The sequence below is a fragment of the Amblyomma mixtum genome, chromosome 3 (genome assembly GCF_055824585.1).
Source record: "Amblyomma mixtum isolate Tamu chromosome 3, ASM5582458v1, whole genome shotgun sequence".
Classification (NCBI taxonomy): Eukaryota; Metazoa; Arthropoda; class Arachnida; order Ixodida; family Ixodidae; genus Amblyomma; species Amblyomma mixtum.
In genome coordinates this window covers 194,436,142-195,484,456 of record NC_143014.1, presented here as the reverse complement: position 1 = coordinate 195,484,456, position 1,048,315 = coordinate 194,436,142, and the positions used below count along the sequence as shown (strand labels likewise).

At 47.8% G+C, this 1,048,315-nt stretch overlaps 10 protein-coding genes, 2 long non-coding RNA genes and 1 pseudogene across 13 annotated transcripts; 5 read left to right on the top strand and 8 right to left on the bottom strand.

Annotated features, from left to right (window-relative positions):
• Positions 1-19,296: 19,296 nt before the first annotated feature.
• On the bottom strand, positions 19,297-22,328 carry LOC149353182 (uncharacterized). The gene is made up of 2 exons (XR_016289573.1): positions 22,160-22,328; positions 19,297-19,465 (listed from the first exon to the last, which is right to left on the bottom strand). It is a non-coding gene; the product is annotated as an uncharacterized LOC149353182 (long non-coding RNA).
• A 2,925-nt stretch (positions 22,329-25,253) lies between these two features.
• On the bottom strand, positions 25,254-97,958 carry LOC149353181 (uncharacterized). Of its 2 annotated transcripts, none has more exons than XM_089582377.1 (4): positions 97,581-97,958; positions 46,784-47,031; positions 30,695-30,883; positions 25,254-26,101 (listed from the first exon to the last, which is right to left on the bottom strand). In XM_089582377.1, the coding sequence occupies exons 1-4, from the start codon at positions 97,599-97,601 to the stop codon at positions 25,882-25,884; spliced, it is 678 nt and encodes a 225-aa protein (XP_089438503.1). In that variant the 5' UTR covers positions 97,602-97,958; the 3' UTR covers positions 25,254-25,881. The 2 variants fall into 2 exon arrangements, with proteins under 2 accessions (XP_089438503.1, XP_089438502.1); XM_089582376.1 differs by having other exon boundaries at positions 30,662-30,883; positions 97,581-97,952.
• An 18,108-nt stretch (positions 97,959-116,066) lies between these two features.
• Positions 116,067-312,575, bottom strand: LOC149353175 (uncharacterized). Its single transcript, XM_089582375.1, has 4 exons — positions 312,323-312,575; positions 259,446-259,642; positions 139,255-139,539; positions 116,067-117,947 (listed from the first exon to the last, which is right to left on the bottom strand). The coding sequence occupies exons 1-4, from the start codon at positions 312,377-312,379 to the stop codon at positions 117,746-117,748; spliced, it is 741 nt and encodes a 246-aa protein (XP_089438501.1). The 5' UTR covers positions 312,380-312,575; the 3' UTR covers positions 116,067-117,745.
• Positions 144,946-151,593, bottom strand: LOC149353180 (uncharacterized). Its single transcript, XM_089582374.1, has one exon. The coding sequence runs from the start codon at positions 149,435-149,437 to the stop codon at positions 148,691-148,693; it is 747 nt and encodes a 248-aa protein (XP_089438500.1). The 5' UTR covers positions 149,438-151,593; the 3' UTR covers positions 144,946-148,690.
• On the bottom strand, positions 169,303-181,168 carry LOC149353179 (uncharacterized). Its single transcript, XM_089582372.1, has one exon. It carries the CDS (start codon positions 170,133-170,135, stop codon positions 169,389-169,391), a length of 747 nt encoding a protein of 248 aa, XP_089438498.1. The 5' UTR covers positions 170,136-181,168; the 3' UTR covers positions 169,303-169,388.
• LOC149353178 (SAP30-binding protein-like) lies at positions 181,312-182,145 on the bottom strand. Its single transcript, XM_089582373.1, has one exon. The coding sequence runs from the start codon at positions 182,143-182,145 to the stop codon at positions 181,399-181,401; it is 747 nt and encodes a 248-aa protein (XP_089438499.1). The 3' UTR covers positions 181,312-181,398.
• On the top strand, positions 208,735-220,468 carry LOC149353177 (uncharacterized). The gene is made up of 3 exons (XR_016290924.1): positions 208,735-209,537; positions 216,521-216,720; positions 220,164-220,468. It is a non-coding gene; the product is annotated as an uncharacterized LOC149353177 (long non-coding RNA).
• Positions 300,841-302,250, bottom strand: LOC149353176 (uncharacterized; annotated as a pseudogene).
• An 88,957-nt stretch (positions 312,576-401,532) lies between the features above and the next one.
• LOC149353172 (QRFP-like peptide receptor) lies at positions 401,533-979,128 on the top strand. Its single transcript, XM_089577297.1, has 6 exons — positions 401,533-402,348; positions 514,691-514,884; positions 664,176-664,436; positions 688,925-689,035; positions 690,100-690,262; positions 978,626-979,128. Exons 1-6 carry the CDS (start codon positions 401,976-401,978, stop codon positions 979,000-979,002), a joined length of 1,479 nt encoding a protein of 492 aa, XP_089433423.1. The 5' UTR covers positions 401,533-401,975; the 3' UTR covers positions 979,003-979,128.
• On the top strand, positions 415,197-475,950 carry LOC149353174 (uncharacterized). The gene is made up of 3 exons (XM_089585129.1): positions 415,197-416,312; positions 417,921-418,169; positions 475,882-475,950. The coding sequence occupies exons 1-3, from the start codon at positions 415,407-415,409 to the stop codon at positions 475,948-475,950; spliced, it is 1,224 nt and encodes a 407-aa protein (XP_089441255.1). The 5' UTR covers positions 415,197-415,406.
• On the bottom strand, positions 888,540-902,786 carry LOC149353173 (uncharacterized). Its single transcript, XM_089577296.1, has 2 exons — positions 902,533-902,786; positions 888,540-890,850 (listed from the first exon to the last, which is right to left on the bottom strand). Exons 1-2 carry the CDS (start codon positions 902,569-902,571, stop codon positions 890,137-890,139), a joined length of 753 nt encoding a protein of 250 aa, XP_089433422.1. The 5' UTR covers positions 902,572-902,786; the 3' UTR covers positions 888,540-890,136.
• Positions 979,129-1,025,299: 46,171 nt separating the features above from the next.
• LOC149353170 (uncharacterized) lies at positions 1,025,300-1,028,958 on the top strand. Its single transcript, XM_089577295.1, has 2 exons — positions 1,025,300-1,025,436; positions 1,027,866-1,028,958. The coding sequence occupies exons 1-2, from the start codon at positions 1,025,413-1,025,415 to the stop codon at positions 1,028,838-1,028,840; spliced, it is 999 nt and encodes a 332-aa protein (XP_089433421.1). The 5' UTR covers positions 1,025,300-1,025,412; the 3' UTR covers positions 1,028,841-1,028,958.
• Positions 1,026,667-1,027,494, top strand: LOC149353171 (uncharacterized). Its single transcript, XM_089585128.1, has one exon. The coding sequence runs from the start codon at positions 1,026,667-1,026,669 to the stop codon at positions 1,027,492-1,027,494; it is 828 nt and encodes a 275-aa protein (XP_089441254.1).
• Positions 1,028,959-1,048,315: the final 19,357 nt, after the last annotated feature.

Sequence of the window (1,048,315 nt, the reverse complement as noted above, 5' to 3'; positions counted from 1 at the left end):
GGCCGCCAGCTTTCCCTCTAGGTAATAGTAAGAAACTCTATGGTGTGCGCAGACGACTTTCGCGCGAACGCAGTGTGCAAAAACCATAGTAGTAAAAACGCATAGACACACGACGCATATAAAAGGTTTCACTTTTCTGAAATGCCATTAAAAAACTTCTTAAAGTATCTAAGCAACAAATTTTTTTTTGAAACCATATTTACTTTTAAAAATGCGCTTGTTAATTACGAAATATTAGTTTTTATAGTGTTCATTACTTGGCCAATAGGAGAGCGAGTCGTCTGTTATTTTGGGCAAACTTTGCACTTAAATGCTTTTCTGCTTGCTTGTTGCAATAATTAGACAAGATATTGATAGTTATGACGTTTATAGTTATCAAACAGCTTTATTGTTTTATTATTTTTTGGCCAAAAGTTGCAGTTCCGCAACAAGTAGCTCACCGCCCCATGATGCTTTGAGCGCCCATGGTAGCTGAAGTGGTCTCGAGGGGTCGCCATGCAAACTCCCATAGACGGGCCGCCAGCTTTCCCTCTAGGTAATAGTAAGAAACTCTATGACTTCAGCCACCATGGGCGCTCAAAGCATCATGGGGCGGTGAGCTACCGACTGCAGAACTTCAACTTTTGGCCAAAAATAATGCAAAAATAAACGCTATTCGATAATCAAGAATGTCCTAACATTCAATATCCTGTATGTAAATTGCAACAAACGAGCAGAAAAGCATTTAAGTGCAAAGTTCGCCCAAAATAAGGCATGGCTATTGGCCCAGTAATGAATACTAAAAAAACTAATATTTCGTAATTAACAGGCGCACTTTTAAAAGTAAATATGTTTTAAAAAAATGTTGTTGCTTAAACACTATAAGAGGTTTTTAATGACATTTCAGAAAAGTAAAGCCTTTTATTGGCATCGTGTGTCGTCGCGTTTTCACTACTATAGGTTTTGCACACTACGTTCGCGCGAAAGTCGTCTGCGCACTCACGAACAGCGTTTTCGGAATGAAACATTTTAGTAGTGCCACTCCGTGTTCCCGAAAAATTACGACTGTGCCGCAACAAGTAGCTCACCGCCCCATGATGCTTTGAGCATCCATGGTGGCTGAAGTGCAGCGCCGCCAGCTTTCCCTCTAGGTAATAGTAAGAAACTCTTGTCTCGAGCGGACTAGAGTCGAATTGCTGTGCTGCTTCACCTATAGGTCGCAATTCGATTTAGAGTTAAAATAATATCAATTAAGCAAGCTAATAATGCGCTGAAACTATTTAGTAAAGGTAGATTCTGTGTTTTTAGTTATTTATTGGGTAAATGTTGCGTTTTAGATGTACAAAAAAGGCTGCCACCTTGAATACCCATACACGCCCGCGCGCTCTTACGCACGCTCGCGCGCTGCCTATCGCTCCGCTTCTCCAAAGGGCTTCCCAGCGGGCGTAAGCTTCGCTCCGTAAAAACGCTGGCCGGCCCAGCGACGTGCGCATGCGCAGTGCCGCCTGCGCTCGCCCGCTCCTCTCCGCTGGCCGCAAAAACGCTCAGCTAAAACTGTCTAATAAAAGATGCACGAATGCACTGGAATTGCTATGAAGAAGGCAGTGCATGGGAGAAATTTGGAACAAAGTAGCTAGCAGACGATTTTCCGCACCTCACCTCCAAAACTGCAATAATAATAATAATAATAATAATAATAATAATAATAATAATAATAATGCTATGAGATTTTTAAAAAAGCCCAGCATCTCTCTCACTCTTGGTGGACACAAATGCTTCTAGATGCTTCCACCACTTCAATCGCTTGAACTGCAGTAAGCGGCGAGAAAGCGATGCCATGTGATGCCGTTGTGAAGGGCTCCAGATCAACTTTCACCACCTGTATATTTTTAACTGCACTGACATCGCACAACACACAGGCGTTTTATGCATTTTGCTTCCGTCTAAACGCTAGCACTGAGGCCGGGATTGGATCCCGCGAGCTCGTGCTCGGCAGCCCACTGAGCCACCGCGGCGGGTGATTTTTTTACGCATTGGAGCTGAAATGACGCAAAGTTCCTGATCACAATGTTCCACGACATGCCCATTCACCAGTTTTCTTGCAGCCTTCCATTCACCCGACCGAATGCTTCATTTAGCGATTGATGGCACCGAACACCGTTCTGAAACATGGATGGTTCCGAACGCATACTCGCCAGGCTTAAGAACGACATCGACGCCAACACGATGAGATACGTTACGATACGATAGAAGCGGCAAATGTCGCCGGTATGTATACGCACCTCATGATCTTCCTTGGAGGCTTCGGGATCTGACGGGCCCACATGATCCATTTCGGACTTGGTTGGCACTGGACACCGTCGAGTAGATTTACGTTATTGGTTCTTCTGTTAAAACCTGCGTTTTTTTTTTCATGTCCACAGGGCTGCTGGCACGTTAAAATGCGCTTTTAGGCGCAGCTCTTGCTCAGAGTTGTGCAGCTAGCTTTGCACGGTGACCGGCGTAGAGCTACCGATCTACCTGGTTGACGCAGCAGCAGGATAGCAGTATGGAACATGGCGTCAGTAAAGAATCAGCTCGCGTGGACTGGGCTTCACGTGTCATTCGCTCTGCTTCCTCCTCGTCATATATGTAGTGCACACCAGGGCCTGGTATTAAAATAACTTACATTATCTTGTGTGAAAACAGGGGCATCATCATCGCTTTCTGTTTGACTTCGTAAATCTGGTAAAAACTTGTCGGGCTAGTTGGTGAATGACTTCTGACATTGTAAAGTTGCGTGAAAAAAAAATGCACGCACGTTGGTAAACCTCTTCCCTTTTATGCAAGGGGGCTCAGCTAAAAGTAATCAAGGTGTTTTTAAAATTAAAAAAAAACGGAGCGTCCTAGATAGTTGGGATTCACTTGGCATAATGCTGACACTGATGGTGAAACTTAACTACCAGCGGGTAGAGAGCAGCGACCCGAAGCCCCCCCCCCCTTAAACGACGGCCGCTACCCTTGGGCAGCGGCGGCGTCTTCAGCCAGCTGGAGGAGCTTGATCCGTGTCCCCGGGTCGGGGCTGAGCATTAGAGCGCCCCAATGATCAGAGTAGGTAATAAAGTGACTCGTGGGTAGGGACTCGGACAGTTCTAGATCGTATGATTTAGATCGGCTTTGCAATCACAATTTTTGCATTTGTCTGAGTACAGTCCTTCTATACAAGCTATATAATTGGGGATTCCGACAGATGTTAGCTTTAAGTGTACGCCAGGCTTCGGCCTGTCACTTGGAGAGCGCTTTATCTCCTAGGGGGAATCTGAGTCTTGCAAGCCTGTAGTGCTGCAGGATTTCTCTGTAAGGAAACAAACCTATCCTTGCAGGAGTATAGTCCGGGCGGGCTCCACGACCCAGCTTGGCGGGACAGTTCTCAAGCTAGGTTATGAGCTGCCTCATTACCAGCAAGGAAGGTATGAGCAGGCGTCCAGACTAGGCGAATGCGCCGTGTGGGCTGAGAATTTTGCAGAATCCATGCTGTTCGTGGGGAGATTCTTCCCATCGTGTAGTTACGTACCGCCAATTTTGAGTCGCTGACAATGGTTTCTGCTGAGGATCCCGCAGTGGCTAGAGCAATGGCTGTTTCTTCTCCAACATGTTTCTTCTCCAACATAGGACCATCCGTCCTTTTGTTGCTATCCCGGCAGCATGAAGCGGTGATCTCCTTGCCCCCGTCGTGTGTGTTGGTAAGAAGTGCACAAGGCGAGGCAGGCAGAGGTTGACCCTTCAAGGCCGCGACAGAGTCACGTTTTCCCGGAACCACCCGAGGTCCTGTCTGCGGGAACAATGCGGCTGCGCGCAGACGCGGGTTGAGTCCCACGGTTTGCTAACTGTCCTCCGCGGAGCTGCTTCCCGCCAGAGGCGCCAACAATGGTAGGGGCCGTCGCCCCGTCGAAGCCGCCATACGCCGACCGCTCCCTCGTCCTGACGTAGCAAAATCATCTGGGAGCAAAGTGTGACGTACGGTCAGCAAGGACGCGGCTAGCAGGTTCCGTGACATTGTGGCAGTGTATGTCAACAGCTCTCGGAAAACGGGATGTCAGAACGAAACGAAGCCGGACAAAAGGGATGTCCCCGCACGTGCAAGGGCAGTAACGGCAGGGTTTGCGCCACTTCCCAGATTTCGGTAGACGCCTGTCAACAGTCGTCTTGAAGACGAGTGGCATGTAAACGAGTTTCAGCGCTTCCTCTCAAGGTGGTAGCGGCTCGTTGAAGGCCGATAATTGCCCTAATGGGGGGGGGGGGGGCGCCAGGGTCTAGAGTTTTCAGGAGGCCGGCGACACGTGGGGATGTTTTTGAAGTCTTGTCATGTGCTTTCCTTTTTATTTCGTTAGGGAGAGGGTTTGGAACCTTGACGGAAAGTAGAAGGCGTGCCATGCAGTTTGTTAACCAATAATGTGTGCAGCTTGTTGTGTGATTGGGTGATGCAAAATGTGGGCCAGGCTCCGAGGTCTCTAAAAGCGGGCCCCAGAGCCTGGAAAATTGTTCTGAGCTATAGTAGGGTACAGCTTAAAAAAAACAGCAGTTGCTAACACTGGGCCGCGACCCGCGGCGTCCTGTATTACTCCGCTGGCCAATCGCAACAGTAAACGAAATCAGCTTTTTATTTCTTGACTATATCAAACAATCCACATGTCAAAATTCTAGAGCTCATAATTTTTTTTCTTGTGACAAGCTTCTCGTTCAGGTAACAAGAAACGTTTTAAGCAGCGGACTACTTTTTCGCCAGGGAGAGAGAGACTCTTTAATGAAGAGCAGAGAATTTAGCCGGCGTTTAAAAATCGCTGGCATGCTACTCTGCGTAGGGAGGGGAATTTGGGAGATAAAGACAGAAGGAGAGCAGTGTGGAAGAGGTAAAGAAACGAAGATAAAATGCGGCCATGAAATGGGTACTAAGGATGCAATGGCGAGTATTGATGTAACCTGTGGAATGATGGAGTGCATAGTCCGACAAATGGGCTGACGAAGTTCACTGCATGAAGAATGCATGAAGGTAACATGCAAGTGAATTTAAAGCTTATCGAGATGTCCAATGCCTTTTAAATATGTAAATAGAAAGTTCATTGCAAGTCTCTGTTGCCTAAGGCAGGCTAAGGGACCTAAAACTTTGTCCATTGTTAGGGGCACTGGGCAGAGCTTCTGCATGCAATGTTCACAGTACGCACGCTCGTTAGCATGCGCAGGGCACTCAAGCAGGATCTGTTCCACAGTTTCTATCGACGCACAGTTGTCACAATGCGCCGGGGAGGAAATCTGTGCGCAGAGGGTGAATGTAGGTGGAGCTTCACTGCAGACTTAAATTGTATCCGACTATAGATTTAGATCCCTTGCATCTTCGGCGACGTCAAGGAGGAAGATATTCCCTCAGCCAGTTACATGTTGTGCTCGTTGCTTAATCTGTTGTAAATATGTAAATTAATGTATAAAGCTTCAGTTTACCTTCCCTCAAGTCAAGTGTTGCCTGATCTCGTCTGTATATCGTCTCGGACAGTGGGGCAGCTCTGATGGAGCCCGAAGAACGAACCTCGAAGCGTAACTCCCACGATATCATGGCACACTGGAGTCTCTCTTCGATTTGGTCATCACTGCCCTCGGCGGTCCACAAGGTGATATCTTCCATATAGAGGCTGTGGTGGAGTTATGGGATCTGCGCTAATTGGTGTGGAGGAGGGGTAAAAACTTTATTTCGTCAGAAGTACGTGTAGATGGTTCCGCGCGAGATGGCCACCAGTCCTCGACTGACGGAAACCTGGGCACTCCACGGACCGGACCTGGACGGCCGCGCCTGAGCTGGCCAACACGCCCTCCCACCGCTCAAGAGTAGGATCTTGCAGCAGAGCCACAGGGGACGGCTCTTTCTTGCATTCCCACAGGATATGATCATATGTCGCCGGGTCCGTACACCATTTACGCTCCGGCTTCACCTCTTGCGGATATATTTTGCTGAGTATATAAGGACTTAGGAAAGATTTCGTCTGGAGTCTTTTCCAAACATAGTCTTGCTCCTTGACCAATGTCTTATCCGGCGGCGGGAAAACCCTCAGGCTCAACTTATAGTGATTTGTAATGTCATGGAAGGACACCAGCCCATCACTCTTGAAGCCTCCCGGAACAGGTGACTCACCTGCTCGGTTGACGAAACCTCGAGCTTGTGCTTGAGTCACCTCGTTCCCCGAGTTTCCGGAGTACCCATACCACCTCAAACTCTCTCATACCTCCATGCCTGACTGTCACAAAGTTCGTGCATGCCTTACGCTTCTTTTTCGTTTGCGGGCGAGGTGGCCACGGCGCCGGTGGTTCGCAGGCATGTCGCAATGCGGCGGCGACGATTTTGCACCCCTCGCGGGGGTAGTTGGCCGCTTGCGACGCTGGAGGGTCAATGCTACTCCGCCCCCTCCCCAGGATTATCGACGGGAAGCGACGGGAAGGAGAGGGTGTTGGTTGAATGCCCCAGCACCCCTCCCGACCTTCGGAAGTTAGCCTTGCTTCTCGTTAGGACCGTAGCTTTCCCTCGCGTTTCTTCTCTGTTTCTTCGTGTTTTTCCCCCTTCAACATCTGCAAATCATTCGCGCAGTGCCTTGAGCTTTTGTATGTTTGTTTTTTTGCCACGAGAACGCGACGGCGGGAAAACCGCGAGCCGGGCAGTGGGCTTGGAGATTTCGGTGCGTGCGGACGTGTGTGAGGTCAGCCAGGGAAGTGGTCGGCAAGCGAGCTAAGGCGGGTGTCCGACGCGTAGAGCGCGGCGACGGCGGTCCCGAAGACGAATTATAATTATTCGGGCTAACCTGCCCACCACTGCCCTCTCCGTAAGTTTGGAGAGGGAGGAGCGACAAACTTCTCCACCCCGCGTGCAAAAGATGAGGTTCGACTGCTGACTGGCGATAGGGGCCACGCCTGATTAGCCGTTGACCGGAGGCATGAGGTGTAGTCAAGTTAATTAACAAACACCTTTACTTGTGCAAGGAACAGCCACAAAAAGTTACCAAGCCCAACAAAGCCGCGTCAATACATAAGCGCGACGCAAATTACAAACACAGAATGGGAAAGCAACAACTATTAACAGGAAGAGGAAAACAACAGGGCGAGAACTATACAACGTTACAAGAACAAAGCAGTACTATACAAAAGGTTCGGACGAGAAAGAGCGACAGGACAAAGAAAAGAGCAAAGCGAGTGGTGAGAAACGGTGGCTTAGCTGCGGGGTGGCAAGGTCCGGTCACAGGGAGCGTCGGGCTGCGGAGGCGCGCGGGGCTGATGGGGGGTTGCGGATACGGGCGAACTTGGGCCACGCGTCTTCGGGACCGCCGTCGCCGCGCTCTACGCGTCGGACACCCGCCTTAGCTCGCTTGCCGACCACTTCCCTAGCTGACCTCACACACGTCCGCACGCACCGAAATCTCCAAGCCCACTGCCCGGCTCGCGGTTTTCCCGCCGTCGCGTTCTCGTGGCAAAAAAACAAACATACAAAAGCTCAAGGCACTGCACGAATGATTTGCAGATTTTGAAGGGGGAAAAACACGAAGAAACAGAGAAGAAACGCGAGGGAAAGCTACGGTCCTAACGAGAAGCAAGGCTAACTTCCGAAGGTCGGGAGGGGTGCTGGGGCATTCAACCAACACCCTCTCCTTCCCGTCGCTTCCCGTCGATAATCCTGGGGAGGGGGCGGAGTAGCCTTGACCCTCCAGCGTCGCAAGCGGTCAACTGCCCCCGCGAGGGGTGCAAAATCATCGCCGCCGCATTGCGACATGCCTGCGAACCACCGGCGCCGTGGCCACCTCGCCCGCAAACGAAAAAGAAACGTAAGGCATGCACGAACTTTGTGACACTGAATCGGCTCAAAAGCCGATATTCTGCCCCACGCGAAATTGAAGATGGCTGTTTTCGAGTCACTGAAAATCAGATCAGCCTTTCTGCTAGCTATCGCTAGAGCGATTTCCGTCTCCTCCGTCGTTCTCGGAGGACCTGGTCCTGACCGTCCCGGAAGCGGTCGAGCGTCCCCCGCGTCCACTACTGTTATCGCAAATGCTTGCCTGTCTCCATACTCAGCAGCGTTCACGTAGGCAGCTGCTTCGTGTTTCCTATACTTTGCGTACAGCGCTTTCGCACTCGCCTTTCTTCTGTCTTCAGGATGCACCGGATGCAAGTGTTTAGGCAAATGTTTGATGTAGAACTCCTTGCGTACCACATTCAGTAGCGTGTTTTCCCATCTCCCCGCAGAGCTTCCACCCCTATGCCTATCTTCTGCAGAATGTTTCTTCCAGCCCCTATTTTCGAAAGCCTAGCCATCTGCATCGTTAGATGCGCGTCCTTTAACTCATCTAAGGTGTTGTGCACCCCCAGACTCATTAAACGTTCGGTCGATGCATTGTTGGGTAGGCCCAAAGCAGCCTTGTACGCTTGCCTGATCATAGCGTTTGCCTTACCCCTCTCTGTAACATCCAGCTTAAGGTAGGGAAGCGCATACACCACTCTGCTTACAATAACCGCCTGCACCAGCTTGCACGTTTCTCTCCTTCGCCCCCCTCTTCCGGTTGGTGATTCTCCTAATCAGTCTCACCGTCGTGTTGACCGTGTTCTTGAGCAGCTGTAATACCTCCTTGTTCTTTATGTTCGCCTGCAAGTACAACCTCAAGATCCGGATCGTCGGGACCTCAGTGACCAGCCCCCCCCCCCCCCTCCAACAGCGAAGGCGGTGGGACGTAGCGCCTCGCGTGTATTCCTCTGAGTCTGTCTAGCACCACAAGCGACTCCGACTCGGGTTGTGAGCAAGATAGTCCAGCCTCGACCCAGCGAGCTCCTCTATAACATTTACTGCCCGCTACAGCGTCTCTTCCAGCTGCCCATCACTGCCCCTAGTAACCCATAACACAATGTCGTCGGCGTAAAACGTGTGTTTTAGCCCCGGAACCTCCTCCAACCTTGGCAGCAACTTAATTAAAGTAAGATTAAACAGGAACGGCGGCGGCACTGTACCTTGCGGCTTACCCCTTTCCCCCAGAAGGAAGGAGTCGGACTTAATTTCTCCCACCGAAATTTCAGCAGTTCTACCGTTAAGGAAAGATTTAATATATTGGAAGGTCCTGTATCCTGGGTTTATGTCCGAAAGGTTGTTTAAAATGGCCTCGTGAGCCACATTATCAAAAGCCTTATTCAGGTCAAGTCCCAAAATGTCTTTAGTCCCCGTACCCTACCCTGGGTCCGCTATGTCCTTAAGTTTCAGCATCGCAACGTTGAACAGAAAGGGTGACAGGACCGATCCCTGCGGGGTGCCCTTGTGGCCGAGGGGGAAGTCATCCGAGTGGAGACCTCCTACTTTAAAATAGGCCTTTCTACCCGAGAGAAAGTCGCGGATACAGTTGAAAGTGCCGCCTCCCACCCCGAGTTCGTGAAGGTTGTCCAAGATCGCATCATGTCTGACATTATCACAGGCCTTCTCCAGGTCGAGTTCGATAATTATTCTGGTTTCCCGTGTTTCGCCTCAATAAGCTGATGCTTGAGCTGAAGCATTACATCCTGCGTAGAAAGTTTTGGTCGAAATCCAATCATGAGGGGAGGTGTACAGCTCGTTGTCCTCCATAAAACGGCTGAGGCGGGTCTGAACTACGTGCTCCATGAGCTTAACTAACAAGACGTGAGAGAAATTGGCCTGAGGTTCTCAAGGATGAGGGCCTTGCCTGGTTTTGGAATGAGAATGATCTCTGCCGTTTTCCACGTTCGTGGGATTAAGCCCTCCGACTAGGATTTCTGCATGTACTCAGTTAGGGAGTGTAGAGAGTCTTCCTACATGTTACGGATGATCTTGTTGCTTACCGCAACTGGGCCAGAGGCGGATTTGCAGTTAATTCTGGCAATTTCTGCCCTAACCTTATCCACAGTAATAGGGGAGTCGAGCTGTGTGTTTTCCGGACCGGCATAATCTGGGAAGGCTTGGCTAGGAGCATTGCCGATATATCTGTCTTTATGTTCAAGGAAAAGGTCCTCTGATGGGCCTGCATATCCAGGCACAAGCTTTTGCAGGTTCTGCCTCTGAGTGGTCCTGCTACCTGTGGGTCAAGTAGATGACGGAGCAAATTCCAAGTCTTAGAGACTCCCATATTGCGATCCATGTGGCTGCATATGTCCTCCCAGTTTTGCTGGTTTAGCTGCATGATCCTCGATCTCCTTGTTTAGCCTAGCTATTCTTCTGCGCAGAATGCGGTTCCACCGCTGTCGTTTGAGTCGTTTCTTGAGTCCTCTCTTTGTCTCCCATAGGTGAAGAAGGCGGCTGTCCGCAATCTCCGGGTGGTCAGCCTGCTCAAGGTACGAATGGCAGTCTTGACATCTCCACACAGATCCTGTGCCGACATCTATGTTTATGTCGCGCGTATCAGATTCTCTGGCGGCTCTTTTAGTGCAGGTTGTGTCCCAGCCAACAAGGGTGGGGGCTCGAGCGTTACAGCGTTTGGGGCCGGTTGAGGCCACTATTTGCAATATGTAGTGGTCGCTGCAGAAATTTTGTTGAGTGTTTATCCATGCTGGAGTGCCCGCATTTTCGGCAAAAGTCAGATCGGAAGACGTGCCCCTGGAAACACTGTTAGCGCAGCGGGTGAGAGCTACTGGGTCTGTAAGAAGGGTCAACCCACAATGCTGTGTGGCTATGCTGGGTCAGAAGTTGGCGTTCCTTTTTCCAGCGGCATTTGGTGACGATGTATGGAGTGCGGTCGATCTCGCAGCATTTGTTGCTGCCCAGTTCATGGCCCTTACTGCATAAGGCACACTTAGGCTCTCAGGTATGTTTCTCGGGAGGGTTGGCTCTGCCGCATCCGCGACAGCGAGCATTTTCTGGTCCGGGAAAATGTTTCTGCGATGTCCGAGTTATCCGCACAAGGAACACACCTCGTATTTTTTTCTGCAAAGAAAGCAGCGAATCAAGCCACCGCCGAAGCTGATGCAACAGGGAACTATAGTTCACTGTTTAAGAGAATGAGGATCGGGTGCGACTGCACAACCATGCGCCGGACTCCGCTTATTGGAGGATTTCTGGGATGCTGAAGGCCGGCTAGGATCGCAGCGTCCGATAATTGTATGGGAACGCCTTGAATCACACCTTTACCACTGCCGTCCGGCGTGGTGACTTACGAGGTGATGGCGATCTTGTCTTCGCCGTAGGCGAGCTCCTCGATGGTTAGGTAGCGTTCCACTCATGCCGGGGAAGGGGTGGCCACCGGTGTGTTGCTTGAAGTTGAGTAGCATACAGTCTTCATAAGATTCCGCCAAGGTGAGACGCGCGGCGTCACGTATGAGATGAAAGATGCCGAGCTGGCCACAGCTCTCGAGCAGACGGAGGCCGCCCGATGACCGAAGTATCACCTTGGTTATCCCCTTGGGTAGGCCAGGTAGGTTCGACGCCACCGACTGCCGAGCAAGTCATCGACCGAGCCTTTTCGGAGAGGACTCGGCAGAGCGCCGCATGCCGCCCTGTCCCTGGACGCGATCCGCTCCATCATGTGCCGCTGGGTCATCCATTTGGCGTTCGTGACCAGATCGCTTCGATTCACCGACTGTGAACCAACCATAATGGTGAGAAACTTCTTCTGGGGCTATAGCGGTCCCCTCCACGGTGGCTTCCATGCTCAAGCATTGGTGCCGAGTTTGAGTTTTCAGTCTGCCGGGGGGGGGGGGGGGGGCAATTAGCACCCTCTCTCTTTTTAATTCAGAATCATGTTTATTCAACATCATATCGATGTTGGGCGCGTCGACAAAAAGCCAGTGAAAGGCTTGACAAGGCCGACGCACCCCACAGAGGCATTGCAGTGGTACACAAACTTTGGAGCACTTCCGAAGAACAAACGAGCATACAAACAAACAAAATAAATAACAGATTTGGCATTAGCTATGCATCAATTCGGACTCCTTGTTTAATTGATGCGGGAGGGTGTAGCTCAGCATTTGATAGCCGTAATTGGTTCTCATCCTAGGCACATACCATTTGGGTGTCGCTCGTGTAGAGTACTTTGGTTCTTTACATTGTAAACCTGACAGCTTTGCCATAGGGCAATTATTTTTATTAACACTGGATTTATAACGCCGTAGAAGTAAAGTTTCATACAGCTGTGGTAGGCGGGTGATTCGAAGTTCATGGAAAATCTGTTCAGTGTGTCCTAGCCGAGGAGCATTCATAACATTTCGTACAGCTTTCTTTTGAAGGAGATACAAACGGTTAATATTTGTATAAGACGTGGTACCCCACACTAAAAAGCAATAATTTAAAACAGAAGAAAACAGCGCGCTATACAATATCTCCTTAATACTCTTCGGCATGAAATACCTCAATCGACACAAAATACCGACAACCTTTGACAGCTTGTTCATCACCATGTCGACATGATCGTTCCAGCTCAAATTCTCATTAAAAATAACACCTAAACTTTTAACCGCTGGGACCATTTCGATAAGTGACTTACCAATCCTTAAACTGAGTGGTTGCACATTAGTCAGCTTGTTACGAGGCCTGAAAAGCACAGCTTTCGTTTTTGCAGTGTTTATGTTTAATAAATTATTTTGAGACCATTCTTGGAGTGACTGTAAACATTTTGTGGCTTGTTTTTCGAGATCTGGCAACTGTGCAGCTCTAAAGAATAAAGTTGTGTCGTCAGCGTAAATGACAAATGTTGGAAGATTACTAATGCAAACGATGTCGTTAACATAAATAAGAAATAGTAATGGCCCCAAAATACTACCTTGCGGAACTCCTGAAACTATGCGCTTAATATCAGATAAATCATTGTCTATTTTTACTTGTTGGGATCGAGAACTTAAATAAGACTGAATTATGTCAAGAAACTGTCCGCGGAAACCGTAGTGCTCGAGCTTAGTCAACATTATTTTGTGGTTTATGCGGTCAAACGCTTTTGAAAAATCGATGAATATACCAAGAGTAAGAAGTTTCTGCTCGAAGGACTCTAAAATTAGCTCTTTTTGTGTTAGCAGCGCGGTTTCCGTCGAACAGTTCTTCCTAAAACCATGCTGACTGGGCGTTATTATGTTATATTTGTCACAAAAACTAGATATCTGTTTGAACAAAATCTTTTAAACAAATTGAACAAATTCGCACTCCCTCCCTCCTCCGGGCATGCTCCCTGGCAAGAGGTATTTATTTATTTATTTTACTCTCAGGCTGCAGAGTGCATTACAGAGGGGAACGGCAATTCACGGCAATATAGAAGATAAAAAAAAGGTAAGGGGACCAAGTACTGATCCTTGAGGAACCCCAGAACCTAGTGGTACGGTAGAGGAATCAGCGTCATTAATGCTCGCAAATTCAACACGAGAAGAAGGAAATCCTCAGATCCAGTTAAGAACTGCAGGGTAAATGTTTAGCACACTTAGTTTATGCGATATCAGTGAGTTATTAACTTTGTCGAATGCTTTCGCAAAGTAAAAGAAAAATATGCAGTGAGATGAAAAAGCGGTGTCCAAATAGAAGTACAAGTCGTAAGTAAAGGAAAGTGGTTGAATGTGACATGAGCAAAACTTTCGGAAGCCGTACTCTGTTAGAGAGAAGAAATTGTTATCCTACAGAAAATTGACAAGATGTATAAATATACGCACCATTATTTTTCAAGCTATTGATCTCAAAGATATGGGTCAATGGTTAGATGCATTGTTTATCTCCAGATTTGTATACTGGTATGACCACAGCAGTCTTCCAGTCTTCGGTAGTACACCATGATGATACAAGTGTCAGAATGTGCATTTCATCATGATAGAACTATACCCGTTAGTATTCCGTGTAAATTTGCCATTTATACCATCAATTCCTCTAGAAGATTTCAATTTCTAATCGATAATCGGTATGATACCTTGAAAGTCGAACACGGTGGGATTCAACACGAAATGATCGCACAGTTGGAGATCGGGACGTTGGATAGCATTGGATGAAGAAGAAAACGACGTAACGAAATTCTGATGCCCTTGCTTGTCCTTTATCGTATACTTTCATCTTTCGATGCGGGCAGCTGCCACTGCAGGGACTGCTTTGTTTTCTTTTAACAACCTACCAACGGCTCATGGTCAGTTTTCAGAGCAAATGATCTACCAAGTAGGTAGTCCCTGAACCTCTCGATGGCAAACACCAAAACCAAAGCCTCCCGTACAAGCTGGGAGTAGTTTCGCTCAGCTCTTGTCAGTGTTCGGGAGCGGAAAGCTATTACTCGTTCTACTCCATCGATGACTTGTGAAACGCTGTTCCCACCCCTTCAGATGAAGCATCATACTCTAAGGCAAGCTCCTTGTCTAGGTCATAGTGAACAAGAAGGTTGAAGTTTCGCAGTGTCTCCTTATTCAGACAGAATGCCTTGGCCTTCTCTCTTCCCCATCTCCATCGAGCATCCTTCTTTAGCAAGTGGTGCAGTGGGGACAACACTGCAGACATCTTTGGAAAGAAACTTTGATAGTAGGTGATGAGGCCCAAAAATGAACGAAGCTCCTGGATGTTATATGGGTCCGGAGCCTTCATGATGACCTCCATCTTGCTTTCGTAAGGGTGAAGGCCTTCCCTGTCAATGCGGTGTCCCAAATAGTTGACCCCCAGTTCACCAAAAACGCATTTCTCCTCAAGAAGCTTGATGCCATTTTCTTGTAATGCTGACAGCACCTTCTCCGATGTCATGCCAAACTCCTGCTTTCGCTCTGCCACCATTATGTCATCCAGAAACATTTGTGTGCCTCGGATGTCTTTCAGTACTGTTTCCATTTTCCTTTGTAAAGCTGCAGGTGCAGAAGCAATTCCGTAAGGCAGACGGTCGTAAGAGAAAAGACCGTTGAGTGTGTTCAGCACTGCTGCCTTACTTGACTCTTATCCAAAGGCACATGGCAGTATGCCTCCTCTAAGTCGGGATTTGTGAACCAGCAACCATCTTTGAGAAATGCAAACGTGCTCTACTTTTGGTATAGGGTACTGGTCAACTTCCCAGGCTCTGTCGAACGTGATTTCAAGTCACCGCATATCCTCAAGCTTCCATCTGCCTTCAGCATGGGTGCCAGTGGAGCGGCCCACTCACTGTGCGCAACTGGTGAAAATATGCCTTGGCACATCCTGTCCAGCTCTTCAGCCACTTTGACTCTCAAGGCATGCAGCAAGGATCATGCCTTGCAGAATTTGGAATTCACATCTTCAGGTTGACGCATGCTTGAGATCCTTCGATTAGGCCGGTTCCAGGTTGGAACAGGTCCTTGAACTCATTTTGAGGCTGTTCACTGATTCTTGAACGTGACTGTCCTCAAGCTGCACTAGGCCTACTACTACAGGTTCAACTGTTGTATGATGTCTCGTCCACAGTGACGGCCCTCAGCACTTTGTCACATAAATGCTGCCTTCAACTTGTTTGCCTTGGTGCCTCACTACTAGCTGCAATATTCCTAGCAGTGGTAGTTTCCTTGTATAGCAGTACAAGCTTCTGCTTGCTTCCTCTGGAGATGGCCATAACGTGGCCCAACGCTTGTACGTGTCCTGCGAGATGATACACACGGGTGAGTCAGTGTCAATCTACATTTCCAGCTCCACACCACCACAGTTCAGATTAATGTTTGTTGGTTCAACTGTTACCTGCGGGCACTGCGCTGTGAAAAACCTTGATATTCTCTCGTTCTTGTTCCAACAAAACATTGACTGCACCATACCTTCCTGTGTAAGAGTGTCGATCCCCGGAAGACTGTCTTGCCAAATGTCCCAGTTTGTTTTTGTGCGGACACTTCGGTGGCACGATTTTCACTGCAGTGAACACATGGCGACTTGACTCCAGGTGTCCGGAATAGTTTTGTCCTTCCTTGTCGTGACTTCGTTCACAGCGCGTTCACAATTGCCGTCGCTGTTCCGCTGCCAGTTCCGCTCGCCAACGCAGTTTCCAGCGCCTCTTAACGCGTCAAACTTTTCGGCTTCGCCTGCAGGATACGCAGCACTCCTTTATCACGCAACGCGATGACAAAACGATCCCGAAAGTTCTGTTCAAGAGCCCCGCCAAACCCACAGTGGTCGGCGATTATTCTCAGCTCCGCCAAGTAGTTGGCTACTCCTTCGCCACTGTTCTCTACCCGGCTCTTAAATCTGAATGTTCCATAACATTCTGAAGGTTCAGGGTGAAGGTGTTGCGAGAGGGCTGAAACGAGCGCGTCATACGTTTCATCTCTCGGCTTCCTTGGCGCGATTAGGCTTCTCAGGCGGCGTACATTTCGGGGCTCAATGCACTAACCTATCCTTCACATAGTCTGTCATGCTGTTCTCGTCAAAGAACGCCTCGAGTCGCTCGACGTAATGGACCCACGATTCCGCCGCGGCGTTGTTATGATCGAAATGCCCCCCCCCCCCCCCCCTCAGCCTAAGTGTATTAGCACGTGGACTCCCTCGGCCGGGCTAACCACGGCGGCGGCGACGACAGCAAGCCCCTGTGGGAATAGTGCATGGCGAATATTGCCAAGGACAGCAGTAAATGACCCTCCCGAGAAGACCCGTGTGTCAATCACCTCATGTGATCCGACTTCAAAGAAGTTGACGGCGAGCGGCTTCCCTACCCCGCGTGGTCTTGGGAAAAAGTGCGACCACCTGCAGACACCGTGGGAACGCGTCACCCGTGCAATCACCTGCAGACCATAGGAACGCCACCCGCGCTGCCTGCGCGACATAGATGGCATCCCCCTCATCCTCAAGCTCATCACATGACGGGGGTGTGCCCACTGGTGAGAAAGCGCGTGATGAGTGCCGAGATGAACGATTCGGGACATGCCTTCCTCGGCAGGCCCGCCCTCTATCCCGGTATTTTAGGGAATGAAGAGCATAACTCGGCAGCCAGTGCGGCCGAGAGACGCCCGTTTGCGAAAGAGCTCCTTCTCACCGAGGTTCCCGTCTCCTAAGACGTTCTCTTTAACTGAGAGGCGTTCTCAATTGCTGTTTACTTGTGCATAATGTAAATCTGTATAAAGTTTTTCCTTGCTGTTTCTTCCTAATCCTGTCTCCGGCCTTCCTCGTCCCTTCTCCGGCCCGACCACGGTGCCCCGATCCCAACAGCGTCGAACTGGACTGGTGTCGCAATGAGCGGCTGCGTTGAATTCGCTGTGGCGGTCGCGTCCCTGACCGGCTGCGGTGCAGTTTTCGCTCTTCACTCGTTCGCGTACCTGTTTATGGGTCGTTGACCAACAAACAGGGTACACACAAACAGAGTCGTAGTGTTGCCGTGAGGTACACGACCGCTCCCCAGCACGGATCAGGTGGATCCCATCGCCGTCGCCAGAACCGTTCGGTTTCTATGCGACAAGTTTTTGTGACGAGGACTACTGGGAGTCTTGGCCGATGCCATAGCCGATAGCGGCGCAACGCGTCGTCTGCACAACTGCACTGAGACATCGGCAAAGTAGCGAAGGAATGTCCTCACGCCTGGCTTCAAAAAAAAAAAAAGAGACGTATCGACATCTGCCTATTTCTTTCCATCCTCTATGGGCACAGAGCACGTGGCAGGAGCGCTGATGTGCAACGCGCACTCGCATGCGTGGTTGTTGCTCTTTCTGCTCACGCAGTTTCGGCTGTGTGCGGCCGCAAAATTGCTTGCGCTGCAGCGGCGACGAAAATTGCGCCTTTTAGAAATTCCAAACAATGACATGGATGTTACTTGCGGTCAGCTATAAGCCTTTCAATAATTAAAGAGCCTAACATTATTCAAGCCATCATGCAAGCCCTAGGTCTCCTCGTCTCCATCATCCACGGAACGGCTCCTGCAAGTACACAGTACAATCGAGGCACTCGTGGAGGCCCACCTCACAGCTCAAAGGGTTTGCCTCTCCACCACCAAAACAGTAAAGCGGAAGACTGGGCTAGTTGGTTTGACATCATTAAGGAGCAGCGCACCTGTTTTTGTTTTTCCTGAAGCGCTGCTCCTTAATTACACCAAAACAGGGAGGCATGTCCTCAAAGACTTCCATTTTGCGTGCGTGCACACCACCACGAACAGAATGGACCTTCCCATACCATGGCGCGATAAATTCAGGACCACCCCTCTACCCAGAACTGTGCACCGCCCACCACCCGGGCCGCCGCCGCTCAGCAAGAGTCAACGCCATCCAACAGGTCTACGCCCAGTGTGAGGCGTCCTATGTTGACGCTGCCGGCCCAGATCGCGGTCTCGCTACAACTGAAGTTGTTAATGAACATATATTAACGGTGGACGGTCTCACCACCCGCTGAAACTTTCCTACGGAGGCTGAAGAAATTGCTATTGCTATCGTGGCTATTCATGCTGCCTCCTAATACATTCTTACGGACTCCCAGGCTGCCTACAGAAATATCACTACAGGGAGGGTCAACCCACATGAGGCGCGTATCCTCCTGAACACACACCCAGCACCTACAATCAAACACCTGGTGTGGATACCTGGCCCTCAGGGGTGGTGGGAAACGAGTGTGCGCAGCTTCCTAAGCGTTTTTCCCCCGGGACCTTCCATGTCCTGTCTAACGCGCCCCCTCAAACATGCTAACTACCTACATGGATATAACACAATACTATAAATTGATCGTAATTAACGTTCCTTTGATTACAGCAACACTATAAACTAGCACGCCGGAAATACCCTCCTCCGGCTAAGGGCCGGATTACACAGACATTCCAAGACACAATACAAACACAGACATCCCCATATGCATCCGAGTTACAGGTACATGAGGCCCGCCCTTATAAAAATTTCTATAGAAAGTCCATAGACTGTCTATAGACTTTAGTCTATGAAGTCTATAGACTGTCTATAGACAAATCCTTTAGACTGGTCTATAGACAGTCTATAGATTTATGGCCATACACTTTTAGTAGACTTTTGTCTATAGACAGTCTATAGACAAATGTCTACTGAAAGTCTATAGGTCTATAGGAAGTCTATAGACGCATGTCTATAGACAGTCTATAGACGATCTATAGACTTATGGTCATACATTTCCTATAGAGTTGTCTATAGACCGTCTATAGACACTTGTCTATAGACGGACTATAGACGACCTATAGACTTATGGCCATGGACTTCCTGTAGATTACTGTCTATAGACAGTCTACAGACAAAAGTCTACTGGTCCAGTAGACATATGTCTATAGACTGTCTATAGACATTCCATAGGTGTGTGGCCTGGCAGTGCTATAGACCTTTGTCTATAGACAGTGTATAGACCTGTGTCTACTAAACTATTAGTAGACCATTATCTATAAACTGCCTACAGACAGTCTACAACCACTGAAAAAAGTCACCAGAGTTCACAAATGACACAATCAGTATACTTACAAATTTAGTTTTATTTCCAAGCTATCCAGGCCAGGAATATGCAATACATGGACCATAAGAATGCACAATAACATAAATGTTGAAAGTAACAGTCCCGCTAGTTTCCTCAGAAGCTTTCTTGCGGCCTGTTGTCTGCAGTCAATCATCCGGGCATGTTCACCTGTACAGCACAAAAGAAAAAAATAACAGAGGAACTGAAAAAAAAATTCCCATACCATCTCTACACATGTGCTTTACAATGAAAGGCATATCCTGGCTATGCCATTCTAGAAAGGCAATCTTGATCTTTTGGTTTGGTTTTACGGGGTTCAAAGACCCAAGGCGACACAGGCTACAAGACACTGAAGTGAAAGGCTGCGGAATAATTTCGGCCAACTCTGCAGAGTACACAAGCCTTTAGCATTTTGCCTCTATTACAATGCGACCGCATAGGCCGGAATCGAACCTGCATCTTTCAGGTCGCCAGACGAACATGATAGCCACTGAGCTATCACGCCGGCGCAATAATTTCAGTAAATACACGACAGATTATAAGTGTCTTCATAAAACATTGTAACAAAGACCCGTAATCCCTGGAGCACTCTACTCTGAATCCAGTACTGATACTGATTTCTGTATGGCAATCCTTTTACATTATTTGTAACAGAAGACATTGAACAATTGTGCCACATATCTGCATTGACTCGCAAGGAGGTGTTGAGAATGCCACCTCCATAAAATACAGATTCAGTGCACCTTACACAGGGATCCAAAAAGAAGAATAATGCAGCATTTATTCTTATAACCGCTATAGAAGAAGCGCTTCAAAATACCCTGCGTGAAGCCTGGTATACCCGGCCAAATTTTTAACTGGCTCTGGTGTTGCATCGCTAAATGCACCTTGTAAAAAAGGTGCCTTTTAGCTACACTGCTGGCATATTCATGCTGTAATTTGACGAGTGAAATGTCATTTCGTGGTTCCTTTTTGTTCATATAATGTTTGAGTGCAGCACTTGCGTGTTTAGATCAACGTTATCAGAAATATTCGTCTGCCACTACAACAGCTGAAACAAGCGGCAGACGCAGCAATGAATCTGGTCCATATGGCCTCATCCTCTGGGTAAACTACCACTCCTTTCATGGCGGACAAGTCGTCTACCTAGAGTAAGTGCAAATGCGCAACCAGAACCATTGGTGCGTATTCCGCTTGTTTCGGCTGTTCGTAGCAGCAGACGATGAATATTTCTGATAACTTTGATCGAAACACGCAAGTACTCCACTCAAACGTTATATTAACAAAAAGAAACTATGAAATGCCATCTCACGTGTCAAATTACAACATGAATATGCCAGCAGTGTAGCCAAAAGGCACCTTTTTTACAAGGTTCATTTATCGATGCAACACCAGAGCCAGTTAAAGATTTGGCTGGGTGTACGTAAGCCGATACTCAAACGGGCACAAGCTATACAAAACCAGCAGGCAGAAGCGACCAGTTCACCACAGATTTGCGCCTATAACTTGAAGCACAAAGATGGAACAGCATACTCATACATCTGCACGTGCTCTTAGAAACAAGCGGGTTGCAGCGCTTCCATGCCGCGCTCATTATTCAGAAAACCCATACTGCACACAGAGGCTGCAGCTGCGCCGTTTCAAAAGCAGTCGCGAGTTTAAGAAAACAAATTACTGTCACGATAAAATACCGTCTGAAATTCAATTAGTCTTTCCTTCAAGTGCAGCCCCAACAGCGCCGTAAAGAGGTGTGTTTCTTGCATGGAGGTAGCCTAACCCAACGCTGCTAGAAAAATCAACGAAAGCATTGAACGCGCTAAAAGTAGGAAGTATTTAAATGAAACAATTAACGCTTTCAACAGGTGCAGCTATAATAACACGAGAGCTTAATTTAATTTTAGGCACAAATAAGCGGCGAATTACATCGGCGCTTTCGTAAGTTAGCACTCTGAAATCAGAAACACATACTTTGCCTCTCGCGCAAATGGTATTAGAGAAATCTGTGCACGCGTGAGCGGGATTCATGAACGAACCACTCGGAAAGAAATGTAAGCCACCTCTTGTCGAGCCGACCTTTACCCAGCTTTCAAAATGAAGCGCCCGCAGGCGAGCGGGGGCGGCCAACGGCTCTGATGACAGACATGGAGGAATCCGTACGTGTGCAACGACGGGGAGACGGGATGGAGCTCGTGGGTTCTTCGCGGTGTTTGAGCACGCCTGCCAATCGCGGGGGCAATGAATTTTATACCATCACACTAAAAGCATTCCTTCAGCGCTGCTTAACTACAACTTTGACAAACGTCTCGTGCTCCAGTCTGTAGCGTTGCAAGACACCTTTGCTGAAACGTCGGCGCCCACGACGCGCACCGAGCGAGCGTCCATACGTAGGAAGGAAATGCACACCTCAAAAAGAACAGCACTCCAAGGTCCAGACAGTCGATAACACAAAGATTAGAAAATAAATGTAATCCACCACAGAACGAGAGTGTATGTAAGTACGTTTTCGGAGGTGCAAAGTAAATTGAGCTCACACGGCGCTAACTACCGCACAGTTCCATTTCGGCCGTCATTCACAGGCTAAACGACATTTCTGGCCGCGCGTCTACCTTGAAACACGAAAACTCTAGTAGACAGCTCGCGAGGAGCGGCTTATCATCAAGGGCATCGCACAGACTGCCTTTCCGCGCGTTAGTAAAGGCAGCGGCACAGAGATAAGCGGCATTAGTCCAGAACCCGATGGCTTCCGCCTTAGAAACGAAGATAGGACGTTTGTCACTGCGCACATAATCTGTTCTGCACACACAGCTCTGCTTAGAGTGGTTTAGGAGACCAAATGAATAAAATATAAACGTATAGACTTACCGTAAGCGGACGATGCAGCTGGATTTTGAAGAAAACGTAATCCGCGAAAAAAACGCCGACTCCACCGATGCAGCCACGCACAGGGTTGTTTGCAGCCCGAATGATTTTCCGCCGTCTCGTGGTAAAACGGTAAAACGTGAAACAGAAACCCATTTCACGGTCGTATCTTTATCGCTCGCATTCTTTCCGTGTGGAGCTTGATCTGATATCCAAGACCACAGAAGGTAACTGGTTTATAAGCGTGAATTCTTCGCATACCCTCTAAAAACCTTATTGTTTTCGTGAAAAGAGAACCGAAATCTAACTGCTTGACTGTATACGCGCCGCATCTCCCACTGAATAGTATGTGGTACAATTCCCAAATAATAATTATAATGTTGCATAGCACAACGTCTTTTTTGCGTGTGTTCGTGTTTAGAAAACTGATATGCTCGACATCAGCGTGTCATCGGCTCCTAAGCAACAGGTGCAAGGGTAGGAACGAAAAAATACTGGCTTTCTGATTGTTGCGTCGGTGAACTTATTCACGTGAATACAAACTGCAAAGGTATAAATGGCAGATGTTAATCGCACAGAGGACCAGGCTCTTTGAGACTATTCTGAGGTGTTTCTAAGCGATGGGCGCTTCCTTGAATTCTCACACCCGTCTTTCCCCCTTTATTTTCAGGACGTTTTAAAGAGAAATGTAGAAGCGTTGATGAAATGTGTCTGATTTCAGCGCGTTGGACAGTAACGATCGAAAGATGGAATGGAACTGTGTCGAGCGATTCCTTTAAGGGACAGCGTATTCATTCGATGTAGTACAGTTTGCGGCGCCCTTACTTCAAGAACGGCTGCCTTTCCGCGGCTTACTTGTTAGCATTAAATATTTAATTGTATTGACAATATACGTCACGGTATAACGAAAAGGAGCTTGTCAAGGTTCCTGAAAATATACAGGTGGGTGTTGTAATGTCCTCACGCAATACTTTTTTAACTTCCGTAATAGCGAAGGAGGTGGAGGACTCCCGACATAGTTGCGGTCACCAGATGCAGGTCCCCGCCGCATGCAGTGCAAAAAGAAATTGACATTGTTCTATACTTAGTCGAAAGTCAATGTATCGAACATTGTTAGATAAAATTAGGATTGTTATAGACTGGTCTATAGACAGCAGACTATCTATAGTGTACAGTGCATAGACGAAAGGGAATTGAGGTATTTGTAGACTGTAGTCTATAGAGAGTCTATAGACCGACTATAGACGAAAGGAAATTGAAGCAGCTATAGACCGTAGTCTATAGAGTCTATAGACCGTCTACAGACGAAAGCAAATTGAGGCTATAGACTTTAGTCTGTAGAACGTCTATAGACAAAAAGAAATTGAGGCAACTATAGGCCTTTGTCCATATAGAGTCTATAGACCGTCTATAGACAAAAGGAAATTGTGACAGCTATAGACCTTAGTCTATATCGTGTCTATAGACCGTCTATAGACAAAAGGAAATTGAAGCAATTATAGACTTTAGTCTATAGAGAGTCTATAGACAAAAGGAAATTGAGGCAGCTATAGACCTTAGGCTATAGCGAGTCTATAGACGAAAGGAAATTGAGACAGCTATAGACCTTAGTCTATAGGGAGTCTATAGACCGTCTATAGACGAAAGGAAATTGAGACAGCTATAGACCTAAGTCTATAGATAGCCTATAGACCGTCTATAGACAAAAGGAAATTGAGGTAGTTATAGACTTAAGTCTATAGAGAATCTATAGACCGTCTATAGACTAAAGGAAATTGAGGCTGCTATAGACTTTAGTCTATAGAGAGTCTATAGACAGTCTATAGACAAACGGAAATTGAGGCAGCTATAGACTTTAGTCTATAGATTTTCTATAGACTGTCTATAGGCAAAAGTAAAAGTCTATAGGATGTCTATAGAGTCTATAAAAAGTCTATAGAAAGTCTATAGACCATTTTTATAAGGGCGGACTCCTTTGATAGGGAATACTGCTTCTGTGACGAGATCTCCAATCTATATCATATGTTCTGGGTCTGTAAGACCAACCCAGCGTTAGTGCGCATTTGCCAGCCAACGACAGAGGAGTGGGAGGTGGCTTTGACCAGCTCGCAGCTCGAGGACTTGGCTCCTCAGATGAGCAAGGGCGGCAGCACCAGCCAACGGACTCCAGGACACTGACCACGTCCATACCTCGCTCCTAAACGTGTCAATAAAATATTTTCAACACTACCACCTAAAACAGTAATTGCTAAGCACTAAACTATTCAATATCAATTAACCATCCTGCTAGTTAGCACATATTAGCTGTATGGTGCACTGCACCATTGACAATGCTAAGCCGGAAAAAGAGCTCTTCTAACTCAAAAACCCTATTTTTTAAAATTGTTGACAGTACTAGGTGAAACATCCTGCTATAGCGGCCTTGCTCAACAAAGCAACCCGGCCGCACCAGCCGCCTCTAAGTTACTCGACCCCGACGTTGGTGGCGCTGAACGCTGCGCTCTAGTGGCGCCGCCTAGCCATTGTAGGACTCCTATGCGTCACTCCGCCGGTCCCTGGCGCCGCACATCTAGCACATCTGTGATGAGCCGTCGAAACCCTTGACCTCCGTAATGCTCCGTGACGTCTGGCCCGGTTGCTCCGCCTCTCACACGCGCTCTCTCCTCTGAGCCTCTCCTCTGTCTCCTCTCCCGCCTTCCCACTCTGCTTCGCATCTGAATATGGTCATGAGACCGCGGACGCGGCGATGCAGCCGCGGATGATCGAGAAATGGTGCGAGCTTGCTGTCAACAGCTATAGCGCTTTAAAAATGTGCGCCGTCAACAAAAGGTGTTCCAGGAGCCGCGGAAGGCATCTCGTTGTTTATTCGCATTAGTACATGAACAAGATACGAAAGTAGTGGTGATGTACTGCGAGTATGTCGACAACCGGGCACTAAGTAAATTCGTGCAATGTGAACGTGTACTCCTTTTGCATTCGGCATTTTTTTTACTGCACACGCAGGTCTGTGGGAGAAAACAAAAATCAAGCCACCCGCCCGATGCACTCTCGACGCATCGGGACAGCGTCACGGCCCTCCGAAACGCTTCGCTATGCATTGGTAGGACGATGACAGCTCTTTTATTCGTCATAAATGACGTCGCCCGGCATGCACGGTTGACACAGAAGACCGATATCCGCCCACATGTTCCGCATGCCACAAGTTCTAGACAGCAGCAGCACGGAATTTATGGGTAGTCGCTAGGTGGTGGCTGGATGATGAGTGCATCGCCAAGGAAACACGAAGCGTGCGGACGACAGCAGCAGATGAGTGCCGGGACTAGAATCCAGCAGGAAATTGTTTTCTTCAGCTTGCCTTCTTTTTTTTCCCCCGAGTTCTACGACGCGGCCAAGATTACGATAATGTTCTTTATTGCAGCCACGCTTTCGGTGCCCAGAGAAATGATGCAGCGCGCACGTGCTCGGCCAGAAAACGCTCAAGGCCTGATGCAAAGGAAGAGAGCTCCCCTCGCTGCCGAAACGCTGCAGCCGCCTTATCCAGAGCATCCCGTGTTGCCGTCGTAAACGGTCGGTAGCAAGTGCGGGCGTCCCGTCAGATTGACTCGACCGCCGGAGCTACGGCAGAAGGCATCACGCCACAAAGACGGCCGCGATGCCGCGCCTACCGCGGCCAGCCATCTCGAAGCGCGGCGAGCAGCGCACGGAGCCGTGCGTGGAATCAGCCTTCAGTTGCGGCGTCGGCTCGGGTTGAGGCTTCGCCCGGCCAGCGGCGGGGACTTGACGTAGCAGACGCAGCACGAAGGGAAGGGAAAGTTCTCGGAGTAAGCCTTCTTCTCGGTCGGATGCATGGCGAGCAGCTTGCGGTAGGCGAAGTTCTGGCGGCACGCCGACGAGTAGCCCGGCGGAAGGCCGCTGGACACAAACTCGCACGCCGACCCCTCGTCCCTGCGAACGGAAAACAGCACAGAGACGCAGTGAGAGACGATCCCCCCGAGATGATAAACCAGCGAGAAGGGATGCTTCTCTGCGCACAAGACCAAGTTTGTATGAGGACTGACCACAGCGTCCACACGGGGTAGAAAAGCCATGCGCTACACCGGGGAATGCTCTAACCTGCTCGCCGTTCTGGCTTAGCGGTTGTTCCGGCGTGGCGGTGGCGAGTTGTAGTCCCGGACCAGGATGCACTTTTTCAACTGACAGGGTTTGAGAACGGCACATATTTTTCCACTGTTGGTGATTGACTCCACTCCAATGGGTGCTATTTTTAATTACTTCCTCACATGAATACCTCTTCGCCTTGGGGGATTCCGCTAACCCATTGAATAAAAATAAGATGGCAGCTATACATGCGAAAAGCTGTGCGCAACTGCCGCAGGAATGTTTTTCCATCGCTGCCCATAGAATCCTATATGTCTATCGAGATGAGCTTCATCTACTATTTCTTCTAAACCCTCAATTGGATAACACGGATAGCCTATCCTCCTATACCTATGCGGCCACGTATGTATAGAGCACGCTTGTAAAGACACTGGTGGTCTTTATTATGCAATTTAGCCACTTGGACAGCTATGCAGTCAGTACGCAAAACTGGGTCCGCGAAAAGGTGGCGCACAAGCTATATAACACATTTCTCCAATAAAACGCACTTAAAGCAGAATGGCCTTCGCATTTGTCAACATATACTATAGCAAGAGTTGCGCGAGAGTGCTCGGAAGCAAAATGGTTAAAAATGTTGGCGAACAGCAGCCGGCTACGTTCGTATTATTAGTAGTTACAGTGAAGCGGAATTTCGCGTGCGAGCTGGTTCGGTCTCATCACGTAAGATCCAAAATGTAGCAGAGATATGAACGCAGGGCGTTTGTCTATTTTTAAAAGTAACGCAACACTTTCAGAACAAATGGCAAAAAAAAGCTATACTTTTTGTGCTTTCGTCACCGTCGTTGGTCGCCACCCAGCGGCGCCACGTGTACAGTCAGGCCGGAACCAATGGCGAACGCCGACTAAGAAAAAAAACACAACCTTTCCGACACCTTACGTTCAGCTGTCGTGAGCAACCAGCGTGCTACATCGTTCTAAGCAAAGGTTTCTGCGAGGTGTAGTACATGCGCGAACCGCTTAAACTCTGGGGGAATAGCCCACACGCACGTTCGCGTATGACTCCGGCGCGGCACGTAATGGTGAGCACCAGATGGATCTAAACCTGGAAGATGTCGACATTTCTTGCGGCCAAGCGAATTAATTTTCGGCGCAAAGCCGTGAGCTCATGGCTTTGCACCGAGAATGAGTGCGCTTTGCAGGAAGAAATGTCGATAACGTCTTGGCAACAGAGGGTTGAGTAGTCGGCGTCGTGGGGGTCATCTAGAAAATAATTCGAACCCTTAAAGACTTACCACACCTTCAGAAATAGAAACATACATCAGGTGCACGACCGGTCTCCGTATCGCAGACTGCTGTAGGTAAAATTCGGAAGCCAAGCGCAAAGTGAGACGTTTCTAGTGAGGATACAGCGAAGGTCGAGTACAGGTCGAGTACACGCGTGGTAAAACTGGCATCAACAAGGTGCCGAATCCCGGCCCTGTGCTCGACAGGCCCTTCCGTCACGAAAGGCGAACCTACACGTACGGCTGAAAAATGGAAAATTGGTTTTGAAGAAATGAAAAGTAACTGTCTCACTTTCAGACGGACACCTCAATCGCGCCGTGAGTGAAGGGGGGAATGGGGCAGTGAAAGAAGAAAGAGGTACCGCAGTAAAGGGCTCCGGAATAACTCTGACCACCGGGCACCTTTAACTTTCACTGACGTCGCACACACACGAGCACCTTTTGCGGTTAGCCTCCATCCAAACGTGGCCAACGCGGCCAACGCGGCCGGGATTGAACCCCGGGTCCTCCGGCTCAGTAGCCGAGCGCTCTAACCACTGAGCCACCGCGGGGAGATGCGCATGCGAGGGGCAAATAGCTGTTTTTGAGGCAGGCGTTCTCAGGGTACGTTTCCAAGCCGCATCTTTTCGTGCGTTCTATGATATTAAAATAAAGTGCGATTGAACTGAACTGAACTGAAGTGATCCGTATCAGTACTCTCATGTTCCTATAGTAACTACAAGACTCTTTAGCTAAGGCTGCGATTTGGCCGAGTTGGTAAAGATTCCTGGATTAAAAGTGCGCTAAAGAGAAATCTGAAATCGTCTTTTTGCCGCGGGAACTCGATCTACACGCTCCGAGCATTCTTAGAAACTTCGAATTATTATACCAGCTGTGCGGCCGATTTCCCTATTAAGTCCGATTAAACGTCCCGGCTCCCGCCTTTTTCTTTTTAACTTGCCTCCGGAAAGAGGAGGAGTCAACCAACGCGAGGAGTTCCTTTCAGCCAATCGCGTGACGGCTTCGCTTTAGCTTTTATTTTGTTTTTTAGGTTTCCGTGAATAAATAGTTTCAGTCGCAGGTTACATAGCCGCAAATTAGGCCCACGGAAATAAAAATACGCGCGGACTTGTTGCTTTCGCCGGTCGCTACGTATCCCTCCGCCGATCGCAGAGCGGCAAGCCGCCACGCCACTAACTGAAAGGCACACTACACGTTGGCTGACTCCTCCCCTTTTCGGAGGTGAGTTCAAAAAAAAAAGGCGGGAGCCAGGACGTTTCATTCCTTTTAACAGAGAAATCGGCCGCACAGGACAATAATTCGAAGTGTCTAAGAATGCTCGGAGCGTGCAGGTCGAGTTCTCGCAGTAAAAAGACGAGCCCAGAATCCTCTTTCGTGCACCTGACCTGTCTGCTTTCTGTTCTTTCTGTCTGTTTCTACGCTGTGACCTATGAAGACCAAAACTGATACGTGTTCAAGGTGCGCAACAGCATAGGAGCCCTGCTTACACTGAGGGGAATGACTCGGAAAACGGGTTCATTTGTTCGCAGAGCTTACCACGCATCACGAAATCTGTGCACCTTAATCGTAAAACTTGTCAGACCGTCAGTCTGAAGCCTGTACAAGCGTCTGCCGTCCACAATACGGAAGCATTGTCTGTCACTCTGCCCGCGTGCATTGAGAGGAAGTTTTTTTTTTTAGAATTGTTACCTCGGCGCCACATCTCGACTGGCCTGCTTCGCTCCGCTTTCAAAGCGTCATAGTTACAGCTGCGTGAGGCACATACTGGGAGTACGGGATACGAGTAGAGCCCATGGATATCATGGACTCCCAATCGGTTACCTTCCGCCCAATGAAGGCGGTTTAGATCTGCCATCTGTCTAATGAGAATTTGCATTTTCGTGATGTGGGTAATGTGTGTCGGATAACATGCGCTCTGGAAAATGTGCCCACTGCAGTCATGTGGTTCCTGCGATACAGTAATGGCGCAGATAGAGGATACCTTCTCTCTACGATAGCCTCCTCACTCTATACGTTCCGTCTGGAAGCGGAGCCGGTGTGCTGTACTGCTGTGTACAGCCAGTTTTTCGCCCCGGGTAAGTGCGAGAAAGGAAGGGTTCTAACAATAGTTTGTGAACATCTATGCTTGAAAAACTGTATCCGACCGTCAAAGTCAGTTGAATGATTGCAACGAGTTTCTGGTTGCAATGGCGGTAGGCGCACAACCTGATGGCGATGCAGCTACTCAAAGGCACACACTGGTTTGTGAGCTCCAGCGCAACTGCTGGACAGCTCCGTAGATAGAGAAATAGGGAGCTTCGAGAATGCACGGAATTTGTTGGACAGTGCTTCTCTGGGAGCTCCGACGCTTTGCTTTGCGTGCTATTAAATGTTAGCTGTGTTTCAGCTGGCCAGTCTTCCCAAGAACTCGTGCACTACTGCATCACTTACGCTCGCGAAGAATCTGAGCGCCGCAGAATGCTGAGAGCACAACGTAATTAGAAAATGAGGGCTTAACAGCGCTGGTGACTGGCCTCGGCAGCTTACAAGGTCAACTGGTTTTCTGGTATGCCTCTATTTGCGATTGCTGTTTGCTGTATTGATGGTGCTTTTATGGCACTATCACGCCCTCTCGAGACACAAACAGGCCACGCGCCAGCTTCTTGGAATTCTTGGCCATCAATAGTTCCTTATCGTAGTGTTGCACCAAAGAGCCACAGCTCTACTGCAGAGGGGATGTAAATAATGTTAAAAAAATATTACACTAAGAAGTGTTCTGCATAGCCCTTTGTACCTGTTTGTTCCGCCGCGTGCATGAACTTCAGCACCGCGTCAAAAGAGAGAAAAAAATTAGCTGTGGTTCAGCTCGGCTGAACCTAGTAAGACGAACAAAAGCTCTGTTAAGGTAAGCACACTAAAGTAAGCGCACGCCACGCGCTTTTACATAGCGAACGGCGCGACACGAGATTTCCGGCAGTTGCGAGGCGAGCGAGCGCCGTCGGCTCTGTTTTCCCGAGCTCCACCACCGGCTGCGTGTTTTATACCACTTTTGCTCACGACTGTACATACATACCTCGCAAATAAAATGGACTGCCCCAACTTAGCCCTAATTCTCCTTTTCTTAATTGGTGACGGAGACACTCACGCGCAGAGTTCAACGGTGACGGCTTGTGCGTACTCGATGTCATTGACGACGTACAGCCACTCGTGGTCGGCGCTGCGCGCGCTCTTGGGGTAGATGGTCTTGCGCTTGGTGGTGCAGACGCGCTGGTCGATGCTGTCCTCGTGGTTCAAAGGCTGCCGCGCCAGGATCTCCTTGTCGCTCAGGTCCACGTTCAGGCTCTGCAGAACACTCCGGATGATCTGCCTGCGGGTGATAATATGCGTCAGACCCCCTTTCCTTTCTCTGGACCAATATAACTACAGTGGCCCTCGTATAAAGCTCGCGCATTGTTTTCAAAAAGTTGAGCTCGTTTTCTTCGTCCTTCTCGCAAAGTTACATAGGCAGAATACTGGGGATTTCCTGAAAGAAGCATTTTCTAGAAGTCGTGCATCACGTCGCGTGTTCGGTGTTGTCACCTACAGAGGCCGAAATAGTTTTCTCACAACAGACAACTACCACAGTTACGCTTTGCTTTTGACGGTGGCTCTAGACCTCGGGAGAACAACACGCAAAAAAAATGTTTAAATGCTCGAAGCACACTATACAGTCCCGACTCTTGGCCTTGGAATAACACAGGCGTCAACGCAACATAAAGCACGTCCCGAGCACGGCAGAGAGCTTAGGATATATTGTCACGCGTAAACAAAAGCTTCAGGACAAAGACCAGGAAGGACGCAAGACCACAGAGCAGCGGGCGGCTTGGCGTCCCCGGTTCCACTTCAACTTCCTCGCCTCGGCGAGACGCGCGCTCGAGAACTGCGCAGAGCGAAGGTGAGGAATGCCAATATTTCCAACCACGTTGCTGTCGCGGTGCTTTTTTCAGTCTGTAGAGCATGTCGTACTTGTTTGCAAACTTATTTTTTCTGCTACGTGCCTTCTCTTCTAAAAAACTCATGCAGAAACCATCGAAGATGATCACCTAATTAAGCAAACAGCTTCCTTATCCCGCTGAATTATCCGTGGATCACTGACATCCAGAGCACGTACACCAGCGAAGTTAGCGTTGGCGTGCTTTCTCGGCGCGTGAACGACAGCGTTCTTCCAATTCTTCTTGGGTAAAGACACGCTTTGGTGGAATTTTCGACAACTTTTCATTTACTGCGGCGGACACCAACGCAACACTCCTTCCTGACACAAAGCGAACGCTGCCAGTGCTGCACACCGGCCCTCGAGAGGTTCCACAATCGTTACCTCTCTCTCGCCGCTAAGCCACGTGACCACGCTCACTCCTAGCGATCGTTGTCCTGATTTCTACTGGTCCTCGGAAGACCACCCGCGATGCTTTAGTGGCGAGGGGAGTCTACTCTAATTAGACTCATCTATATTCTGTTCCTCGGAAGACGCCGGGGAAGGCAGTGATCCTTACCGAGACAGTTTCGCCGCAAGCTCTGGTAACCTAGCTAAATTTAAACAAAATGCGCCGCCGCGTTTTATGCTCGGGAGGCACCGAGCCCGCACCGCAGACGGGCCACAAGACCGGGTAGCCTCGCCTCCAATACAGCTCCAGTAGTTTTCCACTCGTAGTTCCGGTGGTGCTGTGTGGCTAAGCAGACTCTTGAGTAGGCCACAGTGGATCATGCAAAAGTCCTTAGACGTAATGATGATGATTAATTTTTGTGGCACAAGGGTATCTATGGCCAATGAGCGCCATGACTCAAGGTGTTTTTGTCTACTGAAGGTAGAGTCAATGACCCATGTCCCAAGCATTTCCCCCCGCATGCCATAGCCTTATAGGTTATAGGCCTGGCATAGCATGCCAGGCCTATAACCAGGCAGACCTCTCCATTATTCATTAAAGTCTCTTTCCTTCCTTCCCGCAAAAGCCGAGCACCAGGTGTCACAAACATGGCGGCATTTATGCTTTTTAATGACTCGTTTAATTAAACCTACGTAGGCGGCCCGTGCTGTTAATTATGTACCTTAAACTTTGGGATATAGTTCTATTCGTCGTGTGCGTGTACGAACACGCGGCATTAGCCGTACATGGTTCCTCCGGTCAACCACCGGATACAGCGGAGGGTGTACGCAAAGCTTGTTCTGTTTGTATTTTGCTTTCCATGTATCCAAGGTGACCCCTAGCACTACGGAAGTAAGGGTGTACGTGTCTTTTTTTGTTTGTGATTAACTTTTTTTTTTGGTTCCGAGGCGATCCCAACCGCGGCCCACAACCAAAGTGACCTTCACACCGCTGCAACAGGAAGGCCAAGCAGTGGCAAAGTGGTGCCGCTGCTAGACGTTAGAGGGTTGGGATGATCGGTGAACAAAAGACAGACAAAAAACCTGACCTTTTGGTGCATGCACATTCCCATAGATCATGTTTAACTTATCACGTCTTTAAAAGCTGTGTCAGGCTCATCAGGCGCCAGCCACTGATATAAATGCAAAAGAGCGCTCGCAAGCGTGCGGACGACTGTACTCCAGTGGCAAAGTGTAAATACGTGTATATAGTACTCTGTTAGCAGCTATTACATCGTATTCATGGATTAATGTAACGACGCGTTTGATTTGCCTGTGTGTGTTTTACAGAAGATATATTTGTTGTTGTTACCTGAATTTGTGGCCCTATCTCATTCACGACGTTGTAAATAAATCGGCTAGCGCTGGGCGTCCAACTCCCACCCCTTGTGCTTCTGTTCGTGAAGGTACTTCGCATTTTTCACGAGCCCTGACACCAGGCCAGGGAAAAAACTTGTACTATATTTTATCACCAGTGGGTACCCGGCGGCACTGGTGATCGAACCCCGTACCTCTCGCATGCGAGGCGTATGCTCAAACCACTAGGTCACCGCTGCAGTATAGTCCTTAGACATAGAATTAGTAGTTTACGGGTGTTTGAAATTATTCGATACTGGTTTTTATTTGGAAAGCCGTGAACTATACTTTGGTGCAATCCATGTTGTTGGATTGTACCGCAAGGCAGGAAATATTTACGTGATAAATTTCGATTAAAAGATAATAAATTCAATAAAATTGACTTGATTTTTTAAATTCTGTTTTTAGGGCCAAAGATTATATTGAAGAATTGACGCCCATCAACGTCGAAGGCGAGCTCGGCTTTTAAAGTGATGGAACCGGTATCGTGTTTTAAGCTACTGAACGTGAAAAACGCTTTTGAAAACACGTTAGGTTTGCTTTCCCGCGATGCACGTTGACCAGCTGGCATCGCTCGTATTTTAAATGTAAGAAATACTGATATAGTTTATCTTTTTATGACGCAGAAAATTTTGACGTTGCTTGCACGATAAAACCACACGCAGCGACAACAGATGACGAATGTGCATGGTGAGAAAGCCGACTCAGAGCGTCCCAGGTATCTTTTTCGCGTTCGGTTTCTCGAACTGCATTGCCGATTCGGGAATTTTAAAAAGTGAGCTTACTTTCGATGTTTGCGGCTTTAAATTTCGCAATATAATCTTGCGTCCTAAAACCAAGGATTAGACACTGAATTAGTTAACTTTAGCTAATGAATCGCCTCTTATTGCACTCTCGTCAAAACTGTCCGCCTTGCCGTACAGTCTACATGAACAGACCGCACCGCCGTATTTCACGGTTAAAAAAAAAAAAATCTGCATCGGCTTATGCGCATAACAGTGCGAGCATAATAGTTGTATCCTGACAGCACTGACTTATGGGACTGAAACTCGTAGGCTAACGAATAAGCTTGAAATGTAGACTGCGAACAGCGCACTAAAAGCAACGGGGAAAAAAAATCTCAGTCGATTGCAGAATGAACTCAACAGCCTATTGGAAATCACATGGAGGAAATGGACATGATCGGTTTATGGGGTTTAACGTCCCAAAGCGACTAAGGCTATGAGAGACGCCGTAGTGGAGGGCTCCGGAAATTTCGACCACCTGGGGTTCTCTTACGTGCACTGACATCGCACAGTACACGGGCCTCTAGAATTTCTCCTCCAAAGAAATTCTAGCCGCCGCGGCCGGGATCGAACCCGCGTCTTTTGGGTCAGCAGCCGAGCACCATAACCGCTGAGCCACCGCGGCGGCTGGAAATGGACATGAGAAAACAAATAACCGATTAGGATAACAGAAAAGACTTCATGCGCAATTCGGCCGCGCCGTGCATGGCCGGAGGCATAGAGAGGATGGGGAAACGAAAGTGGGGATATCGAAAGTGGCCGCGGTTGGTGTAGGGCAGAGCTAGCTTCTTCTGCGCGGTCAACGGCAGTAGATGCTTCAGTTTCGTTCTAGAGTCGTGTGCCAGTTAAATGTTTTTGCTTTGAGTCACGCATTTCCAAGTATAGCTGTAAGCAGCACGTCGGTAAGAAGAAACGAGAGGCTGAGCGGGAAGCTGCCATGCACACTACTCGCTCGAGTTCCGGCTGTGGATCCCCCGCGCACCGCCTTCACGGCTGACCGAGCGCAGCCGGCGAGATACGGCGCACGAATCGCCACTCGTGCGTTTAAAGAGTATCGCACTGTACACAAGTAGACGAGCGTTAAGCGTTAAGCGCCGCGCCAAACTAGCTGGCAACTCTCTCTATCGCTTGCACATCTTCCTTGCTTCTCTTTGTGGCAGCTTTTGACGCAACCTGCTTGACGATATCTGGCCACTTAGACCTCGACCTTTTTAGCCACATCTGCATCAGCTTGACCTATGACGTCCGTTTGGTCATCGTTGTTTGCATTCGCTTCTTCTATCCCTTAATCTTTTCGTTTGCCCTTGATCTGCCATTTTTTACTTTAAAGAGCTGGACACGCAAAAACGGGCGGCTTCGCTTTCTTTTTTTCTTCAGCGATTTGTTACAAGGAGGATCTTCGCGGCCTCTTCAGCTCGGTCGAACGCAGAAAGGGCAGAGTTAAAATTTTTACAAGACGATATTTGGCGACGAACATCGCGTGCTCGCAGAAGGTCGGGAAGTGAGCTGTATTCGGCAGGCACATTTATATCGGACGTTAACTGTTGTTTTCTTAGCCGGAACAGTCATTTTTACCAGTGTCGGGCCACATGACCAACATTCTTGGACAGACATTGTGAATATTGGAAAATTGTAAAAGTACTGTTATGGAAGTATTGAAGGTAATAGTCCATTCTTTCGATGCGTAGTAGAATATTTCGTTTAAAGTTTTTCCACCGCTCGATCCAGCAGTTAAGACTGCCGTAGAAAACCAATGGGCAACGCTTTTGACGCTGGCACAAACGTGAATGGCGAAAAAATACAAACCTGCCGACGGTAGATCTTCGGATATATTATTCCTTACTGTGAAATCTTACAATATGTGAAAAAAAATAAACTCTGCGTTTTGTTTATATATATATATATATATATATATATATATATATATATTCATAAATAATCCTGCATAAACTCTTTCCTGTTCAAAAATGCTTTGGTGCAGAATTGTTGGGTAAGGCTGCACTCGTTTAAAAGGAAATTTGTCACTATTAAAAAAAATTAAAGCAGGCCAACGCTTTTGCTTTTCGCACTAAAAGAACATTCACTCGGACAACGCCATGTTTGATGTCTCACACCAAAATCATGAAAGAAAAAAGACAGTGTTTGACAGGTTGCGAAACACTGCTGACTACGGCACCTCTTTCTTTCTTCTTCCTTTGGCAATCTCCTTAATCATTTCCCTCACGGCGCGGTTGAGGTTACATGTGCGCACCGTGAGTGAGACAGTTACTGCGCCTTTCCTTTAGCCACGTCCAACCCTACCGCAAAAAAACCGCTCCGAAATCAGGCGACATCTACATCGTCATCGCCTTCATCAGCCTAACTACACCCACCTCAGAACAAAAGCCGCTCCCATATCTCTCTGCTTAGCAGCTGGTTCTGGTATTTTTTACATCAGAACGCATAACCTCAAACATGACACAGTATATATGACGAAAGTATACAAGACTGCGCTCTGTGTCTGTTTCCGTTCGTGTTTGCCTGGTTTTGGTGTTTTTATGAAAAATTTCGATTCCCGTTCAGTGGTCAGGTGCATTAGTGGAATGCTGGTCGTTTGCGGGAAAACTTTGTTCGAAGTTGCACTGAACCGTTTTCTCAATTTTTGCAACAGAAGCTCTATACCAACTGAAGTCCGTGTGGGATATGCGGGTGGGCTGTGTACACAGCATAGGGATGCAGGTGCGGCCATCCGTTCGGTTGGAAAAATGTGATATACCCGCCAGTTTTGTTTATTCAATACTTTCCAATGTTTTCTCCAATGTTTTTTATCCAATGCTTTATCCAATGTTTTTCCAATGTTTTATTAAATTACTACGCTTTTAGTCTTTGGTAAATATGCAATGTTTACATGGTTTATGTTTTCCGTGCAGTGCCTGTGCACCTCTTTTGTTTGGTTTTGTGGGGGTTAACGTCACAAAGCGACTAAGGCTATGAGAGACGCCGTAGTGAAGGGCTCCGGAAATTTCGACCACCTGGGGTTCTTTAACGTGCACTGCCATCGCACAGCACACGGGCCTCTATAATTTCTCCTCCAAAGAAATTCTAGCCGCCGCGGCCGGGATCGAACCCGCGTCTTTTGGGCCAGCAGCCGAGCACCATAGCCACTGAGCCACCGCGGCGGCCTCTCTCACCTCTTTTGTGTAATTATTGTGTATCTTGTGTTCTATTGACGTTGTCTGTAATGCATGCAGTGCTTCTTTACTTGCATTTTTGTTATGCCATTGCATTTATATATAGATAGATTATATCTCCTGTGTGTAATATACCGTGGCCACACTTTCTAATACAGTGCTTATCCATCTCGTTTTGTGTACATAATGTCACCAATTTTTTGTATTTTGTTGCCGTGATGTTATCATGCTTGTATATCTATGGTATGTGCTGCGCACCGCTGCCCCTGCTTCAGGTGCCGGGACGTCGTCAGGCCAATTGGCCTTTTGCCCCGGCTCCCTCTTTCTGTTGAAAAGAAAGAAAATAAATTTCAATTTCAAATCCAGTGAGGCTGAGCGCGAGGGCTGTCGACGTTTTCTTTTTCTTTAATTTCTAGTAGGTGCCGTTGGAGTAAATCTTTTTTAAAATCGAATACCGAGATCGACGGCAAATCTTACCAGTGACCAGAGCCACTGGAAGACAGCGCTGTGACACGGCGCTTAAAGTTTCGAGGCAGACCGCGGCTGTCGATCGCCAGTCTCGTCCATAGTACAGCACAGTCCGAAGGAGCCGTAGTGTTTTTTACTCACCGAAAAAAAAAAAAGGGCGACGTCAGCTTCGGGCGTACAGTTGAACGTCGTTATAACGAAGTTGAAAGGTGCCTGGTGATTATTTCGTTATAGCCGTAGCTTCGTTAGAGCCCGTGCTGACCGAGCTTCCAAGGGGAATCGTCATTACTTCGTTATATCCAGCAGTTCGTTATGAAGCGTTCCGTTATAATGAGGTTGTACTGCATATATTTTATAATTCCCTCAAGAGTGCCCCGTTTATAGACGCAACACGATAAAGTTACAAAATGCATCGCACTTCCGAGTTCCAGCTTCGATATTTATTCTCAAAACGAAAACTATAAACCCTTCTGGATGGTTCGAATTGCAGGGCCCCCCTGAAACGCGCACGATACGGATTTCGTTTCGGAGCGCGAGAATATCCCTTCGGTGCCAAGCGAAAATTGCATAACCGCCTGGCCCTGCGTAACGCAGGAACAGAGAGAAGTTCGCATCAAGCACAGCGTCGCCATATACCTGTCAGACTTTTAGGGAAAATACACCGCTTTAGGACAACGTCATCTTTACCACGGTGAAATCCGCGGATTTCCGCCTATTTCGGTGCGCACCACGTATTTTGTAAACCAGCAGCAATAGCTCTCCCAAGCGCAAGCGTATGCTGGTACTCAAGGCGCAGTAGATGTAATGTAGTGCAAGGTTGAAATAGGACTCGAAGCCAAGGTCCAAATGCAAAAAGAACCAATCGCCAGCGGCTGCGCGACTAGAATGTGAAGGGCCGAAGAGGCGAAAAATTATTAAACGGTAAATTCTGCTCTTCTAAGCCGTTTAAAAGAAATAAAACATTGAGATACTTCGTAGCAAAAGGCACGCACCTTATTAAAAACGATATTTCATCTGCACTAATTCCAAGCGCAACGTGCCTTTCGCGCCTTCTTTAAACAACGGTGAGTTTAAAGACCTTGTTCCTGTCGCGAGTGGATATTTGTGTCGCTTATCAGCATGTGTATCGCTCGAGAAAAACACAAATTCAATTCGCAGGTATTAAAACGTGCCGGCCGCGAAATTTTCGGCTACCACTCTGGCTGTTTATCTCGTCTTACCGATTGGCGTGTTTAATATTTTGTGCTTTCTTCCTGCGTCGCCGCCTGGTCCCAGTGTTTCCCGTTGCAAACGGGACCAATTACTTCTGGACCAGGTCGCCTTGATTGCGAATGGTGCTAGCTAAGACCGGTCTACACTGGTTCGGATTTCCACACTCTCGATTGAACCAGCAAGTTAAACTGAGTATGGAAATCAGGAAAGTGAATTCATGGGCAAGTTGGTTTTCAACCATTATATTAATCTCATTTCGCGCAAAACACGCACTAGACAGAAGAAAGGAACGCACAGGACGAAATTTATTTTTACAGGACAAGAAATTTATAGGACTATCTATCCAAGGAAAGATCAGAGCGTATATACGTTCGCCGACCTGCGAAGACGCCACCTCACAAGGGACCTTGGAAATGAGCACACAGGAAGTTAACAGATGAGGTGTAACAGAAAATTTATCTCTCTATCGTAGAGAGCAAGGGGAGTATCACCGACACAATCTTCTACCTTTTTTTAAGAAATCGCTCGCGAAACATTGGAGCCATATTTCATCCCTTGCTCTCTACGATAGAGAGGTGAATTTTCTTTTACACCTCGTCTGTTAAGGTCCTGCGGGCTCATTTTCCAGACCCCTTGTAAGGTGGCGTCTGCGCAGGTCAGCGAACTTAGATATGCTCTGAGCTTTCCTTGAATAAATCAGTTGTGAGTAGAGCCCGTATTTCGTCCTGTGTGTTATCTTTCTTTTGTCTATAGTGTGTGTTTTGCGCGAAATGAGATGACTATAATGAGTATTGAAAGCTGGCGCGCGCTGAAAGGCCCAGGCCCATTGGAAGGGCAACACAAGAGGGACGGCTTGTGGGCGTGAACATTCTCAGAACTAAAAAAAAAAGAAAAGAAAGCTTTACATAATCCGCACCAAAAGCGTACGCTTGTGGTGCGCCGGGTGTTGACTTTTCGAGACACTGCACAAGCTCGGCTGAAACTCGTTGCTGACTCTACCTGTATGGATTTTGCGCTTAAAGTGCTCCAGAGGTTTCCTGTAAAACATCACCTATGTGGACATGCGTTAAACCCAAAAACGTTTTGTGAATTCTTCTGGATGTGCTGGATCGATATTTTAAAGCGAATATTTCTTTGGCTACCGCGGCATTTTCGTCGCCTGACCGAATCACGTCACCAAGAGGAAAGGGACAGTGTCGAGGGGAAAGGGCCTCGGGGGGGGGGGGGGGGGGGGGGGGGAGGTCACGTGGCTTAGCGGTGAGTGAGAGGAAACGGTTGTGTGACTCCTCGCGTCCGGTATGCAACAACAAAGTTTTAGTCGCGGCAAACGGTAAATACGGTAACTACGGCAACTGCTACCGTACGGCAAATGTGGCTAGGCATGTCTGGCAGCCGTTACAAAGGCAACGCGTTGCCGCATTTGCCATACAGCTGCCCGGCTACGCTAAAACTGTCTAATAGCGAGTTTTAGCAATGCCGTATGGTAAACACGATGACTACGGTAACTGTTACAGTATAGCAAATGTGACTAGGCAAGCTTGGCAACGGTAGCAACAGCAACGTGTTACCATATTTACCGTACGGCGAACCGGCTACACTAAAGCTGTCTGATGGCAATGTTTGCGTCCGGAACGACTGTGTTACTAGCGTGCGGTGTGCAGCATTAGACAGTTTTAGCGTAGCCGGACAGCCGTATACGGCCAATACGGTATACCTCGTTGCCGTTGCTACCGTTGGCAGGCTTCCCTAGCCACATTTGCCGTACGGTAGCAGTTGCCATAGTTACCGCGTTTACCGTACGGTGGGGCTAAAACTCTCTAAATATTAGCAGTGTTCGCTTCGTGCCAGGAAGGAATGCTGCATTGGTGTCCGCTGTAGCAAATGCAAAGTTCTCGAAAATAAACTAAACCATGTCCTCACCCGAGAAGAACTGGAATAACGCGGTGGATTTCAGTGATCCAAGGACATTCGTGGATAATTCAGCGGGGTAAGGAAGCTGTTCGCTTACTTATGCAATCATCTTCGATAGTTTCTGCATGAATATTTTCTCTTCGAGCACCGAGAATGCATAAACGCGACAAGCAGCGCTGGTCATTTGTTCCATACAACGCAAAGTGCACTGTAATGTTTTCGAAGAGTTGTCTTTAATTGCTGGTACGACCATACTGCTTGTAATGCAAAATTACCGCCACGGGCCAACCTCGAGGCGTTCCTCACGGTTCAGCACAACTACACAAAAGTCGCTCCGGGTCGGTTCCCGGGTAACGACTGAAATGCCTTCTTTCTGAGCCGGAATACCAGACTACCACCGCTAAGAGTGTTCACAAATAGAGAGATACCCGTCGCGGGTGCTCGGCTTTGGCCTTTGGCTGCTGGTCCAAGGGTGCGGGTTCGATCCCGGCCGCGGCGGTGGCCGTTTTAGATGGAAGCGAAATACAAAAACGTCCGTGTGCTGTGCGATGTAAGCGCACATTGAAGAACTTCAGATGGTCTAAATTAATCTGGAGCACTCCCCCGCGGCTCGCCTCACAGCACGTGTGGCGGTTCGGGACGTTAAACCTCACAATTCGGGATTTTTTTTTTTGTCTCACAAATAGAGGGATACAGACAGCGCATGTGACCTGGAAAGGTTACTAGCGTGGAAGGAAAGGCCAAATGCATGTTTCGCAGACACGGCAGCATGATTAACGAAAGCTAAGAAAAAAAAGACAAACTAATATCTCTCCGTTTATGGCTAGACATTTAAATGCATGATAAAGCGTTCCCCAACTGAATCATGTCGCTGGAATCCGGGATCCACATACGAAGCAATTAATCTAAGTTCTTTTGTAGGCCACATAACTTTTACGAGACTGCGCCAGGTTCCGAAACTCGAAAGTTTGGAGAAACGCGCGTTGCCTGGTTACTGCGAACTCGACGCTTGATGCACAGCCAGACATGTTGCGAAGGGCCGCACGAAGCACCATGAGCTCTCAGCCGGGAATTGGTTGTTGCAGAACTTTGCGACGCTATTCCTATCCTGCTCATCTCCGCAATTACGGGCTGGAAGATTAAATAAGAAAGTGCGGGCGCGCCAGAGCGGTTGCAGAATAATTACTTTCGCAACGGAGCCATGCTCGCTCTCGCGCGTATTCGCACGTGAACGCACGCACACACATCATAATTTCAAGAAAGCGCAGAGAAAAATTTTGGTCAGGCTCACCTGGGCGACATTGTATCATTCAGGCGGGATATCTGAGAATTTCGATACATGCCGAGCACATAGTCAACGGTATGGGTTGATGAACGCCACGCTTAGTTTCGAACGTGCGGTGGCCTAGAACGCAGGCTGTTGACCAGCTGCGGGCGCTAGTCGGCTTCGCATCCACTAGGAACGCTTGCGACACGAAATCACCGCTCGTGCCGCATCATCAGGGAACGAGCAGTTAAAATTTTGTTGGAGGTGAGAGCAGGTACGAAGTAAACATGAAAGTGATTAAACGAAGCTTGCATCGGTCAACGATTCAAATTCGCACTGCTGTACTTACCTGGCCGAGCAGTCATTTAACAAGTGGTCAGTGTAGTACATTAGAAAGTTTCGCGCTTCCTTTTATAAAATAATTTTTGTTCTGTTCTAGTGCATTTAAAACTTTACGTTAAAACTGGATCAGTTGAACCAATGACAAAACGTGTACAGAAACGAACACCTAAGAGTATATTTCTTCTTAATTTTCACGCTTTACCTTCGTGTTGTCGGCAGTTCGAAAATTTCACTTCCCTCGCTCGCGGCCGGCTCGCCGTGCATGGACGGCACTCACGGCGCTAGCACTGCGGCTATTGAATTGGGCCGCTGAGCACAGGACAGCCGCGGTTCGACAAAGGCGAAAAGCAGAATACGAAATTCTGTGTTCGTCGGTATCACTACCGCTACCTTTCTCGTAACCCACAGTGTTGGTTTGGTCCGTGTAACTCTACTGATAAAGTAAACTAGTTTGTTTTGTACTAGCTGCACCTAGCCTTACAGCCATGAACACGTGCTATTCAAGGCCGTCATTCTGACGAAAATGTGAAGAAGTCAATAGTCGGCCTAACCTACAAGCGTCGCGTGAAGCAAGCGGCCAAAACCACGTATACAGTCGACGAAAGAAACACGAGCGAGTGCCCTTCGGCGAATGATTTGCTTCGGGAAACACAGACAAGCATTCGAGTAGCACTCTTCCAGACTTGATGGGAAGGCACCCTTCCGGTAAGGAACCTCCCAACGGGTACAAAACAGCGCCGTACATGTTGTGTTTCATTCGCTGACGGCTCCACACCGGCCTCCTAATCGCGACGTCAGCTCTACCAGCGTGAAGGCCTCGTTATGAGTGTGCTGCTCACTTAGCCAAGATGCTTTCGCTTAGCGAGATGAGTATGCCTCAGCGGGTCAGTTTCTGAGCCTGCTGGCAAGCTTCCAACGTGTCGAAGGCGACTGCACGTGCCGATGCAGCTGTCGTATTTACAGACACTAATACGCGTGGAGGCGAATGACGAGCGAACCAAGCTGAAAACTCCTCAGGCAAGGGTCATCGCAGAAGTATCTGTGCCGTGGCTCAGGTGAAAACCACACTTTGTAGCACCGGGTTGAGGCTGAGTATACAGGGTGTTCCACCTAAGACTTTACGCATTGTGAAAAAATCGGCTTTTTGAGTTAGAATAGCGCTTTTTTCTTCTTGGTAATGGCAGCAGTGTAATACATCGTAATACAGCTAAGACGTGCTAACTGGTTAGCTAATATTTGGCTAACTAATTGGTTAACTAATTGGTTGGCTGGTTAACTAATATTTGATAGTTTACTTTTTAACTGTTACCGTTATGCTTCTTAATTATTGAGAGACGTGTAGCCCACCCAAAGCAACGTCCACATCAGTTTTTAGAATTTAAAAAACTCGGTTATCCTCGGAGCTGTGGCCCAACAAATTTTGGCTATTTCGAAGAGTTACGCGCACTGGAGAGGTTGCTTTGCCTGCAAGCTTCTCGAAAGTGCGTGCATTTTGGCGTAATGTAGCCAAAATTTGTTGGGCCACAGCGCAGATGGTAACCCCGTTTCCAAAATTCTAAAAACTGATATGCATATTACTTAGGGTGGGCTACACGCCTCTTAATAATTAAGGAGCCTAACGGTAATAGTTAAAAAAATTAACTATTCAATGTTAGTTAACCACCCTGCAAGTTAGCACATCTTAGCTGTATTCTGACCTACTAAACCGCTGAAAATGCTATGCCAAAAAAAAAAGACTTCTAACTCAAAAAGCATATCTTTAAAAACTGTGCAAAGCCTTAGGTGACACACCCTGTATATTCCTCACCTTTTGAGCGTGTACAACATTGCCATATTTCACTGTGTTCTGTACCAGATTTAGTACAAGTGTTTGGCGCACCGTCTGGATGACCACGTACCACCTTTTGCGGAGGTTCTACGTTAATTTGGTCGCCCAAGCTCACCAGCGATATCGGATTTCCTCCCCAGCATTTTTAATTACAAAACTCTGCAGTGGCGGCGGCCACCGAGCTTACTATGGCCGCGAGAACTTTTGAAGCAAACGATAGCACAGACGGCAAAACGCTTGAATAAAACCTCTCAACTGCGTGCTCTGGACTTATTCCGTAGTGCACATTTTACATTTAGTGGTAAAGGTTAGAAACAGGCTCCAATGAGCATGCGCAGCTACACTCATGGGCTGCTTTCGCAGTTCAGGAGCACGCTGCTCGGGCGTTCTACAGACGAGTGCTGTGCCCTCTGTTTCCCGGTTGCGCGTCGTTGTGGTCGTCGGCGTCGGTATAACATAAAGTTGGCGAAGGGAACAAGGGACAGGGAGCTAACAGGTGCGGCGCGCCACGCTGATTGGTCTGAAAGCTCTCGCCATTAATGACGTCATAAGAAGAGAGTTGTGATCTCCCCTTGCCCGTTTCCCCCATTGCGCCTGTCAAGCCAGGCGCCTGCCTTAAACGGATGGATGAGCGACCGGGCGTGGCAGCAGACACGGCAGTAATTAAATTGCAGTAATGTAATTACTTTTCTTAGTAATTTGTAACACAATAACTTTTCTGAGCTAATAATTTAGTGATCTGCGATTTACTCCGGGGGGATAATTAATTGCTTTCGCAATTACTTTTGTTGAAAATGCACCACCGCTCCTCTGTGTGTCGGTCAAGCTTTGGCCTAGCGTTAGCTTGGTTGGCCGCCTCTAAATCGGCCAATCTTGTCTTTTGCTCGGGCCAAGCGCTTGACCGAATTGCGTCAGCCCGGGGACCAGCCGCCAGGACCCGCACCACAGCAAGCCTTCTTTGCTCACTGCCGCGATGCTGCAGCTTCCATCTGAGCGGCTCTACCGGCGATATGCAACCAGAGGCGAGTGTCGCTAGCCCTCGCCTGACCCCCCAGCACGCAACGGTACTGGGCCCATCAACACCGTCACGGTAAATTAATTACATTCGCGAGATTTGTAAAAAAGTAATTACTAATGCAATTTATTTACTATCCAAAAGTCATTTTGCCATGCATGCGCGGCAGTGCGTGACAGCGCGCCTTCCCTATACTCCTCCAACCCACACTCGTATACTCAACCAAACACATCGACTTGCGTCAGCATTTCGCACTACCCCCTTCTGTCACTCATATATCATATTTTAGTGTCCTTTTAGATCTTTCAATGTGCTTGTATTTTATTTGCCGCCCTTTACACGGTTTTATCCCCATCTTTCACTTGTTCTTTTCTTTGTTATAAATTTCGTCATGTTGTCAGGCATTTTTATGGTGTTATCCTCTTTTTCAGTGTCATCTTTCATACAGCTCTGTTTTCCCATGTTGTTATGGATTGTTATCAGCCGATATGAATCCCCCTTTTTTACCTTACCTCGGCAGGTGTTTGATATGTTCACATTCTTGGGTTTCTTATAATCTCACTTACATTATCTAATTATCTTATTCTTATAATCTCACTTACTAGACACATTATCAAGTCGCGTAACACTTCATAGACTGAAGTTTTTATATCAATTAACTCATAATGCATTCAACATGGATCCTGCTACTTACATTAGTTTTAACCGTTCTAGAGAAACACGTCACAAGCATGATTTTACGATTAATGAATACTTTTGTGCTAACAACACATATTATTTTTCTTTCTTTCCCCGAGCAGTTAGGGAATGGAACGCCCTAGATAAATCTATAACTGCGCAGCATTCCTTAGAAAAATTCATGGAGCTTGCAGCCTCATCAGTTTTTTCATCAAGCCAGATTTGATGACCATCCATAGTCTGTATTGGTCTTATGCTGTCTTTTTTTTTTTTGCTCACTAGATCAAGGGCCAAGTGTATGATTGTATTAAGGAATACTTTGAGACGTGTTTGAACACATGTTTTGAAGGCCAGAGTTGGCTTTCTTCCGTCTTCTGTTTTTCATTCGATGTGATTCCGCATACGACTGCTGATTTCTTGTCTTTTAAACCTGATTGCTGGCTTTTGTATTATTGTGTTGTTAACTTGCATATTTGTTGTTTATAAATCCACTCCTGTAACAGTCCCAAGAAGGGACGAACAGTATGTTCAAATAAAAAAAATAAAGATATGTATTTTTGCGCTCTCTTTTGTTTGGTTGTTGGGTTCACGCGCCGTCACGCTTCTTTTGTCGTCATTAAAGTTGAAAGTTGCGCTTCTTTCCTGTCGTCTCTAACCTTTTTCCTGTGAACGTCTTTTTAGCGCACAGCCTTTCAAATATCATATTCGCATTACCGCACAACTAAACGTCCGCCGATGAATACAGCCACAGTTCACCGCAGGAGAAGCATGACCGGCGCTGCGCTCCGGCCAGTCGCCCGCTCCGCGCAGAGCAGACCCGCAAGGCGCGCACTCACGTCGGGTAGGAGGTGTCTTCGACGCAGTAGGCGCTCTCGCCCAGGCTGCGGGCGGCGCAAGCCGGCATGCCATAGGGGTCCAGGCGCGGCTTCAGCTGGCTGGACGGCGGGTAGACGACGGGCCGGCCCGTCGTGCGATTAGCTGGAGGCCCTCGCGCGGTGCGTATCGTCTTGAAGCCGTGCGGTCGCGTCGGCGACGACATTCGAGTCGCCCCCCCGCAGTACGCCAGCGTCGCCAGCCACAGAACCTGCGCAGACAGCGGACCGTGGCCCTTCGTCAACTTTCGCGGCGTCACAAAGATAGCGGTTTCTGCTGGCGCGTTTGCGAACAGGCGTACACCACGCACACGCATGCATGTTTTCACTTGGTCTGACTCGTCGACACGCAAGAAAGTGCGAAACTGGGCATCTTACCAAATGCGAACGAAGGTGACAGCAAAGCAGTAAAGCAAAACCCCAGGACCCGTTTGCTCGCCAGTAAGCAGACAAGTGAGTTAGAAGCTTGAGTGGTGGTCTCTAGTACACTCCTATTTCGAACCTATAGCTGTAACTGAGGAAAATATCAGGGATCTCATAGGCACATCTTATTCTGCAACACAAGGACGCTCGTTCAAGCGAGAGTCACTCACTGGAGATCAAATTCGCGTTTGTTTCCGCATTGTCTCCTGTCATACTTGGGTCATGCTCCTATCATGTTTGTCTTCTGTGTTCGCTCGGCTTGTAGGGTCGCATGTTTGAAGTCGGCAATAATAAAAGTTGCGCCCAGCACAAGAACAATCAGCGTGCATTAATTATATCGCATGCTCTCGGTAACATTAACTTGAGAGACCGTATCTTAAATCCGAAAAGCAAACGCATATCTTACTGGAATGCTTTCAATTACGAAAGTTGCGCTTCGCTGGTGCTCGATACTGAGGACACCCCTTGACGAAGACCGTGCATCCATGCTGTGAACGTGCCTTTCTCAACCTCATATTTTTCGACCCTCGTCCTTTTGCGGAGCTTTTTCTCGGGCTGCAGACACAGACGGTCGAGTGTCACGACTCCCCATTACTGCGGATCTCCAGCATGCCATACCTTTCGTGTAAGAAGCGCAAAAGCTATATGCAGCGGAACACACGTTCTCCGTCTTATGCGTATGCAAGCCGCAAGAGTATCACCGCAACGTTTCGTCATCGTTCGCGGAACGCACGCTCCTGCCGCACGCAGCTCACTAAAGGTAAATTCACAGAGAACGAGAAATAACATCTTTCTAAAAGCGATGCTTCTTGACTGACTCAGTTTTATTGTGCACTTCATGTATTTGTCGCCGGAAAGTTTTTCGCTGCAGTCTCATACATTGCATACCTTCGACGACATTCCGTTCGAGCACAGAGAGTGCATTTGCAGAGACTGCCGTTACCATGGAAACACAAATACGCGTCTCGTTAGGCTTAGGAACTGCTTGATCGCTTAAAGATCTAATAAATGGTAATTGTCTCTCGCTCGTTCTTTGTAACCTAGGAAAGATTAGACGAAGCCAAAGCTCGATGCACCACACAATGCCCACGAACGCACCGGACAACGCAGAAACCACAACGATTTTGCTAGAAAACGAGCGACTCCGCTAGAACGGGAGACGCCATGTTGCTGAACAAGATGTACGTATAGAGGGTCCCTAGATGTTTCACTAATACGTGCGAAACAGCAGTAGGCTAGGAAACAAATATAAGTCGTTGAACTTATCTGCCGCCTTAAATGTAGAACAACCGGGCCCCAGAAAGCGCTTTGCGAGGACAGGACTCCCAGAGAGCTGCTACAAGTCGTCTCTTATCGAAAACACTATTGATGCTTGAAAAGAATTCAATAACTATTAACGCTGCCTGCAGTTATGAAGCAAGCAGGCAGAGAACTACCATAACCGCATCGTGACAGTAAAATCTATTCACGCAGTTGCCGACACAGCACAGTCGCTGTGAAAGTTGGTTCATTAAGTGAGGAGAAACGATGCGAAATTCGAGTAGTTCAGCACTAGCAGTTAGTTCTGAAACGCTGAAACCAACTTCCAACAATTTTCAACTTGTTGGAACCTCGCCGTTTATCGCCGCGACTACCCATAACGGGTTCTTGCGCCGCGGCGGCAGGATTCGCTAGCGTTTTCGCTGGCATGAGAAACAGGCTTTAGTGAGTGAAAGAGGTGGCTCTTAGGCCTAAAGGACGAAGAAGGTTAAGGGGAAAGTAGGTCTTCCGCCGCTTGACGTAAAGTATGTAGGACGATTATGCGTGGGGCGCTTTAATTACCAAAACAAGCCTTGTTACCAGAGCATCTTAGTAAGGCTGCTCATGCAGAACTCCCTGTGAAGACGGAAATATCAGTATTACAAAAAAAAAAAAAAAACAACGACAGACATCACCTGACCTTAGCGTCCCTTAGCTCCTGTAAAAGTAGCAGGACCGAGCTGGTATAATGTGCTGCTTTTGCGATACAGCGCTATTTGTTGCTCAGAGCGGTGTTGTGGCCACCTGTTCCGGTTGCTTCCGACACGATCGACCCACACACATCGAGTATTGAGTCGATGCATGCAGTCGACGCATGAGCGACGTGCTCCGTAGAGCGTCCAGCAACACCGGCCGGTATGGCCACTGGTTTCAGGATAGCTTGTCTCTGGGCCTGTGCTGCTGTCTTGTTTCGTCTGCAGATGTGTGGCCCGTTCGCTGCACATTCATTGGCGGCCAGACGCGCGGCGCCCTATGCCTGCTGCGTGCTTATTGGCATATAGCACGCATTACGTGTCACAGCTTTCCCTGAAACAGCGCCTCGGACAGCGAATGCAATGCACAGCATCTCAAAACGAGCGGGCTCTGTACAAGCTCAGACACAAGCTTTTTCAAACGCAGAGGCCACCGGCAGGAGGGAGATTGTCGACGCCCTACGGCGCACGGTGCTCGAGCATTCCAGTTAAGGGTGTGAACGTATGTAGGCCACACACACAGGTCGCTTCGCGATCGGCTGGCGCCCGCGCGTTGGCCAACCAGAATACCCACCGATACAATTTAACGAATGCGTCAGAGAACAACGAACTGGGGCCGTATTCCACCTATAAGCTGTCCATTTTCCGTTGTCCATTTCGCGTCAGTTCGGTCCCCCGCGCACGAAAAGCTGTCGAGGGGCGAACAAGAAATTAGGGCAAGTGGCAGGCTCAAATTTCACAGCGAGAGAAAGCTCCCAAGGCGAGGGGAAGACGCAGCAGATACGGGCGATCGCCGTGCCGCACTAGGGTTCGCGCTCCCCTCTTGCCCAGGGCGGACTTGCGCGGGTTTCATGCCCGCAGCCGCTTCCTGGCACCTTCTTCTTAGCTGGCCCCTCTGGCGATCTAATTCCACCGCGCGCAATCTATTTGCCCGCTTTCCGCTCATGCGGTGATGTTAACACGAGGGGGTACCCTGTATGTGCGCTTCCCTCCCCCTATTATTATCATTTCAGCGCGCACATAATCAAGCCCGTATTCAATACTTATGCGCGCTCTGTCACGCCCGTATTTTTTTTGCACTTTGACCTCAACTATACAGCTCCATCTTCGGCTCTTTTGCCAGTCCCCTGTCCTCTTCTCCAGCCATAACCACCTCCACTCCTCCATTCTTTTCTCCCCTACCTAGCGCAACCCAGTGGCGGAGACCCCTACAGCAGCAAGGAGACAGTCATTGGGCTGCGCATTTCCCATATTTCTTTTTCCCACCCATCCTGCACGACCTACAAATTAATTAAAAATCTCAAACCACTTGTACCCAGACGCTTGAAAAAGCGCGTATAACTGAGTCACCACTGACAGAGGACAGAACGGACTCGAAAAGGACAACAGAAAATGAATAGCTTATAGAATACGGCCTCTGGTTTAAAACAACTGCGTTCTGCCTTTTATTGCGCGAAGTTTTAAACCCGAAAAAACCCAACTGGCTCAGCAGCATGCTTCACGAACTGAGCTAGTGTATGAGGACGCACGAGCGGCCTTCTTGAATCTGGCTTCAGTTGTTATTTCTTTTCAAAAGAGCAACCGTGTCAGGAAATGGAACCGCCTGTCTCGATTTTTTTTTGTTTTTAGTTTTCTCCACTGCGGGTTTGCCGCCATCGAAGCTGACGTGGCAGTAGCCTCATCTGTTGCGCCACGTCGTTACCTTCAGCTCGGCTGGGTGATTTTATGGCCGCCCATTGCGAAGGCGACCGCGCAGAAGCCACATCCCTGTCACACGGGTGAGTTATGTGCTCTGTGCGTGTTTAAGCAAAGGTGCGAGTGGGCGGCCAAGACGGGTGTGGGCCACGTATCGTGTGGACCGACGAGAGCGCGGGCTGCGCTGCTCGCGAGACCACGGCGCTCGCTGCAGAGGGACCTTAGCTCGTGACGCCCAGAGGTGCCCGCCTCAGACTCCTTCAGGCGAGTGCCAGAGAGTTGCGGCTTACTTGCAGGGAGGCCTATTGAGCTTTGCGAGTTCCCAGCTCACCAGTGTCTCACTGGCATCTGATTTTAAGCCGCAGGTGGCTTCGCGCTTCAGTTACGTGGCTTGCACCTGCAGTCACGGAATTCTAGTTATACGTTTTCGCGTACTTTATAGGCTATCGTATGGGCCCTTGCAGGAGTGGTTGCAACTTGTGGGAAAAACACAAATAACGCTGGTCATGGAACAAAGTAAAGAAACTGGACAGTAGATTAGAGTAACGCGTGATAAGTATGCTCAGATGCAATAGACAATGCAGACCAAAAGAAAGAGTACGTAAAAAAATATATTACCATTACTTACCAAATAGAAACTGTGCGTACTGAACAGATAAATCCACTAGCGTGCAGTTTACCGCATGACTTGGTAAATAGTTGCATTGTGAAATAGGAGGTGGAAAAAATTATTTCTTGCGAACATTATTACGGCTCCTGAATTGTAGCGCTTCACAGTGGTGAGTTTTTAATGAATGCTTGAAGGGATCCTGGAGGTGAACTGACCGGTATTTCATTATCAGAGCGATAAAAGCGATGCGTGCATTGCAGTCTGGGCAACATTTCCCCATGCTTAGCTGTTTGAAGGTTGCCTCTTTCAAGAAAGTGGCACTGGGCCCACGAAAATAGTAAAAGAACAAATACTTCAGGTGAGCTCCATATTTTTTATTTGATTCTGATTTACAGTATGCATGCAAACCAAGTAAAAGCAGGGGGCAGACCAGACTTTGAGGGTGGAGGACCTGCTCCTACTGCTACTGCCCCTACTTCTACTCCTACTGCTCCTGCTCTCCTGCAGTTCAAAACACGCCAGCGTATTCCAAAGCAGACCTCACCGGAGATGTGAATGCACTGAGGTTATCTGCTCAAGGTTCATTAGATAGCTTTCTAAATTAGGAACGGACAACTTCCTTTGGGCCATACGGCAGAAGACACCAAAATACGGCTCCGAACTCGGATCTTAACAGTGTAACGTCCCTATATTTGACCTGATTGGATTTATTAATATTGCGATTGTCTAACGCGTGTGCATATAGAAGTGGGGTCTGCTTGTCAGTTAATGTGACGCTTGTACGTTTAGCCGCGTTAATTCTAATTCCACCCTTATTTACGCCATTCCAGAATTAATCGCAAATATTTCTCAAGTCCTATTTCATTCTCTACGGAATTTATGCTAATGTACACAACACAACCATCTGCAAACAGACTTGTTTGAGAAGGTGATTCGGTGCATGAATTTACGCCATACGGTACGCAGCGCCGAGATGCTCTAGGAAGGAAACATCAAGATTACCAGGCACGCAACTCCCGAAGGCAGCGCCATTGTTTCCGGTTTTGTATGTGCGTAGAGGTCCAGGACACTATCTTTTTAATTCCGATTGCTACGTGTTCAGTTTAAAATCACGTACGGGTGACATCGAATGTGCGCGACAAATCAAGAAAAAATGCGTAAGTTCGTCCTCTTATGAAGTTTCGCCAAGAGGCAATATCAGAAGTTATCTCTGCCAAGTGGGTTATTTTTAGCGAGCCTGTTCTAAAGCCATGCCGCCGCCTGTAAAGACAGTTACTCTTCTCTAAATGTGTTATAATGGCTGCAAAAGTAATGTGCTCAAGTAGCAAACAACATGCAATTTTTCGTTAACTTGAGTTATTTAACTCAGGCTCTGAGTATGCACATTTGCACGCAGCACAGCATTTTTGCACAGCACCAGTCACCCATGAGTTCACAACAGTCTAATGATCCAGCGTATACTGTGCAGAGCACTTCAAACTCCAAACAGTATGCCTCTTTAAGAAAGGGCTGCTATTAAGTCGGCACGTGAAGATTTATTAAAGTCAAATAGTCAGGCAAGCGAAATGTAGTGAGACACGCAAAACCCGACTCAAAAATGCATACTAAAAAAAAACATCAAATTCCTTATCAATACCACTAGGATTCCCATCTGTCTTGTTCAAAACACTGATTTGAAAAACAATGTGCCGTTGCTTTGGCACTTAACGCACAATTTTCGTTGATCACGGTTCGTGAACGAAGGCAGCGTATAGAACGACCGGGCAGTGGAAACATTTCCATGTAGCTCGTCGACAACGTCATGTAAATTGTTTTGGTGCCCGTTTAATTTTTCGCTTTTAGGTATGTCCTCCTGAAATATTATCTGTAAGTGCACTTTGTCGTCGAGAGAGCCGTATTGGGTTTCACAGAAAAATAAAATTTCTCTGAAGTTGTTGACTAAGTGGGCGAGCGAGCGTACATGAGCCTTTACTTTGATAGTGATTGATATTCTAAACTTTCTTGTTTCCAATAAGACTGAGTGCTGAATGAATCAGGGCGTTGAGGACCGCCCTAGGGTAAGATAGAAACAAACTGAGGACAAAAAAAAAAAAATAGACGCCACAGCGGACAGAGTCCCCATGCTTCAGACCGAGAGGCGAACAAACCACTCAAACCGGGAGACCGGCTCCAGTGATTATTCGTGTAACAGATATGCTACGTTAGCAGCGGGCTGTCGGTAGAAGCTTGTTCAATTTTCCAGCTGTGATAAATTGCTCGGACTTCATTAATCTCCCTAACGAGCTCGGATATTCGAGCGCTCCAGTGGTTCTGAATCTTGTACGTTACGATATGCAGCCGCTATGGCCTGAAAACGGTGTTGCAACATATCTTCTTACTACTACTGTGATTATTATCATTATTATTACTGCCTGCAGAATAAAACTGTCCGGTCAAATCGCCCTTTCAAAACACATGCCTTGTACAGCCGACACTCTCCATTTGACAGATTACAGTGTTCATATATAATACTTACTCCGACCATCTAGACATATTTCAAAGCTCCCTGTCCGTGTTCTGCATGGAATTGGAAACTGATATCTTAGCTGCCTTTCACAAGCGCACATGATGGCTGCATTTCTTCTTGTTTTCCCTCTTTTCCTCGCGCCTTGAGATATGCTCCGGTCGGGTGGCGGGGCCCACTACGCTGCACTGTGAATGCCGGAACGCATTTAACGGCTACATTCTCACCTCTCTTTGACCGCAGATCTTTTGTCCGTCCATCCACACCGCCAGAAAAGACGAGAAATTAAAGCACACGCGGAAAGATATAGGCTTGAGTTGGAATGGAACCGACGCTTTTTAGGCGCCAGTATGGATAGTGGAAGCGCGATGGGCTGAGGCCTTTTGCGCCGACGCGAAGCGACGGCGCGGCCGCTCCTGTCAACTGGTTACAGCTGAGATCGAAAGAAGAAAGAGGAGGAAAGTCCACTAGCTTATCGACTGACTCCAGCTGGGCAACTATCACCGCCGCGTGCAGGCAGGAGGGAGTTGAGAGAAATAGATGCCAAATAAAAGATTGAAAGAATAGGCGCGTCGCAGCAAACACGTCTCAGATCCTTTTGCACAGGAGCCTTGCCCATGTAATGTTCAGCTTGCAATTAGTGTGACACTAACAACAATAGCGTTGCCAAATACTGGCGCTAATATAGTACGCAGCGAAGCACAAGGAGGAAAGCAAAGATCTACATAAAAGATGCCGTACGAGAGATAAATTTGATCCTTTTATGAATGCACAATATCCTCACGCGATGACCTAAGAGAGACTCCTTGAAAACATTGCAACTTTTTATGCTTTCGGAACGAGCAGAGTGTCTTTCGGAGAGTCGCCGGAAAGGGCTCGCTAACTTTCGCGCGTGATTATGGGTTCTCGTCTGCGTGTAGAAGTGTATTATTTGGCTCACGTGCTCACGACAACACAATGCAGTGGTTGAGCGAGTTTTATGTGCTCTCCTCGGAAGGTGTTTCAGCGCCCCCTTTAACTGCCGTCGTATCTGGGCAGATATAATTTCCTTGTACAAATTCTTCCACGGTTACATTCTGTGCCCTCAACCGCCAGTGCCTATTCAATTCCGTGTCCCGCGATGCAGACAGCATCAAGTTTCTGCGCTTCTCAAAACCCACTCTCCTCTGCACAGAATGCAAAACTTCAAGAGTTTTTATTGTCTTCATCTTGATATCTTCCAGAACCCGCTGCTTCGTTTAAATCTGAAGTTCACAGCGTTCCACTCTAAGCAGTCATTTTTATTACACTGACTTCTCCTTTCTAGCACATTGCTTTTACTTCATTTGTGCATTCTTCATTCTATTTAATTTTTGCTGTTCTTATTTCTTACGTCCCATCTACGCTCGTATTTGTTTGCATCATTATATTGCTTTAAAGCCGTGTATTCGCACCTATTGTTTGTATCGCGTTTGTTGATTGTATTTTGCGGTATGTAACTGACCTTTATACTCAAAGGTCGTTTTTTGATCTCATTCGTTTGCAGATGTTCTTCATGTGACACGTACCGGTAAATTATGCTTTTAATGCGAGCGCATTATATGGCTAACCAGCAACGAAACCCGGCGTCGGCGTCGACCAGTAGCAATGGTCTGAAAAATCCCAGATGACGTCACCGTGGTATCAAGAAAAAATACAATTTCTTCCGAAGGTGCGGGACATTGAACCCAGCACTTTCAGACTGCGAAGCGAGTACGCACCCTGTATGTCACAAAAACTTTTTTTTTCTCTACCGCAAATAAGCCACAGAACCGCATTGCTTGTTGGCGAACAAAGGTGAACCTAGTATATGCGTTGCCTTACCACTGTATGCTAATGAGTAGGTGTGCCACTGAAAAGGAGTGGAAAAAAACAAAAAAAAGCAAATGAAAACAATACTTTCGCATCCAAAGAACGTAAGTAGCTTTAAGTGCCCTCCGTAATATTTTAGGGCTTTCATTCTGTACGAGACCCCTTTCTCCTAACATTATCTCATTGTGTTATTTCGTTCTTCTGTTGCCTGTTACCTCTTTATGCAGAGTATATGAGTGCATTTTTTTAGTTTCTGTTTGTGCCGCAGCACTATGACGGCATGCATGGCTGCTACCAAGGTGTCAAACCGGAATTTTTTCGGGTTCAGTTCCGGGTTCGGCTTCAGAGCGACATTCCGTCCCGGTTCGAACCCGTTCGGAAGGTACCGAACCGGTTCAAAAGGGTCCAAAAAAAAAACAATTCTAAACGTAGGTCAGTTTTAATCAACTTTGTTATGCTGTTTACATTTCTATGTGAAATCGATATATAAAATAAAAAAATGAAGAATTTATTTAATGTGGGGTGTTTACACTTTACCCACTTTAATTTACTGTTCGCGGCAAAAAGACAGGAACTTACGGCAAGAGCCGCAAAATGAAATGAACTCAAAGTTACTGTAAATCGGCTATGTATACACTAGACTCCATCTGATGAGGTACATAAAGCGAAAAGCTGGTGGATTTTGTATCTACAAAACCTTCCACGCGCACCTGCAACATATCTTTTAAGCAGCAGCCCCCTCTCCCCCTCATCCCCCGACCCTCTGCCACATGGTATGATAATATGCGAGACCCCCTCAACTGCCCACCCCCCCACCCAACAAAAGCTTCTTGGGAACACTGGCTCTCCCTAACAACCAAGATTTTACAAAATATATTTTATCTGAATCACCTGTTCCACATCGCTTTTTTAACCCGCGTTATGTGTCTCGAGTCCCAATAGTATCTTCAGAAACACGGCTAATTGTCTCTTCTCGCTAGTATGGAGTAAAATTAAGACTGGCATATTATGACGACAACGCACTCTTTTGTTTTATAAAGAGTGTGATAAAAAAAGAAAGCAGGCTTGGATGGGTTGGGAGCACTTCGTGTCTGCACGGGCACAAATCTGCAACATTTAGAGTTGCGACGTTGCACTGCGAGATTGTTGCAGGTGCTTCACTGTGCGAGGAACAAGGTACGTGCGCTACGTACAACCTTTGCGACTTTTCTGAGGCGCTAAGGAGCCTACGCGTCGACAGAATTTTTTGCTCCCTTAATAGAGTCTGGTGAATCTGTCGTGCACTTTTTTTCCACCAACTTCTTTCGGGATTTTGATTTTTCATAACCACAAACCACGCCTTTCTGGCCGCTGTGCTTAATAGGCGACTAAGTGCTCATCTGTCTTTTCTGGACATGGTCTTGAGAGAATTCCGTGCTAGCTGATGCATTCGGTTTCCTCACTCTTCGCTTTCCCTTAGAACACCTGCACGGCCTTTTCATACGCGGCAGACGGCATAGGTTCTGATCGGTCATTACTTCTTCTACCCATACCTGCAGCCTTACCTGGCTTTTCTTGACACCAATGTATGTATTGAAGCGAGTTCAGTGGCTGTAGATTCAATCGGCCGCAAAAACCCTTTTTAAAACTAAAAACGTGGACCTTGCGCGTTAGGACGTGAGTTTGTGCCAAGGGAACGTTCGTGCCATGGTCAGTAAATTGCTACCTGTGCGAGCAACGAGAAGCTATCGAGAAATAAAATTATTTGTGTTGCGTAGTCATGCTGCGTTCTTCTAGACCATACTTCTGCAGAGTCTTAAAAACAGACATTAAGACCACATCTTTTAGTATAAGATGTGATGAAAGGCTCCCTGAATTCCATGTGAACTGCTGGCGTCAATTGGACTGATCCGCTAAGCCGCATGACGGATAAACACGCAGAACCGCCGCGGTCAACGAGGTAGCTGTTCAGAGAACAATGCATTTTAGCGCAGGCGAAAGTTGAACCTCCTGACTGGTATCCCTTGTTCGACGTGTGCGCCTTCCGGAATTTTAAAGTGAGGGTGGCGTGAGGCCGTATGCCCAGGTCGCTGAATTCGACGTTCAAGTAAAGCACGAGGAGGGTAAAGAAGGTTGCCGATTTTTCATGCACCTAAAATAAGAACAAGCTTCGGAGATGGCCGAGTAGACTAAGGCATCATTGAACGAAGCTTCTCTGTTGCGCGAGCCACTTGTTTGAATTCCACTCGGGGTTGATTACGGTAGTTGCTTTTTCTGCGTTAGCAGTATAACCCCCTTTCCCAAAAAGTACCGTGGTTTATGTGCACGTGCAGCCTCCACTATTGATGCACGCTACGGTGGGCGCACATCTGGGCATTCACTGCTAAAACTGCATTGAAAAGAAGTATGCCGGGTTGCAAAAAAAAAAAAAAAAAGTTGGGCTGAACCGACTGCCGAACCTGCTCAGAACGGTTCCTTTGAATCGTTCCGGTTCAAGTTCAGTTCCAAGGTGACGAAAAAATATGGGTTCAGTTCGGTTCTGGTCGCGTGCAGAAACACGGGTTCGGTTCCGGTTTCGGTTCGACATTCTGGTTGTTACTGCGCACATTAAAAATTGATTGACTAACTGATTGATTGACTCACTGATTGTCCTTCTGCGCACTTAGTGAGCACTACGCAATGAAGCATCGCAAAGAAAGCACTTAGCAATAAGTTGCTTTGCCTCAAAGCTCATGCACGCACGCTTTTGCTGGCAGGCGACGGGTATAAACTGATTGTTGCTCAGCTTTAGCTATCGTGGGTCGGACCGACACGTGTGCCTCATTACTACGCCGGTGCAGTTCTGCCGCGAAGCAAAGATAGAACCCGGAACCGACGTGAGTCTTTCTGAGCCACCGCGCGACCCCGGCAGAAGCTACACATGTTGCATAATTTTCCCGCCTTTTTTCCTCCCTCTCCTTCTATGACCACGCGAAGAATCTGGCACGTGCCAACGCGGTGAGTGCGGCCTCTCAATATACCGTACGACATCACGCCGTTCGGTGAGTGGCGTGATGTCTGAATATTGCACGTTGTCAGAACGGATGTGGCCGAGGGATCAAGGGTATATTCTAGTTGCATCACGAAAGCAGCGAACCGCGTTTGAGTGGCGATTTTTAGATTGAACCGCATCACTGAGTTGAGCGACTGCGGACTAACTGCCGCCGCCGCTAACTAGGGCTGTTTGCGTGCGCCGCCAGGACGTCAAAGTTCAGTGGTCCGGTACGAGAGACGCCCAGGAGATTGGTTCTGGTGCCCGCGGCTGCTACCTTTAGCTCTGTGATACCTTTTAACATACCTCAAGCTTCCAGACACGTGTTGGCGTTCTGCGCGTACACAGGAGCTTTGCGGGAAAGGATATGGAATGAGCGAGTCAAAGGTCTTCGACTGAAAGTCCAGAGAAAGGAAAGAAAAAAAAAGGCAAGAAGCTGCGCGCCCGACCAAATAGCGTAGAGGCCACCGCCGCACTCCGTTGCCGCTCCGTGATTTACATTTATATCGAGAAAGTGCGGCGACAACAGATGGCCTTTTCATCGACTACTTTTCTTGGCGATTGCCTGGCCCGGGCGTGGATCGGCGTCTGCTGATACGCGTCCTCCCATCGACGCCGCGTGCTGCAACACCAGACGCGTCACCAGGGGATAAAAACAAAACAAAAAAATACCAAGGGAGAGAAAAAGAGGTCGCACGTGTGAGACTGGATCGCGATAAGTTCGCCGCCCAGTCGTGATGCGGTCGTTTTTTTTTTTTCCGATCCACGTGGGGAACCGGCAGGGAAGGCCTTCCAAAGCTGCCCGCCCGCGGCAGCGGCCCTGCCCGACGGAGGACTGCCTTGCATAAAAGGAAGGACAGCGCGCGGGCGCGCAGTTGGGCTTCTGAGCGCGTTCCGGCGCGCACACGTGCTCAGCAGGAATGCCGCTTTCGACAGTCGTCGCGCGGAATCCCCACGTCGCCGGCTGACAGCTCTCTTTCCCTTGCGCGCGCTGGCTGCCGCCGACGGGGGCCGCTGACATCGCGTAGTGCAGGGAGAGTCCGGCATCCTCATCGCTCGTTTGCAGTACGACTCTTTCGGAATGAGTTAAGAACCGCACGGCGAAAACAAAAACAAAAGAACTGTTCACCCGAAACTGGCGCAACACTGTAACAGAGTGTTTCTCCATCACCTCCCTCTCTTCGTACCTCGCCTTCTCCTTAGTTCTAGTTTTTTTTGACACCCACGCAGGTTTCGCAAGTTTAATAGCCGCCACGGCCTCCGAACGTTCTCCCCTCCACCAAATCCAATCTCCGCCACTAAAGAAAAAGAAAGCAAAATGATGCCTTTCGTATGCGCATAGTTAAAATTTCTCGTGTGGCGCACTCAGAATTTTTTTCCTAATTAAGGCGTGAGCTCCTGACGCCTTGCAACAGCTACGCGTCCGTCCGAGAGGCTCGTTTGCTAGCGTTCCGTATTTTGCTGACGTTAGCCTCTTTCCACGTTAAGTGAGTTACTATATTTACGGCGCAATTCAGAGCCGCACCATAATTGTTTTTCTTTCTTGGTTCCCATTGACTGGAGCCAGAATTAACAAGAATTAAAATCGTTAAAGAAATCAAGCGAGGTCAGTTAAGGCTGTAACCCGCCAAGGCTATATTCGGGGAAAGAAATCAACGATGGGCGTGTTTCTGTGTAACAAGAGTTTTTTTTTTTTTTTTTATAGCGGACAAGGGTAATACAATGTGCTCGCCGACGCATATATCATGACCTTACGGTTGAAAAAAAAAAAAGGGAGGGTGCGCGACCTGCGAAGAAAACAGCAGCTATATCACTGGCTGTGCTCCCGAGCAAGCGCAAACATTTCTTTCTTCACACTGATCTACCTAATTATATGAAATTCTTCGTTTTTAGAGCCCTGAAGATATGTAAACAGCCTGCAGAAGAAACCTTCAGTAGCCCGAAATGCGAAGAGAGCTCCCTCGCCACCGTTTTTTCCCACGCTTTGAAGGAGGCCCACGAAAGTGACGCTGTTCTTTAGCCTGATCTTCTCCGGCGTCGCACTCGCAACGCGAAGGAGTCAGTGCAAAATTTCTGATCAAAGAAGGATCACTACCGTGTGGAACGAATCTTTCCATGCTGCACATTTACAACGAACTTTTAAGCAAGTGCAGCCGTAGACAACGGAGGTTCGTGGTGTATTCTCCGAGAAAACACTCTTCGAAGTGAACAAAAAAAAGTTTGCGAACAGTCTTGGACAGACTTGGAGCCTTTAGAGTACAATGCGGTAGTGTTAGAGATCCCACTCCTTTTTCTGCATACATTCACAGGTTGTGAGGAGTCCTCACACCATTCTTGTCGCAGTGGTGAAGCGCCGCTGACCCCCGAAGGGGGCTGTTTCAAACACAGCTGCCGGTGAGGTTTGTGAGACTCAGGTTGCTCTTCGATAGCTCCCGTAAGGATCACTCTAGCACAGATAGTTCTTCCGGAGGCTATCTACCTCTAAACCATTGAGCTGATGCGTAGTGCCCTGATGTGGAGGTGGCAATTTCATGTAATTTATGTGATTTAATTTAATTGACACCTGCTGTTTCGTGACACGGACGGACGGATGGAAGCCGGCTTTACTCGCGAACGGGACCTCTAAGAGGTTGACAGTCCTCCAGGCTGCTACGGAGCTCGTACTGCGAAAACCACCTCGCACAAACTCTGGGGGCTGCCCGCGGCCTATGTGCGCGAAGTGCCCAACATGTTAACTGATGGAATGAAGTGCAAACTGCGGTGCTAGCTTCGTGGGCTTTCGGTGAGATGCATTGAAGTCAATGCGATTGCGACCCTAAAAACAAGCAAAATGGCATGCCGTGAAAGCGTCGAGATTCCCCGCCTCTCCATAAAATTCAAGAAAACGTCTGCAAGGAAGACAGTGGCAACAACACGTTTGAACAAGAGTGAATCAAATGATTATTGGCTACATTTCGCCAAAAATCTAAATCAAAATGGTGATATGGTGAAAAGCACGACATCGTTGCGGCCATGCGTTTACGCGTCTTTTTCGCCCAGGTTTTGACTCTGTCACTGCTGGGTGCTACATCAGAGGATCCTGACCTACCGTGGAATGCCGCAAGGCATGAATCTACTTCTGTGTCATTCAACAAGGCGGACAGCAGTGCTCTGGAGCGACCGCATCATGGCTTTGAAGCTCATCCGTGTATGCATCCAGGCTTGACTCCGACGCAACAGCTCATCTGGCAACAACCAATGGGCGGTACTTCTGTGGAACGGCTACTTAAGCGGCCACTCAGTGCGAGGCTCCCGGGGCACGACATCGTTGCGGCCATGCGTTTACGCGTCTTTTTCGCCCAGGTTCTGACTCTGTCACTGCTGGGTGCTACATCAGAGGATCCTGACCTACCGTGGAATGCCGCAAGGCATGAATCTACTTCTGTGTCATTCAACAAGGCGGACAGCAGTGCTCTGGAGCGACCGCATCATGGCTTTGAAGCTCATCCGTGTATGCATCCAGGCTTGACTCCGACGCAACAGCTCATCTGGCAACAACCAATGGGCGGTACTTCTGTGGAACGGCTACTTAAGCGGCCACTCAGTGCGAGGCTCCCGGGGCACGACATCGTTGCGGCCATGCGTTTACGCGTCTTTTTCGCCCAGGTTAGTTATTTGTACCCTGCCTCTTGTTACCGGAGTTCTAATCGCTGTGTTATTGCGGTGTCGTGCCCCAGCGACCTGTTTCGTCTCGTGCGTGTGTGCCATGCCTTTATAGATTGTGTATTGTTCGGTTTGAGTCAGTTTTTACTGATGCTCTCCGGGGACGTTGAAAGCAATCCTGGCCCTGATTCCGCAAACAGTACATCGAGTACACTGAGTGTAACCACCGATACTGCCACTATCGCTGGGATCTTTGCGGTTGTTAAGCGTTTAGAACTGGGCCAAACTAATTTCCTTCAAGAACTGCAGGCAATAAGAGAGAACCAAAATGCCATGAATACATCTCTGGATGGTCTTCTGGGTAGAGTTTCAGCTCTCGAAAATGATATGGAAGTCATAAAACGTAATGAGGCTGCTTGTGTATCTGCTCAACCACAAGCCGTTGATGATCTAGCGCGGAACTTGGCCGAGCTTAAGACATCGCTTGATGATGCGAACAACAGATCAAGAAGAAATAACTTGGTTCTTCTGGGTTTGGCTGACTCGGCTACAGAGACATGGAGTGAATCTGAAGAGAAGGCTCGTGCCTTCTGTCTAAACCAGTTGGGTGAGCCCGTTCATTCAGAAAGTATTGAACGTGCACATCGTATTGGCCAGTTCCAAGACGATAAAAACCGCCCGATAGTCATTCGGTTCTGCAACTTTAAAGACAAGGAACGCATTTTGTCTTGCGGAAATAAATTGAAAGACACAGACTTCGCGATCCGCGAAGATTTCACCCGGGCGGTGCGGGTGGCTCGAGCTAAGCTTGTAAGCTATGCTCGTGCCAAGAAAGTTACTTTCAAACTTCGTTATGACAAAATGCTTATCAACAAAAAGTGGTTCGTTTATAACCCACTTCAAGACCAGGTTATAGAGCATAAACCTTAGCTAAAGGCCAGGCAGCTGCGCAATGGGTTCCAGCCGCTCATTCACTGCAGTCTTGCCAGGATTCAGTCCATATCTGATCTTACTATACTGGTGGTGAACTGCCGTAGCATAAAGAATAAAACTGATGATTTTGCCACGCTTATTTCCTCAGTCCAACCGCATGTAGTCATGGGTACTGAATCCTGGCTGGACGATTCGATTCACAGCTCCGAGGTCTTTCCAGCAGATTTTGAAGCTTACCGTTGCGATAGACACTCACGTGGAGGTGGCGTTTTCCTGCTCATTCACTCGACTCTTCGCTGTTCTGCTCTGCCGGAACTTAATGGCTGCGAAGAATCTGTTTGGCGGAATCTACATTTAGAGAACGGGCAGCTGCTTACGCTTGGCTGTTTCTATCGTTCTCCTATGCGGGCTAATCCAGATGTATTTGTATCCCTTTCTGAATTCATAAGTAAGATACACAACGATTACATCATTGGAGGTGATTTCAACATGCCTGAAGTTACATGGGTTGACAATAAACCAGTCCTTACCAACCTGTCAAAGCTGTACGTTGATTTCCGCGACCTCATTATTGCAAACGACCTGTATCAGTTTGTTAAGGAGCCAACCAGGTCATGCCATGGTTCCTCGTCTGTTCTAGATTTGCTTTTTTCTAACCGAGATTCACTTGTGCGCGATAGTTATATTATCCCAGGTATCAGTGACCACGACTGTGTCGTTGCACACGTGCCAATGACCCAGCCTTCAGTGCCACACAGGCACCCCAGGAAAATTTTCTTCTATGATAGAGGTGATTACTCATCACTATCTAGCGAGCTTGCCAACTATTTACAAGACTTCATATTCATGAGCCAGCGTTTCGATGCTACTGCGCTGTGGGACATATTTAAGCAGAAGCTTGATGTGCTCATCGACAAATATGTTCCTTTCAAAAACATATCAGCTAAGCGGCGCAAGGACAAGCCGTGGGTAACTCGGGAAACTAAACTATTGATTAAGAAAAAGCGTCGTCTCCTAAACACGTACAAAAAATACCGGGACGCAAAAGTTCTTGAAAAGGTACGTGCTCTTGGAAGAGACATAAAAGTTGAAAATAAAGCTGCGAAAAAAAGATACATGAATGAGTTAGGTGCTAAAATTCAGAGTAATCCAAAAGAACTGTGGAAATTTCTTAAAGTTAATGGCCGTGAATCAGTTGGTATTCCGGCACTGAATAACGGCGCTGAACCTATAACTGATGATTTTGATAAGGCATGCTGTTTCAATGATTATTTTAAGTCTGTTTTCGCAGCAAACTCGCATCATGAAATGCCAGTCATGGATGCCCATGTGCAAGAGACAATGTCTGAGCTAACAGTTACATACAACGGTGTGTTAAACCTGCTGAATAACATAAAGGTGTCTTCGGCAAGCGGGCCCGAAGATGTTCCCGGTCATGTCTTGAAGGTCTGTGCTGAAAGCATTGCTCATTACTTAGTTATTCTATACTCGAAATCGTTAGATACAGGAATAATACCCCAGCAGTGGAAAAACGCTAACGTGGTGCCCATTCATAAGGGTGGTCCTAAAAACATAGTTGCTAACTACAGGCCGATTTCGCTTACAAGTATTAGTTGCAAAACGCTTGAACACATAATATATAGCGCATTGATGAAGCATTTGGAGTATGCTTGTGTTGTTTGGCACCCCCCTACTTTAAATTTAACAGACATGCTTGAGCGTGTTCAGAACTTTGCCGCTCGGTTTGTTTCAAGTAATTATGATTTTAACAGCAGTGTTACTAACATTAAACTAACGCTGGGATGGGAGCTGTTACGGAAACGCCGTACCAACTCCCGGTTAGAAATGCTGTATAAAATCTTTCACCGAAAAATAAAAATAGATAAAGAAAATTATTTACTTCCACCGCATTTCAGGTCAAACAGACTTGACCATGGGTGGAAGATTAGAGAAATTAAATGCAAAACTAACACTTATCAAAACGCATTTTTCCCATCTACCATTCATGACTGGAATCGCCTGCCCCATGAAATTGTTGAGTGACGTTCAGAGTCTATGTTCCGCGCGTTGCTGTCGGATGTATGAGTGCGCAGTTGGCTTTCTTCTTTTTTTTTTTTCGTCATGTCTTTTTGTTGTTTCATATTTCATTCATTTTGTACTTGCTGTGTCATGCCTTGTTGTATTGCTTTTTTTTTCTTCCTCTTTTTTTTCCGGCCTAATCTCCTGTTATGTATCCTCATCCCCCCTGCAATAATGCCTTCGGGCGCTGCAGGTATTTCCAATAAATAAATAAATATTGCGGCCAAATGCTTGTTCGGTTTCGTCAGGCTTTGTGAGAGAAAAATGCATGCCGGGATAAATGAGCCGAAATAATGCGCTCCATGCATGACAACGCTCCGTTGCACAGGCCTCATTTATTGGCGGAGGCTGTAGTGCTGTCACTTGTCTGTTAAGTTTAAAACATATTGAGGGCTTATTTTTTTTGCCGCATTCTCACAAATTATTCCCGCGGAGGAGACAACGGCGGCGGAGTGGAAAGCTGGGAAAAAAGCTTGACTGGACTCGCACCTTTCAGACTCTGCGATATATATATACATTGATCAATATTGATTAATATAAGATAAAGTCACCAGAAATTGAAAAACATAACAGGATTTAATATGTGTGTGCGTGCGCGTGTGCGTGCGCGTGTGCGTGCGCGTGTGTGTGTGTGTGTGTGTGTGTGTGTGTGTGTGTGTGTGTGTGTGTGTGTGTGTGTGTGTGTGTGTGTGTGTGTGTGTGTGCGTGCGTGTGTGTGTGTGTGTGGGGGGGGGGAGAGGAACGAGGTGTAACAAGAACTCGGGTTTATTGTCAGCCGGCCGTCAGACCGCGCGTACCACTGGTCGACGACTCCCCCTGAAAACCAGCACGCATGTGCTTATATCGAGATACAGACAGGCGAGGGGGCGGTGCCCAAAAACCGGCATGTGGCCGTGAGTTCGCCGTTTGCTTATCGTGATAAACACACACACACACACACACACACACACACACACACACACACACACACACACACACACACACACACACACACACACACACACACACACACACACACACACACACACACACACACACACACACACACACACACACACACACACACACACACACACACACACACACACACACACACACACACACACACACACACACACACACACACACACACACACACACACACACACACACACACACACACACACACACACACACACACACACACACACACACACACACACACACACACACACACACACACACACACACACACACACACACACACACACACACACACACACACACACACACACACACACACACACACACACACACACACACACACACACACACACACACACACACACACACACACACACACACACACACACACACACACACACACACACACACACACACACACACACACACACACACACACACACACACACACACACACACACACACACACACACACACACACACACACACACACACACACACACACACACACACACACACACACACACACACACACACACACACACACACACACACACACACACACACACACACACACACACACACACACACACACACACACACACACACACACACACACACACACACACACACACACACACACACACACACACACACACACACACACACACACACACACACACACACACACACACACACACACACACACACACACACACACACACACACACACACACACACACACACACACACACACACACACACACACACACACACACACACACACACACACACACACACACACACACACACACATATATATATATATATATATATATAAATATATAGCGAAGTATACGCTTCGTTAAAGGAAACATATTTATTCAACTCGACGTTTCGATCGGAAGACCGATCTTCTTCAGGAGTGATTTTACATTGTTAATGCATCCCCTTTTATAGGGGCGGGCACAGAACAGGTAAGTGGGAAACACAAAACACATAGCAGAAAAATACGCATAATATATATATATATATAAGAGAAGCCAACAGCCACAGAAACCAACGGGCACAGGGGATTTTTAAATTAATTTATTTATTTTGGGGTGTTGATCAATTTATATTAGTAGTGAATATGTTATCGCTTAAAGCTAATTGATTAGAAAAGCAGAAGAAAAAACAACCACATGCCGCCGGTGGGATCCGAACCCACGACCTCCGAATTACGCGTCCGGTGCTCTACCGCTGAGCTACGGCGACGGCTGTCAAACCTTCTGCTTTCAGGGGTATTTATGTTTACAAATAACCTAACCTTGGGAGTGTTCACCAGCGCCACCCACGTTCTTAAGCGGCGGACGTAGAACGTCCTGAGTTACCGCTGATGTGACGTAGAACGTCATCGAACGGCGAGGGTGGAAGCTGTGTGAGAACCCTCTTATGCTTCCTAAGGCATCAAGGCTGCCAGAACCGAGGCCCTCCTTAAGCAATTAAGCAGACAAGGAAAGGGGAATGAGGGGCTCGTTATAAATATAAGAGAAGCCAACAGCCACAGAAACCAACGGGCACAGGGGATTTTTAAATTAATTTATTTATTTTGGGGTGTTGATCAATTTATATTAGTAGTGAATATGTTATCGCTTAAAGCTAATTGATTAGAAAAGCAGAAGAAAAAACAACCACATGCCGCCGGTGGGATCCGAACCCACGACCTCCGAATTACGCGTCCGGTGCTCTACCGCTGAGCTACGGCGACGGCTGTCAAACCTTCTGCTTTCAGGGGTATTTATGTTTACAAATAACCTAACCTTGGGAGTGTTCACCAGCGCCACCCACGTTCTTAAGCGGCGGACGTAGAACGTCCTGAGTTACCGCTGATGTGACGTAGAACGTCATCGAACGGCGAGGGTGGAAGCTGTGTGAGAACCCTCTTATGCTTCCTAAGGCATCAAGGCTGCCAGAACCGAGGCCCTCCTTAAGCAATTAAGCAGACAAGGAAAGGGGAATGAGGGGCTCGTTATAAATATAAGAGAAGCCAACAGCCACAGAAACCAAGGGGCACAGAGGATTTTTAAATTAATTAGTTTATTTTGTGGTGTTGATCAATTTATATTAGTAGTGAATATGTTATCGCTTAAAGCTAATTGATTAGAAAAGCAGAAGAAAAAACAACCACATGCCGCCGGTGGGATCCGAACCCACGACCTCCGAATTACGCGTCCGGTGCTCTACCGCTGAGCTACGGCGACGGCTGTCAAACCTTCTGCTTTCAGGGGTATTTATGTTTACAAATAACCTAACCTTGGGAGTGTTCACCAGCGCCACCCACGTTCTTAAGCGGCGGACGTAGAACGTCCTGAGTTACCGCTGATGTGACGTAGAACGTCATCGAACGGCGAGGGTGGAAGCTGTGTGAGAACCCTCTTATGCTTCCTAAGGCATCAAGGCTGCCAGAACCGAGGCCCTCCTTAAGCAATTAAGCAGACAAGGAAAGGGGAATGAGGGGCTCGTTATAAATATAAGAGAAGCCAACAGCCACAGAAACCAACGGGCACAGGGGATTTTTAAATTAATTTATTTATTTTGGGGTGTTGATCAATTTATATTAGTAGTGAATATGTTATCGCTTAAAGCTAATTGATTAGAAAAGCAGAAGAAAAAACAACCACATGCCGCCGGTGGGATCCGAACCCACGACCTCCGAATTACGCGTCCGGTGCTCTACCGCTGAGCTACGGCGACGGCTGTCAAACCTTCTGCTTTCAGGGGTATTTATGTTTACAAATAACCTAACCTTGGGAGTGTTCACCAGCGCCACCCACGTTCTTAAGCGGCGGACGTAGAACGTCCTGAGTTACCGCTGATGTGACGTAGAACGTCATCGAACGGCGAGGGTGGAAGCTGTGTGAGAACCCTCTTATGCTTCCTAAGGCATCAAGGCTGCCAGAACCGAGGCCCTCCTTAAGCAATTAAGCAGACAAGGAAAGGGGAATGAGGGGCTCGTTATAAATATAAGAGAAGCCAACAGCCACAGAAACCAACGGGCACAGGGGATTTTTAAATTAATTTATTTATTTTGGGGTGTTGATCAATTTATATTAGTAGTGAATATGTTATCGCTTAAAGCTAATTGATTAGAAAAGCAGAAGAAAAAACAACCACATGCCGCCGGTGGGATCCGAACCCACGACCTCCGAATTACGCGTCCGGTGCTCTACCGCTGAGCTACGGCGACGGCTGTCAAACCTTCTGCTTTCAGGGGTATTTATGTTTACAAATAACCTAACCTTGGGAGTGTTCACCAGCGCCACCCACGTTCTTAAGCGGCGGACGTAGAACGTCCTGAGTTACCGCTGATGTGACGTAGAACGTCATCGAACGGCGAGGGTGGAAGCTGTGTGAGAACCCTCTTATGCTTCCTAAGGCATCAAGGCTGCCAGAACCGAGGCCCTCCTTAAGCAATTAAGCAGACAAGGAAAGGGGAATGAGGGGCTCGTTATAAATATAAGAGAAGCCAACAGCCACAGTAACCAAGGGGCACAGGGGATTTTTAAATTAATTAATTTATTTTGTGGTGTTGATCAATTTATATTAGTAGTGAATATGTTATCGCTTAAAGCCAATTGATTAGAAAAGCAGAAGAAAAACAACCACATGCCGCCGGTGGGATCCGAACCCACGACCTCCGAATTACGCGTCCGGTGCTCTACCGCTGAGCTACGGCGACGGCTGTCAAACCTTCTGCTTTCAGGGGTATATATGTTTACAAATAACCTAACCTTGGGAGTGTTCACCAGCGCCACCCACGTTCTTAAGCGGCGGACGTAGAACGTCCTGAGTTACCGCTGATGTGACGTAGAACGTCATCGAACGGCGAGGGTGGAAGCTGTGTGAGAACCCTCTTATGCTTCCTAAGGCATCAAGGCTGCCAGAACCGAGGCCCTCCTTAAGCAATTAAGCAGACAAGGAAAGGAGAATGAGGGGCTCGTTATAAATATAAGAGAAGCCAACAGCCACAGAAACCAAGGGGCACAGGGGATTTTTAAATTTATTTATTTTGTGGTGTTGATCAATTTATATTAGTAGTGAATATGTTATCGCTTAAAGCTAATTGATTAGAAAAGCAGAAGAAAAAACAACCTATATATATACAGGGTCTGTTCTGAAAGTAGTAGCACTGGTTTTTTCCTGGGCGAATGGGCGGACGAAAGGTGGTCTGCGCGTGCATGATCGTATAAGGGGGATATTGGGAATGCTGGGGAAAATCGGCAGTAGGCTCTCGGTCGTTGAAGAGAGGAGGTCGGTAGTACTGTGAACCCCTGTCGAAACGTCTCGTCACGCAGAATCGTCGAGCGTTTACTGGATCAGCGATACGCGATCAAATTTTCAGTAAATCTTGGTAAAACGGGCAAAGAGACTCACAACATGATTAAGGAGGCCTACGGTGACGCTTCCATGGGTAGATCAGGTGTTTTTTGAGTGGCACAAGCTTTTCCGATAAGGTAAGGAAAGAGTGCAGGAAGACGACCGCTCCAGACGCCCTTCGACCAGCAAGACCAACGAAAATGTGTAGCGAGTGAAGCATTTACTTAACAGTGATCGTAGAATGAGTATCAGAATGATTGCTGATGACTTGAGCATTCCTCAAACCCGAAAACTTATCCATGAGGAAAGCGCGCGCGAAGTTGGTGCCGGGAGTGTTGTCAGAGGAGTAAAAGGCCAACCGGTAGGATCTTCATCATGTGAATGAGGACCCCGATTTTTTGCCCAGCACAAGGCGGCAACGCTGCCTCAGCCCCCTACAGCCTCGACTTGGCCCCGCCAGACTTTTTTCTATGCCCGAGAATAAAATTGACGCTCGAGGGGAAACATCACGGATCGGTAGAGGTGGTTCAGCAGGCCGTGACGAGGGAGCTAAACAGCATTCCGGTCCAGGCGTTCCTGGAGGCGTACGAGAACTGTAAAACTCATTGGCAGCAGCGTGTAAGTGCGGAAGGGTGCTACCTTGAAAAATTGCAATCGTTTGTACTATTCTCTTGAAAAAATTTTGTTTAAAAAAATTAGTCCTCCTACTTTCAGAACAGACCATGTATATGGAATTCATTTTCACGTCAAAAAGTGCAGTGTTTAAAATACGCCCCTGAGATACCGCAGTTTTCCTGAACGAAGTTCCTAGAAAGAGTTGAACCGAGGCATACATGAAAAAAACGGTCGGACAAGAAACTTTTCAGGCGGTTCAGCATCCTACCAAGGATACCTATAGGTCTATTAGGTCGCAGACAATCCCGAACCTCCATAGGATGTTGTAAGCATTCTTATCAAACAAAACTGCTAGACAGTGTTGTTTATGTATGAACGCTTCTCGGACTGTGTTTTCAAGGCGGACGAGATGGTCAGTTCTTAAACACGCTTTTTTAAATCCCCACTGGTGTGCGTCAAGAAGTTTACGGGATCCGAGAGTAAATATACCTAATATTTAGCATAATTTCGAAAGCTTTGGCGTGAAAGTTCGTGACCTCTACGGGCCTATATCCACCAGAGGAGGTTTTCGGCATTCCAGGTTTCAGGAATGGCACAATAACTGCTTTTTTCCAAGCCTCCATTATTTTTTCCAATTTCCATATTTTGTTGAAGAATATATATATATATAAAATAAATCCTGTTATGTTTTTCAATTTCTGGTGACTTTATCTTATATTGATCAATATTGACCAATGTATACATGTATCGCAGAGTCTGAAAGATGCGAGGCCAGCTTCGGAGAGGTGGGCCAGCATTTCGTACTGTCAAGGCCGGGTGGTGTCTGTTTATTGGCCGACAGTACTTTATCGATTTCTTCAAGTGTAATTATTATAAGGCTCGTCTGAAGTTCCGCTTCTCGAAAGTCTGTTTTAAATCTGTGTTTTTTACTTTAAAGACGACTGTGTTCAGTGTGAGGAGCAAGAAACTGTAGAGAAATGTTCCGCTAGTATATGTCTGTTCATCAACACTTGTTTGTGCACCAGGGGTTGTGAGAAAAGTAATTGCGGAGGAGGAGAAGTTGCATTTTAATTTACCAACTTCCTTCCACATTTTCTTTGATGTGACTGAACTGTTTACGGATATATATCAGGGGCTGCCGTGCAGGCATATGCAAAGAGCGATAAAAATAATCTGTTCAGTGAAGAGCCGCAGTATAACGTGGGTGTGGCAATTTTTTTATTCCGTGCAAAACGCATGATTACGCGGATTCTCCGCAGGATGGCGCCAGCAGGCCACAGCGGCTAGTGTTCCCGTACGTGTGTGTGTGTATATATATATATATATATATGTGTGTGTGTGTGTGTGTGTGTGTGTGTGTGTGTGTGTGTGTGTGTGTGTGTGTGTGTGTGTGTGTGTGTGTGTGTGTGTGTGTGTGTGTGTGTGTGTGTGTGTGTGTGTGTGTGTGTATGAACACTAAGCACTAAAAGCGGCCTGTGTGCGTCTCTCTTCAGGGAAGCTGCCCATAGAGGCTGAAATGGGGGGGGGGGGGGGGGGGGGCGACCGGTACTATGGAGTCGCGAGCGCCACTTGGACCTCCGAGGAGAAGCATGTGGCTCGCGAGCCACAGTTTGGCCACCCCTGATATATAGTCATAATAAAACTGCGCGAAGAAGACAGGGCAACAAGAAGAGGCACGAACAAGAACACACAAAGCGCAGACTTCCAACTAGTTTTATTGCGTGAAAAAAGGGGGCTTATAAGGGCCTTCACATGACAAAAAAAAACAAGAAATAAACCCAAATGAACTCAGCACGAGGCAGCGACACAGAATAATTCAAGATAGTGACAAAGCCGTGAGTGCATTAAGCTTGATAGGTAACCCGGACGTGCCCATCTAGGAATTCGATCTCTTTCCTCGATAAAGACAAAGAGGGCGAGCTGACGCAGTTGTCACCCCTTTTGGCTATGCAGAAAGCCTCGATTACTTCCCTCTCCGTTCTTGTTTTTGCCAAAAACAAAACGGACACGGACTCTCAGGTAAAGGCATTAATCTTGTGTCTCCACTCCCTCAGCATCTGAGTTCAGATTAACCCGTGCTAACAAGCAATTATGTCGGCAACTAGCGTGGAAACTAACTTGCTGACCAAGCTTAAGAAGGAAAACCGTAGTAACATTTGATGTAGTGATGCCATTGCCCTCCTTATAAACTTGGAGAAAGGATTAGAGCGCGTTAGGAATTACAACTTGATGCGCTGTCGAGGATCCTATAGATAAACTGCGACGCAGAATTGGTGGCGTCCGAAAAGAGCTTCTTCGCATTTCCATGCGAAGTATAGCTATGCGAGGAAAATTCTATGCGAAGTTTCAGCCAGGTGCTCTAGAAGACGCCTTCTATGAGCTGCGTCAGCGCATGGTCGCCCCATTTTTTTGGGGGGCGCTAACTTTGTAGTCATTCTATGAGTCTCTTCAAAAGTTGAGCGGTGGCTGTTCCAGTTGGCGCCAGGGTGGCCACCACGTCTTCTAACCCTTCGTGCATAAAAAACTGCGACTTATTATCTGAAATTTTTACCAGCCACTAAGCATGACATGTATCGGCATCCACCCTGCCGGGCGATCCAGAGTTTGCCTCTTTAGAGGCAACCTCCGAAGGAGAATTGTCACTGCAGACGCAATGCCACCGCCCTGCTTACACTGCGGACATGCGTCCTCTGTTCGAATGCATGGTCGTCCTTTTTGGCACTTAAGGGAAAGTCAAGGCAGATGAACGGGTAATTTGCGGCGCAGCGAGTTTGAAAATAAACATGGTAGATGTGGCACCTGCTCCAGGTTCATTACGAGACATACTGAGCGCGAAAACGACGCGATTCAACACAAGTTCACAGGAAGAGCGCTATAAGAAGTACTGGCCTGCCAAATGCTCGCGACGTAAACTAAATGCCATAAATCGCCAGCTATGATAGTGTGAGTGATGCCTGCAACAAACAATCGCCGAATTCTGTATACAACCTTTACTTTGCGGCTGCTGCCTGAGACAATGAATGTCTTCGAAAGTAAATGTTCCACAACGGAGTTTGATCGTTGCATCTATAAGTTTCATATATGGGAAGTGCATGGCACAGAGAAAGGAGAGCCACTCGCACACGGAGCTTTTGAGTCCGAGCAGCTTTAACAATTCAGTTGAAATTTTCAGCACGTAAGCGAAAGGGGGAGGCTAATAAACTCAAGGCTTTTCATCGGTCTGGTGTCCAATCTTTTAGGATTAGCAAATCTGCATTATGAAATCGTGTAGTTTGCTTCGTAGCCGTCACTCTTTCTCTCGCATTTTAGATATTTTGTAGATAGGGTGCTATTTTCAGACTCCGTTGCGCAGCTCTCGGTGGCTAAACTTGTGCGGTAAGACCTCTTATTTTGTTTTTGTTTTTAAATAAAACCAATTTTTATGACCTGTTGTACCAAAACATGACTGATCCGTGTCCCGAACCGGTTCAGAACGGTTCCTCTCAATCGTTCCGGTTCGGTGGTTCCAAGATGGCGAAAAAAACAAATGCGTTCGGTTCGATTCCGGTTCCAGGCAAAAATACGGGTTCAGTTCCGGTTTCGGGTTCACGTTCGGTTCCGGTTCGACACCCTGTCAGGCTAACAACTGGACGCTTGCATTCACGCGGGAAAATTTAAGTAGACAAAGCGGTGAAAATAAGGAACCACGAAAGCGATAAAGAAAATAGACAAAACTATGAAAAGAGGGCAAGCTGTGGTGGGCAGGGAAGAGGGGGAAATTAATATGAATGCCACAACAAAGCAGCCAGCAGCGCTGGTGGAGGCACCACGCGTAAAGGGCGCATTGCTTGAAAAGGCTCAGGACAATGACTGGTAGCTTCATCCGGTTCTGGTATCACCAACCAGCCCACTTACACGCTGTCGCCAAGATATTTAGACATTATTTGGTAGCTGTATGACAGCATGAAATGAAGGACACGACATACAGTGAGGTACGGAGTGCTCCTGGGAGGAAAAAGAAATTGGCCAAGAACAGAGTGGGCAGCAGTACACACACAGGACTGCAGCTCTTGCGACCCTTTACTGCAATGCTGGCTCTCTACGAAAGATTCTTGTCGCACACGCTTTCCGCGGGCCACTGCCGTTCGATCCTGATCTCATCCGTTGGACTCTTTTTTTGTTTCCACCCTGCCGGTGCGCCCCACGAGCGGATTACGTTTCAGCTACGTACGCAAACAGGTTTACACGAAACGCGACGCTGGCCAGAGAAGGGTAAATTGCGCGTGCTCACGATTTTTTTGTTTTACATTTCTCCCTTTCTTTTTACAACGACTCTGGAAACTGGATGCATAGGGCAAGACCTAAGCGGGCCCTGCCATCGCTGTTGCGGCGGGAGCTTGTCGCCGGCCTTGAGGACAGATGTGTTGTCGCCGGGCGTAAAAGCGGTGCCGGGCCTGTCACTGACCGGCGGTCGCGGGCGGGCAGCGGGCGCAGACGCGCGCGCACGCCACAGGGGTCAAGTGTTGTGACCGGCGCGTGCAATCTGTGACGGGGGCCCGAAAACCAGTTCTGGGCGCGCTCAAGCTGCTGGGCCGGCCGCCGATCACGACGGAGACACGTGGTTTGCTTCGCCGCTGCAGAACCCCGTCTAGGCTGGCCACGAACGCGCGGAGCGTGGGCGAAGGGGAGGGCAAGGACAGCGGAGACGCGCGCGTGTGTGCTTCCGATTTGGCCGCGCGAGAAAACGACTGCCCGGCTCGGCAAGATTGCCTCACAAATGCGTCAACGGCGCGTTGGTGGCCCTTCCTCGAAACGCGGAAGGAGACAATTAGCCTGCCCACGTCCTTTTATGGCCGCCGTGTACTATTCCGTGATCGTTCGCCACGATCGAAGCACCAAGTTTTACACGTACTACATAAAAATTGATTGATTGATTGATTGATTGACTGATTAATTAATTGATTGATTGATCGATCGATCGATTGATTGAAATCAGTTTTGCTAAAAGAGACGCGTAGTGGGGGCTCCGGACTTGTTTCGACCATCTGGCGGTCGAAACGTGCGCCCACATTGCTCCCAAATTTCATGTGGACCCAAACAGCAGCCACGAGAGTTTTGGGATGTCGCCTAGGTAGAAATGCAGTCGTCGAAGCCTGCAGCGAACCTGCCTCCTTGAGCTCAGAAGCCGAACGGCACAGCCACTTAGGTACCGCGGCAGAGTATATAGCTTGAGGAATTTGGTATGGTTTGGTTTACGGGGGTCTAACGTCCCAAAGCGACGGAAGCTATGAGGGACGCCGTAGTGGAGGGCTTCGGAAATTTCGACCGCCTGGGGTTCTTTAACGTGCACTGACATCGCTCTGTACACGAGCCTCGGCATTTCGCCTCCATCGAAATAAGAGCGCCGAGGCCGGGATCGAACCCGAGTCTTTCTGTCAGCAGCCGTACGCCATAACCACTGAGCCACCGCGCCGGCATGAGGAATTTCAGAAGCATACTGTGATCATGAGCGAAACTTCCCATTCCACATATGAGTGCTAACATACTACGCCTGCGTGTTTCGAATAGAGAATTTGATCTTGCAACCGTGCTCGCGACTCGTAAATCCGAGCCTCAGCATGCACTAGATTTTATATATACGAGGTCTGTTAGAAAAGTATCCGACCTTTGGCCGTTGAAAAAAAACTTGCATAACTGGAGCGTTGCAAACCTAGTCATCTTTAAAGTAGTCTACTTGGGACTCCACACACTTCTCCCAGCGGTGCTGCCATTGTGGGAAGTATTCCGAAAAGGCCCTTTTCGGAATGGAGTTTAGCTCAGCTGTCGTTGCAGCCATAATGTTCTTCCTTGTCTGAAATCGCGCTCCTTTCAATGGCCTTTTGATTTTGGGAACCAGCCAGAAATCGCAGGGGCCATATCAGGACAGTAAGGAGTCTGTTGAACTAAAAGAGTCTGGTTTTTCACCAAAAAATCTGATTCGAGTGCGAGGAATGTGCAGGAGCATTGGCGCGATGGGTGCGCCAATTTCCTGTTGACCTCAGCTCCGGGTTCTTGCGCCGCACAGCATCACGTAGGCAACGGAGGACATCACTGTAGTACTCTTTGGTCATTGTTTGACCCTGTAGAGTGCGTACTCGTGGTCTGCCACACAGAGGGTGTCAAAGAAAGCAGTCAGCATCACTTTCACATTGCTGCGCAATTGGCGGGCCTTCTTAAGTCTTGGTGACGTGGAATGCTTCCACTCTGACGACTGGGATCTGGTTTCCGGGTCGTACCTGTACACCCAAGACTCGTCACTAGTGATTATGATGTTGATGAAGTCGGGGTCACTGTTTGCGGAATCCATGTCCTGTGAGACTTCAACACGAAGCTGCTTTTGCTCCACCGTGAGCAGCTTCGGCACGAATTTCGCCGCAACTCTCTCCATGGCCAAATCTTCGGTGATAATGGAATGTGCGGAGAAATTGCTCATGTCCACCTCTTCCTCAATTTCTCGGATAGTCACGCGACAGTCCCGCATCACCATAGCGTTCAGTTCGGCAATGACCTGGTCATTTTGGCATGTTGATGGCCGATTGGAGCGTGGCTCGTTCTCCACCGATGTGCGGCCATCTTTAAAACAATTGTAACACTGCTTAAACTGTGTGCTGCTCATAGCATCTTCACCGAAAGCCGTCTTAATATTTCGAATGGTTTCCACTCGGCTGTCGCCAAGTTTATGGCAAAATTTGTTGCAGTAGCGCTGCTCCTTTCACTCCGCCATTTTCCTTGCAATAAAAAACCGACGAGAGCACTGCACACTGCCTCACTCAAACGCTGCTTCCCAGCGACTGACGCTATCGGCAGGCGGGAAAAAATTCATGCATGCGCATGAAGGTTCAAGGTCACCTGATGCAAGCGCGCTTGTCTCATATCCATCAGGTGTTCGCAAAAAAAAGATAAAGTCGGATACTTTTCTAACAGACCTCGTATATAATATATATACATACATACAGAGAGAGAGAGAGATTAAATGACATATCAATAATATGTCCCGCTTCAAACTTGTACTCAGCGAACTGTTTGCAATGAACGCTGGCGGCAGATTTTCCGAATAGACCTTGAGTACTTTAAATAAAAAATCCAGTCAATGATCTTGTTTTTTCGCGCAGGAACCTCTGCATCCGTACAGCGGCGAAACCTGACGGTACGAAGTGCGGTGCCTATCGACAAAAGGACGCGTTCAAATTCAGCTGCCAATGAGGCTTTCTTACTTAATGCAGTTTCGGAGGTTTGCTTTCGAAAGACACCATTGAAAACCTCCGCGCACTAAACTGCATATGTCACAACACGTCTTCTGTAACGTGACACTGTGGCAGCAACGAGCGCGCCGCCAACCCTTATACTCTTGTGCACGCAACTGCTCTGCCGCCAATGACGCCCAATCTGAACGACAACGAAAGCTAGCGAAGCAGCGACGTCTCTTAATTCACAGTAGTTGTTTGACAAATAGTGACGCTTTAATAAAAACAAAGAATTTGCGCGCAGTGAGTAGTGTCTCAGTGTCTCGGTCAAAATCTGTGCACACGGGAGCTTCTGCCTATCCTCTCCATCGAAATGATGCCGCGGGTGTCCAGGAAGAAAACCCGATAAGTTGTGTTCAGGCGCAAACGCCATGACCGCTGAACTGCCGCATAGGTGTCATGTGTTATTTTACATATTACTTGCCTGATATGGTTGCACTGCTGCAAGGGCACATTTTCGGTCCTAAGTACAGCGCTGTTATTTTGTTCGCAAAACCAAAACCTTGCCGAAAATTACAGCCACGCTTTCTTTCTTAGTGGGCGTTCCACCCACTCGAGCTCGAGGGAAAGCGCGCTTCCGGTTTTAAGCAACCACTTAAGTCATCATGTCGCGACGCTGCCTGAGGAAGGTGCCATATTTATTGTCATGCAAAAAATAAAGAATAAGTTATTCCTGGACAGTGAAGCGAAGAATGAAACTAAACGTAAGAGTAAATAAACTGTGAAAATAAAATTAAGCTCAATTTAGAAATAATATTTTACACATTACGAAAGGATCGCTCGCGAACAAAGCAACAGTAGCGGCTTGTTTCTCGCTGCTGTCGCTAATCCTGTCTTCGGGCTACCGAGTTTGTTGCGGTAAGATGCACCGCAAATTTTTCTGACGGAAAGAGAAGGGGAGGGAATTCGACCAAGTTGCGGCATCGGCCGTAATGAGCAGCGCAGCTCGCAACCCATCACTCGCTCTCGCGTTCCGCTCCACAACTATACAGTCTGTCGTGTGGAGGCGCCTATTACCGCCAAACTTATCGAGACGGGCCACCGGGCGGACAAATTTGCGTTCACGGCTACAATCACGCGTGCTTATCGTTGACTCACGCGACGCAGACACGCCCCTGTGTTTTCGAGTCGCTGAGTGGAACCGTTCGCTTCCAGTACGGCGATACGGCATGCTTTGCTTCCTTCCGGTGTGGCACCCACAGCTGCAGCAGCCTAGAACCCCTAGGCGCCTCCGCCAGTCTCGTGAGACGGCGATAAGGCTCTCAACCGTTTCGCGCGCAACCTCTTGATGTCGCGGCGTCTCGAGGTGCTACCACTCTTTCATCTGTCAAACGCCCGCAGGAAGACGCAAGCGAATTAGAGCGCGCGCATCGGCGGAGTTATTACTTCTGTATCGGGACACAATCGGCTGACCTTCGTATTGTAAGGCGAGGGAAAAAGGCCTCGTGAGCCCGTGCAGGCTACGACCAAACGGTCCCACTAAAGCCACGCAGTCCTGCGTAACTGCCGAACTCCATGTGCACTGTGAAGCCCCGGCACTCAGTCTATAAGCTAATGGTTTACAGGGTTTAATGTCCCAGAGCAACTCAGCCTATGACGGACGCCGTAGTGAGGGGCTCTAGAAATTTCGACCACGTGGGGTTCTTTAACGTGCACTGACATCGCGCAGTACACGGGCCTCTAAAGAATTTCGCCTCCATCGAAATGCGACCGCCGCGGCCGGGATCGAACCCGCGTCTTTCGGGTCAGCAGCCGAGCGCCATAACTGCTGAGCCGCCGCGGTTTCCCCAAGTACCCCATGGACATTTCTAACATGACGCACTTACACATACATAGCAGCAAAACACGATGGTTTAGAATTTCTCGAGGATACGTTCTGGACCGCCGCCAATACACAGTCCCTTTATGGAGGCGGCATGGGAAAAAAGACTGCATGCCAAAATCTTTATCGCAAATAACAAAAAAAAAAACATATTTATTCTGAGTGGTCCGTTAGGGCATTCCTCGTTGCATGAGCGTAAAGCGCAGTAGAAAACTTTAATCGGAACCCAGTTTGCTCCCCCAGCAGGTTCAGACGGGACTTTCTGCGACCTGCCAGAACTCTGGCGGCTTCAGCTTCGCCTCTACAGAGAAACAGCGTTTCCTGACAGGCAGCACACGCTCCGGCCTGAAATGCAACGGGCGCGTGTTGAGTGTACGTGTTCGCCTCACATAATTGCGCTGGGGCCAGTGAAAACGTGAGAGGAAAGAAGTAAATTGTCAACACGAAGGCTCGTTGTCTCCTTTTAATGCGATGGCACCAGAGGTCCCGCTAACGAGTGGAGTCATCGTCCGTCCGTGTCACGAAAAACCAGATGGCCCACCTGCCACGGTGGCCAGGTGGCAACCTGCCCATCGGGTTGCGAGTAACTTGCCCACCATGACAAGTGGCAATGAAATTAATTCAAATAAATTCGATGCAACTGCCGCCTGCCCACCTTGACACTGTCGCATCAGGTCGTTGATAGAGAAATACATAGCGCCCCCCCCCCCCCCCCCCCCCCCCCCCGAAGAACTATATCTGTGCAAAAACGGACCTTGGAGCTCAGGACGAGCATCCTGGGTCTCACAAGCCCCGCCAGTGGCTGTGTGCATCGCTTTGTTGGCAGTTGTGCATCGCTTAACAGCTGCACCACTGCGCCAGGAGTGGTATGAGAACTCCCAGCTATCTATGAATCGATGAAATAGAAGGAGTACTTGCGCGGCAGGGATCTCTGATGCTCTCGCATTGTGCTCTTAAGGGTAGGTTAAGCGTCGTTCAATTTTTATCACTGGGCGGTGCACCATGCTTTCGCATACGCAAAGCAGTGCCAGGGATTATAACTGAAAACAGACGAGCATATAGAGGACCTCTGCTTGGTTTCAGCAGATGGATATAAGCAGCAGCAATTACCTTGCTCACTTTAATGCATACTGCGTCGCATGCCTTATTTAACGCCATTGAATTTTGCGCTCTCTACTGCGTTCGTTCGAACGGAGCAGGCTCTTTGCATTGCCCTCCTACAGCGTGACACGCCGTCCCTGCCGCAGACTTACGGACGTCACGGATGTTACGAAGCCGGTTCGGGGCAAAAACACGCTGTGCTCCCTCTACCGGTGTTCAGGTGAAAAAACAATAGAGAGTTTTAGGAAAGCGGAGACGTACTGGCGCAGACGCGTACATCGGATTGCCGGATGCTTGCTGCGCGAACCCGCCGCATGGCCGCGATACGCCTACGCTAGTATACGTCTGCGCTTTACTAAAACTCTCCAACGAAACATGTCAGCGACGCAACGTGAGTTTCACGGCCTTGCGCGGTGCTCGAAAATTTCCATCTTGCGTGGAGCGCTTAAGCGGCAGGCGAGCGAAGCTGCTGCGCTTAGGGAACGTGTCGAGAAAAGAGGCCCGCGCGTTAGTGTCCGTCATGCGCGCGGGGGCGGCACCGCAGCCGTTGGTCCGCTTGTTTGCAGTTTGGTGAAAAGCTTTCAAGACGGTGGCGGCTCATTAGAGACGAAAGTTTCAATGCCGAGGGGCGTGGAGTTTTCGCATCTCTGCCGAGAAACTTTTAGGAACGCCCGTCCTTCGATTCACAGTGCAGTCATTAAACGCTGAGGACGTGCAAAAAGAACGTCCTTGACGGAGAGTAATACACGCGCATCGATTGGGTTCCCCCAGCAAAGCCGACGGCAAGATATTGCGTTTGTGTTCAAAGGTCAGCAATTACATAAAAAGATGGCTCCACAAAGCTCTAACTGCATTCATTTCGCAACTTAATCATCCGTAGAGTAGCACCTTCCGTAGCGATGTCGCCATGATTGGACCTCTGCTGCAAGCTCTTCTTTGAGGGTCTATTTCGCCCACTGCAAAATCGCTGCTGCAAGAGCGGAGCTGCTTGGAAACGTGCGAGCGCGGAGAGAGCCTTTCTGCTTTGGAAAAAGTGCAAAAGTCGCGAGCTCAGATGTGTATGGAGCATAAATAACTATTTGAAGTTGGCACGAAAGATACCAGCAGCCCATTACGGCCACTTTAAATGCACGCTGGACGACAGCTTCGTTAGCTAATTTTCCTCATCCGTTTCAGCCGTTATTAATGTTCCCTTGGGAACGAACTGGGTGAGTATAACGCCTTCACGGCTCCAAAGAGTGGTGACCATTACTTCTGAAACACTAGCCGCGACTCTGAATTCCTTCGGCGATGGTGAGTTCGAGCGCTTCCATAGAGTCAATCACCTGGCTTAGTTTCAGGACTAACAAGAAGAATCTATGTATCGTTCATTGTCACAGCTGATGCAGTGAAAGTACAATCAATGCCGTCATCGCGTACCAACGTTGCCTGAAACGCTGTGGTGCGTGGAGCCCTGTTTTCATCGGTCAGGGTTCGCGGAACCCCCCCCCCCCCCCCTGAAAAATACTTCAGCATTTTCACGTCTTCGTGCAGATTGGTGAGCACACATTGTGCCGATATGCCGGTACTGACAGTCCTACGGAGGGCTCCGCTGATAACCTAACCGACACTACATTATTTTTGAACAATGATTCTCTAGCGACACAACGGCATGTTGAAATAACTTTGCAGCTTCGCCAGGAATATTTTGAAGGCCCTATAAATTCGGCCATCACTACGGGAAGGGCGTTGGAAAAGGAAGCAGAGGCTTATTTTATAAGTGGATTTTTACGCGCCAAAGCTATGCGCATGGGCTGTGAGGCCTGCCGTATATAGTCGAGGGGTACGAAATAAATGCGGCCACGAGAATTTCTCCCATGCACCGAAATGTGAGCGCACGAAAGTTCTTACTGTTCGCCTCCACCGAGATGCGGCAGCCGAGGCCGGGTATCCAACACGCGACCTCGGGCTCGCCATGCAGAACGCCGTGCGGAGGAGATGTTGAGTCTGCGCGTCACTTTCGGCTGAGAACCAACGGAATAGCGCAGGGAAGGCGGCCAGCATCTTTCACAGCAACGCAGGGCGCTGTTACTGGCACTCGCAATCAGGTGCAAGCACTGGTGGTGGCGTGGCAAAGTGGCGTGACAGCGTTGCCACGCCACCACCTGTCGTGAGGCGAACTCGGCTGCCCTGTACCAAGCCCGGTCTGACAGCACCTAAACGGAACATTGGGCGAAGACCGTAAACTAAGAGTTGTAGTAATACAGGCATGACGAATGAAGGCACGTCGAAGCAAACACCAAACACGTACACGTACAAATGGAGACACACGAGTACGTGCACCGACTTCCGGTTCAGCGTTCACTTTGCAGCGCGCCGTCAGCGGACAGCCGAGCAAGTGGCGGCGCTCTCTTCCGCTTGCTTGACGCGCCTGACGTGCATAAACTGTGTGGGCCGTCGACGAAATTACGAGCAGGACGCGTGCCACGGGTGACGCCTCCGTGCGGGATCGCACGCTTCAGACACCGCTTGCCGCCGGCAATCTGTTCCTTCTCCTCCCTGGCCTCCACGACAGGCGGCCATGCGCCTCGCGATGAAGCCAATCTGTCACTCGTAATAGACTACATACTACGATGAAGCAACGCTTACGGAGAAAAGCACGCGGTGGGCAGACAGCCGGCTTTTCTTGGCAACGATGGCTCGTTTTGAGCGAACACCCGAGTGCACTAGAGTGAAGTGCAGACAGTTGTCAAAGCAGCGGGGAAACTTAATGCGTTCAGAACGAAAAAAAAAAAAAGGGGGGGGGGGGGGGGGAGGAAACCGGGGAGCGCATTTTCATCCGGTTTAGTGACGCGGCTTTGACACTTTAACGGAGGTAGTATTTTTGAATCCGCTTTTCATCGTAAACTTTCAGCTGCAGTCTGCGCTCGCGGTCAAATTTGAGTGTATTGAAAATCCGGCCGAGTTTCATTCGTAATGCGGACGCATGTGCCGGCTGAAATCGTAAGCCGCTGCCGTGGCTCAATGGTTATGGTGCTCGGCTACTGACCCCGGGTTCGATCCCGGCCGCGGCGGTCAAATTTCGATGGAGGCGAAATTCCAGAGGCCCGTGTACTGTGCGATGCCAGTGCACGTTAAAGAACCCCAGGTGGTCGAAATTTCCGGAGCCCTTCACTACGGCGTCCCTCATAGCCTGAGTCGCTTCGGGACGTTAAACAAAGGCTATGCTGGCGCCTGAAGTCAAACTGCCACTCTCTTCATCCGTTGACTCGCTGCAAACTTTAAACCCATTCAGTACTCGGCTGCTAAAGGAGAGCGTTTCGACGCTTACGTTCGTCCGAGGCCGAGCCTGCTTTTGCCGTTTTCATTTGTTCGCGTCAAAGACATAAGGACAGGCTTAAAACGCACGATATTAACAACACTGCAGACAGCGCGGCTAGTTACCGCTGCATGCATGTGATATACGATCACAATGACGATTCCGACACAAGCGTTTCACCTTTTTGGGGTTATACAGCACAGCTCCTTTCGTTTTTTTTCTTCGTACTAGAGAGCATGAAAGTAAATTTCCGGGGACACTTAGGCACCGGCCTGGGGTCCTCCTTGCACATCACGTCACAGGCACGAACACTGGGCTTTATTTTATTTTATTCTTTTTTTATTAATTTATCACAAGAAACCCAAGGCCTTGACTGTAACAAAGTCGAACGAACGTTCCTCGGTGGTCGAGGGGTAGCGCGCCCCGCTCGACCGGCTCGACAGTTTTTCTTTTAAGCGCAATAACTTATCTTTCTTCAGAGATATTACATAACGGTGGTGGATGACGTCACTACCCTGTAGACCAATGAGGAATTGTGTACTGGCGTCATCGCAGTTTTATCGTGTGATCGTTGTGGGGTGTTTGAATTACCCGCGAGAGGTCACGTGGCTGCGACGTCACGACCCCCTCGACCAATCACGATTTTCTCGACACGCAAACGCCAACTACGGCGGTTTCTCCGCTGAACGGAACCCTAAGCGCTATCGTGTTAAAAACGAAGCCATAGGTTTTTGGAATTTAAGAGGGCGCTAGCAGAACACCTTTTGCCGCGTGGTTTCGATGAGGAGCGCGCATGCAACTCGCAGAAGCCATGTAATCCGAGTAAGGATCATTATTATGATGAGGTTGAAGAGAGAGAGAGAGACAGTGGGGGAGTGCCAAGGAGAATTCATTGAATAATGAACGGATCTTCGCGAGACAAACTGTGGGCTGTGAGAGTGGCCATAATGTGGGGCTCTGGATTAATTTCGACGGCCTCGATCTCTGTGACGCGGAGCAGAAGTCGTAGCACACTGGCGTTGTTTTTTTTTTTTTTTGCATTTTGCCTCCATCGAAAAGAGACCGCCCCGACCTTGTGTTCAGCAGCCTGACGACATGCCACTGAGCCACCGCGGCGGGTCAGGATTACAGCAAGAGCTGGAGTTGTCGCCCGATTTAAGGAAGAAATACGAGGATAAATTCCAATGCTTTTCCGTCGTAGAGCACGTCTCTCATACCTCACAGAGTCACCGGTCAATCTCGTTGGTATTCGGCGAATTAAAGTGGCTGCGTGTTCAGTTCGTCAGTGAGCCAATGTCGCCCGAGGCGTTCCGAGGAATCTGTCGACGGTGCGGACGCCCACGCTCTAAAAACCCCCGAGGGGATACGGCTGACCTATTTTAACCCTCGGCAGCGGCCCGTCGGCCGCGCGGTCTCACGCAGTCGATGGGTTCGTCAGCTGTCAATGACGTTGACAGGCGGTCCACCGATCAGTCGCAGTGATGGTGGGCGGAATTTTCTGGGATGAGACCCGGATAAGTAAGAAGAAGGAGTGCTTAATTAAAACCTCACCGAGTCCACCAGCGCGTGCTCCTTCCAACACCGTTAAATCAGAGCATGGCCGTGTGAAAGGGACATCGCTGCTTGCTTCTCAGGCTTTACGACGTTAGGTCTGTTTGCAACTGAAACCTAAGGAAGAGCAAAACTCACGAACTAGTTTCAGGGACGATGCTGGCGAGGAACCAACAAACTGCGACGCAACGAACACAACTCACCACAGGTGCATAGAAGCAAACAAAACACGATATGGAAGTGAGAGGCTGACGCGCGACTTTCTGAAATTTCGCGGGCTTACTGTGCTTACTACATGTGCAAGAGGCCCAGCGCGTCATTAGCGCAACGATATATGACCTCCATCTCCACCTCAACAACAACAGCAACAACAAAATTCTAATATTCCGGTTTCCAGCGCACTTTACATCACTCGTAAGTGCTGCGTTTCCTTCTCACAATGCGCCTGTGTTGTGCCGCTCCACGCGCTCAGGAACGTGTATATACACACACCGGTAACGAACGCAGACAAGCGGCCGGACACGGACAGCAGTGGGGCCGTCGCCGGGGGGGTCTCACTTCTGGCCCCCCTCTGCGATCAATACAGTCGAGGGCCCGTTCACGGTCGCCGTGTGTGGCGGCGCGCAACAAATCCGGGAAGGACTGACGTGGCGGCAGGGCCTCATGCATGAATGCGCCCGTCCTTCTCACCTTCATCCTCGTAGAAAAGAAGGGCGCTCGCCCCAGGCGCGCGCACCAAGCGGCGGCCCGTGAAGACGCGGCTCTTTCGCGAGCGCCCGCAACGCGTGCGCGTGAAGACAGGCGGCGGATGAATTGCCATTCGCGGGGCCCGTCAAGGCTGAGACAATGCGCTCGTTGAGCGGGCCGACTGGTGCGCCGTCACCTTGCGTGTGCCGGGAAATTGCCGCTCGGTAGTAGTTGCTGGGCGTTCTGCGCACGCGCCTCGCCGAACCCGCGATTTTTCTGGCGCACGCCAATAATGACGGTGCGCACGCGTGCGCTGAAAACGTGTCGCGCAACTCTGAGGAGTCGCCCGCCAGTGCCAAAGAGGCGCAAGCGCAAGCAGAAGGGGCATAGCGCCAACTTGTACATGCTACAAAGTCTCGATCAAAGTCGGTATTCGTGCGGCGGCAAGCTCGGCGGGGACCGTAGAGTTTGTAAATATTACCTAGAGGGAAAGCTCGCCCCACCGTCTATGCAAATTTCTTAAGAGCGCATCATCCACCGCTGGTATGCCGGGAAGACGGGGTTTCGTGTTTGGCTTGGGTAGTGTTAGGCCGAAAGCGAGGACTGCACCTAAAAATTGGTAGTTTTACAGTTTTACAGCGATGCTCCCCTCTGTGCGCAAATAAAAGTTATTTCAATACCGCATTTCTCACTTCTTCAATAGATTTAACGCAAGTGGATGTTCGGTGTTAGGCTGGTACGGAAACTTTAACAGCATTTATTCGAGGTTTGCCTCGAGAAGAGTCGCATTCTCACGGCTGAATTCACGTTTTATGCCCAACAATAGCCAAGCCAAGTAAGAAACCGCATGTTCCCGGCATTCCTGAGCCTCTCCATGGTGGATGGAGTGTATCGCCGCCAGCTTTCCCTCTAGTTATATTAAGAAACTTTATGGCGGGCACATTACAGTACACATGATTGTGTAGATACGGCGGATCCTTTGAGAACAAACTTGGTGGTCAGACAAATGCCGTCGCTGTCGCAGTTCCGTGCGCGAGTATGAGAATGAATAGATTGAGCTGTCTGGCTCTTTCACGGCCGTTAGCAGTTTGAGGCAATTTAGATACCGTGGCGTACGTGCAGTCCATCTATTACTCGTCGTCGGAATTCACGGGCCAACGATTCGGTCAGACGACGTTCCGCCATTTGTTAAAAGTTGCTCCGTAGAACAGTTCCATTTAAAATGCGTCTCACCCGTGTCGGGAAAAAAGAAAGTATACCCCTTTCCATTAGAAGCAGTCAATCCTTGAAGGATTTGGGCAAGGGTCTACGGAGCAGATAACAGGTAGGGCTTCATTCAAAACGATACTGGAAGTATAAGTGTGCGTCGTCTTTCGTATTACCGCGCACATACGTATACTTACATCTGATTAGTAAAAGCGCAGCTCTATAGTGGAAAAGGAAATACCACACAGAAATGACCACAGATAGGAGGCTTCCGTCATTCAGCTATGATACACGGCTATGAGGGTAACCAGGCCGCACCAATTGGCAACATGCCACGCAACGTTGTTGAACCCAAACCTCATGCCATGCGTCTGCTGATGAGTATAGCATTACTCTGCCTCCAAGGCGCGAATGCTGTGCCAGAGCGCAAAACAGAAACCGACTTATCTAAGCTTGATGTCACAGCACAGAGACACGTATACGGTCATACGGCGAGGTGGAGCGATGCTTTTCGCGTGAGGTGAGGCGAGATGAAGAGGCATTGATTCGGTACCGCGAATATGCGGTCGATACGCACAGCGCAGCGCTGATGGCGTGACGAAAGCGTTTCTGACGCTGGCCAGCGCGTTCGCCCACTGTAGCGTTCCAATTATTAGCCGAGGGCAAACAACACCGACGCCTGCACGCCGGTATACATTTACGAGGCTGCTGCGCGTTCTAGAAAGAAGAACCATCGATACGAACCGCGAACCACGGGGGGTGGAAGGTATGTGGAGAGGAAGAAAGAAGGAGAGCAAACACACCCAAATCAACACATGGCGAGCGCGGCAGTGCTAGCGAAGATGAAAAAGAATGCGCCAAGTGGGGCTGACGGGAGCGCAAATAAGCACACTTCTCGCGGAGGTCATACTGCTCACCGTTTATCCATACCGCCGGCAGCATATACATGCCGCAAGGACGTCGAAAGCTCACGACTTCCATTGACTACTGACTGTTTTCCGTCAGTAGTCAGTAGTAGTAGTAGTAGTAGTTTTCTGGTGCACACAACGCGTCGTGCGCGTACGTGCGCGCGATGTTTATTTCGTAAGTCCAGAAATTCAGTAACGCGCACAAGAGCAGGAGCTCACAGTTTTCGTTTTATTCTCTTCTATACGCATGCGCACACGGCCTTGTTTGAACGTATGCCTTGCCCTGAACGCTCTGTACAAAGAAGAAAGGCGCATGCAAATCTAGGGTGTCATGGCAGATATGCGTATGTGCGCTCACAAGCGGACCGCGAGGTGCACTGTAGTCTGTATACACAAAATTTAGTACTTACGAGCTACCAGCGGCTCCCGTCCTGTTTGAAGAGGCGGCCGCCGCGACTTGTCTGGGGCGCACGTAGTATATATTGCGATATGTGCGATATGTATTGTATAGGAGAGAAGGCATCACTCGGAGAAGGCGAGAAAAAAAAGAGAGATTGTGAGCTGCCAGTTTTTAATGCATATCCGTGAGGTTGATTTGCCTGCCGCAACAAGTTTGTGCACATGCATTTCTGTACCAAGAAAAAAGAAAAACTGACGCGCAAGGAGGCAAAAACAGCGCCAGAAAGAGAAGGAAAACGCACACACTCCCGCACAGCGTGAGGTCAGCGCTGGCGTGCGGGCTTTGGTCCGCGTTCCGTCCAATTCTAGCGCTGTACGCTGCGGCCACGCTATAGCAACGCATCATCTACTCAACTCAGGGCGAGCGATTGATAGCAGTCTGTTGTTACGCTTACGTCCGCCACTTTGATCTCGGGACATCATGCGGGGCCGTGAATCTTGCGCTATTACCCGCCCGCACTGTGTGCCAACGTAAACGCACTGATGCCACCGCGGAGCCCAGTGAGTGCGCGCAGAGCAGTCGGTCACGAGAACAGGGCAGAGTTTTCTAACTTATGGTCCCGAGAAAGAGACAACTGCATCATTCAGCCTCTCAAATCTTGTTCGTCCATTTTGTTGACTTCAAAGGCTGGACAGTACTTCTGCTCCTCGAATGTTCGAGCGTTTACCGAGACATGCATTTACACCGTGCGCTTCAACACGCAGCAGAAATGCTTGATGGCCGCGCGCTCGCCTTGTCGTTTTTGTTTCGCTGACTGTGTACTACCTCGCACACGCTGTGTTAGCGGTCCGGAAGAAGATACAGGGCGAGGCGAGCGCGGTCAGGTCGTCCGTTACCCACAGCTAAAGTCCCGAGATCAGCTTTACCGAGAGCGCGCTGTGCGCGTAACTCAATCCGCGCATTGGTATTGCCACATCCTCGTCAGCCGGTTCAATGGCGTGAACGGGTCTTTGCCCTCCGACGACGCCGCGCCGAGGCCTCTATATGCATTTTAATGCTCGCATATGCGGCACCTTTCCGTTTGAACTCACAACACCGCTGCAGTTGCCTCATTCGCAACCTTTTCGCGTAACAACGAAACCGCGCTGTGATGCAATCGTTTTGTGCTCGATTCGCGACATCAACCGCGAGTCTGCGGCTACGGCAAGCGTAAACCGCAACGTGAACAGTGCGATTGCTTCTCGCCACCGCGTCAGTCTCGGTATTATTCTTTCAGACGCTCAGTTAACAGTAATCATCCGCTCATTTGGAAAGTGTCGATCAGACGACCCAAGCAACTTCTTCTAACCAAGAAAGAATCACTAATTTTATTATAAAACCTGCGCTGGACGGAAATTCTGGATAGGCTCGTTTCTTCCGAAGCTTACTGTATATGTTTGAAAAAAAAAAAAAAAAATATGCCCGTCTTTCCTTCTGCAACGAAGGATTAAAAGACAAAAACAAACGCGTTTCGCTGCTCTAGATGCAATAACGCGTGCGCATTTTCGCAACGTAATTAAAGACTTCGTTCGCCACCTGCCGCTGCTGGCAACTTTTTAATTACGAAGGGCACCGGACGCCCTTCTACCTGTGTTTCAGCGAACGGTAAGGGAAGCGCGCGACGGTGATCATGCCGTGACGGCGCGATCATGACGGTGCTTGAGCACGCACTCGAGAAGGAAATCAATGGAGACTTTCGGGTCACCCTCGCGCGCCTCTCCCGACAACTTTTGCGCTTGGTCGCTAAAAAAAAATGCAAGTTTTTGAGCGCAAGTTGAGCAAGTTAATCGAGTTCGAGTACGTAGAGCGATACAATTGAGAGATCAAACATGAACGACTTGTTCAGCGACTAAAGTTAAGCGATCTGAGTGGAAGCGAAAAAGGCCGTTCTGCTAACTGCAGCAATTTTAGTCACTTTCTGGGTTGATCATATAGCCTTCGTTATATATTATTAAAAAAAAAAAAAAGGCAGAATGCTCTTGTTCGGTGATATCTGTGAACAACCTGGCCTGCAACATACATGGCCTGCAAGCAATGTTTGCATACACGGTGCATTGCAACAAACAGCAATAAAAAAAGAAACAAATAAATACTTTTTTTTTTATGGGGAGAGAGTCCTCTCTCACTCAAGACAAGTCTGTTTAATAGACACAACGTTGACCAAACCAAATCAGTTAGGGTGCTGAAAGGCTGACCGAGAAAAGAGAACTCAAATTAAAGGAGGTAAGTGAAGAAATCAACAGGAAACGAATGTTCAGTTTTCCGCCACCGATGCAGAGATTTCCTTCACTTCTTTCGTCCTGTTGATGGCGAACAAGATGCGCATTTGGGGCTGCCAGCAAGGCTTCCTGAAGAGTGGCACGTGCCCTGAATGTACCCGACTGTATTTCGGTGCAGTATTCTACGTGACCAGGAGCGGATTATGTTTCAAATGTTTTTTTTTTTCTCGCTGTTTCTCTTCACATATTTATTTTTGAGCCTTGTACGGCCCGCATAACACAATGCCGTAGGACCAGATCGCACAGCGGGGACAGTAAAAAGAGAGAATATTCGAGAGCACCGCACTATTTGCTTCTCGTCTAAATCGCTGCTCAAAATCATGCAGTGGCTGCCTTCAAACCACGGAAAAAAAAAAAAAGAAAACGCATCGACCCTGCAGCGGACATGTGCCTTCATCTCCCAACCGGACACTGTGGAAGCTCACGGTCCTGTTCTGATGACTCTTTCTCGGGACACGCATGCTTTAAACAGGATGCGCGTAGATAGCCGTGTGCCTGTGTGTTTTGTATGTGTACCCACTTCGTCAGCCGCCCTCTTCATCTCGAGTGTCACACTGGACTTGCGGCCAGGAATTTCCTACTATCGTTACAAGTGGCTCTCTTCTCCGCCCCAAGATAACAGCCGCTTGTCAAAACCTTATCTGAAGGGTCCACAACAGTCAGGGTTCCCAGCGCTTGCGGTCAATACATGGGCAGCGTAAAGGGGTATAGCCGCGCCCCAGAGAAGACGCCTTCGGGCGGGTTCTATCCGGTTGCCGTTTCCATCGTCCACGGTATACTCGTTGCCTGAGGCAGGCACGCTCCTACTGCAACCGAGTCGCAATTACGACGACGTCTTGTGAACACATTAAAGCATTCAAGCAAAGATACAAAAGCAGGTTTTATTTCGCACGCAGTTCTGTAATCTCTTACCTTCCGCTTTGTACTCTTGCTTCCCCAAGCCCTGAAGCCCGCATGCCCTCGACAGGACATCAGTGCACTCATTTATGTTTATCGTATTTATCCGGGACTCCATCGAGATGCGCAGAAACTGTCAGCTGCATCCGTTCTAATCGCTGTTTTCTATATTTTACTGCTGCTGCTGCTTTTTTTTTCTTACCGCATCCACTCTGCAAGCAATAGAGCAAACAGACGGCAGTGCAGGTTACCCTAGAGTACCGACCTCGATAACAACGGCCGAGCGTTATCGAACGAGTCCTCGGCACAACAGTTGGAACCACACGCCTGTTTGCTTTCCCCCGAAACAAGTGGGCGAACGGGAAAAGAAGTCGACGAAGGAGTGGGTCCGGCCTTATTGAGTCCACTCTGCGATGGTTCGACGTGAGCCCGCCGCAAGGCCGCTGCTCGATGGCTGCGCGGGCCACTAGCACATAAGGAATGCAGATGCGCAGGGAGTGGGCAAAGATGTGTGTGCGTGCGTGCGTGGCAACTGCGGCCAGCGCCCCCCCTCGTGCGTGCTCCTCGCACTATAGGCGAGACACTCAGGAAAGACAACGATGGCACGGCCCGTACATGCGCTGCGTCGAGCGCCGCGCGCACAGAACTGTTACGCCAAGTCCGCACAGGTGCCCGTCTTTCGCCCACCTTTTGGTGCGAAAGCGATACTTCGCGAGGTCTAACCGGCTCACTGTGTTTGTGCGAAGCTTGACCTTGAAGGTGAGCTTGGCAAAACCTAGCAGAGAAACAGCCCATGCAGAAATAAAATAAATATTGCAGCGAACAGATCAGCTTCGCTGGCCACTGCACGAGGGAAATATATGCTACCGCCGCAGCCGACAACGCCTCGGGTTAAACTGCGACACACTCTCGCGCTGTGCATTGCACATCGTCGTCTTCATCAACTTCCATCTGCGGCGCGAACAGGTCAGACCAGCTTAACCTCGATCAGAGCTTAAACTGAGTCTAATATCGCCGCCAGACGTGTCGACGACCCAGCAAAGCAAAACCATGAGCCAACCAGGCTAAACACATGCTTTCGCGCTTCTCCTCGGTTTAGGTGCGGTAAAACCCTAACACTTTTTTTTTTTTTGTCTTTTGCGCGGAGTTTCGGCATGTCCTCTTCGGCGAAAACGTCCCTCATCAATCCAGGAAAGCGTTACAGGACGCACAGGGTGTGGAAGCCATGATGGCATGGGGGAAGCGAACGAAAACTAAACTTCGGTCCTTCGGGAAGCCCAGATGGAGAGGGAAAAGAATTCAGAACAAAAGCATCGGTCGCCTAGCGAGCTGATCCAAACAAGAAGGTCATCCTGCAGCTTCGCGCGGACGTCAGTATAAGAAGACAAAGGCTGCTCGCAGCAAAGAGCAGTGCGGGCGCACGCGAGGAAGGCGACGGAAGTAACGATGACACATAACCCGGAAGGGATAGAAGACGATGCTGTGCTCTGTCTCACTCAAATAGCGCGGCGTCGCGGAAGCTACACAGCTAGCGTCGGTTGTAATCGGGGCCCGAGCTCATTCGGCTGTTGCCACGCGTACGGACGGTTCGCGACAGGCGGGCGCGACGCCGGTGTTCCCGCCGATTGCGACATCCAGCGACACGACAGGGGTCGAAATGCCAGCCGGCCAATTCGTCAGGCGGTTAGTTGAGGCCAGCTCCGGCCTCTACAGCAGTGCACGGTTTCAGCGATGCGTATACAGGTGCGGCGCCAGACGTAAACGGAACACGGTTTTGAGATGAAAGTGCACTGATGCGCGGAATTACGGAGTTCCAAGAGACATAACGTGCTGGCGTGTGAGCCTTTCAGCGACATATTTGGGCGCAAAACGCCTCGCCTTAGCACATTTCCATCATCTCGAGACCAGAGCGATTACATCGCGCAGCCATGTTTACTTTTTACTTTTGAAGAGACAGCAAACACTCACAACTGAGTCGTCCTTTCCAGTGATCGCTTATCTCCCAAGTCAGATCGCGGGCCGATTGCGATCTCTCTCTCTATCTCGTTTATTTAAGTACGAGTACGGATACTCGTTTTTAGCGCTGAACAAGGCGTCCACAGTTTTACTTGGCCGTGACCTCTCTCAACTGCGCGGCGCGGTAAAAAATAATCATAAAATGAAAAGAAACACGCGAGGAGCTCACGAGTATATCCCCGCACGCATCAATGCAGGCGCACGTTTAAGGCCAGCTTTACGAAATGTGAATGCACGCTGTTTCACACTTAAAAGGAAACTAGCAGCGCTGCCACAGACAGCCGAGGAAAAGCGGCAGAAAAGACGCATGCACAATAAGAAACGAGGCGGCCATGGACGCGCAGTTTCACGCTAAGTGTGAAACATCCTACACGTACGGTCTCCGGGATTTGTCGAAGAACCCCGCTTTCGGGCACGCAGTTAATGTGGGGTGATGGCTGTGAAAATATGCAGGCCAAGGGTATGCCAAACGGACTCTTAGAAGATACCGCCGAAAAAGCTGCGTTGTCACCGTCCGCATGCAGATGTCATTTTAAAGTGCGCTATAAGTGGGTGAAATTCTCATGACAGGTCGTGCGCTTCCTACAACACATGTCTACATGTCCTCGCGGTCCCTGAGCTATAGCTTTGTGAGATTCGTTTGCACATTGGATAGCCTGCTTCCGCTCTGCGCCATAACGCTGATTGATTTTGGGCAAAATAACTCAGTTAACCCCCTTTCCTCTCATGCGTGAAATGGCTCTGTAGATACAAGGTGCGCACGCATTTCCTACGAAGCCACTACCTTACGAGGGGTGCCTGATAATTTCCGCGCTGCGAGAACGTGGTGAGGTTATCACAACTTGAATTACGAACACGTGTTTGCAGATAATTTAATGTGCGTGCAAAAAAAAAAATCGGGTTTCTGAGAAGATGGTTGGTTGGTTTATGGGGTTTAACGTCCCAAAGCGACTGAGGCTATGAGAGACGCCGTAGTGAAGGGCTCCGGAAATTTCGACCACCTGGGGTTCTTTAACGTGCACTGACATCGCACAGTACACGGGACTCTAGAATTTCTCCTCCAAAGAAATTCCAGCCGCCGCGGCCGGGATCGAACCCGCGTCTTTCGGGTCAGCAGCCGAGCACCATAACCGCTGAGCCACCGCGGCGGCCGGTTTCTGAGAAGAGTGAGCTCACAGTGCTACCGAGAAGTTCTATGACAAATATGCATACGGACTTCTGGCATGTCACTTTTGTAACATGCATGATTAGAACACAAAACGAGCTAAGGTTCGGGACAATGTGAACACCGCGGATTTTAGTAGATGCATTTCCGCGCGGCGGCACTTCGTACGAAGCTGATGCAAGCGCTATTCTACAAGTTTCAACCTGTTCCCTCTCTGCAGAGAAAAAAAAAAGCGTTCAGAAAATGCATTCGTACGGTTAAACCACTGTCAAGAAGAAGTTTACCTCGCGCACAGCTTGGGCGATTGTTTTTCGCCCAACCAACCGTTACGAGCTGTAGGTGTAGTCGGGCCCATCGAAGTGCGATCGAAATTAGAATTTAAATTTCGAACCCGAAACGTTATGATTGTAGCCGCCGCTTTGGCTCAGTGGCTGCTGACCCGAAAGATGCGGGTTCGATACCGGCTGCAGCGGTCGCATTTCGATGGAGGCGAAATTCTAGAGGCCCGTGTACTGTGCGATGACAGCGCACGTTAAAGAACTCCAGGTCATCGAAATTTCCGGATCCCTTCACTACGGCGTCCCTCATAGCCTGAGCCGCCTTGGGACGTTAAACCCTCAAAACCAAACCAAACCAAAACGTTATGATTGCCCCACGCCCGCTCAAAGCCTTAGTGGCTCAGAATTGACAAGACGAACTTTTACAGTTAGTCTATACGACAGTGAGGTCTTCGTATTCATGGGGTGAGCCTTTTCGAAGTCCAGTCCGGCGTTCCAATACATGACAAAAATTGCCCTTAGCGTTGAGCAAGGTCCCTTGCTGGGGTTTAGCATTTTGAAATGCCTAGAGCCGCGGTGTGACGGGGCACGCCTCGATCAGCTGTAGATAAGTCACGCCACATACGCGTGAAGTGTACCAAGTATTGTTACTTGCATCTGCTGATTTAAGAATACAGCTTAATTCATCGAATTCCCATCGTGTGAAGTCGAAGAAGCTTACACGAACCTTGTGTCCACGCAAACAATCAAGTCAGGTGCATACTAGAAAAATACAACACAGCATTGAGTACCTCACTCATGGGCCATCAGCCGAGCTGCAGACGAGGGGCTAAGGAGTGTCCGGCTGGAGCAGAACCTATTCATTGTTGCTCCGGGTCGGTTCCCAGTGGATCGTGAAAAGATAGCCAGGACAAAAAAGGCTACATAATATGAGGCTACTGCGTCGTTCTTGTGCGTAGCGTCAAGCCGACATGGAGCTCCCTTTCGTCTGAGCCAAGTACAAACGGTAAGCCGCCAAAACAAAAGCTGTCTTCGCGCAAGAAACAGCCCGCCTTCCGTCAAACCGGTCGGAAAGCGCGCGCGAAAAACAATCCAATCGAATGCGCGCCAACAAAGGGTGCATCGTCGGTGGCCCGGTATGTGGGTAGTGCGCGCGGAGGCAGCAGTTCCGCGGGCGACGAATTCCCCCGCGTACTCACCGCCAGTGCCGAGCGGGCCATCCGAGAGACTAGGGTCGCCGTCAGCCGGGCACGGGAAGAGGCGTCGCGACGGCCGTGGATCGCCGGCGAGTCTGCGCGCCGCTCAACAGGCCAGCTTCAAGGACGGCTTCCCCCGTGTTCGGCCGGCGGGAGCGGCCGATGCTATCGGCTCCTGCCGCCGGGCGCGCCGCCGCCGCCGAGGTCCGCGCCTTGTTTATGCACGCCCTGGTGCACGTGCGTTGGCTGCGGCCGGTCGCGGAAGGGAGGAGGCACGCGCTATCGCCGCACGCTTCCTGGCTGCTGAGGTAGCACCGCCGACGCCGCGCAACGCCAGCGTGGCTGCCGCTTGTCAATCGGAAGCGCCACGAGTGAGTGCGGCAGACTCACTGAACGAGGGAGTGACGGAGGCAACCAGCGCCTGCAGCCGTCTCTCTGACACGCAACATTCGACCAGCGGCGCTCTCGCTTTTTCTCCTCTCTCTCGCCGGGAGGGTCAGGCGAGGACCTGCAGGCCCCAACGGTTTGTCAGGTGAAGACTGGCAAGTTGAAGAGAGGAGCGAAGCCCCGACGACGTTTCTTCGGCTTTCGTCGGACTTCGTGGGTCAACGGTGCAGCGGAGCGTTGCGCTGCTCGCACTGAGTTCGTAACATGCATACTGCTAAATGCTGACAACCTGAGGACCAAGTCTACTTGACATTTATAGCGAGATATCGTTACAACCTTGCTCTTAGTTGCTTATAGAGCATCGTGAAGCGAACAGCGCAATCTGAGACACACAGTAGGACGAAGAACAAGACGAATACAAAGCAGAGATTTCGTACGAGCAAAAAAGCAGGAAAAAAAAACATTGCGTGTCGCTGCATAGTGATGCCGAAGTAGCTGCAAGCAATCGTGACGTGCATGAGAGGAGAGAAATTAGAGAGGCTCTGAAGATTAGAAGGCTAGGAAATTCGAGCGCCAGCCCCCCTTCATTTTCACTGCTGCACAAGGAGATGTCGCTTCCGGGGAAGCTTAATCATCGTCTTGCTCTTATCCTGAGCATTTGTTTTCGTTCTCGGCGCGTATGCACCGAATAAAAAAAAAAATCAGCGTTGTGTTCGCTTCGTTCTTCGTCCTACTCTGTACAGTGTAGGAGACATTCCGCCCAGCGGCGGAGTATGAGATCGTCGTAACGCATTGTTGCAGCCGCTCAGTGAAACTTCTGCGTCTGTTCTGTGAGCTCGTAGCCAACTGAACCGTGCTAAAACGGCCCGAAATTGGTACGGACTCTGTGCACTTCTGATTCAGGTTCTTAGCGGACGACTACTGTTTCGAAACGGAAACGTGTGGTCGCTGCGGAGAAATGAATGCGTAGACAGTGGCGCACTTAAGACCCGTCACGTGGTAAAAGTCGCCGTCAGCGTAAGGAACGCAAGCATGTAACTTCTTTACACAGAGACGTGGACTCACGGCTCGTTGAAAGGAAGTTATGTTTGGTCGACGTTGCGACGAGCGTGTATTATACGACGCGTGTCGTATAATCGGCGTCTTAATGTGAATAAAAATGTCATGCCAGGTGTCAGTGACCCAGACGTGTCCAGATATTTCAGGTAGAAAGCAGATAGACAGAAACTTTACCAATGCGCTTAAAGTGTCATTGCATGGCTTCTCTCGTGTGCGTTCTTCTCATCAATGCTCTTGGTTACTTTTGTATGTAGCGCGAAGAAAATAGCAAAGGGCAAGATTTCCGAACCTCTGCGTATCAACGTCTGGACAGAGACAGTATTCGCAAACGTATAGAGCACTGAACGACGTAAACGTAGCAAGTATTTCTTTTTTTCGTTTGACAGCTGGAGCAGTTATTTCCATGTACGGTCCCCGTCAGAAGTATACAGCCCAAGGGGTTTGCTTCTAAGCTGTTTAGCGGGGCTCCCTAGCATATCTAGCACTCCAAAGCTTGGGAGGGCTGAGGACGCGATGCCATTCCTCTTTCTAGAGGTTACGGTCGCTGAAGATGCATAACGAGGCACGCAGCAGGCTTAAAAAGCAAACCCCTTGGGCCGTATACATTTGACGGGGGGTGTGCATCTCGTATTAACGTACACAGCAGCACATCGAAGCCTATCCGTGATCCGTGCCTGACAACATTATTCTTGCGCCGTTTTTCCTCGCGGAAGTGCATCAGGAAGGAAAACGTAATGAGAACGAGCACCCCAACCGTCACGCTAGACCGACGAAGCGCGGCTTCAGACTGCCGCCCAACGTGCACGGCCGACTCCGCCTCAGCAGCACGTTGCGTGAGCTGGTCCCTATTTCCCGTTGTCCAGAGTGACAGAGCTCGAAGCGGCTGCGGCGGGCTTTTCTGAACACCCCCTGAGGCCCGAGATGCTGAGGGAGCCGGTATCATATTAAACCGGAAGCGCAAAACTCGCGGTACATTGCGCTCTCGCTGAATCTGTCTGTCGCGGAATTCGTGCAAGCGAGCCGCCAGCGGCGATGCTGGTCATCAGTGGTGAAAATGAGGAATCAGCCATTACCCAATGAGGCTATTATTCGCTCGTCGTAATTAGCCCATCGGAGCACTGGAAGCGTAATTAACGACTTAGAAATTACATGTTTAAGTAGTGATGAGACTGAACTTCACGGAGATACGTACCAATCACGACCCTCTGGGTGCATTTCGTCAGCTGAGAGATTAAATTACGAATACATTTTAAAATTTCTCTTCAAAAACTTCGAACAAGAAACCTCGGGAAGCAGCTATTGAATGCGTTCTGCATTTTAAAAAACAAACAAAAAATAAACAGACGGAGCAAGAAAGGGGCCTACGCGGAGCATGTTCCCATCAAAAGAGCATAAATGATCCCTTTCCGTATCATCGTACACTCACCTGGCTAACCACTGCTGCACATGTGGATGAGACCCGGACTGCGCCAACAGTGTGGCGTTACGACGCCGTCATCAATCAACAAGGTAAGTCGGAGGAGCGTTTTGTATGTGACAGAGCGGTGAGCTGCGTATTAGTAAGTCCTCAATAGTTCTAGTCGGCAAACAATCTGAGTAACTCAAACCGTTCAGAATCTAAGCCAGCTGGCCCCGCCTACATCGCATGTGTGAGCGGATGTTTCATCTCAAATGCGTTTTGTTTGTTCTTCTCATGTTTCTGCAGTGTTTCTGTGCATGCATGTGTGCGTGTGCCAATAAAGATTTGGCTGCAAGTGCTTGTCCTTTTTCTTTTCTTCGTGTTTTCTTTTTAGTGCGAAAGCACTCATACGCTCACCGACACCGACCAAGAATCTTGTCAACCGTCAGATCTTTTTTATGCGAAGCATACTACTTTAGCTACCACTTCAGCCCTTCACCGTGGTTATGCGCCTCCAAATCACGTGATCCATGACGTCACACCACGTGACACGATGACGTCACGACAGTAGAGAAACGGGGGCCCACCTGGCGCCGTCGCTGTGGTTGTGCGCCTCCAAATCACGTGACACGATGATGTGACACCACGTGACACGATGACGTCACGGCAGTGGAGAAACGGGGGCCCACCTCGCGCCGTCGCTGTGGTTGTGCGCCTCCAAATCACGTGATACATGACGTCACACCACGTGACACGATGACGTCACGACAGTGGAGAAACGGGGGCCCACCTCGCGCCGTCGCTGTGGTTGTGCGCCTCCAAATCACGTGATACATGACGTCACACCACGTGACACGATGACGTCACGACAGTGGAGAAACGGGGGCCCACCTCGCGCCGTCGCTGTGGTTGTGCGCCTCCAAATCACGTGATACATGACGTCACACCACGTGACACGATGACGTCACGACAGTGGAGAAACGGGGGCCCACCTCGCGCCGTCGCTGTGGTTGTGCGCCTCCAAATTACGCGACACGATGATGCTTCGCATTCTCCAGGCTTAACCAAGTTAAGCCTCAGCCATTTTTTCTTGTGCCGTTGCCTAGCAACAGCGACGTCGCTTACCCGAGCTTACCCGAGTCACTCGGGTAAGCTCGGGTAGTAACGCAGGTAACTTCCGAGGAACGCCGCGCAAGCTGCAGTCAATGGGAGGAACCTCGGGTAAGTTCGGAGGAGCGTCGCGCCAGCTGCGAGAAGTTGCTCGTTAAAGGGCAACTGTCTAGGTTTTAGAACTCGACGAGCTTAAAGGGGTCGAATGTGGGAAACTTGAATGTACAACATACGAAGTCCTTTCGGGCTAGCATTTGAAATGGTGACGTAATCGCCGGCTAAAATCGCGACGGCCTTCAAGCTTCTCCGCAGCGTACAGCGCCAAAAGGGGGGGGGGGGGGAGAGGTAGGGCGCATCATGACGTCATCGAAGATATCGATACATTTCAAACGCACGAGCGCTTGCTTTCAAAGTAAAAAACCAACTGCACCGAAAGCAAAGGCCGCCGAGCGTTGTTTGGCAGCATCCAACGAGGCATGGCAGGATGTGGTTGACGGCAGCGGAAGTTTGAGATCTTTCCTTCCGCTACGTCATACCAAGCTTCTCCGCACTTCTTTAGTGTTGTGAGGAGAAGCCTAAAATTTAATTGTCGATTAGGTCATTGTTTTTAATGCTAGCACAAAAACATTTGGCATGCTTTACCTACAGCCTATATAGATTTGAATCCTAATTGAATAGCACGGAATTCTCAAGTAGTGGTGCAATTGGCCTTTAAGCGCAACATGGGTCGCACAATCCTGACCTGTGGCTGTGACAGAAACAGCCACCTGCCAGTGCAGTGGCGCATCGCTTAACCGCTGCGCCACTGCGCTGGTAGTGGTATATGGGTACTCTCCGCCATCTACGAATGTCAAGCAGGGAATGACCTATTCCGCACATATGGGCAGTGACCCACTAAAGATATATCACGACATACCCTTAAGGCGGAGCTTAAGTGCCCCCTCCAATTGAAGAATGAACGCCTGCTTTCGCATGTCTACTCGGTTTACTTTTTTTGTGCGCATCCAGTCTAATATGAAACTTTCGGAACTCACCTGCTTGTCTATATTTCTGCAGTACGGACATTATTGCCACCCACAAAATGGCCCTCCAAAATATCCTTTGGCTTCTCCTAACTGAACCCGGCGAAGTCATGCCGAGCTAATGGGACCTCATTTCCGAACCATAGGACGTGGGTTGCATAACGATATGCATACTCCTCACAGCTTCGTGAGTTGAAACTTTCACTTCAGCCGGTGTTTTTCGATACAAAAACGAAACAAAATATGAGGAAAAGAACAAAAAAATTCTATGCATGCAGCTTGTCTTTTGCTTCTTCTTATGATTCTCACTGGGACAAATGTGCCCTTTCAGCTGTTCGCGGCAGTACACTGAGCAGCAAATTTAATGTTGGCATGGCAAAAGCTCGAGTGTTATCGCAGCCTGCAGAGGTGCATGATGTGCTATAAAGCATTTGGCATCGTCTGAGCGGCATGTTCTGAGGGAAAGGTCACTGGTGAGAACTCTCCCTTCTCCCCCGCCTTAAATGTGCACGTATGCACGGCATCGTCCTCATCACGTCATTCGGTCTGTGCCCGTGGTCGCAGACATGCGAGCTCACAAAGAGAACAGCTTTCTCTCTACGCCACTACAATGTTTCTTTTTCTCAACGAAACTGCTGCCATTGCGGCCTTTTACGGGCCACTACCGAATATTAGCTGCGGCGCAAAGTTGACGCAGTGGCTACTCGTCGTTCGTTGCACGAAACCCTAATGCAAGCGAGAAACTCTTACAACTTGCTCATAGCAGATGCAGGCTCCAAGTTCCAGCGTACGCAACTCAAAAGATTATGTTCTGAATGCAATACGCAGCGAAAGAGTACGCAAGGCGCAAAACATACGGCACCGTAGCACAAAAACAAAGCAGCGTTAAAGGGCAACTCCGGCGATTTTTCAGCCATTTTAAGTTAATGGCTGTTTTGTGTTCCTAAGAACCTCCTGTAATGTGTGCTATAGGAGGTTTTCAAAAGCAACCGTAAAATAATTTTTAAACAGCAAAAAACGCAAAACTCGAAACCGAAACCGCGAAACCGAAACCGAGGAGGTGCCTTCGTGCGGTATTGACTGTGACGTCACGAGCGGGTTCGCCGCGCTGTGAAGTCCCCGAAGATATCACAACTACCCTGAGCCGCGCTGTCGACATGACTGAAAGCGTGGAGGACAGCTTTTCCGAGACCAGCGAGTCTTTAGAAGACGACTCATTCGACGATTTTGGACTGGACGAGTCGCTTTTCAGGTATGATCCACCGCCGCCCGAGCCAGCCGAGTCACACCACAGGCCGCGTCACCTGCAGCACGGAGGCGGTCTGAACTCGGAGAAGTGATTACTTGAGTCATTTCTCGTGCATGCATTTGTGACAGAGTCGTCAGAACAAAAGTTAATGAGGTGCTCCCGCCGACAGCTGTTCGTGTGGCCAGCGCCGGCCGACCCAGCCTGGCGAAAGAATCTGCTGCCGGAACTTTGCCGCGGTGCACAACGTCCTTAGGGGCATGCATCACCAACAGTCCTCTCTTTGCGAAGCTTTGTCTCGACGGCGAGCTATTGGAAGTGAGTTCACGCCAACTACAGTTCTAAAATCCAACATACCGCTTCTTGACGGCCGCGCTTCATTCAGCTGGCCGCTGCTATAGACGGTTGTACTAGAATAACGTTGGCACAGAATATGCCTTCAAGCGCCAGTTGAACGAAGCCTTAGCGAGTCCAAAGCTCTTTGAAGTACACGCTGTCTTCATAGCAATCTGGCGCGAAATGTTCTGAGCACAAGCGGGAATGCTTCCTCGGAGACCAGTTTACACGGCGGACAGCTCTCACCAACTTGTCGCGAAGGTTCTTATCGCTAGGAAACCTACGCTAGATCACGCCCGTTGTCACAGATCAAGAATTTGTGCACCCCACAGCACAACAGAAGTTGCCGTGACCCATCACTCTGGCGTACACAACACATCAGGCACGTTGAGATGGCGCGAAATTGCACAGGTGGTCGAAATAATTCGGGAGAGCTCCACTACGGACCTCTTTCTTCCTTTCTTCTTTCACTCCTCCCTTACGTCTCGGTTCGGGTGTCCATTACTGCGTCATTTACTTTCCTCAAAACGAATTTTCAGTTTTCCCCTGCACTGCCAGCTGCAGCGCGCGCCCGACCAGCTTGACACGCCGCCCCGCCAGTGACGTCACAGAACAGGGTGGCCTGTAGAAGTTGCTCGATCAGTGGTTGCCGCTCGCGTCGAGGAGCGCTTGCTTTCAAAATTCGCTTGCGGAAAAACTACGCCGGTTTCAGATGCGAAATTTTACATGAGGCATCAGACTGTCGTAAAGAATACATACTTAAAATTTCATTTCAATCGATGCTCATCGAAAAATCGCCGGAGTTGCCCTTTAAGTGGCGGCTGTCATCGATGCCTCTTCAAGAGGTAAGATTAAAAATGTATGAGATCGGTCATACGTGAACCAAAGTGTTTAGTTTACTGTGGTCGATATGCTCATGCATGTCATAACCCTTTCAAGATTTGCTACGGCTAGCTGAAACGCGATTCGACACAAGCTATGCATGTTGGTCGAATGTTTAGGGGAATCCCCCAAGGTGGAGTAGATTTGTAAAAGGGAGTAATTACTCATTGACATCCACCCAAGCGCAGCCATACGGCTACATACGGTCCCGGGTTCGAACCCCGGACCAGGACGAATTTTTCTTTAACTGCGAAGTTTCTGACAAAGCTGTATAGCTTTCCTTTGTAGCCATATGGCTGCGCTTGGGTGGATGTCAATGAGTAATTACTCCCTTGTACAAGCTATGCATGTACAGCGGCGCATAAAGAATCAATGATCCAAGATTCGCTTTAATGAGAAACCATTGATCGCACTCGCCTGGTCCACTTCTTCTTTCTTTCTTTCTTTCTTTCTTTCTTTCTTTCTTTCTTTCTTTCTTTCTTTCTTTCTTTCTTTCTTTCTTTCTTTCTTTCTTTCTTTCTTTCTTTCTTTCTTTCTTTATTTCTTTCTTTCTTTCTTTCTTTCTTTCTTTCTTTCTTTCTTTCTTTCTTTCTTTCTTTCTTTCTTTCTTTCTTTCTTTCTTTCTTTCGCCCCGCCGCGGTGGCTCAGTGGTTACGGCGCTCGGCTGCTGACCCGAAAGACGCGGGTTCGATCCCGACTGCGGCGGCTGAATTTCGATGAAGGCGAAATTCTAGAGGCCCGTGTTCTGTGCGATGTCAGTGCACGTTAAAGAACCCCAGGTGGTCGAAATTTCCGGAGCCCTTCACTACGGCGTCTCTCATAGCCTGAGTCGCTTTGGGACGTTAAATCCCAATAAACCAACCTTCCTTCCTTTCTTTCTTTCTTTCTTTCTTTCTTTCTTTCTTTCTTTCTTTCTTTCTTTCTTTCTTTCTTTCTTTCTTTCTTTCTTTCTTTCTTTCTTTCTTTCTTTCTTTCTTTCTTTCTTTCTTTCTTTCTTTCTTTCTTTCTTTCTTTCTTTCTTTCTTTCTCTCTTTCTTTCTTTTTTCCCGCGAGGAAACTAGTTTATGAACTTTATTGCACTTGCAAGTGGCAAACGCAGATGGCTATCAGTACGCCAATCTCGGCAATGTGCCTCGAAGTGCCTTAGGCTCTTAAAAGCTCTTTCTATGCGTTACTATACAGCCGCGCCAGCCGGAGGTGAACTATCGGCACAACGTAAACTATGGCTGAGATATGAAAGGCTTTTATCCACAAACACTGCAGCTGTATTTTGTGACACTCTTCCTCGTGCCCGCCGCGGTAGCTTCCTGGCTTTGGTGGCTGCTGATACCAAGGTCGTCGGATCGAACACCAACACCAGCAGCCCTGTTTCGATTGAGACGAAACGCAAAAAACGCCCGTGTGCTATGTGATGTCAGTGCCCATTAAAATACCTCGGGTGGTCTAAATAATCCCGGAGCTTTCCACTAGGCGTCCTTCACAACCCTCGTGCAGCCTCAGGACGTTCAAAGCCCCAATATACCATACCATACCATACCATACCATACCATACCATACCATACCATACCATACCATACCATACCATACCATACCACACCACACCATACCATACCATACCATACCATACCATACCATACCATACCATACCATACCATACCATACCATACCATACCATACCATACCATACCATACCATACCACACTCTTCCTCGCAACTCAACTCTGCTGTCCTTCATGCTTTCAGTGCCTAATTTCGAAGTTTGACACCATGTGCTCAAAACTTGTTAATTTTTTGTGCACTCCTCTTGCAACCGACAATAAGGAAAGTTTAGGTGTACCAGAATTTGCGTAACCCTTCTGTAGTCTGCTTTTCTGCAGTCCAGTAGACATAGCGTGCTTAATAACAGCTATCCGAATGGAGATCTACTCTTGGTGATATGTGCTCCACAGAAATTCTGTAACACTGCAATATAAGGACCGCGTAAATGACTTGCGAGGAATTAACTAAAACTGTACGATGTAATGACGTCATGAATTACTTCTGTAGAATTAGTTGGTTAGCTTTCATGGATAGGGGTCTCTTTTACTCTCTGTTGTAAGTTTGGTACTCTGTGTTATCTCTCCCTCCTACTATTTTCCTTGACCAGAAGGCGGGGGGCGCTCTGAACAACGAATCGCACTGTGACCAGACATACAGACATGCACAAAAGTACGGATCTCCAGCGATGTGCATAGGTATTGATAGATTTTCATCCAGTTTTAGTATTTACGCTATCACACAGAACTAGATAACCTTTCAGCCTATCCGTTAGAGCACTTTATACATACTGATAAAACAAAACCAAAAAAAAGTTGGTGCTTTTGGACTGTGTGGCTGAGAAACAAGCGCAGTGATGTAATTTTAGGGCTAAACTGTGACAGAATTAAGTTTCGGCTATGGTCAGCTTAACTATGGAGCGCATGTTTCGACGGATGGCCCAAGAAGCTGCATTTTCAAGACGGCGAAAACGTCCCATTGCATACTAATGTATTTCTGTGAAGCCTGTAGCAATCGGAATGGATCGAGGTAAGTACTCCATTAAGGTGTCCCTTTGAAGCTTTGTTGCTGTTTTAGAATGCAGAGCGCCTCTAATTCGATAGCGAAGCATAGGCCACCGAGCAAGATTTACAGCGCCAGTATCTGCGTAAAATATACCTATTGCCAGTTATTGCGCAAGCCAGCCATTATCTCGACGCCCATTAGAGGAGCTCTGGTGTTGTGAAACTCAGAAATGAAACCAGCTGCGAAATTTTCATTCCGTGGAACGAGGATTAAAAAGTTAAGCAAAATGATGCTCTTAATCGCTGGTTAGGATGGTTCGATAAGCAGGAAACGTCCCCAAAAGAAACGTCTTCGAATGAAACGAAAACAAACGCGAAGACATTTCAACCTAGCGCATTGGAATAAAAAAAATTACCGACTGCCAAGAGAGCGATTCAAAATTCAGGATAATGCGTTCCATGTACCGACCAACTCGGCGCTACACGGGATAACGCTGCAATCTCAGCTGATGCTACAAGTGACGCGGAAATCGAAAGGATGCACTCGGGATGATTCTTTTAAAAATAATAGCATGGGCTTCAGTTTCTAGATTCGACTGAAATCATGCAGAGCTTTTAGCACACAGCCCATTGTTTTATAAAATTAGTGCTTCAAGTATCTAAATTTCTTTCAGAAAATATGCACAGTTTCCAAAGAAACCTTAGAAATGTTTGCGGACTGTAACGATCGGGCAGTATCTCTGCGTACAGGCGCAATACGCTTTACGAAATCCTAGCATTTGTTTAAATAGCCATGTACTCCCGGCAAATACTTTTGCTGTGTTCGGGATTCTCACCATATGTGTGTTTTTCAAGCCCAGAGTGAGTAACCCGAGGCATTTATACAGACTCGACCCCCTCGGAAGGTGAACTCTGCCACTTTGTTTTCATTGTACTGCAGACCTCGGACATACGTGCGTGTTTGGCTGCTTTACCGCGTCACAAATTCCCCGCCGCATGTGTCCCAGAACGTCGCTTGTGTTCGAGCCCATATTTTCCTACGTTTGCTCGCGCTGCTCAGACTGGGACGGTCTGACGTGAACGCGAAAATCTTGTTGCATCCTCAGAAGGTTAGCGGAAGCCCAGAAGAACAACACACTGACCAGGCAGCGCGTAAAGTTTAAAGTTTACGCAGAGAAACTTTGTGACCACGTCCTGCTCCAGTGTCGCAAACGGCTTTATTTTTTTTATTTTTGCGCAAGGAACGAAGGCGAGGAGGACCCGGGTGACAAGTCGGGCTGGTTGTTTTTCTTCCATCTCCCAGAACAAATAGGTTAAGTTTCGCAATATGCCAAGGGCGAAAATGTCGCTGCCCGTTCTAAGTATCAACGCTTTTTCTTTTTTTATCGTAGTGAACTTAACCGTAAGATAAATGTTGCGAGTTTTGTCCCCTAAGTTTATTTGTTTAGCACGCGCTGGATTTGCGTGCGTAACAAATGGTTTAATATCCTGCATACAGGGTTAGTCGTGACAATTTTGTTACGACATACAGAAAGACGAGGCGAGAACGTCGGCTATCGCGTCCGCATGGCTGACAGACAGAACGTAGGGCGAGGCTACCAGACAGAAGGTACTCTTATTGCACCACCCTCGTTGTCCATTCTGCGACTGTCACGTGCGCATAGATACGCAGAAGACCTGTCTGTAGGATACCCTGCTGCTGCGTGTGTGGACCAGCCGGCCTGTCCAGGGGCGGATATACTTCGCCGGATGCCATCGCGAAGACACCAGTTCGAGCAAGGCGACTGCCGCAGTACTTTAAGAGCGCGCAGGAAAACGAATAAAAAAGGATAAAAACAAAAAATAAACGAGTGTCCCTTTTTTTGTTGTCGTTTACTTGTTGGCTTTCACATTATTTTCTATGCGCCTATACTAGCTCCGCAACAGATACTACTGAAGAGAATAAAAACAGACGTTTATCTGGACAGGAATCCGTCATACGCGTGGGGTCGGCAAGGCAGCAAGGGTTCACAATAGCTGAACAATGTTATCTGACGCCGCCTGCATGGTGCTATACTGAGTGTGTTAGGCAGGAATCACATCGAGACTTTCATGTGTTGCAATTCATATCGTGCCAAACCGCACGCTGTGGCAGCTAGCAGCAACTTACGTCAGACATCGAAACGACGCTAGGCTTTCGATACACTTACAATATAGACTTTATGTTTAGGTTGAATAACCGCAGCACATTTCGATAAAGAGCCAACCAACCGACCCGCCCGATCACTCCATGTAATTAATTCAGTCGGGACGGGCACACGCTTCAAGGGGGTTTTGCACGCGGCATCACGCAGGCTTATTGCCGCAGTCCGAGTGACTAGAGTCGCCATTTACACATCCGGGTCTCTCCATTGCAGTTAGAGCTATCAAAAAGCCTCTCCCACCGCGATGCTGCCCAAGTGGCTTTGCACGGAGCAGCCTTAACAAGTGAACGACATTTCCGATTGCAATGATTCTACGTGCCACAATGGCTAGTATGAAGAGACCACCGAACGTCGCCACTGCCACCGTCCTCTTTTAGAGAACTTACGCTTTCCTCTTCGTGGCAATGCTGGGCACCTTGGACACAAGACAGGGTTCGTTCACGGGAGCGAAGGTCCACAGACCACGGCCCTTACCTTTAGTTGGCTGAGAAAAGGCCCCGAAGAGTTGCTGCGAGACTTCACTTCTACAGGCTTGAGCGGCTGCCAACGCACATGCTGTCCATTCTTCCATCTTGCCGATTGCCTTCACTTGTCTATATTCAATCTACCGCATTTTTCCTCTATTCTACCTTCTTCGTATGCAGAGAAGCCGTTCGGAAGCAATGGTCGTCTAACCTCCCCCTCTTTTTGTTTTCTCACTGCTTCTTTGCATTTGGCAATTCCATAAAAAATTATGACGGAAGCCAACAGCCACAGAAACCAAGGGGCACAGGGGATTTTTTTTTAATTTATTTGATTTGCGGTGTTGATCACTTTAGAATATTACTGAATATGTTATCACTTAATGCTAATTGATTAGAAAAGCAGAAGAAAAAACAACCACATGCCGCCGGTGGGATCCGAACCCACGACCTCCGAATTACGCGTCCGGTGCTCTACCTCTGAGCTACGGCGACGGCTGTCAAATCTTCTGCTTTCGGGGGTATTTATGTTTACATGTAACCTAACCTTGAGAGTGTTCATCAGCGCCACCCACGTTCATAAGCGGCGGACGTGGAACGTCCTGACTTACCGCAGGTGTGACGTAGAACGTCATCGAACGAAGAGGGTGGAAGCTGCGTGAGAACCCTCTTATGCTTCCTATGGCGTCAAGGCTGCCAGAACCGAGGCCCTCGCTAAGCAATTAAGCAAATAAGGGAAGGGAAATGAGGGGCTCGTTATGAATATGACGGAAGCCAACAGCCACAGAAACCAAGGGGCACAGGGGGCACGCCATAGGAAGCATAAGAGGGTTCTCACGCAGCTTCCACCCTCTTCGTTCGATGACGTTCTACGTCACACCTGCGGTAAGTCAGGACGTTCCACGTCCGCCGCTTATGAACGTGGGTGGCGCTGATGAACACTCTCAAGGTTAGGTTACATGTAAACATAAATACCCCCGAAAGCAGAAGATTTGACAGCCGTCGCCGTAGCTCAGAGGTAGAGCACCGGACGCGTAATTCGGAGGTCGTGGGTTCGGATCCCACCGGCGGCATGTGGTTGTTTTTTCTTCTGCTTTTCTAATCAATTAGAATTAAGTGATAACATATTCAGTAATATTCTAAAGTGATCAGCACCGCAAATCAAATAAATAAATTAAAAAAAAATCCCCTGTGCCCCTTGGTTTCTGTGGCTGTTGGCTTCCGTCATATTCATAACGAGCCCCTCATTTCCCTTCCCTTATTTGCTTAATTGCTTAGCGAGGGCCTCGGTTCTGGCAGCCTTGACGCCATAGGAAGCATAAAAAATTATGTTCGTCAGCGTGCTTCTACGACGTCGATGCCGTGAAGACTCCGGTTCGCCTCCTCGGTTCATGCAGTCGACTTCTTTTATAGCCCCGTTTTGTCTCCCACTTTAAAGCGCACCAACACCTTTATGCACAAAAGCCGTCTACAGATTGTATTCGAGAAAAAAAAAGAGAACCCTGAACTTTTTGCTCAAACACCCATGCACCACAGACGTGAGAGCAACAGCTTTACTGCACTATCTACCACGCACCCCTCCACGTATACGGCAAGCGAGCATTCTTCTCTCAGACCCACAGAATGGATCGCGCCGCCCCCAAACTTGTACATTTTCTTCGGCGAGCAGGTGAATCATGTATAACCAGAGCGGGGGGTTGATTGTTTATTTTTTGTTGTTGTTGCGCTTGACACCGACAGCGTAATCATCGTCATTGACCGAGCTACGTTCACGGTACGACAGAGGCCCCTCCCACCCAACCCCAATTAGCCCTACCCTGCGGCAGCTACGGCCACCCTGTTCCCGCAAACTTCCTAATATTACTCATGTGCTCACCTGGTTATCGCCACCCCTTGCTACGCTTACCTTCGCTCGGAATCCACTTCGTTATCCTACAAGACCATAGATTATCTGTTCTCCCCTTTAAATAGCAACTGCCTAGGTTTCAGAAATCGACGAGCTTAAAGGGGTCCAATGTGCGAAATTTGAAGGCAAAGCATGCGAAGTCATATAGGCTAGCATTTGAAATGGTGACGCAATCACCGACTAAAATCGCGACGGCTTTCAAGCTTCTCCGCAGCGCACAGCGCCAAGTGGGGGCGGATCATGACGTCATCGAAGGTACCGGTACATTTCCAACGCATAAACGCTTGCTTTAAAGGTAAAAAAAGCCAACGCCACCGAAAGCAAAGGCCGCCGAGCGTTGTTCGGCAGCATCCAACGAGGAACGGCAGGGTGTGGTCGACGGCAGCGGAAGTTTGAGATCTTACCTTCCGTTACGTCATACCAAGCTCCTCCGCGCTCCTCTCGTGTTGTGAGGAGAAGATTAAAATTCAATCGTCGATTACGTCATTGTTTTTAACGCTAGCGCAAAAACACTTGGCATGATTTACCTACAGCCTGTACAGATTTGAATCCTTGAATAGCGCCAATTCTCAAAAAGTGGTGCAGTTGCCCTCTAAGTGCCGTACACATGTCCATTTCTTCTACTTGATTTCGGCTACTATGGATATCATTGATACGAGTTTGTTCCTTTACCCGCTCTGCATGCCCTCTTCCCGTCTGGCAACCTCACCCCTATCATTGTCCCCCCCCCCCCCCCCCTTCCGCTGTCCGCAGTTTCAAAATGTTTCGAGCGCTGCCAAGTTGGTGCCCCATAGGTATGGCGAGATGCAACTGGTCTCATGGTTCGGATTTGCGATCATTACTTGCCCTAGACATACATATTCTCTTACAAATGTTAATATATATATATATATATATATATACCGTAACACAACTAATTCACACAACCAATGAACTTTTGGCATGCATTGATAAGGGTGGGCAAGTAGATGCAATATTTCTCGACTTTGCGAAGGCCTTTGATCGCGTTTCGCACCGTAATCTAATAATAAAGCTCAAACATCTATTACAAAATCAGCGTCTTGTTCAATGACTCGATTCCTACCTCTCTGAACGGCACCAGTACGTCCAGATCTCAGGTTCCAATTCTGTGCCAGCTCCAGTTCTCTCAGGAGTACCCCAGGGCTCCGTTCTCGGTCCACTATTGTTCCTTATTTACTTAAACGACTTAAACTTCGACTCCCCTGTACGGTGCCGTTTTTTCGCTGACGACTGCGTTGTATATCTGCCTATTCAAAATGCGGAGGATCACTATGTGCTGAATGACTACCTTTCAGAGGTCTCAAGGTGATGCCTAGTCTGGCAAATGTCACTAAACACGTCTAAGTGCTCAAAAATGACATTTACGCGTAAAAAGTGCGCTCTTAATTACACGTACACAATAAACGGTACAGCTGTCTCCCCCGTAAACGAATACAAATACTTGGGGGTTGTATTCAATAGTAACTTGAGTTGGAGTTCGCACATCGGGCATATAGTCTCAAAGGCGTCCAACAGGCTTTGGCTGTTAAGAAATCGTCTAAGGCACTGCACATCTAAAACTAAATTAGCAGCTTACACTGTACTCGTACGGCCATTACTGGAATACGCAGATGTGGTTTGGGATCCGCACACCCAAGTAGATGTACAGCGCATTGAAGGCGTTCAAAGGAAGGCGCTTAGATTTATCTACAACGCATATGGAAGGCACGTTCCGGTTACTAATCTATTGAGGGAATCTGAACTGCAGACACTTCAATCTTCAAAAATGTTGCATGGGATTGTTAATAACTTAACAAACATTCATTTTGAGACCTACATGGCATACAACACTTCACGACCAACGCGCAATAAACACAATTTGACAATCATGGTGCCACGGTGCCGAACGAAAGCGTATCAGTTTTCTTTTTTTTTCCAAGAACGATATTGGAATGGAACGGGCTTCCGTGTGACGTGGTCCGTTTGACAGACGAGAAGTATCTGCTGTCATATCGTCATTTTAAGCGCAGTGTATTCATTCATGCTCTTTTGTTTGCTTTCTTTTGTATTTTTAGGTAACCGAGTGCATTTAACCTTGCTCTTTGTCTTTCTATAAAACCCTGTGTGTTAGCTTTTGCTTCTTTATTCGCATTTTTACTTGCTTTGTTTTGTCGCGATGTACGATGTATCCTAATTGTACCGCTCCTGCCTTGGCCACCAAATGGAGGCTGGCAGTATTGAATAAAATAAAATAAAATAATATATATATATATATATATATAATGGATATAAAATGGATATATTATATATATATATATATATATATATATATATATATATATATATATATATATATAAAATAAAATGGATATATATATATATATATATATATATATATCCATTTTAATACCTACCTTCGCGCTGTATGTGAAAAGCACCTAATGAACGGAATAAATCGAGGTTAGTTCGGTGGGCCCTCATTCCAAGAGGCATGCGGTGCAATGCCTTCCCAGAGTTGCTTAGCCAGGCAAATGCCATCAGCAGCTGTGAGGTTACTAAGATGTTGCCGTTAATATACCGTATTTGCTCGCATAAAGAGCGCACTTGTTTCTGAAAAAAAAAAAATTCTGAAAATTAGAGGGGTGCGTTTATTACGCAGTGTAAAATGTACAGAAAAAATTTTGCTTTTCGACGGCCAAGGTACGGGGCACATCCATTATGCGAGTAAATGCGGTAAATTGAAACTATACGCTGGGCAGGTACACTGAAGTAAGGTTCGACGTAAATTCAGCGAAACGTTCTATCGCTGTAATAAGCAGAGCGATACGCGGGTGACCGGCGTGGATTCCGGGTTGTGGAGTGGGCCTAAAGGACTGAGAAGCGACAGCAGCGCCATCGCACGTTGCGTATTCGGCTGTAGTCACGTACGCGCTGGTTGCTCAGCAGATGTTTGGAAAATGGTCGAATGCAGGCCACCCCTCTTTACTCTGTATCAGGACGAACCAGGACAGCCATCTGACAAGTGGCACACATTGGAAGGGTGAACGAACGCAGCAAGCTCTCCGCGCTAAAACCGCTCTTTAAGAATTCGACGAAATTCAATATTTCGAATCTACGAAGCCTGTAGGTAAAGCATACCAAGTTTTTTTTTTATTGCGCTAGCATGTAAAATGCTGACGTAAGCACTAGTTAAAGTGTATGCTTCTGCTCACAGCGTCAGAGGAATGCGGAGAAGCTTGGTGTAGACGTCCCGGGCGGTGACATTGCAAATTTCAGCAGCCTCCCACACCCTGCTGTGCGTCGTCTGATGCCGCCAAACAACGCTCCACAGGATTTTACTTCGAGGACATTTTTTTTAATTCAAGCCAAGAGTTACTGCGTTTAAAATGGACCGTCTCATTCGATGGCATCATTGCGCCCCCTAACCCCCTTCGCGCTGCGAAGCCTGAACGCCGTCGCGACTTCAGTCGGCTGTTACCTCACCATCTCAAATGCTAACACAAAGACTTCTCATTATTTAGCTGAAAGTTTCACACATTCGACCCCATGAAGCTCGTCAAATTTTAAAACCTCTTCAGTTTCCCTTTAAACGCTGCTAAAGAAAAAGAAGATAGCTACTCCAGGACTAGGTTTCTTGATAAAAAAAAATATCAGTAGGAAGACTACATATGCGGCTTATTAGCCGCGGAACACATCGACTTCGTAACACTTAAGACAGTAGATTCTAGCGCAGCCCCGTACGCTTTAAATTGTTCATCAAGAACCATCAGCCACTGAAATGTCGAACTCCTCTAAAAGCCCCACAGCGACCCTCACAGCGGTGGTTGTGGAGTTTTGCTGCCGAGCCCGAAGTCTCGAGTCCGCCCCAGGCAGCGGCGGCTGGATTCCAAACGAGGCGAAAATACAGCAACTGCGCTGTAACGAGAGATTAGGGTGCGCATCAAAGAACACCAGGTGGTAGAAATTGATCCGGATTCCTTTATTACGGCATGTCTCACTCGTCGCAGTGCTGCTTTTGACATGCCCAAATCTATTTACCAGCCAGACAATGGCCGCGCGATGACACGATGCTATATTCAATCATTCGCACTAATTACCAACTGCCGTACACGTGTTTCCACGAAAATGTAGCACAATTATGGTGCCCTTGGGGTTTCATTCTCGACAACAGTCACATAGCACGATGCATTTGATATGAACTGGAATTGTAGGCCGGGCAGGCACATTAAACTAAATTTCACAGGAAGGCAGTGAAGAGAGCCGCGACGCAATCAGTACGCTAACGGTTTTCTTTTTTTTTTTCAGCCTCGGGGCAGCTTCCTTCGAACTTGATCGCATCGAGCGAAGCAGCGGAAGCTTATTTTACGCCCAATCTGGGCACAAATTCGAGCGCGCAGTATCAGCCAATTGTGTGAGAGAGCAGTCATGTCGAGTACAGCCACACATGTCCGCAGAGGAGCGTGCCACTCACGTGTAAAGGTAGCTTTTTTTTTAGGAGGGTTTCGATCGGTGAACCTCGATGCAGTCGAATCTTCTTCCACACTTTCAGAATTTCAGTGAGCGGTTGCGTTTTGCTAACGTACCTTTCTGACGAACAGGGTTAAATGTAGACGACGAACGAAGATGTCCTATATCCACGCTGAATATATGCAATATATGAATATATATAAATATATGCACGCTGACGTATACACAGGTTCAGACAGACAAAAAAATTCAACATATGCGAATCCCCCCACGCAAACATCGCCATCGCTGTTGCCAGGATCCTGGTAACAGCGACATCGATCTTGGAGCTCGGCTGCTGGCTCGTCTGTTACAATGTTTATTCCGGTACAGGGATGGGAAATGAGGCACCAAACTTTGAAACAATAGCACAAAAAAGTAAACACCAGCACGACCCTCGACACAGCTTTTTTAAATACATAGCTCTAATCTGCCGGACGCACACAACACAAACGCGCATCTCTTAAAACCGTGCCTGTCAACCGTTATCGACCGGTCAGCGCTATACAGAATCCCGGCTCAGTTAGGCGAACGAAAAAAAAAAAAGGTATTGACGGAAACGCAGAAAATAACCACCCTCGCTGCAATTTTTTTTTTACTCCGTGCCCGGTTTTTACGCACCTCTCCCGTATTAATTTAGTGACTTGCTTCGCTACCTTTAAGAGACCGGGGGCGCGAGATATTTACGCGTTTCAACGAAACGGCTGCTCCACTGCCAGGCAAACGTCGCTGAGCGCCTCCTCGAATTTTCGACAACTTCGCACGCGCCGACCTTGAACATCGAAGAGGCCTCCTGCCTCGCATCCAGGAACGCTGCGATTCGGATCCACAGCTCGCTCCTTTTTCAGTGGTCTATGCACACCGTGCATACGCGTCGCGACAAGAAAGGCACACGAAAGGCGAAAAAAAACAACATCGAAAGTTATCCGCGAGCTTGTCGCTTGGAGGCTTGTAAATTTGGCGAGGCGTAGGCAGGGAACAATGCACCCGGTGGGTACGCGACGAGACCGGCGTCGAGCCGTGGGCCACACTGCCACGGCTGCCTCGTGGGCCAGCGGCGTCTTGGTGTCCTTTGCGTCGCCGCGAACGCGCTGCCACTGCAGTCCATCGCGGGCGGCGTGGCGCGGCTCCTCACACCTTGCTGGTGTAGTAGTAGGTGCGCACGTAGCACACGCAGGCCGCGGGGAAGGCGAACTTGGTGGGCTTGGGCTCGATGCGGTTGTCCTCAGTGAAGAGCGCCACCAGCACCCGGTTCACGTACTTGGTGGCGCAGCGGGTCGAGTGGCCGCTCGGCAGCATGTCGTGGATCCGGTCGCAGGTGCCGCCTTCGTTCCTGCGAGGCGACAATACCCGTCAAACACCAGGCAGACGAGAGGCAGAAAGAGCGGCACAAAAAAGGTGCAGACAGAAGTGAACGGAACACGCTGCTCTGCTCCGAAGCCACTTAAGCTCGTCCTGGCAAAAATATACAAGGGTTAGCAGGGTTAGAAAGCCGCAGCGTGGCCCGCCCCATTTTATTCGCACCTTCTGGCCATGCGGTGAAACACTTATACGGCAATCGCACCCGGACGGAAAATCCGAGCCGAGGGATTTCATGAAACTTCGAAGTGAGAGCACAGCGTTGCTGGTGGGATCCCTCTCACGTTCGCTGCCTTGACCGGGTACACCATGTAGTTCGTCATCGTGAGTGGCCAGCCCTCGTGTCAGGGCCAGTTACATAGCGCCTTACACAAAAGCTTTGGAAATATGAAGCCAGACTCAGAATTATTTAGTGCGAAAGCGCTACTTCACTAGGAAAACTGAAAAACCCGAGGTATGCGTGAAGCCTCCACCTTTGACCTTTGACGGAGCGCCAGCGGCGGAGGCCCTGCGCAGCTGCTCCGACAACGTGCGGAACCGGCACCACCGCACTCCCCGCAATGAAATCTTGCATGCGGTTGCCTTTGAGGCGGTGATGCCTCAAGTGATTTCGCGCATCCTACTCGGTTTCACCACGTTAAAGCCCTACCATTTATTTTCCGTGAGAGCGCGTTGTGAATTGGCTCGTAGCAAGCGACAGAGCGAGAGACATGGCAGTCCTGTCATGACAGCGAACGAGACGGCGTCAACGAGTATGTACTATCAGCAATGAATGAAACGCAAACAAGAAAACTGAGGTGACATCTCAAAGACGCCGTAATATTAGCTCCTGTAGTGGAAATGCTAGCACGATTGATTAACACTTCGGAAGAAGCGTCTTCGCGCTATCAAGTTAAAAGTGCCTGAGCAAGTATTGAGCTTCCCTGTGCTAAAATATTCTTATTTTCCGTCTCGTGGCTCAGCTGTCTTGTTCGCGTTTCATTCCTTGCTGATAGTACAACATTTACAAGAAATTTTGCGAACCTAGACCCTAGCCTTCAGATTCACACAGTTCTCTAAATTGTGCTACACGATTGGTGGGCTCTGGCCAATTGCCGTAAAGAACGCCAAAGGAGCCGACCGAGACAAACAGCACTTAATTTGGGGGCGCTTCGTGAATATCGCTCCACAATTCCATCAGTTCGTACGCTGTGCATTCAAAATCACTGCGAAACTGGCTAAGCGCCAAATCTATCTCCTCGCTCAGTTGGTCAGGCAGCAGTCCAATACCGATAATCCCCTCTGTTATTGTGCAATTGCCTGCACTGACTGCCCAAAGCATGGGCGTCGAACAACTCAGTGAACTCTGATCCAGGCTCGAAGGAACGAACTCTATCTCTGCAGAACGTGGCGGTGATGCGGAAGCCACAGTGCACGTCAGCGAATCAGGGCTCGGATTCTCTAAACTGGGACCTCATAAGCGGATTGAGGGGCAACATGGTTATCAGGCGTGGGCGTGCTGTTCGTGCGGGCGAACAGATCTGAACATTCAGCTCTTCGTTCGACGTCACCAGCTGTGGCTTCTACAATGCTGCCAGCGTCTCTAGTGTACTAGAGTATACAGCCTGTGCCAGCAGGTTATTTCTTAATGCGATAGCGATAATGATAGCGAAATTTTATGGCTCAAGGGCATCTGCGGCCAAAAAGCGCCGTGGCACAAGGTATTTTCGTTTGCTCAAGGTGGGTTTTGCTCAAGGTGGGTTCAAGGTGGGTATTTTGGTTTGCTCAAGGTTTGACAGCGGTGTCCTAAGATATGGAATTTTTAATGCATGCATAATTCAGAGAGATACTCTTTATATCAATGAATAGTTAAGTGTCTTCTGCAATAACAGTTAAGCAGGGAGACAGCAAGGAGCCCTGTTTACATGACAGAGGCAACCAACGTTTATAGATGAAAACTGTAGTGTGCATATGGATTAGTAAAATGGTACAAAATAAGGCAATTAAATACATGTAAAAATACTGCAATGCCCTAGGTAGAATGACTGATGATTTAACCTGAGCATGATCTTAACTATGTGAATTTCCCAGTTGTAGTTACGAAGGACTGAATATGTACTGCTAACATAGCTTAACTGTTCTAGACCCGTGTATTTGGCTCCGAGAATTCGCGATACGAATCACGTCGTCGTTCTGAAATCGCTATTGGCCCCTCCGCGGTGGCTCAGTGGTTACGGCGCTCGGCTGCTGGCCCGAAAGACGCGGTTTCGATACCGGCCGCGGCGGCTGAATTTCGATGGAGGCGAAATTCTAGAGGCCCGTTTGCTGTGCGATATCAGTGCACGTTAAAGAACCCTGGTCGAAATTTCCGGAGCCCTTCACTACGGCGTCTCTCACAGCCTTAGTCGCTTTCGGACGTTAAACCCCAATAAACCAATAAACCAACCAAATCGCTATTGAACGTTTGGGTATAGCGTCACTTTCAATGGGGGCACTCTTCAAATATTAAGGGGCAAAAATCTTAGACCGTAGTGAGAACGGTTGCATTTATGGGCGGTTTTTAGCGCAGACTAGCCGACTAGCAATCGAACGATGTTGTGTCACTATCGCGGTGTGCGGTGTGATGCCTTTTTTCCCTTTCTGAAGTAGAAACAGCGCAAGTAGCGGTAAATAAGAGAAAGGGTAGGGAGTAGGGGGATGGGGATAGATAGATGTGGAGCTTCAGTGGTCGGACTTCCCTATTCCAGGATCCCGTTGGCCTCCGCCGCCGCCTTGGCCCTCGTCACAAGCATAAGCTGTGTGCTCGGGTCGGAGTCAGTCAGGAGGGCCTCTCACTGCTCTAGACTAGTGCTAGTTATAGCGCGAATGTTAATCGTTTCTCGCGACACTGTTTCAGATAAAGCTCGCCTGCGGTGACGCAAAGCTTGTCGTGACTTCGTTAGCATCATGATCGGCCGCGCCGAGGTCCATGGTTATCACATCCGACCGCGGTTTTACCTTCTACGCAAAATATCACAGCTAAACATGTCTCGATGTATTGCCACGTATCATTGCAGTGTGTGTTCGTCCACGCTCAAGGCAGCAGGAAAGGGTCGTTATCACTTTTGTTCGTGGCGCGAGAAGCGACCAGACTAATCTCGATTGTTCGCAGCCATGCAAGGCTGCATCTAGGTTTTTCCAGATTACCGTAGATGATCTTGACCTGTTATCTGGAAGTTTCCTTGCCTGCTTTAAATTGAGCGATGCCGCGAGCGGCGGACATTCGTAGATCGACGATTGACGAGCACGCTTGTTGCTTACGCCGCCACCGAGTGATTCAGTTCTTTTGCCGGGCGCAAGTCAGCCCTAATAAAGAGCTTCGTTTGCAAGTATTTCTGGTGTCTTCCTGACCGCTGGACTGCCGTCACAAAACCGTGACATCTGGTGGAGGTGCTGGGTAGCCTCCCATGTTCCGGACACCCCCTACAAGTCGAGACGCCAGCCCTTTGAGTCATCTACCGCAGGACCTCAGTCCAGTCCACCGCGCAAGCCGACGCCTGCAAGGGGACGCACCTGAGTTCGGGACCCTGCCGGACCCTACCCGGAAGCGAAAGCAAGTACCAACGTCCATCATGACCTTGCCCCAGACGACCACTCCAATCATTCTGCAGCAACCCCGGGTGCCACCAACCTTCGACGCTTCGCCTGGCGCCGACCCCGAGGAATGGCTGGAGCAGTTCGACCGTGTGGCTGTCTTCAACAACTGGGACGACGCCATGAAATTTAGGTACGTCTTCTTCGCCCTGGAGGGACCAGCAAGAGTCTGGTTCGAGAATGAGGAAGCCAGCCTTGCCAACTGGGAAACCTTCAAGGAACAGCTTCTGAAGACCTTCACAAACGTCGTGCGAAAGGAGAGAGCCCAGCAGCTGCTACAGTCTCGCATACAACACCCAAACGAGACCGTTGCAGTGTATACTGAGGAGATGAAGCGTCTCTTCCGGCGTGCCGACATGAACATGAAGGAAGAAGAGAAGGTGAAGTTGCTTATGCGAGGAGTTAAAGAGCAACTATTTGCCGGCCTCGTTCGCAACCCACCGAAAACCGTCGCTGAATTCGTAGAAGAGGCATCCACAATGGAGAAAACTCTCGACGCCCGAGCCCGCCAGTATGACCGCCAGCAGCGCTTTTTGTCAGCAAGCTGCATGGACACCGCTAACAATGATAACCTGCGGGAGGTTATACGTGAAGTTGTGCGAGAGGAGCTCCGACGGTTGCTGCCAACGGGAACGCAGCCGCAACTTTCATCGCTCACTGACGTCATCCGGGACGAGGTTCAACAGGCCTTGGGTGTGACGCCGACACCCACGCAGCCTCTGCAGCCCCCAGCCATGACTTACGCCGCAGCTGTGCGCCGTCCTGCACCTCGACGACGGGACCCAAGCCCCTATCGCCCTCAGCCAGCTGCGTTGGACCGCCGCCCACTCGCCCCAACCCGCCCGTCCTACGAGCGACGCGCGCAGCCGAGGAAATGCGACGAGTGGAGAACTCCCGACCAGCGCCGCCCACTATGCTTCTACTGTGGCGAAGCCGGTCACGTCCTCCGGCACTGCCCATACAGAAGACTGGGCATCCGAGGGTTCTCTTACGACGCTCCACGACCCCGACCCGGCCAGCGACCAGCCGAAATCGAGGAGTTTTTACGTCGGGAAGAATACTCATCGCCGAGCCGCCTATCACGTTCCCCGTCGCCATCGTCCCCGCGCTTTGTTTCTCCTAGCCGAGGTTACGCCGTGCGTGGACGCTCCCCCAGCCCACGAAGGTTAAACTAAATAAAGCAGCCTCTGGAGGTGAGGTTGCTTCTAAGCGCAATGACAAAGATCCTCCATCGACGAGTACTCAAGACCATGCCTCAACTACGACGACAACACCGACGACGACAACACCGACGACGACAACACCGACGACGACAACACCGACGACGACAACACCGACGACGACAACACCGACGACGACAACACCGACGACGACAACACCGACGACGACAACACCGACGACGACGACACCGACGACGACGACACCGACGACGACGACACCGACGACGACGCGGCCAGACTTGAAGCTTTTACCGCTGCCCAGTGAAGTAACGTCGCAGTACGCCCACCGCAGCCTCACTACTCGACGAAGCCGAGATCGGACACCGAAGACAACGTACAATACCAGAACGCGAACAAGTGACCTTGAAGTTACGGTCGACGGTCACGCGGTTACTGCCTTGGTGGACACGGGAGCTGACTACTCTGTCATGAGTGGCCCACTCGCTGTCCGACTCAGGAAGGTAACAACAACTTGGGATGGCCCGCTGATCCGCACCGCAGGTGGTAACCTGATTACGCCGTCAGGACGCTGCACCGCGAGAGTTACTGTAAATGGGAGAACCTACGCGACAACCTTCCTGATCCTACAGCAATGCTCGCGAGACGTGATTTTAGGAATGGACTTCCTGAATGAACATCGGGCGATCATCGACCTTCGATCCAAGTCGATCAAGCTTTCCACGGACAAAGCCATATCTGCAGCGACGACAGCGACTCATCGCGTTGCCTTAAACGTCCTTGACGAAGTACTGAGCGTGCCACCCCGATCAAGTGTCTTCGCCTGCATAGGTACTGGAGACGTCGAAACTGCCGAAGGCGTCGTCGAGGGGAACACCCAGTTACTCCTTGATCGAGGACTGGGCGTCGCAAGGGGAGTCACCCAAATCCGAAATGGCCAAGCCCAGGTGCTGCTAACCAACTTCACAGAAGAATACCGGCATCTAAACAAAGGTACGACGATCGCTTTCCTCGACGAGCTGGCAGACATCAGAGACATATTTGCCCTACCCGACCACCCCGTGGAACCATCTAACCAAGGCCATCAACCAACGTTTGATATCAACCCGGCATTACCACGGAGCAGACAAGAACAAATACGCAGTCTTCTTCAAAAGTACAGCGATTGCTTCTCATCAGCATCGAATGTGCGAAGAAGCCGGCTTGCCAAGCACCGCATTGTCACAGACAAACACGCCCGACCACTGCGACAGAGCCCCTACCGCGTATCGCCGCTAGAACGCCAAGCTATTCGCAAGCAAGTTGAGGAAATGCTACGTGACGACGTAATCCAGCCATCAAGGAGCCCCTGGGCAGCACCAGTTGTCCTAGTGAAAAAGAAAGACGGCACCCTTCGCTTCTGCGTCGATTACCGCCGCCTGAACAGCATTACGAAGAAGGATGTCTACCCCCTCCCCCGCATCGACGACACACTGGATCGGCTATGCAACGCTAAGTACTTCTCATCGATGGACCTGAAGAGCGGCTACTGGCAAATTGAAGTCGACGAAAGAGATCGCGAGAAGACTGCGTTCATCACGCCAGACGGACTCTTCGAGTTCAAGGTGATGCCATTCGGCCTCTGCTCTGCACCAGCGACGTTCCAGCGAGTAATGGATACGGTGCTCGCAGGCTTGAAGTGGCAGATTTGCCTCGTCTACTTAGATGACGTTGTTGTCTTCTCCAAAAACTTTGAAGACCACCTCAGAAGGCTTCGGATAGTGCTGGAAACGATAAAGTCTTCAGGCCTGACACTGAAACCAGAGAAGTGCCACTTCGCCTACGAGGAGCTGCTGTTCCTTGGTCACGTCGTAAGCAAGGATGGAGTTCGCCCAGACCCCCAGAAGACGGCTGCGATCGCAGAGTTTTCACAGCCTAATGACAAGAAAGCTATACGCAGATTCCTTGGATTGTGCGCTTATTACCGGCGATTCGTCAAGAACTTTTCCCGCATCGCTGAACCTTTGACCCAACTTACCAAGGCTGACGTGCCTTTTAAATGGGAAAGGCCGCAAGAGGAAGCTTTCAACGAGCTGAAGCGCCGCTTACAGTCCCCTCCTGTGCTCGGGCACTTTGATGAAAACGCCGAAACCGAAGTTCATACCGATGCAAGCAGTGTGGGCTTAGGAGCGGTCCTCGTTCAGAAAAATGGCAGAGAGGAGAAAGTTATCGTGTACGCTAGCCGTTCACTGTCGAGAGCCGAAGCCAACTATTCGACGACAGAGAAAGAATGTCTCGCCATTGTTTGGGCCACGTCGAAATTTCGCCCCTACCTATACGGACGACCATTCAAGGTTGTGAGCGATCACCATGCTCTCTGCTGGCTGGCCAATTTGAAAGATCCCTCCGGCCGCCTTGCTCGATGGAGCCTGCGTCTTCAAGAATTCGACATAACTGTAGTCTACAAATCTGGCCGCAAACATTCCGATGCAGACTGCCTATCGCGAGCCCCCGTAGACGCAGCACCGGAAGAAGAAGACGACGATGCTTTCCTAGGACCGGTAAGCGCCAGCAGTTTCGCGCAGCAGCAGCGCTCGGATCCTGAGTTGCAAAGCCTAGTTGATTATTTGAAAGGCAAGACCGCATCGCCTCCCCGGGGGTTCAAGCGCCAACTGTCGTCCTTCGTCCTTCACAATAATGTCCTCCTGAAGAAGAACTTCGCGCCCAACAGGACAGTACATCTTCTTGTCGTGCCCAAGAATCTTAGGCAAGAAATTATGCAGGCTTGTCATGATGAGCCGACTGCAGGGCATCTCGGGATTGCTCGCACGTTGCACCGCATCCAGGAGAAGCACTATTGGCCGCGGCTAGCTACCGACGTTTCCCATTACGTGAAAACGTGCCGTGAGTGTCAGCGACGCAAAACGCCTCCGACTAGACCAGCCGGACTCCTCAACCCCATACCACCTGCAACTAAGCCCTTTCAGCAAATAGGAATGGACCTCCTCGGCCCCTTTCCGACTTCATCATCAGGTAACAAGTGGATCATCGTGGCCACCGACTACATGACCCGATACGCCGAAGCAAAAGCGTTGCCTAATGGTACCGCAACAGAAGTCGCAAAATTTTTTGTCGAGCAAATTCTCCTGCGACACGGCGCCCCCGAAGTGCTCATCACAGACAGAGGGACGGCATTTACAGCGGAGCTGACGCAAGACGTTTTAAACTACAGCCAGACAAGCCATCGGAGGACAACTGCCTATCATCCACAAACCAACGGACTCACAGAGCGTCTGAACAAGACCATCGCAGACATGCTCTCCATGTACATCGATGCCGAACACAAGACGTGGGACTCCATTCTGCCCTACGTGATCTTCGCGTACAATACTGCCGTCCAGGAGACAACCAGGTTTACCCCATTCCAGCTGGCATACGGCAGGAAGCCCACGACAACACTCGACGCAATGCTCCCGCACGTTTCTGACGAAGACAACCTTGACGTCGCCGCCTACCTTCATCGCGCCGAGGAAGCCCGAAGACTTGCGCGGCTTCGCATTCAAGACCAGCAACACACCGACGCCCGACGCTACAGTCTGCGCCGACGAGACACGCATTACAAGCCAGGTGATCGTGTTTGGATATGGACGCCAGTTCGCCGCCGTGGATTGAGTGAAAAGTTGCTGCGACGCTACTTTGGCCCGTACAAGGTTCTCCGTCGCATCGGTGACCTCGACTACGAAGTCATCCCCGACGGCACGACAGCATCTCAGCGACGCCGCACACGCCCGGAAGTCGTACATGTCGTACGCCTGAAGCCATATTATGAACGCTAAAGGACTGGAAGTTTTCATTGTCCGTGTTTATTTTCATTTTAAAGCATCGAGACGATGCTTCTTTGGAAGGGGGGTAATGCCACGTATCATTGCAGTGTGTGTTCGTCCACGCTCAAGGCAGCAGGAAAGGGTCGTTATCACTTTTGTTCGTGGCGCGAGAAGCGACCAGACTAATCTCGATTGTTCGCAGCCATGCAAGGCTGCATCTAGGTTTTTCCAGATTACCGTAGATGATCTTGACCTGTTATCTGGAAGTTTCCTTGCCTGCTTTAAATTGAGCGATGCCGCGAGCGGCGGACATTCGTAGATCGACGATTGACGAGCACGCTTGTTGCTTACGCCGCCACCGAGTGATTCAGTTCTTTTGCCGGGCGCAAGTCAGCCCTAATAAAGAGCTTCGTTTGCAAGTATTTCTGGTGTCTTCCTGACCGCTGGACTGCCGTCACAAAACCGTGACAGTATCGAGTGAGCCGCAATCAATGTTGGCATTCGTACCGCAAGATATCTTCATGTTTTTCTTCGGCACATGCCTGTGCTGCCACACGGGCGGCAGTCGCGAGCGCGCCAATCAGAACGCAGGAGTCGTCCGCTTGGCCGCATACAGGAAAATTGATCGTACAACACCTCATCAGCCCCGCGCACTCACGCGCCCGTGCGCACGGTCGCAAGGGCGAGACCGCATGCGGTTCAAAAAGAATCGTACAGCAGCCTTAATGTGACAGGCTTTAGGTTGTCGTCTTGTGAAAAACCACTGCGGTGCCCATAAAGAAATTCCCTGACTGACCGAGAGGGTAGTGACCTGATCAGCACCATCAAATTGAAAATCTGAGAACTACAATGTTCGAGTACCCTCCATTGGTTTATCCTATGAGATTATACTAAATCACCCACTAATCCTCAAATAATCCACCTTAACCCACCCAATAATCTCCACTAATTCACCCTAACCCAGACACTAATCCCCATTAATTCACCTTACGCACCCACTAATTCAAACCAATCCCCCATAATCCATTTTCTGGGGTGGGCTTACAAAATTTGGAAGTGGGCCAACTTCCAAATTTGCACAGCCGCAGCTGTAGGTGGTACTCGAAAACGCGGCCTTTTATCCGCGCGTATCGCCAAATGAATACCAGAAACGAAAAGAAAGGTTGTTTTACCCGGCTTACAGTTACAATCGCGCTCTGCACTGAGACGTATCACCTGCTTTCAGGCACTGGAATGCTAGACTAAATAAAGTTCCGTATATGTGTTTAAACGCCAAAATTAGCAGAAAGACAGTGGCTAAGAAAGGTTCAGACCTCGTTCAGCAGTCCGTTCAGCCGTGAAATGCGACAGCCCATTAGAAAACAGTTTTTCGTTTTTCACTCGGTGCCATCAGGGCAAAAAAATGAATGGAGACATATTCGCACGCGTCATTAACGCTTACAGCGTTGCTGTTTCACTTCGGGTCGTTCTTTTATCCGTGCCCAACGATGTGTGCACTGTTCAGACTCACGCGCGAAGGGGGAAAAAATGTCGCACCTGGACATTTCCGCGCTAAAAATAAAACGCGACGAGGCGACCTTAAGTAAGGCCTCATTACCCACATCGTATAAGCCATCTGACTCATGCGCTGCCAGCGGTGCGGAACAAGTACATGTTTTCGTTATTCCGAAATGCGCACTAGAGCTGCAACAAAGGAAGCCGCGGCTATTGAAAGAACAGACACGACAATATGGCTGTTGGCCTTTCAGATATTGCCTCCGGCTGCGAGCAACTCCATTACTGTTGACTCACGCATGTCGAAAACTTGGCCCATCTGAACAAACTCGTCAGCTTAATGACGCCGCTAATGCTGCGAAAGTTAGAACAAAGTGTAGACAGACTCTGTATTACGCGGGCTCAAATGAAACGCGAACAAGATAACCGAAATGGGAATTTAAATTGAAGGAGTCTGAACACTGGCGCACTTGGCTTTCTTTTCCATGGCGTGAAAGTGTTAATGGAACTTGCCTCTATTCCTATCCCAGCAGCTATTTTTTTTTTCTGGGGGAAGGGGGGGGGGGGCTCGCGTTACAGTTATCCTGCTTGTGTTACATCTGACGCTGATAGGCCATTAGAGGCAGAAAAATGGTGAAAAAAAAAAGAAAAGCGGCATTTCTGTACAATCATTTCCACCAACGCAGGAAAGAGGATCAACTGCGCGCGTCGACACAGGTTCATGTGCGCGGATCTCAGAGGCAGGTCACATCGCCATTCACTTAAAAGGGCTCTGAAACACCTGCTGAGGGCAGCACATAAACTCGCTCAATCACTACATTCTCTCGCCATGAACACCTGAGTCAAATAACGCAATTCTACACGCAGCAGAGAACCCATAATCACGCGCGAAAGTTGGCGAGTCCTTTCCGACGGCTTTTTCATGCTCGCACCTTCCTCCGCCGCACGCTGCTGCGTAATTATGTAAAGGCACGGCTATTGGTTAGCTTCCTTCAGGCGTCACTCAGCTACCATGGCCGCGGCCAGTCAGCGGTGTCACTCTGGCGGGTCAGGAAGCTCCGCCCCTCGGCGAATGCTCGCGTGCCTCGGCGGTGGGGTCGGAGGAGAAGCGCCAATCTTTGAGGGCGCAAGAAGCATACCTCGGCACCAATAAAGGTGGCTCAATCACACTCACACTCACGGCCACTCGCACTCACATCCACTCATTCATACTCACACTCATGTCCACTCACACTCACAACCACTCACTCACATTCCCACTCATGGCCACTCACACTCACGACCACTCACTCGCACTCACACTCATGACCACTCACACACACAACCACTCACTCACACTAGCACTCATGTCCACTCACACTCACAACCACTCACTCGCACTCATGACCACTCACACTCACAACCACTCACTCGCACTCACACTCATGTCCACTCCCACTCACGACCACTCACTCACAGTCACACCCGCACTCATAACCACTCCCACTCACTCACACTCATGACCACTCGCACTCACAACCACTCACTCACACTCATTTCCACTCACACTCATGACCGCTCACTCTCATTCAAGTTCATTCAATCTTTCCTTCATTGCTAACAACGGAGGGGATGAGAGATTTATTGCCGCGGCCGATTGCCCTCGTTGCTCCCCCCGCATAGCCTGAGTCGCAAAGATGGGGCGGCGAGCAGCCCAGGCTTTGTCGGGCTATTGGCCAACAGTATCGATGCTCTAAGGAAGTGGTCACTCATCACGCATATTCCACGCACCGAATGCTACGCACGTGTGCTCCTGGGCTTGCTGCTGAGGCGGTGAGTGCCTGTTCAGCGTCAGCTAAGACGCTTAGACAATAAATCTACTCCACCTTGGGGGATTCCCCTGAACATCTGACCAATTTCAAAATATACAAGATATTATTCAGCAGTAGTTTTTATTTTAATGTGTAACATCGGCAGAGCAATATACGGAATAGAGAGGATAAGGCGCTGGTTTCTTCACACTCAAAATATGAACAAAAGGAGGGGAAAGCGTCAGGGTGCTTGCCAGCATTTCCACAAAAGGTCTCGTCTTCACCCAGACGAAGACAGCCCTCTTGTTGAAACGTTTGCAAGCACATTGAGGCTTTCCCCTCCCTTGTTCACCTCGTGAGTACCTGCAGAGGAAGGCAGTCACTGCGTCGCGAAAGCATCAATGTAACATCGCGCTTCCAGAGTAATTTCCATTCTCTCTAGACCCCAGAAAATGTGACAGATTTGTTTTTTGTTACTCTCACTGCAAAAAAGAACCTGAAAGCTTGCCTCAAAATGACCCGGCAAAGTAAACAGTTCTTTGAACGCAACATGATGGGTCTTCGGCCACTAAAAAACCTGATTGGTCATAGCACTGCACTGTAAACAATGACGGAACAGGTCCGACAGAGTAAATTTATGGCGCAGAATTGGCGATTAGGGTGCTTAGATGATTGGGGGGGGGGGGGGGGGGGGGCGCTCCCTCCTTTCTTGTGCGCGCGGCGGTGACGGTATCTAAGTAACAATAATGAGTTTGCCTTGACAATAGTCTTGGATGATGTCTAATTACCAATATTTTGACTTCCTTGACAATGGCGTTCCGTGACTCTGCATGAACACATTGGAGTCAAGTGGCGACTATGAATACTTTTTGCTTCATGGAAAATGAAGCGTGTTTTTCAAATGATCGAGTATTTTCCTCACGGAAAGGAAAATGGCTGGAATGGGCCGCAAGTAGAGGATTTCTTCGCGTAATAAACAATGCACAAGTAATACTTTTGTTTGGGCGAGTTGGTTCATCTTTGAAAGGGTACGTACTTGGGCGACGACGGGACACAACAAAGGTGTATGTTCCTTTGTTGGGTCCCGTATTCTTCACGCAAGTACGTATTCGTTCAAACAATGCTCAGCACCGTGAACTTCACTATCAACATGGGGACGAAACAATCATTTCTCGCGCAAATTAAAAATAAAATATTACCATTTTGTATATCTCCTTGGGCGTCAAAGGCATCACCATGTCTGATGCCATGCATAAAAAAAATAAAAACCACATGCTTGATCTGCGATGCTGGGCGCCTTCAGGTGCATGATAGAAACATACCGAAAAGCGCACTTGGTTTTCGCGTCGTTTTCGGGCGTGAGCTGAGCTTGTGCAGTTCAATAGCGGCGCCAAGTAGGTCAGATTTTCGCGTGGGTCCGGCCCAATCAACAAATTACGGGCAGAGCAGAGTTGGGGGGAGCGTGGCAATATTTTCCTGTCTACCTGTCTATATTTTCAGGACTGGGAATGAGAAATTCGAAAAAGGATCTAAAAAAAAAATCGTAGCAGCTCATTACATCCGCGAAGGGTCTGCGCCCGTGCCAATGGTGAACTAAAAATGCAACGAAAGATTGCCGTTTCCGTGCCAGCGGAATCCTCTGCTTCAGTTGTCGAATGACACCGGCATGATGCCTTATGCTGCCTCGGGCGTCCTCAGTAGTGAAAATTGACTTCCCTCAGCTGTCAACAATATGAAGATAGCTAAGCGGTCGTCGCGAAACATACGTGGCCGCCTTCGCTGTCGCGTCCACTCACCACTCACATCCACTCACATCCACTCACATCCACTCACATCCACTCACGTCCACTCACGTCCACTCACTGCCACTCACGTCCACTCACAGCCACTCATTGCCACTCATGTCTACTCACGTCCACTCACTGCCACTCACGTCCACTCACAGCCACTCATTGCCACTCATGTCCACTCACATTACTCATCAACCATGTCCACTCGCCACTCACCTCTACTCATGCTCGCATCCACTCACTCACACTCACACTCATCTCACTTACACTCACATCCACTCACTCACACTCACACTCATAGCAACCTATGCTAACATCCACTCCCTCGCACTCACACTCATGACCACCGTCACTCATATCCACTCACTCGCACTCACACTCACGTGCACTCACACTCACAACCACTCACTCGCACTCACACTCGTGACCAACCACACTCACATCCACTCACTCGCACTCACACTCACGTCCACTCACACTCACGACCACTCACTCACACTCACACTCACAGACGTGAGTGTGAGTGTGAGTGAGGCGATATGAGTGCACTCATGAGTGAGTGTGCCGACCTATGGCAAGAAGTGACGAGAGGAGATACAAAGGCGAGAAGACGCTGAAATTCTAATTCTGACCACCGATAACACAGCTTCTACAAAACGCATTAAAAAATTCTTGTTGGAGGATATTCGTGAAGCGGCGTCCGTTAACGTCCCATGAATACCGCACCTTTATTGACAGCCCCTTTAAAAACGCTGATCACGAGGTACTTTTTGGAGTACATAGACGTAACGAACTGGAATCGAGTGGAGGGAAAATTTTTAAAAGCAATTCTCCCAGCAATAAATGTGTCATCTGCTGGGGAACAAACATCAACATACTTAGAAGGAGCCATAAAATTTTTTTTTGCTAAACAACAAAATCTACCCTTGAAACCGGATGGAGTGGGTCCCTCATCACTGGCACTTGGGGCCAGCCTTACGACCACCAATATTTCAGCACGCCCTCCAAGAAAGCGCGGTGAAGGGGCGCTATTAACCCGTGCATTAGTGTATGCTTAGTCTTAAAAATTTTCAGCGCTTGGTGGAAACCACAGCGGGCTCCAGGAAATCGCAGTCCGATTTCTCAAGGCCGTTGGCGCTCGCGTGGTTGGCCGGAACTTCCGCTATCGTGCCGTTCTATCATGACTGCCGATGGGGCAGGCAACAGCCAGCCAACAGGCGTTCTTAGGAGCGAGGTGTTTCGATATTTCGGCTCCTCTTTCGCGGGCGCCAGCTGTACACGGCAGACTAGAGTTCTTGTACGCTACGAAGGTTTTCTCCTTCTCTAGAATGAGGATACCATATTTTTCATATAAACGGAAGCCACCCTCTCACATAGACCTCGGTCACTGCCGCCAATTTCAACGACTGCCCTCCAGGCCACGCGAGCCGCGGGGGTTAGCTCAGGAGAGTGCGCAAGCATAGGAGTGCAGTCCTTGTCAGGCGTGTCGCACGCAAGAGAAAGACACGCCAGACAGCAGGCAGGCAGGAGCCCACAACGGGCACAAAACCGAGAACACCAAGCACAGCCCGCGATTTAGACGAAATATCAATGTTTCTCAGTGAAGTTCACGAATACTGGGGCCGTATTCTATAAGCTCTCCATTTTCCTTCGTCCATTTCGCGTTCGTTCGGTCCTCTCTCGGTGTAATTACTCAGATATACCCGCGGCTGGGGCAGGCGACCCGGCCAATGGGTGGGTGGCGATCGGACTATTGCCTGCGATATGCAGCTAATGATGACGTCCGGTCGGTAATCACCCAATGGCTGGGTCGCCTGCCATGCAAGAAAAAAAAAAGGAAAGAAAAACACAGATGTATTTTTCAAGTGTAAAATTCTAAGGCACCCGCACCGTGCAACTGCGGTTGATTCTGCCAGACAGGAGGACTGCTGTCATGCGAGGCAGGGCTGCAGAGGCGGCATGTAAGCAGGGTCCTTCATTTTCGGATTTTATTTTTTTCCGTAATTCGGGGGATGAAAATCAGGCGTTACTTTTTTTTTGCCTCAAATTCGGGTAAAAGTCGGGTTATTCAGCAAAAATCTCCAAAAATCGTTTTTTGTTTCTTTTCTACGGGTCAATCATTAAAGCAAAAGAGTTTGCAATTAGCGTTCGTATTGTCCACGTATGGTTCCCTGTCATTTCGACAGAGACTGTTCAGTGCTACCCACCTGAGACTTCTCTCATAACTGCCTGAGCTAGGGTCTACGCATATCTGCGCTCACATTCAGATTGTGCGCCCGGCTATAGCGGAGACCGAGTTAAATCGAACACGAGGCTTCCGTGCGTGGGCACAGCCTGTAGGACTCAAAGCATAAAGGGACGAGGCTGTAAAAAATAAGGCGTTAGCACGTGTGAGTGTCCCGACCGAATTCTTCACTCGGAGAGCAGCTGAGAGCGCTGCAACGTGGTCGCTACTATAGGACGATTGCCAAGCAATGCGGGCACCTTGTGCGTGACGTACCAACAACATAAGGGCGCCCGGCCTGTTTTGCAGCTCGTGCTCGTCCGCGTAGCTGTTGTTGTTTGTGTAACGCCTGGAGCTATGAAAACAACTACGACCAGCCATGCAGTCAGCAGTGTCCTTGTACGCTCTGCAGCGAGAGTTTGTCTTCAGGCGCAATGAAAAGTGTCAGACGCAACTGCACATTACGTGTTCGCGAAGGCTTTTCGCCCGTGCCGACCGGAGCTATTAACTTCCTCAAGGGCTGTAGGCAAATACTGATTTTGCGCAAGCTGGGACAGGCTGCGTCCAGCGTGGACGGTCACCTGGGACCTCGGTTATGGGGCCAGCCGGCGCTATGTACGGGAAGTTTGTTGCATGTGAGCTTGCAATCCTAATGTTTACAAACGAAAGGGGGGCAGGGTCAAGGATCGCAATTCACCGTTGGGCTGACGTCGGTTCCGCCGCGTTGCGACACGGCATAGCGCTGAGCTCGGCTGTACGCCAGGTCGACGTTTGGGTTTGATTGCACCTAGGCGGCGTAATGGCGCAAATCGCGGGCCAGCTTTGACGACAGTTATACTTGGAAGCTCGCGCTGGTTGCGAGAATTTTAAAACAACTGTTTGCGGTATCCGTAGTTGATAACAGACCAAACAGCCGTTTATTATGGTAAAAGTAATCAGTCAAACTTTCCTGGTCACTTCTATGCGCGTAATGTCTGCCTCATAAAAATAATCACTGCGGCGATGGAACTCACGTTTCGGTCATAGTTCTCAACGACTAACCCAAATGGACTAAAGAAGTTTCGCTGGGCACAGCCTAGTTTAAGTATACTCGCAATAAATTTTCTGAAAAAAGCGAAGGATAAGGAAATAGAAGAGTCATCAGGGCGAGCTGGGACATCAAACAATCATTTGCTCTTCGGAAGCCGACGTTCACCTCAATCTAGTTTGAGTAAGGTGACAGTTAACGGAGCACGGCCGGAACACGCCTACAGGAACAATACATTCTCTCGCTTCCGTTACCTGGAACGCACTGCGCATCCAACTTTCTCAAAAACGTGGGTCGATAATAGATCGATCGCGCCATGTCAAACGGTACGGCTTAATTCCTATATCACAGCGCTCCAAATAGATCCATCGCTCAGTTTTATTCTGATGGCTGTCGAGCCGCAGAAACCATGGAATTCCAGTTGCAGGCGGCCCATCGATCACGCTCACTCGGCGAAGCGGACGACCCTCGGCTGCACCCACGCAGTAATGACGAGTGAGCTGAGCTCGAACGCAAACTGGCCTCGCGAAACTCGCCTTTCCTTCGCCACCCTGAGCCTACAGCCCAGACGACAACAAATCGAAATCGACGCGGCACGGGGTAGCCACCGCGGACTCGGTGCGAAGCACGGGCCTCGCATCCATTCTCCCACCGGGAGGATGATGAAATATCCTGTCTTTTCTGTCTCCCACCGCAGCGCAGTGATACCTAGCGGAGCCTGGGCGTGAATACCAATATCGGCTGAGCGGCGCGCTTCGTAGCAACGACTGTCTCAGGGGGGCCTAGCAGGCTACGCTTTTGATATCGTTCTGCTCAATCCTAATTGCTTACGTTATGAATAAAAAATAAAAGCACAGGAGAACGAATTTTATATTCAAATATCACGGTACTACTGCACAAGAACACGAAAAAAAAAAGAAAAGAGCCTAAGGTCGTTAGCCACTGACTGCAACTGCTTTTTTACGAAATGTCCAGCGGTCATCGCATTCGGAGATGCTTAGGAAAGCGTGTTCAGTTGTGTCACTGCACGAGCATAGAAAGCTAGATCCTAAATTTCATGCGACTAACTCGCGATGATGTTCATCCTAGTGGCGTTGCCGATGCGGGATGGTGGGAATGGGGCGCCCCGATTTAGAACGGCAGTGTAGAGGAGACAAGTGTGTACGGGCCACGACGTGACGGCACGAAATAGTAGAAATATAAATGTTCTGTTTGAGCAGAAGCCGAGATGTTTTGAGAAACGAGATCGAACGAAGTGCGCGGGGCTGTTCATCGCTTCTGAGTCGGCGGCAGCAGATACGCATGACAAGTGTACCAGATAGCCCAAGCGTGCTCATACTTTGTTAAAAATGAAAACATACAGGCACATTAGTTCATATATGTTGAGCAGTTAACCGGGTATGCGAGTGCAAGAGTTTGCAGAGACCTTCTGAACCCGGCGGCTGTTGCCTCCAAAGTCTTGACACTAAAGCTCGCTCCCCAATTGCAGCATATATATCTATATCGCGCGCAATTGACGAGATACAAAAGCCTACAAGTCAGCTTACCTGTGCGGCAAAATTCTTGTACGATGGTGGCGTGGCCTTTGCATCGCTTAAGCATCGCTGTCTTTGGACACACCAGCCGGGCCACAGTCTGTCAACGCTACACTTGATCCGCTTAATTAACACCTCAAGGAGGCTGGAAAACCAGTGCCCGCCTTCTCACGCGAACCAGATGCTTGCGGTGACCACGTGTGAACCTGCATGGACCTAGAAGGCCCTAGCACCGCATTTAATAACTGTCCTGAAACCAGGTCGCGTCGCTATTGTGCAGTAATTTCTGCCCCGCGGGGAAGCTGACTTAAAGGTTTTGCAACTCCCAAGAGAACGGCGGCGCAACTAAGACAGCAGAAGGAATAACCCGCCGCGTTGGTTCAGCGGTAAGGACGCTCGGCTACTGAGCCGGAGTAGCTGGGTTCGAACCCGACCTCGGCGGCAGCGTTTCGATGGAGGCGAAACGCAAAAGGCGCCCGTGTGCTGTGCAATGTCAGTGCACGTTAAAGATCCCCAGGTGGTCGAAATTATTCCGGGGACCTCCACTACGGCACCTCTTCCTTGCTTTCTTCTCTCAGTCCCTCCTTTATCCCTTCCCTTACGGCGCGGTTCAGGTGTCCACCGAGATATGTTAGACAGGTACTGCGCCATTTCCTTTCCCCTCCCAAAAATGCAATTTAAGTACACGACACATGCGCGACTCGTCTACAGGTTGCCAAACGGAGGCGCGCATTCAGGGAGAATGGTCAGTTATGTCCCATTCAGAGAATTTTCTATTTTTTTTTTGTTTCAGGGAATTCGAGGGGTGAAATATGGCGAAAAGAGAATTTTTTTGGAGCTTCCGGGAGTTTTAAAAACCGAGATTTTTTTGCAGACACGTACAAGCGCAAAAAAACCACGGACAGAGAAGAGACTTGGACAACACGAGCGCTTGTAAGTGTCTGCTATGAACCAACGAGCCCAAAGGTCTGTGCTCCTGAAATTTTTTTTCACTTGTTTTTCAAACTGCAGGAGTTTTCAAGCTGCTGTACGGAAAAATGGTCTTAAATACGGACTTTTGGGTCTAACTGAGGGAATTTTCGGTTAAGGCATGGAACATCATGAGAATGGTACGCTGGCTATAGAGCACCGTGCACTAGATGCCAATGTCGCGAGTACCCGCGAGCCTATTCGAGCCAATGACTTCGTTCAATAAGTCCTTGAGTCAATAAGTACAGCACAGCATGCGCTGTCGTCGCTCTTCATAAGTATCCTCAGAAATTGCAAAACCGATTCGCATGTAGACCAGGCAGATTTCCGACATCAGTCGGCTACAACTCAAGAACGAGGCTGCAAATGTCCATCAAAGGTGGTCCTCTATAGCCAACACCATTTGCCGTTTCTCATGACGTCGTGGTTAATCCCCTTGCAACTGGCAGGTGAAATCGCGGGTTTCTGGCAGGTGCTAAGAGATTAGCGACGAGTTAACGGATTAACCACGTGGTCATGACAGTCGGTCGATGCCACTGGCTGGAGGGCCTAATTTGAGGGGCATCAGCCGCTCCGTTCACGAGTTATGGGGCTATAATGCTGGTCCACAGTGAACTAGAAAATAACACAACCGGTTCTTGTGCCCATTGTGGACACGAGAGCAGGCTGTGCGATTTCCAATTTCTCTAGTGGACGAGCAGTGGTCGGCGATCTCCACACTTGACAAAGAAGCATGGGAGTGGCGCATGCGCAGAACGCTGTCAGGCAGCACTTGTCAAGCTGAGTGCGCGGATGACGCCAGCATTCCCGGCAGGTGTTAGCCCTGCAGCCTTAAGTTTTGGAACGTTGCTGAGCACTGTGCGATGCTGCATCGACACACCTGTCGACGACTGCCGTACACCTCCTCCGCTTACCTGCCAGTTACGTTTTCACAATGAACTTTCCCTGAAGCCAGAGAAGTGTGTTACACGCCTCAATAACCTTTGTCGCATACGCACAGAGACAGCAGATAGTTCGAGAGGGGAGTGGGAGCAGGAATTCTGCGGAAAATTGTTGGTCCTGACTAACGAGCTGAGCAACGCATTATTTTTTTTAGACTTCTTTCCGTACAGCTGCCTCCGTAACGCGTGTACTGAAAGTAATTTTTCGACCCTCTCGCTATGACGGCAGAACAACTGGAGATGACTGCCTGCCTTAGAGCCACAAGTAACAGCACAAAAATGGCAGCGGATATGTCCAGGGAACCGTTTCATGAGAGCTTCGCACACTGGAAACTGCATATCAACAGCCGCCTGCGAACATGCCCTTAAATAAGCGCCTGCACTGACTGCCATTCTGTCCTGTGTCGGCTCTGCCCCGTTCGCTTCTACGTTCGGCTTACCACTCCCGCAAGCGCAGGCGCTGCGTTCACAGTTAAGCACCGCGTCCACGCAGCGGTGGATACAGCTGTCTTGTTCCCGCTCATGGATCGTCGACATGCACAGGGTCACTCTGACGTCGATATTTTGTGGCGAGAGGCTGCAATATAGTATATTCGGCCGTCTGGCAGAGGACATATGTATCAGCAGCTCGAACACAACACAGGAAGAAGGAGAAGATAGAACAGAGCGCTGAAGTTCCAAGAGGACGTGGTCCGCAGCGGCATTTAGGACGAAAGGAAAGACGTTCCTCCATTCCTTTTTGATGCGCGGGGAGGGGGTAGGGAATAGTGGCGCATATCTGGGACTGGGTACGCCCAGGATGGCACGCATAAGCTATAAGTGAATATGGCGCTTACGGCAGGCCCACGCTACAAAAAAGCTGCGGAAGCGGTCTTCCGAGGACGGAGTCCTCCCCCTTCGCCGAACAGCGCAATATACCTGCAGACTTCGACGCGCACGGGCTGCTTGAAGTCGCCGCCGTCGTTGACGATGAGGCGCATGTCGCCGTCCTTGTCGACGCCGAAGCGCGGGTAGCGCACCTCGACGCGCACGTCGCACACCTGCGCCTCGCCCACGTCGCTGCCGCTGCCGAAGGGCACGCGCTCGCGCTTCTCGGACGACGGCGGCGCCAGCTCGCTCAGCAGCGCTTCGTCGCGGTCCACGCCCGCGAAGTAGCTCCGGAACGGCGAGCCACGCAGCTGCATCACGCTCGTCACCAGCTCCCTGCACAGCAGCATAGCCAGCACACGCGTCGCTGTAGGGAAAGACTCTGCTCTGCCGCTTCCAGGGGAAAAAGTCTTTCTCCCGCTAGCTATCTATGGCTAGAAAAGCTCCGTGTGACACGGAGCTGTCGGCCATCTTTACATTTCGATAGTCACAACGCCATGCCGAATGCCACTCGAACAAGATGCTGACGCTAACGATCATGAGTGCTTCTCCCAGTTAGTTGCACTGTGCTGAAGAGAAAATTTTCGCTACACTCGGAGCGAGTCTACGCCTCCTTTCCGGTCAGGCAGGGAAAGAAGTGTCCGCGTGAGTTACAATTCAGTGACGCTACTACCCCGGCCGTTTATGCTAGTATGGAAATCACATTACATACTTCATTCTTAATTTCACCCGACAGCAGAGTCGAGAAATACTTTTATTGCAGAGATAACTGAGTCTGTGGTTTCTTAAAAGAGCCATATTTATCAAGGTATAAGAGAGGGTGATCCCAAGGTTTTTAATAACAAGCAAAGTGCACACTTTGTACATTTATGAACCAGTAAACAATACAAATTCATCAATGTCTGCTTTAGGATAATTTTAAAACACACCGAGTATCTTTTCTTGCGGTTGCCTTCTCTGCATTCAGGGCACGACCGCTCTTCTCATGCTGACACAGGCAAAACTCGCTGGCATTTCGCGTGACCCGTGAGAAGGTTTTTGCCACATAAAGAGCTGCCACGTGGCACAGCATCACATAGACCTCCAGGCAGCATGCTACAGTTTGGGATCGTTGGGTTGCCATTTGTTAATGAAGAACGGCGCACCGGAAAACACAGGCACACGTGTCTGCGTCTGTCTCGTGACCTTAATGAGACAGATAGACGCAGGCGAGCCCTTGCCTCGTGTACCAGCAGACAATCTGCGGATGTCGGAAACGAAGGGGCTCACGCCGCTGCTCGCTCCCCATTACCCCGGGTCCCCTAACGTTCGAAGGAAAATAGGTAATCAGAGCCGTTATGAAGCTATAGACAATACTCCCGCATTTGAGATGAACAAGGAAAGTACACGCGGAACCGGACAATAATCCAAGCAGGGAGCAAGGGGTCATCCTATGAAAATTGCAATCAAATACTTACATCAACACAGTCAAATTCAGGTATATGTTGCCAAATTCGTCCGATCCGCATCGCGACTTCTGCGGCGAAGTGACTAACTTATATAGAAAGGCGTGGGCATGCCAGAAAAATCGAGTTATTGCGAGAGTCAATCACCAACAACTGAAGACTGTCCAGCTCACGCCCGGAAGACCAGCTTTGGCTGGTGAACCGGTCAAGAGGGGCGGTCCAATGGGCTCCTGGAGTGAGGGCCCATTCAAATAATCTCCATTTATATTCTGTTCATTAAATGTTTTTCTCCCTCTCTCTCGTGACCTTGTCTCGCAGCAAGGAGCGAAATTAAAACCACAGTAAAATATTGTACAAGCTCTTATACATAAAATTTGTGGTGGATGGCTTCACGTACAGCTTCGGGGCGTTAAACCTCACATGATATGCCATGCCATGCCACACTAAGATTTTTATAAACCCACGAAAGAAAGTACACAAACGCTCAGGCGGTCTGATGCGATGAACTGCGCAAGCAGAATGCGCTTTTAGAATGGTGCTTTTCCATCTCACGCTTTTCCCTTTTGCCGCATCCCACTGCCTGAAAGTTGAGCAAATTAATTTCGCTTCACTTTAGCTGGCTTTTATGGCTAGGTATGATTGCATGCTTTGCAATTGCTGCATTTACACTTCGCTTTACTTTGGCTGGCCTTAGGCTCGGTAACTATTCCTTATGCTTTTACAACTGCTGTATTATACACATTTCGGCTTACTTGGCGCGCCGCGTTGGATCAGCAGATGACGCGCGCTCGCTGACGTGATCAGCTGACGCGTGCTCGCCTTCGGCGCCGCTTTTCCTCTCTCCGCACTCGCCGCTCCCGCGTCTCCGCCTCCACCGATGCAGATTTTCCCTCTCGCCTCTCTCCAGGGGACGGTTCTCGCGCTCGGCTCACTGCAGGCGCCGGAGGCTTCACTAGGCGGCCACGCAGAGACACACGCCGGCAGTTTCACCTAGTGGCACCCATACTGCTTACGCAGTAAAAAAACACGAACTAAACGGTAATTACACCTCTGATAATGCGAATGATCAGCGCTACTTGCGCTTGTGCAATTATTGCATTTCCTTTCAATGCGTGTCCTGCAGTGAGTTTGCGAGCATCGTCCCGAGATCATTCGCGCTCTCTCCAATTATGTATGATTAATTTTTTCTTGATGCTGTTTCGCTTTCATCAACCTAATGATGGCTGTGACGCGTTGGGAGAGTTTATCACGTGGGATACGAAAAAACAGTGTATAACCACTGATACGTCGTTCGCTGTCATTCCAGCTCTTGAAGCAGGCTGGCCTGAGCGTTGTTGTGAAGTAAAACTACGTTTCAGCGATTATATTGCAGGTTTTTGGGGCGTCACGCAACCAAAACACACCCAACGCGCCACAGTGGTAACAGCCATCATTAGGTTGATGAAACCAAAACCGAAACAGTAACAAGAAGAAATTAAATTATTACTTATTTAGCGGTCGCGGGCGAATAGAACGTGATGAGCCATGAATTCTACCGACTAGCAATTCATTTGAAAGCAGAAAACATTCAACTAGAATTATGTGTTTATGTTGCTTTAATGCTACTTCACTGATATTTATGTCCGTGCCCTTTGATATCCATGATACGGATTTTTCATGATTGCGGTGCGGGCGGGGTGCACACTGGGATGCCATTGTAATTAACTTTTCATATTACATAAGTGGGCGCATTGCTAATGTTATGAGATTATGTTGAAAATGACTAGAAAGTAGGCAACAGGCGCTTAGTTAAGCACGGGTCTTTGGTCAGTACAAAACAATAACCCAGACACACAAAATTCCTAAAAACTGGCAGAAAAAAAAAAGAAAACGATGAGATACACAGTCTCCTCATTCATGCTTGCTGTATGCGACATTGTGCTTTCGTCGCACCAAAGAGCCACGAACCAAAAGCCCCACCAAAGTGTAAACACAAAGTGAACGTTCCTCTCTTTATTGCTCGATAAATCACCAATGTCGGCGAAATAGCGCCAATGCAACTATCACTGAGACTGGCCAGCTTATGAACGTCCTGATGTTTTTAGTGCAAAGCTGCACCCTTCCTTAACGTGCTCGCCTCAGGGGTCCGCCAACTTTTCCTAATCGTCGTAGCATTATCCCTTCCTCTATTTTCTTCCCTCCCTATAACAGAAGCTGACGGGCAAGCGGGAATCTAAGTACTAATAACAGGGCGGCAAATAAGCGCATACAGTAAGGCTTGCGTCCACAACGCGTACTAGAACATAGTAGTCATGACAGCAAAAGAAAAAAGAAAGAAAGACAAATGAACAAGCGAGCAATGGCAACATTGCTAGTGGCCGGTGGTGGTCATTCTATACCCAGTTTTTGTATTTGTCAGTTTCCACTTGTTCAAGGCACATTACATGCCTTACGGATCGTTCAGCGGCAATCAGACAGCAAGAACCGGCGCGCGAAGCTGGAGTGCCGAAGTGCGCGACTATATGCGCCTGATGAAACTGGCTATTTCCTCTACCTGTTGCGGTTTTATAATATCATACATTTCTGTATGAACTTAGATCCGCGAAAAGCTTTCCAAGCTTCACTTTGTATGACACGCGCCTATCTTGCGGCTGGCAGCGCGCTGGGACATAGCCACCGATTTCATTTATTTCCTCCTTAAATTCGCGGCAGACCGCATACGGTAATACAACTGGAAGCTATGGGTATATACCGATCATTCGGAATTAGACAGCGGGGCTTTGGTACCAAGGGGGTCCGAGAAGTGGTCCAGGCCAGCCCACTATCTTCTTAAAATTCTCACTGTGGCCAGAAGACTTTTTTTTTTTTTAGAATGGCAAGAATTTACACGCTGGCTACTGAAAATATCGCGAAGAAAATGAGTATCTGTAATTGTTACACGAGATACATGCCTGAAATATCGAATAATTGAATTTCTAACTGTATTCCCCAATCCCACCTATTTCCCGCAACCCAAACCATTTTCCAACTTCCCATTCCTATAGCTCATCCCACCCCTCTACTTCCTACGGGAGATTAGGAGAGTCTCCCCGGGCCCGCTCCGCCGGCGGTAGGTCGCTGTAGTAGAGCTTCCCTATTGATTTCTTTCCACATTCGGGTGGCAAAATCTCAATTGCCCAGGGGCCAAATCTTTTACATTACTATTGGGCTTACACCCGCGATACAGTAGTGGTGCGGGAGAGGCAAATTTTCTAATTCATTTTTTTACGCCTCAACTACAATTTGTATTTAATGCATAACCACCGCGACATTTGAGCGGGCACTCGTGCAGTTTCGGTTTCGGATTATTTTGTTCTCAGTGTACCGTTTTTTGTGGGTTACGGTCCCAGTCGCTTACGAAAGCGAACATGCTCAGTGCTGCGCCTTCATTCTTGCAACATCGCAACAGACGGCTCCTTCCCTTTAGTAACTATAAAGCTAACCGAAGCGCAGTTCTAAGAAAGGGAACATCAATGTAACAGTCACGTTAGATTGGTTATCAGGAAATTAAAGGCGCAGTAACTGTCTCACTTCTTGGCGGAAACTTCAACCGCGCCTTGAGGGACCATGCAGGGTTCAAACCTAATGTAATTCCGATAACTTTTACACGGAAAAACCGCCAGCACGTAGGGGTTCCCAGTTCTCTCGAAAGCGACGTTCCGAAACCTTTTACGTATTTCTCCACAAACATTTGATCCACACGACTGCTGCGCGCGTTTTCCTTTTAAGCGTTTGTAATAATGTGCAAACGCACCTCCGGTCAGCAAACAGTCCAAATCGCCGCTATGAATAAACGATCACATTACGGGCTCGTCGTTTGCGCTAGCAAAAAAAAAAACAAAAAAACACCGTGCTTTCTTTGCGAACGCAGAATAAGATATGCTTACCGGAGTATTCCGGCTATCGACATCGTCGGGGCGTTACAATTAGAGGCCGTGTAAGCCGGATGCATTGCTCAGGTAGCTGCCGCGATATTCTTTCGTAAAGGTCTTGTACCGTCCGTACACCAAACAGCGATATTCTGAGACCATTTGGCCGCTTTCTCGCTGTTCAGGCTCGCGCGCACGACTGATACACGGCTTGCTCTGCATGCAGACTGTTCAACGCGGATATTACTCGAAAATGCGCCTTCAGACAACTACAGGACCAAGCAAATATCAGCCGACAACCTTACAGTGGTTGCGCGCCTCCAGTAGAGGCGCTACATACCGTCTGAAATGTTCCAAACACAACGCTTCAGTTGTTTACACGCTGCTTACAGCTGCGCATGCCGGCGGCAAAGTAGTTGTGCAAGACGCGAACGCGAGGTCACGCGACAATACGGTTGGTACATGGTCGCGTTCATTTGCTGCCCGGTCAATTGCAAGAACTGAATGCGCAGCTCCCCTTCTAGAGCCAGCATAGACCAAGATGATGATGATGACAACTTTTATTTCCACCGCAAATGGAGGCCCCTTACTACTCCCCGCCCCCGGCACGCAGGCCTGGGGGACTGGGGCCGGAGCCTCCGCGACTAAAGGCTAACAAAGAGATTTTGTCTCTTCGCGGCCTCAGCCGCCAGGCGGATAGCTTGTTTCTGCCCAGCGGGATCTTCGCTCCGCAGCAGGGCTTCCCAGCTTTCTCTGCTATGAATATTTTCTTCAACTCCGGGGCAGTCGGCGCATTCCCATATTATGTGGTCCAGGGTGCCCCTCTCCCCGCACGTTTTACAAATGTAAGGAAGACGACGGGCATACAGGCCAGCCGCATGGCCATCGCCTGGTGCAAGCACCTGGCCGGACTAGCTGACCTCGGACTGCTGTTGGCCCTGCTCCCAGAAGCTTCTCCGGATAAACCCCACCTTACACAAAGATCGCTTTCGTGTTCCCCTGGTAGGACGTGAAAGGCCCGCACTGGGTTAACGAAATTTCCGGCTTGCAGGCGCCGCTATGCGGTCGCTTCTCTTACTTAGCTTATTATCCGGTGGTGGCACCAGTTTCTGTTTAGTCTATAGTTCTCAACGATTTCGGAATAGGTTTGCACTCGCTCGTCCAGGTTTCGACAGTCCGGCGGTTCCACGGTTGCCCGGAAGTAGAGAGCTCGGGCTAACTCCTGTGCCGCTTTGTTGCCGGGAACCGACGCGTGCTGTACCATTCGTGCAGAGTGGGTGCCCGGCCACTGCGGAATTGCGGGCAACGAGCAAGCCGACGAACACGCGACCGCCGCACATCAGTTACCTCATAGCGATCTCCCTCTGGCACTGGAGGACGTGCGAGCGGTCATCTACGACCACCTCCGACAGCAGCACCTCGACCACGACCAACGCATCGCACAAGGGGAACGTATCAACAGCATCAATGTACGCTCCCTGACACGGCAGCAGCGCGCGATGATCCTCCGTGCGCGTGTAGAATGTGTGTGGCCCGGGCACAGACGGGTGCACCACAGACTAGCTACAAGCGACGTGTGTGGCGATTGTGGTGCAGTTTAAAAGCTGGAGCACTTGCTGCTCCGCTGTACCGCGTTCGCCCAACCGCGCCGCGACATACTTGCGGCTTAAAGGGCACACGGACTCATCCCGGACAGTGTATCGGCGCTCCTGTGGCCGCAGGGCAGTGCGCTCACCCCTGAGCGAACTCTGGTGAGCCTCTGTGTGTACTTCGAACAGACTGGCTTGACGTCCCGTCTGTTCCGCGCCAGGTATAGTTACCCGCAGTGACAAAACGCTCCACGTCTGCTTCCTTAGGACGCTTTACAGCTTGGCGCCCCCACACCAGCTTATTTGTACAGTGAGCCGCGAGCGTGTGCTTTTGTCTTGTTTTTTTCTTTCGTCTCTCGGGATAGGACAGGGCACGCGCGCGGCATGTAAATATTTACCTTTGAGCGGACGGCCTGCGATGACCAAGTGAGTGCGTGCGCGTGCTCTGATGCTCCCTCACGAACAAAGGCCCCGCGCGATGCTCTCACTGGCGCAGGGCAACGCATCTGTGCCGGCCGGAAAGTCATCGCGTGGGCCGCAATCGGCCGCGCGGAGCAGTACCCCACACTTATTTTTATTTTTATCCTGCTTTTATACATAGTGTATACTGCCGCCCTATCCCTATCCTTTCTTCTATCGCTCCCCCCTTTCATTCCTGCTCCCTGTCCTCTCGTTGTCGATTTATTCCCGCTAGCCGCAGCTCGCTTCACGCTTCGAAGGCAGATGTGGCGGCTAGCAACATCTGGTCCTTCATTTTTTTTTTTAATTTTTATTGCCAATAGCCACTAACAACTGGGGTCCATATTAAGCTGACTTAGCGGGTCAGCTCTCTGCTGGCCAGGATCCTCGCCGCTTCCGACGAGACTCTGCCTTTCATGAAATTCTAGATGGCAGTTTTACTATCGCCGAGTAGGAATTTTGCTTTCGTTCCAACGCAAGCGAGCGCTATGACTTCTTCGGCCGTCTATGTTGTTGCTGCGAATACTGGCTGCCGACGCGGGGGCGCCTAGTCCGTTGACTACTGAGGCAACCGCAGCGCGTACACGTAGGTGACCTCCTCGGGCTTCATTTTTTTTCAAGCGTTTTGTAAGCGCCTCGGCTTTCTTATTCCTCCTTTCGGTATTATGCTCCGGATGCATGTTCCTCGGGAGTAATGACATTGATATTTCCTCCATATACATTTAGGGTGGATGTCAGTTTTATGGTGCAGCCCGCGGTCGGTCTGCGAGCCCACCATCTGCAGGATAGCTCTGCCCGTGATGGTACTGCCAAGTCTCTCTAGCTGTGCCATGCGTTTAAAACATCGCGTTGCGCACGCGAGGGGACGATTACCAGCTGTGGGAACGGAACGGGAGCGCCCCCCTTTCAAATACAAGCAAAAAATTCTGGAATATTTTTCCCGTTTCAGAGAGTACCTATGGAGCTTCCTGCCGAGAACCCTCCGCTTAGTTTGTAAACACGGTGTTGGTCTATTATATTAACTCTAAGCTTTGTACTACCCAGCAGAAGCATAGAGGGCGCTTCTTAGCAGCATTTTCGCGGCGTCTCCAGGCCAGCGCAGGAGGTACATAGGTACTCTTCCACCAGGAGTACCATTAGCCAGCTGGCTGGCGATGGCCCCCGAAGCCAATCATGCCCACCATTGGGTAGTAGCAGGGTTAGAGTAATGATCTTAGGATCCCTCGAAAGAAAGGATTGAAGGAGCGCGAAACGAACGAACGAATGAAACAACGAAGCTCTTTAACGGTATACGATACGGGCTAACACTCATCGCTAATTGTCTGCCATTCTTAGAGTGGTTGTGGGTTCTGTCACTGCTAAGCTACAATGCTGCTCTATTCGCATTCATATCCTATCAATGCGATAGCGTTAAGGAGCTCATGTCGCAGAAAATCCGGCGTCTTCATTAGCTGTGAACGAAAAATCAACAAAAAACCCGAAGAAGCAAACTAGGAGGCAGGCGGGACACCTAGGTCACGTGACCCTGTGGTGTCATCACAACGTGCCCACCAGATTTCGGTGGTGGCAGTGAAGTTAACGATTGGTCCCGAGAGGTTGCTCGGGAAGAGAAACCTGCTTCGCACAAGCCCCACCGATGTCAGCACCTGACATCGCAGGACAGGGGCGCACCACTTAACCGCTGCGCCAGGAGTGGTGTGAGGACTCCCATGGACCTATGAAGGTTAAGTACAGAATCAACAATTCCGCATATACGGTCATTCCCCATTAAAGCTATCGTGTCACATACCCTTAAGGCGGAGCTCAAGAATCCCCTCCAATTTTTTTTTCTTGTTCTTTACCAAGCTTGCAACCCATCGCTGAAGTAGGCTCCGTGAGTCCAGTCTACACACACTATATATATATATATATATATATATATTTGCGAGGGCGAGGCAGTCACCAGTACTGCCTGCACCGACAGCTCCTTATAATCGAAGGAGGGCTCAATAAAGAGCGATTATACTTCCGAACAACGAGCACAAATTTCAACAAGCATTTTATTCGCCTTCTCCACACGCCGTCGCCAACGGTGCCCACTGTGGAAGCTGCAGACTTGCGACACCCGTCAGGGCTCGGCGACCGAAGGTCCTCGACCCGGCACGGAGGTGGTCGCCGCAGCCGCGATCTTCGAGACTCCCGGCGCGGGCTGCGCACGAGCTGCGTTCCTCGACCTGCTCGCGGCTGGCCTCGGCTTGCCTGGGCGACGCCGGCTCATGCACTCCGCCTGGCGCCGCGACAGCGCCTCGTAGTACGACTCTGGACCCCGCACGTCCTGGCTTTCCGGCGGGAAATTAGTGCCATGCTCATCGATGTTGCAGTCCGAGATCAGCTTGTCATACATGCTCGGGTTTCGGAAGTCTCCGAGGGACTGAAGAGCGGCACTCATATCGCGCCCGCCGCGTGAAATGCACTCGTACATGCGCGCAATCTTGCTTTGAAGCGCCGGCGCACAGCGGCCCGGAGGCTCAGGCGGCAGGGTTATGTCGTTCAGGTCCATGCTTTGCAGGCGACGATGGAAAGAAGCCAGCGACTCTGGCTCAATGCCCGACGCACGGGGCTGCTCAGCACTCGCCGAAGGCAAGTCGGTGTCCTCAAACGATGCATCGTCTTCGTCCTGGAAGGTTCTGTACGAGAGTACCGAAGCCTTGCTTTGCTCGTTCAGAACGCTGTCGGTGCAAACCTCCTTGCGCTCTTCACGACATTGCACTGTCGCAGCATTCGAGGGGACTGAGCCCGGCTCGTCGTCTGAGTCGGTGTACATCTCCATCAGCGAATTCAAAGCAGAAGACTCTGACAACGGACCGGTGCTCATGCTGAAGCCGGCAGCAGCGTTGTTTTCCAGGTAAAACTCACGAGCGAAACGTCATCCCTGAAACGTCAAGACACTAACGAGATAACCCTACCTCGATTGCCTATGAACACACTTCGTACTCACGTGTACAACGCCAGACAAACGAAGCTTTTGGCTTCTTGCTGTGGATCGGCTTGGCCAGCGGCTTTGATTACACGCCAGGAGCGCGGTAGGGACCATAAACGCCGCTTGCTCTTCAACTGCCACCAACGTTGCAAGCATACGTCACGAGATGGCGCCAGCCGCCAAAATGTTCGGTGCGAGTCACCGTGGATATCTCATTTCATCACCGCACTTATGCGCTCAGCAGAAATTTACACCTGTGCTCAGGTAACCTCGCAGTAGCATCGTTGCAGTTCACTCCTTTGGAATAATTTGTGGAAATTTAATCGATGAATTTGTCCGTCGATCAGCTGCGCATACTTGTGATCGCCAGTGTTGACGCAGACCGAGCGCAGGCCGGTTCTCGCGAGCAAGCACAGGCATGCACAAAAAAATTCAAGGCGCACTGCAACGTATTCGCCCTGAAGCACGCAATCCGAGCCTCCTGAGGAAAATAAAAACATTGCGACGAAACTACAGGCCTCGAACACCAGATGCGAGACTGCCTATACAGCCGATGTTGTCGAACACAGATGTCTGATTAGGCCAAAACTCGGAGGGAGGTAAAGTCCCTCGTAAGGGTATCGACGGTGCAGTCGTCTGCTACATTTTTCTGCTTCTGTGTCATTTTGAGAGGGACTCAGTATTGTGAACGTCGCGTAACACACTGCATTAAAGTACAGCCTACTTCATTTCTCAAACATGCATCGTTCTAACCTCCCAGGGCGCTTGCATACAGAGGAATTTCGCGCGGACTGAAGAACACATGTATATATGCGGGCGCAGCCACTTTCACCGGACAAGCACGAACCACGTTCATAAAGTTCAGCGTAGTTTGCTGACGGAAGAAGGTCAGCATTTCTGTGAGTGCATTTTTATGTCAGCACTACAAGCGCTCACAGAAAGAGTAGCGCCTAAGAAAAGGCCTTCCCAACGCACCTCCAACCGACCCGAAGCCAGCTGACGCTTCTCAACCGTAGCCCGCTCAAGCGCCGGAAGGAGCCGCATGCAAGATGTGTCCCGCTCACAACAGCGAGCGAACGAAAAACGTATAAAATATCCACACCGGATGGCATGCCATGCCCGCGGTGGGCAAAGCAAGGGGATTGAAAATGACAGAGAAGAGGAAGCGGGTCGGGGCGGGTCGTGGCAAGGAAATGGGAAACGAGAAAGTAAGGTTGGAGATATAGGGAGATCGGACCACGACGGACGAGGGTCTCGCACGCCACGATCAGTGCGACGCAGCGACGCCCAGCCGCGGCACGAGCGGTAGGAGGAAGATCCAGAGAGCTTGGGGCAAGCGGCGATCTGGGTTTCCAACAAGGTCTGATCCAGCACACCCAACGAGCAGCGAAGCTCAGTGGGGCCCTGCAATAGGGGCACCGACCCTGTGAGAAGAAGGAAGATGGACCTCTTCTTTCTCGTCTGCTACTAGCACCTTTCTAGAGCAATAAAAGTCTTACACTGCCGTACTCAGCACGCACAGCAATCTCTTCCCACCTTGGAGCTAAAATAGCATACGTGTGCCTGAATGAACTAACGAATACAAGCACCGACGGCCGCCGCCGCCGTGCGCGGAAACATGTCCGAGCCAGCCGATCAGGTATCTGAGGGGTACGTCCGTTCCAAAGAAAGGCACCACTCACTACCGCCCCCGCGGAGAGGCGTTGATGAGCCGCGGCACCCGCTACTAAAGGAGAATTCCATAAAGCATTCGCTCAGCGGCAGAAGCGTGGCACGATCCGAGACGCAGTGATGACATTGGAGTTGGTTGGGGCCCTCAGTGCGCTGTAGCATGCTCTATGCTTACCGAGCTCCAGAGCCATCGCAGCCGTGGCGCGGGAATATCCAACAGTCACGAGAGCTGATCGCCGCCGACGAGGCCCTGCACAGCGAGGAGCCGCAGACAGGAACCCTTGTCTGTCCTGCCATAGCAAAACACTTCGATCCGAACACAGATGGGCGCTGCCTGCACTGTGGAGAGATCTGCGATATCTTTCACATGGTGTGGGCATGTACTCAAAATCATCACCTTCCCCCTTCCCCCTTCCCCCACCCACACCCGAGAGGCATGGGAGACTGCCCTCCTCAACTGCTCCACGCTGGAGTCCCAAAGGGCTCTAGGCAAGCGGGCGCGAGACGGGGCCTCGTCGTGCGGTGTCCCGGACTAAGGATACCGACCATGCAGCAGGGTTTTTTAACCCTCAAGCTCTCTTTGAATATTAAAGTTTTTCACCACCACCACCGCTAGCGGAGCCGGCGGAGGAGCTGAAGTCGGGTGGTTGAAACGGGCACGGTAGAGCGCGCATAAATGGTGAAGGCGGGCCCGATAAGTGCGCGCAAAGTTGACACTGGGAGAGGCCAGCGCACGCATAGGCCACTTCTCGCGCTGGGAAGAAACAGGCACGCGAAGTGCGCGTGAAAACTACCACACGGTGGTCAGTCCAGCGAGCGATGTTAGCGGGCACACAGGGTGCGCGCACAAAAAAGCAAGCAGGAATGGTAGTCCTGGAGAACAGGGCTGTGGAAATCGGGCAGCCGAAGCACGCGCCCGAGCACTGCGCGGAACGAATCCAAGCGAAGTACAAAGGTCTCTTGCAGAAACCCCATCTAAGCAAGGGGCGCAGGGGAGCACAAAGCAAGGCAAGCGTAACAAGGGGCGCCCGCCGTAGCCGCTGTGGAGCTCTAGAGCCACATAGGAGCAGAGACAGTCCGTAGAAAGAACCGGCGAAGTCGTGCGACGACAGTTGCCTACTGACGCAGTCGAAGGGCGATGACGCTCCGCGGCAGAAAGTATTATTCTCCAGAGAAACGGCGGACAGGGCTGGCGCGCGCCGGGAGAAAGCCGGCAGGGCGGGAACTGCCGCCATCCGTTGGCGGCAGACGACGGACACGCGCCGAGAAACGCCGGCCGCCGCGATGCGCATCTTCCCACGTTGGCTGGAACGGTTTCACTGCTACTACTCTGATTAGAAGAAAACAGGCGAGAGGGAAGGAGGGAGCTCGCGCGTTTGGAAGCTCGGGCGCCGCCGGTGTCCTTAACGGTTTTTCATTCTTTGTTTTTCTTTGGCGTGCCTGGCCAATGGCTTTCCATAGCCACAAATCAAATAAAAAAAATCCCTCCTTTTTGGCTTCACTGCATTAATGTCTCGTAACATATTTGAGCCAATCACTGAAGACTGCCCGCAGTTTGAATGGTATGAACTGCCAATACGGTTTTTTGGCGGGCTGGTTGCTCCATGACCTTCCGACTCCCAGCAGCGAGAGACGGTTGCGTGTCAGACGGGTATCAGAAGTGACCTTTGTTTGCGCTTCGCCTCTCTCGAGTCCAATTTGATGCGACGCTTTGACTTGAATTCTTCATGATGCAGCGATAGATGACACACTGGTGGTTCGTCAAGAATCAACATGGTGCAGCTGCTGTGCAGCTTCCCGAATGTGCGGTATTCCTCGTTGGGAATTTGTGCGCCTACATTATTTTCCGCATGCGCGCGGGAAATGAGGTGCTTTAGCCGTGGCCGAAGTGCGTTTCAGGATAACATGGAGGCTTATGACTATGAGGTAGGTGCAAGTTTTGCGATTTGCTCCTCAAATGTTTGTACGCATTGTGCTAGTGTACGTTCCGTTATCGTGAACACAACTTCCCGTTCCCACGGGTATTTCTGAGAAGAAAACGAGCTACTTCGAAGCAGTACATTCGACCACCGATAACTGTAAAGTTGAAGCACACTGAATACGCAGTTGTAACAATATAATATCACCAAGTGGGATTCTACTTGCCGCAAGTGCACAGCTCTTGTGTAAAATTCATCCTCAGATGTGCGACGATCAGAGTCATCACACTCCGCGGTGTGTTCCCACGCTGCTTTTACTGTCACTGCAACTTTCATGGCAAAAGCAGAGCGCGGAACAGAGTACTCATTGCGGCAAAAAATTCGGTGGCTAATTGGCGATCGTTTAATGCAACTGTGATGTCCTTTGGGCAGCATAACTATTGCCATTTTCCTAAAAGAGGACCACTTTAACCGGCACTGTTTTGGTGATTCTATGCGGCTCCGCTGGTATGTCTCACTGTATACATTTTTTTGTACGTTTTTTGATGTCCAGCTTGGCATCCCATGTCTCAGCTGCAAATTTAGCGCTGGGCCGTCGGATTAGTCTGCAGCTGGTTAGTAAATGACGTTTAAAATGGCTGCTTATGACTCGTTCAGTAGATTACGGCGCGGCGCCACTCCGTGTATTTGTCGTGTCTCATACCGCCGCTCACTTTCTTAAGTATTGCATTTACCGATGCCTCTGTGGAGCTGCTAGGACCTGAAAATGATTTGTTTGCTACATTTCTGTTGTTTTGAGTTAGAAATTCTCGACCGAGCATTTGTCTGCGGCAGCTCCGTCCAGTTACCGCAGCTGGCTGCTAAGTCTCCTGTAGTATATATATATTTTTTTCATGTCATCAGCTGGGCTCTGGAAATGTATGTTGTTGTTCGCGCTTATTATAGCTCAATATGCACCGAAACACTGTAGCAGGCGTCACCACTTGGACTATGAGATGACCAAGCGCCTAGACATAATTGCCTGAGTGTCTCGATTGATAACACGCATTTATCGGTGCTCTTCAAAAATATATCGGCTTAGAAATGACGTTCCATACTTTCACAGCATGTTCTATATTCTCGCCAGCTGCGAATGCAGGGCTGTCTACACAAGAGACCGTAAAGTTAGAAAATTAAGTTGAAAAGTTTTGTTCACATTCGTTTTCATGGGCGGTGTCCCGCCTGTTACTTCGGGGGTAAGCCGGGCATAAACACTCGCACGTACCGTAGCGTTTTAAAAATATACCGACTTCTAAATGACTCTTCATGCTTTCACATTCTCTTCGACGCTGTACTCGCCATCTATTGACAGAGTGCCGTCTTCATAGATGCCGTGTGAAACGAGAAAGCAATTTTGAATTTTTTTTTTACATGTGCTTTAAAGAGTCCCGAACAAAGTTTTGTAAGTCTGAAAGACGCGGCCTCTAGATGGCCGTGCTTCAAGTTCTGCTACGAGCGAATCTTCATGCGCCAAGAGGTCGTCCTCTGCGTACGACAGGTTGCTCAGCGGTTATGGCGCTCGGCTCCTGACCCGAAAGACGCGGGTTCAACCCCGGCCTCGCGGCAGTCGAATTTCGAAAGAGCCGAAATTGTAGAAGCACGTGTAGTGCGCGATGTCTCTGCACGTAAATGAATCCCGTGTGGTCTAAATTTCCGCAGCCCTTCACTACGGCAGCCCTCATAGCCTGCGTTGCTTTGGGATGTTAAACCCTAACCAAACCATAAACCAGACAGGTTGGAGTTTCCCGCAGAGCTATTTCATCGCACCATTTACGAGACAACGCTTTGAAACGGTGGCGTCGCTTATCAGGCCTCAACCGATAGCTCGAGGCGTAGTGTCACAAGTGGTGCGATGGAATAGCTCTACAGAAAACTCCAACCTGCCGTACGCAGACGACGGCCAAGGCTGTGGCATGTTGCAAGTTGCGCGTCCCCGCCGAGGGTGCCGCCACGGTCGAAACGATTGCCGCGATCCTGGTATCGGCGGTAAACGCGGCTGCAGTTAATCTTAATAAAAGTGAAATTTTTCGACCACTATCAATAACAAAAACATGCTTATGAACTAAATTATAACCAGCCATAGGTATTAAAAATAAGATATCACAGAAATTAGTTGCGAAGATGACGCCGCGGGTAACGCGGCAGCAGACGACAAGCAGACGACGCCCGGATAGCCACGCGAACGAAAACAGCGACGTCGGCGGCATTCGCACTGGAGCAGCGTCATTGGCGTCATGTCGAGTCACACGGTGAGCTTTTCTTGGAGTCTAGCACTGCAGCATATTATGTTGTTCCTAGCCCAATGCACTGTGATTTCTTCTGCACGAGTCAAAGGTTGAAAATTTGCGCTGCCTTTCTCTGCGTGTGTTTATTCACAGCCACAGATTGATGCATTGCAATACATGTCAGATGTTTAACTTCCCTCCTATTTACCTGAATCTCTTACAAAGCCGCTAAAACGGTTATATCAACTGTGAGTGAGTGAGTGAGTGAGTGAGTGAAGAAACTTTATTTCCGCCAGAAGAAGACCCGTGCCCCTCCGGGTCCGCACGCAGGCGTCCGGGGAGGGGCAGCGTCGCAGCTGGAAGACTAGCAACGGTATAGTCGCGCAGCTTCTGCTGCCAGGCGGGTAGCGTATCGTTGTATGCTAAGGTCGGCACTTCTGAGTATGGTCTCCCATTCCTCTGCATTATTGATTCTGCCATATCCTGGGGCACTGGGGCATCTCCATAATATGTGTTCGAGTGTAGCGATATGCCCGCAGAACTCGCACACCTCCGCATCCTCCCTCGTGTCACCTCCTGTCCAGCTCCTCCAGAGCGGGGATGCGAAGTTTCTAGCTTGGAGTCTTCTCCAGTCATAGGCCTCAGCCGAGCTAAGCGATCTATCCGGAGGAGGATAGATCCTTTTGTTCTTTTTCTGAATGTCTGTGATGCTATTAAAGGTATTGGTTTCCGCTTTAGTGCTGAATTCGTATGAGGTGTCCACGGCTCCCCGGGGTAAAGAGGAGCGGGCGAGCCTGTGGGCGGCCTCGTTTCCAACCAGACCCGAGTGGGCTGGGGTCCAGATAATTAGAATACTGTGGGCTGGGATAAAGTCTTTTAGATATTTAGCCGCCATTTCGTGGATGCGTCCCTTGCTGTAATTTCTAATTGCGGCTTTGCAGTCGCTTACTACGTATTTGGTACCTGGCTGAGTTAGAGCGATCGCTATTGCAACCTCCTCCGCCACAAGGGGTTTTAAGTCAAGGTGTCTTACAACGCGTAACGTTCTGCCTGAGTCCCCGACGGCTACGGAGACGGTGTCTCCTAGCGTGCCTACCGCGGCATCAGTGTAGGCCACGGTTCCCTGTGGCATCTTGCCTAGCTTAGCAGTCAGCTGTGCGACCCTGCTTTTCCTTCTGCCTTTGTCGTGGATGGGATGCATGTTTCTAGGTATGGGAGCTATAATAAGATGCTCTCTTATTTCTCTTCCCAGATCTGTTCTGGTGTTCACTGTGCTATCTACGGTTGCCCATTTCGCTAGCTCTAGGTATTTCCTTCCTGCGGGTGTGGATGTTAGCCTTTCGATTTGCGATGTTCTAACCGCTTCAGTCAGTTCTCTCCAATTGTTATGCAGGCCCATTTTCTCCAGTATATAATTGGACGTGGAAATGGGCAGCCCTAGCGCTCGTTTGACACATTTTCTGATAATTGTGTCTAATGCCTTTTCTTCGGTTTTGTTTATTTTCAGGAATGGGGTTGCGTAGCATATCCTGCTAACGATGAAGGCCTGCGTGAGTCTTAGTTTGCTGGACTCTGAGAGTCCTTCCCCCCTTCTAGATACCTTTCTGAAGGCTCTGACTACAAGTTCAGCTTGCGCTTTGAGCTTGTCTAGCGTACTTTTGTTTTTCCCTTTTCTGTTAATATACATGCCTAGGATTCTTATTTCCTCGACAATTAGTATCGTTCTATTTTCAAGTGTAACCTCGATTGCCGGTATCCTTTGACTGCGCTTGCTCATTGCTACAAATAGCTCCGACTTTTGCGGAGAGCAGCTGAGACCCACGCATTTCGCATGCTCGTTAATGATATCCGCTGCCTTTTGTAGCTTTTCTTTCATTTCTGATTCGCCTCCTTTGTTTAGCCAGAGATTTACATCATCTGCGTAGAGGCTGATGTTTAAGCCTTCTATCTCTCTAAGCTTGCGGGGAAGGTCCCTCATTACCAGATTAAAGAGAAATGGGGAGAGGACAGCCCCTTGTGGGGTTCCTCTGCATCCCATGGGGAACTCATCGGATGTGATGCCCTGAAAGGTAATGATAGCAGTCCTGTCCCTAAGGAACGATCGGATGTAGTTATAGGTGTTTTTTCCTACAGCTATCTCATTCAGCCCATCAAGGATGGCGTCATGGCTGACATTGTCAAAGGCTTTTTTAAGATCTATACCTAAGATCGCCTTCAGGTTGCCGAGGTCCAGCTGATCTACTATATCTCCATAGAGTCTTAGCATTGTATCTTGGGTGGTGAGCCCAGGCCTAAATCCGACCATTTCATCTGGCCAGAGGCCGTTATCCTCCATGTATTTGGTCAGTCTGGTCAGGATGACCTTCTCAAGCAGTTTCCCTACACATGATGTTAGTGAGATTGGCCTGAGGTTCTCCAAGCTCGGAGGTTTGCCCTGCTTGTGTATAAGCGTGATCTTGGCCTTCTTCCACTCCTCGGGGACAGCGCCTGCTTTCCACACTTGGTTGAGATACCTAGTGAGGCTATTTATTGATTCTTCATCCAGATTTCTCAACATTCTGTTTTCTACTCTGTCGAGCCCCGGGGCTGACCTTCGTTTTAGCTTCAGCAGTTCCATCCTGACCTCGGCTCTTAATATGGGGGCATCCAACTCCTCATTTGGTTGTCCCTTATAGTCGTCATATTTAGCGGCCCCATGGGGAGCAATATACAGTGACTTGAGCGTGTCAATAAGTTGCTCATCTGTGCCATTAAACTTATACCTAGCTTTTATTTGCTCAGTTCTCATAGCCGTCTTAGATTTATTTGGGTCTATAAGAAATTTGAGCAACTGCCATGTGCTTGATTTTCCCATGCTTTTCTCCATTTCCTCGCATCTATTATCCCATCTCTGAGATTCCAACTGTCGAGCATACCTTTCTAATTCTACATTGTGTCTAGCTATTTCCCTCCTTAGGTTTCTGTTCCACCTTTGGCGCTTCAGCTGCTTATTTAGCTGTTCCTTCCTTTTGTACATGCTGAAGAGCCTGCTGTCCATTCTATCTTGGGAGGCAGAAAAGTCAGCGTGAAACCTACAACCTACAGGCAAGAGAAGCTTACGGATTGGTATAAATTCAGAGCTATCAGAGAAGAACATGAGCATAGTGACATAACCTGTATCCAGAACTGGACGGCAACGCTGCTTGAGCATGTAGAAAGAGCAACTGAGGAGGTTCAGGTATATCAACTGTATGGCCTAAACGCGCACCGCCATATTGGATTTTTGCATTGACTGCGTTTACCGCCTCTCCCAGCTGCCGCCACCATCGCGTTCGAAAAAAAATGTCCCCATTGGCTCTGTGAGAGTGTCACTCCCTTGGGACGGCCTTTTGGCGCATGAAGCTTCGCTTTAGCAGAACTTGAACCACGGCCATCTAGAGGCTGCGCCTTTCAGACTTAAAATTTTTTTTTTCTTTTCAGAAAGCCACGATTTGGTCACGCCGCAATCTCGAACAAATCGCATGTCGTCGGCACCTGAAGCCAGGCATAGAGTTCCATGAGGCATTGGCTTGGCTTGATGCTTGACAACAAACAATGAATAGAGGGGAACAAAAATTCTGAGGAGGGGTCACATGACAATTTTGAAGGCTAGTGTCTAATAATAAAACGGCAGAAATCAGCTCCACGTAACGGCTTGTAGCGTAGCGCGATTGGCCAGGGCCTAGACTCCGTCACGTGGCATTGACCTTGGGGTGCCCAGGAGAAAGAGGGAAGGGAGCGGCTTCAAGAGAGCTTGGCTTGCGAAGGCCATCTTTTTTTTTTTCCTCCATGTGGTAATGTTGAAATCGCTACTTCTTGACAAGTAAATGGCAAAGGTGGCACTGTGCAGGCAGTGAATATAATAATAGGAGACGTGCATAAAGTTCCAGCAGCACACGGCGACGTGAAAGATTTAAGCAGTAATCAGCATTTTTTTTTTCTCCACAAGGCGGCGTCAGTCATCCCCCGTAAAGCAATATTCCTAGATTGAACCAGTTGCGATACTCCGCTGCAACACCTGACTAGACCTTGCGGCCTCTTCGCCGGCGGTTGGAAGATGGAGGCGCCAGCTAGGAGGGTGAAATAAAACGCTGCCGGTCACTTCGTAAACGCAGAAATGGTCTTAATTTATTCCTATTACTATTATAACGACGTTACATTTTGTTACGCATGTGTTTCCCTAATTTTATTGTCCGGCGCAAGTGCGTTTTTTTTATGTATCTCGGAGATGGTAGCTCGAAAGCTGTTTTAGATGACTGCCGTCAGGCATCGTGACAATCTACTGGTGTGCTGACCCGAACAGAACACAGTATTTCAATATATGAGGTCAAAGTGCTCTGCTACGAAACACGAGCCTTACTTTGTTCTCAATTCCTCATTCCTCAAGGGAAGTCTCAGTCGTGGTGGTTGAGTTCGCCTAGGTGAAGGCTGTTTGTAAAGTGGTGTCGGCACTGGTCGAAGCAAGTGGCACGGTCGTACTTCAGTCATCTTACGCTCGCTGGTGCATCGCGGACAGCAAGACGCCCGGGTTCCAAAGCCCGGGCACCTCAGCGGCCTACGCCAACGGCGGATGAAAAGGACGAGGGCTGACAAGGTGCTACGGTGCATCTGGAAGCGAGCTCGGCTCCACGCAACGCTGGCAGTTGATCACTGGGCGTCTTGAGCAAGGACTACAAGCCACAACATCCACCCGGCAGCCTCTACAGTCGCATCATTGGAAGGTGAAAGCGTCATTGCAAGGTGAGAGCCATAGCCTCGTGGTTACCTTTGTCTCGACGTTCTAGAATCTTCACACTGAATTTGCGTCTTTTTCAGCTAAGTACCACGTGCTTCTAGATCACAATGACCTATGAGTACCCGCCAAATTTTCATTGGTATGACGATGAATCAGAGGAAGATGACGAGAGCGCGGAGGCAGTGCCTGGGCCCGAAGAACGTCAGAAGGCGACCGCCACCGCTCTGAATGAGACACGCCGAACAGACAAAGACTCGGGCAACCTTGAAGAGGTCGAAGAAGCCTCGTCTGAGCTGGAAAATGCTGAGACAGCGTCTCGAAGTGAAGGGCATGAGGTGGACGTCGCGACTACTTTGAGCGAAACACACGAAACACCCGTCGCATCATCCGGCTATGAGGAGGAGTATAACGAAGCTTGGGATGAGTTCGATGGTGTCGAGCCAGAGATTTATTGGTACGACGAAAGTGAGGAGGGCAGCACTCCCGCTCTGGACAGTTCTAGCCAAACAGCTGTTGCATCGTCCGGTTATGGCGAGGAAGTGGAAGCCTCGTCTGAGCTCGACCATTCCGAGACGGCGGCTAGGTTCCAAGAGCGTAATGAGGACACCACTACCACTATTGAGCGGTCACGCCCAGCACTCATCGACTCCTACTACGAAACGGAGACTCAGGAAGCCTGGGCTTACTCCGAGGAATCCGAGACAGAGCAATACACCGGAGACCAAAAGGAGATCACCAGCGCCAGTTTTAATGGGACCAGCCAAGCACCCAACGTTTCACGTAGAATTGAGGATGAGCGGTCAGAGACAGGGAATGATGAAGCGGTGGAGGATGATGAAACAGGGTCTGATAATGCCGTAACAACGCTCTGGGACGAAGAACTTAAGGAGTGCATCACCGCCATTCTGAATGGTGAGGAAGCGCCTTCGTCTAAAGAATGCAAGGAGAGCATTCGTACAGATGTGATTGAGACGCGACAAGAAGACGTCGCTTCGTGCATCTATGAAAAGAACGTAATCTGGCCTGGGCCCTGGAATGTGGAGGCAGCGTCGTTTTCTGAAGAACATGACATCAACACCATTCCGAATGAAGCATTACAAGCACTCGTCGCATCGTGCAGCTATGTGGAAGATGAGACGACACAAGTGGTCGCTGGGGCGAGCGGGGCGTCGGAAGTGCGACCCGAAATGCCCATATCATTCCACCGTCGTTTGAAGGACATGGATCTGAACGAGTTCGTCCTACAACCGATGCCCGAGGATAGATGCTCGCCTGAGCTTGACGATATGTTTGATGGGGGCTTTGATGGAGGACCTAGCTGGGGGCTTTTATATTACTACGATGCACTGGCGGCGCTCGAGGACGAAGCGTTGTTTGGCAGGTGTCCCCAGAAGAAAGACGCCGAATGGCTTTGTGACACACACCCAGAGGGCGGATCCAGGAAGCGCCGCAAGACCATCGCCGACCTCCCTCCGACACCCAGCACGCCGTCAGAACTCGCGCTTGCGCCTTCGCGCAGCACGGACAGCTCCGATAGCTCGCAGTCCCGAGGACGCCGAGGGCGCCGAGGACGCCGAGGTCGCCGACGAATGAAGCCTCGGCGGCGCGCCTTGTGACGGCTTCGTGAATTTTACCGTGAAAACAAGTGCAACAAACGCCTTATGGAAAAATCAGGTCGAGGTACGATGCAGCCCGTTATTCCAGGCTTTAAAGGCTGCTGAGTAGATTTGGATATCTCAAACCACCGCAGTGGCTGAGATAAGGAAGTTACAATTGTCTCTGGGAGATATTAGGTACAATAGCGGAACGGAAGACGTACCCGAAATAAAAGCCCACATGCGTTCCCTCTTGTGCATTCCTCCTTTTGTGGACGGCTTATTTAAGCCGTCTATAGTTCTGATTGAGGGGTAAAGTGCGTGGCTGCCCAGTAGCCAGCCTCGCTTTCTCGCCCTTTAGCGTGTACCTGAGACCTGCGCATTATGTCCCTGTCTCGCTTATTTTAGTTCGTTTGTTTCTGTGTCGCGGCTTTATTAAGGCGGAAGCCTTTAATGCCACATCGTTGTAGGCAGGAGTCATCGACAGAAATGTCACGCTTTTCAATTGGTCGAAATGGTCGAGAAGTCATAGTGCGCGAATTTCAAACGGGGCAAATTGTACTTTCGCTAGTAACCATGCAACCAATTAAAGGGATGGTATAGTGATGCTCCAAGTAAGTGGGACTGAGTTTAGTTAATTAGTTTAACCAAATAGCCTACTTAATCTTTCTAGTCAGACGAGGTTAATAAATAAAACCGAGTAGGAAATTCGCCGAGTTGGGGAATCGAACCAGGGTCTCCTGAGTGTAAGCCCAGCACGCTAACCACTCCGCCATGACAACTCGATGCTTTGGAATGAACAAAGGCGCGTCTAGTGAGTACGATGTCTTCGTCCACTCCCATCTTCCTCCATTTCCTTACGGCGAGGTTCAGGTGTCGACCGAGGTATGCAAGACAGATACATTTCCTTTCCTCAAAAACGAATTTACCAACGAGCAAGGCGTAGAGCCGAACGGGCGATGGCGTTCAGTGGACTCGCTGGGGGCGTTGCAAGACGCTGTCGCGTTCCACTCTCAGAGGCTAAGCTTAACATCGTAACCACACATGAGTGACACAAGCAGCAACACCGCGCTTAAGGCTTCCCCCTCACCGCAATTTAGGTCAACAAAGTGCCCCCTGAATTTTTGCACACTCGCTGGAGAAATCTCTCTGCAGAAAAATAAGTATTAACGGTTCCGACGAACGCCCTGTGCTCGGGCAACACCGATATCGTAATTATTTGTGTACAAAATATAGAAACCTCTGGCGCGTCCTTTCTCCCGCCGCTTGAGGAGAGGCGGCTGCAAATGTTCAAGTCGCTTCTGGTTTAACGCTTGACCGCGTTGCATGTAAGTGGCTATCATTTAGCGCGCATTATTGAGTGCACTCAAACTAAAACGTTAATCGCACAGTGTATGGCCGCTGCTTGTGACCGAAGCCGCATTGAAAGATTGCAAGGCAACAGCAGCGCCTCCGCACACCACAAGGCGCAGTTTTCGCTCAGCCAGGTTTGGGATATGTCTGTCGCTCTAATCTGAGGTGTTGTAGTCTCTCGTTGTATGCTGCGAGTGGATCGAACTGGTCCTGTTCCGAAGTACATTGTGTGCCAACTCAATCCCTTCTCGCTACAAAAGCCTGCCGAGTCACTTGCCGCACTGTATGCGGGCGCCACCTGGCGCTGCACTCCGGGTGCCGAGAGCGGCGCAGTGCGGGCTCCATTTAGGCTGCGCCGGCCTCGGAATGCATCGTCAGGTGGCGCTAGCATACAGTGCCGCACTGTTCACAACTTTGACGAAGTGTCAGCTAGTGTTGTCCCCGATAGCAGGTAAGAAAAGAACGCAAACATCCTTCGTTGTACCTTGACATTGCTGACCCGAACTTGGTTCGAGCACAGAACACAATCAACGCCTGGAAAAGAAAGGCCACAGACGCGGTTGTGTCCGCATCGACACGACCGTGCCGAAACTTCAGGAAGCTCCTCTGGCGGATATTTGTCCGGATACAAGTATTATAATTAGCAGCCGGGTTCCTTTACAAGCACGAAAACTGTATGGAGCGCCATTTTAAAGCTGCTGCTCAGGTGTTTACATGCTGTCGACCTCTGCTATCGTGACAGTCGCTGCTATTGTGACAGGCCGGGCTGCCAGCGTCATGAGCCTCCGAGACGAACGTTTGAGTGCAGTGGGGCCGTGCGGGGGCCCGCGGATCTGTGTGACCCAAACTCCCCAGTTGTAAATAAAGTTTTCACCACCACCGCCTCCAAGTGAAAGGTGCATTACAGAAGCCCATCGGGAACGGCGCGGGAACGGCACATCTTCAAGGTAGGTTCCCCCTTTCCTAGAGGAGGGGAGAGTAATGTCGCTCACCGCTATAGCCGATCCGCGTGTAATGCCTGCGCACATGGGGCGTTTTTTGTACGCGAAAACACGCCGCGAGTTAAACGAACGCGGCCGTGCCGCCAAACTTGGACCAACACACGCGGGCAGACACTCTCTATGAGGGCCAGGCTTAAGAGAAGTTGTCCAAGACCGAGGATGTCCCGAGAAACGCCGTGAAGTCGCTTCACTGCAGCTACTATAACTCCGCCAATGGTGAGCCTTCTAAAAAAAGAAAGAATTTAGTATAGATAGTGCATTAGGCGCTGCCTCAAAATCGCAGCGGCATACGAATTCCGGTCGGAAGGGTTTTGCGCTGTCTCGGGCTCCATGGAACATAAGCAGCTAAGGCTACCATGCGCCAGACTTGATCGATCGCAAGGCGTTCGGGAAACCTATAGCAGGCGGGGTTCTGTCTGTACCTCCGGGATATGTTTCAAAAGAGGGGATATCTGTAGTAGTGTTTCAGCGCCAGCAGTGGCGTCAGCTGTGTGCCGGCCTGTGGTGAGTTGAAACACAGCTGCTCTGAGCATAGGTGGGTTTCGCCTATCGCGCAAGCCCCATGCCCTGCGTGCATACCCTTGCTCTTCTTCCTCCACCTTCACATGCGTTATCTCATGGCGGTGTTTAGGTGTCCACACAGAATGAGACGGCTACCGCGCCTTTCCTTTCTTCCAGCCTAGTTCCTTCTAGTCCCACTGACCTACGGAAGTCGGAGGGTGAAATTTTCTCTTGGGCTGTGCAGGGTACCGAAGCATTGCAAGGGCACATCTTAGACATATGAATTGTTCGACAAACCGAATGAAGACATGGTGGTCATATATCGCTCGCTGAGAGGGCTTCCGATGACCGTCAACGAAAGAGACACTATACAGTAGGGGCAAGCACGGTGATATGTTTTGTCGAGATAGTTGCATGTTTCACCAAGCATCGGGTCCAGGAACACCGCCGCTGTGCCGATGGAGGAACGAACGTGGGCCGGAGACGGGGAGTAGGAGAAACGAGGGAAAAACTGTATTCACATATTTACGACATTATTCCCAAACAGATACAAAGTAAAAGCTGAGAAGAGTCTCAGGAAATCGCTGTTCGATGAACATGTCGGGCGCTTTAAAAAGCTCCTCCCGTTGTCTTCACGCATTTTTCGTCTTATCACAGGGACTCCGTTCTGGGCACCGCCTTTAGATGAAGCCAACGACGCTCATTGGCTGGCTTTGCCATTTTGTCGAAATCTGGCACTCATTAACGGCGCTCCCCTCTCCAGCATCTTCCTCGGCTGAGTCACTCCCGATGGTGTCCCTTCCTCAGGTCACCTCCTCACCAACAATTTGGACGCGCAGTTAACCAAACGCAGCCGTCAGCTGATGACCCTTCAGGAAGCCGGCCAGTGCCCACGCCTTTGTTCAAGGAGACGCCCGAAGGCGAATACTGGCAGCGGCGCCACCCGCGCCGCCGACGAAGGGAGAAACGTGGAAGATGGACAGTCGCTCGTCTCGGTGCGTGGCGGCAGGCGTTGAGTGTTGTCCCCCTAGCGGTGGTACGCACATGGTCGCAGGGTCATTGCCGCTGCGTTGGGTGCTGCCTAAGTCGGGAAAACGGGGTGGCAGTGACTCCGGAGTGGAAGAAAGGAGTCGTCTAGACTCAATGTTCACGTCCGTCGTGTCGGGCGCCAAAGTTCTTTGCAGATGTCGCATGGGAGCGCGTACTCGGAGAACGCGCTGCCTCTGGGAATGGCTTAAGAAAGTTACGTGCGAATACTGCATGTGAAAGCAATGCAGTTCTATTGGAATGCTATTCCAATTCTATTCCGATTCTAATTGATATTCCAATTTTGTTCTATTCCTTTGTAGTTGGTGGAGTTGTAAGCACTGGTCCTGACTATTACGGGTTAAGATTTTGTATTTACACGCCTTTGATGACGTCACGCCATTTAGACCAATCGCGAGTTTTGTGACGCCACCACTTTTCAGGCGACGCCGGGTTTTATTGTCGATGAGCCATGAAAAAATGCTTCCGCATCAAAAACTCCTCACTGCCGCTCGTTTCCGAAAGCGAAAGTCTGTAGTAGCTGTTTAGTCTTGCTTCTGACGCTCAGCGACGATGTAAAGACGAAGTAGGTAACCCATCCTTGGTAAATGACCGTAAAAATAATTCCTTGCGGAGCTCAAAAGGATTCTTCAAGGGGTATCAGCAACACCTGATGATTGAAATACCAACGCACTCCCTTTAGACAACGATAAATCACAAGCGTTAGTCCCTCGGGCAAGTTCATGTTGACGATGTTTTCTTCATAAATTTAAGTTAGCATTACCGTAATGCACATGGTCGAGAGGGTTTTTATAAGCGCCCAAACACGTCTCCAAACGCGCGAGACGACAGTAAGAGAACCGATGTAAGAACGATGAGAAGAAAGTGTCAAATCAGCATTCGATAATGCGCTGAATATTGTTCCCATGACGCTATGACCCTGTTATCAATTTTATTTCCTTGACGTCATGAGTAGCGGCTGCGGCCATTGGCTGAAGGTCCCCCTTCCAGAAGCATTTGCTGCTTCGCTCTTCAGTTGTAGCAGACTATAGAGTGTTTTCCAGAAGGAAAAAAATTATTCGCTGGAGCGCGCTTTAAAGCGTGCAGAGCCGGTCGGAAAACAAGTAGTCGATAAACATTCCACTACATTCTTTTTTTCCGAAATTAGGAGAAATTGAGCCATCATATGCAATTATCTGTATAGATAACTTTTTCCTACCCCTTTATTTCTTAGTTTCATGCGCCTACGCGGTTGCTGATTTGGGAGTTTAAAAATGTTCGTGCCTTTCTTGGTCGTTCTCACTTGAATCGGGTTTCAGAGGGTCTTACAATTCGAGAGATAAATCTAGGCCCGGGTGTTTTACGCACATTTGTAACATAATATGATAAATATGCCCACTATACCGTTGTTCCACACATTTGAGCACCAGTTCCGCACCTTTTCGGTTTGTGTAAAATCCAAAGCATCGTTCATTTTGCAGCCGCGTCTACTGACGTCAAACGCAGGAAGTCAGCCTTGATTGTCACGTATGGTATCGGCCATGAAGCTCGCCTTCTCTGAAGCCACTTAAGCACCAGACAAATCTCGAACTGACTCCTAAGTCACTCTAGCTCCGTGACATGCATACGGAGAGAGAAAGCTTTAACTGCAGTCAGCAGGAGGAACGTACGTCCGACCTGCTGCTCCCCTTTGTAAAAAAGCGAAAGGGTGTGGGCCCGTGGAAAGGGAGGTGACAAATGTTAATGTAACAGTGCAGCGAGCTGCACATGCAGGGTACAAGAGATATTGTAACGCAACAGGTCACATCTCCAGACGTGCACGAACACTGCCCACCCACATGCTCTACGGGGCGGACCTGCTGTAATGAAGAACTTACGGAGCACTGCTTGCAATCGCCAAACGGTGTACGCAAACCTAGTCCTGTTGACATGCCTCTGCAATCTCCAGATTGTTTCTCGGATGGCTATGAGGCCGCCCGAGTTGATGAACAACGTTTAGGAAAAGAACCAGCGATTCTCGAACGAACCCGCGAGAGAACGGAGAGGGGGGCCGTTGGCGTAACACACGCACACCTGCGACTGACCTCTGACGCACCTGCCGTCCGCGGTTGAGAACTGACACAGTTAGTGCGTCTTTCACTTCCCCAAAGCCAACTGTAATTTCTTTATTTTTTTTTTGGCGGCGCCATATTTGCTTTGTGAGCCTACGTTCCATACTGTGTTTCGCCTCCCACTTGTGGAGGAGTCGGCTGTCGGCATAGACCAACACCGATCTGTGACGTAAGCAAGATGCGGTGGCGCTGCTGTCGCCGGCTGGGTCGACTGGGGTAAAACTTGGGGGTGACCCTATAGGAATACATGGAAGTACAAGTTTTCAAAGCAGTTTTGTGATTTCCCTGAGCGCCTATGATGCCGGCACTTTGTGAACAAATAGTTCATTCTAGAACAGAATTTGAAAGTATGAATCGTTATTTGGAAGGCGATCTATATTTAAAACATCGCGTTGCGCACGCGTGGGGACGATTACCAGCTGTGGGAACGGAACGGGAGCGCCCCCCTTTCAAATACAAGCAAAATATTCTGGAATATTTTTCCCGTTTCAGAGAGTACCTATGGAGCTTCCTGCCGAGAACCCTCCGCTTAGTTTGTAAACACGGTGTTGGTCTATTATATTAACTCTAAGCTTTGTACTACCCAGCAGAAGCATAGAGGGCGCTTCTTAGCAGCATTTTCGCGGCGTCTCCAGGCCAGCGCAGGAGGTACATAGGTACTCTTCCACCAGGAGTACCATTACCCAGCTGGCTGGCGAGGACCCCCGAAGCCAAACATGCCCACCATTGGGTAGTAGCAGGGTTAGAGTAATGATCTTAGGATCCCTCGAAAGAAAGGATTGAAGAAGCGCGAAACGAACGAACGAATGAAACAACGAAGCTCTTTAACGGTATGCGATACGGGCTAACACTCATCGCTAATTGTCTGCCATTCTGAGAGTGGTTGTGGGTTCTGTCACTGCTAAGCTACAATGCTGCTCTGTTCGCATTCATATCCTATCAATGCGATAGCGTTAAGGAGCTCATGTCGCAGAAAATCCGGCGTTTTCATTGGCCGTGAACGAAAAATCAACAAAAAAACCCGAAGCAGCAAACTAGGAGGCAGGCGGGACACCTAGGCCACGTGACCCTGTGGTGTCATCCAACGTGCCCACCAGATTTTGGTGGTGGCAGTGAAATTAACGATTGGTCGCGAGAGGTTGCTCGGGAAGAGAAACCTGCTTCGCACAAGCCCCAACCGGTGGCAGCACCTGACATCGCAGGACAGGGGCACACCACTTAACCGCTGCGCCAGGAGTGGTATGAGGACTCCCATGGACCTATGAAGGTTAAGTACAGAATCAACAATTCCGCATATACGGTCATTCCCCATTAAAGCTATCGTGTCACATACCCTTAAGGCGGAGCTCAAGAATCCCCTCCAATTTTTTTTTCCTTGTTCTTTACCAAGCTTGCAGCCCATCGCTGAAGTAGGCTCCGTGAGTCCAGTCTACACACACTATATATATATATATATATATATATATTTGCGAGGGCGAGGCAGTCACCAGTACTGCCTGCACCGACAGCTCCTTATAATCGAAGGAGGGCTCAATAAAGAGCGATTATACTTCCGAACAACGAGCACAAATTTCAACAAGCATTTTATTCGCCTTCTCCACACGCCGTCGCCAACGGTGCCCACTGTGGAAGCTGCAGACTTGCGACACCCGTCAGGGCTTGGCGACCGAAGGTCCTCGACCCGGCACGGAGGTGGTCGCCGCGGCCGCGATCTTCGAGACTCCCGGCGCGGGCTGCGCACGAGCTGCGTTCCTCGACCTGCTCGCGGCTGGCCTCGGCTTGCCTGGGCGACGCCGGCTCATGCAGTCCGCCTGGCGCCGCGACAGCGCCTCGTAGTACGACTCTGGACCCCACACGTCCTGGCTTTCCGGCGGGAAATTAGTGCCATGCTCATCGATGTTGCAGTCCGAGATCAGCTTGTCATACATGCTCGGGTTTCGGAAGTCTCCGAGGGACTGAAGAGCGGCACTCATATCGCTCCCGCCGCGTGAAATGCACTCGTACAGGCGCGCAATCTTGCTCTGAAGCGCCGGCGCACAGCGGCCCGGAGGCTCAGGCGGCAGGGTTATGTCTTTCAGGTCCATGCTTTGCAGGCGACGATGGAAAGAAGCCAGCGACTCTGGCTCAACGCCCGACGCACGGGGCTGCTCAGCACTCGCCGAAGGCAAGTCGGTGTCCTCAAACGATGCATCGTCTTCGTCCTGGAAGGTTCTGTACGAGAGTACCGAAGCCTGGCTTTGCTCGTTCAGAATGCTGTCGGTGCAACCCTCCTTGCGCTCTTCACGACATTGCACTGTCGCAGCATTCGAGGAGACTGAGGCCGGCTCGTCGTCTGAGTCGGTGTACATCTCCATCAGCGACTTCAAAGCAGAAGACTCTAACAACGGACCGGTGCTCATACTGAAGCACGTAGCAGCGTTGTTTTCCAGGTAAAACTCACGAGTAAAACGTGATCCCTGAAACGTCAAGACACTAACGAGATAACCCTACCTCGACGGGCTATGAACACACTTTGTACGCACGTGTACAACGCCAGACAAACGAAGCTTTTGGCTTCTTGCTGTGGATCGGCTTGGCCAGCGGCTATGATTACACGCCAGGAGCGCGGTAGGGACCATAAACGCCGCTTGCTCTTCAACTGCCACCAACGTTGCAAGCATACGTCACGAGATGGCGCCAGCCGCCAAAATGTTCGGTGCGAGTCACCGTGGATATCTCATTTCGTCACCGCACTTATGCGCTCAGCAGAAATTTACACCTGTGCTCAGGTAGCCTCGCAGTAGAATCGTTGCAGTTCACTCCTTTGGAATAATTTGTGGAAATTTAATCGATGAATTTGTCCGTCGATCAGCTGCGCATACTTGTGATCGCCAGTGTTGACGCAGTCCGAGCGCAGGCCGGTTCTCGCGAACAAGCACAGGCAAGCACAAAAAAATTCAAGGCGCACTGCAACGTATTCGCCCTGAAGCACGCAATCCGAGCCTCCTAAGGAAAATAAAAACATTGCGACGAAACTACAGGTCTCGAACACCAGAAGCGAGACTGCCTATAAAGCCGATGTTGTCGAACACGGATGTCTGATTAGGCCAAAACTCGGAGGGAGGTAAAGTCCCTCGTAAGGGTATCGACGGTACAGTCGTCTGCTACAGTTTTCTGCTTCTGTGTCATTTTGAGGGGGAGTCAGTATTGTGAACGTGGAGTAACACACTGCATTAAAGTACAGCCTACTTCATTTCCCAAACATGCATCGTTCTAACCTCCAAGGGCGATTGCATACAGAGGAATTTCGCGCGGACAGAATGAGGGATGTATATATGCGGGCGCAGCCACTTTCGCCGGAGAAGCACGAACCACGTTCATAAAGTTCAGCGTAGTTTGCTGACGGAAGAAGGCCAGCATTTCTGTGAGTGCATTTTTATGTCAGCACTACAAGCGCTCACAGAAAGAGTAGCGCCTAAGAAAAGGCCTTCCCAACGCACCTCCAACCGACCCGAAGCCAGCTGACGCTTCTCAACCGTAGCCCGCTCAAGCGTCGGAAGGAGCCGCATGCAAGATGTGTCCCGCTCACAACAGCAAGCGAACGAAAAACGTATAAAATATCCACACCGGATGGCATGCCATGCCCGCGGTGGGCAAAGCAAGGGGATTGAAAATGACAGAGAAGAGGTAGCGGGTCGGGGCGGGGTCGGGGCAAGGAAATGGGAAACGAGAAAGTTAATTAGAAAAGTTAATTAAAGTTAGAAAATGAATTTGAAAAGTTTTGTTCACATTCGCTTTTATGGGCGGTGTCCCGCCTGTTACCTCGGGGGTAAGCCGGGCATAAGCACTCGCACGTACCGTAGCGTTTTAAAAATATACCGACTTAGAAATGACTCTTCATGCTTTCACATTCTCTTCGACGCTGTACTCGCCATCTATTGACAGAGTGCCGTCTTCATAGATGCCGTGTGAAACGAGAAAGTAATTTTGAATTTTTTTTTACATGTGCTTTAACGAGTCCCGAACAAAGTTTTGTAAGTCTGAAAGACGCGGCCTCTAGATGGGCGTGCTTCAAGTTCTGCTACGAGCGAAGCTTCATGCGCCAAGAGGTCGTCCTCTGCGTACGACAGGTTGCTCAGCGGTTATGGCGCTCGACTGCTGACCCGAAAGACGCGGGTTCAACCCCGGCCTCGCGGCAGTCGAATTTCGATGGAGCCGAAATTGCAGAGGCCCGTGTACTGCGCGATGTTTCTGCACGTAAATGAACCCCGTGTGGTCGAAATTTCCGCAGCCCTTCACTACGGCATCCCTCATAGCCTGCGTTGCTTTGGGACGTTAAACCCTAACCAAACCATAAACTAGACAGGTTGGAGTTTTCCGCAGAGCTATTTCATCGCACCATTTACGAGACTACGCTTTGAAACGGATGCGTCGCTTATCAGGCCTCAACCGATAGCTCGAAGCGTAGTGTCGCAAGTGGTGCGATGGAATAACTCTGCAGAAAACTCCAACCTGTCGTACGCAGACGACGGCCAAGGCTGTGGAATGTTGCAAGTTGCGTGTCCGCGGCGAGGGTGCCGCCACTTTCGAAACGATTGCCGCGATCCTGGTATCGGCGGTAAACGCGGCTGCAGTTAATCTTAATAAAAGTGAAATTTTTCGACCACTATCAATAACAAAAACATGCTTATGAACTATATTATAACCAGCCATAGGTATTAAAAATAAGAGATCACAGAAATTAGTTGCGAAGATGACGCCGCGGCTAACTCGGCAGCAGACGACAAGCAGACGACGCCCGGAGAGCCGCGCAAGCGAAAACGGCGACTTCGGCGGCATTCGCACTGGAGCAGCGTCATTGGCGTCATGTCGAGTCACACGGTGAGCTTTTCTTGGAGTCTAGCACTGCAGCATATTATGTTGTCCCTAGCCCAATGCACTGTGATTTCTTCTGCACGAGTCAAAGGTTGAAAATTTTCGCTGCCTTTCTCTGCGTGTGTTTATTCACAGCCACAGATTGATGCATTGCAATACATGTCAGATTTTTTACTTCCCTCCTATTTACCTGAACCTCTTACAAAGCCGCTTAAACGGTTATATTAACTCTATGGCCTAAACGCCCACCGCCATATTGGATTTTTGCATTGACTGCGTTTACCGCCTCTCCCAGCTGCCGCCACCATCGCCTTCGAAAAAAAATGTCCCCACTCGCTCTGTGAGAGTATAGTGTACTAGAATATGGGGTAGTGTGTTCAGGGAGGACTCGAGGCTGTCGCTGTTGATTTCGAAAGCCACGAGATGGCGCCACCAGAGCATGGGCTGGCACTGCATCCACTCCTCCCGATACGCGGCGGTGCGTTCTGTACATCGCACAGAGTATTTTTGGTCCTTTCAAAAGCCAACACTTCAATAACGTGTCCTTTAAATGTTTGTCATTGTACATGCACGACAAATAAAATTAAATGCGATAGGACAAGTCGCACACGGAAGAAAAAAAAAGAGCAGTAACTAGCAGACGGTCGCAAAACAGCCAAAATTGCGGAAAAGTAGCTCCAAATTCTTTTCCAATAGCTGCATTGTGTACAGGCGCAGAGAACTTACAGCGGGTACTGCTGCCGAGGAAAGTTTGAACACAAGGGTATTAACAAACTATTGTGCATACTGCAGCGAGCAGGAAACGCGACCTCGACATCGTGACCAATTCATGATCAGACGGCCGCGGTGGCATACTTATGAACATCGTCTGATTTTCGCATGCAGTTTTTCCTTTTCGTCCAGCCTCTCGCGACTGTTTGATGCCCTTGACAAAAAAATGACAAGTAGCTCGGGTTATTGGGAAGCAACGTCGGCACGGCGTCCGGCGTCAACTCTGGTTTCCCGCGTGGTATGTGGACTCCTCCGTTTATAATGTGAACGTAATCTCTGAGAATGCACGATGGCTCGAAGTGCAGTTTTCATACCGAGTACGTTTCATCAAGGGTCTTGTCTTTCCGGTGCAAATTCCGCTCCCAGATCTTCCTGAGCGCTTCATCTTTTGGAACAGCGAAAAGCAACGGCTGCTCACCCTTAGTCCAATGGTAGCCTGTTGTGCACACAAGTATAAAGCAGTGCCGTTGCCGCCGACGATTCTGCATTTCTTCACTGTCGGACGGCCAGCGGCAATTATAGCACGAGAAAGGGATCACATGAAAAACTTTCTGTGACCCGCGTACCACGCAACCGCGTCAATGCACGCGTACGCGTCACTGACTAGCAGACGACAACGAAAAGCGCCCTTTTCTCGACAGCCCATGCTACAGCAGCGCCGCCGCACTTTCGACGCGCGCCGCGACACGCCAATGCATGGTGAGCGGCGGCGCCTGAACACACGACCCCATATTCTAGTACACTATAGTGAGAGTGTCACTCCCTTGGGACGGCCTTTTGGCGCATGAAGCTTCCATTTAGCAGAACTTGAACCACGGCCATCTAGAGGCTGCGCCTTTCAGACTTACAAATTTATTTTTTTTTCTTTTCAGAAAGCCACGATTTGGTCACGCCGCAATCTCGAACAAATCGCATGTCGTCGGCACCTGAAGCCAGGCATAGAGTTCGATGAGGCATTGGCTTGGCTTGATGCTTGACAGTAAACAATGAATAGAGGGGGAAAAAAATCTGAGGAGGCGTCACATGACAATTTTGAAGGCTAGTGTCTAATAATAAAACGGCAGAAATCAGCTCCACGTAACGGCTTGTAGTGTAGCGCGATTGGCCAGGGCCTAGACTCCGTCACGTGGCATTGACCTTGGGGTGCCCAGGAGAAAGAGGGAAGGGAGCGGCTGCAAGGAGCGCATGGCTTGCAAAGGCCATCTTTTTTTTTTTTTTCGTCCATGTGGTAATGTTGAAATCGCTACTTCTTGACAAGTAAATGGCAAAAGTGGCACTGTGCAGCAGGCAGTGAATATAATAATAGGAGACGTGCATAAAGTTTTAGCAGCACACGGCGACGAGAAAGATTTAACCAGTAATCAGCATTTTTTTTTCTCCACAAGGCGGCGTCAGTCATCCCCCGTAAAGCAATATTCCGAGATTGAACCAGTTGCGATACTCCACTTCAACACCTGACTAGACCTTGCGGCCTCTTCGCCGGCGGTTGGGAGATGGAGGCGCCAGCTAGGAGGGTGAAATAAAACGCTGCCGGTCACTTCGTAAACGCAGAAATGGTCTTAATTTATTCCTATTACTATTATAACGACGTTACATTTTGTTACGCATGTGTTTCCCTAATTTTATTGTCCGGCGCAAGTGCGTTTTTTTATGTATCTCGGAGATGGTAGCTCGAAAGCTGTTTTAGATGACTGCCGTCAGGCATCACGACAATCTACTGGTGTGCTGACCCGACCAGACCACCGTATTTCAATATATGAGGTGAAAGTGCTCTGCTACGAAACACAAGCCTTACTTTGTTCTCAATTCCTCATTCCTCAATGGAAGTCTCACTCGTGGTGGTTGAGTTGGACAATTAAGGTGAAGGTTGTTTGTAAAGTGGTGTCGGCACTGGTCGAAGCAAGTGGCACGGTCGCACTTCAGTCATCTTACGCTCGCTGGTGCATCGCGGAAAGCAAGACGCCGGGTTCCAAACTCTGGGCACCTCAGTGGCACACGCCAACGGCGGATGAAAAGGGCGAGGGCTGACAAGGTGCTACGGTCCATCTGGAAGCGAGCTCGGCTCCACGCAACGCTGGCAGTTGATCACTGGGTGTCTTGAGCAAGGACTACAAGCCACAACATCCACCCGGCAGCCTCTACAGTTGCATCATTGGAAGGTGAAAGCGTCATTGCAAGGTGAGAGCCATAGCCTCGTGGTTACCTTTATTCTCTCGCCGTTCTAGAATCTTCACACTGAACTTGCGTCTTTTTCAGCTAAGTACCACCTGAATCTAGATCACAATGACCTATGAGTACCCGCCAAATTTTCATTGGTATGAAGATGAATCAGAGGAAGATGACGAGAGCGCCGAGACAGTGCCTAGGCCCGAAGAACGTCAGAAGGCGACCGCCAGCGCTCTGAATGAGACACGCCGAACAGACAAAGACTCGGGCAACGTTGAAGAGGTTGAAGAAGCCTCGTCTGAGCTGGAAAATGCTGAGACAGCGTCTCGAAGTGAAGGGCATGAGGTGGACATCGCCACTACTTTGAGCGAAACACACGAAACACCTGTCGCATCATCCGGCTATGAGTATAACGAAGCTTGGGATGAGTTCGACGGTGTAGAGCCAGAGATTTATTGGTACGACGAAAGTGAGGAGGGCAGCACTACCGCTCTGGACAGTTCTAGCCAAACAGCTGTTGCATCGTCCGGTTATGGCGAGGAAGGGGAAGCCTCGTCTGAGCTCGACCATTCCGAGACGGCGGCTAGGTTCCAAGAGCGTAATCAGGACATCACTACCACTATGGAGCGGCCAGAACTCGCGCTTCTAAACGAGTTCGTCCTACAACCAATGCCCGACGACAGATGCTCGTCTGAGCTTGAAAATATGTTTGATGGTTTCCACAAGCGTGTGCAGGACATGGATCTGAACGAGTTCGTCCTACAACCAATGCCCGACGATATATGCTCGCCTGAGCTTGAAGATATGTTTGATGGGGGCTTTGATGGGGGACCCAGCTGGGGGCTTTTATATTACTACGATGCACTCGCGGCGCTCGAGGACGAAGCGTTGTTTGGCAGGTGTGCCCAGAAGAAAGACGAAGAATGGCTTTGTGACACAAACACAGAGGGCCCATCCCGGAAGCGCCGCAAGACCATCGCCGACCTCCCTCCGACACCCAGCACGCCGCCAGAACTCGCGCTTCTAAACGAGTTCGTCCTACAACCAATGCCCGACGAAAGATGCTCGCCAGAGCTTGAAAATATGTTTGATGGAGGCTTTGATGGGGGACCTAGCTGGAGGTTTTTATATTACTATGATGCACTCGCGGCGCTCGAGGACGAAGCGTTGTTTGGCAGGTGTGCCCAGAAGAAAGACGAAGAATGGCTTTGTGACACAAACACAGAGGGCCCATCCCGGAAGCGCCGCAAGACCATCGCCGACCTCCCTCCGACACCCAGCACGCCGCCAGAACTCGCGCTTCTAAACGAGTTCGTCCTACAACCAATGCCCGACGAAAGATGCTCGCCAGAGCTTGAAAATATGTTTGATGGAGGCTTTGATGGGGGACCTAGCTGGGGGTTTTTATATTACTATGATGCACTCGCGGCACTCGAGGACGAAGCGTTGTTTGGCAGGTGTGCCCAGAAGAAAGACGAAGAATGGCTTTGTGACACACACACAGAGGGCCCATCCCGGAAGCGCCGCAAGACCATCGCCGACCTCCCTCGGACACCCAGCACGCCGCCAGAACTCGCGCTTCTAAACGAGTTCGTCCTACAACCAATGCCCGACGAAAGATGCTCGCCAGAGCTTGAAAATATGTTTGATGGGGGCTTTGATGGGGGACCTAGCTGGGGGTTTTTATATTACTATGATGCACTCGCGGCGCTCGAGGACGAAGCGTTGTTTGGGAGGTGTGCCCAGAAGAAAGACGAAGAATGGCTTTGTGACACACACACAGAGGGCCCATCCCGGAAGCGCCGCAAGACCATCGCCGACCTCCCTCCGACACCCAGCACGCCGCCAGAACTCGCGCTTCTAAACGAGTTCGTCCTAGAACCAATGCCCGACGAAAGATGCTCGCCAGAGCTTGAAAATATGTTTGATGGGGGCTTTGATGGGGGACCTAGCTGGGGGTTTTTATATTACTATGATGCACTCGCGGCGCTCGAGGACGAAGCGTTGTTTGGGAGGTGTGCCCAGAAGAAAGACGAAGAATGGCTTTGTGACACACACACAGAGGGCCCATCCCGGAAGCGCCGCAAGACCATCGCCGACCTCCCTCCGACACCCAGCACGCCGCCGGAAACTCGCGCTTGCGCCTTCGTGCAGCACGGACAACTCCGATAGTTCGCTGTCCCGAGGACGCCGAGGTCGCCGACGAATGAAGCCTCGGCGCCGCGCCTTGTGACGGCTTCGTGAATTTTACCGTGAAAACAAGTGCAACAAACGCCTTATGGAGAAATCACGTCGAGGTACGATGTAGCCCGTTATTCCAGGCTTTAAAGGCTGCTGAGTAGATTTGGATATCTCAAACCACCCCAGTGGCTGAGATCAGGAAGTTACAGTTGTCTCTGGGAAATATTAGGTACATTAGCGGAACGACAGACGTACCCGAAATAAAGGCCCACATGCGTTCCCTCTGGTGCATTCCTCCTTTCGTGGGCGGCTTATTTAAGCCCTCCATAGTCCTGATTGAGGGGTGAAATGCTTGGCTGCCCATTAGCCAGCCTCGCTTTCTCGCCCTTTAGCGTATACCTGAGACCTGCGCATTATGTCCCTGTGTCGCTTAATTTAGTTCGTTTGTTTCTGTGTCGCGGCTTTATTAAGGGGGAAGCCTTTAATGGCGCATCGTTGTAGGCAGGAGTCATCGACAGAAATGTCACGCTTTTCAATTGGTCGAAATGGTTGTGAAGTCACAGTGCGCGAATTTCAAACGGGGCCAATTGTACTTTGGCTAGTAACCATGCAACCAATTAAAGGGATGGTATAGTGATGCTCCAAGTAAGTGGGACTGAGTTTAGTTAATTAGTTTAAGCAAATAGCCTAATTAATCTTTCTACTCAGACGAGGTTAAGAAATAAAACCGAGTAGGAAATTCGCCGAGTTGGGGAATCGAACCAGGGTCTCCCGAGTGTGAGCCCAGCACGCTAACCACTCCGCCATGACAACTCGGTGGTTTGGAATGAACAAAGGCGCGTCTAGTGAGTACGATGTCTTCGTCCACTCCCATCTTTCTTCCTCCATTTCCTTACGGCGAGGTTCAGGTGTCGACCGAGGTATGCAAGACAGATACATTTCCTTACCTCAAAAACGAATTTTCCAACGAGCAAGGCGTAGAGCCGAACGGGCGATGGCGTTCTGTGGACTTGCTGGCAGCTTTGCAAGACGCTGTCGCGTTCCACTCTCAGAGGCTAAGCTTAACATCGTAACCACACATGAGTGACACAAGCAGCAACACCGCGCTTAAGGCTTCCCCCTCACCGCACTTTAGGTCAACAAAGTGCCCCCTGAATTTTTGCACACTGGCTGGAGAAATCTCTCTGCAGAAAAATAAGTATTAACGGTTTCGACGAACATCCTGTGCTCTGGCAACACCGATATCGTAATTATTTGTGTACAAAATATAGAAACCTCTGGCGCGTCCTTTCTCCCGCCGCTTGAGGAGAGGCGGCTGCAAATGTTCAAGTCGCTTCTGGTTTAACCCTTGACGGCGTTGCATGTAAGTGGCTATCATTTAGCACGCATTATTGAGTGCACTCAAACTAAAACGTTAATCGCACAGTGTATGGCCGCTGCTTGTGACCGAAGCCGCATTGAAAGATTGCAAGGCAACAGCAGCGCCTCCGCACACCACAAGGCGCAGTTTTCGCTCAGGCAGGTTTGGGATATGTCTGTCGCTCTAATCTGAGGTGTTGTAGTCTCTCGTTGTATGCTGCGAGTGGATCGAACTGGTCCTGTTCCGAAGTACATTGTGTGCCAACTCAATCACTTCTCGCTGCAAAAGCCTGCCGAGCCACTTGCCGCACCGTATGCGGGCGCCACCTGGCGATGCACTCCGGGTGCCGAGAGCGGCGCAGTGCGGGCTCCATGTAGGCTGCGCCGGCCTCGGAATGCATCGTCAGGTAGCGCTAGCATACAGTGCCACATTGTTCACAACTTTGACGAAGTGTCAGCTAGTGTTGTCCCCGATAGCAGGTAAGAAAAGTACGCAAACATCCTTCGTTGTACCTTGACATTGCTGACCCGGACTTGGTTCGAGCACAGAACACAATCAACGCCTGGAAAAGAAAGGCCACAGAGGCGGTTGTGTCCGCATCGACACGGCGTAAAACACAGCGCCGAAAGTTCAGGAAGCTCCTCTGGCGGATATTTGTCTGGATACACGTATTATAATTAGCAGCCGGGTTCCTTTACAAGCCCGAAGAAGCAAACTAGGAGGCAGGCGGGACACCTAGGTCACGTGACCCTGTGGTGTCATCACAACGTGCCCACCAGATTTTGGTGGTGGCAGTGAAATTAACGATTGGTCGCGAGAGGTTGCTCGGGAAGAGAAACCTGCTTCCCACAAGCCCCACCGATGTCAGCACCTGACATCGCAGGACAGGGGCACACCAGTGGCGCAGGAGTGGTGTGAGGACTCCCATGGACCTATGAAGGTTAAGTACAGAATCAGCAAGTCCGCATATACGGTCATTCCCTATTAAAGCTATCGTGTCACATACCTTTACGGCGGAGCTCAAGTATCCCCTCCAATTTTTTTTCTTGTTCTTTACCAAGCCTGCAGCCCATCGCTGAAGTAGGCTCCGTGAGTCCAGTCTACACACTATATATATATATATATATATATATATATATATATATATATATATATATATATATATATACATGGTCTGTTCTGAAAGTAGTAGGACTCATTTTTTTAAACAAAATTTATTCAAGAGAATAGTACAAACGATTACAATTTTTCAAGGTAGCACCCTTCCGCACCTACACGCTGCTGCCAATGAATTTTACAGTTTCCGTACGCCTCAAGGAACGCCTGGACCGGAATGCTGTTTAGCTCCCGCGTCACGGCCTGTTGAACCACCTCTACCGATCCGTGATGTTTCCTCTTGAGCGTCGATTTTATTCTCGTGAATAGAAAAAAGTCTGGCGGGGCCATGTCGAGACTGTAGGGAGGCTGAGGCAGCGTTGCCGCCTTGTGCTGGGTAAAAAATCGGAGTCCTCATTCACATGATGAAGAAGATCCTACCGGTTCGCCTTTTCCTCCTCTGGCAACACTCCCGGCACCAACTTCGCGCACGGTTTCCTCATGGATAAGTTTTCTGTCACGATCTGAAAAACTTGGGTTTGAGGAATGCTCAAGACATCAGCAATCATTCTGATACTCATTCTACGATCACTGTTAAGTAAATGTTTCACTCGCTACATATTTTCGTTGGTCTCGTTGGTCGAAGGGCGCCTGGAGCGGTCGTCTTCCTCCACTCTTTCCTTACCTTCTCGGAACAGCTTGCGCCACTCAAAAAACACCTATCTACCCATGGAAGCGTCACCGGAGGCTTCCTGAATCATGTTGTGAGGCTCTTTGCTCGTTTTACCAAGATCTACTCAAAATTTTATCGCGTATCGCTGATCCAGTAAACGCTCGATGATTCTGCGTGACGAGACGTTTCGACAGGGGTTCACAGTACAAGCTACCTCTTCTCATCAACGGCCGAGAGCCGACTGTCGATTTTCCCCAGCATTCCCAATATCCTCTTTCAACGATCCTGCACGCGCAGACCACCTTTCGTCCGCCAGTTCGCCCAGGACAAAACCAGTCCTACTACTTTCAGAACAGACCCTGTATATATATATTTTTTTTTCCGAGGGAGAGGCAGTCACCAGTCCTGCCTGCAACGACAGCTCCTTATAATCGGAGGGCTCAATAAAGAGCGATTATACTTCCGAACAACGAGCACAAATTTCAACAAGCATTTTATTCGCCTTCTCCACACGCCGTCGCCAACGGTGCCCACTGTGGAAGCTGCAGACTTGCGACACCCGTCAGGGCTTGGCGACCGAAGGTCCTCGACCCGGCACGGAGGTGGTCGCCGCAGCCGCGATCTTCGAGACTCCCGGCGCGGGCTGCGCACGAGCTGCGTTCCTCGACCTGCTCGCGGCTGGCCTCGGCTTGCCTGGGCGACGCCGGCTCATGCAGTCCGCCTGGCGCCGCGACAGCGCCTCGTAGTACGACTCTGGACCCCACACGTCCTGGCTTTCCGGCGGGAAATTAGTGCCATGCTCATCGATGTCGCAGTGCGCGATCAGCTTCTCGTACATGCTCGGGTTTCGGAAGACTCTGAGGGACTGAAGAGCGGCACTCATATCGCTCCCGCCGCGTGAACTGCACTCGTACAGGCGCGCAATCTTGCTCTGAAGCGCCGGCGCACAGCGGCCCGGAGGCTCAGGCGGCAGGGTTATGTCTTTCAGGGCCATGCTTTGCAGACGACGATGGAAAGAAGCCAGCGACTCTGGCTCAACGCCCGACGCGCGGGGCTGCTCAGCACTCGGCGAAGGCAAGTCGCTGTCTTCAAACGATGCATCGTCTTCGTCCTGGTAGGTTCCGTACGAGAGTACCGACGCCTTGCTTTGCTCGTTCAGAACGCTGTCGGTGCAACCCTCCTTGCGCTCTTCACAACATTGCACAGTCGCAGCATTCGAGGGGACTGAGCCCGGCTCGTCGTCTGAGTCGGTGTACATCTCCATCAGCGACTTCAAAGCAGAAGACTCTGACAACGGACCGGTGTTCATACTGAAGCAGGTAGGAGCGTTCTTCTCTAGGTAAAACTCACGAGCGAAACGTGATCCCTGAAACGTCAAGACACTCCAGAGAGAACCCTACCTCGATTGGCTATGAACACACTTTGTACGCACGTGTACAACGCCAGACAAACGAAGCTTTTGGCTTCTTGCTGTGGTTCGGCTTGGCCAGCGGCTTTGATTACACGCCAGGAGCGCGGTAGGGACCATAAACGCCGCTTGCTCTTCAACTGCCACCAACGTTGCCAGCATGCCTCAAGAGATGGCGCCAGCCGCCAAAATGTTCGGTGCGAGTCACCGTGGATATCTCATTTCGTCACCGCACTTATGCGCTGAGCAGAAATTTTAGACCTGTGCTCAGGTAGCTTCGCAGTAGCATCATTGCAGTTTACTCCTTTGGAATAATTTGTGGAAATTTAATAGATTAATTTGTCCGCCGATCAGCTGCGCATACTTGCGATCGCCAGTGTTGACGCAGTTAGAGCGCAGGCCGGTTCTCGCGAACAAGCACAGGCATGCACACAAAAATTCAAGGCGCATTGGAACGTACTTGCCATGAAGCACGCAATCCCAGCCCCGTGAGAAAAACACCGCAACAAAACTACAGCTCTTAAATACGAGTTGCGAGACAGCCCATACTATCTATATTGTCGAATACGGCCGTCTAATTAGGCAAAAACGCGGAGGTGAGTGAAGATCCTTTTAAGGATATCGACGGTGCAGTCGTCTGCTATAGTTTTGTGCTTTTGTGTCATTTTGAGGCGGAGTCAGTATTGTGAACGTCGAGTAACACACTGCATTAAAGTACAGCCTACTTCATTTCCCAAACATGCATCGTTCTAACCTCCCAGGGCGATTGCATACAGAGGAATTTCGCGCGGACAGAATGAGAGATGTATATATGCGGGCGCAGCCACTTTCGCCGGACAAGCACGAACCACGCTCATAAAGTTAAGCGTAGTTTGTTGACGGAAGAAGGTCAGTATTTCTGTGAGTGCATTTTTATGTCAGCACTACAAGCGCTCACAGCAACAGTAACGCCGAAGGAAAGGCCTTCCGAACGCACCTCCAACCGAACCTAACCCAGCTGACGCTTCTCAACCGTAGCCCGCTCAAGCGCCGGAAGGAGCCGCATGCAAAATGCGTCGCGCTCCAAACAGAGAGCGAACGAAAAACGTATAAAACATCCAGAGCGGACGGCATGCCATGCCGGCGGTGGGCAAAGCAATGGGATTGAAAATGACAGAAAAGAGGTAGCGGGTCGGGGCGGAGTCGTGGCAAGGAAATGGGAAACGAGACAGTAAGGCTGCAGATGTAGGGAGATCGGACCAGGACGGACGAGGGCCTCGCACGACATGACCAGGGCGACGCAGCGACGCCGAGCCGCGGCACAAGCGGTAGAAGGAATATCCAGAGAGCTTGGGGCATCAGAGGTGCACGGTGGACACGTCTGCTTATACTGCCGCCCTCAGCACGCACAGCAATCTCTTCCCACCTCGGAGCTAAAATAGCATCCGTGTGCGTGAATGAACTCACGCATACAAACACCGACGGCCGCCGCCGCCCCGCCGTATACGGCCGCAGCGCGCAGAAACATGTCCGAGCAGTCCGATGAGGTATCTGAGGGGAGCGTCCATTCCATAGAAAGGCACCACGCACTACCGCCCCCGCGGAGCGGTGTTGATGAGCCGCGGCACCCGCTACTAAATGGAAATTCCATAAAGCAGTTGCTCGGCGTCAGAAGCGTCGCACTATCCGAGACGCAGTGATGACACTGAAGTGGGCTAGGGCCCTAAGTACGCTGTAGCATGCTCCAGGCTTACCGGGCTCCAGAGCCATCGCTGCTGTGGCGCGCGAATATCCAACAGTCACGAGCGCTGACCGCCGCCGACGCCGCCCCGCACAGCGAGGAGCCGCCGCTAGCGGAGCCGGCGGAGGAGCTGAAGTCGGGTGGTTGAAACGGGCACGGCAGAGCGCGCATAAATGGTGAAGGCGGGCACGAGAAGTGCGCGCAAAGTTGACACTGGGAGAGGCCAGCCCACGCATACGGCCACTTCTCGAGCTGGGAAGAAACAGGCACGCGAAGTGCGCGTGAAAACTACCACACGGTGGTCAGTCCAGCGAGCGATGTTAGCGGGCACACGGGGTGCGCGCACAAAAAAGTAAGCAGGAATGGTAGTCCTGGAGAACAGGGCTGTGGAAATCGGGCAGCCGAAGCACGCGCCCGAGCACTGCGCGGAACGAATCCAAGCGAAGTAGAAAGTTCTCTTGTTGAAACCCCATCTAAGCAAGGGGCGCCCGCCGTAGCCGCTGGAGCTCTAGAGCTACACAGGGGCAGAGACAGTCCGCAGAAAGAACCGGCGAAGTCGTGCGACGACAGTTGCCCACTGACGCAGTCGAAGGGTGATGACGCTTCGCGGCAGAAAGTATTATTCTCCAGAGAAACGGCGGACAGGGCTGGCGCGCGCCGGGAGAAAGCCGGCAGGGCGGGAACCGCCGCCATCCTTTGGCGGCAGACGACGAACACGCGCCGAGAAACGCCGGCCGCCGCGAAGCGCATCCCAGGTTGGCTGCAACGGTTTCGTTGCTACTACTCTGATTAGAAGAAAACAGGCGAGAGAGAAAGAGGGAGCTCGCGCGTTTCGAAGCTCGGGCGCCGCTGGTGTCGTTAACGGTTTTTGGTTCTTTGTTTTTGTTTGGCGCGCTTGACCAATGGCTTTCCAGAGCCACAAATCAAATAAAAAAAAAATCCCTCTTTTTTTGCCTTCACTGCATTAATGCCTCGTGACATATTTGAGCCAATCACTGAAGACTGTCCGCAGTTTGAATGGTATGAACTGCCAATAGGGTTTTTTGGCGGGCTAGTTGATCCATGACCTTCCGACTCCCAGCAAGCGAAAGACGGTTGCGTGTCAGACTCGTGTCAGAAGTGGCCGTCGTTTGCGCTTCGCCTCTCTCGAGTCCAATTTGATGCGATGCTTTGACTTGAATTCTTCATGATGCAGCGACAGATGACACACTGGTGGTTCGTCAAGAATCAACATGGTGCAGCTACTGTGTAGTGAATGTGCGGTATTCCTCGTTGGGAATTTGTGCGCCTACATTATTTTCCGCATGCGTGCGGGAAATGAGGTGCTTTAGCCGTGGCCGAAGTGTGTTTCAGGATAACATGGAGGCTTATGACTACGAGGTAGGTGCAAGTTTTCCGATTTGCTCTTCAAATGTTTGTACGCATTGTGCTAGTGTACGTTCCGTTATCGTGAACACAACTTCCCGTTCCCACGGGTATTTCTGAGAAGAAAACGAGCTACTTCGAAGCAGTACATTCGACCACCGATAACTGTAAAGTGGAAGCACACTGAATACGCAGTTGTAACAATATAATATCACCAAGTGGGATTCTACTTGCCGCAAGTGCACAGCTCTTGTGTAAAATTCATCCTCAGATGTGCGACGATCAGAGTCATCACACTCCGCGGTGTGTTCCCACGCTGTATTTACTGTCACTGCAACTTTCATGGCAAAAGCACAGCGCGGAACAGAGTACTCATTACGGCAAAAAATTCGATGGCTAAATGGCGATCGTTTAATGCAACTGCGATGTCCTTTGGGCAGCATAACTATTGCTAGTTTCCTAAAAGAGGGCCGCTTTAACCGGCACTGATTTGGTGATCCTCTGCGGCTCCACTGGTATGTCTCACTGAATATATTTTTTTGTACGTGTTTTATGTCCAGCTTGGCACCGCATGTCTCAGCTGCAAATTTAGCGCTGGGCCGTCGGATTATTCTGCAGCTGGTTGAATAAATGACGTTTAAAATGACTTGTTATGACTCGTTCGGTAGATTACGGCGCGGCGCCACTCCATCTATTTGTCGTGTCTCATACCGCCGCTCACTTTCTTAAGTATTGCATTTGCCGATGCTTCTGTGGAGCTGCTAGGACGTGAAAATGATTTGTTTGCTACATTTCTGCTGTTTTGCGTTAGCAATTCTGGACCAAGTATTTGTATGCGGCAGCTCCGTCCAGTTACCGTAGCTGGCTGCGAAGTCTCCTAGTATATATATTTTTTTCATTTCATCAGCTGGGCGCTGGAAATGCATGTTGTTGTTCGCGCTTTCTAGCTCAAGACGCACCGAAACAATGCAGCAGGCGTCACTACTTGGTCTCTGAAATGACCAAGCGCCTAGACATAATTGCCTGAGTGTCTGGATTGATAACACGCATTTATCGCTGCTCTTCAAAAATATATCTGCTTAGAAATGACGTTCCATACTTTGACAGCATGTTCTATATTCTCGCCAGCTGCGAATGCAGGGCTGTCTACACAAGAGACCGTAAAGTTAGAAAATTAAGTTGAAAAGTTTTGTTCACATTCGTTTTTATGGGCGGTGTCCCGCCTGTTACCTCGGGGGTAAGCCGGGCATAAACACTCGCACGTACCGTAGCGTTTTAAAAATATACCGACTTCGAAATGACTCTTCATGCTTTCACATTCTCTTCGACGCTGTACTCGCCATCTATTAACAGAGTGCCGTCTTCATAGATGCCGTGTGAAACGAGAAAGTAATTCTGAATTTTTTTTTACATGTGCTTTATTTAACGAGTCCCGAACAAAGTTTTGTAAGTCTGAAAGACGCGGCCTCTAGATGGCCGTGCTTCAAGTTCTGCTACGAGCGAAGCTTCATGCGCCAAGAGGTCGTCCTCTGCGTACGACAGGTTGCTCAGCGGTTATGGCGCTCGGCTGCTGACCCGAAAGACGCGGGTTCGACCCCGGCCTCGCGGCAGTCGAATTTCGATGGAGGCGAAATTCTAGAGGCCCGTGTACTGCGCGATGTCTGTGCACGTTAAAAAACCCCAGGCTGTCGAAATTTCCAGACCCCTTCACTAAGGCGTCCCCATAGCCTGTGTTGCTTTGGTACGTTCCCTTATAAAAATGGTCTATAGACTTTCTATAGACTTTTTATAGACTCTATAGACATCCTATAGACTTTTACTTCTGTCTATAGACAGTCTATAGAAAATCTATAGACTAAAGTCTATAGCTATCTCAATTTCCTTTTGTCTATAGACTGTCTATAGACTCTCTATAGACTAAAGTCTATAGCTGCCTCAACTTCCTTTAGTCTATAGACGGTCTATAGATTCTCTATAGACTTAAGTCTATAACTACCTCAATTTCCTTTCGTCTATAGACGGTCTATAGACACTCTGTAGACTAAAGTCTATAGCTGGCTCAATTTCCTTTTGTCTATAGACGGTCTATAGACTATCTATAGACTAAGGTCTATAGCTGTCTCAATTTCCTTCCGTCTATAGACGGTCTATAGACTCCCTATAGACTGAGGTCTATAACTACCTTCATTTCCTTTCGTCTATAGAGGGTCTATAGACTCGCTATAGACTAAGGTCTATAGCTGCCTCAATTTCCTTTTGTCTATAGACTCTCTATAGACTAAAGTCTATAACTGCTTCAATTTCCTTTCGTCTATAGACGGTCTATAGACTCGGTATAGACTAAGGTCTATAGCTGCCACAATTTCCTTTTGTCTATAGACGGTCTATAGACTCTCTACAGACCAAGGTCTATAGTTGCCTCAATTTCTTTTTGTGTATAGACGTTCTATAGACCAAAGTCTATAGCTGGCTCAGTTTTCTTTCACCTATAGATGGTCTATAGACTCTCTATAGACTACGGTCTATAGCTGCTTCAATTTCCTTTCGTCTATAGACGGTCTATAGACTCGCTATAGACTAAGGTCTATAGCTGCCTCAGTTTCCTTTTGTCTATAGACTCTCTATAGACTAAAGTCTATAACTGCTTCAATTTCCTTTCGTCTATAGACTCGATATAGACTAAGGTCTATAGCTGCCAAAATTTCCTTTTGTCTATAGACGGTCTATAGACTCTCTACAGACCAAGGTCTATAGTTGCTTCAATTTCCTTTCGTCTATAGACGGTCTATAGACTCCCTATAGACTACAGTCTACAACTACCTCAATTTCCTGTCGTCTGTACACTGTACACTATAGATAGTCTGCTGTCTATAGACCAGTCTATAACAATCCTAATTTTATCTAACAATGTTCGATACACTGACTTTCGACTAAGTATGGAACAATGTCAATTTATTTTTGCACTGCATGCTGTGGGGACCTGCATCTGGTGACCGCAACTATGTCGGTTGTCCTCCACCTCCTGCGCTATTACGGAAATTAAAAAAGTATTGCTTGAGGACATTACAACACCCTCCAGTATATAGTTTTCAGGAGCCTTGACAAGCTCCTTTTCGTTATATCGTGACGTATATTGTCAATACAATTAAATATTTAATGCTAACAAGTAAGCCGAGGAAAGGCAGCCGTTCTTGGAGTAAGGGCGCCGCAAACTGTACTACATCGAATGAATACGCTGTCCCTTAAAGGAATCGCTCGACACAATTCCATTCCATCTTTCGATTGTTACTGTCCAACGCGCTGAAATCAGAAAGATTTCATCAACGCTTCTACATTTGTCTTTAAAACATGCTTAAAATAAAGAGGGAAAGACAGGTGTGAGAATTCAAGGAAGCGCCCATCCCTTAGAAACACCTCAGAATAGTCTCAAAGAGCCTGGTCCTCTGTGCGATTAACATCTCCCATTTATACCTTTGTAGTTTGTATTCACCGACGCAACAATCACAAAGCCAGTATTTTTTCGTTCCTACCCTTGCACCTGTTACTTCGGAGCAGATGACACGCTGATGTCGAGCATATCAGTTTTCTAAACACGAACGCACGCTAAAAAGACGTTATGCTATGCAACATTATAATTATTATTTGATAATTGTACCACATACTATTCGGTGGGAGATGCGGCGCGTATACGAGGGGGTACCCAAAAGAAACCGGACTTATTTTTGTTTGAACTTATTTGTTCACATTTTCAGCACAGACCTTCAATATCCTTCAAAGTACTGTCCACTTACAATGATACGTTTGTCGAATCTTTCATTCCATTTTTCAAAACATTGTTTAAATTCATCTTTTGTGATGCTTGACAGTCCCTCCGTCGTTTTTTTCTTCACCTCAGCAACATCAGCGAAACGCTTTCCATTCACCTGTCTTTTCATTCTACGAAACAAAGAAAGTAGCACGTGGCAAGGTCGGGTGAGTATGAGGGTTGAGGAACAGAGGTCATGCCATTTTTGGTCCGAATTTGTCGTAGAGACAGGGCTGTGTGAGCAGGGGCATTGCCATGGTGGAAAAACCAGTCACCCGTCTGCCACAAATCAGGCCGCTTCCACCGAACACTGTTGCCCAATCTTTTCAAAACATCCAAGCAGAAAGCCTGGTTAACTGTCTGGCCCTGCGGAACAAATTCTGAATGGACGACTCGTCTCACGTCGAAAAAACAAATCAGCATTGTTTTGAGGTTTGGTTTCACCTGACGAGCTTTCTTGAGGCGAGGTGAATTTGAAGTTTTCCATTGGCATGACTGTTGCTTTGATTCAGGATTTAATTCAGGAACACTTGAGTTGTCCCCATAGAATCGTCCTTGAACGTCTTTCTGAATATTTCAAAAGTTTCCGTTCCACTTTTTCCGAGAAAAAATCAGAATTTCACCGGCGCACGCTGTTCACGAAAATCAGCCATTGCAAAAACGACACTCACAGAAAACAGTCGTCACTCGAAAAATCTGCCTAAACTAGTCTGACCTCCTTCAGCGACGGAAATTGGCTTACTGACTCTGAAATGTTCGTTCTATGTACTCCCAGCGGCAAAATGCGGTACCACAGAAGCTGAGCCGATTCAAAAAATTAGTCCGGTTTCTTTTGGGTACCCCCTCGTACGGTCAAGCAGTTAGATTTCGGTTCTGTTTTCACGTAAACAATAAGGTTTTTAGAGGGTAAGCGAAGAATTTACGCTTATAAACCAATTGCATTCTGTGGTCTTGGATATCAGATCAAGCTGCACACGGCAAGAGTGGAGCGATAAAGATACGACCGTGAAATGGGTTTCTGTTTCACGTTTTACCGTTTTACCGCGAGACGGCGGAAAATCATTCGGGCTGCAAACAACCCTGTGCGTGGCTGCGTCGGTTGCATGGATGGTCGTTGGCGTCGGCGTTTTTTTTTTTCGCGGATTACGTTTTCTTCAAAATCCAGGTTCATCGTCCGCTTACGGTAAGTCTATACGTTTAGATTTTATTCATTTGGTCTCCTAAACAACTCTAAGCAGAGCTGTGTGTGCAGAACAGATTATGTGCGCAGTGAGAAACGTCCTATCTTCGTTTCTAAGGCGGAAGCCATTGGGTTCTCGACTAATGCCGCTTATCTCTGTGCCGCTGTCTTTACTAACGCGCGGAAAGGCAGTCTGTGCGATGCCCTTGATGATAAGCCGCTCCTCGCGAGCTGTCTACTAGGTTTTTCGTGTTTCAAGGTAGATGCGCGGCCAGAAATGTCGTTTAGCCTGTGAATGACGGCCGAAATGGAACTGTGCGTTAGTTAACGCCGTGTGAGCTCAATTTACTTTGCACCTCTGAAAACGTACTTACATACACTCTCGTTCTGTGGTGGATTACATTCATTTTCTAATCTTTGTGTTATCGCCTGTGTGGACCTTGGAGTGCTGTTCTTTTTGAGGTGTGCATTTCTTGCTACGTATAGACGCTCGCTCGGTGCGCGTCGTGGACGCCGACGTTTCAGCAAAGGTGTCTTGTAACGCTACACACTGGAGCGCAGACAAGCGGCGCTGGAGGAATGCTTATAGTGTGATGGTATAAAATTCATTGCCGGCGCGAATGGCCGGCGTGCTCAAACACCGCGAAGAAATCACGAGCTCCATCCCGTCTCCCCTTCGTTGCACACGTACGGATTCCTTATGTCTGTCATCAGAGCCGTTGGCCGCCGCCGCTGGTCGGCGGGCACTTGAAAGCTGGGTAAAGGTCGGCTCGACAAGAGGTGGCTTACATTTCGTTCCGATTGGTTAGTTCATCAATCCCGCTCACGCTTGCTCAGATTTCTCTAATACCATTGCGCGAGAGGCAAAGTATGTGTTTCTGATTTCAGACTGCTACGTTACGAAAACGCCGATGTAATTCGCGCTTACTTGCGCCTAAAATTAAATTAAGCTCTCGTGTTATTATAGCTGCGCCTGTTGAAGGCGTTAATTGTTTCATTGAAATACTTCCTACTTTGAGCGCGTTCAATGCTTTAGTTGATTTTTCTAGCAGCGTTGGGTTAGGCTACCTCAATGCAAGAAACACATCTCTTTACTGCGCTTTTGGGTCTGCACTTGAAGGAAAAACTAAGTGAATTTCAGACGGTATTTTATCGTGACAGTAATTTGTTGTCTCAAACTCGCGACTGCTTTTGAAACGGCGTAGCTGCAGCCTCTGTGTGCTGTATGAGTTTTCTGAATAATGAGCGCGGCATGGAAGCGCTGCAACCCGCTTGTATCTAAGAGCGCGCGCAGATGTACGAGTATGCTGTTCCGTCTTTGTGCTTCAAGTTATAGGCGCAAATCTGTGGTGAACTGGTTGCTTCTGCCTGCTGGTTTTGTATAGCTTGTGCCCGTTTGAGTATCGGTTTACGTACACTCGGCCAAATCTTTAACTGGCTCTGGTGTTGCATCGATAAATACACCTTGTAAAAAAGGTGCCTTTTGGCTACACTGCTGGCATATTCATGTTGTAATTTGACACCTGAGGTGGCATTTCATAGTTTCTTTTTGTTAATATAACGTTTGAGTGGAGTACTTGCGTGTTTAGATCAAAGTTATCGGAAATATTCATCGTCTGCCGCTACGAACAGCCGAAACTATAGGCGCAAATCTGTGGTGAACTGGTTGCTTCTGCCTGCTGGTTTTGTATAGCTTGTGCCCGTTTGAGTATCGGTTTACGTACACTCGGCCAAATCTTTAACTGGCTCTGGTGTTGCATCGATAAATGCACCTTGTAAAAAAGGTGCCTTTTGGCTACACTGCTGGCATATTCATGTTGTAATTTGACACCTGAGGTGGCATTTCATAGTTTCTTTTTGTTAATATAACGTTTGAGTGGAGTACTTGCGTGTTTAGATCAAAGTTATCGGAAATATTCATCGTCTGCCGCTACGAACAGCCGAAACAAGCGGAATACGCAGCAATGGTTCTGGTGGCGCATTTGCACTTACTCTGGGTAAACGACTTGTCCGCCATGAAAGGAGTGGTAGTTTACCCAGAGGATGAGGCCATATGGACCAGATTCATTGCCGCGTCTGCCGCTTGTTTCAGCTGTTCGTAGTGGCAGACGAATATTTCTGCTAACGTTGATCTAAACACGCAAGTACTGCACTCAAACATTCTATGAACAAAAAGGAACCACGAAATGACATTTCACTCGTCAAATTACAGCATGAATATGCCATCAGTGTAGCCGAAAGGCACTTTTTTACAAGGTGCATTTAGCGATGCAACACCCGAGCCAGTTAAAAATTTGGCCGGGTATACCAGGCTTCACGCAGGGTATTTTGAAGCGCTTCTTCTATAGCGGTTATAAGAATAAATGCTGCAATAATCTCCTTTTTGGATCCTTGTGTAAGGTGCACTGAATCTGTATTTTATGGAGGTGGCATTCTTAACAGCTCCTTGCGAGTCAATGCAGATATGTGGCACAATTGTTCAAAGTCTTCTGTTACAAATAATGTAAAAGGATTGCCATACAGAAATTAGTATCGGTACTGAATTCAGAGTAGAGTGCTCCAGGGATTATGGGTCTTTGTTACAATGTTTTATGAAGACACTTATAATCTGTAGTGTATTTACTGAAATGAATGCGCCGGCATAATAGCTCAGTGGCTATCATGTTCGTCTGGCGACCTGAAAGATGCTGGTTCGATTCCGGCCTAGGCGGTCGCATTTTAATAGAGGCAAAATGCTAAAGGCCTGTGTACTCTGCACAGGTGGCCGAAATTATTCCGCGGCCTTTCACTTCAGCGTCTCGTAGCCTGTGTCGCCTTGGGTCTTTGAACCCCATAAAACCAAACCAAAAGATCAAGATTGCCTTTCTAGAATGGCATAGCCAGGATATGCCTTGCATTGTAAAGCACATGTGTATAGATGGAATGGGAATTTTTTTCAGTTCCTTTGTTATTTTTTTTCCTTTGTGCTGTACAGGCGAACACACCCGGATGATTGACTGCAGACAACAGGCCGCAAGAATGCTTCTGAGGAAACTAGCCGGACTGTTACTTTCAACATTTATGTTACTGTGGTGCATTCTTATGGTCCATGTATTGCATATTCCCAGCCGGAATAGCTTGGAAATAAAACTAAATTTGTAAGTATATTGATTGTGTCATTTGTGAACTCTGTCTGGTGACCTTTTTCAACGGTTGTAGACTGTCTATAGGCAGTTTATAGATAATGGTCTACTAATAGTTTAGTAGACAGAGGTCTATAGACTGTCTATAGACAATGGTCTATAGCACTGCCAGGCCACACACCTGTGGAATGTCTATAGACAGTCTATAGACATATGTCTACTGGACCAGTAGACTTTTGTCTGTAGACTGTCTATAGACAGTAATCTACAGGAAGTCTATGGCCATAAGTCTATAGGTCGTCTATAGTCCGTCTATAGACAAGTGTCTATAGACGGTCTATAGACAACTCTATAGGAAATGTATGACCATAAGTCTATAGATCGTCTATAGACTGTCTATAGACCTGTGTCTATAGACTTCCTATGGACCTATAGACTTTCAGTAGACATTTGTCTATAGACTGTCTATAGACAAAAGTCTACTAAAAGTGTATGGCCATAAATCTATAGACTGTCTATAGACCAGTCTAAAGGATTTGTCTATAGACAGTCTATAGACTTCATAGACTAAAGTCTATAGACAGTCTATGGACTTTCTATAGAAATTTTTATAAGGGTTAAACCTTAACCAAACCATAAACCAGACGGGTTGGAGTTTTCTACATAGCTATTTCATCGCACCATTTACGAGACTACGCTTTGAAACGGTGGCGTCGCTTATTAGGCCTCAACCGATGGCTCGAAGCGTAGTCTCGGAAGTGGTGCGATGAATTAGCTCTGCAGAAAACTCCAACCTGCCGTACGCGGAGGACGGCCTTTTGGCGCATGAAGCTACGCTTTGGTAGAACTTGAACCACGGCCATCTAGAGGCTGCGCCTTTCAGACTTACAAAAACCATTTTTTTTTTTTTCAGAAAGCCATGATTTGTTCACTTCGCACTCTCTAACAAGTCGCATGTCGTCGGCACCTGAAGCCAGGCATATAGTTCGATGAGGTATTGGCTTGGCTTGATGCTTGGCAGTAAACAATGAATAGAGGGGGGAAAAAAATTCTGAAAAGGCGTCACATGACAATCTTGAAGGCTAATGTATAATAATATAAGGGCTGAAATCAGCTCCACGTAACGGCTTGTAGCGTAGCGCGATTGGCCAGGGCCTAGACTAGGCCGTCACGTGGCACTGACCTTGGGGTGCCCAGGAGAAAGAGGGAAGGGAGCGGCTGCAAGAGCGCTTTGGAGCGCTTGGCTTGCGAAGGCCATCTTTTTTTTTTTCCTCCATGTGGTAATGTTGAAATGGCTACTTCTTGAAAAGTAAATGGTAAAAGTGGCACTGTGCAGGCGATGAATATGATAATAGAAGACGTGCATAAAGTTTGAGCAGCACACAGCGACGAGAACGATTTAAGCGGCAATCCGCAATTTTTTTTTCTCCACAAGGCGGCGTCAAAGCAGAATTCCTAGATTGTACCAGTTGCGATACTCCGCTTCAACACCTGACTAGACCTTGCGGCCTCTTCGCCGGCGGTTGGAAGATGGAGGCGCCAGCTAGGAGGGTGAAATAAAACGCTGCCGGTCACTTCGTAAACGCAGAAATGGTCGTAATTTATTCCTGTGACTATTATAACGACGTTACATTTTGTTAGCATGTGTTTCACTAATTTTATTGTCCGCCGCAAGTGCGTTTTTTTTTATGTATCTCGGAGATGGTAGCTCGAAAGCTGTTTTAGATGACTGCCCTCAGGCATCGCGACAATCTGCTGGTGTGCTGACCCGAACAGACCACCGTATTTCAATACATGAGGTCAAAGTGCTCTGCTACGAAACACAAGCCCTCCTTTGTTCTCAATTCCTCATTCCTCAAGCGAAGTCTCACTCGTGGTGGTTGAGTTGGACAATTAAGGTGAAGGTTGTTTGTAAAGTGGTGTCGGCACTGGTCGAAGCAAGTGGCACGGTCGCACTTCAGTCATCTTACGCTCGCTGGTGCATCGCGGAAAGCAAGACGCCGGGTTCCAAACTCTGGGCACCTCAGTGGCACACGCCAACGGCGGATGAAAAGGGTTAGGCCTGACAAGGTGCTACTGTCCAGCTGGAAGCGAGCTCGGCTCCACGCAACGCTGGCAGTTGATCACTGGGTGTTTTGAGCAAGGACTACAAGCCACAACATCCATCCGGCAGCCTCCAAAGTTCCATCATTGGAAGGTGAGAGCCATAGCCTCGTGGTTACCTTTATTGTCTTCTACGTTCTAGAATCTTCAGACTGAACTTGTGTCTTTTTCAGCTAAGTACCACGTGCTTCGAGTTCACAATGAGCGGTGACTATCCGATAAATTTTATAAGGTGGGACGATGACTCACTGGAAGCCTTAGGCCTAAAGCCCGGGAGAGCCGAGAGAGTGCCTTGGCCCGAAGAACGTCAGAAGGCGACGGCCACCGCTCTGAATGAGACACGCCGAACAGACATCGCCTCGGGCAACCTTGAAGAGGACGAAGAAGCCTATACTGAACTGGAAAATGCTGAGATAGCGTCTCGAAGTGAAGGGGATGAGGAGGACACCGCCACAACTTCGAACGAAACACACGAAACAACCGTCGCAACATCTGGCTATGAGGAGTATAACCCAGCTTCGGATGAATTCGAGTGTATCGAGACAGCGCTTTCCTGGTCCGATGAAAGTGAGGTGGGCAGTACTACAGCTCTGGGCAGGGCTAGCCAAATAGCTTTTGCATCGTCCGGTTATGGCGAGGAAGGAGATGCCTCGTCTGAGCTCGACAGTTCCGAGACGGCGGCTAGCTTCCAAGAGCGTAATGAGGACATCGCTACCACTCTGGATCGGTCACGTCAAGCACTCATCGACAGCTACTACGATACGACTCAGGAAGCCTGTACTTACTCCGAGGTATCCGAGACAGAGCAATGCTCCGAAGACCAGGAGACCATCAGCCCCATTCTGAATTGGACAAGCCAAGCAATCAGCATTGCGTGTAGAAGTGAGGATGAGTGGTCAGAGACAGGGGATGAGGAAGCGGTGGAGGATGATCAAACAGGGTCTGATAATGCCGTAACAACGCTCTGGGACGAAGAACTTAAGGAGTGCATCACCGCCATTCTGAATGGTGAGGAAGCGCCTTGGTCTAAAGAATGCAAGGAGAGCATTCGTACAGATGTGATTGAGACGCTACAAGAAGACGTCGCTTCGTGCATCTATGAAAAGAACATAATCCGGCCTGGGCCCGGGAATGCGGATGCAGCATCGTTTTCTGAAGAGCATGACGTCAACAGTGTTCCGAATGAAGCATTACAAGGACCCGTCGCCTCGTGCAGCTATGCGGAAGATAAGACAACGCAAGTGGTCGCTGGGGCGAGCGGGGAGTCTGGTGTGCGACCCGAGTCGCCCATATCGTTCCATCGTCGTTTGAAGGGCATGGATCTGAACGAGATCATCCTACCACCTGTGCCGGCAAGCAAATGTTCCCCTGAACTTCAAAATAAGTTTGGTCGTTTTCACAAGCGTGTGCGTAAGGGGTGGGACGCTAGCGCGTTCATACATTCGCACAAAGACTACCGCAATCCGAGCACTTACGAGGAGCTGGTCAAGTACTGCGGAATCGACGAGGCGGGCACTAACTACCCCCCGGAGATGAACTCAGAGCCCACCTGGGGTCCAGAATCATATTACGACGCACTCGCGCTGCGCCAGGACGCAGAGATGAAGAGCATGTCTACCAAGATTTTAAAGAAGGACGGCGAATGGCTTTGTAATGCACACACCGAGGGCAAATCCCGGAAGCGCCGCAAGACCAACTCCGACCTCCCTCCAACACCCAGCACGCCGCCGGAACTCGCGCATGCTCCATCATGGAGTACGGACAGCTCCGATAGCTCGCTGTCCGAGGACACCGATGAATAAAGGCCGCCGCCGCGCCTTGTGAGGCTTCGTGAATTGTACCGTGAAAACAAGTGCAACAAACGCCTTATGGAGAAATCAGGTCGAGGTACGATGTAGTCCGTTATTCCAGGCTTTAAAGGCTGCTGAGTAGATTTGGATATCTCAAACCACCGCAGTGGCTGATATCAGGAAGTTACGTCTCTGGAAAATATTAGGTACATTAGCGGAACGAAAGACGTACCCGAAATAAAAGCCCACATGTGTTCCCTCTGGTGCATTCCTTCTTTCGCAGGCGAGTTATTTAACTCGTCCATAGTTCTGATTGAGGGGTGAAGTGCTTGGCTGCCCAGTAGCCAGCTTCGCTTTCTCGCCCTTTAGCGTATACCTGAGACCTGCGCATTATGTCCCTCTGTCGCTTAATTTGGTTTGTTCGTTTCTGTGTCGCGGCTTTATTAAGGCGGAAGCCTTTAATGGCACATCGTTGTAGGCAGGAGTCGTCGACAGAAATGTCACGCTTTTCAATTGGTCGAAATGGTCGTGAAGTCACAGTGCGCGAATTTCAAACGGGGCCAATTGTACTTCGGCTAGTAACCATGCAACTAATTAAAGGGATGGTATAGTGATGCTCAAAGTAAGTGGGACTGAGTTTAGTTAATTCGTTTAACCAAATTAGTTTAACATACGTTATCTCATGGCGCTGTTTAGGTGTCCACCCAGAATGAGACGACTACCGCGCATTTCCTTTCTTCCAGCCTATATCCTTGTAGTCCCACTGACCTACGGAAGTTGGAGGGTGAGTCTTTCTCTTGGGCTGTGCAGGGTACCGAAGCATTGCAAGGACACATCTTATACATATGAATTGTTTGACAAGCTGAATGAAGACAAGGTGGTCATATATCGCTCTCTGAGAGGGCTTCCGATTATCGTCAAGGGAAGACACACTGTATAGTACGGGGAAGCACGGCAACTGTTTTCTCTTCACAGCCACGCCGCCCTTTGGCCAGTCCTTGTCTCGTGACCTCTCTTCAGCATTGATAGGCCTCACTTTCCCACGCCTGGCGTAGCCTGCGCCGTTTCTCGTGTTGATCTAGTGGATTTCAACGGTGAGTTGGAAATATGTGCGTGATCCGGTTTGTATTTGACCGGAAAGGAAGCTTATGCGTCATGTTTTAGGCGCGCATGCAAGCGACCATCCGATACGCTCTTTTTGCCGATTTCAAGCGGCAAAACCGACGTGCCAGCAGGCTTGACTAAGTTTAGCGTGGACGCCTTCCCACCGGTTAGGAAAGCTGTGCGAGACAAAGGCGCACAAGTCAACAATGTGCTTTAATGTATTGGCATTGGGATCTCCACTACGATTTCAGACTGTCCGCCGGCGTCCGATCTGAACACCCCGAGGGAGAGTTGAAAAAGAGAAAGTGAAATGAGGAAAGCCGGAGAGCGTGATAAAGAGGCCGGAGCAGGTGCGAGGGGCAGAGGGTAGGGGACGGAGCCAGTGGAGTGCGGAGGTCAGGAGAAAGGAAGCGCGGTTGGCGCGCGGCGATCTTGGCTCGTCATTAAGTAATAGGACCTATGCTGAGTGACTTGTTCCTTCGTGAAATAAAGTGGAGTAATGCTAACGCACACACCGTCACATTATTCCTATTTTTTCTTTTTCCTATGTCCAGTTTATTGCTTGTCTGTTAACGGTAACCTGTTTCATGTCATATGGCGAGCGAATTCGTGGGACAGCTTGTATTCTGTCTGTCTTCCGTGCCGTGGGGTGGGTAAAAACGTGCTCTTTTATGCTTAGAAAAATGCTCTCTCTTACCGGCTTTCGACCTCTATGTCCGTTTTATTAAGAAAATTAGCAGGGCACTTAAAGGGGCTCGAGAGGGGCTCTGAATAAGGATGTATTCTTATGATTTAAAGGTCGCCGTTTCACGAATATCCTCCGGCAAGAAATTTTTTAATGCGTTTTGTAAAAGCTGAAGTGTGTGGTAAATATTACAATTTCAGTGCCTTCGCGCCGTTCCCTTTCGCGCTCCTCCGCCGGCCCAACCGCTGAATTCTCCGGGTGGGTGGAGCTTCCTGACCTGCCGGAGCAATGCTACTGACTGGCCACAGTCATGGTAGCTGCGTAACGCCTGAAAGAATCTAACCAATAGCCATCTCTGAACTGGTATACGCAGCAGCGTGCGGCGGAGGAGGGCGCGAGCATGAAAAAGCTGCCGAAAGGACTCGTCAACTTTCGTGCGCGATTGTGGGTGTACTGCGTGTAGAAGTACATTATTTGGCTCAGGTGTTCATGATGAGAGAATACCGGGTGTTTTTTTTAGAAGGTCCAAAATTTAAAAAAAAAGGTGAATTGCTTTAGATTTATTTTAGCACTGGGGCTATACTGGAGGCTACGGCGGGCGCCAGGCAAGAGGAAACTGCTTTAATTAGTTCGCTGATTAACTTTCTCTAATTTTTATTTTAGGGGGTATGTTGTATTCGTAAATATGGAGATCGTCCTCCAAACAGTCCAACCGAGAAAAAACAATTGTAATTAAAAATTTCTCACGCACGTTACGAGGCGCGAAAAAGCCACCCTGGTAGGCATCTTCACACCGTAACTCAGCGGCGGTGAGCGCCTCTGACGCAGTTCGCTCCGCCCTGCGCTTTGCGTCACACGGCTGACGTCACCTGAACCCCGGACGGGCGGCCTGCGCTATCGCTGCTTGTTTCGCATCGCTCCGCGGCCTCACGGAATGCCGCGTTGGAACAAAAACGCACTGACACAAAGTGCAGGGCTGAGTCAACTACGTCACAGGCGCTCACAGACGCCGTGTTACAGTGTGAAGCAGCCTACCGGGGTGACTTTTTCTCGCCTCGTAACGCGCGCAAAAAATTTTTTCATGAAAATTTTTTTTGCTTGGCTGGACTGTTTGGAAGACGATCTCCAATTGTGCTAATACAACGTATCTCCCAAAATAAAAATTATAAAAGTTAAATTCACGTATTCAATTAATCAGCGAACTAATTAAAGTAGTTTGCCTCTTACCTGGCGTCCGCCGTAGCCCTCATCCCAGGGTTAAAATAAATCTAAAGAAATTTACCTTTTTTTTTAAATTTTGGAACTTCTAGGAGAAAACACCCGGTATAGTGATCGAGCGAGGTTATGTGCTAACCTCAGAAGGTATTTCAGAGCCCCATTTAAGGAAGTAAAGTGCGAGTACTGCATGCGAAAGCACTGCAATTCTATTGCAATGCTATTCTAATTCTATTCCGATTCTATTTATATTCCAATTTTATTCTATTCCTTTGTAGTTGGTGGAGTTGTAAGCACTGGTACTGACTATTACGGGTTAAGATTTTGTATTTCCACGCCTTTGATGACTTCACGCCATTTAGACCAATCGTAAGTTTTATTGTAACGCCGCCACTTTTCGGGGACGCCGCGTTTTATTGTCGATGAGCCATCTAATGTTTCCGCATCAAAAACTCCTCACTGCCGGTCGTTTCCGAAAGCGAAGGTCTATAGTAACTGTTTAGTCTTACTTCTGACGTTCAGCGATTACGTAAAGATGAAGTAGATGGTCCATCCTTGGTAAATGCCCGTCAAAATTATTCTTTGCGGACTTCAGAAGGATACTTCAAGGAGTATCAGCAACAGCTGATGAGTGAGGTACCAACGCACTCACTTAGACAACGATAAATCAGAAGTGTTAGACCCTTGGAAAAGTTCATGTTGTGACGATTTTTTCTTTATAAGTTTAAGTTTGCATCACCAAAATGCGCATGGTCAAGACGGTTTTTCATAAGCGCCCAAACAAACCTCCAAACGCGCGAGAAGAGAGTAAGAGAACGGGTATCAGAACGATGCGAAGAAAGTGTCAAGCCAGCATTCAATACTTGTTCCTATGACCCTATGATCCTGTTATTAATTTTTTTCCTCATTAAAATGGTTATCTGTTGAGTCTGTCCTGCGTACCGCGGAACGCTCGCGTGCTCATGCAAAATGTATACGTAGCGCTGACTTTCATGACTGGACTAAAATTAGCTGTCTGTAATCAGTTAAGGGTAGCGTAGGGGCAGAGAACGGGAAAAAAATACATGCGTGGGTGTTGGGCAAGAACCTGAAGACCTGTTCACATTGTTTAAGTGAAATCGACAGGAATTTTTTCCCTCGAATTAGAACCGTAAAAATTTCTAAAAATAAAAAAAAGTTTACGCGACGGCTGGAAGATTTTTCACATCAGACGCGTTCAGAGAAAATAGACATGGAGTCAGCTGTGGCTATAAAACGACACAAATGGCTTAGGAGAACTTGGTGGGCGAGTTGGTAGCTGGTCACTGTAAACTTTTAAAGCACCCCACCCCATCGCCGCCCGCCCTCTCTCTCTCTCTCTCTCTCACACACACACACACACACACACACACACACACACACACACACACACACACACACACACACAACACAAAGAGAAGGCAACATTGTCTTGTGTATGTGTTTTTTGGTGCCTTCAAATATTTACAATGGCCACAAATGGAATGGATCGAATCGCTCTGCACTCCATTTCAAACGTGCAAAATTATAATGCTAGACCATTTTGCAAATTCATCTACAATATATTGCCGCACTTAGTTTAGACATCACTCTACCGGCGCCCCCGTGCGGTCTGTCTTCGACCTTTGTCGCGCGCCGGACTTCGTCCTCTTCTGCTCGGTGCTAGGGCCTGCCGGCTGCGCTCTGCCCAGTGTGCTCGCCAGGAACTGTTCTGCCAGGAATAGAACGTCCTACCGGCGTCCGTGACATTTTTGGTGGAGGTGCTGGGTACGATCTATGTACGAAGAGGTCCCAGGAACCTCCAGCGCTCAGCCACACCCCCTAGACACGACACCTGTCCACAAGTCAAGCCGCCGCTTGAAAGGCTTAGCCCCCGAGTACAATCCCCTCACCGCGCCATCCCGCAAGATGACCTCTACGGTGGCCAACCAGACCTTCCAGCAATCTGTGAGTTCGCCACCGCTGCTTCTTCATTCGCCTCGTACGCCCGCGTCATTTCATGGTGACAAGTTTGAAGATGTGGAGGACTGGTTGGACGGGTATGACAGGGTCTCTGAATTTAATCTGTGGGACGAGGACCGCAAGCTTCGGAACGTCTACTTTGCCCTCCAGGACGCCGCCAAGACGTGGTTCGAAAACCACGAGTCCGCCATCCACACCTGGCAAGACTTCCGGCGCCAGTTGCTGGATACGTTCAGCAGTAACGAACGGAGGGAGCGTGCTGAATTGGCCCTGCAATCGAGAGCGCAGCAGCCAAACGAGAGCGTGGCAATGTTCGTGGAGGATATGACCCGGCTTTTCAACCGCGCTGATCCTTCGATGTCGGAAGCCAAGAAGGTGCGCCATTTGATGCGGGGCGTGAAGGAGCAATTGTTCGCTGGGCTCGTGCGCGATCCTCCGGCTACAGTCGCCGATTTTGCAAAGGAAGCGGCAGGCATGGAGCGCGCCCTGCAGCAGCGGTTTGCGCACTATGGCCGTCCGTCAAACATCACTGCTGTGGAGTGCCACATGCCGAGGTCCGGGGATGAGAACACCTCCCTCCGAGAGCTCATCAGGAGCATTGTTCGCGAAGAGCTGCAGAAGCTTCGCTCTGTGGAGCAGCCTCCTAGTGTCACCGCCATCTCGGAGGCTGTCCGTGACGAGATACGCCGCACGGTGCAGCCCACTCCACCTCCGCAACCGCCAGCGCCCTATGTGATGACATACAGCGAGGCATTGCGAAGTCCTGCGCCACCACCGCCGGCGTTCTACTCTCTTGCCCCTACAGCGCCGTCCCACCGATTCCCGCATACGACAGCGCTGCCAGACGACCGCCCATCCGTCACGAAGGCAAACATGTGGCGCACGCCGAGCAACAGGCCCCTGTGCTTCCACTGCGGCGAAGCAGGCCACATCCGTCGTCACTGCCCGTACCGCCGGATTGGCCTGCGCGGCTTTTCGCCAGACGCACCCCTGCCACGCTATGGTGAACGACCCCGCGAGATCGATCAGTACCTAGCGGCCAACGTCCCACCTGCACCCACTGCCCAACGTCAGTCCAGGTCACCGTCGCCTCGACGGTTTTCTTCACCAGCCCGCCAGTCCTACGTCCGGCAGTCCTCCAGCCCGCGCCGGGAAAACTGAGGACGGCGACCCCCGGAGGTAGGGCCGCAGTCACCGGACATAATGACGAACATCCTCCGCTCACCGACGTTAGCATGCGACCCGACCTCCGACCCCACGCCGCGACGACCTTTCGACGCCCAGAGACGCCTTCGCTTGACGCCTCAACTGGACGATCTGAACGACCCTTAAATCCGACGACTTTTCGACGAACGGAGACGCCTCCGCTTGACGCCCCAACGCTTGACGATATATGTGTTTTTTTTTATGTAAGGGCTACACTTTGCTCTCTAGTCGGATACAACTCAAGAACGAAGTGACAGATGCCCCTCAGAGGAGGCCTTCCAGTCAATGGCGTCCCCTTTCATCTGCCACCTGCTGCGATTTCACACTACCTGGCCCAAGGGGGTTAATCACGACATCATGAGTAGCGGCTGACGCCATTGGCAGAAGGTCCCCCTTCCAGAAGCATTTGCTGCTTCGCTCTTCAGTTGTAGCAGACTATAGAGTGTTTTCCAGAAGGAAAAAAATTATTCGCTGGAGTGCGGTTTAAAGCTTGCAGAGTCGGTCGGAAAACAAGTAGTCGATAAACATTCCACTACATTCTTTTTTTCCGCAATTAGGAGAAATTGAGCCATCATATGCAATTATCTGTATAGATAACTTTTTCCTATGCTTTTATTTCTTAGTTTCATGCGCCTATGGGATTGCTAATTTGGAAGTTAAAAAAATTCATGCTTTTCTTGGCCTTCCTCACTTTTTTCTTGTGTGGGGAAATAGTACATGTAATAATATTGCAAAACTTGGTCGCGTTCAAAAGAAAATTGTATGAATTATTACAAACTCACCTCCAATATGTTCATCTATTGCACTTTATGCAAGGCCGTAGTGAAAGATAAAAACAAAGTAACTTCCTCTCACAGTTAGCTAACATAGGTCAGAACATTCACCCATATCACACACGACACATAGAACACTGGGAAGTTCCCTCATCACAAACAAACTATGGAATGCAAATGTTGTGTAATGTTTGGTTTGGTTTGGTTTATGGGGTTTAACGTCCCAAAGCGACTGAGGCTATGAGAGACGCCGTAGTGAAGGGCTCCGGTAATTTCGACCACCTGGGGTTCTTTAACGTGCACTGACATCGCACAGTACACGGGCCTCGAATTTCTCCTCCAAAGAAATTCAACTGCCGCAGCCGGGATCGAACCCGCGTCTTTCGGGTCAGCAGCCGAGCACCATAGCCACTGAGCCACCGCGGCGGCTTTTGTTGTGTAATGTAATTTCAAGACTGTTAAATAACTTTAATAAAGACATACAATGCATGAACATATTAGAAACCTTGACATATTGTACAGTTGATTTTTATTATGGTATATGCATTCTGATGAATGTAGATTTGATGTTTATATGTGTGTGTGAAAGTCTATTATGCCGACATTTTTTTACACGACAATGGAAAGTTTCCACTCTCTGGTTTGTAAACTTTGCACGTTATTACAGTATTTATGGAGCTGTCAAGTGTTTTGATAATAATTGTTATCTATTTACTCTAATGGCTTTACAAAATATGCAATTCCTAATGTTTCACGCATGTACAGTGTCTGCCCTTGTCCGTATGTAATAGGGGATGCGAGCTTGTCAAGCTGCCCATAAGGCAGCTTTTTTCTCTTGCCCCCTCAGTACATGAAAATAAATGAAATGAAATATCGGGTTTCAGAGGTTCGCACAATTCGAGAAAAATAAATCTAGGCCTGGGTGTTTTACGCACATTTCTAACATAATATGATAAACATGCCCAACATACCATTGTTCCTCACATTTGAGCACCAGTTCCGCACCTTTTCGGTTCATATAAAATCAAAAGCATCGTTCATTTTGCAGCCGTGTCTACTGACATCAAACGCAGGAAATCAGCCTTGATTGTCACATAAGGTATCGGTCATGAAGCTCTCCTTCTTTGAAGCCACTTAAGCACCAAACAAATCTCGCACTGACTCCTAAGTCACTCTAGCTCCGTGACATGCATACGGAGAGAGAAAGCTTTAAATGCAGTCAGCAGGAGGAACGTACGTCCGGCCTGCTTGTCACAAAGTGCGCGCATGCTTTATTTTTCTTCTTTCTTCTCCGACCAAAGTGGCCACGGCTGGCCACGGCGCCGGTAGTATGCGGGCATGTCGCGACGCAGCGGCGATGACTTTGCCTCCCCCCGCGTGGGCGTTGACCCCTCGCGACGCTGGGGGGGTCAAGACTACGCCGCCCCCCTCCTCAGGATTATCGCCAGGAAGCGAGTGCTTTCACGAGGGGGGGACGGGAAGCGGCCGGTGAATGCCCTAGCACCCGTCCCAACCTTCGGAAGTTAACATCGCTCCTCGTTAGGACCATACCTTTCCTTCGCATCCCCTTCAGTTTCTTCATGTTTCTTCTCCCCCCTTCTCAACATCTGTAAATCGTTGGTGCACGGGGCCGAGAGGATTCGTTTGCTTTTATTTGTTTTTTTGTGGTTTGTCACGTGAACACGGTGGCGGGAAAATCACGACCGAGTTAGTTGGTTTAGAGATTTTCGGTGCGTGCCGACGTGTGTGGGGTCAGCCAGGGAAGTGCTCGGCAAGCGAGCCTAGGCGGTGTCTGACGCGTAGAGCGCGGCGACGGCGGCCCCGAAAGACGCGTGGAAGACGCGTAACCCGGGGCCCAAGTTCGCCCGTATCCGCACCCCCCCCCCCCATCAGCACCGCGTGCTTCCGCAGCCCGACGCTCCCTGCGACCGGACCTTGCCACTACGCAGCTAAGTCACCGATTCTCACCACTCGCTCTGCTCTTTTTCTTTGTTCTGTCGCTGTTCTCGTCCTATTCTTTTGTATATTGCTTTAATCGTGTAACTTTGTTGTATAGTTCTCGCCCTGTTGTTTTCCTTCTTATTGTCAATAGTTGCTTGTGTTCTGATCCTGTGTTTATTCGCGTCGCGCCTGTGTATTTTCGCAATATTGCTTGGTTTGTTTTGTAGCCGTTTGTTCTTGTTCTTACCCAAGTAAAAGGGTTGCTGAGGAAACTTGCCTATACGCCTCGTGCCTCCGGTCAACGGCTAATCAGGCGTGGCCCCTATCGCCGGTCAGCAGTCTAACCTCATCTTCCGCACGCGGGGTGGAGAAATTTGTCGCTCCACCCCCTCCTAATTTACGGAGAGTGCAGTGGTGGGCAGGTTGGCCCAATTAATTATAACTTCGGCGCCAATCAAACATCAAGCCGCCCACCATATCGTGACACTGCTGCTCCCCTTTGTAGGAAGTAAAAGGGTGGTGGCCGAGGGAAAGGGAGGTGACAAGTGTTAATGTAACAGTGCAACGAGCTGCACATGCAGAGTGCAAGACACAGTGCAACGCAACAGGTCACATGTCCATTTGTGCATGAACAATGCCCACTCACATGCTGTACGGGGCTGACCTGCTGTAATGAAGAACTTACGGAGCACTGCTTGCAATTGCCAAACGGTTACTGTACGCAAACCTAGTCCTGCTGCACATGCATCTTTAATCTCCAGATAGTTTCCGCAGGCTGTGAGGCCGCCCGAGTCGATGTACAACGTTTAGGAAAAGAACAAACGACTCTCGAAGGAATCCGAGAGAATGGTGAGGGGGCCATTGGCGTAGTGCACGCACACCTGCAACTGACCTCTGACGCACCCGCGGTTCGCGGTTGAGAAGCAAGACAGTTAGTGCGTCTTTCATTTCCCCAAAACCAACAGTAATGCATTTATTTTTTTTTTGGCGGTGGCGACAGAGTTTAATGAGCAGCTGGAAGACAGAGCGCCTCTGTGCGTGTGTCAGCGTACCCGCTTTGCCCCCCCCACCATTTTGGACGCTTCAGTCAGACGTCTATACTGGAAATGGGGAAAAACGCTCAGAAGGTTAGCGTTTGTGCTAGGGCGACGAGCACAAGCAAACGCATAACGGTTATAAAAGGAGTGGCCACGTGCTTCAGATTTAGTTCCTGGTCACGGTTCGTTCGACGTGCTATTTAGGGCGGTCCGGGCATTTCTGATGCTGTGTTAATAGGGACTTGTAGAATACAGGGACGTCCGACTGTTCGAGGCAGCGGCCACGTCTGCCATCCTTTACGCCTTGCCTCTTGCCACCCTCCAGCCTACCCGCCTTAATCGTTTGGAACTCTCCCGCAGGAGATGGACTCTCCGTCTCTTGGGAGCCCCACAGCGATCGCAGGTACCGGCCACCCTGGCAGAGGCAGGTGTCTACACACTGAACAACCTCTTGCTCCTCTAGAGAGGCCTGACACGTATGGATCGGCTCTACTACGTTCCAGATGGAGGTGCCCTCCGAGAGCGACTGCACGGCAACCCCAACTCCAGGATGTAGAAGCTGTCTGCAGCCTATGTGGAGACACTTGGCACTCTCCACGAGCACCTGGTCCTTCCTTCCCTTCCCACCCGACCTCCCCTGCAGGTTACCCTGGGTCTTGATGAAGTGACCAAGCGCCGCTCCCCTGCTACCGCACTCCACCAGACCACCGCATTCTTCCTGGATGAGTGCAAAGATTCAACCCTTCTCTTCACTCACGGCTCGGTCCTACCAGCCACGGGGCAGGCGGTGTCGGCTCTGGCGGTGCCGTAGTTGGAGCAGTCCCGGACGTGCAGGCTCTCCTTTCCGGGCAGCTCCACAGTAGCGGAACTGGCGGGTCTCCACTTGGCAGCTGACTTCATCCGGACCATCGACCCCTTCTGGCCTCGTTTTCCTGTGCGATTCCCGGCCAGCCCTCCAGATCCTGAGCAAGCCCCACATCTCCCAGACTTCGACCAGCGTCCTTCGCACCCAAGCTTCACACCCTCGAGGACACCGGCTACCAGGTGTCTATCCACTGGGTGCCTGGCCGTGCCGGCATCCAGGGCAATGAGGACGCCGACGCCCTTGCCAAGGCGGCCCACAGCAATGAGTCGTCAGTGACTACGAAAGTAGCCCCTCACGACTTTGCCCATCTGCTACTCAAACAGGTGGTAAGGGCACTCCACCCCGACAGGCGCATCACTGTATACCGGCCCTTCCACCGACTCTTGGACAAGATCCCCTACCGGGAACAAGCCCTCCTGCTGCGACTCCACATCGACTGCTTCTGGACATCAACGCGGAAGTTCGTCGGCGGCCTGGCTCCCTCCCCTGCCTACCCATCGTGCTGTGATGCGGGCACTTTGGGACACTTGCTGTGTGCGTGCCCAACCTTTGACCTGCACCGTCAGTCACCGTCTCTTTGCAGGTTACCGGACCCTCGGACTGCTAACCGACATGGAGGACCAGCTACTGTTCCCGGCCTGAAACCACCTCTCCGCCCACCGTGTCCTGCTGGCCTACCTAGAGGAGACCAGCCTGGACGCCCTCCTCTAGGCCTGCAGCCCCCTGTACCTGCAGCCCCCTGTACCTGCGGCCCCCTGTACCTGTGGCCTCCTGAACCGGCGACTCCTTGGATCTGCAACTTCTGACCTGCCCCATGACTGCAGCAACGACATAGACACCGACTGCATCTTCCCCAAACCCCCCCCCCCCCCACATCTTCCTTCCCTTTCCCCTGGACACCAAGAGTGATCCCACCAAGAGTGATCCCAGTGCGCATGAGTAGAAAAACAATGCCCCTCGAATTAATGGGGACTCTCAGAATAGAGACCCTATCCTCCTCACCGATAGGGTCCCCCTACTCTAGAAAGTCCCTAATGAGCCCCACACTGCACGAGCTGCGATCCCTGTCGGCTGTTGTAGCTGTGTGTTTCGTTCTGTATAAACGTCTTGTCTGAACTGGTCCGACAAGTTATACAAAGTCCAGTTTTCTCTTCTACACAACGACTGTGTGTGTTTTATGGTGTAGAGTCAGGACAGGATCTGACGACCACCAGCCATGAGCAGGAGCCCTGCACGCTAGCTGACACTACAACGTCCACGACGCTCATCGCAACAGCCAGTTGATCACTGTGGGAACGGACCTTTAGGCGCGTGCAAAGGACCCAAGGACCGGAGGGAGTGATGGCTGCATAGGCACCGATGTCAGGGAGGGGCCCCACAACGAGTGGCTACTATTGCTGAGGTGAGCAGAATTTCTCACGTTCGGTGCTGCGCGTGGCTCAGGGAACTAGAGGTGCATGGTGTTGACGCATACAGCACACACGCATGGCTGATGTGACACGCACACATGCATGGCTAATGTGACATGACGTGCTTTAAGCAGCCACTGCAGTGGCATTGGGACGGCTGGAGCTCACATATTAGCTAAAGATTCAGCAGCAGAGGAAAAGGTTTGAATAATGCAGATCGAGTTGGAGGAGGGGCTTTGGCCTTGAAAAATGGTGTTGCAGTCGGAGCTAAGAGCGCACCGCACCGTGAAAAGTGGAATTGGAGTCAACGAGTGGCTAGCAGAACCATTTGGGCTTGGAACTTGATGGGGCGTGAGATCAGCCTTAAATGCTTAAATGTGCTAAAATCCTGAATGACAGAAGTTACCAAGTCCGCAGTGTTTCTTAAAGGCACTGAGGTGCAAGGATGGAACACGGTCACAATTTGCGTCTCGTTTGCGGAGGTATTTTTATTGCTACATGAAGTTCAGAAGTGTGCAAAACAAGGGAGAGAAACCCTTTAATGAAAAACAGAATTTAGCCGGCATTTAAAAAATGAATGGCATGCTACTCTGTGTGGGGAAGGGAATTTGGGAGATAAAAGACGGAGCGAGAGCGGTGCGGAAAAGGTAAAATAATAAACAGAAAAAGGAGAGAAGATGAAATGCGGCCATTAAAAGCATACTAAGGTGCATCGGCGACTAACGATGTAAGATATGAACTCATAAAGTTCATAGTCCGACAATTGGGCTGACAAAGTTTGCTGTGTGAAGAGTGCATGAGGGTAACATGCAAGGTGAAATTAGAGTTTGTCGAAATGTCTAATGTCATTTAAATATGCAAACAAAAAGTTCACTTCATGTCTCTGTTGCCTAAGGCAGGCTAAGGGACCTAAAACACTGTCCAAAAAAGTGATTGTTTTGCTCGCTGTATGAAAGCAGGCCTTAGCGCCGAGGAGTACTACATCCACATGCGCAAACGCGAAAAGTGGCTGACAACGCAGAAAGTATTCCATGCACTTCAGATGTTCGAAGCCGTTGATGAGGGGAAATGGCAAGCCGTGAGGAAGCTGGTAATGCTGCTGTCCAACGGAGCGGGATGTGAACAGGGGAAAGTGCCCTGTCCGCTATGTAGGTCAAGGGCATGGTGTAAGAATATATATATTCTTATACCGTGGTCAAGGGCAAGGCCACAAGGCTAGAAACTACCCGCATGACAGCCAGTTAAGCAGCGACATCGCCAGTAGAGCGCAATAATTAATGAGCTCCCACCCTAAGAATAGCGGCTTTCCCTCGTAACTTGGATGCTCTGGGGAACAAAATGGCAGACCTCTGTGCAACTTCGCTCCCGTAACACACACTCTGCCCCCGGTGCAGATAAAATCACATACACAACTCTCAAGAACCTTCCTCCCGAAGCCCAAACATTTCTTCTTACTGTCATCAACGACGCCTGGACTTCTGGCACCCTGCCAGTGGACTGGACATCGTCCCTGGTCTCATTCATACCGAAACCCAATAAACCCTCTACCATCAACAATCTCCGTCCTATTTCCCTCACCTCCTGCGCGGGCAAGCTCATGGAGCACATGGTGCTTGCCCGCCTCACTTCCCATCTTCAGGCCACTGACTATCTCCCCCCCACCCTCATTGGATTTCACTGAGCACTATCCACCCAAGACCTTTTCCTTCTCCTTCAATACACCTTCTTTAACACAAATGCTCCAGATGCTGCGCAGGTCAAAGCCTTAGAACAGTTGACATACGCAAGGCTTTCGACTACATATCACACGACCACATCCTCACCATACTAGCTGACACGCAATAAGGACACAACATGCACAATTACATAAGAGCTTTCCTCTCCCACCGCTCCACTCGTATCTGCTATCTCGACAAACTGTCTCAGCCCATTCCACTCACTCGTGGCACTCCACAGGGTGCCGTCCTCTCTCCCATTCTATTTAACCTAGGCATGGTCCCGCTTGCCCGGGCCCTAGCCGTTATTCCCGACCTTCATTTCCTCTTCTATGCAGACAATTTCACCTTGTGGGTCACCACTGGCTCACCGGGAGAGGTCCAAACTACACTCCAACAGGCACTTAACACCATTTCCTCACACCTCTCCCAAGCGGGCCTGCAACCCGCTCCGGAGAAATCTGAACTTCTACTCATAACACGCGGTAAATATTGCGTTGAGGTTCTGGAAGCATTATCGGGGGTTCGCCTGGACACGCTTGCCAAAGCCGGCATGCTTCACTTCAACACTGTTGCATTGCCCGTGACGGGGTGGCAAAATGTTGCGGCTCCGACTTCCTCTTTGTGGGAGTCGCCGACGGAAATTTTTAGAACTGCAGGGTTTGTGATCGAATGGTCTTTAATGAAAGAGGGCACATCACCAATGACACTTCACTGTGTAACACCAGTGCGCGCTTAGCGCGAAATGGCAGCGCCGCCATAACTAATTTCCTTCAGCATGACCTATGTCGCTGTTTTTAATTTTTCTCAACGCGCATAAGAAAACCCGTTTCTTGGGCTTGTGAACGCTGCCGTGCAAAGCGTCGCACCGTGCATGGGCCTCTACTTCCCTTCTTCTTCCCTCTCCCTTTTCACTCATTGTGGCATGGTCGAGGTGTCCAGTCCTTTCTTCAGGACGTCTTTGTGATTTCACCGTGTGCTGTCGCCTGGATACGCATGCAAAGCAGTGCTTTGCCGCAAGGCTACGGTATAAGAACGGCCAGGGTATGACTGGGCAGAAAATATATAAGCACTGTGCATTACAAAGAATAAGCTGCGACAAATAATGTCTGCTACAATATTTTACACCCCGCAGCGCTCCACTAAGTCACTAAGTCTCGTATAACTAATAATGGAAACGGGCCCCCTTGCGTAACGCTGCTGCCATCACTGAACGACGCTCGATGACAGCCATGTACTGCATGGAATGCAGATGTCAAGCATGACCAGTTATCGGAGTCGCTTGATACGTCCTTCTCTTTTTGCGATGAATTCAAAGGCCGATGCTCGGAGCTGTGTGCGCCATTGTTTTTATGAATGCTAGTTTTCCACGTCCTGCCTTCGCTCTTGTTTAATGGCACGGGTGTGCCTTCAGGTGCTATAGACGGAACCAAAAATAGCGGTTTATGCACTAGAAGTTCATTCGTGGTATTGCGGCGTTTTCGCGACTGCTGAACGTGATGGATGCAAATTATCACAAGCTATGGATAGAACTTGTTGTCCTAAAACACTAGATCGCAGAAATATAAGGCCATGCTTCACACTGCGCTTGCAGAGCTTTTGCGAGTTCAAATTAGCACACGCGTGCCGCAGCTCTCCCTGCTCCACAAATTGGCACATACGCTGTTTGTACTTTCCTTTCCGGCGCGCATGCACAGTCCTTGGCCCCTATATAGCCAATGTAAGCTCAGCCCACGAATTAACAAAGGCGATACGAATCAGGCGACTCCTTGAGTAATATAACAGGCGACAAAAAAAAAGTTCGAGGAGCGGACGATGTGGCCGTACGACTGCCTAGGTGTGCTTGTATTTCTCACAGCAATGGCTGATCTTGTTTGCGTCGTTTACACACGGCCTTCTTGTGTTTCTGGAAAAATACGTACAAAACACGATAATATTGTACGCCGAACCTGGTGTCCGCCAGCTTACAGGCAGCCCATGCTGCGCGGATTGTGACGGTGTCGTAGAAACTGGGACGAGCAATCGAAACACTTTCGGCGCTCAGGTAGAAAAAAAAAATGAACGACTGAGCAAACTGTTTATTTGAGAAGGACGGCTCAGAGGTTTGTTGTGACGGAAGGAAGAGAGGGAGGTGTTGGAGGTGCGGAAAATTGCCTGCTGTCTTTGGATCATCTTCAGTGTACCTTTCTGCATGGCCAAGGTGAAGAGCGATGTCAAGTTGTACTTGGGGCATAGCTGTTCTTCATATATGGTGCCTGTTTATCTGTTCAGTGCTAATCTTCAATAACGAATAAGGATTCACGATATACGCTTTATAAAGGATACTCGCAACTACGTTATGCAGTTATCAATATGCAATACATTCGAACTGGACCAACCACCAACGAAGCGCAAGTTCTTTTGTTCTTCTGGGCACCTGTGGCATCTTCGCGATGCATGCAGGGCACGTGATGCAGGGTGAGATGAGAAGCAGCGGCGATGACAGTGCTCTCTTCTCAAATGAAAGTTGTGTGGTCGTTCAAGTGCATGTGCATGTGCTCATTGACTATAGGCAAACCCTTGAAAATAAGTTTAGAATTTCAGTTCACATCCAGCTGTTGCGTTAATGTTGAATCAACCGAAATTTTATGAAACAGCAATCCTTGTTGAATTTACTTAACAGCAGCACAATGCAAATTTGTGTTGCTAATTAACAAACGCTGCTTCTTTTGAGGAATATTTTTAGAGTTTTGTCCGTGCATGATTTGCGCAAAAGTTAAGACCAAAGATTCGCAGAGTTCACTAGGTGTTAAAGGTGATAATGGTGAAAATTTAATTTGTGAATACCTGTAATATAAGCTTAAACCCACCGCATTTATGCATCGCTACTGGTAAAACTGCAACAGCAGCGGATGCTGCACACATCTGTGTCATACTTGACAGAAAACGTCGCATCTCACAGCTTCCTTGGAAAGTACCAAAGGCAACGAAACACAGCTTGGATGCTTCGCACGTTACTATGCTGCTCATCAATAGAGTTATGCATTCCGTTGAACACCATATATAAAAAGCCACAAATGATACACAAGGATATCCGTATTCCCATACAAATCTTATATAAGCCAAAAACGCATGCAAGAGCAATTTTACCGTAGAGCGCTGCATATACTTGCAAGCGGCGCGATAATCAGTGAAAGAGGAATTTACCACACTCCATAAAAGAAGACGAAAGAAAGTTCAGCGCAAAACAGCACGACCAAACAAGAAGTGACAAGAGCGAATTAAACGTAGTCATGCTGCAAAGTTGAGGCATCCCATTTCGTCACAATTATCGACACGTGTAAGCGAGCGGCTTCGTTCCTGTGCTCTCAAGCGGCTCCGTCCCTTTCGTGACGCGACCAATGGCGCGCAAGTAATTCGAATTACGGTGCCGCTGACTAATTTGCCTTCACTTATTCTTATCTTCACTTATTCCATATATGTACATATTCAAATGCTTTCGTGACTGACCGCAAAAAAGGCAACTTCCCCGAGGCCGCACTGTCTTGATCCTACATGAAATAATCTACAGCCTTTGTACTTCCACCCATGAGCTGACGGCGTAGTGGTAGCTATGTCCCTACTTGGCCAGGTGCCCTTTGGCGTGTGACATAGCTAGCTGTATGGGACCGGGCCGGGCCAGCCCACAGCGGCCTTCTGTAGGGCCTGGCCCGGGCCGTGTAACATATGGAGTCAGCGGGCCCGGGCCAGGCTGGGTCGGACCACGAAAAATAGGCATGTGCAGTGCTCTAGCATACATCATTACAGAAGTTTGTGTGTGCGCATGTTCCTGCCACCATGTCGTGTCATGCGTGGGGCGAGTGTCGGTCGAAGTAGTGACCTCGGCTCTGCGTGCAGCTTTGTTCGACCACCGCGGCACGGTGGCACGAGGAAAGCAAATGTGATTCGATGCAAGCTGCACGTGCAGCTGCATATGGAAACGGCGGCTATAAAGACCATAAAAGATTAAGTGTTCATTATGGCAGCGATCGAACGTGATGCTTGCTTTGGACTGGTTCTATAGAATTTCATTCAGTGTAAAATGGGCTCGGAAAAATTGATGTTCGATTTATCTTTGGCTGTTTTTTTTCGTGAGTGCGATAATTTTTCTTTCCTTTACGTGTGTATGCATGCACAGATGGAGCCGGCAGACCAAGTGCAGGCTAGCTGCTGATCACCTGGCTCCACGAGGCAATCTGCACATACGCACTGACGGCCCCAGTCAGCGGTGACGGTAGACGAAATATGCTGTGCTAACGCTCTGTACGTTAGGAAGAATTTATGAATAACTGGTAGTAAATCTTATCAAATCACGCCCAATTTTTTGCGTTCACTTGCACTGCAGTATGTCATTAGCAATGCTGAGATTTAGAGCTCAATAAGATTAGCTTTGCTTCAGTCCGTTTTTGGTTAGGTTTGGTTTAATGGGGTTTAATGTCCCAAAGTGACTCAGGCATTGGACGCCGTTATGGAGGGCTCAGGAAATTTCGACCACCTGGGGTTCTTTAATGTGCACCGACATAACACAGTACATGTGTGCCTCTAGCATTCCGCCTTGATTGAAATGCGACCACCGCAGCCGGGATCAAACCCGCATCTTTCGAGTCAGCAGCCGAGCACCATAACCACTGAGCCACTGCGGTGGCCGAATCCGTTTTTGATGTTTTGACAAGCGCGGTTGTATCCATCAGGAGCAAGTTAGTCACCAGACTAATGCGTGACCAGTCTTTTGCAAGTGTGATATTATCAATAATTCTATCCTTGTCAGCTTAAACTCGCCTGCCCTCTAACTGGAATTGCCATATAGTGCTAGTGATATCGTTACAAAACGCGAATTTGCAGCGGTGGCCGAGAATTATAAGTGAAATTTACAGATTATGTTAGCTGCAGCTTTATTTAGACTTACTATTACTTTGCATTTCAGTTTCTGCCATACTGATGAAGCTGTCTTAATATATAGGGGCATGAAGGGCACGAAGATAGGGCATGAAGTTTTAGAAATATGTTGGTAATAGAAACAACAAACCAGTTGACATGAAATAGTTGTTTTGCTCATTACAAAAGAGATAAAATATATTGATATATATAATCGATATATTGTTAAGTTAAAAATTGTTATTGTTATATATTAAGTTATTTGATATATTGTTAAGTTTTTGTGCACAGTTGTGTGGTCCCTAGTTTTTTGTTTTAATGCTGAAAGAAGGTTATTTTTCATTTGAAATTATCTATTTTTTGTCCAGGTTGACATAGGTGGAGATATGGAGACATGGTGGAGACATCAACTCAGCATGATGTCCAAGAACTGGCCAGGAAAGCCTGCAAGGGCCCTTTTGTGCCATGAAGTTGAAGACAGCAAACAGACAGCTCTTCTATACTTGGTGCAAAAAGCAACAAGCAGCAAATCGAGGGCCTTGATCCTGTTTTTCTGAATATCAAAGGGGTAGGTACCATCATCAGCATCAGCCTGACTATGCCCACTGCAGAGCAAAAGCCTCTCCCATGTCCCTCCAATTAACCCTGTTCTATGCCAGCTGCACCCACCCTATGCTCACAAACTTCTCAATTTTATCCACCCACGTTACTTTCTGCCACCCCCTGCTATGCTTCCCTTTCCTTGTAGTCCAGTCTGTTAGCCTTAAGGACCATCGGTTATCTTGCCTTAGCATTACATGGCCTGCCCAAGCCCATTTCTTCCTCTCGACTTCGACTAGGATGTCATAAACCCGCGTTTCTTCCCTCACCCACTGCACCTGCTTCCGATCTCTGAATGTTGCACCTATCATTTTTCTTTCCATAGCTCGCTCAGTTGTCCTTAAAGGTGCACTGAAGAGGAATCTGAACTCGCCTTTTTGCCGCAGGAACTCGATCTACACGTTCCGAGCATTCTTATAAACTTCGACTTATTGCCCTGTGTGGCCGGTTTTCCTAACTCAATCGAATTAACGTCCGGCTTCCGCCTTTATTTTTTAATTCTCCCCCGTACGGTGGGCGGAGTCAACCAATGCGTGGAGTGCCTTTCAGCCAGCTCCGTGGAGGCTTTGCTTTCGCTTTATGTTGTTTTTTAGGTTTCCGGGAATAAATAGTTTCATTCGCAGATAATATAGCCTCAAAATACGCCCACAGAAATAAAAATACGCGCGGACTATTTGCTTCTACAGATTACTACGTATACTCCGCCGATGGCAGAGCGGCAAGCCGCCACGGGACTGGGTGAAAGGCACTCCACGCGTTCGTCGACACCGCCCACCATACGGGGGAGAATTGAAAAGAAAAGACGGGAGCTGGACGTCAATTCGGTTTAATTACGGAAATCAGCCGCACAGGGCAATAAATCGAAGTTTCTAAGAATGCTCAGAATGTGTAGATTGAGTTCCCGCAGCAAAAAGACGAGTTCAGATTCCTCTTCAGTGCACCTTTAACTTAAGCTGAACCCTTTTTGTTAGGCTACATGTTTCTGCCCAGTAGGTAAGTACCAGTAAGATACAGCTGTTATATACTTTTCTGTTTTCTGAAGTCACTACCTAAGTAGATGCATTCTATTACCATTTCCAGCATCTCACTATCACTTGTAAACTGCTGTTCCCTTCCAAGAATGTTGAACATATTACTTTGGTATTCTGCATATTAATTTTTAGACACACAGTACACACAGTACTGCTCTGCCTGTCTGACTCATTGATCACGTTTTGCAGTCAAGGCAATGTCATCAGCAAATCACAGATTACTAAGGTATTCTCCTTTAACTCTTATCCCCAACTGTTCCCAATCCAGGCCTCTGAATACCTCCTGTAAACAGGCGGTAATAGCATTGGCGAGATCATGTCTTCCAGCCTGACACCCTTGCTTATTGGAATTTTATTGCTGACTTTATGGAAGACTATGGCAGCTGTGTACCCGCTATAGATATCTTCTAGTATTTTTACATAAGGCTCTTCTACACCCTGATTCCGCAATGCCTGCATGACTACTGTAATTTCGACTGAGTCAAATGCTTTCTCATAATAAATAAAGGCTATATACAGGGGTTGATTGTACTCTACGCATTTCTCTATCACCCGATTGATAGTGTGAATATGATCTATTGTTGGGTACCCTTTATGAAAGCCAGCCTGATCATTTGGTTGATTGAAGTCTAAGGTTGTCCTGACTCTGTTAGTGATTACCTTAGTAAATACTTTATAGGCGACGGACAGTAAGCTGGTTAATCTGTAATTTTTCAAGTCCTTGACGTCTCCTTCCTTGCAGATTAAGATGATGTTAGCATTCTTCCAAGGTTCTGATATGCCCGAGATCATAAGGCATTGCATATACAGGGTGGCTAGTGTTTCTAGCACAATTTCCCCTCCATCTTTCAACAGATCCGCTGTTACCTGATCCTCACCAGCTGCCTTCCTCCTTATCATTGCTCCTAAAGCTTTCTTTGCTTTCTCTTTCATTACGGCGGGATGTCCCAGTGTTGTGCACTACTGCCTCTCTCATTAATGTCCTGATTACATTGGCCACTGAATAGATTTGAGCAGAACACTACAGCTACTTTAACTATCTTATCCATATTGCTAATGACATTGCACTCTTTGTCTCTTAATGGATACGTCTGGTTTTTGCCTAAACCTAGTTTCCTCTTCACCGCTTTTAGGCTACCTCTGTTCTTTAGAGCAAGCTCAATTCTCTCCATATTAAACTTCCTTATTGTTTCAATGTCCTTAGTGCCTCTCAGGCCATATGGGAGGGACGTGGGGATGCACACTAGCTTCAACACAACGCCATTCTTTCTTACTGACCTGCCTGATGCCGATAACTCTTGCACCAGGCTCATGAATTCCGAAACCAAAAAATATTGTAACATCCTCTTTCCTTTGAGGGAAAGAAGACTGTCATCACACCTCGTCACCAGGCAGTCACTGCATCACATAATCACTTAAATGCCGCGGTAGCACTCTCTTTCGCACCAGTCGGGGTGTGAACTGCACTGAAGGTTGTTGTGGCCTATTCCACAACACTGGGTGAATTCTTATGTTCAAACACGTGATGTGGCAGGTGCGGTCTTTGGTGGCGTGGTGGCACTGTCTGGACTAGTGGGAAACTCTTGAATGTCTGTAGAGTCTATCCTTGTGTCTGTGTAATTTGGTTTCGGCACTTGTCGCAGGTGCACACTATTTCTTCTCACTGTGCTGCCATTGAAATCGACCATGTAGGACCCTGGAGTCACAGGTTCCACAATTGTACCCTTTTCCCACGGCAATCCTGGAGCAGGTGGTTTTACTTGCACCGTGTCTCCTCTGCGTAGTGTGGGGAGGTCCCGTGATGCCCTGTTGTAGTATATTTTCATCCGCCTTGTCTTCCTAGTCCACTGTGCTCGCTGGTTCAATGTACGTGGCTTTAAGAGTTCATTTGTCGTTGGAAGTGTCGTCCGAGTCCTCCTCCCCATCATTAGTTAAGCTGGACTTGCCTTTCTGCTTTGTCATGGCATGTTGCGATAATCTAGGAAAGACAAGTGTGGATCGTGGCCTGTTTCTAGTGCTTTCTTTAGCAGGGACTTTACCGTCTTGCCTGCCAACTTGACCATTCCATTTGACTGGGGCATAACCTGGACTTCTCTTGAAGGATATTGGTAAACTTCCATTCATGATCTGAGAGAACCTGCCATATGCACTCCACCCCATTCTTATTCTTCTAGTTATTTCCCTCTCATGATCCGAAACAGCGGTCACTACCTGCCCTAAGTAGACATATTCTCTTACTACTTTGAGCACCTCGCTACCAATTGCGAACTGCTGTTCCCTTGCTAGGCTGTGTTGCATTGCAAGACACTGCTGGCCTGTGGGCCCGCGAGCTCCGGAAACTGTTTGTGCCACGAGCGCAGACCTATACTCGGCGTCGCAGGGTGCCGGCCTCGTCGCGGATGCGGGGCTCATGTTCGGCATTTGAAAACGCGACCGTCGATGCCCAAGGACGCTTCCTTCCGAGGACGCACGGCTTGGTGGCATGGACACGGCGTTCGAGAGCGCGACCGTCAGCGCCCAGAGACGCTTCCTTCCGAGAACGCACAGCTTGGTCACGTGGGCATGGCGTTCGAGGGAGCGGCAGTCAACAAAGGAAGCCTTCCTCTAGCAGCGGAAGAAATCAGCTGCTCGGGGAGCCAGTCTGTACCTTACAAGGGCCTGGGGCCCTCTATTCTTTTGGGTAAATTGTCTGAATAAAGACCCATTTCCTAACCTTCACCGAGTCCACAGCCCGTACCTCTCAACAACTGTTGAACATTACTTTGGTTTTCTCCATGTTAATTTTTAGCCCCACCGTTCTGCACTGCCTGCCTAACTCATTGATCATGCTTTGCAGTTCATGTCCTGAGTGGCTTACCAAGGCAATGTCATCAGCGAATCACAAATTACTCAGGTATTCTTCATTACACTTTTATTCCCAACTCTTCCCATTTCAGGCCCCGGAATACCTCCTGTAAGCAGGCGGTGAATAGCATTGGAGAGATCAAATCTCCCTGCCTGACACCTTTCCGTATTGGAATTTTATTGCTAACTTTATGGAGAACTATAGTAGCTGTGCAATCGTTATAAATATCTTCCAATATTTTCACATAACACTCTTCCACACCCTGATTCCGCAATGCCTGCATGACAGCTGTGGTTTCCACTGAGAAATGCTTTCTTGTAATCAATGAAGGCTATATATAGGGGTTGGTTATGTTCTGCGCATTTCTCTATCACTTGATTGATAGTGTGAATATGGTCTATTGTCGAGTATCCTTAACGAAACCCTGCCTGATCATTTGGTTGACTGAAGTCTAAGGTTGTCCTGAGTCTATTAGCAACTACCTTAGTAAATACCTTGTAGGCAACAGACAGTAAGCTGATCGGTCTGTAATTCTTCAAGTCCTTCACGTCGCCTTTCTAATGTATTAAGATAATGTTAGCGTTCTTCCAAGCTTCTGGTACTCTCAAGGTCACAAGGCATTGCGTATACAGAGTGGCTAGTTTTTCTAACACAATCTCTCCTCCGTCCTTCAACAAATCTGCTGTTACCTGATCCTGACCAGCTGCTTTCCCCCTTTGCATTGTTCCTAAGGCTTTCTTTACTTCCTCCTTCGTTACTGGCGGGATGTCCCATTGCTGTGCTCGACTGCCTCTCTCAGTAACTTGGTGATTACATTCGCTACTGTGTAGATTTGTGTACAACTCTTCGGCTACTTTAACTATCTTATCCATATTGCTAATGACATTGCCCTCTTTGTCTTTTAGCGCATACATCTGGTTTTTACCTATGCCCAGTTTTCTCTTCACTGATTTTAGGCTACCTCCGTTCCTTAGAGCATGCTCGATTTTCTCCATGTTAAATTGTCTTATGTCGGCTACCTTGCGCTTATTTATTAACTTCGATAGCTCTGCTAGTTCTATCCTGTCTGTGGAGTTAGACGTGCTCATGCTTTGGCATTTCTTAATCAGATCTTTAGTTTCCTGAGATAGCTTCCTGTCGAACCATCCTACCACCTACTTCTGCGGCGCACTCTGTAACGATAGCTGTGAGATTATTGTTCATTGTTTCAGCACTACAGTCGTCTTCTTCGTACGTACGTACACACACACACACACACACACACACACACACGTATGTATGTATGTACGTACGTAAGTTACAACAGCTGTATCTTACCGGTACTCACCTATGGGGCAGAAACATGGCGGCTAACAAAGAGGGTTCAGCTTAAGTTAAGGACAACGCAGCGAGCTATGGAAAGAAAAATGATAGGTGTAACGTTGAGAGATCGGAAGAGGGCGGAGTGGGTGAGGGAACAAACGCGGGTTAATGACATCCTAGTTGAAATCAAGAGGATGAGATGGGCTTGGGCAGGGCATGTAATGCGAAGGCAAGATAACCGCTGGTCCTTAAGGGTAACGGAGTGGATTCCAAGAGAAGGCAAACGTAGGAGGGGACGGCAGAAAGTTAGATGGGTGGATGAGATTAAGAGGTTTTCGGGGATACAGTGGCCGCAACTTGCAAAAGATAGGGTTAATTGGAGAGACATGGGAGAGGCCTTTGCCCTGCAGAGGGTGTAGTCAGGCTGATGATGATGATGAACCTGGACTTGCCGTGTGATGAACAAACTGCCATTTAGCAGCAAACTTAGCGACCGCAAGAAAATTGAGGACCATTGTCACTCACAAGTTCAGCTGGAATGCCATAGCGGGCAAAATGTGTTTTGAGTTTCTTGATAACGGCTGAAGCAGTGGTGGAAGTAAGCTCATCTACTTCCCAAAAGTTGCTGAACAGTTACTAAGAAATTCTGACCTTCGTACTCCATTAGGTCTGTGCCGACTGTGTCCCACAGATACTTGGGTTCTGGATGTGGTATGAGACTCTCCTTCTGTTGTGCATGGCTGTACTTCTGACACACTTCACATGACTAGATGAAGTCTTTGATCTCAGAGTTCATTCCGCGCCAGAAAATGCACTCTCTTTGTCTCCGCAAACAGCTTTCAGTTCCCATAGATGGGATGAATGAAGAGCCTGCTTCATGTCTGCTCGCATGTTCTGCGGTATCACAATTCACTGACCCTTGTAGACCAAGCCTTCGTCAATTACCAGTTCATCACAGAAGTTGAAGTATGCATGTGTTTCTTCTGGGATATTTGACCTGTCTTTCGGCCATCCTTCCTGAATCAATCTCCTCAGGTCGCACATTACAAAGTCGGTTTTTGTGGTTTCCTTGATTGCGTCAAGAGTCTGGCGCTTGATGCATTGACGACAAACAAAATTGACTTCCTCTGCTGGTGGTTCACAGCCTGTATCCTTCAGGCACGCTCTGGACATTGCATCAGCAACAATGAGCTGTCTTCCTTGGCAGTACTCGACTGTGAAGTCATACCTCTGCACTTGTAGCAACATGCTCTGCAGTCATTTGGGTACCTTGTCTAGAGCTTTCTTCGTGATGCTCTGCAGTAGTTTGTGGTCAGATATGACTGTGGTGTGCCTGCTAAAGGTGTATTGGTGAAACTTGTGCAGGGTAAAGCAGATAGCCAACATCTCTTCCTCTATCTGAGCATACCTTGACTCTGTTGCCGTCAGAGCTCTGCTGGCATAGCAAATAGGAGAACCGTCTTGCAGCATCACAGCACCTAGGCCTTTCTCAAAAGTGTCACATTGCACTGTGAGTTCTTTGTTTGGATTACAGACCTTCAGTACAGGCGGTGAGGCCAGTAGTTCCTTCCCTCTGTTGAATGCACTCTGCTGTTCAGTGGTGCAGGCCCATTCTATGTTCTTGGCTGTGAGCCTTCTGATAGGTTCCATAATGTCAGATATACATGGTAGAAATCTTGCAAGGTAGCTCACCATGCCACAGAACTGTAAAGCTCCACTCACATCTGTGGGTGCTTCCATGTTAACGATAGCAATGACCTTGTTGGGGTCAACTTCCAATCCATGCGACATGAACCTGTGGCCCATGAAGGTTATCTGCTCTGCATTCAATTCAAACTTGCCATTGTTGATACGAATGCCCTGGTTCAGACATCTCTCCATGAGTGCGTACAGATTTCTGTCATGATCCTTCTGTGCGACTTCCTTGGAGCTGCCCTTTCTATAAACTATGAAGTCGTCTGCGACACACATGACTGCTTGTAGGCCATCCAATGCAGTCTGAAATCGCTTTTGGAAGATTTCACTACTGACTGATGAACCAAATGGAAGTCGAAGCCACCTGTGCCGTCCATCTGGCGTTTGGAAGGTTGTGAGCATGCTAGTCATGCTCAAGCTTACAATGCCAGTATCCATTCCGCAAATCAAGCTTGGAAAAAACTTTTGCCTCTGATAACTACTCGAGGACTGGTAAAGGGTGTCGTTCTCTTTTCAGAGCTTTGTTGAGTGCTTGCGGATCAGTGCATGCGCGCAACTCATCATCTTTCTTGGTGGTGACAACCATATGACTGACCCATTGCGTAGGCTCGTCCACCTTTGCAATGATCTGCTTGGCTGTCAGATCCTTGAGCAGATTTTCTAACTTCGACTTGATGCTCACGGGTACTCTGCATGCTGCCGACGTCTGAGGTTCTACTGTTGGGTCAACTTTCAGTTGTACATGCCCTGGAAAGCATCCTTGCTCATTGCAGAAGTCTTTTGGGTACCTTGCTAGTAAGTCATCTTAAGGCACTGCTGTCTTCTCAACTGTCGAAACAAGGTCATAGTTGACACTGATTAGTTGCATCCGCTCTGAGGTTCCTCTGCCCAGGAGTGACGTAAGGTTGCCTGCCACAACAACAAACTCAAATGAGTACTTCTTCTTTGTAGCTCTGTTGGCCAGGTGTAGTCTACATTTTCCTTTTGGCTCGAGAACTGTGCCGTTGTACATCTGAAGCTTTTTTTGGGGGCATCCTGCAGTGTCTCGTTCTGAGCACAGCGCTCTGGGATTATATTCACTGATGCACCACTGTCAACTTGAAACTTGATAACATCGTTGTTTCTAAAGCTCTGCAGGGTGTTGAAGATGCCTTCCCTCTTATGTTCACGCACAGTCAAAACCTCTTCTGAATTGGAGCCATCACTGACCAAGTGAACAGAATTCTTTGACTTGCACTGTTTTGCAAAGTGGTTGCCTCGGCCACACTTCAAACATGTTTTGCCCCAGGCAGGACAAAGTGTCTTCTTGAATATGTGCACTGTTCCGCAATACCTGCAGCTTCTGTTTGCCTTGGGTGCATGCTTCTTGTTCTGTTTGGTGACGACGTTGATAGCGTCGCTGTCATTGCGCACTGTGCCTTCTCGTTGGAACGCCTTTATCTGCTGTGCAGAGGTTTCATGTATGTAGCATACCTTTGCAACCATATCAACAGTAGGCTCTTCTAACCTTAGTACCGTAAAATTCCGAGCAATCGCCCCCCCTCCAGCAAGTCGAAATCACTGGCAAAGTAGGGGGGGCGCTATCCCGGAACGGCACCAAAATTCAAGATGGCGGCGATTTTTTCACGCCAGAAAAAAAAAGTGCACTGCACATGGATTTAAGATTTTATTTATCTCTAGCAACATGAACTTCATTGAGTGAAAGATTTATGACTGCTATGTCAATCACTCTCAAAACCATAAAAGACTCCTCCAAGTCAGTCGCAAAAAAAAAGTTCACAGCATTCCGCTTGAAGCCCACCCCGGTCTTCTGGTGCCACGGCTACAGTGTTTCCCAACTGCGTGTTGTTGGCCATTCTGACAGCCTCTTCAGAGAGAAGCCGGTTACTAACTGCACGTCCTGCCGTTGTTTCCCGCTCGAAGAACTCGAAGAGCGTATCGTTCACGAGTTCACTGAAAACTGGGGCGCCGTTACTCAGCTTCGATGTTTTGCTCTCCCGCAGTTATGCTGAAGCATCTTTTTAAAATTGTCCCATTCCCGCATCCGTATGCGGTCGAGCTTGAAATGCCGAGACGTTTGGTGCAGGTTTCTTCCGTTTTATCGATGCCATTGTACGACCTCAATTTTCTTCGCCACTGAGTACGAATGCACCGCATCGCGAACTCGACAACGCCAAAACAAGACAAATGGCACGTGCAAACGAGCATGCGAATGGCTTGAAAAGCAGGATTGGATTGGATTCTTGAACTGGATGGGGCAGACCAGTGTTGCTTGGGCGTGGTACGTTACAAGAACGCGTGCGGGGGGGAGGGGGGGGGGGGGGGGCACTGTCCTGGAAAGGCGCGGAAATGTGAAATTGACAGTTAAGTTAGGGGGGGCCCTTGCAAGGGTGGGGGCGCTTGTTCGGGATTTTACGGTAGTTTCACGCACAGTTCCTCCCTAGCCATACTGAAAACTACCTGGTTGCGGATCATCTTGTCACGTTGGTCCGCAAAGTTGTACTTTTTCGCTTGAGATCAGTCAGAAAAGCGTCGAACGGTTCCCCTGCTTGCTGTTTTCTACAACGAAAAACATAGCGTGCGTACAACTTGTTGCACTTTGGTGCGAAATATTCGTCGAACTTCTGAAGCACTATGGTGAGGTCTTTGCCTGGCGCTGGCATTGCTTTGGTTGGGCTGCCGAAGTCTAACGTGTTATATATCTCAATAACGGCTGTCCCGGCAATCGTTGGCAGTAGTGCAACTTTCTGCTCTGAGGACTTGGCGTCTTGGCCGGTTGTGGCGAGGTAGAGTTCATGACACTGCTTGAAAAGCTGCCAATTCACTCGCAAGTCGCCCGCGAGGCATATGCGTTCTGGCACGTCAATAGGAGCTGCCAACGCCGTATTGCGGTTAGCTTGTCACGTTGGCGTGCACGCCTTTGCTTACCGTTGTTACTTGCCCTTGTGCTGTCTTCATGCTGGTTGCAGACTTAGTGTCTTGGCTCGTCGCTTTCTGCTTCCAACACTTCTGACACCATGTTTCAATGTCCGTAGTGCCTCTGTCAGGCCATATGGGAGGGATGTGGGGACGCACACCGGCTTCAACGCAACGCCATTCTTTCTTTACTGATCCGCCTGATGCTGATAACACTTGCACCAGGCTCGTGAATTCTGAAACCGAAACCTATTGTAACACTTATGTTGGCTACCTGTGCTTATTGATTAACTCTGATAGCTCTGCCAGTTTATCCTGTCTGTAGGGTTAGAGAGCTTTGGCATTTGGGGTTAGAGAGCTTTTGCTTCGGCATTTCGTAATCACATATTGTTTGTCTCTTGATATAGCATGCTGGTATCCTATGGAACCAATCTACCACCCACTCCTACTGCACATTCTATAATGATAGCTGTGAGATTATCGTTCATTAGTTGAACATTAACGCCGTCATCCTCAATTAAAGCCGAATATCTGATCTGCAACAATATCCTGAATTCCTCTACTTTCCCTCTTACAGCTAACTCGTTAATGGTCTTCCGTTTCACTATTTTCTTCTGTTCCCTCTTCCAAGTCCAGGCTAATTCTATACCTTACTATCCTGTGGTCAACCGCACCTTTCCGAGGACGTTCACATCCTGCGCAATGCAATTTCTCTTTAAAAAAAAACCTGTGTGATATGACTCGATATGGAATAAGATATCCTAATCGTACTGCACTGCTGACCACGAATAGTTGCTGCTATGCAACCATGTTGTTTACTAACTGTACAAGAAAAACAAATTAGAAATACTGACCTCTGGTGGCTTTCCTTGAAACTAACGTGATGTTGCTTCAAGCTATGTTATGTCTTTTTCCTCCACAACAGGGCTCCTCTCAAACAGACGTTTCCTCTTAGCATATTAGCATAGGGGTGCACAAACTGTATTACAGAAGGGATGACAATGGACAAGTGCAAACTTCCAACTAAAAGTCTATTGTCAACTGCGTGTGCTTTTATAAGTTACTTATCTAGACACAAGATCAGAAGGCAATGAAGATACGGAAAAAAAATCAAGAAAAAGTAAACAAAAAAACAGTTTAGCAAGCATCTGACTGAAATCACATTTCCGTGCCTTCTGTGCAGACAGAAACACTTATTCTTGTTTGGTTAATGCTAGCGAAGAGGCGCTGATATAACCACCATCCTCTGCGATCAAAGCCATTGAAAAGACCTCCCATAGCTCCCATGTGACCTGGTTCCTTGATCTTAGAAGATCCGTGGTTCCATTAAGCATGTGTTCACAATTATGTCTGGAGCAATGCGCTGCTAGATTGCCAGGTGTAGCAACTTGTGCAACATTGTTACTGTGTTGTTGCAACTTCTAGTTCATGCACTTTCTGGTCTGACCCATGTAGGCCGCATTGCATGAGAGTGGTACTCTATAGACAGCACCTTTGACAAAGTTCTTTTAGCTGTTTGGAAAGACGTCACCACCCATACCTGTCAACTCATGGAATGAATATCTTGCAGCCACCGTCAAGATCATGAACCTATCCTTCAGAGTGATCATCGTGTACTATCGCGCTCAATATGGGCTACACCGTGCAAGCACTCTGGCAGGCGCTAGCGCGGTGTAGCTCATACTGAGCGTGATAGTACATAACCCCATGTGTCAACTTTGATGTTGACCGCCTTCAGAATATCATACGCAGTACCCCTGCACCGCACATCATATCGGCGGGAGACTTCAATGCACACCATCCTGCTTGAGGAGGCATCAGATCAACAGCCAGAGGATGACAGTTATTTGATTTCACACTGTGCAACAATTTAACTTTATTCAACAACGGCCAGGCAACTTTTCATCAAGGTGCAAGATCAAGTGCCCTTGACATTTCTATGACTTCTGCACAGCTGTCATCTTCAACAACCTGGAGTGTTGACATAGAATCTCACAGCAGCGATCATCTACCTACGTACATTGAGGTTGGTGGTGCTTTTTTAAATTCCCAGAGGTGTGAGGTATGCTACACGAATTGGGAAGTTTTTGCTGACACAGTAGAAAAATTGGAGCTCTCAAACCTCGATTATGAAAACTTCACTGATGCTGTAGCACACGCTAAAACGTCCAGCACTAAGGTTATAACTCTACCATAAGCGTACTCAACTGCAGATGCTGAATATGAGCGACTTCGAGCAATTTGCCGCAGAGCTGAGAGATGAGCCCACAAGATGAATTATAGAGAAGACATCAGCATTGATAGGCAAGCACAGAAACATGTTCAGCATCATTTGGACAAGCTAGCAAGACGGGAATGGTGATCCTTTTGCGTGAAGCTTGATCCCAGAAAGCCTCTGTCTAAGGTATGGAGCATTGTACGCATCCCCAATAGTCAGCCCGCGCCACTAAATCCTTTTGACTGCGCAGCTGTAAATGTGAATATTTCTCATCTCTACGCAGTGGAGGCTCTCTGTTCTAAGATCACTGCTCAATTAACAGCCATATCAGCACCACTGCCTCTCCAAAGCTTTACCCCTTCACCTAACACTGCCCTCCTTGACGAACGGTTCACTATGAAAGAAGTCCATGTGGCTCTGGCAGCCACAAATAAAAGATGTGCCCAGGACCGGATGGTGTAAGCTACACTGCCCTTTCTCACCTGAAAAGTATGGCCAAAGTTCAGCTGCTCGCAGTTTATAACACCTCCTGGGAGAATGGCTGCCTTAAAACGTGCTGGAAACGTGCACGTGTCATACCTATCCTCAAGCCTGGAAAACCATCAACTGAATGAAATGTCTACCATCCCATTGCGCTTCTAAGCTGCGTCGGAAAACTGACGGAGAAAATGGTACACTCCCGCCTTACCTGGGACCTGACGAACAGAGGAATTTACCCCCCAGCCATGTCTGGTTTCCGAAAAGGATGCAACAGCATTGACAACGTTATTACCCTTACCAATTGTGTCACACGCAGCAAAGTAGAGTGGTCTATGACCATTGCTGTTTTTTGATGTGAAGGGAGCCTTTGATAATGTCACACATGAGGTAGTTCATTCATCCTTACAATTAATTGGCATTGGTGGGCGAATGTATAACTGGCCCTGTGACTATCTGCACGAAAGATCAATTTTCATGTCAACAAGAGAAGGTGACACAGCTCTGCATCAAATATCTCGTGGAGTACCTCAGGGGGAGATTTTAAGTCCCATCCTTTTCAATATCTCACTTGTTGGCTTGGAAAAATGCTTGCCACCTACAGTTGAAATCTCCCTCTACGCAGATGACGTGTATTGTGTTCCGGATGCAATAGGCGCATTGTGCATGCCCGACTACAGAGGGCAATAGGCTGCATCGAATCATTTTTAAGTAAGCATGGCCTCGCTATGTCGCCAGATAAAAGCTCAGCAATTGTATTTCTAAGACACGATCTTGCGTTACGAGCTGAGAGTTGCTGGTACTCCAGTACCATACGTCACGAGCCATAAATTCCTAGGGGTGACATTTGACAGGTCATGGTCCCCACATGTACAACAGCTGAAAATCAAGCTCTGCTCTTACACCTCTATCTTTCGTATGCTCTCCACCACCAGAAGAGGCTGCTCTACATCTTCATTACTACTGCTGTATGAAGCGCTCTGAGTAGGCCTTCAGCACTACACGCTCCCAGCTCTTCAGGGTATCTCGCAAACGAAAATCAAACTCCTTGAAGCTATGCAAGCTAAAGCCTTGAGAATCTTCCTTGACCTGCCCAGGAACACCTCCACAGTGGGTACTCAAGCAGAAAGCAGATGTCTATCTGTATCAGTACTGCTCACCCAGGAGCTGCTTCGTGCCTAGGCGCAGTTCGTGGCTCGTGCAGCTAACCATCCACTTGCAAAGTACTGCACAGTGGAAGTTTCTGACCTCCTCTCATCACAGTACCAGAGCGCTTTCATGATCTCCTCCTCACCTTGGAGGTACACAGCACGGCAATTCAAGACAACAGTCCCTGGCATTAAAAGAAAAACAAAACACCCCCGGTCCTGCACTTAAATACTTTGGTCTTGAGCACATTTATGCATGCTATAGTGTGCACCGCCATATCTACACTGATGGCTCTGTCACATCCACCTCATCAATGATCGGCGTCTGGATTCCATCAATTTGCACCACAATTTCGGCGACGTTCAGTCACCGCACCTCAACTACTGCTACTGAGCTGGCTGCTGTGTGAATAGCATTTACTTACATTCTGCAACAACTGCCAACAACGTGGGTTATCTTCAGTGACTCTTGCGCTGCACTACAATCAATAAAGTCATCAAGAAGCCCTCAGGAGCAGACCGTTGACGACTCGAACAGATTACACACCGAGGCCCGTGAGCTACTTCACCTTGTTGGGCTGCAGTGGTTACCCACTCACTGCGGCCTCGCAGGCAATGATCACGCTGACAGTGCAGTGAGGTCGGTGCATGGAGTCACCTCCTTGCTCCTACCCATACCCTTTTCTCTTAGTGATGGAGTGGTACTTATGACCACTAAATCCTGGCAGAAGAAACACTCTTTGTGGTGTGATCCAGAGCATCAATATAGATCCCTTCTTTGTACTGACCCCACTTGTGACTTACGCATGCCATGCAATTTAGATAGATATGACCATAACTGCCAGCACCGAATTCGCCTAGACATTGCTTTCTATCTTCATAAAATTGCTGCATTAAGTAGCCCTCTGTACCTAACGTGGTGTGCGCCAAGGTCTTCAACACTTGATCTGCCGCCGCCAAGTGTTAATAACCATCGCAAGGCATTGTTAAGTGCTTTAGGACTCCATCAGGATGGTCCCGTGCACCTGGAGCACGTCCTTGGACCCTGGAGTGATGCGGCTTCAGCAGTGCGAAGGACAAAAGCATTAGTTATTAACTTTTCTTAGGGACACGAGTTTAGTGCACACCTTTTGATAACCATGCGTATTTATGAGTGCGTGAGTGTTGACTATGCTTGATTTCATCTTTTACCCTTTCTTTTTTTCCTTGTCCTCTGTTTTTAACCCTCTTCTTCGCTTACCTTCTCATCTTTCACCTTCACCTGGAGTAGCATGCTAGGCTAGAAACCAGGCAGACCTCTCCTGTACTCATTAAAATCTCTCTCTCTCATGCCACAAACTTATTCTGGTGCTTAATACAGCATCGATACACAGGCCGCCTGGCTTAAAGCAGCTGGATTCTGAAACCAGGTGTTGGCATCGGTGGCCAAAAAGCTAGGTGCTAATGACTGTTGTGAAAGGGAAATCCACAAAGCGGAAAGAAACGAAAAGAGGCCTGTGGTTCTGCTCTACGCTCATGCTGTTTTGCACAGGCTGAAAAAATTGGCAGAAAGGCATGATGTGCTAGTAGTATGTTCAGCCCCTAATAAGCTTAAGAGCTTGTGCACAAAATTCAGCGACCAAGATGAAGGGGCCAAAGAATAGCCTTCTGGTGTTGAGCACCAGAATATGGTTGTGGCCTGTGTTGAAGGTGCTGTTTACAGAATACCACTCTCATGCGGTGTGGTCTATGTGGGTCAGACTAGAAATTGCTTGAATGAGAGGTTGCAACAACACAATAACAACATTGCACAACTCGCCACATCTGGCAGCCTAGCAGCGCATTGCTTCATACTTAAAGGTGCACTAAAGATGATTCTGAGCTCGTCTTTTTATCGTGGGAACTCGATCTGCACGCTCCAAGCATTCTTAGAAACTTCGAATTATTGTCCTGTGCAGCTGATTTCTCTATCAAATCGAATGAAATGTCCCGGCTCCCGCCTTTTTTTGTTTTGAACTCGCCTTCGAAAAGAGGAGTCAGCCAACGCGTGGAGTGCCTTTCAGCCAGCCACATGGTGGCTTGCCGCTCAGCCATCGGCGGAGTAATACGTAGCGATCGGTGAAAGCAAAGAGTCCATGTGTATTTTTATTTCTGCAGGCCTAATTTGCGGCTATGTAGTCTGCTACTGAAACTATTTATTCACGGAAACCTAAAAAAACAAAATAAAAGCAAAAGCAAAGCCACAAGCGACTGACTGGCTGAAAGAAATTCCACGTGTTGGCTGACTGCTCCTCTTTTCGAAGGTGAGTTAAAAAAAAAAAGTGGGAGCTAGGGCATTTAATTCGATTTGATAGGGAAATCGGCTGCACAGGACAATAATTCAAAGTTCCTAAGAATGCTCGGAGAGTGTAAATCGAGTTCCTGCAGTAAAAAGACGATTTCAGATTTCTCTTTAGTGTACCTTTAAGTGTGAACCCATGTTTATAGAACAACGGTTCTTCTTAGATCAAGGAACCAGGTCACACGGGAGCTATGGGAGGACTTTTCAATGGCTTTGATCACAGAGGACGGTGGTTATGTCAGCGCCCCTTCGGTAGCATTAACCAAAAAAGAAAAAGTGCTTCTATCTGCATAGAAAGGCAGGCAAGGAAATGTGACCTCAGTTAGACACTTGCTGAGCTGTTTTTTGCTTCTGTTTTCTTCATTTTTTTCTACATCTTCCATGCCTTTTTAAGATAAGTAACTTATAAAAACATGCGCAGTTGAAAATAAAATTTTAGTTGAAAGTTTGCACTTGTCATCCTGTGTCATCTCTTCTGTATTATAGTTAGCACCCCTATGCTAAGATGAATGACCAACCCTTTAAAGCCTTGCTCTAAGCATAACACAGTCTTTTTTTTTTACAGTTTCGCATGGGACACCATCATTCTGAATATACACAGTTGTCTGCAACATATGACTGAAAGTCACACACAAAAATGAGCAACTAAATGTACAAGTTCCTTGCTCTCTTGCGATGTGAGCTCTCAGTGGCATGTATACATTAAAAAAAAGGGGGCATAAGAGCAAAACTCGTGTTAGAACTGTAGTTGTTTGTTGATACTAAGAGCACAGAAGGCACAATGTAAAAGGTAGGATGCAAAGGCACACTTAAGGCACACTAGAGCTAATATGTCTTTATTACACAACAGAGCTTCTCTGAAACAAATGTGTTCCTTTGCATCTCATCCTTTGTGCTGTGTATTCTGCACTCTTGATATGGACATAAGAACTCTGCAATACTGCATTTCACAGAGGATGGACATATTTCAAACAATGGCCACCATATTTCTGACAGCCACGCCCTTTCTTTGGTGGTGCTGGGCCAACAATACTTGACATAAATGCTGCCATAATGCCGCACAAGGCCTTTCAGGAGGTCTGAAGTAGAAGATGGTGGTTCTCTAGCTGTGTAGAAAGCTGCTTTCTAGGTACTTGCTCTAGCTAATTAGCCAAACTCAGCCTTATAAATTGCCTCAAATAGTGGATACGCAATCAGTGAGATCAATAATAATGAATATCTGTCCTTATTGATTGGTAGGTATGCAGAATGAAGATGCAGTAATTTCACTTGCTTAATCATTTTAACACAAAGCTGGCCCTATCATGTAATATGAAGTCAGTCTGTGCTCTCAGCAAACACGACTCATGAAACCGTGAAACCTGCAATTTTCCAAAAAACTTCCCCCTTAAAAAAAAAACAGTTGGTCCAATTGAGCATTTCCTTTGTTCCAATTGTAACCAGTTGGACCGAATAGGTCAGCCAACTGGGCTCATGAATCTGATTGTATAGTCTATTTGGTTTCCTCAGTTCCATTTGGGCATTCCAGTTGGTTCTGCCATTCCAATTGGATCACTGAAATGGTTTGGTTCCTGAGGTTCCAACTGATTTCGGCACTCTCAACGGATCACCCAATTGGAACCATCTGGAAGCAATTGGAGTTTCCAATTTTGCAAAGTCCAAATAGAAGCCAATGATATCCTTGACTGAGATTTGCATATATACAGTTGTCTTTAAAATAGAAGAGTGAACGAATTAAGTTCTTGTAAAAGAGATATTAGCAGCTTAACCTTCTGAATTGTTTTCATCATTGCGACCATCATAGGGATGCTATGGACAAGCGACATTGACCCCAGTAGGAAGGCCTCACAATTGGGGTATTTAAGTACCTGCAAAAGTGTGTTCTGTGAGTATATGCTGAAAACTTGTGTTAGTACAGTAAAACCTCGCTAATTCGAACTCGGTTTATTCGAAATCCCACGTAATTCGAAGGTTTTCGGCGGTCCCAACAGTTTCCATGCAAAATTTGCCGGATAATTTGAACAGCCAGCGCGCCCCGATCCAGATAATACGTTGGTTTAAACTGTGGCCTCCGTGATTCGCGCAAAGTTGCCAGTCTCTGAGGCCAGTATAGTTGAGTTGCCGGAGTGGCAGCCAGGCGGCACTGTAAACCAATTTTCTGTTTCAGGTGTTTTGTTGTGCCTCAACGATCTGCACCGTTCTGCACTCATCTCGGAGGCTAGCTTTAGTTGACAAAGCAACAACCAGGTGCCACTAGCTCACAATTTTTCTGGCTCCGTTTCTGTTTCTGTCGTTTCTTTGTCGGGCCCGTGGCAGGCACTGCTCGTAGTGTTTTGATTGTCGATGCCGCGAGCGAACGCGTTCTGTGCTCTGCTAGTTATTATTGACCACGTGCGCGGTGTTGGTGTAAAGAAAATGCCGAAGTACAGAACTCTGACTCTCTGCCAGAAAGTGTGCCTCATTGAGGAGGCTGAAAAATGGACGAGCTCCAAAACGCAGCTGGCGGAAAAGCACAATGTGCCTTTATCGACCCTTTCAATGATATTGAAAAATAAGGCGAAGATCCTCGAGGCCTACGGCAAGACGCATTCGACGAAGCGGACAAGGATTCGTCTTCCTACGTATCCGGACGTTGAAGACGCCCTGATAAAGTGGCTGCAGCATGCAAATGCAGCACACCTGCCTGTGAACGGTACGCTGCTGCACGAAAAGGCCGATGAGCTTGCACTGCGGCTGGCCCATGAAGCATTTAAGTGCAGCAACGGCTGGTTTTTCAGGTTTAAAGAGCGCAATAACCTCACGTTCGTGACAGTGTGCGGCGAAAGCGGGAGCGTCGACACCAATGTTGTCGAGAATTGGAAAAGGCATACATTGGCTCCGCTGCTTCAGCAGTACGCAGAGGACGATGTGTACAACTTGGACGAGGCCGCGTTGTTTTATAAAATGCTGCCAACGAAGACGTTTGCCCCAAAGGATACGGTAGCCACTGGGAAAAAGCAACCCAAAGACAGAATAACCGTTCTGTTTGGCACAAATATGTCCGGCAGTCACAAACTCCCGCTGCTGATCATCGGAAAAGTGGAAAAGCCTCGGTGCTTCAAGAACGCACGACTTCCTCCTAAGGATGACGTGCTGTATAGAAGTAATAAAAAGGCGTGAATGACGGCAGCACTGTTCGAGGAGTACGTGAGGTACCTTGACCGTAAGTTTGCTGCCGCGGGACGAAAAGTTGTTTTCGTTATTGACAACTGCCCAGCCCACGGCGACATCCAGAACTTGACAGCAGTTAGGCTTGTCTTCCTGCCGCCGAATGTTACAGCTGTATCGCAGCCTATGGACCAAGGCGTTATTCTGCAAGCAAGAAAGATTTATCACTGCCACTTGCCTAAAAGGATCTTGTTGTGCTATGATAATGGCAAACAGTATTCCATGGACCTACTGGGTGTCATTTGCCTAATCGTGTACGCCTGGAAGCAGGTGGAAGGAGGCATGATCAGGCGTTGCTTTATGCACGCCGGTTTTTCCAAGCAGCAAGATGTTCCAAGGATGCATCTGATGCCAGCGTACACTGGACGATGAAGGGGAGTCATTGTGTGCGCGCATGACTGACCTCAACGAAGAAAACGGCGGCGGGAGCAACGGATTGACCTTTGCGGACTATTTGAGCTCCGAACTTGATGTGCAAACGTCTTACGCCGACTTAGAAGGAGAAGTATGTGACAGTGGGCCTTCCACGGAAGGCGAAGGCGATGTTGAGCCCGCCCGAGCACCAGCTTTAGCTGCAGTTGTTGAATCACTTAACGTTGTGCGCAGTTTTGTAGAGTGTAGCGGCGGTAGCAGCGAATTTCTGCGCACTGTAAGCAGACTGGAGGACGCGGCCTATGGTGCGGCTAACTACCGCGCCAAGCAGTCGCGCATCGATGACTACTTCAAGTGACGCAAAATAAAGGTGCAGTGTTGATGGAGTCACGTTTCGTACGTTTATTTCTCGTTTTTCGTCGATTTTTGATAATTCGAAAACCCGGTTAATTAGATGATTTTTTGCGGTCCGACGGACTTCGAATTAACGAGGTTCTACTATAATATCCAAAGTACTTTTTGTGTGTGATGCTTGCTCGTGTCACTTGATTTCCATAAAGTGTGTAATTCTTATAATTTCAATTTTCTTGCAGAGATGTTGGTAGAGCTCTCCCGGCAGTCCTGGAAGGAAAGCCATACGGAATTTCATTTTTTTTTTTTTGGCTGGCCAGTTCAAACCAATAGGCATGACATTTTAATATGCCATTTGAGTTCAATTCGTGAGCCATTTGGTCTGGTTGGGTGACCCATTATTTTTATTTAGAAGCCCCAATTTGGCTCAACTGGTTGAGCCAAATTGGCGAAAACATAATTGGCTTTTGACCATTTGGTTTCAAATGGGAATTTTCCTCTTGGACCCATTGCCTTTTTTGACTGGGCAGGTTCCAAGAGAACCTAAAACGAAAGAGAAGTACACCCTCACGCTTCTAATGAAAATTTTTGCGGATTAGTGGTCATGTTCACAGTAGTCACACACAAAGATTTTAGGTATCCTTTTTCCTTTGTTGATAAGCCCTGGGCAAATTATTAATCACAACATTTGAATTAGTAAAAACAATACGCCTTCTCATTGTATGGGTCCTTGGATATTGCAAGTCATTTCAATGATTATTTCCATAGTTTATTTTCTAAATCAGGCACTTGTTCATCCAAGGACAAAATTTTTCACCCATCTGAAGCGAATTTTATTTCGTACCCTGGCAATAGTTTCGATGCTATTAAACTTAAAAACTAAATCTTCATGTTTTTCTGACAACTTTGCAAACATTTTTTTGAAACAATATGCTGGATCTAAGGCTAAGTTCCTTGTTATTATATTTTGTTCTTCATTACTTGCTGGAAAATTACCGGATGACTGGAGGATAGCCAGAGTTGTGCCCGTATTCAAGAAGGGTGAGCGCTCATTGTCAGATAATTACCATTCAATATGACTGACATCCTCATGTTGTAAACTGATTCAACATATTGTTGCCAATCAGATAAATGAATTTCTGGATAAATAGTCTATGCTGTCTAATTTTCAACACAGATTTAGGAAAGGCTATTTAAAAGTTACACAACTAGTCACAGTAATACATTCGCTTTCCGCATGCCTTGATAAAAATGGTCAAATATTGATGCTGTACTTCTTGATTTTAGCAAAGCTTTTGATACAGTTCCACATGACAAGCTAATATTAAAACTTTGACTTCTTGAGCTTCCAGAAATATTGATTGCATGAATAACAAACTAACAAATCACCGCCAGTTCGAAGCAATTAATGAGCAACAATCTGGCATTCATCCGGTCCACTCAGGAGCCCCCCTAGGAAGTGTCCTAGGGCCATTGCTTTTTACTTTACATAAATGATATTACCAGTGCAATTAATTCCACTCAGCAAATCAGGCTGTTTGCAGACAATTGTGTGCTTTTTCGAGAAATCACTTCAACGTATCATCAAATCGATTTAAATGCTTCTCTTGCTGGCATTTTTGATTGGTGCAAAATGTGCGGAATGCAGCTTAACTCTGAAAAGACGTTCTTTCTTTGCTTTTCTTGTCAAAGAGCTCCACTATCCTTTGCTTACACATTAGGTTCGTCGCCTTTGCAGGAAGAAACAAATATGAGCATTTGGGTGTCACAACTGCTAACAATTTATCATGGAATTTGCACATTGACAGTATTTGTTTTTTGGCCTTGCATAAATTATATTTCTTGCAACATAAACTTAAAAATTCTCCTAATGTAAATTTGCTCGCTTATTATTCATTAATTAGACCTAAACTTGAATATACATACATAATTGTTTGGGACCCGTTTACTAAACAAAATATGACATGTCTCGAAAGGGCATAGAGTGCGATTTATCTATTCAAAATTCTCTCGATATGACTCTCCCTCACAGATGATTCCTGATAATGGCATTGAGCTTCTTGAGCAATGGAGGAAAAATCTACGGCTGCAGTTACTTTCCATGCTTTTTAATAGAGATTTAGCAATTAACCCTTCATCCTATGTCTCGTTCAACATCCATTAACCCCTTATTTTGCACGGATGGATTTAATGAAGTTTTCATTTTTTCCCCAAACTATAACAGACTGGAATGACTCATTGTTGCCTGTTTCCATTCCATTAATTGATACATTGTTTATCTGTATTATTGTTGTTTTTACCACCCTCCTTGAACCTGAGTAAGGTCTGCAGTATGGAATAAATAAATAAATAAAATCTAGCTAAAGTGTTTTGTCTTTTGTAAGGCCTTATCTGCAAAGTGATGGAGATAACTTTAGGATTTAAACAGAAATAGAGTGGCATGCAACAGAAAACAAATTCATGTTAATAATGTCCTAGTGGCACTCAAGTAGGAAAAACAAATTTGGATGGAACTTGTAATGTGCAGAACAGACAATCGACAGCTGGTTAGGTTAGCAGAGTGGATTCCATGGGAATGACATTGTGGCTATAGATGATGGAAGGTCAGATGAAGTGACGAGATTAGAAAACTTGCTGGGGAAGGGTGGCCACGACCAATAGAGGCCAGAGCTAACTGGAGATCAATGGGAGAAGCTTTTGCTGTACAGTGTACATAACATGGATGATGATGGGGATGATACCTTAGCAGAATATTGCTGCTTTAACTGCATAATCAAGGAAAATGAAATTGTGAGGGACAGGATTCGCAAAATCACTGTGTGAAAAGGAATTGGTTTAGAAAACATGTCACGCCATCTGATCGAATAAACTAACTGAATTCACTCTCGGCATCGTGCCTACTGGTATTTGGTAGCTTCTACAGGAAACCTGCATTATAAAAGCAGCCACAGCAGTAAGAATTTGAATAAAAAGTTGCATAAAAGTAAAATGTTTTGCAAAGCTGACCTCAAATGCATTGGGCTCCTTTTAGGTCTAGTGACAGACTGAACATGCACTGCAAACAGTGCAGCTTGCATTAAGGCCATGCATTTCTTTCAGTTGAACAGATGTGTGGGATTTACCATGAGGAGCCAAACACTTATTGTTTGCATTCCACCATGGGTGATGATGATTGTGACTTCAAGTTATTCATTCCTCAGCTCTACTGCATGCATCTTCTGAAGCTGGCATCCCTCCCATTCATTTTTTGGATTAACATACAGAGCAGAAGCAACAGGTTGCAAGTATTGGTGTAAGTGTGCAATAGAAAAAAATTTATGCATAATTTTGCCTTCCTCTATATATGCCGACCTTTCCTTACAGCTTGGGATATACGTTTCAGTATGGTCACTTACGGTTGCAGCCTTACTGGCAGTTGGCAGAGATGCTTGTGGCCATTTCTATTGTCTTAGTCGGGCATTCAGATGGCCACCTATTGTGTACTTGTAGAGCATTCATGCTATGCATGCTGCTTTGATCCAGCAAAGCTGTCTGCTTCGTGCTTGCTTTGTGCCTCGTAATTTTACTGTTCTTGGGTTTAAATGTTGTTGCGACTCAGGTAGCCTGGTCGGGCCGAAGAGGGGATGAGGGAGGTCGGAGTCGAGGTTACGGGAGAGACAAGAAGAACTTTATACAAGTAAAATTACATTATATACTAACAGCAACTGCGACTGTGGCTCAGTAAAATGAGTTTCGATGCCAAGGAGCTTGGTGACAAGGAGCTCGATGGTGAGGAGCTACTCGGATGTACTCGCTGCCGAGTTTTATAGCCTTTCCTTTCCCCGAACTCCCTAGATGGGGGCCGGGCCTGCCAAGGAAGGAGTGTCCGGAAAAGTTCACTGTGGCACCCATCACACACTCTCTCATTAGGGAACACGCCCCCGTCACGTGTTGGGATTGAGAGAAGGATGCCATCTACGTCACGCAGACACTGGAATGTCAGAGAGCGGTGTTCCCACTCCATGTGGTCGCACGTGCAGGGTCCAGGCTATGTGCAAGTCCACGCGGGGTAGGGAAACGCTTACTGTTAACTTCTTCCTGAAAGACGGATGCTGCTGTCAAACTTGGTGACTAGACCGAGCTGACCCCCTGGTCCCTCAGAAATGTCAAGTACTGCCGGCCTTGACAGCTAACTTCGTTCTGTAGAAGAGGGTGCACTGCAGAGCTGCGCTGGCTAGTTTCAGGGTGGATTACTGTCACCGCTTCCGTGTCCAATCCGGGAGTTGACCCCGCGTGCCTTGAGCGACTCGTCAGCATTCCGCTGCAACTGCGCCGATTTTCCCTCACGACGAAGTCGAACGTAACATTGTTATGTTTTTCTCCAAAAGTTTATTCATAAAAATGTATTCATGTGTTTATACACCTAACACAGGAGCTGTGTTATGTGTAGGAACTGTGTTTAGGTTTAGAGCCAACGTTCTTCTAAATGCCTTTCCAGCTTTTATCTCACTTAGTCACTTCACTTGAATTATGTACCAAACAGGCAATTTTCAGCATTTGCAACATTCACATCAGCTAATTTGTGAATTTCTCTGCTTGCATGATCAACATTGGAGGTGGTGTTAACCTTGGCAAAGTGCTGCTAGATTGACTACAATGAACATAATACAATGGCTCTGGAAAGGTTACAAGAGCTCTTTAACAAGTATGTAGCATGGTGGAAGAATACTTTAGGTTTGTGCATACTTTGGCCACTCGCCGACAGGTGGCATAAGGGTACCGGTGGCCTTTTTTAGCGCCACTGGCACCTGTTACAGCACGTTCGGGCGCTTCTCTTCCATGAGTTTTTTGCACATTGCTTTCTTGCAGGCATGCATATGTGAGTGCAATGGGCAAGAAGTGTTTCATTCCCTGCTGTACAACGGCTTACAAAAGCTGTACCGAGAAATTGTCTCTGTTTTCTGCTGTGAAAGATGAAGAATGCTTGAACCTGTGGTGTCAAGCTATACCAAGGAAGGATCGCATCCTTCAAGCGAATGATCACATTTGCGAAACACACTTCAAGCCTCATCTTGTGTTGAAGACCTCGACAGCGCAATACAGTGGGCATGTCTTGGCCAGTGCTCCACGGAAGGCATCACTGGAGAGCAATGCTGTTCCAACAAGGCTTCCCGACTGCCTGCCTTATCTGTTGAAAACTGTGAAAACAAGAAAGCGGCCCTCAGAAAGACAACCATTGTCACAGTCGAAGAAAATGAGGCACTTTGTCAGTTGACTGCAACCAACAAAAGGCCTGCAGCAGCAAGTGACAGCATTATCAGAAGCCCGTGTCAAGTGTCTGTGAGTGCATTGGACCAGGACATGGATTCGACTGAAATGCAAACATGTGAGGAAATGCCCCAATCTGCTGGTCCTAACTCGTTACTGGAATCTGCATGCAATCCGTTTGTAAGCTTTTTCACCAACCTACCACGGTCGTTTCTTCCACCAAATGCATGAGGATATCATCTGCTTGACATAGGAGGAGTGAAAAGTGTGGTGTTCTCCGAGCTGCTCGCGCCAAAAATCCTGTCGGCTGTTTGCTATCAGATGTGTACCTGCCGCTAGCGAGCCCTTCACCTTCCTTGGTAACTACTAAAATTATTGAAATTTATGAAGATATATTAGCGCAAATAGCCATGATGGGCAGGCCAGTTTCGATGGCAGAGCAGCGATTTGAAGGCACTTTGCCAACTGTGGATGATGTTAAGGCTCTCTTAGAGCATGTTGATAAGACAAAGCTGTGCAATGGTGGACCAAGCACTCTGGAATACCCGCACACTGAAATAAAATGTGCATACATTGACAGCAATAAATGACGCCACAAGACATGCTTTGTAGTCCTTGACTCGAACAACTCGAACTCATCAGTATGTCACAAATGTTTGGGTCTTTAGACTTTAGACTAACCTTTAGAAGATTAGACTGGCCTGTTTTTGCTGGATAGTGCTTGTTTGAGAAAATAAAAGTTATTATTAGTACTAATAATAATGCATTTATTTTCCTTAGGTACAAGGAAAGGAGCAGCCATGAAAACCTGCTTTGAAGAGCAGCTTGACGGGGCAGTTGCCCCCGTATCTGATGGCATACAGGGTCTGTTCTGAAAGTAGTAGGACTCATTTTTTTACTTAAAATTTATTCCTGAAAATAGTACAAACGATAAGAATTTTTCAAGGTAGCACCCTTCCGCACCTACACACTGCTGCCTATGAGTTTTCCAGTTTTCGTATGCCTCCAGGAACGCCTGGACTGGAATGCTGTTTAGCTCCCTCGTCACGGCCTGTTGAACCGCCTCTACCGATCCGTGATGTTTCCCCTTGAGCGTCGATTTTATTCTCGGGAATAGAAAAAAGTCTGGCGGGGCCATGTCGAGACTGTAGGGGGGCTGAGGCAGCTTTGCCGCCTTGTGCTGGGCAAAAAATCGGGGTCCTCATTCACATGATGAAGAAGATCCTACCGGTTCACCTTTTCCTCCTCTGACAACACTCCCGGCACCAACTTCACGCACACTTTCCTCACAGTAAAGTTTTCTGTCACGATATCAAAAACTTCGGTTAGAGGAATGCTCATGTCATAAGCAATCATTCTGATACTCATCCTATGATCACTGTTCAGTAAATGTTTCACTCGCTACCCATTTTCGTTGGTCTTGCTGGTCGAAGGGCGTCCGGAGCGGTTGTCATCTTCCACTCTTTCCTTACCTTCTCGGAACAGCTTGTGCCACTCAAAAAACACCTGACCTACCCATGGAAGCGTCACCGTATGCCTCCTTAATCATGTCGTGAGTCTCTTTGCCCGTTTTACCAAGATTTACACAAAATTTGATCGCGTATCGCTGATCCAGTAAACGTTCCATGATTCTGCGTGACGAGACGTTTCGAAAGGGGTTCACAGTACAAGCCACCTGCTCTCTTCAACGGCTGAGAGCCGACTGCCGATTTTTCTCAGCATTCCTAATATCCCCCTTCAACGATCCTGCACGCGCAGACCGCCTCTCGTCTGCCCGTTCGCCCAGGAAAAAACCAGTCCTACTACTTTCAGAACAGACCCTGTATAACAGCACTAGACAAGTCACCCAACTAAAGCATTTACATAAATGGATAAATAATGAAACAAATTGTATTACATAAGGCAAAACAAATGACTTCAATAAAAACAATTACGCAGAGAGATGAAAAACTTTGCTTAAAGAGGCTCACGTAATAACTAGGACGAATAAAAACTTTCATTGCCAACGCGGTAGCTAAAGGACATCATCAGTAAGTGTGAGAAAGTTGTATTTTTTTGTGGAATTGCATTTCGTATTGCTGGGAGAATATAAGACTGATTCAAAAGCAATGGCAAGAAACATGCACAAACTTTATAGAAAGAATTCATGGATTAATTTTAACAGAACTAGTGTAAAATCTAGACCACTATTGGATCAGAGTTGGTTTATTAAGTTAGGAAGCCTGTAGCTTAGCATCTGTTTACTATTTCGTATGGCAACCAATAACATGCCACTGTTTGGGATTACCAGTGCTGTATGCAGTCATGTGGTCTCAAAGTGTCGCGAATCGCGTTAGTGTGCTGCCCTTTTGGTTATACCGTGATTATGTAGTCAGAAGAGTTTTCAGTTTTAAAAAGATGTCATTTGAACAATTTTTGGCTCCTTGAATAATGGTCCTGTGTGCACGAGCTAAAGAGCTTTGGAAATTAGTCTGATGGCTCTTTTTTGGAGCAGTAACAATGCTCTGATGTTTTCTCCTGTTGTTGTTGCCCATGCAATAGTCGGATACAAGCTAAGTCTACAGTCAGGCTCCACACACATTCAGGACCGCCGCACAGAACTCTTCCACCACAAAAAAGTAGCCCGTAGTTCACTTTTCTTGTTACCGAAACAAGAAACTAACGACAAGAAAAAAATTATAAGCTCTAGAATTTTGATACCCGTCTCGTTTAATAAAGTCAAACATCAAAAAGCCTACTTCATTTACTGCCGTGACTGGTTAGCGGAGTAATACAGGATGCCACGGACTGTGGCCCGGTGTTAGCAGCTGCCTTTTTTTAAGTTACAGTGGTGCCCCAGCTGCGCCATTTGCGCCATTTTGATGCACTTACATTTTGCTACACCGGTCTGCTCCAAAAGCGGCAAATTAATCAATACTGCGCCTTAGCTGCGCCAAAAAGAAGACGCGGTCACGGGAAAACAACTATTTTTAGAGCCATTCAGGATTTCAGTTGGCACCTACTAAAACTTTTTCGCAGTTGGCAGCCTAGGGCACTGGTGGGCTGGCTTGTGGTAGAATTTAGCAGCCAGTTTATATGGAGGAAGGAAAGAACTCGGGACAGGCTGTTACATCACATTTTTTGAAACCGGCTTCCATGGAGGAAAAAAAACTGAGGAGGGGGCGTCCGGTGAAGCCTAGTCATAAAGAGTAAAAAGAAGAAAGTCGGTCACCCCCCCCTCGCCTCCGTGATCACGCCACGTGATTGCGTGCGGGGATATCTAGCCTCGCTGCGCGCATGCGCGGACTAGCGCGGCAAACTGACTGTAGATTAACCTCCTTGCTGTAGACGCCCTCGCCACGGGCCGCGCAGACGCGCGCACCAAAACATACCAACACCAAAACATAAGGGATTGACTGGGAGAGCGAAAAATTGGGGAGGGAGGGGCTTCACGAGCACTTGGCTTTGCAAGGCTGGCCGCTTGGCGTCGCGATCCCTCTTCAGTTTTTTTCCTCCATGCTGGCTCCATGCCCCTGCTCAGCTTCTTGTCCGCCGTCTCAGCACGTTTGCGCGTGCGTAGCAGGCATTGCAGCAGACGACGACGCTGCGCTTAGCGTTACTATTGGCTGCGCCGTCGGACAAAGATTCCCAGTAGTTCTTGCAAAAGCACGTGACTTCGGGCGCACTTTTTGGCGTTTAGCTCCGATAGCGAGAGTTTTCCTTGCTCCATGTTCGCGCATCATGTCGGTTGCATCAAAAGGTTGTATCATGTCGGTAAACCCTGAAGAGGGCTGAATTAAGTATCTTCTGGGTTGCAGAACAAAATCTAGGAGGAGGTCCTGAGGTCAAGCTGGTTGGAATAAGGTATATACTTCCTTCGCGATCTTGATGAATTTGCAAAAAATTCCACGAAGCTTTGAGATGCAGTTCAACCACGATGTAACGAACCATATAGCGGATTCCTCGATATTACGAAGTTTGTGAATTCACCATAGCTGCCCCCATTGCAGCGCGTGTATTTCAGACCTTCATGAAGTGAAGGTGCTGCGGCGGTTGACCTTGATGTAACGAACTGGCTACGCCATCTATCTGTTAGCGCTGAGCCACTCAAAATTTGGCAGAACCACGCGAAAGTTTCATGAAAATAAAGCACGAGCTGGCATGAGAGGAACGCCGATCGCATCGAGCCGCTGCAGTTGACGCAACGCGCCGTGCTCCAGCGCCGTCGGCGCATCTCCGGCCCTTTCTCTTTTGCAACGTCATACCACGTGGCGTTAAAACTGTTCATGCTCAAAAGCAGCGAAAAACAATAGGGCGTAGCAAAAACGAAAAGACACGAGCAGTGCGCAGCAATCGCTGCCACGCGGTTGCTCGCGTGATTCCGGCGCCGACAACTCTGGCGCGTCAGGAGCGGGGACGGCGGAGAGCTGCCGGCGACGCAAGATGAGGAGTCCGTTTCCTGGGGCAACAGCGAGGGAAGACCGAGCGAGGGAACAGCGGGGAAGAACCTCCTCGGTCGGTCTACGGTGGCGGTGCGGCCGCGTTCATTCCTCTCCAGCTAAGTCGCGGTGCCCCCGCCTTGCGCGAGTCGCGGCGGAGGTGGCGGCGGCTGCTGCCGCATTCGCGCTATCAGCGCGATCGCGAAACGTTTCTCCACGTTTGACTTTCGAGCAACGCTGCTTTCTGTATACGTTTTTTATTTTGGTTCCCGTTCTTCAGTGTCCTTTTGACCCATTTCGCGAAAACTGCTTGTAACGAAAACCTGGATGTAAAGAAAAATCTCAGACTTTTTTAAAATTTCGTTATGACCAGGTTTAACTGTAGAGCCAACATGAAAAAAAGAATGATTCTAGTAAACGTTAGGAGAGTTTCAAATTGGGCTAGTTGGTGGTTGTTATTCTCGTGCATTGTTGCGCTTACGAAGGAACGGGGACACAATCAGGGACGACACAGACGTCTACACGTCTAGTAAACGTGTTCTTCGGACATTTAATCAAGCACGCTTGGCTGAACTTGCGTGCAAGGCAGTGTGAGCATTAATAAAATATTTTGTCACTGTTTTTTGTGATCTTTTTTTTTTCTTCCTAGCTACGCATGGCTGAACCTTATCTCGTTAGGAACAAACTCTTCTTTATGACTCCTTTATTCCGTTCGTGCTGCTCCCGAGTTGCTCCAGGGTTAGCGTTCTGATAAGAAGGTACTCCAGAATGGATATTTTTCTGCTCCAAAAATTGCTCCAGAACTTGGAATGGCTGGAGCACCAGTGAAGTTCTATCCTACTATAATGTGCAATAATGGTGCACGACAGAGTAGAAAGCGCACAAAACATCATAACGGCGACCAAAAAGCGTTCAGCCCATTCACAGCGCCCGCGTTCGTGACGTCACACTAGAGGCAATGGGCGCATTTGTTTTTCCAGTCCCGGACTACTTGCTGGCAGGTCTCGGCTTCCGCTCGGACAGGAAAAGCGTCATGGTCACATGACCTACTTGCCATAGGCTGCTTTCGAACACGGCGCCAGAGCCGGGCTCCCCCTCGGTTACCGTACAAGGACGCTGTCATCTGCTAGCAGACGATGCAAGCCACGGCCACTACGACGCCGAAGCAACGCCGAAGCAACGCCGTGCGCTCGATCATGATACTGAGTCGATTTAAAGACTGTACTGTCAGCTTAGCGTAGGTGCATTACAGAACTCAGCTTCGGAGGTATGCTCGCCGCTACTGCTTGCGGCGAAGTTCGCACAAAGTAGCCCAACTCGTTGCGGAAAGGCGGATAGACGAAAGCCTCCCCAAAAATGTTGACAACAAGCTCTATAGCTGCTCCAGTATACGAGTGGTTCACCTGCGATGCTTTCAGGTAAGCGTACAGACAGCATGTGGCAAAACAAGCGAACAAGAACCTCTTGACGACACGAGCAAACAATACGCGCTCGCAGCTCCGAACGCGCGTCCGTGTGCGGTGGATTTCAAGAAAATAAACGAAGATGCAAGAACAAAAAGTCTTGCGATGGCTCAGAGAGGAGCTACGGAGCTCATGTGAAGGTTTAACGCATGATATCGACCTCCAGGAACACGAAAAGCACTCAAAATGCACAATGAGTCTAACTTAATATGGCTGCCAGCGCGGCGCGCAGCTATCGTCTGCTGCCTTCTCAGCAGCCCCAAGCAGCCCGCGGACTGCCATAGGCTAAAAACGAACGCGTTGCTATGGCGATGCAAGCAGGTGGGCGGAGCTTTCGGGCTGCCCGAGAAAAACAAATACCGGACTCGAGTCCGCAAGTAGTCCCGGACAGTCCGGGACTGAAAAACAAATGCGCCCAATGTGTCCGACTGTTCCGGCGCGAAATACGAATTTTTTCGTTCAACTGCCAGCTTTTCGTCCAAAGATAGCTTCCCGCTTTCTGCAAACGGAGAAACAATTGCGAGAGATCTGTTCATTCAATTGCACTGTAGCTTGAGGTTGAGTTCATCGTCCAATTAAGCAAGTGCTATTTCCCGCTCAACGGTGAAACTGGAGTGCGCGCGAAACCAATAAATTTCCCTCGCGAGATGAACTTAGTTCCTTTCTGCTATTGTGAAATCCCCAGCAGCTGCAGTCTCTCAATACGAATAGTTACAGAAATTACAAAATGGCTGTCACTATGCGAAAATTAAAAAAAAATGGCTGTGGTTCGGCATGGCTTGAAACTAGTTATACGGGAAAAAGCTCTGTTAAGCATGGTCTCCACTGTCTCAAATCAAAGGTCAAGGTCAGGTACCCAATGGTCATACTACCATCGCTTGTGCCGTACCGCCACGCCGTTAAGTTCGGTTTGACCTTGTGAGGCACTGAATATCATTGTCTCATCCACATCGAAACAGGAAGTTTGCCGTCCCGGTTAGCTCAATTGGTAGAGCGACTGCTCCGGTGTGGCGGTGGTTCCGGGTTCGAACCCCGGACCAGGACGAATTTTTCTTTAACTACGAAGTTTCTGAGAAAGCTGTATAGCTTTCCTTTGTAGCCGTATGGCTGCGCTTGGGTGGATGCCAATGAGTAATTACTCCCTTATTAGGAAGTTGTACCCCAAGGAGTAGAGCTCTCGTTATAAAAAAAAGAAAGAAAACAGCGCCTTCCACGCGGCCTGGAAGGAAATGAGTCTCTGCTCCGGAAAGCATAGTCGCCATTATCAGCGACGCCATAGTCCTGGCGACGCCTAGAAAAAGTGGCAGCCAGAGGACGAAAACAACACGCGCCACCCTTACGAAGCCCGACAGAAAGGATTTTCCCTAACCGAATCACATTCGCTAAGTTCTTGCATTCTTTATTTTGTTATGCTACAGTATACATCTTATCGATTCTATCCGGCTGCCGCGCCGGCTGTCATGGCGTGCGGTGCACGGCGGCCGTGTAGCTGACGGACGCGCAGCGCAGCATGCGTGCGCAGCCCGGCGTGGCTAGAGCCGCCTGCTGGCTAACAGCGGCACCCGCGCTGAGAAAGCACTCGCAAGCGTCAATGGGCAAGCGTATCAAGCTTAGGAAGCAGCCCCCTTTGTAATAAGCATCAGAGCAGCATCAGATTGCTCCCTTTCCGCGTGCCAGGGAAGGCAAGCACTTTTGCAGTCATTTCTAAAGCGAGAAAAATAAAGAACTTACAGAAAATTTAGGCATAAGTCACTCGTTCTTGCACTTGAGGAAAAAGCAAGCATACTGCTTTCTTCAATTCAAGGTAATCAAGTGAAAACACTAAGGTAGGCGAGAGTATGGCTAGCTGAACATGCAATTAAATTCCTCGGCAACCCAAGAGTACATCATCATCATCATTTATTTTACCCTTAAAGGCCTCTGTTGAGGCATTACATAAGGGGGGGGGGGGGGACAAAGCAAATGCGACTGAGAATAATACGTTAATACAAAACATAATGCAATACAATAAAATGAAAAACGATACATCACAATACAACGTTGGACAATAATGAAGGGCGCAAGGCTGAATTAGGCGGTAACAACAACAACAACAAGAAAAAGAATAAGTGTAACTGGGTGAAGTTTAATAATAAGGCCAGACAGCCCTACTCGCCCTAAAGCGCCCAACTCCATGTCTCATATGCAGCTGAGAGCGAATAGTGCAGAGTTCGCCTCGATAGTACTGCGATTGGCAGAGACAGAAGCTAGATGCCCTTGGAACTTTTTACGCGTGCTGCTGCAAGCACAAATAACATATGCGGCCCTTGTCGGCTCTTCAACGCGAACAGGAAAGGGCGCTTTTGCCGGACACTATTCTCCGCTCTCGGCGACGCAATATGCTGTTGCGCGAGGGGAAGGTTAGATAGAAATCCGAGTTGCGGGAGGAGTACAGGCTGCGGCAGTATAGAATTCATACTTGGCAGAGCCCGCTGAGCATCAATGAAATGACCTAACAACACTTACAAGGGAGCGAAATTGATTCGCGGAATAGGTTACTGCAATCGAGGCACACGCCCCCCCCCCCCCCCCCCCCCCCCCCCACAAAAAGAAAAGATACAATAAAAAGCCGCCTATTCCGTTGCTGTAGCTCGTTCTCGAGGAACCCATTTCTACAGCAACATTTGCCCTGCGGTATATGGGACGGTCTCGGGCAGCTATACCGGGTGTTTTTTTTTAGAAGGTCCAAAATTTTTTAAAAAAGGTAAATTGCTTTAGATTTATTTTAGCACTGGGGCTATACTGGAGGCTACGGCGGGCGCCAGGCAAGAGGAAAACTGCTTTAATTAGTTCGCTGATTAACTAAATATGTTAATGAACTTTTCTAATTTTTATTTAGGAGTTATGTTGTATTCGCAGAATTGGAGATCGTCCTCCAAACAGTCCAACCGAGAAAAACAATTTGAATTAAAAAATTTTCACGCACGGTACGAGGCGCGAAAAAGTCACCCTGGTAGGCATCTCTCTGACGTAGTTCGCTCCGCCCTGCGCTTTGCGTCACACGGATGATATCACGTGAAGCCCGGACGGGCGGCCTGCGCTATCGCTGCTTGTTTCGATTCGCTCCGCGGCCTCACGGAATGCCGCGTTGGAACAAAAACGCACTGACACAAAGCGCAGGGCGGAGCGAGCTACGTCACAGGCGCTCACAGACGCTGTGTTACAGTGTGAAGCTGCCTACCAGGGTGACTTTTCCTCGCTTCGTAACGCGTGCAAAAAATTTTTTCATTATTTTTTTTTTCTTTGTTGGACTGCTTGGAAGACGATCTCCAATTCTGCTAATACAACATATCCCCTAAAATAAAAATTATAAAAGTTAATTAACGTATTCAGTTAATCAGCGAACTAATTAAAGCAGTTTGCCTCTTACCTGGCGTCCGCCGTAGCCCTCAGTATAGCCCCAGGGTTAAAATAAATCCAAAGGAATTTACCTTTAAAAATTTTGGACCTTCTAAAAAAAAAACACCCGGTATATGTGTTGCCCTTCTCTGGCACCGAGGACGGCCGCATGTGTGTCGAGCGTTGGGGGCATGCCTATGAGCGGGCGAAGCGCGTTTCCCCATGCTTTTAGTAGCGCACACAAAATGACCGCGAAAGCAAGGAGCGATGCACAGAATTGAAGACCCGCCGTTCTGTTGTAGGATGGACAATTGGGCTAGTTGGTAAAAATTAATTTTGGGTGCAATCCATCCAAAATGAATCCACCTTTCTTTCACGTACAGATAGTGTAATAAAAATGGAGGAGCAGCTAGGAGTAGCATGAGCCCGTCATGCGGGCTGTTTGCGCCCCGGCGACAACTGTATGCAGTAACTTCTTGATGGGGGGGGGGGGGGGGGGGGGAGTTCAGAGCGTACGCGTTGGCAGAGACGCGCCGCAGGAGAAACCGTCGCCTATAGCACGCGCCCTTCTGACGATGGGCCAAAAGACCATAGTAAAGGGTTTCAGACGAGACGGACGCTGCATACTATGGGCTCTTGTTTGAGATGATCCAATGCTTACGCGTGGCGCGTCTTCCTATGTTGGTCCTGCAATCGTTGCAACGATTGCAACGATGAGCCACCCGCCGCGGTGGCTCAATGGCTAGAGCTCTCGGCTATTGAGTCCGAGGACACGGATTCGATCCTGGCTGCGCAGGCCGCATTTCAATGGAGGCGAAACGCAAAAGGTGCCCGTGTGCTGTGCGATGCCAGTGCCCGTTAAAGAACCACGGGCGGTCGAAATTTATCCGGAGTCCTTCGCTATATACAGCCATGGGCGTCCGGAGGGGGGGGCAAGGGGGGGCGGCTGCACCCCCCTGGAAAATCACTCACTCGAACCGTGAGTGATGGCCGCACGCCAGGGGCGGTGGTGCGCTCAGTCAAAAGGGTAAAAGCAGCCCCGCTTCGACGCTTGGTCACATCTGCGAAATGCCGCGTCCGGGCGCGCGTCGTTCCGCCGTTTTCAAACCACGCCACCGCCAGCTCTGCTGAAGGACGACCTGTTGCAGACATGCAGCGGCACCGGCGAGCATGTGTTTCGAGATGGGTGTCTGTTTCTTTGATCTCTAGAGAGATAGCGACACGGAGGCAGACAGTGCACAGGGCACAGGTCGCTCGCTATAATCATGATACGTTAGTACGCCGGCCACCGATGAATTCTTGAGGGGGGAAGGACAAATCAGCCGTGTCCACCCCCGCTTTGTCGGGCTGCTCAGGGGCAAGCGGGCGACGAGTTGGCGCCGCCGCCGCTCGCTGTCTCCTCCGATCCACGGGAGAGCTCAGTGCGGTAGAAGCGCCGCTTTCAGAACCTTCGGCAAAGGGGATTAGCTGCTTTTGTTCACGGCGACGCAGTCTCCAGAGGCGCCCCCACACCAGCGTTCCTTGCGTCTTCTCCGAAAACCAGCGCCTTTGGTCAACGCAGCCCGATGGCGCCTGCCTGGCTCGCCTGTCACCTCTGGCTGGGCCTCAAATCACAACAGCGCCCATGTACTGTGCGTGTCAGTGCATGGTAAAGAGACCCAGGTGGTCGACATTATCCGAAACTCTGTACTACTCCGTCCCTCATAGCCTGAGTCGTTTTGGGGCTCTGAACCCCATAAAAGCACAAAAACAAATTTTCCGGCCGAATTAGTTGCGGGTGTCCCTTCCCCTCGGAAGTCGCGCGGCGTTCCTTACACCCCAAAAGTGCGCATTCGTGGATATTGTGGCAAGTAAGCCCTTGCACGTGTGCGCGCCTCTGTGTTTGTGCTTCGGTGTTTTTAGTGGCGGGTTGTCAACGAAGGTGAGAACAACCAAGACAGCGGACGAGAAAACGACGAGCGGCGAGCAGTGTGTGTGCGGTTGCTCGACTGTGCGGATGCGCGAGCAAGATGGAGCGAGGTGTATGAAGCTGCGAGCGTGCATTTATCTTGTAAATAAGTTTTCGTTGTATATATAGTCATCTTTTGTTTTCAACGTACTCGTTCAACCATTTTTCCAATCAATATATATGATGACTGTGCACTGAGAGCGTGTAATGAAGCACAGAAATGAATTTATCACCCGTGTAACTACGCAATTCGCCCAGAAAAATCCGAGGCGCCTACAGTTGCTGTTCAAGGAAGACTGACTGAGTGACTGTAGTTGCGTGTTTGTGAACATATTGCGCTGTGTGCTGGTCATCAATTCGGGTGAGTCGAGAACCCGTATGCAGTAAGACTGAGCACTTCGAGTATTGATAGTATCTTTTTGCATTTTTATTAATTTTAATTCTTTCTTTGTTGATAAACTCCAATGTATCTCTACAATCCGCGCTTTAATTTGCTGCTTGTAATTTTCTTTCATGTGTGTATTTTACTTATTTTTTATTTATATATAAATAAATAAATTTACTCCGCAAATAGTGCCTTTTCGCTACGAATATACCCCCCCCCCCCCCCCCTCCGGCGCCAACAACCAATGGGCCCCCCCCTGCAAAAAATTCTGCGGACGCCCTTGTATACAGCGCCTCTTTTTCTCTTCCTTCTTTAACTCCTTCCTCTATCATTTCCTTCGCGGCGCGGTTAATGCAAACACGGTTATGGGAAACCATGGTTCAAGGGTATTAGACAGTTACTTTGTCTTTCCTTCCCTGCGAACCATTTTTTTTTCATATGGACCACGGGGTTTCGCACTGCGGCTTTAGTAGTATACTGCTCCCGCACTTGAGTCCTGAACAAATAATATCTGTATAACGTCACATTTTGTTTTGTATACAGAAAATAAATCGGATGCAAAAGACTACTGTTGTACGTTGTTCCTGAAACCTGCCGACTCTTTTTTTGTCACAACCTTGGTATCGCCAGTATTCGCGTACAGATAAAGGTCTGTCAATTTTTTCTTTCAGCAAAGGTACCACAATACTTCAGCCTTTCGCAACGACAGCTGCAACGACTGCGTGTTGCCTGTTGCCACACTCCTTTTCGATAAAAGCTGGTTTGCCGCCACCATATGTTCCCGCACTGGACCACGCTTGCCATCGTGGGCTGAAACATCGAGGCTTCGTAGCACAGAAATCGCATACGATAGGGGCTGCCTGGCAGCAGTGACGGAGGTCTATCGCGGGCCCCAGTTTAGCACCACGAGAGCAGGGAGGCGGAAGGATTTCCGTTGTTCTTCATGCTTGGTCACGATCTTGATAACTTACGACGCAGCGAGAATTAGGAACCGAGAACCATCCGAGAGAAAAAAAAAAGAACGATCACAAATAAGAAGCCTCGACGCTAGCCGCCTTACGTCTACGGGAGCGCAGGAGGACGGCCGCAGTGTTGAGCAACGCCTATAACCCGCGCGCACGTTCTCCCGGTGCGGAGTCACGCCAGCGATCCTTCCTTCCTTCTGCGTCGGTGGCTTTCGAAGCACTGAGAAAAGCTGAGCGAATAAGCGCTCCGAAACTACGAACGGCCCGCTTTTGCGACTTCGGGTCACGGACACGGCGACGGCGGTGCGCGGATGATGAAGAGCCGCGCGACAGAGCCCGCTCGGATGCGGCGAACAATAACGGCGCGGCCGTTTCGAGCGGTGTAACGACCTACGCGGGGATTTAAGAGGTCCTCCTTGCATAGCCATGCGCCAAGCTGGCGATAAAGAACTCTCCGCCGGCCCTGTGCGACGACCGCAGCCGCGAAACTCATTACGCTGCGCCCCTCCCCCCACATCATGTCGAGCCATGAGAACTCAGCGCGCGGTGCGTGGCAGAGCTCGTGCACACATATCGCTCGGGATAATCGGTGTTTAGCCGTTCTTTGTCGTGGTTTGTTTGTTGGGGCTGTGCTTAATCCTGGTTACGTCAAATGTAAAGGCGACCAGCGGAATGAACGACCTCTCGAGGGAAACGCACTGCAAGGAGCAAACGGCCGTAGAGTAACGGGTTTCACGTCCGCTACATTCTACGGGGAGGCACTGGAGGCACCACATCTATGAGGTAGCGACGGAAGTGTGACATTTCTTTGCCGTAGTAGTTGAATTCCCCCTCTTGATCTCGGTAGAGGGAAATTTAGTTAATGATGATGGTTGAAGGATTCTTGCCGTCTTGCAGATTCGTTTGCTCAATCACATTGCACGAGGACACTTCTGGAGAGGTTAAGTTTTTATAACAATTAAAAGCACCAAAGGAGGATACAAGCAAGGAGAAAACATATTTACAATTGACTGGCTCGCAGTTCTAGGTGACGAAACCATCCCTCGGTCCTGCCGAAGCAGCTGGTTTTAAAACCAATGTCCCCGCCCTCGGTGGGAGAATAACCAATCAAGTACTATACAAACATCCACCCAATAACTTATTGGGGAAAGGAAAATACCACAAATCAGCAGTTGGGGAAAGAATAACACAACCAATGAATGATTGGGGAAAGAAGCTAACTCATCGCGACACTGTACACATATGCACACTTTCCACCATCACGATTTCGGATAATTATGCTTTCCCGCTGCGAGCTTCGCGAACACTCGCTTTCCCAAGGTCCGGTTGCCGCCAAGTTCGAGGAACGCCATTTCAACTCATCTGTTTCTCGTCGTCGCTACTCATGCCTGCAGCTAGCGTGACAATAGGTCAAAGCATGCCGCTGCAGACATGGTACAAAGAGCCACGCACTGTGACGCGGGTCAGCCTCGCCGTACACACGTGCACACAGGATGCCGCCTAACGACTCCGTCCATGAGGGGAGTTTGACGTCTCCTGTAATCCCCCGCCATTCGGCGCCTCCCTTCTCCCGCTGGGTTCACTGACCCCTTTCTGTGCGGTTGTGCGGAGGGCCTAAGAAAAAGGACTTAATGGGCATTCCCATAAAGCGACCGGATGCGGCAAACAAACTACAGCACCGCGAACTTCACTCCTCCCAACCAAGAATGTCACACAGACACTTGTTGTCAGTGGGACATTAAAGTTCAGCCACGGTGTCCAACAACAAAAGTACATACGCACGCACACACACGTACGTCGGCTGTCCGGTCAGTCCACCAACACGCACACATGCGCCGGCTGTCCGGTCAGTACACCAGCACGCACACATGCGCGCACACAGCGGATATTTCAACCCGCACACACAAGGCTGGAAACCAATCTGCACATTCCAGAATCCACCATGTCAGATCGGTGCCCAAACTGGCAGAAATTACTTCTAGCCGCCTACATCACGAAACAACAAATGTTTCTCTAGAGCTTTGTCCAGAAGTTTGGACAAAAATTCCGGATTATCCGGCAAAACACCGGTTCTAAAGGCTGCCGCCGCCGTCGGATCAATAGAGCACACCTGCTCCTCGCGGGCCACGAATATTGCTACTGCCCTCGCGTCTGCATTCTCCCCCTCCTTGAGTTTCGCAGTAGGGTCAGGCCTCTCATCAGCTACTTCGCATGCAGTTTTGCATCGAGATTCAAGTAGCCCTAGCTCTTCGTACAACTGCCCACCGACGTTCACTTCAAAGAAAGTCATGCCTTCGAGCCTTCTTTTCTCATAATTGACTCCACCAGCTTGCTTGCGCACTTCTGGCAATGCAACACACTGTCTCTCCTCCATACTGATAGCCACGGGGACAGATGCATTATCCCAATCCTGCAGTTCCTTATCAGCTTCGAAAACCATTGCAGTGATCAAACGCGCATTCTTTCCTTCCTCGGCATCAAATGCAGCCGCATCGCTCGTTTTTAGCTCACAATCTGCTGCAAAAACTTTTGCAGCTACCAGATTGGCCTCAAGCTCTACCGGCGTCTTAGGTTTGTCTCCAATTTTGAAATGTTCTTCAAAATCAGCTCGCTCTGTTTCTTCATGCAGCCGCTCTTTTTCTGGCTGCTCTAGCAGCGAGTGCGTCTCAGGTGTTACCAGCTTATCTACACCTTCCGCTACATGAGCTGTCAGTGCGCAGGGTGTCAGCTCCGGCTGGCTAACCGATTCATCTTTGGCAGCCAGCTTACCTTCGCCTGCAAAGAGCGTTCCCGCTGTTGGCGCCTGCTCTACCTCTTCGCCGAGCGTTACTGCGGCCTCGGAGTTAGCGCCAACCTGCTCTGGCACAATGCTTAACTCTTTTTCACGAGCAATACACTCATGTGCCTCTTGGGTCTGCTCTGAGAGGCAGTGCTTCACAGGGTTGACTAACGCCCCTATGCCCTCAGCCATCTCTCCTGGCACGGCACACACGGTTGGGCCCTGCTGCCTAACCGCTGCAGCTTTCACACCTATAGCCATTGGCCCACAGGTAATTCTCAATACGGGAACATGCTGTTCTCGCTTCGATTTCGGACAGTCAATCATTAGATGCCCAAATTGCATGCAGTCAAAACATTGAACTGCCGCAAATAACATCCCGCTATCGGCTTTCGTTCCCTGCCCTACTTTCAACTGCATCTGTGCAAGCTTTGTTTTTTCTTGCTCAATTAGAAGTTTCAACTTCTCAATTTCAAGCAGTTGTTCTGCCTTCTGCTCAGTCTCCAAACATCGCATCATGCCCTCCCGATCGTACCGCACGGCAGCCATCTCCCTTTTCCGTGCTATCATCTATAGCACGAAAACACTACACCGACATGGTGAATTCGGAGGAAGCAGAAAGGTCTCCTACCTCGCAGGTTGCTTTCCTCTGCCACGGTAGTCACGTCGCCCTGAGTGACGACAGCGGGCTCCTTGATGCGGATGAGTTGAGTTGAGCCCCGGCTCTCACAGCAGCTCGCTGACTTGTCCTGCCTCGTTTGACTTGCTGGTCTCCTGGTTCTTCTCTTGAACCTCAACGGGGTCGCCTGGTTCCTTCCGCAGCTCACGGACTAGGCACCTCCACGACACGTCGGTCGCCTGGCTCCTTCAGCTCCTCGCCGACTTGAGCCTCCTACGTCCCGTTGACAATGACCAGCAGTCTCATGAAGCTTTCAACGTCGCTCTATGACGCTGACGTTCCTCCTTTAGGACGTACCGCTCTGCAGCTTGTCCACCGACTTGATCCTCCGCCCCTCCGTCAGATACCTCGAGCAGGAAGACGTAGCAAAATCCTGTCGCGACTGCGCCAGTTGGATTCCCTCTCTTGATCTCGTAGAGGGAAAATTTAGTTAATGATGATGATTGAAGGATTCTTGACGTCTTGAAGATTCGTTTTTGCTCAATCACATTGCAAGAGGACACTTTAGGAGAGGTTAACTTTTTATAACAATTAAAAGCACAACAGAGGATACAAGCAAGGAGAAAACATATTTACAATTGACTGGCTCGCAGTTCTAGGTGACGAAACCAGCCCTCGGTCCTGCCGAAGCAGCTGGTTTTAAAACCAATGTCCCCGCCCTCGGTGGGAGAATAACCAATCAAGTACTATACAAACATCCACCCAATAACTTATTGGGGAAAGGAAAATACCACAAATCAGCAGTTGGGGAAAGAATAACACAACCAATGAATGATTGGGGAAAGAAGCTAACTCATCGCGACACTGTACACATATGCACACTTTCCACCATCACGATTTCGGATAATTATGCTTTCCCGCTGCGAGCTTCGCGAACACTCGCTTTCCCAAGGTCCGGTTGCCGCCAAGTTCGAGGAACGCCATTTCAACTCATCTGTTTCTCGTCGTCGCTACTCATGCCTGCAGCTAGCGTGACAATAGGTCAAAGCATGCCGCTGCAGACATGGTACAAAGAGCCACGCACTGTGACGCGGGTCAGCCTCGCCGTACACACGTGCACACAGGATGCCGCCTAACGACTCCGTCCATGAGGGGAGTTTGACGTCTCCTGTAATCCCCCGCCATTCGGCGCCTCCCTTCTCCCGCTGGGTTCACTGACCCCTTTCTGTGCGGTTGTGCGGAGGGCCTAAGAAAAAGGACTTAATGGGCATTCCCATAAAGCGACCGGATGCGGCAAACAAACTACAGCACCGCGAACTTCACTGTAGTAATGATTAGTACCGGCTTGATTTTTGCACGCTTAAGGCAACAATGAAGTCGTGTTCTATCTCTAACAGTATTAATACGGCTGTTCAAAGAAGTGCGTTTGCACTCAGAGAGGAAGAACGGCGTCCGAAACAAACCTCAAACGGGGCCATGCAGTTCGTAAAAAAAAAATAAAAACCTCAGGGCTCTCGTGACATGCAAGTTTCCGTCCTTGACGGATGCACGCGTCGTGCTGCAGTAACAGCACCGAAGCGGGAGCCATGCTGAGAAGTAGAGCTCTTACTTTGGGTAGCCAGGGAGGCTCTCGCAGAAGCTGTTGTCTTGGAGACAGGAAGTGTTCAGCTTGTGCAAGCTGGGCAGTGGCTTGCGGTGGGGCTGGTTGCGGTGGATGGAAATGTTGGCGAAGCGGGTCCTGCCCTCGGACGGAGTCACGATTGGCTCGCACAGGCACTCCCTGGAGCACGCAAACACGATCGCCACCTGGGGCGAGATGATGGCGAACGTTAGTCCAGGCCACGCGTGAACAGCCGCTTGACACAAGAGCCAAGAGAATACCGGCGTCCTCATGTCCGAGCTTTAACTGATATTGCACTGACATCGTCGAACTTGGCGGACAGGTGACAAAACCATCATAGCCATTATACTTGCACCTGCCAGTTCATGTTCTTTTGAAAATGCGTAGCCTCCAGCGAGCAAGAAAGCTTAACGAGGTAAGAGGCTCTAACCAAATACGGCTACAGTGCGGTGCTATTTCTGTCGAAGAGAATATGCGGCGCATGTGAACGCGCTCAGGACGAAACCAACTGATCAACTCAGGGCATGGAGTTTCTTACAGATCTCCGGTAGCCTAAAAATCACGAACCATATACAAGGAGCCAGCTTCAAGAAAGAAAAAAACGATTGTGCCTGCTGTTGTGTCGACTACGATGGCACGGGGACCTTAATAATGCTCTGGCCGAAGGATAAACAAACAGCTTCTTCGGCGTTTGCCATGTCACTTTTTTGTTTAAATCTATTTCTGAAGCATAGCACTGACGGTGATTCTTAATACGTACGGTGAATAGAACTGCCGTGTTGAAATTAGCTCCGTTCCATTTTTCACGGCGCCTAAACCGGCCAGTTGCCTAGTGCGCTCTTGCTGAGGCGCGATGGCTTTGCAGAGCACGGACTTACTGGACCTCTCCTGTTTGCAAACAGCGTAACGTCAGAGGGCGGGCGAACCGAATAATTTGGCTTGGTAGGCAGAAAACGGTCTTTCTGGTCAGCCCCATTCAATGGGCCGTTGTTTAGCTGTCTGACTATGCGCAGTACCACTATGACGTGTAGTTTTTATGGACATAGAGCCACCACAGAGGGGACTATACCTCGAGTGCTTGACAGGGGTACTGAGATAAATTGCAAGTGTGCTGCACTCAGCAGACGCGCCACCTGGCATGTGGAAGTGGAGAAATGACAAGAAGTGCTGGCAGAACATACGTGCCTGATGTAGCTCTATTGGTGACCTGAAGATATTTTGTTACAAACTGAACCGAACGCACACGCACAATTAAAAATAAAAATTTATCGAAACCGCATAGAGTGAAAGGCAAAATCACGACCGTTAATGAAGACGCATGCAAGGGATCTAGTTGCTAATAGCCCACCTGCACCACTGCCCATCGCCGTAACTGAGTCGTCTTTGTTCCTGAAAGCATAAATAAACAAGGTATGTTTCGCTGCAAGGTTATGGGTATTAAACTTGCAGCCGGAGATAAAGTCTGTTCCGAAATATAAAAAACACAAGTGACAAAAATAATGACCTAACGTGTGCGCTCGTCGCAAGGAGCAATTAGGCTGCCGGGGAGGAATCAAAACTGGCACGAAAATCCCCGAGCACAAAACGGCGACATCGCTGATACAGCTTAGGTGCTCCTGGATTTGGCTTCAGCTCCAAACTTCGCTTGAAACCAGAGTAGCGCAGACTGGTGGGCCAGTCGGCGAACGATCATTGCAAAGAAAACTTCGCGCTGGAGCAGACAGGACGCAGGAGATAAAAAATACACAGACGAGCGCTCGTGTGCGCTTTTTTTTTTCTTTTTTACGGCCTGTCTGTTCAGAGCAGTTTTCCTTGCAATGATGGAAACCAGAGTTGTAGGTAACACATTACAAGTAATTGATTACCAGCAATAAATTTAATTTTCTTAGACGCTATGCACTGATTACTTTTTTCAAGGTGTGGCGTTCTCGGTAATTCAATTATTTCTTTTTTCAGCAATCGATTACTAGTAATCATTACTGCAACCACCGATATGAATGGGAAACCCTGAACTTGGTGGCAAACACCATATAGCGCGGCATATCCCTTCGCCCGGCTGCGGGTAGAGACGCGCGCGCAGGGATATGGCCAGACACGCAAGCGTGGTCTGCCTGCGCTTGACTAACCCGTTTGTTCCGCGGTTCGCATTTTTTCACCACGGCACAAAGAATGTCGCGTTTAGTGAGCTTGGGCTTTATCCTCTCAGATCGTGGACAACAACGAAGCGCGGTGCTTCGTTTAACTACAAGCTCGCGCGCAAGGTATTCGTGTACAGTAAGGTCCACTGTTAAAGGGAACATGCGATCGCGTGGCCTCCACGCTTCGCGAAGCCCTGCTGCCTAGATGTGGTGAGAACGGGCGGCGTCAGGAGCATGCGAAGAAGGTTCAGCAGCCATGCTTACTGCGCATGCGCTTAGTGCCGTGAATACTCACAAGACCTCGGCAGGAGCGCTCCGCGAAGCGCGGATACCACGCGATCACATGTTCCCTTTAATAGTGGACCATACTGTACGTTACAACTATGCCCGCGTGTACACCGAGGGAGCCTTCTGTGTCGTTGCTGATGTTTCCTCATGAAAACTTAGAAAAACAACTGCGGATGAAAATTAACAGCGTATGAATCGCGACAGGCAACAGATCAAGAAATCCGTGCCGGCTTATTCTAGTGACCGTGTATACTCGAATTATTCTGATAAAAATGAGAAGGAAAATAATTGCACTTTTGTAATTGTTCATTTCCTCTCGGGGCGCTGTAATTTACCATAGCAATCAGTTAGATTTAAGACGAAGTAATTGTAATTCTTGTAACTCCTGCTGCCATTCGCAGCAAGCTTTGTGAAAATGAGGAAAGCGGTTCGCATTTAAGGATTGCGAGCAAAGCAGACAAGACTCGCGAACTTGTTCACTCGAGTGCGCAATAAATACTAGCATAGACCTTTTCACTGTTTACAGCTCGACTGAGCACGCGTGCGTGTTGGACTGTGCTTCACGAAATCCGTCAATCAGAGCTCTGCTGGCACAGCTAGCCCTGTGGAAATATGGCTGCGCTCAAAAAGACAAATGTGAAAAGGTTTACACACCGTACAAACACTTTGCCTACCATTCAATGCATGCTGCGGATCGTGTCGGCGCCAGACAGCTACCGCTTCGCTCTTAGCATGGTTCGTAAAGAGAGTTTTCACCGTTTGCATCCTCCGGAAAAGCGAACGAAACCACTCCCCTTCTCCACGCAACGGCTGGACATGAGCTGCACAGCAAGCTGTCGCCACGTGAGACCTAATTAATATATTGCACCACGCCGCGAACGTTTTGCCTGCTGTGATACGTAATCTGCGACGAAGAAACGAGCTCCTGCATCATGCTGCAGATGATGGCATGCCGGCTTCCTTAAGGTCATCTGACAACAGTTTCCCGGCGCCTCGAACAGTTTTTATCTTAGCAACCCAACCATCTTGCCAACCCAATCATGCTGGACCGTGGCGCCTTCCGCCCTCATAGAGTACACATTTTTAACCAATGAAGAGGTTTTCCTTAGACAGTTAGCTGGGCGATTTTATTCACAAACAGGACAGCTCTCAGTTAAGGATCCATTTCTGCAGTTCAATGAGGTGTCGAACGAGGGATTCTGATTTTAACAGTACAAAATATTAAAGCGAGGCATGCGTAAAAAAAAATCGCCAAGACTGAAAGTTGACATCAGCTTCTCGTATCGCGCTTATTGCTTCCATCATCAGCTGTCCCACCACATTCCAGCATAAAGTAAGTATACGAAAGGTATAAGCACATAAGGAATAAGTATACAAAACACTTACAATGAGGTCAAACGTCAGTCAGGCGCTCGTTATCTACTTTTATAGCGCTTCATGCACATCAGGGCGTACAAGATCTGATAGCGCGCACACGCGGGCTTGAAACCAGCTTTTAGTTCACTCCGTACGTCAGTGCTCGCCGGGCGCTAGCGCGTTTGTAAACATGTAACCGGTCCGCAGCCCTTCGCGCCACGTCGCAACGTTGGTTAGGGCAGTTACCATCGGCGCAACCGCGTCCGCGCGTACGCTATGTACGCAAACGAACGTCCTCGAAAGCCTCAAAGTAAACGTTCTCCGCGAGCGGATAGCGGGCGCTATACGCCAATGGGGCGAGGCAAACAAGCGACGCGTATCTCAGATCCGCGCCAAGATCTCGGAAGGGGCGCCCGCTCAACTGCGCGCCGTTATGCGTCGTCGTCCCCTTAACGTTCGCCGGAGCAGATCTGAACCAAAAAGCAGAGCCTTACGGCACGTAGCGCGAGCAAACAGAGGCGCACGATAGGCCTGGCCGGAAAGGGATAGGCAGTTGCGTGTGGATCAATCGACGCGCCGCCGAGGCCGCACCGCGAAACGGCGCGGAATTCGGCGGTCCGCGATTTGGTAATGATTGCCATAAAGGAGGCCGAACGAAGTCAATAACAGCGGCCGGTCTCCTCGTTACTCGCTTTCGTGAAATCGCGAGTAATCAAGAAAGTCGAGTCCGGCGTGTCCTTTCCTTCTTCGAAAGCGCGCAGCAGCGTCGGAGGCAATCGGGCGCGTTGACACGCCGCTTCCCTCAGCGCGCGGCCGCGGCAGCAATCTGCGGGCCTTAATGAACTTGGCAAGTGTCGTTACGGCGCAAGCGAAAACAAAAAGCGCAAATAATGGCGCAGGGATTTGTAATCGAAGCAGCAGAAACACTTGCCGCCGTGTGCCATGCTATGCAAATAATGGCGCCGCGGCGGCCCATACGCTCGCGCTGACGGCGCCGACAGCCTTCTCGCTTTCATTTCGCTCGTTCATTTTGCACCGCGCGGAAACGGCGTTCGTATAGCAACTCGGCGGTTTTTCGATAGGCTCTTATCGATCGGGTATGACCTTAGTTTAATAGGCACGGCTCGCTCTGAAAGATGATTATTTTTTTCCTTCTGGTTTTTTCTGGGCCGCAACAAGTAACAGGGTCGTCACTTTTTTTTTTTGTTTCCTCCTTCTTACATAAGGCTGCGATTTCGTCTGTACGCCGGCGCTGACGAACGGCGACACAACACTTACCTCTGCCTTCAGGATTACGTGGAAGTAGTTAGCGAGGAGGAGTTCATTTAACTGCTTACTTTACTGCGGAGGTTACTGTGCGTGTGGACACTGGACGATTTCAACCGCGACAAAAAAAAAAAAAAAACCTGAAGACGTGAACGCCTCTGCGCTAAGAGCGCAGGTGTTCGGCAGCAGTGCGGCTACCGGCTGGAGTATACAACCACGCCTACAGCGCAGCACCAGCTTGATCGCAACAAGCGTGACGGAGGTTACACTGACAACACCATGCACGAAGTCAATAACGACGCCAGCAGCTAGCTAAAATATTTCGCCACCGTTGGCCAACGCGACCCGCTCACATACGCCGCCAGTGCACACCCCGATAACACCGTGGTTTTTTTCCGCGCCCCGTCAAAAAATCAGAGGCGGTGAAGGGGCCGCAGAGGTAGGATACATGCCGAAATGGTAGGCAGAAGGCACGATGGGCTGTTGAAAAAAAAAAAATATCCGACTCGAAGTGCGGAAGAATAGGAGTCGATGAAGCTATCTGCTACTCTTCAAACTTCACCAGTCGCGAGTATAACAGCGGCGAGTATAACAACTTGTCAAGTTTTGACCGAAATATCCGCGCAGAGGTGAATCCAGGGTTAAAAACATTGGCATACATGATGAGGAAATAAAACATTTTGTATTGCTGGCGGTCACTGAGAGCAAACAAAAGAAATATCTTAGGTATTGCTATGGCTTAATCAATTTCTTAAAAGTAATGAAGTCATGAACCGCTGAATACAAGCGAAAAGTTGGTAATAAAGCTCCAGAGCTTCAAGAGAAGCCCCGAATGGTGGAAATTCTGTTGTTGTCTAGGGTCTTAAGAAATCGCAGGAAGTCCGAAATGTTCGCTGAAAGTGCGCTTGTCCTAACGCCCTATTACTTGCAGCTCTCGCGTACTGACCTTTTCCATGGCGCGCACTTCTTTAAAACCGCAAAAGAAAAAATACAAGTTCGCAATGCGAGGTGATGGAGGGAAGAAGAGGGGCAATCATGTCACTTCTAAACTGACGTCATCGCCAACTAAGTGCTTGCTATTGTTGTGCTATGCACGTGTTGTCATTGCACACAACTTTTCCGGCGCTTCCTCCCTTCACGGTAGGGTTTCTGAAAACCATCTCAATAGTATATTCACAGCCCATGTGGTCGCTTTTGTACATGGGATACTTGCGTCAAAATGGCGGCTTTTGAAATGTACGCTCGGTTTACACTTATTACAAAAACAAAACAAAAAACACAGGAAGTTCAGCATGAGCTGCAGGAGCAGTTGAAACAAGTGGGGTTGGTTCTTCAGCCGGAATGCCTGTCACTCAAGTACCAAGAATCGGTGCGACATCGCGATGTACGATTCGTGAAATGGCGACCTCACCAGGCACGCGCACTTCTCTCTTCCTCATTCGAATAAGAACTTCTAGGCCAAGCCTTTGACCTGATGCTTGAGTCCTTGGCAGAAAGTTTTAGCGTGACGCATACTCAAGAGGCGAAAGTGACGACAAACAAATTCCAGACATACTCACTCCAGCCCTCTGAGGATGTGTTATACACCAATTTTCGCTTTTGCATGAAAGCTTTGCGCCATCGGTGGATATGCACTGTCGGTGGGGTGGCCTGGCCATGGGCTTTTCTCAACATTTCGACGGTAAGCACGGCCCTGTCTTCCATTTCCAAGCAGAAATTTTTCGCGCACCTTTGGTCCAAACTAGCATGCACTCTTCATGCGACGCGGTATTTTTAGTGTATTACTACGGCGCAAACTCAACACCAAAGTGCACCAAATGCACCGTTTTTCTAGCAAAAAACCCACTGGCTGCAGCAGTTCTATGCTCATTATTTTTCGCAAACACTGAAATCTCCTGGAGAACTGTGCTATTCGTGGTTTCTTTCGAGCTTCTAAAAATTTGCAATCTACACTTTTCATGCACCTCCGGTGACTAAAGAGGTGATCAACTGTAAAAATTCATCAAGCTGGCAAGAATACAAAAATACGGCTCTTGGGGGCTGCCAACAATATTGTTTTGCTTTTATGTCCAATTTTTTTAGGCTCTCAGAGGTTGGCGTTAGCTGGAACACCCTTAACTGGCGTGAGCTCTCCATTTTCTTTGCGCTAAATGCTCACACACTTCGCTCGCAAGCTAAAATCACGAACGCGTCACGCTGCTACTATTCCAGATCTCTCACTCATGCATACATATCATTTAGTGCTCTGACGTCGATAATTAACTAGTCGGCTAATCATTCCTGGTTGCAGAATTAAGGTTCCCTAAAAAAACTGAGAACTCTATGGGTAGTGTGATCCCGCTGGCTTACGACGAACGGAGCACTGCAGTGGTAGGTCGCCATACTGACCAGATACGCGTTTGTTGGTGCGCACCACCGATGACGGAAGGGCTCTTTCGGGCCACGGTCGTGCCGGGGGATGACCTTGGGGGTATCCGCAGTCTGAATTTCACTGGACCTCAGGGCGCGTCGACGCACATGCAGCCTGGTCGACCGGGCTCCCATGGTATAGGAACCACAGGGAAAAGCCACCTTCGCCACTGCGGTCGCATCTGGAACAACGCGGCCTCAGTTCTAGCTAAAATTGTGTAGCAGGCGGAGGGAACTTTCCATTTGGTCTTTTCATTGGATCTAGGCACTCTACGGATCACACACATCACGATCGCAGTATCGCCATAGTCTTCCCCGTCGCCAGCGGCTTTGCAGTCCTCGTGGTCGCCTGCTACCACGTCACCGGCCGATACCTCGTGCTGTTCGGTCACATTGTCTTTCTTCTTCCTACCACTGCTGCGGTCCGTCTTTGGAATCTCCGTCTTCGTATACCGCAGCCAGTAACACTGACACAGGAGTGCTTTCGAGGACATGTCTATCTTCGCGTCGTCGGCGCGCTAATTGGCCCGAGCTGACTTGGTCGGTACGTTTTCGGGCCGCACCGGCCTACCGGTCGGTGGCCACGATTGTTGCCCGGTCTCCCGGTCTGCGGGAGATCACAATAGCCGGCAATGAAGGGAGGCAGTGAAGAAAGCGAGGCTATCAGCGATGACGCGGCACCGGTATAAGCGCCTTCGGTAGGCGCCAGCTCGAGGAGGGCTCGTTCTCAAGTCCAGTCGGGGCCCCAAATCCGGCTGCCCCAGTGCGGGAGGGCTTAGCGGGGCGGAGTTCCAGCTTTAAGTCCTGTCTGACGTGTTCATAATGTTGTCCCCATACGTAAAATGGCACATACTCACTGTGAGAGAGTGACGAAGAATCGAGCGGTGAATTCCTAATTCTCATAATAACGAAGTTCAATATAGCAGAACGTTTAAAAAAAAAAACTAAGATGCAAATTGAGTTTCGTAAAATAGATTACCGTGGCCACAGCTGGAACGCTCTTCTTCTTCTGATATTCGATGTCGATGCGGCTGCCCTAACGCGCAGGCGCTTAGAGCTGAAGCGCCACTATTTCCCGTAGGTATATCATAGTGGAAGCGAAAGTTTATTGTAATGTAGCAGCATATAAACCGGTATTTAATCGGTCATGAAATAATCAGTCAAATATTACCGCGTCCCAACGGTCGAACTGGGAATAAAATATTGAAATCCGGGAGCTCATCAGCGCCAGCGCACGTTGCACGAGCTAATGCTCCCTGTGTTTGTTGCGTATCCAAGAATGAAATAAATGGCCGCACTCTGTGATAACATTCTGATTTGCGAGCACTACAGCGACGAGCGCACAGTAAGCACAATGGATGCTGATTCCCGCAGTGATTTCCAGCCGTTAACGCCAAGGTCCAGCTCACTCTTCGGAATCGGCTGTAGTAATTTTTTAGGCGCAAGGGGAAAAAAAAATAAGACTGCTTTCGCTACGAAGGCACAGAGTAGCGCAATAATTTCATGTATTGTAACTAACGGCTCCTTCTTCTTCTTGCAGTCTCAAGAGCTGATACAATGGGTGGCCCGTCACGCCGCAACTGCAGCCTCGGCCAACGGGACCCTATACTAGGGGTCCCCCTATTATCGCTGACAACCTCGTCAATAAAAAAAAAACAATTATTTCTCTTCCTCCAAGAGGTAAAAACGAACAACTTGCGTCTGCGTCTCCGAATGTGGCAAACTGCCAGTACAGTTTGCTAGATGAGACGTGGAGTGTCTGCACTTACGGAACTTGGCTGGGAGGAACGTCCAGTAGGAGGGAGGGTATCAGATGGAAAAACCCTGACATCAGCCACTACCGGGAGCCACAAAAAGGCACGTAAGGCTTTCCCAGTAAAAGGAACGCTCCCAGCAGCATGATGAGCAACGTCATGACAGACCGTGCTAACGCTTACTCATTTCCTTTTGCGCGGTACCACTAAGTTTGCGACTTGAGGTCAGAAGCACGGAAGTTCGTACGCACTGGAACGGTATGCATGTTATCCGGTCGCATCTAGCAACATTTACCTCTGCTGTTATCATTTAATTAGCGGCGGGCAAAGGTGGATGGATCCAAGCGTAGGTTTGAGTGCCGTTCGAGAGACACTTTGTAGTGGTGAGCGCCATTACCAGTATCCCACAAAAGAAAATAACACAACCGAAGCATGTATTTTGCCAATACTCACTTGTGAGACCGAGAATTAGGGGTCGGCATAAAGATCAAAAGAGGGCAGGACGCAGTGAGGAATGTAAAAGGAATCAGGAGGTGTTGCGTGAATAGGCACAGAAAGGAGCACCTGTACAGGAAAACAAACGCGAGTTGACGCCATTCTAGCCAAAACAACGAGAAGGAAATCGACTTGGGCAGGTCGCGCTACATCGATGCATGCATGCGTAATCAGTGGTCTGTCGGGGTGATGGAAATGATACCAATGTAAAGAGAACGTAACGCGTGGTGGCAGAGGCGCGGGGGTAGGAAGAATGAAAACAGGCTTCGAAAATTCCCAGGGACAGAGTGGTCGCGGCTAGAAGGCAGGGTCTATTTTGAAATCGTTGAAATATAGGCCACTGCCATCTTTCTTAGCGGACCAACCTAGGCTGACGATGAAGACGCTATAATGCAGAAAAGGACGAAAGCACAAGTGCCACTCCAACAGAGGGCATGCGCCATTGTACAAGGATATCAACAACAACAACAACAACACAAGGAGCTCCAAACAGCTGTGAACAAGAAGTGACTGATTTAGAAGAGAATAAACACAGTTCTCGAATAACAGTGTTCAGCTGAACGGGCTCGTATCCACTCAGTTTCAGGACCCTGAACAGTACTGAAGCGAAAGCACCACTACGGGACATCGGGATTCAATCGCGGACCGTGTAAATTTGACTTTCAGCTGAGTTAGAGGTCAAATCATGTAAAAGAAAAAAATTAATTTGATGAATATTCTTAAAGCCCTTAAAGATCTCCTTTAAGGGCCGCTAAACGAGACCACAAGGCTATTGCCGCAGCCAACACGCCTCGTGTTCAACTGCACCACACTCTCGCGCTGTGCACTGGAGAGCGTCGTCTTCATCAACTTCCATCTGCTCCGACCCACGGCACTGCCTGCTCACCGTCGTTTTCTACGTAGCACAAATCCGTGCTTTCGCTCCGATTCGATTGTAGTAAACATTCTGTGTAATTTTTTCGATTGATGCATATGCTCGCGTTCGGGCTAACAGTTCATCGTAGACTTGCTAGTGAACATTTTTTAACGAGAGCGTTGTTGCCTTGTTTTTCGGCGTATTAAGATGCAAGAGGCGCGGAATAGCGGAAATTGTGAACCGTTCGACGCAATCATAAACGAAGCATAGACAGATGTGATATGTCGCAAATGGAGCGGTCATCGTAATCATTGGCTCGAAAGACTAATAAACCAACCTACAAATATGCACTTGGCAATAGGCGCCTCATCCCTGGCGCCGAGAAGTGTCAGATATTGATGTCTAAGTAGCGGACGTGCCAAGGTTAGCGGTGCGATCATGTGTGAATCTAAAAGTAAAGGACATAATCACTTCTGTGCCGCTTCATGCGCGCCATGCGTGTTATCTGAAACGAACCTTCTGAGAAGATCGAGAATATGGTGCGAAAAAAAAAAAAAGAAAGCCACAAATTTTCTTCGCCAGGGTCGCTCTAGTCCCTTATTTTCTCTACATGCATTTAACTGACATTCGTTTCATTAGCCAGATAATCACTCCCCTGCAGCAGTTAGTGGAAAAATTGGCCTCGGCTAAGAAAGTGTTGGTTGCTTCCTATATTTTCTTTTTTTCAAACCAGTATCCGCTCATCACAGGCATGGCCGACAGCCTTGCCTGTTACGCCTGTGGATGCAACGAACAGGCAAGCGCATATTCTTTCTGTGGGGCCTCGATTTACTGCCGGAAGACAAGCCCTGCCTTCTGCGCTTGGCTGCTCTGACAACCTTTCGCTGAGGAAGAACAGAAACAGCGAACAATAACCTCAGCGGTCGTCAGCCCTGAATGCTTTTCATGCACTGGTCCGCTCCCCAAGGGCATCGCGACTGGCCAATAGGGTGTGATAGCGCCGCGCAGTTCTCTCACGTCCGCATTACAATCATGGCACTTCGCTTCGACCCTACCCATTTTTATTCCTTCTGCCCCTTCCCCCACCCAGTGCGGTGTATGGATTTCCAACTAGAATCCTTTTCTGGTTAACCTCTTCTTTCCCTCCTTTGCCTACACTGAAGGCATTCGTTGGTTAAATAATGGGAAGAAGAATTTGCGGCGGAATGCCTTGGCTGACATCGTAATGTTTCCTCTTTCCGCGTTGGTCCTCCTGCGACTCAAGTGCGGGCTCCCAGCACGGTTAGTCTTGCGAAAGGCAAGAATCGAAGCCAAAAGCGGCGCCTGAGGAGCGAAGGCTAAATGCCTGTGGCGGAATTCGACGAGAAAACTCCTGCCGCGAGTTTCGACTCACTTAACACGTTGGAATCTTTCGCAGTGCACTTGAACCACACGCTTCCGAAGAAAAAGAACAGGTTGGAAGACAATGAGCCTCACTGCGAATTAACCTACTGGTTTTATTGCTGTGACAGCTGCAATTATAGTGTCTGAGATATTGTAGCCTTGAGTCAGTGAGTCTAACTATGATTGTCCTTCTTTCGTTATTCGCTTAATCCAGCTCTTGACGAGTAGAATCTGCAGGCCTCAAGGAGTGCCGTCTTTAGTCATTTTGGAAGTACTTTGGCGTAAGAATACATCAGAAGATTAATGGTGAGCGTTATTAGCCTGTACTGATAACATATTGCATTTCTGTCTGTGGTCGAAACGCATGTAATAAATCTTGGAAACCACGTTCAGGCATGAGGCGCTCTTCTCCATCTTCTCCAGAGAGTGGCTTGTTAAGTTTGCGTAAATGACTATATAGCTCTAGAAGACGAGAATCGCAAAAGTTCGCTCAAGTAACGTGCATTTCACGACCGACTCGCGAAATTATAGCTCCTATTGGCGCGGTCCTTACTGTTACATTTTTTTTAATTTCTTTTCGACTGTTGGGTCGTTCACTATTAGGACTGACCAGAGCTTGTGCGCCAGCCCATCATGAGGCCGATCACAAACCCAATAAAGAGCCCTCGTTTAGTCTCCCTTCTCGCTACAGGGCGCGGGTTTACCATTTTTAAAGCTACATGCCTGAACATCTGGAGGCAAGCTTTCGGTATTTCTTTTTCTTCCACGCGACTTTTCATTGCCGTTTACGCTTGCCCAGAACAACCAGGAGGCGTTTATATGCAAATGCTTTTTTTCTTCTGCCACTTACTCGATCAACAAGCATGAGGCGATAAATATCGATCATCTGAACATCGCCTCAAGACGTTTAGACAATCACGATGCCAGGATGTGAGCGCTGCGTCGCAGCAGGGAAGCGCGCTGCCGAGAGGATGGCACAGGGGCGATGCCCGGATCGTGGGTGTCAGCGCATTTGCTTCTCTGGCAGGAGACACGGCAGGCGCAGAGACAAAAGGCCCTCTCCGATCGTTCCAGCGGAAGGGAGAGGATAAAACGAAAAAAAAAAGGACGCCTTCTTCCCTGAGGTGCGAATCGGAGGCCTCGCGCTCGTCGACGAGTTAATTACTGTCATGTCCTCGGGGTCCGCTGGTAACTGAATCGCACAGCAGGGGGTTCGGTGCGGGGAGCGAGAAGGGGGTTTCCGAGGATCACGGTACATCGCCGACTGGCGGATTGCAAAGCCGAGCCCTTGCTCGAAAGGAAGCGCGCTGATTGCGGCCTGTCGGGCGAAAAGCGACGCCGGCGACCTGCTTTTTCTCCGCCCGTAGCTCTGCACCGTCCACGCGCCAGCGCCAGGCAGCGCGCTGCGGAGGAACCGTCGGCGCTTGGCGCAATTTACGCTCGCCGCTCTTTGGGGAGGCGCGCACAAATTTGGTGGGCCCCCGGTGGGGGTGCTTGAACTTTCCACCTCGCGCGAGCCAGCAGTTTCGTGAGGACCGGTTTGCGGCCTTGCAATGCGGAATGATTTATGACGCTGCCGTGGTGTATAGATCAGGGGGAAAAAAAGGCGGGGATTCCCCTGCAGGCCGTCGCCATCCTAAGGCTTACGTGGCTGCTGCCTGCGGCATCCTTGCCACTTCGCTCCGGGATGCCTCAGCCGGACGCTCGCTCCAGATGCTTCCCTATCTGCGGATGGTAGCGAAGCAGACAAACAGCGTTACGACCGGCCTCTTGATTGCGAGACGGATGCAATGACCAGCGAATGTATGCACGCAGGGCGCGCTATCACGGCATGGTGGAAAATTCTGATGTCAATACTCGTGGAAAACATTTCTGCGGGAATGGTTCTCGGTCAAAGCAGCATGCGCCGGACGTGTTCTTAACCTTGTGGATCGGACGCCGGAGGAAAGAGGCAGGGTTAGAAGACAAGTCTGTGTGCAGCCATAGCATTCTTTACACCAGGAATCTGGGTGACGCAGCAAAGAGCACGACTTCTGCGGTGCGCGTATTCGGCAAAGAAATAACAACAACTGGATCTCGCTAACGAGGAGGGGCCGTTGCTTTGTAGAAGGAGCAGAACAATAGCGCCAGGGCAGGGGACGCAAAAAGTATTCGAGAATTGCATGCACAAGGCACGCAACGGGGCCAAAGAAGCATGCGCAGCTGATTGTCAGCCCCACACCCCGTTGGCTTGCTATCAATTCAAGTATGATGTGAAGGCCGCATCAACTTTTTGCCCCGCATTCGTTCCAAGAAAATTTTAACAAAAGGTCTGAAAATTCTGCGCAATCCCGTCTATACGTCTTCCACTGCACTGCAAAAAAAAAAAAGAACGCGTTAAATCCGTGATATTTATATATTTCGTCAAACTTCGCGTTAATATTTTCATGGCTTTTACAATGTGCCTCGTAAGCTGGTTTTTCTCCTGGCTAGCTCGACACATTACCAAAAAGTGCGCACCAACCACGATCCCTGGACTGGATTCCAAGATGGCGACCCACAACGTTCTTGGCATTTTTGTTGTGCCCGCATAGCCGGCCATCAGCACTGCCCGACTATCCTTGCAAAACTTTTACGAACGATAGTGAAATAGATTAAACGACCCCACCCTTTTACCTCCCTCGCTGTTCGTAACCGCCCGACGCATTCTCCCATCAGGACACACACTTGCCCAAGAGATAACCCTCACATGGGTTCCTGGGCATGCCTCGATCCCCGGTAATCACCGCGTTCATGCGCTGGCTCGAGAACTAACCCTCCGGGCCCCGGAAGATCGGGCACCCAAACCCACGCAGAAAACCTCGCGCGCTCTACTCACATGCCACCAAATCACCACTCATCACAAAAACAGCCGCTTCGCCCTCCCACCACCTCACCGTATACACTAGATTCAAAATACCTCCTTCATCGCTACCGCCTTACTTTGATCCTCCCACTCTGCTCATCATGTGGGGCGGGCAAGACCACCCTCATATACTACCTGCGGGAATGCCCCCAGCCCCTGGCAGTTTCCCCATACCCAACCCATCTCTCTCCTCATGGGAGGACGCTGTGGGATCTGCTCGACCAGCTAGCCAAACATGGCTAGTGGACAGCTCTACATGAGGCTCAGGCCCGTTGATTCTTGTACAAGTAGGAGCCCACCCTTGAGGACCTTCTGTTCTTTTTTTAAACAAAATTGTTCCTCTTTTTCCATGTTCACAAGACACAAATCCGGTGGATTCCGCTACAGTGTGCAAAAGTTTACGTCCGGTCGTCGTCTTTTTTGAGTCGCGGTTGCACTTTAGGGTTCCTGCAACGAGCTGTCAGCTCGTTGACGCCTCCACGCCATTCCGTTGGAAGGCCTGCGCGCGGACAAGTGAAGCGCGTTCATCAAGCTATAGTATTTCATGAAGTAAACCGAGCACTTATCCCACACCGATACGTTTACATCATCGTCTCGTCCACAACGCAACGCTAACTGCGGTAACGTCTCGGAATGACGACATATCGTCAGATCATACACTGCGCGTTACATCAGGGGCATCGCGTCAGTTCTGCTAGATCGTGACGCTGTAGCTTGGCAAACGCAACTGCCAGGAATATATGAACCAACTTCTATAGTTTATCGAGGACATAGAAGCAAAAACCAAACGATGATAATGGACCAAATAGTATGGCGGAAGCGGGCTCGTGGTAATAAGCAAAAACGACACGCAGTCGTTAACAAATTTAACTGCCATACGAACGTAAAGCAAGAAATAGACCATAAAATGAACGCAACAATCATACACTAAGTACAAGTACTTTCGTGCTACTATTTATTCGGAGATAGCATAGCGACAACACGCCTCTTTTATTACAAAAAAGCTAATACAAAAGGAACTGAAATCGTTATGCAAGTTCTTGATGCCTTAAAGAGGTAGAAGTGAAGTTCGCTGTCCAAATATTCTGTCGTTTTTTATCAATACATTTCTCAAAATTCACGCTTGGCGCTAATATTTTGTCGTAATCGCCTATGGAAATTTCCGTGTTTATGCCACTACATCTTGGCCAATCCCTCTATGTGGGTATGTTCCATGTTTTAAGAGGAAGAAGAAGAGGAATATGGAGCTCCTGAAGAAACAATGAAGGCCATAGACAAAAAGACAGAAGAGAAAGCAATCTCGCCAAAGATAACAAGCAATGCTGGCTGATCCGAATCTCCAGTGTTTGGAGGATTAATGCATAACGCTTGCGGACGGTACTGGCCTAAGTGGGACTTTAAAGGGACCATGAAAAGAATTAAAAGCCGCTTGTAAATGTTAGAAGTGATGCTCAGAAGCATTGACACCAAGTATGAGTCTTCGGAACTCAGCCGGCAATTTATTATGAATTTTTAAAAACCGTGTTTTTCAAAATTCGCGGGCCGCTTGGTGTCTTCGTAGGGAGCAATTCTGAAACCAAAACCGGGAAGATAGACGTCACTAGTCCCATGACGTCGGCAGGCCACCACACGCTGTCATTCGCTAGAGCCGCGGCAGCTTCGACGTCACGGGCACACTTCCGGTAGCGGTGAAAATCGTCTGCTCGAGCTGCCGCGCGACCCCCTGGGGCAAGCGCGAGCGAGGGCATTGCCTTCGCGCATATGGTTTTAATTTACCTCTGCCGCCTCTTTCTGTCGCGAGTTCAGGAGCCACTAGCAGTGCCTTTTTCGACCGCCCAAGATGAATACGCCTTGCTGTGTCGTCGGCTGCGAACCCAGTGACTGGCGAGGTGTTGAACTCAGGCATGTTACTCCTAGAGACGTGCGTGAGCGAGCAGCCTGGATGGAGCGCATCGGACTGCCAGCGTCGCACGCACGCCGAAGACTCCGCGTTTGCGGTCGACACTTCGCACCTGACGCTTACTACTATAACCCAGCGCTCGTTCGATAGTCAGGCATGAATGTCAAGCACCTGAAGCTTCGACCGAAGTCGCTGCCGACACTGTTCCTTCCCGCCGGGAAGGTGAGTTTCCAGCTTACAGCGATCGGTATGGACGTTTACACGATATGATCTGCGATGGAAGACAATTTTATCTACGAGAACTTAAAAAAAGGTGCCGCATTTACTTAGGGCACAGGACGAATTCGAAGCGTTAGCTGTCGCGGAGGGCCTTGGCCTGACGGCTACGTACTGCTGCTGTTCACATTCGGCTGCTGCTTCGACATGCAGACTCGGTCCCGACCTTCTTTGACTCTCCCGTCCGTTTTACGACCGTAATACCGCATGTTCCTTGTGTTCTAAGTCGGGCGGCGCGATTTTGCGATCCCGCAGCCGGGTGTCCAACATCATTCTAGAGCTAGGCTCAGTATATGCACGGTGTTTCACACCAAGACTTGGCAGCATCGGTGTGACGGCCGAACCAGCGCACAAAAAAATAAAACATTGTGTGAGCCGGGAACAGGTCCGGGTCCATTCTGCCAACTAGCAAATTAAGAAACCCGACGCGCGCCGCAATCCAAGAAAGCGCCGAGACCGGAGAGACGCTGCCGACGCACGCTGCTCCTCGCGAGTGCGACAACCGGAAGTTGTAAACCGAACGTCAGCGAATGACGTTTTCATGGGCGGAGCCCAGTCCCGGAGCTGTTTTCTTTATTTTTTTTATGGTGCCCCGCGCGTACGAGTTGAGGGGGGAGAGGAGGAGGGTGATTTTTAATCGCCTATAACTTCGTTGTTATTGATGCTAGCTCAAAAATTCCTGCGCTGGAGTGACGAGTGATGGATTGCCTATCTTTACATAATCTCAATAAATTTGTTTCATAGTCCCTTTAAGTATATCCCTTGTTCGTTTCGGGAAAATTGGGAAAAACTGCAAATTTTTTTCTGCATTTTTTATTCACCTCTACGGGTCAGTGTCCGTGGTCACGCCAAATGAACTTGACAGACTGTACTTTCTTTTTCTCTCTCTTTTCTATTCCACTGCCAGTATTCCCCTCCCCAGGCCTTGGGTAACAAATCGCAAACCATGCCTGGCTAACCACCTTGTCTTTCTTTTCTTGCCTCTTTCTCTTTCTAAAGTACGCAGGTACCTCCGCGGAATGTTTGTCTCTAACTGTCCTCCGACTACGACCTCCACTGTACATACGCTCGACTCTTCCGTTACATTCCCAGGCGAGTAGCTGGACTTACGATCCGTTGGTAGACAGATCAAGTTCATGGTCATGCCATAAACAGCTATAGTCAGTTTGTGAGGAGAATTGATGCCAAGGCACTGCGGGCTGCGTTTCTAAGCATGTTGCAGAAGGCTCACTGACCCAATGCACGTTTTGTTCAGACGCGACCTGTGCACCCGAATGTCAGCCTTCTACCATGCACCGTTCGCCTTAACCCCCCCCAACCCCCTCCCTTCACTTACTTGTGGGACCTTCGTATACGCGATATCACAATTCGTCTGGCCCTGTTGACGCTCTCCGCGCGAACCTCAAATTTTCGCGTATTGGCTATGTTGATAGAAGCACCTTCAGTGCTCTATTAACTTTGCTCTGCGCTATTTCGTGTGGCGCGCAGGGTACGCCACTCACACCTCCTCAGCTTGTGATGTGCGAATGGATGGAACGCAGCCCTTTCTGACCATTGGCATCCCTTCCATAGAAATTATTGGAAACATACGCCGCCTGGGAATCAGCCACACGCCAAGAAATACCGCTGGCTGGCACTCCGTGCCAGGCCGGCAGCTGCTGGGCGCAGCGAGTGAGATCGACGGTATCCGGGTGTTGCGTTGTCCAGTGAAAAGTGAAGCGAGCGAGTAGGAAAGAAAAAAAAAAGAAAGCGAAAAAGGAAAGTCCCGCGCGCCTCCACGACGCACTCGGATTGGATAGCATATCAAAGTACGTAATGGCGTTCCTATGAACCCCATCTATGTCTCACGCGCGGAGAAATGCTGGGTTATTGAACTAAACGTGTGAGGCCGAAGTAATTACCATGGTCGTGGTCGACGCTAGAGAAAGCGAGCCCGTGGCGATTCCCTGGTTGGTCTTTCCTCACGACATACACACAAAAACGCGCTTCTACAAGGAGCACTCGGAAAGTATCCTTAATATTATTTTTATTTGCAAAAATATTCATCGTAAGGAACACACCTCTATTAGAGACTTTTAGTGTAACGAAGACGTTCTAGCGTAGACGTATACCGGTTTAACGAACGCCTGCTGCGCACGCGCATGCAGCATTGGTGGGGCCAAATGGGACCACTGCGCGTGCACAGCAGGCGTTCGTTAAACCGGTATACGCCTACGCTAGAACGTCTTCGTTACACTAAAAGTCTCCGTCATCTTTTATCGACATAGATCACAGCACGTCGTACATATCTGCTCCAGCGCTTCACCACTGTTTTGGCTCCGGAAAAAAAAATTCTTGAGATTGACCACGAAGCAACAAACGCCCCGCTGCTTTCACCTCATCGGTCGCGCTCACTTTTGTCAGCCAACGTATTCCACTTTTAAACTTGCTGCGCAGTTCCTCAACCGGCTGAAGAGACAGATAGATGTCCCCACAGCGTTACTTCATTCACCAATGAACATCGATCGGATCTACAGCCTCGCTTGCCATAAAACGAATCACCGCAGACTGCTCCTCTCCCATGCACGTCTCCAAGGGAACGGCCACCTTCTATACTCTCTGGAGACGTAATCCTTCAAGTCGTGATGAAGGAGCGTGACACACTGGCCAACCTGGTGCCGCGTAATAACATATATCTTGAGTAGAACCGCGTACGACATGATTAACCCTTTGACGCCCCAAGCGCACAGTTGTGTACAAACCGAACTTGCGGCTTTTTCTTAGAGTGGGCTACACCTAGCAGTGATTTCTTTGTTTCGGGTTAGTTTCGCATCCTTCAACTCGCAAATAACCTTTTTTTTTTAAAAAAAAACATATAGCCAAAAGCAGCAAATAATATTCTAAGAAATAGTGAGCGGGGTAGCAGGCCCTCCACCATTTCTGCGCAAACATATTTTGCCATCGGTAGTAACGTAACTTTTTTCCAATTTCAAGCGCAATGTGCACGTTAAAAATAAAAATTATTTCCACGATCCGTGGGGCGTTTACTTGATAAGTGGCGGCATTTTGATGTCACTATTTTCATAAATTAGTCCCACCTGTAGCATACAACTCAACTCGATTATGACACTTTGTACGAAACTTTGCACATACCTGCATAAAATCAATCGCTAGTGTTTTGCGCTGGAAAACTAAGCAGTTGTCTTTGTTAAGGTATACTATTTATATAAGGAAAATATATTAACTTCGAAGGAAACAAAAAATGGTGCATGAAAGGGTTACGATTTTAATCGCCAATTTAAGGTTAACTTTAACTCGACCTCGTATGTTTGGCCTCGCGGACTGGTCACATGTTCTCTGTGGAATCATAAAAATGCGGTCGCTGTTGTCGGAAAAATGTCCGTTCCTTTTTTTACATGTCAGTTTTTTTTTTTTGCGCGCTGGTGTTTGGAAGCGTACCGTTCTGTATGGTGGAGGGACGCACGGTACAGAGAAGCGAAGCATGGTATAGTAGACAAGTCTGCAGCTCCCGAAGTTGTTACTTTTTGTTGGGTAATGCGCAACGAAATGTGAATTCGGCAACCATTCAGCATGTGCCCGGGCTACAGATAAAAATGGTATACCTATCAAGCGAGAATATGTTACAACTCCGATGCATGCAATGCTCCCTCTTGGAGACACTTTCAACATACTACAGATACCTTAATTTTCGGTACAACATATGCACGGGCTATAATTTCAAACAACTGTGTGCTTTGCGGACTATCTACAAGCGTGGACTGTATATTAGTTTTTTTTTTCGAAATTCATGGTGAACCTTTCACAGTGCTTCCGTCGCCATCACGCAGCTGACTGAGTTTCCGCGTGTTTACTGGCAACTTGATTTCGCAGAATGTTCTTCCCCCGCCTAGTTTTTGCAATGAAAAGAATGCACGCGGCCAATTATAGGCACCAGACTTCCATAACGCCTGTGCCTCGCAGGAAGGAGTATATTCGCTATTCGCGCAGAAAAAAAAAAAAGGCTTACTATTTAGCGTGATTAGGCCAAACGCAAAACTAGGTGCGTTAGCATTTCGGTTTTCACTTCGGTTTCGGTTCGAGGCTCGGTTTTCAAGGCCAAGCAGGCGTCAGACAAAGATAGGCGAAATCGGACTTAAGCTCCACTTTTGAGGGTATGACGCTATAGCGACAATGGGTTAATGCCCATATATGCGGACTTAAACATTCCTTTACATTAGCATTTACAGCACTCAGGCTTGCGGGCTGCATACATCGGGTGCGGAGTGCAGTCTGGAAATTACGATACTCATAGCCTATGCGCTCGCTGCCTGGAAAGCGTTGCACCGTGCAAGCGATGCCAGCACGTGCGCTGTTCATTTGTGCTGCATGTACTCGACTGCGTTGCTGCGCATATTAAGGTCGGGTTTATGGGCACCTTTTGGAGTGGGTTGTTCAGAAGAGGGGGTTCTATATACGTGCAATGCATATTTTGAAATATTATTCGCAAAAAAAATGGAGGGGGGGGGGGGGGGGTGGGGGGGGGGGGGGGGCTAGTGTGACTCTTTAACAACCTCTCCTCTTTATATCCTCTCCCGCCCATTCTTACACACCTTCGGCTCTCTACCACTCCAGCAGTTGGGCCTTGTTCACTTTGATGAGGCGTGCAAGAATATTCACTGCGAAACAGAACCGACAGGGCGAGGCTTGATCTTTATGAAGGCGTGGTATACGAAACTGCACGTGCTTCCCGTTGCTGGTTGCTGACTGTGCGCTGTGTGCCTCATATTTACTGAGACTGACTTCGTCCCCTTAGTGTGCCCTTCATAATTTCAGGCTTCTCTGCAATTTGTTTCCCCGGACTACGCACCTGCTTTTCGGTCGTACGTGACAGGTGTTTCAAGTCGATTTTTACACATTTCACTGGACACGGTGTGCCTCCGTGGGCGCTAACCTTTAGGTACCTCCTTAAGCAAAGCCAGACAGACGCATTTCTTCGGAGCGCGACAGAAAACCCGTCTCTATAATGTTTACGATGCATTCACGAGTGACACACTTAACCATGGGGTCAACGCTGGTCGCCATTGCATCCTTTCTGCGAAATAACATCTTTAAGAAGTGGAGCAAACGCCGGGCAGCGAGCAGCGTAGGAAAGGTGGCGACAGAGCGCCTCCGCCACGACAACACGTAGAGCGGCGCAGTAGAACGGCCTTCCTGACTTGGTGAGCCGGCCTTCTGTTTTTTTTTTTTTCTTAAACGTAAAGACTGGCTGGTTGCGTTTTGTGTGCCCCGATTATTCAGCGCACGAAAGAGCGCGCACACCATTAGAAGCTCATGTAAGCTCGCTGTTCCTTCCGAACAAAACTTGTCCAAAGTAAGCTCCTGCTGAGTCAATCTTGTTTTGTTATGCGCTCAAAAATCGGGGCTATTTGCTCCTCACAGAAAGCGGTTTTCTTTCTTTAGCCCACCCGGCAGTCAGACGCGAGGAACCCGTCTCCTGCGCTGGTGAAAATCGAGTTGACCAGACCGGTGGGCGCCCATAGGAGCCATGCGTCGTGGTCACTCAGCATCGCGATGGTGTGCCTCGATAAAACTAACGCGAAAGCAACAGGCAGTCACGCATCGCGAAGGCCACGAGGTCACTATAGCGTCGTGCCGGGGTTAACAGAGGCACCCCACGAGCTCCGAAGGGGGCGATCTGCGCAACCGAACTCGAAATTGCACAGACACCCGTTGAGCAACGCATATACAATCACAAAACAAGACTGAATCTGCAGTTCAGGTTCGCGCCGTCGATCCCGTGGTGCAATGCAAAAGAAAAAAAAAATGGTCAAAACCCGTTTGGCATCGGCAACGAATACTGACGCTCTTTTTTTTTTTTTTTTACGCACGCTTCTGTCTCGAAAATAATCGCACGAACCACTCGCTAAACCGCGCCTTCTGTATCGACACACACAGGGCGAATGTAACATCCGGAATGGAGTAAAATGCAATACAAGTGGTGCGCAGCCGACCGACCAGTACTGTATTCCTATTGCTGCTTTCATAGAAGACAGTGGGATGGACTTGAGTCGCAGTGATATTGGCCGATGTTGCGGACGTGGCGAGTGAAAAAACCGGTAGCGCTCCAATGTGTCATCACGCGATCATATAATACACAATAACAAAGTTACCGCGCTTCGCAGTCACTGGGCTTCTGGAGGCAGACCCAAACTGCTGCGTTAGACTGCTGTAGTAGAGCGTAGTGGACTAAAACGTGACAGTTGGAGTGTTTAGGTACAGGCGCACTGAAAAAGGACTGACACTACTGCGAATGGCAGCTTTGCTAAAGGAGTATGCGCAGTATTACTTGCTTTACGACTGCGCGGTGTCGGACGCGACGACTTATAAAGCACGCTTTTCTCTATGCCGTTGCGTCCGTCAGCGGGGTCTTTGACACATCCAGCTTATCGTCATTTTCACCTTCTCCACAAACGTCTGTGCCGGCATTGAACCAATACGTTTCACACGATGGCTCTCAGCAGCCACCGTTGATGTAAACAGGCATTCACGAACAGGCCATGACGGGGGCTTACCTCGTAGCCTCATGTTACAGCTGATATGAGGCTATCGCTCGACTATCTCGCAGCTCCTGTCGTCGTCTCTAGAGTGGCACAATTCTTGCTGGATGCGCGGAAAGACTCTTTCAAGAGTGCACCCCGAAGCTCGCTCAAGGTATCGTGCTTGGAAGGCCACCCTGACTATATGCCTCTCTGTCCCTTACTTATAGTGGGTGCACTGATGGAGATTACTATCTATAAAAAGATAGCATGGCTTCTTGAAAGTCGATTGATTAAATGCAAGCATTTTATGGTTTTCATCGAAACAGTACCGTGATAGACAACGTCAACGTACTAGTTCCGTTACTTAATTACATCGTGGTCATATCTGCATGTCACTTTTTCTCGACATCAAAGCCGCATTGGACTCTGTCTTACATGAGGCAATACTGAATGTTTTGTTAGCGCCTGACCTCGGAGGAAAGCTATGCGTGCACGTAGATTGTAGTCTACCTGAGCTCCCGAAAGCTTTCCATGCAAGCTGCAAAGAGCCCAAAATCGTTTTACGTTGTAGAAAAGGGTGTTCCTCAGGCAGCTTCGTTTAACTCTTCACTGTTCTACATCGGACTTGTTCACCTAAAAAGAAGCGCTTCGCTCATACAGGTCTCAGCTGCCCCCCCCCCCCCCCCCCCCCCCCCCCCCCCCCCCCCCCCCCCCCCCCCCCCCCAGAAGAAAAAAAAATATTCCAGCCTTGCTCGTCGCCAAGAGCAGATGTAAGCATGAAATGCTTTGCCGTACCGGGTGTAGCACTAAGATGGAGTATAGATGGTGCCGGCCGCATTCTTGAAACGTGTCTCGTCCAGGTCACGACACGCCACACAACACGGAGTACTTCTGCCTCTCACCTCATTCAGGCGCAGAGCGAGCCAGAGACGCATGCGTTCACGAATCAACGGCACAGGCCCCTAGTCAAATAGCCAAACAAAACCATAACACTGGCGGCGCCGCTCAAGCGGGAGAGAGCGCACTCACTGGACCACTCCTTTCTGCCGCCCGCCCTCACTGTTTTTTTTTTTAATGGACGGTTCGCACCTTATCGCTAGAGAGCGATGAGTATATTAACCATGAGGAGATGGAACCGCGACAGCACACACACGCGTTACAGCGCTATCACCGGCAACCCGATCTTTGCCTTGATAGAAGAGGCTTCCAGAGCCCTCAGCGTGCTGATAAAGGCCGATTCACATGACGGCCCGTTCGCCCGCGGCCCGCGCAGTACATGTTCATGCGTCAGCACATTCAGAGGCGCGCTGGATGGATGGATGGCTGGTGGCCGACAGTGCGCCTCTCAAAGTGCTGACGCATGAACACGTAGTGCGCGGGCCGCGGGCGAACGGGCCGTCGTGTGAATCGGCCTTAACCGTTTGGGCGGTAAGTTCTCCGCCCGGTTCACCGCAATTCCCGGACAATGTGCACATAAGTTTGCCGGAGCTAAAAGCATTTCACGTTAAAAGATCCGTGCTGATATTCCTTGCGAAATGAATGGATTCGTGTCACTACGATATACGTTAGACCCTTTTCATGGCCATCTCAAGAAGTTCAGCTCGGAAAAGAACAACGTTCTCCAATACACGGCCACACAGGCAGCAGATGTTGCCGGTTGGTGCTCCTTTATAAGGCTATTGCTGAAGGCGCACTCAGGCGCTACTGTCTAGCTATTATCGAGCAAATATTTGATAAGCAAGAAGAAATTTGATAGAACGAGAATAAAATATTTACGCGTCTGCCTTGCCGTTCAAAAGTGGTGATCTTGCCCAGAAACCGCTGCGGAAGCAGGGTCTCTTAATTCCTCTTGATGCGCTAGGCTCTCAAAAAGAGATTTAATTCTGACGCGTGCTGCAAATTAAATTATTCAGTTTCATTACCGGAACCTGCAGCAATACAAGCTTTGGTGAAACTGCAAAACGGCTGAACTCTTCCCGTTGCCGCAAAGCCACCTCGGCTTATGTTGCAGTCTTTTCCGCCCTGGAGATGTGCGGGCCTTCACACCAGGTTGCATGTATTAGCATAACAAAGAACGTACCATTTGTTGCGATTCTCTAAATTACTCCGCGAAGTATTACCCCCGCGTATTCAGTAGAGCTCCACTGATAACTCCTATTCGCATCAGAGTTCGCTCTGGTGTACCTTCGTACCCTCAACAGGCCGAAGCACCTCCTACCGGCTTGAGGTGCTTACTCTATAGAGAAGCATCGCAAGATACCCCTAATATGTACCGCCAACCTGTCGCCCGCGATGCCGGATGCTTGCACCAAGTCTGCCCCAGCGTTCCTAGTCACACCAGTATTCCGGCGGATTCCAGACCACTGCGGTGTTTTAAGGAACGAAAAGGCGGATGTAGCCTTGGAGGGGCGATTCGCTGCAGGAATTCCAGGGAAAATGTTTTTCACGAAATATGAGACATCACTGGTGGCAAAAAAGAACGCTCGCAGAAGAACCAAATTAACCTCCAGTGGAGTGTGCATCCTCATTAGTTACCCCCCTTCGACTAACCGACACCTAAAAATCACAGTTTTCATATCTACTTCCTACTTCCTTAAATAGCACTGCCTTCGTTTGAACGCTAGCTCACTGAAGAACAATTATGTGCGTTTTCGAACCAATCCCTACAGCGGAACCTGTGTTTACGTTGGAACAACGGAACTCATTTCATTAGAATGTCCAATCTATGCTGTTGACAGTGCCTGCTACCAGCCCAAAATGGAGATAGTTAATCAGACGCAACTCGCAATATAGAGCAATCTGTTTCCGTTTCTTTGCCCTTCGCAGCAGCGCAAAGCTCCTAGCTGTTCATTAATTTACCTTCAAGACAAAGAATACAATGGGCTAATAAAAAAGAACCAAAAACAGCATTGCCCTGCCAGCGTACCTATAAGAAAGAATGTATCAGAATGTGAAATGCTTACTTCCAAATGGCGTGACTGTCCCACTATTTTTAAAAAACATTTCTTCATATTCATTTCTCGCCACACTTCTTCTATAGTGGGCTACAGTTTCTTCGCTGACCTGTCCTCTCCCCACAATCACATGTTGAACGGCTTTAAGCGCATCTGATATAATCCCTGCGCTTCCTCAAAGAGCTTTAAATTCTCTCTTGCACTTCGACGAGGAATACCATCAGTAGTAACTAGCCCAAGCGCGAGTGTCTATAGTTAGAACGGGAACTCCACGAAACACCTGAATGTGTACCATACGCAAGCTGAATGTGCCATGTAAGGAAATTTTTTGCCACATTGTGCATTTTTCTGTACAGTTCAGAATTTAACACTTCCTGGTTGAGCCGCCGCGGTGGCTCAGCGGTTATGCCGCTCGGCTGCTGACCCGAAAGACGCCGCTTCGATCCCGGCCGCGGCGATCGAATTTCGATGGAGGCGAAATTCGTGTACTGTGCGATGTCGGGGCACGTTAAAGAACGCCAGGTGGTCGAAATTTCCGGAGCACTTCACCACGGCGTCCCTCATAGCCTGAGTCGCTCTGGGACGTTAAACACAAATAAACCAATAATCCTAACTTCTTGGTTGTTCTCACTAGTTAACCTACGTTCTCGTAGCGACGAAACTTGGTTTACGTTTGCCATGCATTCCTTTCTCATTGACCAGGTGCTAGAATCAGATGATGCAGAAGACGAACGTAAATAAGCGCGTGCAGTATTAGCAGCAATTAACGGTGTTCCAGAAAAGTGTCCCCTCTTATTTCTGGAAAACTTCACTCATCGCAGCGCTCATTGCAGGCCTTCCGCACGACGTAGCGTCGACTTGAACTTAAAGTTAGGAAAGGGAGTCAGGGCCGGGGATATAGTGGGGGAACGGGACAAGATTCAATTTACCGTGATTGCAAACAAGCACGTTGCATGGAGTTCCCGCCGGAAACTACACGGCGGCGCCGACTAGTAATGCGATAACAAGCGCTGCAATCAGGCTTCACGAACATCACAAACTTCTCGACGTGTCGCCGTCCCTCCTCACGAGCAGTATTGATTGTGCCGGCCCATCGGCGCAGTGTCGGGGGGACGCTGCAACTGACTCCGTACCGAGATTCACTGCATCGGAGGCAGTGCGACGGAGGCGCGATGCAGACAGCTTCGAGAGCTAAGCATCGCAGCGGTTCAAACAAGCAGGCTGACGCTGTGCAGGTGTTCGTATCTTACTATCACTGTTTTCGCAATTCTCTCTGACGTGAAGAATGTTCATACTCGACGAAATGCGCGCCGAAGGTTGTGGATAGTGTGGAATATTTGAGAGCTTACCGCAATGCTTCTTCCAATGGCTTACGACATGTGGCATATATATACATATATATTTTTACGTGAGGTTTGTAACACCAGCGTACTGTTGTGCAAAAACGATAATAATAAAACGGCTGATTAAAGCCTCTGCCCGAAATGCCAAGCGTTCGTGATCTGAGTGGTTATATCTCAGACGCCACAATACGGCTTTTCACGTGTTCTTGTTATTCTGGCATGTACTGTCCGATACTTGCCTGAATTTTGACAAGGTATATGTTATCCTTAGAAGCTCTCCGATGGCGTCAGGCCTGCAGCCGGGCCATGATTTCGTTGCATCCCAAGCCGGCCGCAGCTGCGCCGCGTTTCTCGTCGCTAGCCTGTGGAAGGCTGCTACGAGCTCCCCGCCCTTTAAACGCCTGTTGAACGGTGTCCCCGTATGCGCGCTCTTCAGTGATGGCCCAGAATGCGTGCTCAGTAATCCTCATGAGGCTCAGCCGCGTTGCGTTGAAAATGCGAAGATGGATGTGAGAAGCTTTCGTAAAGATGCGACCAATACCCACGCACGTACACACAAAAGCACCCTGGGCTGGCTTGCTTCGGCGAGGTAGTGACTCACGAGAATCATCTCCAACGCACTGTAATTACGCCTCGTTCTGCGCCGCTGTTGAGAACGTGAAATGCTAACCAGTGGGGTGGGGGGCTGCGTTTTGTTCGTCCGGGCACCGCCTTCCGCAGCGTCTTCAGGGAATAAAAATATCGCATGGATGTGAACTTCGGGAAACTTTCACAGCCACCTGGAGAGATAAGAATGACATTTCGCATAATGACCGCGCTTCACTTCCCCACGCGTCGTTGAAACTCAGTCGTGGATTGTCCCAAGGGTTGCGTTCATGTACCGCATTTCTTTAACGCAGTAGCACATGACAGGGTCGATTGGAGAGATATGGGAGAGACCTCTGTCCTGCAGCAGGCGCAGTCAGGCTGATGATGATGATGACATAGCCCTGCCAGCACCAGCCACGTTGGCGCTTTGTTGTAGAGTTCTCTAAAATGTGTTAGACGCCAAGGCCTATATTCTTATTGTAAACATATGGAATATTGTCCCTATGACAGTGTGGCGAACCCCTCTGCCTCGGATAACATCGCATCTTACCATTTAAAGTAATAAAATGACCTTCATACCTCACTGTCTAAAAGATAATTTGAAAATACTTCTTCGACGCCCTATTTGAATTGCATTTAGTCAAGAAATACTTTTCACCTCCAGCCGGCAAGCAGCATTGTAAGCAGCAGATGATAAGCGGCTTAACACTTGGAGCAGGGTATAGCCTCGATGAGAAGGCGCAAGATAACCTCTTATACTATATTTTTCAATAACCACGTTAGCATAACAGCAATAACATGGTGTCGGTTGCATTCAGTCTAAAGAGGAAAGCAACTGGAAATGTGTTCAACGACCTGCAGTGCCAAGGAAGGAAACCATCTGCATTCTTGGCTCCTAATACGCCGTGATCCACAAGGCCTCCCGCGAATTTACGGGGCAGCAGCTTCAGTCAGTATTTAATGGCCTTGGAGGAGAGTGCTTGTCTTGAATTCCCCGGCTTTTGGCGGCCGGCCAAGCGCTGCGTTTGTCGACGAGGGCGTTGCTCATGGCAGCGTCAGGAGTGCGAGGGCCGCGTGCACTTGTCACGACCGCGCTCTTATGAGAGTTTGTCAAAGGCTAACCTAAAAGCATTGTTTCATAGATGTCTCATCATATACTGCCTTATTTAAACATCGCAGCAAAGCCTAAACATTTTGAAACTTCGAAAGGAGAAGGAAGCGTTATTAGCAGAGGCGTTATGAGAGACGTTATGTCCAGTGTCCTTGTGCTGTAGCTGTTAGTGTTGCTGTAGTTGGACTGCTTGTTTCATAGGTGCAATAAAACTATTCGGCATAATTGGGACTACAGTCGGCCACACATGACCGAAGGCAGGGAGCGCTTTTACTTCTCTAACTTTGGTGGCAATTAACTTCTTTGATTTTGGGCAATCACATAAAATATGTGAAAAGGAGGGTATCTCAGTGAAAAATTTACATGATGGCGGTTGACTCTGGGGAACCATACATAGTGTGCAGTCCGAATGGTGCGAGTTCCTCGTTTGGGCTTGTCAGAGTAGTGATCATTGTTCCCTGCTGAGCGATATGCAAGGGGAGACGAATGTGCAGTTCTAAAAAATCTACTTACATTGCGTCTGTCAGCCGACCTGGATCGGCTTGTTCGGAAAATCTAACAGGGTTCATGCTTGACTGGAGACCCGGCTACGTTTGGACATGTCTAATCGGTCTTTTTGCGTAACCAAAGTAAAGAATGCAGTGACCCAGTGCCCTCTCGATTGGACAGTTCTGCATACCTGGGGAAAAATAACCCTGTATTAAACAGCGCAATAAGAAGTATTGTAAAAAAAAATACAGCAGACGGTTTAGCATGGTTAAGCCCGGAATATCGTGCAGTCGCGGTAGTTACGGTGGCCACTTAAGGTCTTTACGTGCTGTGAATGCGAAAGCATCCTTTCACCTAAAGGCATCTAAACTAAAGGCATTAACCATAAAGGCCTCTGACCTAAAGTAATTCTACCTAAAGGGCCTTACCCGGAAGGCATCTGCAATGAGTGCCTCCATCCTAAATGACTTCACCACAAATGCCTTTGACCTAAATGCCCTCAGGTAAATGCCCTGAGGGCCTTCACCAGTTGAAGGCTTGGCAGGTTGCCCACAACTCGGTAGGAAGGAGAAAAGGAAGAACACAGAACGACACGTCCTTTTGTCCTGTCTCGTTACGCGCTACTCTATTATTATGAATCACCAACTCGCCCAACAAGCAACACTTCGGTGGGAAGGTGGGCCGCCTGCCACAAAGCAGGCTTCAGAGAAGTGCGTATACGTACGCCCGAAATTGGGCAATGCGCCTTGTATACCGCACTAAAATTGACGGGACGGATACCACTTGTTAGCGCGAGATTCTGCGGCAGCTGTCAAGGTATTTACACTTTACGATATGTTGTGGCAGAGAATATGAGAGAGACCTGACATCCGTGCAGTTCTAGGGCACTCTTTAGTTTTTCACTCAAATTCGTTTTTCGTCAAGGTCTCCTCTCCTGTCCACCGTTCTAGAAGCGCAGCGCCACCGATGACCGTCTCCTCGGGCGGCGCGTTTCGTAGCAGCTGCCGCAGATGGACAGTGCCACATTCCTCCGCTCTCGCCATACCCTTCCTCCTCCTCCCACGGTAAGCGCGTTACGGATGGTCACCGTGGTACGCCTTCCTACACTCTCGCCATAACCTCCTCAACTCGCCGTACCCTCCTCCACGGCAACCCTCCTTCTCCCATGGCAACCAGGCATCAGTTGCGATTTCTCCGCTTCCGCCACACCCTCCTCCTTCCACGGTAATGACCTCCCCAAATGTTATCGTTGTAACCATCCTCTGGATCATACGTCCTACGCTCTCGCCATAAAATTTCCTTCCATGGTAACCCTCCTTGTCCTTCCAGGGTAACGACCCTCCCGGTGGTTTCCATGGCAACGCACCCACCGGTTACGCCGATGTCTACGACAGACTACGACATACTACTACGGCGCGAAATCCAACAACGGCCGCTTAACAGCTAACGCCGTAAAAAGTGCCCTCCTTCGTGAATGCTTCTTTGAATGCACGATAGTCTCCATCACCTTTGGTACCCGCGCGGGAGAGGTGGTGGGAAATGAAAGCTGCCTGACTGTTCTGTGAAATGTTGGCCGGCGCTTCATGCAATATCAGAGACTTACTTAATCCAAAAGTTCACAGATTCTCTCCCCCAGCCATCACTGTTGTGCAACTTGCCCTCTGACCTTTCATTAAAATTTTTGCACAAGGATATTAATGAACGGTCAGAGGACAAGTATGCAGGCACCGGCGATGTATACCAGGATTTTCGAAGCGCACTTGGTATAGTATGTGGGGTTTAACATCCCGAAGCTGCTCATGGAATAAGAGGGACGCTTTAACGGAGGGCACCAATATTTATTTTGTACGCATTAGGTTCTCTAACGTACACTGGCATCACAAAGCTCACGGGCGTGTTCTGCATTTCGCCTCTATAGAAACGTGGCCGGCGCACCAGGGATTCGATCTCGCGACTTTGGCAGTAGCCTAGCGCCATAGACAGTGAGCCACACCGGCGGGTTCTGCAACCCTCACTGAGAAAATCACTTCAGACACGCATTTACACTAACGACATCAGCATTATGTGGCCGAAAGCTATCCGTTTGTGCTTCACGCCAATCGACTCTGATGTATTTGCATTTCGTAGCTGCATGACACGGCAACGAAAGAGTCCCCTTTTTTTTTGTACCAAGAGGGGATTGTATTGCACAGCGAAAAATAGTCGTTCAATCGAAAATAAGCCTTAACAAATAAATTTCCGGATACAAGTGCGTAAGCCTTCGATTGAAATCACTGGCTTGTCGTGCGGTACCCCTGACACTCACTGGAAGCTGCCTTGTTTCGGAAAGTGGCTTACTTAGAGGTCCAGATGCTTTACTAAGTTTTATGTGGCGGCTAGATGGCAACCTCTCAGAAAACTGACATACCGTATACACTCGACAAAGGACCGTACGCGTGTGTGGGTAGTTCCTTTCAACTTGGAAGCCAAAAGCTGAAAAAAAAAAATCCGCAAAGAGTAACACCGTTTCAAGTTGTCTATAAATTTCCTTGCGCGGAACACCTCCTGAGAAGCTGCCAGATGACAGCTTCCTACTGCTACCATTATCATCTCCCAGCATGCACCACTGTACTTCGTGGAATTTAAAGCGAATTCAAAATGGCAACGGGCGACCACCAAGTGACCGTCGGCAGGACGGCTAAGAAGAGTATCACTTCCCCTCGTCTGCTCGTGGATTTTGAATGCGTGGTGTTCCCGGACGTTGCTGCTAAAATAATTGTTGCATGCATTTCGAATGCAATGGATGGAAGCGATAATGGTGTCATTTACGCCGGTGGTGAGGAGGCGGGCCCCACTGCAACTGGGCGCCAAACATAGCAGTAGACTGTAAGGTGCAATGAAGTAGTCCCCCGTGTTATAGTTGAAAAACGAAACTGAAAAATGCCGATTTCGTCAAAGGGCAACACTCTACCAAAATCGCGAAAAAAAAAAATGGCGGCTCTTAGCCGAGTGTATGCGGTAATTCACACAGAAACATTGTTCGGCAAAAAACAGAACACCCTGATCGGGCCCCGGCAGAAAATGTATGCCGTTAAATGCAAGTTTCTCCGAAGTGAAAATAGCAGTTCAGGTGCGTCTTGCACCTGAAGTTTTGCGTTGCGAACGCACGCTTCTCTTGCGACGGTCAGCACGGGTTATGCGAAGCTCGCCTAATCTATGCCTTGGAACTACCGTTAGCCCTGTCGATGGTACAGATATTTCCCGATTGTGGAAACTAAAGATATGCACGACAGCAACAAATGTTGGTAGCCGGCAAAGTTTTCTGTCACATGTAGACTCGGAACTTACAATCCTCAATCCTCGCTCAGCAGCGTTCACATGCAACCGTGTGCTCACAGTGGCGAGCAACAGACTTCACGTGCTTCATGGAATAAAATATTTCCCGGGATAAAGGAAGCAATCAACGCGTTAAGGAAAGCGGAGGCGGCATGCTGGGCGGGTGTGCTGGGCCGCTCTTCACCATCCACCTTGCTTTACCTGACCTGTATATGGCCGCGAGTATTGACTGCGCACTCGACGTACTACATTGTGTTTGGTGCTAGGTTCTGTAAAAAGGACTGTGTTTGACATTTTTCAAAACACCCATCGTTACAGAGTGAACTTAATCTGCTCTCACACCAGCTTCAAACTTTTATCGTAAAAAAATAAAGTAACACTAAGACAAACGAAAAATTCGCAGGAAAAGGATCGTGCAAAGCGTTTATAAGATAACGGCGGGAATGCGCGGTCCCAACATCTTGCGCTAAATTTTCCACCTGCGCCAGCAAAAAAAAAAGAAGAATAAAAAAACCAAAGGCCCCTAGAGACGCACGTCAGCACTTTATAAGGCAGAAGCGCGAGAAAGGAAAAAGCGCCGCTTTATACGAACGATTTCCTGCCAAGCTTAACGAACCGCTGCGCGCAATTTTTAATAGCCATTTCCCTACCGCTCTCCCGTCCGCTTAGAGTTCCCAACTTTCCTTCACACATCCTCCACCCCCTCCCCCCTCCCTCCGCCCCCTCTTCCTCCCACCTGCAGTTGAACGGGACCAAGAGTGATGAAAAACACGGCAGAGACGATGTAACTGAATACTGATGAGAATACTGAGTGCGACAAAATTTCGGTACCACGGTGCATACTCGTGCGCAATGATACTTTCAAACGGAAGGAATAAAATCCAGGGCACTGCTTTCCCGCGGAACGAGAAGAAACGAACTCACAAGGAGGAAAAAGAAAACGGCCGCTGAAAACAGATATCGGTTCGGCATTTGTGAGCAACACAGGTGAATGTGATTATGCGAGCGATAACATCTACATAGATAGCGACGGTTTGCATGTAGAGCCTGGCATTACGAGCGCAGTGGCAGCAAATCGCGAATACAAAAGTTAATATTCACCACGACAGGGCCAGGGCATTTCTGCCACGTCTCGAATACTATGTAAGATAATCTGGCAAGAAGTGCACTCTCTGACTCGCAAAACCACAAAACCTTCAACCGATGGGGACACGGCTCAATCTCAGCAGCAGCACCAAACTGCCATCTTATAGGATCTGGAACTCTTGCCCCGTCAGTTTCACATGCCTATAATTTGACACAGTTGAAAATACCTAGCACCTTGAATTCAATAATTTTCGCATCAGCCACTGAGAGCCCAACGTGGAATTCCTATAAGAAATACGAAGAATGAAACTGCTGCGTTCCTTGAAACACGTTGCTTACCGTGTACGCACTTTTTTAACACACATCATTAACTGAATATTAGAGACTGGTATATTTTCGAACGAACTTCCTGTTAGGAAAGGAAATGATGATAATACCACAAATAATTAGAGACCAGTTCCTGTGCTTCCAGTTCTGTCAAAATTCTTTGAGACTGTTACCAGTACACGACTGACAAGTTTTATTGATAAGTATAACCTTGTAACTGCTGCAAAATAGGAATTTCGCAAATGTAACCACCCTGAGGAGACGTGGCTGAACATAAAACACGAAACAGTAATAATATAAGACAAACAGCTTACAATAGGGCTCTTCCCAGACCTGAGTGAAGCTTTCGATTCCGTTAATCATGATGTACTCTTAGCTAAACAAACTAACCATGGTATACGTGGAGTAGCACTGACTTTAATGTGTAAATATCTTACAAACAGGTACTGTGTTGAATTATAATGGCGGAAGGGTAGCTTTGGCGAGAGAGTGCTATGAAATAGGTTATTTTTCTTCTACACAATGTGAGGTCAAAGATCCATTTTCCAAGCAGTTCAGCCCAGAGAAATCGAGCACCAGGGCAGGGGAAAGCTTGTGCCCACTGTATAACCGGTGGGTACCCGGCAGCACTAGGTATAATTCCCGCACCTCCCTGATTCACTGAAGTGGTTCGAAGAAAGTCCTTGCCAACGAACCAACCCGCATGCGAGCAAGAAACTCAAACCACTAAGCAACCGCTGCGGTCCAGGTACCAGTACGGTCTAGTTAAGAACGATGTATCACCAATGCTGAAAGTAATCAATGGTGTCCCACAGGGGTCTATACTTGGACAAATATTTAATCTTTATATAAACGACTTCTCAGACGTACCTAACTCCCCTCACTTAATTATGCACGCTGATGATGCTAATGTGTTTTTTGCATCTACATCGCTTACGAATTTAGAATGCATGTTAATGAATATGTGAATTCATTATCTCTGTGGTCGCATACGAATAAGCTACACATAAATGCAAAAGAAACTAGATATATTATGTCTGACCCATTCAATAATCATATTAACAGAAACATAACTATACTATTGAATAATATTAGAATAGAGAAAGTGCTTACTTAGTTTTTTTAGGTTTGTTATTTCAAAGTTATCTGTAATGGAGCATACATTTGGATAAGTTATGTACAGAAATAAGTAAGGCTGTCGGGTGCCTCTTTAAACTCAGTAATCTGATATGTCTTTGGTGGAAGAAAATGGTTAGTATGCGTTATTTTATTGAAGATTTCCATAACGTAGCCTAGACTGGGAAACTACGACTAAAACACTACGCCAGATTAACTATGTTGCAGAAAAAAATCTTCAGAATTTCATTTAAAAATTGCCGAAGTCGACCTCGGAATGTATGAATGCATCCCCTCTTCTTCAAACATGAAATCCTTAAATCTAGTCAAATATACTATTTCAGACTCCCAATTTACATAAAAAATAAACTAAATGCGAACACCATGTCTAAGTCACCCAATTGGTACTGCCTGCGCAAATGAGACTTCAAAAACACCAAGAAAACGCACTAGCTACACCATGTAACCTGTAAAATATCAGTTCCCTCTTGTGTTGAACAATTTAGGAAACAGTTGAGTGATAAAGTGGTTGTTAGAAATTGATTACGCAAATGCCTGATTGTATCGATATTTAGATGCGGTTTTTTATGTGTATAATTGTGAAATTTGCGCACACTACCTGCTCTTCTGTGATTTAATTTTTATGCAAGTGTGTGTTTGCTGTTTATTTCACCCGCACTCTGTTATTGTAATCTTTGTGTACACATGCATCCTGTTTGCTGTGACTGCCATATGAAGCAAATCCACCTGTTAGGCTATGCATTTAGCTCTCACTTTGTCTCCTTTCTCTTGTACTGAAATGACAAATAAACTTCAAACCACACAAAGAAAAGTTATCTGTGCATTTGCTCCCTTTGTATGCATTTGAAGCTCCATCGCCAGCTAGACAGCTGCCCTTTACATCACTGTTTTATTTTTAAGGTGCCATTCATGTACCGGGTAATACAAAGATTTTTCGCTTATGCTTTCTTCACTGGTGACTTTAGTAGTAACACCAGACTATCTGAAGGCTCCAATTTCTTTTTTTCTTAGAGTAAGAACTAACAACAACAAGAAAAAACGCTGCACTAAGTTTGCAGTTATCTCATTTTGGAACGCTGTAACGCTGGAAATTAAATCATCTTATGTTTCACATATGCCTGAACGAAGATGATAACTTGACATATGCCTAATGAACTACGTATAGTGCTCCTACATCAAGGCTTTTCGCTTCGTGCATCTAATTCCTAGTTTGAAAGATTAATTTTATGCTAATGCTACCCCTGCTTGCTGTACCTTCTTTCACCCTTCAAGTGCTCATTATTAGGAGGTCCCCCTCCCCCACACCAGTTTTCATTTTCTAGCTTCCTATTGTAAAAGCAACTTGTATTGACAGCTAAAACACTTTCAACATGTAATAAAGTTCAAAACTTGGGCAAACTTGAAAACCTAAGGAGTGTATTTTCCCTTTTACCTCATTCCTAGTATTGACCTGACACGCGATTTGTACAACACATCCCGTGTGTTTTGAGGAAATTCACGCGTGTTTCGTCTCAAGAAACCGAGTCGCTGACAGGCTTTAGCGACAGTGCAGTCAATGTGCCGACTCCAAGATAAAAAAGGAACGAAAAATACACCCAGATACTTATACTCTGTGACTTTACTTATAGGCGTGTTGTGTATTTTGCATGAAAAATTCCCTGGAACTTTTTTTTTTTCTGGAGAACCGCATGCACACCGTTTTGTTTAGGTTTAGAATCATGCGCCATTTCTGGCTCCGGTCATGCATTTTGTTTGTCACCCTGAATTACAGTGCAGTCAGTGTCCGAACTTAGTTTTCAGTACAGAATACAATCGTCAGCGAATATTCTCATGCATGACTGGGCATCTACGTTTACATCGTTGATATAAAGCAGAAAGACAGGGGTCCCAGCTCAGACCCCTGGGGAACTTCTGACGTGACGTCACTAAAGCTAGATTCAGCTCCATCCACAAGCACACACTGGCGCCGAGCACGCAAGTATTCACCAATCCAGGATATTACTTGTGGGGAAACATTATAAAAAGCATAGTGTTTTTAGTAAAAGGAAATAGGGCACTGCCTCGAAGGCTTTTTTAAAGTCTAAAAAAAAATACAATTCACTGAGGATCGCCTTAAGCAAAGCCGAAAGTTGGGCAAGTTGGATAACGTTCATGATGAAAAAACAGCGCTAAAAGCGCTAAAAAAAATTAGAGCTTGTCTGCGTCGTTTCCTTTCCATCCTTCGTGCTCCCTTTGGGCTATTTTTTCATCACTGAGGATCGGTCGTCTAATGCTGCCGCCAAGTCGTGGGTGAAATCAGTTAGCTGCGTAACACAAGATAAGTCTTGTCTGAAGCCGTGCTGAAATGGATTGAGTAATGGGTTTGAATTCATATGCGTCACTAGTGATTTGAATAAAATGTGTTCTAGAAACTTGCAGCACACAGATGTTAAAGAAATTGGACGGCAAGGCAAAAATAGCAAGAACTAAAATACAAGTACCACCCCCCGAGGAAAATGTTGCAAGTACAAGCACAATGACGAATTAGCCGAAGCCACAGATCTCGGAGGCTAACAAACGAGCATGAAGGTTGAGCGTTTGACCGTTATAGAAGTATATAAGCTTTGTTTCGAAACCACTAGTGCACTTTTGTCACGCGAGAAAGATGGCAAAAAGAGAACCTGAATGTTGGAAGCCAAAGAAAATCTATACTCGGCGGTGCAACAGGCGGCCAGCTGAGTTTCGATATGTTTGGGTGCTTCGCGTCTATGGGCTTTGCGCGACCGCGTGGTTTCGATTTTGACGCAGCTCGAATTACAAGTGCGCATCAGCAGCGGACTTCCAAGTGCCCCTTTAAGTGCTCTTCGAACGAAGTTCATGCAGCGGCACGGACCTGCGAGAAGGAAAACACATGTGGATAGCCAATGCTGCATGAGCCTCCACGTTAGCAAACGTACCGCTCGGCGTGTTCTTCATCAACGTACTAAAACGCTGGGCTGCATAACCAACGCTACGGGGACTAGTATTACAGAATTTAAATATGCCCATGCGTACCAAGTCTCTAATCAACATTCGCTACGGTGGCTCGGCGGTGACAGCTTGCGCACCAGTAGCTTGGCTTGCTGCCGACGCTGTCTACTCCTCGACGCTCGGTCTACCCTGGCGGACCCGCCACCTCAGCATTCAAAAACATCGCACGCTGTGTGCAGTTGAGGTGCATGAAGTGCAGGCCGCTCCTCTTTGCGAGAACTTCGTTGTCGGAATCGGGAACGGGATCCATCGTAAGGCTGATGCAAACGTTTACAAACGAATTCGCGACTGCTGATAGAGGCCTTCAACGTTCGGCCGACGGTAGTTTTCATTTTGGCTGCTGCTAGGCTGCACCGCTCGCTACCAACAGTCGAGGAGTCCCAGTTTACGTCAGTTCACTTCGCTTTTTGGCTATTTCGTCATCATAAAGTCCCCAGTTGAAATAAGAGCGGCGGGAAAACGTATTTCAACTTCGAATCCAAATCTCTCAGCAATAAACGCGTCTTTCGCTGCCGGACAAGCGGCACCAAAGCCATGAAATGCTGAACTATCGAATTTCGCGCACAAAAAAAAAATGATAGAGTAGTCATGAGTGTCCCTTTAAAAGAAAAAAAAAAACTGCGCAATAAAGATCAAAGACAGGGACGAGATCTTTGGCATGAGACCTCAGGCCCGTATACAGACCCTACAGAAAGCTTAAATTCGTGATGACTGCTGAGCCCAATTAATTGAGGACTCTAGGTCGAGTGGTCTTTAATGTTATTGTTGGAAGTATTTGATCGATTTCAATCAATCAATCAATCAATCAATCAATCAATCAATCAATCAATCAATCAATCAATCAATCAATCAATCAATCAATCAATCAATCGATCGATCAATCAATTGAGCAATCAATAATTAAAAATATATTTTCCTTCTCAATGTTACCTGCCTGTACTCGGCATTAATTCGAATTAGTACACGGCTGAAAAATTTACACATTTCTCCCATCCTGGGGCGATATCTATTTTATTTTTATCTGCGTGGCCTTCCGGTGACCTTTTCCTTCTTTTGCCTTCATTGCAATGCAATACGGTCTTCCGTATTTACAGCTAAGAGTTACTAATCATTGACCGCCAGACCGATAAATCAGTCATTCTATCGGTTGATTGGTCTGTCGATATCGGTCTATCCATCAATGTTTGTAGCAGTTCCACGAGTGTCACACTTCGAAACATGGAGGAAGGAAAGAACTAAGGAGAGGCCCTGACGTCACTTTTTGTGAAGCCGCTCCGCAACCGGAAGTTGGCTCGGCTCTCCTCACTATCTTCTTTCTCCACCGAGCTACGGGGCGGGGATCGCGCGCGGCTCGCAAGCGCTTCGTAAAAGAAAGGTATAAAAAAAAACCGCGCCGCTCGCCGCTACACGCCTACACCTCCCTCCCCGCAAACACGCACCTAGACACAGACCGGCGCACAGGTGCGGTGAACTTTTTCCGACGCCAGGCGAAGAAAGACGACATTGCGCGCCGCTTATATAGCTCATCTCACCATCCTCCTCGGGCTACCGTACACCCGCCGTGTGGCCTTCGAAACGCAGCTCAGCATCGCCGAGAGCGGCTTCATGTTTCTGTGCTGTTTGGTGAGGTACGAAAGTTCGCTGATCAAAACAATCAACGCTTCTTCGCGTGTCGAAGCGCGGTTCCGGAGTGCCACCTTTTCGCGAGATTCATTTCAATGCATCGATCGCTCCGCGTAACGACACCAAGTTTGACGAACAAAATATGAAACGAGCGGTTATTTGCTGCATTTAAAAGCAATCTTAGATGCGTGCGTAACGTCACGACGCCAGGCATGTAGACTTTAACACGCAAGGCCGAACACACCGTGCCGAAAGCCCGTCCACCGCCACCGAGAAACACTCGGGCCCCTAGCAACAACGACGCTAACGACGCCGTTGCTAGTGGCCCGAGTTTTCTTAGCAACAACGACAACGTTGCTAGTGGCCCGACGTTTTAAGCCTAAATTTTGACGTCACTTCCGCCACATTCTTGTCAATGCATTGGGAATACGAAGGGCCTCTCCTTAGTTTTCCTTCCTCCATGCTTCGAAACATTAAGAGCAACGGAATGCGCTTGCCGTATGCAACCGAAAAGTGTGTATCAGAACAGCAAGCTGCGTAGTTTTTGCCGCCCCAAGACTTCCATGCGAAAACATTTCTTGTGCCATGAGTGGCGTGTACAGGACCTGTCAACAGAGTGGGTCCGCACTAAAATGGTTTGGTTTGGTTGGTTTATTGGGGTTTAACGTCCCAAAGCGACTGAGGCTATGAGAGACGCCGTAGTGAAGGGCTCCGAAAATTTCGACCACCTGGGGTTCTTTAACGTGCACTGACATCGCACAGCACAAGGGCCTCTAGAATTTCGCCTTCATCGAAATTCAGCCGCCGCGGCCGGGATCGAACCCGCGTCTTTCGGGTCAGCAGCCGAGCGCCGTAACCACTGAGCCACCGCGGCGGGGAGCACTAAAATGGCCATTAGAAAAAAGAAATTCACTGGCGTTGCTGTTCGAACCAGGCCTTCTGTGTGCCAGGTGGGCACGCAACGCATACGCCACGAAGGTTTTTTGTTTTTCCAACAGGGTATTTACTAAACGATGTTATGTATGTACAGAAAGGGGACGTATACAGATTATTTACATAGCACGCAGCTAGCTTCTGAACTGCACTAGCCTGACAGAAAACAACACAGCTAAAAGGGCGGCAGAGATAGACACCGCATCAACAGTGGAAACCAGTCCGGTAGAAAGTCCCTTTCATATTAAAAGTCAATGAGTTAGAGCACCATTCGACTGAAATGGCTTCCGGCTGAAACAAGAGGTACAGCGTTGCGGTCAAGCATGCGCATTTTCCACAGGCTATGAAGTCCAATGAGGAAAAACATGTCATATGGCTCGTAACCAAATTGGAGCCGCCGCAGTGGCTCAGTGGTTATGGTGCTCGCCTGCTGACCCGAAAGACGCGGGTTCGATCCCCGCCGCGGCGGTTGAATTTCGATGGAGGCGAAATTCTAGAGGCCCGTGTACTGTGCGATGTCACTGCACGTTAAAGACCCCAGGTGGTCGAAATTTCCGGAGCCCTTCACTACGGCGTCTCCCATAGACCGAGCCGCTTTGGGACGTCAAACCCCATAAAGCAAACCGTAATCAGGCTGAGCAGCCGCAAAGTAACGAACATTGTAGGAATTTAAGACAAAGCCTTTCTTTAGCTACCTCTGCAATACCCCAAAACAAAATCGCATCCTTGCAGTAAATAAAACAGTGTTCAATGGCTTCAGGTACATAGCACAAACGGCAGTTAACAGAAGACACAAAAATGCCTTTCCTATGGAGCCACGTGTTAACAGGTAGAGCTTCGGTGTGTAATTTGTAGAAAAACGTTTTGGTGCAAGGAGGGATCAGCATCTTGTACACTCATGTTAACACATCATCACCCTTAAGGTCAAAGTACACAGAACGATACAGTGGCAGCGGAAAGAGCATCATTATCAAATCCCTGTACAGATTCTTACACGAAACAGAAAATAAGTACTCGCTAGAAAATCGAACTGTCAGAAACCCCACAGAAGCACAAACTTCCTGCATAAAGCCTAGTAAAGAGGGGCGCTCAGTAAAATCTGAAGAAACGACTGAGTTTGGAAACAGGGTCATGAAATTAATCTGCAAGAATGCTCTAATAATTGGATGGGAACAATCGCGAAAAAAAGAAACGTTCAACTGTCTTATATACAGGTGAATTAAGCCCAATCCTCCTGCACAAGCATGCCTGAAAAGATTATCACGTCGCATCGGCTAAAATTGGATGCCCAAATAAGAGTCATAAATATTCGACGAGAATGCTGGATCCAATGTCTACCGCAGTGCAAGACCTGGAGTACGTAATAAATGTTTGTTCCCAGAAAGGTTGCACAACCGAAAATGGAAAGTCGATGTTGGGCAACACTGAGCATAATGCTCGCCGACCGGAACCCGCTCCTTCCAGTAATGTGCACTTGACTTAAATGCATTAAGTGGAACGCCAGGATATTTAAGCGGCACACACTACCATTCTATTCCGGCATATCGGAGCGGTGTTGAGCCCCATGAACCGAACCACAATCGAGAACTTTTGGAGCGATTCATCTGAGCGCCAGAGACGATACCAAACAGACCTATTGTCGACACAACTTTGTCAGTGCTGTGCTTGTCAATCCAGAGAACAGCAAGATCGTCAGCATATGCAAGCACTTTGACTTCATTACCAAAAACAGAGAAGCCATGGATATTACTGTTACACAGAACACTCAAACAAAGCGGCTCCAGATAAAGGGCAAAAAGCAGCGGAGACGTCGGGCAGCATTCTCACAGAAAAGCGGATTCGCACGGGGTTTGACAAATGACCATTAACAATTAAGCGAGTCGAACAATTACTTTAGCAAAGCTGCACCCCTTTAGGTACAGTAGCCCCAACATTTGCTTGCTCTAGAAGAGAAACCAGGAATGAATGGCGAACACGGCCAAACGACTTCGCAAGATCGATCTGAAGCAAAGCAAGCCGATCATGAGAGCTGGAACAAGTTTCGAGAATTGTACGCGCAATGTGTACATTACTTTGAATTGAGCGGCCTCTCAAACCGCATGTTTGGTGAGGGTTAATGAGAACCGACATTGCGAATTGTAGGCAATTTGAGAAAAGTTTAGCAAAGATTTTATAATACACATTTGCCAACGTGATGGGCCTATAGTCCTCCACTGAGCGCAGTTTTTTTCCATCAGTACTTTTTGGAATTAAGACTGTGTGAGTCCTAGTAAAAGACCGTGGAAGAGCATCTACATCAAAACCCATCGTGAAGGCCTCCACCAAGACAGGAGTTAGAATGGATTTAAATGTTTTATAGAATTCAAATTCACTCGAAATCCTGTCAGGACCAGGCGTTTTTGAGACAGGTAACTGATCGATTGTTAGTTCTACCTCCTGATGCGTGAAAGAGCCGCTAATAACGGAACAGTGCTCTTCTGATAAAGGCGTCACCAGAGATATGAAACGTGCGATAATGTCTGAATTTTGTGTATCAGGAGTACCACTAAACAACGCCGGGTAGTAATCCAGGAATACGAACATTACTTCGCTAGTACTTGTCACTAGTGTCCCACTGGACATCATTTACGGAATCTGCATTGCAATCGCAGGACTGTGCTCATCAAGCAAAGCTTGTCGTGTCGGGTGTTCACAATGCAAAGCAAGTTTGGTACGAAATCTGACTAAGGTACCTCTGTATCATTCCGCATCATGTCTCTGTAACTCACTATTGATGCTAGCAAATTCATCCATACATAAGCCAGGCGCTTCACATTCTAAATCATACAGGTTGCACAAGCTTTTGTTAAGTGCCTGCTCCTGATGCTTCTTGTAAAATGAGTTTACTTAATAGAGTCGATTTCAATAGCTGTCGCAAGTACTTCCTGCTTTAACATTTCCCATGTGGCAAACAAGGGAAGGCTGCCAGAAAAAAAGGATTGCAGCTGCGGGCACACACGAATAATAAACGCTTGGTCATTCACAAGCGATGAGTTTAACTTTCAAAGACAACACTGCGGCCTAAATTGTGAACGGTCCTTGCCAGCGAGCTAGAAACCAGCACACAATGATGACAAAATGAAACTGGTATAGATTCATATACAAGTACGCGAGAATCTAGTTCACAAGATACATAAATCAGATCTAGGAGAGCGTGAGAGTGCCTCTGAATGCGCATGAATGATTGAGAAGCACGGCAGGTAGCTCCTACATCGATGAGCCCTGCATTTCTTCAACCCGCGACAAAACATCGCCGTGCGGGCATCAGGACCGACGCGATCAGTCGGGTGACAAACGCAGTTAAAATCGCCCATTAGCACGGCATGCCAGTCACAGTCTAAACTAACCATATATCTTCAAACAGACTAATGCGCTGGGCTACACTACTGAACGCATAAACATTTATCAGTCGCCATGGCTTCCCATCAAGTAGAAAACTGCTGCATATGAACCAGCCCTCGGTGTCTGTGTTATCAGAACAAGCGAGGGTGTTTCGCAGAAACAAGAAACAATAACCCACCGACAAGCCGATAGCATGCGTCACAATAACGTTAAAATTTACAAAAAAAAAAGGATGTAATGCCCTTTCGGTCACCTCCTCACTCTCAATCTTTGTCTCTTGGTCAGCCACAACATCTAGACGCCTGCTGCGCCTAAGTCGGCGGAGTTGTATCTGCCTCTGGCGAGACCTAAGGCCGCGTACAGTAAGCGTTGCGAATACTAACTCTTCAAAGGCCGCCATGATGACTGGACATAATTCTGTTTAAAGTTCCATCCACCTGTCAGTAGAAGGCGAAGCCGCCTCTGAACCACCGCCGGGACTACTAGAGCGCGCACGCGGGCACTTCCTCTTGTGTTTCGGCGCTCGACGGTGATACTTGCTTCCCGCTGGCTCATCCTCGTCACTCGATTCAGAGGCGCTTCTGGAGAGGCTCGTCAGCAGCAGCCAGTCCATCATCCACTGGAACAGGGGCCTTGTACGGAAGCTGCAGCTCAGGGATGGCCACAGAAATTGTGTATGCAGCGGTACACGCGTGGCCTTCAGACACGGCGACTTGTTCATCGTCAGCAGCTGGTCACTGCGTCTCATCCAAGGCCTGCGCTGCATCATCTTCCGCCTTTTCTTCGGACGCCATAGGATCCTGTCGTTCGTCAAGAGTCGGTGGAATGACATTGAACGACTCGGCCACGACGGTGGTAGGACGATCTCCAGTCGCGTCGAGTACTTCCGTGGCGTCCATGATATGCTCCTGCAATGCGTCGTCAGTGGGCCGGACGAGATGCCGCAACTTATCCGCACATGCCACCACACATTCCTCGGCTGTGTGGCCAAAGTGCCAGCAATCTTCACAGCGCGGTGTTCGACAATGCCGACGAATGTGCCCAACGCGATTGCAGCGAAGACAGAGGGGAGGGCGTCCAGGGATAAGGACGAGGCTCTGCACGCCACACACAGTCAGCAGATGTGGAACGTCGGCAACGCTGACCCCTTGAGAAAACAGCAAAGTAATATCCCGACTGAGTGTCCTCATTTGCTCCATGCCTGCAACTTTCCAGTTTTCTCCGGAAATTCACATGACTTTCCCGTACACTGAAGTGCCTCGCGTATAAAGGCATCTACCAAGCGTTCAGGAAGACACAATAGTTTGATCTTAGCCTCCTTTGCTTCCGGGTCTACGACGGTGCGGCGTCGGTTCTTCAACAAGTCGCCACATCAGACAAGCTTTTCTTTAGACTAACGATTTGCAGGACATCATCCAGACACAAGACATTGTGGGGACGCCTTCGTCCCCTGCGTTCGCTTTCCCGCATTGCACACCCCACTGTTGTTAGCTCCTCCGAAACGCGCTCTTCTGTTTTGGTTACTTTAACTAACAGGGGAGGGCGCTCGCGTCGTAGCGACACCAGCGCCACGGATGGCGTTTTGCTGCGCGCGCGCGGGGGATAGCGGGCTCTCTTCTCCCTGGGGTCGGGAAGCGACAAGCGAGCAGACGTTTCGCTCGCGGCTTCGCTCTTCGTCGACGGGCGCCTCTTGGTCGGAACTTACTAACGCCGAGCACGTCCCGCTCGACCTCGGAGTTTATCCCTTTGCCCTCGCGTGGGCGGACGTTCGCTCGTAGCCGTGCTGGCGAGTCGGACATCCTAGATTCCTCAGTGTATTTTGTTGCTAGCTGGCGTTATTGTTGCTATAGCAATAAATGCCTTGTTTGTGTCAGCCAGTGTGTCGTTCCTTTGTTCCCGCAGAGCACGGCCCGCCGTGGTCGGCGTGCGCTCAGTAGCGTACGCGACCACGGGGTGGGGTCCGCGCGGCTTTGAACTGGCTCAGCCGCGCTTAAACGGGGAGAACGTGTTTATCTCCCCCTTTTTAACCCCACATCTGGCGCCCAACGTGGGGCCTGCTCTTGGAACATTGGACGACAGTCTGTTCGGTTCGAGGAACGCTCTTTGTCCGGACTTGACAAGTGCTAGGCATAGAGTGAATTTTGATCGCTAGGACCTGCGGCATGCTTTCTTGAGTGCGAGGTGTATTGCGCTGCAGCATGTTTGAACTTTTCGACATGCTCAGCATGTTTTTTTTTGTGAAGTTTTCTTCCTGGAGTTTCTTCAAGAACCACTTGGTCCGCATCGAGGGAGCGCGAGGCCTAGCGCCCGCGGAGTTGCCGAGCCCGAAGCGAGTGAGTACGGAAGCCGCGTGGGTGGTCCGAGTTTTCTGTATATATTTTCTCGCTGTCTCTTTTTCGACTCTGGGAGTCGCGGCTCTGGGAGCCGGGTGGCCTGGGGCCACGGGTGCAGTTACGAGCTCGCTGGTATTGCAGCTCGGCACCGGGCGTTCCGACACCGTCCGATACGGTGGGCGCCGATCACTCAGCAGCTGCTTCGTGCAGTGAGCGGGGAGGACCACCCCACAACGCTGATGTCTCTCTCGCGGCTGCGCGCACGAAACCCGTTTCGGGTCTTTCTTTTGTTGGGGGTCGTCGACCTTCACAGTGGTAGTGAGGCCTAAGGCTATTCATAGCTGCCTGCACCTTGTCAAAAGTGACACGACCACCGGACCGTGGTATTGAGAGGGGGCGCACTTTGCTGGCCCACCCGTTTTTTTTTTAACCTCGCATGAACCGAGCATTCTCGTTCAACTCAAGAAAGGGCTTTGTTCACTCGAACTTTGCGTTGCACAGCCGCCCGACACGTTTTGCTAGCGAGTTGAGCATTGAGCCACCAGGCCCTTGTGTACACCGTTTCCCCTCCCGTGACCTACGTTAAAGGCATGCGGAGTGTGTTTCGGAAATTTTACAGATCTGGAGCCACTGCGGCTTGCTGTCCTGTGCACATCGTCTCGCTGCCGCCTGCTGCGACGGAGCGGCCTGTATCCTGTTCGCCGCATCCATCCGGGGCAGCCGTGGCGAGACCAGACAGCAGCCACGTCTGGCTGCTGTTGCCCTGGCGACTACTGCGGAATCTTGGCCTGCAGTGGTCAACCGGCCCTCCTCTTCGCGGGCCATGCGAGTCGTCCCAGCGGAGACCTTCACGCCGCCTTCGGAATACCGCGGAAGACTGCGTGCACCCTGTCGGCGTGACCTCCGCTGCACGACCTGCCTCAAGTGCATGAAGACCAGGAGGCTCCTCCATAGCATGTAACTTGCAGGCGCGTGGGTCTATTTAAGGTTGGGGGGATGTGGGGACGCCTTCGTCCCCTGCGTTCGCTTTCCCGCATTGCACACCCCACTGTTGTTAGCTCCTCCGAAACGCGCTCTTCTGTTTTGGTTACTTTAACTAACAGGGGAGGGCGCTCGCGTCGTAGCGACACCAGCGCCACGGATGGCGTTTTGCTGCGCGCGCGCGGGGGATAGCGGGCTCTCTTCTCCCTGGGGTCGGGAAGCGACAAGCGAGCAGACGTTTCGCTCGCGGCTTCGCTCTTCGTCGACGGGCGCCTCTTGGTCGGAACTTACTCCCGCCGAGCACGTCCCGCTCGACCTCGGAGTTTATCCCTTTGCCCTCGCGTGGGCGGACGTTCGCTCGTAGCCGTGCTGGTGAGTCGGACATCCTAGATTCCTCAGTGTATTTTGTTGCTAGCTGGCGTTATTGTTGCTATAGCAATAAATGCCTTGTTTGTGTCAGCCAGTGTGTCGTTCCTTTGTTCCCGCAGAGCACGGCCCGCCGTGGTCGGCGTGCGCTCAGTAGCGTACGCGACCACGGGGTGGGGTCCGCGCGGCTTTGAACTGGCTCAGCCGCGCTTAAACGGGGAGAACGTGTTTATCTCCCCCTTTTTAACCCCACAACATCTGGAATTGTCCAATGGAAATAATTTCCCTTAAATCTACAACAGTCCGCAAGACATCCTTGAAGTTTTGGGCACAGTACGGACGTCCGGTGAGGTCAGCATGCAGGAAAACGAAGTCTACGACGAGCTTGCCGTTTAGAAGACGGGGGAGCACAATGTGATAACCATTACTGCCGGCGTTAACCTGAGCAGTACATCTGCCAGAGGTCGACTGAACTTTTGTTGCGAAGAACATCGAGGAACGCTAGCGAAAGGGACGGCGTCTTCGTCTTTCTCCTAAGCCACGAAGGGTACTTTACCGTCGTGGACACCACAGCACGTTCACTTCAGACTCCTCTAACAAGCATGAACCAATGACCCTTCGTGACATATAGCCCCTTTCTGTAGCACATACATATGCCACGAAGGGTCTTTGGTTCAAGTGTGCGAGAGGGGCATGAAGTGAACGCGTTGTGGTGTGTACGACGGTAGTGTTGGGGCTGTGTACTGATGTTAGACGACGATGACTTGAAAAAAAAAAAAAAAAACTTGCTGACGTTCAAACCCAAATGTTTTCGCATTTCTCCAATGCAGCCTGCAGTGCTCTCCAATTTTTTGGCGACAGAAGGACAGCGAGCATTCTGCGAGCGTCGCCTTCCAGCGCATCTGCAGCCTGTCACGCTCAGATCGTATGTGATGGGCTAGCATTCTTTAGTTTTTCTGAGACCTGACCAGTTACTGCTCTACGCTTGGTGCCGCGGCTACACGAGTATTTGCTTCGACGGGCTGGCGACGCTACAGTATACAGCTGCGCTCCAGTTACACCAGCATAATCGGGCGCAGTTAGGATCACATCACTCCGTGATCGCGGAGCCTGTTTAGAAAATGAAGAAGCACATAGGTAATGGTCCATTTATTGTGAATTAAAGGGAACGCTCCAGTGCTTAGCACGAAATCATGTGCTGGCTGAAATGTCTGGTAAATAAAGTTGGCAAAATTCGCCGTCGCGCAGTCAAGTTTAATTCAATTAAGTAACACTAGACGCAATGGCAGCGCTGATGAGTCTGCCCTAGCAGGTAATGAACGAGTGATTTCGGCCACTGAGACAGCCGAAGAAATGACTCCGCAAAGAACCTTCATTTCTTTGAAGTGGACAAAAAATATTTTTGCGAGAATTTCCTGAACGTGAAACATACTTGTTTACATCCTCTGAGCGAGAAAGAGTTGCAAACTGAGACAACAGCCAGAAAGGGAGTAAAAACGCGCGATAACTGGAGCGCGAGCCTTTGATATATGTTGCGTCGTACTGAACCGTACCTGCTTCGGAAGGAGCTTAAAAACACCGCCGAATCGCGTCAAGCACAACGACACATCTTATTTGCAGGCATCGTTTCAGCAGTATGCAAACAGCCATCGCACACAGCACAAAACATACGAGCCCGTGCACTAAAAGTGCAGTTTCATTCATTGACAAATCAACGGCAGGGGGCTGCGGAGGAAAATTTACTCTCGCATTGCGTGGACGGCTATAAATAGAGCGTAGGAAATAGGCTCGAAAAGCACGGACACAATTCAAAATTACGTGTTGGATCATTCTTCGCTATTTTCAAAAACGAAAAGCTTTTTTCTGAGGATGAATACAGTGTAAGGTGGAGCTATGAGTCGTCGTAGTGCTCTACAGTATGCATCTGCCAAGTGCTTGCAACAGTGGTGAAATTTCGGCAACCCCAATGAATTGCAATGATTGCAGCAACCCCGAGAGTTAGTATTGAGTGTCAAAGGCGCTGCGCCCTTTCTCAGGCACGTGCTGCTCACGGAAGTGCGAGAGCCAGACAACCGTTTCACACGGAAGGAGCTTTCTGGGAAAGCCCATAGAAAGCTGCATGGGAAGTTTTCAGTCCACCGTCCTCTCCCCTACACTACCGATCCAGGAACCAACTCATGTATCACGCGGGCTTCACATCACTGCGAATTTGATTTCAAAGTCAGCCGCTAATGCCGGCTTTGCCCCGATTCAACAGACCCACGGGCTTGCGCGAATGTCTGTGACATGGTCGCGCTCTAAGTTACATGGGCACGTTCGCATCATTCCCCACCTTTTTTTTTTATATTTTCTGTCCGCACCTTTAGCATTTGCCTCAGAACAGGAGAGAAGCTTGTATATTACTCTCGTTGACTTCCTTGCCTTTTACCTGCTTAACCACTCCTCGTTGTTACTGTTCCTCTGGGTCACGTTCACTACGAGGTAGCTTTCCTTGTAACGCACGAATAACTTTTCTGACAGCGAGCGCACAATGTTTTTGTAGTAACACCGTAAACGGCTGGTGAGGGGAAAAAATAGAGGTAAACCCTTCCGTCAGAGCGCGGGAGAGCAATCACTACACTCGAAGCCCTCGTCAACAACGCCGCGTCACAGTTCCAATGGCAAGGAGTCTTTATAAATGAAGACACTTCCACGTGCTGCTGCCGAAGCAGTCCTTATCTGCTTTGGCCTTCATCGGGCTCGCAGCCTTGTGAGCGCAGCGCGCATGCGCCTGCCAACATCGCTTCCGATGTGCGCCGCCTTGTTATTTGTCTACTGAGTGTTGTTCCAGATTCTGGTGCCCGACAGACGCCCGGCAGCGGCAAAGACGGTAGAACGTTATGTGCAAACGTTGGGCGTCCCTACTCTTATGACTTTGCACCGGCCGCAATAATAAGCAGACACCGTCATGAACTGGAAATGAGCTGCCGGTGTTTAGCATGCACTAACGCTCGGATGAACTCAACAGAAACGAGCCGCTATGCTACCCACTCGAGCGCAGCGTCTTAATATTGACGTCCTCGAGCTAAGAATCAGAAGCCGCAGTTCAGAGTCTGCTGACGTTGTTGAAGCTTCAGCGGCTGCCTAACTTGATGTGCAATAGTTTCTTCTGTGCGCCCGAAACAATATTTCGAGCTTTTTTTGTAATCTGAGTCTTGCCGGAGTGTTATGAAACCGTAATCAGCAGAAAAATGAAAAAAAAAAGATAAGCGAACAACTTGAATAAGGCCGCGTAAAGAAGGTGTAAACAATGTAACCACACAAAAAGAGGATAAAAAGACGATCACATGTTAAGTTTCCATTAAGCACGTGTAAGCGCAGAAACTTAGTGTTGACGGAAACATTCTATTCACAACAAAAGTGAACTCTCGAGCTCATGCAGACTTCATAAAAGAGAATGTGAGCCTTTATGTGCCCAAAACCTTTGCCGCACGAATGCTGAAGACGGAAAGGGAGCCAAGCGGTCAACATTTCGCCGTTCTTGTCCAGCGTTATTTTTTATTTTCACGATAATCTGCTGCCAAATGCATCATTCCATTTTCTACGGTGACAAAGGAGGCTCCGAAAAAGCTGCTCCTTTTTTTTTTTCTGCACAGAGAATTTGTGCGTACACGACGCATTCGATAGCGCTTTGACTTCCGTGCCTGAACGTACATAAGCGCGGCGTTTGCAATTAAGCAGTCGATTTAATTTTCACTCGACATCCCCATTCGCTCGGACCAAGGCGTAGCTGTCGGGGAAAATACAACATAGCTGCAATACTAGTTACCGAGAAGGCCCGAAGGAGAAACCGTCATTCTAAGTTTCGCGAATGCTACGAAACTCGCGGCCGATACGAAACCGTCATAGTGCATGTGCAAGCACTAACGCACGATAGCGAGCGGTTTCGACACGGCCAGCAAACCAGAAAGGCTTTCTGATGTCATAGAGCTAGCACAAACAGAGACATCCAGGCTTCGAGCACGCCGCAAGCAAAAAAGAGAAGCGCGCGGCCCAGCTCCGGGCGAGCCCTCGCAACGGCCTCGCAATGTCAAGTTCAACTGCCCATTACGTAGCCCGCCGAGCGGGCGAGCGCGCGCGCGCGAGCGTGCGCGTCCGTCGCAAAGCGTCAAGCAAAACACACAGCCCACCGCCAGCGCGCCAGTCTTCCTGAGCTTTTCCTCGTGTGCTGTTGTGGGGGGTGCCGGCGCTCGCTCGAGACGAGCGGCCCAGCGCATGCGACGCAGCACTGGCGGCGGCCCCGGGGTTGGGGGCGGCACGGGCCAAGGCCCTGTGCCGGACCCACCGCGGGGTCGCGGGGTCGTGCCGCGAGGTCGGTCACACTCACCGCCAGCGCCTGCAGGGCGACGATCCAGTTGAGCCAAGCCCGCCTGGCTATCGGCATACTGGCGACTGACGTTCCAGCGTTCGCTGAGGCGCACAAGAGGCAACAGCAAACCGGTTCCTTTTCTATCGACGCTTGTTGTCCTTCTGCCGGCCGCCGTTCACGTCACGGCTGCCGCACTCCTTTCTCTCCGGCCGGAGGCTAGCAGGAAGAAGGACCAGCGTCGACACCGCCGCCGCCGGCGCGAGCCGCCCCAAAGCCGCCCCCTCCGGTGAGCAGCGGCTCCATAGGGAGTGCGCCCCGGCACCGCGGCACGGCGGGTCCCTCGAGACGGCTTGCCGCACATGAAGCAGGCGGCACGGCGAGCGGCAACGAGCTCGTCCTGCGGTGCAAAAAAGACTGCGAACGGCGCCAGGCAGCGAAGCCTAGTGAAGGAAAAGAAAACTGGTCGGGAACGAACTGCTATTTCAGTGCGGAGGCCACGTGGATTACGTCGGGATACGGTTCGCGTTGGTTTGATTCGTATTTATGTGCAAGTATACTATATTTCGTGGCTGTAAGCTGCTCGAACGAGCTGCTGCTCACTGTGAAGAACGGGAGATGATCAGTGTTTGCTATATTACAAAACTAAAAAAAAAAGAAGGGAGCGTGCATGTTATAAGGGAAACGCGTTGGACATCACTGACATCCAATAGCCATTTTATTTTTTATTACGAGGACTTGCCATGTGATATAAGACAGGGCAGTCAATATGCTTCAGACAGTTGTGGAGGCATTTTTAGTCCAGAAACTTGAGCACGCTCCGGCTCTTAGTATTATCCGTCAGCCACAGGGTGAAGTCTTCCTCCCTGGTAGCCTTTAGACCAACTTCCGATTGGTTTAAGGGGTTTCACGTCCCAAAGCGACTAAGGCTATGAGAGACGCCGTAGTGGAGGGCTCCGGAAATTTTGACCACCTGGGGTTCTTTAACGTGCACTGACATGGCACAGTACACGGGCCTCTAGAATTTCTCCTCCAAAGAAATGCAACCTCCGCGGCCGGGATCGAACCCGCGTCTTTCGGGTCAGCAGCCGAGCACCATAACCCCTGAGCCACCGCGGCGGCAAATTTAGACCAACTTCCAGTAGTCGTCTTGTTCTTGAAGCCCTTATTCCGGGAGACGTCCATAGCAGGCGGCGAACATTCACGTCAGCGGCGGGAGTGGAATATTTAGGGCATGTGCCAGGGACAGTTTCTTGAGGACCAAATCGGCGCGTCACCGACATGGTAAAGGCCGCCCCAACCCTAATTCTTCTAAAGGACACCTCCTCCAACCTCGTTAAATTCTGAGGTAGAGGGCAAGTACACAGGGGAATCAGGGCACGTGTACTTCTTAAAGAGGGCGTCAAGGTGGGAAGAGCGGGGTGAAGTTTAAAATGAGACTAGGTGGGGAGGCATTCTTGGTTGGGGCTTGGTGTGTTGTGTCAGCTCTCCTCTGATTAACATGCTGCGCACTTCTTGAGTTCAATGTACTTGGATGCGTTTCGTTATTTTCTTATTGAAAGCATGTGCCTCTTGAGTTGTGCTTAGTGTTTTGTAACCCTCCTACCTGATAGCTACTAAAGAGTTCGTGTAAATATGTGCTTCTCGCATAGATATTTATCGCAGATAAGTTATTTATAGCCTCCATATCATCACGGACAACGCAGAGCTCCGTTGCAAGTGGGTCTGGGTGGTCTGAGACATATTCCCGATGTGTGGTTAACTCAGTGTGTGTCGGGCTAGTAGTAGCCATTCTACAGCTCTTGTCTATATATGATCGACACAGCCGTATAAGCGCTACATGTTCCTGGACTTACGTCAACCACAGTTCGAGGTGTTGGCTTCTCTTTACGACGTAGTTCAGTCGTCTTGTTTGCAGTTATTTTCGGTTATGTTCACGGAGGGGGATTTGTTCTTTTTTGTGTTTTTACTGTCAAGTCATTAAAAACGACTGCGACGGGCAGAACTTACTTTCCTTTTAATTGTATTGTTGCCTCTCGCTGTTCAACAAGCTCATTCAGTGTATTGAGTTTTGCATATTCCTGGAGAATCAGGAAGGGTGTTAGTTTTGGCAGGACCGTGATGGTGCCCACTGCGTTCCTAGTTGTCCTTTCAAGTGCAGCCCACTGTCGGCTGATAAGTTGATGAAACTGAGCCTGATATAGTATCTGGGGGTTGTAGTACTGAACGTACAAGACATATGGCCATCTCGGTCCGGGCTCCCCCCCGCCTCGATGATATGCGTTTGATCAAGTGTAACGTAGTCGCTGCTGCTTTCTTTGTCCTGTGAAGCCATTGTGTTCCTTTGTCAGACTTATGAATGTCATCTCAAAGACTCTCAGCTCTTCTTCCACTTCTTGTAATGTCTGGTTTCCAGTATTGAGCGTGACTCTTTTAGTTGCCAATTGCTTTCTTCAGGAAACAGATTCACACAGCGCAACGGAACGAGGACAAGAAGGAACACGAGACACAGGACGGGCGCTGTCCTCGTTCCGTTGCGCTGTGTGAATCTGTTTCTTAAAGCATGAACCAACTAGCCCACACCAGAATCCTCTTAGAATGCTTTCTTCCGTTTTTGTTAGCCACTTGAACGCAGCTGGACATCTGTGGCGGCAGTTCGAATCCTGCTATGTGGCCGTACTCTTGCAAAGTATTTCAGGCATCCTGTAGCTGAATATCCTGCGCCTCCAAGTGCTTATGAGCGACCATATCGTGACATCATCTGTGTAAATCATGCACTGCATATGTGGTATTTCAGGTAACTTCCATGCGAATGGTATGAATGCTAAATTAAATATTAAAATGGCTAAAACTGAAGCTTGGTGTACTCCACTATCTGAGGTGTAATTGCCGATTTGTTCTCCATTGAGGCGGATACAGAATGACGTGTCCTTAAGCAGGTTTGTGTACAACTTCCGAAGTATTGTTAGCGGGGTCTGTACGAAGAACTGTGTAGCACTGAGAGGAACTGAACGACTTGAGGCTTGAAGAAAACTCCTGCACACCCACTCCCAGCGTCGTCGCCCTCAACAGCATCGATGGTCACTTCGTTGTCGTGAGGTAAAAATATGTGAGGAAATGCCCATGCCTTCCTCATTCCAAGTATCTTGGCGCTCGACACTTTGTCATATGCCTTCACCACGTCCATTTTGTCGTGTCCGTTGACCAAGCGACGCAAGGCTGCTCCAGCAGCCCTTGCCTCCTCCGCGCATACAAGCCTGCCGTTTCCAAGAAACTAGCACGGGCCGGCCGCTTCCACAAAAGCTAGCAGGCGTCTCCCCCGACGACACCTGACCCCTACAGCCCTGCCGACTGACGCATTCCGCATTCCCTCCGACTTGGCACCATACTGTGACCGGCTGCACTCCCACAGCACCGGAAGTGCTTTCTTTTACCCCCCCCCCCCCCCCCCCCCCTCCTACTGCAATAAACCTTTTTAGTCTCCACCCAGCAACTGTGTTGACAGGTTCCTCGCATGCGGGGCTCCCACGCCCAGAACTAACACAAGCCTTTAACACATTTTACTAAACATTTCGTCAAATATCGACACATTATTTCGTAGAAACAGTTGCACTCGTAAGGGCTCAACTCTGGTTGCGCCTTCAACCGAAACGTCTCTACACATGGTGTTGAGTAGGTCTTTAGAGATGAGTTTAGGCATCCCGTACAGCGCCGCCGCAACCTTTCCGCAGCTCCACCGAGTCGCAGTGCCTTAGAATTTGTGGCGGACTTGTCATGTGCTGGTTACCCGCATTCGCCTTTACAAAATATGAATCTTTAAAAAAATATGCCGAACTCCACAAGGCACGCATAAAAAAGGGAAAGCTGTGACTATGCTCACTGCAATTATACGAACGCTCAGGATGGCGATCGTTAGTTTTTCTTTTTTTTGCAGAGCACAAGTTCGCCCCCACACACATCTAGGTTCTTGCTGTTTTTACTTTACTTCACGGTTACGCGACTCGACGAGAAAGTAAACGTGGGCGGAATTCCAATGAGTTCAAAGTCTGTTCACCTGTGGCAACATCGACCAGCTCGCGAACGAAAAGTCGGTTACGAAACCTGCAGCGCATTGTTTTGAATTTTGTACTAGCCCTCTGGCGTTTTTGGAAACTTCTTCACCGTTCTGTTTATCTATTGCCGTTTTTTTTTTATTCCAACATCTACTAGTGTTTCATCATCCATGAGGCGTTTTGAATTCAACTTGGAATGCGGATCGGAGGAAGAAAAATTTGCCCCCTTCGGGGCCAAAATGTCTGATGAAGGAAAGGGGCCGTATAAATTACTGCGTTTATTTTTTTCAAAAGGGAAAAAGAAAGTTTTATTGTGTGCTGGCCTATTCTGTAGCAGCATTTTTTTAACACTTTTTTTCTAGTGACGTCAATATCGTGTTCCAGCCATCCATAGCCTATATAAAAGTGATCGGCACCGTTTTCCTGGACAACCATAGTCAAGTCCTGATCGCACACTAGATTGCTTTTGGGCAGTGAAAAAGTAGCCCGAACTTAGAATTAACGAAAAATTTTGAGGACACTCTGGCAACAAAAGTGTTGAGAGGCGAAAGCCTTTTTGGCATGCTGGTTTTGCGAATGATTGCGATTAATTACACTTAATTACTTAATTACACTTAATTAATTACCACAATTACTCCATTCGAACCACCTCGCTCCATCTGCACAATATTCTAAACATTCAAATTTTGCGCCACACGTCGACTGCGCTTACACTTCCGGTCACATGGTACTGCACTTCCTGTGATTCAAATTTCGCGCCACTCCTGCCCCGACCACGACCTCTTTTAGTCCGTTCTTTTTTTTGCTATAATTAATTAACTAATCACTCTACAGTCATCACACTTGGCTTCTAGGTTTATTTTTTCTTCCCCTATCTGAAGGAACCATTGCTTTTCTTCTATATTTTTTAGTTCCCGAGTTAAACACGTGTAACACGCTTTGTTAACAGACGGAAGACAGTATGTGTTAGAACGGACGGTGGTAGCCGCACAGGGCATTACCCCCTTACCTTGAGACCAGCGGGCGCCGAACGCACCGAACCTCCCCGCACGACGACCTCGGAGGGGATTATATGCCCTTTCTGGGAAAGGGGTCGGGACGGTCGCGGTGGGGACGGAGAGACGGGTTGTCAGGGTCAGTGAGTGTGAGTCAGTGGCAGTGTGTGTTGGGAGTGTGTGCTGTGTGGTGGACTTGCCGTGGTCGACGATGGAGTGCGCCGCCTTTTCTCATCCATGTAAATAAATGGTGGTTGTTGTGTTGTAGAAAAAGAATGTGTGTGGTGGCGAGTGATTAAAACGCCGAACGGATCACTTCGTTGCTACACTAATTTCTGGTGCCGAAACCCGGGAAAACGATTCTTCAACATCAACGGACCACCAAGATCGATTCCTCGAAAGACATGGAGAACTCGAAGAGAAAGAGGAAGGTCCTGCGAACTCAAGCAACGCGTCTGGTTGGTGAGGCAGAAGCATTGCTGAAGTCTACCGCACCGAACGCCGAGGATCTGGAGGTAATTATCGAACGTCTGCAATTGACTCAACGTCAACTGAACGATGTAGACACCGCGATCGAGCCTTTGATCACCGAACAGGAAGCCGACGCAGAGTTTGAAACCGTCATCGTATACGGCGACAAGATCGTGACTTCCCTAATCAAGCTGAAGTCTGCAGCGAAACGCACAGAAGGAACGAACGTGGGCAGCACTAAATCAAACGAAGATCGAAGCCCAACGACAAGAACGACTGCCAAGACAAGACTCCCCAAATTGGAACTCTTGAAATTTAACGGCGAAAGAAGGAATTGGCAGCCATTTTGGGAGCTATTTGAAACAGCGATCCACAAGAATTCGGACCTATCACCAGCAGAGAAATTTCAGTATTTGCGATCTGTACTGACAGGAGACGGAGCATCTGCCATCGAGGGGTTGCAGCTGACGGCGGTGTGCTACAACCACGCCATTGACATCCTCAAGCAGCGATTCGCTAATCAAGCCATCCTCATCCAGGACCAGATGGAGAGCCTCATGGCTGTCGCACAGGTGTCATCGACCGGCAGTGCCCACACTCTCCGGCGCTGGTATGACAGCCTTCAGGCTCACATGCGAGGCCTAAAGGCGTTGGGTGTGGGCGAAGAATCGTACTGCGCAATGCTCTACCCTCTTGTGCTCCGGGCGCTTCCGACCGACCTGAGCTTGCTGTACAACAGGATGATGGTATCGAAGGACGTAGAGGGCTCCAACAACGGCAACGCCTCAACCACCGACACCAGCTCTGAGACAGGAACAGAATCGGTGCATAAGAAAGAGCTGCGCGCACTTATGGAATTTCTTCGGATCGAAGTTGATTGCCGGGAAAGAGCGGGCAGGGAGCAACACAACGACGCAACTCGTAAGTCCAGGTCCCAAAGTCATGTGCATGAAATGGTGAAGAGTGCAGCATATCCTGGCAAGCCTCGACACTCGTCGGCGGCAGCCTTGCATGGCACAATGAAGGACCTGGAATGCTTCCTGTGCAAGTCAAAACAGCATGCAACGGAGGATTGCACCACCGCAAGGGAGCTGTCGGAGAAGAAGCGCATGCTACGGGAGCACGGCCGATGTTTCCGATGTACGAGGCCAAAACATACGGCAAGAAGGTGCAAGCGCATGCTATCTTGCAGCAAGTGTCGCGGCAGGCATGCCTCAACGATGTGTGACCCGAACTTCATTCCCGACCGGCGAGACGCTCAATCGCATGAGACTCAGAAGGGCTTAAACGAAAGCTCTAGTCCAGTCAGCCTACAAGCAACGCAGTGTGGCGCGACACCGGCGGTCCTGCTTCAAACAGTGACAGCATGGGCGGAGAGCCAGAAGAAGAGAAAACTGGCTAGAATTATGTTCGACACTGGTAGCCAGCGCTCCCTTATTACAGAACAGCTATCAAAGGAGCTGAACTGCAAGCTGCTCGGTACCGAAATCCTAACAGCCGGCGTGTTTGGAGGCGGTAAACAAGAACGCACCTTTCGAAGGGTTCAGCTGACTTTGCAAAGCAGGCGGAATAACAGAAGGTACGAGATCGACGCTCTCGAAACACCGACTATCTGTCAACAGGATCTCCCAAGCCCAAAAGAAAGTATCATGGAAGAATTAGACTACCTTGGCTGCCATTTAGGCGATGACCTGAACGAGCTAGAACACCGCTCAATTGATATTCTGATCGGATCGGACCATTACTGGGGAGCGGTGACAGGACAAATTCGTCGTCTAAAGGGCAGCCTGACCGCGTTGGAGACGATGTTCGGATGGGCGGTGCACGGAAAGAGCAGTTCGTCTTTCCCAGTACTGAGTAGCGCCCAGGCGATCGTTCTGCGAGCCACATTAGAGGAAAACGACACACCGGCAGAAAACCCAAGCGAGAACGAAGCAGGACGAAGGTTAGATAACCTACGGAATGAGCCCCATCGTCCTGCAGAAAGACCATCGGCATTCCTCTCTCCTGTCAATCAACGCACACCGAAAAATGCTGCACGCCGGAGCAAGGGACACACTCGTGCAACTACACGAGAGGTGTTGGGTCCCCCTCGGCAGAGATTTCGTGAAAATGGTGGTGCGTGCTTGTGCCACTTGTCAAAGGTTCAGTTCTCCACCGTAAAGTGCTCCGACGGGACTGTTACCAAACGCGCAGACCTTCAAGCGAGCAGCAAACGAACTGACCGAACTGTGGAATACGCTGCGCCATCCAGATGTCGTGGACCATTTTGCGTGTGCAGAAGTTGAGGGGCGCTTTATTGTTGACCGGGTGCCATGGTGGGGTTGTTTCTATGAAAGGATGGTGTGTTCAGTGAAGACGGCATTAAGAAAAGTGATCAGAAAGAAATGCCTAGAAGCTGAAAACTTAGCCACCATCCTTTGCGAAGTTGAAGCCGTTGTAAATTCTCGGCCATTGACTTATGTGTACAACAAGGTCGGAGAGGGCGACCTCCTAGCCCAGACTAGCCACCTCAAACTTTCTTCTTGGGAGAGGGCTAACGACTCTTCCGACGGCGGATGGGGAGCCGCCCGCTTCGACCCCTGAGATGCTTGGTTCGTTTTGGCGGCAGTTGCGCTCCACGCATTCTGGGGGGGGGGAGTGTTAGAACGGACGGTGGTAGCCGCACAGGGCATTACCCCCTTACCTTGAGACCAGCGGGCACCGAACGCACCGAACCTCCCCGCACGACGACCTCGGAGGGGATTATATGCCCTTTCTGGGAAAGGGGTCGGGACGGTCGCGGTGGGGACGGAGAGACGGGTTGTCAGGGTCAGTGAGTGTGAGTCAGTGGCAGTGTGTGTTGGGAGTGTGTGCTGTGTGGTGGACTTGCCGTGGTCGACGATGGAATGTGCCGCCTTCTCTCATCCATGTAAATAAATGGTGGTTGTTGTGTTGTAGAAAAAGAATCTGTGTGGTGGCGAGTGATTAAAACGCCGAACGGATCACTTCGTTACTACAGTATGAGCCATTAAAGGCTTTCGCCCTAAAAGGCAAAAGAAAGTTCGCCCCATATAACGCGCAACCATGGAGAAATGCTCGAATGCGACTTCATCTACTCGTTAAGCGAGGTCGATTGTCAACGATTGAGGGCAGAAAATGACCGTTTATGGCGTTCTAATTGCTTCTCAGGCTTAATTTGTATGCGAAATGAGGCGCATAACCAGATGACGGCTCGTTATCTGAAATGACCTATAGGCAGCCAGCGCCGATGCGGCAGATTTTAATTTCCACAATGGTGCGGTCTTTCTTCTCTGCCTTGTCAATTACGAAACAAGCGCCGGTAGCTCATTCCGGGAAGACAATGTAGCCAAGCTGTCGAACTCGATCTTCTGCCTGAACATTGTCTTTCGCTAGCACATGCATTGCCAGTTCAATGTCATTCGATATTACAGCCTATACATTTTAAATAGCGGCGCGAACATAAAATTTTTCGAAAACTAATCGAGAATGAAGATTTGATTTCATGGGGTTTAACTTCCCACAACTACTCGGGCTATGAGGGACGCCGCAGTGGAGGCTCCGGATAATTTCGACCACCTGGGGTTCTTTAACTGTGCACTGACACCGCACAGTACACGGGCCTCTAGAATTTCGCCTCCATCGAAATGCGACTGCCACGGCCGAGATCAAACCGGCGGCTTTCGGGTCGGCAGCCGAGCACTATAACCACTGGGCCACCACGGCGGTCTGAAAAATTAAGAGTAGATGTCCTTAATTACCACGGAATTTTAAATTTCACAAAGGGGAGCGTTGAGCTTTGGTGAAAAATGAGCTAGTAAATCTTAGAGGTAAAGGCAGGGTTCTGATCAATAAGCTTGATGACTGGCTGTAAAATCATGGCAATGTTTGCTATAATAAAGCATATATAAAGCATGGTAATTAACTACAATAAATCTACATACACTCACGTAACTAAAAAACAGAACGTTATCAGATTTGAATATAATTTTGGAGAAAATACCTTGGTCGAGGTGCAGAGTTTCCGGTACTTAGGGGTGACCGTGACGCATAATCTAGACTGGCGTATTCATATTGAGAATATCTATTCAAAAGCGCACCAGAAGCTTTGCTTTCTTAGGAGAAAACTTCCAAACGCAACTAGAGAAATTAAGTTAGTCGCCTACAAAACGTTTATACGACCAGTTCTGGAATATGCGAATGCTGTGTGGAGCCCTCACCAAAAACGCTTAAAAAAGAAGGTAGAAAGAGTACAGCGGATTTCAGCACGTTTTATATGTTCAAAGTATCGCCGTACTGACTCGGTTACAAAGATGATGCAGCAGTGTGAATTGGAAACGCTGGAAATTAGAAGAATAAAACATAGACTGAAACTTTTTTTCCAGATAATGCAAGGGACATTAAAAATAAATAAAGAACATTATGTGAAAGCGCCTCTAAAACGTGGTTCCCGGAAAAACCACAGCAGGGTACTACAGCCTATTAACACACGTACGGATGTGTACCGGTATTCTTTCTTCCCTGATGTAATTGAAATGTGGAACAAATTGCCAAGTGATGTTGTGGAGAGTATGAACGTGCAACAATTTGAGCTAGGTGTTGATATATTTTTGAGAAATGGTGTACAAATTTTGAACTCTGACTCATGATTGCTCATTTATGTATTTGTTTTTGTTCCCTCCCTGTAACGACCCTCATTTGAGGGTTAAAAGTATGACCAAATAAATAAATAAATAAAATATTGCCCTGGCCGCAAGAGCCCTGATGTAGGGAACAAAAAAAAAAGAAACTCCAGGTTGGGCGCACCGTAAATGTATTTGCGGCGGTATTTAACCGCCGCGGTGGCCGAGTGGCCCCGGCTTTCGGCATGCTGATTCAAAGGCCGCGGGATCTAACCTGACCGCGCCGCCCATGTGCTGTGCGATGTTAGAGCACGTTAAAAAATCCTGAGTGGGCAAATCCTGCGTGGGCAAAGGTTGTCCCATTATTTGGAAGTACCCTTCCCGCTGCGCGGATGTTGTCATATGTCGCGGTAACCGCTGAAAATTTCGTAAAACACAGCAGTGTTAATAGCACAACAGCTGCCAGCCATGTGACTACAGTGTTCCGTCTCAACATCATAAGCCATCGGTGCCGACGTACTGAGCAAATCATTCCGAAAAAGCGTTGAGGGTCACACGTCCCTACTTCGTTTCTCCGCTTCGCAAACGGCTCACTGCACTATCCCTGTGCTCGAAGGCACAACTGGGAGGAGCACTGTGATATCGAATGCACAGTCGCAGGTTATCCAGGACGGTGCCCGATGTGGCTATGCTGCTGAGTGCCTCTCGCTGAACCTCGACACCCCTTGTCCGCTGACAAGAAAACCAATGCTTCTGAATGCGCTCCTAGACACTTTCAAATTTTCGATTTGCATGAGTGAACGCACTGTTGGTTTGAATAAGAATAATAAATTAAAATATTAGAAACTCGCATTCGAAGTTTCGAATCTTCATAAATAGCCAGTTTAAATAGTTCCCCGCGATCCAGCTTTGGACGGAAGCCAAATTTACAAAAAGACAACGAAAGATGTTTCAGTCATAGCATGCAAATGCGAAGGCGCAATGCTCCACGGGCAGTTCAACGTGAAGCAGTGGTGTTGGGATCGGGCAGCGTGGTCGGGCCGAAGAAGGGACAAGGAAAGCCGGAGACGGGCTTACGCGGAGACAAGGAGAAGCTTTATACAAGTATTTACCTGATGTACAAGTAAGCAACTGAGAGTGCCTCTCAGTGGAAAGAGAGCTTCTTCGCAAACGGGCGTCTCTCGGCCGCACTCATTGCCGAGTTTTATAGGGTCTTCCTTCCCTAAAATCCCTTGATGGAGGCCGGGCGTGTCGCAGAAGGCGCGTCCCGAAAATCTCACCTCGGCACTGATCACGCACTCTCTCACCAGTGGGCACGCCTCTGTCATGTGATGAGCTTGATGATGAGGGGGATGCCATCTATGCTGCGCAGGCAGAGCGGGTGGCGTTCCTACTGGCTGCAGGTGGTCGCACGAGGAACTAGCCATTGCCGCCACCGCCGTGGTTGCTCCGGTCGAGGGAGTACGCGCGCTAATCCACTTAGACAGGAAGGGGGGGGGGGGGGGGGGGCCTCCCTGGCATAACAGTAGTGCCCGAATAGCATTCCCTGTGAAGGCGCCCAGTCGCGGTTTGAATTCACAGAAGTGGGGTCTCTACCACAGGGTCTAGCGTGACTTGTTACGCCGAAGTGCAACGTGCTGAGGTTAAACAAACCCTAGGATGTAGCCCGCCTGTCTTGAAGGGGTACAAACACAACATTTCGATAGCAAACAATGATATTATTTGTTTCATGGGCGTAAGGAGATGCCTTCTAGCAAGTTTTAGTCGCGGGCGTTGAGTGAAACATAATTAATATGATTTTGAATCATATCTGAAACAGCGCAAGGACGGGACACAGTAAGAACAAACAACGAGCGCTGACGCCGAGGAGCCGCTGTCCGAATGCTGTCCGAGGAGCGACGCTGCATTTCCACCCGCATCGAGTGACGTCCAGGTGCAGTTGCCCCAATTGTTGTGACGTCACCGAACCCAGTGGTGTTCGCAGGAAAACCAGTGCTTACCGGCGACACCGATGTCATCAGGAAAGTGGTAGTCCAGGTTGGCTGGTCGTCCGTGGCGTCAAGATGCACTTCAGCGCTGGCACCGACCGAGAGCGAAACTGCCGGTACAAAATCATTCGTAAATAATTATTAACGCTTCGCACGGACGTTTCTAGCTTATTTTAATCATTACTAGGCCCGTACGCATTTTTCAAGGCAAAGGGTGCACGCTCAAGAACTGTGTGTGCACCCATAGCGCAAAAGAGCACGAATAAACATTTTTTAAAAGTTTCCCAATGATCAAGCTCCACAGAATCCCGCAAGCAATAAGAACTGCTTGTGTGAGCGGTGTCTCACAATGAGTACAAATGCACCGTTTCAATGTTAGGCCACATTCAGACGGCAGTTGCGAGATACGTGTAGCTACCGGACGGCCACTGATGCAACGAGCTCAAATTCGCGAGGTCCAGTAGCCCATAATAACACTGACCTCATTTGTCGAAGCAGCTGCGGTAGGTATAACAATATAGCGTTTGCCTGATAGGTAAGCAGTTACTACGCCTAACACGAGTGACCGGTGAATCGGTCGGCTGTGGGCATTTTGCTCGCTATTGTTGTTACACTGCCAGTAAAAGACAGTGTTTATCCCAGCTAAGGATGCTTCCGTTTCAGTCGCTGGTAATCAACTACGACGTAAAAATGCTGCAAATATCCGGCGAGCCGACGAGCATTTAGGAAGGAATAGAACACCTTGACACCTAAAATAGCACGTGAATTTTGAGAGGAAATGAGAGGTGCTACCGTAAGCAAAAGGGCAAAAGCCCCTAAAGAGGCAGCACGCCAGGCGAGGGGACGAAACTGCGCATTCGCGCGCAGTTTGTCTATACAAAAGTGGTGGCTCCGGTGTCACCGGTTGGGAAGAACCTGAAATCTGGGTAAAAATGGGATGGAATTCGCTTCGGAAAAATGGCCTAAAAGACGAATGAGCAGCTGAATTTTATACATGCCAACGGTGAAACGAATAGCGCCGGTATGTGCCGGAATTCATGGAGCGAATATTTGCAGAAAGTGCAGGAGAGACGAAGAATAACGCGAGGTTCCGAAAACCGCGTGTAACGCACCATCTACGCACGTCTGATAACTAAGGGCGAGAATCCCAAGCGTTCGCTTTTATGCTCCCCGTCTTACGCTGTGGCTAAGCACTACTCCCTCTTTTTTTTTCCTCGCTCCTTTGTCCTCCCCATCGTCAGGCACGGTTGACCCTCTCTCGTCGCCTGGGAGAGAGCAGCAGCGGATTGCGGTCGAGCATCCCTCCCTCCCTCCCTCCCTCCCTCCCTCCCCATTCAATGTTGTACTTTACTGCGCTTAGGCGTTACTTCTCTTCTCCGACGACACTCTGGGCACGTCACTTTCGCATTCCGCGCATGTCTGACGCAAACGATCCTTTTGCCCACCAAAGCACGTTGCAGAGGATGGGAACAGAGAAAGTGGCACGCAGAGACATCGGCAAAAGCGGAGATTTTCTCTATTCGTAGTTGTTGCCGTACATTCCTGGAATACGCGTCGCCCGATACACTGTCCGTCACACACACACACACACTCTCCGAAAAACCGCGGAATGTCCTCGTTTTTAGTGGAGTCGGTCATCAGGCCGTCCGTTGAGTTGACGCCATCGGCACCTCGTCGCTCGGAATGCGGTTGAGTAAGCCGCGGCTTCAACACCCCCGCCGGCGGAATGCTCGGTTCCGGAAGGCGTGAATAAGTTTCGCGCTCCATCACCGAGCTCCCAGCTGCGGCTCTAGCCGGTGCTGCCCGTCAGTCCCTGCCGCGTAGAGTGGACAGTGGTGCCTATAGGCACCCTGCACCCGCCAGGCACCGCCACCGTCGAGGCTGCGTTCAGCTCCCCCGCGCGGCCAGTTCCTCGTCCCTGTCAGGAAGGCTCGCCCCGCGACTTCGAAGGGATGGCGTCTGCTAGCGGCTGCCGCTGTTCGTAGAGGCGGGATTTCGACCTATTCATTCGTGAGGCTGAAAAATTCTTTCGAGGAGCGAACGTCAGGAAAGGAACGAAGATTTTTGAAGCAGGCCATGTACACAACGTGAAAGAGGCGGTATCTTGAGACGGGAGCGAAGTAGCAGCCCGGTGCACTGCGCAGACAAGCATCCCTGCGCCGCCGAAAACCACCAAATTAACGCTAAGAAATATTTGTATCTGGTGCCTGTTACCGCTGAACTCTCACTCATTTTTTTTATGTAGCTATATTCCAGTAGACAGCTTGTTACCGCAAGCTGTAGTTGCAAGGCAGGCATCGCAGGCAAATGAAAATGCGCTGCTACCGTTGCCGTGTTTTTGGAGCGGTGTGAAACGCTCTGCAAAACGAGCCAACCGCAAGCCTGGAGCGTTCCTGCATTTAAAAAAACTTACCCTAAACTTTCAAAGACGGCCAGGCGGCATAACATTGAAGGTAATTAGAAAAGTCCAGTTTTTGAGCGAGCGGCGCAAACTTGACTTCATAACATTCTCGTCTGCCGCACCTTCGGTGTTCGATGTGAAATGCCCTGTTCAAACTACGCCTTGAAATGATGTACCCATGGCGTAATCTGCCGCTCATATTTTCTAATTTTTCCAGCAACTGCCAGGTCCTTGTCGTTGCAACACGTGTGTCAGTGTTTTGATGATATGAGATGTCCAATGAACGAGCTTTTGCAAGCAGAAAAGGATGCAAGCTGCGGCGAAGCGCCTGTGCGCACTGAAACTCCTGCGGAAAACATAAAACTTTTTGACTGGGATTGCGCAAAAAAGGAGCATCCCAGCTATTTCATGCAGGATTCTGGCAGAAAGCGTGTGCTCAAAAAGCTGGATTTCATTGCAAGCTTTGTTTGATTTCTACACATTCAGTACAAGTACCCTAAATTTTCGACATTAGCATTGTACTAAATTATCACCCAGTCGTTCAGATGTGGAGGCAAAGATTTATCAGGAACATGTTGCCGTTGCCCCTGAAAACGTGCCTTTACTGTCGAAAAAGACGCTGGACGACAAGGCGCAGTGGAAGCGAGCAAGGATTCCGCGCATAACTGGAAGTAAGGTAAACGATTCTTTACTGCGCAAAATTCGGGCTTCTTCCTCAGGCGTGACTGCGGGAGAGTTATGCGTGGCTTTTTAATACCACATATTGTTTGCAGCCATGTATGAGTCAAGTAAGCTTCTGCACGGGTTTGACCACTGCTAGACCAGAAACAGCGCGTGCGTGTTGCCCGTCGCGAAGGGCGGGCAGTCTCCCAATATCGCCTCGGAAATCCACAAAGCCTTGTCCCAGGCGAATTTATATACGCATTATTGCATCCTGTAACACAGCAGTGTGTCCTGCTGTTGTTATGTGCCATTTTTTGCTCGGTAAGGACGCCCAAAACTGCTTCGGGACGGCGCGCACAGCACAGCGGGAGCTGTCGGACTGCTCCCGCCTTCCTGACAGGGACGCGCTGGAGTTAGATGCGCAGGGTGCCTATACGCAACATGTCCTTTGAGGTGCAGTCACAAAGCTCGCCATTTTATAAACATTGCAAAAACACGAGAAGCTTTCGCAGTACGTCAGCCTTCGCTTCAGCTAATTTTCGAATCTCCGTTTCACGCAGCACTTGTCAGCTCGGCGCTGCAGTCCACGGCGGACATTGCCTGTACAAAGGAAACGGCATTGCCTCCGCACCAGCAATGTGTTTTCGGTTCTGCTCGTGCGGGGTCGGATTTCGTGCTTTCCTGGTGTCTGCAGCGCTATATGCGCTTTAGGTACGGGAAAGGTTCCTTTGCCTACTAGTACTGTAAGCGAATAGCTGCTACCGCTTTAATTTCTCATAGAGCTGAAGAGAACTGCTCCCGGCGTAGTATCCTGAACACTTCCGGTGTCTTCCTGGCCATCTCAGCAGCTCAGGGTAACGGCCGTTGAAACCAGTTCACGCGAGAACATGGAATTAACCACCCGCCTGTCTCTTTTAAAACCATTCGCTGCTCGTAAGTATAACTCGTACCAAGGGAAATAACCCATTCCGGTTTGTTTTTCTTAGAAACCTGGCGCGCTAAGTGCATAGCTGTCTTGAAACGCACGTGCCTGGCATAATACGCAGAGGTTTCATTCGTTGGGCGACACTGGTGCGCAACGGCTGTAAGAGTTCGGCTGGCGCATTTTCTACTCCCTGCTATCCATTTAGGCGCAGACGATCCACAGACTGCGTCTGAAGTTGTAGTCCTTGATGCTGTTTTGATTGCCCGGTGTGCTTAATATCGTCTTTGACGTCACCTTCGTGCCATTCTCGAGTCCGCCGCTGCGCAACCAGCCCGTGTAAACAACGCACAGCATCGGTTCCGTGCATACAGGAGCGATGACCCGAATCGATAGCAACATGAATCAGTAAACGCATAACGGTTGGTGTTCTGATAAAGGTATTCTGCGGTAAAGTCGAAACAGAGCGCTTGCTTTGCAGCCTCTGGAATGCAGGCGTAGGCAACGTTTTTAGATCCCTTTCAGTTTGAAAGCTGCGGTGCGCGGATTGTCGCCTTTCCGTTTCCTTCCGTGCGGTGGCGCTCGCCACGCTGTTTGCCCGACCAGCGTGGCCCTTCGCGTCTACGCCATGGTCACCGCCGCCTGATTTGGAGCAGCCAGCAGATATCAGCATGGAAGATATCAGCTGTCCTGTGCCAGTTGTTGGCAGTGACGCTTATCTTACAGTATACAAAAGCTTCAAGCAAGGGTGCTTAAAGCATCCCACCAAAAAGATGCTAGAGTTTACCAACATTGTAAACAAAGCAATCCCGATTTCTTAGAAGGAAGATCCCGTTTTTGAAAGGGACGTTTCTTGGGAGCTGCTAGACGAGCTTGAATTGCAAAACCTTGTTCGGCTTGGATGTGCAGAGCATATGGCCACTTTTACATGCCAAGTGCTGCATTTTGTAATAGTGACACGCATCCACTTCTAGGCGAGAGACGTGAACCGTCGGCTAGATAACAGAGGAATATTGTCATTGCAAATAAAAAAGCTCGCCTTCAAGTAGCCATTCCCTCCGTGCTTCCGACTTAGTGTGTCTGCATTTAATGCTTGTCTGTGTTCAATGAAATTAACATTCTAAAAATGAAAGTGCAGTACGCTGCTCCTGTCTGTGCTATCATTGCAAATAAAAAGCTCTTCTATAGTTATTCCCTCCCTGCATCCAGCTAAGTGTGTCTGCATTTATACTTGTGTTCTCTGAAATTGGAATTCTAAAGAACGTGCAAAATGCTGCTCGCATGTGCGGTGCTTCGTTGATAATATAGCGCGGAATTTCGTGACTGATCTAGAAGCGGAACATCGCTAGTTTTATCCTTTCATTAATGTTTCGTGCATTCTCCCGAAGAAATATTGATAGCTCTACTCCAGCATACGCATATCATCAGCGCTAAACGTCGCAAACGTGATGCGATAAAGCGCAATGCAAACGATTGGTTTTTTGCGAACTGGCATCAGCCTGCTCTTTATCTCACCCTTACTAGCCAGGTGAAACATTTCTTTAACCATGAGGCTGAAGTTTCAACGTGACAGCTCCAAAAGTACAGCAAATTTGAGTTCGACGTGTTCGCTCCCAATGTTATCGCGGATTAGAACAGGCTGTCACAGCAACTGCCAAACGCGAGCGCTCCGGCGCCTCCGGGCCGACAGCGACAGCAGCGCCGCGTGGTGAGTGGAAGCGGACGGGGGCCGCTTTCTCGGGCGCGGCGCGGGGGAGCTTGCAAACTGAAAGGGATCTAAAAACGTTGGGCGTAGGCATAGAGATACTAGTTGTCTCTACACGTTCTGGAAGGGTTCCTAAAGTTATCCGTCCAATTAAGACCGCGAATTGGTGAAGGTTCAAGTTTAGCAAGAAAACCATGCGCTGTGTCTGTCGCCTCTTTTGCCCCCCCCCCCCCCCCCCCTCGTTTTGGAGGATTGTTTTTTGCTAAACAAGACTTATCAATTTATTTTTATTTACTACCTGTACCATAATCATCAGCTCAGAACGCGAACAGGAAAACGTCGCCGCCGAAAGAACAACAAAAAAAATATTCGCTGCTGCAGAAGAAACACACGAGAGGCCTATATACAGGCACTCCGCGGAGTGGGACGGCGACGGGAACTTGGCGTGCGCGGCAGTTAGTTGAGCAGCATCTTGCGGTTGGTCGCGAAGTTTCTTTCAGGTACTTGCGGAGCCTAAAAAGAGCAACGCGAACTGCTGTGTTGCTGGCCGACCGGTTTTACCGGTTTCCGAAGCGAAATTGGGCCCACGAAAGGCGAAAACTATGCACAATCTCAACTCTTTCGCCGTCAAAAGTAAGCTCTGGTGATAATCTTTCTGCATAATTATTTTCGCCACACAATGCGTTTGTTGTAGTCTTAATATAGCTGTAAAAGGCAGCTTCCTTGTTACATGTGCACGTTTAAGCGAAACAATGTGCCAAAATGAGACCCTCGTTGTTTCTTTTGCAGTGGCTCGTTTTTCATCCCCATATTTAGTTACAAGTTCCCTCACATTGTGGCCATGGCCGTATTCAAAAGCTTAACGATTTCAGTTAAGTTTCTACCTCGCAATAAATTCGTCACGCCATCGACCGGCTAAGCAGGTGCCACATGTCATATCCACCTCATATCGTCTGCGGCGGCCGGGAGCCATTCCACTCGGAATGGCTCCGGCCACTGGTGGCGCTGAACGCACGCCGATGGTGGAGGCGCCTGGCGGGCGCACAGTGCATATAAAGACTTCCACGCAGCGGTCTTCGCGCCATCGAATCGAAAATCAAGTGCACCAATAGTCAGCCTGCCTCAAGTAAAATATTCATCTTTTGCTGCTACCGTTTTAACTGTCTTGCTCGCGTTTCATTCGACGCTGAGTACCCTTAAACGCCCCTTTTCGAAAGCGCTACCTAAGGGGGTACTACACAATGTATTGCTACAATGGATATCAGAATACATTAAATTGCGAGAACCGCATTTACTAATGTAATGAACGCGCGTTTTTTAAAAGAACTGCATGAGCCCTGGTTTAGGAGGTGGGTGTACTGCTCCGGTGAAATTAGCCCTGCATAATGTTTAATGATTAAAGAAGGGGATGCGTTTATTACACCCGTGCATGCGTTAAGCGAGCAAATAAGGCACTCGCCTCAGTCTGGCTCTTGGGGGGCGGTCGAACTGCTCTTAAATGCATTCTGAAATATCGTGCGATCTGACTGGGCAGCAATTCGGGGATCAAAGCAATCCAGAGAAGAAATGTACACTCCGTAAATAGGCAATGCATAGGCAAGCTCACGTCGTAGGCATTGAAGGTTGGCCTTTCGCAAATGGAAAACGCTGGCGTTATGTTAATGAGTGGTATCACAAAGAAACAAAAAATTGCGACACCTCTTACGATCGCGTTACACATTCACCCAGGGATGACATTTGAATGCAAATTTTTTTTTAGTAATATTTCGCGGGCAATCAAGAATATGTACGAGAATTCAGTGGAAGCGTTTTCTTTTTTTCCCGGCCGTTTATATTTTTTTTTCGCGAAGAGACCGCTTCGAAACAAACGTGAAAGTGCGAATGAGACCTTCTGAAGGCCGCAGTGACAAAATGATAAGTTTTAATTTCGCGGTGTAAACGCAACTATTAGGCAGAAAGTGCAAAAACTAACAGTAAATTTTAATTCAAACTTATGTACGCGAGTACATGCCATCGCTGAACGGTACTTGTTCACTGCGTTTGCTGCGATACACCATTTTCATCTTCTAGCTCAGAGACACCTTGCAATTGACATCCAGCGAATTCATGGGCTGACGGATAATTTTTTTGGACAAAAGCTGTTGATGGAAATATAAGTGTGCAGTATGCCCTACGAAGCAGGTGTGGACACGAAATTCATCTCCCCATCCCAATCGGACGGAGTAAAAACCTGCTGGAGGCAGTAAAGCATCTGGTCTACTCCGTATGCGAAAAAGGAACATTTGTTCGTATTTTTGTCGAATAAAAAGGGCTGCGCTAAGGCTACCTCGTCGGTAGCACATAAGCCGGGTCATTTTCGTGGCGCTCGACAACTTTCCAATCCTCACCTGAGCGTTCAAAGCCATATTTAAAAGGTCAGTTAATTAACGTCGACTAATTATTATAGTAGGTCGTACGAAAAAAAAAGAACACTAAGGGGTACTTTACATAACTCCTAACAACGTTTACTTGATTTCAATTCGGGAGAACGCTTCGTTTTTAAATCTTCATTTTAGCTGTAAGAACCTGTACGCTAGCCAACAGTATATACAGAGTGTTTCACCTAAAACTTTACACAAATTTTAAAAATCGGCTTAATGAGTTAGAAGAGCGCTTTTTTCGAATTAACATTGTCAGCGGTGTATACGGCTAATAGCTAATTTGCAGTCTGGTTAACCGGCATTGAAAAGTTAACTTTTTAAATACTACTGTCAGGCTCCTAATTATTGAGAGGCTTTTAATCCATGTCAGTTTTTAGAATTTCGAAAACGCCGCTGCCCTCGGCGCTGTGACCCAAAAAATATTGCTGGCATCACGCCGAAACACATGCGTTTTCCAGAAGCTAGCCGGCAAACCAACTTCTCTAGTGGACATAACTCGTCGAAATAGCCAAAATTTGCAGGGCCACAACGCCAAGGATGGCCGTGTTAATTAACAAGGGTCAAAACTTGGGCGAGTCGGTAACTGATTCATAGTATGTGAGGTAGCGCAAAACGGGACAAGGGACAGAGAAAGACGCACAGGCGCCTGTGTTGTGTGCGTCTTTCTCTGTCCCTTGTCCCGTTTTGCGCTTCCTCACATACCCTAAAAAGTTAACTATTCAATATTAGTTAACCAGCCTAGTAGTTAGCTAGTTGCAACGTCTTAGCTGCATTCTGACGGACTACACCGCTGACAATGCTATGCCGAAAAAAGCGCTCTACTAACTCAAAAAGCCTTTTTTTTTTAAATTCTGCAAAGTCTTAGGGTAAACACACTGTATTTAGTGAATGGAAGCTTCAAAGAAAGCACATGTAGCGCCCACTGAGTGACAGCGCTTCCAACTCGCCCATCTGGTTGCTCTTACATGGCGCCTGTGGTTGTCGCGGCTCCATTAAAGTCAACACTTGGTTGGTACTCAAGAACGGAGTCTATATTTTTGGAGCATTGAGCCTGAAAAAGTATCAAGGGGATCATTCGGCCAGAGGAAAGCAAAACGAAAAAGAAAACGAAGAAGAAAACGAAAGGAAAAGGGTGCTTCTCATCGAAACTTGGGGCGTAATCGTTGGTTGAATGCTAATGGCGTGTTCCCTTTCACACTGCTTGCGCTTGTATACAACCACGCGAAAAAGTGCGCCAAACGAAATTTCGCACATCCAAGTGCCTTTCATTTTCGCGATCTTATCTGGACAGCACGAGTCGCGCCGACAGAGGTCGCCAAAAGGGAGCTAGCGCGTAGGCGCGCGACCGCGCGCGTGGCACATCTGCTTTTCCGACCGATAGTATCTCCCACTATTCGGGCCCATCTGGACGGTAGTCGTTTCGGTGAACAGGGAGAGACGGCGCAGGGTGTCTTTTAGGTTACGACATACTACGCCGACACCGCTTACCGCGAAGAACGTCTCTCGCAACGCTATCGTCGTAAATGTGGCTTGACAAAGACGTTGCTTCGAATCTATAGCGTGTCCGAGTGCCTATACCATAGCTTACAGCTGACCCCCTTTAAATGAGCCCGGATTAGCGGGGAGACGCTATTATCAGTGGCGTTTCGGTGAAAGCAGCGGCGCTGCAGGGGAACCGAAAGAAGTTACCTTGCACAGCGAAAAATATCGCCGGGTAAAGCGAGTTTGGAGGACGGAGACCGGTGGAGTTATCTTGATCTCAGTGGCCGAGTTTCAGAGCGCAGCAGCGCTGTGGTGGAGCGTATTGAGCGGAGGAATATATTGCGAGATAAGAGACAGGTCTGATGTGGGGATTTCCCGCTGCGTTCGCCCTTCTCGCTTATATAGGATACATTCTGCCCTTAACCCGTTTCACTTGTGCTATCTTATAATTTCACTGCCCCAAGGGCCCCCAAAGTGGGCATTACAACGGGGCGAATGGAAAAAGCAGCGAAGTTTTGCTACAAATAATAAATTATAACACGACTACTGCGCACGTAGATGTAAGCAGCACACATTAAAATCGAGAAAGAATTAAGTGTATGAAAGTGATCTAACAGCAGCACAGAGCAGCAAACATAATAATGAGTGATGTGTTGAAAAAGTGCCTAGGGAGATATCTGCCTGTTAACAAAATTTTAGACCGTAGTAAGCTTGCAGCTACATTTTAAGATTAAACGTAGCTGTAACTGTACTAGATAATTCGTGTTTTTTTCTATCGTGCTGTGACAATATTGTTGTTGTCTCTTCAATAAGACTATGTAGTCAGTTGAACAGGAAATTCGTCGCGATATACTTAAGTTCCGGAACGCAAGTTTTCCGTCACAGTGTTCTAGCGTATGCGGGCTAATCACGCTGTCAGTTCGCACCGAGCAGTTAATGCAGGCGGCTGTATAGAGTCCATGTGGCAGTATTTTGCGGCCAAAAACTAGTCGCAAACTGCGCGAAAGTTTTCCTTTGTGCTTTGAGTAGCTTGCGCCGGTCTCGATGTAGCACTAACTGAACCGAATTTCATGTTATTCCATGCAAGGAAAACATCATGGGCACATTGTGAGCTTATTTACAGGGAGATCATGTAGTAAACTATCAGTTTATATGAAAAGATGCTACATTGACAAGAGCAACCGGCACAGGTACTCGTGCGCCAAAGAGTTTTCGGAACAAGAAAATTAGAAAAAAAAAAGTTCCAATGCCCGGCAGTCTGCAGTCACAAGCTGAAGGATGTGCATTGGATTTCCCTGCGCCGCCTGCACAGTGCACCCATCGGCGCTTGGCAACGCCTCTGGGGACCCACAGTATTCTGCTTCTTCTAGGTTTGGTATTTCCAAAACTTTTGCGGACCCCTACACAGTCGCACGCAATGAGACAGCGGAAGCTCAAAGGAGGCTCAAGCAATCCTGCGCCGTCGACTAAAAGCGCTGAGCGTCATGACATCAGGCACGTCGTATTTGGACACGAATTCGTCACTGCGTCGACTGTACCGGAAGCTAGGCGGGCTGTCCCTTCTCGGCGGGCTGACTTCTCGTCCCTTCTGCGCCACCTACCATGTTTGAGGGCAGGCAAAGGGAGTCAAGACAGCCCGCGACCGATTCGTCCAGCGGCAGTGGTGCCTCCTTGCCATGATCCAAACTGACCAAGCTTATCTCATCGAGTAACTAATCTGAGCTTTCCAATGCATAGGACAAGATAAGGGTGGATGCGCTCCTGCGGAACACCACGTGACCAGATAAAGAAAATGAGGGGAATGGCGTTGTGACATGAGGTACTGGTACAGCCTTGCGGCTGCCCCGTGGTGTAAACGAACGCCAAGCCTTGTTGCCAAAAGCCGCCAGAATGGTGCTGGCACCGCACAAAGCGCTATGCGGTGCATCCCATACCTGTGATGTAGGCAGAGAGCCCTCGGAGAGTCAAGTTCCCGATTGCGGTAGTACCTCGACCACAAGTCGAAGGACTGGGTCGCTCGCTGCTCGAGGACATGATGCCGATTCCCAGAGTCTAGACGCGAGCGCGGCGTCAGGAGTAAAAATCCTGAGATCACATCACGGGAGCGGTTGCCGAGATGCTTGCCAGCGCTTTCTGATGGTCCGGATAAAGACCCACCAATGGGCACGCGCATTATTTCTTAACTGCTGGCCTACTACTTTGCTCGCTTCGTCGGGCGGAGAGCAACATAGGCGGCTAGTTCGCAAGAGACCGAGTTCGATGCTATCAAAAGTGAGGCAAAGGAAGGACAAGATGACGTTGCAAGGCTAGTGAGCCGACGATTAACAGCTGCAGAGCTGTTCGTATGCGTTGTTCGCTTGTGGCCGGAAGGCGCCTTCGTCATCACATTATTGCCTATCAGTTTTGGCCAGCGCAAAGGCGCCGGCCAACAGAGAGCATACACGCTATCAATTTTGTGTATCAGCGGCCGCTGAAAGGGAAGCGAAGCCACCTTTATGCGACCAGTGCCCGCGCCCCACATTCAAAGAATCACAGCAGCGCTGCAAGGCGACCCGCTTGAAGTGCGGCCGACTCATGCCAAGAATGACAGGATCGAAGCGATGTTAACGGACAGCTGTAATCGAAGAAAAACACCTTATATACCAAATGGAAGCATTTCTTAACTGTTACTGTGCATTTTCATTTCTCGGACAGTACGGGGTAAAAAGCGGTTGCACTGAGACTGAGATATAGGAGGATGGTAGCCGCGGACAATGTGCACATTTGAAATGAAGCGCGCGGGTGAAAGGTGTGAGCTCAGGATAAAGCTACTTGTAATAATCCCCTCATTCGAGACACCATGAGCCCTGGCAGGGTTTACTTAAAGCGAGTTTAATTAAAATTGTTCCTAATCCAACGAATCGATCGATTAATCCTTTCCAAGGCGTCTGCTAGCCGTCCTTGTCAGTAACCTTACTCCGGTGCCTGAGGCAATGGTCCAGGCTATTTGCAGGCACCAAGTATATTACAAGTTCTCTTCCGGCGCGAAAATAAGAGGAAGTTGTACGATTTGCCTTTGAAGGCCTATGGCGGAGCTCTGGTGGGTTCTAATTGTGAATTTTTCTTTGTTTGTCGCAGATAAGCCCGTGGGAACTTCATGTTAACACGTGTAATTTCAGAGGCTAAGCAGGCCACAAATCTGGGTCTGTTTGCGATGCATACGAGAAAGTGCCGAAGGCAAGTCGGCAACCCCCATTGTATTGAAAGATGGCTCAAAGAAGTAAATTTCGTTCTAGGTAAGACATAATCCCGTAAAAGGCCCCCTTTTAAATCTCACTCCTTGAAAAAGCGGCTTTATCAGGAAAAAAAAAAAATTACCCCGCGGCCATCCAGTATGCTGCAGATTTCAATGCCAGCTGCTCGATTAACACCGCCCCCAAGCAATGTTAATGACGAATGAGGCCGTTAAGCATACATAGTACTGAAATTCGCAGGATCTTTCAGAGCCTGTAGCTGACCGAACACGCAAAGCAGAACGGATTAGCGCTGAACTGACGCTCGAACGTTCGAGTGGCACCACCGCGGTTCACTCGTCGCTTGCGTCTGGTGACTTTCGCTTGTCGGGCACGCACTTCCTGATCCTGGCGCAGTTGCTCCATTCTCTACACGCATCGCGTGCTTGCACGCCAGGATCCTCTCGCAGTTGACGCTTTTGCTCCGCTTCACGGGCGTCCAAGTCCGGATCTTCACGCAGTCGTTCGCGATGTTCGCGAGGTTCTTCCGTGTACTGCTTCGAGCGATCCATCGTCTCTACCACGGCAGCGAGCGACTCAGTGACGACGCACTCACGAGTCACGTGATACTGACTCGCTAACTACTCACTACTGAACTTGGTAGGAACAGGGAGGCGGAGGCACCGCTAGAAATCCGCGAACATCGTTCAATAGAGCCAGCCGGCAACATAAAGTTATAAAGGACTGAGAGGAGATAAGTTGAATGCCCACCCACCATTATTTCAAAGGGGAACCCGGAAGATAACGTCAAGCGGTTCACTGAAAAATTCTCTACAAGTCACCACGTCAAGGCGCACAAGCTAGCTTCGCACATTGCAACTGCTCCTCCGACGGGGAGGGAGCACATGGGCGCTTGACCAGCAACTATCAGACGCGAGGTCGAGTCGTACCCGGAGCGTCAAATATCGCATGGCACGTTTAAAAGTTCATATGCATATGTAAAAAAAACAGAGTTTCTGAGTTTGCTGGCGAGGAATAGTCTCCCAATAACTGACACCAGGTGGTCGTAATTACTCCCGAAGCCCACCACTACGGCACCTCTTTCTGCCTTTCTTCTTTCACTACTACCTTCCTTCCTTCCCATATGGCGTGTTTGAGGTGTCCACTGAGATTTGAGACAATTACTGCGTCATTTAATTTCTCAAAAACCAAGCAATAAACTCCATTTGCAAGTCAGCGCTCGTCCTCGTCTGTCTTCCTTCATCCCTGTTTCAAATAGGCCTGTATTACTCAGCGGTTTCTTAGTTTTCGGACTTCGTCATACAGTGACTCCCCAGAGACTCCACCATACAGTGACTCCGCCAGATAGTGACTCGATCCACCAGACAGTGACTGCATCTGACAGTGACTGCACCCAACAGTGATTGCACCCGACAGTGGCAGCGCACGCAAGAGACTTAAATCGCGCCGTTGCCGAGTCTTCGCACTGGTGTTAAGCTGCAGACTTTTAATGTACAGTTAATTTTTGAATTTCTCGGTGTCTCTAAAACACGTTTATCATCAATGAGCAGCAAAGCCAAGGCGCTGTGTCTAGGGAATTTGCTCATTTTGGTTATCCTAAATGCGTTTCTGCTCCCTCGAGACAATTACTGGCAGTGTTGTTTGTTTACCGCAGGACTAAAAAAACTTCACTCTTTCTTTCTTGGGTTGCTAAAACTGAAAAGAAGAAAAAACATGACTCTTTACTGTCGAGGTCAAGTCCAGAATTCAATGTGAAGATCTCGAAGCAGCAGGTTGCGTGAAAACAACGCAAAATGACGCCATGGTATGCTAGACCAGCGGGCTCTGGCGCGACCATGACAAGCAAACTAGCTAACCTCAGGTGAGTGCTGGCGTTGCAAAAGGAATAAGGCCTGTTTTGTAACTTTACGGTCAAAATTCTTGACGTCATCACAGAGCAGACGAATGACGCAAACAGCCGCATTCTATGTGCAGGGCCACAAAGGCGAGTTCCCACGGCTTAATCTGTTATTAGACATGCAGCGTCGGTCATTTCGCATGCGTCTGGAAAATTATGCTTGTTGCGCTTGCCAGCGCGCCTTCCTTTTGCATTTTAATCGCGCTTCCGACGGCCACCTTTCGCACGGCCTCTGCAGCGAGACACAAAATGGCGTCATTCGTCCCGGGAAAGCTTATTGGGGCTTTCGGCGCTGAACCAAGGAAAGGCGCGGGCGTTAAATGAAATGCGGGTGTGAATGACAACATATGCTTTTGTACGCTTTGGGCTCCTTGCCTCGCAGTCTAGCGCATCAAACGAGAAACCAAAGCGGCGGCACATCGCACTGCCTTGCCAAAAGCGCTCTGCCCTAGATTTTTTTTTTATTGCGAAAGCATTATATGCCTCACGCGAAGGAAAACTCGTCACCCGAAGTTGTCCGCAAAATGTGTCCGCAGACCTCTCACGCGGCCTCATTCGAAGTATGAAATTCGCCGGCATTGGAGTTCCAGCCCAGACCCTCTGCGTGCCAGGCGGGCAGGCAACGCATATGCCACGAAGGGTCTTTTTCTTCCAAACTTGGTCATTGGTTCAAGCGTATTAGAGAAGCACGAAGTGAACGCGTTGTGGTGTGTATGTGGGTAAAGTGTGTGGGGGATGTGTACTGATGTAACACAGTTGCTGACGTCATCGCAGGGTCACGTGATAAGCGTCACGTGACAACTATGACTTGCAAAAACTTGCCGACGTCATCCAAGGGTCACGTGGTAAGTGTTACGTGACCAAGATGTCTTGCAAACAACAAAAAAATTTGCTGACATTCAAACACAAACTCTTTCGCATTTCTCCAATGCAGCAGACTGCAGTGCTCTCGAAGTTTTTTTCTTTTAAGCCCTGAAAATGGAGTCTGGCAGGCTGCAGGGAGTAGATTCACGAGCAAAAAAAATACAGAGGGCAATTAAGACTACTTACGTGCTTTGAATGCGAAAGCTATGCTTTGTTTTCAAACTTTTTACATTTTATTTTTACTTCTTTTTAAATGTTTTTCTCTTCCTTTTTAATGACGCTACTACTCATTAGCATACAGTGGTAAGGCAACACATACCCAAGGTTCACCGTTGCTCGCCAAGAAACAGCGTGGTTTTGTGGTCTATGGTGCGCATGCGCGCCTCGCAATTTGAAATTCTCGGGTTCTGTTCCCCGCACCTTCGGAAGAAATTTTATCTTTCTTTGACACCACGGTGACGTCATCTGGGATTTTTGGGACCCCTTTTGCTGACAGCGACGACAATGCCGGGTTTCGTTGCTGTTGCGCCTGATAATGTTTTCGCTTTAAAAACACAAGAGTAACTTGGTAGGCTTTATTCTTACGTCACGAATGCGTAATCAAGGCCGAATTATGCAGGTACTGTGTACACGTGAAAGAGTAGCAGTACATTACTTTCCATAGTGGACCATCCCTATTTCATAAGGGTGTGCGAATATTAGAACATTTCGAATGGCGAATCGAATATCCTTTTATTCGAGTATTCGAACGAATCAAATAATGCATACCCCGCCGCGGTGGCTCAGTGGTTACGGCGCTCGGCTGCTGGCCCAAAAGACGCGGGCTCGATCGCGGCCGCGGCGGCCGAATTTCGATGTAGGCGAAATTCTACAGGCCCGTGTACTGTGCGATGTCAGTGAACGTTAGAGAACCCCAGGTGGTCGAAATTTCCGGAGCCCTTCACTACGGCGTCCCTCACAGCCTGAGTCGCTTTGGAACGTTAAACCCCAATAAACGAAACTAAACCAAACCAGCGTTTTCAAAATTATTCAAAACGAACCGAATAGTTTCTCAACTTTTCGAAAAGTTTTCGAATAACTGCAGGAGGTTCGAATAAGGCCTGCCGTATTTTTTCTCCGACGACTGTTCCAGAAACGGCCCACACCGAAGCCGCGCACCATGCTTCCGCGAAATGTGTCAGCGGGATGTAGAGTTACTCCATATGCTACCAAAGGTAGCAGAGTGGCGCGTAGGTCCGCCATCTTGCCTGTCAAGCAACCGAAGTTATGCGGCGAAGCCGCACTCCGTTTCTGCAAGCGACATGCCTAGCGCATCACCGATCAACCGTGGACGCTTTTCCGAGGTTTGTAGACCACTTTTTCACTTCATCGCAAACAAAATCATCGAAACAGCTGACTAAGTAAACCAGTCAAAAGATATAGTCAAGACAAAGCGCTGCTCTTTTAGCGCGCGCCGTGACCGCGGAAGCAGCCGATTCCCACAGTCGCCTTCCCCGAACTGTTTACCTGATAACTTAGGGGCAGACTCAGTATTCTAAATTCGCCGTAAAAAGGCAGCATTCATTCATCTTTGCGTCAACATTTAATCGCCAGACCTGCGTTAAAAAACCTGTTTATAGCTCCCTTTACTGAATCCGAAACTCCTGCAAAAAGTTATGAGCCGTAACTAAAGGACAGTATAAAATCCAAAATAGTTTACTCGAAACTGGATGAACGTTAGCATCTGAGTAAACAATCAGATGCCTAAACATGTTTTCCCTCGCTTTAAAATTGTTTTCCATTACAATCGATGCCTAAACATGTTTTCCCTCGCTTAAAATTGTTTTCCATTAAGGTTTTATGCCAACAGGGATAGATACGCAACGGAGAGCTCTATTTTAGCGTTTAAACAGCAGACAAGAAAAAGCGCAAAGCCGCAAGTCTAGCCTGTTTTCGGCAAAGAAACCTCAAGGCAACTTTTAGCAAAAGAAAAAAAAAACGCGAGAGCTACGCACGTGAACAGCAGCGAATAGCGGTTGGGTAGTGGATGCGCTTCGAACTTGGCCGGCTGTCAATCCAGTTCGCTGCAGCGGCGGCGTCGGGAATTCCAAAAATTGTCCCGAGCGTCGCCTTCTCCACAATACACGGTTGGTTGGACACCGCATGATGGCGCTCTACCAATGGAGTCGCGAGCGGCGTTTTGAAAACAGACGCGCAACTCTGCTACCTTTGGTAGCATACACAGTAACTCCAGCGTACCCCTTCTAGAACACTGTACTCCAGCGAGATGAAGTGTTCAGCGCCACGGCGCGGTCATTTTGTGTGGCGGCGTTCGTAAAGCTTGTACACGGCCTCGAAGACTGGACGACGCGGCATGATTCAGGCAAATCCAGCAAAAACCTGTCTTGATGCTCGATCACGGAGGCCATGGCTCATACGTAGGTGCCACCAGTCTCATTTCCTGCGGTGTGGTTCTGTAGTGCCGCCGGGTACGTCCACCGATTTTCTAGTGGGCTCAAGGTTTCGTCCGGCCTGGTGCTCGGCTTTTCTGGGATGAAATGCTTGGGAAAAGGGTCTTTGATCAAACCTAGCAAATGATAGTTTTCCTACTCCTACAACTTGACGGTCTTGGAGTTAATATAATGACTTCATGTAGCAGCTCGTAAGTGGAGATTAGTGTCGCGTCCTTTAGCAGCTATAGCTTTAACTTCATAAGTTTTAAACTTACAGCACCGTACAGCAGTGTCACCGCTGGCGCTTCCATGTTTCGCGCAATTGATCGTCTTGTACGAATATTCGTACAAGTCGCGAATATTAGCACGAATATTCGATTTGTATTCGATTCGAAAGCGAAGCTACACTGCTCATATTCGATTCGGTTTGGAAAAAGTATACTATTCGCAAGCCCCTACTATATCAGCGGAGTTATTCTCTGCCTCGATGACACGGCGCACTATTGGAGATGGTAAAGCTTGCTCCAGAAATTTGGAGCAAAAGTTGCAAAGCTTGGCCCAGAAAATCAAGTAGTGATTGGAAAGCGTTGTAGCTATCACGCTGCTTCTCATCGTGGCGGTCTGCGCACGGGTACCAACCATTCACTGAATACTCTCTAACGTATCTGCCTCTTTCATAAAGTTTAAGCTAAATTTTTTACAGGCCCATATCATACCAGTCCCATCGCATTGTTCTTATTCACCGATCGTAAGCACAAAGGTCGACATATCCACTGTCGCACAAAGACCTTCATAACACGGTCATGCAGCGTACATAAAACTATTTGGAACCGCCTTCCTACGGGTATAGCATCAATAACCAAAAATATCTTTTTACGTCAATCACTCTCTGCGTTTTTGCTTTGCGAATCCATTCAGGTGTTCCTTTTCGGTGTGAGACGTGTTTATTTTACACTGGACGCCACGGCAAATGTTTCCACTTTCGTGCTTCTATATTTTTGTCCTTATTGTCGCTTATATTTTATTTACAATCCGTGCTCTTCACAATGGTTTGGCGATTGAGCATATACGAGATAAAAACAAACTAATAACCAATCAACCAAAACAAAGAAACAAATAAATAAGCTGCCTGTACGCGAGAACAGCTTTCAGAATTCGGTTCCACATTAGTTACAGCTCTATAACGTCTACGACCCTACGCACTTTCAGAGAGTCAGAGTAGAAAAACCGATTACTTCGAGTCTTGCTCACTTTAGTTTAAGGAACGCATAAAAATGCCGGTCTATAAGAAGGACATAAAGGATGCAGAAAGGAGACGAAGATAGCCGAAGGTGGCACAGAATCAGGTTTAGGGATGAGTTAGGGAAAGTTACTCGGACAGAGCGGTGGTAGCGGCTGGCGCAAGACGGCGCGGATCGGACATCAGTTTCGGTCTGCCAGGATATCTTCGCGGGCGCGGGTACCACGTGTTTGCAAGTAACTTTCGAACTCCTTGGACAGCCGGGCGCTTTGGACGTCTGTTTTTCTTCCTCAAATAGGGCTCGTACAATCCGGTCCGAAAACGATTATGGCTTCCTGCAGCGTTTTCTCTTCTCTTGAGATCGCGTACATCACTTCGTCGGTGTAGCTCCATACAGATGATTATGGCTTCTTCGTACCGCTGTTTTGTCATTTCCTGAGACAGCGTAAGAAACTCGCTCATTGCAAGAATGACCCCCCCCCCCTCCCTCCCCCTACCACACACTTGATCTTAAGTATTTTGCGGCATGAAAGAACTGCTGGCTCTCGAAATATTCAAATATATATATATATATATATATATATATATATATACTACGATGAAAAAACTTGCTCGACTGCTGATAACATAAGGAAAGAGTTGAAGTACACTTCTTAGAGAAACATTTATTTACCGACGGTTTCGGACGGTGGACCGTCCTTCATCAGGGTAAGGTTGTTTGTGAACAAAGACGATCCACTTGCTCACGGCACCGCACACAGATGGAGAGGGAAAGACGCTCTCCTTTGAGGAAACAAAACAAAACACGAAAAGCAAGACAGTGGCGGACAAGGGTGTTCCTGCCGATTAAGGGGAAAATGAGGGCTGCAAAGCGAGCAGACAAAAAAGAAAAGAACGAATTCAAGAAAGGGGAAAAGAGGGGGTGGGGGAAGGGAAGGAGGCAAAAGGTTGTAGCGGAAGTGGAGAGGGGTGAGCTGTCTGCGAGGAAAACCGTTGAGAAGAAATATTGTGGGCGGAGGCTTCCTTCGGCGGGAGCGGGACGTTCGAACACGCGGGAAGAAAACATTATCGCGCCCGTTGCATCACAGTGCCAACCGCCCGACAGAAGTGTGGTTACTGGCTGTTTGAATGTGAGTTACGGCGGCGGCGCGATCACATCGACGGAGAGTTAACCGGCCAGACGCCAGACGGAAACCTGATCCCGTGGCTGGGCCCCGCGGAGACCCAGCGCCAGCCCCCGGCCGCTACTCGTCAGCCGCGCGCCCCTCGCAAAGACACAGCGCCGCCGACGAGGTGCCCTTTCCAAGGAGCGAAGTGGGGGGCAGAGCAACGAAAAAACGAGAGAAAGAGAGGGCGTACGCAGAGCAGAAAAAAAAGGAAAAAAGGAAAGAAAAGGAGGCATGAGAACTTGCAAAAAAGTGAAAAAAGGGAGGGGTATATTTATATATATATATATATATATATATATATATATATATATATATATATATACACCAGGGGCCACCTGGTGGCAATATATAAAATCAGTAAACTGTTCAGTTTACATGATACACACAAATACAGCAATATACATTCACGCTGTATATTGCTTTTCGTCAGGTATATAGGCGTGCCACTCAGCGGAGAGCAGGTGTTTGTTAAGCCTTCTTACGAAGTCCGCTGACATGTTTTTTCGGCCTCTCGACGTAAAAATCCTGTTCCTTGAGTGTTACGCTCGGCCTCATAAGTCTTCCTTTCGCATTTGATTGTTTGAGCGCTCTAGAAACTGATTATCGGTTTCCATTACGAGTTGCGTTCCGTACAACTGAAATATCTTTATAGCCCACACGTATGTTAGATACTCCTTTTTTAGCGCTCGAGCAACTACTTTCGCGCGAAGAATTTTGCTAACATATGCAACTGGGGCATGTAGTATACTGTATTCCTCCTGCTTCAAAACTGATCCCATGGCCGTGTGTGGCACGTCTGTAAGTGAAGCGAATTCCTCGTTTACATTAAGCCCTAGCAGGACGGGTGGCCTCGCCAAGCTTTTAGTCAACGTTTATATTGCTTTGTCCAGCTTAGAGTATGACATCATTTCGCTTGCAAGCTCAACCAGTAAGAAAGCTGTGTATAAGTAACCTGGGATAAATACCCTCCAGAATTCGGTTACACCCAAAAGGGCTGCACCTATTTCTTAGTCACCGCAGCCTTCAATGCTACCTGTAGTTTTTTTCAAGAATATTTCTCTTGGCTCAGTGGTTAGGGCGCTCGGCTGCTGTCCCGAAAGATGTGGGTATGATCCCGGCCGCGGTGGTCGAATTTCGATGGAAGCGAAGTTCTAGGAGCCCGTGTACTGCACGATGTCAGTGCACTTCAAAGAACGCCAAGTGGTCTAAATTTCCGGAGCCCTTCGTTACGGCGTTCCTCATAGCCTGAGTTAGTTGCTTTGGGACGTTAAACCCTCATAGACGAAAACCAAACCAAGAATATTTTCTTCCATTGCTACGCACCCTATTCCTCATTTACATCCGAGAAAAGATATATCCAAAGCCAACTTCTCACCTTGTGGGCTTCAGAGTTAAGTTTCCCGCTGGAAGTCTCTTAAACAACTCGAGAGTATTCAAATGCTCATCCCACGTGCGAGGAGCAGCCAGAATGTCACCTGTATAAGATCTGACAATTCAAAGATAACCGCCGTTACTTCTGTGAATGAAGATAAACTGATGCGAATTCTGTTTTCGCCAACTAACTTTCATCAATAGGTATCCTCCATTTTCTTTAGGGGAGTTGAATGTAGGGAGGAAAAGGCTCTTATTGGTGACTTTGCCAAAACCACCAATTCTTCGAAGGATCACGACGTCTCTGCTAAGCGCGTTGCTGAGCTGTCTGAAGTCGACACACAGTCGAGTTGAGCTCTTGAGTTTGTTGACGACAACGAAGAATGAGTTTGTTGAGGTATTAGCGGGGTCGCAGCGGAGCACCAGAGAGAGAGACGACCAGCGTGGCAGGCTTCTAGTTCCGGACTGCGCGTGCCGGGCGTGCGCTCCGAGCACGCGCTGTCGTTCTTTATTTTCTTCTGTCGCGGGAACGCCGATCGCAGCGCCTGCGCTTTATAGCGTCGCCGGGCGCTACAGGGCCCCCCGCCTAGACGGAACGTCGAAATATACGCGCCGACGGGGCAGAGATGGAGTAGCCACGGCAGGCAAGCAGGCAGCTGGAGTAACAGTGTCCCCACGGGGTCGCTACAAGGTCCGGTAAGTTCATGTCGGGGGCCGGGAAGAGCTGTCGGGTGGAGTGCACGGGCTCAGGTGGACGAGCCTGGCTGCTTCGCAACGGGCGAGGGATGCAGAAAGGGGATGGTGATGACAGCGGCAGCCGACATGAAAAGTCACCCAGGAAACGTCGACGGGATGGCCGGAAACAAGTATTGACGGCAACTGGTAGTGCTGACAGTGCGCTCGAGGATAGCCTGAAGATACACCGGCGGCCAGTCTTGCGAGCGTTTGCAGTGCGTTGCCCCAGAGGGTGTGGCAGATGGTGCTCGAGGCGGCGAAGCAACTTCAAGGCAGGCGTAGGCGGAGTGAGCAACGGGCGGCTGCCATCTGGCGGGAAAGCCATGGCCGACTCGATACTGGTAGCACTAGTTGGAGAAGTAGGGCAGAAGTCCGGCACATGAGCATCGAAAGGAACGGGATGCGCCGGTGCTCCGACCACAGGCAGTGCTGGATGGGGCCCGCCCAAACGCGGCCATGCCGCAAGCAGGCCACCACCTTCGGTGGCTGTGTCGTCTGTCGCGGAGGCAGAGTCACTTGCGAAGCTGGCAGATGCCCAGAGAGCCATGGTAAGCGGTGCGGGTTGCGCATTGTGAGCGACAGGGCTCTGATGGGGCTTGCAGGCGCGTCTCGCGATAGGAAGGACAGATGGGCTCACCGGGAATGGGCATGAGGTGGCGGCCCAGCTAGCGGTGTCAAGCTGCTTTGAAGATGCAAACACCGGCGAGGAGCAAGAAGGGCCCACATCAGTGGACTGGTCGGGCTTGAGAGAAAGCGCTGACACCGGGTCAGGAACCTTTTCAGGCAATGTGGGGCTGGTGGCAACCGCCATGCCTGTTACTGCTGTCACCGGGTTGGCCTTCTCACCCTGCTCCTGATGACGATTAGTGCTCTGCGGACCTTCTGAGGGGCTGGGAGTGTGACAAGCAGGCTTGGTCGTGGTCGAGGGCTCTTTAGCATCAGCGGGCGACGGCTTCAACCGCACAGCAGAGGCCTGCAGAGCTGTTGGCGGTAGTGACGAGGTAGATGGAGATGCCGGAAGCCTCGGCACGGCTGCTGCCGCAGAGTCGTCTTTGGCTGCAGGAGGCTCTGGCGACAACGCCACTGAAGCGCAAAGAGGCAGAGCCAGAGACGCGGGTTGGATAGTAGTGGGAGCAGGACGCGAGGCGGAGCTCGTGCGGATCCCACCTGGTGTGGCGTCGAGAGAGACAGCCGGGCTGGAGACGCTGGACGGGAGTGGCGGCGAGGCGGCGAGGGGCTGCTGAGGCGGGCCGGGTTCTGATGAAGGCTGCGTGGGCGCGAGCGAGGCCGGTGCAGGGCCAGAGGCTGGCGGCGGCGAAAACGGGTCCGCTGCGTCGTAGAGCGGCGGCGGAACGTAGTAGGCGCCGAAGTACGCCAAGACGGCCGCACGCAGCTCATCGTATGGCCGGCCGCCGAAAGCAGAGTAGGTGAGCCGACGCAGGAGGTCGGCCGGGAGGATGTCACAAAGGACTTCGTGTTTGAACGGCTGGATGGTGATGCCGTTCAGGTACATCGCAGCCTCCAGTTGGGCGAACCACCCGCCGACGCCTGCAGGCCGGAACGCCGGGAGCGGCGGGTCGAAACTTGGGTGCTGCCAGTACGCCATGCTGGAACGCCGCTGCGATAGAAGGCACGGTTCGCCAGGTCACCACTGTTGAGGTATTAGCGGGGTCGCAGCGGAGCACCAGAGAGAGAGACGACCAGCGTGGCAGGCTTCTAGTTCCGGACTGCGCGTGCCGGGCGTGCGCTCCGAGCACGCGCTGTCGTTCTTTATTTTCTTCTGTCGCGGGAACGCCGATCGCAGCGCCTGCGCTTTATAGCGTCGCCGGGCGCTACAAGTTAAAATTTAAACGATTCTTCTTTTTACTCTGCTACTAATTTATTGCTTCTTCCGTAATTAGCGTTTAGGGATCCATGAACAATGGAGGATGGTGTAAAGCACCACGCTATCGGACGTGTTTCGATTTGTGGCAATTCATCGTCGATGCTCAGCCGGCCCGACCTGATGTCGCCTGGGATGGCTTCGCCGGTGCGTATGGTGACACCGACATCTGAAAGCCATACACTGCCCAAAATAATAGCACGCGATGTACGAGAACTCCCGCACTGCCAGAAATCGGATGAGGACGACGACGAGGAGGCTGACATGCCACCTGCAACCTTGAGCGCTTCCACCGTGATTAGTTTTATCGCGTCCCTAAACCAGCTGCTTGGTTGCAAGATAATCGGCGAGGAGCATTTCACTTCGTTGGAGGGCTTGGAAAGCACCGTAATAGGATTTAGTTGAAATAGCCAGATCCGTAAAAAGAATGTACACTGTCCAACTTTGTATTTTTGGCTGTAAGATGGGCAGTCCACTTACAACAAACCTCGCATAGAACGAACGCAATCCGCGCGACCATTAAGTTCGTTATAAGGGGGCTTGACTGTATATATTCTTCAGCAGCTCCTTTAGTGGTATTATCAGTTCATTACTGATGTGCCCCGATGAGCGCTGAGGTTGGGACCCGTGCTCTGACGAGGAAGGGACGCTCAGAGGCCTACTTGAAGGATGAACAAGGAACGTTTCTGTTGAAATTATGCGCAATTGGCTAAGTACAAGAGAGCATCGAGACTCTCATGACATCAACAGGAAGAACATGGAACAAGTCCGCACATCGCACACGGCTCTACTTGCGCGCATTCTATACTGGCGGCCAAGGCTCATAAGTCCCTAGGAGTCCCTAGGTAGCAGTCCTGGCATGTGCACCAACACGTGATGGAAATTTCCATCGCGTGCCCCTAGGGCCAGCTCTTGTCGAGGCGCGTTTCAGGCGGCACCTTAGGTGACCAATACTGCGACGCTACCGGGCGTTCGCTTCGTATTTGGAGAGCGGCTCGACCGGCGAGTGGCGTCTCACACTGCAGGTCAGGTCATAAATAACACTAATCATAGCAGGGTCAGGTCATAACACCTTAATCAAATTCACTTTGCAACCAACTTACTTGTTATCATTTGTTGATAATAAAGTTCGAGTAACACTTTTTGACGAGCTAGTTGGTTCATTATCTTTGAAAAACAATTGTGAGCTTAACATACGAAGACGAAGGGAGACATAAAGAGACGAAGACATAAAATTGAGGTAGTATTTCGCCATGTAAATTAGTTGTTTACTCTTTTTTACCGATAACAGTGAGAGAATAGGAAAACCTGCCCCCTGCCCCATCCACTACTGCATTAAAAGTCCTACAGTCCTCGTCACGGTGGCAACTTTTTTATTGCGAAAACTTTATATTTGTCATCGGAAAATATACTTGACATCGGCGTTGACTGGCAGCAGTTTTCCCAAAAATCCCAGTGATGTCACCATGGTACCAAAGAAAGAAAAAAAAAAACTTCCTGCAAAGGTGGGGAGATTTGAAACCAGGATTTCCAGGTTGCGAGACTGGCTCGCAACTCATAGACCGCAAAATTGCGTTTTCTTTTAAGCATGTTATTCATTACATTGAAAATATGTTATATTTACATGAACTATTTACAAGGCTCTAAAAAAGGCATCTAAAAAAGACAGAGTAACAGAGCACTAGGCGGCGGATCATACTCAGCACATCACCAAGTCCAAGAGAGAGTACCACTCCGGTTCAAAGAGGGGTTTGTTCATGCACTTCCCGCAGTTGAACAATTATTTGGCAGAAATGATATCTCATCGAAACAACTGATTCACAGTAACGTACACCATTCTAGTTTTCCATAAACTGTGCAGTCCAATCCGCAAAAACATCAAGGGGTTCATCGACATACTATTGCATTGCGGTGAGGTATCGAATAGTATAGGACGTCAAATAAATTCGCTTTTCTAAGGTTCGTTGAAAGACATCCCAGAACAAAACTGCGTCCTTACAATTGAAGAAGAAATGTTTAATTGTTTCAGGAATATCAAAAAGGTGGCAGTTCACACATACCCAACAATTCTGGACAAAAGCATTTTTACACGGGAACCAGTTTACGAACGCATTTTTTTTTTTCGCATAATGTAAGATTTCACTATAACAATCAATATATCCGCAGATCTCCCGTCGGCAATTTTTAGTTCTTTTTTCCATTAAAGGGGCTGCGAAACACTGCCTGGGGGAATACCGGCTATACTTCAGGTGGGTTCTTTATGTCACACAGATGCTGACTTAAAAAGAATTACAGGAATCGATGCACAGGAACGGGAGTTATTCAGTAAAGAAATTTCAAAATACAAGCAAACAAAACGCTGCCCTCAACTCAATTTTGGCGGTGCTTCCCACTCCTATTTCGCTCTCCCAATGACGGCACCTGGCGCAACCAATCAAAACAGCCAGCCAGAGCACGTCGCGGAAGTTTGTACTCCATGGTTGCCTGCTCTCTAACAGACTGGCAGCGTTGTTTCCATGCCAGAGCGCCCCTGGTGGTGTATTTTTATTTTACTTGCTTTGCAGGGGCTTTTATCTAAGACAAACAAATTGTTTTTGTTGATCTAATATAAAACGCAGACAGGTGACAAAATGTGTCTCTATTTTTCACACAATTTGCAGTATATTTACTGTTTGTCCGGTCATCAAGCTCGCTCCAGGTGATGTCATATCCGCTGCTAAAAACCCGCCACTGTGTGGCGACACCATCGGAGCCATGAAGTTGTTTTTGGGAGGACATTAAAATATGAAAAAACGGAATGTACGCGGTATTACCGACGCTATTAGCACCATTATAACTCACTGTATGCAATCAACAGGCAAAACAGTTAACTAAGATTGTGTTTCTGGGCCCCTTTAACGTTTCTGCTTTCGTCAAAAGCGTTCCCCGTTGGTTTTCTATGGCAGCCTTAACTGTTCGATGGGAGCGTTGGAAACACTCAAAAGAAAAATTTGGCTACTTATCACAGGAATCGACCATTACCTTCAATATTTCCATAACGATATCTTACAATTCTCCAATTTTCAAAATTTTTGCCCAAAAATGTTGGACGCACTGAAGCCATGTCTCCACGGGTAGTATTGCCGAATGTAACTTGTAGAAGATAGTCTTAGTGCGAGGTGAAGGTAACATTTTTCGCGCCCACTTAAGGACACCATGTTCTGGCAATCCAGAGTACATCGAGCGGCAAATAGGCGGAAGGAAAACATGGAAATAAAGTCTTTATACGAGCGTTTTCGCGACACTGGAAATAAGAACTCTGTTGAAAAACGGACTTGCAGAAAACGCACAGCAACATATACCTCATGCAGAAGCCCTCATAAACAAGGATGGTCAGTGAATAGGGCACCGTGTGCGCAAAGCATTAACTAAAGTTATCTGGCAAAACGCTCGAAATGTCGGGTGGCGAGAGCCACGAAGAAGCAAAGTGGGCAACAATCTACAGCATATCAAGATGGCCTAAACCTAGCCCACCCGCGCTGACAGGTCGGAGACCACGTTGTTTGTTGGCGAAAAAAAGTGAACCTAGTATATATGCGTTGCCTTACGACCGAATGCTAATGAGCAGGCATCATCATCAACCTGACTACGACCACTGAGGGAAAAGGCCGCTCCCATGTCTCTTCAATTAACCCGGTACTTTTGCAGCTGCGGCCACGGTATCCTTGCAAATTGCTTAATTTCAACCACCCACCTAACTTTCTGCCGCCCCCTGCTACGTTTGCCTTCTCTTGGAATCCACTCCGTCACCCATAACGACCAGCGGTTATCTTGCCTTCGCATACATGCCCTGCCTAAGCCCACTTTTTCCTGTTTATTTTGACTAGGATGTCACTAATTCGTGTTTGTTTTCTCATCCACTCTGCCCGCTTCAGGTCTCTTAACGTTACACCTATCATGTTTCTTTCCATAGCTCGCTGCGTTGTTCTTAAGATCAACCCTTTTTCTTAACATCCACGTTTGTTCCTGATAGGTTTGTTTTCTCTTGAGGTGTTGGAGACGGAGGGGCCCCTGGGTTGTCTGACTCGTTCAGCCCCGCAGGTCCCGGCTCCGAAGGACGGTGTCGAACTCCGTTATTGAGGAAACTGTACAGTAGGTTTATTTGCACATATTTACAGTCGAGATAGGAGTTTCTCGGTAACAAACCAACAGCCCGTTAAATACCCTTCGTATTCCCCGGATCCCTGGATGGGGAAAGAAGTTCAGGGAATGATGTGCAATCAGGTGGGCAGCTGTGGACACTGGTGGTCGTCTTTCAATTAACATCAACAGCTTGACCTTTCAGAGCATCGCTCCGTCCGGCGATTCGAGGGCTGACGGCCACTTGACGCCGTCGCCGTCGCCGCTGCTGCCGCTGCCAGTCACCGTCTCATCTTTGCTTCATGATGACTCATGTCTGCTAGGAATTCTTCCCAGGTCCGTGTTTGCCGATATCAGCAAGGGATATTGGTAAACTGTAATTCATGATCTGAGAGGACCTGTCAAATGCGCTCCACCCCATTCTTATTTTTCTAGTTATCTCCCTCTCATGATCCGCATCAGCGGTCACTACCTGCCATAAGAAGACGAATTCCCTTGCCACTTCCAGCACCTCGCTACCAAGAGCGAACTGCTGTTTTCTTGTGAGACTGTTGAACATTAGTTCGGTTTTCTGCGTGTTTACTTTCAGATCCACCGTTCTGCTCTTCCTGTATAACTCATCTATCATGATTTGCAGTTGTTCTCCTTAGCGGCTTAGCAAGACAATGTCATCAGCAAACCGCAGATTACTTAGGTGTTCTCAATTAACTTTTATCCCCAACTGTTCCCAATCCAGGCCTCGGAATACATCTTGCAAACAGATGGTAAATAGCATTAGCGAGACCGTGTCTCCCTGCCTGACACATTTCCTTATTGGAATTTTATTGCTGACTTTATGGAGGACTGTGGTAGATGTGCAGTCATTAGTTATCTTCCAGTATATTCACATAACTCTTCTACACCCTGAATCCGCAATGCCTGCCTGACTGCTGAGGTTTCCACTGAGTCAATTACTTTCTCAAAATAAATGAAGGTTATATATATATGTTGCTTGGTTATATTCTGCACATTTCTATACCGCCTGACTGATAGTGTGGGTATGATTTATTGTCGAGCATCCTTTACGAAAGCTTGCCTGATCATTTGCTTGGCAGAAGTCTAAGGTTGCTTTAACTCTATTAGCGATTTCCTTGGTAAAAAGTAATATGATCTCTCTGTACTTTTTCAAATCCTTGACGACTCCTTTCTTATGAATTACGATAATGTCAGCGTTCTTCCAAGCTTATGGTATGCTTGAGGTCATAAGGCATTGCGCATGCAGGGTGGCTACTTTTTCTAGTACAATCTCCCTTCCGTCCTTCAACAGATCTGCTGTTACTTGATCCTCACCAGCTGCTTTACGTCTTTGCATTGCCCCGAAGTCTTTCTTTACTAGCGGAACGCCCCATTGTTGTGGGCTACTGCTTCTCTCATTAACGTTCTGATTATATTGGCTACTGTATAGATTTGTGAAGAAGTCTTTGGCTACACTAACAATTTTATCCGTTATGCTAATGACATTGCCCTCTTTGTCCAGTCATTTTTGAATGGTGGTGATCTCAATGTTTTCTGATGGTTCGGTGATCCGGCGACACGTTGCGGAACAGACTGGACAACTTCTTTGGGACGCTATGTACTGCACGGGCGCTCACCAGCGACCTGCCGTCCGATCTCCCTTGCTCGGCCGGTCTCCGCTGGTCTCCCCGCCCTCTCTCTATCTCCCCTTTTCGCGCCAAAGACTCGCCCTTAAATCCCCCTGCCCAGCACTCTGGTGACCCTTTTTGCAAGCCAATAAGAAGCAATTTCGTTCAAACTGAATGAGCCAACAGCACGCCGGTGCTCACGGGGTTGTTGTCTCGCGAACGCCATGCGAATTCCAAGAAGACGTTACGCATTTTCGTTTAGTGACAGCACAGAGACATAAACGCACAAAAACGCCAGCGAAGCATAGGGGAGGCGAACACTCAGCCCGAACCGCGCGCACTGCCCTGGTCGCGCTCCCCCTTTCACTACTCGTCTCTCAGGCATCCCGTCCGTCACGCGGTCTGCCGTTAAAGCAATACATTTACACGCGACCCCCTCTCGAAGCCCCGGTGGTCCACGCGTCGGCTGCGTTTTTCAGCTCGAACGCGACCTCGAAAGGACTTGTCCTCTCACAGCCGGCTAACCGCCGCCGTTCTTGCATGCACTTTACCACATTTGTTGAAAACAAACCCATTCGAACGGTGTCGGGGTGGCGGCCGCTCGACGAACCCCAACAAAAAGCTACAAAGAAAACCGAGGAGGGCCAAGCTGTGGCTGCTGGATGTGCGCTGTCCGATGGCCCGCTTGCGCGACAGCCCGCGATCTCAACTCTGCATACATCTGGTTTTTACTTAAGCCTAGTTTCCTCTTCATCTCTTTCAGGCTACCTCCGTTCTTAAGAGCATACTCGACTCTCTCGATATTAAACTTTCTTATGTCGGCTACCTTGAGCTTATTTATTAACTATGATAGCTCTGCCAGTTTTCTGAATGTGAGTAGACGCTTTCGTTCTTTGGTGCTTGTTAATCAGACCTTTCGTCTCCTGAGATAGCTTGCCGGTATGCTGTTGAACCATCCTACCGCCATCTTCTACGGCGCGCTCTGTAATGATAGCTAAGAGATTATCGTTCACTGTTTGAAGATCATCTTCCTCAGTTAAAGTCTTTTTCATTCCCACCACCCCCTCCTCCGGGCATGCTCTTTGGCAAGAGATACTTATTTATTTATTTTACTCTCAGGGTATAGAGTACAATACAGAGGCGAACGGCAATTCACAGCAAAATATAGAAGATAAAAAAGGTAAAGGGCCAAGTACTCATCCTTGAGGAAACCCAGAACCAAGTGGTACAGTAGAGGAATCAGCGTCATTAATGCTGACAAATTCAACACGAGATGAAGGAAATCCACGGATTCACTTAAGAATTGTAGGGTCAAGTTTCAGCAGACTTAGTATATGTAATAGCAGTAAGTTATGAACTTTATCGAATGCTTTAGCAAAGTGAAGAAATATGCAGTCAGATGAAAACACGGTGTCCAAATAGAAGTGCAAGTTGTAAGTGAAGGAAAACAGTTTAATGTCACAAATAAGAGAAAAACTTTCAGAAGCCATGCTCTGTTAGAGAGAAGAAATTGTTATCCTCCAGAAAATTCACAAATTGCGCAAATATATGTAGCATTAATTTGCATGCTATTGATCTCAAAGTTATGGGTCAATGGTTAAATGGATTCTGTTTATCTCCGGCTTTATGTACTAGTATGACCACAGCAGTCTTCCAGTCTTCAGGAGTACACCATGATGATATGATTGTGAAACTATGCATTTCATGATGACAGAACTATATACTCTTTAGCATTCCATATCAATTTGCCATTTATACCACCAATACCACCAATTCCAAATCGTCAATCGGTATGATGCCTTGCAAGTCCAACATGGTGGGATCCATCGCGAAATGATCGCACCGTTGGAGATCGGGACATTGGACAACATTAGATGAAGAAGGAAACGACTTAACGAAGGTATCATTTAGTACAGTAGCACAGAGGTGGTCGAGAGCAGGTTCGCCGATGGGTGCAATAACGTCACTTTGTCGGTGTTTCCATGTTTTATTATGTTCCAGAAGCGTTTTGGATTAGTGTGCAAGATGTTCAGGAGGGTTACTTTAAAGAAGGTGGATTTTGTAGACTTCAGTGCTTGTTAATATGTTGAAGCAGCTGTCTTGTATGATGTCCAATGGGGAGGTTTAAGTAATGAATACTGAGCAGTTCTAAGACGTCTTTTCTTTTTGTTAGGAAATCGTTTTAAATACCTGTTATACCATGGAGCATGCCTATTGGAGTACACACGCCGAAGATGGACAAGACGGTGAATCAGGTAAGACACCTTATTCCGGTACATGCGCCAGTCTGTTTCTACTGAGCGCTCGAGATAACCAGATAACAAAATATCTAAAGAAGGAGCCCAGTTATTAAGGGCTACAAAATGAGCTGTTATAGTCGCTAATGGTCTTGGAGCGTTTTGACTATAGTGCGTGCGATAAATCGAACGTGAAATGCAAGATATCGTAATTGCTCAGGCCGGGCATATGTATTGCGTATGATATGGCATCTTCAGATGATGTTAGTACAAGATGTAGACAGGCGGAGAGGCTATATACTAAAGGCCCCGCCTTCTAAAGAATGGCTCCGCGAGCCATGGTCTCGCCTGACGAGGGGCAAATTCAGACTTCTAAAAACACCGGTTTATTCCGGGTACACAAAAAGCACTTTGCAAGGACACAACATTAGACGGCAACATTACAATTTCAATATAAACGTATTTTTAAACTCTTCGTGTCTAAGAAACAATGGACCGCAAAAACATTCTCACAACAAGCTAACAATTTAGAATTTAAAGAGGAATATGAACTCTTCATGCATCTTTCAAAAGGTGATACCACTACCTCGGTGAACAGTTACGTGCGCCAGTTGATTTTCCTTTCCTTACCAAACCACCACTTTCTCTCACCACTCACCCTTCGCGCACTCTATGCAGACGCTCTACGGGACCGCGATTTCAGGAGATGAAGACATTTAGAGCTATCGCTATAAAATACAGGCAGCCTTGGACGATAGCGCTCATATTAAACAATACAGCTACCCTTCGGTTAACAACCAGGCATCTAGCCATCGATCGAAATAGCTGGACAGTCCTGCTGTCCCTGCTTCCGGGTAGGGAAATGAGGGGCTCGTTATGACATACAAATGAAGGAAGATAACAGACACCGAAACCAAGGAAAGCGCAGGGGGAATGTTTCTAGTTTTTAATTTTGTAGAAGAAAAGTTTGTAGTAGAAGAAAATCCCATCACTGAGATAGGGTTGTTTTTCTTCTGCTTTTATTCATTTATCTTTAAGCTCTAAAATAATCACACTATTAATTTCCCATTGATTAGCACCACAGATTAGAAGCAGATAGAAACATTCCCGTATGCTTTCCTTGGTTGCGGTGATTATCGGCTTCCTTCATTACCTGTTTCCGGGTCATTCTGCATACTGCGCCGAAACATCTCACGGAAACCTGCGCTTAAGCAAAACCTTTCCTAGAGTGTTTTCTTCATTCTGTGGCAGTCTGTAGGCTCCAGGACGGCCTTCTACCGTGTACAGGAGAACAGCCAGTGCCTCGCCTACCAAACGGAGGCTGAACGGTGTTGCCCACTCCCTCCTATTCCACAATCTGCTTAGAGCTGTTCTTACGAAACCGACGCAAATGTGCATCAAAATCGTCTCTTTTATCATCAAAAGGGGCTATTAGCTTTCTTGAACAGACCACTGTTCGGTGTGGCGCCCCGTTGCCCGATGGTAATCGTGTCTTTACCGGCAGGGCCTTAAAGCTAGCCATAGCAAGGCATGCGCTCTGCTCAAGCAGTTCTTTCTCTTGCGTAATTTTGTTTTTTCTGCGTTCGCCATCCGCTTGATTCTCCAACGTCCGTATAGTCATATTTTAGAGCACGGTAGAAAGCTCCATGTGGCCAGAGTAGTCGCGCAGCCCTCAACCACTGCGTGCCTCATAATGGTCTACAGCTGTTAGTTGGCACGAAAGAATCTATGGTTCAATCTTCTCTCCTTTCGCAATCCCAATTGCTGCTCCGACGCGCCTGCTCGCGGGCCAACTCATTTTCCTCTCGCGGTCTTTTTTCCTCCTGGTAGATAGCCACATTATCCTCTTTGGTGAACATAAGCTTTCCGGCCCTCAAAAACAAACAAACAACAAAAACTTTCGGAGGCCGATCTCTCTCGACGGCAGCATTTGTTCGCAAACTATTGATTCTGACTACCGATATCGGACAAGCAGAAGGCTTTTGAGCTTGCCCTCCACGTCATGCGCAGACGAGCCTCTAATGTTTATGTTCGAGGACTTACGGTCCACGTAAGGAAAGTTCCAGGGGCAGGAAATTGTCCATTATTCCTGCCATGTGAAACCACCGTGCTCTAAATAAGAAATGCACGCTGAGAAATTGCATTTGTACGTTGCAGGATGATTACACTCCACGTTCTTTGGTCGCCCTCTAGCAGTAGCGACGGACCTGTTTTCTCTCTACCAAAGAGTTCAGCATGATAAAAATGAGGACAAGCAGTCCCAGCCCGTGACAAGGTTTTGTATTCACTTTGGACAGGCAGCATACAAACAAGGCATAGAAGCAGTCCTTCCAAACAGCTTTACGAATACCTCAACAGGCGTTGTCGGACTAACTTCGCTTCTCTCAACTCTGCACAATCCATTTGCGCACTTGCCACCTCGCAGAGGCACAGGCCGGCCGCGCTTTCAGGCGATGCGTCTGGCTGCTGTCATTATTCTGCCGTGTCACCCTCCGCTTCTACCGATAACATTCGCCACTCAAGGTGCGCTGCCCTAGGCAGTGGGCTGCCAATTTCTTCGTGATATAGACCTCCTTTAGAGAGAGAGAGAGAGAGAAAGAGAAAGGAATCTTAAAAACAGGAAAGGATGAGAGGTCTCCTGTTCAGAGGACGCCGCGCTCACTTGTGACATTCATTGATGACTCTTTGATAAACATCAATGTGCTATCTTTTTTCGTTCGAGGACTTGCTACAAGGCGTATATTGTGCTTGAAGGCTTGTAACATTGTAGCGTAGATAACATCACGAGCTGTCCGCTCACGACAGACGATCAACCTAGACTGCGTTGCATAGCCTTCAGAATGACCTCTCTGACGGTACTAAACTGTCAGCTCGTCCTTGCTTCTCCAGAAACGCATGCACGCAAAAGCATTCATTAGCAGGAGTCAGTTCTGACCTCTGTTCCTATGGAAAAAGGGGTGCTCCCGCTATAACGTTGCTGTACTTTTTATTGGCCTTGACTCCACGCAGCATCGCATACATCGGGACAGAACGAGAAGGTGTTCAGCGAAGCAAAAAGCAGGAAGCTTGACGCGATTGAAGGCGTGTTGGCTACATTGAACACGGATGAGGGACGATGGTGCAAAATTATAAAGACGAAGAAAACCTCCGGGAACACACGATTAGATATGAAGACTACGAACCGTAATTTGGTCCACACATGGACGGCTACGATGTAAGGAAAAAGTGGAAACTGTAAATTGTAAATTGCCGGGTTTTAATGTCCTCAAGCGACACGTGGGCTATGGGGGACGCCGTAGTGCAGGTCTCCGGATTAATTTAGACCACCTCGGGTTCTTTAACGTGCGCTGACAGCACACAGCAAACGGGCGTTTTCGTATTTCACCATCCTCGAAATACGGCCGCCGCGGCCGGAATCGAACGCACGCCCTTGGGATCAGCAGGTAAGTAAGAGGTTTGTTTCAAGGGGATTTAACGCCCCAAAGCAACTCAGGCTATGTGGGACGCCGTAGTGAAGGGCTCCGGAAATGTCGACCACCTGGGGTTCTTTAACGTGCACTGACATCGCACACTACACGGGACTCTAGAATTTCGCCTCCATCGAAATTTGACCGCCGCGGCCGGGATCGATCCCGCGTATTTCGGGTAAGCAGCCGAGCGCCATAACCGCTGAGCAACCGCGGCGGATAAATAAGGAAGAGGTGAGGACAGAGTTACCTGAGGAAACCTATCACATTAAAGCCATTACGTGACAGCGCGTTGCGCAGAATTGCATTGACCTCATGTGTCAGACGCAATCCCCCCCCCAGAAAAAAAAAACGCAGTCGCACCTAATACCACTGCCAAACGTGTACGGAACACGAACGACCGGCGAAAAAAAAGGATCCAAGTCTCAATTTGTCTACAACGGAAAACAGCCAATTTTATGTGGTGCTTTGCTGTTCTTGTTAACTGTAAATGATGGTGTGAGCCACAAAGTCTCGAAAAATAATAAACATATAGCGCCTGCACACTGGAAAGCGCACAATTTAGCGGGAATAGTTGATTGGAGCTTCGGTGTTTTGCTGGGGCAGCTTCTACAAGTAATCTTCGTGCGTGTTTACAAATTGCGGAAATAAAACCATGCTTCAGTCTTTCTCTTTACTGTACCACCTTCGCGAACCCCTTCAGGTCGCTGGCTTTCCTCCCTCATGTCCCTGGCCTTAGAAGTATAGCGTCGGTAGAGAGGGAAGTAGCTTGCGTTGGAAAGGAAAATTTACGGGCTGTAAGATATCTGAAAGTCAACAAGGGTGGCTTTCATTGAAAGTAAAAGAAAATGGTAATAATAAAGGCGAACAAATGAAATTAGCCTCACGCCATTGTTTGTCGAGACATAGCAATGAAATACTCCCCAAAGGACTGAGCCAGAAGTACCCACGTCATGTGAGAACTCGAGGACTACCACAAAGGAGGGAGCGGCATCCATAGCGTATGGCTGGGTCCTCCGTTCCTGAAGTACACAGCGAAATGAGAGCAGTAAATGCTTTGTGGTTTCCTGCAATTGTTGCGTAGTACGCATACATTTTGCCGGCCGCCTATCGCGCCCAAGATCGCACTTCACAATGTTTCTAGCGAAGCTGATGCATACGAGAGAACACGAAGGCGAATGGCCAGCCTGCAAGCACGGCTGTGTTGACGTTTACGCCTTTTAAAATAGCTCTTCTGCAGAACAATAGAGCACTTTTGAAAATAAGTGCGCTTGGTCCCAGCAGGCTTCATCAAGATTCACAGTGTCTCTGAAAAGGTTTATAACGCTATGTTTACACAAAAACAGGAAGGAAAATGATATAGAACACAGGAAGCAGGATCATGTTAAATCTGGAGGGTTCTTTTCTCTTCTTTACATGTGGCAACGTTTATAATGAGTGGGCTGGGAAAGCTTCCTTATATCGCCCATCTCATGGGTCATCGAGTTTGCTGCATACATGTATACCAAGTGTTTCAGGTAAGCCCGTCATCAATTTTTTAAAACAAGTTTCTTGAAGTATAAAGATGGTTGGTTGGTTTATGGGGTTTAACGTCCCAAAGCGACTCAGGCTATGAGAGGCGCCGTAGTGAAGGGCTGCGGAAATTTCGACCACCTGGGCTTTCGCGGCACAGTAATACCGGTGATGACGGACTAAAAAGAACAAGGGGGATTCATGTTGCCTACTAAACTGGTTAACTATAATTTCTGATATTCAAATTTTTAAGCATTACAGCTAGGGACCTGGTTGATAATCGAGAATTAAGCGGTCCGTTAGAAATAGCTATATCTGCTTTCGGAATTTTGAAAACACTATCATTCTCGGCGCGCTGCGGCTCCAGAAAGTTTGCCCACCTCGCGCTAACATACCAGCGCTTTCTAAAAGCGCGCAGAAGTATAGTATAGTATAGTATAGTATAGTATAGTATAGTATAGTATAGTATAGTATAGTATAGTATAGTATAGTATAGTATAGTATAGTATAGTATAGTATAGTATATAGTATAGTATAGTATAGTATAGTATAGTATAGTATAGTATAGTATAGTATAGTATAGTATAGTATAGTATAGTATAGTATAGTATAGTATAGTATAGTATAGTATAGTACTTTATTTGGCCATATTATTACCATACGTCCCCTAGGAGATGAAAAAGCAGGCAGACAAGGCATGCCTACATGTACACACACCAGTGGATAGACAAGGAAACACATACTCAGTTACTCAGTAAGAAACAAAGCACTTTTTAAAATGAAGCCGAAATGTTACGACCTGAGGCCCCCAACCAGTACGATAAGTTGCATTCATCATTTTGCAGTATGTTTCCGTAGCGAACGCAGTGGACGACGTGACATTTGGTTTTCAGCTCAGTGTACACGTTAAGACGGAATAATGGTGCACACTTTTAACTCGTCAAATTCACCTCTGACGCCACAGGGGCTGTTAAATTTTTTCCACATCTATGGGGAATGCTTTTTATCTGGCTGTCAGAATTACGGCATTTAAGAAACCGCCAAATTTGAAATGATTTCTACGACCGAAGCACCAGTGTTTCAGGCGGCATAAAATAATCGCTCGACATACCACCGCCGTCTTTTCGTCGCAAAATTGCCCAAATTTGTCTTTTCCATAAACTATATTACAGTATCCCTCACTTGCACAACACACTCCTGCTTCCATCCAGCAGAACATCGCGCCGTCTTTTCAACAGTTTTAAGTTTGCAGCGTTTACACTGTTCCACTAATGCCTTCCATAGATCCTTTTTGCCATCTACCATAGAAGAATGGAATGAGCTGCCAGAGCCCGCAGCAACTGAACGCGATCCGAATAAATTCAAGAACCTACTCTTACACCATATTTTCCACTAGTCGCAATTAGCGCGGATTGCCTACTACCCCTCATGTCCCACAGATGTACTTCTAATTAACATTTTTTTTCCGAGTTACTTGTTGCATCCTTATCCGTATTATGTGCACCCTTTTTAGTCTTACTTGTATTGCAGGGTTGCCACAGTGTACTTATGTATGTTCTTTTCGCCCTTTTACAATGCCCTGTCATAATTTATGTTCGTCTTATTTTATTGCTATGTGATCACAATGTATATTTGCTCCCTCTCCCCCCCCCCTCCCCCCCCCCCCGTTCCCCCCGCACACAAACACCTAGGGGGCCCTTAAGGGACAATAAATGATGATGATGATGAAGAAGCAATTGCGAAATATTAGTTAAATGTAGAAAGGAAGCTTGAGATTTAAATCTTTATTTTTGGGATTTCTAAATACTGTCAAAAAAGCACAATTTGGGGTAGCTATTGAGGGCGGCCTAATAACATTACTATTTAATCAAAAATAAGAATATGCAGGGGCTGGTCATAGGTCTCCAGGCCACGCAGTCTGGCTTTGAGCAGAACAGCCGGGCACTAATGACGACTATGAAGCAAGGACCTCAGGGGTGAGGATTATATAGGCTCCTCCCAACCCTTAGGAAATGTCGAACTTCGCGGGATGCCGTAGATGCTTCAATAAAAGGCTGAAAGGCAGACCCTGTGGCCTGCGAAATTTAGACCAACCTTGCAAATATGTTTTGCGATGGTTAGTTATATATATGCAGGCTGCGGCACCGCTGCGTGGAGCGCTGGAGCGGCGCACTGCGCTACAGACAGAAGGACGCCTCGCCGTAGCTACTTTTTTCTGCAGGCCACGTTTGATAGCAAATGCAGCCACATAAATCTACAATACAGGTGGTCACCGGCACTTTACCCGAAAGCCAACGGCTGCTGTTTAATTTTAGTTTTTTATGGTTTGGTGCGTACTGATCGAGCACTCTACACAAGGGTGACGCAGACTATACTCGATAGTCGCTCGATACCTAAATATTACTGTGTCCTGCTGGCCCTAATTTGTCCCAAAAGTGCGTAACCACGAGTGAAATTCACTGGCTGGGATGCATTTTCGCGTCTCATAAAATTAAGAAGGTAGATATCAAGTGGTAATGTAACCTGCGCAAAACTCATTACAAAGCAACGCTTCCCGTTCGGCTAGTTGGCAGCACACATTTTGGCCGCACTTTGCTCGTGGGCAATGCATTTCTCTTGCCCAAACATGGCTGCAATAACACAAGCCATGACGGCAAAAAGAAGGAGGAAACATTCAAATGCAGTTTCCGTAATAAGGGAGTAATTACTCATTGGCATCCACCCAAGCGCAGCCATACGGCTACAAAGGAAAGCTAAACAGCTTTCTCAGGAACTTCGCAGTTAAAGAAAAATTCGTCCTGGTCCGGGGTTCGAACCCGGGACCATCGCTTCACCGGAGCAGTCGCTCTACCAACTGAGCTAACCGGGACAGCAAGCTTATGGTAGGGCGAGAGCGAATTGATCAATAACTCGAAGTGGAAACAGTGTTGACCAAATGTTTAGGGGAATCCCCCAAGGCGGAGTAAATTTGTAATAAGGGAGTAATTACTCATTGACATCCACCCGAGCGCGGCCACACGGCTACAAAGGAAAGCTATACAGCTTTCTCAGGAACTTCGCAGCTTTCCTTTTGTAGCCGTATGGCTGCGCTTGGATGGATGCTAATGAATAATTACTCCCTTATTACAAATTTACTCCACCTTGGGGGATTCCCCTAAACATTTGGTGAATGCAGTTTCCATGTTTTAGCGTCAAGAGCTGGCCTTGTGACAAGGTGTACGCTCCGCACATGGGAAGTACATATATAGTTCAGGCAGCTGTGCTATCACAACCCACCGGTTTTTTTAGTAAGTATAAGGGCCCCCCCCCAACTTGGTGGCGCTTGGCTCTCCTGGTGGTAAAATCCTTAAGAAATGCGCACCAGCTGGTCTACACGACCAAGCCGTTGAACAGCATAAATCATGAATGTTGCGGATAAAGCCTGCGTCCTTTACGCTTGCTGGCGCAGAACAGTCAGGTAAGCACTTGTCGTCAGTTTGCTTTCTACTTGGTATACACCTGCATATTAGCACTGGTATAGCAATGGCAATGATCGCATGTTACGTCTGGTTTGATGTCGGCGCGTGCGAAAAATGCATTGTCTATCTCGTAGTCGAGCGTAGATGCAAGCATGAAATTAGCAGCAGCAAAGGCGCGGTATTCTAAAACAGCGCATAGATGCTGTTAGCCGTACTCGAGTCTTGAGGGCTCTCTGTCGTAAGCTACTTTTGTTTGCTTTGACTTTCTTTGCGAACGACAGCACGCTCGACTTCTTCGCCGATTTTCGCGTGTGGCGGCCCGCGCGACGAGCGCACGCCACGTGCCGAAGCGGAGGTGGCACGTACCACTGTATGTACACTGCACGGAACGCCAAGACGTTTGCCTCGGCCGAACACCGCCGCCGTTCCGTCGACCAGCCCGTCGACGCAACTGCGAGGCATACGGTCGCGGTCGTGCAGCAGAACCCCAGCTGGTTAAAATTAAACAAAAATTCTTCCCTATGGCACTTAATCCTTTTTGAAGTGTAGCCATACTTGCCCCATGGAGCGAAAACCCGTGTGTGGGTGTGTGTGCATGTGTGTGCATGTGTGAGAGAAAGAGATAACACTGGATGGTACCCATGGAAGATGGCGTCCTCATGCAAGCTGGCAGCTGGCGATTAAATTAATGATTGGGATCTCATAAGCCCCACCGCTGGGAGCACCTGCCATCCCAGGGCAGTAGCGCACCACTTGACCGCTGCACCACTGCGCCAGGAGTGGTATGAGGACTCCCTGTGATCTATGAATGTTAAGTAGAGAAAGACCATTTTTGCATGCATTAACTCATTAGCTATCGCGTCATACCCTTAAGGTGGAACGAGGGCCGCGGTACCGTGGCGACTGCCTTCACGAAGTTACCGCGCTGATCAGAAGGGGTGCAGCGGCGTCGCGGCGGCGGCGGCTACATAGAGCCATGCAGAGATAGAATTGCCAGCTGCGTACCATCGTTACCGGCGGCTGCGTTTACGAAGTGAGCGGGGGGGCTTACGCCTTCTCACACGTATTTAGTCTCGAGTGTCTCTACCGTTTTTTTTTTTTCGGGGCGGGGAGGGGGGCGGGCTCATTTCAGTTTTCATCCCATCCCTCACTGCGCGTTTGAAGTGTACTCTTAGAAGTAAGGTAGTTACTGCGCCTTTCCTTTCCTCAAAGCCAATTTTTCTCTAAGCGGTCTTTGCAAACATACGCGGAGCAGAACAAGCGAATGCAAGGTGGTGAAGACGGCGAGATCCAAACAATTGCCCGAAAGGCTGCCAGTTAAATACGCGGGACGATGGGCTGCGGTGATGGCCGCAGCGAGTGAGGACCCCTTTGGCGCCTTGCATTTCCATGCGTATTTCATTATTTGCAGCATGGGAGATGTTTAAACAGGAAGTTCGAAGCATAGCCATTGTGATCGGTTCGATAAGGCCTTACCAAATAAAAAAAAACTGTCAAGAAGCAGCTGCTTAACAGCCTTTACCTTCACGAACTTGAATGTGAGGCTGGTGGCTCCTACACAGAGGAAATTGGTACTGTGAATCACCAACTTCAAAAGTCTGATGCGGAATGCTTTCGGGCTGCCCGTGTCCGATCTCGGACTAATAGTGCTTTGCACATTGAGGAACCAACTAGACAGACTTTGCTTATGAGCGCCTGCGCGCGGCTGCCAAGCGAATACTGCAAATCTATTGTGGTGGAGCGCTGGTCACAAAAAAAGGCTCAAATTATTTCGGAGTGTGAAAAATTCTATATCTCCTTCTCTTTCTTTGCCGCCTCTTCAAATGATGTTGACGCTGTTCATGTGGCCAACTTCGTGTCCCTGGCAAAGATCGTTTCAGAGGATGAGTGGGCGGCAATAAGAGGCCCTTAGGACAGCTGGACGATGTCATTGATGAATTGTCACTTTCCAAAACTCTCAGACCTGAGCTTTTTAGATGAGCTTTATAGGCCTTTAAACCTCTCTTATCTCCTGTTCTACTCCCGTTTTTCAAAGACCAGTATTGATGTTGTAATTCTGCCACACTGATTCGTGAAAAGTACAGTTTTAATTCCAAAAAGCGATGATAAAGAAAAACTGTGATTTGTGGATTGCTACAGACCTATCACGCTATATAATGTAGATTATAAGATATCCTCAAAAGGCCTGTCGAATCGGCTGTGATTTGAAATGTCGATTTCGATTGTACCTCACCACACGTTTGCCCTGAGGGGCCGATCAATAAGCCTACATATTGCGCATACAATTTTGCGATATTTTTACGACTATCAGTAGCAATTAACAATGCTGCAAATTGTCCTCGCAAAGGCATTTGATCAAGTACACAATTTCCCTTTTAGAGTACGTCAATGTTGGTTCAGTCGCTCCCAATGTAACACAGTCGAGCCCATTTATAATGAACCTGACGGTCACGCGGATTGAGTTGGCTGTATCCAAAGTAAGTGGACTTGCCCTAGCACAGCCATAAAATAGTAAGACAAAGGTAGCGTTCATTTCTTTTGAAAAGAGCCGTTGCACCACGTCTTTTTCTTAAAAGCAGACCGTACAAGCCGCTTTCTAAACTCTCCAGCGCGTTCATGTACTCCGGCCCGAGACTCTTGCTGCGGACGAGAGCGACTGAAGCGTTCACAGAAACCCGTTGAGGTGAGTAAGCGTCTTCGTCTTCGATCCTCTACCAAGTTGTAAAGATGTACCGACGAAACTACTGCGTCGCATGCATGTGCATCTGCCGTCGGCGACCTGCCTTGTGCACGCGCCGGCAGCGCAGAAGGTGCAGTTTCGATTGAGCAGGGGGCGCACTCCACGTGACCCGGTGGGCCGAGAGAGCATATCGCGACTACAATTCAAACTTCTCAGACCATTGTCACTGGTTAATCACCGGCTGTGTGCGGTAGCTTCACTGTTAACGCCGCCCCTGTCTCGCGCTTTCCACGCTTCTGCTTCCACTTCCGATGCTTCGCCCAGCCGGCACAAAAGCACGAACTGGTTGGCCTTGTGGCCTGCTGGAGCGCGTTTGGCCTGCGGTCAACTGCAGTTTCAATGCCGCCTTTTTAATGCGAATTAAGGCACTCGTGCGGCGGAAAAGCTGGCGTCGTCGTCGTTGTTGCCTGCGTCGCCACAGTATTCACTGACGTCACAGCGGCCGTCATTTGGTTGTCTCTGGAGCACTGCAAAAGGCTACAGGCGTGTCTAATGGGATTATCGCCTCCTGATCCAGCCGGCACTGCTGAAGCTACTCTCTGGGCAACAAAATGGCGCCCGTGATGTCACGTGAATACTCGGCTGACCTTAGGCTCCCGTGGCTCCGATTGGTGAAAAAATTGCGCCTCTCCCGTAACCGAGAGTAGAGTAAGCATGAAATGTTTACGGGCATAACACAGGCTCCATTGCTCGGCTTAAGCAGCTGTGACGGTGGCGGCATTGAAATCCAGGAGACAGATGCAGAAGCGTACGCGGACACGACGAGACGCAGGCCTGACAAGAATGTATATGCAGCGCGTTCGAATACTCCGCGAGCGTGTATACATCTGCCTGCCAGAGGGGGAAAGGGCATGAAGGCCCTCACGTATGACAACGAAGTGTATTGTGGCATGTATGTGCTTTTTGCACGCGTTATTAGAAATCGGAAATTATAATTCCGTGCGTTATCAAATGCACAGCTCGACTGATATCTTGATAAACATTGAGAAGACACTGGCAGCAGTTATTTTTTGTGACTCGTTTGGAGAGCAACCGGCGCTTGTATGCCGGTTCCGTAGGAGGGCTTAGAGAGTCTCGTTGAATCTCGATAAGTCTCGTACGGTGCCCGGATGTTCTCGTTTCAGAGCCCGGATGAATGGAATTCAGTGCCCGGATGATGGCTCTCGGTCTCGGCGTGACGTCACCACACTGCCGACAACGGGAGCTAAAAGCATTTCATGCTTAAAACCTTGCGCAAGCTTTCCACTTCTCCTGGAGGCCACCAGGAGCGCCGCGAGTGAGTGTGGCGTCACCGTTCGTCCTTGAGGAAGCTGACGGAAGTTTCCATTGCGCACGGTGGCCTCTAGGAGCAGTGCGGAGTGTATGGATGGTATAAAGAGCGGGCGCTTGCTTGCTCCTGACACACGTGTGGGATGGAGCGGGTAACGTCTACTAGTGCGGGGCTTTCTTGTGAGTCTGCGCCTTCCCTGAGTGCCATCTACATCGACGGATGCTTGGCCACGAGAGAACGCTATCGCGTTTCACTCTTAAGTCGAAGCTTAAGTGTCTCCCACGTTTTTATTCTTCTGTTTTGAAGGGTAGGCACTTTATTTGGGGAGGATCACGGGAGCTGGGAGACGCTCTTCGGTCTGCTCGCTGGCGGGAAGCGTATGTTTTTCGACAGTCGGGTGAGCTTACGGCGCCTCCTCATGCGTTATAACCGAGCGGTGCAGCCGTGGCACATATCCGTGATACATATTTTGATTGTAGCTTTATCCGGCAAACTATTTTCAAAGCCCACTTCCCGATATTGGTCATTTGCGAGCCTAACTTATCCCAAGCAATCAGGCTTTCTGGGTGCAAGCCCTTCTTCGCCCTCACATGTGGGGAGCGCAGCAAAGTTCTGGGTTACATCCGCACCGACGTGGCGTACGTTTGCTACTCAATTAAACCTCCCAATGACAATCAGTACGCCTGTTTTAGAGTCATGGAAGGGATCACAGAGTTCACACTGATTGCAGCGTATGTCTCCCCCTCCTCTCAATTCGACTGCGAGAGGCTGAAGGCCATCGTGGAGGCAACCCCGGGCTGCTTGGTTTATTAGTGGCCGATATCAACGCCCGCCAGCTACTGTGCGGAAATCATAAAATTAACGCCAGATGATGGAATCTGAGCTTATTCGCTTCAGCAAAATTAATTTTACGTAATTAATGACGGCCGCCCGACGTACCTGCGAGGCTGCTCCTACAGCAGTTGCCTGGACCTGACGTTAGTTTCGTGGTCTCTGCTCTGACATGTCCGGTGGTTCTGTGATGTGGAGACCCCCGAGAGTGACCTAATACCCACTTACTCGAGATTGCAGGTCTTGTGTTGTCCGGCCCAGCTTAATCTGTGCACATCAAGTGGACGGAATTTAAAACACATATGGAGGAGGCGCGCAAAGAACCCCTGACTTCTAGTTTGCAGGACACCATAGTAACCGCAATGAAGGCTGCTAGAGGCTACCTCACCTCCACTAGAATGCGCACTGAATTTGACATAGAATTAGACCACCTACCTGCTATTTGGCGTCGCGCAGAAAGACGATACCGACGGACCACATGCTTAAGGGATCTGAGAGAGGCGCGACGTATGCACAGAAAAATCAAGCGAAGAAGGGGCAAGCTGGCGGAGCGCTGGAAGTCCTTCTGTCAATCTCTGAATCCTTGAAAGCCCATGTACCTCATTTGGCGGACTGTGCGGGGGCTTCGAACACTCCCACAGCAAAAACAGCTTTTCTCTGTGTTAGATGCACAGCAAGGTCGTCACGTGATTGAAGTAGCAACTGACTTCTGCAAGACAACTACGGGTGCCATGACTACCTCGAATTTCCAGCGTGTTCCTGCTGCCTCACGGGGATCAGTGATGGATGTTATCGTTTCACGTGAGGAACTCGATGCTGCCGTAGCCAAAATCAAGCGTTCGTCTTCACGTCTTCACCTTGGCCACGACGCGCGAGGAGAACAACTTAGCCTTTATAACCATTCATGGCAAGGCGGGGTTGTTTTTCCCCAGTGGAAATACAGTCGTATGATACCATTACAAAACCAGAAAAGTGCCCACTCGAGCTCACATAATACAGGCCAATAGATTTGACCAGTTGCGCGGGAAAAACCATGAAAATAATGATTCTGACGAAACTTGAGTGGTACCTTGAGCACTAAAAATTTTGCCCTAATGCCATGACGGGCTTTCAGCGGGGTCGCTCCTCTATAGACAACGTCATTGATATTGATGCGGGTAGACGACGACGACACCTCGGACACCTCGTTGACGCTTCTGGTGTCCGCCCAGATCCCATCAAAATTCAAGCTGTGAAGGACTTTCCTCTTCCAAGGTCGTCGAAAGATGTGCGCAGCTTTGTCGGCTTGTGCTCGTATTTTCGCCGTTTTATCAAAGATTTCGCCGGCATCGCTCGTCCCCTCACCGATCTTCTGAAGAACGACACCCCCTTTACCTGGGGCCCTGCTCAAGAGAACTCATTTTTATCTCTCGTCCATTTGCTGACCACTCCGCCCATCTTAGCACATTTTGACCCGTCGTCTCCCACGGAGGTTCGCACCGACGCCTCCGGATATGGCATCGGCGCCGTCCTAGCCCAACGTCAACAGGGTCAAGATCGAGTCATCGCTTATGCCAGCCGCCTACTTTCAGCCGCAGAGCAAAATTACACCATTACTGAGCGCGAGTGTCTTGCCCTTGTCTGGGCAGTAGCTAAATTCAGACCCTACCTGTTCGGCCGTTCATTCGCTGTTGTCACTGATCACCGCGCTCTCTGTTGGTTGTCTTCACTAAAAGATCCCACCGGTCGCCTTGGTCGCTGGGCATTGCGCCTCCAAGAATACTCATACTCCGTCGTGTACAAGTCAGGGCGCCATCACCAGGACGCTGACTGCTTATCCCGATACCCTGTGGAACCACCTGACCTAGAGGACGCTGAGACCCTGCCCTGCCTCTTAGCTATCTCCGATCTTGCTGATATTGCCAACGAACAGCGTCACGACTCATCTTTACGACCTATCTTTGATGGCATCCGTTCTGCAAACCGATCTCCGTCTCTGAACCTTTATGTGCTCCAGAACGGCATTTTGTATCGCTGAAACCTACGCTCCGATGGCCCCCCGCTCCTGCTCGTGATACCCCAACGTCTACGCTCTTCTGTCCTTGCAGAACTGCACGATCTGCCGACAGCCGGTCACCTTGGCGTGTCCCGCACGTACGCTCGGGTGCGGCATCGCTTCTTTTGGCCTGGTCTCTATCGTTCCGTCAAGCGTTACGTGGCCGCTTGCGACCTGTGTCAACGTCGGAAAAGGCCCTCCACTCTGCCTGCCGGTCTTCTGCAACCCATCGACATACCTCCGGAACCTTTTCACCGTGTTGGCCTCGACCTTCTTGGCCCTTTTCCGACGTCCCTCTCCGGCAACAAGTGGATCGCTGTCGCAACTGATTATACCACTCGGTACGCCATCACGCGTGCTTTGCCGTCCAGCTGCGCTACCGATGTGGCCGATTTTCTTCTGCAAGACGTCATCCTTCACCACGGCGCCCCTCGTCAACTGCTCACCGACCGTGGTCGTTATTTTCTATCCAGAGTAGTTCACGACATTCTTCGTTCGTGTGACACGCAGCACCAGCTCGCGACAGCTTACCACCCACAAACCAATGGGCTTACCGAAAGGTTCAACCGCACGCTCACCGACATGTTAGCCATGTACGTATCGCCAGACCACCGAGATTGGGACGCAGCCTTGCCTTATGTGACATTTGCATATAACTCTTCCCTTCATGACAGAACAGGCTATTCTCCTTTCTACCTTTTGTTTGGTAGGCATCCCACCTTGCCTTTGGACACACTCATGCCGCCTTCTTCAGCCCCCACCACTGCTTACGCTCGAGACGCCATCTCCCAGGCCACGCTGGCGCGCCAAATAGCACGTAGTAGGCTCCAAGCCTCTCAAGTTTCCCAGAAGTCAGCCTACGACCGCCGTCACCAGGCCGTCGAATATACCCCAGGATCACTCGTCCTTCTCTGGACGCCCTCTCGCAGCGTCGGTCTCTCCGAGAAGCTCCTTTCGCACTACCGTGGCCCTTACCGTGTCGTGCGCCGTGTTACCGACGTGAACTATGAAATTGCTCCCCTTGAAACCTCGCCCTCGTCATCTGGCGCCACCACCGACATCGTCCACGTCTGTCGCCTTAAACCTTACCACGACGCCCATACGTCGCCGCCCTAACGCCGAGACGGCGTTTCAGCAGCCGGGGGTCCTGATGCGGGTAGACGACGACGACAAAGAGCGATGGCACGAGTGGAGAGAGTAGAAGACGACAACGAAGTTCGGACTGTGTTCTCGGTGCCGCTCGCAGCTGTTCTTGTCTATTTGTAAATATCTGTAAATATATTCTTTCCCGCAACAATATTGTGTCCTCAGTTCAGCAACAGAAACGCCAGAAGCACATGTGCGTCGCACTTTTTCTTGATGCCAAAGGGGCTTACGATAACGTAACACATCAAGCCATTCTTGATGCGCTAGAGGCTGTTGGCATCGGTGGCCGGGTGATTAGGTGGATCAAAGCTATCTGACGAAAAGATCATTTTTTATCTTCTGTGAAGCTGGCCCGACACCTGTGGATTATACTTACCGAGGCGTGCCCCAGGGCGGAGTACTCAGCCCTCTGTTGTTTAATCTTACACTTATAGCCCTACCAGAGAACTTACTTAATACTGTCCACATCTCTATGTATGCCGACGACATCTGCATTTGGGCCTCCTTTGTGACGCGCCTCCAAGTGCGAGCAGGACTTCAGTGGGCAGCTACCATAGCTTCCTATCTGCGAGATCATGGTCCGAGCGTTTCAGCCATGAAATGCGAGTTTGTGGCATTTACACGTAAAAGTATGACTCCATATCCGGTAACTATCGACGGCCATCCGATTTCCTGTTGTAGTTCTCATCGTTTTATAGGGATTATCATAGACCAGAATTTGTCACGGAGCCCGCATTACACCTTGTTAAAGAGAAAGCTAACCTCTATCGCTCACCTGCTCAGATTTCAGGGCGGAAAATCATGGGGCTCGTCGGTTCAGGAAATGCTGCATATTTACAGAGAACACTTCTGGGGATTTGTGTGGTACAGTACATCCGTGCTTTAAAACGCATGCAAGACGAATTTGCGCGCCCTCCAGACTCTACATGTTCAGGCTCTTCGCACATGACTGGGTTTCCCTTGCAGCGCATCAACAATTGCAACCACTGCTGTCGCCAAGGGCTACCCGTTTTCGACGTATATAGCCCTTGACATACTGACGACTCACATACGTCATCGAACAAGGATTCCTTAGCATCACTTTGTGTCAGTTCTAGTGCAGACATCACACGCTGCGTTTTCAAAGGTAATGGCAGCCCACCAGTCCATCCCATCGCAGTTCACCCCAGCGGCACCATCTTCCTCTGCGCTGTGGTGACTGCAGTAGCCATGGTTGCGCCTTACAATCCCGGCGATAGGGAAGAAATCGGACTTACCGACGCTGGCCCATAAACAGTGGGCACTCTTCCTACTCCACGCCGGGTATAGTGACCGGATTAATGTATATACAGATGGCTCTGTCTCATCCGCTTGTTGATCTTGAGCCGTGGTCATTCCTGCGAGACAGGTTAGTATTAAATAACTAATTTCGCATCGAACACCCCCCCCCCCCCCCCCCCCCCCCGTATCAGAATTGACCGCGCTCTTCGTGCAGCTGTGCAGTACATCGGTACTCAAACACCTCATAAATGGGCTGTATTCTGTGATTCGAAAGCTGCCCTACAATTCTGAATTGTGCTTTACACCATGGCGACCACGAGGAACTCGTAGGGATGACAAGACATCTACAGCACCAGGCACTTAGACTGGGTCATGACATCATCTTCCAGTGGCTACCAGGACACAGTGGCATTGTTGGAAACGTCAAAGCTGATGCTGCAGCTCGATCGGTCCCCGGCAGTGCCAACATTGTCCGGATACCACTGACAAAAGCCGACGCAGCAAACAGCTGCGAGCGCTTGATCGGAACGAGACACTAGCGTTATCGGATACCACTGACAAAAGCCGACGCAGCAAAACAGCTGCGAGTGCTTGATCGAAACGAGACACTAGTGTTATGGTCTACCCCTGGAAACTCGGTATGCCGTTTGCACCACCTCGACCCCTTACTTGAATTCAATCCACCGTCCAGCCTCTCCCCCTGCGATGCTACGCTGTTGTGTCGCCTGTGACTGGGAGTGGCGTTTACAAATGCCTGCTCCCACTTAATCGCAATGACAGACTCTCCTGCGTGTGAGAACTGCGGGTGCAACGAGACAATTGAGCATCTACTTTGTGACTGCCCTTGGTTTGGGCGTAAACGTGTCCTCCTGGCTGCAAAGCTCCGCCGCTTAGATTCTTGTCCCCTCACAGAAGCCAAGATTCTGGGTCCTTGGACTAAACCTTCGTCTTAGAGAACATTTGTGAAGGCGCCTTTCAAATTCTTCAAGGACTGATTATTGAGCTCAAGGTTGTGAACTTTCAGCGTGCGCCCTGTGTACCCTGTTAGTGACGGCCTACGAACACGTGAAAAAGTGATCTCCCTTTCCTCTCGCCCCTTTCTACCTCTCCCTCCGTTCCCCCTTCCCACGTGTAGGGTATCGTACTGGGCGTGTTTCTGTTTTCTCTCTCTCTCTCTCTCTTAACGGTAGCTTGACCGTCGGCCGTAATAAGCAAGCGTTCGTTATAACTGCACCCGTTTTAAGTGGGCTCATGGTTAAAGAATGCAGCGCGAAAAGACAAGGACAAACGAAGAAGTGGACAGGACTGGCGCTGTCTTAAGTGGGCTCGACTGTATGTCGATGTTACAATAACTTCTCAGCCCACTTGATCGATAATGGTTGTCTTTCACAGCCAGTGTGCACTTCACCATCTGTGAAAAAAGGTTGCCCGATATCTCCACTGCACTTCGCTCTGTTCTTAGAATGAGTGTGTATCAGTATTGTGAACAGTAGTGCCGTTCGTGGTTTTTGTATTTTCTCTAATGAGCTCAAGGTATTAAGTTATGCTCGTGATTTTGCGCTTTTGCGTGTTGACAAGGCAAGCAAGGACGAAGTTGTTCGTATAACGGAAGAGTTTGGCTTAGTTTAAGGTACTTGCATCAATCGTTCTAAGAGTCGTGGTACGTCTGTGGTTTGGTATGTGCGGTTCTACTCCTGTTGAATACGGTGGTGTTACATGGACTCGTAGACCACCCACGCACCTTAATGTCTCATTGAATGCCCATAAACACAGTGTACGTCAGTGGGAACAACGCCTGTCAACTTTACAGCGCTTTGTTCACACTTTTGTCTCCCGTGGTCTCTCGATACTGAGCACAGCGATGACCTGTAACCTGTTTGTGGCGACCAAACTTTATTATGTACAAATTATACATTGCGCTAGACTTTATATGCAACGTTCACAGAGTGTTTGTTACTTTTGTGCGGGATTCCTCTTAAACTATGAGACGTGATAACCTTCTTCGACCTGTCAGCAATGGTGGCCTCGATTTAGTTCAACTTTATGTGCGAGACAGTGTTTCGCGTTTCAGGTTTTTCAGAGACACTTCTCACATGAGAGTTCGTGCGTTCTTGCAAGGCAATTTGGTCACTGTTTGGCCGGCTTTTACTGTGCCTTCTTATATTTGTGATCGTTCTTGTTTATGGAGGCTAATTCATGAGGTGTATTCTGCTGTTCGTTTTTTTTTTTGCTGCTGAATTCTTGTTTTGTTTTCAGTGTCAGGAAAAAAATTGACAAGGAATCGATTGCTATGCTCTTCCGTCCGCCATGTACCGCTCCGTAAACTTTGGCCTGTCTGGACATGACATACTTTCTAGAGTGCGTAAAATGCCTCTCTCGCCCTTTACTATCTATTATGAGCTACACACTGAGACATTGCCCGTTAAAACATGGCTAGAAGAAAAAGGCATTTTTGTGTCTTGTGTTAAATTCCACCTCTGTGAGTCTCCAGAAACAACTCAACATTGCTTCATCGCAGCGAACATGTCCTACAGCGAACATTGAAAGAGCGAATTAATTTGACTGCGCATACTGTATGATATCTTACTGACCTGCATTATGTTGCCGAAACCCTAGACATGTTCTTTATTATTGTACTGCACAACCCATATAAAATTAGCATTATGGACCGGCATTGTGAATCTTTTGTATCAACAAAATCCCACTTCATCCGAATGGTTGTTAATCTCAGGGGAGTGTATGCCCAGACAGACTTCAAACCGGAGCGGCACTCCCCTCTTTGTCATGTACTCAGCCTTGCTTCCATTCTAGGGCTTCGTTACCTGGACGTGTCGTGTTTGAACTGGTTTTCATACTGCTTTCTAATTACATTGTAGGTAGGTCATGCACATACAACATATTTCACGGTAATAAATACCCCGTGTAAACAAAGAAAAAAGCGCTGATGGCCGAGTTGTCTATAAGGCACCGGGAAGCAAAGCTGCTCTGTTTATGCTGCTGGTGATTCGAATCTCGCTCTGCGTGAGGTAAGTTTTTTTCTGCCCCCTTCCATTCGGACGGAAAAGGTTTATGGTTTATGGGGATTTAACGTCCCAAAGCGACTCAGGCTATGAGGGACGCCGCAGTGAAGGGCTCCGAAAGTTTGGACCACGTGAGGATCTTTAACGTGCACTGACATCGCACAGTAGACGGGCCTCTAGAATTTCTCCTCCATCGAAATTTAACCCACACGGCCGGGATCGAACCCGCGTCTTTCTGGTCAGCAGCCTAGCGCCATAACCTCTGAGCCACCGCGGCGGCATTCGGACGGAAAAGCTCAACTTCATGTTCTTCTTCTGCTTAGGCTTCATGTTCTCCTTAAGCTTCGGACCATGTTCGATCGAGTTTGCAGAGAATGTTAGGTAAAAACATTTGATGTTTCAAGGAGTTCAATGTCTGTGCACCGAAAGGTTTGCGGCATGCTGCTGCACCACATTACTTCTGCGCAATGGGGGAATGAGGCCGCCTTAGGGAGGCATCGCTGCGAGGCTTGAAGCTCACAATTATTCTCTATCCTGCTTCGGCCTTCATACTGCAGTATTCGCCATCTGTTACGTCCAAAACTGCGAAATCCACTGGCTCGTTTGACTTTACATAACTTAGCCAAGAATAAAATCCCGACCAGTTTTCGAACCCGCGTCTACATTCCCTCGACCCCGACCTGCAGCTCCGATTTCCATACACCCTACCACTACGCGAAGCAACTTGCTCTGTCGCCTGTGCCTTGGCGTCACATTCACAGACCACTACTTCTTTGTTATTGGTATGGCTGAGAGCCCTGATAGACCTGCAGGGGCGACGGGACTATCGCACACGTTCTCTATGCGTGCTCTACACGCAGTGCCGAAAGGCAGTCTCTATGCCGTGAGCTGGAGCGTCTTGACCCACGCCCGCTGACGGAGATGAAGATTCTCGGACAGTTGGCAGCGGCGATCGTCGGTGGCGAATGCCTTGCAGGCTCTGTTCCGTTTCTTGAGGGCATCGGACCTGCATGACAAGCTATGATTTCGGTGCACGCTAATTGCTCACTGACTTCCTAATTCTATTAGCTCTCTTTCTCTCCTTTAAATATATATCTTCACATCACTTCCCCCAGTGCAGGGTGCAAACAGGTTTTTGTCCCGGTTAACTTCCCCGCCTTTTCGTCTCTTCCTAGCCAAGAAAGGCTGCTCGAATAGCAAGTACCGGGCAACGTGGTTGCCTAACAGACGTATGAAAATGCTTACAACAGGCGAACTCTTATTTTGCTATTTAGCTACTATAAGGGGATGCATAAATGTCGATACTACACGAAAGCTAAACTGATTCGAATACAGCTTTTTGTGGAGAAAGGAAATAACTGCAGTCTACTAGTGGATGAAGCATCATAGGAATTTGTTCCCGAAGTTTTAAGTTAACGATCAATGGAACAAACTAGAGCTGAAAGTTTTATTTTATGCCAGACTTTGTGGGCAATTCCTCTGCGCGGGGACGCACAGGCAGTCACTCGAGGCAGGACTTTGTACAAAGGGTTTATTCTCACATCAGGGGGGCCGGTCGTCGTCGTGGCAGCTGGGTCAGGTGGTCCTTTCGCAGAGCTGGTCCAAGAGCGAGAGAGCGCGAGCCTTCCCGGTCTCGCCTTATAAAGGCTTTCTCCCAGCCTCGCTCCCCCCGCCTCCCCCACTCGGGAAGAAGGGGTCCGAGGCTACCCGCGGTGAGCGGCGCGAGATTTGACTTGCCCGCGAGCAGACCCTACATCTTTCATACAGACATTATCGCAGCTACTTGTAGATAATGTTTCGCCACAGCGCCGCTATTTAGCTGCTATTTACCATCATGGACTTGTTGATTTCTGGCTGTGCGTAGCATCAGTTCTCTTAAGGAAATGGTTGCTCTCCGTGAATGATCTCAAAACATAGGCTGATTTATGACCAACTATTGGAGGTGGTGATTGAATGGATGGAAACAGTGCCTATTGCATAATTAATTTTTTTACCTTCATTCTCTGAAAATAAAAAAGGGGGGGGGGGGGGGGGGGGCTGGAGTGTGGCTCTTCACAAGAACCGCTACAGTTTCTGTGTATAACCTACCAACTTGAGATCGTCGTTTAAAAAAAAAAATGCTCTTTCGCCTCATGTGCGATGGCGCTCATACGTAGCGCACATAACAGCTGGTAGTGCAGTGTTATAGGCCGACATACGAAGCGAATTTCGGCGTCGAGGAGATGCTGCATTCTCTTGTTCCGAGAAGAGCAGCGGCCCTATAGCAAGTTTCATAACATGCTCTCGCGCGCTTTGATCTACCCGTATATAAGCGAACGTCGAAAGCAAGCACGTCCACAGTGCTCAGCGTGGCACGTGGTTGTTACTGTTGAACACCAAATGAAAAGCACGCACTCATCGCATCGCGTACGCCTACGACCTTTCTATATCGCCAATACGAGTCTACGCCAGAAATCGACACGCCGCCCACGCCGGATATTTCGGCTTGGGATTCACGCGTGCTGCATCTCGACGCGAGCCGAGAAGTTTCATTGTGCTCGACCTGAGAGCCCCTAGCTGTGCACTCGTCGGAACAAGGCAGGCCCGCTGCCGTGCATACGCAATAAGCCTCCGTGCTGGTTCTGACGCGACCGGCGATGGTGGCGACAGCCCGTCTTTGCTCCTTGCACAGGGCAGCGAGTAGGGATCACTCGGCTCACACTTCTAAGAGAACTCCGATCTTTGGAAAAGTGTCGCAACCAAACGACCAGCAACCAAATTATTGCGAGTTTTTGAGCGCTTTGTAAATAGCGGCGCCGGTTGAGACGGGCGCTGGTGGCGCCCCTATTGGGTGGTGCGCTGCGTAACCGTGTTTTGCTGAGAGACAATACGAGCAACCGCCTCTGCGAATCCCTTCTTGGAAAAAGAGGGTGCAGCTTAGCGCTCTGCGCGAGTGATTTAGTCGGGGCAGAAGGGTACAAGTTGAAGGAATATGGCGCGATTCTGAAGTAAATTCTCGCAGTAGCTGGCGTGTTGTAACTTTCTCGCCGCCTTAAAACGCACGCCTGAACTTCATGCTCAAAAATAGGTTGTGCGTGAATGAAACGACACCGTGGCGGCAAAACTCAGCATTGCCTAGTAGCACCTTAAGTGGTGGCAACACAAAAAATTTGAGGGCTCATTGATTGCTAGGGCGTGGCACTGGCGGTTGCAGACCTACGCTCTATATCAAATTAACCGTGGAAAGAAGATACGCCCAGGGCGAGCATCATGAGAACCATGTTTTCAAATTTTACATCAACCAGGCATTTTTCTGACAGAATGCTTACTTTAAACTTCACTACATTCGTTTTCCTTTTTTTTTTTCTCTAGCATTCTGTCCTTTTTTTTTTGCAATGCATGTTTGTCTTTATCGGAACGGCGCTTTATCTGGTCGTCAAGCATGCGAACGACACCATGAGGAATCCGTAGTCTCACGCATGGTGTTGTTTTATCGGTTGCAGAGTATTTTGCTTGCTGATAGCATTGAAGAAGAAAGAAGAGATCCAACTGGCTCACGCACTCACTTGAGGTTGGGATATTTTGGGTGATGTCCTCGGGGATGGTTGAAATCGGGATGAGGAGGAGACTAGCTTACTAGTGCTAAAGAAGTTCAGACTCGAGCCGTAAAATAAAAGTTATCTCTCTCTTTCCACTTCATCCTCTTCAAGACTACCTTAGTGGGGCCTCCACTTGTTCTCTGGAGGCTGTTCTATTTGTCTGTTTTGATATCTTATTCAGCACCGCTAGATTCTCTTTTCTGTGCGAAGATACGAAAAGGTGAAGAGGATAGTGAAATATGCTGCGAAAGGTCGGCGTTTTTTTTTAAACAAAATTGAAAATGGTTTGTTAGCATCCCCGCCATACGCTATGCCTCATCATCGTCATCATCAGCCCAACTATGTCCACCGCAGGACAAGTACTTCTCCAGTGATGCCCAATTAGTCTTGTCCTGCTCCCGTTCAGACCGCCCAACACCTGCCAATTTTCTCGTCTCATTTGCCTTCCAGATTCGCCTATCATTCCCTGCAATGTTATTCTTCGCCTGGAAATCACACTGTAGATTACCGTAAAGGATCGTCTGTTAACTTACCTTCGCATTACATAGCCGGCCCAAGTCCATATCATTCTCTAGGCGACAGCGAGGATATGACTAAGTCGAGCTTATCCACCCTGCTCTCTTCCTGTCTGTTGATGTCACCCCTATTATTTTCCTTTACGTGGCTCACTCCAACCACCCAGCAATGGTGGCCATATTGGTTGATGCTTCCCATAAAGAGTTCACCAGCGCCACCTTTCAAGAAAGGCACCTTGACGGAAGCATAAGAGATAATCATCGCTGTCGCCATCGCCGACGGCAACAGACGGTACAGATCTCCAACAATAATTTCCTACTCCCAAACGGCTCACCGTAATTACGCCAACAGTAGACTTCACAAAAGAACAGACTATAGTGAGTGAAATCGAACCTCCGGTGGAGCACCTTACCATCACATGGACCCCAGGGCACGCCGGCCTGACTGGAAACCAAGTATAGCCAACACCATAGCTCGCGGACATACCAACCGAGCAGCCAACGGCGAACGGAGATCCACTACGGTCTTACAGACGTACAGTACAATTCCGGAGCATCTCCGATGAGCCTGCCAACGCTACTCCACACCTCACTCAAAACTTAGCGAGGAGCAGTCTGTCCACTGGAGGCAATTGCAAACCAACACATTTCCAATCCTCTTTATTGTATGCAAAATTCATCCCACCAGTACCGGACACGTGCTCTTGGTGCGGGATCGACCAACCCATTATTACGTAACATGGGGCTGCCAACATATAACGGCAGCCTTTCACATACCAGACGCCAAACGCCACAACGGAGCGGAGCAATGGGGGGCAGCGCTGTCTAGCGATCACCTGGAAGATCAACGTAGACTGATCGACCGGGCCTGCATCGCCGCATCAGGCGCAAGAGCCCTGGACTAGGGGATCTACCCACCAAGCTATCTGCGACCTCTACTGAGGAGTAAAAGTTTTCCGCTCATTCATGGCTCACTGCGCAGTCCTCAGTTTAACTTCAAGCCTTTCCTTTAGCCTCGAAGTTCCTGCCCCACAGGTAACTAAGCGCTGCCAGGAGACGACTCTTTTCTACTTTCCTCTTAAGGGATATTGATTAAGCTGCTGTTCATAACCTGATCAGCGGTCTCTACGTGGCTAACTTGGTCTTCGCCTGCTGCGCTGTACCTGCGATTCTTTTTTTTTATGACCCAATTTTTTTCTTAAATAAAAAGGCTGCTGTCACCTTTGTTATGGAGCAGTGGAGTTAGACTGCATCTTGCGCAATAAAATAATGTAGCGGGAAGAGCACATTTACAGGTGTTTGCAGGGAGAAAGATAACGACAGCGAGGTTGCCAAGATAGCTGCCAGCAGCGCCGAGCGGACTGAGAGATCGTCGTCGCCTTTGTCCGTCTTCGACTCATGGTATAGGTGTACATACTCGACGTTGTGATCGTCTGCCGGCTGCAACAACTTTCATCAGTTTGTGAGGTACTAGGTACTCCAGGCTAGTGACATGATTTCCCCCAGTAACGGTTTTGCTTAGATGCTCGTTCGTTCGAACTTCTCAGTCATGAAGGGAATGGAAACTGAACACGCACTTTTTTTTTTTTGTCGTCGTAAGCTTTCTTCGCTGCACGGGCTATAGTTTTAAGCCGCAATCAGTGCCGGCCGCCTTTAATATCCGGATGGTACACCGATAGACGGGGCTGTACGAACGCATCAATATGCAATGCTTCACGAACTTTGATAATTCTTTACAGCCGGCCACAAGCATACCGAATTTTGCGGCGAACTTATGCGGGGTGGGGTGGGGGGGGGGGGGGGTGGGGGGGGGATTGAATTTTGGGATAAAGCGATCGTGACTTCAGAGATCGATAACGTCCCCCAGCTTAGCATTTGAAAGCCCCCGGCTGCGCCTAAATCCAGACAGACTTGCCGAAACACGCACTAACGTTTCCTTTCCTGTCACCATTCATTCAATGTTTAGTCGCCGAGGACATAAATTGGTCAGCCGCGTTATTGGTTCCGCGCCGTGGCCCACTACCCCGTGTGTCCGCACGCACCGCTCGCTCCGTGCCGGGCAGCCACACTCTGTCTCAAAGCACTCTTGCAGTGCTGCGAAAGCTGCAGCCTGCGTCGGCTAATCAACGCCTCGAGTCTCAGAGCTAACCGTACAAAAGAAAGCGGTTTCATGATTGGTCGGCGCCCTGTGCCGCTGGCCAGTCAAGATAGCTGACGATACGATACGCAAGGTACCGGCTTAGCTTGAATTATTTTATCGTTTTTTTTTCGGCTTACGATTAACCGACTGCAGCTTTTGTTGCCGCGACGCTGCCCATGGTTCAGCTCGACAGAATATACGGAGCACGTACGAGGCGTGCCCACTCCATTGACGGCCGCCGTCCGCTCAGCCGCGGTGCTGGCTGGGTTTCTAAACTTGACAGCGGTCGATATGATGCTGTGTGTGTTAGGCTTGCGGATACGCCGGCACATATCCTGACTGCAAGCGCACTATTCAAAGAGATCAGTGAAGTACGTCTCCGGTTCAGCTCACTACGCCACAAGGGATCGAGGGTGCGAGCGCGTGAATTAAACGCCTGACTTGAGGTAGTCATTTAAGATTCGCGGAGGGGCGATTCTCGCTATGTGTGAGGGGTGAGTGCAGCTCGAACGGTACAACGAAAGACAGATGTGCGAAAAGCGCAGCAAGGTTTTCTTCGGACCCTGTGAGCCCGCTGCTCTGTGCAGCTGTGAGCGACCGGACGGCCTTTTAAGGGGAAAGCCTTTAATGGCCCGTACTCGCGGCCGTGACTCTGTCCGTCCGTCCATTACATCTGAAGTGAAAGTCATAACTAGTCATTACTAGTCACAAGTCAGGACTAACTAGTCATTAACCAGTCATCAACTAATTAGTAATGACTAACTAGTCATTAACCAGTCATCAACAAATAAGTCATGACTAGTTAGTCATTAACCAATCATGACTAGTTAGTCATGGGTCATGGCTAGCCAATTCAAGTCGGCCCATAGCCGCCTCGTGTGTGCCTACGGCAAGTTGCATGGAAAGGCTTTTGCCTCGCGCACTTTAGAACGTCAAAGTGCCCCCTGAATTTTTTTGACCCCCCAGGAGACCGAGTAGCCGCCCGAGGAAGCGTTTGTGTTCATTAGAGAAGCCGCCGAGTGCCCAGCGCCATCGGGATTCGAACCCCTCACTCGAACGAGACAGATGTTTGTCCACCAGGCGCACGGTCCTAACCACCGAGGAGACCTCAGAAATGTGTGCAGCGTTCCTTCGTAGCTGTAAGGCAGCGCTCAGGCGTACGCTGATTGCAAATACCTTGTCTTCAGACGTAATTCACCTGGGAGGGAGTTGGTAACTTGTCAGCATTGTTAATGGGAATGGCGCAATCTAGACGAGACGCATAGAAGAAACAAACGCCACAGGCGCTGTCTCGCGACGGCACGTTTAATAGTTAATGGGAGATCGAAAAGAAAAATCGCTCCCTGCACACATCCAGGCTGCTCAAAATGGACCCCAAAATAGCTCCCTTCTCCAGAGCGGACTTCGCAAAGCTGGTTTCTCTGAAGCGCTCTTGCTGTGTATGTGCCAATTCTTGGCAACAAAGTTAAAAAAAAAAAAAGAACACTGTGCGGAGAGTCAATCGAGGAAGCGGGTTATTCAGAAGAAGAAATTTGCTTTCCTACCTTATGTGCTCAAGTTTTCGCAAGACCTAAAAAAAATAGGCCCCCGGTTTGATATCAGGGTGGTTTTCAGTGCACCTAACAAACTCGAGCGTGTATTGCTCTATCGTGCAGAGAAAAGCTGAGATTGTGGAATCGGGAGATCAAGATGGGACGTGCGGCACACTTCAGTATGCGTTGAAAGCAACGTTGGCGTCGTATGTAAACTACCGTTTACTTGCCACGAAATTTACGTAGGCCAAACTGGCCACTGCTTGAAAAAGCGCTTACATGAACACAATCTATCTTTGGAAAGAGCACCTCATGCATTCACATTTGGCTGCGCACTGCAGTAAGTGGGAGAGCTCATCGCGCTTTCAGGGCTCGTGTGCGGCTATGCGCACCAAGATCAGTGCCCTCAAGAAATTGTGGAAGCATTTCGCAATGCGAAATTGAAGGGCAATAGCATTAGTCAACCATCTATCACGGTGCATGAAAAAGTGTCTATCTCTGTCGGCATGTTACACGCCTGCGGTGTGCGTCTCCCCCCACTTGCCTCGTTTGCTTTGCCCTGTTCTCATTGACTGTGCTTTCACCTGACAACTTCGCTGCTTTTCGCTGTCACCTGTCGTGGGGCGCAAGCGGCAAGGCCTGTTGCTTGTGTTTTGAGAGCCTTGGTATGACGCCCATAACTTTTCTACCTTTATGCTTTCTTTATTGTATCCTAAGAGTCAAAAGAAAAAGAAGAAACTTAGAGTGATCAAATATTATTTAAAAAATGCACAGTGTGTAGAAAACTCAACTTGCTCCTGAATATGCAGCGCTAGCTATTCAGCACTGGCGAAATGTTATTTTCAATGGCTGGAACATCGGTGGGAAGCTTTGCCTGCTCCAGGAATGAAAGAGGATAGCAGGGTGAAAGAAAGCTTTTGTACGAGGCATCCGGTGCCATCTTTGTGACTGTTATAGACGCGATGGAAAACTTTTTCTAATGGTGGAGTGAAATTTTCGCGCAGTGTGACGCCGTGGTTCACACTGCGAAACAAACATTTTTACTCAATTTTTTTATTAGATTCTGAAGGCTAAAGTGAAAGGTTAGTCTTCATGGTTGGGACGCTTACAGCGCCCTTTAAACTTGAAATATTGTAAAATGAATGGAATTATTTTGCGCAGTCTCTAGTGATGTCTTCACGCACAATTAAAGGATCATAGAGGTGCCGCTTATTTAATCTGCAGCCTTACTAGTGCTTTACGAAGCAGAAACTGTACCGAATATGGCGCAGAGGTAGATTTGCGACGCAAATGCGCCAGCATACGATTAGAGGTTGCTAAAAACGCATTAAGTATGAGCCAACCACGCATGGACGCATGAGACGCTATAGTTCTTTTCGCAGATGACGGCTTTTTAATCGCTGGAGAGATCCTTCCGCAGTGAGGTGTTCGTTCGCAATACGGTCTCCGGTTCTGCCCGGCACACTTCACACAGGGGCGTATTATGGAACAAGTTGCTTCCTTACTTTCTTTCCTTTCTTCTTTCCTTCTTTCTTTATGTCTGGGAGGGGGGTGAGGCCCATAGGTGCACTTTCCAATATGGGAGATACTTATGTGAGATAAAATGCCAGATAAATATGTGAGATAAACATGTGAGATACGGCCAATACGAAGATAAGATGAAATAGTCATTCCTCATATCATATCTAGCCCCTAAACAAACGCTACTAAATTTCAGTGGCGTTGACCTCCTCGGACAAAATATAGACTTTTAACGAACAACCACAACTCCATTTACGGAACGTGTTTTGTTCGCAAAGTCGCCTTGCCTGTACGACGAGGAGCGATTCGAATGACCACCGAAGAAAAAAAAAATAACTCTCCGGCCTTTGACCCTCCCCGGGACAGCGAAGTGACTGCGATAGTTGCTATTAAGATCGACGCCAGCGGGTCTCGTTTGGAACCAGCCAGCACACCTGTTTCCACTGTATATGGCTGCGAGCGACTTCAGCGTGATTACTTTCGGGCCTGCCGCCATGGACCGCACGCACTGAGAGGACCCAGGTGACAGCTGGCTTCAATTACGGAGTTTGCCCGGTTGGAATGCAGGACCAAAACCAGACCCCCTTTTTGAAGTGCCTGCACGTGTAGAACGCCGCCGCCGCCTCGGGGAGACGAAAGTTATCTTCCCCATTTGCCGTAGCTATGCCGGGGAACAAAGGGCCTCGTTCCGGTTGCTCTTTGGTGTGCCAAGCACCGCGACAAGCTGGCGGACATCATCTCCGACCCAAGCACGAGGAACCACTTTCGGCGTTTTCGTGACCTTGCGTCCGGCCTCGAGCGGCGGGTGTCTTTGATTATCAGCAGATGTCGGTGACCCGCAGAAACCTTCGACTGGCCGGAGGCCATCACCTACCAGTCAACGCTACCTCGACGACAACCTTCTCTCCCTCAGATTCAACATGTGACGTGGGCGTGGCCCTAAGTGCAGTGGTGTGTTTGTGCGCACAAGTTTGTGTTGTTTGTGATCTGGGCCCCTCCCACCCCGGCGTGGGCGTCCTCAACCTAGGGACTTTGGGGAACGAGAAGGCTATAAATGCCGAGAACGAATGCGGCAGAGCAGCTCACTTCGCCTCATTTTGAGCTCACTTCAAGCTCTCACTAGAGCCTCCCATAGAGCCTCTTTTGCAACCTCACTTCTAACCATGATGTAAAAAGATGTAAATAAACCCTCTTGTAATCTTCCTCCCATCACTTAACTCTTCGACTTGACGGCACTCATGTCCTGGTGGTGGTGGGAACGGGTGTCGAAGCTTGACCACGGTTCCGTCAAGCGAGCAGCAGCAGCAACGAGCTAGCAACGACGCCGAACCGACCCATCATCGCCAACAACGGGTGGCAGCGCCAACAACTGGTTGGCAGCGGTGTGATGAACCGGGTGACATGGTGCTGCATCTGCGGGTGAGTGTTTGGTTTTTGCTTTGGATCCTCCAGGCTTCAAATTCTGGGTTAACAATTTGAACTGCTGGTTGATCGGTGTTTGTATGTCTGTAGCACAGAGGTAGTTGCACAGAATCACCATGAGCGAGCAAAACCAATATTTAAAAGCAGCGACCGTGGACCTGACGAGGTTGTCGAGGACAGAACTGTTGTTCTTGTGCGACGAGTTAGGAGTGGATGTGGAGGAAAGAGCGGAAGATTCGGATATTGTCCAAGCAATCCAAAATTTGGAAACGGAGGAAGAGGATGATTTTCAAATTGCTTGGGATAATATGCAAAAGTGGGTAAAAGAAGAACAGCGTAAAAGAGCTGAGGAAGCACAGCTACAGGAGCGTAAAAGAGCTGAGGAAGCGGAAAGAGAGGAACTCGACGCACAGCTACAGGAGAGAACAAAAGCTCGGGAAGAGGCTATGGAGAAACTAGCAGCGGAGCTAAAAGAGCTTAAACTCGAGGCTGAGAAAAGGCGGCTCGCAAAGCTCAACGGGCTTAATGGGGACGAAGTAGCAATGAGTGACGCTATCTCCGTCCAGACAGGGCCTTCAATGTTCCAGTCCATCGCCGAGTTAGAGAGACGTGACGCCGTAAGAAAGGATTGCGAATTGGCGCAAAACCGGCATGGATGGTACACGACAGAGCGCGGCCAAAATAGAGAGGCTACAGAGACCGTCTCCGAGTTAGCTAAGTGTAACTCCGCGAGAGCTCGTTCAGAAAACGAATGGAGAGGGCACGGATGGCGTCGGACAAAGCCGAGCCAAGAGAGACTTCCCAAGGTAGCCAAACAGACAGTCGCCCAGTGGGATAGTCGCAAACCTGCGATTAAGGGCAGAGAAGCTGAGTCTAACCGGCACCCGCGGTTTAGAAAAGAGAGAGCTCCGAATAGAGGCTGTGCAGTGAAAGTAGGAACCGTGGCCGATTTAGTTAAGCGCGAGGACGCTAGAAAGGGGCCTGTACAGGCGACTAACCGGCACGGATGTGAAAGGGACAACTTCCCCAAAGGTAGAGGTTTCAAAAGGGAAACAAAGGGGAGCGCTTTAGGAATGGCGAATCGTGGCAACTCCGATTTGAGGCGTCACTGCGGTGCCAGTGACGAAGCCAGGGTTGTGGTTACCTCGGCGAAGCTGGCGTATAAAGAGTGCGAAGCTGCTGTTCAGTTAAAACGCAGTATTGAAAGCCAGGCTGAGACAGAGGAAGAGAGCCCGATTCGAAAAGAGCAGTGCGTTTCGGAGGAAAGCACTGAGAGCGATAAGCCAGCTGCAGAGGACTACCTTCAGGGGAGCGAACTGCTCATTTCCAGGGCAGCTGAAGGTCCGTCTGTCAGCTCTGTGGAGATGACCGTCTGTTGCGAAGGCAAAGAGGTCAATTTTGTGCCTAATGAAGGATCACGCGATGCATGTCAAGGGCTGGAGGAAACAGTCTTGGTTCAGGCGGTGCACGCGGAAAGTCCAAAGAGAAAAAGGAAAAGGGCAAGGACAAAAAGGAAACGGATGAAATGTCAGGCCCTAAATTCACGTGCGCGGACAGGTGATAACGTTATCACAGGTGGAAATGCGGCAGAAGGGAAAGAAAAGCCTTCCCGCATTAGAGCTGGCAAGTTTGGGGCTAAAGTTACTGGTCAGGCGACACGCGTGGATTGTTGTAAACCTGACCGCAGTAACAGAAAGGGAAGACCGCATCTTCCAAGCAGAGCAGGAGGGGGGTTTTTCAAAGGGCATCGGCCTGCGGGAAAACCCAGACAACCCGTACCTGACAAGGCGGAAAGGGAAAAGGCAAAGCGGCCCGAGAGACCGGAGGGCGCTAGGTTGCGCGACCCTCAGCGCGTGCGAACACAGGGATTTAGCAACAGAGGCCACGCACGCAGGCGGGTTCACCGCGCGCAATTGAAAAGAAGGATGCGTCCTTCACTTTCGGCACTGGATTCCGGGAAGCGCGCAGGGCGAAAAGGTAGCCGAGCTTCGTGCTGGGGGCGAGAACAAAGAACAGCTTCTCGCGCTGGTCGCTGTGCGTCGCCAAGAGCCGGTTCTCGACTTTGCATGCCCTACCAAGGCTTTCTGAGCGTGTCGAGGGGGCGCGGAGACGACAGAGGGAGTCGTAGATGGCTTTTTTCAGAGGCCTTTTGTAGCGAAATGACAACAGTGTCATCAGTCAGAGCGCGACCCCAGCGGGCGCGTCTGAAGGACTAATCACTTCAACGCGGCAGAGGTGAGTCAGCTTTCACCCCCGCGTAGCCATTCGAAGTAGCTGGTTTTTTGTTCCTTTTTTTTTGTGTGTGCGAAATCAAAAAGGGAAAGGCTACTTACTTTGAGCTAAAGATTTGGAGTTGACGAATGTTACTATGTTTTCATATAACTTCGGCAAATGTTATTGGGGCCCCTGAGTTAGGAATTGCGAGGGTTAATTTGCCACGCTACGAAGTTATGAGAGCACTCGCAGGAGTTTAGCGAAGATTTGTGAGTAGACTATGTGCTGTCTGCATAGTTGGAACTGTTCAGAGCATTCAAGTCTTGCTGTGTTTGAAGGTTGGCACAGGTTTCCTTTGTATCGATATTAGACTCAGACGTGTCAGACTTGGTTGAGGTACCTGGCGGTTGTTGCTACATTAACGGCAGTGTAGCTAATGCCTTGCAAAGGCCAAGAAAGTGCGCATGGCTGTGCATATCTGCGTACTCTTGTTTACTGGCGAGTGGTTAATCAGCCGATTGTGGTATTCGGAGATTAACGGAATGAAGTGAAGGCGCAGAATTTTGTAGAGAACAGCTGTGGCAGCTTTGTGTATAGGTTATGGTGCCTGACACAATGAGTTTAAGAGAAGTTTTGCGTCAGTACTGGAAGGAGTACGGATTCTGATGAGCAGTCGCATTTTTGTGAGTTTAACTGGAGCAGTTGATTCTCAGTCTCGAGCGATCAAGGTTCTTTGAGAAGAGCCAGAGGATTAAACTGAGCGTGGGCCAAATTTTAAGCAGACTTTCGATATTCGGGTGGTATTAGGGATCAGAGCTTGATTGATAAAGAATGGAGTTTCTATTCAAAATTTGTAGGCTTTGACACACCACCGCTTATCGTACAACGTGGCAGTCTGTCTTTGGCGACCTCAGATGTGACGCGGACGCTCGCTTTGACCCTAAATTCGTGCAAAATTGAGGGGTCAGCATTCTGGAGCAGGATTTTGTTTGGAACTAAAAGGAAGCCTGGTGGGTCTTGAGTGAATTCCAAGCGCTTGCGCGTGGAGCGGTGCTTTGTTGTTTGGAACGTCCCATCTGTGCTTTCCTTTGTTGGTGGTTTGGTGTTTTGTGTTTGCCTTGGGAGTTGATGTTGCAAGCCAAGATATCAACGTGGACGCGAGCCCATCTCTTCCTGCCCAGCGGTGCAGAACGCTGGCCATTCGAGATTTTCCGGGCCGCGGAGGAGCTATTAAGATCGACGCCAGCGGGTCTCGTTTGGAACCAGCCAGCACACCTGTTTCCACTGTATATGGCTGCGAGCGACTTCAGCGTGATTACTTTCGGGCCTGCCGCCATGGACCGCACGCACTGAGAGGACCCAGGTGACAGCTGGCTTCAATTACGGAGTTTGCCCGGTTGGAATGCAGGACCAAAACCAGACCCCCTTTTTGAAGTGCCTGCACGTGTAGAACGCCGCCGCCGCCTCGGGGAGACGAAAGTTATCTTCCCCATTTGCCGTAGCTATGCCGGGGAACAAAGGGCCTCGTTCCGGTTGCTCTTTGGTGTGCCAAGCACCGCGACAAGCTGGCGGACATCATCTCCGACCCAAGCACGAGGAACCACTTTCGGCGTTTTCGTGACCTTGCGTCCGGCCTCGAGCGGCGGGTGTCTTTGATTATCAGCAGATGTCGGTGACCCGCAGAAACCTTCGACTGGCCGGAGGCCATCACCTACCAGTCAACGCTACCTCGACGACAACCTTCTCTCCCTCAGATTCAACATGTGACGTGGGCGTGGCCCTAAGTGCAGTGGTGTGTTTGTGCGCACAAGTTTGTGTTGTTTGTGATCTGGGCCCCTCCCACCCCGGCGTGGGCGTCCTCAACCTAGGGACTTTGGGGAACGAGAAGGCTATAAATGCCGAGAACGAATGCGGCAGAGCAGCTCACTTCGCCTCATTTTGAGCTCACTTCAAGCTCTCACTAGAGCCTCCCATAGAGCCTCTTTTGCAACCTCACTTCTAACCATGATGTAAAAAGATGTAAATAAACCCTCTTGTAATCTTCCTCCCATCACTTAACTCTTCGACTTGACGGCACTCATGTCCTGGTGGTGGTGGGAACGGGTGTCGAAGCTTGACCACGGTTCCGTCAAGCGAGCAGCAGCAGCAACGAGCTAGCAACGACGCCGAACCGACCCATCATCGCCAACAACGGGTGGCAGCGCCAACATTGCATTACAGCCTTCTCTCTCCGTATCCTCTCCGATGCCCACGCGAATCACGTGATTACAGAAGGCACATCCTAGATAGGGCCCATTCCCCCGCCTACACCTGGAAAACAGTCTTACAGGCCGGCAGATAAGCGCGGAGTTTGTGCCCACTGTTCGTTTAGAGACGGGCGGGGCAATATTATTCTTATTATTTTTTTATTTTGCCCACACAACTTCATGTTAGTTTAGGGAGTCGTTTAGCGTAAGTGAAGAATGTCGTGTACACTGCCGATGAGTGCCCATCGCGTGACTCGCAATTCTACTTTCCTTGCTCGTTTTTTTTTTACCTCAGGAAGTTCGGGGGTGCTGTTTATGTCACGTTGCGCAATGACAAGCTTGCAGCTCTCAGGGTCGAGCCACCACAGACGAGAGTAAGGTCACTCAACAGTGGAGGAGCAAAGCACAAACCTATCTGCAAAGCGGGAAGAGTGGGCGTCTGGTGCCGACATAATTAGCCGACGTAGACGACGACGCCATTTACTCCAGTGGGAGACCCGGCTATCACTTTGAAAGAAAGAAAGAAAGAAAGAAAGAAGGAAAGAAAGAAGGAAAGAAAGAAAGAAAGAAAGAAAGAAAGAAAGAAGGAAAGAAAGAAAGAAAGAAAGAAAGAAAGAAAGAAAGAAAGAAAGAAAGAAAGAAAGAAAGAAAGAAAGAAAGAAAGAAAGAATGCAATGGTTGGTTGGTTGGTTGGTTGGTTTATTGGGGTTTAACGTCCCAAAGCAACTCGGGCTATGAGGGACGCCGTAGTGAAGGGCTCTGGAAGACAAAGGAGAAACTCGCACAGTTTCTGCCGTGCCGCAGCTCGCAAGAGAAATAGCGGTAGCTGTATACGCCCCTCCGCCACCCGTGCATAAGTGCTGAGACATTTCCTCATGAAGCTATCGTTAAAAAAATGTAACACTGCTCCGGCGTTCAAGCGCCTACAGATCCCACGCCGGCAACGCCTAATGCCTCCTGCGTCGTGCACGAATGCCAATTAGCCGCGCTTCTCGGAGACCGCCGCTGCGGCCGCCGCGATGCCGGGACGTCCTGTTTACGATCGCTGGTCGGTACGAGCCGAGCACGCTCCCCGCGTGTGCGCTTTGCGGGGTGAGCCGACGCTGTCGCTCCGAGCGGTGCGCTCGTGATCGCGCTCGACGCGTCGTTGCCCCTTGCGCTGCTGGCTCCGCTGGGCGGGGGGAGAGGTGAGGGGGGGGGGGTGATGACTGACTGTGCGCCGAGAGTAATTCCCTTCGTTACAAGTTGCCGGAGTATTCCTTCGGATCGGGCGATAACGAAGCGCCCGCAGAACAAGACGAGCCCCCGAGTATAGTCACGAGTGTTCCGTGGAAACGGATTGTTTGCACATTGCCCTACGTGCACTGCTCTCACGAGCAGCTGGTCTTGCTCAGGGCCACTCGTAAAGGCTCTATGCACTGGCGACGAATTCGCTTCATAGAAAGACAGCCTTTCTTTTTATTGGTTTAATGCTTTCGCTGGGTTGCTCAAAAACTGCCGTTTTTTGTTTTTTGTTTTTCAGGGTATTCACCGGAACGCGTATTTATAGCGCGAAGCTCACTGGATCCCGGTGCCGCACAGTTGTATGCATTGCCTAAGGAGCATAGTCCACTTCGGATGCAGAGGCGAAGTAGTGTAGCATCTAGATTGCCAGTCATGACCACAAGTAGGGATAGCTTATTTCTGTTCTAAGCAAGCGGGGAAGGTGAACCTGAATTCGTACGTATTTTCGTTTACGTATGAGATGCGCAACGCAGTGTTGCGGTCCAGAAAAAAAGGTGGAAATCGTGTATATATCGCTGGCATAAATAGTAGGTCCGACTTCCTCACCTTGTAACTAGGACCAAGACAGAAACGTTTTGAATAGCTGAACCTTTGAAATATAACAACAATGAATTAAATTGCCCATCGCCTAACTAGGAAGCGCAAAATCAGACTAGGGCACACAAAATGCACAGTCTAGGACGACTTTGCATCATCAGAGTTTTGCGACTGCTTAGTTGTCGTTGTCGACGGCAGCCATTACATCGCATGTCTAAGTACATCGAAGAATTGTCCATTACAAAAAACCGTCGAAATCAAAAACCCTCAAAAGAAAAAAACTTAATGGCGAATACAGCCGTGACAATGCGGATGGTGACTGCTAGTTGGATCCCATTGTGCTTAGGATATTATTGCGATTCATTTGAATGCTTCATGGTACGGGAAATGTGTTGTCCCGCACTTGAGCATCTTGCCGCGCAGAACGTTTGCGGCCAGCGTCCCGAGAGCAGTCGCCCTGTGTTAAACCCTGCCGCACATTTGCGGTTCTGGCCTGCTGTATCCATGCGGCATTTAGAGCACGGCTCTCTGCCTCGGCTACGTCCTTAGGCTTCCCGCAATGCAACTCTTGTGCAATGTCAACGCTGGCGGCTTTATCATAACTTCTGCGGCTGCTACAGCACAGGTGTGCAGGACACCGCGCCATGCAGTTATGTCAGGTTTCTGTCTTGAGCGGCGTTGCTAGGCGTTTGGCGGAGTTTTGTTGCGGCCGCGTGCCCCACCTGATGATGACGAAATTGGTGCGAGCCGTGAGGCACAAGGTATTGATTGATTGATTGATTGATTGATTGATTGATTGATTGATTGATTGATTGATTGATTGAAAACATCTTTATTTAAAGAATATTTGTAGAACATGTGGGTTGGCCGCCTAGTCCGGTAGTCCACTGGTTATTGCTGCTGAGCTGGCCCTCCCCACCAGCCAGTGCTGAAGGTCAGGATCATCGCTGAGCAGAATAGCTTCCCACTGCTCCATTGAGGGGTTTGGAATGGGGTCAACTATGGGATTAAATTGGTATGCCCACACCATGTGGTAAAGAATAGCTACCTCTCCACTGTGTGGGCACTGCGGAGAGTATAGTGTAGGGTACTACTGGTGTAACTTAGCTGGCACAAGGTAAATTTTTATGCGAAAGCATTACTAGTCACATTGTGCGTGCGTGTGTGCGTGTGTGTCCGCGCGCTCGCCGATTGAACAGAAAATCCCAGCGATGGCAAGAAAAATAGGGTGACGTCATCAAGCGTCCATAGGACCCACACAGCAAGTCGGGCACCGCCATTTGAGACAATCATGTATATACATGTCCGTTTGTCTATACATATACCCCCACTGGCTGAGCTCATTGTGGCGCAAGTTTTCCCGACAACATTATTACCAACAGTTTCTCGCAACGCAACAGTTTCTCGTACAGCGCTCCGGGTAATGTCATACGCACGTGTGCGTGTTTGGGCACTGTGTGTGCGGGTGGGTGTCAATGCACCAAGGGACAGTACTGCTTTCGCATTCCCACATGTAAGCAGTCTTATAAGTGTCTCTGCCGAATTTTGTCTCCATGGCTGACACAGGCCTCTATTGCGACCGCCATAATCCCTTTGGAGTTTTCCGGCTAGCCTATACGTGCTTCTGTAACACCGTCTGCAAAGAAGCAGCGTTCCATGCTCTTAATAGATATGGCCACAACTACAAAGCCAATGAACTACAATGCTAGAGAGAGCACGGCGCAGAGGGGAAGGGTACAGTAGCACTAAACAGAGCAAGGTGAAGAGTAAGGAGATTGTGTTTTACTTCGCTCGTAATATGGGCAGTTAATTTTGACAAACGATTTGGTTCGGTACATTAACCGCAGCTTTTGTGTGGTTGCGCATAAACCTTTATTTTGAACTTTACGAGTACAATGGCTAGCATTTCCAGCGGCAAAGCTGTGGTCGCGTGATCGCGGACGAACGATGTTGACAGCCACTGCTACGCTTAGGCCGCGAACCATCACGTAAGAGCTATAGCGCTCGAAAAGAACCAGCTCAATGCGGAAAACGGTTAGCATAACTGAGCATAACCGAACCTTGACCGCTCCTGCGCACTCAGAATAGTGAAGGAGACTCGAAAAACCCCGAACAAAACGCTTCACGCCTATACGCAGTAGAATTAAGAGCTTCTCAATAATTTTTTTTTTAAATTTTGCTTTTGACCATTGCGTTGTTGATGTTCGTTATATAGGAAAGGTGCATAGGGCAGCGAGCCAGACATTGCCAACGTTTCGCTATGTGTTGTTCGAAACAGCTTTCCGAGGTGTTATTAAACTGCAACAGCAATTTATAATGCGTTTAAAGAGAAAAAAGAACGATCCTGCAGAGAAAGTATCGCCATCGATTTTCACTCAGTCGATCACAGGACCCTTTCTTTTTCTGCCTGTCCTTTTATACGGGGAACTCAACATTGTTTTGAAAGGCAGGAAGTCCGACATTGATTTCTTTCTAAACAACCGATCAGGGCGGTCGATTAAGGTGTTTATACTTCCTCAAAAGCTTACGCATCTTCTTGGATGGATAATTATTCATAAACTCTTGCAGCGTCCCGGTGAACCGCCTGGGCACGAAACATGAAGGAAGCTATCGCTGTGGATGGTTCCACCCTTGGGGCAAACACCGCTGGCGGAGCTGATTGAACTTTTCCCTCTGTTTCTTTGTAACACCCTAAGCATACGAATAAAAGGTGGCTCGTGTTTCGACACGCCCTCTTAGATCCTCACTGAAAAGCGGTGTTGTGCCAACGTAAACAATAGTAGACGTTCGCTTTTCCTGCATGACACGCCGGAGCACTTTTTTGCGCGTTTTCTTTCGGCGAAAAAGCCGTCTTCTGTGTGAAGCCTCCACCCTCCGGCGGAGTGTGGCCGACCTACCAGCCTCCTACAGTTTTGAAACATTATGCTGCTTCAGTCACGTGTTATCTAGTTGCGTTTTTGTGAAGTCATTAGGAAGTTGCTAGTTATGTCTTTACTGGAAAAGCGCCCATGTCTTTCCCATACGTAGGAATGGAGATACAACTGAAGCATGCAGCCATAGGGCCCATATCTGAGGCGAGTGCGTCTTCCAAAACACTCGAACATTTTATTTACACTCAATTAGCCATATACAAGACAATTTACAATATGCAAACGCAACATAAACCTAGGTCAGGTTTCTTGCGTGAAACACAGTTCGTGAAATTCACCCACGATATTATTGTTTTGTTAAACTCCGCTAGTCAGGCAGATTGCATTCTTCTGGATTTTCGAAAGGCTTTTGATTTAGTCGAACACAGCTTATTGTTGCAAAACATTTAATTCTAAACTCTTTTTATCAAGCTCGCAACGCGAATTGAAGCGTACCCAGGAAAGGAAGAAGGGCGTAGTTTACGACGGTACAAGTTGGACAACCGTGTATGTGATCTTGGGTGCAGCGCAGGAGTCGGTTTCAGATCTTTTTCTTTTTACTGCGTTCATATATGCCCTGGCTAGCGATGTTTCGAATATTATCAGACTTTACGCCGATGACTGGTACATTTGCCGGGACATTTACTTAGAAACTGATTCAGTAGAATGAACTCAACTCTGTTCTCTTAGTGCGAAAAATGGAATGCGACTATAAACCTCTCAGAATAGATTGTAGTCCGCTTTACAAGCAAGAAACAAATCTTACAAATAGATTATTGTCTTGCTGCGACGGGCATATCTGCAAATTTTTTTGCTCCTGCTAACTATCACGGAAAGTGCACACCAATGATCTATCGACTAAAGCCAGACGATAGTTGAACTTCCTCCGACGCAACTTAAAAGAAGCTCCTGTTGTAGTTAAGGAGATTCCATGCATGTCTAATGTACTTCCCGTCCATGCTTGTGCCGCTTGGGAACCTCATACAAAAGCAACTACTCAGGAGCTGGGGCGCATCCAAAAATGGGAAGATCGATTTGTTTCTGGCAACTACGATTTTCCAAAGTGCTCTTCCGGTTTACGTGAGAAATTGGGGCGGCCGTTACTTTAAAACATTTGCGAATTTCTGAGGCGCGGTTTGTTTTATAATGGGCTCAATAGTAACAAGGGTATTGAAAAAGAAAGAAGCATAAAGCAAGCCAGTTATATTTTCCCTTGCACTGACCACCCGTGAAAGGTGCATGAATACAATTGCCAAATAAATGTATTGGAATGCAGTTTTTTTCTACAAACAACACGTGGCTGGAACAGCCTACCTACGCGACTCACTACCGCCCCTCCCGTATGTTTTTCTGCTGCTTTACAAAACGGCCTATTCATAAACGATTGCCGTATCTACGATGCTGTATTCCAGGTGGGCTTTGCTCTATTTCTTGCTGATTTCAACTTGCTGTATTTCGAAAGGTGCTCTTTTCAGCGTCTGGCTGGTTTCTTATCCTGTACTAGTTCACATTTTTTGTTTGCTTTTGCTTCCTTCTTTAGCCCGGAAAATGCAGGGGTTCTTTTAGAGCAATGTGCATTGTATCACCTGCTTGATCTAATGTATTGTTTTTTTTTTTTAATCTGTGATATTTACTCCTGCAGTGAAGCCCGCGTGTGGGCGCTGTAGATATTGTACAAATAAATAGACGTTGCGCCATTACATCAAATTTTTGAGAGAGGAATTACCATATAACTTGAAAATAACGGTTAGTCAAAGCAATGCTTGACCAGCGCCTGTCATCTCGCGGCGCCTTGTGGAGACCTGTCTGGAACCGGCTGCGATACAGATAGCCAGATAAGCCTTGCGGACAGCTCCGTCTCGGGCAGCGAGACGAGAGAACTACATCGGTATATTCTGCAGGCATTACAGAAGACATTGGACACCACCATGCCTTTCCTTTTTTTTTTTTTCGCCTGTAACAGCGCGATGCAGGGAGCCAGAGAGATGACACCATTCAAACTTGTGCATTCCAGAGAAGCTGCGACCACGCTGGATGCTATGCTACCCCATGTCACTGACGAACGTGACATTGACGTCTCTGACTGTGTTCAGCGCGCATAGAAAGCCCGACAGCTCTCACGGCTGGGCATCACAGGCCAGAAACGGATCCATATATGGCGTTACGACCTACGGCGGCGCAACTTTGAATACAAGCCCGGTGACACGCTTCTAAGAGTGTGCACCTTGCTGCAGACGAGGAGTAAGCAAACAACTCTTAATGGCGCATTTTGGCCCGTGCAGGATATATACTTCGACGACTTTGCGGATTGAAATGCGAGGTCGTTCCCGACGGAACAGCCTGGAAAAAGTGGTGCACGTCGTGCACTTGGATCCTTTTTATGCACGCACATTGGTATTTGCACTGCTTTGCTTTCTTTGTTTGTGTATCTGTTTTTAAACATTTTAAAATTTTTTTCTAAATTTTCTTTTCTTAATATTAGGCCGATGCTTATTTAAGAAACGGATAATGCTGTCAATATTTGTGATGCTTACATCTTTGTTAATTGGCGCCGGCAGACGGCCTTATCAGTTTGTTTGCCCCGCGAGAGCCGATGTAGAGGCTACTACCACATTCATCTGGAATGATTGCGACCGCCCGCGTGGCGGTGTTTACGACGTTCGTGATAGGCGTTCCAGGCGCCTTAATTGCCTCGAAAATTCGTCGTCAGCTCTGAGTTGAGCGGGGCCGAAAGCCCCGAGCGACGCCTACAATTAGCAGCGTGTTGGTGCGTGCAGAGCAGTGCCACCGGTTGAGGTGCCCCGGTCGGCAGCCGTTCGAAGATTGCAAAATCCTTGGGCACTGCACCTGACTTTTGTTTCGGAAGGAGCAAGAAATCAGCTCGCACAGTCTGAGTGACCCCTTTCCAGAGCGTTCGAGCAGCGCATTGCCTTCCAAACAAAGCGATACCTAGCCGCAGCTGCTCACGAGCCCTTTACCCTAATAACATGTACTGCTTTCTAAATTTTTAAGTTTTTTTTTATCGATTGGTGCGCACTGCTCGACCGCTCTACGCAAAGGGGACGCAAGCTGTACACAACTGCGAGGACAAGTCGTTTGTAGGAGGGATTAGCGCTAAAATTTCGGTGCTTGAAGGCTGGAGCCTCAAGTTACACTACAGTGATAGATCCATACCAGTTGGCGAGTTGCTGCTGCTGCTGTTGTGACCGAATGAAGAAAGAAGAAAGTGTACACCATCACCCCCCCTCCCATTTTTTAGACGAAAACAGTCCAAGAAATGTGTGGTACAAATAAAACCGACCCCCCCCCCCCCCCCCCCCCCCCCCCCCCCCCCCCCCCCCCCCCCCCCCCCCCCCCCCCCCATTTGCCTTTTTGTTTCACAGCGATGCCTAGAAAGGGGCTTTCTCTGAATAAATGACAAAGCGTGACGTCAGCGCAGAGCTCCTCTACCTCACGCTGACGTGTTGTCCAATTTATAATGCCATCCGGGGGTCGTATTTCATGACGATTCTCTCCCTCATTTTTTTCCATTCCATTCTTCTGCTTCTGTACCATTGGTAAGCGACGCCTTTGACGCCAGAGCCGGCGAATGGTATTGCTTGCTATAGTTGTCCCGATCACAGGTCTCGCATCGAATAACCACGAACGGCTTTTTGTTTCTGACCGCCCCTGATTTGCCTCCTCGTTTCTTTCTCGCGCTCTCCTTTGCCCCGTAGAAAGCCGTTAGTTACACTGCCTCGTACTCGTTCTAGCCACGGGACGTCGGAATGCGATGACGAGAAAGAGGACCAAGTTTAGGGATCGTCCCGCGCTAGCGCTCCCGCGCACCTCTTTCGTCCCGAAGGCGACAGATGGCGCCTCTTTGTAGACTCGCGCGCGCGCGCCCGGATGTTTCAGCAAAACACACCGGAGCGCCGGCCCGAGTCGGTCCACTCCGCCCCGAGAGTTCTTAGAGCGAGGTGTCTGCAAAAAGTTTGTCTCGAGGCCACCCCCGCCCGGTGGGGAGCTAATCCCTCAGTTATACGGCTGGTTCTCTTTCACGCGAACTTTCCCTACAGCCCATCGCGTTCCGTTCCGCGCTTAAATGAGCCGCGTTACTTTCAACAGTGTTTCGTAAACTTTTTCCGCGGGCGCAGTAATGACGGCAGCAGCTGCGAAGCGCACATCGACGCGTTGAAGATGACGAAGCGTCTCAAGCTTAACTGAGTTGGAACACTTTCTTCGGGCGTTCGGCGATCGCTGCCGCTAGTGAGAAGACGCGTGCTTCGGTGCAGAGAAAGCAAACGCGCGTGACAAACTTTACGCGTGTCGTCAGCGCTCGTTGGTGCTCCGATTCAAAGTGCGCGAAGTGACTGGCGTTCCTTGACACTTTGAGGGTGCGGCGTGAATGAAACCCTCCGGACTGGCACAGCCGACAGTAGCGGGCGACGGCGGAGAATCCACGCACGGAGGACTGACCCTGTGAAGACCAACGCGGGCAGAGCGCGCGTCTGTGTGCTAGGCGGGTGGCTGCCCATGCCGGGCTACGAGCCGATGGAGGCCAACTGCTCGGTGGACCTCTGGGAAGAGCCGCTGGACGTTTTTAACTTCAGCAACACCTCGTTCCTGGACCTGGACGAGTTGGACTCGACGTTCACGTGGAAAGAGTACCTCAAGATGAGCGTCTACCTGGTCACCATCGTGGCCGCGCTGGTGGGCAACTTCGCCGTCATCGTGACGGTGGTGACCAACCGCGTGATGCGCACCACCATCAATTACTACCTGCTCAACCTCGCAGTCGCTGACACGCTCATATGCATCTTCTGCATGTGGGTGCACTTCGTCAACAGCCTGTCCACGTTCTACGTGCTCGGCTCCTTCATGTGTCGCTTCGAGGGGTTCGCCAAGAGTAAGTATGCAGCGTATATCCCCTTGGCATGTCTTTCTGCCTGTTGCTTCTTCTTGCCACCATGGCTGAATACTTGGTAGGAGCTGTCACCGGATGCCACAAAAGGTTCCAAGGAACACGGAGAAGAAAAAGCCTGGAACTCAGTTCCGGCCCTTTCGGGACGGGGTTCTCGCCCCGTGCGGGAATGCGGCGTAAGCCTTCAGTGCGCACAGTCGTGGAAAGTTTTTAGGAGGAAACAGTGTCGGTGGAACAGTTATGGGTACTGATGAGAAATGAAGGAAAAAAAAGTTGAGTGAAGTGCTGACTCAGTTTGTACGCTGTCCTGCACCGCTTGCGTTTCGGCGCAAGACAGGCAAAAGTTGCAGCGTAGTGGCACCCGTGTAAACGGCCCTGTCAGCAGCAGTGGCCGGGCCGTCTGCACGAAAGAATTTGTCTAAAAAATCAAGCGCCAGAAAGTAATAGGAAAAAAAAAAGTGCGTATAATTGTGTGCAATGGATGTCAGGAGAGCAACATCTGATGGTTCATGCGGCGGATGTTTAATTTACGGGTTTCGGTGCACTACAGAGGTGGGGAAATGGCCTCTATTTTATTTTGCTGATTGTCACAGGAGAAGTGTGATGCCATATGTGCGGTATTGAGTGCCAATTTTGCGTGATCTACGTCAACACGAACGGTCACCCGCATCAGGACGTTTGGGATCTCCGGCAAACTTTTATGCGATATAGCACGGCTTGCATGATGTGTGTGTCGTTCGTGAATTAGTGTATTTTTTAGGGCAGCAGCAGCTGAGATTACGTCTATTTTAATGTCGCAGCTGCCAAGGCTTCAGTTGTCAAATACCAAGAAGCTTTTCCTGATTGGTGGACCAGTAAAAAAAACATGTTCTGGAAAAAAATAATAATAGAAGCGCTGTTTCTTATCTAGGGCTTGTGATTGGCCGGCGCCTTTATCGCCCGCTATTGCCGTTGGTCACCGATCGTATGCCGGCCAATTACACGGCGCTCTTACGTAAGAGTACATGTTTACGAATAGCGTCCTATAGGGTCTGCTTGCGCAACAAGCGTCCGCGCCTCACTGTAAGTTCTCAGTTGCCGCTGCTCATGCACCCTGGCTGACACGGTTTAACAGATTTATGGGCTATAATAACCTAGAAATGAAACCTGGAGTTGAATCAATGGTGGTGATATTTATATCGCTCGGCTTCATTTTCTTAGAAAGTCGAAGTGTATTTTAGTTTAGCTAAATGAGTTACTACGAAGTTCTCGCTGTTAATGCCGGTGGCACGGTTATATACGTAACAAAGGATACAACGCCCAAAAGGCATTATCCTTCATTGAATGAGAACTGTGCAGGAAATTCTTGTGCGGTCTGCAAAAGCAAGTCCAGATTTCTTGGACGTCACTTTTAATTACGAGGCAACGGTGGAATATTCGATAGGTACTGGTAAGAACATATTGATGGCAATGGTGCAACCTTCCTACGCGTAGGAAAAATCTTGCTTTCAAAGTTTGTCCTCCGCTCGCGCCGAGTAGTTTAAACAAAAAAAAAACAGGCAGATGCATTTTTTACAATAAACACAAAACTACAAGCGTCCCGTGGAGGGACCAGCGGGTATATTGATTGTTATGGTGCAGTGTTACGATACGCGGAAAAATGAGAGTTCATAAAGAACTTCCCGCTTAAAAAAAGCTGCTTGTCCAGAATTTCGGAGGTATATAAAGTTAAGTTGGGGAAGGAATCGCGTAACTGTGATCCCAGCATCAAGCGAAGGCATCCTCACCGGCTCATTTGAAACCCTGAGGAGACGCCAAAATTAAAGCGAGTGTATCGCGAAAAGCGCAGTTCTCTAAACTTTCAACCCCTTGCGCAACTTATACCCGTGCCACACGCTCACAAGAAATGGCAGTAAATGCTTAAGGCATTAAGTTTGTTAATGCCATTATTTTCAGAGTTGGTGCTACACGTCCACATTTCATTTCATTTCATGTACTGAAAGGACATGAGGGGGCGAGAGAAAAAAGCTGCCTTACGGGCAGCTTGACAAGCTCGCACCCCCTATTACATATGGACAAGGCCAGACAGTACATGCGTGAAACATTAGGAATTACATATTTTGTAAAGCCATTAGAGTAATTAGATAGCAATTATTATCAAAACACATGACAACTCTATAAATACTGTAATAACATGCAAATTATACAAACCATTGAGTGGCAATTTAATGCCATTATCGAAAGTGACGATGACGATAACGCTTGCAAGGTAGTCAAAAGTTTCATCTGAATATAAACATTCCTAATGATCACAATATATCGGGAATGTTGTTCAAATGTAATGTAAAAACGATTTTCCAGAAAATACGGCTGTTCCTGCTTTACAAGTCGAAAAGGTAGCCATAAACTCGCATGCCAGCACGCAAGTCGAGAGTACCTGTCAATAAGGCTGGTTAAAATGGCGCTATTCGCATTGAAAATGCGGTATAGTTGCCTCATCTGACTGAAAGCTAACAATTAACTATTTCCTACTGGTTTGGAAGTTGTTACTAGCAAAGCTGCATGCTTTTCTGCGTGTGTGGAATGGGAACGAGAGTACGCATTGCACGGGCGAATGAGTTGTGGCGAACTCAGTAGGTCGCGAATGGCAGTAAGGCTAATGCCATTAAATTTATGCGTGTGGCATCGCACGAATGCCATTAAAACTTAAGGCAGTAAGCACTGAATGGCATTAAATCTGTCCCTGTGGCACGGGTATTAGTCACTGCCTTGAGGTGCACACCGGTCGTGCACCGTCAGCGCAAAAGGGCACCTATGCTTGTCTGTACATACGCAAAAAAAAAAAAAAACTCACAGCAACCTCAGATAAAATCTCCCGACTACTTAAATTACCGCGTAAATATGCAAACAAATATGAATGCAGGGTAGAAAGATGAAAAAGATATGTATTTTTTTTTATTTATGACTCTGGCAAACGATATGAAAGGTTGACGGTCGTAAACTGTTTTATAGGCTTCGCGAGCAAACTGGAGCGCATGCAGCAGCAATGCACTTACAATAAGAGGCATGCCCGGCAAAGAGGCGGCGTAAATAAATCAATCCCACCTGGAACGCGGCACGCACCTGAATTCTGGGTATACGATATTTACGCTAACTGGATGACCTGGGTAACAAAAGCGGAAGGTCGGTCTCGATTCTCGAAGCACGAAGTTGATCGACAATGTTTATGGAGAAAAAAAAAAAAACGAATTTGGCGGTATCCTGGGAGATAACTTTGTTTGCGCAGTGGTCGCGGCATTTTCTGTAAACAATCACCAGCAGCGCTTTGTCTGTGCTCTGGCTTCAGAAATATATCACGATATAAAAAAAAAGGGGAGGAAGAAGCGTGAATATTCATGTGAAAGTAATCCTCGCATGGATTTCCGCAGAGATATCGAAGGCGTGAAACCCCAAATGGGTTCTCACAACTCTTGAAATATTGTTTTTTTTTTCTTCCCTTTCGCTGATATGTACTATTCCGCTCAATACGAGCTGCAGCGCACAAGATGTGGTAGGAGCTCGGTTGTCGAAGCAGCGCGATGCCAGCGATGATAGAAATTTATGCATTTAGCCGTTTGTGCGATGAACAAAATACGCTGAATGTTTGTGCAAGTTGAGTGCTCTGCGTAAAAGCGCATTGATTTACTATAAAGTGTAAACCTCAGCTGGTTCACTCCGGACGCGTTACAGTCAGTCGTATTGAGCGCGATAGAGCGTTTCGTTGCCGATGCAGAAGAGCTAAATCTTTTAATGCAAAACACGTTAAAGGTGCACTGAAGAGGATTCTGAACTTGTCTTTTTGGCGCGGGAACTCGATCTACACGTTCCTAGCATTCTTGGAAGCAGTGACTTATTGCCCTGTATGGCCGATTTCCCTAATTAAATCGAATTAACGTCCGGCTCCCGCCCTTTTCTTTAAATTCTGCCTCGTACGATGGGCGGAGTCGACCAACGCGTGAAGTTCCTTTCAGCCAGCTCCGTGGAGGCTTTGCTTTCGCTTTATTTTGTTTTTTAGGTTTCCATGAATAAATAGTTTCATTCGCAGATAACATAACCGCAAAATAAGCCCGCAGAAATAAAAATACGCGCGGACTATTTGCTACTACGGACTACTACGTATTACTCCGCCGATGGCAGAGCGGCAAGCCGCCACGGGACTGGGTGAAAGGCACTCCACGCGTTCGTCGACTCCGCCCACCGTACGAGGCAGAATTAAAAAAAAAGGGCGGGAGCCGGACGTTAATTCGATTTAATTACGGAAATTGGCCACACAGGGCAATAAGTTGCAGTTTCTAAGAATGCTAGGAACGAGTAGATCGAGTTCCCGCGGCAAAAAGACAAGTTCAGATTCCTCTTCAGTGCACCTTTAAGGAATTAGGGGCTAAAAGTAAGATTCTTTCAGGCTTCTTGTGTTAATTTTTTGTGTGAGTAGTGTGTGTGTGTGTGCGTGTGCAAAATGTAAAAGCACGCAAATGCAATTGCTGTGCATGTCATCAGCCAGTTAGTTCCTTTCAGAAGCTTTTGGGCTCCGCATGATACATGCGGTCTCACCTAATAATTGGCTAAAAGACGCGAAGACAGAAGGCACGGCAAGGTTCTAAGTAACCGCGCGCAAGCGGTGCCAACGCACCTATATCAGGTTTTAGCCTGTTGTAGAAACGAAATGAAATGATAATTGTGGAGGCTTGGAGACGTTCTGAAGAGAACTGCATCTACCAGCATGTGGGTGGGTCGAGTCATGCGTGGGGCACATCACAGTGTGACTCGCGGCTTTCCAGGTCCCTTTGAAGGCAAGAAAAAAAAATAAAGGAAGGAGTGCGTTGTAATAAGGCCGGTGGGATGTAATAATAATATCATCATAAACCCTGTCCAAACGGCCCACTCAATGCCTCCAAGAAAATTTGCATACCTCCAGAGGCCGAGCACGAGCACGAAGACCAGCCGGCGAATAAATATATTAAGGTTAAGGCCGTGCAATTAGCCTGTTTGAGCTTGAACAAAGACCCCTGAGAGGCATCCCACTTCAACTACCAATTGCTGCGCCTAATGGAGGGCTTATTCCTGCTGCGCGTGCAAGCCATTTGCGTCGGGAAGGACGGTGGCTGCACGTCTCCGCTCCTGAGAAGACGAATAAGGCCGTGATTCCATTGGACAAATGGTTCCGGGGTTGTTGCGCTGCCCTTTTTATTTTCTTCGCCAGAGCACCTGCAGGTCGTAATGGAATTTTTGAATGTAGAAAGGGAAGGGAAAAGCAGGCAGTGCTTGTTGAAATGTGCGAAGCGGAATAAGCGAACCGCAAAACTTACGCGGCCGTCACAACACAAAGGAACTAACACGGGATAAATATGCAGGGGGTTTCAAGCCAGTCTTGAGCTTCGTCGCAGGGCCCGGCACAAAAGGGCGGGAGGAGAGACAGAGGAAGGCCAAGAAATAGGCTGTATAGTGCGAGGGATGGTCGCAGTTGAAGAGAGCGGTAGAGTTTAGACGCTTGACGAATGCGAGGATCATTTCCGCGAAGACTGCGCAAAATGTCCCGCAGCTGCCCCTGTCATGCACTTTACCCGATAGCGTAGGAGCCTTGTAGTTTCCTTTTTGTTTGTGTTCTTATCACGGTCCCATAATGAAAGAATGTAAGCGTCCATACGTCCTTGTGACATATCCTTCGAAAGTAGAAAAAAAAAAAGGAAATGCATTTCGAAGATCTAAAGTTTGGGTACATGGATTCCTTGTCATGTTATTATGGTGACAAAATTCAACGCGTGCTTCCACTCGATCTACAGTCGGCAGCAAAAATTTGCGGGATGCATGTGCTCGGGAACAAACTTACTGCAGCGCTGTCTTGCGGCCTAGTCGCCCGTACCAGGGGATGGAGCATCCAAGTACCCTGATGCTTGCAGGCACTTTAGACACTTTTTGGCTTGCTTGACGGCGTCGAAATAAATAGTTAGTTTGGCGTGAGATAAAGACAATGAACTCAACGTGTTTAACCCTGTAGCGCCCCATGTATCGACTGTGGCACATAGTAAAAATAGGCATAATTTTTGTTTCAGCTCCCAGAACTGCTCGATTTGCTAATATAATCGCAGAAACGGCGTCTTAGAAAATGTTTATCGGAAAAAGGTCAACGGATCAACTGTCGTAGATGCAGCAGGTTTGCTTTAAGATAAATTAGTGGAACTACTAACCCTCACGGCAGAACAGACTAAAACTTTCTGTGGTCGTAATGCCGCATTGGCAGCTGAAAGAGCAGCTTTGAATTTTGTTCTCGATTTATTGCATGCGCGTGCATATTTCTATGGAGTTTCACCGTCCTTCGGTCATAAAAATGGGCTGATTTTAAACAATCTCTAGTTCTTGAATTTACATAATAAATCTGGCAGTTTGTTTGCTACATTTCTGCGAAAAAATGAGAATTAGTGATGATATCATGAGAGTTCATAACTTTTATCCGGCGTCTTGAACTCCTTGGCGTCAAGTGATTAATACATACAAGGACAACATCTGTGCACGTGCGCAATAAGCATTAGATGGATGATTAGCCAGCAGTTTATACTAATCAGTGTAACACACTGGTTCTTCGCAGAATGTTTTGCTGCAGGTGCATGAAAGTGGGTTTTCAGTTTATTGATATCAGAGTTCTATTGCGTTAAAAAGAAAGGACGCACCCCCCTCCCCCTATTTTTTCCGAGCAGCCATTTTGTGAGCTCTTCCATGGGTATTGATCAAGCGAGAATGCCTTGTTGATCTCTCCAAAAGCTCGTGAGCTGCCGTGGTGGCTCAGTGGTTATGGCGCTCGGATGCTGACCCGAACGACGCGGGTTCGATCCAGCCCCGGGGCGGTGGAATTTCGATGGAGGTGAAATTCTAGAGGCCCGTGTACTGTGCGATGTCAGTGCACGTTAAAAGAAGCCCAGGTGGTCAAAATTTCCGGAGCCCTTCACTACGGCGCACCTCATAGCCTGAGTTGCTTTGGGACGTTAAACCACAAAAAAACCAAACCAAAACCTCGTGACATGACCGTGGGGGATAAGAGGAGGAGTGTAGCAGGAAAAGGCTCTGGATGATGGGGCGCAACGAGACGAAGATAAAATGGAGGCGAGCCCACTTATCGTCGAGACCACGAGAATTCTCACACTGTAGGAATCTGATCATGACGGTGACAAGGAGGCCGACCTACCACCTGCTACCATGATCGCTTCCAGCGCGATTGTTTATTTCGCGTCCCTAAACAAGCTTGTTGGTAGCAAAGGTGTCGGCGAGCAGCATGTGAATGCGCTAGAGCTCTTGGAAAGCGCCGTAATAGGGTCTAGTTTGAATTAGCGGACGCGAAAAAAAGGACTAACACTATCCGGCTGTATTTTTGGATGTAATTTGGGATGTCCACTTAATACGAACTTCGGATACAACGAACACCATCCGCGTGATCGTCAGGTTCTTATGCATGTTGGAAAATTGAGCGCAGCAAAGGGGCGAGTACAAAGGAAAAAGACACAGACGAGCGCTGTCTCACAAATGAATCTTTATTAGGATGGATACAGAATATGTAGGAAGAAAAACGAAAAAAAAAAAGCGGTAAAAGTTAACGTGGTACAAGGTTAGAGAAGCAAGTCATAATAAACAGAGCCAAACATGTTCAAACAAGGCTGATCACCTAAACGATTCCAGGTAGGCAATTCCACTCTTGGATAAAGATATAGATGTCTCGCTTACACAGCTATCAGAACCTTTGAATATGTGGAAGGCTTCGATAATTTCCCCATCACAGCTATTACCACCTTCAAAGGTAGTGATAGTTGTGTAAGCGACATATCTATATCTTTATCCAAGAGTGGAATTGCCTACCTGGAATCATTGAAGTGATCAGACTTGCTTGCACGTGCTTGGCTCTGTTCATTGTGACTTGCGTTTCTAACCTTGTATCACAGCAACTTTTTATCCTGTTTTTTTTTTCGTTTTCCTTCCTATATATTCTATGGCCTCCCTATAAAGATTAATTTGTGAGACAGCGCTCGTCTGTTTCTTCTTCCTTTATACTCGTCCCTTTGTTGCGCTGAATTTTACAAGATGTTCCCTCTCCAACTCGTCCAGCTCATCATAACCGTGCAGGCTCCTTGTAAGTGGGCGCGCCTACTGCGATTGGTTTAGTGACGTGTCGCTAATGTTCCAATACCGTGGATTTTCGTTCTCTCTTCTGCCTTCGGCGAGCTGAGTTTTACCCGGTAAAAAGAGACAAAAAGCGTGTTGATGAGCATAAATAAATCGACCCAAGATAAAGGATTACATTGAATACTCTGATGTGGACGAATAGCTTGGGCATGCTAGTGAGGCACGATAGGGATAGTGGTGAAGATAGAGCGATAGTGACACCTCCATGGTCAAGGGTTTCAAAAATAAGTAAAACTTCTACTTTTTGGAGTATTTGGATTCGGTGCCCAGGATTATTGGAAGATAAGGTCTTGCATTTGACCTGGTATTGCGGAAATGTTTTCCAGAAGCTCACTATTTGCAGGACTGCTGTCAGTGGATCATAACTGGAAAGAAGTGATGTGGCTACTAGTGCCTTCCGTATTAACTTCAGTTTCGGGCATTCCGTAAGGAGTCAGTTAATTATACGTTTAACATTAGATGAAGATGGTAGAAAGGTATTCGTTGAGAGCAGAGGCGCAGACTGCGCATTCGATCGGTTCACAGTTAGCATCAACAGTTAGCATCAAAGTTAGCAGCACATTTGGTCCAGATACTGTGGAAGTTTTGTAAAATTTCTACTGGAGGTTCGTTTGTACTACGGAAAGCAAGACACTCTTAAAGAAACTTTTAATACTTTTAAAGAAACTGCTTAACACGTGTTGTATATCCCACATCAATGAAGTGTTAATGGATAGCGTTATTCCTTACTGGTGCTTCTTACGGTTAGAAGCCAATTTTAGGAGTTTGGCCAACCATTTAATTGCTATTGTAGGGTATAACAACAGTTAGAAATAGTTAAGTGACAGTTTGTTCTTGTTCAAATCCTAGTTAGTATAGCAGGAAGTGTGAGCTTGCAGGCAAGAACTTGGAAATGTTTTAAGAAAAGGCTCTCTACTGATAACATCTCAATTACATTTCTTTGTAGTCAGCAGTTTATTAGTGTGGGTCTATTTTTATCGGCAACTGGATAGCGATCAGCATCGAGTGCGGTTGAAGCCGCTGAAGACGAATTAAACCGCTATTGTTCTATTGTTACATTGTCTGAGTTGTGCGTTAGAAGGCGGTCAAAAAACTTTTCGGCACTAGTAGGGCACGACATGACTCCATTAAGCTTAAAATGTTGGACGTGGTCAAAAATTGCGTTGCTTCGTTGAAGGAAGTGTTGTTAGGCGCACATAAGAGGAGCTAGTTTCTGCTCGGGTAACTAGTCTACGAGAAGAAACACTAGTGCGATAGGTAGCAGTTGTTTGATGTCCGCCTTATCAGATAATGGAATGACGGCATTTTTCCTAGCGGTCTATCAGGAACCACAGAGGCAGCTTTTAAAGAATCTTTATAGGTGGACACCCGCCATGATTCGAAGCTGTTATCGTGAGATATAAGAGAAGATGGCAAAATACAAAATATTTCTGCTGGCTATGAAGACCCTTCCTTCCCTCCTCCTTCGCTCCCTGTTCGGCCAATTCTATCATGACGACATGGAAGTTTCATTATCTGCAGTGCCGGGGGTTAGTCGCGCTTTAGTTGACAAGATGCTTTCACCGTTGGTGTCGTCTATAGAACTGTTAATATGATTGCGCTCAGGGATCAGGCTTCGTGCGCTCTTGAGATTTTGAGATCGGTGTGCGATGAGCTTGTTTATGGAGCAAAGTCTTGGATAACACCATCTGTCGGGCTAGTTGGTTGCGATCCATATGTATCAGCAGCGCGAACACCACACAGTGGGCTACCACATGAGCTAGCGTCGCCGGCCCAAAGTCTGACTTACAGCAGCTTCAAAATTTGCGGCGCACTTGTTTCTTAAGTATCAAGTATCGTTAAAATACACAATACACTGAAAATGTATTTTCGATACCGATACTCCGATAGTTCCCTTTTGGCAAGCGATGCCGATTACCATAATACCTTACACCAGATACCTAATACCGATACATAATATTCATGTGAATTTGTGCGAAGAAATCAGCTGTAAGTCAACCCTGTGCCCACTTCTGTCTGCATCCAGGCCCCTTGCGCTCTTTCATCAGACCTAATACCGATTCACAAATGCGTCGAAAGAGTATCGAAGGTATACAAGGTGTTTCAGCTAAGACTTCGCACAGGTTTTAAAAATAGGCTTTTCAAATTCGAAGAGCACTTTTTTCGGCATAGGATTGTCAGCGGTGTAGTACATCAGAATACAGCTATGAGGTGCTAACTAGCAGGATGGTTTAGTAATACTGAATAGGTAACTTTTGACTATTACTTTTTGGCTCCTAAATTATTAAGAAACGTGTAGCCCACCTTAAGTAATATCCAAATCAGTTTTTAGAATTACGAAAACGCGGTTACCCTCGGCACTATAGCCGAACAAATTTTGGCTACATCGCGCCGAAATACATGCGCTTTCGAGAAGCTTGTAGGCAAAGCAACCTCTCCGGTGCACGTAACTCGTCGAAATAGCCGAAATTTCCTGGGCCACAGCGCCGAGGTTAACCGCGTTTTCGAAGTTATAAAATCTGATATGGGTATTACCTACGGTGGGCTAAGTGCTTCTCAATAATTAAGGAACCTAAAAGTAATAACTAAAAAGTTAAGTATTTGATATTAGTTAACCTGCCTGCTAGTTAGCACGTTTTAGCTGTAATCTGATGTACTACACCGCTGATAATGTTCTGGCGTAAAAAAGCGCTCTTCTAACTAAAAAAGCATGCTTTTAAAAATTGTGAAATGTCTTAGTTGAACTTGAAACACCCCTGTATGTACTCGTACCTTTGATACTGCCCATGCCTGGTGCCATGTTGGGCAGGTGGCAATTACACTGAATTTTTTAAAACTTAATTTCATGGACTCGGGCGAAGGGGGCAGGTAGCTTACAACACGGTGGGCAGGTTGGCACGTGTCATCGTGGCCAGGTTGCGGTGACGTCACAAGGTCACGTGACCTCTCGCAACCAATTATTAATCTCGCAACTGCCACGGGGGGCCCTTTGCTCACAGCCCTGTGGGCAGGCTGCCACTCGCCGTGGTGGGAAGGTTTTGATGACGTCGCAACATCACGTGATTTCTCTCGACCAATCAGGGAATTTCGCGACAGAGAAGCCATAGATTTTTTTTTATACGACAACCTGAAAGCTATCGCTTTAGTAAGGAAAACTAACTCTAATGTTGAAGGGCTGAGCATGAGGGTGAGGGTGTGAGCGAGGGCCGACGAAGGGAGGGTAAGGGTGAGGAGTGCTAGGGAATTTTACAAAATGAGGGTGAGGGAGGGTCACGAATTTATTGGTGAGGGTGAGAGAGGAAAACGAAAATGAGAGAATTTGTCCACCTCTGGTCGTAGTCGCGGCGTTTATTGCTGACGTGTAGTTTATTAGACCTCGGTATGAACCTATATTTTCGAGGTCGAATGAAGCGAAGAAGATAGGAGCGGGCGTGACGGGTGACAGCGGTTAAATTACCGCAAATCGTAATTAGTGCATTTCAGTTTCTTTCCGCCGGTCAGTATATATACTTTCTTTGGCTTGGATATGCTAATCTAGCAACAATCGTCTGAGTTGTTTAAAGAGAATCGCTGAAATTTTTGTGAACTCGCTCGATGCATTCTCGCCTGAACTAGAGGGTGTTTTTTTTTTTTTTTCCAATGCGCGCACAGCGCTGGGGCCTTTTCTCTTGACTCATTTCAAGTCAGCGGGGCCCTAGAAGAGATCGCCTGAGACCCATCGCAGCGGCGCGGAATCAAATAGCAGTCTAATTAAACACTTCTCTACAATACTGATACTCGCAGCTTTGAGCGCTGTAATGTCTTGTTGAATCTTATTAATGCTTACTGGTTAATGAAAACACTCCGCGGTGGAGCAGTGGCCTCGGGGTTCTGCTACTTAGCCCGAGGTCGCGGGGGGATCGAATTACGCTTGTAGCGGCCGCATTTCGATGCGTACGAAACAGAAAAACTCTCGTCTGTTCTGCGATAATCAGTGCGCGCTAGAGAACCGCAGGTGGTCGAAAGTAACCCGGAGCTCGTCTCTTATAGCCCGGGTGCAGCTTCGACGCGTGAAACCTCATGTATTGCACGATACTATGGCTGCAATTACTTCTGCTTGGTTACTTATGTTTGGTCTTCACTTCTCTAAACTAACGCTCTTAGAGAAGGAAGAAGTAGACTTTTATGATAATAGTCAGCCGCTCTAAGCTCAGCTAGTTTGGTGCCAAAGATTTTGTCTTGTTTGATTACAGTCTTGTGTTATACTTGACGGCAGTTAGTATGGATTCGATGGTTATAAAGTTAGGCGGCCTTGAGCTCGACCTTGATATCGCCGGATATTCGTTAACAGGATCATGTGGGATAACGATGCAAATGCAGATGCCTCGTAGCCGAAGGGAACAAGAAAGCCCTATTCCAAATCGCATGGGCACATCACCATAATCCAAAAGTTACTGCGCTATTCATTGCCATTACTAAGGTATTAAACCAGTAAGGTTAGCAGTGGAGTGAACATTGTGGCAGATATCGCTCCTCAGCTGGATAACAATTGTGAGCGCCAGCTCATCCCCGCCGACGGAGATCCTTCGCCGGAGGGCGAGCAACCCGAACTTTGAGTCCGAGCAAACCGAGCCGCCCGTGGGAGGAGTGAGTGATGTGAGAAGAGGATGAGGAGGACGAGCGCTGGCGCGGCGCGTGAAGAACAACAGACTCAGGTGTTGGACACGAAAGAAGCAACACGGCCTCTTGTTAACCCAGAGCTCCTTTGTAACGAAAAGACGAATAAACGTCTTTTGAATTGTTCCTTCATCCTAACAATTCAGAAGTGGGATAGAGTCAACGTTCGCCCGAACTTGCGAAGTTAACCGGCAAGCCCCACCATGCCTGTCACCCGCACCGGAGTATCTTCAACGGATATGGCAAACGAAGATGGCGGACGACCGAGCAGCGATGGCGGGAACGACGACGCCGACGACTCAAGCCAAGGCGGATCCGACAACGTGGTGACAAGTGGAAGCTTACCTCCGATACCTCAGTCAACGATTAACGTGGCGGAAATCCTGCAGGCCAGCGTTCAGGCCGCAGTGAGAGAAGCCATCAATGGAATTGCCTTGCTTCAGGCGCAGCAAGCAGCGGCCACACCCATATTTGGAGCGGGAGAGACAGCTCGATTAGTGCCATTGTTTGATCCGGTGTCATCCAGCTCTCCGACAGTAGACGCGTGGATAAGACGCGTGGACGACTTGGCACAAGTCTACCATTGGTCCGACTGGCTGACATCTGGAAACGCACTCTCGAGGTTGGAAGGGCCTGCAAAGACATGGTATGACTCCCTCTCTTCCGTCAACAAAACATGGCCGGAATGGAAAGAAGAAATTAAGCGCGCCTTCCCTACGACAGCGGGATTCCAACGACTACATCGGGAAATGCAGGAGCGACGGCAAAAGCGCGGTGAGCCCATCGAGTGTTATTACTACGACAAGCTCTCGAAAGCTCGCCGTTGCAACCTCACAGGTGAAGCTTGCATTGAATACCTCATCACGGGGCTATACGATGACGACGTGATTAGAGCCGTGAGCGTGCGCACGTACGAGTCGCTGGAAGACCTTCTTCACTGCCTGAAACGCCTCGAAGAAAGATTGGGAAACACTGCCTCTAAAAGTTCAAAATCAAGTGGTTCCCCGAACTATTCTCATTTCCCCGCATATGCCAACGCCCATGGCAACAAAAGCGAAGCAATGACGTCGTCCTTGAACACTACCGACCACAAGAACCTTTCTCCGAAGGCGAGGAGGAAGCCGCCATGGAATGAAAGAGGAGAGCCCCTCTGCTTCAACTGCAGCGAGTACGGTCACGTGTCCCTCAATTGCCCGGCCCCACAGCGAAAGGCGAGATGCAACGCTTGCGGACGAGTGGGCCACGGAGAAAAAGACTGCAGGGCAAAAACGGAGAGAGGAGCGCGCGTCGCTCAGAACGCGTTGGGGTTTGACCTCCGAGCCGCTGAAGAGGCGAACGAAAAGTACTTTATGATGGCGAAAGCGAACGGCTGCGACATACGAGCATACGTCGATCTCGGTAGCCAATGCGTAACTCTGCGGAAGGAGGATGCCAACCGAATCGGAGTCGCTTACACGAAGTTGACCAAGCCGTTCACTATCGAGGGCTACGGGTCCGGACATGCGACACCGTGTGGGGAAACGAACATCACCCTCACGGTCGACCAAGCTACAGCGGACGTTCCCGTGCTGGTCGTTCCGGACGCGTCACAGTCCATACCCCTACTTGTGGGCCAACCTTTCACCGAGCAACCACACATCACGATTGTGAGGCGAAAGAACACAGTGCGGATTTTTGAGGAGCACAGGAACGAGGACAATAGAGACGACACGCTTCAGTCCATTGAAATTCCAGAGCTCCCAGAACGACCTGTGTGCCTATGGGCGAAGGAAACAACGGTTGTACCCCCAAAATACGTGGGTTTCGTTAAGCTCTACGCCACTGGTAGCGCACCACGCTCAGATGTCTTCGTGGACATGCAGCTCAGATGCCAAGAAGGTCGAGAGCATTGCATACCACGCTGTGTCCTCAGCGTTGACGGGACCAACGAAACAATAGTCCCTATAATGAACATTTCCAATCATGAACTGACCATCAAAGAAAACGAACGAGTCGCACGAGCGGAAATTTGCTTCCCAGACGATGCATCGCCACGAGAGGGTGAGTCGGACACCAGCATTGTCCAACCCTTAATGATACCGAACGAAGGACTGCTGTGGGTAGTTCCAGACCAGACTCGCTGGAGAATCGTCAGGACATGTCATGATGACATTGGCCATTTTGGAGTGGAGAAAACCTTGAAGAAACTTAGGGAAAGGTATTGGTTTCCCAGCATGAAGCGTTACGTTAGAAGATACATAGCTTCTTGCATCGAATGTCTTTTCCACAAGACGCCATCTGGAAAGTGACCGGGCAAACTTCACAGCATTGACAAGGGCAACAAGCCATTTCGATCAATACACATTGATCACCTAGGCCCATTTGTAAGAAGCAAGTCCGGAAACGCCTACATAATTGTAGTCGTCGACTCTTTCACAAAGTTCGTACTGTTGCGTGCAATCCGCAATACATCAGCTGCACCAGCGGCGCAGTTTCTACACGATGTGGCAGGAATCTTTGGCCCACCGGCTATGGTGATCACGGACCGCGGAACTGCTTATACAAGTGCCAAATTCAAAGCAGCGTGCGAAACTTACAACATCGTGCACGTCAAAAACGCTACTGCCACTCCGCGAGCTAACGGGCAAGTCGAAAGATATAATCGCATGATAACCCCGGCAGTGGCAAGCTTGACGAAAGATGCAAACGGCAAAGACTGGGACTCTGCGTTGCCTCAGGTGATGTGGGGCATAAACAATACGCTCCACAAGGCCACTAAAACTACTCCGTTCGGACTGCTCTTCAACTTCAGGCCGCGAGGCATCAAGGGCGACACCGTGGAAGACGCCCTCGCCGAGGAATTTGACCATGAAGTTGAAACCAGGCGAGCCGCAGCGGCGGAGAATATCCGAGAAGACCAACGCAAGCAACAGGAGCGGTACAACAGGAAGCGGGTGGAAGCGCCGACATACAATCCCGGAGATGTTGTACTAGTTGAGCGAGAACCGGCAGCAAGTGGGGAGTCAAGGAAACTGAAAGAAAAATACAAAGGACCGTATATCATCCGAGAAAGGCTTCCCAACGACCGCTACCGCATCGAAAACGTGCCTCCGGGGCGGCAAAGGCGAAGAGCTTACAGCAGTATTGCACCGGTTGACAAGCTGAAGCTTTGGGACCGGGAATTCCACGAGACAAGTTCGGAAGAATCGGGCCGCGAGGACGATTCCGACCGGGACGGTCGGTGGCACAGGATGGCCGAATGTGAGCGCCAGCTCATCCCCGCCGACGGAGATCCTTCGCCGGAGGGCGAGCAACCCGAACTTTGAGTCCGAGCAAACCGAGCCGCCAGTGGGAGGAGAGAGTGATGTGAGGAGAGGATGAGGAGGACGAGCGCTCGCGCGGCGCGTGAAGAACAACAGACTCAGGTGTTGGACACGAAAGAAGCAACACGGCCTCTTGTTAACCCAGTGACCCTTTGTAACGGAAAGACGAATAAACGTCTTTTGAATTGTGCTTTTATCCTAACACAATGCTAGTTTTAGTTCTGTGGTCACCAGATTTATGTAATGCTTTTGAAAAGCTTCAGTAATCCACCTCCTGGCGCTTTGCAGGGGTAATTCCTGTTCAGGAATGTAAGTCATGTTTGAAATAATTAACTACAGACCTTTTCCTTCACAAATGTCCGTTATAAGTAACCTTACGTTATTAGTTTCAAGGCTCTTCTTTATGTCGGGCCTGAACACTGACCACCTACTCTTTGAACAAGAGCATGGCGTTTCATCTCGTTCGTCAGCCTTAAAACTAATAGCCTGTGTTGGCACGGTAAAAGAACACAAAGATGCACTTTTCATTAGACTGTAGCTCTTTGAAAGCATTTGATGGAGCCCTTCGTGACGATTTAATAAACAAGCGTCCGGCTACTGGCAGCGCCCGTGTTATCGTCTTTCGGACATCTTTTCAGCTGCACAGGCAGCGATTAGTTGCCTCTGGGGTTGCGTGTCTCACAACCTGGTTTATCCGGGAATTAGGAAGAGGTTTGTCTTTGAGCTCATGCCAGTCCTGGTTTTGCATAGGTGGTCTTTTTGTGCTCAGTCGCCGATTGAGATCGGACTTACTGCGGACGACTGCGCAGCATACACAAACGTGATCATCCAAGTGGTACAGGTGGAAGGAGGGTGAGGTATACGAGTTATACCCCGGTACACACGACAGAGAATCAAGTTAAGCTGGTGTGTGATACGGCTCCACCACAGAGTTTCCACTAACGAAAGAGTGTCCCTGAATTTGTTTATAATCGTGACCACTGCCACCACAAGAACTAACATAGTCAAATCTTTATAGGTACGTTTTGCGCACAAGTATAAGACGATCGCAAACTGAGATCTTGCTGTTTCTGTGATTTATTTATAATTAGGTTGAATAGTGGTACGCATAGCACAAGAAGAATAGGAACGACAAATATGAAGCTCCTACACGTGTCGCCTCAGGTGGCTGGCATGGTCCGTTTCACTATTGTTCATGTAAGTGCACGGTCTGTGCGTCCTCCAGAGAGTTTCTCATTTTTGTTCTACGGCGTTGTTACAGATCTAAGAAGGCAGAAAAAGTGTTCGCGGCTAGGAAGGAAGAAACAGTATGGTGATAAAAACGTCGCATCTCGTCCAGGCTTCAGCTCGTAGAGATTGCCCCATTAATGCACTGAGCACTGTTTCCACCATATCGATTCAAAATTATCGCTACTGAACGCACGACAGCTTGCAGAGGTGTCATAGATGGTGTTTTTTTTTTTGTCTGTTTAGTCGCGGGGAAAACCAAACTGGATCTTAGCTGCATTCGCGTCAAAAATACGAAAGCGTCCGTTAGCCTTGAGATACAAGCTATACTTCTATACACTTTTGACACTGTATCTGCAGTCTCCACAGCTATCATACGGCTCGAAATGTATCTGTTCGCTGCCTGACACTCCCGTTGGCAAAATCGCTCGGAGCTCTCCCCCGTCAGGTTCGTTGCCTTTGAGGAGAACCGTCGTAACCAGCTACTTCGGGAGCGCGAGTTCGAGAAGGCACGTTGCGTTCAGCCGCGCTGCAATCGTCGAAGAGCTATCCAACCCCTATGGCAGGGACCACATCTGCAGGCGCAGCATCATGGTCCTTAACAATTAACGATCAGTTGTTGGCGCGCTCCATGAGGCTCATCTGAGCTCGGAAACGGCCTTCATTTCTTTTAAGGCAAAATCCTTTAATGGCTGATACTGTTGTCCGTTAATAAAGCGTGTCACACGCGTTTAACTCGGGAACTGAAAAAGATAAAGAAAACCAATGGCTGCTTCAGATAGAGGAGCAAAAAATGAGCCTAGAAGCCAAGTTTGGTGACTGTATATTAATTAGTTAATTAATTAGAGGCAAAAATGTCTAAGTTGCGTCGAAATAGCGCGGACGTCGACGTAGCCACGGGAACGGTGTGACGTCACATCCACCGGAAGTCGTCACGGCATTGTGGAAATTGTGACAGAATGATCGGAAAAACGTCGGATTTATGTCGAATTAGATGGAGAAATGTGTAATTAAGCGTAATTAACACTTAATATCCCCGAAAGATGTATAATCTGGGTATCGATATAGCCACAGGCACCGTTTATAAAGAAAAGGATCTATAAACGGTGGCCACAGGAACGGTGTGACGTCACATCCACCGGAAGTTGTCACGGCGTTGGGTCCTCTGCTTTCGCCTCTCAACACTTTAGTTGCTAAAGTATCCTCGCAATTTTTTGTTGTGTGCCAGTAGCCGTCGAACGAAGTCACCGCGATACACCGCTGCGCTTCGTGTTTCTGAACCACGAACCAACCGCGGTACGCCCGACGCCGGCGAATTGCACGCAGTGGCGCTGAAAGAAGTTGGTAAAATTATAACTGGAAGCATATAGGTTAAGAAACCATCCTTGTGCGCGCTTAACAAGCGCATATGTAATTGCGAGGGGGCCAAGAGCTCGACTGCGCCGAAGCAATGGAAGCTTCAGGAGTCGAATGTGCGCTAAAACCTCCACGAGGAATAAAGGAGAGGGAGTGTGGTTCTCGAAATTCCGATTCCACTATAATTCCTGCGCGTGCGCGAAAGTAGTCTTTTCGATCATATATTGACGCTTAAAACAGGCATGAAATTAGGCGAACCAAGCAATAAAAGCAGACGTGACGGGACTGTAATTGTGTATTTTGCTTCAAAAGCAGCCCTGTGCTGTGCAGCCCTGTCATTCATAGTCTTTGTTCAGCCTCATTAACGGCCCCTTGTTTCTTCTATTCTTCACTTGGCCTTTATTAAAATAGAGGCTGGCAATAAAGGGCTATCATTCTGTGAGCGTGCCTACCGACAACCAACGACAGATATTGCGGGGAAACGGAAAACAAAACAGTGTCGCCACCAAGTACGAGCGAAGATATTCTCGCTGACGTGCCAAGTGAAACAGCAGCAAGCGCCCGACGTACGGCTGGCTAATGGATACTGACAGTGTCAGAATCCTGGTGTCCCTAAAATTTCTCGCCTTGTCTTCTTTCCAGCGGCTGTTATCAGCGTTCTTTGCACGTTTTTGTGGGTGGCTTCGATAAATATTCCTGATGCCCTTTACGCGCGGCTGTCAACCCCGTTGGTGGCTGTTTTCTTTGCAAAAGCGTGAGAGTCAGGATAACTTATTCAGCTTGTCGCCAAGTATGTGTAGCGTGGAAACAACCAAACAAAGATAAGATATTTCCCAGATTTTTCGTTCTCCAGGCACGTATCCAAGGGGGAGCCCGAGGGCGCCCGGGCCCCCCGCGAAATTAAGCTCACCCCCCCCCCCCCCCCCTCAATCCCCCCCCCATCCCTATCCCTATCTCTAGTCCTCCTAGAAACCTCTCGTCCCCTCCCCCCCCCCCCCCCCCCTTCCCCGTTCTTCCGTGGTGCAATAAATTGCCTTGGTCCCCTCTCGAAAAAATTTTTTGCCTACGTGCCTGTCGCTCTCTCTCGGTGCGAAAATGCAGCTAAGATAGCTGTGTCGCCGTATTAGGGGACCCTCGATAAATATAGCTCGGTTAATTCGAACTCCCGGTTTGTTTTCACTTCAGTGACGACAACGTCAAGTGTGTTAAAAAGGATCCTGTTCAGAGAATTCCGCATAACCTGAATGAAATTTCTATTCATTGCTAAGTTTACTACGGTGTCACACTACTACTAAAACTACAAGCTCGCAACTCTGTATAATCCGCCTAATACGGCTATTGACATAATAATAAGCCGTGCCCAAAATACTCAACTCTGCCAGCACCTCTAAGGTTTTACGAGACATGTTTCTCAGAACACTGTTTAAGCTTCTGATGCATCTTGCTGCAAGGTAGTAGTCCATTTGTTTGCCTTGAAATACCACGGGACAGGGACCTCCTGAAGATTTTTCCGGTTGTCTATGAGGTTGAGGCAACGGTAGGGATTATCTTTCACAGGAAATGTAACTTACGTGGAAAATTGGGCGTGTTGGTACATGTCTTGAACAAATAAGCGTTCAACCATGAAGCCGATAGGCTGAGCAGTGCCGGTTATCCGCAGCACCTTCTCATTTCGGTTGCTGAAGGCCTACTCAAAGAGTTGCGCACTGACGTGAGTAAGTGTGACGCCCACGCGCAGCGTAGGCAAAAGGTAGCTGTGATACCTTACATTCACACGCTGTCACACAACCTGAAAAAGGTAGCGCAGCGGTACGACGTGAAAGTCGTCTTCTCTGCTCCTCACAAGCTGTCAAAGCTGTGCAAGATGAGTGATCGCGAGACAGCGAAGCAAAAGAACCGTGGAAAGAAGCATCGGCGGCCTTTGTTGAATGCGCAGAAGGCGTAGTATATGAAATTCCGTTAATATGTGGCAAAACTTATGTCGGCCAAACTGGGAGATGCGTGAATGACAGGTTGAGGGAACATGCCAAAAACATAGATAATGCCCTTAAAGGAAAAGATTTTGAAGGACTTCTGGCCGCGCACTGCCTTACGTGTGAAGAATGCTCCCCAGACCTTACTAGCACCGTCATTAGAAAAAAGAATAATCAACGTGTAACGCGCGAGATCATTGAATCGGAGTTGATTTATAATCGGGGAGAAGCATGTGTTAGCTCTGCTTCTATCACTCTTTCTGATAAAGAGCTGACATATTTGCGCATGTACTGACGATGGCGCCGGATTGTTCAGAGTGCATATATGTTCACATGATTCGTTGGAAATAAAAGTTGGAAGTTCAGTGCCGTCCTAGTTGTCTCGTCTAGTCCCCGTCTCGTTGCGCTGCTATTTATTTTTCAAGAAATGTAACTTGCCTCTCCCGGCAAACGTATCTAGCATAAATTAACAAAGAGTGAATGAGAATACGCAGTATAGCTTAATTAACTGAAGAAAAACTTCCCTGCATGGTTTTTGCGCAAGCATCGATTGGTTCGAGTTGCGTGCAAAGCCATGTAGGGTGTGCATAAACATTACTACTGAAGGCATAGTGGTTTGGAAAAGGGAACAAATTCGCTGTGCGCTGGAAACAGCGTTAGCTCAGTGCAGTGCGCAAAGAGATTTTAACGCCTTTTTTAGCGCTTTATCGAGTGATCAGGGCGCTTGAACTTATTCAGTGAGGCCAGGTGGTGAGGGTTATTCCGAGGTGGCACAGGAGCTGATTGTCTTCGTGCACTATACAAGCCTCAACGAACAGCGAGTCCAGCGTTAAGGAACTTCGGTGGTCACGAGTCAGTCCCATGCACGGAGGGTGCAATGTATTCAGCCTCTTATTGAACAGCCTGCCGTTTCGACGAGTGAGCCGTGTCACATCGACGTGCCGTGGGCATGGAATTTGTCTCGAAGTCTGGCTGGTATACGACCTGCCAATTCGAGAGCAACGGAGCAAGACCGTTTCGAAGCGGGGATATTCAGCACGAATGCAATGAGGGCTAGCTGGCACCGACTACCGAGCCCCTAATGTCTGCAGTCTCTCGTCTCCCTGATTATAGAGCCCTCATGCCTTTTATATTGCGAATCAGACGAGAAGGGTACAGGCGCAAAGCAGCAATTTTATGACTGGATTCGCTGACTTGTTCGTACTTAAGGTCGGTTCGCGGTTACCCGCCCGGCGTACTTGCATTATAAATGCCTATTACGAAGCCAATTACTCCGGGAAATTACGAACCGTCTAAGAAGTACCCGCGGCTTCGTTAATCTTACCCCTAGACTTAGTTATGCTGTATGATGGCCGCAGAAATAGCGCTCGCGCTGTAACATTACACGATAATGGCCCATCACGGGCTGATCTCCGAGGTTGCGCTTTTCACCGTCTCCTCGGTAGCGGCACTTTGGGCTACAAGCAGCCGCAGCTGTTCTAAATCTTGGCGCTAAATGGGGTAACTTCTGCAGGAAGTGACATGAGCGTCAGTCGGCGTTCAACATGACACTGATGTAAAATTACCACTCGATAAGCCCCAAGGTGCCTACTCTTAAGAAAAACTGTGCAGCAGAGGCGCAGTTATATATACCTTCTGGGGCGCAAATCCAATACAAAACGTATTTTGTGCAAGTCGAAAGGAAAACGGATCCTGTCCTTCGATTCCCTTAGTCTTTGTCACATGCTGCGCTCAGTGGCCGACATCGATGACAGCTGGGGCGTGGCAGGGTACTAACCAATGATGAAGCCAAACTGAAAAAAGGATGTAACGAAATTACAGCTGAATAATACAAGCCGCTGGGGATAGCTGGTCTACCATTGTGTCAAGGTGAGGAAATACGGCGCTATGAAAGACGAGTCCCGTAATGTGTCACTGTGCTCGTATATCACAACACTGCATTTCTTTGCTTCGATACGATGTAGTACACATGCTATCATGGTCAGATACCGTTCCAGAAGCTGCTGTGACTGTGCCAGCTTTGGCTGAAGGAGTAAAACATGGCAGCTAGTCATTCGCTTTTACGAGAAAAGTTACCCGAGCATTACTTTTGCGTTCTTTTCTCTTATTTTTCCTCTGTTAATAGGGCGTTCTTGGTTGCTCTTCAGACTACAGCGCATAAATTTTGCTGTTCTGCGAGCCGATTAAGAGAGCTGGTTGGGTGGGTCGGTCGGTCGGTCGGTCGGTCGGTCGGTCGGTCGGTTCGGTCGGTTCGGTCGGTTCGGTCGGTTCGGTCCGGTTCGGTTCGGTTCGGTTCGGTTCGGTTCGGTCGGTCGGTCGGTCGGTTAGTCGGTCGGTCGGTCGGTCGGTCGGTCGGTCGGTCGGTCGGTCGGTCGGTCGGTCGGTCGGTCGGTCGGTGGGTCGGTGGGTCGGTGGGTACCGTTAGTGGGTGGGTGGGTTGGTTTGGTTGGTTGGTTTCGTTTGGTTTGGTCTGGTTGGGTGGGTGGGCTGGTTTGGTTGGTTTCGTTTGGTTTGGTCTGGTTGGTTGGGTAAGTTGGTTTGGTTGGTTTCATTTGTTTGGGTCGGTTGGTTTCGTTTGGTTGGGTCGGATGGTTGGGTCGGTTGGTTGGGTTGGTTTTTTCTGGTTGGTTGGGTCGGTTGGTTTGGTCGGTTGGCTGAGTCGGTTGGTTGGGTTGGTTTTTTCTGGTTGGTTGGGTCGGTGGTTGGGTCGGTTGGTTGGGTCGGTTGGTTGGGTCGGTTGGTTTCGTTTGGTTTGGTCTGGTTGGTTGGGTCGGTTGGTTTCGTTCGGTTTGGTGGTTGGGTCGGCTGGTTTCGTTTGGCTTGGTCTGGTCGATTGGGTTGGTTGGGTCGGTTGGGTCTATTGTGTCGGTTGGTTTTGTTTGGTTAGGTTGGTTGGTTTGGTTTGGTTGGTTGGGTTGATTGGGTTGGTTGGGTCGGTTTCGTTTGGTTTTGTTTGGTTGGTTGGGTTGGTTGGTGTTTAACGTCCCAAAGTGACTCAGGCTCTGAGGGATGCCGTAGTGGAGGACCCCGGATAATTTCGTCTACCCGAGGGTCTTTTAGAGTGCACGTACAGCCGCCCAAATCTTTAGCTGGCGTGCGTGACGGCCGCATTTTCCGTGCTCCTGTAGGCTATGACGCAGGCAGCTTGCGAAAATATTAAATCTAAGCACAGGCTCACAAAGCCCATGCTTAATATTGAGCTTTCCGCAAACTTGCTTCGCCGTAAAGCACAGGAGCGTAGAAAAAGCGGCCGTCACGCACGCCAGATAAAGATTTGGGCGGCTGTACATCGCACAGTACAAGGAACTCTAGCATTTCGCCTCTGTCGAAATGCGTGCCGTGGTCGGGATCGAAACCACGTCTTTCGGGTCAGCAGCCGAGTGCCATCACCACTGAGCCACCTCGGCGGCAAGTTGACGCCAGCCTGTGTCGATAGATTACTATGTACAAGCGACAAAGAGGCATATTTCACTGAAAACGTAGCCGTCGTCAGCTAGAAAAGACCCAAATATGAAAGGCGGGTATCATAGCCACCAGTCGTTTTCACAAGAACACTATGGAGACGTCAAGACTTAATTTGTTCTCGTGCGGATCTCTGAGGCTAGGCTACATCACCTTTCACTTAAAAACGGTGAAAGAGGAGCCGCTTTCGGTCTTGACATCACGACTTTTAATCGAGCGAAAACATTTTATTCTTGAAGGCAATTTTCACAGCAATAAATGCGGCTTCCGCTGCAGAACTAGCTCAACACAAGCGCAAACTAAGACCAACAACTATATGAAGTAATACTTTGAACTTGTGTCCAGCTACGTCCGCGCTTATCGGGGTGAGGATCGATGATCCCTCCTGTCACTAAGCACATAAGAAGCATGGCGCCCAATTAACACGTCGTTTTGCCAAGGTGTCCAATTCAGTCCTTATGCTTGTGTGTTGCAGGGAAGTGAACGACGCTGCAGTGGGTTGCTATGTTGGGCAGTTCCAGTATGTGCGGACAAGCATAGATATGGGGCCGTACAATTCGCAGTGACGTGTATTGGGGTCATTTTCTATTTTGCGCAACCTGAAGTCATTGGGTAATGATTATGCTTTGGCTCGTGTCAGGAGAGCGGTGTAAATTCTTTCTCTCTCCATGGCACTAAGTAATCCATGCATGAGGTGCGAACGCGTGGTGCAATACACCCTAGTTACCGCCATTTCTCGAGCCAAACTTTGCCGAAAGTCTATCATTTTAACAGGTCTTTAACACGTCCTTGATATGCCGCGTGTGAAACACGCGGGCTTGGCGACTTAGTTTGGCCGTGGTAGGTATACTGCGACGCAGCGAACATAAATCTTACGTCGCGGTTTGGCACAATTGATTGTAATGGCTCATAAGTTTCAGTTTTATTTTTCTTTTTTTTTTCACCACACAAGTAAAGATCGACCATGATGCGTGTTCAGGAAAAAGGCTGCGTGTGATTCAGCTTTACTATAGCCCGGCCACTTCCTCACCCCACTTCGAAGTCGGCAAGCGAAATAGTAAAGCAGATCATAACGCCAGAATTGTAGATTGGATTCATGCCAGCGCACAGGGAGAAAGGGACGAGAACAGGAAATAAAACATAGCTTAAAGGGAAAAAGGTTTGCACGATATGCACGCAAGTTGTATAGAAAGACAACCGGAGACACTTTGCCGTATTACGCTATTGACGCAGACCGCGATAAATGGTCTGTCCGCTCGAGCGTCATGTTGCTTGGAGAAACCCTGAGGATTAAGGCGGGGTAGCTCTCCGAACCAGCTTTGAGGACTAACCGCAAGCTCGGGTAAGCCAGGGCGTTCTTCTGAACCTGGACCAAGCACCGCCTCGTTCTTGGGCTTTTGGGATAGCAGCAATAGCTTATGTAGCCTATATTCAAGCATCAAAAAATTGCCGACGATTACGTTACGCCTAATGCGAAATTTGAGCGCAGCTCATCAGCTGTTCCAGCTTTTCGATCGATTGAGGCAAAAAAATTCGAGCAAGACATGTATGTACAATTAAAGACAACTTGTTATTTTTCACACACATTCCTTCTTCAAAAAACGCTCCACTAACAGTTCTCGATTGTCATGAAGGAAGCTTTGGTTTGTTTGGTTTGTTGGGGTTTAACGTCCTAAACCAACTCAGGCTATAATGGATGCCATAGTGAAGGGCTCCGGAAATTTCGACCACCTGGGGTTCATTAACGTGCACTGACATCGCACAGCACACGGGCCTATAGAATTTAGCCTTCATCGAAATTCGGCCGCCGCGGCCGGGATCGCACCCGCGTATTTCGGGTCAGCAGCCGAGCGCTCTAACCACTGAGCCACCGCGGCGGGGAAGGAAGGTTTGAGGACGGAGAAGTAGATGGATATATGTCCGACTTGCTGCACCAATGCCTGGTTCTCAAAGATGAAGTCTGCGCAAGTATTTCGCGAGTTTGTCACAGCTGTGCGAGCCGTTACAAGCGAGAGGAACGGGTTGTTCTCCCGCATAAGTGGTAAGAAACTCCCGCTTGTCTTTATGTCTACATTAAAGTCCCCACCCACCCTGCCACCCTGGCAGATGGCAGCGTTTCTGACACAACGTTGTCAATGCCAAAGCATGCAGCGCACATCTGTCACTACCGCCACGTAGCTTAAAGCACGATTGAGGTGTCCACTGTTCCAAGAGGGCAGTTATGCGCCTCCCCACTGGTTCAGGTGTCCACCGAGATGTGTGAGACAGATACTGCGCGTTTCCTTTTCTCAAAAAATACCGAAGATACTTTGGAAATTCTAAAGTGTGCTTGGCAAAAGCCTTGTGGTCAACCCACTGCCGCTTCCCCGAACCGCTTGGTGCGGAATCACGTGGCCGCTTCGGAGTCATGCGTCTCACTCACTCGACTGCAACGAGATGTCTGGCGAAGGAGCGCCGGGGCAGCTGCGACCGCCGACGCGCTCGCGCGCGCTCGTTCTACCGCTGCTGTGTGGCGTCACAGTTGCTATGCACAGCTGCGGCCCCCACTGGCGCGCCGGTTGCTAAGGAGGGGTGGAGGTTGCGCTTTTACTTTCTCCTTTCGAAGCTCCCGCTCCATTGATTTCGCAGCTTGAAGGGTGTCCACTGCTGGTTACAACGGACAACGGCGACGACGCCGCCGCGAAACGCAGAAACGGGCGTCTAAGAGCTGCGCTTTAAAACCGTACTTAAGGTACTATGTGCTGGGCTCGAAAATTGCGCCCTGCACTATACCTAGAGTCAATTTCCGAGTGGGTTATCGGTAGCTATATTTAGAGCGCAGCTCTTAGCCGTCCGTTTCTGCGTTTCGCGGCGTTGCCATTGTCTGTTGTAATCAGCAGTGAACACCCTTTAAGCAGCGAAAGCAATGGAGCCGGAGCTTGGAAAGGAGAAAGTAAAAGCGCAACCTCCTCCCCTCCTTAGCAACCGGCGCGCCGGTGGGGGCGCAGCTGTGCATAGCAACCGTACGTCACACAGTAGCGGTAGAACGAGTGCACGCGCGTCGGCGGTGGCAGCTACGCTGCCGCTCCTTCGCCAGACATCTGGTTGCAGTCGAGTGAGTGAGACGCATGGCTCCGAAGCGACCCAGTGATTCCGCGCCAAGTGGTTCGGGGAAGCGGCAGTGGGTTGACCACAAGGCTTTCGCCAAGCACAGTTTAGAATTTCCAAAGTGTATTCGGTATTTTTTTTTTTTGAGGAACGGAAATGTGCAGTATCTGTCGCACACATCTCGGCGGACACCTGAACCAGAGAGAAGGCGCATAACTGCCCTCTTGGAACAGTGGACACCTCAATCGTGCTTTAAGCTACGTGGCGGTAGTGACAGATGTGCGTTGCATGCTTTGGCATTGACAACGTTGGGCCAGAAACGCTGCCACTAGCCAGGTTGGCAGGGTGGGCGGGGACTTTAATGTAGATATAAAGACAAGCGGGAATTTCTTACCACTTATGTGGGAGAACATTCCGTTCCTCTCGCTCGTAGCGACTCCCACAGCTGCGACAACCTCGCGAAATACTTGCGCAGACCTCGTCTTTGAGAACATGGCATTGGTGCAGCAAGTCGAGCATATATCCATCTATTTCTCCATCCACAAAGCTTCCTTCATGACAATCGAGAACTCTTAGTGGATTGTTTCTTGAAGAAGGAATATGTGTGCAGAATAACAAGTTGTCTGTAATTGTACATACGTCTTGCTCGAATTATTTGCCTCAATCTAATGAAAAGTTGAAACAGTTGATGAGCTGCGCTTAAATTTTGCATTACGAAGTAACGTAATCGTCGTCAATTTTTTTTAACACGACGGCTTGCTGTTCTGCGCCCGCGAACAAAGCAAAATGAGTTCAATAAACTGCGCAAAGTGTTCGATATATAGTCGTTGGTGTGAACAAATAAAAAAAACCTTAGCCTTAAGGCATAGACTAGTTGAATCCCATTACGACAAAGTGGAAGTGTGTAGTTATTCAGGTTAGTTTTACCTCCTGTGAAGAACGATTAATTCTTGCTAAAACTAACCTGAAAACCTCCACTCTTATAACCACTGCATCTAAATGAGCTAGGGAAGTTGGGGGGTGGGGAGGGGGGGGACTATGGAGGTTAGAAGGGAGACTTGTGGGCGCTAAGCGCAGCCCCACGTTTGTTGTAGACGGCTTCAGACCCGATGAGCGGCGACGGCCAGCGAACAACACGTCCGCTCTGTCGCTACGTCTTCAACGTTCTACTCGGCGCGTGCCTGGCAACTCCTCTGCTTTTGCCAAAGCGGCAGTCCATGTGGTGGCGCTACGGACTCTTGAAAGCTTTCCGCAAATATCGACTCATGATCATTCCCTGCAGCTGGAGTGAGGCGCTTAGAATGCGGCCGCTGCGACGCCTTAACCGCTGCGTTACAGCGCGTGGAGCGATCGCAGCAGCAAAACGAAGCATATTAAAGTTTTTCTTTTTTGCACATAGCTAAGGGCGCTGTAAACGAATACGAATCGGGCTTCCAATTTTGCGGAAGCTTCAGTATTCATTCCTAGGGTAGTAATCAGGCAAAGGTACACGCAATTTAGTTCCGTGAGCTTGCTGAAGAGTCGTTAAGAGGCAGTTACGAAAAAAATGTGTTTTTCGGAGCTGAATTCTTGTGGCTAAGGGCTGCACGCTGTTCTGAAGATGGCCTTTAGCTGCCTTGAGGCAATTGCGTTTATTGTAAAGAAACCAAGGATCAAAAATAAGGCTGATCTGGAGTGGTGTGTGAAATGTGTAGAATATTGTAGCTTTTTTTTTTAATTTCCTCGTCTCGTTATATGCTGCATTATTCGCAATTAGAAATGCTAATCTGTAGCGACTAAAACTTTCGTAGTTCACGACGTATCTTTTACGAGTGAAATTCGAATGAGGACGCTTTGCGTTTTTCTCTCCTTTTACGGTCTCGTTCCTAAGAACAACGAGGTTCTGTACCGACGACTTCTTTGGCACTTATAGGGAGCATGCATTAAATGGCAACGCCGCCTAACCTCGCGTAAACTTTTCCTTTTTCCTTACAGTTGGATTCCCCTCTTGATCTCGTAGAGGGAAATTGGGTTAAAGATGATGATTGAAGGATTCTTGACGTCTTGCAGATTCGTTTTGCTCAATCACATTGCAAGAGGACACTTTAGGAGAGGTTAACTTTTTATAACAATTAAAAGCACAAAGGAGGATACAAGCAAGGAGAAAACATATTTACACTTGACTGGCTCGCAGTTCTAGGTGACGAAACCAGCCCTCGGTCCTGCCGAAGCAGCTGGTTTTAAAACCAATGTCCCCGCCCTCGGTGGGAGAATAACCAATCAAGTACTATACAAACATCCACCCAATAACTTATTGGGGAAAGGAAAATACCACAAATCAGCAGTTGGGGAAAGAATAACACAACCAATGAATGATTGGGGAAAGAAGCTAACTCATCGCGACACTGTACACATATGCACACTTTCCACCATCACGATTTCGGATAATTATGCTTTCCCGCTGCGAGCTTCGCGAACACTCGCTTTCCCAAGGTCCGGTTGCCGCCAAGTTCGAGGAACGCCATTTCAACTCATCTGTTTCTCGTCGTCGCTCCTCATGCCTGCAGCTAGCGTGACAATAGGTCAAAGCATGCCGCTGCAGACATGGTACAAAGAGCCACGCACTGTGACGCGGGTCAGCCTCGCCGTACACACGTGCACACAGGATGCCGCCTAACGACTGAGTCCATGAGGGGAGTTTGACGTCTCCTGTAATCCCCCGCCATTCGGCGCCTCCGTTCTCCCGCTGGGTTCACTGACCCCTTTCTGTGCGGAGGGCCCAAGAAAAGGGACTTAATGGGCATTCCCATAAAGCGACCGGATGCAGCAAACAAAACACGGCACCGCGAGCTTCACTCTTACTCTTTGTGTCGAAGCACAGCTGCAGCGCTTCTATCGAACCATCTGCGACTGAAAATGATAATGCATTTTTCAATGCGATGACTTACAGATGGCAGCCATTAACAGGTGAACAGTACTTTACGCTGGCTATTATGGTAAAGAACACCATCCAAGTAAGATCAGCTTCCAAGCCAACGAGTCCTTTGTAAGGTTAGGAACACGTCAGAAGGCGAATTACCTGCTAAGAAAGACACTTCTCCCTCCCTCCCTCCCTCCCTCCCTCCCTCCCTCCCTCCCTCCCTCCCTCCCTCCCTCCCTCCCTCCCTCCCTCCCTCCCTCCCTCCCCTTGAAAAAGAGAACTAAACAAAAATAATCGGTTTCAAACGATGGACAGTCTGCAGCAATTCGTCCGGGCTCTTCAGCAAGCAACGACACGAAGGGCAAATGAAGGGTTGTCGCATCGTTCTTTGGAAACTGACTTCGAAAGGCCGCAACGAAAAAAAAAAATTAATATCAGTTTTGAGTTGCATCCTACATCATTGGTCCTACTGAAGGAACAGCCAAAGCAGCCTGGGATGGGGCTGCATTCTTGTGTCCCTGCTACAGACTGTGGCCAATGGAACACGGGTACGACGAACCCACTTATTTCGGAAAGAACGTTCGTTAAGAGCCCTACCTGGCTGGCGGCTTTGCCTCAAGAAGGAGGCGCAGAGTGGCAGCGGAGACGTTTTCTGGTCGAGCCTGGAGTCATTCCCTGAAAGAGATGCTCTCCGGCAGCGGGACAGGGCTCTCGTTTGTTCGGGTCTCGCAGAAGAGATTCTTTTAGAGGCAGAGGCACACGCGCCTTTTAGTGGGGACGAGTCGACGATCTTGACGGAGGTTTCGTTAACGTCGGCGAAAACTTGGCTGAAAAGGCACGAGAATGCTGCGGCAGGTACCCTCACGAGTGACGACATGTCGCAGAAATGACGACGCTATGGTTGAAGCGTTGGGCACCTCAGGCTACGGTACAGAGGCAGACTGTTTTGGGATTTTTTTTTAATATAGAAAGAAGGAAACAGGAGCTCCGCGGATTAAACTAAGCGTACACAATGCGCTTAGTGTTTACCGCAGAACACTTGAGAGAGCACCCCTGCTAGCGAAAGCATTGAACCTATTCCCGCGGCCCGACCGTTCTGGGCGCGACATGACGGTCTTATCTTTCGTAACGGTTCGCTGATTTTCAAGGGCGCATTAAACTGGTCTTACTCCACGGCTCTTTTTCGATCCTTTCTGGGGTTTCGACACTTTGTTTTCTTTTGCTACGGCGTCTGCGTGCGATTCTTTTCTGTTACACTCACGGCATTAACGGGGCTGCGCTGTGATTGCGATATTCTTGGCACACGTGCGTACTTTCACTAGCTTCCATACGTTTGTGGTTGCTTGTAGAGGGGCGACTGAATTGGCATAGCGCCACTGGCTGAGAGGGCCCTTCCACCGTTGACTTTTAACGGCGGGAAGGGGCTACGTGGCGAGTTTCCGAGAAAGTGCCATCCGACGACATTGCCTGAAGCCTCATAAAAAGCGAGCCCAAACACAACGTTGGTCGACGGCTATAGGGCCGAAAAAAAGGGTGGGAGGAGGGCACTAGTAGCTGATGACACCTGAATCAGTACGACCACGAGATTTTCGCTCAAAGGTGGGCGCTGTATAACGCGATTAATTGCACCCACTGAGCGTTTTGAATATTCCGAAAAAAAAAAAAACAGTACACAGCAAACTTCGATTGGTCGCAATAAGCTCAAGACGCGAGCTGGTTTTTATGACCTGTCGTTGAGAGCTCAAAACAGTGTGCTTGTGACATCTAATCGCGCAACCGCGGCCTATTCCGGTGGCGCTAAGCAAGCGGGAGCATACAACTGCAAATCAGCTAGCTTAGCCGCAGGTCACGGTGAACTTTGTCCGGAAGAAAGTTGTAGTTCGCGCTTGCATGCGTCAGAACGCGCACTTCTCTCGCTAAGCGCGATAACCCTTGAAAAATGCGGGAGGAGGAGGGAGGGAGCTCTCAAAAGGCAGCAAATTTGGGTTGGTGAATCAGTGCAGTAGGCCATTTGAACTAGTGGCTCGAATATCGTATGATCGCGAAGCGACACGTCGAGGTCTGCGGCGACATCTTTAACCACGTCGGTGGGTGCATAGCGTCGACAGCCTTTCAAAAGGCGCTGCTCTGAGTCATGGGGCGCTTCCTGGCTAGCCGTGAAGGCGACGCGCCCTGGGCGCGGAGATGATGCAGCTGCTGGCGTCTGATTGTGCAACACCTGAAGGCGTTTCCGGCGGCCCGTCTCTACGAACCAAGAGGGAAGCTATCAAGGAAATATGATATTGCCGTCTGCCTTCCTTAGCAATGACACGGAATCATCGCAGTATCTTTATCCATATAAATGATATCTTTAATGCATCGTCGGTCACAAAGTTCGCCTTTGGCTGGAGGAAAGTGACGTAGCTAGACGGTCAGTGATGTCACTTCCGGGAAAGGCATCAATAGCTGCTAATGTTGTCGCACTGACAACACTTATTGGAATTAAGTGTGCCTGTAAATTTTTTTCTTGATAAATACGCGAGGCCCTCGCTCCAAGAAGTGGTACGTAGCACCTGAAGGAAAGAATGCTAATAGTTACACCTCCGTTACCAACTAGCTGCAACGAATGCACATTTTTAGCATTAGGAATTAGAGATAGGAAACAGCATATAGTGCGCTAGCAACAAGACGGTAATCCTAAAGACTTGTTGCGCTCCGTTCATGCTTCATGGGACCTTCAATCAATGGCTATTGTTCTCCCTTACTACCAACCATTAGGCTAAAGCTACAGAATCAGACTTCGCCGCTTTATTGCAATTCATCTGCCGCGCCATTGTAGCCTGGTTCTTCCAAGGAAAAGGATGGCAGTAATGACTGTGCTGCCTCAGTTTGCGTGTAGCTCGAACACAGAATCGTTCTGAATTGGGCAGTGCAGTCTTGTCCCAGTCGATTGTAACGCGACGCTAAATTAACATCTCCCGCAGCATGCACCAAGACACAGCACGGTTACTTGGCCCGTTCGGCTGCGGGGGAGAAACTCGGAGATAGAAAAAGAAAAAAAGCATTCGAGTTGGTTTTCACAGGAAAAGCAAGCAATCGGAAAAATAAGACGCGGGACAGAAGGACAGGTAACCGGCAAACCCACACATGAAAAGCGAAACAAAAGCCAAGTGAGTGAAGATTACAAAATCGAATTGACTTGGACACGCAGTTTCGCTGGTCAGAGGGAACATTATGTTATGTAAGATCGGAGTGAGCTCTCAGGGGTCTTGCGTCTTTCTCCCCTTTTATTCAATGCAGCGCGAAATTCAACGACAGCCGATGGCGTCGGTGGCGTTATACGCTTGTCCAGCGGCAGGATCTGTTATCGCCGGCTTTCCCATTGCATCTTCGAGAGGGAACGCTGCGCAGCTGGTTTCTTCCGAAGTACTGACGTCACCCGCTTGGAAACTGGGCAGCTACCAATCCCCGCTCTCTACCACCACAAACCGCAGCTCGCTCCTTCATTTGCCACCCCCTCTCCACATAGCATGCCTTTCGCGACACGCTCTTGGCTCCCGACTTCCGCATGTGGCATACCTCTGTTCACATACCGCGCTTGCTCAACACCGCTATAGACGGAGAAGGCCGCTGCACTACCTCCTCCAGTAGGCGCCTATGCCACTATATCGAGAAGGTGGCCACGTGCTTAACCTCGTATTGGAAGCGCCCCGTTGACGCAAGTATGCCAGTACGAGTTGGCGCCAGCCTCCTCTTGTCCCGCCGTGGGAGACGGGCACGCGCAGGCTATCTCACCTCACCTGCGTGCCTCCTATAGCAGCTGTGCGTGACGCGGACATCGCCGACACCGCGATCTCGGGGTTTTTTATGAGGTCCCAACAGCTGTCGCTGTCATATTTTTTTCTGATTATGCGAAGCAGGTGCCACTACACAATGCAAAATTGAGTTTTACGTGGTTTGAACAATAAAATTATTCTATTCTTGTTCACCTGAAGAGTCTAATGGCTCCCTTTCCTTCGACACTGACTCTAACATCACAGCGGTATACAGTCGTAGATGTAAATTAGGCTGCCAAAGCAAAATGAAAGAGACCGGTGTTCTTTTTAATGCGTTGGCATTAGAGGGGTCTATGCAAGCTGGAATGGCGATCACTGTCTGTCAGCAGGAAGTGGCAGGTGGTCACCTGCCATGGTGGGCTGGTGGCAGCTTGCCCTCCAGGCTACGAACGAACTTAATATACCACCTATACGAACTTAGCATACTACCTCGGCTATAACGATCTTTCGCGAGTTAACCTCGGATATAACTAACCCCAGTAAGCCACCTCAATTATAACGAACTTCAGTATGAGCTCTGTGAGGAGATAATGTAATTTTTTCTCAGTAGCAAAGAATATTTTACGGCATCTTAGGCGGCAATTTACGTCTAAAGCAAAATAAAAAAAAAAAAACGCTTTCAGCGGAGGTAGCCTTGTCATAAAAAAAGTAAAAAGGAAAGAGTCGGTCCGCCCGTGATCCCGCCACGTGATAGCGTGCGGAGATATCGAGCGCGCATGCGCGGATTAGCGCGGCAAACTGACCGTAGATCAACCTCCTTGCTGTAGGCGCCCGCGCCACGGGCCGCGCGCCTAAAACCCACCGACACCAAAACACTAGGGACTGAGTGGGAGAGCGAAAAATGGGGGAGGGAGGGGCTTCACGAGCGCTTGGCTTGCGAAGGCTGGCCGCTTGGCGTCGCGCTCCATCCTCAGCCTTTTTTTTCTCCATGGACAGAGCGCACTCCTCTGCAGGACTAACTGAGGAGCGAGACAAGGCGTTTCCTCCAAAGAGGCGCATTAAGTCGTGATTGGTTTCTGCCGCTTTACTTTTTTTCCCTTAGAGCGCGGCAACCGCCCGCCGAACTGAGATTACGGTGTACATTAAAGAACATCCGATAGGGGGTGGAAATTAATCCGCGGCTCTCTACTATACCGTGCGGATCATACCCCTTGCTTCCGCTTCGAACGCGACGTTGCATTATGTAATAAAGGGCTCTTCATGGTGGGGTAAAAGCCGGATTTACCCGTTTCTTGCACCCTGAACAGATTTCTTAAATATCAGGCTAAACAAACATACTGCCCCAAATATTCCCTTTCTAGCGAACACAGTTTTACAGAGCACAAAGATGAAGACACCGCAAGTAAATTAGCAGCTATCTTGTGCTTAGAGGAGAGCTTTCAGTTAACTGATTATGCTAAACCTCTTTAAATACTTGTTATTCACGACGGGGCTTAATCTGAGGATAAGTTTGAAAAGTAAGTTCCACAAGCGAGAGGCCGAAACACGGGTACTAAGCAGACGTCTTACCGGCATCCCTGTATCAAGCGCTGCACACGCTATCGGCGTCCCGCTACAAGGCACTTTTGCGGTTTAAAATGCATCCTGTGATGTTGAATTAATCTTTCAGCAGCGTACAAACCCAGGAAGCTTTCGCAGGGATGCGGCATAGCTGCGCAGGAGATGGTAATGCGCGCGACTAAATAATGGAACGAACAAGAAAAACAAATAAATATATGATATGCGGAGGGTTTTTAGGGCACCCCGCTATTTCCATATTCTTTAGAAGATAATGAGCAAAGATTACAGCATTCCCCGTCTCCCGAAGAATCGAGCGCTTGTAGCAAATTGTCTTTCTCTGCGAAAGAATGACGCGAAGGAACCCGAATTCCGTAAGCCGATTTGTACCCGAATTTGGGCTCAAAGATTTCGGAAAAATAAGGCGCGAAAACAAAGGGCCATAATTATTAGCAGCAGTTGTTACCTCACGATGGCCTCGTATTCTGCACAGAAATTTAGCTAGCAATGTCAGTGCTGCTGTTGCATGCCAGGAACAGGCGGTGATCTGTGCTGATGGGTGCGGATGGAAAAGACGTGCTAAGCTTGCGCCTCAGCACTCAGGGTATGGAGCGCATCTCTGTGGGAGTGGACACATCGCTTCCCCCCTGTTTTCTTCCGTGTTGTATAAGACACTGCGGATAAGCTGTCCCGGAACGCACTTCAGCAGTCCAGTCACTCTGGTCTGTAGTATTTGCCACTCAGTATTTTGGAACTTACCACATTGCTGCTTGCAAAGAATTGCCGACCCTTCATGCTCAGGAAAAGGGTGCCTACGCAGTGGGCCGCAAAAGGACCGCTTCCTCCGCGCTAAGCAACTATGCGCACCGCCCGTCAATACCCACGTTGCATAGCGCCGCATTTCAGCCCACTGTTCCACACTACAGACGTGCCCCGTTCGACGTGATCGCGTCCCCTCAAAGTGGTGTCGAGCGTCGACCCTATTGTACGCGAATCGAGAGTCTGAAGCCAGCGAAGAGTGCTTAAAGTGCAACAGCGTCTGCTACGAAGGCCCAGCGTCCATCAGCCTTTAGCGCTGTTCTCGGTTCCCTTGCGAAGATGCTGGTGTGCGGCGCACGTCTGCTTTCGCAGTTTTTGGAATGAAGTGTTAGCAACAGTTTAGTCTGCATAAGCGTGCGAAGAATATGTTACGTAAAACGCATCCTTGGCTGAAGGAGGGGCCAACGCTGGTATTAGAAATTTCGTCAGGGCTTCGAAGCCAGCGCCTTCGCCCATTCGACTAAAGCCATTAAAATCCCTTGCATCGCACAGTATCCGCTAGTTTACTATTCGATAACCAGTCTGCTAGTCAGCAAGTCTTAGCCGCATTGCGATGTACTACACCGCTGACAATGCTGTGCCGAAAAAGCGCTCTTCTAACTGAAAAATTATATTTTAAAAAATTGTGTAAAATCTTAGGTGAAACACCTTGTATATATAATGCTTTTCAGAAACAGTTGCTGGGCTCTAAAAAATATAAATACTTAAGATAATATTTCGCCGCCCGTGAGTGTAAAGCTAGACTAAACATGTGGGCGGACACCAGAAATGCAGTTAAAATGAAATGTCTCAGCCTTTGCATAACGCTTTACAATGGGAGTTAAAGTGGCAACTGTAAACTTTCCCTACGTGGCCTGGAAGACAAGTGAATATCCTCTTAGCAACTCTTATTCACTGGGCAAGTCGAACAACCTGTTCGAACACGCTGCATGCGAGCAGTGCCTGTGCTCGGACACGACCCGGAGTTCAGCGCTTCGGCATCCCAGCGAGATTAGAAAGGCTGTAAGAAAGCACACTTGGTTCGTTGTTCTCATTTTATTTCGCTGCCTCGCTCTTCAGCCGAACTACCCGATCCGCGGGCGGGATTTCATTTCCTTCGCAGATACGCATTCTCGTTACGGTCCACCGTTTCTTTGCTGTTGCGCAATCGCTACCGTCTCCCGCCGCAGGCATCACGTTTCCAACATCTGTCCCGGGGGGAGATAACGCAACCACTTCGTTCCTCCCTTCCGATTCACTGGGTCGGTGGGCAGCGATTCTGCAGATAGAGACGAGACGGCCAGCAGCGGTGGTCGAATCACGGCCGCATACGACAAAGAGAGCAAAAAAAAAAAAAAAAAGAGGGAAGAGAATTGCTGCTAGGAAACTGGAAAGCGTTATCCGACACGAGAACGGCCTGCGTATACGTAACGGTGGGGGGAGGGGGGGGGGGGGGGGCGTTCTCTCATCTCCCGGTGCTAAATCTGTAAAGTTGCCTGCAATAGCGAATGCACCTGAAGGCATATCACTTTCCCTTTTCGCTTTCCCTCCGGGACACATTTCAGTGGCGCAATAACCAACGGTCATGGCGCGCTTTTGTCCGCCGCCAAATATGACGTCACGCGGCTGCTGCACGTCCAGATCAGTGGGCCGACTGATGGCTGAGAAAGGATACCGCGTAATCGCTCGCTAAATATGCATGTGCGGTTAGCAGCAGAGGTAGCACAATGTTTCAGTACAGGTCACCCGATGGGGCCCCTACGCCTCTCCGCGAGTGGTGCAGAGTGTGAGAACGAAGACAATGTCTGCACTGAGAGAGCCGGCAACGTCAATGACGAGTACTCCACAGGCATCCGCCTGCGTCGTGACATGGACTTCGAAATGGCTGCGGAGGAATTTAGTATTCGCAGTGCCAGCCACTCAGTCAATACTCCAGCGATCGTAAGGCATTGGTCGCCATCGTTGGCTTAGGTTTCAAGAAATTGATCCACATTTTGACTTTCAACGACGTTTTCTCTTTTAACTCCTAGTCTGTGGATGACTGTCGATTGAGCATCATTGCGGCTGTCGATGCTTCATATGCACTAGTCGCCGCGGTGGCTCAGTGGTTATGGTGCTCGGCTGCTGACCCGGAAGACGCGGATTCGATCCTGGCCGCGGAAGTCGAATTTCGATGGAGGCGAAATGCTAGAGGCCTGTCCGATGTCAGGTGGTCTAAATTTCCGGAGCCCTTCACTACGGCGTCCCCCATAGCCTAAGTCGCTTTGGGACGTTAAACCACATAAAACCAAGCCTTCATATGCAATAGCCACGGTCCCTTAACCACGCGCATGGAGCACCATTGTATCGCGCCGGACCGCGTCGATCAACTCATCACAGATGTCTCTGTCATAGATAGGACGCGGAACGTGAGTGTGCCGCAAATATTTCTTCCTGATAAGCCGTGAAAAGCTGGACACGAGTATTGCCACACTTTTATTAGAAGTGTACTCGTATTCGCTCTTTGTCCGCGATTACCAGACCATTGCCAAAATATTCGCTGTATTATGTAGGCAGAACTTATCGGCACCTATCAGAATCAGCACTGGCACACTTATGGTAATGTTCAGAGTATGGGTAAACAACTGAGGGAGCATTTCACAAAGTCTTACCAAGTGTGTGTAAACTTACTGTCGTTTCTTGAAAGCACTAATGGAACCGATTTGATTGTATGCTCTGTATATTTCTGGACGAGGCCTTCTTTCGGCCTGCTTAAGCATTGAAGTGCGTGACACTAGGAAATCCTCGAAACGTTTTGGAGTACGTAGCACGCATCATAGCAGTGGGCCCAGCGCTGGTATTCTAAATCTCGCCAGGGCTTCGAAGCCAGCGCCTTCGGCCATTCGACTAAAGCCATTAAAATCCTTTGCATCGCATAGCATCCGCTCGCGTAAAGTGGGGGCAGAGCTTTGCGTCTTCTGACGGATACGCAATGGCGACATTCCTCCTTCAGCCAAGGATGCGTTTTTCGTAACATATTCTTCTCGCGTTTATGCAGACTAAACTGTTAGGTGAAACTATTACTGTTAGGCTCCTTAATTACTGACTGGCGTGTAGCCCAACCGAAGTAATATCCATATTAGGTTTTATAATTACAAAAGCGCGGTTACCCTGGGCGCTGTGGCCCAACTTATTTTGGCTATTTCGACCACTTACGTGCACGGGAGAAGTTTCTTTACCTGAAAGCTCCTCAGAAGTGCATGTATTGTGGCGCGATGTAGCCAAAATTTGTTGGGCCACAGCGCCCAGGGTAACCGCATTTTCGAAAATCTAAAAGCTGATATGAATATTACTTGCGGCAGGCTACATGCCTGTCAATAATAAATAAGCCTAATGGTAACAGCTAAAAAGTTAACTATTCAATATTAGTTAACCGATATGCTAGTCAGCTCATCGTAGCTGCATATCTATGTACTACACAGCTGACATTGCTGTGCCAAAAAAAGCGCCCTTGTAACTCAGAAACCCTATTTTTAAAAATTGTGTAAAGTTTTCGGTGAAAAGCCCTGTAGACTTGGTGGCACGGGCAGGGACTGATTATTTATCTTTTTTTTTTTCCTGTCCCGCTGTATAGTATTTGTAGAGCAATAGAGTGCTGTTCTGCCACTGCACAAAGCTACCAGGACGGTGATAAGAACTACGCCAACTAACGCCATGCACCCGACGCTGACTTGCTACCTTTCCCACTTGTGGGGCGGTACGGCAGCGGACATCGGGCAATGGACTCCGCTCCAGCGTGGGCGCCTACGAGTTGGGGCACGTGACACGCAGGCACCCAAGAAAATCGCTTGTTTAATTTGCAAAACTGGTAGGGGTGTAAGCAACGGCTGGCTACAAATATTTACTTATAATGCGAAGCATCATTTATGTAAGCGCTAACTGCTAGGTTTTAGTTGAAACCTTACTAATGAGAGCAATGAACACACCTCGCCCGCTTTCTAACGTTCAACACGGCTGGCGTTGTTTTCTTTAAATGCCTTTTTTATCTGTTAAAATGTTTAAAATCTTCCTTGAAACACACAGCGTGTTCCGGTGTCTCACGTAACATGATCCAAAGATTAAAAAAGAAAACAAGTCCTACAGTCGGATGCCACTCAAGAAGGAAGCGGCGAATGCCCTCAAAGGAAGACCTCCAGCCAACGGCGTCGACCGATTGTCATGACGTCCTGGTTAATCCCAAGTCAGGCAAGGTTAACCCTCTTCCTGGCTAGCGGGCAGGGGATTAACCACGATTTCATGAAACGTCGGCCGACGCCATTGGCTGGAGGTGCTCCTTTGAGGGGCATTTGCCGCTTCCTCCTTGAATTGTATCTGACTACAGACTTGTCTCCGTACCTGGGGGCTTGAAGCGGTCACAGCGATGGTTGTACCGCACCCGCCCCTGTCGCTGCGCCAACTCAAAGGGCTACTGAGATCAGGGGAAAGCATGCAGATCGCACATTCTTGAGATTTCCCGCACCTCGTCCACAGGCAGCTTCAGAAAACTCATAAATATTGCATTTATTTATATCTGTTTATAAATACTGCAATTCCCGCAGGTGATTTTAGCAGGGTGGGATACAACATAGACAGAACACAATAAACCATGCAAGGAACAGAAATCAAATCAGATTAACGCAGCTTGAACATCTCGGTAGGTAAGCACAGACAACACAGTTTTAAACAATACTGGAAACACACGTCGACATTGATGATTTTGAAGTTTGGTCATTAATTAGGAGATTCTATTAAATTACTGTTCTTGGAAAGAAAGAATACTTAAAACAGACATCTCGGCCGCCGCGGTTGCAATTCGATGGAGGCGAAATGCTATAGGTCCGTGTACTGCGCGATGTCAGTACACGTTAAAGAACCCAAGAAGGCCGAAATTATTCAAAGTCCTCCACGCCAGCGTCCCTCATAGCATGAGTCATTATGGAACGTTAAACCCCTTGAAACTGCAAACCCTTTCAAAACAGCTATAATGGGGGCTAAATGGGGTCGTTGTGCGGCTATGTCTCTGCTTAGTGGCATAACCTTTGCTTTCACTTTCCACCTTTTTTACTCTCAGCAGAACTATGGAAGTGCAGCAGCTAAGCGTCGTTACTAGCACTGAGACGACTGCTGCCGCAGCTTCTTACTTCATTGTTCTTGTTATAGTTTGAATGGCGCAAACATTGGCTATACAAATGGATGAAGAAAAAATTATAATGTTGGACTCCAAGAATGAATAGCAATGTAACGAGCGCCGATATTTAACGGGTGCACTTGCGCATGAATTTCCAACGTAATATCGTCTGTCTTAATCCAGATGTCCGACACTGCAGTGCTCATGAAATGAAAAACAAAAACAAAAGGCCGAGCGAGCGTGAACGGCAAAAGACGGCAAGTCGCGCGGGCCAGAGGAACAATTGCTTAGCATTTTTTTTCAGTACTGTGGAGAAGGCTGTGGAAGATGGCGGCTCCAGCGAGCGTACAATGGGCTACAGGTCCGCTAATTAAATGCAGCGGCCCCTCGTGTCTGTAGAATGGGATGACCAGACACTTAAGGAGAGACGCGAGCCATAAATTGGTGCTCCTAACTCGACCCACTGCTCGCCGAGCAGCCGTTCGAAGCCTGGTCTGCTCTAATTTGGCGTCTCGTAACCGAACCATTAAAGTTGGATTCCGCGTTTGCTAAGGGACGCGCGATCTCATTACGGGCATCATGGCGGTGCTCTTCGAGACAAAGCCGTGACTCTCAGCTCGAGCAAGCCTTTTCGAAGACCAGCGCAGTTGATATTAGCGCAGCTATTCGCTGCTATTCAACATCAACTGATTTCCAGTTTGACGCCTCCGGTATTCGAGCGCAAAGCGAGGCCAAGAAAGAAAGCAGGACCACAGCGTCTGTCTGCCTCGCTTGAGCGATTAATCGGCGCTCTTCAAAGTGGTGTTTAAACCAATAGACGTTTCTATATTGCGAAACGAGATGTTTGCGAACATCGTTCAGAGCAGCTTTTCCATTACTATCAGCGCCTGAAAGAAGACCACATTACGCAAAGATTTGCATCATCATCATCATCATCATCATCATCGTCATCAGCCTGACTACGCCCACTGCAGGGAAAAGGCCTCTCCCATGTCTCTGTCCTTCGCCAGTTGCGGGCCACCCTATCCCCCACAAATTTCTTAATCTCATCCGCCCACCTAACTTTCTGCCACCCCCTTGCACTTGCACTTGCACTTGCGGGTTTTAGATCACTGTCGGCAACTCCCTAAGATTCTGCGGTAAGTGCTCTGTCCAGCCCCCATGAGCCGGCGAAAAGGGAAATAAAGGAGGGAGAAAAGAACGGAAGGAGCGTGAGTGCTAGGAAAGTACCAGCTCTGCAGATCACTCGCGGACGCAGCCACTTCATGACACGTCGTGCACTAAGTGGCGGGGATAGTTTGGTAACACCAAATGAAATTGGGCCAAAATTAAACTTTCGCGTCGCTGGAAGAATCACACACGCATCAACCCAACGTAACTGATGTTTAGCGCTTTAGAGTTTACGGAGTTTCGTCCGCATAAATTCGGAAATATGAGCGGGTGGCAGCCACCGCGACTCTTTTACCCTATCGCGACCATATTTACCCTATCGCGACCATACTTGCTCTCTCATTTGCCAAAATTGTGATCTGTAGGTTACCGCTTCGAGAGAGCGTTTAAGCAGCCTCGGCCATATAGCCTGCCGGTCTCATATACAGTACTCTCCAGGAGGCTGGTACCGGATTTCTGAAGTGAACGTGTCGTCACGTACATCGTACTTCTGCGTTGCTTTGTAACAACGCAGTAACGTTGTGGCCGCTGTAAAGGTGAATTCTGGCTACGTCAGAAAACCAATCTATCGATCTAGCTCGTTTTCTTGTTTCCCAGTTGTGCCTGCGCGATAGAAGATTCGGCTCTCGTGTCTCCCTCGTTCTTCGTTAAATGCCCCGCTCACTTGTGTGGGATTCAAGCAAAAGCACGATATGACCGACTGTTAATGTGCCAATTTTGGCTCCTCCAAGTACTGACCTCCCAGCGTTTGCGCGGAGACTTCAGCGGTGCACGAATTCTCTGCATTACCTTGCTGAGACCTTGCTCACACCCGCGGTAACGGTTTTGATCTTGGCCACGGCGGCTCAATTTAGGTGAAGAAACGTTTGAGCGAAGGGGATTACAATGCATGCTTTTTGAGGAACCTCAGGGGAGAGGAATTAATCGTGGGTTCTCCACTGGGGCGCACCTCGTGTGGCGTATCCTCTCTCTCGGTTTTGGCGAGAGAGAGGATACGCGTGAGTTATTCTCGCGGAAGCTTTATAAATAGAGAACGTTTTACGAGATTAATATGACTGTATTTCCTAGCGGGCTGAAAGCTGTGATGTGAGCATGCTTTCTTCCTTGCACTACAAACAGCCCCTATTTCATTGTCTAGCGACAGCCTTTCAATACATTTTGGCAGTTCCCATCTCTCTATGTCCGCACCGTGACGTCGGCTGTTTAGCCTCTCCTTTTAGTATCACGCACACACACACACACAAAAGGAAACGTTATGTGGATGTCCCGTGTGTGGGGAAGCGTGTAGGGAGAGGGGGTGCGCCTTCTTAGACCTTTAAACGACTCTCGAGGTTCGCACGCCAATCGAAAAGTGCATGCATGCGCGTCCATTCGATGATGGCAGCGCCATGCCGTAACTTTCGCCGGCATATTCGCGCACGCAGCGCTCATCCGTCAACCCGTTCACTGAGTGAAATAAGTTAGCGAAGCGAAACCCCCGTTCCAGACGCTATATGCATAGCACCACGGAGAACCGCTGGCATATGTAAGGAGGAACGTGCCAGCCAAGTCTTGCCGCACGCGCGAACGTGGACGATAATGGTGCGTGACCAGCAATACGACGCTCTACATACGCCGTCCATTAACGGTTTCCACATGAAGTAAGTGCCGCCAGCCACAAGCGAACGCGCGTTGTATATGCGTGAGGGCGTATTTCTTCGCTTTCGCGGGTTCCGCCCGCGCCCCCTTCGGCTTCCCACTGCCTGTGCAGGCGGCTGTCCAATATTTTGCGCTTTTTTTGCGGTCTCTCTTGCAGGCTGTTCTGCGGGGAATCATGCTCCCGAACCGACTGAGCGCATTACCGTCGGTTGCGAAGCAAGCTCCGCACATGACGAAAATTAGTCGTCGCTGCGATTCGCTGAAGGCTTTGGTTGCGCAATTACAGTCTGTTTGTTCGCTCCTCCAACAGGATCCGTGAAACGATTGCTGCGTGCTTAGAGGCTTGCGCCTTTGTGCATTGGACTGCTAACGGCAGCAGTCCTCTTTCTATCCCTCTGCATTCTCTTTGTTGCGCGCTTTCTTTTAGCAGTTCGCCTTGCATCCCGCTCTTGCGCGCCTAACCAAAAGGTCGCGGGCAGTATCTGCGCGCGGAACCGCAGCCGTGTAATAAATAGCAAGAGCAATAAATAGCACGGAATTTCTCGAACACTTGCATCACAACGGCCGACCCACGTCAGAAGCCGGTTGCTACCGAGACACCACTGGTTCTCTCAAGTAGAGAGATTCTCCCCACTCTTCGTGCTATGCTTTTCAAGAAATTGAGTTTGGGAGCGTGAAAAAATTCGAAATTTTTGGCTATCGAATCGAAAATTCCTTTATTCAAATCTTCGAACGAATCAAATAGAGCATACTAAAAATTATTCGAATGGAATCGAATACTATCGCTAGCTCTCGAATACTTTTCGTATAATTGTCACTGAGTTCGAATAAGGCACAATTTTGGTTTAATCGACGACCATTTCAAAAACAGGGCCAACTCCGACTTTACACAGCCCGCTTTCGCGATCATCTGCGCAGGATGGAGTTTTCATCTAGCTATTCATTCGAGGCGCGGCGTTCATAATGCTTATACATGGCCTCCATGTTTGTTCGACACGACCGGGCTAAGGGAGGTTCAGTAAACCCTTTCTTAAGCCCGATTTTGGGGGCGATGGCTGAAGCGTTGACCTCGCCCCTCTGATCTATTCAAATGTTGCACTTGATTATTCGCTGTCGTAATTAGTAGCCAAACGTCATCTTCCTGCGTGTATAAGATGGCGGCAGTTAATTTATATTGGTTGTTCAAATTTAGGCTTTACGAATTGTAAAAAGAACACCAAGAGCAGTACAGAAAAGTCGTTATTGTATATGAGTTATGCGGCCAGGCGGACACAAACAGGGAGAAAAACTGCCATCTTAACCTGAGCAATTAACTAAAATGTTTGTATTGAAAACTTTAGAGGCAGTGTCATGCAAAGATTATTCCACCCGCCGCGGTGGCTAAGTGGTTACGGCGCTCGGCTGCTGACCCGAAAGACGCGGGTTCGATCACGGCCGCGGCGGCTTCAGTTCGATGGAGGCGAAATTCTAGAGGCCCGTGTGCTGTGCGATGTCAGTGCACTTTAAAGAACCCCAGGTGGTCGAAATTTCCGGAACCCTTCACTATACGCCGACCCTCATAGCCTGAGTCGGCTTGGAACGTTAAACCCCCATAAATAAAACCAAACCAAACCAAAGATTATTCTATTTTGTACAATGTTAGTAACGCGCCTGTATCTTGAGATGGATGTCGAAAATTTGAGCCCGAACCATGTAATTACGCACACGAGGTCGCGACGCTGGGCATGAAGACTCTCCCTAATGTGACGCAGCTGTTGCGTGTGGCGTTTCATCTGATAAGAATGTCGAGTTACAGGCGACGTTTATCAGTCTTTCGCTCTCGGCCAGCAGTGTGGTATCGCTGAGCTTGACCGCATGCGAAGTCTAAAGTGCACCTAAGTCTTGTGACCCACTGTAGAAGCAATCGCTTAAAAGAAACAGCGCTCACTCCACGCCGCCAGCGCAGTGATTCTTCTTTTTCGCTGGCCAATAACGAAAGGGTATTACCGTCGCCTGCAACTCCACATCCTTGTCAGACGGTGACAATTTTTCTCATTCTTCGTGCCCGCCTGGCCGCATAACCGATTTACAGTAATGACTTTTGTGTACTGCTCTTGCTATTATTTTTAAATCCGCAAAGCCTAATTCTGCACACCCTGTAGGCCGACTTCGTGTTGTGTGCCCTCTGGTGGAGATCACTGTTACGGCATATAACAGCCATTGCTGCAACTCTACAAGTTATTTTGCCGTACCGCCGCGCCGCCGCTTCTGCTTTGCGGTTTCGCACGATTTTTTCTTTTTACGAATATTCGTACAAGTACTCGATTCGTATTCGATTTGGTTTTTAGCAACATAACTGGTATTCCTGGCCCGAAAAACGCGGGTTCGATCCCGGCCGCGGCGGTCAAATTTCGATGGAGGCGAAATTCTAGAGGTCCGTGTACTGTGCGATGTCAGCGCACGTTAAAGCACCCGAGGTGGTCGAAATTTCCGGAGTTCTTCACTACGGCGTTCCTCATAGCCTGAGTCGCTTTGGGACGTTAACCCCCCATAAACCAAACCATTATTGCTTTTCGATTCGGAAGTAAGGCTACACTATTGGTATTCGATTCGGATTTTAAAAAGTACTATTCGCACACCCCTAAAATTTAAGTTCCGAGAAGGCTCTTTCGCGCTGTGTTCGAGCATGCCGCGCTTGCAGTAAGCTGCGAGTTCCATCTCTGACCACGGGGAGCCTTGCTTATGTTACGCCTGCGCCATACTAAAAGCACCAAGTGCAGCGCCTTGAAGCTGTTTCTGAAATAGGAGCGAACAGATTTCCGGGTGGGTTACCAGCAATCCTGACATTGCAGCGCTTGGGAATTTACGTTTTGAAGGGTCGTGTAATCTTATCTGTTCTCTTTGGGCTAACTAGAACACCAACTGAGATTCAACAACTGCGAGGTGTCATGTCCTCTTCACTGTTTGTCGATATTACGACCGCGCTTGTCTACAACTTTGTTCGCGCGCGGAAGCTCAGCCACGCTGTGAGTAAAACATTCAAGGTAGTTGAAATGGATCTCGTTTGCGAGTGGCGTGCTGTCATTCCTTTTTTTAGCACGTTGCAGGGGGCACGCAGGGACGCTAGCATCAATTGCGGCGGGCACAAAGTTTTTTTTGCGAAGTCGGATGTTTTCACAGAGATAGAGAGAGGAACTTTATTAAAGCAGTCAAATTAAGATATTACTAACAGGAGTGCTTGGTCCGCCAGGACCTACTGGCATGTCAATGCCAATGGTATGTAAATGTCATTGGTATGTCAATGAATCAGGCACTGCAGGTCGGTGGAGGTGGGTAAGGGAAATGGGGTATTTATAGGGGTTTATGACGCCGTAGTGAAGGGCTCCGGAAATTTCGACCACCTGGGGTTCTTTAACGTGCACTGACATCGCACAGTACACGGGCCTCTAGCATTCCGATTCCATCGAAATTCGACCGCCGCGTCCGGGATCGAAGCCTCGATCGTCTTTCGGGTCAGCAGCCGAGCGCCATAACCACTGAGCCACCGCGGCGGCTGGGAAATGGGGTGTGGTAACCGCGGCGTTGCAGGCACACTCAGTGTTTGCTCCGCATCTGCCATGGTCGTGGGACAGTTGGGACATTATGGTGTGCGGTGCTGTCGGAATAATAAGCTCAGAAGGTCCTATGTGGGGTCATGGCTGTGTTGGTATGATGCCTTGCAGAGGATGTGTGCCTGCTGTCTGTTGAGGGAAGGATATGGTTTAGGAGGAGTTGTCGTAGTCTCCGTTATATTCTTATAATGTTCGGCAGAATGTGTTCTGTATGTTTCGGCGTATTCAACCGATTCCTGGCTTGGCGAGTGGGTCAAGTAGCCTGGGAGTTACTCTTGCTGGCAAGGTGATGGGACAGCTCATTCCCCTCAGCTCCTGTGTGACCTGGTATCGCGCATAAATTGGCAGCAGTGTTTGGAATGCAGTTCAGTGCCTCTTTGAGGACGTCACACAAGTCAGGTTCAGTTGTTCTTGTCTGCATATTTCGGATAGATCGAAGCTGCGCATATGTTGATGGGGAATAGGTAGTTGATCATTTCCGGCGCCTGATTTTGTACTTGGATGAATGCACGCGCTCCAAGAAAGGTGATGCTCGGGCGGCCTTTTCATGTCTGGTCAGATATCGATCGTCCGTTGAAAGAACGCTGGGACAAGCTTCACTAGGGAGAAGCAATGCGTAATAGCTACCGTTCGGCGCAGTTTGTGCATTTACAAGCCCAGTGCACAAGATGCATGATTTTGATCGTCGCGTGATAACTACGAAAGATACCAACTGTTACAAAATATCTCAGGCAAAGGCACCCGGAACCATATAGGGAGCGGCGTGTGACACTACGACGACGCAGTAATCCTCGCTGCTCGCTAGTTTTGTTGCTCAAGATGCGGAGGAGGTATTTTAATGTCGCTCACAAAACGCGCGCTACCAAAGGCGCCTTTGAAAAAACGTAAATACGCACGCGAGCTCGCTCCGACCATGGTTGTGTTGGCCCGGGAACTTGCACGCCTGTTTAACTTCTTTTTTTTTTTTATAATTTCAACAACGTGACCTTTTGGAGCGACCACGCGGGCGCACGGCCACACGACCACCACTGCTTCTAATAAAGCGCTCGGCAGTTATCTCTTCGACGGTTCTATTTTCGCCTCTCCCGCAAGTTTGGCCCTCTCGGGATTGAGTGTTCGCGTGCGCCAAAGGGTTTCTACACCTGCCGCAGCCACTCACTCGCCGAGGCTAGGCGAAGGCAGCCGAAAAGGGGGTCAGGCGAACGCCAGCCGTTAATGACTTCTTTTTAGTTCCCAAACAAGCGCCCGGTTTCCGCCACTCTTGGTGTGGTTAATCCTTCAGAGCAAGCCCTAGGTCTGTCGCCACTTCTCAGGGGAGAAATTGGAAAAGAAGGCCGACGGGGAGACGCACTCTCACCGAGTCCCGAACGATAGTAATGAAGGTGGCTCCCCGCAGTGGTGCAGAATAGCGGCACTTAATCGCTCGCTGTCGGACGCTGCGTTTTCACAGACGCGGGACCGAATGCGCGCGCGTTGCGGAAGTGCGCACTTGTCTCCAGGATACGGGAAGGGAGCGGCAAAGTTTATTTCTCTGTTGTTACGAAAAAAGGGACAAATATGATAAAATGAAGGATTCACAATCTTCAAAAAATATATTGCGCCGTTTTGAGCGGCGAAGTTGTGAAGGCTGCATGCATGGGCGTCCGGAGGGGGGGGCAAGGGGGGGCGGCTGCACCCCCCTGGAAAATCACTCACTCGAACCGTGAGTGATGGCCGCACGCCAGGGGCGGTGGTGCGCTCAGTCAAAAGGGTAAAAGCAGCCCCGCATGGTCACATCTGCGAAATGCCGCGTCCGGGCGTGCGTCGTTCCGCCGTTCTCAAACCACGCCATCGTTAGCTCTACTGAAGGGCGACCTGTTCCAGACATACAGCGGCACCGGCGAGCATGTGTTTCGAGCCGCCTTGAGATGGGTGTCTGTTTCTTTGATCTCTAGAGAGATAGCGACACGGAGGCAGACAGTGCACGGGGCATCTTGTTTTCGCCTATCGTTACGCCGGTCACCGATGAATTCTTAAGGAGGGAAGGTAAAATCAGCCGTGTCCACCCCCGCTTTGTCGGGCTGCTCAGGGGCAAGCGGGCGATGAGTTGGCGCCGCCGCCGCTCGCTGTCTCCTCCGATCCACGGGTAGCGCAGTTCGGTAGAAGCGCCGCTTTCAGAATCTCCGGCAAAGGGGATTAGCTGCTTTTGTTCACGGCGACGCAGTCTCCCGAGGCGCCCCCACACCAGCGTTCTTTGCGTCTTCTGCGAAAACCAGCGCCTTTGGTCAACGCAGCCCGATGGCGCCTGCCTGGCTCGCCTGTCACCTCTGGCTGGGCCTCAAATCACAACAGCGCCCATGTACTGTGCGTGTCAGTGCATGGTAAAGAGACCCAGGTGGTCGACATTACCCGGAACTCTGTACTACTCCATCCCTCATAGCCTGAGTCGTTTTGGGGCTCTGAACCCCATAAAAACACAAAAACAAATTTTCCGACTGGAGTGGCGAGTGTCCCTTCCCCTCGGAAGTTGCGCGGCGTTCCTTTCACCCCCAAAGTGCGCATTCGGGGATACTGCGGCAAGTAAGCCCTTGCACGTGTGCGCGCCTCTGTGTTTGTGCTTGGGTGTTTTTAGTGGCCGGTTGTCAGCGAAGCTGAGAACAACCAAGACAGCGGACGAGAAAACGACGAGCGGAGAGCAGTGTGTGTGCGGTTGCTCGACTGTGCGGATGCGCAAGCAAGATGGAGCGAGGTGTATGAAGCTGCGAGCGTGCATTTATCTTGTAAATAAGTTTTCGTTGTATATATAGTCATCTTTTGTTTTCAACGTACGCGTTCAACAGTTTTTCCAATCAATGTGTATGATGAGTGTGCACCGAGAGCGTGTAATGAAGCACAGAAGTGAATTTATCACACGTGTAATTACGCAATTCGCCCAGAAAAATCCGAGGCGCCTACAGTTGCTGTTCAAGGAAGACTGACTGAGTGACTGTAGTTGCGTGTTTGTGAACATATTGTGCTGTGTGCTGGTCATCAATCCGGGTGAGTCGAGAACCCGTATGCAGCAAGACTGAGCACTCTTCTCCACGAAGTGATATAGCATCTTTTTGCATTTTTATTAATTTTAGTTGTTTCTTCGTTGATAAACTCCAATGTACCTCTCCTAGCCGCGCTTTAATTTGCTGTTTGTAATTTTTCTTTCATGTGTGCATTTTGTTTAATTTTTATTTATATATAAATAAATAAATTTACTCCGCAAATAGCGCCTTTCTGCTACGAACATACCCCCCCCCCCCCCCCCCCCCCGGGGCACCAACGGGCCCCCCCCCTGCAAAAAATTCTGCGGACGCCCTTGGCTGCATGCGGTTCCGCTCAGGGTCGAGTGTGGACCTAGAAGCTTCGCGCCGACGCTCACGTCGAGGTAACTCTTTGGCAACAATCATCCGTTCCGGCGAAGGTGTGCAGGCGCAGAGTGAAACTCAATATTGTGACAAAATGTGACAGACAATAGGACCTCCTGTAAGCGCGGAGCAACGTGCAGAATGGATCGACAATGCGCTCGACAAAACTGCTCGCCGCCGCCCACAAGAGGCATGTCCATTGTGGCTCTGCAAATGTGGGACGAGAAAAGGAGTGAAATGAAAAGTTTCAGCCAGCACTGGTCTCCGGTGCTTGAGTAAACAGGGCCACAGCCTGTTTCCGGCAAAGCAGTTTCGTGTAGTGGCTTGGGGAGTCTGCAAGGGCCTGGTTGCAACCGTAACTTTTTGTACTCGTTTCTCGACAAACGGGTGGCATTGGACCTTGCTTAAACAGGACGCAGGACCGTTGACTGTATGCGCGTATGCCCCAAGGAATAGCGTGCGATAGTGGGTTGCATGCATGCGCCTTCACCTGTTTAGTGCAATGCTCCATGTGAGAATACTTTTTCGCCAAGCAGAGAAGGTTTACAATGTGACGGATGTGCGGGGGATATATTGAAAGCATGCGGCTGCTTTAGCAGCGGAAAGAAATTACAGCAAAGATTCGATACTCACGCTGCTTTCCTTTATTTACAGCAGGTTGGTGTTGCCACCATAGGAAAAAAAGAAAGAAATGCAGTGGTGATCACACGTTGTGATGCGACAAATCTGCGTTAGTAGTGAGTGTTGGTTGTGTGTACAGGCGCGGCCATAAGTAAATGGAGCATGCTATTGCGTTCGAAGTGCAATCACGCTTTCTCTATTGGTAATGAAGAAACGTTGCTTGTCTACAAGAAAGCCCACCAACCTCCTCTACGAGCATGCGCGTACCACTGCTAGAAATTTCAATTAGGTGACGCGTGAAAAATATACGAAGACAGTTGCGTGCTCCGTTTACTTTTGTCCGCGCCTGCACATTTCGCTTTTGTATGAATCGCCTTCGCATTGAGTCTGATTTAACCGTCGCTTTTTGGATTCTCTGCTGCGTGCGCTTATGATGGGCGGAAGAAGCACACCTTTTGCAGAGTGGAAGTGGATGATGGGCCCACACACGCACACGAACACGCACGCACACGCACATACACACAACCGCCGCGATGGCTCAGTGGTTATGGCGATCGGCTGCCGACCCTAAAGACGCGGGTTCGACCCCGGCCACGGCGGTTGAATTTCGATGGAGGCGAAATTCTAGAGGCCCGTGTACAGGGCGTTGGCAATGGACGCTGGAGCACGCACACACGCACACACGCACGCACGCACCCACATACATACATACATACATACATACATACATACATACATACATACATACATACATGCATACGTGCATGCATACATACGTGCATGCATACATACGTGCATGCATACATACGTGCATGCATACATGCGTGCATACATGCGTGCATACATACATGCGTGCAAATATACATACATACATACATACATACATACATACATACATACATACATACATACATACATACATACATACATACATACATACATACATACATACATACATACGTGCATGCATACATACGTGCATGCATACATACGTGCATGCATACATACGTGCATGCATACATACGTGCATGCATGCATACGTGCATGCATACATGCGTGCATACATACATACATACATACATACATACATACATACATACATACATACATACATACATGCATACCTACATACATACATACATACATACATACATACATACATACATACATACATACATACATACATACATACCCGCGCAGACCATAGATTTTGCCGAAAGTGGACTAAACTGCTAACACAGTAGAGAAAAGGAAACGAAACGAACAGGACGATAAGCTAGGCACTTTATACATGACGGCGCGCATTATCACCCTGGTTGGGTATTGAGCAAAGAAAGTAAATCTATTTGCAAGAAATGCGAGCGGAATTCGCCGGTGTGCTCGTTAGCAAGCCACTCTGCAGCACGGCCGAAAGGGGGAGGAAAAGTATAAAGGAACGACGGGGTGAGTGAAAGGATCATAGAAAGGATGCTTGTGAGCGCGCATACGCGCTCATCGCTACATCGCGCCAAAATGCATGCGCTTTCGAGAAGCTTGCAGGCAAAGCAACCTCTCCAGTGCACGGAAATTGTCGAAATAGCAAAATCGGTTGAGCCACAACGCCGGGCGTAACCGCTTTTTAGAAATTCTAAACACTGTTATGGATATTAATTACTGTTGGCTACAGGTTTCTAAATAAGTAAGAAGCCTAACCTTAATAGTTAAAAAGTGAACTATTCATATTGGCTAACCGGCCTGCTAGTTGGAACGTCTTAGCTATGCTCTGATGTACTATACCACTGATAATGCCACGCCGAAAAAAGCGCTCTTCTAACTCAGAAAGCCCTTTTTTCAAAATTGCGCAAAGTCTGCTTGCTGCCTTCGGATGTCGTTCGCGCGACACAACAGCGCTCCTGTGGCTCGGCACCACTCACACGTACACCACAACCGCGCCGCAGGCTTTATGAGTGCAAAGCTAATATTCTCACAGAAATGATGAGCGAGCATGACGTAAGAACCGAAATAAATGAGAGGAGCGGTACGCCCGATTTCGCAGAGCCTAAAGTTCATCTGCCTCACGACCCAGCGAGAGCGTTATGTCGCAGCGCACGGAGCACACGTGCCCTTTACTTCACTAGGTTTTAAGTCTTTTGGCATGCTTGGCAATGAACACAATTTTTATCTCGATTCCCTATACTTTCCTCCCCGAGTGTACGCAATTTGGTTTAGTAAGGCCGTAACTAAAAAAAGAAACCAAAGCACATAACTGTGGCATGCGAACATGGACCACTACAATGAACGGATGCCCACTTCATTTCACAGCGCTGATAGTACTTCGCATATTTTAAGCATTTAATTAAATAGTCGACTTACACTGAGCTGTACGCAATAAACGATGTGATCGCTTACTTGTGCAACGCATTTCGCGGTCAAACGAGCTTGGTCGTCATCTGGTCGACAGAGTAGACGTGATTAATGCGTTTCTCAACTTTAATTAAGCTCGCTTTGCGGATGTGCGCATCAGTCCGTTCAATCTCCCTGCAGCCGCAAGGCAGGCGATATACTGCGCATACTCGTGCAAGAAAGCGCGCGAGAATTTTTCGGCTAAAGGAGCGAGCGCAGCGGTCAACGTCCTAGTTTTCACTTTTCCGCCATAGATGGCGCTGCACATCAGGAGCAGCAGCGCCACTTTGCGATGCTTTGAGAGCCTATAGCGCAGCCTATATGGCCCTTGGCTTGCGCATACTGAACGCTCATCGTGGTGGCTCGATATGGCAGCAAGGCACTGGCAACATGTGCGACTGGATTCCGCCGAGGTTTAAGTGCGCAGGGTAGCGTCTTGGACTTCGTATGCCACAATAAACATCACAGAGAAAAGAAGAGCCCCTGGAGTTTCTTAGGTGGCAGCGAACAATGCAGTTATTCATGAGTCACTATCGAAACCTCTTTGCGTTGCCGCTTCTCAACGGTTGCTAATGCAACTTGGCCGCCTCAGAGAGACGGTAGCTGGGCGAACCCTCTGCAACGGCTCCGAAGGAAAACCGAGTCCCAAGCCTAATTGGCGCTTAATTCCCTTAGTTCCCTAGGCCATGATGTTCGGAGACAAAGCAAGCGGTTGAAACCACCCTGGTCATTTGCCAGCCATGACTGTACGGTCACTATTCCTCACGTGCGGGCTAAGCGCAATACTTTGGCGGCAGTGTTAGCTCGTGCTTGAACTTTAGAAACAGAGTATACCCGCCAGCTTCAAATTTTCGCCGGTGGTTCTGTGGATAAGGTCATAGGAGATAGCTCAGCGGCTTCTCAGATGCTGTCTTTGAATACTGCCTGGTCTATACGCTTTACAGAAGTCGTCCTCCACAATGGCCGAAAGCGTTGTCATTGAGACGGCTTAACGGAAACTGGAGTCTTGTCCAGCTCAACCCGTTGTGATCCTGACGGATTCCAAATACGCCCTTCAAAGGTTAAATCGCGGGTTCCTTACTGATGTCTTGTCTCTTAGCTTTCTACGCGAGGTGCGTAATCTGCACAGCCGATGCATCTCTATTCGTGTCCAATGGGTGCCCTCATACATGGGTATGAGGTGGCGGACAGCCTTGCCTATAAAGCGCTGTAAGGTAAGAAAAGTCTCTCAAGATGGCAAGAGCCTCTTTAAAGAAACGGTTCTCAGCCATTTCAGTACCTTGTGCAGTTCACCCACCAAGCGATGTGTGAACAAGGGACTAAAAATATCCCAAGCCACTTACTCCAATGAATTCTCACGAGCTCTGCTCGTATCCCTGCGTGGATATATAAGACGGGCCTGGCTTCGTCTTCGCTATGTTCAGCATGTGGTGTGTGTGGGGATATAGAACGTTATTTTATGTGCTGTTCAGTGTACAAAGTGGAGAGGCGTGTGTTGTCCGCTTCCCTGACACAGGAACCTCTGACAGTTCCCTTCAGGACATTTTCTATCCGCGCGGAAAACAGTCATGTAGAAAGGAGGCTTCGCGCCTCTTTTAAAGTTCTTCCAGGACTCAGATTTGGACTCCATATGGTGACAGCAGGAGTTGACTAATGACTATTTAGGTGATTGTGTGCACCGCGATGTAGATCAGCCAGGCCTCAGGTATGTGCCTGATTTGTGGACCTTATTTAGCATTTAGGTGCCGCTGCGCTGGAGCAGTTATGAGCACAATCCTCAAGGCTGATCCCACCTGTAGCTTGCAACAACCTCAACGTTACTCAACTCTACTCAGACCGAGTTTGGTGTACATACTGTTGTCAATGGATGAGAAACTATGCACCGTGCTGATGGCCTTACGCGTATTTGCTGCCATGTGGTGCCTATTGTGGCCGTTATAATTGAAATGCTGCTCTCCGTAATTTGCGGTGTAATCCATCCCATGCCATGGAAAAAAAGATTCGCAAAAGCGTTGTGTCCACTGTGCCGTAAGTTAATGGGCAGTGCGTGCATTCTTGTCTGCAAAGGTGAGTATAAAATTTGAAACACGAACACAAGGATATCGTACCGAAAGAGCGGCTTAGATCAAAACAGAACATTCACGTCTGTGCCAAATTTTCAACGAATTTTTCTGTTTACCTGTAGCCAAAAAAAAAAAGAAAAAATCTAGGACCGTATTTATTACCGAATGCTTTCGCGATTCATTTTCTTGCTTCCTTGCCATTGCACAGCCCTGCCTTCGACACCCCAGCCGGCAAGTCGCTCTGCTTATTTAGCTGTCAGTCATGACATCGCAGGTCACAACTGCCAATAGTAGACGGACCAAAAAACGAATATGGAAATGAATCGTTAAACAATTAGACCGGCAGAACGATGGTGTAGGTTTAGGATAATTGCGTTTTGTAATTACTATAGAGACTGAGACACAGAAGACATTTCGGTTACTGGAAGGAATTACACATCTGCAGGAAACTGTGCTTCCCATGTAAGGATGGCAATAACAGCTGGTGCCATCCTCCCATTTCCAAAAAAAAAAAGAAAAGAAACCTCTTCCCTCGGCTGCTCGGTAAGAAGGAAGAGCAGGCGCCTTATGATTGCAACGTCCGGAAAAACTCATTCCTTCCCGTTGGCTCACTCTCTTTTTATCATACATATCTCATTTGACTTATTCTAGACGGATTGACTCACAAGCGTGCAGAATATGAGGGACGAACTTTGTTCTGCCGTTAAAAAAAACACACACACGCACACAATGTCGCTGATTACTAGCACGTCCGACGTGCGCTGCGATCGTCGTCAGTACAAAAGCTGTCTTGCGCTATGGTGAGCTCAAATTTTTGCGCAGGCTTTCGACTCATCTTTCCCCGTCTGTAAAAACGAAGGTGGTCGTTAGAGTGGGACGCCCAGGAAGGCGCACCTGAAATTCACAGTTTTGAGTGAAAGGCGAAACCAGGCAGCACTACGATGAAGAAATAAGTTGAAAAGGCAGTAGAATTATATTTGGTACAGCCCTCCTTTCCTCGAGTTGAAGTCGCTCTTTGTAGCTTATTACTTGTACTCGTTCCGGATATGTGTTCTCTATGCTCCAAGGTGCGTAATGCCTTGTGCACGCAGGACTAAAGAAAGTGTTCGCGCGTTGCTGTCATATTTTCAAGTAGACTGAAATGCAGACACAGCCAAATAGTGGATGCATAGATTTGAAAGGTAAAAACGTAGCGCAAAGAGACAAGGACACAGAAAGACAGACAACACACGGCGCCGTGTGTTGTCTATCTTTCTGTGTCCTTGTCTCTTTGCGCTACGTTTTTACCTTTCAAATATAAGCCCAAGCTTATACCCTTCTGAAATGCATATATTGATTGCTAAAAAAGCAGAGAGAAATGCCGTCAAATATTTTTCCAATCGCCTGCAAAAACTCTCCCGAATTTGAAGGATTGTATGCTGGTTGGCTTGTTTCCATAAAATAAAGAAAAAGAACGCCGTCTATATTGAAATTGCTGGAATAGTTTATTTATTCATCCATTCTGCGCCGTACGAGGTAGGTTATCTTAATCGTCCGGTATTCTAATCAAGGCAAGCGGCCGGAAGTAATGTATGGATGAGAAAATGATGCCGAAAATTCATTTTCTTCGAGGCTCATCTTTCCGCGCTTCAGTTTTGCTCAGCGGTGGTATCTTACAGTGTAGGTTTAAATAGCGTGGCGCTCATCAATGGCTCCCTGGTTATTTAACACAATACAGACGATCCTTGTTCCCTTCAGCTGTCTGTCATTAGAATTAACTGCCATCTACTGTTGCGAACTGCAAAACAGTCGAATCTTTCTTAGAACATGTTAATCGCCTTGATCCAACATCATTCCCACCGTGATGCCTCTGCAATGATGAAATTGTTATTTTGTGTTTATTTATGCATATACCATTTCACTTGTTCAATCCGCTATTGTCACTTTTTGTACCTTGGATCCACTCCTGTATGGGCCCGAGAAGGACCTGCAGTACTTCATCAGGGCAGATAACTGAGCAAGTTGGTAAACATTCATTGTGATTAATACAAGCGCTACAAACACAGACACAAAGGGGACCACACAAATTGTTCCGCTTTGTGTCCGTGCTTGTAGCCCCTGTAGTATTTGTAAATAAATAAATAAATAAATAAATAAATAAATAAATAAATAAATAAATAAATAAATAAATAAATAAATAAATAAATAAATAAAAAATTTGCTTTACAGGAAGAAGAAGTTGTATGGAAGGAATCTATCATTGCGGATTCATGGAAAAATCCCTCTGCTGTTACTGATGGCCTACTGCGACTCGATTTTGGAGTTCTGTTTGCTGCTCACGCTTGTTGATTAGAACAGCTGATTTAGTAAGGTGGTATATTCCATACTGCATGGGCGCAAGAACACAGAAGGACATTACATGCGTTTTCTTTCTTCGTCCTCGTCACTCTAGAGCTGCAGTTAGGATCCGGACTTGAATGTCCGTCTCATATAAATAGCACAAGTACACCTCAATCAGAAGGAAGCACATGTAACAAGTGAAGGGGGGCTAGTTGGTGGTTGACAATGGAGGAAATGTAGGTAGAACAGGGCCCGTTGAACTAGAAAGTAGCACATGTAACAAGTGAAGGCGGGCTAGTTGGTGGTTGACAATGGTTGACAGAAGGAACTGGCAAGACTTGTTGACTTGGCTTTTCGTACTTTCTGGTTGGTGACCAGACCACTGTTTCTTGCTTCTTATATGGTTCACTAGCACCTACGGGTATGAGTGCATTGTGATGAGTAAAACTGGACACCTGCACGCGTAGCAAGATAATTGCTGAAAACCATGCGTTGTAGCGCCGAGGTCATGTTCCTCAAATCTTACGAATTTCAAGCTATGAGAAAGTAATAAGGAACAAGTGTGCTCAATTTCGTTTCTTTTTTTAAAAAGAATTTACAGGCCAACCGTATGCAATCATGATAAAACAAACAAGTAAGAAAAGAAACTGTAGATGGAACATGATGCCGTGTTTAATTCATTCAGAACTTCTAATTGTATTCCAGTCAACGACGCGAGCAGCTCCAAAGCGCGGGCGTGCTTAAAGACATGCTGCATAATTAAAGTTCAGACGTCGTTCCCCTTTGTTTGAGATCCAGCGCAGATCAAACTTGCGTGACGGCCCCGGATCGTTAGAGGAAGACAACAATCGGTAACTTCAAGGGCCGCGAGAAAAAAAAAGCGGATGAATCGGAGTGGGGGGAGACTGAGGGACTTCATTATTCCTGATGATTTTGTTCTGAGGCCGCCTGTCCGGTTTGCTTAATGAGCGTTTTTATAGTAGCAGCGGGCATACTTTCGACTGTTATTCTTTTTGTATGGCGTGGGAGAGTTTTAGAACTTGGAAACGAGTAAATGATTGGTAGCCAAGCAGCGATCATTGTTTTTTTTTTCTTTACTATTCAGTGCTTAGAATCTGGTCCCCCCCGCCCGTACAGTAACTTCGGTAATGTCTTACAGCATCCATTTCAACAGAATAAAAACTGTCTTTTTCTTTCTTGCTTTCTTTCAAAGTGCACTTGTGCTCGCGCTGGACAGGCGAAGTAACTTTCGGTGTACGAGAACTACCAGGCAGCGTCGTCAAAACACGAGAGGACCCTGTCATGCATGCAGTATATCTGGCTTAAGTTTTGCGTCGTTGGCGCTGCAGCTTCGGAACTGTTTTACGCGCGTTCGATAATAAAATGCAAATGTTCGGACAGTGATACCGATCCTCGCAGTTCGGTCGAGACAGCGCTCGTAAATCTGCACGCAGCGGTTCCCCAACGATGCGCTGTCAACGCACCAACGACCGTTGTATATATATGCTGTTTGCGTTAGGGAACTTTGCAGTATGCGAAAGTCGCCAGCTCGCATAAAAGCAGAATTATAAAAGCGCGCCTGAGGCGTCGCTGTACGCCGCGACAGGCTTGCCGCGGAGCCGATAGAGCACGCTGTTCCGTTCCCGTGCTGTGGAAGCGTGCTTTTTCCCTCCGCCCTCACTTCGACTCGTAGCGCTTCCTCTTTGATGTGTGCGGCGCTGCTTGGGAAAAAAATTTGTTCCCTGCGGATTCGCTGCGGTTCCGGGACCTCCGTGAGAGTTATGCGTCCGCTTCCCGGGCGTCGCAAATTGCATCCGCTCGAGTTTTAGTTGCAATATTGTAGCACTGACTGGGGCCGGGTGCCCCTTGGCGCTGTGAAAGACTGGCCGCATGTGTCCCTGGGGCAAGGAGGGAAGGAGTTTGGGTACAGGAGTGAATTGCCCCGCTACGCCCGATTGGCTGATTGAAGCGCTCACGCACGCACGCACGCACGCACGCACTCACGAACATCGAAAGCCGCCTCGATTGGCATCGCCGGAGAAAAAGAATTACGGAACGTTGTAGCTTTCGAATGCCGGCAGGAGACGCACCGAAAAAGCGGGAGGCAGCCAAGCGGGTCGACTTGCGACGCACGCTGTGTTCGGACTCCTTGTTCTTGACTGCGCAGTGAATCCCAACTGTACGGCAGCAGATAGGCTAAGAAGCGCTCGGTCACGTCCTTGGGTGCATGAAAATTTACTGTCGAATCAAATTCTCTTTGATTCGTTGTCGCTTTCTTTCTTTTTTTTTGTCTCGGCGCTATTTATCTGTTGCCGCTTTTCTTCTGTCAGAGCGAGCTGGCTGCACGGAAAGGTGGCTAGATGCGCCCCTGCAAGCTCACGCCGTGTATTGCGGTTCCGCCTTACTATTTACAACCGTCCTGCTCTGCTCTGGAGAATGTCGTCTTTGTTTTTTCCCCAAACGCTTCAGCCAGCTATCACTGTTGCGGCAGCGTTCGCAGAAAAGCGGCCAGAGTATCGTGGTGCTGCTCCCTACTTCTCGAAGGAATAGCGACTACGTGCCCGGGGAGAAATCGATCCAGAAGCTGTATTGTTAGCCCCGCATTTTCACGTGGCGCAGAAATGCTGGATCGCTAGGATAATATCCGATTATCCCCTACTTTAATCTCGTGAAAGCGAGCGGGGGAGGTTCGAAATTTCGAGGAAATTGACACGTCCCGCTCCCTCCCTTGTTTCCACCCGCCTTTTCTCTCCGACCGGAAATGGAACTGTAAAAGCGTGTCCGCTTCCGGGTGTTCTTTCTGTCTCCCTTTATATTTTTGACCCCCAACTTGTGCAGCCATATACCGTCGCACCGTCGTGCGGCATTGCAGGTCGCTATGGAAAAGAAAGCCAGGGGAAAAATCGGCCACCTCAATGCCCCACCCCATTTCTTCGGAGTGCTCCAGAAAAGTTTTACACTCGGCGATAATGGCTTGCGGTGATGCGCGCTTCCTGTTGGTGCCGCGGTGCCGCCGGAAAGCAGACGACAGAAATTACGGCCGCGAACTTTCGCGGCCCGCGAAAGCGTCCTTCACTTCTTAAGCCGGAGCAATCAACGAGAGCAGCGAGATAACAGACTCTCGTCGCTCCTTGGGAGTGGCGTGGAATTCGCGATGCATGCTCGAGGGGCGCGCCTATAATCCTGCGTGTGCATTGGGCAAGGACTGTAATGTCGGAGCGCTAATGCATTACGCGTAAGCGCAGTAAAAGTAAATAATTAAAAAGTGAACAGAAGCAGCGAGAGGTACGACAAGGGCGTTTTCTTGCTCGTGAGAGAACAAAATTTGTTCGAAGAAAATAGTTTCAAGGTCTTGAGGTAATAAGCAATTGCAGATGAGAATTGTTCTACAGAAGTAGATTTAAGCAAAAGAGTGTAAGAGGGAGAATGTGCAAGAGCCTGCCAGTCTCTAATAAAAATGCAAGCGTAAGTGCACGTTACTCGAACCGAACGGTTTGCTTGGAGCACCTTCGAGAGCCCAGTGAGTGCTGGAAATTATTTCTCTTATTGTGGACTGATCTCTGCTCCCCAAAGCTCCAGGCGTGAAAGCACGTTTTGGAAGGCTCTAGGCTTTCTCTAAGTGTGCCTCACTGCTAGCACTAACGATTCATGCTTGTGATGGAGCAGGATTCCACTCATCTCAGTTTTATTGCGCAAGGTATAAATGCGTGCGGACAAGAGTGAAATCTTAAAGCACATGCATTTTGTTTATTCACGGCCGCTATGCTTGCCTAGTCGTGAGACAGCTCTCACTGACACGGAAGTACAGTGCCGTAAATAAACAACAGATTTGGGGGCTTTATCGCAGTTCCAAACTTTTGGTGTTGTAAAGATGAAACCCGTACTTTAGTGTTCTTTTGTTTTAAGTCGACAGGAAAGGGCTTACTCCAAACCCCTGTTCGTTATGCTGATGTTTCTTTATTTCCTTGTCTAGTAATGCCGTAAGATTCACGCCATTAAAGATATTGCACGGCAATCCGCTCTTATAGATGCGACTTGTGAGCATGCTGGGATTTTACCATTCAAGTATTGATGCGACTGCAGTAGAGGTCTCGTTCACGAGAAAAGCCGGCTTCCATCTCTCAATTAGACTGAAAAGCAGGTGGAAATGAAGTTAATTGAAATAAATTTAGTGGAACTTCCCCTTGCTCACCGCGGCACTGCGCATCAGCGCTATGGTTGAGGGATATATAGACTACCTTCCGAACAAATATCTGCGCAAAACTGAGCCTTACGGGAAATCGGAAAGACCAGCCTGGGTCTCACCCACTGGTGGCTGTGTTTGAAATTGCCACCTGTCGGGGCAGTGGTGCATCGCTTAACCACTGCACCAGTGCGCCAGGTAGGAGGACTCCCGGCAACCGATGAACGTAAAGCACAGAATGACCAAATCCGCAGGTATGGGCATTAACACATTAGGCTATCACGTAATACCCTTGAGGTGGAGCTTAAGTGTCTCCTTCAATTTTTTTTTGTTTCATGCTGGTGACGCTTGTCCTTCGAAAAACAGCTAAGTCGTCCTGAGAGGCGAGGTTTTGCCCCAGTAAAGCATTGGCCATTTTTTAATTCTAGCAAGGGATGCCTTTTCGGCAGGTTCTTTAATCCGCTCGCCGCACAGTTTCTTTCACGGTGTAATGTGGAGAAGTATCGAGACCTTCATATCGTTAAAGTGTGTAACGCTATTTAGATTCCTTCGGATCGTTATGTTTATGTGCACATGTTGGCTCCTTATGCTGGCTCCTTCTTGCGCTGAACTCACACTGGAACAGTGTAAATGAAATGAACGCTGTAAAAAATTTAAAATAATTAGCTAGTGAATCAAGCACGCGAATCGCCGACCTGAATGTGCACAGCTGCCCGCCAGGGAAACCCCCTATATTGCATCGGCTAAGCAAAGGAGAAACGGTCTTCGGTGATATTATTTTGGTGGTGGAACTTGCGCAAGGTTATTGCAGACGTCAGTAGAGATGGACCATTGGTCGAGCGTTCCCTCGCGCTTCATTTCACGTCTTACAGCGATAGCTTTCGCAAGGAAGCGAGGGAAGCGACGACAATATTCGCTTGTGACCTGTGCCCAGGCGAATGTGCAGTGGTTACGTTTTCGAGAAGCGCCCACTGGTACACCAGATGCATACTACCCGAGCCCCTGGGCGTTAACTCTCCAGATGTGAAGGAAGTTCTACTCGTCCCGTATTAATGTCTATTGAAACCCGTTCAACGCTACGCACGGCCGCCTAAGTAATTGAAGTGTCTTCCCGCGGCGCCCTGGATTCAGTCTTCGGGCATTCATTCGGGTGTCCGGCTTTCAGTGCCCACACTGCGCAATTATATAATAGCGTAGGGTCTCCAGCGGTGGTGGCGACGGCTGTTGCGACCATTTTGAATGGGCGTCAGGTCTTAAACTATGAGGATACTTTTCCAGAAAAAAAACTTTGATAGCAGATTCAACATAAAACTAGTGCCTTCCTGAAGAAGGGCCTTGTTGTAGCCTAATCAAAATGTTAAATCAAAATTTTAAAGCATTTATTTTTATTTTGAAAATGCATATATATATATATATATATATATATATATATATAACGCCAGCAGTCATTAACTTCAATATCATTGGTCACAAGGCAAATTACTTCTGCACTTATATGCATAAGGGCAGGAGCTGTGCAATGAACTAAAATAATTGCGATATCATCACTAGTCATTGTGGAATGATAGAATAAAAAAAAATAAAGGTTTTCGTGTAGGCACCTTTTGAGAAACAATGCAGCAGCAACAAAACAAATTGCACGATTTCACTTCTTGAGGTTCATTGCACAGCTAGATAATGTAGAAGTGCACAAGTTTGGTTCAATAAAAATCTTGGACAGGGATGAAGTGAGGATTTCTTGCGCAAGAAGGATTGGTAAAAAAGCGGGTTTCGAGAAAGCAGGAAAGAATATTAGGTATAACTACAGATGCCATAAACCATTGTCAAGGGTAGTTAAACACACCATATTTGTAGCTCTTCTCCTCCTTAGTCTTGCTTTTCTTTGATTTTGTTCATGTAGAAGCTTACTTTTTTCTTGTGTTTTTGCGGCATCAATAGACCGAAAGAAAGAGTTCCAGGTATTCTGTTGGTCACCTCTCAGGCAACTTTCTGTGTGTCCGGACTAGATTTGATCCCAATGTGCTTCAGAATATCTCGCGTACCTCTGATGTCATTAATGAAATCACACATGCCATTATACAAACTCAACTTCAGTGTCGGTATCGTGACATAGCCATCCAAGGTGTTCCAAGCGTTTCGCGCTCCTTTGTGAGCGTTTCAGTTATAAACACAAAAATAGACATAGATGGTAAGAAATAGCTTATGGGTTTGGACTCAAAAAGGGTAAAAAAAAGGGGGTTTTAACGTAGTTAAACCGAGTAGGAATTGCGAAAGCTTCTGCGCACAGATGAAAGTGTATCGAGAATACGATGTGCAATGCACAGCGCGAGAATGTGTTGCAGTTTAACAGGGGGCGCGATCGGCTGCGGCGATATGTTCGCACCGCCGCGGTTTCGAAACCTATGCAGGTTGGTTTTCTGCAGGTTGGCAAAAGTGAACCTCAAGACCATGTAAGCCACAAGATTATTAGTTGGGTTTGACCGTGTTAAGTAGTGCTTTCGCAGTGAGAGAGAGAGAGAGAACAACTTTTATTTTGAAAGCCTGCAGAGTCGGTTAGGCTCCCTCCAAGCAGGGAGGACAAGCTTTTACCGCGACGCGGCCACTACGTCAATCTCGTGCGTTGTGCTCCTTGAAGTCTTGTTACGTCCCTCGCTACTTCCGCGGGTTCGAGAGGGCCTCCGCCCCCTTCCTGGGGGTGCCGCCCCCCTTTCCTCGGTTTCGCTCGGTCGCTGCCTCTCGAGAGCTGCCGAGACCTGCTGGACGGCCTTGAGTTGTGTCTTTTGATCACAGCTCCTCGTTGCAGCCTCTAGCTGCGGCGGGATCGTCGTCTTCTAGCTGGCTTCGCGCGGATTTACGCTACAGTCCCAAAGGATGTGAGCCGCGGTGGCTCTCTCCTTCGCGCACAGTCTGCATATGTCGCTCGCGTGCACACTCGGACACACGTGCTTAGCTAGCACCGGGGTGAGCAGGGACCCCGTCTGTAACTGTCTATATAACACTGCCTCCTTCCGGGTAAGCCCCGGGTGAGGTGGCGGCATAGTCTGTCTGTTCAGTCTGTACCATTTCACTATTTCGTTGAAGGTGGTCATCTTGTCCTTGGCACTGCGCCGCGACCAGGACTCCGAGTCGGCCGTGCTTTCAGCCGCGCGGTTGGTTAGTCCTCGCGCGGCCGAGTTGGCCGTCTCGTTGTGGTTCACGTTTCCGCGTTCCGACACGTCACTGCCCATGTGGGCCGGAAACCACTTGATCACCACAGGACTGTTGTGTCCGATGTCTTCGGCCTTGCGCAGTATGCGCGCGGCCTCACTACATACCCTACCCTTGGCGTAGTTCTTCACTGCCGTTCTAGAGTCACACAACACTGTAGTACATCCGGGGTCGGAAACGGCCAAGGCGATGGCCACCTCCTCCGCCCGGTGCGCTTCTCGAGTCCGGACGCTCACCGCGGTATTCGTTGCACCCGTCGATGCCCCGACAACCACCGCCGCGTATGCGTCGGTGCTCCCTTGATACTCTGCCGCGTCCACGTAGGCGGCGCCTTCTTCTCTGGCGTGGAGGTCCACGAGAGCCCTGGCCCTCGCCAACCTCCGCTCCCTGTTGTGCTCGGGGTTCACGTTCTTCGGGATCGGGAAGACCCTGAGCTTTCTGTTGATGCTGTCTGGTATAGGTACGTCTTTCTGCTGCTTGCCTTCCCTCGGTTCGAGGCCAAGGTCCCGCAGTATCTGTCTTCCGGTTCTCGTTTCGGAGAGACGCTCGAGTTGCGCCGTTCTCTGTGCTTCGGCTATTTCGTCCAGCGTGTTGTGGACTCCCAGCGCCATGAATTTTTCGGTGCTCGTGCCACCGAGGAGACCGAGTGCCGCCTTATACGCCTTGCGTATGGTGGCGTCTATCTTGTTACGTTCACTCGGCCTCCAGTTGTGGAAGGCGGCCACGTACGTTATGTGGCTAACTGCGAAGGATTGAACGAGCCTAGTCAGGCTCTCCTCCTTCATCCCCGCTTTTCTGTTGGACACCCTCTTGATGAGTCTCATTGCCGCAGCCGCCTTGAACGCGAGCTTGTTGACCGTTTCACCGTTGACTCGGTTTCGCTGGACGAGCAGCCCGAGTACCCGAATCTTCTCGACCTCCGGTATTACCTGTCCTCCCGCCGTCTTGACCGTGATCTTGGGACGCTCGTACTTGACTTCCATATTCTTTCTTTTCCTGCACGATCCTTTCGGGGGAATCACCAGCAGTTCTGACTTGGCCGGGGAGCAAACGAGTCCAGACCCGTCCAGCTGCTCCTCGATGGCGTTGACCGCTTCTTGCAGCGTTGTCTCGATGTGTCCGTCGCTTCCTCCCGGTACCCATAGCGTCACGTCGTCGGCGTAGATGGTGTGCCGGACTCCCGCTACTCTTTCTAGCCGGGTGGCCACCCCGATCATCACGAGGTTGAAGAGTAGCGGGGAGATCACCGACCCCTGCGGAGTTCCGACGCTGCCCAGCTTCTTCTCTTCGAGCTGTAGGTCTCCCGCACAGATTTCGGTGGTTCGTTCCGTCAGGAAGTCTTTGATGCACTGGTATGTCCTCCTGCCCATGTTTAGCCTGGATACTTGGGCCAGGATAGCCGAGTGCCTCACTTTATCAAAGGCGCTCTGCAAGTCCAGCCCGAGTACGGCTCTGTTGTCCTTGGTGCCCGTCGTATCGTCGATGATCTCGTTCTTCAGTAAGATCATGGCGTCTTGCGTCCCGAGTTTGTTCCGAAACCCGATGATGGAGTTTGGGTAAAGCTCCGATTCTTCCAGGTAACGCTGCCACCTGTTCATGAGAACGTGCTCGAGGACCTTTCCCACGCACGAAGTGAGTGAGATCGGCCTAAGGTTCTCTATGTTGGGCGGCTTGCCAGGCTTGGGGATGAGGATCGTCTTGGCTGCTTTCCATTGCTTGGGTAGCCTTCCTTCTTGCCAGCACTTGTTGTAGAAGTTCGTGAGCGTTTCGATGGCCGCTTCGTTGAGGTTCTTGAGCGCTCTGTTGGTCACTCGATCGGGACCCGCGGCAGACCTTCCATTGAGTTCCTGCAGGGCAACTCTTACTTCCCAGGTCTGGATGTCGCGATCTAGCGTCTCGTTCTCCTTGCCTTCGTAATCCGGGTGTCTTTCCGTGGGGGTGGTCGGCAGGTACTTGGCGTCCAAGCGCCGCTTGACCTCGTCCTCCCCGTGTTCGCAGATTGCCTTGTGTAGGATCCTGGCCAGGTTGTTGTGTTGGTGGCCCTTGGTCTTGGTTTCGTCGAGGAGGTGCCGCAGCATGTTCCACGTCTTGCCCTTGTGCATCTGTCCGTCGGCTTCGTTGCAGGCCTCGTTCCACTGTTGGGTGCATAGCACCCTGCAGTGGACCTCGATCTGCCTGTTGAGCTCGGCGATCTTCTTCCTTAGACTTCGGTTGGTTCGTCGCTTCTGCCACCTCGCCTTTATGGACTGCTTGGCTTCTATCAGGTGGGCCAGCCGACTGTCCATCTTGTCTATCCGTTCGTCCGTCTCTAGCTCTTTGGTGGCTCCTTCCGTCGTCTCAACGACGTTGGCCGCCCATTGCTCGATGTCCGTAATGTCCTCTTGCACCGCGGGTAGCGCCTTTCGAAAGGCGTCCCAGTCCGTAATGCGATGCTTTCTTATGCCGGTGTTGCCTTGGCCTTCGAGCAGTATGACGACCTCTACGATGTAGTGATCGCTGCCCAGCTCTTGGCCCGTGTTTCTCCATTTCGCTTCTCTTGATCCTCCTTCAGTTTTGATGAAGGTAAGGTCCGGAGTTGTGTCTCTCGTAACAGATGTGCCGATCCTGGTGGGAAAGGCCGGATCCGTGATTAGGTTCAGTCCGACGTCGGTGGCGTCTTGCATCAGCTCTCTCCCCTTGACCGTCGTTCTGTGGTAGCCCCAGTCTTGGCTCGGTGCGTTAAAGTCTCTGCACACTACGAGCGTATTGCTTCCCGCGACTGAAGCTGCCTTGTGGAACAGTGCCTTGAATTTCTGTTGTCCGTGGGACGGGTTGCTGTAGACGTTCACCAGGAAAGTGCTCTCCCTCCTCTTCTTTCCCGTGATTACTTCCACCGTGCAGTGTTCGATGGCGCTTCTGCCGATCATTTCGTGTTCCACGAAGGTGATCCCTCTCCTAACGAAGGTGCAGACCCCTCTGCCCTTGCCCTTGGACGTGTCCCTTTTGCTCGGCGGGCTGTCGTGCGACCGGTAGCCCGGTAGTTTCGGCGTCTCTTCGCTGTGTGTTTCTTGAATCATTATGACGTCTGGTTTCCTCGTTAGTTGCTGCAAGTGTTGCTGCAGCACTGCTCTCTTGCCGGTAAAGCCGTTGCAGTTCCAGTGCCAGACCAAGAGGTCTCTCACTGGGGGTGTGGATGCTGCTGTACTTGCTGTCCCGTCCATGATTGCTGCAGTTTGGCGGTGATCTGTGCTTCCATACATTGTATTTGTGCCTGTATCTGCGTCTGCAGCTGTGCTTGCATTTGCGCCATCATGTTCTGGATCGTGCTCTGTATATTCGTTGTCATCTGCAGAACCGTTTGCGCGAGCGCAGTAAGTCGTTCGTTGGTTTCCTTGCTGGTCGCCTCGAGACGGTCGAGTCTGACGTCCTGTTTTTCGATTCTCTCCATTGTCTTTCGTTCCTTGGCGACCTCTATGGCTCTCCTCTTGGGAGCCGGTCCCGCCGTTTTCGTGGCTCTCGGGTCCACCTCGACCTCTAGTTCGTCCTCGGTTATCTCTTCTTGTTCCCTCTCTTGTGCGGGCTTCGGCAGCAGCTGCTGCTGTTGCTGCATCGCAATTAATGTCGTTAGCTTCGCGTTGATTTCCTTGATGGTTGCGTCCTGCTCGGCGATTCTCTGCTTTAGCTTCTCGTTCTCGTCTCTTAGGGCTTTTATTACCATTCCATTCTCTTCTTGGAACTTCTTCGTGGCGTTTTGCGCCGGTGGTTGTCTCTTCTCTGCCATGTTAGCCTTGACTGCTTCGGCCCAGGTGACTCTTTCCCCCGACTGCGACGGTCTGTGGCGGCTGGCGCTCCTGCCTGAAATGACTAATAATGCAAAACTGAGGTTTCATTTGGCTCGAAAACTTTTAGTTCAGGTGGCGCGCAATGCGCGGGAGGTTACACCGTTGGCTGGATCTTTTTAACGGTATTAATTAGAAACATAATTTTTGTTGCGATTCATTCAGAAATGCATCAAAATTTTGATGAAAAATATTTTGGAAATTGAATTGTATCAAAAATATTGCGTTTTAAAAGTGGCCTCGTACATTAAAACGGCGCTGCTCTTAAAAGAAAAGGAAGAAAATATGTTCTCTTAAGTCGTTAAAATAATATCAGCTGCTACCATCTCTACAGGCCACGTTTTATGGTATTTTTTTCTGTGAAATCTCTGGCGAAACTGATTAAAACGCATCTATTAGTTGCAACGCGCCACCGGCAGCGGGGGTTCCAGCCTCTACGAGTTCGTGCTCTCAGCCTGGCGCAAATTACTGAAGATTTTTTTCGTCCAACTTGGCGGAGCTGTGTGATATTCTCGGGGATTGTGCTGAAATACAGAAGGGATAAACATTGTAATAGGTATGTTCGCAATTTCTACTTTTCTGCCTTTTCGCTTCTGTCAGCCCGTTATGTCCTTAATTTCCGCGGTGCCACTAAACGTCAACTACTACTGTACTGCTATGCTGGCCCTGTTTCGGAAGGCCAATGTTGGTAAGAAATTGCTCACCTACCACACGCTTCTCAGTTCGTAATTCCTAAGGGCACACAATGTGAACGACGCTGTCAGTGTTCCTCCCGGACGGAGCAGCCACTGCCACTCACGGGTTCCGACCATGCGGGTGGGTTGCATGATCCAGTCCATAAATAACCGTGTGACACGCCTTACCCCCTCCATTCTCCAGATCCAGTACAGCAATACTCTCTCCACCGAGATATGCGAGACAGATACATTTCCTTTCCTCAAAAACGAATTTACCGACGAAAAAGGCGTAGAGCCGAACGGGCGATGGCGTTCTGTGGACTCCCTGGCAGGGTTGCAAGACGCTGTCGCGTTCCACTCTTAGGGGCGAAGCTTAACATCTTAACCACACATCAGTTACACTTAAAGCTTTCGCTTCACTGCACTTTAGGTCAACAAAGCGCTACCCTGAATTTTTTACCGTTATTGCACTGTTGTCACCAAAAGAAGATGTCGACTAACTCGGGAGATTATAGAAGCAGAAATGATAGACCGATTAGATGCTTCCTGCGTGGCATAGCCATTGATCGCTCTTACTCGCAAAGAGCTATTGTACCTGCGTCATCACATAAATATCCCACCTGCTGCGCATGCGTGGTACTGGCCCAGCTCTTCTTATATATTCCGCCCTGAGGATGGACAATTCAGCGCTCGTGTGTCCCATGTGTCTTCCTTTCTTGTGTCCTCTTCCCTTAGTGCGCTGTACGCTGCTGTCATGTAGGAAGGTTCTGGTTCGGTTGAACTCGGTTGCTCCCGACCTTTGGCGACGCTTCGTAAACAGCTTCACCAGCTTGAAGAGTGTGATCAGTACAGGACGTACGTGTTCTACTACGCTCGCAGAGGGGAACTCTGCAGGCGTTTTTTTGCAAAGGTTCAGCCTGCCTGTGGCGACGTCGTAATTCGGAGCGTGCTCTCCCGCTCTACCACTAAGCATAAAGGAGAAAACACCCTATTGCTGAGCATCAAGGAGGGCGTGTCGAATACACTGGCCCCCGCGGTGGCTCAGTGGTTATGGCGCTGGGCTGCTGACCCGAAAGACGTGGGTTCGATCCCGGCCACGGCGGCAAAATTTCGATGGAGGCGAAATTCTAGAAGCCCGTGTACTGTGCGATATCAGTGCACGTTAAAGAAGCCCAGGTGGTCGAAATTGCCGGAGCCCTTCACTACGGCGTCTCTCATAGCCTGAGTCGCTTGGGGACGTTAAACCCCTATAAACCAAATACCAACCAAATGCAAGCTACACACCAGGACGTGGTAGTCTTTGGGAAGCCGAAGCATCATGCAATAGTGCATATATATGAACGAGGATATATCAACAAGTCTTTACGGTGGCTAACTTCAGGTATACCTGGAACAAAATATCTGATGCTCTTGTTCTGATTATCTTCACAATTTTCCCGATATTTCCGAAAAAAAACTGTTTTTTAAGTTTTTTTTTCTCCTGCATTCATTACCTCCGGAAGTTTTACATCTTTGGTGACAAACGCATGAAATGTTCCTTCTAACGAGCTCGACGCATTAGTCGCCGAAGACAACGCAGGCTCACCCGAAACTATGAAAATCGCATGAAACAGAAGTATAGCACGTTTGAGAACGCGTCATGAGTACTTTTCGTGAGCTGCAGTACTGCGCAGCCAACTGTCGATGACGTGACACGCTGAATAGGACTACATCATACCTTGCCGCTGTCCCTGCAACAGGAGCGATCGGTATACAGAATTTTAGGGCACCAAATTGTGCGTTTGGATAAATTATGGCGTGTTTCTTCGTAGCTAGCGTTAATTACGGTCCGTCAGTGGAGCGACAGTTAATGTCTAACTAGCTAACGCAATTTACGCCCCAACACATCAGTTTGTTCAGACGTTAGTGTGATGACGTTAGGGCGAAGAAACTGTCTTCAAATGAGTGCGCAGAATGTGATGCCGCGCCTCTGTCATCGGGCGCGGTGCGAGTAAACCACCTAGCCGAAATCCATGAACCTGTGAGGAGCTAGGCGAGAATGGATAAACAATCTCGCTCCTCCACTCCTAGAAGATTTTTTCTTCGTTGTCGAGATGCTCGGCGAATTGAAGAAGGTGCCTCTGCATGCGATACCTGGATCAAATATGCAAGGTAGTATACACTTCTACTGAAGGGCCATACACACTAATCTCCTATGTGCCTTGTCCAGCCACGACCACCCTTTCCCACTCTTTCTCCCGACCCAGCAAAGCAAAACCATGAGCCAGTCAGGCTAAACACATGCTTTCGCACGGCTACTCAGTTTAACTACGCTAAAATCCTACCATTTTTTTTCTTTCGGTGCATTCCCCTTAGGTAACGATAGAGACCAGCAATTACGTTGTTTGCTTTCCGCATCACATGTTCCACCGAAGTCATCTTGCCTTCAGCGTGCCCTGTATTCCCGCCTCTCAACGTTACCAGTCTCAATCTCCTTTTCACAACTCGTCTCACTGCTTGAAGTTCTTCTTGGGAGTTTCTAATTTGAGGCTTCTTTCGTCAGCGGCTAGGTCTCGGATTGAATAGGCGAGTACCGAAGGTATTCAGCGGTTGTATAATTTTTGCGTTGCGTCACTAGGGAAGGTTAGATGCCGGCACGTTCGGGAAAAAAAGAAAAAAGAACTCATGCTGTAACAAGGCGCACTGCCGTCACATAATCTTTCACTGCGGTGCCTGGCTTTTCCAGAGCTCGCTGAATATCTACGCATGCTTTCGTAATTAAAAATATAGTGCGCGGAAGGGCTCGCTTGAAAGGTGAGCAAAAGCAAACATTGCATGAAATGTCAAAGTGAAAGAGAGATTTTAATGAATACAGGAGAGGTGTGTCTTGTTGCCAACCTGGCATGCTACTCCAGATGAGGGTGAAGGAAGAAGGTGAAAAAGAGAGGAAAAAAGAATTAGAAGAAAAGGTAAAATGTGAAATCAAGCATACACAACACACGCGCACTCACAAACAGGCTAGAACATCAAAGGGAGTCTATCAAACCCGTTTTCCTGAGATAAAACTAGTAAGGCTTTCGTCGCACGTGCAGAGAAGCCGCATCACTCCAGGGTCCAAGGACATGATCCAGGCACAGGGCGCCGCCCTGGCGAAGTCCTAAAGTTCTTAGCAATGCCTTGCGGGGATCATTGAAAATCTGGCAGCAGCAGGCCAAGTGTTCAAAATCTTCGCGAGCACATGTCGGGCACAGAGGGCTGCTTGATGCACCTCCGTGCTGCTACCCATTCCCTTTTCCTGTAGTGATGGCGCTATACTTGTGGCTGCCGAATCCTGGCAGACGCAACCCTCTCTGTGGTGTGATCCGCGGCGTCAATATAGACCCTTACTTCGTCTGCTTGTCGCTTTGGCATGCCACGTAATTCAGATAGGCGTGACCGTAATTGCCTGCACCGAATGCACTTGAAACGCCAGGGAATTCAAATATGTTGAGGTGAATAGCTGTGGTTGATAGTTCTCACTGTGGCTCTCCAGCTACGCAACCGGCGCGGCGCCCTCAGGAGATTGACGAAAAAAGAACCCTAGTTGTCACGGAAAGTTTCACGAACATGTGCTTTCTCATAAATAGTATGAATCGATGCGCTTGAGTTGCGTGTGAGTTTCAAGTCCGTATGGGCCTCCACCATTCGTAGAGACGCTTTTAAACAGCGCATGCCGTTTCGGATCTTCGGTGAGCATTATTAGCTTCTGTCGAAGTATTCGTTTTAAAGCGAAAGCTTTACTACTTGCACTTTCACCTTTGGCGTGGCGCGGCGGTGCCACCACCACCGGCGCCTAACGCCTGCGCTCTCCGCGAGGAGCGCAACAGGTGCTTTGTGACATCACGCCGAAGAGAAGGGCGACCGACTCGCGCCGTCGCAAGCCGCGGCGGTGCCACCACGGCGTGTCCTCCGCGATCGAAGCGCGCTTTTAAGGCGGAAGCCTTTAATGCCTCATCGTTGTAAGCAGGAGCTGTCGACAGAAATGTCACGCTTTTCAATTGGTCGAAACGGTCGTGACGTCACAGTGCGCGAATTTCAAACGGGGCCAATTGTACTTTGGCTACTAACCATGCAACCAATTAAAGGGATCGTTTAGTGATGCTCCAAGTAAGTTTGACTGAGTTTAATTAATTCCCTACTTAACCAATTAGTCAAACCTTTCTAGTCAGACCAGATAAATAAATAAAACCCAGTAAGAAATTTGCCGAGCTTGGGAATCGAACCCCGGTCTCCGGAGCGCGAGTCGAGCACGCTACAACTCCGCCATGCCAGCTCTTTTTTTTTCTGTTCGGAATGAACAAAGGTGCGTCTAGTGAATACGGTGTCTTCGTTCACTCCCATCTTCCTCCCTTCCCGTTACGGCGAGGTTTAGGTGTCCACCTAGATATGAGAGACAGATACATTTCCTTTCCTCAAAAACCAATTCACCGACGAGCAAGGCGTATTTGTCCGCGTTTCAGATTGACCAAAGTTGTCGTGACGTCACCGCGCGCGAAATTTGACGGGTGTCCACTGAAATATGTGAGACAGTTACTGCGCAACTTCCTTTCCTCAAATACAATTTTCGACTAGTGTCTACTGAGATATGTGAGACAGTTAATGAGTAATTTCCTTTCCTCAAATACAATTTTCATTTTGTTCATTACGGCCCCTCTTTTTTCTTTCACTCACACTTCCTCCCTTCCTGTACGGTGCGGCTCAGGTGTCCACCGAGATGACAGAGAATTACAGACCATTTCCTTTCCTCAAAAAGCGTTGCGTTCGAAGGGCAACGCACCGCGCCGAACAGGTGGTGGCGTTCTTTGGACTCCGTGGCAGCGCTACAACACGCTGTCGCGTTCCACTCTTAAAGGCGAAGCTTAAGCGTCATTAATTGGCAGTTAATTAATGTACCAACAAAATGTGCAGTGAACAATCGCGTATCAGAATGCAGCACTCAGGCTTTCGCCTTTCAACTTGGATTTACCAGGACACTTACCATGAGTGCCAAGCATGCCGTTGTAGCCAGTGCAGGAACAGCAGTTCTACAGTCTGCATTAACATGACCAGCAACCAAGTATATCCTCACAGCGCAGCGATTATAGTTTCACTACTAGTTGTACATAGAATAGCCAAGTGATCACCACAGCAGCACCAAGGTATACAACAAGTTTCACACAAGCACCACAACAGCACGACTATCATGTGAGCGAGGGCGTAGCCATGGGTATTGCTTTCGCGATTTCCCGGCTTAACCAAGTTGAGCCACAGCCATTTTTTTTTCAGGCACGATTTTCCTTTCGCAGTGATAGTTGTCGTTGTTTGAGGCACCTTTTGCTGCTGTAAACAGCGTCAGCGTATAGCGCATCACAACAGAAGGTACACGCGTTTTCTTGGTGGCCAATGGGATGTTTTCAAGGTGGGCAGCGGCGGGTCTGCCCTCAAGAAAGCGCCACCTGTGGTCGCATGGTTTCACTGCGACAACGACTCCTTCCAAAATGTGGGTTAGGGTGTGTGAGTGATTGCGATGCAGCTATTGCTGTCACCTCGCGTTCATGAACAGACGCTGCGCAGTTACGGCAGGAGCGCTACTACCGCGCGTCGTCCTGTGTCTTTGTGTTTCACCGCAACTGTGCAGCGCGTGTTCCTGAACGTGAGGTGCCAATTAGCCCATGTATCAGCATATTACTGACACTTTGTTTGCGCCAGGATGTAGGAGGAACGGGGGGTAATAGTATGAGACTTTTCTGGGACACTGTATGAGGCCGTTTTGCAAGACAGCATCGGCGTCGTCGTCTTTGTCATTGAAAACCGCTGCGTTCACTCAATGCATGAATTGAACGCTGCCCATACGAGTTAGGAACTGGGTGAAAACTAATGGCTGTTCGTATGTACAACTATCACCGTGCTCTCGTCTTTGACCAGTGGGAGTACGGAAGGCATGGAAGTCTTTTTTCCCCCCTATTTTATTGCCTTTTTATATTGCCCTACAATAGCAGCAGCGCCGCGTGTTGTTCAGAAGAAAACTAACGAAGCTCAACAGAAATAGTCCTCGAGCAACGGGAGAAAAATTACGATGAACAGGTGTTACGATGAAATGACAGACGGCGTAACTGCAACGCGCAAAAGTATTGCATCGCAACGCGGGCATGTGGTGATATCATCGCCATATAAATACCGCAGTGAGCACCTCCGAACTGCAAAATCGTTCTCCCGTTTGCAGAAAACTGCCGCTCGCAGCGTAAACGAGTGCAGAGAGCTTATTTTAGAAGCTGGTGGTGCACTATACACGCCGCGTGTAGTAGTGCTAGCTATTGCGGCCGTCCGTATGGTTTAAAACCGCCGTTGCTACTCGCCGAACAAATTTCACAAATAAGACGTTCAATGCAGCGATTGCTTTATTCGCACTTGACAATCTAATTGCTTTATTAAAACAAACACATTCGTTGTTGCCTTGAATGTAGCGGTAAGGTGCAACAATTCAAGGTGTTTTCTCTACCAAACGTGAACTTGTAGGAAAGAGAAAGCGCCCAGACTTGCCCTTCCCACTCCCGGTTGATCATCTTGCGGTTTTACCTCCCTCTGTGTACTGAGTAGGAAAGGTGACCTCACGAACACAACTTGTCTAATAATATGCAGAATTATTTTGCGCACTAGAACATGCAACATTCTTGCTGAAAGTATTTTATTTTTCTTCCTGCAGGTACTTTTAAACCACGAAGTATTTACAGTACTGTGTGTGGTGGAACACACAAAAAAAGAATATGCTTGTAAACGCAATAACTTGCTAGTATGGTAGATCCCTGCTAAAGAAGTTTGAAAAAACGTGACGGAATGCCTGGAGTCCCGGAGGCTCTATAAATGCGAAACAATTTGAAAGCCTTTAAGCTGTACGACAGAGAACAAAATTTTTAACTACATAATCTCTTCGCTTTATACTGGGACATGTTCTCTAACGAACCTTTTTGTGGTTTATTCTTCTGCCTTTCCGCCATTGGTCAGCATGGGCTGTACATAGAAGACGGCGACATGAAATTCTTTGCAATTAACCGTCCCTGACGTCTCAGGGAAGAGTATTCAGTGGTAGAGAAGCAAAACAATGAGCCCAGAAAATGGCATATGCGGAAGACTGCTCCAATAACCACATGAGGTGAATTATTAGTGCGAAAGCCCTATTCCGTTGGGTAAACCCCGAGGAAGATCTTGCGATGTTTGTGCCAAGCGAAGGAAATAAACAAAAATAAATGAAATAAACATCCGCAACTGGGATTGCAACCCGCGGCGTAGCGAACAGATCAGCTTCGCTGGCCACTGCATGAGAGCACTATGCTATCACCTCAGCCGAACACATCTCGGGTTGAACTGCAGCGCACTCTCGTGCTGTGCATAATACTTCGCCGTCTTCATCAACCAGTACTATTATCAACCTAATATTCGCTCTTTTAGCTATGTGTGGCAATGACAGAAAGATGTGCGCTGCATGCGTTAGCGTGGACAAGGTTGTGGCAGAAACACGGCGCTAGAGCAATACGCGTTGGCGTTGACAACATTTCTGCAGATACGAGGCACTGGAGCATAGGGCACTGGCGTACAGACTGGGTAAATTGGCATTCACAATGAAAAAGTTGAAGACGCGCGTAACTGGCTCCCTGGGTCAGCGGACACCTCAATCGCGTTTTCAGGAACTTTTTTTTTTATGCGAAGCATATTACTAGAGGTACACTACAGCCGTTCGCCGTGGTTACGCGCCGTGCACACCACGTGGTACAGTGACGTCACACCACGTGAGATACCACGTGACACATGACGTCACGACAGAGGAAGACGGAGGTACACTACAGCCCTTCGCCGTGGTTACGCGCCGTGCACACCACGTGGCACAGTGACGTCACACCACGTGACATACCACGTGACACATGACGTCACGACAGAAAAAGATGGGGGTCCACCTCGCGCCGTCGCTGTGGTTGCACGCCGTGCAGACCACGTGGTACAGTGACGTCACACCACGTGACATACCACGTGACACATGACGTCACGACAGATCGCCGTCACGCGCTGGGAGAGGGAGAACGATGCCATCGCACAGAAACCGGAATGTCCTCGAGCGGCATTCCCGCGCATTTCGAACGCGCGTTCACACTCGGTGTAGGTGAAACGCTCGCTCCACCGGGCAGGCGGACGCGGCTTCCGTGGCAATCCAGGCGCCCACCCAACGCGCGTCTCGGGGTTAGTCGGCGTTCCGCTGTAGCCATGCCGTTGTCTTCCCCCACGACGAAGGCTTCTAGTGGTTGTATTAAAATGACCAAGTATTCAACCAAGGAAAGCCATGTATTACCAAGCCTAGCCATCAATATGCTTCGCATCTGACCAGGGTTAACCAAGTTAAGCCTCAGTCATTTTTTTATGGGCTACATCTACGGCCCACTGTCAGTGGCGTCTGGCGGCTGCATTGTAGCGCTTTACACAACGCGACTGAAAGCTCGGAGCAGCAGAGGTAGGGGGAAGGTGGAAAATTTAGTGCTCTTCGCACAAAAGAAGTGACTAATAGGCGCACATATTGTTTAATTTTTAAGGCGGAAGCCTTTAATGCCGCATCGTTGTAAGCAGGAGTTGTCGACAGAAATGTCACGCTTTTCAATTGGTCGAAATGGTCGTGACGTCCCAGTGCGCAAATTTCAAACGGGGCCAATTGTACTTTAGCTAGTAACCATGCAACCAATTTAAGGGATGGTATAGTGATGCTCCAAGCAAATAAATAAATAAAGCCGAGTTAGAAATTGGCCGAGTTGGGAAATCGAACCAGGGTCTCCGGAGTGCGAGACGAGCACGCTAACCACTCCGCCATGCCAACTCGATGGCTTGGAATGAACAAAGGCGCGTCTAGTGAATACGGTGTCGTCATTCACTCCCATCTTCCTCCCTTCCCTTACGGCGAGGTTCAGGTGTGCACCGAGATATGCGAGACAGATACAAAACCTCAAAACCTTTCCTCAAAAACCAATTTACCGACGAGCAAGGCGTAGAGCCGAACGGGCGATGGCGTTCTGTGGACTCCCTGGCAGCGTTGCAAGACGCTGTCGCGTTCCACTCTCAGAGGCGAAGCTTAGCGTCTTAATCACACATCAGTGACACAAGCAGCAACACCGCGCTTCAGGCTTTCGCCTCACCGCACTTTAGGTCAACAAAGTGCCCCCCTGAATTTTTACGGCTTTCCAGAATGGCGACAACACACAATCACTTGAAATTTTTTCAGTTTCCGACGTTCCGGCGAGCCCACGTTCGCAAGCAACCGCACGTGCTAAGTGTATTTTTTTTCGAACACTTGCCATGTGGCATAAGAAGAGGTTGTCGATAAGCTAGAGTAGGTCGTGGAGGCTATTCTGTTCCAGAAACCTGAGCAGGCTCAGGGTGTTATGGTTGCCCCTTAGCCCCAAAGACAGGTGCTCCTTCATTGTAGCTGTAAGTCCAACTTCAAGTAATCGTCTTGTTCTTGAGTCCTGCATTCCTGGGCACGTCCACAAAAGGTGGCGAAAAATTGTGCTAGATTTAGTAGCATAAGTTGGAGCGGTTGTTTCTTTGACACTGCGGGCCGACTGACTGTCATTTTGCACCCGTCGGGACGACCTCAGAGATAAAATGCTAAATGAATTAGGGGAAAAAAAAGGTTGTTCTCCAGTGCGGGGTCTCTGATGCGTTCATAGTCTACGGATCAAGATGATCAGTTTATTTCCTCTGCCAGAGTCGCGGCTCTGTACTTAAGAAAAATTGTCGCCTTCGTCTGTTATTCCTGCACAGAAACACATAAAAAAATGATTTTTAAAATCCCTTTTTCTGCTCATTAATTTCTTGCTACACTGTGCTCAAAGAAACCAAAAACCAATTTCTCCGCATAGGCACTTGTAGTCTACTTTAATTAGATCACCACGCACGTACGACCTGCAAATATATTATTATGTCATTATGTAAATAGATTTCTTATATAGTGTACGTCTCCCCCCTATTCTTTCTAAATGTCCCCTCCCCTCTTTCTTTTCACTTCTATACCCTGTCTGCTATCCATTTATTTCCGCTGCCCCAGCTCAGGTGCTTCCCGGAGCGATGGCAGATGCCGGGGCTAGCAAGAAAATTTTTTCCTTCCTTTTATTTTGTGTTTATTAAAACCACTACTACTACTACTCATAGGCGAGGACAAGTCTCAGTGGTTCGAATCTGACATGACATTTTTAAGCCGTTACACATTAAGGGGTTTAAAAGAAAGGAAGCGTTCTGTGCTTTCCGTATACCACCCTATCTGAAAGAAACAACCACAACAAAAAAATCTTGCAAGATTCGGTACAGCATCTAAGCGCAAAAATACGAAAATCTGTGATCTTATTTTGTAGTTCACCCCTATCGTTTGTTGCCGCCGCCTGCGACATTTTGGTTTGCGGGCTAGCAGGAAGCGGCTATCGCTGGCTGGGTGTTTAAGGCGGCGTAGATGACTGAAAAACAAGCAAAATACTGACCCCGGAAAGGAAGGAGTGGAAAACACGGCCCCTGTTATCGCCTTGCCATGAACTTTGGGTCTCCTGGCGCTTTCGACGAAGTTTGGTTCCGTTTCGTTTGGTTAGATTTCAGCTTTCGGCGGTAATCTGACCGAAAACCGTTGTAAGGCCATCAAGGAACTGGTGCCGACGGCCGCGGATTTGCGACACAGAGAACTTTGTTCCTGCTGCGGTTTATTTATACGCGTTGGTTTGTGCGGTGAGATTAACTGGCTAGGGGCCGGGGTTCTTCCTTCGCAACCGTTCCTCGAAGAATTGCGAGGCAGTAGGGCGCTCTAAGAGACTCTTTGGGTTCAGCCGGCTTCCCTTCCCCTGTCAATAAACCCTAACTGTTCTCTCGGGTGGTGGATGCTGGCCTGCAGTATTTTTCGGCCGTGCTCTACTCGACGCTGGCAGCATTCAGGGTAAGGATCTCCGTGCATAGCATGCACGTTACTCATGAGCTCCGCCGCCGCGAGTGAGTTTCTTGTAGACGCAAAAAAGAAAAAGTTGGTTGGTCTGGGCTGCCGGGTTCAGCTCACTATTCTCTTTCTCACTTCCTTCTGCGTGTTCTTGTTTGCTAACAGAGCGTAGAGCCCCGTGGCCCGAAACAAAATATTGGATGATTGAAATGGGCTAATTAGTTCTTACGCAAGGTATAAGACAGAGAGAAACAGCGTACAGTTGGTAAGAGTAGATGAAATTAACAAAGTTGTTTTCTGATGTCTCAAATGTTACACATGTAGTGCTTTTGCATCGAGTCGAACATCGACAAAGTACTCGATTTCTTCGTGCGCATTGGAGCCACGCTCATCGAAACCCGGGACAGAGACGGGAGTTCAACGAGTAAGCCGCGCTCAGAGCAACGTCTCACATATCTTAATTGAAATGGCGATACACTTAGATATAAAAGATACTAAAGCTCTCTTTCTCGAAGCTAAACATTAGGCTCTCCTACGTCCACGTTCGGCTGTGACGTGTGTCTCCCGCTTTATCCTATGGGAGCAAACGGCATAATTTTGCAGCTTCTCATTCTTGCAGCCATTGATTTGATACACGGACTCTTCAGCAGTCTAAGTCTAAGCGAAGCCTCGATTTTGACACGCACTTTGAAATTCGACTTCCTCTCATCGATGTGATAAGAATTTTAAAAGTGCGCTAGCTCTAAGACCTCCACTCATCGATTTCACCACCGTCTGTCTGGATAATGTTGATCTAGGCTGGTAGGATTTGAGGAATGACACGTGCACAACATCACGCTGAACGGCTCGTGGTGGTGTGCTTGGAAAAGCTGTAGAGATATGTGGCTCTGTGATCTGACGCAACATATGGTACGGTCCAGAATAGCATGACAAAGGCTATTAGTAGAACGAAAGGCCCATGCGAGAACGTGGCCATGCAATGTCAGCGGTCGTGGTTTTCTTTCTGTGATGCCTGAAATGCATGTAGTCGGGAGCGGACTACTAGGTAAGTGTGGTCGCCAAAGGCATATTCAGAAGGGAAGTCAGTAGCGTGTCCAGGGGTAACGCTATCTCGAGGCTGTACATGAGGTAAAAAAACGAACTGCCGGCATTGGCATGGAAAAAGAGTTGTAGCGAAAGTGAAGTATGGGTGTGCGGTGTACCAATCACGACGCTCCAGAGAGACGCACATTTAAAGTACATCGGGCTACGTAAATCAGTTTGTTTCGGTGTGGTAAGCGACGGTTAACATGACGGTTAACAGCAAGGATCGGGAATGTTGTCTACAACTCGGGGAAGAAAACACCGGCCGCGGTAAGCAAAAAGTTGGCCTGAAACATCGCGGTGTTCGAGTAATATGAGGATCTGAAGGCGAAAATCACCGGTGTCAGTAGTGCTGCTGGTGGGTATTGCTGTACTGATTGCGTAGCGGGTAGCGTAGTCCGTGGCGAGCGCAATCCTTCTACTGCAGGAGCCTTGCTTCCGGAGCGGACTATCGAAGTCTAATCCTACAGGGAAAGAAAGCTCGGGTGAAATATCGACGTACAGGCTGGAAAAGGATTGCTTGGAGAGTAGTAGACTTTCGTTGAGTAAAGCAGAAATTTGGGCAAGTTGGTACGTATTTATTTTTGAAACAGCGCAACAAAGACGGGACGTGGAAACTGAGGGGTAAAGACAAACAGGCGCTGTGTAGTAGACTTTCTGCTGCAGCTTCGTCTGTTCGCAAACACCAATGTAGCGGCGGACAGAATAATAGAGGCGCGTCCAAAAATGTCGACGACGTACGTGGTCGTAGGCGCGAGAGACGCGAAGACGATCAGCAGTTATGAAATCACGTTCTTCAAGGACAGGTGTTCACAGGCGCTTGGGCACAACGATGAGGAGTTTGGGGCTGTCAGGGTTGATGTTGTGGTGGCATAAGGTGTCATCTTGAAGGAAGAACAGGTGCACCGAAGGGTCAGGTGGGGTGGGTGTGAGGCCATGGATGATGGCACTGAGCTCTGTATCCCAGCGCTGTTCTTTAGTAGCGCGAAGAAAGGCAGAGACTGAGCACAAACCGGCGTCGGTTTGACTACCAGAAATCTCAGTCAGCCCAACGGGATCACGTAAAAAACAGCCTGCATCTCTTTGCAAACGATCGGATTGGTTGACAACCTTGGAAATGTACTCTTGTAGGCTCAGCCCCCAACGGCCAATACGGCCGATGGGATCTTTAAAAGCAGAAGACCAACAGAGGTGATGATGATCAGTCGCGACTGTAAAAGGTCGGCCGCATAAATACGGGCGAAATTTTCCATCTGCCCAAACCAACTCTAAACACTCACGCTCAGTGATGGAATAATTACGCTCGGATGTAAACAGGTGCAAGAAAGGAATAAGCCGGGCTAGTTGGTACATTATTTGCATAAAAACAGCGCAACAGACGGGACCAAGAAGAGAAGACACAAACACAGGCGCTGCTGAAACACAAACACAGGTGGCTGCTGGCGTAGGCTAAGACACGATCGTGGCCAGGTTGCTTTTGCGAAATGGCAGCACCCCTACCATGACCACTAGCGCCAGTACGGACTTCTGGGAGGGCTGTCACATATCGATATGTGCCAAGAATGAAGGGCAGGTGACCTTCGAGATCAGTGCAGGCCTCTCTTAGGTAGGTCCCCAGAAGAAAGTAGCATCTTTTTTTTTTTTTTTTTAGAACAGCTAGAGGACAGGTGATGTGGTGATGTAAGCTTTCCACAATCGACGAAAATAAGAACACAGCCCCTGGAAGCTCCCAACGTCTTTGCACGGGCACGGAACGGAGAAGAACGGAACGGGGGATGAAAGCCTGTGGAGTCAACGAGGTGGCCCATGTTGGTAATTTCACGACGTGCTCAGTGACATTTGGTACATGAAAGCTGGAAGCCAGGATTTCGGTAGAGGAAAATGATCTATCTGGTCAAGCTCGTTGAGAGGGGAAGCAAATGTGGGCAGAGACGATTACGCAGTCCGGATAGCATAAGCGCACATACCACTTAAATCCTCGCAAAAGAGCGACCATCATGCGGTCGAAAGTGGCAGGTGCATTGCAAAGGTCCAAAGCCATTACTCTGAATTGATAGGGGCCGTCAGGTGTTACAACGCTGTTTTCTGGCGGTGCATTTCATCCACTGCAATTTGCCAGTAACCGGAGGCAGGTCGATAAAAGAGAATTTCGCATCATAGAGACAGTCAAGGGCGTCGTCGATGCGTGGCAGTGGATGCCAGTCTTGTTTTGAGATCCGATTGAGATGATGGTGATATACGCAGAAATGCCTCGAGCCATCCTTTTTAGCACGACTGGCGAGGCTTAGAAACTATGAGAGGGTTCAATAATGTTCTTGGCAAGCATTTCTTGAACGTCGTCTTGTATCAAATTGCGTGCAGGGTCAGACACACAGAAGGCCTTCGGCGAATAGTAGAGGAGTCACCGGCGTTGATGTGATGCTTCACTGCGACAACTTTACCTAGCGGGGCGTTATTCAGTTCAGTGACATCTTCCGTGTCAACATTATGTATCTAAACCAAGTGGACCAAGTGACCATCCGCTACAACGTTTTCCGTGGCTGCGTAATCCGATTTCACTTTCAGCCAGCCCGAATTGCGCCACGTCCATGCTACCGTTTTTCGTTGTTATTGTTGCTATTGCGCAGCTTCACTCGACACACCCTCCAGCCATGCCACGCTTTTGCAGATGAGATTTTCTAGCATGTCCTCCATTCATTAGCTGCTCTTGCTGACAGGCCAGTCGGGCAAGTGTTCAGCGATCTTCATGGTAAATTACGCGTGTATCTCTCTTGTAGCATCAAGGAAGCTGTTCTTTTTCTTGTTCTGCCAAGCCGGCCAATGTCTCGATGTGGGCTGATGGCAAAACTAATTTCCCTACTATCCTCGGGGGGCTGCTTTCTTCAGCTGTTCAATTATCTTCGGATGATACGCCCCTCTCTCATCCGTGCTCTTTTGTTGCGTCTCCTGACCTTCCCTTTTGCCGTGTCCCTTGACGTGGGACAATGAAATAAATAGAATATGCTGCAACATGTTGTGGTGGCCTCCCAGAAGATTTGCAAAACTACCACTACCCGTACTTTGGGCCAGACGCGTAGGTCATAATTATAATTAGGGTTGATACAACAGGACAGCCAGGCTGAACACGCATTTTCGTTTTTTTTTTATTTGTGAGCGCGTTTTGTTATGTCTCAACTTCGCGTTACACGAAGAAGAAGAAAAGAGGCTCAAGGTATTAGGGCCCACCCAACTAACCTTGATGTATTCTGTTGTTCAAAGGTTTCTCACATACACACACAGAGAAAAACTACAAGTAGGCACAAAAATCCTATAATGAACAAGTATAATAAATTCGGCGTTGGTGAGTCTTGAGTGACTGGCTACTAAATTCAAATCTGCCAGCGGTGCTCAGCTGTTTTTAATGGCGGTGCCGCAGCAGGATCGCTTTCCCTCTCCGAAATAAGAGCTTGAACAGAAATAAGGAAGAAAAGCGTCTTTAACTATAGAATTCGATCGGACCGCTCGAGCTGAATCTGTGCCTTGCTTTGGGAGAAAGTTTTCACTGCTTTGGCACGGCAGAAAGACCGTAGACTTCACTCTTGATGAGCACGGAGTGACGTTGCTCGCGCAGCAACAGACAAAAGATCCATTCGTTTTACGATGTTGATGGAGACAACCCTTGCACTGATCTCGAGGCCCGCAAGCGAAACTATGCGCTCTTCAAAAACAAAAAAAAAGGAAAATATTGAGCCATCCAAGATTGCGTGCCCCATATCATGCTGCGTGTTTTGCATATATGATGGTCAAGCTAAATATTTGAGGGATCATGTACCGTAAGGTTCTTTCTGCACTGCGGTTAATTCGCTCGTGGTCTCAATACCTTCGAGGTTGTCGCGCAACTCGTTTGCCTTATTAATAATGTGGACGTGCAAACACGGCTAGTATAAACACGGGCGCCTTGCTTTTTATGACGCGCGGCATTGTGGTCCGCGCTGTTGAGCTTTTGTGGCAGGAGACAACGGTGAAAGGCGCACCGAACGGCGGGCTGTAGGTTAAAAAAGGGAGGCTTAATACGGGTCAAGAATAGAAAGCCGCATGGCCCGTAAAAGGAAAATTGCGGCTAATAATCACGCTGCTGATTAGTACGCCATATCCTATAGAGCTCGTAAACTTTTAAAGTACAAAACACTGGTGCTCCTCTAGTGCAGCGTGGGAAGTGTGTACTACGGGTGCAGACGTGACAGCAAGCTGCTGGTATAGATTATACGAGGCAATTAAGAGGAAAGTTATTAGCGTATATTTATCTCAATTATTCGCAAAAACCCGCAAAAAACTGCTAAAACCAGTTGCTGAAAATATACAGCTCATCATCTGAATAAATGCGTTAAGAGACGCAGTTTTGATCACAGTTTTTTATCGTAGTTTTACTTTACTTGCGCGTTGTCAAGACTAAGGTTGTGTTCCATTGATATTTCTTTTCTTAAGCAGTCAGCTGCGATAATTCTTGTGAATTCCTTGCGATTTGTGTTCATGGAGCACTATGCGTCCATTCTTTCGTACGTCATAATCACAAGCACCTTGGCTTATCAATCGACTCGCGCAGTGCCTTTATGCCAGTCACATGGCATCCTCTGCTTTCAGTACTTTCACAGTACTGTTACTCCGTAAGTTGATCGCTCGTTTAATTTTTACGTGGAGATGAAAGCGGATGATGCCTGAGCGCCTCCTTGTCTATGAAACTGACGAAACAGCTTCTCATGGCACGTGTGAGACAGGCGGGTGACTGTAAAGCAGGTATGGATGTGTGGGAGAGAGCAAATGTCTAGAGGGGTCAATGAGATCAGAATCGCAAAGTGATTCGAAATTCGGAAATGCTGGACCGGAAAGGGTTCAAGGGTCCTCAAGACGCATCAGAACGTCGGTAGAAAGTTGGCGACGTTTCCAACTTGTGCACGACTACAGCGTCCCTTTCGCATGCAGCGAATTACCCTCAGGATCGGGCGGCCAGTCTACCACGTGTTCTGGGGAACGATTGAGAGGCTGCAGATCGGCTAACAGAACTCAGCAGGCCATGTGCGCTGAATGCGAGCTTCTTACAGCCCAAGCGAGCCGCCGGTCTGCGCGTCTAGGCACACAAAGACAGCCGTACGCGGGGCGTGCCGAACACTAGCACCATTTCTGCAGTGGCTGCGTGCGGGAACTGCACGTGCTGTCATCACGTCCTATCAGAAAGAAGAGAGTGGGTGTTCGGTCAGCTGTGCCCATTTCGACCTTTTTTACGCTTTATCTTGCTCTCTTCAGCAATTCTTGGTTTCTTCGAAACCGAGAATATCTCTTGACTTAAGCGAGACAAAATTTTTTTTATTAATTCATATGCTGGCTAGATTCATGCATCGGATCCTTACGTAGTACTTCTCAAGAAATTCAATAGGTGATTTTACTGCAAAGCATCCCTTACTGTGGGGCAGGGGAAGTGTGGTATATAACCTACGTCAGAGACTTAAGCTTAAATATTTAGCCCCTTCCCATATGGCACTCGGCTGCTGACCCGAAAGAAGCGCGTTCGTTACCGGCCGCACCGGTCGCATTTCGAGGGAGGCGAAATTCTAGAGGCCCGTGTACTGCGCGATGTCAGTGCACATTAAAGAACCCAGGAGGTCGAAATCTCCGGAGCCCTTCACTGCGCCGTCCCTCATAGCCTGAGTCGCTTTGGGACGTTAAAGCCCCATAATCCAAAACCTCTCGTTAATATCCTTAGCGACTATGACGGGTTCTGCGTGTGTTTCCACAAAGCTGGCCTTCCATCATTATTTTTATTTACGCCGGGTAGGGAACCCCCAGCTGACTGGTATTACTTCACAAACTATGCTTTCACTGATGAACGTATAAGCGAACGTCGTCATTTCCATCAAAACGATACAAAATAATTTGCAGGAGAATGTTAGATTACTCTCTTCCTTGTGTGATACTGACACTTATGGTCATTCTCATTATTCAAGCTATTTCTGATGCCCAGATTTTTTTGGACACAATTAGTCCATTTCAGTTAAAGTTGTTGTTAGGTTAGTTGCTTCAACATAGTTTTGAAGTAAAATAGCGCAAGCGCCAAAAACCACGCGAATACGAAAAGCACACAGTGTTGTTTCTCATATCGTTTTCGTCCTCTATTTTGCACTGAAAGAAAGAATAGTTGCTTTTTTCCCCTTTGCTTCTCTTCTCTTTAGTTTTTATTTTTCTTTTCAATTTAATTTCTCTTACATTTTATCCTTTCTTCTCTCTTTCCTCTTTCCTCCTCTGTTGTCATTAATTCTTCCCTCTCCACCCATTTATATGAAGGATTACTGCACTACATGACGGCCGCCCCGGTGCCTGAGTGGTTATGGCACTCGGCTGCTGACCCGTACGACGCGGGTTCGATCGTGGCCCTGGCTGTCGAAATTTCCGGAGCCCTCCACTCCTGCGCCCCTCACAGCCTGAGTCGCTTTGGGACGTCAAACCACCTTAACCGAAACCTAAACCTAAACTACACGACGCGCTGAAGACTTCCTGCTGTTGGCATCTGGCTTATATTTATTGGGGTTTAATTGGACTCACCTCAGGACTCGCACGATTGCCAGCAGTTGTAATGTTTCACGTCGAAGACTTTCTCTGTGGCTCGGTTTACATCATGTAAAATGTTAGCAGTTGAAAATAGTGGACTCTTGAAACATTTCGACGCTTTTTAACGTGATCGAATTTTATGCGGGGACAAGTTATGCCATGCAGAATTGAGGACAGTCCACTGCAATGTTATGAACTATTGCTTAAGTTCATTACCGGTGGCAGGACTTCAGCTCCATCGCTGCAGGGACACTCGCGGCGTCGACGAGGCTGCACTTACTAGAAATGTTTTAAAGACACGGCGTGCAGTTCTTGGCAGTAATCCATTTCATGAGCACGTGTCACGAATGAAGCGGCCGCACACGTTAACCTTATGCGGTATGTACTTATTAAACGATAGCGGTGGGCGCGCTGTCCAGGTGCTGCGCTTTGTGGTGCGTCCTCATTGTTAGTCTAAGGCTGCTACTCCCCGCTGCGCACCTTTGTGGCCTGCTCATTATCCCACGGCATTATGAGTCCCGTCATGTATTAATTATTGCAGCCGAGCTTCGCAAAGCGTTGTTGTTGCATTATGCTGTCTATCTGCCTCATTTGTCTTCACGGTTAGCACCAGCTGAGCGCTCTCGCTCATGCCCATGTTTTTCTCGGTTGGTTTTGAAAATGCACGCAGTGTTTTTGTTTCTTGTCCGGGACCAAGTTGACAGACACGTCGAAGGCCTGACCTAACAAGCAACAGCTCCGAACGGTCGCTTCTGCATTCTTTTCATATTTTATCCTGCAAGGAACACGCTTCACCTGCGTACGCCGAGTCAGTCCACGAAATGATTCTGAGGGAGGACACGGTCGCTCTGTAATGAAGTAAAGCTCATCTGGTTCGCGATCACTGAGCCACTTCATGATTTGAAACATGTTCTAAAATAGCGCGCGCCAGTCTACGAGGAGAAATAAATTGCACCAGTTCGGCGTCTGACAGGCACGGGCAGGGTGCAGTATAACTTGACGTGTTTACCCAAAACCAGAAGAAAAAAAAAAAACAGGAGTGCGGGAACTTCATTAAGGCACGTCGTGAAAGCAGCATATGTCTCCTGCTCTGCACACGTCACGCGAGTGGCAAGTGAAGGAGAGGAGCAGAAAATAAAGCAGTTAAGAAAATGCAGTTACCTGTGTTTCCGGCTTAGAATAACTGGGCTCACTATTTATTAACAGGCGCTCTTTTTTAATCAGCCAGAAGGGAGAAAAATTGTGGCCCCAGGAGACAAAAAGAAAGGAAAAAAACTGCAGTAAGCGCGCGGTCTGAGAGGGGAACTAGACGAATCGCCGCAGCAATTCAACCGGTAGAGACGCGGGCGATCCGTTCCAGTCTTCCCCGTGTCGGCGGCGGCGGCGGCGACGCGCTCTCCCCGACTCCGGGGCGCAATTCATTCGCCCAAATTTGTTGCCCTGTCGACGCGACGTGAAATGTGCCCGCCGCCGCTACACCGGTGTCTGGGCCGACCTGAGCGAAACCAAAGTGCGGGAAACATAATTGAAACCGCCGTCCTCAACGGTACTTGCGCTCCGACCCCCGCACCCCCCCCCCCCCCCCCCCCCCTCCGACGTGTCGGCGCGCGCGAGATCTAATCACGTTCATCTGGGCCAGTCTTCTCTTTGTTCCATGTCGTAGCGCGCACGAGACTACAGGGGCATGCGGGCGCGCACACGCGCGCGCTGGGGCTGTACGAACTGCGCTGCCTTCTCCTGCCTATTTTTCTTCCTCGCGAAGCAAACACCTGAGAGGAGTAAAAGGGGGTCAAGAGATTGGCCGCGATATATGAGCGCCGCGCGGCACTGCCTTTGACGGCTGCTTCAGCAACCTAACAAATTGAGTCGCGTTTCCCTTTTGCAGCCCATTGCTAGCCATTCGCGCTTTCTTTTATTAAAACACCCGCTCCCTCTCACCCCTTCGTTCTCTTTTGTCTTCATTTTCCTCCTCCGATGCTTTGGCGACGGCGTGTTTTGAGATCATTGGTGTCGTTGCGTTCTCAAGCTCTGAAGCATACGGGCCGAAAATAAAGAAATGTTAAAACCTGTCCACTTTTTTTTCTCTAAGCACGCCTGACAGATGCAAATACTGCTGTCACGCGGGCGTTTTCGGAGCGCGCTTTATATGCGAGGCTGCTACACGTTCTCACTCGATTCCGGTCGGTCATTTGGCCTGGTGAACAACATAGGCGGCGCTGCATGCTCACGTGATTGTATAAATGGTGGCAAACAAATGGGTTCATAAGGAGGAAAAGTAAGTGAAAACACTTGTGATAAAAAAAAAAAATCCGTGGCTGTGACGCAGCTGCGCAGGAGGTTGCATCCCAAATACACGCCAAACACCGCATTACTGGCCCGTGCACGTGGGTGCCACGTTTGTTTACCACCAAGGGACGCGGGCGGTGTTTATTTATTTGTTTGTTTATTTATGCAGTTAACTGATAGTTTACCCACAGCTTTACATGCGGCATTACAGTAAAGCGACATTTTTGCATTTGATTCTTAACTAAACACGAGGACAGCAGCAGCCCTCGATCGCGCTTCAGGAACCGGCTTGGGATCGAACAGGATCGGGCTCTGTAGCAACGCCTGGTATTTCGGTCCAAGTCGTCTCGATCACAGTGTGATAGCGGTATAACAGCAGCGCGGCTCTATCCAAGCTGATAATTAAACACCGCTCTTTGTACTCATGCTTCATGCTTCTGGGATTTCAATCTCACATAAGCTGAGGACGTGTAGACCCAATTGAATAAGAATGGAATCAGAAGCCACACTGGACAACCAGAAAAATAAAAAAAGGTGCATGCATTTTTTTTTTGTATTGGACTCCACACCGGCCAGGTTTTTAGTCGAAAGCTGACTTTTTATTGGCGTCTCATGCGTGCTTTATTTTCCTGAGCAAGCAAAGCATGGCTAAGCTGTTTCGCGGTGGTCTTACTTCGAGACACCAGAGTGCATCTGAACGATTGGTTGTGCTTCTGAAATCGATAAACAGTAAGACAAAGCCACTGGAAGATTATTCGTGGTATGTGGTTATTCCCTATTTTGAAGAAATCTAAGTCAAGTCAAACGGCGCCAGACCCGCTCTTGCAGCGAAAACGGCCAGCTGGTCGAACCTTGACTGAATTCTCGAGTCTGTGAACACCAGAGGAAGGAGTGGTGTTTGCAGAAGACCGGTCGCACTAAAGCAGTGGCCTGTTATATTTATTTCTCTGTCTTAAAACACCTAAAGACACAGATTGTTTACGCGGAGCGGCGTGAGAAGAAATGAAAAAAAAAATCGCACGGGAGAGGCCAGAGCATGCTGCCAGAACTTGTGAGCTAAAACTGAGTTCGACCCATGCACACAGGTGACCAGCGGTCGGAACGCGAGAAAACCAAGTCTGCTTTACATGCTAGGGATCGCATGTTATACGTCCCGCTACGTCAGCTGCAGCATGACCACCGGGGTGTCGTCGAGGCGAAATTACTTCCCCGGATCCAGTTTGATCAATCCAGCGCTTCAGGCTGTTCAGAAAACCACTGAGCGCAGCGGCAGCACGCCACTTCGAGCGTGGTCACATAAAGGGCCCCTGGAACTGTTTCCATTGGATCGGGCGAGATGATTGAAGCACGCAGGCCGGTACTCAAACAGCGTACTCCTCGAGTGAATTTCTTGTGCTTGTGCTCTGTTACCTCCCACTGGTGATTAGTTACTACCCACTCTTACGCCGCAGCTTCCTGCCTCTACTCGTACACCATGGGGGCTGAGGCTGTAGTTCAGTAAAGAAGAAAAAAAAAACCCACGTAGTGACATGACGTGCTTGTCGTAAGGCTCCGGACCAACCAGAATGAGCGCTGCATCAGCCGACCGACGCTTCGTCCAAGATCGAAAAGCTAGAAACCGCTTGATTTTGACGCGACTGTCATTCACACCTCGCAGTGCAGCCAGAATTTGGAGCGCAGCTGCTTCGCATTAGTGGTGAGATCGGCATGCAGCCTTACGGTGAAAAAATTCCCCCAGTCCGGTTGTATTTACAAATCAAATTTAACGTTCGGCTGCATTTGACACATTAAGAGAATCATTGGTGACGCCACTTTGGCTGACCGGCGGCGTGGTATTGAATTGTGTTCCGCAAGAACGAGGCTACGCTGTGGCGTCGAAAAAGGCGCCTAATGCTCGCAGTACCACATAATGAAGTCGGCAGAGATGACCGGTTAGAAGCCAGGAGCGCGGCAAATATCTGAGGGCGTCTTTCTCGCTGCTCACCTGCTTTACGCAACTGCGCGGATGAGTTGTAACCCTATCGTCGCAGAGAGGACCTGCCACTTATCGCAAATCATAATGCACCTAACACAGAAAGCAAAAAGAAAATCGCGGAACCGCAAGGCTGCGGTTGCGGGAGCGGAACTCTGGACGAGGTAGATTCTTGGCCTTTATCCACCCGCAAACAAAATGCCACGGAGAGGGCGTGAAAGGAGCAGAGAATGTAATCTAACGTCTCGAAGCGTTACGATGGAGTAAATTCGCATAACACGGGCTCCGCCGTCGCTTTCCGCAACGAAAGTCGGGGATCAGAGAGTGGCGAGGGGAGTAGAAAGCTTTCCAAGGGCACACTCCTTGCAAGAAGCAGCCAGCTTCTAAAGCAGCTCAGCGGTGCCCTCTTTTCTGCATATCGAGCGCGGCCGCCAGTCGCGTTGTATACATCCTAGCATTTCCATTGAGCCTGCGTCCCTGTATAATCTGAAACAAGAGCGAAAACGGAGGCTCAGAACCAAGTTGAAAAAACTTTTAAGTCGGCTCAAGCACAATTCGCACCTTTTCAGCCGGATAACCTCCGAGAGCGATCGCCAGCATTGGCGGGATTCTCCAGGGAAACTGAACGGCGCCTCGTAGCGACGGCTCCGGTGAGCCAGTAAGCGACTGCATCGCTACCCTGCATTGCTGTAGCAAGCAGACCGTGATCGCATTTACGTTGCAGGGGACCGATTATTTTTACATTGGTGTCGTCTTGTATATTAAAGTTGCGGCGAGAATGAGCATGATGTCAATGATGTTGTTATTTTTAGTAAGTTTTGTACCTTTATTTGTTCTTCCTTTTTGCTTGTTGTAATCGCTGGTACTTGTCCAGCGACTGCCCTATGGGCGGGCATGCTTTTCGTAGTAAAAAATTGAAAAATGGCGAGCCCTTACGAAACAGTGGGATGTAACTGTTTGCGTGCGACGTGAGGGACATGAATAAACAGCAGAACTAAAGGAGAGTGACAAGTTCGTCCTTTTGGGGACGAACTGTTTTGCCACGCTTATTCGTACTTCTGTTGACGACGTGCAGCTGGCTGAACTATTCGTACCCATGGAAATCTCCGTTTAGGGGTGCAGCTGTTCGCAAAGGCAGCGGATACAAAGACAGCCTGACATGTGGAGCAGATTGGTTCGACATAGTATTTCAAAGCACCACGCAAGTACAAGACGACAAACGAAATGAACATGGTGTACCTGTCGGAAATCAAACTCATGACTTGCATGAGCAGGATACGACGTATGGAAGTTGGTGCCCATGTGGAAGAACATCAAAAGAAGTAATGAGAATCGAGAAGCCGCGAAAGGAGGGAGGGAAAGAGACAGACAAAGTAGTTGAAAGAGTCAAAACCTCCTGCATCGAGACGCCAAGTCATTCTGCACATTTAGAAGCATCCTTTTCTATCTTTCAGTTCCCTCTGTGCAACAAATCCGGTTTACTGTGAGCTATTTCCTTTGCAACTTGAAATTGAGCTTTTCCTGAGCCCATTAACTTGAGCAACAATCGAAGAAGACGTCACTTTGAAGACCCACTTATGCCTGCACTCACAGGTAATCTTAGTTTCGATTTACGGTATTATGGCGACCAATATTTAGGTACCTTCAGCTGCCTTAATTTTGGCTCGAAGTTCACGATGAAGCGCGTACGGAGCACTAGACGCCCCGACAAGACAAATCACCGCGAAGTGTTTAAAGATGACCGAAATAAACGTTGCATTCAGCGAGGGAAACGTCTTCGGTACAAAGAGGGCCTTTAAATAACTTGGGCTTTGCCGGAAAATCAGACATACATTTAGAAGGTCCAGCCGCACTCGCAGCTTTTTATCCGATTACATTATGCGCTACCTTTCGAGAAAAAGCAGAACCATGATATAAAAAGCGCAAAGGAAACCAGATCAACTTACAAAACCAGCGTGCACCGGGAGCGCCGAATTTCAGTACGTTCTTGCTCCTTATTGTCGTCACTGCGATTTAAATATTGAAGGCGGCGTGCTTCTGCCAGAAGTCCGGTTTCCTTCTAGCTGCCTTTGTGCCATCGCGTTTTTGATGCCGTGACTCTTGGCTTCATTGCTGAAGCATACGGATTCCTGTTCGGAGTGATTTGAATTTTTCCCAGACGGATGACGGGGACATAGGGAGGCACCCGAGCGTACCACGAAGAACTCTGAAGGCACGAGCAAATAACAAAGCCTACACTCCGTTCGGCCGGCCGACGCGAGAAGAAGGGGCTGATTGAAATAAGCTGACTTCAGCTTTGCGTTTAGCGCAGGTGACAAAAAAAAATAAGAATCTGAGCCCGAGACAAACCAAGAATAAGGAAACGCCAGAAGCATCTTGTAATAAGCTCAGATTCTCATAAGATGCTAATGACGAGCTTCCGACCTCCTCTTGGTTTTGGTTTGCCACGCGGGCGGCCACGCGATGAACGGGCGGCCACGCGATGAACGGGCGCAACGAGGTGTGTTTCAAGCGACGCAGCGAAACGGCACCGTGAAGTCAAAGAGCCGAGCAAATATAGAGACAAGGATACAAAAGGCGAATGAACGGAGCACGGCAGACCGGGGCGGCGACGGCAGAAGCGGCGCACGCGTGTAAACAAAGTTCACGGTGCATTCGCACAATGAGAAACACGAAGAGGCGGTGTTCGGCGAATACGGCTGTCTCGTTTTTTTTTTTGCCTTTATTTTTGCAGGCCAGCAGCAGAATGGGCGGAGAAAGAAAAGAAAAAAAAAAGACAGTAGGTGTATCATACTCTGATTTGATGAAGCACTCCACAAGCGGTGGTGTAATTACGAATCCCGCGGAACACGGAAATATAGCGCTGGTTCCCAACCGGCGCTATCTTACTAGATTCACACCCCTTGCCCCTGTTCTCTCCGAGACGAGCGCGCGAAAGTTTTCCGCGTGTCATCACCCGGAGACAGTAAACAGGGTGGAAAGACGGCCTAACTAAGTGAATACAACCTGCAATGTTCGCCCAGAAATTGTGCGCTCTGTTCGAAAAGCTACCGAGCTACAGTGTGTGAATAGAGTGCTTCGCTGAAAAGCATGGACTTCTCGTGGGGCTCTTGCATATTCAGCGGAAAAATTGAAAGAGTATTCGGTCATGCGCTGCTGTCTTTCTTTTTTTTTGTTCAGGCTAGATTCTTTCGATTAGATATTTAAGAAACTAGTGTTTATGGTTTGTATATTATTGTTTCCTTTTTTTCTCTCTTCGCAGAGAGCGAGATAGCTTGCAGCACGAAATTTGGGTCAAAATTTAATAACTGAATAACTTCCTTTACAGGTTCTGTTAGCAACAAAGAATCAAAATTGAAGATTTTTAACGTTGGAAAAATGCGCCGAATCGCGTCTTCAACCTTGTCTTCAACCTTCCTTCCTTTTTTTTACCAACAAAAAAGGTTTAGAGCCCGTTCGGCCCTCTGAATATACCCGCTCAAGATGTCCAATGGTAACCAAAAAGCTTACTTGCAGAAAAGCAGAAAATAAAAGGACGGATGGAATAAAAATATAATGACCGCCTATTTTTCTTTCATTCAATATACGGTCCACTGCAAGTAAATCAAGTAATTTCTGCAGACAACCGTGCAGGGTGTTTTAATTTGAAAAAAAAAAAAATACTGCTTTTATCTCATCGAACGAATAATGCGTGGTTTTGAACGACTGGTTAAAATTAGCCGCTAATACAGGCGCTTTGCGGTTTGTTACATCAAGGAGAAATTGTCGAGTGCTTAAGTGCTCAACCCCAAGCGCACGGCTCCTCTCGCCAACTGACTACTCCCTTCTCTTTCTTCCACTGTGTTCATACCTCCCTGCACGGCGCAGTTTAAGTGTCCACGGGAAGTACCGCAGTTACCGTGCCTTTCTTCATACCTTCTATTCATGCTCACTTAGTTGCCTCCTGTAAAGCTGTGTTTTTTGCAATAAGAAATGCAGTGCGAAAAAGCAAACGCGTATGTTGGGAGGAATGTGTTGTGGAGGATAACTAGATCTAGGGATGGGATACAGGCCAGACTACATGCAGTACTGCTGAGAATCATGTGGCGGAGATGGCAGGGCAATCGGTGTTATATTGAGCAATACTTTCTCGACGAAACAAGTGTGCCCGATGAAATAAGAAAAAAATGCGTGCCGGTCATAGTGCATGAGCTTTGTGGCTACCGTCGTTGTTGGTGAGTGCTATTTTTGCCTAATCCTGGCATATTTCAGCTGAAACTTAATTTGTACAGTCCAGTAATACTTGCGTCGTTAGTGGGTGACAGAAAAGGGCATATTTTGATATTAAATAAAGGTCTTTCAGCTCAATGTTCTTAACTGCAAAGGTTGCAAAGGTGGCGTTTATATCAAAAGAAAGTCTGATTGCTTGGTTTGGTTTATTGGGGTTTAACGTCCCAAAGCGACTTAGGCTATGAAAGACGCCGTAGTGAAGGGCTCCGGAAATTTCGACCACCTGGGGTTCTTTAAAGTGCACTGACATCGCACTGTAGACGGGCCTCTAGAATTTCGCCTTCATCGCAATTCGGCCGCCGCGGCCGGGATCGAACCCGCGTCTTTCGGGACAGCAACCGAGCGCAGTAACCACTGAGCCACCGTGGCGGGGCCGAAAGTCTGATTGCGTTTTAAGGAAGAACGCTGATCTTAAACTATTTTTTAAATTTACGGCGATATCCTTATGATACTTGTCATGAAAATGTGCTTATTTTATTCAGAGTCTAAATATGCAACAGATTTCGAATAGCTCAACTAGAATATAATTTGTACAGAGTTTTGTGGCTTTAATTGTGCTTTTAGTAACAAGCCGTTAGCCAAAAATGTTCGTAAATTATTAGAAATATTTACAGAACTGCATTGCCCAAGATGCCCTTTGTGAGGGGATGCCGTTTTTACACTTGCCTCAGTGAAAATACATTTGTAAAAAATATATGAATAGGAAACACAAAATGGGTTGGATGGTAATGTTGGAGTGCAAATAATTAAATTTTAGTTATTAAGTAAAAGTCACTAAAGATAGCATCACCGGACAGGTGATGCTCTCGAATGAACAGATAACAAGCTCATTTCTATTGTCCAAGACAAATCAGAGAAGAAGCCCGCAAGGCAGAGACTGTGATTATAAAATCACGAACAGAGATAAAGAGACTCGAGGTCTGTGTGCACTTATTGAGTCGTGGGAAGTCGTGTAACTGGGAAACGGCTCCACCATTCGCTGCGCTGCACTGATGCAACCTTGGAAGGTGTCAGACGAAAGGGCGAGAAACGATATTTCAAACGAAAGCAAAATGCTGCGGTTAAAGAGGGATTTCGGAATTGCCATCGAATGAAGGGGAACGTCATTTCGAACACAACAGGCGTAGGAGTGAGCATAGACGAATTCGAGGTGAAGGAAATGTACTCGCTACAGCCGACCCGCTTCAGCAGATCTGAAGATGAAGGTCGCCGCGCTTGGCGAACCGACGGGAGACGAGGGGGTGCACGAGCAGTTTTCACTGCGCTCGTTATGCACATTCGTGACCCATTCGGCGGAATATAGATGATGGTATGAACGCAGTTAATGCTTAGAGAGAAAGATAGATAAAAATAGGAAAATGCTGACGCATAAATCATCTCACGGATCGGTCAGCGCTTGCGTAAGAGTGATGCAACCTTTCCGTGCAGTGGCGCTAGAAATTAGGTTTCTGTAGAGCTGTCATAGGAACATACATTAATTTTAGCTTTCGTGTTTGTTGCTTGTCGTTTTCTTTCCTTTACGTGAAAGGGGTAGGGGAGGGGGGGGGGGGGTAGGAGATAAGGAAGAGTGAGGAGCTTGTGACATGTTAAAAAGTACTTGTTTTTGTTTTCCAATAAGCACCCTTGCAGAATCTGTGCTTCATTGCGTGCATTTTCTAATTATCTGTACTTGAACTGTAAATGATCATTGTATTCCTGCGACACTCTTCAGTGAGAGGCAGTAACTGTGCGGTTCGTCTGTAGGCAGTCGGGCGAATCCGTGGACAGATGAAGCGAAACTGTGCATCTGCCACGAAAACCAGGCCTCCTGCGGGAAAATTCTCGTTATCATGATTTTTATGCCCCTTAATAACGATCTGTTAAAAGTAATGTGATGCAATTAGGTAAAATTAAAGGAGTTTTTCGAGAGAACCTCGTTAGAAGTTCTGGACTAATTTTCTTTAATAGTTCTCAGCGAAGTTCGCTTCTTTATCTGTCACTGTTTTCTCTTCGTTCTTTCAATTCGCTAGTTTCTCTTGCTAGGCTAACAAAATTACCCGTCAGCACGACGTGCGTGCCATTGGAAAAAAGGAAGCCATACGTGTACTGATGAAGTGCAGCGCGGTTACGAAAGCGCAGTACAAGAAGCCTACTTAGCCCAAGGGGCGCATGGAGAGGTGAAGGCTTTTTCGCATACTTTAGCGCCGACAAACTCATTTTGTGCGTAACCGATTAAATGTTCCGCTGAGCGCGCGCGTGCAGGAAATGGACACTGGTTAAGGAAATGGAGCAGCAGCAGCTGTGCACGTTTCTGAATACGAACGAATTCCGCGGCCATGGTCAAGATATCTACAGTGTTTATCCTGGGAATACTAAAGCGATATCAGATACATGCCCTCGCATTCACGCGAAAGAAACTGTGAAATTTCTAACGTTTCTTTCCGCGATTCGTCCCTTTGAATCTGTGTCATCGTCTGGCGCTGTGTTTGAAAGCTGGGCCGGCGGCACGCATAATTTTGGTCGCTGTCTTGCCGGGCGACAGACTTGGTAACAACGAGGAATAAAGGGGAAATGAAAAAAAAAAGAACAGCTGTCAAATAGGTCTTCCGTTTTCTGAGATACTTTCATTTTTATTCAGCCACGGTTGAAGATGTGCTGCAGTAAAGTAAAAACGTGATGCGCATGAGTGTCTCCTGAAATTTTCTGAGCGACTATCCAGACTTTCATTTTTCTTAATGTGGCGCTTGTGTCAGCGCGCCTTGTGCCCCTCGCTGACAAATCCGGAAGCGTCTTGTAGTGTCAGCAACACATCGTAGCTTGTCGGCGCTTCCCTTCAGGGGCAACTGTTTACACCTATAGTTAGGGTCGGGTTTGGGACGCTGTATGGCCTCTAGCAAGTTATCGAAGACGTGATCATAGATTGAATTATCCGCCCAGGCAGCGGTTATATCTCCCAAGAGGATCGGCTGAAGAGGGCTAATATTTAGCCTCTGGCAAGTGTTTGACGTACCAATCTAGTGGCAGAGCTCTTGTTGTCTTTCTCGCCAAATAACCGTATATAGAAACGGCTCACGTTGAGCGGCATTCGTAATGTTGTCACTGCCACTCAGTACCCTCGCGGCCAGTACATGTCGAACCTTTGGAGTGCCTTGCGCGTAAAGGTGAGCGTCTTCCGGATCCAAATATCTCATCTACTACCATTGTAGCTGTCAGTATTTTGCAGGAAAACTGGTCCAGTGTTATTCGCTAGTTCATTCCCTTGTATTTCATTCTTTCCTTATCATTCGTCACGTCAGCTGTCTGACGAAGGTGAGGGGGGGGGGGGGGGGGTTGTCCAGGGCGTTGTGGCGCGCAAAATAAGCGAGTCTCGCGGTAGGCAACACACCTGTCCTTTTAAACCGAAAGAAAGCCTTTAATGGCTCATATTGTCGTCCGTTAGCAGAGGGTGTCACACTTTTGGCAGCGTTTAACTCGTGTTAACTCGGGAACTAAAAAAGATGAGAGAAAACAAATGATTGCTTCAGATAGAGGAGGAAAAAATGAACCTAGAAGCTAAGTATAGGCAAAAATGTTGAAATTGTGTCGAAATAGCGCGGACGTCGATATAGCCACGGGAACGATGTAACGTCACATCTACCAGAAGTCGTCATAGCATAGTGAAAATTGTCACAGAATGGTCGGAAAAACCTCGGATTTGTGTCCAATTAGATGAAAAAAATGTGTAATTAAGCGTAATTAACACTTATGATTTTTGAAACGTATAATTTGGGTATCGATATAGCCACGGAAATGGAGTGACGTCACATCCACCGCAAGTCGTCATGGCATAGTGTCCTCGACTTTCGCCTCTCAGCACTATAGTTGCCAAAGTGTCCTCGCAGTTTTTTTTTTGTCGTTTTATTCTCTCTTCCGACTCTGCTCTGTTTCAATGACATCTTAACGGTCGCCGCCGCCGCGGTGGCTCAGTGGCTATGGTGCTCGGCTGCTGGCCCGAAAGACGCGGGTTCGATCCCGGCCGCGGCGGCTGAATTTCTTTGGAGGAGAAATTCGAGGCCCGTGTACTGTGCGATGCCAGTGCACGTTAAAGAACCCCAGGTGGTCGAAATTTCCTGAGCCCTCCACTACGGCGTCTCTCATAGCCTTAGTCGCTTTGGGACGTTAAACCCCATAAACCAAACCAATCTTAACGGTCATTTCACAAACGAGCACCACAGTCACGTAGATAATGTCATCTGGGAATAACCAAAATCGATTTGTGTTCTCTCACGAGAAGTGTAAACTTCCTGAAAAAAGAAAAATGCTTTACTAAAATGGCCACCAGCATTCACTGAAGTCACTATTTCACTGAAAACGGAGCTGTTGTACGCTTGAAAAAGCTAAAAAACGAAGTACGCGTGTCGCCCTCAGCGGCTGTTCTCGTAAGCAAACGCCGGTGTTGGTTTGGTTGGTTTATGGGGTTTAACGTCCCGAAGCGACTAAGGCTATGAGAGACGCCGTAGTGGAGGGCTCCGGAAATTTCGACCACCTGGGGTTCTTTAATGTGCACTGACATCGCACAGTACACGGGCCTCGAATTTACCTCCAAAGAACTTAAACCGCCGCGGCCGGGATCGAACCCACGTCTTTCGGGCCAGCAGCCGAGCACCATAGCCGCTGAGCCACCGCGGCGGCTGCAAACGCCGGTGTGTCAAGAAATATTTTTACTCGCAGACCGTTAAGGATTGGCTAGACCCTCCATTCACTGCCAAACGGTTATCCCACAGCCCTTCTCAGATTGAATCAAATGGGGGAAGAAAATTGTTCCATTTCCTCATCAAGAAAAGCCTTTTTTTTTTCTAAAAGCCGAATAAACAACGAGGTTCTCAGGAAGAGCCACAGAATCAATTTTTGCGGAACGAAGAAAATTGTAAGGCTTGGTCGTCAGTGTTCCTTTAATTTTTCGGCATTTCTTAATTTGGAGAAAACTGTAATCTCTGTCTCAGAAGTGCGACTTATTTGACTGTCTTTTTGCCGCAAACGCTCTGCAGCAGTTTGAGACAGCAGGCTGTCGCGCAAATAATGGAAACAAAATAAAATCTGTGTCAAACTTTGTCTTTATTTTACCAAGACAGGTTCGCTGCTTGCGAATATTTCTGAAGCTGACGATGATATGAAAATACCAGAGTGCGAAATAAAGCATTTTCCGGAATTCAGTAAGCGAATGGTGAAAGCGGAAGTTATTAGCAGCGCCCATCCTGCTGACAGCGAAAACGCGTTCACCTTGTGGCCAACCATGCTGAGCTGTCGCGGCTTTGAAACGTCAAAAAATTACGCGTGATGGTCATCGCGTCGCTTACCGAATAACGGAAGTAATGAGAGTTGATTGACACTGGGCGTGCCATGGAGACGGCTAGGCTGTCACCTAGGGAACCCGTTTGACCTTCCTTTCCTTTTTGGGAGCGCGGCTTCAACTTCAAAGCCTCCCGCGCCATTCTTAGCTGCTTCATGGTTCGTGTAATATTCTGTCTGTACTTTTAGCCGCCTGTTCGAGGAATTCACTCTCAAGCAGCTTTCGGAGCTCAGAAGTCGACAGTTCCAACTGCATGTCCGAAAAGATAATAATTCAGGCGTGAAAATATGAAGCGCCGGAAATTGACCTCGTAAAGCTTCAACACAGTACATGCCTAACGTCTTTTTAAAACCGCACAGTGGACGCATCGTCGAACGTCCGACGGGTTGTAACACCACTCACTCAAGGCGCTGACATATAACGCAATAAGGTTAGTCATATGCGATGCACGCGCGGACAGATGAGCAGCGGGAGCCTTCCGACAGTGTGGCGCTGCGTCGATAGTGGCGGGATGACGTCAGCCGTCGTGGCGGAGAACGCGTTCCTGCATGACTTGACGTCCAGTCGGGAACGGGCTTTCTGTCGTTTCATTTGCATTCCGGAAAAATCGGCGCCGCCGTGCTGGCTCTGCTGCTGGGTTGACAGTGCTCGCCCGACAGCGAACCGACCGACATTGACCGCCACCCAGCAAGGATTCGTTTTGTCTCATCATCTTCTTCATGAATATGCACGCATTCCGTGAAAGGAGACTACGTTGTTGTTGTTTTTCTTTCTTTCTCTCTATTCTCTCCAGCAGACGGCCACGGACGACTAACTCAGTCCTGCTAACATTGGGCGGTATGTGCGGCGGTCTTCCATTTCACGCGCGACCACATTATGATTATACTAGATTTTTGCGGGTACCCTCTCCCCCTCCCTCTTGCCCCTTAGTTTTGTTTTCTTCCAGACGCAATGCTTCCGCAGCAAAGCGAGGCAGCCTTCCATAGGCAGGCGATGAAAGTGCATCAGTGCAAAACGTTCACTCAACTAAAAACGTAGCGTTTCGACAGGACAAAGAAAGGCGAGAATAGGACGTATGCTACTCCGTCCCGTCCTCCACTTTCTTTGTCCTGTCAAAATACTGTTTTTCTTTGAGCGTAATGTCTGACCAACTGGCCCCTCAGTATACTCTGTTAAAAAACGTTCACCATTGAAAAAGAGGTGCTTGCATGCCTAGTTCTATGTCGCTTCTCTTTTGCGCTCCGGAAAAGTAAAAGAAGATGAAGATGCTGAACAATGGAAGCGAAGAATGAAAGGGCACGGTGGGCCGATCACTTTTGCAGCGTTGATAACTGCTGGTGGGTCGATGTAATGCGACGATGCATTCGTTTCATTCAATCGTCTCTGTCCCGTTTCTGTTACCACCCGCAGTGAATGGCTGGTCCTAGGGACAAGAAGCCATTACGCGGGACGAAAATAGTCTATTTTAAACAGAATAAGAATTGAATCCTTTTATTTTACGACTCTTGTCCAGGATTCCAAAATAATCAGTGACGGGTGTCTTGCCTGTGGTCTCGTTCGTCACGATGACTGTCCACCGTACACGGGCACCGACCAATCACGCACCCAACTTATCCCCCTCGTTTGGAGGACACATTATCTGCTGCATGCCCAAGACTCCTATTTACGTGGGTCAAGGGCTATTCTTCTTGCCCAGTTATTTTCAATCCGAACCCCTATAACTGTTGCACGTGCAACATGTCGCCATGTTCGCCCTCCTTGCTGGAAAAATGCAGCTTACACTGTGAGCCCGAAAAGATGTGTGTTGACGAGAAACTATCAGTGTAGGACATTTTTCAAGTTTCATGCTCCTGATGCAGGCAGCCAATGTCGTATTCAAAGCATGGGCTAGTTATCTCCGTGTTGTAGGATGAAACTCGACGTTGGTTGCTTTGTTCGACGTCAAAACAGCACTTGAGAGCTTACTACCTTGAGCCTCGCTAAATGTTTCATTCAAAATCGAAGCGGTAAAGCTTCCCCTAGAATACATTCACTTGGAACGTCTTTGTAATACGGAAAAGCCAAACTGAGATCATAATAAGTGAATCGCGCTCTGCTTGACACTTCACGCTTGAAAGAAAGCGTTGTTCACCGTCCCGTTTATTTGTGTAACTGAAAGCTCGATGCACGCAGCTTAAAAATGCCGAACTACGCTAGAAAACCCAAATGGAAAATTAGAAAACTGCTCAAAAATTTAAACTCACGAGTTCTGCAAAGGCTGATGGTTCGAATCCAAGCGGCGGAATGCAGTTCTTTTTTATTCTATTTTCTCCACAATATATTTAAAACTGAAATAATAGCGCAGTTAGTTTCCCCCTCTAATCAAGACCATCAGGCACAGACTAAAAAAAATCCTCTATGTTTGGTTGGATTAACTCTTGGTTCCTTTCGTACTTATATCCGAACAAGAGGCTTTGCACTCTATCCTTGCATGCTGACACTGTAAAATGCAATTTGATACCTGATTAGTGTAGCGCTTGGAGTCTGATTTAAAGGGACGCCGAGGACAAAATAAAGTTGGCCTGTATCGATAGATAACCGCCTTCCAATCATAAAAAAAACCACTCCGTTGCTATGCAGCTGTAGCCAAGTACCGGCCTTTAAAACTGTGAAAGAAATTGTTAAGAATTTCAGTCTCTATTTTCAAAGATGCACGGGTGATTACTAAATACATTTTTTTTTTGCTTTGACGCCTTTTAAGCTGCACTGATAAGGGAACAGAACAGTTGGTGCTGCAAACTGCAGCCAGCTTTAAAAGTCAACCTGCCGTAAAGTTCTCTGCTCACTGTGTACAATGTCATTTCTTGTTGTCAAACATAACTTTTGTAAAATCTCGTTCCAAATAGCCGGCATGGCAGCTTTGTGACGGTGAAAGCCATTATATCTCAAATTTCTAAGAAAGCGATGTCCGTGTGTGCTTACTTGGATCCTCAGCGAAACAAGCACAGGCGTGGGTGGTCGGTGTTTGAAAGCGAGTGCAAGCAGAGGTGAACGGGGGCATTCATAAAAACAGCCGACGTTTCCCTTCCCATGATCTTGAATAAAAACAGGTATCATTTATTCACTCATGCAAACACGCTTTAAGATACTTTGCGGGCACTGTATGGAGGTGAAGGAAAGGGGACGTTTTACAGCGCTAGAATGGCTATAACGCATCAAACCTAATGAAAACCTTCCACCATTTGCTCAAAATAAGGGAAGCAACAACACATTCAAAGCACTAAAAAAAGAACGTACAAAACACAACTTCTTGATCATCAGCGTGCTTCAGAAATACATCAGTTCTTGAATACATGTACCATGTGTCTGCGTTCAAAGTTATAAGACCCCCCCCCCATCAAAAAAAATAATAATAATAATAAAGTGTCGAGTGAGTAAAAAGGCTAGTACCAGGGAACGTGGGCTGCACATGCAATCCATGATAAAAAAGAAATAAAAGGTTTAACACGTATGTTGTGTATTTTTTGTTTTCATTTGCACATAACACATGCATTTGGAATTTCTGAGAGCTCAGCGCTTTCGATCAGCTGCACCAAGCTAATGGCATGAGTGGGCGCTGCACGCGCGATAGCTTCTGCGTGGCTGGTCGTTGAGAACGGAAACTTACGTGTGTGTGTGGTCGGCGTCGCGTGTAGCTGGGCGCCACATTCTCGATGCCAGTCACACAGTGGGGCTAAGCATGGTTTCCGGAATTACTCTTGACGCTGCAATTATGCGTGGATTGCGTGCACACACGAGCTGGAGGCATCGCAGAAAATACTGCGCCTTGAATGAAATAATTATTATCACTAATCGTATGCGCCTGCCACATCAGAAAACCCATCTCTGTCACTACACGCGAGAAATTCTGTGGTCTCCGTGCGTTTTGTAAATCCTCGGAGTGGTGCAGCTGCCGGCACGGCTATAAAAAATGAATTTGTGGTGCGGTGCAACTAATCAAAGTCGGGCGCCCAAACGAGTGGTGTCGACGACTGCGCCCAGAGATCCTACAACGCTGGCGGAGAATGTGCAGACCTGAGAAAACGCGCCAAACGCAACGCATTCTTTCATGGAGTTGAACGCTTTACAACGGACGCTAGTGGGAGAAGAAGCGTGCTTTCTCGAAAATGACGTCATTGGTGCAGAGGTGCTCAATTGACGCGTTGTAATGCGACTTTCGACGACATAATATTAGTGTGTAATTAGCGGTCACTGAGGGAGCTGGTGAATACGCAGGCAGTTGCAGTTTTTCTGTCAGCGCGGTAACGTAGTGAATAGCCTCGCAGTTTCTAAGGAGCACGAATGGAACGCAATCTAGCTGGATAATAAGTTTTTGTTCAGGCTGCATGTAAATTTTTGTGTTCAACACTGCGGGGTAACCGTGAGCAATGACTGCTATAGTTGCCGGTCCATGAGACAAGTGCCTTCGCAGCCAGCTCCGCCACATCAGCGCCCCATCGTGCGCACGGACAGGAGCACCAACAAGTCGCAATAGAGAAAATAATACAAGGAAAAAATCACAATGGTGGCTGCACGCACACGGTTCCAATACTGCATTTTCGCTAATTAAGCTAACAGCAGCCAAGCTGTTCCTTCAATTCACTGAGCTTCGTTAGCTGAACGAAAGTATAACGGAAGTATTTAGTGGCCGAGTTATCTAGGTTATTTTCGTGAGAACATGCCTTTCTGCTATGTCGCCCTCTGTTTGGCTGTGCAGTTTGCGAGTGCGACCACCAAAAACAAAAAAATACACCATATATTTTTCCGTCTCGTCCCTTTCTAGCATCTCATCGCTCGCTACGTTCAGTGCCTTTCCACGTGTCAGGAGTTGTATGCTCTCTTGTGTGCGATTTTCTTCTTTTCGAGTCGGGTGCTTTTTTTTCGCTCATTCAAGTGGTGGCCTTTTTTTGCAGAATATGCACACGAGAACGTGTTTTTTACTTTTTTCTTTTATTTGTTTTCTGTAATTTCATCCACTTCACGCAATTTCACATAATTTTTCTGCTTCTTTTAATTCAGCTAGCAGAGAGAGCATATTTTTTGCACTAAGGACAAGACGTGTCCACAGTTGGAGGATGCTCCGATCGAACCGTAGATTTTTTCTTCTTCCATCTCTGACTCTACCTCTTCGATCCCTTCATTCACGGCGCGGTTGAGGTGTCTACAGAGAAGAGAGCCAGTTGCTACGCCTTTTCTTTCCTCGTGAGCAGTTATTTTCAAGCATAATTCACTATGCCGCGTACCTCTCCGCGACCGTGGAATAGTGCCAGAAAGTGTAGCTTTCCCCGCGACAGTGTGCTGCGATGTCTAATTTGGCACGTACAGTTTTTTTTTTCTTTTCTCCGTTTGTGTGACAAGGCAGGCAAAGCCGACCGAACCAGTACTGCGTACCCCTTAGCTGGGCGCTCATATAACGCTCTCACGATGAACACCAGCGCACGCAGCCTGCCGCAGCAGAAAAGCTTTGCCTGCGGAATTCGCTCGCCGAGAACCAGGTGCGGCAGCTAAGTGATTAGGTTCCCCATTTCCCGTCTGGACACAGCGTGGCGCACAAATTTTTCCAAATTGGTTGGCGCTCAGCACGCGACGTAGCGGCTGTTGTATAAGACCTCCCCCCACCCCGCTCACTAACCCACACTTCTTACCTACAACCAACTCGAGTTAGCGTGGATAAGAGCGCCTCCTGTCGCTCGGCGGCCGCAGGCCAACGGAGATGAAGCTGGACAGCGCACATACGGTCTGGAGGAGCACTTGCCGACTGCCGAAAAGGGGAGAAGGTGCGGTGGTTCCGGAAGGGCCGCTCGTGTCAGCGCCCCGGAAAACATATTGCCCATTTAGGCGGAGAAACTTTGTGGAACTCCGCGAGGACCTTGCCAGCACTGCCGCGTTCACTTCGCCTACTCGGAACAGACGCATGCGTCCGCGCAGCCTCGACAAACACCACTTTGTGCACGCCTCGCATTGAGGAGGTAAAAGTAATCCGTATGCCTATGTTTAAGCCTCTTTGCCTACTTAATCGCATTTCATAACAACAGTACCTCTTTTCCGGAAGTCTAAAAGAGAGAGAGAGAAAGATAGAAACGAGCGTAGTCTATTTTTGTAGGTTATTTTTGTGGGCGCTATTTGAACGTGCATCAGTTAAATGACAAAACGGCTTTGAGTCGTACAAGATTGTGGCTACCAGCAGCTAATTGCAAATTGTGGGGTATAACATCCTGAAGCGACACATGGGATATGAGGGACAGCGTAGTGGAGGGCTCCGGATTAACTTAGGCTACCTGGTGTTCTTTGACGCAAGCTGACATCACGTAGCACAGACATTTTTGCATTTCGCTTCCATAGAAATATGGCCGCCGGGACCGTAATGCGATTCCGCGACCTTGGGATAAGCAGCCGAAGGCCAAAGTTGACCCTGTTCAAATACGTATTAGATGTGGCTCTGACGTAGAAGTGCGGGATATGGTGGAAATGAAAGCGACATTAGCGGACGCATCACTCTTCAAGCGGTACCGAGTTTCGTATTAGCGAAATCGCAGCAATGCGGCTTAGGCCCTCTCTACGTCCGGCCGCTAGTAGCTCTGACCAACTTACTTTTTGCGTTTTTTGGTGGTTGGATATATTAAATATTAAGTATCCAGACCAACGGAGCAGTTACGAGGCATGGCGCAGTGAAGGGGTCCGGATCGAATTCGACTACCTGGGGTTATTTAACGTGCACTGACGTCCGCTGCACACGGGCGTCTTTGCATTCTGCCTCCATCGAAAGGCGAACGCCCTGACTTCGGTCTTTGTAGCGGAGCGTCAGTGAGCCACCGCGGAGAGTATAGGAACAAGCGAAGCGTCAAATGTAAACGGCGTGCTTGTTTCGTTGTTATGACTATAATGAGCAAGAAAATGTGGTTTTTAATTTCTTGTGATACATGGCACAAAACAGCCTGTAGTAATCCTATTAAAACCTATTAAAAAAGGTAAACAAACCGGAGAAAGAAAAGGCAACAAACATGAAAACAGGACCTAAAATTTAGCATCAGCTCTAAAATAAATTTATTTAGACAGTCTATAGACTCTTGTCTATAAATTCTACAGACTGTGTATTGACAAATTCTAGATATTAGTCTATAGGCAATACAAATTCTATAGACAGTATATAGGCAATCTATAGGTTTATAGCCATGCCCATTTAGTAGACCTTTTGTCTACACCGTCTATAGACTGTGATGGACTGATGGAAATATCTATAGGAAGACAATAGATTCCATAAGAAGTCTATAGACTGTCTAAAACCACTTTTATAGGGAAATAGACTGACACAGCTCTGTTTTTTTTTAGAAGAAAATCGATTCTCACAAAGCAAATATTTGTTCCCACAGGCCAATCTATAGCCCACGCAATTCTTTGGAGAAGCGTACGTCATATAAGTTGAATCTTGCGGCTCATCTAAGAGCCACAAGACTCAAGTTTCGCAGATTTGGGAGCCGCGGCGTCAGTTTGACAAACAAGAAGCTACAAGGGCGGGGGGGGGGGGCTGAGCATGAAAGAAATAGTTTTCTCGGGCAGCTTTTACTTTATTGTCGACCGCCCTTATTTCACCTCAATCTCGGTTGCATGCACGCTTGTGGAGGTGCAAGAAAACGCTGGCCGATAGCAACATATCACCGTGAGCCTCAGATGCGTTCACTGCTGTGCAGAAAACTGAACGATTTATCAAATCAATGTGGATCTGATGGTTCCGCACCTCATACTGCTCGCACTTTGTTATCCATGAAACCTACTGTTCAACGCAGCGGTGAAATAGCAAATTTTTCAGATTGCACATCAGGCCGAACGCTGTGCAACCAGCCAGGCCTTTATCACGCTGTGGAAAAAACGAGGTGAACTTTCTCGATGATTTGTAATCTCTGCCGCCAACAGACGCACTGTCTGCGAACTTGTTTTTCAGCCTATGTATATCGTTTGCAGGAACGGCGCTAACTGCATGCAAATTCCAGCAAATGTTACTGCATTTGATAGTGACGAGTTTTCGTCGTTATCTTTTTAAAGAAACCTTTGAATTGAAAGCGTTCGTTCCTTTTATGTTTTCGTTGCTTTTTGAGCCGCAAAATCATAACTAATTTCTTGGACGACTTTGTGAATTTGAAGACGTTTGTAGGCTTTAAAACTTTGTTGAGAATCTCAAAATGGGGGCATCAAAAAGGCCCGTTCGCGTGTAACTGCCCGGACGTTAAAATAGAGGAACAAATAATTAGAGGTGGGCGTAGGTGACTGGTTAGGCTCTAAAAACGAACATGAGAAGTTTTTCAAAAGAACGTTGTGTACAGATCAACTGCGAGAGAGTGCGATTGAGAGGGCGCTGCCCATCGCCGGCAAACAAATTGTTTCCGTCAATTATTGCTGCTTTTCGTCAAATTATTGGCAGTGCGCCCACTGTGGCTCCGCTTCATGCTTTGTTGAGGTGACGTTATGATCGTCATCATCTGGCACAGCAGCTGAAAGAGAACGGCAATCATGAAGGCGACAGAGTAAAAGGAGCAGTCGTATTACGGACGAGCGTCTGCGATAACTCAGCGTCGCGGAAAAGTGCAGGGTATGAGTTAAGTTCAGTACCAACCACTTTAAACTAGTGTTGATATTCGTATGTTTCTGTTGGAATAAAAACATGTTTATAGGGCCTACGGCCGTCGTCTCCCACGCATTCCATTTTTTTTTTGTTCGCTCTGACGAACGCGTGAAATTAAATTTGTTTATGCGTAACCTATTTTTAGTTGTCATTTATTTCAAATCAGCGTTGACTGCATTGTTGTCGGGAATCTGTGCTTGTCTGTGGCCTGCCTCCTGCTAACATACAAACAAACAAACAAACAAACAAACAAACAAACAAACAAACAAACAAACAAACAAACAAACAAACAAACAAACAAACAAACAAACAAACAAACAAACAAACAAACAAACAAACAAACAGATAAATGCAGTGAACGATATGATAAAGACGGTGGAGAGAGGTGCTTAGCGTTCAAGATGAGTGCTGCGTGAGCTACGTGCTTGCAAAGCGCAGCGATGGCTAATAACGCGATATATTACTAAAGGTCACAAAACACACACACAAAAAAAGCTCTCTACCCTTCTTGGGATCCTTTGGCTGGGCGTGGCTGGGCATCTCTATGGCTAGTCATCTCCAGGTTCTTTTTTCGTGATTTTTATTCTGCCTGTGCTACCGCGGCGGCTTCACAGAGAGGTGCAGCCGTGCTAGCTCTGCAGCGCTGTGTCTTACTTCCCACGATTCCTTTGTAGACCCACTGTGCACTTCGCATCGAGTGACCTCTTTTGGCCACAGTGCTTGAGTGAAGGAGGGGACGTGGGGCTGCGGCAGGAGGGCGCTCATCCCGCTGACGAGTTCCTTCCCCTTGTTTCCTTTCGCAGTGACGTGCCTGACGTGCAGCGTGCTCACGCTGTCGGCCATCTCCTGCGACCGCTTCATCGCCATCATGTTCCCGCTGCAGGCGCACGTGCGCGTCACCAAGCAGCGCACGAGCGCAGTGATCGCCGTCATCTGGGTCACCTCGGCCGCCATCTCCGTGCCTTTGATCGTGTTCTCCCGCCTCTACACCGTCTCGGTGAGTATACGCACGCCGCCCGCAGTCCCTCTTCGCTTATTATTTCGGACCTGGCCGCAAAGCTTGTCGAGCCGCATTCGAAGCAAGGAAAAGGCGTGGTCAATGAATAACTGCACGCGCATATGCGATGGATGATCGATTTTTCTGAATTCACGGCTAGGCTGAACACTGTTTGGTTGGCATACGTAAGGCATACGTTGGCATACGTAAAGAAACGGCATGAGTTGGCATACGTTTACGTTGGCATACGTAAAGAGAACATTAATAGAAGTACGGTTTATTTCAGCTACGCCTCGACTGTTCGGCATGCCGTAGTGGAGTTCTCCGGATTGATTTACAACCGCGCGGAGTTGCTTCGAGAGCACCGACATCGGAGCAAACGAGCGTTTTCGCATTTCAAACGCCGCGAAATGAGGAGCCTACCATGTGACTTAGTGTTCAGCAGCGGATAGTCAAATCTACAAACGCAGCCGGGATGGGGCTATAGTAGCTATGGTTTTGGTTGGTTGGTTTATGGGGGTTTAACGTCCCAAAGCGGCTAAGGCTATGAGAGACGCCGTAGTGGAGGGCTCCGGAAATTTCGACCACCTGGGGTTCTTTAACGTGCACTGACATCGCACAGTACACGGGCCTCGAATTTCTCCTCCAAAGAAATTCAGCCGCCGCGGCCGGGATCGAACCCGCGTCTTTCGGGCTAGCAGCCGAGCACCATAGCCACTAAGCCACCCCGGCGGCAGCTATGGTTTTGGTTCAAACCCAAGATGTACGAAAGTTAGCTATAGCACGCGCTGTTTCCTTATTTATGTTGCCTCATAATGGGCGGACATGATCAGAAACGACGCAGTTGGACATGAAGGTACAGTAGGCCATACGTACACGGCTCCATTAGAAGCAAGTCGAAACGTTATGTGCAGGTCGTGGACTTTTTGGTGTTAAAATGATAGCAGTACATCGAATTCAATTTTCTAAGTCTGCTTTCAACCGAAAGTGTTCAGAATATATGTGGCATGCACGCCATAGCTAGCTGCCTATTGAGTAGGAGTTACCCTCAGTCAGAGGAGAAAATGAACGTCATCTGCTGCCGTACTGCTGCTCGCTGTCATCACCTGCCTAGGGCAGTTACTTTGTTAAGTAGGGCTCTGCACCGAATATAAGAGCGCTGCCGCGGCAGCGTGCCCAAGCGTCAGGAAATATTTCATATTGTGGCTACCCCGACGGTTAGGCGGCAGTTCTGTAGCTAGCGTCAACAGGCAGACCACGTAATGCCCCGTGCTTTCGCTCAATCCGGCGCGGCTACGAAATGATAAGAGGCGCAACCAACCAGTCAACTTCAACTTGAGTTTTTGTCGCGCGGTTCCATCATTTACCTTCGTTTACTTTTTTTAAGCGCCGTAATATTTCTTTGTTCGCGCATAGCCCAAAATACGACCGTTTTGTGCGTTAATTACTTCTAACCAGAATTCTCGGGCTATCACAAAGGGCAAGGTGAACTACAAGCGGCTTTCGTCCGCATAAGAATAGCACGTTACGTCACCGAAGATAACGGGTAATTCCTTCGTCGATAGTAACAATCGGCGAAAACGATCGCGAACTACTTTCTCAAATAAATTTGGAAAAAAGTTTGCTGAATTCTAAGAAAAAAAAAATGAAAGCCGAAAATTCAGCCCCTAGTTATGTAGCATCGAGAAAGGGAGAAAGACCACCTAAGAAAGTTGGCAAAAAAGCAAAAAAAAAAAGCTCGAGTGAGTAAAACGCGGCGTACATGGATCGCCACCAGCGTGCCCATCCAAATCTCTAAAAAATACTTTCACTCGGCCCTTTCACTCAGTTTCACTCAGCCCTCTTGCTGACGACCCTTTGGGTTTTCAAAAAGAGGGTACTCCTTCTTGCTTGTGCTTCCGAAGTGTGTACACGTAGGTTAGCTTAAGTTATCTCATTGAGCAGTCTTCTACTTTTCAGGCACCAAACGCAGGAAAAAAGTCTGTCCTCGTCGCTTCGAGAGCAGGGCAGAATACCGCGCAATGAAAGCTCCAAAATAAAGCATCGCTTGGCAAAGTTATTTCGATCCAAAAATGACGCTACGGTGTACTGATGAGCCTAGGGGAACTCACAGGAAGTCTTAAATTGGTGTATTTTGTGTACAAAAGGAGGCGCAAAATCTAGGCGTGTTTGGACTGAAAGGAGCCGCCCAGTTTTTTTTCATGCCTGTGTGACCAGCTTTGGCAACTTGTTTCTTCGTGCTCTCTCAAAATAACAACGTGGCTGGGTGCTCATCGGAACCCTGTCACAGCCCGAAAGAGCAGCGTTAATGAGCTGGGCGATCACGAAGAATATTTTCGAGCAGCCTAAGCTTCGAGGAAGTCTCTTGTTCTTTGATCACGCCGTTCCCGGAGGGCTCAGTATGTTACCAAACAGTACAGGCTCGATCACCTTGAATCTCTCATCGCAAAAGATTTTGGAAAGTTGCGATATAGAGGAAAGCGGTGCTTTTTTTGTTTGTTCTGGTGTTCCGGGAGAGAAAAAGTGAGCCGTAAGTACGGAGGGAAGAAATAGGAGAAGAAAAGGGGTATGGGAAGCGAGTACTAGTAACATGTTTGCCACTGGAAAAATTGTTCTTTAATCCCTGATGCCCACGATCAAGCGAAGTCCATCAGTGATCCTGAAGGCATCGAAGTAATAAGCGTAGGCCGTCCCTCCTGGCACGCGGCTGCGAATGCGGAGTGGTCTTCCCGGAAAGCGTTATAACGTTAGCTGCAGTGCGTAAGAACGCGCCATAACTTTCTATCGCATTTCTGCCACTTTGCGCCATGGCAACGCTAACCACGAACAGAATATTCGCCTATCCGTGCAGAACCGCATTAAAAGTGAATGCTGCTTTGCGTGCGTGCGCTTTCTGTGCCCCCCCCCCATCACCCCCCCCCCCCCCCCCAGAAGAAAAAGAGAGAGAAAAAAGGTGATTGAAAGCGCCGAGCTCCTTTTCTGCCATTCTCTAGACGCCTGTCTTTCCTCATCAGCAGTGTAACGCCAGGTATCCAGTTTTGCTCTTTCGGCCTTCGGAGAATCAAGGTTGACAAGAACACGGCCTCTGGGCTGTGCAGCGCAATTTGTTTATTATTTCTTTTTTTTTTTGCCGGGGGCATTCCTCGCTTCCTTCTGCGCTGAACGACAGACAAGCGCTTGGCTTTCAATTCTGGTGTTTCTTGCTTTTTCCAAACGCGTTAGCAGCTGTCGAGGTGAGGAAATATGAGAGGCTGTTTAGTGCAAAAGTCCGTCCTAGTTAATGCGCGGAGACTGACTTTAATAGGTATTACGCCTACACCACCGAAGAGTGGACCGTAGTGTACGAAGACGAAAATTAAGCAGCAACGCGAGCTCGCTTCTTTAATCGCTTTTCACGCATGGATTTATCTTTGCATGGCTGGTATTTGTGCATTAGCTTTCTGCTAAATATGCTCTAGGCGTAGAAAACTGGGAGACAACATCGAGGCTTCTGGCAGTGATTTATGCGTTCTTGTGAGGTCATCAGCACTGGCACGTATTAACAGGCGTCCCTACTTTTTCGCTCTGAAAAAAGTGCAACCGGGGTAACATCGCAAAGCGCAAGAAAAAAAAACGCTGGCAAGAACGTCGTGTACAAAGGGCGACCATTGTAAGCGGCTGGACATAAGATATCTTTACGCATAAATATATTTAACTGTTCACCTGCTTCATTCCTCAGCCTAAAGTAGCATGACGCACAACTCGGGTGGGAGTTCGAATCATAGTTAGGGCCTATAAGTTACTTCGGAAGATTGCTTAACCTTTTCAGACGCCGCTCCCCAGTTCTGTTCAAACAGCCAGCGAAAATTCCGCCTAATTATGCAGACGTTGCGTACGGCAATTAGTTTTTTTAGTGCAAAACGTCAGCAGTTAATTTTCTTCAGGTACGTATACAAAACATTGTGCTAATCACCGCAGTGGTTTGTGATTGCAACATCGAAACATCACAGGAGATTGGGAGGAATCGTGGATCATATATCGTTTTTTTTTGTTCGGTTATGAAGGCGCACGTAATGCTGGAAGTTCAGAATAAAATCACATTATTGCGAGTAACAAAAACTGTTATATGGCTGTTTGCAGGGGCATGCTGGCGCGCTGTTTTGAAGAATGTAGCGTGCGGTGTTTTGCAGCGACCATAAAAAAGCACGCCGGTTGCGATACGGAGGAGAATGAATTTGAAGAAATCACTGCTCGCTGTACCACACTTTCGAGAAAAGTTGCAATTTCGCATTGATAAGAAAAAATCGAAACTAATCTGGAAGGATTAAGAGATGAACGAAACGCTCGGAATATTCACTGTCGCGTAAACGGTTCGATTCAACCTCATGTTGCGTTTTATGTTCTGCCATCTTGAAGGGAGTATATAAATGCAAATTATATCATGCGTGGTTTTAGGGGAAGTTAGCAACGTGCACACACTTCTCGATTTTTTTTTCCGGATTGATGAGATAGGGTCCAACAGTATTTTGTTGTGAGCAGAGAATTCAAATCATCTCGTGCTGCAATCCCTTAATTTGAAGGCGCAGCTCAATATAGTTATACGAAAATCGAACGCGGGCAGTGACAGGGAGAAAATCGTTTGCCTTGCCACACGCAAAAAAAAAAAAGACAAACGCCACGAGTCCGGCGACACCTCTAGTGCACTGCAGCCTCTGCCACGAAAGTTAGGCGAGCTGTATAAATGTCTGCCGGCGCCTACCTCAGTTGGAGCAATATAAAACCTCCCGTCGTTATGTCGCCGCTGTTCCGTACACCTGAGCTATTTTAGCTTCCAAAATGATTAACCATGCCGCGGAAACTGCGGCTCTGGATTCTGAGTCGGTCGCTCGCGGAGATATATTGCTCTCAGAGCGAGTCGATTGGCTCGGACTGCGGAAGGAGAGGTGAGAATAGTGCAGCGAAAAAGAAAAAATCTTTTTGAGCGCTCCCACTTACAGTTCACATCAATTTGGCGTCACGTGATGGATTCGTTTTTCCGGCGTTCTCTGCGGCCGTTTCGCGCGCTGATTTCACTTGCAAAGGGCACTGCGCGCACCGGTCACGGGATGCGAGGAGGACTCTGAGAACTTGCGCGTTAAAAAAAAAAAAATCGGGAGAAAAAAGAGAAAGTTAGAAATCCTTGCATACAAAATCGAAATTAGCCAAGGCACTCGTGCCGTCCGAAAGCGGCCCAAGTGTTCGGCTTAGATCTAACGCTGAGACCGCATCAGGTATGTTTTCGTACTTTAGGGACGTTAGGGACGTGTTTTAGGCGAGCTTGCGCAAAACGTTCTATTAGATATGTTGCTACTTAAAACTTTCCACTTGGAACAAGACATCTGCGTTAAAAGCGGTGCCATCGTGCGCTCAGTCGCGGAAGTCTGTACTGTTTTTAGTAGGTGATAAAATTGTAATCATAACTGGGACCGATAAAATCATCACGACATACATTACTGGACTAGCGTTCTTCTCTGTCAAAAGTGGCCTTCGTTTCGATGCATTAGTTTCCATTGCTGATCGCTCATGAAGCTTTTAAAAAAGAACCGAATGTCGCGCGACTTCATTATTCGAATAGTCGGCGGTCGTAAATAATCGATTTGGTCGAAAAGTGGCAATTGGGGAGCAATCGCTCGCCACCCGAATATCCAACCCTGCGACTATACAGCCCCAAGGCTGCTTAACGATTAAGCGGCACCTAACAAACGCAGACTAGTAAAATTCTCCATGTCTCTCCAAGTTATTCGACGCCAAACTTCCATGCGAATCGTGGGTGCGTATCTTGATTGAGACGAAAAGTCACAACATGGTTCAGGGTCAGAAAAGGTCCTAATGTAAGGTTCCCCTGAGTCTTTTTAACTTAGGGACCCGTCTTCAGTGGGGTACAGTGGCAGAGGAGTCTCGCTACCAAGCTACAGCCTTTCTTGGCTCACGCATTATGTATAGATACAATTACCACGTCATCACAAGACAACAGTGTGATCACCTTGAGAAGCTTAACCTATAAGCCATTCGCATTGACACAGGTCTGCCAAAACACACACCCCTCCCAAGGAGTTTAACGCGCACAGCGGTATGAAACTGCTCTCGGAGATTGCTGAACTGGGGAATCTCGCCCAAAGGGACCGGCTGAGCTGCGCCCCTGCTGGAATTTAGATCTGTATGAAACTGCTCTCGGAGATTGCTGAACTGGGGAATCTCGCCCAAAGGGACCGGCTGAGCTGCGCCCCTGCTGGAATTTAGATCTTTTAGGAACTTCAAACGGCGCCCAACAGAGAAGTTCGCCCCCGAAATGATTACGTCCGTCCCCAATAGGCCCTTACAGTTGCACTTAAAGATGGCAAACCACTGCCACGAAATATGCCTCAACGAGGTGGCAGCTTGGAGCGATGCAAGTGCTTCGCTAAGGCGCACAGCTGTAACATAGCGCGCAAACCACCGGCTACTACCACTATCATATACACTCAAACCCACCTATAACGGCCGCAGATATAACGAACGCTCGCTTATTACGCACGAGTGCTGTGCTACCGTCAAAATATGCATTAGAGGAGCGAAAATTCGTCGTCCGATACTACGAAAGACCTTTGCCCCACCGCTCGGTTATAGCGAACGAAGAGGCGCCGTAAACTCGCCTCCGAAAATGAAAGCGCGATTTAAGCTCAACACAGAGACCGGAGAGCGTCGCTCAGCACCACCCCCCCCCCCCCCCCCCCCTCCAGCCCCTTCATGGAAAAGCATGTCAACCCCCCAAAAAAAAGAAAAAGGCAAAAGGAGGCATTAAAACTGTAGGTAACAGCCGACCAAGCGTGCGCCGATGGCCAATAAAGGTTAATCATTGTCTGTGTGTGTGCCGGCTGGGCGAAGCATCCCAAATGGAAGCAGACGTGCGGTGGGCGCGAGAGAGTGGCAGCGTCGGAAGCGAAGCGGCTATGCGTGGTCGTGGATCAATTAACGGCAGCGACCCGAAAAGTTTAAATGCTTCGCTGGCAACGCTGCTCATGTGGTATGCGTCGCCTGCCCAGTCGGGTTCACCTTTCATGCTGATACCACATGCGGCAGAGCAATATAGCAGACAGGGCAGATGATACATTCTTTGCGCACGTGCGCTACGCTACATTCGTCGCTGCATGGGCCCAGGAGCGAAAGATGACGCTGTACAAGGCACACGTGACCAGAGGCATGCAGATTTGCGGCAACGAGTCGCTGACGCATAGGTCCAACATCAACGGACAAAAATTTTGAATATGGAAAAATTGTAAGATCCTACTATGGAAGTATTGAAGGTAATGGTCCATTCTTCTGATGTGTAACAAAATTGTTCTTTTAATTTTTTCCATCGATCGCATCGAGCAGTTAAGACTGCCATAGAAAACCAAAGGGGAACGCTTTTGTCGGTAGCAAAAACACTAGTAGCAAACAAAAAATGTTAAAGACTGCCGTCGGTTGGTCGGCGGATATATTTATTTTTCTACTACTTTACTGCTGTTACACTGCTAATATACTGTTATACTGCTAAAAATGCTTTTGTCCACAATTTTTGGGTATGGTGGGCTAGATATGGCCTGGATGCCTACGTTTCTGCGGGCAACATCGCAGGGCCGTGCTCGGACAAAGCCGTTGTACGATAACTTCGAGCGCTCCCTCACACTTAAGAACCTGCCACCAGCCGCCGTGCACGCTTCAAACACGATTAGTTGTATTCCGTCACTAAATCACATTCTTGGCAGCAAGGATCCCGGCGAGGAGGACATAATTGGCTGTCCTAGAGAGCCTGAAAAGTGCAGCGGTAGGATCTGCTTCGAAGAAATAGACGCGCATGACGCAGTTTTTGAGAAATCCATGCCACTTTTCACGGACTTAGTATTTTTGGTTTTAATACGAGCAATCCACTTACTATGAACATCGATACAACGAACGCAATCCGCGTTATTGTCAGTTTCGTTATAAGTGGGCTCGATTGTACACCGATATGGCAGAGAATGTGCTCCCCTCAAGCGGTGAGCGCAATACCAGCGAGAATGGAGTTCCCAGGAATGTCAGGACAGTCGCGTGGATCGACATGACCCGTCGCTAGGTGAATACAGCTATACTCCCCATCACCGACGACCTGGACAGTGTGGAAGTAGAACTTGCGTCTCTCCTCAAAGCAGCGCAGGGGACCCTGCAAACGCTTCCGCAGTATGACTCCAGGCACAGACTCCACCTTTTCACGGATTCGTCTGACTCGTGAGAAGCGTGCAGACAAGTGAGCGCAAGCCCGTCAGCTTACTGTACCATCGTCGATGATTTATTAGCAGCATTTCAGGAACTCAACCGCAAACGAAACATTGCGACGACTATTTCCTGGGTTCCTGCAAACTAGGGCATTGAAGGCAGTGAGTCGGGTAACAGCGAAGCGCTAGCATCAGCACAGAACGCTCTTGCCACCTTAGCGGGTACGCACACCTGCCCGTTGGACCTCTGAGCCTTCAAGGAACTCGCGAAGAAGCGACGCCCCAAGGCCCTTCAGCACCTTCGCAGAGAACGAGAGAAGCTACCCGGAGAAGCTACCCTATGCCGGAGAAGCTACCCAGGGCACGTCGAGTCCAGTCCGCCTCTACGCAACCAACAATTGCTGACCTTGCCATTAAGACACAAGTTTTACTGCAATGACCCCGACGAAGGGATGTGCCGTCACTGCCGAAGTCCGGCGACTGCTACCCACATCTTCTGGGAATGCGCGGAATATTCATATTTTCCTAAAAGAAAGCTAGCAGCTAGACCTTCAACTTAATGTTATTATTTATTTATTTTTTATTTGTTCATACACACTGCAGTGCAATGGGGCGCTATGGCAGGAGGGGGTAATACTATAAATAAACGAAAACATACAGTGCGGTGTTCAACATTGAAATATGCTCAAAATAAACAAAGGAAATACAAACTATATCTACAAAAAAAATACAAGTGATGATGCGCAGGAAACAAAAAGGTGTGAACTAGAAGAACGGAGTAAATGATTACCGTAGGGTTGCAGACATCAATACAAATGATTGCGCGTCTTCAATGGCTGCTACAAAATTTTCAACATAAAAGCAAGGAATGTTTCTAGGGACTTCAGCAGAATTTGTCGCGCTAGTTAGTTCTTTATAGATGCGAAAAAAGAACTGCGCGAAAAAGACACAGGTGGTGAAGAGGCAAAGACGCACACAATCGCAGACTACCAACTTCACTACGTGAATGAATACAAGGCGCACATGTAGACGATCTCAGCATCTTATCAAAAAACGCCGGCACGTGAACAAGTGCCCTGGCAAGAACTCAAACAGCTGGAAAGCTATCGTTTATAAATTTATGGTCGTAAACTGAGCCGGCCCACTCCAAGCGAAAACCATAAAAAAATCACTCAGCAAAAGCGCAGACTCGAGTGCCTCACGAACTGGAGAGTGGAAACGATAACCATCTGATAGGAACACAGAAGCCTACTCTGCCTGCAAGCACAAGTGCAGACACCCATAAAAGTGGGACAAGAACCTTTCTCAGAACACAGACAACGATTACCAAAGAAAGACCAATACAAACGGAAGAACCCTCTAAAGGAGGCTACCAAAAGACCAGAAACCTACGCGTCACCTTCCAAAAACGAAAATTCTTTTTGATGGAAGGAAATGGAAGGCTTGCTAACGTAATTGTTCCTGGTGCTGATGTGAAAAGTTTCTATGACGAGGCGCTCCCATTTGTCTTTCGGCCTTGCCAAAAACTGCGCCTTCTCAAAGCAAGGTCCGCAGTCCCATTTGTTCACTTATTTGCAGTCTGCAGTTTACAACCAAGAAGCCTCCTGCCTGGTTTGCTACTTTCAACGTATGCTCTCTTGCTCTTTCATCATTAATCTGCAGGTTTGGCCTACGTAAACTTTGCCGCAACTAAGAGGTATTCGGTACACCACGCCAGATACAAAGCGCGTCAACTTCCTTTCATGTTTGACAGTGCAAGGGCCCTTCTTAGCATCCCTCATCATCATGCGCACCTTGGAAAGTTTGCACGAAGTGGAGGAAACAGCGTTGACGCCGCGTTTCTTCACGATTATGTTGACGTTTTGCGACAGCTCGTGAATATAAGGAATCACGAGGGCCTTCTTTGACTCTTCATCTTCTCTAACTTTGCTCGCAGTCTTCATTTCCTGCAGCACGTTTTAGCACACACTCGGATCGACATGCGTAAGGCACCCAGCTTCTCGCAGACAAGTGAACGGCAACCTTCAGGAAATAGCCTCGACGGTCCTGTCTGCTTTTTTCGTATGTTTCCTGTGGGCTCCTCCTGTTCGCCAGTGTTCGCTAGCGAGCTACCGCTAGATAAACGTCCTCAATTCTTGGACTTGTATTTGCACATCGAAGAACAGCGCCTTTGCTGGTCCTTCAAGCACAGATCGAAAAAAATCGTTGCTTCCGTACATCAGTGGTCATTCAGAGTTGGTTAAGAGAGGCATCGTTTCGCTGTGCGTCATGTCAGCCTTCAAAAAGTCGTATGGTCACTAAGTCGAGGAAAGCTTTCAGTTCAGCGTCTGCGAGCAGATGGGTGCCCTCCACATGTCATTTCGAGTGTGTGCAGAAAGATGCTGCAGAAAATGAAGCCTTTGAGCATTGTTAAACAATACGAAGAGTCAAAAAAGGCCCTCGTGATTCCTTATATTCACAGGCTATAGAACAGCATCAAGAGAACCGCGAAGAAATGCGGCGTTAACTTTGTTTTCTCCCGCCCCATGCAAACTTTCTGTGGTGTGACGGGTGGTAAAGGATGCTAAAAAGGTCCCTTGCACTGTCAAATATGAAAGGAAGCTCACGGATTTTGTATATGTCGCGGTGTAACGCATACTTATTGGTTGCGGCAAAGTTTACATAGGACAAACCTGCATATGATTTAATGAAAGAGCAAGAGAGCGCAGGTTGAAAGAAGTAAACTAGGCAGGAGGGTTCTTGGCTGAGCCCTGCGCAAACTGCAAAAAAGTGAACGAACGGAACTGCGTACCTTGCTTTGAGAAGACGCAGTTTTTCGCAAGGTCGAAAGACAAAAGCGCCTCGTCATAGAAACTTTTCACATCAGCACCAGGGACAATAACGTTACCAAGCCTTCCATTTCCTTGCCGTCTTAATGATTTTCGCTTTTAGAACGTCTCGTGTAGGTTTCTGGTGACTGGGTGGCCTCTTTTAGAGGTGTTTTTCCGTTTGTATCGATCTTTCTTTAGTAAGTGTTGTCTGTGTTCTGAAAAAGGTTCCGTTAAGCACTGTGAGCTCGTGCGATCGTTTCGGCTTCCTTAGTGGTTTTTAAAAGCTTGAGAGTATAAAGCTTTCGTGAGTTTTTGATTTTGACTGACTTGGTGCCTATTTTCACTGTTTTTTTTTTGTTTACTTACATAGCTTTCCTGAGCTTAAACACGGTTTCGTGCTGTCGTGACCTGGTGCCTTTTTTCACTGCTTCCTGGTTCAATGACGTAGAGTGGAGACGATAATTTCGTTTTGCTTTGTTGTTTTTAGGGGAGCTTGTCCCAATTTTATAGGAATCTGCACTTGTGCTTGCATATGTATGTTCCTATCAGATGGTTGTCGTTTCCACTTTCCACTTCGTGAGGCACGCGAGTGTGTGCTTTTGCTCGCGATTTTTTTATGGTTTTCCATTTTTCAAAGAGTAGGCCGGCCATGTTTACGACTATCAATTTGTACGTGGTAGTTTTCCTGCTATTTGAATTCTTGCCAGGGCATTTGTTCACGTGCCGGCGTTTTTTGAAAGATACTGAGATCTCTTATATATGCGCCTTTAATTCATTCACGTTGTGAAGCTGTTAGCCTGCATTTGTGCGCGTCTTTGCCTCTTTGCCATCCGTGTCTCGTTCGCGCAGTTCTTTCGTTCGTTTCTAGGTAATGCGTTCCAAGATCCGGTTTGGTTCATGGTTTATTGGGTTTAACGTCCCAAATCGACTCAGGCTATGAGGGACGACGTATAGTGGAAGGCTCCGGATAATTTCGACCACCTGGTGTTCTTTAACGCGCGCTGCCATTGTACAGTACTCGAGCCTCTATAGCATTTCGCCTCCATCGAAATGCGACCGTCGCGGCCGGGATCGAACCCGCATCTTTCAGGTCAGCAGCGCGAGCATCATAACCACTGAGCAGCCGCGGCGGCTGCTTTCGAAGATTCAGTAAGGTGTTGGAAAAAAGAAAAAAAAAACTGATTTTGAACTTCTTAGTTCGTGCACAGAAAGGTGTGCAGTTAACTTCGTGACGTATTCTGGTTGATGTCTCTGGAGCAAAAGTAGAGTGGTTGGGTGAGAGCGCGATTGAAGAACTGATTATGCAATGCAACGCCCTGCCGCGTACAGCGACTAGGTCCTGCCAGTAACTCACGACAGCACTGCCGTCACTCTGCTCTGGGCAAAGCTCGAGGAAATTGTGCAAGAACAAGGCTCCAGCACCAAGCTTTACTGCACTAAGCGACGACCTAATCGGCACCCACCTCGGCCGCCGTGACAAGTGTGGGGCCACATGCCCGCACAGAGGGCTCGACCAGTATGCACGTGACGGCTTTCAATAAAGGACGCGTTCCAATCAGAAAATGTGGCGTCGCTGGTGTCGTCGCCGTATGCGGCGTTGTGACCGAGAAAGCAGGTAGCCCACCCGCCACTTAGGCCACGTGACCTGGTGACGTCATCGCTACCTGGCCACCGTGGCCGGTGGCAACCTACTCGACGGATTGTGAATAAACTGTCTACAGTGGCAGGTTACACTTAAATTAATAATTGTTCGCGAGAAGTTGCTCGGGAAGAGCAACCTGGGTCTCACAAGTCCCACCAGTGGTCTGGGCTTGAAACAGCCACCTGCCAGGGCAGTGACGCATCGCTTAAACGCTGCACCACTGCGCCAGGAATGGTATGAGGGCTCCCCGTTATCTACGAATGTAAAGCAGATAATTACCGTTCCGTAGGCGGAACTTAGGTGACAGAGAATGAGTATTTGTGCAGGAGGGATCTCTAATGACATCGCATTGTACTCTTACGGTAGGTTAAGCGCTATATAATGATGAAATAATGAGCAGTGTTCGCGTCTGCGGAGTAATAGGTAAAGAGGACCCCAGGCCGCTGCAAGTTCCCATTAACGCTTAAGCGTCGCACCCCTAAAGCGGAGCTTACGTGTCTCCTCAAATTTTTTTGCCGACTTTCCCCATCCTGACAGAGATTGTTCCTTACGAGAGCCTTCGGCATGGCGACTTGCAGCCTTCGCTTGGCAAAAAGCACAAGGATTAAGGTGGCCTACGTCTTAATCGTGAGTCCCAGTGGGTCGGACGACTTCCACGACTCACTGGTGTGGATGCGCCATAATGTTTACTTTGTCGGGTGAGTTTACATGAGTTATGCGCCATCTGTTTTAAAAGTTCCCGGGCCTAGCCGTTCGATCCGCTAGTTGGGATATTATAAACGCCGTGGCGACATTCCACTTCTTGTCACGAGCACACATGCGAAAACTAACAGATCCGTTTCACTATCCCAAGCCTGCAACCATTTTGTGACCGATGAGCAGTAGTCTCCTGCACTGAAGGAGCTCCTCGGTCGGGCGATGTTGATCGCAACTTGAGGAAGGCGAAAATATTTTTCTGCTTGTTAGTGGCCCCGTGTTACACCTCTCATTGAACGTCCGACTTTGTGCCCCATTGACTTTCTCTCTCAGCGTCAGCTACCTCTGAATTACGAAAAAAAAAAAACTGACAGTGGCTTGCCGACGTTGATGCGCACCGGGTAATTTGCCGGGTCTTTTATATAAACGGCGTTATTTCAAACACCAACAAGAGTAAGCGATTTTTGCGCGAGCCGTTTTGAAGTTGAAGTCATCTTCGTTTTTTTTTCTGTTTCCCAATAAAAGCTGGCTTAGTGAAGCACCTGACAATAAAGGACAGGGCAGTGGAGGAACAGAGAGAGAGAGAGAGAGAGAGAGAGAGGGATGGAATCCTGTAAGGAGATAAGTATGCGCCAGCGTGCACTTTCAACAAGGACCTTCAACAATTTTTTTCACAGAAAAACGAAGAGTCACCTCAGTTTACTTTGCCTGCCAGCTTTTTTCATTGAACACCGGCTCTGTCCTAATGCACCGAGAGTTAACGATTGTAGGTCAGGCAAACCACTGCACCCTTTGCGAATGTGTTCACTGTCTCGCTATTTTCAGTTCTGGTGCTCCCGGTTTGTCAGTTCTGGTTTGAATTTTTTGAATGGCATGTACTTTTTTTTTCCAGAAATGTTATTTTAGTTAAGAGCTGCAGGCTCTGTGCCGCTTTCAATAATACTACAGTGTTCAGACAGGTTCGTTGGGCGCTGACTGGTTTCGGGCGTGTTAAAACGCCAAACCATCGGTATAATCCTCTTATTCGTAGGCACAATGATTTCCGTTCATCTGAATCAATGATCATTAGCTCATCACAACTATAGTAATGCACTGCTAGGGCTGCTAAGATAGAGCATTGTTCTCTTTTCATTTATCGCTGCTGTCATTCATTGCTCCCTTTATAATTTTTCTGCCCAGCGGAAAAAAAAATTTAAGTAGTGTGGTGCGCAAAGAACTTGTTAAAACTAAGGCTTGGACGAGTCAGCGGGACAGCGTAGAAGCGGCCGCGCAACACAGAGCAACTTAGGCGTGGGTACTTGAGCGCTGTATGTGTGAGCTGTTCGCTCTTGCGTACCAGTTTTCGAGATTTTTTGACCGCTAAACGTGGAAACCATAAATACTGGCCTTGCGCCGTCGGCGTCGAAGTACATAAAATCTATCACAAATTGACCGTATACAACACATTTGATGCTAGGGGCTTTCCATATCTCTACCACGCTAATTCAGCAGGTAACGCACGTTAAAGAACCCCAGGTGGTCGAAATTTCCGGAGCCCTTCACTACGGCGTCTCTCATAGCCTGAGTCGCTTTGGGACGTTAAACCCCATAAACCAACCAACCAATTCAGCAGGTAACATATTACGAAAGCTGGCTGTTGAAAACTGTGCTCTGCGCTGCATTTTCTTTAGTGAGTCGCACGGCGTCAGACGCCGCACCCGTAGAATACCGGCCAAGTGCGTCGTCTATAAAAGTATTGGTTGGATATTCGTATCTAACGCAGTGTTTTGTCGTGACCACTTTTGAAGCCAGCCTGAGTATTTGACCACCTGAAAAATTAAGATAAGAAGAGAGTGCACGCTGGGAACATTTATTTATTTTGAAATTCTCCTGTTTTCTACTACCTTGCGTGTTTGTTTAGAAGAAGTACGTACGCACCCTGCAATTCTCTTGAAGCCGAGTGTTTAAGCGCTTAGTTGTTTTATCTTTTATTTTCAGAGGTGAAACTGAAATCTTGATATGATAACTTTTCTGGACAGCACGCGCGTACCTCTGCGTGGGAATTATGTGCGTCTCTCTTTTCCTTTATCTTTGATGAATCATTTGTTCGCAGACGAATAAATATTTCATGAAGCGCACTGATACATACTTGCGAAAAATTGAGAAAAAAAAGGTCGCGTTACTGCGAGTTTTTGCTTTTGCACGACCAGAGGTAATCCATCCCTGGCGCGTTCTTTACAGGCAACAACATGTAACGTACTGTACGAGTGACTGAATGAGTTGTCCAAAACTGATCCCCGGAGTTTATAAACTGGCCGTGAATAAATCCGTCGCATTCGAGCCTAGCGAAATGGTCACGGGAAGCCTGCATAGTGCGTCGTAATCAGCGCTAATCCGAGGGCGCTAAGCCATGACTTAGAAACATTAGTAACATCTATAGGATTAAGCGCGAACTACAGCTTCCTCCCATTCACAACGGTTTCAAAAGCGTGTCTCGCACATTTATCGCACAGTATTTCCCAAGAAACGACCGGTTATTACCGGTATATACGACCGGGTCGATCACAGCCCTCTACAGTCCTTGTACAGCCGGCAAACGTATACTATCGGACCACTCGATTTCGAGATCTGTGCTCCGCCCACTCACGATATCGTCGCCAGTATGCTCGCAGAGGGTCTTATAGCCGGAGGCGTGGAGCGCGCGACGCATTGCAGAGTACGAAGAAGACGCGCTAATTTTGCAGGGAGAGAAGCGACGATGGCGACACTAAGTGCGCAGTTTCACGTGAGCAACAGATCTTCATCTCGGCTGTAATCTCTGGCCATTGCATGTTTATTTCTCCCGTCAGGTATATTTTTTGTCTTCAGCTGATTTCAAAGTATTATTTGGAGATACAATACCACAAAATATAGCGTTGTTACGTTATAAAAACTGAAGATTTCGTGAGAGGCACTCAGAGAATGCAAGCGCTTCAAGGGAAGACGAGGAAGGACAGGAACTGCAGGAAGATCATGGCAGCCATTCTAGAAGGTGAACAACAACAACAACGGCAGCCAGAAACAGCAGCGGCTGAACCGAACCAAACAACAGCAAAAACATTCAGTTCGCAAGCGCGACGAGCGCGCATGAACGTCCACGACAGATTGCGTCCGTTGTACGGCGAGTTCCGCGGCCGTGTCGATGCGAACGCAGATTTCGGAGGCCAGCGTGATTCCTATCTTATTACTCGGCGGTGAAATACTCGCTCTGAGGCGCGGGTTGGGGAGGGAGGGTGAAGGGGGGGGGGGTCTGCAATTACTCGAGCCTGATTAGTCGATTACTTCGAAATAATCATCTCGGGCTGGCGCCTTGAGAAACGACTCCGGGCAAGTGGAAATCCTGCAGTGAGCAGCGTCTGTTTCATTACGGCGGCTTTAAAATGCCGACGCAGCTGGTGTTTAACCCATTGTGGTTGCTATTCTCGGAGGCGAGGTAAAGATACGCACAAGACCGGAAAAAAATAGCGGACAAGGCTTAGTTCATTCGCCGCTTAATTAAAAGGAGGCCCTTTGGTTTTACCCATCTTATTTGTGCGCCATAATGCGCCCGACTGCGCGGTTCGCAAAAAGGATCGTTTTCTTGTTAGCAACTGCCTGAACTAATTTATGCCGCCCATAATAGGCAGTGAGCGAACATGTAGGATAAACGCTTCTGAAACAACAAACTACTTGGCTGGATGAAACTGTACTTGTTGTCTTCTGGCGAGAACATGTTAAGCAAACATGCGGATCGCATAGTTTCTTATTTCGGGAGGAGGGGCTCTGCGTCTTTATTTTTGCGGCAGGGATTGTTGCGACAGCAGCCGCCTAGACATTGACGCAGACTTTTTGTTTTTGCGTCTTTTTGTTTTAACCTTTATAGATCGTAGGCGACAATGAGCGATTGACCGGAAATTTCTGTGCTAGCTGATGCGGCTAGCTTGATGCGGGGGGTGGGGGGGGGGGGGGGGGGGGACTGCTTTTACTGCCATCATGTCTGCGCACTTGCCTTGACGGTCGTGCATAAGATGTGGCGCGCGTGGAAAGATGCTCTTTTCATTTTATTTTTATTTCAGATACTGTCAATCCCATTGAGATTTTTACAGGATGGGCACATATTAAGAACGTACAAATCGAATACAAATGGAATGGAATACATTATAAAACACCGTTGGTTGCTAATAATTACATGAGTCTGGGAAAAAAATACAGATAACAGAAAATAACAGACAAAAGGATAGAGCATTTTGCGCAGAAAAGGGCGCAACTTTATACATTGTAAGTAATGTGTTCATACAGATGCTGTTATATGCAGTGATATGAGTGGTCTGTTGTACTTGTTTAATTATATTTTAATTATCGCGCAACTATTCTTCTACTAGAGTTACAAATTTCTGCAAAGATGTATGTGATAGAGGGGTTCAAACTATTCCTTTCTTTTATGGCAAGCGGAAAAAATTAATATCTGAAACAGTCGGTTCGGAATGCGTACTCTCTAAGGGTTAATGGGTGGTTATGCGGGGATGGTCTGGATTCATCTACGGATATATATACCGAAGTATCTTAACAGAAGTCACATAGTTGCTTTAATGAAAATTTGAAGGAGTAGTAACTGCCATTCAAGAAGACCGTGCATGACGCGCTCTGTGTATACGTTGGTTATTCCTGCTCAAGAGGAATAGCTGAAACAAACGGAGGCGGCGCGGGCGAGCGTCTTCGTTGTTGGCTTGTATTGTTTTCACGTGCTGTCAGTCTGCGGGCTTAGGCGGGGCATGCAGACGGGGCATTTCCAAACGTAACAAATACACACTGACAGAATACAAATGGATTCTTAGGAGGGCACTGGAACATTGCGCAAATGCACATTGTGCAAGGCAATTGTGTCCGCGTTTTCGAACACTGACGGGCGAAGTCTGGGTTGATAGAAACTGGAGTTGCTGCCACTGCTCGTGCTTACAAGAACTGGCGAGGTTGAATGCAACTATCCGTGTGTTACCGAGAGAAGATTTTTAAGCAATGACTTAACAGTGTTGGGTGTCAGGCCTGACTTTAACGCGACATCGTCAAAGGCTTTGTTAACCAGAAAATCCGGTGTCTGCGTTGTCGGCGTCGACGTTCTGAGCGAAAAATGTCGGGCATGGCTCTGGCAGGTGGTCCCCGGAGAGAAACCAAGGGGGGAGGGGGGGGGGGGGGGCGCCTAGGTCACGTGACCTTGGGGAGTCACACAACCTGCCCACCGAATAGTGAGCAAACTGCCCACCGTGGCAGGTGGCAGTTAATGATTAGACGCTCGGGAAGGGCAACCTGGGCAGCAAAAAGACCACCGCTGGGAGCGCCTGCCATCCCAGGGCAGTGGAGCATAGCTTAACAGCTGCACCACTGCGCCAGGAGAGGTATGAGTACTCCCGAGGATCTATGAATGCAAAGTAGGAAATTATCTTCTGCGTTGGGAATTAACCCATCGCGCGTTCGCGTTATACCCTTCAGCATTACCCTGCGTCTTCGCCCATTATGCGGCCACGTGAATATCTATATATTTTTTGTCTCCAGGCACGTTTAAGACGAGGGAAACACTTTGCATGCAAAACAAATTGTGATTTTTTTCACCAATGTTTTTGGTTCGTGTCTGAGCAGCTGTAGACCAATCGAGGCGGAATTCTCCGTGACTGCTGGGTCTGCCTCTAAAAATTCTCCTGCCGTGATCCGTTTGTTTTTTGTACTATTATCGTCACCGTCATCATCATTATCAACAACAGAAGCAGCCTAAATACATTCACTCCAGGATAAAAGCTTCTCCCACGTCCTTCTATTCAGTCCTGTCCTGTGCCAGCTGCGGGTATCTCATCCCTGAAAACTTCCGTGTTTCATCTGCTCACGTGACTCTGCCACCCACTGCTACGCTTGCCTTCTCTTTGAATCCATTCCGTCACCCTCAACGACCACCGGTTATCTTGCCTTCGTATTAAATGCCCTGCCCGTTCCCTTTCTTTTTCTTGATTTCGACTGGGCTATCAGTAGCTCGTGTTTGTTCACTGACTCGCTTTGCTCTCATCACGTCTCGTAACGATGCACCAATCATTTTCCTTTCCGTAGCTCACTGCGCTGTCCTCAATTTAAGTTGAAGCCCTTTATTTTTTGAGCCTTTAAGTTCCCACCCTGCAGGTCAGTATTGCGAGATGCAACTGCTGGATACTTTTTCCTTGAGGAATAAGGGTCAGCTGCTATTCATGATTTACAGTACCTGCTAAATGCTGTCCACCCCATTCTTGTTCTTCAATTTATTTCACTCTCATGGTTCATGTCAGTAGCTAGTACCTGCCCGTAGTAAACGTATTTCTTTACCAATTACAATGCTTCGCGGCTTATCGTAAAGTGTTGCGCCCTTACGAGACTGATTGATTGATTGTTGGGGTTTAACGTCCCAAAGCGACTAAGGCTATGAGAGACGCCCTTACGAGACTACTTGTGATGCGGTTTTCATTGTTTTTGGTTTGCGTGCTATTTCTCCCCTTGCCTGTATGTTAATTCTGTGTATCTCATTGTTTGCTATTTCAATTCTTTTGTTTTGTCCTAGAGACATTTTAGCTATGCGTTGTTGTTTCCTTCATTTTTCATTGCATCTGTGTTAATTATGTGTAACTCATTGATCGTTACATATAATTCATGTAGTACGTATGCGATGTTGCTACTTTTCTTGTTTTTGCTTTGTATACTTTACTGTGTAATTTGCCACCCCCCTGAGCAATGTAACAGGTGACGGGGCCACGTCAGGCAAAAAATGAATTGCCTTTTGTCCCGTCACCTCTGACAAATCGATGTCAAAATAAACTTCACTTCACTTCACTTCACTGAAGGTTAATGAAGATTTTTTCCTACTAATTTTTAGACCCGCCGTTATGCTTTGCCTGTCTAGCTTTTCAATTCAATTTCAATTCTTTTTATTATCATTTCTTCAGCACAGTACATAACATCACTGTCTGGATCCTTAGCCAAAGGCTAGTTATGGATCCATGCAATAAAAGCAAAGATATTAGTGAGGACAAATGCTATCTACATGCATGCCAAAATAATACACATAAGAATGGTGGAAAAATGCAAAGCGTACAAGCAAGAGGGTTCAAATTACAGAAATACAAGAGGGCTCAGTACAAAAAAAATAGAAGAGTGTGCAAAAAAACATGAAGGCAGGAACAGCATTCTTTATACAAAATAAACGCAGTTGCCTTAGAAGTGATTATTCAATGACATATAAATGGCAAACCCAACATAGACACTACAGAGAATAATAAGAAACAATCACAAAGCGATTTGCATTGTAAATCAGGTAATTATTTGTGACAGAAAAAAGTTCTTCAGTGAAATATAAGGATTAGACGTTGCAAAGACTGCACAGGGGATTTTATTCCAAGTTTTTACCCCTTGATACTCGAAGCGGCGCTGGCCATAGTCATTGCGAGATGTAGGAACCAGAAATCTTCCCTGTGCTGCTGAACGGCTGTTAGTTGGGGCTCTATGGAATGTGTTCAACGGAAAGGGGGAGGTGCCGGAGAGGACTCTTAGTACGAGTAGTGCAACGCGAAAATCTCGAAGCTGCAATGCCGGCATTATTTGGAGTCTAAAAAACAAAGGGCGAGAAGGCGTATACGGTGTTGTGCAAGTCATTATTCTCAGTGCCCGCTTCTGCAGGCGTAAAACAGGTTCAATGTAAGTGATGTAAGTGAACCCCCATGATTCTATACAGTAAGTTAATTGGGATTGGAAAAAGCTAAAGTATATTGTTTTTAGTGTGTGTAGTTCGAAATGTCGCCGAGCTTTGGCCAGAACGAAACACGCATAAGATAGTTTGCTGCGCAATTTTTCGATATGCGGTTTCCAGTTTAATGCAGCGTCTAAGGTTACACCCAAGTACTGAATAGTTTTAACTTCTTCAATTTCTTTATCTCCTATCGATATTGCGGAGCAGGTATTCTGGTATTTTTTATAAGGGGATGCAAATATAACATATTTAGTCTTGCCTATGTTCAAAGTGAGTCTATTTGTTAAAAACCATTTATTGACTCTCTGAAGTTCTGAGTTTAAAATATGCTTGGCTGTTTCAACGGAGTTAGCAGTCACCAACAATGAGGTATCGTCGGCGTACATAATGGCACGGGTATTTATTAGGCAATCGGGTAAGTTGTTTATGTAGAGTGTAAAAAGTATAGGCCCCAGTACTGAGCCCTGCGGAACACCTACGGAAATAGAACGCGAACTTGACGCGTGTTCGTCAATAATAACACACTGCCGTCGCCCAGTTAAATAGCTTCTAAAGAAATCGAGTGATACACCTCTGAACCCATATCGTTCTAGTTTCTTGCATAAAATATCGAGATACACAGTGTCGAATGCCTTCTTAATATCCAGGAATACACCAACAGAAATATTGCTATTACTGAGTGCTTCATTGATTGAGTCAGTTATAGAAAGCACAGCCGTGGTGGTCGATCTAAATTTCTGAAAACCATGTTGGGACGTTGACAGAATTGCATTTTTAGTCAGGAATTGCGTAATTCTTTTAGCCAATAGTTTTTCGAAGAGAGTGTTGATACAGCTAAGGATTGAGATCGGCCTATAGTTTCCGAGTTCATTAGGATTCCCACTTTTGTAGATAGGGACTACCTTGGCGAGCTTCAAAATATCAGGATAGATGCCGGACAGAAACGCTTTATTAAATAAAGAGGCTAAGGTGGCAGCTAGGACGCCACTGTTGTTTTTAATTATGGAAACCGGAATACCATCGAGACCCGTGGCCTTAGTGGCATCCATTGAATTAAGTGCACTCATTACTTCGTCACTGCTTATTTCTATAAAACCGAAGGTCTTTTCAAGATACTCAGGCAGAGAAGGTTCGTCTGTGAGACCCATACTTAAACGTAAATCAGCACCCACTGAGCAGAAATGATCGTTAAACTGATCTGATAGCAGGTGTTTATCTGCGGAAAGGGGCAGGTCAGGAAGTATTCGGTTTGATGAAGTAGGCTGAATTATCGAGTTCACTGTAGCCCAGAGTTTCTTAGAATTGCCGGCGCATGCGTTTATTTGGTTACTAAAATATAGCTTCTTCTGTACACGCATGGTAGCAACAGCTTTATTTCTATGAATCTTATACTGAGCACTATAATATGCGTTCCCTCTGTTTTGTTTCATTTTGGTGTGCCAGTGATCGCGCGTTTATATCATGTTTAGCACAGCTGCTGTCATCCAAGGGCACACTGGATGTGTATAGTACGTTTTTTTCTGCGTAAAACTACAATCATTTATCACAGCTTCAATTCTATGGACAAGGCTGCAGCAGTGTTCATTGGCATACATATCGGCGAGGTCTGCAAAGCTCATTTCAGAGAGCCTGAGTGCGCATTTTTGATAGTCAATTTTCTTCCTATGTTCGCACGTGCTGTCAGAAGTTCTACGGCTATCTCTATCGTCTACGCGGTATAAGAAGGCAATCGCGAAGTGATCTGCCACTGCTGTATCATATGCCCCAGCCAAATAACTAGGTGGAACGAAATTGCATAGAACATGGTCGAGGCATGTCGAGCTGGAACCTGCGATTCGGGTCGGAGTAGAGATAAGATTCGTAAATCCATATGAAAATAACAGGTCAGTGTATTCACTGTGGTTGGCACCTAAAGTATCAATATTAGTATCGCCGACGATGATTGCTTTTTTGTTCATATCGGTTACGTGTATAAAAACAGATTCAAGATCATTCACAAACTTACTGCGATCTGCGTGGGGGGCTCTATAAACAACACCAACCATGACACCTTCAAGTTCAACAAATAGAAATTCCGAACTGCTACTGACGGATGCGTTAAGAAACGGACATTCGCAGTGTACAAGGGCCTTTTTAATGTACAAACCTACCCCTCCTCCTCGATTGTTCGAAATGCGGGGACGGGATAGAAATACATAATTGGGAATGTTATAGCTTTCACCGGGCATCAGCCAGGTTTCCGTAATGGCTATAACATCGTAAAGAAAGCTGTGCTCTGCTAGAAACGTACAAAGGCCGTCAAAATTTCTAGCTATGCTCCTTACATTGCAATGTAGTATGGTGCGTGATTCATTTGACGTGAAAAATTTATGAGTGGTTCGTACAGTCAGCATTTTGAGTGAACTAGACTATAAGGCCGAGGTCGGCCTCTGTAGAAATTCGGATCACGTCCGAGTTGTCTGCTTTTCGCGCCAAGATCCGGCCACGAGATACCCATGCATACTTCCAGTTGTGAAGTTTCTTCGCCGCTATAGCCCTAGCAAGCAACACTTCATACTCTGGGCAAAGATGTTCGTTTACGAACACGGATGTTGATCCAGAAATGCCAAGGTCCGATGTGATTAAGCGAGTTTTTTTTTGGCGATTCGAGCAGTTTATCACGGGCATCACTTGACCTGAACTTAACGATGATATTCGATTTGTTCCTGTCTTTTGTTGGCACTCGATGCACGAGGTCAATATCGTTCACCGTTATTTCTGCTCCAACCTTCGTGGCAAGAGCGGAGACAATGCCTGTCAGTGACTCGCTGTCAGTAGTAGGGATGCCTTTTAACTCAAGGTTATTTCTCCGACTGTACTGCTGAAGTTCAGTTAGCTGTGCTCTAGTACGCTGCAGCTGTTTCGAAAGTTCACTGTTTTCATGCTTTAGATAATTCTGCTCTTCCTTAAGCTCGCTTATCTCCCGACGAGACTCGGCCAGTTCTTTCTTAATTCTTCAAAACTTTCATTCATAAATTCGACTGATCCCCGCAGGGTGCCAAGCTCATGGTTCAGGTTCTTTCCCAAGGCTTCCAACTTGCTATTAAGCTTCACAAGAAAACTTCCAACTTCTTTCACAGTAGTTGGAGCCTTGTCGAATAGCTTTTCACTCTTTTCTTTCGTATTAGACGGGGTACCGGACCCTTCATCATCACTCATTGCTTCAGGACCACCCAGGCACAAACTACAAAATGTGTGTACAAGTAAAGAGTATTACAGACCTGTAATACGAAAAGTAGGATGAGCGTCGGGCCGATGCGTTCGTGCCTGAATCGTCCTCAGCAATGGTTCGTCCAGGGCCAAGAGTTCAGCTTTTATACGCCCCGCTGCATCAGTGCGCCACAGTCGGAGAGCTGGAGTATGCGCACATGCGCCGACGCAGTAACCACTGGGCCCGGTGTGACGAAGTTAGTAGAAGCCAGCAAGTTGCGTTGGCAATCGTTGGCACGTGTTGGCGAACCGGGAAGCCGCGACGGTGATCCAGACAGCCGGGCCAACTGTAATACGAAAAGTAGGATGAGCGTCGGGCCGATGCGTTCGTGCCTGAATCGTCCTCAGCAATGGTTCGTCCAGGGCCAAGAGTTCAGTTTTTATACGCCCCGCTGCATCAGTGCGCCACAGTCGGAGAGCTGGAGTATGCGCACATGCGCCGACGCAGTATCATGCTTTGCAGATCATGCTTTGCAGTTCATCATTTGAGTAAGCAAGGAAATGTTATCTGCAATTGGGAGATCACTAAGGTATTCTCTATCAACATTTATCCGAACTCTTCCTATTCAGTTCTTTGAATACCTCCTGTAAACAGGCGGTGAACCGTTCTGGAAAACAGTTCTGTCTCCCTGGCTGGCACCCTTCTTGACTGGGATTTTATTGCTCTGTATGTGAACGGCTAGCGTTGCTGTGCAGCCGCTCTAGATATTTTGCAGTACTTTTTCATATGCTTTTTCTACACCCCCGTTCCGTAATGCCTCATGACTGCGGAGGTTCGACACTGAGTTAAATGCTTTCTTATAATCTGTGAAGGCTTTATGTATACGGGTTGGTTATAATCTGCGCGTTTCTCTATTACCTGATCGATGGTGTCAATATGGTTGATTGTCGAGTAGCCTTTCCGAATGCCAGCCTGGTCCTTTGGTTGACTGAAATCTAAGGTGGCCCAATTGTATTAGCCAGTACCTCGGTAAGTACCTTGTAGACTACGAAAAACGGGGTTATCGATCAGTAGTTTTTCAAGTCCTTGACGTCCCTATACTTGCGGATTAATGTAATTTTAGCGTTCTTTCAATGTTACGCTGCGCTCGAGGTCCTGATGCAGTGCCACGGCCGCTTTGCGCTTTGCATCGAGCGGCCGTGGCAGTGCGTATACAGGACAGCAAGTTTTTCTAGCCCAATTTTTCCACGTCCTTCAGAAGGTGTGCAGTTACCTGATCCTCATCAGCCGCTGTTTCATTTTGCTTTGCGTGTAATACTTATTTTTACTTCCTGTTCCTTTACTGACTAAATGCCTAATTCCTCCACAGCACTGCCTCCGTCATCAGCGTCCCGATTATTTCGGTCGGTGTACAAATCTGTGTAGACAGTTTTTTCTTTTACACTAAACTTCTCTCCAAGTTTTATATACAGGACCGGCCACTGCATGAGGCGCCAGTAATGATTAGGAGGCATTTTGAAATGTCTCAGCCACGATTAATAGGGAGAGAATGTATTTGTCCCCCTATTACACCCCCCCCTAAGTCTACCTCAGGGGTTTGACAGCGTACCCTGCCCCTAATACAGAATGCGCTAGAGGACCTATTATACACTTTTTACTCATTTGTAGGGCAGTCCGTGTGCCTACGATGTGTATAGTAATAATTTGAATATTGCGGGAAATCTATTTTTCTTAGTACGTCACGTGTAGCATCAATGTAAAAAATACGACAGGGAACAAGTCCACTGCGACCACTAGGAGAGATGATGGTAAGCTGTATAGCTAACACTTCGCAAACCATCGAACAGTTTACCTATTGGAGGGCAGTCGGGCGAAGCCGAGCTGGGCCTTTGGTCGAGCCTGTGACTTTGCAATGCCTTCCTCACCACCTGTGAAAGTGTGAACGAATCTTTGCGGAACGTTTGTATGACTGCGTTGCGATTAATTCTGTCAGTCGAAACGCTGTTTTCTAACGAGCACCCTGCTCAGATAAAGGCGGATTTCTGGCAGAACCTCCGGAAAGCCTCTTCAGAGCTTTTTAGGTAGTGTCAGGTTTGTGTGCGATTAGCAAAATATTTTCGCGCACAACACATGCGCGTCTGCACTAATCTGAGCGAGAAAATGTGCCGCTTATAGCCGTGACTTTGCAGTATACATCTAATAAAATGAAGAGGATCAGAACGGCCGTTGAAGCATATGAATAAAAGTACGTAGGGCTTAGTGCTAAACTATGTTGGGCTGTTTTAGTAATCATACTTTCATATAAATAAATTATTTTTCTAGCCTTTCAACACGCAGAATTGTCGGGGGAGCATTGAGAACGTAAGTGCTAAAATGATCAAGAATGTGCTGGAACGGCAGGTTGATTTCCTAAACGTTCTTGCTGATTACAAGGACATTATGGTTATTTGGACCGGACCCCTCAGCCTCAAGGACTGCGTCTCTTGCCTGCAACACAGAATGAGACCAACCAAAAATTTATATATTAGAGATCCGTGGTGTCGCATGAAAAGAATAATTAATGCCCCATAATGTTTGGGTTTTATAAATTTCGCGGAGAGAAGTATAAGATTGAGGCAAAAAATTATATTTCCCTAAATGTGCGAAAGCCACCACTATTCCATCCTCGACAAAGGAAAACTAAAATTTACGAGTTGAAAGGATTGATATTAATGATGCGAATGAGTACAAGAATAGCTTTTTCGCTGACATTTTAACGTGACGTTTGGAGCAAATGTTTGGAAGACTGAGGAAACGCGTCTAGCGAAATTGCGGCTCTTTTGATAGCGGTTAAAAAGGTGATTACAGTAAGTTCTGAAGACCTAGGAAATCGCCCTGCCATCAGATACACACAGACGCACGCAGGAACAAAAACATAGTGCATCCCTTGGAGATGTTAGCCCTGTCAGTCAATATCCGGGTTTCTGTATTGCCTTTTAAAATTCATGCAAAGGTTAAGGTTGATACGATGAAGGCGAGAGAAGAATGTCATAATCAGTGTCCAAGGTTCCCGGGTGTCACGTTGACACCATTATACCTTCCCCATCTACAGCTAAGCCCAGTCTGTTCGAAAAGAAAGGTAAGCGTTTCGTAGTAATTAACGCCGCTCGACTTGACGGTCCAGAAATATGCTTATATTTTGACATTAATACTTGTGTCATTCTTCTCATTCTGAGAGTTCTGAGCTATACGCCTGGTGACCACGAGTTTATGCGTGCCGAGACAGCGATGTGCGTTTTAATTACTGCACGGGAATTTCTGCCCGACAATTTATTTATCCGTTCAAATTTTGGAAGGCGATTACTGTCCAAGCTTTATATAGCTTCAGAACGAAGCGTGGGCCGATCGATGTCGTCGACTACGTTAATGGAGAAGTTAAAAAAAAAGCGAAAAAATTAATTACCTGCTATTGTTTTTCCATTGTGCATTAGTTTCCTATATTCCAGAATACTTTTTAGAAGTAATATAATGCTTATTTTAACACCATTAGTGGTGTACAAAATTATTTTAGCATGCATACTTCGGCTGATGGGGGCTTTTCAAGCGCCTAGTGCTCATTTATTTAAAAGTTTGTGGTTGGTTCAAATTCGCTGTCGCAAGCGCAGAACAGCTCGCTTGCCAAGACTGACGCTTACTAGCGAAGAGCATTTTTACTGCGATGGCTACCGAGGTGACCTTATTCGGAGAAAATCGCGTCGTTGTCCTATGTTGTAACATAAAATTCCAGTTGTTCACCCTCCAGCCGATGACAATGCAATATGGGTGGTCGGACAGTGGACAGTCAAGGGAAGGTGCCTTTTGCGGCTGTTAAGGGCTGGTGGGCCTTATACAGTTTTCATTTGTGTCAGAGTTGTGCGTAACGCTTTACAAATATTTGATTACTTGTGATAAATTAAATTTTGTACTAATTTTGTAATCCATGTATTACGTATTGCAAGCGATAATGTCTTCGGTGAGCCAAACAGTTTGCTTTTTTTTTCAGGAATCAGATACTTTCTATTCGAGAAGCCAGTTGTAACCACCGTTATAACTTCGAGAACTTGAACTTTGTGGCACACACTAGTGCTAGCACGGAGTACTGTTTCACGACGGAGAGACAAAGGTCATACTGCGGAAGTACCGCGTGCGCGGTGATGTCCGGGCATGCAAGGCGTGCATTTGACCAGCATCCTGTTCCACGGTTCGCATTTCTTCACCACGACACAGCAGAATGTCGTTTTTGCGTGCTTAAGCTTTACACGTTTCAAAGCTTCGCACGTTACAACTGCGCCCTTCATCGAGTACGTCAGCGGTGAGGGTTTTCAGCGTCGCTGCTGATGTTTTCACAGAAAACGGAGACAAAATACCGACAAAAACTGAGGAAAAACAACTGCTGGTGAACACAGCAACCGACAACAGATCTAGGAAGCTGCACGGGCTTATTCCAGTGCGTGAATATTTGTGTTGTGTTAATAAAACTGGGAAGGCGAATAACGTAAGAGTAATCAATTACTCTTATCTAATTGTTCACTCATTTTTTTGTGTGGGGATGGGATTGCAATTGAGCATAGAAATCAGTTACATTTCAGTTGAAACAGTTGTAATCTGTTACTTATTTCCTGTACCGTGCACAAGACTGGCTTGTTTAAACTGAGGGAGAGGGCGTTGTCATGATTTGTGTTTACAAGACTAGTGTTCAAGTCAACAACAGATCGCGCATTGTTGCATTGCGTAATTTCGGCGTGTATTACATAAAAAATTGGAAACGACTTTGTGCTTCGGGAAAAAAGTCAGTTCAGGAGAGCAAGCTGCCGGGCTAGTTGGTGATGCATTTTGTGAAGAAGTTAGCGCGAACTTACGGGCAAGGAACAGAAGAAAGGACACATAAGACATTCACGAGCGCTACTACCAACTGTTTATTCATGCGGTCGTACAAGGCGTATAAAAAGGAAAAAAAGGCCTTGTACGACCGCATGAATAAACAATTGGTAGTAGCGCTCGTTAATGTCTTATGTGTCCTTTCTTCTGTCCCTTGTCCGTTTTTGCGCTAACTTCTTCACAATAAAAAAGTTAGTGTTCGAGTAACAAGAATGTTTCTGACGACCAGCCCGAAATTCGACAAGGAATAGAAAGAAAAGTCAACACGTGCGCTGCGTTGTCTTTTCTTTCTGTCCCTTGTCGAATTTCGTGCTGGTCGTCAGAATGAACACCAACAAACTCGCCCAATATGATGTGCTTCTAACAAGAATGACCTGATGAGAAAATGTTGTTGCTAAGCTTTAGTTGTCTAAGCTGTCTTAAAAAAAGCGCTGCAATTGGAAGTCTTGTTAGCGTTTCAAACGTGTAGTCGCAGTAGGTCCCAAGCTGAGTAGCGTCACCTATCCAACGGCGACGCATCTGTGGTAACGACCTCGGGAGATTCGGTGACTGTAAGGCCGAACGGTCTTTTCATCTACCCTATGTGCAACTATGAATAGAGGCGTTGGGGAACGAAAAATAACAGCCAGCTCCCTACGTGCAGACGCAGAGCGCCGTGGCGTGTGTAGCAATCATTCGTACATGGACCACGTTAATGGACTTCCAGACGAGCCAGACAGGCACTGCAGTTTGCGGGCTTCTCACAACGTGGGCGAACGAGAATCGGTTTCGTGTGGCTGCGCGCAGCCGTCGTCGGCTCCTAGTGTTTGAACGCACTGCTTTTACTGTGCTCTTGTTTCTATTGCTGCTGCGGCTCCTCTTCATCCTCCCTGCTACTAATTGAGCTAACAAAGATAGGAAATTGAGAGACTCGTCAGGATACATGCGTTTACATAAGTAGTCAAAGACCACTGAAACCAAGGCATGGGGAATGTTCATTCTTTCATTTATTCAGTAGTGGGGTTTGTGGGGAACGTGGTTGCGTAATCATTTTAGGCAGGAGATAATCGAGCAGAAAATAGAAGAGAACATGACCACATGCAGCTGGTGTGATGGAAACCCATGGCTCCCTCATTTCGTGTACAGATACTTCTACCAATTCGGTTACGGAGGCTGCTGTCTTGCCTTCTCCTTTCGAATGTATTTGTGTAGCTTATCCACGTGCACATTCCACTACTACTACTACTACTACTACTACTACTACTACTACTACTACTACTACTACTACTATTTCGAGCACTATTCTATAACTACTACTACTTCTGCTCTTGCTGTTACTATTTCGAGTACTATTCTGCTACTACTACTACTACTTCATAATACTACTACTACTACTACTACTAATTCATAAGAAAGGAGACGTCAAGGACTTGAAGAATTACAGACCAATCAGCTTATTGCCCGTTGCCTACAAGGTATTTACTAAGGTAATCGCTAATAGAGTCAGGACATCCTTGGACTTTAGTCAACCAAATGATCAGGCAGGCTTTCGTAAAGGATACTCGACAATAGATCACATTCACACTATCAATCAGGTGATAGAGAAATGCGCAGAATATAACCAACCCCTATATATAGCCTTCATTGATTACGAGAAAGCATTTGACTCAGTGGAAACCTCAGCTGTCATGCAGGCATTGCGGAATCAGGGCGTAGAAGAGTGCTATGTGAAAATACTGGAAGATATCTATAACGATTGCACAGCTTGTATAGTTCTCCATAAAGTCAGCAATAAAATTCCAATACGGAAAGGTGTCAGGCAGGGAGACACGATCTCGCCAATGCTCTTCACTGCCTGCTTACAGGAGGTATTCCGGGGACTGGAATGGGAACAGTTGGGGATAAGAGTTAACGGAGAATACCTGAGTAATTTGCGATTCGCTGATGACATTGCCTTGCTAAGCCACTCAGGACAAGAACTGCAAAGCATGATCAATCAGTTAGACAGGCAGAGCAGAACGGTGGGGCTAAGAATTAACATGCAGAAAACCAAAGTAATGTTCAACAGCCTAGCAAGGGAACAGCAGTTCGCCATTGGTAGCGAGGTGCTGGAAGTAGTAAGAGAATATGTCTACTTAGGGCAGGTAGTGACCGCAGATCCGGATCATGAGAGGGAAATAACTAGAAGAATAAGAATGGGGTGGAGCGCATATGGCAGGTTCTCTCAGATCATGAATGGTAGCTTACCAATATCCCTGAAGAGAAAAGTATACAACAGCTGTATCCTACCGGTACTCACCTATGGGGCAGAAACGTGGAGGCTAACAAAGAGGGTTCAGCTTAAGTTAAGAACAACGCAGCGAGCTATGGAAAGGAAAATGATAGGTGTAACGTTAAGAGATCGAAAGCGGGCGGAGTGGGTGAGGGAACAAACGCGGGTTAATGACATCTTATTTGAAATCAAGAGGAAGAAATGGGCTTGGGCAGGGCATGTAATGCGAAGGCAAGATAACCGCTGGTCCTTAAGGGTAACGGAGTGGATTCCAAGAGAAAGCAAACGTAGCAGGGGACGGCAGAAAGTTAGGTGGGCGGATGAGATTAAGAAGTGTTCTGGGATACAGTGGCGGCAACTGACAAAGGACAGGGTTAATTGGAGAGACATGGGAGAGGCCTTTGCCCTGCAGTGGGTGTAGTCAGGCTGATGATGATGATGATGACTACTACTTCTGCTGCTGCTGCTACTCTTTCAAGTACAATTCTGCTACTACTACTACTACTACTACTACTACTACTACTACTACTACTACTACTACTACTACTACTACTACTACTACTACTACTACTACTACTACTACTACTACTACTACTACTATTTCGAGTACTATTCTATTACTGATATTTGATATTTATTTATTTACCACCACAATATATATGGTGACAGGGTGCCCATAGTAAAAGCGGCCTCTTGGACCGCTTGACTTGGCCATAGACACCCAGCTATGCTACTACTACTACCGATACTACTACTACTACTTCTGCTGTTGCTGTTACTATTTCGAGTACTATTCTGTTACTACTACTACTATTACTTCTGCTGCTGCTGCTACTCTTTCAAGTACAATTCTGCTACTACTACTACTACTACTACTACTACTACTACTACTACTACTACTACTACTACTACTATTTCGAGTACTATTCTATTACTGCTACTACTTCTGCTGTTGCTGTTACTATTTCGAGTACTATTCGGCTACTACTACTACTACTTCTGCTGCTGCTGCTACTCTTTCAAGCACAATTCCGCTACTACTACTACTACTACTACTACTACTACTACTACTACTACTACTACTACTACTACTACTACTGCTACTACTACTACTGCTACTACTATTTCGAGTACTATTCTATTACTACTACTACTTCTGCTGTTGCTGTTACTATTTCGAGTACTATTCTGCTACTACTACTACTACTTCTGCTGCTGCTGTTATTTCAAGTACTATTCCGCTACTACTACTACTACTACTACTACTACTACTACTACTACTACTACTACTACTACTACTACTACTACTACTACTACTTCTGCTGCTGCCACTACTACTACTACTTCTGCTGCTGCCACTACTACTACTATTTTGAGTACTATACCACTTATGTCCAATATTCTCGGACAAAAATTTTGAAAATTGGAAAATTGTAAGATACACTTGTGGAAATATTGAAAGTAATGGTTCATTTTTCTGATATGTAGCAAAATCATTCTTTTAAACTGTTTCCATCGACCGCATCGAACAGTAAAGACTGCCATAGAAAACCAATAAGGAACGCTTTTGACGATAGCAATAACGTGAATAGAAAAAAAAATTAATACCGCCGTCGGGTGATCTGCGGATACATTGATCGGGATACTGAAATCTTACGTCTTATGAAAAAATTGAGTTAATCATTGGTTTCCCGCTCAAAAATGCTTTTGTCCAGAATTTTTGGGCATGTACCACTCCTGCTACTATTGCTACTAATCCTACCACAGCCTCCACCACAAGTGCTGCTGACGGGCCCGGCGGGGCTTAACTGCCGGTCAGCATAGAGTACGTAAAGTAATTAAAAGTGACTTAATACACGCACATGCCGCTCTTAAAGCGTGGTATACCTATATGCCTGCAAGCGGTGTCAGCCAGCTCTTGCAGAGCTTGGATAAAACCAGCATCCTAATTCTGCTCCTGAGGTTATAGATCAAAGAAGAAAAGCGCTGCGCCACCAGACGAGCCAGAAAAAAGGCCCTCGACCACTCTGTTCTGAGACAGGCCCTCTAAAAGTGGACTCACGAGCCCTCGAACTATTTACTCGGGCTCAAGGCCACTAATGCTAGTGGAGGAGGTGGCGATGCCTTGCGAAGGCAGTGAAAAAAAAAAATGAAGGTGATGGCAGTAATGAGCACGCAGTTGAGCCCGATCACAATAGATAATTTCTGAAGTCTTTAAGGCTTTTTTTTTTTGTTCTTTCTTCTGATGGCCCGGGATACTGGAAAGGCCCCCAGGTTGTCTTTTCCTGCCGGTTATTGGCCGTCTACGATATAGGAGAGCGCACCCCAGCATTCGAACCGCAGTGCGGTCTACAGCCAAGCGCAAGAATGCCGCAATGCACACGCTCCGACCGACCTCGGGTACTGCGACCGCAGGGTACGCGCTCCCAGCCGCAAGGAAGTGTTCGGATCTCACCGCAGGGCTTAATCCTTCAGCCGCGACGGACGCGAAGGTTAATCGAAGCGCGGGCAAAGGATGAGGGTTTTTCTTCTACTCATGTGTTCATACTGGGCCACGGCTGAAGCCAGTCTGCGCTACTGCCTTTTTATTGCAGTTAGAAGCGGTATTTTACGCATTTGCTAACGACATGCCAGCTAGCATGCACTTTGAGGATGGGTATTCATGTGAGCGTTGGACACTGCAGCCGGTTCAACCAAACCGAAAGTTTTTCGTAGGCCTGCATTTTGTCACGACGCTATGGCGTGATGGTGTCTTTGAGTTTTCATGTAGGCCCGCGTAATTTCACCTAGTTTCGAATATCATCTTAATTTTTGCCGCTTGAAATATGCGCGACATTGGGGCGAGCAACAAAAAGCTATCAGAATAGAGACTTTGAATGCGCTGAACTGCACTGCAGAACAATGAAGGACACGTCTCTTTACAAAACGCAGTTACAAGAGCAGCAATAATTACATGATCGAAGCACTAGAGACGAATTTACTCGAGCAGGATTTTTAATAAGTGATCTGCATACACAATATGGGGCTAGTGAAAGCGAATAAAAAGCGCAAAGGGCGCATACTACCTAATTTGAAAGGTATAAACTTGACATAGCTCTAATGAAATGCATATTTAATGGGAATGGACCAACGAATAGAAAGCAGCATAGCACGCGTCAAAACTAAAAATCTGGTTTCTTCAACGTCATTTTTTTTACATTCAGTGTTTTGCGATGTAATCTGAACAGCATTCTGAGAAATTTATTGTGTAGTGTTTGTAAACGAAACATTTTTTTTTTTGCAAATCTTAGTTTTCTACACCCTCGTGTTATATTTCCGAGGTGTATTCAGTTTTGCATACAGTTTTCTTTTCATTTCAGGAAGGACGTTTGATTCGTTTATACCTGTTTGGTAATAATAATAAAAGAACTAATCTCGAGCTCATTTGCACCCTTGCGTTCCAGATGTGATTTATTTCTTCCGTTTTTCTCATTATTATATTTTACTTATTTATTTTAATTTTCTCGCGCAGTTCTCCTTAACGCAGTATGCTGAACAATGGCAGGGAAACGAAGAAAACGGGGGTATATATATTTCTGTTGCGGCGGTAATGCCATTTACAACTGAAAGCTGAGTTTCGCAGGTGCAATACTGCCGAAAAAAACCTACGGGACACGCCAGTGGCAACTAAGGCAAGTTGGTGCGAAATTTGCTCGGCCTTGCCCTTTCGCAACCTGCAGAGGAAGCGACTGAACACAGCTGCATGCTAGGCGAATTGGTGTATATTAATTTCCGGAAACATTTACGTGGCACAGAACAATAGATAGAGAAGCTTGTCACGGGAGGACCACGGAAATAGTGAGTGTCTTTCTTGCCAATCTGTCTATTGGCGTCACGTCTAGTTCGCACGATTTCACCCTTTGAGCGAAACGCCCTGAACGTGCAAGGTTCTCGTGACGGTAAACGCCATTAACACACGCGGAAAACAATAGCGTATTCAGTTCTTTATGTTCCCTGTTTGTATTCTCTGAAGTAATACGCTGATGAACGTATGCTTACGTAAAACATGAAGATTCGCAGCGTACTGCATTAACACTAAGTCTTTCAATGCAACAAACTTCCGCTTGGGTGCCTGTGAGCACGCCGCTCAGACAACGGGTAATTACCCGCTCAACTGAAAGAGAAAAAGGAACGCTAGGGAAACGTCAACATATTCTTTAGCGCTTTGCAACCCAAGGATTCATTTTCTTTTGCTTCTAACAAGCACGCCTAGACGAAGGCGCGTCAGAAAGGCCATTTCCAAAATACTCGCAACGCGGCAAGCCTCCAGTCCCCCAGTAGTGCTTCGCACTTTATATAAATGCAAGAGGGGGAGATTTAATGTCACTTTAAGAGAGCGCACTTCGCCTCGAAGATTGTCACTTAGCCCGCAGGGTGCTACGCGCGGAGGGAATACACTCAATTTTTTTAAAAGCATTGCAAGTTCTCAAGCCTGATAACTTTTTCATTACTGCAGGGCTCTTTCTAGTAGGCATTTTCGCTTCTTTTTCTTTCGTAAATAAAGGCATTTCCCTGTGACTTTGCTGACGGGGCAAAGTGTTAAAAGTGTAGACAAGCATGAAACACATCTATCACCTCATCAAGCGTAACTTCGGAGCGTGTTGTTTGCTCTTAGCGCGCATATTACGAGCTTGAAAACTACCTTTTTAGCAGCGCTTATTTTGATTCCCGGAATACCGCCGTCGAGGTTATGCACGGGATAGCGTGAAATATATTTGGGTCGAGTGAAAAGAGTTTGGCTGAACTCACTTCGAAGCAACTGCGTTCTTCAGAGGGTGTCATTAAAGCTTGTCGCGTGACACTGCACGAATGATACTCAAAGCGAGTGTCATTCACTGAAAGTGACGCTAAATTCGCCAAGTCTATGACAGTGGTCTTATCCTCATGGAAAGGAATAACAAGGACGGCCCATACTTTCGATCGTGCTAGAAGACATTACTCTGTTTCTGTTATCTCACGATAACGTTTCTGTTTCATCACGAGTCACACTCATCGACAGCAGAGTGTATATTAATCGTTCGCAATGATCAGGAAATCTTTCGGTCAGCTTCCAGGAGTTTTTGACTCATAACCTTCTAACGCCCTTGCTCTCATTTTTTTTTTTTTTAGTGCGAAAGCACTGCTTAGCACGGTTCTTACGAAGAATCTTGTGTGAAGCCTCGGTGTAACTCGGGTAAGCTGGGGTAAATTCGGAGGAGCGTCGCGCCAGGTGTAGTCAAAGGGAGGGCGACCTTTTCACCTTCAATTTCCCTTGCTTTCGCACCTTTCAAGCAAGGATTCGCACCCCCTTGCTTTCGCACGTCTACTCGGTTTAACTACATTAAACCCTACTGCTTTTTTTTTCGTCGCTTAAGACAACGAGATGGTAACCAAAGTCACAGCTAATAGTCGACTAATTTTATGCACGAAGAAACATCGCGCATTGGCCTGAACTCGTATTCACAGGGCTAAACGAAAGAAGCACATTCTACCCAAAAAAGCACCTTTACGGTCATTCTTCATCGACGCTGTCGTCATTATTTGTTTCTTGTGCGAAAAAAGAAGCGTTAGTTTCCCTTCCTTCAGAAAATAAGGTCAGGACGGCAACAACTGCAGACACAACCAAAACTAGATTCGTGGAACCATTGAATTAGGGTATTTTCTTCGGTGCACGTGCGAAGATTCATTAGAATTTCGGACAGGAGCTGGGAATTTTTCATTAGCAATATAATCGGACTTCAAGAACCACCATGGCGATTCAAGCTTGGTGATTAGAAATAATGCTCACACATAGTAAGTGTAAAGCATTATGTCGTGTCACTGAGACGGATAAGAAGATTATCGCGAAAATAAAAAAAGAACGAAACTGTGACACCATTCACAATTACAACGAGTCGAAATCTTTCTGCGGGTACATTAGGTATTTCATTATCATGCAAATTGAACACTTGGGTCACAGGCAGTAACATTGCTAAACAGGGCGCGCATCGATCATGGCATTTTGAGATTCAGTACCCATTCCAGGCCTTGTGACAGGCACGACTGGTCAACCTCGCTGGCAGACAAAGTGGCGCGAATTCCAGACAAAGTGAGTGATTGTTAAGCGAAATACGACGTCTAGGGCCTGTCTTTGCGGCGTCCCAAATGGTAACGCCAATCGAAAGCATCGTGCTCTCACAAATGAGTATTACCTATTTTTCAAATGTATCCGCTCATTTGCATTTAATATCTAGCCCGAAGATATTCTGGAACACCGGAAAATGTTCTCTGTGCATCCGCTCCTTGGTTTTCGATCTTCTTCTGAGCCAATCACGTTCCCGCGGACCTTTCTCTATATTTTTGGCTGTTTATTTTCTCCTCACCATGCGGCCGAACTGTATATCTTGGCGCGTGGCCTAGCGTCTTCTTCCTATCGAATGACTGCAGCTGCTCAGCCGGTCTCGTCCCGGTAAACGGAGATCGTGCCTCTTGCTACGTTTGGTAACAATATTCAAAGTTACAGCAGCAATTAACGTTGCGCTGTGATTCAAAAAAAGTTTCAAGCTTGCCAGATCACTGAACACTGGCATCTATTCAGGTTGCTCGTTCTGAGCGTTGTACGGCTCTTTTTGATAAGCTGCACTTTCGATGAAATACCCCCTCGATGAGCGAGCGTCTACATCAGCGTGTTTTACAGTCATTCTCGTTTTGTAGTGAGAGCTACATTGGCCACAGTCGCACCGTTTCGCGTGCTCCCTCCGTCAACCATACTAGGGTCCCTAGAAAGACTTGCAAGTATTTCTAGGGACCCTAACCATACTGCGCATGCGCGAGGAGCGAGTGACGTCACTGCGCACAGCTGGCGCGCCTCGCCATGCGCGCTCGCTGCTGCCGCCGGCGCAGGTCCACGTGACGTCACTGACCACGCTACGTATATCCTGGCATAGCAGAGCTAAGCCACTGGCAATTTTTTTTTTTTTTCATAGGACGTGAAGGCTGATTGGTTCAAGTGGCTCAAGGTGAAATGAGGTGGGCTTAGTGAATGCGTTGCGGTTTTTTACTTCTTTCGGGCTGTTCGAGACATGTATAGTGATGTGCACATGAGTAATTATGAGTATGCTATTTAAGAATCATGTAATGAGTCGCTGATGCAATCGGGACCAGATACGCTGTCGCGTTCTGCTCTTCAAGGCGAAGCTTACGCGTCTCCAAATTATTTCGGCAGCAAAAAACAAAAAAAAATTATTTATTGCGGAAAAAGTTTTTTTAAAGGAGAATTTCGAAATATGAATACATATTCAAAATACGCCACTGGCCAAAATCTAAGATTATGCTTCTCTCAGATTATGCGTTACACATCAGCATACATGGATCACCCCATGGTACCCCCCTGTGGCCACTAAATAATTTATAATTGAATTTCTTCCTAATGCTGCTTCGATTTCGGCGTCAAGAAATTAACTACGGCTGTCACGTGTAGGAAGCAGGGTCTCTTTTAATTCACTACAATGTTTAAGGCAGCCTGCTTCAAGATCTGCAATGACAGCATCACCAAATAGGTCGCATTTTTTTAGACCCATCCCGTGGCCTGAACGCGTAAAAACTGTCATTCGGTTGATGAAACGGAAATCAAACCAGCATGATGGAAGGAACTAAATCATAAACTATATAGCGCTCGAAGGCGAATACTACGTGGTCTTCCATGTATTCTTATGTCTTATGCATCATTACAGAGAAGAAAACACACATCTAAAGTGAGGCATCTATAGGCCTAAAATACCCTTCAGTCAGTCGACTGACCTTCAAAGTTTACAGCCAAGTGAGCAGGGAGGTCGTCCGAACCACAGTATAATGGACAGTAATGACAGAAACGACTTGAGCAACAGATGTGCATTCAAAGAGGTAGAAATAAAAAGCGCCTACAAGGAGGGCAACGGTAATTGTGCTCCGCTCCAGAATATAAAAGAGAGAAAAAAGATGGAAGACAAAAAAACTAGAAAGCGCAAAAAGCATGATCAAGGGAAGCGACAGCCACACGGGGAGAGGTAGATACGACTGAATAAGCAGTACCCGAATAGGCTGGTGGCTTCCATAAAAATAGCAAGAAGGAAAAGGTAGAAAAAAACAACCCGCGATGGTGGTAACCGAGCTTGAAGCGTAGCCCCCCCTTCAGTCTGTACAGCTTTTGCAGAGCGTTCAAGAACGGGCTGCAGGCTGTTATCACTTAAATGCCTGTCTAGCTCTCAGACCAACGCTAAGCTCGGTGTCGCTAAGACAGGCCGACAGTGCGCGCCTTGGGCAACATTCCTAGCGTGGTTATTCTATTGAGCCCCGAGAGGATGGCAGCTTAGGCCGTCCACGGAAACCCGAGACCGCAGATCCCGACCCCGAAGCGCCGACTCCCGGGGTCGCCGCTATAACCCGCGCAGTTAGACACTTCCGTAGGGCCGTGCTCTATGTACTGCGAGCGCTTGCGCGTATGGGACAAAATCGTGATGCGGAGCAAAAGGGTCTCTCTAAAGAAAATGGAATGACGGAGAAAAATAAAAAAAAGTAAAGCTTAGATCTATATCGAGAAGCCGCACAAGGAAGAAATACGGAGGTAAGTTTTTCAAAAACAAATAAATGAGCCAAAAAAAGTATCTCCGGCTTTTCGTAATTAACGGCGCCATCCTAATAATTAGTACTAGATGTGCTTTTAAGCAAGGAGAAATTGGATAAGCTTTCATTTATGCATGTCATGCGCTGACGTCCGCGATTTGTGAGATAAAATATGGCGTTTTCTTCTCGTTCACGATTCGGGCGAAAGCCTGACTCCAGAACGGTGAGCAAAGTACAATAGAATGAGCGTTGTGATAAATCGATATGCTATGGAAAAGGGTAGCTTGACCATGAACATGAAATTTGTGGTTATATAGGCGCAGACCGAATTATGTTTTTTTTTTCTGTGGCGGGTACATTCTATGGAAGCGCACACAACGCAGAGCAACTTGTAGATAACGTTTGCGACGTTACATTTAGGGTTTCTAGAATTCTAAACATGAAATTTGTAAAGGCACCCTGTTTTAATATGGCCGCAAAATCTGCAGCGCAGTACTCGGCAAGTCTGACACTCCGTTAATGGTGCGAGTTGTTTTGGATCTAACGGTGATGTCTTTTAGGACCCTACTACTGTCGACGGCAGCGTGAAATAGTGACAAGTGACTACTTTGTACAGATGTAAATGTGCTTGAAACCCGCTGCAGTGCCGCAGTGACTGGCGTTTGGCTGCAGACCCTGAGATCATGGGATTGAATCCCGGCCGTGACCAAGATATTGTGACGGAGGCGAAGTGACAAAAAAAACGCGCTCGCGTCCTGTGCGTTGTCAGTGCACATTAAATAATCCTAAATAATTGAAACAAATCTGCAGACCTTCGTTAAGGCGTCCCTCATAGCCCATGTGCAGCTTCAGGTCGTTGAACCCCGCATACCATGAAATACTTTGAAAGGAATAGTGTTCTCCTTTGCTAGTGCGGATAAATGCGCGAGAATAAGGCTGGCTTGGCGTTTCTTGTTAAGCGGCTTTTGAGCCCCAATATTTCATCCCCATTAAATATCGACGAATTGCGGACATCATCATCGACGGCTGTCTCGGGGTCATTCTTTAGATAAAAGAGTCGATTGAGCATGAAATGATTTTAGCTCTCATTGCACGCAATCCTAGTCGAACATCATCTGAAAATCGCGGCGAATTTGATTTCCAAACTGACGCCGCATCTGGAGTTGGAACCAATAGTTGCCAAAGCCTAAAGAACTGTCCGGACTGATGATTTGCTGCCAGCGGCAGAATGTCGTCCGCTGTGCTTAATATCTAACGCCTTTAGATATCCCACAAAGCCGCAAACCTCTTGAGCGGCTTCTGCTTGAAGCAGCAGAATTGCTTCGGCCGAGCCCCATGGGGTATACCTTCTTAGGGCTCACTTTTTGACTCAAGTTTATTCTACATTTTCTGTAATCTCTCCTTTTCCTGCTTAGTCGGTGCACGTTAAAGAACCCAGGGTGGCTGAAATTATCCGGAGCCCTTCACTACGGCGTCCTCCATAACCTCACTCGCTTTGGAACGATAAACCCTCATAAACTATCCTTTCTTCCCTAGTCACTGTCAACCCGTCTCTAAACCAACTTCAGGATGAGCTGGCTTGGTCTAGTACCTCCCGGAGCTTATATCCTCTTGGAGACACGTAGTGAGCTTGTGAAGTACGCTTGTGGTGAGGTTTGGTAGGGCTCCAATCCTAATTAGGTAGCAGGCTGTTGTGGTAGGTGTGGTGAAGGTCTTTGGTGAATCGCCAGTTTATACAAAGGCGGTTCAATCAGTCCGGCAAAAAGTTTAAAATCATTCCCTGAAAAATAAAAGAAATCGTGGTAGACACAGGCGCTCCACTGAGTTCTATTATTTTTTTTTTCAAGCCATCCAAAAAGTAAGCACGCATTGTCAAAGGCAAGAAAATGCTGCCTGACGGCTGTAGTGCGGCATCTTCACTGGACTACAATTTCTGGCCACTGAGCCATGCTCGATTTTCAGGTTTTGTACGAGAAAAATTTAAACGGGGCCATATCAGAAGTGGGAGTGTGAGGAAGTGATTCAAAGCCTAATTCATCCATTTTTACCTTTGCGACGGTCGATTTGGGGGACGGTGTGTTGTATAAAGAGCCCTTCGACATGCGCCACTGGGAGTCGTTTTATTTTTTCAGGTCTTGTTTCAGCCAGTTCAGTGTCATTGTATAAAAGCAGCTCTTGTTAGTGTCAAGTTCTTCTCTAAGTAGTTCATAAAAATGGTTCCCTTAATGTCCGCCCCCCCCCCCCCCCAAAAAAAAAAAAAAAAAAAAAAAACGGCTCTGAGTTCTTACATAATCGCTGTACTTCAGGATTACAAAACACATTGGATTGTGGAAGGAATTAACAGGAATGAGATCGTTCACTTTTTTTTCACGCACTAGTAGATACGTATAGGTTGATTAGAGACGACAAAGCAAACGTGAAAAAAAAATGAGACGTGCTGGGTGTCATGTGGCGACAGAGAAACAAGGCGATAGCAAAAAACACAGGAAAAGAAATGGGCATAAAAATTGATTTAAAACAGCGGAGGATATTAAATTTACCCCCGCCATTTCACCAGACGTTATCTACTGCTCTTACTCCTGCTGCGATGTGTAGCGGTGAAGCGGTGTACCGGTGCCGGCGCGCTAAAAGTCCGCGTGCACAAATAGGCGCAGAAAGTGCTTCCGATTGCGATTAGGCATCTCCAAACACTGCATTTAAAATGTCCTTGCGTTTGCGCTTTTGTTTGACAGCCAACAATAGCGGCACCCATTTCTCGCAAGAGTTGTTATCCCATTCTCAGCGGTTGAGCATTTCAGATGCCTACAGTATGAACTGCCTCAGCCGGGCGTCCAGAGCTCGCTTCACCTTGAATGCTGTCAGGCTGCGTTTAAATTCCTTGATTCAAAAATAAATCTTCGGCGCTGGGGTGCAGTTGGCACGAAAGGTATCAAATTTGTCTACGCAGCCTTCCACTGCTTTCAATTCATATGTTTCACCACTGTGCAGAACTCGACTCTTTTCATTTTCGCGACGAGTACTGATATGCTCGTTTCAAACAATATATCGGCTGTGAAGAACGCATCGGTTTCGTATAAATTGCCAGCTTGAAAATTAATTACACAGCACACAACAAAGCAACAGGCATGATGGTGCCAAAAACAGTGATTGCGGTGGGTTAAGTGTGGAGTACATCGGTTTAATTTAGACTGAGGTTTATTGTAGTGGATTAAGAGTGGATTGCGGGGGATTAAGTTGGATTAGGGGGACTAGGGTGCATTAAAGGTGAATTAAAGGGGATTTGTGGGTGGATTAAAAAGTCAAGGCTTTTGCCTTCACAGCACGTAAGTGGTCTTAAGTGTCCCCCGAAAAGATGGAGTTTTCAATGGCCAACAAAAGGTGTTTGCAGTGGTTTGAAAAATGGCCAAGCAGTCGTTAGTGTGTTCAACTGCTGCTAATGAAAAAAAAAACCTGCTTGTGCTTGTTAGCGCATTCAAACCATGCTCTTGCAGCGCATGACCTGCCATTTTTCGATTAATTTTGTCTGTCTGATTCATAGGGGCCCCTTTGGTCAACCAAAAGTCGAAGTTCTGTACAAAGAAGTTTTAAAACCAGCCTCTGAGGAGTACGTAGGCACTTCCGTTTCGTTCGGTTTCGCAACCATATAAGTCTAGGCGACCCTGTAAAGAGTTCATTCGTCAATAGGAAGGCTTTTACTTCAGCGGAGTGCGGTGCTTCCTATTTAAAAAAGTGTGCACTGTTCGCATTCTTTCCTTTTTTTGAGGGTTGGGGCGGCGGGAGTTCTCTATGACGCGCGCGTGCGCAATCTGCTTTGCACGCGCCGAAACATTTCACCAAGAATAAGGGGCCGCCAGCAGCCTCGGGAAGCGTACAATGTTAAGGGGTGGGGGCAGTTGCAGCGTCCACCCCGAAGAAAGCCGCCTGTCGTGGTTCGCAATCTTGACGTACGTATTTGTATGCCACAGCGTGCCGCTCTTTACTGCGGTTTAGAAAGCCGCTGTATATGCGAAGCTGAAGCGCACTGGTTGCGGCCCTTCCCACAGATGCACCCGCCTGAGTGCGCCCATCAGTCTCCGCAGTCGTTTCAGCTCCGACGCACGCGCGGCGGCCAGGCGCGGAAACTCTGTCCAAGTCTGACGAGCACTCCTCTAGCTAGTCGATGTTCCGCACTCTCAGTCTCCGCGCCCAGCGCCCTGTTTGATAGCCCCCCCCCCCCTCCTCTCTCTTTTGTTCTCTCTACTACTTCCTTCTTCGAACGCTTGGACACCAGCGCACTTAGAGACATCGAAAAATATCTATCCGACTGGCCTCGACAGACTTCCCGAAATCTCGGAAAACAACGGAGCAAAAAGACGGCGGTGAGAAAAGAATGCGGCTACTTAAAACACAAAAAAATATACAATATGCCGGATCTCTTGTCTGTCGTCGAGGCATGCTCCGCACGTCCGCGGAAGTGCTCAGCCGTGCTTCAAGTTTATTTTATGGACCGTTTGCTGAGTCTTTATAGTTGGGCCGGCAGCGCGCGCTCGCCACGGATCCAATCTGTCATTCCGCGCTTCTCCGCCCTGTTTCGAGGAGAAGTTCGGCTTCTACAAGGCTTCTATACCCCGCTGTTCGCTGTGTTTCAGAGAGGAATGCCAAGGCCGCCATGAAACGATATCACCATGCGCGCGAAAGAATTTAACTGACTTCGTGTAGCGCTGACACACCGCGTGTTTTCGGGAACAGACCGCCTCTTCTTACTTTGAATTTTCTCCTTTCAGGTGATTGTGTTACGGGGAACCGTGCGCGAGGTCCATAATTTCTCGGCACAAAACAGTGGAACGAGTGTTCACTGCTGAGCCGCCAGTGAGTGAGAAAAATGCCTCCATACAAAGTACGAGTCGACAGCGCCACCGTTGTCGCGGTTTCTTTTACTTGCTTCCGTTCGCCGAGGTCACTTGTTTGCCCTGCGTTATGGGCGCTCCGTGTTATAAAATGTCCGCAAATTTCGCCGCGCACTTTTACAGCGGCGGCTGTTAAAGCGGAGTTGACGCGCCGCCGCACTGAACAGCGGCGGCGAGTTCAGGGCGTCCTAGATCACGCGACCAGCCCGTGCACTCATCCAGTGCCTCCCTGGCTAACTTCGTCGTTGCCAGGTGAGGCGCACGGTTGCAACAAGACTGCGTCACACGACTTGAAACACCGCTCAAGATAACACCCTGAAATGACTGCATGACGCGGCATCCTGCACAGTAGCAGCCGCATGAGTTACGATAAAACTGCCAGCGTCGACGGGGCGCATCAGTCGCCGCGAGGAAGGACCATGTATGTATCTAGACGACGCGGAGTGTCATGCTTTGAGCGCTGCGCATGTATGCGGGCAGCCATAGGCCTCAAACACACTGCATGAAGATGCTCAATTCCAGGCCAACACATTTCTCACACCGTGATCCATTCGTTGTCATCATCATCATCATCATCAGCCTGACTACGCCCACTGCAGGGCAAAGGCCTCTCCCATGTCTCTCCAATTAACCCTGTCCTTCGCCAACTGCGGCCACCGTATCCCCGCAAATTTTTTAATCTCATCCGCCCACCTAACTTTCTGCCGCCCCCTGCATTCGTTGTAGCCCTGCCAAAAGAGAAACACAATAGTCACACACAGTAGTCACACACAGTAGGCAGCAGTATTCAAAGAAAATGTCGCAGTTGCAAAAGCACTATGGCAATCAGCATTACCACAAGTGTAATCGCCATTAATTTTTTTCCTTAGTCAGTGGGGTTTGGCCTCCGATGGCTTATTTTCCGAGAAGAGGGAAATCAAAGCTCTCCCTACCCGGCGCAGGTATCATACAGGTATCGTACCACAGGTATCGTATCGCTATAGAGTTCCCCTAGCTTCGGCTTGTAAAAGAAGACTTTCGTAGACTTTGCTCGAATTTTCATTCGAAACTTGAAACCCATACATGACGATATCACAGTTCTTAGTACTGCCTAAAATAGCGGTTTTGCGCCATGCATGTGCCGTTGTCGGCCAGGATGCTTGGGAGCCCACAAGCCGATGGGAGGGGAAGACAGATGTGCGTGCGTCTAGGATAACAAACGGCGCAGCTGAAAGCAACCGTGAAAGATTTTTTTTTTTTACATTGAAAAGGTGATTCCTTGTTTTTTAGGTCTCCGATCTGCATTTCTTTCTCTATGCCCCTAAGGCCCTCAACTTAACCCAGCTGAAGGGAATTGGTAAATTTTCTGATTTTCACATTTTTCTGTGGAGCATGCCAAAATTTCACCAAATAAGAAATGTAACTGTCCTCCCGGGTTTTTAAATGTACAATTTATGAGGGCTTTCATATGTCCACATCGTGACTCAGCAGGGCTTCCAGGGTCTAAGTCACAGTTGTTTTGACTTTGTTTAGGCATTTTAAAGCACTCACGCTCTCAATACAATCAACCAAACAAATACAATCACTGGAGCCATACAGGAGCCACCCTGTAAAAAGCAGAGGCGTCTGTCTTAAAAACGATTTTTTGCGTTAATTTTGCATGCCCCGGCTTTAGATGCTTCTGTGCAATATTTTGCGGATTCCAGCACATTTTTGTTTCAGCGTACATATTTGCGGACATTGCTCCTTTTTATACGAGGGTTCAGTCGAGTCCACAAATGTGGACGCAGCAGCTGAAGGGGCTATTATTGCTTCCTATTGGTGCCAGCTGAGCACCGCCGCACAGCGGTGCGAAGACCCTCGAGGAGGAAAGGCATCGTGAAATCCCAAAGCATCCGCGGATCTCCATTCGAGAGCCACTTGCTAAACGCTTGCAGAGTGCTTGGCACTACTTTCGTCGGAGTAAATCCTTGCAGCAGTATGTGATCATCTTTGAAGAGTTTTCCCTCGCACTCTGTCCTGAAAGTAAGCCTTATTGAGCAGACCTCACCATGAGAGTCCTAGGAGCTTCCTCGCAAAAATCCTAGGAAAAATAAGAATAGAAAATTGGACATGGTTCAAAACAGGCAGCCGGGCTACCGCATGGCACCCTGAAGTGTCACTAGAGAGACTAGAACCACATCATGTTCCCCTTTTTTTATCTTTGCTCCAATCACTGCACATACACTACAACCGGGTTGGCTAATTGGTGTCGCAGATATGTACAATCATGAGCAATAAGAGTAGGAACCTAAGAGCACGTGACAAATAGCCTCAAACCCTCCTTGTGGCGACGCACGGCGGCCGCTTTTCGCAACATCGTGGAAGAGGTTCTGTTGCGTTGCCTGCTTCTGAGAAATGGAAGATCACGGCCGCGACGGCCGAATTTCGATGAAGGCGAAATTCTAGAGGCCCGTGTACTGTGCGATGTCAGTGCACGTTAAAGAACCCCAGGTGGTCAAGAGCCCTTCCCTACGGCGTCCCTCATAGCCTGAGTTGCTTCGGGACGTTAAACCCCAATAAACCAATGAGTAATAGAAGAACGCACCTCCCTTTCCACTTTGTTTCTGAAAGCGGCCGCCACATATCGCTACAAGTAGGGTTCGAGGCTATCGGGGACACGCTCCCAGGACAAGGACAAGGCTTTTTGTACCGAATGCAAATTAAGTTTTGCGCTATTCGACTGAGGAGTATCAGAAGAATGTAGTCAAGCGCGGTGTATCGCCGAGAAGAGGACTGAAAAGTAAATTTACAGAGCATGTGTAAAGCACCAGTGCTCTTTCTCCCTGTCTCCCTTTGTTTACTCAAGCCCGAACCGTATACCGCACGGTATAGCGAACGAAGGCACAAAGACCAGTGAGGGCGGAAGACACCTTGGCAAACTGCCAGGGCCCAACATCGTTTATATAACTCCCACAAGGTGTACAGAGCCGATCACACGTGTCTAGAGCGCTCTAAAGGTGTGCTGGGGAGCAAATGAAGTTAAATCTTATCGCAGCTGCTTTGCTGGGGGTAAGGCGCTGGTGCCTGTGTGGTGCACATGTCTATTAGGCTTCTCCCCAGCGCATTTATAATCAGTGGAAGTCATTTTCTTCTTTAGAATTTCGCATTATTTCCACCGGACGGCACCGCTGGAGCGCTCTAGACAAGTGTGATCGACTCTGTACTGCTCTTTTTACCTCTGTGTGAATTGCTTTAGCCAAGACTTGATGCGTAGTTCTGCCGAGAACCTTTGCACACGAATTCGCTTTATCTTTCTTGAATTTCCAACGGGCGCCATTTCAGTTCCTGCACCAACGAATAATGATAGCTCAAGAAAAAAAAGCCTCTTACTGGGAGCGTGTTGCGACAATGGCCAGGTATCTAATACGCCGGCGTATCGCACTGAACTCTATCAGCGCCGGGGCGGGGTGACGGAAGTAAATTGCAGACAGAAGTCATTACGTGTTACGACATGGCGCGTGTTTGCTGACTGTGTTTGCCAAGGCATTAGAGTGTATCGGGAAGCGGAGCTTTCAGCCACTCAGGCGCCCTCACTGAGTCGTGAACAATTCAGCTCGTCAAGGAAACTTAATTGTGAAGCCTTAACGAAGTGTCGACAGCACTTGAAGCGATCCTCCATTGTACTCAGATCTATATTTCCAGATGAGCTGAATTTCAACCATGTCAATAGCCGGGTCGTGATGACACCGGAACCGATGACGCGACGGCTCGAACAGTGCCCGCTCTTCCCGCTTTAAACGCATGCCTGTACTCCTGCTCTAGTAGTATGGCTAGCTCTGCGCAGCGGCGGGACTCGCATTAAAATATTGTGGTTTCATTTATTACGTATTTATTCCTGCTCAGGCGGAATTTAAAGACAGAGTGTTTATGACGAACCTGAGCATTTTGTTTGTTGTTTGGGCTAGTTGGTTTTGCGTTATAGGATCGTAAAAGTGCTCAAAAGGCGAAGACATCGAAAGGCGGACCCATATGAAAGACACAGGAAACGCAGAGTTTGTCCGTCTTTGTGTGTCGTCGTCATTTGAGAACTTCTACGACCCTATTGTTTGTTGTCGAAGGAGGTAAACTGAGTACGAAAAAGAAAAAGAGAGGCAAATGAAAGAGTTTAATGAAAATGGCATGGAGAAGGAAGCCAATGTTGGAAGGCACTTGCCAAAAAACAGTAAATGTTAGATGTTTTCCAATGGCGCTTTTTCGAAACTGAATCGAGCACAGTGTAGTTAAAAACTGCGTAGTATATAGGAGACTGATAGCGAAAGGAGCGAATCGAATGCGTTTCGAATATTTGCGTTATGATTCGCTACTTGTGCGAATATTAGTAAAAAACGAATATTCGTGCGTAACTGCGAAGCGCTAGCCATGAGTAATGGAATTAAAGCTGCAGCTGTCGAAAAGCAAAGATTTCCACTAGGGTACATGCAACATGAAGTCGGTATATTATCTCAATACCCGTCATGTATTACGCTTGGGAAGATTATATTTTGCTACTGATGATGACAGCGTTTAAATTGAAGCCAAATATGAGAGGGACGAGAGTCGGAGCCATTGCCTTCGAAATCGGACGTACCAGCAGGGTTTGCTAAACTGTCGCGTTAACCAACCTTGAGGGCCGTATGTACGAGCATTACGAACACCACTACATGAATGAACTGCGTCGCAGTTCTGAACCTTCCATTCAGCACAGACCGACTGCGACATCAGGCTGCGCGGCGTCGGAGTGGACCTTGTTCGCGAAAAAGTCTTCGAAGAGATCTACAGCGTGCCCTATTCGAACTTCGCGCCAATTATTCGAAAACTTGAGAACGTATTCGATTGGGCTGGAACAATTGTGAACATGCACTATTTCGATTCGTTCAGTGAATCGAATACCAAGATATTCGCATGTCCAACATTCGTGGACAAAAAATTTTGAAAATTGAAAAATTGTAAGGCCGTGTTATGCATATATTGAAGATGATGGTCCGCCCCGCCGCGGTGGCTCAGTGGTTACGGCGCTCGGCCGCTGACCCCAAAGACGCGGGTTCGATCCCGGCCGCGGCGGCTGAATTTCAATGAAGGCGAAATTCTAGAGGTCCGTGTGCTGTGCGATATCAGTGCTCGTTAAAGAACCCCAGGTGGTCGAAATTTCCGGAGCCCTTCACTACGGCGTCCCTCATAGCCTGAGTTGCTTTGGGACGTTAAACTCCAATAAACCGAAGATGATGGTCCATTCTTTTGATATGGAGAAATACCTTTCTTTTATATCCTTTCCATCGCTCGCATCGAGCAGTTAAAACTGCCATAGAAAACCAATAAGGAATGGTTTTGACGGTACAAAAAACGTTAATAGGAAGAAAATGAAAGCCTGCCGATGGGGTATCTGCGGATATATTGATTGTTATATCTTGCAATATATGAAAAAATTGTGCTCATAAAGTTTTTCCCGTTCAAAAATGCTTTTTTTTTCAGAATTGTTGGGTATGGATTTGTTCGAAAATTTCGAATATTCATACACCCCTAGTAAATATAGCCTTAGTTTACTAATTTACTCGGCTAGCTACCCATACTGAATGCTTTGGCAGGCAGGCATTGCTACAAGCCACTGTGAGGCAAAATTCGGTGGCTCAGAATAAACGAGGCCACGGGAGGTTGAATGATAAGTGGCCGCGGACAAGTACGGCGCGAAATAAATATTGAGCAAGACCGGAGTCTTAAAAAAATGGAACGGCAAGAGGAAAAAAAATGCAACTAAACCAAGCGTCGAACACGGAAGCCCGAAAATCCCGACACCCATCTATGCCCATCTCTCAGGGCCGAAAGGAAATAAACGAGTCGCAATGGCACAAGTGTAACACCAAGAAAGAAACCTTCGCAACAGCGGGGACAAATGTCGGATCCCTGCAGGAGGGTTGGGAGGTCGTCCGGAGGGCTCTCATCGCTTTCCTCCCGGGATGGCACCGCGAAGGACAGGGAGATCTGGCAAAGCCCGCGACGCGTACCGATCGACGAGAGGCTTTGCACACGAGAGTCGATGCCCGGAGGCAACGTGCCCGTCGTATAGCCTCCTTCGGCGCCGGGAACCGCTGCGGCTTTGCTGCATAGCAGCGCTGCCACTGCGGTGGTGCAATAGAAAGTGCAGCCGCTGCTCGTTGCGGCCGTCGGCAATATTTGTCGGAGCGTACCGGCGCTGCCATCGCGGCGGGAGTTGAACAACAATGCCTTCGCCGTCTGTACCGGATCGCTTAGAAAGAATTAAAGAGGAGAGAGAATAAGAAAGGTAGAGGGCTGGTACGCGGCATGAGTTTGCTGCGCAAATCGCCGAACACGAGAAAACGACGATTTCGAGATTCTCCGCAGTTAATTTGGGCCTCTGGCGTTTTATTCACGTCACGAGGAATTTCGCCGAAGCGATCCTACCAGATTCTTTCTCGCCGCTGGGAACGGCAAAAAACTGAACCCGCCTCCGGAGGACAGCGGCGTGACGTCCAGGCGTTGAACCGCAGTTTTCGCGTGAATTGAAACTAAAAAAAATCGGGAACGGCAAGAATTAAACCCGCCTCCGGAGGATAGCGGCGTGACGTCCAGGCGTTGAGCCGCAGTTTTCGCGGGAAGTGAAACTAAAAAAAAAAGAAATCGGGAACTCGTATTCTTCCTGAAGTTGTTATAGCTAGAAAAAAGAGCTTGTTCTTTCGTGTGTCGGTCAACGACTTGGAGATTAGACCTACGACTGCGTTAATCTTCCTTGCGGTTGAAACGAGTAGAGAGAGGGTTGCCACACGCACCTTCGAGGTCGGCTGCAAGCGAGTCAGATCAAAGGGCCTATTCGAACACGCCCCTCAGCCTTCTGCAGTGCAAATGCCAGAGAATAATCTCTCCCTTACTAATCCGAGCTTTTCATGCTTTCATTTTTTGTGAACCTGGGATACCGCATTTTTTGGACAAAATGGGACGTGCTTAAACCCCTGTGGCCTAGAAAGAGCACGCTGTTAATGAAATATACGTCTGCCGTCATCTACGTTTTCTGCGGCTTTTGTCATTCCCAGGGACTGTAAATATTAATTTTAGCTTCTTACTATATTACCAAAAGCTTACTTAGCTTGCCTTTTATTTAGCTTGCAGTCACAATTAATTCAGCCCGCATGTCTTCTGAGTGTTCCACGAACCTAGGAAACGTTCTCGGAGGATTTGTCGTAAGAAGCTGCTATAAAAGTTTACCGAGGCAAAACATGCTGTGAAAGAGAAACGCAGAACGAGGAGCAGACGTCCGAAGATTTATATTGAGGGATATACTACTCCAGTTAGGGGACAAGGAGCAGATGTTTTCGTATTTCACGCTGATATTATTGAGTGCCACTTGCATCAATGTTTTTAGCCAGGCAGGCTGCAAATTCTTTTTCGTTTGTATCTCACTTGATCTCTGTAACTCCCTGAGCAAGAACACTGAAAAAGAAAGGACTTATGTTCGTAGTGTGGAGACAGCCCAATTTCAGTGTTGACATGTCCCTTCCAGCTGTTCTATTAAACTTCTCAAAACTTGTGTAACGCGTTTCGTACACAGCAGTATTTTTCTCGGATCAGTTGTGCAACCTAACATACATATGCATATATTTTTGCGCTGAATTCCGCGCCGACGTCTTGAAATACACCTGGAAATTTTGGCCATCGCTCGCGCTGTTTTGACCTTGTCCTGGGCCGGCAGCTCCCTCCTTGGTTCACACTGAGAGACGACATCATAATTCTACCTATGGTTGAGAGCAGCCTTTTTGAGTGCGTACTTGCGCCAGGTTGGTATGGCTGACCTGAGTGTGAGGTCACTGCTGATGGAAGAAACCACAATGAACCTCCCTACGGCACTGTCCTTGCCGTGGGTTCAACATTGAATGGGTGTCTGTCTGTGCGGTCAAAGCGACCTGACCAATCACCATCACCGAAATAATTAGTAGACATTTTAATCAATCAATCAATCAATCAATCAATCAATCAATCAATCAATCAATCAATCAATCAATCAATCAATCAATCAATCAATCAATCAATCAATCAATCAATCTGTGTGGCGTTGTACGCGAAGTGTACAGCAATTTAAAAATAAGCCCGCTTCAACGAATTTCGTCTACAGCAGCATAAAGTATACACTCGACTAAGGGCCGCGCTTATGTATGGGCGGCTCCCTCAAAAGATATTAGGAAAAAAAGAAAAACCTGCGAAAGAGCGGAGGAATTGCGTTTCGTGCGTGCGTGCGTGCGTGTGTGTGCGTGTGCGCGTGCGTGTGTGTTTAGAGAGAGAGAGAGAGAGAGAGAGCAGCAGCAGCATGCACTGCTTTGTACCTGTGTGCCATTTAATACAAAATTCAGATGCCTGCATTCGAAGTGGATGACCATCACTGCAGCTTGTCTTCTGGTGAATATTGCACTCGGGGCGTACAGTATACTCGGAAACTGTTGATAAATGTTTCAAATTTGCAGGAATTTGGAAATCAATTAATGTAATCGAAGGATTCATTTACGAGGGTAGTGACGAGCTGGGTCTGAGCACCGGTGGCCGCGATAGCGATGGAAAACCTTCAAGGTATCTGCAACCATAGTCCGATAGAACGCAGGAACACAGCAGCGAATACGCCTCAAAGGAGTCCCTGCAGCCAATGGCGTCGACTAATTATTATGATGTCGCAATTAATTTCATTTCACAGAGTCATCTGCCAGTCGCCAGCGATTTCCCGCGAGGAGGTCAACCGCAACGTGATAAGAACCGATCAGCGCCGTTGGCTGGGGGGCCTCCTTTGAGGGGCATCTGCCACTTTGTTCCTGAGTGGTATCCGACTACAGGCGCCAGATATAGCGTCAAACAACGAAGCAGTTTTCCGGGAATGAGCCGTCGCAGTGGCTCAGTGGTTAGGCGTTCGGCTGCTGACCCGGAAGACGCGTGTTCGATCCTGGCTGCGGCGGTTGAATTTCGATGGAGGTGAAACTCTAGAGGCCCGTGTGCTGTGCGATGTCAGTGCAAGTTAAGGAACCCCAGGTGGTCGAAATTTCCGGAGCCCTTCACTACGGCGTCCCGCATAGCCGGAGTCACTTTGGGACGTTAAATATCCATAAAGCATAAACCAGTTTTCCGGTAATATAGCAGGAAAACTGAACTACAAAATTCCGCCTTTGTGCAGGGATCACAAACCGCCAAAATCGAGAAAAAAAAAGTGCGGCCTTTAGTGGAGTGCAAGCAGTATTTAGTTTCACTATACAGAAAGCGAGCTTTAAGAGCTTGACCCTTTAAGGATTCCAAAATTATCATGTCCTGTCATTATTTTTCACTGGGCCAAGCAGATACTGGAGCACCTATATGGTAAATTAGCAGAACTTTTTGGCAGCCTCTGAGCACGCAATTTACCTGCTTGCTCGTGCGACATTTTGTTTTGTGTCACACATCAACGGCACGCAGTGTTCGAGCTTTCCACACATTTCCATCTTACCTTTTTTCTCAGTCAATCCTCAACCCCCCTAGCCATGGAAGCCGAGCCAACGTACGAAAAAGACGCTTCGTCTCCGCCCCCAAATTGTTGCCGGTTTTGGAAATAAGCAAGATCAGATCACGTCGCTCAAGCAAATAACGAAATTCGCTTTAACGAGGTTTTGCGTGGATCTCCGTGGCTCTTCCCAATAATACATGTGCCATAAAATGCGAACGCGAACTGAACACTTTACCTTGGTTTCGCGTTGCGTACGCCGTGCTATGTGAGGTTCGATTTTTTTTTTCGCTGGGTGCCACGACCTTTCACATTTGGCTAGCAAGCTGTGGCTAGAAATCACTCGGTCCTCGCTGCACTGCTCCAGGACGTCGGCTCGGTCCAGTTTGTTCAGCGTTCCTGAGCTTCGGTGCGCGCTGCAGCTGCATTCTTTTTTCAAGTGTACTCGGAAATAATAAGTACAAAGGTACTTCAGAGCGCTATTTCGCCACTCATCTACACACTTTTTCGCAACGACGGCACCTATAAATCTTGTCTTCGTTTCCTCTCCCAGCGGCACAAGTTCTATATGCGCATTTTTTTTAAGAACCGCTATCTTCCCTGCTCATTTATTATTTTTCAGCTTTTAGCTTTCAGCAGTGCATGCACCAGCAAAAGCAGCAACGTAATTCGAAGCATACGGTTCAGAAAGGAGGCGCACATAAACATAGGCCCTCCACCGTCGCAGCAGTCACCTGGAAAGCTCTACCCAAGGATACTATGGAGTCTCTGTTTGGCCGGGGACTTTCAGTTGTTGGGTGGGTGCTCGGAGTGCTGAGGTGTGTGTTTGTTTGTCATCATTCACGGACGTTCCGCCTGCAGCTATGTTCCGCAGGCTTAAAGACATTTTCCGCGAGCACATGCACTCTTCTTTTCATTGTTCACTTCGGTGGCACTCTCGCGCTCTGGGTGACAGGGCCATAATTCTTGGCGCACTCCACGGCTGGCTTGCTGCCATCGCTTACTGCGAGAACAGCGGTGCCAGTCGAGGCTCTTCTCAGGAGGTTACTGCTCTGACGTGAGGCACGTCTCTTCCTCGGTCGGATGCGGAGCGGCATCTTTTGCACAGCTTAGGGAGCGATGCGCCTTAGTCTTGGATCAGCGACCTCACACGGCTCGGTAGAAAAAGGGCGTTGCGACCCGTACCTTTATGAGACGCCGGCTTCTGTAGCCCGATTTGCCAGTTACATCGTAATGATATCCGTGATTTGCTGCACTGCTGTGGCGGTTACGGTTTAGCTGCACGCGTTGGAAAGATAAAAAAAAACGAGGCTCACAGTCGGCTTGTGATACTCTCATACATACTGGTGAAAACAGAAATGCTTGCCGATGACGTCTGGACCGAACGTCGCAACATTGTAATGCCAAGTCTCTGCGGTACCTGCGCCTTGTTCATGGGTGTATATGTAGCATAGGCGCAGGCTTCCACCGACATCATAGTTAGCCAAGTCGTTTGGCATACTGTAGATGGCAACGAGAGCTGATACGTTCGGGGCCAAAATAATGCGGGGCACTCTTCGGCGTTTCAACTTCTCTCACGCGTTCTACAGACAAAAAAAAATATCAAGTTTCCTTGGGTTTATACCCGAGCGAACCAGCCACATTTCCTATCCCATGTAGAAGGTGTGTCCTCATTTTCACCCGTAAGGCGTGAGAAGAGCGATCGCCCAAGCGTGCTGCGTGTCTACGACTGTACGTCTACGTAGGCCAGTATTCTTAACAGTATCTTGAACAAGCACACCAACACGTAGAGCAGTCTGTCTGGAATATCCAATATCGCTGAAGCAGTCGCAACAAAGCAGGAGGAGGAGACGGAGGAGAAGAAATGGCAGAGAGGTTAACCGGGAGAAGAAACCGGTTTGCTACCCTGCACTGGGGGATAGAGATGAGGGCTTATAAGGGTAAAGGAGAAAAGGGAATAAAAGAAAAATGAGGCTAGTAAGCGTGCGGTAAAACAAGGGAAATATTATAAAATCACTTAGCGCAAAGCTCTAACCGTTCTGATTTTGCATCTTTCACAGATGTATATCATTTTGTTAAGATAACCTGCTGCCACTCACTATTTCAATTGGTCAAAGGTCTCAAGCTTGCTTTTGTCGTGTCGACACAAGAAACGACTTGGCATTCAAGAGGTCCTGAAGTAATAAAGAAGTCATTAATCATTATAGATTTTCTCTTTATCTGCGTGGCTGGGCTTGCGTGCAGGCTAATGAGTAATCATTAGCCTTATAACAAATTTACCCCGCCTTGAGGATTTCCCTGAAAAACAATGAACTAAAACCGTATCCGCTTAGAGTTCTTGCTCAATATGGCCCCTCCCTGCTATCTGTTAGCCTTCCTTGTTAACTCGGTTGGTAGAGCGACTACCTTGGACAGGCAGTCGTCCAGGGTTCGAACGCCGCGCCAGGACTAATTTTTCAAGGGCGAAGTTTCTGTGAAAGCTTTATAGCTTTCCTTTGTAGCCGAATGGCTGAGCTTGGATGGATGCTAATAAGTAATCACTCCCCATTACAAATTTACTTCGCCTTGGGGGATTACCCTGCAGTACATTGATCTAAGGCCGTAAAGTAATTTCATTCCTAGGACTGATCCCCTGATTGACGGATTATTATGTGGACAAACCTAAACAGGGACCACGACTTCGAACCAGTTGTTTATTTATTCATTCATTTCTAATTTGCGGTGACTCGCTCAATGGCTGTGGCTTTTCCCTGCTGAGCACGTGTGCGCGGGATCTATTGTTGTCGCCGTGGGTGCATATTGCGGCCAGGTCTGGCATCAAACGTGGGACATACTACTTAAAATAATGTGGGCATATAAAAAGAGATGAAAATAATGTTGCCCAGCCCGTACCGTCTAAGGTACAACGCACATACTACATACAGTATGATCGGGCAGACAAAAAGAATGAAAAATAATGGGCCCTCCCTGCACCGTTACGCGTAAGAGGCTTAATTAAAAGGTAAAAAAAGTGTTAGGGTTTAACGTAGTAGGGGTTTAACGTAGGTAAACTGAGTAGGCGTGCGAAAGCAGGTGTTCATTCGTCAATTGGAAGGGACACTTAAGCTGCGCTTAAGGGTATGATGCGATACGTTTAGTGGGGAAATTCCCATATATGCAGAATCGGTCATTTTCTAACTAACATTCATAGATGGTGATGAGTCCGCTACCGGCGCAGTGGTTAAGCGATGCGCCACAGCACTGGCAGGTGGCTGTTTCAAACTCAGCCACAGGTCGGGATTGTGCAACCCATGCTGCTCTTCCCGAGCAACTTCTCGCGCAGATGGCACGACGCTTATCCGAACTTACTCGAGCTTCTTCCCATTGGCTGCAGCTTACGCGGCACTCCACCAAACTTAGCCGACCTTGCCCGAATTACTACTCGAGCTTACCCAAGTAACGCGGGTAAGCTTAGGTAAGCGGCGTCGCTGTCGCTGGGCAATGGCACAAGAAAGAAAGATCGGACGGTTGACAAGATTCTTGGTCGGTGTTGGTGAGCGTATGAGTGCTTTCGCACCAATAAATTAATTGGTGCCGAGGACAATAGTTTGTTTACAGTCGGATACGACCGAAGAAGGAAGCGGCAAACACTCCTCAAAGGAGGCCCCCCAGACAATAGAGTCGACAGTTTGGTACCGATGTCGCGGTTAATCTCCTAGCGTGGCTTCACGGGTGGCTGGCAGATGCTTTCGTGAAATGGGATCTGCCGCGGCGGCCGGACAGTCGGTCGACACCATTGTCTGTAGGACCTCGTTTGAGGGGCGTTTGCTGCTTCCTTCTTGAGCTGTGCCCGACTTAATGCCAAAGAGGCAAACAAAATGAATTTTGAAATGCATTATTAGAAAACAGAGCCTCACGAAGACGCCAAGAATCGACGGTGCGCATTTAGTTTTTCATGTTAGTTGGCAGTGGCTTTTGCTACGTGCCACATGTCTAAGCGTGGTTGCTCTTTCACGAATCAAATGCATGGTGCTTCTGAATGAGCGGGCCATGAGTAGTCAGTCATCACCACTCGAAATCTCAGCCTTTGAGCTCTTTTCTCAAAAACAAATTTCGGCTCTCACTGGTGACAAAAAAATTCGGGGGACACTTACGCTCCGCCTGGGGTACTCTTTGCACCTCACTTCGCAGGAGCGGACACTGCTAATTATTTTATTTTATTTTTTTAATTTATTAATTTGCCACAAGACCACAAGGCCTTCATCTAACTAAGTCGAGCGAGCGTTCTTCAGTGGTCGACGGGTAGCACGCCTGTCTCACGACCTAATGAACAGCGGTTCGGGTCCCGGCTCGACCATTTTTCTTTTCAGCTCAGTTGCTTTCCTTTCTGCAGATGCACTATATAATGGTGGTGAAATGATGTCATGACCCTGAAGGCTAATGAGGAATTGTGTTGTGTTTGAATTACCTGCGCGTGGTCATGTGGTTGTGACGTCGCGGCCCTCTTGATGGATCCCGATTTTCTCGACACGCCAACAACTACGGCGGTTTCTCCACTGAACTGGACCCTTAACGCCATAGTGTTAAAAAACACACCGCTGGGGGGCACTGTAGGAAACTGCCACAGCATGAATAACAATTTCTGGTTTCACACCCGAGCACCAAAGGAAAACTACCGAAGGGAAGGAAACAGTATATCCCTCGTGTTGAGTGCCCAATTCTCCCAGTGGCGGTCGTATGTGGCGTGTGGAGTTTTAACGTCCCAGAGCCTGCACATATGGGCTATGAGAGACGCGGTAGTTTAAGAGTTCGGATCAGTTTCGACTATCTGGTCTGGTATCCTTTACCCTCTATGACATCGCACCGGACTTGGAAGTTTTAATGTGATGACGCTAGTAGCCCGGTGAGGCCAAAATGCGTCGTGAGTCAAACTTTGCCCATTGGCTGAAGGAAAGTGACGTCACCAGACCGGAACATTCCCATTATCTGGAGAGAAGTGACTTTACCTGACCGGAGCATTATCATTGTCCCGATAGAAATGACGTCACCAGACCGGAACATTCCCATTATCTGGAGAGAAGTGACTTTACCTGACCGGAGCATTATCATTGTCCCGATAGAAATGACGTCACCATACCGGAAGTGACGTCACATCTGGTAAAAGCACCAACAGCTGCGACTTCTATCGCATCGTCAAAGCGTAATGGAATTACGCGTCCCTGTGAACTTTTTAAAAATTTTCACAGGGACACGTAATTCCATCGATAAGCAGCGTCCATCGATATTCGATTTTAACCTTCATCGATATGCGACCATGACGGCCGGGATTTGATTTCGCGTCTTTCGACTTAACAGCCGAACCGATCACTTCAACAGGCAGCCTGCAGTGCCCAGGCGACACTGCAGTTGTTCCACTGCACGCCTAAAAGCTTCTGCCGTCAGTCGCTTGGGTCGCGATGAACGCGATGAACGCGCGGCCACATTCTGAACGATTAGAGGCGCGCGTTTGGCTGACATTCCTTGCCTAGGTGCTTTCGACGTAGTCCGTTTATTTGATTCACGTCATGCGTGCCTGTAATATAAGCGCAGGCAGGTGGCGTGGGAAATAACTGCAGGCGCGCCTAAAAAATTATTGTTGCTCTAGGTGGGGTGTGTGTTATGACACTGCGATCGACACGGCAAACTTCATTGCAGGTTGCCTATAGCTGTATGTCAAACAGTGCTTGCTTTAGTTTCTTTAAGACAAGGATTGCCCGGCACAGTCTCGAATTAGTACCAGCGGACTAGGAGGTCTTTCGGTCGAAGCAGCCTATATATTTGCCATGGATGGGAACAATTTAACGCTTGTTTACGCACCGGTCTTACAAATGCAGTGGTCAGTGCTACATTTTCTCTGCCAGCGTGTCACTGAAAAGAAGACATTCTCAAACCTTCAGTGCGCTTTCGACCTTACGCGCGTATATATCAGCTATGTTGAATTCAAAGGCAAGGTTGCGGAGTAAGAAATAGAGTGCAGGAAGCTTGCGTTTTTCATTGCCTCGACCTATTTCAAAGCACTAAAAAAGAGCCACGAAATAAAAAAATAAATACCCGCGATCGTCTAGCAATGCAAGTGCCACCCGTAGCCGCTAAGCAGTCCGCCCACAAGGAAGCGAAGACGAAGTGCCGGTCTGAATCAATGGAACGGCAGGAATGGCTGGATTGTGATTACAAGGGCGCACCCGAGGTTTCCCATTCCACGAACATGAAACTAAAAAAAAAAACGGAATTTCGCTCAGGAAGTCTGGCACTGGAGAAAAGCTGGGAATACTGGGCGACGCAGTAGAACTCGCTCAGGAAGCAAAACAGCCTTCCAATCAGATTAAGAGGAAGCAGCTTGTTTTACGAAAAGTGGCCTGTTGTCGAACCAGCTTTTCTAGCTATTTGGGGAAAGCTGTTTGTCGGATTTGCCGGTTGAAGCCCATTTTCTTCGACCCCAAATCGAATTTGGGCTGGCGGGTATTTGGGTTCGAAACTGTTGGGGGCCCGTTCAGGTCGTTCTTCACGTACACCTCATAGTGCGCCGTTTCAACTAATCGTGTATTGCAGGGTGGCTCAGGAGCTACTTGCTTGTTACCCAGCTTAACGAAGCCTTCTGATGTAACCTTTTATAAAGATTTCTCCGCAGTGAGCGGTGAACACTGCGCTGACTTGAATACCACGAAAATAAAAGGGAAAACATGACTGTGCGAGGTTGGACGCAGTGACTGCTTTGAGGTAGGTGTAGGCGGTGCGAGTTAGGAGGTTAGCAAACGAGCAACTGTTTCAAGGCAGAAAGTAACGAGTGCAGTCGTACGTCTGTGTAAATGGCAATAAAAAGTAAAATGGTCTGCAACGCAGTATTTCGTTTTAGTACTAGCCATGAGTATGTGTACTTTTCCACCTTACCGCCACCGGCTGCACAACTAGCATAAACGATGCAAAAAAATGCGAAGCTCATAAAAGCTTCTCGAAAATCTGCACATTCACGGCGGTACAAAATGGTGTGACAAACAACGCGTGAATTACATCTCCTAGAGTCGTTTTAAGGCGAATGTCTTTATAGGCTCATGAATCAGCAAAGTGTCCGCAGGATTTGTCCGTGCTCAGAAAGTGTCCGCGAAACCTGTCAGTCACACTTTCTTAAGGTTTAATTAGTTATGGCTTAATTGGTACTTATTTAAGACTTAATTAAGTTTCGTTTATAGTGAAATTCCGGATATAGAGAAGACGTAGTGTGTCGTAACACGAAATTATCACGGGATCAGCACGTGTGTGTGTGACGTCACAAATGACGTCACAGGCGGGGTGGGTGATGGCGTCAGAGGTGGTGCGACTGATGACGTCACAAGAGGAGCTTTGTCTCTTGCCCGTGTCGGCACAAGCGCGAACTTCCTGCAAGCGCGAAGTCCTGTACAGTCTTCTTGTTTTGCTTCAAGTTGTTTTTTAACCTCTTTGGTGAAGAAGCGGTGATAGAAAGCTTCTGTAAAGAAAGCCTTGAAGTCACCGATGATTCCACTGGTTTTGCATTCTTCCTGTACAGTAGGTTGGCGCCACGGTACGGCAAGGCAACTCAAAATTCAGGGACAACGGCATGTTTCGGAGGCTTCGCGTTTGTTAATCAACGGGGTCTATTATCGCCGGCTTTTCCACCGCATTTGAGAAAGGGAACGCTAAGCGGCCGGTTTCAAAGCACTGACGTCGCCTCCTCCGCATTGTACGATGTCGGTAACGACCAGTCCGCAATCCCCACTCTTCAATACAACCGCAGCTGGCTCCTGCATTTGTCACCCCCCTCACCCCATAAGGACCTGTTGAGACTCGCTCTCAGCCGCCGGCTTCTCCATGTGGCGCCGTTCTGTGCACATACAGTTCAACCCCACCTAGGACGTGGAAAAATTGGCTGAGGTTCAATCCGGCTGAACCTATAGTAGACAGCGAAAGCAAAGCCGGCGGTATTTATAGCGAATGATGTGGCGTCATTGCTACATCATCGCATTGTCGTCACATCAGGTTATGCGAATCTCCGCTCTAAAGGTCAAAGTCAAAGGTCAAGGTAAAAGGTAAAGTGACCATCATTGGCCACATGGTCGCTGGTCGTTAGCTATGACCATACCACACAGGTATATCATGGCTATGTGCAGCAAGAAACATAGTTATATATTGTTAGTCTCAGGGGTGTGTGCTTGCTTTGACGTTGGTCGGTCTTCAAGGTCAGACGCTCTAAGAAAGGCAAAACTCCAAGTTGTACCTCGAGTAGTAGAGCTTTCGCTCCAAAAGCCCATGCACGACCTCCCTCTTATGCGCCTAGGTCACTGCTGTGAGATGACAGACATGGTGGGAAGGATCCACTCGGTGAGATCCTGTCCTCGCCTTCTTGCGCAGCTGCGCGCGGTGCGGACATCGCCTCCAGCGAAATCTCGCGATTTGAGCCACTAACAGCTATCGCTGTAATAGTCACTACGTACCCTTCAATGCATTCTTACACAAGCCTTTAAACCGGCTCTAAAAGGAATTTATGTCATCAGAAATATTAGAAAATTTGTTGAATTTGAAGGAAGGTACCTCAAAATAGAGGTATTCTCTGCGCAAGAAGGAAAGCAGAAATACATTTGGTTGGGACTTTAGGAGGTTTAAAGTCCCAGAGCGACCAAAGGGGCCGTAGTGGAGGGCTCCGGAAAATTTCGACCACCACCTGGGTTCTTTAACATGCACTGACGACAGCATACGGGCCTCTAGCATTTCGCTTTTATCGAAATTTTCCTTGCGACCTTTCGACTTTCTTTCGACCGACTTTCGGGTCAGCAGCCGATCACTAATGCCACTGAGCCACCGCGGCGGCTTACAGAAATATGCTGCTTCACAATTCGCATAAATTGAAACGCCACAAACCGCCAGTAGAAGGGCTTGGTGATTGAATATACCTGGCGTTACTTCAGAACTTGGTTTATTTCGCTCCCAGTATTGTGCCCCACCGCGATAGCCCTGTGGAATTGGCGATCGGCTGCTGATCCCAGAATAGCGTATTCGACCCGGTTGCGGCTACCGTTTCTATATGGAGGCGAAATACAAAAGCGTTTTCTGCTGTGCACTGCCAACGGACTTTAAAGGACGCCATGTGGTATAAATTAATCCAGAGCCCTCCGTAACGGTGTCTCTTAGGCCCACGTGGCGTTTCGGGACGTTAAACGCCACAATTTACAATTTTATTTCACTGTTTCAGCTCCAGAGTTCCTCTTTCAGTTTTTCAGTAAAATAAGGTCCAGTATTGATTCTGAATTGCCTCTAATTCTCGTAAATCTCCAGCTGTTTGAAAAAAAATCGAGAGAAAAGGCTATGTCTGAGATAGCTTCCGTTAATCCACCATGGAATTTTGAGGGTGAATGTGGCCTATTCAGCGTCAGGTAAGTTAACCCTTTCACACTCCATTTTTTGTTTCCACTGAAATTAAATATTTTCCTGCCTAAAGACTGTATTCAGGTCCTAAGAAGGACAACTTCTTAGTTCTCGAGCGCAAAATTCTAGCGGTCAATTTTCTGCAGGGATGTGCAAAATTTCGCACACTGTCATAATTGATGAAAATAGAAACATCGAAATATCACGACTTGTGAAGTAATTACTCGAATGGTGGTGCAAATAATTTGTTTCGAAGGCTGACATCATTACTGAAATTGCGAAAAAAAAAATGATGCTACTACTGGTTGGAAAACACGTCCGCCCAAAAATGACGGACGACGTGCTAGTCCGCTCTCTGTTCCGCGAAATGTTGTTTACTACGTTCGCTGTATGGCATAAAAAAAACAGCTTATCTGCGAGATGAAGAATGCGTAATTCACCCGAAACAAATAAATCACTGCTAGGTGCAGCCCACTCTCAGAAAAGCTGCGAATTCGCTTTCCGGTGCACTTGTGCACATAGCATGTCAAATGGTTAAAATCTTGCCGATACGATCGGATTACCAGGTTTAACAAGCGTTGTAATGTAATCCTGCAGCTCTTTGACGATAATAGTAGGTGTGCTAAAGGGCATACACAATGCTGTTGCGGTATTTCAAACATCAGAATGGTCGGCCCCAGAGACAATGAACTAAATAACAAACAGTTCAGACATACTTAGTAGGCATAAATACTACTTACAAAGTATACACCACTCCGCTTAAGGAGCGAATGTCATCACCGCACCGCCAGGTTTCATGTTTCTTGCATTTTTTCTAAAGCACGCACCTTTCATTCCGCTTCAAGGAAACCACCATCGTGAGTCCTGAGCTTATCGTACTATTTGCCTTTATCATTTACTTCCGCTGAGCTCAACCACGGCTATCTTGGTATTTTGCGTACTCTGGCGCAGAATTTTTCGGTCAGTGACAGTGATGTGCACTTTAACTTGAATGACACTTTCATTACAGGGGCCTTTTCTCGGTAGTCTCGAGACGCTCTCTACTATCACCTTTTCGTCCAAGCCTACGTCACCGTTCAATACCGAGAGGTACTTATACCCAGGTTCTCTTGAAACACTTTGTTACTTTCCTTTCAAGTTCCTGCACTCATTTGAGATCAGGCTCATATATGCCGTGCATAATGAAATTACTTCGGTGCAGGCTATTTTCTAATTCATTAGCTTTGAATAAAATCACGGGTGACTGTTTTTCAACATTCGAGGCTGTATATGCTGTATTTTTGTACTTGATTGGCGAGTGTATTTAGGCTAGCTGTTGTTTAAGACCGCCCATATGATCAGTCAAGGCAGAAGGCTGATGCTGGACTATGTTTTGGAAAAACTGAATAGATTGCAGTGTGGAACTTACCTTGCCTTGACCAATCTAACTCCAAAAGCATTTCCCTATCAGTAGAACCTGGATTTGCTTCTACATCACTGCAAACCAAAAGTCCTAGCAGTGAAGCAGCATAACCCGAACATAATTCCACAAAGAGTGTGCGTGACAGCAGCATCAAACATCGATTGTCACTTCAGTAACAGTCAGTGTGCAAATACTGACTCACATGTACCACGAAATAAAATGGGTTGATAAGCAGATTGCCGGTAGAATTGTTGCCATGTCCACCAACAGAGAAGACGTTGCACTGAATGAGCTCTGGTCGAAGTATAGCGCTCTGCATTGCTCAAAAATAGCCGGCAGTACAGTTACGAAAGAAGTCGATTCCTATCTGCATCATTAGTGAAGGTAACTCGAAGATGGATTGGGAGCGTACAGTCTACACGATAAGAACACACCGTTGTCAACATTTGTCATGCAGAGGTTTCGCATTGCGTGCGAAAAGAGAAAATTAAAAATGTATTGTCAATAGTTTGGTCAATATCTGGGGTAGTTTAACATAGGATGACGCGAAAATAGAGGTGTGAGTGAAAGTTTAATGTCTTCGTCGACCAGGTCGTTTTTTTCTTCTAACGAGAGGACTGGCGAAGCATGAAACATTTCGCGCTGAATGAAAATTTGTCGCCAGCTGCCTAAGCGCTGAAAACGCATTCGTTCTTTCAATCCACAGTTTCATCCTTTTTATTTTCGTTTTTATCTTTCAGCGACCAAATGGCACCATTGGCCTTTAATGCTCCGAAATGGAAGGCTTTTATAATGTCGTTTTCCACGGCAGCTCCAAGGCCGCGGGAGAAGAGCTACGAGCCGGTGTTCGGAATGCAGCTCACAGGTACAAAGAAAAGTCGCGGGCGACACAAAAGGACGGGAAAAGCGCCGATGCTTGGCGACTGGAAAGTGGACAGGGGTAGAGCGATAGAGTACCGGGCTGGTCGTCTCGGAAGAGATATGACAACGATCGCTGGCAAGGGCCGGTCCATTCAGAAGCATCGGGGCCACCATTGATTGGCCAGAGAGGAAGAGAGCGGGGACGTGCGAAGGCGACCAGCACGAACACAATCGATGCTCGACTCGTGGCGCTTGGGTTGCTTGCCCCCCACCCCATTTTTTCTTCCTTCTTTTTTTGTGACAGCGGCGCAAAGGCGTCGGCGAATAGCGACCACTCGTCGCTGCGCGCTGACGGCGAGGTAATGGGAAAGTCCATCGGAGCGAAAATCTCCCGGATATGTCAGTCGCCGGTAGCTTGTCAACGACCTCGTGCTGTGCGGCTATCGCTGCGATAGCCTCACCCCTTCGATGCCGAGAGTGCGCGGACCCGGAAAAGATCGCGCGAGGCGTCCAGCTGGCTACGCCGCTCTCGGTGCCACCGCGCCCGGGACACAAAACAAAGGCGGCTCGCGAGCAAAGGCCGGCGATGCTGTCCCCGGAGGAGCCTTCCCGTCCGCAAGGAATGCGGCGGAGGCGTTCGCCCACGCCTCTATCTGCGCACGCCTGCCAGCCGCCACCCAATTCGCGTGCAGTCCGGCGTGGCTCGCCACCACTTCGGCACCGTGTCAGCGTTTGGCCGCTCCATTCTCCTCTTCGCGCCCTCTCTCATTCACTTGTTGCTCGCTTTGCTTGCGCCTTGTTCTAACTCCTACGCTGTGCGCTCCGAATGAAGCTTTAGTGCTGTCGACGGCAGAGGTTTCTACGAGGGGTTGGCAAGAATGCGACGCGGATACAGGGACGTTGCCGCAATCCGGATGAAATTGCGCCGCAGAGCGAAAGCGGCCGCCTACAGAGTAGGAAGGTTTCCCAGCCTTGAAAATGGTGATCAACCGTCCGGCCTGTGCGTTGAAACTTGTGTATATTTAATTCAGCGCCGGAAAAATTGACGGCACGCCAAAAAAGAAATAGAAAGGAATAGGACATGAACAGGCGATCATAGGATGTCATACCACGAATCCGTGTTAGCAGTACTGGTTGCATATTTCGCGTTTACATTTGGTCGCCTTCCCATTGCGTCTTCTAATTTGATTCCACCGTCGCTTTTTCGTTCCGAGGCTGCGTGGGCTTCTGGTAGTGTGGAGGTGGGTCGAGAGTGTAGGTGGGTGACTCGCGTGTGTGAGGAGCATTTTTACCGGAGGGTGCTCGAGAGAGGCGGCTTCATGCACGCACGCACGCACGCACGCACGCACGCACGCACGCACGCACCCGCACACAACAGAGACCATGCTTTTCGATGAAGGAGGACTATATAGCATGGATAAATAGCTGCAGGCAGCGCTTGATCTCAGGGTTGGTTTTCAGTGTATTCCCTCGGGTTTAGGCGTTGTAGCTAATGAGGCTGCTGGTAGTCTTGGCCGTGAGGCCCCCCAGCTCATGTGTCCTAAGTCAAGATAGCAAGGCGTAGTGACCACTTTCGGTCCTTGGTAGCTTCCGCCAGACCAACAGTGGGGGATCGAGGCTGTCAGCAGAGTAGCGATCCACCTTGCTACGTTGCACTTGCTCAGGGTCAGCTCGGACTGGGGAAGACTGGGGGGGGGGGGAGGGGGGCTGGACTGGAAGCCTGGAAAGTCTACGAGCGTCGCCGTTATGCACGCTCTGCCGTTCTCACCGTGACGCGGCGGTTTACTCGTTGGAGGGCCCCGGACTGGCTTCATAGTGCCGGGTTCTCTTTTAACACCATGTTCCTGGAAACTCTCCGTTCCTATTTCCAGTGGACAAACTGACGGCATTGCTTTTCGAGGCAAGAAATGGTGCGGTTCACCTACTGCCGAACCTGGTTACAGAGCGAAAGATATGGCGTATCGGGCAACAAATATTGCGGCTTGGCGTCTGTAACGGTGAGCGCGTTCCGGACACTGGATAGGCAGCGCACCCACCCTGCCACCCTGGCAGGTGGCAGTTAGTGGTTCATCGTTAAAGTTTGCTCCCTCAGTGAACGCTGCGGCCTATTGCAGCAGTGCCGCGTATCTGCCACAACGTTGTCAGCACTAACGCATACAGCCCACATCTCTATTTCATCACCCCACGTACCTATTAGCGCGATTCAGGCGTCCACTGACTTAGGGAGCCAGTTATGCGCACTTCCTTTCCCTAAAATCATCGCAGTGTAAAATGTTTTCAACGCCAACACCAATGAACACTACGAACGCCGACGGCCTATGGCTTCAGTGCCGCGTTTTTGCCACAATGTTGTCAATGCCAACGCATGCAGCGCACATCTGTCACTACCGCCATGTAGCTTAAAGCACGACTGAGGTGTCCACTGTTCCAAGAGGGCAGTTATGCGCCTTTCCTTTGCTTACCAAGCTCCCGCTCCATTGGTTTCGTAGCTTAAAGCGCGACTAAGGTGTCCACTGTCCCAGGAGGCCAGTTATAAGCCTTTCCTTTGCTTTAAAACCTCAGTGTCCTTTAAAGGTCAAATTTGCACGCTCCGCGATTGAAACTCTACGTCCCGTAGTGAAGCATTCGCTTCAAAACTTTCCAACTTTAGCTGGAACGCAAGGCTGATATATCAAGCAAGAGAAACAGAGTACATCTGCAAAGACTCCCTTCACTTGTTTATCATGACGATGTGTTTTTTAAAGTATACATCCAAATCTTATGTTATCCCTATCACCCGTCTAGCAGTGTTTTGCAGCTTAATTGCTTCTTGTTTTGCTTGCCTTGCCTTGGAATGGTGCCTTCGCGCATCATTCACTAGCTGGTAATGAAATAACTAAGTAGCACTGGCAGCTGGTTTCTTTTTTTCACCGGTAGCAGCCAGATTCGCGCTTCCCTTAGTTTCAAGGTTAGAAACTCCTACCGCTAACCGCCTTTTATCCTTCGTTCCAAACGCGAATTCACTGAGCCGGCCAAGGATGTCATGTTGCTACGAGGCTCATTTTCCCGCGATAGGCAGCGATTGCCCCTTTGGTCACGATGGGAATGAGCGCGATAACTGCAGCTAGAATAGATGACACGTGAAATGGGACTCGTATTTGCTAAGGCGGCTTCCCCTCAATGTTCCATAACCGACTAATGACGAGGACGCACACTTCAAAACCAAAATGACATTTCTGAAGGGTTTTGAAACAGGTACTTTTAAAAACGTTAGCCTGGTTACACCTGGTCCATGGCCGTAGTTCGGGAGTTTTATCAGGCGGAATATGTAAACGTGATTCCCGTGGCACCACGCGCACCCGTTAAACTGTACCATGCGTGTTCCGCACCATATCTTCGCTTTCCCGATGGTCAACGATGCCATTATAGACAATGTGCGACGTAGGCGGCCAACTTAACGAATTACGGAAAGGGGGCGCACTAATTTTGTGGAATGCCGCTGTGCTGACGACAAAACATTTCGCTAAAAAACTGCTACAGAAAAATTTTGGTTCAAGCATTTTAATATAAGGCGTTGTTGGTCACAGCTCAGGCGTTGTTGGTCACAGGTGGCCCTTTATTCCCCAGGGACAGAAGAAATCCACGACGAAACCTTCGGAGTGTTACGAAACCGGCTTGCTTCGCAGAACTTCACACGAATCTCGCGCGACCCTCTAGGCACACGCGCAATAGGGCGCCATTAGCGCTCTCAGTAGGCGCGCTGGCTTCTCTGCTGCTCGCTCTCGCAGGTTCGCAGCAGCGAAGGGAGGCTTCGCGTTTCCCCGGACATCCACACCGACTCTGAAAAGCTTCCGGGTCGTGTTTCTTTTTTTTTTCTGACTTTCTTTTCGACTTTATTTCCTTCGAAAGGAGGCACGGGCAGAAAAAAAAGGAGGGAGGTGGGGGGATATCAAAAGAGCAGCTACGATTTCGGTAACAAGATCGAGATCTAGCTCGAACTCTTTTGTGCGCCCGGAGACGGCATTAATTTCGTTCCGTATACGGCGCTCGCAGCGGCTTCTCGCGTCGTAAGAGGAAAAAGTGCTGAGGGGAAGAGGCGCCACTATGGAGGCGCTAAGCGACCTGCTGCGAAGAAACTCGAGCGCACGCGTCCGGGAGAGAGCGCTGGAAGGCGGAAAAGCTCGCGACAGAGGCTGCTGGCTGCGGTAAGGAACGACGACAGCGTGCCTACGGCGGCAGACAGCCCGCTAAGAGCACCGCTTTTCTTTTTTTTTTTTCTACTAGTAGCCTGCCGCAGGGTCTCTTCCCCCCTCCGCACCTCAGCGCCGAGGGTAACCGGACACGGTCTCGCGCACCTCCTGACCAGTGCTAGAAGCTTTTCCGAGGGATGCGGGGAAGTCGGCTCTGCGTCCTACAGACCCGGCTCGGGAGCGGCGGTGGGAGATGGAAACCCAAGTCGGTGGGCTCCGAGCGTGGCTTCTGCGCAGTCCCTCTCTATTGAAGGTGGCAAATGGGTTCGCGCCGTCGGCCCAGCGTCCAAATCAACGCGGTGATAAACGTCTTAGGAGCGGTGTGAAGTATTTCGCCGCGGAATAAGTTGCATACTGCTGCGGCGGTACACCGTTTAGCACATATGCAAACTTGGCTCTACCGTGCATATTTCTGGTCGAGTGTGTCGTAACGGGGGTTAGACGAGCTCCTTGACCTGCGGACACGTGTGCTCGTATGATTACTTCCGGGGTTGCTAGGAGCGATATCGAACTGTATGCATTTCCGACGAATGCTACATGATACGGCGAAAGCATAAACGTTCACTTCGGCCTCAGATGCACTTTCAGACGCGACCCGTTCACAGATTTTCTGCCAGTATTATAAAAAGTGTACCGATGGAATTTTTTGGTTACCGAAGAATTCGAAACTCTTTCAGCTATGTACATCTTTAATGATGATGATTATAGTGAATTTTCGTGGCGCAAGGGCATGTGCGGCCAAAGAGCGCCATGGCGCAAGGTATTGCGTTTGCTCAAGGTGGGGTCAAAGACCCATTTCTCAAGCATTTCACCTTGATTAAGCCGAGCACCAGGCTAGGGGAAGCTTGTGCCCATTGTATCACTGGTGGGTACCTGGCGGCACTGGGGATCGAACCCCGCACCTCCCGCATACATGCGAGGCGGATGCTCGAGCACTAGGCCACCGCTGCAGTACATCTTTAATGGCGCAGAAACGCGCCCCTTATTAGGTATAAAAAGCACTTACTCGGATGATGACAGCCCTGCTTGTATTCATGATGGGATATAATATATTGGAAGTCAGACGCAACTGTTCACTAATCGCTGATGGATTCTGCCGGAATACTAAATACTCCACTATAATCTTTATCGCCCAGGGTGTCAAAAAGAAGTTTTCATCAACGAGCATGCTGCGCTGTTTGGCGACACGACTCACCCACAGTAGTTCGAGATTTATGTTACTCGTTATTAATAGCGCGTTTACTTTTTCTTGCACTAATCGAGTGAACGATCGATTTCAAGCTATTCAATCAAGTTTTACAGGTTTAAATATCGGTGAAATAATCCGCGGCAAAGCAGCGAAGGTTGTGTCACAAGGCCTTGCCGCACAGTTTCTGGAAAATGTCTGAAAGTTTTTTCAAATCAACAAACTTAATGCGGTTAGAACGGTACCATGCGACATGTTTATCGAGCAACAAATTTCTCCTCCTGCGCGGCCGTCTCCCTCCAGAGCACACATGAGGAGTACGGGACCAGTAGAGACGCATTCGTCGCCTCTCAGAAGTCAGAAAAGAGCGGTGGGGTAGTCTCTGCTTGGGTAGACATCGTGCGACCTGGGCTGCACGAACTCACGCGTACTATGGCAGCTGGCAAAAATAAAAATGTCGCCAGGTCGTGCTATAGTCATAAAAATGCCCCAATGGCTGTCAGTACTGGATTCAGCTAAAAGTTTATGGATTCAGCGGACACAACTTTACCGGTAAAACTCCTGTACTCTTCGCTGTCTAACGGGGCAAACACGTGAGGGCAATAGTTCGTCGGCCCCTAAACAACTATTACCGCGTAGCCATGCATCGCCACAGAGCATAACGATCATACGAACTACTACTAATTAAATGGGCCAACATTTGCACTTGTACGTTCAAATTTGTGTGAAAAAAAATGCTTAGTACCCCAGCCTGCGCCCCCCCCCCCTTTCCACACGCACACACACACATCCACCGCGGGAGAGGCAGATTGAGGGAGGGAGGGAGGGAAACTGAGTAGTGCCCTTCCCTTGCTCGCAACGTGGTTCCGCCAGTCCATCTGTGCTGCAAGAAACACATCCCAGAGGAAGCCATTAATATAGAACGCATCGTGTCCCTCGTAGCGAAGCTTATGAGTTTTGTTTCTAAGAGGGTTTTAGCAGAAAAACAGAAGGTTGTTAATAAATTGTAAATGCTGTACGCTTCAAAGCGAATATACTTTTTTTTTATGCCAGTGACATATTAAAAAGCTAATATGCGGTTAATGCTGTGTTGAATACAAGCAATTTTGCACGGTCTTATGCGTCGGCTGTTGTGTATTATTCAAAATTTTATACATTGAGTGTCTGTCGGTGAGATCTCTGAGCCACGAGGCCATTAGCGATGTCGCTACTCAAAGCATCGCCGCCCACACTGCGTGAGCGGAGGGGAAGGTGGACCAAGGGAGAGTGCAGCCACAGATAGAGTGAGGAGGCAAGCGCCCTATGAGGGAAGAGGGAGTGCGCGGTGGTCTCCCATTTCAAGCAAATGACGTCACGTTGGCAGGGTGATTACGTCCGAACTACACGCTTAGGTGAGGTCTGAGGTGTCTGTGTGCAGGGCGCAGTGTGCCTTCAGATACGTGCTGGGAACAGCCAGCTTTTCATGACCCGCAACAGAGTGGGAGCGCTGGTTCACCGTATTCGGTTAAAGTACCGCTTCGGGTTTATAGGCATGAGACGCTTCTAGCTGCCATTGTTGGTGAAATCAGGTTACTTTCGTCCGGAAACCGTGACGAGCATGATGCCGAACGTGAATCCGAAATCTGCCGAACTCTTCTTGCAGAATGGTAGCCAGCAGAAAGAAACTACAGCTTCGAGCAGGATTCCAGCCAGCGCCGCGCCGCTAATAGAGCAGCTTCGTTTTCCTACGCCTTGGGCTAGTCGGCCATCGCCGCTGATTCTCGTGCGGCGTGTTCTTACACTAGTTTTCTTCATCTTGTTCGGAGCGAGTAGTGCTACGAGGCCGTGCAATTGAGCATGTTTCGTAGAGGGATGGAAAATGCTCGAGTATGTCCCCAGTGGAAGTTTTACAAAGAGCGGGCAAGCACTATGGCGCGACGAACAGCGAACGTAACATAGGATGCTCAGCCCGCAGCCCATTACGAAAAGAAGAAGTAGCTGTACGCGGCGGCGTCAGATGCGGCAAAGGAAGCGGCCGTTGGCAGCGTCACTTCGGAAGCCGCGAAAGCAGTTAGGGAGACCATGCGGACTGCCCAGCTGGCAGAATAAAAGCTGGCGAAGACAGGGGCACGACCAGCAGCCAAAGGGGCTGTACTATGCCAGTGTGCGGCTATACCACCACCGATGAGGCATCCTAGATTCTGCTGCGCCTTTCCTGCAATGCATTTCATTCTTGCACCTGGTGTCGACGACGAGAAAGACTACATTTTTTGTGTGTGCGTGTGCGTCAAAGGGTTACAAATAGGGGTGTGCGAATATCAAATTTTTCGAATACGAATCGAATACGAATACTTGGTTCCGAATATCGAATCGAATATCGAATAATCAAGGACAGATGCATTTAACCAGTACAAAACATTATTTGAGCACCCAAGAACATCACAGTTCAACTATCAGTGATGAAATGAACACAAAAGATGTTTGTGGCTGCACAAAAAGTATCAAAGTCTCGAACATTATTCATAGAAGAGTGGAAATATCAGTGAAGATGGCTAGTACACAGGATTGATTAAGGCTAGCTTGCCATAAGTACAAAAGCGCGTTGCTGGGTTGAACATAAAAGGTTGTCGTGAAGGAAAACCGGCTGCTCCACACGGTCAGGCAGAAGTAGCTAGTTCCCTTCTAGCTGAAGCGACTTCTCCAGGCACAAAAATGCCCTCTCACTTGGCACTGAACTGGCACGTATTGCGAGGTATTTCGTGCAGAGCTCTGACTATACCAGCTTCGCAGGCATAGCCACAAAGAAGCTCACCAGCGTAGTCAGCTACTGCATGGTCCAACGTTACGCATTGCTCTGAGCGCCGCTATATTGTTATGTCTCTTTTGATAGGACTTCCGGACCGAAATTAACGCCGGTGCTCGCAATAGAATATTCGGCTGGGTAGGAATATTCGCGTCGGATCGAATATTCGAAACAACACGAATACTTATATTTCGAATCGAATACGAATACTAAAAATATACTATTCGAATTATATTCGAAAATTTCGAATATTCGCACACCCCTAGTTACAAATGCTCGTCTTGTTTTTATCTTCTCGGGAACCGATCAATGGTTCATATTTGAAGATCCGCGTGTCGCTTTGTTTTGGGCGTAAATCTGCATTAAATGTGTTCATTTCGTGAATCAAGTGGCGACAGCCTCTGTGGGTAGCCTGCTGCGTCACAAACATCGTTAACCTCACGCTCATTACTTCTTTACGCTTGTTTGACGAAAATCATGTGATATTTGCTAATTTCGATCGTTTCGGGAGGACTATTTTCAGTTGCAGCCGCATGTTGAGACATAAAGAGCTGGACTGCAATGCTTAGGACGTCGTGCCTAAGTAGAATATAAATGACACACTAAGCACTGCCTACGGCCGGGCGTTGCAGTTTCGTTTTTCGAGTTTTTCGTTTGACATTGCTGCACTTTTTAGTTAAAAACGTGAATTACCGTGAAGAAAATCGGAAGTAACATAGAATACAATGTGGCCATGCCTTCAAAATGTAAAAAAAAAAATCAAAGGATAGTGAAAACTGAAGCTCCTCTTAAAGCTTGCAGGGATGTCATTCTAGGTTGGCCTGCGGCGCGTCTGTGGTGCAAACTTGGCGTGCTCAGGCAAACTGGAGATATACTACTTTAGCGCCGAGCTGTTCGGGGACACAAGCTCGACGGCTTGAGGGTGCGCCCTCGGCGCCTGCTTGGAAACGTGATGCATGAGAACTGGAGACAGGCGATTCATCGCCTGTCCACCTTGTGCGCAGCTTATGACAGCGAACTTCCGAGTTTTTGGCCGTAGCACCTAGATCCTTCTGATTTCTTTACGTTTGTTTGTGCCATATTTTTATGCGAAGCATACTAGCCGCACAACCGAGCTCTTCCTTGCTGCGCCGCGCGCGGCCGCGTAGCTACCACTTGACCTACATCGGCGCACCACTTGATATGACGTCACAACAGCTGTGCAAACTGGGGCTCAACTCGTGCGCTCGCTTGCGGACGCGCAGCCTCCACCGGCGGCCTAACTCCCGCTCCTTCCGCTAGGGGCGCTGACGTCACAACAGCTGTGAAAGCTGGGGCTCAACTCGTGCGCTCGCTTGCGAACGCGCAGCCTCCGCCGGCGGTATGCTTCGCATCCTAGGCTTAACCATAAGCTAAGCCAGGCCGTTTTTATGCGAAGCATATTGCTAGAGCTACCACTCACGCCGTCGCCGTGGGACCCCTAGCCGTGAAACCACGTGACACCGTGACGTCACACCACGTGACATCGGATGAGAGAGCCGGCCTCCACCTCGCGCCGTCGCCGTGGGACCCCTAGCCGTCACGCCACGTGACACCGTGACGTCACACCACGTGACATCGGATGAGAGAGCCGGCCTCCACCTCGCGCCGTCGCCGTGGGATGCTTCGCATTCCCAAGGCTTAGCCAAGCTGAGCCTCAGCAATTTTTTCTTTTGTCTTTTTTACCTTCGTCCTTCCCTCCTTTTTTTCGTTCTCTTTATGCGCTTTAGTCTTAGCGACGAGGAGGAGGAGAAGGAGAAATAAGATGAAAGGCAGGGAGGTTAACCGGAAGAATAATCGGTTTTCTACCCTACACGGGGGGGAAAGGAGTGAGGAGATAATAAAATTAAAGAGAAAGGCGAGTAGCAAAAAACTGAAGTCACTATGTAAAGTCAGTGTTTGTTGAAGTCGCAGCCTACATGCGTTGTTTGGACAGTGTTGTAATTGCGCAATGATGAGGGCATCCCTTTCACTAGAGAGACGTAATCAGGCGTCCTGCAGACTCGCACTTCAGTTATAGAACCTTCGCGTGAGCCTGCGCCCGCGCAGGCTGGCGACATGGATGGATGGTCATCAATCATTGGTGACCCCCTTTGGAAGAGTTGAGTTCAACCCTGCCGGCTGCCAATTTGTTGTCTTTTCAGCTTAATCTCAGCAACAGCTGCATGTGCAAAGACAAGTTAGTTTCCCCAAGTGTAACGTCTTGGCCTGAGCATTAATACTGCGCAAAGAACTAGTCATGCATGAAGACCAACTTGTATCCAAGTGAATGGAGTGGCTGCGGAGGTGTATCATATCACCGTGCCATTTTCTCTCGCCTTTACTTAGTTTAGTAAACCTGGAAAGGCAAAAAAGCAAAATAATTGCCCAAGAGACGAACGCACTAACAAGCAAACAAACAAAATAAAGATCTGCGCATCGACTCTGACTTTTTCATCATCACAGCAGGCCGCCACAGTGGGTCGGTTGCTGTGGTATTCTGCTGGTGAGATCGAGCTCGCGAGCTCAATTCTTGACCGCGGGGGCGGCGGAATTTTGATGGAGGTGCAATGCAAAAGCGCCCGCCTATTGCGGTTTCGGCGCACCGCATAGAACCGGAGTAGGTTGAAATCAATCCAGACACGTTTACTACGCCTAGTGCCTTATATAGCCTTGGTGTAGCTTTGAAATATGGAAACGTTATAACCCTTTCGCATCGCGCGAGTTGCTCAACGATACCAGCTATAGATCACCTTTCACTAGCATAAATGTAACACTCGACGCGGGCAGGAGCAACGGCCTCTGCTCGAGACTCTGAGAAGGGCCTCGGTTTGGAATTTGAGGCGCTCGTCCTGCTTCATCCACGTTTGACCTCTGCACATTAAGGGGCCCTACCGAGGTGATGTTGAATTTGCTCTGAAAGCGTGCTTTAGCGAATGAACTGAGCCTCCTCTCTGCGTGCAAAGCACTGTGAAAAGTGGCACTTCAAGGTGCCCTACCACAGAAATGTAGAATTCTCTCAGCAAATATGCTTTAGCGATTTAATTGAGCCTCCTTTGCCTACAAATGACGTGAAAAGTGACATATTAACTTATATCAGAGGCAATACGCCTTAGGCAAGTTAAGCATATGAAATACGAAAATGTGGGTAATCAGAATAACTGTCCAGCTGGTTCGTGTTCCTCAATTTGTTTTGCAGAGAAATAAAAAAAAATTGCAAGAGGCGTTCGATGGACATCTCAGTAATGTCTTTCGAGGTTCTTGCTCCTCGCGACCAAGGAATTTCATCACACCTCCTCTGGTTTAACTAAAGGGCATCGATAGCGGCGGTGTGGCTTACGAGCACTTTCATCTTTAGAAAAGGCGGCATTAATAGCAGAAGAAAAATGTTTTCTTGCGCTGCAGACGCTGCATCTTTGCTCTGAGGACCTATAGGAATCGCATGAAATGGGAACTGCATGAAAGTACCAACAGATGAAAGCCAGCTCTTTGTCCGCCCTTCCCTTTTGTGTAGCATCATGACCGACATTTTACGTAGGCATTAATAACCTCCTAAATTCACGGGGCTTGTTGACAAGATTGTATGAAGAACTCGTAGGATTTTTTTTCTTTTCATCGTAACGAACAAAAGGGTGTCTGTCACCTTATGCGTGAGGTGGGAAAAATGGGTCGGATGCACCGGAGCAAACAATTCCCTGTACAGGAAGGTTAGTTTGGTAAAGTACGTGGCGCTATCGATGCAAATATTGCCCTGCTCTGTCGCATCGGCCCCGTCAAAGGAGCTTTCGCGTTGCAGTTTTCGGAAAGCCATCAAAAGAAGCCATTTCAAAAAACTTACGGGCATTTCAATCAAGCTCACTGAGACGTCCGTAAAGGCTAAAGGCGAGGGGATCGCAAGATAAGGAAGAATAAGTTTTGTAGCGACCAACACTCGAAGGTGCTTTTCAAAGAAAGGAAGAGTGTCTCGACGTAATGAGCGCATTAAAATACTCTAGGGCTCTCGGATTTAAACGGACAAGGTATTAGAGCACAATACCATCACTGAGAAAAAGAGGGCGCGAATAGTTATCGCCATATCTGTTGCATGGTTGAAGACAAGGAACTTGAATAGTGAGGCAATACTACGATTTCGGAATCGAAGCACATAACAGCATCTTAGGCTACTGGGAATAATCCGATACGTTATGGTTACCGCACAAATATCAGATGTAGTTGTCGTATTCTTAATAATAATGACGATGAATACCGATACCAACTGATCTTCATTTTCCGACTCTGGATTCCTGCATGCCTGACATAACTATAACTCCTGAAGGTATATCATCCGCCATTGATCGCCTTCCGACAAACGCGGCACCTGGACCCGACGGCATATGCCCCAAGTTACTTAAAATAGCTAAACCTGGAATTTGTTCTATTCTTGCATCTATCTTCCAACAATCTCTCGATACAGGATGTGTCCCAAGCGATTGGAACGTTGCTCGCGTCATCCCTATTTTCAAGTCTGGTGACCCACTAAATCCCACAAACTATAGGCCTATATCATTAACTAACACATGTTGCAAATTACTGGAACACATTATTTCATCAGCTATTATGAATTATCTCGACCGACAAGAGTTTTTCTTCGTTAACCAGCATGGATTTTTGCGCGGTAAATCTTGCGAAACGCAGCTATTTGAATTAATTACCGATGTTCATCATGCCGTTCACTCTTTGTGCCAAATAGATGCGATATTTATAGACTTCAGAGAGGCCTTTGATGAGGTTCCACATCAGCGCCTCATTAGAAAACTTGCATGCTTAAACATAAACACGAATGTTGTCAAATAGATATATAATTTTCTATCAAACCGCACCCAGTCCGTTTTCGTTAATGACCATTCATCTCCACTTGCCTCCGTGAAATCTGGAGTGCCACAGGGTTCTGTACTCGCACCAATATTGTTTTTAGTCTACATAAATGACATCAGTAATAACCTGTGCTCCACAGTCCGTCTATTTGCAGATGATTGCGTGGTATATAGACAAATCAATAACCCTACGGATGCTTGTTGTTTACAAAGGGACCTCATAAATCTTGGTAATTGGTGCAGAGACTGGCAGATGAAGATTAATGTGTCAAAAACGAAAGACATCACGTTCACGACGATCAAGCCGGAGCCCTATACTTATAGTATAAACGATGCCCAGCTGGAATCAGTGTCCAACATAAAGTATTTAGGCGTTCATTTATCATCCAACCTGTCATGGAACCTTTATATAGATATGACGCTCAGCAAGGCATCCAAAGCGCTTGGCTTCATTAGGCGCAACTTGCATCTGGCCAAATCGTCTCCAAAACTTACGGCATACACTGCATTAATCCGCTCAAAACTCGAATACGCGTCTCTTATATGGAATCCACATCAAACCTATCTAATACATAAAGTTGAATCTCTTCAAAACAAAGCTGCCTGGTTCATCGTAAAGAACTACCCACGCACAGCAAGCGTATCCGAAATAAAAAGGTCTCTTAACTTATCTGTGCTCGAAAAACGCAGGTTGCTTCAACTCATGTCCTTCTTTCACAAACTTTACCATAGTCATTCACCCTTTTCTGCGCTACACGTAGTACCAGCTAACCAAGTATTTCCGCGACTGGATCACCAACACAAAGTACAGCCCATTTTCGCCCGCACAAATCTGTTTTTTCAGTCACCGCTTCTTGTTGCCATTCGCAACTGGAATCAGCTTCCGGAAAACGTGGCGTCCATCACTGACCACGTCACATTTGTCGACAGTCTGAAGTGCTTCCTGGGGCTTTGGACGTTGTATGAGCCGCATATATCTACCTGTAATGACGTATTTGCTTCATGTTCGAATTTTGTGTGCACTCGCCTGTTTGTGTATTTTCTCCGCATTCTAAACTTTTATTGTACCCCCCTATGTAATACCCACACGGGCCTTTAGAGTAACTGAATAAATAAATGAATAAAAATAACAGTAAAGAACCTCACGTGCCAGACAGGATGGAGCAGGTATGCGGCACGCCGCGGGTTGGAGGTGGGAGGGGGGGGGGGGGGAGAGAGAGAGAGCCAGAAAGTTAATTTTGAAAGCCTGGGGTTTTTCAACTTGCCCCGAAGTCTGTTCCTAGTCGTCGTTGCACTTCGCCTCTGTCGAACTGCTGCTGCCGTGGCCGGGTACTGAACCCACGACCTAGTGCTCCGAAGAACGCTCTGCAGTCACTAAGCTTCCGGGGCGGATGCTGGTGTCTCAAAGTTACATTGTCAAAGTCATAGAGCAAACGCGTTGCGTCACGACGGGAATTATTGCTGTGACTTTAATGGCAGAAGTTCAGAATGGCGCAAAAGACACACACACAGGAAAAATCGGGGATGACACAAAGAGCGCCTTTTCCTGTGTGTGTGTCTTTTGCGCCATTCTGAACTTCAATCATGAACCAACTAGCCCCAAAGCAAGTTCTTCTGCAACCCCTTTAATGGCAGACCATGGGAGTGGCGTCATAGGGATCGCGAGCGTGATAATGGGGCCACTCACATGCAGCAGGGTGGTGGTGGTGCTGAAGAGCATTTATTCTATGTACATACAGAGCGGTGTTCGGGGCCTTCTCCTAGTGAGAAGCCTTCTTACATACTGGGTAGAGTCCCTAGTCGGGACTCCATTGGTAGAAGCCGTCGTCCGGGCCCTCTTGACCAAGGCCCGCTGCGCCTGGGGGTCCGAACAGCTGAGCAGGGCCGCCTACCAGTCCTCTCGGGTAGGGTGGGGGGTTCGGGGAAAGGGCTGTGTTCTGCTGGCTGTCCCACACCATGTGGTAGGTGTCAGACACCTCCCCACAGTGCGAGCACCGGCCAGTGACCACAGAGCCGAAATGTTTCATTATAGCCGGGCATACAAGAGTATTCGTAAAAAGTCGGAGGAGCACGCGTTCTACTCTTTTCCCAAGCCCTTTTCCCGGGGATGGTTAGCGTTGATGTTCATGAGATGGCACTTCAGAATTTCGCAAAAGCGGGATAAGGATTGCCCCACATCGAAGGTATGGGAGTCGGTATGAGAGCTCGGTCAGCCGAGTGTGCGGCCTCATTCTCTCCAAGACCCTGATGGACTGGAGTCGAGATGATGCGTTTAGGGGTGGGTTCCGTATTGCGAATGCACTAACGCAAGAGATATGCTGCTAGGGGTGCTATGCGACCGGCTTCATAGCTTCGACACGCTCCGTGGGAGTCAGTGATGATGTGTTGTGAAGCAGGATGGGAGATGGCCAATGTAATAGCCACCTCCTCTGCGTGAGTAGTGCCGGCGCTGTCATGCAGCTTGAGGGCTGTTGCCACACATTGGAGACCTACCTCAAGAGTTCTCGACTTCACCACGCTTTGTGCTTCAAGCAACCATGAATTTAGGGCGTTCTGAAAGGCTTCGATTTCCTCCTTGCTACCGGTATTAGTAGAGGCAGGTCAGTTAGTAGTGGTTATCGCAACATGCTGATGGCGTGAAATTAGCTGACGAGCGCTGGAACCGACTTTTACGCCATGAACACAAAGAACGTTGATTGATAATAAGTTACATGGGGTAAAAAAAGCAGCGCAATGCGCAAAAGCGGGGGAATGTTCCTGCGGAAAGTGGCAGAGGTATTGTTTAGATAAAGTCATGAAAAATAAAAAAGTTAAGCAATGAGGAATATTTCGCGGCGCCGGCCTTATTCTTGCATTATTTCTTATTCAACTCGAGTGCAATGCGCCATCGCACAGCCATTGCCGTCGTTTACTTGCACTGCTGGCAACAAGAAGCAGGATACAACAATAGCTGTACTGCAATGCCCAGGCGCCTACAGACTGCCCGGCTGGTGAGGCCGCATCAAGAATTTTTCGAATTATTTTTACTGTCATCGAGTTCTCTTCCATGAGAAGCGAGAATCAAAGTTGGCTGATGAAAAAAGTTGGCAAAAGTTGGAAGTTAGCAAAAGGCTGATGAGAGCCTTCAGCGCAAACGCCTCTATTCGAGGTGACTGATACGGCATGACGTAATAGGCCAACTGTTCTGCCCCAGGTGCTGTCGTCCACGAGCGAAACGTTGTAATGAGAGCGAATAGGCTTCACTTGCCGCGGTCACACGTATGCGATAATATTACGGAGCACACTTCGGTGACCGAACTCTTGTCAAGCCTTACCTAGCGAAAATTAGGAAGTAGTTTATGCGTATGTCAGCACATACCGCTGCTGCGTGCACTCGCGTATGGACCCAAGTTACCGTATCTTCTCTACGGAACGCGTCAGAAAATTTCAAACACTGAAGCTTGCTCCGTAATACTTTGGCCGCAGCTGTACAGTCATGGACAAAATGTTGGAGAGGAGGAATAACCGCGAACTTGGACAGGACTGAAGAACGAGTAGAGGACAGGGGCCGAATCCACGAAAGAGTTCGCTTTGGAACGCGTTCGCTTTGCCGTGACGTCAGTTTGACGTTGACGTCGGCGGGAGAAGGGTGGGAGGAACACTGCGGGAGGACAAGGGGGCAGGCAACAGCCAATCGGCTTTGTCGGGCGGTCTCATCTCGGTTGCTTGTATTTTTAAGGGACCATGTGCTGTTGTGCCATAGAGGTGGTCCCGTTGCGCTCGCCACCCGTTTCGTGACTGAGCGTTGCCAGCTCTCTTAGCGGTAGCGAAGACTCCGAGTCAGGCGTCGGTGAGACTAAGAAAACGCTTTATACACTATGTACAGGACATAATATAGTTCAACATCGGCACGGGGGCCGAGAGCTATACAACGCGACTGTTCTCGCACAGCGACGATCAGCGAGACACCAGCACGTCACACCATCCGACTCCACTCGTGAGCAGCACTCGACTCACGGTGGGTCGGTCACTCGGTCACTCCGTCACACCGTCAGTTGTAGCTGCTATCCAAGCGGCAGCGGTGGCGCTTATATAGCCTCAGGAACGGTGGCCCCTCAGAACTGGCCAATCCAAAGGCAGCACTCGAAGGCAGTCCGAAAGGACCAATCAGCGATCGCGCGGGCCAACCGCTTCAAATTTTGCCGCGCGCGGTGGCGTCCGGGAGAGAAGGAATCTGGCGCCTCGCTGTCTGGCACCCAGCGACGTGTCCAGGCACGTTGCTCGCCGATGCTTCTCCTTAGACACCGCTGACTTACGGCGCAGCATCGTGGCTTGTCAAGGGAGCGTTAGGGCGCGTTGCCTTGCGGCGCAGCACCAGGGCCTGTCAAAGGGACGTTCGCAGCAGAAAGTTTGCGACCTGCAGAATTGGAATCCGGGCGGGTTTCCCGGCATAACAGTGCTAACTTCTTTGCGTTTTTAACCTCTAAATGAATGCGTCTGGCTAAATTAATAAATTGTAAAGCATAGAATATAGCATAGAATTTATTTTGAGACGACACACGACAAATTGCACACCGACCGTCGACGCACCCGACGACGCCGGGGATGAGACCACGGTCCAAAAACTCTGCCTTGGCGCGGGACTTCTCCTCGGGAGTCGAAGGAAACGACACCCAGTTTTTCTCCGTGCCGACACGCACGATTGCCTGAGCGACGGCCAAAATCGTCCGGCTTAGCTGCCGACTGCAGTCTGGAAGCCCCCGGTAGCGAAGAACCGTAGGGCGCAGAGTACTTTGCGCTCTGTTGTGAGCGCACTTTTCCTCGTTGGCACAAGGTGGGGTTTGAGCTCTTCGCATAGCTGGCGTACAAGTAGCTTCGACAGCCTGAAGTGCCTTCGGAAAGCATCGTCAGGCATGTCGAAAGGATTGTCTTGCACGCGCGAGCGCGACCGTCGAGGCCGCCGATCACATTCGCTGAGCACCGCGAACAACAGCGGGGCGGCGGGATGTACCGGCATGTCTCTCCTCGTGCTGAAGCGAACGCCACTTTCAGAGTTCCGCACACAGCGACCGAACGCGTTCTCTTTCACTTGATTGACATGTCTCGTGACGTAAACAAAATCCATGTTCCCGCCTCCCTGAAGTGACGTCACCGCCAGCGGTGACGACACACGACCAATGGAGCGAGGTGGCAAGAGAGAAAGCGAACGCGTTCCAAAGCGAACTCTTTAGTGGATTCGGCACGAGCGGCCGGTTCTTCTCGTTCTTCCGTCCTGTCCAAGTTCGCGGTTATTCCTCCTCTCCAACATGTCAGACCAACTGGCCCAAAGCTTCCCCTTGTTGAATCATGGACAAAAGTTTGCGGGCTGCGGATTTGCGGGGAAAAAAATGATTTCTGCGCTGCCTCAGTAAACAGGCATTTTCTATTTTTCTAGCCGGCGCACGAATATCTCCTCATGTTCCTAGGCATTTCCGTGATCTGCTATGCTTGACCTCCTCGCAATATTTTTTTTTCCACGAATCCGCATCCTGCAAACTTTTTTCCACGACTGTACATGCTTAGTAAGGCGCTGAAAAACACACGAATAGCACAATTACTCCGACAAATCGAGCTGCAAGCTTAGATTATTGCGTTTTGTCTAACGGCGACTTTATACCTGTAAACGGCTGCGAGCAAGAAAAAAACAGATTGCGCCACGTCGAAAACCGACATTATTTATTCATTTATGCAATCTTGACGCTACATGCATCTCTGAAGCCCAAAATTGATGTGGTCAGGCCTTGCTATTCCGAGTAGTTTTGCGCCCATTGAGAAATGGAAGACCGACACTGTGCGATTTACGATCCTGAAGCAGTACGGTTATGCGGGTTTTCTCATGGAGAAGTTCGTTGGGCCAATTGAATGTGCCATTCTTTTGACGCATTTATCACTCTTATTGAGGGACTACTGCATCACTTGTCATCTCCCTGCCAGTGCAGCTAGGGGGACTATACGGCGAGAAGCGAAATATGGGTATGCTCCAATGAAAGATTAGACGGGAGTGTGGGGCGCCTATTCACAACCCGGACGTGGGTCGTCGTGAATAAACTGCTTCAATCGCTCAATGTAATGAAGAATGTATACCACCTATGATATTAAACTCCTAGACATTAAAGATGGGAGATACTAAACACCTGATAGAGAACTACGAAATAGTATTTCACATCAAAAAGTTTCCCAGTTCATGCAAGAAACAGTAATAGATTAGGCCACACAGGATGGTCAGGGCGTAATATTAACATCTAAATATCTAGCGCTGCTAATAAGCACAGCTCCTTCTGTCCCAAAGTGATAAAGCGTTATTAACAAATTATTGTATCAGTGCTAAAACTTCTTGCCTAAATCACCACTGATACATGCGATTATGCCCAAATGCACTTTTTAAATAAATAAAAATTAGTCTCCAAGACTGAGCTCATTAAAATCAATTAAAAATGCAGAAACTACTACGCTGGTTCTGTATGAAGCGCGAGGGCATTCGTCACACTCACGATCAACTCACTATGCATACAACGACGCAGTTTATTGACTTTGAGGAAACTTTATTCACCCATACTCTCGACGAAGAGATTCATAATCTGTTGGGAATGCACTTAAGCTTATCTCGTACTGTCGTTCTGGTACACGCTCTATAGGTCTGATGTGCACCACAGTCAATCGCGCACACTGCGCGACACTCCGAATTCGTCTTGCTTAAAGTGCTTCACAAAGTAGGCACCGGCCCCGGTAGCGGACGGTTGTTCTGGCACGCCACGGCTCCTGACTTCACTCATCCTTTCGCACCTCGCCTTCCTGAGTGGTTTCACGTGCGCGCTGAGTTGTCAGGCGGCTTTTCGCATCTGTTGTAGGCGCCGTTGCTTCTCAGCCTTCGCTGTGCGCCGACGGCGGTCGACTACCTACATCTGATGTAGGCGCTGTTGCTCCGCATCCTCCTGCATCGCTGCGTACTGGCAGCGCTTGGCGACCGCACGTCGACGTTTTCTTTATAGGAGCTCTGCTCCTGCGAGTGGTGGTCGCCGCGTGTGCGCATGCGCGCGGTGCTCCGATTGGTTCAGCTGCGGCGGCCCGCGGTGAGCCGATTCTGTTCCGTTACGAGGCCAGAAGAATACATCGCTAAATCTAAAGAATACTCTTGCATTACAAAAAAAAAAATTGCTCAGCCGGAAGGCTCACTCAGCTTGGCGACACGATGTATATCTGCGCAGAAGAGACTCGGGTGATTACGGAGCTGAGAAAATTGAAAGCGTGAAGTGAAGGCGTCAGCCGTAGTTAATGCGCAAAGGCGTTGCAACAAAGCTGCGCCGAACGTGGAGCTTCTCAAACGTTCGCATTCGAGTTTTCGAAGCAGCGCACTCGTTATTAGCATACATCGAAATAGGTTCGATCCCGGCTCCGGCGGCTGCATTTTGATGGAGGCGAAATTCTAGAGCCCCCCGCGGACCGGGATTTTGGCTCGCGATATACGGAAGCTCAGGTGGTTGAAATCAATGCGGCATCCTGCGCGGTACGGCGTACGTCAGAGCCCACAGTGATGCTTTGGCGCGCAAAAATGTATTAGCCAACTGCATATTGAAGCCTTACTTAACTATAATGGAGGTTCCAGGTCAAATGTTTATGGAACGCGATATTGTCGAAGTATATATATATATATATATATATATATATATATATATACACACACATATATTCGTCGCCTTGGGTTCACGGAGCATGAAATAGGTATAGCATAATTCTGGATTTGTGAATTACAGAGTTCGCCCTTAAATCTCAAGCTGTGCACAATGGGTGCAGAGAAGTTTCTTCGCCAAAGTCGCGTCCCGTTAACTCATGATGACGCGTCTACGGCAGATTATAACAGCTTTTTAATTTGATATCGAACATCTTTTCGTTCATTCCTATAGACTGAATTATACTATAAAGGAAGTTTTACGCCAAAAGCCTTCTGCTTCGATTCACGTCTACGTAATCTATGTGTTTTAGGAGTTCACTTCAGCATGTTCGTTCACAAAACCTGATTTAAAATCCGAATAAAATTTTACATCAATGTTAACTTGCCCGATTAAAGCATTGGGATCATATTGTCCTTCGTATGATCCTTCGTAGGATCAATCAAAGAATCCTTTACATTGAAGAAACAGCTCAGACTGTTGCATCGCACACCAGCTCCTGCGAGAGTGACTGTCGCAGTGCACTAAAGGATCGCGAACAGCTCGTACGGACGCGGAATGTGAACTGAAGTTTCGCGGATGGCATTACCAAAGAATCGCGTCATCGATCAAGCAGCGCCGAAATATCATGCGGCGTTCTTTTCCTCATCGCAGTCATTTTCTCTCACAAGAATCGCGAGAAGCTGTTTCTGCTATGGGCATGTTTTGGTTACTTTGTTGCACCTCCGCGTGAAAATTGACTAGAAGGCTCCCGCGTAACGTTTTGTACAGTGTCCACTAGCGTCCAAATGCGTTGCGTGAGAATTCATCTGCCGGCCTGAAATTGTTTTTTCCTATTCCTGCAGAACTATGCTCAGACTTAAGACTATGCAATTGCCAGATAACATGCCAATTCATTTCTGCAGCAAAAGCTGTAATAGCTTTGTTATAAGCCATTTCAGGGGTACAACGGCAGCCGCAACGCGTAACGCTACGCGTTTGCATTTCGCATGTATCGAAGAGCGGCCGCCGCCGTCAATTTGGAACTCGGTTTGTGTGTGCGACGAATGAAGGAAGAATGGAAGCGAAAGTGCACGGGTGTTCACTGTCTCAAGCAAAGCCACATTCGCTGCCACGTGAATACAGTACGGGAGTTAAGAGATTTGAGAAGAAAAACTGAATGAAGGGACGCGCGTCGCAACAGCCACGTCCGCCGAAGCGACGACGGCTTTAGCAACAAATGCTCCCGGTGGCAGGAAGGCCACGCCATATTGGAGAGAGGCCGCGAATGGGACAGCCCCGAATGGACACGAAACCCCCATTCAGCGCCGCGCTTCTGAAGTCTCGATGATTTCCTCTAGGACCCGAATGCATGCGCGAGACGTTGCTTGAACAAGTTTGAAAAAAGCTAACCTCCCGGGTGCTGTAGAGGAAACGCTACAAAAGGGGCCGAAGTTCTGCTTCGAACCTCCTACTGGCTGTTCGGAGCTTCTTCCCACGGTGCGACGCGTCGGCTCGCACGCCTCCGATCAGACGAAAGAACGCGCCGTGAGTGACAGTGTGGACTGCCTGCTACGAAATGCAAGTCGTCTCTCTTCTACAAAAAAACGGGGTCTATGCTTTGTGTGTGCGTCTTTGTGCCTTTTGTCCGGTCGTCTTCGCGCAGTTTTTTTTTTCAATCACTATGAGCCAATTAGCCCAGCATCATGTCTTACTTTCTGAATTTTCGTCCAAATCCGAACAATTATCAGCGTGCTGGGACCAGAAGCACGAGGTGCGGACCTTCGAAGGCTCTGCTATCAATTCGAATATCGGGTTGCCGGCGGAGACGATGTAAATCTGTATGTGCTACAGTGAGCCTCTTCGATTTACCGCGCTCGGGCAGCCCGCTGGCTGCCAGAAAGTTCGCCCCTGACAGGAAGGCGCAGCATGGTCACATGGGCTGGCGTCCACCGGAACCAGCCAACAGGCAATCACGGCGGCAAGCAAGTCACGGATCACGGAGGGCAGGTGCTCTCCGTAGCTTCGGGTTCTGCTGCGTCTCGTTGCTACGTAAGCGTACGGCAGAAATAGGCTGCTTGGTATCGAGAACAACGACCTAAAGTTATTGAGGGCTGCCGCAGACTGTAGGGCAAACAGCTGATCCCTCTTGCACCCGTATACATGGGCGACAACGCGAGCGTGTGCCTTCGGTGCACACTGTGCTGTGTAAGCTTCGAGAAATCCTCAAAAGCATGCGACGAGCAATCGCAATCTAACGTCTTTCAGTCGAAACCACATCGGGGGAAAAAACTGCCGGTGTGTTTTTTTTGCTGCGCAGTAAGTATGACCGGTATGACGGCAGGCGATCGACCCTGAATGATTGACTCTGCTGTGGTCGTTGCGATTCCTACGTTCGTGAACTGCTTCCTTTAAGCTGTAATCAGAAAAGAATCGGGATACTTTCCGTTCAGCTGTAGTCTGTCGGCCGCCTGCTTTTGCTGCCAGCACGAAACGCACGCTTAATCTCGACAAAGGCGCATATCAGCTGGTGGAACGTTCGTCTAGAGAAAACGGGTGCACCTACCGTACAAATATAGCTGCGTGTCGTATCTCTAATGCTCCAGCTTTACCGCAGAGGGCTGGCACTCGAACGAAAGGCGCTACAAGCCGGCCTTGTGTGCCGATGCCTGATCACGTACCGCGCGTTCTACGATGATATCCACGCTGGCAAATTCTTCCTTTCATCTCTGTAATGAGCCAAACCTCGAGGAGATGCATGTGTACGGTACTTCTCAGATATTGTAAGCATTTGTGCCAGAAGGCCCGAGCATCAAGCTGTACGACAGTCGGCGACGACAGAATCAGCACTTCTCTCGACCGGCTGCCGTGACAACTGTGTGGCCACATGCATGCCTGCACAGATACCTCGAGCAGTGTGCTTTTTTAATAAAGGTCATGTTTCAATCAAACAAGCATTTCTCAAAGCATATCGCCCTTTCCACTGCACCGAACGCAATGAAGACCACGCTCTCGTATCGCGCCCAGCTAACACCTCGCCAAACACGTACGCGTCTGAGCGCCTACTCGGAGCTCGAGTCTGCAGCCGCTCTCGTGAAAGGCCTCGAACACCACCGCAATACCAACCGGGCGCACGAAATTAACCGCCGAGATATTTTGTGAATCAGAACTATGCGATCGTAATATGAAGGAAGCCTTCGCGCTTGCGAGGTGATGAGACAATTGAACTGTGATCAAGCACACGCATGCAAAACAAATAAACAGCGAGAACCATCGCAAAAGACGTCATTACAGGCGACACTGAGGATACGCACCGTGGTCTAGCCGAAACAAGCGCCTGCATCGTGCAAAATCGCGTGAGGAACCGCGGTCCTTCTAGTCCATATAAAAATGGCCACGCGCGCCTCCCGCTGCCATACCACCTCTCCGTCGTCTGCTAGTTGCCGGAGCGCTGCCAGCACAAAATCATCCTGGCGAGTCCATGACTGCCCGCTGGCAGCCCGAAACCGCCCAGCCAGAGAAAAAAAAATGGCAGTGGTTTAGCTCTGGTTAAACTTGGAGGATTGCGAAAGCAACGAAGAGAGAGAGAGAGAGGAGATGGAGAGCGCGCGACAGCGGCGGCGGCTAGCTATGCACGCTAGCTATGCGCCACTCCTGCGCATGCGCAACTGGCGAGCGCGGCGGCGGCACCTCTGAGTCACCCGCGCAGCGACGGCGGCGGCGCGCCAGCTGTGCGCCGTGTGACGTCACTGCTCCTCGCGCATGCGCAGTATGGCCTTTGCTCAGCTCCGCGAAATGGCTCGCAACAAAACGAACGCGTTCTTGGCAGCCACCGGAAGTGCGCGGAGCAGCTCGAAAAAATCGAGCGCCTGGCTCCGCGCTCTGGCAATCCGCAGGCAGCCCGCAGGCAGCCAGAGGCGGATAATCGAAGAGGTCCAGGGATGCCACCTCCTTATCTAAACTTTACACATTACTCACAAGCGATAGGGGGTCCATAAAAAAAAGAGTGAGGGTGGCAGAAAGCGGGTGGTTCGGGGCGCTCACTTACCTTCCCCCAACCCCTCGCCCCGCCCTTCCGGTGGTGCCGGGGATGTGCTGGTTGTGTTTGGCTGCAGACCAGTGCTGTTAACTCGTGACTGCGTGCGTCCTTGGCTCATTATAGGCTTCAACGAGCGCGCCGGCAAAAGGTACTTCGTGATGGGTATGGCATGACCTGGACAAGACGCATTTCAATAGCCCCATCTATAACTGATCTTATGGCGTATTACAGTCGGCGATGAGGGGCAAGTTTTCTTGCTCCGCGAAATCGAAGAATGCGTTTCAATGGGCGATTTGGAATCACATCCTGAGTTCTGATTGGACCGCGACGGATATTGTGCTCCATCGTGGATATAGGGAGAAGCTCCGAATAGAAGACTGGAATACGCCATTAGGCAGTGCTACGCCTCTGTCTTTCATGTCTACATATACTCTCGACAGCAAGAGAGAGAGCATTTTTTTATATACTTTCCTGCAGCGATGCTGTCTTGTAGCAATAATTAAGGTGAAAATTTAGACTTATTAGTGGCTATCTATTCTGACAATTGACGAACACAGAAGAAGGAGGTTAGGAAAAACTAGTTGTTATAAGTGCGCTGCCGGAAACGCCAGTCAGAAGAATCCACTTCAAAAGGCTTCCATCGTGCACTTTACTGTAGTTCTAAGCCTGAGGTTCTAAGTTATAGACATGTGTTATTCCAATGAGAGAAAATTAAAATATCCGTAAGCCTTGTCCTGGCATGGGCTGTCGCGCTTTCATTCCTTCGCAAGCATAAATTGAACTTAGACGAGAAGCAAATCGCTTGTGTGTAGAATACTGTACCTGAAATCAACTGCACCGAGAGCAGCACTGTTCACCAACTCTAAAAAGACTCTCATAAAGTTTTTTGTGGGAACTGTTTTGTTTTATTGGCAACGACAGTCCCGCGACAATGGTCATGCCCCATAGACAGGATGACACGATGAGCTGAATTTTCCTTCTCTCTCTCCCTTCTTCTACCCTTCCTTTACCCTCCTCCGTATCTGGGAGGTAGCCAAGCGCTCGTAATGCATATAGCCCCCTTTCCTTTCTTCTCAGCCCTTAGATACAAAAAGAGACTCTCAATGACCTTCACGAACATCATTTTCTTTTTTTTTTTCCTGTACTGAGTCTTGCGGCGCAGTGGAAAGGGCGACTTCAGGCTTTAACAGCTGGTGCTTGGAATATTAACGCTGCTGGGAACTGTAATCATTGCTTTAAGGCTTTTTGAAGGCCACACTAAACCCCAATTCGCCTTTTTTTTTAGCAGATTTTTTTTCGTTCAGGCACTTGCATGCACTGCAAGAATCAACGGTGAGGACGAGGCGTCGCGTGCACTCGGTCAGAAGTTGTAAAAAAAAATACTGGCTAAATAGACTGCGGCTTAGTTAAAATATTCGGCGAAAACCCTTATGTCCATTTCTCCCTCCACGACGGCGTCCCTCCATTTTCACCCTCTTCTCCGTATTTTCTTTTCCTCGTCGTCTTCTCTTCTTCTTGGATCGGCTCGAATTGGCTTGGAGTGGCGCCAGAAACTACAAAGGGCTTCAGTCGCACTGTGGTTCAGAGTGGGCTCCGAATAACGGGCTCTTCAACCTTCAGCTTGTTTTCAACATTCAGCCAGGAAAGGAGCGCTCAGTAACCACTTGACTGCTCTGAACTTCTCTCAAGCGCACTAGCACAAAATGCGCAAACGAAATAGCGCTCCGACCACTTCCGTCGTCGGCTAGGTAGAACACATACACATAAGCCCGACATTCGAAAGATGCACGCAAGGAAGTGTTCCAGGCGAAAAGGTAGGGACATAGCAACAGCGGAGACCATCTGGATGGGAGAAGGGCACGTACGCAGCGCACATAAAGGAAAAGGCTGGAAACTGCTCTTTGCCAATAAATACGTGCGTTATTGCCGAACTTCCCTGCTAAACACGTAATGGTATTGGCGTGGACACGCTATGTAGAAATTCTGAGAACGAAAATCGACAAGCATGCCGACTCGCAGTCATAGGAGAGCAGAACCACTTCGAAATTATAGACATTTAGTAGAGCGTACGCAGGCATACGCAAAGGCATATCAAACGCTACAAAATAGTGTCATTCATACTGCGCATGCGCCAAACGCTATTTAAAATCCAGGTCTTATGTACGTTTGCGTTACGTACGCTGTTTTCCGAATTTAGCGTGAGTGCTGTTGCTTACGCTAGGAAAAATAGCGTTGTCAGCATGGCGGCGGTCAGGCCAGCCGCTTCGGAGAGAATTCGCAATGTTATTGGGTTTTTAGGCATAGTCATTGCCTTTAAATGGTTCATGCGATATGTGCTTTGCCTCCTCTCACCGACAGCAGAACGAATGAGGGATAAACTTGCCCTATTTTCGTTTGTGTGTAACGATTCTGCCGTTCTTAACCCTAACAAGACACCGCCGACTGTGGATTGGCTTGATTTGGGTTTTTACGCCAAGGCAGTAGTAGCCTTGCCAGATGTAGTCGCTTCGGCAGTAGGCATAAGGGTCCGAAAGAACTCAACATGACGTTATTAAAAACCTCGCTCGGTTCAGTTAGCTAAAAAAAATTAAGCCCTGGCTCGACTGAACTGGCCATGGAACTGGCTATCTACGCGGTGCGACTTGGATAACCTTGGCTAAGTGCGAAAAATGTCACAAAACATTTTCAAATTTTAACACCAGATGGTGCCACTGCGGCCTGCGCTGTCGTTGCGTTCGGGTTGGCATACGATAAACTATGTGATTTCCACTGTAATCTCCCGCTAAATGCTTGCGATAACGTACGTAAGCGCTCATACGCTATACTAAAAGTCTCTATTATTTTGGTTTCTCTAGCCCTATTACGGGAACGTAGCGGGAGGCTAATAATACTTAGATAAATCATTACTGCGAATACGCAGTGAGCGCAGCTAGGACTGGAATAGCACAGTTGCAATGAAATGAAAACAAAAAATTCTGCAGCAACTTTTTTTTCAGACTTTATTTCAGCATCAGACGAAACCCAGTCTGATGCAGGGACAGAAGCTAAAGGCTAATGGTGCCTGACGAGGCCTCTGACCCTACACAGCTCACAGCGGTACAGATACAACAAGCATCTTAGAACCAAAATAATAAATCGTGCCTCCCAGCGGTAGTCACAAAAGATAAAAAAAAACGCAACATTTGACACCTGTACATAAACGTATTGCATATACAGGTGCACACACTACTGTGCACCTTTGAACAACAAATCACACATAATCGTACGTTACACAAATAACTTGAACAAATTAGCACAAATAACTGCTGTACAAAATAATACATAAATACATAATGCACTTTTTAAATTTTCAGTGAAAACTTCATAATACTGTTTGAAGAGACACAAAAGCAAGACACAAGCAACTGAAAGTCATTTTAAGTTATACAGAGTTTTGTGTTTCTTTTATGAGACGACAGTAAAACATGAAAAACACTGTTCAATTATGACTATATTTAATTTGACAACATAACAATAGCTCCCTAAGTTGGCATTTAAATGCTTTTAATTTGCATTCAAAGTTTACCTTGCCTTCAAATTTGTTTAAGATGGTAGGTATTTGATACGCCATTGTCTGTCTTCCATAATTTGTTCGGATTTTGGGTGTACGGTGTTTTCGGTGCCTCAAAAGGTATTCAGCGTTCTCGGAGGCAATAATTCCGTACAGTTTCTCCTGGTGTATTACTTGCAGTGCTTTGAAATAATACAATTGGTCTGCCTTTAGGATGTTGTGTTTTTTAAATAGAGGAGCGGTTCTTAAGTCCTGTGGAATTCCACGATAAGATTCGAAGCAGCGTAGGATTTTCTTCTGTAAAGTAATTAGCTTAGTATAATTGTATTGTGTAGTAGTGCCCCAAACCATTAAGCCGTAGGTTAGTTTGGAATAAAAAAGTGAGTAATAAACATTCTTTTTCAGCCAGAGAGGTATGAGCGCAGATATTCTGTAAAGAGCTCTTATTTTTTTTTTTTAGTTGGACCCGGAAGCAAGCGACTTTTGAAGTTACTTAGCAGAAAAAGTAAAAGAAGACTTATCAAGTAAAGTTAGAAAGGTTAAAACATATGTGACAACCGACAAAACTGATCAAAGGATGGTGAAGCGCCTTTTCGATAGGACGGAACTGCCTTATTGTACTATTCTTTTTATTTTTCAGCATGCGCAGTCCTTGTTAGTCGTTGGCAGCTAAGCTTCAGCCATGACCCTTGTCTGACTTTCCTTCGTAATGAGATTTCACTGCGCCATTTCCTCTCTTTCTCGGAGGGGGACAGAGAGAGAGAAAATACCGGGTGGCGACCAGACATCTCCACGGCCGACCAATCGTGCAATACCAAGAGTGGTCTTTCTTTCATGAAGCCACATCACTGAAATTGCCCGAGTGGTTTCGTAGAGTCGGGAGATATACTGTGTGCGTTGGAAATCCTTGCGCCCGAAGCTTAATTGACGCCACCTGCAACAGCCTGGCTTAGCAAGGCGCCCTTAGGCCGTGTGCTCGATTGGGTTGAAAGTATAGCCAGGGGCATTCGGCTTGATTACCGGCATTGTAAGGACCGTAATGGCGCAGCCACTTCTGGAGTGTGTGGCACTGCAGTGTATTCTTCTGAAATGTTCGGTAACTTAGTCTTTTGTGCGCAGTGGTATGCGTTCTCACTGTAGTCCGTGAAAGACCTCTGACGGCGAAAGCGGGACAAAAGAAAAACGGCGTGCGAAATGGTTGGACATCATGGATAGCTCTGTATATTAAGAAGCTTTAGATTAGAGGGAACCTATAGATTAGCGGGATAGGGGAAAAGCGGAGTGGCAATACGCATGCGCAGAAGAACAATGCCCCTTGAATGACTGTCGTGCGCACTGGCGCCCCGCGACTCCCTTATCCCCCTAATCGATTGGGTCCCCGTATTCTAGAATTCTTTATTTACTACTCTTGCCGCGCTTAGTGTCGCGTTGTGTTTTCGGGACGCCTGAAATCAAATATAGTTTACTGCCTTTAATAGGAAGTGTTAGAACAGGGGTATCCACCGGTTAGGGGGATAGAGAAATTTCGGGGGGGGGGGGGGGGGGGGAGGGCGGTATTGTCTTGCGCCTGCGCACTGGCACCCCGCTATTCTCCTATCCCTCTCACCGAAAGGTTTCCCCTATTCCAAAAGTCTCTAATAACGCTTGCAACTAATAATATTCCATGTCCTAACCCGTATCTGGACAGCGCTTGTCCTGTGTTTTCTTCCACTCTGTCTGCGTCGTTGCGCTGTTTGCCTTCAATATGTACCACCAACTCGCCCGTTTGGCTATAGGTTAAGAAACCTTTTATATCATTATCACGGCTGCTGTACAGAATGGACGCTTTACAGTGACGTTGGGCTCCCAACAAAAGTCTTTCTAAAATAAGAATATATATTGCGGAGAGCTCTTGTGCGCGTAGCGAGGGTAGTTTCTAGAGCAAGAATTAGACCAAGCAGTAATTACAACTCGTGGGTTATATACCTTATGGACTGCCGTAAGTTGAGAGAAAATAGAAGAAAACGAGCCTGTACACCCCGCCATGTCGAATGTGCCTCTATGCGATTGTGTCAATTCATTCACCTTGTATGGTTTGGTTTATGGGGTTTAACGTCCCAAAGCGACTGAGGCTATGAGAGACGCCGTAGTGAAGGGCTCCGGAAATTTCGACCACCTGGGGTTCATTAACGTGCACTGACATCGCACAGTACACGGGCCTCGAATTTCTCCTCCAAAGAAATTCAACCGCCGCGGCCGGGATCGAACCCGCGTCTTTCGGGCCAGCAGCCGAGCACCATAGCCACTGAGCCACCGCGGCGGCTTTCATTCACCTTGTAGTGAAAGCCGTTGTCACAAATACTGGCCAAGAGGTCTATATTCTACCTTAAATCGGCGGGTATACGCTTAACAGGAGGATGTATGTATGTCCTGTGCTGGTGATAGAACGCAGCCACTCTGGGCGAGAGAAGCTCTTAGGCATATGCATGTTGGTTATTCCCATAAGTCAAGGTGGGTGGGGGAAGGGAATGAGTGCGAGGCGTCGCTCTTAAGAAACAAAAAGAGGAGCTCGGTGGTGGCGACATGTGACAGCCCCGGTCAGCTCTTGCTAAATCTGTTCAGGCGTTTCATTTATCGGGTCTATGCCCGTTACCGTAATTTGAAGTTGACAGTAGCAGCAACGGCTCAAGCAAGTGGGGCAAGCGTCGCTGTGATCGAACAATAGACCTTCCGCAGAGCGCTTTGCGCCTGAACAGCAACTTTATGCTACTGCGCGCCTGTGGCGATGCGCAGTTCGTACCGCCACCGCTACCGCGAACCGTGCGCCGTCAGTGCGCATGCGCGAATAGCCCCCAGGGCGGCAGATGGCGCTAGGTGCCGGCCAGCTGTGGGCATACCTGAAACATCGGGACCATTTGCGCGTGCGCAGTTGGTGAGCGGTGATATGTACCCGTAACTATTAAGCACCCTAAACAGGAATGAAAATTAGGATACTGCGGAGAGATAGATAGATACAGAGAGAGGGAAAGGCAGGGATGTTAACCAGAAAGGATTCCGGTTGGGTAGGATACTGCAGAGGTCATGAAGAAAAGAACGAGCTCAATTTTATCTTACCTTGGCAGCTTAGGATATGAAAGTGCCGTCACCATCACATACGCTTTCTTCACGAAGGATGGGCGCCTAGGAAACAAGAAAATTTAGCGTTTTCGAGGCTTCCATAATGCTACGTTTTTTGCTGTTGTGAGTGCATCGGTAAAGAGCTGGAATAACCAAGAAAAATCAGATGCACTGCGGCAGCCTGTTTTCAGCGCCAGCCATATATGTATGTCGCAAGAGTCGGTTAGAGTGAAAGTCTATGTCGACTTTCTCCATCGCTATCACGAAACAAGATTAATGTAAAAGAGAACCACGAATGCGGGAAATCCGCATATTGCACGTCGAGCGCCATCATTTTTTTTTCTAGGAAAAAATGCGCAGTGATGCGGTTTTAGCGTTGATTATCTATTCAACCAGTCATGACTGGTTAATGAGAATTATGAATAGTAATCACTACTTACAGCTTTCACTTCAGATGTAACGTACGGATGGACGGACGGGCGGACGGAGTCATGGCCGCGAGTATGAGCGCTCAAAGGCTTTCGCCTTAAAACCCGCGAATTAGGATTTTGTTTATTCCCCTACGTTGGAAGCTACGATTGCTTGGCCAAGTGTATTTTACGCGCATACGCCTGCCCCTGGCGCTGCTCATTCTCCTCTGATCCAGGCGGGATCTATAAACGCTACCCACCTCTACTACCACCGACGGTGAGCATTTGAACTACGGTGCACAAGTTCTGTTGTCGGTAAATCACAAACCGTCGGTCCGACTGAACAGTGAGCAACGTCGTGAGCTGGAACCGAGTCACGCTTTGCTGGCTATCTTGCTGCACGAGCGGGCTCACAAATTCCACTTTCATGTTTCCGCAAAGCGCGGTACAACTGACGCCTTCGGAAACAAAGTGCGCTTTGGAGAGGTGGTTCAAAAAACATGCTTCTTTATTCCGCGCTGTTGACGCGTCATTTAGCGCCCATGAAGAAAAACGAGGGGAAACGAAGTTAATGGCAAGCTGAACTTGAAGGGATGGAAATGAGCAACGTTGAACGCGAACCTTCTCATCTTCTGCGCCTTTTTCGCAGCTTCGCATAATTCCAAGTTTCTGACGCCCATCCTTGCACAACGATGGACGGCGTATTACCTTGTTTTCTTATCGGGCGATACTGAAAGGTCTATAGCGCACTGCTCAGGTTTTTATCAAGAAACTACTTACGCATCGCGCACCTCATTTCTGGTACTCATTCTTCGCCAGACATATTGAAAAGCCTGCCTTCTCACATTCGAGAAACGTCAGAGCAATTTCCATATGATTATCATATGCGGAAAGCTCACTAGTTCACCATGTTTCTTGAGGCGTGGCGAAATGCAAAACACTCGAATCGGATTTCCTTTTTTTCAAGGCTGAGAAAAAAAAAAGTTATGAAAACTCATGGAGGGGGCCATGATCAGAATTAATTAGCTCCGCTTCCGAGTTTTTTCGCTCTTCTTTTTGGAAGCCTTAGTTGATCTGAGTAGCGCCACATACTTTTTAATCTCCCTCGCTGATAGTAAGAGCGCATTTCAATAGCAACGGTGGCCTGCTTTCTGATGAAATGATTAGAATAAGGAGCTTTCGCAGTGACCTTTACAAGACAAACACGCGGCTTACGGGCCAGTTTCGAACGACGGCAGGAAATTGAAGCCAAATGGTACAAAATACAGCTCACGGCCGGTTCTCTCATCTTGTTTTCATGTCGTGCTTCGCGCCCGATTGTCTTCGTGCACAATTCATGAAGACTTACACTCTGTTTCGGCGCATCGTTCTCTTCATATGCTTTGTTGTTTTTCTCTTCGAGACCTTTTCGCACAGCAAGAAGGAAAGCAAGCGAGTATTACTGCTCACGCGCCGCTTTTGTCGCGGTCGACGTAAAAACACGTAAAGAAGAATCAAGCCCTTACCCTTTTTATTTGCGCTAAGAAATTCCTTCGTAGTTACGACGCGCAGAGTTCTCCTGCAGAGTTCTCCGTAGCGAACCAGCGTACTTGTTAGCCCTGTTATGACTACAGCTCGCGACGCGCCGTCTGACCAGCCGAAGATTTAAAAGAACGGTGCCGCGCTGAGAAAGACCCTGCGGGATGTTCTCACGTTTCACTCGGCCAAGAAGGGCCCGTAGAAGGGTGCCTGAGGACAGCGACGGATCAAAGGGTGGCCGTTCGTGGGAGCAACGGGACGAGGCCATCAAGTCATTGTCCTTAATCGTTAGGAGCCATATGAACAGTGGGGCAGCTCGCCGTTGGCTTGCCTTGACGCTCGCGGTATCGCACGGCCCGCATGTGTTTTCAAGGAGAGAAAACCGCGCCTGCACCACCGTTGCTGCGCTACAGGAGTTCGTAGCGGAATTGCTATACCTCCTCGCCCGTTCCCGCGCTCTGACTCAGGCGAGGAGCGACTCCGCCTGCTGGAACACTGCTGTGCCAGTCCGTACATTATTTACTCAGCTGCAGTGCTGTGCTGTTTTTATTGGCTCCCGTCCTGGAGAGAGGTGCCGTTTGTTTGATTGGATGCAGCCCTGAGAGATAGGCTGGATCTGAGTGTTTTTAAGGGCGGCGTTATTTGAGAAAGAACACTCTGGACCTTGGGGAAAAAAGGCTCATACACTCGCTCGTCGCTATGAACTCTTAACTCCTGACCCTTTGCTCTTCAGGCCTTTTTGTTTTGTAAATAAATTTGTAAAAGTTCCAATAAGCCACCTTGTTTTCATTTCCTCAACTTCAAAGCATCGGGCCTTACTCTGTCGGGGAAGTCTCAGACACGCTGCCAGTTGGAGCCCGGGTTCGAGCTAGTCTGAGTACCACGACAGCCTCTGCATAATAGAATCCGGAGAACATGTTTTTCTAGTGCTTAAGGCAAATTCAGTAATAATACCATGGGGACTATTTGAGCTCGGTACAAACTCTACACGTGGTTCTCGCATCACACTAAGTTGGGGTAGGATGAAACATTCTCTGAAACTTTATAACGCCTTAAATCCGCAACAGGCACGGAACGTGGGCAGGCGACAACACAGGGCGGTGCTAGCAGCTGAAAATTTATATAAAAACATCACGGCTTTAATAGATAGATCGCACGTGCCACCATACAACCAATAGAAAGATAGGATGAAGACATAAATCTTCGGCGAACCTTGAAAGACGACAATCCGCACGTGGAAGTGAAGAAATGAAGGGCTCACATAAATGACACCAGTTGTATATGAAAAGGATGGCGAACAAGTTCCGAAACCAGAAAGACGACAACCGCACGTACGAGTGATGAGATGAAAGAGCGCAGCATAATTCACACAAAATGCGCATGAAAGGAAGGACAAAGCAACCCCAAGGTCACGTGACAAGAGAACCCAATTCTTTTTGGAGGATGGAAACGGAAGGCGAGCGAACACATTCACCCGGTTGCGAACGTAAGATGGGAACCGCCTCTACAATCTCTCTTTCAAGTTCGTTCTTCCTTTTTCCTATAATATGAGTACGGCTGAACTTGAAGGTTCAAGGTTCAGCCTTCAAGAACGTTCACCAAAGATCTTGTTTTGCTTTGTTATTTATGTCTTTATCCTATCCTACTATTGGTTGTAGGGTGACACGTGCGGTCATTCTGTAAAAGCCCTGATGTTTTTCAACAAATTTTCTGTCGAAACTACCGCCCTGTGTTCTCGCCTGCCTGCGGCCCATATCTGTTGACGTTTTCTAGTCGTTATGTCTCACCAACTGGAATACAACTTTACCCTCCTTGAAGTTCAGTTTTATGTATATGTTTTTTAAACTGCTCATCTTTCTTAGTGGGTTGCGTACCACGCCAAATAATACTTTGAGCTCTAAAAACGCAGAACGAAAGCGTACTGGACAAAACGCGTCGAAATATTCTGACAAGATTTCGTAATAGTGACAGGTTTATTGAGGTCAGTATTTCGCCTTTTTAATGCGAAAAAGCAGAAAAAAATGTGAAATTTATGCCCGGGATTGCGATTTTGTTTGGAAAGGGTCAGTGCAGCCGGGAAGGTACGAAAAAGTTTGCCAGCTTGTCTGTGTAGCAAGGCTCGTTCATTTTGGCCCAACGTGCTGGAAAATTCTATAGCTATAGGGCAACTTCCGAACGCTGATTCAAATTTTATGTTTCCTTCCACTTCTTTGTAAGTCTCTAATATCGACACTTGTAACGACCGCTGACATCACCGCTTAAAAACCGGAACATGTTCCTGTTTTTTCTTTTTTAGTTGTACGAGCTACGAAATAGTTCGGAAAGTTTGCCGACGCTTTACTTTCTCTAATTCACTTTGCCAGCTTGGCAGTTCAAATTTGGGCGCATTTCCAAAATTGCGAACGTTGAAAAGGAACGACAAGGGGTGGGAAAACACATAGTTCAGTTTCAGTTTATCTTAAAAGCCCCCCGTAGGGGCATTACATATTCTGCAATAACACGAGAAAAACTTCAGAGACTCCTCGCTGGACCCTACCGAAAGAGCAGCAGCAACAAGAATAACTAACCCGTGTCCTTTTGTAAATCCCTAAACAGGCGCCCAGGAAGGCAGTGTCTATAGTATTTTATTTTTATTTTTATTTTTATTTTTATGAATACTGTCAACCCTCATTTGAGGGTCATTACAGGGAGGGAAAGTGAAGAGACAAAAAAAATGCACATATAACCATGAATGAACAAGCTTCTTTGAGCATACAATACAAGAGAGCATTGAAACGCAATACAGTTCACACCACTGTAGAACCACCTGCTATACAAAAAGCAATATTGGACAATCAGTTACGCGCCCATCTACAAGAATCCCATGCCTAGACGGAATCCCCAAGTGCATTCAAGAATGCCGCTACACCTGTAGACTCAGCAACGTGAGCGGGCAGTTTATTCCAGTGCTCAATAGCATCCGGAAAGAATGAGCAGCGAAAGACGTTAGTTTGTGTCAAGTATGGCCGAATTGCTTTGTGGTGGTTAAGGCGGGAGCTTAGTCTACCTGGAGGCTGCAGATATTTTTCTTTATTGATGTTAATTTCTCCGTGAATGATTTGGTAAAGTATTTTTAATCTCCGCCTTTTACGTCTTTTTTCTAATGTTTCTAGACTACATGAGTTTAACATCTCCGTTACCGAATCTGTTTTCCTGTATTTTGAACAAATAAATCTCGCTGCACGTCTTTGAATCTTTTCTATTTCCGTTGAAAGAATCTTCTGCCGAGGAGACCATACTACAGATGCATATTCTAGGGAAGGCCGGATGAGAGATTTGTATGCTAAAAGTTTGACATCTTTCGTTGCTCTCTCCAACTTTCCTCTTAGAAAACACAGTTTTCTATGTGCCACCGCACAAACATTTTCGACATGACTGTGCCAACTTAGGTTGTGAGAAATTGACACCCCCAGATACTTGAATGTACTAACATTAACCAAATCGTGACCTGCAATACTGTACTGAAAAGAAATTATATTTCGTTTGTTAGTTATATGGGTAAATGTGGTCTTATTGAAGTTGATTTTCATTTCCCATTTCTCACACCAAAGAGCAAAAGCCTGCAGGTTTTGGTTAATGTTAATCTGATCTCCTTCACATGTGACAGGTGCATAAATGAGGCAATCATCCGCAAATAGCTTCAGTTTAACAGAATTTCCAACAGCACATACTACGTCATTGATATAAACTAGAAATAGCAATGGCCCCAGCACAGAACCCTGTGGTACACCAGAATACACATCCAAAAAGCCAGACTCGCAATTGTCAACACGTACCGCCTGTTTGCGTTTCGCCAAGTACGCTTCTATCCATCTAAGGATGTCTCCATTCACACCCTTGATGAAGTTTTCAGGTCACGGGGCTTACTTTGGAGCTGTTCAGGTTTGGAACCGTTTCAACGTTCAGGGGGACTGAGGACAAGAGTTTTGCTTTTTTTGGCGGGACGTGTAGCTGCCCAACTACACGTTCCAAAAAGAAAATCCAATGGCCCGAAGACATCTGACGAAGGGTATAACTTCAGATCACGTAGCCTGTTCTCAAACCAGCCGCAAGCCTGAGCAAACTATAGTGCTCCTTAGCTCTGGATATGAGTGCACAGCCCGCGGCGCTAATGCGCCACAAGTAAGAGAAGACTGGTGTTCTCAGCCTAAGTGAGCTTGTCAAACCTGCACTGGTCATGCGTCGCAAGCCCAGGTAGTCTGGCGTTCTTCGTGTTACTGAATCTGCTGAAGCATCACCACCACCTCGAGATAAGCCGAGCTGTTCTCACAGCACTTTGCCGGACGTGCTGCGGCAGCCACCATACTTAGCGCCGAAGGAGTATGGTTTAATTCGTAAGCCCCAGTATTTCCCCTCAGCGCGGCTCAATGGAATTCAATCGTCGCCAACTGCACCGAAGGCCACTAAATTTATGAAAGTAAATTTAAAACATTTTCGACGAAGTGAGTACCCAGGGAGAGAGCCATGACTACTGCCACTCTATAGAGTGACGACGGAACACTTTTGTGCAACACGAGCACAGGAGTGGGTCATTGGCTCGTGTAAAGGTAGGTTTGCCACCAGCGCTGTCTCGGGACCTGTACCATTACGTCGTGCTTTTGTAGTCGCATAACAGTGGGTATCAAATGAACCATGCTGTAGGTAGTAACTGGTGGTACTATGCGATTACAGCAACCAACACGCTCCGCTGAATCGTCTGTGGTGTCACCTGATTTTCTGCAGTTTTCCCCGGGACGTGGAACGTTTTTAACTCCACCAAGATGGGTATCGAGCGTCATGAGGCCTTCAATGTGAGCGGGACTTTTCGTGCAGCCATTACTAACTAGTGGCATCGTGTGACTTCTACCTTTGCACCATCACGCAGAGTGTTTTGAACTCTCCTGGGATGCGTATGAAACGAACTGGTTTTTCTAGCCAGACAAGATTATCCCTTTGCGCGCATGTTTCGCAGCCTCATGCGATGTCACGTGACTGCCAGCCAATTCAAGCATGACTCGAGACCTTTCCAGCCCTATCAGCATGGGTGTCAAACGATCCGGGTCTTCTAGCCTGATCAGTTGATCACGTGACACTACTAGCGATTCGGCGGAACAGATTCGAATGGTGATCAGTTGATCACCATTGAGAATCTGTTCCGCCGAATCGCTAGTAGTGTCACGTGACTTCCTGTACTATACTATGGCACAGCATGTTTTTAACCACCTGAGTCAATACAGGTAGCAAAAAACAATTTTTAGGGCATGATAAGGAAGTAATTATAATATTTAGATGAGTACTGTACAGGGTGGCATGACGTACAGGAACTAGCATCATTATGGGGGACGTGTTTAACCCTATCATGGTGACAATCTAACTATCCGCTTTTTAGAGCGCGATGAGCCTGTAAATGTTGCAGGAAGTTTTACTTACGTCGCTTTGCAGTGCCTCGTAATTACGGCGCACTTTTTCAACTCTCTTAAGGTGTATGTCTAATAAACAGACTTTAGCAGCGCAATGGCACACGTTTCACTGTGCCATAAAGAGCGCAAGCGGTGTTTAAGCTGAGATGCGAGGGACGCTAGCCTTTCTTGTGTATTATCTGTGAGTGCACTGCCTACCAATCGCTGGAAGTTCTTTGCTGCTGTCGACTTGGGCTTCCAACTAATGCATTTTGAAAGCTTAATGCAGTGGCTACTTTGAGAATTACCTTTCATTTTTCCCCCGCATTTATCCCATGACTCCACAGAGCTTACAGCATGACGTGGCACTGCTTCTGTGGCTGCCGGTTCCTTAATCAGCAGCAGAGAAGTCCTCACGCGACGTGATGGGCCGCAGCTGGGGGACGGCCAAGTCGCTTTGCTCGGGGCACACCTCTCCACAGCAAAGCGTGGCACCTATGCATACTGCATGTTGCCGGCCTTTGTCTTTCCTAGACGGCTTGACCGACTCTTTGATCAGCGGCGCTCATGCTTTGTGCATCTGCTGCTCGAAAGAGAGACGCAGGCGAGCGTTCCAGGGGGCTTTAGCGTTGGGCGAACTCCTCTGATGGTAATGTAGGCAATCTGAGAAAGCCACTTTCATGCGGCGCTGGCTGCTAAGCCTGTTTCTTTCTCATAGTCGGCCGACGGGCAAAGGATTCGAGAAGTTCTACGCACAATGTCCTGCCTGCACGCTGGCACCATTATCAGGAACCGAGGGCTCGTACGTGGAAGCGCAGTGCCGTAGCGCGTGTTATAGCGTCTGTAAACAAAGGCTGATTCGTTCGGGGCTTTTGTTCAAGCTTGGAAAGTGTGCGGTCTAGACGAGAGCTAAACTTAATGACAAAGGACGTAAGAGTAGGTGCGGCCCATCAAGATCCCGGCTTGTACACGAACTCTGGCTAACTGACTCATTTCTGACGCGGCACCTTTCGAATCTGCCTTACTCTGCATGGCTCCTTTCGAAAAGGTCGAGAAAGGTGCCGACAGAGCAGTCGGTGGTTTTGGTGATGCAAGATCACTTGCATCTTGTCAGCAACGCTGCCAACACTGTTGATCACTCAACGAAACATGGCATGGATGTCGCTGCTTGAACCCGCTCACTTGATATCCTCTTCGATAGAATGGAAGAAATGCCTCGAAGTTACGTGACAAAGGTAGATGCAGGGGAACCTGGGTATTGTATCAGTGGTCGCATTATTAAGCTCTAAGAAGCGGTTTATGAAGACTCATCTCAACAGGCTCAAAACGCGCCACATTATGGTGACAGTTTAAGGTAATCACGTGGCAGCATTATCGGTTCAGCTCAACGCGTTTAGCGCGATGATCACCTGCTCTAAAAGGCGGGTTCGTTTGGTAACCATCGTTATGCAGTTCGAATTATGTGACTTTTTGCCTTACTGCATAGTTACGCACTGCAACAATCACTGGGTGTGTTTTTGCCCACGCGAGCCAAAAACACCGAGTGCTCTCTTCCTAAGCCGCGCTGTCTGCCACACGCATCAGACGTCAGGACGCGATATTAAGAGCGAAAGTGCTGCTTACACCCTGTACTTCACCCCAAGAGCGCAGCGGCGCAGGGCCGTTCTACAGTGTTGCCTGCAACCCTGCAGAACGGCCCCGCACCATTTTCAAGTTGTTGTTGCACCGACTCGCTTTTGAGCGCGACGCCATTTGCGGGCAATCTATGGGTCATAGAGTTTCTACATATTATACCTCGAAGAAAACTCAGTGGGCACTTTGGCTGTCTAAAGTGCGTAGAGGCGAAAGCGTTTTCCGCACCACTTTCGCTGCTTCTGTGGCACTGGTGACGTCACATATAATTGATTACTAATTACCAAGTGGTGAGAAATCACTAATTAATGATTAATTACTGATTAATTCTTGAATACTAATTAATTGCTAATTAATGAAGCTTACGCTTCGCCTTTAGGAGTGGTACGCGACAGCGTGTTGTAGCGCTGCCAGGGAGTCCACGGAACGCCACCACCCGTTCGGCGCGATGCCTTGCCCTTTGAACGCAATGCTTTTTGAGGAAAGGAAATGGCGCAGTAATTCTCTGTCATCTCGGCGGACACCTGAACCGCACCGTAGAGGAAGGGACGAAGTGGAAGTGAAAGAAGACAAAGAGGGCCCGTAATGAAGAAAATGAAAATTGTATTTGAGGAAAGGAAATTACGCAGTAACTCGGTGGACACCCGTCAAAATTCAGGGGGACACTTTTTTGACCTAAAGCGTGGTCACTGATGTGTAGTTAAGATGTTAAGCTTCGCCTCTGAGTGGAACGCGCATCGTCTTGCAACGCTGCCAGGGAGTCCATAGAACGCCATCGCCCATTCGGTTCTACGCCTCGCTCGTCGGTAAATTGGTTTTTGAGGGAAGGAAATGTATCTGCCTCGCATACCTCGGTGAACACCTAAACCTCGCCGGAAGGGAAGGGAGGAGGATGAGTGTGAGCGAAGACACCGTATTCACTAGACGCGCCTTTGTTCATTCCAAACCATCGAGCTGGCATGGCGGAGTGGATAGCATGCTCGTCTCGCACGCCGAAGACCGGGGTTCGATTCCCGAGCTCGACCAATTTCCTTTGCGGTTTTATTTATTTATATGGCCTGACTAGAAACGTTAATTAGGCTAATTGGGTAATTAAGCAATTCTAAGCTCAGTCCCACTTACTAGGAGCATCACTAAGCGATCCCTTCAGTTGGTTGCATAGTTACTAGCCAAAGTACAATTGGCCCCGTTTGAAATTCGCGCACAGTGACGTCACGACCGTTTCGACCAATTGAAAAGCGTGACATTTCTGTCGACAACTCCTGCTTACAACGATGAGACATTAAAGGCTTCCGCCTTAAAAACTGGCGCCACCGTCTATGCGAGTTTGTTAAAAGGGCACCTTGGGAGTGCCGGAAAGACAGCGGGATCGTACTTAGCTTGGATAGTGCTAGCCTTAAAACATAACTACGACTGCAGAAATAAGAATTTTTGCAAAACATAATTTGCACGAAAGCATTGATTTTTACAATCAATGTTTCTTGTAATAAATATGCTTACTGTACATTGTAATAAATGAGCAGAAAAGCAAGATAGGCGTAAATAAGCACCGAATTTGCCTGTGATGAGACAGGGCTTTCTCTTCATGCCGCCTTATATAGCGAACCGTGAGAAATAATTCCTTTTTTTTTTGCATTTAACAGGCGGACTTTTAAGAGGAAATTTCTTGCAAAATATTGTTGACGCTTAAAACAGTACACTATAAAAGCTACCGTTTTCACACTTCGAAAAATAAGCGTTTCATTGGTGTCGTCCGCTATTGCGGTTTCGCGTCCCATGTTCGTGCATAGGCTATGGTTCGTTCTATTCGTGCCATGAGGAACTTGCCCGAACCCTTTCTTTCCTGTGAGGAACTAGCTTGCATGTGCCAAGTGCCGGCTCTCACCATGTCCTGGCGCCGCGCTTGCAGATTTTGCCAAGAAAAACATGAATTACGAAGCGGAAACCTCTCGCACCCGTAAGTGATGGCCGCGTTCATGCTAATATGTGGAGCATGCTGTTATTGGCGTGCATAAATTCATGAGGTGGAAGTCGTTCCTGCATGCAGTGCGCGGCCACCGCCAGACTTAGAAATGAAGTAAACTTAATCCTCGAGGAGTACGGTTAACGTATGTTGCGCTTGTCGAAGTACTTTGTGCGTTTAAAAGAAAAGTGTCTCCGATACTCCTAAACGAGAAATGTGCAGAGTGGTCGCAACATCCGACCGCTGAGTTCACAATTTACAAAAAACTTTGTTCGCTTCTTTCACCTTTCAATGCATAGGTACGCAACACAGGCTTCTTTCTGCTGGACAAAACCAGCTGGCTTACTGTGTAATTGGCTCCAAGCAATGGGGAAAACGGGCTCAGGTACCAGACACTGTGCTCAGCTCACCTCGAGCGCCTTCGGATGCTTCGGATCTCAAATGAACTGCGTGCGGAGCTGGATAAAAGGTCGTGGGAGAGACGCTGGAGGAGTGATGTGAGAAGCTGCTTCCAAAGATGCGCGGGAAGTATTATATGCGAAATGCAGCATACGAGGGGGGACCCAAAAGAAACCGGATTTTTTGTATAAAAACTTTATTTATTACCTCTTGCACAAAATTCCTTCAGTCACCTTCAAAGTACTCTCCATGAAATGCGATGTACTTGTCAAGCCTTTTTTACCACTGTTTGAATCATCTCTGGAACTCTTCGACTTTGATATCGTCCAGTGTCCTTTGCGAAGCTGCTTGTACGGCCTCCACATCACCAAAACGCTTCCCTTTTAGACTTTTCTTCATTCTCGGAAAGAGGAAAAGTCGCACGGGGCTAGGTCTGGTGAATAGGGAGGGTGGGGAACGACAGTCGATCCACGAGAGGCCAAATAGTGGGTCACTAGTAAGGCCGTGCGTGCGGGGGCGTTGTCGTGATGAAGGAACCAGTCACCTGATCGCTAACGTTCCTTGCGTTTCCTCCGCACATCCTCTCGCAGACTTTTTAAAACTTCGAATTAAAAGTGCTGGTTAACAGTCTGGCCAGGGGGAACAAATTCTTGGTGCACAATTCCACGAACATCACAAAAGACAATGATCATTGCCTTCACATTCGACTTCAACTGCCTTGCTTTTTTTTGGTCTCGGAGAGTTGGGAGACTTCCACTGGCTTGACGCTTGCTTAGTTTCTGGGTCATACCCCTAACACCAACTCTCATCACCTGTAATGACTTTGGTCAAGAAGTTTGGATCACTTTCAATCTCTTTTTTTAAATCCCTACTCAAATTTATTCGAATGTTTTTTTGATCCTGTCTGAGAATGCGAGGAAGAAATGTAGCGGAAAGATGTCTCATTTGCAACTGCTCACTCAAAATTTGCTGACGAGAGCTCCAACTCACCCCTGTCTCTTTTGAAATTTGGTCGATCGTGAAACGACGATCTTTGTTCATTTTTTGACAGAATTTTCAACGCTTTCATCGTTTCGAGACGTTGAAGGACGCCCAGAACGAGCATGGTCTTAGACACTCATCTCACCACATTTGAAGCGCCCAAACCACTCGAAAACTTGTGTGCGGCTCATAGTATCCTCTTTAAAAGCGTGTTGCAACATTTGGTAAGCTTCCGTTGGCGATTTTTCAACCAGGAAAAAAAACTTCACACACACTCTCTGTTCTTTTAAATTTGCCATAAAGATTTCGCAGGCGGAGCAAAATAACTGCAAGCGAAACACAACACTACGCTCAAATGTTTGCCTACAAATTTATGTCGTCTGCACAGCTGTTTCGTGAAGGTCTCTACTAACCCCATCTAGCGGTAGAACTCTCTACGACATCTACGAATGGCAGCGCGCTCTCAGTTCGGTTTCTTTTGGGTCCCCCCTCGTAAGTTCGCGAAACGAGCGAAAAGCGGCAGCTTCCTTTGAAACGCAGGCGAATCGTTTATGCGACTGAACAGAGCATCGGTAAAAGAAAGGCACGACGAGCAGTCGATGCTAGTCTATGCAATCATCACGTTCATCATCAGCTTAGTGCATAGCCCACTGCAGCACAGGTGCCTCTCCCAGTGGTATGCAATTAACCCTGTCCTGCCTCACCCTGCGGCCATCTCGTCCCCGCTAATCTCCCAATTGCATCTGCTCACCTGACTCTCTGTATCCCTGCCACATTCGCCTCCTCTTCGAATAAATACCGTTACCCTAAGATGCCATTGGTTATCCCCAGTTCTCTGTATTACATGTCCTGGTTAATCCCATTTTCTCTTCCTTATTTTAGCTAGGATGTCATAAACGCTTGTTGCTTTTCTAATTCTCGGTTCTTTCTGTCTTTTAGCTTTACTCTTGTCATTTTCTTTTCCGTAACACGCTGCGCTGTCCTTGATTTAATTTCAAGGCTTCTCGTTAGGCCCCAAGTGTCAACCCATAGATGAGTATTTATTATGAGTGATTGTGCACGTACGTTCCGAAGTAATGCGTCTAAAATACAAAATAATGCTTCTATAAATAAATACGCAGAATTCGGCAGTCATGTATCATAATCGCCTACAATCCAGTCTCACACTCATCAGGGATCTAGTTCTTCATCTCAAGTTTACATATAAACAACGAAAGCCCCGAAATGAGCCAGTGCGACGGCACTTGAACGCAAATCAACGCAATGTTTCTGGCATCAAATTTCGTTACATTTTTTACTTTGCAAAGCGACTGCATACGGTACGTACTAAGAGCTCAGCGACGAGGCGACTTGATCATTGTGCCAGCTTTTTTGGCGCGCTGCGGGGATACTGAGGTGACGCGTAGCTCGGCTACTTAATTCCTGTGCCCACTAGAGGGAGAATTAACTGAATTAGGGTGACAGCTGGCGTAGCATCAGCCTCGGCATTCGTGAAGTTTCTCGACAGTTTCTTGTCTTCCACGTTCCGAAAAACAGTTGCGATGCTGCCCAAGTTACTGGTTTCCTCTTTTTCGTAGAAAACCTCGGCATTTATTTTTCCAATAACTATATCTGACTTGCGTGCTCTAGCGAATCAGCAAAGAAGGCGGCTTCCCTTTGCTTTAATAAATATTGATGTGCATGAATATGTAAATCGCCTATTTACCTTGCCAGCTCAGCTCCTTACCATAGCGTTGTATGCACAGCATGCTAAAAAGATCGCAAACGTCGCGTCGAAAACCATCGTGATCAGGAGCCGGAACCGGCAGGTATAACACGTTCTAATGCTATCTTTAGCGTCCGGACTCTGAGATAGATAAGCGTTGTGCATGTAGTGCCATGGAAATGAAGGATTTATAATGTGCATCACTGAGAGGAGCGTAGTCTCAAGCGATTTCCGTTTTACGGGTAATATATGGACATCGGATACTTCGGTTTGAGGAAATAGAAGAAAAAAGGACAGAACTAAAGGACTGCACGCAACCAGAGAAGACAAAGTCTACCACGATCGTTTTTCTGTTGCCATTTCTGAACATATCAAAAGTTTAGTTCATTTTTAAAGTGCGTCGAAGCTATCCCAGCCGCCAGCACAGATCATAAGTAGAACAGTTAACAGTTCCATGCCTCTCTTTTCTGTCTTCTATTTTTAATCCTTTCACCATAGAGTTTCTCAATATTACCTACAGGGAAAGCCGGCGGCGCTCCATTTCATTTTCCATGGAGAGGCCTAGGAATGACCGGTAGATGAAGTTTCTTACTCGGCTTGGCTAGAGCTGGGCCTAAAACATGGATTCAGCCTTAACAATACAACTCTTCTCGAGGCACACCTCGAAGAAATGCTGTGAAGCTTTTTGTACCAGCCTAGCATTCGCGTTAATGTATTGAAGAAGTGAAAAACGCACATTGATGCAATTTCATCTGCGCACAGATGGGGAGCATCGCGGTGCTGCTGCCCATTCCGAGGCAGAATCCACGTTTTCGGCCCGACACTAGCCAAGCCAAGTACGAAACCTCACCTTCTCGGTATTCCCCGGGGTAATGAAGTGCTCTTTAAGGAGCCAGCATTAGACGACGGCGCTAGCTTTCCTTCTATGCAGTATTGAGAAACTATATGCCTTGCCCTAAATGCATGGCGAGCGAGCGGGTTCCGTCCTATATATAGATTACCGCGCCTATGTTTTGTTTCTGGAGTATTCTTGGCCTCCGTGACGCAATGGAATCGCAGAAATCGGCTGCGTGTATATGGAAGTTTTCCTTCCCTCGGCATCTTCCCACGAATAAACCGCAGAAAGATAATACCGCATCTCGCTATCCTTAGAAGTGAGGGGAGGGGCCATCGGCAGGCACCGGAGAATGCGTTCTTGTGACTGATGGCGCAGCCCTTTTACATCTGCCGTGACGCAAAGCTGGCAGCACCCCTCATTCAGATGTCAATAGTCTTCGGTTTCGGCTTCTCGCATGCTGCAATATCGACCCCCGTGTCACATGCGTCTCAGCAGCATTCTCTTCGCGTCGTCTTCGAGTGCTGCAAGCGGCCGAATGAATGAATGAATGAATGAATGAATGAATGAATGAATGAATGAATGAATGAATGAATGAATGAATGAATGAACGAATGAATGAATGAATGAATGAATGAATGAATGAATGAATGAATGAATGAATGAATGAAAAATTCCTCCTAGTTGACATTTTTCAGTATGGTACTACTTCCTGCCTCGCTGCTGGACTTTTCCGGCGGTTTCGCGTAAAACTGTATGTCCATGCTTTAGAATTAGATGTCGGGACTACGGAGCCATTGCGTATTTAAACCAAGGCAGCCTCTTTTAATAGACCGTGATTCTGGGATAACGGATATCGGTTGATTTCGGCAGTAGATAAAGTTTTTCCAAGAGGGAAAATAGCTTACGTGCGATTTACACCTGACGACTCACCGGACAATTATCTGCACTGCAAAAGTGGACATTGGCTACATAAGTGGAATGCCCAGAGATCCTATATTTTTTCAAACGAATAACAGTAATAAAAATATAGGAAGGCAATGTATTTAGTGAATTTGGGGTCTTATTAGGAATGCTCATGAAAGAAGAGCGACAAAAATGGCTGAGGCTTAGCTTAGGTTAGGCCTAGTCAGATGCGAAGCATATTGCCGCCGAGTTGCATATCGAGCACGCCGCTTGGCTAGACGTTCTTCACGCTCTTCATCAGTCTCTGTAGCACGCCGCAACTTTTGCTTCTCATTCCAACGAGCAGCCCTGTCTCCAGGAGGCATCTCTATCCCGTGTATGCCTAGCAGAGGCAGGCGCACCCCCTTGTATACCGCCGCTCCAGCATCACGTGTTCACTACAGTGCACCTAGCGGCAGAAGCAGGAAACACATTGGTCGCGACGCCTCGCGCGACGGCGCGAGCTGGGCCCCCGTTTTTCATCTGCTGTGACGTCACGCATCGCGTGGTATGACATGGAGGTCACGAAAGGTCAATGGTAACGACACCGCCGCGCTCGAGGAGCTGGGTTGGGCTATTTTAGTATGCTTCGCATAAAACGTAAGCCACCAACGGGGTTTCTGCAGGCAGCCACGGCTCTTGCACTTTTTGCTTGTTATGTCATGGTCTATATGCACTGGCATCACCTTCTTGCTACTACTGTTTAAAGCATATGGCACGGAGAGCATGCAGTTCGGGGGGGGGGGGGGGGGGGGGGACTTGAGGCTTCGGGCGATACGGGATGAAGCCTTTTGCCCCAGGGGCGGCTAGCATGCCCTTCCCATTTCGCAGCAGTAAGGGTGCTGCACTCTGCCAAAGCTGGCTAAAACATAGATATCCTTGCTCTTTCAACCAAATGGTCGCATGACGGATGGTAAACTTTTTTCGCTTATTTTCTTCGCACGCCAAGACACGCCTCAGATATACAATACAGGTATAAGATGCGCCGTAGTGGAACGCTTCAGATCAATTTCGACCCTCTAAGGTCCTTCACTGTGATGACATCTCAGCAGACGGGCGACTTTGTATTTCGCCTGCATATAAACGAGGCTTGTTCGTTCGCAAAACTTGACGAATTGTAGGAAACAGCATAAACTGGCAGCTTGTCATAAGAACACAGCGTCCCGATGTCTCCGACACACACTGGAAGTCTCAAAAATCAATGGAACGCATGTAGCTAATAGTACGAACTCCCAAGTGACACGCAAAATAAGAGCTCAGAAATTACGAGCACTAGTGTGCGCAGTAGTCCGATTAGACACGCCATTCGCTCACGGAACTTTTGCTATTTTTGTCCAAGGGTGCGTCTAGGGACTTCAGATGATGGTAAAAAGCGTTTGAGCCGAGCGAAGCCTTCTCTTGAGATTTGGTGGCACTCCTAGTTCAGGGACCGATGGAGACTGCAGCAGATCTCACCCAGTCCGTCAGGCGTCGCTGGTCTTCCAAGTTTGAGCTGTACAAATCCTCCTCCCACTGCTCCTGGAGGCATTCTTTATATATATATATATATATATATATATATATATATATATATATATATATATATATATATATATATATATATATATATATATATATTCTCTTTGTACAGGCCCGTGTACTGTGCGATGTCAGTGCACGTTAAAGAACACCAGGTGGTCGAAATTTCCGGAGCCCTCCTCTACGGCGTCTCTCATAGCCTTAGTCGCTTTGGGACGTTAAACCCCATAAACCAAACCAAACCAAACCTAAAAGTGGAGGATAATGCAATAATGCAGTCTGCTCTAATTCAGTACAGTTCTCTACAAACACTTATGGAACCTATGCTAACCAACGCCTGCCTGTCATGTGTTTCGGGGAGGAAGTTGAGAGCTGTACGATAAGCCGTGAATTTATGAACTGAAATAAATCGAAAGCTTCTTGTGTTTCTTCACGAATTACGGGAAGCCATACTCTTAGGCAGCAGCCTCCACTCTGCGACAGCAGGTGCGTTTTTTTTTTCGCAGATGTTCATAGTTACTAAGTACGGTTAGCGCCGACGTATATGCACCCCAGAAATTCTTGCATTTGTACATCCATATTTTACATCCCCTCATTCCATTCACCCAAGGCGGAACTGACAGTCGTAGCCATATTCTGGTTAAACTCCGTGCCTTCCCCTCTTTTCCTTGCATGTGTTTCACCATCATCCAACCTCCCCAACTCGCCGAACAGAACCCGTGTTTCCCTATCTGCAATAAGAAGGTCGTGCGCTCGTGCTCGCTGCAAATGTGCAGCTGAAGAAAACAGTCACATGGGGTTTTCAGTTTTGCAACGAATGATGCGACACAGTAGCTGCGCAACTGCTCTGAGCAATGCGGATGGCTTTTCAGTACTAACATGTTGTTGTTATCGTTATCGTTACTGTTATTATTGTTATTACAGTTATGTCAATAACTTAGTTACATACTGTACATGTGTTTCACTGGATGCAAATTTATAATCATGTTTTTTACTATTGTTTTCCTGTATGTATTTTGGTTATGGGCAGGCCTAGCCCATTTTTGTGACATTACAATCGGGCTCATAAGCGAGTCGGTGACAGCGTTTCCCTGTGCGCGCTAATGCTTCGCGCAGAATTGTTTATAAATCCAACCTCTCCATTTGTAAAAGGCGTAAGATACAGAAAACTTTTAGAACATAGTATGAGGAGGGCTCATTACTTTTCATTACGGGGATATTTGTTAAGGACGTCAGAAGAATTACACCATTGTCAATTCTCTTTGCAGGCTGAGTAGAGTGACGCTAACCGGTATGATTTCAGTGCATCGTAAAGGGATGGCGATATTTTTAAATTGTTTTTCCTTCGCAAACAAGAGGTGGACTGTCCCGTATGGAGTGGACGAAGAAGTGGATTTCTTTTTATTGTTCTGCTAGTTTGTTTTTTTTTTTCTACTGGGGGGTGTGTAAAAACCTCCACCAAGACTCTATCATTCTCTTTCGGCCGTGGGCGTGGGAATGACAGTTGGTGAGCTGGATGAGGCATCAAAAGGATTCCTTTCTGTATTTTTTCTATTTGCTTTTCTTTCCTTCCCAGTGCACGTGGCATCGACCAGTCTTCGGGTTCCCACACTTTGATGCCCGCTTCTTCGCGCAGGCTAGACAGTCTGACGCTCGAAAAGTGGTGCCACTGCGTCTTATTTACGCCTATGTTGCGGCACAAAACTAGCGACTGATGATTGCACCGTCACGGCTTCATTCCCACATTCTGAAAGGATCCATGCGCCGAGTTCTTGTAAGGGTGTATGGCAGGGGGCTATCACTATTATGCTACTATTATATTGTTTGTGCTAGCAATCGTACTCCAGTTTTATTGCCGTTCGTGTTACTGGCTGAAGCACCAGAATGTACGGCTTCAGCAAACCACACGCGACGCAAGCTCTTTCAGGGTGTCCACGTTCCTTGTTGAAATCACGATTCTTTCAATGTAGCTTAGCATAAAGGGCGAAACATTTTCAGTGACGTATGATGCGGTCATACGTAGATGATGATATCCTGAACTCGATTCGGGGCAGATATACGAAAGGTATAGATTCATTTCATATAAAGTAAGCATCGTTCATGTTTTCGACTCACGTAGACTTCATTAATTCCGTAGAAATAAGGAAATGCCGTTTTTTTATGTTATACTTATTCAATGCAAGTCTTTGCTCCTACTTCATCTTTTTCATTATTTCGAGGCGAGCGAGGGATGAGCCCGCCCATCAGGTGTTGTCTCATGGGCAGGTTCATCCCTCGGTTTCAACACTGTGGCCGTGTGATGCGCCTAATTAACTTCGTTTCCTACTGTACATTGTCGTGATGGCGGTACTTATTCACAACGTAACGTTCTGGGTCGATAAAAGAGCTTTCTATCAATTTTGAGCCGCTTACCTCGCCCACTAGTATTTTGCGACATTCTTCAACACAGCAATTCCAATGTAAGGAGAGCCGTAGCACAGCTTGCATTTCTTGTGTTGCACTGACACTATCTTCTAAGCCATATCCACATTTTTCACACGGAGTGAACGATTTCTCTTCACCGTCTACACTATCAAAACCGCTTGTTTAGTAGATTTTTCTAAATGTTTTCCACGGGGAGTTCCGAAGCAAAAAGTGTTTACCGGTTTGTGACTCGTACCTGGTAAGTACACTCGCCGTCAAAAATAAATGAAAGGCGACTTTGACAAAAAAATTTAATTTCTTTACATCTAAAGCATGATGGTCCATGGTTGTTGCTGCACAGTGCAATTCGCAAAATCACAATTAGGCTGCGCATATGCATTCAAGGATGCATGAAATGGGAGGCCAATGATTAAACGTTTTCGTGAATATTGCCTTCCATTTACTTTTGACGGCACCTGTACATAAATATCTTACGAGGCGCTTGAGACAGAGATGAGTATGACGTGAAGAAAGGAAATAACATTTACGAACTGGTGTTGTTAATGCGGGCCGTTTGAAGGGACTGAGCACAACGGCACTCTCCTTGAGTGCTCCCAGCCTCGTCTGCTGAGATAATTCCCTGCTTCTCGTTGTTCAGCGGTTCAGCACGCTAAACCAACGCATCTTACCCTGAAAGCAGCAAGTCGTTTCTCCTTTATTCTCCCATTTGTGCGGAAACAACAGAGGCTTCGTTTATCGTAGAATGCATTGCCGTAGCTCAGAGCTGGTCTGCGTTTTTAGCTGTCTGCCATTTTCGCAGCGGACTACTCAAAAGACGCCCTACTTTCGTCATGTCTTTTAGCCGTTCTCAGCGCCTTCAACGGTGCTGACGTACTGAGCGGTTCCACACTTCGCTCGTTCGCTTCCCCTCAGCAAATGAGGCCCTCCTCTGTCTCGCTTATTGCTTAACGACCGCCTCTGAGAACTGAGCAGGGTAACTAACTGCTCATGCCTTTCTCGAGCCGTTAGATGGCACTGCGGCTATAGAGAGTTCTTCCGTGGCTCTTCACATCACGGCTTTGTTTACGTTTCGGCTTGCCAGAAGCTTAAATTTGGTTTCTTCGCCGGGTTAATTTCTTGACCTGCATAAACAATGATAAGCCGCACCCATGCAAAGTTGGGTAATTTCTTTCACGGCGCGATTTTAGTCGCACAGGGAGCTTTCGCCTCTCTCCGCTGCTGCTGCTGCTTCGATTGCGTCAAATTACGTGCTGGACTTGCACCAGGGCTACTACTGTGTATTCATTTCACCATAAGCCCTCCTCACTTTTAATAAAGGGGGGAAAAAGTTTGAAATTATTATTATTTTTTTTTAAACGTCTTTATTTCTGCATTTAGTAGGCCGATACCTTAAGGCAGAACTAAGGTGCTTCATGGAGGTTGGGGTGGGGAGTGGTTAAGGGTGGGGGTGAGGATGGGGGTGGGGGTGAAGGTCGGAGTGTGGGTTGGGGACCGGTGTCCGCTTCTTCCTCGAGGTAGTGTCGTCCCGAGGTCGGCTCCGCGAAGTGATGGCCTGGCCCTTCATCTTCCTTGAAGTAGGAAAGAAAAGTTCGCCAGAGCCGGAGTGCGTCTGATGGCCCGATGTGCGATGGCGGATCGACCCATTCCTGCAGGGTTCCAGGTCGAAGCCCGCCCAGGGACTTGAGTGCTCTTTCCCGTACTGCGTCAAAGGTAGGGCAGCTCCACAGGAGATGTTCGGCCGTGCCTCTGGCAGGGCACGTCGGGCACTGAGGAGTCGGGTATGAGCGCGGGTTTATGAGGTGCAACTTCGCTGGTGATAGAAGCTGGCCAGTCTGGGCTCGGCGAAGGAGCACTGCCTCCACTCTCCTTAATGCGCTATGTGGACGGCGATATAGTTGCTCAGGGTTGGCCAAGTGCTGGAGTATGCTGCGACGATAGCGTTGTGCGCGATGCCATGTCTCCGCCCTATCCATATGGGGCGACGACGGGTGCGCAACGTCATCAGGGGGCCAAGAAGCGGAAACGAATGTGGATCCAGGCAAAGGTGCGGAAAGAGCTGCTGCGCGCGCTGCCTGGTGTGCCTTTTCGTTTCCAGTGATTCCTTCGTGTGCAGGAATCCATTTGATAATGACAGTGTAGCCCTCCTCTCGCAGGCGACGGGCTTCGGTTCGAATAGTGTTGAGAACGGCATAGTCAGCTCCCCCTGCGCGGCAGGCGGTGTACGCTGCTTGTGAATCTGTGTAAACATGGTAGGTGGAAGGGGACGGATCTTGTCTTTCTACTATTCGAGTAATGGCAAGTCGTATGGCCATGAGTTCGAGATTGGTGACGGTGTGTTCCTCGGAAAGCCGTTGAACTACAGAGGTATCTGACACAGAATCGTGACAAGCTATAGCGGCGCAATGTTGAAACTGAGCGGCGTCTGTGTATAGTTGGATGGCTCCTTCCTGGGATTTGAAATTATTCATTTTGTTACTGATTGTATAAGTGTCTCCGACCGAAACTCTTGCTCTTTCACTGCATAGCTGTGCTCTTCGACGTGCGGTCGGGCTGTTATCGGACTGATGCATTACCGTCACAACGATTGATCGAAGAAGCCTTATCAGTAAGTTATACGGAGCTCAACATGAGTTGCATGAGCTCAACTGTATCTGTATGGCCTCAGCAAAGGAGCTGGGCCTTCTGCCAGTGGTGAGGTGCGCCGTGTGTAAGATCGATAATTAGTAAGTTCCTTTTCATATAGGGGAGGTAACAATCGGGGCTGAGGTAATAAATTCAATTTTAACGTGTCTTCCTCGAGTGCAGTGGGGTGATTTACTTGCCTCCCTAACTAATATTTCATTTTCTTTCACGGATCGTTTAATCTCGTTTCACTTATTTCCACTTATCAAAGATGTAGTAAGCCTTGTCAGTTTTTGAACCGCAGAGAAACTGTCCTGCTGTTTTTCGCACTTCAACAGCAAATGTCGGTTACAGCGTGTAATCCACGCTATTGGCATTTCGTCCTGAAGCACCCACCGCTAACCTCGAACGTCAAAGCGCTTCCGATTGGAATAGTTGAGGACGAGTTTTCTTGTATGTTCATGTCCTATAAAGTTTAGCTCCTTTTCCTAGCCTTCGCTAACGCCAGCGAATGTTTTCCGAACCGCGTACTTTCTCTCTCGATCGGTTACTCAACTATCTTGTCCTTCCCGCTGAATCAGCCGATGTGAGCACCACCTTGCGTTAGCGCCGGGCCATCCATGCCTTCGTCGCCAAGGAAGGGCAGGAGCAGGTCGAAGCGTCGTATAATCATCGGTAAAATCTGCTGCGTGGCGAGAAGGACGTGCACACAGACCCGGCTTCCTCCGAACGTACTCCGAGCGAGGGCCGCGCCAACGCAACACTTCCAGCCGGTAGCTGCCTGCCCGCCCCGCCGTTGCTCATACTGGCACCCTTACTTTTTCTTTACGCCTCCCCCATCGCCGCGGCTTACTACAGCATGAAAAGCGCTAAGCTCCGCCGCAAGGAAGCCGAACAACGCTATCGTGGCGTGACCTCTGGGACCGCTCGGCTTCCGCTGAGCCAACAGCAAAGACACCGCAGAGGCGGAAGGGTGGGGAGAGGGGTGAAGAAGGAACAGCCAAGTGGGCCTTTCAGCGTGCTGCCTCATCTCGAAGTTCTTTTCTGTCTGCTTCCCGCGTTACTCCCGGCGCACTCGATAAGGAGCGAGTCCTTTCAGGGGCGTGCGGCCTCGCGGCGCAGGCCAGACAACCGCTGTGTAGCGGTTAGATTTCGTGTTCGGTTTCGCCAGCGACGTCATTAAACTGCCCCACTCTGTTTCCTCAAGGCGACAAGCGACAGTAAGAAAATAAAAATAAAATAAAACGGGCGACAATGATGTGCGCTGTATAATTTAGCTGGAGCCCTGTCCCATGGGAAATTCCTGCATCGAATTACTAGGCAGAGATGTACATTGAGACGTGTTTCTTTCGCCTGTAAATATTTTATTCCCACTGCTATTTTTTTCCTATTATGTTAGGGCCAGCTTGGTGCGATGCCTCATTTCTCAGGAGCCTACTGCGCCGGCAGACACCCTTAATTACGATGGAAAATTACAACGTCCGATTTTCCTTGTTATTCGTGCGATTAGAGTAAGGCCTTACGTAAACGCTAAGAACGTAAAACTAAAAGTCAGCTTGTATATATTGACCTCTCGGGAAGTTCCTATAGGTGGGGTCTGCTGGAGAGAGTCACCTATTTCTCTCTCCCCCCCCCCCCCCCCCCCCACCGCTTCCTGATAACCCACCCCCTCCTACTCTTCTCGCAATTGTACGAAAATAAATAGAGCTTTTCCTTCCGAATCGAAGAATGGCCCTCTGCGCCTCTAGAATACGCGCGCGGTGATGTATTTGCTGCACCTCTTGCACTTATCAATATTATACGGCCGGCCATTGGGAAGAGTAGCTTTTTAGCTTTTCGGAAGGTAGGCTTCTGCCTTGAGAAAGAGCAGCAGCACATGTGTAATAAAACGCATTTGCTAACATCGTGTAAGGAAACAAGGCACGCCCTCGGGGCCTGGGAGCGCAGATATTGCCACGGTGCTACTATAGGGAATCGAGACGGGGCTTCTCAGTGCAAGCAAGCACAGGTCGCAAGTGCTGTACCGTTGGCCCAGGCCCGAAGGCCATCGAGATCTTGCGCACTGGGGCTAGTTAGTGCTGTGCGCCTCCTTCTCTCAGTCCCTGTGGACGCGCGCGCACACACACACACACACGCACACACACAGAGGAGAACTAATTTCATCTGTGAAACCGGTTAGAATCGTCGGTTAGAAAATACGTAACTTAACAGCATTGCTGATGATTAATATCAAATGTTTATGAGGTACTTTATCAAGGGCTTTTAAAGAAATTCATGAATACGCCGTCACTTGTTAATGAGACATGGAGTGCTAAAAGGAGGTCTGTTATGAGCTTGAAAAATTTCATTTCACGAGGCTGACGGATCTAAAAATCATGCTGGTTAAGCAAAAAGAAATCTTGTTGCGTTAGGTGCTTCACATTTATTGATGATGAAATATGTTCTAAGAAATTTCAAGGTATGCTTGGGAGTAAAATGGGCCTGTAATTAGATAGCTGAGAAGAATCACCACATTTAAATATGTGAATGACACCCGCTAATTTCCAGCCATGGGACACGTGAGCTATATTGATAGATTGCTGGAACAAGGAGGGCGAAATGATACATGTACTTGGTGTTGTGATCTTCGTCAGTATCAGACCCCAATTTAGGAGCGAGACGATCAATAGCGGACGCCCAGTTCTTTCAGAGGAGATAATTATATCATCCATAACAGAGTACAGGCAATCGCATGTCAAATCGTCGGCAGTGGATTTTCATTTGCGAATAAGAATCAGAATATCAATTGAATTCAGCGACGATTTCTGATAGTGATAGAGTTGCAATATCTTCAGTAATTTGTACGGAGTTCGATAAATGCATGGAATTAATAACTTTCTAAAATTTTTTGCTTTAATTTGTTAGGAGGTTTCATGTAACATCTTTATATTACTTCTATTTTGCCGCCTGAGTTTCAACTTTACGCTTTTCGGATCGTATTTTATACCCGTGGCAATTATCATCAGATCGGGCCGACTTTGCTTTCGAGTAGAGCCTCTTTTTGTAGCGAAAGCTACATACGCTACGAACTTGCGATTTCACTGTGGCGATGCTCCGAGGAGGCACAGAGACCGACCTTGAGCCGTTGCCTAGCAACCGCCGCAGCTGGCGGACGCCGCGTGCTCGCCGCGCCATCTGGCATGACGTTCCACCGCGCGCCTCGCCGCGGAGCCGCCGCCGCCGTTTGGTATGGCGTCACATCGCTTGCCTCGACGTTGCGCTCGCCTCCGCTCGCTTCGCCAGCTGGGTCGCATGCCTGATAGCATGTCGGAGGATTGAAAAGGAGAGCTCGCGTGCGCCGCAACCACAGTTGAGGCGGCAGTACGGACGGCGACAAGTCCGCTAAGCAGAAGGACGCATGGAATCGACATCGGAACGAGATGAAGAGGAAACGAATCACCCAGGAAACAGAGGAACAGCGCGCCAAACGACTGGCTAAACGCCGTGAATATGCCGCCTTAGATTTCGCTACGTATATCCTGGCAAAGCCGGGCTAAGCCACTGCCAATTTTTTCAACACCGTAACTTCATCCAACTTAGTCCTGGCACTGTCGTTAATGCGGTTTCGCCCTTGTTCTTCAGTAAACATCACTCATTAATATTCTGATGATCAGATGGGAAGAGGGCTAGCATAAGCGCACTGCATCAATAAGGGCGATCCTGTTCAATATCCATACCACCAGATCGCCATACATATGCGTGACTAGAAGCAATGTTTTCAGTATAGTTTGACATTAAAAAACGGAGCCGGTATAGTGAATATGCATTCTTTCTTTTTTTGCCCTTTTGTGGGCACATGCATATATACCGGGTGTTTCATCAAAGATGTTCTGCAATTTTTAAAAATAGGATTTCTGATTTAACAGAGCACTTCTTCCCGCACAGCGTTGTCAGCGGTGCAGCGCATCAAAATAATGCTAAAGCGTGCTAACTAGGGGCCTGGTTAACTAATATTTAATAGATAACTTTTTAACTTACTGTTAGTGTCCTCATTTACTGAGAGGCGTGTAGCGCTCCGCAATATCCACGTCACTTTTTAAAATTTCCAAAACGCTGTTACCTTCAGTGCTGTGGCCCAACAAATTTTGCCAACATCGCGCCAAAATACATTCAGTTTCGAGAAGCTTGCAGGCAAACCAACCCCTCCAGTGCACGTCACTCGTCGGTACAGCGAAATTTTTTTGGCAACAGCGCCGAAGGTGCCTGCTTTCGCGAAATATTAGAGGCTGATATGGATTTTAATTACGATGGCTACACACCTCTGAATAAATAAGGAGAATAACAGTAATAGTTAAAAGGTTAACTATTTCTGTATTCGTTAACCACTCTACTAGTTTTCACGTTTAATAGGGATTATAATGCGCTACAACAACTGCATTGCTATGCCGAAAAAAAAACGGTCTTCTATCTCATAAAGTTGACTTTAAAAAAATGTCAGAACATTGTAGGTGAAACACCCGATGAGAGAGAGAGAGAGAGAGAGAGAGTGTGTGTGTGTGTGTGTGTGTGTGTGTGTGTGTGTGTGTGCGCGCGCGTGTGTGCGCGCGTGCGCGTGTGTGTGTGTGTGTGTGTGTGTGTGTGCGTGTGTTGCTGGTACTCTGTAAGTGGAACAAATATTCGAACTTCAAGTAGGAATCGTGAAGCATCAGACCATATATTTTTTATAGATTGTAAAATGCACAGTAAACAAAAAAAATAGCTGTGGTTTAACTGCTGTTGAACCTGGTTAGAAAGCGAAAGCTGTGCTGTATCGGGCAACTAGACTCGGCTTGGCGTCTGTAACGTTGAGTGCGTTCCAGCAACTTTGCTGCTTGCTTAATTAGAAGCTCTATAATTTACGGGTTCATAATTAAATTATTCATGAACGCCGCAGTACATAACTCGAAAATCCGATTCTAAGACATCTGTGCATTCATTTCACGCGCGGCATCTGCTGGACTTTAGCCGTACATTGCGTGATGGGGTTTTAGTGGGTGCCGCATGATGGCGCTACGCCTCCATTTCATGCACGAAAGAAATTCACCGGAAGGGTGCTTCGCCACTCGCTTAATTGGGATATCTGTAATTTACATGCCCATAGTTAAATTGTTAACGCACACCTCAGTACATATCTCAAAGATACATTTCTTAGACATCTGTTCATTCAATGTGCGCGCTTCGTGGTGAATTTACATGGTTTTGTACAGAAAGGATATATACATAAGTATGTGTGTATACACACACACACACAAAAAAAAACTATTTACAGAGCCCCAAGGTAGGCGCTACAAGGCACGAACATAATAGTAAACATATAACTAAAAGGCCGGTAAGGATATACAGCGCATCAGGAGAGGAAACCAATCCAGTAAAAAGTCCATTTCTTTGTAAATGTCTGTTACCTGCAGCAGCAATCGGCTAAAATGAATTCTGGGTGAAACAACAGGTTCAACGTTGCGGTCTTGCATGCGCGTTTTCCAAATGCTATGAAGTCCAATCAGAAGAATCATCTCGAGTCAGGTTGGGAAACAACAAGGTAGCGCACACTGTTTAAATAAATATCATGAAAGAAAAAAAAAATTCGCTTCGTGATGAAGTGGCAGCGTCCTCGTCTCCCATGGCGGGGGCCTGGATTCGATTCTCATCTACAGCGGAAAGTTTTGCTGTTTTTTTTTTATTAATTGAGACCGCTTCAACTTCATGCCTGCGCCGTAATATGGCCTTCAAGCTTTGTCGACGAGGAGTGCAGCGTTCGATGCAAAAGCACTGTAATGTGGTCGAGACAAGCGCTGATTCGCAAATGAACATTTAGTCAGCGCTTTTCTTGTGTACTCCTCCCTTCGTCTGTTCGTCTAGAGTCCATATATTGCTAGTTATCCTCACATTATTCATTCCATCTTATTTGAATTTCTGGAACGTCTACATGAAGTTTGAGTTTTGAAAAGGATTGCTTGCGCTTAATGCTGAACGTTCAAACCATACATTGTTGAGGTTACAAAGAACTTCATGCTCTGCTGCATTTTTTTTCATCATGTGCTGAGGGTGTCCTTGCAGACCCTGAAAGGGGAAAGTGAAGCTGTTTTGTTCGGTCCGTTGTTCTGAGTCCTCTTTCAGATGGAAAGTATCTCCAAGTTTATAACTGAAACTTTATTTGATGCTCTGAGGCTGCTTTGACTATGAAATGAGCTTAACGGCGTGGTGCTTCATATTGTTGAAGCATGTTATCAGCACAAGCCTTAAAGTTTACGCGACACGTGTCATCTGGGACCGCACCAACATTTAAGATACAATGTGATGCGCGCTTTAAATATGCACAGCTGGAGCCACAGCTGGAGTTTGCCTCTGTTTCCAACATCCCGACTTTTCGTGGGTTGGTATATCATGCTTTTGAAAATCGGGACGCGAAACGAAACGGGACCATGATGCACTAAAGGAAACGTTGCATAGTAGCCGTTGGCTGCGATGCTAATCAGAACACAATACTTTTTGTAAAGTTCTCAGCGTAATTTTTCAGGTGACAACAGATTTCGGAAGACAGAATAATCACCATCAACACTGACTCGAGAGCAGCCGTGCGGCACTAAAGGAAAACCTCGGACCGGGGCAGGTTTTTCTTCAACTATGGGTACTTAATACAAGTGAATATTTTTCTTAATGAATGCTGATGGCACTTATTCTTTTTTTATACTGCTTTCTTTATGTTGCGGGAAGCCACAGTACGCCGGCCTGAAAAACCGAACCACAAATCTTGACACGTGCCCAAGGCTGAGAAACTTAAATCAGCGCCTGCGCCCGTTTAATATACAAGTTCTAAAGTGGCTCCCGCAGTGTGCTTTTTCTGTAATTTTGTTTTTCTCCGCAGATTTTGCGCATTTTTCAACCTAGTGGTATAAAGAAGTTTCAGCTCTCGCATAAGAAAGCACTTCATGCCAGCATTAAGCTTTGCTGTTTCGTCGGCGTCTCGGATGTAGCTTTAACCCGACACAACACTTAAAAGGGTATTTGTGCGGTATATGAATTTTATGAAATGCGTCCGGGACGGAAACACTGGGTGGATGATAGCGCAAGAAAGAGTTCTAGTACGCGTGCTCATTCATTTTTACAGGCATCACTGTGCGAGGGAAACTTCAAAAGGGTTGAGAATGGGGCGAGTGAGGGAAACTTTGTGGGGTTTATGACGCTCGCTGAGCGTTTGCGTTCGGCCCGCAGGGTCGTCTACAGTTTGCAAGCGTATGGTGAGCTGCGACACAACGGCCCCGAGCAAACGCGGGCTGGACTAGGGGGTATATGCTCGTGGTTCTTCTTTCTCTCCACTTTTCACTCCTTTCATCCCATCATTCACGGCTCTGTACAGGCTAAGAGTGCGACAGTCGTCGCACTCTTCCGTCCTTCATGAACACTTCCTTCTGCTTGTCGGCATTCACAGGTTTTCGTGGGGCCTAACGCATCGAGCGAGGAGCTAAAAAATAAAAGCGAGAAAAATTACAACGTTAAAGATTGTTGATTAAATCGCGAAATTCACCGAGAGCTAGCGTAAACGTTGCCTGTTTTTTTTTGGTCTCTGAACCTTTCCCTCTCTTCTTAACGCCTTCCTTGACGGAATGGTTCAGGCGTTTGCCCAATCTAAGAGTGTAATCCCTACGAAGACGATCATTCTTTTGGCTTCAATACAGCGAGGACGCTTGCGCATCGAGCTATGCTATGAAGCATCGCGCGTACAGGCGATACTGCTGTCTCTGAGTTTTCCTGCATTAGGCACCATGGCGTGAACGTTGTTATTTTGTGTCAGTGAAGTGTGTGGGCACAGACTTTCGCATGTTTTTTAGGCACCGTTTTTGCGTACATCGCTTCTAACGCGTTCGACCTGTTTTCTGCATATGGTGTGCACGTGACTGCTCCCTGCACGCATCCCCGAGCCTCGCGCTTCGTACAACCGTTGTAATCAACTGGTGGGACGCGTGGTCTTGAAATACCCCCAAACGCTTCGAAACACCTCTTAGACGCTGCACGTATAGCTACGGAAGCATGCGGTGGGCAGAACAGAGGTAACCAGCTGTAGGGGCGCTGTACGCATACCAAAAGACGACAAAGGTAGCGCGAGGCATGTTGCAGGGGATGGACACATGATGGCGGAACGAGGTTACACGTCGTCACTGGCAGGGGTCCTAAAACAGCTTTCGCTCTACGCAACGACGCGGTAGCTGGGGATCAACGACCGCTGGGTCGGGATCCGGACGCGTTTCCAAGAGCGCAATTTATGCGAATTTATGGGAACGCGAATAACTAATCAACTACTACTTATTGTTTCTCAACAGCTCAAGTGCGAATACTAGCGCGAATTATTTACAGCGAGAATCACTGAAGAAATCGCGCACGGCTAGCCGAACAGCCCCACTCGCACAACGTACGACACCGGAGTATACGACCCGAATCGTGCAGACGTAGTTGGGCGCGTTCGCCTAATCTGAGAGAAATGCCAGGCTATCCGGGCCGCGCAAGTGAATTTAAGCACTCCAGAAGCCATGAGCTTCCGCGGCTCGTGACGCGTCGATGGTGCGCAGCCAAGCGAAGAAGAACGCCCTTGCTTACCTGACCCAACGGTCAGAAAGCGACGGTGGTTAATAGGGCTGAAAGCACCCTACCTTATTCGACGTTCTCCGAGCATTTTAACACCTTATTCCGAGCAGGAGGCTACAGCTATCGTTGCGCAACTACCACCAAGATCCCTGGATTTTTCCGTTTCAAAGCCGTGTGACCGTTTGCCGCATAGTAGACCCTCCAAATAAAAAAATACACAGAAAAAATGTTAACCGTCGATTTATTTCGTTGAACTAAATGTGACATAGATGCGCTAGCACAATAAGTATGCACCCTTCGCAAAGGTTCCTTGTGATGGTTTTACAGAATATATAAGCGGCACCTGACGCGACGCAGTTTCTGCCTTTCCACTTTGCTGCAGGTGCCGCGAATCTATGCATAGGGCGCTGCAGTAGGCGCACTACCCTCCGTTCCACTTGGCTGCAGCTGGCGTGCACAGGTTTCGTCCTGTCCACGTGACTGAAGCTGCCGCGAAACCGGTTTTCTACCTTCACCAGGACATTTAACGCTTCTTTTTCGCTAGTGACCCACCTCGTGCCAGCGCACCCCACCTCACAATCGTGACAAGTGGCAGCTGACAGGTGGGGGCTTTACCGGAAGACAGGACGGCTTTTTTGCTAGCGAGGCAATTGGTGCTAGAGCACTAAAAATTACGGGCTCTGTATCTCTGCCGAAGCTTTCGCGTGCTCGTCAAAAGATGCGCGCCTGAAACTCTATTCAGAGCAGATAGAAGTTTGACATTGCCAAGACAGCCATTTGTTATGTGAGCGGTGAACAAAAGAAGGCAGTGGTCAGGTCGTATACCTTACACTGTTTACCAGCACCAGCTGCTTCCTACTCTTGAGGACACTTGCGCCGGCGTTTCTCGTTTTTAGCACTACTTCTGTGACCTTATTCGATGAAGCGGCACATTCAAAATTGCAATATTTTTCCGGCCTTCTTCCGTGTTTCACTGACCGTCGCCTCTAAATGGCTCCGAACGCGGCAGTTCCCAAGTTTCAGTAAAAAAAAAAAAAAAAAATCAGCTTTTCCCAAAAAACTTGGCAAGAACATCTTCCAAGACGGCGTAAATTTGCTGACATGGCTAGCCGGCAGCCAGCACAAAGACTTCCTTCCCGCTGTGTCGGTGACTTTGACGCAGTAGGCATTGCAGGTTGCGGCATTTTGAATCGAAAGGATTTTTTGGGCGAAGCTGGCTTGGACAGAGCTGTTTAAAGAGTAAAGTCCTTGTATAAAATAAAAGCAACTGGCGTGGAAAGGTAGAGTGGCGGCATTTTTAAAGGGAGCCCAATGGGCTGCTTTTGTGTTAATTTTGTTCGTGAACTTTACAGTTTCGAATGAAAGCCAGAACCCTTTGAGGCGCGGCTGCCGTTCCTAATGGCACGTCTGGCCATGCTTGAAACGTTTCTCTTACAAAGCTCACAGGCCCTTTGGGCGCATGCAACCGTGTGTCTCTTTCTGACATTTAAGTAATGTGGATTACAGGTTACCGAGTGCACACCGAGAAGACTTAAGCTTGAGTGGAAATGAGTTCGCGAATTCCAAACTTCATTTATATCCTCGTGATTGGGTGCATTGAAGCAAACATCTTTCAAACCTGAGCATATTAGAAAAGAAGCACACTAATTAATACTTCCGCAGCCTCTGAACTCTCCTTCATGCGACTAAAGTCTTGTCGTTTCTGTTTGCTCACGTCAAAGCGAGAAAAGCACTCATTTCCAGCCCTAAGTCGAATTAGTATGAATAGTCGATGCACTAGTCTGCTTCTGAATTAAAATCGCACATTTAAAGGAGTTATTTACGTAGCACCGTAAAAAATAATAGCTGGCAGCATACAAATAGCTGCTTTTCAGTCTCCATAAAGAATTAGTACGCGACAGCGTAAGGACCTTGTTCTGTTGAAAACCCGGCGTCGGCCGTCGTCCTGCGTCATTCGCAAAAAAATCTCAGAATATAGAAGTAAATCATAAAGTAAAATAGCCGCCATTAGGGTTCGAACCCAGGCCCTCTGCGTGCTAAGCGGTCACGCAACGGATAGGCCACGAAGGGGTTTTTTTTTTCTTTATTGCCTTCAAAGGCGTGGGAATACAGTGCATTACAACATATGTGACTATTTACATGGCTATTTACATGGCTACAGCACTCCTCGCTTCCAGCGACCATTCCAACTTCGTCAGTTGGGATAGATACTGGAAAAGGGATACAATTTCTTCGTCAAAACCTCGGTCTTTTAACACATCGTAAATTTTCAGGACACTCTCAACAAAATATTAATGCACAGATCTGGCTCCAGGATCGCAATGGCGATATGCCATGGCACTACGCCACACTGCATGCAAGCCAAGCAGAAAAATGGTGTCATATGGAGCTCCATCGTCTTCGACAGGCAGAAACCCGTGCGGAGTGAGCGGCAAATCTTTCTTTATGGTTCGCTGCAACACGTCCCAAAAGTAGATGGCATCATTACAGTCGACAAAAACATGGTCAGTAGTTTCCTCCTTCCTACACAGAAGGCAATGGGTGCCCCACGGGACGTATATGTCTCTTTCCTGTTAAAAGCTGGTTACAGGCCACGAAGGGTTTCTTTAGTTGTTTACTACAAGAAGTTACGTGTGGAGAAAGGGCTATATACAGATTGTTCACAAACCGCTCAGCTAGTGGCTGCACTGCACTAAATTGACAGAAGACAACACAACTTTAAGGGCGGATACGATAGACACCGCATCAACAACCGACACCAGTCCGGTAGAAAGTTTCATTCATCATAAATGTCCCGGAGTTGGAGCATCATTCGGCTAAAATGACTTTTGGGTGAAACAAGAGGTTCAGCGTTGCGATCTAACATCCGCGTTTTCCAGAGACTATAAGTTTGTCTAGTCAGAAAAACATGCCATAGGGTTCGTAATCAGGCCGAGTAGCCACACGGTAACGTACACGGTGGGAATTTAAAACAAAGCCATTTTTTAGCACCCTGTGCAGCACATTCCGAAACAAAATCGCATTCTTGCAGTTAAAAAAAAAAACAGTTTCAATGGTTTCAGGTACACTGCACAGATGGCAGATAACAGAAGGTACAAATGTTTTTCCTGTGAAGGCACGTGTCAACAGGTAGAGCTTCAGCGTGTAATTTGTAGAAAAACGTTGCGGTGCAAGGAGAAATGGGCGTCTTGGGGTGTGTATGACTTGGTAACGTGTGTTTAGGATGTGTACTACTGATGTTATAGCAATAATTAAATAAAAACAAATATACATATGCAAATTAGGTGTCAGAAATTGCGCGGAATTGAAATTCTGTGTTATGGTGCTTCATTGTACTAAATAAAACGGTGTATGTGTATGAATATGAGTATCTAGTACCGTAGTATGTCGTTACAGTCTAACCTAGATAGTGATTGGTTGTCTGTAATGTGATCGGTAATTGTGATTATTATCGATGCTGATAACGGTAATGGGACTGTAGATTGGTGATCGGTAAATAGTGGTTTGGTTTATTGGTTTATTGGGGTATTGGGGTTTAACGTCCCAAAGCAACTCAGGCTATGAGGGACGCCGTAGTGAAGGGCTCCGGAAATTTCGACCACCTGCGGTTCTTTCACGTGCACTGACATCGCACAGTGCACGGGCCTCTAGAATTTCGCCTTCAACGAAATTCGGCCGCCGCGGCCGGGATCAAACCCGCGTCTTTCGGGTCAGCAGCCGAGCGCCGTAACTACTGAGCCACCGCGGTGGGGGTAAACAGTGAAAAATAAAAGGAATAAAAGGAGAAAAAAGGAGGAGACGGCGTTATAGCGTCTGTTCTTAAAGGTGCACTGAAGAGGAATCTGAACTCGTCTTTTTGCCGCGGGAACTCAATCTGCACGTTCCGAGCATTCTTAGAAACTGCGATTTATTGCCCTGTGTGGCTGATTTTCCTAATTAAATCGAATGAACGTCCGGCTCCCGCCTTTTTTTTTTTTTTTTAATTCTCCCTCGTACGGTGGGCGGAGTCGACCAACGCGTGGAGTGCCTTTCAGCCAGTCCCGCGGCGGCTTGCCGCTCTGCCATCGGCGGAGTAATACGTAGTAGTCCGTAGAAGCAAATAGTCCGCGCGTATATTTATTTCTGCGGGCTTTTTTTGCGGCTATATTATCTGCGAATGAAACTATTTATTCACGGAAACCTAAAAAACAAAATAAAGCGAAAGCAAAGCCTCCACGGAGCTGGCTGCAAGGCACTCCACGCGTTGGTCGACTCCGCCCACCGTACGAGGGAGAATTAAAAAAAAAAAAAGGCGGGAGCCGGACGTCAATTCGATTTAATTAGGAAAATCAGCCACACAGGGCAATCAATCGAAGTTTCTAAGAATGCTCAGAACGTGTAGATCGAGTTCCCGCGGCAAAAAGACGAGTTAAGATTCCTCTTCAGTGCACCTTTAAGGTGAAGCTTAAGCGTCGACCTATTAATTTTTTTCTTTATTTAGTATTAAACCGCCCATTATAAAAAAAAATGTCCGGCATTGGCGCGTGAAGCCTCGGAAGAGAAGCTGTGTGAATTTCACCTCCGTGATTTGGAAAACATTGGATTTCTCGCAGCCGTCAGAAAACGAAAGTCGCGATCTAACCTCACCAGGTCAAACAACAAGCGCCTCGGAGTAACCCGACAAATTGTTTATAAATTAGTTTTAGGAAGTGATCGCAATGTTAAGGGAACCAAAGGGTACAGCTTCAGACAAAGCCTAAGTACAGGATTCATGGCCATCAATATTAATTCGGAGGCAAACGTAGAATATTGGCAGGTACTGTTATAGAAATATTGATGGTAATGGTCCATTCTTTCGATGCGTAACAAAGTCCTTCTTTTAAAATGTGCCCATCGCTCGCATCAAGCAGTTAAGAATGCCATAAAAAAAATGGGAACATTTTTCACGACAGAAAAAAAGTTAATAGCAAAACAAAAATGCAAACCTGCCGAGGGGAGATCTGCGTATATTTTGATTGTTATAGTGTAGTCTTTTACGGTATATGAAAAAAATTGAACCAACAATTTGCCTTTAAAAAGTGCACTTGTCTAGAATTTCTGGGTATGTGGTGAATACTCATACAGCTGGCAGGTGCAGCAGTGCGCAAGCGTGTCACTTGACGCTGAAACATGGATGGACTGCTTGGGCCATTTTCTTTTCAAAGGGTGGAGGGGGGAGATTGATCTGATAGTTTTTTTCAACGTTGGTCCACTGTTGGAGAAGAAGCTTAACGGGATGAAGTTTTGGGCCGCTTGATCCGACGTGTTGTAAAAGAAAAGAAACCGCTACTAGGACCGGACTCGGGGCACAGAACTGCACACTACGAGCGGTATCTATAGTGGTACACTCTAAAAAAAATGGTAGTTGAGGTTACTACATTTTGGGGTCGCAACTACCGTCATATATGTCTAGTCTTTCCTTCCTTTGAGCCCCTGGAATAAAGAGTAATTTTGTTTGCATGTTGCATTTTATTAACATTTATTTATTTTATTTAGGCAAACTGCTCTAGCCTTTTGAAAGGCTGTGGTAAGGGCTGGAACACCGCACACATGTCGCTGACAGTGACCGCTCTCTTTACTTATTAAAAAAAAAATTGATCGTATGTCCGAAAAAACACCCCAAAAGAGAAAACATTCAACATGGATGCATCTTGCTGTAAAACCAGAAGGAAAAATGAGCACAAATCAGAGACAGTAGCTTGGGGTTGGTTAAAAAGTGCAATTAAGAAATCAAACTAAAGAATGGAACACATAGGTGCTGCGTATATATTGTATTGAAAACAATAGACAGCACTGGCAATTTTATTAGATTTGTTGCTATTTAAGAAACCCTTTTCATAAACATGGGGCATTGAGTAGCAATGTCACCAGGAATGTTAGTATACATATATGTGCGTATTCCGATCATCCATTTCCAAATCAAGGTAGTATTGTATACTACCGGGGTTATAATGAGGTAGTACAAGTGTAGTAACTGCCAAAAAACGTAGTAGCAGCAGAAGTCACTACCTTGTTACTACTTAATTTTCTTTTGAGGTAGTAACAAGGTGGTACGAACATAGTACATAGGTAGTAAGGGTTAAAAAAGATTGTAATAGCAGCCGTTACTACGTTTTAACCGCCTTTTTTTTTTCTACGAGTGTGCGCTGTTGCCACGATAGCTGAGATCCATAGCGCAAATATTGAAGAATGAGAAAGTTTTCAAGGCGTTTTATTCGTCATGTCTTTTTTGAGGAACTGTAAGGCAATGGGTGTCTTTAAGTGCAATCTCTTTCTTTTTGCGCATTAAATATGCCTAAAACTAGCATTAATAGCGGTCATATTTAAGTCATCGCGTTGCACCACGGAGGCTCAAATTTACATTAGGCGCTCAGCACGCGTGGGACAGCATCGGCAACGCAGAAAGCAATTTGATGAAGGATAAAATTCATTGCCAGCAGCGATGCATAGTTTATCCTGACGATGGACCGTAGCCTGCTTGAATTTACCAATCGAAATCATTTTTCGACTTATGACAGTGCTGCCTCAAGATGTGTCATGAACGACTGAACGAAAAGAATACCTAGTCACCGCACTCATGCACGCACACGCGCTCTCCCCTATCACTGCCCTAGAAGTTGCAACACCAAATGCGTTGACGAAACCTGCCTTACATTTAAACACCGAGTCGGCCTATTTGATGGCAGAAAGGCGTTGCAGGCACAAAGAGAACACGTCTCAGTGTCTTGTGGTCTGCGCTAATTTGCTTGCATACGCTGCTCCCCCCCACCTTCGTTTACAAACTTTTTTACATGTGAGGAGTGCCATGTTGCTTTACACTGGGCGCTTTACGTGAGAGAGAGAGAGAAAATCACTTCATTTTTGCGCAATAGTAAGCGCTGCGGATGCCAGTAGCTTCTCTCAATAGCGCCAGCTCATCGCCCCGTTGGGCCAACGCCAGTCAGGCGCGCCAGGAGCGTGGGGAGAGAGGAGGAAAAGGGGGGATGGAACAGCGACGGGGCAGTAGTTTCCTCACGCGGATGACCACCTAATGCGCGGCTACTCTTCTTGGGCCGATAGCAGCGTAGCAATACAGAAAAATGTATATGTAGCGACAGCGCACTGCATTTCACACCGCCTGCGGTCCGGGGAAGTGAACTTTGAAATTGAGTGCAGGTCCTCGCGAGAAACAGTCGTTTGCGCTGGAGCCGGCTGCCGTGAGACGCTCCTCCATCTTGGGGAAAAAGCCAGTATGGCCGTCGGTATCGAAACTCAGGGATCAGGAAAGGCCTAGTGTATACAGCGTTCGATCTTGAGAAGTTGCATTCGAACTACCCTGTCGTAACTATAGTGAGTTCAGAAAGAAATAGCAGACCCTTCCGAAAGACGGATAGAGGAAAAGAGCGGCAAAAAATGATATGCTTAGAAGGCTTGAAAGATGATCTAACTAAATCTTCAGTGTTTATGGTGAGATAATCATGAAAACGGTTCGCATGTCGTCGTGAGGATGAATGCGCCGCTTGGAGGAGAAGGGTGTCGCAGCACCAAGCAGGACTGATGGGTTCATCTGCACCCCCCTAATGCGTGGTCCGATGAAGAAACACCGGGTGCCCTTTGTGTGCTGGTATTTTCGTGACGTGGCTAATCGACTTGGTCCTTCCCTTCCCGCCTATTCTCAGGAAGTGCGCTTTTGTCTTTAATGGTTCCTTGTCTCGAGTGCGCCGTCAGACGCTCCGAGCCGTCTCACGGGCACTCAAGGGAGGTCATTAAGGACAGAGATAGGGGACAGAGTCCACCTCAGAGTGCGGCCCCAAGCGTGGGGCACGATCAGGAGATGTCCCGTCCCGCACAGCCGAACGGAATCGTGCTTGGTCTGCGCGGCGAATCGGACAGTGTCGAATTTCTCTGGGCGACTCCGTTTGATTAGCGGAGTGTCTGGGAAGATGACACCGTGTTTGGGCGGTTCACAGAAAAGTTGTCCAATAGCTGACTACGTTGCGCAGAACACAATGGTTGGCGCAGTGTTGCTCCACTCGTGGTGTATGAAATAACTGGCTGTGGCTGCACCGTATATGTTGTTGAAATATAGTTGTGCATTTCATTCCTACGTGTTTGTGTAATCCAAGTGATGAGCTCTCGAGTATTTATACGCGAATGTATAGCTGGCTGCAGGAGGTAGGTTTGAGCACTTTTATTTTCTTTTTTCCCTGCATTTTCGTTATAACGAGGACAGTATAAACACTTTTGAGTTATTCCCGACGAAATTCTGCTAGATTATCCACTTGAAACTGCGGCCGCCTGCGCTCATCCAGTACATAACTGCGTAAATAAATGCGCTGCAAGAAATTTCCTGTGTTTAAAGCAGCAGGCTAGCATCAAACTTACTGAAGATTTTTTGTTGCAAAGCATTTCGATGGAAAATTATCTGAAATGTGTGCTGTTACCTTAAAAATGCTTCAGTATAATCTTCCACTATCCTCACTTTAGTCACGTTGCCCAAAGAACGAGAAGCCACTGTATGCTAAATGTCTGCAAATAATCTTTGAACTGGACTGGGTGCTAAAGTTGCACTAAAATGGTGGCAATTTTTCGGCGTGTCTTTGTTCCACGCGTAAACAACCTACGAATAAAACAAATGCATTGCGCTGAATGTGGCTTGCTTGGCGAAAGCGGGAACCTCTTCAAAAATAAAAAAGAAACGAGGCGTTATCTTAATTAGCAGTTTTTGAGTTTGTTTCAGGGTTCAAGATTTTTGGTTGTTCAAGCCTTTGGTCTCGAACTGGCCGTTAAAGCGGACATTGTCAGAGCGACTAACTATAGCCTAACTAACTATATCCAGCAGTTTTTCTTGGAACTCGTTGCTCCAAGAACCATGCTTGGCTCCTTTTACTGTGATGGCAAGTACGCACATCACGCGGTGATGTCGGTAACAGCGATGCAATGCGAAGCCCTCGACGTTTGCAGCACTGCTATGAAAAACACTGCGCTATCGGCGACTGACGCCTACGCGTTGCACGACAATGCGTTTCTGACTTTTCTTCCAGACGGGTTGTTTCACGGAAGGTACTTATGTTTCCAGTAACTATTGCAACGAATCTCCAAACGCGTGTTGCTACGTTGTAACCTACGCAAGTGAGGTCTGTACATACACGCAGTTTTGCAGGAGCATTGTCAAAATACTTTGAAGTGCGGACAGCGGAGCTCATTGCCCTCAGCACAATCGGCGCAACGTAAGAACAGACCACGGGTAAGAATATTCGAGTCCAATTGCGATATGCTGCAACCGTCATTCGGTGAGTTCGCGCTTTCAGTGAGCTTCAACCCCACCTCAATAGTCCTCTCTCGTCCGTAATTACGGGGTGTGCGGAAGTGCCAACCATCGCTACTCGAGCGAAAAGAAAAAAAAATTAGGGCTTACAGCATGCACAAGAACGCATCCACAACACCATCGCTAATGCTGTAAAACGGGCAGTCGGCGGCGCGTTTCAAATGCGCTCAAACGATATTTGAGCATTACGGCGGTGCCGAGTAGAAGCTTCTGCTCAACGACCAGTCAAATAAGGCATAACGGAGTTGAACACTAATCCTCGCACTCCTGGTTCTTCGTCAGGCTACGCTGCTTTGGTATTGCACTGTACCGTCAGAAAAAGTACGTACGTACACGCAGTCCTTCTGTGTCTACAAGCGCGCAAGAAGAAGGCCCGACACCGGGGCACAAGTCCAGCGGGACGTCTCTGAAACGCTCGAGGAAGACATCACCTGAAAGTTGAGGAACGTGGCGGAGCAACTGAGCTTGAATGAACCCTACTCTTCTGAACGACATCATTAGGCCGGCATACGACAGAATTCGGGGAAACCACCGCTTAAGGGTGGGCGGACACTGATTTATGACCGGCGCGGAGGTGTCGAGGGGACGGCGCGCAAACGGCGGTCCCATCCTCGTGCCAGCTGTCTCGGTGCGCAGTGGGACTCTGAGCAGGCGCCCTGAGCAGCACCAGTGCCCCCGCATACGACGGGCAGCCTACAGAGCACTACAACTGCATCAACCACAGCGCCAGTTGTCGTTGGGCTTAGAAGCTTGCCTCCTGTAGCGTCTGCTGTCACCTGAAAACAACTCTTACAGGAGAGAAAGAGAAAATTGTATTCGACCAGTAGTAGCCATCTTTGTAGAAGCGGTCCAGCTCTCGCAAGAACAAGAGACGAAGGGGAGGGGGGGGGGGGGGCTTTTGTGGTGATTGAGTGACATGAGGAAAGGGCCAATACCTACATTTATTGCCTTGGTAGGAGCCATACACCTGGTAGCGTGGGTGGCTTGAGCGTTTGAGTATGTGGGCGCCTTGGGGCGCTCGCAAGGAGGCGGATTAGTTTGCTTTTGTCGGATCTTCGTAAACTCGCAGTGGGTGAAGCGTTGGGGAGGCGGTGGGAGCGACAAAGTTGTCCGAGTCTCTCTTCTTTGCTCGCGATATATGACTGGCTCTTCCTTGGGGTTGTAATCTCCCGGCCAGGGGAGCTCTATGGGAAGGCTGCGTACAAAAGCAATAACGCCTCCTATACTTGTAGTATCAATAAACAGCATGGTCAACAAAACCTACTCTAGCCCACGCAAAAGAAAAGAAAACAAAAAATACAAAATAAATAGTGTTGCTAAAATGAGGAAAGAAGAGCTGGATTTCTGAAGCGTTAGTTCCTCTCAGTGCTTCTCTTTGCCCGAATCGCCGCTGTTCCGTTTCCTCTGCACTTGGGGAAGTGGAAAAACGGAGCGGGAGGAAAGAAACATTTAAAAGCAAGGCCCGAGTTGCGACTGATTCCAGAGACTTGGCAAGCCAGCTGCGATGTAAGGGACAAAAATGGGCGCCCCATTGTTTCGATGGCGGCGGTGAACAATTTGTTGAAGCTCCGTGCCGTGCTAGGCAGTGCGTGTCCTCACGGTCCAAGTGTGGAGGTGACAAGGACTTCATTGTACTCGGCGCTGAGCTGAAAGACAGTGCGCGGACCGCGCCTCCTCGCGGCGAGCTGTGACTGGGGCGCTTTGTTCTGGGCGTGAAAAGCCACGAACAGCGCTTATGTCTCTGGGTACCACGCTCCGATGAGCGCACGGAACGCCCTCTTTCCGCTGCCGCGGTGTGAACTGCCGACATCGCCCACAGAGATGGGAGGAGCACGGTGCACCGTGTGATCACGAAAGTCGTCTTTGTTGCTCTTGGCGCTTTGCTTTAATGAAAGTCAAGACAAAAGGCCGTCGCTTGGGACGATGACGGCTGCCCGTTTTCCCGTGCCTTTTGTTTGCCATGGATCAAGCGACGCCCCGCAAAGGTGACACGCAAAACTGACCTGTGAGGGCTTCGAAGGAAAGAGAAATCCCCGCTGAGAATAAATGATATCGCAGGTAACGTCACGGCTTGACCCCGCTAACAGCGAAGTACCGGCGGAAAAGGTCCCGATGAATAACCCGTGGAAAAAAGGCCGAAATGTGTGTAAAACCGTGTAGTTGCGAACAACGCAAAGGTGGAAATGAATAGAAAAAAAGCTTAAAAGTGTCAGTCTCATGTAATTTTTGGCGACGTTATATTTTCGTTCTGAAACGTAATCTATCCGCCCTCTGTGTGGCCATAGCACAGAACCGCAAACTATTTTACTGGCTGTAAAGGCAGCGGCGCTCATAGGCACATGCATGCACCACGCTCTAACGTATATACCAGAACAGCGACGAGAATTTAAAGACAGTACTGCAGTGCAAAAAACATACATATGAGGCCTGCGTGTAGTTAAAAAAGAACTTTTGACTCTTTGACGTATCAAACACAGGGGTATGCGAATAATCTAAATTTTCGAATAGCGTATCGAATGAGCTCCTATTCGAGTCATCGAGCGAATGAAATGGTGATTATTCAGAATTATTCGAAACGAATCGAATATGCTCTCACGTTTCCGAATACTTTTCACGAAGTTCGAACAAGGCCCGCCGTATTTTTCTTCTACGGCTGCTCGAAAGCGAGGGCCCACGCCGACGCCGAGTATTACGCTGCCGCGATTTACATGTGCGGGTGGAGGGTTCAGCGGCGCAACGCGGTCTATTCGATATTCGCGGTCCATTTGCGGAAATTTGCAAAGGTATTCGATTCGTATTGGATACGGTTTCGAAAGAACACTATCTGCCCACCCCTAAGGTTAAACCACCTTCGCATCTTCGGGAGAGTTCTGTAACGCCTGAATGCCTTTTGCGCCAGGCGGAAAAGTATTTATGCAGCAATTTTTCAAAAAGAAGGAAACAGGCTTACAAATGCAAAGCGTGGTCAGAGGTGTGCTGAAGCCTTTCTCCGAGGTTGTCCGAATGTTTAGCGTGTAATGCTGAAAGTTCGAACGCAGGAGCGGACGGCTGCCTTGCTAATACTCTCCGCTGTGGGTGACCGGTTTGGCATATATTTTGGAGACGGCACTGTGCTGCCTGTTGCTTAATTATTAAAAGCGGGTTGATTTGAGGATATTTATCTCAGCCCTGCCTGAGTGAGGCAGTGAACCTGACGCTGTCACAGCGGACTTCATTGAGCTGTGAACTTACCATATGTCCTCGGCGAATGTAACCGCCTTATGTTCACTGCACTAAGATGTACTGTACGCTGGGCACAGAAAAATACGTTCAGTTTCGTACATCATTTTCATAACAGAAGGAATATGCATAATCAAACTAATATTTTTACCTATGCAATGCCTTGTCACAGGTTTCGCGTCTGCAAAAGAGAGGCGGGGGAAGGGGGGCACCGGGAAGGAAAATATCATAAAAGATGTTTGTTCAGGGTTCTATCCCTTACACTCAGTAGACATAGGCACTATACACACACCCTTGTGCTCGTATGATACGACAACCCCACATGTGATCATTCTGTGGGCGTTTACGTGAGCCCGACAAAGTCGGGTCGAGTAGACCTGCGTGGCTGAAAACCGCCTGTCGGGCATATGTCATGTATGCAGTATACGTTAAGAGGTTGTGCTAAGCGACCGTCGAGTCGAGCTGGGTGAGCCCGACTGCAGGGGCTGGGTTGACTCGGCCCGACCCGTTTGGCAAGGAGCATTCATATGCTGTCGCCAGCGCCTCCCCTCTTGCCTGTTTTCTGGTACGGCTGGTGCTGTTCATACAACCGAGAACTGTTCGCCTGGCTGTTCCTCCTCCTTATATAGCGTCTGCAGGTGGTTTCCTTTGCTCGACGCTGGGTGAAGCGGAGATCTTGGCCCTACAGGAACGGGTTCATATAAATGCTGCCAGCCCGACATCTGGCGCGACGAGACTCGACCCGCTAGCATCGGGCTCACGTAAACGAGGCCATAGTGGCGTCGAGCCACACCAAATTTTAAGGCACAAAAGCTGAATACGTGCAGGAAAAGTATTTTTTCCAACTCTTTACATATCTCTTTATTTTTGTTTCAGATACACCTTCCATCTTTATTGCTTTTCCCCTGAGCTTGCGTCCTGGACAGGAGGCAGCCTAGGAAAGCCCTTTAAACCTCGCATTTAAAGCAAATTTTCAGGTCCTAAAAATGTCTCGTTTAACCCCGTGCTCGGCGCATGACGAACATAGTTGGTTATTCGCTAACAAATTCAATATCAACTCTTTCTTTACCGTGGGTATGAAAATAGTTCAATTTGAACGATTTTAACGACAAAATGGCCAATTCTACGCGATCCAGGGCACTTCCGGACAAGTAACGCCAACCAGTATGCTGCAAAAAAAAATATAATTTACTTTCTGATTCGTTTTTTTTCCTTGTCAGGGTTATGAAGGAGTATTTTAAACTTCCCGCGAAACCTGTCGTCATCCTCGTCTAGCACCGACCCTGCTTAGCGTTGGCGGTGTACTCACGATTCCGCAGCATCGACACTTGACTTCGTAGGGGCAAAGGACAGCTTTGTGTTAAAAGATGACGTCCATAAGTCTGATTATAGTGCGGAAGAGATGACTGCGCCGAACAGCCTAGAATGTCGACAAGTGCACGTCTGTAACTTTCGTTTTCGATGTTGTCGAGTAGATTCGCTGTTTTCCGAGCCCCTCTGATGGTACCTGGCATGTTCTTAACGATTCCGTGTTACCAGCAGAGTAGCGGATCTAGTTTTCGTCAAGTCTGTCACTAAGACTGTCGAGTTTTGTTCAAGAGTTTTTTTTTTTTTTTTTGCTGACCAGGATGTTAAGCATGAATAGTTCTGTAATTTCTGAATCGTAGTGCTTACATAGTAACGAATAAAATGTATATTCTAGATTTTTTTATGCTCCTATTTTTTTTGCGGATTGTGTTCTTGTGGATATTTGAGTGAGTCGATCAAAGTTTGCCGATCAAAAATTTTTTTCTTCGTAAGCGATTCATATGCTGTTTTTTATTTATGTAATTCAAAATTAAGCGTGTATTATCTGCACTATGATATGCTGGAACAAAGCAAAACTTTTAAATTCACGGGCAAATAAAATTTGTACACACACCACTCTGAAATTGCTTTTTTTTGCGCATTAAGGAAAGAGCTAACAAACTAATTGAGCGGGCAGCTGCCATGTACTCCAGAATAAAAGTTAAAAAACGGCTGTGTTACTTGTAGGTCACTCAGTTCACTTCCTCCCACCCGTGACGTCTTCTTTCACCTCTGCATGGATCGGGTTTGAAAAGGACTTCATCGTCTTCCCTGTGTTCGTCTTTTATCTGTGCCCAACTCTTTCTTAACAACAGCCATGCACCAACACGCCCAGCAAGAAGTTCTTCTAAACGATCGGGTTCCCGCTTCCTCCCATTTGAGAATCTAGCTGATCTTAAGCCGTAGCTTCAAATGGCAACCACCCGGCCCAATGCTTCAAAGGCACTGGTAACGCTGTTTGTCTGATTATTTCTATCAAGACGCGGACCGTATTGAGAGTCCTTCTTCGGCAGCGGCTCCTCTCTTTAAGTACGCGTCCAAGGCTAGAAACAGCGGAAGATGTGCGGTCCTTTTTGGCACTGCTGATCCTATCTTGGCACTACTGCGGCGCCACCGTTCGAACGGGCTGATTGCAAGAGGAGAAAATATAATGTAATACTGCCAGAGAGTGACCACATGTGCACAGGAACATCTATAAGGACTACGTGTAACCAGCGCGCTAACGAGAACAAAAGAGTAAATGATAAGTTTTGCGGCTGCCGCGTACACTCGACTCATCTAACCGTGGTTGTGAACAACGTCGTACTGATAAAGCAGGAAGCCATTGAAGCTCTCGGAAAAAAGTAAGCCGGGCGGACTTAGTGCATTCAAATCGAAGCAAGGAATTGTAGGCGCCCAGCAGACAGCGGAAAACACTGTGACAGGTGAACATGTTTTGGATAGGCTGGTGGGCGCGGGCTGGTCACGCAGACTGGCCCACAGGCATACAAGCGACCTTTTGCACACCCTCCTCAAGGCGGCCTTAACTGAGGGTTTGTTCAGTAAAGACACCTAAGGACTTGAAGTGTAATGAAAAATCAAGCCGAACTAATGGGAGCTGCTCATTAGTGGCAGTACAGTTATAATGGTAAATTTATACAAATTCTATTAATTATTTAGCTGGCCTATGTTACTCTAAACCCATAAAGATACCTCGAAAAGTTGCGATTTGGAAGATTTTGAGCTAAAAAAATAAATTGTATGCGTCGTAGGTTTTGAAGATGGCTTTATTTTCTACAAAATATTAACGGAATGATGACGCCACGCAGAACGGTTCGACGATTTCTCTTATTTATGGCACCGGAGGGTTACAATAAAAGTTGTATTGTCTGCAAAAACTCTGGGCACAGAGTTGCGAATCTTAGCGGACAGCGCGTTTGCGAGCAACGTCCCGAGAGGGCGCTCTCTGTGCTGAAAAGATTGTTTTTTTTTTTTGGAAAGGAAATGAGCAGTAATTGTCTCACACCTCTATGGACACCCGAACCGCGCCGGAAGGAAGGGAGGAAGGTGAGAGTGAAACAATAAAGAGAGAAAGAGGTGCCATAGTGGACGGCTCCGGAATAATTTCGACCACTTAGGGATCTTTAACGTTTAATGGCATCGCACGGCACGCGGGCGCCTTTGCCTTTCGCCGCCATCTCGTTTTAAAATTCTGGACATAACACTTTTGAACGGGATAGAATACACGAACGCAGTTTTTTGATATATTGGAAGATTTCACTATAACAATCAATATATCCACAGATCTCCCGTCCTTGGCTCAAGTCCTTGGCTCCATTTCTTGCCATTTTTGCATGAAACAGATACATTGTTATCTTTCGTGGTTCAAGCATCCATGGTTAGGGTGCAGATAGGTTTGCTTCTCAGGACTTTTTTTTTTTAAGAGTAAGGAATAGATAGATGTGTCATGTGAATTTTGCATGAACAGTAATTGCACAGACTAGAGATGTATGTGCAATGCTTGCAGTGAAGGAGCCCCTTTGATATCCGAGCCACTCGTAGAGAATGTTGCATGACACAGACTCGATTTGTCTCCTGCCATTCTGTGTCTGCTATATAATTCACGCACATGCCTCAGGATGTCTTCCAACCTTCTGCATGTGCTCTTTAGCTTGGTGCCTCGGCAGCTACAGCGAAGTATTTGGCCATGGATGACAGACCTTTTCAGCGCACTGCTGAAAAAAAAACACGATCAAAACAGCGAAAATTGTTAGCTGCAAATGAAAGCGCACTAGGGTATGGGTAAATTCTATAAATATAAAATTATGGATGAAGAAAGCCGCGGCAACGAATCAAGGTGTGTAACTTGAATGCTTTTATGGTCAATAAAAATTAAATATGCATACAAATTCAATAGATGCACAGGCAAGTGAAATCGGTGAAAAAAAATTATTTAATTTTCTCATCAAAAATATGCCAAGTTTCAAAAATGTAAAACAACAGACCATGCACCAGCAGCCCACGATGAAGACAATTAACTTCTTCTCTAAGCTTCTGTCGGCATTTGTTTCGACATATGTCATTCGAGTCGCATGTCGACACCCGTTTACTGGTGGGCTTCTGAGCAGAATGCCTGCATATGCGACAGCTCCTGAGGCCCTCGTTCGGGAACGAGTTTATGGTGTCTGATAGCAGTGAAAACAAGAAAAAAATGCTGCGCAGAACGCGGACTTTTGGCGAGTATCACCTATCACGCTCGCTTTATCGCGGTACGCGCGCATGTACACGATACAGACTATTTTATTAGCGCCGCCTCCGCCTTCTCAAATGTAATGTGAAGGGTTGCCAGTTCGCCATTAGCGTCAGCACGCGCTAGCTCCCGACACCGAGAGAAGCAACCGCCAAGATGATGGCACAAAAACTTTGTCAGACAACATCGGCGAAAATGCACTGTGAACGCTCGGCTTTTCGGCTGAAAAGGCCGAATCTCTTCAGAAGCATATTTATCTTTGTGTGATCGCGTTGCACAAATTTACATCCCAACTTATTTTCCGCCCCTTCTCTTCAGAGATAGCTGCATATATTCTCAACTGAGAACACAACAAGCCGTCGACTCGAATTGTTCATTGCTGATTGCTACCAATAAATTAGCGGCAACAAATGCGGCACCTTGCGCGGCGTATAAGCGCGATGACCGGAGTCACCTCCGTCGAGCGTGACGTTGCTTTCCCTACTTGAAGTAATGTATAAGCACGGTGTCAACACGTTTCCGTTCGTCAGAGACATTGGCGACACAGGCCCACTTTACTTTCTCCACGGTAGATTGCGGAAGGAAGTTCGTCAGCTAGCGTGATTTTGCAAGGGTCACCAGCCATGCCGGCACCACAACTTTGGTCTGATAGTCTGTGGTGCCCTTAGAGAATGTCAAAATTTAGTGCTCAGCGTCAAAGACGCGATTAGTCCCCCCTTCCCCTACACACAAATCAGATCGAATTTCGGCACAAGCAAGGAATGACAAAAATCCATAAGCGACGAGCTATATGTGGACCTCCACTCGCCCATTGTAGCCAGGCTTCGCAGCGCCTCCTGAAGTTGAATTTAATCGAGAATTGGTTCTGTGCCGTTTTTGTCCCTTGCATTCTTATTAAGCTTGCTTTGAGGTCAGGGAAGTTCCAGTGGCCGTAGTCGCTTTTACACTGCACGGCTTGCAAACTCCAGATCGATGCGGTGTTGTCGACTGTGTTAGATTGGTTTCTTGAGTCAGATCATCTAATGCTACGTCGACTACGAATTGCTTGCGGTTCATGACGCTGACGTTGAAGTCGGCAGTAATGACGACTGGCGAAGTGTGATCGAAGCCTGCGTTGAGGGAGTGTACGAATTTCAGGATATTTTCCCGAGAGGCGTTTCGGGGCGTTTGACAGCGTCTTACGACCGCGATCACGATCCGATGACGGCAATGCTTGCACGGGGCTCGGGCTAAGTGCACGAGGTGGTCAGGTCATCTCGGCGCCCCTTCCGAGGACGACGATGGTAACGCTAGGTAGCGCGAGGCACACGCGCTTTCGCGCCGGTGGCGGCCGTCGCGCGCATCTTTCTTCTCCAGACGGCGAACAGCGGCTGCGCGTTCCTGACGAATGTAGAAAAAGTTGTCGCTGTAATACGGCATGTGTACGACATTAGAAAAACTGGCTCCTTATATTGGCAAGTGCGACCGCGCCAAGCTTACCGCGTGATGGCCGTGACATTGAGAGACACACAGCTGGTTCTAGAAAAGCGTTTTTTTTTTTTTTTTCGCACACATTTCCGATTTCGCGCTGTTTGCGGGAAACGATTTACCAGCGACAGCTGTTGGCGGCCTTAAACCTCGATATCTCGGTCTTGGCGATGTCCGCATCACACGCAGCTGTGAGAAGAGGCATGTATACGTGAAGGCTTGCTCGCACCCGCCTTTCACGGCGGGGCACGAGCCCCGGCTGAACGGCCGGCCAGCCATATGCAAGACTGCGGGGGTGTTTCCTCTCTCACGTGCGGTTTGAAATAACAGACTGCTCTGCTGCACAAGCGTTATGGCGTGCTCGAGACCTAGACCTAGAGAGGAAGGGGCAGAATGCGTTGGCGTCAAAGCCACGCACTACATGCCGCTAAAGGTGCAGCAGAGACGATGCGGCGTACAGACCATGCCTGACGCCGAAGCTGAGGCAAAGCGGCTTCAGCGGCACAAGCAGAAACAAAGGACCCTATATATACGAGGCGAGTGAAAGCCGAAGGAGAAAATAAGGCGGTGCACAAGCAATTCCGAGACAACCCGCTTGGTTGCAGTTAATCTGTGAGTGATCGTCGCTGGTTCCGCAACGACCTCACGGCATTACGGTCGACTTGCCCCTCTGTGCTGCAAGAGGCGTACCCAGCTGCCGACCTCGTCAGATTGCAGCTGTGCGGCAGCTGTCGCTGAATTGGGCGTTACGCTTCCGTGACCGTGGCGTCATTGTTTTTTTCTTTTTTGCACTTTTCAGTTTTGAGCTATCATTAAAAAAATCCGGCCAGTAAAAAGGTCCTTTTGACGGTTCATTGCCCATGATTAAGCATTTCATGAATACCGCTCGTTTCAGAAGGGAATTGACGCCATCTAATTACGGAACTAATTGGCGCCTTTGCTTGCGCAGTGCTACCATGCATAAAATTGCTTCATCTTCACTTTCGAAACACCTCTAACCGGTGACGTGCAAAGTTTATGGACCCTTCGAGTAGCAAAAAAACCGCATTTACTCGTAGCCTGCGTGCAAAGCATGAAACTGACAGGCGTATTGCGGGGCTTTCGCCGCAGAGCAAACATTGCCCTTGATTTGATGCTACATGCTGTGCTGGGGGAATTTTTTTTTTTTGATGATTCATTTGCCTGGGACCCGCTTTTCTCCAGGAACACAAATTTTTCTATTCATTTCGTGGTTTTCATATCCTTGGTTCCTGTTATGTTAGCAAAGTTCATACGCTATTGTGTCTTGCAACATTGGGCGGCTTCCTACCTCAGTGTTTGCAAAGTGGAAAGTGCTGCGAGGGGGGGGGGGGGGGGGGTTGCGTAGGGGGTGTGCCTGGTTTTATGCAAGCACGATAACTGGTGTCGGTCGGTTGCGTACAGTTCGCCTCACGTTTCGCTGTACAGTTTGTTCGTCAGCGGCTGAGCGCTTCGTACAGCGAAACGTGAGGAGTGTCTACAACGTGTCAGTGACAGGGGCAGGACTGAAAGGAGGCTGCTTGGTTCACTCTATAGAGCCCGTTTAACTCTGATTGACTAACTTCTTGAGTTATTGGTGGGGTTTTGTTCCTGTTTATTCTTAAGGCACGCAATGAAATACCAATCATTTTGCGCAACCTGCTTTATGCACATTTTAATTTATAACCAAGTACCAGCCGTAAGTAGGTCGGGCGTTCTTGATTTTTGCTTTGCACTGTCAAGCGACTACATTAAGGCATACTGAACTTTATTTAACCAGCCTGCTAGTTAGCGCATGTTAGCTGTATTGTGACGTATTATACCGCTGACAATGCTATGCCGAAAAAAAGCGCACTTCTAACTCGAAAAGCCTATTTTTAAAAATTGTGTACATTACTAGGTGAAACACCTTGTATATAGTGAGCATCTTCAATATAGCGCAGGTGTGCACGCGCCGCGAGTTTCTGAAGCCGACCACTAGAATCTTACCACGCTTAAGATACCCCTGTACAGTTGCTGGAACATACTTTTTGTTTTTCAGGCGCGCAGTTTGTGCTATCGCGCGTACGGAAAGCCCTGTCCCCCTCAGTTTTTGGGAAAAGCAGGCTGGCCACCACTCTGGCAGCTTGAGCTGTCGCCCTGCTCTCCTGGAGCATGAAGGGGTAAACGCGCTTCGGAACTATGCGCGGCCAGGAGCCGCACGCACCACACTGCGTGGTCTTGACACTGCGCCATGCAAATGGGAGACTGCTTTATGACGTTGGGGTGCTTCTCGCAGTGGACGCCTCTGGAGTCGGTGACGTATTGCGGTTGGACATGGCCCACGGAGGCGACGTGGGACGCGGAGCGGGGCGAATGCGTCTTCGCCTCTTCGGGCCGCAAGCTCTACTACCTGCTGGTCACCGTGGCGCTGTTCTTCCTGCCCGTGGCCATCATGCTGACCGCCTATTCGCTCATCGTGTGGCGCCTCTGGATCACCCAGATGCCCGGCGAGCGCAGCGCCGCCAACATCAACGCCCAGTGCCGTGCAAAGAAGAAGGTAACGTCGCATGCCCGAGCAGAACAGTCAAAAAAGCAGACGACTGTTTGGCGTGGTCCTCTTTGCCACTGATTCAGAACCTACTAGTTCGGGTGCCGCTAGAGCTGGCTGCAGCGTTCGGATCGAAGCTTAGAATCACAAAGCGCCGGTGTCATACATTATTTCCAACCTTCCCTGACGATGACTGCAATAATAAATGCCGGTCCATAAATCATTCTCGACTGTTCCACATCGGTACTGCTCAACGGCTTCGCGCCAAATAAGCGACGCAAAGCGAGCCTGGGCTCCGCTTCTCCTCGGTGTAAATTGCTTGTTTACCGACGTACGCTGCCGTTATGCATCGAAACTAGAAGCGTATGCTTGTGCTCAGTGTAGGGCTTTTGGACGTAGGTGTTAATGTTTTCATGTGGTGCCAGGACCGTGACAGGAAAGTGGATTTGTGCATGAGCTTTCGTTCCATCAGCCCGAAAGGAAAGCAGCTGCTTGCCTGACAGCAAAACCAACTTCACTGGTGGTTTGCAACGTGTCGCGCCACATGAATAAAGAAGGTTTGCTGCAATAATTCAACACTTCGTGTGCACTTGACGTTTTCATTGTGAGCCTTGTAGTGGTACGGTTTCATATGATTTTGTTTATTATCGCTTACTTCTCTCGTCCCTTGGCATCAGTAGGTGGGGGCGAGGTTTACGATGATGGATGAAAGGGAATGGTTAAGGCGTACGCTTAGAGTAAAATAGTGAGCACTAGCAATTTGGATCAAAGAGCAATGAACTGTCCAACTGTGCCATCTGGTCCTGAGTTTCTAATTATTTCTGGCTCAAAACTGTCGATCAGAAATGCGGATAGCTCTACAGTTTTCAGTTTTTCCTACAAGATAAAATAATAAAAAAGAAACACTGACGTCTGATTTACGCACTAAATGAGATGCCGTCCTACGCAGCTCTGTACGCGGCTGTTGGTTAATTAGGAGCTAAAATACTCACGTCCTGAGACTACAGCTGCTGTGTTGGCTACTCTGAGAGAGAGAATTCGAAAGTCAAAGCCCCATAAATTACAGAGAACGTGCGTGAGGAGTTGCGACATGCGTAGACATTTCATGTCATCTCGGTCACACCTGTGCGGTGTCTTCTATGCGGTGTAAAAAAGGCTGTCGGAAATGTAAATGTCATTAGCCTCACCAGAGGAAAAAGGCGGCGACCGTCCGGCATCCTCCAAAAAAATTCTGATTGGCTGGTGGACAGTGACGTCCTCAGTGACGTCATTAGAGCGGAGAAATCTCACTGGCTGGAGGGACGTGACATCGTGCCAGCCTGGCAGTGACGTCTACAGACCGGAGAATGCCCATTGGCTGCGGAAACTGACGTCACCAAACCAGGTTCGTGTGTGTGTTAAGCCTCCACCTGCCAGTTGTGACAGGTGGCAGGTGGCGTATGGGAAGAGCTCGGGAAGGGCCACCTAGGTCTATAAACCCCACAACTCTCATCTAGCTAAGGCATCAACAACTTCGAGTGCTATTGCATTGACAGTATATATAGTGAATCAGGTGTCCCTGTTTTTTAGTCACCATTAATTTATATTATATTTACTGCTGTATATGTGTACTGATATATTACCGGTGACAAACCTTAAAGAATACCGTATTTACTCGCATTTCCAGAAAATCCGGCTCAAAGTTCGGGGTGCGCCTATTACGCGGGGTAAAATTTCCGGGAATTTTTCGACTCGCAAAATTGAACATACCGCATAAACGCACTAGTGTACGGGCCGCACCCCATTTTCCCGAAGTAAATATTAAAAAAAAATCCGTGTAGGGGCCGCACCGAAACTTTCCACGACCCACGCTGGAATAGCCTTTGAAATGCAGGTGCCAAGGCCTCCGCGATCAGCTCCGGCTGCGCGCAACGGGCGCTTGATCGCGGAGGCCACACACGCGCACAGGAGGCACAAGAGCTTCCAGACGCCGCCCACGGAGGGCGCCCGAGGCCAAGCTTCTCATCATCATCAACGTTTTCCTCCGCCGCGAGCTTTCGCTATCTATATCGCCATCAGCATCACTAGCTCCACTTTTTTTTGTTGTTGTCAAGCACGGAGGAAGGTGTTGTCAAGTGCCGGGATCTGCGGTAGCGCGTTAGTTCATCGTGGTTTGTGGCTTTGCCGCCGGGCGTTGCTGTTTTAGCTCGACGGGCAAACACCTTAATAGCTACACGGCTGGGAGTTCGCTCTCGAACACGGCAAGCATGCGGCAGGTCGGAAATTCGACGTGGCCGAGAAGTGCGGCAGTTGCGACTGTGGCGTGCCTAAATTTTCGTACGCGACTCCAGGCGCCGAGGTTTTCGCGGGCCTAAGTCGGGAACGTTTCCGGCTGGAGATAAAGCTTTCCAAACAGACGTTTAAAGTGAGCATCCCTGAAAACTGTGTGCGACTGTCCTACGCGATGTCGCTGTACGTGCTGTGGGTCCGCAGCAGCGGCGACGTCAGCAGCACTAGTGACGACTAGTAGTCAGTTCAGCAAAAACTCTTAAAATAAAGACTGGGGGGTGAGGCGTCGGCTTGGAATCGTGTAAATACAGTATTGGTCACAGTGCCAAGTTCGGGGTGCGCCTATTATGCGCGGAAATAAAAAAATTGATTTTTCGCGACCAAACTAGGGGTGCGCCTATTATGCGAGTAAATACGGTAACTTACTTAGACGCGCATCATTATCAGATTTGCAAGCGCCAAGAGGTCAGATTTGTTAACACATGTATTAAAAGCCATCAAGGCTACCAGCAAAATGTTTTTGCTCATTTGCGCAATGTAATGAGGAAACTGTCACTGGCTTCAGCGGGACTGTTTTGTCGAGTTAACTAATTTCCATGGAGTATATATATATACTCCATATATATATATATATATATATATATATATATATATATATATATATATATATATATATATATATATATATATATATATATATATATATATATATATATATATATATGAAAGAAGCCAACAGCCACAGACACCAAGGGGCACAGGGGATATTTAATCGATTTATTTATTTTGTGGTGTTTATCAATTGAGAATATTAGTGAATATGTTATTAGTGAATATGTTATATATACGTGGGGGGACCCAAAAGAAACCGAACTGAGAGCGCGCTACCATTCGTAGACGTAGTAGAGAGTTCTACCGCTAGATGGGGTTAGCAGAGACTTTCACGAAACAGCTGTTCAGACGACATAAATTTGTAGGCAAACATTTGAGCGTAGTGTTGTGTTTCGCTTGCAGTTACTTTGTTCCGCCTGCGAAATCTTTAAGGCAAATTTAAAAGAACAGAGAGTGTGTTTGAAGTTTTGTTTCCTGCTTGAAAACTCGGCAACGGAAGCTTACCAAATGTTGCAACAGGCTTTTAAAGAGGGTGCTATGAGCCGCACACAAGTTTCCGAGTGGTTTGGGCGCTTCAAACGTTGTGAGATGAGTGTCCAAGACCATGCTCGTTCTGGGCATCCTTCAACGTCTCGAAACGATGAAAACGTTGAAAAAATCCGCCAAAAAGGAACAAAGATGGTCGTTTCACGATAGAGCAAATTTCAGAAGAGACAGGGGTGAGTTGGAGCTCCTGTCAGCAAATTTTGACTGAGCAGTTGCAAATGAGACGTGTTTTCGCTAAATTTCTTCCTCGCATTCTCACACAGAATCAAAACAACATTCGATTAAATTTGAGTAGGGATTAAAAAAAAAGAGATTGAAAGTGATCCAAACTTCTTCACCAAAGTCATTACTGGTGATGAGAGTTGGTGTTAGGGGTATGATACAGAAACTAAGCAAGCGTTAAGCCAGTGGAAGTCTCCCAACTCCCCGAGACCAAAAAACAGCAAGGCAGTTGAAGTCGAATGTGAAAACAATGATCATTGCCTTTTGTGATGTTCGTGGAATTGTGCAGCAGGAATTTGTTCCCCCTAGCCAGACTGTTAACAAGCACTTTTATTTGGAAGTTTTAAGACGTCTGCGAGAGGATGTACGGAGGAAACGCAAGGAACGCTGGCGATCAGGTGACTGGTTCCATCATCACGACAACGCCCCCGCACACACGGCCTTACCAGTGACCCACTATTTGGCCTATCGGGGATGGACTGTCGTTCCCAACCCTCCATATTCACCAGACCTAGCCCCGTGCGACTTTTTCTCTTTCCGAGAATGAAGAAAAGTCTACAAGGGAAGCGTTTTGGTGATGTGGTGGCCGTACAAACAGCTTCGCAGAGGGCACCGGACGATATCAAAGTTGAAGAGTTCCAGAGATGCTTCAAACAGTGGGAAAAAAGACTTGATAAGTGCATCGCATTTCATGGAGAGTACTTTGAAGGTGACTGAAGAAATTTTGTGCAAGAGTTAATAAATAAAGTTTTTATACGAAAAATCCGGTTTCTTTTCGGTCGCCCCTCGTATATATATATATATATATATATATATATATATATATATATATATATATATACAGGACTTTCGTCACTAATGATGCCACTAATGGCTCATGGAGCGTTTGCGCCTGCCTCACTATTTGCAATAAAAAAAAATTATCATTCAATGCTGTCACAGGTTGTATTACGTATTTCGCTCGACGCTCGCACGAAATGAGCAAAATGAGCGGTTACAAAACAAACTCTTTTTTTGTTTTCAAACCAGTGGTCTGTTCCAAAAGATGCGAAGAAAAAAAAGTCACGTTCCTTCTTTGCGCACAGCGATCAAAACGTCCCGGCAGAATCATGTTTGCAGACGTAAAATCCAAAGAAAACAAGAAAAACGAGCTTACTGTGTGCTGCCGTTTAATGCGAACCACAAAATTGCTTCGCCAGTCGCGCCTTGGCTGGCACTCTCTCTCTTATAACAAAGCCCGGCGTGAAAGCTCAGCAATCAAGCAGGCGCACTTCTATCACGCACCAATACCGCAACGCGCAAATAAAAAACAAACGGAATGTTGTCGTTCAGCACAAGCCAAGCGCGCGTCAGAAAAGCCGGCGTGCGGCTCCTTTGTCTCGGTTCGAGCGAAGGCCGTGTGCTTTCTTTTTCCTCTATCCCTCTCTCTTTCTTTCCTTTCCGACTTGTTCCCTTTGATGAGAACAGCTGGTGTTCCGTCCTTGTGTCCAAGCGTAGTTCGCAGCCGACGTTCGCGAGACAGGACAAGAATTAAGGCAGCGCCGGTCGCCACTCGCCTGCCGGCTCGGCGAAGCGACAAAATCGTCGCGTCGAAATGTCGCGCGCTACCCTTTACTCAAAATAAAAGAAAACAAGAATGGTACGCACTTGTGAGCATGACTGCCTTCGACGCTGTACCCTTGGATAGAATACAGTATTGAACCGTGCGCACATGTGCGTCTTCAGAAGGGAATTGTGCAGAAAGCCAAGGGAGGTTGGAGAATCTCACAATGATTAAGGTCGAGTAGATGACCTATGTCGAGAGCAAAAATCTGGCGAGCCGAGAACCTTCGTGGAATTGGATGACTGTGAAAGTAGGAATTGTCATGTTCCGGTACCATGCACCGGCAGACGCATCAGTTACGTCAAGAGTAGGCGGAACACGGTCCCATGATGGCAAAATATCGGCTTCCGGGGCCCGCATTGAAAATTATGGCAGTCGTATGGCACGCAAATGTGTAACTACTGCGCTCACGCATAGACACGGCACGCCCGATTAATTCCATAAGGTCACTTCTCGCCCCAGTTTAAAGTCGATACCACGTTTCACTTGCTTCTAACACGACCTTTGCATTTTTCGCCCGACACTGTTGGCCGAGTGTCTTTGTCGTAGCATCATCCCGACAGCAAGAAAACATAACTGAGAGTGTTGTTTCTGTTTTCTATAATAAAGCATGCTAAGAGCTCATAACGAACTATACTGAAATCCATCAACAATGCGAATGTACGAATGCTGCTCTTCCCACGCCGCACAAAGCACACTTTCGAGGGGCAATTCGTTACTACAAGAAAAACCTTATACTGTCAGAACTGTGTATTGCTCTCAAGGGCTTCTATGATTCCAAGGCTGACAATGCGGGCTCGTACATTAGCAAAAGCGGTCAAGGTCCGCATCCAAACTTGAAAGCCACGCGGTGGTACGATAATGCAAGACCTCGTGTGCTTTCCGTTATTCCGTCCCGGCAGACAGGGGTGCCTCCGTACATACGGGAAGTCCAGGCTACTCCGAGCGTCTCACGCTGTCTAGGTTGCTAAACGCTGAAATGTAACCTAGTGCCTCTAGCTGTAGAGTTTCATCCCTAAGAGTAACAACAGGGTACACTGTTACTCGCGAAATTCACAGAGCAGTCGGGGTCACATTTTTTGTGTTCGCTTTTCACCGGCCTACTGGCGTTTCCATGTGTCCTTCCGCTCTCCAACTAAGGCGCCTTTAATTTGCCGAGAGCGGCGCAACCTAGAACGTCAGGTAAAGGAAGCACTTGGATGCGAGTTGCGCAAATGACTGAAACGCTGGGAAATCGGGAACATACGAGAGGCGTTTTGATACGTCTGTTAAATTTCTTCGAGACGTCGCCATTATATGCGTGATTACGTCACGGCTATAAAGTACCTCTCTTCAGTCCATCTTACACAAAATATCAGCGAGAGGCGTTGCGCACTTCATATGAGAGATACGCTTGATGTCAACGTGCCAGCACTTGCCGCGGAAATTAAAAGACAAGCTTGATGAGGGTCCGCTGAATGACAGGGCGCAAGATTGCTGGTATGTAGGAATCTCAATTCAATGGCACTTCAGGTTTGGTTTGGTTTGGTTTGTTGGGGTTTAACGTCCCAAAGCAACTCAGGCTATGAGGGACGCCGTAGTGGAGGGCTCCGGAAATTTCGACCACCTGGGGATCTTTAACGTGCACTGACATCGCACAGTACACGGGCCTCTAGAATTTCGCCTTCATCGAAATTGTGTTTTTTGTAATAACTGATCGTACAGGTCACGGACAATGCTTCTTCTCAAGATTTATAGTTTAGGTGGTCTTCAGCACACTTAATAGGACGCGGTGTCTCAATGCCCCGGCTAACGTTTCTTCCAAACCATTCAAACCTTAAAAGGACACTGAGGGCAACGCCAGCCAATTATTGTTCTCGGTAAATATTGTTTCTGTGGCACTCTCTAATGAATTTGACAATTGTCCGGTAGCAAAACGTGCATTTCACACCGATAAAATTGAATTTAAGCATCTTCCCTCATGTCGATTCAGACTCATCACGTCACCACCGAAAAGGATCGATTGCCACCGTTTTGAACCGAATGGCGGTGTAGCGTAGCCTCTGGGATCAGCGACTAAAACGGTGCTGGCGCATGCATTTTAGTTGCGAAATCGGCCGGTGATGGCGACACCGGCATTTAGCTTTTTGGCCTTTTCTAGCTTATGAAAGCTGCGTTTTCGCTGAGAATGGTCTCCTTATGAATATAACGCAGTGTCCTATCGATGCAGGCCAACTTTCGTTTGTCGTCAGTGTGCCTTTAAATAAAGGACACCTATGGAAACGAAAGGTGAATTCGCCTCTGTACTTCAGAGGGTAGCAGCAGTCAAAGCAGTGCACATAGTCTAGTGAGACCTCTCGACAGACGGAAGAAATACAGTCCCCCCCCCCCCCCCCCCCCTGGGAAAGTAATGGCCACTGTTTTGTGGGGCAGCCAAGGAATCGTTCTTTTAGACTGTTGAAAAGGGCCGAAATAATAAGAGTAGCATACTACGCAGTGTTACAGTTATAAAGAGCTTAAATCAATACGGCCCAGAGTGGCGCTCAGAGTGGCGCCCATTCACCAAGACAATGCGCCGTGCCACGAATCGACAGCCCCAATGAGAAAACCTTCACGAGTAAGGCCTAGACATATACCGCCTCGTTTCCTGTACTGGACCCGTCTGATTTCTTCTCGCTCGTTAACATCAAGATGTGGGTCATCGAAAAGAATTCCTCATCCACTGAAGATGCCATTGCCGCCATCAGTGTGTGTCTAGCTGCCTTTAACAATGGCAACTTTTCTGAGGGAATAAAAACTGAAACCTGAAGGGCAAAGTGGAAACTTTTCCGCAGAATTTGGGTTCTTGTTTTTCAGTAAAACACGCTTAAGTTGAAATGTTAACAGATTTATGCCCCTCTCTTTAGTTTAAACTTCTACACTACGAAGTTATTTCATCGCATGGAAAATGCGCTGATAAACGTCGTTTTAAAGGTACCCTAAGAGAATTTTTTCGTATGGACGCCTGGTGCAGCTTAAGATGTATTACACACTACTACACCATTCGGCGGAGCTCCAGAGCTTTCATTAGTGTATAAAGCATGCGATAGACACTACCTGTGCTTGTGCGACCGGCTCCAAAGCGGTTAGAGTTGATCGCGTGTTGTTTGCGTCATGTTGGCTTGAGCGTAATAGACTACCTTTCGGCCTTTGGCTAAGCGAACATAAACGGTTCGAGCTAAGCTGACGGCTTCTGTCGGTATAAATATCACCCTAGAGCTCGGTAGGCCCACTTTTGCTGTAAACTAGCGGTTGACGTGAACGGATGGCGTGAAAAGTAGCCCACTGTGCAGCATGTCTCCACTGATACATTAACCAGTCTTCAGAAAGAAAGGGGCGCCGCAGCATTCCTCTCGTAAAAGAAACATACGCGGAGATGTCTGGACACCTCACGCTGTTCCTGGTACAACTGCGAGCTTGGTGGCAATCAACACGTCCCTCATCTTCTCAATGATTTTTCGGGGAACGCTGCCATCTACGATTCCCTTTCTGCAGCCTGTGCCTCTTGAAAACCGGTACCGACAGCCCTTATTATCGCGCAGCATTACCACCATTGCCATTGCAACCCAGGTGCACGACGGTGGGCTGCTCGATCAGTGTTCAGCTTCACATGCTGGCGCAAGGGGCGATAATGAAGCGTACCGACAGCCTCGGCTATTCCTCACGTTTGATCATACCCTGAGGCTACCCGCTTCGGTTGCGACAGTCGGGTTTTAATCTCTCGCTGTGTACTGGAGGTGCTGCTTGCTCAGCGCGTCATTATTAGCTCACATGCTCCTCAAGCTTCTAGCTGAAGCTTTCCTGACCAACTCGGTAACCTGTTGCTAAACTTCCTTTGTTGGGCTACGCCTCCTTTGTCAACGAGATCCCCGCAACCTCTCACGCCGCGTGTTTGGAGTTTCGCGCAGTGCTTTTGATATCTTCGTCTTCGTCATCTTTAATCCATTCGTTCCCTGCAGCGAATGTTTACGAAGTCACCTGATATAAAAGCTGGTTTTTGAGGAAAGGAAAGGTGCAGTAGCTGTCTGACTTTTCGGTACATCACAAACACGCTGTGAGCGAAGGGATGCAGAAGGAAGTGAATGAAGGAAAACAGAAAATTAAGTGCCATAGTGGAGGACTCCGGATCAGTGTGGACAATCAGGCTCTTCAACTTGCAGTAACATTGCACAGCAGAGTTCAAGCAGCGAGAGAGACCTTATGAATGCAGGGAGGGATGTTGAAAGCGCTGCCTATAGTACGAAAAGAGAAGCGGTTGGAAGCAGCGGATCTTAAAACAGCCTCTGCCACCCGCGTGACCAGCACCTGCCACGTGCAGAAGAAGAGGAGGTGGCTCTAGCACGCGCTACATGGTGCCCTGCCATCCGTCTTTCTCTTTCATTATTTCAGACACTTAAGACAGTGAGAGGTCATGCTATCCGAGATGGCGCGCTGGCGACCATCCAAGTTGCATATGGCGCCGCAGCGACCGCCGGAATTGTTTTACTGCTTTATTGCGTCCATGACACTAATAGTCCCTTTTTGCTGCCTTCAGTTTATAGCAGGTAGACTTCCTTTCTTTAATATAAAGCAAAAATGTTTTTATCAAAGCTTTAACGTTCGTATACCCAACTCTTCCTAAAACGTTTTGCCCTGGGTCAGACTGACCAGAGAATATATGAAGAATATATGTATGTTTGGCTTTGCCCTTGCACAACCGCTGTTAGGAATTCATTTTGGTTCCGAAGCGTGGTGTCAGTTGTCGGAATAAATTAATAAAACTGAAGCCACTGTATTTCACAACCGAAATGAAAAAAATTATAATGACTGACTCTTTCTTTGTTCAGTGGCCAAATATAACCGGCAATTACGCGACGAATGCTTTAACAGTAACGACACAAACAAGTAATGCATAGCGAGCTACACTTTAAAAACAAGAAAAGCATGTTATATGACACCACGTGAAATACCTCACAACTTTATTTTGTGAAATATCATCCTCTGTTTTACCCAGATCGCTTGTCGTCTGTGCGCTGGTCAGTGCCATAATAGCAGCCAACTTGACTACCGAGATATTTAGATGGAAGTCAGAGCATACCATTTGCGCGAAACAATTGCATGTATTATTAATATTATACGAGCGAACCGCGCATTCCTAAGGCCATAAATATTACACCGTACCGTCAATCTCACAGCAAGCTGACCTATAATATTTTCAAGCGATGTTGTTAATTTAGCTAGCTTTTTATAAGCAGAATACGCCAGCGTTGTAGGGATATGGGCGAGCTTAAACGTGAATAGGTTGAAACGTGAAGTGAGGCACTTCATCGTTACTTATCGAGGCCAAACACGACAGTTAAATTACGCTGTAAATTACGGACAAATGGCAGGCTGCTGCCTCGCCCAAGGAAGGAAGGGACAAAAAAACGTTATTTTTACCGCCCAGGCAAGGTTTTTACCACTCTTCTCCTAGCACCTCGTGAACGCGCTGGATTAGGAGGGGAAAATATTTTTTAAAGTTTATGTTTCGTTGGAGTGCTGCCTTTTTTTTCACGGCTCGAGTGTGTTTCAAACTCCCCGGAACTTTTTTCTCTCGATGTCTCCGCTCACTGAAGAAAAAATAAACTTCAACAAAAGTTGCTGTACATCAGCTCTCCCAAACTCTCTGAAGAGGCAGAAGTAAGTTTTTGCCAAATGCAAGAAGTAGGAGCAGGAGAGGGAGCATGTTTATGGGAAAGAGGTCGGCCCTGAGGGTTTGACAAGTGGTGCATCGTGATGGGTGAAAGGTCGAATGTTCCCGGTGTGCCGCTACAGGCGACATGTACCAATGGGTCTGAAGCTGTCTCCCGAAGCCGCTTTACCTCGTGTCCGGGAGTGGTGGAACGGCGGTCCGTGGCGTGTGTATTCTCTGTAGTATATTGTAGAGGGCTGCAGTATTCGAGTAGCCGAACGCAGTAGGCAGTCAGCAGATGGGGCGGGGCCTGGGGGGTTAGGAATGCAGGGTTGGCTTGTGTGTTGAAGTCGTATAGCGCGTGTGTGCTGAGAGGGGCTTTGACCTTGCAGTTGAGTAGGGCGGGCAGGTTGACTGATGCAGGAGTGTGGTATAACGGCGTGCGTGGACGACGCCGCCACAGAGGTCGACGACATAACTTGACAAAATTATTGTTCCCCTGGTTTCGCGCTGACGTTATCGTCGGTGTCGCCTCCTCTGCATGAAAAAATCGCACACGATCAATACGATTCATGCGATGGTGTATGCGTTAGCATTAGAGTCCACCTGGCGTTTGCTTCTCCTGTACTCAGCTTCGGCTGCTAGACGACGCTGCCGTCCGTCTTGACTGTACGCTTGTCGCTCCGGACGCTTTGCTTCCGCAGTTGCACCCCTGTTGCGCTGAAAGGGGGGATCCCCAGAATGCCGTTCTCTTATAAGCCGCTGAAACTTGCCTGCCCTACTAAACCGCAAGGTCAACCCGCGTCTCAGCACACACTTACGTGCCATAATACCTCAGCACCCAGGGCAACCCTTCGGTGGCCGAAGGGTAGGATCCCTCACTGGTCGGTGCCGGTTTAAACTGGCATCGTTCAGTGGACACAAAACCAAGGGCTTCAGAGACAGCAGGAGAACTCGCAATATAGGTCCCGCCACTTCAAAGTTTGAAGGGGAACTGAAGGAGCGGGCGACGCGGCTTGCGTGTTATAGAGCATATCTGTTCTCCTGGCTTCTCCACGTCTTTGTTGGCCGCCATGCCTCCTCCTCTCCCCGTGATGCCTGCCGACAATTCTGATTGGCCACTCTCCTCTCCTCCCCACCATTCTCTCCATGTCCCACTCCGCTACCTCAGTCTGACACTACCGGACATATTTTACGAAGATGGCAGTAGTAATGCTAACGCATTGGAAGGAACACAAAGGGTGAAGTAAGTGTCTCACACGGGGTAGAAACCTGCACGCAACCGTTCTCTCCTCCTCTCTCTCATGCGGAGAGGGTAAACGAAGACGAGCAGCGGGGAAAGGCGCTAGGGAAGAGTGGTTGCGAGCGTATACATAGGTTGCACGTGACGTCACTTCCGCCCCCATCAAGCGCTTGCGGCCATGCTGCCGAACCATTCGGCCGTCTCCGCCCGTACGCCCTGCGATGCCTGGCCACTCCTCGGACACTTTGGATTATTTTCTTATCTTTCGGGCACGATGCCTACTCCACAGACGAATGAACCATTCCTACTGATCTAAACTTATTCGATCGGCGCGCGTACGCTACGCAGGCAAAGTGGAAATTTGCGACGATACAGATCCGTACACGCTGCGACCGGGAGTCGACGCGACGATGGGCGTTGATGTGTTCCTTGAAGTGACCCACGGGGGATATCGTGTACTCTTTCCAGCTTTGTGAAGTTGGAAGAAATGAAAGTCTTCGAATCAATGGAGGCACACAATGATTTCTACAGCCTGTGGGTGAGAAGCCTGTCTGCGATGCGCAAGCAACGAGGCGAAAAGCTCGGCCTCGGCACGTCGCTTTCTCTGCCGTCATTGCTCGTTGCGGTCGTGGCTATCCGAACCTGCTTGCCTAGTGCTGTAGCTAGGATGCAGCGACACGGGACCCAGTCTGGGTTTATGTTGTCTGACAAATTGGATGGCGTCAATCAAAACAGCAACATTCAAGAGTGTAGCCATTGCTTCTCACGTTTTCGCAAACATTTAGTTGACGACACAAGCCTCTTACCTGACACAAAGTGCACTCCGCACACAAGTAAATTTGGGTTGTCGGGTTCCGAATCGTCGCGCTTAATGCGAGCCAGCCACAGCTCGCGCAGATTCGTACTGAGTCATGGAGCGCTCGCACTTGCATGCCTACGATTATCTTACGAATGCAGATGAAGTTCACCTGGAGCTGTCGCTACGGTCGTAGCAGCCAAGGGTGACACACAAAACCCTACCGAATCTACGGATGGACGAGAACCGACATGTTGCGAGCTAACAGAGGCGGTCTGGTGGTGGTTCGGCAGCATGGCCGACTCGCAACCGACGGCCACCGCATGTGACGTCGGTGCAAGCTATGTGTAGAGGGGTTCTAGAAAGGCGGCTGTGTGACTGGCAGCTGTTCGCGCGCGTCTCCGCAGTAGTTACACCTGCACTGATGATAAAGCCACGAATGGCGCCGTGGCACATCAGTCATGCTGCTGAAACGAAACGGACGCAGCCGAGGCACAGTGCCGTGCTCGGAACGCTCCACGTATGCGGAGGCCACAACCACTACCGTGCGGTGGACGAACCCTCTCGGGACGCTGCCCGCCGATGCACTCAGCCCCGAGGTCCTGAAGTACATGCGCACACATTTCTCACACCATAAAGCATTCGTAACCCTCCCATAGCTTAACACAATTTATCGTCTAAACATCATGTGTTGCGTCATCACTGCGCTAATCATTACGCGAATCAGCTAGCGCTGATTACGTGTCCTACTCTTCGGGTAAGCTCCTGCAATTTTTCATTGAAGCTTTTGGGTCATTTCCAGCGAGAAAAATGGGTAAAATGTTGGCTTAACTATTTCTATGGAAAAAAAAGTCGAGATTTTCGCTTTAGCTAAACACCATTACTGCTTCGTCATATGTTTATACAAGGGGTGTGCACTGGGTAATGTATTGCACCTGTGCTAAGCGATCTACTTTTGGTAGAAAAGGACAGGAAGCTCTAACGTCAGTTAAAGGGCTAAAAGGTTGTGCAGTGCTTTCAATTCAATTCAATTCAATTTTTATTCAACATCTTCACGATGTTGGGTGCGCCGACAAAAAGCCAGAGAGGAGGCTTGACAGAGGTCGACGCACCCTACAATAACTTGACAGCAGCACCAGAATGCTGTACAGTCCTCGGCAAGTGAGCACACAGGAGAAAAAAAAGTACAAATCATGAGTAAAAATCTCCGTGACACGAAGTGCCGACGGTACCTAGGGTTACAGCAATTTAGATGCCTTATTTAATGAGCACGGAAGGGTATAGCAAAGCATTTGGCGACCGTAATTCGTTCGAGTTTTTGGCACGAACCATGTGAAACCAGTACGTGTGGTGTACTTCTGTTCTTTACATTTTAAGTTCGACAGGTTCATCATAAATGGATTGTTTTGTCTAATACTTGTTTTATACCGCCTTAACAGTATACTTTCAAAAACTTGTGGGAGGGGGGTAATGCTAAGAGATGCAAAAATCGGTTCGGTGTGTTCAAATCGTGAAGCATTAACAATATTCCGAACAATTTTCTTCTGAAGTATATGTACCCGTTTAATATTAATAAATGATGTTGTGCCCCATACCAAAATACAATAATTAACACCAGAGGAAAACAGTGCATTGTTAGCATCTGCATCTGCTTAATATGTTTTGGTAAAAGGTATCGCAGTCGGGACACGATACCAGCAACCTTGGACAACTTGTCCCTGACCTTTGAAACGTGTTCATCCCAAGATAAATGTTCATTAAAAAGCACTCCTAGACTTTTGACCGTAGGAACTATTTGAATGAATGAGGAACCCATTTTCAAAGAAATTTGTGAGACAGCAGGATCCTTATTGCGAGGTCTAAAAAGTACAGCTTTGCTCTTTTCGGTGTTTATGACCAGCGAATTCGACTCAGACCATTCGTGAAGCTGGTGCAAACAATCTGCGGCTTGATGTTCAAGATCACGCACATGTGCCGCTCGGAAGAATAGAGTGGTGTCATCGGCGTAGATCACAAAAATTGGCAGTTTACTGATGCAAACTATGTCGTTAACATAAAGGAGGAAAAGCAGCGGCCCTAAAATACTACCTTGCGGCACGCCAGAAAACAGATGTTTAAAATTTGATGGCTCGTTGTTTACCGTTACTTGTTAGACACGGCAACTAAGGTAAGATCTGATTATTTGATGAAGTTTTCCGCGAAAACCATAGTGCTCGAGTTTTGCCAACATTGTTTTGTGATTGATGCGATCAAACGCTTTCGAAAAGTCGATAAAAATGCCGAGAGTGAAAAGTTTCTGTTCTAATGACTCTAAAATTAGTTCTTTCTGAGTTAGAAGCGCAGCTTCTGTAGAAAAGTTTTTTCTGAAGCCGTGCTGGCTAGGTGTTATTATTTTATATTTCTCGCAGAAACTGGACATTCGCTTGTATAGTATTTTTTCAAAACACTTCGAGATAATGGGGAGGATAGAAATTGGGCGATAATTTGACATATCGTTTTTGTCTCCACCCTTATGAACAACAGTTACTTTGGCAATCTGCAATTGTCGGGGAAACACTGCATGTTCGAGGCAACGCTTCCTAAATCGTTTTCTTGTACTTATAGACACCAGTGCTAGTAACGTAGACGCAATTTTGCAAACTAATTGCCTTCATACGCTCAAAATAACTAGTGAATGCCCTCAGGATAGCGCAGTCTGGTTGCTGGACCCCTGACACTGATTTATGACGAATCAAACATGTCGGGCTTACGAACCACGTAACTGTAAACCGTTGCCTCCATTTGCCTTATCTGATTCTGAACTAGTAAAACGTGCCGTGGTTGAGCCGTGCTTTACTAATGCGCCGAAAAAATCGTGCATTCATTCAATGAATGGATGCTTCAGTTATCAAACCCAGCAGCTTCCTTGTGAACTCTGGCTACCCCAAGCAGCTGCTTATCTCAGTAGCCGAATCAATTCTTTTATATTTAAGGTCACCCAGAATGAACAAAAATGATGGATCATCGGCAACTGTCAAAAAAAAAAAAGAAAACAGTTATTCCGTACATGCACTGCCTCTCACACGGAGTGAAAAAGATAGACAATCGAGTAGACATTAAAGTACAGTCTTCTAGGCCCCTAAAAATCTGGGGACGGTTCGTAAAAAAAGTGGACGTTCGATTCACAAAAATCTTCCATGAAGCACAAAAATCAATTCGTGTCATACCAGAAAGGTTTTTGTGTACTTCATCCCGCTATCTTGCGGTAAACAATATGCAGGGAAAATAGGAAGACGCCTCAGTCGACGCCTGAAGGAGCATCATAACAATGTACAGCCTTTGTCAAAAGTAACCAGACTGCATGGTTTGCTTCTAGCTTGTGTAATGGAGCCCTTTTGGCTTTCCTGAAGATCAAAAAGTGTTGGAAGGTAAGAAGATCCCCAGTCTTCACCTTTAACGACCATTTCAGCTTCAGGGAAGCTGTAAGGGCTCCACTGTACGAGCTAGAAGCAAACCATGCAGCCTGGTTACTTTTGACAAAGACTATATGTACAAAGACTGTACTGCATGATACTGTGAAAGAACACCTTGGCATACATCGCAGGGATTGTGACGGCAAAATATGCAGACCATACTTCGATCGCAGGATCGAAAGTGATAAACAGATATAACAATCAGCTGACTCGCGAAATTCTTGACATTGCAGAAATCGCAAGGGCTATAAAGGAAGCACGTGTCAACAGACCCTATGTGACGAAACAACAGGTGAACTAAGGTTTTTAGCCAAAACTAAATCACTTCGTTGTTGTCGCCATCAATAGTTAGTATTCATCTTCTCCGGTGATTGTCGACATGTCTTCATTTATTGGTTGAGCCCGTTGTATATATTTCCGTGGGCCAAGCATAACTTCAGTTCAGAGTCAGCGCTCGTCCTTGCTGTCTGCCTTTGTCCCAGTTTAAATTCGCGCTGTCTCGATTAAATGGATTACCAACTCGCCCAAGCTTCGGCTTTATCCTTGTAGAATCGGCTGGCTCTGATAGCCGAACTAAGAAAGGAGGTTGATAATTCGCCAACATACAGACGTTGCTTTATATTGCTGGGACCTCGTTTAACATCATTTAGAGCGTCAAGGCCATGGAAAGATAGTCCGCGTCTGAAAACCAAGTCAACAGAGCAGACACCACCACGTGACCTCTGATCAGCGTCTCGCTGTTGTCTCCCTCACTTAGTCCACTAATATTCTTGACGATTACTCCTGCTCATTCGTTGTTTCTAGCACGCTCTAATGCTTCTTTTTTTCCTTTATAACGTGACTTCATTATTAAGTTATGGGACCTCTTCTGCAGTCCTGTCAGAAGCCCTTGGTCTCTCGATCACTCTCGCTTCTTGTTTGCCGTATCATGGAAGCGTTGTATTCGTTGTTTGGGTTCATCCAGATTCTTAGAAAACAGGGTATCCGTGAGCTACAAGACTACACAGCTACGCTATGTGCTGTGCATATTAGAGTGGCCGATTTTATTCGAGTACCTTTGGTCTAAGCCTCTGTCTCAGCCCGACATGGCGGAGCCTTTGGTCTCTGATGTCACTGATGAAGACTCTTCTGTGATAATTGTGTCGCAAAATACGAGCGATCTGCGCCGCTAACTGCATTAAGCGGTGTGATCCAGTTCTCCGAGGAGTGGTGAGCGTTGGCTCGGAACTGATTTGCGTGGACGAAGCTGGGCACCTTGAACAGCCCTCGGGTGGGCTTCAAGGTGAAGGACATTGCACCAGCCCCGCGCACATACCTGGGTATACCCGGCGAGGCTCGAACTTCGCTCGGTGCGGAAGACACAGAAACTCGGCGAGTGATATGGCTGATGCGCCTCGCATTCGTTTCTTTGCGTGACTTCGACCGGCAGCTGCGCGCGGCAGGGCCAGCGGTCGATGGATCTGCCTCGTGTCGTCCGCTCGGCAGAGCCGGCAGGGCCGTGTGCTCCCGTGCATCCAGTCGGCGATTAGGCGAACGCAAGGTAAGCCATTCCGGCTTACCATGTCAAAACTCGCTTGGCGGAGCTCCTGACGCGGTGTCAGATAACTGCGCCACTGTGTTCGCTGATGGCCCCGAGCGAAGGGAGCCCGGGGCCGAGCGAGCCGCGTCGCTGCACAATGGAGCCTCGCGATCCGCGGAGGAACGAGAGCAAGAGACGGAGTTGCCGTTGTTATCGCCGTCAAATGGAGGAGCCTTCTAACGTCGTCACGTAATGTAACGACGCCACCGCAAGCAATCTGCCGACCTCCAAATAGTCGGGGGATGGCGCACAGTCTGTCCGAGCCGGAGGAGATACGCACTGCGTGCTTGAGCGGCTGCGTCTGGCAGCGAGGCCTCTGCCGGGTGCGTCGAATTAGAGCATCCCTGTCGTGATGGGGGGAGTAACGAGCTGCGGCAGTCAGATCGTTTGTGAGACGGAGGGTGGCTGTTGAGACCGCGCGTAAGCTTGCCTGTAACTCTACGGCGACAATTTCTATAACGTGTTTTTTTGCGCGCAGTTTCTCGACACATTTGATGTAGCTTTTGTTCTTTACTTTTGCCTGTTCGTAAACACGACCGTAGTCCTTGTGTAAGTGAAGTAATTGTTCGAAATCTTTGCCATAAGTGTTGGAGTCATGAACCTTGCGTGTCCTATGCGACATATCAACGACAGAAATAAACCATTAAGAATGACTGCCGCTTCTACACCCCCCCCCCCCCCCCCACCCCCTCGCCTTAGAAATTTAGAGACCCTCCCCACAAATTTCGATTTCTGGGGAAACCCCTGCGCCCTGCCCTGGCCGCCTGCATATTCTGATGTCCTGGAGCAGCAAACATTGGCGGCTACGATTGCTTGAAGTGTGAGAAATGTAAAGAAAAAAATCCTCGCAAAATATGTCCCACGTCCCCAAGCCTCATTTCCTCCCTACCGAGGAAGAGTTTTTCATAAATTCTGTTTGAGCATATTGGCCCAAGTTTAAACGCTCCAGTTATCCTTTCCCTTGGAGTCTGTGTACTTGCATAAAGCCACACATATGTCTGCTTCACCAGTACAATTTTCTTTTTATAATCAGGACGGGCATCTTGTAGAAATTGTATTCGTTTTTTTTCTTTACTTTCGTGATTCATTCTTTTTTTTACCCCACTTTTTCATTTCTGAGTCATCTTCACCTTTATTCCTACCAAAGGAAGTCTCTAACGCGTCCGCCTTGAAGTCCTCTCCTCTCTGCATTTTTTTTCTGTGCTACGCTGCTATTGCGCTGCTCGAGGCGCAGTAGCAACGAAGCAGCAAGCACCGTGCGTAAACTTCCAACTCTAATGAGAGTAACCCCCCCCCCCCCCCCCTCCTCGCCATTTTTTTTCTTTTGTAAGAAATTACACGCTAGATCGCTCGCTCGTAAGAAAAAAACAAAGATCATGCGAAGTCGATACGTCACTGGTGACGCTGACAGCGCCATTAAATTTCAACGCAACCAAGATACGGTGATGATGTGTAGCACGAATGACTACAGGGTGCGCTCAGCGTTATGGCGTATCCGCTTTCTCGCCCCGTCCTCATTGTGGCCGTCCATTGGCGCCGTATGCCATTTCGCTAACAGGCTGGCGCAACGACAGTTGCCGTAAGGGAGCTTTAAAACAGGTCGTATACACGCCCACCACTACACCAGCCTTTCTTCCGTGTCCACTCGTTCGCCGGTTGATGCGAGGGCGTATTTCGCGTTTACAAGTGCAACAAAATCTGCCGTTTATGTCTACGTCCCATTCTTCTGCATCGTTTAATAGTTCTTCCTTGTGTCCTGTCGGTTTGTGCATGCAGCAAATGTGAAAAAAAAAACAGGCCTTTTGTTGTATGTTTTCCTTTAAAGTCTTACCCCGTATTTATTACCCGAAGGCGTTGCAAAATGGCGGCAAGCAATGAAAAAGAGTAAGAGTTACATTTCTGGACTGTGCTTTCGTTAATGAGTTTGTTGTATACTGCTCACTACTTTTGATAAAATGTTGTGGTGTTGGCAGGTATATTCATTCTTGGATAAATACTTTTATGGTACGGTCATTTAGGTTGGAAGTAAAGTATTGTAAGTGAGTGGCCGTTTCAAAGCTGGTTTCGGGGAATTCGCAGAATAAACTGCAGTACTTTGCGAGCTTTTGCTAATACGTCAGCTGAACGTCTATCAGCCCTACGTTGTATCGCTGACGAAACGTCAATATAGTCTGATTTCTTTTTGCCACACAAAACTACACATCGGTCGCTATAAGACGGGTATATTTCATAAGAGTTTACCATTAGTGCAGTTGCTTAAGTTGGTAAAAAAAAAAGAGATCGCGCTGCAGTTTGGTCTGCTTTCAAAAATCTAAAGGTATTCACTGAATCAGAGCTCCTGTGCCGAATTCTCAGCCTGGCTCCTGCGGGGGCTACGTTTTCTTTGATTAAATGGTTGTTGACAGCACTATGATTCATAATTTGTGTATGAACAATATATTATATTAACTTACTCGCAATGACATTAGTGATTCGGGCCTACAGTTGTGCAGGTGTTTCTTTTCTTTAGCTATGTGGGAACCGGAAGTAGAAAAGTGGGGAGGTGAGGGAGCGTCCATATTAAGCGGAGCATAAGCTGCGACCGGTAATACACATGCGGGTGATGAGTTGCAGAGTTTCGGTACGGAAAACGGCACATTGTCCCTACAAAATATTTCAGTAAACTTTAAATGATTCCCTTCGTCTTTCTGCTTCAATTTCTTCCCTTTTCTCTGAATATTTCTCTTTTGGGATCATTTTGAGCTCCACTTCTTTTATAATATAATAAGTTAGAAAATGATGATCACGAGCTACAGGGCGGGCATGTGCGGGCAGAAAACTAGCAGTAATCGTGTGAGTAAGCTGGCCTTACCAACGTCATCCACTGATACCTAAATGTTGCATGTGAATATCTGTTTCCTGTTTCAAGATTGCCGCATTCTTCAAGTATAATATCTTCGCGTACGCAGACTTGCGCGCACCACTTTCAGGAACGGGCGCACGCGAGAGCTTATTTTGTTGGCAACCAGAGTGGAAGGAATGGGGAGGGCGTGCCACTAAGCCTCAACTTGCCGCTGTCGGGAAATGTTCGCCGCTCTCGTTAGTGAAGATGCGTTATATTCCCACAATTTACTATTCCAGACGCGGCAGATGCCGCAGAATGAAAGCCACAAATAACTGTCACTTAGACCTGCCTACAGGCAATGTCTACGCCAATATGCACTTTGCGTTTCGTCGGCGGTAGACGGTGTTCCTTTATTTACCTTTCAAAGCGCAATGAAAGAATGGCTTAGGGCCATGGGCTAATACGATAATGCAAGTGCACCTTCGCTGCGCTTTTCTCCGCCAAATGAAGCGGTTGCAAAACGCAGCAAAAAATAAAAATTTGGGTCTGCGTAGCATACTTCTCCTTCTCGGAGCAAACGGTTGAAAATATATTTCTATTGCTCGCTTTCCTTTACGTCCCACCGCTAGTTAAAATTGGGACAGCAGCGCCGGTGCGTCTCGCGTAAGCCTAATTGCGTAGCGCGAGGGAATTTCGCGCTGCGCTTAAGCTCGCAGACAGCGCGCCGCCCGTCTGCGCATCTCCGTACATAGGCGTGCGCGAGTGCTTTGCTGATGTGAAGCAGCTCACACGCCGAGGGGTGAAAGGGAACGACTGGGGAGCTTCAGTTCTCGCAGCGACGGTGCCGAGGCCCTTTGACGCTGTCTGCGCCGCTGCCAGGCAGTGCACGTCAGCGTCAGACCGCGTTATAATTAAGTGCTCCCTCACTTCTGTGTATGTGTGTTTTACAATGGCGCCCTATGCAGTCGACTGGACCGTCTGCCTAATTGCTTCCGCTCTCTCGTAGCAGTCCGAGCAAAGCGGGCGAAACAGGCTCTGCGATAAAGCGCACATTGTTCTCCTGCTGCCGCTGCCCGCGTAAGACGCGCCGCGGATTAAGTTCGAGCCAAGGTGAAGACAAATACTCGGCCCGATGCGCTAATTTCGCCGCGCGCAGGCGGAATGAGTGCGCTCGAAAGTGTAGCTGAATATTCGACACATTTCTACCCTGAAGCGCTGGGGAACGATTGGGCGAAACAGACGGCTGAAGCCAATAGCAGAACTTGTGTAAGTGTCGGTGGCCGGTAGGATTTGTTAATCGCCTGACTAGAGTGAGCGACGGCTAAATCAGCCGTCAGTCCTGATAGTAATTGCGAGATCAAACAGTCTAGATCGGGCACGTTGTTTTTACTTCCTTGTTAGATTACAAAGAAAGACTTTGCTTCATTGTTTCTCGGGATAAGCTTCGCTTCAGACTAAAATAAAAACGAACGCCCTTTCGCAACTAAGGAGCCGTTTGAAACGTAACGTAGACACAGTTAGTCAAGTTGAGAGCGCCTATTCTGAGAAGGGCGGGACATCGCCAGCACCGTTGAAAAACCAGCAGCTTAGCTTAGCGGCGCCAAAGCTCTTTAGGCGTATACCTGCCTGATAATAATGAAGGAGCAATCAGTCCCGCAGGGTGAAAATAAAGCCCTTTAAACAACTTACGACATCATTCCTTACAGATCTCTGAGCACATGGCTGTTCTTCCGGCTGGTGGCTCGGCGGAGCCAATTATAGTCGCGCGTCCTCTCGCTAATGGCGGCGGCAGCGATTGGCTGAACGCGCGTTGTAGCTGGTCGCGCTCAGCAGCAAATCCTTCGGGCGAGGAAGAAGCGCAGTCTAATTATTCCTTGCCTTACAGGCCTTTTCGCTTTTCAGAAGCAACGCCACAGGTGTGATGGTCAGTGAACTCTGCGTCGGGCACGTGCGAGAGGCGTTTGCTTCGATTGAGTGACCTCCGCCAACGCGCGCCTCGCACCCACGCTATAGCCATCAAGCGAGTTTCGTCCTGTGGAGGCTGCGTCACCTTATTAGGAGGCTAAGCTCATAGAGCTGCTCTCTCACAAGAACCGTTCGGGGTTGATCAGCGCTCTGACTTTTCTATCCGGATTGGCTATTCTATTCTATCTGGATTTTCGAAGGTGGGGCAAGGGGGGCACCTTCTTCTCAACCGAGTGCTTCAGCTGTCAATCTGGGGCCCAATAGCCCTATTGCAACCTAAAGAGTCATTTTCGCGAAACAAGTATCTCTTCAAAAATTTTTTTAAAAGCAACAATATTGAAGTACTGATTGAAGTACTCATAGCTACCATTGCGTATGTTATCTGTCGTGTCATTTGAAATTAGAGTGCCCTTAATGTGGCTTTATCTGAAACAAACTTGCAACCGTGTATATGCTTCTGTGAATCCTAATGACCTTCATATCAGGAATTTCCTGTTCATGATTTAAGCTGTATGATCTGATTTTTTGGGGGCTAAATAAAAAAATTTCCGCGTTCTATAAATTAAGTAGCCTGAATCTCGCGCTGTGCACCAGAAGCAAGCATTCTGTAGGACCTTTTCGTAATTTCAGCACAATCGGTGTAAGAAGTATCTGTGGCTCGGCTGACTCTTCACTCGGGACATTCTAGAACCACTCTTCAGAAGGTACTGAAGCGTGGTGACATCGCAGAATGTACAGCACAAGTCGATGGCAGCTAACTCCTACAAGCACATATTAGATGAGTAATCAGCAAAGCCCAAAAATTTCAACGCGCTACAAGCAAACAGTTCATGCCAATCCAGTTTTATCGCACAACATTCACCCACATTATGCTTGCATTATGCTTGTTGCTCGCAAGAGTGAAACACCCAAATGTGTAGCTCCTTCAGTCTACAATGAATGTGGCTGACAGAGCATATTCAGTACGCTACAGCTTACGTTCGTAAAATTCCGGCTTTCTTCACACAGAGACCAGAGAATACTGTTGTGGGGTATAGGAAAATTGCATCGTGCTCCTCGTTCTGGTGAATTAACCCGTCGTAGATTACTACCAGTGCAGCCCTCTCCTAATGGTAATGGCTAATAGATTTTTTTTTGTGCCAGTGCAGCACGATGGGCTGCGAGGCACGTCGCACTGAAGGGCTCCTGATTATTTTCAACCTTCCTCAATCTACACCAAAATCTCAGTAAAAAGGCGCTTTTGTATTCAACTTCCACCAAAAATCGGCTAGCTCGGGTAGACCGTAAATGGTCAATTAGTGCTCAGCTCTTTCACGCCATAGTCACGCAGCCAGCGTAACGCATGATCCTCCGTGCTCTAATTTGTGCTCTTCAAATTAAGCAGTAACAAAGGGGAATTTTAATCAAGAAACACCTTGCGTATACAGTGTATATAGGATGAGGCCGAACAATAAAATGGGCGCTTCTCTCTCATCATCTGTGCAGCGCAGCACCTGCTGCATATGCGAGCATCTAAACCCGCTGTTGTGAATGAGAAAGCGTGGTGCTATTCTATCGCATAGTTAGTGTTTTAATGATTACTGAAGCCGCCGATTAGCCGAAGCTGCTGCTGCCGCTCTTTCTTTGAGAAGCGCCGTTCGGGATTGCAAGTGTCTAGCCGGACGTGGAAATAACGTTGATTGCGTTTTTTTTTCATTTTGTTCTTTTTTATTCTTTCAGGTAATCACAATGGTATGCACGGTCCTCATCGCCTTCGTCATCTGCTGGATGCCGCTCCAAGTCATCGTGCTCTACTCGCAGTTTGGAGACTCAAAACAACGCGACAAAGAGGCATGTATCTAACGATTCAGTACCAATTGCTTAGCAATTACAAGCTGCGCCCTTCTTCTTTTCGTGCGAGTGTGAAAGCGCGCACATCACGCAACATAATTTGAAAACGACCACGTGAAACTTAACTGAGGAACAGCGGGCACCATTCTGCAGTTTAAGGGCAAGGGGGGGGGGGGGGGGGGGAGGATTCAGCGAAAATCGAAAACTTCTGCGGTAATGCCACTGCAGAAAAGCGACACTGAAGAAACATAGTTGTCAGAAATTAATTAGATAAACAAAGAACGCAGCACGCGCCAACACGCGGGAAAGCACGCGGAAGCATCCCTTCTGTTCATGCCTGTAGGCTTGTAGATCTGAAGGCAAAGAGAATTGCTTGGACTGACGTTGTTGGATCAGCGATTGGTGATGCCCCCGTCTAGTATATTAGGTTGGGAAAGTGGCTGATCTTTCAGCCTACCTATCGCAACAGTGAGAGGTCGGCACAATGTCAGGAACCTTCGGCAGGGAGACCCAAAAACTGCGGTCGATAGTCGTCGGCCTTATCGCGCCCGGAGACTTTGCGCGCAGCACCTCCGGCCATCCCGGGGAGATGGAAATCGACGTTTGCGAAAACGGCTCACAGCCACAGCCGGCGGTGAATATTTACTGCGATGCGATATTTTTGAGACGCAAGCCGAATCCCTACGGATTCTCCAGGAAAAATGTATTCAAGGCAACGGGAAGTCGATAAAAAGTCAGCAAATGTACTGTTGGGGCGGATAGAAATTGTGTCTTTGAGGATGATGCCAAGGAGCAAAAGAAACATTTCTTTCGATTTCGGTACAAGGACGTATGCTGCTGAAGAAACAGCCACTTTCTTCGATGCCTTAGGGTATATAGAGGTTGTGACGGGCTACCTCTTTCTTGGTCTTTCTAATAATCTGTCTCCCTGCCGGACACAACGTTGAAAATATCGCTCACCTCAGCATGGCAGCGTCTGCTCTCTCTATCGTTCCAACAGAGCTCAAATTTGGCGAATTCGCAAGCTGCCAGCTTGTTACACACTCGAACGGCTTCTGTTTCAGATGCCAGACTGGTTCACCGAGGCCTCGTCTGTGGCCACGTACATTGCCTACTCCAACAGCCTGCTGAACCCGATCATCTACGGCGGCTTCAACAACAACTTCCGCCAGGGACTCTGCACCGTGCTGCAGTGCTACATGCGCCGGAAGCCCTCCCAGCTGCCCCGTGAGTACAACAGTCCTCGCTCACGCGCCTGGCCCTTTGCGGCACGCAACTGCAGCCAAGGGTGGCCACGCGAGGTGGCGCCACGGTAGGCCTCGCAGTGGCGCTCTGGCTTGGCCGCCCTGGGTCCGGAGAAGGGTCCTCTTTTCTCGGGTGGTTCCAGACAACGCGAGTGGTGAGCGGCCCCGATAGAAGTCGCAGTTTCCTTTTTCTGCCGACGTACAGCCTTCCTGACTCGTCGAAGTAGAGAAGAAATCAAGAGGCTGGAGAGATACGTAAAGCTAATCGAGTACCGCTGATCCTCGGGGGGCGTACGTAGAACCTCCATGAAATACTCAGCGCGGACAATTGGTCTGCAGGCATCATCTCGCGACAGTTGTTAATGCGCAGCTGCGCACTGGGCTTCGCTCTGTGCGTTTACATTTCGTAAAAATAAGCAAAGAGTAAATATAAAGACCTTGGAAAGCTGAATTCTCTTAGACGCCGAGAAAAAAAAATAACGTCGACTCGGTGGAAGAAAAGCCATAGAGTGTTCGTCTCCAGCGCTTTAAGCAATGATAGGAGCTTCTGGAATGGCACATGACGCCTCCTCTCTACGTGTTTCTTTTTTTTTTTTTTGTGTGTGTGTGTGGAAGAAAGGCGGGAGGGGGGGGGGGGGGGGGGGCTCATTGTGTGATCACACCACCAACATGCTTCCCAGCGCACTCCGGGCAACGGTAGTGCGTTGCAGGTCGCATGAGTGGGACAGTATCTGGCAGAACGGATCCCTGCTTTGTTCAGAAACCTGCCGTAGTGTATATGTCATTTCGAAATCTGGCCAGTGTCGTTTTTTTTTTTTTTTGGACGAAGAACTGTGCAACGAGAATAACTAGCACTACTCGTTGGCTGTCTTGACGGTGGCCTAGAAAGCGCTCCACCGCGCACGTAGACGACATGGCCAGTTGTCGTCTGCGTGCGTGCTTCCTGCTCATGCCAGATAAAAAAAAAAGTCTGCCTGTTCGTGTGAAAAAGTTTTCGCCCTTCGAGGCAACGGATTTAGCCTTTTCCTCTATGTTCTGAACAGCACACTGAACCTCGTCACCACTCCGCTGTCCGGCTAAAAACGTCGTGTTCAGCTCCTGTGTTTTCAGGAAGCCGTTGCCGCGTGGCCATTTTCTCTCCAATCGGCAGCCATCGCATATTCCTTAATGGACACAGGTAGTTGCAAGAGCCTCTTTCAGCATTTTATTATATACGGTAATAAAAGCAGGCTAAGTGCTCTCATCGCACCGGCGATGCGTCTTTGATGTGTCGGGGAGTTATTTATTGATTTGCCCTTGATGCGTAGCACGGGAGAATGTGTGCAGTGTACGCTGCCGTCGTGCCTGCGATAACGAATCTTCTGGGGCCAATATAAAGTAAGTGATACAGAGACAAAAGGTCGTGACTAATGTCTCCCTAACGACGCCGTAAGTGCACAGAACGGTTGAAAAAGACTAACAAGATTTTTGTTACGCAAAGCAACAAAAAAGAGGGCACCCATTAGAAGGATAAACGAAGCTAGAAGGTGCAAAATCGAGTAGGGTGGTACTACCGTTATTTCTATCTACTAACATACGCTGCCATTCGTACATCTGATCCAATAGAAGGAGCATTAATACTTGGACAATAAAGGCTCAACTTAAACAGCGCAGTTACACGGGCTTAGGAGACTATGTATAATATAGCAACACAACCTGTTTCTAAACAACCGGAATTAAAACCTCGAAATATCTCAGAACGCTGTGTTTTACTTAGTAGCCGAACAGGCACCTTGTATCTGAATAAAACGCTACTCACGTGATCATACATGCTGTCGAAAATATTTTCCGTAATTTTTTTAAAAGACAACCGGCCACCAAGCGCACGAAAAATATTTTCGCACGCAGATTAAGCGACGAGGCAGACAGAAAGTGAAAAGATAATTGCCATCGTCAGCTTCCTAATTAACAAATACCTATTAATAAACTTTTTAGCCACTGCAGCTAGCGTGCAAGGTTACATTCTTTTTTGTGGGTCTTTTTGTGCGTAAGTTAAACGAAGCTTGAAACGACCCAGCGGCCTCGTGTGAGTCCTGAGTCCGGATAACGTATACAGTTCCGTTTCAGTTGCATTCCGTTTCATCTTTTTCCCCGTTCGCTATTGGCTCAAGCTGCGCCACGGTATGTGGCAGTAGCCGCTGCTGATGACAACGGTAAAGTTTGAATCGAAGACAACGTTGCGGTATTATACTGCCTCCAACTCGTTCCATTATCCTGATCACAAATTAATGGAGCTTATTTTCGCAAATGTGCTCGCATGTAGACGCATGTTCCTGCTTAATTAGCCATTAAACGCTTCGGCGGCTGCGAGGGAAAACGCAGATATCTTCGGCAGTTTCGTTCTTTCCTCGCCCCTAGCTGAACGTTGAGCGAATTTCCGCCGCTCGCCTTTTAGCATTCAGCGCTGTGGCCGCGCCACGATTTGCAACGAACTTCATTTGTGCGTTAGAAGTTTAGTTACCCATGAGGCATTGTCTATTTGCAGAGGAATCCCATTAAATGCACCGGTTACCGCAGAGAAAATCGTTTCACCGGCTTTACAAAAGGCACCTACAGCCGTAAATATTCGCGCTTTTGGCAGAAGTGCACACGGTGCACTGCTATACGCATACGCGCACTTTGCCTTGTCAGTATATCAACGCTCGGAATTCTAAATTTAGAACCGAAGCCGCACACGTCAGTGAAGGGATAATTTTCGCAGTGCATATATAATGCGCGTGTACGCGCCTTTGTCTTTCGAAAATGAGAAAGTAAAGCTTTTGCGGAAAAACTGGATGCATACAGGCAATGCAGGAGGATGGCAAGACCGCGTAAGAGGAGTAGGAGTTTCCTAAGCCTTCTCTGAAGAAAAACTCGAAAAGTTTAAATTAATAACAATGTGGGCCTTGCGTTCGTAACGTTTTTTTCACCTTAATGAAGGAAAGTTGTTCAATAAGCAATCTTTAAATGCATATGCTGAAGGGGATGCTCTTTTGACACTCATTACTACGCTACCCATGGCCTGTTTATCGGGACTGCTACAAAATATATGAAGATACAGCCTTAATAGCCTACCATTTTCATTCTAAAACGAAAAACGAAAACTCACCGTTGCAGTTTCTTTTTTTCTTTGTGCTGTTTTCTTGGCTCAAACTCTATGTCATTTCTTCAGTAGGTACATGGCCAGAGGGCTGGACAAGTTTGACCGACCTTCTACTTGAGCTATATGATCGATGTGGCATCATTAGAGAAAGCTCTGACCGCCATTTATTTTGTCAAAGAACAGCTGCTGTGCTCACTTCCTGACTGCATTCTCGGAGGCGTGCCGACCGAGACCGCAATCTATAGGATTATGGCGCTTAAGCCACTAAGAGAAAAAAGAAGCGCAATCGATTTTCAATCATTGGGAGGTGGATGGCAGTGTACTTATTAACGAGCCTGCGCCAATATCTGTCTAGCCTTGCTCCCTCTTCGGCACAAAGGGAGGCTCTTTAGGGCAATGTCACGACGGAGGCCGCAAAGGCTGCTAATGGGCTCAGCCTTTTGACGGTCAGGGACGTTTTACGATTAGGAGCGCCGACGACGTTCAAAATGCGTGTAAAACAGGGAAATTCTGTCACTTACTTTTCGGACTTTCTTCATTTACTTTCTTTCTATATGTCTTTCTTTCTTGCTAGTTTTCTTTTTTTCCTTCCATTTGCTTTCCTTTATCTGCCCTCCTCTTCGTATTTCTCTCTTATATATGTTAGATAGCCATAAGTTTTTCCTCAGATTAATTGCGCTTCCTATACTTTGTTTTTCAGCTGATCTGAACGGCCCTCGCGGCAGTCCGAGCTTTCGCTATTTATTCTTCGCCTTTTGATTCGGCGTTATCCGTGAGTGGCTATCAGTGAGTTATCTGATGACAAAACCAAATCCTACTTTCATACCGCGAACAAAAAAATATATGCGTTAAGTAGTTGAGCTTTCATTCCGTCTATATATGCTCGGCCAGTTTTCACGCCTTGCTCGGAAGTCCTGTAAGCACGTAGCGAAATGTGTAGTTTCAAAGATTGCCATCGCCCGACCTGCTGCGCCAATCGGCTGATGCCGCTGATATGGGAGGTATGCCGGAGCGCGAGCTAATAACTATGGACGGCGAGAATCAGAACAAGGTAAATTTCAGAACAGAACCTTCATATTATTTCAACCGACCTCCCGCTGTTATACGTGCGGAGGCAGCGGTCTGTCCGAGTTCGGCAGGCACCAGTTCTCTTGCGTTTTTCTCGCTTTTGATTGCACTGTAGAGCGCAGGACAGCATGAAATTAGAGCGTAATATGGGGGTGACGTACGTTATGGCTTACATTTCTTCGTTAAAGGGCAACTGAAACGGTTTTAGAATTCGATGAGTTTAAGGTTGCCGAATGTGCAAAATGTGCCGGTAAAGCCTGCGAAATCGTTTTGCTCTAGCATTTGAAATGGTGGCATAATCGCCGAATAAAGTCGTCTTCGGCGTTCAGCTTCTCTGAAGCGCACAGCGACGGGCAGAGGCCCCGATAATGACGTCACGTATGACGGCACTACGTTTCCAGCGAAGAAACGGTTATTCCATGGAAGAAAACCGACGCATTCGAAGGTGAAGCTCACGATGCATTGTTTGACGCCATCTGACGACACACAGCAGCATGCAGGCGTAAGCAGCGGACATCTGAAATTTCGGCAACAATGATGTCACTGCCGAGTTTCCTTGCACTCCTCCAGCGTTATGAGGAGAAGCCTGAACATCATCGCGGTTTTAATCGACAATTATGTCACCATTTTAAATGCTGGTGCAAAAATACTTTCCATGCTTTATCTAGAAGCTTGATAGATTCGAATTCTTGAATAACCTCGAATTCTCAAAAAAGCGTTTCAGCTTCCCTTTAACAGCCTGCTGGTCCGTCAGTCCTTGCTTACTGACGTCTCTGATGCGCATCTCGCCTCGCCTACTGCCCATTGTACTTTGTGTTAGGCTGCTAGCAGGCCGTGGACGGTGTGTATTTTTAATGCTTTTCGATTTAGCGAGAAAAATAGTCATTTCCTTTCCTTCCATATTTCCGACGCTGTCCCCGGGCTAAGTAATTTTGGAAGAATTGGCACGTTCACGCAGCCTCTCTTTGTGCCCTAAAAGAGGGAGGAGAGATTATTTGAACGTTCTAGGACTATGATTGTATATAACATACATGTCCAGAGACAAAAAAAAGATCTTCTGCACCTTAGTTATGTTCTGAACCCTGTTCACGTGTTGCGCGACGACCCTAGTATCAGACTTAGCCAGCGCCATCACGCGCCTTAAAAAGCATTGAAGGGCGTCGCGCCGTCGGCCGTCAGTTCGTTGGCCCCTCCAACGTCGGCTCGGTAGTCACAACCGCAAAATAACATCAAGACGGCGTGACAGAAGCAGCGAGGACTGCCGACGGCGTAGGCCTCGTCCTTTCACGCGTGCTCCCTTTATAAGAAAATACACACAAAAAAATACGATTCAAGCATTGCGACGAAAATGAACGTTCCCCGGCATTAGTGCACATGGGTGCAGACTCACGTACGGCCCGTCATGCCTCAGCGATATAGTTAATTATAGCAGTACTACAAGAAATCTTGAGCGCATGGCGCCGCATTTCCTGTTTTGGAGATACAAAATAAAAACAGGTACCGCCTGTCGCCAATACACGAAAGCTGAATGCCACTGATTGAATAAATCAAACGTGATTACATTTGTCCCGAAGGAAACACATCCAGCGGCAGCACGTGCCCGAGTAACGAATCACGTCTACCGTTATTTTTAGAACTCTCGCAACAGGCTCTCAATGGAGGCGAAACGACGTAGAGAAAGAAATCCAGAAAGTTTACGTTGCCGTGGGTTCGAGCTCGCTAGCACAGGATCCTGAGAGCGGCGCATTTCCTTATCCCACTCCGGCAGCAAGCTGGATGTAAAAGAGAAAATGGAGACTGTTCTTTAATGTTTCTCCTGCTAATGGATACTGAACCAGGGCGATGATCCCTACAATCTCGTTACAAGACGCCAGCAGCTCCTAATATTTTGAACCCCGTCGAAGATCATAAATTGCGTTTGCTCTCTCTATAACGCAAGGAGGAGGGTTGGGCTTCTTCGAACGTGAAGCGTCTCTATACAAACGCGGTTAGGGATGACGGAGGCACCATGATCTTCCAAAGCATTTGCTGGAGGAAAAACGAAACAGTGCAAGACGGGTCTAAAGCACTATCTTAAGTGCGAAGACCTTTTCGTGCGTGTTAAGAGGATTGCACTACAGCATACTATTCCGTAAACTTGCTGATAACCTTAGCGCCTTGTTTATGTGAACCCATCGTTTGTAGCTAGCGTCACATATGGGTGTATTCAAATATGGATGGCAATGAAGGTCCCATGACCCTTTATTATGTCATGAAATTTTTAAATTTGATGGGAAAATGTATCGGAACAAAGAAATGGAAATTAGGTTTGTAAGAAATGCTGCAATTTTCTTGGAAAGATACATATATATACGAGGGGGTACCCAAAAGAAACCGGACTTATTTTTGTTTGAACTTATTTGTTCATATTTTAAGCACACACCTTCAATCTCCTTCAAAGTATTCCCCACTTGCAATGATACGCTTGTCCAATCTTTTATTCCATTTTTCAAAACATTGTTTAGATTCATCTTTTGTGATGCTTGACAGTGCCTCCGTCGTTTTTTTCTTCACCTCAGCAACATCAGCGAAACGCTTTCCATTCACCTATTTTTTCATTCTAGGAAACAAAGAAAGTAGCACGGGGCAAGGTCGGGAGAGTATGAGGGTTGAGGAATAGGGGTCATGCCATTTTTGGTCCAAAATTGTCGTAGAGACAGGGCTGTGTGAGCAGGGGCATTGTCATGATGGAAAAACCAGTCACCCGACCGCCACAAATCTGGTCGCTTCCACCGCACACTGTTGAGCAATGTTTTCAAAACGTCCAAGTAGAAAGCCTGGCTAACTGTCTGACCCTGCGGAACAAATTCTCAATGGACGACTCCTCTCACGTCGAAAAAACAAATCAGCATTTTTTTGAGGTTTGGTTTCACCTGACGAGCTTTCTTGAGGCGAGGTGAATTTGAAGTTTTCCATTGGCATGATTGTTGCTTTGATTCAGGATTCGATTCAGGAACACTTGAGTTGTCCCCATAGCATCGTCCTTGTACGTCTTTCTTAATATTTCAAGAGTTTCCATTCAACTTTTTCCGAGCAAAAATCAGAATTTCACTGGCGCACGCTGTTCACGAAAATCAGCCATTGCAAAAACGACATTCACACAAAACAGTCGTCATTCTAAAACTCTGTCTAAACTGGTCTGACCTCCTTCAACGACGGCACTCGGCTTACTGACTCTGGAATGTTCGTTCTATGCGCTCCTAGTGGCAAAACGCGGTACCACAGAAGCTTTGCCGACCAAAAAATTTAGTCCGGTTTCTTTTGGGTACCCCCTCGTATATATCCCCGCAGAGAGGAAAGTAAAATTTTGTAGAACATGAATATTTTTTCAGAAATTATATATAAACGTTTCTTTTGGCAGCACGAAAGAAGTATTTTTTTACTCGTCGCATGTTTTCAATGAAAAAATCGCTAACATCGTTGAAAAAATCTGTGGCTTAGCTTGGTTAAGCCCGGTGATTGCGAAAGCAATATCCGTACGTACGCCATGGTACAACTCGTAGTGTAGCTGGTGGTGGTGCTTGTGGTGATGCATCGGTTATACAATGCAATCCAATTCAATCCAATCCAATTCAATCCAATCCACTCCACTCCAATCCAATCCAATCCCATCCGATCCAATCCATTCCAATCCAACCCAATTCATTCCACTCCAATCCAATCCCATCCCATCCTATCCAATCCAAACCAATCCCATCCAATCCATTCCAATCCAATGCAATTCATTCCACTCCAATCCAATGCAATGCAATCCAATCCAATCAATTCCAATCCAATCAAATCCAATTCATTCCACTGCACTCCAATCGAAACCAATCCAATCCCATCAAAGCCATTCCAATCCAATCCAATTCATTCCACTCCACTCCAATTCAATCCAATCCAATCCAATGCAATCCATTCCAATCCAATTCAATCCACTGCAATCCAATCCAATGCAAACCAATCCAATCCCATCGAATCCAATGCAATCCATTCCAATTCAATCCACTGCAATCCAATCCACTCCAATCCAATCAAATGCAATTCAATCCAAACCAATCCAATCCCATCAAATCCATTCCAATCCAATCCAATTCATTCCAATCCATTCCATCCCAATCCACTCCACTCCAATCCAATCAAATCCAATCTAATCTAATCCAATCTAATCAAATGTAATGCAATCAAGGTCAAATGAAGGTCAATGATAGCTCCACCGCCGCGCTCGACGGGCTGTAGTGTAGCTCTAGTAATATGCTTCGCATAAAAGTTATGCGTGCTATGAGCATAGGTGGTGCTATGAGCTTATTCGGTTTGAGTTTGTGTTTATGGAGTTCTAGGTTCCAAAGCATCGTCGAAAGCGACTCAAACTATGAGGGACGCCGTAGTGGAGGGCTTCGATAATTTCGGTGGCCAAGCGTTCTTTAACGTACACTGACATCGCACAGGGGTTCTGTATTTGAATTCCGAGAACCGGCAGACAAAACCTTTGAAGACTTCAACTAATCCGAGCGCGCAGCCCGGTGACAACACGGCGGTTTCGCCCTTACGGGTGGCAGCGTGGCTACAACCCTTCGCCACCTCTTCGGGCTATAGATGAGTAGACTGCGGTGACCGGACCTGTGTGCGTCATGTTTTGCGCGAGTGTCAATCATTGCGATGTCATGGAACCCGCACCGCCCGAGCGCCTGTTGTACGCGTCTGTGTGCTGTTGTGGTTGCGCGGACCTCCATTACGACCTCTCTTCCTGACTGTTCTCTTTCACTACAAACTTCCTCCCTTCCTTCACGGCGTGGTTGAGGTGTCCACCTATATTTGAGACTGTTACTGCGCCTTTCCTTTCCTCTAAAATCACAATCACAACGGAGACGCACAACGGCCAATTCAGGGAGCAGGGTCACTGCAGCCGACTCGGGATCTTTTCAGGCGGTGGATAGCCTGTTTTCAGAGGCCTCCTAAAGACTCCGAGGGAATTTTTCAACGGGCAAGGCGTCCCGCCGGACGGGCGATTGCGTTTCATGGATTCCATGGCAGCGCTGCAACACGCTGCAGTGTTTCACTCTTCCACTCTTAAAGGCGAAGCTTAAGCGTCCTCCAATTTTTTAGGGGCAAGGTATTCTGCCCAAGCCCTGACGCAGATCCATTTACTACGCTTTACGTAGGGCATATGCCTCTATTGCAAAGAGTAAGCATTTCGTATTTTAATGATCGAAATTTACCTCGGGACTTGGGCAGCATATCCTGCCTCTGCAAGGGAGTACGCTAGACAGCTTACTCTCTGTTTACTACAATATAGGCTAATTCATATTTAGAGCGTAAAATGTTCTGCATTTTTTGAAAATAGGCTTGTTTTAGTTAAAACAGAGGTTTTTTCGGCTTAGCGTTGTTAGCTGTGTAGCGCATCGGAATATAGCTAAGACGTCCTAACTAGTAGAGTGGCCAACTAATACTGAATAGCTGGAGTAGCATGCCAGGCTCATAATCAGGCAGACCTCTCCTTTATTCAGTAAAGTCTCTCTCTCTCTCTCTCTCTCTAATATTGAATAGTTAATGAACTAATCTTGTTGAGCCGCCGCGGAGCTTCAGTGGTAATGGAGCTCGGCTGCTGACCCGAAAGTCGTGGGTTTCATCCCGGCCGCGGCGGCTGCATTTCGATGGAGGCGAAATGCTAAACGGCCGTGTACTGTGTGATGTTAGTTCATATAAAGAACCCAATGTGGCCGAAATTATCCAGAGCCCTCCACTGCGGCGTTCCTCATAGCCCAAGCCCCTTCGGCACGTTAAACCCTATAAAACCAAACGAAACCAAACCAACTGTTACTATTAGTCTCTATGTTTACTTAAGTGACATGTAGCCCAGCGTTAGTAATATCCACATCACTTTTTCCACTCATTTCAACAGAAGCGTTTGCGTATATTTACTGAAAAAAAAAAATACTCTGGTTTTACTAAAATTTATTTTTCTTTCGGCCGGCACCCAAACTGGCAATTCTGCGAAATCGCATAAGCGACGTATTCCACCTCTTGTGTTAAGCGAGTTTTCCCCAGAAATCTATGAGGCTTCTTGCAAAAAGAGGTTCATTCCTTCTTGCTGACACATTTGCCAATCACATAAAAAAAACTGTATTGAAAACAAAAAAAAACTCATGGGAACTCAATTTCTATCCTTATCTTAACTCATCCATACGCGTACATCTCCGAGTTGAACGGCAGTGCGTTCCATGCGTCCTTATCGCGCACAAGAAGGTTGCTCAGAATCCCCCGAAAGTGTCGCCACTGATTTAGCACTTACGAGTTTTAGAGCTAGTGCTCTACTTCTCGTGTACAAAGCTGAAGGTCATGTCGCGTCGGGATTTGACCTGAAAACGGGGTGCGCCGCAGGTGTGGCAACCACGTGACTCGCCGCCGCGCTCCGCCGCCGCCGCTCGCTAACAGTTTTCTAGAAGCTAGCTTCTAGAGCACTATAGCTTGTTCGAGCTTCGCAACCTCCGCCTAACCACGTGACTCGTCTGCGCCTCGCCGTTGCCGCGGCGTACCAGTTGTGCGCGTACCATGTGACCTCCTTCGGCCTAGCAATATAAGCGCGCATTACCTACCTCGTGCCGGACAGCGATGGAAGATGAGCCGTGCGCCGGACCGAGTTCTTCGACGCTACATCGCGGACGCATGGCGATGCTAAGCATACCTAACCGAGCTTTCGCTCTGTATAATCAGGTTAAGCTGAGTTGGATGTCAGTCATTTTTTTTTTTTTTTTTGCCTGCGCTGCTGGCGTTTTCGTTGCTGACCGCAGCCACGACGACCACGTTAAACATAGAGGGGGATGCGAAGAGGCCTCGTTGGAGCAACCCTTTGCGGTCCGTTTCGATGGTTCTGCACAGCAAGGGACATGAGCTGTGAAGGCTTGTACCACCAGCCGCATATCTAGATTGAAGTGCGCAGTATTGATGCTGTGTATTGTTGTTTTTATCGCAGTCGACATTTCAGACTTGCAACGTTGTGGGTCGGTTTGTGACGTCGCGCGGAAGATTTCAACATGGCGGTCGCTGTCCGGAGAAGAGGCTTCGCGGCAGCAATATCATTCGCTGTTTTTTTAAACAATTAGCACATTCGCGCAGCTCCAATTTCGAGAATAGAATAAACGTCGATAACTTAGTCTCTCTCTCTCTCTCTCTTTTGAAACACAAAACTAAAATATGTCGAATCACTACGTCATTTTCCTGTAACTGGAGAAGTAGAGTAGCTGACACTACCTGCGAACTGTAGCGTTTAATTTTATTTTACATACCTAAAAACGAAGAAACATTAGAAAAACTTAAAAACAGAAAGTACGGGTGGAAGTTACGGTGACGTTCTAGTTGCAAAGGGTCTGTGCAGTGCAGTCGCATAAACGCCTTAATATATAAATCCTCTCCATTCGTTGTTCGAAACACAATTATTTTTCCAGCCATTTTTGTTTAAAAATAAAACTGCACCTCGAGAAATTGTTGACAATCCTCGTCCAGAAGTATTCTTACCTCTCCCGCCTGCTTCCCGCTACGAAGAGAAAGAAGAGAAATGCTGATGTGTTTTAAATTAAGCTGTGTTGGCGTAGACATTCCGCTCTTAGAATATGAGACCCAATGAGTATTAAAACTCAAGAGTTGTTGTGGCCTGGCACTTATACGCGTAATAGGTATTCACTTTTTATTTATTTATTTTTTTCTAGAAGGAAGTCAAGGCGGCTTTAAAACTAATTTTTAGTTTGCTTGGTCAGGGTCTTCATAATATAAAGACGGCGCTGCAATGAGAATGAATGCCTGGAGTTGTGCAGGTTTCAGAGGAAGTAACAGTGCCTGGCGGAAAGGTGCCCGTGCACAATGTTTTTCTTACGCCGACCTACGTATCTCTTACATCCCGAACTGCTAAAGTGCATGCGCACGATAGCATGGCGCATTAAGCCATCCGCTGTGCAAACTTCGTTAGGTTACAAAAGAAGACTTGTAGCAAGCATTTGCTGCTCTGTTTATTACGACATAACAGCCCCTAAGGCAAACATATCTGACATCTGACGGGAAGCCACGCGGCTCTCCGAAGCGGATTCCATTTCAGCTAGAAGCGTCGGTTTCTTTGGCTTCTATATTTATGACACCTTTGTTTGCAGTCTTATCTGTAGATTTTCTTATTGATTTCTTTTTCGCTCAGGAAACCCATTGTGGCTTGATACTTGTAAATGGTGAAATCGATATCCGTGGAAGCGATCATCAGTTTCAGAGCAGGCAGAGTGAAGAGTGAGAAGGGCGACAGAGGTTGAAGCAAAAATCGATTCGATGGGTGCTACGATTTGGCTCGGGGTGCAAGAGTAAGGCCATTCTCCAATCACCTGTCAAGGCTTGCTGCTTCGAACATCAAGCAATTTATTATTTCTGTTTCTTTTACCTGCGCGCGCCTGTATGCATATGGTTCGTGCTTATGTGTGCGTTAAAATGTAGTGAGATAGAAAATTTTCGAGGCGGAGCTCTTATATAGTTTGCGCATTCATAGCCAATACACTTAAAACCCCCATCTTGTTCTGGGCCCTGAGAAAGGATGGGAAAGAGCCCCTGCCGGGAAACTTTTTAATCCTGATAGGCAGCCGAAAACAAAATTCCAATTACCAAGCGGGCCACTCATCCGACGGGCTTAAAACTTCTCTTTCTGGTTTTTCACACTGACATGATAAGCTCCATGGGCTAAAATGCCGTTCAATTGCAGTTCGATATGGGTTAAACTTTAAGGGGCAGTAACGAACAAAAAGGGCTAGAAGAACAAAGCGCATGCTCTTTTATCGCTGTTCGTTTCTCAGTCGACTTGTGGTCAGCGTTATAGGTTTTGTCTTTAGCTTCTTTCAACTTAAAGGCACGAGTGCTGTGGGTGATATGCGGCCACCCGAATCGGTGAGGACTGCTTTCTTTTTTGTACATTTATAGCAGCATGGATGCGAAAGCTATACGTATATGTTTCAAGAATGTTCCTTTTTTCAATTATTATGCGCACACATATGCGAAAGAAGCCAACCGTTTCAGACATCGTGCAAGTCATACAGGAACGCTGCTGACTGTTCGTTGTGGTGACGGTTTTGTAGAGGAGGAAACGAATTCAGTAATGAATGTGAAAGGGAGATAATTTTACAAAGTGTAAAGAAAAAGACAACCTGTTGGCCCTGGTGCAGATCGAGCCGAAAACCTCAGCATGTAATTACTCTATAATTCTGAGGGCAAAACACCCTTTTTTTTTTCTTCGTTCTAAATAGTTTTTCTCTGGGCGGATAATGCCTCAGGGAGCATTTTCAACTTCAGTGCAGAAATGGAAAAGGATTTTCTTTTTCTTGCCGGTACCATGTGAGCTTAGGTTAACTGAAGCCTAACATTGAAAGTCATCAGGACATAACCGGTGGACGAGGCACATCCTTTAACACCGCTGTGCGACAGTTATGCCTGAACCGGCTCATGCTACCTGTGGAATTAAGACCACCAGAAGCAGGACGTTTGCAATCCCAGCTACAGCCACGAATAGGGCAGGTGACGGGCTTGTTAGGATATACATGCGAAAAAAGCAAACCTAGCGGTTCTTTCGCCTGCGACATTATTGGTACTCTGACTCATGATATCGAACAAGTTCGAGCACCTATAATTAACTTTCTTACGCTAGCCGTCTGTTAAAACGGCAATGGTGCACTGCCTTTGAACATGCTTATCTCGAATGACTGACTTTGTTCTCACTGAACAAGGTGTGCTTGAAAGGGACACGAAGCAAAGATAAAATGCAATTATTGTTCTCAGTAAAAATTGATTCTTTTGCTATTTCTTAGGCTGTTGATGTTTCCCCGGCAGCAAAGGACGCGTGTATCACCGAGAAAAATTGAATTAAATATATTCCCGCCAAATGATTCAAACACGTGACATCCTTATCGAAAAGGACGGGTTCCTACTCCTACGAAGTGAATGGCTCCGTAGCGTAGCCTCTGGAATCCGCGACCAAATATCGGCGTCCACGCATGCGTTTTACTTGAGAAATCGGCCGGCCGTGGTGGCGACATCTGTATTTCGTTTGTTCGTGTTTTCTTTCTTATAAAAGTTCCGCTTTCTATTACAGCAGTCTCTCTCTCTCTCATCAGAACGCGGTACCCTATCGACACAGGCCAACTTCACTTTGTCCTCGGTGTCCCTTCAATACGCTCCTTAACCTTCATTTGAGAAACGCCTTTGTACCGAGTGACATCATTTCTATAGGGTATGCGAAATTAGTTTCAAAGTACTTGCATTACTACTTTCTAGGTTCCCAATATACGAACAGAGTCCTAGCGATTTAAGGACGACCAGAGTTAATCCGCTTCATAGAAGCCAGTAGAAACAGCGCACCAATAATTAGCGGTTGATACCTTTGACATCAACGTCTTGTAAAAGCCTAGAACAGATACAGATTAGCCGGAATATATGGAACACGAACATATCGAATTATTTACTATACCGGACATGCAGATTATCCCCTGTAAAATCCTCTGTGAAAGTATAGAAAAGTTGCGTAGTATATCGAACTCCAATTTCGCCGGCGGTTCGATATATCGAACGGCTCGCCGCACCCCGGCAAGTGGAGCTTCTCCTAAGGGCGCTCTTCGATCACTTTTCGCGCGCGGAGACTGGTCGGCTGAGCGGTCTTGGACACCTGCTGGCATCGCTAGCGCTGCGAGACCACGTGATGGGGTGAACGTGGGGTGTGTTTGAGGGTAGCCTTCGTTTTACTGCACTCAATTTTCATACCACGTCGCTGCCATGCGGTGCAGCCAAAGTAACTAACTAAACTAGCGCTGCCCCTTGCTTAGCGTAACAGGATTCGACATCTTTGATAGGCAAGGGCCAGTTCCAAAGCACCGCCTGCTGCGGATTCGATGCAAGGCAGGTTAGAACTAGCAAACGCCTAGCGAGCGATGCGCGCCTGTACACTGGTGGACGGCACATCGCTGCAATAAATGCGTCACTACAATGAGAGAAATTTACACTTCCTTTTTAATTACAAGACAAGCGTATCTATTGCCATTGTTATGTGTCGAACTATCGATATATCAAAATATTTCGCGATCCCCTTTGTGTTCGGTATATCCGGGTTCGACTGTAATATTCATACACGCTTCAGAACTTCCAGACAAACAAAATTTCTTTACTAATTTTCAGCATGACTTCCGAGTTAGTAGGACAAGCTAAAGATATATGAAAAGAAAGAACTCGAAAATTACGTTTGTTTACCAGGATAACCACGAGCGATACTTGGATTTGGTGACCAATGACCCTGAAGGTATTTCTACTGAAGCTTGCGTACTCCTTTCTTTGGGGCTTATTGACCCGTCTTATTTACCGCCTTGTTTGCCACTTATACTAACCATATTATAAACATCACTGCTGTGCCCATCAAGGCAGTACGTAGGTGTCAGTGTTTTCTGTTCAGAAATTCAGGATGCAACAGATCGTTTAATAATAGAGGATGCTTTCTGAAAGCCTACCGCATGGAACCCAATTAATTTTCGAAAAGCGTTTGTGACAATCACTTAAAAAAACAAAAACCTTATTCAGTGAGCTGTAAACCTGTGTGAAGCTTGATATGGGGCTATTGAGCAATGGCTCACTGACAGTCTTGTAGAACAAAACTTTCTGATCACGTAGCGAATGATGCAAACCGAAAGCTTTTCTTTTTTACGCGAGCAATACAACACTTTTTCCCACGAACACACCTTGTTGCTTGTCTGTCTACTGTCTGAACAGCGTTGGATTACGTTGCAGTTGTTCTTTAAAGTTTCAAAGTCATTCGCAAGCACTAACAAGGTAAAAAAGTATAAAAACATTGTTCCTTTGTTTATAATAGCCTTGGGTGTACTATCGGGTGCAAAAGTCTCCAGGACGCATAAGTAGCAATCGAAGCGGATAGCTGTGTTATAGCAGGCGCTTGGCGACCGCGCTTGTGGAGGTGATGGCCGAATTAGCGGGCTCTAATCTGCGGTAGTCAAATTAGGTTTGTCGGGGACGAAAAGGAGACAATAGATGGCACCGTACGACACGTGATTAACTCGGCCAGGGAACGTTGTCTATGTGTGTGCGCGCGTGTGTGTGTGAGTGTGCGCGAGTAGACCAAGCAGCGGGCGCCCGAAAGGGGATACCGCGGCCGTCCCCTCTCGACCGTTCCTGAACCGGGCGGCGGGCTGTGAGGTCGGGCAGCTCGGTTGCCGGTCGCCGGTTTCCGGCAACTCCCGCTGCCCGAGGTTCGGAGAGGCAGAAGCGGCGGAAGAGGGAAAAAGGAGGACTCGGCCCGGCATCGAGGGACATTAGTTTTGGGAGACGCTCAAAGGAAAGGCCGTGCTTCTAATTTCTGTGTAAAGTTTTTCCAGTTTTATCATTCGGCCAATTAAATAGTTTTTAAGTTTTACCGGAGTTTCTGCTTTGTGAACGGAACTAACGGATGCGTACGTTGACCACGTACTCTCCCACGTACTAGTTTATTACTGGAAGACATGACACCTGTGCGTCGAGATCACTTTTCGCGTGTCGGGGAGGCTGTAGTCCTCGATAGTAAATCAGGAGCTGGCTTGTTAAGTAGAACTCGTTTCACACCACATGCCCCCGCCCCCAGAAAATCGTATATCTCAGCTTTTATTACTTTACGAGTCAGTTGAAGTTAATTTATAGGTTACTCTTAATGTTTTCGTCACCATTTACTCTACAAGGCAGCGCCACAATTTTACAATCACACTTCTCTCAAGAAATAAGTGCTTGAGGTGTATATTTTTCGAAGAGCGATTAATGAATGGAATCGGCTAGCTATACACGCGGACAACTTTTTGTGGCAATGCTGCAAACGCTGGCAAGAAAAGGGAGGGAGACGGGCCTTTGTCCCCGCGCCGTGAGGAGTGGGTTCCTTGCTCTTTACTCCGCCCAAGCGACTCCGCACCGTCTCCCAACTTCCCCTCTTAACCCCTCCGCATCTCTAACCCGAAAAAAGCGCAATCCACATCCCACCACGTGGGGACTAAGAGCCGTTTCCTCCCCTTCCCATGCCAGCACCCGCTGCATTGCAACAAAACTGCCCGCGAGTATACCATTTAAGTTCTACAACATTTTTTGACATCGTTTGATAAAATTCGCAGTGTTCATTAGCGATACTGTCTTGTTCATCCCCACCGCGGTGGCTCCTGGGCTAAGGGTAGTGTTCCTAAACAATATTTTTTCACGGACGCCGCCATATTGAATATGCAGCGCCGTCTAGTTACTACTCCGAGCATTATCGTCATGCTGGCTTGTGCGGCCGACCTCAGCTGCGTTGGGCTGGGTAGAAGGAGTCGCTATACCCGCTGAGTAATCGTGCTCTTTTGTACGTTTTCTTCCTGCGCGGTGACTCTCTGTCGCTGACCCAGAGTGCCTGTACGCACTCAAAATGAACGTCAGAGAAGCAACGTGTGCGCATTGTGAATAAACGACTCTAATGGAACGTAAGGTGTTTTCCGAAGCATTGAAAGAGCAGAACCTGTCGTGCTATGTCGACATAGTCGTACTTTGACAGCCTTAAATCCGACGCGCACCAAAACTGCAATAAACAATACGGAATACGTGCGAAACACGCTATGCACATGAAAGTACTCATCGGTAATTTTTATTGCAACGTTAAATGTGCACTCAGCTGCTTTTAACATGGTTTGCATTTTTTTCTACCTAATGCTTCTTCCTCTAATACATATGGGGAAGCCACTAACAAATCACCTGCTTGCAGATACTGGTCATCTGCAAGATTAAAATCTATACAACATCCTCCTGAACAACCCCGCTGAAGAATAATGCAAGTGCGGCCAAATTGTGGTGTACGCTTCACGCTTGAACATTTCTTACGCGTTCTGGAGAAAAAATAAGAAGGTTCCTTGGGGTTATGGGTAAGGACACCAGCGGCATGGGGGCGCGATGCAGAGACTTTTGTGCTGTGCGGTGTCAATACGCGCTAAAGAACCTCACGTGGCCGAATTTAATCCGCAGCCTTCCACTGCGACGCCCATCTTTTGTTCATATCACGTTTTTGGCTTCTTTCTGTTTTTGTTTGAACCTGATGTTTTTACTCCTCTGGTTTTGCCGCCGCGGTGGCTAAGTGGTTATGGTGCTCGGCTGCTGACCCGAAAGACGCGGGTTCGATCCCGGCTGCGGCGGTTGAATTTCTTTTGAGGAGAAATTCTAGAGGCCCGTGTATTGTGCGATGTCAGTGCACGTTAAAGAACCCCAGGTGGTCGAAATTTCCGGAGCCCTTCACTACGGCGTCTCTCATAGCCTTAGTCGCTTTGGGACGTTAAACCCCATAAACCAAACCAAACCATCTTCTGGTTTTGCTATGTCTCTCTCTTCTGTCTTGACATCTGTTTTTCCTGAGTATTAGTTGTCTTTTTCTGCTCCTTTTTTTTCTCTTCACACTCTGCAAACGCATTTTCTGGGTGGAAGTAGTACTAGTAGTCTTTATTTTGAGACAAAGTTACAAAGGTTATCCTAATTAAAGGCAGTTTCCCGCCTGACGAGGTTCGTGCTAATAACTAAAAACAAAAGCACCTTCCCCGTTTCGGTCCCGGTCGTGAGCTCACCGGCCTGCGACGGCTGCTGACTTCCCTTCAACTTTCATAGATGCTTATGCGCACTACCACGCGACCTAACAACGAGCACAGTCACTAGCACCGCTTCCAACCGTCGCGGGGGACGTGGCGCGCCTGTACAGATCTCAAGTGCAATGTGACACGTGGCCAAGGCGGGAAGCCGGAGACAGCTCAAGAACCTGTTATTCTACCGGCGACAATGAGCTGCCTCTGCAGCGTCCATACTTTTGACAGGGTGCTCGGCTTTATTCATGCGGTGTTAGGTAGACGTTGATGCCGCTCTCAGCCCAATAACGGAATACAGTGAAGTTATAGCGGTTGTTGTGGACGTATCAAAGGATGAACAGTTTCGCATTATCCTTGTTCAGCGCTATGTGCAATACACTGCAATTGCGACGCTATGCTTTTTTTTTTTTTTGGTCTTTGCAAGATCCATGAAAACAGTAATGGTGGCCCATGAGAGTGCCAATAGCAACTGGAGACATATCAGAGGGGCGGCTGCAAACCATTAAGAAAAGCGTTGTAGAGCGAAGGGCAGTGCTTACTGGCGTCAGACGGCAAGCGATTACTGCAGCTGAGCGAAAATATCTCGTGTTTCGCCGATTGTACGTGCACCGGGCCGGTGGCGCCACCTTTAACGGCGAGGTGAAGCGTCTTCCTCACTAATGAGTTTTCTTTGTCGCAAAGGTTTTGCGTTGTATTTTCGTTCTTTACTATATTTTTTTTGTGTGTGACCATTTTATTTGGCCTTCTTGGTCTCCTCCTCGAGAAATGGGCTGGTACTGATTGCATTACTTCTAACTGCGACTCAGGACTGCTGTACTCGTTTTGTCGAAAGACGGGGCAAAGTCAGACACGAACATCAGCGTTCGGGACTGGCAAGGCCAACACTTCTTGTTATGAGGACTCGATCCATGAGGCGCGGCTAACTTTGTTCCCGGTTATTCCACTCGCATTCGGACATATACCCAAAATTACGCTCGCTGTGATGTGCACTCTTGTGCACTTACCGTCGCAGACTTTCCAAGATTGAAACCTTTCTTTCTAGATTGGCTATCTTGCGATGGCGGTCGTGTTTGTTGCGTTCGCCAGTTCGGAAAGGGTGCAGGAAAGGGGCAGTATGTCCTTGTGCAGCTCGGTACCGTGAAGGTCGCAAACGATTTCATACCGGACCTTTAAGTCTTTGTCGCAATTCTTGCAATCCATAACACAGCATTTATTTTCTCTGCCTTTTCACATCTCTGTAGAAAGAACACATCAGGCAGCCACTCGTGATATTTCCCCTGCTGCGTCGCTGCGCTCACGTACGAGGCCCGTAATGGCGCCGTGTTCCGAGCGCACCTGTGGCGCCATCTGGTCTCAAACGGAATAATTGCGCGCTGTGAAAGGTATATACCATCCACATGACTGCATCACTGGTCACTGGTCCTAGAGGCTCCGGTGCGCAATGAAAACATACGACTGCGCTTCCTCAAGGAAAAACGATGACGTCACGCACACTCACAGCGCTCTTGGTGGCTTTTGTGAGAAGTGGAAAGCTTCCTTTCTCTCAAGCTGCGCAAGGTCACCGCCGTTGGTGCTCCTGGGGTTTTTTCAGGCACTAATAACGCTGCGGAGCCGCGGCAGACTGTGGCTACTCGGGATTTACCGCCTCACGAGCTCCTTAACGCTCTTGCGTTAAAACCGGTATCTTTTATGCTGAGTGTGTGCGTCACATAAAAGATATTGGCATAAATGATACCGGTGCTTACTCGTTGGGTGAGACTACGGCTCGCGGACCCGGTTCCCTCGAAGGCAAGGCCCTCAACATAATGATTGTGATTGTGAAAAAGAGAAACTGTGTCCGTGTCTGCGTGGAAAAAGAGGATCCGCTGACAAGACCTGTTAACGCTGTCGCATCATGCCCTTAAATGCGGAGCTTAACTGTCTCCGAAATTTTTCTATTCCAAGCTATGCTCGTGTACTTGCTCCTTGAGAGGCCCGCCTTTCGCGAATAATTCTTAAGTTAAACCACACGGATAATTTTCGGCAATCGGCCTCGGGATTTGATTGAATTTGTGAACCACGATTATCCCCCCCCCCCTCCCCTTGTATTTTACCCTCAAGGTTTCTTTCGTTTTACCAGTTTCCTATAGTACCGCAGATAACGAATAATCATTGCGCCGTTCACCTTCACGGCTATAGCAAGCCGAATAGTCGGACTAGTTGTACAGAGAGAACCAAAGCGTCCGAAGTCGCCAGAGCTGCTGACATGTGACTGCCCAAGAGCAAACAAAAAAGAAAGTAAGGCGTCAGACGACGAAACTTCCATATAGAGCAAATCAAATATCTATTAGCCCTGAGGTCCATAGGATAAGAAGAACGAGGGCGTGTTCTTCACGAGAGAAGACGGCCGAGAGCCTGTGACCTGTACCCATTTCCCCAGTTCCGCAGAACGCACGCGACCATCCGAGATTGCCGCGTATCCACTCCTCCTACACGCAGTCTTTGAAGCAAACCAGAACTAACCACGCAGTGGTCTGCTTACCACGAGCCATAAAAGTCAGTGTGGCACCGCACACAGCACCACAGAAAGGGCGCCCCTAATGCGAACGCAAACAAAGGCTGCCCCGGCAGATATTACTCTGCCGTTCACAAGCAGGAGAGTGCATTGCATCCCTTAGCACTGCGAAGATGCATGCATGTGAAAAGGAACGAAACATGTACCGCTGTTACGTAGAACAGAGCAAGTGAAAAATACAAAAAACTGCTTAATAACAGCGCATAAAAGTCGAAACCACGCTAATGCAAAAAGAAACCGCGCACAGAAACCCCACCCAATTTTGGAGACATCCAACTTCGTGAAACTGCGATGCAGAAAGAATGATAGTCTAACCTCGAGCATCAAATTTGTTTTTGCAACCCACACATTAGAGGAATGAAGAGGTCTGGCAATGAAGTGCTGAAAACTGGGCTAGAAGATCTTGGCTTGCCGCAGCAATATACCGTGGGTTTAAGTAAGTTCAATAGATTTTTTTGGTAAGTAGAGGCGCATTTTGCAAGAATAACACTGAAGTCGAACTGTTGGTGAGGGAGGGGGGGGGGGGGGGGGAGAAGAAGACGTGCAGGCTGTTTTGTGTGACTCTTTGAACGAAGGACTTGCTAGGCAGAGTTCTAGTGCTTATGATGTGCACAGTCAGTGTAGATTTGGTTTGTTGGCTGGCTAGGACGCTTAAGAGTATTTCTGTTTTCATAGCGTACCTCAGGAAAACCCGTACATGCTCGTATTCGAGGTCGCTACAGGTGTAAGTCGATCGGTGAGTTAGCATCTCGATGAACGTTAACAAAAATGTATTTGAATGTAGGTCGACTGCTATTTTTGTTTCACTGATAAGATTCTGAAGACCCATCCATTGTATTTAAAATCCTCTCCTTTTGCTACAGCGTGAGCATAAGAGAACCGTGTATCGAGGATGAGTATTAGGGGCCATAACTGCTGAGGCATGTAACACGCTTCTCTGGCTTTCATTTCTGTTCTAATACAGCACGCTTAACCTTCACACCGCTGTTCATAACTGGTGGCTCACACAACATTCGCCATGTGCAGCGACGAAGCATCCCCACGAACGAGCAACGCGCTGTGAGGGGTTGTGGAATGTTGCGGGAGAGATAATGAGGAGGTGATGTCCTAACAACAACAATTCTAACTTTATATACATCATAAGCTACAGAATGACGCAGATGGCGACAAAAAAAAAAAAATCTATAATGCTTAACTGGCGTTACCAGTGTCAACACCGTCGCGATTTGGGGATGATGTTTGAGCGAGATCGTTAACAACAACGCCTAAAGAGGTTCCTTCAGCTGACCGGCCATGGTGCAGCGTAGCAAACAAGGTTTAGAGTTGTGTGACCCGGAGTAGTGACCAAATTATCCATGCAGGATATGCAGTTTTTGTGAAATTAGTCGGCTGTCAGCGTTGTTTAGGCGCTAGTAAGCATGTTCGCTGCACAATTTTCATGTGTTAGGGTTAGCTTTTCTCGGATGTACGTGCGTCGTACAGTCCACTCGGAAACCCCAGATTAAGGTCGTTGGCGCGTAGCCGCCAACGACGCTGCGCCACACTTTTTGCGGATGCTCTCGCGAGCGGCAGGCGCTCGACGCTCTCATAGCGTGAATATATAGGAGGCCGCACTTTGGAGAAGAAGACTAAAGCTCGTGGCCACCGCAGGAAACCGTACCTGACAAAGAGAGCCAGTTTAGGGCCACATTTTGGAAAGCTCCTTACCTTACCAGGTTTCCCTAACTTCCCTCCACGCTCGCTTGACTTCGGGAGCCGTTGAAAGGAGGATTATAGTTTTACAAGCTCCCTTGGCCGTTTGTTGGGTAAGTAGGCGTTCAGAGCGGCAGGGCCCCTTAGACGCATATAGTGTCGACGATATACTCCCTATAACGTAAACGTTTGTCTAAACGCGAAAACCAACGAAAACATCTGCAGCTTCATATTTATTTTGAGACAAGCTTCTACGTGTTCTTGTTTTGCACATTTTACCAGCATTTTTTAAATGTTCTTAATGGCTTGAGAGGAAGACAATATTTGGACTGGCAACCTCACGCTGTTTCTATTCAGCAGCGTACGCTTTCTCTCTTACCGCGTTTTTTTTTTTATTTCTAACGAACTTTGAAAGACCGCACGAGCAATTCCTCGCCCATTCCTTTCAATGCCAGCCAGACACGGCAGAACCGACCTATGAAAGCCCTCTCCTGTATTCCTTTCCTGCTCTGCCCCGTTGTCTATCTTTCGCGCCTTCTCCACAAATGTGTCTGTGCGTGCGTGCGTGCGTGCGTGCGTGCGTGCGTGCGTGCGTGTGTGTGTGTGGGGGGGGGGGGGCACTCGAACGGTGGCGCCCTACAACGGAGCACGAAAGAACTGAAGCAGCCGCAAGCATCCGGATGCAGCTTCAGAGGTCGGTACAAACAGCCAACTTCAGTCACTCCTTGAGTGCCAGGATGCCCGCTCGCCTAAAGCGCCGCTGGCCATCCAGGCATCCTACAGTCATTCCACCTGGTTAGCGCGGCGTCTCGGTAACTAACTTAATTTAGGCGTCGGAAAGACTCCCATTGCGAAGAGAGCAATGCGGCTATCATCAAAAACACAATTAGTAAAGCTAAGCTTACCGGCTTAGCTCATTAACCAGCGAAAGCTGATTGGTATAGCGGCTGAATGGCTTGGAGTGGTAAGCCCGTTTTGGCGTTTCACAGGCCACTTCCTGGTTGGGCGTCTCACAGGCCCGTTTTGGCGCCTCTACGCTCACTGGGCTCTTCGGTTCTATTGGGTTCCTGGCGCACTTCACGGACTGCAGGCTTAGACATATGCCTCGTTGAGTTTCACAACGCAGAAGGCGTCGTCGCTGCAAAGCCCCACTTTCACTATCCTGTAGAGAATCCATGGCAAACCGATTGCTAAGCACCGGCGAATCGCCCGCTACAACTTGGAACAAACAAACGCAGGGCAACAGCTGCGCGGAAATTCCCCGGCGAGTTTTCCTCGTCGCCACCTCTACATAACTGAGTAGGTTGTGGCAGGGCAATAGTACTCTAAATGGCTAAGCCAAAGCTAAAACAGCTTGCGCTGTAAAACGGCCACGGCAAATTTTGAAAATTGTAAGATTCTGTTATGGAAATATTGAAGGCAATGGACCGTTCTTCTGATATGTAGCAAAATGTTTCTTTTGAATTGTTTACATCGATCGCATTGAACAGTTAAGACTGCCAAAGATAACCAATGGGGAACGCTTTCGACGATAGCAGAAACGTTAATAGAAAACAAAATTGAAGGCTGCCGTCGGGTGACCTGCGGATATATTGATTGTTACAGTGAAGTCTTACATTATAAGAAAAAAAAAAATGCGTTAAAAAGCGATTTCCCGTTGAAAAATTCTTTTGTCCAGAATTTTTGGATATGTGCGCGCAATTATTAGCGAGTTCTGTGATCCTAGTAGCTGCTCCTCCAGACGTCGACTGCGAGCCGACCGCCAGTAGAGCCCCTAGAAAACTTTTCAGGGTACCGAATTCGTTTTCATGGTCCCACCGGGCTTGGAAGGTATATGGCTGCCACAGCCCTGCGTTGCCAGAACAGGTTGAACGAGCGCTAGCAGGTAAATTGTACAGAACGGCGCCGTTCCAACGGCTCTGGGCTGTCTTCTAGAGCCTGCATAAGTGGGAAAGGCCACTGCACGAGAGCAGTATATGCTATCGCCGCAGACGATAACGCCTCGTGGTGCACTGAGAGAGAGAGGGCGAAGGACGTTCAATGCATAGAGGAAATCGCAGTTAATTGGGTGGGCCCTCATTCTAGGAGCCCATTGGCTTTTGCCGCCCCTCTTGCCCGGTTCACCAGCAAAAGCTGTGTGCCGAATGTGAGCTGGACAGCGTGCCTCTCGGTCCTCTGTTGTTGGGTTATTGATTCTTGGAATACCTGGATTGTTTTGGCACGGCCACTGCAACACACTCTCGCTCTGTGCATTGCAGATCGTCGTCTTTCTTTACTTCCACCTGCGGCGCGAACAGATCAGTCTAATATCGCCGCCAGATGGGCCGACGATCCAGCATTGAGTCAACCAGGCATGCTCTCGCACGTATGCTCGGTTTAACTACGTTAAAATCCTGCCACTTTTTCGTTTCTCCCTTCGAAGTTTCACCGCTCGGCCGATAGAAAACACTGCGATCGCTGGCCCGGTTTGGAGGTGTGTGAGTGATGCTTTATCTGGCCGCTAGCATCCAGTGCGTTACGCGTTTTGTATACCTACCTATCCCGTATTCGCGGCGAGAAGGAAAATAGCTTGGAACTCGACGCGCCCAGTGCCACTCCTCCTCCCTGGTATGCGCGCGGCGCGGGCGCCAAGGCATGCTGCATCAGAATACGTATGTGCTACCGTGGTACGCAGTCATTTGAGTGACGATGTAGCAGCAAAACGTTTTGAATATAGACGCAGGGCCGTCCGGCTACCAACGTGTTGTTTTCGCTGCAGTAAAAACGATCGAAAGCGGCAAAATTTAGCTCCAGAACAGTGCTAACTGCATGAGTAACCATGTTATTTGCGGGTACAAGCTGTTTGAGTCGAAACGCTTTCCATCGGCAAGCATGGAAGATAAACGGTGTTTTTGGAACGCAAGCACCAGCCGAAAGTGCTCCGCCCTATGGACAGTCTCGTGCGCGCTCTAAACACTCTGTCAGTAGAGGACGGGTGATCAAAAACATAATACCCATGGATGCTGAAGTTGGGTTATGCGCAGAAGGTACTATCAGGAGCAAAAATTTCCGGATGCCGGTTGTAGGACAAAAATTATTCCAGCACCGTCACCTGAAATTTATGAAGGTATTACACAACATGTATGCTCTAACCGGTGGTAACGATATCTGATAAAGTGGTTGTCAACTTAGCGAGGCAGCGCTACATTAATGTTTTTTTTTTCTCCACAAGCACGCATCCCGTAAGATTTTGGTGCCGATAGTACGTGTATAATATGGCTATGTGGACAGGAGATGTACCGTGAGAACTACAAGCCATAGCTGCTCGAACAGTTAACTGAGTGGGTGCATAATCGGTATGTGTGTCGCTTCTTCGTCATGTTTTGTGCGCTGTTTTCTTTTTTTGTAAGGTTTGGATGTATAACAACTAGTCCAACACCCCATTCTTTTACTCAGCAAATTTAGCGCGACTAACACTGCACTTAAAACAGTCTACAAGAAATGACTACTTTCGATAGTTTCCAATCTGTTAGAGTCTTTTTCTAGAACGTGGTCAACTACCATAAAAAGTTGATTAACAGCTCATTTTCATATTTCGCTTGATCTCCGTGGGGGCCACCTGTATACGCCTCCTCCGGTTTGCACCATGTATTAAGGGTGTTTCATCTAAAATTTTACACAATTTTTAAAAATAGGCTTTTTAGTTAGGAGAGCGCTTTTTCAGCATGCCATTTTCAGCGGTGTAGCACATCAGAATACAGCTAAGGCGAAAAAATTGCTCTTCTAACTTTAAAAGACTATTTTTAATAATTGTGTAATCTTAAGGGAAACACCCTTGTACAGGTTACAGACAACTCCTAGTGAGATTTACTTACTTATGTAAGTCGTAGGTACGCACACCTGGCCCATCATCCGCCGAAGTTCCGACCATATTTCGACCGAATGGCTTCATTGCTTCTTGAAGAACTTTTTCTCTCATCTCAGTCAGGAACTTTCGGAAGACAAAAAGGGGGATCGGGAAGCTCCGAAATGCCGATCTAAGGAACTTTCGCCCGGAACACTTCGCCCTGTTCCGCGAATGCAACCGCGCATACCAGCATGGTGGTTGTTGCCATCCTAGACACTAGACAGCGCCACGTTCCCATGGTGGCGGCGCCCTTGATAAAATGGTCTATATACCTTACACCTTTGCTCAGTGAAAAAAAGCGAGATAAGGTAGCATAAAGGCAGCGTTGGGCGTATACCTTGAGCAAAAAGACGTCAAGGGATGCCTCACCAGGGGCTCCTTAGTAAGGCGTGTTGAGAAAGTGACCGAAAGAGAATGTGAGCCGCTGAGGTATCCTAACTGAGACAAGACACATCGCAAAATCTGACCGTAGGCTTCCTACACACGACACATTGACTACGCTGGCCTCTATACGAATGCTGCTTTCTTGTAAAGTGGCACACTAACGAAGCAACAAAAGATACACTAACTCAGAATGGCTTGCCTCTAATTCATTCTAATAAGTTACCTCTGTGTCTCTAGAGTGAGCTCCCTTTTCATAAGAATTGGATATCAGGGCTTCACTTCAGCGCGCGGAGTTGCAGCCTGCGTGTTTTCTAAAAACCAACGATATGAGTACCAAGTTGAACAGAATGTTTTTTAAGTTCTTATTTTCTTTCAGGCAGTCAGCGGCAAACCTTTGTCCCGGTCTAAACGTTTGCTTCGCTTTTGGCAGGTGAGCTCTGCAAGCCAGGGGACAGTATCAGCCGGAAAGCGGCTCGTATCTTCAACGGCTATCACCTTCGCAACTGCTTCGGGTGACTGATCTGCGCATGCGGCTCAAGAAAGCTGTTGTTTCGACATCGCAAGCCATCCTTGCCTTCATTCGCTCTGGACCTGCCAAAGATGTCCCCCTGGCGCCGATCACCGACTATTTAAAGACCGTCAACTTCGTGGACCGTTGCAGTCAGCGGCAAACCTTTGTCCCGGTCTAAACGTTTGCTTCGCTTTTGGCAGGTGAGCTCTGCAAGCCAGGGGACAGTATCAGCCGGAAAGCGGCTCGTATCTTCAACGGCTATCACCTTCGCAACTGCTTCGGGTGACTGATCTGCGCATGCGGCTCAAGAAAGCTGTTGTTTCGACATCGCAAGCCATCCTTGCCTTCATTCGCTCTGGACCTGCCAAAGATGTCCCCCTGGCGCCGATCACCGACTATTTAAAGACCGTCAACTTCGTGGACCGTTGCAGTCAGCGGCAAACCTTTGTCCCGGTCTAAACGTTTGCTTCGCTTTTGGCAGGTGAGTGTTGGTTACACCTGTTGTAATTCATCACTTTTCGTGTTTTGCCGCTGACTGCACCATGTCTTCTTTGTGTACTTCTTGCTCAAAAGCCATACCGAAAGATGGGAAATTTATGACTTGCTGTGCCTGTGAGGGCGAATTTCACTTGGGGAAAAACTGCTCGTCAGTTACTGATAACGCCTACAAGAAGATGAGTACGGTAACACGTGAAACATGGAAGTGTCCTTCATGCAAGGATGATTCGGTGGCGCAACCTGACGTAGCATCCAACCCCGATGGTGGTTCGTTCTCGCAGCAACTGTCTGCTCTGAATGTGAAGCTGGATACTTTGACTACCACTGTATCAGCACTGATGGGGAAAATGGAAGAACTGTTGTTGGTCAAGGAAGCTAGTGAAAAGGTTGCTTCAGCAGTCGAGGACATACAGTCAGCTATTGACTTCCTTTCGTCACGGTATGACTCTGTGCTTGCTGGAGTGACCACTAATCAGGCTGAGCTTGCAGATCTTCGGTCACAAGTTCAATCACTGTCTTCAACAGTAGTTTCCCAGAAAGAAGTGATTGACAGGATGAGTGGAGAGATAAATGATCTCGAACAATACAGCAGACGATGTAACTTCGAGATTCACGGCCTTCCGGTCAAATCTGATGAAAACTTGCACACTTTCTTAAGTACCTTAGCAGGCAAACTAAACATTACCGATTTTCAACCAGCAGATATCTCAGCAGTCCATCGGCTACCGTCCAGAGGCGACTATATCCCACCGATCCTAGTACAGACTCAGTCGGTTTCTGTTAAGCAGAAATGGCTCGGAGCTCGGAAGGGCCTTCCTGATTTGGTGCAAGACGACCAGTCTCCTCGGCTGTTTTTTAACGATAACCTGTCTCGGGTTAATCGCGAGCTGTTCCGACTAGCAAGGTCTCGGGGCAAACAAAAGGGTTTTGAGTTCGTCTGGACCAAAAATGGGAAGGTCCTTGCAAAGCGGTCCGAAGGCGCACCTCTCATTCGCATCAACAAGTTTTCGGATCTTGAGAAACTAACATAACCATGTCTGATACAGGTTTCGTGAAGTGTTCCGATTTTTCTGAAGTCCGGAAGTTCTTTCAGTATCAAACAGGCAATTCATTTCAGTTTACTCATGTTAATATTCGCAGTATACGGAAACACTGGGACCATTTTTGTGCGTTAATTCACCCTTTTCACTTAAGTTTTGACGTCATTGCTCTCACGGAAGTGAACGCTTCGTCAGACGTGTTACTACAGTTCTCGCTGCCAGGCTACCAGTTATATTCTTACACTCGTTTACAAAGAATGGGAGGAGGAATCGCAGTTTTTGTTAAGGATTCTTGGTCCGTTTCTGAAATTAGTGTTCCTTTCACTCAAGCAGAAGTAGTTGCGCTCCGCCTAAGTACACCTTGGTTGTCGCTGGTTCTTCTCACAATTTACCGCCCTCCGTGTTGTAACGGTCGAATCTTTTTAGCTGAGCTAGATTTTGCATTATCATCGTTCTCCCGCGAAGAACACGTGTGCATTATCGGTGATATGAATATCGATATTTTACGCCCCACTGTGTCAACGGTCGCAGATTATCTGGACACTTTATCAAAGTGGGGGCTAGCGACTACAATCCACAGCCCTACACGTGAGGAATACTTAGCTGGGCAGCTGGTCGCGTCTTGCATCGACCACATCAACGTGCGTTCTCAAAACCTGTCGGTGCGGTCTGCTGTGGTTGAGGTCAAGCTTGCAGACCACTATTTCATTTGTTGCTCGTTAACAGATAGTTCCAGCCATCCTGCATCTATGCACAGCCAGCAAAAGGTCTCAGTACTTGATTATAAGCGTCTTGACGAAAGAATAGCAAAGCATGATTGGGATTCTTTTATACACAGTGTGTCCCCTGCGGACCTATATGATCGGTTCGTCGATGTTTTTCGTTCACACAAAGCAGAATCTTCCCGCATGGTGAATGTTAAACAACGAAATTTAGACAATAAGTGGATGTCTCCCGCAATATTGGCAGCCATTAAAGAGAAGGATCTGCTCTGGGCTCGATCAAGACGTGCCCCAAACTGTTCTCAGCTACGACTGCAGTTTAAACATGAACGAAACCGTGTCAACGCCATGATCCGTCTGGCCAAGCGCAACCACTTTAGGTCTCAGTTTAATGACGCACGTTTTAACAGCAAGAAAACATGGTTATTGGTGAATAGTCTGAAAGGAGGGAGCGCTGCTATCTACAATGATACATATTTCATCTCGCATTTTCATAAAGATGGACAGAGCATTGCGAATGACTTCAACAATTTTTTTTCTCTGGTCTCTGGTGCATCTCGAACCCCTCCTACCGACTGTCCTATGCCTCTCAGTGTGATGGAATCTGCTTTCCTTCCTGATATTACTGAAAGTGATTTAAGGTGTATACTTTTCAGTCTTAAACGTAGCAAATCTCCTGGTCATGACGGCCTCACGATTTCTGAATTGTGCAGAAATTTTGAAGTAATTAAAGGTGTTCTACTAGTTATCCTTAACACTATCATTTCTACTGGTATAATACCTGCTTCAATGAAAACTGCTAAAGTTATACCTTTGTACAAGGGTGGCTCCAGAAACATTATGAGTAATTACCGACCTATCTCTATTCTACCATGCATTGGCCAAATTTTTGAGAAGCATCTATTACTCACCATGACGAATTTTTTGAATACGCACAGTGTTCTATCACCTTGTCAGTACGGCTTTATAGCAGGAAAAGGAACAACGGTCCTTCTTGAAGAATTCTCTGACGTGCTAAATTCAGCTTTTGATAAGAATCAAGTCGCATGTTCTCTTTTTCTGGACGTTAGCAAGGCTTTTGATAGCATCTGCCACGTTCTTTTGCTTGATAAACTTTCTGCGCTGGGATTTCGAGGTTCGTTTTTGGAACTGCTTACTAACTTTTTACAAGATAGGCGCCAATATGTGTCGATTTCAAGATTCCATAGCGATTTCACGGCAATTGCCTCTGGAGTCCCGCAAGGTTCTATATTAAGTCCTTTATTATTCAATCTATACGTTAACGACCTTGCTAACAGTGTGCCATCTTTGCTGTTTCAGTATGCTGATGACACTGTTATTGTTGCATGTGCAAAGAAATACACTGATGCTGTTACAGCATTACAGATAGCTGCTATTAAAGCCATGGACTGGTTTAAGTTTAATCTTATTAATGTTAATACTTCTAAAACAAAACTGATCTGTTTTCATAACCCATTAAAACAAGTTGAATTAACTGACCTTGTTTATTTGCATACTTCCTCTTGTCTTAATTGCAACTGTGTACCAGTTGAATATGCGCATTCGGTCAAATATCTTGGACTGACCTTCGACAGTGATCTCTCTTGGAAATCGCACCTTTCTTTTGTTTGCCAAAGGCTTCGTGCTGTATCGTGTGTCCTGTATAACATTAGATATTTTATGCCTTTTTCTGTCCGTAAATGTGTTGTACATGCTCTAGCCTATAGTGTACTTAGGTACGGAATTACTGTTTATGGTCACTGCACGGTTCGCTGGCAACATAGGGTGAATTCGCTTTTGCGTTTGCTTCTAAAGAATATTGCTTACGACCTGTCCATTGGTAATGACATTGATATTTTTAGAAGACTAAAGCTTCCAAGTTTTAACTCTTTATTAACAGAAACTATTGTGCTAAAACACTTCTGGTACAGTCAGTTCACCGTTCCATATGTCCCTGCTCGGGATTTAAGACCAAAATACCGCTACTGCATTCCTCGCTCCTCAACCCGGTACGGTAAGCGCACACGTCATTACTATGTACCTGCCTGTTTCAATAGCTTGCCTCCTACTGTACTCCGCATGAAAACTAAATACACCCTGAAAAAAACTTTGCGGTATGTCTCCGTGTTGCTTCCTGCCCCGTAGTTATTTCAGCTATTTACTGTATTAATTTCAAATCACTGTAATCTTTCTTGATGTTGTAATAGTTATATATTTGTTTCATTCTGTTTGGTGACCATTTTCTTTTTTTGCAAAGTTCATTGCAACGTCTCTATTTTCCTTTGTTTTGCCAATGTTAGCTGTCTGCCAGGCGCTGCCACTCAAGCCCTTTGAGGCTTTGGTAGGCCTGATTTATGTTGTCTGGCAATTGACGTGAATAAAAGTTCTATCTATCTATCTATCTATCTATCTATCTATCTTGAATTCGCTTTCCTTCGGGCTCATTTTAAGCCCTCAAAGAAAGGCAAATGCGCACGGCCCGGCGACCTTCTTAAGAACATCGTATAGCAGCTTCTATTTCACAAACATCTCCGAACTTCAATCGAGGATGATTCCAAGTTCGCGCAGAAAAATTATAAACGTTTCAAGACTGGAAACTTGGCAGAGTCCTAATAACTGCGCATAAAAAGGCTCAAGGAGATGACAAATAGCTGTTCTTCCGACATGCAGCTCTGAATGCAATCAGCATACAAGTGTTCCGTGAGTTTAATTCGATCAGCTAATTAAAAAAGGAGGAGGAAGCTCGCGAAGCTATAGAAACTACCAAAATGTGTTTGAACAAATCAGCACTGCCTCTCGCAGAACACATAATGATCACCGCCTTCACTCGCTGTGCTGCTAATTTTCCGCCTCCACATTGTACTTGCCCTTTGTCTTTGTTAGCAAGCGATCACTAAAACGTGCTCGCCCTTGTCGAGTGCGCGTCTAGCCCCTCTATGGTCCCATTTCAACGCAATCACACAGATGCGTTGCCCGTGCGCTTAAGGCGATCTGAGGCACGGGTTCGCTTTTGTTTTTTTCTCTCGCTTTAATTGCAAGCCCGCAAAGAAATGCGCGGCTGAATGGGAGGCGGCAGATTCCACGCACGCGGGGCCAACAAAGCCGTGCCGCATGCCGCAGCTGCTAGCGGAGCTGCCGGGAAGCTCGTGTCCTATTGTACTTGAGCCCAGGCAGGCTGCCGTAACATTCTTCGGAGTTAAAGAACACAAATCATGAGCGCACGAGCACCGAGCCTGGTCACTCTCGAAGCGTACGAAGCCTTTCTTTGTTTGCCCCCCATTGGAGAACCCGCTGGACTCCGGTCCACGCTATATACTTACTCGTAATTAGAGGCCGCACACTATTATTGCGAGCGGTCTCAATAAAGCAGGCACCGCCATATGCGTCCGTCGCCCTTGCCTACAAGCCCCCGAATAAAAATTAAGCGTTGCTTAAAAGGCACCCTGTTTATAAAGTTGGCTGCCTGGGCCGCTGATGCGTGGCGCTAGCATACTCACAAGCTTCGGATGCTATGGGGGCGCGTTCATAAGTAGATCGCGTTAGTTGACGTCTGAAAAGTCGTCGTCTATTCCATTCCTGTCAAGGGAAGGCCCCGTGGGCTCCGCCGGCGTCAATCCCCAATGGCTTGCGTGGTTCTAAATTTAGCGTGCATTCAGCTTTAACCTCCAGCCCGCTGTCAGTCGAGTTGCGTTCGAGCTGTGACGGTATTTTGGTGTCCCCGTGTTACACAAATCTCTTTTTAGTAGCGCTTGCTTTGGGGCTAGCTGGCTCATGATCAAAAGCGGATTACTTCATAGCGCGACTCACAGCACACAAAGGTAGACGGGAGGAAAAACCGCTTGTTCCTTGTACTTTTCTGTATGTGCGCTGTGTGTTGCGCTAGGAGTAATCCATCGTTACAAAAAGATCGTAGAGTGGAAAAGAACAATGCGTCGCTTGCGAAGGTTTTAGGCGTTTCTTCTTCGAGCTTAGGATGCGATAACAAAAGAGCCTCGGGCCCAATTAGCTTCGCTTGTGCCGTTCAAATGCTGCTAATTGCTCAGAAGAGCCCGTGATGGCGTACGAGTTGGCCAACAAGAGTTTTTTTATTACCTTCGCCTCTCGACGGGGCCGGACCCACTTTGGAGACTGTGAAACTCTGAAGGCGCTAAAACACACATGGTTCACACGCCTGCTATCTGTACTTAGAAGAGTCAAAGGTGCCATGTTCGCACTTGCTGTGCCAAGTGCTTCCTTGCTTTGGTTTCCTCGTTGCGTTCTTGTGCGCAGCTTTATTTGAGCCCGATGCAAGTTTAGTCACTGGTACGCCGAGTAAAGAAAGTGATTGCTTCTATGTGTTTCGAGCTTCGTGCGTAAAAAAAAAAAAAAAACAGTAAACAAAGGGCACCTTTTCTCCAGAAAGTCCATCAGGTCGATGGAACGATTTGTCCTTTGTGGGAGCACCGGACATTATTAGCCTTCTGCAAACATTAGCTAATGAGCGTATCCTGCAGTTCGATCCACTTGCCGTGGGCAGACCACAGACAAACCTTCTCAACAACTGTGCTCCGTGTACTTGCTTTTGTGGAAAGAGAGGCTGAGGGCAGAGGATGTTGCTTGTTAAAGAAATGAAGGCACTCATCAAGCTGATGCAATTTGGTGCCCCCTTTAAGAACTGCTTAGCTCTGTCATCTTGTCAGATATCCGGCCAGCGTCCGGGCTAACGACCACTGAAAAGTTTTCCAATCATATTAATCCCATTCGCCAAGTAATTGAGAGAGTTTACAGCTGCTCACTGTTCCCTCCTTCGCCGATACAAGAAAACCCTCGCCGAGGCTGCTCGGCAGAGCTTGGAAGTTGCAGCCCGTATAACTCATTCGCGCACTCTGTGGTTCCGACCTTGCTTAATGTCAGTTTCATTACTTGGCGTTGCTTACTACGTTTCCCTAGACATCTCATATCAAGTGCGTAGACAGGGGAAGGGCGTTTCGATGTCAGAACACCCCCCGAAATTTTCTTAGTGCTGCATCCCCCCCCCCCCCCCCCCGCTCCTTTCGGGCCTTTTTTTCGCCCATGCTATTTACACACCGCATTGATATATTAAAATACAAAAACGAAATTAAGAAGAGTGTCCGTTTATTGTCGAAAAGATTGATATACGTTGTCGCGGCTTTATAATAGGAAGCGGAAGTTCTTGCACAAAAGATTCACTCTTCTTCGCCATCGCACGACGTATGGCACTCCTTTTAATTGTAGGCACGGTTCACCCAATTAAGCACACCTTTTCACGCCAGCCCACTTTTTCATCTTTTGCATTGTCCTCAAATGATCATAGACAATCTCGAAAACAAAGTTTTTTTTTTTTTAAGCGCCTCTGCGGCCGGGCGCAAGTTCACATATGTATGGGGAAGAAGTTTGGACAACTGCCATTCCTTCGCAGTCGTTAATTTTTTATAGAGCAGAAGCTTTTTTGCTGTTGCATATCATGCGAAAATATTTTAAATTTCCGCGATTTTCCTACGAGTGTTTTTTTTTTTTTTGTGAGAAAATAAATGTTCTTTACGAATCTAGTCCTCGGAGTCGTGTGTGCACTCGTATTTTTATGTCGATATTACAGTGAACGAAACAACTTACCCTTCGGCTTTATTAAAGCAGAAATATGACTAAGATATTGTTCAGGCGCAGGCTCTCTTCCTTTTATTTTTTTTACCGACAGCGTATAACACCCTCGAAAAATATTTCTTTCAACCACATGGTCTCATATACTGGAAAGCTTTGTTTAAGCTGTGTTTTTGTGTCCCAGTTTCTCTTTGTCCATCTTACATGGATACATATCAGAACTTCGTTCCTGTTTTATTGGCCACTACCCAGCTGGATACGACAGATAATCCTCAGCATTCGTTAGAGATCCCGAGAATTGCTTCAAGCAAAAGAACGACGCTTGAGGGACCATGGAATGCAGCTGGAATTTGCATGGACCGGCCGCCCTATGAGAGTTTTCCATTTATTAGGTAAAATAATACCGGGGGAATACCAGAGCACCATTCTAAGGAACCAACTGTCAGCAAGCCTTATGTCGGTATTACGTGGATGTATTTACCTGCTGCTGTTTTGACGAAGCTATGGCCTATGCAGTGTTATTACTTTGAACAACACCAACGTGACTTTAAGTCGTTAATAACCCGGCACGGATTAATGTAGCGCATGTGTTGGCTACTATTTTATTTAGCAGTATCCAACAATTCGAAATTCTCAATCATATGCCATTGCATTCTTCATTTTACGTATACGGTCCTCTGCTAAAATATCATGTTAACAACCTCCTGGTGACTACAGTTACCGCGTGGAACAAAGGGAATGTTACTAGACTAAAGCTCATTGAAGTCATCATTTCTAGAACTCTTGTTTTTCTTTTCATTTTTTTTTTAAGGTGGCCTCTTTCTATTCGTTGTCTGGCCAATAGAGTGCATTGAAACGTAAGAAACAAGGTCTTCCATGAAGATGCTGTTTAATAGCGATATTAGATATAACCATTGAGCTGTTTTGAATGGTTGTCTCTGTGCCTTCAAATCGGCATAGTTTTCGGTCGTGATAATACCACCTTCCCCCTCCCACCAATATTCTTTTTCTGAAGGTACGCTGAATGGGTGTTTGAAACCGCTAACGAGGAATTATTCAGCTTAAACTCAATGCTCGTTGAATGTTTTGCAAAAAATAACAAAGAAACAAGGAATTTTATGCGGGCACGCTTTCATGAAAATTTTACTTCTTTTGCAAACATTCCTGCAGAAAGTTAAAATACCCAGGTGGCCTTTTTTCGTTGCTAGCTTTACAGATGGCATAAAAAGCGCATAAGAAGCGCTATGAGTCGAGAATTCCCTTTTAAGAAATTTAAAAAAAAACTTTTTATAAAATAAAAGCACTTTGTGGCGATCAGCTGTTGTTCCATTTAAACACGATTGTTAAGGGAAATAACGAATATCTCCTTTGTCTCTTGGGGGCAAAAAGAAAATAACGGGCGCTATCCGCACGAGCTAGTTTGCGAAATGCTCGAATATATGGTGACGCAATGCATTATGTTTTTTCAAGGCTGTTGTGATTAGATGGTGGGTTGGTGGTAAGCTAGTATTGACGCGAATTTGTATTACGGCATTTCACCACTGCGCTTAATGGTTGCTATTTCTTTCTCTCGCAACCTGATTATGCCTGCTTCGTGGTCAGGAAAATGCGGGCATTTGGGAGTAATCACTTTTACACCGCTCTGCCTGCTGAACTCCAGATCGATTTTCGTTCTTCGTGAATTCGACGGTATTCGATCGGTTTAGAAACCAAAATCTCTGGAGGCGAAGAACACGACAAATCGTTTGTCGCCATGAAAGAACTGCACATGACAAAACAGTACAGTCCTAAATCTAGACCTAGTTATACAAAGCAAAAGTGGGTGATATGCTCGAGGTGGTCAGATGTCGCTTGCTGACGACGTCGCAAGGTCCTCTGCTTAACGTTCCGAGATGGCCCAGCTTCGCTCGGATCCATGGCGAAGCAATTTCATTATGGCGAAGCGCGCACTGCCTAGGCGAGCGGTGCGCTCCTCTTTAAACCGCGGCCAAGCGCGCAGCCAGTCACGTGGTCTGACAGCTGGAGAACGCATGCGCGGCGGCTCCAGCAGTCCAGCTACGGCGGTCGAACCAGCGCAGCTCCGGAGCGGCTGAAGGTCGTTGAAGGTCGAAGCGACGGAGTCGGCGAAACTCGCGGAACATGGCGTACTGAAGTTTTCGCTTTAAAAACAGCATGGCGACAAAACAGCACGACGACAGAAGAGCACAGGGAAAATACAACACGACGACAATACAGCACAGCGGAGTACGGTGCAGCGCTCCGGGAGGGGTGAACTGTATATTGTAGCCACAACGGCAGACGGTAAATCAAAGCACATATGGCAGCGACTGTTGGAGTTAGCGAGGGCTCGTTTCACAGACTCATTAAGGGAAAGGGTAGGCTGATATTCGAGATATCAAATTTTCACTTTTTCCTGGCAGCTAATAATGGAGCGACCAACGCTGAAGAAGTTCTCTGGAAGCATCGATTCGGCGCATTGACCGTCATGGTGCTGAATTCTGGCAAATACGTATCCAGAATGCTACGCTTACTTTTATCGACGGCAGTATTGCCCGAGCCAACATTTTAAAGTTCTTTCATGTTCCACCAGGACGCTGCAGGGTGCCATGGTTGTCTGAGATTGACCGGCGGTTACTTTACTCTGCGGAAGGGGCAACACACCTGACCTGAAAAATCATGCATCAGCGTGCTTTTAGTGCAATTTTATAATAAGGCTCTTTTCAATTTTCGCAGCATTTGACCAAAGCTCCTTTTCTCGCTTGGAAACCAATTTTATTAAAACATTAGTTTTCGACAGATTTGATTCTTTTGCTCAGAAACCGCCCCCCCCCCCACACACACACAAAAGAAAACAAGTAACAAACACAAGGGGGACTCTACTACAAATGTACAAATGAATGCTTTCAGGGTGCTTGAAAACTACGAATAAAAAGAGAGCCGCCCGAACTAAAATACTGGCCTGAGCCGTTACCGACATCATCGTATAAACGATTAGAAATACAACGATACCTTGCTGTAATGCCGTTGCGTTTTTAAATGACAACTACGGCGTTGAATGTTCTTTCAGCGAATGCTTTCGAACTTCTCTAAGCGCATTATAAGCAAGAGATGTGATAAATGAAAAAAGAAAACTTATTTTATTATTCAAGGTCAAGGCTTCAGTGATGAATCGGCTTTTGCAGCTTTGGTCGTCAAATAGAGCTTTAGCTCTAAAAAACCGGCTAGGAGCGCATTTTCGGTTCTTTTCCTGAGTGGCCTTTTGAGGCGTTTGGCCCGGCCCTGTTGTTACTGCGCGCCCCACCTATACTACGACGAAGATGACAGGCAGCGCGAAGCACAAGGTGTGTGCGCCGGGCGGTCGTGTGATCCAAGGCGAACGCGCTCAACTCAACAACGACGGCCAAGGTAGCACGAGGAATGTGTGCTACGGACGCCGACTACTCGAAACCGTGGAAGCTACGCTGTAAAAGCTACAGCTGTAACATTTTAATGCGCGGGGCATACGCTGCAGTGGTGAGTGACTGTAGCCAGTAAGTCAGCGGCGTGTAACTACGACCTGGATAGTTTTATTGCGCACTCTTCGTGCACAGTCGTTGTGCACTTCGTTCTGATGATACGAAACGCGCATTCCAAATGTCAGCAACGACTTGCTTAGAAGTGGGAAGCCTAAAAATGGGTCGCTTACTTCTAGATCGCTTCATGAGGTAGCTTTCTAAAACTGAAAAAAATAAAGACTATGCGCAAGCAAATAACAGGCAACCCAATGAGGTCACACCTGAAAATCTGCGAAAGTAGAAGTTTGGGCGAGTTCGTGGGTACTCATACTAAAACAGCGCAGACAAGCCAAGGACGGTGGAAAGAAACGTACACCACGAGCGCTGACTTACAACTGAACTTTGTTCAGCAAAACATGCACAATAAATAGGAAGGAAGTGGCAGATGTAATCAGAAGCAGTCGACGTCGTCTGCTTCTTCGCAGTCCACGTGGACTGCAATCAATCAATCAATCAATCAATCAATCAATCAATCAATCAATCAATCAATCAATCAATCGATCGATCGATCGATCAATCAATCAATCAATCGATCAATCAATCAGTCAATCAATCAATTTGTTTATTGATTGATTGATCTATCTCAGGGGTTATGGCGTTCGGCTGCTTACCCGAAAGACGCAGGTTCGATCCCGCCCGCGGCGGTCGAATTTCGATAGAGGCGAAATTCTAGAGGCCCGTGTACTGTCCGATGTCAATGCACGTTAAAGAACCCCAAATGGTTTAAATTATCCGGAGGCCTCCACTGCGGCTTCCCTCATAGACTGAGTCGCTTTCGGACGTTAGACCATAAACCACGTAATGGTAGGAAGCGCATGATAGCCTCACTATGAACCGGAATTGCTCATTGTTCACTATATTTGTGTATCCTAGGAAATGTGACCGTCTCTTTATGTACTGAGGACCGAAAAGGTTGTTTTTTTTACCTCATTTCTGTGCACTGAATTAGGGTATCGGAATTGATATGAAATAAGTGTTCATGCAGCGTACTTTATAACGTCATTTGATTTCATTTGCGTTTCGCTTGGTCCTCTGCCAGTGGTCCCTGCTACCAGTGACATAGGCTTTTGAGGATGGCGTCCTGCAGGCCGTGGCAGAAGCACTGCCATTATGCCGCTCCCATAAACGCGCCCCTCTGCCGAGCTGCACTGGTGGACCGGCGCTAATGTTGACGAATCACGGAGAATGATGCCACATTTTACGTGCTTGACGAGGCGTTTCTGCTCTACTTCGATCTAGGGAAATGAATTGGGTGGCGTGTAGTCCCTGCGGCATGCAGGACCACGCTGAATGGGGCGGTAGTAAGAGAGGCTAGCGTCGGCACCGTGTCCAGACAGACCGTGTGACTGGTCGTTTGCTTCTCGGCCTCCAGTTTGTTTCGCCACGATTGACGTAGCGACCTCACGAAATGTTACGGAATACGGAATTTTTCCGAACAGCTTTTCTTCTCGGAAGGCATTTTGGAGGGACGCATTTTAGTGGGCGCCTTGTTTGTAGTCTCTTTTCATATTTAGCGATTGTATTTCGGGGCATGTCGCAACGGAAAATGAGAATGTTCGCGGAAGGTCTTTTGTAGCTTGTCTTCGCTTAATTTTGGATATTTGTTCATTTTGCTTGTCTTTTATGTTTATTTAGGGCAAATCTGTCAATTTTTCATTGTGGCATCGGCGTTGTACGTTGGCTCAAGTCTTTTTGACACTGCGTTCCGGTTCATGCGGGGGATTCGAAACATAGGCGCCCCCTTTTCTGCAGGGAGTATGCAATCAGCGAGCGCCATAAACTGGTGCCACGCTCCTCCGTGCCCCCCTCGTAACAGCGCCGCCGCCTTTCGCCGAAATGTGTGTACATTGCAAATAAGTCACGCTGTTTCAGCTGCTTTCTCTCGAGTTGAGCGCCAGGTTGCGAGCCCGAAAAGTGGTCATGCGAGGGAAGAGAGGGAAAACCACAAATGGTTTTTGTGAAAGTGCCCTTAGCACTGCTCCTTAAGACGGTTGCGTACACCTAGCCAGAACTAATCTGGCCTGCCACCTTTTCGTGACTTCCATTGAAGATATATTCCTTGTTCCCAGAAGCGTACTTCCGTATTCAAGATGGCGCATGATGAAAATATCTCACTGCGCAAACTGTCTTTCGTTAGTGAAGGTGGCAGTAACTAATGCCACTGCAATTCGTCGCAATTCGTTGTTAATGCAATTCGTCGTTCAAATCATCTTCCTTGGTATTTTTCAACTGTTGTTTAAAATGCAGTGTAAATTCTAGTGTGTTCAACTAGGTTTATAGAAAAGAACGATAATAAGTTTTCCAGCCCCCGAATATACTAAGCTACTACTAGATATAATAAGTTCGCATGAGCAAGGAAGTCTAACCTCTTTTTTTTTACACCAAGAGTTTGTGAGACACTGTGCTCAGTATTTTTTACCTGTCTCAGTTCTTTACAATTCGGTGTCTGTCATCTTCATAAATTACAAGATCATGAGCATAGCTATAGACGAAATGTCACTTGGGAATGCGGAAAAGGGCAGTTTTTCGCGTTCGTTTAATCATATGACAGAATTTTCACTCCCCGTACTTATTAGGTTGCCAAAGGCTAAGCCATCTTGAATTTCCTTCTACATGAAAAAAAAAAAAAATCCTGATGCAACTGTATTAATGCGTTACGTTCTTGTTAGTTTTCTTCAGTACCCAAAGCATCTAACTGTAAAAAACATGATTAACATGGCTTGATGAACATAGCTTGATGAACATGGCGTGCATCACCAGTAAATATCAGTAGAAGCAATAGGCTATGGTGCGTCTTGTTTTTTTTTTTTCCTTTTCCCTTTTCATTGTGGATGGTACCGATTCAAGCACAAGCAACACCAGACCACGCTTTTCCCGAACCAGATGCCGTATGTATTCAGGCTGTAGCAGATACGATTGTTTTCTGTCCCGAACCAGGAATTTTCGGCCATTCAGAGCAGTTCTGCTGACAAAAACAGACAGGTGCTTAGCGTAGTTCCAGCATGTTGACACCGCGGTGGTGCATCCTGTCACTGTCCAGAAAAAGATAGAAGGAATACATTGTTGTTCCTTGATTCCGACAAAGATTGTGAACCGTCTTAGAGTCACGGAATGTGTACGCCTCGCGCAAACTGAGCCGCTTGATTCGGTTTGGTTTATTGGGGTTTAAAGTCCCAAAGCGGCTCAGGCTGTGAGGGACGCCGTAGTGAAGGGCTCCGGAAATTTCGACCACCTGGGGTTCTTTAACGTGCCTGACATCGCACAGTACACGGGCCTCTAGAATTTCGCCTCCATCAAAATTCGACCGCCGCGGCCGGGATCGAACCCGTGTCTTCAGGGCGTTCAGGGTCAGCAGCCGAGCACCATACCCATTGAGCCACCGCGGCGGTTAAGTGTCACCGCGGCGGTCTCGCAGATATTTGGATATCTTGATTCGTAGCGTTTAGTGCACAGATCAGAACATAGCAAGCATCCGCTTTAAAATTGTGTATCGCGTATTCATGGCCAGTATAAGAAATTCAGTCTTTTGAAAGCAGCTTTCCCTAAGTCACCCTGCTTCCCTGTCGCCGTCAATTTTAATGAAAGCGAAACCACCTCGCTTATCGCAAAACCCAATTTCCATTAACCTACCAATTAAACTTTTCAGACATGGCCTTAAGCCCAAACCGCAACTTTGCTGGCACCGCTGTCGAACAGATAGCATACGACACAGTATTGGTCAGACTCACGGTGCTTCAAGGTAACTAGCTCTCTCTACAAACGCATGTCACAGAGGACTCGGAAGAAAAAGACTGCAACTTGTTCTACTTAAGATTAAATGCAGTGAGGGATAATGAAAAAAGAAAATCCAAAAAGGCTAATGATGTTTGCAGACTACTTGCTAGTTGTGCTCTCCTAGTGGTTGCATGAACCCAATGTTTCGTTGTAAATATAAAATTTGCGAAGCAGAATTAAAAACATTGCCGTTCCCTTTTGCGTGCTTTTCTTTCAAACTCTCCTTTCTGTGTTTTCTCCTTTCTTTCTCTCCTTTTTCTTTCAAACAGACAGTCAAAATTGAGAGCTACTTCCTTATTCTTATGAGCATAGCACTTTTTAACTCTCTTATCGACCAATATGTAATGTTTTTTTTTTCTCTCCATTTATCTAAAACCGCTGAGTGCAAAACCTCGAGCCTATTGCTGCTATACACTACGCCAGATGAGCAAGCGTCGCAGACCCTTGTCACATTCGTACCAATCGATACTTCAACGCCTAGAGTGGCTCTTAGCGAGATTATTGCTTTGAAACCGAAAATAAAAAGCAAGGATAGAAGGATTTGGCATTACCGCAGGACTGTCGAGCTTTTTTTTTTTTTTTTGGTCTTACTCGCAACGTTTTGCCTGCGCAGTACTGCGGTAGGCGATCTTAATTAGGAGCACTCGAGAGCCCCTAGTTGCGCTGCTAATAGAGTGTTTTAGCACGCCGTGCTCTGCGATCCATTCCCACGAGGCGCCAGATGCTTGCTAGCAGCCGCCGCGGCTTGCTCGCAGCTGAGGCCCCGGAGAGGTGCCGGTCGTCGCGGCGTTAGGCCGTGCAACACACTAATACGAGGTTGCCTCAGTGCGATGCCTGCAGTGCATGGGGCTTACGATCAGTTTGCGAGCGTCGAAAAGAGTGCGCAGCTATTCGCCATGTTGCACTGGCGCGTTCAGTCCGCGCCGGGAAGTGCAGGAAAATGGGAATTACCTGGCATTTAAGTTAACGGGCTAAAAGCGGTAGGTAAAATCTCATCTTGTATTTTGTTTTTATTTTCAAAAACAAAACATTATAGGCACTCGCCCCAGAAAGAAAGCGAGGCTGTCTTGAATAAAAAGGAAGGAAGGAAGGATGGAAGAAAGGAAGGAAGGAAGGAAGCAAGGAAGCAAGGAAGGAAGCAAGGAAGCAAGGAAGCAAGGAAGCAAGCAAGGAAGCAAGGAAGCAAGGAAGCAAGCCTGAAGCAAGGAAGCAAGGAAGGAAGCAAGGAAGCAAGGAAGCAAGGAAGGAAGCAAGGAAGCAAGGAAGCAAGGAAGGAAGCAAGGAAGCAAGGAAGGAAGGAAGGAAGGAAGGAAGGAAGGAAGGAAGGAAGGAAGGAAGGAAGGAAGGAAGGAAGGAAGGAAGGAAGGAAGGAAGGAAGGAAGGAAGGCCAAAGATAATAATTTACGAGAAAAAGATACAAATGTGAAAAACAGGCGGTGATCTCTAGTTGCTGGAATAATTATACGGCAGGCCAAAAATAAGTAACGCAGGGCACCACACCGGAACTTATAGCACTGCAGTGAACAACTTCATTCATTTTTATTTGTTAAGTTCTTTTCGCAGCATAGGAGCAAACTAGCCAGCAAGAGCTCCTGTCTAAGCCAGCTGTTGCTTGCTGTGCGGAAGGGCCACTGACGATGGCGGTTGTCGACGGTGAGAGTCTAGCAGTGGGTCTTGTACCGTCAATTCTGGCGCGGTCTGCATGTGTACTCACCCTTACGAGCATTTACCCACAGGAACCGTGGTATTTCGTACACCAGGCAGCAGCTAATATTTCATAATATTTCATATGTAATATTTCATAATATTTCACCTTCGACTGCCTGCGAACCGAATGTATGCGAAAAAGCCGAGAAGAATCGAGAAATGACGGGTCCACAGCATGCAAGTCTAATGTCATGTAATGACCATTCCTTAAAAAACAAAAATGACGACACGCGTAATATAAAAACTCCAGCCTGCCCCTACAGAAATAGAGCAATGCATGACTTAATTTGAGGTTAATTCATTCATTTCTCTCAGTAGTCCATTGGCTGTTTGTGGCCGTCACTGTCGCCTCCTCAGTGCGATTCCCACCAACTTGATATGCCGCGTGTGCTTATACTCCAGGTATTTCGAAAACACTTTGTGCTGATGGGCCAGGGCTCTATGTACTATTACTCTGTCTGGGTCGAGCTGCTAGTGTCGCAGATACAAACACCGTTCGCAAGCCCAAACTCAGTACTAACCTCGCATTCCTTGTCCATGCACTCAACAGTAATGGTCTCCGATAAAGTTATTTTCATCTTCTCCCTCCTCCTCATAGAGTGACGTAAGTCAAAGTTGAAGGAGCGTAGTGTTGCGGTTAATGGGCCTATTGACTAATGTCACTGCTGAGAATGCCTCAGCGCGTAAAACAAGAAATGATGACCGTAACCTCATCAAAGATCTTGGCTAAGCTTCGATAAAGCTGCGTTTCCAGCAGCCTTCGGCTAGACACGAAAGCATGGATCTGGAAAGTGTCCTCCCTGCGCTTACTCCTTTGAGGGCATGCATGATCTTTGTCGTCGTTTTCAGTTCTGCTGTCACATGAAGTCGCTTTTTGCGCGCATCCTCCGCGATGGTAGCTTTCACGCATTCTCTCTGGGAATCAAATGGCGTTGGAGTTCTTGCCCACGCTGATCTTGGGACCTTTTTCTCTGAGTACACTAAGAGCACCGTGGTATCGCTTGTCGTTGGCAGTTTTAAGCGTGCTCAGGTGCCAGTTAATGGCAGCACTAATGCTCAAAGCTACCTTACTTTCCGAGAATTCACTGGAAGCAGCACAACGAAGTGTCCTCTCTCGCAACGCTGAAACAGAAATCCTCGCTGGTCGGCGAAGGTCGGCTTCAGGCAGATCCACGAGGGGGGCTGCAGTTTCCGACACTTAGTGGAGCTGAAGCCTGCGACAGGCTTCTACAGGAGGACGTTTCATGTGTCTGCACAGGTGTCCTATTCCTTAAGACTCTGTTCGAGAGCTCTAAATTGTTTGTTTTTTCTCATTCGAAAGCATTACATGTCTCATAAGGCGGAAAATCCGGTGTTTTCGTCGTCCACGCTATATGGTCCGAAAGCCCACGTGACGCCATGAGGTCATCGGCAGTGCCTACATCACCAGGAAAGAAAGAAAAATAAAATAATAAAAAGTCTCCAGAAGTTGATTTTCAACCCAGGCCGGCGCGGATAGATCAGCCTCGCTGGCCACTTCATTAGAGCATGGCGCCATCAACGCTTATTTTTCAACGTGGTATTTCTTACAGAGATGCAATGTTCTATGTACAGGAACTATGTAGAAACCGAGAGGAAAACAGTGGAAGATCAACACGATGCATAGCAGGAGACACCTAAGCAACCCACCACTAGAAAAAGGCAATGAAGAGCACAACACCAAGAGTGAATGCACTCCGATTCGAACTCGGTCTGGGCAGATGAACAATTATACTACTGAAAGAATGTCTTTTTGCAAAAACAATAGATTCACGATCTCGGTCCATTATACGTGTTTTCCAGAGGCTGTGTAGTCCCATTAGGAAAACCGTGTCTAAGGGTTAATCAACAAATGACAGTGCAGTGAGATGTCACACAGAATGCGGTGTCAAATTGAGTCTTTTCTTCAATATCCGTTGCATGATATCACAGGAGAGTATAGCATCTTTGTACTTGGTAAAACAATGCTCAATCATTTCTGGAGCATCCTAAACGCTGCGATTTGCCGTGGACACAACAATTTCCTTTTTTTTTTCTAACCATGTTTAAACGCAGAACCGAAGGGAAAAGAGGGCTTCGTTATGAGATACATATCGAAAGCCAGCAGTCACCGTCACCAAGGAGCATAGGGGATGTTTGCTTCAATTTTTTAATTTGTGGTGTGGGCTCGTAGGTCATGGGCTCGGATCCCACCGCCTGCATGTGGTCGTTTTTCTTCTGCTTATTAATCAATTATCTCTAAAAAGAGTTACCTTGTTAATCTCCCGTTGATGAACAACGCAAATTAAAAAAAAAAACAAAAACAACCTATGCTCCTTGGTTTCGGTGACGTTTGGCTCCCATCATGTAAGTTTTAACGGACAATCTCTCGCTATGTAGCCTAAATGTCTTTGTGCACGGCTAGACAGGCAATTTTTGAGTACGGCACGTTCCAGTAAATCAAAATACAAAGAACGGTTCATGGGCGGAGGGAAGAGAATACAAATTAAATGCTTATGAAGCCGGTTCCTCGACATTGAAAACAGGAACTCAGCGAAGACAAGAAAAAGTAGGAAACGAACTGCCAAATATACCTCATACATTAAGCCCCAGAAACAGGGAAGATCAGAAACATTAGAACACACAACAAGGTTCGATAAAACATGAACTAAATTTACTTCAAGAATGCAGGCAGCATTGGGTGTGGAGTATCACGGAAAAACATGAAACGGGAAACTATGCCTCTGACATACAGGTGGACTAAACCAAGGCTGCCAACGCTTACAGGCCAAAAATAGCTATCACGCCTCATTGATTCAAAAGACTAATTCCACAAGAAAGTGGCGAAAACGTATACGAAAACGTCGAATATAAAGTAATGTGCAGCGACTAATTCGGACCACATAATAAATTTTAGTGGCGAGACATAGATTACTTGGGGTCACGCTGCGAAAAATTGAGTGACGACGGGGGAAAAATTCTTAGCATTGCGCTATAAAGAGTTGGCAAGCGGTGTTTCCAGTAATGTGCGCTACGCTTATCGGCATTCAAATTGACGCCAAATTACTTCTGTGGCCTCCGGGTCCACTGGGTACCAGCATATTCAGCAGGTGTCGATCCACACATATCAAACCAGAGACAGAAACTCTTAAAACAATTCATCCGAGTTCCTGACACTGAACCAAATACCTTCTTTAAACGAACAACCTCATCGACGCTTGGCTTATCTGCGGAGAAAAACGCGAGGTCACCTGCATAAGTTAATACCTCCAGTCCGTGACCCATAATACGGAAACCACTGACGGCTCTGCCGTTTATAACACTTATGCAAATTGGCTCTAAGTTTAGTGCAAACAGGAGCGGGGACAATGGGCAACCTACTTTCAAAGAGGACTGAGTGCAAACTGTCTTTGAGAGAGCCATTTACAATCAAGCGCGTGGAACAGTTTTTGCAACAAAGGCGTATCCCAGCACAAAAGATTGAACCAAGATTGACCTCATTTAAAACAGAACAAAGGAATGAATGGCAAACTCGACCAAAAGCCTTTGCCAGGTCAATTTGCAGCAGTGCTAGTTGTTCATGAGTGTCACCGCAATACTGCAACACCGTGCATGCAACATGTAGATTAGACTGCATTGACCGTTCCCTCAAGCCACGTGTTTGATGCGTTCCAATCAAAGTAGACATTGCAAGCTGTAACCGATTTGAGAGCACTTCAGGAAAATTTTATAGTGAACATTAGAAAGCGTGATAGGTCTGTAAGCATCTACGAAACGTAGTTTTTTCTAATCATCAATTTTCTCATCACCGCCATCACCACAGCACAACCGTCTGCGGTTTGGTTAGCGTCGTATTCTTCAACTTCCATTCGGGCGGTGCGAACAAATCAGCTTCGCTGGCCACTGCAGTAGACTAGTAAGCCATCGACGCAGCTGAACATACCGCATGCATGGTTTCGCATTCACAGCACGTGAGCAGTCATAAGTGCTCCGCAATTTTTTTTATTGTTTTTTAAACATGAAATGCTTTTAGCTCCCATTATAGTCAAATTCTATCGAAAATCGTCCGAAAATAACGCTGAAAGTGATGTCGAAACCAACGGCAACAAAAGCCAAAATTTCCGCCCGAATTGGTCTTGCACGAAAAAAAAAAATCTACCTCATTGCGGCGACCTGGATTCGTACCAACGCCGATGCGGTGCGAGCGAGTGCGCGGCCTGCGACTGCAGACCACTCGACCATCGCTGCTTTTTTTTTTTTCAATATGGTGTTTATTACAGTGATGCAATGTTCTGCGTGCATGAACTATCTACAAACCACTAGGAAAACAGTGACAAATCAACACTATCCATTATACGACACAGATAACCAACCAAAAACTGGCAAAGACGCAGTGCAGAGCACAGCACTAATAATGAGTTCAACTCCGGTTAGAACTCGGTCTGGGCATACCCTTCCTATAGATGAACAATCATTCCACTGAAGGGGTCCCTTGTAGGAACAGCAGATTCACAATCTTGGTCAATCATGCGTGTTTTCTAGAGGCTGTGCAGTCCAACTAGAACGAACATGTCTAAGGGTTCATCAAGAAATGGCAGTGCAGTGAGATAGCGTACAGAATGCGGGGTTATATTAAGATTTTCTTTCGATGTCTGTTGCATGATATCCCAGGAGAGTATAGTGTCTTTGCAATTTCTGAAACAATGATGAATCATTTCTGGAGCATCACAAAGGCGACAGTTCACCGTAGACATGAAAATTCCCTTTTTCTGTAATCATGTTTTAACGGGCAACGTCGTGATTTGTAGCTTATAGAAAAATGTCTTGGTACCCGGCGAGAGAGGATTTTTGCGTACTCTTTAGAGTACGGGATGCCTCTTTACATCAAAATACACAGAGCGCCACATAAACGGAGGATAGAGCATAGAGATTAAATCCTTGTACAACCGTTTCCTCGACATTAAAAACAAGAACTCAGGGAAGAAACGAACAAGTAGGAAACGAACAGCTAAAAACGCCTCATGCATTAAGCCCCACAAACATAGATGAGCAGAAACATTAGAAGAGAAAATGAGGTTCGGCAAGTCATTAACTAAATTGCATTTCAAGACTGCACGCACTGTAAGGTGTGTAGTGCCACGGAAAAACATGTAGCATGGAGCTGTCGGTAGGACTAACAGGTGGACTAAACCAAAGGCGCCAGCGCTTACAGGCCGGAAAGGGTTGTCACGGCTCATAAATTCAAAAGACGAATCCCACACAAAAGTAACGAAAACTCTGTTAAAATGCTGGATATAAACAATTGTGGAATGAATAATTTGGAGTACATAATAAATATATGTGGCGAGAAAGTTCACAGGTGGCCGCCCTTCAAAAAATCGAGGGACCATAAGGGACAAAGTTATGAGCATTGCGCTAAAAAGTTGGCACGCGCTCTTTCCGTAATGTGCAATATAGGCACCACGAGGCCGGCGTTGTTTCGCGTCTGCTTTTCAAGAGTACCCCCGTCCTCCACGTGTGTGAGGCTCGAGTCTTTTTGTGTCTTCGTTTCGGACACTCTCCTATCTGCCCCTGCCCTGCAACCCCCGAAGGGAGGATTCGGGAGGAAAAAGTAGTCTCAGCGAGCAGCACAGAACACCGCGCGTTTTTTTGCGGCTGCTACTGGCCCATTTGCGGTCTACTCGCCGACGCCGCTGCCTGCCGGATTCAAAGAGGACATTCCTATAACGTGCTGCCCAGGAAGGTCTGATGTGGAACACAAGAGCTGCTGACTGCGCTAAGTGCGCCTATTCACTTGGGCACCAAAACAGCGCGGTTGTATGGCAACGCTGTGCTATATCTGCCGATAGTGTTGTTGTTTCCAAACCACTCTCCGTGGGCGTACTGAAGACGCTTGATAGTCGTGTCAACTTAACACTCTGAATTTATAAGGGGTCCCTGTTTGTCACTCTTCTTCGAATTCCTTCTGTGGAAGATGGCAGTGGGTCCGGCCGGCTCTTGGAAGCTGCGGCCGTTATGCAGGCGTCCGTTCCTCGCCCGTGCAGGCCGCTCTCAGATCGGGTGACCCCTTATCCCGGGACAGCAGCCGGCGTTTCGCCTCTGCTACTGGCCGCCTCTTTGGCGCCAGCGCGTGGATCCCACGCACGCAAGCACTCACGCACGCACGCACGCACGCACGCACGCACGCACGCACGCACGCACGCACGCACACGCACGCACGCACACGCACACACACACACAGCCTCCATACCACTGCGCGCTTTTCTGCAGTGTCCGCATGTCAAGGTGATCGATGGACACACACGACAGCCTGCTACAAGACCTCAGAGCCATGCAGGCGCGATATCTACGGAGTGGCTGGACGGCACTTCATAATAACTGTGAGCAACAGCTGCATGCAGCACCTTCGTCATGGCAGACGCAGGACCGTCACATGAACCGCAGTAAGCGGCCGAGATTCAGCGTGCTCGAGCGCTTGAGAGAAAGCGTCACCAACGGCTAAACCGAGCTTGAAGTGAAGAAGAATGCGAAGAACAAAGAACGGGCTTCGTGATCAAACCTAGCGCCAGCGTTAGGCCAGGACCGTTTGCCTAAGCAAGAAGGAGACTTCCGACCCAGCCGTGCGCGGTCCAACGCCGCCGCGGGGACAGCTTTTCGATGAATTGTTCGTGTTGAGCAATAGCTTATCCGATGTAATATTTGTTTGCTGTTGCTTGGAACTCACGCTGGGAGGCTATATATGGCGCGTGATAACCTCCTCCTTTAGATTGATCGTGGAGGCCCGGGGTTACGTTACCTCTTTATCAGTCAACATAGGTCCCGGAATTTTTTCTTCGTGTGGTTGCAAAGCTGTCTTTATCTTTCACCGGTTACCGAGGACATAGGTACAGCTCTCTGGGGCTGTCCGAGCATGGTGGCAGAAAGAATTCATTTCCGAAGGGTACTTGAGTCTTCGGTACAGTGACACTGCAAATCGATCACCGCTACACTCGTAGGCGCCGTAGTGCCATTTCCTCGAAACCGTATACTTCGATTGTTTCTTTCAAAAGGACTTGTAGTAAACTGCGAGTAAACTGCCGTCTTCTGGAACTCGTATAAAGAAGAGTTCTCCGGGAAGGTTAAAGGAACACCAATGGGAGCCTCCATCTTCGTCACTGTGAAAATTCTAACCCTAAAACACACTGAGCAACAAGCGCTCAAATCATTCCAGCCACGGCCAAACACTTTCCACTCGTATGTCGACGACTGTTTTGCAGCCATCAGGAAATCCCAATCAAAAATTTCTTCCCACATTAAAATTTCGTAGAATCGGATATTCAGTTCAACCTGAAGCGGAAAATGGAAACTCTCTTCCGTTTTTTGGAGGCTCAGGTAACCCGAAAACACAACTCACTACAGTTATTCATCTACCGGGAACTGCCTACACAGGCAAATATCAGCACTTCACTTCAAGCCACCCGCCAAGCCGTAAGACATCATTTGCGAAGACATAATTACGAAGTATCCAGACGTACTGCAGCTCAGAGCCCAACAGAACACAAGAAAAACACATGGCACTCAAGGAACGCACCATGAACGGCTACCTCAAAAATAATATTCAGAAATTTATTCGCCTCCAAAAACACAGCGACTCGCTCTGAAAAATCAGCAGCCATCAGCCCCACCACATAAATACGTCACTCTTCCTTTGTTCGAGGCGCCAGTGAAACCATCGCCCGTATCTTGAAAAAAGGTGGCTTCCGAGTAGAGCACAAGCCTAAAAACGCGTTAGCGGTTTCCCTACCTGTTCTTAAAGACCAACCACCGAAAGAAAGATCTCAAGGCATTGTATACGAGGTTCCTCGCGCCGACTGCGGAGCAAGCTACATTGGCGAAACAAAAAACCTAAAATCGAGAATACTACAACATAATAACCACGTGTTCGCCAGAGAAGGCAGTCCGGTAGCCGAGCATTTCGAAGACGCAGACCATAAATTAACTTCGAAAGAACTACCGTCCTCGGAACCGAAACCAATTACCCCACAAGACTCCTACTCGAGATTTGGAACATCCAAATAGATCCAAACAACGTAAACCGCATGCGGGGCAGCAACTCCCATGTCTATGCATTGGGACTTCGCTGCACCGCTCCCATTTGACACCAGCGGCCATCCCCACACAGCCCGGAACCGTGACTCACAGCCGTAGACCACAAGTGAAGCAGATTTTTTTTTTTTCTGGTGCGAAAGCACTACATCACAGGGAAAGCTGAAAAACCCGATGTATCTGCGAAGCCTCTAGCTTTGACCTTTGACGGAGTGCCAGCAGCGGAGGCCTTGAGCAGCTGCTCCGTCAGCGCACAAAACCGGCACACCTCCCCCCCCCCCCCCCCCCCTCCTCCTTCCCTCCACCCACCTACCCCCCCTTCCCTCCGTGCGCGGCTGCCGATAGTGGCAGCCGCGCTACAGTCGGCTGTAATTTATGAGCTTTGGATTAATGAGTGTGCCGGAATTCGTTTTCGAGGAACTTGAATTTTTATATGAATAAATAAACAAAAATATTGGTCCCCGGCACAGCAAATAGCTTGCTAGCACTGGAATATACAGGTCATCTGGCATGACCAGCATTACGCTGTTTTTTTTTTTTTTTTTAGTTTGTTGATGGAGCGTTCTGACTCTTGCGTTCTTTGGGACTACGAAGACTTAACCTGGCGGCCATTGACAGACATTATTTGGTTGATATCCTGCGCAGCCGTCTATATCTCTGTGAGAACTCCCAGAAATTGCGAGAGCGTGCGAGGTATTGCACCACAATTTGCGTAAGTTTGGCTGAACCCTGATTACCACCGCCTGAATATGTTGCGGGCTTAATTAGGCGTTTTCTGCACGCTGAGCCTCGTTTCTTCTGTGCAGTAGCGCAACTTTTGCAGGATACACCTCTAGCATAACTTACTCTGTGTTCTCGCCACAAATTTTGTTTTATCTGATTGTTTGGTTGGCTTCCGTTGGAACAAGTTTCAAGTTTCAAAACATGACTTGCATAACGTCTGCAGAATGTGTAAATTCCTCGTCTCAACGCGAGCGCCACTCAGGCACCTTTTCCTCATTTAAGCGTTTGGTGCAACACCAGAGATGACAGTAGTGCATTTAGCAACATGCAGCGTCGCTTTCAAAAGTTTCCCTAGACATACGGCTTGGGTTTGTGCCTTTTAGCGGATTATTAATGGCACGTTTCTGTACTCGTAAGCTCTACCGCAATGAGGGAGAAACTTTCCCTAACTCCGTGGAGACTCGGAGGCCTGAGGGCTCTGTGCGATCCCAATACAGGGTCTAGACGACAGCATGTCTGCCTGTAGCATGAAGAGTTTTGAAAAAGTTATTACGAAGGCCTAAAACTTGTTGCAGCGGTATATGTGCAGGGTTCAATATATCGAAGCAGTACGTGGGCTGCGGATTAATTTCCGCCATTTGGGGTTCTTTAACATGCGCTGACATCGCAAACCACATCGCTGTTTTGCATTTCGCCTCGACCGAAATGCAGTGGCCACGTCCGATATCCGATCCCGCAATCTTAGGCTCAGCAGCTGAACGCCGTAACCACCGGGCCACCGCGGCGGGTAACTTGATAATCCTTAGACCTCAGCTTCGCTGACGCTTTGATGGTGATTAAATGATTCGCTTTGCATTTGGTGACATGCTGCACGAGAGTTTTTCGCTTCTTCTTTCGACAATAATTTAGTGTGAAGGAGGCTGAAATGCAGGGCCTCCTCCGTTACGCGTTGTTAAAAGCGTAAAGCAAAGCCTTCCAGGGGCTTTCACAAACGCTGAAGCATGTTTTCAACGGTAGTCCACATCACATAACGGACATGTTTTCGGAAACGAGACCTAATGCGCTTTATCATATTGGCAAATTGGGCTTCGCAGTGGAGCATTACTTTGTAAACTGAATAGCTTCGTTGTCAGAATTCAGCGAAAACAGACGAAACCGAAATAAATGGGATGCAGACACGAGCGCTCCCGTGTGTGCATTATCTTTCTTTCGTCCTCGTCTGATTACGTTGGATAATAACTATGAAGCCACTCCAACTCACCCAGTTAAGCATCCTTTTTGCAAACTTGTTTGCTCCTGGGTAGGGCTGCTATATTTAATTAGAACAAGATTCAACATCGACAACATAGAATACATGGGGTCGATCACACGCGCCTTTTGATCGGACTATGTGTTGTTCTAGTTAAGCATGCAGCGCAACTAGCACGGCAACATACCTTACTGAGATCTTAATGTAGACACAACAGGAGTAATGGTTACTGCTCTGCATGTATTGCATGGCTGGACATCAAAAAGCAAGCTGCGCGGTATCCAAATAAGCTCATTATTGCGTCTGACTCTGCCGTCTAATGACACAAACCGTCCCAAAACTCTTGTGCTGTGTGCGATGTCAGTGCGCGTAAAACGAACCACAGGTGGTCGAAATTGCTGCGCGTGCACACTGCGCAGTCGCGGCACCTAGAGACACCTTGCTTTGCCGAGGTTCTTGTGGGTTTTGCAGTGAAGACGCCAGATGAGGAACTCTTGTGTGCAGCTGAGGCATCCGGGTGCTTTGCTGCTGTTTTGCGCCGTCGATTCTGACTAGGACGACGCGCGTATACATTATAGAAAACGCGCCTACACATTCTGCCTTGTGACTTCCGAAACGAACATCATGAGTGCGGTACGTTTTGAAGTGCCTAGGCGAGACGTGCCCCGTCAGATATTTTCAAACAACGCAATTTGCTCTTTTGTTGATCGCAAGTTTCAAGACAGGTAGATAACTCGTGCTCATCTACGAATGCCAATCCCAACTTTGTAGCGATCTCCAAAAATCACCTGTCCTTGATACAAGCTTTCCCCTGGCCTGGTGCTCGGCTTATTTAGGGTGAAATGCTTGGGAAATGGTCTTTGACCCCACCTTGAGCAGAAGAAAAAACCTTGTGCCATGGCGCTCTTTGGCCACAGATGCCCTTGCGCCATAAACATCTATCATCATCGCCATCATCATCACATTTCGAGTCCGTTATGCCACGCAAGCACCGCCTCTCTTCGACCATGTCGGTTGACTCACTTTCTAGGGTGTTTGAAAATGACGGCGCAATATTTGCTCGAGCAACTCGCAGTCTCGTCTGCCAGCACCCACGCGGGTGCTTGCCAGTTGTCGCGCCCAGCCCGGTGATGCGTCCAGCCGGCGCCGGTCAAACTGCAGAAAACTGGACCGATGCTACAGGCAATGGAGATCTTGGGGCCGGCCAAAAGAAGACAGCTTTTTGGAAAGCCGCGTTCGTCATGAGTGCGCACTAGTTTGAGGACAAGAATGGGGCATTACGGGCATCGGGGCGGAAGCACTTCTCCACTGCAGTTGTGACAGCCATCCGCTGCTGTCGACGGCAGCCCGTCCGCCTGCATGCACCCACCTGCAAGACGCGGCGCTGGAGCAGACAACAATGCGACGAAAGGACACTTTTTGCACATCACGTTTGCAAGCTCGAAAGCTGCCATCACCGCAAAGCGCGTTCTTTTAAATGGAAGGTTATCGTAAAGAAATTCGCCCGGCCGGCGAACCTACCAACGCGTGTCGACGAACGCTGTTTGTCGCTTTTTTTATTTTTTTTATTTGATACCTCAAAGGCCCCTGGTATGGGGCATTACATGAGGGATGGGCATGACAGTTATACAATAATGGTCTTGATGGCGTTCTTAAAATGGATGGCGTTGATGTGATGCACGGCGTCCTGTGGTAGATCATTCCAGTCCCGGGATGACGTGACGACAGCTGTTGCCGACAGCTGTTCGATCGAGACAACGCTGAATCAACCTGCCTTCTTTATTTGTTGATGTCGCTGTTGCGTTTGCGCAGTCTGATACGGACTTAACAGCTGCGCTGTAAAAACATGCCGTAGCCCTTAGTGGGATTCAAACCAGCGCCGGCGCAAACAGAGCAGCTGCGTTCCCGATGCCTTAGATCGTTCGGCGGTTACCTCAGCCTCTCGCCCCACGTGTTCTGTTTGGAAGCCTCCCAAGCTACGTGTTCTAGATTTCGTCTTTTTTCAGCGGTCATCCGTTAGTTCTGCGCTTCTAAATGCTCGGTGGCAGCACTGCTGAGTAGCAAGGGGCGAAATCGTCGTCGCCACGTTTCATTTTTTTGTTCTGTGCTTAGAAATGCTCGGCGTGAGTAACACTGCCACCGTGGCGTGGCATGGAGCCGGATCTAGATAGAGTGGCTGGCCCTTCTAGGAATAATGTAGGTAGGAAAAAGGGGGGGGGGGGGGGGTGGAATTTGCGTTGGAGGTAGTGAGATGACTGAGTGGTGCAAGGACAGGTCCAATTTGTGTGTGTATTGTGAGTGTAGGCACTGCATACCTGACAGCGGGGATGGCGAGGGCACTTGAGTATGCAGCGCTTGTACAAGTCACATGGTAGAGAATTTGTTTTTGTCTAATAAAAGTAGATTCGGGGCAAGTGAGGTGTGGTGAATGGGGAGGAGGGAAGCGGCGGGTGTATCGAGGTTCTTTCAGTCTGTCTCTTCAGTGCTTGCGGTGCACAGCGCGCTCATGCTTGAGGTTGTAGTCATGCAGCGAAGGGAGGTTGCTCGGAGATGTGTCACGAGCGATGGCATGTGCCCATTCATTTCCTTATATCCCATGGTGACTGAGGACACATTCCAAACTGACGTGCAGGTGTGTTGTTAGAAAAAGTAGGTGCTTATCTGGGCGTGGATATGTACCGGGAGCAGGTTGGTGGTGAAGCCACGGAAAGCGTTCTGGCTGTCCGAGCGCACTGGAGGGGGGGGGGGGGCGGGGGGGGGGGGGGGTTAGTTTGATGAGGGTGACGAAAGCGTGGCGCTCGACCGATTGGCAACAACAGCATTATGCGACTGCATACGAACGAGAATAGGAGGGCGCAGGTGGCTTAAGAAAAAAGGCGGGCTGACGTCACACTAAATAGCTGGGGGAGACCTATTCAATGGGCGCGGCAGGCGTCATCTGTGCGGTGTCCGCGATTGCGCCGCGCCGATGAGGTCGACTGCACTCCAGTACTCTTGTTTACGTCGTTGTGTACGAACAGCTTTTGCAGGATACAACTGAAGAAAACAACAGTTGGTCCCACTGGGCCACGGTCCGCGGCGTCCTGTATAACTCCGCTACCCGGTCACAATTGTAAACAAAATAAGTTTTCAATGCTTGACTTTATTAAACAAGCTAGGTATCAAAATACCAGAGCTTATAATTTTTTTATTGTGGATAGGCTATTAATTATGTAACAAGAAAAAATTAACAATGAACTATTTTTTTGTAGTGAAGGAATTCTGTGCGGCGGTCCTGAACGTGGGCGGAGCTTCACTGCAGACCTAAGTTTTGTCTGCAGTGAAGCTCCAGCACAACTATTGTGCTCGTTTGCATGACATAAAACACAATATGCGCTTTACATATATCGAATAATCTCTTCTCTTTCGTATCATTTCAACTTGTGCTTGTTTACTCAGTGCGACAACTACGTAGGAAGCGCCGACACATCTGGTATTACAGGCGCTTCTTTCTAATTGTCTCTCTTTTCTACGATGTGACCAGTACTTGATTTTACGTCACTTTACCCAGAGGTGTGTTGGGTCACCGTTCGCGTTAATTGAAAGGGCCAAATTTTTTATCCTCAAGCTAGCGATCCCACACCTGCGCTTCCTGTGCATTGTATGCGCGTCCGGCGATGTAGCAATAGTCGATTTCAGGTCAGTTGTCAAAACTGCACTGGATGACCATTTACATTCGCTAAAGCTTGTGTATTCATTCGCCACAACCGCTGATATAGCAAGAATCCTGCGGACAGGCCTATTTCGTCGCGGAAGGGTGTCGTCGTCGGTTAAAATTTAAAAATTTGGCAAGCTTTTATTACTTGTGCGTGTTGAAGTCTGCGCATGTGAATTGTAGCCGCTAGCTTCGCATATTTTTTAGTGCCCACAAGGTAGATACAAGCATAGATGTGTTCATGCCGTCTCTTGATTAGCATGAAATTTTCGCTCAGTCGCCGATCTGCCGAGGACGTGAAGGACGACAGTCCGCCGACCTTATGTGTGCGTGTCGTTGGCCTGAAAAAAAAAAAAACATGTCACACTACAATAATATGTGACTTCTGGTCGTGCTGGCGTTGTTGTCGGTCTAGTGTGAGAGCTGTGTCCACCGAAGCCGTCGTCGTGTCACTGTACACACTGAAAACGAGCGAATGAACATAAATAGAACTTTATGGCAACATCGTCATTGCAGTATGACGAATGAATGGCACAGCTCTCGAATGCGTTAGAAAATTGTCGTGCGCACCGTGGGATTCCATCGTATTCGAATACCACTGCAAGTTTCGAATTCGTGGTGGGTGAACAGCGCAGCAAAGGCGTGGCAAAGACAAGACAAGCGCTGACTGACAACTGAGTTTATTGAAGAGTGGAAAAGATTAATATACAGTGAGTGTCTACCATACCCAGCAATTGTGGACCAAAGAATTTTTCAGCTGGAAACCATTTATGAATGCAATTCTTTTGTACAATGTAAGATTTCACTGTAACAGTCAATATATCCGCAGATCACACGACAGCAGTCTTTTACTTCTTTTCTATCACCGCTTTTGCTCTCATCAAAAGCTTTCGCTATTGGTTTTCTAAGGCATTGTGTTAACTGTTCGATGCGATCGATGGAAACAGCTTAAATCAATGATTCTTCTACATTTCAGAAGAATGGACCATTACCTTCAGCATTTTCATGACGGTATCTGACAATTTTCTAATTTTCAAAATTTTTGTCGAGAACGTTGCACATAGACCAAAGAGAGAAAAAAAATCACAAAACAGACAAAAACGGTGAAGTACCTATTCTACATGCAACCTCAAGAAGGTTGCCGGCAGGTACGACGTCGATGTCATATTTTATGCACCTAGCAAACTGAGTGAAATATGCAAACAAGTTTCGCAGGCAAGCAGTAAAGAAGGTTGGTTGCCAGGTACGACATGTGTCGCCCTCCGTTCACTGTCAGGAAAACGTGGTATACCAGATACCTTTCACATGCGGTGCTGCTTACATAGGGCAAACAGGTAGATGCTTAAATAAGAGGTTAGTGGAGCATGAAAGCGCAACAAAAAAACAATCCTCACCGCCATGTGGCCGCTCACTGCACCAGGTGCAAGTGTAAGCATGAAAGAGAACATGAAAGGAAGCTAGAAAAAAGAAGGCGAGGTTGCTGGGACAAAGTTTCCTTGCAAAAAATGCAAATGTGAACCGATGTGCAAGAAGACACCAGTGCTGTTCCGTCTTAAAAGCAAGGTGGCGCGTGAAATCGTGGAAGCGTATCACATTCATAATCTTGGAGGAAAATGCATCAACACTCCTTCAGTGACACTAAATGGCAAGGAAATTGGATATCTTGCCTCGCACTTGGCATTGGTGCTTTACCTTTTTCGTCGGTTTTCTGTTTTTTTTTTCTGTTTGATTGTTTGATCGTTTGTTGCTGCCCCAGTTGCTGAAAAACTTGCCAGGGAAAAGGAAAACTAGTGTCAATATGTGAAGTCTGTGAGCGCATATTAATAGTCAGGATAAGAAGATAAAGAAGAAACGTGAGTTGGATGTGACTGATCCTGTCACTCTTGGCACGGCAATGTGCAGCCACCAAATTTTAGTCAACGACGACGAACATGGCACGAGGTATCAGTTTTAAAGCACATGGTTGCCCCTTTGGTTGAAAGCCATCAACTGCTGGCTGCGAGCAGCCTGGTTGAACAAAGTCGATACCCATCTTGTCCGCTGCCCTGTCAACAGCTTTCGCGTATGCTCTCACTTACCTCGAGAAAAACCGTGCCGGCAGAAAAGTACATTTAATGAGTCACTTCTTTCCGGTCATCGGGTGACACGAATGCAGCGTGTTACTGGCTCAGTTCCGGAAGCGCGACTGCGTTTTCTGTCGGAAAGCTACAAGACTTATTGGAAAGTCATGCAAGCCCTTTCCTATGTGGGCTCCCGAGGCGTTCCCAGTTTGCTCCCAGGACTGCCGTGTGCACCTGACGAGTGGAAGCGGCAGCCAAACAGTCCAGAGAGGAGGTGTTTCGACATCTCCCTCGCCCGATGTAAAGAATTGTCATCTTTCACACCTGTAGGGATATGCACCCAGTCCCTCAGGCTGTCAGGGAGGGACACAGTTTCGGCGAAATGCTGGAAAAGTTGAGTGAACTTTGCGGCCAGCTGCTTCTGGAACACCGGCGTCTTCGACATGTGGTAATGCGTTGCGCCTCAATGACATCTCTAGCAGTCCGCGTGAACAAAAAGCACAAAGTGGCGCAAGCTTTCTCTGCGACGAAGACCGTTCTCTCCATTTTAGGCACTCCGTTTACCTCCGGTTTCAGAGCGGTCCTATAGCAACTTGCAGTGGCACGAAACTGTGGCGAAGTTTTGCACTTTTTACTACGAAAGTTTGGAGCGCATCAAAAAAAGCCGGATCTTTTCATAAGCCGATTATCAAAGAAAACATTCAAGAATCAGGATGCGTTGTGTGGTTTTGCTATGCGTTAACTTCTTTTGGCTAACTTATGCCACGTGAGTAAATTTTCTAGGCATATGCTCAGAGCGTTCAGTAAGCCTTTAAGAATACGGTTTGTGGTCGATTACCTGCCGCTAACACAGCAAAGAAACAATATTCATTCGACATGCTGCTGCTCACCTGGAAGTCAAATTAAAATTCCTTCAAGCCGTCTTGTTTGTCTTAATCAAATGTGAGATCACGCTCATCTTAGGTGCTTGTGCTTTTCTTCCGTTTCGCTTAGATGTGTGGTTTAGGTGCAGCAAATCAGTATCAAATGCAACTGTTTGCCCCCACCCTTTGAATCAATGAGAACGTAAAGTACGGATGAACACGTCCTTATTTGCCTCAACCTTTGAATAACCGGTAGATCTGACGCGTCTACCTTATACTTTTCTGTCTTTTTTTTTAATCCTGTTTTCTAAAGATTTGCGTTCTCTTTCTTCTTCTTCCTTGTAGTTTCTCTCCCTTTTTTTCTATATTATTTCTCTCCAATATTTCTTCTCAAGTTCTCTTCCATCTTTCTTCGCAAGTAGGTAAACATTGTGTCATACTTAGTGCTAGTTGCAAGGTTGTTCGTTCCCCTTTGCCTTAGACATTATTCTGTTCTTGAGAATTAAAAAAAAAACAATAAAACGTACAGACTGCAGCGGCTGCTGGTGTAGCCACTGCACATATTTGTTCTAATTTTCATATGAACACGTGTTCGTGAAGAGACATATCATGAGCGGTAGTCGGACCTTTTCACCGAATTTTTTTCTGCAGCACTTTCAGTCTTGTGGCTACTAGTCACTACTAGACAGTAGCATGCAACTTTAAACGTTCTTCGTCTCACATGCGCAAAGAAAAACGAAAGCTATTTCCAAATGCTGACAGCTTCAAATTGTCGCATGTTGGCTCCCTGGGACACCTCGAGCTCTGTACGCTAGATACAGATCCGGACATCTTGTTTATTCGGGCCACTCTGAGGGGCGAAGAGTCCGCTAATTCACTCTTTCCAAAACCGAATGGAAGGAAAGCTTCGATGTGCCCGTGCGCCAGGCGATGCAGATTCCTCAAGGTCAGGCAACGCAGTGAGAGCCTATCGTCAAAACCCTGATCTCACTTGTAAATATTTGTTATCAGCACGGCTGCCCCGTGAGCGCTTTATCCCCACCACATGTCTAACGAGCAAATTCAGTGCAGGTTAATCTCATCACCGCATTAACGATAAGTGAGCTCGTACTCTATGTCGACCTCATCATGCCATGAACGGGGCCGGCCTCGGCGCCCGTTCGCGGATCTGATAAACTAAATCTTGTTTAGCAACATAATCTCTCGGAGAAGAGAGCTCACCACGCGGCCAACGACGGCTGCTGAAACATCGCCCAAATATCGGAGCCGGGGGAAGAAATGGCAAAATCGCCAAAGTAAACGCTGAAGTGGGACGAGCACCCATGTGCCATCCTTTTCAAAAGTTTTCAGGCCACCGCGACTGCTTGTGAGCTGTGCTATGCTGATGGTACCGAGAGTCTAGCTCCTAAACGAAGAGCGAAGTTGCGTGGCGTGAGTAATTGTGCATTGAGAAAAGCGGTATCCCCGCCACTGCGCCAGGCAGCAAGCCCTGGCGCCTGCCGAGGCCGCTGTTGAGGCCTGGGCCCCGCGTCAATTGGCCCTAAGCATCGCTGCCTGGCTGCGAATCGACGAGAAAGCTCGTATTGATTCCTTAAAGCTCCACTTTTATGGAGGGCGACAAGAATTCTCCTGTGCTCCTCTTAAGAGCTTTGAACTGCCAGGAGTGCTCCTAGAGCTCCGCTACAATTGCCGGCGGTTTTGGAAGCTTTTGAAACGACCGAACGTATGCAAAGCACTGTGCGAGAGAAGTTTTGAAAGCATTCCTGAAACCAGCGAAATACTATATTCACTTCAAGGAACCGTCTCCACATGAAGTCGAAGAATTCGTAGTGGCCTCTCGATGGAAGGCGGAAAGTAATGGGAAATAAAAACCATAGAGCGTCTCTTCTTGTGCGCTTTATGTGCGATTGGCTAAAGGCAAGAACACTTTTTCTGCCTCGCCTTGTAGCTCTCCAGACGCTGCTAACAACTCTTCAATGAAGTTTTTGTGTAGCCAGTAACAGCAGCACGTTTATCATTATCAGCGGTTTCAGTGTGAGTCTACCCGGTGCATTGGTTTCAGTGTTCTTTGCCGAGCTGTGCATTAGCTCGTCAATGTGAGCTGGTGCCTGACTGTGCAGAGAAAAGGCGACCAACGGCTTACCTCTGATCTGTATCTTGCCTAGGGAATCTATTGAAGGAAAGATATCGGTGGCTTAATTTGCAGAAAGCAACTTGCGGGTTCGGTTTGTACACAATGCGGGCTGCGCCAATCCGTTATGAAATATTAAATCAGGTGTCTCTAAACCGAATGATGCAGTATGCTGATGTGGCCTACTTCATAGATAACATCGATTTCCTGTAAAACCGTGCTGCTGGTTTCATTTTTTTCAGATTACTCACGTTTCAGTCGTGCTGGACATGATAAGCTTCCCCATCGTCGCACACTTGCTCGCATAACACTTTTTCACAAAATTTACTATAATCCGTGGCTTCATGACAATTTTTTTCACTCACCGTCAGCAGTCTTCCCACGCCGTGACCATCCTTTCAAAATCAAACGCATTACATGCCATACTTCAGGTTTTGCTAAGTATTTCATTTCCAAAACTATTATTGACCGGAACCTGCTGCCTTCTACAATCGGAACTGAAATCAACCTGAAAGTATTTCATGAACTTTTACAAAGAGAAAGTAATTCTTCTAGTTTTGTTCTGTTCGCTCTAATGCGTTTGATTTTTATGTTTCGCACTGTTTATTTGTTGCCATTATGTTCATTTTGCGTATTGTTGTTCCGTCACATTTTGATCCTTGTTGCTTGTTTAACGATTCAGATTTTCTAGTTATGTTAACTGTCCAGTTTTTTATGCTTGCATTTTTGCCCCTCTCCCCCCATGTAATCCCCTCGTAGTGAGGACCTTTACGGGTTTCTGCAAATAAATAAAATAAAATGTTCCAATAAAGCGTGTATGGCTGAAGCGGTTTTGGCTAAGAGTGCTTTGCTGTCCCTGTGTAACGTTTACGGCCCCAAAAAGGGCATTACGCTGTTTTTAGCGCCGGCTATATTGATGGTGAACACTAGTGAAATCGATACACGATACTTTCTTGCTTCTTACTCGCCCCTGTTGCTTTCAATTCTAAATCCCGAGGAAACATCGCTGGTATTGCATTGAGTGCTTTTCGTTTGCGTTAATCGAGAAAAGAATACGAATGCGAAAGATAATTACCAGGCTGATATTGCAGCATAACATCAAAGGAGCACCTTGCGGGAAAAGCAGAGGCGCAATCTTCGTATGAAGATTGGGAAAACCTTTCATTTACCCTCCTCTCCCTCTCCGACAGTTTTCCAAGAAGTGATGAGTTAGAGTCGTCATATTGATAGTTGATGGAGAAGAGCTGAGTACTTATCGCTGCCCACAAAGAGCAAGTTGCTTATAGCGTACGCCACGTGCGGATAATCATTTTCAGGTTGTCAGATAAACGACCGTCGGGTCATTTCTTCATCACAAAGGCCGCTGTCATTAGTTTCCTTGCAGGAGGGCCTTTGGGAACACCTGTGCTGCACGCTTCAGGTTCCCAGCCTATGCATGCAGTGTCGATTCAAGGAACAAATGAACGGGTTTCGCCTCTTTACCTAGTCAATAAAACCTCTTCGATAGCCTCCTCGATGTCTGTCAACTCAACCTTTAATCTCAGAACGATCTGTAGCTTCGTCTTCTTTCTTCTTTCACATGTAAAAGAGCAAATCAGCACGCGCTCCTTCCAAGTTCCTTACTTGTCTTTACGTTCGTACAGAACTTTCTTAGTCCAAAGGTTTGTGAGCAGGAATACCAATTACGAAAGGTTCGATTCCTGGCTGAAGCGGCCGTGTTTCGATGAGGGCAAAATGAAAAATCTACCGCCTATAGCGACTTCGATGCACGTTAAAAAAACCAGAGGTGATCGAAATTTAGCGAGAGCCCTCAATTATGGCTTATAACTCTGTGGTGCCACTTTAACATGTGAAAGTTATTCATTTGCTTACTCACAAAATTATTGCATTGTCCTGTGCCAGCAACCTGCCTTACGCACGCGCACACGCACGCACACACGCACGCACGCGCACACACACGCACACACACACGCACACACACACGCACACACGCACGTACACACGCACGCACACACACACACACACACGCGCGCGCGCGCGCGCACACACACACACGCGCACGCACACACACACACACACACGCACACACACGCACACACACACACACGCACACACACACACACGCACGCACACACACGCACACACACGCACACACACGCACGCACACACACGCACACACACACACGCACGCACACACACGCGGGCACCTCATACCATTTTTTTAAAAAAGCGTCTAAGCCGGTGAATTTCCGTCTAGGTCCTGCAGACTGGCTCGTATAGCATCCATATAGTGCTCCAAGCCCCAGAAACGCTAAGTATACATGGCTCATCACCACTCAGTGCTTTGAAGTGCCTGGGGTGCTACCAGACCTCCGATACAGAGTCGTGCAGCAAATTCAGTAACCTGGGAACCTATGAAATGGACGGTAGAACTGTTGTGTAAAAGGTACAGGGTCCGTCAAAAGTTCCAAGGCCACAGGGTTTGCTTTTGAGCAGCATAGTCGGGCTGTTGAGATACCCTCGAAGCTCAAAATATCTGTAGAGAATAGAAGAAGGATCGTTCTACCATCTGAGAACTTCGATAGCTCTATCGGAATCTTAAGTGCCAGGATATACCGATGAAAAGCGGACCATGTGGCCTGGGAACTTTTGACGGACCCTGTACATAGTCGGAAGGCTGTGATCTGAACACGTTTCCTTTTTAAAGCAGCGAACTTATAGCGATTACGTGTTTGCATCGTTGCTGTGTTGCGCCAAGAGTTTGCTACGTGAGAAGTAAGGTGTGCCTGCAACTTTCAGCACATAGAAACGGGCATCGTTCCCGGTAAGAATAATAGCGGCACAGCTTCTGGGGACAATACGTACTTTCATATAAACAGGCACATTTAAAGCATACCAAAAACTTACTTGTGATCCTGTCTTTCTTGACTGTGAGACTTCGTTGTCCTGTCTTCCTTACTTGTGAACTCCTTTCTTTGCACTAATCTTTACCCAAAATAGTAACGGCAGCTATCGTTTTAAAAAATAGAGCACCTCTCAAATGGCACCTCTTAAATGCACCTCTTAAATGCAAATATCGGTTGGCTAACAGCGAGGAACTCTTCTGCTTTAGAAGCGCCTTAGGTAGCAACACAGTTACTTGACGCTGCTGCTCTGGCTGTTCACAGAGGAAACTGTAGCCGAGCATTTTTAACATTTGTCTATAATTTATAATTTTGTGTCTTCCCTGGGGCTATCCAAGTTTGCCAGGTGGCTGCGTACTTAAGCTACCCGACTTTCCTGAAATCGCACAGTTCTCGACGAAGAGATAGAGCGAGTATAAAAATAAGGCGAACAGCACTAAAGCTCTGCGGCAACAAACTGAAATTTAAAGCTTGAACATTCAGTTCTATAATTTTTAGTCGAACTGACTCGATAAGCTTAGCAAACCCGCCGCGGCGGCTCAGTGGTTAGGGCGCTCGGATACTGAGCCGGATGACCCGGGTTCAGTCCCGGTCGCGGAGGCCTAGGTTCGATAGAAATGAAACGCAAAAGGCACTCGTCTGCTGTGCGATGTCAGTGCACGTTCGAGAATCCCAGGGAATCTAAATTAGCACGGAGCCCTCCACTACGGCGTCCCTCATAGCCAACGCGTCGCTTCGAGACGTTAAACTTCACAATTTACACTATAACACAAAAACAAACCGCTTCACGGTCTTATTTACACTGTCCACATGCATCAGCAGTTTGTTTGTCTCTGAATGCCACTGGATTTTTTTTTTTTCATTTACTCAGCATACTGCGGCTAGGCTGAAGGCCTATATATATTTTATGTGTGCGCAGCGCTCTGCGTTCGCAGGAATAATCCTATATGCTGTGCCAAGCAGGTGGTTATTATAAACGTGGCTTTCAGCAGTAAAACCGTTGCTTTTTTTTGTTTTAATAAAGAGCTGACAGTTCTTGTATACTGTACGTATATAGGCATTTTCTACTTGAACCTTTGCTATTCCAGCGTTTATGGATGTCATAACCTAGTAATGCAACCTCATTTCAAATACCAACATTAAAACCTACACTGTACTGCATTTCTTTCAACTACATAACTTTCGGAAGAAAACGCCGGTACTGCGCTAAGAAATGCCAAAAAATTTCAGTCAATCTCTGATGAGAAAATTTTGTTTTAAGAGAGCCAAGGTAGATACTGCGAGCAGAAATTGCAGGTGCTTCTGACTTTTCAGACCTCCTCCTGGAGAAAGAAGCCCACTCGTAGAAAAAACAAGTGAGAAACCCCTGTCGCACGCCACTGACATTCATTCCAGACTTTCGGCCTACACGCGGTGCCAAGTTCCGAAAATAACAGGTTGGCAGCGACGACACGATTTGGCCACCGCACCTCTGAAAAGCATAAGACGTCACGACTGGTCTCCAGGAGAACCAGGGCAGCGGGGAAGGTGCTCCCGCTTTTCCCATTCCCGCTAGCGGTTCGCCCAAAGACAGTCGGTCAATCTTTGGCTCCAGCCTGTGCAAGCAGCTGCCCGCAGTTCCCCATGTACGCAGTCCCTCTCTGCGCGCGACAGCTAGCTCGTTTGTTTCCGCAGAATCCCAATAATGCCTCTAACAGACTCTCATACACCAAAAAGCGTTCCGCTCGTCACACTCTTCCCGCGCATGGGCGACGGGCGTCATTCGGGACGTCTTTCTCGGTGCAGCAAACGAAATTGCGGTTCGGCAGACAGGTGTCACACCACCGGCCGAGTCTCATCTACCGTGCACGGCCGCTGCGGGCAACAGTCGAGGTGGCGGACGATGCGCGCTTTCTCGGGCGGTCTGGGCGCGAACGTTCGGCAAATAAACCCGGCTGTCCAGTCCTTACCAGCCCGACCCGTGCGGTATATAACGCGTAACGCGTAGGAGTTTGATGACTGCGCTGTTTGTCCCACGCGGGAGGAATAGGGGGCGGGGAGGGGGCTTTTCTTGGTTTTGCCTGCGACACTTACGTGGTATTGTGACGTACTGATCAGCTGCTATTTTGGTGCATGTCTACGCTTTCGCGATGGTCTGTACACAGTACACAGTCGACCAGTGAGCTCATATCGTATTTATTATTACTATTAGTGTTAGTAGCAGTAGTACTAGTGATGGTGGTGTTGACGGTGGTGGTCGTGTTGATGGTTGTAGTAGCAGTAGCAGGTGCTCTCATCTGAGTACTCTCTGTAATATTGTGACCTCGACATTAACACGGACTCACTGGAATTGTTTCAATTCGTTTCAAGCTCTGTGCAGATATATCGGTTATTGTTTCATTCTGAGTAACGCCAGTGCTTATCGCTTGTGCATTGACTGGAGAGAAATGTGCTAATTTTAAGCAAAGTAAGACGAGCAGAAAAGGTCTCAGCTCTTTCTTCCTCAACTTGAGCAGGAAAGTTATATCATGCGAAGCGTGACCAATTAGGCGCTAAATATAAGTCTACTATGCTTTCTTTGCCATGCTCTCAGCTGTTACTTTGCGTGCGCTGAAGCATACACTGCACGAAAAGCTGAATACAGAATGGCAATGTTCCAGCGGTATCATTTTATAGGATTTTACGCTCTTCCTTGTGCCGTGTGACTTTAAAGCGATAACCACAACGCACTGACCATGGAGAGTTGTTTCGAAGCTCAGATGATATCCGACAAAAAAAATGTTCGCATCTAAATCTCTGCTTGCGATGAGGTTGTGCAAACATTACTTTGCTACCTTACTCGAGGTGGTGGTCAATTCATTAATGGTGACAGTGCAGAAAATAAATTTAACTGAAAATTATAAGAAAAAATATGGGGGGGGGGGGGGAGGGGGGCTAAATTAGAATCTTCGTCGGCCGCACAATTCGAGAAAATCAATGCCATGAGCACGGGGAACGACAAGTGTAGCCAAAGCCGCAGCACGATAACGAACTACTAGTTTAGCATTGTGATACAATACATCCGATTTCTTCGCTATTACTCAGCCTAACGGGCCAGCAAGAGCAGCGCACCCGGTAAGTCAAACTCATGAAATCATTCTGCACATAAATACATGTAACACGCACGTTGCTGTTTTATCGCACTACTGGTGTGAATGGAATAATAATAATAATAATAATAATAATAATAATAATAATAATAATAATAATAATAATAATAATAATAATAATAATAATAATAATAATAATAATAATAATAATAATAATAATAAATGTTTTATTGCACATAATGATACATAGATCAAGGAGCGGGCCTGTCAAAGCCAGCAGTGGCTTGAGGGACTAGGCCCGGCTAAGTCAGCGGACGAGGGTGCAATAATTCAAATCAGCAAACAAAAAAAAAGTGTTAAATGATGGTTAACAGTTGGAACGATTAATGTCAACATGTGGTGAACCGCACACACATATACAAAAAAAAAACAACAACATCAAAACAGACAACGCGTACAGATTACAGAAATGAGAACATACACTTTACAAAGAACCAAGCATGCTTTTTAATGCATTTTTTGATGATACCGAAAATACATCATCTGGCAAATCATTCAAAATTTTCGGCACATAAGCACAACGCCTAGCTTCGCCGAATCTTGTTGAAGATCGCGGAACAACAAAGCGAACACTGTTACGAAGGCTTCGGGGGGGCAGTGTAACTTATTTTAAATTCACTAAACCAGATATGCCGTAAAACCACAGTTTGGACGAACAGATTCCAGAAGCATGGAAGACGAAGTGCAGAAAAGATGTTAGGATTAGCGATTGCTGGAGTATTGTAGGCTATATTTCTTAATATGGCCTTTAACAAAGAATCAACACGGTTTTTCGATCGAGTGGAGCAAAAAGCAAAAACAGTGATCCCATATCTGAGAGTGCTGTAGACTAGAACATGCGCAATAGTTTTTTTTATTTGAAACGGAACGATAGATTTAATGTGGAAAAATAACCAAGCAGCGCTCCTAAGCTTATTGCAGATATGCGATAGGTGATTGTGCCATGACATATCACTATCGAAGAATACTCCCAGGTATTTCACAGAGTTCGTGTAGGCGACCGGCGTGCATCGACAGGGATGACAGTTGTGGCTATGTAGAAAAACTGGTGCGTTTATTACTGTTAATTTTAGAGGGGATCTGAAGCAAACAAGTTGGGTTTTTGAGGCGTTAACCTTTAAACAGTTATCATTGAACCAGGTCATGGCTTTGTGGACACTATTCTGCAGATTAAGGATGGCCATGTCGTAGGAAAAATGTTTTGAGAGCAAAACAGTGTCATCGGCGTACTGAAACACTAGACATTTTGAGATTACGTGCGTAAAATCATTAATAAATATGTTGAAGAGTAAAGGTGATAGTATAGAGCCCTGAGGTACACCAGCCTTCACAGGAAGTTTACCACTTGCGTTTTTAATCTCGTCTAAAACAACCATTTGCGATCGCTCGGTGAGATAGTTCTTAAGGACATCGTAAAATGGACCCCTGAAACCACTAGAATAGAGTTTCTGTAGAAGAATTCCGTAGAATAATAATAATAATAATAATAATAATAATAATAATAATAATAATAATAATAATAATAATAATAATAATAATAATAATAATAATAATAATAATAATAATAATAATAATAATAATAATAATTTTATTTCTGCCTCAAAAAGTGACAGAGGAGCTGCAGAAAAATCTGTCATAGACAGCTTCAGTAAGCCGCAGCCCCCTATACCGGGCAGCAGTGACAGGCGACGAGAAAAAAAATAACAAAAAACAAAAGAGAACAATTCAGAGAAAAACACATTATTAACACCAAGAAAAATCTGACCTCTAGTTTTTACATGTGTGCAATTTACATGGTCATCCAAACATCATTGCATAGGTTAAGTATCTTTTAGCAGTACAACAAAAGCACAATGAATCAAACAATAAAATTAAAGAAAACAACAAAAAAACACCACTTAGTGCAGTTTAAAGAAGAAAAATCATTTTGTAACACAGTCTATGTATAAGCAACGCAGCTCACGATGAGTACAAGTAAACAAGTTGAAATTGGCAGATTTGTATGTGTCTAGAAGAGAAGGAAGTCTATATTGCAGGCGCTGTTTACCAGTATTTATGCGTGGTGTAGGCACCAACCAGGTTTGAGGCTCTCTAAAAGGGTAACTCGCTACTTTTATTTTCAAATTTGCCAGACGTCGAATATGACATGTTATTTTTAGTTTCTAGTTTAAAACGAACACTCAGTCGATATTAATATAAATCAAAGATTTTGATTATGCCAGTTTCACGAAAGAACGCTTTGCTGGGTGCTCCATAGTCCGCATTAAAGACGTAGCGAAGGAACTTTTTTTGCAGAACATGAATTTTTTGTAATGAGGAATACGTTGCAGTGCCCCATACAAGCTGGCAGTAGTTAATGTGGGCACAGAACAGTGTGTTATATAGAAGTAGTTTAATTGATTTAGGAAGAATGTATCTAATGAAGCCAATCGTGCCTGTTACCCTGGCTAACTGCCGGACAACATGATTTGCGTGATCTTCCCAAGACATGTGCGAAGAAAATTCTGCACCTAGGCATTTGAAGTGATCAACAATTTCTATTTCTCTAGAGTTAAAGTTAGTACTATCGTACTGCACTTCAAATGCACCAAAGCTTTTTCATGGACTTCAAGAAACACAACAGCCTCCCCTCTCCAATCAGCTTACGTTAAAAGGACCTTCTCTGTGCGTTAGTGGACGCAAAGGAGGAGGCAAGCGTGTCTAGCGCAGCCAAGTGCAGTAATATTTGACAAACAAATTATATTCTGCCCGTCTCTTTGACCTTTCAAGTGGAGTACTTGCGCGCACACGGACACGAAATAATGCACTCAGACGGGAGCGCCGTACCTGCAACACAGCAGTTGTGGTCAGGAATTTTTTTGCTTTCGCTCCTAAACGCAATACTCGAGTGTTTTGCTGGTTATTGCGGCGCTCTGCTTTCTGGCAGAACGCCGGATGTGACACTGCGTAGTTGACCGCGTAAATTGAACAGAAAGAAGCTCGCTTAGCACAAAAACAAAACTTCGAGAAATCAGGCAACCTTCATACCTTGTTTATTGGAAATGATGAAATGGAATACCTTTGTAGCATGGCTACTCGGAAATAATGAAAATAGGCCCTCGCCTGCCATTCCCAGCAGTTTATTAGCGTGGCTCGTCTCTCGCCAATTCCGACTCTTTTCGTCAGCCGAAGACGAAAAGAAAAGGCGCTGCAAAGCAGAAATGAGGCATTATTTTCTGTTTCTGTAATTAACCAGCTGAGTTCCACTTCGAAGAATGCCCGTTTTATGGGTGTTATCTCCTGCGTCGCAGTGGAGGTTGTAACATTCAGGTTGTAACAGATTTAATCCAAGCTTGGAAGCTGTCCGAAACGTTGCTAAATCACTTGAAATAGTATGAAAGCTCATGTAACCTGCAAATTACTGGCGCGGCGCTGGTTGTAAGTTGTAGTCGAAGCTTTTCTGATTGAGGCGTTGCTTCAATAAACAGGTTCCAATGACGAAATATGTCCCCGTTTTAGTAATCATCAACTGAGTAAAAAAGTCGACTTCACTTTTTATGTGCCTGACAGCATCTTTTTTGTTTACTTATTTAAGGTAGTAATTTCTATTCTAACTCGACAAACACAAGTTCGTTCATTGTTCACTGACGTGAATTCGGCTCGGCCTTGCAGGGACCCGAGTGTCAAGGTATCATTTGTGGAGGGGGGGGGGGGGGGGGGGGGGGGGGGGGTTTGGTGACTCCGCGTTCAACAGCGAGGGAGAATGTAGCCTTTGCATTGACATTAAATTTGTGTTGTTGGAAAGCCCGAGATTCCTTTCCAGTACTTGCGTGATCCGGCAGCTGCAACTGCTGCCAAGCCGGAGAACAGTTGTCCTTCAGCGCAGTAAGCAATGTGTCAATCTTTGCATATGATTGCCCAAAACATAATACCGCCCAATTCTCGGAAACGACCAGCCGAGTGGCGACATCGATCGGGTGCGCGAACCGACATCTTGCATCCTCATTATCGCGTGACCACGCACCCACAATTGGCAACGCCTACATGGCAAGCTGACGTGCCATTAGCAGTATTGGAGGAGCCAGGAAGACAGACGAGAGTCACTGGTCATACAGGTCACTGGATGCTTGTTTAGTTCGAAATTACTTTCTTCTTTCTCCTCCTAAGCGCGACCAGATCATTAAGTACACCACGGCGCAGTACTATGCTCGCCGCCTGTGGAGCATCATCGCTGCGACCAACTTGCACGCAGAGTGCTCTAACGACTCCACCTGCATTATAATACCCTTGTCTTGATATGCGCACGATCATCCTGTGTGCCAAATCAACATAAATAGCGAACTATTATGCTACACGACGCGTCATTAGCAGGGAGCGTAATAGATAACAAACCGTTACATTTACACGGAACATGCGCCCTGAAGCACTGAAATCCACACAAGCTAGTGTCTTCTCCTCAATATTGGCCACATTGTGAGAATGCACCCTTTACAGGCGATCAAATGCAAATGTTAAGGCGCTAAGGTGGCGTTGTGTTGGCCCGAAGATTTGCCCGCACTCATTTCTGCTACCTTTATATTCATGTTATGAGTTGTTGACGTTATTTTAGATTCCATAGCTTTTCTAAACTTCCCGCAGACTACTACATTCATATCACATTCAGGTTTCTTTTTCACTTAACACGAATCAAGTTTCAAAGTGCTAGTTTATTTCACGAGATAACACTTCGCGGTCACCTCGTGCGCCCAAGGTTATTTTAGTGTGTTAGCATTAGTATTGCCATCATCGCAAAAAACCTCAGGTTAAAGCGAAAAGGTAAGTGCGAAAGATGAAAAGGAGGGGAAAGTCGCAGTGACTCACTACAGTGTGGGCACCTCAACAGTGCCGTGATGGAAGGGATGAAGGAGAATATGAAAGACGGAAGAGATAATGAAAATTCGTCTTTAGAAAAGGAAAGGTGCAGTCACTGTCGGACTTCGCGTTGGAGATGTCAACCGCGCCATGGAGATGAGAAAAGTAAACAGGAGGGTGGAGCAGTATTGCGTTAGCATTAGTAGGGCTACTATGGGCAAGACCCGAATGCACGCTGAAGATCCCCAGATGGTCCAAATTATTGCAGGGCCCTCCACTACGATACATCTTTCTTTCTTCTTTCACTCCAACTTTCCTCCCTCCCCTCATGGCGCGGTTGAGGTGTCCACCGAGAACTGAGACAGTTTTTGCGCCTTTCATTTCCTCAAAACCAATTTTCATTTTCGAAAACCCAGAGTCCTCGGCGCTTTGAAGGCTCGGTGTAAGACAGTGGAAAGTTCAGGACCATTACCAAAGAGAAAACTTGACAACTACTGGACATGCGACTTGAACTAGTTGAGCAACTTGCAAATAAATTAATTGTCAATTCGATTGTCATTGATGAGAGTAAAATCAGTTCATCAACACAAGTCAGTCACACAATCGGAGTCGCAATGCTTACACGTAGCCCTCGTCATCAATCGCATTGATCGTCTGTCACTTTTTTTGTGTGTTATAAATAACTCTTTGTTAGACATAAACAAAGATTTCTGAACTGCGGATGATATGTGAAACGTTTCGTCCAGACTTCCTTGAACATGAAGAGTAACACGAAATACCGGAATTTTTGTGAAGGTAGCTCTACGAATACGTTTCTTTTCTCGCAACAAGTTCAGGAAAGCGCCCGTGATAGTCGAGGTAGCAGACACTTGCGCTGAGAGCGTCTGCGGCTGCACCAGCTTGAACCCACCACCGCAGCACTGACTAAATCTGCGCTGTCATGCACAGGATTTTTCATGCTTTCTCTGGGGCCATGGACGTTTTTATTGTCGCGCAAATTGTACTTTGTTCTTTTTCAGGCCCTTTTTAAAGCTTCCGTTACGGAGCTAACAGTGGTGAGCCTTTCCTTAAAGTGCCATTGCATCATTTGGTAATGGAGACTTCTCATTTTCCTCAAAGCCAAATTTCACTTATGTAACCTTGACAAATCAAACTTACAAGGCTGCTCCCAGGAGCACCAGTTCACCGTTAACAGTAGTGCCCAGCTTTGCACTACACCTCCTTATGAAATATGTCTGAAAAAAAAATGTTATTATAAGAACTCATTTTTTCTAACGAAATTCACAAGCATGACCCAGAGAAGGCGCGAAACGTTTTAAGCCCTTCCGTTATTCTCGGTGGCCTTGCACAGAACCCAATGTGAGCGTCTTCAGAGCCTGTCTCATGAGTTTTGAACATTTCCCACCGTGTCGAGACGATGGCATCTCGACAGGGTTACCTCAGCTTGTGAGGGAAATATGCTCTGTCGTGGGTATTAAGCCAAGAGGCTTAAAACTTGGCTTTCAGGCCAACACCTCTACGACAGCAAGTGACGTGCCAATGGGTGCTTTACCGTGATGAACCATTTATGAAATGGTCATTTAACCAAGCCCGTCTGCAACTGTCTTCCTCGAATGATCAAGTTCTCTGCAGAACTTCTGATGTGCTATTTGGCACTTCGGCATGAATTCCTAGCAAAAAATTTCTTGGCAGTCAAATACATCAGAAAGAAAAGCACTGATTTACTTCCATTTAACATTGCTCCCGGGAGTCTCGCTGAGGCAAGGCGATGAGCTTGTGTGGTATTCAACAGCTTCTTCCTATGTCTCACGATCTTAACAGAAACATAGGATTCATCTGGAAAGTCACTTACTCCACTCAAAAATTTACTAATTTACCATGCAATCCAATGAACTTTTAATCATCTTCACAAATAATTTTTCCACATACCATTGGGTGAAAGTAGTGGCATTTTTTTTATTTTTGCAACCGGATATAATAATGAATATACGAACACCGAGGGTAACCAGTCTCTGCTTAAAACTAGTCCTGACACTCTCGAGTGACTCCTTCCTAAGTGTCCGCCCCACATATCTTGCAGAGAAAAAGCCACGGTGAGCGCAGCAACCTCGTTCACATCAGTTTCCGCACACATCTCGCGAAACCTTGGGTTCAGTCACATGAAGCATTTGTACCACTGAGAAAGTGTGTATTTTTTCCACTTAATCAGTCATGTTAGTGTTTCACTATGCGCCACTCCTCAAACAACACAGGAGTCGTTTTCTGCACAAATAGCCACCGCGGTGGCTCCGTGGTTATGGCGCTCAGATGCAGGTTCGACACCGGCCGTAGCGATCACATTTCGATGGGGGCGAAATGCTAGAGGCCCGTATACTGTGCGACATCAGTGCACGTTAAAGAACCCCAGGAGGTCGAAAGTTCCGGACTCCTTCACTATGGCGTCCCTGATAGCCTGAGTCGCTTTGTGACGTTACATCACCTAAAACCAAACCATTTTCCGCACAAATGGGCACTACGCGCTCAAGTCTCCAGCCAAGCGTAGGTGTATCGGCATAAGGAGCTTAGAACTATTCCAATTACTCGTTAAATTAAAAGGTTTCGGTAACCTTGCATGTTTCCCCATTACTGCAGCAGCTGAAATGACTTCAAATGAAAAATACAAAGCAAAGTAGCGAGCCTTTTCACGCATCTCATTCACTTCTCATGCACATCGCTACCATTCGAAAAAATTAGTTTCTACAAGAGAACCACCTCTTTGAGTGAAATACTGATTGACCTTTGGCGCAAAGTTGGCTTCAACTGGAGAAGAGAAACAAAGTTTGCAGTTTTCGTTTACCTGTGTCAATCCGTGCATAAACAAATGGAAGCAGCGTGCATCCCTGGTGACCGCCAAACACTGCGCTCCACTGAGTACTCTCTGAGATGAATTTATTCCACGATATAGCAACATGCTTTACCTACTAGCATGAACAGTAAAGTTACAACTTGTTTTTTTATGTATTGAGAAAGTGTCGTGGGTTCCAACAGTGAACCAAAATGGTTATCAAAATAATATGCAGCACGGAACCCTCGGAAATGAGCAGTCGAAAAAAAAACTGCTCATGGTACTCCATGCACATAGGCGCTGCGCAAATGCCTGCGGCCTTTTGGAAAAGGAGAACTGAACGTGGGCCTATGGCCACTCATGTATAAAAAAGGTCACCGAATATAATGGCAATATAACTTTATCCCGCATACCTGAAACGCCTTGCTCTGGCGTGGAACAAAACGAAACAAAGAGAAAAAAAGCTCTGAAATGCGCCTACGCACATTACATATGCCTACAAGACCTTACTCATGCGTTTTTATTCATGGGAATTAAGGAAAGCCTCAGAAAAGCAAAATAATAGAGAGCTGCGCTGCGCAAACATTGCTTTGTGCGAAAAACGCGAGCGTCGGCATAGTTCTCTGGGCTGAGAAGATTAACACACGCGTGCTTGCCCGCCAGTGCACTTTTTTTTTATCATTTTTTTCTCGGAGCCTCTGTGAAAACGTGCCGACAAATCGTCGGTTTGTTAGCGCCGACTCAAGCGCGAAAAGATTTTTGAATAATAAATAACCCGAAAACCGGGTGCGGTTTATAGGCAATTTTGAATTCGCGTGCGGCTCTGGAAGTGGCGCATGGGCGGTGGACTATATGCCCCGGGCCAGCTTAGAGGCTTCGACCATCTGCTGAGAGAGCGTTCGTTCCCTGCGCCTTTGAACAGGGACGGATGTACAAGTTTTTTACTGCAACCCTTTCTTCGTTCCCATCTCCGACGCTTTTCTCCCTTGTTCTCACGTGGCCATTCTTACACAGAAATCCAATTTGTTTCCACGTGATATGACTTCCGTGCGCTCTATTTCTGTTATTTTTTTGCCACACTGTCTTAAAGAACCACGAAGACCACATATTGCAAGAACAGATACGGTTCTTTTCTTTGGCTGTTCAGTGCTTTCAGGAAGGTGCGGCGTAATGTGTATGTTATTTGTACTCGCGTGTTTCTAACAGACTCGGAACATGATTTTTTGCGGCTGTGGAGCACAACGAGGACGAATCTGAAAGAAAACCGTTCTAGCTATCACTCTCCCGTTAGCCGCGAGGATTTTAGAAAAAAAAAAACTCGGCTGGCCTAGTTAGTTCACATCTTTGGCTGCATTATTCCTGTTACACGCAGTTTCATTCGGACACAGTTATACTGTTCAATCTCGTACCGAGTGTGCTTTGAACTGTGAACGCCTGGCACGACAGGAGTTGTTTGGTGAGCACCGTCATGCGATGTCTAGATAGATTCCGGGAATGATGTCCAATGGGACCCCAGTGACAGATACTAGTGAGGTAATGTTTGTATTTGTGAATTACTACACGGCGTTGTTTAGTGGAACTCCTGATGTACAAAATTCGGACATTATCGCGCGTTTCACATCCCAGGTGATGCCTTTATCAAAAGAAGACCGTTTCTTTATTAGCGCTCTTTCACGCATCAGGAGGTATAATTAGCAATCGGTCAGTTACCTCTTTCAGAAACGCCTGGTCTTGAAGGGATTTCAAGTGAATTTTACAAAGCATTTCAATCCCTTCTAACTTCTATCCTTCTGCAGGTCTTTATACACAGAGATACAGAGAATTGATCGCGGTGCTCTTTCCGCCGCCGTTGTATCGTTCTGCGTACTTTGGCCTCAGGGGTCATGACGTGTAAAAGCGCGTGGGCAGTATGTCTCTTCCGCCTTGCACCAAAACGTTTTTCTATGAATTGCACACTGAAAATCTACCTGTTAAAACGTGGCACCATAGGAAGAACATTATTGTAGCTTCTGTTATCTGTCGTCTGTGCACCTGAAACCATTGAACACTGTTCTATCAACTGCAAGGATGCGATTTTGTTTTGCCCTGCCGCGGTGGCTCAGTGGTTACGGCGCTCGGCTGCTGACCCGAAAGACGTGGGTTCGATCCCGGCCGCGGCGGCTGAATTCCGATGAAGGCGAAATTCTAGAGGCCCGTGTACTGTGCGATGTCAGTGCACGTTAAAGAACCCAAGGTGGTAGAAATTTCCGGAGCCCTTCACTACGGCGTCTCTCATAGCCTGAGTTGCTTAGGAACGTTAAACCCCAATAAACCAAACCAAACCGATTTTGTTTTGGGATGTGCTACATAGGACGCTAAACAAGGACTTTGTTTTAAATTCCTACTGTGTACGTTACCTTGTGGCCGCTCAAGTTGATTATAAACACTAGGACATGTTTTTTTTTTCTAATTGCTCTTCATATCCTGTGAAAAACGCGCATGTTAGACTGCAACGTTGAACCGCTTGTTTCACCCAGTAGCCTTTTTAGCCGAATGATGCTCCAACTCAGCGACATTTATAATGAATAAAACTTTCTACCACGGACTGGTTTCCGTTGCCGGCCTTTTTTTTTTTCGTGTTGCCTTTTGCGCAAGCTGGTGGAGTGCAACCACTAGCTGAGGTATTTGACGTGGCTTAGTGATTAGCGCACTCGGCTGAGAATCTGAAGTGGCTGGCTCGAAACCGGTCTCTAGCGCAATTTTTTTTAATCGTTTTTTGTTGCATTCTAACTATTTTACAGGTGTATGTCCATGAGTTACCACGTAAACTGGAATCGTATTGCTATGGCACCTACATTTTCAAAAAATTGCGCACTCCATATGAACCGTATTCCTCATATGACCCATATTATCCATATGACCCATGGCGCCCTTATGACCGATATAACCCATATCGCCCATATGACCCATATCCAATAACACCATATCCATATGGAGTTTTTTCAGTAGGGTTGTATCGGACACTCTACGACGTCAGTCACAGTGCTGGAGTTTGCTCATTATGTTCTTGAAGGCAGTCGGTCGTCGAAAGGGCACAGCTCTGACCTCACTCTAATTGTGAATGTGCCCTTGACATCATCGTTGCAAAATTTTCTTGCGCAGTCAACTGTCCGTATTCAAGAAGCTTTTCTCGGGCCGCTGGGTAACAGTTTTCACTTAGCTCACCAAAGCGAGCTTGCGGGTTAGCTGGTGCCGCCTTGTGAAAAGACAGCGAAAGGAATACAAGCACGAAGGACGACACAAACATGCGAGACACACACGAGCGCTTGCGCGTGGTTCGCGTCTTTACTGTCACTCTTTGTCCTTGTGCCAAACGCTGTGTTTTCACCTTCACTTAGCGTTCGTACACTCCAGTCCGCCGTGCATTGCATGCTGTTTCAATTAACGGCGACTTCTTCGTTCTTCAGTAACAATAAAGAAAAAGAAAAACCTTCGGTTTTGTTCACTTGGTTTTAAAAGTGTCCCGCAACAAGTATTTCTAATCGATTCAGCCGCCTTTCGTTTTAGCGAGCGCTAACCCCTTTTGCAGTGGCTCAACCCTGCAGCGGCGCTTGCCCAACACACGTGTATTGCGTCTTGAATGGAACTCCGCGATAAAGGCTTCTTCTTGGCTTTGCCCCGCGGCTTCTGGTGGTGCGGTGCTCGCGCAGCTCCCGCGAAAGGAGTTCTCCGCCGTCCTCACCTTTCTTCCCCTGACGGAAGCAGTGGGCCGCAGTTTCCTACTTTGAATAGATGGAACCGTCGCAATCCCGCTGCCGGGAGAAACCAGTGCTCGCTATCGCGACGGAGTAGTAATTGAATCGCGTCGCCTCGCTCTTATTCAATGCACGCTGCCGAACGCGAGGGGGCCTTGAACCCTTTCGTAATGAGTCTGACCTGTCTAAGTGCCGCTAAATTATAAACTGTGCAAGCGAAGCGTGCGTAGGATGAATAAAGTAATCAGACGATCCGGGGCTTCGTCAAGAAATTTACATCAACAAACAGCGATGTCATAAAAAAAATAAATAAAATGCGTCGGCTGTATCGAAAACACAAGTCGCATGGAAAATTTCGGGTCGACGTCACCCCTGTCGCTGTTGAAATATCTGACAGACGAAGAAGAGTTTGTTTGCTTTGAACACGCAGCATTTCGTTAATAAAAATCCGGCAAAGTCTTGGGTATGCAAACTGCTGCACGAGAACGAAGAAAAGTACGCAGTGCCTGGTCAGTGAGTGCATCAAAAGAAGTGCCGACTAAATCGTTTTGACTTGAAATGAAATGAAAACGTACGGTAAAATTAACGCATATGCGGCACGGTTAACGGATGTACGCTGAAAAATGACCGCCCTTATACATGCATAAAAAATACTTGAACCTGAAGTATTTTTTTTCTTTACCTCTAAAAAATGAAACGCACAAAGAGAATTTGCTGCCACTTTTATTAGCCATTGTGTTTTGTTTTATGGCGATTAAAACCTATAGTTTTGTTTCCTCACCCTTTCACGAGAAACTGCCCCAGCAAATCGATAATCTCATGTGGTTTTCCAGTGCCTCCATACCACACTAGAAGGGATCGTCACGGGTTTGAGCACGTTCATAACTGACGCAGTGTGTTGGGCTCTTTTTTTTTCCTTCATAAGGTTACAGAGCGGTGCTGCTCATTAAATTGCTGCCATAGATCAATTAAAGTATTGATTCACGAAGTGCCTGAACCCCCACTTTGTAGAAAGGATTACTCTCGGTAGTGACAAACTGACAGCAGTTTTCATCAGTGCCTGTCGAAAGGCGGAGCGGAACGCTCGAAAACGGAACAAAAATGAGCTTGCATGCGGTGAAGAAAAACTCTTCTTAAGGGTTCAATAAAGTGGCGAGAAGCTCGCAGCATACATCCAATCTTTTTCTTTTCAACTTCAATGTTTCGCGCACGTCGGACCTTCGTTGGCTTTTCATTTGCTATCATATTTTTCTTTGTGCAGTAGGAACCGAAAGTCCCTACTCGTAACTTTGAATTTTGATGGTAAACGAAATTTACCATCCGAATCGCTGCAGCCGAATCGCTGCAAGGTATTTTGAAGCAGGCTACATCCTGGTGTGAGAAAGAAGCTAGTAATTCGCATGTAGCCTGGAGTAGAGCACAGTTTGAATTGTGACGTGCCGTTTACTATGCAATTGGCGTACTTCAAGACGGTCATAGAGGGTGTCGAAGTATCTGCTCAGAGAAACTTAACACAACCACCGGAGCACGTGTCTGGTGTAAAGAGGCCGAAACACCCTCATTTCACTTGCCCGGCTGTTCCTTTATCTGTTCAGTTCTGGTGCCTCTACTCCTTCCCACTGCAACCTCCCCATGCAAATATAGAAACCTGAGTCTTCTCCTGCCCCATCACCCTGTCCCCTCCCTTCATCCTGTTCCTATCACTCCACTCCCGGAGTTCGTGGCTGCAGGGGGTCTTAAGTAAGATTTACCTCTTGCAGGCTGTATAGTTCTTAAGGAGTGCAGTGAAACAATATTTATTTATTTATTTGTATACTTATTTACTTATTCATGTATTTATTTATTTCCTCATTCATTATAATACTGCAAATCGCCAAAAGGCATTGTCGTACTGGGAATGTTACAAAGGGAAAAAAATCCAACGCCAACAAAAGCAGGTAAACACACCAAGAACTAAATTTCTACAAGGAAAAACAGTCAACAGTGAAGCGTCAAGATCAAAACAGCAGGAAACAAAGCAAAATAAAAGAGACACTGCAGAACGCTACACACAGTCACTATCTCTTGAGTGCGCACTATCACTAAGACACTGTCTTAGGACACTCATTTGACCACGCGCTATCACAAAGATACCGCCTTGACACTCTCACTAACTACTTGTGACTTGCCGACACTACGGCGTGAGCCAGTGTGTAGTCGACTGCAAGCTCGTAATGTGCTCTCAGGAGCTAGGCGCTTTTTTATGCAGTGCCCACCAGCGGCGATGCACTTGAATCTTCGCTCTCCTCCGCAGCCGCGGCTCTTGGCAACACCAACACCATTTCTCTCTCTCCCAATTGTAAGGTCGGTGAGGCTGACAAACGAATTCAGAATACGGCACACAACTATAACCGTGCGTTCATGTATTTCGTCATTCTTTAGACCTCGGCTTCGACGTCAGTGGCGCCACCTGCAAAAGAGTAGTCACCTGCGAGAGGAAATACAAAACTTTCTTTTCAAGGCAACATTTGTTACTTGTATCATATGCAAATAAGAAAATGCTGCAATTCATTGGTAAAGATTTGTCCAACAACACTCTCATATTAGTTTATTGAGCGGTTGCTGTTTGTTTTATTGACAGTGCGCTGATTGGTGCAGTCACAAATTCGTCACTCATTTTATATAGGCTTAATGTAGATAATGCTGCGCACATAATGCGACCGGCATTATTACGTGATCTAGTTCGCCATCCAGCTTCGCCATCCAACTTTGCCATCCAGCATCCAGACACAATCTCGGCACTGGCTGGCACCAGCAAATTTGGTATAAAAATTTCTGAACTATTGGCACATTGAAACGGTTTATGACTAAATCTCGCCCACCACTTCGGCAGTTGTGATAGCTCGGCGTGAGACATTAGAAGTGCCGGATAATCGCGCGCTGTTTTAACGCACGACAGGCTTTCAGAATTGGGGCCATAACTTGCTCGCTCAGTCGTAGCTTGAACAGGGCCAGCACATCGCGAGGCACAGTACTTACAAACGTTCTCAATCTTTGTTCCTAGCCGCCGCGGTGGCTCAGTGGTTACGGTGCTCGGCTGCTGACCCGAAAGACGCGGGTTCGATCCCAGCCGCGGCGGTTGAATTTCTTTGGAGGAGAAATTCTAGAGGCCCGTGTACTGTGCGATGTCAGTGCACGTTAATGAACCCCAGGTGGTCGAAATTTCCGGAGCCCTCTACTACAGCGTCTCTCATAGCCTTAGTCGCTTTGGGACGTTAAACCCCATAAACCAACCAAACCAACCATTAACGCGATAACGTTAAGGGCAGTGATAAGGGCTGGAAACAGTACTATCGGCCGGAAAAGTAAATAGATTACCGCTGAGGGCAGCGGAGCGGCTGCGGGGCCGCACCGTGGCGCTGTTATGTCGCGCCGGTCGCTTGCAACCAGAGTGCGCCGAGTGAGTACAAACTTCGCTCTCGCGCCGGGGCTTGTCGCGCTTAATAAATATCTAGTGTTGCGTTCAGCTGCTCTGCTGCTGACGGTCTCGACGAAGGAGAGCGCGCATCGCCTATTAATCGAGCACATCGGACTGTGGCAGGCCAATCGGATAGTCGCAGCCCGTCAAACCGCGGCAGTGTGAAGAAACGAGTCACAGTTTTGTTTTTGGTTGTCCTTTCATATTGCCCTCCTGTTAGATATTACTGCTTATCTCCTGCCTCCACCACTGCCGGATTTTAGGCAACGCGGTCCATGACGCTGCATCGGTCCAGACGCTGCATCGGCACCGTCATGGACCGCGTTGCCTAAAATCCGGCAGTGGTGGAGGCAGGAGATAAGCAGTAATATCTAACATGAGGGCAATATGAAAGGACAACCAAAAACAAAACGGCGACTCGTTTCTTCACACTGCCGCGGTTTGACGGACTGCGGCTATCCGATTGATCTGCCACAGACCGATTAATAGGCGATGCGCCCTCCTCTTCGTCGAGACCGTCAGCAGCAGAGCAGCTGAACGCAACACTAGACATTTATTAAGCACGACAAGCCCCCGCGCGAGGGCGAAGTTTGCCGTCACTCGGGGCACCATGGCTACAAGCGACCGGCGCGACATAATAGCGCCACGGTGCGGCCCCGCAGCCGCTCCGCTGTACCTGAGCGGTAGTCTATTTACTTTTCCGGCCGATAGTACATGGCTGCTCGCGTGGCAGCCACTCACGCCAAACAGCTATTCCATCTTTGCAGATGCCACTTCCATCTTCGCTCTTGATCCTCGTAGGATGCCGCTCCGCCGTCCGCGTAAGTACATCCTGATGGCTCGTGCTGGCCGCCGAATGCGTGACCGCGCCCCAGCAGCGCTCCCGCCTGAACCCCCGCGCGCTGCTTGCGCTGCCCTTATCAAGTCTTCACCGCAGTGATGACGTGCCACATCCGGCGAGCAACAGTTCGGTCATGCGCAGTTGCGCTGCCCACGCGCGCGCCTAGATAACTGGAAGAGAGCGCGCGCAGTTTAGATGTCTAAAAAGGGGCCGTAGAGCCCCACAAAGCAAAAAATTGATAAAATTGAGCCGGAAAGAAAATTTGGTTTCTTCGGATCTGGGCGGGAATGGAACCCAGGACCTTCGATTGGCGAGGCGGGCACACAACCCATAGGCCACGAAGGCTCGTTGGTCCTAGCTGAACATATGTGGATCTAGGTAAGGCCTTGTAGTCTTTGACCTAATGAAGTGCCCTAGACATGTACTTATGCGTGCATGAGCAGTTATGAGCATACTAATTAGGAACTAGGCCACTTAGTAGGCGATGCGAATGGGACTCGATAACGCTAGCGCGTTCTACTCTTACAGGCGAAGTTTAAGCGTCCCCCAGTCTTTTTCGAACCAGCCATCGCAACCAATTGGAAAGTGTCAAAAATATAGAAAATGATGTTTTCACTTTTGCTGTCATCATGCAGTGTCACTCGAATGGCAATGAGAGATCTATTCAAAGGAAAACGAAGACAGAAAATAAAAATAGATCAGAGAGGGAACGAAGGTAGCAAGCAATTTTTTTTAATAGCTAGCATACTGTTTCTCTTTACTTTGAAATATGGAATGCACCTTTTATCTAATCATATAACCCATGGTTTCAAAACATCACATGAAGCAAGTTTTCAAAAGGTGACCCCGGTTTCGGTCTCCGGACTAAGTTAGTGACGGCCGGTACTTTGTCTTCCGTGCGCCAAACTGCTTTCCATCTCATGCCTTTGTATACGCTCTTCTTAAAACAATTAACACCTCTAAAACGCCTTTATTAGCACCACCGGAGTCTTTTTTTTCTTTTCTGTCCGTCTACCTTCGAAAAGGGTCATGCACATAGCCTCTTTCAACGGCTTTCTTCACGTAAAGCCTTCCTCATCCTTGTGTAGAGTGCTCTAGTGGCTTTCTTCTCTGAGTAAATATCGGCACGTCGTTGCAGCTTCTAGATTGTGTAGTCAACGCTTGCTGGGAAGTAGAGCCACATAAAAATGTAAACAATGTGGACACGAGCATCAGCACGCATATGTATACTTCAGACTGAGTCTTGTTCCGGCTTCCTGTGTACATTTTGCAACTTCAAGTGATCCAAGTGGCCAGTAATTCACAAATCTCTACCGTGTTAGAGTTGCCGCGGCTCAACAAATGACGGACCAGTCCAGGCTAATAGCTGCACACCGCAATAAATCTCAGCGTTTGAGCAATTTCATGGCGCACGGTATGAAGGGAGATAGTGGTGTCCTATTGCATAATTATTTGCGTTAAAATCCTGCGCAGCTTCAGTTGCGCTCACGTCGAGCACTCACGCCGTAGTAGTACTACAATATGAAGTATTTAGACTGATGTTTCGCGGTGAATCGCCAAGGTTTACGGGGATTTAGCGGAAGTGTTTTCCTCGAACCCAAGCGTCGCTCGTTTCTGCGTAGCGTTTTTACTTGAGAGCTACTGTTTTAAAATTGATGAGCAAAAATGTCAGTGGCACCCCTGAAGGGCACACAATCTTTTCACTTCGCGATCGAGCTTTAATTGTTTCGCAGAAATTGCGACAGGTGCGAAATACTCTCTTCTCCTGCTCATGTACCGAAGTGCATGCCTTCGCTGAGCGGTATTTAATGAGAACCTCTGCTCCGGTATATCACCTTTTTCCTGCTGCTCGAAGGGAGGTCTCTTCATTTACGTTCAGTAGAATCAGCGACGGATGTATTTTGCGTGAGATGCGGGTCACAGGTCACTATATAGCTCCACTGCATCATACAAGAGTAAAAAGTAAACACCCCCCAAGCCCTTTCGGCCGTAGAGAGAGTGCGTAGGCTGTTCTACTTTCTGCCGAAGGTGGCATTTCTCTCGAGTACAGCGAGTACAGCAACCGTTCTACTTTTCTGATAGAGTAGTAGTTCTTATAGTGTGCTGCAACGCACGTACTTGTACTGGGCGTTCAGGTAAGGCTCCCAGCGATATTTTGTAAACACAAATTTAGGGGAAAAAAGGCAGAGGACTCTCGGTCCCGTAGTCATGCTAATGTTTTTTGCGAATGTTCGGTCAGCCAAAAAAGGTTTAGATGACATTGACATTTCCACTACTTCAAGCGCAGAACTGCGTGGCTTGTGGCCATAAGGATAGTAAAAATAAATGGGCGAGGCTCGTGTGTCCCTTGGTGCAAAGCACATTGAAAGGAAGAAAGATCGTGACAGGTTTGCGCATTCCAAAAGCTTCATCAACTGCATTCCAGCGTGCTACACTTTATTGCCGGTAGGAGGAGAGCGCTCTCTCCTTTTACGTTAGTTTCGCAATACCAATGAAAGCCAGCAGATAGACGTCGAAAATACGACAGGCGATCCTCGGGGACGGGGGGCACACAAGTTCAAGGCCCCCGCAATAGTGGGCCTCGTTATGCTTGCATTCACCATCGCACGGCACTCTGGCGCGTACAACGACCACGCAAGCTTGAAGCCAAATAACTCGGCTATGCGCAGCTTAGTGCGTCGGTTGTCAAACGGACATTAAGGGTCATTCATGTGCGCTGGCACAACTGCCCAACTCACCCCCATGAGAAGCAACGAAAATAAATTGTACGGTTTGCATCGTCGTCGAGGATAGGGCTATTGCGTGAAACGTAGACAGGTTGAGTGACCCTCTTGCACACATTTAAAATATTTTGGCAGAATCATTGCAAGTCCCTTAGGTTTTTAGGAAAACCAGTCCCAAAGGTGACTGACAAGAAGAAGAGGAAGACACATAACGACGACTGGTTTTCCTCAAAAATAGGCACCAACTGGCCCAGACAGATTTCAACCCTCCGCTCTTAGTTTCTTTTGAAACCGTTTCAGTAATCGTGACCACCACTAAAGATTGTATGCGGCACTTCACAAAGCAAGTGAAGTGTTGCAGGCGAAACTAGCACTGGCTAATAACTAGGAGCCGGATTAACAGCACCTTTTCGCAGACGCCCTAGGTTCCTGACTGGCCGGCACCCGCGCACTGGCCGTTTGCTGCCGCCAACAAAAGTCAGCTATGGTGCAGACCGTGAGCTGAGCTTACATGCGAACAACGTTGTGACTGTGGCTCTACATTGGCTGCAGTGATATTCTAGTGATGCATGCTATGTAAGTCGCGTTTAGTCTGACCTGAAACACGCCGGCAGTCTGTGCAATGTTATTACTGGTTTATAGCACTCGAACGAGTCTCACACAGCCCAAGCACGATGAATGGGAGTGCAGGACATGGCGGAGGGCAACTTACTTATTACATCTGGAAGCTTAAAGCAAAAATTCTTCAGAAACTCTGGGCTAGAGTCGAACTGTATCATATGCTGAGTTCCAACCAGACAATGAGTGCTGCAGGCCTTTCTACAGATGCGCAGCTCTGAGGAAAATATAGACCTTGCGTCAGCTAATCATGGACCGGATTCAAAGCGTCATTCGCGTATGAGAATTGTTTGTGATCGGCTGATGGCTTTAACTGTGCTGAATACTTTCGACATCCAGCGACACCATAGCCCAAGGGTAGATTAGTCACGAGCCTTTATTTATCCGAGATCATCCCTGTGATCTCCAGCGCCGATTAGCTGACGGGAATGCTTTTTACACAATGCTACGCAGGTTTAGTTATAGTTTGGTCCCGCTGATGCTCCAAAAAAACGTCTTTTTTTTTTTGCTGCACTGTTCGGTGCGCATTGAAGGTATCAACAGCTTGAGTGGCGGATAAACGTGTGTGTTTGGCGCTCCGCTAATGTCTTATGTAGTTCTGATGAAACTTCCTCGCAACTAATCTCGTACCAAGAACACTAGTTGTGTGCTTTAACGAACTTACATGCGGAGACCTTATCGAAAAAATACACAGCAATATATCTTCCTCATTTCGTTCTGTACAAGATACCGATTTCAGCACTCAAGGTCATAGCTCCTTCCGTCGTCAAATTTATGAACGCATTCGATGCAAAAGCACATGAACCAGAGCTTAAACAACTTCCTTGGTTTTCAGTGTTGCGTTTCTTAGGTTCGTTCCATTCCCGCAGTTGTTCAATAGGTACCATTTTAGCTTTGGCACTGAGTTCAGATTCACTGGTCAATTAAAATTTCATTGTCGGTTTCCTTGAGTACTTCGCGAATGATTAAACGGACGCCGTGCGCATCAATATTTCATGATGCACACACGGCGTGCTCCAACGATGTAAACATATAAAACCAGCCCCAGCACCGACAGCGGCAGCCTTTCGCGAATGTTCACGCGTGCTTGATTGGCAGAGCTTATGTAATTGCTCGAAGAATTCTGCTTAGAAGAGAGCCGACAATTTACAGATCAAAGCACAACGGTGAATTGGTTCGCAGAGTCGTCTCAGTCTAGCCGGAACGACGACACATTTTATGGAAATGTATTGATGTCCCGTTTAGATGTCACCCAAGCCCAGAATTCGTATTACTTTCTCGCTGACTTCCTCGGGAAACGTCGCTGTTGTCACTTTTCTTACCCCTCACGGCTACTTGCTTTCTTATTTCTACTTTCTTCCCCTACAGATACCCTCATATCCGACTCATATTAAAATATTTTTCCTGTGTCCTTCCTTGTCCTACTTTAATACCTGCGTTCCGCCAGTAGGCCATGCAGTCTAGACAACTGCTTTGTTTCAGCGAGAAGTGTAGCCTCTCTTGAGCCCTTTTTCGCAGAGTATTGAGCCAATGTATTGTTTTCGAACAAGGCGTTGCGTTTTACTTCCGGTGTAGTTCGTATACTGCGAAAAGCAGCAAAAATAACTAATAAAAGAAACGACCAGAAATTTTATTCCCATGTGAAGAAAGGCTACGAAAAAAGGCCCACGAACTGAAAAAGGGAGCAATCCTTGGACTCGATAAATAGGCTACGACCCCGTGGCGCAGAGTTTTACCGAGGCCTACAAAAACGTTTGTATTTATCAGTTTAGTAAATTGACTCGTGCAGCGTTCGCACCGCATTAAATTACAAATCTGCGCTTCCGTGACGAAAAATTCTTCCCACTGGCCATGGTGCAGTTTGCATTTTGGTGCTTGACTTCTGCTTAGAAACTTTAAAACTTCCGCCCACCGTGCGGCCATGTTGCTATGTTTCTGTTAGCATGTGTCTGTTGTAGACAAACATATATGTGGGTGCGTGCGTGCGTGCGTTCGTGCGCGTGGTTGTTTGTGCGGGGGGGGGGGGGGGGGGACAGTTGTTTATTTCCTGAAATAAAATATATGTTCTCCAGTGACAGTTTCTATTCCAGCTTGATATTTTGCAAATAGTACCTCCTAGCCTGAGTCGCTTTGGGACGTTAAACCCCATAAACTAAACCATTTTGCAAATATACATTTGTCGCATTCGGGCTGCATTAAAAAAGCGCTCAGCCAAAACACTGCGACGTCACACGGGAGAGGTAACCGCAGAGCTCCGCATACCTACAGGCTTTGTTATCTTTGAATTTATTTAACTTTGCCCAAAATCTATAGCTGTCTGGCCTTGCCTCGGAACGCCAAGTGGTCGTAGTCTTTTACAAATGCTGCTGATGCAAACATTGTCGGCAGGCTTTATACCCTTCGAAGAACAGACAATTTAGATACCTGATTTTTCCATTCAATGAACATAAAGTCTGGTTAATATTTCTTCATACGACTTTCGTCTGACAAAAAAAAAATAAAGAGATGGCTGTGCGTTTCTAAATACGCAACACGACCTCACTCAGTACGCAAGAAAAGTCCGAGTGTTTTAAAATGACTAGCTGTTCTTTCTTTAAATAGCATGGAGGAGGAGGAGGAGGAATAAGGAAAGCTTTATTCGAGTCCAGTGCTATATCCCAGTGAAAAGGAGCGCTTGATCGATTCGCTAAGGCCCGTTGATCGTCTGCGTAGACCGAGTGAAATAAGAAGTTTTCCTTCTTCGTGAAGGGTCTGCTAACTTCTCAAGTGCTTTCATTTCTGGAGACTTCTTGGACGCCTGACATCCTGTGACCGAAACCATAGGCGGATTTGCATTTGCCAACTGCATTTAAATTTTGACCATTTAGCCTCAGTCGTACCCAGCCCATTTTAGTGTGGTCAGCGCACAGCCGAGTTCAGACGGCGGCCAGTCGTGAGCGTTCGCTATCGCAGAGAGCAAAAAAAACAACTAGGGATTGCGGATTATATCCACGTTTTTTTTTTTTTTAATAATGGAGTTGTCACGTTTTCGATTGAAAACGGATACTACAAAACAAAGTAAATGTATGAGGCACAATACTATTGTAACATGCCAGAACGCCAAATAGCCTTCACTTATGCGTTCGACGCGATCGCAGTTGTAGAATATACTTTTCCCGCAGACAGCGTACATTTCAGAACGAAAAGCTGCGCTCCTATGGGGCGGCACTTTCTTGTGTTTCGAATAAACTTGCATTCTTAGCGCGAACGTGCACTATGATTGATGGAGCCGATTTCTTCTCCTCCGAGATCTTTTTATGTTCTCGTTCTCCGAACCTTGAAACCACTTTCGCCCCATTATGTTTCTTTCGAGAGCGCAGTGATTTGATGAAAATTGAATTTCATCTCGCTTAACGAGCAGCGCTCGGAAAGCACAGGAATCTCAGTGACCGTGCTTAATTTTCGTTCGCGTACGAGTGCTCGCGTCTTCAGCCGCAAACAATTTCTTTTAAACCATCTTTTGAACCGCTTGCATTACGATCCCTCAAAAACCACTCTACCGCAGTTTTATCTGGGCAAGTTGTGAATGTGGTGCCAGTTCGTAAAACAGCCCTTCGTGCCATCTTCGGAGGATAGCTTCGTTCAATATATCGTCAAATCGTTGCAATCGTTGCCGTAAAGCAAGCTAATCAGATGCGCCGTAAAGAGCTTCGAAGTTAGCGATCAAACCCAGCCGTTAGCCGAAAGGCGCTGGTTGGTAATAGCAAACCGTTAAGAACAGCGAGTGAGCGGCCGAGGATGGCATCCAGTAAAAAGCGTTTGCAATTAAACTAACTCGATTCAGAATGAACGCACCCATGCATACACACTCACGCACGCACGCACGCACGCACGCACGCACGCACGCACGCACGCACGCGCGCATTCACACACACACGAGAGCAAGCAAGATAAAGAAGGCGTAAGAGCGATCTCAAAAGGCGCTCATTCGCTACAGTTAGCAGCCAAGCGAGTGGCCCTGAAATATGCTACACCGGGCAAGACATTATCAGTCAGGCATCAAGTTTTCGGCTCATTGAACCTAGTCAGCCTTCATTAATTTCCTTGAAATGGGCGCGGCGAGGAAATGGCCGACAGGCAAGCAGCGTGTGCGTAAGGCGCTTCAGAACGGCCCGGAAGTAAAAAAAATGGTAGGGTTTTATCGTACGTAAACCGAGTAGTCGTGCGAAAGCATGTGTTTAGCCTGGCTGGCTCATGGTTTTGCTTTGCTGGTCCGCGGGCACGTCTGGCGACGATATTAGACTAAGGTTAAACTCTGATCGAGGTTAAGCTGATCTGTTCGCGCCGTAGATGGATGTTGATGAATACGACGATGTGTAATGCACAGCGCGAGAGTGTGTTGCAGTTTAACACGAGGCGTGATCTGCTGAGGCGATAGCTTAGTGCGCTCGTGCAGTGGCCAGCGAAGCTGATGTGTTCGCGCCGTAGATGGATGTTGATGAATACGACGATGTGTAATGCACAGCGCGAGAGTGTGTTGCAGTTTAACACGAGGCGTGATCTGCTGAGGCGATAGCATAGTGCGCTCGTGCAATGGCCAGCGAAGCTGATCTGTTCGCGCCGTAGATGGATGTTGATGAATACGACGATGTGTAATGCACAGCGCGAGAGTGTGTTGCAGTTTAACACGAGGCGTGATCTGCTGAGGCGATAGCTTAGTGCGCTCGTGCAATGGCCAGCGAAGCTGATGTGTTCGCGCCGTAGATGGATGTTGGTGAATACGACGATGTGTAATGCACAACGCGAGAGTGTGTTGCAGTTTAACACGAGGTGTGATCTGCTGAGGCGATAGCTTAGTGCGCTCGTGCAGTGGGCAGCGAAGCTGATGTGTTCGCGCCGTAGATGGATGTTGGTGAATACGACGATGTGTAATGCACAACGCGAGAGTGCGTTGCAGTTTAACACGAGGCGTGATCTGCTGAGGCGATAGCTTAGTGCGCTCGTGCAGTGGCCAGCGAAGCTGATGTGTTCGCGCCGTAGATGGATGTTGGTGAATACGACGATGTGTAATGCACAGCGCGAGAGTGTGTTGCAGTTTAACACGAGGCGTGATCTGCTGAGGCGATAGCTTAGTGCGCTCGTGCAATGGCCTGCGAAGCTGATGTGTTCGCGCCGTAGATGCATGTTGATGAATACGACTATGTGTAATGCACAGCGCGAGAGTGCGTTGCAGTTTAACACGAGGCGTGATCTGCTGAGGCGATAGCTTAGTGCGCTCGTGCAATGGCCAGCGAAGCTGATGTGTTCGCGCCGTAGATGGATGTTGGTGAATACGACGATGTGTAATGCACAGCGCGAGAGTGCGTTGCAGTTTAACACGAGGCGTGATCTGCTGAGGCGATAGCTTAGTGCGCTCGTGCAGTGGCCAGCGAAGCTGATGTGTTCGCGCCGCCACGGGTTTGAAACCCAGTCGCGGCAGTATATACGGACGCATCAGGATATTTGGTTGGGTTTAACCCCGTGAAGGGGGGCTTTCACACTAAAAGGGTGACTGCGCTCATTTTGCGACCAACCGTTTTTTGGCCGGCGCACTTGCCACAAACCGCAAAGGGCTGAACTCCAGCCGCAGATCGCGCAGAGTGCACTGCTGACGTGCTTGATATTTTATTACACCTCATCTTGTGCTGCGACCTGCTTTAAGACAAAAACATCTGCAAAATTGTGACGCATGCCCTTGGGGTCAAGTCACTGCTTTGTGCCGTCTCAATACTTAATAATGACAGGAAAAGCTGGCTTTCTAGCGGGCTTTTCCAGAGTGGAAAAATCTCCATGCTCGCGCTGCCTCGAGTCACGTTGCTCTCACGCTGTGTTTGCAAACAAACATGAAGACTGCGAGCATAACAGGGCTTCGGAAGGTGTATACAATCGCGAAAATGGCGTTTTGTTGTTAGCGTTTACGAAACGTTGTCTTGGAGTAGGTGGTACAGGGAAACAAAATCACTGATTAATGAAAGTGGTTTTGGGGCGTAATACTCCATTTTGAATTCTGCAGTCTTTCACGCGTGTTTTTAGACGCTAAGCTAGTTTACTGGAATAAAATGACGTTAAGCATGTTGTGAATGGAGGTGAATAGCGTCTGTGAGATTTCGTTAAGCGTACAAACCTCGGATGCAAGCGCATACAGGTCGTGCCTGAAGTATCGGCCGCTTCTTCTATCTCTGCCTGGGCAAATTATTCTGATAAGGATATCACTTTCGATTTTTATGCTTGCACCAAAGAAATTGTGTCGCAGAATGGACTGAAAAACTCTAAGGAGGAGGAGGAAGCAGTGGCATCACGAGGAAAAGGTTGGGGGGGGGCGGGGGGGGGGGGGGTATGCACTGAGTGCAGAGCTCAAAGGGGTGCAGCTGTAGCATAGAAGGGGAACGGGGGGCAGGGGGGCACACATTGCCTCTCTTAACTGTGAATCAGCTCAATGTTTCAATTTCGAAACTAGCAGCCTTCTCTGACTGGTTGTCTGAGAGCGCACTTTAAGCCGAAATAGCTTGGCTATGGAGACACCTGGAAGCAGCATGCACTGACTGGATGAGGCCAAGCATTGGTCAGCATGGCACTTCTTCATATTCATCCCTCAGGTGGATCTTTTTTTATCTTGCACAACCTTTCGACTAGGCGTTGAAATATTCCTCAGGATTCCCCTGCCTAGGGCGTCATGAAAGGGTCGGGGGTTGTAATTTGCAACCTATCAAAAACTATGTGACATCAGAATGGAAACATCTAGTTCTCAGGCCTTGCAGTATTATCCGTTGAAAGCAAACTGGCAAAAAGCATCGAAGTTGAGGAAACGATCGGCAGCTTTGCAGTCCTCTCGCTGAGAAGAATAAAAGTTTTTATTGCCTGTTTTCTTTTTTTCCTCATACAAACTCTGAGTGCATTTGTTCACCAAGTGCCAATAGGTTCTCTGCCTGCGTATGAAAACAAAATTTTCGGTTCAAAATGTAATTTCTAATTATCAGTGTAATACTCCTTGATATTAACACACTAATTCCATTTCATCATACATGGTTGCTCTCACAACAGAGACTTCTTAATGCTGCAGGAATCTTCTTACCGCTTCTTTGGTCGCATTATCGTCGGTAAATCGTTGCCTACGCACAAATTTCTTTGTGTTACGAAAGAGAATGTAAACACCCGCACCCAGGCCTGAACCGTAAGGCCGATGCTTAAGCCTCCTGATGCCGCGGTCTCAGATAGCTTGTATACGCTTGAATTGTATTTCAGCGCATTGTCGGGAACAAACTCACCGCAACGCATTTGCCGTCGACTTCACATGTAATTCTGCTTTGATTTATCCCGTAATCTCTACGTTATTGAAGCATACTTTCCCGCATCAGTCGTCTTCTTTGACATTCATTTTAGTAATAAAACGTCTCCTCTATTCTAAAAAGCTGTTTACGTAATTTTTCCAGCAGAAATTTGCACGCTAAATTTCTTTAGAGAGTTGGGAGCCCTAATGCTTTCATTGGACGATGTTTGAAAACCCTTGATTTCTGTCTAGCCCACACGTCTCTACACATGCCATTCCCACTTCCAGTGCTTTAATTGAACTGAAGTAATAGTGTGCACATTTCCAGAAGTGGTTCAACATACCAGAGTAAACGACTTACTGGACTCTCTGAAGCTGTATTTTTTGCAGTAATAAATAATGTTGCCTTGTCATTCGTGCAATTTAATTTAGCTCTCTTCCGGTATCTATCTAAACTCTCTTGAATTGTTGCTTTTTTGTTTTTGCTTATTCTAACAGCAATAAATGCTGCATTTTTTTATGTACGTTAGACTGGGCACTTCAGTTGTCCTTGACCATTCCAGCGTAATGAGTACACGCGTTTTCACATGCTGGGAAGGTGCTTGCATCAAATTGATTATTGGTTACTTTCTATTTATCCCTGCAGATATCGATTCAGTGGTTCTGTATATATTGAAGTAGTCCTTGGGCGGTTGTTGTTATTCCCAGTTTTTCTTCCTAGCTTTTCCTACTCTTATCGTTGGAAACCTTTCTTACAATATGCACCATCTAGCCCAACAAAAAGTTCTTCTAAATCGCTACATTCATCCGCGTATTAATAACACTGTTGTGTTTACCTTTTAATTAGTACACCATTGTTTGAAACGCCAATTTGAGAGCTTTTGTTTCCCTCGCCCTGCTAATATGAACATGCAAAGACTTTCGCCAAGTGGGTTTTTTATGCAGTTGTTTAGTGAATTATGTATTCTTTGGTATGGAGAGACCTCAACACTGAAGTGTAGAATGGCTACAGCGCCGTGCACTGGAAGAGAACGGGTGGAGGTGACGAGCTGGCCACCGCACCTTGTGTAGCTGACCCTAGTGACGCCACTGGGAGGAAGTTGCACCATGGGAGAGATGTTATTATTAGGGTTTGGACTTTTCGGTTATATATTCTAAATAATCGGCGGGCTTTTTGACGTTTATTTCAGAACGCGGATTTCGTTTTTTTTTTTTTTCGGCGAATACTATTTTCGACGAGTCAATTTCTGACTCTTTTCGGCGATTTAAATGAGAATTATGTGTGGTCAAAATTTGCCTACGGTCTGTCTCGGCGTTTTTGTCAGCATTAACAATTTATTTACCTCTAATTGAATTCGACGTACTTCTATTGACTTTATTTCGGTTTCAACCGAAGAGTCGATCCAACCCCTTGTTATTATGCAAATGAATGCGCTTTTACTTAATTGCAATGTTTTTCTTTTGTCACACAAACATCGTCATCATCAGCCTGACTACGCCCACTGCAGGGCAAAGGCCTCTCCCATGTCTATCCAATTAACCCCGTCCTTTGCCACTGTTGCGGCCCCCTCATCCCCGCAAACTTCTTAATCTCATCCAGCCATCTAACTTTCTGCCGCCCCCTGCTGCGTTTGCCGTCTATTGGAATCCACTGCGTTACCCTTAAGGTCCACCGGTTATCTTGCCTTCGCATCACATGCCCTGCCCACACAAACACCCAACGATAACGTTAAATGCGTGGGTTCAGGTGAAATTCCCCCAAATTATGTCTACCAGTCTCATCTGTGCCACCGAGTATCAAACCTAGACCTTTATAACTGTCAGCCTCACGCATTTCACTCATCCTTTGAGTCTTCTATCCTATCACAGCTTTGCCAACGTGCAGATGGTTGACTTACAGCGCTCACGCTGTTTGCATTTCTTCGCGTCTAACGCTTGCGCAAAACCCGCGTGAGCGACGAGTCACTCACGTTACAGCTTGTGTGACAACGAAACGAGGAACTTGATCGAACAGTGCACCACTTTTCAGCGCCTCAGGCCTATACTCAGACTTTCGTCCATCAGCTTAAAGAGGAGCCAGCGCTACGTTACGCCTCTCATTACGCGCTCGGTCGATGCGGCAGTCCTGCATGTCTGGTGTTGCCAACAGCGTTTCCCTGTTTGCGCAGCATCAGTGACTTCACGCGCTAGCAATGTCCAACTTCGAACTCTTGTCAGCGTAGTCACAAGCTGAGGGCTGCGCAGTTTTGGTGATTCTGCCGCGTGTGAATTTTTAACGCGCACTTCTTGCTCTGCATCACTAGGGAAATATTACTTAATCTTAATTTGTTCAGCGACAGCTTAAGAAAGAACTCCTTTGAGGCGCTGTATGGCATGGCCAACAAAAAAAGATTTGTTGTGTTCATCCCCTTAATTAAGAGCGCTGCATTTTTAAATACGGCCTGAAGCTGAGCCAGTTAGGCTGTAAAATACGAAAGGCGAACGGCGTTCACTGGACGAAAGCACGTGCGCTTTTTCTGTTATTTAAATTTTGTAACTCCCGAAACGAGTTTCGATGTTTACAACCTGGCTATTTTGTCACTTTGAGCTCAAGTAAATGAGCTTCTGCCCACGTGTCCGTTCTTCAATACGGTCAACATAAAGCAACGATAGTTTTAGTGCGAACACTGACGCGGCTTTAGTTCCTGATTTTCTTGCTCATTCAATTGATTTCAACACGGTTATTAGAGAAAATAATGAAAAATATCTTGGACATAACTGCAGCGCTAAAAACGAGAGCCAAATAGGAAAGCAAACACTCAAGGCACGGACAAGCGCTTGCCGGAAACCTCACTTTACTGAAAAAATGAAAAATAAAAAGGAGCTAACGCATATATTTTGCACAACAAAACACGACCATAGCCAGCAGGTAGATCGTGAGTGACTGTAGTTCCACTAGAAATAGGGTGTCGCATCGCACGAAAACAGGGCTAATCAGAACATTTCCTAAGTGTTCTTCCAAAAAACGTTCAACATCCCTTTTTATTTTTTTTTCTGTACCTCTTTCTCGCTCAGTTTATATAAACAGCCAAATCTTCCGGTCCCACCAACGTGACAACCGGTAAGAGACGCGTAAAAGTCATTTTCTTGTTAGCTCCGGTCGGCGCTATGGTAGGGTTTCGAGGTACTAACAAATGGAGCTTTCAGACCAGAAAACGAATCCTCAATGATCATTTTTAAGCCTCTTGGGGGTGTTTTGTTCGCTGTATTAAAAACTTCAGCACGTGGCGTCGCTTTATCTCTCTGTTTTCTTCATTACTTCTGTTTTGTTTCTTCCACTTAGCGCCTGCCCAGATAGCAATTTTAAATTTGCCGCTCTCGAAAAACAAAAAAAAAACACAGCAGTGTATGTTTCGCTACTGCTGCAGAAGACAGTACTCCGCGGGCTTTCTGTCTGCTGTCTGCTAAGGAGGCAATATTCTGAGCAGTACGTCGATTTTGATGTGCTATCTCTCTCTGTATATCTCTCTCTGTGCTTTTATTTTTCTTGGCGTTCACGTTCAGGCTTTGCGCTCATAGTGACAGGTGTGCGCAATAAGTTCTGGATGCTTCAAATGTATAGGGATCCGCATCCTTGTAGCCTGTTTCGTTCGGCGACTGGAATCTTTTTCGTCTACACGATACCAGGAGCGTGTAGTCCTCGCTTGGGCATTTCTCTTCTCCTACTTTTTTTTTTTGCATTCCCCTTTCGTTTGTGTCCTAGAAATTTTGTCCCTATCTCCCTTCTTCTGCCTCAATAGCCGAGAGGAATAGAACTCCGGAGCCGAGCACAAGTTGGTCGAGAAGCGCTCAAGGATGTACGGCGCCGTATCTTTCGCTTTTCAGAATAGCAATGAAGCCGTCGAAGCCAAGCAGTAAGCAAAGACGCCGCCATTCTGAACGGGGCCGAAATTTCAGGTGATCCTCGGAGAGGAAGTTGCGGGATATTGCACACTGACAAGGCGTTTCTTGGTAAAAAAGAACATGGCGATCGACACGCCCTGCCACACAAACTTTGTCGCCTGTCCTCACCCCGTTTTTAAATTCGCTTATGTTCGGGAATAGCGTCTGTCGTGCGCCTGATTTATAGAAACCCTACACGCCGTTTCCCGAGCAATCAAAATAACTGCGCGGCCTTTTCGCACAGCTACCTTCGAGAACGTCATGTCCGAGCTGTGAAGTAAATGAGACAAAGCAGTTAATCTTATTCTTCTATACTAGTGCATGTCGAGACCAATGCATCGCTGGCGCAGGTGAATCGCCTCTGGTTACGACCGCACCAAAAAGTGGCGCACAGCTGAAAAAGAGGAAACTGGAGGCTTAAATTATTGGAAAATAACATGGTTCTGTTTTATCAATTGTCAAAAAATATACCCCCCCCCCCCCCCCCTTCCCAGGAGGCAGAACTAAGTTAAACGCCCCTCGTAATTATTCATCAGTTCTTTTTTTTTATCTGCTCACAGGCCCAAAAAGTGAGCCTAAGTTCGCCTATTTGGCTGCCATTCTACGCCAGTTCCGAAAAGCTGCACTTTCAATGCCACTCGCCGTAATTTTTTTTTTTTTTAGTTCGAGATACTTGCGGGTTTTATGTAGCTTTAGTGTACGCGCTTTCTTGTCGATGGAAAGAAAAGCGGCAGCCCTCAAAGTATGAGCACCGCCAAATGCAGAGCAGCGCGCCACTTATTCTTTCACTCTTTTTAAAAGAACCGATGCATAAGTGCACGCACAGACACACACACAAAAAAAAAAGACTACCATGCTTTTGGCTCTTCGTCTTACAAAGGTCCCGAAAGCCAGGTTTTTCTTTCACTAAGGTCGGAAGGAAGCATCTGCGTTTGTCGCTTTTCGCCATTTTTCCAGTGAACGTGAAAACTGGGTATACGTGTTCAGGCTGTTCGAGGGACGCAGGCAAGATGCTGCTGGCGCTGCATACCTCGTTGTTATTTCCAGTCTCGAGTTGCTTACAAACGCGCTTTGAAAGACGCCTCCGGACGCGTAAGGATGGTTTCATGCTTGTGCACTTGGCCGCATTCTGGCAGCGGACGCTGAAAAAAAAAAAAAAAAAAGTGAGTGCCGGTTTGGTCGTAGTCGCTGCAATACCTTCACCTCCACGCGTACTGTTGACATCTTTGGTTGCGCTCGCCCCTTTCCTTGCGCTGCCGCCGGCGCGGAAGAAGCAAACGGTGCGTTTCAGCGGTAAAGTTATTCGTCACGCACATGTGGGTGAAATCGGACACGGCAACAAGATATGACAACGTGACCGCAGTTGCACAGTAGTGGAGTGTATTCGCAGAAAAAGCGCACTTGAGCGTGCTATAGGTTGCCGGCTAGGATTGTTTCATTTACTTAATTTTCTCTTTATAGCTACGCAGTAGGCGCAAGAGGCTGGTCCACATCCATATCGACTTGGTATAACGTTTGCCCCGTCCTCATGTACAAGACTTAGGCAAGAAGCCCCACTCGATAATGAGCTCCCTCAATATCGCTTTCATCCCCAACAATCGTAGAACATTCACTGAGCGCACGCTGTGACTCTCTTTTTGTGCTTTGGACAATCGTAGGTCATCCGAAAATTGGCGTATAATGCCTTGGTTGTTTGGTGTAGTTTGTTTTTGTGAGATTTAACGTACCAAAGCGACTCAGCCTATGAAGGACGCCATAGTGGAGGGCTCCGGATAAAATCGACCGCCTGGGGTTCTTTAACGTGCACTGACATCGCACAGTGCACGGGTCTCTAGCATTTCGCCTCCATCTAAACTGCAACCTCCGCGACCGGGCTAGAACCCGCGTCTTTCAGGTTAGCAGCCAAGGACCATAACCACTGAGCCACCACGGAGGCTGGCAGTGTTATGCATACGTGACGAAATAAAGCGTAACTCTCGTAAACGACTCTGAGACATCCAGATGGTATCCCGCAAGCGATTTATATGGAGTGTTTGGTAGAAATGTGGCACCGCAATGAAAAAAAAAAAAGGAATGCTTTCTTCTAATGCAATGTAAGCTTTAATGCCCCGAAGGTGCGTGTGGTCTACGATACGCTGCAGAGTCCGGGTCAGTTTAGGCCACATGGTGCTCTTTAACTTGCACTGACGTCGCGCGGCACACGGCTGTTTCTGCATTTCATCTCAATCGAATTGTGGCCGCCACGGCCGGGATTCGAATCCGCGACTTTGGAATCTTTAGTGACATCTGTTGCATAAGGCTTGCTTTGGTTGCGTCAGTGAAAACAAATAGCCATTAATGACTACATTCCGCTTTCAGAAAAGAGGTGAATACGTTCACGAGTGCATCTTTCAAAACAGTGAAAAATACACAGAAAGTTGGAATAATACTGGCTGGTGATCCCGTGTCTTTTCGCACGCGAACAACGGCAAGCGGAGTGGAAAACCGTCAAGCACTTTAAAACAGGCCCATCAAACACGGGTGTCTCGAGACACTTCGTGACAGCGAACTTGTTTTGCTTCGGCTATTGCGATAAAAATTTACTACTAGCAACTAATGTCTTAGCACTGCGCTGAAAGACGTCGTTTTTTTTTTTTTCCTTTTGCCTTGTGCCCGTGGCATTACTTAAACCGCCTGGTGTTGAAAAAGGGCAGTTTTATGTTTTGTTGCAGTACATCTGTCTTTACACTTTTATACGTGAATTAGGCAGCTTCTTTGTGCCATAAGCGAGTCGCTGCATGAAGCTAAACTTTGCACTTTACGCGGCACAGCTCTTAGATTAATCTTCTTGGACGCAATTTGCCCACCGCGCTTAATGAGAAAAGAATTTAAATGGAAAATGAAGACAAAAAGGCAGGTCGGAGCAGCGATGCGTTCTGACACGCTGTCCTCCGACCTAGAGAATGGTGGAATAGTTAATGACTGGACTCAATGTGAAGGTGCCACTGACACCGATCACGATGAAGAAATACTCGAAGTTATTTAGAAGTTTGGTTGACTTTCTTGGTGTTTTCATGGCACGGAATAATCATTTAAAGGACACTTTCCAATATAATTTGCATGCTATAATTATATAAGAAACGTCTTCCAGAATAATGAACTAACTGCTGGACACAGCTACTTCCTCTCTAGACGCTTCAAGTGCGATAGAGACGATGATCCACGAACGTGATTAGACGCCGCGGTGGCTCAGTGGTTACGGCGCTCAGCTGCTGACCTGAAAAACGCGGGCTCGATCCCGATAGCGACTGTCGAATTTCGATGGAGGCGAATTTCTAGAAGCCCGTGTACTGTGCGATGTCAGCGCACTGTAAAAAACCGCAGGTGGCCGAAATTTCCAGAGTCCTTCACTACGACGTCCCACATAGCCTGAGTGACTATGGGACGTTGAACCCCATAAACCAAAATCCATGAACGTGATGGTATGTACCTATGTATTTGATAATAATTTTTCCTGTCTAGTGCAAAGCAAAGTAGGAAGTTAAAAAAAAAAAGAACACGTGTATTGAGATTTCGGCAAACGGTAAAGATGATCTAAACACATAAGTGACATGCGATGATATCGAAGGTTTTCTTTTTAATTCAGCTAGTAGATGCCGCTACACACAAGCGCCATAAGAGGCAGTGCTGCGAAAATTTTAGCATGTTATCCTTGCGTTTCAAAAAAAGAAATACTTTCTTCATGAATCGATCACAAAATGAACAACGGAGGGGAAAACCTCAGGTTGCTTGAGCCAACGTTTCGACAAGGGGACTTGTCTTCGTCTGGGCAAAGCGTTCATCATTGGCAGGGATTAAATAGGGCCTTCGCTCCGAGGAGGAAGGCCCCGGGGGTGGGGAAGGAAAGTGGTGTGAGAGGGGATGCGTGTCAGGAAGGGGAGGGAGGTGAATCTTGATTCGTTAAGCTGCAATAGTGGAAAAACTTATATCCCGAGGGTGTGTAATGAGCAAAGTCTTTGAAGGGGCTGCGACGGGGGGGGGGGGGAGGCGCTTGGTGGACCTGAAAAACTCAGATAAAAGGATTAGTCAGCGTGGTACAGGGAATCTCGAAGGCGAGGAAATTTCGTGAGCCGATGTACTGACTGCACTCTTCGTGGTGCCCGTGGTTTTCAGCGACCAAGACGTCCTTTTGCTTGGGAAAGAATCGACCACACTTGCTTCGCGAATGCAGCTGTTCGGTCTCCATTCATAGGGCTCGCAGCGGTCGAGCGACATTGAAACCCTCTTTACTGTAGTTCATTAGGAAGTTTTTTTTTTTTTTTAAGCGCCAAGAAACTAGTGGAAATAAAATCCCGGCTGCCCTTGAAGCAGCAACTCAATTTCTCCGCACCAGCGCACCTTCTCTTAGGCCCATAGCGTTCGTAACTCTGGGCTCCCTCGCGCGTTGAACTTGATTGGTGGCGCTTCATTAAGATGCACGCGTTAAAAGGGGGGTTTGCCTTCATTTCATCTTCCAGGCAACGCGATACCCCGCCGCCACGGTCCGCCGCAACTACGCAGCTAAGCCTAGTGCGAACTTCCGGTAACTGGAGCCCGGTCGCGCTTGCACGCTATGGATTATGGGCCCGCCTGATAATTACAGCCCCGGTGCCGACTTCAAGCGCATAATCAAAGCCTGTGATCGAACGGCTCGGAAACGAAAACCTTCCGACGAGAGGCGCCACTTTCCCCGCTCCCGAGGTAAGTGGGGTTCCACGTCACGCTCTTGTGCGCGCGCTCGGACTCGCACAGACCGTGCGGCGCTGTCACAGACGCCTTCGTGGGCGTCGTCACGGCAGCGGTAGTGCTGACGCTGACCTGTGCTGTTTTTGTTGGTAACCTTGAAGGGACAGTAAAAGGGTGTTGTTAGTGATGGGCTGTAGTAAAACAAAGTTGGAAACGTCCGCAGCGCAACCTTTCTTTGTGCCGCTTTCAAATACCCTGTGAAGTGAAGCAGTGGAGCCCCATTTACGCCAGTCGCACAGAAACAATAAAAAAAAAAGACTGACCCCCGATTTTCCTGGTTAAGCTAAATGCGACTTAGATCCGCTAGCACTTTTGTCCCTTTTTTTAGCTTTGATTATCTTTGTTTAGCTAAAAATAAGACTGAAAATTCGAATTGCACCCAAACGTTCTTGCAGCATCCTGAAGAACAGCGCGAACTTGGACGAGGACTGAAGGAAGACACATAGACGAGCGCTTCCTTCAGTCCTCGTCCAAGTTCGCGCTGTTCTTCGGGAAAATGTCATACCAACTCGCCAAAGCATCCGTTTTTGAGTTCTTGCAGTCGTTCCTCGGCTCTTCTCTTGCGATAAGATGCCTGAGCTGTTCCTTGCGGTTCGGTTTGGTTTGGTTTATGGGGTTTAACGTCCCAAAGCGACTAAGGCTATGAGAGACGCCGTAGTGGAGGGCTCCGGAAATTTCGACCACCTGGGGTTCTTTAACGTGCACTGACATCGTACAGTACACGGGTCTCTAGAATTTCTCCTCCAAAGAAATTCTAGCCGCCGCGGCCGGGATCGAACCCGCGTCTTTTGGGTCAGCAGTCGAGCACCATAGCCGCTGAGCCACCGCGGCGGCGTTCCTTGCGGTTCGAGTCGCCGTTCCCTCTGTTCGCCGATCGCTGAAGCCACTTGTACTTACATGCCACTCGACTGTACCTTCTTCCAGTGACTTCATCATTCGCTTCTTCTTTCTCGCTCTTTGTTTTCGCATCCCGTTTAGCAAGATTATTCTGTCGTCGCCGCTCTGCTAAGGCCTGCCGTCTCGCTATATCCACTGGCTCGGTAGTTGGTTGGTTGGTTGGCCTCAAGTAGAATGGCACATACCCACTACGGGGGAGTGGCCAAGACACAGGCGGTGAACTGTTTGAATGATTAAGAGTTTTAGAGGTAAAGGAGTATTAATAGGGTATAGGCTGACAGATTGGACGACGCAACGAAAGGGGACCTGTTAGCAGGGAGATCGAAGATGGGAGGACGGCATTATGTGCAAATTTGAATGCAACATATGGAATGATTCAATTTTGTATTGACTGAAAGAGAGACAGAAGAAATAATAATAATAATAATAATAATAATAAATTAAAAGTTTGAGAATCAGAAAAATGAAAACAAATAGAAAAAGGAAAAAAAAAATAATATTAGCATGGGAGTCGCTGTGTTTCTAAAAGAAATTTTTGAACTGCACAGCGCGCACTCCTGTTGCTTCGTCCAAGCGAAGTAGCGCCAAAGGAAAGAACAACCTCAGAGGACACAGGCAGACCCAGCTGGTGAAACGGATTTTCTAATAGGCGCCTCCTCAAAGAAGAGAATCGGCGGCAGAACAGCAGGAAGTGATCCACTGTCTCAGGCTCGGCACAAAATGGACACAGTGGAGAAACCGCCAGACCAGATCTGTGAAGGTAGAAATTAAGCAGAGGAACTCGGCATCGCAAACGCGTGAAAGAGACCTCCAGTCTGCGCGAACTCCAGTCTTTGCTGCTCCAAGGGTGCAGAAGATGCTTGTATTCGGGGGATGAAGTAAGCGCCGAGGCTGAAAATTCCTGAAATAATGTGTAACTGCGAAACCTCACCGCAGCTGTATATGCGCAGGTTGGCAGGACAGCAATTATTGAGCCACAGAGAGAGGCCCTTGCTAATGAATCAGCAACCTCATTTAACTGAATGCCCACGTGACCCGGTACCCAAAGCAACCTCACCGAATTTAGATGAAGCGGGATCAGCTGCTTAAAGAGGCGTAATGCCCGAGACTCAGAGGGTGATGATAATGAAAAGCAAATAGATAGAGAGTCCGTCATAACCATGACTTTGGAAACGGCAGGATCTAATTTACGTAAGGCTAGAATGACAGCTAATAATTCGGCCAGATAAATTGGAGTGAAGTCAGGGAGACGGAGAGAAAAGGACCATCCCAATGCAGGTGAAAAAATGCCCACACCTGCCTTTTCACGATCCTGCGAGGCATCGGTAGCAATGAGAATATGAAAAGGAAAGGATCTTAGGTGGTCCTGTAACAAACCGAGAAGGAGAGGAAAGGGCTGGAGCTTGGCATTCGATGGGAAAATGTTATCAAATGCAATCTCGACGGAAGGTGAGATGTTATGCAGTGGATGGATATCTGTGAGCTTAATGTTTAAGGGATCGAGGAGAGACTGCACGAAACATATCTGCGGAGTATGCAAACGAGACCAGGTGGCATTTAAAAAGACTGCGGGCTGACTAAGAAATATTACATTGGATGTGTGGAGAGGAGAGTCGTACAAATTTAAAAAGGTTTGGACTGTTAAAAGGCGAAATCTGGCTAATAAAGATGGAATTCGCGCCTCAAGGTGCAGGACAACATTAGCTACATACTTTGGAAGTCCCAAGCAGAGACGCAACGCCTCACGCTCCAAGAGCACAAGCGGTCGAAGTTTATAGGCAGGAGCTCCTGAGAATAAAGCACATCCGAACTCCAAAATTGGGCGGACATACATTTTATAGATCAGCAGAAGTGTGTGCCTTCTCATCCCTGACCTAGTGCTGCAAAGCCGACGCAGGATGCCAATGGCCCGAGCTCCTTTTAAAGAAACTTGCTCAATGTGAGGTCGCCAGGAAAGAGTAGAGTCATAGATCACTCCAAGATACTTCACTGTTTGAACCTGAGGAATTATATGATTTCTATAAGAAACGCAGATATGTACAGGATGAGAAACCGGGAAGACCAACAAGGCGCATTTGTTCACATTGAGGGACAGATGAATACTTCCTAACCAGTTGTCAAGAATATTGAGGTAATCCTGCAAGATCTGATACAGAGAGTGAATATCTTTTGCAGAAGCAAAAAATGCGATGTCGTCAGCGTACACGTAAGTTGACACATTATGGATGCATGGAATGGAGCTTAGAAAGATGTTAAAAAGAACAGGGGAAAGAACTGAGCCTTGCGGAACACCTCTTGTCTGTCGAAATTTCTTTGAAGAAACAGCATTTCGGCAGCAATAAAATTCTCTGTTTTCCAGGAAAGCAAAGATCCAGGCTACGAAATAGATTGGGAAATTAAGGACCTGTAATCTGTGTAACAGCATCGAGTACTCGACGCTGTCGTAGGCTTTACTGATATCCAGAGTGACAAGCGCGGCAAACTGTTTAGTGCTGCGAGCTAATTTAATACGGCTCTCAAGGTCAGTATGAGCACACCAAATCGAACAGCCCGGCCTGAAACCAATTTGACAAGGATTCAAGATATCATTTGCAGAAATGAAATACATGATACGACGAAGCAGGACCCGTTCCACCAATTTCACTAAATTCGATGTTAATGAAATCGGGCGTATGTTGTCAGAAGTGAAACCCTCCCCTTGTTTTTTAAGTATTGGAACTATTTCCGCAAGACGCCACTCATGGGGAATCCATGGACCTTTAAGGGAATGGTTAACCAGAGCCAACAGATCTTCAGGAGATTCGGTAAACAAAATTTTAATCATAGATGTAGTGACCTTATCGGGGCCAGGAGCCGCTGGAGATAGGCGCAAAACAATTTGCGAAAGCTCAGGCATAGTGACCTCAATGAAATCACTTGAGATGCATGAGAATGTAGGTGGATAATGAAGTGCAGATGTGAATCGACGTTCTAGGCCACCCGCAATTCCCTCTAAGGCCTTAGCGATGTCAGCAGGGGATTGAACGAGGGATTCAATATTGACAGCCGGAGGAATCACTTTTCTTCTCCTCATAAAATTAAACAAGGCCCGTTTATTTCCTGACTGAGAAAGAAAATCATAATGACTTGTAATATACTCCTCCTTCGCGCGGGAGATAGTGCGCTTAAATGTTGCTGCGACATACTTATAATCCAACCAATTTTTGGGGCATTGATTTAGGAGGAGTTTCTTCCAGGCTGCTTTCCGCCGTCTATAGGCACGCGTGCACTCTGCATTCCACCAATTATTGGTGATAGCATCCTTAGATCCTGTGACAATGAATTCAGACTTTTGCCTTGCGCGTTCCAACACTGTGCATATATGTGTAGCTTTACATTCGGAACTCGTAGTGGTGTTTCGGTCCGAATCGATTGTGAGAGCTGATTTGAGAGTGTCTTTAAAGCGAGCGTAATTTATGAAGGTGCGCTGTTGTCGTTCGGGAAGAGTTAAGTTACACGCAACCCTGAAACTAATCGGTAGATGGTCACTGTTTGTCGCGCAGTCAACAGGCGCCCAAGATGAGACAGAGACTCCTGGGGAGGAAAAAGTTAAGTCTAAAACAGAGCGGCGTAGACCACGTACAAATGTAGGCATTCCTGAATTGTTGCAGACTATGTTGTTGTCGCAAATCCAATCAAATAGTCTAGAGCCGAAACAATCTGTTTTAAACCCCCACGTCACGTGGTGCGAATTAAAATCCCCAACTAATAAAACCTGAGATCTGCTGCTAGACATCAATGAGTCAAGGGGCCGAGTGTCATGCACACCTGAAGGGAAATATGCGTTAGCTACAGTAAAGGGCTGTTGACCTGGGATACTGAGATCAACCGCAAGTATTTCGCACTGACTGTCCGCATACTGAAAAGAAATGAAGGCCCTGTGACAAAACTTTAAGGAAATCAGCAGCAACAACCCTCCCCCTCGTGAAGACCTGTCTAGCCGGAACGAACGGTAATGTTTGAGATGATAATTAATATCTGAAGAAAGCCATGTTTCCTGTAATGCAATTACATCCGGTTGAAGTTGATTACATAGGCAAATTAAATCTGTTGAAGCTGAGGATATAGATCGGCAATTCCATTGAAGAACACTTAACGACCCTATCTTGGCGGGAGTGCTGCAGCGGCAACTGCCGCTTCGAGAATCCTGGTCTTAGGATTTTGATTTGCATGACTTTTCTGGGACTTGGACTGGTGACAAGATGGATCCGGGATACTCAAAGGAGACCCACTTCGTTTTTGGGCGCGGGTATCGAATTCCATCTCAACACATTCATCAGAGGATGCGTCCTTAACGCTGTTCGGGAGAGATTTTTCAGGAGTCGTTTGTCGCTCATGCTGACTTTGGCCCTGTGGAGCGCTATTGATGTCCACAGATGGTGGAGGAGCAGCCGAAACCATAGAGGACAAGAGCGGAGCGGCGTGCGCTTGCAGCAGATTAGTCATCTGGGTAGCTACTACCTGTGAAATGCACGTGGATACAGTTTCCATAATGCGTTCCATTGCATTCGCCACTGCTTTTTCAACCGCAACGGTAATTGCTTGTGTCCAAGAGGCGTCCATTGCAGGTGGACATTTTGCAGCCACACTAGAATAGCATGAGGCTCTTTCTTTGACTGCGACAAAGGCCTCTCGTCGCGTGCATCGACGTTTATCTATTATCTCTAGAACTTGCACTTCTTGAGCTCGTGCAGGACAATCAGGACAGTTGGCAGAGTGAACACCACCACAGAGGCAACATTTTTCTTGCTGTTCAGGGCATTCTTCTCTAGCATGGCTTTCGCCGCATGCACAGCACCGTGAGCCCGATTTGCACGCTTTGGCGCTGTGGCCAAATCTCCAACAGTTCTGACACTGAAGGGGACGAGAGTTAAATGCGTCAACTCGAAACACTAGTGGCCACACTTTGATCTCTGAAGGGCACACTACTCCTGCGAATGTGGCTATGACGGACTCTGTAGGTGTTTTCACCCCCTCTACCATTCTGCTGCAACGATGGACCGCAATGACGCCCGCAGACGAGAGGTTCTCCAGCGTTTCTGAAGGGCTCAATCGAGAGTCAACACCTCGGACTAAGCCCTTGGAACATGCTAGATGAGGCGGAATAAATGCGCTCACCGGGTGGTTGGCGAAGGAGGTACACCTCAAAAGGTCGGCGACACAATCCTTGTCCGGTGACCTGCACAATATCCCACCCTTGCCGAACTGCCGCACATCTGTGATTCGCATGAAATGAGGCGATGTAGACTGAAGGGCCACCTGCACCGCTTCCGGGTTGTTCAAACGAATGGCGCCTCCATCAGCTGGAACTAAAGCCACAGGAATGCTGGTGACTCCACTGCGAAAAAAGACATCGATTGGGAGCTGGTCCTGTGGAAGAGAGGCCGACCAAGGGGAAAACCCTTGGCCGGGAGAAGAGGTAGACATTAAGCCGTCGTCCCGCGCCCTATCACCCTATAACAGGAGCAGGCACAGAAAACAAGAAGGACAAATTGGGCAAGCTAGCAAAACACCGCCAGGTACTCAGCCGCTACCCCGCTCGGTAGACTCACGTCGGTGCTCACTTCTTTTGCGCTGCTGTTCAACACCTCGCCGTGCACGACGTTCGGCTTCGGAATCGGTCGAAGGACCGGCTTCATCCAAGATTTACCGTTTGCTGCACTGCGCCTTGTTATTGTTGTTGTTGTTTACCGCAGTAAACACGTTCCTCCGTCGACTTCATCCTCCGCCTCTTCTTTCTGGCGCCTGGATGTGCAGGCAACCGCATTTCTCGCTCTTCATCTTCGCACCTTCTCTCCACTCGGCTGCAGCTGTCCCGACACTGCTCCGAGCTTACCCGAGTTACTCCGAGGCTTCACCCGCAGACGGGGGCTTCTTCCCTAGCGAGGCATCTGGGGCTAGCGCATTCAAAAAAAAACTGTCGCATTTTCACCAGTGGCGGACGCTACTCGCAGTTGCCTACGCAGAGCTTTAATTTATACCTGGTGTTTGAGCGAAAACTTTCAGTAATATTTGAAAGTGCAGCTTTTGAAGTGAAAGGTGACCCCTGGGATTTCAGTGACAGCAATGACGGAATAAAAAAAAAACAATAACAGTTGAACTGTGTTAAAAAATTACGAGTAACTTTAGCGGCTAAAGTGGTGAAAGGCGAAAGCCTGAGTGCTGCGTTCTGCTACGCGATTGTTCCCTTAACTTTCTGTTAGTGCATTAATTGACTGCCAATTAATGACGCTTAATTTTTGCCTTTCGGATTGGAACGCGACAGCGTGTTGTAGCGCTGCCAGAGAGTCCACGGAACGCCGCCACCCGTTCGGCGCGATGCGTTGCCCTTTGAACGCAACGTTTTTTGAGGAAAGGAAATGGGGCTGTAATTCTCTGTCATCTCGGTGGACACCTGAGCCGCACCGTACAGTAAGGGAGGAAGTGTGAGTGAAAGAAGAGAGAGGGCCGTAATGAAGAAAATGAAAATTGTATTTGAGGAAAGGAAGTTGCGCAGTAACTGCCTCACATATTTCGGTGGACACCCGTCAAAATTCGCGCGTGGTGATGTCACGACAATTTGGACCAATCAGAAACGCGGACAAATACGCCTTTGTCGTCGGTAAATTGTTTTTTCAGGAAAGGAAATGTAACTGTCTCTCATATCTTGGTGGACACCTAAACCTCGCCGTAACGGGAAGGGAGGAAGATGGGAGTGAACGAAGACACCGTATTCACTAGAACCACCTTTGTTCATTCCAAACCATCGAGCTGGCATGGCGGAGTGGTAGCGTGCTCGACTCGCACTCCGGAGGCCGGGGTTCGATTCCCAAGCTCGGCCAATTTCCTACTCGGTTTTATTTATTTATCTGGTCTGACTAGAAAGGTTAATTAGACTAATTCGTTAAGTAAGCAATTAACTAAACTCAGTCATACTTACTTGGAGCATCACTATACGATCCCTTTAATTGGTTGCATGGTCAGTAGCCAAAGTGCAATTGGCCCCGTTTAAAATTCGCGCACTGTGACGTCACGACCGTTTCGACCAATTTAAAAGCGTGACATTTCTGTCGACAGCTCCTGCTTACAACGATGAGGCATTAAAGGCTTCCGCCTTAATAGCCTCATTGCATAACATCGAAGAGCGACCTTGCTGATTATAACTCACAGCTATTGCTATGCGCCTCAGCATAGCCAAAGGTTTGGAGCTGCCTGTAAGTAATAGCCACATGAGAGTTTTTAGGCTTTCAAATGTGGGTTGCCGTAGGCCTGACATCAGAAGAGATTCTGGCTCTCCGGCTAGAGTATTCGATAACTGCAACCTGTACAGCCACAAGGCCTGAAGCAATGCACACGGATAAGCAGCTGAGGGTCTGCTTTAAAAGGTTGGTTTGGTTGGTTTATGGGGTTTAACGTCCCAAAGCAACTAAGGCTATGAGAGACGCCGTAGTGAACGGCTCCGGAAATTTCGACCACCTGGGGTTCTTTAACGTGCACTGACATCGCACAGTACACGGGCCTCTGGAATTTCTCCTCCAAAGAAATTCTGCCGCCGCAGCCGGGATCGAACCCGCGCCTTTTGGGTCAGCAGCCGAGCACCATAACCACTGAGCCACCGCGGCGGCTGCTTTAAAAGGGGTAGCTCACTAGCTAGATAGTGCAAATTTACATCACGCGGCTAATTTTAGGTTTGAAACCAAAAAAAAATAATTCACAAACTCTCTTACCAATTTTTTAGGAAAGAGTGCAGAAAAAAAAAATCATCGTTACAGCTTTCTAAGCGACGTTGTAAGTCCTTAAGAATCTCAGTATCTTACCTAAACGGTACAACACTGACGGAAGATATTAAGTAAAAAAAAAAAAATTAAGGGAGAATCAGACACCTGATACGAGAATTTTGTGAAACCGTTTCGACTTACCCTCGACGATAGCTTTGATGCTTTTAGTCTAACGAATACTTTTGCTCGAACCGCCGGCGTCCACATCCAAGACGCGATATTAATACACTGCTCAACAGCGCCGGAGCGAGGACTCACCGGTGCGTGTCAGTCACCACAGTCACGATGTGGTTGCGATCCGCTATTTGGTGGCGGTGCCACCGCTGTATGTACCGGTTACATTTGGCAAACAGGCCTCCGGATGCGGCAAACTGAAACCGTGCAGCCGAAGAGTGGAGGAAACCACTTCCATGAGCACACGTCACAAGGCGGTGTATGTGCCACGTGTCCTTATCTGTAGCGGCCTCGTCCTGTTGCTTCCACGCCAAGCAACAGGCGTGATAATAATGACTGCTTGAACTGGCACCATCCTGCTGACACTGCATGCGTATCACCTTCATGGTTGCACGGTGGGGCGGCTGTAAACACCGGGCCAAGGAGTCTTTTCTTTTCGCCTCCGACGAGATGCGACCGCCACGCCGTGAACAGAACCGTCGAACTGGGGCCAGCCGCCGAACTCCACAGCCATTGTGTCACTGCGGCGATTAAAGCGTAATCATTTTCTTTGAATGCGTGTAAAAAAGTACGAAAACATTTTGCAGTCATTCCGAAACTATCCAGGCGTTTCATTCACACCAAGAAGTGAGCTGGCAAGTACCAAATAATAACATGCGTACACCGAAATGTTTTTAACAGAAGGGTGCTGCCTCCGTGACTTCGTATCCGCATTAAGAAACGCAAAGGTGAAAAATTCTGTTGCTAAAGGCTAGTTAGGACTAGATCTATGGTAATAAACCCCGAATACACGAAGCTTAAGGTTGTTTGTTAAAAGGATCCAGACACAAAATTTCGAACGCAAACAAACGATGCGATTTGTTCCATGGGCGTAAGGAGATGCCTTCTAGCAAGTTTGTCGTAGGCGTTCAGTAGAACATGATTTACCATCGCTTACTGGCAACGCCGATGTCATTAGGAATATAGTAGGGTAAGAGTGCGGGCTAGTTGGTGATCCATTACATATAAATACCAGCGCAAACCAGCAAGACAGCGACGAAGAACGAGGACACACAAGCGCTTGTGTGTCCTCGTTCTTCATCGCGTGCCTTGCTGCTTTCTGCTGATATTTATATATATTAGGAATATAGAATTTCAGGATGGCCGGTCGACCGTGACATCAAAGTACACTTCAGAGTTGGCCCCGACCGAGACCGAAACTGCCGGTATAAAATCGTTTATAATTAAATAGTGCTGCTGCGCACTGGTCTTTAGAGCTCTTCTCCGCAATTACTAGGCCCGTAGGCCTCTTTCGAGGCAAAATAACGGGCACTCAAAAACTATGTGTCTGTACTCCTTTAAGCTAGGGAAAAGAGTGCTTGAAATACTGTCCCACGAGTCTGCATCGAGGCTGCGCACAATATTCCATCATACCGGCTCTTGTGTCTGCGATGGAAAATTAGCAAGTGGCTTTGGTGCTCGGATACTAAGCCCCAAAGTTGAAAGTTCGATTCCCGACCTCGGCGGATGCATTTCTATGGAGGCTTAATCCAAAAACACCAATATACTGTGGTTTCGGTGACTTTACCCTTTAATGCGTAAATTATAAAGGAACCAAAGAAAAAATTTATCACTTCTACATGAATGCCAGTTAATGAACCCATATTCAAAAGTAAATATCAAATTTTTGTTAACCCGCTAAAATTTCAGAAATCGTCATATTGCCAGTTAGCAACAGTTGGCATCTGGTTCATAATGCGCGGCTATTATGGGTTGGGTGAAAGACCATGTCGAAGGCCTTAAACAGTGCGAGGGCCCAGAAACAGTAGGCAATTGTTTTTATTCAACAAACGGCTTCCTATTTTTCCTGCAACATCTGTCAAATAATGATAGACGAGAAATTGTTGGAGCTGGCTGCAAATCGCGCATTCCCACCTCGCCCCCCCCCCCCCCCCTTTTTTTTTTTTTTGACAGGGACGCACATTTTTAGCAAAAAGGTCTGGGTACTAAGAATACGTTGAGAATAAAGTTTTGTATCCAAGCTCCAATGATTACACAGCGTGTAAAATATTATGTCGCGAATTCGATACACTGTTTCCAGCGAGGCTAAATAAAACTATAGCCCTCCACTTCGATCTACAACAAAGCCCGCAATGTTGACCTGATAATTTTACGTCCATCAATGAAAAATCAAATTGAAGTCAACACGGCATAAAACTACAATTCAAGCTTACTGCATGTCTCTCGGGCTTTGAGCTTAAATTAAAAAAATTCGGCAGAGACACAGGTTACATGAGGGAATGCGAAAGTGTAACTCTCCCTGTGTACATTGACACCGCCCCACACACACCACCCACACACACGTGCGTATGACACAACCCGCAGAGGTGTACGACGAACGGCTGCATCACAATTTTATACAAAAATTGGTTATTGAGGAAGGGAAATGGCGCAGTAGCTGTCTCATATCTCGGTAGGCACCTCAACCGCCCCCTAAGTGAAGAAGTAAAGGCTCTTGTAAGACATGCAATTGAAGGTGCATGTGTCGTCGGTTCAAATCCCGGTCGCAAGCTAGCCTCCAAATTGGCTAGCACATGTAAGCTATACGCAAAGAGAAATGGTATGACACCGCCCGGAAAGCTGTATGACAAACAGCTGCATACAATTTTGGTACGATTGTTGTCGGGAAAACTGGCGCCACATTCAGGTCGGCCAGTGGGGAGTATGTATAGACGAACGACATATATTTGATTGTCTGAGTGGCTGATCTCGGCTTGCTGTGTGCGTCATGCGGCCTCTTGATGACCTCGCCCTATATTTCTTGCTATCGCTGGGATTTTCTGTACCTTCTGCGAGTACGCTAACACACGCCTCCGGCCTTTCTCTTAATGGCACAGGTAATGCTCCCGTATTAAAAAAAGAAACATGTGTCCTTTCATCTTCAGTATTGCGAAAATGTTTATGCTCCAATAGACCTGTTCTCAGTACTTCACCTCAGTACTGCGAGTCCATGTCACTGCTTAAAAAAACAACACTCGGACTAGAAGCTGCTTGCGAGGCTGTGTCTTACGACATGACAGGTACCGACATAGTTCCTATGACTGTACGTCATCCACTGCCAGCGTTAAGAAGCGCGTTCAGCGCCTCGCCTTTGCCTGGTTGTGGGCCAGCTATCCTTTAGTTCGGCATTAGGCGGGCAGAGTGGAAACAGAGGTAAAAATAAGGAAAAGGTGTATCGATTTCTGTACTCGAGCGATTGATGCTGTGTGATGATACTTATATGTGATAGTTATCTTAGGAACGATGTCTGTGAAAAAAAAAAATGTAAGCACGCAAAAAAAATGAAAATTTTGCCTCCCTGGTAGAGTGCAAAGCAAAGTGTGACAGCGCCATCACACACGGTGGAAAAGGGACCGAAATGACAGATGCACCCTTTAAAATCACAGGCAGAACACATCGCAGTGTTTCGGCCTTTTCATGAAACATTGTCAACAGAACAGCATAGGAGGCGAACAAACCTGCACGCGGAAATCGGCTTTAAAGACTTGGCTATTAGCTACACGCTCTATATTTTCGCCTTGTCCTCAAGATATATATTGAGTCTCAATATATCCTAAAAGAAAATTAACTCAGCAGCGCTAGCACGATGCGTACCATCTTTGCCGAAAGTAACCGAGTAACAGGGTTAGTATTTTAGCGTTGCAGCCGGGCGCTTGTAACAGTCCGTAAGCTCTAAATCTGTATAAGGTAAGGACAGCCCTAATGTTAACCTTTAGACATATTTTGGTTCGTAGGCTGCCGCAATGGTTCAACTGTACGGCTGAGAAGCAAACCCCAGTGTTTAGTTACGTTTGGCAAAATGAATACAAGGGGCTGGAATTTCTCATGTGTTTGTTTGTTTACTATATGGACGTCGTTTAGCTCCGTGCTACAATAAATAACAAATATACAGGCGAACAGCGGCAGCACTTGCTTTCGTGTGAATTGCTTTTGCCAGTCGTCCCAGAACTCAGCTTGCATAAGAAAGCACTTTGCGGTTATGCAAACGTACAAATGGCATCTAGGATTCGAAGCGCAAAGAATGCAAGAGCTCCCTTTGCTTATTTTGTTCCACACGTGCCATATCTTGCTCTCGGTATCAAATCAGATTCTTTCACGCAAATTTATCACGCCCTCTCGATCTGCTTACTCAGCAGGTGGAGGTTTTTGCAACAACCACGAGGCGGATTCAAGACCCATCTAAGGAGCTTGCAGCATGTTGCAATGTAATTTGGTCGCTCGCGCAAGATAGCCCAAGGACGCTTTAGGAAAACGCGACCGTTGACGCCAGCAGCGACAGGGTCACGGCCCAGAAGGGGAGTGCGGAGAAGCTAATTCTTTTTCTGCGCTTCGTCAATGCGAGCCCAGCCTTTCTCGCGTTGCCCTCAGAGAGGCGGCGGCGACCGACTTAGCGCCTGCGAAACTGGATTCGCCTCTATTCGGCTCGATGACGCACGACGGCTAACCCAAGTAGGAAAGCGAGAGAGGCAGACAAGAAGCCAGCACTCGGACAGAGAAGACAAAAGCAGGCCAACAGGGAGACCATTGCGGCGTCGTAACAGCTGCAGAGAGACGACGAGGCGCGCGGAGGTTTACATGCGCCGGTCGTGAGGAGAAGGGGGAGAGCACACGCTCTGCGACGCAGCGTGCGAAGAAGTAACAGCCGGAGCAGCAACAGATTCCGTGGCCGGGGCGCGAACCAAACGCGCCGTCAACGCTGGCCGATTCCTTTTCTCGCCGCTGCTGGCGTGCGTCATTACTTGTACCTGACGGCTCGCGTTCCCGCGCCGGCGGGCCACTCGCCACGTGACACCACCGGGAAGAAGAGAAGCCCACATGCTCGGCCGGGTGCTGGCCCGTGCCGTGGGAGCCGCCGGCGGAGCGCTGCGCCCTCTTCGTCTTTTTGTGTTGACACCGCGACAAGAATAGAGAGGCGCGTTGAGTGGTCGCCGAGCGGCACTTCCACGCCGGCAGCCATGCCTGATCGCCCACAGGGCGAGGAAAACGGAGAGGCGACTAGGCTACACAGATGCCTGACTACTAGCCGTAACGGCGGCTTCCTTGGGCTCCTTTCCCCGAGTATGTTTAGTTTGCGCACGCGAATGGCGTAGCATTGTTACGTCGCCAGACGCAGCTGTCTGCGTCTGCCATTACTGGCGGCGGGTTCTTCTTGCTTCAATACTGGTGGGGTTGTCCTTCGATTCGTACCCGACCGTGGGTGCGTCTTTGTCTACAGTCTTGTTGTGTACAGCAGCAACCGCCACGAAATGACTAAATTGGGAGTGGACTCGAAAAGCGTTGCTTTTAGCAGCAAGTAACAATAGCGGTCGACAAATGTATCTTTTAGCACGGTTTTACCCTTGAAGCATTGATACCTGCTGCCAAGGGCAACGCTTATTCCTATACACCCCTAGTAGGGTAAAAAAGGTTTCAACGCACAGGTCATTTTGCTACGGTGAAGTCAGTTTCTGCTGCCTGCCACACCCAACAACTCTGGGTGAAAGCTTGTTTGAACGGGAAACCGTTATGAATGCAATTTTTTTATATAATGTAAGATTTCTCTGTAACAATCACTGTATCCGCAGATCGTCCGACGGCAGTCTTACATGTTTTTTATTAACGTTTTTGATATCGTGAAAAGCGTTCCTCATCGGTTTTCTGTGGCAGTCTTCACTGTTTGATTCGATCGATGTAAAAAGTTTAAAAGAAAGATTTTGCTACATATCGGAAGAATGGACCATTACCTTCAATATTTCCACAGCGGTATCTTACAATTTTCCAATTTTTTGTCCAAGAATGTCGAACATGATTATCGCTACGGCAACAGCTGCGTTCAAAGAACAGACGCCGTACAATATTTGCATATTATAAGAATGCTGTCTGTTTCGCTCATGGTTACATTCCGGAAATTTAGTGCGCCCTAGCTTTGAAGGGTGTGAACACTGGCAGTTTCCTGACTGGCAGGCACTTTTGCTAGCGCTCAGTATTCGAGCAATATTCAAGGCACCGGGACAGAAACGATGTCGCCTTTTCGCGTCCCTTCGAAGCAGCAACAAAGACCAAATTTACATTAACGCGCGGAAGTTTCTGGAACGCAGAATGGCCGAAAAAGGTGAATTGCCTAGTTCCTTCGGGGAAAGCCCTCGCATTCAGTTATGCACTGTGCAGATCACGCAGCGGACTGTGAGAATGCTCCTTTCAGTTCGCGGCTTCATGACTAGACTGCCAGAAAATTTAGCTTTTTTTTTTGCGACCTCCTAGTTATTAAATCACTCCTGGGGACCTGCTCATACAAAGGCAAGACATTAAGTGAGTGAAAAAGCAAAAATCCTTTAGACCATAGTTTCGTGAGGTGCCATGAAACCGTGCTCCGAAGGATTTTTGCTCCCGCTCAGTCTCTTAGCTCTTTGTACATACAGTCATGAAGGAAAGTTTGCGGGATGTGGGTTTGCGAAAAAAAAATATATATACCCATACGACTGAGGAAAAGAGCTCAACAGAAAACGTTGAAGCACACAGTAAAAAGAGTTCTCCGTCATCGGAAAAAATGCCAGCAGACTGACCAGCGCGGCAACACAGAAATATATTTTTTTTTTCTCCGCGAATCCGCCTCTGAAAACTTCTGTCCATGACTGTGGATATATATCCTGGCATACACATACACATTAGTTATATAGCAACCTCCCGAAAATCATTGAGGCCATAGAACAGCATATTCAATTCTTCTCTGGCTATGTAATGTAATGGTCTATTGTAAACTTTCTCATTATACAATGATATAAGAACTTGAAATAAAAATTCATAGCACTTAATTACATTTTCAAAATGGGCGCTCCGATAATTCTCAAGTTAACACAGCCATATCGCACACGTGAGAATACTGCCGGTTTTCCAATGGTATTATGCAGTTTTAGAAGACGAAATTTGCTTGCTGAAAGTGTTGCGGTTTGCAGAGAGGAATTTCTGCCTGATGCTAGCAATACAAACACTTCCAAATAATGTTTCAGACATAACACATTCCCCTGCGATAAGAACCAAGCTTGGACAACAATATATTTTTTTTTCAATGCGTTACAGTAATTAACAAAATAGAACATTAACTTTTGTTCACGACGTACTGCATTTAAAAGGAATATTAAAGACTTTTTGTTAAGCGAAAATCTATACTACAATGAATGAACTTCTTTATAAATTACGCAAGCTGAGCCTCACCATTTGTATGAGGATCTTAGCTTGTGCACTCTGCATATTGTACGCCTTATAAGACTTGTTCAGCGAGTTTCAACAAAGTAGGAATAAACTAAAAAAAACAGTGCGCTCTATGATTTGACAAGTGCATAGTTGTGGGCAGTCGTTTTGCTGAGGCCAGAATATTTTAATGTCCTAAACTTGCTAGTTAACGAAAAAAAGTTAGCAAACATTTATCGCTAACTTTAGCGCAAAATTTACAATAAAAAAATTTGCAAAGCGTGAAGGCTGAGTCCTCTGATTAAAGGGGCCCGCTAAGAACGTTTTTTCGCGACGAGTAACAAACCACAGACGAAGCTTACAAAGGCAGTTTATTCCTGATCAATATAAAGCACTCGAAGGGGCTCCACAGTCATGTCACAAAGCAGCTGAGAACGGAATACTACGCTTTGGCAATTCCGGCGCCATGATGAAGACAGAGTTCATTTCGCACGTATGTCTACCCTACAGCGTCGGCCTTATCGCGGCGGTTTGGAGAACACAGTGCTACGTTAATCGCAACTCAATTTTGCACAGCTATACAGGGCTACGGGGCACACTGCCACTCGCACCGGGTACCTCTCCAGTCCTCCATCTCGATATTGGCTGCCGGTGCGCCATCGTTGCGGGACTAGCAAGGAAGCCGCTTGTCCCAGGCACCGTCCAGGAACATCTCGGTGGCTGGCTTGGGTCGCCGGAACCAGGATATCTGTGGTCAGCGTGACCGCCCCACGACAGCGCTTACACCGTATACTTCTCCGTGGGCTGCTGGAACCGTGCGGCACTCGGCGAAGAACCTGCTAGACGTGCGCAGTAGTGTTGCGTTCGGGTGCACTCGCACGCACCCAGACGAAGAAAGACGCGCGTGTCGCACAGGACCTACAGCCATACTGGAATATACTTATTTCAGTTTGCTTCAAGTAAAGCGTGCTTGCTTGCTCTTTATTTTAAAATATAGCTCGAGAGCTTTATAAAAATTTCCCGCGGCTGAGCACCATCAAAGGCGCCCCAACTGAAGGAACTCGGTTATACAAACCCGCAGTCAATAAACAGGCCGGCAGTCACGGCGTAGACGCCGTCGCCGTTTCACGGCATAGCACACACCATTTTTTGCAGTCCAATCTTGGTCGCGGCTATTAGCCTATCCGTCAAGTCGTCGCCTATTTACGGCGCCTATTCATTGTTGACAATGTGGTTGACCATGTGGCATCCGTCCGCCACGAAGAATTTCTGAACATAAGCGTTGTTCACAGACGTCAAAATCGAATATGACAATGTAGCTGGTCAGACTATTCTGAACGCTTTGGAAACTGCGGAATTTGGAGGTCATATATTCCGCTGGATACGCAGCTTATTGTTCTGACGGGTTCTTCTACGCGCACAGTTATCATGGGCAAAGGTCTTCTCTTCACTCATTTTGTGGTTCCCCCACTGGGCGGAGTACTACGCCAACGCTTAGACTTGGACGCGTTGGTGACGTCGATTTGCTGCCGCACTCTACCCAGCTCTCAATATACACGGATGATGTTTGTTCTTCTTTGTCACGCCCACAAGTTCATGCTTAGCTTATTGGGGTTTAACGTCCCAAAGCGACTCAGGCTATGAGGGACGCCGTAGTGAAGGGCTCCGAAAATTTCGACCACTTGGGGTTCTTTAACGTGCACTGACATCGCACAGTACATGGGCCTCTATAATTTCGCCACCATCGAAATTCGGCCGCCACGACTGGGATCGAACCCGCGTCTTTCGGGCCAACAGCCGAGCGCTGTAACCACTGAGCCACCGCGGCGGAGCACAAGTTCTTGCGACATTTTAAAAGTGGAAATGGTCATATCACCTTACCTTGCTTGCCAATGCCTGTACATTTCCTCTCAGAAGTGTTCCTTGGTTACGAATATGCGCTAGACAGTGTTTCCTTATGTCACACGCATAAAAGAAAAAAAAAACGATTTACGAGTAAAGCCACCGCTCTCTCATGGTTGCTATCGATAATGATGTGTCTTAAAGCCCCAATATTTCGTACATAAAAAAAAAAAAGACTGCCCGGGATTGTCCAGACCCTCGCCTTTCTCGAGGAAATGTCATGGGAAGCATTAATGTGGTCGATGTCATATCTATGCTATATCCTCCGATAGTCACCCTGTACTTCAGACCTTTAGAAACTAAAACATCCTAGCTATTAAAGATGCGCAAGCTGAACCCCTCCGAACGTGACTTGGCCTGCCCAAATGCACTGGGCCAGTCGCTGTCTCCGCCCCTTATTATCACTGCAGGCGTTGCAATTAGCACCGTTAGAGCCCATATTCGACTTCTCGCTCGGCTTCTTACGAAGCCTTTCTGCATGAAGGCCGCGCAACACTCACCAAAATCCTTGCTGTTAATCGTTTCTTTTGGCCGTCGCAATTTAAGCCTGCGTCACGGCAGCTGTCCACTTACGAAGCTTGCATCAACGTCGTATGCTTCTTTTGATGTCCAATGTGACGAAGAAAGCCGACGGGACGTTGTCAGCATTAAAATAAACCACTTAATTTCTGGCTGAGAGCTGCAGGCACCAACTGCACGTCTACACAGGCTCCATCATTTTTTCATGACCGAGATTATAACATATCTCATAAGAAAACGCTGACTATGTGCACACAGATGCATTGTGACGCGTCGAGTGTCCTGCACGAAAAAGAATCCACATAGCTGGACGCGCCTGTCTTCTTTCTTCTGTTTTTTTTTTTGCTTTGTGTGCACTTTTTTTTTCGGCGTTATGATAACATCCTGCCTGCATACTTTGACCGGTGCGTAACTCGCTGCTCTTCATGTTCGCACGTAGCTCATCTCATTGGCCAAGAGAGCCCTCAGCAATGATCAATATTCTGCGACTCTAAAATAGCCCTCCAAGATCTAGCAGCTGCACTGCGCAGCGGCTGTGATAAGCAACTGTTCTCTAAAATTGAAAAAGTTCTTCGCAGTAGCATCAACGAATGAGTCGACACACTGTACCACTGACTGCTAGGACACTGCGGCGTCACCGGGAACCACCACATGTCGAAGCCACCCCATTCTCTGGCAGAGATAATAATTGCGTATCCTCTCTTCTACCCTCAGTGGGAGTGGATGCAGTCGGTAAGCCTCAAACACTTTCACACGAACCCACGCTTGCCTCATAGAACTCGGGCCAGTTTTTAAAGTCGAGTCTACATTCCCCGAATCCTAACCTACAGCTTTGTCTTCCGCCTCGCCCACCGAAACGTAAAGCAAATCTGCTGAGTGTTCTGTGGCACGGCGTTGCATTCACAAACCATCATTCATTCCTCAACGGCATTCCGACAATCCCACCTGTGGCCCATTGAGTGATGAGGCGATCGATCGCGCACTCTGTGTATGCCCTGGGTTTACTACGGACAGCAAGGGCCGACCTGTGCACACTCAACCGCTTTGACAATCCCCGCTGACGGAGGTCGACACGATGCCTTCGTTCGGTGGCACCAACTACCATCCGTCCTGAAGACTGGCCAGACGATGCTAAGCTTTCTGAGGGCGCCATGCTTGCCCGACAACTCGTGACAGCGCCGTGTGCTTTTCGCGTCCGTCTTTATGGGCTTTATCTTTACCTCTTCTTTCCCGTTTACGTGCCCTCTTTACCTTCCCTCAACAGCAACCAACCGGAATCTTTTAGTTTGTCTTCCCGCCTTTCCTACCCTGCCCCTTTCGCTCAGAGGATAAGCCTGCACTGAATGCTATTTCTATGTTTTTATGGTTTTCAAGGTGTCTGGCTGTGTGCGAGACGAGGCTAAGCCTCTTCCCAAAGCAAGCTGGAAAGGAAACGCGGGTGCTGACCGTGTACATTTATTTTATTGATCACTTGTATCAGAATCACCCACAGCGTCAAACTTTGTAACCCTTTTCATGTAAAATGGTCGGAAAAACCAGGACAAAATGGCGAAGCGAAAAATGAGTTAAAAGAGTGCACGATATATTATGTTCCTTGTGTCGTCGTCGTCCCTTTTATTCCCGCGCTCTTCTGCTCTGTTCTGTTTCTTATAAAAGTGTCTTGGGAAGAATCAAGTACTGCCTGCCTCACTAACCTAGTTCGCCTTTTGTACGGCGAGCAGAAAAGCACAAAAGAGCTCATGGAAACAATCTCTGCAACACGGATCTTGGGAATCTCTTATCAAGATTCAATCCGACTACGGCCTTCAGAGTTGATGCCTTTTCTCCGTGTTTGAGGCTGTTACCTTACTTGCCCTTTCGAGTGCATATAAGTCCCGGAAATCTTAAAACTCCAAGGAAAGCTGCTTCGGCAGCATGGCATGGCAAAAAGTCACCGGGAGACGCTGTATTTTTGTCAGTTTTTTAAAGGCTGAATAGTAAGGGCCGAATCTAAGGCTCTTGCAGGCTTTTTCGCTTGTCGCTCCATTCTCTCTCTTCTTTTGAGGTTGGTGGCTACAGTAAGGAGGTTTTGTTTGCAGACACCTCACGCTCGTTTAGTTAAGCATTTCAGGCCAGGTTATAAGAGAGCCACCTTCCTCTCGGTGACTCCTATAGGGGCCACATTCATTTGCGCAAGATGCAGCGCCGGCTTCATTTGTCCTACACACCGCTAGATATTTTGGCTAGATATTCGTTAGGAACGGCACTAGCCTTATGACCCATGGTAGGTTTTGGTGTTTCATTAATATTTGCAGACAACGGGGTCGCAGTTCTCAAGTTGTCCTGGCGCTCCTTTTCCGTGGTCTTAGAGCGCAGGTTTCAGGCGCCCGTTCGTTGGTTGAGCCGCGTCGGCGTCGATGGCGTAGCCGAGCGCGAGTGGAGGGAGGGGAGGCGTGCGAGGGGAGCGCTGGAGGCGCTCTCCCCTGCTGACGCGTCCCAGCTCAAAGTTTCGGTCCTCCTCTCTGCGCGACCTTGGTGTGGCGGCGCGCGTGGACCAACGTCCGAGAAGGTTCGAGCCCTCTCGAGAACACAGGGCGAGGGAGACGCAGCTTAATGGGTGCTGCGGCGCCTCCCTCGGCACCGCCGCCCGCTTGTGGAAGTTTAGGAGTTCGCTATTCCAAGACCGTGTGAGCGTGTTGCTTGCTGTTGTGCGTTTCTTGGTCAGGCTTCGTCGAAGGACGAAAGTTGACAGGCCCCAGATCTTTACTGGTGCCATCGGGTCTTATAGCTCACACAGACAGGCATTCGCTCAAGGGGGGCTAGTAAGGCTTTCTCTTTAACAGTCTCAGCCAATTCTTTCTCAAGAATGAGCGATGCAACCGGAGGATTGCTTCGTCTGCCGCTGCTGCTAAAGAAGCTTCCCGAACAGAGGCTTTTCCCCGCCGACGAGAAGACATCGCCATTCGCGCCGCCGAACCAGACAGAGCTGCGCTCAAATTTTGAATTAGGGAGTATCGTAATCGTCCTTAGAATTTTTTTTTTTTTTTTGAATGTCCAGCAGTGAGCAGAACCATATATTCAGGTTGCGATGGTCTGAAAAAAAAAACATACAGCAGTGGCGAAGCATTCCACGCTTTATTTAAATGCTGCACTTGAAGACTGGCCCCCGAGAGGAAGCAAACCTCGACAGGGTGAAGTTTTGGACCAGTTTGGCCGACATGGTGAAGAAGAGATGGAACCGCGACTTGAAACAGGACTTCGAGCAGATAAGTGTACAGTACAGTCGGTAGGAAGAAAGCTCGAAGGTACAACGCGCCTGTAGTGTAGTCTTGTGTCTTTGCTTTCTCAGACCGCTTGAACTCAGCTTGGCATAAATTCACAAATCAATGGAAATCATTGAGTAGAGTTCTATTCATTTCTTTAGAGAGGTGTGACATACTATCTTCTGAATACTTTCAGCTCATTGCATCTTCTTTAACGGGATATAAATCACATACCTCTGCCTCTCAGTGTTTTTCAGCACTCTCCTAAACGAGACTTGAACGTAGCCGTCTAGGTGCCTAAATTAACTTCATCTGCCCACCCGGCCAATGACAAGATTGCAGTAGAAATGCGTGCCATCCAGGATGCAGCCGACCGTTTTGCACCCTAGCTGAATTAGCGTGACTTGATAAAGCGCCAGTGCACTGAAGCTCGTTCTAGTCGCTGGTTCACGGAGGTTCACGTCAGGTCAAGTCCGGTCCGTAAGCGATTCGTCGCTGCATTGATTTCAAAAACGGCCGTCACGTGACCACCCCTAAAATAACGCTGACGCTTCACTGCCACGCTTTCCGCTCATGCTTGACTCTGAAACGATCACCTTTCCTCGCCACGGGCCGCTCCACGAAAGCGCGGCACGCGATGAGGCGGAAAATGGCCGTATTGGAAAGGCGAGTGATAAAGTGCGTCTGGTTGTCACCCCGTTTCATAAGCAAGAAAAAAAGTAGGGCTTGACAAGAACGAGCCCAGTATTTCCGCATGCTTGTATTCACGTGTATACTGCCAAAGCGGCAACGTCCGAGAGTAAAAAAAAAAAAATCCACGTTGAGAGAGGAAAGAAAGGGCATAGGCGTACGACCGAAAGGCGCTATTCTGGATGCGTGATAACTCACTGTCACCGACCCAATATACCAGTCTCGGGCCGCTGTCAGGACGTGGACAGCCTGTCAATTCGCCCCCTCTTCTTTCGTTGCTTTTCGCCGAGCCCCCTGGAGTCAGAGAGCAAATACGAGAGCAGTTCTTGTTTTTCCTTGGAGGTCAAAGTCTCTGAATAATGGTCTCGGTGCCTCGTGTACGCAGGCAGGGCTGTTCGATCTGACTGCGCAATTCGTTGAGCGCGCTGACGCATTATCGAATGCAGGGGGCACCCCATATAGGTAAGCATATGCTAATCAATTAGTTTTGCGAATGGAATTTCATGTCGCTGCTCTGCAGCCCTGAGAGGCTGCACTACAGCGTCGGTTCTTTTCTACTCAGCCTCAGTTTTCTTTCAAGCTCGAGTTGATCAGTTAACGTTATCGCAGGCTTTGCGGCCTTCACGTATCTTCTGCATTTTTAAAAATTTGATCTTCGAGCCTGACGTCATTCTGTTTACTGACCTCGTTCACCATTTTGTTTGCATTGTACAGGATAAGTAAGCTGTCATATTGGGTCAATTATTTTCTCATAACTTGATATTTAAAACTGTTTCCCTCCGACATCTGGAGAAGCAAAATCGTACAGATAATAGCCTTAAAAAAAAAAAAAAACAGAACTGCTGTTCCAGTTAACACTCAATTGCAACAGCTGGTTCACTACAAAAGTCGCAGCGACAGCATTTTACTGCGGAGGAACTGTTCTCTTAACCTATCCTGACATGCTGACATGAAGCGCTTGACCAACTGGCCAAGCGAAGAGCATGAACCAATGCCTCTTTCGCCCCGTTAGAGGCACAACTATTAAAATAGATCCTGCAGAACTACTTCCTTAAGTGTAGAGAGTAATCTTCGCGGTATGTTTGCTTGCTTAGCAGCAGCAGCGGGGCAGTTGCGGCATCTTGAGCTGCCCTTAACACATCGCTTGTCCGTGCAGGTTGGTCTGTTTTCTTCCTTCACAATTTCGTCAAATTTCGAGTCGCAACTGCTGGTGTACCCGCTGCTGAATAGCATCTCTCGTCTGTGGTCTTGTCTTCATTGCAGTTTCTGTGGCGATAGCCTTGCATTCTGTAATGCCTACAAACGCGGAACTAGCCAAGAAGCTAGAATCCCTTGAGGAATCGTTCGAGAAAAAGCTAGCATCGTTGATTGATGACATCCAGTCGAAAATTCAGATTCAATTTCAAAACATCGGTCTCGACGAATGCTCCTCCTTGAAAGAGAGCGTGCAGTTTTTGAGTGACAAGTTTGATGAAATGACTGCGAAACAGGAACAGCTCATGGCGTCCAACAAAGAGCTCACGGCATCCAACGAAGATCTGAAAGCCCAAAACGCTCTGTTGGGGAAAAGAGTTGGAGATTTGGAACAGTACTCCAGGCTGAACAATACTGAAATAAAAGGCGTCCCTTCAACGAAGGGTGAGGACTGCTACGCCATTTTGGAGCAAATGGGTGATGCCATCGGCTGTCCTGTTTCTAGTTCTGACCTAGATACCATCCACCGCGTGTCCTCTAAATCCGATGACAAAGCCATCATCGCTCGCTTCTTATGTCGCGATAAGAAAACTGACTTCATCAAGAAAGCACGCAAGGCGCGCCTACAGACTACCCAGATTGGTTTTCCCCCAGACAAAGCATCACCTGTTTATGTGAATGACCATTTACCCCTTGAAAAGAAGAAGCTGTTTTCTAAAGCACGCGTCCAAAAGAAAGAACATGGCTGGCAGTTTTTGTGGACTGACCACTGCACAATCAGGGCAAGGCAAACTGTCGACAGCACGGTTTATCGCATATCTTCGGAGTCTGACCTAAGCATCTTCACCTAAGTTTCTTCTCTTTTTCTTGACGCCCTTCTTCTATCTACCCATTTTTCCCGGTCACAATGCTCTCTCCTCCTGAGCTGAAAAGTTTACTAGATAAAAATCAACTTTCGCTGATTCATTTCAATGCGCGGAGCCTCCGCAAAAGTAACGATGGCATTAGTAACTTTATTGCTTCGCTGCATCACTCGTTTTCTTTCATTTGCATATCTGAAACTTGGCTTGCAGTTGATGACTCCAATTTATACGGTTTTCATTCTTATCAAGCTGAATATTGTCATCGCCCCAATAACAGTCATGGTGGCTCTGCCATTTTCATTTCACCTCGTGTCACATATACTCGTAGGCATGACTTACTAATTAATGCTGCCAACTGCGAAGCTGTCTGGATTGAAACTGATTCATCATTTCCTGGTAATCATAACAATAAACTAGTCATAGGCTGCATTTATCGATCTCCTTCATCTTCTGAGTCCGATTTTATTGATTCACTTGATGCAATCCTTCGTAAGCTATCCAGCGAAAATAAACAAGTATTAATTATGGGAGACATAAATATCAATCTTCTCGACACCAGCTCCTCAACATATAAAGCTTATACGGATTGTTTTTCTGGTTACGGTTTTGAATGCCTAATTGAGTCCCCTACAAGAATTGCCTCTCATGGCACTCATTCGCTCATCGACCATGCACTTTCAAATTTATCGCTTCCCCTCATTTCGGGAGTAGTAAACGTCGAAATTACTGACCATTTTCCTATTTTCGTATCCATTAACTCCACAGCATCCTGCCCCAACCGTTCGTACTTTACGTCGCTATTTAATGACACAACTTTTATGAATCGCTCTCTGCTACCGATTGGTCAGTTGTTTACAATCTTCGCGACCCTGTGCTGGCACTTGAGTACTTTTGCACGTCTTTCCTTCAGGCCGTTTCCTCTAGCACTTCTACTGTCAAATGTAAAAAGAAATACAAATTCACATTTAACCCTTGGATGACTAGTGCACTTCTGGAAAGCATTCGCAAAAAAGATAATCTGTATAAAAAAACTAAAAAACAACCTTTTAACCTTGCGCTTGCAGCCCGCTATAGAAAATACCGCAACATTTTGAACTCTCTATTGAGCCTTGCAAAAAAACGTTATTATGAGCGAGCGCTCAACTTAAACAAAAATGATTCCAAGAAGCAGTGGAAACTATTCAACGAATTTTTAAACAGGCGTTCTCTGAATGCCCCAATATCTAAAATTACTTTCAATGGCATATCATACAACCAACCTAAAGATATTGCGAATGCTTTCTGCAATCACTTTTTATCATCCTACAATCACCCACACCCAACTTCAGAGATAAGCATGCCCCGTACACCGCATTCATTCTATCTCTTTCCAGTTACCCCTGAGGAAGTACACCGCACTATTTCTGAACTAAAAAATACGAGCCCTGGCTTGGACGGCATTTGTGTGCGCCATTTGAAATTAGCAGCCCCTCTTCTATCGAATGTAATCAGCTATATAATCAACCTGGTCTTCAAGACTGGAATTTTTCCTGATATTCTCAAAAAAGCTAAAATCATTCCAGTGTTTAAAAAAGGTGACACAGAGCTTGTAAATAATTATCGACCCAGCTCCATACTCTCATCGCTTAGTAAAGTTATTGAAAAGTTGTTTACCCTAAGAATAAATAATTACTTAAGTAAGTTTAACTTACTAAGAAATTGTCAATTCGGTTTTCGGTCGGGAAGTTCTACCAATCTTGCATTGCTTTGCCTAACTGACTATATTAAACAATCACTGGACAGTGGTAAACTTGTTGGCTCAGTATTTTTAGATTTCGCTAAAGCTTTCGATACGATTAATCACAATATTTTATTCACCAAACTTGAAGCTTATGGCATAACTGGTCCCGCCCTAGCCATTTTAAAAACTTATTTATTAGATAGACATAACGTGGTGTTCGTGGCTAATGCATTTTCTGATTTTAAGGTTACTAACATAGGTGTCCCTCAAGGATCGATTCTTGGCCCTTTGCTCTTTTTAATCTACATTAATGATCTGCCTGACGTTCTTACTAACACTCATTGTGTATTATACGCGGATGACACTACAATTTCTTCTTGTGATAAATGTATAATCTCGCTATCTGCCAAATTAAATGCCTCATTGGTTAGCATTATGTACTGGTGCCATGATAATCACCTAATTATAAACCCTGTTAAAACTAAGTTTATGCTTTTTAGAACAAAACAAAAAATCACAGCACACTTGCCTTCATTATCGCTTGGTCATACTTCTATTTCCCCTTGCGACAACATGACTTTCCTTGGTATTCAACTCGATTCTCAACTGAAATTTCATCATCATTTGGACCATGTGAAGAAAAAAACTGCATTTGGAATTCGTGCATTAATTAAGGCTCGTCATTTTTTCCCATCATCAGCACTCTTATCACTTTACTTTGCTTTTATTCACGCTCACATTAATTACGGCATTGTAGTATGGGGGAACACTTAGAACTGTCATTTACACTCTATCCAGCACATTCAAAATCAGGCTATTCAGATCATTACCCGCAGTTCATACCTTGTTACTGCTATCCCTTTGCTTCGTCAATATAATATCTTATCCGTTAGAAATTTATTTGATTACAACCTAGCCATCATGTTTTTTAGATTAATCAACAATGCACTTTCTTTTGAATTTATCGACAAATGTTTTTTGAAAAATTGTAACCCTACGAGATTTGCGGCTCAAAAAAATTTTTTGCTTCCCTAAGTTTTTACTAATTATGGAAAACGTCATTCTCATTTCTCATGCATTTCCCTGTGGAATAATTTACCCCCGAGTTTAAAATCGCCTATGTCTTTGTCTATGTTTAAATCGTATTTAAAAAGTTTTCTTTTGCAGCAAAATGTGGAGTGAACTGCTTCTATTCCCTTTTGAAAATTCTTGTACTTAATTATTTGCTAGAAATTTCTACTTTGTTTTTTGTTTCTTGACAACTGTATCCTTGTATTCTCAATTGTTTCTTTATATGTCTTTTCACAACGCTGTATTTTTGTTAAATATTATTTAGAGTGGGTTGTTATTCTGGTTTTGCTTATCTGTTTGTTTTTGCCCTGCTAATCTATTTCCTTCTCATTATATAAATGTTAATTATTTAAAATACCATTGTTCTTACTGCTAATTGTACCTGTCTGTGATGTTGCTTGTTTTTTAATCAAGTTAGTATTAATCTACCGGGGGTCCCGTGACAGTCGCTTGACTTTGGGACCCTCGCCTGTATACTGAATTTATGTAACCGATTTGTACTCAATAAATTCTTATCTTAATCACGTCTTGATATGGCGTGTGTGCGTGAGCCTTCAGTTTTATGAGAATGTCCGAATGCATGACCCTACTCGCGACTTGGTTCCTAGAGGCCTCTATTGTCAGCTGTGCGTTCTTCCTTATATTAATTATTACTTGAAAAACAACAATACGAACTCTGGCATCTCTAAGTAAGCAAGTGCATCTTTAAACGTTGGTTCCAAGCCTATCACATCCGGTTCGGCGCAGCACAAGTTCGACTGGTTTTCGCTACTTCTCGTAAGTCCACTTCATTATTTCTCACAACACCCAAGCTCGCTTTTCTACCTGCCTTTCTCTTTAACTGAAAACAAAAAGCCATTTATAACATGTCCGCAACATGAGCGCGAGGTGTACACGAGGAACTTCTTGGGCAAACAGGCCCATTGTTCAGCGCAGTTTTACTTCCTGCAGTGCTGCATATTCGGATAAAGCAGAGTGGTGTAATAACATCGCTTCATGATTGGCTCTTTTCAGCGTGATTTCGCGCTGCTCGCGTTGTGTTTGCACACTGTGCCGGCAAGCACAATGAAAGCTGTTTGCTTAAAATCAATGTTTGCTCGCCAGAACACGAGTGAAGAGGCCCTTTGTTGATTCTGTTGAATGAGGAAAGCGCGCTCCGGTGCGTCACGCCATAGCGAGCGCGCTTTCGGCGGAATGCGAAGCAAAATGAAACAGGCTGCCTGTCGAAGTGAGTGTAGCCGGGACAAACAGTGTGTCGATTTCGGACTTAACTTTTTAATCATGCAGAGATTAAAAACACTTACGTTTCGCTAACTAGTCTGAAAACACGGCCACCTTTAACGCGAGTGCGGAGCGGAAGTTTCTGCCGAACCAACGAAAATTGGGGCGTACATTTTCAGTTTTTACTGACAACTGCCGCGACGTGGAGCGCTAGGTACCCCATCTATTACGGTTTGGTTTATTGTTTATGGAGGTTTAACGTCCCAAAGCGACTCATGCTATGAGGGACGCCATAGTGGAGGGCTCCGGATAATTTCTACCCCCTGGGGCTTCTTAACGTGCACTGACATCGCACAGTACGCGGGCCTCTATAGCATTTCGCCTCCCTCAAAGGGTGACCGCCGCAGCCAGGAACGAAATTGCGTCCTTCGGGTCAGCAGCCGAGCACCGTAACCACTCAGACACCTCGGCGGCCCATCTATTATAGCGACGACGTTTTCTTCGCTGCTTTTCTCAGTGTGTTACGTGTGCTTTTATTTCACCGCATAGTGGTTTTCAATCAACCCAGAGTACGCAAAACAGTGAAGCCCTGGTCAGGGATTTTACTACGTTAGCAGTTTAGTCTTCTTTCGCCGAAAAAGTCGTGGTCTGCGCGTGTCTGCGAAGCCTCCACCTTACAGCGGCCATAGCGGATCGGGGCACATTCCGTGCATGCACCACCGGTCAGAATGCGTCTCCAACTTACAACCTTGCACCCACCACTCACCCACCGCCTCCGCGCTCCAGAAGCTCCACCCACCTCCCTCCACCACTAGAACCCCACGGTGAAATCAAATTAAAAGCATGGGAAGTCGATCGATGTAAAAGCGAAATGTGCAGCCGTTTTCAAAAATACGCCCCCTGTCCTTTTATTCCAGCTAGCCGCAGCCCAGGTGCCTCAGGTTGCGATGGCAGATGCCGCGGCTAGCAGCATCTCTTCCTGTCAATGTATATTCTTATTTCTTTATTTTTCTTAACCATAAACAGCCACTAACAACAACATAAATAATTTATTCCTGGCAATAAATACCATCACTTTGGTTTTGCTTGTATTGAATTTACAGAGATTAGACTGCTACCATGCACACAGTTTAGCAAGTATTTCGTTACATTTTAAGATTGGAGAGTTTGGGTCCCTGCTTGTAATTAAGAAGGTACTGTCATCAACCTCAATGAAAAAAATGTCAATTTCTTCTAAATTGTTAGGGCACGTATTAAAAAGGACAGGGTTCAATGCCCTTCCGTGCTGCACGCCGCAGACAATGCACATACACTATACGTATGTGATCGGCAAGAGCGAGTAAGTACATAGGAGGTGCATTTCTTTCTCGGTTCTGTACACTGCCTTGTCTTGTCTCAAGTGATAAGCAACTCAGAGAGCCACACATCTAACAAGACGTATGCCGAAAAAAGCAGGGCGTCGAACAAGGACACTGGAAGAAAGTGACATGCACCAGCTCTTGTTCCTTGTTCCTCGCGCTGTTTCTTTTTTTCTTTTGGTATGCACTTGCCAACTAGCCCGACACCTTGCTCTACTAAAGAGGTACACTTCTGCGCTCATATCGGCTGCAGCGTGCCGTCAACTTGCACTCGGAGGCAAGAGGGTTTTGCTATTCCGGCGAAGCACCTACCATCGCGTGAGCACTTAGCCCGGAACTGCGTACGCAGACTTCTTCCAAGTGCCTTCACTTGTAGATCATAGCTTACAATAATTCACCCGTCACAGCATGACATGGTAACTTAATTAATGAAAATGACGGCGGAAAATGTCAAGAGAATACGGCGAACGACCGTGACGAGTCAGGTTAGGCGACCCATGCCGACCACAATTATCGGCGCGCCAGTAGCTTATCGTTTCGACGGGTGGCCACTGCGGCTCCAACGAAAACAGGAACCAACGGCAAAAATTCCGAAGACGATTCTCATCCTTGTATTGACAGATCCTTCTTCTACAGGCGCGGCCTACGGCAGCTCAGCCAGCTTGCCCCGCGGTGCGGACCGGCCATTCCTCGCCAGTTGAAAATTATACTGGGCGCGACAGTGCTTGCAGAAGTGCAGTCCGGAAGTTAAGTGCTGTATATAAGCCATATACCGAAAGCATGAACTCGTAATCGATGACATAAGCTGCCTATCCCCCTCCACCGACTTCACAAGTGATATGGTCATTGCTTACCTCATAACCATTGACTCTGAGCCGCAATACGTTAAAGCGAGTTGCCATCATCATCACTCCACTGAATTCTTATGCACCAGAGGTTTATGTATTGCTAATCGCCTGAACATGGATGCGATAGTACCATAGTGCAGCGGAAGTAGCAAAGTTGAAGCTGAAATCGGACACTTGTGATTTGCAGAGCGTAGCTTGAACCTGCGTCTCCTGTATTTGCAATGCCTGTCAGATCATCTGCTCTCCAATGGGAGCAGTGCGGACGCCTCGTTCGCGGGTCATCCGCAATGTGGCGCGCTCTGGCGGAAGTCGATTCGTGATTTTAGGTTAATTTGACGAGCATTGACAATTCAGTAGGCATTGCTTGAATAATACTTTACATGTGTTCGGTTGCTCGTCAGCCAAACTTATAGGACAGTGAGTTTTAAAAATCATTACTTACTCGACGAATTCGGCTTCCTAGCACTGCGCATGCTTTTACGGTAAAAGTATTTGTGGTGATCGTGCCGTAATAAGATGTCTTTACTTTTTTATTCTCTTTTTCCAGCGCAGATCTTTTCTCATGTTCTACACCCCTGCACACGTAAAGGTTAAGATGGTTTAGAGTCTAAAAGTACAAAGTAAGGTATCAAACTTTCTTAATCTGGGGAACGTTTTTTTTTTTTTTTTTCAGAACGCAACGGCAATTCTTATTGCAATTCAATCGTGCGTAGTGCACAAAATTTATCTTGTGGACGCTTCCATTAGAGGGGTACAGACAAAAAAATTCGAACCCAAATAAATGATATGATTTTGTGACGACCAATGCGTGCTCAACTAGGACGAAAGGGAAATCACAAAGAACGGGCGCTGTCCGTGTATACACGTTCTTGTGTGTCTCACCTTTCGTCTTCCTTGAGCACGCGTTGTTTATCAAAAAATAGCGCATAAGCTCGCCCAAGCATCTTTTCTAATGATATCATTTGTTTCATTGAAGTCAGGAGATTCCTTCAAGAAATTTTCAGTCCCAGATGTTGAGGGGAACGTTATTTAATGTGATTCTAAACGTTGCCAGAAGAGCCGCTAGAAATTTCCGCCCGCATCCAGGGATGTCATGGTACGCTTGCCCCAATTCTTCCAACGTCACCAAACCCAGTGATTGTTCAAATGAACGTCCAGTGCTTTCCGGCGGCGCTGGCGTCATCAGAAATGTGGTTGTCAAGGTTGACTGATCGACCGTGACGTTAAGGTGGACTTCAGCGCTGTGCCGACCCAGACCGAAACTGGCGGTACAAAATCGTTTGCAATCGCTAACGCAGCACACAGGTGTTATGAGCTCATTTTCATGGTTGCCTGGTTACTAGGCCCATAAGCCTTTTTCGAGTAAAAAAAAAGCGGGAAACAAAAAACTTTGTGTCAGTACCCCTTTAAAGGGGCCCAGAAACACAATCTTAGTTAACTGTTTTGCCTGTTGATTGCATACAGTGAGTTATAATGGTGCTATTAGCGTCGGTAACACCGCGTATATTCCGTTTTTTAATATTTTAATGTCCCCCCAAAAACAACTTCATGGCTCTGGTGGTGTCGCCACACAGTGGTGGGTTTTTAGCAGCGGATATGACATCACCTGGCGCGAGCTTGATGACCGGACAAACAGTAAATTGTGTTGGACAGGGCAAATTGTGTGAATAAATAGAGAAACATTTTGTCACCTGTCTGCGTTTTATATTATATCAACAAAGACAATTTGTTTGTCTTAGATAAAAGCCCTGCAAGGCAAGTAAAATAAAAATACACCACCAGGGGCGCTCTGGCACGGAAACAACGCTGCCAGTCTCACAGAGAGCAGGCAACCATGGAGTACAAACTTCCGCGACGTGCTCTGGCTGGCTGTTTTGATTGGTTGCGCCACGCGCCGTCATTGGGAGAGCGAAATAGGAGTGGGAAGCCCCGCCAAAATCGAGTTGAGGGCAGCGTTTTGTTTGCTTGTATTTTGAAATTTCTTCACTGAATAACTCCCGTTCCTGTGCATCGATTCCTGTAATTCTTTTTAAGTCAGCATCTGTGTGACATAAAGAACCCACCTGAAGTATAGCCGGTATTCCCCCAGGCAGTGTTTCGCAGCCCCTTTAAGATCTCAATGTTTTCCTGTCTCCCTGATATATTTCAAAATTCTGTACATCACCCATCTATGAACTTTTAGTTATTATTTATTCGTCTTCTGTATGAAGCACGTCAGCGTGCAAGCATTTAAAACTGCTATTCCTCGTTGCACCCTCGCCTTTCATTCATGCGTAACGTATTTTAACTCTGCCTGTTCCGGAACCACTTACGTGTTGCTCAAATCACAAAAATGCGAGTTTTGCTGTGAGGCATCTCTGATGTTATGAAGGCTTCCACACACTTCAAACCGGGAATACAAAAGATCAAAATTCAGCAGTGCGTACTAAACTAAATAATAGAGAGAAAGAAAGCAAAATCTCTAGAAAGGTGCGGATTTAGGCGGCACACACCGGTAGAAAATTCAACCGGTACCGGCACACAAGAATTGCGTCGCTTCGGGGATAATGTAATTGAAACGTCTGCGATCGTGCGATAACTCTGACAAACAAATAGGAAGCTGAATAAATAATGCGGAGAAAGTAGCTGCAGAAATAATTACCAAATCATTCCGTCATTCAGCCTTTTTTTCCCCCCTTAGAAAAACGCCTCAGACTTTAATTCTATGCTTTTTCCCCCTCTGTCTGCTCTAAGGCCGGCATCGTTTTTTTGTATGTTGATTTTTTTTTTCATTCCTTCCGTGTGACTTCGAGAACGAAGTCATTGGAAATGTTTCGACGATTATTTACTATTTCAGCGCCATGTTTCATAGCACAAAGCAGGCATGCCCCGAATCTTGACTTCCTTTCCTTTACTGCGCGAACACGCACGGCCCTTTCATTTTTTACTTCTTTCACTGTTACTGACACACGAATGAACTTGCACCGATTCGCGATCGTTTTTCAAGTCTTGACAAAGAACGGGCTGCAAAGTGAATTTGCGAGGTGCCGTTCACCTCGGGCTCATTTCAGGGAGCCCAGGAACTTCGTTTCCGCCGCCTCCTTCCCGTATCGGCTGGAAGGCATGCGACTCACTGCGCGCCATTGCTTTTTCCGACCGGCGGATCGCACAAGGCTGGAAGGAACAAAATGCAGAAACCGACGCCTTGGAATGTTCGCGCGAGGTTTTGCGCTCGCTGTAGGCAAGAACACGTTGACAGCTGTAGTTAGTCTCACGGATGTCCAGAAAGGCAAGCCAGTACAAAAAAAAAAAAATCTTCTTCGCTGTTTCTTCTTTCATTTCAGAATTCCGCATTTTTTGGTGCACAATGTAGGTACATTTGCTGCGGTTCTTTAAAGCCTGCAGCAAGTAGGGGAATGTCGAGAAGTTGAACTGTTCCGGTTTGTGGCCACTAGAACAAAACAAAAGATAAAAGACGAAAACAGGATTCCTTTTCTTCTGTAGACTTGCCATTGGACTTAACATGAGGCGATAAAGCGAAGTCTGCTTCCTGCATCATAGCACACAAAAATAAAAAAAGTGGGCTGTGGGAGGGGGGGGGTGTTGAGGTATGGCTACTAATTTCACGCGCTACACCTCGGGCATGACTCCGCGTGAGAGCTACTCAATATGTTCACCCCATACTTCGCTCTATGCCCGAGTATGCTACTATATAGTCCATTGGACATGAAAGGCACGAAAATGAAGCGGCAGCGCTTCATGTACTGCATCCATGATGAGGTGAGGATGCGATCCTCACCCCCAAATGGGAGGTGAGGATGCGCGCATGTGGTACTTCTCTCAGATGTTTTTCAGCAAATCTCAAAAGCATAACCGCCTTACCACTTCGCAGAAAACATAGACATATAAACATGGACATAGAAAACATAGAAACACGCTTCACATGTTGACGACGTGCATGCGTCCTCGCGTCTGAATGAGCGTGTACCAGAAAAAAAAAAGGGACTGCAATTTCTGAACGCTCGCAGCCTGCACAAAGCGGCCGATTCAACGTGGACGCGAAAGATAACTAAGAACTAAAGTGAGAACGAAACTGCTTCGCTGGCCGCATAGCAAGCACATGCCACTGTGAGCTTGCGGTTCTGAACTTGCTACGTACAGTGACTGCACGCAGCGTGAGCGCACAGAATGCAAGGCGGAAGATTAAGCGTTCGTGTTTGCGACTAATCTTTTTCTCCGTCGTCTTTTCCCCGCTGTTTTAGTTAGAAGAGACATCGCATTCTTGGCTGCGCTCGCTTCTCTGCTTTCCTCATAATTCAACGCTAATTGCCTATTGACTGCTGAATAGCATTACTCGAGAAAGCGCATAAACACGTGACCAGCCGCAGTCACGAGTCCGCGCGTGGCGGCGCCTCGTGTAGTTCGCGTTTACGCGATTTTCTGGCTTATAAAAGCTTTGTTTTCGGTAAAAATAACATATTTGCTATCACATGACACTACTCTATCAGTCTAGCCTAACATGGTATCCCCTTTTAGATAATTCCTAAAGATTATTTAAGGGACTAAACAAAAAATCCGGAAAATTTTTCGTGCGCTTTTTCTACAATTTCTGAATGTCGGACTAGCAGCAAGGATTAATAAAAATACTATACAATCAAGGACGGGAAAATACATCGATTTTATAGGCTGCTGCAAGAAGGAAGTGCCCTACATAACGATTTTTTGTGTCTAATATGGGAATCTTAGGTTACTGCATGAAACATCACTGGCGTATGCAAGCAAATCTTTCCGTTACAAACGTAACGTTAAATGGCGCTCCCCTGTCCGCTGTGGGACGGCCAGACGAATCCTTTTCCGGGCGTCCTGATGAGCGGCCGAAGGTCATCTCACATGAAAGAGCGTGTTGGAGGCAAACTGGCTGCTCTGTACGACACAACGCTTCCTTTCAAATATTAATTAGTCTCTATTCTGCATGGTTAAAGAATGCAGCGCGAAAAGACACGGACAAACGAAGAAGTGGACTGGACTGGCGCTGACTAACGTGCCAGTCCTGTCCACTTCTTCGATTGTCCGTGTATTTTCGCGCTGCATTCTTTAACCATGATCACTGACCAACAAGCCCAAACAGCCACTTTAGTTCATCTATTCTGCAGCCTTTCCATAATGTGACTATGGCAGTTTCAGAGTCCTTGATGAAACATGCTGCGCCATCTCTTAAGGTTGCCATATTCTCTACACACAGGACTCGCGTTGGTGCTTTCCGTGTGCGTAGCACATGAGTCATGTTTGATTACGTATGCTTTGTTTCTTTTTGTCCTTTCGATATATTTTATTGCCTGTGTTTCTATCAGTAAAAAAAAATCGACTAGTGGTTACATTTCAGAGAGAGAGACTTTAATAAATAAAGGAGTTACCCTTCAGATATCTTCATCGAGCGTTTGGTACCGATATCTCACATGACGGAACTGCGAGGGCTGAATTGTGCGAGCTGGCGTTCAGTAAAAAAAAAAAAGGGGGGGGGGGGGGGCGTGGCAGCTTACAAGCTCAAGAACACAGCGAAATGTGAAAGCACGCTGAAGAAATCGACCCCTCTGTGACGCGACATCCGGTATCGACCGGTGTCGACCAAAGCAGAATTAAAAAAAAAAAGCGAGCGAGAACAGTGCCGAACAGGGCGTGGTTGAGCACAAATTAAAAGGGCTAGAAGCATAGGACATGAGGCAGGGTAGGATTACATAAGTGCTTATATGTCCCGACGAATAACGCTTTGAGGCGGAAGAGGTGCTTTAATGATTATGTAAATCAAGTAAAGACAGTTATGGAAATTCAAACAAAATGGCCTTCTTTCGCCGTGGACCTACATGGGATGGAGGGATTGGCGTCCGCAGTAGAAATCGCTCACGGAGGCGGTTTAGACGTGGCTGATGGCGAGCTTGAGAGCAGTAACAGCGGGGAATGGACGAAGTATGGAACAAGCGCGAAAGACACACGACACGTTGCCAGAATGAATTTTATTATTTGCACTGCCGCATATATACATATATTTCGCGCAGAAAAGCATTGAAAAATTCGCACGCAAACCATCGATATCCGAAAAAAAAAAAAACTTACAGTATTGCCAGGGTTACAGCCACCGACCTTGGTTCGATTGTGGCACGCGCTTCTGCTGGCAGAAACGTGATCCTTGACCTTGAACTACCGTGCATTAGGGCGCATGTTTTTTTGTTTTTTTTTTTAATATACCACATAGGTGTGAAGAAACCCATCCTGCCGTACGAATCCACTCATTCTACGTTGGGCAAACGAAGGATCATCAGCCCCATGCCCTCCTAAAAGACCGCAGAAGACCTGCAATCATTTGACGAAAGGCAGTTTTTCAGGATGAAATCGAATATCCCAAGGTTGCGGGCCACCTGCGTAGCTGGTAAGCTACGTAGCTGAAACCATTTTAAAGGAAACAGAGACAAAGACATCCGACCCAAGAATGCATTTCAAAAACAAAAAGTTAGGTTCCAGTTACCCAGTACATTCGCAAAGTATAGCACAGCCTGAGACGTGCAGCCAATGGTGTTTACGTGCATGGGAACATGGGAACAGCTACGTGAGGAGCATTAAATGCAGGGTGTACGGGGCACCCTTACACGGTGAGGGATATGATGGACAGTCAGAACGCTGTATTACCTAATCATAAACTTCGCGAGCATTACCAGAATGTCCAGGGTGTTTTAGCAGACCGCCACCCTGCCCACAACCAGTTATGTAACCGCGATCTCGAGTTTAATAAGCGCGCAATTATTTGAAGGCATGCTAACTATCTGCAAAGGCGGTACCCAAGCGTTTATCGAACCCGATAACTTTTTCAGAAGTTGGTTTCAGCGGGGCGCGTAACACGGGGCGCGTGCATTTTGTTATCTGCGTCTATGCATGCATACAGACGCAGGTTACCAAGTGATGATGAATAAATGAAAAATGATGATGAATATGTATGTATTCATTCTGAGGCCAGTTCATCGTGTCTCTCTCGTGCGTGTTCCTTATCTAGTACTTTACTCGCCGTAAAGTTTGTCACGCAATCTACCAACTGAACCGAACCTACACCTTGCGATGTCGTCGGTGTTTGAAATTAAGTTCACACTGAAGCGAAATTACAACGATGTGCTCCAAATAATGCCACGACATACAATGGCACGTGTAATAAAACAATGATGCTGAAACAAGATGAAAAGCCTGCGCTGGTCGCAGTCCTTAAAAAAAAAAAATCAGAAAAGGGAGCTAACGAAACTTCCAGCTTGCTGCCTGCCTTTTCACTCGTGTGTCCTGAGCACCTGACGCAAGAATGAGGGGCGAAGGATGGGACGTTTAATATTAATATTTGCCTCAGTTTCATGGGCCAGTAAAGCTATCTAGGAATATTTTTGAAGCAAATTTTGGATGTGTTAAAACTGCCAAGGTAGTCCTCACATAAACGGCCACTCCTTAAGACTCCACCGCCTTTTCTTCTCCTCCTCCTCCTCCTTACGACTCCTCCATAACGTATCTCTGCACGGTTTCTGTTTGGAGTCGTGTTTTCTGAAGAGCATGGTCCGATCAGCTCAGACAGGTGGCCAGCTGTGGCAGTGAACAGAGCGATTGCATCACTCTTAGTACGGTACATTGTGACCTCAAAGAAAAGCAGATCAAAACAGCAATGCTTAGCGAGCTCTCCCAACGAGAACCAATGATTACCGGTTCGCGGGACTCGGTATACTTGCTTTGCGCGCGCATTCACGCAGCGCCTTCTCTGGCGCTCCGCTTTATTTTTATTTTTTATTTACATGGACATTAAAGGAGAGGCTGGTCCTGGAAGCTGAGCCGGCTACTCCTTTTCGCAAATTGGAACAAACCATTTGTACGGACCATATAAAGCTTCACAAATCACAACACAACTGCAAGATTCGCAATACACTGTAAAACATAAAAACACAGTGCATACGTCAGGAGAGAAAAACATTAGTGAGCGAGCATAATCACTGTAAATGCAAAGCAATCTCTAAACGCAATACTGAACGATACACAGCAGGGGAACGTAAGAACGCAACAACAGTAAGCACTCTTCGTTTCACCTTAGCCTCCCTTCCGTGTGGCTTGCCGCGCGGTTCACCGCTTCGGTTTGCTGCTCTTGCCGGTGCTTCTTCTTACTTGCGAGGCGCGCGCTTTCGGTTCTGAGCCTCCATCGTTGTTATTCAACGATTCCGCAGTCTCGCCACTCGCTCCCGGGTGGCTCTCCGCAACGTATCGAATCGCTTTCACGCGCGAAAGCAAGCGGTTGGGCGCTATAGTTCCGCTTTGAGCCACGCGCTTTCCTGCAGTCTGCGCAGGCTGGCGTCCCGCGCTGCAACAGGCCCTTCCGAAGGTGCGTCGGGAGCGACGCTGCTGAGGAGACTGTCGAACGTGTGGGTCCGCGGGACCTATTAAAATCTGCGGGAATTAAGCCAGCGTGGACAGCGGGTGCCCGTCTCGTTGCGCCGCGCCGACGTGGGCCGACCAAAGTCCGCCCGCGGAAAAAGAAAGTATAGGAGGCGGCCTACAACTCGAAACGACACCGCCGCCCCATGTAGCCCGCGCAGCCCACTGGAAAGTGCGGCCCTGTATCTTTATTCTTGGCGAAGTGTTCGGGGGGGAAAAAAAAAGTGGCAGGTTTCCACACCATCGGATCGCGCGAGAGCGTTCGCGAAAAATTCGTCGTTCTTTGGGGCCCGCTTCTAGGCGGCCCCGAAATATCGACCCGAGGGCGCATAGCACGCTACCTTTTTTTCCAGCGTAGCGTCTTCACCCACCAGCCACATTTTTTTATGCGTATATTTTTACGTTGACTCCTCTATTTCAATTCTTTCTGAATATTCCTCTCTCGCAGTCAGCTTCTGGGCTCTTTCTATTGTCCTTACTCTCCGCGCGAAACACCAGAAGCCACGTTTTAAATGCGCCTCCTCTGTTCCCTCGGCGGGGCCCAATTTTCCCTTCTTCTCAAAAGGGGAACCGATTGGGGAAAAGAAGGTGAATAAAAAAAAAGAAATATAATCTATGACACGGCCTCCCGCGCTATCCCTTCTCAAAAGCCACTTGGCGGGGCCCCTCTGTTTCTTATATTTTTGTTTTTCTTCGTCCCATTTCCTGCGACTGCACCTTTGCGTTTTCCCCCTTTTTCCGTGCATCACTATTCATACTTTCGCTCGCGCGCTTCCATCTGCGTCAGTTTCTTTCGCTTTCCTCAAGCCTTCTGGCCGGGCGTCAATGAGGCGTGCACTCGTGGTATGAGTGCGTGTTTTTTATAGCTCTACTGTGAATGAGTCGTGCGGCACCTCAGTGAAAGAGGCTAGAAAGCGTCACAAAAAAAAAGCGCTCAACAGACATCGCTTTTATCTCCCTGAACGATCGGCTTCTCCGAGGATACGGCGCCTGTGGTGGTACATGCTCGCGGAAGATTTCGAACAAGGGCGTCTGCGAGTGCGTCGCCATGGAAACGACGACTTCCACCCTGCTCATTAGTGTGTAGGCTGGGGAAGACGCGAGCGCAGATGGGGTGATATCTGAGGGCGTTTAAATGAATTATCGCTTTCTCGTGTCGGGCCAGAATGAAGCGGAAACACCGCCTGTGATCAGGAGACTATATCTCGCTTTTCTTTCTCGCTCAACCATGTACAGAAACTAGCGCGAGAAACGTTTGCATCCTTCCGCACATTAAAATGTGAGGAAGTGATGGAGAAGTCGGCCGGAGTAAGTCTCTGGCCTGTTACTCCACGCTTGGGAACAGGGGAAGCGGGAAAGACTGCGTATCAGTGCGCCGGTCTCGGCTGTGTATGCGCCGGTTCGACACCAGGAGCCTGTCGTCAGATGGCGCCTGCATGCAGTGCGGAACGCTGCGGAACTTAGAGGGGGTCTTATACTTTTGTCCCCGATAGTACCCGTTGAAGAAGTTTTTCTTTCTTCTGCTTTTGAGCTTCGATATCTACAAGTCTTGTCGTGTACGGGACATATAAGCACTCCTTGTAAGCATTTGTAAGAATTTTTGGACTGGTAATACCATGTTCCACGGGTGCCGCCTTTGTCAGTTTCTGCCCGATGATGATGAAAGTAAGACAGAAAGTAAATATTAATGGCGACAGACAATATTTGTCTTAATATTGCGAATTGAGGGAACTGGATGAATCGGGTTGGTAACAGGTCATCATAGAGAATATTCGTTAGAAGCAAACTGAACGTTTTGAGCAACTAGGCGCATAATTAATAAAGTGTTAGAGGTCGAAGCAATGCCTTTTTATTGCGAAAATAATTGCTTGGAAAAGTTTCCAGAGAAGTCGTAAAAATAATACTATTGTCAGATACAATTCAAGAGCGCTGCGGCAAATTCCCCTCAAATGAGGTCCACCAGCCGATGGAATCGACAGATTGTCATTACGTTGCGGTTAACCCTCCTCCACCTGCCAACCATCTGCAATGTCACACTAGCAGGTGCACGGGGATTAACCGCGACTCTAAGACAGTCGACGTCATAGGCTGGAGAGCCTTATTTGAGGGACATTTGCCGCCGCGTTCCTAAGGAGTTGAAACCGACTATAAGACAAAGTCACTTTGCCAGAGATTAATTAATTCACCTACTGGCGTAGAAGCTGTGTAATTAACGATTAGCGCACTGATGTGCCCAAGCTGCCGGCTAGCCTGGCACTTTTCCCTTCCCGTGCAACTCTTCCCGTGCATCAGAAACTCGCGGAGCTTCCACCAGTGTGTATACCTTGGCTCCCTTTTGTTATCCGAGTGCTTTCACCGCGACAGCGTCAGAGCCCCAAAGTTTATGGGTTTCGGGCTGCGCCACACTTAGAATGCATACCAACGACTGTCCTGAACCTCGCTTGAAGGCCGGCCGTGTAGAGTTACGAACAATAAAGTGTCTTGGTTGTACTGTATCGCACCGCATACCGTGCGCACTGACGAGACTAGCTGGCTTGTATGAAAGAAACGATAAATGCCTAGTCTACATTCGGACCGAGATGAAACTTCACAGATAAAACTAACCTCGAACAAACTTGGGCGTCTTCGTCGGCAGTAGCGTTGTGAGCGAAAAATCGCAACAGAAGCATCCTAGGTGGGGCACCTAGGTCACGTGACCTTGTGACCTCATCACAGCGTGGCCACACAATCGTGGGCAAACTGGCCACAGTGGCAGGTGGCAGTAAGATTAGTGACTGGTCGCGAGAGGTAGCTCGGGAAGAGCCACCCATGGGTCGCACGAGGCCAACCGCTGGGAGCACCTGCCATCGCAGGGAAATTGCACATCGCTTAACCGCTGCACCACTGCGGCAGGAGTGGTATGAGGACTCCCAGGGATCTACGAATGCAAAGTAGAGAATGACCAATTCCGCTTATATGGGCATTAACCCATTAACGCTGTCGCGACGTACCCTTAAGGCGGAGCTTAAGTGTCTCCTCCAAATTTTTAATTGAATCCATGGCGTGGCATCGACCCTTAACTGGCGGCTTTTACAAAAGAAACAGCGCTTTTAGTTCGTCTTTTATTTCCACACTTGTTATCTGCAAGCAGAATTTTTGGTTCCTTTCGTTGAATACATTTGGCACACATGACGGCTGTTCAGCCTTTTTTTTATACTTTAGCTTTGTTTTGTTTTCCCATTTAGGGGAACGTCTAGGTAGCATATCTCTTACGATGATACTTGCGATGTCTTTATGAAGTGATGGAAGCCGAATTATGCGCGCAAGTGATACTTTTTCTTTGCTGTTCGCGATCAAGGACATTTCTCACATTTTGCTCCCAGATGATTTCACGGAGTGCTAGCCCATTACTGTCGAGCCCACTTATAACGAACTTGACAGTCGCGCAGGTTGCGCTCGGTATAACCCAAGTCCGTAATAAGTGGACTTCCCATGTTAGAGCCAAAAGCACAAAGTGAAACCGTGTGAGTCCGTTATGCGCGTCTGTGTATTCAAATTAGACCTTATTACGGCGCTTTACGAGCAGTTGCATACTCCTCGCAATCGCGCTGCTACCCACAAAGTGCTTTATGGAGGCAGGGGGGGGGGGGGGGGGGGGATTGACAATTAGTTTTTTGAGACAAGTAAATGGCGCAGTATCTGTCTCACATCTCGGTGGACACGTGAACCGCGCCGAAAGGGAAGGGATAAAGGAGGGAGTGAGAGAAAGAAGGAAGAAAGAGGTAACGTAGTGGAGGGCTCCGGAATAATTTCGACCATGAGGGGATCTTTAACGTGCACGTACATCGCACAGCGCACGGGCGCCTTTTGCGTTCCGCCTTCGAACCCGGGAACTCCGGCTGAGTAGCCGGGCGCCCTAACCACTAGCCTTCATGGCAGCTGGTGCTAGGTCAGCCTCCTCGTCATAGCCTTGATCATTTTCCTGCCAATCGAACAGTGTTCGTAGTTAAAACGTGCTATTATTTTCATCAGTCAATGGCTCTCCGATGTCGGCGTCACCACCGCCAATATCAGGTCGGTCTAGTTGCGCATCGACGACGCGTTGCCACAAATATATACATGCATCCGATAATTGGGTGCTGGGCAACATCATCTATCGTCAGTGTGATTACAAACTGTGCCTCCCGGAAGTATGCAATTCTTGTTCACTACGCAGTTATTTCCACCCATGCGAATTTATTCCACGGTGGGGAACAGAGTTACCCGAACTGGGAAGTCGACCACTGGTCAGTCAATTACTGTCAGTATGCACTGATAACACGGCGCCGACAGGGCACATTAATTATGCCAATGTGAAGCGGCAGGCCTGGCTCGTCGCGCTTGGTGGCGGAAGAGCGTGGTCACCGCAGTCGGAGAAGGCAGCATGTGGCGTTCCGCGCGGTTGTCGAGCACGGACAGGGCACTCCTGTTTTGTTTTTTTTCCAGCCGCTGGGCAAACAAGTCGCCTGTCATCCCCATGCCGCCTCTAAACAGTGGCACACTTGTCGAAAACAAAAAGTCGCGCATCGCCCAGCCCCTTGTGTCGTGCGCATGAGAGCGTAGCTTTCACAGCACTGCGCCTCGCTAGTCTTCCCGAGGACGTACGGCGCCCGTCGCTCTGCTGTCCATGCTCGTGCTTAGAAGGGTGGTAATGCGAAGCTTGCTGCACTGTTCACCAGCGATAGGCGCCGCCTTTCAAGGCGTCGTTTTTAGCGGCTTCATCTGTCAAAAAGTTTCGTCGGCATTCTGTGCATGCCATTTTTTATGGGGTCGCGTTGTTGTTTTCTTAGAAAAAAATGGGGGGGGGAGGGGGGGGGGTTACAGATGCCTGGAGGCGTTCATCGCTCTCTGTTTATGAGAGAAACGAGGGTTTCCGACTCAGGGGACGAATTTACAGGGACTGCCCGTTCGCTGTAATCGAGTTGTGAGGACACATTTGTTCCTTGTGTCTGAGATATAATGCCATAGCCCTAGTACATGTTTTGACGGTAGCTACACCCTCGGTCGTAATAAGCTAGCGTTCGTTATAACCGCGGTCGTTATAAGTGGGCTCGACTGTAGTACTCGTACTTACGACAGCGACCACCACTCTCTCTGTTGCGTATTTCACACGTAACCGGCGCAGTCGGCACAGTTAACCGGAAGTACCCACTTCATCCACATTTCTCGGGCGTTTATCCGAGGATATCATTAATTCGTTAATTGCTCCTCCCATCTCTTTCTCTTTCTTTTCTTCCCCTCCCTCCTCCTCCTCCTCTTCCTCCTCCTCTTTCTTCCTTTCTCTCTTTCTTTCCTTCGTCCTTTCCTTCTGTCTTTCTTTCTTTGCTTCGTCCTTCCTTCCTTCCTTTCTTTCTTTCTTTCTTTCTTTCTTTCTTTCTTTCTTTCTTCCTTTCTTCCTTTCCTTCTTCCTTTCTTTCTTTCTTTCTTTCTTTCTTTCTTCCTTTCCTTCTTTCTTTCTTTCTTTCTTCCGCTGCGTCTATTCTTCTTCCGTTATTTCTTTCTGCCCTGCTTTTCCCTACCTCCTGTGCCCATAAGCTATGGCTCTCGTCATACATGTCATTCAAAATATATTGCAAGGTGGGACAGAACCTGCAACTTCTAAGGTACAATCAGACGTCGTGTTAAAGCGCGTTTCATATGAGACTATCAATGCTGGGGAGTTTTCTGTGGCACTAGACACCCCGTGTCAAAGACACCCCGAGGCACTAGACACCCCGTGTCGCGCAAACGGTGGAGGTGCGAAAGCAGGGATCGCATGCCTGCATTTTCAGGCGTCAACCTTCGCTTAAATTAACGACGAGCTTTTCAAGTACACACAGGGAGCGGCGTCCAATTTAGAGCGCGTAGAACTTGAAGGCTCTAGCACGGAGAACGCAGGCGGGTCAGAGAGAGGCCAGGTGCAAGAAGTAGAGCGTGCAAAATCGTTCCGGCTTTCACAACTGAGTCTGAGTCGTCCGCGGCGCGCCGAGCTCACCCGCGCCGGGCAAAGAGGGGGCGGCGTGTCTAACGGCGACTCCCCGTTCCCTCTTTGCAGGCGGCTGGTCGCAGAGGTCGCGCATGACCGTGTCCACGGGGACCGTGCCGACGCGAGACTCCTGCCGGAGAACTAGCTACGCGCCGGATAAGCACGCCACGCACATGGAGCTCGTGCCCATCGACAAAGTAGTGCCGCCGCCAGGGGCACATCCACCGGGGCGCGGCAGCCAGCGCTTGCAAGTGCGGCCCAGAGCCGAGCAGCACTGCTGGCACCCCGTGTACGACTAGGGCTGCGGCGGCCACACGGCGGAGTTCCGCGCCCTTTTAAACAGACGGAAGCTCGGAGCCTTTGAACGACGGCGCCTGTAGCACAGCAACTGTCAGCAGCCGCTGTTGGGTCGTCGCTGATCCTCCCACGACGATCTTTTCTGCAGTACAATGACGCGAATTCATTGCATCCGAGAGGAGTATTCTCTTCCCGAACGATCCGGCAGTTGCTGTGGAGCAGAGCTAGCCCATCGAAGCTGCAGGCGACCTGCATGTGTATGGACAAGCTACATTTGCAACTTGCCATGCTACTGTGGCGCGCGCGGTCGTTCACTGCATGTACATGCTTTCATTTTTTTGAGTATGTGCGCCCTGTGCTGATGCATAACGCGCTTACAACCTATACTTTGAGTGTAGCCTGCGAGTGACGCAGGATGGAGGCAAATAATTTTGGTCTCAGGGCCATCAAACTGGGAGCTTTGGCGGTGCAAATCGGGCACAGAAAATGAAGGACGAAGGCACTCCCTCGGCAGTCAGTGATGACTTTTGTGTTTTTACCAGTATTCTTCTGATACAAAAATCTTGTACCCGCGGTACTTTTGTGGAGCGGGCGAGGTCTCATTAACCTCAAACTACTTTCTGATACAAAAATCTGTCGCAGCACGAACGAAACGGGGACAAGAGAGAACACACACGACAGGACGAGCGCAGCGCTCGTCCTGTCGTGTTTGTTCTCTCTTGCCCCCGTTTCGTTCTTGCTGCGACAGATTTTTGTATTACGTATCAACACCAACTAGCCCAAACTTCAGTACTTCTTCACAGTATTCTTCTGATACCAGGAGCTTCTCCCAACCGCATCGAGGTCCTAGTACTGTACCAGCCTGAAGGAGCTGATTCGAGAAAACTAAAACAGCGCAAAAGGAGAAAGACACAAACAAACGAAACTACAAGTGTATGCTTGGGTTTAGTCTTGGGAAACGCAATCGCAGGCAACGTACCCCAGAAAAACAACATTCATAAACTGCAAGATTGCGCACGCATATATTACTCACGCATTCGGAGTATACTCATCACTGACACACTCTGCGGTTTTACAAAAAAAAAAGGGGGGGGGGGGGGGGGGGGGGGGCATACGAGAGCAACAGAAAGCACGAAAAAAATTGGAGACTGGTGACTTACAATTTCGGGGATGAGGAGGGGAGGCTAGTGTAATAAAGCGTGAGCACTCCAGACATTAGACCAGCATGAGGTCAGATGAAAAATTTATATGGTTCATGGGATGGAAACCAAGCATGGTAAACGTGATGGTGATGCTGTAAAATAATAAAACGCCTTCGTTAAAGTGACATATATGGTAAAACTATATGAACAGTGTGAATGATGCGGTAGAAAACAGCAAATAACACGTGTATTCTTCTAGTGAATACAATATCGACGGCGTGCTAAGACACTTGTTAATATCGCTGATGGTTCTAGGTGCTCCCATAACCTCCCTTTGCATCTTGTCTTTTAGCTCTTGATAAAATTTGGGTGTTTCCAAGTGCCTAACTGCAACCATAATTCTTGCAGTAGGGCGCTGAGTGATTGCTGGATGTACTTCGCTAATGTAGGCTGTGTTCGCGTGTTTGATGTACACCCCACTAGTTCTTTAACACCATCACCTGAGTGTCGAACAAACGGCTGTACATTGGCCTCTGACGAAGCGATGCGGTGAAACAGCCGAGAAAACGTACATGCATATGCGCGCAAAGCGCTTGTCGTTTTCGCCTCTTTCGCCGCTCCGCTTTGTCGCAGAACGCTGTATGGCTGCTTTTTAGACACTCGGGTGATTCTATAAAAGAATTGGCCTGGTGTTCACGCGGTGATGTGCACGATATATACTGCCTGTGATTTTGCTCCCAATGGTACAACAATTGAAAGTCTGTGCCAACGATGTCACCCCTTCTTCTATTCCTTTCGTCGGTATCCTTTTGCGCAATTTGCTTTTATTTTTTTGAACAAGAATCAACTAGCCCGCAACCACGCTCGCCTCACTCGTAGCCGTGTTTCGAAGGTAAGCTGCATGCTGCCGTCAGTACATCTGTTTGGGGTTGAATAAGAACAGTCGTGCCACAGTTTCGCGTATTTGATCGTTTTACGGGCACTTTCTTGTTTTTCCTTAGCAGTCTTTGGAGATAGCGAGCACTATAGAATGCATCAAAGTTCAACTTAAAACCTTTATCGAGGTTCGACAGGAGCTTCAAACCACCTGCTGTGCCAACTGTAAAATCTGAGCTTGCAACTGTTCTTCCTGATACAACTGTTTCGCCTGACAGGCAGACAGGCCGGCACCGCAGTATATCTTCATGAAGGCACAGCGCTGTGGGGACACTTCGCAGTATTAAAGCATTAAGCCATTTTCAGTTTGGCGGTAGCCTCAGAATCGTAGGCATTTTAAGTTCCACATACGTCTGGCAGACAATTTGACGAGTAAGCTGTGGAAACCGCCCATAAACAGTTTAGTGTGTTCGATAACTCGTGCCAGCTACCCATTGAAAAGCTGTGCACTTCAATCGTATTGAATGACAGTAACCGATAAAATGCCAAAAGTAGACTGCAGTTTCCAATTGTCGAGCTTGAGTTCATAGGCAGCGGTGCAGAAATTATTGATATCCAGTCCACATATTTTTAACGTGTGGTCTCAATTTGTGTAGCGCTGACTCGCAGTTTCATGGGTATGTGTAAATTATTGTGATTCTGTTTTCGAACTGAAATGAAAGGTAAACGTTTCGACATTTTAGCTTTTCAACCGGCGTTATTAATTTTCGTGAGCTTAGGTTCAGCAGCTAAGAAAGCTTTTAAACAAGGCACCGTTTCCTCCCTGAATCTGAGCAAGCGTATTTGCTTCATTTCATTTGCCTAGAGTAAACAAGAAGATATTTAAGCACATGTCCTATTTTTCAGTGTTTTCTGACCTCCCTTTGTGAATCCGGTTACGTTTCACGCGCCTGCGCTACAACGCACAGTGACTAATTTTGTTTTTGTTTTTTTTTTGTTTCATCTTGAACGTCACCGTGATGCATGCTTCGCAGGTGAAAAAATCGCACTTTATTGCATACGTTATTGGGTTTTTGGGAGTGGACACTCTCCTGGCACCTGTTTACTTTTCTTGAGCAATGTATGCTATGCATGCTGTTCAGTTCGTTTGTTCCGAATTCACAAAACCTAGACCGCCTGTTACTAACCTCACTGTCCTGCACTTTTGGGCTGTATAGAGAACACTTGCGAATTTCTGTGCAAAGTATCTACTATTGGTGCATAGCCATGGCTGCATGACCGCATTTCGCTTTCAGCAGGATGGCTACCAAGGTGACAACTCTCGCACTGTCATTGTGGTTAAACCAACACTTAATTGCCAAATTCGTAAATATTTTCGCCTTGGCATCCCTCTTTGTATGTTGTACATCACCTTGTGCGTCTAGATGCGAAAATGCGAACCTTGAAAGCGCATCGCGCAAGTTCATCGTGTTGTAGAGTCGCTGCTCACTGCAACGTCAATTAAGGCATCTGTCAAAACAGCTGAATTGATGCTCGCAGTCACCTCTCATCCATAATGACAATGTAGCTGACGCAGGATATACTCGACGCTTAATGTTTTATTTTTCTCTGTACTTAATAAGACAAACCTGATAATTATGTAAAGTTTTAACAAGGTTTTGCCTGTATCAAACATTGTTTTTTAAGTGTTTAATTTCTCGCTCTTCACAGTCGTTAGCTGATTGCACTGTATACGTTGGATGTTCACTTTGTCGTGCCTTTGTCGATGTAAAAAGAACTTTTTTGATCTCGTGTTTTCTAGCATGCTATTGTGTCATTGGTACTTCTAAATGTAGCACTCAAACGACATGACATGCGCTTGCACCAACCAACCATTAGCACAAATGTCTTCAGATGTTGCCTTCTTCTCCCGTGTGTATAGCCCTGTTATTGCACTAGATGTTCACTTGTTACCTCCCCCCCCCCCCCCTTTTTTTTTCTCAGGATCGCATATTCACATCACGACATAGCAGTTACCTAGGGCTCCGTTTGCCGCTGTGTTACTCTTATCGTATTGTCGAGCGTACCCTAAATGGAAACCGTATTTAAAACAGAAAGAGTTAGGAACTGTTTTTCTTGCCAAGCGATTCCTTTGGGAAAAGGAATTTACAAATTAACCTGAGCTAACCACGCCTGTTTCCTATCGGAGCAGTGCGCAATAATGATGGTGCAATGTGCTCTTTCATCAATATGGAATTCAACTCATCTCTTACACGTAATAATACAGTGCAAGTCATGCCTTATTTCACTATTGGCAGGAATACATATTGCGGAAACCTCTACTGACTGCTGCTAAATGAGCCACGAGTGACCTGAACACGTTCATAATCCCGTTGATAAATATTCGTGGACTCTATTACACGCTGTGCTAGTCAGTGCTCTGCGCAATAAGATAAGCAGCACTCTTTAAAAGCAGATAAAATATACTACGTGTAAACTCTGCAGTACATGCTAAAAGAGGAGAGCTACCGACATTAATCGACGTGTCTGACATATTTTTGTGCCAATATTTCTTGTTTGTCATTGCTGTCGAGTGAAGTAACCGAGGACAGGATATATCAAAGAAGCATTTAATGCTTCTGAGGAAGTCTTTGCATAAGCCTTTTTTTTAAGCGATATACCGAGTAATTTTGAAGAAAGTATGTGGTCGATTTTTTGTTTGTCTGCTGGCTAGTGTGTGTGCGTGTGCCTCTTACTGCGTCCAAAAATGGCGACAACCACGCATGCAAGTCTTACTAGCTGTAGAATTGACTGCAACGTTATACGGCTGGTCGGCATACCCAACAATTCTGGACAAAAGCATTTCTAGCGGGAAACCGCTTGCGAAAATTTTTTGATATAATATAATATTTGACTATAACAATCAATACACCCACAGATCACCCGACCGCAGTCTTGTATTCTTTTTTTCTAAGAACGCTTTTGGTGTCGTCAAAAGCGTGTCCCATTGGTTTTCTATGGCAGTCTTAATTACTCGATGCGATCGATGGAAACTATGAAAAAAAAATAAAGATTTTTTTATATATCAGGAGAATCGACCATTACCTTCAATATTTTCATAAGAGTATCTTACGATTTTCGAATTTTCAAAATTTTTGTCCGAGAATGCTGGACAGGAACTTAGCATGAAGGGCGTCTTGTAATTTTGCTCAGGCGACTCCAATGGGTAGCCGTCCTTTAATGTTGTGGCTTTTTTTCTGTCCGACACTTGGTTATGTATGTTCTTTGTACTGTGTGAAGTCTTCAAGATACTAGACCAGCCTACGAAAAAGAATAGAAAAAATGTGGTTAGCTTACAGGATAAATTTAAAGGCCGACAAGCACTGCCATGTTCTTTCCTCAAGGTACGCTGTGCATTTATAGCGTTCGTGTGACGTGTTGGCGTTTGAAGTGAAATAGAAAATATCTGTGTGTTTTTTTTCTATATCGAAGCTCATGATGCGTGTCAAAAAGTGCAGCATTGGAAATATCGACGTGTAATATTGTGAAATGTGCCGCGGTCATCTGAAGAGATTGAGCCCGTTGTTAGAATCTTTGCATGCAGTGTTGTAGAGCGTTGAGGCAGGGTTTTTTTTTTATTGCTGCCGTATTTTGCCAAGTGAGCGACGCTTTGGACTTCTCTTAGCCGGATATCGGCGTTTATTTCTCATTGAAATGAAAATATATGAAGCAACATTCACTGCCTGAGAGCGGAAACAACTGGGCAAGTCAGGGTCAATACCTACTGTTTTGCGCTTAGGATTGCAGGATAAAGCAAAAAAAATGTAACTAAATTCTTTTCTATTAGATTCAAAAACTACCTAAAGCGAATAATATTGTTGAAAAATGTCCGGTAGTCTAGGTCTAGAGTGCATGCAGGCGCTTACAAGCAGAGAATATAGGACGACACGAACGATAACGCAGCATCGAGGGGATGGGCAAAAGGGGTGGAACACGTTATTCCTATCGGACAGCGTTACGCTCCACTGAGTGCTTTTTCTGAGGCGTTCTATGTTTATAAGTATAGTGCTAATTGCTTCGCAACCCCAGGTAAGAGTGCAAGTAACAAGGAAGGAATGCACTTTTACTGAAAGGGACTTTTACTGATAAACCTTGGAGTGTTAGTACTCAGTGCAATGAAAAAAAAAACAAATAATGAGAGCACCGATTATTAATGAATACGTCGAAACAAAAACGCTCCGTTCGTGCCGTAGGCTTACTATTTCAACTACTGAGCGTTTCTTTTTTTCTATTTTAGAAACATGGGATACGATTAAAATAACTGTGATGAAAATATATATTTACGGACTCCGGCGAATGCTCTCATGTTTTCTTCTCCCATCTTGGTCCTAGCGTTATCATTTAATGACTGTTGGCAGGGGAGTATCCAAATTATTTAACTGTTTTGAGACCGTATATAGATCTAACTTTGTATATCATGGCGAGTGCTGGTGACAAAAGTTCCTGAACTAGCACATAGAATAGAAAATTGACCAGTCAAAGATCACATGCCCAGTAATTAGCTTGAAAATAGGGATTTAGGAGCATATATAGCGCATGTCCATAGCATAATCATTAGCACATTATTATAAATCCAAAGTTCATGTTTCTCTACAATGATTAAATGAAATGCTGCTTTCGCAGGACCAAGAAGGAACTCGCTTTTGTTTATTCAATTGTCAATGTTTTTTCTCCAAAAATTGGTCGCCTCTACTCTTTGCAACAAGCTTCACTTTGCGTTCAGAAAATGCATGTCTGCTGAAAACCACAGGAGCTAAGGCTGCATTGTAAGGAACTGTGTTCGCTATCGTTGCGTGCTGTTGTGACACCTGTGTGTTCTTGCTCCGACTGCTTGTTCACACGTGGAAATAAATATTTTGCGTTGGAGAGCCCCGGTTTATTTGTGGTTCATCCGGGAAATGCGAAACCATTTTTATTTTATTTCTTTTTTATTTCTATTTATTCTTTCACTACCTTTTCAATGGCACATCTACTCATTAGCATAGAGTCGTAAGGCAACGCATACACAAAGTTCAACTTTGTTCGCCAAGAGGCAACGTGATTATGTAGCCATACCATGAAAAAAAAAAAAGAAAGCTGTTTTGTAGCATTCGGATTGCGTGCTCACCTCGCAGTCTGAAAGTGCTGGGTTCGATTCCCCGCACCTTCGGAAGAAATTTTATATTCTGTTTGATACCGCGGTGACGACATCTGTAACCACCGAGTTTCGTTACCCATGAGACATATAATACTTTCGCTTAATATCGACTATAAAAAGGTGAGCTGTGACAGGAACGAGTTTATGGGTCCGAGCCTCTCAAAGAAGCCATGACGGATATACCGTAGTTGCGCAAGAATGCTTGCTTGCTCCACGCGTTCTGGAAAACATCATCGGTCTAATCCGCGCTACGCCTAGAGTACGCCACTGCAGGAATGCGTGCGTGCTCTTGAAATGCGAAATGAGGATGCACACGGAGCTTCTTCTACCATAGTTTGAATTTGTGCAATGCAAGAAGCAAAACAACGCAATGCCAACAAGCCTTACAGAAAACAATTCTGACTTACTCAATCACTTTCTACTTAGTTTTTTTTTTTTACGGAGGATATTTACTGACCAAGAGCACATAATTAAAATGACAAATGCTTCTCCGAGAGATTCCTGAGTACAGTGAAAAGGAAACTGGTTTGGTTTAGTTTGGTTTATGGGGTTTAACGTCCCAAAGCGACTTAGGCTATGAGAGGCGCCGTAGTGAAGGGCTCCGGATATTTCGACCACCTGGGGTTCTTTAACGTGCACTGACATCGCACAGTACACGGGCCTCTAGAATTTCGCCTTCATCGAAATTCAACCGCCGCGGCCGGGATCGAACCCGCGTCTTTCGGGTCAGCAGCCGAGCACCATAACCACTGAGCCACCGCGGCGTTTAACTGGCAAATGGTAATCGGTGAGAAAGCATTTATGTTATAGTTCGAATACTAATAATCTTTTAGTACAATATTTTAATAAATAAATACAAAATAACTGAGTTTTTATATAGTTTTATATAGCTTTTATATAGTTTGGGTCCAACAGTGCCAACTAAGTTTTCGCATTTTAAATAAAAACCTTTATTTTACTAGCAAGCTTATGGGGTAGGTTGACTAAAAAAACTGAACGAACCGCTTCACTAGTTCCTCCCTCAACGAAAGCTACATATACCTTCAACACAGGAAGACAGTTGAGGATGTGACAAGAAAAAAAGAAAAATCACAATCTGACTCCATAGAAGGAGAGCATAAATAAATGCATACATCTAAGTGGCATATAGAAATGTGCATACAGTGAGAAATAAACATAGAAAAAAGTATCAGCAAAAGAAAACAAAACATTAAATAAGAAAAACGCATTTCGGGTTGTCGGAAGAACATACTCTACTAAGGTATATGTACAAAAACGAAGACACACCTACTAAATCTTCAAGCACCTTTGTCAATATATTTTAGAAATGCCGGACAAGCGTAAAGAATCTCAAACAGAATTCTACGAATTGAATGGCAATCACCACAGAGCAAAAATATATTATGGTTTATGGGGGTTTAACTTCCCAAAGCGACTCAAGCTATGAGGGACGCCGTAGGGAAGGGCTCCGGAAATTTAGACCACTTTGGTCTATTTAACTGCACTGAGATCACACAGTACACGGGCCTCTAGAATTTCGCCTCCATCGAAATTCGACCGCAGCGGCCGGGATCAAACCCGCGTGTTTCGGGTCAGCAGCCGTGTGCCATATCCGCTGAGGCATGATGGTGGCTACAAAAATATATTAATGGGAGTACACCCAAACTAAAAAAAAAAACAAGTTTAATTGCTGTTTTGATGTCTTTTCTTGGTATATGCCGCGTCTATGACAAATATTTATAAACTCTGGCACTTTTCATTTCATCATTTGCGGTCCGTATGTGGATCTACACGTCTGTATATGCCAAATTCCCTTACGTTGAGAGTGATAGGGATGTGCTTTCTTGGACAAACAAGCTAAAGAAGAGAGGAAGATTTTTTTTTACATCGATCTTATAAGTTTCACACAAGCGGTATGAATACATGTCGGTAATTTTTAGAATACTTAACTTTTGAAATAAGAAATGAGAAAGATGATCGCGTGGAACACTGGAAACGTGTACTTCGTTTTGTCTCGTCTAATTCCTAGTGTAGCGCGTTTATTCCATCGAAAACTGAAAACATGTCAAAGCTTTCTTTTCTGCTGGGTGAGGATTTGAAGTAAGTTTTGTATTAGTCGTATTTCCCGAAACTAAGTGTGCATAGTTGGTGGTGAGTAAGGTAATGTAGTGTAAAGAAGAAACATTGCCTTCACAGGCAGTACCTGTCTATTATTGTATGTAAGCTCTGCAGTACTTTAAATCTTGGAAGCAACATTGTCCACATGATCATCCCATGTTAACCTATCAGTGACAACACTAAGAGTTTTGAAAGAATGGGCTATTTCAATTTTTGGTTCGCCTACATCTAATCTGTATGCATGAACGCGCTTTTGTTTATCAAGCTGGAAAGCATAGCCTTTGCATTAACACTTGCCAAAGCATGGAAGCGCGACAGGGTGCTATTTGCTTTAGCAACCAGGTCATTTGGACATGCACCAGACAAAAAGCAAAGTTGCGTCATCGGCACGAATGATGTTTTAATATTTGGTTCATACCTATAGTGTCATTCAAATAAGTATTAAATTAAAGTAATTAATGCATAATTACGACATAGACCACCTTCAGTGCCTTCTCCTTCCGAAAGAAACCAGATGCGAAGACGTACTTTTATATTCGTGTGGTATGTTGAACCCTCCTGCGCTGAATTCTTTAGTGGAAATTTCCTCCGAGAGTATTCAGGCTTTCCTTCACAGCTGCATGTAATTTCGGCTGACTCGATTCTGTCTCTTGCGCTAGGGTTTTGAAAGGTTCTGAGGGAGATCTGGGCGTCCAGCGTTGCGAAACTCTGATACGCTAGCCAGAGATATGGTGCAGCAGGCAGGGCAATGTACAGCTGTAAACTGAGAGAGCTAAGCCGTCTTGCATATTCATTTTCGTAATAACTCAGAACAGTGCTTCCAACGAAGCATGCATTGTTCTCATCTTAGCGCGAAACAATTGCGTCATTTGGGACCGTTGCGCAGTTTTATTCGTTCGCTTGGAACACTTTTTTTATGCAACCCATGGAACCGCACAGTTTACTTTTCTACACACACACAGACAAACTGAAGAAATATATATTATCTGAAGCAATCACTCTGCAATAAACGCTATGAATGTGAACAATTCGTCGGGGATGCGGCTGACCGAATCTCGTTTAGAAGCGCCACGTCTTGACCACTCGAGTAACACTGACCGGTCGGCCTCGCTCTTTTGGCCCCGAAAGCATTCGAAGCACGCAGTATTTTGAGTAACGAAACATCGGCTCCATATGCTAATGTAATGCTGTAAGCGTCGGACTGTCTTTTAACTTCTTTCTTTTTACTTCTGTTTTCGGAAGGGCTCAGAAAAGAAGAGGAGGAGTTCAGAGAGAAGTTTTCTTCTTGGGAACTTACACGAGGTGCTCGAGCTGTGCTCGCAAAGACCGCTTATCTCTTCAGCAGTCTACAAGACCAAAACGAGAAGTGCTGCTTTCTACCTTCATTAAACAGACCGCAATCATTCACGACAGACAGTATAGACATCCACCTGGGAGAAATGACGGCTTTATGCCTGTTATGCCCAGAGGACGTGCAATGGGAAAAATTTTAACTTTCGCTGATTTCGCATATACAGGGTGTTTCACGTAACTTGAAGCAAGGATTTAAAAAAGCGGTAAACCACAGCCCGCTGAAACCGTCGATACATTGTTCGCCATCACGTGGCACTCCTCAAAATATTTTTATTGCGCTTAATTAGTTAATTAACTAAGATGAATTATGCAAATTTTCAAATATTCATTTTAGTGCCAAGATTGTTACGTTAGGTTGTAGAGCAGGTATATAAACAACCGATCCAGTTTATTGCGGCATTGTATCTCCTACGGGCTCCTTTTTTCCGGCATCTAAAGAAAGCCCGCGAAATATGAAAAAATACTACGCTACTACGCTCGTGCGCTACCAAATTGCAGCGCTCTCAACGGCGTTTCGAGCAAACGGAGCTTGCCCGCTGACCGTGGCGAAGTGAACGGCCTCCGAAGAGCGGCGGCCGTTCACTTCGCCACGGTCAGCGGGCAAGCTCCGTTTGCTCGAAACGCCGTTGAGACCGCTGCAATTTCGTAGCGCACGAGCGTAGTCACGTGGTATTTTTTTCATATTTCGCGGGTTTTCTTTAGATGCCAGAAAAAAGGACCCCGTAGGAGATACAATGCCGCAATAAACTGGATCGGTTGTTTATAAACCTGCTCTACAACCTAACGTAACGGTCCTGGCACTAAAATGAAGATTTGAAAATTTGCAGAATTCATCTTAGTTAATTAACTCATTAAGCGCAATAAAAAAATTTCTGAGGAGCGCCACATGATGGCGGACAATGTATTGTTGGTTTCAGCGGGCTGCGGTTTACCGCTTTTTTTAAATCTTTGGTTCAAGTTACGTGAAACACCCTGTAGGTAATTAAGCAAATAAGAGAAGGGGGATGAGGGGCTCGTTATAAATACGAGAGAAGCCAACAACCACAGAAACCAAGGGACATGAGGGATTTTTTTTTAGATAATTTATTTATTTTGTGCTATTGTTCGATTTAGAATATTACTGAATATGTTATCGCTTAAAGCTAATTGATTAGAAAAGCAGAAGAAAAAACAACCACATGCCGCCGGTGGGATCCGAACCCACGACCTCCGAATTACGCGTCCGGTGCTCTACCACTGAGCTACGGCGACGGCTGTCAATTCTTCTGCTTTCGGGGGCATTTATGTTTTTTTTTTGTTTTTTTTTTACAAATAACCTAACCTTCAGAGTGTTCACCAGCGCCACCCACGCTCCTAAGCGGCGGACGTAGAACGTCCTGAGTAACCGCTGATGTGACGTAGAACGTCATCGAACGGCGAGAGTGGAAGCTGTGTGAGAACCCTCTTATGCTTCCTATGGCGTCAAGGCTGCCAGAACCGAGGCCCTCGCTAAGCAATTAAGCAAAAGCGTGATAGTCGGGGTGCACTTCCAGGTCTATTACTGCGTCTGAGAGGTGCACGCGATATCTTTCCTTGGAAGGAAAACAAGAGCAGAGAACTTGTTCCAACTCATGTAATTGGCGGTGGAATTCGCGAAGCAATTTGCACTAAAGTATGGTTCAAGATTGGTCGGTTTGTCGACTGTCGCATTACTGGCTGTCGTGGTCACCCATTGCGCGGACACCGGCAAATCGGGATTCTTTTTAAGGTGCGAACGGTTTTGTACATACGGCTCCTAGCAACCTGATACAGCGCTAGTTTCCAGAACCTCGTAGCGTTTAGAGAATTACAGTCGCCGGAAAGTGCCAGGCGAATCAGCGCAGGCGAAAGAGGCTGACGTTGCGGTCATAAATGCTAGACTGGCCAGGCCGCTCATCAGCTGAGCCTGCAAGTTGTTAGGCGAATGCGAGACGCCAGACATCTGTAGCCGGCTGCGGACAGGCGACCTGGAAGAGCAAGACTGCTTCTGCAGACAGACTGAACTGCCATCCCACATGCTCTGGAAACGAGCCCTGCAGCAGAATACCGCGATTAATGGAAACGGTGATATCGCTGATAAGGTGGATGCTGTTCACAAAAGTTCCAAGAACAAAAGTTTGCCATGCTATCGCTTTCGGAAGCCGGTTCTCGGTTTCCAAAAAAAAGAAACAGTAGTCTCTGCTTCACAGTACATTTTTAAAGTTCAAAGAACAGCTTGGTTCAGGAAGCAGCAGTTACGAGTAGCTCTACGGCGAAGTTTTCTCTGTCAAGAATAAACAGTGTTGAACCATTTTTTTTTTAATTTACAAGTCAGAAGCAACCTGGCTTAATAACAATGTTTCTACGTGTTTTGCTTTACCTCAGATCGCCTTCACAGAGCAGTCAGAACAAATGTAAAGGAATGTGCGTACCTGTGCGGTTGCTCACAGTACGCCTTTCAAATATACACGGTTCAACTGCCGTAACTAAAAATCCTCTCATTTAGGCCCAAAACGTATTTTGCGCTCATTTTCTCTGCAGGAGCATGTAAACTACGGTAATCTGGGAAAAGTGAGACAACCTAGGCGCATAAGTTTCATTTAAACTCCCTAAAAAGTTCGTTATCATCAGATTTTACTGCTTTCCAATTTTCTGAAAAAGAAAAGGGAAAATTCCTCCAAGGGAACATCACTGTTCGACTGCATTTCCCGATCGCGTGACTGTTAGTGGTTTTCCTGCGAAGCGCGTTGCTTGTCCAAGGACTGCTTTGCACCTGCAACTCATCTAGTAGGATTGGTTAAATCCATGCTCTTATCTTTGAGGAGCTTTTTCATGCTCCAGACAGATTAGTAGTTTTAAACGTCCATTCTCAGCAAGAGATCTTTGTGGCGCAAGTGTATTTAGAATTGCCTAGTGCGAAGTCCTACGGCAAGAAAGCGTGTATAATTTTTTTGTGTGTGTGTTTGATTGTCATTGCCATCAACTGGTACAATAGTCGACAACTTGGTACGCGTGCAGCTTTGGTTTTGCGGCTCTTCCTTCTTATGCTTCCTTTATAATACCAAAGCCTCTAGCATTGGGACGTTGAGGATAATTTTTGTTTAAACGTTTAGAGAGAGCATTTGCACAAGTTTTGCTTTCCGGGCTTGCATTAGTAACAGGAGCTTTCTCTAATGGAAGGGGGAGGGGGGGGGGGGGGGGGGGCGAGCTGAAGCATGAAAAGAGCGGCCCGGCTGCACCTGAACTTCCTCCCTGCGATAGGGCGTGGCGGCACCTCGACAGCCGGTTCCTGTAACGTTCATTAAAATGTCCAGCCGTATTCACCTCGCTATATACGTTCTGAGCCCATTCGAAAGAATATTCTTAGCCGTTTCATTGAAACCCAGCTCGAATTTTTGTTCGCGTTAACTGTCCCAGGAATTTTTTGTTTTTTTTTTTTGCTTACTTCCCATTGGTAAGATGCACGGTTGGGGGTTCTTCGTTTTGTTTCAGTTTTCGACTTAAGGAAACATCGCTGGAAGACTTCATTTTATTACACATGACAGAACTCGACTGCAAACTTGTAGCGAGTAAGTTAAAGTAAATCGCCGTGCCGAATTTTCTCCTGACAGTTCCAACCATATGCGGTAATTGTTCTTGCATTCCAACCATGCGTCGACATGCCCTCTTTCATGTTTGTGCCACAGCTTCTGGTCCAGCAACGAAAAAAAAAAAGGAAAGTGCCGTTTAGACGCTTCTGAACGGCGGTAGAAGGCGACAAAGGCGCTACATTGCATTACTCAGCGATAATTAATTGCGGCAGCCCCGAATCAGGGCGAAGCTGCGTCGTGTGTAATTAAAAGTTACGTACTCTAACGTGACTACGTTCTCACGCCTATCCTTGCGTGAAATTCGCAGCCTTGGCACGCCCCAACAAACCGTTTCTCTCAAGTCACTCGCCCTTTCAAGATCGCCGTTGCGTTTAAGGCTGCCTTCGTTGCTCAACGACATGCCTCAGGCCCTGGCTGCAGTGCTGAGCTTTAATTGAAAATGGCTTCACACGCATGCCATGTAGACGCAAAGGCGCCAGCGGTGGCTCCGCTAAGCAAACGTGAACAAATCTCCGCAATGCAATAGGGCTTTTTTGCGGACTAGTTGGTCCATGAAGTCAAGTGAAGGAAACAGCGCACAAGACAAGGACGGGACGCGACAACACAGCTCCTTTGTTGTCGTGTCACGTCCTTACGCTGATTCCTTCACTTGTCTTCGCAATGGCGACGCAGTGCTATTATCATGTCAACCTGAAATCCGATAGAAACCGTCTGATGCACGACAGTTATGGTCACATTCCTCCACGTGCATGATTTTCAAGCACCAATTAAGATTTAGGTTGCCCCCATGCCAGCGCGTAGCTTTACATCGAGGCTCCCTAGATTCGCCTTCACACCCTACGCCTTGCGTCGCTAATAAAGGAAAGTACAAGCGGAGCGCATTCACAGAGCATGCGCAAGTAGTCGGCGTTCTTCACTAAACCAACGCCATCTCTATAGATGTGTCAAAAGCAGCATCGAAGGGCTTCAGCTACATGCGGGGAAATTACTGGGGGAATGGACTTGCAAGATAGACTTTTGGCTCTTCTCTGCCTGCAAGGTGCCGCCGTGCGCTTGGCCTGCGTTTCCATGGTGCTGTAGTCCATGTCCCAAGAGGGCGAAAAGCATATAGAGCTTTGGGTCTGCAGTCTGTAAGGCGCTTTGAAGCGCTGCGTCTGTGGCAGGTTCTACGGAATCGAGCAGAACCTGACGACCTTTCGCCCAAGCCCTGTGCCGTGTGAGCCGTGAATGCGCAATGATTGTTTACGTTGCACGTGAACGAAAATCGTTCTTTGAAACAGGCAGCATCCTTATTGTTCAGTTTCGTAATGTTGACCTGGAACATGAACCTTTTTTATTCCGAGTTTGTTGATCTCGTTCTTCCTGTTTCAGAGTGTGGCTGCAAATCCGGTTTCTACATGCTTGAGGCCGGTCACACGAAGCAAACATCAGAGGTTAAAATTTATCCAAATCAAAAAACGACGTAAGGCAGACAGGAAGAGCACCTAGGTGTCTCTAGCGCTTAAAAGCTAGGGACAACGCGGCAGAGAGCATGGTGATGCCCTCTGAAGCCAGAGCCGCTCGTTTAAACCACGCACAGCCTTTTTTTCGGCTACTACGAAACCTGATAAGACGCCAGATCCGGTACCCACGGAAACACCATGTAAGCAAAGGGGGTTATCTAAAGTTCCACGGGCCACCTCCCTTTTTCTTAAGCTTTTCTCCTCTGGGTGGCAATACGCTGCTGCAAGGTAACGCCCAATAGATCGTATGCACCGTCGCCGCAACACCCTCCCGGCTAACCGCACGGCAAAACGAGCGAAAACGCATTTTACGATGGACAGACAAGTTGTCGGGCAAGTAGGTGACGGGACGAGTTGGCAACGTTTCTCTCGCCCTGTAGTTACGGAATTTCACGGTGGAGTCTTACATACGTGCTTCCTTCTCCTTGGGCAAGAACACTCGCGGCTGATGGCGAGTTGCTTCTGGGTTTCTTGTTAATCGACATCGAACAAAGAAAATGACTCGAAAAAAATGGTTGGCATTGAAACAAACGTACCAAGACATCGCATTAGTGGGTTAGAGCTGCAAAGGGGTTTTTAAGCAGCGAGGAAAGTCATGTTTCGACCACCATCGTACTTCGCAGAGTTCCTATTCGGCGAAATGGGGAGGCTCTTTTACGAATTCGAAAGCCTTCAGGTTGGCAGGTATGCCATACCGTACCATATCATATAATGCCCATACCATACCATACCATACCATACCATACCATACCATACCATACCATACCATACCATACCATACCATACCATACCATACCATACCATACCATACCATACCATACCATACCATGTCATACCATACCAAGGGTGCTGTGTTAAAGATCCAAATGCTCCCTACCAGGCGCGTGGTGCGAAAGAATAGTCTGCTGAGCCGGTTTCTTCAGCATTTGCGAATCAGCGGTGTTACTTAATAAGGCAAACAATAAAAGAGTAGAAAACTGAGCTAGTTGGCTCATAATTCTTGGTGGGTACAGCCGAAATAACAAGACGCAGACACAGAAAGGAACATTCTACGTTCTACGTGTTCCTTTCTGTGTCTGCGTCTTGTTATTTCGGCTGTACCCACCAAGAAGGCAAACAAGCCGCAACGTGTATTTTATTAAAATTAAAAGCAGACGACGTCAAACACTTTTGTTACTTAGGGCTCAGTGGCGGTGCCAGCAGCGCGCTAAATTATCCCGTGTCTTGTTCAGGCCGTATAGGACATGGTAGAAAGCACTTAAGACACGGATTTTACAGATAGGGCCGTCGCGTTCGTTGACAAACCATGAAATTACCACTAACTGTAAGACACATAAGAAGTTCAGCCTAACTGCTGTCACATATATGATGTGATTGCACTGCCATCATTTCTGTTTTTCTCATCACCTTTAAGTAGGTAAAATGGCGTGGATCCGTTATGCCCCACAGGTCCAAACCAGAGATGCGTTACCGGCACAAGCTCTCGCTTTGAGCGGAAGGTGTGCCGGTGCTTTAGTAAAAGCACCCTAAAACGTGAGAAGTACACCAATATAAAATGCTACCAACGTAATAACAAACCGCAAAGCAAATCTTAAAACACTTTGTTAGGTTCTTATTCAAGTCGAAGTGTCCCCGTTGCGTTCCTTGTGTTAACCTGTGCCTCCGGCATCGCTACTGCACGTCTTTCAAAGTCTTGCCGGCTGGATTAGGAATCGTAGAAAACCCAGTTCTAGCTCTCCAACGTGTGCATGCTTAAATTTGTTACAAGCAACCAAACACGTTTATGTTTACATAGCTGAAAATCAGTCAGCGTAACGAGTACAATTACAATAGTTATTAGTCTTTCCTCCTGCTCAGAGCTAGTTATTAAAGAGGGAATGCTTATTTTATGTCCGCCTTACCGTCAGTAGCATATTAGTTTATTTGCTTATCGTCCGTTTGCACATTCGCTGGGCCCGTAAGAAGTGATACGTGATCAGCTCAAGTCGATAAGTGCAGCTGAGAGTACTCTAACGAGAAGGCGCAGCAAAGTAAGCTTAAGAAATAGAAACGTCCAGGGTCTTGAGCTCAGACACGCGGAGACCCTGCTAGCAACGCTGCAGGCTTCATAAGAAGAGAATAATATCGATCCTTAATCTTATTTTCAAACAGCGTGGCACGCGTGCTTTGCTTAGCATATTCACGATATGGCGACTTTGCCATTCGAATTTACCGCTCATAAATATACAACAGCGTAAAGTGGGAGTACATGTACCCTTCGTACGCGCTAGGCCATTGCATATTCCACAGGGACGCCGAAATATTGAATATCTTCGACCGCCTTTCTCATTCCTTAAAAGGGTTTTCCGAGCGTAGCAATAAATTTTAAACAAATTCTCCTAATGTCCCTTTTCAGCTACTTGCGTTTTATTTCTTTTTATTAGGTTGTTTTGTGCATCATCGTTATTGAATTGGGGCCAGCGTATTTAGGGGGCTCGATGCAGCCCGTGCTGAGTACGGGGGTGTTGAATAAATTTTGCCTCCTGATTGGCTGTTACTTTTTCATGAAGTGCTAGAGTATTGCAAAATGTCGGACTTAAATTAAATTTTCGAATGCCCTCTATCCAGGAATACGTTACTGTTTCATAGAGTCCAAGCACCAGCGGCGATGCCCTTTCCGCCAACGGTGCGCTAGTCTCAGCTGGCGAGGGCGTCTGTTGACGACACCAACGGCGGACTGCTTTGGTGACCTCTTCGACGGACGCGAACCGCGGGCTTTTCAGATGTTCCTTCATCTTTGGAACCGACGTTTACAAGAATTTATTTAGACTCTCTATAGGCTGTCGATAGAGCTTTTATAGACATTTCCTATAGACTAGTCTATAGACAGTCAATAGATTTATGGCCATACAATTTTACTAGACTTTTGTCAGTAGACAGTGGGAAAGCAGTAGAGTGTATAAGAAGTCTGTGAAAGTATACAGACCATTTTTATAGCAATGGGGGGGGGGGGGGCGAGGCCAGACTACCACCTTAGTTTTATACTACGACATGAAAAGAGTGATGCGGTCCTTGGAAAGAGGTCATCCCAGACTTTCATTTAAGTGCGACATCTTTCAATTCCATCATTTAAAGCAAAAAAATTGGCTGGGGCTTAGCTAAGGTTAAGGCTATCTCGAAGCGAAAAGCTGAGGTGATGCTTATGGTTTAGCTTATGGTTATGCTTTATAATTTATGAGTAGTAGTAGCAAGATGATCAGCCATCAACATTGCGACTGTCTTTGCTGCGTCGTTTAGCGAGACGTTCTTCTCGTTGTTCGGGTGTCTCGGACGCTCGTTGAGCTTTCAGCCTTTCGTTTCTTCGCTCCTTTTTAGCCAAATCCCGTGATAGCACTTCTGTATCGTTAGTGTCACTCTTTTCCTTCCATGTTGAATGCGCACGCTTATTCTCTAGCAAGCGGTTACATAGCCGGCCTCCGCGATAAACACGCTAAACACGATAAACACACGCGTCAAACGATGACGCATGGCGCGCGGCAGCGTGCGGCTGCGGCGAAAGGTTAAACGGTGGCGAAGAGGAGAAACGGCGGCGCACATGCGCAGTAGCCTGCGCCGTGCGTGACGTCACTCGTGCTCCGACATACGCCGGCTCACGCGAAGCGCGGTGTTGACTAGCGTAGTGAAGCTTTTCGCTTCAAAAGTTGCAGCTCAGGAGGTATGGCCTGTCGGATGTTGCTCCTATTTCACAGTGCCATTGCACTCAAGTCAAGACAATGAGTTCGCGGCTGGCTGCCGTTGAATAGTCATCTTCATTTTTTTCTCCCCCTGATTCATTCCTTTGGGCAAGCATTAGGTTCTTTATCCGGCTTCATTCGTATTACGCCCTTTGAAGAACGACGACGTAAAAGCATCGAAGTTGGAGGTTCTCTGCTGCCGCCTTCACATAAAGTGACGTCATGACCTGTCGTATGTATCTCCCTTTCAACATGGCGATGTCCCTCGAAGGTTGCCGGTTCAGCCATCCCGCTTGGTTAAGCGTGCTCGCCGCGCCCTCGCGTGTTTGACGCACGCTAATATTCAGCCTTTTTGTCACCGGAAAAGCCCTTTTATCCGTACATTCTTTCAAGGCTTTAATGTTTTCATTCGCCGCGGACAGCGTTTTCAACGAACGGATGTGCGCCACTGCGGCTTAGTGCCTGCGTCGGGTCTCCTTGAGTGCCGCGAATCCATATATGTCGGTCGATATGGCTTCGGCGACAACTGGGGCTCTTTGCAGCGAGGCTGCGTTTGTGTCGATTCACCAATGGTCTCAGGAACAGAGCACTTGGCAAATCTGTAGTGCGTGCCAACTCCGTAGTGCGTGCCTACTCTGTAGTGCGTGCCAGTATTCTGGCACGCACTACAACTTGTAGTTATGTTAGATTTGTCCGGAGCAACGTTATCTCCACGAACACAGGCACCTCTCCGTCGTGAAATTTCGGGGTGCACCTTTAACCGACTGCGAACGGAGTCTCTTCCCGGTTCTCATATTCTAAAACGTGCTTTTCAGCTGGGTGTCCCATTCCCGTTGATTGTTACCGTGCGTGGTTTTCGTGATGGTCGGAACAACGGTATGGCTCGTCTTTTCAACATGACCATTCGCGCGGGGTTGTCTCGTCGGTTAGAGGACGTGCTAAATAAATACCATTGAGATCGTAGCGTTCACCAGACGAATCTGATGTGCAGCGCTTTCCACATTTGGTGAATGTATTTTCCGGCACACCTCAAGGTGAAGTCTTCAAAAGGCCTAATGTCATTTTGCGCCCGGACATTCGGCGAAAAATCAAGCTTCACGTAATTCGTTGCGTTATCGGTGATGTCGTCAAGAATTTCTTTGTTATTTCCTTTCTTGTTATTTCCAACTGATCGGCATGGATGGTTTCGAAGAGTCGCTGCTCAGCAAAGATGGGATGCAGAAATTAATTTTTTGCTTTGAACCTGACCTCCGACTTTCCATCAACACGAATTTCGTCTGAACCGCACGATTTTCGACTTAGGTAGTGAACTGGCGGATTTCTTCTTATGACCTCTAAATTATCAAAACTTCGTGTATTGGGTTTTAATGTCCCAAAGCGACTACGCCTATGAGGGAGGAAGTATTGGAGAGCTCTGGATAATTTCGACCACCTCGGGTCCTTTGACGTGCACTGACATCGCACAGTACACGGGCCTCTAGTATTTTGCCTGCATCGAAATGCAATCGCTGCGGCGAGGATCAAACCCGCGTCTTCCGGGTAAGCAGCCTAGCACCATAACCACTGAGACACCGGGGCGTCTGATCAAAACTTGGTATTTCAGGCTGATCATCAGTTATACATCCAGTTTTTTCGCGGTGACATACCGCGGATCGTTTGAGTATTTAACTGGAGTGTTACTTCACATGTTCCATCAGTGACCTCGGTCGACAGCGTATGCCGAAGAGGTACTCTTGAAGCAGGTCAAACCATTTCGCTGTCTGTGGCTTGAGTGCATCCGTGGCATTCAGTGCTCCACAGACTGCCCCAGGGGTGAACTCGATGCCCGTCTAGAAGGGCCGCAGTCTCTCGACAGTCGACACAATGGCGAGCACCACGAACCAACTTGCTCGAATGGTGGAATGCTTCAGCTGTGCTAGTCTTCCTCCTGACCTAATAAAAAAAAAGGTGTAAAACATCGTTTTCGTCACCTTGCAGTAGAATATCCGCTAATCAATGAGCGTGAGCTTGGGTTCTAACCTACTGATTCTAGGGCTGCAGCATGGCATGCAACGTAAAAGCACGCTAGGAAACCTGTACGGCATCCTGGTGACCCTGGTCCTGTTGACCTCCCGTCGTTTCGAGTTGACCGGCTCAGTGGCAGGCTCACCACTGCGTAGCGTTGTCCAAAAAATCTGCGATTAACCTCAAAAGCCTTTTGACTTCATGAAGGTCTCTTGGCAGTTGGAACTTGTTCATCGCTTGTACGTTGCCGATTCCAGGTCTTACGCGCCGTTCACAACTGGCCAAAGCAAGATACTCGCTTCAGTCACGGGCGAAGCTGCACTCCGATTGTCGAAGTGTCAGTCCTGCGTCGTAGAGAGCTCCAATCTTCTTTTTTTCTTTCCAGCCTTTCCAGTGTATCATGGCAATATTTTTGCTTGTATACGAGGATGTCATCCAAGTAGCACTCCACTACGCTGTTATGCAGGTGTCTTCACAGGCTGCGTTCATAACACGCGGAATCCCGTTGGTCAGCTTGCAAGTACGAAAAGCCGCCTTCCGAATAGACAAGCTCCCTCTGGCATCACGAACGCTGTCTTCTCTACCGCCAGTTCCTTCAAGTTGTTACGAAAAAACCCGTGCGTAAGATCCTCTGTTTTAAGTGCCTGTCTGTCGGCGAGCTGCATGACATCATCATAAATTAGCGACAAGAGGTGCTTCTTTTTAGACCGTTTGGCGTTGAGTTTCTCACAGACGACAACAAGTCGAGGTTCATGAAAATAAAAACAGGTATTGCATCAGGAGACCACCACTTCAGCACGATTCCTGCTAGCTTCCCGTCCTTGGAAATCTAGCGTCTGATTGACTGAATATCGCTGATTGGAAACGCTTTATAAGGACGCATTCATTTTGTGTAAGCCCCCCTCCGCTCCCTTTTCTTTTTCTGAGAGTATAGGCCTTCTTTATTACCGAACTCAGGCTCAGCAGTTCGCCCACACAAATTGTTTTGCTTCTTGTTGGTGTCTATTTCATGTAACTTTGGAACAGAGCTCTTTCTCCCCTTTTCTGTTCCACGTGAGAATGCATCAGTACTCCCTCACTACTACCCATATATCACCGCTCCCCGTTCCAGATAGAAGCAGACCTGTCTAGCACGGCCCTGGACGACCAGCGGTACCTGAACGCTCGGGCCACCCGGATAGGTATACGGCAAATGGAATCTTGGACTAAGGGCTCCATTCCTTAGGGGCCTGTCTCCAACCTCAATTTATAGTGAAGTTTATCTCTCCCCCTCGACACATTTAGACTAAGTATTTCTTTCATTGCCAGAAGCTCTCCTGGAGCTCTTTGTTGGGCAGATATTGGCTGCGACGTCACGTTCCGCCGGCTTCATCAGAGCTTGTAGAAGAGATGGTTTTAAGCGTTGACTCCCTCCCCTCCCGTTCATATTGGTTAACACTAAAAAGCTAAACTAGCTGCGGTGGCTTAGCAACTATGGCGTTCGGTTGCTGAGCCCAAGGACATGGGCTCGAATCCCGGCCGCGGCGGCCTCATTTCTATGGAGGCTAAAGTAAATCGCCAGTGTTCTTTGCGATGTCATTGAACGTTAAGGAACCTCAGGTGGTCCAAATAAATCCGGAGCCAGGCCACTACATCGTTTCTCATAGCCCACTCGCAAAATATGGGGCGTTAAACCCCCGATACCAAACCGTACAGCACCGCACCATTATATCATCCCTTACAATCATATACCATCCATACTAATCCATACCATACCATATCATGTCATCCCATCCCATAAAAATTTTATTGAGACCTATTTCGAGAGCAGCTAGATTCAAGACTGGGGCAGGAGAAAGAGGCACCAATCGATAGAAGGGCCATAAATTACGTGCGACGTATTAGTCAAATGCCGTCACGACACAGATGCCGCACGTGTGGTTTAAGGTGGCCGACCTCTCATGCCAAGCAACCTTACAAATTTGACGGATGACTCCTGGTCAGGGTTTCTTGGCAGTTGTCCTTCTGAACGATATTCGCAACGCGTGATTCCATGGTCCACTCATCCAGCAAACGAAATTGTCTCCTCTCACCTCCCAGTACTCTGCACCGCACTCTCAATAGGTCCTTGCAGGTATTGCGGAGCTGCGTCTTGGGAAATGGAACGAGACACTTCGTTTCTCTGATGAGTGGACCAGAACAAGTGGCTCGGAATTTCTTTGGAATTTCGTCGTTCCCTCCCAAAAAGACTATCTGCTCTGGCTGCTACCTCTGGTAAAGTTTTGGTTTTTGGGAAGCATCACTATTGACGACTCCTGCCTGAAAACCCTTGTGCTAAGCCCCAAGTTTTGCTTCTAGCCACTTTTGAAGCCTCTAGAGAGGCTGGCCTTGTCAAGGGATATCACCCGTCATGTCAAAGAGGATCAACGGTCGCGCTATATCTCGGTGTGTATCTCGGCTTTCTTGGCAATCCGGGAAGGAAGCGATACGCACAAGAACTTCCCGTCTGTTGCGAAGCATCTTTCGTCCAAAGACCTGAGACCTGTTATTTCATTATGACTGAGAACGTCTTCTCTGGCGAGGCCGATGCGGCGATTAAGAACTTCCGCCCTGTCACAGATTATCCAAAGAAGTTTACCTTGTTCAGGTGTACGAGAGTGTCAGGAAGGCGAAGAAAAACACGCTTTCGATACTTTTTACGGCGAACACACACAACCGAACATTCCTTTTCACAGCATCATATTCGAACGTGGAACGTGGCAACAAGTGCTGTCGGGTTTCCTGCAAAATGCGCTTACGCCTTGTTTCGAACACAAACAACGCGCAGCTTTTTTTTTTTTACTTACCCACTTTTGTTCCCCTGAATCGCATAGGAAGTCTGGCGGCAGCATTGTGTACAGCATCGCTTCAAAGATAGTTTACTTGCAGTTAGTGCCCGTATTTATTCTGACTTCCTTATGTGTCTCTCTCCTATTTTGCACCTTCTTTACCCATGCCATAACCCTAAACGGGGCGATCGAAGTCCCAAATCACGGTTTGGTTGGAAGATAAGAAGGTCTGGTGCTGCTTCGGTGAAGTCGTAATGCGTTCGCTAGCAATTATTGTCATTACCTCGGAGAATAGCACAACCAGTCTTAGGTTCTTGTGCCCCCCTTTCTGACGTCGCCTGTATCAGAAAATGCCACACTGTTTTGCAAATTCGTGCTCATTACCGTGACGCACGTAGTAAAACTCGTCATCAAGCCATAGTTGGAATAGGTAGTAAAGGCCGACAACATCCGCACTAAAAATTAGGCTATAGTCAGGGTTCTGCTGTTGTGTCAACTCGCGGACGTATGAATTGCGCCCTCGAAACGGGTGCTCCCTCATTAGGGGAAAGGCACATAAGAAAGTCAGAATAAATACGGGCACTAACTGCCAAGTAAACTACCTTTGCGGCAATGCTGTACCCAATGCTGCCGCCAGACTTCCTATACAATTCAGTGGAACAAAAGTGGACAAGTAAAAAAAAAAAAAAAAGGTGTGCGTTGCTTGTGTACGAAACAACCAAGCCAATGTTTTGTCGTGCATCCTTGTCTTTTGCACATGTTACAGTGAACCAACTGGTGCAGTCCAAACTACTTATTCCGAATGGCCCACACTGACGAATGGTGCCTCCCTTGCTGACACCCCGTACTACCAAAGCGCGCCACTGCGGGTCCTGTTTTTTCCCCATGTTTGGAGTCTCTTTAACTTCTACCCAAACCAGTGTCAGCACACGAGTCTCGTTTGTCAACGTGGGCAGTTGTTTTGCAACGCTCCTGTTTGCTTCTTTAACCGTTCCCGACTACAGCGATTCGCTACTTGTCGGAGGAACAATTATTGCAAAGGAAACAGGCCTGGTACGGGTGAGCTTGCTGGGTGTCCTTTTGCTCTTTCTGTGCCGCACAAGATTCCTTCTGTGCAGTTACAGAGAGTGTGATGAGTAGCACCGACAATAAAATATAATGGTCCATATACGTTACGATGGTATACTTGCGCTCTCATTTTTTTTTCTGCTTTAATGACGTGATTCTAGAAACATGTCAGGTACAAAGTCATGCACATAAAAAAAAAAGATGATCTGTCCTCTGTATGTCGCATCTGTGTTAAATGTACAAATCGTGAGAGCGTAGCTGTATGTGAGGTATATACTTCTGTCCCTCCTGCTGATGCCCATGTTAAGCCAAGCCTGCGCAAGCATAAGAAACTGTCCTACGTGGGAATATTCTTCAGCGCAGATTTAATTACTCATCTCGCCACGAAGATTACTGTCATGAAATGCAGGCTTGTTAATTCATGGGAAGCTGGCAACACCGACTCCAGATTTTAGATGCGTTAGTTATGCCTGGCCCCAGTGCAATGACGATGATGAGACTAATAGATTATTTTTACGTGCCAGACAGTGCTGTGAAACGCGCTTTACCTCGGGCTACGGATTTATATCGGCAGCCTGGGTTGTTTTAACGTCCACCGAAATCTCAGTACGCGGGCGCTTTTGCATTTAATTAACCTTCATCGCAATGCGGTCGTCGTGGCTATGGGTTCGAACCTGGAAAGCAGCCGAAGAGCATGGCTCTCGCGAAAAGCGAAAGGCTTCTCCGGTGGGGTAGTATCCATCATGATGTACAGTGTGCGGTACTGTCGTATGCACTGATAGAGTGTAGAGCGCTGAATCACCTATAAGCGATTTCATTGTTGGACCCGGGTTGTAACAGTACGTTATGTTATGCCTAAATCGATCACCGACACGTTCGGTTTCTCTGATGTATGCCATCAAAGATCGGTATATAGCGCACCCTTTTACTATTCAGTAAGTATATGAAGACGCATGTGAAAGCCTCGGTAGATCCGGCAACGCTTGTGCACTTCCCGGGCTAAGCTACATTAGCAAAACTGCACCAGGACCGCCACCGAATGCGTTAATTTTGCTTTGTGAGTTAGTTACCAAACTCCTGTTATGCGGAGGAGATGGAGGCGGTTTATGAGTACTACCGCCTAACGCAGATGCACTAGCTTTAAGGCAAGCCCACTCACCCCATCCCACGTTCGTTATGTGCCCATACAAGGGGTCCTTTGCTCTTGACCTTATTGGGCACGTTCGGTCCTGTATAAAAGACGGCCTGGAAGGCAACGCGGGCTCAAAAGGCAAGGTTAGACGGCGTGCAAGGTGACGTAGTTCCATTAGAGCTGACGTGAACGTCAAGAGTTAACGCTCAAGGTTTTCCTCTCTTTGTCGCATCTGCGGTCCTCTATTATCCATTGCTTTTTTTTTCTTACAATGGTTTTGACTAAACTTTTTGTGCATCTCATTCCACCCTTGATCCCCTTTGCTTTCTTCCTTTCTTATTTCCGGTGACACGCGTCTTCTTCCGCCACGAGTCAATGTATCCGTCCTCGTCCTAGCCTATAACTTCCGGTTTCCTACCAGCCCTGAGGGCTCGCACTGCAAAACACCTTTGGAAATGTTGGTTCACGGCGTAGATATGGAAAGTGAGTAAAACCGGATTTCCTGGTATAAAAGCGCGGACGCCAAGCGAGCTCGCCATTGTATTAAGTTTCAAGGAAATGACGCTCTTAGTACCGTCCATGCTAAAAGCTGACGGCTGTCGCAAGCGAGCATAGATAACCCTCCGAATAAATGCGCTAAGCCTGCCACCACAAAGCGTCCTAATGAGCAGTTTAACAAAATACAGGAGTATCTTGTTAACATGTGCGCTCTGACGAAATTCCGCTGTATTTTGTTAGAGCGCACGTGTTGTCTTTCTTTTTTCTGTCTCTGTCGTCAGAATGAATGCCAACCAACTCGCGTAATATAGCGTGCTTTTATGTATTTTGTCCTAACCTCACCGCCACCTGTAACCACACAATCTCCTTGTTTTCAATTTTATTTCCCGTGAGGTGATCCCTCGTTTTTGTTAGTGCAGCGCTGGAAATTAAGTTTTCAAAATCGTAACGACTCACGAAAGCAGCGAGTCGCAGACGAGTGAACAAAGACATTTATGCGGCGCGTGCTTGACCACTTTTGGCAGCAGGAATAGGCTGTTTAGCAGCGGCTAAGGATTTGCGCTTAAAGGTAGTTTTAAACAGGTTTTACTTCCGTTCTTTTCGCTTGTTTGTCTTGGCTTTCTGCGTTTTCATTTCCACGTCGCTATTGTCTACACAACTACGGCGCATAAATAAAATTTAGACTGAAGTCAGCGTCGTCGACCGCGCCGCTATCTGTCATCCCTCGCGATACAAGCAATGTACTCTTTTTCTTTTTTTTTTTGCCCCATCTTCCACACACGCTACCCCGGCGTTGTGGCTCGGACCGAACGCAAACTTCCGCTTTCATTTAGCCGGGCACCGAAAACACCGCCGAGAGTACCAAATAATAAACGGTAACGAAAAACGCCTGCAATGGCGCTCCATCTTGAGAATACCAAATAAGAAATGTCCAGCGAGCCCGACGCCCAGTCCCCGACTGCGTCATTCTTCTTCCTTCCGCACGGGCCCCCTCTCGGACTCCTCGGACCACTCTCGGGAGCCGCGACGGCCGGCGTTTGTTCCTTTCGTTTGCCATCCCCTTATCTCTCTATGCCTTTCGCCTATTTCCCGTCTCTGCGCCTCATTTCTCACCACGTGTCTCCGTCTGCTTTTAGTTTTTCTTCGCGCTTACAGTGTAGAGGATGCTACTGCTGTCGCTATTTAGCTCTAGCTTCGCTTTGCTGACGCACCGTGACGCTCGTTTGCACTTAGCACGTGCTAACAAAAGATTAACGGCCGCAGCCAGGCTGACGGAACCACTGGTGCTTGCCTCTTCCAGCCATGACCTTAACTGCCACGTGTAGGAGCGTCTTGTGCATCTCACCGGCTCCTCAGTGCGATTAGTTTCGCCCGTTAGCAAGTGTTTAGTATATAAGCCCTGTGCACCGCCTATAAAGGCGCCGCTGAAAGCCTCCTAGCGCGGCCGCATTCGGATGTATGCTCGGGAGAATAGTTGGCGACTTTCAGAAGTCGCTGCAATGTTGGCTGACTTTCCCGCCTGGAGTTCTTTGTTTCTTTTCCGCTACCGCAGATTACCTCCTCTGTGGCGGCAGCAGAAAATGCGCGACCTTGTGCGAAAGTGAGCACATTCTTGGTGTTACAGCCGTTCGGGAGAACTAAATTTCTATACGAGCCAGGGGTTCCCCTGAGGCGAGTGTAACAGAGACCGGCTGCGAAGTGATGTGCGTCTCCCCTCGGTTCGTTTCTTTGGCTGATCGCTGACAACAAGAGTGAGTTCGCTGTTATTCTGTTTTAGAGCGACAGCTGTACGGGCGTCGATCGACGAAATCATGGAATCGTCGTCCACGCAAGCCGCACCGCCACACCTCTATACATCTAGCTCCCACCTCCACACCCCATGAATCCTTACGCGGCACGGTTACTATCTCCAGCACTGTCAACGCCACAACCCAACGCCCTACCTCACTGCACATATCGCTCCCGGCGCCTGCCTAACTCACGCCTACCCTGAAGGCACCTCCACCCTCAAACCCATACTCCCACCCCCACTCCCTACCCCACGCTCCGTGACCGGTTACTGGACCCGGTATCTCCAACACTCTCACCATAAAGCTCTCAACAAAGACTAAAGCTCATCTGTGGCGCCAATGCTAGCGTAGCCGCATAAGCGCAACAGTCACAAGGTGTTGCTTCGGCTCGCATTATCCCAAGGATAAACGGCCAGTCACTTTTGTTTTGTTTTTTTAACCTCCCCTCTACAACCGCAAACTGCCGCGGCAGGGTCGCGCCTTGGGGCGATGCGAATCACTGCGCAGGGACCACTGCCTAAATATCGCTTCATCACTAGAAAACGCTAAACATTCCTTTCAAATGCGTAGTTCTGCCGAAAAATCGCCAGGGCAACAGTAGCTTCCGAATGTGCCATGAAGCACGCTGCCAACTGCATTGTAGACACCGTATACAGCTGTCAAGGAATGAAACTCTATAGTGCTAGTGCTTAGGCTTCACCAAATTCTGCACATTATAAGGAGGAAACTTTTTGGCATAGTACTATCTACAGTACTGAACGAAAAGACTCAACACACATCATTTAAAGCCACATACCTTTATTGTAAGCTCGGGGCATCGTGCATCAGTCGTTGTTTTGTACGCGGGCCCGTGCCCACCCGTCCCATTTTTACTGCCAAGACCAATGAAAGGCGCCTTGAAAAATGCCGCGAAAAACAGGCAGCGTTGTTGTACAGAAGTAAATCCTTAACAGCTGTTTATATTATTCAAGTCGTTTGCTTACCGATCTACACGCCAGCGGCAGCGAATACTTGATTCACGGTGACTCGGAGGTGCTTCAAATCTTCTGTCTGGTATCATGAAAACAAAAGGTAAGAATAACCGAAAAACAGTTATTAAAAACAAATGTGCTCGAGCTCTGCGTTTCAGGTCTCGTTGTGCCCACCAAGCTGCGAACAAATAAAATCGCCTCTGCGCGGCATTACGTAGGTGATCATGTATGTAAGTAAACAGAAATTGTTTCTGGGCATGTCTTAAAGTTCGCGTGTCCCTAGCACTGCAGTGGATGCTGCTTGTGTCACGACGCAAACATCAATGAAAACGAGCTCACCATCGCCCAGTAGCGTATTAGTGTACGGAGAGCGGCCGGTGCTGCCGGCTTACCCCCTTGCGCTTACCAAGCCCGCCACCAGTGGCGTGGCCATCACTTTGCGCGCCGCCTTTAGTGGCGCCCAAAGTAGTGTCAGGCCTCTTGCGGTACACTTCACTGCTCCTGCCCGATTAGAGACACGTGTGAGTGGACCTTTCAAAAAGCTTCTAAGTCAGTCTGTCAGCCCTGAGACTGACACCCGCAAAAGAAAATGCAGGGTAGGTTTACAAGTCAGGTAGGCTAACATACGCAGGACGTAGTTAAGTCTTGCGTACATATTGCTGGCCGAAACCCCAACCCAGAAATTCCAGTGCGCGCGAAGCTTGAGATTTGCTTTCTGAACGTATATTATGTACAATACGTACGATATGTACAAACCTGTGCCAGTACTAAGTTCGATACTACAAATTGGCCCGAAAGTCAGATTGTCATATTAATGAGTGAGTGCATACAGCCTTTCTTGCACAAAAATGCAGTTGAAGCAGCGGGCTATGTGGACCGCTTCGGTACAGCAGAGGAGTTCCTGTCCTCCGCCTGACATTGGTAGATTGCCGAATGGCCATGCCATTCTGTAACCGGCCTTTCTTTCATATGTCATAGCAAGTTGGAATTCAAGGCAAAAAAAGCTCGCGAGCCTGGCTCGTGTACATAGCGAGAGAAACTCTGTAATCACGGAAACCATGTTTCCTTCCAGATGAAAGCATATTTTGAAGAACGAGCATTCTATGACGGATGATAGATGCTTCTAGCCGTACTCTTTCAATGTGCTTAGGCCGAGTCATATGCGGTTTCAGGGTGATGTTCGCCCACTTTTCTTCTTCGACCTTAGCGATTCGTTCGGCTCCACTTTCGCCTGCATGCGGCCGCAAAGAACTGCTGTTACATATACTGTCGAAGCGGACAGGAGGAAGGGGTGTGCTGCATCGATGGAGAATGCCAAGCGAGAGGCTCGGGAGCTACCGCGTGCTGCGTCGTTGCGAATAGATGATGATGGAAACATTTTCTAATTGGACCTACGTTTTGGTGTTCGGTCCCCCTAATACGGAGTCCCTGGATCTTGCAGCCGCTCTTGCCCTTTCGGTCAGCTCCTGCTGAAATTTCGAGTCTAAGCAAATGAAGCTAGCATGAAGCTGGGGACGTTCAGCTTCTTTTTCGTCTTTCGCATGCGATGAAATTCTGCGCGTTTTAAAACACATACAGAAAGCTAAACGCTTAACAAGTTCCGCATGGCATAAAGACGCTAAACACCTTTCGATTCCTTCCAAAGAAAGAGTGTAGTGTAAAAATCCCCCGATAAAATAAAAAATTGAAGAATGTGCGTGCCACATTTCGGTAGAAGACAAATCTTGCGCAAGGACAGAAGGTGAACAATAACAACAACAACCTACATTCATGGCCATGTGTGCTCCTTTGTCAGTTTCTTTTTCCCACGATCCTTCGCTCATCGCGAGATGTAAAACAGGACGTGCCCAATTCTGCGTGGCCAGCGTCTCGTCTTGCCAGGCAGCTACAGAAATACCACCATGGCAGCCATAAAGTAGCTGCAGTCGACGCAGAATACGCGTGCTGTGGTTTTCTCGTGCTTTCTGGCAACGCCTATGAGGACAGATTAAAATGGACGCCGTGCAGGATAGCGATGAAACCGGCACGACACAAAATTTTGAATTAATTTCTTTATCTGAAAAATGCGCTTCAAAGATTTAGGGCAAAACGCATGGAAACATTCGATTCGAACGTGTGTGATTTTTTCCGAACGTAAGGTTCTTTAACGTTTACTGAATTTTGACCGCCACCAAAATTCGCTTTTCATTCAGGGGGATATGCCATCGATCATTATGCAGGTTTGCTAGCATGGCTGCTCTTATGACTGATATCGAAAGTGAAACATACGTGGCGGCGAAATATGTATTTGCACTGTCACACAGACTCGCAAATATTTTGTAAAGATTCCGTGCTCGTGAGAGAACGCTTCGCGTGCCGGTATCGCGCGTCAGCCCACCACACTTTCAAATTTCCTTTTGCCCCGCGTCCGTAAAAGAGGATTACGACACTGTTTCACTTACTGCTTGGGCGCATCTGAACAAACAGGAGCTACACAGCACACTGCCCGTATACCGCTCACATGTTCATGTTGGGACAAGTTGCTTGTGGCAATGAGTTTGGCTGCAACAGTTATTGAAGCCTGTAAATAGAGAGTACGTGTGAAAATGTTTGTCTTAAAGGCGCTATGGCGCCATACCCTTATGGCGGAGCTTATGTTTCCCCTCAAAAAAATTTTTTTTTGCTTCTAATAGCAACAGAAGACAGCGGAATATGTCTCCGCCTTGGTTAATTTGTGGACAGCAGACGTCACCAATGCCGTGATGCATACACCTGCACATATCAGGCTGGGTTGACGTGAGCGCGTCTAGAGTCTGCCGCAACGTGTGTGCCGACCTGTTTTGTGACACAGAAAAAAAAAAACATAGGGAGTGTCACCGTATCACAGGAAGGGTTACTTCGGCAGTAATTACGGAACCTTCCTACTTTTCTGCAAAAGCAACAGTACGTTTACGTTGCGAACTGTTAAAAGCTAAAAGCATGATGCGTAGTACGTACTGCTGTGGTCAGGGTTATTACAAGGATTTCCAGCAGCAGTTTAAAACAAAATACTCCTGCAGTTTAAAACAAAATGGAGACGTAATGGTACTGCTGAGCGCGCTGCGACACCGTCAGAAATGAAACTTCAGTCCTTATAAAGTCCCATTCGTTAATTATGCTGGTTTAACGCGCGGCGATGTGACGCCCGTCATGGATGTTTCAGGCTTCGACTCGGAGCCTCTCGTTTCATCGCAACTTTGGTAACATTCAAGTTTGCCTCCTAACTTTGGCATCTTACTGATGACAAAAAAAAAAGCAGTTTCCTGTTATGGAAATTAGAAAGAAGGTAAATATTTAAACGAGGCTCTTTTCTCTGTATGTACCGACTGTGCTTATTTTGGACCGAACCGGCAGCTCTGCGTTCGAGAGAAAAAACAATCACACACACACAAAAAAAACACGGGACAAGCGCGGCTCAAATTCTCCTCCTGGAATCATACTCTAGCTACCTTTTTTAATGGCCGGCGCACTGCAGAGGGCAAACATGAAACGTTTGCGAGGTGAAGCGCCCCTGTGCAAGTTTTGCGTTTGTTTCGTTCGCGACGCAGGTACACCGGCGTCATTGAACTGATGCTCGCCAGTAGCAGCTGTTTCTTCGTCAGGTGATAGACGACTTTTCGTTAGCGCTTTTGCTCAAGGCAATCCCTTCCTCGATATGACAACGTCGTGTCACCTGACGCGCCCAACAAGGACGGCGAAAAAAAAAAAAACATCCATCCGCGGCAGCACTCTCTGCGCATCGCCGAACAATCGCCCAGCGCTGTTGTGAACAGAGAGGGTTCATCTCCGCGGTCACCGACGACGACTAATTGACGTTTGTCATCCCGCCCTCCATCTGAATTCTCACCGAGGGTATACTATATCGGCATCAGAATCCCATAGCTTAATTTGATCAGCCTCAGAAGCGACGCGAGATGGTTCCAGTGCGATGACCTCATTATGAGTCTTGCATTTGCCGCCGTGTTGCAGACGACGCTCCGAAAGAAGCAGGGAGAATATGGCAGTTCAGCGAATATTGCCTTCGTGCTGCGGGACCAATTTGCGTGGCTGTTATTCCGTACTACACACTCTCTCTCTCCCTCCCTCTCTTTCTCTCTCTCTCTCTCTCTCTCTCTACTCTCTGTCGTTCCTTAGAGGATCTTTGGGTGTCTTCTGGCGTCACGGCAAGCTTTATCTCCTCTTGCATAAGCGGCGATGTTAGTGTGTACCACGATTGGTTCGTTTTCTTTCTGCCACGAAGACAGTTCCACTTGCATGCTTCGCCTTGTCGTACACAACACGTCCACCACCAAACATTAAAAGACCAAACAAATGCGTGCTAGGCCACTGCTAGTGTGAATGACAGAAACACTGAGGTACTTAAGCGGTTGCTCGACAACCCGGCTACGGTAGATTTTAACGCCCATTCGTCAAGCCTTGCGCACTTTTCGCACCAGTTTTTCTCGTAGTGGTAGGTCAGTAACGTAGAAGATGGTCTCATCGCGAGGCGCTGTTGTGTTCTCATTGCATCGCTTTCATATCCAACAGCGCTCGAGGACTATCCTCGAGATTTCGCGCCTTCTGTGGTAATTGACATAGCCGCGACGTCGCGCGCAGGCTGACTGCCGTGTCTGCGTGGTCTGTTATCTCTAAGGCAGTTTTTTCCGACTTGGGGACCTGCGGTGCTGGAAAATGTCAAAGCGCTTCCCTTATTCTCTTTTACTCTCCGAAGGTGCAGCTTTTGGCCGGATGAAAACGGGGCGTTTACGGGATGACGAATAGCCTCGCGCGTACGTCGGTGACAATTTTTATACGGCACACTACGTTCCCGCTTTCGAGAGTCTTGAAACAATATCCGTCGCTCCTGAGCGTCCGTCCTATCGCAGGTGTTGTACTGGGGACCCAGGTATTTTTTTCGGATAATGCTTCTACGGGTTCTGGATTCATGGACTGGCTTCAGAGGCGCAGAATTGAGGGGATGTCTTACAGGGCGATGCAGTTCTTTAGAAAAATAAATAAAATAAAATAAGACACGACGATAAGGCATCACATGTGTTCTGGTAGGAAGTGCCTCTGCCCGGAGGCTAGTAATTCCAACCTCGATACCTGCCCTAATCCGCCGTCGCGGCTGCGCTGCTCCTTGCAGTGAAGAGACTTGCTTGACAAAAAAAAAAAAAAAAACACTGTAATACTAAAGCGATAGACGAGTTTCTGAGGACTTCGACGGCAGATGAAAAGCCTTGAGCTGTTAGCGCTTTCTGTTTGTAGTACGAAGAACGAGTGCTTGTGAACTTTACACTAGTTGCGTCGTCCTCGTGAAAATAGCTCTGCTCTTCGCGAAACAATTTCGTACGAACGACGGCTAAAAACTATTTTAAAAGCTTCGCACAGCTGCTGCTTTTAAAGACAGTGCTGATAAAGAGATCGGTGTAGAAAAATATTTAAATATTAGGGAGTAGAATGCTCACTCAGAGCTGGACACTATAAAGCTCACAAGCTTGACGGTTGACAGTATACTTTGTATGGGCACTGAACGCCCTATACGTCCGAAAGCTGTATTTGCGCTCTCAGCCTCCGCATCCTGTGCATCAGTTATACGGGAGAGCATATGATTGTTCGTGGCTCTTGGAGCAACGTTGCGTCGGAGGCTAGTGTCGACTATGAGTACTGCTTACCCGCTAACGTGTTTTAGTATTCCTTCTCGGGAATTTGCGCCGAAAGTGGTAAAAGACAGCTGATTCGCACTAAAAGCTAAATTCAGCCGACATGCGGTAGACGAAACCAATCATTGCATGTAAGACAAAACACATTTGCAGGCTGCTCTCAAGCACTTGTTTACACAAGCTTCCTCTATCTCGTGGAAAAAAGTACGTGGGACTAGCAGGACGTTGCTCGAATGACAGATTAAGGGAGAACAAAAATGATTTGACTAATTCCAAGGACTGAAACCTGCCGCTTCATTGCTTCGAATGCACAAAGAACGCGATAAAGAGTGCAAACCCATGTTCGATCAGTGCCGAACTTACAAAAGAAGCAAGGACCACATCACGAGGGAAATAATTGAAGCGCAAAGGATCATGCGCGTTATGAGGGAAGGAGCTGGCGTACTTGACAAATCGTGCAAACGGCGATAAGCACCAGCTTTTTTTTTTCTTTCTTGCGCATTGTACCTGTTCTTTTAAATCTCTTGCGCATCAAGCCATGTATGTGTACAGTCGCTTTCAAAAATACACGGCCCAAGGCTTCGGCGGCATGGGCGGCTGCAGAGCCGCGCCGCGGCGTTGCCATCTCCGTCGGGCGCGCGCTGCGAGGGTTCGCCGAGTGACGACAGACTACGCCCTCTCTCGCGTGGGCGCGTAAAGCGCTTGAAAAATTTCATATCAGCGTTGGTCTGTTTCGCCGCTGACGTTAGGGCGCCTGCATGCTCGCGTGTCTTTACGCGCGCCGTGGAGGGCGCTCTATCGCGCTTATAGCAGGAAGCCTAGGGCTGCTTAGAGCCAAGCCACCATTCTGTGAAGCGGTGCAGACCTGTTTTAAGCATGAAATGCTTTTAGCCCCCGTTGTCGGCAGTGTGGTGACGTCACGCCGAGACCGAGAGCCATCATCCGGGCACTGAAATCCACTCATCCGGGCACTGAATTCCAGTCATCCGGGCACTGAATTCCAGTCATCCGGGCTCTGAAACGAGAACATCCGGGCACCGTACGAGACTTAACGAGATTTAACGAGACTCTCTAAGCCCTCCTACGCGACCGGCATGCAAGCGCTGGTTGGTCTCCAAAGGAGTCACAAAAAATAACTGCTGCCAGTGCCTTCTCAATGTTTATCAAGATATCAGTCGCTGTGCGTTTGATAATCCACGGAATTATAATTTCCGATTTCTAATAACGCGTGCAAAAAGCACATAAATGTTACGATACACTTCGTTGTCATACGTGATCTCTTAGGGGCTTCGCGCATCGAAGCAAAGCCGCGCAGGCGCACAGGGGCCCGAGTGAGAAGCGCTGCGTTCAAAGGGCAAGGCATCGCGCCGAACGGGTGGTGGCGTTCCTCCCTTCCATTACGGTGCGGTTCGGGTGTCCACCGAGATGGCAGAGAATTACTGCGCCATTTCCTTTCCTCAAAAAACCTTGCGTTCAAATGGCAAGGCATCGCGCTGAGCGGGTGGTGGCGTTCCTCCCTTCCTGTACGGTGCGGGTGTCCACCGAGATGACATTAGGCCCGTAAACATTTCATGCTTACTCTGCTCTCGGTTACGGGAGAGGCAGAGATTTTTTTCTATTCCGATTGCCGCGTTGTGAGTCTGGTTAGAGAAAAAGCGTGGTTGATATTTTCTACTTTGACTGTTTAACAGGGTCCGTTGCACCCAATTGCGCCTATATTTGAACGTATAATTTATGTAACATGAAGACGAGCAAAACAGCTACATAACACTTTTATTTAGACGCAGTGCTCAGTGGTTACGGCGCTCGGCTGCTGACCCGAAAGACGCGGGTGCGATCCCGGCCGCGGCGGCCGAATTTCGATGAAGGCGAAATTCTAAAGGTCCGTGTACTGTACGATGTCATTGCACGTTAAAGAACCTCAGGTGGTCGAAATTTCCAGAGCCCTTCACTACAGCCTCCCTCATAGCCTGAGTTGCTTTGGGACGTTAAACCCCAATGAACCAAACCAAACTTTTATTTAAAAAAAAGGCTAACGGGCTGTGTTTTACAAATAATTAACTGAAGGCGATGGATTTGATGTGTCAGCTGCTGCCTCGGGCTGGATCGCACGATCATCAATGCGCTGGATTCAGACAATATTTATTCAGTCGTACACCGTCCTGAAATCGCAGCAAAATTGACGCAACTGTCACCGCAATATCCGTCAGAAATATATGCATATGCGGAGAAAGCTTTCAGAGCACACTGAGCTTTATTCGAACCAAGGACTGCGCAGCCCGGGGCAAGAAGCTTTCTAAACGCCTTTGTCCGCTCGGCTGCTCTAACACAACGACGCACGCCATGTATCAACCGGTACTTATAGCACAGACCTTATGCGTCCACCTCGAGTGAGCCACTTCTTGTGTGCGTTGTTTTCCTTCCCTATCACCCCCCTTCCCCCCCCCCCCCCCACCCCCGCAGCACATGACGCTTGCTTGAGACTGGGTGGGTGCAGACGCCGCTAAATGAAGCACGTTGATATGGAGCGCCTGAAAGCACAGGTGGTGTAACATACCGCACTGCCAAGGAAGGAACGAACGCAAAACAATGTCGTCAGGGAGGCCACCGTTTCCTCTTCATCCCTCCTTCGTTCGTTCTGCGCGCCCACGTTCTCGGCTCCAGTAGCGCTGCGGCCGCGGGTGATGGGGATGATTCGAGAGCCAGCTGTGGATCGCACCCATGGCTGAGAGACAGCTCGCAAGCCACACGCCACGAACCACGCAGCGCTAATGTATACATGGTGGACGTGCTCATGCTCTATCTCAAAGTCACGCTGTGGTTCACGCTGGCGTCACTGTGCGGACGGCTTCACTTTTTCCTGCAGGATGATTAGGTTGCACCTATAGACTCCCACTAATAACAACTCGCGCTGCAAAAACAAAACGAGATGGGTGCGTTTTCGCGAGTAAAAAATTACCTTGCGTTGTCATCGGCGTGTTGGAACTTCTCCAAGCGATGCTCAGGACAGCTGAATTGGTGCGTCACCGACGGAGAAAGACCAGATGACAGAGCCATATACATGCTTTCCGCGGCAGCAGCTCTATAACTGGGCCCCAGATATACTGGAAGCACATCACGTTTCTTCGGGGTTACTTGCTGAACTCCTGTCCATCGTCCACGTATTGAACTTCTCCGTAGGCGATGAGAGCGTGAAGGTCGCGGCCGTCAACTCTATTACCTCTTTTCATTTCCTTTCGCTCGCCCTGGCTAAACACGCAGCAACCACTAGAGTCTTTCTCTTACCCACCGTGTGATCGTGTGATGCCTGGCGTGAGCCGTGCTACAGCGGCATTGCATTGTGTCATGCTCAACGTCTCTGGTATGTGAACAGTCGTAGCTAGAAGAATATAAGAGTTCAGTGTGTTTTTTGACTTGCTTTTTCACAGCACGAAGAGTGTAACTTTGAATACCGTAATCGCCACAAGTGCCCAAGCAATGTTGTCTGTTTCTTAATTGTGTATCGGAATGCTTATGGCACCCATTAAGCTCGTGTAAGCTAAGTAAAATCCCTGTGCTCCCCTTTCGAGACCTTTTGGTCTTTAGGAATGCCGTAAAAGGCTCCACGGCTGAGAAGCGAACCCCGTTGCGTCGTTACCTCTGGAGAGAGAGAGAGAGACTCTTTAATGAAGAGCAGAGAATTTAGCCGGCGTTTAAAAATCGCTGGCATGCTACTCTGCGTAGGGAGGGGAATTTGGGAGATGAAGACAGAAGGAGAGCAGAGTGGAAGAGGTAAAAAAAAACGAAGATAAAATGCAGTCATGAAATGGGTACTAAGGATGCAATGGCGAGTATTGATGTAACCTATGGAGTGATGGAGTGCATAGTCCGTCAAATGGGCTGACGAAGTTCACTGCATGAAGAATGCATGAAGGTGACGTTGAAGTGAATTTAAAGCTTATCGAGATGTCCAATGTCTTTTAAATATGTGAATAGAAAAGTCATTGCAAAACGTTACATTATAGTTATGTGCGCATCGCCACTGTTTCGAGCCAAAGCGTGATTATAAAGAACTCTATCTATACAATTAACTAAGCAGTCAACAATCAGAGTAGAGATTTCAATTTCTATGGCGTGGGTTGTACAAACACCTCAGCGCTACGACTGTTTATTCAACTGGATGGATTCTTACGATTTGATTTCCGAGGCTTATGTTACATTTACTACCACAGGAGGTTTTTTCTTATATCTTCTTCAGTATCTTTCCATCTCAACGTTCTTTTCTTGAAGGTAAAAACAAATTGGCTGCGGTTTGACCAATGGCCATCCCGAGTAGAAGTGCGGAAGCAACGGCGCGGCAATCGAAGCGGCGGCGGCATCTCAGGAGGCACTATGACTGTCTGAAGTGCGTAGAGGCGAAAGCATTTTCCGCACCACTTTGACTGCCTCTGTGGCACTGGTGGCGTTACCACTGGATGACGTCACACATAATTAAGTACTAATTACTAAGTAATGGCAAATTAATAATTAATGGCTAATTGCTTATTAATGACTAAATACCAATTAAACTGCTAATTAATGCCCCTTAAGTTCCGCCTTTAGGAGTGGAACGCGACAGCGTGTTGTAGCGCTGCCAGGGAGTCCACGGAACGCCACGACCCGTTCGGCTCGATGCCTTTCCCTTTGAACGCAACGCTTTTTGAGGAAAGGAAATGGCGCAGTAATTCTCTGTCATCTCGGTGGACACCTTAACCGCACTGTACAGGAAGGGAGGAAGTGTGAGTGAAAGAAGAAAGAGAAAAAGGGGCCGTAATGAAGAAAATAAAAATTGTATTTGAGGAAAGGAAATTACGCAGTAACTGTCTCACACTCGCTCCTCGCGTATGCGCTGTTGGGGCTCTCCGGGGCTCCGCGAAATAGCTCACATCTAGCGTAGTGTTGCTTCCACAAAAAGAAAAAAAAACGAAGTCTGGATTAGTGCAGTACCTCAGTATCTGCGCGGAATTCAGTTCAAAAACAAAAGAAGCCAACATCTAAGGCTAGCTGACGCACCGAGGCAGAACTTGGACAGAAGAGTCAGTGCTGCTCCATGAACTATTTTTTGTCATTAGTGGCCTTGTGCAGTGCCTCGCGACTATAAAACCGCCTCACCGCCTCCCGATGCGGTATTTATCATTTTCCCAGTGCTTTCGAAACACAATACAATAGGGCGCGTGGTAATAACTAGAGATAAGGGAAACAAACGATGCAGAAACAAAAGCGTGACACCTGAAAACAGTGCTGAGTTCAGAATATCTTTTGGCCCCTTGGAGCGTTCAAGAAATAAAAGGAGAGAAATAAGTCAACTTATTTTTCTTTTCTGAAACGAATTGTCTGACTGGCAATCTCTACGAAACTGCGTTGGCCCATTTTTCTTCGACAGTGCGGCGAGCCTACCAGTCGCGCCGAAAGTAAACAGAACACAGCCTTGTAGTTCAAAGGCGCTGGCGTCTGAGATGGTCGAAATTCGGATGTATTTTGTGCTTACGGGGCACATTTCAAAGTGCTCACGTCTGGTGCACTCTGGCGCAAAATTGAGGCCCTGTACAGTGCTCACATCACGCCTCCTGGATACTACAACGTTGCACGTCAGTGCATTCCGGCGTCACAACCGTGTTCGGTCTGCTTCAGACAGTCCTTGTGCTTTTCCTGCGCCGTTTCCAGAACACACACAGATTGCGGCGTCCAATGTGCCTGCAGCCGCCACTCAGAGCCCCCAGGACTTTTTCTCGAGACCTCGTCGCGGTTTCGCTGCAGCAGCTTCACCGCGGGCTGTACACACGGCGGTATTGAGCAGTGCGCCGCTGGAACTGGGCGCCGCGGATTCCTGGCGCCTTCGTGGTCTTTTTCTAGCCCAGTGCCCGAAGTGACAGAATTGTAAATAAAACTCCGTGAGCGCGCAGTCTGCTGTACTATGATTTGTCGCCATGTACAAAAGTATCCAGGCCATCGATTTGCAGTTCGGCCGTGTAGCTAGCTGCGCCTGCCCCTTCCCCACTGGCACTTCAAAAGTCTAAAGAGGGGGTGGGAAGGAAACTTCTCGATCTTCGCTGATTTGGAATGTATGCTATCCTGCAAGCCTCACTACAAGCAAACCCTGTGAGAAGTTTTGAAAACGAGGGGATGCACGTACGTGCAATGTGTGAGGGATCCGACTGTGGTTTAATAGGGCTGGCAAAAATGCCGACTGAACAGTTTTTTTTTTTAGAAACCTATCTTATAGTCTGTATTAACGGCTACTCTTTTTTATTCATTTCTTCAGAAAAACAGGCATTGCCAAAAGCGGAGAAATGCGCACTGACAGCCATGACGTCGTTTTCTCTCAAAGAAAATTTCTTCGCACCGAGCTAGGTTGCGAAGTCGGCGAACAGAAGAAAATTAGAAAGGGCGATGTCAGCAAAATTGTGGTGGGAGTGGAGGGGCGACGGAAATTTGGGCAGTCGATTTGCGGTCGGTTTGTGGGGCGGCACGTGCTCTTGGTAAAAGAGCGGTTTCAATGCGTACGTCTGGATCCATTCTTTAAATAGTCCAGTAACATGGTATTTATGCGCTGCTATTATTGTTTTCCCTTCTGCTAGTAGGCGATAAGGATGTCTTCGTAGCTACTCCAAGAAACAGTAGCCTCCTTCAAGCGACAATATGGTCCTTGCTGTTTTTTTTGTAATCTTTCATCGGACATTCTCCACTGCCTTGAATGCTGCTTCGACTCGGTTGTGCACCGGCGAACCCATGGTTCGTCCGTGGTCGCAAATAGACGCAGGAAGTCCGGCGGACCGCGACTGAGCGTCGACAAGCGCTCGCCTCGCCTCAGACGACTGTCGGAGGTGAACAAAGCCGCCCTTCTCGCCGTTATTGGGGAGTTAGCTTGGAGCAGGACATCTTCCAGCCGTAACGTCACCCCATAAACAGTGGCGCCATTGCAAAAAGAAAAAAAAAACAAATTGTCATGTTTATAAAACGTCCCTCTCAGTCCAGAACCCCGCATGCTATAGACTTCCATCCCTCTAAACACACCCAGCTTTCATTACTGGGTAGTTTTCGTTCCCTAACGCTCATTCGATGCGCATACAAACTCGTAAACGCCGAGTATAACGCGTAGTGAGTAATTGGAGAACAGCGACTAGACGTAATCTAACGTGAAATAAACGCAGGCGAAGATGCACGATATTTCTAGCGGCTTGTTGTACGCCGCAGTTTGATGATTCGTCTCTGTTCCAGTAACCGGACAGTATGACCGTTTTCAAGGTGAAAAGGGCTTGCGAAACGCTCAAACAGAAGGAAAAAAGGAAGGACGTTCGTTCAGAAAGTATACTTCCTATGGGCGGTTCTTGACTTTTATGCTACATTGCAGCCCGAAAGCCTCGCGGCAGTGAAGTTGTCGCCACAGTAGAAGGCGAGAAAACAGTTTTATCCCTCGGTGTCAGGGCCATTGCACAGTCCATCAATCAACCGAAGATATCGCTGGCAGCGACAGAGGCAAGCCTCTGTTGCGAGGGCCACGAGGCCCTTCTCGGCGAACTCTGACCGAAGAGCTTGCGCTGCATCTTACACTCATAAAGTTGTGGCCCCGATTTAAGCTTTCTTCGTCCGTGTTCTTTCTTCTCTTAGAATGATATGACTGAAATCGCCGACCGCGAGGAATAATTAGAACTCGAGAACGCGCTCTGCGCAAATAATAATGTCCTACATCACTATTGCCTTATATTAGAAAACGTTTTCTAAAAATCAGGAGCCTCACTCCATAGTTCACTGAACTGAAAGCGTAAAATCTTGGGGAGAGCCGTGTGCGTTAATCGCGTGGTTTTTGGAATGTGTCACACCTCACTGCTTACTGCCCTTAGCTCTGCAAGCTACGGTGCGCACCAGCGATAAACGACTGGCACGCACTTGTTTTCCCTGCAAATGCTCCGCACGCATTGGAGCTTTCGGCAAGAGAAATAGCGGTCACGGACGCTGGAAACCGGGAAAATATATCTCATCAGCCGCCGATCTGATGCTCGGATGATATGACAGCGGTGTCACCATTTTCCCACGGACAGTGCGACAAGATTAAGCCGATATGTGACAAGGATACAAAAGCGCCGTGACGCTTGTGCATTAAGCCTGCGACTTCACGCTTCCGTCGATTGGGCCAGGTTTGAGAGCTTACGAACATAGGGTGCTATAGATTGAAGGTGGGAGGGGGTGATGGATTTTCAATTTCTTTGTTTGCTACTAATCCTGAATACGGAAACCTTCCTGAACATTATTCAATGAATAACATCCTTTCCTCCCGGTTTTCGAAACTAAAGGGTGAGTGGCCTTGCTCGTTTTCTTCCGAGTTTGCACTAACTCGCATTTCTTCTATAAATTATGAAGTCGAAAGCAAAACCTACGAATTTTCCTGAGCCCAGGTGGTTCCTCAATAGCAGCCAGGTAAAGCAAAAAAGACATAGCGTAAGTTTTATAGACACGGGCACGTTTTACACTGCTCCCTTCTTACCTCGTGCGATGCGCGCGATTTGTTCACTCCTAGTTGATTATTCTTTGTTACCTGCAGCTTTTGGTTGCAGCCTTAGAAAACTTGCGTAAGGCTGCCTTGGGCCACGCATTTTCACGTGTCTGCTACTGACAGCGACGCCTGTCAAGAGCCAGCTGACGAACAAGTCTTTTGCGCAAAAATGATACTCACCCAAATAAGTTTTTCATGTCGTTAATTTTACCTTCTGACGTGTAATGTGAGCACAAGTGTCTCAACGGGTGGACCCAAAATGACAAATAGTAATTTAACCACATCGATACGCACCAATGAATGTCTTCCCTAGAATGGCCATCTCTGAATTTACACCTCAGACGCAGCGCTCACATTAAATGTCAGCTGCATGGCGCGAGTTAAGGTCTTGGGATATTAACAGGGACATCCCAAGCCATTATGAATTATCTCCCGGGTGCTACGTAGCGGTATGGCTGCGTTTGGCGGACCTCCGTCGAAAGTAGTTGAATGGTGAGATGCACAACAGATCTCAAAGGAGGCCACATAAGCAAAAATTACAAGCAATGAAACGTGAAATTGACCTTTGTTCTCACTGCGTGCCTTGTGGACACTAAAAAGACGCTTCAGTGCATGCAGAATTGCGTAAAAAAATTCAAGTAAATGTGTGCTGTGTCTTCATCGTTAAGTACCTAAAAACTACAGTTTTTATTAAAATTCACCGATTATTAGAAAAACAAGAAAAGATAGAATCCTGACGTTTCTTCCAGCTTGATCCACACAGAGATGCGAAGCTACTGAACCGGGATGGTTCGCATCTACGCAGTAGGCTTCTTTCAAGGAGAGTTTCGTTGTTCGAAAACCGCAACAACGATGACGTTTTCGGATTAAAAAAAAAATCGCAAAGCTGTATATATTTGGTAGAAAGCAATACTGCTCGTTCGCTTGAAGGAAGAGGAAATGGAGAATAAAATAAAACAAATCCTAATGAGCCAGCTGTCGTAGTTGCTGTGAAAACCGGTCTCAGATACGCCTCAAAAATACGTGGGAAGTATAGGGCGTATACCCCGCGCCCTTAACAAAGCTACAGCACAGGAAATAAACTCTAGTCACGTATGACGCATTGGCTGATTATTCATTGTAATCGGTGATGAGTTGTTACAAACGATATATCCTCGGCGATGGAAGCAAGGTCATCTTTTAGCCCTTCCACCGCTCAAAAAAAAACAAAACAAAAGGCGATGGAAATTAGTAAACTTGACAGACCGTCGCCAGCCCAGCAAATAAGGCGATTGGTTGTGTCTGTGTGGACAGCAATTATGCTGCGGTGTATGCGGACACGCTTCGCCATCCTCGCTGTAGCTTTAGTCCACCGAGCGTTCTAACGGTGAAAGTTGGCAGCGCGACCGGCGGCTGCCCCATGAGGTAATTAGGTTAGGTGGTCGCGGGGAGCGCTTGCTCCCAGTTTTAAACTATAATAAGTGCATGGTTATTTCGTGCTCATGCGGGTGCTACACACAAGAACTTACATGCTATACGTTGCACCGCAGTGCAGGCCACGTGCTTCGTAGAAGCAAAACAGTATATTTGCGTCGTCGGCCTTCAATTATATGAGCCGCCTTCCATTTTCATGCGTTAACTTCCTAACGTCGACACTTCCCACGGAACCCCTTCATCGCTTCGCCTCCTCCTTACTTCTTTCCTATATCTCGGGGCAGGGCACAAACGCGGGAAGTTGCAGCGGCATACGAATGCCATTTCCCGCGGAAGAGGAAGCAATCTTCCGGGAAGACGCGTTTTGTTTCACCGCTCCGCCGTTGAGACGCGCCAGCCGCCGCCGCTGCCCGAGCGCGTCCCCCGGCGGCGCGTTCTCAGGTAGGCGACGGTCGTCGGCTGTCGCGAAGCTCAAGCTGTCTGTCAGCGGCAGCCGGCTTCTCTTGCGCTCGCCCCGAGACGCTCGATTCCCGCGCGGGGCCCTCGAGAGCGCGGACGCAGTGTGCGTGTGTCTGGCGCAGGCGCCGGAGAATCGCCTCGACGCTCGAGGCGGCGGCCCCTCTCTCGGCGAGACGCGCCGAGCGGCTGTCTCTGCTTTCGCATTTATTTTTCACCCACGGCTCCTGTGTTTGCTCGGCTGAAAGCCCCTCGGACTACTTTAGGCGGGCCTCGGCGGGGAACAAACACGTTTTCAGAGCTGCCTTCGCACTGGGTTTCTCTCCCTGCACACCTGCGAGCGCTCGCTCACGGCGAGCAACTTCCCCACGCGCACGGAGCTCGCTTGGCCTCGCGCGCATTCTAATTCGCCCCACTGCGGTATGGCTCATCTGTCTATGTAGGCGCCCGCTCAAAAAGCTTTGCGTCGCGCGGCGACCCGGTGTCCTTTCTTTGGACTTGGCGTCGTTCTGGCCGGTACAAGATTATCGGAAAGTTCTCAAGTGGGGCTCATTGATTCTACTTGTCTTCGCTCCCGAATCATCCATCTTTATTACGCCCCTATGGGGGGAACCTGTCCGCACTGGATCTGACTTGTTGAGCTGATGTTGCTGTTATTGATGTTGTTGTTGTTGTTGTTGTTGTTGTTGTTGTTGTTGTTGTTGTTGTTGTTGTTGTTGTTGTTGTTGTCCTTGGCTAAAAAATCTGAGGGCCGTTCGCGAACCGGGATACTTCTTTATCGTCCCGCGCACGCTCCGGGCATAAACGGTGTCTTTGTCTACGGTGTGCTGCAGAGGAACTAGTACAAAACATTTAAATATACATCCGCAAATGAGCACCAGTATTTTCATTGTCTCTTTCAATTTCATTCACAGTTCACGAACCATATGCACGGTTAAAAAATTGGAGGGGGCACTAGAGATGCGCCTCAAGGGTGTGACGCGATAGCTTTATTGATTTAATGTCCAGATATGCATAACTGACCATTATCTACTTAGCATTCACAGGTCCATGGGAGTCCTCGTACCACTCCTGGCGCAGTGGTGCAGCGGTTAAGCGATGCGCTACTGCGCCAGGAGTGGTAGGTGCTGCCACAGGCGGGAATTGCGCGAACCAGGTTGCTCTCCCTCGCGACCAATCATTAATTTAACTGCCACGCTCACAGTCCGATGGGCAGGTTATGGCGACTCCACAAGGTCACGTGACCTAGGTGGCCCACCTGCGTCCTAGGTTGCTTCTTTGGGGATTTTTCGCTCATGGTCAACGACGCCGACGCCGGATTTTCTGTAACACGAGTTCCTAAATGATATCGCTTTAAAAGGAAGCACGCAGACTCACGCACACGCATGGCTTTCGTCGGTGTTAAGGGGATGAGGCATTTCTGTCGCTTGGCGCTTAAGCCTTGGGTACGCCTGGCCCAATCAGGCGCTCGAACCTGGTTACGCCGCCTGGACGTACAACTGACTCGAGTTTCTGCGCAAGGCTTTGTACGCTTGCAGCCAATAGCTTCATACTTCACCTCTCCTTCCTTCAGGGAGTATCTACCAAAATAATGCGTGAAGAAGGCGGAGGCAAGTTGACTGGGGTGTGCAGAAAAGTGTAACTTTCGAAATTGTTCACGAGCATGTCGCGCGGGTATGCCCTTGAGGAATAGGAAGTGAGCATATAAGCCATTGTTATACAATACTGGCCGGCCATAGCTTGCGATACATTGAAACCGAACGCGCATTAGCTTTCCGTCACAGGGCACAAGAAGGGTTCGATCCCCAGCGCCGCGGAGTACCCACCAGTGCAGAAAGTGTACAAGCTTCCCCTGATCATGTGCTAGGCTTATAGCTGGGCTGAAATGCTTGGGAAGTAGGTCACCAGCACCACTTTGTGTAGACGAAGATATCTTGTGCCATGGCGTTCTTTGGACATAGCTGCCCTTGCGCTATAAAAATTGATCATGATCATCAACAACAACATCAATGCAACGTATCATAGCGCCGGAATAAAGCACGAGGTGCGGAGCCCACGTCTTTCAGCTCCGTCAGCGCCACCTAGCCAGCAGTCATGGGTACGAGAGGCCGGAGAGCGGCGCCACGGTGGCACCGTTCCCGGCACCTAATTCACCAAGCGAGGGTCAGGAAAGATAGAAATGGAGCCTGTACCCTCGGGGCCGTGATTGCTCGCTAGGTTGCGCTGACTGTGAAGGTTGTCCCGTGGTTTTCCTTTAACGCTTGTCTCCGGGAACAGCCTTAATAATCGGCCACGTGGAGAGATGATTTTTACTAGCTGAAGGAGATATACGAAGTCTGAGGCGGAAGAAAATGAGCTACACGCCGTTGAATGAGAGAGGTCGCCATATTTATTTATTAGGAAGTGTTACTATAAGTGTTCCATGAAATAAAGTAATTTTTGTGCACGTTGACTGCGAAAGTTTGAGCTGTTCAGAGTCGAACGGCACAGGTAAATATTTCCACAGGCTTTGTGGCTCGTAATCAAAGTTGCATTTGAAGCTCATGCAAAATTTTACAGACAACTTTTTTCCAGGCAAGTGGGCCGTGAATTTTATCCCTGTGTACAGCAACGGCAGTGTTTAGACCGTCGAGGCCATGCTGAGCGCTTGCTATAAAAACGCGGCTTGTGGTAATGTCAAATGCCTGTACTTGTCAGCCAAAGAAAGCAGCCTGAAATTATAGAGATTATAGATAATGACATCATTACTTTAGAGACAGGTACGCAATAAGTGTGCAATCAACTTGTTGGTCGCTATGAAGTATGTTCTGTCCTGAAGCTTGGAAAACGTACGCAAGTCTGTAAAGATCTGAATTCCCTGCAGTGCATCATTTCTGCTGTAATCTGTCCTGTGACTAAAGCTGCTCTGACTAAACCTGATTATCGATCCAATTCCAAAGCTCTTCCCACGCAGCAGCAGTTAGTGATTCGCCAACGCCTTGGCAGTCGTATAGCTGGGTACGATGACCGGCCATGTTCGTATTGACTCAATGACCAGTTGCGAATCGTTTTTCGCGTGAACACCTTCCATACGAGTTCGGAAGTTCTAGCTTAGACAACGTTCCAAGATAATGTACGGCTACAGACCTGCAGTGTGCTGTGTTTGTGTCTATGGCCGACTCGTCGGCAGTCGCCGAAACTTGAGCGCCCTCGTCCTAGTTTACGCTCCAGAGCGCTGGTTGCTACTTATTCTAAAGCGCGAAATATCAGCGGTAGTCGTGGAAATCAGAAGCAGTCGTCGACTCAAGTTTGGAAAAAATGTGACAGTCACTCCTAAACACTCACAGCCCGTATAAAAATCGCACCCCCGGCCTCCACATGAAGAGACTCTCACGTTACTGCACTAAAAAATCTCGGAACCTAGAGTAAACACAAAGCCGTGCTAGCCAAGTGCATTATCAGCTCTGAATAAGCGGGACTAAAGTGAATGATCACGAAGTGTTAGGTTTTCGATTGTTTTTTCCTTACTACCCACTTCTGTGTCTCTCCTCCGCACCCCACACTTTCTTTATTTACTTTTTATTTCTGAAAAGACGTTCCTGAGTGTACAGAAAAAGAAATTATTTTCGTGAGCACCACGGAGAAGAATACTGTTTAATGCAGTAGTATTTCAGGCATTCGATGCTCAGTCTTTCGCCTATTGCACTAAGAGTATCTCTATTCTCTTGACGTGACAAAATCTTCTCTCTCTACTGCGCTTTCCTGAGCGCTAGTAACTATCACATTCTTTGTGTGTTCACGTGAAGAATGGTTGACTCCGCTAATGGTTGTTGATAAAGTTCTAGCGCACACTCATCGAAAGATGGCATAAATATATGTGCTCTGATGTTATACTCTCTTAAAGTCTACGAACTAAAGCTGTCGTAGAGAGCACCAAATAGCGCACCCTAAAACGCGCCTCAGCTCACCTTCAGCGCCTTAACGACAGTTTGTCACAGAAGTGATCACTAACAGTTAAAAAGGGCACAGCGTGAACTCATACTGCTGTTACGCTGGGCTGATAAAATAAAAAGAAAAGACGCAGTGCAATCATGTCCGAGCACGGGAGCTAGTCATTGTACGGTGGCAGGGGCACGTAAGCGTACTTGGACCCCGTGGGGTAGTAGTACGCGTAGTAGCGCTTTTGGTAGCGCTTCCCGTAGTTGTGGTACGGGCTCAGCTTCGTCTTGTGGTGGCTGCTGCCGGATCCGACGTGGTCTTCGTAGGCGAAATAGTGCGGTGGAGGGAACGGGTAGCGCCTTGCGGGAAGCGAGTAGTAGCCCCTGCGTGGATACAGCGGCGGAGGCCTCCTCCAAGGGGGGTAGCCCTGATAGCCCTTCCGCCGGTGGTGGCAGCGCGGGCCGTGGCAGGGCCTGCGCAGGTACGACTCGATCTTGTCGGCAATGTAGCTGGACGGGAAGTCCGGGTAGCGGGGCGGGTAGCGGCTCGGCCTGAAGGGCCCCAGGGGTCCGCCGGCGTGCCAGGGCCTCGTGCGGGGACCCGGGAAGCCGAGGTCGTAGTTGGCGCGGTACGTGGCGCCGGTCAGGCTGTCGGTGGGCACGATGGCGGGAGAGAAAGGCTCTCGAGCTGCCGAGGTGGGGCTTCCGAATCCCGGCGACACCACGACGCTCGTAGAGACGGTGGCCTCGCGTTTGCCCCCAGGTCGTCCTGGCTCCGCCGGGAAGCGAACCACATCGGCGGTGAGTAACTCCGGGTTGCGCATGGTCCACGCGGCCACGCCTCCGCCGTGCGTCGCAAGGACAAAGGCACCGCATACCCAGGCCTGCGCAGGGAAAAAGAACGAATGCGGAAAGAGGGGTGGTGTAAAGTAGCTTCAGGGATAAAGAACTATGGTGACGCACGATAACGAAAACAGGTTGTATGCAGTCGGAGCCGAAAAAGCAAATGTCAATAAAGCATGTGACTTGGGTTCTGACAGCTGTGGTCTCAACGTTCACCCATAATGGTCCTCGGCGAGTTTGTTTCACACCGACGCACGCATGAGCTGCACCGACTTTGCGTGCGTGTGGAACTGCCGTTCTTTTCACTTCCTTCCCTCAGAGCATGGTTCAGGTGTCCGCCCAAGGTCAGACAGTTATCGTGCCTTTGGTCAAATGTTTAGGGGAATCCCCCAAGGTGGAGTAGATTTGTAATAAGGGAGTAATTACTCATTGACACCCACCCAAGCGCAGCCTTACGGCTACAAAGGAAAGCTATACAGCTTTCTCAGAAACTTTGCAGTTAAAGAAAAATTCGTCCTGGTCCGGGGTTCGAACCCGGGACCACCGCTTCACCGGAGCAGTCGCTCTACCAATTGAGCTAACCGGGACGGGAAGCTTATGGTAGGGCGAGAGCGAATTGATCAATAACTCGAAGTGGGAACAGTGTTGGTCAAATGTTTAGGGGAATCCCCGAAGGTGGAGTAATTACTCCCTTATCGTGCCTTTCTTCGTATCCTCCTCCTCCGCCGCGGAGGTAGGGTTGTAGAGCCGGTATTAACGACAATAGGTTGCAAAAGAACGGCCGGCGTATAATGACAACTGAAGTGTTTCACAAATTTGGGGGACTCCGATGGGGAGTGCGAAGGAGCAAAGAAAATGGGAGATAAGTGCTGCAGTGCATGCCTGTCGAAACCAACCTCAACCCCTTTTGGTTAATGTCCCCGTCTTTCTCTCTTTCTCGCTCGAAACTATTTCGCGTCTGATAGATAACACCGTAAATCAATTTTTCGCTAGGAAGAGGCTTGGTGGCATACCTCAATATATGCAGTAAAGAAATGGAGCGAACTGAATGATCACTGAAACCCTAACAGATGATGAAACCAGGTAACGAACCAAATGGCAGATCGAAGGTTGCAGTAAAAAACTTAATTTAACATGCCGGAAAGTTAATTCCCGCGTGTTCCACTCATCTTTCCCCTGCAGCTGTAAACAAGCTTTACCTTGCAACACGAGTCATCCTTCTCAACTTCATGAATGCCGTCCAAGTTTTCATGCTGAAATGCCTTTCCCGAGCTTACAGTTCTTATAATATTTCTTTTTCTCTAATACTGTCCCCATGTTCGGTGCAGCTTTGGATCCGCGCAGAGTTTGATTTTGACCAAAGCAACAAGCGGCTGCTTCGAAATGACTCCTTCGTCAACACAGTGCCGCGAGGCGAGCGGGCTTCTCGTTGACAGTAAAGCGACGCAGGAAGGACGCTCCGCATCCTCGGTCGTGTGAAAAGTGAGGCTGTGACGCTCGCCATCGGGCCTCCGCGGGCGCCCAAATGGGCCGCGCACCCCGGAACGAGGCGCCGTAAGGCGCGTGGCGCACGTCGCATTTATGCTCTGCCGCGTCGCTACAGGCGCTGCTCCTTTAGGACGGCGCGGCCCAGCGCACGCCACCTAAGAGCACGCGCGCCAATGGAGGCCGCCAGCGGAGCAACAAAAGGCGCCGCGCGCTGAGAGGGAGCGGCGCTGCCGAGACGGCGTTTGGGAATGAATGGGTCGCGGATGGGAGCCACGGTTACGACCGCGCCCGGCGCTTTTCGTCTCGTATAATGCGTGGCTCGCCGGACGGATCGCGGAGGCTGCGGCTCCAACTAGTGACTGCATCCGGCGCTGTCGCCAGACTGCGCGAGGTATGTGAGTGATGGATGGCGTCTCGAGGGACAGCCATCCGTCGCTCGTGCTGATGCCACCCGTGGCTACTTCGGGGGTGGACTGCGCCATTTCGCCGAAGCGGGACGGATCTGGTGGGCGGTACCGTTGTGACGACGCGGTAATCGGCAGCTCAAAATATTGCCCGAGGCAGAGTGAAAGGGGTGCCTAGCCAGGCGGGCTGTCAAGGCTTGTTTGTCCCGCATTCTGGAGCTCAATGGATCACGTTGAGGCGTGAAAAAAAAGGGGGAGGACGGGGGTGGGGGGGGGGGGGGGGAGAAGTATTCGGCACACGCCACGCACTATGCGTCTACCAAGACCCGCTCGAGATGCCGTCTCTTCATGCAAATGACGCTAACTGAGTGCCATTATATATACACTGTGTCCACTAGTCGCAAAAACATTTCTTCCTCAACCCTTTTTAACAGTCATAACCAACCAGCACGTCTCTTGCACCTTTCATGCTGCGTGCGCCAGCAGCAGACATATTAGCGAGCTCGCCGACCTTGCTTAAATAGGCAGTACAGTATCTTCGCACTCTATGGCCGTCAGTTGAAAGCGAATGCAACAGAAAACGCGGTGGCGAGAAGGGCCTGACAACGCCAAATCAGTTGTGGTCCCGTGCATTTACAAAAAGCGCCACAATCTCAAAAGGGTTGGCAACAAGTACGGCGTTCTTATGGTCTTCTCTACATCATGTAAATTGGCCAAGACGTGCGCCAAGGTTTGCAGTCATGGCCCTGCGACTTCCGGCTGTGGAAAGAAACACGCGAAGCCTTACGTCCAGTGCGCCACAGGTGTGGTCTACGAGATCCCCCTTTCATGTTGCGCGGTATATGTCGGACAAACTGGGCGTTGTTTCAACGAACGTGTCAGGGAACACGAAATATCGATACGAAACGCATTGGACTCGTTCCAGAATGTATACCAACCCACTGCCGCTCTTTTCAGAGATGATAACGGTAAAAACTGAGACCTGACTTGAGGAAATCAAAATTCTAACGACAAGTAAGGATAAATTAGCACGTGAACTATCCGAAGCATTTTTTATCAAGGAGAGAGGCGACACTTGCATCAGCACCACTTCAGTCTCCCTGCGATCAAGCGAAATCGGATTTTTAAAGAACAGGTGATAAAATGCTTTCAAGCCTCCTTAATACATCGTGCTTTTTTTTTTTAAGGCCCTAAGTGTGCACATGCGCTCACTGCCTTCCTTCTAAATAAATGTACGAGTGTGTGTTTCAATAAACTTAGTTGGAGTCTTTCTGTGTGCTCGTCTGAAATAAGTAGCGCTCACTTTCTCTTCTAGAAACAATGCAAAACCAACTATAGCCCCTTAACGTGTTTTATTGTTCGAAATTTTCCTGCCTCCGCGTCTTTTGCGCTGGTTAAGATGCCTCAGATGTCTGCTGCAGAAATCCGAGACACCCTTCACCGAGTCGTCCAAAAAGGCTGAGCACAATTCCACGGCTGCCGGCCCACTGTTGTGTCGCCGACAGTATACTATAAGCGGTATACTGGCTATAAGTATACTTCTATAAGTATATAAGTTGCAAGCACAAGTATGCTGGTTATAAGCAGTATGCAACGTGGTTATAACTACGGTGTAGAACGCGCACTCCGAAAGACGGCAAGCCCGCTGACCTCCTGCCATCTATGTAAAACAGGTGCCACAAAGAAACTTAAAGGGACACCGGGGACAAATGGAAGTTCTCCTGCATCGAGATATTGCCGCGTTCTAATGACAAAAAGGCTACTTCCACCGAAAACGGAGCTTTTATAAGCTAAAAAAGGTCAGAAAATGAAATACAGGTGTCACCACTCACGGTAGTTTTCGCGAGCAAACTAGATGACGTCGAGGTAGTTTTTAATGCGTTAGCATTAGGACTGCCATCCCTTCAACGACAGATGTCTGAAGCTTCAGCCAGTTGGGTGGTGCATTAAATTTCAAAAGGAGAGGAGATGAACAGTAATTCTCGATTCTCGGTGGACAGCTCAACCGCGCTGTGAGGGTAGAGATGACGGAGGTTATGAAAATCTGTTTTGAGGAAAGAAAAGCCGCAGTGACTGTCTCACTTCACGGTGGACACGCCAACCGCGCCGTGGAGGTGAGAAAAGTGGAGAGGGTGGTGGAGCTTTAATGCGCTAGCATTAATGGGGTCATCACGGGCAAAACCTGATGTCGTTGGCAGTTTGAAAACTCGGTGTAAGAGAGTGAAAAGCTCAGGACCAAAACCGATGAGGAAAACTGATGGCTACTGGACGTCCGATTTTAACCATTGAACAATACACAAATAAACGAATTGTAACATCGAAACTTTAATTGTCGTTGGTATAACGTAGTTCAGTTCGTGAAAAAAAAAATCGGTCACGTCGCGCAGTCGGAATCGCCAAGCCAACGCAATACCCGTCCGCATCGATCCCATTGATCGTCTCTGAATTTTTCCTCGCATATCCTCGGGGATAGGCTGCACAACCATTCACTTCCGAACGGCGATCACAGCGTCGTTTCAATCATGATGTCTAAAGCTAGAAGAGAATGGCGAGGAAAAAAATATATTCCGTTCTTAAACGCAATGCTCTCTGCATTAACTTCTTTTGCAGCGGGAGAAACCTCAGTGTAGTCAGAAAGAGCCGTGTAGTCGATTTTTACTAACAACAAAAATTGGATGTAGTTGACCACCGTGTCCCTTTAGCATGTTTTACTGCACATCAGGGGCGTAGTCAAAAGGGGGGGGGGGGGGGGGGGGCTTATGGGGCTTCAGCCCCCCCCCCCCCCCCCCCCCCCCCCGAAATTTTTTCAAACTATCACCGACCGCATCATGGCCCAAGTACATATCGCGACTTCTGCTATCATAGCTTTGTTGTTGCCTGGACCGTCTGTCTTTCCATGTGTAAAGTTTACTATCTGTGATTGCGCAAGATGTTTATTTGCCTTGTTTGACGCATTATATGAACTGACTTTTGCTTAGACACGTAGATGTAATGGAGGCATAGGGGTATTTAAATATTTTGTTGCGATGTTTTGTGTATACATACAGGGATTTTGTTTCCAACCACATTTTTTTTTGTCTTTTGTCAAGTTGTTCAGTCAGGCATGCTGCCGGTCTAGTTAGTTTAGCATCTTGAAATTTGGAATAAAAACTCCTTGCCACAAATAACTTCACTATTGCTTCGTCTTTTTTGACCTTGCGAAATTATTTGCGCCACGGCGGTTTTATTCAAAATTTCAAGTTGTCAAGCTGTAGCTTCGCAATTCTAACATTCCTTTATATCTTCGCACTTCTAATGCATATTTTGCAGAACTCCTCGTTTGTTCATGTGCTCGCTGTTGCGACCGAAAATTTCGATGCAATTACTCGCAATACATGACCGGTGACAGCTGCTGCTGCGCAGTACACTGGAACGAAGGACAGCGTCATTGAGATTTTTCACTGGCCGTCGCATATGTACAAAAATGTAAAGGTTATTGAACGACAAAGATTCATTAAAATACTTGTCCTCCACTTGCTCATTTCATTGCCTTCACGTTTTTCATATCAGTGGCATGCACTGCTTTGTTGGTTTCGGACTGATATAGTTGTACACTTCGTGTGATATTTTCTTTACTTAGCAAATACGCAAAAAACATGGAAGCATTGGTATCAGCTAAGTCTGCCACGATTTTTAAGACATACGAATGTACATTCTTTTATTTAAAAAAATACATATTTCACTTGTCAAGACAGCGAGTACCTTTATCTAATACACAACGTCATTGTCAATCGGAATGCAGTTATTATTCTTGCGTTTGATCACTCCGCAAATTCTATAAGGAGGCCGCGCTGCAACATGAGCCCCCCCCCCCCCCCCCCCCCCCCCCCCCCCCGAACAAAATTTCTGGCTACGCCACTGCTGCACATCAAATAAAGCCAGCGGGATGCATGAAGTTTTATAAGCTCACTTTTACACGCTCATATTAACGTCTCTACAGCTGTTAATAAAGATAGGGGTTCCCCATTTTCCCCGTTTCCATTTTCCCAGTTCGTCCAGAAAATCTGGTGCCGGCATTCTCGGCGTTGCCCAGAGAGCAACCTAGGGGGCAGGTGGGCCACCCGGGTCACGTGACCTTGGGCTCCATCGCTTAAGCTCTGCACCACTGCGCCAAGAGTGGCATGAGGACTCCCGGGAATCTATGAATGTAAACGAGAGAACGACCTTCTGCGTATGGGGGAATTCACCTGTTACGCTATCGCGTTGTACAATTAAGGCCGAGCTTAAGCGCCCCCTCCAATCTTGAAGCCGTTTTACTCTACCGCCTAAGGTTTGCAGCGGCCTTCTCGAGCTCCTGCTCTTTACTCGACACTCGAACGTCTGTGGGCCCAGAATCGGGCACATGCCCTGCTGTTCTCGTTTCAACAACCACCCATCTCATCTGGGTCGTCGCAGGTCCATTAAGCGCCAAGCAAAGCTCCAAATAAAGGACAGAGTGAGAGAGAGAAGGAGGGCAAAATTGCTCCTCTTTTTATATATGTTTTCAAATGCCCGAGGTAAAGTAAGCCACGGAGACTGCCCTGAAGCTTATTAGCTATCACTGCAACTTTGACTGGTGCACTGTTGTCGTTTGGCGCTGCCGCTAATATAGCTTAGCATTGTTTGACTTATTTCGTCAATTCTATTAGCGTACACAGTTATAAAGGTATGATTGCTCTGCGGTGAGAGCACAGCAACGCGTAGTACTACGCTCCGTACATCTGACGGTGCTCCATCAGCTGCCTGACAACGCGGCAAGTTACATAACGGCGCGATTACAGCCGTGCTTTGTGATGTCAGGGAAACAGTTTCCATCCCAATTTCCTGCACCGCTGTGCCCTATTTCCGTTCTTGATATTAACTTCGCTGTCTTTATTATTTGCTTGGTAACAGAAAGAGATGTGTGCAATACTGTGGACGTCAGCTGGCGGGTTTTACACCGCTTTCGTCAGCCACTGAACTGGCAAATCCGGCAGCGTGAGGGCCGTTGCAAGCGCGTTTCAGCGTGGCTCACGGATGCTTGGACTGCGAAACCGTCTCGTTATCACTGTACGATGCGCGACGATCTTCCGTGCTTCAACGTTCCGGCATGAGACCAAACATTGTAAGCTATATACCGTAATTTCCGGTATAGAGTCCGCGGACTATGCATGTGTAAATATTGAATTTTCGTGCCTTGAGGACTATCTAAGTGGTATTTTATATTCTTTAAAGGTTCTTATTTGAAAGGCTATGAAAGAGACGTCAGCCTGGTTTCTGCACGTCGATTGCACAGCAAGGCGGACACTATGTAAATGGTACAGCTCATAAATTAGACGAATAATGAACAAAAATTAACTATAATCGTTTTTCGTTTTGTTATTTCAGGGAGATTGTAATGCGAAATTGAAGGCCGCCAACAGCAAAGCTGAGCACAGTTTTTAGATTTCCCCAATCGGCAATGGGGTTCAAAATACCCAACGTCAAAAGTACGTATTTGAAAACTCTTTCTGTTGGCTTTTTCACATTGCATATTTATAAAATTGCGTCGCTCTCAATTTTTATAGCATCAAATCCAGATTCCGCTTGAGTATTTGATGATGTAGTAGCAGTTAACATGATTTCGTGTCGCTATCACGCGCAGCGAAGTCATTTTATAAATATACAATGCGCGAAAGCCCAATCAACGAGCTTCAACATCTTTCGAAGCACACTGCCGATAAAGAATATTTGAAACCTTCTATGTTCACTGCCTTTAATTTTGCAGCATTATATCGTCACTTAAAACTCAGAAATTAAAAGTTGTTTGCTTAATTTTAGTTAGTCATTTGTCTAATCGTTGCTCTATCGCGCACATAATGTCCGCCTTGCTGTAGATCCAACTGCATTTATCGTACCGATGCACCTCTCGCAAGTTTTAAAATAAATGCAAATGTTTCAAACATAACCCTGTATAAGTATGGACGATGCAGTATTTTTTTTTAATATCGAAGGATGTGGCAACAAATTTCCAATGCATATTTTATTGCGAGGTTTTGTGATACATGCGCTGTACGTGCATATAGATTTTTATGCTCCTGTTGCAAACCTTGCTCCGGGGGTCTGTGTGCCGGGTTCAAACAATCTAGTAAAGCAAATTTTTCTTTAGGAAAAATTTAGCCCTGCGGACTATATACCGAAAATTAGGGTACTTCATGTGGTATATAATGTGTTAAAGAAAGAATATGTTCAGAATTATATGCTTTTGTTTTTCTGGTGAAGAATGAATCTGCTTAAACAAAAAGAGCATATAGTACAGCAAATAGTCAGAGTTCGATATTTCTGCCTGACAGTTATGAACATAAGTAAATAGTTGCTCTGCAATGAACATATCTTCCTGCGATATTTGCTGTTGGAAGGTTCTTATAGGATAGGGATTTTTATATTGTTCGGCGTGTTCATTACCAAGCGAGCCGGCGCTGCGGTGGCTCAGGGGCTACTGCATGCTGCGGTGGTTCAGGTACTATGGCGAACCCGCGACCACGCGCCACTGAGCACGAAGTAGAGGGCTCAAACCCAGTCTCGACGGCTTGGCTTCGATGGGGACGGAAATACCAAAACCTTGTGTTCTGAGATTTCGGTGCACGTGAAAGAACACCACGTGGTCGAAACTAATCCCCAGCACTACCCCACGGAGTACGCTCCCCTCGGCTTCGACACGTAAAAATGGACTGACTGATTTCCTTAATATACATCATACAAGAGAACCGTACCCGAAATCAAGTTTAATTTAAGCTGCCTCACGAGGCGTAATAGTTTCTCAAAATTTCTGAACAGATAAAGGCCTTTCCTACACTGCCGTGCGAGCGGTAGTCCAGCCATTCTATCTTGTTCAGAGAACATAAAAGGGTCAACGCATATAGAACCAAACGGCGGGCATTACTGCCCAAAACGTGCGGCCAACGCCGTAGTGGCCATGGTCGCTTTACTTTCAGCCACTCAACGTTAAGGACGAGCCATAGGTGAAACCTAATAAGTGATCGATTCTTGTAGCACTTCATCATCCTCCGAGTTTCCGTCACTTAGGTAGGAAACTGCCGGCGGCAGCCAAGTAAATCGGTCTTTCGAGCGCGACTAACGTGCCTCCTTCGGCAAAAGGCGCACAGTGCCCGGAGCTGCCGCACGTTATTCCCACTACTGGGCAATTTTCGCCCTTCCCGCTCATCACGGTGCAGTGCCGCGGCGGCAGGAAAAGCCGCAGCACCGCATCAACTCAGGAGAACGCCCGAAGCACACTTCAAGTGCGGCCGCTGGAGCGCCGACCAGTCCTGCTCTCTGTCCGGGCCTGTTTTATCCTTGGCCACGTCGTCTTCATCTTCTTTCCCCCTTTTGTCATTGCTCGCTCTCGAGCCACTTGAGACGACAGGTCCTGCGGCCGTTCTAATGGCGCATTGAGTAAAAGGAAAGGAAAAATCATGGGCGCGCACTGCTCTACAGAGAAAATGCCTTGAAGGGCGACAGCATTGCGAGATATTATGGGACTATGTGCCTTATACCCCCGTTACATGGGCGTTTTCAACGGCAGTTCAGTTAACCCTCAGTTGAGTATTTCAACTGTCGTTGAACTCAACTGGATTCGCTTGCTGTTACACGAGAACTTCGTGTTCAGTTCATTTAGTACACTAACCACGTGACGTCGCATCTAGAGCGAAGTTAAAGAGAAACAGCGTATTCATTTTTTTGTGTGTGTAGTAAATGATCGTCTTGTGCATATTCTTTCCTATAGTGACAAATTTTGTGACTTTTTTTTTGCTTTTGGGCAAAAATTTGCGTGACGATGTCGGTTCGTATCCAAGACTATCCGATGTGGGTCGGTTCGCTCGTTGTCGCCGTTTTTTTGTTTTCTCACTTCGACCGCTGGACGCACGCGTTATGTCTACCTGTGTTTATGCGTCTCTAGTTTTACTTGGAGTGTTTTCTTAGTTTGCTGCTTTGCTCATGCCGCAGTACACTGAGCCAAGACAATCCACTACGGGAATTTTTTTTTTATCCATTGGACGACATCTTGTCAATTGGCCGTTCAACTGGGACCCCCGATCTCAGTCGAACTCAACTGCCGTTGAGATTTGAACGGCAGTTAGCGCTGCCGTGTAACACTTGCTAACTGGCGTTCAGTTCAACTGACGGTCAACTGAACTGCCGTTGAAAACGCCCGTGTAACAGGGGTATTAGGTTTCAACTGGAAGCGATGTGGGGAGAAGTTTCCGTCCTACTACAGCGAAGCAAGCGTATCTGGCGTTCATTTCCCGGCGTTTTTTTTTTTAGTTCCTAGGCCCCACCGCGTAGACAAGGCTCCCAGATGTGCATTTACGAGCATGTTGTCGCGTATATACAGCAGCATTGAAATCTAAATGAGATGAACCAAGGAGCCACAGTTTTTCCTTTCGTTGTTACGAAGAAAACACAGCTACCGTGCAGGTCCACGATTCTTGTGCAAAAATTTTGAATATTGCAGACTGGCAGGTGCCTAAATGGAAAGCTAGGGGAACAAAAGCGTAATGTGGCACAGCCAAGAAACGGTCACCTGCCAGAGCGCTGGCATGAGTTTCCCTGTAAAACGTGCAAGACTTTGTTCAGCGAGTGCAAAGTTGAAGCCAAGAGCAAAGACGGTTACTTTCGTGAGGTAATAGAAGCCCGTATGATTCGCGAGAACGCAAGAAATTGCGTTCTTGGGTGGAAGTGGCTCGGGCACAAAGAAGCACACAAATCGCGCACTGAGGAGCAACTGACATGGCGACAGTTACTTGCATACGAAAAAGTCTCAAATTGCGTCGCCATCAGTGAATGCAATGGCAAATCCAGACCACAGACATTTCCGCGGATAATCTACGTTGTACAAAACATCGCAGAAAAGAACGTGCACCGAAATTCCTGCGGAATTGCAAGAAGTTCGGTACGCTTCCCTCCTGTAGCATAACTGACAAGGTACCAAGCTATTAGTAACGACGAAAATGGACAAACAGATATAATGACTCCTTGACGCTTGTTGGAACTTTCCGTCCCTTGCTAAATCAAGGGCGTTATTCGCGCCAGCTCGTTGCTGAGGTGAAAAAAAAAATGAAAGGTGCGGTGACATGTGCCTCGATAATTATTATTTTCTAGTTTTCACACAACAGTATGACCCTTCCTAGTAGTTTAGGAACTAATTACCTTCGCGCACTTCGGCTAATCAGTGAATTAGCAGAGCCGAAGCGCTGGCGCTGAGCTTACTGCACTGATGTTCATAAGTAGTAGCGCATATCAACACCATAGAGATGCCTAAGTTTTTTGCGGCAGTAAATTGAGCTGGACATGTAAACTGGGTGCCCTTTACGATTCATTGGAAAATAATGACGGTTTAGCCGCGCAGTAGAGTAGTACGGCCATAGAACTGAGGGTTTAGCCCAGCTAATAAAGGAATACTTTTTTAACTAGCAACATTTTCCTACTGCCACATCATAATCAGATTTGTAGCGCAATTCACTCAGGTTTGAGGGAGTAGGCAGAAGGAAATATTCATGCTGCCCGATGCCCGATACATATCACAATGGTGCCTCAGCACAATGCTTGCAATGATTGAAAAGTACTTAAATCGCCTTTAAAAATGTAAAGGTCATCGCACTGAGCAAGAGCACTGCTCTTCGTTGGGCTAACAGCATCTTGAACCCTGACCTCGTAGACAGCTTAGCGGAGCTGCAGACCGCTGTTCACGTTAAGTCCTCAAACAAAGAATATCGGAGCACACTTTGAAGGTGCACTTTTCGATGTTGCTCAGGGTCTATTCGATGAAAAAAAAAAATCACAACAGGCGCTCACCAGAAGCCAGCTCCGGTCCGAGGTCCGACGGCATCCCATGTCGCAAGCTACCTGCCCGAGGACCGCTCTGCAATTAGCGAGAGTCGCGCCTGGTGTCGCTCTTCAAAGGGGGCGGTCCGCGAGCCCAGAGAGCTCAGATTTCTGTTCGCGGCATATCCTCGCGCGGCTTCCGACACCCCGAGACGCGGAAGCCGATAGTCGCGGCCGCAACTTGTACTGGGCCACAAAAGGGCGCCGCTGTTGTCTAGATAGCCGCGTCCCGCGCGTCACTTTGCGCCCTCCCGGGGGCCGCGGCGCACTTTATAATCTCGGCCACCGAGGAGGGCCGGCGAAGAATGGAGTCACGGTCCAGGGGAAATCCGGATCCCCCCTCGGAACGCGTGCCAAGTGCAAGGCCCCGCACCGTGCCGTCCGCGAGGAAAGCGACGCCGTGCGATAACCGGGTCGTCCCGTTCTGGTGCGGCGGCCGCGATGGCCCAGCGCGGCGGCGTGCTGAGCGCAGCAGAGCCTGCAGAATGGCGTGCCATCGGGGCCCATTCGTGACGCCCCGGGATGCGTGCGCGGGGGCGTCGTCGGCACCGCCGCCGCCAAGCGTGCCGCCGCATTTCAGGTCCGCGCGCGCGGCGCTCTCCCGACGCGGGGAGGAGCGTCGACCCTGAATAAAGTTTGCCCGCTCGAGCCGAAGCGGCATCGAAATACAATCCGCCCGACCGGCGCACTCTTCTTCTTCGCGTGCCCCTGCGGAGCGGAATGGCGGAAAAACTGTGCGGTCATCGTGTTGCCGGCGCACGCCGGGGCGTCGGGGGAGACGCGGTGCGCTGCTCTGGCCGAGTGCCCGTTATGTTGCGCGCTTTTGCACCCTTTTGACGCTAAACGCATTCAACGCCTGAACCGAATGTATGCAGGTTTCGCCCGCGGTATTCCCCAAAGTCGCTACGAGTCGGCTTTGGCAAAGTGTTCCGTTTCTTCTTTCCTGGCCTGCTTTTAGTTATCTCCCCTAACACTTACAAAACAATAGAGAAATCAAGATTATCGGTCGAAGAGGAGCCCTAATGGTACCTTGGGGTCGCTTTCTTGGCATTCCTTCAGCCCATGTCATGTTTCAAAGCTGTGTGATTGATTAATTCTTTATTAAAAAAAAAGGGGGGGGGGGGGATATCTGCCAGGGAGATCAGCACTCAGTGAAGGCCAGAACCTGGCTCCACGGCGATCAGGGGCGCCGCTTTTCGTTCTGATACTGGGACAGAACTAAATCGAAGGCCGCTGCAGACCCACTTGGGAGCAGAGCCCCGCACAAATGACACGCCCGCGTGAAAAGCGGCTACTACCCTCAGCAGCCGTGGTAACATTGTTGGCGGCGTGTCAACTGAAACTACGATATCTCAAGACGGGCGACAGCAGATCTGTGCTATAAGCGAACTCAACGGTGATGGGGCATGCCTCATACTTAAAATAATGCGCATACTTTGCTATTCGCAAACGAATACGGCTTTATTGTAATCCACTACTTCAAGCCCGCAGTGGACACTTCTATGTCATGTATGTGGAGAGTCACTGCTCGACCGTGGTGCATATTTTCCGATCCCAAACCTGGGCGGCAAATTATGGAATGCTTAGCACAGCACACCTCCCACCAATATTTGTCATGGAACATTTCTCGGCTTCATTAATTTCCTCAAGAAAATGGTCACTGTATTGTGTCTCAGCGGATCCCAGGACATTCCGGGCTGCACGGAAATGAGCGCGTTGGCGCAGAAGCAAAGAGCGCCCTCAGCAATGGCGTACGGACATTAGTGCCGTTTTCTGAACCGGTCGCCATACGCCTGCTTTCCAGTTTTGTGAGCAGCGCCACAGCGAGACACGGTTCAACCAGCAACTCGACTTGCACGTCTTCGTAGGCTGTATTTGACTATGACCTTTACTATTCTGTGCGGCAATCAGCGTAACTGGACAAGCCTCCCCACATAAACTGCTACTGGACCTCGCTTTGACGCATTTGTACTTGTATTTAATAGGAACTCGCAGGCTCTTTAAACTGCTCTTCTCGTTACGTCACTGTGACTGCGGACGATTGCACCGCAAAACATCCTGTACACGAGCGCGAACGGCTGGCGTTGGCCTCTTTCTTGACGCCTTACGAAAGCAAGCCACTCTAGGAGGACCTTCTACTGGCGCTTGGCTGGAGACTTGGGAAAGTTCCCGGGCAACGCGGACGCTCCTTCGTGTCTTGCGAAACACGGATCTCGATTAGCGGTTGTGATTAGTCGCGCGCATGATCTTCTTGTATGTATTAACGCGATATCATCAGAAGCCTCATGGGGTCAAAATGCATCGTCGGTCATAAATTCGCCCATTGGCTTTAGGGAAGTGACGTCACCAGACAGGAAGTGACGCATCAATGGCTGCTAATGCTCTCGCATTGCCAACACATAATGGAATTAGGTGTCCGTGTGACTTCTGTCCACATCGTCACCTATCATAACTCTCGTTCTTCTCATTTTCCGCTTCACCAGTGCATAACAGCGCAAGCCAGACACTGATCCTTCAGGTCGGCCTGTCTGCCTTTTCCTATAAATAAACCTCTCTCTCTCTCCCTATCAGATAAATAAAGCAAACAAGGCAATAATTTGTGGTTTCGGACTGACTGTCGTGAGAACTGGCCTTATTCACGATACCTGTCTTACGTCAGTGGCGCTAGTTATGTACCGACATCTTTCTTGTTAGCCATTATGATTACATCCGGTGCTCGCGGCATAGGGCAATGACGCAGCACCGTTGCGTACAAAAAATTATTGCTTTTAAGCGTAAAACTTTAAAGTATTAAGTATTTTTCTCTGAAAGCAGTACATCAATAGGAGATAGTACGTCGCATCATAGTGCGTTCTGCGAACAATTTAAACGAAGGTTGTGTATTAACGCGGAAACACGCCTAACAGACCACAGCTTACTGCCCTAACTTGTTAGCTCTGTTTTATAGTTAAGAAGTTGTGTGCAGCAAGGATACAAAGAAGAAATGTCACCCTGTCATGGTCGCCATTACATTCGATTCAAGAACATCAAAACAAGTCTTCTCAGCTCCAAAGATATCACAGTCACTAACCAAACGCTACAGTTCTTACAAGCTGTTGTAAAGTTTCACAAAACACGCACGTCCGCTGGGCATGAAAAGTTATGAATGGGCCATCATCTTGAACAAGTGCTGCTTGCCGAAGCAAGTATATATAATGTCGTTTTTTGCTAAGTTTTCACCAGCCATCTATTGAAGATACTATGGACTTTCCGGCTACTTCTTCTCTAACATTCGTTCACTAGTGTAGTTTTCAAGGACCACTTTTTTTTTTTGTGCGCACGTTGTGTAGTCCTTACACCTTCCCATCCTTTTCTCTAACACCTCTTCCATTTCCCTGCATGCCCCAATTGCACCGAATCCTCTGCTCATCTACAGTGTTCCCTTTCCTGCTGCCCCGTTGCACTCCAGTGTACCCATTAACCGTACCTCTCTCTTCCGACGTGGCACGCCTGGCTAGCCTCGGATCATTTGGCGGGCAAGTTGGTCTTGGTGTGTCGAGCGCAGGACATCCGCGACGTTTAGTGCTACATCCCAATAACATGTCTCTCTCTCTCTCTCTCTCTCTCTCTCTCTCTCTCTCAGTAACGTGGCAGAAATGTTCATCCTCTAGTTTGCAAAACGGACAGCGACAATAAACGTCTGCGGTGTATATCATTTTGCATTTGATTTCTTTTCGCTTGCAGGGACTCTTTCGTCACGAACGCTTCATAATGTATAGATATACCATGTGTATAGTAGAGTAACAAGTTTATTTTCAACCGCATTCCCACAAAAGCGCAGAACTGGTGACTATTTAGCTCTTTGCGCTTATCCACTTAATATTTCCAATCTCCCAACTATTGCGGTAATTCCTGCCCAGTCACTCTGTCTTAATGTCATGACGGCTTGACTACACATTCATGCCGCAAGATTAATTTCCAACATGGCTGTCTCTAACTTTGACTGAATGGCTGCCGCGGGGCTGTTTCCTCGCCTTTGATCTAATGAGGGCTTTTGCAATAGTTCGAGCCGTCTATTTTCTCTCTGAACCGAGTTACGCTATTATTTTATCGAGTTACAATGACGACTAAACGCTACGTCGAAACGCCGCGCAGCTTTCAAATGCCGTCAGAGACCATCAACGTGTCAGTTTCAACTTCGGTACTGCCGTTCACAGAAATATCAAGACCGTGGGCCTGTGACGAATGATGCTTACGTTTTCACCATATTCGGGCATAAAAAAAAAATTATCACGCCGCGGAGTTGCTCGCACACGCGTGATCAATGCAAGCCGGGGTTTCTCGTTGCTTCTGGCGAACGTGTGCGAGATGGCAAATTGTACAGCGCGGAAAATGCTTCTCTTTTCTTTTTCGCGCTTAGACTTTCTAACCCCCCCGCCCGCTGCATTCAAGTTTCTTTCGGTGCTGGCCAGGGTTCTCAAACTGTCATCGCTTATGAAGGTGTTCAGTTGTTCGCAAACAGAAACGGAGTGGGAATTATTTCCTGCTGGGACGATCACTTTTTTCCGGTTGGTATTGACCGAGTAGAAACGGGGAGAAAAAGGCCGAGGCCTTAACTGAAGTTTGTTTCTTCCTTCATCCTTGCAGAAATGGTCATACCTGAGGCATTTTAATCTGCTTACGTTGAGACAGAAGGGACCGCTTTCAAATCTCAATAGCTAGTACGCCGGTAGCTTCGCCTTGATGATCACCAAACTTACATCAGGGAGCTGCGAGCCTGTGAGACTAAAGCTTTCGGCAGCATCATGATGGTGGCCTTGTTGCGTGTGTATTAACGAAACACACACGCACGCGCAGACAGAAATGGGAAGGCAAGCGTTTGCTCCTGTTCGCACAGCCGCCTGTGCGCGCGTGCGTCTCTTCCCATCTCCAGGGGCTGAGAATTACATGAGGAGTTCCCACGTACGCGGTTACCGGACGTACTCGTCAGGTATAAACGAATGTATAAAATCAGTAGCAACGTCTTTCGCGCAAACAGAAAAGAAAAATTTCTCCCGCGCCTCGCATGAAAGCAAGGAAAAGCTTTTGCGGAAAGCGTCTTTTTCTGGAGAAGACTGACCGGCAAGCCTCCGAAAAATCTAAAAAAAAAAAGAATAAACCATCATGCAAAGTAACAGATCTCCACTAGCTTCATTTTTCACCTTCTGCGCGCCCTGGCGCACCCGATCTGTTGACCTTAATATCAACATTCTCCTTCGCCTCCAACCAGAGTAGCTGTGACCGGGTAGCAACTGGCGGCTGGCTCCACGCACGTCTATCTGCACGGATATCCACGCCAGTGAATTAGTGCCTCCGGCGGCCTACTCTTCTTATCCGGGGTCCGTTAGCAAGCAGCGTGTCTCCTGGGCTGCGCAACTTTTTACGGCTAGGAAGCAACTTATTGGAATCTATTGTTACCCCGTTTAAAGGCTCGTTCTACAGCACTGTCAGAAGTTGTTCGTACCAATCTTTAGGAGAGTTTTCCTTTCACGCTGTGGCTTCGCTGCTCGCGGGGCCACTGACCCCGGCTGCATTGGGGCAGCGCAGCGGACGCCTTCGGCCAGCGCTGGCAGTGACAGGGCGAGGGCTGCTCCTTGGCACGTCGCACGGCTCGTTCGCGCAACCGGGCTAATTAACGGCTGCACGCGGGAAGGCGCCAGCCCAGAGCTCGTAAGGTGGGCTCATGGTCAGCTAGGAAAGTAAACAACTACGCCGACCTAAGAAATGCGCCGGAGGACAGAAAATTGGTACGTTCTGCGCACATTCTGTTCGTGCACGTTAAGCTCATTCCCCGTGAAATCAACGGAAGGCGCGGGTCGCTGCCCTGCTGCTGAAAGTAGGCCGCTGTCGCTGCTTTAAGGGGGCCGAGCTCCGGTCTCGCGTGCGAGGCCAGACTACGTAGGCAGGATCGCCAGTAAAGACTGATTAATCAAATGCTTTTAGATCAGTTTCCGTAAAGCTTGCAGCAAGTTTGCAGAGCCCTCTGGCAGACGGGCTCCGGTGTCACAGTCTTGGTTTGTGTCCTCTTGCGCCTTGCCTTGGTGTTGGGCTTAGTCGTGCCATCCTGAAAGAGGCGATTCAAATACCGTAGTTTATTGAAGGTCGCGTTCCGATGCGAACTGGAATAAGAGTTCTGTTCGAAATGATTCCAGTTCACCGAGAAGGTCAGTTTATTTCTTCTTCTCATTTAGAGACAGTAGTTCTTTTTTTTTTTTTTGCTGCGCACTTACTCGTCGAGTCCTCTTCCCCTAGTTATCTACTGCTTTTATCACATGAGCCGCTGGGTCCGAAGCGACGTGCTATCTGGCTGGCAGGCGTGGTGAAGTACCAACGTATGAATTGTCTGAAAGACCGAGAATACTCCCAGCCTTGCACAAAACAAACTAAACTGCCGCCTTGTTACCGTTTTAAAGTTCTACCCACTTTTTACAGGAGTGTCAAGGTGTGTGAAGAATACGCGTTAGTTTTCAATTTCAACTTAAGTCATTGAGTTACCACCGCCTTGGCACTCGCCTACCTGCCATCGTACACGCCGGGAATAGTGTATAGGCTCAAAATAGCCGTGACTAAAACCACCTAAGTGTAGAATGTGTTTGTTTGCTGTTATCATGCGAAGCGTAGCTTCTCGTGTACAGCAAGTACCCCACTCGAGACAACTTCAGCAACCTCGCTGTTTGACAATAAGAAACGTGCGCTTAGTTTGGGAAGGAATGAACAATTCCTATATGGTGGTTCGCCCCAGAAGGCCAATGGTGAGGGGCTCTGTCCAACTGGAACACTTATGTGGCAATAATTGACTGACGATCCACCGTTCATCGCTCAGTAGGAAGATATATGGCAACGAGGGTAAGAATACAACCCCGACTGAGCAAGTCACAAACGCCATTGCAAACTACTTACGCCGGGAGGGAGAGGCGGCACGAGAACACTCATCAAACAGGCAGTACGTGCTGAAAGCGAGCCGAATATGATGACTGAAGTGTCGAACAAGTGAACTTCCGCGCCATTTGACAGCAAACGAAGTGTATAACACTATGTAAATTTCCATTCACGTGATGCATCTACGATCGTGCGCGAGGAGAGCCTTTTAGTGGCGATATAGTTATCAAACGACGAGCGCGTTAGAAACTCTCTTTCGAGTTTGCTTGGAATCTGCTGCAAATCGGGCGCTTTGGGCGGCGGAAACCAGGGCAACGTTCCGAATTCGTTCAGCGTGCAGCGTGCTGCGCGGAAAAGCGTGAGGCGCTTCTCTGAGCTCTATTATTCATGCGTTTCCGGGGCGACAGTCGTAGCTCGTCGCCCTGTTCCACCAAGCCATCACTGGGTTAGACACACTGAAGACAGCGTCCTGGCACCGCATTGTCATCAGCGTTGAATTGCCCATCTCGAGATAATGAGCACTAGGCCCAACCGCGTCAGCTATGGAGGAGCCGGCAAAGCAGCTGTTTCGCAGTGGATAACGTCCCGGTACAAAATCTGAGAAATGCTGACTCTTCATTTTAATCGAAGCTAAGATAGCAGAGCCCCATCCCGTAACATAAAACGAAATTTTTAAAATGACCGTTTAGCGCTTCTTCCAAAGAGAGGAGACGACTTCTCAGTGAAGTGCTTGAGAAATTTGTTATAGGCTCACTTCGGTAAAATGCGAGAGAGCTTAAATATCCATCCATTCATCCTTGAGTGCGTGGTGCAATTATTACGGCTGTTTCGACGGTCGTGAACCTGTGCAGAAAGGTCATGCGCTTGCGCGAGTGGTGAAGGCATTACTAAACCAGTGCGACGACATGTACGACAACCGAGGGAGGCGAATGGGACAGCGAAGTGGGCAGCGTCTCCTCCCAGGACGGCTTCCTTGTAGCGCCTCCCCTCTATCACGCAAATGCTAGCTGTGCCGCTGTCCTAATCACACTAATCGTGTTCCTCTTTTTTGTTTTACTTCCAGTTCTAACCCTCCATACGGATGAACATTCCAGAAACCCGTTTTTTTTTAGTACCAATTCGCCATACATATTTCATGAAATCCCAAATTGCACATACAGCCGATGAAATTGTGTGCAGGGGATGTTTAGTATATTTTACTGAAGCGAATTAGACGCAGCTATTCATTACCCTCCATATAACGTCCATATAACGCTTCTATGATTGCAGCCGAGATTTAGGCAATATATTGCCTTAAGTTTCGAAACGACCACGGTCAAGAAGGCCGGCGTAGCTCCATAACCGCGCCTGTAGCGATTTTGAAAGCATCTGTTCCTGTTGCATAATAATAAAACGCTCTCCCAGAATCGGTCTCGGACAACGGGGCAGGTAGAGTGCAATCAGACGTACACTTACAGCTTCCAACAAATAATTATTATTAGTCGATAGCGTGATGAAGCCCGTGGCACAGAAAAGCCGGCGTCCGTTGTCGGCGTCGTAGGCCTCCAGCGAAAAATCCAAGAAAAATCCCCCGATAAGCAACCTAGGTGGCAGGTGGGCCACCTGCCCGCCTGATTGTGCGAAAACTGTCCGCCGTTGCAGGTGGCAGTCAAATTAATGATTGGTCGCGAGAGGTTGCGCGTAAAGAGCAACCTGGACCTGAGGAGCTCCACCGGTGGCAGCACCTGCCATCCCAGGGCAGTGGCGCATCGCTTAACCGCTGCACCACTGCGCCAGGAGGGGCATGAGGACTCCCAGGGATCTAAGAATGTTAAGTAGACAATTACCAATTCCGCATATATGGACGTTACCCCACTAACGATATCGCGTTATGCCCTTAATCGGAGCTTAAGACCCCTCCCCTTTTTCTTTATCTGATATCGCCCCGCAGAACATAGGCCAACACTGCGCTATATTTACGTTTGACATAGTTAGCTAGTGCGCTTTTTACAGATGCTTGGGAAAAATACTGACCACTCGTTTGCAACAGCTGTATCTATTTTATAAGCGTGTCTGCTGTGCCTCTGCGGGTAAGCTATTTTTACACCACCATCCGGCCAACTGGAACATGGAGAGTGCGAACTCTGGAAAGCTTAAGCATAGGAATTTCTCTAAGGTCGCCAATTAACGCAGAAAGGTGGGCGAGTCGGTTATTCAAATTTTGCAACACTGCGCCATCGTAAAGGCCGGATGCATATATGAAGGAGTAGACAGGGCAGTCGCTAGACGGCGACAATGAGCGACAGATAATACCCGTGAAATTCTTCAGATTTAACAGTTCAGCCACGCAAAAGTTAAATAGAGATTGTCAGAACTGTGCGAGGGTTTAAATTTGAAAAATCTGCGCACAAGCATCTCTTTCTGCCAAGACCCATAAAAGGAGTATCATTGCAGGCCGTGCATCTTGACGGAAAGAGTCTCCTGGCATTGACAGGTTTCTAGATTTCTGCAGAAGTACCTCAATTTGCTACATGTTAAGCATCTTTATCTTATTCGCAACTCAGTGGACGTAAGTTTTTTTGTAGGCAAAGACGAGTGTCTGGCGACCTCTTTGCATTCTCTGTGGTTGCAGTGAAATTTATTTTATTATTTTCCACAACCATAATTGTTATTTGCAGTAAAAGATTTTGTCCAGGAATTTGGAGCATTCACTTTTCAAAGCTCTACTGTTAATCGTATTGACAACTTCTGTTATAATATCTTGCGTGGGCATTTGTTTTTCATTCATTTACTGATATGAATATGTAAGGAGTGGTGGGTGCCTCAAGCGGCGCCGCCTGTTGCTTTTCGCATAGGGAGGAAATCATATCAGTTGATTTTAATGAACGCGCCTATGTTTAGAAAAAAAAACGGGATATATATATATTGACTCCTGTCTCGTGCCTGTTTAACTGGCGTGTTCTTAGCATGTTGTGACCAGCGTATCTGAGACTACCTCGATGCTTCTGCAAAGATGTCCAGGTATGTGTTTTAAAACAAAACTGTTATTCTCCGTCTGCTAGTCCCTTTTTTAAGCATCCCTCGTTTTTACGCTGGTGCAGTGTTCGTCACCGTTTTCATGCGTGGCAGTGAGCACTCTTCTACGTCCCCTGAGCAGCAGCAGACTATGTCGAGAGTTCCAGGTTAATTAGGACCACGGAGAGAGAGTTCGCCCGAAATCTCCGTGATCTCGCGTTTTAATTGCTTCAAAACGCGGCCTTATCAGCGGGTCAGAAACCTTGTCTATGATCTCCTTCTTGGCAGAGCAATGCCGAATAGCCGTTGGGCCCTCGCCGCGGCTGTAATAATTTATGTGCGGAATTAAAAAAATAAAACGAAGGATTCTTAATCACTGAAATATTCCTACAGCGGTTCCTAAAGAAAGACGGAACGAAATAAAAGGTGGAATCAGAAACAACCTCGTCAATAAACCAGAGACAGAAGGTGTACAGTGCCAACGTCTTCCACAGAAAGGAAGAAATTTAAGAAAGGCCCATCTTGGTAGCACAATTTACCGTAGTGATAGAAATGGCGCTGAGAACTTTGGGAACAGAAAGTTCATGCAGAGCGAGTCTTAGATCGAAGGGGCGGCGCGCTTTAACGTATACGAGGTCCAATTTTCTAAGGGATTAGGAGAATGGAATCCTTATGGACGAATGAATGAGAAGCGATAGATGTCTTGGGGCGGTATAGCTCTTCGCGGTCGGCTGCACTGGAGCACAAAGCGCTTGATTGAGAATGAGCGTGATGCAAATTTGCAGGATAGTGCGCTCCGAAAATATCTCCATACGCTTGTTTGGTTTCATTGGGGGGCTTTGTTAGAGGAACCACAAAGCACCATCCTTGTCATTATAAGCGGATAGCTCTCAGTTCGGTCCTCGTTTGTGTAATTCTTCTTTCAGACGTTGTACAACTAGAGGGTGAGCATGGCGTGTATAGTTCGTGACCTCGATTTTATACTGATAATTTTTTGAAACTGAGCTGATAATTTATACTCTCCTGCGAGTTCATCTTTTTGAAAGTACTTGGTAATGCTTTGACGAACACTGTGCGCAAAAATAGTTTGAATAACCGAGATGCTAAACCTCATAGACAACAATTTTGGACAGAGGCATTTTTTAACATGAAAGAGTTTATGAGCGCAATTTTTTCATACATTGTAAGATTTCACTGTAACAGTCTCCCGTCGAGAGAGTTGCATTTTTTTTCTATTAGCGCTTTTGCTATCGTCAAAAGCGTTCCCCATTGGTTTCCTATGGCAGTCTTAAAGGGACTATGAAATAAATTTATCGAGATTACGTGAAGATAGGCAATCCATCACTCGTCACCCCAGCGCAAGAATTTTTGAGCTAGCATCAATAACAACGAAGTTATAGACGATTAAAAATCACGCTCCTCCTCTCCCCCCTCAACTCGTACGCGCGGGGCACCATAAAAAAATAAAGAAAACAGCTCCGGGACTGGGCACCGCCCATGAATACGTCATTCGCTGACGTTCAGTTTACGACTTCCGGTTGTCCCACTCCCGAGGAGCAGCGTGCGTCGGCACCGTCTCTCCGGTCTCTGCGCTTTGTTGGCTCCCGAACTCGCGACAGAAAGAGGCGGCAGAGGTAAATTGAAAACATATGCGCGAAGGCAATGCCCTGGCTCGCGCTTGCCCGAGGGGGGCGCACGGCGGCTCGAGCAGACGATTTTCACCGCTACCGGAAGTGTGCCCGTGACGTCGAAGCTGCCGCGGCTCGAGCGAATGACAGCGTGTGGTGGCCTGCCGACGTCATGGGACTAGTGACGTCTGTTTTCCCGATTTTGGTTCCAAAATGGCTCCCTACGAAGACACCAAACGGCCCGCGAATTTTAAAAAACACGATTTTTAAAAATTCATAATAAATTGCCGGCTCAGTTCCGAAGACTCATACTTGTTGTGAATGCTTCTGAGCATCACTTCTAACATTTACAAGCGGCTTTTAATTCTTTGCATGGTCCCTTTAACTGCTCGATGGGAGCGACAGAACAAATTTAAAAGAAAGATTTTGCTACATATCAGAAGAATGGACCGTTACCTTCAATATTTCCACAACAGTACTTTACAATTTTGCAATATTCGAAGCTTTTATCCAAGAATATTGGACACGATTGCGTGACTGGTAAAGCAGGTCGATCCCTTAGATTTCACCAACGTACCTTGAGACATGTTAGCCAAGAAATCACAAAGGCGGCGCACAAAGCTTACGTCATTCCCATTTTGGAATATGCTGTCCTGGGTGGGATCCGCTTTACAATATTTATGTAGATATGCTTGAACGTAGCCAATGTGCTCCTGCCTTGATTTGACCTTCGCCCTCACGATTGTCTCCTAAGCACGAGCAGCATGAAGATAGAACTGTGCTGGGCTCCACTGAGTGGACGCCGTTGAGCTCTCCGTTTAAAACTGCTCTACTCAGTTTATCGAAACTAAGAGTTTCGAGTCACTCTGTTTGCACTCGCCGCATAATGTATCTTCTCGTGTAGATTATTGTTTAAGGTGCCGCCATATAGCTCTAGTACAAGCATTTTTCTCCATCCTTTCTTTGTGCTGGCCACTAGAGAGCGCAGTTCACTGCCGCGGTATGTGGTGAGCCCGAGTATACTGCGGATTTATTTTGTAAAGATTTGTACCCCTCGCAATAATGTCGTGTCGGGGCTGCGGATTTTCTCTGATTAAGGAATAAAGAACGCAGGTGACCAGAGACTAACTCGCAATACCGAGGCCAACAAGTAAATGGCGAAATCGCGAGTCTTCCTCAAGTGCGGCTTCTTCCATCCTGCAATGTAAGAAAAACAAAAACTGGAAGTTGAGAACGAGCCGTTTTATCACAACTCCTCGCGCTTATTCGACGGAAAGGCAGATTGGACGAACTGTTCGTTCTCCAGAAAATTGGCAATGAGTTTGGATAGGGATGTAGTATTTCATCCCTTGAAGCGGCAGTAAAAAGGCAAATACAACAAATAAAAGAATACCTGTCAGATTTTTTTCTTCTTTGCGTGTTCTTCGCGAGCTGACAAACCGAAAATCTGCCGTACATCGCACTAACGGTTGTTAGGTAAAGAAACGGACGAGCTGGTTACTGTACTAACAGGAAGTTTCTAGTTTTTACGTGGTAAGTATTACAGCCCGTTAAGGCATATGTAAATAATGGACGGAGGAAATAATTGCGACCTAATCCGACATTTGATGGGCACACCAGGCATAAAGGATTGCACAGATGCGCAAGTACAGCTCTGAGCTAAATGCCTTCGGCGCGCTTGTGCTAATAAAACAGTCCAGCGAGCGACATGGCAGAAATCCTGGCGAAGCCCTTCAAGTACGAAATTTTTGACGCAGAGGCGTTTCAATCAATTTAAATCCGAAATTGTTTTTCACCGCAGATGCTCCAACGCGCGGCATAACGCATTCTCAAGGGCCATGTTTTTATCCCACGGCTGTCGTTAAAGGAGTACAGACGCCTAACTTTTGGGTGCGTGTTTTATTCTCTACAATGATAGGCAAGGCACTCCTATGCTTGAATCACCATGTGGTATTCGCATACGACCGTTAAATAACTTATAATCGAATTTTTTTGTCAGGCTGTTTCGGTTTCAACAGCTGAACGCTGGCTGTGACGTCAAAGTGTGGTTATACGTTGCGCAAGGCACGGAAAAACGTCGATATACACTCTGCTTCATCGTTTTATTTCACTAGAGTGCTGAAGCCAGCCTCGCTAAAGAGCCGGAATGACATTGATTGTCACAGCAGCGATTATATTGCAGTTTTTACATGCCTCCCGTGACCTATTAGCGCACTTCAACGTCATAGTCATCGTTTGCCTGTTGAAACCGAAACAGCATAAAACATGAGAAAGAAATTCGATTATAAATTATTTAGCGGTCGTAGGAGGATGTCACGTGCTAATCCATGTATACAGTAATGCCTTACGCATCATTACAAAGAAGAAAGCACGCACCCAAAATTTAGGCGTCTATACGCCTCGTGAAAGCCCATCAGAGGTCCGTACTGATGCGTTAGCAGCTTGAGCTGACTTGAGGTACGCGCTGCTGGCTTCGCTGCCGCATACAAAGGCTCTATTGGAGCTGTCACCACGGTCGTGGCCGATTCCCGGCCGCCTCCTGCGCAGCACAAAGGGTGTTCAACTGGCTGGAACAATGAGGGCACAGAATTGCTGGAAGTGGTTCGTTGCCTTTCAGGAAATGATACCGTGTTCCGACTATAGACACGGTAAAGTGAATCTTTTCAGACGACAGACCCTTCTTGTGTTCAAGCTAAGGTACGCCGCTATAGCTCATTACTCTCGGTGACGTCCAGTTTTCAGTGCCGTCGCCCTTAGGGAACTCCGAAGCCTTCTTGAGGAGAACAGCTCGAAAAGTGGGACACAAGATGTAGAGTAGAGCCACATGCGATGACTAGCGATTGAACATGCTTGATGGGCTGTCGCGATTCAATCAACGAAATAAAAGAACACAAGATCGACAACGGCGAGTATTCAAATTTTCCGTTGAGATGACCTTCGATCGGGTGTCCAACCGACGCATGACGTACCAATGCGCGGAGAGAACACACAGGCAGCGTCTTTGCAGAGTCCGCTCTTGACAGTGGAATGCTGACAAAGAGCGCAGGCTCTTGGGCAGATCGAGCATTGGCGTCAGCAAGATCATTGCCGATGATGCTTCTCTGAGCGAGAAACCACTAGAAAGTGATAGCATGGCCTCCTTCAACTGCACGGTAGATAATTTCTCTGATTACAGATACCACTCAGTCGTTACTTCGGTGCTGATTGCTGGAATGATCAACAATGACACTCACTCTGCCAAGCTCAGACCCCACGAAAGTCGTCGTGTAAGAAATCTAAATTGTAGTATAGTGATCAGCCTTGATTGGCTGACCATAGCACCTGAGGAGCTGGAGACCAAACTGTCCGTGCATAGATGGACACATTCTGCACACCCGCCGAGTATTAACGATCTTGTCATCAGCTTTCTGGCAGGTTACGGGAGGCCAGCCTGTTTTTCGCAGAGGACAGCATTGGGCTTTGGGAACTTATTCTTTATTTTTCATAAAGAGTTTTCCGGAACGAAATAAGACTCCATACGCGCAAGTATAAGCACACACGCTTTCATCGAAATTAGAAATCTCGATCCCGCTTCCAGGTTTATGTCATCTACAAACCGGTAATGCTAAGCCGATCAATTTCAGCAGTTAACCTTTCTTTCAGCAGTTTCTTTTGAAATTTCTTATAGGCACTCTCTTAACTTCCGACTAAATCTCGCTCATACTTCTACAACATCAACTTTCATCACTTTCCGCCAGCTCTCTTAGCCTTTCGAACTTAATTTTTATTTGTAAGCAATCAGGCCGGTTCAGAAATTTTCTTGGTGCGCAGAGATCAAATGGCTGGGATCATGCCAGTAGCTTCCTGATTGAAGGGGCAGAAGAATGAGCATGTAATGAAACTAAACAAAGGGCACGGTACCTGTCCACTTCTGAGTTGTCACCTGAACTACCTGAACCTCGCCTATAGGGAAGGATGAACGGGCTGAAAAGGAGCGCCGGAGAAAGAAAGAAGTAGAGTCGCGTACCGCGCATGGTCTGGGGCATGCGTGGCTGGGTACAGCAAGCATCGCGTCTAGGCGGTAACGATACCCCCCCCCCCCCCCCCCCCCTCGTCCCCCCGCCTTTCTTTCTTCAAGCGAGAGGCATTGGAAACAAAAAGAAGGGGAGGGGGAACAGAGAGAGAAATGGTGGTAGTGGCTTTATCCGCATTTACAAAACGAAAAGGAAAGGGTAAATTCCGGCTACCGAAAGTGCGGCATACCTATCAGCCACCTGAACAACAGCCTGCGGAAGGTAAAAAAGATAGACAGCAGGAGTACAAAATGAAATGAGTAGGAGAGGGTTAGAAGAGGGAAGTGCACAAAATGAATTAAGCCTGCCGGAGATTCAGAACGAAAGCCGCTTCGAGAACAGAAACGAAGCTCGCCGTCTCCGCTCCCCTTCCTGGCTTCTCTGGTGGCATATAAGCAAGGTCTTTAGGTTAGCAACAAAACTGATTGCGGTCCGAAAACTTGGACCAATACAGCCGTTTCACGGTCGCCCGCACGGCAGCATCGTAACGTGAACCCGTCCTTTCTTGTAACGTCTCGTTCATTTTCCTGTGCTCCAGACCGTGAAAAACTGGTTAGTGATTACCTTGCGTGCAACCCCAAGTCAATCAGCCGAATCCAAAGCAAGGTAGAGAGGATACCACAGAATTGGAAGCAGATCCGCTGGACTGTCATAGGCAGGCTGGAAACATGCATAAATAACGCACTGGTCGCTGAGCTGTTTTTTTTTTTTTTTTTTGCTGAGAGCGATCGAAACCCTTGGAACTAGTCTGACCTAATTAAAAAGTGAGGCTGATAATACTCCACCACAATTCTTTTTTTCTTTTTTTTTACTGAGTTCCCGTCTCGTTTATCAATGCTGGCGCACTGACTTCTCAATTTGCAGTTTTGCCAAGCTGGGCATATTATCAGATGTCAATGATTCCATGTCGAACATCCTAGACGCCAAAGTTAACTAGTTAGCGGTCTTCGAAATTTTGGCAAAAAAAAAAAAGAAAAATAGGGAACTACGTATGATTAGATATTTATAGAAGGGCTTTCGAACTGAGTACGTCTGCATAATTTGTTTCTGGCATTGTTCTTGAGGGTATCAAAGGCGTCGCATTATTACATTGAGTGTCTCAGGGAACTTGAGACCTTCAGGAATCGTACTGTAGATCGCAGTGTTGGCGCTTTTGTAAAGCAGCGCATTAGATCTGTCTTTTAACTGCCTGGTGTCTTGAGTAAAGACTCTGTACAAATAGAGAGTTACTGCTACACCTAACCTTTGTTTACTGCATTTTCTCCTCTTGTTTTATTATATATATTTTAGTGATAGCTGTGAAGGGCACTTTCGCCCTCCCCCCCCAAAAAAAAATGTGAGGAGAGCCATATGACGGTCTGTCAAATGCGCGAAGGTAATGTTCACGAGGAAGAATGGAATAATGGAGTCATCAGTTACGCACGCAATGGCAGGTCTTCGACACATGGTGAAGCGAGGCGTACGAGGTATAGGCAGGTGAGCAGCAATGAAGCGGTTGTGGAAGCTGGCAGAAGTGGTAGAGCCAGGCTCCACTGACACTATACTGCTGGTCATGAAGCTACCGCCTAACGCTATGGGAGAGCTTTGGATAAGCCACCCGCTATGCACGGGCACTGTTGATGAGGGGTCACGTTCCGCTAGTATGTGGAGAGAGATCTGCACTAGTGCGAAGTCCCTAAACCTAGTGGTACCGGGCGTGAGAACAGGAAAGTGATCATAAACTATGTCATGCGCCGTACCGTCATATATACCAAGTGTCTCAGGGAAGCCCGCCACTAATATTTAAAACTAGTCTTTCTGAGGCAAAGAGATGTTTTTATGGCACAGTAGTACCAGTGTTGGCGGGCACCAGAAAACAGGCGAATTATGTTAAATGCTAAACTGATTAACTAAATTCTAATAGTTAACGTCTTACATATTACAGATAGGCGCCTGTTTGCAATTAGAGATTTTTAGCTGGCCATTAGTAATAGCCACATCAAATTTCAGAATTTCGAAATCGCGAATACCCTCACCGCTGTGGTTCAAGAAAATTTATCCATTTCTGCGCCCGCGGTTCGCGCAGAGCGACGTCCACCCAATCGCGTCATTCCTTGGCGCATATGTCACGTGACCATCTCTGGCCATCCTCGACTGGAGCAGCGATGAAAGGTGAGTGCTGCTGTGGGACGGAGAATGTCACGCGGCATGTGCGCCACGAAGTGTCGCGATTTTATTTTCGAATTTGACGAGAAATCGCCTTATTTCCTTGAGCCGCTCGCTTTTGAAACTTTAAGACTTGATTTCAGTCGTGAGTGTACGTACAGATGCCCCTAAAACGGAGAACGCGTCTGCGGAAAAATTTCCGCCCTTTGCACAGACAACCAATAAGGCGTACTTAAAAAGTATTACACTGGTCAGCCGGATGTGCCGTGTACTTCAACTGCACATGCGCGAACATTCACCGGTAGAGCGTTCCGTGATGCAAGTTTCTTCTACGATTGCGTGCTCCGTTTTACTTTCGTGACACCTGTACTGCATTGCACTCGCGGTAAGAACAGGCGTTGCAACGCTGCCCCGGTCGACTCCTGCTGCACTCGGTTCTCGGAGCACTGGTTTCGGTGGCAGGGAGACCGATACACTGTTGCTCATGCTGTCGCTTCCTGCTATTTTATACTGCGGTTGATCGATCGCGCTGCTCCTAGGGTATACGGCGGTCGGCTCTCCACTTCCGGCGAGTTGATCGGCGGCTGCACAGTTTGTCGATGCGGAGACGGTGGGGGTTCGGAGCGTTCGGTTGATCTTAAAAGAATATACCAGGCTGTCCGGACCTGCGACGCGTCTTTTGGATGGGCCTCGTGGGCTTACTTCAGCTCACAGCAACAGCAGTTTTCCTTGGCTTGGGACGTGTCGGATTTGCGAGTTTGGAGATTTCGGCTAAGTTCAGTGTGAACTCTATCAAGCCAGTCACTGAGGCTGGCTCGCCGAGCCGGAGACACAACGTATTCATCTTTCGTCAGAGAGATTGATCGTCAAGAAGAGGTGATATTCCGCTCATCGACGTCCGTCTCACATTACCGGGCCACGACAAAAAGGCTGAGAAAGTTTTGGCAGCCCTTCGAGCTTTATAACAGGGCATGTCGAAAGAACGTCTATACCGAAGCCACTGCCCACTAAGCTATTATAAGAAAGGGTGTCAAGGTCACGACAGAGAGGGCAGAGATTGAAAAAGGCTATCCCCGGCGAGCCATCGTAAGAACCAGGCCTCGTTGTGCCTGCCAGCATTTCATATGCTTGACACAGTCAACATGTGATCCAATTACTCGCGTGCGCGTGTATCGGCCTTCGATATCGCCACAAAGCTAGCGTCGCAGAGGTTTTACCAGCTCATAGGTTGCGCTATAATGAAGTGGACAGGAACAGGCCTGACAGTGCCTCATGGAGTCTCGGGTGGAGGTGAGTGGTTAGTGGTGGGTGAGCTTCTGGATGTGGAAGGATGATTCTGGAGGGAGGAGGTGTGGTGAGGGCAAATGTCGGGGGATGGTGGGTGGCGGCCTTCTGGAGGTTGGAGGCGGCAACACACAACATCAGACGGAAAGATTCTAATGAGGTGACGGTAGTAACGCTAACACATCAAAAAAAAAAAAAGAAAACAAACTACCTGATGCATCTTATCACCGTGAGTAGTAGCAAAAAACCACGTGCCGTTTCTCCGTGGAGCACCTTCGACGTATAGGGGAATGTTGCGGCATGCCTGGTGTTTTGCTATTGCCGCCACCGTTAGAGTGAAAATAAGGCCCTTACCGGCCACGGTGCCTCAATGGCTAGCGCGTTCGGTTGTTATGCACGAGGTCGCGTGATCGAATCTCTACCGCGGTGGCCGCATGTCGATGGCGGCGAAATGCAAAAACGCCCGTGTGCTATGCGATGTCAGTGCACGTTGAAGGCCTTCTAGAGGTCGAAATCAAATCTGAGCCCTCCACTACGCCACACCTTATAACAGAGTGCAGTTTCAGGCCGTAAAAATTCATTTCTTTTCGTATGAAATGAGACTCGTGGCCACTTGCGTACGATGCTGTTAGTGTCGCTTAGCGCTAACAACCTCAGTAAAACATCGAGGATTCCTGGCGCGCAGAATTAGGAGCAATAAGCACTTTGCAGATTTTTGGTTACCTGTCTCAGTAAACTCTGATTAGTTGACCAAAAAGCCGCCACTAATTGGGCAATTAGTTGCGCGAGGTGAATGCAGAAGTTTCACTGACGCTGAAATTAAGAGAGCTTGCCGCGAAAGGACAGGCTTTCATGGAGAGTCCCGAGGCAAGTTTGCACTCAATTTTTGACTCGGCCGGGGATTCCAAGTTTTGCAGTCAGTTTCTGCGCAAGACGTGATGTGAAGTTAAAAACGGGAAGGGCGTATTGAGAGTTTAAAGCTCTCCCCGTACAAGAATTATACTCTGCTGACACATCTCTGGAGAAGACATTTTCCCATGCGCGAAAGCTACACCCTGGCTAGGAGCGATGCCCTAGAGTTGAACCTCAGGATTACTTTCCAGTGCCTGTAGTTCTTTAATGTCAGCCGAAATTCCAGTACGTGAGCATTTTTCATTTCTTTTTTTTTTAGCATAGAAAGCGGTCGGCTCCTCTGACTAAGGTCGATGATTAACAAGAGCCGCACGATCCAAAAAAACACAAAGAAGGGCCCAAAAAGTACCGCGCCAGAGTTCGTGCCGGAGACGCGTCCCCCAGCAGGATACACAAAACATCCTCCTAAGCTAACAGCGAGGACGGGACGGACAAATTTGGGAAGGCAAAACAACACGAGCCACAAGCTCGGTTCCGCCGGACCGGAAGAAAAAACGAAAAAACTGTAGTCCGCACACGCCTTATGACACGGAGGGCAATTTAACAATGAGACAAAGTTACCAGAAGGCACCAAGCATGGCGGGCTGAACCAGGAATAGCCTCTCAAGCAGACGCAGGTCACACGTCTGCGCTGTTCGCACACGGCAAGTGATGCCCTCTACCGCCGAAGATCACACACCAATGCATATTCCAGCACAGTCGTAGGTGACGCCTAAAATGCGCATCTGCGCGCAGCAGTGCAAAGGTACCGCAGATGTGACATGAGTTTGGAGCGACCCCCCAAAAAAGTAATTACTCTTTTAGTAATTAAAAGCAGCCCCAGACAAGGAGGCGTACACGCATACAAAAAAAAAACATTTAAAACCTCAAGGAGGCTCCGTTCATTAGCTAAATAGAGAGTGTCGTCATCCGTATAAGCAGTAACGCGTAACGCCTGGCTACCTGGCAAAGCCAGACATCTAATAAGGGAGTGGCGATTGGCTGCCAAGAGCAAAGGCTCTAATGCTAGGACAAACGAAAGCGCATAGAGCGGACACCCATTACGGACGCCGTGACCAACATCGAATGCAGTATTTTCTCGGCCATCGAGGAACAAAGTGCTTGAAATATCCCTGTACATCTCTTTAAGGAGAAGCACAAAAGAAAGTGGGAAGTCGAAAGAATCCAGATTACCGTAAATATACTCCTGCTCTAAAAACTCGAACGCCTTCTCTTGGCGGAGGGAAACCAGAAGGCCCGGTTTGCATCGCCGGATACATTCCAGGATATCCCGCGTTACGGAAGATAGACTATGCATTTCACTATCTGGGATGAAACAAACCAGGGGACAGGAGATGAGGGACGGGAGGAGAGCCCGTAGACGATGAACAAAGCAACTAATGTCGACGGCGTCGTTTGGAACACGAATAAAGGCAAAAGTTAAGAATGCAAACTTGTGTGATCGAACGCTACCTGTCGATCTTCCAACAACTTTAATGACAGTGCAAACGCGATTTCTCTCCACCAGCTGCATATTTCTTCTAATTTAGGCATTTGCATTGATCTGAATGTGGGCCAAAAAGTTGTTCTGGTGGGCAGAGTAATGAAATTGGCAATTGAATTTTGCAGTTCAAACTTGCAACGCGCTCTTGCTGGGCGCGGCTTCTACAAATAGCAGTGAGCCGCTCAACTGACACGGCCTCGGCTGAGTCGGTGCGAGTACTCCCAGGTGCACGCCACTTCCGGCGGCCGGTAGTGGTCGGCTTTTATCGGTTACAGTTCGAAAGACGACAATTTTTTTAAAATCACTTATGCCCACCAATTATTGTTTCGAGTGTCGTCTTTTGTCATCAGCACTGTCTCGACATACGATGGTCGTTTTACGTGGTGAAAATTTTTGCTTCACTTCACTTTTAAGTTCCTGTGAGACGTCAACGTGGTGTAACAAAGGCTGTTCAACATTACTGATGTGATACATTGCTCTTTGTGTCATGTCTGCGCAGGCTGCATAAAAACTTCATAGCAGCATGAACGACGCACAGTAGTATACCGGAAAGCTGGGTGAGTTGGTTTCGCTTGTAAAGGATGGCGCAGAAAAACGAGTACCTTTGTGTCACCTTCCTTTTTTTTCTCCGCTATGTTTTACAAGTCGTACGCCATCTCTCCTCCGCGCTAGTAACCTATTCATAGCATGGCAAGATATTTGCAGCCTATTACAACACTGGTTCGAAAGCAAGATAAAGCCGGATTTTCCAGGAACCGGTTAGCGAACGATAAATTCCTGAGCATCCGTCACTCATGCGTGCACATATTTTTGTTTGACCGTCACAGTACGCGATCTCTTGGGCACAACTGCTCTTTTTGACTGCGTTCATGTGTGCGCTCAATTTTGCCATCTCGTCTTGTTCGAGTTCAAGATGTGCAGGGAAGTGTTTTTGAGAGCCTGCTTTTGAGAGCGACTACATGGGCTACTTTTAGCACTTGTAAAAAAACGGAGGTCATGAAGACGCACGCCCACACTTCAGTCGCAGCTTCCTCTCTCCACTCCGCGTCCAGCCTCCCTTTCCTCTCCCCTCTGCTGTGCGATGCGCGGCGCAACCGGCAAGATCTGCAGTCGAGTACTTCACTTCTACTTTCAGCGCGAACCAGCGGTGATAGCTGGCCGCCAGTCATATGTCTGCAGGCTAAATGAAACGAGGCTGCTGGTCTTCTCTTTTTATCTCAGTGATGCGCTCCTGCGGGCGGTTAATGAATAGCGGCCTTTGGATATATGCCAGAACTTGTGTGATGATATCGTCATCTGGACGTGGCCAGAGCAGGCGCACGAATTGCGGCAGGCCTTGCTAAGTGGCCCATTCAGGCTATACGTTCTGACGTTCTATGGTTTCAGGGTGTTGCATGCCAAGGAATTTTCTCAAAGCCCCACTGACCAAATTTTTCGCGTGAAAAGAAAGAAGCACTGTCACGGTCGAGAAGTACAAAATGGTGGGAAGGAAAGGGGAGGGGGGGGGGGGGGGAACGGAACGGGGCAAAAGCAACTTAAAATCGTTATTTGCCGACTCTCAAGCACTCACGTCCAAATGCCGACGTACGCTTGTTCTTTAGCTACCTGCTTGTAGAGAGCTAATACGTTGATGCGCGTGGTGACGAAATCTTGACTTGGTAGTGGTTTTCGCGCGACACATAACGATGCAGAAAATGGGAGCAGGTAGCGAAAACTGTCATCGATAGACGAATCTGACCGTGAACGGGGAATTAATCTGTTCCTCAGATGACTGACCACCGAAAATTATCAAACATGAGCTGCTTTGCGATCCACCATATTATGGTGTCTCACGGTAGCCAATACAGAGTGTCTTGAGATTCATTTCTTGTAAAGCACGTGTGCCAGATAATGGAACTGCTTCCTTTAATAAGCGACGTAACAGCTTCCCAAAGGTCATTCAAAACGGAACAGAGCGCGCTAAGATTAGCTTCGTTGTATTTCTTCTTGTTCTTCCCTAGCTTATATATTATTACTTTCGTTTTCCTCTCCCGTTTATTGCCAGTGCCGTCCTGTGATAGTTAAATCAAGTAACTACAGTTTTATTAATTGACTTGGCTGAAATTAAGAAATGATGTAGTGTCAAGATTGCTTGAATAAAGAAACTTAATCCCGGCCAAAAAACTTCATATACTGGACCGCCCTGGCAAAAAAAGTACATTCGGCCACCTTTCCCAAGGGGTGTTTCGAGCGCTGTTCTCCTTACTACGTTATATAGACGTAGAACGCCTCGCACGTCGTGCGTACTCGTCATCAAGCCGCCGGGCTTTCTGGCCGCCTTTATTGCACCTCAGCAAGGAATGGCGAGCGTTCACTGCTATAAAAAAGGCGGCTAATATTAGGCCGGCCACGACGGTCGTCTTCGTGTTGTTCTTCTGCTGAGCTGGTGAAAACGAAATCCTGTGGCGGATGAAAGGTTGACATCTCCTATTAAGTTATTCTTTATTTTGTCTTCCGAAATCCCAGCCACCCCCTTATTTTTTCAGTTCGGTGCTTTCTTTTCTTTGTTGTTTTAATCAACTTTTATTTCTTCCTCTTATCTTCGAATATCCTTTTTTTTTTCTCCCCATCAACCTATGCCTTTTCTCCGTGAAAGTACCGCCAGGATGGCCGGGCGTGAAAGACACAAGGTTTCACATTTCTGGTGAAGAAGACGTGAATTCAGCCGGGAAAACGCAGCTCGCTCTGCTTACTTCCATCCGCTCCAGCGCAACTGGTTTCTGAGCGAAGACAAAAGGGCCGTGCTGCATTTGAATACGCTGTCTGAAAATCACACAGTATGCGGACGGATTCTCGTTTGAGAAGTCATGGCCCCTCTCCGCGCCACCATTCTGGCTTGCAAGGCTTCTCAGAGAAGGGGTGTGAACACGAGCGCACTGAAGAGCCAGGGCCCGTGTTAAAGGAATTCCCCGAGATCATCACCACACTCAGCGCGTACCAGTAGCTCGTGTATAGAGCGCTCCTGCTTTCCAAGATCCTTGTCGCCGAATTCGGGTAGGATTTGCAAAGCACTACAAACAACCAGGCTAGCCTATTCGATGAAGTCCCCAGCTGACCCACTTCAAAGCCTAACAAATTATCAGGCAAAGGGCTTCGATGCCAACCAACCTAAAAATGTCAGCTGTGATATAGGGGTTGAAAGGAAAGAAAGTCAGCCCTTTTTCTAGCGCTTTAAATTATCTAACCACTATGGTCGACTAACGTGCCACCGTGGTAGCGGCATCAGGGATTGCCTGTTATTGATGAATCGACGCAGAAATTTCATGCTGGAGACAATTTCGCAAGCGTCCATATATTACGAGAAAAAAAAAACTCTTTCCAAAGTGAATACACAGTGGAGTGCTGATACCAAACACGAAAAACTGAGCTGCGATACTATTAAAAAACATTTTGAGTAAGAAAATATCCCAAACTTGTAGACAGATAAACAAAGGATAAGGAAAAAGGCAGTGAACAACGACAACGTGAAACACCGTTGAAATAAGATTTGGGCAGCCGTCTCCGAACTAGGATACGAAAGTGCACAGGTCGTGAGTGAACATTGAGAAGAGTTCCCAAGTGTCGGGCTGTACTGAGAGACACAGCGCTATGTTCTAGCGCGAAGGCAAGGCATGCGGAACGTTATAAAATGCTGTTGCACACAGCGCAGTGCTGTGAAGCAAAAAATGTTTTGCGGTGACGACAGTGTCATAACTCCTTTTTACACATTGTCGCGCTAAGTTTCGCTTACAATGATGTGCGATTATCGCTGCTTATGTGTTGCTATGAGTAGCCTGACTTAATAGCTACTTTGTCTGGTCTTCATTCCGCCTAGAAACATTTGCTGTATGTCACGCTTTCCGTGGTCGATTTCTTTTCAGTAACCTTGCTAATTAACAGTATTTTTCCTCATTCTAACCAGTCCCTTGGCGAGGCTTTAAATTTTGTTTTCTGGAAAATTATTTTGTTTCAGTATCCCCCATTTTATCGCTTTCAACGTTTGTTTCCTATCGTGGCACGACTGCAAATGTATACGTTTTAAGCCTCTCAGAAGCAGCCTGATTCAGTGGTGGCCGGCGCTTAGGAGCCCGCAGATAAATGGGTATTCGCTTTTAGAGTTTGCATAGCGGCGACGTTTTGTTTTGAATGTGAATTGAAGTGAACGGGAAGGTAGGATCAGAGGGAGGGGGAAGCTAATGCATTAAGCAGCGACATGCGCTTTAAATTTGCAGAGACGGGCTTGATAAATTTCGATTACATACTCCAAACGAATGACGTAGTCAGCAATTTCATATATCTTTCTTCGAGGGCAAAAAGCAGTTTGCATGAGACTGCGGATATATATTATCGAATGCCACTCTCTGTACCGACGGCCTGATGCGATTGAGTTTCTGCGGTAAATCTTCCCGCAAACTAAGCCAGCATCTGTTTCTATTTTCTATTTCTATTTTTCTAGCAAATAGCTCTCGGTTAAAGGGCAACTGCAGCACTTTTTTGAGAATTTCGCGATATTCAAGGATTCAAATCTATATAGGCTGCAGTTAAAGCATGCCAAATGTTTTTGCATTAGCATTCAAAATAGGGATGAAACCGACGATTGAATTTTGCGCTTCTCCTCAATGCACTGAAGAAGTGCAGGGAAATTCAGCGTGACGTCACGGAAGGTATTATTTCAAATTACCGCTGTCGTCAGCCACAGCCTACCATGACTCTTTAGACGCTGCCAAACAGCTCTGGGCAGGGTTTGCCTTCGGTGGCGTTGGTTTTTTCCTTCGAAGCAGGCGCTTGTGCGCTGGAAATGTACCGATACCTTCGATGACGTCATCATGCACCCCCCCCCCCCCCCCCCCCCAACTTCCAACTTGGCGTTGTGCGCTGTGGAGAAGCTTGAAGGTCGTCCGGATTTTAATCGGCGATTACTTCACTATTTCAAGTACTAGCCCAAAAAGACTTCGCATGCTTTACCTGTAAGTTTCACACATTCGACCCTCTTAACTCGTTGATTTCTAAAACCTATGCAATTTTCCTTTAAAGAAGAAAGAAGCAAAAACAGACACTTGTCTACGTACAAGGAGCTGATCTGCAGCTATTCAGAAATGGATTTCTAAGCAAACCCCTATCAAGGTACATATTACTTGCTACGGCCAAGATCCTTCACCTAAGTTCAGGTTCCCTTCGTCTTTAAACCGACTCCACTCTTCCGGCCGCAGCGTATGGGGCACATGAAATTTGATAAACGTGGGAGCAGCTCCACACGCTCAGCCAGAGCGCTGGACTGTCTCAGTTCCTGCGAGCAGGCCCTTGCACTCCCCGCTCGCAAGCCGCATTAGCGAAAGGATCCACTGGCGCGGCCTCGCGCCCGTCCCCTCGGAAGCGGCGCGCACAGCCGGATCCCCTGTGGTGGCGGATACGTGCACGCGACGTGGTCCCCCGTGCGTGTTGTGGCCAGCAACCAGAGCGTAATCTTCGTTGTAGGCGGGCCAGTCACGTTTCTTTATGCGCCTGCTGCGTTTTCCTTTTGCTGCTGCCATTGTTTCGTCCGTGGCGTTGTCTCAGCGCCCAGAATTGGGTCAAGGCTGGGAGGTGCTCAAGATGTGTAACTGTCACTGCTCCGAGTAGCGCGTTTCCAGTAAACGCGTTACCGGCATCATTATCTCCTTTCTTGTCCTCAGGCGAGCTAACTTGCAAGGTATTTCATTTCCTAAGCAGTCCTATCACACTCAGGTTGACGCTTGCGTGTATACGTACTCGGTATACGCTTGCGTGTATGGGTATACGTGCACTCGCCGTCAAAAGTAAATGGAAGGCGACTTTGTCAAAAAAATTTAATTTCTTTAAATCTAAAGCATAATTAATGGTCCATTTGTGTTGGTGCACAGTGCAATTCGCACAATCACAATTAGGCTGCACATATGTAATCAAAGGATGCATGAATTGGGGGGACAATGATTAAATTTTTTCGTAATATTGTCTTCCATTTACTTTTGACGGCACCTGTACGTGCGTGTAAACGTACTTACGTCTCACAAGTTGTCGAGCTAAAGTGGAGCCTATAGGGATGGCGGCAGCTAATCGAGAGCCGAGCTCTCAAAGGTTTTCGTGGGTTAGAATGGTTCGCGACTGGCTTGCTCCCGTGATTTTAACAGCCTTTTTTACCAGTGTTTCAGTTATGCAGGGCGCCAGGTTTCGGTAGACCATCCTCGCGTGAAAATAGGTTTAAGAAATCGGACCTCAATTACGTAACGCCAGCTTCAGTTTCCGCTTGTGTGGTTTTTGGGGTTCAACGTCCCAAAGCGACTCAGGACGTGAGGGACACCGTAGTGTAGGTCTCCGGATAATTTCGACCACCTGAACCTCCTTAACGTGCAGTGCCATCGCACAGACTGGGCGCTAGCATTTCGCCTCCATCGAAATGCGACCGCCGCAGCCAGGATCGAACCAGCGTCTTTCGGGTCAGCAGTCGAACGCAATAACCACTGAGCCACCAGGTCGGCAGTTTCCACTTCATTGCCAGTTAATAGTGAAGCACAGTGCACTGAAGCCCGCGTTACAGCGACATTCAATATGCCCGGTCCTCAGTCCTGAGCAGGGGTGAAGAGTATTTCACATGACGCTTGCTTGGCACCGCTAGCTGAACTTAACGCACTTCTACAGATTTCATTTCTTTTTTTTTTTACTGTTGTCGTGTATTGTAAAGGTAAGTATCTGCACAGTTCTCTGCCTGACAAGTGGTGGACACTACGCATAACAGTACAGTCACGTATCATCTTTGCTGAGTAAGCTTACGGCGTGCTCGATAATCTTCTGCCGCTCATGTGTAAGGATGACCCTCGACAAAACCTAGGTGCGTAAAATGTATCCAGGTGCGGCAAACCACATTCGCAAATCTTCCGTCAAGTGTAAAGCTATAGTCCTTACACTTAAGGTTTAGTCCTTAAGACTAATCCTTACACAAGGTTTAGTCCTTGCACTGAACCGCACTAATCTGCGCATTGTTGAGAACGGTGTCAGCAGGTATCGCTTGAAAGCAGCCAGCGCACATGTTGCTCCTGGGTGGCTCCGAGTACCTCCTGTCTACTCGATGGCGATTGCTCCCGGTCCTGCCGTAATGGACCACCAGTAGAGGGTTTGGTTTTCATCTGGCTTCAATTAACGTGCTTTGCTGCGTCGGAATGCGGGATACAAAGTGCGGGCTGAGGTTTGGACACAGAAGCGTCCAATTTCCGGTGTCGGCTCACGTGCGGAGAGACACCGCAGCGAAAATGTGGGCGTTATATTCCCCGAATTCCACGATGTCTGTAGACAAAACTTTTGGTTCCGGTGTTTCCCTCCTGCGTGCCTGCCTCACGAGTACGAAGCACAGGTTTCGGCAACACGCGCCGATTACCAGCTGGCCATGGAATAACACGTGATGACCAACCGCAGCCTACGTGACCTCGACGGCATTGTTACTCTAAAGCTCAAACATGTGACCGGGGCGTGTTCCCAAGTCAGAGGAAGTGTGAGATTGTGCGCGAAAGTGAACGTTCATACCACTTCCTCTTGGGCGAGGCCATCCTCTTCCTAGGGACTTCAGGCAATGAGAGCCCTATATAACTCAGCATTGAGTCTGGCCGAGAGACTCTCCCGTTTTCTCTTGGCGATGTAAAATAATGTAATAAAGCCACTCAACTCCTTCACTCGACGGCACTCCTGCCCTGGTAGTGGGAACCGCCGTCGAATTGACCGCTACGGCAAGCAACTCGCAGCGACCCATGAACCCCTATCCAACAGTATGTGCATACCTGTTTGTCGGCCCACCTAGCACAGTTTGCGAGCAAATAAAAACGGGGAAAAGTGCCTTCTTGTACGTTTTCTTTGTCCCCGTGACCATATGCTAATAACCAAAGTCCCATCATTCAGTCAGCACCTCATAAAACAAGTGCTGATTAACCAGCCCGCCAAATTTCACCGTGACGTCCTTCCGACAGCCTAGCATTTGTCGCCTTTGAGCCCTTTTCAATGTGCGTGTGCGTGCGCGCGCGCGTGTGTGTGTGTGCGTGCGTGCGTGCGTGTTTCGTTTATGGTTTGGTTTATGGGGTTTAACGTCCCAAAGCGACTCAGGCTATGAGAGACGCCGTAGTGAAGGGCACCGGAAATTTCGGCCACCTAGATTTCTTTAACATGCACTGGCATCGCATAGTACACGGGCCTCTAGAATTTCGCCTCCATAGAAATTCAACCGCCGCGGCCGGGATCGAACCCGCGTTTTTCGGGTCAGCAGCCGAGCACCATAACCACTGAGCCACCGCGGCGGCCTGTGCGTGTGTGTGTGTGTGTGTGTGTGTGTGTGTGTGTGTGTGTGTGTGTGTGTGTGTGTGTATGTGTGTGAGTGTGTGTGTGTGTGAGTGTGTGTGTGTGTGTGTGTGTGTGTGTGTGTGTGTGTGTGTGTGTGTGTGTGTGTGTGTGTGTGTGTGTGTGTGTGTGTGTGCGTGTGCGTGTGCGTGTGCGTGTGCGTGTGCGTGCGCGTGCGTGCGTGCGTGCGCTTACAGCCCCATCTCTATTCGACAAGAATTTTCCTTTCTGTACAGAACCCTTACGTCGAAATTGTTTGTTAAACAGGAATGAGCGCCATTCTCTATGGTTTCCATTGCGTGCGTTTCCATTGCTTCATCCTCAAGGAAGCTCGCGGTTGTCTTTTTAGTACTTCGGAACAGCTGCGGTATTTTTTCCCTTTGCATTTCGTCCTTATGGTACGCCGCGCAGACTGTCAGGTGCCGGCGAGAGCTGTGGCATGGCGACGCTCTAGCCAGTGACGAAGAGCGAAAAGGATAAAGATCATTTGGAATTGGAACAGAATCGTTATATCATTCGGACCGAAGAGATACGCTGGTTTTCTCAAGCTTGACTCCTCAAATTTTTAAAAGGCGATACGCGCCGTAATTATCAATGCAATTGCTGTTCTTGATTGGCAGTCAGTAACCACAGTTACGTGGGAAAATTGATAAAAAGTATTAAAAGTGCCCCGGGCTAATTTTCTTATAGTTCGAAATAGATCAGTATCCTTGCAAGGAACGCCAGAGCTGGCTGGCTGTTGAGTAAGAATTATACTCGGTCACAAGAGAGAGCAAAGAAAGTGCAAGAGCCAGGGGGCTCTTCAAGGCAATTGGGTCGTTGGATTAAGTAATACGGTTGTATATTTCGAAGCACTGCTTCATGATCTCAGTCGCACGCTGCGTGCTGACCTGGAGCCTCCATTTCCTGGCCAAGCGTCACCTGCTAGCCCAGCGTCGTCTGCTTGCAGGCTGTCATCACATGCTTCGTAGCGCTGCCTGGTTGAGTACGTTTTTCCATTCCATGTAAGAACATGACAGCTCTTGTAACAGTAACGAGCCACCGTTAAAACGCGTCATATCGTGCGCGGTTGTTTTGCGGCAGTTGCATCGCTGCCGTCATTACCTAGACGACAGGGTACACGCCCCGCTGCCCCCCCCCCCCCCCCCCCCCTAATGGATTTCTGTAGCGGTCACATTTTCTCTCTGTGAAATGCGAAGCTTTGTTCTGTCGAATTATTTGTTGCTTTCATAGTTTCCTCCTTGAGTGCCGCAGTGAGAAGCGTGTCGCAAGCAAGATATGCACTAGCATTTGCTGCAGTCAGATAAAGTTGTCTGTTAGAAAGGCGTGGTGGAACTTTCGTAAGCATGGCAAGTGCATATGCGAGTAGCTTGCCTGTTCTTTTAATGTGCTTTCGTTAATGAACTTCTTACGTTTCTTTTTTCTTTTTCACGGCCTGACAACTAAGCTACCCCACTGTTACTTCTTCCAATGGTGATACACACCCTCCGACGAATACAGCTCTAAATGCGATCACATGTGCGTTAGTTGCTGGTATATGAACCGCTAGTGCTCGCAAAAAAAAAAAAAACCCGAAGAAACACTGTACGGGACGCTTAATGAAACGACCCGAAAGATGCGGGTTCGATCCCGGGAGCGGTGGTCGAATTTCAATGAAGGCGTAAATCTAGAGGCCCGTGTACTGTACGATGTCAGTGCTCATTAAAGAACCCCAGGTGGTCGAAATTTCTGGAGCCCTTCACTACGGCGTCCCTCATAGCCTGAGTCGCCTTGGGCCGTTATGAACCAAACCAATAAACCAATCTTAATGAAACCACGCAAATCGGCGGAAAGAAAATACTGGTAATTTGTTCCGTAGCCAATAATATATTTAAAAAAAAATGCGTTCTGAATTTTGAAAAAAAAAACAAAAACAGAGAGCTACAACCCTTAAAGATGCAGGATCGATTAGTCAGAGCAAGCGAGGAGAATGGAACAGAAATGAATGAAAACAATCGTATTATGTGCGGCGGGCCGCGGTGTCTCGCTGACGCTTGGCTGCGCGCTTTCTTATGCCTCCCAGAGGCGCTGTGTTGCCACCGCGCCGTTGCAAGGAGAGTCGCTGCGCGTTCAACCTCTCTGTGCGCCAGCTTCTTTCTCGTTCACCGCGCCCAGCATTGTTCCAATGCGCACGAGCCGCCACAGGCTGCGCGAGTCACCGCCAGGAAGGAGCTGGCGGAAGGACCGGCAACACGACAATTTATCCAGCGCAGTTAATGCGTGACTGCCCCTTCTTTGAAAGAGGTGGCTGTTTTAGAGTTGTCACGTTGTTTCGCATCGCGAAGAACAGAAGAAACAAACGAGGGAGACCAAAAAAAAAAAAAAGCCGCCAGTGACATTTGCATGTAACAGGTCCTGCACGATAAACTCTCGCTGTCTTTCTGTTCCTTTTCCCTTTATTCTAAAGTCGGACTGCGTTCTTTCAGGGGGAGTAAAGTCCTCCATCGTTTAATATAGGGGATTCACAAAGCCACTCGCACGCAAAGTTCATGGTTGTTGCCGTCTTGACTGATGCCTTGTAGGCGACCAGCCGCGCAGGAATGGTCGGCCAGACAGCGAGTGTAATGCTTGCGTGAGATTGCTCCTAAAAGGGCGCTGAATTGCGTGTAACGTGCGAACGGTCTCTTTTCTCGCCCATTGTTACGTCACTCCTCCCATGGGACTGCCTCAGAGCGGCAATCTCAAGCAGCGATCGTGTGAGCGTAAAGTTGCGTTTCGCCGTTACAGAACTGACAAAACTGTATACACCCAAGAATTTTTTGAGGGACTCGTTCGACGTCCAAAATTTGTTTCTCTATCTTCTGGCTGTAGATTCTTCTTTTTTGTTGTTGCTGTTCGAAACAGTCCCACTCCGCTTTCTGCTTGTTTTATCGCAGCAGAAAATACCGCGCGTCGTCTCTGTTTTACTTCGCCGCCCAGGAGACAAATGGCTGCGGGAGGAGATTTTTCATCGCCGCGCGAAGGCGATAGCGTGTAGTCGGGACGAAATGAGCCCATCTGGAGCATGCATGATGATATTGAGCTACCTTTTCGCCGAACGGGCCACTAACTTGCCGTTGCTCTACTTCTCCAATATTTTTCAGTTCTTGTACGGGGAAAACAAATAGCCCGAGGCGTCAGCCTTACGAGCCAGAGAGTTCCGAAATTCCCGGAGGGAAGTAAAATAAAGAGGAAGGGAAGCAAGAAGCGCAAGAGTGGCGCAAGTAACTCGCTGGGGCTCCCGGTCGTCAATCGGGTGCAGCGGGCCGAGCCGAAACTCACCAGGAACCACTTCCCAGTGAGGACGACAAGAAAGAACGACGCGGGGGCGCAGTGGTGCGACGAGGCGCCAATTTTCCCAAAGCGCGGCCGGTGAACCCACCGGCGGGCAAGGAGGCGGGGGGGCTTCCACAGGACAGCCGCTTTGCGGTCGCGTCAGAGTTGCGTCGGAGACTCGGCAAGCCAGACGAGCAGACCAGCGCAGCCATGCGACTGCCACGATGGCCAGCCGTCACAGTGAGTATGCGATACATTACACCCCCGACGTGCAACGCTCCGGCCCGATAGAACTCCCGTTGACCCGCTGCGGACATTAATGAGGCAGAAACGCCTCCATGAACTTATGACGTGCACAGTTATCATAATCGTGAGTCAACAGTGGGTCGATGTCTTGTCTGGCTCTCGCACCAGCTGTGACCCGTTGGTGCGGCTGTGCGGCAAGCGTCGATCATCGTCGAAAGCGTCGAAACTAGCTTCGAGTCTCCCCCCCTTCCTTATGCTCTCTCCGCCGTTTGTACGAGCGACAAAGCACTCGATAATAGTTCCTTCGTAGGAGTCAAATATTTGGTTCTGTCCAACAAGCGACATCGTTTTAGTTTGATTCGCGAATGGTGGTGCTACGGTGATCTCGCCACGTTGGCGCAAGGGCAGGGACGCAGCCAAGTACAGCAGCATGCACCAGTCTTAATGTACGATACAGAGTGCTGGTGTCCTTTTTTGCCGAATCTGTAGCTACCACGTCGATACCTTCGCCAAAAGTGTTCCACTCTTCACGTGACATCATTGTGAAGGAAATTTCGTGAAGGAAATGCGCATAAATGAAGCTGTCGGTGACGCTGTGACGCCCGATACGTATCATGGTTGCGTTCTAATATACAACTGCTGGAGCAGAGAAAACTCATGCGGTGCTTCACAACATTGAATGCCTCTGGTGTCTTCTGGCAGCTTGGAGGATTTATCAGATTTCTCATGGCGAAGAGTTGCGCATTTAACTACTGTGGCCAGAGCACCGCAAGCAACCAATGTGAAAACGGCTTGTGGTTGATGATGATGATTATTATTATTATGAATTTTTATGGCGCAAGGGCATCCGTGGACAAAGAATGCCACGGCATAAGTTTTTTTCCTTCAGCTAAAGGTGGGGTCAGAGACCCATTTCCCAAGCATTTCACCCTGATTAAGCCGAGCACCAGGCAGGGTAAAGATTGTACCCATTGTATCACCGTTGTGTAGCCGGCAGCACTGGGGATCGAACCCCGGACCTTCCGCATGCGAGGATGTGGCTTGTTACTGCCACGAAAATCATATCGTGTAGCTAATTCCGCTTTGTTCAAGCATCAAGTGAAGTACTCGCGTAACGCCAACGGGAGCCCAGACTACTGGGTTCCTTTCGGTCAGCTAAGTATTCTGTTGGCGTATAGTAGGACGCCGCGCAAAGACCTTGTCGCAATTGCGGATCTTCTCAGTTTTCCTCAATAGCAAAATTAGCTGTTTCAGACGGCAGTGCCATCTCGGAGTTTGCCCGTTCTAAACATCTGGAGAAGTCTGACAACAATTAATGGACACCGGATGTGGCGAAGCGGGCGCTCTAGCCTTCATTTTATGCTATCATGGTCGGAGATATTATGGTATAATATCAGGAACGTTTCACAGGGGTTGCCATTTTCGGATGTGCCATGTGACTCTCGTACTTGTATAGACCACCGCTGCGAACCACTTTGCTGAGCCGGGATCGAGCAATTTTGAGTCAGAAAAGCACAAAAAGTTCACATGACTTGGGTAAAGATCTTATATTTACCGAAGTTCTTCGGAAAGACCTTCGGTAAAGGTTCAGCGCCGGTACAGTGGATCGTGCCAAACTTCAGTGGTTATGGTTCTGAAGCATATTATCTTAACAGCTTGACAGTATTATGACGCGTTACGCCTTCTCGCTGATTTTTAACGGCTGTTGCTCCAAAGATTTAAAAACGCTGTGAACATCTATATATCCACTCAGTATCCTCAGACTGAGGTGGTCGTTTTAATAGATTCATCACCTATCATATGATGCCATCTCGAACATAAAAGTGCTCGCTCCAAAGATAAAAGTTTTAATTCAATGCAGCATACATCAATTATCAGATAGAAGAACTTAAACATGTGAAATATTCTGGCTTTTAAAACATGAAAGATGCCAATTAAACTTGCTTCTTCTCCATCAGTTCAATAACAGGATGAAGATAAACGAAAAAAATGGCGCCCTCCAAGAAGGAGAACCGCGTTTACTCGTCGCGTTCATGTGGACTGGAGCGCCAGCTGTATCGTTCTAGCGTTAGTTAGCGTTCTATGGTATCTAAGGTTCTTCCGCATTTATCGCAATCTCCCCCCCCCCCCCACCCCCTTCCTGTGAAAAAAAATGCTAATTGCATAATCAAAGTGCTGTCAGCTGAATACTAATTCTCTTAGTCGCACGAATCATGGGCTAACTTTTTTAACGTGCAAATGTTATGTTCCTTTCGATTACATATACTTTTCGCCATCCGAAACAAACTTCAAACGCAAGGTTAGGCTTTTCTCAGACCGTGATTCGTGAAGTAACCTCCCACCATCCGTATGTCATTTCATACATCCCATAGAACGTACGTTACGTTTCACGAGTGACCGAGCCATAGACTGCAACCACTTCTGCAATTGTGAAGGAATTTGAGCACCGAAACATCCAGACTGTAGGCGCGGTTTCAATGCCAAGGAAGTTTTGGCCATAATTATCTTCCCTGTTGCTGTTCGTTACAAAAAATTATTCATATCGTGCTCTTGGGACGCTAGGCGTCTTCCTGTTGTCTCAGTAGGTCTTCATACATCGCGCGTGAAACAGTGCGAATAGTGGGGATCTTTCTTATAACTCATGTTCACAACTTAATAGGCGGAGTTGTATTCGCCGTTTGAGCTATCAGAAACTCATAACGATATAAAATATTTCTTCTGAACGATTAAGCGCCGCTGGCTCTAACTCGGAGCTCAGATATATATCGGTATATAACCTCGGAGAGCACGACTGTTTTCTGAACACATGCGAAACGCACTGTTATTTCGCAGAATTGATGGTTCGTGGCCTTCATGTGCTTTTGTATGTATATATGTGTGCTTGCTTGTTTGATCCCCTCAGAACATTTGTACCTCTATTTCCCGTCACGTCTTAGCATGCTTGTTTGTTCTGCGGCTTTATGCTGCACACTGCTGGTAAATGTTGGAGCTTGGGTGGGCTTCTCGGAAATTGGAGGAAATATTTCCGTTTTCATTCTTCTAATGCCCTCAAACAGGGCACGGCACGGATTTAGCATGGAATTTTCTAACCAACGGCTACAGCTGAATTACCTACCGCCTTCGTGAAGGTAGCTGATCCGCTCAAAAGTCCTAAAAATTGGGGTAATCTGTGTACAAAGGAAGTACTGCATTGGTGTTGGAGTTGCGCATAAATACGTTTCTTATGGGTGCAAGAGTGCAAGTTACAGATGTCCCAAACCTTTCAAGATGGAAACTGATTGACAGCGTATCTAGGAAATGTCGGCACCGGTTAATGAGCTGCGTACGCCTTTGGCTATTGATGACCTGAACGCAATTCGAAATGCAAGCTGTAGTCTCATTTGAATGCTGTCTTGCGCTCCGCGTTTATTCTTTCTTTATTCATGGTGGAGAAGAAGGGAAGGGAAGGAGCCTAAGGCTATGTGGAAAAAACTGTTTAGCCCCGACCATCCGGAATTTTTTCGTGTGGTGTCTGTCGGTGGACATCTATTTTCTGTTTGCTCTCAACACTTCCATAAAGTATGACAGCACGCTTTTCAAGTGCAGCTTTCTTGGACATCACTTTTATTTCTGAGTCAGCTGTGAAATATTGCACGATATTGTTATGGACATGTCGATGGGAATGGTCTAACCTTCCGAGGAGTAGCGAAATCTTGTTTTTAAAGTTTGACCTGCGCTTCGCACCGAGTAGTTAGAACTGCCGTACAAACCAACGGGCTGCGTTTTTGACAATAAAGAGCGCAAAACTGCAGCCGTCCCGAGGGAGATCTGCCAATATATTGATTGTTTTTTTGCAACCTTGGGGCATGCGAAAATGTTGCGTTCATAAACAACTTGCCGTTGAGAAAACCAACTTGTCCGAAATTTATGGGTATGCATTATTCAAGGGAGAGCAAGCGTGGGCTGTCGCATAGAGTTGGTCCTTCAACTTCGCTTCGCGCACGTGTTACCATTTTTGTCAGCCGACCGAGATGCGATGCAGCCAAAATTAATTATTTAACTACTTCATCCTGGCCGAGCATGAGGTTTAAACTACCCGTGGCCGAAGTGCCGGAGGAAACACCCAACGCCTCACCTCCCGAAACGGCTCACTGGTCGGGGTGACACATTTTTTGTCACTGCTTTTGGAAAACTATGCCGCTGAAACAACGCAATTTCCTTTAGCCGTGTGTCTTTTAAGCGCAAAGCATCAATCGTGGGCGGAAAGATTGGATGGAAGGTGACCGTGAACTCATGAGAAGCTCAGGAGAATGGTTCCCTCTCTGGAGAGGAATGGCGAAGAATAATCATGCTGCAAAACTCGGGCACTCTATAATCCATGACAACTTCGTCTGAAAATGGAGCCGATCCTCTCTTCCTACGCCGCGGAATGCAGTCCCAGCTTGTAACTTTTCGATTTATTTTCATGGATAGCACATTTTCAATAGTATTTTATGCATATTTCCAACACGACTACCAACTTTAAGGAAAAATAGTTTTATTGATTGCAATGAATTTGCTAGGCACACCTTGTTACAAGAAGCTTCATAGATGGCGCCAGCTGTACCAGTGACGTTGTGAAGCTACGCGGAGACAGCAACGCGCCAGCCGGCCAGGTGCACCATCGTGCCGCCAAGAAAAGCTGTCGCCGAAGATAGAACCTGCACCCTCTCTCTCTACATCCAGAAACTTACAACGACTTGAGGATGAGGATTTGGGCATTTCTTTACCGGCAAAGACCCAGGTAAACCATCGATGTGCGCGGAAACTGCACTTTAAAGATGAGAGTGCGAAAAGTCAAAGTATTTTTACTTCGAAGCGTTTAACTGGCATTTTGGTGTAGTGAACAACACCGGTCGCGAAAGTAATCGACAAAATGTTAGCCTTTGACAAATGGTAGTCATGGAGCCTTCCAAGTAAGCACCTTACCCACGTCAGACCCTGCGTACACCGACCTTTTAAGGCATTTAAAAAAAAAAAACGCCTCACTTCTGCGGCCTAAGTGCCTTTGGAAGTCAGAGGGAATTCGACGCGCTGTGCTCCCACGCAGATATCTTTTCGAGAATTCTGTAGCATTAGCAGAGCTAAGACGCTGCGTCTGAAGACGCTGATGCTTGTTTCTGAAGGTACAGGGACCAGTAGCGAGAGCATGAAGTTCATAGCGAAACAACTGCTGGACCCGCGGCTACAATTTTGTTGTCTGTGTTGATGGGAACAGACATACTGGAGAAATAAATAAATTTCGAAAACCCTCACAAACAAAACCTTTACTCAGGCCTGTAGACGAAGAAGAGGCGAATAAAGTTTATTTTCTGAAAAAAAAAACGAGTAGGAAAAAAGCAAGACTACTGGATAGAAGTAAATTTATCATTTTTTTTTAATTTCGGAAGCGAAACTTCGCCACATGCATGGCGCTTCTTAGAAAGGCTGTGTGGATGTTTTTTGCGGAAGATCAACGCTCCATCGACTTTCTGCTGTGATCCCCGTTGTTCCCTAGCGCGTCAATATAAGCGGGGATATAGAACGAAGCTGCTTCAACTCATTTCTGACTTCCTTTTCTGTAGCGTAGTGGTGGGCAACCGCACTTAAGGAAACGAGACAAAAAAAGGGAGAAGTCACAAAGCCCGCTTTATTTCGCGACATTCTCTTGAGACGTCCGAAGATTAAGCCCTGGCGGCGTTACACTGGCCCAGGCACTGCACTGTGAAGGTGGTCCCAGGGGAACCACTGCGGTCTTCGTGCCTCAACGCGGCCGTCGTGTGCGCCCATTAAATGTGGCGCGGCTGAGACATCGCATTCTTCGCGTTGCTGCCCCATGGTCGCTGCAAGTTTAGAGTCGCTAACGCGGTTTTCGCACTGCGCACCTTGACCTCGCATCTCGTGGCCGTTGTGGTATGTATGCAGCGAAGGATACTGTGGGCGAGCTGCAGCAGGGTTCACGTCGATAACTGCGGTAAGCTTGGCTCGTTGAAATAGGTTTACACACGATGTCTCACGCAACGTGCGCTGAAAGGCTGAAGAACAACTAACACTTGTTTGGGGAATTAAACTTAAACAGTGTCTTTGGTAGGCGGCTCAGCCAAGAGGGCGCGCTTTTGTTTGTCATAGGCCGGAGTGAACTATTGTAAATATATTTTTAAACCGCTCTGGATACGCGGAATGTTTCACGTAGATAGCTCTAGGTTGTAAAAAGAGCCCTTTATCGGCGTACCCTTCACAAATATACAGGATTATTCTGAAAATTTTATTCCGAACTGCGATGCGGACGAGTGAAACTTGGGGAGAGAAGTAGACTGGGGCCGCCCGCAAGCGCTCGTATAGCGACTGTGATCGCGCGAATTGGAAAGGGTCTCGTCAGCGGGCAGCTGTGGAACTCCGCAAAGCTGGGGGGATAGTTCTGAACACTCATTACTGCCCCAAAAATTCGAATAGCAAATTTGAACGGAGCGCTGAAGGTAATTGTGGAATAAGGCACGGCCACTGAAGGAGTAAACTGCGCTTCTCATTTAAGGTGGGGCAATTTTCTAACTGAAATTTGTTCTCGTATCTTCAAGAGTTAAAGCTCCGCTTAATTAGCCCTAATATCAACAAAGAAATGAGAATACCGTGCCTAAGGTTCTCCGGGTTGCGTTTGGGTTTGCTTTCACGCCTTTCGGGTTTCAAACCCAACAATTCTGGACAAAAGCATTTTTGAATGTGAAAAAGTTTATGGGCGCAATTGTTTCATATATTTTAAGCTTTTACTATAAACATTAATATGTTTATTCTGGGACAACAACAAGTATATCATTTTGTTCTGGCTTAAAATGCTGGTTGTCAGGGGTTTCATGGAAATGTCCGGGATGTCAGGTAATTTCGATCAATCTCATATGAGTTGCAACAGTAAGTAATTAAATGTTAGCGCATCAACAAATTTAATTCAGTTTTTTGATGACAACAATACAAGTTCAGAAAATTTGAGAATTTTTTTGTACATGCCTCTGGGGATAGAGCAGAACCCACCGATATCAGGTCCATTCTCCAGAACTGGAGAATTCATGGAGCAGGCGCCTGAGTCGGTGTCTGTGAATCGCTGCAGATTGGTTTGAGTGCTAGATATGATCGGGGAGCACAATAGCAATTCGACAGTCGCGGACTAGTTTTACCTCGAGACGCGCAGTTTTTAGAGTTTTTAGAGTTCGGCCTTGCCAGCACTAGCTTTCACAAGGATGCTCGCATTTCATTATATATATATATATATATATATATATATATATATATATATATATATATATATATATATATATATATATATATATATATATATATAGCGAAGTATACGCTTCGTTAAAGGAAACATATTTATTAAACTCGACGTTTCGATCGGAAGACCGATCTTCTTCAGGAGTGATTTTACATTGTGAATGCATCCCTTTTATAGGGGCGGGCACAGAACAGGTAAGTGGGAAACACAAAGCACATAGCAGAAAAATACGCATAAAAATTATTAGAGGCAGTGCGACCCACACACACATACACCAAAAAAAAAGAGTGCGAGGAACAGGCCTCTGCTTAACAAAGCAGAGGACGCATCTGGACATTGTATTTTCTGACTGAGTACCTGTTCCTCGCACTCTTTTTTTTTGGTGTATGTGTGTGTGGGTCGCACTGCCTCTAATAATTTTTTATGCGTATTTTTCTGCTATGTGCTTTGTGTTTCCCACTTACCTGTTCTGTGCCGGCCCCTATAAAAGGGATGCATTCACAATGTAAAATCACTCCTGAAGAAGATCGGTCTTCCGATCGAAACGTCGAGTTTAATAAATATGTTTCCTTTAACGAAGCGTATACTTCGCTATATATTCTTATAAGCAGTCTAGTACTTCACGCTTTCGCAACCCATATATATATATATATATATATATATATATATATATATATACAGGGTGTCCCAGCTAAATGTAACCAAACTTTTAAAAAATGCGAAGTGTCCTAGTCCAGTAAAACCAACTCAGAGTTGTTCATAGTCGCGTGGCCTAGTCTTGAGTACTTTTTCGCTCTTCAAAGTTAATTAATTAGTTAAGTTTAATTAGCTAACTTTTTAATTATTCACTTCAGGAAGAAAGTGTCAATGCAAAAGTTTCAGATCACCTCAAAAAACCGCTAGTAGTGCTATTTCCGTCAAGTTACGATTTACGTAGCTTCATTTATTGGCCTTAGAAGAAAGTTGTCACGTGACCAGCTGCTCGCTCACTTCTCTGCCCCGATGTGCACCCAAAGTCTCATCGAGGAGAGGACTTCAGAAAAAATGGATTTTATTCTTTAAGGCGCGTCTTGGGACGTTGAAGTGGCACAGTTGTCATGTGGAAGCTTTTTCTTATTGTGCGGGTTATGGTTAAAGGCCGGTAAAAAAACTACTATACGTAAGTATTACTTTGCTGCAAATGTCTCGGTAAGCTGTTTCTCAAAGCGATCTACAACTTTTCGATTGACACTTTGTTCCTCAAGTCAATAATTAAAAAGTTAGTTAATTAAGCTTCACTAATTATTCAACCTTGAAGAACGAAAAGAATACTGCAGACTAGGTCACGCGACTCTAAACAACCCTCATTTGGTTTCACACGGCTAGGACACCCCGTGTTTTTTAAAAGCTTGGTTACATTTAGCTGGGACACCCTGTATATATATATATATATATATATATATATATATATATATATATATATATATATATATATATATGGGTTGCGAGAGCATGAAGTACTTGACTGCTTACAGGAGTATATAGCGAAGTATACGCTTCGTTAAAGGAAACATGTTTATTGGACTCGACGTTTCGATCGGAAGACCGATCTTCTTCAAGAGTGATTGTACTTTGCTGCTGCTTCCCCTTTTATATTAGTGGGCACAGTACATGGAAGTGAGAAACACAAAGAAGATAGCAGAAAAATATTTTTCTACTATCTGATATATATATATATATATAAGAGACAAGGAAGGAAAGGGGAATGAGGGACTCGTTATGCATATAGAGAAGCCAACAGCCGCAGAAACCAAGGAACAAAGGGGATTTTTTATACTTATTTATTACTTGGAGTTGATCAATGAAGAATATTACTGAATATGTTATCGAATAGAGATAATTGATTACAAAAGCAAAAGAAAAAAACAACCAGATGCTGCCGGTGGGAGCTGAACTCTCGACCTCCGAATGTCGACTTCCATGACCATGACCAAGAAATAAATATAAAAAATCTCCTTTGTTCCTTGGTTTCTGTGGCTGTTGGCTTCTCTAATATATATATATATATATATATATATATATATATATATATATATATATATATATATATATATATATATATATATAACACGTTGCGCTTGCACTCCACTGCCTGCACACTGACGCGCAGGACGCACTCAGGTTTTCAATTACCAACAGATGCCAAAAAAGTGCGAGCGCACGCAGGCACACACGCACACATGCGCACACACGCAATGGACAACGGCGCTCGTTACCACAGTACCAAAAGCATCCATAAAACACGAAGTTTCAGACGCACTGTGACGCGCGGAATCCTCAGGTCAACAGCGGGCACTTCGTGGCAATGCTAGGAGTGAGACGAGTAGTGTATACACTCTTGGATCATTAAGTTCTCCACCCTGTAATGTTAGCGCAAAACAACACGCCACTGAGAAAAGGACAGCCACGAAGACCAAGAGTTTGCGTTTTTTTTTTATGCTTTTCTTCTCCGCGTTGTGTTTCTCAGCATTGAGTCTTTCAGGGCAACTTTCGCAAGCGCAGCTTTGGCTCGACGCCAGCTTTTTCTGTGGCAAGTTCTCTTCAAGCTATTCAAGACACAACGGCAAGGGCGAAACGTAAGACATGATAGGTGGAACGGTGCCGTAAAGTATTAAACTGAGGAAGTAAATTCCTCTTTTTTCTGTTTGGTTTTCACTGCAAAACAGACAAAGAATCGTGAAAACTTTCGACAACTCTCTCCAGAGACTCGCCTATCTTGCACTTACAGGAACTTTTTGCGGCAGTGGTGCAGGTTGGATAGGTGAAAAGGAAGAAGCAACTGCGAGCAGAGCGAGAAAATTGCCTTCCATTGTCTTGTTTGCTTCGGTGAACGCGAAGAAACGTAAACGTAGCGTAGGGGTTTGTACGAAATATCCAAGTGCGCCTGTAGCGCGGACGGCCATTGAGAAAGATGGGTTTGCTCAAAAAGCAGCCAACGGAAAAAATAAGGTAGTCTCTTATCTGCATCCAGTGCTACCAATGAAATAAAAACGAGAATTTTTTTTATTTTCGCCCTCATAAGATCACTTTTCTTTTTCTTTTATTTTCATCTGAGCCCATTTTGCGCATGTTAACCAAACCGTACAAAGCAACATTGACATCGACATCACACTGTCTCCGTGAACTATCCCAAAGTTGTAAGTCAAATCAAATCAAATCAGTTTATTTTACCACCTAGAAATTTCCAGATGGAGGGGAGCTGCAAGAAAAAGCTGCCCAGTGGCAACTTGACTGGCCCGCAGCAACCAGTTTGGCACAGCGGCAGCATCCGTTCCCAGCACACACGCACATGTGAAAAGAAAGATAACTCATGTACAGTACAGCATACAATACAATAATGTCACTGATCATTGGTAACTTGAAGTGAGAACAATCATATTTAAATAATATTGCAAACAGAGCAAAACACGAAAAAAAGGCAATAAACGCAGACATACACGCTGACCAGGAAAACATTCAGGTATCACAAATGAAATTAAGCAAAAAAAAATTATGTATTCATGGATATGTTACCGCACTCATGGAGTTCACAAGTAGGTAGTAATGCTCAAAATATTAGTTATATTACAATGTGTTCGTACAGAGCTCGAAGCTCCTTATACGTGCACGAAAATAAATCAGTCATTCAATTCATACTCGTTTAGTAAAGATGGAAGCAGATAACAGAGCCCTTCTTTTAACTAATTTAGGCGAGGAGTGGGCACACGCCAGGTTTCTTTATGCCTTGTTTTATAAGCGCAGTCTCTTGCTTGTATTTTCGCGATCCTATGCAAGTTGTCGATATTGTTTCTTGTTTCTATTTTAACTCTTAAGCTAACTCTAACTCTCAAAAATACAGGCATCTAAATAATCGTTAAAAATAATTCAATACTTCTCAGTGTTCCCACTGATATTTTGTCGCATGCTCTTGCTATGTCCTATCGGAGTGCTTGCATTATCCTCTATCATCGTTTTTGCTTATTTATATATTTTTCGCTCGGCGCTAATGTATGAAGAATACTGTGGTACACCCCCCTACTGTAATACCCCTGCGGGCCAATGTAGGTACATATATAAATAAATAAATCAATAAGAAAGACAGTAACCGAAACTTTTCACGCCAAACCTTCTTTGTAGCTTTTTCATTGCATTTTTTTATAAGCGGGCACATTTTCTAGCTTGCCTTAACGATACATCCAATGGCATCGTACCCTTGTACGCACCGTTCTACTCAGTCACGTTTTTTCATTGCCAATAAATGTCAAATGACCCTTCAGCATAATAGTGTAGTCACCTAGTAAATGATGGTCTAGATGCTAGGTCTAGATGCTGACTAGTATACAAAGCTGGAATTCCGGATTATGTTTCAACTCATGGCAAGCACTCCTTACCTATTCCCTTTTCAAGGCAAACTCTTTTGGTACAATACAAATTAATCTAAAGAGCTCAAGAACAGTGCAGGAATAGTGATGGAATGTGTTTTTGTGTTCGAACAGCGACGAGAAAGACGGAGTACTGTACAGCGTAACTCTGTATATCCGCAGGAAGGAAGGCGAAGCCTTTGCACACTAACGGGGAGAAAAATGCTTTCCTTCCAGGCAAAGAAAAAAAACAGTCTCCTCTGCCTGTCGAATTAAGCGTAAACCGAATGCAAACCGATCTCTAATCAGCACTTTTTTTCAATATGTATATCCAAGCACTTTTATGTGCTCATTCCATAAGATACGTGTCTCGCCACGAACTCTCCGTAGTAGTTTTTTTGTCTGTTTTGTTATTGCGACATGGTTCCCTACGGCATAAAGAAGGAAGTGAAATAGAAAGGTGAACACTAGATTCCCTGCGGAGATATATATATATATATATATATATATATATATATATATATATATATATATATATATATATATATATATATATATATATATATATATATATAAACTTTAATGAATGAAGGAGAGGTCTGCCTGGTCCTGCGGAAGTGATGAATATTTCTCATAGTGCCCACGCACAAGTGCAACTCACAAACCTCGTTTCCCAAACAGCCGAGTTAAAAGAAGTAGTGCTGCCTTCTGCTTTGAAGTCCTGCGCCGACAACGTCCATATAAGCATTTTTTTTTTTCTTTACAGTGGGAACACCACTGGAAGGTAAGGTACTTGTTAAATATGCTTTCTTTGCCCGAACGAGATTACCAGTCATGGCAGTAATGAAGTTGAACTTAGTATCCCCAGGAAGGCAGCATGGCAGCCCAGTATTCATGTCATTCGTTCATCGCACTCTACATTCAATACATTTTTTAATCTGACGCCAAGCCAATCTTTCGAGGCCCTTTGAGCCGCCGCTTCCGGGAGCAAAAATCTAACTGCGTGGCTGTACACAGAGACTTCCTTTCCTCACCGCTGCTACGAGCTCGCTTTTACTCTTCCTTTGATAACTCACGGTGATGCATGTGGGCAATGAGCAAAGACCAATTAAAACTGCGCTTTTTAGGCGGAAACTCTTCCCGCTCGCCATAGAAAACGACCGGGAGGGCAGCAGAGTTCTGCACGTGGCGCGAGTGCTTTCGAAAACAGCTCAAGCGTGAAGTTTTCTGTCCACACAAGCGATCACACTGCTCAGTATCCTGTTTTGGCTACGGATACGACCAAAAGAACTGACCTTTCCCACGGCGAGCATTCCCTGCAGGTTCATGTTTTAGAGAGAATCTCACACACGCATCAAGGCATATTTAGAATGACGGAGGCACAGAAGCTTATTCCCATGCGCCTTCGCTTCGATACTCATTGGTCTACACTCGTAAGGTCCGTGAAAGTTTCACGAACGAACTCTATCGTGTAATTCGGGCTCTCCTTGATTGCGAATATGGCAAATCTATGTAAATTTCTACCATCGGCAGGATAATGTTCGACGGTACGAATGCCACCTTGGGGCGTGTAAAGCGACAAAAACACCAACAACGGTTGCGTAGGTCGAAAAACGAGGCACTTCATTGCAAATATTGCTTCAAAAAGCAGTGTGGACGAACTAGGCCGATGCACTCATTGTCGCGCAAGTTGTGACCCAAGTAAGATGAACTTTTCATAGCGCGCAACTTACGGGTGCGAAGACTTTTGCCCCTAACTTTTCGAGCACAAAAGCTCACCCGGCGTATGCACACGAAAGTTTGCTCTCAAGCTTCCTGCAGCTCTTGGTTCCGTTTTCTTCAGCAACTTCTTGCTATGCATGTTGCAGGCGCATGCATTATGCGTGATAGCGCGAGGGCTGCATGCCAAACCACTCGGCATTCTGCCCTCAGCCGCCTGGCTCTGCGACCGTGGGAAAGCGTCCAGTTCTGTGGCGTTGTTCACTTCTGCATCAAGGCTGCGAGAGTTCAGTGATGCGCGGTTCCATGTTAGCGGTGGAAGCCGTTGCATAACGCCTTCCTAACACTAGTGTTCGGCAGTGCACACCCGGCCAACCTTTAACTGGCGTTATTGTTGCATCCCTAATTTCACCTTATAAAAGGCTTCTCTCGGCTAAACCGATGATATTAACGCTACAATTTTACGGCTGTGGTGGATTTTGGTGGTCGATTTTTTTTTAATTATGCTTCAGTGTAGTACTCGCCTGATTAGATCAAAATTATTAGGAATCCGCTTCGTCTGCAGCTACGAAGAGGCAAAATAAGTGGCATACGCAGCAATGGTTCTGGTTTATCTCGCTTCTTCCTCTAGGTAAACTACCTCTCCTCCCATGCTAGACAAGTCGTTTACCCAGAGTAAGCGTGATTGGGCCACCAGAACCATTGCTACATACCCCAGTTGCTTTGGCTGTTCGTAGCCGTAGACGATGAAGATTACTAACAATTTTGATTTAATTACGTCACTCAAGCATAATATGAAAAAAAAGGTCATCAAATGCCACCACACGTGTCAAATTACAGCGTGGATATGCCAGCGGTTTAGCTGAGAGAAGCGTTTTACAAGGTGCAGTGGTGGACGCGAAAAATCCCGCCAGTTAAATACTTGGCCATGTGTACGTCTGATGTCTCATACGTTGAGACCAATGCGAATACAGCCGATTAGGGCTTACAGGAGCTAGCAGATGCGTATAGAGTAGGGATATTATAATGATTTTATTCCACTTTCGGACTTTCCGCTTATTCCACTTTCGGATTTTCCTTTTCGGACTCAGTGACTGGCTCATCAGCCTCTATGGTAGAGGTCTGCCTGCGAAATTGGCGGTCGGGAAAGGAATAAAATAAGAAGGAAGAGAATCATAACGTCGTACAGCCCACGTTCCGTGAGCCGGCATTCCGTTTTTAAGAATTGCGGAGGTTGACTGTTGTGCTAAATTCCTCGGAACGCTCGCTTCGCAAATGTTGGACAACTCGGTCTAGCATGTTTTGTGTAGACGCACCAAGCAGCCGGTATGAATCAGACATTTCACGGGCAAGAGCCTCTGCGTTGTCCTTCTCGAGAGCGCTAAAGGCCGATTCACACGACTGTCCGTTCGCACGCGGCCCGCGCATCACGTGTTCATGTGTCAGCACATTGAGAGGCGCGCTGACCAGGCCGCGGGCCGACAGCGCGCCTCTCAATGTGATGACGCATGGCTCTGGCCCCTCAGCCGTATTATCATTTTCGCGCGCGGCCGCGTGCCGTCCGACGGTGCAGCAACGGCGTACTGCAGCACCGTCCCGCGGTGCTCGAGCTGCACATTCTAGCGCTGTAATATCGAAAAACGACCGTTCCCTGCGCCGCATCTTTAAAGTATAGGCGACAAGTGCGCAACGCTCGCTGCACCGGATTTCGCGAGCTGACTGCGGTGGTACCGCCTGCGAGGGCGGCGGACGGCGACGCTCTGGCAGTGTGCTACTCCCTAGTCGACGCTAGGCCTAACATGTTTCGCATCGAAGCCACAGCGGGCTGCGCTTTTCAATTGACCAGCGCTACAGTAAATGGTCCACTCATTGCACTGCCTTACTGACTACCTCATTGTCTCATGCTAAAAGAAAATATATGATCGATTTCAGCGACGGCTTAGCAGAGTTAGCGGGCAAGAGATCGTGTGAGCCGTGGTGCACCAGCAGCAGCTGCTACGCCCTGGCTTGTATCGGAGTTATTACTCCTACCGTCAACTCGGTACAGAACAGCGACCCTCGAAGAGGAATCATTTCTGACATTCCCTTATCCCAGGGCTTATTATTTGTGACAGCATGAAAGCTTAGCATGGTTTTCAGACGCTGGCGCGAGGGCTCCGTCGCAGAGGCGTTGCCTTGGCGCGGACGGCTTGCAGGAGGTGCGCCGATATATGTACTACGGCTGTGCTGCTACCTGACAGCGCCGTCGGACGGCACTCTAGACACTGCGTTGTAAGGTATTTGCAAATGCTGCTTCGCTCTGCCGATCATCGCGTCACTTCGTTCGTTGCACCCGGCCGGTGGATGCCGAAACCGAGAACGGTAGCTAGCCGTGTCACAGCGGCGAACCGCGGTTTGAGATAACCACAGTTAATTTCGGTAACCATGGTTACGCTAACCGCGGTTAACTCTGCCCGTGTAAAAAGGGTATTAGTCGTAAGCCACTCGCTACGCTGGTGGCGCGGTGCAACCATGCATGGACTACTTTGCCTTTTGCCAGCAGTGATTGTGCACGCGCGATCTGGTGACGTAAAAGCGTTCGCTCATATCTGGATAAAATTATTTTATTATTTTTATTCATCAGTTACCTACATCAGCCCGTAGGGCATTGCAGCAAGGGGGTTACTACTGTATATTTCAAAGCATGGAAGAAGCGTCTTTGGAGAAGATATAAACAGTGGTTGACGCCAAACTGTTCTAATCTCGGAGAGTTCAAACACCAAAAAAAAAGGAATGACGGAAAATGTCGCCCCTAAAGAAAGTTTCTTGACCTTCGAAGGGTGGTCCAGTTGCTTCAATATGTGAATCGATGGTTGATTATATTCGTGGTTTAAACCGGTTCAAAGAAGTGAATGATGTTGAAGAATTTTAATCTAAGTTTGCCTCTGGGGCAGCTCAGTTCTTCCCATTTAATGTTGCATTTGCTCTTTTTCTTTCTAAGTTTCCGGCTTTTATTTCGTATAGTCAGATACAACTTAGGTCTGCAGTGAAGCTCCACCCACATTCAGTACTGCCCCGCAGATGTCGTCCACGACAAATTAGTCCAATCGTAAAACTTGTCTTGTTAGCAAAACAAGAAGGTTATCACAAGAAAAAATTTATAAGCTCTAGAATTCGGTACCTTGCTTGCTTAATATAGCCAAACATTAAGAAGCTGATTTCGTTTACTGTTGTGATTGGCCAGCCGAGTAATACTGGACGCGGCTGACCGTGGCCCACTGATACCAACTGCTCTTTTTTTTTAAATTTAATTGTATCCTACTATAGTAAACTGCAACTGCCCTGTTCTTAGTTTTTTTTCTAATTTACTTACAAGCACTGATATATGTATGTCCTAACAAGCACATCCACATTCAAGCATCGAACTCAAGTTGCTAAAATACAGCTGTGTTTTTAATTTTATTCCCAAATAACTGAAAATCCACCGTAAGAAACCCAAAACTTATAATGCATTATTCCCAACGTAAATAACATCCTTATTCCATCGTAGAAAGAGGCAAAAGGGAAGTCTAAGTAGTTAAATTTCTTGCTTTTACTCAAAATGATAGGATAAATTATATCCTACTCAATTGATGAAGCGCTTTCTTGATAAGGTGACTTGAGCAGTTTTGTTTATATTTAATGACATTTTCGAACGAGCTCACCAGTCTGCGATAATGTCTCAACCAACTTGCAATGTTTATGAATCGTACACAATCATCTGCAAACACCCTGAAATAAGTCTGGATAAAAACTGAATAACGACAACAAAAGTTGTCCCAGCAGTGACCCTTGGGGCAATTTCTGAGCTAACTGGTGTATATTGTGAAAAGTAACCATGCAATAGCAGAGCTTTTCTCTATCATGATACATATTCAGTAATTTATTTTATCATCTTAGTACTAAGCATTTTATTTGAAAATGAGGAGGGTGTCAGCGACAATATCAATCGCTTTGCGGAAACTTAAGCAAATGCAGTCAACGTTGTTACTTATAAGTTACCCAGGCTAACCTATTAGTAAACTCTACTCAGGCAGTAATATCGTCTCTACAGACTGTTACGAACGTGGGCCAGGGCCGCACCGTTGGCAGCAACCACAAGAGACAGCGTCGCTCGGCAAATAAGCGTTCGTTTGTTCTCTGGTCGTGAATATATATTGGCAAGGATAGAGGGAGAGAGGGAATATGAGACGGGGAAAGGGTCGACGCATGCGTCGTTAGCCAGGGACTCTGTTACCAGTACCGGTCGGCGTCTGGTTTCAGCTCGGCTATCAGTAGCATAGACAATGTAATGTTTGTACTTCAAGCGACTCCCAAGGGCTTGATTTGTTTTCCAAGGACCTTCATTTGCGCCGAGGCCAAAAGAGCAGCGAGTTTCTTTCGGGAAGACTACAAGAAATGTGAGCAGCTCGCCTCCCGTGTGTATAATTGAAAAGCGAGAGGCACTTTACTCGGGCTGCGAGAATGCTGGTAGGTACCCTTACGATTTTCTTGAGAATCGATGCAATAATTGAGTATATCTTCGCTTCTTGAAGTAAAAAGTATCACCGGAAAGTGTCGCATGGTAGCTCCCGTAAATGCCTTCCCAGAAAATGCATGTTTGCAGAGTGCTTAGTGAAGTGTAGCATTATAAATGCCAAAGCAGGACTAATGTACCCCCCCACCCACTACCCCGCACCCCTTGGGGGCCTTATGTCGGTTGTGGTAACGCTTCCCGCCAAGCGAGGAGCCACCAACTACCTGCCCACCACATACCCCTAACTAGAAACATTAGAGATCACTGCGGCGCGCTTATTGGAGAAATGCGTAAGCATTGACCGGGAGCGACGAGCGCGCCTATACTGCTCCGCCGGGATTTTCTATTACGTCACGCATTGATAAGATACGCAATGACGTCACGACGGCGATTTATTATGACGTCACGACGTCACTTTATGTCTCAGTTTGCTTTAATCGACCACTTATCGATACCTTATCGATACCACAATTAATTCTCTTGTTCCATCAGTGGCCCATCTGAGTTTTCAAACTTCGCGCCCCGCTTCGTTTTCAAATTTGGCGCCACAGTTGGCTCCGCCCACACATCCGGTCACGTGGTGCCACACTTCCGCCGTTTTCAAATTTTGCGCCACATTTGCTCCGGCCCCGCCCAGTTTTGAGAGATTTCTGGCTCTGATTAATTAACTAATTAACCCACCTCAACCTCCGATTTACCGCATGAGATTTTTTTACGCTCTATCCGATGGTACCATTCTTTTTCGCATAAACCCATTCATTCGGACGTAATCGTGCGGACAAGCTCGTAATGACACGAAACCGCAAACAGCCATAGAATGCTTACGCATTAAAAGCTGCCCACCCTTCCACCGCTACCTTCGACCTACCTCCACTCACCTTCATTCTATCGAAAAATTCTATCGCGTGTGAGAAGCCGCGGCTTAGATTAAAGGCATTCATTCGAGTAAAATCATCAAAGTAATCATCGAGGGTAACATCCCATTGCTTTCGCAGAATTGTCGCATCAGATGTCTGATAATCCCGTTACTTTTCTGCTAACTTCCCAGCTTTCTCGTTTCATTTAGAAAACTATACATTTGCGCTGAGGTTCGCACGCCTGGATACGGCCTTAAATTTTAAAATAAGCTAGCTTTTTATCCCACGTTTTCAGCTCTATATAAGGGGCGGGAAAGTGGCAGCCAGGAACGGCGCCGGCCCCGCCTTAGCGTCGCTCCCTTTCGGTCATCCATCGATGCCAGCGAGGCGAAGGCCTTCGTGGCCTTTTACGAATTCTCTTCCCGACTGGCGCCTAAAACACATTTTTAGCCGAATGATGCATTCATTTCGATCCCACGACACGAAAGGAAGCGTGAGCGAGTCAGGGCTAAAAAGGATTTCAAGACCGGCGGTACCAGTGAAAATCTCTGCAGCCGCGCAGTCCACACGAGAAGAAACAAAAACAAAGAACGCAATTTAACGAGGCTGGCCAAAGTGCGTCCCCTGATTCGGTCGGTATTTCAGGCTGCCGGTCTCTGTTTCTGTTCTCTGCAAACACTTCTTCCGCGCCCATCTTTCTCTTTTCGGGGGTTTTATTGCCCTCTTGGAAGCCGTGCCGCGTGCCGCGCCCAGCGCCTGACTCCGCCTGTCTGCCCGGAGTGCGATATCATTTCCTTCTGGCCGTCTTCGACTCTCCGAGACTACTGTTTGCCCCCTCTTAGACCCTTGCCGGCGGGAATCCTTCTTTCGCAGCTCTTCCGGACAAGGAACGTAAATTGTTTTTGAGATCCTCTTATTTGGCCATCGCCGAGATGTAAATCATGTTTGCGATGTGAACACGAAGACGACGTGGGAGCAGCACGAAAGCAGACGCCAATTTAAACACTACGGATATAGCGCTAATTTCTTTCTCCAGAACTCCGGCGATCCGAAGTCAGGCGCACGAAATAAGGTGCCCGCGATGGCGAAATGAATTTAACCTGCACTATGAAGAGGTAGAAATGCTCGCTCTCGAGAAAGGAAAAAAAAAAAAAGGCTTGTCTTTGCGATATCTCACGAGCAAACGTTGCACTTCCCCAGAGGTCCCTCTACCCTTATCGAAGCTCGTAAATTGAAGCTTTCAATTAAACTGGCGGATATAGCGGAGACTCACTGTATCCTTCTAGCATAGAATGTGTGAGAGTTTTCGGCCTCATGATTTGCACACGTGAAAAGTTCCGCACAAGACTCGCTTGTATAATGAAGACCTTGAACCGGACGCAGATTTGCAGAGCGGCAATCTACTCAGCTGTTATTCTCGCTTGCGTAGTCGAGCTGAACATGAGTAGTCGGGGTAATGGGCAGCGATCTTTTCGCGGCGTCTAGATATGGCGCGCGGAAACATTAACGGTCCCCTAAAGGAACGTTCACTGGCATTGTGGTCGTTGTGTGTCACCTTCTTTTCTTCTCCTCTGGTCATTGCGAACTCGCCAGAAGCAGCCCAAGAGAAGCACACACGCGCAACGATAGCCATAGTCACGCAATAAAGCGCCGACCGCCTTTATTTTTTCTTGTACCTGCGAAAGAGAACACGTTTTCTTGTCTTCTCGGCTCATGGAAACCGGCCAGTAGTGGTATCCCGATTTGAGTGACGCAACACAAGCTATTGTGCCATAGCAGAACTTTCGAAGGGCTACCGGCGATTGAAAGAAGCAGAGGAATGAGCCCAGAACAGCGTTTCGGGCACCTTCAATATCGGCCCACCGAAATTCCCTCTTCTTGGAGGCTAGGAGCGCTAGGTCCTAAGGGAAACACCGCTTTCTCTTTGAGGGCAATTTCCGCTTCTGCGGGCCCCCCACTGCGGTTTCGTGGCCGAAGTCGGCACTCTGAGCAAGCTTTAAAGAGTTGCACTGGCTGCTTTTTTTACGCAACAAAGTAATCTTTGCCACTACTAGGTGTCGAGGGAAAAGTTTATAGGACAGCTGGAAGGAGTCAGCGTTTGCAAGTGCCGCCATTCCTCTAGGAACAGTGATGCTCCATTTGGAGAATTTTCAGAAAGCCTGGAGAGCAAAATTTGGCCAAAAGGGAATTGTTATGAAGTTCCAGGGAATTTTAAGAACGGAAATTCTCTCACTTTTAATGCGAAAGCATTACTAGTCCCGTTACGAGAAAAGTTGGCAACGTGTGTGTCTGTACTCGCAGATGGTACAGACATCATCATCATCATCATAGTGCATCATCAAGCGACCGTATGGCTTACACAGCAATCCGAACATCTCCACTTCACCCAATTATATACATGTCGTTCTTCTATATAAGATGTCCCAGCTGAATGTAACCAACCTTTTAAAAAAGACGAAGTATCCTAGTCCAGTGAAACCAACTGAGGGTTGTTCAGAGTCGCGTGGCATAGTCTTGAGTATTTTTTCGTTCCTAAAGTTAATTAGTCAGTTAAGCTGCCGGTTAATTAATTACGTTGACGGCACAGACAGTCGAACGCACTGCCTGCGGTGTACCATTTCGTCCCTGGATTTCGTTGCAGCTGCTTGAGTGCGTGCTCGTGCAATGAACAGTGAACCATCTACGCTTTCGCATTCCCACACGTAAGCAGTCTGAAGTGTATCTGCCGAATTCTCCCAACTTCACGGTGTTCTTAAGCTGCTGCGAGCAGAAAGGGCGCTAAATAGAGAGTTTTCTGCCTAATTAAGAGAATTTTCGGTTACGGCTGCAACATTCCTGCTAGGCAGTCTTCGCAATGGCAGACCGCACATTCCAAGCAAAAATCTGCGCATTAAGCGCTCCTTCCGTGTCGTAAGCTTACATGGCATTAACGCGGTGCTAGGGTAGCATGGCCACGTGAAATGTTTAGTTGGCCTTTCGTCGCCCCACCTCAGAGAGCACTGCTAAAATCGTCCTGAATAAACAGCCTTCAAACAAACAAAAACAATAGGTATTGGTGTGGTTTAAGGCGGAACGAGTGAGTGTATGCATAGCATTTCTTTCTCTGACAGCCACCGTTGTTGATATACCTTCTCTAGCGACATTTCTCTCACATGCCTCATACGTTCTAGTTTTATCAGTAAGCTTTTCCAGGATGGCTGTTGAAGCATTACAAAACTAAAAACGCTTTCCAAACGCTCAAAGAATGCTTCCATTTTGTAAGCTGGTGACAGTAATACTGCTATTCCTATGGCAAAAAGAACTGCCCCTGGTTTTGTGCTACGAGCAAGTGCCAGTTGGCCCGATGTGCCAGCGAGGTTGTATATAAGATACCGTTTTCGTGCGGAAAGGTTTCCATTAGACAAAGCAGAATGTAGGTCAAAGAAAGACTCGGAGAGATCAGAAGGCGTCCTAGTTGCTGCAAGGAGCGGGGGAATCTTGGAGATCATTGTAAACAACGCAAGAAGTGCGTTTCAAGTGTAAAAACGCTTTCATCCTTGCCTACTCAGAAGAAAGGCTAAAGAGGGAAATAATAGATGCGTACAGTGTGAGAACCGGAGAGCACTGCGAATGCGTCAGCATCCCTTCAATCGCACTCACGGATAAGGAGGCGAAAATTCTAGAATCGAACGCCCACCGCCACGCAAGAAACCTGCGCAGAAACTGACAAGTGAGAGCTCCAGAAGGAAGCACATCACTATTACCTGAATTGCCTTACACAATTTTCAGCGGTCATTTGTCTCGCAATTTTCGTGCGTGTATGTGTGAGAGCATGTGTGCATGTGTGCGTGTATGTGTGTGTGTGTGGGGGGGGGGGGGGGGGGGGGTGGCTCTGTTTTTCATCGGCGCAGTAGAGACGCCACAGTTGCTAGTTGTGCTTCGCTGTTTACTTCGTCCATCACTTCATGCCATTATGAGAACGTAACTTCTAAGCGGCGCACGAACCTCTCAGGCAACATGCTAACAGACAGTTATTAATGCGAAAGCATTCTATGTCCCATTAACACAAATGCCGGCGTCCGCCGTTTATGGTACGAAATTCGGAGGATGTTAGAACGCCGGTGTAGGATATAACAACACATGTAAGCGAACATATATAGTCATGAATGATGAAAGGAAACGTACTATGACCTATAAAAGTCATGACCTAAAGTCATTCTACAACGTTTCACGACTCATCACTTTACAAGTAACGTAATATAAAGGGTATAGAGTTTGTACAAAGTATATGCAGTCATGCCTCGTATTCATAGCCATAACTCATGACTCACAGTCATTCTGCAACGTAGCATGACTCAGCACTTTAGAGTTTCGTATTTTTATACGTAAGCAGTCTTAAGCCCCTCTGCCGAATTTTAATACTAGTGTCGAAGCTAAAATGCCCTCAGTTGTTTCAGAGGCACGCATACGACCACAATTCCTGCAGCACACCTACACCGTTCTGCAGGGTGTTCTTTAGAGCACGACTCGGAAAGTTGGACGACGAAAGATACAAAGTATAACAAAATTTAACATCTCAGTATGCCTCCTCACGAGCACCGAGAGTTTCAGATAAATAGTCATCATCATTTTTGTAGCCGAGCCCCCCCCCCCCCCCCCTTTCCTCCCCTATCCCAATAATACTCATCTACCCGCTTTACTCTCGGAAGCCCTTTGCTGCGTTTTTCTTCCTTCGGAATCAATTTTGTTACTCCAATAGACCGTAAATTTAGCTTCCAAGTTTCGCCCCCATGGATGAGTACTAGCAATTTGCAAATGCTAGGTACTTTACTTTTTGTAGATATGCGTAAGGTTCTGTTTATAACTTTATATTGCCTGTAAAACGCATTCCAGCCTATTCTTATTTGCCTTGTAATTGCATTATTAATGCGAGAGCATTATATGGCTCTGTCGCGTCAGCGAAAAGCGTCCGCAAATTTTGTCCGCACGATTACGTCGATCTCTGAAGATAAATGTGCGAAAGTCTGATTGTGACACATAGTGTGTGATAAAATGTTGCCGTAGGAAAAATTTTGGTTGATAAGGTGTAATTGGTTAATTAATTAAACGCGAAAAAAATACACTTAGGCGTCAAAATAGCCATGAACGTCGATATAGTACATGGACGTCACAACAACCACGGACGTCATTATAGTATATGGGCGTTTTGCTTTCGCATTCCTCCAATGCGGGTCACCACAATGACTTCAAAGTTTTTAAGGAACGATAATGTGGTCACTACTTGGCCAAGAAAGGTGCGCGTTCTCACAGCTTTCAGTACTTCACTGCCTATTTTGAACTTTTTTTTTTTTGCCAGACTGCTGACCGTTATAAATATTCCCCTCTCTTCGTGTTATTTTGGGGCAGACTAAGTTCTGGTTCACTAAAATTGAAGTCACTTTTTTAATCTTAGTGAAACAGCGATGTAACTGAGCTACCTATCACCTGGCGGTTATTCGTTCAAGACGTGGGATTCTAGTTCAATGCAGTTTGGTAAGAAAATTATAGAGAAGCTCGATCAAACTGGTCCGTGTCTCGTTCGCTGCTTCTACGGTATCTTTGCTATCGCACTGTAGGTATTTGCTCCACTCTGAACCAAAGCTGGTGCATCCGTCGTGCTCTCAGAGCTGCAGCTGTACCGTCCACATCATATCAAAGTGAAGTGGCGGTGGCAGGCTGCCCACAAACAGAATTCCTAAAAGCAAAACAAGGCTCCTTGGATGAGTGTGACTGCTTGGAAAGGAAGCCTGTTTCACATGCAATCGAAAAGGCTCGCGATTTCTGCCGCCGTGGCGCTAAGACCTGTTTCGAGCCGTCGCGGAGGTTGGAGCGTCCTGAGCAACGAGGCTCCAACAAGTTGGAAATTTTTCGCCGCGACGCGCCGCTCAGTCGCTCAATTCGCTTAGTCGATTGCATGTGAACTAGCCTTAACTTCTTGGAGCTGCAATGGGCTGTCGGTGGCAAAATTGGCGCGTATACCACGCGTGGTTGCGTGGCGCGCTGCTTTTGCGACGTCTTTCGGCGTCTTCACTAAGCAAGAGTGCCACGATTCCAAACGAGCGAAATGACTAGCCTCTAGATGAAAGCGATCGCCTCGCCGCCTGTCTCGACAGCACGGGCTGCCGGTCTGTGACGCAGAAATGCTGTCTAACCGAAGCTCGCGTGGCAGGAATCACTTTTGCTCCCAGCAGTACAGGAGGTATCAGCCGCACCATACTTCACGTCGAGGCAGCGCTTTAAATTACGAGTGACGTAATTTTAATAGGTGCGCTCTTCTTCATCGCGTTGGCTCTGCTGACTGTAAGCGGGGCGAGTTGGTCTCGCGAATGCCTATATCTTAGCCGATGCCTGGCTGATTAGCACGCAAGTGATATGACTTCCCGCATACAGGCTGTCAATGTTTGGAGTCGTTCGCGCATACTTCACGGCCCTTTTTTGGACAGCGATCCTGCGCACCTCTAAATTAAACTTGAAAATTTGGGTGGAAGATTTGAGTTGATTTATTTTCATGTATCGCACATACTTGAGGAGACGGAAGGAAAAGCTGCTATTATGCAGCTTAACTCGGCTCCCATCCCCTGTACAAGAGCAGAACAGTTGGCCTGAATCCGCCTTTAAGGACTTAATTCGTCGAGATAATGACAGTGACAGATGGAGACCATCTACAAGCGCCGCAGTGGCTCAGTGGTTATGATGCCCGGCTGCTTACCCGAAAGACACGGGTTCGATCCCGACCGCAGTGGTCGAATTTCGATGGAAGCAGAATTCTAGAGGTCCGGGTACTGTCCGATGTCAGTGCATGTTAAAAAAACCCAGGAGGTCGAAATTCCTGGAGCCCTTCACTACGGCGTCCCTCATAGCCTGAGTCGCTTCGGGACATTAAAACTCCCATAAACTATAAACTACAGGGGTAGGATGTCAACTAAAAACCAACAATAAATACATGATTGAACTGCAATCAACACAACAAAAAGTTGCAGTGAATCAAAAACACGGGGTAATAGCAAATGTACACAATGAATTGCAATGTATACAATGTTTGTAGTGCGTGTAACATGCATCATGAGTTCGCCGCCAATAACCGACAAATTAATGCCACGTTCAATCGAGCATGTCTACGCCGTGTAGTTCTTTTTCTTTTCTTTCCTTCTTATCTATGTTCTTCCCTTTTTTTGCGATCGGTATAGGCATAGACAGACTTACGGGAGAGCAGGGGAAGGACGGAGGAAGGGTGAGCGAGTGGCCTTTTATAAATAAGTGAAGAATGGCTCCTGCTGTTTGCTATTATTAAGTTTAGTTTTTTAAAACTGCAATATATGTACGGCCAAGCGGTATACCATTTCAAACTGTATGGCCCTGTTCTACATGGCGTGTTTCGCGTGGCTCGTTATAAAAGAAACTTACGTGCTCCGAAGACACAGCGGCGTTAACCTTGTTTACAGGGAAATGTAATTAAAAGCCGCGCTAAAATCAAGACAGGCTGCGATCGAAAGGAATAACTGCCTGCGAGTCACGCACAGCGCAGGATATGCCTGCCTTGTCATTGCCTTCATCTCATCCGAAGTGACGCGTGCTGCTGTAGACATGTAGCGGCTCATTCAGTCACTCGAGTCCCCTTGCAGCTAAGCCTACTTTTGTATGAAATAATTTTTCTTCGCTCCTCCTTTTGCTACCGCTCTCCTCTTCCGCGTTTTGCTTTCTTCTTCGTTTTTTTTGATCCATCGCTGCTGTGCGACATTTTCTGGCAAAAACGTGCCCCCCCCCCCCCCCCCCCCTCTCTCTCGCCGCTCTCCCGCGCGCTGTCGTGCTCCCCTTCTTTCTTACCTCTGTCACTGTAGGAGCGTCGGGTGGTGTCTGTTTGCACTTCCCCTGGATATGTGACTCTTCGGTGTATCGTTTGCTTTGATCCTTCTTGCAACTCTCTTCCCATGTTTTGGAATGGCGCTTCCTGCCTCTTTTCCCGTTTTCCCGTTTCCTTTGCTCTGTCTTTCTGTCGCACTCGCTCCTTTCGCCGAGCGCGGATTTCGCTGGCAGTGTAACGGTTGAGCATCGTACGACGTAATGAGTTTTGCAGTGTTGTTTCCTTCCGTCTTTTGTTTCTACGCTCTTGGTGAGCATATGCCGCTTTAATTTTTGCTCCTACATAGTGACGTCCGCAGGTGAAACCTCACGCGTCTGCTTTTGGGGGTGGTCTGTTGACAATTGGTAGTTCGATGACGACCAAATTCGGGAGATGCAGAGAAATGTAGCCATCGCTGGCACAGCTCCATGAACCTCTCAAGTTTTGAACTCAATTAAAATAAACCTTACAGATCGGTCAGATGGCTAGGCCATATTATTCGCGGCGCTTACCTGCGTCATCTGCTAACAACAATCGTAAACTGACCGTGACTGCACACAAACTCAAAGATCCGCTTTAGCCGTGGGTCTAAGACACATTTAGAGGAATGGATGAAAAGCTTTCCTTCATCACAACTGTACTGCGTGTATTTTTAGCCGAATAATGGCGTTCTGCAGACATACAGAGATCATGATGGTCGCAAAAAAAAAGTGAATTTATTTAAAGAAATCTGAATGGAAGAGAAAAAGGCGCCCCGGTCCTCCTCTCTTTTTTTCTCCGGACGCAATGCGAACTGACCTTAAAGTTAATTGTTTCTCTCCTTATCCTGTGCCACTTCCCAGTGCATTAGACGGCACATTACAATGCCAAATGTTTGCGTCCATTCTTGACCGGCTAGTCCGACGTCACCGGTGGACAGACGTTGCCAAGATCGCGCGGCACAACCTGGATTCAGTAGACTGATGGCGAATGAAACGGGTGAATACATCAATATATCAAGGTGACGCGACCGTACTGGCTTTATAGTCACCGTGGGCAAATGAAATTAGCGACTTGAGAAATTTTCACTTTCGTAGCCTCCACCCTTTTCCAGGCGTCTAGGAAACGAGACTGCATGGATCTCATTCCCAGTTTTCACAATCACTTCTCCGACTACACGATAACTGACATTTCCTCAAGCATGCCAAGAAAACTCCGTACTCCCGAAAGGAAAGCTGTGAAATCTTATTGTTAATCATGCTTCCCTTCCGGTCTGTAATGTCACTGTCGAGTGTACACTTTTTTTTTCTTTTTGTCCGGCATCGCGTTGACACCTTTTCAGGCTTGGTTGGCAGTTCTTTGTTCAGTACATAGCACCATAAGCTGTCATCATGTAATCTTAAGCTGATTATTCACAAACGTGCTCCTTTAGTTGGCTACCCTCCAAATGAGCCTATCTGTTCGTCACTTAATCACGCAATTAGATAGTCAATGTAGCAAGCAACCTAGGTACACAGCTAAGCGCTCTCTTGAAAGTAAATAAAATTGTGCAATCAATAAATTTTAAAAATCCTATGATAAAATCAAAATGAAACCATTGCCACATTGTCCTTATCCACCAAGTATAGCAACAGCTATTCGAACGCCAAATGAGAGTCCCGACTTTAGGCATTCAACAAAGAAAAGGCCCCTCATTTATTTTTTGCTGTTTAAGGTCTTAGCAGCGGTAAAATTGGTATTAACAAATGGATTCTTCAGCCAAAACTCCACTGTAAGCTATACAGGGCACGATGTTTGAAGACTCCAGAATGCTTTCGACCGCCCGGGGGTTTTAAAAGTGCACCTAAATCCCGGTACAGAGGCGTTTCTGCACTTCCGAACGGGAAAATACAGTAAAGCTGGAATACCAATGCTCCACAACTGTGGGGCAAAAGAATTCGAGCTCCAGCAGCGCAGGTTTTGCACTGACGCGTGCGGGGACGGAACCTCTTCCCCTAGTACTTCGCCTCTGCACCAGCCTTGCCGTCCAATGCAAGTGGGCAATCTGGTCATCACTTGTTTTTTTTTTCTCTCTCATTTTTCTCATAGAAGCCCGGTCCTCCGGAATAGCGCGCGCCTATAAATCTTCGGTATATCCCATTCACAGGGTGCTCGGCTGAACACGGTTGAAATTGAACGTCGAGCGCGGTGGACGGTTCCACCACGTTCAGTCGCTTAGAGCTGCTGCCAGTCGCGTGCCATCGTAAAATCAGCGACAAAGAAGGGGCAGTCTTGAGCGCAGCCCGCCTGTGGTCTGGACTTGGGGGAGGGGAGGCGCCCGTGGGCACCGCGGGCTGCGTGCGGCGACTGCTGGCCGTCAAAGCTTGAAGAATGATCGCACGACACGAACACCGTCGCCAGCGTGGCACGGAGAAGACCGCGACGTCTCTCTCGTCACGGGAGCGTGCGCATATCGGTCCATTTTGGTCTCCTTTCTTCGTTATTTGTTCTCCATCCTCTTCGAGCGCGGTAGCTCGGCTTTACGGCAGTCTTTCACTTTGTCCCCCCTCTCGTGCCTAGCCATTCTTCTTCGCGCTACCTTCTTCTGTTGCCCGAATAAGAAGAGAACGTTGGCCTCTTATTTTCTAAGAAACGCGCCCTCCTCAACCCGCTGCCTTCCTTCCTCCTCGTCTTTCCTTGTGGTTTCGCCTCCTTCTTGAAGCAGCGGTGGGCGACAAGGACCTATGGCACTGAGAACGCGAAGAAAGGAGTATGATTCCTCGTCAAAATACATTTATGCGCATCTGCACACGCTCTGACGAAATCCAAGGAAGGACGTGGCGTCAGAAAAAACGGCGCCATCGGCATCTTGTCATCCAAATCTGGCCGCGCCTTCGTGCGATGCATTTCGAAGCGTCCGCAGTTTCGCCGGTGCGAGCACATGTCCCGAAAACCACATGTATGCAAATGCGCCCCGTGTTGCGCTGCAATTTGCATAACAAGACGCCCTCTTTTCTCACTGGTTTTCTCGGGCCATGTTTCTCTGTTGTTCGATTCTTAGCCTCGATATGGAAGAAGTGTGTGTGTGTATATATATATGAAGTGTTTCAGGGAAGCTGATCGCTAATCTTTGAAAGTAGGGTTTTTGAGATAAAGAGGTAATCGAATTTACGAAATGCTAAAAACTGATACAGCTATTGCTAACAGCCGGCTACAAATCTCTAATTGCACTAAGGTGCCTATCGGTAATAGCTAAAAGGTTGACTATAAGAATTTAGTTTATCACTTGTTAACATGATTCGCCTGTTTTGTGACGTTTGCCAACATTGATATTACTGTGCCACAAAAAGCTTCGCTTCACCTCAAAAGCCCTATTTTCGAAAATTAGAGATCACCTTCCCTTAAAAGTCTGGTATAGTAGTTTGCGCTGGTCAATGGGCCAGGGAGAACTCGCAGAAGGAAGGGGTCCCAACTTTTCCGGCTACTTTAGTTTATTCATCCTACAGTTTCGCTCAGTGGTCCGACCTTCAACAGGGTTGAGAGATAACTATAATATACATCTTCTACGTTCTAATTAATTATCTTACTGCAATAAAAGTAACTACACTGTTAATTTTCTAATGATCAACACCAAAAATTTACGAAAAATATTAATAGTCCTCTATGCTCCTTGTTTTCGGTGACTGTTGGGATTCCTTATGTGTCTATATGTTCATAAATGACGTTAAGAGAATCGCCGGAAATAAAAAAAAAATTTTGCAGCAACGTTCCGGCCGAACTACCGTCATTTTATCTATTGGGTAGCCGCAACAATCTGGCTTACCTTGTCCCATTTCCTGCTTTAGCATTGTGCCTGAGGACGCAACCACCAGCTTAAACAACCGGAACAATTGTAATGCAAAATTCTGCATAATGCAAGGTAATGCGAGATGAAACAAAATCCGTCTTGTCAGTGTCTCCTCGATTGGCTCTAAGAACAAGGGCATTTTAGTTCAGAAAAAGAGAACGTTAGTATCCGGTGACTGTGTTTATTTTATTTTTCTTTCTTGTCGATTTGCCTCTTTGCTTGGGCCCTAAAACTTTATTTCTGTTCGGCGCATTCCAAGTCGGGTCGCGTACCCTCCATCACGTTTCCGCGTCGAGCACAGCCAAGTAGAGCAAAAGAAATTTGGTGCTGCTTCGTGCCATGATCATCAGCCCAACTGCGCCCACTGCGGGACAAAGGCCTCTCCCATATCTCTACAATTAATCCTGTCCTGTGCCATCTGCGGCCACCGTATCCTCGCAAACTTCTTAATCTCATCTGCCCACCTAACTTTCTGCCGCCACCTGCAGCGCTTGCTTTTTCCTGAAATCCAATCCTGCTATACTTAACGACCATCGGTTATCTTGCCTTCGCATTACATTCCCTGCCCACCCCCATTTGGTCTTGATTTCAACTAAGATGTTTTTAACTCGCGTTTGTTAGCTGATCCACTCTGTTCTTTTCCTGTCTTTTGATGTTGCACCTATCATTTTCCTTTTCATGAATCGCTGCGCTGTCCTGACTTGAAGTTAAACCCTTTTTGTTACCCTCCTCGTTTCTGCCCCATAGCTGAGTACCGGTAAGATATTGCTGTTCTATACTTTTCACTCGAGGAATGCTGGTAAATTGCTTTTCATGATCTAAGGGCACCTGCGAAATTAACTACGCCCCATTCTTATTCTCCTAGTAATTCCTTTTGTCGTTCGGAGCTGCACTCATTACTTGCCCTAACTAAGTGCATTCTCTCAGGACTTCAACGCTTCGCTGCTTGTTGTAAACTGCTGTTTCTTTCCGAGGCTGTTGGAGATAGCTTTAGTTTCCTGCATATTAATTTTTAGAACCACAGTTATGTCTTGCTTGTCTAAGTTATTCATTGTGCTTTGAAATTCGCCCTCTGAGTTATTTAGCAAGGCAATCTCCTCGGCGAATTGCTGACTACTAAGGTATTCTCCATTGACTCTTATCTCCAATTCTTCCACATCGAGATGTCTGAATACCTCCTGTAAACACGCAGTGAATAGGGAAAGATCGTGTCTCTTTTCCTGACACCCTTACTTATTGGGATTTATTGCTTTCTCTATGGAGGACTATCGTGGCTGTGCAGCCGCTATAGATATTTTCGAGTCCTTTTACATATGCCTCTTATACACCCTGGTTCCGTATGCCTGCATGGCTGCTGAGATTTTGACTGAATCAAATGTTTTCTCGTAATCTATGAAGGCTGCATACAGGGGCTGGATATCTGCGAATATAGTGGATATGGTCGATTGTCGAGTAGCTTCTGTGAAGGCCAGCCTGGTCCTTCGGGTTATTGAAGTCGAAGGTTGCCCTGATGCTATTAGCGATTACCACAGTAAATGCCTTGTAGGCAACGGACAGTAAGCTGATCGGTCTGTAATTTTTCAAGTGTCTGACGTCCGGTTTGTAGTAGATAAAGAAAATATTAGCGTCTTTCCAAGATTCCGGCACTTGCGAGGTCGTGAGACATTGCGTATACAAGGTGGCCAGTTTTTCTAGCACAATCTCTCCATTGTCCATCAACATATCTGCAGTTACCTGACACCCCCATCCAGAAATGCCAAGACATTTTTTTCGGGGACTAAAACAAAAAATTGCACCGTAAATCAAGAAAGTATGAGACATACTGTCAGCAAGTTGCCGATCTAATCGGTCCAAGTTGGGAAACGGGCTGTCATTAAACAAAACACTACTTCATGGTTCCCTAGTATCCACGTCATGGCGCTTACGAGCAGTAACTGGACCTGAAGGAAACGACAAGACAAAGAAAAGACTGTGCTCGAAAGATCGTTTTACGAAAGAAAAATAGCAAGAATGTAGCAAATGCGCACTACGAAACTCCGAATCACAAGACTAGACAACGGCCGTGCCCTACTTTGTCCGAACTCTCACGCTTCTCAGGCGACTCACGGGAGCGTGTCGCGCATAAGCGTGGAAGCATACGGCGGTCTTCCAGGAGATATGCCATGAGAAGGGTACAGCAATGGAGGCGATGCCGAGCCCCTACCCCCCTCCCCTTTCCTCCTCTTCCTTTTCTTTCCCTAGACATTCCCTCACAAATGGTCCCCGCACTTTTTCTTACCGTTGGTCTCAGCCAGCTGCAAGAGCAAATTGCGCATGACCCTCCTGGAGCGAGTGACCAGTGGGTGCGGCGAGAAAAGGAACGAGGTTGCCGGGGGCCTGGGCTTCTGAGCGGCAAAGCCCATTTGCGTCCCTGGCGGAAGGTCTCCGAAATGCTAGCACAATGTCTTCCATAACAAAGGGCACAACAAATGGTCCATGTGCACTCCGTGGACAGTTTAACGACAGCACTATCGTCAGCGTACCGGCGCTTACGGAACGAGCCGAACGCATCGCGTTATGTTTGCTTGCCCCACAAAAGCCTCACTAAGTCGCGTGCGGGAGCTCTCTCTGATAATGGCACAGCGGAGGTCTTTAAGGCTCGCGAAGGGAAGATAAAAAGCCGAAACTAAAACAGCCCAAAAGTCAGAGGACGTTGATGTTCAGAAAAGCGCCCTCTTGTACTTTAAGCACGCGTCCGTTCGGCAATAAGCGAACTCTATTGTTGGGGCTTGCTTTCTTTTGTTCTCAACGAAAGGCACTTTAAGAAGAAAATTGGTCCGCTATGGTACTTACAGAGTTCGCCATTGTCCCGTTTTGTCGGTACTCATCGGTCCCACAAGAAATATGTCAACATGGAGGTGCTGGCAGCCACTTTCTAAGTGTCATTTTTCATATATTTTCTAATTTAAAACACAGAAAGCGCTATTTTTTTAGTACTTTTGTGTAAAAAAGTCGCATATAGCTGCACTAGCTTCACTGTAATTTAATGTGTCTTGCGGGCACTAATCGCTTCTCGATTATAGCCGCTTAGCTATGCCATGCGGTCGCTTCAGCACGGCATTTCAAGTGTTCCTACAGCTGTACTATTTTTTCTTCTCCTGTGCTTCCGGCTCCAGTTTTCTGCAGACTAACCAGACGAATATGGGTTGACCCTAAGTTCATTTAAAGTCTAGTTTTAATCCGTATCGCCGTATCTGTGGCCAGCTTCACTTCCAAACACTAAAATTACAGGCTACAGTCCGAACTTGTTCCGAACTTACAGTTGCTTGAACGCCAGTAAGGTCCCGCAAACTTTTGCGAACATTTATAATGTTTGGATTGAAAATATATGGTTTATACCTATTTTTCTATTCTATGTTTTGTGCGCGCCGTTTGGACTTCATAATAAATAAAACATCAAGCCCGAAGAAGTATTTTAATCACAGAAAAGGCTATATGTTACGAGGTTCTCTTAGACAGAAATTTTCGATGCTTTACCCTGTGTAGAATACTGCAGCATAAAGAACGCTGAGGTTCCGTGCCTACCAGGAACTTGGAGACAAATAGAGCAAGGTGTGGAAAGCAATCGATAAAACAGCAGGGTAGTGATTTTATTCTGTCTGCGTGTAGATTGAGTAGAACAGCACAGGAAGAAAATTGGTGTTTACTGAGACGATGCGGTGATATGTTTGTCGATGCTAGATGCGTGTCCCACCAGGCATCGGATCCAGGAGCACCGCCGCAATGCCGAAGGAGGAAGGAAACGTGGGCCGGAGACGGGGAGTAGGGGAAGTGAAGGAAAACTGTATTCACATATTTACATTATTTACAAGAGCGGGACTGAGAATGGCTCTCAGTGGAAGGGGAACGTCTTCGTCAACCGTAGTCGACTGGAGCTAGCAGGCTTCTCGGCCACACTCACGGCCGAGTTAAATATCGTCCGGTTTCCCCAGATCCCTGGCTGGGGAATAATGGTCGACGAGCACTGTCCAATCCGATGGACCGAAGGGGACGTTCTTGTCACCACCCACGGCTGGGCAGGTGCGAGCTTTTCCACTCTAACGCAGCTGGGTCGATGAGAGGGGGAGAATGCTGACTCAACCAGCCCAGCGGGAAAGGAACCTCCCGAAGTCTTCCAGCAGGGGAATGAACTTGCCTCCCCGCCGATTTCCCAGAACGCGAGTCGGGGACACAGAATTCTTCAATTATCCGCCAGCGTGACCGGCGCCGCCAAGTCGCCTCCGCATTCACGGTGGTTGCTCGGACAAAAGCTCCTGGGCCTCGCCTGCCTTCGTCGCCGCTATAGTGGTCATCTCCGCTGTGGTCGCTGGGGTTTCTGCTGACAATGGCCCTCGACATTCTTGCTACACTAATCCGCTGAGGCTCGGAGGGGCATTCCAAACATCCCACTTCCCATGGTCGTCGCGGGGTTGTCGACCTTGGTGATTGTTCACGGTAGCTGTTTGATCGGGCCACGTGGTCCGAAGTACGGCTACAACAGCAGGCCTCGATGAATGTTCACGATAGCGGCTTGATCGGGCCCACGTGGTCCGAATTACGGTTACAACAGCAGGCCTCGATGAATGTTCACGGTAGCGGCTTGATCGGGCCCACGTGGTCCGAAGTACGGTTACAACAGCACGTCCGCCGCCCGAAGAGGTCTCGTAGTGGTTGCAGCCAACGCTGCTGCGCGCAGAGACCTGGAGTTGTGTCCGTTCGGCTTTTGGTCACAGCTGGGCCCAAAGGTTCTTCCTGCTTCGTTGACAGCTGTAACGAGCTCAACCAGCAAGGTACACAGCCCAACCAGCAGAAAGCGCCAAACCGACTTTAAGAACTGCCAAGCTGTTTTCGGTCGACAAAGTCTGTTTAGAAAAAATGAGCTGTCGCGTGAAATTTACGTCCTCCTCCGAAAGTTTCCAAGTTTGACCAAACCAGAATACACAGAGCTTGATTAGTCAAAAGGGAAAAATTTTCTAAAATTTTGGGGGGTGCCGTAGCACGGTGTATGTCACAGAAAGCCACCGCCCGTGAGAGCACAAAGGGAAGGTGGAGCTGCTGAACACACATACAAACAGACAAAAATGATTCCCGCTAAAGCAAAAAAAAAAACAAAATACAAATTTGCATAGCGGATTAACATCTGGGGAGTCAGGAAAGGGCATTACACGGGAAAGCTTCGGCTGAGGCCAACAGCGTTGCCGTTATCTCTTACGTTTCTGCAACGCATGTGAACTGAGTCCCGCAATGCCAAGCTCCAAAATTTCGCTCTCCTCTTTGTACACGAGAGATATATGAGCAAAAGACAAAAAACAAGCATTAAACTCAACATGAGATTATGCGTCATATCCGCCCCTTGCGCGGCCGCGGTCCGACAGCCGCTTTAGCAGATGAGACATTACATAATGCTAGGAATTTCAGCTTGCATTTCTGTACAGGGGAGTTAAATGAACAAAAGAAACAAGCATTCAACTCAAGACGGGATTATTCCTCGAATCCGTCTGCAAACGGCGTTGCAATCAGCGGAATTTACTGCTTCCTATTTTTCAGCCGCCCCCTGCGCGGCCGCGGTCCGATTGCTGCTCTAGCAGGTGCAACAGGACACAAGGCTAGGAATTTCAGCTTGGGACCCTTAACTGTTTCTCGTCCAAGTCTCGCGGTTCTGAAGTTTGGCTGACGCTCAGAAAGCAGAATGCGAGAAGGGAACGGACGAGTGCGAATGCCGTGCCAGCGTATCCGTCTCTCTCGGATCGGGTTCGCGCGTTGCGTTCTCTTGGCTTGTGTTCCCACGAGGCGGGTGCGAACTCTTGAGCACCGAGGTGCCAAATTGGGGTGGCTACGCGGTTCGGATTTTAGTCGAGCATTCAACAAGAGCCGCACTTTCCCCTTGATTAACTCTTCCCGTTTGGCCACCTCTATACGCTGCCGCTCCGTGGAAACCCTCGCTGTTGGTTTGCGGGGCGCGTCACTAGCCATCGCGGAACCGTCACAGGCAAAGTCGCTGGCGTTCGCCTCATCATCAGTTTGTAAAATTGCCTGCTCTAGCTCACCACCGTGAGAATTTATCAGGCTTACTGGGTCATGTTTGCCCTCTTCACCCGCGTGCTCTGCTGGCGCTGTGAATCCTGGAGCCTTCGAAATGGTAAGGACCTGCGCAGCATCATCTCCAAAACAAAGGCCTTTTTCTTTGGGCAGCATATCCAAGCGATTTGAGAAAATCGAGGGATACTGCAAAGGCAGGTTTTGGGAGACGGCTGCCTTGGTCAGACGCAGCTCGAGGGGGCTCTCGATCGCGACGCGGGCAGTAAGTTGGTCGTGTTCGATACCTTTCCTATCCTTATACTGGCGGTACAGCAGGCCAGAACGGAGCTGGAAAGGTATGTTCTTCCGTGACACACCTATGTCACTTTGGGGACTCAAGTTGCGTAGAGATTGGTCTTTCTCTTGCTCAGCGGTGAACGTTTCTCTGTCCACACGAAGGAGTTCGAGAAAGCCATCCGAGTGGGGTAACACAAGATTGGAATTCAATTCCTCACCTAGCTCCAGGTCATCACTTGCGCCTGCTTCGGAAGACTCACTACAGCTTGCACTACTATCGGTGCTCTTTATCCCTGTGCTAGAAGTGAGTAAGTCCTGGGCTGGCTCGTCATTAGGTAGCGCGGAGCCGTCACAGCTTAAATCGCCGGCGTTCGTCTCATCGTCTGTCTGTAACAAAGCCTGCTCTAGCTCATCACCGTGAGAATTTACAGGCTTCGGGCTTACAGGTTGAGGTTTGCCCTGTTCAACCACGTGCTCTGCTGGCGCCGCGACCTCACGAGCCTTCGAAATGGTAAGGACCTGCGCAGCACTATCTCCAAAACAAAGGCCTTTTTCTTTGGGCAGCATATCCAAGCGATTTGAGAAAATCGAGGGATGCTGCTTAGGCAGGTTTTGGGAGACGGCTGCCTCGGTCAGACGCACCCCGAGCGGGCTCTCTATCGTGACGCGGGCAATGGGCAAAGACACACTAGTTTCAGTGGGGCATAACTCATTTTCGGGTGTTCGGTCGCGAGCGGCTGTCGTTCCCATATCGCTGAACTGATCTTTGTTTCCAAGCAGCGATGAGGCGCATTCCTCGCTTACAGTAGAACTTTCATCTGTCGCTTTCAGCGCGCGACTGCTTTCTGGAGGGCTACATCTCGGCGCTGCGCCTACACCTTTCTGGGTTGCAAGTGCAATCTCTGCGGCATCCCGCTTTTCAGCCAACGCTGCGCTTTGGCTTGGAGCGCCATAGTCGCTGTCATGTGACTGACAACGACGCTCTGTGCCGCAGATGATCGCGTCAACTTCCCGACTGCCACTGTTCTTCTGAGCAACTACATTGTGCGTAGCTGACCAAGCGAGGCTCTTTGGCTGGTCACTGACGCACTGATGGGAGCGCTGCCCGCTGCTATCGCTTCGGCTTTTAGACTCGGTCTGTACACGAATTCCGAAGTATCGGTAGAGGGCACTTTTCGCTTTGTCGTAGTTGCTGGCATCCTCATCGGACAGTCGCGCTAATACGGCGCTGACATCGCAAGGAAGGATGGCCAGCAACATCATTGACCATTCGCCCTGATCTAGCTCCTCCTCCGTACATATGTGTTCAAAATTCGCGAGGAAAGTTCTGAAGCTCTCGCCTCTCCGAAAAGTCCGCAACCGATCTCGCGCCCTTCGCCGTCTAAGAAACTGAGTCTTACGTGTGAGCTCCTGCTGCTCTCGTTCACGTAGTTCCTCGAGCTCAGCGCGTCTCTTACGGCATTGCTCCTGCCATTCTTTTTCAACCCTGTCGGCCTCCTTTTTAGCGGCTTCCTTGCGGTAAAGGCGTTCTTTTTCAATCCTGTCGGCCTCCTCCTTGCGTTCCTTTTCAACCCTGTCGGCCTCCTCCTTAGCGTTCCTGATTCCCTCCTGAATGACTTCCCAGGTCTCCCAAATTTTGTCATCCTCAGCACCACATTCCCTAATAGCCCCAATCAGCTGCGGCTTTCTGTGACTCTTCCTGGCCTCAATACCCAGCTTTTCACACAGCAACATCAACTCTGGCTTCTTTAGCTTGCTCAAATCCATGGCAATTCCCGAACGAGGACTTTCAAAAATAAGCTGCTACGTGAAATGCTTAAGCGAGCACGTGCAGAAAACAATCTACAGGAAGTGATAAATTTCCAGAGTTATCAAGCCTGGCAGATTCTTAAGGAAAGTCAAGCGCTCACCACTGCTGAAGCCAGGACCAAGCGTGGAAGATCCCGCCGCTGCCAACCAGTTGATATGTTTGTCGATGCTAGATGCGTGTCCCACCAGGCATCGGATCCAGGAGCACCGCCGCAATGCCGAAGGAGGAAGGAAACGTGGGCCGGAGACGGGGAGTAGGGGAAGTGAAGGAAAACTGTATTCACATATTTACATTATTTACAAGAGCGGGACTGAGAATGGCTCTCAGTGGAAGGGGAACGTCTTCGTCAACCGTAGTCGACTGGAGCTAGCAGGCTTCTCGGCCACACTCACGGCCGAGTTAAATATCGTCCGGTTTCCCCAGATCCCTGGCTGGGGAATAATGGTCGACGAGCACTGTCCAATCCGATGGACCGAAGGGGACGTTCTTGTCACCACCCACGGCTGGGCAGGTGCGAGCTTTTCCACTCTAACGCAGCTGGGTCGATGAGAGGGGGAGAATGCTGACTCAACCAGCCCAGCGGGAAAGGAACCTCCCGAAGTCTTCCAGCAGGGGAATGAACTTGCCTCCCCGCCGATTTCCCAGAACGCGAGTCGGGGACACAGAATTCTTCAATTATCCGCCAGCGTGACCGGCGCCGCCAAGTCGCCTCCGCATTCACGGTGGTTGCTCGGACAAAAGCTCCTGGGCCTCGCCTGCCTTCGTCGCCGCTATAGTGGTCATCTCCGCTGTGGTCGCTGGGGTTTCTGCTGACAATGGCCCTCGACATTCTTGCTACACTAATCCGCTGAGGCTCGGAGGGGCATTCCAAACATCCCACTTCCCATGGTCGTCGCGGGGTTGTCGACCTTGGTGATTGTTCACGGTAGCTGTTTGATCGGGCCACGTGGTCCGAAGTACGGCTACAACAGCAGGCCTCGATGAATGTTCACGATAGCGGCTTGATCGGGCCCACGTGGTCCGAATTACGGTTACAACAGCAGGCCTCGATGAATGTTCACGGTAGCGGCTTGATCGGGCCCACGTGGTCCGAAGTACGGTTACAACAGCGGTCATAGTATCGGTGGTCGATGTCGGAAGCAATAGAATAACGGCCGATAAAGAATTCCTTTCTCGCTGGAAATGAAGGTAAAGTTTTTGAAATGCGCCGAAACCAGGATGTCCTCCAGTGGCCTATATTGCTTTTAAAATCTGTTGTTCGTTAAAATAAAACGTGTTTGCTCTGAGGTATATAAAGAAATAAAAGTGGGTCTGCAGCATTGTAGGTGTGCAAAGTATCTGAGAAATTAATATATAGCTGTCCGAAATGCCGACAGTGATGCACGGTCAGCCCTACGGTATTTCATAGACAGTACAATCTATTTACGTGATGTGGTTGAAGCTAGAAACGACTCATTTGATTCGTTGCCTTTGTTGAATGAATTTGCTTCTTTGAAGCCATTTTAACTTGAAACGCCGGACTTCAAGCGGCCATGAAATTGTTCAACGTATTGCTGTTTTGCACTTCAGTGAAAAATACAGCAGCCTGTGATTCTATTCCAAAAGTTTGAGTGCGCCAGACTTGCTGTATATTACAAAAAAAGATGTGATCGAAATCGGGATCGGGAAATCTCCCACCAACAGCGACCGCCATATTTAAATTCTTGCGTGTCGTCACGAGAGCATGCACGCTGCTGTGTCGTCTGCATACCGCGGTTACGAGCATATGGTTTCTCAATATTGCCTAGAGGGAAAGATGGCGGCGCTGCAGTTCATCCACCATGAGAGGCGCAGGAATGCCGGGAACATGAAGTTTCGTATTTGGCTTGGCTATTGTTTTGGCATGAAACTTGGATTCAGCCGTAACAATACGACTCTTCTCAAGACAAACTTAGAAGAAATGCGGCGAAGGTTTCTATACCAGCCTAACACAAAACTGTAACAGACGTTAAATTTATTGAAGTGAAAAACGCACTACTGAAATAACACATAGGAGAGCATTGCGGTCCCGCTACCAACTGGTTTCATTGTTTCGTTCGCGTCAACTTATCTTTGCAATGAACCGTGGTATAGGAAAAAAAGAGGACTCAATATGGCCGGGAGACCAAAGAATGTGTGCGCCGCATCAAGATTATTTGACGTTACTTTGACTATTTCCTTACTTTTGTATCCATGAGAACTAAAAGTAATTTATGCGTACTTGCATTATTTTTCGGAAGTAATTGTAATGTAACGTCATTACTTAAGCAGAGCAGTGGACCTGTTGATATGGCATATCAAAGAAGAAAACCAGCCAAAAAAGTGCCCAGGCTTAGCTTGGTTAAGCCAAGAATGCGTTGCATATTGCGCGGTCTTTTTGCGCGAGGTATTGCTTGGCGGCACTCGATTTTCTCAGCAGCTTTTCCTCCGTGACGTATGGATGGATGGATGGATAGGAGCGCCCCCTTTGAAACGGGGTGGTGGCAACCGCCACCATGCTCAGCCGTCTTGTTTTCGTTTTTTTTTTTCTTTTTTTTTGTTTTTTTTTTCACGTGGTTTGGTGACGTCACGTCACGTGGTTTGGTGGCTGCCCGGCCGCGCCCAAGGGCTGAACTGAGTGACTGCAATATGCTACGCATAAAAGACGAACACACAAGAAGAGAACACCTTTGTCTTGCCTTTGTCCTGTTTTGTTCTCTCCTTGTGTGTTCGACTTTTTTGGCTGGTTTTCTTCTTTGACATGTCATTAATTTCTTCCTAGCAGGAATTGGTAGTGTAATTCAATTAGTGCGATTTGATAAAAGTAATTTGTAATGTAACTTATTTGCTTTCCGAAAGGAATTTTGCCATATATGCTGCATACACACCTATACGTAAACAACAGTAGCGCTGGGGCGCCGTCGTGATAATCACCGTATTCCAGATGGGAATTTCATCGCGGTCGCACAGCAAATGCTAAATGGTGTACTGTTTCTTCGGAGCACTCATTCAGCGTATACACGAGTTGTCCGCTAAAATGCAGCAGAAAAATAGATAGCAGCACATAGCCCCGGGAGCGGGAGCACTTTGTGCACGTGCCTGCGGGCGAGGTGAAATGAACACAGCGGCGGCTATTGGTTGGTACAAAAAGGTTTTACCAGATTGACATGCACGCCCACACAGCTTCTCAAGCATGCATGCACAGAGGAAGCCGTCGCACTCGGCAGTGCTCTCTGCACCTTTCGTGCCGCGAGTTTTACTCCTGCGTTGCTTTGTGCTAATTTCGGCTTTTAATTATTGAGCCGACGGAGAAGCAGGTAAGAGCTTGGAAGTCAGCAACGCAACGCCACGCCCTTCGGGGCGCAAATCGGCGGAAGCAGATACGGGACTTGCCTCTCTTCAGAGCCTGGAGCACTTGGCTGCTAAAAGGAGATCGCACCTATAGCATAAGAATAATATGCTTATAAGTGTACCCTTTAATATTACAACACCAGCCCATCGGTTTTGGCTTCCTTGACAATCTCAAGACGGGAGCCACGAATAAGCATCTTTTGGCGCATGATAGCCTTAGATGCTTATGCGCCACTAAACCCAACACAACGCAACGAATAAACGGGCCCACTTCTACTAGGATCACTAAGCTCGCGTAGTGCGCTGAAGGCTTCCGAAAAGAAAAGATGGAAGTGAGTTTTATTTCGCTTAACTGGAAAAAAAATCTTTCCGAGTGGCTACCGTACACGGCGTGCATGAATGCTGTCAAATGCGGTTCACAGCGCATACCAGACGACGCGGGAAGGGCAGGGACGATGCCTGCCCTTGTGACGTCAGCGATCAACGGTTGCCATACCAGGAAGCTGTTTTCAAACGAAACGAAAAATATTGATTTCAAAAATATCTACCACACAGATTTAACTCTTATTTTGATTAACTCTAGTTTGACATTTGGAGAATAAAATGCAATAAGCGATTTATGTTCAAAAATTGGCGGCCATGGCCCCTTTGAGAATCTTGGAGGGTTTTTCACTTTCTTGGGTATTCATTTTTGAAGTGTTGTTATTTATCGCCGAATCTGCATTAAAAAAAAAGTCCAGGAGAGTGTTTTCGTATGACGAAAGGGCGATGTGCAAATGTGATTCACACAAGTGCAATTCTCTTCTTGTCGCACGGAGCGGTGCACTACCTGATTACTGAGATCGTTTCCCTGTGCCTGTCCTGTTGTGCAGGTGCTAGCGTTCACTCTGCTCGGATGGACAAGTGCCAGCGAGCCTGTACCAAGTCCCGCTGCACCGTATCCAGCTTCCGGAACCACCACAGCTGTCCGGTCCCATGCGGCAGCGGCGTCAAGTCCCTGGTCGAGCGTCAGCGCTCCTACCAGGGTTGTTCGGAGCCTGGCCGACCAGCCAGCTGGGCTGTCGGACGACTGGTCTACTCGGCTCAACGCGGCCGCGCGTCGCCCGCTGACCAGCCGCGAGCCGCCGACGACGACGGCGCCGAGCGTCGAGGTGACGACGAGTCCTGCCTCCAGTGCCAGCACTGCCACCACCACAGAACCGGCGAGCCAGCGTTCGGCGGCCCAGGGGCCAACGGAAACGTACCCTGAGCAGCACGCCTCCGCGAGGCGCGTGGTGGTACGCAGGAAACTTCTCTTGCCTGACAGCACCATCGCGCCCCTTGAATCGCACGCGAGCTCAGTCGTCTACGAGGCTTCGCAGGAGCGCCCCCGAAAAGTGGCGTATCACGGCAGCACCGAAGCAGCCAGCTCCCCCGAGGTGCGCGTCTACTCGTCGGCCTTCAGTGAAAAAACGGTCGCCCCCCGCGAGAAACAGGGTAACCAGGTGTCGCCGCGACCGGCGCGCGAACCCCATTCGCGAGCGTTCCCGCGCACCATCACCATCCCCTACCGAGTTCCGCAACGCGCCGTCCTGTCTCCTAGCCCAGTGAGAAACAGCCATATCAAAGAATCATCTCCCCTCAAGCAGAAGGGGACTGCGGCCCCTGGAGCCAATGACATCATCGTCCGCCTTCCGGACTCCCTCCAAGTCCCACCCAGACTGGTTCTTACGCCTTTGGCCATACGCACTGCGAAGCACAGCGCACCTCCCCGCGACCACAGGCGGGCGTCACTCAGCGAGCCTCCACGTTCACCGCCAATTTCTTACCGACGTGATCCCCACACTGGCATTCGGGGCCACAGCGAAGGAAGCTCGGTCAAGCTTGGCCCCGCGAAAGACGACTTCACGTACCTAGGAGAATATCCGTATGCCGACGACAGCTCCAGTTACGAAGAAAGTGGGCAGCGCGAGCCACACGGCCATGGTAGCGAAGCAGTACCTTCTCCTTACCGTCGTCCTCTGTATACATTTCCTAAGCCCATAGACTTCGGACTTTCAAAAATGAATCAAAAGGGCTGCAAGACAACGGTTAAAGAGCTGAAGCATGTGCCGAAGGACGCGCTAGGAGCAAGCTCGGACCTGCATTCTTTGTTCAGGCACAAGCGAGGGGCGCCCGCAGCGGCAAAGATGAGGAGCATCATCATGACTAAAGAATGTTTCTTTCCGGAGGATCCGTCGGGCGACGGCGGCAATACTGCCGACAGCACACACCCGAAGGAAAGCTCCCCGCCTGCTCCCGTTTACGGGTACCCTTCCTCGAAGCGGGCGTACCTCAGCAACTACGATCCTCAGCCCAGGTCCACGCATAATACTCCCACATACAATTCTTATTATCCACGTCCACCGAGCCACGACGGCTGGCGAAGTGTTGGAAGTGCTCCTACATTTAGAGCGAGCAAATTTCCTACGACTGGCCACAGTTTCGGTTCATCGAGTTTCGACGACCCGGCGTTCCGAGAGCCAACCCCGTACTCGAGCGGCCGATATGAAGGAGAAAACTCCGATCGCAGGGGCTTCCGAGGAGCAGCGTCGTCTACGGTCTTCGGGGGTGACCCTGCTGACAGAGAAGGGGTCAGCAGGAACAACTTCCCCTCGGGCTGGCGTGATAGGAGCAGGGGAGGCGACAGGAACGACGGGCCACGAGACCGCTATGGCGGCCAAGGCGCGAGCCCTCAGGCCAGCGGTCACAAGCCGCGAAGGCGCGGGCCCCCTCCGCCCAAGACGATGAACCGGAGCTTCGCCTTCTACAGGCGTGATGAGAACCCCGAGAAAGACCACTTCGTCGAGAGCTACTCGACGGCCCGCAGAAAAACGTTCCAGTCGGACTACGACAGTGACCGGGACGGGTTCTTTGACTGACCGCGGTGGAGGGTGCATTTTATTCGTACGTCTTTGTAGGGGGTGCTACTTTTCCATGTGCGTGACACGATGTCTCGATATGAGTACCGTAAATATACAATGTAAGCGCGAACTAATCGGCGATGTCATACAGCGCGCCACCACTGTCGTCTGTCTGTGTTGCATTGTTCGTTTCTAAGCTTTCAAAGAATATACGTAATTATCTGTCTTTTCTCGAGTCTCTCGTTTTATTGAACGTAATTACGGCGAATACCAAGCAATAATAACCTTATGCGCTCTTGCATGGATTCGGGCTTGCGCACTGCCCTTGCTCGAACTTCCATATTAGCGAATTAACCAATCCATGCGGCACCCGGCGGCGCAGGCAAGAAGAGTGGAGGACCAACAGCAGATGCCCCTCGCCAGCCTAATCCAAACACGTTAGCGTTATGCGAAAAAAAAAGCGAACGAGAAACCAAATCTGTACCGTTCCGCAGTTCGTGTCAACGCAGTGACACATCGTTTTATAAATCTTCGTCGTGCTGTACGACCGCCGTCGGAGGATTGGACGCATTGCGATTCTCCGCGGACCTGCAAAAAGTCACACCGACAGTACTATTTTCGCCAGTTCTGGTGGAACGATTTCGTCATTCCTAGTATCTAATATCTGATCTCTAAGGTTACTAAGGTGCGAAACTCCTGGGCAGCTTTTGTGCTCGTAGTCGCCTTTGCTATCGCAACGTCGGCACGCATAAACAGCTGCAACAGCTGGGATCAGAGCACACTTCATGCTCGTACTATTAAGTTAAGGCTATCACTAAATGTGTGTAGGGGAGCAATCTATGATTGTCGGCTTTTTTCGCCGCATCTTTTCTCAACGGGCCAGTGGCACCGGGCTGAATACTGGACCGATCACGTTACTGCGTGAAGCGGCAGTTGCGCGATCGTTCGCCTATTCGGCGTCGCTCGGTGGACTGTAAATTTATGCTCTTAATGCGCGAACCCGCTATTTGTACTGCGTGGACTGCGAGGAAGCGACTACCGGCCGACACGGCAACCGTTACACAAGTGCCTTTGTTCTGAGTAAGGTACGCGAAGAGAGCACGCCTAGGAGCCAAGACCACGCACACAGCGCCGGGTAAGCACAGACACGCGCTGGTTAACTGATTAACTGGCATTCACTGTGGTGGAGTTTCACTGTATTCTGTGCGGATTTAACCCTTACGTGAAGTGTGGCCCTAATTTACAATTTATGCACATTCAGGCAAATTTCGGTAGTATTTACCAATGTGGATGCACACTATACTAAGCTGCAGGATTGTGAGTGACAATATAATGGTTTTATGAACTACCTGTGTGGAAGCCAGCGTCTGCTAGGAATGCTAAGCGCCTTATTTTATGGAGGAACTGTGACATGACTTGTGCCATGTACATTTCAACAATCTAGTCTTTCAATGCCTGGAAGACAGTGGCCTCATAGTGCACACTAATGCAAGCAAAACAATCATAACTGACAAAGACGAAGTGGCCTCTTTTATGTGGTGTTAAGGCAAGCTGCGTCACCTGTCTGCCGTTCAAGTCGTGCTCCATAATTTTTAAAGAAATTTGGCGGCTTCATTGGGCACATGGTCTCTAAACGATCTCTCGTTCCCCACAGCGTTCACATGAGAAACACACAATGACATCAGGAGAGCACCCTATAAAAGGGAACTGTTGTAAACTGAAACCTGTCTTGCACGTCTCAAGCCCTTCGCTTTATTTCTTGCCATTTTTGCATAAAACAGATACGTTGTTATCTTTCATGGTTCAAGTAACCATGGCTAGGGTGAGATAGGTTTGCTTCTAAGGACTTTTTTTTTTTAAGAGTAAGGACTAGATAGATGGGTGATATGAATTTTGCATCAAGAGTATTTTCACAGATTACAGATGTATAAGCAATACTTGCAGCGAAGGGGTCCTTTTGATTTCTGAGCCACTCTCTAGGATGTTGCGTGTCACAGACTGGATGTGCGTGGCACTCTGTGTGCTACATCTTTCACACACATCTGCCTCAAAATGTCTTCCAGCCTTCTGCATGAGCTCTTTAGCTTGGTGCCTAGGCACGTCCAGCAAAGTATTTGGTCATAGATGGCAGGTCTTTTCAGTGGCATTGCTGAAAAAAAACACGATCAAAACAGTGAAAATTGTTAGCTGCAAATGAAATGGCGATAAGGTTTGCAGAAACTCCATAAAAATAAAATTATGGGTGAAGAAAGCCACGGAAAAAACTCAAGGTGTGTAACTTGACTGATTTTATGGTCAATAAAAATTAAATATGCATGCAAATCCAATCGCTGCGCAAAGGAGTTGGCAGGTGAAACTGTGAAATCAGTGAAAAAAAATAATTATTTAATTCCATCACCAAAAATATGTGAAGCTCCAGAAAAGTAAAACAACACACTACGCCCCCTGCAGGCCCACTATTAAGACAACCGACTTCTGTTTCTCTAAACTTCTTTCGGCGTGTGTTTCGACGTATGTCATTCGAGTCGCATGTCAACACCTGTTTACTGAAGGGCTTCTGAGCAGAATGCCCGCGCAAGCGAGAGCTCCTGAGGCCCTCACTCGGGAACGAATTTATGGTGTCCGATAGCTGTGATGGATACGCAAACAAGAAAAAAGGGTACGCAGCAAACGAAATTTTGGTGGGTAACAGCTATCACGTTCGCGTTGACGCGGTACGCAACCGCCCACGTACACGATCTAGACTGTCTGACCTCCTCCACCTCCGCTTTCTCAACTTTCTCTGAAGGGTTGCCATTTCTACTTTAGCGTTATCACAGTCAAACCCACGACACCGAGGGAGGCAACCGACACGATCGATCACGCAAAAATTTTGTCGGACTACTTCGGCGAAAATGTAGTGTCAACGCTCTATCCATGCACAAGGTCGAATCTCTTCGAAAGCATACTTATCTTTGTGTGACCGCCTAGCACACATTCACATCCCAACTTATTTTGCTGCCTCTTCTCATATTCTCAGTTAAGAACACAGCAAGCTGTCGACTAGACGTGTTCATTGCTGACTGCTACGAAGAAGTTAGCGCCAACAAACGCGGTACATAAAAAGAGCGACGACCGGAGTCACCTCCGGCGAGCACGGCGCAGCTTTCCCACTAAATAATGGCAAAGTCACCAAGGTCATTACCTGCAGTAATGTATGAGCACGATGCCAACACGTTTCTGTTTGTCGCAGACGTCGGCGACAGAGAAACACTTCGTCTTGTCCAAGGTAGATTCCGTAAATACATTCGTCTGCTGGCGCGATTTTGCGAGGATCGACAGCCACGCCGTGACCACAAATTCAGTCACAGTCTGTGGAGCCCTTAGAGAATGTCAAAATTAAGTGCTCAGCGTCCAAGACGGGATTAGTCCCTCCAAAACAGCGCGAATTTCAGCACAAGCAAGTAACTCCCATACATTCATAAGCGACAAACTATGCGCGGACCTCCACTCGCGCCATGTTGCCAGACTTCTCAGCGCCCTTCGAAGTTCTTTTGCTGGGAAATAGCCCATGCAAGTGGTGCCTGCCAAGTGTTGGCTTCCTACATCATTCTGCGTCATTCGCATGAGGAAGAGGTCCACACTTCCCCCGTTCTGCTGATGGAAACAGCATATGTACCCTAACGTATGAACCCTGAAGCCTTCTGTCGTCATCGGTTCCAATAAAGCGCAGCGAAAGAGTGAAAGCAGCTGCGTTTCATGGCTCCCTGCAGCACAGCTCAGGGGCTCGAGAGCCTGTCAAGCTCAATGGAGCTTTCTTCTCTCGATGTTCCCTCTCATTACTGAGTGAATAAAAATCAACTTCAACAGCTGGGCACAGGACTCCGCTCAACACGGTAAGAAGAACGGGGCATATAGCACTGCCGGAGAGCTGGGTTCCCCTCCCACTCCCCCTTTTTCTTTCAGGAGCCGTGCTCGCAGTGACCGCTGAAACTGCAGCGAAAGCGTACACCCGGCCAAATCTTTAACTGGCCCGGGTGTTGCATCGCTAAATGCACCTTGTAAAAGGTTCTTTTCGGCTACGCCGCTGGCATATTCATGTTGTAATTTGACGCGTGAGATGGCCATTTCGTGGTTTCTTTTTGTTCATGTAATGTTTGAGGGGAGTACTTGCGTGTTTACATCAAAGTTGTCAGAAATATTCATCGTCTGCCACTACGAAGAGCAGATACAAGCGGAATACGCAGCAATGGTTCTGGTGACGCATTTGCGCTTACTCTGGGTAAACGACTTGTCCGCCATAAAAGGAGTGGTAGTTTACCCAGAGGAGGAGGCCATATGGACCAGAACCATGCGGCGTATTCCGCTTGTTTTGGCTCTTCGTAGATGCGTACGGTGAATATTTCTGATAACTTTGATCTAAACACGCAAGTATTCCACTCAAATATTATATGAACAAAAATGAACCACGAAATGCCATCTCACGCGTCAAATTACAGCAGGAATGTGCCAGCGGTGTAGCCGAAAAGAACCTTTTACAAGGTGCATTTAGCGACGCAACACACGAGCCAGTTAAAGATTTCGCCGGGTGTACCTCAGCAACTCCAAGCGCCGGAAACAGCGTCTCGACAAAGACTAAACTTGGTTAACAATGATGTTAGCCTCTTAGCTTTCATTAATGCTGATGCCATGAGTTTCATGCTAGGCTAATAACCAGGGAGACGTCTCCTCTATTCATTAAAGTCTATTTCTCGCTCTCTAATGTCATGAGAGAAATATTTTAATGGCAGAAGTGTTGATTCTGAGTGCATGAGTAATAGTTTCGCTCCCGTGCGTTAGAATGCCGTAGCAATTTCTGAGACATTAACAAATGTTAAATTTTGCAGACAAAACGCCCGTGTATAGCTTCGTCGAGAGTATCATCAGTGGATTCAATCATGGCGGTATGTTTTGCTCTCGGCCAACATAAAATGAGAACAATGTGGGCGTTGGAGAAAGGTGCGTAGCAACAGACGGTGGGAATGGTTTGGTCCACTTTGGCTCGGGCGTCAACTCAAACTTGGTAGCGTTTTCCATGACAAGCTGCTTAGAACAGACCGTCCTCCTGTGCACTGCTTCAATCTCGAACGCGTATAGTTGCACACCTTGCAAATAAGCATCCTTCAATAACAGCGAAATACTTCGGGAGGATGCTCAGTAAGACACTTTTTTAATTAAGTCAAAATATTATTTTCGAAGGTACACGGCAGTGCATAAAAACAATTCAGTCAAACAATTTAATTCAATTCAAAACAATTCAATACAAGTTCAAGGCAGTGCAATCTTCTGTTTCGTTCGCGACTTGAAGCTCTACTAAGCGCTGCTTACAAAAAAGTCACAAACGATCAATGCAATTCATGCGGCAGTATGCGTTAGCATTAGTGTGCCCCCGTGATTATAGCGTGATCCAGTCCATAAATCACAGTGTGACACGCCATATCACCTCCCCATTCACTCGATCCAATACAGCAATCATCGTGTTCCGTGCTGTACACCATTGCCACTCTACCCGTTCGTTACCGTTGATTGGCGACAGCGATTTCCCTCTCGCCATTCGTTTCATCTCACAGACTCACCCTCTCTTCGTCCCTCGTCCTCTTTCCCTTTACCTCCCTTCACTTTGACTCCTCTCCCCGAGACTTCACACTCCTACCACGCCGGACACTTTTTGCGCTAATGGAGGTTTCGATGCTAACTCATTAAAACTTGTTATTCTTTTGGTTTCCTCGTCAAAGAATGTCTATACGACGCTGGATGGAAGTAGAAAGCCAAAACTGGCATCTTTTCATTCACGCAATGTAGCTTGTTCAATGACTCAAGCAACGTTCTAATCCCCAAGCGGTAGACACTGCGTATAGCTGTGAACGAGTTCGCGAAGATTGCATTTACTACACTACGAGACCAAATGTGAACGGAGTTCATTGCATTACACTGTTCATTACAGTTCATTACATTACACTGCATTGAATTTTCAGTAAGCTTTCGCTTCATAGTGTGCATTTTCAACATAATCTGTCTCACTGTATGTGATGAAGGTGAGTATGCACATATTTCGTAGCACTTCAGGTATCTTACGGCGCCTCTGCTTTATCTTCAATAACACTGCCTGCGCCACTGGTGTAACTGAAGATTGGCACGGACGCAGGCCAATGGAATTAACGGGTCTCTGTTGTCCTGCGCGCCTAATGAGATGCGCATCGTAGCTAGCGTAGTTAATTACCAATGGGTCGTCGTTAATCCTGTGGCTAGCCGAGCACTCTTCAGATGACCCCAACGCGTAATTAGACCGAACGTGAAGAAATTTAACAAAAATTTTCTACTTTAGCAGTCAACCTTCCGGCCTTCACCGGGACGTTTATTCTTCGCATAATCAAAATTTGCGACGCGTTGAGGCAGGCCTGCCACAACATTAGCACGCTCTTATCAATTTCTACGCGTCAAGCACGACCATCCAAAAAACTGCAAGACTCACTGGAGCGCCTTTAACACATGAGTTGGCGCTCCAGCTGCAAAACGCTCCAAAGACGAGGCATCTTTTGTTGTGATCGTATTTTTTACTTTATTCTTCTTTTTATTGAATTATTTGTCGTCTACAAATTGCCACAATCATAATTTCTCAGTTTATTAAACACCACTAATACTAATAAAGGAATAAACACATTGCCCCATGCTTTCCTTGGTTTCAGTCACTGTTGCCTTTTTTATATTAATTTTAAGGTATGGCACTCAGTGATATTCCCCGTAAAATGAGATGCCGGTATAGCAACAATTGTCTGGAACTAAGAAAAAATCCCGAAAAATTTTCCGAGATTTGGTCATATGCGAATTAGATGCGCCAGAACTTCGGTTTTCATTTTGGTTTCAGCTTTAGTTTCAGTTCGAGGCTCGGTTTTCACATTCAAGTAAGCTTGAGACAAAGATCGGCGAAATCGGTGAGTGGAGGCCCAAGTGCAAGCGCATTAAAACTGGCGAGGACACTAAAGCTACGCCTCAAGGGTATCATACGACAGCGTTAATGGGTTATAATGCCCATATATGCGAAATTGGTCACTGTCTACTTTACACTTATAGATGCTTGTGAGTCCTCGTACCACTCCTGGCGCATCGGTGCAGCTGTTAAGCAATGCGCCACTCTCCTGCTATGGCAGGTGCTGCCACCGGCGGTTCTTGTGAGACCCCAGTTTGCCTTTCCCGACAAAAATAAAAAAAGTCTACCAGTGACGTAACAAGGTACAGAACGGTGCGAATATAGTGACGCAATTACCGTGATCAGCTCCCCTACACCGAGCGACACCGAAGGAAACTGGGCAGTTGAAAACGTTGGGAATAAAAATTTGGAGGACGCTTCAGCTTCGCCTGAAAGAGTGGAACGCGACAGCGTCTTGCAGCGCTGCCAGGGAGTCCATGCCATCGTCCTTTCGTCGCGACGCCTTTCCCGTTGGAGAAATCGATTTTTTTTTTTTTTTTTTTTCAGGAAAGGAAGTGACGCAGTAAGTCTCACTTGTCTCTATTCACAGCCGAACCGCGCATGATTCGCAGCTCCCGATTATAGGTCCCCGGTTCGAATCCCTGCCGCGAGCGAGGTTTTAACTTAACTAGCAGGTTTATGCTTCACGAAGCGCTCAATCGTATGGCACCATCCGAAATATTCTGCGGCAACGATTGCCATGATACGATTTTTTCTGACGCGCGGTGCTCACACGTACTACGACGTCGACGGCTCTTCGACCGAACGAGCTGTATACGCTGTCGCGTACAATCATTCTATATCCGTGTCCTTCTTTCGTTTGAACGGCCGCGATCGTTTCGGAACATTGTGAAATCAGTGGGCTAGAGCTTCTTCACAATCATGCATCAAGGACACTCACATCTCCACCCACTTCCTGAGTAGTTTTGAGCAATACAACAGTAATCCCAATATCAAAAGCAAAAGCTCAACGATTTATGGCATGGTATGGTATGATATGGTATGGTATGGTATGGTATGGTATGGTATGGTATGGTATGGTATGGTATGGTATGGTATGGTATGGTATGGTATGGTATGGTATGGTGTGGTGTGGTATGGTATGGTATGGTATGGTATGGTATGGTATGGTATGGTATGGTATGGTATGGTATGGTATGGTATGGTATGGTATGGTATGGTGCCATGTAATTTAACGCCCCGAACCAGCACGTGGGTTATGAGAGACGTCGTAGTGGAGAGCTCCGGATTAATTCTGAATTTCAAACAGCTGGGCTTCTTCAATGAGCCAAGAGCAACGATTGGAACATGCAGCACCTGGCATTCTGCGCACCCACCCACGTTCGCCTGCGCTGGCGATTCGTACATTCAAAGAGGAATGGCGCCACTTCTTAGTTGCAAGCTACGATGGAGAAAAATAAACAACGTTGACTTCCAGAATTAAGAACGGCAGCGGGGGGTGCATCCTCCACCGATTACTTTGTGAGAGCACCCACGCCATATTGTAAATGGCGCTGGCCCACGTTCACCACCAGACCATTCAGAGCACATCCTTTGAAGCCTCCACTCCCTGAGACACCTCATCCGCTACAAGGTAGTGAAAGTAGGAGATTTCGGTTACGGAACGCTGCGCCGGCAGTACCAAAGAAATTCCCATATACAGACACCGCTGTAGGACATGTTCTGACAGAGGTTAACGTTAAATGCAATCAATATGGACGAACTTCATTAAAGCGTGCATGGCATCTCATGCTCTCTCGTGAGAAGGCCACCGCAGTCTTTTCGGCTCGCCTATAGTTACGATGAAGCTGAAAAAAAAATTGATTTGGGCCACTTTATAAGTTGCATGCCTCCACACGTAAGCTCCCAGCGACTTTTAATATATAAAAAAGCAAGCACTGGGGCAACAGTCAAAGATCAGTAACCAATTTTCCGAATACGTTCTTCCGAAAGAAACGTGCTTTGAATTCAGGTCAATAACGTCTGGTTTTCTCAGGCTTTTGTAAAAATAGCTCATAAAGTTTCCGGCATTTTGGCCTGGAATACAATCAGGAATTCACATGACGGTATGCCGTCTTCTCAGGTAGCATAGTAGAACGTAAATTAAATTCACGGGGTCTAGAAACAAGAAATGAAATGAAGTTTTGGGGGCGCTAAACAGCTACCTAGTTCGCAATCGAAGGGACAACGTATGAAAAGCGGCAAGTTTTGATGCGTTAGCGTTTTAAGTCCTGTTGTGTAGCACCCGCCGGTGCCGATGCATGTAAGGTTGTTTACACGGAAGAGCAATCTGCCACGCTTGCCAGGTGGCAAATTAGAGAGAGAAATCCTCCCACCACTCCTAGAGGAAATGACGGAAAGGCTGGAAGGTGCTTGCATGGGAATAACCCCCAAAAAATGTTATAACAGAAATGACTTTGCAAAGTGAACAATGAGTGATAGTCACCAAAAATAACTCAGTAAAAATTAAAAAATGACTTAGGAATGACTCTGCAAACATGAATATGACGAGGAATGACTGAGTAGAAATCAAAACGAATAAGATTGGTTTGGTTTATTGAGGTTTAACGTCCCAAACCGACTCAGGCTATGAGGGACGCCGTAGTGAAGGGCTCCGGAAATTTCGACCACCTGGGGTTCTTTAACGTGCATTGACATCGCACAGTACACGGGCCCCTAGAATTTCGCGGCTTTAGTTTAAGCATGTGTGTTTGTTTGCGTCATGTTCTTAGCAATTGTGAGTCCATCAACCGCCATATTCGGACTGCTAGCTGCAGTAGCACCTATCCGCTAGGCTGTGACGGTGCCGACATTTGCATGTATCACATTATTTTCTTATCTCGGATTTCAACTCTTCTTTTACATTTTTCTTCGGCACTTAGTTCCCCTATATCCATTTCTTTCGAGCGGTACTCTTCTGTATACTAATTCATGTCCGATGCCAGTGGGCTTCTCGAATGATCTCACGCTATATAGGTCGCTGTCTTGAAGCTAGGTTGCTCACAACCCAGCGGGCAAGTTGTGACGACATCACAAACTCACGTCTCCTCTCTCGACCAATCGCTAATTTAACTGTCACCTGCCATGGCATGCAGTTGCTCACAATCGGGTGGCAAGTTGCCATTTGGCACGAGTGGCAAGTTGTGATGTCGTCATAATCATCACGTGACCTCTCTCCACCAATTAGCGAATTGCGTGACATTGGACGGCGGATTTTGCTCCTGACGTCATCAAAAAACCTCCCACGGCTATCGCGTTTACGGGACCTGCTTCACCTACATGTATTGTATCCTACCCATTATCCCAACGCTTGGATGGGTATTTCGCTCTTGCTTCTCTGCTGACTTTGTAGAAATCGTTGTCCGTGCGTCTCGGGACTAGTTGGGCCTTGATTCGTACCCTAGTGCTTGGAGGCAGTTCCTTCTTGTCCGCCATACCTGATACGGTAAGGTGATTTTTAGTTTTTAAGTGTTTTTCTGTCCAGCTTTTTGCGTGGATAGACTGATTATTTGACTGCCTCTACAAGCCTTGGAAAGTTCAAATTAGAATATAATACCCCTGTTAAGCGCACAAGTTAAGTGCACATGCTGGGAGTGCGCTTCGGCATCCCCGAGTGACACTTCAGGCTTCGCGGCGCTAAACGGGAAGGCAAAGTGCACTAGTAGTAAAAAAAAGATGGCGACACGAAATGAGCGGAATTTTTGAAGAGGTCGACGAAAAAGATAAAAAAATACTTAGAAATTGACTGGGAGACATGGGAGAGGCTTTTGCCCTGCAGTGGGCGTAGTCAGGCTGATGATGATGATGATGATGCGTTCCTTTGTTGTGTTGCTTCGCTTGTAGCTATAACGAAGAAATACTTTTTTAAAAAAAGTTTTATAGCAAGTAAAATGAACTTGTGAGTACTTTTTATGCACCATACATATTGTGCCTTCAAAGTCCTATCGCCGTTTTGACTACCTTCCTGATGGTCACGTCTAGCTGTTCTTTCTCCTTCCTACTTTGGTTTACGTACGGGGCAGCGTACATGATCTTTCAGATCACGAAGGCCTGTACGATTTTTAGTGCCTCTTGCTCTTTAGTCCGTGCCTTTTCCTGAAAACTGTGCGGATCATTCTTTATTCCTACTCCATGTATCCTTGCAGTAGTCTGATCGTAGTGGCACTGCTGTTCGCATTACGTAGGCAGTCTCGGAGGATCTTAATTTCTTTTTTTCTGGGAATTCTTGTGCCCTCCAGTTTGACAGTAATCGGGTCTATCCCGACTGGCATTCCTAGCCGTCTTGTGGGATAAATGAGCCCGAAATCCGACTTTGCCGGAAAGCATATTTGCCCAATGTTGGCCGCTTCCTGCAGTCTGCCTTGAATTGTACCCTCATTGCCGCTGCAGCACCATACCGCTTATACCGTCAGTATAGATCGCATGTCCGATGTCATCGTTTTGGTTGAGCTTCTTTGGTAAGCATCTTAGTACTATAGGTTAAAGAGCATCAGTGACAGCACTGTTCCTATCACTGATGCTCCAAGGCTCATAGGTGTGGCTCATATGTGTGGACTAAGGCTCATAGATGTGGATTTCTGGTGTCCAGCGTTTATGTTTGCCTTTCTGTCCGAGAGTAAGTCTTTAATGTAGTGATACGTTCGTTCCCCGCAGTTAGTTTTGCTCAGCTCCTCCAGGATGCCTTGGTGCGTCACGTTTTCAAAAGCCCCTATGATATCTAGGGCTAGAATTCCCTTGGTTTGGCTTTGTTGGGACCCATCAACACCTCCTCTTTGGTGCGGAGGAGGACATCCTCCGTGGATAGATCTTCTCCAAACCCGTAGAGGGTGTCTGTGAGTAGGCTGTTTTCTTTGATCAGTTTCCTCATTAGCGTGTTGACGACCGTCGCAAACAGTTTCCCCGAATGACGTGAGGGAGATCGGTCGTAGGTTCCGATATCGCATGGTTTCTTCGGCTCGTGGATAAGCCGAACCGGTGCGAGTTTCCATGACTCTGGGAGTTTTTCCTTGTTCCAGCAATTCGTACTAAAGTATTCTACAAACCGATTGAGAAAAGCCTCGTCCAGGTTGAAGAGGGTTTTGGCAAAACCTCTTGTACGGGCCCAGTTCTGTGCTTATGCGCATAGCATAGCTTAGCTCTGCCTTCACTTCCTCTAAGATTATTTCCTCGTTCATGTTTTCGCTCGGTTCTCCTGTGTAGCCAGAACGTGAGATTGTCTTCGGTGTTCAGGAACCTCTCAGTGACTTTCACAGTAAGACTATCGTTATCACCCTGGAAATTGTGTAACGCTTTTCTTAGCATCTCCGTTTGCTCTTTCCGCTGATAGTCTCAATGAGTGATCTTAGGAGATGCCACGCTTTGGCCATTCCCATACTTGCTGCTTAGCCCATCACAAAGCTTGAGTCAGTTTTTGTTGACCAGGTCTTGAGCGTACTCCTCTGCTCTTTGGGTGATTTCGGCATTTCTGGCATTAAGTTTCCGGTTTAGTTTCTGTCTCCTCCATCTCTCTGTTAAGGATCTTCTAGCTTCCCACAGATGTAACAAGTGAGGGTTTAATGCTGGCATTTACTCCGTCGTTTGTAGGTTTATGGTGCGTGCTTATCTACGGATTCGACAATTAGTGCCGTCCAGCACTCAATGTCCGTGATGTTTCCCTCTGTTACGGTCGTCTTCTCCTATCTCTATTCGTCCCATTTGACATTTGCAATTTCGTCCTTACCAAGTGGTCTTCAGCATGCGACTCTTTGTATTACACTGTTGATAATATGATAGTCACTCCCCAAAGACTCGCCTGCGTTTGTCCGTCTGGCCTCCTTGCAGCTTTTTGAGAATGTAAGGTCCGGGCTTGTGTCGCGGCTTACGCTGTTTCCTCGTCGGGTTGGTTGCAGTGGATTTGTTAGTAACCTAAGGTCCTCCCTGCATGCCGCCTCTAGGATTCTTCTGTCTTTAGCGATAGATAAATATAACACCATGCTTGGTACAGAGCGATGGTTACTATTGGTTGCAAATCCGTGTCCAAGGCAAAAAAAGAAACGTCAGTCCCACCAAAAGCACATTCTTTACATCTGTCGTGTTTTTCAGCCTTTTTCTTTCAATAATGCCCACGCATAATTTAGAAATATATCATAACAGGGACTTTTCTGCCATTGCAGCATAAACGATACGTCCCGACGATTTGTAACTGTCCAAACATTATGGATACCGAGACACGAATTGCAGAGCCGGAATGGTCAATAAAATGGAACAGTTATCAAAGGCTGCTCCCACAAACACTACCAAATAAGCAACTGAATGACTTGATCTTAGTACAGTCCTCACATTTCGCCACTCCCTCCCTCCCTTCTTTTTTTTTTGTTGTGAACCAAGGGTCTGGTACCTTCATTCAAAATTATTTCCATTGGACTCTTAAAAAACGCAAGCAGTTTTTAGAAAGTTCAAAGGCAGAAAGGGATTCTAAAAGGAAGGTTTTTCTCGTGAATGATAGGCTGAGGATAGAAAAAGATGTTTTCGCTTTGAGATTAAACGCAAAACAGGCGCATCCAAGTTATGGCTAATCATTCTGTGGAAACTCAGACTATGGTATTGTTGAAGGTTGCAACAGCGGTGTCATTATCTTCCGTCCAAAAACCTTATTTCCTTCGCTGTTAAAACCAAAGAAGCAGAGCTTACACACACGTCTTCAGTCCTCGCGATTTCGCCGGCTTCTAAAACTTCGCGAGCGAGCTGATTGCGATGTTTACTTATCGCTCTCATTTGGGTGAAGTGCGGCGTGCAATCATTACAATCCCTGCAGTGAATGCCCAGGTGCCCTTTCACCGTTTCGAACACATTGTTGTGATGCTCCTTGAGGCGCTCATCGACACATCGTCCCGTTTGCCCAACATATTGTTTACCACACGACAGTGGGATTGAGTAAACAACGCCTTCCTGACAGTGTACATATTGATTTTGGTGTCTTATGGAGCAACGTTGCGCAACGAACAGAGCATTATTAACCTTCTCGCAAATCTTCCCTAGCTTGTTAGGGGCCGAAAAGAGAACTTTAACGTTAACTCCATTCTCTGTCTTTTTCAGTTTGTGTGAGAGACCGTGAATGTACGGAACCACCGTTACTTTTTTCTGAACGGTTCCAGATGTTGCTTCATTGTTGTCCGCTTTGTGAGACTTTAAACCTGAAAGAATCGATTCCGCTATTGTGACAAGCAGCTGCTTAGGATAACCTGCCCTCACTAAGCGATGGGTCTGATAACTGAAGTTATCTTTCATGGAGTGGAAGCATGATTTTTTGAGTGCGTTTATATAACAGGACCTGGCTACGACTGGTTTTACCAGTTTCGAATGTGATTATGCAAACGGAAGCAAAAGCTTACTGCCACGTGGTTCATGCGTCCAGCCTGTATGACTGGCCATAAAAGACATCCTGAGGTCCAGGAACCTGATGGCATTATCTTTAGGAAATTCACAGGTTAATATGAGCGGATGAAGACACTCTTCAAAAATACTTTGGATCTGGGGCATAATTCCTTCGAATTCATTAACGTTGGAGTCAATCAGGACAAGAAAATCGTTTACGAATAGAAATCATTGCACAACCTTTGATCCTTCTAATAGACTTCTAAGCTGCCTGTCTTTTTTTGCTAAAAGAAGATCGCTCAGCACAGGTGCATTACACGATCATATGCATACCCCTTGTTTTTGAAGGTAGATTTCATCTTTCCAGGTGGCAAAGGTGGATGTTAGATGCAACTGTAACAGTTCTAAAAAAACCTTTCACAGACAGGCCTGTCTCGTTTTGGAACGCCACTAGGCCTTGCTGATCAATACAATCTTCTATGCACGAAAGGAGCTCGTCATGTGGTAGCAAGTACTAGTACAGATCTTTGACGTCAAACGAGCAGGCCTTTAGACCTTTGTTCTTATGCACATCCAAGAATTTGATTACATGTTCTAATTTTTTTACCTGGTACGGGTCGTCTAAGGTAAAATAGTTTAAAATCTTCTTTAAAAATTTTGCCAGAGAGCTTTGCCACGTGCCTTTCTCAGAAACAATTACTCGAAATTGGCAGTCTCGTTGGTGGGTCTTAGCACTAAAGAATGGCTGTAAACTAAAGCATTTACCTTTGTCGAGTGAATTTCCTAGCGCTTGAAGGTTAATTTTCTTACAAGCTTTCTTGGCTTTATATTCAGCTTTCGCCAAAGAGACATTTTGTACGTGATTGAAATACGAAAGAATTGCTTCGCGGCCTTTCGTGGCATAAAGCTGTGCCGCAGCACAAGAAAACCTCCTTCCTTGTCAACCGGAAGTAGGCATAAAGAATGTTCCTTCAGATACGAAATACTCTTCCTTACAGGCAGGGTTTTCACTGGTGGTTTGCAACGTAGTACGGCTTCGGCTCCTTCGGACACACACTTGTTGGTTTTGGCTGGAGGTGGCAACTTGGAGACTTGTCTGGCCGTCCCTAGAAATTCAGCCGACGACTTCCTGGGTTCAGTAGCAAACTTCAGCACTTGGGATAGGACGTGTCGTATATCCTCTGGGAGAAAAACGTTTAACAGAGTACATTGTGGGGCCAGTTCGTCATACATAATCCGAACGAAAAAACGTAGCGTTGAAACAGGACACAGAAAGATGAGGACAGGACGGGGCTACAACTTACAACTCTATGAAATCAATCAACGAAAGACACATCCCTTCTCGAGCAAAGACACGCATGCGCAAACTTGAAAGAATGGCAAAACTGTGATAATCTGGAAAAATCCGGTAAAAGAAAAAAGAAGAAAAAAACGAAAAGGGGAGGAATGGAGTACCTGCGCTGAAGTTTGCCGTGTCGACTGCAGCGCCGTAACACGCAGCATAGCGAGAAGAGCAAGCTGTTTTTGGGGCACTCGCAGGGCTATTCCACGCCACCTTCCTGAGCTTATTGACATGAGCTTCTGCGCTCTGTCGAAGCCACACGTGGCGCGTGTCAGTTATCTGGGTTATGTCTGCAGAATCGAGGCAAATAGTGCTATCAGCCAAACGCGCGTTCTAATCGTTCAGAATGCGCTGTCACGTATTTAGCGGCCCAAGCGACTGACGGCAGCAGTTTTTAGTCGCCTAGTGGAATAACTGCAGTGCCACCTGGGCAGCGCAGGTTCTCCATAGCCACCGCTCTTGAAGACTGTTGTACAAACATTAAGTGTGTCTTAGAAACCTTCTTTCTTTTTCCATTCGGTAAATAGATGATGTGCTAATGCACGTGTCACTACTGTGTTGTGATACTTCATGAGCTTCCAAGATTTCCCTCGCCAATTGATCTTTACCCCTTCCTAAGATCTTCGTGCGGTTCAAAGAGGTAAAGCAACCTGTGCAGCTCTTGCAATGCTTTGGCAAGTGCTCATCAGGTGAGGCTGAGTGAACATGCATCTTCGCTTCGTCAGCAAACTGATGAGAACTTGTCACTCTCAACTGATGATGTCACTCTCAAACTAAAAAGAAACATGTGCGTTTGCTAAACATAAATGCTCGAAGCGTCATTAATAAAACGTACTGCCATGAAATAGTTTTACTACAATACGATCCTCACATCGCTGTAATAACGGAAACTTGGCTTCGCCGTGAAATAAAAGACATCGAAATTTTTCCTCCCACATATCAGGTATTCCGAAACGACACGTCATCTAGGGGAGATGGTGTGGCTGTGCTTATTAAAAATAAAATAGGTGCTTTCATTCTGGACGATATCACTGACCTTGAATACTTATGCCTGAAACTGACATGCTGGGGTTATAGCTTTGTTCTGTATGCAATCTACAGGTTTCCTGATTCCCCTGTTGCCTTCTTTCTGTGTCTCCGTTTTGTTTGCGCCCCCATTTTCATCATGAACTACTTACGCAAACTGCCGATACGTATGTCACAATTTCAAAAGAGTCTAATTCTTCTAACTGGAGATTTCAATTTACCTGGCGTCAATTTGGAGTTTCAAACATGTTCGCAACATAACTAAAGCATCGGTGTCATGTTTGACACAATGCTAGCGCATGATTTGGTTCAAGTGGTGGATAAGCCAACACGCGTACGTGGTTCGAGCAGTTCTGTTCTAGATTTGGAATTTATAACACGTGATATCACTGAATATTTTGCACGAGTTGGGCAGGGGTTCTCTGATCATTATTTAGTAGATGTTTGCTTTCCGCTTTCATAACCTAGGAAATATCAGAATTCTTCAATTAAATCTTTCAAAGATTAATCGCGCGCCAATGACGACTGCGCGGCAGAATATATGGAAATCTGTCTATCTGATTTCGGTGACATTGACGCCTGAGTCCTGTGGGACCGTTTTAAGCGCATGTGTCATTACTGCATTGAAAACTTTGTGCCGAACAAACGAAAGAAAGTTAACAAACAGGCACCATGAATGACGCGTGATATCATGCACCAGAAGCGAAAAATAAAACGATTAAAGAAGCGGCGAGTGCAACCTGTCACAATCAAAAAACTACAAGGTGAATTTCTCACATTCAGTCCTTGATCCCAAAGATCGCTATTTTGAGTACGTCTCTACCAAACTTTATCAAGAATGAACCAGAAAAGTTCTGGAATTACATAAGTGGAAAAAATACCGTTGTGTCACAGATATCAGTCAACCGTTCCATAATCGCAGACTGGAGAGCCATTGCACAGCATTTTGATACATATTTTCGAAGCGTATTTTCAAATTCCAGTTCATGTATCTCCACTATCACAGTTTCATGACACACAAGTCAGATTTATTTCTTAGCAATAAAAAAAAAACGTGTGGCCCTGATAACTTTCTGAACATTCTTCTGGGAAGATATGTCGAATCAGTTGCGAAGTTTTTGTATGTAATGTTTCAAGCATCCTTGCGAACTGAGTAAACGCCAGATGACTGAAAGACCGCCCGAATCGTCCCTGTACCTAAGAAAGCAGATAGTTTCATGCTGTCAAACTACCGCCCATCTCCCTCATTTCATCTTGCTGTAAATTAATATAACATGTATTGCTAACCACATCAATGAATTCTGAAATCGGCACTCCATTCTACACAAACTTCAGCATGGCATTCGTAAAGGATATTCAACAGCAACCGAATGAGTAACAATCGTTCACTCGCTTGCATTGACTTTGGACAGTAATGGCCAAGTTGATATAATATTCTTAGATTTTATCAAGGCTTCTGACAAAGTCCCTTATGATAAATTAATTCTAAAGCTTAAGCCTATTTGCCTTCCTGAGATATTAGTTATTTGGATTTTAGACGATTTAACTAACCGTAAGCAGAGTGTCTCAATCGATGGAGAGGAATCGGGCGCTCTTGCAGTTACTTCTGGAGTGCCTCACAGGAGTGTACTACTCAGGCCTCTATTATTTCTGCTGTATATTAATGACATCGTCGACACAACTGTTCCTGGCGTAGATATTCGTTTGTTTGCAGATGACTGCTTCCTTTACCGTGGCATTACATGTTCTAATCACCAGATTGACCTAAATATCTCTAACATCCATGCATGGTGTCAGAAATGAGACATGGCCCTAAATAAAGAAAAACAAACTTCCTTCGCGTGACACATAAAAAATTTTAAAAAAATATTTTTTATCACAGGTATCACCTTGGACAAACATCATTACATGATGACTCCAGCTTTAAATACCTAGGTGCAACCTTAACTAAAACTCTGTCCTGGAGTTCACATGTGTAAAATATTTACTCGTCTGCTTTTCGTAAACTGTGTTCTGTGCGAGTTAAGCTTTCCACAGTCCCCGCTCAGGTTAAACTACTCGCGTATAACTCACTAATCAGGCCTAAGCTCGAATATGCAAGACCAATATTAAGAAGCTTGAAAGAATCCAAAGAAAAGCCGTAAGATTTATATATTCTAAATTTTCGCCGTTTGATTCTCCGTCTGAGCTAATCAAATCTAACTGTTCGCAACCTCTTCAGGAATTAAGAAAAAATATTCGACGACAATTTCTTTCCTTGCTCATAAATAACAAATTGGCGCTCGTTCCTGCACCCTTCTTATCATTTTTAGCTGCACGCATCACACGTCAGCATCATCCCGGCTCACTTACCCCGTACTTTGCTAGAATTGACACATTTAAAGTTTCCTTTTTCCCGCGTACATACCGAATAGAATTCACCGACACGATGAGCGCATAGTCATCCTGCATGCTTTCTTTATTTAGTTGTTCTTTTTACTTGTTGCCTTGGATCTATAATATCTACATCGGTATTTGTTCTCATCTGCAACATGGTCTGCAGTATAAAATAAATAAATAAAAAAAAATAATCCGAATCAAGCTTAAGGATCGTACCCTTCAAGATTTTCCTGCTTGTAAGAACTCGCTCGCATGCTGAAATAGAACTGTTGAAGGACATTTGCGCACGATTATACACAGTGTTTCACCTAAGGCTGTCAGCAGTTTTTAAAAATTGCCCATTTCAATTAGAAGGGTGTTTTTTATGGCATATAATTGTAATCGGTGTTGTGCATCAGAATGCAGTTAAGATGTGGTAACTAGCAGGCTGGTTAACTAATATCGGATGACTAGCTTTTAACGTAATATTACTGTTAGGCTTCTTATTTATCGAGAGGCTTGTAGCCCACCGTATGCAATAACCATATCAGTTTTTAGATTTTCGAAAATGCCATTCTCGTCGCCTCTGCAGCGCAAGCACATCTGGAGCTGTGCACGGCCGAAACCGAAACCCCGCAACCAAAGAGCGCTAGTCACTCACTCTGATCGCGCGCCACTTATCGGTACGGGTGTCACGTGCTCACTTTGCAACGCCTGTCTGGGAGAAGTGAGCGGGCGTAGAGCACGTTACAAGCTCGCCTATGTGTGGCGTGAGTTCGTAGGCTGTCTAGCGTCCTTTCTCGTTCCGCGGTTACGATTTAGGCCATGTACGGCTCTAAAAGTGCTTGATCTGCAGGAGCGACGAGATTGGCATTTTCGAAAATCCAACAACTGCTATGCGTGTTACTGGCGGTGGCCTACCAACCACTAGATAAATAAGGAGCCTAACAGTAAGCGTTAAAATTTAACTGTCCAATATTAGTTAACCGGCCTGCTAGTTACTACGTGTTAGCTCTATTCTGATGCACTACACCGCTGACAATGCTACGCCGTAAAAGCGCTCTCCTAATTGAAAAAGCCTGTTTTAAGAAATGGTGACAGTCTTAGGTGGTGGTGGTGATGAAAAACTTATTTTTATGAAGGGTGACTGTGACCGGTTCTCGTGAGCTCAGTCCAGGACTCCGATTGCTTCTGCTATCCTGTGCACCAGTGTGATAGAGTGGGTATGGTGGTATTGCATGACGGCCAGTGCGACGGGTATATGAAGCTGTGCTTGTGGTGCAGATTTGGGAACGAGTGAAACACCCTGTACATTTGTAAATAAGGCCCTCCAAGTTTGCCTTTCTTGCTATGCTGCCTATCTTCGCTTCACCTCCACATCTTCTAACCTGCTCCTGTATTTCCTCTCGCAGCTGACCAGGTGCCCGAGGAATATGTTGCAGGTTGCATGGAAGACACCCATATTTTTCCTTCCATTTTCGTTTCCTTTCGAATCCTCTGCTACTACTCGCTGCCTTGCGTCCTCAGGCGTGTATTACTTTGTTACTCTCATTTTAATGAGATTGCATTTAGGCTGTCGTCATGCAGTTCCGGTTTCTCGGCACCGAATTTCCCTGATTATTCAATTAGGGTCACGGGGCCCTGACAACGTCATTAGGGTGACGTGACCCCAATTGACCAGAGAGCACCACCAAATTTGAAATTCCCTGATTCGTCAATTTAGAGATGACGTCATCAGGGTCACGAGGCCTCAAAGGAGCCAATCAGACAGCACCACCAAGTCTGCCACCTTCCCACCGTGGGGATGCGCATGAGCCTTACGGGAGCTCGGGAAGACCCAGCAGTGGCTGTGTCTGGAATGGGCACCTGCCAGGGCAGTGATGTATCTCTTAATCGCTGCATCACTGCGCCAATAGTTGATGAAGACTGCCCGCGATCTATGAATGCGATTGAGAAGTTCGTACCGTCATCTACACCATGTGCCCGCCAGTGGACGAATCATAGGGCACCATCAAATTTGAAAATCTGAGGACCCCAAGAATTTAGAAGTTGGCCTACCTCCAAAAATTCCAAAGGACCCCCTAAATTTGCGGAATGAGGCCAACTCCAGAAAATGAATTAGGGTGGTTTAGTGGATCGGATTAGTATAACCCCATATGATAATATATGGCAGGTACTTGAACGTTCTAGAATCTGATGACTCATGCATTACATATAAGGGCAATTAAACCAGTTCCAGCGTGGGTTTTGCTGTAAGAATCGCAAGAAAAACATTAGACACTTACGGTAAACACCATAGCAGGCAACTTAAATGCTTTCGCGTTTTCTGTATTTAAAACTCCCAATGTTTGTTTTCATTTCTTCTCTTGAGCAGCCACAGAGAACGGCCACTGGTTTGTGTCTGCCCTATCGATGCACCCCCCCCCCCTCCCTACCCGACCATGACTTGCCCATGAAAATTCAAGAATGTTATGACATTTGTAACCGAGGCAATATTTAGGATGCACTAGCATGCACACGGTGAAGTGGAACAGTACGGATACAAGAGAAAGGGGTACGCAGCCATTAGTGAGAAAGCACTAATCCGGACGTTCAGAGCCTACCAAAATCGTCTCTTGCGCGTATGCTCCAAGTAAGTGCCTAACGCGGGGGGTCCGTTGCTGTTGTTGTTACTGGCCTCTCATCATCGTTTTCTCTGCAGTGAGCCTAGCGCGGGAGCTCCATCCCGAGGCACTGCCCCTCATCATCTTCTACGCAGCACTAATCCGGCGGTCCTGCCCCGAGCAAAATCGTCTCTTGCGTGTCCGCAGCTGGCCTAGCGAGAGCACTCCGAACCGCTTCGCTGCGCGCTCATCGTTGTCTTCTACGTAGCACTAATTCGGAGATTCTGACCCGAGCAAAATCCTCTTTTGTGAGTCCGCTGAAGAAAGACAGAAAAATGAATTAGTAATATTGTGTGTGCCCCAGTTCAGTCCTTCATGCATGTAAAATATGCAAAAACAGTCTTTGCTAGAAAAATCCCGTGCTTTCGCACTGAATCGAATGTTGTAAACATTCCCTGTCATTTTTTTTTCAGAATCTTTTCAGTTGAAGTAAAATTACCGCAGGTCCAGGGCTTCGTACTTGGAACCACCCTCACACTGCTATGTTTAAGAAGGGTGCTCAGTCTTCATTCTTCTGAAATAAATCAGGCGGATGCTAATATATTCATCATTCCCTTGCTTGAATTAGACTCTACCTTGCGAGGTTTCTCTAATCAATACTTCAAGCATTTGTGTTTGAGTTCTTTTGTTGAGTTGATGCACACCCACAGTCAAGACTTTGAGGAAGGCGATTCTGTCAAAGAAACCGAACTTCTTTGCAACCAAGGCGCACTGCTTGAGATTTAATGGTGAGATGCGTCTCGCACGATCCTAATTTAGTCACACATATTTATTCTAGGATGCATAGAAAGAACGCGATAAACTTGAATATTTTCGCTATATTGCGTACATAATGCAGAGGTGATTTTATTCACAAGTCCCTTCTTCCCACCCGCGAATACGACTCCCGATACGTATTACGCTAACGACTGATGTGAACGAGATGAGGAAGCACAAAACCCAGTGCATGCACCGTCAACACTCGTTCAGTTCCGGCAGGAACTAGCAGTATTAAGCGGTAAGTATAAACTCAAGGCGACACTATGTTTAGTATAATATGAGCCGCATTCTGGCACTCGTAATTAAAAATTAAAGCACCTGATCGTGTTTTTGAGAAACCAAAGCGGAAGGACTCAGTAGCAAAGAAAAGGGCTGGTTTTTCCGCAAGTGGATGAAGAAAACGCGAAATATTTTCGGCTGTTGCTCCAGAAAGCAAAGACTTAAAACGAAACGTTCTCTAAAAACGCCCGTTCACTTTCCGAGAACTCACGCCTGGGGTTTCGCTGCCCTGTTTTTTCACTCTTTTTGTTCAAGACAAAAACGGTCGATGATATTTCACGCTTGCTTTTCGCTTTTAAAGAGGAAGTAAACGAATTTATCTTGCCCACGGCAAGAAAGCATCACGATGCCTCTAAAGCAAGTTAAGACCGCCGTCTATTCGCACTGTGCGTCCGTCGCATTCTTCGCCCTTTCCCCCGACTTCCCTGCATCCGCCACACCGGAGTGAGCGAGAAGCCCGTGTGCGAAGCTGTTTCTTTTTCCTTTTTGATGTTTTGTTGGCTTCTGCTGCACAAACCAGGCGAATGCGGCCACCGACCGCGATATTTTATAAAAACCAAGACAGGATAAATATCTCATTTTCGTTCAAGAGATGGGTGCAGACGAGCGTGCGGCTTTCCATAATCGGTGCTTAGGCCCTTCATCCGCCAGCGGGGAAGGAGAGTTTTTCACGTTTGGAGCAGTGGATCCGTGCTGCATTGCGTTGCCATTTTTGTTTACATCGGCCGACCCTACGGTTCCCCTGCCCGCTGACGACAACGCCTGATTTTTTGACAGTGCAATGCCGCTGTGTCTCAATTTTTGTCTTCTTTTTTGTTGATTTTTTTTTTATTCTGAACAGTGGCCCGTTGTCCCAGCGAAGTGATCGCAGCAGTTATCATAACACGCAACCACGGTGAGCCGTCTCCGTATGACCATGGCAATAGCCGAGCTGTGATCGCAGTTCTTCACGGAGAGGAACTGATTATTGGCAGTAAGCGCTTCCCACGCGCCTCATTCTCCCGATATTCCCCTATTTCCTCAACAAGACTGGAGTGGCATCCAGTCGATGGCACCTGCTTTCAGCCGTGCGCGTTGCTCATTTCGCTTCATTTTAGCTCTTTCGAAGTACTTCGTCATGCGCTGTTTATTTCTCATGCCAGCCGTTGCCGCCATTCTCATGATTTACGTTAAAAACATTCTTCAGCGCAGTAAGCTGGAACCGCGTCTCGCTTTTGAGCTCAGAGCAAGCCTCTCCCTTTTCTGCGGTGGGGCCTACTGTTTTCTTTTTCTGTTTATTTTTTCTTTGCGACGGACTAGCACCAGTCATCTCTTTATCAGCCTCTGCGTAGAAGTGCGTTTGTTTTCACATTGTTGGAGTTTACCTTCTTCATTTAATCGGCAAGAGGTCGGTGTTACAAATCTAGTTTTTTAGTTTGCAGCCAGTGCAAAGTTGAATTCGAAGCTACGTGAGCGGAGGCTCTGTGACGCTGACGTTTGTTAGGGTGGGCTATAAAATAAATACGAAATATAGTGCCCGGCCCCCACCGCCTATGACCCAACGGGCTTTTGACGCAGACATACTTTAGAGGATGGGAGGAGCTGTGTTGGGGGGGGGGGGGGGGGGGGGAGAGAGAAAATGAAATGAAGTCGCCCTGCACGCACTATAACGCTGTCAGTGTGGTCTGGTCGTAATGCCGTCTTGTTCTGCCGGTCCATTTAGGTTGGAGCGACAAATTGAGTTGAAGCTCGTCACCGCAGCGCCTCCTTGGAACGTGAATGGAATAAAAAGTTTATTGGACCTACTCGTCCACAACTGAGCCGGTCAGCTTCTGTGGCACTTTTTAGATGCGAGGCACCCCGCTGAGGACACCGATGGGTTATGACAGGAAAAAAAAGTCTAAGATGTGCCGATTTGTCAGCACAACCAAAAAATCTCTTTATTATATAACTCGCTTATTACGCCGTCTCTCTACCATGTATTGCACCTGCTTTCTTCTTATTTCCTTTTTTTCAAGTACTTCATTCCGGTACAGTTTTGCTTTAGTTCCCGCAACAGCTGCAACTAAAAGTAAATGAAAAAAAAATGGAGAAAAAGTTTTATATGACGATCGTGTGACGCAAAGACGTCTGACACCAAGGCAGCGAACATCAGAATGGCGTTATTCCTGTCTCCCACAGTCTTGCCAAACTTGCACAGTCGGGCACGGCTGGCCGTGCTATAGACCAGGCAGGAAACACAAGTACGAGTCTGATCTTCAAGGCTGCTCAGCGCACTTTAGAGAGTAAAAGCGAGAAAGCGAAGAATGCCACCTATGCAGCTATTTCGTATGCCCCACTGACCAAAAGCAAAAAAGAAAATAAAAGAAGCATGGATGGTTAGAACCATGATATTATTAGGTCCCTCCGACGCGCCTGTTGTTTGAAGTGCTATAACAATGTGCCTTCACTCTCCTGCGCAAGCATATGCTTTACAGGTGACCTCAGCGGAACGTAATTGATTGATTATTTTTGTGAAAAGTGAAGAAAGCTAAAACGAAAAACTCTGTCTAAAAATACGCCTTCATAACGCACTCCTGCCTTCGGCATCTATGCGGCCGTCGAGAATTTCCCCTTTTCAGGGAATTCTAGGAGCGAAAATTTGGCGCAAAGAGAATTTTTAGAGTTTCAGGCAATTTTTAAGAAGTGAAATTGTCTGACTTTTCTCCAAATTGACGCAGTTTTCGAACTGCTGCAAGAGAAAAAGGGCTTGACATAGGGATTCTTGGGTCTAATTGAGGGAATTGTCGGTTACAGCTTGGAGCATCACTGCTTCCCGAAAAAAGCACCTTCCGGAACTGCCACATGGCTACGAGTCGAAGTTTCTTGCGGAGATTAGCCTTCGGCTCCTGCATTAAGGGTGACTCCAACGTGAGAGAGCGACCTAATAGAAACTTACCCCATACCTTTAGATAAAGTTGCAAGTTAGCGCCTGTCCTGTACACTTCTGTGTCGTCCGTGTCCTTTTTTGCGCTATGTTTTCGAAGAACTGTTACCAACTAGCCCAAACTACTGTTACCCCATATCAATTGAATAAAGTTGAAATTTGTGCGAGTTGGTAAGTATTCCTATCCATTAAAGGGCAGTCCTTGAGCCTAATTAGGGTGACGAAACTATGTTCACACTTAAATACATTACATGTAGAGCACGCGATAGCATTAGGCCACAACGCCGGGTTTTTTTTCCGTGATGAGGCTTCTGTTTGCGGCGAAGCAGATGGGAGGTAGCTGATGTGGCAGGTGGCCTGATGGCATCATAACTGTCTCGACCAATCAGCAAATTTTATGACAGCCCACAACGCCGGGTGTGGAAAGGGGGCGGCGGGGTGGGAGAGAGAGGCGGCGGGTGAGAGGTAGCAGGTGGCACGTCACGTGACCTCATGACGTTATAGCTCTCGTAGACCGAAACGCCGGGTTTTTTCTCTGATGAGGCTTCTACTGCTATCGCATTAATCCCTATAGCTGCCGGCGGGAAGTGCGTGTTAGAGGCACTCTGTATTTGTGTTGGAATCTGGATGACGGCAAGATGAAGCTCCTTTAAGCGCTGTTGCCGGCGGATTCATCCACAGCACTATGTATGTATATATGTATGTATATACTATGTATATATATATATATATATATATATATATATAAATTAATTAAAAATATCCTGTTTCCCTTGGTTTCTGCGGCTGTTGGCTTCTCTCATATATATATATATATATATATATATATATATATATATATATATATATATATATATATATATATATATATATATATAGCACGAACTGCACCACTACAACCACTACCGCTACTTGTAACTTCGCTAAGCCACTATTCATCGCTAGAACAGTATCACTATCACCTCTGAATGAAGGTTCCTTTCCAAGTTGCTAGACCCGATGTTTCATTTCAGAGAATGTTCCATTATAGTCGGTGTGCCGTCACAGCCGATGTTACAGCAGGCGGCATGCGGATAGCGGGAACTTCCCCTACACACCATCTGCCACGGTTGGCAGGTGGAGGCTTCTCACAGACGCCGACGCCGGACAGACTTCACCGTCATGGCCTTCCTAATGCTCTCGCATCGAAATTGGCCAGACGTTTACCCTTGTGGCAATAACGACGCCAGTCGATGCTTAGTAGGTCGGGGCAGTAGCCCCGACTTGGCTGAGAGTGTTGGAGTAACCAGCGTATACGCACTGGCACGCACACTCGTTTAGCCATCCATCCATATCCATTCAAATAGCGCGGGAGTCAGACGTGACAGACGCGGCGAAGAGAGGGAAATTTGTCATTGGCTTTGGGCCAATGACTGACTGTCATTATGGCCGCCAGCGAGGTGCCATGACGCCACATGTTACAACAACAGCGATGCTGCATAAACGTGTAACGAGACCTTAACAGCGCTCACCGTTAAAACCCTATTTCCGCAGCTGACCTGATCAGTTTGACGTCCTGTTATATCTCAAGTGTCTCGTGGACCGCGACGGAATGTAGGCGATGGCTGATGTGCGAAAACCTGTAAGTTGCACGGGAAACCTCGCAGCTGTGCAAGGACGTTCCGCATCACCCGCTAAGTTTGGGTATGAGGCTGGTGAACAGTCAGGGTGATCTTTAAGAGTGCTTTAGAGGGAAGTACAGGGATCACCGGGTACCAGCTGCGTAAGCGCAGGGCAATCTGCTGATCCAGTACACATCTATGCTGGTATCGTCGCCCGCAAAACTTAACACAAATACCTGAGCGCGTAACTTGTAGTACTGACATTAGCGCTGCGAAGCGCATGGCCGCTGAGTTCGAGACCATGCTATAGGATGACTGAAGGGCACCCGATTTCATCAGCCGCCACAATCATACCGTGCAGCATGGTCTCGCATCTTGCTGCCAAAGCTCCGTGGCGCTAATGCTAGTACAAGCCGTGTGCTCGAGCATTCGTCTTAAGGTCGCGGGTGGTGTTACATCTGCGCTGCGTCTGCATCTGCGTCTGCATGCACACGAGTGCATATCTTGATGAGCGCATGCGTGCAAGAAATCACCCAGCGTGTTCCTCAATTTGACAATGCAGCCTTCCTTTTCTTTTTCCTCAGTAGCCTTTTTCCTCAGTAGCCTTTTTTTTAAATGATCAGAAGTTTAGTCGTCCTGCTTGCTGGCCCTTCTAGAACTCGTCGCGCAGCCAAACTTGTTGCGTCTGGGCATCTCACGTCATTTTCGATTATGTAAGCCTCACCTATGCGTCCGGGCTGTGTATGCGATTTGAAGGCGATAGCTTCAGGTTTAGCTATGTACGTTCTGAGAGGATTCTGGTGTGGGCTAGTTGGTTCATTAGCTATGTTTCTTGGCTATGTACTCGAAATAAAGTGCTCTAACGCGGTTTATTTCTAGTAAATCCAGTGAAAAGAAAGCATGCGTTTAGACAACCGAAGGATTCCTCTATCCTGCACCGTTAGGTTTATCGCAAATTAAGCGACTTTAATAAGCGAGGAGAAGTTATTTAGTACTTTTAAGCTGGAACGAACGCGATAACCTTGGAATCGGCCGGGGCTCTTTGTTGTCCTCTGGCCTGGCAACAATAGCCAGAGAGCACCGGGGTCTCCGTCACTTGTTGCTGCGTTCTAGTCCCTGACGATGCGTCAATAAAGTGGCTAACCCACTGCCCTGCTTGTGCGTCCCAACAGCACTCGAGGGGACTAGGTGGTCGTCGCTTCAGAACTTTCGCTCTTTTTTCGGCCACGCAGAGGACGCGCAATACATAAGGGGCGAACAAAAGACGGCCCCCTCCGGGAGCTGGATAAGCTATGCGACGCCGTAGTTCGTTCGGGTCGACACCAGCGAGACCCACGGCGAGCAAACCGCGGGCCTGCCTGGCGCCTTGGGTTCATGGTTGCGCGTAAACAGTGCCCCCCCCCCCCTTCCCCCTGTGGCTCCCTTCCGTTCTCCCCAACTCCCGGCGCTTGTTTGGCCGCCGGTCGTCTTGAGGCGGAGCGCAAGCGCTGTCGTCGTCTCCGCCACTATACTACACCGCTGCCGCGCGTCGCCGAAACCAAGGGAGAAGCAAACGACCCCCCCGCCCCGCTGTTCGCGTGCGCGCGCGTGCTATACATCCGCCCGCGAGGAAGGCAAACAGTCCCGCAGTCGTCGGCGCGCACACGTGACAACCGGCGGCGGTTTAGTTGGTTTAGTGACGGCGTCGACCGCCGCTGGGACACATTCATTTGCATTCGCAGTTGCCCATTTCCCACGCAGGCGGCTGTGCCGCAGCGCGCAATCGATCAGGCCGCGATGATGAGCGGGTCCCCTTCGAGCGTGTGCACCCCTACACCTGGAGCCTCGTCTTCTTCCGCCCGCGGTCGGCCGGACCGTGCCGGATGCGGCGACCGCTGCTCCCAATTACGAGGGACGCGCCACGAGCCGTATTAAGGGGCATACGCGTCCACATTCCCGTGTAGGCGGCGGCACAACCTGCTCCCTGAATTTGCATCACGGCGACACAAACTCGGTTAGGGCGCTTTCGCATCGCGATGATTTTGTTCCGCCCGGAGGACCGAGCAGCAGCAGGAGCGGGCGGCTCTTTCTCTGCCGTCGTTTCTTATAGCGGCGGCGCTGTTTGCAGGACTACGCGGTGATTCCATTACGGGAGTCGAGTGCCTCAGCGTCGTTAGTGCGTTCGCCGTACGCGGCTTCGATCGGTACGAGAGCCTTCTGTGATCTCCACCAGCCTTCCGTGTGTCGACGGAAGCAAAAACATGCACATCGCGTGTTCGTTTCGACGCTGTCATTAGCTCTAAGGTGATCCGGACCGGAAGAAGTAGAAGAAAAATCAATATGCTCGCTGCGTGTCGAAAGAGTTAACGGAAGTGACGAGGAATGGACATGGCGAAGCCATTTGCCAGGATGGTCGGGTGCAGCTTCAGCCAAAGTGACTATTGGGCAGCCTTTAGAATGTGGTTGCCTTTGATGCCAACAGAATCCTTCATTGGTAGTGATGCCGTCCCTCATGCTGCATCTCATTTCAGAACAGCTTAAAAGCTATAGGGTGCAGCTTGCTGTTTTATGACTAATCCGAAATCAGATTTATTCAGAAGAGTGCATGAAAGTATACAACGAAGGTAAAGATACGATCAATGAGCTCTTATTACCGCGAATCTTTGTAGTGTTTGTTTGTTCATTCTTCAAAGCTGCCGGCACACCGCTTTATCACTTTGTGATGCAAGACGCGACCAGATTTATCTCGATTGATCGCATCAAGGCGGAGCCAATGCTACGTTGTTCCAGAACGTTGCGTTAACTTTGCACATGTATCTCGAAAGTTCGCTACCAGCTTTAAATTTAGTGCAGCTGAGAGCGGCGGGTATTCTCTTTGACGACCGCTGAGCACGCTTGTTGCTACGCAGCCGCAGGGTTCTTTTTGGGCTCAAGTCAGCCTAATAAACAGCGTCTTTTGGAAGCCCTTTCCCCTGTCTTCCTGCGCGCCGGACTTCCGTCACCACTACGTGACAATATTCTACATAACGGTTTATTCTCCGGTCAGCCCCCACGAGGTGCCGTCTAGCTGCAGGCAAGCCGATTTTACTCATGCTATATTTAACCCGGAATATTATTGTACATTTCTCTCGGGAAGATGAAAATTGAGTTCAGACAGAGAAGAAGAAATTGTTCAACGCAGGAAAGAGAAGTCACCAGTCAGCCAGAAGTACTGTTCTCAAATTAAATCCCAAGTTCCCGCCTAGAGCAAGAGTTCTGGCGGCTGAAGCCTTTAAACTGCATCTTTCCAGAAGTGAAGTGGCGTACGGCAGCATTTCAGGCCTCACACATTTAGCAGCGAGCAGAAAAACTGACAGATGACGGTGTTCGCACGTTCAGTCGAAATGTATAAGCATAAGATGCATCCCAGCCCCCATTCTCGACAAACTCCGTGGAACACCACCGCCAAAGCTCGAAAGCGCGGCAAAGTTCAAGGCTGAAACCGGCGTTCAAACGCCATTCAAAGCCGAAATTCCCGTCAATGTCGTATCTGCAGGTTTTTCCGCCCAGTTTAATCCAAATTCCAGATAAAATAATCTGAGCGCCAACCGAGTTAAACTGCACTCAAGGAAATTTTGATCCAAGTGCCTAGCCTTTAATCCAAGTACGACAGCATTTAATCCGAGTTCCACCTGGAATAAAATACGACGTCTACCGATTTAACCCGAGTGCAAACGCAATCAGTCAGGGCGCTCGCGTTTATATCCCAGGTACCAACAGATTTAACCAGCGCGCGGGAAGCCAGCGCACACACTGCAGGCAATGAAAGAAGAAATGCCCGGAATTCCAATTAACACAAGTAAAGTTCATCGCATACTTGATGCGCTCGGCTACTCATGATTTTAGTTACCCAGAGACCAGTCGACCGCAACAGGGGGGACGTCGAACGTAGCCGCAAAGCGTAAGCGCAATGGTCGCAGTGCAAAGCGTGTGCGGGTTCTGCGTTGATGAGATTAACTGCGAAATATATGATGCCAAGCAACTTCGTCCGCGCCATTAAGGATGAGCGACCGACGCAAACAACCAGTAGCACCAAAGGAGCAAACCTTCATATTGTCGCCTGAATGTCGCCAAATGGTGTCATCTTTTCGACAGCTGTTGGCAACTTCACAGGGTCGTATTCAGCAAATTTTTGAGTGACCTATCAGCCCGCGTCAGAAATGAATCACCCTAGCAGACGCCGTTTTTATTTTTCACGATGCTACTGCTCACAGACATCCGCAAGAGCCAAACCTGGTCAGCTCCATGCACTCCATCTAAGGAGTGCCTCCTTAAAGAAAAGTGCTTTCAAAGTTGAAACCAGCAGCGAAGGCCTTCGTCTACGGGCTTTGGGCTTGGTGCTCACCGCTCCACCATGCTATTTGTTGCTCGATGCTGCTCGACACTCGTTGGAGCACATGTAGAGTGTCCAGTGCGCAGCTTTCGGCCACCATAACTTTTCTTTTGTACCAACAGCTCTGCGGAAAAGTATGAGGTCGTGTGTTGAGCTAAATAACGCCGTGCACATAATAAAACGGGATTTCAAAGAATATCTGGTCAGTGGTTGTATACGTGCCCAGGTTCTTTACATTATTCACCGCATGAATAATAGCCCAGGATTAAGCACTGCAACCGAGGCGATGATACTGAGAAGCCTATCTCTAATTCCTTGTCCCAGGTTATTGCACATATTGTTCTGTGGTAGCCCCGCTCACTCTGCTGTGCATAGCTGATGAAGCTGATAAAACGGTTCTTTTCTAATGGCTCAACGCCACACCACACTACTCTCACCATCTCATTTTTTTTTCTAGTGGTGCGATCCATTTGCTCTGTTCCTCCGTGTGTCATCCGTTCGTCCATCGTCTGGCTGTCTGCTTCGAGTCATACGCCAAATCAACGTGCACTTCCAAGAAGTGAGGTGGAGAAAAATACCCTGACTTTACTCGCGATGAGTTTAGCTTTTTCAAGGCTGCGATATCATTAAAACAGGCGGCTCATGTATGAGAGCTGTACTTCGTATGAGCATTGAGGTCCGATACCTGTAACTGTCCAGCACTGGTTAAGCAGGCAAATAAAACACGACAGTCATTTTTATTTACTGACTGTGCATCTAAGCTGCAAGCCGCAAGAGGTATGTCAATTATTTAAGGCTTTGCATTTGCCCATGACAGTTGCTTGTGACAAGAAATAGTAACAGTTAATGTGACGAGCCGAAATTGCCCGTGCAGTCATGTCACTAGTCCGGCGCAGGGTCCTAAAGGACAGTCAAATTTGCTTAATTCGAAGTAGTGGAGTTGTTCGGTCTGAAATCACCTCCAAAACTTTTTCAGCAGTGAATTAAATTGCTTGCTACGTGGATTAAAAACGTATTGGCACTAGGGTTCAATGTACTAGCGCTCGCATTAATTATACGGCACATGGATTAAATAGCACGAAATTAAATTGGTTGGCACTCAGATTAGTTTAGCTGGCTCTTGGATTAAAGTGAATAGGAACACCTGTAGCAAACATTAACTTTCCCCTGCGTACTGGGCGCTATGCGAGCCGACGCTATAGCTCAGATAGAGACGTTTCGTTTCCGGACGCCTCAAAACACCCAGGCATATCCGCTTATTTTCCTTTATTACCTCTGTTTGTTGCCTCCGCTTTTTTTTATTCTTTTTTTCACAGACCAACAACACAGCCTGTTAACCGCGTCGCATTCTCTGAGCCCGCCATACATTCTCACGCCATCATAACGCTGTCACTCCGCCCACGCGTCAAAATTCCGAGATACACACGCATGTGTCAAGACACGGGCGCCAGTCAGGAGGTCGATCTTACGCAGCATATAGAGCCCCCGCACCAAAGCACACTGCTCTCTAAACAGAGAGTTCTTTTAAAGCAGCGATTCCGCGTGTCGATTCATCATACGGCCCTTCCACATGCTCAACAGTCACATGAGCACAAAAAGATCCCACGGAATCCTGGAGTCGTCCATTACAGCCAGAAATCTTACAGTGTAGGGCGTGATGTTAATGTCCTTGTTAAGAGTCAGCTGGGGCCGTCCCAAAGAAAATTCAGCATCACAACACAACGCAAGGCAATGACAATAGTCTCTGGTTGCTCAAAAAGGCGGCAAGTCAGTGACTACGCACAAACGTGCTTTTAGCGCGAAGTCACGTCTTAACAAGTAAGGTCGACGTGTGAAGCTTGTGAAAGGTTTTTGCAGCCGATTGAATATACATCCGCTGAACTAGCTTTAAAGCACTGTTGTCGAGAAAGCCTAGGTAGAGCTTTCGGAAGATCGATACAGGCAGTAAATGCTCAACCAGCGTCGGATTTATGGGCCACAGAACCTTTGTCATCTGCCTCTTGAAGAAGCCGTACAGGTATTCTAAGGAAACGTGAACGATGAGGAGGTGGATTGTATCAATTACGTACTTCTTTAAGAAAACCCCACAAAGGTCTCTCAAGACCATGTCCAGTCGAAGCATGCAGAAATGGGAGATGTGCTCTTACCCACTGGTTAAGCACACTAAGCAGGCTACCAGAAGGGTTGGTTCGCCATTTTCAAAAATAAAAACTGCGAAAAAAGTTTACGGTCAAATAAGTGCACAAGACCAGCTCTAGAGAGGGAAAAAAATTGTCTAGACGCTACGACCACATTGAAAACGCCACAGAAAGGTCGCAAAAATTGTATGCAGCGCCTGTACCTTCTTTTCTCACACACTGCAGCATTTCGATACCTAGATGAGCATCGCAACCAAAAATCTGTTGCAGACGTGTGCACGTGAAAAACAGAAACAGTTCCCAAGCCATCCAACCTTTCGTCTGTCGCTTCACAAACAAGATTGACGAATACCAGTGAGGCCCAACCTGATGCAGGAGAACCCCCAGGTAGTACAGGTCTTCGCAGTCCTAATTCTATCAAAATAACTTGCTCCTTCTCCCAGTGACCTAAACAAAACCTGTTTGGCTAACCAAAGTTAAAAGCCGCGCCCGAACTCTTGCACAGCTGTCCAGTTAAATTCAAGGCCTTGAGCCCACTATCAGTACAGAAGAGGGCGACGTCATCGGCATCTGCAAAAATCTTAATTTCACACGGAGCTAGTGAGAATCCACTCATTGTTTTTATGACGCTGCGGTATATGGTCAGGATATATAAAGCGAATAAAAAAGGCGACAACAAGTAGCCCTGTCGAAAAGATGATTTAGAGGGACTTTGAAAAGAGCTCCCAATAAAGTTTATGTATACTTGGCATGTTAAAGGACGCTGCTTCATGAATATCCTCCAGCAAGATTTCCTTAATGTGTTTTGTTGAAGCTGAGTTATCTGCTGTCAGAATTTGAATTTCAGCGTCTTCGCGCCTTTCCCTCTCATCTCGTCGCTTTTTGCAAGGTCGGCGCCCTTCCGACGGCACCACCGCCGATGTTCGCGGGAATTACCCGGCGGGGTGGAGCTCCCTGACCTGCAAGAGCGACACGGCTGACTGGCGGCGGCCATGGTAGCTGTGTAACGCCTGAAAGAATCTAACCAATAGTCATCTCTGAACAGAATTACGCAGGAGTGTAAAATGGAGGAGGGCGCGAGTCGCCGGAAAGGGCTCGCCAACTTTCGCGTGCGATTGTGGGTTCTCTGCTGCGTGTAGAAGAGCATTATTTGGCTCAGGTGTTCATGACAACACAGTGCAATGATTGAAAGAATTTATGTATTCTCCTGAAAAGTTGTTTCAGAGCCTCTTTACGTTAAATAGGTTTGGTAAGCTCTTGTTTTACGATCATCCTTGTATTGGTCTCTTTATAACGCAGTCTGTCCTGTGACCTTGAGCAAGACGTCATCAATGTGTGCACGCTCTATGATTGCACAAAAAAAAATTCATGAAGCATTTCATCAAAGGCTTTCACCACCTCGATTCAAATAAGATCAATTTCTCCAGCCTCATCTGACAATGACTCTACCTTCACACATGCGATATGGACATGGTTTTGGATACCACAGCCTCGATTTACACATGCTTGATGCAAGCCTATTAATATAATGCCACAAAATGCAGACAGAAAGAAGAGATCTTCGCAAATATCTAGGCGTTACTTAAAGAATATGGGACTTAAACCCATAGACAGTCCCTAATCGGTTTGTATCTGTGCTTTTCAGAATTAGTATGACGTGTCTGGTATAGAAAGTTGGAGGCAAAGAGCCCACATCCCAGGCAGTACTGAAAACGCTCTATAGAAGCCGTTACTGATACCATTCGGACGAGAAGATTTTTGAACCTGCGGAGCAGAAATGACTGATTTTACCTTGTCTAAACTAATAGGCCCCTCGATTACAAAACGCTCTTCATCTTCAAGTCGCGGAAACACTTCATGGAAGCGGCTGGAATCTAACCTGCAGTTCTATTTTCTACTCTCTTAAAGGAGCTGCACATAATGGTCAAAGAGTGCACCGAGAATAACAGGGGTGTCACTGCATTACCTGCGTAGTGAATTCTCAATACCACCTTGGAAAAAGCAGCCTGCTTTTCGTCCCAAATCGCCCGGCGAAGAGGCTGTTCATCAACGAACCTACGCGTTCGAGACTTAAATTAAGGCATCCTGTTATTTTTCTGAGCTAAACTGTTGTAACTGCGCTTTAAGATTATTAGCGTCAATATACGCTTCTGGGCAAGTTCTTTCTGACTCATGCAGCTCATTTAGAATGCACCTCAACTCACGATGTTCACGTGGAGGCGCTCCATAAATGTAATTCGCATTCATTCTTCAAAAGCAAATTGTCAGCCTCCTGTTTAAACAGCTGCCACTTCTGAAAAACCGAGAGTTCTTCACGTGTTCGCGCATGTTTTAGGCAAGCAGTTACAGAGCGCTAAAAAATTTTGTTGAGAGGAGGCAGTTATTCAGCTTCCAGAGCTCCCATCGAGGATGAAGAATATTTCAACAAAGGGTACTGCGTACACACAGACAAGGACGAGAAGGTTAACACAGCAAGCGCAGATTCGCAGTGAACTGCGCGTGTCGTAGATGTGACATTTTCGAGGGTATGAAACGAGTTTTTTTTTTTTCAGTCGTGAGTCTGCGCTTGTTGTGTTAAACTTCTCGTCCTTGTCTGTGTGTGTGCAGTACCCTTAGCTGAAATGTCTGGCCGACTCGCCCAGCAACGCTTTCTCTTAAAGATGAAAAATAAGTCGACAGTACCTTCCTATTTGAGCAGATACCATGCAGTGACCACTGAAAAATATTGGCCGCGTACATTGGATATCGTGTTTAGTGCTTTGGATGTTCTGCGTGTTCGTCCTTGCTTACATCCTAATATTTTGCGTAGTTTTAACCTTTCCATAACTATGAACCAACTAGCCAACAAAAACGTCCTACGTTGGATAACGAGTCAGCAGAAACGTATAGATCCTCTCAAGCTGAGCATTTGAAGAGGACTGGAAATGCGTGAAATGTGTACTATCGCCTTTTACCGCCCAATGACTGCAAGGTTGTATACGAAAACTAAGCCTTCAAGAGCAGTACATCTAGTGCGCCACGATACACGGATGCTCGATGCACTATCGGTCCTCATTGCTGCAAACACAAAATCTCCCACCAACAGTATTTTGCAATCCGAGCGCAGATGGTTAGCCAATGACAGGGAAAAAAAACTTTCTTTCTCGCTGCTTAGCTATAGACACAAATAACTCGCCCCTGCTCACCCGAAATAGCGATGGCGCCGCATATACGGGAAGTTTCACCCAAGACTTCACACAAGTTTTAAAAGTAAGCTTTTTATTTAAAAGAGCGCATTTTCAGAATAGCATTATCAGTGGTGTAGTACATCAGAACACAGTAATGCGTTCTAATTACCAGGCTGTTCAACTAATATTGAATAGTTAACTTTTTAACTATTACTGCTAGGTTCTTAATTACCGAGAGAGAGACGTATAGCCCACCGAGTTTAATATCCATATCAGTTTTTAGAATTTCGAAAACGGGCTTGCCCTTGGCGCTGTGGCCCAACAAATTTTGGCTGCATCGCGCCAAAATGCATGCGCTTTCGAGAAGCTCTCAGACAAAGCAACCTGTCCAGTGCACGTAACTTGCCGAAATAGCCAAAATTTGTTGGGTGGCAACGCCGAGGGTAACCACGTTTTCAAAATTCTCAAAGCTGATATAAATATTACTTACGGTGGGCTATACGCCTCTCATAATTAAGGACCTAGCAGTAATAGTTAGAAAGTTAACTATTCTATTTTAGTTAAGGAGCCTGCTAGTTAGCACGTTGAGATGGAACGACCATTTTCACTCGCGTTTAAAAAAATTATCTGTGGCTTAACTCAGTTATGCCTGGATGTGCGAAGCGAGAGGTACGGTTAATCTTATTGTTTAGCTTGGTTATTTCTACGGTTACTTCTTTATCGTTTAGCTTGGTACGTCTCAGTGTTTAGGTTTTGTTGTAACCTATCGTTAAGTTCTGGTTACGTTAAAGACTAGACATTTTAAAGTGTAACGCATTTATAGTGTAACGCACTTGAACTTTCAGCCAGCCGAATCGCATGGTCCGTCACACGGCGAGCGTTCACGTCCTCCAACTCCGTTGTATCGCGGCTAGGCGCGCCGCTCTCCGAGCTGCATCACTCTGCCGTCTCTGTTCGATACGCCGAGCACGTTCTTCTTCTGTCTCCGCAGCTCGTTGCCTCCTCCTGGTTTCATTCCGTCGTTGATCCGTGGCCCTGGCACGAGATGCCGAACTAGACGACGAACCATACTCATCTGAATCCATTCGCCTGGCCGCTTCGTACTTACGACGCTCCTCGAGGCGTGCGGCTCGTACTTCCTCCGGCTCCTCGGCTTGCAGCCTCCTCTCTTGGTTTCGTTCCGACGACGAAGGTTGGCTTCTTTCAGTCTCTCCGGCTCACTTTCCATATCTGCCGACGAATACCACCGAGCCGCCCCTTCTATATATACGATGCAACGCCGACTGCTCCTCTGTTATCGCAACGCGGTTTCACCGGCTCCTCCTCTGACGTCATGCCAGATGGCGTGGCGAGTGGCACTGAAAGCTGCGGCGGTTGCTAGACAACGGCTCAGCTCGCGGTGTGGCCACCGGCCACAGCGAAACGGCGAGAATACGCTCAATGTAGCTCTTGCAACAAAATTTCACATACTGTGTTCCTATGACCTAACACAACGGCGTCGACATCGGGGGATCTTTTCACAAGTACTGCCGCCAGTCACCGAGAACGCGTTCGCCTGCGGAAGCGGCAGGCGAGACCTTTACCGAGGAATAGGACTGACAGCACGATCGCCGCGGGAAACGTCAGGCGAGATCGTTCACCGCAGAAGAGAAGCGAGTGCAAGAATGCCTTCGAAAGCAGAAACAGAGTCAGCACACATACATTCTTGCTGCATGCGTAGCACGGTATGCGTAGCACGGTGTAGCACGGATTACACCGCTACTTTTTGGTGCGCGCCTTAATCAACCCTATCTTCCGGAGTGAAGAGGACCGCCTATGGGTTGGCTGTCTTTAGGGAAATCGTTGCCCTCTTTTTAGAACCCACTTTTCATTTCACTTCCGCATAAGATATCTTCCGCAGATCTCTGATTAAATCCGGCTCGTTATCTGCGGGACGCTTCAGAGTCACGCTGATGTGTACTGAGACATCCGAAGCGGCTAAGGCTTCCGCACGCGAAGTCTGAAGTATCCCGTCGCTTGCAGCCACAATGTCAGCCGGCAACGCTTCGAAGACTTCGATGGTCGGCTCCAGAAGCGATACACCACAGATCTTCAGCGACGCACCTAAGAGGCAGCAGCCTGGAAGCGCATCTACTGACTCTTCGGTAGAAGATTGCACATGTTGCGACCCTTCCGTGACATCACGCTTCTACTCAGCAAGTTCGGGCCATGGTCCGAAGGCTTGGTCTCGAGAGGCCCAGAACGTGGCGGCTCGATTTCTTGAGATTGGTCTCGGTCACGATGTTGTGGCAGAGAGAGAAAGAATGTTGCGGAATTCGGGTGGTCAGCTCTCCAGAGTCATCCACAACCTCCGAAACATCCATGAGGTGATCAGACACCACATCATCATCCTCCAACCATTGGCCCTGACACAAACTATTGGCATATGTGATGACACAGCTGTCCACTCTCTGACCAAAGCAACAGCACAGGGTGCACCAAGGCGAACGGCATACGACACAGGGAAACGGCTGAACGTGAAATTTCACCCACGCTGAAGGACAGTGCTTCAACTACTAACGTTTTCCATACCCTGAAAGCATTTGGAGCTGAGGCCTTGGTTATCATATCGGGCAGGCCTTCTCTTTGTCTTTGGTGCAGCAGGAATTAATGGGCACGTAAGGTGGCAGTGCCAAATTAACGACGCCGTGTGTTTTTGTTATGGCCACTGTGCATAATTGTTCCTACAGATGTGCACATTTCGAAGGACATAAAAAACGCAAGCGCACAAAATAATAAAGAGCAGCACCCGCAAACCAAATTTTAAACAAACCTGCCACTGCTTAACCTTAGCACATAACTCGGGATACAGGCGGATAAAACCAAGCACATGTATGTCTCAGTTTTAATTATTACGGCGGCCAACTTTATTCTCATGCTTCCACCACAAGATAGCGAAAATACACTCAAGAGTTTCGCATGTCCCAACGCAGCACATGGCACGAGTATCTAACACAGCGAACGGATGAACACGGCGGGAGCTGTTGCGTCTCGTCGCATGTTTGAAAAAAGCCGTAGACGGGCAATGCGATTCATGCAGGAGAGTATGCGTTAGCATTAGTGTTGCCACCTGACGATAGCAGGTGGCGTGATCCAGACCATCAATCACCGTGTGATAATTAAGCGTACCTCTTCGACACACGCCCGGTTTAATCCAGCCACCAGAGGTTCAATACAGCAACCCCTCGCCATTATCCTCACCCCTCAACTGTGATTGGGGACCACAGTTTGCCTCTCACCACCCGTCGCCTCCCAGTGAGTCGACCCTCTTCACTTTCTCTCTGCCCTCTCCTTCTGACCAATTGTCTGTCTCACTCCCGCCTCTCCCTTGAAAGTGGAGACAGAGATTCGCCCTCTCCACTTTGCCTCTTCTCCATCGAGGCTTCACGCGTCAAGCCGGGCACTTTTTGCGATAATGGGCGTTCGAATGCTAACGCACTAAACTACCCTGCATAGGTTGCGAAGCCGCAAGCACTGCACACAACGTACAGGCGCGGCCATAAGTAAACGGAGCACGCTATTGCGTTCGAAGTGTAATCACGCTTTCTCCATTGGTAATGAAGAAGCGTTGTTTGTCTACAAGAAAGCGCACCAACCGCCTCTACCAGCATGCGCGTACCACTGCTGGAAAATTCAATTAGGTGACGCGTAAAAAATATTCGAAGACAGTTGTGTGCTCCATTTACTTTTTTCCGCGCCTGTACATTAACGGAGAATGCCCGCAGCATCATTCACACTTCGGTAATTCGTCGATAAACTTGCTTTTGAACAATCCTGTGAGTTACGCGCCGACTTCAGCCAGTCCAGCGGGCAGCCGCGGTTGCGGGCAGGCTGTTTTTTCTGCACCATAAATTTTGTATACCGCGCGGATATTGCTTCCCTGGAACGTGAAGTGTTCGTATCCTCACCAAAGCGGAAATAATGCGCACGGGCAGATATTCCACTTCGCTTCTTCCCTTTGAGTATCGCTCACTCACACACACAAAACACCGCTGGCATCACTCGGTGTGAAATAGGCGCTATCCCTGGTCGCCTCGTTGCTTGCTGTGAGGAAGTGCCGGCCGACATTTCCAAACAAGTGGCCCCTAAATATGCACTGGGCACTTGTTCGTCGACGACAACCACAGTTTTGGCGGGCAACGCTTTTCGGCATAAAAAAGTCCTGAATAATACCGCGTACGTGTAAGAGAAGACACGGGCCACAAACGACTAATATTGGCAAGCTACGTCGTTCCGTAGGCGCGGCTACTGTGTATCAGAGGGCACTGACTGAGTGCGCTGCCCACCTCGAAGAACAGAAGCGAGCGAAGAAGGCGCACGCCCAGCCAAGGGTCCCGGCCGAGACCCATTCGCACGACGGCTGTAGCCCCACCTATATCAGCCATAATAGAGTGTGCTGCGCCTGCTGTTGAATGCATTTGACGCTTGCAGCTATTCTCGGCGACGAAATTTTGGTTAATATTTTAATTGTTTCTTTTGATGTGTTAAGTTACTCCCAACGTCTAGTTAATTGCACATTGCAAAGAAACCCGCTTAGCAGTCAATAGCCAGATAGTTTTACCGGTGTACTCGTATCGCATAGTCTTATTATGGGCGGCTGTTCCATAAGGTCCTCTTCGAGAACGCTGTGCAGAGGGCGTATGGCCATGCGTGGGTCGTGCAGTCAGGGATGCTTATCTCTGCCGGCGTTCCTGACCACCACAATTTGCTAATTTCGTCTTGCGCACACGTGAGCAGAATGTACGATGGTAGTTAAACTCGGAGGACAGTGATAAGCACAGTTATGTCATCAAGCGCGACGACATGGGCCTCATCCCTCTCCTTATTACGTGGCGTGTGCTTGCACCAACTATTTCGCAACGAGTGCAAAATAGACGCGCTCTCCTCTGGCTCTTCGGGCACCGGATCTGAAGTTCCGCAAAGAACCGGCGCTCTCTGGGCTGCGCTGCGACTGTTGCACTGCGAAAACAAAGACTTTCCGACACGACACAAGCGAAATCACTTTGTTAGCTGTGACAGACACACGCGTGACTGATAGCATTCCTCGTTGTGGTGCACCCGACAGGCCTGTAGCCGCGCAGACGCAAGCGATGTGTGACTCCGGCAAGGTGCGGACGATCGTTTTTCGAGATACGCTAGACAGGGAAGATGGGGTCCTGAGAGCGCCGCGCGTCCTGTGCAAAACTTCTTACTCCGCTCGCTAAGTTTTATACGCTACGGCACTGCGATCGCCATGTTGACGTCCAGCACAGCTTCCCTATAAGAGTGCTGAATGACTTGATATTCATGACAGACCACGAACCCAATGAAAGACACCATGTGATCACAATACGCTCTCACCTAAGAAGTTTTTCGTGAACCTTCGCGCTGGCCACTACGGTCAAGTTACTCCCTCTGTGTATTTCTTCTTTTTTTTTTTGCGCTGCGCTAACCCCTCTCCTTAAAGCATTCTCTACTTTCTTGCTTGGTTGGACGTCTCATCATAGCTCATTATTTCCTTTTTCTCTCTTTCTGCTGAGAGCCGAAGCGAAAGTAAACGCCGAAGTATAGTTCGCTTTCTGGCAGGCTGATGAGAGAAGACCCTGTTAACGAGTCAGATGCGAGCAATTAGCTTTCCTGCCCGGAGAACGAAAACGGTGCGCTAATTTGGGGCTGCAGCTGGGAGGGGAAAGGCAGGCAGCTTGGTCAATCACAGAGTACTGGCGGACGCTTAAAGTGCGGCAATGAGCGACATCGCGCGGGGAAAGTTGCCGTCCGGCATTTGCGTCCAAATGAGACGCGCTTAACTGCGAATAAGCCTCCACGCATTCGTTACTGACCGCCAAATGGCGTATACGGAAGCAGCCCCATCGGCTACACAGGTGAACCCGTCTACAGCGCAATGCGCTGCGCAAGCCGCGGCAGTTCCACACGTCCAATCGGCCAGCACTGTCAGCGTGACACCTCCTCTTTACTGGCGCCGTCCGAGTTCATTAGAGCACGCAGGCTGCTTTAAATATTTCGCCCTCACGTGGGCGGCACATTTACGGATTACCCGCTTCACGCTGACGCAGCAACTTCGGCTCGCGTGTCAGCTACTCCCGGCTGGCGTCGCAGCTTCCCGATGCGACGTCCTCACCCGTTGCTTAATCGATCTTAAACTGGAGCGCTATATATCATGACTGGATTTGTTCTCAGCTTCTTGTAATCACCGGGTATTTCCCCTAAGGTGCTCTGCAGTTTTTAAAAATACGCTTTACCAGTGGTGTAACGCATCAGAATAAAGCTTAAGACATGCTATAAAGTAGATTGACTAACCAAACTTTTTAACTATTATTGTTAATCTCCTTATTTAATTAGAGACGTCTAGTCCACCATAGGTAATATCCATATCAGGTTTAGAATTTCGGAAACGCAGTTACCCTGGGGGCTGCGGCCCAACATATTTGGGCTATTTCGACGAGTTACGGCACTGGAGGGGTTGCTTTGCCTTCAAGCTTCTTCAAAGGCCACGTATTTCGAGATGATGCAGCGAAAATTTGTTGGGCCGCAGCGCCGAGGGCATCTGCTTTTTCGGAATTCTAAATACTGCTATGGATATTGCTGATCGTGGGCTACGCCCCTCTCAGTAAATACGGAGACTAACAGTAATAGTTACAAAGTTAACTATTCAATATTAGTTAACCAGCCTGCTAGGTAATACACTTTAGCTGTATTCTGACGCGCTACACCCCTGACAGTGTTTTGCCGAAAAAAGCGCTCTTCTGACTCAAAAAGCTTATTTTTAAAAATTGCGGAACATCTTAGATGAAACACCTGGTATGGTCGTTTTCAATCTATAACCTCCTCTAGGTGCGTGGCCTTGAGACAAAGATATAGAACCGCCCTTGAGCGCCTAGGTAAAGTACGCGTGCTACGGCCTGGGACCCATGAGAAAGTATGCAGTTTCAGAGCGTGTCTTCGGATTTTGCAGGCTGTGCTTGCGACTTCCACTCGCATGGTTCCTGTTGCGCCATCCACGCCTCGCGGTAGCCTACACCGAGTGGTCTCAAAGCGAAGCCGTGACGCGAGAACAGCCGGGCCATGTCTGCATCGCCGCAGCTGAGGCGTTAACCCAATTAACCGAGAAAAGTCTTCTAGTGAAACGAAGCAGCAGCCAGGTCACGGATGAGGAGTAATGACAAGGATTTCTCTTCGGCTGGGAAGCTGCGACTCCAGCAACGCCATAAGACTGCTGGCACCGAAAAGAGAAGCACATGCGAGAGTGCGCCCATTTCCGTGGCCGCAGCTCTTTTCTAGCTTCGGGGCCACGCACAAGAGAGCGGCAGCTGGAATGTTCCCAGGATGGCAGCGCCCGAAAGAACACCGAGCAAACAAAAACACGACGCAACCCAAGAACAAAAGAGGCGCCTCAGGAGCCTTCGGGCAAAAACAAATGCCGCGACACGCATGGGATGGGCTGCGAGAAAAATAAACCCAGTATCGGGAGGTGCAGAAAAGAGAGAGAAAGAAAAAAAGGGGGTGCTGCGAAGAGCGGTGAACGGTCCCGGGACAGGAACCGCTTCATCTCCGCTCCGGACGATTGGGCAGGCGCCGATGAACGGAACACTGGGCCTGGACGCGTTCTCGACAGGAAAACTAGAGCCAAGCTCGGCGAGCGTTTGTCTCGAAAGAAGAAAAGGCGGCTCGGTCCCCGGCGCGACGTCACAGGCGAGACATCTGCTCTGGTATAAAGCGAAGCGCGGCCCTTCCAGGCTGTGCACAGAGCGGACTCGTGAAGTGGGACAGACGACAGCGGCTGTGCCGTCTACGTCGTCGCCCAGAGCGCCGCCATGGCTCTGCGCAGGATTCTAACGGTGAGCAGCGGCCGGCGCGCGCCGTGATTCGTTCGCAAAGAAGCCCTTTTAACGCAGTTAGCAAGAAGGAAAAGCGTCATGTAGGGCTAATAGTTGTTCGCAGATTTCGCAAGTCGCAAGTGCTGTGTGTGTTAGTGGACACTTTCTCGTTGAAACTAGCAATCCAATGTTGCACGAAAAACCGAGGTCACGTCTGAAGAAATCGGGGCGACCTCCCCTCAGTTTCTTCGGACCGAAAGTCGGTAATGCAGTTTACATGGGCTCACTATGAGTGTTGCGTGTATGTATAATGCAGCCGTACGAAAAGATACTAAAGTGTCGTTGCTTAAGAGCTAGTAAGGATGCATGACGTCGCTGTGCAATAACGAAGCGCTACTTAACAGGCACAAGAGAAGTAGAGTTTTGCTCATCAAGTCTGGAGCCACCTGGACACTCATGTTGCGGTCCTAGCAGCAGATGACCCGATGCATGTAGGACAAGACGCGTAGTACGTGTACTTGCTGCCCAGTTCAATTTGTGTGCGCCGTGCTGTGCGCGCAAGCTATATCAAAAAAGAGAGCTTTAGCAACCCAGAATGCGCATACTATGCATGATCTTAACCATCCACATGACGCGAACCACAATGGTGTATACCAGTGAGTATAGCCGTGATCTTTTCTTCTCAGTGAAGTGATTGCGTACTCGCTATCAGCATGTGCGCTGTTATTGCTGTGCTATCCATGCTTCAGTAACGCTACTATAAAATGTAAGCGTTGAGGCGTCAATTTCTGGAAAATATTCTCAAAGTTCAGCTTCAAGACCAAATAAAGGATACTTCTTTTTTTATAAAAGAAAAGTGAAGCTCTTCATCAGGCGAAAGGTTTTATCCTTGCAATCAAGTATAGTGAACTGCAAATCTTTCAACGAAATCCGCTTGAAAAAAACGACATGGCATTTTTGTGCAGAGGACAAGTCAGCATAATGGGTCATTACGCAAAAGCCTACCTTAACAGAGCTTGTGTATGAAGCATTATTACATTAGTTGTCCTAAAAAGAATGTCTAGTAGTTTATATGCATAATTCACTTCACAGGGGCTTTCTTGACGCGGACTAAGCAATCACGTTTTTTCTCAGCAACTGGAAGTATATCATAGGTCTCGCTCCTCGTGCGTGAAGAGCCTATCTTCTACCTTTACCGGCCTGTCTTCTGCCTTTGCCGAACAGGTCCTGTTGGCGCTGTGCGCCAACATTATGTGCCATGCTGACGACGCCACTATCGACAATGTCACCGAAGTTATGATAGTGGACAACGTGCCGTTGCTCACTCAAGAAGACGTCGCCAAAGCAGTCAGCGCAAGTCACGGATACAGAGACTACGGAGGCAGGCACTCCCACGGGCATTACGGCGGAGGGCACCGGCACCACGGAAACACCCATGGGCGTCACGGAGGCAGCTACAGCAGGCGAGGGCAACGCCACGGAGGACATCGCTACAACAGATACCACGGCAACCATCACGGCAGGCATCATTACGGCGGCTACGGTGGCCGACACCACGGCTCCGAGCGCTACGGGGGCTACGGCAGACACGGTGGACGTTACGCAGGCGACCACTACAGGAACAAGGGCCACCGCAGCCACGGCTACAAAAATGTATACCACAAGGAGGAATACGGAGACCACAAAACGTACTACGACGACTACCACGAAGGCGACCACCGCAACTACTACAACAACCACCACAACTACAGGGACCACCACGGTGGAAGGGAGCGCTACGGGAACCACCACAGCGGATACGAAGGGAGGCATAAGCATGGAGACAGCTATCATCGACATGGAGGGGGCTATCACAGCAGCCACAGAGGATCCCATGGAAGCCACGGACACCAGCACGACAGAAGCGGCCACGGGTACAAGAGAGGCGGAGGCAGTTACCACAGGGGTGACCAAGGATACCATGCACATCCGCACCACCAAGACTATTATGCCCGAGCCACCAACAGGGCACTTGTCTACTTCACCGGTCATAACGACCGGACATGTGCCAAAGAACAGAGGCGCCTGGTTGCGCCGTAGGAACTGCTGGAAGCACGATTGTTTTCTGGCGATATGCCGCTGGATTCGGCTCAGAGGAATGGAAGACTAACATAGCTGGTCATATGTACTCCTCTCATTATACATGTTTATTGCTACAAGTAGAGCTGGTATCTTACTATATATATATATTGTCCAGTTTTATAGTGCTTTTGTTGAGAATCTCACCATATGTTGCCATAAGGTGAGTCCTTGATGTCTGTTTAGGCGTGGGGATTTGTATTACTGAGAAATGAACTTTATCAAGGCCGAGACGCCTAAAAGTGGTGGCGCAAGTTAACTTCCAAAGGCTGAGTGTCGTACCATATAACCCGACTAGTAAGTAATTCGGCCTTTCTTCTGGTGCTTCCTAGGTCCATTTTGGTCTGTGCTTCCTTCTCTTACTCTGCCGAGCTTCAGCGGTGGAGCAGAGCAGCAACCGAACAGAGGTGGTCCAGTTTGGGCACCAGCCCGATGGCAGCGAACCTGATCTCGAGGCCATGGCCACGGGTCACGGCGGTCACCAGAGCGGCTACGGAGGCCATAAGAACTACGGCGGCCACCACTCCCACGGCCGCTACGGCGGTGGCTACAAGCACCACGGCAATGACTACGACAACCACCACGGAAACCACGGCCGCTACGGAGGCCAGAACCATGGTCACGGCTACAATCGATACCACAGTAACCACGATGGAAAACACGGCCACGGCGATTATGGTGGCAAGCATTACGGCAATGATCATTACGGAGGGCATGGCAAGCATGGAGGCAAGTACGGCAACGACCACTACAAGGCTCGGGGCCATAAGAACTACGGCCATAAAAACGTTTATCATAAAGAAGACTCCGCGCACCACAGCCGCTACTATGATGACTACCATGATGGTGACCACAAGAAAAAGTACAACCAGCATCACAATTACCAAGATCATCACGCTGGCCGCCAGCACCACGGACACCATCATAAGCAGCACCACGATAAGCACCGACAAGGAGACGACTACCACAAACATGGTCACGGTCACTACAAGAGCCACCATGGTCAGCACGGCGGCCACGGAGGTAACCACTACAGAGGTGGCAGCGGACACAAGTACGGAGGCGGTGGATACCACCGCGGCTCTCACGATCACTACGGCGGTCAAAAACACCATGGAGGCGGCGGACACGGTGGAGGCGGCGGGCACGGCGGAGGCGGCTACGGGGGCCACGGAGGAGGCGGCTACGGTGGGCACGGAGGAGGCGGCTACGGCGGCGGCCATGGCGGAGGATACGCTAGCAATGGTGTACCGACGTACGTCAAGGTTCCCGTGTCTCAAACGAGCTTCGCGGCCACATTTCGATGAACGCTGCTGTGGGATTTACCGCCTTTCCTCACAGTGGTCAAAAAGAAATGACGACAAACCCTAGCCTGTAAATAAACTGCGCTTGTGAATTCTCCTCTGGTTCTCTGAAACGCACAGTGGTCATAGGTGGTCATGCCCCCATCGGGAATATGGCCATCTCCTCTATCATCCGTGAGGGCAGGCACAAGGTGCTAGAAAGCTTCATCATTAATTTTGATAAACAAATCCCCAGGTCCCAAATCCTGAGCAATGTTCAAGTAACAAGGTACCCATGTGGGCTAGTTGGTGTACATCAGACATAACTTCACCAGCGAAAGAACTAGACACGAGGAGAAGAAGAACACAGGACAACGCTGGACTAACAACTGAAGTTTAATCGAGAAACGGCCAACCTAGGTCACCAGAAGACGCATGCGTGTCAGACACACCAAACAAAACAAACAGATACATAAGTGGCAGATCACCGAGGAGTGGATACACGCTCCAACACTGGCAAACAACAAAATACAGATAATATGTCTATCAATCTTGCACGCGCACACTTCTGCTTAGGAAATTAACTTCCTTGCTAGTGAGATGCAAGGACGGTGCACTGATGCATGTGTCACTGCCTTGCAGCCTAATATGAAAGGCCTCAAGGATTTCCCTCTCCTCCCTGTTTTTCCCTTTTCCGATAACAGAAATGTTGTTAAAACCTGGAACACATTTTTTACAACTCCTGCAGTGACGTGGGAGGGTATTTGGATCTGACGAATTTTTCAGAGAATTATTATGTTCGCGTACCCGGTCATTAACACATCGGCCAGTTTGGCCCGTGTACACTCTACCACATGACAGGGGTATCTTGTAAACGACTCGAGTCGAACAAGCAACGAACTTGTTAGCATGCTTAACATGGTGCGCTGCTCAAGTGCGCTGTTCTGACCGCTGGTTCTGTATGATTTTCGCTGAGCAGCGCCGAAACATGAGACAGGGCCATGGGAATGACCCAGCAAATTCACGACATGCTAGCGACTCAACGGTGATTTCTTGCTAGCTCGCAAGCGTTAAACATGAAAAAAAAAGATACTACCAAAAAACCATTAAGATGCTGATACAGTGGCGGATTTCGCTTGTCTCTACAAAGAAACACCGTTTCTTCGCCGACGCTGAACCAGAAGGAGCGCAGACACAAGTGTCTGCCGGCTTTCTAATCTCTAACACTTCCACAATTTGATGTGTTTACCTCTCGGAGCGGGGGGTGCTCCTATGAGAGGAATATGCAGTATCAAGAGGCAAAACAGTGTGCTCTAACAAATTTCATCGCTAGATCGGTGGGCCCTTCTTTTGTGCTCCGTTACCGCATCCTTCATCGCCCCTATTCCTTCCTGCCGAACAAGACGGTTGGGTTTTCGCATCAGGCACAATATTCCGAAACCTGAAGTTATGGTTCTCTTTCTGGCCATATTTCCTCTTCTGCTGAACGTGGAACCCATGTGAGCAGAACTTAGCACTCAGAATTGTCACCACAAGTGCGTCTTTACAGACCTCACTTTCAAAGATCTCCACTGTTCTCCAAAACCAGTTTGCGCAGGAAGACTGTGTAAAAAGTGGATCCATGTCAGCAACAGCACCGCCAAAGTGTGACAGCAAGTGCTCCCGAGGCTCCGTAGGACGTTGCCAAAAAAGCTATCGACTGTGAGCTCAGTTTTTATTTTGGATGCCGTTACCTTCCTGAGGTTGGTGCAGTTCGCTGCCCTGTCAGAGTGGTGTGAGCCGTGCCTACGCGCTTTGGTCAAGTAGGTGTTCCCGCAAACGGAAGTGGAGTAGATGCACTCGGAAGACCAGTTCCTCACATGGAGCAGGAAGAGTGCGCTTCTGAAAATGTGCAGATGCTTGTACGCTGTAAAGCGCCATCTCACTAAGCCCCGATTGGTAAGAGGATTTCCTACCTCAGACGAAAATTCCTGTCACTGCCTCCCTCCAACAAGAAAAAAGGAAGCTTCGCTGATGCCGAATAACACTACACGTGTAAAAGCCCTCTGGCACTACGGCGGCAACATTCAAGAAATGTGCAAAGAGGGTCGAAAAGCAGCTACGTGAAATGTTGAACTCTAAAACAAGTGGCTAAAACGAAGTCGAACAAAGTGTATAGCCTGGATGTCTTTTTCACGGCAAAACACATAAAATCGAGCACTCATTGCAGGTTATTTTATCTAAAAAAGAGGTAACATGGAACCCGGCATCACTCTGTCTCCAGCAGCAGCTGACTGGGCGATCCATTAACGATCCGTTTCGGGGAAAGCATTGCGCGGAAGTCGCAATTTTCGGGTACAGAAGGATACCGGAAAGTAATCTCTGTTCTCAATTGACGCCAAAATTTTATACCGTTGAGTTCGGCAGAAAAACTGGCCAATTGCGTATGACAGCTATGGAGTGATTGCATTCCAGAATGCCTCTGGCCTGACTGGTGGACCGTTTATTGAGCTGCTTTTCATCTTCCTAACTACTCGCACGTAGTATACGATAGTGATATTCTCTGGCAGAGAGGTGTTTCTATGTGTTTGTGCAATGCCCCAGTTTTATGCGACTTCTTTTCGACAAAACTTAACAGACTCTTAAAAATGCACTGAAGACAGACGCACGTAATGAAGTTTTTTTTGGATTTATAGATTATTTTAGTGCTTTAAGATTTTTATTGCATCAAACCAGACGTGTTAACGCAGTCGCAGCCTCTTTTTTCCCGTTTCTAAAATGTCACCTACGCTATCCATCTTTCTTTCCGGGCGAAAGAAGTGTGTTTCCTTCCTGAAACAGCATGAAATGTGTCACATTATCATCATCTTGTTTTTTTTTTCTGGTTGTACCTTTTTTCTTTCTACATTTATTGCATGTAGAGCCGTATTACTCTTCCAGAACAAAAATAAAAATTGATTTATCAGCGCTTCCTTTGCGTGTCTGGTCTCTCCCTTTGTCCCGTCAGCTGTTTGGCGCTCCTGTGCTATGAACTCTGTCATGTTGAACTCCTATCAGCAAGCTTCACTCCAAGGCTCGGAGTGCCTTTGACATCTCGAAATGAATTGGAAGATGCTATGAGGTCAAACGCTTTAAAAAAGTGAAAGAAGCATGACACATGAAAATGTTTTCTGTGCGTATAATGCGCATATAATTGATTCTAAAGCTGGCAGTATGCATGTCGGTATGATTGCCTGCTTAAATAATAGTTACTTACAGAGACAGCCTTATGAGAAAAATTACAGGGGCGACTTTTGGGCCACGTAACGTTAGACCGCCATTATGAAATCGCCTCTCATTTGACAAGAAAGCGCAGCGAGGAAAGTCTGCCGCCACGTACAACTCAAACTTGACGGAACTAATGTAAAAATAGGGTCTGGTCTTTTTGGTTTAAATGCAAAAAAAAAACGATAAAAGGACGCCGAATAGAATTTTAAAAAGTCGCTTTTAACCGGGAAATGTGAGTATTCTTGACAAGAGCTCCGCAGCTTGCTGTCCGTTGTGTAAGGGTTACTTTCAGTAAGAAGAGGAAATAACAATGCATTGAAACCACGGGCTTGGGGGAGACGGTGTTGCCGTTGTATTAAATAGCGCAGCTTTCCGTTTTCAGGCTTTGCTCAGCTACATAACATGCCTCTGGAGGCCGGAAGGCTCCCTTCTTCACCAAACATCGTCTGCTAGCCCAGTGGTATTCAATGTCACCACCCGCTATGGACAGACACTTGGTAAAGTGGGTTCTCCGCTGCATGTATAAGCGTGGCGCATAAGCGTTATGAAGTACCCTTTTGTGCCTACTGCAAGTGTTCAGTGGAACTTTCATCGGTCCAGCCAGCACGTAGACCACGTGATGTCCCGCTCTCTCGCTCAAACCAGGGTAACAGCCCAGCGGTAATATGAAAAACCAATTTCTGGAAAATAAACCTTAATTCGCGTATTTTGTTTTTCCCGGTTCCACGTTTAACTTCCGCTGGTTTTTTTAACGGCTATATCATTTTCTTTGACATGCATGGTTGTATGTGTGAGCATATGTGCGTTAACTACTTTGAAATCGGCAGCTCGTATCGATAAAATGGCCAAAGCATACTCTAAGTAGGTCTAATAGCCCAGAAACGGTACAGTATATCCGCGAAAAATGAAACGATAATTCATCAAGTAGAAAATAATATTCGCCGACAAACAACGCAAAATCCGTTCTGAAATTAACATAAAAAAGTCCACCAAATTTTCAAAAATTAAAACTGAAAAGTCCGACCCCTATGTAAAACTTTCAAAACTGCGTGCTTCTTGCACGTCTAGAGCCATATCTACAACAATATAGATTTTATCCGGACGCCATACGGCCGGCTCGCGTCGGGACCGTTCTTCCAAAGATAACTTTATCGACCGGGTAATGTGACTGCAGTGTGTATCAAAAATTCTGAAATCTAGCGGCTTCCTACTACCCTGTTCCCGGGTTTTGAAGGGACACGGAACACCGTTACCTCAGGATGCCGTTCCGGGTGTTCCAGACGGAGAGCATGGTGGGCGAGTGTAGCTTAAGCTCTGCAGTTACCTATATTTGAGGCCTTGCTTTTGTGCACGCCGAGGGCGGCCCACCCCTCAAAGCGACACTTACGATGTTGGCTAGTTTTTTTAGGCTAACGATTTTTCAACTCCCAGAAATAGGTTTCAGAGTATGTACATACGCCAAACATAGTTCGAATAATAATGTGCGCCTACTGTATTTCCATTTCAATTAGGTCTGGCATAACCTCAACCGCTTGCAAGGATCTGAAACTGGCAATGTTCGAGCTGTGGAGGCCTCTTCTGGGAAAATGCGCAGTGCTGCAGCGTTCATGCAGTTACAAGCTAGTGGCTTCATACGAAGCATCCATTAATAGCCAAGCGATGTCAATCTCCACAGGGTCCAGATTTTTAAACGTTGTAATTGACCAACACCTATTCGGTCGTCCTCACCTTAATAACTTAATCAAGCGCATGTCTGAGATTTCGCATGCCCTTATGTTTCTTGCAGGAAAGACCTCGTTGTGCATCTATGCCTATGAAGCTGCGGTTCAACAAGGCTCTGTTTGTCGGCCTCGATCTGCTGTACAGCTTGCCAATGCTCTCCAAAATGATCAAAACGGACCTCGGGGTTCTTTTCAACAACAAAAAACCTCAAGGCCTCCTAGTTACAATACACGTTGCAGCCGGAACCATCAGAGTACATATACCAGGTGTCTCATGGAAGCCGGCCACTAATTTTTAAAAATAGTGTTTTTGACGTAAAGAGAAGGTTTTTGCGAGTTAGTAATACCAGTGTTGCGGGACATAAAAAAAAAACAGGCAAATCATTAATTAGTAAAGTGATTAACTAAATAATAATAATGTACTTTTTAAGTATTAGACAATGGCGCCCGATTGCAACTCGAGATTTGTAGCCGGATGTTAGCAAGAGCCATATCAGTTTTTAGAATTTCGAAGCCGCGAGAACCCTCGCCGCTGTGGCTCATCTAATTTGGGCCATTTCTAGTACCATTCGAAAACCACGCGCCTTGATTGGCGCGAAAAGCGACGTCAGTCAAACTGCGTCTCTCCATGACGCACCTATTACGCGACAGTCTGCAGTCTGTACCTCGCCCGGGCTGAATCGAGCAGCGAAGCGGCGAGGAGCGGGGAGCATCGCAGCATGGGCATCGCACAGATTGCCGCGAGGTACGCGTGTCATGGAGCGACTCGATTTGATTGGCGTTGCTTTGAACACCCCCCCCCCCCCTCCCCCCTTACCGCCGGCGCGCGGTTTTCGAATGGCGCGAGAAACGGCCCAAACTACATGAGCCACAGCGGCGAGAGTAGTAACCCCATTTTCGGGATTCTAAAAACTGATATGGCTATTACTAACGGCCGGCTACAAGTCTCTAATTGCAATCGGGTAACTATAAATCATAGTTAAGAAGCTAGCTATTAGAATTTAGTTAACCACCTTGCTAGTTAACATGATTCGCCGGTTTTTTTCACGTCCGCCAACATTGATATTACTATGCAGAAAAAAGCTGCTCTTTACCTCAAAAACCCTATTGTTAAGAATAGGGGCCTGTTTCCATGAAACACTTCGTATATAGCATACCAGAATACTTCGCACTACCTCGCCCATCTATCGCGGAAATACTATCCACTACGTTTTGTACCGTGGTTTCCGTCCATCAGGCTTCTCTTCAAGGCATGATGTTAGACCTGTGGCAACGCCCTCGTTTTCTGAGTAGCCTTATAATGCCTTACATGCACTTAACTATTACAGGAACTCAAAAGTAGACTCATTTATCGCCTACTACGCTCCAGCAACTCTATTTGCACTCACTGTATGAAAGGCAAAACGGCCACGTCGCTGCAGTCACTCCAGCAAGTCCAAGTTCTGCACATCGCGCGTCAGAAAATCAACACTTGCGAAACTTGCAGCTCTCCACGTACGCTTCAGTGAATCGCTAAGCAACGTCTCCGACAGTGGGCTATATTACTTGTATTTTGCTCGAAGGCTGCCTTCTAATGTCTGCAACTAGCTGTTCGGCGGGGGAGATCGTGACAATAAGTATTTCAAACCAAAGAAGTTTATCGCCAGGATACCAAGGGAGGCAAAAAAATATTTTTCATAGGCTACCTGAACACTGAATCATAATCAGCACCGCATCACGACAAGAATGTGGCGACAACGTCCGATGAGGGCGACCGCTGCGTGGCTGCTCCGCTCGACAGGACGAACTCTGCGGGGCAGCTTCGCATTGTAAAACATCAGTTATACGCATACCCGGCTACACTCCCTGAAACTTTGCCTGCAGCATCGACTTCCTCCCGCACTCTCCTGATTTGAGGTAAGTATGCCATCTAAAGACTGGGGCTCGAAGTAGATTTCAGAAATGCTTGTTGTTTTTGCATATAAATGGCTGCCGGTCCCACAAGCATTACCAGCGAGTTGGGAACATATCTCAGGTGGTGCTGTTTTCAACTAACTACACGAATTTAAGAGGGGCAGTCGTTCTTCGCAGATCTGGGACGTCTAAACGACTAAAATGCCTTAGTAGATGATGTATTTGTATCCAACTCACCAGGCGTCGTGTCAGAAGATATAGAGTGCAGTGCAGAGTATCCTGATGATTGCCAACCTGTCAGCACGCCTCTGGCCATGTGCTGCATTTTTTTTTTCTCTTTGCGCGAGCACGTTGCCGCTCTTCCCGTACCCCGTCTCGATTTCCCCCTGGATAGGGTAGCGAGCCTGCTGCCCACGTGGCTGTCATCCCTGTCTGTCCTTCGTTTTTCTTCTCTTGTCTTCTCGGTTGCTTGTTAGTATGGCGCGTGCTGTTTCTCCAAGTAGACATACACCCAGAAGACAGCTGCGTATTATACTGTGGATAAGTACGTAATCCATCTCACTCTAATGTGGCAGCGTTGCAGAAGGTACATTCGGAATGAGGAAATAAGCGCCCAAATTCCCGAAGCTGCTTGCACTTAGAACTCACTGGGGCTGTTCGCTCCTCAGCGGTCGTACTCTGGGCTGCAATGACTACCGAGGTCACTGGCGCAATCCACCCGCGACGCGTAGTGCGAAGTTTCGGGTGTTGGGCCCCGGACTTGAAAGCGTCAGCTGTGGTTTCCGCAGCGTCGCCACATTTTAGCGAAACGGAAGCGACTTGGTGGAGCCCGGTAGCACGTCGTGGTAGCGCAGAAGCTGTGGCCACCGCTTCCATTCATTTTTGGTCGACCAGCCAAGCTGTACAGGTAACGGCGCCACCCGCTTCCACGCTTCGCTTATGATGGGCGTTCACGAGTAGTTTGGAGCACATTTGAGGGGTTCTTCACGTTGTCTAACCATGGTGCCGAAAAGCATGCTCTATAGCGCATGGCCATGCGCTCGGCAACAGCTTCGATTTGGCCGCGCTCTGTCGGTGGCAGTCACTGCGGCGCGGCTGTCCCGTGAAAGATGTGCATAATGAAGTCGAACTGGTGTTACCCAAATGATGGAAAAAAGAGTTTTGCGATATCAGTTTGCTTTTTGCCCGCGAATGAAAGGGTATGCATATATTCGCCCCCATACTTGTTTTCTCCGGCGTTGTTATACCTTTACATACTACATTCACGAGTATGCTGCTCACTCTTCGTATAACTGGCATCTTAGCGTGGTACAGGGTACAATTTGCGTACACAATTGTAAGAGGATAGCGTCTTGTTGCTGAGCGAGCATCATAATCAGTGCGAAATAAATTTTTGCGCTCTCTGTGAGCTGCAGTGAATGTAGCGTTACCAAAACAAGCGCGCGAAAAGTAAGATTTCTCAGTTCCTTTTGGCCTGAAATTGTGAATTATGGGGCCGCCATCACCTCCCTGCAAGGATGTGCATCAAGTGACACAAAACAAGATGTGCGTGCACCGGAACGACCGCTGCAGTTTTGCCTTACTTTTTTTATTTTCTCGTTTTGTTCCAGGCTGAGTGGCGCCGCTGTAGGACAAGAGAACGCGTTTTCCCGTCTCTTCCGCGCTTTTTCTTCGGAGTCGTGTGCCGAATGGTCCTTTGAGGTGCTCCGTGTCTTCACGTCCTGTCGCCTCGCCTCGAAGTCAGGAGGACAGCAAGGCCTATAGCGTCCTTGAAAAGACAGGGAGTTATCCCCCAGGGATAAGAAGCCAGAACAGAACGCCCTCATCCCTACTCTTTTCTCCGTTCCACCCTCAATCCAACTTCGGCTCCAGATATATTGTGAAGGCCAACTGGGTTTTTCTTTTGTAGGTGCAAACGCCCACAGGTTTGGGCCCTCTGCGGTGACCCAGTCAAGCTTGGTTAATGTACTTCTCACCCTGCCTGTCTGACGGAGGCACGCCAGGACCTAATCTTTTGTTTTTCGGGTGGTGAGAGGGATTTATCATCCTATGTAGCATTAAACACCGCACAAGAAGTAAACTCGCCGAGGGACGCAGTGCACCCCTCTTTTTTACTTTCTTTCTTCCTCTCCTTACACAGCCTTGCTTTTCTCTCTCTCTCTCTCTCTCTCTCTCTCTCTCTCTCTCTCTCTCTCTCGGTTCCTTTTTTCTTTCCTGCACCCAGAATCTTTCGGGAGAGAGCGGAATATCCAGCCGTAACCCGTTTTCAGCCTGGGCTTTATGTGACGCCCGGTATATGGCTTCACCGGGAGGCACAACGCCGGCGCTGTGCGAGAGCGAGACACGTGACTGCCCCAAGAACACAGCTTAGCGTCTCCTTCCCGGCAGCATTAAGGGATCAGGAGATCCGCGGTGGCATCATTCTTCACCACGCTTCCCCTTGCGCCAGGTGTAGCGCTCGAGCAAGTAGCAACGACTCCAGATGGTCCCACCATGTCAGTGCATTTGAAAGTCGAAGAGACACTTACGACCAAATGTCGGAAGCAAGCGACACGATAAAGCATTCCCGACCGCCTGCCACCCACCAGAAACGCGAAATAAAGAGAAAACTTTGAACGCATTTTGGATGGCAGGGTAAGAGTACGATGCGCTGTTTAAAATTCCACATATTTCCATTAGTCATCGAAACATACCTGCTAGGCCGGTGCTCAAAGCGTTGTTATACAACAGTGAGCACAGATTGCCTCTTGTGTGATCAAAGCAAATCAAAATTTAAATTATACTCTATCGAAAGTTCCTGACTGAAATCTGTACAGTAAAATTTAACACAGAAGTTACGAAATTCTTACCGTGGTACTTTTAACCTTTCTAGGCGAGCCTTCCAAAAGGACAGCTGAGGCCCTACTTTTTTTGAGCGACAAAACATTTGCTTCAGAATCTTTCCTGAGCGCATCTGCCCTCTGGCTTCTCAGTGCATCTCTGCTAACACCCTTCCATTAAGCAGCACTAAATATTCTACAGCAGCGAGGACATTTGCAGATGTATTGCATGATCCCCTGCGAGCTGTGCTGGCTGCTTTTGAGCTCATTTTGGCTACAAGCCGTTGTCTGTTCTTATCGGGCGGTGCACCATTTTTCTTCGTTATTTTTATTTCCCACCCTAATGAATGTCTGTTGTGATATGAAGGCGTCATTTTACGAATCCAGCCGTAACGTAGAAAGAAGAAATGTGCATAGAAACATTGTGTTATATATCGCCATATTTTCAACAAAGTATAGTTGCGCTCATATGTTGGCATGCAGACGACAGTAAAAATAAGAAATGTTTCAGGAACACCAAACAAAGGCCGCTTCTGTTTAGTAAAATAGTGATGCCTGGCATTATGGCGTAACAGGCTTTGACTTTTTTTTTCTTTTTACTTTTCTACGTCTTATTCTCCCTCAGGGAGCATAATCACGACGTTGGGAAACACTGGCTGGTCAACGTTACTTCTTTTCTGCACGTTAGGGCCTTTCGCTTAAGGAACCGGAGTATTAAGTGCTTAGTGTAATGGCCATTACAGCACGCCGCCTGAGATTTCGCCTACACATCGCATAGGGTAAGTGCCCTCGTAACGGCTCCCAGTGCCTCAATAAAAGCCTGAGACCCAACACCTTAAGTAATCCGTGCCTCACAGCTTTCCTTGCTGTTTCCTAGTAAGAAAGATTAGCTCAGCTAGTTTTCGTTGGGTTGGTCTCGTAACATAAATATGTAACCTAACGCGAAAGTCAGCAAAACGACGCAATGAGTGTAAACTACAGGACATAAGTCATGATTCTTTTAACCTTTTCCAAACAGCGTGACCGTAATTACCTCGATCCTGATTAACAAAAGGTGGTTTGGTTTATGGTGGTTTAACGTCCCAAAGCGACTCAGGATACGAGGGACGCCGTAGAAGAGGGCTACGGAAAATTTCGACCACCTGGGGTTCTTTAACGTGCACTGACATCGCACAGTGCACGGGCATCCAGTATTTCGCCTCCATCGAAATGCGTTCGCCGCGGCCGGAATCGAACCTACGTCTTTGGGGTCAGAAGCCGAGCGCCGTAACCACTGAGCCACCGCGGCGAGTTTATTAAGGCGGCGTACCTCAATGCAACCGAAACTAGCTCTACGTACGAGAAGGGCCCATGCCATAGTTCTCCCCTTTAGCCTCACAAAACACCTGCCACGGTAGCTTAGTCGATATGGCCATCGCGTGCAGAGCACAATGACGCGCGATCGTATCCCGTCTGCTTGGGCAGCGCTTCGATGGAGACGAAATCCAAAAACTGCCATGTATTTAAATTAATCCGGAACCCTCCACTACACGACGTCTCTCATAACCTATAACAGATTTGGGATAACTCCCATACACCACACCATACCACACCATACCACACCATACCACACCATACCACACCATACCACACCATACCACACCATACCACACCATACCACACCATACCATACCATACCAGACCATACCATACCATACCATACCATACCATACCATACCATACCAGACCAGACCAGACCATACCATATCATATCATATCATACCACACCATACCATACCATACCATATCAATATACCGTACCATACCATTGCCATCAAAAAATTTACGAATGGAAAGACGCAAGGTCTGCTGCATCTTAAAGAAATACAGACACCAAATTTTCGCTGGCGTTTTTTCTTCTCTCAAATGATGCTTTATACACTAGTATTCATCGATCACCCCGTGATGTTTCCCTACACTCTAAACACAGTAACCTATAAAGTAACTTTTGGACGTGAGTAACTTTTGTCACAAAGGTTACAATTGATGTTTTTTTTATGTTTTCATTACGTTTTCTTTATTTTTGTGGAGCCCAAAGATTACAACGGCCAGAAGTCAACCGTTTCAAAAGTTACAATAAAAAATTGCCAAGTAACCTTTGCGCAGTAACCTTTGGTCAGCACGGTAACCAATATGCGTCGTCAAGCCAGGAGATATGCACATATAGCGGACGTATACTGCTTTACGTGCGGGAATGTGCTTTTCGGATGCAATGGGGCTGCGGTTTCGACCGCAAGGGGGAGACATCAACGTAAGCTGTCGCATGAGCCCGAAGCTGCTGTTTTGGGTCGCAGCCACATTGAAACGCGCGTTATCAGATATCTGTCTTCACATTTACCAAAGGAGGCAGCGAATGCAATGCGAATGCAGTATTTTGCAGCTGAATATATATGAGAACACATCTTGAATGTTCGATTCCTATCCATGAGCTTTGCAAAGAAACTCAACGTCCTACTTCTTTAAGCATGTTCTGTACCGATGCGCGAATAAACGTTAATAAACAAATATTTGAAATTACTTATTATTTCGCGATGCCTCGGATAGAGCCTATTTCTCATCTTCCTCGAACCGATACCCGGTAACAACGGTCGCAATTAATAGTAAAAAAGCAGACATATATATGGAAGGGCAGCGCCTGGGAAGGCGACAGCGGACGTAACCGCATTTGCGGGATGCTGAGTGCGCGATTCGACTTCCCTTCATGTGGCTCTTTACATACGCTTCCAATGTATGATTTCAGGTGGCAAATATGTATCTCAAATCAAAACGTAATGCGCCCATGGTATGAACAGCGGCGCCTATAGGAAACGATTAATTGGCAAAGAACTACTCAAAATATGGCATGACGGCCCCTCCAGTATACGTGAGACGCGCATGCGCAGACGGCCGGCGCTTCACCCAATGAAAAGCGGCGCTTCTGTTTCAAAACGCTTGGCATCGTTGCACGCCGGCAAGTCTGGACGGCTGGAAGGCTCGGACGTTGCAGCGTTACGGAGGCTGCTTTGTTCTTGGAACCGAGAGTTGAAACCGTTCGTGAACCACTCCGTCTTTTGGTGGTGTTTCTGAAGTGGTTTGTTTGGGATGCCCCGTGTCAATAATGCCGCTAAGCAGCAGGGACATGTGGAGTACGCTGCGGGGCCGCTGCAACGAACCCCAATGTGACTGAAGACGCTACGTCGTTGTGTGTTCGGCAGACAGCTCCGCGCCCAGCGCTATTCGTTGCGACTACTGCAATCCCGTTCCAGGTGCTCATGGAAGAATAACGGACATGGGTGAGTGGCCTTTTTTTTACCATATGCACAATAATTGAATTGAATTGAATTGAATCCAAACTTTATTTCAAAAATGTGCACATTCTTTAGAATGAGCCACAGGCCAAAAGCTAAAGAAAATAGCTTGAAAATGCCTGTGGCTCATCTAAGAGCCATTACAACATAATAAATAAGATAAACACATTCATACAACGGTGGCAGGTCGCATACGAGCACACTATAGAAAGAATTAATATTTACAATTGAACGGATTGCTACACAGAGATGTAGTTTGAAACTAGAAAAAAAAACAATTAAAACTGAACAAGATGCATTTGAAAGTTACACACACTGCTGGGTTGATGACAAATGGGAAAAGGACACCGATAAATACACAAACTACAATATATGATAAGAAGTTATGGAATATTATTTACAAAGTACACTTTTAAATCATGTGGTCGGAGGTTATACATGCTAAGCTCGTTAGATTCGTAGCTGTTTAGAACATTAGGTACAAGAAAATTAAGGGCTTGTTTACCATAATTAGTTCTAGTGCGTGGAAGTGTCCATTTTGCAGTTGATCGGGTTTGAACATACTTTTCTATGGGCTTTAACATTGCGATATTAAGCAAAAAATTACATATTGATGGTGAAGAAAATTTGAGATAGTATAATAGGCGGTACTGAAAAAAAATATTTACACGAATTACTTCATACTTAATAAACAATTCAGCCGTATGGGCAGTAAAACTGGCACCTTCGATAATCCTAATAGCTTTCTTTTGGAGAATTAGAATTTTCTGTAGATTTGTTTTGGATGTGGTAGCCCAAACTATGTGGCAATAGTTAATGTGTGATTGGAATAGGGCATGATAAATCATTCGTTTTATACATGGAGGAAATTCAGTGCGGTACCGAGCAAGAAAACCAACGGAAGGAGCTAATTTCTTACGAAGATGTGTTGCGTGTGCGGTCCAGCTCATACAGGCGTCAAAAATTACCCCGAGTGATCTGAAGGTATCCACTATTTCTATTTTATGGTTACCAAGTTGAAGATCATCGTTTAAGTTAATTTTGATGTTTTTAGGTCTGAAGAAAACAGCTTTAGATTTATTGGTATTAATAGACAACCCATTTTGAACGGACCACGCATGCAAAGTTTTAAGAACAGCATTACCGCGATTTAATAAATGATCTGTTGAGGAGCCCGTTAAGAAAATACTGGTGTCATCTGCGTATAGAATGAATTTAACGTCACTGTCAATGTTTACGAGGTCATTTATATATACGTTAAAGAGAAAAGGACCTAAAAGGCTGCCCTGAGGCACGCCACAGTTTATAGCCTGGAGAGTGGATCCATGTCCATCACAGAAAACAGCCTGCTTTCGATCAGTGAGGTATGACCGTAGAAGATGGAGACACGTCAAGATGGAGACAGATGGAGACAGAAGATGGAAACGACCTGCGAAGTCATTTCATGCTAGTCAAAGGGAGTATTTTCTTTGTTTGCCAGAGCAGCTTCATTTCTAAGCCTTGTTGAGTGCACTTCGAAGCGAAATCTGGTTCAGTAGTTTGAGTACCTCAGCCACCTACTGCGCGGGGTTTCGTGCCAAAAGCTTGGTTGCCGTATGTCATTTGGGGTCATTAGGTGCGATAATACGGGTAATCCAGCGCTAATTCTTGATCGTTTGCATGCGTGTGCGCGCGTTTTTTTTTTTTGCATACGTACAATTAAAAGAGCACGCTTAAAACGCACGACGGTACTTTTTTAATTAAGGATGCGATTTGGGCGAGTTGGTATTGTAAGCGATCTTATGACGCAATTCCACATGGGTGCTATATACTCCCGCCTTGGCGGCGGCAGTGCGGCGGCAGTCGTCTCCTCGACTCGAGTGGCGATCACGTGTATTTGGCTCGGTGCGCTGGTCGGTCCCAGTGCCTACCGCATTGCCTGCCTATCCTCTTTCCTCTCTTCCCGGCGCCGTCCGGGTGACGTTTGTGTTTGTGATGGTTGTTTTTCGCGAGTGCGGCGCGTCGACTCATCAGCGTTGGCGACGAGAAGCGCAGCGCAGGGTGTGTGGTGCGCGAGCGATCTGAGCGGACGTGCATATATCGTGAGCCCTATAAGTGCGCTAACAAGATTTAAGTTGTAACTGCAATATATCCGTTTTTTATTCTGACAAATTTGTGTTAGCGACCAGTGTTCTTACTCGCTCCCCCTCCCGTTTTGCTCATCTCTAACAGTATTGATTCATATATTGAAAACAGCGCGGGAAAACGAGACAATGTGTTGTGTCTTTCTTTGCTCGTCTCGTTTTCCCGCGCTGTTTTCACTATGAAGCGGTACTTTTGTTTTGAATCTGAATTTTGGAACTTTGCACGTCGTTTCATTGATTATCAATTGATCGGTGCGCCATACGATTTTGGATATACAATTTGGCTCATTAAAAACATTGGCTGTGGTTCGACCAATTGCCATCCTGAGTGAATTGCGGAAGCAACAGCGCAGCAATCGCAGCAGCGGCGCTGCGATGCGGTAGACACTGCGGTGTTCTTTGTATACGATGTTTCACTCTGGTGAGAATATCAGCCATCCTTTAAGTATGAATGGTTGCTCACTGGCTCTAATTTAACATTCCACAGATCCCACGGCCGGAAGAGTTGCAAGTGACTGCACCTCATGTATATACCTGTGCTGAGTGTTTACGCTGGAAGTAGTCAAGAAGTGATCTCGATCAGCAACGGCAACCTAGAGCGTGCCTTCATATTCTGCCTGGTGACATATTACATAAAATACCTCGACTATCCACCGGCATTTTCCGCCATACTCATCCTGCTGCAGAAGATTGCCCTGCCAGACACTTTAGTGCCACGTGGACTACTGACGAACCGACTTAAGAGCTTGTTCATGCTCTTAAAAAAGAATAATTTGTTGTAATTTCTTGGAATGAAATGTGCTTCAGTTGTTCACTTTCTAATATGTTGAAGTGATTTGGTTTATGGGGTTTAACGTCCCAAAGCGACTGAGGCTATGAGAGACGCCGTAGTGAAGGGCTCCGGAAATTTCGACCACCTGGGGTTCTTTAACGTGCACTGACATCGCACAGTACACGGGCCTCTAGAATTTCTCCTCCAAAGAAATTCCAGCCGCCGTGGCCGGGATCGAACCCGCGTCTTTCGGGTCAGCAGCCGAGCACCATAACCGCTGAGCCACCGCGGCGGCTAATATGTTGAAGTATATTTTCTACAGCTAAATTGAGCAAGTTTTTTTTTTTTTTAACTGCAGTACACAAGTCGATGTAGCGTGGCTTTTTGGGCTTGTTGGTACATAGTTCCAATACATTGTAGCGCAGCAAAAGACGAGGACACAAGAGACAAACACCACGAGCGCTAACTTCCAACAAATTTTATTCTCCTGAAGCATAACATTTATACGCCAGAAAACAGTAATCACACGTGCGAACAGTATCAATTTCTTAGAAAAACGAGCTCTTTATCTGAGAGGGGAATGGAAGGTGTGCTTTCACACGAGCATCCTGACCTATTTATTTTTTCGGCTTCAACGATTTCGCGCGTTACCCTTTCTCTGCTTTTTCCTATTACCAGACTTTTATCAAAGAAAGGCTTACAGGTTTTCGACTTGCATGCGAGAATATGGTCAGCCAGCGATCCGCCTTGCCCGTTTGGACACGTTCGCAACGTCAGAAACGGGCAAGGCGGATCACTGGTTGACCACATTCTCGCATGCAAGTCGAAAACCTGTAAGCCTTTCTTTGATAAAAGTCTGGTAATAGGAAAAAGCAGAGAAAGGGTAACGCGCGAAATCATTGAAGCCGAAAAAATAAATAGGTCAGGATGCTCGTGTGTAAGCACACCTTCCATTCCCCTCTCAGATAAAGAGCTTGTTTTTCTAAGAAACTGATACTGTATACGCACGTGTGATTACTGTTTTCTGGCGTATAAATGTGATGCTTCAGGAGAATAAAATTTGTTGAAGTTAGCGCTCGTGGTGTTCGTCTCTCGTCTCTTGTGACCTCGTCTTTTGCTGCGCTACAGTGTATTGGAAGTTGATGTACTATCGCGCTCAATATGAGTTGCAACGCGCGGACATCGACCGGGGCTCGTTCCGTGGTGTGCCTCCTCCAAACAGTCGCTCGGAATTCTGGGAGAAACTTTTTCCTGAGCGGGGGTGCTGTTGTTTCCTGGAACAGCAGTTTCTCCCAGAATTTCGAGCGACTGTTTGGAGGAGGCAAACCACGGAACAAGCCCCGGTCGATGACCGCGCGTTGCAACTCATATTGAGCGCGATAGTACTTATGCGAGTGTTGTCGGGCTTATAGCACTGTTAATGTTACAAGTCATTGGTCATGTCCTTCTGCATCTTTGTTAATGAAGTGACTGGAGGAGTCACAAAGGGCTTTTGTGCATATGATCTAGGCAAGTTGTGCTGAATTTGCTGATGTTATGTACCTCTGAAAGCTGTTAAGTATATGTATATCTCTGGTTGCTGTTTAGCCAAGATGTTTAAATCGAATGATTGTTGTTTGCGTTTGTATGTGGCCGCAAGTTTTAAAAGAACTTATGTTATCTGCACTGCTTGGACCACCTTTCTTGATCTCTTATTGTATAGTCATTTTAATCTTTCTTTTAAGAAGTGTGGTAAAATATGTGATCAAAATATTGCCTTCTCTGATATTTTTGCTATTCATATTTTGTGTCTGATGTATCCCTTACACAATGTCAAGTTGACTTGGCACTTGGTCATGAATAATAGAGCTTTTATTTTGTTGTTTTGGTACTACAATTACAGTGCCTATTTTTTTATTTACATTGCAATAAGAGGGATATGCTGTAGCCAAGCTCTATTCGAAGCGAGGCTTCATCTGAGCATGCTTTATTGAGTTGCTTGTTCAACGTGGTTATGTTTCGCATGCCAACAGTAATACTGTAATATGGGCCCATATTTTAGTGCTTTGCATGCTCATTCATTGCGATTTTTTTTGCAAGAAGTTTGCAAAAATGGTGCCTTGAACATACCTGCATCTGTTACATTCCTTAGTTTTTCTTCAATGTAGACAATATTTGGGAAGTTTTCTTGTTTTTTATTTATTTCTAGTCTTGAAGATGTTGGAGTCAATTAAAATTTTGCCTATCATATGCCGATGTTTGTCATTTTTCTCCTTTCTAAACCATTCTCTTGTTTGGCCAATTTTTGTTCCATTCAAATTGAAATCCAGCAGAGCTCTGTATTTCATCACCTTCAGCAAGTTGCAGCGACATTTTTGCCATTTTTAGGCCAGCCATTATGGCTTACAAAGGTTACACATTTTGGAGCACGTAACCTATGGCTAGCTCAATGATGTATACCTTTGTAAAGGTTACAGCGCTAAAAAAGTCGCGTAACCTATGCGTAAAAAGAAGTAACCTTTACCATTTGTAACTTTTACATAGGTTATAAGTGGAAAGGTTACATTCTGTAACCTTTAAATTATAGGTATACTTCAATGTGAAAATGTGCACCTTTACAAAGGTTACCCAAAGGTTACCGTGTTTAGAGTGTACGTCCGCTAAATGATTGATAATTTAATTTCATCTGAACGTTGTTTCGGTTTCGGCTCCAAGAACCGAACGATGGCTGTGACGTATAACGTGCATTCAGGTGATGGTGAGGCATGAAAAACCGCAATGTAATCGCTAGTTTTAATTTATTTTTGCTTCAAGTGCTGGAATGGCAACAAGCGGTGTATCAGCGGTTGTACTGCAGTTTTTTCATGCCTCACGTGACCTAAACACACCTTGCATGTCACAGCCATGGCACAGGTAATGAAACCGAAACAGCTTGAGAGAAGAAATTCAATTGCAAATCATTTGGCGGTCGTAGGCGAATACCACATGGTGATCCATGTATTCTGATGACGCATGCATCAATTGAAAGAAGGAAACATGCAACTCAAATAAGCTGTCTGTAGTCTTTTAATTGCTGCTAAAAATATATCCCTGAATTTGTTTTGTTTTGTTTTTATGCGGAACAAGCTGCGTGCTTTGAGACACGCCGTAATAGGATGTTCCGAATTAATTTTGCCCACCTGGAGTTTCTTAATGCGCACTGAAATCTCAGCAAGCGCAAGCGTTTGTATTTGGCCTCTGTCGAAATGCTGCCGCCGCCATAAGGAGGCGAACGCTCCCTGCCGTGTTCTCCAGCGGCTCGGCCATCTCGACGGATGTACACATCGCCAGCGAGGACAAATTTTGCTGCTACAAAGCCACAAAACAGGGTTCGTGTTTGCGTAAACACATGCAGATCGAATTTTCACCGGGACATCCTCAGGACAATGTCAACCTTTTTAACGACTCTCTTGCCTCATGGCGAATCTTCGACGGACAGGAAACGTCCTTGGTGTCCTTAGAACGGCACCGCAGGGGCGCGGCCTGCTGGCTGGGAGGACCGACAAGTACGTGCGGTCGACGCAAAGAATGTGAGCAGCGATAAAACGAAAGGAAGCCGGAATCAGTCGTAAAGATTTGTT

What these genes read in the sequence shown, in the direction of transcription:
- LOC149353179 (XM_089582372.1), bottom strand. Translation starts at nt 170,135, where the DNA reads ATGAGCACCGGTCCGTTGTTAGAGTCTTCTGCTTTGAAGTCGCTGATG.
- LOC149353171 (XM_089585128.1), top strand. Translation starts at nt 1,026,667, where the DNA reads ATGTGCCATGCTGACGACGCCACTATCGACAATGTCACCGAAGTTATG.
- LOC149353172 (XM_089577297.1), top strand. Translation starts at nt 401,976, where the DNA reads ATGCCGGGCTACGAGCCGATGGAGGCCAACTGCTCGGTGGACCTCTGG. An exon ending in CCCGCCTCTACACCGTCTCG is followed by an intron (nt 514,885 to 664,175) that starts GTGAGTATACGC and finishes TGCTTCTCGCAG; the next exon opens with TGGACGCCTCTGGAGTCGGT. An exon ending in GAAGCCCTCCCAGCTGCCCC is followed by an intron (nt 690,263 to 978,625) that starts GTGAGTACAACA and finishes CCTGTTGTGCAG; the next exon opens with GTGCTAGCGTTCACTCTGCT.
- LOC149353180 (XM_089582374.1), bottom strand. Translation starts at nt 149,437, where the DNA reads ATGAGCACCGGTCCGTTGTCAGAGTCTTCTGCTTTGAATTCGCTGATG.
- LOC149353173 (XM_089577296.1), bottom strand. Translation starts at nt 902,571, where the DNA reads ATGGGATGCCGTCGGACCTCGGACCGGAGCTGGCTTCTG. An exon ending in CGGACCGGAGCTGGCTTCTG is followed by an intron (nt 890,851 to 902,532) that starts GTGAGCGCCTGT and finishes TTCCCTGCGCAG; the next exon opens with GCCTGGGTATGCGGTGCCTT.
- LOC149353178 (XM_089582373.1), bottom strand. Translation starts at nt 182,145, where the DNA reads ATGAACACCGGTCCGTTGTCAGAGTCTTCTGCTTTGAAGTCGCTGATG.
- LOC149353175 (XM_089582375.1), bottom strand. Translation starts at nt 312,379, where the DNA reads ATGCCGATAGCCAGGCGGGCTTGGCTCAACTGGATCGTCGCCCTGCAG. An exon ending in TCGCCCTGCAGGCGCTGGCG is followed by an intron (nt 259,643 to 312,322) that starts GTGAGTGTGACC and finishes ATCTCGCCCCAG; the next exon opens with GTGGCGATCGTGTTTGCGTG. An exon ending in GTGCGCGTCGAAGTCTGCAG is followed by an intron (nt 117,948 to 139,254) that starts GTATATTGCGCT and finishes GTCGCCTCGCAG; the next exon opens with GAACGAAGGCGGCACCTGCG.
- LOC149353174 (XM_089585129.1), top strand. Translation starts at nt 415,407, where the DNA reads ATGCCTGTCACCCGCACCGGAGTATCTTCAACGGATATGGCAAACGAA. An exon ending in ACAAGAACCTTTCTCCGAAG is followed by an intron (nt 416,313 to 417,920) that starts GCGAGGAGGAAG and finishes GCGTTGCCTCAG; the next exon opens with GTGATGTGGGGCATAAACAA. An exon ending in CATACAATCCCGGAGATGTT is followed by an intron (nt 418,170 to 475,881) that starts GTACTAGTTGAG and finishes TCGCACGTGCAG; the next exon opens with AGAAGCCGCATCACTCCAGG.
- LOC149353181 (XM_089582376.1), bottom strand. Translation starts at nt 97,601, where the DNA reads ATGGCCCGCTCGGCACTGGCG. An exon ending in TGGCCCGCTCGGCACTGGCG is followed by an intron (nt 47,032 to 97,580) that starts GTGAGTACGCGG and finishes CTGTCTGCGCAG; the next exon opens with GTTCTGTGGCTGGCGACGCT. An exon ending in GAAGACACCTCCTACCCGAC is followed by an intron (nt 30,884 to 46,783) that starts GTGAGTGCGCGC and finishes TATCACCCGCAG; the next exon opens with GCAGATCATCCGGAGTGTTC.
- LOC149353170 (XM_089577295.1), top strand. Translation starts at nt 1,025,413, where the DNA reads ATGGCTCTGCGCAGGATTCTAACG. An exon ending in CTCTGCGCAGGATTCTAACG is followed by an intron (nt 1,025,437 to 1,027,865) that starts GTGAGCAGCGGC and finishes GGTGCTTCCTAG; the next exon opens with GTCCATTTTGGTCTGTGCTT.